The 1,098,320-nt window shown below is 44.1% G+C and overlaps 24 protein-coding genes, 3 long non-coding RNA genes, 1 other non-coding gene and 5 pseudogenes across 94 annotated transcripts; 18 read left to right on the forward strand and 15 right to left on the reverse strand.

Annotated features, from left to right (window-relative positions):
- Positions 1-11,420: 11,420 nt before the first annotated feature.
- Positions 11,421-416,568, reverse strand: Bbs9 (Bardet-Biedl syndrome 9). 3 transcript variants are annotated; one of them, XM_048446632.3, is made up of 24 exons: positions 416,215-416,568; positions 412,920-412,979; positions 407,648-407,770; positions 401,261-401,411; positions 396,113-396,177; positions 393,191-393,304; positions 323,928-324,102; positions 315,604-315,688; positions 307,225-307,408; positions 306,512-306,641; positions 255,882-256,060; positions 248,823-248,899; positions 245,511-245,564; positions 240,334-240,436; positions 238,488-238,592; positions 236,732-236,746; positions 227,706-227,846; positions 223,945-224,040; positions 215,989-216,161; positions 205,431-205,583; positions 98,021-98,203; positions 83,132-83,354; positions 11,994-12,101; positions 11,421-11,846 (listed from the first exon to the last, which is right to left on the reverse strand). In XM_048446632.3, exons 3-24 carry the CDS (start codon positions 407,757-407,759, stop codon positions 11,815-11,817), a joined length of 2,658 nt encoding a protein of 885 aa, XP_048302589.3. In that variant the 5' UTR covers positions 407,760-407,770; positions 412,920-412,979; positions 416,215-416,568; the 3' UTR covers positions 11,421-11,814. The 3 variants fall into 3 exon arrangements, with proteins under 3 accessions (XP_048302589.3, XP_048302588.3, XP_048302591.3); XM_048446631.3 differs by lacking the exon at positions 412,920-412,979; XM_048446634.3 differs by lacking the exons at positions 236,732-236,746; positions 412,920-412,979 and having other exon boundaries at positions 416,215-416,567.
- A 16,399-nt stretch (positions 416,569-432,967) lies between these two features.
- Rp9 (RP9 pre-mRNA splicing factor) lies at positions 432,968-461,462 on the forward strand. Its single transcript, XM_085689814.2, has 6 exons — positions 432,968-433,261; positions 444,293-444,323; positions 445,313-445,442; positions 455,328-455,419; positions 460,032-460,093; positions 460,906-461,462. The coding sequence occupies exons 1-6, from the start codon at positions 433,134-433,136 to the stop codon at positions 461,093-461,095; spliced, it is 633 nt and encodes a 210-aa protein (XP_085545940.1). The 5' UTR covers positions 432,968-433,133; the 3' UTR covers positions 461,096-461,462.
- A 6,862-nt stretch (positions 461,463-468,324) lies between these two features.
- Matcap2 (microtubule associated tyrosine carboxypeptidase 2) lies at positions 468,325-532,023 on the reverse strand. 7 transcript variants are annotated; one of them, XM_085689811.2, is made up of 10 exons: positions 531,874-532,020; positions 529,142-529,211; positions 495,214-495,519; positions 494,825-495,120; positions 480,655-480,798; positions 479,250-479,382; positions 478,079-478,384; positions 473,514-473,611; positions 468,828-468,944; positions 468,325-468,637 (listed from the first exon to the last, which is right to left on the reverse strand). In XM_085689811.2, exons 1-10 carry the CDS (start codon positions 531,988-531,990, stop codon positions 468,536-468,538), a joined length of 1,689 nt encoding a protein of 562 aa, XP_085545937.1. In that variant the 5' UTR covers positions 531,991-532,020; the 3' UTR covers positions 468,325-468,535. The 7 variants fall into 7 exon arrangements, with proteins under 7 accessions (XP_085545937.1, XP_085545935.1, XP_085545938.1 ...); XM_085689809.2 differs by having other exon boundaries at positions 494,825-495,519; positions 531,874-532,021; XM_085689812.2 differs by lacking the exon at positions 480,655-480,798 and having other exon boundaries at positions 494,825-495,519; positions 531,874-532,023.
- LOC125408362 (protein maelstrom homolog pseudogene) lies at positions 513,412-514,610 on the reverse strand (annotated as a pseudogene).
- Positions 531,826-594,822, forward strand: Anln (anillin, actin binding protein). 4 transcript variants are annotated; one of them, XM_085689803.1, is made up of 25 exons: positions 531,826-531,960; positions 538,563-538,716; positions 540,394-540,705; positions 543,697-544,082; positions 545,748-545,970; positions 548,945-549,135; positions 550,096-550,203; positions 553,729-553,855; positions 558,052-558,162; positions 559,796-560,028; positions 561,682-561,827; positions 562,155-562,302; positions 564,242-564,377; positions 564,705-564,887; positions 567,122-567,248; positions 569,589-569,637; positions 569,732-569,788; positions 570,850-570,888; positions 571,231-571,252; positions 573,592-573,704; positions 575,291-575,344; positions 584,464-584,550; positions 586,966-587,073; positions 591,750-591,922; positions 593,539-594,822. In XM_085689803.1, exons 1-25 carry the CDS (start codon positions 531,943-531,945, stop codon positions 593,660-593,662), a joined length of 3,429 nt encoding a protein of 1,142 aa, XP_085545929.1. In that variant the 5' UTR covers positions 531,826-531,942; the 3' UTR covers positions 593,663-594,822. The 4 variants fall into 4 exon arrangements, with proteins under 4 accessions (XP_085545929.1, XP_085545931.1, XP_085545930.1 ...); XM_085689805.1 differs by having other exon boundaries at positions 559,796-560,016; XM_085689804.1 differs by having other exon boundaries at positions 559,799-560,028.
- A 7,075-nt stretch (positions 594,823-601,897) lies between these two features.
- LOC125408247 (small nuclear ribonucleoprotein G pseudogene) lies at positions 601,898-602,836 on the forward strand (annotated as a pseudogene).
- A 3,199-nt stretch (positions 602,837-606,035) lies between these two features.
- Positions 606,036-606,162, forward strand: LOC125408378 (small nucleolar RNA SNORA3/SNORA45 family). The gene has a single exon (XR_007234448.2). It is a non-coding gene; the product is annotated as a small nucleolar RNA SNORA3/SNORA45 family (small nucleolar RNA).
- Positions 606,163-613,498: 7,336 nt separating this feature from the next.
- On the reverse strand, positions 613,499-616,081 carry LOC146894724 (uncharacterized). Its single transcript, XR_015001577.1, has 3 exons — positions 615,969-616,081; positions 615,129-615,177; positions 613,499-613,948 (listed from the first exon to the last, which is right to left on the reverse strand). It is a non-coding gene; the product is annotated as an uncharacterized LOC146894724 (long non-coding RNA).
- A 3,185-nt stretch (positions 616,082-619,266) lies between these two features.
- On the forward strand, positions 619,267-670,826 carry LOC125408356 (uncharacterized). The gene is made up of 8 exons (XM_048446611.3): positions 619,267-619,401; positions 622,120-622,204; positions 634,499-634,591; positions 652,138-652,241; positions 660,513-660,639; positions 664,256-664,348; positions 667,082-667,188; positions 668,316-670,826. The coding sequence occupies exons 4-8, from the start codon at positions 652,239-652,241 to the stop codon at positions 669,369-669,371; spliced, it is 1,386 nt and encodes a 461-aa protein (XP_048302568.1). The 5' UTR covers positions 619,267-619,401; positions 622,120-622,204; positions 634,499-634,591; positions 652,138-652,238; the 3' UTR covers positions 669,372-670,826.
- Positions 670,827-682,016: 11,190 nt separating this feature from the next.
- On the reverse strand, positions 682,017-687,546 carry LOC146894725 (uncharacterized). The gene is made up of 3 exons (XR_015001901.2): positions 687,273-687,546; positions 682,511-682,769; positions 682,017-682,286 (listed from the first exon to the last, which is right to left on the reverse strand). It is a non-coding gene; the product is annotated as an uncharacterized LOC146894725 (long non-coding RNA).
- Positions 687,547-693,806: 6,260 nt separating this feature from the next.
- LOC125408358 (uncharacterized) lies at positions 693,807-712,803 on the forward strand. The gene is made up of 5 exons (XM_048446612.3): positions 693,807-693,943; positions 695,693-695,825; positions 701,902-701,994; positions 704,489-704,592; positions 705,544-712,803. The coding sequence occupies exons 1-5, from the start codon at positions 693,890-693,892 to the stop codon at positions 706,879-706,881; spliced, it is 1,722 nt and encodes a 573-aa protein (XP_048302569.3). The 5' UTR covers positions 693,807-693,889; the 3' UTR covers positions 706,882-712,803.
- A 24,730-nt stretch (positions 712,804-737,533) lies between these two features.
- LOC125408352 (uncharacterized) lies at positions 737,534-753,882 on the reverse strand. Its single transcript, XM_087905768.1, has 5 exons — positions 753,742-753,882; positions 748,699-748,825; positions 748,066-748,158; positions 739,822-739,916; positions 737,534-739,295 (listed from the first exon to the last, which is right to left on the reverse strand). The coding sequence occupies exons 1-5, from the start codon at positions 753,742-753,744 to the stop codon at positions 738,432-738,434; spliced, it is 1,182 nt and encodes a 393-aa protein (XP_087761894.1). The 5' UTR covers positions 753,745-753,882; the 3' UTR covers positions 737,534-738,431.
- On the forward strand, positions 740,911-741,325 carry LOC125408353 (transcription factor BTF3 pseudogene; annotated as a pseudogene).
- An 11,040-nt stretch (positions 753,883-764,922) lies between the features above and the next one.
- LOC125408351 (zinc finger protein 441-like) lies at positions 764,923-814,439 on the reverse strand. 3 transcript variants are annotated; one of them, XM_085689815.2, is made up of 4 exons: positions 814,345-814,439; positions 767,055-767,181; positions 766,813-766,870; positions 764,923-766,092 (listed from the first exon to the last, which is right to left on the reverse strand). In XM_085689815.2, exons 1-4 carry the CDS (start codon positions 814,396-814,398, stop codon positions 765,144-765,146), a joined length of 1,188 nt encoding a protein of 395 aa, XP_085545941.2. In that variant the 5' UTR covers positions 814,399-814,439; the 3' UTR covers positions 764,923-765,143. The 3 variants fall into 3 exon arrangements, with proteins under 3 accessions (XP_085545941.2, XP_085545942.2, XP_048302565.3); XM_085689816.2 differs by lacking the exon at positions 814,345-814,439 and adding an exon at positions 774,904-775,089; XM_048446608.3 differs by lacking the exon at positions 814,345-814,439 and adding an exon at positions 771,750-771,923.
- Positions 776,607-778,019, reverse strand: Pigy (phosphatidylinositol glycan anchor biosynthesis class Y). Of its 3 annotated transcripts, none has more exons than XM_087905771.1 (2): positions 777,749-778,019; positions 776,607-777,220 (listed from the first exon to the last, which is right to left on the reverse strand). In XM_087905771.1, the coding sequence occupies exon 2, from the start codon at positions 776,957-776,959 to the stop codon at positions 776,744-776,746; it is 216 nt and encodes a 71-aa protein (XP_087761897.1). In that variant the 5' UTR covers positions 776,960-777,220; positions 777,749-778,019; the 3' UTR covers positions 776,607-776,743. The 3 variants fall into 3 exon arrangements, with proteins under 3 accessions (XP_087761897.1, XP_087761896.1, XP_048302564.1); XM_087905770.1 differs by having other exon boundaries at positions 777,659-778,019; XM_048446607.3 differs by having other exon boundaries at positions 777,624-778,019.
- A 3,225-nt stretch (positions 814,440-817,664) lies between the features above and the next one.
- Positions 817,665-822,844, forward strand: Acp5 (acid phosphatase 5, tartrate resistant). The gene is made up of 6 exons (XM_048446605.3): positions 817,665-817,740; positions 818,681-818,746; positions 819,194-819,460; positions 819,662-819,789; positions 821,381-821,726; positions 822,291-822,844. Exons 3-6 carry the CDS (start codon positions 819,194-819,196, stop codon positions 822,531-822,533), a joined length of 984 nt encoding a protein of 327 aa, XP_048302562.3. The 5' UTR covers positions 817,665-817,740; positions 818,681-818,746; the 3' UTR covers positions 822,534-822,844.
- An 18,293-nt stretch (positions 822,845-841,137) lies between these two features.
- Positions 841,138-848,883, forward strand: Elof1 (elongation factor 1). 4 transcript variants are annotated; one of them, XM_087905772.1, is made up of 4 exons: positions 841,138-841,490; positions 847,604-847,738; positions 847,872-847,942; positions 848,213-848,883. In XM_087905772.1, the coding sequence occupies exons 2-4, from the start codon at positions 847,623-847,625 to the stop codon at positions 848,275-848,277; spliced, it is 252 nt and encodes an 83-aa protein (XP_087761898.1). In that variant the 5' UTR covers positions 841,138-841,490; positions 847,604-847,622; the 3' UTR covers positions 848,278-848,883. The 4 variants fall into 4 exon arrangements, with proteins under 4 accessions (XP_087761898.1, XP_048302557.1, XP_048302558.1 ...); XM_048446600.3 differs by lacking the exon at positions 841,138-841,490 and adding an exon at positions 841,875-842,024; XM_048446601.3 differs by lacking the exon at positions 841,138-841,490 and adding an exon at positions 842,063-842,199.
- Positions 848,884-853,032: 4,149 nt separating this feature from the next.
- Cnn1 (calponin 1) lies at positions 853,033-862,095 on the reverse strand. The gene is made up of 7 exons (XM_048446599.3): positions 861,937-862,095; positions 860,063-860,184; positions 858,910-858,976; positions 858,123-858,260; positions 857,839-857,949; positions 853,837-853,983; positions 853,033-853,749 (listed from the first exon to the last, which is right to left on the reverse strand). Exons 1-7 carry the CDS (start codon positions 861,997-861,999, stop codon positions 853,504-853,506), a joined length of 894 nt encoding a protein of 297 aa, XP_048302556.1. The 5' UTR covers positions 862,000-862,095; the 3' UTR covers positions 853,033-853,503.
- A 12,762-nt stretch (positions 862,096-874,857) lies between these two features.
- On the reverse strand, positions 874,858-876,403 carry LOC146894726 (exosome RNA helicase MTR4 pseudogene; annotated as a pseudogene).
- On the forward strand, positions 876,382-886,309 carry Ecsit (ECSIT signaling integrator). 4 transcript variants are annotated; one of them, XM_048446596.3, is made up of 8 exons: positions 876,382-876,475; positions 881,849-882,003; positions 882,701-883,118; positions 884,199-884,422; positions 884,816-884,870; positions 884,979-885,127; positions 885,446-885,551; positions 885,973-886,309. In XM_048446596.3, the coding sequence occupies exons 2-8, from the start codon at positions 881,908-881,910 to the stop codon at positions 886,224-886,226; spliced, it is 1,302 nt and encodes a 433-aa protein (XP_048302553.2). In that variant the 5' UTR covers positions 876,382-876,475; positions 881,849-881,907; the 3' UTR covers positions 886,227-886,309. The 4 variants fall into 4 exon arrangements, with proteins under 4 accessions (XP_048302553.2, XP_085545946.1, XP_048302555.2 ...); XM_085689820.2 differs by having other exon boundaries at positions 886,106-886,309; XM_048446598.3 differs by having other exon boundaries at positions 876,414-876,467.
- Positions 886,310-886,805: 496 nt separating this feature from the next.
- On the forward strand, positions 886,806-903,971 carry Znf653 (zinc finger protein 653). Of its 3 annotated transcripts, none has more exons than XM_048446593.3 (9): positions 886,806-887,111; positions 890,136-890,179; positions 892,311-892,526; positions 901,060-901,674; positions 901,770-901,953; positions 902,056-902,167; positions 902,939-903,053; positions 903,365-903,464; positions 903,546-903,971. In XM_048446593.3, the coding sequence occupies exons 1-9, from the start codon at positions 886,819-886,821 to the stop codon at positions 903,721-903,723; spliced, it is 1,857 nt and encodes a 618-aa protein (XP_048302550.1). In that variant the 5' UTR covers positions 886,806-886,818; the 3' UTR covers positions 903,724-903,971. The 3 variants fall into 3 exon arrangements, with proteins under 3 accessions (XP_048302550.1, XP_048302551.1, XP_048302552.1); XM_048446594.3 differs by having other exon boundaries at positions 901,794-901,953; XM_048446595.3 differs by lacking the exon at positions 902,939-903,053.
- A 15,927-nt stretch (positions 903,972-919,898) lies between these two features.
- Positions 919,899-943,348, forward strand: Elavl3 (ELAV like RNA binding protein 3). Its single transcript, XM_085689823.2, is given in 8 exon segments — positions 919,899-919,922; positions 921,651-921,677; positions 921,679-921,868; positions 922,090-922,193; positions 932,860-933,013; positions 933,124-933,349; positions 934,761-934,799; positions 939,504-943,348. Coding segments are annotated over 8 exon segments (1,095 nt in total). The 3' UTR covers positions 939,835-943,348.
- Prkcsh (PRKCSH beta subunit of glucosidase II) lies at positions 941,717-955,545 on the reverse strand. Of its 4 annotated transcripts, none has more exons than XM_048446586.3 (18): positions 955,414-955,545; positions 954,958-955,107; positions 954,682-954,798; positions 953,878-953,973; positions 953,728-953,785; positions 952,115-952,232; positions 950,103-950,232; positions 948,379-948,463; positions 947,957-948,035; positions 947,383-947,469; positions 947,055-947,213; positions 946,885-946,981; positions 946,484-946,553; positions 946,164-946,253; positions 945,655-945,729; positions 945,471-945,570; positions 945,237-945,387; positions 941,717-942,066 (listed from the first exon to the last, which is right to left on the reverse strand). In XM_048446586.3, the coding sequence occupies exons 2-17, from the start codon at positions 955,031-955,033 to the stop codon at positions 945,241-945,243; spliced, it is 1,584 nt and encodes a 527-aa protein (XP_048302543.3). In that variant the 5' UTR covers positions 955,034-955,107; positions 955,414-955,545; the 3' UTR covers positions 941,717-942,066; positions 945,237-945,240. The 4 variants fall into 4 exon arrangements, with proteins under 4 accessions (XP_048302543.3, XP_087761913.1, XP_048302541.3 ...); XM_087905787.1 differs by lacking the exon at positions 941,717-942,066 and adding an exon at positions 943,931-944,245 and having other exon boundaries at positions 947,076-947,213; XM_048446584.3 differs by lacking the exon at positions 941,717-942,066 and adding an exon at positions 943,931-944,245.
- Positions 955,546-955,736: 191 nt separating this feature from the next.
- Positions 955,737-968,557, forward strand: Odad3 (outer dynein arm docking complex subunit 3). Of its 3 annotated transcripts, none has more exons than XM_048446582.3 (13): positions 955,737-955,841; positions 960,924-961,045; positions 961,127-961,204; positions 963,549-963,719; positions 963,805-963,906; positions 963,994-964,119; positions 964,756-964,878; positions 965,347-965,502; positions 966,417-966,577; positions 966,661-966,817; positions 967,485-967,640; positions 967,961-968,045; positions 968,191-968,557. In XM_048446582.3, the coding sequence occupies exons 2-13, from the start codon at positions 960,965-960,967 to the stop codon at positions 968,307-968,309; spliced, it is 1,515 nt and encodes a 504-aa protein (XP_048302539.1). In that variant the 5' UTR covers positions 955,737-955,841; positions 960,924-960,964; the 3' UTR covers positions 968,310-968,557. The 3 variants fall into 3 exon arrangements, with proteins under 3 accessions (XP_048302539.1, XP_048302537.1, XP_048302538.1); XM_048446580.3 differs by lacking the exon at positions 955,737-955,841 and adding an exon at positions 955,914-956,283; XM_048446581.3 differs by lacking the exon at positions 955,737-955,841 and adding an exon at positions 955,914-956,283 and having other exon boundaries at positions 965,350-965,502.
- On the forward strand, positions 961,303-962,676 carry LOC148122413 (ATP synthase F(0) complex subunit C1, mitochondrial pseudogene; annotated as a pseudogene).
- Positions 968,558-968,990: 433 nt separating the features above from the next.
- Positions 968,991-986,882, forward strand: Rgl3 (ral guanine nucleotide dissociation stimulator like 3). Of its 13 annotated transcripts, none has more exons than XM_087905773.1 (19): positions 968,991-969,066; positions 969,486-969,614; positions 970,142-970,365; positions 970,506-970,559; positions 970,706-970,920; positions 975,595-975,731; positions 975,824-976,039; positions 976,629-976,732; positions 976,818-976,902; positions 979,916-979,987; positions 980,092-980,178; positions 980,363-980,395; positions 980,480-980,601; positions 981,644-981,739; positions 981,854-981,922; positions 982,006-982,105; positions 983,223-983,405; positions 983,684-983,798; positions 984,201-986,882. In XM_087905773.1, exons 1-19 carry the CDS (start codon positions 969,034-969,036, stop codon positions 984,317-984,319), a joined length of 2,193 nt encoding a protein of 730 aa, XP_087761899.1. In that variant the 5' UTR covers positions 968,991-969,033; the 3' UTR covers positions 984,320-986,882. The 13 variants fall into 13 exon arrangements, with proteins under 13 accessions (XP_087761899.1, XP_087761906.1, XP_087761901.1 ...); XM_087905780.1 differs by having other exon boundaries at positions 983,265-983,405; XM_087905775.1 differs by having other exon boundaries at positions 982,009-982,105.
- Positions 986,883-990,777: 3,895 nt separating this feature from the next.
- On the forward strand, positions 990,778-995,555 carry Epor (erythropoietin receptor). 2 transcript variants are annotated; one of them, XM_048446571.3, is made up of 8 exons: positions 990,786-991,021; positions 992,029-992,161; positions 992,481-992,656; positions 992,743-992,900; positions 993,600-993,753; positions 993,836-993,923; positions 994,578-994,665; positions 994,759-995,555. In XM_048446571.3, the coding sequence occupies exons 1-8, from the start codon at positions 990,907-990,909 to the stop codon at positions 995,368-995,370; spliced, it is 1,524 nt and encodes a 507-aa protein (XP_048302528.1). In that variant the 5' UTR covers positions 990,786-990,906; the 3' UTR covers positions 995,371-995,555. The 2 variants fall into 2 exon arrangements, with proteins under 2 accessions (XP_085545950.1, XP_048302528.1); XM_085689824.2 differs by having other exon boundaries at positions 990,778-991,021; positions 994,578-995,555.
- Positions 995,556-997,460: 1,905 nt separating this feature from the next.
- On the reverse strand, positions 997,461-999,199 carry Swsap1 (SWIM-type zinc finger 7 associated protein 1). The gene is made up of 2 exons (XM_048446572.3): positions 998,957-999,199; positions 997,461-998,314 (listed from the first exon to the last, which is right to left on the reverse strand). Exons 1-2 carry the CDS (start codon positions 999,197-999,199, stop codon positions 997,721-997,723), a joined length of 837 nt encoding a protein of 278 aa, XP_048302529.3. The 3' UTR covers positions 997,461-997,720.
- Positions 999,200-1,007,362: 8,163 nt separating this feature from the next.
- Plppr2 (phospholipid phosphatase related 2) lies at positions 1,007,363-1,020,213 on the reverse strand. 12 transcript variants are annotated; one of them, XM_087905792.1, is made up of 10 exons: positions 1,019,205-1,020,213; positions 1,017,858-1,017,970; positions 1,016,964-1,017,042; positions 1,015,479-1,015,592; positions 1,015,217-1,015,352; positions 1,012,412-1,012,683; positions 1,011,537-1,011,713; positions 1,009,133-1,009,255; positions 1,008,761-1,008,812; positions 1,007,363-1,008,654 (listed from the first exon to the last, which is right to left on the reverse strand). In XM_087905792.1, the coding sequence occupies exons 3-10, from the start codon at positions 1,017,027-1,017,029 to the stop codon at positions 1,008,311-1,008,313; spliced, it is 1,284 nt and encodes a 427-aa protein (XP_087761918.1). In that variant the 5' UTR covers positions 1,017,030-1,017,042; positions 1,017,858-1,017,970; positions 1,019,205-1,020,213; the 3' UTR covers positions 1,007,363-1,008,310. The 12 variants fall into 12 exon arrangements, with proteins under 12 accessions (XP_087761918.1, XP_087761921.1, XP_087761916.1 ...); XM_087905795.1 differs by having other exon boundaries at positions 1,015,198-1,015,352; XM_087905790.1 differs by having other exon boundaries at positions 1,015,479-1,015,667.
- Positions 1,020,214-1,020,367: 154 nt separating this feature from the next.
- Ccdc159 (coiled-coil domain containing 159) lies at positions 1,020,368-1,029,197 on the reverse strand. Of its 11 annotated transcripts, none has more exons than XM_048446559.3 (13): positions 1,029,042-1,029,197; positions 1,028,602-1,028,691; positions 1,027,401-1,027,507; positions 1,027,091-1,027,314; positions 1,026,274-1,026,307; positions 1,025,770-1,025,858; positions 1,025,608-1,025,689; positions 1,024,053-1,024,248; positions 1,023,482-1,023,549; positions 1,023,329-1,023,405; positions 1,022,697-1,022,818; positions 1,022,407-1,022,489; positions 1,020,368-1,020,703 (listed from the first exon to the last, which is right to left on the reverse strand). In XM_048446559.3, exons 2-13 carry the CDS (start codon positions 1,028,604-1,028,606, stop codon positions 1,020,564-1,020,566), a joined length of 1,227 nt encoding a protein of 408 aa, XP_048302516.2. In that variant the 5' UTR covers positions 1,028,607-1,028,691; positions 1,029,042-1,029,197; the 3' UTR covers positions 1,020,368-1,020,563. The 11 variants fall into 11 exon arrangements, with proteins under 11 accessions (XP_048302516.2, XP_048302524.2, XP_048302519.2 ...); XM_048446567.3 differs by lacking the exon at positions 1,028,602-1,028,691 and having other exon boundaries at positions 1,020,368-1,020,438; positions 1,020,605-1,020,703; positions 1,029,042-1,029,192; XM_048446562.3 differs by having other exon boundaries at positions 1,028,602-1,028,687; positions 1,029,042-1,029,191.
- Positions 1,029,198-1,029,304: 107 nt separating this feature from the next.
- Positions 1,029,305-1,034,724, forward strand: Tmem205 (transmembrane protein 205). 2 transcript variants are annotated; one of them, XM_048446569.1, is made up of 4 exons: positions 1,029,305-1,029,329; positions 1,030,403-1,030,511; positions 1,030,607-1,030,770; positions 1,034,384-1,034,724. In XM_048446569.1, exons 2-4 carry the CDS (start codon positions 1,030,412-1,030,414, stop codon positions 1,034,687-1,034,689), a joined length of 570 nt encoding a protein of 189 aa, XP_048302526.1. In that variant the 5' UTR covers positions 1,029,305-1,029,329; positions 1,030,403-1,030,411; the 3' UTR covers positions 1,034,690-1,034,724. The 2 variants fall into 2 exon arrangements, with proteins under 2 accessions (XP_048302526.1, XP_048302525.1); XM_048446568.2 differs by lacking the exon at positions 1,029,305-1,029,329 and adding an exon at positions 1,029,338-1,029,484.
- On the reverse strand, positions 1,030,628-1,033,454 carry LOC125408335 (uncharacterized). The gene is made up of 2 exons (XR_007234441.2): positions 1,033,322-1,033,454; positions 1,030,628-1,030,839 (listed from the first exon to the last, which is right to left on the reverse strand). It is a non-coding gene; the product is annotated as an uncharacterized LOC125408335 (long non-coding RNA).
- A 1,769-nt stretch (positions 1,034,725-1,036,493) lies between the features above and the next one.
- Positions 1,036,494-1,045,860, forward strand: Rab3d (RAB3D, member RAS oncogene family). 4 transcript variants are annotated; one of them, XM_048446542.3, is made up of 5 exons: positions 1,036,494-1,036,648; positions 1,038,551-1,038,835; positions 1,039,459-1,039,577; positions 1,039,672-1,039,796; positions 1,044,215-1,045,860. In XM_048446542.3, the coding sequence occupies exons 2-5, from the start codon at positions 1,038,608-1,038,610 to the stop codon at positions 1,044,400-1,044,402; spliced, it is 660 nt and encodes a 219-aa protein (XP_048302499.1). In that variant the 5' UTR covers positions 1,036,494-1,036,648; positions 1,038,551-1,038,607; the 3' UTR covers positions 1,044,403-1,045,860. The 4 variants fall into 4 exon arrangements, with proteins under 4 accessions (XP_048302499.1, XP_048302501.1, XP_048302500.1 ...); XM_048446544.3 differs by having other exon boundaries at positions 1,036,506-1,036,648; positions 1,038,597-1,038,835; XM_048446543.3 differs by having other exon boundaries at positions 1,036,511-1,036,648; positions 1,038,572-1,038,835.
- The last annotated feature ends 52,460 nt before the right edge of the window (positions 1,045,861-1,098,320 follow it).

Raw genomic sequence — 1,098,320 nt, forward strand, 5'->3', positions numbered from 1 at the left:
CTACTTCCATGTCCTGAATTGTTTTCATTATTTCTACTATCTGTGTGTTAACAGACTTCATTAAGAGATTTATTACCTCCTTTGTAAGGTCCTTGAACATATTCATAATATTCATACTAAGACGGGTGGTGGTGCACACCTTTAATCCCAGCATTCAGAGGCAGAGGCAGGTGGATCTCTGTGAGTTTGAGGCTGCCAACCTGGTCTACAAGAGCGAGTTCCAGGACAGGCACCAAAGCTACAGAGAAACCCTCTGTAAAAAAAAAAAAAAAAAAAGCTATTTTGAAGTCCTTGTATTGTATTTCAACTATATTGCATTTCTCAGGGCCTGCTGTAGTACAGTTGCTGGATTCTGGGGAGGTATATTGTTTTGACTGTTAATGTTAATGTTTTTGTGCTGCTATCTAGGCATCTGGATTGGAGGTGATTTTAGGTGTTGCTATTTCGTCTCGTCTTTGCTGGCTGAGTGTCTCATTCATTTGGTTTCTGTTACCTTCTTTGGATCTTAAGAACGTGTAGTGGCTGTGGGTTGCCTGGTACAGCAGGACTCTGAAGAAGACTGGCTCTTAAGAGCTGTCAGCTCCATAGTTATTTAAAACTCACCCCATAAGGAAACAGTAAAGTCTTGTTGTATAAATATGAAGACGCTTTGAAGATGAAGTCTTAAGTCTGACAGTAACTTAAGCACTCCATGGTGCTGCCGAGAAGTAGCAGATCAGAAAGACAGTTACGCCAAATATCGCCCACTTCAAAAAACTTGCTAACAAGGTCAGACAGGAAAAAAAAATCACTTATTTATAAATTTACTGTACATGAAATGCAATCATAAAATTATTCATATCAAAGATTAATAAGGTGCAAAATAAAACCAATGTAGTAGAATGTAAAAGGTGTATCAGTTAATATCTTTTGCATACATTTTGTGGTATTTGTGGTAACTCTCAACTTTGTACAAATTTGTACCTTATTTAGTCAAGTTCTAGATAAGAGGTCACTTTTCAATGTTGTATTTAATTATTTTTATTTAAAATTGGAACACCATGTTCAAATCATCAAGTTACTGAAGTGCTTAGGAAAAAGAATCATGAAATACTGAATTTTAAAGAATGGCTTCTATCTTTAAGGCCGATTTTGAACAAATACAGTAATGTAGTTACTGCGGATTGTCTCAAAAGTACACTAGGGTAGATCCCAGGCAATATTCCAAATCATTTCTCCTCTGTTTCTCTTACAATGCATCGACCTCTTCTGGAAGCTAAGTTGATCTGCTGGTACCATAAATATTTATTAAATTGTAGAGAGAAAACCAAGAATGATTGTGTACGTGGAGCCTGCCATCCTGCCAGGAAAAGAAAGGAAAGAAAAGACAACTTCTGGTGTATAACAAGGGAGAGAGAAAACCTGGCTGAACCCAGTGGCTCCAGTGTTCATCACCTGAGAACTACCTCCGGTTTTCAGAAGTCAGTGGCTAGAGGGACTAAGAAACGAAAACAAAACACCAGGACCCTGGGGGAGGGGGGAGGAGGATGTGCCTCCAGGACTGGCCAGTCTCTGATGTAGTTTCAGGAAAACAAGCTGAGCTTGCTCCCACAGGACTGGGCAGGTTTGGTCATGCCTGAGGACCAAGGCGGGATTGCATCAGGCTAGTTACTAGAGCACTGAAGCAGCCCCCCCCCCCCCCCGGGAAAGCCAGTCTTCCCAAAGGAGAGCCTACACCTGGGCTGCAGGCGTGAAGGGTGTGTGCGATTTGTGAATGCAGTGCAGTATCTGTTATTTAGTGGTTCTCCCATAGAGAAAACAGGTCACACAGAAGGGGTAAACCCAAGAGGCATTTCACATAAAGCCACTAGATAAGAAAGCAGAAGAAAAAAAAAAAAAAAAACCTCTCATGGTAACTATGGTAACTATTACTGAGCACATCTCCACCAAGAGCGTGATCAAGTCTACGGCGGCACTGAGACCAGCAGCCGGGACAGGACCTTAGACTGGGAGAGCAGAAGGCCTTCAGACATCGTAAGCTCAATATCAGAGGCAGAAATCAATAGCAAAAGAGATGAATAGATTTGACTACCAAATATCAGAAAGCTTGCATAAAAAAGAAAAGTCAAGCGGAGAACTGAGCCCAGGTCTAGGTCAGGCAAGATCAGCTAAACAGTGATGGCATCCCTACAGAAAGTGACATGCTGTTTGCCAAAGGATAGACATTTAAAATGGGCACCCGTACCAGAAAACAAGTTGCAGAGTCCTGTATTAGAAAGTTCGATTTTAAAACGTACCTGTTGTATTTTTAATAATAAATTTACATATAGGTGTGTATTTGGGCTTTTGAAATCCAATTAGACGAAAACACTAGCTCTTCTTCACATGGATGGTGGGATAGTTACAGAATTCGTCTATAAAATCTTCATACTGTCATTTGTAAAACAAAGGCAATAATAGCTACATATACACACATACTTGTATGTTGTTATAAGGAAGGAGCTGACTCTGTACAAAAAGCTAAACACAAATACTGCCTAAAGCACAGAGTAACATAAGTATTTTCTATTCTGTTGAGGTTTTTTTTGATGGATTGAGCAATAATAAGGCTATCTGGCTGATTCAAAACCTGGATCAACTAGCAGTTCCGTGAACTACTACTCCAGGACAGGCATGCACAAGCACACAGAAAGAATGGGAAGGCGCTGCTGCTGTCAGAACACTGTAGTTCAGCAGTCACGGGGATCTTTATCCCTAACACAGGACTAGGAAGCACTGCAGGCATCTCAGCTTCACTGTTTGATAGAGGAAAGGTTCTCTGTGCCTTTAAATCAGGAGGCAGAAATCAGGGGGACAATAGACCTACAGCTTAAATCTAGGAAGTCCTGCTTCAAAAAGCAATTGATCCTTTTAAGACATGAATCAAATTATTTGATCCTTTTTAGAAATTACATTTTAAATTTAATAATGTTGAAAGATTGGAAATAATGTGTTTTCACTTATCATAGTAAAATGTAAAGAGTAAGAAATCGGTTTCTTTTTCTGTACTTTTTACCTTAAAGAATTTTAACTAAATTGGGTGTGATGATGTACACCTTTAATCCCAGCATGTGGGAAGCAGAGGCAGGGGGATCTCTGTAAATTCAAGGTCAGTTTAGTCTACCTAGTGAATTCCAGGCCAGCCTGGGCTACATAATGAGACCCTGTCTCAAACAAGCAAGCAAACAAAAAAAATTTAAATAATACTTATAAAAATTATATACCTATATGATGTAACACTAACTTTATGGATATTTCCACGTATATAATATCTAATAGATATTTACATATATGATTATACAGAGAGTTCTATATTAATGTGATTAATACAAAAATAAAATTATCGAGTTAAATTTATGAGTCAGTGTTCTGCCACCACAGCATCATATCTGAGGTGGATAAGAGGCACCAGCAGTCTGTATTCAGGCACTGCATCTGGGCGGGAGTGTGGCAGAAGAAGCCATTCACAGGATGGCTGGCAGTCAAAGAGGGGACAATGGGGCTTTGGCAGTGGTTCTCAACCTTCCTAACGCTGTGACTCTTTAATACGGTTCCTCATGTTGGGACCCCCAGCTATAAAGTTGTTTTTGTTGCGATTTCATAACTATAATTTTGCTACTGTTCTGAATCTTAATGTAAATATTGGTGGGTTTTGATGGTCTTAGATGACCCCTGTGAAAGGGTCATTCAAAGCCCTCCTCCCCCACTCCGGGGTCTCAACCCATAGGTTGAGAACTATTGGCTAAGGGATCAGGTTTCTTTCAAGGGCCTGGACTGAATGGCCAGCTTCTTCTGTCTAGGCAGGCTCTACTTCTTCAAGGCTCCAACACCTTCCAATAAATAGTATCACAGGACTTGGACACACAAATGGGCCTTGGGGGGGTGCATTTAAGATCCAAGCTGTAACATCTAAGAATTGTGTTAATAGGCTTAAGATATTGATTTCCACAAAACATTTAATTCTTTATTATAACTTTTAAAATGTACTTCTCAATGTAAAAAAATTCTCAGTATAACACGTGATTACCACAAAAAGTTGCCTTTAACAAGAGTTGAGAAGCTTTTTTAAAATTTTCCTGGTAGAAGCTTCTGAAATATACGTATATACAGATATAAAGAGTTTAAATGGAGTCACCCTATAACGGGAGGACAACAACCCAAGTAGACACCACATGTTGGCAAATGAAAACCCCAGTATTTGGAATGTATTACTGCTTTCCAAGCTGTTGGCCACTAGGATCCCATAAATCCCTTCCCCGACAAATTATGACTATTTGCAGCAACCTTGGTTACTGTTCAGAGTATGATGTTAAGACCCCACTACTGAAGATATATGCCTGAGAACATGGACAAAGCAGTCTGGTACTCACCTGTAAGCTTTATCCCTATCCGCGGGCTTTCAGAGTGCTGTAGGGGCTATGCACACTACTGGAGGGGAAAACTAATCATCAACCCCACCCAGCTCTGAACCCCATGATCTCCAATAACCACTGGCCTGAAAAGGTATGTCCACCAGTGCAATCGTGGCACAAAGGTCCACTCCATGAGACAGAATGCCTGGCAGTGTCAATGGGGCCAAGAACCTGTGGTTAGCTGGGCAGTAGTGGCACACGCCTTTAATCCCAGGACTAGGGAGTCAGAGGCCAGCCTGGTCTACCAGAACTGGCGCCAAAGCTACACATTGAAACCCTGTCTCAAAAAACCAAACCCAAACCAAATCAAACCAAAACAAAAAGCATTGAAACCCTGTCTCGAAACCTCCCTTCCCCTAAAAGAACAAAAAACAAAACAAAACAAAAACAACTTGTGGTTAGAGTTGTCAAAGGCCCTAGGGGAAAACCTACCCCTACTGTTCTCCTAAGTGGACATAGCGTTAAAATGATTCTCTGGGACTTCCTGACACTAGCAGATCAGTACGGCTCTCAGTCCTCATCATAGCAGCTTCCTCTTGCAAGAGAGGGCAATCCATGTGGAGACATGTAACTGATAAGTGTGCAGAGAAGGCTGGGTAAGGCCCGGCCTCAAGTGCAGCATCTGCATCACAACACTCTCCCTAAGGCTTGGGGATCTGTGCAGAAAAGAGGTGCAAAGAATTTTAGAGCCAGAGGTGATGGATGATTTAAAGAAACAGGGTTTCCAAATCACAACAGTAGCTGCACATATGAACTCACAGTGCTTGTGACAGCATCCACAAACCTACGACAGCTCACGCCATCCGGAACTCCCAACACAGTCAGGGAGATAGGCACAACATCTCACCACTGGCTGGGGAGCTGTGGTCATCTGCTAGTTTCTGGGAGAGGAAAAGTCCATATTCTTTAATAATTTGATCCCTGATAGACCAACCAAACTCCAGGGCAGACTCCATACCCAAAAGCACTTGGGCAACACAAATAAGACTCACTGGTTCTTAATGTTGTTCTTAGACGAGAAGGGAATTGTGTGAGGTAGGGAGGTAAGAGTGAACCTGAGGAGAGGCTGGGAGAGGGAGGAGACGCCACAGGATTCTGTTTGGTCCGGCTTGCGAACGGAAGGAACAGGAATATCTTAGCACCCCATCTACCGCTTCTTCAGTCCAGGAACCAGCATGCGCCAAACCTCTCCTAGAATTGGACCAGAAACTTCCTCTACCACTGTGTAACAGTGTTTGTCTGTGGGATTTCTGAGGTCACTCCCTGAGGGAGACAAAGAACTGAATTGAACATCCAGGAATGACAGAAGATAGAGCATCAGGGAGCAGGAAAATGACAATTTTAGCCCTTTTAGATGGGAGGGACCTTGGGTTAGGAGTCTGCTAAGTGTACTGTAGCTTGGCTGTTTCACAGGGCTCCTGGACCCTCCCCTTTTCCTTGCTGGTCCTGTTTGGACACTCACCATCATGCCTTCCTGCTGCTTCTCCTTCCAGCAGCCTCTGGGAACAGGAAGTTGTCATCGCAGGAAGCCGCTTTCTACTCATGTCTCTCTAACCCTTGTCCAAATGGACAGGACTTCCCGCTGTGGCTGCAAGGAAAGCTGTCACTACTGCCACTGAGGTGCTTCTCCCTAGGTACCCTGGGAGGACAAATCCCTGCCAGGAAACCTACAAAATCGGCAGCAGTGAGATCTCACAGAAGTGCTCCTCCCCCCGCATTTGATGCTGGGACCACCATCAGCACCCCACAGTGGGAAAGATAAACCCGTGGGAGCTAAACACGAGTCTAAACATGGTTTTGGACCAAGCACGGCCACCAGCTGCTCACAACCCTGTGGGAATGCAGGGAGAGAAGTTAGGCAGAATTTGCCTCAGCCATCCACAGCATACAGGACAACAGAGTCAAGAAAGGACAAACATGAGGGTAGCAGGGAGCCCACAAAAGGACAGAACTGATGAAAGTCAACATGGAGTACAATCCAGGATAGTGACATTTTATTATGTTTTATAAATAAAGCTTGCCTGAAGACCAGAAGGTAAAACTGAGCCAGGCATGGTGTTACACACCTTTAATCCTAGGATTTGGGAGACAAAGGAAGATGGATCTCTGAGTTCAAGGCCACTCTGGTCTACACAAGATCAATGCAGAAACAGACCCAGGTGGTGGTGGTTCACACCTTTAATCCCTGCACGAGAGAGGACTATAAGGCAGGACGAGACAGGGACTCGTTCTCTTTCAGTCTGAGGATTTCCTAGAGGTAAGAGCTCTCTAGTGGTTCGACTGGTTTGCTTTTCTGATCTTCAGGTTGAACCCCAGTATCTGTCTCAGGGTTTTTATTATTCATGCTACAGTCCAGACCGTAACCAAGGAGACAACACAGCAGGCCAACCAAGGGGAGGTGAGCAGTATTCAGGATGATGCTCACTTTCTCTTAGGTTCACACCCAGCTCTCCTATGCCGCCACATTGATTCTCTATCTGCCAGTGATTCCATCATCTTATGTCTCCACACAACTCTGCTCCCAAGCCTTAGAGGTGTCTCAGGTACAAAGAACTGAAATGTGGCCAACACTATTCTCTCTCTCCCAGCTCTCTCCCCCTCCATCTTTCCTCATCCTCTTTCCCTGTACCAATTTCGGTCACTGTTCCATCTCCCAAAGCCCAGTGGTAGAGCTGGGTTCTATTTTATTAAAGTCTACTGTTAACAAAACCTCCCACTTATCCACCCTATCTTCTTCACTTTGCTCAATTATTCCCACTCCTATGTATGCCCCACTTCCCGACTTCCCATCTAATGGCTAACACTCATTGCCAGTATCACCGCGATTGCTGACCTCACCTTTCCACTACACTTACGCTAACACATTAACATGCACAGCACCAGTGGAGCCCTCCGACCCCCTAAACTTACTGGTATTTAACAAGGGCCTGTCTTGCAGCCACCTGCTACTCTATTATCAAAATGGTTTACCAGCCAGAGAGTAGCTGCTGTTGCAGACAGTGCTCAACCCGTGCAGCAGACTAAAGATCGAGCCCGGCGCTTGGATCACCACTTAAACGGACAGAAATGCTACCACACCTGGAATACATTCTAGTTTCTCCTGAGCACTGAAAATACAGTCACTGAAAGAAAAAAAATTATCCAAACTAAAACACAAAGGCAACAGCAAATCTCACCTAGCTACCCAGATGGGCAGATCCTAGTACAAAATCACAAGTAGCATGAAAACCGAGACAAGTTATTTCCTCCAAAAATGATCAACTCTATAATGAATGATCCTGATCAAAATGATGGAATCAAATTCTAGATATATAATTTAAAATAATTATTACAACTATGGTAAAAGTCAACTCAAGAAGGCACCAATATTTTTCCAGAAGACTACAGACACCTGAATAAAAGGAAGTCAGTCCATGATATGAAAATAGGATTTAATAAAAGAATAGAAATACTGAAGAAAATTCAAACCAACAGGATGAGGGAAATGAAAAAATCTGAGTTAAGCATTGCAATGGAAAGTCTTATCAATAGAATGGATAAAATGGAAGAGAAAATATCAGGGTATGAAAATGAAATATAGGAATTAGAACAGCTAGTCAAGGACAATGATATTTTCATTAAATGTATGAAGAGAACATGCAAGAACTCTGGGACTCCATGAAAAGACAAAGCTATGTATCCTAGGCATAACAGTAGGAGAAATATTTCATGTAGAAGACATAGAAAACAACTTTAAAAAAATCATAGAAGACAATTTCCCAAGTATAAGAAAGCCCAGACACAAGAGGCACACAACATCAAAACAGACAGGACCAAAATAAAACTCACATCATATTATATGCAAACCATTAAATGTAGAGAACAAAGAAAATATATAGAATGTCGTAAAAAGAGAAGGACCAAGTCACATACTGAGCCAGACCCATGCCGAGCCGTGGTGGCCCACACCTTTAATCCCAGCACTCGGGAGGCAGAGGCAGGCGGATCTCTGTGAGTTTGATGCCAGCCTGGCCTACAAGAGCTAGTTCCAGGACAGGCTCCAAAGCTACAGAGAAACCCTGTCTCAAAAAAACAAAAAACAAAACAAAACAAAAAACAAAGCCAGACCCATTATAATAACTGTTGACTTTTCAATCCATGTCACAAAAGCAAGAAAGACTTGGACTCATATCTTTCCAACTCTTAAAGAGCACACATACTAACCCTGCCTAATGTTCCTCGCAAAACTATCTGTCATAATTGAAGATGGAAGAAAAACTTCCCACGACAAAAACAGGATAAGAGAATGCATGACTCCCAAGCCAGCCCTACAGGCTAGCAGTGGCTGGGTGAGTCGGAAGAGAAAGACAAACATTCTCGAAGGACTGCAGCGGGAGAACTAAGATGCTATGACACATTAACCAGAAGAAGACCAAGACATTCCCAAATACTACAAACCAAATGAATGATAGACAGCAATACTTATCTTTCAATAAGAACTTCAAATATCATTGGTCTTAATCTCCCTACCAAAAAATACAGAATATCAGAGTGGATTAGAAAACCAAACCTTGCCTATCACTGCCTCCAAGAACATCTTCCTCCCCAAGGCCAAGACTAAACACTATTCTGGAGGGAAAGGACAGAAGAATGTATTCCAAGCACATGGAAATAAGAGGGCTATTTAATACTGATTAGGTGATCACTCCATTTTAATACATATGTGCCAAAGGCTCATCCAAGTTTGTAAAAGACACTGCTAGATTTAAAATCACATATTAACTCCAACAGAGTCATAGTGGGTGACCTCAATGCACAATTCTCACCATGAGACAGATCACCTGTACAAAAAAGTACTTGAAAATAAATTGGAATTAAATAAAATAAACCTTACAGACAGCTATAGAACATTTTACCCAAACATCAGAGGCACACAATGTTCTCAGGATCTCAAGTTACCTTCTCTAGGAAAGATCACATATCAGGAAACATAGCAAGTCTCAGAAAAAAAGGAAAAATTCAAGAGCCACTGGTATTCCATCCAACCATAATGGAATAAAGCTATAAATCAACTGGGAAAAGAAACGATACAAACTCATGGACATTAAACAACACACTATCGAGGGGTGAATGGGTCACTGCAGAAATCAAGAAGGAAGTTTTTATAAAAAAACAAATAAACCTGAAATTAAGTGATAATGAAGACATAACATGTCCAGATCTATGGGATAAAAAAAAAAGTCCCAAGAAAGAAGTTGATAGTTCTCAGTGTCTCTACTTAAAAATCCAGAGAAATCTTAAATAAGCAACCTGACAAGGACGCGAAGACAAAGGAAAACAAGAATAAACTGATCCCAAAGCAGGAGATAGAGAGGAACAGTGCGTGTCAGGGCAGAAACCAATGAAACGGAAACAGGGAGCAAAATCAATATCATCAGTCCTACCCAGCTGCACGCTGGGAGCTGCGGTAATGAAAGGTTCGCCATGCATTCTTTGTGTGATAATGGCACAGATACTCGGGGAAACAATCATGTCTGACTGGATGGAAGGCCCTCTCCTTAGGAGGGAATGCATTCCAGGTCCTGGAAATCTGGCCAAGAACGCATGGGTCTTGTTAGGGTATCTACTGCTGTGAAGAGACACCACAACCACAGCGACTGTTATAAAGGAGAACATTTAATTGGGTGGCTTACAACTCACAGGTTCAGTCCATTATCATCATGGTGGGATATGATGGTGCTGGGGAAGGAGCTGGGAATTCTGCGGCTTCGAGCCTCAGGCAATAGGAAATGAGCTGAACTAGAGATCTCAAGCTCCACCCCCACAGAGATACACTTCCTCCAATAAGACAGCACCTACTTCAACAAGGCCACACCTCCTAATAGTGTCACTCCCTGTGAGCTTATGGGGGCTAATTACATTCAAACCACCACACCATGGATGGGAGCTCACAGACCCCAGGACTGAACATACTGAGTTATAACCTCAACTGATAGAGAGTTCAAGAACAGCCTGGAGCTACACAGTGAGTTCCAGACTTACAAAGTGAAAAATGCTGTCTCATGAATCCAGATCCAAAACAAAACCCAGTCCTCCCCACTTCCACAAATGCCAGAACAGGAAGTAGGTACTGGGAAGTAGGAGATGGATGAAGGAAAAGAAAGATGAGTCGTGGCAAATGAACGGAGAAAGTCAAGACGGAGACTGCGCTGAAGAATGCTAATTAGAAACACACACATAGGGGTTGAAGGGACGGACTGTGAGTTTAAAGCCAGCTTGGTTTATGTGGTGAGATATTATCAGAAAAGACAGGAGAGAGTGCTGTGACACACACCAGACTATGAACGACATCTTTGTTCCAGTACCTATGCTAGATGAAGCCACAAGCTAGAAGCTACCCCCTCTTGTGTGCGATACAATTAAGGCTGTTACATTTTCTGTTCTGTCTCCTACAAAAGGATACTGTAAATAACAAAGAAGGCATCTTTTGCATTTGTGATGTTTCACATATTGAGAAAAAAAAAACTATAAGCCACTTCCCTCTGAGATTTGATTGAGAGGTATCCTGAAACTAACATGGGCATGTTTAACTAATCTGAATCCTACTCTTAGGCAAAACCCAAAGTAAGTAAAAGTCTTGTAATTTATAATTCCACATATATATATATATAATTATATATATAATTCTATTATATTATAATAATATAATTCTATTTTAATAATAATAAGGTGTGGCTCCCTATAGTCCATGGATTTGTGGAAGGCATCACTCAGAGGGTGATTAAAAGTGGATGTTAGTGTACCAGCTTCCTTAAAGTGCTTTCAGGACCACTAGGAAGTCACCCTATCCACGCTAGCTCAATAGAGCAAATGCAGTGACAGCTCCGAACACTTCTTCTACCTATTAAATAGGCACACCCAAGTCTTACTAGGGAGTATCAAACTTTTCAGTCTCTCTAAAATAATACAGAGAAATCATACGCATAACCTTTGTTATAAATTATGTCCAAGTTATTGTTTGACAATTAGATGCTTTATTAAACTTGATACATTTACTACATAAGAATTCTGTGAAAAAAATGGGCTATCAAATTATTTTCCATCTGGATCCCTGCATTTTAAAGCCTGTTTCCAAACTCTGCCATCTTGCTAGACCCTCTGTCTATAAGCACTCATGACTAAAGGCAGCAACAGTTTTCCTGGGAAGAAGAGACAAATCTTGTCTTTCGGATGACCGGTCTGTGATAGTCCAAGCCCTCCTAGCACACACAAAAGCTCCGACCCCATCTCCACGCAGTCACCTCCAGGGGTGAGCTTGGCACAGCACCAGGGTAGGAGCACAGTGTCCATACAGGGTCAGCCTCAGAAAGGGCGTCTTCCTTCCGTCAAGTTAGCTTGACTCCGACTATTCCAAAACTCCCTGGAGGGCTGCAACTTCTGGGAAGAAGAAACAAAGAGGGGTAGGATTGAATACCGACAGAAATGGAAACACTGCCCAGTCACCTGCACCAAGATGAAGACGTTAGAAAACAAGTCGTTTTTCAAAACACTCCAATATGTCAGAAGCGGATCAGAGAGTCTCACCAGGCACAGGGGTCTCTTCGATGAGGTGCTTGTGGTTGGTAAACAGCTCTGCAGACTCCTCTAGAGATCTTTCGTCTACGTCTGACTCTGGGATTGGAGTGCAGCCACCTATGTGAAAAGCGTAAACAGTATTGTAAGCAATTGCTGAAGAAACCTGCCTTCCCACAGTGACCACACTGTCAAGCACACTACACACAACAATGAGAGACATGACAGAGATCGTCAAGAGAGAACCAAAAACACTATCTTAAATCTTGTTGTATTCAAAGTCCTGGGAATGCACGGTCATGTGACTGGAGCTTGGCAGCAGTGACAGCAGCATCATCCTTTGAATTTCCTTGTCTGGTCAGAAAAGGCAAGCCTATATCAAATACAATACCTGCAGCATAACAACCCCTCTGCAGAAGATACAGACCATCGGAAATGCTGAGATGCCCAGAATACACACGGGAGAGAAAGAGCATGCCCTCCTGTGCAGAGGAAGGCTATTGGTGCTCTATGACGATGGGGAAGGGGATTCTCTAGACTTGATTTTTCTCCCTGAATCCTGCACCTTATAGAACAAACAACCCCCACTTCAGAATGTGACAGAAAAGTCAGGGAACCGCTCTGTGGAACATTCCAACCCAAAAGAGATTCAAGGATGAACTGTTTTTCAGAGCCTGGGTATATACCACTTCACTGTAACCATCAAAATCTTGTTTGGGAACCTCAAATCCATGTGTGAGCTTCCTGACGCTGTCAGCAACGTGGTCTATTTTGCAATTGCTTCCTGGAAGTGAGTTAGCACACTGTATATTGTACAGATTTTTTTCCAAAGCCTTTCTTCTTCTTAATGAAGTGTGATTTCTTTTTCCTGAGTCCTCTCACACACTGAGTCCAAAGCCTTGATACTTAAGTTTGGTTTTATGTGTGAGAAGTTTTATGACGCGCATGACATTTCGAGAGAAGACAGTGTGAACAGTTTACCTTCGCATCACTTTAGAAGAGGGGGCAGAGGCAAAGTCCTGCTCTGAAGCGAAGGGCACCTTGCCACCCATGCCCCTACATCTTCACTGAGAAATAAATCGGTGAGGGAAACTGGAGAGAAAGGCTTCCAAGTTCATAAATGAGAGGCTCCCTGGGAGCATGGGGATTATTCATCGGTGGGTGGGGCTAAACTGCTAAACTGGCCCAGCTCTGTCTGCAAATAGTAAGACCCTACCTGTAAGGAGAACCAGGCTCAGTTCTAGTCTCTTTCCACAGTGAAATCATGACAACAGCTATTGTTATTGTGTATTTTCTGGGCACTTAAAGCTCCCTATATATTATCTCAGTTAATCCCGGTACTCCACTGCCATGAGTAGAGGTTATTCTGATTTTCAGGATAGGAAAATGGAGGTCTCATGAGATTCAGCAAATCACCAAGGTCACACGGGTCTGCGGGACTCGGACATTTGAAGAAATCTATGGAACAGCCTCTGTGTTTCCCTGTTCACCCCCTCTAACTGAGGTGGAGAAAGACGAGGCAGGTGGTAATGGTGAGCAGGCCTTGGAAGCACTACCCAGACCAATGACAGGGAAGAGCTGACCGAAGGGGTATGGTTACTCTCTGTTGAAGAAACACTGTCCCACAGAGAGAGGCAAAAGGTCCTGTTTCCACTGAAGGCTCACAAATCATTGACTATTCTATCCCTGGGATAGATAAGGTAGGAAGAGAAAGGGACCAGGAATGATATACAGCCATGAAGCTACCTTCACATACAAGTAAACTCTAGGAGTGTGGCAGAGCCATCCCCTCCAGAAGACAGGAAACGATGCAGTATCTACGGTGTGCAGAGGAGGAGCAAGTTCCCATGGATGAATTACTGTCCACCTGGCTTCTGGCTGGCTTACTATGAGGCAAGATTACACAAGAGGACTTAAAAAGTATCCTAGCTCTTTGTCACATGGGCACAAAAGGGAAAGTCAATGGCTACAGAAAAACAACAACCAACACAATTTCTTCTGTATCCAGGGCTCTATCCCCTGGGGCTGTAATGGGCAGTGACTTATGTATATCTCCCCTTGATCCCTCAGAACTTCCATTTCCTGACTAGATACATGGTAGGGGCTGACCAGTCACAAGCTCTACAATACAGGTCATTTGTACCTCCATGTAGCCGGATGGCTTATCCAAGTGTTGAGTCCAGCCTTCTTTCCTTGGGTCCCATTTTATTAAAAACTAACTGAAACTGGTAATTATAAATACCAAGTCTTCAAGATGGAATTTTGAAGTCAGATTGGTCACTCATCTGTTAGAATAAGGGGCTCCATGGTTGGCTGCTAAAAGGCATGGTGCTCACCTTGGTGTGCAACCGCTCATCCTTGGCTAATGGAGAAGAACATGCAGAGGTCAAGAGAGAGATTCAGCTGCTGGGGCATGGAAACACCTTTTGTGATAAGAATTCCAGTATGGGGTGGCTGGTTCTGGTGACCATATAACTTGCTATAGGAAAAGGGTAGTCTCACCTTTTCCTAGTGAGAAAAGCTAGTGGGCCAAAGAAGGTAAACAGCTAGTCAGAGGCCCTCCCGGTGTCACCGCTCTGAGTGAGACCATCTTAGCGGCACCAGAAGGAACACCTGGGAGCCGGTTAAAAACTCAACTCAGGATCCCAGACCAACCCATACCAAATTTAAACTCAAATCTGCTAAAGATAGATGATTATATTTGGTGAGAATTTTGCTAGGAGATGATGTATACATTTGTTAAGATATTAAAAGTAAGCAATAAAAAGAGAGAAATAAAACATAAAACTTCCAAACTAACAGAGCCTCTGAAGCTCATCCATGGAAGGGAAGCCCAGGTCCCATGGACGCCAGATGAAGTACCCTTGGCTCAGAGCCCATCCCATAAAAGGCGAAAGGGAAGAAACCCACAGCTGGATGGAATCACGCAAACACAAACAGCCCGTGTGATAGGAGCCAACAAACTGGCAGATTCAGCAGGAACTGGGGATTCCTGACCTGAAACCAGGCAAGGGGCTGAAGGAGGATGGGAGCGTGACAGTCCAGGGCACTGGGCACTGGGCACTGGGCACTCTGCTGGGCCTCTGCAACATGCTAACTCACTCCAGCATCCAACACCCCTGCTGAAAAGGGCTCCTGCCCTCACTTTACCAGTGTGCCTATAGCAGGAGGAATCCGGTTGTTCCTCTTCCATCATCTCTTCCCCCAAATTGCCCAGGGCCACTTGCTACTTTCTTGACTCAAAGAAATCTGGAATGGAGCTGAACCAGAAGGAGTTTAGAAATGAAGATACATCAACTTACGATGGTGTGAAACCAATGAATATTTGGTAGAAACTGGATATAGATTTTAAAAATTACAAACCTAAGCCAAGAGGTGATGGTGCATGCCTTTAATCCCAGAACTTGGGAGGCAGAGACGGAGGCGGGGGGTCTCTGTGAGTTCAAGGCTAGCCTGGTCTACAGAGTGAGTTCCAGGGCAGCCAAAGATACACAGAGAAACCCGTCTTGAAAAACAAACAAACAAAAAATACCAAAAAAAAAAATTCAAACCAAACCAAACCAAACCTATGTACTATGTGTGTGTGGTGGGTGCAGTGTGTTGTCAGGACGTGTAGCATGTGAAAGTTAGGCCACAAATCACACAAGTTGGTCCTCTCCTCTCCCAAGGATTGAATCTATGTTGCCAGGCTTGGCAACAACTGCCTTCACTTGCAGAGCCATCTTTCCAGCCCGACTTAGAATTTTGAGTTTTGAGCTCTGTCCAGATTAGGGAACACAGCATCATCCTGCCTTGATGCCAGTAAGAGGCAGTGAGCTTCGGATTGCAGCCAACCACATCATCTTGAGGGACTCTAGTGGACCATATGACTGAGCTATGAGTCTTAGGAGGTCAGGTAGCTTAAATGCATAGTCTGTTTATGACATTTTTGTAAGACATAAATTCAAAGCCCTTTTCACGGACTTATCAGGATGGACCCTCCACGTACTCTAAGTCATCTGTATTTGCCTTTTAGCCTTGGTTTTCTATACCCAGGCTCAATGAAGTGATGGATCTGAGTACTCAGGGCCGGGGGAAGATAAAGATCAGCAGGTAAGACACAGTTATGACTGGCCTAGAAGCAATGACAAGGCTGGGTCCCAAGGCATAGAGAACAGGGCATGGGAACACTGAGAAGACTGAGCAGCAAGAATGTCAGCCTCTGCCACCGAGAGGCCTGGGATTGGATTCTGCTATAGGCTGAGTAGACAGTCCCTTTAATTCTAAACCCTGTGTACAAGACTCTGAGTGGGGTGGATGGAGCAGACAGGCAATAACAACTAAGACTGAATTCCTAAATTCTGCTCTTTAGGAAGGGATGATTTCGACATTTCTTGCATCCCGCCCTGACATCATAGTAGACTGTCAACCCTGCTGGGAAGTCTTAATTTACTAGGGGAAACTGAGAGATGATGGCATTTGCCAGAGGTCACGCAGCTCTCTACAGCCTGCAGCCTGGCTCTGACGCAGCAGCACTTCCCAGACACACTTGCTTTCCCAGTTTCCTCTCAGAACCAATATTTTAAAAATGCTTTTTTGCATTGTTTTGTTTTTCAGGACATATTTTCTCGATGTAGTCCTTGCTGTCCTGGAACTTGCTTTGTAGACCAGGCTGGCCTTGAACTCAGAGATCTGCCTCTGCCTCTCCAACTCTGGGGTTAAGCTACCACTTTTGACTTAAATACTTTTAAAAAAACCAGAACTTGAAATGTGTAAAAAGAATTACCAAAAAATGAAAGGAAAAAGAATGCCAACTCTTATTCTTGGGAATGAGAGTCAGTATTTGTGAAGTCCCTTGTCAATTGCTATGTGTATTTTCAACATTTTTTTTTCTCAGTTTCAGGCAACAGAAGATAGAGTCTGGCCACACTGTAAACAGTGACATCTACAAGACATGGTCTACCATAATTCATGGGATGTTTAGAATTGGGGTTATTAATAAGAGAACTCCAGAACACACCAGAATCTTAGTTAACTAAGACCCCAACAGCCAGTGACTAGTTTGTTTTGGCAACAATTCAGGCTTCTCCCATTTCACCCACACCCTTTTCACGTAGACTATATTTCCAAGTTGCCACAATGTTCAGAAAATCTCCTCCCACCAATTCAGACATCCAAGCTTTGCTTCCGTTGCTCCTTCTGTAGCTCTGGGAGACCCATTTCCACTTTCTACTGGAATCTTTAACAAGATGGACTATTACTGAGGAACTCTGGCATGTGAAGGGAGAACTCTGGATATATTTTCAGAATAGAATAATGTTTTAAGTAGCCATTACATTACAGAGTTCTATTACAATTAAGCTTTTTGCTTTAAAGAATTTCTGATCCAGTCTAGAAACCTAAACTTATATATAAAAACTTCAAAAATGACACATGCATTATGAGTTGTGAGCAACCAGCATTAAATAATTCAGAAAAAACTTTATGAGTTAGAAATTGAATCGATGATGTTGGAAAACAAGTCTCATTCACACTGAACTGTCATCAAATTCTGTATCTGATCACTTACACTTTTTGTAAACTGGTCATACTTGAATAAATGCATGTAGAAATCCTCTTCTATGCAGAAAATTAAAGAGAATGTTTCAGCAAAATTCTCAATGACTAGGAATTACCCAAGCATTAGAAAGGAACACTAGGATTTTTGCTGGGATTCCAACTGATTTTCAAATCTGTTTCTGTCTTCAAAGGCAAACTAAGACAGACAGACTTCTTTCTTACCAAGAACACCTGTCATCGACAAGAGAATCACATGGGTGGGGGCAGGGCAGCAACAAATCAAGCTCAGGCTTTGTCTGCTGGGTGCTGTTACACAGTTGACAGCGTTTAAAGGTTAAGACAGAACGCTGGGAAGAAGCAAACATGGAGACCATCTAGAATACTGGAAACCAAACTCAGAATGCAAGGTGAGCAGGATAGCTGGCATGGGCCGGGCAGGCAGAAGCCAAGGTCTCCGTCTGCTCACTTCCATGATACAAAGACTTCATCATGGCTAACTCTCTCTCTCTCTCTCTCTCTCTCTCTCTCTCTCTCTCTGTGTGTGTGTGTGTGTGTGTGTGTGTGTGTGTGTGTGTTGGTGTGTGTGTGTTTCAGTATTTATCAACAGGAACTTAGTGTCAACAGGCAATACAATCATCAAGGTCACTTTTAAGCAACAAATACGATAACAAATACGAGAACTCAGATACGGAGCTTGGTAGTGTAGCATAGAGATAGTGTGTTTATTTCTGGTGACTTACTTTCAGGACAACTGGAACAATAAAATAATAGGATTAGAAGCCAAGATAAAGTACCTAGAAAGGGGGCTGGAAAGGTGGGTCTCACACGGCCTGACAGAATCTGTGGCTAACATACAGTTCCGGGGGAAAATAGGATAGTCTCTGCAAGCTTCGGGTTCCGGGCAGCTGGAGGCTCTCCCGACTCAAGCCCCACCCGCCACCTCTCTCGCTTCCTCCTGATGCATCTCCTCCTAACACCTGATTCCACCCCAGTGCACCCTGGTGACCCAACTAGCCTGCCTCACTTTTACTTTGCACTCAGCCTAAACCAGGAGCTTGGCTAGAGAGCAAATACTATTTGGCCTCTCCAGACTGTCTGGGCTCTGCTGCCACTGTTGTGGCAAAGCAGCCAAGTTCCATGTGTACATGTGATGGTGTGCTGGCTGTGTTCCAACAGAGCTTTGTTTACTAAAGCAGGTGATGGCCCAGGGTTGGCCCACAGGCAATAGTTCGCCATTGCTGACCTAACAAGGCTAAATGGAAGCATGTTTTAATTCCCAGAACTGTTAGAGGCACTTACGACACTGCCGGATGCCTCGTCTTACAGGATCACCACCAGCACATCTCCTAGTTACCACATCAGTTTCAAAGAATCATTGCTCTTCAGTAAAAAATCCTCTTGTTTACACAGCCGCAAACTTCTGCTCTTTTAACAGACTTGCTTTTTTCACGTTTTAACTTTATAGAAAGATTCAATGGGTTGTCCAGAGCCCCCATATATCTCTTGTGTTCTCCTCACATCTTTCTGTTAGTGTGATATGGTTTTAAATTAATGAGATAATGCTGACGTATTGTCATTGACAAAGGTCTATGCCTTTTAAGGATTTCCATCATTTCTATATGTATGATGTCCACATTCTGCTATAGGATAATTCCCAAAATACCAATGGCTTTGGTGGTCTGTCTTCTTGGCTCCCCTTAGTTGTGACAGTCTTCCAGGTTTCCTTGTTTTGGTGGCCCTGATGTTCTGAGGTCTATTGGTCAGCTCTATTGTTGTATGGTAACCCAGGCAACTGGCTCCCTCATGGCACTCGCGGCCAGCCTGCTGTCTGTCTTTCTCCTTCATCCACCTACTTCTAGCACCTGATTCCCCCTCCAGCGAATCCTAATGGCCCAGCCTATCTGCCTTGTGCTGGGGTTGGGCTAGTGTTCTTCTTACAAGGAGCCAGTGGAAATACTAAGGGGGGTTTGTTCATAAACTCACTATACTAATATGGCCTCTGAGTATTTCATCTGCTCTTAAAAGTGAAACCACATAGGCAGTGAAGGGAGAGGCACAGGTGCATGGGACGGTGCTCGTCACTGCGGCAGTCACGGGAGACTGGGAGCACTCCTGGCGGCCACACCTAGGGAGACTGGGAGCACTCCTGGTGGCCACACCTAGGGAGACTGGAAGCACTCCTGGCAGCCACACCTAGCCAGCAATCTCTTCAGCACATGGCACTTCCCACATTTCTATTAATTTCCTCATGATACCTTTGTGGAGTCAGAGAGCTGTGGTTGAAGTTTAAGCAACTTCACTTAAGAAACACCAAGAAAGAAGCTCAGAGAAGGTGGCCGATGACATCAGAGCTTTCAAAGGAACACCTCTTTCCCAGGGCTGAATTCACCGGCACTTGTCAGTCCTGATAACAATACAGGAAAGTGGAAGGATGGCAACTTGTTCCTGGGGGAAATTTGCAGATTTCTGGATCATAATGTGAGGGAAGAATCATTCCTTCCTTCTCATGTGTTTGAGAAGTATCAAGCAAGTAGATAGTCACAGAGAATCCCACATGGCCACAGGCCCTGCTCTCTTTACCTGCAGGTAAAGTTCAGTTTGCACAGCCTAAATCGCTACTAAAAGTTAAAATAGCAGAAACCTGGGAAATACACTCCAGACACACTTTTCTCTAAGGGTCACTTGATGAAGCAAGTTGAGGTTCATTTTGGGGGTTAACATTCAAACTCTACTTCAAAGTTTTCTAATTCATGTGAGGCGTGGTGAATGGGTGTCTTTCTGAAAACCACACCCTTAAATATGAAGTGCCCCGGGGACTCTCTGTACGGCCACTCATGTCAGAAATTGAATCCCCTTCCCTCCCTCACTCCTCCTCCCATTCCCCTCCCTTTTCCTCTCCCCATCTTGCTCTCCCCTCTCTCTACAAGTACACACGTGCCTCATGGACAGTAAGTGACTCCGTCCATGAGTACACATTAAATTCTTTCAGTTGTACAGGCTCAACCACAATCTAAAAATATTAAATGGAAAATTTCACAAAGAAACAAACAAAAATATTTCAATGGTGTGAAGTTATGGGGTACACAAGAAAATCTTGCAATATCCTGATCTAAGCTACCTCTTTCAAAGCAGGTGTGATTCCTGTGTCCAGGTCTTCATGTAGCATGACCTGCCAGTCACCAGGGAGTCATCGCCATAGGAGATCAACTACGGCCAGCGGTCGTGTAATGTCACCTGATTATTCTTTTCTTCTCCTCACTTTATTTTTTTTTAAACAGAAAACAAACTAAGCATGCATGGTGGACAGACATGAGAGAGATGAATATATTCCTGCCCACCATATATGCTTAGTCAGTTATTATCATATAACATGGCTCCTGCTCGTTCTGCTTTTTATTTTTGAGATAGGATCTCACTACGTTATCCAGGCTAGCCTCAAACTCCCAATCCTCCTGCCTCAATCTTGTAGGTGCTAGGTGTGCAGCCATGTCCTACCTGTTAAGACCGATGCTGTAACTGGACGACAGAGACCAGCCTCTCGTCTCCATTCTCCCTGGACTGACTACTACGTATAATGTGGAAACATTAACTTGGCACCACTGCGCGGCTTTAAAACTCAACAAGGCAGAAACAGAATGTCTTTCTGTACCGTCCTGGGTTTCCACTTTCACGACATAGCTTCTCTGCTCCCTGTGAACTTATTCTACAACTTTGCTTTCTCCCGTAATTGTAGAGACCTCAGCGATCACATGGGAAATCGCCCAGCCACCCGCAATGGAGAGGATCATGGGAAGTCACAGAGAGGCACGTGAAGGTCACTGGTGAGTGTGCCCAATAGAAAGTCTGTGGAATGCATGCAGCCCCATTCCGTTGCTTAATAACCAACTTTGATCCCCCCACACAGTGAGAACTTAAAACACAGTCAAGACTATGCATGTATCCAAAGCTCAAAAATATTTCCACTTCACACCTCCCAGCAGAGACCAGTGTGTGAGTAAAAGGGAGCCTACTGCATTTTAAGAGGTCTAGCATGTGTCTCAACAAGTTTTAAAACCCCCATAAAGGCTGAACACTCAGTCCCTCGGGGTATAAGGGCTCCAGCCAGCGTCTGGATTTTAGAGTGCAGGGTGCTCCTGGCATTAAGATATTTCCACAACTTTAATAACATTAGGTGCCCGAGTGGTGTAGCTGGACCACTGGTTAGAATACAGGCCTACTTGATGGAAAGCATTAAGAAATTGCAGGAACACAGCTATTTCCATCCATTGATGATTGTGTAAACAGAGTGTACCAAGAAGAAAAAAATAAGAAGCCTTATTTACAAAAAAAGCAAGCACAGTCCATAAATCCTATAGATTGGAAGGGATCCAGGCTAAGAATTTCTCCAGATGTCAGTCTGTAAACAGGGCTTCATAAAGTGAATTCCCCCGATTAATTGTTGGCAAAATTATCTCTACACTGTACTGGTACATTACATGCCCTGCTGTATGTAGGGGCACAGTTGACAGCCTCTATATATTGTTAATCAGTTCTGATCCATGAAATTCAGGGGAGAAGCCAGGCTAGGCATAGCCCTGACACAGCGAGGCTCGGGGACTTGGAGTTCTGCTGGCCCAAGGAGACGAGAGCTCTCGAATTTGTGTGCATTACATCTGTTTTTCTAACACATTAAGTTCTTACCCTGCAGCACTTACAGAGACACACACCCAGCAAGAACATAAACATGGAAACTTTAAAACGCTCCCCACTATTTCGTTAACATCTCCAATCACAATGTTTTCACAAGTGTTAGCAAGGCCGTTAGAACGTCCAGTTGCAATTAACAAAAGTAATGCCCAGTCACTGTGAAAAGGTGGGGGAGAGGAGAAAGCTAATGTCCACTTCCTTCGCCAGCCAATCAGCGGCTGGAGCACTCTGCCATTGCCTTGCAAGATCTACTGTCCTTTCACTGTATCTTTCTATACTGACAAGCTGTGTATTTTTTGTTCAAAATGGAAATAGTGTGATATTCATTTCATTTTAAAATCTTAAGGAAATTCAGTGTACAGTGGAAAGAGGCCTAACTACAAGACATTTCCATTCAAAGCACTCTCCCCCCCTTTAGAGACCGTGCTCTCCCACAGTCCACATGCACAAGCGCACGTTGTAGCTGCAGTTGTGAGAGAACGGAAGCCAACGGTTCTGTAATCCTCATTTCTGTAAACCTGCCATGCCCGGACACCACACAGAACAAGGGCTGATGTTCTTCATGCCTTCCTCCTGCAGAAGGAGATCCTAGCAACCGTTCTTCATCTTAACCTTCTTTCCACAACCCAATGAAAAGCCACAATCTTGGTCAGATTCTACTGTTTTCATAACAATGGCAGAGTCAAGGAGATGCTTATGTGATTAAGAATTCAGCCGGGGTCCGGACTGACAAGCAGGTGAAGTAAAGAGACAAGAGACTCTCCGGAGAAAAACATTGCATCACTGTCTGTCACACACAGTGAAGGAACAGAACAAACACCCAGGACTCATTCCAAGGCAACTGCACTACCTAGTGATCTGAATGCCCATTAAACAATGGCATGTTTTGTAGAACAGGGAGATGTACACAGGATGGAAAGCTAGACCATCAACTGTAGCAAGAGACATTCTCAAAAAAGGCATGATGTCTAGTGAGGCTATGCTGTGAACCTGGGCCTTGCTTTCCTGTATGTAAGTATGTACAGAAATATGCACATATGCATTATATATACACATTCATATATATAGGTGCATGAACATAATACATGTGCATGTATTCTGCATGCACATGTGCACATGTATATATGGGTCTATATATGTTTATTACATATGCATGCATGTGTGCACATATGTATGTATGCATGTTTGCACATATGTATGTATATTGCTTTGATTCAGGGTTTTAAGATGTATCTTGGGCTAATCTTGAACACTTGATCCTCTAGCTTCAGCTTCCCCAGAGCTGGGATGACAGATGTTAACCACTATGTGCATCCTTTTTCATGTGAAAAATACAGCATTTCCTTTCTGAGATGATAGCTAAATTAAGACTTGTAATGGATTTATCATAGTGTTCAGTACAGCAGAAGCCCACCAATAAGTGCTAGCCATTATTTTCAGCATTGGCCCCAGCTGATGTCAGCCATTTCCGTTCCAGCCAGCTGCACATTAAACAGCAAGCCATGAGGCCGTGAGGCCGTAAGGCCAATGAGGCCAGAGAGGATTATATGTGACTTTCTAAGAGCCACACAGGCAAAAAGGTGGTGGGCCATGTAGACCAGTGGTGGAATACTGACAGCCAGACCTGGTGGCCAATGAAAAAAATTATCAACAAAGTATTAAAAATAAATCACATTCCTTTTAAGAGGAAATTACTAATATTCTACTGTCAAACAACCACTCTTTCTGAGATCACAGCAGGAATTTTAAAAGGGCGATGAGGATGAGGATGGTGGCGGTGGCGGTGGAGGTAGCGGTGGCGGTCATCAGTGGGCTGCAATTGCATTGGTCAGCCTGTTTACCAGCAGTGCTTATGACTGGGAAACACAAGCCCAGACGAGCCTATGAAGTGAATGGAGGAAGCATTAAGATGAGAGTGAAAACAGTGGTAAGCTTGCTTTCTCATGGGAAACTGAACTGGCCAGCAGATGAACCTTGAAAGAGGAAGTCTGCTGACCTAGTGTTACTAAACATAGGAGGCAGCCAAGGAACAGAGAAGTAGAGGAAAGCATTTAAATGTATGCCTCGAAGGAAGCAAACACCAATTATTTTTATATGACTTTAATTCTCCCAGTGAATACTTTATGGGTGTTGGCAAGTCCTTCTGGAAAAGGAAGGGATTATTAATGAAGGATTTGGTGGCAACCACTTACCGGGACTGTGAGAAATAATGCTTAACAAAGAATCATTTAGTTTGTACCTCATCTCTAAAAGATTTGGAAACCTGAAGAACCTTTTTAAGAATGGTAAAAAGTAGTATGTCCACATATATGATCCTTTTTATTTTCATTTTCACAGTGTATATGACAAACAAAAAAGAACTTTCCATAGGAAAATAAAGACACAGAGCAAGGTAGTTGAATTTTCTCTCTAATGTAAAGAGTGGGTGCTTAATAATTTCTTTTTTCATAATTAAAATTTTATTTAAAAGAACCTGCAAACAAATAAAAGAAAAACAGAACACAGTGAAACTAGCCAGACTCAACATGTACCTCAGTGAACTTTTGTAAGTTAGAACATTCATTCTGACCCTGTAGGGCTCCACAGTTGATTTGCTTTTTCTTTGTTTGTTTTATTTTTTTGATTTTTGTGTTCTGTGACAGGGTTTCACTGTAGCCCTGGTTGGTCTGGAACTCATTATGTAGACCAAGATGGCCTCAAATTAATGGAGATCTGCCTGTCTCTGCCTCCCAAGGTGTGCCGTCACATTCAACTTCACATTGATTTTACACTTTTTACTACCAAATACACTCTTATGCACTTATCTACCACCTGAAAAACCTGAAAAATTCACAGCAGAGTTAAAACTAGAAGAATTACCTTTATAAACTCTTTATGAGTCACATTGTCCATTATCTGCATTCAGTCCTTTCTCGTCACCTAACAGTTACACTTTGTTCTCCTTCCTACAGGCTACACTGTGCCCATGTGTACATGTGTTTATACTGTTCTCCTTCCTACAGGCTACACTGTGCCCGTGTATACATGTGTTTATACTGTTCTCCTTCCTACAGGTTACACTGTGCCCATGTGTACATGTGTTTATACTCTTCTCCTTCCTACAGGTTACACTGTGCCCGTGTGTACATGTGTTTATACTCTTCTCCTTCCTACTGGCTACACCGTACCTGTGTATACATGTGTTTATACTGTTCTCCTTCCTACAGGCTACACTGTATCCGTGTGTACATGTGTTTATACTGTTCTCCTTCCTACAGGCTACACCACTGTATCCATGTGTACATGTGTTTATACTGTTCTCCTTCCTACAGGCTACACTGTGCCCGTGTGCACATTTGCTTGTTATCTGTTTTGGCTGGGATCCATGAAGTTTTTTCCCGAGGTGGATGACCTTATTTAATATTATAGTTTCTAAGTCTACCCATTTTCTTATGACCTTTGTGATTAAATTTTTCATTAGAGTTGAGAACTATTTCATATTATGTATTACCAGACTGCCATTCTGCAATCCTCCATTGATGGACAGCTAGATTGATTCCATTTCCTTGCTACGGTAAATAAAGCAACAATAAACATGGAGACACAGATATCTCTGTATCAGGTTATGGAGTTCTCTGGGTACATATGCTCAATAGTGAAATAATTGGGCCATATGGTAGCTCGATTTTTAATTCTTTTGAGGAATCTCGATAATTCATATGGAACCATAAAAGACTGTAGATAGCTAAAGTACTCCTAAAGAGTAAGAATGCTGCTAGAGATATTATAACCTCAACCTTCCCTAGGTATGTATGACATACTGGTCTGGGCATAAACATAGACAGGTAGATCAACAGAAAAGAACAGAGCATGAAAATTCAACAACAAAGTTACACCTCTTAATTTTTGACAAAGGAGGTATAAATATATATTGGGAAAGAGTGGTATTCAATAAATGGTGCTGGAAAAAGAGAGTATCTAGGTGCCAAAGAATGAAATTGGGTTCATAACTTTAATTTTGTACAAAAATTAATTCAAAAATAGATCAAAGACCTTAAATTAAAACCTGAAATGCTGAAATAGCTCGAGGAAAACCTAGGAAGTGTTTCTTGAGACACTGGCATAGGACAGAAGTTTCTGAATAAAACTCCAATAGTGCAGGAGCCAGCCCCACGGACCAACAGATGGGACCATGGGAAATGTAAAGTTTCTGCGCAGCAAAGGAAGCCAACAGCAGGGCGCACAGCCATGCGACGGGAGAAAAGCTTTGCCAACCATACTTCATAGAGGGGATTAATAGCCAGAATTTACAAAGAATTGCAGAAAGTAAATACCAAGAAAATGATACCGTCAATAAACAAATGCGCTAATGAAATTAATACAGTTTAAAAAAAAAAAGAAACACAAATTGCTAACAGCTAAGTTTTAAAGTGCCGATATCCCGTGCCACCAGAGATTTAAATTACCTTGAGATACCACCTCATCCCATCAGAATGGTTGTCATCAAGAAACTCAATATCTAATGTTGGAGAGGATGTGGAGGAAGAGAAGCCCTTCCTCAGTGTTGCTGGGGGGAAAGTTAATACCGCCATTGTGCAAGTCAACTGGAGAGTCCTCAAAGAATAATATGTTTTTGTTGACTTTAAAAAATGTGTGACAAGTTGAAGAAAGAGAGCCTCACGCGATGTCATCACCCAAGACCGTCCTTCCACGTGTCTCCAAGTCTGTGAACAGAATGCAGCCCAACGGCGTGCAGGTCAGCAAAGCCAAAGATGGTGGCTGGGCTCTGCATTCTGCCTAATTTTCCCAAACGCAACTTCTTCACTCTTGCACATTCTTACACCATATTAAAAACAACTCCCTAACGATTAGCTCTCAAGATTCCCCAGCTTCTTCAGAATTGAGCCCCCCCTGAAGTTAGCCTGTCAAAAATTTCATTCCAGCTCTACCATTATTGTATGTGAAAAGGAACTAGTAGCTTAATCTTTCTCTGCCTCAGTTTCCTTTTTTTGTAAGAGGTAGGTGACAACTATAGCCAATTCACGAGAAAACTGTAAAGATTAAATGAGTTAATTATGGAGTAATTATGGAACTGCCTGGCTCAGAATGATGAACAAGACAGGAAATGCATCACCATCACCACCTTTGTGATAGATTGCCAATTTTTCCTAACAAAAGCCTGAGACTCTCATGTCTGCTGAGGTGGGAGCAGCAGCGGGGAGGTCAGCAAATGTCAGGAAGTGGAAATACCAGCTCCTGGTATCTGCCCTTCAGGAAAGTGAACTGCTGAGGAAGCTAGCTATTCAAGGAAACACCTCACTTAGTAGTCTGACTTGGGGAATGACAGTGCCGGGCAGGAAATAAGGGCCTGACAGAATTAGGGACAATGAAGTTCAACAGCATCTCAGCCCCAGTGCCAGCCCAAATGTGACTCTTGATTTTCTCTCCGGCCCTTGCCATCTTAGCTCCATCTTTCCAGTGGTCTGAGGTCATCTAAGGCTTTCTCTTGGTTACAGCATTAAATCTGCTGCTTTTTACATTTAAAATAGATTCAGAATTTGACCATCTCACACACCCCCTCCACTACCACTGTGATCGAATCTACCATTATCTACTAACCAAACAGCTACTAATGAATTCTATGAGGAACCCTCAAACTGGACTCTCTACCTCCCTCCAGCTATTCTCCAAACAGCAGCAAGTGATAATTTAAAAATGGTGACCATGTTATTCCTCTGGTAGAACAGCCTGCTGATTTCACCCACAGGGGGAAAACAGTGTCTACCAATGACTGCGTACAACCTGATCCCTCTTGGCACACCTCTAACCACACTGTCATGCCGGCGTCCTTGCTGTCCCTGTACTGCGCTAGGCACATTTCCACCCTACGGTTGCTGTGACGGCCATTCTCTTTTCCAGAATACTTATCTCACTGGTTACTGCATGAACAAATCCCTAAACTTTTTCAAACTCTCTGATCAAAAGACATCATCTAAGCACAGCCTACTCTGGCCACCCCACTGGGTAAAGGCCATTACCGGACACAGTTCTCTTTTCCTGTAACACTGATCATTTTAGCTTCCCACACACTACAGTGGTACAGGTTACTTACGCTTCCTATGTACTGTTCCCTGGAAGACTGCGAGTTACATAAGGCAGGGACCTTTGTCTGTTTTACGAGATGTTGTGTCCCAGTCTGAGAACAAAGCTTGGCCTGCAATCATCACTCACTGACTTGAGGGGACAGTGAATGGATTAAGCGTGAGAGGCAAGGAGGGGACAATGGAAACCAAGATCAGTTTTACTTTGCATTTCCCTCAAGATGTCAGAAAATACAGCACAGCCCAGTATAACACCTCTTGTTTCTTCTCCCAAGCATCTGGATGTTATGTGTTCTAAAAAAGTTTCTGTTTTAGGTGATGTAAACCTTTGAGAACCACACTTTTACTGGATGACAACTCACGGAGAGTTTGCCAGAGTGAGTGGGTACGACAACCAAATGTTCAGCCCCAACGGCAACAAGGACTGCGAGTTTTGTGGGAGCCAGCGTGGAAGGCAGCAGTGGTGTCCTGACAGTGATTTGTGGGTGGACACCTCCAGAGGAAGGCAAACACATCTGTCTGCTGGGAAATGTCTCAAACGGAGTGAAAAGAATCCATCTTCGTTCTGGTGGGGCATCAAGTTATGGCCTGGATCACATTATTTTTCCCAGGCTCCTTCAAATCTAAGCTGGTTTTAAGAATCAACCCAATGAAAGATCAGATAAACAACTGGACACTGTTTTTTACAGTCTAGTAACATAAACATTTCCGATTCCTCCCTAGCTTTGTACAAGCTTGAATCTCTAAATCCAGAGAAGGTGAAATAGCCTCAATGTTTAAACATTACCTTGAATTATTCATATCTACCTCCATCTTTATCTTATACTTTTTGGCAATAAAAATCAAGGTTTTGTCCAAACTATGATAGTAGACTCCCTTCTAACACTGAAACACTTGGACTAAGCCGGTTCTACAGCCTTTGAAGGTGAAAATGGCAGCCGCCCCAGTCTGTCTCATTACCCCTCACAGATCCCAATGGCACCATTTCAACACAAGCTTCATAAACACGGAGAAGTATGGGGCTTCCCCGCCTGCAGTTTAAACACATTGACTAAGATGGAAATTGGTTGAAATTGTTGGTAAAGCCAGGAAACACACGGATAGGGCAGCTCCTCGATTGGGAGGGCACATGATGTAGGAGATCCCTGGGAAAAGGGCCTGTGGAAATGTCACAGGGGAAGACATGGAGAGAACGGAAGGAGGCATGGAGCAAACGGGATCCCCAGCCCCGTGCTGCGAGAAAATGAATGAGATGCTGCAGAAAGCATCAGAGACAAAATCATAGTCAATTCTTGGCAGTATAATAAGTGAAAAGATGACCAACCCAAGGTCACACATGACAAGTCAACAGCCCTTTGGGGAATAGGAGTTCAGTCTTCTAACACAGGAGGCATTTCCCACCAAGGCAGAGAAAAACAGGAACCATAGGCAGGAAGGAGGAAACCAAAAGTAAGCACAGATAAACAAGGTGAGAAAACACACTCTCAACATTCTGAATAAGGACTACAGAGCATGATGCCAGCCTCTGAGGAAGAAAATGTGAGGTATAATTTTACACCAGGAAAGGGGGACCCCAAAGGGGTGAGACTAGGGATTTCTACATGATTAGACTGGTGCGTTAGGACCACGTCTGAGCGCGTATGTGTCAGACATGGTGCTGTTCCATGTTTACTAAGAGCGGTAGTGGCTAGAGTATTACTTTCCAAATGGCGAGAACAGCTCCACAAAGAGGAAACATTTTTCAAAGGCACAATACAGAGTGAGAGTGTGAATTTAAATGTGCTTCATAACAGCTCTGAAATTCATTCCTCAGTCACTCCATTTGGCAACAGAATTGTGAATTACTGTTCTATAAATAAGAGATCAAGACAGACAAAACTAAATCATAGTTTATACTCCAGTATTAATACCTACTCTATTCTTTACCCCCCCCCCCAAAAAAAAGTTTAAAAAAATCACTAAAGCTTTACCCCAGTAAAAACAAACAAGCAAGGACAGGAGTAAGAGAGAAGAGTAAAGTAAATTTAAAAACTGGGAATTGAGCACACACATGTAAAGTGTTTTGGTCAAATCCACACCCCATTCTGTGCCCTCCAATGCCTTCCCTATTTCTCCACCACTATTTTCTCCCAACTTTGTGTTTTCATTTTTGAAATTATAATTACATGATTTCTCCTTTACCCCCTGCAAACCCTCCCATATGCCCTTCTGTGCTATGCTTCAAATCCATGGCCTCTGTTTTCATTAATTGTTGTTACACACACACACACACACACACACACACACACACACACACGCGCGCGCGCATATATGTGATATATATGTATATGTATACATACATCCTGCTCAATCTGTGTAATGTTACTTGGATAGATGTTTTCAGGGGCAACCATTGGTGTGCTCTCCCCAGGGTGAAGACTTTCTCCTGCTCTCAGAATTCCTTAGCTGTCTGGAGTTCTTTGTGTAGGGTTGAGACTTTGTCATTTCTCCCCTGTCCACTTTGGCATATCAGCTGGTGTCATTCTTGTTCAGCTCTTGTTGAGGCAGCCATGTCGGTGAGGATTTATGGATGTAGCTCCTGACATTTATAGGAGACAGAGTCTCACAGCAAATTCCCCGATCTCTGGCTCTTTTTGTTTTGTTTTGTTTTGTTTTGTTTTGTTTTTGCAACAGGGTTTCTCTGTAGCTTTGGAGCCTGTGCTAGAACTAGCTCTTTTAGACCAGGCTGGCCTTGAACTCACAGAGTTCTGCCTGCCTCTGCCTCCCAAGTGCTGGAGTTAAAGGTGTGCGCCACCACCGCCCGGCTTTCCTCTGGCTCTTAAAATCCTCCCACCCACAATTCCATAAGGCTCCCTAAGCATTAGATGTGGAAGTCTCTTTATGGATGTATTCATTGGGCTCCACGGCTCTGCATTTTGATCAGTTGCTGTTTTCTGTATGGTCTCATCTTTTTGCAAGGAAGTGTTCTTGATGAGGGGCGAGGACTATACTTAGTGTGGGTATAAAGACAAATATCAGAACACAGTTAGGGATTGTCCTGGCTGTAAATGGTTGTTGTAGGTCTTTTCCTTATATACCCACTTAGTCTACTTAGTGCTGTCAGTGGGTGCATGGTGTCGGGCTGTTGACTAGAGAACATGGACAGACTCTCAGAATCTGCATGACTAAAAAAAGCAGACTTTCCCTCTCTGAACAGTCAGACGTTGGTGGCAGCTCCTCAGCCAGATGGGAGTACATATGAGCCCCTCCCTCATCCATGCTTGGATTCTGTCTGGTTTGATCTTGTGCGGGTCCTGTGCAGACAGTCACAGGAGTCCTGGTCATAAGAGCAATTGTCCTGTTATGCCCCAAAGCAGTTTCACTGCAGGGCAGACATCCACTACCTCTGACAATGTTTCTGCTCCTCTTCTCCGTGATCACTAAAGCTTGGGAGGAGGAGCTGTGATACAGATGTTCCGCTTAGAGCTGAGCACACTGCATCTCCTATTCTCTGCATGCTGCCTAGCTGCAGGTCTCTGTGCTAATCTCCACATCCTGTAAAAGGAGCTTGAGTGTTTAAAGATGCATTAATATACGGGTATAAAGACAAGCATTTGAAGAGAATATTTTGGAGAATGTAATTTTGGAGATAACAGTAGGTTATCTCCAGTCATGGGTTTTGGTCCAATTAACAGGACCATGTATGAGTTGCATCTTGATGATCAAGTAGACTTTAGATACCAAAGTGGATAGTTACTCCTAAACATTCATGCCACCATTGTTCCCGTGGGCATGTCCTATCAGGTCAGTGATTTCTGTAGCTCATAGGGCTCACAGCTGGGGGAACTAGTGATTAGTTTAGGTTTTATTTTCTTCTCTAGTAGCATGGATAATACCTTCCAGCATTATGAAAGCTAGCCAACAGGAACGGAGCTTCCAAATGAGTACCATCTTGATCTCTCCGTATTTCATGACTGAAGTATGTGGTGTCTTCAGTAAGAGGGTCTTACCATCAAGTCATGGAGGTTAACCAAGAGTAATGACAACAGTCTATAATGTTGGGAGTGTCTATGTAAATGAGACCCCACTGACCAAAAGCTTAAAAAGAGGGAACACGTACCTGTAACTGGATAGATTTTTTTCATATTCAGCTTTTCATTCTTATTAACAGCTGAATAATATTCCAGTGAACAAATGGACCACATTTCTATCATTTATTCATCAGGGACAGACATCTAGGCTGTTTCTATTCTTAGCTATTAAGATATCCTCTGTACAATATAGAACCACTTGGTCACATGCCCAAGAATAGTATAGCTGGACCTTACGGTAGATTTGTTTCTAGCTATTAAGGCATCTCCATACTGATTTCCATAATGGTCGCACTACATTGTACTTCCTCCAACGGCAGCTGAGTGTTTCCCTTCCCCACATCCATGCCAGCGCTCGTCATTACTTGCTTTCTTTTTGACCACGTTAACTGGGGTAAGAGGAAATCCCAAAGTAACTGGGGTAAGAGGAAATCCCAAAGTAGTTTTAATTTGCACTTTCCTGACAACTAAGGATACTGAAGATTTAAAAAATGATTCTCAGACATTTGTATATCTTCTTATAGGAACTCTGTGTTTTAGGTCCATGTCCCATTTTTAAAATTGGGTTGTTTGCTTTCAGTCTTAAGCTTCATTGGTTCTTTGCATATTCTAGACAATAACACTGTGCCAGATGTGTAGCTGGTCAGAATTTGCCCCCTGTACAGGAAGCCTCCTTATCTGACTGATGGCACCCTTTGTTGTACAGACACTTTTTAGGTTCATAAGGTCACATTTTTGATTGTTGATTCTAAGTCTGCACTATCTGAGTCCTAGTCAGAAAGCCTTTTCCTGTGCCAGTGAATTTAACCATATTCCCTACTTTCTATTCTCAGAGTCAGGGTGTCAGGCCATACACTGAAGTCCTTCATCTATCTGCAGTTGAGCCGATGCAGCATCAAAGATAAGGATCTAATTTCATTCCTCTACATTGTGGCTATCCAGTCTGATCAGTGCCATTTGTTGAAGATGTTGTCTTTTCTCCAATGTGGATTTCTAGCTTCTCTTGTAGCATGAATAATAAAAACCCAGTCAGATATTGGGGTTCAACCCGAAAACCACAAAAGCAAAGCAGCCAAGCCACTAGAGAAGTCTTACCTCTACTACCAAGGCTGGGCATCCGCAGACTAAGATAGACTAAGTCTCTCTCTCCTCCCATTATATATTCCCTCTAGTGCTGGGATTAAAAGTGTGTGACTCTTTAGGACTGGGATTAAAGGTGCAAGTCACCACCACCTGGATTTTTTTCTACACTGGTCTTAGTAGCCCAGGGTGACCTTGAACTCACAGAGATCCATCTGACTCTGCTGCCTAAACAGGGATTAAAAGATATGTGTCATTAATGCCTGACCCCTAGTGGCTTTAGCTTTGCCTTTTGTCTTCAGGAAAATATTTATCAAAATACAAATAATATACACTATATTACACTGTATGTATACATTGTATATAAAATACAAAATAACCTCTATATTCTCGGTCAAAAATCAAATGGTCATAGGAGCATAGACTTAGATCCGGGTCCTAAATTCTATTCCATTAACCAATATGTCTGTTTCCAATATCATGCTCTTCTTATTACTGTGGCTCCGTAGTATAACCTGAAATCTGGGATAGTGAGATGCCTTCAGTGTTCTTATTATTCAGAATAGTTTTGGCTATCCTGGATGTTTCCTGTTCACATATAAAATTTAGTATTATTTTTCAATATCTGTGAAGACCTACATTAGAATTTTGATAGGGATTGCATTGAACCTATAGAACATTTTTTAAAAGCAGAATGGCCCTTTTCACAATAATAACCCTAACAATCCATGAGCTTTTGTGGAACATTTTCATTTTCCACTGTCTTCAGCTGATTTAAGTTTCTAATGGAAGTTCTCATCGTGTGGGTCTTGCATGTCCTTGGCTAGGTTTATTCCAAGGTAATTTTTTTTGATAGGCTATAGTACGTTAGATATGTGCCAGCTAGTTTATCTCTTTTGGTTCTGTTTATCTACTTGGCACAATCCAGGGTCACCTGAGAAGAAATACTATACTTTTCCTATTTCCTATAAATTTCCTATAAATGACTGCCGCCATTGCACCCCATAGGTTTTGGTATGTTGTGTTTCAGTTTTATTTCAATTGCTGTTTTATTTCTTCAGTTTTTATTCATCATTTAATAGTGTACATTCAATCTCCATGATTGTGTATATTTTCTGGTTTCTATTGCTATTGATTCATTGTAGTCAGATAAGATTCCAAGAATTCTTTCATTTTTCCTGTATTTGTTGAGAGATGTTTTGCCTTTCAAAGTCTCCATTGGAAATCATCTGTTATACTGATGGGCCTGACTATATATGTGACTTGTTTTTTCTTTTAAAGTTTTCAATATCCTTTCTTTTACATATTAAGTGGTTTGGCTATTATATGACAGTGACTATTTCTTTTCCGGTCTTATCTACTTGGAGTATTGTTTGCCTCTTGCATCTTAATGTCTCTTTAGACCTGAAATTTCTTATTCTATGATTGTGTTGAAAATATTTTCTTCAAAACCCATTATTTACAGGTTTAGTCTTTTCTTCTTTTTATAGTGTCCTAGAATTCCTACATGTTTCTGTTCATGGAATTCTTAAAGATTTATCATTTTCTTTAAATCAGAGATCCAATTCCTCTACCTTGTCTTAAGCCCTGATATTCACTCCTTTATTTTATTCATTATATTAGTGAGGCTTTCCACTGAGATTTTTGTTTGATTTACTGAAGTCTTCATATCAAACTTTATTTTAGTTTGATTTTTCTTAAGAAAATCTATTTTCATATGTTGAAATGTTTGCTTTTGTTTCATTCAATTATTGGACTAGTAATTTTTGGATGGATATATTATCATTATTATTCATGGTGTGTTTCGGCCATGGAACCTAGACATCTGTAGTAAGGCTAATCTTAGAAGGGACATCTATCTGACTTGTATTGAGCAGGTATTTGATCTCTGATACTCTAACTTGTCAGATTTTAGCCCAAGTGAATGGTGCATGTGGCCCAGTCTTGTGGCCACTCAGTAGTGATATGTGAAGAGGTATCAGAGTAGTCCTAGCTCGGCTACGACTAAGCATAGATTCTGAACACAGGAGCAAACCTTCCATAACATTATCAGGCCCTTGCTGTAGATAGGAGAAATCTGTGGCAGGCTCACAGATTTCTACAGGTGGTTCTTAAGTTTCAGGAACTGGTACTGCAGTGGAAGTGGGCAATGCATCCTGGGGTAGATGTACAGGGCTCCAAGAAGTCCTCAGGCAGACAGGGGTGGTTGTGGTTGTGATCGTGAGGTGTGCTGGATTCAATGTGTAGTCCTCGAGTGGTAGGCTGGGGTGACAGTGGGGTGGAGGTCACTCCCTGGGGGAGGGGCTCATTACTCTGCCTTCAGCACTCAGGTGGGGTGGAACTGCAGTAGGGTTTGTGGTTACCTGGAGGGGGCAGTTTGCAGGACTCTGTGAGACTGGGCAGTAGTCTATGGTTAGGTGTCACTACCTGAGCTGAGCAAGATAGATCTTTGGACCATCTAAGGTACTGTTTGAAAAAACTTGAGAATCAGTAGATGCTTCCCTAGAATCTAGAATATAACGAAGTGGAGCTGGCTTATTAGACTAGGTAGGCTTTACGACTAGAAGTCGGTGAAATGTAACCATGGAAACCAATACCTTTTCTCATCACACTGATAGAAATAAAATGCTATTACAATGAACATAGAAGGAAAGGAATTAAATGAATGATCAAGAATCTATTAAGATGGCAGACTATAGGTTTCTCTGTGTGAAATGAACACCGAGAACCAGGAAAGACATGCTATCAGAAGACAGGCTTAGCCAGCTGTGAAGAACAAGCCAGTAAACAGCATTCTTCCATGATCTCTGCATCAGTTAGTGTCTCCAGGGTCCTGCCCTGACTTCCCTGGATGCTGGACTTATTGTCAGGTGAAATAAACCCTTTCTTCCCCAAGTTCATTTTGGTCACTGTGTTTTATCACAGTAATAGAAATCCTAACTAAGAAAGAAATTGGTACCAGTTTTGTGGGCATTGCTGTGATAGACCGAACCATTTATTTTGGGGAAGGCTTGTGGTGGCATCTGAACTTCGAGATGCAAAAGCCATTGACTGCTCATAGCTTAGTGGGCTATTCTGTAGGATCCTGGAATGTAAGAGTGCTGAGAGCAATTCAGATGATGGAGGCCTGGCTTGGAAAGCTTCAGAGTTAAGTAAAGAATCTACTGGGGATATTTGTGTGAAATTTTGTGTCAAGGACTGGTGCAGAATATATAACTATGCAAAGGATGTGTTGTAGTTGCTTAACTATGTAAAAATGTGTTGTGTTTGCTTAACTATGTAAAGATGTTGTATTTGTTTATGTTGTGGGATATTTGTTTAATAATATAAAAGATGTGTTGCATTTGTTTAATTATGTAAAGATATGTTGCTGTTTTATCTTGCCTGCCTAAGGCACCTGATTGGTCTAATAAAAAGCTGAATGGTCAATAGTGAGGAAGAGGTATAGGTGGAACTTCTGGGCAGGCAGAAAAAGTAGGAGAAGGAATTTAGGCTCAGGGAAGAAAGAAAAGAAAACATCAGGGAGATGCCCGGGGCCAGCCAGATAGACACAGAGAAAGCAGGAAAGTAGGACATACAGAATGAAAGAAAGATAAAAAGCTCCAAGGCAAATGAGTTCTGTTTCCAGCATTCAGAATGGGCAGCTTACAACCAATTATAACTCCAGTTTCAGGGGCTTCGGTGCCCTCTTCTGGCCTCCACAGGTACTTGCACTCACATGCATATATACCTGTCATGGTCCATGAAGGAAGCTGTGTGAGGAAATTTCTGAGTCCTTGTGAGAAAACTCTAAGAACATAAGAAAAGAGTCTTATGACTTTGTTTCTTCAAAACATGGAAGTGTTCTTGGAATGTCTTTGTGCTCCTCCCAGTTGTAGCAGATAGGAGTGAATTTGCTTCATATTATTCATTATTTATTGTTTCTGTTATTTAATTAAATATTTAAACCATCCTTTATATGCCTCTATGGAAAAAAACATGTTCTTGACACATGCAGCTTTTCCTTGTGATTGCATACAGCTTGAACTTATGACAGGTGACTCTTCTTAACTCAGAGCACAAATTGTCTGATGCTCTGAATAAAACTGGTTACTGCATGAGACTGAAGTTTGCCCCGTCTTTGGGACCTCCTCTCCCAGGCTCATGGTACCAACTAGAGTGGTAAACATAAGCTCTTACACACACCTACACAGTTACAAATAAAATGGAAAAATGGAATCTTATTGAAAGATAATATTAAATATCCATCATCTCAAATTTCTAATTAAGATTTTATGCATATAAATGTGTTGTAGTTGCTTAACTATGTAAAGATGTGTTGCACTTTGATCATATTTATGCCTGCAACCCCCTAAAATTCTCAGATCCCACATTATCTTCCCACCCCAAATTCATGACCTTTTTTTCTTTTTTCAATTTTATTATTTAAAAATGTTGCAAACATACACACACACACACACTAACCCAATATATCTTATGTACAATATGTTGTGTTTTTCCTTTTTTAATAACCTACTGAGTCCAATTTGTGTTGTTCATATGTTTGTGGATGTAGGGTTATCCACCGGCTGTGGTCAACAAGGAATTACACCCTTAAAGAACATCTACTTTCCCTCCTAGAAGCCATCAAGCATCAACAGCTCCTCAGCAAGGGGTGGGACCTCACAAGCCCTTCCTCTCCCCATGCTGAAAGGCTTGACCCTATACAGGTCTTGTGCAGACAATCACAGCTGCTCAGAGCTCACTAGTACAGCAGTCTTATCCAGAACACAGTTTCACGATGGTCCTTCTGCTTTCTCTTCCACAATGTGCTCTAAGCTGCAGGGTAAGGGGTGCGGTACAAATGTCACACCTATGGCTGAGCACTCCATTGACACTTACTCTCTGCTCATGACCAGCTGTGAGTTTCTGCACTAAACACTGTCCACTGCACAAGGAGACTTCTCTGATGAGGTCTGAGAGCTGCACTGATCTGTGAGAAATACAGATTCACAGGTCAACTGGAGCCTATATCCATTTAGTAAAATAAGAGGAGTAGGTTAGTTTCTGGGGCCTGTGAGTTCCCCAAGCATGAGTTTATTGGCCAGACTTACCTTACCAGACATTTATTTTTTCATCCTTTGAGGCAGGCCTAGAACCCAATGAAAAACCAGCTGGTTACATCCACAACATTCATGCCACTGCTGCATGTATGGCCATATCATACCTCAGCCATCATTATTGTAGCTAAGCATTCACAGCTTAACAAAACTACTGATGGCTTTTCCTCTCAGTAGCACACAAACCACCTCTTTACTCCAAAAGCTAGCAGCAGAGAGGAAGTTCCACACACAGACACACAGACACAAGCACAGTACAACCCTCTCTGCACATCAGATATACATGCAACACACACACAGTTTCATGTCTCATAATGACATGTCGATGTTCAGCGGCTAACCACACACACTAACTATTCTCATGATGCTTCCCAGTGACGTAGATAATGACATTTATAAATGATAATATCACCTACCAATGTACTCTTGGAGCAAATCCTCATCATTAAGCACTGCATAACTGTGAATAATGATAGCCACATAACTTTCTGCTTATAAAACCTTCAGTGTTTCCACTTAGCTTTTTTTTTTTTACAACGAACTGGTCTGAACTTTAACATCAGCCTCAGCCCAAGTTAACACTCTGGGCACAGACCTTCCTGCTCCAGTCCCACTGGTCTGCTCATGGACCTGGAACAACTGCACAGCACCCATACCCCTGTGCCTTGCTCTCATGTGCACATTCTGCCTGGAACACTCTGCCTCCTTTCTGGTCCAGTTCCTTCTCTTTCTACACCCACTCACACATCCACAGGCTTTGCTTGAACCAGGCCCTTTGTCTGTTCATGTCTCAAGAGCTTTGGGTTGCTCCTTTTCAAGGTAAGGAGTTGGCTGTGGGCAGGAAAACAAAGGAGAAAAAAAAGACAAGTCATGATTCCACCCAAGTTCCATGAAAAATAAAAGCGCAAACACATGTTCTGCAAAGGCTCTCTGGGCGGCTACCTGGAATGTGAATTTATATAAAAAAAACTGGAAGAAAAACCACCCAGAGGATAGGAAAAAAGGGAGGAAATAAGATTGTAAACAACACCAGCCCATTAATCTATTTTTAAAAGCAGAGGGAATTACTATGGCAATTTTGTGTGTGGTTAATTTGATGTGATGGGAAAATAAAGTGGTGCTGTTTATATAATGGATGCATAATGCACATCTTCTGGCTGGTATTTTCTCAAATTCCCAAACAGATAAAATGAAACCAGGGAAATTTGAAAAAGGTTATAATACCACACAACATCAGTGGCTGTCATCGTTCTGGAAGCAGAAAGGCCTTCTGCCACCAAACTTCAACATGCCCTTTCTGAGCAGGTGTTACTTCTCCTAACAGCAGCAAAACAAAGCCAGCCATTTGCTGGTTGGACCTTGCTGCCTGGGCCCTCAGGTGAGAAGATCCTTAAAAAGTCTCTGTATAAGTAACAGGCATTCCTGCCCAACAACTGCTTCTTTATTTGATGCCTATTTGTCAAGCAAAGATATGGCAAGATAGGCCATAAAATGTTTTGATAGGAATAAGTTTAGGTTGAAGCAAAGTGACGTTTTCTGCATAAGAAAACGGGTTTAATGTGTTAGGACTGTAATGTTTACAGACATAAATCAGAGGTCTGGGACACAGCGACCTTCCTGTTTGCCAGTGAGAACTTGCTCTGCATTATCTAATTTGACTAGAAAAACTTAGTTTTGAACTGAATGAGCTTTTATGGTCCTTTCTCCCCAAAAGAACAAGTACAAAGTGCCCTGGCTGAAATGATCACTTTAAAACTAAAGGCTCTGTCTCTGACTGTCTGCTTATCTGTCTGCCTGATCTGTTTGTGTGTGTGTGTGTGTGTGTGTGTGCACGTGTGTGTCTGTCTGTTTCCATGTGTGGGTGCGGGTGTGTGGGTGTGTGTCAGAGAGAGAGAGAGAGAGAGGGAGAGGGAGAGCACATTCTTCAGTAAGTAGTAGGTGAACACTTTCTCTGAAGCCATAACCAGTGACTGGTTATATAATACCTCAGGGTAGGAACATTAACCAGTGTTAAAAGGCAACTTTTACTTTCCCCAAAAGTTCTATCCCAAGCAAAATTGTTCATAACTCAGGGAGAGTTGAACCTTTAACCATTCAAGCTACAGAATCACAAGTTGCAATGGTATCCATGGAAACCCTCAGCCTATAAAACTCAAAGTACACACAATTAATTTAGCATCCGTGTTGAATCCGTCTCCCATAAGTGTTCAAACTAGAATGAGTTCTGCTGTATCCCCTCGGCTTTTTCTGAAAGAAACAAATGTATAACTCCTGTCTGTCAGTTTGATCTACAAAAACTATCCCCTTGGTCAAATTCTTTTAACAACCTCTCAGGCCACTCTCTGGTTCAGTCTCTTGTGGGGTTCTTAGATTTTCCCCTCGTCTCATAGAAGCAGCATATGGTTAGCCATCACCTGGAAAACAAAAGTTCCATCCAGAGGGGAACAAGAGGAGCAGCAATCACTTGGCAGCTCGACCAGCAGTCTTACATCTCGATCGCCACCAACCTCGTCTTAGCCAGAGCGCTCTGCACCTCTAGAGTGCCAAGCACACATGTATAAAATCATCACTGCCTCTTACTGTCTCTGCGAAGCAGTGCCTCATGCTCACCTGTCTTTTCTCAGCTGACCATCCAGTAAGTAGACCTGCTGACCACGAGCATTTCATGTGGGCGGCTCAGTGCCATAAATTAAGACCATCTTATTTGGCAGTCACAAGCACCATGCTGTGGTCGGAGTCTCAAGCTCCAATTCCAGCTCCACGGCTGAAAAGTCTTAGGCAGACCACCTCAACAATATTTATTTATATAGAAAGAGGGAGAAAGAACATTATCTTATGGGATTTTAAAAAATCTGTATCAGATATGTCAGTCTTTCAAAAAACTCAAACACATTATTATCGTTTTTTACTATAATAACATATCCTGAAACAAGAGAGTTAAATAAATCTTTAGATGCATTTGTGGTATTCCAGCTGTGAGTATGGATATAACAAATAAATGCTCTTTATTAAAACAAATTGGCTTTCCAACAGGATTGCCTTGAGAGGGGCTAGGGAGATGACTCAGTGGTTAAGAGCACATATTACTCGGCCGAAGACCAGATCAGTTCCCAGCACCCACTTGGTGATTTCAATCTTCCATAACTTTCATTCTAGAGGCTCCAAAGCCCCCTTCTGGCTTCCATGGGTATTGCTTGTATGTGGTGCACATACACACAACCAGGTAAAACACCCACACATATAAAACAAACATAAATATTTTTTAAGATCTTTCAAAAAGGATCACTTCTTCTGATTGTTGTTTTGTCCCAAATGAATAAAATCCATCTAATTAAGCAAAAAATGCTTATTTTAAAATTTTTAGACAAATATTTGTCTTAGGCTTAAGGAGGTGAAGAGAATTGAGTGATTCTCTAATCTGTCTAAAAGGCTTGACTGAAATGTTACTTGTTTCATTTCTTTCACAACCACCAGAGTACTAATGAGCCCACAGCACTATGTTGAAATGGATTTTGAAATCTGGTTGTCATCAAGGTCATCTCATAACTTAACTTCCCTTCATGTCACCATGAACATGACAGATAATATCCTGGCCACTGCTGGGGGTCTTTTATGTCGGAGGCTCAGAGTGACGGAAAACAAATTTCAGTGTCTCCAGACAGATCACGGTGGACACTGGGAACATGCCTTCCAGAGGGCATGATAAATGTATTCAAATGCTTAACAACCTAGAAAACACATTTCCCATTTCATGAACCAAATAAAGATGGCCAGTTTGAGATGGTGAGGGGCTTGGTGAACCCAAGACTTGGCAATACTGGGAGACAAGACAAGCACTTGTCCTGTGCCCTCTCAGACAGAAGAAGGTCTCTGTCCTGGCTCCCTTTCAGCTCATAATGAAGTACTCAGGCTGCTGAGGCCTCTGGGCACAGGATGAGCTCCAAGCTAAACACTGAGAGGATGGCTCCTTAAAATCTTCCCATTTTTATTGGGGATTTCAAACAGGAATGCCCAATATTATGATTTTTTTAAGAGGCCAGGAATTAGAGCCAAATAGCAAGCTTTAGCATTCTGACTGTGGAGAAGCACACAGTTCTGTAGAGAGTGGGCTGGGCCTGAGCGACAATGCATCCCAGAACAGGACTGTGACAATGAGCCCTTCCTACGAGGGTGTACCACAAAAGCAATGACTGCTCCCTGGAACCTCGTGGACATCTTGTTGCATGTCATCACACAGAAGCCAAGATGGTTAAGTGGTAACTTACGTGATTCCTGGTTTGTCTTCCAGAACTTGTCCAAATTAGGCTTCAATTATTTCTCAGAGTTCCCTCACTAAATAAAGTAAGAAACATGCAGAGAAGAGCAAAAATGGCTTACACAAGCAGACAAGTCTGTATAAAAGAAAGAAAGGAGCCATCTCAAGGATTGCCTGCTACTCCCAAACCATGGTTGTTTGGATTCTGGGGTCTGGGATTATACACACCAGGAAATGTTCTGCCCATCAGGGCAGTTGAGCAGCAGAGACACAAGTCTGACTACTATAGGGTAGAGAGGTGGCCCAATGGGTAAAATGTCTGCTGCACAAGTAGGGGGGTTAACTGAAGCTTGAATGCCCAGAACCCAACTAAAGTTGGGTGTAGTGCATATACTTATTATCCCAGTACCCCAATGCAAGATGCCAAGTGGAGCCAGGTGAACTCCTGGATGCTCCCAGGCAGCTGGCCTGCCCTGCACAGCAGCTCTATCACAGAGGCGGACGGTGAAGACGGTCGCCCACCATTATCTTCTGAGCTCCACACGCTCGCTGTGGCAAGTGCCAGAATACCTTTTTTTTTTTTTTCAAAAGAGTAGGCATCAAACCCAAGTTATAACTTTAAGAAATGTTGAGGCACTTAAGGTACGCATACTTTACACCTGAAAATAATCAATGAACTTCCCAAAGAAAGGGTAGTTTAAATGTTTAACAAACTTTCTTTAAAAATAGCCTTTTATTCCCTCTAAAGTAATATTTATAACACTATATGTTTATGGCTATACACACACAAACAATGATATGACTATATGGTCTCCAATACAATTGTTATAGTCTTCTTCCCTACATCAGAAATTAGCAGGATAATTGATCTATGTGGCCCAGGGGATTGCTTGCCATAAAATATGTCAGGGGAAAGAATATTACCATTAGGTATATACCTTCCTGGTCGTGCTGCCAGGACTTACACAACAAGCATGTTACTTTCAGGTGTTAATGAGCATAACTGGGTACCATTTTCTTCACCTGAGAATGTACTTACTTCTCAAGTGACTATGAGAATGATAAATATGGATCTGTTACACACCATTGGCATGGACTTGCTAAGAAGTGGGGAACAAAGAGTGCCAACAAAAGTTGGAATCCAACAGTCACATTTAAAACAAGGTCTTTGCTGTCTCCCTCTGGTAATTACTATCTTAAAAGATTTCTAATTCCATAGCAAGGGCTAGGAAGGTAACTCCTTGGTAGAGTTTAGTATGTGAAAAGCTGGGGATTCAATCCTCAATCAAACACACACACACACACACACACACACACACACACACACACACAAAACAACTTCAAAACAAACTAACAACCCCCTCCCACAAAACAAAGAAAACAATAAAATAGGCAGGGGTTTTTTTTGACATTTTTCAAAGGAAAGATGAGATGGGTGTAATGTATAGCTAGGACAAGTATTCGATGAGATGTTTGGCAATCTGGGTATAGTCATAGCCCACTGCCAATAGTGTCGTGACACTGGGTGAGTCTTGGCTTGAGGGCTTTATGTACACAATAGAAGAGCCAAACAAGATGGTCTTCAAGGTCCCTTCTATTTCTGTTTTCTAAAGTGAAATAACCAGACAAAGACATCCTCACCAGCGGCAAGTTAAAGTCACTGACAGTCTCTAGCAAGGTACAGGAAACTGTGGGAGGGCTCTAATTAGGGAGGGAGATAGATACAGAAGGAAAAGTGAGGAAATAAAGTCATAAGGCATTATACTATGAACCATCTACCTAAAAACACCTACAGTACACATATGTTAGTATATAAATATAATGCATACATTTCTAATGACATTATCTCACTTGGATTGACAGTTATACCCAGGAAGAGCCATAGGCTATCTAACATACCCCTATCACCAGATATAAGAAGCCCTTTTTGAGTTACTGGTTAACTCTTGAGTCATGGCTATCCAAAGAAAGCTTCCAAAAGATTGCAGGCTATTGCTATTGCCATTAGGTCCTCTTAAAAGGTGAAAGGTAAGTCTCCATTGCTCAAGACACCATGTACTTCAGACACAAGACCCAAAGGGCCTGAGCTGGAACTAACCTGATGACTGTCCTCCAAGGTACTGGAAGGCACCATGCAAGTTTTGAAATGGAGAAAACAACCAATAGTCCTACCCAGCTATGACCCTTATGACCAGCTCGGCACAGTAGCCCTGTGATGCTGCAGTGGTATCCACATGTTGGCGTAACCAACAGCTCTCTAACAGAACTCAAGACCTGCTCAACAACTGTCACTTTATTAAACCCGCATAATCCCTAAGTACAGTCTAAACATTTGTTCTTATAGAAGTATAGGTCACACACCTTACTGGGGAAACTACTCTTTGTATCAGAGACCACTGCAGAAAACAACAATCAATCAAAATGCAAGTTGTGGAACCCAGTCCTAACTGATACATCTATAATACACCCCTGCACCTAAGGCTCAGAAATCATTGTGGAAGAGGGGGCAAAAAGAGTGTGAAAGCCAGAGGAATAGGGAATTAGTTGTAAGATTGTGTGTCCTAGGAAGGTCGAAAGCTATGCCTATAATCTCATCTATATGATTGCCTAAAGTATGACAATAGAAGGGTGTCTCAGGGTTATGATTTTGGTGATGAAATACCATAACCAAAAAACAACTTGTGAAGGAAAGTTTATTTTTCTCACAGTTCCATATACCAGTTCACCATCAAAAGCAGGGAGAGAAGGAACTCACACAGGGTAGGAACCTGGAGGTTGGATCTAATGCAGAGGCCATGGAGAGGTGCTGCTTACTAAACTGCTCCTCATGGCTTGCTTAGCCTGCTTTCTTATAGAACCTAGGACCACCACCCAGAGATGGCACCACCCACAAAGGGCTGGGCCCTACCCCATCAATCGTTAATTAAGAAAATGTCTTACTGCTGGATCTTATGGAGGCATTTTCTCAACTGAGGCTCACTCCTCTCTGATGACTCTACCTTATGGCAAGTACAAAAGGCTAGAGTGAACTTGGGGAAGGGGGATCACAAGGCCTCAAACCTAGGTGAAGAATTATAAGGAATGCTAAACCAAGAGAAATAGTCTTCCTCAGGAAAGAGGACATTCTGAAAACATATACATGTAAGTAACATTAACAGTATTAGTCAGACTGAGTAGGTGGTATTTATATATTTTGAAATACACACACACACACACACACACCACCACCACCACCACCACCACCACCAGCAATAACAACAACTAAAGAAAAAGGCACAAATTTGGAAGAGAATAAGGGGAGGTATATGGGAGGGCTTGGAGGGAGGAAAGGGAAGGGGGAAATGATGCAATTATATTATAATCCCCCAAATAAAAATTATTTAAATAAAAAGCAAATATTGATCTATAGTTAACATGGACAAGCTAATGTGTTTAGAGATAAAGATTCTACACAAATAATTAACTTTAATAAGCAGAAGAAATCTGATGAAGTGATGACTGAATAGAGATTGATTAAACAGTTATATAATAGGCTTATAAAATGTTAAATTCAGGCTTGATATGAGAAATTTGGACAGCGCGTTTTACAAACTTCCTATTACTTTGTGTCTCATTTTGTCACAACAAGACATGACAGGGCATGTTGATTAGGAGAGATGCCGTGAATGAGGTTACACATCAAGTGCTGAGACACAATCAGAGCTGTGACAACCTTCACACTGCACCGCAGGGGACCTGAAGTGACGACGCCCTGGGGAACTACCGTGTCTTCTGTGAGATCTAGCGTTCTCAGAGTCAGACATTTAGCCTGATGATATACCCTGATATATATATATATATATATATATATATATATATATATATACATACATACACACACACACACACACACACACACACACACACACACAGTTTTACTCATAAATGTCAGAGCAGATCTATTAAACTAACTCCAAACTCTGTTAGCTGGAGACTAAGTAAACAAATTGTGGTAACTGGTCAATATAAAAGAATGGAGAACTAACACACCCAATTACATGAATCTCTAAAGCACTACAAGGATTAAAAACATACCTGGAACAAAAATGCACACCATATGATTAATTTAGAAAGAGCAGTCAGATCTAATTTGAATTTACTTTGTTCCCTGAGGGCGTGGGTGGTCAAGGGGAGGGACTCTTCGGTAGGATAGTTGTAGTCTTTCATGAGCTATTTCCCAGAATGCTTTCCAGTTTGCTTGTTGGTTCTGTGTTCTGGGGTTGTATGTTCTTGCCAATGCCACAGAAGCAATTTGCGTGCTTCCCCGGGCACGCCTGCTGGCGTGGGAGGCCTAGTTGCCAGCGAAGTTCAGTGGTCATTTGGCTGAGGTAACGTCTCCCAGGCAGCTCAACGGCAGAGGCCTACTTTCCCTTTATAGTAAGCCGCTATGCTAGGGGAATGCTTTGAGGTTCCACAGATATCTTGTTTCTCCTCAGCTAGCATCAACTGGTGGGCCTCTCCTGTAACCCTATAACTGTGATGTTTATCTATAGCATTTTTGTGTTTCTCCCAATCATTCTTCATTTATTAAATGAGACTTAAGGTAAAAAAAAAAGCTATCTCTTCTCTACTTATTCAGTTTGTTATTTATGGAACCATGGGTTTATGATAGTTAGCTTATTCTAAATATTGTAATCCTATACTGTCATTACTTGTCTTTAAATTCTTCCAATTTTGACTGTTGGAGGTCCTTGTGGTCGGTTTCTGAGCCTTTGAACATGCTTGTAGTATTCTGGTACTATGAGATGATCCAGACTCCTCTTGAGTTTTCTTTCTTCTGTCCTAGAATCAACCATGTCTCCAAAGAGACAAAGTTTCTATGTTGAACATACTTAAATTTCATTTTCATCTCATAAATAGAGTTGCTTTCAATGTTTATCTTTAATGTCAGAATCTCTTGCATTTGTATGTATTTGAAAAGTGGTGGTTTTCCCACACATGGGACAATCTTTATGATAGAAAAAGAAAACCAAAATATAAAACATTAAGCATGTGCTATCTATATAATAAGGTTTTTTTTAATGAGAGGTGGTAATTAGAAACCAAAATATGGGCACTATGTATGCTCACTTCTGCTACTATGCTTTTACTCCCAGACCCTTACAACAGACAGAGCTGGATAGTATCTATCATGAGTGTAAGAATAGAGGGATAGAGGGATAGATAGATAGATAGATAGATAGATAGATATATAGATTACATACACACACGTGTACAGATACAGAGATCAAAACCCTTGAGACATACTACTCCCTCTGGTATCTCTCCCAGTTCTCTGTTGTTCAATCCTGCTATAAAGCAGTCTCAGAACTGCTAATAAACCACATGGCTGACTCAGATTGTGTTTGTGTGTGTTCCTTCCTGCCTCCAGCCTCAGTTTCACATTATTGGTCAAAACACAAAGGTTGGTATTTTTCTCCCATTATCCACAACCTGGACATTATCAACTTCAAACAGAGTTAGTTTTTATGTTCTACATCAGATCCCCCCACACATACACATTCTGGTTTTATTTATCCAGTTTTTTGAAAAAGTGGTATTCAAACCATCATGATAGTTCTAGGAGTCAGACCAATACACAGAGGTGATCAGCAAAGGTTGCCCCTCTTCATCCCTACCCATGTGCCCTCTTATCTCTTCTTCCAGCCCTCCTCACCCACTCCCTGTAGTAAATAATGTCTACAGTTCTTTATAGATTTGATACAAATGAACAGACACACAGTAGCACACTCCAGTACTATATTGTATTCTCCTTCAACATACAAGTCAACATGCCTAAGGAAATTCTACAGGATGTGACCTCGGCTGGGTCACAGAAGGAATGCCTATGTGACTCAATGCACCTCTGCTCATCAGAATTAGGAGCAGGTATGGAACTGCAGGAAGACCTGATACGTGGTAGCATTGGTAAAACTTGTCTGAAGCAGAAAGCCTGTCACGGCCATCTATGCAGACACTCAGCTCAAGAGCCAGCCTATGAGCGTCGTCCACCTTCTAGGAACTGACACGTCTCAACCATAGCCAAACCCAGTTTACACTTTACAGAATCTACAGTCCAGAAGGAAGTATTGAGAATTGAAAGCCATTTCTATTAAGCTAGGGTAAGCCTATGACAGGTAATATACAAAGTTACACAGAAGCATAAGACTCTGGGGGAGGGGTTACATATGCTGAGAAATGAAGTCCATTAAGAACTGTCCTGGCAAACTGAGAAGGCAGGGAGAGATAGGAGCTCGGCAGAAGGAGCTGAATACTAATGGGTACGCAGGAACCACAGCTCTACAATGTCACAAAACAGTGAAAGACAAGGTTAAGAAAGACGGGCACTCTGTAATCCCCGTGGCTGGGGCAGGACTGCCTTAAGCTTAGAGAAGATAGATATGGTGAAGACCCAATTCTGTAAGTCATCAGCAGATGAAGGCAACTGTGAGATTACAGGCATTCTGAAGAGGAAATGGAGTAATGAAGCACCATCTTATTGGGTTAAGTAGAAGAGAGGAGTCTAAAGAGAGTCTGGGAGGAGCAGACACAAGGATGCCATTGCCAGGAGAGCAGGAACAAGATTAGTCAGTGAGGAGGAAATGGTCAAAAGGGGCAGTCGTGCCCCAAATAAGGCAAGGAGTGCAGAAAAGCCTGGCAAAGACAGAAATGACACTGAGCATTCTGGGATTCAGGCAAATGCAGCATGAGCAAGAGGAGGAGGCTCAGCTGAGCGTGAACGCTGCTGGGATACAGAAGGAATTGCTATCTTTTTAGGTCAACTACAGGGCAGAACAGTATCAGATGGAAGGAAAAAGCATATTAAAGTCATGACCTCGGGTATGTTCGTCTTCTGTTTAAGAGTGGACTAAATCTGATTTGGGATTCCTTAAGTAACGCACATCTAATTGGATCTACTTCCCCATGACACCATGCTTCCACTCTGAAGGGGAACAGAACCCCTGGACCCTTCCGGTCTCCTTTCCCTTCTTGCTGACCTCATTATCTCACTCAGCCACCACTGGGAAGGGACTTACAACCTGGGGTAATTCACATCCTCAACACAGTTATTTTCAGGGTTACACTGTGACTTCTTAGACTCTAAACAGCAAGGACCTAATAGTTATTCGTATAATTTTCTTTGGAAAATATGTCTCTAATTTGTCAAATGCACATTTTTCTTCAATAAAATCTAAGCCAATTTAGAATCTTTCATTTGAAAGGTTTATCTTTCTATTAATAACATATGTATTCTATAACATTTTGGCAAAAATACACTGCATATATACAGGGCTGAATTACTAATTCTGGCTAAAGGAAGACAGTGCTGCGGTAGTGAGTGGAGCGATGAAGGGCAAACGTTCACATGCGACGGACAGCACTGCTCCCGACTCCAGCTTCCATGGACCCTATCTTGAGAAATAATGAAGTAACTTTCTACTTCTTGGGGTCAGAAGGTCCTTGCCACAAACACTTGGGTCTCTTCATTACATGTGGATTTTAAGACTATTGAATTAATTTTCAAAATTAATTTTTTGAATGAAATAAATAATGCCATCAAGAATTTTCACATACGCACAATGATGTAGACAAGAGCTGTTCCGTTGGAGTAAGGGCCGCTAGCCGGGAGGAAAACCATGCCTGGTGAAGAAATGTAGCCAGATTTTCAGGACTAGTGAAGTCATGGACCGTAGAGAAGAATCTACTATTGCAACTTTGCTAAACCAGCATAATTCCTTACTATACTCTAAATCTCATCTTTATACCCACAGATAAGTGAAGCTATCATCCCTCATCAAAGAGGCCTCTCTCTATTTTTTTTAACTTTTAGTCTCCTCTCATACATTACATTCTGACTATAGTTTCCCTTCCCTCCACACCTCCTAGTCCCCTTCCCACCTTCTTTCTCCCCCAGATCAACCTCTCCTCCCTTTCCCTTAAAATATAAAGAAGAGGAGAAAAGCAGGCCCCCCAAGGATGTCCACCAAACATGGCGTACCAAGAAGTAACAAGACTAGGCACAAGCCCTCATTTCAAGGCTGGAAAAGGCAAACTAGTAGGAAGAAAAGGATCCCAAACAACGGCAAAGAATCAGAGACTCCCACTCCCACTGTTGAGAATCTCAGACCCCCAGCTACACAACTATAACGGATACACAGAGGACCTAGCTCAGACCCATACAGGGTCCAAGTTTGTCACTTCAGTCTCTGTGAGTCCCTATGAGCCCTGCTTAGTTGATTCTGTGCGCTGTTTTCTCATGGTGTCCTCTACCCATATGGCTCCTACCATCCTTAGTCCCCCTCTTCTCTGGGGTTCCCCTGGCTCTACATAATGTTTGTCTGTGGATCTCTGCATCTGTTTCTATCCATTGCTGAAGAAAGCCTCTCTGATGACAACTGATTCTTTTTGCTAGTCATGTTAGGTTCTATCCTGGATCTCTGGACTATCCAGCCTCTGGGCCCTGGCCACCCAGGCAGTGTAAGGCATGGGCTCAAAGAGGCCTTTCTTTACAGCAAACAGAAGTCATCAAAGCAAACCACACTGTACATGATGCTGCAACCACTAGATCCCGGGGAGCCGCATCCCAGTGGATACATCTACAGCACAGCTACTGCATCTACAGCTCAGGGAACACCTTGGCAGAGAGGGTAAAAAAATGTAAGATCCTGAACACCAGGAAGACTGCACTAAAGAAGTCTATTCTCGAAATGGCTGCATCAGCAAGACCGGATCAATGGCAATATCAGTGGACATATTAACATGGAAGGATGGATCTTTGCAGTCTACCCCTAGACAAAGAACTAATGATTGCTGGGAGGAGGAGAATTAGCATTCCCAGGGATGAGCCCCCTATTGGTTGTTCAATTCAGAGTGGTCAGCCATGAAGCCATATATACAACAAAACCAGACCCAGGCAGCTGTATTAATAAGTAATTCATCATCAGAATTTTAAAAGATGTGGTAATATGCTTACTTATAGACTGGATGTGTTATACATTATGAATTGTAAAAAATATTTCACATTGTAACACATGTATAAACTTTAAAACACGAAAGTATAGACATTTAAAAACCACTGCGTCCTCTAGCACTGCCTATTACCAACCTCACACTACGCCAGCATCCTAACAGCGGGAACTGACCTTTCTTCCATCGGCTCATATCAATATTGTGTCTATAAATGTGTGAATATGCGAAGACTACAGTGGAATTTATGATGGCTGAGGCAGATAGCAACAGAATATGCCTGATGGAAACAAATCTAAATAGACACTTGGAGATAAAACGGAACCAGATGTTGTCTGCAGTCAGCACTTGCTCTGCCTCGCTTCAACCCCTTGAGAGTAAATAGGTGATTCCAGTCAAACTCTGCAACACGGGGCCTTTCACTTCCCCCCCTCCCCGTTCCTAAAACAGTGCTGCTGCTGCTGTCTAAGGTGCACTGATTTACCTACGGCTGTATTTTAGTCATAACAAGACATCTAGAAGCCGACTGGCTTCACGCTCTGTAGCTATGGGCTCTGCTTTTGACTCTTGGCTGATGGCTGATGCTCAAGTCCCCAAGCCGGACCTGAAGATAGACTACAGACACAGGAATGATGGCGATCCTGGCTTTTCCCCTCACTAGCATGAGAACACCACAACCTGGCACCTCTGAACTAAATATAGACTTACACATATCTGCAGACATGTCTCACCCTCCGGGGCCTTGCTGGTATTTCAATGTTCTCATGAAACAAATGATTTGACCACTGTTTAGAAAGGACACAGGGCAATTAAGTACAGATTGAAATCTGTTCGCTCGGTATCAGCCTTTGGGCTAGTTTCTCTTCCCCGTGCAGCTTCACCTACCGCACGGTGCAAAGTTCTCGACAGTGCAGATCTACAGCCAAAGACTCTTAACTGAGAGTTCCAAAAACTAGAATAAATCATTTTTCACCTCAAAAAGAGAGATTATCTCCAACAATGAGTTCAGTTTTTGGAGAAACAGGCTGTGTCTGCTCTTAATCTCAAATGTTTGGTTAAAAAGACAACATAGAAATAGTTGGGAGATTGTTATTCTCATCACAGGATGAGCACACACATCTCACTTCTTTTCCAAGAGAAATCCATCAGGTTTTTACAGTACCAGCCAAGGGTTTCTTTATGTAAGCTTCCATGGCAGTTTTAGAATATTTTACAGAGAAATGAAACAAATCATTTTTCATTAGAACCATCATAGCAAAACTAGAAGCCGTCAGGATCTAGCCCTCCCCACGTGCCAGGTACTATGCCGTGTCCTTCGTGCATCATCTCGGCCGTCCTCAGAGAACCCCCACGGCGTCAGATGAGAAGACAGCCTCGGAACGGCTAAGGCTTTGCTCAAAATCTGGCGGTAAGTTAACAGATAGGTCAGGCTGCCTCTCACACTCCTGTTCCTAAAACACAACGCATCACCTCCAATTGGATGCTTGTATTATGCTGTTTTCCAATATCAGGCATACAAAAAGAATTACAGGTAAGCATTCCAAACGGTGACAGAGGAGTGTACCAATGAGCAGGCTGCCAGCAGAGCAGGGAGGTCATGCTATTGACTAATGGAGAGGAAGCACAAAAAAGGGTGCTGCTCTCTATCACTGGTGAATAAAGCACACACACACACACACACACACACACATACACACACACACACACACACATACACATACGTACATACACACACATACACACACACACACACAAACATACACACATACACACACACAAACATACACACATACATACACACACACATACACACATACACACACACATACACACACACACACAAACATACACACACATACACACACACACACACACACACACGGCGGAGGGGATGGCATTATAAAAAAGCAACCTTCAATATTTAAATCAAAATGTAGTAACATAATGAAATATTTTTAATTGGTGAATTTCAGGCAAGTTTTTTGTGGGGGAAAAAAACCCCAACTTTTTCAAAGCTACGATGAATAAAGTTCCAGGAAGCTCTTGGGCGTCTTGGCAGTGGCGTGCCAACACCTGCAGGCTAGCCTTCCTCAGCCGCTGCAGTCCTGCAGTGAGGCTGCAGTACCCAGATGGCCCCCTCCTCCCCCAGCCGCTGCAGCAATGAAAGCAGACTGGGCCGTCCTCCCGCTCAGCCGTCCTCCTGTTCAGCAGTCCTCCCACTCAGCCGTCCTCCCATTCAGCAGTCCTCCGGCTCAGCAATCCTCCCGCTCAGCCGTCCTCCCACTCAGCCGTCCTCCCGCTCAGCAATCCTCCCGCTCAGCAATCCTCCCGCTCAACCGTCCTCCTGGACGTCCCCATCACTCACAGTTCACACTGCAGCTAAACTGACCTGTGCGGGTAACTCAACAGGCATGGGGGGTTGGGTCTTCACAGAAGGATCAATTTTACACCCAACTAGAATAAAACATTGCTTATAAAATGTCAAGAAAGAGGTTCAAAATACACAGTTTCTTTGACAGTTAAAGTACTACACAGTCTCCATTTTAAGGTGAGACATTGATAATAGCGAGCCATGAGAAAAGTTATGGAATTCAAAGATTTACATGGATATCTTGATTTCAGATCAAAATGATGTAAGAAATAAATGGTTCAGAAAATAGGGTCGCATTCAAGTAGGCTTTGCTCCTTGGAGACTGCACGGGGTGACAATGAGCTAAGACGAAACACAGCCACTAATCTTGATAAACCCATTTGCCGACCACACTCCAGCAGGCGGGACCTCAGCTGAATGCACAGACATCTTACAAACAGCAGGATAAATTCAGCGGCTACTACACGCACCCTTAAAAATTCCCTTATTTATTATCCAGAATTACCATTTGAGCCCTAGAGATGATTCTCATCTGGAGTACTGCTTTGACAGTACATTTTATTTACAAAAATAGACTCAGTGCAACTGTCTAGGCCTTTCTAAAGCTGAGATCCTTTAATACGGTACTTCCTTGTATTGCTGTGACCCCAATCATAAAATTATTTTGTTACTTTGTAACTGTAATTTTGCTCCTGTTATGAGTCATAATGTAAATATCTGATATATAACCCCAAAGGTGTCATGGTGATATATAACCCCAGGTTGAGAGCCCCTGGTCTGGCTTTAGCCATGATTTTCTTTTTCTTTTATTCTCATCACTGTAGTCTCAAGACACTAGGACCTTTCAGCTTTGTAGGTTAAACATGTTACGGGAGCTTTAGATTCGGGGCTATGACGGTGCCAGTGCATGCACTTAACTTAGTGGAAACCAATGAATTTGATTCGAGGGTGGATTGAAGATGGATTCTGTCTGACCAGCAGAATAAATGGTACATGGTACCATTCCAGGGGTGCAGGAAAAAAAGAACACTTCATTTTCCTTTGAGTAGCTATTTTAGTGTTTTCATTGCCCTCAGTATTAGGACTAGATCTACTATATTAATGGAGGCCTTTTTTTTTCCATCAGCATATATCAGTATTGTATGTTAGTTGTGTGGTTCCTGATACTTGCTGCAAAGAACATTTTTAAAACAAGGGTATGCAGGGAGTAGCATCCGGAGAAAGGGCAGACCTAGGTCCATTTAGCATCAAAGCCCAGCTATCTGATGAGTCAACATCGAACGCGGTGCACAGAGCTTTGAGTACTTGTTCTATTCCCAGGGAGGCCAGGGCGAAGGGGAACGATATTACCTTCTGAAGGCCGCTGAGACAACGGAACACACAATTGAGGAGCTGCGGAAGCCTGTCCGTGGGGAACCCTCGCGTGAGCAGCTTAGAATGGAAACTAACCTTCCACACCTAGCACATGACAGATGTGTAGTGGAGTCTCCTGCCGCCTCCCTGAAGCCGCCTCGAATCAAGAAGGCGAGGGAAGCTTCTTTTGACCTTGCCAAAGTAAATGCAGTTCTCAGAGAACCTGAACCACAGACTATCCCCAGGTGTGGCTAATTTTGTAATAGTTAATGAACGCGTCTCCTGAGAAGTTCACGGAGGTAAGGCAGGTTCGGGCCAAGCTCCTTCATTAAATAAAAGGATTGTAAAAACGTTTTCATTTGTAAAACCAGCAGCAAACGGCTGGTACTGTGGTGGGAAGGTTGAAATCTTGTTATCTTGCTCCTTAGAGTTTTCCAGGATGGCACTGAGACTTAATTTGAAGAATATTCAGTTCTCTATAATGCTGGGGCCTACCAAGAGACAGACGACACTGCCTACCCCCATTTGTCTTCCACTAAATATCACCCACAGACTGTGCTGAGAGATGGGAGTGTCAAAGGCGAGGAACGTAATCTTTGTTCTCAGGGAGCCAAGATGAGAACTATCTCCTTAGGATAGTGTGACCCTATATACAGTGGACTACGCAAATGGGTGAGGCGATGGCCCCAACAGAAGGGGTCTGGGAAGTCAGGTGACCTCAATGTCCATGTTGCAAACGGATACAGGAGTCAGCACGCTGGAGTAGCAAGATGGGGCTCACAAGCCGAGGAGCATAGCTTGATGGGATGGGGCAGCGAGGTGGAGGGGCTGAGGAGACATAGGCCAGACCAGGGCTTGTGAGCTGTAAGGAGACTGTGAGGAACTTCAAGCGCGGAGAGCTGTGACATCACAGGCACCTCCATGGGCTGTGCAAGACCAGGAAATGCGGCTGGTGGGTGTTTGACAGGTTCCTTAGTATCGGGACAGTGGCTTACTCAGGTGAACAGCTGCATAACCTCCAGGCGATCACATCTCATGTGCCCCAGCCCACACCTGTTTAGATTAGGCTTAAGTAGCTATCTAAATCTCAGGCAGTGTAGTGCTTGTTCTGTCTCTGGCCAGGAGCTAAATGATATCACAATAACTTGGGCAAGTCTTGGCATTTGTTTCCTAAAGAAGAAAAGCCAAAGACCTCATGGCCAGCTAACTCCATTCTTCAAAAGCAGCTTTTTTATCATTGTACCTTCCTGACGCCAAGACTTTAAAAGTAAAATGTCAGGAGTCACCGAGTTCTACTTCATCATCATCAAATTTCCTGTGGTTTTGAAGCAATTATCACAGTGCTTTACCGACCAGCAATGCCACGTTTGTTTCTAATCCCCCACAAACACGGAAATGTTAGGAAATCAGCTCCGGAGACCACTGTGGCCACTGGGACAATTCTCTTGCTGACAATCATTTTCACCAAAAGCAGAGAGCAGGCTTGTGAATCATCTGTGGCCACTTACGCTCAAGCTGAATACATTAAAATTTAATGGTTTCAACACAAGAAGCCAGTCTTCAGTCTGCACATCAGGGCACTAATGTGTTGGACCTAATTGTACTTGGATGAGGTCAATCAGGGATGCATGGTAGCCAACGCTATTTCTGCTGCAAAGGGAGAATCAGAAACCTCTAATCAAAGCGGAGTTTCTCTTTCTAAAATTCATTATTCATGCTTTCATCCTCTTTAAATTATTCATTGTCTCAAATGCTCTTGCATTTTCTGACTCCTCCACTTCACGTGATAAATGCCTGAGAACGGAGCAGTTGCAGGCCCCTGACTATAATAAAATGCTTTTCTCCAGGGTGCTGGTTTTGCTCACACTGGAGACGCATGCCGACCTGCTAGTCACAGCTAGTGCTGGCTCCTTCATTGGGTCTGAGAGAACGGGTTCAGGATAAGTGGGCTGTCTTAGGAATGCCATGTTTTAAGCTGGGCAGTGATGGCGCACGCCTTTAATCCTAGCACTCAGGAGGCAGAGATAGGTGGATCTCTGTGAGTTCGAGGCCAGCCTTGAGCTAGTTCCAGGACAAGCTCCAAAGCTACAGAGACAACCTATCTCAAAATACCACAAAAAAAAGCCATGTTTTGATATAAGACTTCTGCATGATCACCTGCCCAATTTCCAGCACCATGTCATTGTTCCTAAACACACCGGCCTCCTTTCCTCACTTGAATCCCCTGTCTGTTCTTTCTCTGTGTCTAGGCTATCTGTCCTCTCCCCCACTCTCACGCTGCACTCTGACAAACCTGTCTTCAGACTGGCAACCTCACAAGTGCTTCTCTGTGGCACAGCTCCCAGTTCTTCCTCTGCCATTTACCTGCTGCCCATTTCCTGGTTTGCTGCCTTCATCACCTACCACAGTCTGTCATTTCTGCTGTCTGCACACTATTTCCTTTCCCTGCTAGGATGGAGGCTTTACTAGGGCCACATCTTTGTTTCTTTGTTCACCCTTTATACATCAAGTAGTACCCACTACTGAATTGTAGTTTAATCATAAAGTCAAAATAATAATGATGATGATAATGTATTTTAACCTCAGATGACCTCTTTAGTTAAATAGGTTCAATATGTCTACAGCTCACCTCAGTTCTTTCCATGAATGAGCTAATTTTCTATCATATTAAAGGGTTCCCCCATAGCAATCAGTCATAGGCAGTGGCCTGGAACCCAGGACGTTGGGGGCCAAGGGTTTTATGACTGACTCTCATTCACATAGGATGTTGATACAGTAACAGAGAAAGGCAGAGAGAGTAAAACCTGAGGTTCAAAGAGGCCCAGGGTGATACCACTTGCTTGTGAGCATCCCATAATGCATGAAAGATTTTCCATGCTACCTGTGGGACAGAAAGATCCTGAAACCTCCAGGAATGTTATCAGTCAAGATGGATTCATTTGGGAATGCCAAACCCTACAGTGTATTTCAGACTAAAACATACTCTCAGGTAGACAGAAGACAGAGCAGATACCCTGGCAGGACTGCCTTCCTGTCGGTACCATGATCTACCATCTCTGCCTTCCTGTTGGTACCGTGATCTACCATCTCTGCCTTCCTGTTGGTACCGTGATCTACCATCTCTGCCTTCCTGTTGGTACCGTGATCTACCATCTCTGCCTTCCTGTTGGTACCGTGACCTACCATTTCTGCCTTCCTGTTGGTACCGTGATCTACCATCTCTGCTTCCTGTTGGTACCGTTATCTACCATCTCTGCCTTCCTGTTGGTACTGTGATCTGCCATCTCTGCTTCCTGTTGGTACCGTGACCTGCCATCTCTGCCTTCCTGTTGGTACCGTGACCTGCCATCTCTGCCTTCCTGTTGGTACCGTGACCTGCCATCTCTGCCTTCCTGTTGGTACCGTGATCTACCATCTCTGCCTTCCTGTTGGTACCGTGATCTGCCATCTCTGCCTTCCTGTTGGTACCGTGATCTACCATCTCTGCCTTCCTGTCAATACTGAGATCTACCATTACTGTCTTCTCTACTTGAGCCTTCTCGGCAATAGACCACTATTCAGAGCATTTGTTCAAAGACATAAAGCTAAGAGAAAAAGAAATGGAGTTAAATAGGTCAAGGTAGGAGAAGGTAATTCTGTAGTCAGCAAGACGGCTTCATGAATAAAGGCACCGGCTGCCAAGTCTGAGGACCTCAGGGCCCCAGAGCAGAAAAAAGAAGAAATTCCTGCAAGTTGTCCTCTGACCTTCATATGTGTCACAGCTTGTAAACATACATATGTGTAAATAAAATAAATATAATAAAAACAGAGTCTAAAAAACAGAGTCTAAATATTACCTTTTGAACATCTTCATCAAATTCAGGGGCAATTATGGCTAGTCAAAGAGGGTATTCCTACAATAATGAAATCTTTGATTCAGATATTAAATATAAATTAATGATGGTTAACTTTTAAGTAATTAAAAAATCTAGTCCGATGGAAACTGAGTGCCTAATTATAGCACATTCTTGGCAAATGCAAATGTAAAACCATAAGAGATCATCTGATTGGAGTGCAGTTAAACACCTGGGTTCCTGAAAGATGACTTTATAAATATTCAAGGTGGGGCTATCACAGCATTTTTGAAGTACTAGTAAGTTCAATAATATTTTGCTGAAATATTATTATTGGCATTTAAAGGAGACCTACAGCCAGAGAGAGACAGAGGGGAAAGGTAACGGGTCCTGTTATAAAATCCCTGCCTAAGATGACAAGGGCTCAGGAAAACAGGCTTAAGTAAATACTTGGTGAATAACTGATGAACCAGATAAAGATTAGGGAAACAGAAAAGCTTAAATTTTAATTCCCGATCCCTTATACAAGCCTCTAGACTTTCTTGTAGACTGGTTTGTAATTCTCATTACTCATTAAAACAAGATTTGGAATGCCTCCTAAAGTCATTCAAACTGCCCTTTTGTGCCTTAGGTGGCTAACGTGGCAATATAATTTACAGAGGATACGTTATATTAGACCTTACAGCAGTTCTGTGATGTTCTCAGATGCCCACCAAGGACTCCAGCAAATTGACACCTCTAAAGTCATTTTCCTGGCATCCTGAGAGGAATTTAGTGCCAGGTCTTCAAATGTGAATAGCTCATATGTCATCCCATTATACCACCTGGCCTCTGACCAGCACACCTTTAAAATAGATTTATTTAGGCTATAAACTTACAGGACAGTCCCTCTGTCCTCAAATATATTACATTTAAACAGCTGGGAAAATAAAATTCTGATTTTCCAATGCTGAAATCTATGAGGCTAATTTGAGAAACAGTAAAAGGAGGGCTATCAAATTCTATTAAAGACACAAACTTAGAAGATACTTTATAATATTCTAAGGAAAAAAACTCACAAGAAACAAATTTTCTGAGTGGAAACAACTTTCAAGGGCTCACGGCCCATGCATCTCACTCGAGGCCGACCTGAATGCTATCTACCATGACAAGCATGGGGCTTCTCAACTGGAGCTAGAAAATAGCTGCATTTACTGCACACGTCATACTGGAATACTGGAGCATACAATTTGCTTTTTGTCAATGAAATGTTCTCATCCTTGTTGCCCTGAGAGATAAATGTTCTCTAATGAATTTCTGTAGACGGTGAACTAAACCCATAATTAAGCTGCTCTCAAGAAAATCGTTTAGTAGCAATAGTGACTCCCTATGTAAAATACCCACAAGCTCTGCCAAGTGTCATCAGTCGTGCTACCAGAAAGAGTGACTGTATATGCTATGCCTGATATAGATTTTACACTTCCATTTACAGCGTACAGCAATTAGAGAAGCAATGGGAAGTGTCCGTGTGCAATACTGACAGTAACTACTGGGTGGAAGCATATGAAATTATTAACATTTAATCTCTAGAAGTTTGACTAGACAGCAAAACACTGAATATTCATTCACAGAAGGCTCCACACAGGAAAGGCAGATGACAAGCAGTCAAGGTCACCAACACAAACACAACTGAACTCATCATCTGTTTCCTCTGAACTTCATCCTCCAAAGACACCCCTCAATGGAAGGTGCACAGTCAGCTGGGACCAACAATCCAGGAGCTCTCCTCGATGTCTCTACCGTCTTCTCTAGTCAGCCAGCAAACCGTGTTGACTTCATCCCCTGAAAGAGCTCTTAGAACACCTGCTCATCTCCACCTGCACTGCTGCTTCCCCAGTCTGGACCACCACCATCCCTACTTCCACAGCATTTACCTCATCTTATAACTGAATATTGATGTGATTACTTTATCACTGAGAAAAGTAATGGCAGACCATATCTGGTTTACTCATACAGTCTCTTCAGTCTGGCTGCCATTTCCCCATCAGAGTCCGCATTCTACCAGGGCTCACTGCTCTTATCCAGAGTTGAGTATCCGCTGGGCAAGTCATGAGAGTCCAACTATCATTTCTTCACTTTGTTGGCTATAGTAGCCAAGATTCAGGGAAGTGAAGGAAGTGAAGGAAGACACTTCTCTAGCCCAGATAAAGGTTCAAAAGAGGAAGATATGCCTCAAATGCACATGGCCTAGATAGTATTTGCCACCACTGAAAAACAAAAGGGAGAACAGGAGAATGATTCTAACTAAGATGAGGGGGCTCATTTGTGCCATACAATTCTTATATTTGTTATTTCTATATACCCAAAGTGTTGTTTTCAATATGTATGCAAACTTTACTCTTGGTAAAGACACTGAAGGAATGAGTGGGTTTTTATATAAAAGAGGTAGTGTTAAAAATGTGGAAGACTCTCAGGCAGAAGTATGTCACTCTTGTCTGTGCCTCTTGCCATGCTCCATCTGCTGACCCTGGAAACTCTTCATTCTTCTGGCTCCCATACGGCTACTTTCTCACAGTTTTCCTCTCGCTCACTTCTTGGCTGCTTCTCCTTAATTTCCGATGTTGGCTCCTGCCCTTCCTCCTACCTGACCTCTACATGCTGGAAGACCTTTCAGCTTAGATCAGCCCCGCTTCCCTTTTCTCCCTCGACAGAAGGGAAGCCATCCAGCTCTGAATCCACAAATGGGTCCCATCTCCTGTCGACCCAGCAGCAGCCCGGGCTTCTCTCCTGAGATCTGGTCAGCTGACATCTACACGTGAGTGCAGTGATGCCTCTCAGATGAAGCCAAACTGAACCTGCACCCCAAACCCATTTACCCCACACTGTGCTCTTAGCCCCCTTTCACCAGTAACATCAATGACCGCTTTATAACTAACATCCAACATCATCTGCCTCTCATTTGCCTCACATGCAGCAGGCCCATCACTGATGACTGTGCCCTCCAGCCTCTGAGGGACTCCTTAGAGCTTCTATCTTTATCTCTATTGCCACAGGGCCAATCACAAGCCTCTCACCTGTATGTCTGCAATAGACTTAACGATCCCCATTTGAGATCCAGCTTTTTATCAAAACATTCTCCACACAGTAGGCATACTATGCCTCAAATCATGTCACCATCCCATTTAAGATAATCTAGTGGCTTTCTGTTATTTGTTGAATTAGCTATCACCTAATTTTTTGTCCCGGAATGGAAGGAAAAGGACGCGACGCGCAACGTACCCTCCCTGCTCACTCTTTTCCTCAGTAGCAACAAGAAATATTCTATAAAAAAGGAAAGTGGAAATGGAGGAGCAAGGGGCCTAGAGTGATAGAAAGCTGTCTGCTCCGTGGCATGGTTGCAGGGAGGAAGACGGGGCCTCTGGGGAGCTACACCATGCATCACTCCTCGTAGCCACTGCAGGCCTTGCTAGTTCTGCTTCCACACACTCCATACAGCCCACAGCTCTGCTCTTCAGCTGGATAACTGTTTATTATTGGACAGGAACCCTGTTGTCACTATCACCAACATCTAGTACATGAACGAACACGGTGAAACTAACAGCCTATGGAGGACAAAAGTGAGCACATCACAGAGAAATTTTAAGTAACCAATAGGACAGTGGAGTGTGCTCTGGCCAGCCCTGCACTCCATGGCACAAGATAAACTACAGTCTGCATGGGTTAAAGGAAAAGTGAACTTGAATAAACAACAGGGATCAATTTTGCTAAATGAGATTGAAAAATGGCTAAAAATACGTAAGCAATACTTTATCAGAGAAAGCCTCCATGAAGTTCATTTCATGAAAGGAGATGAAACAGGGGTCAGTTTAACAGTTAATTTGTGCTATGATTTCTAGATCCAGCGTAGATCCAAGAAAGCCAAAGATGAGCCCGGAGTTGGAACTGACGAGGAGTCTACGGAGAAATCCTTATGCCTTAGGAGTAGAATACAGCAGGGCCAAAGAAGAGGCGGGGGGAGAGTGAGCAGGCTGTGGGGAGAGTGAGCAGGCTGTGGGGAGACTGGCGAGGAGATATGTTGTGTCATGAAACAGACAAAGAGGAGATAATGTCAGCCTCACCCAAGCCACTGCAAGGCAAGGACTGGTGGGCTGTCTTCGGTTTTCTGGCTAATTCAACTCTAGAGATGCAGGAAAGAGTCACAGGGTCTCGGTCCACAGACACACGGGTCCAGTCAGCTGATAGCAAGATAGGAGTGGCTAGCTGGGGACGGTGGTGTGACACTGAGAGAACAGGAAGTTCAAAAGATCTTGTGACCACTACATGGCACTAATTGTTTTAATGACCACTGCACATATTTCATAAAATTAATTAGAAAACATTCCCTATAATTACGTTGGTTTCTTTAATGAAAACTGAAACATAATCTTTGATCAGCAAAAAATGGAACTACAGAGATCCAATATTACCATTAATAAATTAACTTAAGCACAAATGATCAAATACATAATTATATTAACTAGTCATATAAGGAATATGTTTCAAATAATAAAATATCCCAAGTTCTTATTAATTGATTAAAGAAACAAAGAAGAAAAAAGGTAAGTCACAGGCACATGATTCACATACAGTCCCCTTTTGGCATTAATTAATCAACTAATTAATTAACTAATTAATTAATTTAATGTATTGCACTTTCTATAGTGCAATTTGTTTGAAATCTGTATCCATATGTGGTGTGTGGGAAGTCCTTCTATATATGTGTTGCTTTTATTGGTTGATAAATAAAGAAGCTGGCTTGAGCCTATGAAAGGGCAGAACAGAGCTAGGTGGGGAAAACTAAACTGAATGCTGGAAGAAAGAAGACAGAGTCAAGGAAAAGCCATTTAGTCCTGCCAGAGACAGACTCTGGATGGAACCTTGCTGACAAGTCACGTGGCAATACACAGATTAATAGAAATGGGTTAAATTAAGATGTAAGAGCCTGCCAATAAGAAGCTAGAGCTAATAGGACAAGCAGTGATTTAATTAATACAGTTTCTGTGTGGTTATTTCGGGGCTGAGCAGCCTGGAACAAACAAGCTGCTTCCTACAACATTTATGTATTGACTGCCCTGCCAGAAAGCAAGTTCTTCAAAAGCAGGGTTGTGGTGGTCTGGTTAAATGGTGTTCTCCAGTATGTAGAGAGATGCCTGAGATAAGGTAGGCATTCAACAAATTTCACCCTGCTATCTCAATCTTGTCTTGGAATAGGATGTAATTTTCAGTGGAAATAAAGTATAAATGATAGAAGAATAAGTTTTTCTATGAACTGATACATTCAGTTTTTAAAATATAACTAAGGATTTTCCTAATTTTGAGAAGAAAACTTTGAATCTTTAAACACAAGATAACAACTTCATCCTTCCTGTACAAGAATGCAGTCAGTACATGCTCCGTTTCCAAGGGGCGAGGCATCACACTCGGCATGTTTCCTACTATGCCCTCACTATCTGCTGCTCTCTGCCTGTAACCACAGTGGCCATGACCTGGAGCGTGGCACCTCTGCCAAGGTCAGCAGGATGGCTTAGTTGTTTATTGGCAGTTGTAATTATTTCCAAGATTATTTTTAACAAATGTCAAGAGTATCTTAGTGGCACCAACATGCAGACACCCTGCTGGGGTCAGCATGAACCACAGCTTCCAACGGCACCATCAGAGCGCTTTGGTAACATTTTCCACCTGACCCTCAAGCGCAGCTCAGAAAGAAGCCTTAAGGCAGGAAGACCCAAGACAAATGAGGTGCATTAAATGAAAGCAAATTACTTATAAAATAAAAGGACAAATGAATATAAACATAATTGATGAGCTAATGTAATAAGAGAAAAAGGACTAAAATTCATTACACATATGTATGAAACTTTCAAAGAATAACAAAATAAACTAAAAATAAACAGATGAGACAGTCTCTACAACTGACGAGGCGTCCTAAATGTATGCTGATGATCCCTAAAAACTAAAGAAATGGCTATGTTTGGCATTTTACTGTTATCCACACTACGTTAACTAGAAGAACTGCACGATTCAGTGATTTGTTAGATGGAAAATAAAACTTTTCAAAGTTCATTATGAAAAGATGTTTAAAAGACTGGCAACACAGACTGGTTACATCCAGCATGACAATTCTGAAAGAATGTCACCCTTGCTTGTCATGACTCAACAATGTCATAAGCAACAAGTTTCTGTTTGGGCCAACATTAAAATGAGAAAGCAACAGGCCTGAGCCATGTTGTTGGATCGGCCCTCATGTACATAAATGTTTTCCATATTCAATCAACTTATAACAGAAAAGAGAGTGGTGTAAGAGTCCCAGTGACTATCTTAAGTGACTGGTTCCTGAATACTTTAAAGTAATGAACATTCCTTCTCCAACTGTTCCAAAAATATAAAAGACAGTGAAAAAATAATATACTTTCAATAGTATTCATGAGACAGGTTGATCTTATTGTTGAAAATGTTATTCCTCAGAGAGATAGTAGGAATTGGAAATAAAAAGCAAGGGGAAGAACACAGCTATATATTTATTATAAATTTGAAGAGAGCTCACACAGTATGACCACTGAAGTTCCTTGACTTCAGCGAAGAAGAAGATAGGATAGTTCAGAGGGTAAAAACTGGGTAGGGGAGGGGCTCCATGATTGTGAACCCTATGAAGTAGGAATCCTTCATAATTTTATTTTATTGCCAGAAACTGAAATAAACATCAAATTTCACCATCATATCAGAAAAAAATCACAAATGTCAGTAGAATATGTGAGAATAGTTATTTTTCAAACAATACATTCTCAGAGCTAGTCTCCCTGAGGGACACTTGCGGGTGGCTGAGGGACTCCTTTTGGCTTAACTGTACAATTCTTCATGACACTGAAAACTACACTCAATTAGGTTTGCACTGCAATATTTCACATGAGAATAGTCCAGGGAAAAGACAGCTCACAATCATAGCTGGGTGAGGGTAAAATGGGTGTCCAAGAGTTTCACATTTGTGCAGATGCGCACATGAAGTCACATGATAGTAAAGACATAAGAACGGTGATGTCCTTTCAAAGGCATTTATCTCCCAACATTCAGGAACGTTCTTCCTGATTGTCTTTAGACTGTTGAGCAGTATAAACACCAGTATGAACATCTGCAGAGGAAGAGATTCCTCACCCCATCCCACCCCCCTGGGATCCTAGCCCTGCATCAGCATCTCCACTTGCAGGAGCCTGGGCTTTGGTCATCACAGTGTAATTAGCTGCTGGCCGGCATGTCTATCAACAAGTGTTTGCTAAGCACACACTGGGATAATGTTGTTTCATCAGGTCTTTGATGGTAGGCTTTCCTCTGCAGTTCCTCTAATCCTAGACTCAAATATTCTTCCCCTAATCCTCCATTCCTGGCCTCACAGACTCCATTACCCTAGGAAAGAATGTGCAACCTCTACTTAGTCAGATAACTTCATTTTCGAAACAATTATGGAACAATACACTGTTTGAAAACAAAGGACTACCTCATTTTTTCACATAAAAAAAAAAACGTGTTTCCAAGAGCCTAATCTGCTACACAATTGCTTGCTGCCTGAATTGACCATTTCTGTGGTTACTACAAATCACCGTTAGTTTCTGATCTCACCATTTACCATTCTTGCTCTTTCTGAGATTTACTGATCCAAAGTTTTTACACCTGCATCAACCCACATTCCTCCCTTTTCAGTGTCCCTAAGCGTCAGCTGTGGGCTCGCATGCTCAACGGGTCCTCTGTGTTAACACTACACAGTTCACATGTAATGTCAGCTGTGGGCTCAGATGCTCCCTGGGTCCTCCGTGTTAACTCTATGCGGTTTACATGTAGTGTCAGCTGTGGGCTCGGGTGCTCCCTGGGTCCTCCATGTTAACTCTATGTGGTTTACATGTATCTTAGTGCAGCTGTTCCTCCCCAAAGCTTCCCATGGAAAACAACCAGCAGAGGGGCAGGCAGAAACCAGCCACAGGTCTGCCCAGTGAACAGGTGTGTGGTGAAGTGGGAGAGAAAGAGAAACAGAGAATCCAATACGAAGATGGGAAGGAAGCAGGAACAGGCTGATGTGAGTGGCTTATACCGCCACCTGGAGCCATGTGATGTATGGGTCCTCACTGCGCTCACATCTGGGTCTGTGGCCCTACCACGGCCAGGTCTGTGATGATGTGTGTGGCCTGTGTTAACATCAACAGCCATGAGGATGCCTGGGGTCTGGGTTCCCACCTAAAGCCATGTTGACATATGTGGGTCACGCTGGCCCTGAGGCCATACTAAATAACCCGCGTGCCACTGGAGGCCATGGTGGCATTCAGGTCAGAGCTGTAGCCAAGGTAATGTCTGGGCCTGTGGTCTAACAGCAGCCATGGTCTGTGGTAATGTACCTGCCTATGTTACCACCGGGGACCATGAGAGAGCTGCCCCAGTGGTCTGAGCACTATAGAACTGGTCCTGCCCCTCCCTGGCTGCCTCAGAAGGAGAACCCCCAAACTGGATCCAATGGTGTGGACACAGAAGAGCCAGGCCAGACCTTTGACAGCCCTGGGACAATTGCACCCCACCTCGCAATGGGAGACCTGGCCCCACCCCTCATCTGATGGGGACAATCCTGGTGGAGACCCAGACTGATCAATTCAGCTACCATGCAGGCCCATAACCAGGGCTTTGAAGTGTCCTACCCCAACATCTACCCCATCTATGACCTGTTAGAGTACATGAAGGATCCCTGCGGAACCATAGCTGCAGAACTATGACTTGGGGCAACAGTAGGTATCCAAAAGAAGTTTCAGTGAGGGTCCAGTATTGAATGTGTACCAGAAGTCAGAGGCCTTGAACCAGACCAACAACTCACTGCAATGAACTCTAGTGATATTTCATTTGTATTTTAATAAATAAAGCTTGCCTGAAGATCAGAGAGTAAGACATCCCCACTGGCCAGCCTTACAGACCAGGCAGTGGTGACACACACCTTTAATCTCTGTAGCCACACTAGTTTGCCATAGAAACGGGGTGGTAGTGGTGCACGCCTTTAATCCCAGAACTAGAGAGGAATATAAATGGGAGGAGACAGCTCTCTCACACAGTCTCATTCTGAGATTCCTGGCGGCAGGACCGCCATTTCAGACTGAAGTAGAGCTAAGAACCAGTGGCTGACTGTTTTGCTTTTCTGACCTTCAGGTTGAACCCCAATTTCTGTCTCTGAGTTTTTATTAATCGTGCTACAATGAACGTTTGTAAGGAAAGCTGTTTGGGCATTAGGGTACACTGTGCAATACACCACAGTGACCAAGGCCACTATGACAAACGAATACGGGATGCAGAGGAGGAAAAGACAGAAGAGTGAAAATTTTTTTTGTTTGTTAATTTGTTAACAAAATTTGTTTTGTTTGCTAATGTAATTTTTAAAATTATTTTATTTTGGGGAGGCTACAGTAGTAGAGGACGGACATGGAGGGATTGGGAAATAAGTGAGATTGGGGTGCATGATGTGTAATTCCCAAAAAACCAATAAAAGCAATTATGTTAAAAGAAAACAAACATCAGATAATAGCATCTTGCTATACCATGTGACCTTCAAACTCAGTTTTTGAAGAAAAATATGAAAAATTAAAACTTGAGCATAGTTTATTTTGTCTTCCACCTCACCTCCTGCACTGGGCAGTCTCCTGATCTTACAGACACCCCCTCTTCTTTAGCCCCTTGAAATCCATTACTCTCTGCAGTCATCCTCTTGTATCTAACCATTGTTCTGCAGCTAAGTTGCAAGTCCTGAGTTAGCCACTTCCTACGACCTCATTCCCTCGGAAGTTCAAACGGTTGCGAGGTAGCAATGCTAGCCTCGGACCTAAGAGTGCCAGAAGTTCTTTTCCAGCCTCGATGCCACGCTTAAAGTTTCTCATGTCTACACGATCACATATGCTATTCTTGCGTGGGCCGTCATGACCTGGGGCGCACTGTAAATGAAATGAAACACATAGCACAAAACATCCACTCACCAGCTCACCCTTCCCATCAGCATTTCTAATAGTTTTGGTTGTAGACCCAGCCTTTAATGGTGGAGACATCTCTCCAGCCCTCCACCAGCAATTCTGACCCTTGGATGAACTTCTGTTTCAGACCTCCCCTGATCCCGAATGCCACCATCAAAGTAACACTTGCAAAACACTGCCTCAAAGGCCGCAATAAACTCATACACATTAAACATTTACTATGCTCATCTGAACTTTCTAAATGTGCACAATGAGCATCTCTTATCTTTATATTAAGAATAGCATCAGTAAAATTGAATTTACATATCACATTATTTACCCTTTAAAACTATGTTGCTGTTGGTTTTCATACATTCAGAGCTGCCAAATTTTTAAGATGTCAGCCACTCTGACATAGGGGCTGACTGAGAAGCCATTGACAATGGCACTGGGTCTTGTTTTGTCGGCATATACTGGATTTTTGGGATCCTAGTCTGTTTGGATGCTCAGTTTCCTAGACGGGAAGGGAGGGGGGAGGAACTTGACCTACCCACAGGACAGGAAACCCTGACTGCTCTTAGGACTGGAGAGGGAGGAGGAGAGGTAGTGGGGGGGAGGAGAGGGAGTAGGGGGGAGAGAGAGTGGGGGGAATGGGAAGGTATGGGGAGGAAGTGGAAATTTTTATAAACAAATAAATAAATTAATTAAAAAAAAGATGTCAGCCACTGAGGCTCATTGGCTCCCTCCTCTCTCACAAGGCAATACACTATGCCTCCATGATTTGCCTATTTTAGGCATGTTATATATATTGTTAGATTTATATCTAATGTGTAGCCTTTTGTGATTGGTTTCTTTCCAGCTTCTGAAGTTCACCCACATCAGAGCACATATTAATACTTGAGTTCTTTCATTACCATGTTATACAGAACACAATATTATAAAGAATATTGTGTGTATATATCACATGTATTTACCCCTCCTTGGTTGATGGGTATTTAAATTACTTCTACATTTTGACTGTCCACGGTGTGTCTTCTATGGTAGCACTAAAAATCAAGGAGATTATTAATAGGCCGCTTTAATAATTTGAATAAGAGATAAAGGAACAACTCTAGAAGTGAGGGGATTTGGTTGAAATGGAATGAGATTGTTCAGGAAGCAGGAAGAGGGGACACAAACAGGTAAGGCAAACAGGAAAGAAAGCGCCAATAAAACCCAGAAAAGACAGGCGTGAAGGATGGGTGCAGGTCTCAGACTGAGGGAGTCGAGGACAGAATGCACAGGCGAGCAGGCCGCACAAATGAGCTATGCTGAAGTTGCCCTACACGGACAACTGAAGGCTGCTCAGAGTGGCCTGCACCACTTGGCCTATGCTCGGCAAGGAGAGAGGAAGGCCGGCAGCACCCGTGCACAGGTGTACACTTCTCCAGCGTTTTCTTCAGGCTTTGTGTTAGCCCTGGAACAACAGGCCTTGCAATTTCCTTTTGAAAGACAATAATTTTCCTTATTATTTGCCCTTGCCTCCTACCACCATTTCTGGAATTGTTACATACTTTTTGTTCTGGTATTTTCTATCACGGTGCCTTTTTAGAACAGTAATACATGTTATTAGTAAAAAGTATGCACCAAAAGGAACAGAGGGGTCCCTTCTGTCACACAGGAGTAACTGCAATTAAGACACTGTGGTTCAGAATCGCCTTGAGAAACACACAGATGAAGTTTAATGTTCTTTCTGCTTTACTGACTTACAGGAAAAAGCCTAGCATACACCCAGATCCGTGTTGTGTACTAACTCTTCTTTGTCTGTGCTTCTGGGGTGTTTTGGATGGAGTGTATGGATCAATCTCTTTGTTGATCTGCCATAGAATGTGAAATGAATTAGCACACATTTCTATCAAATGTCAGCGCATGGCACTAGTTTCTAAACACTTCATCCTGTGTCTTTCCATTGTTGGAAATGCCACGGTGTCATGACCTCTTCTTCAACTACTCTTGTTTCAACCAACTTATGCCGCATTGAATCTGCAGATTTTTTGGTAGAATAGATATTTTCTCAATATTATTCCTTCTGATTTATGAGCATGGGAGGTCTTTCTATCTCCTAGAGTCTTCAGTTTTTCTTCAGTGTTTTAAAGCGTTCACTACAGAGGTGTTTTACTTCCTTGGTCAGGCTACTGCAGGCTATTTTTGAGGCTGTCATGAATGGGATTGTTTCTCTGAGTTCTTGCTTAGACTGTCTGTCTTTGGGATATGAAGGCTACCGATTTTTATGCTGATTTGTTATGCTGCCACTTTGCTGGAAGAGCCTACAAGCTCTAATAGTCTTTTGATGGGTGTTTTAGGATTTCTTATGTACAGAATCATATCACATGCAAATAAAGACGCGTTGACTTCTTCTTTTCATATTTGTGCCCTAGTTTTATTTCTCTAGTAAAGACGTCAGAACTGCTCTAATAAAAGGTGGGAAGGTGAACATCCTTGACCTATTCCTGATTTAGGTATTAATACATCATATTTTATCCCCCACTTAGTGGAATGCTAGCTCTACATTTGTCAAATGAAACCTTTATTAGGACAAGATATATTCTCCTATTCCAAGTTTCTTCAGGACTTGTATCATGAAGGAATACTTGATTTTGCCAAAGTCTTTTTTCGTGCTTATCAAAATGACCATGTGCTATCTGCCCTTAAGTCCATTTACATAATTTCCACATATGATATTTATTTTAGTTGTCAGCTGACACAATCTAGAATTAGAAGAGATTCTTAATGACTCATTGCCTAGATCAGGTTGGCCTGTGGGTGTGTCTGGAAAGGGTTGTGTTGATGACATGCACCCATGTGGGAAGACACAGCCCACTGTGGGCAGCACCGGTGTCTGAGTTTAGGTCCTGACCAGATAGGAGTGGGAAAGGTGAGCTGGGGAGGCAGGTATACAGGCATCTGCTTTCTCTCTCTGCACATGAGTGTGGGTGTGAGCTGGGGGGCAGGTATACAGGCATCTGCTTTCTCTCTGTGCACGTGACTGTGGGTGTGAGCTGGGGGGCAGGTATACAAGCACCCGCTTTCTCTCTCTGCACGTGACTGTGGGTGTGAGCTGGGGGGCAGGTATACAAGCACCCACTTTTTCTCTCTGCATGTGACTGTGGGTGTGACTGCTGATTCGAGTTCCTGTCACTTGCACTTCGACACAGCGATGACTGGAACCTGGAATTCTGGGCCAAATCTCTTGCTCTTTTGGAGTTGCTTTTGTCAAGTATTTTATTTTAGCAAAAACATAAATAAATATATAAAACTAGGCCACCAGCATTTATTCATTTACAGGTATTGATCCATCCCTGCATCTCTATCATAAAGCCAAATTGATCACAGCACATGATCTTTGTTTACGTATTCTGAATTTCAGTTTGGAAATATTTTGTTGAGACTTTTTGTTCTACTATTTTTGTACCTTTGTGCTGCTGAGAGGATTTACATTTATGTTCACTCAGGACACTGCTCTATAGTTTTATTTTCCTTTCTTTTGTGTGTGTGTCTATTTGATTTTGGTATCAGGGTAGTAATACTAGCTTCATTTTGTCTTTTAAGAAAAGGAGTGTAGCAGTGTTATTTGATGTCCTGTTTCTCTGGGATCGTTTGAGAAGCACAGGTGTCAGTTTTCTGAAGGTAGATAAAACTCTGTTGAATCTACCTGATTCTGGATGATCTAACCGGAATTTTTTAATTACTTCTTCAACCTTATTGCTTACAGAAATGCTGAAACTTTTTATCTGGGTTTAATTTTGTTAGTTCACATATGCTCAGATATTCACCCATTTTACATTTGGATTTTCCAAATGAATGGAGTGTATGTTTTTAATGTAAGATCTACTGATTTTATGATTTGCATTGGTATCTGTCCTGAGGGCTCCCTTTGGTCTTACATGTAACAGATTTGGATCTTCTCTCTTTCTGTTGATTAATATGGCCAAGAATTTGTCAATCTGGTTTACCTTTTCAAAGAAACAACTCTTTGCTTCATTGATCCTTTGAGATATAGCTTGTTCTTGTTTTTCTAATACCCAAAGCTTCATCATTATGTTATTTGAGATCACGCTTTTTCAATGTACGTACTTATATTTTATAATAATTCCAAAAAATAATGATTCCGCAAAAGAAAACATTGCTTGTTAAAAAGACAGAATGTCTGAACTTGTGAGAGAGAAGCAGAATAAGAAAAAAGTTTCTGTTCCAAACTAAGGAAAGAAGATGAGAGGCTCACAAAGTGAAAGAAAACCTCAAAGGAAGTGGACAAATGACACAGAACACATATAAGTAGCTCCATGTGCCCTTCACCATGCAGTTCACTGGCCTGGCACGGAAAGGAAGGTTTGTTTTTCCACAAAGGTAAGTCAAACAAAATCTGTAAATTCCTACCCTTAGGAGAGGATAAAAGCCTTCACAGGAATCAAATCCAATGTGTTTTTGTGACACAGTAAGTCCTTTGGTGGCCGGTCATCAGGGGAGAGAAATCCATTTCATCATGCTGCATGACTGGAGAGGCAGTGGTCAGGCACCATTGTGAGAGAGAAGCTATTCAAGACCGACAAGCTGGGGGCTGAGATGGCACAGCAGTGAGCGTGCTCTCTGCACAAGCATGAGGATCTCAGTTGAGATTTCAATGCATACATAAAACCAGGTGTGGTAATGAGTCCCTGGAACCTCAGCACAGAGGGAGAGGGCAGAGAAAAGTGACCCTGGTGATCCATGGTTAACTATCATAGCCAAATGGTGAGCTCTAGGTTCATTAATGAAACCCTGTCTCAAAACAAACAAAAAAAATGGAAAAAATAGAGAGGAAGACAACTCAATGTCAATGTTTGCTTCTGTTCTATACAGACAGACATATCTACCAATGAACACTCTCACACATTTATGAACACATAGAAATCCATACATAACACATGTACACGCACATACACACAAGCAAACAACCCCAGAGACTGAGTTCAGGTAATATAGCACGTCAGGGAGCTGAGGAAATCCTAGAGAAGAACTTGTGGAGAGCAGAGTGACCAGACACGAAGAAACTCCTGGTGGCAGAAGGCTGGGCTCAGACTGGGAAGCCATAAGAAGAGAAAAGCCTACCCTTGGTGTCTGGGTACAGACCTTACCAACGAAGAATAGACCCAGAGGCTGGTCACTCTGACCCTGAAGCCAGAGGTGGCTTATACTCTAAAATCGCCCATCTGTACACCCTTCTGTACGCCCTTCTGTTGTGAAGTTCCAGCAGCGCCCATGAAACCCACAGCTGTGTCCCCTTAGTCCAATACTCACAGACGGGGCGACTGCAAAGGCAAGTCTGCTGCCTCTACTGATCTCCGTGCTGTGTTTGCCTTCCATGTTCTCAGCACACCCAGTAGACATCCCTCAACTTCAACAGTCACCCCAGGGGGGTGTGATCTAGGGAGTCCTAGAGGGTGAAGGAATCAAACCAGCCCAGAGAGTAAGCAGCTAAGTGTTGCCCCGGAAGCCCCTGGCACACAGAGAAAGAAAACTACCACTGGGCAGCTCAGGGGACGCCAGTCACTTACAAGGCTGCTGCAGCAGCAGAAGTCACAATGAGGGCGTGAATCCGGGAGTTCGCTGGACTCGCCCTCCAAATGTGAAGTCCTAGAATGGCTGCCTCACACCTTCTCTCCTGTTCTCTCAGTCCTCATAATTTCGTTTAAAAACACCCCACACATATGTTTAGACTCTCGTGTTTTTAGTTCTCCCCTCCATCCACTTAGCTCATTTGCTTTTCACGTGGAGGCAGTGCTTTTTCTTTCTCTTGGTTTTTAATTTTCTCTTCTGTGCTGTTTTCCTCCTTCCTTTCCTACATTTGGTACTTACTTCTTTTAATTTTCTTTTATTTTAAAAACCCTAGTATTCTCATATTTTATTATCTTTTTTATACCTAACTAGTTTAGACTTTGAACTTTTTCATTGCTAAGAAATCATTTTCTTTGTTTAATCTTTTGCTTTTCCCCATCCATCACGTTCTTTCCTACTCAATCTCCTCTTTAATTTACTTAATCTTGGCTCTCCTCTACTCACCCTTTTCTTGCATCTTTCCTTTGTCTCATTCCTTTTTACCGTTTCTATAACTCATCCTAAATGTTTTTAACTTCACAGTATCTTATGTAATGTAGGAGGGCAATGATTGAGAACAAAGTATTAGGACATATATGGAAAAAAAAAAGTTCTTATGAAATTCATTGCTTTCTTTGAAAATTTAACTTTTTTATTTAAAAAAAGGATGAATGAATACAAGAGCCATCCTTGCCTCAAATAGAGAGCATAAATGGATATCCAGAAGATATTGTTAATTCTGGCAGAGACACAGGACTCTTACCCATCAACCACGTCATCAACTGGAGCTCTGATGAGCACAACTGGGGTCCATGCTCAGGCAGACACAAGGAGCTCTGTGCTGGGGGAGGGAACCGTGGGTAACATGAGCCAGTACAGAAGTCATCGTAGAGCAGCTCAAACAGGAGAACCACAGACAGGGACGGAGATGGGTGGAAGGTCAAGGACAGTTAGGGAAGTGAAAGAAGACTCCAGAAGGCTTGTCGGCATTGGGCAGTGTAACTACGAAGAGGTGAGAGACGCCAGCTTGAGCCAAAGGGTGAACAGTGATGGCGTGTATCGATGCAGGCGCTATCCTCAAAGTGCGCTCACCTCCTTTAGTTATAAAGTAAATACATTGTCCTACAACAGCCAAAAATTCATACCCTTCTCTAAATAAATGCCCTATTTGTGCTGTGTCAACTTGACACAGGCTAGGGTCATTTGAGAAGAGATCTCAACTGAGAAAATGCTCAGACCAGACTGGTCTGTGGCCAAACCTATGGGACATTTTCTTACTTAGCGATTTATGTGGGAGGACCCAGCCCATTGCGGGAGATGTCACCCATGGGTAGGTGATCCTGGGGGTGTTAAAGAAAGAAAATTGATCAAGCCAGTAAACAGCATGCTCCATGGCCTCTGCATGAGCTCCTGCCTCCAGGTTCCTGCCCCGCCTGAGTTTCTACCCTGACTTCCCATCAGTGGTGATGGGCCACTGCCTAGAAGTGTAACCCAAGCAAACCCTTTTTTCCAATGTTGCTTTTGGTCATGGTATTTTATTAGCATAAACCCAAGCTAAGACACTACTTGATCTTATAGCTGTCCTTCTGGAAGAGTCACCTAAGCAGCTTTGGGATTTTATATTAGTATTTATTATTATTATTATCACCCCGTATTTAGTCAGAATTTGTGATGAGTCAGGTTCCTGCTAAGCGTTTTCCATATACCGCTACTTTGAATTTTGTAAACTCTATAAGAAAGCTCCATTAAACTTTTATATAGAAGTTGAGAAAACAAAAATACACAGGTGATTTTCCTACTTTGAAAGCCACTTTTTACAAACCTATGAAGTGTAATAGTCTCTGTAGAAAAAAAGGCCAGAAGTTATTTAGTAATTTTTCTAAAGCCCTTTCCATGTGGAATTCATATACATTTCCTTAATAAAAGGCTTAAACTTATGAAAATTCAAATACCAATAATTAGGGGATAGACCGATGGCTCAGTGGTTAAGAGCACTGGCTGCCCTTCTAGAGGATCCTGGTTTGATTTCCAGCATCCACATGGCCTGCTCACAATTGTCTGCAACTCCATTTCTAGGGGATCTGACACCCTCTTCTGGCCTCAAGGGCACCAGTCACACAAGTGGTGCATATATACACATGCAGGCAAAACACTCATACATATGAAAGAAATACTTTTAAAAGATCATTAAGTTAAGCTAGGCTAACAATATGAAAATAAATAACAAATGCCTTATCAAGATTCTTGTGGAAGTTCAAGAAATTAAACTTAAATCCTGTCGAAAGGGTTATTTGAAAGAAGTCTCAAAAATAGCATTAAACTCTTAAAGCAAGGGAGTCATTGCCTCAAGTTTAGAATCCTAAAGTGGGGGACTAATGTCTCCCCAATGACACGCTACTCTATTCACACCTGTGCTCTGTGCTAAGATTTATGCTCTGAGTTTTCTCCCATCCACTCAATATAACAAAGGTGCACATAAAGCTAATTCTTGTGTGGTTCACACCATATCTCAAATTATATAGTTTCCGATCCACATCTATGAACAGGCTCATTGTCCTTTCTAAACTTTCTTTGCTTTTCCCTCAACTATCAACTTCCTTTTAGATCTGAAATAGAACAAAGTCAAAGAAAGTACAGCTGAAGCTATGGCCTGTCCTGCCTCCTGCCTCCTGCCTCCTCCTGCTGGGTCATTTTCCAGCTCTTTCGCAGTGTTCAGTTTGCTCTGGCATCCCTGTTTCCAGACTCATGACACTTGCCCTCCATGCTTCGATATTAAGACCATTGTTTATTATTTATTTTTATTTATTTATTATTGTGCATATAGAATGAAATTTAAAGAAACAAATAAAGGAAGTAATAAAAACTTCTATGCTTCTGAGGTTAAAACTCTCCAGATATCATGAGTAAGCTTCATTTGTGTATGGATTATAATATATGTATATACTTGGAAGATTCAAATATTTGATTTAATCAGAGTTACTGAAATGTTGTTCTAGATACCAAAGCCATAAAACGCAGCTTTTGGCAGTGGAAGGTGAACTCTCAGTCCCGAGCCCTGGCAGGGATACAGCAAGTCATGTTCATGGATGGGAAGATCAGCTGGTCCATCAAATCATTCACAACGGACTAAAACCCAAACACCCCCACCCCTGGTCTTCTTGCTGTGGAAACAGAACATATAGAACTGAGTTTTATAAAATATATTAACAAAAGGGAATTCCTTGTAAGCTCTAATTCCAAACAGGATGTTAAAGGTATCAGAGAAACGGTTAAGGAGACCCCAATTTGATGGTTCTGCACTACAAAGGACTTTCCCAGGAAAGGTAAACGAGAGCATGCTCACAGTTGATAAAGGCAGGCAGAAGAGACAGGAGGCAGGGGAAGCCATCCGGGTGTGGACTCACATCCGAGGACCTGGGCTAAGGCGTCAGATGAGAGACACCGTGGCATCACTTTTCTAGGTCTGGGTGACCTTCCTCAATATCATCTTTTCTAATTCCATCTATTTATCTGAAAATTTTCATTGTTCAGTTTTCTTTACGGCTTAATAGAGTTGTGGAGTCCAGTTCCAAATGATACTCCCTACAGTCCAACTCCTGCACCCAAGGCCCAGGGATTGTTGAGGAAGAAGGGGCAGAAACACTGTAAAGAGCCAGGATCAAGAAGTTTTCTGGGAGGGTGTGTCTCCTAGAAGTACATCCATGAAGTCTCACCTCATGACTGCCTAAACATGAGCAAGAGACATGCCAGAGTGGGCGAGGGAAACACCCGAGGCCTCAGCCCTACACAAAGAACTACAGGCAACTAGAAATGCCAAGAGCGGGAGGAGGAGTCTTCCCCAGTGAAGAGCACACCCATTAGTTATCTAACATCAAATGGCAGCCAAGGAAATATACATACAAGGAACATTAGATAGACTAAAAAAGTTGTATTTAGGAATATATGTATACACATACACATATATGCGCATGACAACAATGAGAAAAGAGGCAATGAATTTGAAAGAGAGCAAGGAGAAATATATGGAAGGTTTTGGAGGGAGAAAAAGGAAGGGATAAATAATGTAATTATGATATAATTCAAAATAAAGAAATAATAATAATAAAAGAATCACAGAAATAATAATAATAAAAGGAATGCTGAGGAGGGAGAAATAGTCCTCTCTAGGGAAGAGCACATCAGATGGTTATCTAACACCAAATGGCCAGTCCTGAGAACAGAGTAGCATTATACTGACTCAGTAGTTCGTATTTACATATTTTGGAATACACACACACACACACACACACACACACACACGTAACAATTACAAAAGTCATGAATCTGTAAGAGAGCCAGGAAGGCATATAGGAGGGTCTGAGGGAGAAAAAGAAACTGGGACATAATATAATTATATCATAATCTCAAAAATAAAAGAAGGTTTTAAAAAGACGGCCATAAGGTCATCCTAGTGGGAGAAGGTTTTCAAACTCTGGCCCCCAGGGAGGATGTTCTCATCGGGCCTTCCCTGGAGCAATGGAAAGGGCACATCCCGAGCGCCGAGCTCATAAAGTCGTGAGGCTGGAAGAGATGTTTATCCATCTGCACTTTAATAGGGGCATGGTAAAATTACACACACTCCTGACTTTTAATACTAACCACTTACTCACTGCCATCTCAGGCCCTGGTTACCTCAGCTGTTAAGTGAGGGAGGTGAACCAAATGATTTCTAAGTCCAGGTCTAAATTTTAAAATAAGATTGTGTCTGTGAAAAAAATGCCTGTCTGCCTGTGTTCATAAGTCCACTCCATTCCAATCCTCCCCTGCAACTGTGTATATCCTAACACTCGCCATACCCTTGTTTATCCTAACACACCCATGTGCCCTGTACACTAGTCAGCTCTTACAGCTATACCATCATTGTGAGATGTACAACTATAAATTGGAAGCAGAAATAACTCATGGCATTGCTTACTAGTTCTGTGATAATAGCATCATGCCACCTATGGAGAGAAGAAAAGGTAAGCACAAACAAATGGCACAACTTCCCTGGGAAGCTCTGTCCTCCCGGAGAGGGAAGGAGACCGGGAGAAGCTGCTTCGTGACCTCTTCTGCCCGCACAGCTGGAGCAGCTGAGGCAAGAAGTGAATGTGCACTGCGGTGCTCTGTGTGTTCTCCGAGCAAAGCACAGCCGGCCAGGAGGTCTGTATTCTGTACCCAACACTTCCAGGACCTGGGTTACCTCTGGGCAAGATTCTTCTCCTGCTTCTGCTGTTTGGGACAGAGCAACATTGCTTCAAGTCTCATCTCCCTCAAAAACGCGCTAAGTACAGGGATAAAATGTGTGAAAATTTGAGTGCTCGTGAGCACCATGGTGAGACGGGACAAGGCACAGCTGCTCACAATCACTCACAATTAGACCCACAGTAGAGGAGGGAGGGTCACCAGCAGGTAAGCACTAACGGGATGACTGACAGACAGCGAGACTTTGGCGCACTCAGCCACCACGTTTCCAGTGAAGAGAGCCCAGACAGACAGACATGAAGGCACAGCCTGGCTCACACTCCTAGGCTGGGAACAAATGTGTTTCTTGTCTTCCTCCTTTATTTCTTCCTCCACCTTCTCCCTTCCTCGGTCTCTGCTGTCCACACACATAAAGTTTTTACACTGACAGCTTGCATATTCCAAATCTAAGATATATACACAACCTTCCGGTTGGTCAGCTACTTGAAGAAAGATGGACCAAGTTCCATAACCAGTAAGTGTGACTAAAGGAGACTCCGGGCTTCTGCTCCCAACCAGGCTAGATTTCCACAGAAACGGCTGCACAGCCATAATCTCAACTGACAGGAGACCACTTTCTTCATTCCTTTCTTTTCCTGCCGATGAGATAAAAATGTCTTCACAAAGGGAACACTGGAAAGAAAGGCTTTATTCTGGCTCGGCATTCAATCGTACCGGGGAAGGAAAGGTGACAGGCACTTAATACATCTGGTCACATTGCGTGTGGAGCCAGGAACAGAGGGATGGATACCATATTGGCTTGCTTTCCCATTGTACATAGTCCGTGCAGAGGGAATGGGCTGGCCCAGGGATAAGATGAGTCTTCCCACATCAAGGGACTTGGCCCAGACGTGCCCACCCCCAGGTGAGTCCAGATCCTTTCAAGTTGACCATACTGATCATTAGGCCCAGGATCAGGTCTGGTGAGCCTACCCTCCCACTCCTTCCAGAAACCCTGCTGCTTCTCCTGCGGGTAGGCATGGAGGGAAGGCCACACGTGCTGTGCCAATCATAATAAGAGCTTTCAGGCCCTCCATCATCCAGCCTTACTGCTCATGTGAGGAAGCGACTCCTCTGAGGCAGACAAGAATAGTCAGGACAGCGTGACAAGAGGATTATGAGGCCCGTGGAGACAAGTCACGTGAGAACTGCCTGGCAGGCCAACTGAAGAATATTCTTTAGAAGTAAAAGTTCAGTTCTGTATGCAGTGATAGTGAAAAAAAATTTCAAATGATCAAACTTCCCCATCCAAGCCTTCTTATCGCAGCTCACAGAGTATAATAACTTCATAGTTACCTCAGCCTCCTGAGAACACAAGCCGGATGTTTTCTCATTGCTAGACTTAGAAGATGGATCATACATACCCACAACAACAGTACAACTATAGCTTCTATTCCAAGCATGGGGCTAAGCATTTTACAAAGAAAGCCCTGGCAGCAAGGCAAATATTATTCTTCTCTCTCTCTCTCTCTCTCTCTCTCTCTCTCTCTCTCTCTCTCTCTCTCTCTCTTTCTTTCTTTCTTTTTTTCCTCTCTTTTTTTTTTTTTTTTGAGACAGGGTTTCTCTGTAGCCTTGGAGCCTGTTCTGGAACATGCTCTGTAGACCAGGCTGGCCTCGAACTCACAGAGATGAGCCTGTCTCTGCCTCTGAGAGATGGGATTAAAGGCGTGAGTCACCACTGCCTAGCTAAGTATCATTATTCTTAACCATCTAGGCCAGTAGTTCTCAACCCTCCTAATGTGGTGACCCTTTAATACAGTTTTTCATGTAGTGGTGACACCCAACCATGAAATTATTTCATTGCTACTTCATAACTGCAATTTGCTACTGTTGGGAATTGTAGTGTAAATATCTGCTATTTGGCTCCAACAGGTCATGACCTACAGGTTGCCGGTCAGGGGGCAGACAGCAGAACTGGAAAGAAACATCCAATGACAGTTAAGGCTAGCGACAAGATCCAAACATGGGTCTGTCTGCTTCTGGAGCCCAGGTTTACTGGATTGTGCTGGGCAGCCTCCAAGTTTAGCTTTTGATTTCACCTGAATCCCCTCTTACTTCAAGGCATTCTACTCAAGGGAGAAGGAAGGCAACGGCATGAAAACCAGCACGGAGGACGGGACAAAGGCATGCACGAGAGAAGAGGAGAATCACACCAGTCCCCGAACTGTGGTGCTGACTGTGGTAAAAACATGCCACAGCTGTGGCATCTAATAACACCACTGGTTACTATGAACACCAGTTACTATGAAGTTATTATACTCTGTGAGCTGCGACAGGAAGACTAGGATGGGGAAGTTCGACTGGGAGCTTCTAAGGCACTCGGGTGCAGTGTGACTGGCCATTCAGATCCAGACTGCGGGAAGGCAAGTTGAGATGTCTGGACCCTCAATGAAGGACCACATGGGGTCAACCTGGGTCACTTTCCCCACCTTGACCCACAGGTGCCTTGGTCCTGATGCCTGCCTGCTCACCTCTCTGATCTCAGTCTTTCCCTTGGACTCTCGCCCCATACTCCGGTGATCACAGTCCAAGGAACAGCAGAAGGGACCTGACTCATCTGGATCACATTAGTTCCTTGTATCATGCTATTTACATTCATGAAATGCAGTATCTTGAGATCACATTTGGTAAAACTTTTCCTTAAAACACTTTTATTCTCTAATCCTCTTTTTATTGGTTAGAAGCAAAACAAAATGGATGATATATTTAAGGGCAGAGACAAGGTGGGGTGGGGGGGAGACATACCATTCTAGAAATGTTTAGCAAGCAAAAACCCAGAGAATATTTATCCACGTGGTTACCCTAGGATATGTGAGGGGAAACGTGAAAGCAATTTTCTTGGCTATCATCACTTTAATATGAAATTTAAACCCAAATACAGCTGCAGGCACATTCCCATAATTGGGGAGAGCACTGTCCTTAGGGAGGGTGCGCAGGATGCTTACCTGGCATGACCATGGCCTGTGGGGCCGCAGCATCGGCGCTCAGGCAGAGGCGCCCGCCTTTAGCTAATCGATCACACAGCAAGGTGATGTGTTTCTTCAGCCGGCTGGTGTCTTTGGGTATGCTCAGTTGGCTGTTGAGGTTCAAAGCCTGCTCCTTGGAACTCTTCGACAGGCAGGTTTTCAACAGGTGGGCTATGGCAGCATCCACTGTTTCTTCCCAGCCCTGCATACAAAAGTCAATTTGGAATTTGTATACAAATGACAGTGAGCCAAGTGGCCTTTTTACTGTTAACGAGGTTTTCAGGTGATGAGCTACTAATTCTTCTTGACAGCCTCCTCCAAGGATCCAGGTGACTAAAGGTGTTGGTATGTGACAAGTGCTTTTGTCCTGTGCCAGGCATAGAATAACCAATGATATCTACAGTCAGAGCATGTCTGTTGAATGATCAGGTGGCTCAGACTGCCAGGAATGTCATGTCTTTTGCCTTACATTCTGCTGAAGAGGATCTGGCACGTACAGACCTCTAGATACCATAGGGGCAACTGGGATGGAGGGAAGAGGCTGGCAAAGTTCAGCTTGACCAGAGCCTCGAGGCTGTGACAACAGCTAACAGCACTATTTTCAAGAATGATTTTGGAAGCTATAAGGCCTATCTAGTCCCATTTCACTATCATTTGACAAAAAAAAAGACATAAATAAATAGCTATTTGCCCCACTTTTCTTAGGAGCAGTCGTTCTTGGCTAGTAAAGACCTGAGGGAGTGTGGGGTCGCCTTAAAATGCGGAGGCTGCAATTCTCGGAACATCAGAGCTGCCCTGGGGCGCCAGCACCTCCACAGAAGACAGCAGCACACTGAACGGGCACCAAAGGGACCACCCGCAGGCAGGCTCAAGCAGTGAGTGGACAAGGCCGGGAGAGCCCGAAGAGGCTCTCATGAGGCATCTCAAGGATAACTGGGTAAGATCTTCATGGTAGAGGACCTAGAGGCATGGAAATTAGGACATTTGTGCTTCCTGTTTCCTAAGAATTCTACCCAAAAGCCTGGCCTCTGGTCCTCCCTGCTCTATGGGGCGCACACCCCACACCCTCGGTGTACAATGAGTGCACAGCTCAGGCTCCTTCCGCGCTGGCACACAGAGTGAGACTCTCTGTGTACCCACGAGAGCTTCCCAGCGCTCACCATGAGCAGTAAGCCCAAACTTCTGATGCCACGGGCCCATTCCTATCTACCTATAGTAGATGCCACTGGGCAAATCAGGGAAGAAAGAAACACCTCTGGGAATCCTTTAAGGGGACGTTAGAGACTTTGAAAAGTGCCTCCAACTCCATTATAACAAAATAAACCAATAGATAGTACAAAAACATCTTTTTCGACTGCTCACAAAGCAAAATCTACACCAGACTAACATCTACAGTTTCCACCAGTAACCCTCTCAGGTGAGGACAGATTTCTAAGTTCTTTTAGAGCCTTTGACCAACTCCTCTGGAGGACAAGAGTGAGTCCTGGAGTATCATTTAGCATCAGTACACGCTGTGGTCACTTCACCATGAAGGCAGCTTCTGTGTCCTCTGGACTGGCCATCTCAGCAAGCCGCCATGTTTATAAGCAGACGACAGGAGCGTATTAGGACACAAACAGATGCGGTATTTAGTCAGCACTACCGCACAATTTCTTTCCCTGCTGCCAACTCGCAGAGAGAGTAAAAAACCATGTCATGTATTTTCCAAACATAGCCCAAGAGTGGAGTGTCTGGAGGGCAGTTCTGAGCACTTGTGAGAAAATGTCAAGAAACTAAGACAGGAGTCTTGTGACCTCAGGATCTTCAAAAGCATGAACTTATTCTTGGAACATGCTTCCATGCCCCTCCCAGGCATAGCCTATAAGAGTGAGCTTGCTCTAGATGATTCATTACAACTGACCATTGTCATTCCACAGCTGGGGACAACTTGACTTGTCATTGTCACTTACTCATGGGACTCCTAACCCTCAGAGCAGTGGTTCTGAACCTGTGGGTCACAACCCCTTTGGGGGGCACATATCAGATAATCTGCATTTCAGATATTTACATTATGATTACAGTAGCAAAATTACAGCTATGAAGTAGCAACAAAGATGATTTAATGGTTGGGGGCACCACAGCATGAAGAACTGTATTAAAGGACTGCAGCATCAGGGAGGTTGAGAACCACTGCCTCAGAGTATAAACCGTATGGGGCTCTGAATGAAGTTGGCTATTGGAGGAGACTTTCAGTCCGCCTTATTTTAAGGTTTCGTTCTCCCAGGTTCTACTGCCAACTACAGCAAAAAACAGTGCATAGGTATTTAGTATAGATACGGCTTTAACATAATGAGACATAGTGACAACTCTTAGAAAGATTACTAATAAAATATTATTCAGAGGGCCTACGCTGCTGCATAAATCCAAACACAATAACAAAAGAGAAAGCTTACGAGACAAGAGCAGGTGACGGCAGAGCTTTTAGGTAAAACTCAATGTGGTAATACATGATTAAACAAATAGCATAATTACCTAATAAATAGAAAATGTAGAAACTCAAATGTGAGGAGCTGGAAGATAAGCTATTCTAAGTACCCTTGAGTTGTTGAGCCCACCGACCTCATGAACACACATGTACCCACCTGCATACACCAAGCTTTTATTTCGTATTCATACTAATAACTTGCCTTGTATCTCAACATGAGATGCAATATTAACATGGGAAATTATCACTAAAACTTCTACTAGAGGGGTGAGCATGCATCCTGTCGGGAGCTGAGCTTTGGCGCTGGTTCTCAAGTCCCTGCCTTTACTACCATCACAGCTGAGCAGGGGATTGCCTAAGCAAACAAAACCATGTGTGGAGCGGAAGGAAGGGGAAGGGATGGGTTTCAATGTGCATTTTATTTTACTTTGCCTTCTTCATATCCCTTTCCAGCACTGGGAATTAAATTGTTCAGAGTCAGGGTTGGGAGGTTTTTGTCTCCTCTAGTCTAGATAATTGGACTTTTCGTTTTTCTCAAGATCTCTTGCCACTGTGTGAACCTCATGCCTTAGCTCTCTCCCAGAGCCTCTGCCTTGAGCACCTCATGGAATGTTGCAAGAACAAGTTGAACTGCTATGCTTCTACTAGGAGCCCTTCGAGGACCTGGACCACGGCCTTGCTGTATGACCAAACTCAAGAAAAATGTCCCAAAATAGGTAAAACCACTGATTTAAGTATAAAGCAATACATGATCCCTTTGCTTCTGTTTTCCTCTGTCCTGTCTAGTTTGCCATTTGGGGGACCACACAGAAGCTTCAATATTTTAGGCTGTGGCTACAAGCTGCTTCCTTTGTCAAGGTCACCAGTGGGTAAGAGCCAGCTGCAGGAAGAGCCCTCACTAGACTCCTATTTTCATAATCCTCAAATAGAAGGCAAATCTGGAGAAGTATCTAGAATAGTACACCAAGTAACCCTTTTATAGTACAATTTAATGTGCCACTTTCTCCATAGCAATCAAATGAGAATAAGGCTAGTTACCACATGAAGTGGTATAGCCTTACATGGTTTTGTAACTAAATAAAACTGCAGGGGAAGTCTATACAGACATTTATTTTATTTTCATCTTTTTCTCTGTGTATGGTGTGCATGTTTATTTGTGTGTATGTGTCCAGGCGTTGGTACTTAATTGCCACAGCATGTGTGACAAGATCAGACGGCAACTCTGGGCATTAGGCATCAGTCTTCTTCCACTTTCTATAAGGCAAGGTCTCCCGTGCTTTGCCCCTGAGTACACTCAGCGGCTGGTTCCGGGAGTTTCCAGAATTCTCTAGTGTCCACATTCCATCTCCCACTGGGGGACTTGGGTTACAGAGGCACACTACCAGGTTGGTCCTTTTCCATGAGTCCGGGGTTCAAATACCAGGCATCACACTTGCACTGCAGCCATAACCCAAACCAAATTCGTATTTATTTTTAAGAATAACATTTATGACTAAATGGTACATGACATTAAATACTGTCAAATTAAAAAAATGAAAGAAACTCTGATATGGCTCCTACCTGTAAGTACCCTGCATTACGAATAATAAAAAATCCTAAAACTATAGTGATGTAGAAAATAAAGTATATTTAGAGAGTGGTACATTTAAAGTGCTTTGAGGTGATTTTATCCTCCAACCCTCATTCTAGGAGCAAAATTTCTACCATTTCTATGAAAGGTACTTCTGGTCAAGGATGCTTGTTCTGTGGTGGAAAAATCAAGACCGTCTTTTTCTGTAACTTCCGCCCTCAAATCCAAACCATTCATGAACTCCTTCCTAGAAAAAGACTTTAAATGCTATTCTTAGCTCTGCATTCAGTTGCAGATCCTGTGACAGCCTCCTCCCCAACATTTTCACATTTTCACATCTAAGAAGCAGGGGGTTAGCCTACTTTCAGTGGGATCCAGCAACTGTTGGCTTTCTGTCTTGGGACACACTGCATGTGACTTTACCTTAGCTTGTCTTAATGCACCACTTCTGCCGAGCTTCATGCAGTGTTCATGCTGCCTCAGCTAATTCAATGGTATTTAAAATGTCCTCTATAGCCGGGCAGTGGTGGCGACCGCCTTTAATCCCAGCACTCGGGAGGCAGAGGTAGGTGGATCTCTGTGAGTTCGAGGCCAGCCTGGTATACAAGAGCTAGTTCCAGGACAGTCTCTAAAGCTACAGAGAAACCCTGTCTGGAAAATAAATCCAAAAACCAAAAACCAAAAAAAAAAAAAAAAATGTCCTCTATAAGTCAGCAAGGTGATTTAGCTGGGAAGGATACTCAGTGCCAAGCTTAAGAACATGAGTTCTTCCCTGGAACCCACAGGCAGAGAGATTGCGCACACACACAATATTTTTTATAAAACTGTTAAGACTCATATGGTATTTTATCACTTACCAAAAATATTCCTATATGTGCAGAAAAGCAAGGTAATAGTGTGAACCTAAATTTAGTGAAGCAAGATTTCATGAGTGACTAAAAAATAATTTTCTTTTCTTTTTTTTATTTTTTTGCAAAGCACAGCTAAATGTTCCTAAGACATAAGGCAAAAAGATGCCCCCAAAGAAAGCCTGTCACTACGACACAGTTCATACATTCCTACCTTACACAAGCATGACAACTGAAGTCAGCAAAGCCACCCATCTCTGGATTGAATTGGTCTGGTTAGCTTATGTTCTGCATGGGACCGCTGTCAGAACAGAGAACACCAGTCTGTCTAACAAATTCCACTCGGAAGCGTCTTCCCCTTCAGAAGCCCATGACTCAGCTGTGTAAAACTTTAAAGCAACACCGTAAGAAAGAACTACCGAGGCCCGAAGCCAGTCGTGAAGGCAGCACAGCACAATTTTAAGCAAGGCTTTGCTTGACCTTCTCCTTGATACCTTCCTGCCGTCACTTAAGGAGGCACAGAGCTGTGGTCTCTGCTACAGAGGTGACAGAGGAGTGACACATGGGCCAGTGAAGGCTGCTTACATATTTCTTCTTAGTCAGGAGCAAAATATGCTTTAAAAAATGGTGTCTAAAGGAGGCTCACAGAGCTCTTAAATTGTTAAGTGCTAAAAGAATCCACCATCAGAGTTTAACTGTAGGGCTCTTGTTTTTGCTTTTCTTACTGCTACCTAGAGGAATGTGAGCGCTTCCTCTGGCCTCCTATTGTTGAGATACAGAAGTAATGACCACCCATTTTTGGATGCCTGTCACATGCCTGGTCCCACACTTGGCATTCAATTAGCCCGCATGGAAGTTTCAAGAGTATAGAGAGTGGCCTGTGAAAGCCACACCCCCTTTAAAGTTTCCAAATGTCACGAATGTCTTTGGGTTTTGTTTTGTGAGGGTTTTCCAGTGATTGAACCAGGGTTTTGTACATACTAAGCATGTGACCTATCATTTAGCTACATATACTCCGCCTGGATCATAGTTTTAAAAATATGGCTTGACACATTTGGTTTCTTGAGAGACTGTTATTTTGTTTTTGTTTTTTAAAACATTTGTCTTTTTATTACCGATTTATTACTCTTGTTGTTGCCATCAAAATGACAAAAATAATAAAACATCAAAATCCTGAAATTACTATGAAAACAGTCAGAGGAGGCTGTGTAGGGTCTAGTTGATTGAAAATAAATAAGCAATAAAATTTGTGGTTATTTTCTGCTAAAAATATAATTTGGATACATATCTACATACATAGATATCTTATTGAGGAAGAAAAACCTTAGCACATGTGTTTTTTTCTCTGTTTATTGTGCTTAAGCAGATCATTTATAGTAAGGTCACAGCCAAACATAATGAAGCCCAGAATATCACAATGAAGGACATATCCGAGACAGAAAAATTCCTTTCTCAGGTAACAGCTTCCAACATAATGCATAAGCCACGACTCTGAACGCCTCGAACCTAGCCAGAGCCTCCTTGGCACACTGAATGTCCCTCATATCCCAGGAACACCTTCAGAAGGAACTGCATGGTCATTCGCTCTCCTTATACCCTACTTCTCCTCTGTGCTGTTGGTTTACTAGTACAGACCTAATCTGAATGGTCACATTTCCCTCCCTTCAAAGCCAAACCGGCCCTAAAGTATGAGATACGTAAAGTATGCCCAGAGGAAGAGGCCAGTGCTTGGAGTCTGGAAACACGTCTAAGGACTCAGAATAGTTAAACATTTTTTTTTCCTAGAAGACACTTGGACTCTGATATGGCATCATAGTCTACTCAACACAATTGAGATCTCCCAGCTATTAGTATTTAGTTTGCTTCAGTGTTTCATAATTAGATACTTTCTGATACCAAATGGACACTACCATTTTCTTAGTTCATTAACTTAGATTTCTGACGTAGAATTAGTTTTATGATCTACTGTTAGGCCAAAATTATCTTAGGGCCTGTACCTCGAGGTCTGTAGGACAGAGAAAAGCCTGGCTCAAGTTTCAGGGAACCGAGAGAGGGTGAGACAACAAAATCTAGGTAGACACCCCTCCAGCTAGAGAGAGGGCTTGGCTGTCTCTCATTGGCTGGAGGTACCCCCGCATCACATGATGTCACTTAACCTATATAAGCTGATGCTCACAGTAATAAACTGAATTCCTGCTTTGACTTGACTTCCTATTGTGTCTGACTTCCTCCATCATGGTGGGATGGAACAGGCGGATAGCACACTCACCTTTCCCTGGAGAATGAGGAGGCTAAGGAGGCCTGGCGATCTACACAATACTAGAGTAACCTCTGGAAAGACAATGTCAGAAATAGGTAGATATGTCCATTTTATTACATGTTCATTGTACCACCTATTGACAAATTTGGATAAGGCAGGGTAAGCAAAATGTATCTGACAATGGCTTTTATTTGTATATATTTATCACTGATAAGATTAAAAATTCCTATATTTATCTCAGGAGGTTATGTGGATGAGTGTATGCTTGAACACACAGTTTAACAACTGGGCTACACACTGCTATGTGTGCAATGTCACACAAGATATGTCACTGCATGACGATCCTACACTGTACTTCCACACAGATAGCTGTTGTGTGAGTAGTGTGGATTTTTAAAAATTTCAATGGCATTTATTTTTTAATGTCTGTGTTTTTAGAAATTCTTGAAATTAAATAAAAACATCACACACCAATAACCAGAGCCAGAGTCCATATAGCTCAACAAACTTTGGTGTGTAACTTTAGGGAATCACCTTCACATCTGCGGCACCATCACTATGACAGCCTCACTACACTATGCTCACGTGACCATACGCATGTGGTGCTCTAGCCTGACAGATGTGTCGATGGGAATCTTACTATTGACTTCTCAAAGAACAGGTTTTGCTCTTAGACAATGCAAAAACATGAGGTGCAGCTTTTAAAATAAACAGCATAGCAAAGGAGGTAGAAAGTTTCCTCCGTAACAAGCTATCTTTGGACAGCTGTACAGTGTGGAAGAGCATCTGAATTACGTTAGAGATCCCCAAATGATTAGATATAGTTACATACTTAATTGCTTTAACCCTGCGAGGGTGCAGAAGAATTGACTGGACATACGGGACAGGCACACGCGACAGTGTTCGAGCATGATGTGAGCTAAAGTCATGCTAGGGGTGGGGTCCACAGCAGGGAAGAGGGGGGCTTCAGACTGGCCTGCCTGAAGAGGGAGGGTGGAGGGATAAACACCCCGCACTATTCTCCACAGAGAGAAAGGCACTGCCAGCTCTGCTTGGATAACGCTCAGCTTCTGTGGACTGAGGGGAGCCTATGAGCGAGAAATGGTGCACCCACGTGCCTGCCTGGCACTGGCACGCAGACTTCACACAGGCGCCAACAGAGCCAAGGGACGCATGCAAGCAGATGTGAAATGGGAGAATAGGAGAGGGGTTTCAGAGATGTGAATGATTGCCACTACAGAAATGGGCAGAAAGGCTGCTTCAGATGCCAGCACAGGCAGTCCAGTAGAAAAGCAATGGCCCAAGACAAGGAGCTTTCCAGAAAGAAATTCATAAGAAAAGCTCTGGTCTATATGCTATATTCAACTCTGCTGATACAGAATATTATACAGTTAAACAATAGTGGTTATATGTAAGTTGCACCAACACTGGGTATATGGCCACTGTGAACATGAAACTAATTCCTCATGTTTATCTTGCAGTCTAAGACCATGGGAAACACCAGAATATTTACTTTCTGGATTGTATTCCCATAGACAGCTACAACTGCGATGATACTTGAGCCGTCATAAAGGCAGACTTAATAGTGACACCAGACTTCCTCCCCTTGTTTGCCTTTTAAGAGGGTCATTAATAATGGTAATGATTAGCCATCTCAGTCATCGCTCAGTCCAGACAGCAGGCACAATGGTCCTGACATCAAGTCTGACCTGTGACGTAGGTGCCCTTAAACCTTCTAAGTGAGCCTTGATAAGTCCCTCCACACAATAGGACTTCCTATTATAAACATCTGTTTTCTCACATGAACCATGTTCAACATGTTAAAAATAAGTTTCCTTTCCGTATCAGTTTGTAAAAGGAACAATTAATCAAAGCGTGAGGCTCAAGGTTCAATTCTCCCTCATCCATTGATGTACAATTCCATCCTAACCTTCTCAGGGAGTCTAAAGTCTGGTTCTAGGGAAGGGAGCTATTAAGTCCTTAAGAACACAATAAAGCTTTTCTTTTTCAAATGGTAGATAATAATGCCAAAGATATTGAATGCAATTTCAAAGAAAAGAAAATATCAAGCCAAAAGCTATGCCATGTGGAGTCTATGAAGCCAGGTTCCAAAATCCAGGACGCTGTTCCCTTTTTCATTAGAGGCCCCTCCAGAGCCAAGTGAACACACATGAGCCTCAGAAGAAAAATCTCAAAACAGTCTACTCAAAAATCTTAATCCTGCTCCTCCTTGCTCTCTTGCCATCTGCTGGATGGAAACTCCAGCCATCTGAGCTATTTGCTAAAATAATGAGAAGCAGATCTGAACCACGATCAGGAAGGGCAAAGAGAATTTATCTACATTCAATCCAAATGAAGCAACTCCACAGAAGGCTGTAATCAAAAGGATTCAAAGGTCACGAGCTGAAGGGAAGGAATTCACAACGACTACAGCACTAGCCATGGCCACGTAGAGGACACAAGGCTCCCTGATGCTGTGATGAATATCTGAGCTAACACCGAACTCACAAGGAAGGGAGGTTTATTTGGACTCATGGTTTCAGGGGTTACTCGGCTCTGTGGCCTTTGGGCCTGTGGCAAGACCCAGACAGCATCATGGTGGTAGCGTATTGCAGAGACGTTCTCACCTCAGGACAGAGAGAGGGTGATAGATGGAGGGAAGAGCTGGGGTCCAAGTATCCCTTTCAAAAGACACCCTTCCTTCCATCGGGGCCCACCTCCTCAGGGACACCCTTCCTTCCATCGGGGCCCACTTCCTCAGGGACACCCTTCCTTCCATTGGGGTCCACCTCTTCAGGGACACCCTTCCTTCCATTAGGGTCACCTCCTCAGAGACACCTTTCCTTCCATTAGGGTCACCTCCTCAGGAACACCCTTCCTTCCATTAGGGTCACCTCCTCAAGGACACCCTTCCTTCCATTGGGGCCTACCTCCTCCGGGTTCTACCATCCCTCAGTGTCACAGGTTAGCAACCAAGAGTACTTCCAAACCATATTAAAAGTAGAGCAACAGAGCCCGTACCAGCTTCTTGCCTCCCTCTTATGCAGATGCCTTAAGATCTCTCAGAAAAAGCTTTTGTTCCTAGAAGTACCTGATGTTTACACATGATCAAGCGGATCCCAATACACCAGAAAGAGTGTCAAATCAAACATCAAGAAGGAATTTCATGTCAGTCTCCTCTCTCCCTTCACTAATTTGTGAGTATGTGCTATGGTTAATCCAACTGACACAGCCCTGGGTTGCCCTTGATGCCCACGGGTGCTATGTAAGAGACCTCCTGTCGGCTCTCTCTAACACAGTAAGCTTTTGTCACAGGTAACTAGGAGCAAGACAAAGACAAATGGTGAAGCCAATTGATCTCACACCAGCTTATTTACATTTCACGTGGTAAGTGACTACTGTATTGGAAAGCTCGGGATTAGAATGTTTGCTTGTAAAGTTGAATTAAAACCACCAAAAATGGCACCTAAGTTTGTTTTGTTTAAAAGGTATGTTGTAGGCCAAATGGTGCTTAACAAGTAGTAAGTCTTCAATAAAAATTCATTGAATGATTAAATGAATTGGTAAAAGATTATCCCATTGAGCCAGTTCTAAAAGTACACACACACACACACACGCACACACACACACACACCTTTACGTCTTTTGGGTTATGTGAAACATCATGGGAAAATCAAAACAAACACACACACACACTAAAGCCCTTTGGCAGGCAAAATAAAAAAAAGGTGATAAAATAAAAAAATGATAAAATACTATTTTGGACTACAAGTATGGCATCATTTCAAAAATGGGACAGTGGCAATTCTAATTATCAAATCCACCAGTAGGACTATACTTAAGAGCTCTTTGAAACTAAACATGGTCTTTAATATTTTTCTCAGTAGGCAAAACAGCCTCTGGTGCATATAAGTTTCAGCATCTTAAAAAACAAACAAACAAAAAAATGCACTAGTCTGAAATACCAGCATTTATTTGCTACTGAAAAGTGACAAAAAAAATGGAAAAGTATCCCTAAGAGATGGGGTAAAGGAACAACCGTGAGTTCTGCTGCAAATGCAATGCTGCTTCAAAAGAAATTCCAATGATTGGCACTGACCGCTGATGGCACCACGTGAAGGGTGCTGCCTGCCACCAACACTGAGGCTGATGATGTCATACAATGGTTACTGCTTCCCACTAACACTGACCACTGGTGATGTCATGTGGAGAGGGCTGCTTTCCACTGGCGTAGAAAGGTTCTGAATATTGTTTGCTTTGTGAAGCTGATATCATTAGGAAAAAAACTATTCTAGAGTTTTCTATTAAATATAGGTTGCCTGCTGACACATTCCATCTAAATAACAACACAACAAATCATTATACAGATTAGCCAGAGTTATTTGAAACATAAATATCGTCTGTGCATTTCTTTCTACCTTTCAATACTTGTGGGGACATGTGACCTGGAGCTGACAGTGTCTTCTGGAAATGGTGTCCACATGTCTGGGGTTCTCCCCTCACGCATGTACCCTGCCATCTTCCTCAACCAAACTATCTAAATTGCATTCAGATTTTTGTGGTATCATAATAACTTCAATATGGGGTATATTTTCAACATTCTGGTAAGAGACTCCTTTCTTTCCCGTCTCACCCTCCTCTCAAATTATTTCAGGTTTGAATATTTCATTTTCACGTCTCAGTTGGATAGCACAGAGTCCCATCACATAACATTTATTTGTGAAGCCAATAGATGCAATGTGGGGAATTGTGAACTAGCATGTCAAAACCATACACTGTATGCGTCTTTTAATACACAAGCTGTCTCAACAATATAATCCCAAAGGAAAAAATGCAGTCCAATTAAAGATGAAAAGTATAACAAGAAGTATTCAAATTACTATTTGAATTCATTCTTCAGGCTATGTTCTTTTTTCAAATGTCTTATATCCAACAGACACAAATACACATACCTCATCTCACCACATTAGGAAGAGAGTTGGAAGAGGGTGTGTGGAGAGGCAAGGTAGAAAGTCTCCAAGAAGGAAGGAACTAAGCCTTTCAACTGCTTACATGGTGGGCACACTCATGTATTTCTACAGGACTCTGCTCTTAATGATGAACACACGCTTGTATTTCTAAAAAATGTCGTTCTTCAAGACCTACACCATGAACACACTCAACCTAAGTTTAACTCTAAAACCCACATGGTGGTGGGAGAGAACCAACTCAGCTAAGTTGTCCTCTGATCTCCACACATGCATTATACCATGTATGCACACAAACACAAGCGCACGCACACACATGCACACATACACTTAAGAACACAGAGCAGCCCTGCATATAGTAAGATTAAGTGGTAAGTTTCATTCTAACAAAAATCAACTTTCAATTGTTTTTTACCTAGGACATAAAAGAGCAAAAAAAGAAAAAAAAAACCCTCTAAGTTGATAGTACACTTTCTCAGCCCTGATATTCCAAACCTGCAGTGCGTGCCTCAAACTCCAGGTAGCACCAAACCTTAGACAAACATACTTTTATATACTATGTGCACTTGCTACATAAATAGGTGCAGAAAAGAAATGGACAATAACTAACAATAAAATCCAAGAATCATAACAGCATACATAATAAACACTGCAAATGTGGTCTCTCTCTTGTCAAGACAATATATCTACATATTAATACTTTTGGTCTGTAGTTGAACACAGAACACAGACATTCAGAACCCACAAACAAACGGGATTCGGGAAGAAGGGTCCACTGAGATTTAAAATTTTTAATTTATTGTGTCTGGGGGTACATATGTGCATGTGCATGTATGTGAGGTGGGGAGATAGCATGTCGCAGTGCACATGCGGAGGTACACGATCCTTGCTGTGGAGTATGGCAGAGAGATGGACAATAAAGGTAATTAGTGCAAACCAGTCCCAATGCAGACCTGTAACGTCTGCACTCCCCTGAGCTGTCCCCATCAGCCCCTCTCACAGCTTCCGGGGTGGGGCCAGCTTGTCCCTTACAGACACAGCAGCAGCTGTTCAGAGCAGCTGAGCACCACGGTGACTGTCATTTAGTGGTGGGCCTTAAACTGGAGATCAACCAAGGCCATTAGCCTTCTAAAGTACATTTATGAATAATCTGACCACAGCACAGTGACCCTTCTCTCGCTGCAGTTAAGCATCTCCAATTCTGCTACTGAAGGTCAACTCGACTTATAAAAGAAAATTGCCAGTCTCTATAGAATTTGCAACTAAAAATGTCTTCCCTTTTTTCAGTGTATTTATTAATATTTTAGGTCACAAAATAAAGCTTTTTCTTTTTTAAAAAATAAATTTTTATGACTGTGATGGTTGGAATGAGAATAGCCCTTGTAGGCTCATATATTTGGATGGTTGGTCCCCAGTTGGTAGTAAGGTTTGGGAAGGACTGGGAGGTGTGGCCATGTTGGAGGAGGTACTTCACTAGAAGTAGGCTTTGCCCACACCATCCATTCCCATTTAGCGCCCTCTCTCTTTCTCTCTCTCTCTTCCTCCCCACCCCTCTTGCTGGTGTTTGTGGGTCAGACGTGAATTCTCAACTACTGCCCCACTGCCATGCCTGCCTGCTGCTATATTCCTGGCCAGCCATGATGGTCATGGAATCTAACCATCTGGAACCATGAGCCTCAAATTGAATATTTTCTTCTTAAAGTTTCCTTGGCCATGGCATCTGCTCATGACAATAGAAAAGTAACCAAAGCAATGAATGTGTTCACTAAAATAAGGCATCTGACTAAAAGCATACATTTTCTGAGCAGATGGGTTGGTTCCAAATCCTGGGCCTACCGCAGCAGTGTTAGAAATGCATTTAACTATAGAAAGCTGAGGTTTTGGCTTGTCTGTGAAATGGAGAAGGTCACAGAATTTAGCTCTCATTGGTGCCACATCTATGATGAAATGAGATGGTTGGGGACAGCTGCATCAGGGCCAGGCAGGCCTGGGGAACTTGTCAGCTGCAGCATTGTGACTTTCTCAACCATTCTTAGATCTAGGTCTGAAACTGGGTTTGAAGTCATTTTCCCCCGAAAAAAACCACCACAGAGAGCTGGGCTTGGATCACTGGTTTCCAAGGCGCCTATCATTCTCCGTAAAGGAAAGCACAGAGGCCATGCACAAGGCCCTGGTCCTGTGCACATCTATGAATCACACAAGTGAGGTGCTTTTGTTTAATGGATTCTGGTTAGAATCTAAGTTACGGGCTCACTTTTCCCATTTCACTTTGAAAGGGCTCTTCCAAGGCAAAGGGCTTTCTGAACGACTATAAAGAGCTCTGTGGACGTAAAGAACTATTCCTGTCACTTCCAGCAAAGCCATCCCAGTGCCACAACCTTTGAAGCGACACTAAAATTTAAGAACATCGAACAAATTAAAATGACTGAGCTGTTTTCTCTGGCAGCCTTGGAAGGATTAGCTAATCTGGAGGCTTTCCTGCGATCACTCAGGCTGTCAAATGACTACCTCTCTGCCTCTCAGAGATTGAGGAGCCCATAAAAGCAGACTGGGTATTACATAAAAATAGACTATATACCTATTTTTAAAACCGCTCAAGAAGGAAAAAAAAAGTGCCATCATATGACACTTTTATTATGGCTTAAAGAAAAGGAAAACAGCGTTTTTGTAAAAACACAAGCCTCTTTGATAGCCATGTGATATGTCCCCCAAACCAGAGCCTGTTCAATCATGCATCTGCGGGGCTTGTGGGTCCTTACCAGTTCCTGCGTGTCTTCCTGCAATGGCAGAAACGCTGCTTCTAGAATAGCAGTCTGGTCAGTGCTCAGCCTCTGCCACAGTCTGACCAGAAGGATCAGCAAATGGGTAGCGCTCCTCAGGCCAGCGGAGGACTGCAGCAGCCTGTCTTGGTTCTCCTCCACCGCATCTGCTAGAGCCATCACCTGAAGACAGGACCAACTTTGGTTAGCGCTGATTACACCGCCCCTAAGCCCTCAGCAAGTTGCATTTGGCACACTTCTGTTTCCTTTCGAACAACTTGATGAACTTTGCCTTCCACAGACACACTTAGGTTGGATAATAAAGAAGTCATCATTCATCCACTAGCTTCCTTCTTTGAGGAAATGTCTCAAGTAATTCTAAATCCATATGACCAGGGGTGGAAATACTCACAAAATCAGCTTTATAGGGACATTGTTCCATGTGAGCTTCCCTACCCACTGGTTTCCTTCACTATGTAGGGATAGGAGTACTTGAGAGTAAACCTATTCCAGTCTTTTATAATTACCTCTAAACACTGATCAATTAAAATAAAATAAAGTGACTATTTCTCTGTGTTTTAAATAATGTCATCACTTTTTTTTCAGAAAATAACTTCTTTTAAATTTGTCTTAATATATTAAAGACATTGAGATATCCAATATTTCTTTCACATATGTAAAAGTCAAACAAGGTTCAAACATCTGATCAGTTTGAAAACTGTCATTTTAACACAAATGTCAGACACCAACCCACAGGGCATTAAAAACAGCTCAGGGTGTGTTAGGTTTGCAATGCCAAATCTATTTAGGATAGAAATTGGCAGGACTGAATAGAATCTGCCTTAAAAACCTCTCTTGAATAATCTTGTGGAAAAAGGAACTAAAGTAACAATTGGGTGGAATATCCAAGTCTGCCCATTGGTGTTTGATTCTATTTTATTTTAATGTCTTGGTGAATTCTGTGCTCATTAAAAGTAATGAACTGACTGGCCCAGAGATTCACGGCGTCTATAGTCCCCAAGAACAGGAAGAGCCAACGCTGGAGTAATAAACTCCTTCTCAACATCCCGGCCAGCTTGAGGACTCAGATGAGATTCGGCAGTCTGGTGCAGACGATCCGTTCGGTGATATTTCATGGCTTATTGACACTGGCCCAAAGGGCTTGTTAAAACATCATCATTCAAACGAGTACAGTCTACAGCTGTGTGGTCTCTCAAATTCCATGCGGGGAGAGGGGCTCTCCAGGGACGGTCATCAGAGTGTCCGGGGGACACTGGAAACGAGATGGGAGTGATGGGAAGACAGCAGGAGCTTTGCCTGAACCCAGGAGCTTTGCCTGAACAGGCCGTGGGCACCAGGATTCTTCACCACGTGACCAACATCTTAGAGGAGTTACAGAAGCCGACTACAGTTCAGTCAGCTCTCCAGGGAGCCATGGTGTCTGAAGCAAGGCCAGCAACACATAAAATGAACCGCTTACTGTGTGCCCAGGACTGAGCTTTCCTCTGGCATTTTAAAGTAGACAAGAGCGGTTAGCCCACGGGAACTCATAATTGTTGAAAAGAAAGAGTACATACAGAACCAATTAGTGGGAAGAAGTATCACTATAATAATGTTCTAATTGTGCAGAAAAGAAAGTGTAAAAGAAGCTAGCAAGGGACTGATTACGATGAACCATAGTTAATATCCCTGGGGTCTATTTTACTCAAATGGGGTTGGAACTCATCCCTTCCCTATTACTTCAAGGAGTCCCCTAGAAGAGATGGGAGAGGCCACTTTGCTTAAATTGTAGCACCTGAAACTGTATGCACCCTTCCCAGGACCACAGCCAGCTCGGTCTCATTCTATCCTTACACTCCGTTCTGCTGAGAACGTTAACAGTAGGCCTCATTGTGGAGCAATGGTACTGCCAGAGATGTCCACCAGCCAAAGTTGACCTCATAGAGAGATCAAGGTCATGAACAGCTCCTGAGTACCAGGTATGTGCAGGAATTTGCAGAATGCACTCTAGGGGACACACTCTGCCCTCTGCACCAGAGGTAATGTTAATCGTTCTCCTGCCCACAACTGAGAAGGGAGACCTCCCAATACACAGGTGTCTTCAAAAGAGGGTACAATCCCAGCAAAGCAAAGGAGAACAGACTGCTTGAGGAAGCGCAGTGAGAAGGAGGAAAACGAAGAGGTTGTTCATGGGGAAAGCTCAGGTGGAGAACAGGCACTTAACTCCAAAGACATCAATAGAGCACTGCCAGGCATGACAAAAGCTTGAGGCACTCGCTCTTGGGACTTCAGGGTAGTGTGTTTGATGCGTGTTCCTAACTACCTGGGGAAAATACTAAGTGTAGCAGTGTGTCAGTTCGTGGCCCCACCCAACTTGCTAAACAACAGCTGTAGTGAAAGAAGGACCTAGAGAGACAGCAGCCCAAGCCACAGGCTCTTTCCAGAAGAAGGCCCAACTGCAGGAATCTGGGAGAAACGCTGTCTCTCGCGGGATATGCTTCTGTGCCATTGTTGAAAGAGACTGTTATCCCCAAACGGTCACAGAAACTGGAGAGAAATGGGAGAAACAATTTCTTACGTAAATTACCCCCAAGGAAAATCTTTCTGACCTACTGGCCAGCATGAAATACTAAACAGAGCTCCATGTTCTCAATTTAGTTTTGCATGTAACAGCCAAGTTTACTTTGTTCTCCATGAGAGCCAAATGAAGTAAGCAGAATTAGCATATTAAAGAGGGCTGGAAAAACTAACCCATCAAGATTCAGATCTGAATGACCAAGTTCCAAAAGATCTCCCAGATCAAGTGTTACTAAGAAGCAAGGCCAACCAGTTTCTAGGACTTAACATTTGAGGGAGAGCGATCTCCTTTTTCAGGGCTCACCACTGTCTGAGAAAGCTGTGTACCGAACTACAGAAGGGAGGGCTGTAGGAAACAGTAAATGCTAACAATTTCAAGCACAATGTGCTGATGGCCTTTGTTTTGCTTTTTCAAATTGATGGTTTCCAAATAAAATGGAGACCCCAAAGGACATCTCTGTCCAATGCCCATATCAGTTGATGCCAAAGTAATGAGGCAGAGGCCCAGGGAGCTGCAGGAAAACACTCAACTCATAAAGCGAGTGTGAAATTAATCCCAAATACTTCCAGCTGCCAAGACAGGCTCTAAAATTGGTTACAGGAAAGCAGCAGCAGCAACAACGGAGTAGATATGAATCATGCTATGTGAACACAGACATGTCCAATTTCTCCACCTAAGCTAGTCCAATCTGCCTCCAAATCTCACGTGTGGCACGCAGAATCCTACTGTGCTGCTGCTTGGATGGGAACTGCTGAGGCTGACTGCGGTCCAGGCACAGTCTGGATCAGACTGTGAACTCAGCGCCGTTAGCATCCATCACTCAGTTGTCTTGATGGCCCTCTGAGACAGAAATTACTGACAGTCCCCACCCCGTCCCATTTCCAATTCAATGATGAAGACAGGAAGGCTTAGTGCCATCTGTGCACACTGGCCAGGGCAATGAGCAAGCTCTCATTGCGTTTTCTGCCTTCCCAGTAAGTGCCTTGTGTTTGCATAGAAACACAAATGCCCACAGGTGACCCCATAAAATCTGTAGTGCCTCTTCCTTTGGAATATATAGGGTAAGCACTGCTTATATTTCATACCTGTCACAGACATCTGGGCTTTATATTTTACCATTGCTGGGGTTTTCAACATGAGACTAACTGAAAATGGCTGCTCTCTTCCCAAAGTGAGACACTTAGGTACTGTCCATAGTCACCAAGCTAACAGTGTGTAAGAATGTGGTGGTAATATACTGTCTTCTTCTCTTAGCAATGGGGATGCTGTTACATTCTGTATAGCTCAGAAACATGAAAGCTAGACAAAAGACTAATTTTCTAGGCTACCTTCTTTAGTGAAGCTATTCTTTTTTAAAAGATGATTCATCTATTTTTCTATAAACCTCAAGTTACAATGTTTTCAAAAGTCTAAACAAGCTGATGCTTGTAATAATTGTCAATAGTTTACTGAAGCCTTTCTAGGAACCAAACCCAGGCTGAACTCTTTGCAGGGTGGTGTGGGAGAATTGTCTGTATTCTGTCAATCATATTTTAATAAAACGCTGATTGGCCAGGCAGGCAGTATAGGCGGGAAAGCCAGACAGGAAGTAGGGGTGGAGAAAAGAGACTGGGAGTATTCTGGGAAGCAGGAAGCTCCCTCCGCAGTTCTGCCCAGACCACCAGAGAGGAAAGATGTAAGCTGCCCCACTGGAAAAGGTACTGAGCCATGTGGCTAATGTAGATAAGGATAATGGGGTAACATAAGTTATAAGAGCTAATAAGTAGCCTGACCTAATGGGCCAATCAGTTTATAATCTTATGGAGTCCTGTGTGTGATTTTCTTTGGGATATGCCGGCTGTGGGGTACCAGGCGGGACAGAAACCCCAACAAGCTGGCCCTCATGTTACAGCAGGGATTATCCCATTTAATTCTCAGAACAACCCTATGGGGTAGAGACTAACTATTAGCTGCATCTGAAGAATAAGGAAAGAGAGTTTGATAAGAAATTATGGCTCCAAGGCACAGAGTCCAAAGGTATTTCTCTCCCTTAATTTCTTTTATTCATAGAAGTTGGCAGTCAGAGACAGGTTTGAAGCTTCTTCTACCCAGATGCCTAAGACAGAAACTTGCATAATTAGAATGCTTATTCTGCTGACGGGTTAGTCTTGGTAAGTAAGGAGTCTTTGCCTAAGACAGGCATGATCATCTGTTCTGTTGCAGAAGCACAGGCTTTGTTAAAATTAATAAAAGGAAGTAGATTGTAGGGGATGGATTATACAGGTCCACATTCCTACATTGCCAGTCCATCAGAGAATTCCGAGTGACCTACAAGGCACAATTGCACCTGCCGTACAGAAGGTGGTCACTTAGCCTTTTGATAGTCATTCTAAGCAAATGATCAGGATATGCTAATGTCATTCTGCTCCTCCTGTTGTAATCTAGGAGGTCGCCTGGGGAAGAAGTGTTTTTCAGTCTATGTGACAAAATGGACATGGGCATGGACTTGACAACAAGCATGGCTATAAGACATGACCTAAGTCATTCCCCCACGACCTAGGAAACAGAATGCTAATGAATCTTCCCCTCAGTTTACATTTTGATATAAAAGCTGTTTGGATAATAAACATGGGTGATCATCAGGATTTTAATGAACCCTGAGACTCCCTCCTGATTAAAAAAAAGAAAAAAGAAAAAAAGGAAAAAAAAAAAGAGGGTTGCAGGAAGGATCAAAGGTAAACGGCATAGCCAGATTTCATAATCAAGCCAGAGACTTCACCATGAAACCCTGTCTGTGCTGACTGCCTACTGTCACACTGGCTTCTGTATCAGCAGGATGCACATCAAATTCTTTCTGGTGCCCCCATGGCAGCTCTCAGTTTTGCCAAACTTCAATATTCAACATGATTTTAGTTAGATCTTTTCCAGTAACAAATCAACGTGGGTGAACAAGTTAGTCAGGGGAGCTCCACAAGGCTCCTAAGAAAGGATAGAAAAGGCCATGCTGGAACACAGGGGGTCTGGGAACCGAGCAAACAGGCCTTCCCCTTCTAGCAGTGACATTAAGCATAAATTTAGTTCCCTTTTCTGGGCTCTAGTTGCATTACCTTTAAAATGTGGGAAACACGATCTCTAAGTATCCAACAGATTAAAGAGCTTTACATCCGTTTTAGGTGATCTACTCTTTGGAGCGTCCCATCCTACATATTCCCTTCAAACACGTGAGCCTTCCTGCTTAATGTTTGCAGACTTGGCATTTCTAAAGTGTGAAGTAACATGAAGAATCTAGCATGGTGCCTCATGCCTGTAATCCTAGAACCTGGGAGGATGAGGCAAAAGGATTTTAGTAAGTTTCCAAACTTAACCTGAACTATAGTGTAAGACCCTGTATAAACAAACAAACAAATAAATAACCAAACAAATAAATAAATAGTAGTGGCACTATTTTTCTGTGGCTATTTCATAGTATGGTAGTTTGAATGTAATTAGCCCCCATAAGCGCTCACAGGGAGTGGCACTATTAGGAGATGTGGTTTTGCTGTAGTGAGTCTGGCATGGTTGGAGGAAGTACATCATTGTGGGGAGTGGGGTTTGAGGCTCCTTATGAACAACATACCACCCAGAGTCTCAGTCCAATTCCTGTTGCCTGCAAGATGTAGGACTCTCAGCTACCTCTCTAGCACCACACTGTCCGCATGCTGCTATGCTCCCTGCCAGGATGATAATGGACTAAACCTCTGAAATTGTAAGCAAGCCCTAATTAAATGTTTTCCTTATAAAAGCTGCCACAGTTGTTGTGTCTTCACAGCAATAAAAACCCTAAGAGAGACACAAAGCATTATGAGACTTAAGTGAGAGAGAGAGACAAAAGCATTAACAATGATTGACAAGGATATGGAGAATTTAGCACCCTTTTACATTGCTGGCAGGAATGTAATATGGTAAATATGGGGAAATGTCTGGCAGTTTCTCAAAAAGATAAACAGCATTGGCACATGACCTACCCAGCAATTCCACTTCTAAAGTTACAAACAAAAGCAATGACAATATATGTGAACTCAAAACTTTGATGATAAAATGTGTTAAAGAGAGTCCTGTTACTATAATAATTACCCAAGACAATGAACATATAAAGAAGGAAGGTTTATTTTAGTCTACATTTTTGGAGGGTTCTGTCAGGATATGCTACTTGGTCCTATTGCTTTGAGCTTGTAGTAACCTATGAGGGCAGATGTTAAAGGAGGGTGTTAGTTGGTTCCCATCACCTTAGCCCTGAAATAATCACACAGAAACTGTATTATTTAAATCACTGCTTGGCCCCTTCGCTCTAGTGTCTTATTGTCTAACACTCATATATTAATTTAACCCATTTCTATTAATCTGTATATCACCACATGGCAGTGATTTACCGGCAAAGTTTTGGCATGTCTGACTCTGGCAGTGGCTCCATGGCTTCTCTCTGATTGCACCCTTCTTTCTCTCACCATTCAGCTTAGTTTTCCCTGCCTAGCTAAGTTCTGCCCTGCAAAAAAATAAATAAATAAAGGTCCAAAGCAGTTTCTTTATTCATTAATGGTAATCACAGCACACAGAGGAAAATCCCACATCAGGCAGAAGCACTCAGTCATATAAAACCATTCACTTCAGCAAGGAAGCCAAAAGATGAGGACGAACTGAGGTCCCATTACCCCCTTCAAGGGTGCACCCCTAATGAGCTGAAGATCCCTATCACTTCTCAGGGTTTCTACTACCTCTCAACGGCATCATGTTAGGGAACTGGCATCTAACACACCAGGGAATGCTCAGAGTGTAGCATGTATATTTATAACAGCCTTATTTACAGCAGCCAAAATGTAGAAAGAACTGACTACAACCTGATTAATGAATTAACAGAACCTGGTATAGCCATGTAAATAGAAGAGGATCCCACCATGAAAAGCAAAAGGTGTGCATACACCTTAAACCTGAGTAGCTGTAGAAAAAATGAAAAAAAAAAAGTGAAAGAAGCTTTCCCCAAAGACCATGTTCAGAACAGCCAAATTCAAGATGCAGACTGAAGGGGCCAGAGGGTGGGCAAGGTAGACTGGAAATGGCAGCTAATGAGTATGGGGCTTTGTTTAGAGAAGATGAGTTACTTTAAAATTAAACTGTGGTAATAGGGGTACATCCCTGTGAGTACAGCAAAAACTGTTAATTATAGGCATAAAGCAGAAGCACTCTATCTGTGTAAAATAGATAGCAGTCAAGACATTAAAATAAGTCAAACAGAAAGGTCAACTTTGAAAGCATAATTCACTGCCAGCAAATGAGAAGCCACCTGCACTTGGGCAGTTGTGACAGTTCAGTCATACTGTCAACTTGACTAGATTTAGAATCACCAAGAAGACCTCCAGGCGTGTCTAAGAGGGGACTTCAGAGAGTATTAGTTGTAGAGAGAAGCTTATGACATGTGCTGAGGATTCAACAGTTTAAAAGAGAAGAAAAAGCAATGAGTGATCTGAGTACCAGCATCCACCTCCCCATTTCCTGGTCCACCCATTATGAGAAAGCTACTGCCATGGAGCCAGCTGCCACCACACCTTTAAACCCAGAGCCAAAGCAAGGTGCTTCTTGTCAGCTATTTGGCCAAACAATGAGGAAAGTAGCAGGAGTAACATTTTCGTACACTAATGACTAATATCATATTGGGATGAAGGCTTTTATGACATTCAAAATCCCAGAATAATCATGTGGCTTTTGAGCCAATAAGGCGTATGTGTGAATACCAGCAAGCCTCTCACAAGCTGTACAGCCTTTATCTCCTTCAGATTAGGTTTCTCACCTACAAAACAATGCTCAGTAAAAACTAACTAACTCCCCTCCTGTTCACCTCTAGCTCACTGGGCTCGTGTGACAATTTCCAACAATCTACATTGTTTAGGTATAGCAGGTAAATTATTTTTCATCAGACAAATAATAACACTGAAAAAGGAGGGTTCATCTGTTGATATTTAGAACATACTACTACCCACCCTCCTGAAAGTGAGGGAACACCTGGCCATCACGCTCTCTCCTGTGCCCCACCCTTTGTGATCACTCAGCAGGACAGTCTTCATTCTGCTGCTAAATTTAATCAAGTTTCAAAGTAAAATGTCATTAGAGACTACATCGAATATACTACTAAAAGCTATAAAAGTCGGACATATTGAATCCCTTCTTTTACTTTGTTACACTTCTATTAAACCATGAAGACAGGGGCTAGAGAGATGGCTCGGATGTTAAGACCCTTGATGCTCCTGTGGAGGACCAGAGTTCAGTTCTCTGTTCCCCCATGAGGTGACTCACAACCATCTCTAACTCCAGCTCCAGGAATTCACCTGTTCTGCCACCGTGGGTACACACACATGAATGGCGTGCACACACACGCACACACAAGATACAGGCAGTTCTAATGACTGCCTACAAGAATTTACTTTTCAGAAGGCAGCCCACGGGTTAGATACATTTTCAGTATAGGAAACAGCAGGAACAGGGCAGATTTCCCTCTCATCAGTGTTATTTGTGATGGCATTCAGTCAACCCAGACTGACAAAAGCCTTGCAATAAGGAAGAAGCTTACCAGGGCTCAATTGTTACTTTAACTGTAAAGTTAATATTTGTATCCAAAAGAATTGTTCTGTCAGCAAAAAGAAAGTTAAATAAGATGTAAAAAGAAAGAGAAAGGACATGGATGTCAGAAATCCTAGAGGAGTGTGCTGGGAGTGTTTGTAAGCCTGCATGCATTCATTACATTTTACCTCCCGCACAGATCAAAGCCAACTCTGAGCATTTTATTATGAAAGCATAGCAATAATCTATTGTTAATATATATATATGGCCCTGGTTGTCCTGGAACTTGCCATGTAACTCAGACTACCATTGAATTCAGAAATCTGCCTGCCTCTGCCTTTCAAATGCTGGGACTCACCACCATACTGGGCAAGAATATAATTCTTAGCCATTTTGATGTTCTGCTAGTTTACATATAGAGGACAGGGATGGATTTCAGTCAGCAGCACCTGTAACAGAGAGGATCCTGGGCTCTCCTGTAACACGGAGCTTAAATTTCTAAACCACGTCTGGGATTAGGATACATTTTCCCCAGGACCATTTTGGGCAGCTAAGAACAGTAGAAATCAATGGACATGTCTCATTAAAGCTTGACTCATACATTCCAGATTCATAAAACGATAAGGAAACAACCTAACAGTCAGGAACAACAAGGCATGGCTGCTGGGACCCTCGAAACCATGAAAGTTCTTGCCAGGATAAGAGTTTTCCCTGACGCTAATCTACACTTGCCAAATGCCTTGAGAATTCACATAAAACGTGTTTTAGAAAACAAATTAATCCTGAGAAACTTTGTCATATAAGAAAAACTCTCCCCCTTTTCTCCCCCCCCCCCTTTAAATGCTCTGCCCAGAATCATATAAAATATAAGCAGTGTTGAGACAAAGATGTTGGCTGGGGCGTTCCAAATGTATACCACTGATACATAAAAATGTGAAATGAGACAGACAAAAATAATTTAAAAGTGACACAGAGAAACCCCTCTGCACAGCTTATTTGTTAAATAGACACGTAACTTAATCAGCCGAAAGGAAACTCACTCCAATGCCTGTCTCGTGTAAAACTAAGAACACAGCTGATTTCTCGTTTCTGACTATGAGTTTTACCTCCCCACCTCTGCCCCCACATCTGACCAAAGATTTACCTCTTCCTATAAAATGCTCTACCTATAGCCAAGGGAAACCCAAATTTAAAAAATAATAATGAATGGAGTCAGGTTGTAAAAAGACAAAAGAATGTTTTCTGGGCCATGGCTTGTCACTGAACAGATTGCTAGGAAAGCAGGAATCCACCGTTGGCAACGTCAGAGCTCATTTTACAAGCCCTGGAGAACGCCACAGTCATCTCTCTCCAATAACAACATCCATGGGGTCTGAACAGTTTCTAACTTTAGAATGTTTCGGGCAACAGCCTATAGATAGATGTGTCTGTGATTAGAAGCCACCCACACAGCATGGAGTGCCATTTTCCATGGAGGGGAACAATGGCGAGATGGGGAGCTAGCTGGCTGGGTGTCCCCAAGCATTCCCCTACCTAAGGCAGTGTTAAGACACGGTTCTAAATGTGATTGATTAGAGTATGTTAGTGACCCACTTATGATGGCAAAAAAAAGAGAACCCGAATTCCCTACAGTGCTGGTGACAATAGTGATCAAAGTTCCTGAAATGAAGTAACATTTACACACATATACACACACCCTCACATGTACATACACACATGCGCGCGCGCACACACACACAGGACACACACACACACACACACACACACAGGGAAACAAGCAAACAAAAATCTGTCAATTTTCCTCTCTATAAATCATCTTTTAGGATATCCAGATTTTCAAATTAGACAGTGGCATGTAGGCTGGACTCCCAGCAATACGGGGGCGGGGTGGGAAGATCAGAAGTTCCCAGCCAGCCAGAGTACATAACAATAGCCCGTAGACAGGGCCTGGTTCTCTTAACACTTGCGGGTTTTCTTTATGATTTTGCTTTCTAAGAAAAAGACATTTATGCGTTACTGTCTGGCAGTACATGTTTATGACCAGACTACACGGAACCAATCTACAAGGCGAAGCATGGAGTTACCTGGTCTCATGTGGTCTGACCGAGAGCAGTGCGCATTTCTACAGCCACAGCCTGTGGGGACTCTAAAGCGACTGTCCTTTCACTGGTTGTGCCCACCCACAGTCCTGGCACATGGAAGATGTCCTTGAGCAGCTGATGTACTAAAATACACAAAAACTCCTGATGACTCATTGAATGAGAGCATCCACAAAGATGACAACGTATCAGAGTACCACACAGCCTGCTCGGTGCAAGGGTGCTTTCAGGTGAGTAAGAACAAGGCCTGTCATCTAGAAAACTTTTATATGCTGTGTGATTTATTAGGCTGACCATAGTTTGTAAATAACCAGGATCAACATCCACACCTCCTACATGCAAAGCATTATCAATGATTGGTAAATTCTTCCAAGTCTTTACTGCTACCACTGCACGGCAGGTTAAGGGACCAGAAAAGTCTTTGTAGTGGGCTGTCTCGGCAGCTGCAGGAAGTACACACCATCTCAAACCCTACACACCAGAGCTCCTCCCACTACCTTTAACAACCAAAAATATGTTCAGATGTTGCCAATGGTCAATGTTCTTCTAAGAAAGCTGGGATCTGTAGGAGGGAGGCCACTTGTCTGTCCTGGCTGCCCAGTACCAAAATAATCACACAGAAACTACATTAATTAAAACACTGCTTGGCCCATTAGTTCTAGCTTCTTATTGGTTAACATATATCTTAATTTAATCCATTTCTAGTAATCTGTGTATAGCCACACAGCTGTGGCTTACCGGCTAAAGTTCCCTCTGGCTCCAGCGGGGCTCCATGGCTTCTCTCTGACTCTGCCTTCTTTTCCTCAGCATTCAGTTTAGTTTTCCCCACCTAGCTCTGTTCCCCTATAGCTCTGCTATGGGCCCAAGGAAGCTTTTTTATTCATTAACCAATAAAAGCAACACATAGACAGAAGGACTTCCCACACCAAGGATCCTAGAGTCCATGGACTTATACTCAGAACAGTTATGCTTTCTATGAGGAATAAACCCTAAAGCAGAAGACCATGAACACAGACATGCAGGCACCTGGTGTCTTATTCAACACTAGAGACTATGAACTATCAAAATGACTAACAGAAATAAGTTCTGTTTGATTGTACTACAAATTTTATAATTATAAATAATTATGGATGCTCAACAGGGTCTAGACAAATATATCCATACTCTCCTTTGCAAAATCAGGAAATATGAAGTCAGTAATCCACTTGTGGTATGGGGTCCAAATCCTGAGTTTAAATAATCCTAGGAATTATGCCTTTAAGGAAACTTCATGATGCTCATTATGATATGAGCATTACATACACAAATAATTTCAGAATTGCACACTGGGAAGAACAGGTGAGTGACCTACCTGCCAGCCGAATTCCCCATTCCCCAGATTCTGTTCCCTTAGGACCATTCCATAGACCTTTTGATCACACATCACACCTTATCATCCTTCCCAAGATCCGTCCTACCCCCCCCCCAACTCCAGGAGACCTCACCTGTTCAGGAGCTATGTCCTGCCTCCACCCTAGCAGACTCCCTTGACTTGGGTGCAGGTCACACCAGTGAAAGACAGAGGTGACAAGGACGACAGCAACTGACAGGCTAACGTGGACAGCCTCAGCCCTAATAATTTTTAAAGGGTCCCAAAGATAGTTTGGGTTTTGCTGTGAATTTTCTATCATATAGCTTCTTCATTAAACGCACAACATAAAAAATAGAAAAATAAAAGAGGGCAAGAACAAGGAAATGGATTGATTTTTCCCCTCAGCAAAGAAAAAAACTACAAACACAAGCAAGCAAACAGTACAGATAAAAACAGGATCTTTTCTGAAAATGCCCAAACGTGGATCAGACTAGAAGAGATGCTCCTTTAAGAATCATTTTCTTCTTCTCTTTACACAGTTTAAATGGGCCACAGGTAGGTTAGAACACCTAAAAGAGATGTGAAGTTTAAGCTAGTTTTTCAAACAATTTACTTTTTACCTAACTTAACCCATGAGGCTGGTTGAATTAATATCCTCATAGTATCTATTTATAAGAATTCTGAATCCATTTCAGAACAGCAAAGCTAATGATAACGTTTACCATTGTGAATAGCTAACTCACATGACTTTTTGTTTGTTTCTTTTGTGTTGTTTTTTTCGAGATAAGGTTTCTCTGCAATTTTGGAGCCTGTCCTGGAACTAGCTCTTGTAGACCAGGCTAGCCTTGAACTCACAGAGATCCACGTGCCTCTGCCTCCCAAATTCTGGGATTAAAGGTGTGCGCTACCACCAGCGCCTGGATGGCCATTTTTTAATTATTGGTATTAATTACCAAAACTTGGATGAACAGTTGAAAGCATTTCTGCATGAGGGGCACTAGTTAGTCACACAGTTCTAAAGCTGGGAAGAGAATGCCATCACGGTGAAGAGGCGTCCATGTCCAGTGAGAAAATCAGAGTTCCCAAAACCTCCTCCTTTCAGGTCTCTAGCTTCCTTCTGCAGCCACCATTTTAACTCCCCCAAGAATAATTTTAAGTACGGGCTCTGATAATCTTCAGACTTGATGCTAGAACAGACTACACGGGTGACACACGTCAGACATCCTTTCCTCGGGAGCCTGGAACAGCCAGCCAAGCTCAGGGTTCCTAAATTGTTTTCCTGTCTTCAGCCATTGCCTGAGCAGAGAACAGAAGTTCTGGGTCATCGAGAGAGAGAGAGAAAGAGAGAGAGAGAGAGAGAGAGAGAGAGAGAGAGAGAGAGAGAGAGAGAGAGAAACCAGTGTGGTAGATCACATGTTAATCCCAGCATTTGAGAGTCTTCATCAGGAAGATCAGAGAGCGTAAGGTCAGACTGGAATACATTCTGAGTTCCAGGCCAACCTGACCTACATTGTGAGATCCTGTTTAAAAATCCCAAAAGAAAACAAGAGAGAAAAATTTTCTACCAGTGACTACTCGTCTCCTGCTTTAATTAAACTTTCCTAAGAAAATATTACTAGTAATTTCCACAATGACATTTTCCATAAAACATGAAACCAATGGTTTTTCAAAGGCTGTCATTAGAGTTTTCACTTATATGTGGATATCAGCTATTGGGTCAATGATAAGCAAATTACAATATGTAGAACCACAGAGATTAAATATGGAATAAGGGATTGGGGAGGGGGAGATAGATCTCCTTAGGAAAGGGAAATAGAATAGATAGTTATAGATGGATGCAGGATGGAGCTACAACAGGAATATCAAATGGTGTGGGGAAGAAAAGGTGAGGAAAAGAGAGAATATGGAGAGAGACGTGGCCAAAATTAAAGGAGCATTTGATGGGCAATATGGAAACCTAATCCGATAGAAGCTTTCGTGTGTGTGTGTGTGTGTGTGTGTGTGTGTGTGTGTGTACACACATACACTAGTGATCTAAATGAAATCACCAAATAAAATAATGGAGTGGGGGGAGGATAGAACCCCAACTGGAAATCACTTGTCAACAAATGAAATTTCCAGTACCAGGATTGGGTTACATCTAATTAAGTTGTTAGCTAAATGGATCTCATGGGAACCTCCAAACAAACAAAGTTGCCAAGACTTTAGGTTGCTCTCCACAAACTCACAGGAAGGTCGTATCGCTGAAGACAATACCTACCCAACTCATTGAACATGGAGAAGTTAAACTGGGGCCTACATAGAGCTTTCCCGCCTACCCACTATCTATGGCTCCGGAAGGCACTCTGCATGCTACCAAAGGACAAATATAAACACAAACATCTCTGATCTACAGTGGTGTCCTACATGCAAGATCTGTTAGTGCAGTGGCGGCACAGAGCTTGTGGGAGTAACCAGCCAATGTCTGATTTAACTTAAGGCCCACTCCGTAAGATGGAACCCACACCCAACACTGCTTGGGTAACCAAGAGCCTGAGACCAGCTTGTCAAAGAACCTAGTGTAAAACCAAATACTACTGGTCTGAAATCAAACAAACAAAAAACCCATGCAGCAAGAAAATGACTCCTAATGACACTCTGCTATATTCATTGACCAGTGCCTTGCTCAGCCTTCATCAGGGGTTTCATCTTGCAGCAGATGGGAACAGACAAGAGACCCACGCTGGACAATGTGCAGAGAGTGAGAGACCTACCGAACACACAGTCCTAAATAAGATGTCTCCATCCAATCTGTCCCCTCGGGAACCCTTCAGAAGAGAAGGCGGAAAGAGTGTAAGAGCCAGAGGAGAAAGAGGATACCAAGGAATGAAGGCCTCCTAAATCAACGAGTTGAGAGTACATTTGAACTCACAGAGATTAAGGCAGCAGGCACAGGGCCTGCACAGGTCTGCACTAGATCAGATTCTAGAGATGAAAAGAAAATGGATGCATGCCCCCATCCCCAACCCAGAAGTTATCTCCAACTGATAAGCACATGAAAATGAAAACTTAGTTTTCTCCAAGAGAGAAACAAATGGCATGCAACAGTAGGCTGCATGCCCAGGGGTCGTCAACAGAAAATGAAGCGATGGTATCTTTGGAGGCTCCTATCTCATAATGTGCTGTCAGGGTTTGCTTGCTGTTTTACATTTTACCTTAATTCCATTTATTTATTTGTTTGTTTGTTTATTTATTTATTTATATTTTTCTCCTTTTTACCTTGCAGGTTCTTTGCATATATATTATGACTTTCCAGTTTACTGTTTTATGGGATTCCTAAGTGTACAAACAAGTGGATTTCTGCATCTTTATCTGTTTTGTACACCTTTTCTTTGGTCGTTTTCTTTCTGTTTGCTTGTTTTGTCCTATTCTGATGTGTTTGGTTTTGTTTATCTTATTGTATTTCATTATTATCCCTTAGGAGTCTGTTTGTTTTCTACTGAAAGACAGAAAATGGGCGGGCCCTAATCAGAGGGGAGGTGGAGAAGACCTGGAAGGAGTAAAGGGAGGAGAACTATAAACAGGATATATTATGTGAGAAAAATAATTCTATTTTTGCCAGGAATCGGTGGCATATGTCTTAATCCCAGCATTCGGCAGACACAGGCAGATCTCTGTGAGTTTGAGGCCAGCTGGTCTACAGAGCTAGTTACAGGACAGGCTCCAAAGCTACAGAGAAACCCTGTCTTGAAAAACAAAAACAAACAAACAAAAATCTATTTTCAATAACAGGAAAAAAAAGAAATTCCACTAGGTTATTTTGATTTTTAAGGTTTACCCTGAATGCTATCTGCTATCAAAGATACATGTCTGCTCTCAGTCACTCCCAATATGCTCCTAAAAGCAAATGCCACCCTCTAATGTGAAAACCACTATCCTGGTATTTGGATGAGTCCTTTTTCTCTAGAGAAAATTATGATTAATGAGACCAACAGAGATGAATTTTGCAACCACTGGCTATTTAAAATACCACACAGTACTTACTTCTATCTCTATTTCCTAGGTTACATGTTGTTGTATTTTAAATACTAGGATAATGTCCTTATCTACAATGAATAATACTGAAAACAGTCGATACACTCAACTGAATTCAACTGACTGAATTTAAGAAGACCTTCAAAATCAATAAATCTAAACCCTTTGCTGTTTTAAGTACAACAAAATTTTTTCTACAATTCAAGAAGGCTTACTGGCTTACCTAAAATCGTACAGCTCAGTATTAAATCCAGGGTAATCCTCCATGGCCACAGCTTCAGAGATTTTTACATGTGATAGCTCATTAAGTGTTCAAACCTTTATGAATAAGTAGCAAAAGCATTTAAAGCTCCCTTTTATGAGGAAGGGATGTAAAACGCCGAGGACCAAAAGCAAATATCAAACTAAAACTTCAGGCCAAAGCTTTTGCTTCTGTGGTGCCAAGGATGAAGACATGCCTTACATACAGAGCACAGACTAGGAAGGCAAGAAAGAGTGCCATCTCCAGTGTGCACACGGAGATGGGGGAGCAGAAGAAAAGGCAAGCACACATGCAGCACAGAGGGACTGAGATGAAGGTGCTGGGTCAGGGTGGGAACGGAAGGGCACTCCACAAAATGGAGGCCTGGTCTCATTTGGGCTGATATTCCATTTCTCTAAACCATAATTATCTTCACTATTACAGAGTGAACTTTGTACGATGTCACAAAATGACGTAATACTGCAGGGCTTATTCACTCTAAAAGACAGCTCTCAGCAGGACTCAGTAGGACCAGAAAACGAGTGTTAGATGTAAGCAAATCACATTTCTTTACAGCCTCTTCTCAGAAAGGAGAGACTCTGGCTGCCGGGGCACCCTCCCAGCACCTCTCTCTTGGGCTCGCCTGACCCACACATCTATGAGGAGGCCATGGACAGCCTCAAATATTATGAATTTGAGAAGCAGCAACTTTCTTCTTATGTAGTCTCCAACTAACGCTGAAAAGCAAATGCAACCTGTGTGATTTACACCAAGGGAAAAAAAAATTCTACCTGGACAACTCTGGCAGGAATTCCTGAGCATCACGGTTAGATTGTGTCCCTTACTTTCAAAGACAGAGGTTGTTCTGGTTACTCTCCCACCACCATGCCGCCATCTAAAAGAATGTTTAAAAGATTCATTTCCAACGTTAGGAAATCAGGCTTCGACCCACCATTGTGTGGTCTCAAGAATTGCACCCAACGACTCATGAGTCATCGGGTCCTGGACTTAATTGGTGAATGCATTCGTCATTTTTCCTCTTTGACGGAGGTGACTGGCTAGCCACACCACAGAAAAGAGCTGGCAAATGGGCAATGCCGGACCAGCGAGCCAGTGGCCTCCTTAAGGCTCACACCTAATCAGCTATTTAATTTGGGAACTGAATGAATAGACAGTTTAACTGTATCTCCACGCTCTTGGCACACATTGCACAATGTCTACCATATAAAGACCCAGGAAAAATTCCTTCTTGAACCTTTAGCATTAGGAAAGGTCATCCTGTGGTAGTGCTGAAAACCAAATAGCACTACCACACGTCATGAAGGCAAACACAAGAAATGACCAGGAGAAACATCATATACCTGTTCATTTCAAACAATAACTGTGGCTACAACATTGAACTAATTAGAAAAAGTCACATCTGTGCCCTATGTCTATTATATATGAAGTATCACGCAGTTTTCTCTGATTTTTCTCTTATTTTCCTTGGTGTAAACCATGCAGGCTGAATCTGCTTGAAAAAATCCTATTCTTTGTTTTGTAAATTTTTCTGGATATTATGGGACTGACTTTACTGACTGATAAAACAAGTTCTGGCTAGATTGAAATGGCTCTTGCCAGGGCCGTAGTTTAGCAGCATTACTACATATTTAGGACGCAACTCCATAAGTTATATTTCTAACTGTTCCATGTCATCGCAATGATAATGACAGTTACTCAGATTAACTATCTTCTTGATACTTTGCCTCAAGGAGAAGGTTCCTGTCCTCAAAAATTAAAGTGTTAAGATTGAACCGATGCCTCCTGAACAAAGGCAAGTGTCACATGCTGCTGCATCCAGGGGGAAACCTTGAGCGATGTCTTCTAACCAGCCCTGAGAGGACTAAGCAGCGAAGGACGCAGCTGCAGAAAAAGCCTCGCTGAAGCTGGACGAACAAGTTATCTCTATGGAGGATCATGGTGACGGCAGGATGGGGAAAATGCCAGTAGGGGCACTGGAGCAGGACTAACGATGTGTTTCTAGACAATGAAGATGGCTATGTCAAACAAGCTGAAGACAGACAGAAAGGTGTGGAAAGTTTACATATGGCAAGACCCGATGAAGAATACAAGATTTAGAGTTTAATGAATCCAAGCTCCAAAAAAAGACTCCCTGGCCCCTTTCCATCTTGATGTCCTGCCCCTTTCCAGCTTGAACTGGGTCTATATGGAGGGTGACTGCTTCTCTTCATTGCACACATTAGTCAGTGTTCTCAGTGTGACAGGGAGGAAAGATGGGGTCCAGGCGCATGGTTTTAGGGCACAGGTCCTAGTGTCCTAGCTCCATGTGCTGGGATAGAGGGTCAGGGTGAGAATGTGGAACCTAAGGGGCTCTGAACCTAATGGCGGACAGGAAACAGAGAAAGAAGGAGACTGGGAACCAGTCATTACCTTCAAAGGTACACTCCCAGCCATCTATTTATTTTAGCAAAGCCCCACTGTCCTAAATTCCCATCATCTCTCAAAATAGCCCCACCAGCTAGTGACCAAGCGATTAACACATGGACCTGTTTGAGACATTTCACATTCAAACCACAGAATAGCTTATAAGAATTTTCCATTTGGGTCAGTTGGGTCAGTGAACAAATTTTTCTACAAAAAGCTACCAATTATCAAACATGACAGTCTATTTTTATGTGATCTCCAGAAGAAAATAAATGTTTATTCTTCATTTGAAATTTGTGACTTGCTGGCATGATAGCTCAGTAGGACAGGAATCCCCAGTGACTATAGTCCAAAAATCTAGGCATGGCTGCATACGCATGTAACCCAAGCCCTGTAGGGATTTGGACAGGGGGGTTGCCAGGGTTTGAAGCTGCTGGCCTAGCTCCAGATACAGTGGCAGACCCTGTCTCAAGGGGGTAAGGCAAAAATGTGATGCAGCAGGACACGACATTTTCCTCTGCCCTTCATGTACACACGGGAGCACACTGCCCCCCCCAACCCACATGCACACAACTACACACAATGCTCACACACCAATAAATAAATAAAATCTATGACTTATTCATGCTACGAAATGAATATATAAATTTACTTTCCTTTTCTTTCTACCAAGAATCTGGTTTGTTACTCAGCTCCTAAGATAGGAATTACTAATATACTATATTCAAAGGAATAAATAAACACCATCCGTGGAGGTAAAGTGTGTAATCCAAAGAGGAAGACTGTGCCTTCTGAACGTTAGTATGCTTCATATCTGCTTCTACGACATCTGTAGCTTTGTCCCACAGAATCTCAACTAAGCTGGGGACGTGCGGCTCCTAACGTATCTCAGCGATGAATTTAAGACTGACTAATTCTGAAATTGAAAGAGATGTCTGAAACCAGTAATTAGGGAAAGGAAATACCAGTAATTAGAAGTCCTAAAACATACTACTAAACACAGTATTACTTCCAGGATATCCCCTTTTGTCTCAAACATACAGCTGAATTTCCTATTTTCAGCCATATTTCATGGCATTTCACCTATGTTATTAGCTAAACCTAAAAAGCAGACCACCAAAACTAAGAAACAGAGACCCTTTCTCTTCAGAGTAAAGGGAAGAGCTAAGACCACAGACTGATCCCAACAGGACTGTGAACACCACGGAGGACATGTTCTCAGATACAAGGCAACATGACTGTCAGCAAACATGGAGACCTCAAGGGCAGCTCAGCAGGCACACCAGCAGATGTCCTGTTCTCCATCTGCAAACCTTTCGCTTTCTCAGTCTCCAAAGTGAAAGCAAACAATGCCTACTCTAGTCTTCAAGAACATATGAGAACATAAAAAAAAAAAAAAACGAACTTTGAGATTTAAAAAATTACAGTTTCACCCCAGCCTCTGCTTACTCCAATGCTTGCTTTCTCTGGCCTTGCCCACTGTTAACTGACTACCCCATCCTTCGTGCAGTGGCTGGGAAGGTTGGAGTTAATAAACTAATTTTCTCATGAAAAAGATGTTCTAATACACATCCCTACCAACTTCCCCATCAGTACTGGTGAATCCCTCCAAATCCTGATGCACTTAATTCACAACTGCTCTTTCTATCCTTTCCAATAAGCCCCAGGTCCTGCAATTCCTCCTGCTCAATACCTCCTCGTATTTATCTTTCCTCTCTACTCCAGCAACACTACCCTTTGGAGGTCATCCTCTTACTACCCGAAGTCTCTACCGAGACTTTCCTCTCTGCTGAGCAATGCTGCAAGAAAATGCCTGGAGTCCCCCTGGGGAGTGTAGACGTGCCCAGCTAGAAGGCAACAAGTGTCACACTTGATTGTCTAAAGTCTCTTACTAAAGCACTGCCTGCTGCCTTCCTCAGCGGTACCTTGGATCTAGTTGAACTGGTTTGCTTAGAATATTGACTTCAGGATGAAAAAGTATGATCCACTAAATATAAACAATATATGGAAAAGCAAAGCACCATACTAAAAGGACTCCAAAAACACCAACATAAACTTTAATTCTCTTGACCGTCTGTAACAGATGATGGTGATAGCTAGGAAAACATCGAGAAAGGTCCACGGGCATTTGGCTCTAATGAAACATGACAAAATTTATGCAGAATGAAAAAGAAAAGAACCAAAATTATCCAATGAAAGGAAAATTACAAATACATTTTGAACAAGTATTTTGATTGCTTTTGCTAAGTCAAAGCAAAGGTGAAATTACCTATGCTAGACTCAAGCCCTGGTGACTATTTGAAATTCCTACTTTCCCCCAGTTAGTTTCAGCTCAGTGGCGCCTGCGCCAACTGCTATCAGGTCTTCTACAAGACACGGAAGTCTCGCTAGAGCTGCGCCAGCCCCGCGTCACACAACTACGGAGCCTCACACTGCTTCCCGAGTGAGTAATAAAATCACAAACATTGGTATACTCCTAATAGCCAGAGCTTTTTCTTGAGCTTAAAGCCTTGTAACTCTTGCCCAAAAATGAGCCTCCAGGGTTGAGAATACTCCTGAAACTGACATTTAGCATGTTTTTACATATTTTTCTAGAGGAAAGACCCCTGAGTTTTCCAAGTCCCCTTGGAGTCTGTGACTTCAAAAAGGGTTCACAGCTACAACTTTAATACTCCCTTTCAACACTTCAATCATATTTAATGGCCCCCATCCATTATTTTTTCACAGACGTGGGATTTCTAGCAGAGTCAAGGAAGTCTGCTTGCTGCCTCAAGGCAGGAGCCATGATCTCCTTCACTCAGAATGTCCTAACCCTCAACACTCTCTGTGAATCCCTTCCCCTCCGCTCACCAGGCCCTCTGCCCAGTTTACTGTGGTATATCAGAGAGCTGGGAATCCCTCCGCTCACCAGGCCCTCTGCCCAGTTTACTGTAGTATATCAGAGAGCTGGGAATCCCTCCGCTCACCAGGCCCTCTGCCCAGTTTACTGTAGTATATCAGAGAGCTGGGAATCCCTCCACTCATCAGGCCCTCTGTCCAGTTTACTGTGGCATATCAGAGAACATCAGTTACTTACTCGTTTCTGTGATGAAATGCTACAACCAAGGCAACTTGTAGAAGAAAAAGTTTGTTTTGGCTTATGGACCTAGAGAGTCAGAGTCCACAGCATCACAGCGGATAGCAACATGGCAGCAGAAGCAGCAAGCTGCAAATTCACCTCTTGAATCATAAGCAGAAAGCAGACAAAAGAGACTGACGGTAGCGTGGCTTTTACTCTCACATTCCACCCCCAGTGATGGACGTCCTCTAGAAGGAGGGCGCCACATAAATCCCAAACAGCACCACCAGTTAGGGACCAAGTGTTCAGCTTCCTGCATGACGAGGGTCATCCTCGTTCAGGTGACCACACGGCGTTTCCATTCCTCGCCTGAGGATGGGCCGACAACTAACTGCCTAGCAGAGGGCCTCAGTCCCATCCACTTGGATAGTTTGTTTTTGTAACATATTCCCAAAATAGCAACAAAGATTTTGCTAGACAAGTCTGAAAATATAACACACAAATTTGATGGTGAGAGGGTAAGCATGGGAGGCTGGGATAATGGGGCACATTAAGGCAGGCTGTGCTCAAGGGTCTCACATCGCCCTGTGCATCAGAGCACACCATCCAGCTCCAACGCCCAGGTAACAGTCTTCGGTTATAGCCACACAACGGTAATTCATGTCAGCATTCATAACAAGTATACTCTTAAGATATGCTGAATATCTTTCTCATTTTGAGTATTTCAATCTTGATTTGAGTCAATTTATTCAACAATTTAACAGGAGACCAAAACCACTTTTAGAAACATAGCAGAGTGCAAATGACAAATAGAATACGATTCTGCGTCTTACACCCAGTGATTCCATTTCCAGCTCTCTTATAAAAAAGGACTAGTGGATAAACAAACAGAAATCCACGGGCGAGTCAAAGTGCTACATAGAAGATGGTGGATTTATGTCCATTTTCATAATTAGCAAGCCATGAGTAATACACCCACTGGTTTATATTTTTGCTATTCCTTGTTTTTTTTTTTTTTTGCTTTTTCATTTTCTCTGAAGACTATTCTTCTTCTTCTTCTTCTTCTTCTTCTTCTTCAAAAAAGCAAGGTCTATTAGTGTTCAAGATTAAAAACTTCCTATACATGCATGCACATACATGTACACACACATAAACAAACACACAACCCAAATAAGCCAGGTGCGGGGAGCACTTGAGAGGCAGAAGTAGGAGTACTGCCATGGGTTGGAGGCTAGCCTGGGCTACACTGAATGATCAGAGCCAGCCTACATACAGAAACTATCTCAAGGAAACCAAAGTCAGAGGTGGGGATGGGGAAGTCCAAACAGATTTCCATATTTTAACCACACAGATTATATGAAATAGAAGATGAATTCTGCTTCTTTGCACCTGGAAGCCTAATAGAACTTTATTGAACGGACCATTCTTTTAAAAGCTTTACACGAAAATCATCCTACGAATGTCAAACTCAGATGTCTCCTTTGCCTGAGGCTTCATGAGATATGATGCTTCTTAATTGCCCATGTCTCTGCATTTGCTCACAGCCTCCAGAAAGTTCTTCTACTCCTAAAGAAGAGTCTTTGATGAAGAAAATCAGAGGGGAAAATGGACATCATTGTTTGATTTTCTGACATTTTGAGCAATTTGTCCACTCTCCCCATAGGAGTTGTGATACTACTGAGAGAAGACAATGATGGTTGTCTATAACATAATTGCTGTAGTTATTTTCTGTCACAGTCTGTCCCTGGCCGAAATGTGCCAAAGGAAGGTGAAGCCACTTCTGCATGTTGGAGTAACCTCCCTAAGAAGGGAAGAAGTCAGCAATCTGTAGCCATAGGAAACAGCAATGTTCTAGTCTAGTCCTCCCCTCCCCTCCTCCCTTTGCTCTCCCCTACTTCCCCCTCCTCCTCTTTCTTTGCCATTATATTAGAGAGTCAGGAGGGTACTGAATCTAGTAGGGTAGAAGCCAAGGTTGCTACTAAACCTCCTCCAACGCACAGGACAGCCCCACCCCTAACATCAGGAAATGCTAGACTAAGACATTGGTTCTAAATGGGTGGCCCTTTATCCAGAAACATAGGCATCTAACAATGGAAACTTGTTAAAAATGCAAATTCCCTATTTCCACCCCCAAATTCTAGAGATGGGCTCGCATGCTTTAACAAACTCCAGGTTAATTGTGATGGACATACCATTTCTGAACCCATGCTGAAGGAACAGAAGTTGCCGACAGATAACCATGGCCTACCTCCTGGTTTTGTATTTGTTATTGAAACAGAGCCACGCCTACTCACTTACTTATTGCTACAATGGCAAAGATGAAATCATGATACAGACTTTATAGTCTCTAATATTTATTATCTACACCTTTAAAAAAGGTTGGCCAGCCAGCCCTTAGCACAGTCAAATTGGTGATTTTGGTATTCTTGCAACTTACTGATTTAAGATGGGGTCCAAGGAAGCCATGAGAGAATTGGGATCTACAGGATAAAAGAGGGAATGCTGCTGGGTGTGAAGTAGGGATGTCAGAGGAGACATTCTTCTGGAAGGAACAGAGGCACAAAAGGACACATGCATTCTTTGTCTAGTAGTGCACTGGCTAGTGTGACTGGGGAGATGCACTGGCCATTTTGCAAGCAGAAAGAAAGTCAGAGGAAGAACAAAACCACTCACAGACATGGGACAGGAGCGGAAGGAACCTAGTACCTACAGTTCAATTTCTTTCCTCAGTGAAACTGTATTACTTGAATGATGGGGTGGGGGATTGAATTAAAATTAAGGACAAAAGAGCAGACTGAAAATCCAGGGATTGGAACCCAAACAACCACAGAAGATTTTAGTTACATTAAACCCATTTTAATGTATGTATGTTTGGAGCCCTAATCCATACAAGTCCTAAAGTAAAACAATTCTGGTTTGAAACAAATTAAGTTTTTCCCACAACAATTGTGGCGACTGTTTCCTTTTCCTTTGCAACTGGTACAAAATAAACATTTAGCCAAGTTGAAGAAATACAAGCAAAGCTTCACAGTGAGCAGGCGCACAAGCTCTCTATGCTGGCAAACCTTTTCTCCAAGAAATCAGCAAGGACTATAACTTAGATTTCAATCAATTTTAATCTGTTATGGACCCAAACCACATGGGTATTTAAAATCTTTGGTACTTAAACAACTTTGTTTCCAAGTGTATAATGTAGCCAACTTATACTGACATCATATACAATACAAGATTCTGGAGACAAGAGTAAATAGATTATGAGCCCCTTCCTTTGCCTGGCTTCTATCTGGTGGAGAAAATAGTAAATATACACAGAGAACTGTACACAAAAGAATCACAGCATTAAAATTTTTCAGTGTTATGACCACACAGAGGGACAAATAATCTAGTTAAGATTCAAGTAGTATAAGAAAAAAAAATGTAAACTACAATTTAACATACAAATAGAAGATTCTAGAAGCCACCATTTGAGAAACTAGCCTCTTTTCCAGCACTCAGAAGACCTGAGATGGGAAATTTTGGGTTTGAAACCAGACTGGTCTACAGAGCAAGATCCCACCTCACAAAGTAAACAAGCAGAAAGCATCCGCAGGGAGAATTTCTTCAACCTTCCCTGCACTTGGAGATTTGTCTCCACTAGTGTTTCGGTGCACACTGGCAAGGGAGTGCTATAATCCTTCAAGACTAACTTTCCAAGGTCAGTACCAACTTCATGACAGATAAAATCTTCCCAAATACAAAGAAGGATCAATCCCAGAGCCTGGGTGTAGCAGGTTCATCCTGGGTCTACACGGCCACCTCAGGAAGAAATCAAACCAATAAGCGACCCTTGTCACTGTGAAGGAGAGTTTCGGGATGAACCCTTTCATTATATGGTTGGCCAAATATAGAAGTAACTTGTTGTGTGGTTGCGGTCACTGCCACCACTGACAATGTTTACTGTGGGGTACGTTCCACGAACAATAAAGTTTTCATGTCTACTACAGCAGAACAGTAAGGATGGCTTAGAGGTTGGGGCTATTGCTACTATAGCTTAGAAGCCAAGAACATAGACTAAGAAGAAGCCTTTGTAGCTCACATAATTAAATGAGTCATTAGTATCTTATTAGTTTGTTCCAACTAAAAAACCCTTTTGTCAAAGTTCTGCACAGTTCCCTCTTTGTTAAAGACTCTCTCAGTGGTTAACCAGCAACCATATCTGTTCGGGTCAGTCTGTCCATACACAGTGCCGGACTTCCATGTTGTCTACCATCCTGCCCTTGTCTCATTAATCTTAGTGGGCATCCAGATCCAAGCTTACTTATTACACTTGGCTCACATACTAGAAAGAGATCCAGAATATTTTCTGTAAGATATTTTCTCAAGTATTGCATAAGGAATCAGTGCTACATTTTTTTTTTCTGGAAAATGATCCTTCTTGTGAATTTTGTCTTGCTATTATCAACTTTAATATCAAAAAATAAATAAAATTCTCTATGATCAAGGTTCAGGCCTTTATCCAAGATTCTCATCTGTTCTCCATCTATTTCTTCTGATTCAAAACTTCATCAACTCACCTGGATAGCTTCACAGTGCTTTAGGTATGCCTTTTGCCTCCAAAGGAATAAAAATACTGTTTCTCTGCACGAGTCACCATTTATCATTGAGTAATCACCCTGAACCCTGTTGTCTGCCTCTCTACTTCTCAATTGGAGCTGGCAAAAAAGTTGTTTTATGAATCAAAGGCCTTAAAGGGAAATTGGGCTTTGCCCTGCTAAATGACAGAAGTGCAATTCCTAGTAGGGATGTTAGGTATTTGTGGTTGAAGGAGGAAGTCCTCTGCCTGAGCCACCATTACCAGTTGCTCAGCTGGGCAAAACCCTGGTTTCCCAAAAAAGCAGCTTTGCTGACCTGACGATGGTTTTGAAAATTCCACTTTAGCTGGAAATGTTCTAAAATGGTTCTTGTATCTCTGGTTTGCTGAAAACCAACATTACAAATTTGGCAAGAAATCTCTGTTGCTCAGCTGCCCCTGATTTACTGTCTCTGGGCGCAGTCTCCGGCTCGGCTGCTGGGCTAGGTGCAGCCAGCACTGCCATTGCTTCGGGGCAACATGGAGGTGCATAAGAGAAGAAAGGGATCCAGGTGCAGGCCTGCGCTGTCTTTCATGGGCATGCCCTACATCTCTTGGCTGAAGTCCACATCCCTAAGGTCCCTCCAGCTGTAGTCAAGTCAGTCCTCTGACAGCTGCTAAGCATCTCTTAGGAGCCATGTGTGTGACAAGGGACAAAAGCCACAAACACCATGCTCAGGTTTTCTTGGTCTGAATGTTCTCTGGTTCTCTCCACCGTCAACTTACTACCCTCTATGCCAAGAAAGGAATTCTGCTGATAAACCCAAAACAAACTCCACTATCTCATTTTGACCAACTCTTAAAATGTCTCTACCAACATCTATGTCAGCAAATAGGTAATAATTTTAGGGCAGCCGAGAGACTGTTAACTCTAGGTTTCTCTCTTATGTCACTTCCTTACCAATTTGAAAATTAAGTAAAACTGGATAAGACAGTAGAAACAAGAAACTGGGGACAACTGATGGCTAGGTAATTAGCCAGATAAATAACGAAATGTTACCCTAACTGAATACTGAAGAAAAACCACAGTTTTTAGTAAATATCAACTAAAAATTCCCGAGATTATTGTGTATGTAAAGATATCATATTAAGAACTGGTTAACAAGGGCTTCAAGATGGCTTAGTGGATAGAGGCACTTGTCACCAAGCCTGACAACCTGACTTTAATTCCTGGAACTGGAATGGTACAAAGAGAACTCACTCTGGCCAATTGCCCTCTGACCTCTATACACGCTATGGTACATATATGTGACCACACATATGCATACACACGCACACGCACTTAATAAGTGCGAAAAAGAAATGTATTTTAGAAACCTTGTTTGCTAATAACTAATTCACAGTATAATTGTAACCTATGCCAGGATGTGACAGGAGGTTCTAGAGCAGTCAAAGAACCACCAGCTTCTCAATCCAGGAGACATCTGGTGTTTCCTGGAGCTTTTACTTAAAACAACATCCTCCGCCCTGGGAGCAGCTTCCCCACACGACATCTCCTTCGTGTCCATTTAGCCAGAGCCCCACAGTGACAGCAGGCAGACGGGTTCTCTCGCATTATTTACACGTCACCTTGGAGTCTCTGTGTGCCTTCTCCTTTACAGAGAGGTGGAACCCTTCACAAGCGGGATTTCATTCGAGTTCCAGTGGCCACACCTCCCATGCCGTGCCTCCTCCCATGGAGTCACGCTGTACATGCTCTGTTTTGATAAGATGGACATCAGCGCCATTGTGCAAGGAATTCATCATGGAGCATGAGTGCCATGCGCAGTAAAGGAAGAACGAGAGCAGCGGATTCACAGGTTGTAGCGAGCAGCCAAGTGAAAGAGAAGGTTACACATACATTTAAACTTCAAACAAACAGTAAAATCTTACAAAGTCTGACAGTGATTTTTTTAAAAAAAAAAAATCTAAGTTCTAGTTCCCGAAAGAGGAAACAAGTTGAGGGAAAGTTATTTGGAAAGAGAGAGAGAGAGTTATATTTTATTGTTTATAAAACAAGAAGTAAATAAAAATATTAATAAATGTGTGATATTCTGAGGTAAATACCCATGTAGTTCTAATTGCTACAACAGGGCAAAGCAGTCCCATAGTTGTGTTTAGCATAAAATAAGTCTTTCACAAGGGTCCGCCATGGACCCAAGCATTGGGTTAAGTCCTCCGTTCCAAAGATGAACAAGACATGGTTTCATCCCTCTTCCAGCTTACATTACAGTTCCAAACTCAACAAAAGCTTTCTCAGAACAAATCCAATCCAGCACACTAATGTCTGCTAGTTATGGTAATTAAAATAAAGGGGCCTTAAGCACAGTTACAATTGTATCCTCTCGAGAGGGATGATATTATTGTAAGAAAATCAAGACAACATAGCCTGCAGGTTTGAGTTTCAAGCCTGGGTTACAGGCTTTCAGTCACCACAAGAGTCAAGCGGCTTCTCTTCTTTAGAACAGCTGGGAAAGTTGTGGGGCGAGATGTCTGGTCCAAAGCTGTTACTCCTTTTGGCTTTGCTTAGCCTTCCAAAAATAAAAAAGATTTCAAACAGACTTTCACATCTTAACCCTCCAGATATTTTCCCATTCTGCCAACCATTTAATTCTGCATACTTGTTTAAGTTCCCTTCCTTTATCAATATCTCCAGAATTTTCTATTTAGTTGGTAACACTGCCCTTTTATCTGTAAATAAATAGATCATTATGATATAGCACAAGTCAAACACTTTTATCTAAGTAGAAACTGATAATGTCTGGAACAGTAGCTGTAAAGGAAAGCTCAAGACATTGTCTAAAAACATTCAGGGATTCTGGGTATGCTAATCAGAGAGTGTACGCTAAAGGGCCTCTCTTCCACGCTAAGGGAGAGAAACAAATCTCCAGGCACATTTAGGGCAACCTCAACAAAGTTCTTGTTACAATCTGTAGGGATGCGCTCCTCGTCTTTTCTACCCTGAGGTCATTTCAAAAGGACATGCTGCCCCATCCCTCTATACTGCCAAATCACATCATAGAACATTTACCTGGGATTTGACTGATAGAAAAAAACCCTTTTCAAGGCAACATGCATTCTTTTTTCTAATAAATTTATTCATTTATTTAGAGTACCAGTTGCAGTTTCCCCTCCCTCCTCTCCTCACAGTCCCTTCCCCCAAACTCCCCTCTGCCGTGCCTCCCCCACTCCAACCCACTCCCCTTCCACTTCTGTTCAGGAAAGGGCAGTTCTCCCCATGAGCATCAACAAAACAAAGCATATCAAGCTGCAATAATACTAAGAACTTCCCATGTAGTAAGGCTGGGCATGGTGACCCAGTATGAGGAGCAGGGTCCCAAAAGCCAGTAAAAGAGTCAGGGACAGCCGCTGTTCCCACTGTTGGGAGTCCCACAGGAGGACCACGCTACACAACTGTAACACAGATTCAGAGCGCCTCATGCATCCTTCAGCCGGTGGCTGGACCGGCTGTTGAGCAGGCTGTATGCCCACTTTAGCCCCAAGACTAAGCCAACTTCTCTACCACTTGTTTCCTCCCCATTAATAAAAGCTATCACGCTTTCTCTCCACAATTCTTTCTGCACATTAGAAGAGGCACCTCATTCTCCATCAGCACAAGAACCACCCTTTCACTACGGCTTCTTCTGGGTCTGCATTTCATCTCCGCCACTCCGCAGTGACATCGTGTTACAGGTGATGTGTGTTTTCTTTCCTCTCAGTATGCAGCTATAGGATGCCCAAAATTGGAGTACAAATTCATATGATAAACAGATGAAGTTCAGCATGTTCTGGGCTTTATCTATGGTTTGAGTTGCCCAACATGGCTGCAATGTCAGAAAATACAACAGGAGTCTCAGTTGGGCATGTGATGAGATCTATAAGAGATGAAAAGGTTTGTGTGGGAGGCCAGCATTTGGGAATTATACATTATGATTTTAGCCTAAGATATAACTTTTATCCTGATTATATCTAAAGGCTCATGACAAGAGGTTGCAATGGGAACATAGTAGAATCGTCACAGAATCCTAGCTATTACTCAATATCAAGGACTAAAAGCCCAGTCAACAATACTTAAAGGACAAAACAGTAGTTCTTGGACATTTGTTATCTATGACTCCAGGTGCCACTGATGGGAGCACAGTTCATATGGCTTTAGAATCTGTTCCTTCCCAGCTTTGTCAGGTCTTCTGTGAAAACCAGGGTTCCCAGGTGCCTTTCTGCTATTTGGTGGCAACTCAAGCCCAGGTGTCGTGTGCATGTGGATATCACAACGTGCATGTCCGAGGACGACCCTGGCAGGGTTTGTGCCACAAGCACCTTTACCAATGAGCCTACCTACCCAAGAAGAATGAGAGTCTATGTCTGTTTCCTGTTCTGTGAAATGCACATAATGACAGCCACAGAAACGGTGCACTGTGGGAATTTAACAAAGTCAAGCAAGAAGCAGTGAGAGTCTTCTCATGTGAAACAATGCTGAAATGCAGGGTGTAAAAACTAAAAACTTATGAACTTGCGCTCCACATTTATTACCATCAAACAACTGGTTGCAAAGTTTTCAGCGATGCTCTGATTCAAAGAAAGCTATACCTTGCTATCTGCAAGGAAATACTAGTGTAAATTACAGCTCGTATGAAATACAGAGGTTTCCAATTTTGCATGCTTCACAATTGTTCTCACGCTACCTATTCTGAAGAAAACAGATAATATTACCTCACTTCACCAAAGAGAAGACGGAGTAGGGACAGACGAGTGAGTGGAGAACGCATCCCAAAACTTCCGGTCCACGTCACTCACACGGCCGCACCCCTCAGGTCTCTGATAAGTAGCTCCCTACCTTTGTGATGTTGTTGTGCTTTATTTTGATACAGTCTTTCTAAAAGTATTCTCTACCTCTAGTTAAACAAAGTTAAAGTCCTGGTCCCAAGTATCTTCACCTTTAGAATACACCTACTACCCTAAGGAGAGAGGTAGGCCGGGTGGTGGTGGCGCACACCTTTAATCCCAGCACTAGGGAGGCAGAGGCAGGCGGATCTCTGTGAGTTTGAGGCCAGTCTGGTCTACAAGAGCGAGTTCCAGGACAGGCTCCAAATCCAAAGAAAAGCCCTGTCTCGAAAAACCAAAAATAAACACCAAAGGAGAGAGGTAAGTTTATGAAGCCTTAGGCAAATCTGGGTATATTATACAATAAAACTTGAACAAAAGAATAAGAATTGTGTCTTTAAAACATAAATTATATTAAACATTACACATCTACAATATGTAAAAACATTATACTGTAAGATTAATCAACTTCATTGAACAGCAAACAATAAATAATCTAGAGAATACTACATCATTTAAAATTTCTTCATAGGTCAGATACAACATAAATATCAGCTCAAAAAAACTTCAGAGAGAAATGCATTACAGATAGTTGAATTTTTCCACTACAAAGGGAGACCCCTGGCTTCATGAGGGGAGACCTGGGGTCTCACACATACTAAGAAAGCACTCTGCCCCTGAGCCTCCTCTCCAGGCCCAAAACTTATTTTTTTTAGGTGCAATTGTTCCATAAATTAACCTGTCATTATTACATTGGCATAATATTTCATGGGCCAACCATAAATTACACTCTTCTGCTTTAGCAAACAGAATAACTTAAAAGCCCAAAACACTTGGAAAACACGATTTTAGGTTTGTTTATATCTGGTTGCAATAGCTCCATTGTGCTTGCTGAAGCTTGTTCCAGTGTAGAGGAATTTGATTAATTTTATTTCAAACAAAAATAAAAACCCATCATGGCTCACAGAGATACTGTTTAAGTTCACAGTCTGGAAACACAGCACTTTCAGAGTTGGAAAGGATCACTGTAACATGGAAATACATTGGAACCCATTTCGCCCACTGATCCAAACAACACAACTGTCTTTGCTTTCACAAGGCTCCCAACTGAAACTGGATCTACAGTGTAAGGTACAGGAGCTTCCAGGTCCGGAAGTCAGCACGCCAGCTCCCTTTGCTGTCTCCTTATGAGTACGTGATGCTGTGCAGTTGGTTAGAGAGGGAAAATTCAAGGACATGCAAGTCTGCATTTTTCTCTACATGCCAAGCAACTGGTTTGGTTTGGTTTTGTCAATTAATTGATTACTATTTTCCTGAACAGCACAGCCCCAATTTCATGGCCAGCAACAACTAAACACAGGGAAGATGTGGGCACACTGCGTCCTCTAAGGAAACTACAACTCACAGATCCTCATGCAGACCACCAGCTCCCCGATCTGCGTCACACACGGCCCACACCCCATGGCACCCACTTTCTCCTGGCTATTCCTACAGGCTCAAGTCTTAAAATACTTATATAACTTTGTAGTTGACCTCCTCACTCAGACTTCCTTTAAACATTGCCTAATGAAGAACATTTTTTTAAAAGAAAGTAAATGGAGCCTGGGCTTCCTAAGTGTTTCCTGGGCCAAACCCACATAAGCAATGCCATCGAACGGAAGAGCTATAGGTAAGGCACGTCCTTTCAGCCTTCATAGGTAATCTCATTCTGACTTTTCTGAGTAAATACCCTTCACTTGTGTGGCACAGATTCTGAAGTACCTATGCCAAATAATCTTTAAATGGTTTCCCATAAGTGTGTGCCTAAGTACAGCTCACTTTTCACTCACAGGCGTGAACAGAGCTCACCACCGCTTTCTTTGTGTGTCAGAAACAATGTGGGCCACACTGATATTGGCTCTTGCAGCTTTGAGCTGAGCTACTACAATTTCGAAAGTTGTCTGTGGTAATGACTTCTGCTGTTGGCCCACGGTGTCTCCAGTTAAGTACAATCACCTGCAAGAGAACGCTGTGATGCCTGACAATTGCAGCGACCCAGAGCTACAGGTGCTGCAGCCGTCTTCAGGCACCAAGCCCGACTCTGACTTCATTGCCACAATGACAGTGGATTGTTTTGCAAGGGGAAAAGCCATCTCCTTCACCATGAAATCACTTCAAGGACACACTGACCGGCCTCTGATGGAGATGTAAGATACGAGAGGCACAGGATACTGGCGAGATACACAAATGTGAAGCACTTTAGAGATCTACTACAACAAAGGAATTTCACAAGAGAAAAAGTGGATGCATGACCAAGAATTATGCTAATAAAACATTTTATGTGATTTATCGAAACTCAAAGCTTTCAAATTTTCATTTAAGAGTTAAGAACTAGTTTATCCATAAATGAGTGAGGTACCCCGGACTCAGAAAGACAACTATAGCATGTACTCACTCATAAGTGGATACCAGACATAAAGCAAAGGATAGCCAGCCTACAGTCCACAACCCCAGAGAAGCTAGAACACTCTTCCAGAAACAAATGGAAGCAGATGCAGAGATCCACAACTAAGCACTGGACTGAGTTCTGAGAGTACAACTGAAGTGTGGGAGGAGAGATAATATGAACAAAGGGGTCAAAACCATGATGGGGACACCCACAGAATCAGCTGACCCAAGCTAGTGGGAGCTCACTGACTGTGGACTAACAACTGGGAACCCGCATTGGACCGAACTAGGCCCCCTGAATACAGGTAATAGTGGTATGGCTTGGGCAGTATATGGGGCCACTGGCAGTGGGACCAGGATCTAACTGTAATGCATGAACTAACTTTGTGGGGCCCATTCTCTATGGAGAGATACCTTGCTCAGCTTGCAGAGATACCATGGGTTGGTCCTGCCTCAAGGAGGTGATAGGACAGACTTGGTTGACTTCCTAGGGGAGGCCTTGCCCCTCTCTCTGAGAAGTGGATGGGGTGGGGTAGAGGGAGGTGAGGGGAGGCAGGAAGAGAGGAGGGAGGGGAAAATGGGATTGGTATGTTAAATAAATAAATAAATAAAAGTTAAAAAAGAATTAACCTATTATACCTACTGTAAGAAAAACTACACACTTTTATGTTTGAATATCAAAAAAGAAAAACGCCAAAGAAAGCAAGCAAGCTAATAAGTGAGGAAATAAGCTCTCCGTATTGCACTTAGAGTCACTCATTGGGCAAACATTGTGTAGATAAGAAACAGCACTGGGCACATGGCACAGTCTTATAACCAGACAAAATTGCTTTCTGCATTCACAAAGTTGCTGTCTGTGTTGAAAATCTCCTCTCAGTTAAGTTCAACAGGCATGGATGGAGGGCCTCTAGTGAGCCAGCTGTGCGGGCTCCTCTGAAAGCAGCAAAAGGCTGACATAGGATGTGTCTCCCTTTCTGTGTCTTTGGAAATAGAAATGTTATATAAATAAAGTGCTTAGGAACCAGTACTGAGTGATTGACAGTTACTAACAATTTGAATGCTGTTGCTGGCCTGCAGCTCACAAACTACACTGTATGAAGGTACAGGAGCGTCTCTTAGACTTCAATCCTCTAGCAAAGGGAAAGAAGAAACGTGATTTTATGGGTAATCAGCACATGTTCTTAAAGACTATTGGGCACTTGGTATAATTTCTGACTTGTTTTTTCTGTATTTTGATCAGGTCAGACAGAAAGTAGATATGGGTCCTGAACACTTAACTTGGATTTTCCTGAGCTCGGGGGAGAGCAAGCTAATTGTCTGAGCAAAGAAGGCTAGAACAGAAACTCCTGAAATGGGTTTCAGAGAGTGTTGCCAACTCTCATGAGAGGAATACAGAACTTGGCCAAAGTTTTGTTTTTGCTGGGTTTATTTATTTATTTTTTAAGTCATTTTGGAAAGCAGAGGTAGATATGTTGAAGATCATCTATTCTTAATAGCAAATCAAAGCATCGAGGAAAGTATGTTTCCAAATAAAGTATTTTGATTTAGATAACAGATATAAGTTAGAAGTGATCATCCCACTGCTGTGAAAGCCATGACTGTCCATGGTTTCCCATGTTTTCCAAAGTTAAACAGAGCTCTCTCAAGACCTTACAATCGCCTACCAAGGTACTTGCCCCGAAGAACTCTAACTGGGCACTCGAGTCCACGAGCTCACATGCTCACAGCAACACTAGACAAAAGGCCCACAGAGCGAAAACAGACAAAATCCCACCACTGAAGGAATAAACAAGAAAATGTGGTACATTCATTCAAATAGTTATTTGTCAGCCTTAAAAGTAAAGAAAAAAATTCATGCTACAAAGATGAAACTGCACACATTATGCTAACAGCCAGACACAGGGATCACACATCATGTGATTTACATAGGATATATAAAATGGGTGAGTCCGCAAAGACAGAACATAGACAGCTGTCTGCATTGGCTCAGGGAAGAGAGAAAATGAGAGTATTTAACTGCGTAAGTAGTTCTCTATGGTAGACGACACACTGTAGAATATTTAACTGGGTAAGTAGTTCTCCTCTGTGGTAGAGGACACACTGTGGAACTAGACAGAAGTGATGATCATACAACATAGTGACATACTTAATGCCTTTAAATTCTTCACCTCGAAATGGTTAATTTACGATGTGTGTGTTATAACAAAAATATAAATATGTAAATAAATGCAGAGTTGCTGGGGGAAGGAGCTGACACCAAATTACCCTTCAAAAGGAGCTCTGTTTAAAGACAAAGCTTGCAGACACAGGGGAAGAGGCTGGCATGATTAGACCTTGGAGTGCGAGAAGGCTTAGGGAAGGTGGTCCATCTGGAAGGAGGAGAAGACCTTAAACTTATCCTGCAGGTGCAAGGGGAATGAGAGCGCCTGCTCCCCTCCAATCTCTCCCCAGGGCTCTGTCCTCTAATCCTCACGGTGAGGCCTGTCAGTTTTTGACAAACAGCATGTGAGGCCTGATTCAGAGAGAGAGACAAAGAGAAAGAAGAGAGACAGAAAGAGAGAGACAGGAGAGAGAGAGAAAGAGAGAGACGGGAGAGAGAAAGAAAGAGAGAAAGCAGGGGTGGGTGAGAGGGTGAGCTAAAGGGTTTGTGATTTAGCAATGAGAGTTTCACCTCAATAAATTCCTTTTTTTAAATGTTGTCTAGGCAAAACCAATAACAATGGTGTTTGAGAAATACAGACTTGGAGAACTCTTAATTGAAAGATTTTGTGTGTGTGTGTGTGTGTGTGTGTGTGTGTATTTATATATAGTGCCTTGAACAATTCACTTTGTATTTTCTTTTTATGCTTAGCTATTAAAATTATATAATTTGTGCCTAGATGAATCTCCAAAAGTTCTTTAAATATGGGAATATTTAAGAAATAAGAGAATCTTGTTTTAAAACCAAAATTATTTTCATTTTTTCTAAAAATGTTTTAAATAAAAATAACGATGCCACATAACAAGAAAACCCTGACAGGTTATACACATCACGCATGGGAACAAACATCATATTTAAATAAGTAAATCAGTTAATAGACAAAGTTAAAAAATTCAGAAATCATGAAGACTTGGAACCTTAAGTTTTAGAAGAATTTAATACGTGGCTTTCGGGAAGTAAGGAGAGCTAGGAGGAACGGTGGGAGGGAAAACTGGTTGGGATGTACTGTATGAGAGAAGAATCTGTTTTCAATAAAAATAAAAAATAAACATAACTTCTATGATTGAACTTTGCTAATGAAAAGGCATCTAATAAACTTAACTCAGTAAAGCTCTTCTAGCAGGGTCGCCACTGCAGATGTTTTACACAGCAGAACAAATTATCTGTGTGTACACCAGGCAGGACTGAGCAGCATACAGTTTAACAGGCTGTGATAAAACTAAGTAAATCAGCTGCCCAATGACAAGGCTGCCCGATGGCACCAAGACTCTCAACATCATCAGCATATCAGAAAAGAAACATAGTTTACTAAGTACATCGTCACCAATTTGGTTTAGGAAGGCTGTCCTTTTACATGTCAATACTGTTTGTCCCACACAAGCTCAAACATGGAAAACGTATTTTAAAATATACTCATGTTTTTGGCAAAGACCAAATAATAAAACCATACTTCATGAGTAAAGTTCGTTCGGATTTGGGGGATTCCAAGCCAATGTCCACATCTTGGTTTCTAATATTGCTCCTCCGTGAAAGACACTGGAGCCCCGGAAGCAGCGCATGGATGAGCGGGAAGCAGCCTGTAAAAGCAAACTCAAAAAACCCACAAGCGTTTGGCACTCGCGTGGGATCCTCTGCACAAACCATCATCAAATGCAGACAGGCCAGCTCTTCCAGGCCTTTGGATTCCTCCTCTTGAGCAGTTTCTCAGCCTCAGCACACTGGACATTCGGGTCTGATGCTTGTTTGTTGTGAGCAGTGTGGGGCACACTGGGGGAGTTAACAGTGCCCTAGGCTTCCACCAGGCCCCAACAGCATCCTCCCTGCCCCGGCTGAGATCATCAAAACCTCCCCAGCTGCTGCTGCATGTCCTGGAGAGAGGGTCCTAAATTGCCTACCCCTCACTGAAAACTAGCTTTTCAGAGAAACTTCCCAAGTTCTGAACTAAATAAAATTGGATAGTTGAAAGAAACTGAACAAAACTGTAACTTGGGCCTCATGTGGAGTTCTAAGGGAAGGGGAGGAAGGGGACCTCCAGGCAGACTCGGCTGTGAGTTTTCACTCCTCTTCCTCTTCCCCTCAGCAAGTCAGCAGTGAGGCTTTTTTTAATGACTGTTTAGTATTGTATTCCTGATCCCCAAACTTCATTATTCCAAGTGCTACTAACAAGCTGAAAAATGCAGTGCTTGACACGCTCCACAAAAGCTACTTTTCGGGACACTGGGTTGAGAAGCAATTTAATTAGAGACAAGGTCAGCCGCCTGACCCCAAACAGCACATAAGGAGGCAGTCACGGCTTACAGAGTCGCGTCTCCACTGCCTGAGTTAAAAGGCTGGCAGATCCAGGCTATGAGAACCACAGTAGCTACGCCTCCGGGTGTGAAGCTGAGACAGGCTCACCTATTCCAAGGAATCACTCTTCCATATTTCTGAAAAGAGATGCAAGTGCACTCCCCTTGGACAGACAGAGAGCCTGGCTCTTCATACCCCGTGCCAAGTTCAGTGTAACTCATTCAGCTTCTGCCAGCACTGGGTTCCAACGCTGTGCTCTAGACAGCGAACAACCTATAGTTTCTTGCTTCTTACTTTAGTCAGAAACTAGGCAGCATCTTCCACAGAGAAGGGAACACAAAATTGCTAAGAGAACCCTCTTCTAGAGGTTAGTAATCCCACAGATTCTTACACTGGACTAGTGTTACAAAACAAGTCTAAGCCTACACACTGTCTTCTTCTCTCCACTTTCACAGAGCCAATGAGTAGCAGCTACGACGCCTGCTGCGGACCTCGCTTTCACAACAAAGAAGCCTGCTTCTCTTTCACTCCTTCCCTCACACTTAGAAAACCACCCTTACACGTGGATCCATTCAGCCCTTCCTTGGCTGAATTTTACATGCCTTCCCTTATAAAGAGCACGAAATACAGACGTTCGCCAAATCCAGAGATTCACTGTAATGAGTACTATTGAAGAGAAAAGGTCAAATTTCTCCAGGGAGAAATCTGCCCCGTTCCCAGGCCCACCTGTGGACACCACTCGACCTGCCTTGCGCTAATCTTGGGACAGAACCGGCTAATTGCTTTAGAGAAAAGACTAGAAATTAAAAGCCTCAAATCCTCTCCTGATTGTGCCACTTGCTGTGTACTTTGACAAGTTACTTAACCTCTTTGAACTTTTATTGATCCATAAATGGCAACGATTTGGCAGATGGCATGTTAATTTATGGAATGGCATTTTAAGAGCACTGGCTAAAAGACATTAAATTATACTTTTAAACTGTAAATAGAGATGTTGTGGCCTTTAACAGCCTCTCGGAACTACTTCATTGAGCTGTTCCGCAGATAAACACAGCAGGCTTCCAGCTAGACCCATGTGGACTCGGAGATGGTCAGCTAGCTATGGGAGAGGTGGATCTCCGCGATCTCACTGCGCAGGGCTGAGTCGCTGGCATTCTAAGTCAGTCACACCAACTCAGACACTAAGACCTGGGGCAGGCACAAGACATGCGCTGCCATCTGCCCCATCTTGTTTCCCAAAACTAATCAGTGCTAAGAGACAAAAGCTACTCCACACAGCACAGTGCGATCCACTTTATTCTGGACAGCGGTCTGGTACCTTCAGCCAGGACATGATCTCTTGCCATTGACACTCAGAATCCTAAGGCCAATTGCTTCTGTGACTCACTAATCAGTGTCCCAAGCTCTTTCCACAAAGATGATCCTGTGTGTAAACAGCATTCTAAGAGTTCCCCAGACACCCCGAGAGAGGACAAAGCAAAAGATCTAATCTCTCGCCCCAAGATATTGGGCTTTAAGTCAGGAGGCCCTGACAGCTACTGCGCAGTCACACTGGCCAGCCTGCACCAGGGAGACCAGACTCAGCCCACTGCGCTATTCCAGCCTAAGGAACAGTGGGACTTGGTTCTGTAAAGGTCTATTCAGGAAATCCAGCATAAAATCATAACCGAAAAGGGCTAAACCACAATCTTGCCAGTTGGCACCTTTCTCTGGGTTCTACTTTAAAATGTGAACTTGTTGGATGGGGTGGCTTCCTCCTGCTTTTGAATCATAGCTGCAGCTGATAGATGCTCTCTGGACAATGCAATGGCATGTTTGTAGGATCTGACATCCATGCTTTTGTTATGCATGACAGCACTCCTAAATTTCCCATCTTCTCTGGAAGAGACATTTATTTACCCATATCCAGGATACAGAAAATAAATACAGGGAGGAAAGAATTTAAAAAAGAAAAAAGAAGAAGCCCTGTTTTTAATTCAGGTTGTGCTTTTAAAACTCAGAATGTACATAGAACCAAGCAAAACATTCTTCTAATCAGTACGACCACTGTCTCCTTGTATTCAATTAATAGAACGAGGACAGGCACAGATGAAAAGGGAGACACCATTTAATTCAGTACGTGTCTGCCCCTGCACTCACACCAACAGTGACACAAACACGCAGCCACTGCTTTGTAAACACTGCCTTCTCAATGAAGTGCACATTGCAGGGCCGACCCTTGAATCCTAAACCCAAGAGAAATTTAAAGTTGCCTAAGAGTTGAAAGGATTTAAAATCCGAGCTTAAGATTAAGACTTCCCACTCCCAAATTTGTTCCAAGATACTGTGTATTATGAGAAAAGTTGTTTGTAGTCTCTATGATTAAATAAAAACTGTTTACCAAAAGACACTAAAAAAGCTGCGTAAACATTCATATCTTGGAATAAGGGCCACGAATGAGGCGAGAGGAGTAAAGGTTCACACACCAATCCAATGCTTCTGTTCTGATGGTCAAAGGATAATTTCATTATATCTGCAAATTTCAAATACTTCCAAAACAGTTATTAAATATAAATGGTGGACACACTGACTTACTTACTGAACAGTTAAATAGTTTCCTCATTTTCAAATATTTTCAAACAAAATATGAGCCACTAAGCAATCACTGATTAACAGCTCTTAAAACAGGACACAAAACTGGCAGCCCCAGATTCCTCCTATCATCTTCTGAGGTTCTGAACTTGGGTAGTTTGGAGTCCAATCCAGGCAGGCTTTAAACAGAAAGAAAGAAAAGAAAAGCCGTACTCTCCACTCTACATGAAGGCACTTACACCAGTGACGGCTTTAAGCTCTCAGCTGTGACTGCAGGGAGTCTCCAAAGGTGGCCACGGAAAAAGGTAAGTGGCTTTGTCAGACTGCCTCAAGTAGAAATCTACTAGACATGATGGTGAGACTATGAGACAGGAAAATAGGAAAAGAAAGACAAAGTGGGGGAGAGGGTGCCCTGGTCCTGCTTTAGGAGATAAGACTCTGAGGCATGGAGAGATTGTCCGGTCAAAGGCACGCTCACCTGGAAGGCTTTACCTACAAAGTGTCGAGGGCACCAGTAGCCCAGCAGCTCTCAATACTGAACAACCTACCCCTGCTTCACTGGGTCTTCACGTTCTCATCATCAAGTCTGAGGGAGAAGTCTCCCTGCTCATTTCATACATGAAGAGCTGTTGTCCCAAAGAAGACAAGTAACTCACTGAAGTCCTCTGTGTCAGTCAGGGGACATCTGATAGTCCGTGAGGGTCGATAAATACAAGCTGACATTTCATGACTGCCTCAAACACATCATCTCAAACAGCCTTAGCAACCCGATCAGCTGGAGAACACCAGCACCATCTCCGCTTTCCAAAGAAAAAAAATGATATGAAGTATTTTGGTTTTGTTTTGTTGAAAAGTTTATCTGGAAAAAAAAACCTAATTCTTAGTTGGAAGGGGTGGGTAATTTAGGACCCTCACTCCAGAACTTACAACAGCAGCTGGGGAGGTTTTTGATGATCTCAGCTGGGGCAGGGAGGAAGCTGTTGGTGCCTGGTGGAGGGAGGCCTAGGGCACTGTTAACTCCCCCAGTGTGCCCCACACTGCTCACAACAAACAAGCATCAGACCCGAATGTCCAGTGTGCTGAGGCTGAGAAACTGCTCAAGAGAAGAAGTCCGAACGCTCTGGAAGAGCTGGCCTGTCTGCAGTTGATGGTGGTTTGTGCAGGCAGAGGTTCAGAGAATCCCACACAAGTGCCAAACGCTTGTGGTTTAGCTGCCTCTCACTGTGGTATCACAGCTACTCTGTCCTTACATAAAGGAAGAGCCTCTCTGCCGTGGGTTCTGAACTCCTCTGCAAATGGAAGAGTGGTCATAAAGCCAAGGGGCCACAGCAGTCCCCCTGTGAGTCCCATCCCTAGACACCCTTCAGTTGGCTGGCACCCAAACTGCCTGGGCCTCCCCTCCAGGCCCTCTTCCCCATGTCCTTCGTGGATGGTTCTGCTCTGGTATTCATAGGAACTCTCATGGAAGCCAGAAATAATCCTGATAAGAAAGAATAAAACTTCCTGATACCATGACAAATAACAAAGCTATAATAACCCCGACAGTGTGGTGCTGGCATAAAAACAGACATGCAGAGCAACTGAACAGAATGAGGAGTTCAGAATAAATATACCCACACAAGGATGTTCTAACAGATTTTATGAGGAAAAAGCAGAAACACACAAGAGGGAAAGGATAAGACTATTCAACAAATGGACAATTACACGCAAATCAAAGAAACTGGACCATGAACATCATAAACAAATGCTGTTCAAAATGGATTGAATATTAAACATAAGACCTGAAACCACAACTACAAGAAGAAACTGCAGAATCCTCACCTAGTACAAAAGTCTGGCTTCTTCTGACACAGCGCAAAAGGCACACACACACACACAAAGCCAGAAATTAGCAAACCTTAAGTTGTTACACTGCAAAGAAATTACTAACAGAAAAGGCAACCATCGAAATGGTAGACAATATTTACAAAAAGATACGTAGCGACAAGTTAATACCCACAATATGTAAGAATTCCTAAAATCAGTAACAAAAATATAATCTCACTTTCAAAAACTAATGGGCAAAGAACTGAACAGAAATTTCTCCAGATGAGACAAATGTCATGTCCAAGTGGTCATAAAGTGTATGAAAGCCTGCTCGCCTGCTTTAATGCTCAAGGAAAGCACATCGGAGTCAGACCAATGAAGGCGGCCTTAGGGGAGCCACTATAAAAACAAAACCTAAAAAAATAGTAAGTATTGGCAAGGATGCAAAGAGCAAGCAACTTTATGTGAAGTTGATAGGGATTGCAATGATGCTGTTGCTATGGCAATGGTGTGACATTTCCTCAAGGGTTAAAACAGAGACCCATTATAACACGCAAGACAACAATCCGAGGAATGGGGGTAAATAACCATCAGAATTCAAAGCCGTGGGATTGTCTGGCTCCAGAGCCTCTGCTCTAGACCTTACTCTATCTACCTTCTTAAGAGTAAAGGAGAGATTGGAACCCCTTAGGGCAGACAACAGTGCCAGCAAAGGAGATGTCTCAGGTTGCAGTTAGAAACACAGGTAGTTAAAGATATCAACCACAGCTAGAAAGGTAGGGCACACCAGAAGAGAGGCCTAACCGAGGGAAATAAATACCTTTGTGTCTACACAAAGCTGAACTAGAACTCCCCAACCCCAGCATGCAATGCTGCACCTAGGAAGACAAGTTGAGGCTCCCCTGTCAGTTCAGAGGCCAGGACGATAAGGGATGTCCACTCTGAGCTAAAACAACACCCCACTAGGTACTAGCAAAACTGTGTGCCCACATTGTCTTGCACCATCACGGTAAAACTGGAGTGTGTGTGCTAACAGAGTCAGACACAAGGTGGGCATGGCAGTCTTGAACAGTACGTCCCCCTTTCACGCTGCATTAAAGCCTGTTCTGATTCTTCACCTTTTGGAAACTCCCCCAAAATAGCCTACTAGACCTGCTCAAATGCCATCACAAACTGATGCTTGAATGGTTAAATACCATCAAAATTCTTAGTAAATACAGTTACTATATCAGCTTTATCAGATCACTGGCCTAATTTTTTCATAGATATTAAATACATGCTTAATAGCCCAATGACACATTTCTATAAAACACCACCACATATTTTAGGAGAAAGTAAGATTACATACAAACACATAACTAATCTAACATTCAAATACTATCTAAAATTTCCATATGCAAAATGTTCTAGAAGGTAGGATAGCACTCTGAATCAGATCGTGGGCCTTGCGGATGTAGGTTATCTGCTGCGGAGATGTATTGTGGTAGGTGCCATGGATGTGCCTATGGTGGCCTGTGCTCTGCATCCTGGGGTCTGGCTCGCCATCCTCTTCTGAGCCTGTTTCTCTGTGAAGTGCCCACTGCTCCTTCTCGACCTCTTCCCGACCTCTTCAAGAATTAATCACTGGTTTCTTGCTTCATGTGATATCAGTCTTTGGCCATCTGGCCTCGAAGTGAAGGAAGAAGACTGCCAACCAGGAATAAAGTGGAATAATCTGGTCTGTCTCTTCTTGCACATTTTTAACAATATTTGTTTTTATTTCTTCCTCGATGATAAGGTGTAAGAAATACAGTTTTAAAGATATGTGCATGGTGTTTGGGTGGACGCGTGCAGAATGTTGGCCCCCAACAGTGCAATGCACCTCTTCACTGTCTTCCTAATTCATTAGTTTCTTTCTTGCTGAGGATGGCTTCCTGCCTGCCTCTGTCCCCATCATTAAACCTCCTGGTAGCAGGACTTGCTACATTCGGTCAGTCTAGGGAGGAATGAGCCTAGCAGATACCTAGGACTGAATCTGTTCCCCATATGTTCAGGGTTTGTCCAGATGCCAGCTGGAAGGCCTTGGAGGGGCTCAACAGCAGAGCCAGGCTCAGGACTGGAATGCTTTAGCAGAAGGGAGTAGAGAGGAAAGAACTCACTTCCCCAATAGCAGGAGAGGAGGAGGCAGTCCTCGCTCATCCCAGCAGCAGCAGAGGGAAGAGCTGCCTGGAAAGTAGAGACTTTCTGATAAAAGGGGGGGGGGGGGAGGAGACAAGGAAGGCAGGATGCAGGTGCTTTCTCATCCAATCACTTTCTGTCTCTTCTGGCCTAAATACCCAGTTTCCAACTTTAAATAAAACCCTTAATGTTTTCCATAGGCCATTTGCCTATGTGGTCATGACGCCGAGCAGGTATCAGTTGATACTTCATGTTCAATTAGTTTCCTATCAGCCGAGAAACTCATGACACCTTACACCAGAAGGTACTTCAAGCTCTTTCAGGAAAACTGACTAAGTATTTAATTACTAAGTATAAATTTTACATCTATTACCAAGGTGTTAACCAAGACAGAAGCACAGAAGTTCTCGTATAAATCATGCCTTTCCAGGCCTCCTTTACTCACAGGTAAAGTGCTAGACCATGTCTCTATGACAACGGGGTTTTGGTGTTGGTCCTTCTAATATCAAGCAACCGTATTTTAGAAATTTTATTCTCATATCAAATAACTTTATGTTTAAGCTTTTTGTTATTTACAATCTGAAAGAACAATACTACAATACACATGATCTGCCTCAAAACTACATTAATATAACCTAGCTGGTTATGTTAATCTTCCCCGTCAGCTTAACTATGTGGGGAATCAACCAAAAGACAAAGCAGCGGGCACCCTGGAGAGGTGTTTCCTTGATTCGATCATTTGAATGGGGCAGCCCACCCTACACGAATGGGCCCTCCTGGCGGCAGTGCCGCTAAGAAGCAGCTTTGCTCTGCCTGGCTGCCTTCACTCCTGCCGGCAAGTTCATGTACCCGGCTGCCGCTACGACTGCATCCCTTCACTGACTTCTCTGACAGAGCTGGCATCAGGGGGCTTCCAATACAGACTAAAGACCAATGGCTCTCCAAGAATCCGCAGGCCTTCAGCACCAGGTCTGGACTGCTGAGACATGCAGCCTCATGGACTGAGTGATTATTAGATTCTCAGCATCACCTGTGTGAAGGCACCCACTGTTGGAGTGCCCCGGCAGTATAATGTAATCCCGTCTAATAAATGTCCCTTTAATATATATTCAGTTGGTTAGTTCCTCGAGGAGCTCTGACTAATGCAGATGGATTCCAATAATTTTAACAAAATGATGTACAATTTAGCAAGCAGAAAACATTCTAGTTATAATAAACTTTTCATAGTTCAGTTTCTCGTCTGATCTCACTAAATTTAATTTTATAATATCAATATACATGTAGTTGATTGAATAGACACTGACCATGTTAGCTCAGCATTTCTGACATAAATGTAACACATGTGTTTTCCCCTAAAATTTCACATCCTGTAAAAATGCACATTAAAAATAATGGGATTAGGATAGACCACTCAAAACATATATAGTTCCTCAGAGTATTAGCTAAAATATTAAGTCCTAACAGGAATGTTAGTATAGGTCAATCTCCATTGGTATTTGCACTTAGGGGTCAGTCAGTCACTTAAAAACCTGAAAATGCAGACTTGGGCTTCCTTCTACAAGATGTAATCCTTATGTAGATTGAGCCTCACTGCTCCCCAGACTCAAAAGCTACTCTATAGCCTTATCCTTATCCTCTTCACCTTCCTTGTCCTCTTTCCACACAGACCTCCCAAACACACACACACACACACACACACACACACACACACACACACACACACACAGTCTGGAAGCAGCAAAACCAACAGCTATTTCCCCAAGTAGAATCTTCTGTGAGGTTTGTTTTCAAGACTTTACTTCTCTGAGGGCTTCAGGAACTCATAAGACAGGTTGTAGAGAAAGCTTATTTCATATTGGAAATGGATAGACTACACTTAACTTCAACTCTCTCTCCATCAGTGACAGCCTCCAAGGCATGGCCTAGAGCTCCCGGAACTCAAGACAGCTAGCTTGACCTCTCAACAGGCGATATTCTGGGATTTTACTTGAGATCACTAAGCCTCAACCCTGGCATATGTCCAAGCCAGCACTCATTTAATACATGTGCTCTTGGAGCCAAGACATCTGTGTGTTGTAATGACATGCAAGTTACAAAGGAGTGTTTATATCTCACTTAGTGTAATATGACATTTAACTGTTGCAAATCAGCTTTCTGCAATGACTAATCCTTGCTGAAGGGTTTATTGTATTTCCAGTTAAAGACTTTAGCAGTGTACAACAAGTTTATATGAATTGATTAAGCTATTAATTACAGCAATTCCAGAAGCTCTCTAAAGACAACAGTTAAATGTATGAGGTGAGGACATGACCGCTGCATGGTATAGCGGAGGGGGAGGTTTTTATTGCAGACATGAGGGAGAGCAGAGCCAGAGGCATCCGAGGGTCCAGGGCAGAGGGGGAGTAGAGGACTGAACATGGCCGGCAGACTGGACCTGGCAGAGAGGAGAGAAGGAGGAGCAGAGAGAGGAAGAGAAAGAGACAATCAAGAGGGGGCAAGAGATGGTGCTAAGAGAGGAAGGTGTGTGTGTGTGTGTGTGTGAGAGAGAGAGAGAGAGACAGAGAGAGAGAGACAGAGAGAGAGACACAGAGACACAGAGGGAGGGAGGAAGGGAGGGAGGGAGGGAGGGAGGGAAGAGCTGCAATAGCAGGGATGGGGAGGGCAGCTCCTATGCAGAAGTTTAGAGAAGAGCCAGGAAGCCAGTGTGGAATCTGAAAAGTGTAGCAGGTTCTCCTGGTCCTAAGGGAGCCTGGAGGCCAGCAGGCTCTTTGGTATGCTAATGGGCACCATATAGCTATTTGTCCCTTCTGGGAGAAATAAGGGAACAGCTCCTCTGGTAGAGAGGAACCAGCTTCACAAGTCCTAAAGGAATGCAGGCTTTTGTCCACCCACCAGGATTTGGACCTGACACTAAACATGTTGAAAAATGGGAGAAATTTAAAGTGATCTATAACATCTCAGATTGTCAAACTGCTTACTTGACTAGGTTCGGGAAACTTATTTCATATCTATCTCCCTGAAGAACGGTTACTATTCTCCAAAACTGACAAGGAAACAAGAAGTCTTACAGCAGAAGAGAAGGACCCTCCTGGTTTTAGGGGCTCTGAGGATAGGGGCTGGTGAGTATCTGGGGAAGCACTGCCCCAAGTGCCTGCAAAGACAGCGAGACAGGTGGCCAACCGTCCCTGGAGGTCCCAGACACGTAAGGATGGGCAAGGTCACACCCTGACCCAGCACAAAGGGCACCACAGGATCCCTCTTCAAAAGGAAGAGCAGCAGTTCTGGTCAGGGCCGCCTCAGGGGAAAGAAGGGGCAGCAATTATCTTTCTAACCAGAGGAGCTAAAGGCAAAGGTCATTCCAGAGGTCAGACAACCAGGTCCAGTTGAAATAGCTTATCAATTCAGACACAGCTCTGGTGAGCTACTCCATAGTAGGCACAGTGCCAGCTCTCTGTGTCCACAACTTGTAGGCCTCCCTGACAATGTTCCTCAGGTATTCACTTAACTATCTTAAACCTATTTCAGGTAAAGCTATGTTTACAAAACTAGTCCATGGTCACACAGAAGAGCCCATGGTCACACAGAGGAGTCCATGGTCACACAGAAGAGTTTATGTTCACATGAAACCAGTTTGGACTTGGTAAAAGGTCCATGCTTAAAGAACTTTAAACCAGAGTCTTAAACATCAAAATGGAGAAGCAACAAATTATTTTCAGTTTTAATGAAAAGTGTGTGATCGTGTGTAATGGCTTCCAATGTAAAATGTCAAGTCTTTTTGAAATGATATTGATTTCTCACTGGGTATAAATTTTTATGCATAGTTCTATATTGCATTCATGACAATATATAAAAACCAGCATTTTATCCTTGGTAGACACAATTTTTAAAATAGGGAATGGCAATGGGAGGAATGGAAAGATTCAGATGGAAATGCACAGGCCCCAACACAAACAGGCTGACATTTTACAGATTTCTTTGAAAACCAACAAACGTCTATTTCCCTCTTTCTCTCAGGATCTAATCAATTAATTCTGACGAACAGTTATAAACTGAAGAGTTTACTTATTTCATTTGGCTTAAAACAAGTTTGTTTGTTTATACCCAAACAAAACGTCCTAAATCATGGTAACACTGCCACTCCGACTACAAAGTAGTCAAAATTTTTCATAGGAAAGAACAGATGATCCACCCATTTATCTAGACAGGAGACGTGACGGTAGAGTAAGAACAATTCTTTTGTCAGGCATAAAAACCAAGGAGACTTGTTGCACGGGAGAGATCTGGTCAAAAGCCTAGGACTACGGAGGCCACAGGCCCTAGGTGGTACCCTAATGTTGCTATAGTAAATTCTATGCTGTCAAATGGGCTTATAAAATTTATATTCATATCCATAGATTTTTGAGGCTCTAAACTTGGGTCAGAGAAGTGTCTTCTTGTGGTAGAAGATAGTAGTCAATGTAATTATGGCTGCTCAGCTCAGCCCAGTTGAGCTCAGCTGTGGATGAATCATCTGTGGGCCTTCCCACGTCCAAGGGCAGGAGATCTCAGAAGAGTGGATGGAAAGAATGCAAGAGCCGGCAGTGAGACAAGAGCTGTGAATCGCAGACTTCCGGTACGACAGGATAAGACACAAGCACTGCATGCATCAGTGCCTAGCAACAGTGGCGAGCTGCATAAGACCTACCCAAGTTCAAGCCAATCAAAATCTCAGCATAAGTGGAGGAGGAGGAGCTAGTAGTGGTAGCTGACTTCCTTTGGGGAAGTGGCTGATGGTAGATACCCATGTACCAGTGGATGGTCCCACATCCACGCATGTATGAGCAGTAGTAATTAGACTCACAGGGTTACTAGTAACCAAAAAGAGAAAAGGACATAAAGTTTGGAGGGTGATAGGGTTGTGGGGGCTAAAGGAAGCTAGAGGGAGGTGACGATGAGTAGATATTATCAAAATACATTGTACAAATATGTGAAAATTTAAAAGAATATATAAAAAATATTTAAAAAAAAACAATTCCACTAAACTTTTATAATGACTCTGACAATATCAACCAAGTCTCTGCTTCTAAGAGACTCCCTAGTCTTCAAAGCTATTTCTTAGGAGTAATTTTTGGTTATGCCAATACTTACATACCTTGATAATTTATCAAACCAAATGAACTCCCTTTTATTCCCATCAATTATAATTCTGTTTACTAAGATATTACACTAAAAACTGGCTTACTAGACTATTATACTACAGCTTTAATAATTTAATAAAATGCTTCCAAATTACTTCAGATATACTCACTGATCCTTTCTTGACATTTCTTTTAAAGTCTATACTTGAAATGTGTACTCTACATATTCCACGCCTGGCTCACAAACCGCAAACCACACTGCTCTTTTCGTGTGAGTGATGTTAGCGCCTGAGTTATGCAACTACCGTTATCTTCATCTTTTTCCTGCTCTTTGAGGGACATAATACTGTAATTAGTATCAAGGGCTTTCAGACAAAGAGTTCACGGATTTAACTGTCAAATTATCTGAGTGCAGACATTTCTTAGAAGTATATGATGTGGATGGCTGAAAACATCCCTGTGATTGGTGGAGAATCTTTCAGTTATAAAAAAGCCTATTAAAGAAATTCTTCTGACATATCTTAAATTATCTGGGTTCCAAAGAATCTGAGTCCAGCTCTTTATATAATAATGGCTTCTTAGACAACAAATTAAAAATATATTGAGCCAAAATAAAAGTCACCAAAATACACATTAGTCCAACCAGGTGAACTAAGAACCATATGGACATGAACTAATTGATATAAGAAAGTATGAGAGATGCAGACACAGCGTGGATTGTGGTAGCTCACACTGTCATAAGCAGCATGGAAGGACTGGAGAATGTCCTAAAGACTTGTGTACAATTTACATAGTAACAGCTCAAAATGGAATAGTGACAAATGACTAAGCGGTTTCTAGAAGCCGCTGCTACAGTTCTCCCTGCAGTGAGCAGGGCCACTGAAGCAGTGTTTCTCCACCATCCGCTCCTGGAACGCATCTGGCCTCAGTGCACACTTTGCTCCCACTCACCCCGTGTGTGCGGATCCCAGAGCTTCCAAGGCCATTTCTTTCTTTCTGTCAACCAAACTCATCCTTGTCTCAAAATCCAAGGCCGGGGCCATGGCTCAACAGTAGAGCACTCTGCTAGCATACACAAAGTCCTGGATTGGATCTGCTGCAGCAATAAATGAATAAATAAACAAATAAATGAGCAAATCAAGATGCTGCTTGCACACAGAGGGTGTGTCTCAGGTAGCTGCACACGGACCGATTGTTTTTCCTTCTACTACGATCCTCAGTACCCATTCGGTTATTCTTCCACAGCTAGCACTTTCCCATGCAGACATTTCTACACTTTCATTTCTGCTACAGTCTACAGAAGATGCAGCTTTAGTAGTTGCTCCAGTGTGTCTGACAACGGCACACACGAGTGGAAGTGACACTGAACTCGAGAGAAAGAAGATTCCACCCTTCAGGAAGCTCCCCCACTCTTTGTTCTGCTTGTCTCAAGGCAACCGTTCTGATCCTAATTCCCTATAGATCGTGTGCATGTGTCTGTGTGCACACGAGTGTGTGAAGTTAGAAATTAAACCCAGCACACTGCATGTGCAACATGATGAATCCTGCCAATATTTTATGAATCAAGTTTCACCTGCTTCTCTGGCTCCAAGGTTCTCAGCCTTCATCATTAGGTTTGTTTGTTGAACTAATAGTCTCAGACTATTCAAGCAAAGCGTTCCTAACACAAAAGTCTCATTTCTTGACTTTGCAGCACAGATAAATCTGGTCTTTGGGAATGCTACTGCGCTGTATATATAATGTGTTTTCCAATTATTAGCAAACTAGACAACTCTACAAGACGTTTTATGATTTAGTCCTTGAGTAGATGATAAAGTAAGTATATTAAATGAAGTCCTGGAAATTAACTCTCATATTCCCACAGCAGGTAATATGCATCATGTTGTCAAAGCTCAGTGCCTTTGATGCAGGCAGGGCGAATGATATTCTTTTTTTTAATTTAGTTTTTTTAAAAAAAAAAAACAAACAAACTATCTTTTTCCATTTTATATACCAATCCCAGTTCCCACTCCCTCCCCTCCTCACATTCCCTCCCCCCTTCCCCATCCCACCCTCTATCCACTCCTCACAGAGGATAAGGCACATTGCTTTGGGGAAGGTCCAAGGCCCTCCCCACCATATTCAGGCTGAGCAAGGTATCCATCCAGAATGAATAGGTTCCAAAAAGCCAGTACAAGTAGCAGGGACAAATCCTGGTGCCACAGTCAGTGGGCCCGCAATCTGCCCCAGCCATACAACTGTCACCCACATTCAGAGGGCCCAGTTTGGTCCTTCCCAGTTTGGCTGGAATTGATGAGCTCCCATTAGTTCAGGTAATCTGTTTCAGTGGGTGAACTCATCATGGTCTTGACCCCTTTGTTCATATTCTCATTCCTTCCACTCTTCAGCTGGACTTTGGGAGCTCAGCCCAGTGCTCTGATGTGGGTCTCTGCCTCTGTTTCCATCAGGTGCTGGATGAAGGTTCTATGGTAGCATTTAAGATAGACATCAATCTGACCACAGGGCAAGGCCAGTTCAGGCACCATCTCCTCTATTGCTTAGGGTCTTAATTCATAGGTGAGGGAAAGACTCAGCAACTGAATTGCTCAAGCACATCATACAAGTTCCGGTGGCACAAGAATGAATACTCTGCCTCGTTCTACCACATGAGGCTACATGTATACAAAGCTAGCTTGTACTCAAAAGTTAATTCCTGGATTATTCTCTGAAAACTCACATACTGCTCACTTTGTCCAGGCTCTGTAGAAACTGCTGCACATTGTTAAAGCGCAGAGATGCTGTTGTGCCCAGAGTCTGTGTTCCTTCGCTTGTCCAGCCAGACAAGAGGACCCCAACTGACAGATATGAGTGATTTTCCTTCATTAGTTTTCTTGAATTCTCTTGAGTTCTTTTTTAATTGATTTTTATTGAGCTCTACATTTTTCTCGGCTCCCCTCCCTGTCTCTCCCCTCTCCCTTTCAACCTTCCCCCAAGGTCCCCATGCTCCCAATTTACTCAGGAGATCTTTTTCTACTTCCCATGTAGATTAGATCTATGTAAGTCTCTCTGAGTGCCCTCATTGTTGTCTAAGTTCTCTGGGATTGTGGTTTGTAGGCTGATTTTCTTTGTTTTATGTTTAAAACCCACCTATGAGTGAGTACATGTGATAATTGTCTTTCTGTGTCTGGGTTACCTCACTCAAAATAATGTTTTCTAGCTCCATCCACGTTCCTGTAAATTCAAGATGTCGTTACTTTTTTCTGCTGTGTAGTACTTCATTAAATGTTTAACATCCTTAGTCATCAGAGAAATGCAAATCAAAATAACTCTGAGATTCCATCTTACACCTGTAAGAATGGCCAAGATCAAAAACACTGATGACAACTTATGCTGGAGAGGTTGTGGGGAAAAGGGAACACTTCTGCATTGCTGATGGGAATGCAAGCTGGTACAGCCCCTTTGGATGTTAGTGTGACGATTTCTCAGAAAATTAGGAAACAACCTTCCTCAAGACCCAGTAATAACACTTTTGGGTATATATCCAAAGGATGCGCAATCGTGCCTCAAGGACATGTGCTCAACCATGTTCATAGCAGCATTGTTTGTCATATTCAGAACCTGGAAACAACCTAAATGCCCCTCTACTGAAGAATAGATAAGAAAATGTGGAACATTTACACAATGGAGTACTTTCTTGAGTTCTTATGGGTTTCAACTTCATCTCCAAATGTTGCATTAATGGATCTTAAGCTTTTTTTATATTTGAGAACTTTCTACTCTAAGAAAGAGACAAAGTCACTAGAAAAATGGACAAACTTCCTAGGCTTATAAATAGAAAATATTAACATTGTGAAAATGGTATCCTATCAAAAGCAACCAGTAGATTCAATGGAATCCCAATTAAAAATGCAGTACCATTCTTATATTTTTTTAAAAAAAAATCTTAACATTTAAATGGAAACAAAAAAATACCCCCACAGTCAAACCTGTCTTGGGTAATAAGAATTCTGACAGAGTTATTACCACACCTGGCACCAAGATATACCAAAGAATCTTAGTAATAAAAACAGCATGGTACTGGCACAAACAGACATGTTAATCAATGGAACATACTAGAAGATCCAGCTATAATGCCATACAACTATGGCTACCACAATTTTGACAAAGGAGCCAAAAACGCACCCTAGAGAAAGGACAACATCTTCAACAAACAGTGCTGGGAAAGCTGAATATTTACACGTGGAAGAATGAAACTAGATCCTTCATCCACATAAAAACCAACTCCAGATAGGTTAAGGACCCCGACATAAAACCTGGAAATCTGCAACTCTAGAGGAAACAGTGAGGAACACAGCATAATATCCAAGCATAGGTAAAGGCTTTCTAAATAAGACTCAGGTTGTTAGAGAAATAAGTTCAACTACAATGCCGACCTACAAGGCAAGATGTATACACTAATATATAAAATCATATAAAACAGTTTTTGCTTGCTATAGCAAATCCTTCTGGACACTGAGAGGTTTAATGGGCTTAACCCCAAAATAAACCTCGATATATTGGCAACAAAAAGTTTATATTATTAAAAAATGTTCCATGCCTAATGTCAGTTTACGCAGTGTTTTGCGAAAGAATCAGTTTTTAAGCTTCTGATAAATGACTCCTTTAGGAAAGAAGCACAGAAATCCTGATAGATTTGTTTCACTGCCCCCAAAGCCTCGGACATGATCTCAGAAGACCAGAGGACAGCCACCCGAGCTTGGGACCTGCGGCTCATGATCCTGCATATGTAAAGACCACATTCACCAAGTTTGACAATGTTTTAAAACTTAACGGCCACAAAGCAAACAGGAGAGAGAGGGCCTCTGTGTTGGCCTATGAACACACAAGCACCATGCAGCTATAAAATGAAAAACACCAAAAGGATACTAGACACCATGAAAATACATCAGTGTCATTAACACCCCACGTGGAAGTGGCAGTTTATCGACAGTCTTCTCGCAGAGAGTAAGCAGCACAGTTTCCTATGCTTTCTTTCCACCCTTCAATGGATGAAGCTATAACCTAGGGTTTTATGAAACAGACATCCCAAGTTCAAGTGTTTTATGAGACTTTCCAAGATCATCTAACTAGAAATGGTTAGTTCTCAAGTCTAGTCCCTCCCCCGCCCTTTTTTAACTATATCACCAAAAATATTATCAAATTCCCCTGGAATGCGATACACAAGAAGCTCATGCAAAATCCAAATATCTTGCTGACCTCACAGTCAATTCCTTGCACCCAAGTTCCAGGAAAGCTAGGGAAGCCCCTAAAAGATGACAAGTGGGCATGGGCACAGCCTTGTGGAGACAAGGATACTTCAACTCTGTCTGAAAGCCAGGAGGGAAGCTGGAAAGCTGCCAAGTCGGGGGCAGCACAGAAAACACGAGCTGGCATTCCTCCTGAAGGATGGAGTCTACGGAGCTCAGACAGACTCACCTGACAAGAGCAGGAGTAGTAAGAGCTCAGGCAACAAGAACAAAATCATCACAGTAGAGCAGCTAAGAGAACGTTCTGGGAGGAAACACATGGATTCGAAAATGGACTAATGAATATATGAATAACTGAGCCTTGGTGCAAGAGAGGGTGAAACAGTCCTTCCCCACTGGCTGGGGGAGGAGGGGACACCAAGGCCAGGCCTCACAGGTCCTGAGGCTAATCTGAAGAGTACAAGTATTATGGATGTAAGTGAGTCCAAAAATTGAAAGCTCTGCTTTTGTTCTTAGTGACTTGTCTGTCAGGACACTGACGGAGTGACCAAATGCTGTGAGCGATAACCAAACGTTAGAAATGGAGGGCCAAAGTGACCCCTCCCCAAAGCGGCTTTAGTCCTCATACTTGATGCATGGACTCTGACAACAGACATAGAAACAGCAGTGTCCCAGCAAATGAACCTGCCTTGAACATGAACACCACGCTTCTGTTTGCTTCCTCCCATATGGTGCTTTGGGAGGATTACTAACATCCGCTGCCCAGGCCTGCTCCTTTAGCTTCTCTCCAGGACCATCCTGACCTGTGCTCTCATGAGTACCCTCAAGGCTCTCACTGCTCTGGACACTTGCTGAGAAAACACCTACCCAGCCTTTTCTTCTTCTGTTCTTTGTCTGATACTTAGAAAATGGAATTCCACTATTTGTTTCTATTTCTATTTTTCTTGCTCATTGTTTTGGGCTATTTGTACTTTCTCTTTGAGGACTTCCATGCATACCCACTGCCTGACTCCCCTGCTGAAGTTCTCTGACTGTGGGGCAGTCACACTCCTTGCTGTTAGGATGAAATAAAAATAGACACCCTATCTCATTCGCTTGTAGTTTCCTTCAATGTGCAAAAATTATGTTTTGCTTTAATCAAATGTATCACATTTTAATTCTGTGAGTTTGTGCTCTCTATAATTCGATTAAAAGTCTTTCCTCACCCTAAGGATTTTAGCACAGGCTCCCCTTTATTCTTATAAAAGCTATGCCTTTCTCATTCCAGTAGTCAATTTACTTAAAATTTGTTTTTGTTTATAGTGTGAAGTAAGGATTCAATTAAAAATTTTATATATAGATAATCAGTTTATTTCTGTGCTATTTGAAAACACAAAACCATACAATATGTTTATTGTGGCACTTTCCACAATATATTATTGTCATTTTATATTATATTGATATATACTAATATTTTACTGCCAGTGGATTAAAATTGATAACATGCCTTTATCATTTAGATATTTTAGAACCTAATACATCTAACAAAAGTAATTTCTGAATGTTTTCTTTGTTCAAGTACAAAAGTCATTTCTAAAGACAGACTAAAAACATATGAACATTTCTGGCCTTCGAAAGACACACTAAAAACATATGAACACTGCTAGCCTTTTAAAAATGCACTAAAAACATATGAACACTGCTGGCCTTCGAAAGAAACACTGAAAACATGTGAATACTGTTGGACTTCGAAAGACACACTAAAAACATATGACCATTGCTGGCCTTCGAAAGACACACTGGAAACATATGAACACTGTTGACCTTCGAAAGACACACTGGAAACATATGAACACTGTTGGCCTTCTAAAGACACACTGGAAACATATGAACACTGTTGACCTTCGAAAGACACACTGGAAACATATGAACACTGCCTGCCTTTGAAAGACACACTGGAAACATATGAACACTGTTGGCCTTCTAAAGACACACTGGAAACATATGAACACTGTTGACCTTCGAAAGACACACTGGAAACATATGAACACTGTTGGCCTTCTAAAGACACACTGGAAACATATGAACACTGTTGACCTTCGAAAGACACACTGGAAACATATAAACACTGCCTGCCTTTGAAAGACACACTGGAAACATATGAACACTGCTGGTCAAGAAATACTCACTTCTTGACTATATATCAATTAGTTTTCCAGATAAAGGATTTATGCAAAACTAAAATTAACTTTCCCAGAGATATGGAAAATAATTTTTTTCTAGCGGATAGTACTCTGCATTTCTCTGATGTCCAATGCAAATGTTCGTGGCTTAGCTGGATTAGTGCTTGGGTTCATCCCATGAGTGGTCTCAGTCACCATTAGGAGGAAGACAGGAATGGGGCGGAGGTCAGCTGGTTGGTCTGTCACCAAGAGTAAGCCCTGTTTGGCTAGAAAGGTCAGCATCAAGGCAAGTTCCCACTTATCCTCACTCAACTTAAGAGAAATAAATGGGAACTAGGCAATTTCTGACCTTCCTTCGAGACACAATTTTAATGTCTTAGATAGTTCAAAAGCTGAGACATCATGAGGACAGAGATAGATTCCAAAGCATGTTGAAGGCTGTGAGCTAAGCTTTCCTTTCGTTAATCCAACATTTTGAATCATATCCAAATGTCCTCACTTGTGTACAAAATGTTACCACCAAAACTCATGATAAATATAAATCAAGTCATAGTGACAAGTCAAATTACACAGAAATAACCTCCAACCACTGATGCTTTATGGTCTGAACATGCTATATAATATTCCATGTTTAAATCAGTTAAAGATAGCTTAGAAAACATTTATCTGTTATTTTTTAATGATGGCGACACACACTAATGATGTCATTAAAGAGAAAGGTGTCCTCCTTTTCAACAGTTCACTGTTCTGTAAATCAAACAGATAAACAATGAGATCATGTAAAGTAAACCCTTTGAATGCTACGATGGTAAAGACTAACCTAAAAGGCTGCCACGTCAGAGGACAGCCTAGCTTCAGCCAGAGTCAGGCGCTGGAGCAGTCATCACAAAGAAATAGATCCTGAGTAACTTCAGCAAAACTGGCAATATTGGCTTGGATTTGAAAAAATGTTTTTCTTCACTATCACATAACTTGAGACCATGAATCATATAATTAGAAGTGTCAAGTATGGAATTCTTAGGACACTTACTTTCTGATCGTGTGAGATGAGAAGATTCAAAGTTGGTATAGTAATTAATCAAAAGACAATCATAATAATAACAAAATAAAAATTTTAATTGGAGAGCATCTTCAAGTATACTACAGTATTTCATAGTATAAAATATGATCCAAATTCATATGGATAAAGATATCAATGGCATGTTTTAGCTATAGAGCCCCACATCTCTAGGCTCAGTTAAACAGCAGAAAGGCTGTGGGTGAAGGAAGCCACAATTACTTCCCCCAGGGGACCCAAAGGGTGGCAGCGCCAGCTTCAGTACAGCAATCCCTGACAGCCAAGGTTCATATGTTCTCAAAATGCATTTAAAGTTTTACATAAACTCTCTGTATTGGAAAATGGTAAGGCTGCTGAGAGTAAGCAGTTGGCACCGCCAATCCAACACATTCTCTACAGCGATGAGCAGACAAACCATCCTGAACCTGGGACATCACACCTAGTCCTCTTGGAACCAATTTACTGAATTCACGAAAAACATCTCCGGGCTGGAGAGATGGCTCAGTGGTTAAGAGCACTGACTGCTCTTCCAGAGGACACAGGTTCAATTCCCAGTACCCATAAGGCAGCTCACCGCTGTTGTAAAAGGACCTTTCCCTGCCTAGCTCTGTTCCCCTATAGCTATGCTATAGGCCCAAAGCAGTTCCTTTATTAACCAATGATATTCACAGAGACAGAGGGGAATCCCACATCACACAGCTGACCGTAACTCCAGGGTACAATACTCTCACACAGACATACATGCAGGCAAAAGACAAAAAGACAGAAGTAAATAAATAAATGTTAAAAAAGAAAAAGGAAAAGAAAAACATCATCACAGTGAACATGCACTGGTATTTTGTAAATATCTGTGATTCCTGCACAATGGTCAAACAATTGCAAACACAAGATGTTATTGCAGACAAAGTATGGCACTTAACTCAGTATCTACTGCTGTATCTGTACTGCAAGGAAGGATGAAAACCTTTGTGAAAACATTGCTTTTCTCAGTGACGAGTGTTTAATGGATTCGGTTTCTCTCGGTAAAGCCCTTGGCCTAGTCCTCATTGTCCAGTAGGGCAAAACGGGAAAATTTATTAAGGATCTTCTGTAAGTGTAACATGCCATTCATAACTCCATCGATTATTTGAGAGAGCCCATCATTCTCGGATGAGCAAACTGGGGATCAGAAATACCACAGGCTTAAAAGAAAAGACTATTCTTTCTCTGAACTAACGGCATTTTTAAGTGACTCTGCACTCTGATGATTGCTGGCGTGTCCTTCCCGCCATTATCACTACACTTCCTCAGATGCAGGAAAGACCATCAGGTGACCTTTCAGACACTGTTTCTACCAAATAGCACAGAAGAACGAAAGTCTCTATTTGCTTCATGTAGTTTTTTTCTAAAGAAAAAAATTGATAGGTATTTAAAATTAATTAATGGAGTTAAAACATTAAAAATCACTATTTGCTTCACTTGTCACTAAACATCACTTGTCATTTAAAGGAGGTGAAATTTATTAATTTTTATTAACATGTAACAGAATGATGAAAGAAAGAAAAAAAGAGGGAAAGAAAGAAGGAGAGAGAGAGAGAGTTACCACACTGTTGTTAAAATATCTCCTTTGAGTTTGGTATTTCAGGTCAGAGCTGGAACAGTGCATTAAGCTGAAGCTACACTGCTCACAGCCGTCACTGCACTTTCAGACTTCCTTACTTCAGATCCAGTAAGTAAAAGGGCAGACCTGTCATTCCAAATATACCCTGTTGGATTAGATTCTAGGCTAATCAAGCACTCTATTAATTCTGCCATGGTTATAAATTAAAATCTAGGTCATGGAGGAGTTCTGCAAATGAACTAAAACACAATGCAGGCTCAGTAATCGCTTCTGAAGCAGCAGACAGCAGATTCCTTTTCCGTGGCAGATGCTCGGATCTACACCATCCCCAATTTATAGGCCTTAGAGGATTTAGCAATTTAAGTTGTCAAAAATTACATACTAAGAAAGGATGGTACCCAAGCATCAGGCAACTGTTAGGGACTGCTCCCCAAAGTGCTCTGGTTGTTTTAGCAGAAAAACAATATCCTAACTTTTCTATTCAAATATATCATTGAAATGAAAACATATGCAAAACAAAAATAATCACAGTAACATTAGCAAAAGTCTGAAAAGTGTATTTTTTAAACCAAATAGAAAGTATTGTCTCAGTATTTGGAATGTTGTTTAATAATATACAGCATGAATTTTATAAGTGCTATACTATTTTATCTAATAACTTTATTTCTAAAAATCTATCCTAAAGAAATCATTAGCAATATGAACATAGACTTATAAAGAAATAAGTGAATATTAGCTATAAAACAAACCAACAGCAAAATGTAATTGAAAATAATGTGTACATGCATACGTGTGTGTGTGTGTGTGTGTGTGTGTTTGTATACACATATATGAAACAGACTAACAAAAATCCCAATGCCAGGCATAGGAATCTCCTTTTGAGTTATTGATCAGGAAAGTCCAAGAGACCCCAAAAGCAATAAAGGCTATTGTCATTGCCCTTCTTTGCCTCCCTAAAACTAAAGGTTTTCTGACATAGGACTTGGAGAAATGCAGCCGGACTTAACCTGTAAGCCTCCTCCCTGACAAGTAGCTCTCACAGTACCAGAAGGAGATATGCAGCTGCCAAGAGAGAAAGGCAATCAGTAGTCCTAACCAGCTATAAAGTCTGTGAACCACAACAATAAGTTGAATGGTAAGATATCCCCAAAAGAGCAATAGTGGCACTTATGTCCTGGGGTAACCAACAACCACCTAATTGGATTTAAGGATCACTCAACAGGAGGGATTTCATGCCCATGTAAACTCAGACAACTACTCATGGCTGGTGAGGCCACTGCCCCAAGAGAAAAATCTACAACTATTACTTTCACAAACTATTATGTAAATTAACTACATTCTAAATATCCACAGATAAGTCTAATTCTCACACCTCATCAAAGAAACTTCTTTTTCCATCAGAGAGAGACGATCACCAAACTCTACAACTGGTCAAAATGCAGAGAACAATTGACCATGGTGTCCATCCTCAGCTGATAAATCTACAATACACTTCCTGCACTTAAGGCTCAGGATCATTGCAACAGAGGGGCCAGAAAAATTTTAAGAACCCGGATATGAATATGTCTGCTGGAAGATAGTGTCTTATATATGACAGGGAAGTTGCATCTATAAAATCTCAACAATATGACTATCTACAGGATCTGAACAATGGTAGAACCAACTGACAAGCCAACATGGTTGGAAGAAATCTCACATGATGCCACTCCTTGATGAAGCACTACAGGGAATTAAAGGCTACTGAAAGAGGGAGAATTAATCTTCTCTAAGGTGATCTCCCTTATAGGTTATCCCAATCCCAAGCAATCAGTTCTGAACTCATGTGCATGGGAGCAGCACTAAATGAACTCAGCAGGTGGTATTTACAAATAATACAAAGAACAAGAAGTGATGAATTAGAGGAGTATGGGGCAATGTAGGAAGAGTTGGAGGAAGGGCAAGAAGAGCAGAAATGAAGGAAATATAGCACTCATCATATATGAAGTTCTCAATAAATAAATAAAAGAAAATAAATAACAGTTGAAAATGAATAATTTCATGCATACATCAAAAAACTAATTTTAAAAATGTAATATGGCAATATAAATGCTATAATACTTGTATTTAAACTGTATATACAACATTGGTGCAGGAGAATTATCTGTATTCTGTCAATCATATTTTAATAAAACGCTGATTGGCCAGGCAGGCAGTATAGGCGGGAAAGCCAGACAGGAAGTAGGGGTGGAGCAAAGAGACTGGGAGTATTCTGGAAGCAGAGCTCCCTCAGCATTCCTGTGCAGACCACTGAAGAGGCAGCATGTAACCTGCCCAGCTGAGAAAGGTACGGAGCCATGTGCTAACATAGATAAGGATAACGGGGTAACATAAGTTATAAGAGTTAACAAGAAGCCTGACCTAATGGGCCAATCAGTTTATAACCTTATGGAGTCCTGTGTGTAATTTCTGTTTGGGATTTGCCGGCTGTTGGGGTACCGGGCGGGACAGAAACCCCAACAAGCTGGCCCTCATGCTACAAATGGCGCCAACGTGTGGACAACTGTATCCACATAAAGCCTGAGACAGCTTGGGAAGTAATTCTAGAACAAAATAACAGCATTATGCATGGTTTCTTGGTAGCAGCAATTTCTCGGGTCTGCTCTGCTTGCTAGAGGCAAGCAAGTGCCCTCATCTAAGAGAGGCTTCCTGACTCAGCTTTAGCTGCAAAACCTTGCAGCTCTTTTAAGAGGTCCTGCTGTGAAGCACTTAAATGGTGTTGATGAAAAGCTGAACGCATGCTTTTCAGGTTTTCAGCAGTAGCAGGAAAAAAGCTGCGCTGTTTTAAAATGCCGGCTTTCTGGGCTGTCCTGTCAGGGCAATCTCTGACTCTTTCAGACAGGCAGTCCTACTAAGTGTGGTCTGTGAGCAGAATGCTCCAGCTTACTTGCTAACAAGGACCTTGAAACGCCATAGAGTTGTGGCAACAAAAATGGCTACAGCCAGTACCTCCGTAGAGGCTGGAAAGTTAAGGATCTAGCCTTCAAAGCCACGGCTTTCCGTATTGCTTTGTAAATTAAAGGCTCATGTGGTCAAAAAAGAGAGATATACAGTAAAGAGAGATTCAAAGAGAAAGAAAACCTCTAAATGGTTTACAGTATGTTAAAAATATATGCAGGTTTAAAGTTAAAGTTCTTAAAGTTAAAAGGAAAGAAAGAGAGTAGTTGGGTGTGATGATACACACCTTTAATCCCAATGCCTGGGAGGCAGAGGCATATTGACCTCTGTGACTTCAAGGGGCAGAGGTAGATTGACCTCTGTGACCTCAAGGTGTGGTAGAACACGCCTTTAATCCCAGCACTGGGGAGGCAGAGACAGGCGGATCTCTGTGAGTTCAAGGACGGCCTGCTCTACAGAGTTATTCCAGGACAAAGATATATACAGAGAACCTGTCTCAAAAAGCCAAAAGTTAAAAGTAAAATTAAAAGAAATAGAGGTTGAAATAAAGCCGCATAAAGATGGAAAATACACAGAGAATCTTGATACTGTATGCTATTATGCTCTCTTTAAATTGTTTGAATGCTGAGGAAGGAGAAACAGCTGCTAAAAGACTTTTGTTTATAAATGCTGCAGAATTAATCCAAGATAGACATTTTGAAAATACCTTGGCTTCAAAACTGAAGTCAAAAGGTATGTTACTTTGGAGAAGAGATTTTGCTTTTGTTTCCACAGAAAATGAGAGGCTATGGATTCATTCTGAATTAAGAAAAATCAGTTTTGATCAAGGGAGGCCACCTGAAAAATCTCTGACAGGAACAGATGGCCCAGATGTCTAAATTCTACATCCAAAACAGATTCAAGACTGTCGCCTGAGATGATCGAGACTCACAGGATACTCCAGTCAGGACTTGAATTATAACTCTAAGTTTTCTTTAGGTCCCCATAAGATCATCAGCGCCCCCAACCAGCAGGAAGTAGCCTGAAATACTACGCCCACATTCCCAACAAATGGACTATGGGTATTTTTCTTTGTTTAAAAAAAAAAAAGAGGGAAATGGTGCAGGAGAATTATCTGTATTCTGTCAATCATATTTTAATAAAACGCTGATTGGCCAGGCAGGCAGTATAGGCGGGAAAGCCAGACAGGAAGTAGGGGTGGAGCAAAGAGACTGGGAGTATTCTGGAAGCAGAGCTCCCTCAGCATTCCTGTGCAGACCACTGAAGAGGCAGCATGTAACCTGCCCAGCTGAGAAAGGTACGGAGCCATGTGCTAACATAGATAAGGATAACGGGGTAACATAAGTTATAAGAGTTAACAAGAAGCCTGACCTAATGGGCCAATCAGTTTATAACCTTATGGAGTCCTGTGTGTAATTTCTGTTTGGGATTTGCCGGCTGTTGGGGTACCGGGCGGGACAGAAACCCCAACAAGCTGGCCCTCATGCTACACAACATAAACTTACTTTTCCTAAAACTTTTCAGAAGACTAGAAGAATAAGTTAATCAGTCATAATATTCCAGGTAGTTTTATTTTCCTCCTCATGATTCCAAATTTTGTGCAATGCCAATTTTTTCAAATTGTGTACAATAGAATTTGTAAAATATAAAATTACTTAAAAGATAATGTTTACATCAGTCTCATATCAAATGGCTTCATTCCAGTTGGCATCAACAAAATTAAAAGATCTACTCTACAAGAAATCTTCTCTATAAATATGAAACAAATGCAGACAGGACAAGCTGGGACAGAGAGTTCCTGACATAATTGTATCGCTCCAGACTGAACACTAAGGCTGATAGCACTAATGGAATGAACCAGAGTGCATGAATAATACATGACTTGCACCACTCAATGGGACCACATTACAAGTTGATGGAAAACAAATGCCCAGAGTAAAAACAAAAGACATTTCAAATGCAAGCACAAAACAGCCATCTTCCTACCACCCAGTCTACCAGGGTGTGGGAGGGCCGTGACAGGTCTGCCAGAAGGAGCCTGCTAGTGCCATAGGAAAGGCACTGGCCCATGACTGATTGACAGCAAGTTTCTGATGACGTCAAGTGCATTTTTCTGTATCTACTGTATCCCCTTCAACAAAATCTGTGACGTTAGAAAACCCAACTGTTTAATTACCATCTTTGTAATTTGTACAAAATTATAGCAATTATGCTGAAACAAAACAAGCAAACAACAAGATAAAGCAAATACAGCAGCACGATCAGCAGCCCTAATCACTGATCTGCTGGGACGGAACGCGGAGATGACCCAGTTTCTGGAGAGACACTCGGTGAGCTGGGGAGGTGATGAATGAACCATGCCTCAAGGAACCTGCAAGCCCTCTTAATCACACAGAGCAGTTCCTTGTCAGTCGAGGGCTGGAAATAGAGAATAGATCAGAGCCTCAGGAGAGAATGAGGGAGAATGGGGCCCCATGGGTAAAAGGTTTTTGACTCTGATATCCTGTGAGGAAAATTCTTAGCACAAATGTTCTACAAAGAATACAGCAGAAGCGCCACTCACAAATAAGAAAAGCATGCTAACACGAGACGGGCCTTGTTTGGGGATGCTCGGGGTGGTACCCACCGACCTATTATAAGCAATGCCATTTTCAGACCATATCTTCTTCCATGGTATAATAAAAATGATTAACTTGATTTTCCCATTTTCTCTATTAAATTATTTCTGAGAAAACAATAAAGAGAGGAGATAAAACACTGTACTAATGGTTTCATACTTGAGGCTGACCTGGATGTGAATGGTGACAGCTGGTCTTCTAAGGTATCTTTTATGCTCATTCACAAAAGAAGATATAGAGAGAATTTTTTTAGAAGAAGATATATAAAATCACGTTATACACAACCACACTGCAAAAGTCAAATTTCTGAAAGTAACTTGAGAAAAATGATTCCGTCTAAGCACTTGACAGACCAGAGTGCGAGTGTATTTCTGTGGTTCGTCCCCTTAGCAATCACCCTGAGGATAAAGCCATGACAGACTCCACTGTAAAGTGCTGCTCCGTCTGATCTTCTTCATTCAGCGCAAGTCCCCTTCAATCTCAAGAAGAGACATCCAGTTACAAAGCAGTGCTGAGTCCCGGCACACCAGAGTCCTTCCTACTAAGCACACAGGGCTTACCTTGGTCTCTTCAGGCTCCGAGAATCCCATGCCCTTGCAGGGAGACCCACTGCAGACCAGTTTTTTACCTGACATCATGCCAGGGAACTCTTGTCTCATAGTGGAGCATGCTCATTATGAAGTATAAACTATAATCCCAATACTCAGGAGGCTGAGGCAGGCAGATCTCAACATCAAAGGCAGTCCAGCCCATGTCTCAAAAAGTGTGTGTATGTCTATCTGTCAGTCTGTCTGTGTCTGCGTGTGTAGGCTACAGGTCAGCATATATATCTACTTCAGTCAGTCTACTCTATTTTTTGAAACAGGGTCTCTCGCTGACATGGATATCACCAATTCAGCTAGACTAGCCCTGGGAATCCTCCTGTTTCCACCTCTCAACTCTGGAATTATACTTGTATAATAAATCCAGTTCTTAGAAACTATTTATTTTGCTTTAAATTATATATATGTTTTTGCGCCTGTGTGGGGATATGTACATGTAAATATAGGTGTCACAGAGACCAAAAGAGGGTGTCAGATCCCCTAAGGCTCGAGTTATAAACAGTTGTGAGTCGTTTAACCTGAGTTCCGAAAACCCAACTCAGGTCCTCCACAAGAACAGCACATACTCTTAAATGATGAGCCGTCCCTCCAGCTTCTGTCCAGCTTCCGTGCTGGAGATCTGAACTCAGGCCCCCATGCCTGTATAACAGGTGTCTTACTAACCAATTTATATAAAGTATAGAAGTTTATAAGTATAGAATTTTATTTATCCAATTTTATAAAGTATAGAATATTCACAAAATTATAAAAAATGGTTATGCCATCTGTTGATCAACCATCTAATTTACCATCTAAGTTTTGTGTGATCACCTTTAAAGAGAAAATTTAGCTCAATTTATTTCTTTTTAAAACTGGAAGGGTACATACCAGTAGTAGCCCCTCTTTAGAAGAAGAGAGTCAAGGTTCAACATCTTAGAGTAAATGGCAGGTCCTGGTAAATGTGTAACTGTCTCTCAGGCCAGAAGCTCCAAATCTGAGTATGATTTATAGGTTAAGCTTTACTCCATAACAAATTCATAGCCTTGGATGCTTTTAGTGTTCCAGAATAAAATAAATTAATAAATAAAAATGATACAAACATTCAAATGAACAGAGAAAGGAAGCCACGTTCCGCAGACAGGACAGACACCGATGAGCTGGAGGATAATCAAGAGCCAGGCTGAATTATTTTGCAGCCCCAGGTAAAAACCACCCAGAAGAGGACTGCACACACAACACAGGGCTAGGACAGGTGAGGACTAGCTGAGAGCAAGGATGGCCCTTTTACAGAGCTAACGACTCTATAGCCCCTGTAGACACACCTCTACATGTCCCCGATAAAACACGCACCAAAAGGAGGAGGGAGGGGGAAACACTGAAAACTTTGGGATGTGTTGGCCGATGCAAAGGCGAGTGTTTTCAGCCTTCCTCCTAGTCTTTAACATCCTGTAAGTGTATTGTTGCTCTCCAAAAGGTACGTTATTTGACCAGAGAGTCTGTTTATAGACTACAGTCTTTAAAGTTATATCATTATGGAAACATGTGTGAAGGGTGTTTACAAAGCTGGCCTAACACTGAAGTGAACAAAATCTCTAGCAAATAGCACAACTGGAAAAATCAACTGAAGCTATTACAGTACCCTATAGAGCTAATTAAACAGCTGTGTACAAACCACAGGGAAAGTACTGCGGCTGCTACAGTCTGTAGATGGACTTGGCTCTGTCTGTCACCACTCCCAGTGAAGTGATGTCAAAGAAAGTGAAGGTCCTTTGCCAGCTGACAGTGGGAGAACAAGGCAGTGTTGCTGTTTCCGTTCTCGGCTGGGTTTCATTTACATGAGGAATGTGGACCCTATAAGGCCACATCAATCATCTTCCTCAGTTTGTGAGGGTGGAGGAAGAAGGAAAATAATTCTCTCCTGGCTTGCTTTAAAAATTCATAAATACTCTCTGTACTTTGGACTGCACTAAATTCTAGAAAAACCCCAAGACACTGAGGTGTGAGAAAAGGATGTGCAGGAACCCACTTACCTCTACTGGAACTCTTGGGCGGGGCGGCCCAGCAATGAGACACTTTTAAAAGCACAATAAATATTTAAAACCACTTGAGTTCAACATATTGACTCAATGAGAGATAATAGCATAGAACCACACACGTCAAAAACGGGTAGAGCAAACAGGACTGAAGTCTATTCAAGTATTCCTGTGAGTGCTTCAGGCATACAGCAGGGCAACCACATCCTTCCAGGACAGTCTGGGCTTGAAGCTCTTGTCCCGGTGCAATTTTTAATATATTAACTAGTGATTCTTCATGTTTTCCCTTTTCCATTCCAAAGTGCCTATTTTGGACTACAGGGCCATCCTAAGCCAAGGTCAAGCAGAGTCATCAACACCATAAAGTGGTAGGAACCTAGTATTGAAATCACACACACATAATGGCATTCAATAGCTCTGCTAATTATGCAATGTGAGGAGATTTCTCCAACTCTAATCTGTGGCTTCCTAGGGGGGAAAAAAAAGAAGCACCCCAGTGACACTTTATGGAGGTTAAATAAGAAAACAGCCTCTGCTCAGCACAGCGACTAAGGTCAGTAAGTCCGTGTCTATAGAGACAGCTGACTACCAAACACCCGCCAGAACCCCAGCTTCTTCAAACATAAATGTGAGATTGTGCCAAAAGCTTGAGAGACGTGATTACATCTAAAAGCCTGAAAGTTCTAGCAGGTCCCAGGTGCAGAACTGAAGCCCAACACATCCTGAGCTCCTCCTCTGCGGAAGCGCTCGGGCTGCAGCACACATGGTTCACGCTACTTGCTTCACTACAGAAACAAACTTCACACCAGGGAGAACAGAACACAGGAAAGAACAGCAGCAGAAGACAGCAACAGACAAAGCTGTCTAGATCAGCCCCAGGGGCAGGAAGCAAACTCCTAAGGACATTTAGGAAGATGCCTGAGATCGGAGTTACCACTGAACCTCCCCAGCCTCTCAACCCTTCCCTCAACCTAGCTTACTCAGTCAGGAGCAGCTGGACAACGGAGGGATGACTCGTTTACCTCCAAGAACACAGTTTATCTGTTCCCAAGTCAGAAGTTGTGAAGTTTATGACTTCACTGTATTTGTGTGTAAACAAATCCATCCGCGATAGTTTCACTGTTGCCTAAAAGAGTCACGGCTCCTGATTCGAGGCAATGGACTGTACTACTTACAGCAGCCACCAAAAGGTCAACATGGATGCTAGTTCCCTAGGCCCGCCTTCTAACAAGTGATCCAAGAGACCCGAAGTCACATCTGCACACAGCTGGAGGGTTGCGCTGCACCTGGAGGACCTGAGCTCAGGAAACCGGGTGTTTTATGACGGTCAGTCAGTATGCCCAGGCTTTGTCCCAGAAGAGAAATAATTATCTTAATGAGAACAGACCATGAAGAGCCCATCTTTTCCTGCTAGGAGACACTGACACTACCATCCAGAACTGTTTGCATAGACGTCTGTAGAAAGGTCTAGAAAATGTAGTCAGTGCCTCTGCTCACAGCAGGAACAGAAAACACCCAGCCTATTTTGTGGTGCCAACAAGGCAACATGGACTGGGCTCCCATCTCCCAATCACACACGTACAAGTGCACACACACGCAGCCACCCACACATGCTTGAGTACAAATGCACAGTGTTCCATGTTTAGATAAACTAGGAAAATAGTCAGCATGGCTTTTTAAGGTTTCTTGAGAACAGAACTTCCCAGAGCCTTTAAAAGCTCAGTGACTTAGACACTCTCCCACAGCAGGATACATGATGCACGGTTTCAAAACCTGCTTTTCACAGAACACCTATTAATATCTCCCGGAGGAATAGTCCTTGGACCACAGGTTGGGAAATTTGGGGAGAGTTTGTATCATGAGCCCAATTCCATCGTTCTCCTTGCACAAAGCTAACTAATATTTTCCCATTTATTCCCTAAAAATCTAAACTTTACAGGGAAGTATTCAGAAAAAGGAATGCTTTTTAAAGTCTTAAATTGAAGGGGGAAAGTCGGAGATTCTCTCTGCACTGGAGATTCTTAAAGATCCTGGAGATAATGGAAGCAGTGTACTTAGGGCTAGCTGGCTCCCGGTGCGATCTCAGAAAACAGCAGCGATTGTAAGGATTGGCCATTTTGTTCACGGGGCATTCACAGAACCCTCTTTGTAGCACACTGAATTCCTATTGTAAGCAAGCTGGTGCGGCTGCAGCAACATTGGGTCATGACTAGTGATGTTTCCTTCTCGAATTCTCTCCCACATTTTCCTACATGCAATGTTTTCCGTTCTCCTCATGCCAATGTTTTCCTCTACAAACTGGACCATATAAATCTCTGGGTTTACTTTAGTCTAAGTTTGATAAATGTTACCTAAAGCAAATCTTCCTTTTTGTTTTCTTTTAACACCAAAAAATTAGATCCACATTTATTTAAAAGAGTTCGGAGTCCCTGTGCTCATACTCTTGTGAGATTTCCCTCCCACAGCAGGCTGCCAACAAAGGTCAAGCTAGGTCTTAGATGTAGGTGGCAAAAGACACTGGCTTAGCGATTCATTGCGGCCTGCTTCGCTTTTCCAAGAGAAGTCAATGTCAAGGGAGCTTACCTAGGCCCAGAAAGAGTTTTCTTATTTCTCATTTCTTCCTGACTCCCTCGGTCAGTGACTTCAGTCCCTGAGTCTGATGAGGAAGGTTGGCCTGGCAATAAAGTTCCTGTCCATTTCCACTCAGGAGCCCGTCACCCACTCCAACTCTCTCCAAAGTGTGCCAGTTTGGAAGATCCAATGGCAATGCCCTAGACAAAGTGAGAGCTAGGTAGGAACAAAGCAACTGTATCTATAACCCATCTCTATGTCTGTGGGAAAGAAAAGGAAGGACACTTCTTCAGTTACAGCACAAGGGTAAGAAAATGACAGGGAAATGACAGCAGTCTAGCGCATAACATCTTCAGAAATCCCTGGGTATCTATGGTCCTCGCCACTCAGTTTCCTGTCTGTGTAGCTCAAAGATTAAAGAACACACAGTGCACTGATATTCTGATATTCAACACTTCACACTGCTCTGGTATTTCCATAACCTGATGGTGAGTATTCACTCTCAGTGATGAATCTCCACAGTCCAATCATGACCCAGAACTATGCACTGCTCTGGCATGCTATAGCTTCTTAGCAATGGAGCAAGAAAGTACAATTCCACAGTCAAAAGTTAAAGACAAATATTACAATTTTATGTGTCCTTCTCAAGACCTTTTCAAAACGAGAAGGGAGAAAAATAAACATACAATAAACTCCATGAGAATATGTCATACATATGAAAGTTTTCTATGAAACTGCATGAAAATGACCCCCTAAAACCTTGTTTCATGGACCATTTTAGGCGTTTTTAAATACCAGTTTCACATACATATGCAAGTGTGCATCATGTGTGCATGTGTCTGCACGTGTGTGTATCTGTGTGCATAGGTGTGTGCATGCGTTTGCATGTGACTAGGCCAGTGGTTCTAATTTTTGAGGCAGGGTCTCCACTGAACCTAGAGTTCACGGACTGTCTAGACTAGCTGGCCAGCAAGCCCCAGACTCCTCTCTCTGACTCCCTTTCCACCAGGGTCATAAGACCAGGCCGCAATGTCCAGCAATGCCCAGCTACTGTGTTGCTGCTACAGATTCAAAGTCAGGTCCTCATGTTTGTACAGCAAACACTTAATTGAGTCTTTTTCTTTTGAAGTTCTAAGAAATTTTCTCATTAATGCTGTTTTTACAAGTTAAAAGGAGACAGTTGTCAGACATTTTTCTAAATCTTTCATCAGAATTACAAAAGAAACTTAAAAAGTATTTCTCTTCACTTTTGAAGTTAGTTGAACTCAGGAGTTTGTATTTTTTAATGTTCTTCTCTAGATTTAATGTTCTTCTTCTCTAGAACCTCAGAGCAACACAAAAACCAAGAAGCACCAAGGCCGGCAGCAGGAACCGCTCTGTGGGAACCTGATGTGCTCTGGTTTTGGAAGAATGGAGAACAGGGGTTTCTCAGTTGTTCTGAAATTATAAACCAAGTAGTTTTTCTATGTTCCTGAATATATCACTTTTTGTTGTTTGGGGGTTTTTTTTGAGATAGTAATTTAACTATGTTTTCCCCTTCTCTTTCCTCCCTTCAAACCCTTCCATATTCTTGTCTCCATTCTCCTTCAAATTCATGGTCTCTATTTTCAGTAATTGTTATTTCAAGGTATAAATGTATTTGCACATACACATATCTGAATATATACCTTTTTAAAGTTATCCTTCAGGAACAGAAAAGATAGAATTTTCAAAACTAAATGTATTCACTTATATGAAATACACAGGTACAAAATGTTGAAATAAAATCAAAGCCAATCTTATTTAATGTCAGAGTAAGCCAGTACCACTGGGACCTTCAGCAAACAAGCACAACAAAAGAGCCAGCCAACAGCTGGAAACAAAATATATTCCATAATAAGAAGTCAACCCCAAGTTCTGTGAATTCTGAGACTTCCCTTTCATTGTACCTGCCTTAGTTGAAAGTGTCCTTTTCACCTTCCCACTGTCTAAACCTGTTCTAGCTAGAATTCAGACTCTCCAAGGGCTATTGAGTTTTTCTCTGATCATGGCTGCCCTCTGGTGGCTGTTTACCCCATCTCAATGATTTGAGGGAAATTTACATAATTCACCCTTGAAAATGAGAACACACACTCAGGCCAGTCCCCCAGTGCTCTGGGGTACACGCTCTTGTAAATTTGCTGTCTCTAGGCCTTTTAAGTTATTTTCTGAAGCTCCTTCAGGTTTTGAAGTTTATCAACTTGGAAAAGAATGCAAGGTGTTCTTAATGCTTTTTTGGCTCCTACAAGTAAGATCCCTCACTTGCTTCGAACAATGTTAGGTCCTACTAAGTAAGCAGAGTGAGCCCAATGAGGGCCCTGACTCCACACCAACACTCCCCATCCCCCCACCCCTACACAGTGTTTCTACAGGCCAAGTCCTGAAGGCCAATGGCCTGCAGGCGATGGGTGCAGGCATGTGTTTGTCACCTGCAGGGTGTCAGCTTCCATCCTTTCTCCAACCTGTCCATATCTTCCTACTTGGCTCAGGACCCTCACTGTGGCCATTGTCTTTGCTGACTAAGAAGTGGCACTCACTTCTAATGGAAGAGTCAATTCCTAGGTTACCCTGAGTAGGATTTCTTCAGCGGCATTCCTGCGCCAGACACTATAATACACAAACTGAATGCCCATTAATGACATTTATAAAAACTGATAAGCTTCTCTGGCAATCAGTTCTTTTGTCTTTGTTAAAAGCCAAATAATTTGACTCTTTTCTTTCTTGAAAATTGATTTTTCTTTTATCTACGTGTATGTGTTTGTAGAGTCGGTCATGCGTTTCCTGGAGGCCAGAAAAGGTGCTGGCTCCCTGGAGCTGCAGTTACAGGGAATCATAAGCTATCCAATATGAGTGCTGGGAATCACACTGGGAACTTCTGCAGGAGCAAACTGTGCTGACACCACTAAGTCATTCTCCAGGCCTTTATGCTTCTTTCTGAAATTATCATAACCCAAAAATATTATTCTCTTATATAATATTTTTAATTATTTGAGAATTTTATATATGCATACTGTGTATTTTAACAATTACTATATGTTTAAAGCATGAATTTGAGTAAAATAATCTAAAGTAACTAAATTTTGGTAGATGGAAAGTAAGAAAACTTGAGCATCCCTTTTCTTCGCGAATATTTTTTCACAGTTCCAAGCATTTAGCTACATTTAACATTTAACTATGAAACCGCATACTATTCACAAATCCTATTCCCTCTCTTAAAAAGAAGTGGGCGAGAAGCTAGAAAGACAAGCTTCTCCAAGTAAATTACCAACAAAGGAAAAAGTATCAGTTGATCTGCAATGGTGAGAATTTATTCCGTGCTACACACGCGGTCTACAGTGGTGTGAACTCAGACGTAATTTCCTCATGCGAGATGAAGACCCGCATGTGCTGTGAAGCGGTGTGTTACACTGTCCCAGGAGGAAGAAGCAGCATATTTTATAAGCATAATAACTACACAGTTATTAAACCTATAGTACTATAAGTTTAGACATAATTTATATTTTCATGAGGAAAACACTCCTAGTACTATATACCATATGGTCCCACTTAAAAGTGTTCCTGTTCTTACATTTTATACACAATACCACACATTATCCAATTTGGAAGCATGTATACTAAATTGAAATTATGTCATATCAGTGGTAAGATTTGGGTAATTTTTATTTCTTTCTCCATATCTGTATTTTCTGATATAGAACTCTCTGTTCATGTTTTGGGGAAGTTGTATTTTAATAAGTCAAGATATTCCATGCTGATTTTCTGTGTTCTATGGAGCTACACCACGTTCCTTCTTACGCAGCATAGTAAACCAGAGCTGCCTCTAAGGACGGCCAAGCATCCCAGAGGCGGCAGCAAGTACACAAACAGCCCGCTCCAGGCTTCTGATGTTTCCACTGTTTTTCTTAAATGTGAAATTCCCATACGTCCCCACACTGCAGCCTAAGAAAAGCAAGTGTTTGTTTTCTAAGCATTGGCTTCTGCTGCACTCTACTGGAACATTCCCTGATGTTCTCCACAAAAAGATCAATAAAGTATGCCCAGATCTCTGCTACACGGGAACAAAATGGTCTCTTTGAGGTTTACATATTTCCAGGGTCCCTTAACAATATTTTATCTAATAAAATGGTTTGAGTTTACAAGCACACACACCAAACATTTGTTCACATGTTAAAATAATGGTTGTCTACTTCATTGATTATGATATGGTAGAGGATGCATTTTTAAACTTTATCAATTCCTGTTTCCTATAATGCACTTAGAGCTATATTGTTTTTCCTCATCACTTCTAAGCAAACAGAAAGAATGCAGTAAACCCCTGGATGCACCTGACCTGACACGTAGGAAGCCACGGTTACCTGCTTGTTGTTGGGTTGTAATCCTAACTGGGTTAAAGCAGGCTCTTGCACAGTTTACTGGGAAGTAGCCAAGTGACTTACATACACCTACTTGTCCCAAAGACCAGCACTCAGGTCTTAATCTCCTACCTACCAACCGTTGTCTCTTCCCCACAACACCTGCCATTAATATTCTGCATGAAGTTCACCCAGTGAAAAGTAAATGAATTTATGCTGGCCCCAAATCCCACAGAACAGTGTCTGGAGGAGCCTCGGTACCACCAGTGCAACGGCCCAGATCAGGCTGTGCTGCCTCGGAACTCTCCACGCACAGGGAAGTCCAGCCGTCTTGGACATTAACAACACAGACATTGGCAAGAATCCCGACTGAGAAAATACTTCTCAATTTTTACTAATACCTGCTAAAATTATGTTTTGGCCTCAATGCCTGGAAAGAAAATTCTGGAATGACCCCTTCTTTTGGCTTTAAAATCTGCATAAATCTCTCAAAGAGGCTTCACAAGGAAACTTTCCACAGAACATTTCTTCTGGGGGAGGGGCAGCAAGCTTCTGAGCAAGGCCCCCTCTCTCTAGTAGCCCCAGCTGCACCCCAGAGCAGTGAGAAGAACCCAGGAGTGCTAGGCCGTAGCAGGAGTCCTGCCCGTAAGCTCTAGAGAGGAAGAAGCCATCAGTGCCAGTTTACAGGGGAGCAGAAGGAGCTCCCGGGGCTGCAACAATCTGCCCACAGCCACAAAGATGGGCAACAGTAAGTCAGAGAAACCCAGATGAATGTGACTCTGGGAGCTGCTGCCTCAGTGGCTCTGGTTTTGTCCCATCTCAGCTGTGGGCAGTTGGAAGACTGTGGGCGGTCTTTATATACTTGAGGCTTCTTTCTCTTCCTCCTTTAAATGAAGAGTTCAAGACCTCTTCGAACTCAAAATACCCACTCCTCTTAGTATCTGCTCGTGTCTGGTACTTAGCCTTACATTTTTTCCTTTGTTGTGACATTAGGGAGTAAGTTAACCAAGATAATTAGAGAGGCCTTACGGGCCTAATACTCTGATATTGAAAATAAAATCTGTAATTACCAGTACTATTCCTGCTGAACTTGACTGGTACTGGATTAGATGGTTATCTCAGACACTCAGCTCCTTTGTGAGATTCTATTCTCTAAGCTGTTTACTATTCAGTCACCACAATTTTGCAAAAATAAAACTTTTACAAAATCAAAAAATTTGAAACCAAATGAAAACCTGGTTTCATGATGTTCTATATACATTATTTATCATAAACTCTAAGCATATTTATACAATAAGATAAAGTGAATTTAACTCAAAAACTATTACATTTATAAAGAAAATGCTTTGGTGCTTTTAAACAAGCTCCCATTTCCATCAACTTACTTAATTATTATTCAATTTAAAGAAAAAAGACATTTACAAAGTCCATTTTCTTGAAAAAAAAGTATATTTTATCTCCCTATGGATGAAAAATTTAATTAAAGCTCCGAGACCACATTTTTCTTTTTAAGTGGCAGGCATTTTCATTAACTAGCACATAGTTAACCCATTGTCACAAGCCCCTAAAAGAGCCCATGTGCTGGAGAATAATTAAGGTAGCGAGGGCAAAAGGTTACTTAAGACTTCACCATGGTGTGAGCCTAAATTATAGGTTTTAGGCAAGATGGAAGGAGCAATGCACAGGGAAAATGTGCAATTTTAATGGAATGCAGAACAAATTAACTCTTTACCATGTAATGCTACTCAGCCGAGAATGGGACACTGCGAGTGCTGCGGGGGCAGAGAACAGAAGTGAAACTTCCCTGCCAGGCCTGCCTGCTGCTAAGGGCTGCAAACTAAGGGCATGACTGGCCCACTAAACAGGCACATCATAACGCGAGAGACCGGCCTGCCAGTGATTGGCATGCCTTGTTGGTTGCTTTTTTTTTAAAGACCGGGGAAGATCAAAACCTTTTTAGGAGTTCTGCTAGCGTGCTCCCCAAATTTCTTCTGTAGCCCAAGGGAAAGTTCTGTGCTGTCGCCGTCACCCTCTGGTCTTCTGCCCTCATCCACTCTTAAGTCCACCCGAAAGGTGGCTGGCTACAAGATGCTTCCAAACTCAGCTCCCTCTGTGCAGACCACCCCCGTGTGTGTCCCTGCCGACCTGGGAGCCTGAAATTCAATCCACACCTCCTGTTGGGAAAGCAATAACCACAGGGCATGGCACCAGCCTTTGTTTTCATCCAATTAATTGAGTGAAAATGGTTTCCACTGTGAAAAGACCCTTCCTGACCCAGCTCTAAAACCAGGGGTGGAGGTGGGGGAGGAAGAAAGAGAATGGACCTGCAAGGCTAGCTTCAGGATTGTGCTACAAAAAGTCACCATGCTCGACAGTGGCCACACGTTCAGCTTCCCACGAGACTGGGCTCTTTTTTAGTCACTTCTCATTTCACAAGTGGAAACGCATCCATTAGCCTCCAGCTAGCCAGAAGTCTGTGCACTGAAAATACAGCAATATCCGGCCAGCACTTATCACAATCACATAGGTTCCTTAGCACGGATACAAAGTTACAGACCTATAAGCATCCAAAGGAATTGAAATCTTGCTACTTTCTAGACTTGTGAATTTCAGAGGCTGAATTCATTCAGGATATTGTCTAAGAACCCTGAAGATCCTGTGTGCTAGGTACCATGTGGGGTCCTCTCTCACTAGCGATGAATGCACAGGGCCTCGTATATTCTCCACCCTCCTCACTAACAGAAAGTACCCACAGCTGAAAGAGGGAACACAGGTCAGTACCAACTCCATTGTTCATCTCTTCTCCTCATATGTCGGTGCCCACAGGACAGTGCCTGAACGCAAAGACTGGACATGGAGAAAGGAATGGGACTAAGGCTTTGGTTTTCAGAAGTCAAAAGGAAACAGTCACTTTTAGGCTAGAGGGGGTGAGCCTTTTTTGTCAAGCATGCACAAAACATTCTTAATATCCATGTCTTCGACAGGCCCTGTTAACCACTCCCGATGTCTCTGCCTTAGAACCCGGGTGAACCTCAGAAACTTCTCAACCCAGGACATGTAGGCAGTCAGCTGGAAATTACTTGCTAATAGAATTGAATTGAATCCATATCTATATAGAGTAGAAGAACGTATGTCACCAATCTAGAAGCAGGACATGGTAAAGAGAGGAAGTCTCTGACTTGACTTACCACCTTCTCCAAGTGTTACCAGGAAGGCATTTGTATCATAGAAGGAATTTCTCCCAGGGAGACAATGCTATAAATGTTATTTCTTTCACAGAACGGCCCTCAAAAGTCTCATTTAACCTACTATGTGTCTCAATAGGATTGAACTAGTATATATTTCAAATTAGAAAATAATAGATTTCCAAGAGGTTTAGTGTATTATTCGCCCTAAGATAGCTTTATGGGTTAGACTCCATCTCTAAAGGCAGCTGCAGAAAGCTGGGCCCACTGAAGCTCCTGGAGATATCACATCTCTCCGTCTAGATTCAAAACTACCTGAAAACAACCATTTCAATTGTATTTTATCCCCCTTCCCGACACTCCTGCCCAATGTCCTAATGGATATCTGTTGAACCAATGCAGATAAATGAAAGGTTTTCCTAAAAGAACCAAAGGAGCCAACATTCCGAGTCCCCGATCCACACAAAGGGAAAAAATGGTCAATGGAGCATCAGCACAAACCCAGACACCTAGGTACCTCTCACTGTCTCCCCCTGCTGTCCCATGTGTGCCCTGGCACCACGGCTTTCTACAGTTAAAATGCCTGTTAAGTTGTAGATGTGTAATAGCTTGAGCAATCCCAGTAGCTGCTAAGCCCCAAGGCGATGAGAACTATGCCTGCCTGGGGTACTACTGTAGCCTCAACAGGATGGCCGTCAGAATTCAGCAGCCTGGCATACAGCAGGCATTCAAATCACATCTCATTAGCCAAGCAGGAAGATGGCCACAGTACACCCATCATGGGGGCGGGGGCGCTGAGGACAGGATGATCTTGAATTCAAAGCTAACTTGGGCACTATTTCAAAAGGTAACACACAAAAAAGAACACACAACAGAAGTGTGTTAAAGAAACAAATAACTATAACCCAAGCCACTCACAGCCCCTGCCCACCAAGGTCTATCCTGGCTAGTGGCAGGTTCTGAGCCCTGAACTCTATGGTTTGTTTTAAACTTTTGTAAATGTGGATAAAAGAATCCTTGCCCTTTGCTTACAGCTGCACAACAGTATAAGGAAAAGCCAGGGCAAGGGTGATGATAGGACTGCCCCTCAAAGCCAGCATCAGGGGGCAGCCCAAGGCAGTGAGCACAGCAGGGAAGGGGGACGGCACCAGGGGCAACCAGATCTCACCAGGAAGAAAAGCAGACGTGAAGGGTTGCCAGGATCTCTAATTTTTCAAGAGAAGCATTTTATTTTTCGAGTTAAATTATGTAAAATTTTCAAAATACGTTAAAAACAACATTGTGTGAGCCCACTGTAATTTTTGTTTTGTTATTTTGTATTTGACAGTGCTGCAGTCACCCCCGATTCTGGTGCTCCGACAGGAAGATAGAGCCAACTTCTCATGCTGCCCTTACCCGCCCGCTGCTCTGACACTAAAGCAAACCCAAGAGGGACAACCAGGGGGAGCGTAATGTGCAGAACTGAACCCGAGAGCCATGCAGGCCCCTTCCGACCTGTAAGATCACAGCGAGAGTGGCGGTTTCCAAGGTCTTTTAAATAACTGAAGTCATAAATGGTGCCAATATCTACAGTTAAAGCAAAATCCCTGAGGTACTCAGTTGAAGGCGAGCCTTCCCATCCCTGTAAAGATGGCCAGAGGCTCCATAGAGCCCTTGGAAATTGGTAGTTCTAGTGGAAGACATCTTGGGGCAAACAGAAGTGAAGGCAAGACAAAATTCCATAATACAAGCCCACTATAGTTTCCTATTACTCGAGTTCACAAAACATGTATAAAAGATTATAACACTATAAAGTCCCAAGACACACTAGAGGAAGGTACTTAAAAACTGAAAATTAGACGAAGACTTTCAAAAACATACTCCCCAAGGCAATAGTGGCACAATCACTATGGGAAAGGCCCCAAGACACACTAGAGGAAGGTGCTAAGCACTGGGAGCTGGACCAAGAGCGTCAGAGACACATCCTCTGCCTACAAGGGGCACAGCTCCCAGGAGTAACAGACCACTTTCCAGTTGGACCTGAGACCTGCTCTACGGGAGGAAATGCTTTCTGCTTCTGTAAATCTGGCCAAACTGCCTTCTAAGTACTCAACCTTTCTGCTGTTATTTGTTATTTTAAGATTTATTTTTATTTTATGTGTATGAATGTTTTGCATGTATGTATATACACCATGTGGTGCATGTAGTGCCCATAGAGGCCATAAGAGGGTGTCAGATCCCCTGGAATCAAAGTTTACAGATGGTTGTGAGCCACCAGAGTGCTGAGACCCAAACCTGGGTCCTCTATAAGGATAGTAAGTGCTCTTAACAGCTGAGTGACCTTTCTAGCCCCTATTTCACGTTTTGGGTTTTGTTTGGTTTTGGTTTTGGTTCTTTCTTTTTTTGTTTTTGTTTTTGTTTTGGTTTTGGAGGGGTCTTTTTTTTCCTGTGTTTTTGAGATAGGATCTCGCCATGTCCCTGAGTGGTCTACAACACACTCTGTAGACCAGGCTGGCTCCAAACTCAGAGAACTCTACCTTTTTCTGCCTCCCGAGTGTGGAATTAAAGGTGTGTGTTGAAACACTGGCATGTTTATCCACAGATCAGCGCTGTGTCCAGCCTTCCTCAGAGAAGCTTTCTATTGCAACAGGTAACAGTTAGAGTATGAAACATGTAACTGACCAAGTGCAGAGAGTGAGTGATGGTGAGTTCTCCGCCTCAGCAGAGACAGCTGTAACACTCCTTCAAGGGTTGGGGATCACGCTGGAAGAGGGCGCAGAGGAATATAAAAGTCAAAGATGCGGAAATGTGCAACAAAGATCTGCTGGGCACATTCACATCACCCACTGCTCTCTGCACAGGACTTAGCCCATCAGTATTTCATCATGGATGAAGGATGGTCCCATGAGACCGCTGTCCTTCAAAAAGGACTACAGCGGTTAAAGCTTGCTGTGGGAAGATGTCCCTCTTCTTTTGGGGTGGCCACAGAAAAGTTGTCCTTATCTACTGAAAAAGTTCTCACCCACAGCCAGGGAAAGAACTAAAGTCAGTGAGACAGACAGACACAGACAGACAGACACACACACACACACACACGCACGCACGCACGCACGCACACACACACACACACACACGAGGGCATGGAGTGGGAAGAGGGCTCACTTTAAAGGGTCCCAGTGGGAGGGGAATAGGTATAAAAATGATTAAGATTTATAATAAAATGCAAGAAACTGGCAAACAAGAACAAATGAGGAACTTTGGAAAAGCACTTCAAATATTCAGTGAAGTATGTTCCCACACTCTTGATAACATCTCCTGGGAAACCAATAACTGAATGTGTCTTTAGGGGCGCAGAGTACAGCTCGGTGTTAGAGCTCTTGCCAAGCACGTGAAAGGTGTGGGTAAGGCGCATGCTTCCTCGAACTGCATGAGCTCTTGCTCTTCCCATCTCCTCACAGTGGCCCTATGGCAGACCAGCAAAGGACACCTTATACTTGGTTATCTTGACTGTCCATGGCTATGAGTGCTGCCACCAAGGAGATAACCTTATATTGCTGCCATGATGGGTCATACAAAGCACAATATCTAGGCAGAGGAGCATGGATTTTGATTCTCTGGAAAGCAAAAGATAAAGGTTTCAGCATCGAAAGATTGCGAGTCTATCTGAGTTACTAGGACCCCTAAATAATTCAGTTTGAAGAAATTAAATGCATTTGGCTGGTCAGAAATTCTATTGGTGATCTTTATCTTTCCCTTTAGTCTCTGTGATAACCACCCTCCTATGCGGATCCTACACCCCTCAGGAGCCTTTGCAAAGAAACCAAAGTCCACCAAAATCGGCCTAGCCACAAAGCAGTATTTCTTCAGATTATCTGTTCCCTCATAGAACCAAAAGACAGAGATACTACCCCAAGGAGTTACTAGAAAGAACGCCTCAAATTCTGATCCTTGCTTCTTGGCAGTCCAGACAGTTTATAGTTCTCATGAGTGCTAGTTAAACATTACCTAGAACACGATTATCCAACAGTGAAATCCTTTCCTCACTCCTCGAGGAAAATGTAGCTTAATTAAATATAATATTCCTGTGCAACATATAGTCGCCAACTTTACTGTGTGTGTCTCTGTTTTCTTATATTATTGTCATACCTCATCTTTCAAATTAACATTTTTAATTAAAATGGATTCTTTATTCTAATTTCTTAATGAGTGGAAAACTGAGAGTTAAGCAGCAGACTAAAAGCCTCACACATAATCCCTACATCTAACATAGATCCTAAAAAAGGAATGAGCTCATCTCAGTGTCAACGAGATCAGGACACAGGGGAACCACACTGCCAAGGTACGAGACACCATTTTCAACTTCAAATTGACAAAGATTTCTACTGCTGATTTTGTTTAGTAAGAACCCGCAAGCCAGGCATGGTAGCTCACAGCTGCAATCCCAGCACACTGGAGGAGAGCGGAGGCGCTCACGGTCATCATCCTCAGCTATGGGACCAGCGAGAGGCCAGGCGAGGTTACAAGAGACTCTGTCACAGAACAAAACAAGAACCTCCAATGTGCCAGGAAGCTGAGCTTGACCGTTGAACAGAAGGAATGTAACATATGCTTTCTGGAAAGAAACAGACATCAGAAGCCTTTGCAAACACACGTTTACCATGGACCGCTTGGCTACAACAGAAACTTATCCTGAGGAAACAGTCAATAATGAGCCAAGTTTTAAAGCCAAAGAAATTCACTGCAGCAGTGTTCACAATAGTAAAGTTGTCAAAGAAATTAATTACCCAATACTGAGAAAATTGATTAAATTGATTTTGTCATAAATTATCACACTATATAGCATTAAGAAAAATGTTCTAGCAATATTTAAAATAACATGAAAATATTCCAGAGACCTAATAAGAGAGGCCAGGTCCATATTCAGTGCCCCAACCTAGACTGGCTACTCTCACCTGCACTGCAACCAATCTCTAAACTTCAACCAGGACCTGGAATGCCTACCTCCCAACCAACACATCCCTACAATGCCACCCATCCAAACTCTCCACCCATCTATATCTATCCCACACTCTAAAGCTAGACTGGGGACACACATCCTGTACATTCTCCCAGTGCCCTGTGTCCACCTGATTTTACTGCACACCAGCCATTTCTAACATCTAGGCCCATGCCACCTGCACAGACACAGTTCTATCACAGCCTGCCCTGGCCATATCAAATGTAGAACTAATAAAAGACATCCACATGCCCAGGCCACATCACAAAAATGCAAATAGTATCCAGCGTCTCCTCTCTAAAACCTCCAAGTTCTGTAGAGATGTTTGCCATGGGAATGACCTAGATGAACCCCAGGACATAGGATTTAAAAGAATAATAATAAACTTCTTCAAAGATGTGTCTACAAAGAAACATCTCCAAAAAATTAGGGATGAAGGACTTAAGAGGTGTTGCAGTTTGAATGAAAATGGCCCCCACAGGGTCATATACTTTATTTGAATGCTTCATCACCAGGAAGTAGAACATTTTGAGAAGGATGAGGAGGTGTGGCCTTGTTGGAGGAAGTGTGTCACTGGGAGTGGGCTTTGAGGTTTCAAAAGCTCATCCTAGACCCAGTCTCCCTCCCTCTCCCTGTCTGCTGTCTGAAGACCAGGATGTGAAGCTCTCAAATTCTTCTCCAGCACCATGACTGCTTGCCTGGCTACAACCAAACTCCAGGCCACGATGATAATAGACTAACTCTCTGAAACTGCAAGCAAGCCCCCAATGAAACATTTTCTTCTGTAAGCGTTCGTGGTCATGGTGTTTCTCCAAACAGTAGAACGGTAACTAAAGCAAGGGGAATAAATGCTGAGTGCTGCCCAGGAAACACGGCATAAGGCTGACGGAAATTACTCAGATAATCCAGGACTTGAGAACTGAGTAAAATTACCACCGACCCAGTAATAGCAGGTGATTTCAATACCCAACTTTCTCCAGTAAACGGGTCATCTGGACAAAAAAATAAACAAAGAAACATCAGAACAAGTTGACATCATACATCAAATGGACTTAACAGTTTGCCTACAGAATATTCCACCCAAACACCGAAGAATATACATTCTACTCAGCAGCACATGGAAGCTTCTCTAAAACAGACCACATCCTGGGACACAAAACAAAACTTCACAAACTCAAAAATATTTAAATAACTCTGTGTATCCTATTTGACCACAGTGAAATAAAACTTAAAATCAACAGCAATCCCCAGTAAATACACCAACTACTGGGGATTAAACAACCCATTACTGAATGATTTTTAAAAAGTCAAAGAAATTAAGAAAGGATAAAACATATTCTGGAGCCAAATGAAAATGAAAACACAGTAGAGCGAAACCTCCGGGACCCACTGAAAGCAGCCCTGTGATGGACAGCGGAGCTCCAAGGCCTATGTAGAAAATCAGAAGGAGCAAAATAAATGACTTAATGGTGCAACTCAAAAGTTTTGAAAAACAAAAACAAACCAAATTCAAATCCAGTCAAAGGCAAGAAATGAATTTTTAACAACAATATCTCACTATGTAGCTCAATAAGACCTCAAACTTGCAATCCCCCTGCCTCGGCTACTTAAAGGTTGAGATTCCAAAGAAACATGAAACCACGGTTGGTTTCAATTTAAGTCATAAATAAAATGGCTAAATTATTATTTTTACTTAACATGATTCTCTACCTAGAAAAATAGACTGACCAGGGGGTGTGGGGCATCAAGAGCTTCAGAAATGCTGTGTTCTCCACACCTTAACTTTGGAACCTATACTGTAGCTGGATCAGTAGGTGCCTAGAGGCTGTAGGCACTGTCAATTAACGTATTACCTAGGGTGTAAAATGAAGTGTCCAAAAACATTAATTCATTGAATAAAAAAATTACCTTTTCTAGGTGTTTGGTTTACATTGCCTATTGAGTAATATCAAATGCTTGTCAACATCTCTTGCACAACTTTAAAACATTGTCTCTAGTCCTATGCTTAGAACTCATGGGGAAAATGTACGTAGAAAAATAAATGTAAACCTGATTGTTATATAGCAAATAATTTACCTCACATGATACAAGTATAAAGCTTTCAAATGCCTGTAACTTAACATAGGGAAGATGATGGGACCTATTCTTGTTCCAGGATAATTACTTTGTAGGCACAAAGGGATCATAAAAATTCCACAGTGACAAAACAGAGCTGAAATAACTTGATAGCCCAAGTGTGGTCACAGTGATGGAAGCCTGCCCACAGGACCTACAGTGGCTGCTCAGTTCCAGGAGTGGGAACAATAAACAGAGCTATGCAACTTGTAAAGGAGAGTGCATGTCTCATTAGCAAAATGATTTCCTTGCCCCAGAGAAATTATTGGCAGAAACAGAAGGCAAGCCTCCAGAAGCTCCCAGACAAAATACCAACTTCCCTTGGAAGCGCCGGAGACTTGCACAAACGTGACGCGTATCCACCATCAGTGTGGAGCGACACTGTAAGCCCTGTGACAGGCTCCAAGGACAGAAACAGCACATTGGGGCTGGCAACTCATCTCCACCCAGAGCCACACTGGAAACAGACTGGGGAAAACCTCCGTCAACTGAAATATGCAGCACTCACTTGCTAAAGAGTTTAAAGCCCTGGAAGAAAGACGAGCCAGAAACAATGCTGGCTGTGAACGTTCCTACAACACAGATCCTACCTAGAACAAACAACAGAGCCCCGTCCTGGAATGTCCCATTATTAATCTCCAGGGCTTCTGCTAGCTGCTTACGGGTTACCCTCTGTCCCGGTGAGAAAATGTCATGTGCAAGAAAGGTGCCTTACAGAAGGAAGCTTACTGGGACTTGCAGCATCGTGGAGCCCAGGCATAGCGACCAGGGGCAGCAGAGCGGAAGGGAAAGCAAATGAGGAGGGTTATGCCTTAAGCTCTCAGAGCCTGTTCTCCGTGAAAACCCATTTCCTTCAACAAGGCCACACCTCCTAAACCTCCCCAAACAGGGCCAACTGGGACAAAATGCTCAAATATCAGAGCCTATAAGGGACATTTCTATTCAAACCCCCCACAGTCATTATTGGTATCAGTCAAGATGATTTAAACACACTTTAATTAAATAACCACATATGCTGCAACTGTTCATATTTCACTTGACATGTATCATTCTATCTTTTGAATTCTTAAGTAATCCTACTCAATGGCAAAAGATTAGACTAGAAGAGAACATGGGCCCACCTTCATAATTATTATCTATATTAAAAACCCATGCTCGAGGCTAAAGCCATCTGAACTAATACTTCTAGTCACCTTTCCCAAGTGGAACAGATTTACATATGCTAGCTCTCCAATGAGCTTCCACTAGTGCAACCACTTAAACTGCCTGAGGAAACTGCCTTCCAAAGGCTCTATTTTTATGAGACTTTTTGCTCACTAAAAATACCTATTACTCAAACATTGGAGATAGTCAAGACTCGTCCCACTACAAGACCACCACAAAACACATTTCTTAATATATATCTGAAGAAGTATACAAAAGAGTATATGAAAAGTGTACAGAATTCATTAGAACTAATATGCCATTTTCTGATGTTCCCTGGAAAGTGGTCAGCAACTCGGGGTAGATGTAAGCATGCAAGGGAAAGGGAGCATGTGGCTTTAACTGAGGACGGGTTTAACCCTGGAGAGCAGGCAACCTGCGACTGGCTTCAGTGTGCCTGACCATAAGGGTCAGACAGGCAACCGTGCTGAAGTCTTGTCAAGAAATACTTTTAAATATTAAAAAGCTATGTCAACCCTTGTTCTGTTCATGAGCAGACTTGATACAATCAAGAAAAATTAGTTTCGGATGTGGAATACTTCAGGGATTTGAAGTAGTTTGCTAAATAGGAAGCTAAATCCAATTACTTTTCTAAAGCTTTGGCATCTTTAACTGAAAACCAATATTCCAATTAACATTAAACAAATATCCAAGCTTATCCACATATTCCAGGCATCCTTTCTGGCTAACAACCACGGCATCTCTGAATTTAATTATTCCCATATGCATATATAGGGTCTGCTTTATACTCAAAGTATTTAAGGCAAGAGAAAAAGAAACATTTTAAATGTCTTCTGTGAGCCGCTCTGCGTGTGCATGGCCCAAATTGAACCTTCTAATTCACACCGTTCCTAATCAGGATCACGCCAGCCCCTCCTTAACTGTGATGGTCCAGCCACGTAAGTGAGGTGAACAGCAAAGGCACTTCTTGAATTCCTTCATTCTGCTCCCAAATTACAACAAATTAACACACAACATTAAATACTGTTCTTAGCATGTTAAAAGCTTAAAGCAACTGAGATATTGTGAGCACGGTTATTGCATGGCTCTCTTGACGACAAAGGAAACTTTCTGAGTAAGGACGGAATAGAGGAAGGAGTCAGCCAGTAGACGCTCTTCTCTGCGGGAGCACCCAGGCGCAGGGCGTGGCCGGCAGCTTAGATGCCTGCACGTGGGGCTGTTTTACTGCTCCTCACACCCTAGGTCATCTAAGTCACTGGCAGCCTTCACTTTACCATACTCTAAGATGGCTTATAATTGTTCTGGCCTGGGCTTTTGGACCAAGTGATATTTACTCAAAATTAGTAAGATTACTGTCACTAAAGCTGTCACTTAACTTTGTTTATAGATCAGCTCTCTAAGGAAGAGGCAATGTGTACACTTGAATGGGTGGAGAGATGTACACAGTCAAGAAAATGTCAGGGAACAAGGGCTCAGTTCTTAGGTACTATCATTCACACAAAACAGCCATTAGATATTATGGGGTGAGGTAAGAAGATGGCCAGATCCGGCAAAAGGAATTCATAAAGAAAGCTGGTGCCCTAAAGCCAACTCACACAAAGTGTCAGCAAAAGCTTTCAGGACCCAGCACCCACTCTTGTTAACTTAGTTACAAACATAACCGTCAAACATGACAGTCTCTTGCAAAACCTAATGAGTTTGGTTCGGGAATTGGGAAGTCCAGGGAGCACCTGGAGAGAGGTTAGGATAGTGCTCCAACAACTCAGTAACAAAAGCAACACAACCCAATCAAAAATGGATGAAGGGCAGGGTCTATTGGAAAAGTTGCTCAGTATCACAATTGTTAGGTAAATAAAAACTAAAACTATAATAAAATGCCATCTACCATCTTTCAGAACATCGGGCCATATCTAATTATATTATTATCCTCCAAACAAACAAACACAACTCTATAAACCAAGAATTATAGAGATGATATGAACATATAAGAACCCTTTTTATGACTGGTAAATATAATACCTATAGTCATTACAAAAAACAGTATACAGATCCTACCAAAAAAAAAAAAAACCCAAACAAACAAAAAAAAATGGTTTTTTAAAGGCTAGCAGTTTACCTGACCCTGTAACTCTATTCCTAGTCATCGTGTGTGTGTGTGTGTGTGTGTGTGTGTGTGTCCACCATATAATTGCATACACACAAATACTCTACAGAATTATTTCATACAGTGAGGGAAAACTGGAAACAGTCTATCAGGCAATTACTGGTAAACTAAGCATGAGATACCGGTGAATGAAATGGCGTTCATCAGTGAAAAGGACCAGCTCCCAACCATTTGCTAGAACACGAATGAGCCTCAAAAGCACTGGGCTAAGGGAAAGAACCCAGAAGTAGAAGACTATAGGCTTTTTATTTCATTTCTATGGAAATCTAGAAAACTCCAATATACAAACAGTAAACTGACAGTCGCATTGAGTTAGTTGGGACTGAGTACTAACTAAGGGAAACAACACAAAGGGACATCAGGAAAATGGTAACACTCTAAAACTGGGCTATGGCAAATGGGTGTACTACTCTAAAGATTTATTTAAAATTCCCAAGTATTATATTAGCTATGGGTTTTGATATGTATATTAGATTTTTTTAAAAAGCTGTTTGGAATTTTCCTTCCTTACTCTTTTTTCTTTCTTTTTTGAATTGTTTTCATTGAATTATATATTTTTCTTCATCCCCTCCCCTTCTACCCTCTGTCTGATGTGGGGTTGGTAAAGATCTTTTGCTACTTACTTTCAAAACAAGATATTTTTTATATGAATGAGTATTTTTCCTAAATGTATGCCTGTGCACCACATAAATGCCTGGTGCCCATGGAGACACCAGGAGATGGCATCAGATCTAATGAAACTAGAGTTACAGACAGTTGTCAACCACCATGGATATGCAAGGAACCACACTGGGGTAACTGCAAGGACAGCAAGTGTTTTAACCACTGAGCCATCTCTCCAGCCCACTACCTATTTTTATGGACAGTTTTATATGTAAATGTATTTATGGGGTCCAAAGTGGTATTATGATTTTTAATGTGTAGAAGTAATGAATAAATGAGGCTAACTAAAATATTAATCATCTCAATTATCTAACACTTGTGTAATCATTTAACACTTTGGTAAACTTTTAAAGAAATTTCAGAAGTACAGTATGGAAGTCCAACCCTACAACACAAGTGTGATAATACACTTGTGATCCAGTGCCAGGGAGGCAGAGATAGGTTCAGCTCTGGGGTTCATGAACCCACCAGCATAGCTGACTAGGCAAGTTCTGGAATGGTGAGAGATCCTGTTTCTCTCAAAAAAGAAATGAAAACATGAGACAATGTCTTCTAGCCCTCACATTCCTAGAAGGACAGGAATCTTGGTCTCTTAAGGAGATAGGCTTTCCTGATCAGCATAGTTTCTAGAGAAATAAGAGCTGAGATTCGAAAGACCAGAGTCCTACCCTTCAGAAATATTTGAATGTCATAATGAGAAATCTTGAGTTAATGTGACAGACAATATGTTCCCACAAAAGATCTTGGACTAGACTGCAAAACAAATTATACCTACTGAGAACTGTGATTAATCTTATCTGATGGATCAACACTACATAATGTGTTTGACTGTACAGACCAAGACCTGTGGGACTTTTGAGACCAGGGATCCCATTGACCAAGAGTAGGTCCTCTTACAAACCTCTATGACAAGTTATGGAGCTGGGAGCTGAGGTCCAGGGCCTACCTAGCTCAAGGCACAAAGGTCCAAGGAAAGATGGGAGAATATGGCCCATAATATTGATTTCCATACAATGTGGCTCAGTGGCTGAGGAATCACCCAAACAAAAATATTAAGCAGAACCCAAAAGATGTTAAAGGTTGGGGAGCCATATTTGGGTTTGGATGGGAGGTAAATCTTCACTGAAATCTAATATTCATATATAGGAATCTAAAAATTATTGAGGAAACTTTAAAACAAAAATATAAATAATCCATTGGGGAGCCAGTGAAGTAAGTCAGACAGTGAATAGGTACTGATCTCAATGAATAATACTCCATTTATAGTTTTCAGAAACAGTGAAAATGTTTTTAAATCAGCGCGAAGTTAAATATTCAAAGGTCTTTTCTCTTAGTTATACTAAGTCAGTTTCACCTGATTGCTCCTGTGTCTATATGAGGGCTAACAAGAACATCTGTGATGAAGACTCCGCCCTGGGTCTTGGTGACTCCGACCCGTAAAGTGGTTCACTAAGCCATGAGAGCCCGGCCACAGAAACACAACCAGACATCAGCGAAGGGAAGTGCACACAGGAGGTCTTTTAAAGAGGGAAAGACCACAAAACTGTATCTCTTGGAAACGGGCTCTGTGCTCCTTTATTTAAAGAGGAACTAAAAGATGTGGGAGAGGATGGAAGGGGGGAGCAAAAGGTCTAGAGGGTTACAATAATCATTAACTCACAATTCAAACCATTCAGAACTCCATTTACAGAAAATAGATACAAAGGGGATAATTGTGCTAGACGGAGTTAAATAGGAAAATGGATAACATATATGAAAGGAAACGGCATACAATTACAGAAAATTGGAGGTCACTTTTGTATTTTTCTCTCATCACTGACACAGAAAGGTAAGATTTTCATTTTCTTATAATGGCTCCATTAATAGGTTTATTGTAATATTAGAAACATCTTACTTCTGAGCATATCTCAAAGAGCCAATTTTAAAAAATAGATCAAAGAAGCAGAACAAAACTTTAGCAGCAGATGAGCCCTGCTCACTCGTGGCTTTGAGTGCTTTATTTCCCATTGCAGGTCATATTTCTGAATCTGATAAATTCACAAAGATAAAAATCCCAATGTTAAATTCACAATCTAGGATGGCACTAGCAACCAGAAACTCAAACACTGATTAAAATCATGCGGATCAAGAGGTATGCACTCAGTTTACAAGAGACACACAGGGCCCCAGGGAAGTAAAGTATCCCAGATGAATATTAAAAGGGAAATGTTAATAGAACTGCTTTCCCTAGATGGATGCTCTATCGCCACTACTCTCATCTCCAGACCCAGGAGCAGGCTTCAGCGCTATGATAATGCTCCGAGCATAACACACCTTGGTTTGTGAAACCAACTCAGTCTCACAAAGCCCTGTAACTTAGAACACCATCATCGGGGTCCATCCACCAACCGGGATGCCACACTCCAGGGATGCCACAAAATGATCCCAAAGTCAGCACAGTTTCTGAAGTCCTGGGATGATAAAATTGTGAGGTTTTTTTGTCCCTTTATATAATGATTCTGCAGATAAAATAAATATTTCTGGAGAATATGATGAGAAGGGAAGCACCAGGATAAGGTTGCTCATGCAGCTTCTAAGAAGCCCATGGGGGAAAGAAGAACCATGAGGTTAAGGGAGATGGAGCACCTTAGCCAAAGTCCAGGAGACCAAGACTCAAGTCTGATGAACTTTGATCACTTCACACACTCACAAATACCAGAATACAAAGTTTACATGTAGCCACCTAAGAGGGCCACACGATTGTCTGACACTGACACTAGTTGAGTAAAATTCATTGTGTGACAGTCTGCTTGTGGATGAGAACTTGAAAGGATTACAAGAAAGAAAATGATAACAAGGGACATTATGACTACAAGATGGCTCCAAAGACCTAAACTTGAATACAGAACTCATAGGTTGGAAGGTGGAAACTAAATTATATAAGTTGTCTTCTGGGTGTCCACATTCCTGCCATGGAATGTGTATGCCAATGACATACACATGCATGCATGCATACATACATATATACATAATAAATGCAATGAAATGTATTATAGGAAAAGATATAAAATTCTCCCTATGCAGAATCATGCTGTATAGCAGACCCTTGGTATAGGACAATGGTCTGTATTATGTCAATTATATTTTAAATAAACACTGACTGGCCAGGAGCCAGGCAGAAAGTATAGGTGGGACAACCAGACAGGAAGCAGAGGTAGGTCAATGAGAACAGGAGAATTCTGAGAAGAAGCAAGTTCCTTCTGCAGTCCTGGCCCAGCTACAGAGCAAGCAAGATGTGACTGCCTTTCTGAAAAAGGTACTGAGCCATGTGGCTAACACATAAGAACAACGGGCTAATATAAGTTATAAGAGTTACTAAGAAGCCTGAGCTAATGGGCCAATTAGTTTATTACTAATGTAGACATTTGTGTGATTTCTTTGGGACTTAACAATTGCAGGAACTGGGAAGGACAGAAACTCTGACAACAGACCCTAGTTTCACACAACACATGAAATGTAAAAGTCTAAACAAGTTAGGCTTGTGAATGCTAACAGTAAGTGTGAAACATCCCAGCAATCATTTTATCTCATCAAATGTGTAAATGGCATTGTAACATTGTAACATAGCTACATTAAATATGCTAAAATTATTTCACTTATTGCACTTTACTTTTAATATGTCATCTAGAAAATTAAGTATTACATAGATGGCTCATATTAGTGGCTTGAGTATATTTCTATTAGCCAGCCCTGGCCTAGACACTGTAGTCAGGAAGATATTAACTATAACCACATACTTATAATGAACAAACTTTGTAACCTGTATTCGAGGCTATACTCCTACACAGATAAAGTGAACTCTAAATTTATGAGCAAGGGTTTTGTATATTTCTCAGGTCTGTCAGACAGGGAAAGAGACCATTGCTTTCACCCATATATTCATCTCAGCACAACACTCAGCCCTAACTCTCTCGGGAGTGAAAAGCCACAAGACAGTTCCATATGTAATAGCAGTCAAAAGCACTAAGCATTAATGAAGATGATAAATTTGTGATCCTACCATTTCTCAAGAACACATATCATAAAACTTATCCTAGCAACTATTTTAAGTAGAGAGTAGTTTAAGGCATAGCCACATCATTGTAGAAAAGTTAGTTCAACATTCATCAAATTGTTATCCAAAAGAAAACCGTTCTCTCATGAACATTCCATGTGGGATTTCCCTCTGTATGCCGTGATTACCATTAACGAATAAAGAAACTACTTTGGACATACAGCAGGGCAGAACTTAGGTAGGCAGAGAAGATGGAACTGAATGCTGGGAGAAAGAAGGGCCTGTAAATCAAAACAACTCTGAGATACCATCTTACATCTGGTAAGAATGGCCAAGATCAAAAACACTGATGACAACTTATGCTGGAGAGGTTGTGGGGAAAAGGGAACACTTCTGCATTGCTGGTGGGAGTGCAAGTTGGTACAACCCCCTTGGATATCTGTATGGCAGTTTCTCAGAAAATTAGAAAACAACCTTCCTTGAGATCCAGCAATACCACTTTTGGGTATATATCCAAAGGATGCTCAATCATACCACAAGGATATATGCTCAACTATGTTCATAGCAGCATTGTTTGTCATAATCAGAACCTGGAAATAACTTAAATGTCCCTTGACCTAAGAATGGATAAGGAAAATGTGGTACATTTACACAATAAATTACTACACAGTAGAGAAAAATAATGACATCTTGAAATTTGCAGGCAAATGGATGTATCTAGAAAACATCATATTGAGTGAGGTAACCCAGATCCAGAGAGACAATTATCACAAGTACTCACTCATAGATGGTTTTTAAAGATAAAGCAAAGAAAATCAGCCTACAAATCACAATCCCAGAGAACCTAGACAACAATGAGGACCCTAAGAGAGACATACATGGATCCAATATATAATGGAGGTAGAAAAAGACAAGATCTCCTGAGTAAACTGGAAGCATGGGAACCATGGGAAAGGGTGGGGGGGCAGGGAAGGGAGCAGAGAAAAATGTATAACTCAATAAAATCAACTAAAAAAAAGAAATACGCCAGAAAAAAAAGGTTGTTTAATAATTTGAAGTCATAGGGCTAGAGAAATGGGTAAGTGGTTAAGAGCATTTGCTGCTCTTCCAAAGGACCTGGGTTGGGTTCCCAACACCCATGACAGACAGCTCACAATCACCTGTAACTCCACCTCCAGGGATTCAACTCCTTCTTCTGTACTCTGTACATACCTGCACTCACATGTACACATATCCCAGACATGCACACACACACACACAAACACAGACATACCTATATTTGTGATTTTAAAAACAAATCTTTTAAAAAGAATTTTAAGTACTCTAAAACTATATACCACTTTCAATTTTTCACTTACTCCAGATATGTACAAATATACATTTGTACAGAATTTATTATCATATTATACAATATATTATAGAAATATTTGTGTCATTTGTAACTAACTACATATAGTTCATAATTTGTTTTATTTCATAAAATTATGTGTGTATCTGAATGTATGCGTATTTGTGTACGTGCATATATTCATGTATATGTGTGTGTATGTGTGTACATGTATTAATGTGTATGAATGTTGGAAAGCACACATATGCTATGCTACACTATGTTTTCGAGGTCAGAGGACAATGTTGAGAGTCAGGTTACCTTCACAGTCACCTTGAGACAGTGTCTCTGTTGCTCTCCACACTGTCTACCAGGCTAGCTGCCCCATGAATTTCTAAGGATCCTCCGTCTCCTCCTCCCGTCTCGCAGCAGGAGCACTTGGATTACCACCACCTATCTGGCTTTTTGTGAGTTTTGGGGATTCAAACTTAAGTCCTTGGTCTTAGGCAACAAGCACTTTACCCTCAATGCCATCTTTCTAGCCTTGATTTCTTCAATTACATGAAATATTTTTATAAGTTTAGTTTTTTAAAATAATATATGAAATGCTGCACACTAAACATAACCATAGGCATTCTCTAACTGTGGGAAGGCGGTAGTTCATACTAAAGCAACAGCTGAGTGGATTTCCCACCTTGAGCTTCTGAGCTAAATCCCCAGAGTAGCATCACATTGTGCTAACACACACTCCACATTTTCTTTCTACTGTCCTTCAGTGTGTTCCAGGCTTTAACCCCTCACTCACGCCTAAACAGCTCAGAGGAAAGTCCCGTGCACTGTCTTCTTTATCTGTTCGACCGCCTTTGGAGACAGAACTTCCACAGCGGCTTGATGAGACATAGGACACTGGGCCAGCCACAGCATCACGTCTCAGCTGCACCTTTCCATGTCTAGACCATGTCTCCTCCCCAGTGGCAGAGTGAATCAGGCCTCCGAACGGATTCATCACATGTTCCTTGGTTTTGGCACCAAAAGTGCGCTCATTTAAAAGCTATGCACCAAAAAGCTCTTAGATTTCCACATGACTTAAAATGATTTTTTATATCATTGCTACACAAATAAACGGAGTGGAAGGAAGTTTTAAGTGCAGGAAAAAAGTAACAAATAGCAAACCCCAAACCACACGCCTTCTGTTTAAAATTCTGCCTACTAGAGCCTCTATTTTGCAGAGGAGAAAAAGTGCCCAGCCCTTTCTAAGCACTAACGGTTATCAGCCACCCCATCACACAGGCCTCTGACACAGCTCAGATCAGTAAACACTCCCTTCTGTGAAACACAGGCCCAGTGTTCCAAGGGAGGGCTCCAGCTCACACAAAGAGCATCCAAACAAAAGCCAAGCCAAAAGTTAAGTCCAAGCTACCCTTTTGAAGTGAAGCTACCAATCAGCTGTGCTTTAACTAGCGAATGTATGTGAAATCCTTATAACTTGAAAGAGCTGATTTCTTGAAGCTTTCCTTGGGAAGGTAATGAATCTTAGCATTCTGCGATGGCACTGAAACCGAATTTCAACAGACGTTAACAAGTTGGCCAAAGTCCTCTTCCTCTGATACTTGAGTTTTAGGATTGTACCAGGATTTGGGGCACTATCTGAGGATCTTGTTACTGACAAGTGAACATAAAACAAGCACGAGGAGGGTATGACTGTACACCCCTGAGCACGGACAAACAGCTCACACACACCGCCTTTTTCACAAACCTGACCATACTTATACTAAAGAAAATCTGGGTATCTAATTCCCACCTGGCATTGACTACAAAAAAAAAAAAAAATCCACAATGTTGGAACATGTCTGACATCTGACACCAAGCAACTTCCTTTAGAGTTTCTGGTTCTTACGCATAAACTTGCAACACTAATGCCACCTGCTCCAGACAACTTCAAGCACTAAAGTCAGCAGTGAAATTTCCTTCAGACTGAACTGCATAAACCTGAGCCTCACGTCTTTCCCCTTTGTCTCGCAGGTTCTCTGACACACTGAGGTGCTGAAATGGAAGTGTTTCAATTTTACAAATGAGGAGATTTAGGTTTATAAAAACTGGGGTGGAGAGACAGACAGACCATGGGCAGACTTTCTTCTACCACGATGACCCAAAGCTAGAAGTAGTGGTGAAAGTTCTTTCAAAAAGATAGATTCCTCCCCCCGCCAAAATTCTAGACTACAAACTAAGTATTGATACTGTGCTCAGCAATTAGAAAATCTGTGCTCACGGGAAGCCAGATCCCTCCCATGTGCGTGCATCATGAGTTGGTCTCCCGGTGTGATGCTGTGTGGAGCCCAACCCTTGGTTCAGCCATGGGCCAACCTCAGTGAGAGGTGTTTTAAAGATGCCCCCCACCCCCATGAGTGGGAAGAGTGCCAGGTCCTGTTTGGGAACAGAATGCTAAGGAGAGCAGAGTAGGAATCGGGAGGTGCTCGACGGGACATGAAAATAGGAGAGCTGACTACACTCAGTCAAGCACAGACAAAAAGGAGAGAAAGGGAGGAAGGAAAAGGTACAAAAATGAGGGGGAAGGGAGGGAGGAGAAGGAAAGAGCGGGGAAGATAGGAGAGGACAGCAGAGGAGAGGAGAAAACTGATTACTACAGCAAAGCTCAGAACTATCTTACTGCATCCCAAAGCCAGTGGCCCACTTGGTGGAGACCAGAAAGACAAAAAGATTTGCATTTCCCTGATGACTAAGGATGCTGAGCAATTCTTTAAGGAAGTTCTTTACTTCCAACCATAATCACTGCCAGAGTAGGACTCAGCTATCAATAAGTTTAATGGAGGCCTGAGTCTCAGTAGTTTACCCTGAAGTAATACCTGGTTGCTGGAAGGACCACAAACTGAGATTACCTGAGCACCACCCAAGAACAGACCATCCAAAGGAAATGCCTAATGTTCCAACCTCTGTAGACAGGATCACCTGCCAGAACACACTCACCAGGACACACCTAGACAAATGTCAGCCAATTAGCGATCCTGAACCTCAGAAACCCCTCACCCTCACCTTTACTACTATGAAAACTCAACTCTAACTCTAGCTTGGGATTTTCTGCTTATTCCAATACGTAGGGCATGCGGAGAGACTGAGTTTGCAAACTTGCATAAAATAAAGGCTCTTTGCTTTTACATAAGGGACTTGTTGGCTTTTGGGGGACTTCACAGATTTGGGAATAACACAATAAAAAAAAGTCTTGATAGACAAGCCATTTTGGGGTTAGGGAGAAATATGGTGCCAGAGGCACTCCCAGGAAATCTCAAGGATGACCCCAACTAAGACTCATGGCAATAGCGGAGAGGATGCCTGGACTGGCCTTCTCCTGGGATCAGATTGGTGACTACCCTAATTGTCAACAGAGAGACTTCATCCAGAAACTGATGGAAACAGATGTAAAGATTCACAGCCAAGTACTGGGCAGAACTCTGGGAGTCCTCCTGAAGAAAGAGAGGACGGGCTGTATGAGCGAGGGGGGTCAAGGTCATGATGGAGAAACCCACAGAGACAGCTGACCTGAGTTAGTGGGAGCTCACAGACTCTGGACCAAGAGCTAAGGAGTCTACATGGGACTGATCTAGGCCCTTGCATGTAGGTGACAGTTGTGTAGCCTGGTCTGTTTGTGAGGCCCCTAGCAGTGGGGTCAGGACCTGTCTCAGGCACTTGAGCTGGCTTTGAGAACCTATTCCCCATGCTGGGGTGCCTTGCCCAGCCTCAACACAGGAGGAGGAGGTAGGTCCTGGATCAGTATGATATGTCATGCTTTGTTGACACCCATGGGAGACCTGCCCTTTGCAGAAAGGAGGAGGAATGAATGTCAGGGAAGGGGGTAAGTGGGAGAAGGGAGGAGAAACTGTGGCTGGTATGTAAAATAAATGAAAAATTTAATAATAAAAATGGCTTGATTGCACAGTGCAGTTTCTAGATAAGATGTCTCTCCAAGGGCAGTTTGCTTAGCTATGACTTAACCATGATGCTCATCCCAGACAGAAGCTCTGGAGTTGCCCTAGTGAGCCATCAGTCAAAGTGCTGCTGGCCTTGGGAACAAACAGGTGGTGGGCATCATTATGTATTTCCACCCTGCACTGGATTCCAGTTGTCCTGGTCTACACTGCAAGATCAGAAAGCAGGCAAGAACCAGCTACCTCAGTGCAGATAGCCAAGGCAAAGTGAAAGCACAGGGCCCTCGGTTCAAAACCACTAAGAGTTCAGGCAGCTACTGTGGAGCACTGGAGCGATGGCTGCACAGCCACATGAAGCCAACCTTGAATCAGTGGAAGAGGAGGGTGTACAAAAAGCCGGGGTGATGATGCTCCCTCTGAAATTAGCATGTGGATAGCACTCAGCAAGTTGCACCATCGCAGAGAGAGCAGTGACACCAGTCACTTTAAGTAAGTCCTGACAAAAGTAACTAGCAATCCTCTTCGGACTACAACTGTGGACGAGTAAGAGTGTAATGGCAATAAAATAAATAGCAGAATTCACTGGTAAAATGCTTGCACAGCACACATGAGGCCTTACATTCACCACAAAGACCCCCATTTAAAGCATTTTAATTTAATGCATTGTGGTATTAGTAATGCTAAAGGAAAGAGAATAGTCCCAGAATTCCTCATATGTCTAAATAACCAGATGCCATGTATTTCTCAACTTCTGTGATGAGCAATGTCCAAATCAATGGAACAAGGGAACAAGGCAAAGGTGTAGGTTTGAAAAGTGTCTGAGTGCCAGGCACAGCAGCTCACACATTCAATCCCACGTGCAGGATGCAGAGGCAGACATATGTCTGTGAGTTGAAGGCAAGACTGTTCTACAAAGTGAGTTACAGGACACTGTAAGAAAGATGAGAGACAGGTGGGGGAGAAGGGAGGGAGGAAAGGGAGGAGAGGGAGAGAAACACAAAGAGAGTTTGAACATTGGACCTATAGCCACCAGATAAATTAGCCAGGCCAGTCCACTGAGCCATGAAGGATATGGGACAGTGACCCCAACTATCTTCGAGACAAATGCCAAATGTGTGAGTATACATGCCCTAGGCCATACTATGTCCAGATGAGCCATCAGACACCTGAGTTGTAGCATGAGGAGCTGACTTGTTGGGGTTTCTGTCCCGCCCGGTACCCCACAGCCAGCAAACCCCAAAGAAAATTACACACAGGACTTCTTAAGATTATAAACTGATTGGCCCATTAGGTCAGGCTACTTATTAGCTCTTATAACTTATGTTACCCCATTATCCTTATCTACATTAGTCACATGGCTCTGTACCTTTCTTAGCTGGGCAAGTTACATGCTGCCTCTTCGGTGGTCTGCGCAGGAATGGCGGAGGGAGCTTCCTGTTTTCCCAGAATACTCCCAGTCTCTTTGCTCCACCCCTACTTCCTGTCTGGCTTTCCCGCCTATACTGCCTGCCTGGCCAATCAGCGTTTTATTAAAACATGATTGATAGAATACAGACAATTCTCACACACCACTGAGTAAGTCCAACCAGCATCAGGTAAGCAAGGCCCCGGAAGAATGGCCCAGCTGGTCCAAGGGGTCAGGAACAATAGATGCTGGTGGCTACTGCTGCCTGCACTGAGGTCTGGGATGGTCTGCTACCCAGCAAAGCTGTTGAAGGATACAGGTAGCACTTTATGCTAAGCAATAAGCTGGGGCTGAGCAACTCAGCTCACCAGTTTTGGCAGAGAGATTAGATTCTCACTAAATTGAATAATATAGTCCAGATGGAACTTAAAAGTATATAAAGAATGAGGGAGTATAAATGGTAAAATAAATTATAAGGTGATACCTCTGCACTCCTGACATTTGGAAGGCTATCTATCCTAAGTAGAAGAACTTAAAGAAAAAGATATATTTTTACTGTGAAAATATTTCAAAGACTTTTACATGTTAATGGACATTAAAACGGGCTAGCGAGATGGCTCCGTAGTTAAGAACACTGACTGCTCTATCAGAGGACCCAGGTTCAAGTCCCAATACCGACATGGCAGCTCACAACTGTCTTTAACTCCTGTTCCAGGGGATCTGATGCCCTCACACAAACATACATGCAGGAAAACACTGATGTATATAAAATACAAATAAGTAAATTATTTTTAAAAGACATTAAAATAAAAAGCAAATAAAATTTCATAAAACTTTTTAACATATGATTACATAAAATATTAACTTTTTATACAGACTGCAAGGAAGACTAACATATAAAGTACTGTATGCATGATAAAGCCACCCTAAATATTACTACTAATATATTCAACAGAAGGAAAACAGAACAACTTGATAGAATAATGAACAAAGGCACATGAGAAGCAAATCACACACAAAAACACAAATGGTCACATAAAATCTGAAGAATGCTCAGCTACAATGGTAAGCAAGAAAAGAAAGAGTAAACTGGCAATCATAGTAGCCCATCACTCAGAATTGCAGCGATCCAAACGGGTACCAAACCTTGAGAACAGGCATTGGTGAGAGACGACATGGCTAGGAGACACAAGGCCCTAGGTTCTAATCCCAGCACCATATCCAGAGAAAGGAAGAAGGTCGAGAGGGGGGAGGAAAGGAAGGGAGTGGGAACAAGGAAAGCTTCTCTCTGATGGTAAAACTACCATTGAGTACAATAGTTCTGCAAATGAGAGTGGAGAAGAGAAAGAGGAGAGGGGCGGGGAGGGAGGGAAGAGAGAGATGTTGCTGTGGAGCAGATTTTTTGGAAATGAAACAACCTGAAGTCAGCCAGCTGGGCTCACCATCCTTATGTCCCTTTTATTTTCCTTCTCTGCAGCCAAAGTTTCTGAGCAGTTTGGCTTAGGAAATTTTGGAGATGCCCCTAAAGATACAGGGTTTTCATCATTCTTAGTTAAGGTCTCAGTTGGCAATGCTGATATATAACAGAGTTTCACAAATACGATATATAACTGAAAACTCCTTTGCTGATCAATCAATAGCAGCATGTTTAAGATGGCATAATATATTAGTCACATGACCATCAAGAGTATTTACCACATAAATACCACTTAAAATGTGTTGAGATCTTGTATACCAAGCACTACTCAAAGCAATTTATGTGTTTATATATGTATAAGGAGGTGATATATATAGATATATATATATCTATATATATCATTATTTTGTAAGTAAGGAAACTGAGGCTTAGGGGTGTAAGTTTTATCTTCTTTTTGATTGTTCCAAGTAATTTGCTAAAGATCACACAGTTAGCAAGAAGCAAATGAATGGCCTAGATCACAGACAGAATGACTGGGACAGAGTCCTTAATTCTCATATTCCTATACATCAGAGACCCATACCAAGTCCTGTGTTGGTGGGTAAAGGTCGTTGTCAAAGTGGCTGGATTTAGAATCACTCAGGAGACACCTCTGGGTGTGTCTGTAAGGGTGTTTCCAGAGAGGGAAGTCTCGCCCTCACTGTGAGCAGATTATCACGTGCTAAGTCCTAGACTGAAGAAGAAAGGGGAAGCAAGGAAATGAGGAGAGCAGCAGCATCTAGCTTCTTCAGCTGAAGGCCAGCACAACATGGCTGCCAAGCCTCACACCTGGCTGCCATGATTTCCAAGTAGAGAGGTCAGGGGACCACTTTCAGGAGGGGGTTCACTCTTTTCCCTATGGATTCTGGGGATCAAACTCAGGCCATCAGGGCCAGTGGCGAGCGTTTTTACCAAATGAGCCAGCTCACAGGTCCTAAAGAAATATGTGTTTTAAGGAAGAAAAAAAATACCTTCTATAAAATTGTACTTAATAATTCTGAAAACAGGAAATGAAGAAAATCAAAACTCGTCACGCTCCTGTCCGATTTGCACAGAGGCATTTCAGCAGAAGACGGGTCACAGCTAACTGCAGCACACACGGCCTCATTAAAATAAAAACAGAAAACACTTTCTCCGCCAAGAATCTACAGCTGTACCACCTGCCCGAGTCCTCCAATCAGGCGGTTTAGAAAGACGACTTTCCACTTCTCAGCGCCCTCTGAACATGCTACGTAGCATGGACATGAGGAAGGTTTCTGTGGTTTCTTCTTTGAGTTGATGCCTTCAGCAAAACATGGTTTCAAAAAATTTGTCTTTATAAGTGACAGAGGATACTCACTCATAGAGCAAATACTAACTGAGTGTGTGGAGACACATACTACACTGTAAACACACTGGGCAAAGCGCTGGCACTTAAGAACACTGCTTGATTCTTCCTCTATATTCATAAAAGAAAACCACCACTGCTTCCTCAAGCGGTGACATTGGGAGCCACCCAGACACAAGGCATCAGGGGAAAGAGTGCACATTTCAATGGACAGCTCACAGCTCCTCGCTGACTGCTGCTGAGGCCATAAAAATGACACTAGGATCAACTGAAGAGAGAAAGAACCCAAAGAGATAACAGCTAATTCCATATAGATCCAACAGAAAAACACTTCAAAGATCTAATAACACATCACACATGTGTGCACACCTATAACCCAGGCACTTGGCAGGGGGATATTAAGTTTGGAGACCTGCCTGGGCTACAAAGTGAGATCTTACCTAAAACAGTCATAGAATAGTTTTGCCATAGATGCTGAAATGGGGCTTTAGTACAGACTGATGCTTCACTTGCATATTTACCCCCGGAGAGCCAGACAGAGGACACAGACGAGATGACGAAACACAGACATGTGACACGGAGGGGTGGAATCCACCTGCTTGATCCAAGTGGACTTATCCAAGAGGGACTTTTCTCAGGGTTAGACTCAAAACTAGAGCTAATAAGATTTTTTAGTGTCAGGGTGAGATACCTCTGAGCTATTGTTCAGGAAGGCCCCAGTGGTCTCCAAAACAACACACTATTAGCATTGCCTGTGGTTACCCACATAACTCCATGGTCAGACACTACTGCTGAAGACACCATCCATTTTTGACTCTAGGACAGAGAGAAATCAATCCCAAACTGACCGGGAAACTTCCTCCCCGCTAGTTAGCTTTCACAGTGTCAGAAGGTGTGATGAGGGATTCTGTGGGGGAAAGGACTTGAATGGCCTTTCCTAGTCCTGGACCCTGTGCTGTGGGAGGTCCTTCTGTCTATGTGTTGCTTTTGTTGGTTAATGAATAAAGAACTGGCTTGGCCTATAGCATAGCGGGAGGAAGGTGGAGTTAGAGAGAAGCCATGAAGGCCTGCCAGACACAGTTGCCAGAACTTTGCCAGTAAGCCACTGCCACGTGGCAATACACAGATTAATAGAAATGGGTTAAATTAATATGTAAAAGTCAGCCAATAAGAAGCTAGAGCTATTGGGACAAGCAGTGATATAATTAATACTGTTTCTGTGTGATTATTTCGGATCTAATCTATCAGGTGGCAGGAAACCAAAAAGCGGCCTCCTTGCTACAACCCTGCATGGTACAATATCAACCTAATAGGCGAGAGGTGCCCACTAGTACAATAATAGCCTGACTGTTAGGGGTAACCAACCACTTTCTGATTGGAGTTACAGCACGTTCCACAGAAAGAAGTTCGTGCCTGGTACTATAAGGCTAGTCAAAAGTTCATGGCTAAGGAGGTTATAGATCCTAAGGTAGAACATGCTATTGTTATTTTGATAAATGGTAATGCTATTAAATTATCTTCTAAATATTTACATCTATATCCATAGACCTGGGATGCACTCAGGCTTGGTCAGAGAAACTTCGCTGTGCAGTAGGCAGCAACACCGACAGATACTCACAGCTGAATGAAAGCTGTGACTTCTCAGCTCGAAATGGGATGGCTTAACAGTTCACCCCCTTCCCCTGCTCCACAAGGCTCAGGTGTGGCTCGGAGCAGAAAGTGGTAATAATATATGAACTGCTGTCTTCTGGACATTCCACAGCTGCTGCCCTCAGGGACTCCCAGCTGCCGTGGTTTCTACACAAGTCCTACACAAGAACCTGGCAGCCACAACTCCAGCACAAACAGAAGAGGGGCTTCCAGGCCCCATTCCTAGCTGAGGGAAAGGAGATTCATTCTTCTTTGAGGATGTGGCTATAATTGAGTTGCCCGTGAGCCAATGGATGGTACCATATCCATGCGCATATGGGCAGCGCTAATCAGAATTAATGGGCTATTAATAAAAAAGGAGAGCATGAGGTTAAGAGAGAGAGATGGGCCGATCGGGCCTAAGAGGAGTTGGAGGTTGAAACAGATGAAATACAATCACATTTCATCATATCGTGTATGAAATTATCAAAAACTAATTTTTAAACAGTGAGATTTTCCTTTCATCAACTGTGGGTCATCTGTATGTTGGAACTCTAGGCTGCAGAATACCCTTAGCCACGGCAAAGGGCAGACCTCTGCACCCACCCACGTGGGAACGTCACCAGCACGCGCAGTGAGAGCAGAGCAATGCACTGATATGTGTAGTGTCATACTCCTCCAGGGTTCTCCCGGCCTCACAAATCATCTCATTACAAACGCATTCTGTAAGAAGTTTCTGGAAAGACTCCAAGCAGATAAGAGTGGTTCACTTCTGAGAAAATGACACAGAACAAGATGTGGGATTTGGCATTAAGAATAGCTGCAATCTTCTTCAGAAAAGTATATTCCTGTTAATCATATCATTAAAATTAAGTTAAAGGAACTAGACTTTTATGCTCAAGAAATTAAGTATTCAATCAGCACTTTAGGGTAATTTAACATGAACATATATAGTAGAATTGAATGGTAATGAACATGAAAATTGAAGCAAATCCCTGACAGTATTCTTTTTTTCTGTTCAAAAACTGTTCATTCTTAATCTATAAATCATGAAAATTTAAAATACACATTTAAATTAAAAATTTATGGGTTTGATCATTTAGTACCTATTATTACAAGTGTAAGGTCCAACCTTGAAGCTAGGCAGAGAAAGAATTTCAAATCCAGCATCTAAATGCACAAAAGAGGAGTTGGTCCTGCTCCATACCACACTGGGAGAGTATCAAATGAAGCTCCTCACCAGCCCACTGTGCAGCTCTGTGTGGAGCAGATGCTCACCCCAGTACTGTCACTGATGCGGAAGGATGTTCAGGGAGAAACAGACAAGTGGCCAAGGAGTGAGAAGAGAGGAGGAAGAAAGGGAGGGAACTGCAAACAACAGGAGAACACGTGCACTGAAGAGAAAGTGCTGCAGAACAGACACGGCCCGGGTGCTTGACCTAGAGGTCACACAAGTGGTTAGCAGCAATCTGCAGTCTGTGCTTGTAGAACAGTTATAAGACACTCCTACACACATCATGGGGTGAATTTGTGATGCCGCAGTACAGGTGACAGGTACATAGAGCTAAACACAGGATAAAGTCAGAGAGAACTGAGTAACACATTCACATGCAGCAGAATAGTCAGATCTCAGTAAGAGCAGGGTTGTGGTCAAAGTCTATACCCCATTTTGCAAAGCTCCGACGGTGTGGAAAGTGTGCGAGAAGCCACCCAGATGATCCACAGCTGAGATTATGACTTCCAAGACCAGCAGTCTTCCAGGGCCCTACTGGGTGTCACTGTGCACTGGCTCTTAAATGGCTGAGAACTTTCAAGTAAGCATGAAATTCTCTCAGGTGTCAGAGCAGGGATAATAAGCTCTTTTTCTTCATCCAGGAAAACTAACTGGAAAATATCTGATCTGCACTTTCAAAACCAACAGAATGGAGTGAGGGGAGGTGTTGAGGAAGGTATAGCAAGGAAAGAGAGTGGAGTAACGGGGTCAGAGCTGAGTGGTGATGAAAGTGAGAAGAGGGAGTTGGGGTGGTGTTCAGTACCAGCAGTGTGGTGACAGACAGATGGAACTAAACCCAGCATCCCCTCAGATAGAACATCCACACAGAGGAACGCAAGGAAATCTAAACAAGGGCAGGGCTGTAATCAGTGCCCATATCCTGCCAGTACAATCAAGCTAGAGTCTTCTAAAACGTCACCACTGGGGCGACCAAGGCAGTGACACATGGATATGTCTATATTACTTGTCACAGGTACACAGGAATATGTAGTTATTAGAACGTTTCAAAACCTCAGTTTTAAAATTCAGAACATATACACCACCAGTGCTAATTTTAAAACAAGGTTGTGATACCATGTAGAGGACCCAGGAAGACACGATGTGGCCAAAGTCTTCATCACAGTCATACAAAGACTGGGAGTATATGGTAGCTGCTTGGGAAATAGACAATAAAGGTGACAATTATGGACTACACCAGAAATCATACAACAGTTCTAGCCATATGCACAGCATACGTTTGCATTCTGGTGCCTGACTCTATGGGGACAGACAATGGCCACCAGTGCACACTGACCTGCTTGTACGTCCCATCCAGCAGGGTGTCCAGGTGCTGGAGCGGGGCAGGTGTCTTATCTCTGAACCTTGTTAGAAGCCGACGCTGGATGGCCCGGAACTGTACAGCTCTTTCAGATAAAAGCTCTTCCAACTTCTCCCCATTAATCCGCAGCTGTAAGGAGTAATTTCTTAGATTAGGGCTACATAGATACAATAAAGGAACAAACAAAAAAACATAAATTAAAAAAGGATGCATAAATTAAAAATATATACAGTGTAGTAAAATTTTGAGAAAGAGTTGGATAGATTTAAACAGGGTACAGAGAAATGGGAATTAGGACTGCATGACCTTGGGTACCTGACTACACAGACAAGAGAGCAGGTAAGGGGAAACTTAAGGAATATGCCACAGTATCACTGGGAACTGTCTTTAACATGTTTAATAAAAAACTGGCTACATAGAAAATTTATAATTTCCTTTTTCTCATTGCAATGAACCAAATAACAAAGAGAATAAAAGAGCAGACACAGAAGTAGCAGAACTGAATGTTTCTTTCTTTTTCTTTCACGGATAGCAATTTTTTATTCATCTGTTTACTCTACATCTCAGCTGCAGCCTCCCTCCTCCAAGCTCCCCGCCAAGTCCCTCTCCTCCATCTCCCCTCACTTCCAATCCCTCCTCTTCCATCTTCATTCAGGAAAGGGCAGGTCTCCCGTGAGTATCAATAAAACATGGCAGATCAAGTTGCAGTATGACACTTGCCCCTGCATTAAAGCTGGGCAAGGTGACCCAGTATGAGAAGTAGGGTCCCAAAAGTCAGAAAAAGAGTTGTAAACAATCCCTGTTCCCACTGTTAGGAGTCCCACGAGAGGACTAACCACACAACTGTAACGTACACGCAGAGGGCCTAGGTCAGTCCCACGAAGGCTCCCTGCTTGTTGGTTCAGTCTCTCTGAGCCCCTATGAGTCCAGGTTAGTTGATTTGAATTCATTTCTATAATCTCAGCTTTTTATTGCTTGAATCAAAAGCCACTGACATCCACCACAAATATATACAAATACATACTACACAAAAGTGATAAATTACAATGGTAAAAAAGGCAAACGAAGCCAGGAACTGGTGGTCCACACTTATAATCCCAGCACTTGGGAGGCAGAGGCAGGTGAATCTCTGTGAGTTCGAGGCCAGCCTGGTCTACAGAACGAGTTCCAGGACAGTTAGAGCTACACACACACACACACACACACACAAAAAAAAAAAAAAAAACAAAACCAAGTGGCTAGGGAGAAGTCTGGGTGGGTAGAAGGCTTGCGTGAGCCTGCAGGCCAGAACTTGAATCCTCGGAACCCTGTGTAAACAAGGCAGATGTGCTGGTCCCAGACCCAGAGACAGGGTACCCCTGGAACACGCTGGTTGGCTAGCACAGCCAGAATCGGAGAACTTGTCCTGATGAGTGAGATGGAGGGGAATCGAGGAGGATATCCAGTATCCGCAGTCATCTCCCAACATACATGTACACCCAAATACACTCCTCCTGTCTTCATGACTTCTCTACTGCTGTGCTAACACACTGCAATGAAGGAACTCACAACAGGAACTGACTGTTAGGATGTCCAGCACCAGAGCTGTAGGGTCCACGCTAGTGAGGGGAAGGCGTGGTGGCAGGACAGCTGGGAGCTCACATCCCGTACCTCACCGCAGCACAGACAGGAGATGATGGAGGTGGCAGGAGGCTCTTGAAGAACCAAAGACCAGCCCTGCAACACACCTCCAACAGGGCCATACATCCTAATCGTTCCCAAACAACTGGGGGATCAAGGAGCCTATGGGGACCATGCTCATTCAAACTACCACACATGCAAATTGGTATACATACGTGAACACACACATGTATGTACACTACACAAATACATACAAAATTAATCCTACATGATTAAACACTGTAAGCAAAGTGATAAGACAAATAGTAAGCTGCATAAAGTAATAGCAATATCTATAGCCATGAAAAAATATGCCATAGTGTCCAGACAACATCTGCAAGCCAATGTAAAAGGCCTATCAGCCAACAGAAATTAGTAAGGAAAAAGAGAAAAATGGGAAATTTTTACCAAAAAGTGTTAATAACAGTTTTATTTTATTTATTTTGTGTAAAAGTCTCATCATGTACCCCCCAAAGTGACTTTAAATTCAAGATGTTCTTGTCTTTGTCTTCATGTACCTACATTATAGGACTGTACCACAAAGCCCAACCCACTTACCCGCAATGCTCTGAAACAACAGCCTTTGATCTAATAATCTAATAATATTTTATCTAATTCCTAGCAGTGGTGCTAGGAATTTATTCAAGAGATATTGCTTACATATGCATTTAAGGTTATCCATGATAATATTCTATTGTTACTATAGTTAGAGATTAACAAAGGAAAAGCCCATTAAGAAGACATATCATTAAATAAAGAATAATACTGTGCAAAGCATGTGTTGAAATTCAGCAAATAAAATGCCACAAAATAGACTGTTACCATGCGATGCTGTCCATTTCTGTTTCCAAGTAAAACTGCGTATTAGCATAGTTCTGACTACACAGAAAACTTCTAGAAAGATATATATATATAACACCAATAGTAGCCTCCAAAGAGGAGACTGACAGCTAGGGGATGAGAATCAGTAGCCTATCTCCTAGCTTTGAAATAAAATATTAATGAAAGAAATCCAGTAAAAATCTCTTCTCCTCCTCTGCCTCCTCCTCCTTCTCCCTCTCTCTCTTTGGTTTTTTGAGACAGGATTTCCCTGTGGAAATCAGGCTGTACTTGAACTCAAAGATCTGCCAGCCTCCCTCCCAAATGCTGGGATTAAAGGTGTGTGATACCACTACCAAGCCAGTCAAAGTCTCTGAAGGAAAAAGATACCTTTCATTATCAAAAATTAAGTGGCAGAACTGAAGAATTACAATATCAGTAGACATACTAATACAGAAAAGGGGAAGATTTCATGGGGTCCCACTAACTGACAACAATATCTGTCGAGAAAATTCATCTCTCCATGCTATGAACCCCCTAATTGGTTACCAAATACAAACTGATAAGCACTGAAACCATACACACAAACACACACACCAAAAGCCGGTTCATCAGTTTGCATGTGTGTGTGTGTGTGTGTGTGTGTGTGTAATAATCAAATAAAAAGAAGCTATCAATTTGAGAGAAGGGGAAAATGGAAGAAGACGAAGTAAGGGACATGAGAGGCGCTCAAGAGTGAAAAGAGAAAGAAGGAAATAACATAATTAAATATTTTAATTAAAATGTATTTAACTATTGCCAGAATAGGGGAGTTGGGAAATAACAGAGAATGGCAGGGTACAAGTGATCCGATCAGGGAAATAGGAGAAGTGGGACTCCTTGGAGATGGTAATTTCCTCAAGGAAGCTTCTCTTTGCAAGAGATGGAGACCATTATAGAAACCACAACCAATCAATATACAGAGCTGTGTTTCAAGTCCTGTTGTATACATTTGCAAAACATTCCCACGCCAAAGGCTCACTGAACATTGCCAAAGAGGGGTAGAAAGAGCCAGGGGATAAGGGAACTTCCTACAATATTGTGTCTCCTATTAATAACAGAAGCTACATCCATAAAGTCTCACCAACATGGACTGCACAAACATGAGCTGAGCAAGAACAAATGGATATGGCAAAGAGGATGGGGAATGCTCAATTATGTCTCAATCATACACATTACAGGCAACTGAGGAAAGTTGAGAACAGGGGAGCTGATCTTCCCAAGCAAAGAGTCAACCTTGAAGACATAAATACAAGTAACATTATATGGACTCAACAGATACCAAGCTCAAAAGCCCAGAGAATATATTTTACAAAGTCATAGAAGAAAATTTTACTATCCTAAAGAAGGCCATCCCTATAAAGGCACAAGAAGCTTACAGAACATCAAATAGATGTATGGGATAAGAAAAGAAAATCCCTTCGCCATATAATAATAAAATCACTACACATATGAAACAAAGAAAGAATATAAAACCAGCAAGGAGAAAAGGCCAAGTAACATAAAGATAAACCTACACTTGACTTCTCAATGGAGACTGTAAAATGCACAAGGGCCTGGACAGATGTCTTATAGACTCGAAGAGACCCTGATGCCAGCCCGGACTTCTATATCCAGGTAAACAGTCAATCACTACAAATGGAGGGGAAAAAGTATTTCACGACAAAGTCAAATCTAAATAATATCTATCTACAAATCTATAGAAGGTACTAGAAGAAAATTCCAACCACAGGAAGTTAACAGCACTCACAAAACCACAGTCAATAGATAATCTCACACCAGCAAAACCCAAAGAAGGGAAACACACATACCTACACACAACCAACAACAACAACAGCAAAACAACAGGAATTAACGATCATTCATCATTAATAGCCCTCAGTATCAATAGATTCAACTCACCAATAAAAGACACAGGCTAACAGAATGGATGCAAAACAAGATCTGCTGCAAACCAGAAACACATCTCAGCATCAAAGATAGACGATGTCTCAGAGTAAAAGGCTGGGGAAAGATTTTCCAAGCAAACGGACCTAAGAAGAAAGCTGGTGTAGCTATCTAACAAAACAGATTTCCAACAAAAATTAATCAAAAGAGATGGAGAAGGGAATTTCATACTCATCAAAGGAAAAATCCACCAAGATGATGTCTCAGTCCTGAACATCTATGCCCAAAATACAAGGGCACCCAAATTTGTAAAAGAAGCATTAATAAAACTTAAATCACATCGAACCCCACACATTAATACTGGGAGGCTTCAACAACCCATTCTCACCAATAGACAAGTCATCCAGACAGGATTAAGTAGAGAAAAACTGGAGCTAATAGATGTTGTAAACCAAATGGACCTAACAGATATCTACAGAACATTTCACCCAAACACAAAAGAATACACCTTCTTCTCAACTCTTCACACAACTTTCTCCAAAATTGACCACATACTCAATCACAAAACAAGTCTCACCAGATTCAAGAAAACTAAAATAACCCTCTGTATCTTATCAAACCAACATGGATTAACAATGGAGTTCAACAACAACACTAACTATAGAAAGCCTACGAACTCAAGTAAACTGAACAACTCTCTACTGAATTTCTACAGGGTCAAAAAAGAAATAAAGAAATAAATGAATTTCTAAAATTCAATGAAAATGATTGCACAACATACCCAAACTTATAGGACACAATGAAAGCAGTTCTAAGAAGCAAGTTCATAGTACTCAGTGCCTACATAAGAAGAAAAAACAAACAAACAAAAACCAATGGAGAGATCTCATGCTTAACAGCACATCTGAACATTCTGGGAAAAAATAAGCAAACACACCCAAAAGTAGTAGGCAAAAGGAAATAATCAAACTGAGGACTAAAATCAATAAAATAGAAAAAAAGAGAACAATATGAAAAAAAGAGTTGGTTCTTTGAGAAAATCACAAGATAGACAAACCCTTATCCAAACTAACTAAAAGAAAGAGAAAAAGAATATCCAAATTAACAAAATCAAAACTAAAAAGGGGGCATAGTAACAGCCACCAAGAAAATCCAGAGAACCACTATGTCATACTTCAAAAACCAGTACTCCATTAAATTGGAAAATCTAAAAGAAATGGGTAATTTTCTCAGTATGTACAACTTACCAAAGTTAAATCAAGACTATACAAACAATTTAAGTAGACAGATAACCCCTAATGAAAAAGAAGCAGTCATTAAAAGTCTCCCAAAGAAAGAAAGGCCAAGGCCAGATGGCTTTAATGCAGCATTCTACTACACTTTCAAAGAAGAACCAATACTCCTCAAATTAGTCCTCAAAATAGAAACAGAAGGAACATTGCCAAATTCTTTCTATGAGGCCACAGTCACTCTGACACCCAAACCACAATAAAGAAAGAGAATTATACAGCAATTTCACTCATGAATATTGATGCAAAAATAAATAAAATAGAGTTAACAGGTTATATTTAGAAACATATATGTATATACATCTATTTATATGTGTATAATAACAATTGGTTATTTAAAAAGAGGTTCTGAATTTGAAAAAAAGTGTGGAGAAGTATATGAGAAAGTTTGGAAGAAGGAAAAGGAGAAATGTAATCTAATTATAATCTCAAAAATAAAAAAATAAAAGGATAGGCAGTACAAAAAATAACAAAATGAATGCTGGATCTCTGTGAGTTTTAAGCCAGCCTGATCTACATAGTGAGTTCCAGGATAGCCAGAGGTACACCAAGAAACTCTTGTCTCAAAAAATCAAAAATAGACAAACAAAAATACACAAACTGCACTGCAAAAGATATAATTCATGAAATATAAAATTTAATTACTATAACTTCATTATTATACTACTTCATTCAAATAAATAAAGCAAAAAATATGCATATAATTCATTTATAATAAAGGCTATTAAGAACTAGGGTTGGGGGAAGGGGAGATGGGGAGAGAGAAGGGAGAAGGGGAGGATTGGGGAGAGTTTGGGGGAATGGGATGGTTGAGATGGAGGAAGGGTAGATATGGAAGCAGGGAAGAAGATATCTTAACTAAGAGAGCCATTTTAGGGTTGTCAAGAGATTTGGCTCTAGAAGGGTTGCCAGGTGTTCAACAGGATTTCCCCAGCTAGGTCCGTGGGCAGCAGAGGAGAGGGCGCCTGAACTGGCCTTATCCTATAGCCACACTGATGAATATCTTGCATATCACCATAGAACCTTCATCTGGCGATGGATGGAGATAAAGACAGAGACCCACATTGGAGCACTGGACTGAGCTCCCAAGGCCCAGATGAAGAGCAGAAGGACAGAGAACAAGAGCAAGGAAGTCAGGACCACGAGGGATGTGTCCACCCACTGAGACGGTGGGACTGATCTAATGAGAGCTCACCAAAGTCAGCTGGACAGGGACTGAACAAGCATGTGATCAGAGACTCTCTGAATGTGGCTGACAATGAGGGCTGACTGAGAAGCCAATGATAATGACACTGGATTTTGATTCTACTGCATGTACTGGTTTTTTGGGAACCTAGTCTGTTTGGATGCACACCTTCTTAGACCTGGATGGAGGGGGGAGGGCCTTGGACTTCCCATAGGGCAGGGCACCCTGACTTCTCTTAGGACTGGAGAGCGAGGGGGAGGAGAAGAAGGAGGAGTGGGAGGGAAATGGGAGGATGGGAGGAGGTGGAAATTTTTAATAAATAAATAAATAAAGTAAAATAAGAGAATTATGAAGCACCTGCATTACAAAATAAGATTATAAAACATATTTATATAGACTGTTTACATAACCATCAAAATCCAGTTTAGATATATTAATTGTAGGTTTCGCTGACAATTTCCTATATACATAATGTATAATCTACTCAGATTAACTCCATTTCCATCCCTCTATACACTTTCTGGATGTGGGATTCCCCTCTGTATGCTGTGAAGAGGTTAATAAAGAAGCTGCTCTGGCCTGTGATAGGGCAGAATAGAGCTACATGGGGAAACTAAACTGAATACTGGGAGAAAGAAGGCAGAGTCAGAGAGATGCCAGGTAGCCACCAAAGAAGACAGACACCCGGGAACTTTATGGGTAAACCACGAGTCTCGTGGTAAAAAAATAAAATTAAATAGAAATGGGTTGATTTAAGATGTAAGAACTAGCTAGATGTAAGCTAATGGCCAAACAATATTACAATTAATATAGTTTCTGTGTGATTATTTTAGGTCTGGATGGCCGGGAAACAAATAAGCAGCCTCTGCCTACACTTTCTAGTTCCCATTTTCCCAGATACTCTCAGGCTTAGTTTTTAAATATAGATTCTGAATAAGACAAGAAACAATTTCTTTCTGAGTCCAGTTTGCTTCACTTAACATACAATCTTCATTTCCACCCATCCTCCTACAAATGATATAATTTTGTTCATCTTTATTGCTGAGTAACTCACTACTTTATATAAATACCAAATCACCCATTCATCCACCGATGAACACTAAATTTTTAAATGAATAAAGGGGGCTGAAAATGTAGCTCAGCTGTCAGAGGCCTTTCCAGGCATGTTGGAAGCCCAGGTCCAACCCCTTGTACTGTGTGCTCCAACATGGCAGTGCTCAACCTGTAATCCTGGCACTGAGGAGGGGAAGGCAGGGGCATCAGAGGTTCTAAGTCATATTTATCCTGAGCTGTATGGGCTCTGTAGTCACCCTGGGACACAGGAGACACTCTTCTACGAAAAAGGGCAGACCAACTATAACTCACCAGCCCGAAATCTGCTTCCCTAATAGTCACTGAGTCTATGAAAACACAAGACACTAAAAAGACTTCTTCAATACGCAGCTTTCGACAAGGCTGCAAGCTCAGCGTGTAACACGTACCAGGAGCAAGGTGGTTTGCAGTATCAGAATTTCCTAATTTAGGGGTTAGGAGCTGGCAGGATGGCTCTGAGATAAAGTGCTTGCTGCCAACCTGGCCTCACAGCCCACGGTGAAGGAGTGAGCCAACCGCTGAAAGCCAGCTCTGACTCCTAAAGTACCCACACTTCCACCTGTACATCACACGCAACAATAACAATATTAATAATAATAATAGCAACATTTTAGCAAATATTCATCGATCATGAGGCCAAAAACTGTTTCAGATACCAAGAATCACAATGAATAAAACCGAAGGAAATTTCTTCCTTGCTTACACAAAGCAACACAAATTCTAAAGGCTATCTTGATTAAAAGTCTAAGAAATTATTCACAGCTGAAAACAGACAATGGCAACAGTGAGCAAAGAAGACAACTCAAAACCCCTGTGTGTGCAACAAGTCAAAGGAAAGAGCCGGAGAGGGAAATACTGGGAAGTGCCTACCCAGGGAATCGGGGATACAAGTGTATGGCAAACCTATTAGCCAAGGATACAGTAATCGCTATTATAACTATTATGAACATTTATTGTCTCTCTGTGGACTCTGTTTCATAAAACTCTGGCCTCTAAGACCAGTATAGTCAAGCTAGAATTTCTTGAAATATATCCTAAAAGAATGAAAATGATCTCATCCCAGTTCTTTGACATAACAGCTGTGAGGCAGCATGCCCACTCCGCAAATCTCGTGTAGAAATCAGACTGCAGATAACAGTGTGGGGGGCAGGGATGCGGCTCAGTGGAAAGCCACTCGCTCACCACGTGCAGGGCCCTGGTTCCACTCCTCAACACTCCACAAGAGAGAAAAGTTTCACGTATGTGATGTGCAAGTGCATCCATAATTCTTCTACTGAAATATTAAAATTCAAAATGTCCACATTAAAAATACCTTGATACACTCTCCCAAACTGTCAAGTTTGATCCCACAATTGAGTCAAATACATACTAACCCAGAAAATAGCTATCAGCTGGGGTGGGAAGACAGCCAGCGGGTAAAGTGCTGGCTCTGGAGGACTGAGGGCCTGAGTTCAGATCTCCATATAAAAGTCAAAAAGCCTGGAGTGAGGGCTGGGGGTGGGATAGAGACACGCAAAACCTGGAGCCCAGCTGAAAAGGCGCGAGACACCCTCTCAAAAAATAAAAAATGGTAGAGAAGACACCTGATATGAGCCTTAAGAATGACTGAAAAACTACTGACCCCTTTAAGAATGATCACTTGAGGGGTGTGAGAGATGGCTCAAAGCCTCTCACAGAGGACCCAGGACCAATGCTCACAACAGCCTGCAACTCCAGTTCCAGGGAACCTGGCACCCTCTTCTGGCCTCTTAGGATAACTGCATGTATGTGATACATTTAGACATACACTAAGGATCACATAAATACACATAAAATAAAAATAAATAATAAACCTTTTAAAAATAATAAGTGATAACTCTAGTAACTAATGCTAGATATTCAAAATTCTTTCAAAATTCCTTCTTTGATTCCCTATAGAATCTGTTCGCAGACTCTGTTCAGCACATGTACCTGGTGAATTTAATGCATACAACATTTAAGAAAATGATAGCCACTATCCAATCCATTCAGAAAATATAACTCTTTCCAAACATTAAACCAATCTTCAAAAAATATAGAAATGACACTCTTAGATACCAAAGAGGACCCACCATATGAGAAAGAACATTCAGAGCAACTCATAGATTCATACATTTCATGATTTGACGTCTACTAAACACCCATTATGCCGGGAACACAAGAGCATTTTATGTAGTTAATCATCATTCCAATGCAGAAGCGCTGTGGTGCTAATTATAGATGAAAAAGAGAAAAATCACTTTATAATCACACCCCTTAGCCAAATGGCTGATGATGGGCTCAACTAGTTTTAGCACTGGGTTGTTGGGGTCAAGGGTTAAGTGTACATGTGGGAGAATTAAACAAGCTCTGTTTGAAGGTGACCACAGCTTAGCTCCAGTCTGCGACTCTGTAATGTCTGCAACTGACCAGTAACTGGGCAAAGTCCACCAGGCGCAGAAGAACCCAGAGCCTGGGCCTACCAGCATGCACCCAGAATTTGCACTCTGCACTACCTCTTTCTCTTTGATTTTCAAAGTAAAGCTTATTTGGTTTAGTAGCATACCTCAAAATGATGATCAATCAACTCAAAATATTCTTGAAGGGGTATACATCCAGAAAAAGAACATGCAAAATCTTTGATTCCCTGTTTTTCAAAATATTCCTGAAGACGGAGGATAAGTTCATTTGTTATGAGCCAAAGGTCTTCAAATTGTTCGCTCTGAATGCGGTATCGTTCTAAGAGACAAAAATAACAATGGAAACGAGCTCATTACACATGGTTATTAACAAAACAGAAAGCTATCAAGCAACCTTGATGTGAACACCAACTAAAAGGTAATGTTTCTTTTTTGTAATGTATATATGATTTCTGATGGTGTCCTAAAATACATGTCTGCTGCCATGTTGCTATTTTCTGCATCAACCATAGAACCATTTCAGATGCCCTTCCAGGGAAGAGGGCCAGAGAGTGGCTGAGTGCAGTCCTTCTCACCGTGCGTCCAACAGTTAATAGGCCTGAGCAGCCCAGCTGTGGCACATTTGACTTGACAGTAACGGAAAAAGGACAGTACAGTGGTACTGGTCTACTTCTGATACTGGTGTGAGATAAAATGTACGCTACACAAATCACTGCAATTATGATCAAAGTGTTCTGTTTATCTAGTCGTTTTTTTTTTATTTTGAAGGGCGCTTAAGCTTGACACGTCCCTAAATTGAAAAGAAAATCCTGCTTCCCTCTATTCCCTGAAACGTGAGCACCAAAAGATCTGTGTATTCTCTAATCATGAAGGCTGTGATTCCTATGCCAGTGACAGTGATGATGATGTAAGATCGGCTGTGGATGGGCAGCAGCTAGGTGCCAAATGCTGTGGTGTGGCAGTTTCTTGTTATAACAACGAGAACAAAGCACACAGAATCCCAGTCAACCAAGGAGCAGGAAGCGCATTAAACGTGACAGCCTGAGTTCATACCGCATACATTCTTCATACCTATTTCAATTTGCCTGTTCTTCAGATCATAGCTCGATCTCATCTATCATACAACAAATGTTGTGCACTTTTTATTTTTGAGACAGAGTCGTACTAAGTTTCCTAGCTGACCTTGAACAACTCTATAACCTAAGCTAGTTTTAAACTCCTGATCCTCTTGCCTCAGGACCCCAGCTACCTGGGATTATATGTCTGAGTCACTAGGGACAAGCTCATGAACAGATCCACAAGGCTTGGTAAAATGCTTCAATGTTAGGCTGGGTATGGAGACCCAGCACTCAGAAAGCTGAGGCTGGTTATTCAAAGCTAGCCTGAGCTACATAGTAAATTTAGAAAAGCAACAGAGATATAAAAGTGAAACACTTAGGCATGTTTTATATGTGACTTTATAGTTATCTCTTAGAGTTACTGTTTCCCTTCCATGTACCAGCATAGTCAGGAGAAAAAATAAACCATTCTGCAACAAAAACATAGCATTGGGGTACAGAAAGAAAAATAATATTCTTTTTTTTTAAAAAAAAGATTGATTTATTTATTATGTATACAGTGTACTATATACATTTATCTATGCATGCCAGAAGAGGGTACCATATCTCATTATAGATGGTTATGAGCCATCTTGTGGTTGCTGGGAATTGAACTCAGGACCTCTGAAAGAGCCATCTCTCCAACCCAAAAAATAATATTCTTAACTTGATTTTTTTTCCAAACTAGCAAAATTTAAAAAGAAACAATAATTCAGATGCCCACAAGTCAAAACCATCTCCTTAGTGTTCATAATCCAAGAACAGAGCATTTCACATAGAGACTTTCCACATCATATATTTTATGGAATAGAGAAATGCAGCTTTCTATTTATAATCTATGATAAAAGATCTAGAGTTTTTAAAATGTGCCTTAAAATACTAATAATCAAAAGAGTTGCCAAAGTGAACATTGAATTTGTTCATCTCCTTTTCTTTTGTGTTCTGTGACAGCACTCAGTGGAAAGAACCACTCAGCTTCCAAATAAAATGAAGTCCGACACTCAGACCCCACTCCACCAAACAGTGGAGAAAATGGTGTATTCAATTAAGCAGACTACAGAATACCACATCAGACCCCATTCAAGACAGATCATCTGAACTTCCCAAAACAAGTACAGTTTATATTAAATCATAAACAATGCATGCATATAATCATATCATAGGAAAACTTTTTAAGAGGATAAAGCAAATGAATGCTTTTAGACATGAACTTGGAAGGAATGCTATAAACAATTTCTGTAGATACAAGTTTAAAATAAAAATATATAACGTCTTCAATACTAGAATCTACGGAGGTACAACTACACTTACTTTTCAAAATGCCTTTTGAAAGCTAGATTTGCATTATAAACAAATTGTCCCATAGTGAAGAAATTGCTAAATACTTACTGATAAATCACCATCCCTTTACACTGCTCACCGGGTATAAGAAAAATATCAAATCAAATTACTTCAGATTTGACTAATATTATCATTAATTGTAACTACAATGCTGGGCCTCATATCACAGAGCCTCTACAGTGTGATGGTCCAGGCACTCCAGAGAATTCATATGTCTAAAACCCGTACACATCCACCAACTTTGACCAATCTTTGTTACTTCCTGCACTGACCTTTACCCACTTCTCATGCTTGTTTCTCAAGATCCTCACAATATCTCTACAGCTTCTATTCCTATTGCCAGCGTACCAATGTTTGAGTACTGACTCTCCTTGCCCATTTGCCTCTCGTATGTAATCCATGGGTTCTGCAAGGGATGTGCTAGCCTTGTATATAACAATACCCTGAATGATAGATATAAAAGACCTACTCTGCCAAGAATGAATGAGACAAGAATCACACACCCCTTGCACTCAACACACTTTAATTAGCAAGTTCACACGTGCTTTCTTCTGCAAAGCGAAAAGAAAGACACTTTCAAGGCTCAACTCATCTTTGCCGATGGGTCAACAACTCCTCTACTAGGAAAATTAAAGTGGGTAAGCACAGGACCTTCCAACTTGATTTTATTTCATTTGTTCCCTCCGGCCTGTTCGAATCGAGCAGAGCACAGGAAAGCCTGGTGTGTATTAGTTCCCCCTTTCCATCCTTACACACCTGCTTGAATCTGTACAAAAGAGAGTGGGTCTACTTAGCATTCTTTGTTCACTACCAGCTTAGCAGGAAACAGAAACCCAAACTGAGACACATCCTCCTTGCATCTTGGAGCAAAGGTTTTCACTGTCCAACACTAACTGAAGCTGTTTTTGTTGGAAACTTGGTTGGCTGTGGTTGGTCAGTCGGTTGGTTGGCTGGTGTTTGTTTGTTTGCTTGTTTGTTTTGACACAAGGTCTTGCTAGGTGACCCAGAGTGGCCTTAAACTCATGAAACTCCTGATGACACCTCTTGAGTAACTGATATTATAGCCATGTGTCACCATATCTGGAAAACGAGAAATTTTGTTGAAAGAGTACATCATCCTGATTTATTTCTTATCAATAGCTTGTTTTTCCTTTTAAAACCCATATGATATATTCTTGGTCTGTAGTGCTCTAAAATTTCACCAAGATGCACCCAGATGTGGGTCTTTTTCTCTCAATCAGGCCTTCCTAGTATCCTCACATTTGGAACTTCATTTCTGTCTCCACTGACTGTCTCTCCGGCTTAGTCACCATTCCCCGAAGACTACACCTTGCCTTGCAGGCCTCTCCGTAGAGGAAAACGTAGTCTAGGGCTGAGGAGATAGATGCTTGGCAGTTAACGTGCTCATAGTGCAAGCAAGAGAAACGGAGTCCAAATCCCCAGAACCCAAGTTAATGCCAAGGAGGCGTGGCAGCCCAGAGCAGAGACGGCCTCCTGGAGCAAGCTGAGCAGCAGACTGTGCAGGGAAGTTCCATGTTAGATTGGGGTCCCTGCCTCCAAGAATAAGGTGCAGGAGCAATTAAGATTAATAATATCAACCTTGAGCTTCCTCATCCACATGTGTATGCACACACACATGCAAAGGCGAACACTCATACACACATATGCACACCACACGCAGGTATGGAAAAAGGGAAAAAGCAGTATGCGATCTGCGCAGACTTTGCCGTGAGCACTGAGCCTGCTCTCAGGCTGTCACCTCTGCTTGTGTCACCCCTTGCTGCTCCTACTACACCCTTAGCACAAGTTCTGGTCCATGGCCCCATTAGTTTCTCAACATAGCAATTCTCTATAATCTTTGCATCTCTCATTGTCAGCGCGGATCTGACAGCTCCAGTCTACAATCACTCTTATAAACATATTTTATCTGAAATTCTCCATTTGAAAATCCAAGAGCTGCTTTAAATGCTTGGCTATACTAAACAAATCACTGTCAGGGAAAGCCTAACATATGACAGGTTCCTCTCTAAAATACAAGATCTGAACTTCCTGTGGAAACTTGGCACTGCCTATTTCTTCCAGAGTTTCTTATCCTGCAAGACACCAATGTCATGCTATTTTTATTTTCAAAATATAGATAACATCAAGGCTCCCATACCTTCCCATCGACCAGAGAGTTTGGCCTTGCCCAATCCTTCCTGCTACAGGAGTTACAAAAGTATCCCTGGGTCTGGGGGTGCACCTCAGAGGGGAAGCAAGAACTTGGTGTGTACAAGGCCCTGGACTCACCCGACAGAAAGAAAAAATAAAAGTGCCATATAGCATGCATGACTGTCAAGCACGTTTCTAAAGGAAGTGAATAAGGGTCCCTCTACAGCAAATATCAGTCACGAGCTAAAGACAATTCCACACAGCATGAGGGTCATGTGCAGAGAAGAGACACTGCGCCCTTCCATGTGGTGGAAACCTGGCAATCCAGATTTCTTTCTTCCTTTTTGAGACAGGGTTTCTCTGTAGCTTTGGGGTCTGTCCTGTAACTAGTTCTAGTAGATCAGGCTGGCCTCGAACTCAGAGATCCACCAGCTTCTGCCTTCCAAGGGCTGGGGTTAAAGGTGTGCGCCATCACAGTCTGACTCAGATTTCTTTGTATGAATGACCACTGTGTGCTTTTTACAAAAACTAAAATCCCAAACATGAGTCAGGCACAAGGGGACCAGTGCACCAAGAGTGCAAAGAGGGAAGCAACGGCTCCCTTGACTCTAAGTCTGACTTCTGAGGTCATCTTCATCACAGAGTCCTCTCCTAGACAGGAACCCACATCTTTAAAGTCGAGGAACCAGCACAGAAGTGGAGCAGCTGGTCTTCAGGTTTCAATCCGTGCACTCCTAGCTTTCCTGTCGAACACTGCCTTCCTGTGTTCCGTCAAGGTAGGACCACGAGCAGAGATGTGAGCAGGCGGCTATATCTCTGGTGTTGGTGAAGGGTAAAGAAGAGGAGGGTAACACAGTGCTCCAAGAGCCTTGTCTGAATAGAACAGCTACAGACGCCGTAGGATATAAATATGTTCAGTGACACAGAAACATAAAGTTTGCTCTTTAAATGGCTTCAACTGAAGAGTAACTATAAAGACAAGCAACGGGGGCTGGAGCAATGGCTCGGCCACTAAGATCACTTACTACTCTTGCAGAGGACATCGGTTCGGTTCCTTGTACCCACACACAGCTCAAAACAATCTGCAACTTCAGATCCAGGGGACCCTCTTCTGGCCTCTGTGGCATGAGGCATGTGCATGGTACACACACATGTGTATATGTGTACATATGTATATATGTATGGGTGTGTGTAGGCAAATACTGATACACATATAAGTAAAAAAATTAATCTTCAAAGTAGTCAAGCACCATTAACTCAAATCAGAATTTCTACAGTTTACAAAAGAAAGATTGATGACACTTTTTTAGTCTGATAAATTAAATAGGAAAATGCACCAAAATGATTCCAACATCCGAATGAAGAGTGAAGCCAAGCACAGCATAACAGGACCACGTGCCTAGACTTAGCAGAATGGCCAGGGCACTAGAAATTTGCCAAAGTTCAGACCTCATCTTAGAAATATCCTATGTGATTGCCAATGTAATGACTGTAGTCATGACACATCAAAACCTCATCTTAGAAATATCCTTTGTGATTGCCAATGTAATGACTGTAGTCATGACTCATCAAAAAAGACCATAGAAAGCATGGAGTTTTCTTCTCTTTTTTCAAAGTAACTTTTATTTATTTTTTGTGTGCTTTACTCTAGAATATCTACCTGCATTCAGGTTTTACACAGCAATCTGTATATCCTAGAAGCTTATATGATCTTAGCTATAGAAATTTTGTCAGTTCCAATAGCAGGAAATATGTTCCTACTAACAATCTTCAGTTTCAAAGAAAATGTCTTCATTTCCTTCATCCTGTTATTCAAGACTGCCAAACACGACAACATGACTGCAGATGTAGACAGTTCAAAGGGCAAGCCAAATGCTAAAATTACGGGGGGGGGGTTGTTTTGTTTGTTTGTTATGTTTTGTTTTGAGACAGGGATTCTCTGTAGCTTTTGGAGCCTGTCCTGGAATCAGTTTTTGTAGACCAGGCTGGCCTTGAACTCACAGAGATTCACCTGCCTCTGCCTCCCGAGTGCTGGGGTTGAAGGCATGAGCCACTACCACCTGGATCTACAGGATGGTTTTTAAAGTTTGCAGTAGTGGACTGCAAACTCAAGGCAAGCACTCTGCCACTGAATCACATCCCTACCCACAACATTGCAGATTTTTTTAAAACTGGCATGTATTCAAGCTATTTTAATGTACACACACAATTTATCCCAATGAAACATAAATTACTAGCTTGTTTATTTCTATGAAAGTATATAGCAAAAGTAAAGTTAATTCCATTAGTATAGTAAACACAAAATAAGTTTTAAATCAACTAGTTTCAACTATTTTACTCATATAAAACAACTAAATTAATAAGGTATATTTAAATTGGAATTCAATCTTGGCTATATAATTATTGGATTTCTATCTGATATTAGTCTCAGCCGAAAACAATCATTCATTTCATGTTCATGTCTGTCAGTGGTTTTGGTGTGTGTGCTGTCAGCTTAACATGTTCTAGAGTTATCTAGGAAAGAAACCTCAACATCTGCCTTCATCCAGATGTCTGTAGGCAAATCTGAGGGCATTTTCTTGATTAATGATTGACTTAGGAGGGTCTAGCCCATGAGGGACAGGGCTGCCTCTGGGCAGGTGGTCCTGATTATCTGAAAGCAAACAGATCAAGCAATGAGGAGCAGGTCAGTAAGCAGCACTCCTCTGTAGCCTCTGTTTCAGTTTTGGCCTCCAGGAGCATGGCATGAATTCCTGTCCTACTGCCCTCAGAGATGGAGTACCACCTGAGTTAAAAACCCTTTCCTTCCCAAACTACATTCAGTCACAGTAATAGAAACCCTAACTAAGAAAATGTCAAATAGGGATATAAAGATAAATATAGATATAGCTGGTACATGATATAGAGATAGATGATGATAGGTTAATTAGATGATTGATATATTGATTGATAGACAACGGATAGATAGATAGATAGATAGATAGATAGATAGATAGATAGATAGATAGATAGATAGATAGGATAGATAGATAGAGAGAGAGAGAGAGAGAGAGAGAGAGAGAGAGATAGACTTCTTAAGCTGTCCAAAGTAGAATATGCCTGAACTGTAAGCATGAGAGAGGCTGAGTCAGAAAAGTTACAAGTTCAAACCCAGGTTGAATTATATATGGGGGATCCTGTCTCATAAAACATTAAAAAAAATAAATACATACATACCTATGCAAAAAAGAAAACTAATTCTAGTTTTTAAGAGTTCTTGAAACCCAGATCACTTTAAGTGTATCTTAAAACAATTATAAATTTTTGAAGTTCCTTTCAAACCACCTTCATCCCCCAAACTAAAGGTATATGTCCATAGCACAATCTAGTCTCCACAACTCTCATATTTTACACACGTGGCTCTTGTCTGTCCATACCTAGTTAACAGCATCTGCACCCTTTCCACAGTTCTTGGTGCAATACAGTGCCCCAAGCTGAAGATTTCAGCAATAGGAACAGCACGGTTCTACTTACGAGAAGTTCTGGAAGCAAGAAGCGTAACTCGAGAGCCGCCTAGGAGACGAAAACCCATCACATTCACCTGATCATCATCTGATTGATTGGCAAAGTCTGCAAAGAAAGGGGGAAAATAATCACCCAATGAATCACAAAATAAAGACTAATATTTAAAACAGGAAGCTTAGTTTTACATTATTAATATTTAAAATGCACATATGAACTATATTAGCTGATCTTCACAGCAGCTTCCAATTGCTCAAATTTCTGCCTCATAATAACACTCTGGAATGATATCATTTTCCTTATTTTTTCATAGATGAGTGCAGGTGTGAGGCTGAACATGCACAGACTAAATCTGGGAAATAATGTCACTCCAGACAGCATCTGCGATTTGCAGACATCTACAAAGACATCTGAGCCACCTCAGAAGACTGTGATGGACACAGCAGTGCATGTCAATCATCCCACATCAGAGCAGGCATAACTCAATTGTGAGGCCAACCTAGGCTACGCAGAGAATCTACTCTCCAAAAGACAGAGGCAGGCAGAGAGGCTGAAACCAAGAGTAGCTACAGACAAAAAAATACAGGAGTGTCAAAATAGATAATTGTGGCAAAACTTGGCAAAGTCTACAAAGAAAAGAGAAAAATAATCATCTACATAATCACAAAATAAAAACTAATATTTAAAATAGGAAGCTTAGTTTTACATTATCAATATTTAAAATACACATATGCACAATATTTGAAAAGTCTTTCTATGGATACCAAAACTAAAATAAAACAAAGACAAATTATTCCTATAGGAATATCCTAGAGGATCAACAGCATTCACTTTATATTAAATATAGACACTTCCCTTATTATAAAGGGATTGGATTCCAATAATCCCACCATAAATTTAAAATACCATGAAGTAGAAACACACTTAATACATCTACCCTTCAAACACTGTAAGTTGCCTTACCTGCAATTGATTGGCTGAGAATGTCGATATTCACTGAGTTGAGAAAAAACAAATTCTGGTCCTTGAAGAAATTAACTTTACACTAAATTTCAAAAGGTTTTAATGTATGTATTCTTAACCTTTAACCTATCAGTTCTACTTTCAGATCTTAATCCAAGAAATGATCATAAAGTTGAAATAGTTTTTTGCAAGGAACCTATCACAAGGCTACAATGTAAATATTTAAATTTAGAATATGAGTCAGATGATTTCATAACGTCCATTTATAACAAAGCACCATGTAAGAATTAAAGTCACAAATGGAAATATTTATGGTCTATAAAGATGTTTCTAAACAATGTTAAAGAAAACCTTTATGGGAGGGGTAGATGCTTACAAAAATTATTTTAGCAATATTAGGAGAAAGTACAGAAACAAACATATGCATTTCTGGATAGTAAATTATTAGCTGGTTCCTTGTGTGAACTCATCTATTTTTTTAACTTCTCATTTATTTGTAATAAAAGCTAAAAATCACTCCACATGTGCCCTACATTTCTTCAAGAAAGTAGATAGACAATTAGGAAGAAATAGAGATTTAAAGTTATTTTTTTGCATGAAGCTCATTAATCCATTTCTTTCAGATTTGAAATAGTCACTGTATCTAATGTCAACATATAGGAACCTTTATTCACTGAAGATGATGTGAGAATTACTTTAAATAATTAGAGGGCTCCATCATGGACATTGCATTTAAGTTAATAGAAATACATATTACATGTATATGTCTTGGGGAAAATAACTTTTACTTTGTCACTGGGCGCTGTTTCTAGAACAAGTAAAATGCTGACAGCCATGATACTCCTACAGCATCAACAAAGGCTCCAAACCAGTAGAAATGTGGGGTCCCCACACTTTTTAAAAACATAGTCTGTTTTACCAAGATAAACTCCCTGGTCAACAGCCTACATTTCTCTTCAATCTCCAGTTGAGCTCTGTTTATGCTAATAAAGGTCAGCGTCTCAGAACCCAGTACTTAAACATCATCAACAGAATCAGTAAATTTACTACCGATCAACATCTAATCTCCAGCTGTGGCCATGGCAGTTTATGCAATCCAAAGAAATACTGTGTGCAAGGTGCTACAAAGGGAGTGGGTCCTCATGCATTTGTGCTGTCTAACATTGTTACAAGAGATGGGAAGAAGGAAGAGAAGGTGGGGAGAAAGCAAGAGAAGAGGGAGGAAACTATTTAAAAAATAACTACTCACTATGTACACACAAACTCCATTCAAAATTAAGACTTGAATGATTGTTTTAAAAAATACTTCATTTTAGAGATTATTTCTCATGGAAATACATAAATGAAGGCTTTAAAACCTATGTCCAGGCTGGGTGTGGTGGTGCACATCTTTAATCCCAGTACTCAGGCAGCAATGGCAGAGTTCAAGGTTAGCCTGCTCTGAGTTCAAGGCTAGCCTGCTCTACAAAATGAGCTCCAGGACAGGCAGAGTTACACAGTGAGACCCTGTCTCAAAATAAGGACCATCATAAGTAAGACCTATTCTTAATGAGTAACAAGTTAAAAGCATTTTATATAATAACACAAAGGGGTGCTTACTACAAATATCTCAATTTTATGAGAAATAGTCTGGATTCTATATCCTATACCTCAAATACAAGAGTAAGGATACACCTTATAGTAAACACAGCTAGCTTTTAATAAAGTACGTTAAAAGGCTATTCAGTTCTTAGGGGTTTTTTTTCTTTGAATTCCATGCCATCCCTAAGAAAGCGGATAGAGCAGAAGAGAAGGCAGAGAGGCTGTAAGAGCCAGAGGTCTAGGATGACTCCAAGGAAAGAGTCTTCCAGACACAGCAGGACTGACGGCCAGGTGAACTCACAGAGACTGTGACTGTGTGCACAGGGCCACACAGGCTCAAGCCAGAGGGGTCCTAGCCCTGAGAGGGGGAAAAAGGCATGAGCTCCCTGTCCCAACCAAGAAGCTATTTGCAGTTGGCAGCTGCTGACACAGGGAAGCCCCTGGGCATATGAACTATATGTACTCCAGGGCGTCCCCACTGTCAGTAACTGAGCAACACAAAACAAACTCTATGATTTTGGGGTGGGGGTGGGGGTTCATTCTGTTTTGACATTTTTGTTTGTTTGTTTGTTTGATCTTTTGCTTGTTCAATTTTCATTTTTGCAGTTTTGTGGATGGGGGAAGTAAAGTTGCATGGTTTGGGTGTTGGTGAAGATCAGGAAGAAAGTGAGAGAAGGTAAAACGATGATCAAAATATATTGTCTGAAAAATTTCTAAGAAAACAGAAAGTGGGTAGCGGTCTATTCCAAACCCTGGTTACAATGCTGTGCCAGCTATGCCAAAGCCGCAGCTCTTCTAAGATGCAAAGAAAGCCCCAACACACTCAGCAGTGTGCAAGCCACGAGGGCCACTCAGCAACCAGGACACACAACAGCCATCCACAAGACAAGCCTCAAAAGCGACAGTATGATGAGCAGTATTGTTAGAATAGTACAGATCCAAAGGCCGACTGCAACACTGAACATGTCTGTATTTCAAGCCAAAAATCCCAACCTGGAAAAGAGTCATGTGTTGTACTGAAGCAAGAAAAAAGATTATAAAAAATATTGATAAAATGTAAAAGGTGTACCTTATCACCTCACTCACTAGGCTGCTCACCCCTAAGCAGGACATGAGAGGGGAGGGTCCTCACCCTACAGGTACAGATAGCACCTCTATCACCTGCTGCTGGAGTATTCCAGAAACCCCAACATTCCCAAGCTCCCTGCAGAGTGCATCCCAAGTCCCACCTGGGAAGAGGCCGGGCAGGCTGACAGGAGGCTTGTTGGTGTCAATAGTGAGCTTGTGGCTTGCAGTTTTTGAAGGCTGACCTGGTAGGCAAATGAGTTTCAGAGGAAGTCTAAATTTACATTGGATAACCCGAGGAATTCCTGAAATTACAAAAATAAAAATAAAAATGAATGAATGACAAACATCTAGGAAGAGACGCTGTGTGTTCTGAGCAGAAGCACTAGGAAGTCTGCTGCCTGCCTCTCCATTTAGCTCAGATCAAGTAACTGGGAAGCGCTATTAGGATTCAGATTTATTTCATTATTATTTTTAGCATGAAAGAGATGAAGGGAGAAAGATAGAATGCAAGTAAAAGAACAAATAAAAAATATTATATTGAGTGAGGTAATCTAGAAAGGGTTTTCTCTAATTTATCAACCCTAGCTCTGAATCTTTCAATGTGAGTATACGACCTGAGGCAACTGCAGATACAGGGGTGGAGATGGGGGGCATAACAGCATAGAGTATGGAGGGGTGCAGAGGTTCTAGAACAGGAAACGGCTGGGTGGTAGACGTGCACGCCTTGAATCCCAGCACTTCGGAGGTAGAGACAAGCGAATCTCTGTGAGTTCGAGACCAGTCTAGTCTATAAGAGCGAGTTCCAGGACAAACAGGGCTGTTACACAGAGAAATCCTGTCTCAAAGAAACCAAACAAAAAAAAAGTTGGGGGGACCCATATGACACGGTTGCTATTAAACGAAAACTAGGAAAACCAGGCGAGGAAGACGTACCTATGTGAGGGGCGACATAGAAAGAGGAAAGAGGAGGGATAAATAATACCAAGGGTGCTTGAAAAAGCCATAGAAAATCATACTTTGTGCTCAATTAAAATGACATATAATATCCATAAATGTATTTGTAGACAAACATACTTTTAACTAAAGTTACACAGTCATGATAATGCTGCCCACATACAAACACAGACCGTCTCTCAAAAATCCAAGAGCCTGACATGGGACACCTTTCAAGCTGTTTCAAGAAACCCTGCAACATATAGTTTATTGCAATTGCCCTTGGTTGTCTCCCAGAGAAAGGATATGGAGGAGTCAAGCTGGAACTGACCTAGCCAGCTACCTGAGGACTAGGTCTTACAGTATGGCACAGGGAAATGCAAGGTGCCAAGAGAAAACAGCAATCAAGATTTCTGCAGAGGTGTGACGTCTATAAACCACACACGCACACATACACACACACACAAATAACCAGAAAAGGAAGATAGTGTAAAAGGAACAATAGTGGTGGCTTCCACCCCGGAAGTAACCAACAGACATCTAAGTGGACTTGAGGCCTGCTCAGTTGAGAATTCATGTCTGCTACTACCAACGGCCTGTGCCGGGGAAGGCCATAAGAGCAAGATAACCTACTGCTGCCATTTTTCTAAGCCAGTGTAATTTCTAACTACATTTCAAATACTTATCAACAAGTAAATGTAGCCCTCAGCCTCTCAGTGGAGCACAGGGAAGTGTAGCCCGCAGCCTCTCAGTGGAGCTTCCTTTTCCGGCAGATAGTGATCACTACAGAAAGCCACAAGTTGTGCAAATGCAAAGAACAACTGAAAATAGGGTGCCTGTCCCCAGTTAGTACATCAACAATACAATACTTACACCTACAGCTTGGGGAACATTCCAGAAAAGGAAATGGGAAGACTGTGAGGGCCAAAGGACCAGGATGTCTGCTGTGACACAGTCTTCCTTAAAAAAAATAAAAATTTGGGGCATGGAGATTTTAAAAAAAGAAGACACCAAATAGAGGGGGAGTGAGGAGGAAGACGTGAACCTGGGGGCTCGGGGGAGGGAAGACAGGAGTGAATATCATCAAAATCCATTATATAAAAATCTTAAAGAATCCACTTATGAGTGAGTACATACCACATTCCTCTTTTTGGGTCTGGGTTACCTCACTCAGTAAAGTGTTTTCTATTTCCATCCATTTGCATGCAAAATTCAAGATGTCATTGTTTTTTACCGCTGAGTAGAACTCTAATGTGTATATGTTCCACACCTTTTTGAACCATTCTTCTATTGAGGGGCACCTAGGTTGTTTCCAGGTTCTGGCTATTACAAATAGTGCTGCTATGAACATAGTTGAACAAACACTTTTGTAGTATGTTAGGTCATCACTTGGGTATATTCCCAAGAGTGGAATTGCTGGGTCCTGAGGGAGGTTGACTCCCAGTTTCCTGAGAAACCGCCACACTGATTTCCACAGTGGCTGCCCAAGTTTGCACTCCCACCAGCAATGGATGAGTGTTCCCCTCACTCCACATCCTCTCCAGCATAGGCTATCATTGGTGTTTTTGAGTTTAGCTATTCTGACAGGTGTAAGATGGTATCTCAAAGTTGTTTTGATTTGCATTTCCCTGATCGCTAAGGATGTTGAGCATGACCTTAAGTGTCTTTTGGCCATTCGAAGTTCATCTGTTATGAATTCTCTGTTCAGTTCAGTACCCCACTTTTTAATTGGGTTAATTAGAGTTTTAGTATCTGGCTTCTTGAGTTCGTTGTATATTTTGGAGATCAGACCTTTGTCTGTTGAGGGGTTGGTGAAGATCTTCTCCCAGTCAGAAGGTAGCCTTTTTGTCTTACTGACAGTGTCCTTTGCTTTACAGAAGCTTCTCAGTTTAAGTGGATTCTAGCCATAGTTAAAGGTCTTTGAGCCTATAATTCGTGATCCTAGAGAAGCTAAATAAGAAGGTGAACCTGAAGAAAATCATATAGTTATCCACCTGCATATAGGAAGTAGACAAGATTGCAAGGCAAACTTGGGTGCACGGGGAGGGGGTGGAAGTAAGGGGAGATGGTTAGAGAGAAGGGAGAGGGGGAGGATTGGGGATGGCTTGGGGGAATGAGATGGGGGAAGGAAGAATGGATATGGGAGCAGGGAAGTATATATCTCAACTAAAGGAGCCATTTTAGGGTTGGAAAGAGACTTGTTTCTAGAGGGGTTCTCAGGCCCAAGGAGAGGTCCCCAGATTGTTCCCTTGGCATCAGGGTAGAGGGTGCCTGAACTGGCCTTGGCCCATAACCATACTGATGAATATTTTGCATATCACCATAGAACCTTCATCTGGCGATGGATGGAGATAGAGACAGAGACACATATTGGAACACTGGACTTAACTCCCTAGGTCCAAATGAGAAGCAGAAGGAGGGAAAACGTGAGCAAGCTAGGCAGGACTAGAGGGAACCTTCATCTGACGATAAATGGAGATAGAGACGGAGACCCATATTGGAGCACCGAACTGAGCCCCCCAAGGTCCAAATGAGGAGCAGAAGGAGGAAGAACATGAAAAAGGAAATCAGGACCGCGAGGGGTGCGTTCACCCTCTGATACAAGGGGACTGATCGAATGAGAGCTCACCAAGGCCAGCTGGACTGGGACTGAACGAGCATGTGATCAAACCGGAGTCTCTGAATGTGGCTGACATGGGGGCTGACTGAGAAGCCATTGACAATGGCACTGGGTCTTGTTTTGTCTGCATGTACTGGCTGTTTGGGATCCTAGTCTGTTTGGATGCTCACCTTCCTAGGCCTGGAGGGAGGGGGGAGGAACTTGAACTTCCCACAGGACAGGAAACCCTGACTGCTCTTTGGACTGGAGAGGGAGGAGGAGAGGGAGTGGGGGGGGGAGGAGAGGGAGTGGGGGGAATGGGAGGGTATGGGGAGGAGAGGAGGAAGTGGAAATTTTTATAAACAAATAAAAATAAATAAATAAATAAATAAATAAATAAATAAATAATCTTAGAGAATTGATAAACATTTTTAAGGAGTTAAAAGAAGCATAGGCATGAGATCTATCTTTAAGCAGTGTATTTTTAAAATCCGGCCCATCAGACACCATAAAAATCATTCAATTACCAAGACAATTCTTTATGCTTTACAAAGCCCTTGCCTTAGCCAAGACTATCAGTCAAAATTAGAGCAAAGAACACTCAGTTTTTATGAGACTCTGTATTATCATATCTCAAACTGGTCTACCCAAGACGTTCTAAAACCTTAGCTTTTTACATATTGAGGATTCAAACTATATTAACTATTGTCAATAAATCATGACTGTGAAAGTACAATGCACATGACATTTTCAGAAATTTATGACAACTTTACACATTAATATTGGAACTGTTACTTAGGGGAATTAGGTTTTATCACAGTTAATTCACGTCACAATTTTAAGCTCTAAGTTTTATAACTCAAACCTGGTCATTTAGTCCTAAATGTTGTCAGTATTCATAAAGAGACAGTTAAGCAGGTAACTGAATTATTAAACAACGAGGTTGATAAATTTAATTCTCAAACTATTTTAAAGCATTTTTAAATCTTTGTAAAATAACAGAATGAAACTAAATTTATAAGATTATTTTTAAATCTAAAAATCAGTTTGCTCCCTTTTAATTTTAGGATTCTGTTTTTGACAAAAGAACATGAAAGGTGGGAACAAAACATAGAAATTTGTATCTTACTGAAGTCCTGTACAGAAACGGAAAGCTCAGAATGTCTCCCTACTTGATGGGTTTGCACACTAAGGTCTTCATCTGTGGAGTCAGCGAGAGCTTTAAAATAGCAAAAGCAGAAGCAGTTAAAATATGGCTACCTGGCCCAGACAAGAGCCTTGAAATTAGAAATATATTATGTCAAGATGACTGGGTTGGGTAGCTTACTCCCCACTGATGATGGAAGTGCTTTTCTGTCTTCTTTCCTCCTCTGACAGGGAGAGAGCATCCGTAATGTGGAGCCAACTGATGAAGGCAATAAAAAGCTCCCGTAGGTCCTGTGGAGCGCACCTGCTATTCTTCGCAACACGGTCTATTCCCCATCCATTCTTACCCAGCTCTGACTTTCTTCCTAACCAACAGATATTAAATTCACTCTGGATTTCCACATGTAAACTGTAGCTGATATCACTGCCTGATGCTCTGGGAGGGCTCTAGGGTGTATGTTTTACTTGACAAAGATGAAATGTTCCGAGTCGACATACTATGATACTGCACTCTAAGACACTTGCCAAGCCATAGCTATCAATTCCACCACACACGTAAAAAATTACAAAGTGCTACCTTGTTTACTGTAAGGAAATTCCCATATATTACATACGTTCCCCAAATTATGAAGATGAAGTCTTAAATAGATCTCTATTATAATAGATGAGCTATAACCCCAGTTAATAGATAATAGACAAAATAACAAAACTTGCTTCTATCTCTTTAATCTTAAATGAATAAAACAAAAAATGTTTTTACCTTATGGCTACTCTGCACATAAAGACTATAAACACACACACACACACACACACACACACACACTTTCAACTAAATTCTAAGCTAACTGTTCAAACCAAATACATGACACCTTGCTTTAAGAAAAACTAAAACAAAGACATTTTTGGTGTTGTTCTTAGAATGGTTTTGAGCCTGGCTGAAAAGTCTAATTGGTCCTAACTCTTTGTGCCATCAGTACTTACACATACATCCAACTCACTTCTAAGTCAACGGTTCAAACAAACTTTCTTCAGAAACTGTGTCCTGCCCTCTGCACCACTTTCACCAGGTACGTGGACTTGACTCGTGATTTAAAAACTAGGAATGATCAAAAACACTGGCTTTATTTTAAACTCAAGACACTGGGGAGAATTTAGGGGTTCAGAAATGGAAACAAGCTGAAGAGATGGCTCAGTGAGTACATGCTTATAATAAAGAAAACACGCAGTCAAACATGTAGATAGAGCATTGTATACATAATAAATAAATAAATGAACAAATATTTTTTACAAAAAAAAATAGAAAGAAAAGGGGGAGTGCAGAAATGGCTCCATAGTTACGAGAACTTGCTGCTCTTCCCGAGAAGCCAAGTTTGATTTTCAGCACCCACATGGTGAGTCAAATCCACCTGCAACTCCAGTTCCAGGGGATGTGGTGCCCTCTCCTGGCCTCCTCGGGCACTAGGAACTGGCACAATGTGCATACATACATGCACATAAAAGAAAAATTATATGTATTAATACATCTTTTTTTGGTTTTTTGAGACAGGGTTTCTCTGTAGCTTTGGAGCCTGTCCTGGAACTAGCTCTTGTAGACCAGGCTGGCCCCTTACTCACAGAGATTCGCCTGCCTCTGCCTCCCGAGTGCTGGGATTAAAGGTGTGCGCCACCACCGCCCAGTTTAATAGAAGCCTTATGTGGTGGCACATACTTTAATCCCAGCTCTTGGAATTTAGAGGTAGAAGGATAAAATGTTCAAGGTCACCCTTAGCTATATATCAACCTCGAGACCAGCCAGGGCTACATGAAGCCTTGTTTCAAGAAAAAAAAAAGAAAAATTAAAATAAAGACCTTTTCAGTGTTGCTGTTGGGATGGTTTTGAAGCTGGTCGAAAAGCCTGACTGGTCCCAACCCATTGCAGCACCGGTGACACCTCCTCTGTGCTGCTGGCAAATCTGTCTGCCTGACTGGCCAATTCAGCTCTGCAACCTCAGCTGGGAGAAAAGAAATGTTCATTGTTCGCTTGATTCCAATCCCAGGCTACTCATTCATCAGTCTGACTTTGCTATATAGGATTTTGAATTTTTAAGCAAATAATAATCACCTCTCTTTCATATGCTTCCTTTCCCATAATCCACTAGAGGAAATGGATAGTAACAACTACTACAATGCAATTAATCACAAAACCATTTATCAATCAGAGAGAAACCACTCCTGAATGAGCAATTTTCCAATACTAAAACTCTAATTACACCTGGCACACACACCAGGCCAGGATCATTTTCAAATAGGAAGCCAAAAAGTGCTTGAAAAACAAAATGGCAGTGTGTGTGTGTGTGTGTGTGTGTGTGTGTGTGTGTGTGTGTGTGAACATATATGCGAACAGGACAGTCACATCTATACATTACACTTCTATAGAAGACCTGTGAACTCTTTCTGAGACTGCTGGAGTCGACGCAGCAGGGATACCCAGAAGCCAGGACTCCCCAAGTCCTCCTGCAGTGACTGGTACACACCCACTTCAGCTACAGCGTGTTTCGCTCTGCTCATGGCACATAGCTTTGTGTAGAGATAGTGGAGGCTAACTCCTGCAGGACCACAGAAAAGCTCACTCCCTCTTACTGACATGGGAGAACAGAACTGCTTCTCTGCCACACGGCCTGACCAGACAAGGAAACGACCCTCTGTGAAACGTAAAGAATGTGACCAAGAGCTGAGTGGCAGCATATGGGGCTTTGACTACTAGACAGAGTTGAACATTTCAGCTCTCCTCCTGTGCATTTAATAATAATTTAAACAACATCAAAAGAAATTACCAGACATCACCATCACCTGTATAGTGAAATATTTCCATTCTGATTTATACTTCTCACAGTCTGAGCTGAACTTATGATGAAAGGGGTAACTATCTTTCAGCTACAACCTTTACTGACTCCTTCAAACTTAGCCACTTGAATAAGAATACAGTAATTAACAAAATTTAAATTAAAATTGTATTAGCTACACGAACTCTGGAGGATCAGAATTTAAATAGTATTAGGTTTTTATTTCAACTAAATATTAATTTATCAAGTAAGTTTCATATTACTAAGCTACACATCTATGCTATTATTAAGACACTGCTCAGGTCGGGCAGTGGTGGCGCACACCTTTAATCCCAGCACTTGGGAGGCAGAGGCAAGCAGATCTCTGTGAGTTCGAGGCTAGCCTGGTCTACAAAGCAAATTCCAGGAAGTTAGGACTGTTACACAGAGAACCCCTGTTTCAAAACATAAAAAGGACATTGTTCAAATAAATATATGTTTGCCTTCAGCTCACATGCTAATACAAGCAATATGACTCAAACAGTTGGCGTCATCAAGATTGTATGAGAAGCTGGGTATTAGTGCACACCTCTAATCCCAGCACTCAGGAGGCAGAGGCAGGGGGATCTCTGGGAGTTTGAGGTCAGACTGATCTACAGAGTGAGTTCCAGGGCAGCCATGGCTATCTAGAGAGACCCTGTCTCAAATTAAAAAAAAAGAAAAGAAAAACAAAAAGACAAATTGTTTGAGCAAATGCTGCTGTTTAATATTATTATCTAAAACTTACCTTAAGGTATCTTTATAAAGATAATCTGCTGTGTTAGATCTATACATCTTAAAGGAAAAGTAAATTAAGAGAGATTTAAATGTCTATTTGTACCCTGATACTCTACAATTTCAAAGATGAGTCATTTATTTCTACCCTTTAAGAGCTCGCATCTATTGGAAAACGTAAGAAATAAATGTACACTTAGCACAGCCTGGACATGTGTGTACTATGACAAAGGGACTAACATCACTGACTCAGGCAAGTTCAGCGTGGCCAGACCAATCTTCCAGAAATTCTAACTGAGACAAGAGGACAGGTGTATAGCAATGCACATAGCATTCTTATCAGACACAGGTCAGTCTATCTGAGCATGGAGAACATTTAAAATTTACTGACATGTACATTTCTAATTCTCTATTCTTTAGTGTGGGCAAAATAATCTAATAAAGAACATGTACTAATGACTTTCAGTAAAAATTTGCCAATGACAGTTTTAATGTTTCTCAACACAGGCATTTTGAGGCTAAAGAGATGGTTCAACCGTTAATAGCAACTGTTCTTCCAGTGGACTCAAGTTCCCAGCATCAGGAAGATTCCATCCAACCGTAACTCTAGCTGCAAAGGATGCAACCCCTCTTCCAGACTCAAGGGTACCTGTACTCACACATGCACATACATACGCACACGTGCAACTAAAAACAAAACAAATCTTTTAAAGTCATTCTGTTCTTAGCTTCACCTCACTTATAAGGATAGCCTTCTTGAAACAGGCACACTCCCCTTCATAGCAAGATTAAAACATTATGTCACCCTAAAGAAGTCTGTTACCGCATAAGCTAACGTAAAAGATTACACCATTGATTCATGGTGTAATGTCCATTGAGTTTAACAACAAATTTTAGCCTGAAAATTCATTTTCCCATTTATCTTTTAACTTACCATCGGGATTTCGATCTATCCATCAGAAGCAATGCAAAAGACAGTGGAAGAGAGAGAAACTAATTATCCATGGTAAAGCTACAACACGAATCTGAAACACATCTGTTTAAAACATAATTTAAATTCACAAGAATAGTACATACACCCCTGAGAAAACAAAAACCTTATTTGAAGAGCAAACCCTAAGTAAATGAAATTCAACAATGTGTTTGCACCTCTGGTCTCAAAAGTCCTTGAGAATATCACTCCAGTATGAACGTGGTTTAAAAAACAGTATTGAAGTGACATGAGGAACATGAAGTGAGATGCAGAGACATAATGCTAATATTTCCAGTTCTTTCTTCTCATGATAGCTATAGCTACTTCTCTGAAGCAATGCTAATTCGGGCTCTGAGGCCAGTCTTTTTGTTCTTATTTTACACACTTTCAATGTTAATTTATGAACCAAATCATGCCTAGACTTCTGCTTTACCAATAATTTATAATATTCTAAGTTCTACCCATAAGAAAGAAATGTGAACAAAATGGTAACTGTAACCACAGGGCTCCTGGCTGATTTCACATGACTTGAATGTCCTTTTGAGTGTGCTGTCCACAAGGCATTAGCTATTCCTTTTTTTTTTTTTTACAACCAGTATCACTACTTTTCATATTAATGACAGAACTGTGTAAACTCAGAGATCAGCCATGCTATGACCTACTGTGCAATACGGGAACGGTTACTCAGACGTTAATGATAAAAGATCTAGAGGTAGCGGCAAAATATTTATTTTTGTGTCTCAGAACTCAAAGTAAAAATAACATTTAAAACCTCAACAACCTTTTCAGAAATCACCAAAAAGTCTGCCATCCTTCAACTCTTTATCAAGTTTTCGCTTCTCATGAAATCAAATCTGCATAAGCAAACAAGCGATTATTCAGCCCTAAGGGTTGAGAATTTGAGAAACAGATAAAGTGGTCACTGCTGGATAAAAACAAACATCGAGAATGTTTAAATTAAAGTACTCCAAAAAAGCAAACAAAACTTGGTTTTTTAAATACACCTAAGCTACAAAATTATATCAGAGCATCAACAACTTCCAGTGAATAACAGGAGGATTCACCGGAGAATACAGTGATGAGCGAGGCCAAGGCAGCTAAGTGTAAAACCATGGAGACCCTGGGTTTTTAAACTATGTGACTATTTAAATGGAAAAATAAGCCTTAAACTGTCCAGAAATGCTTTTAAAACACAAATATGATTGCTGCAGTATCTGGGTAACAGCTCTACTACCCTGAAATATCTTTTAAAGCAGTACCTACTAATGTTTATTTTCTAACGATCAGTTGACATCAAACTGTTACTATAAAATAACTGCCACACAAGAAAGGAAAAGACAATCATACCAAAGTCAACTACGTGGGTTGTATCCAGAGTTAAAAAAGCTATCTAAACTCAAGAGTGGTTTAATGCTACAGTAACCTAGTGCTTTTTCACTAATTCATACCGGCTTTTAATTTAGATCATGAAGCATGATCTGGAGAACATTTTTAGTGTAATAAAAATACATCATATTTGTTATGACGGGAAAGGAGAGGACGGTACACATGGAAGTCAAATGAACACACTTGACATTAACACAGTACACGAAAGTGAGAGAAACAGTAATTAGCAGCAGAAAAGAACATTCTTTGGTTGTTTGCTTTTCTATCTTAAACACTTAAGTCATTTAACTTAAATTCGATTTATAAATTTATAAATCATGTTATGTTTTACCTGTTGGTTTGGAATAAGAAACAACCGCATTTCCTTCTAATTCGGATGGTATGTAACTTCTCTTCAGGTAAACAGAAAATGCTACCGTGCTGGTCATATCTGGTGCTATAGGAAATATGAAAATTATACATGTTACATGATGGGGCAACTATTAACAATAATAGTTACATATAGCATTTACTTCATGCTGGGTACTTCAATAAGCACTTGAGACAGCCACTCATACAACCTTCACAGAAACACTGTGAGGGAGACACCGTTATCACCCGACTTTTTAGCTATGTGGTGATCAGAGTACAGAGGTCAGGACCAAGGTTACACCATCACCATGAACCGGGAACTGAGGCCATACAAGGTATCGCGCACTGGTCACCCCTACATCTCTTTACCTGAGTTGAGAGGCAGAGAATATGAGGGAATTAAAAGGGACCAGAAAGTCTGGGGAAACAGTACTCTGTGGTGGCTAGACAAAGTCTGACTGGGACTGGATACCGGTGACGGGTGAGCAGCTCTACAGACCACCCTGGCCTCCTGGGTTGGCGTACGGGCTGCCAGCCTTTACCCCAGACGCCTAAGAGTTTACCTAGAACAAAAAGTTTCCCATGATAATTTTTATAAGGATAAATAGAAAGACAAGAAGAGTCACAGGTTAAGACACTTCCGTCACACCCAAAACCTGAGCTCTACCTCCAGGACTCATATGGTAGGAAAAAGCTTCATTCTAGCAAGTTCTCCTCTGGCCTGCAAACCATGGCAAGCATACACACATGAGAACACAAACCAAAAGTAAATATTAAAAATCAAGGTAATAATTTGTGAAAGAAAACATAGTAAAATTTTTTAAATAATAAAAAAGATAAATTGAAAATATTGTTTAAAAAAAGAAAAAGAAGCCAGGCATGGTGGGATACACCTTGAATCCTAGCACTCTGAGTTTAAGGCCAACCTGATCCAAACAGTGAGTACTAGGACAGCCAGGGCTATGCAGAGAGACTCTGTCTCAAAATAAATAAATAAATAAATAAATAAATAAATAAATAAATAAATAAATAAATAAATAAAAAGAAATTTTTAAAGTTAACTAAGAGATCATTCTCATTGGACTAAAGACAACTTACAAGAAGTTCAAGTGGAATTCTTTACAAAGAACCCTTAATAATCACCACTTATGACATGTTTACTATTTTATATATTACTACAGTCTTCATATAATTTCATTTTCTAATTAAATCTTAAAAAAACCCTATCATGTAGCTATTATTACTCTCTGTTTACCAGTTAAAATAATAGGCACTAAGTACTAAAATAGCTTGCCCAAATCATGCATCAAGCAGTGTAGGAGTTAGGATTCAAATATGGACCAAATCCATAGCCAGCAGTTCGTCTTCAAATGTCACCTATTCACTACAGGAGACACTAAGGAAACGCCATTAAAGAAATGACTTCCAGGGCTGAGGACATAGCTCAGTTAATAGAGTTCTTACCTTGTAGGCATGAAGCTTCAATCCCCAGCAACACAAACAGACACACACATGCACACACACACACACACACACGCATGCACACACTCAGAGAGAGACAGAGAGATAGTCGTCCACATTATAGTATTCAAATACAGTAACAGATATACCTAGTAAAGGAATGTACTTAGAAATTCATAATCTAAAAATAATTTATCAAATCTCCACAAATGGCACACGAAGGGAAATAGCTGTGAAACACTGCCACCACGGATTTCCCAGCACAATCTCAGTGCTGCTATTTAGAAAAGAAATACAGCCATGAATTAAGCGCACTGCTGAAAAGCCTCGTGCCGCAGGAAACACCAGAACAGACAGGAGCCCACCTGTGAAGTCGAAGGTGAACTGATCACACGTGGACACTAGTGGGGGCTGCACGTAGAGGGACAGCTTCACCTTCTGCAACACCACTCGGTTCTGCAGGGTGATCTGAAGACACACAGATTATTAAGGTTACAAAAGTCTACTTTATCCAAATTGGCAAACTACTACAACCAACTCAAAGTAATTAACAAATAACTAGGAAACCTGGTAAAACATGTCTAACAGTTCACAGCAAAAAAAAAAAATCATAATAGCTAAAGAATATAAATAAGTCAAATGTCCATCTCAATGGGCAACCAAACCATGGTCAATACCACAAAGTAATATTCAGAAAAAAGAAATGAAACTGACACATAAACTATGAAAAATATTATATTAGGTAAGAAAAAAACTAGTCACAAATAATCGCATACAGTATAATTGTATTCACATAAAATGTATGGCTCCCCTTCCCCTGTAAGCTCAGGAACCGCCTCAGAAAAGGGAGCAGAAATACATTTTGAGCTAGAGGCTGGGAAGACAGGAACAAAACAGTGTCTCTGAACATAGCAGAACCACTGCGCACATGAACTCACAGCAGGTATGGTCACCTGCATACAACCTGGATAAGATCAAGTCAGTAAACACTCCAGCATGGAGCAGAAAGGAGTTCACAAGATTCCACCCTGAGCTGAGGAGAGAGGGACAGCTGGTGGCTTCTGAGACATGGAGAGACAGTTTTCTTTAGAGGTGGAGGTTGGCCATGCTCCAGTAGAGGGCCCTTATCTATGAGTATATGGGCAGAACAAACTGAACATAGTGGTCTATTAAAAAAAAAGACTACAGAAGGTGTGGGTGGGTACAGATCAGAGATGGGAGGCGTGTACAGGATCAACCTACACTGTATAAAATCCTCCATCAATTAATAAAAACATTATATCAAAAATTTACATAGAAAAACCCTACCTCCAAAACACCCAAAAAAATCTATCTAAATTTTCAATAAAATAAATAGAATGAGCAAACTCTGCAAAAAATTATATAGATTGGCACTTGTCTCAAAATAAAAGAGATAAAAAGAGACAATTGATGGCTATTGCCATTTCTTTCAAGGAGTAAAAAAGGTTCTAAAATTAGGTGGGGTGAGGTTAGTCAAATCTGTAAAGATGCTACAAACCACTGGGAACCAAATAATTATATATATGATATCTCAGAGTATAAAAGAAAGAAAACGGTTGTTCTCATCTGTATTGAGAAACTGCATAATGGCATAAATGTGTTTGTTCTTTCTTTAAACACTTGTACTATTATGGATTATTTATCTTATCTAGTATCAGTATACTTATTTTTACAAAGAGCAATTATTCTGATAATTTTCTCACTTAAATGGATTTATTATCACCCTAGAGCATATCAAAGCACTGCATTTTCTACTGTGGCTAATCACAAAAATACTATGACATACCAGTTCTAGACTATCAAAGAATAAACCTGTAAACCACTCTGTTCTTGAGGGATTAAAATTCCAAACTGCTGATCTTACTTGGCAATGCTAAGAAATCCTACCCCTGTCAAACCAAAAGCTAAGATCTGTGGGATAATAATTAGCCCAGAAGACGATGTGGGCACAGGAGGCCAGGGTGTCTCACTGTCTCCTGAAGTGGTGTCCGTAGTAACATCAGGCCTGAGCATCTTCACTGGGGTACAGTGCCACATGTCAGTGAGGGCACATCAAAGAATGATACGCCAGCTTTGCATTGGGTGTCTTCTCTTGTTGGTTTTGATTTCCTACAGGCTTCAGCCTCTTGGAATTGTCTGTGTTAGATGACTTTGTCTATTAGTAGACAGCCAACCACCAGTCTAGGCAGGATCACTCAGATCTGGAGGCAGACTCAAGTGTTGAGATTTCTATACCTCCTCGGGTGATCCTTGTATACAACCTGGAAGGACTGGTGGGTTGAAAACATTCTTCCTTGTGTTTTCTTTGCTACAGAACAGTTCAATCTAGTTACTAGATTCTACCTACCACACGAGATAGATACATGCCATTGTTAACAGACACAGTGCAATAACGTCTTCATTATGAAGAAATCTATTTTGATTGGTCTCTTAAGTAAAAGGCATGCATCACTTGTCCCTCAATCACACAAATATATTAATATAAAATCTCCAAAAATGTATAATTGACCTAAAAACATAATGTGCCTACAGTTAAAGTCGGCAAATGTTATGATCAATTTTAAGTGATGTTCTCTAAACAACCTCAAAATAATCCAAACAAAAATGTTTTCAGATGTAAAGTAATGGTTTTAAGAGAAAATTATTGAAGCAAATATATATGATAAAAAAAATTCTTGGATTTTTATTGCAAAAACCCTGCACAAGGTACCCGGCACACCAGAAACAAAACTTCCTCGGCAATGCCTGGCCATTTAGCCAACACCCTCAAGGTGACTGTGGCAAAAAGAAGCTGTGTGAGTGGAGCACATGACGTCTTTCAGATGGCCAGCTGACAGCGTCTTTGAGATGGCCAGCTGGACTAGTAAATTAACAGGATACAATTAAGTATTCTTCTATTAACAATAACACAATGTTCTCCGCATACATATAATTAAATGTAATAGCCACAGTGGCTTTCTAGATTCATAAAGCATGCTTGTGAGTGATTTGTGTGTCTTATCTCATATAATCTTCACAGCTAAGGGAAACAAGGACCAACGCACCGCATCCTACAAGACAGAAAAACCACGGTGCTGAGAGCTGAGCACTTCTTCCTGAAGTCACTAATTAAAAGGGAGAGAAGTGTAACTGAACTGCTCTCTGCCAAAACCCAGGGCCCGGGTCGTAATTAACAGTAATTAAATCATGAATAGCTTTATAAATAAAAGGTTCCCATTTTACACCTTAGAACTGCACTGTAGAGAAGGTAAACAATACGCAACCCCGCCAAGGCAGTGGGTACCAGGACTGAAACCCGCCCTCAGGAGCATCATGTGAGCATGAGAGCGACAACTCCCTGTAGTAATAACAAACTGTTGGGGAAGGAGCAGACAGCCTGACTCTGCTGGCAGAATGATGGCGGCTTAGACAGCAATCACACAATCTCACATTGTTACAAGAGGGTGTGCATCTGGGTTAGATGAACAACCGTGATAGCTCCCACATCAGATTTATTGAATCCAACAATGGTCGAGGCACTTTCAAAGCACAAATCAAAGAGATATGACAAAAATAACTACAGTAACAAAGAATAGTTGTTTGTGAGCCAAAAAGTGAATTAAAGACTTGGCTAAATCATAAGCCTCATATTTTAAAAGGAAAATAATTGTAGAATATTAAGGAGAAAATATAAAATGTTAATACAAGAACTTTCCATGCCATTTTCTGATTCTAAAGAAATAAAATATAATCCTTGGGAAATATAATACCAAATGTTTACCCTAGGTATATAAATACGCCTGCCAGGCCAGGTATGAACAAGCACTCTGCCTGTTGCCTGGAACAGATGGTCACGCATCATGCACACATACTCAAGGTAGCCACATCTTCATTCATTCGGAACGGATGGAAAAATTTTCTCAATTAACTGGATTTATTATGATGGAAACTTTACTGGGTATATATCTTGGCTGCTGCTGTTAGAAAAGGCCATAAGGAGAGATTTACAGCAGAAATTTGTATAGAGACTATCAGACAGAATCAGGAAATCCTGCTGTCTGCTGTGTAAGTCTGGCACATGTCATGTGACTGGGATGCCATGGTCTCTCTTCTACCTTTATCACAGCACTAAGAAGAAGAGGTGTGATCAAGGCACAGTTAATGGAAGAAACTTTCCAGAAGTCGCGTCATCACCTTAGAGTGGCTGGTGCAGATGAAAGTCTAGAAAACGTGTGGGAGGGAAAGGTGTGTCCACCAATAGCGATGACCCCTGCAAGACGGGGAGGACGAAGACACGGACAGGGGTATCTGCTTTGGGCAAAGACTTCTTTCGGCAATGCAGTGAGATCCTTGAGTGTGGCACAGCCGTGTCTGAACAAAACCATTACACAGATCTAAAACAGCCCCGTCCACAGACGTATAGGTCACTCCCGCACCTCTGCAATTACTTCTTTCTTAAGTGTTTGATTTCTTGCCATTAATGCCTTTCCAGAAGGGTCTGTGATTGGGGAAGGGAAGGGAGGTTGGGGAAAGACCACCCTTGTTTCCAATGGCAAGCATCCAAAAAAACTTAGCTTAGGAAAGAGTTCTAAGATGGGGCTTGCTTCAGCCTCACCAAAGATCTCCACACTTGGGCCACCCGCTGGGCCAGTGTAAGCGAACACAATTGCTAAAGCCTCCTACCTTGTTAAGCTTCTCCAAGGACAGCAAGCTATAATCTGAGCAAACAGAAACTTGGTCCAAGTTTTGACTAAATGAATCGCCAAGATCCACAACTTTTCCTGGCTTCTAACGTCTGGACAGTGATAAATATTTCCAGCTTAATAACGTGCTGACCGATTACCACACTTTAAGTGCCTTAAGAACACGCCACATTTGAGTTCTCGCTCTGAAACTCTACAGTGACTATACCAAACCTCTTAACCAAAACTACATCATTCATGTCCTACTTTTCCAGACTATCAATTTGTCATTACTCTATAGCCTCTTCATTTCACATCTTCTTGCCATAAATGCATCCATTTAAGGCTAATGTCATAGCAGATAAATACCTGAGAATTCTTTAAAACACATGTGTAATCATAATAAAAGAATTATGCTAATATACATGTACATCTCCAATATCCCTTCACAATCCATACATGACGCTACAGTCGAGTGACTGGCTTATAACTGGATGGTAATAACACAACTTAAAAGTCTTATAAAGAAAACTTTGTAAGTGACAACCTTCATGAGACTTTTAAGTCTCCTAAAGAAAACTTATTTCCAGAAAAAAGAGCCCATATCATGCTATGCTCTTAAAGAAGGGATGAGAAAAGTCTAACACCTTTTCATATCTATATGATTTTTTCTATAAATGTAATTATAGCTTTTATATTTGAAGGAAACAACAAAGGCTTTCTATTCACTACCAAAAGTGAAGAAAACAGGGATTTAAGCATTTATTTTCCATGTCAATAAACACAGGAAAACAGCAGTGACAAGAGCAATGAAATACACAGTGCTGCCTGCACGCTGTGGTCTACAGCTGGTGCCGTACCTTCACTGTGATGGACGGAACAGAGTCAGCTCCAACTTCAACATTAGTGGCTTGCTGCAAAGACAGAATTGAGAAAAGTTTTCCAACTGACTTCAACAGTAGTAAAACCAAGTGAATATATTGGGTGAAACAGACATTCCCCACCGTCACCAGGAAACTAACTAAAGGGTGGATCACTCCAACGACAGTCTAAGAGTCCTGAGGACATTTTGGAAATGTTCATGTAGGAAAGCATGAATGGTATTTAAAACCGACTCATCAAAAAGGAAAGAAGGGTTAGGCAACCTTGTTCACTTGAATGTTGAAAGTATTAATGTTACTAACTATATGGACAAATCTCTCCTAGTAATTCCCATAGAAACATTATGTTACAATATTATATGAAAAGCATACTTTATTCAGGTTAATATTTTGTACATAAGATATGTAACTAAGATTATAATGACTGTGCACAGTGAATAAATAAAATCTAGTGTATATTTTATTCAAACTTTTATATAAAACCAATAACTACTTCTAAATAGAGATCATTATGATGCCATGGGCATATGAAGAATTAAGAGCTGAGAAATTCATATTCTACCTACAGCTCCACAGGACATGATGTTAGAACCCCGATAAAGCTGTTCCCTGAGGAAGATGAGCTGGTGGAGATCGTCTCCACTACCAAAGACCCTATTCAAATAGAAAAAATTTCCTTGATTTCAGAGATTTGCACTTTTAAACTAGTGATTCAAATAAACATTAATCCAATCTTTCTGCTCTAGTACTACGTTACCTACAGGCAGGAAATAACTTCACATTTCCCCACAGATTTAGAAGGAAGCATCTCATGTTTCCTCTTCAACCCTTATTTAAACACCTAGACATTTCAAGGACAGTAGTATCTGGGGAATATAAGGAGTAGCCAGAGAAGTAACTGTAAGAAGACATCATGGCTCCACAGCCACATAAACTGTCAGGTTAATGTTTTCCAGTAGAGTAAGTATGATAGTCTAAAAATTCTTAAGAAAAAAAATGCCAGCCAAGGCTACACAGAGGAACCTTACCTCGGCAAAATATATATATATGTGTGTGTGTGTGTGTGTGTGTGTGTGTGTGTGTGTGTGTGTGTATGTATAAAACAAAGGAAATGAAGAAGGAAATACAACAAGACAGAGAAAATGAAGTAGGATTCAGCAAGACAGAGGAAATGAAGAGGAAGTACAGCAAGATAGGAAATGAAGCAGGAAAGCGACATCAATGAAGAAGAAACAGCACCCGAAGTTACCAATCAGGGAACATACATTACAACATGTAGACCAAACTGTTCCTAAAGACAGAAACAGAATTGCTCATTCCAAATAGTCTATGTTTCAGAGAGAGAGCCTAGAAACAATTCTATGAGGTGCCAACATAGGAGAAAGGAGACATTTTCATAGTAAGAAAATGTGTGAACATCCGTCAGCTAACTAAGTTCCTCTCACACTACACCCTTCAGGTAGGGTGAAAAACGGTGTCTGCAAAAGGGCAAACATTTCATACAGAGGCTCTACTGTGAGAGGGAGCTGGGCCAATGTTTCTTTCATAGTGTGTTACTGCCGCTTTTAACTGCACCTAATGCACTATACCATAGCAACATGAACATGATTTTTACCATAATTTGAGTTGGCTGGTTATACAAAAGTTAATCTTTGAAGGCTCTGACAACCACTTGTTATATTATGCTATGATACTTAAATAGCAAACACATTTCCAAGGCAAAATTATATGATGATATCAACTCTAAATGCAGAAAATGTCCAAGTTCAGGCACTAAACTGATCAAGTTTGGACAGAGATACATATAAACTTAATGAATCCCATACAGACCTCAAGCAACGCGACATAATTATACACAGAAAAGTGCTCTGTGGGAGAGTAAACAAGGATATGAAGGAATGGTCCCTTCAGCCTTCCTGTTTCTCCATTTTAATCAGTCTCAGAGCAACAGATAGAGAGCACCCGATACACAGCAAGTCCGAAGGGTGTGGTCATGAGCAAGATGAGTAGTGGGGAATGGGAGGAGATGGTGGTAGTGATGTTGGAAAAACATAGTGTAAGTCAGGATAATGACACTGGTAACAATTCAACAAACCGATTCCAGCAGAGGGAAAAAACGATTCCTGGGCCAGCTATCTGTGTATCCTACACTCTCACCCTCATTGTATCTGTGTGTGCTACACTTTCACCCTCATTGTATCTGTGTGTGTTACACTCTTACCTCATTGTATCTGTGTGTGCTACACTCTCACCCTCATTGTATCTGTGTGTGCTACACTCTCACCTTCATTGTATCTGTGTGTGTTACACTCTTACCTCATTGTATCTGTGTGTGCTACACTCTCATCCTCATTGTATCTGTGTGTGTTACACTCTCACCCTCATTGTATCTGTGTGTTACACTCTTACCTCGTTGTATCTGTGTGTACTACACTCTCACCCTCATTGTATCTGTGTGTACCACACTCTCCCCTCATTGTATCTGTGTATACTACACTCTTGCCTCATTACTACAGTGATACAATATACTCATTACTCTAGACTACAAATCATCAAACTTGAATATAGACTGCTCAAAAGCATTGCCTCATTAAACCTTTCTTTTCCAAGTGTTACTAATTCCTACTTTATATGCATGGGTGTTCTGTCTGTTTGTATGCAATGCTTGTGTGCCCGGTGCCCACAGAGGCCAGAAGAGGGCATCAAATCCCCTGGAAATGGAGTTAAAGATAGTAATGGGCAGCCTGCTGGGTGATGAGAACCAACATGGATCTTCTGACAAAGTAGTCAGCATTCTTAACGACTAACCAGGTCCCCAGCCCCACCTCATTAACTTTCTAAAAGATCAAGGAGACATGTTCAGTAATATGGTACTGAGAAGACTTAAGAAACTTTCTGCCCCTCACCTCTCACTCCTTTTGTAAACAAACCCTTCTAAAACACTCCTTTCTGGCACTAAGAAAATAGGGGTGGTTCTCAATCTGTGTGGGTCAAATGACCCTTTCACAGGGGTCACATATCAGATATCCTGAATTTCAGATATTTATATTATAATTCATAACAGTAGCAAAATTACAGTTATGAAGTGGCAAAAAGATATAACTTTATTGTTGGGAGTCACCACAACATGAAGAACTGTCTTAAAGAGTAGCAGTATTTATTAGAAGGTGAAGAACCATTGGTCTAGAAAGTAACAAACTCTGAAATGTGTTATCATTTCATAAGTTCCTACCAAGGAGCCCAGAATTTAAAGCAATTTGAACACAGTTCAGAATCTCTAAGTATACCTACAGACACAGAATCAAGGCTGGAGGAGACTACTGCGGAGACTTTCAAGTCATCTTCTCTTTCAGTCATGGGCCAAACACCTGCAATTAAAAAATAAATCTAATCATAAAGTAAAATTGTTATATACAATTTATAACAAAAACCAAATTGTAAACAAATTGTTGAAGATGTAATGAATTATAGAATCAAAAGGTTATGCTAATTCTTCCCTTGATAACACTTTGAACAAAAATTGCTTTCCTCCAGTACTACCTAAGCACTGAGCCGATAAGCACCCAGGACTGGGACTTACAGTCTCTCTCTGCTGGAGAAAGCTGAACTGGTACAACCTGCTGGAAAGAAAGTCATCTGCGACTATCAGGATGCAAAATGTAAAGGTCTCCTGACAGCAACTGCACACCCAAGAACTCGCTGTGCACAGGAACACCCAAGGAGGGGCTCTGGTATTAATAATCGAAAAAATCTGAAATGACTTGCATATCTATGTATCTTTATAAGATGATTAAATAAAATATGAATATTCATATTATCCAAAGGTCCAGAGCAGTAAGAATTTCATTAACCCATGTAAACTGACATGAAATAATTCAGATATACCTCTTAATATTTTAAACAGCAAGATGTAAATCTAACATGAGCTTATTTGTGTAAAAGTTATACATAAGACTTCATATTTTTTAAGAAATACTCAAAACTCAATAAAGCTTGTAGCCAAAGTCTGAACTATTTTACAAATACCATATACACATACAGATACCCCACACACATATATACATATACTAATACACATATAATATACCACAAACACATACATATACCACATACACATACCTCAAACACATACATATGATTTAGCTAGGGTTGACTGTGTCCCTCAAAGTCCATCTCTTTGAAACTTGGTCTCAGGTTCTACAGTGTTAAGGAGTGGCAGGATCTTTAAGGGTAGGAGATCCTTCTGTTACTGAGGGCACTGCCCTCAGAAGAAACGGATGCATCATTCCTATGACCCCAGTTAGTTCTCACAGAGGCTTGTTATGAACAGGACAGACCTCGCCCCGCCTTCTTCCTGTGTCCCTGGTTTATAATGTACATTTTCCCTCACACATACTTCTGCCCTACCATGCAATTTTTCTGAAGTACTACTAAACACAAACCTGGCTTGGATTCATGCCCTTGAATCTCTTACAACTGTTAACTAAATAAAACTTTCCTTCATAAATGCTTAGCTGAAAGCCTTTTGTAAGAACAGAAATTCAAACTATTGCCCTAATTTTAAATGTTTATGTTGCACAAAGAAATATTACAAAAAGCAAGTTATTCTAAATAAGAAACAAATAATATTTATATACATAAATAAGATGCATACATATTTATGTATATTCACACATATATGTGCTTAAATAATGTATATTAAGTAATAGATATATGTACATACAAGTGCACACATATCAGATAATTGACTTGACAAGCTAACATCCACTCTTCCCTCATTTCTCTTTGTGGCCAAGCACTATTGTTGTGGCAGTGTTCAACTTCATACAGAAAAAGATTCCTCTCCTGGCTCCAGGGTTAAATTTAATCATGGTAGTTGTTTTGGATGCGAACACAGCTCTTAAAATCCTCACCAATGGTATTGGGGCTGGACAGGGGAGACATGCTTTTATGAAAGCTGTGTCTCCCTAAAAGGGGGATTCTGAAGAACGGCCTTTTTGTCTGGAAATTCTATCTGCACACAATGCCTGGAGCACCTGTGGCTCCCAGGATTTCTAAAAGGGAAGATCCATTCATTGAGGATGGAGGATTGAGAATAGAAGGGCACAAGGGAGACGTGGCCAACTCAGGTGTCTCACGGGAGGATGTCCTAAACACCATGAGGTGGCTCTGTCATTACAGCAAAGTCTGGAAAGGACATTCTAGACCTAATAAGAATCTAAAGGGCAATCTGTTGGCCATTTAAGAAACAGTCTTCGCTTCTTCACTAAAGAAGTTCAATTTTGTCCAGAGTAGCCGCCAGCAAACCCCACTAAACTGGCCGGCCTGTTTTGCAGATTGGAAGAGCCATTGAGATAAAAGCTGCTCAGGGTGTTGCTTCCAGGAAAGCTCCTTTGGGGGCTGACTTGGCTGCAGATGTGAGGCAGAGGTTCCAGAAGCATTCCTGAACCAAGACATGATCTGGAATAGAAGGATCAAAATTCCTGAAGAACTGTGGCGCCAACCCTGTACGGCCGACTACCTGGCTTCCTTTCCATGAGAAACAAACAAACCTCTCTCTGCTATCTGAGCTGCTGTATTCCGGCACTCTGTTCCATTGACCCACACACAACCGGGAATGAACAAAGTACAACTGTTCCTAGCCCTCAGAGATAACATCAAGTAAGCCGGCCCACACATATTCCAAATGGCATACAGACATATTTGTCTTGCCCATGTCTGTTTGCACTCTACTTGACTGAAAGCACACTGTTGGTGCCTCTTGTACATGCCACACCCAGTGCTTCACGGGTACACTAGGTAAAGATTGTGTGATCAGGTGCTAATGTCATACGGAAACTCCATCTCTTGAAAGTTCCCACTGAAAGACATTGGTGACTCTTCCTCATGGAAACACTTGGCAGAATTCACACTAGCACTCTGAATTTTAAAAGTTTCACCACATGCATAGAAAATATTGCTATAATTCCATGCTTGTAATATATATTCCTGATGTAAGTTACACACATAAAATCAGCTTCAAAAATTTTATTACAGTAGACATATACACCATGTGTGCAACAAAATATCTCCTTTCCATTAGCTTTAGGCTTTACTGCAACCCCTTTTTAGATAAAGCTTTAAGTATGGAATGCAGCCTGTAAAACAATGCACGTTCTTTAAGTTAAAGGATGCTTTCATTAAACCCCTACCATCAGAGCTCAGGGAGGAATGCAGAAGAGGAGGCAGGGTGAGCATAGCGCCAGAGAGGACGGAGGATGCCAAGGGAACAGTGTCTTCCAGACACAACATGATGGACACACATATGAATTCACAGAGACTGTGGTAGCATGAAGAGGGGCCACACGAGTCCAAGCCAGATGAAGTCCCAACACCAAGAGGGGGAAGTAGACACAAGCTCCCAGCCCTAACCAAGAAGCTGTGTTCAACTGACAACCACTTGCAAAGGAAATAGTTTTCTCCAATGGAGGCTCACTGGGTATATAAACTTAAGGGCAGACCCCACGCCTAGCTGAAGACAGTCAGTACAAAATGAACTCAAAAGTATTGTAGAATTTTTGTCTCGTATTTCTTTGTTTGGGCATCTTTTACTGGAATTTTTCTTGTATATTACAGTTTCCAATTCTGTGTTTTCATGGGTTTCAGAGTGTGTATATGTGTGTGTGATTCTTATATTTTTTTCTTTGCTTTATTTTTGTTTTTTCATTATGGTTTGCTGGCTTTTGTATTTGACTATTTGGTTTTTTTTTATAATGAGAAAGAGAAAGAAGGCATGGAGTTGGGTGGGTAGAGATTAGGAGGGGATGTGGGAGGAGATGGGGGAGAGAAAACTGTAACAAAAATACATTGTATGAAACAATTTTTTCATTTATAAATATTTATTTAACAAATTTATTTTTTAAAATGCCACTGTACAAAAGTATCATTAAAATGAATAATGAGGTCAGCCAGAACTTCAGTATCCTGACTTTTCATGATCTATAATGAAATAATATGTCATTTCCTATCATTAAAAGTAGTTAGGTAAACAGGGATATCAAACTTTCACAAAGGAACAGAATATTAAGTATTCTTTACGTCTGGAAATAAAATAAAGCAAACAAATTTTTTCAAAAACTTTCTCTTTGTTTCTTTTTTTCGAAATAAAACCAAACAATGGTAGCACAAAAGTACAGAGAAGTTCAAACATTAACAGAATGCTGAGGTTATATAAAAAATTAACTTTCATCAAAGTCTGTGGTTGCATTCCTAACTTAAGTATTATAATCTAGAGTAGCCACGGTAACCATAAAATAAAAGGCATCACGGCAGACAGTGGCCAGCTCTAGAGAGGAAACAGAGGATGCAGGTGCTGTCAGGGGGAGGTGGGGAAGTGGAAGTGATGATTCAACCAGGTTAGAAAGGTGGGCACTGTGGGGTGGTAAATAATACTAAGGATATTTGAAAAAGCTATTGCTTTATCCTGACATGAAAATGAACATGTAATGAATGTAAATGTGTGCATGCATGTATATATAGTTTGGATGAAGTCAGACCAATTGTGGTGATGATGCTGAACGCAGGAACTGCAGACAGGCTAGCAAAAAGCCATGCCAGGCGTGGGAAGCCTCTCCTGAGCTGTGGGAGTTTGAAAGTGTGAAGACAGAAAAAGGTTACCACCATGGCCTTGGGCTCCCTTCCAGAACTTGAAAGTAAGACACTATTTCTTAGTGATGAAGACATCACATATGTCAGACACAAGATGAAGAATAATCGAGCTGGAACTATCTGGAAGCCTCCTCCAGGAGGACTAACTCTTATTGTGTCTTAAGGTGCTACACAAGTGGCCAAGATAAACAATAATCAACAGTCCTTCCTAGCTGTGAGGCTTACAAACCACAAGGGTCAGTGCAGCAAGATGTCCCCGGGAGTGCAATGTGGCACCTAGAGCCAAGAGCCAAACACTTGGACTGAAGGTGTGCTCAATAGGAGGCAATTGTGCCTGGAGCTGTAAACCTGGGCAACTCCCTAAGGCTGGTGATGTCATGGAGCCGAAGGGAGAGCCTATGACGGCCACCTTGCTAAGATAGTATTATTTCTAACTGCGTCCAAAACCATATCCCTAAATCACAAATAAGCGTAACTTTCAGTCATCAAAGAAGCTTCCTTTTTTGTAGCAGAGACCATCACAGAAATCCACAACTGGGAAAAATGCAGAAAACAACTACCGTGAGCCCGATGCCAACTGCTATGTCTGCACCTCAACCCCTAAAGCTAAGCGGGGAACTGTGGAAGAGAAGTTTCAACTGTAGGAAGCAGAGGGCTGAGATGTCTGCTGCTGGACAGTGTCTTTAGCATACCTCAGGGAAGCTGTACCCAAGAAGTCTAAACAACAGTTCCCTAAACAGGATTGCACAGATACCAACTGATAACATGTCAACATAACTAGGAAAATCTCACGAGGCCCGCCCCCAGATAAAGAGCTCCAGTCAATCAAAGGCTGCTGAGAGAATCGGTCCTCTCCAGGGACACGCCCTGTGATGGGTGACCTAATCCCAAGAAGTCAGCCCTATGCACAAAAGCATAAGAACAATACTAAATGGGCTTTGGCAGGCTGTATTTATACACATATGTGTGTGCCTGTGTGTGTGTGTGCCTGTGTGTGTGCGTGTGTGTGTGTGTGTGTGCCTGTGTGTGTGTGTGTGCCTGTGTGTGTGTGTGTGTGCCTGTGTGTGTGTATGTGTGTGTGCCTGTGTGTGTATGCCTGTGTGTGTGTGCCTGTGTGTGTGTGCCTGTGTATGTACGTGCAGTAACAATAACATTGAAAGGAGAAAAGGTCATGGATTTGAAGAGTGGAAGAGTGTGGGAATAGTTGGATGGTGAAAAAGAAGAGTAGAAACCGATATAAATGAAGGACTCGTGTGTGAAATTATCAAAAAATTAAAATTCTATATTTAATACAAGTACTTCAAGATCTTCAAAAGGACCAAGGAAATGGCAAACAAAGTATCAAAGCCTTTTTGTTTAAGGGCATCATTAAGACTACCAGGAGATAATGATTGGCTATAAGGGATTTCTTGAACAATTTATATAATTCATGTTAATTAAACTAACATTAGCCATTGCAAAAATCACAAGACAAAAATTTTGAGAAAAACTCACATTATTTAATGAACTTGAGAAACTTCATGTTTTGTATATATGAATATATAATAATCTTTCCCAATTACACCCTAAAATGACAAAAGCTGTAATTCCACTCATCCTCCAAAACACCAGTATCAAGACTGAGAACTTAAATCTGCGTATTGCAGCCTGTGCATCCATTCTCTTCTGCTCCCACCTGAAGGGGCAGTGCTGACAAGTCCCTTTAAACATCTCCACTTCAATGGTTTACTCTGAAAACGTTCTATAAGAACGTGTGAAGCCAAAGTATAACATCTTTACTTTTAATATTCCTATTTTAATATATCATCTCAATTCCTAAAAGTCAGAGGAATATAATCCTGGCAATAGAGATCAAAAAATACATAAACCTAGTGAAGCAAATGGACCAGGATTAAGATTGGCTCTGTTGCTTTGCTTGGCTTTTGATGCTCCGTTTCTTTTATTATTCCTACTTGTTTTAACGTTTCTTTTATGTGAAAACGGTCCATATTTTTTCTCATTAAGAAAACACTTTTCCCTGACCCTGAAAGGGGAACTTAAAGTAATGATTTTCACATGTCCAACACGAGCTGCAGGATTGGTGTTTTGTTTCTCCTTTTAATTTACAATAAAATTACACCCTTGTGAGTCCCGACATAAAATAACATTGAGTTACTCAAAACTTGGGAACTGGAAATATCACCAGTCCCTGCGTCATTAGAAATCAGAGTATCCCAGGCTACACTCCATTTGGACGGCTAATTAACTCCAAGCATAAATTACACCATCTAAGCTGCAAATTACTACATTTTGAGTAACAAAGTGGCAATTCATGTACTACTTGGATTTCTTTTCAAAGAAGCAAGTGAAACCAAGGATACTGTTAGTTAATAATTGACTATAAGCTTCAGCGTTCATCTCACAGCCTAAAACCACTAAGAACTACTTTGCCTTTGCTACGAAAGCAAAATACTTCCAGTCTAGATAGAGCTGTCCCTGGAACACATTAACAAACATTAGCTTCAGGACTAGTTTCCAGCAGCCGCATATACAAAGTCAACACAAGGACCTTGTGTGCTAAAGAGCAATGCTTTATTCAAAGTCTCTTGAACTAAGCCTGGGAGAGAAATTTAACTAATATTTATAAAACAATACCATATACAACATAAGGCAAATTCTATAATTAACATTAAAATTATCCAATAAAAACTACAAAAGGGATACCTTGTGACTTTACATCCTTGATGATCCTCTGGAGCTCTTTCAGCTCCACATCAAGTTCATCGTAGTTGAGTTCTCTTGATTCAACTTTTGGAGCTTGGAACAGAGAGGGGTCTGTCCCCAGATATGAGCACTGCAGGTGGCCGTCATCACTGAGGGTCACTATCACTCCCTTCAAGTCACTGGAAGGTGCAAGAGAACATGAGACATGCTTAGATATCAGCCTTGACAGAGGACATTCAGCTTTGCATACCAATAAAAAATAAGTATAAGGATTGAGTTTCAAAGACTCAATTTTAATGTTTCAAACAGCATCTACATTTACAGATGTACGCCCAGTGTTAAGATATATTACAGAAGTGGAATAAACATTAAAATGTACTATACTGACTATCAAGGGAATCTAATTACATGGTAGTCTCATACTGGATATTGATCTTAATCCGCAATACAGGGGCCACTCGTTGCTATCATATCCAGTATGGGAATTCCACTTGCAACAATGGAGCAAGACTTGAGACTAGCTGGAGAGAAGAGATAAGGCATGACCCCAAGGCCAGGACAGCCATGAAGTACCCCCAAGGCCAGGACAGCTGTGAAGTGACTTCAAGGCTGGGACAGCCACAACAAAGTCACTGGAGAACTGATAAGAAGTCTTGAAGATAGATATGTTATCTCCTCCTCTCTTCCTCCTCTGGATTCTTACAACTAATTCTTTCCACATGGGGCCCCTCAAGGCTTCCTTAACACACACTCCTACCCAAGGGGTTGTCTGATTTGTTCCTTTCCTCTCTCCCCATTCCTAGACAGAAAAGGTCACTGCCCTGTGCACTAGATCTTTCTCCATCACTATTCTGATTCTTATAATTCCTTTTCCTCGCTGTCTGTTTCCACTTGTTTGAACGTGACCCTCAAACAAGTCACTAGGACATGAGTGTTTCACCTCACAAATTAACACTGATTATGAAAGATCTTAGAGAAAAGGGGCTCCCCTGTCAGTCTCTCTTCCTCCCTCCTTCTCTCTCTTCCTCCTTCCCTTTCTTGTCTTCCATGTCCTGAAACTTCACCCCAAGTCTCGGACTCCTGAATCTCTATAGCATAAGTCAAATTCTTTTCCTTCCTAACTAAAGCACTCAGTCTTTGGAAATCTATAATAGCAGCAAAGAACAGAAGAAGGCAATTTTCACTTCTTCTCAGGTTCCGTTATCTCTGGTTCTCTCTAAAACTTACCTGCAATATATACATTCTGGTCGATTTTACTACGAAATGTTTAGAAATTAAAATTACACATTTCTCTTAATATACCATAAAAAGCAGTCAAAAGAAATACTGAATTTGCTTAGTCCTTGGTATTCATAGAAAAAAAATTCAACATTGTCCTAAATCATTTGGTGTTATATGAATTGTTTTAGGTTTTGCTATATGTTAATACACTGGCCTATGATCTAACAAAATATTTTGCCTTTTTTGTTGTTTTAAATGTTCATACATATTTGCTGTATGTGGGGCATATGTCTCCTGATATCCTCAACCATCTGCTTGCTCCCTGCCCCTCTCCTGTTAGCTCCCGTTTGTTCCCATAGATAATTTTCTTCCTATTTTCATAACACATATGCACACCAGATTTTATGTATTTATATAAAATCTAGGAATGGTAAATGAGAAGACATACAATTGTCTCTTAAGACAATTCACTTACTCTAGTTTGCCTTGCTCTTGCAACAGTTTTCCTGCAAGTGACATGACGTCCTTCTCAGCTGGAAAAGCTCTGTTGTACATGGGTCACCATGTCTGCGTTTACGTTCTCCTGCTGTTGAACATGCATGTGGCTCCAGAAGTTAGCTGTTGTAAACAGTGTGACAATAACACTGGTGCCAATGTCTCTGCAGCTCACTGGCTTGGAATCCTTCGGTAAGTCAAGTCATGTGGTAAATATGTCTTTACTTTATTGAGAAGCCACCAAACCAATATCCGTAGTAGTAGACTAGTTTGCCTTCCTACCAGCAGCACATGGGGTTCCTTGTTGTCTACACGTTTGTCAGCATTTGTTATGTTTTCTTAATAACTACTGTTCTGACTAGGGTAGGATGGAATCTAAGTAATTTTGGTTTGCATTCTGAAGTAATGAAGTGGAAATATGTATTGAACATTTATATTTCATATTTTGAGAACCATCTGTTCATTTTATTAGCCTCTTTATTGATGTGATTATTTAGTTTCGCTTTGTTTCAGTTCTTTGTATGTTCTAGACATTTTCCTCTGTCAGATATATAGCTAGTAAAGATTTTCTCCTATCATGTAATCTGTCTCTTCACTCAGTTGTTTTCTTTGACATACAGAAACTTTTTAATTTCATGAGATCCCATTTGTCATTTTTGGGGCTTGTTCCTGAATGACTGGAGTTTTAACAAGAAAGTTCTTGCCCATTCCTCTATCTTGAGCTGTTTTTCCTACTTTCTAGTCTTCTGTTAACATCTTTAACTCACCAGGAGTTGACCTTTACACAGAGTGAGACATGGGGTTCTATTTTCATTCTACACACGGATATCCCATTTTTCCAATGACACGTTTGAAGAAGCATGCTTTTCTCCAATGGGTATTTTTAGCATCTCTGTCAAAATCCAAGCGGCTATAGCTGTGTGAGTCTCTGCTCTATTCTGCTGACCTATACGTCCGGTTTGCGCCAGTACCAAGCTATTTTGAGTATTGTTATTATTATTATTATTATTTTATGTGTATGAGTGTTTTGCCTGCACATATGTCTATGTACCATGAACATACCTGTTGCCTTTGGAGAACAGAAAAGGGAGCTGGATCCCCTGGACCTGAACTTAGATGGTTCTGAGACACCACATGGGTACCGGAAATCAAACCCAGGTCTTCTGGAAGAACAACCAGTGTCCTTAACCACTGAGACATCTCTCTAGAACACCAGTTGTTTTGACACTATTTGCCACTGTTTTTTCTTGATTTAATTTTTTATCTTTCTTTAGAATTTCATACATTAGTCCTATATTTATATCATTTCTACCCTCCATCACCCACTGCAATAGTTCCCATGACCCCCACACTTCTTCTCAAATTCATGACCTCTTCAATTATTATTGTTACACACACACACACACACACACACACACACCCTCTTGAGTTCTTTTAGTGTTACTCATCTGTACATGTGAGTAACACATGTGTTCAGGACTGACCTCTTGGGGTTGGATTGCTTATCAGAGAGCTTGTCTCTTTAAGAGATTGATCCTCCCGCTCTTAGTAACCATTGGTATCTTTTTGCCAGGGTATGACCCCATCCACACTGGTGTGTCAACTGGTGTTTCCATTATATAGGTCTTGGTTAGGCAACTATATGTTGGAATTCATGGGTGCATTCTCCCTGTTTATGCTACAAAACACTATCTAGTAGCAGGAATCCTGACTCTCTGGCTCTTAGAATATTCCAGGCCCTGTTCCATAATCACCCCCGAGCCTTACACATAGGGGTTACATTGGAGATTTATCAATTGGTTAAACCTGTTTTTTTTTTAAGAAATCCTAGCTATAGTTTATTAAGTTATCCAAATAAGAGGAATCCACATGTTGGACTCAATGTTTGGAAGAAACGAATCATCTCATAAGTTGGTAGATTTATCAACAGAACTGTGATTTAGAGATTTGGACAGTCTTGTATTATATTTGTTAAGCTGCATGTGGTGGCTGGCACTCCTACAATTCCAAGACTTGCAAGGTGGAGGCAAGAGCTTCAGGTGTTCAAGGTCATCCCCAGCTACAAGTCAGGTTGGAGGACAGCCTGTGCAGCACGTCTCAACACCACCAAATAAAAACCATTGATAAGCATTTTCAGTATTGTACTCCCCCGCGATGCCCACTCCACTCTGGCCCTTTCACCAGCCACATCCATCCCTGAGCTGGGTCCCAGTGGTTGTACCTGTTCTTAAGGACAGAGCTATTAATCAGAAGGGGAGACAGACAGAGAGACAGACCGACAGACAGAGACAGAGAGACAGGGAGATCTACTAAACTCAGAAGAAATATTTTTAAATCTCTCCAGGGCTGTATCATTGCAAACAGTCATGCTGCTAATGTAAAAGCTCAACTGGGTTGAGAACATCAGTCTTTCCCATAAAATGACCCCAGCAATCACTCACTACTGACCAGAAACACAACAATCCAGCTAGATGTGAGGGTGAGTACCTATAATCCAGCACTCAAAAAGTTGAGGTGAGAGAAATTTGAATTCCAGACCAACTTGGGCTACATAGTGAGATTGTCTCTAAAAGACAAAAACAATCAACACAATCTACAACATCCCTACACCCTGTACACGCTGTACCTCCTCTGGGGCCCGTTACAGTGAGTGCCACAGACCCTGTGACATGCTGTGACATGGCTTCACAGCAGTAAGAGCTACCCTGGTGCTAAGTGACAGTGGAGCTGAGACCAGGAGAGCCTGGGTTCTAACACTGCTGCTCTAGAGCCCAGCCAACCCCAAGAAGTCCTCCCAAAGTTGCTCATCTCTAAAGAAGATGGTGAGAAATGGTACTCCTCAAAATCCATTTGCAGGAATCACTTCTTTCATCCGCCTCACAAAATGAATTAGTCTCCTAAAGTGAAGTATGGAAACCCATGGTGCCTATGGGGCTGTGTCTTTCCTGACAGGACACTGAAGCCACCTAAAAGGTTGACAAAATCCTAACTTACAGCCGCAAAGCATGTCCTGAGGGATAAGTCTCATTCTACTCCACGTAGTGATTTCTACTCTCCTTTACTCAAGCCCCTGAAGGTCCAGAAACCTGAGTCCTCAAGGCTTTCCTGATGTTGAAAGGCCAGTTGTTGGCTGGCGCCCTAAGACAAGGCAGAAACCATCCTTCTCAGAATTCAAATAGCCACTCCCCGCTCACTCTTAACCTCCCAGCGCCCACAAAGCAGGAGAGCTGGCAAGGCATGAGAAAGGCATTCCTCCTTATTCAAATGTATTACACGTTACATAGGATAGTTTAAAGTTTCTCTCACATTCCAATACTGGTAATTAAATATGTTCTGAAATTCAGCAAATTTCAAAAAAAAAGTGTTGATGTATAGAAAAATAAACCAGTTTGTTCCAACGTTTAAATAGAAAGCAGTTGCCAACTTAGATATAAGAGAATTATTTAGAAAACTATTGAGTTTCTGAGTTAGAAAATGAAGGATATATATATTTCTTTAGCTTCTCAAAATTTATTCTTTACTTACGATTGATATTAAAACAGGAGAAGAACTATACCAGCAGAATATATTGATATCTAAAGAAAGTCCAGTAGCTACTAGGGTGATTTACCTTTTATTAAATCCCATAAGAAACACTGGATATAATTTAGATCAAATAAGAGAACTTTAAGCTGTAAATAAATTCATTTATCATTACTTTATTTCAAAAAGATGTAAAGGCAAGTTTTAAAATTCTAGTGTTCATCAGTAGAATTTCTGCATAAAATACCTACATTAGGCAAAGACTTTGACCCAGGCATACACAATTACTAAATTAAATATAATAATTTGGCAATTTTATACAATGAAAAAATTATATATTTGCATTTGCACATATGATTTCTAACATTAATTCCAATAACTATAAAACTTATCAAACAATGTGTTTTTTCTATTTCTACTTGATGGGTATTTTACATAACAATATGGTCCACATAGGTGACAAGAGCGGGACCTCTGAATGATAGAACTGCAGGCTGAAAGGGGCCAGAAGGTAAATGCAACACTGCATGCCCAATTACTTCCAACTGAAAAGTAGCATTAACACTGACAAAATTATTTCTTGATGCAAATCAGCATGTTAGTGGACTTAATGAAGGGTCGGGTCAGAGATGCGACATCCCTGGGATAATCAATCACTCTGTGACATTAGCCATAGAACATGAAACCAAACAAGAATTGAGTTCAAGAATCTGAAAATGAGTCCCTCGTTCCATAGACAATCCCTGCCCTCAAAGTGCATTAAACTCAAACTCCAGATGGATTTTAACATTAAATTTTAAAATATGAGACTATAAAAATATTTATCTTCCTTTGAGATGGGAGGAGCATTTGCTGGAAGGAAACAGTAGGCTAGAAACTAAAGAATCTCTAAATGAAGTCACATAAAAATTTAGAGTTGCTGCATGTTTAACAGCCGCGTGTGATGGGCACGCTTAGACTCCCACCACTGCCGACACAGTAGACGCGGAGGCGTGGGATTGCTGTGTGAGCCCAGATCTGTCTACACAGCAGGAGTCAAACCAAGCAAGTGACACAGTGAGACCCAGTCTCACACGAACAAACACAGATACACACAGACAGTCAATTTTGAAAAACAACTACAGCCAACCTAAAAATGTTAAATTTTAGGTTGAAACTTGCATGCTGTTCAATTATTAAATTACTTTTGAACTATTAAAACAATTTTATAGGCACTCACAGTGGACACACCTTTAATCCTAGCATTCAGGAGGCAGAGGCAGGTGGATCTCTGTGAGTTCAAGGCCAGCCTGGTCTACAGAGTAAGTTCCAGGACAGCTAGGGCTCTTATACAGAGAAACTCTGTCTCAAAAAACAAACAAAAAATTATATGTAGAACTTAACACATAAAAAGAACTCTTACAAAACAGTAAGATTATATCTCAACAGGAAAAAAAATCAAGAAAATGAAGACAGTACAGACTTAAAAGTCAGGGTTGGGAGAGGGCTCAGGGAGCTGAAGCACTTGCTATGTATGCCTGACCACCTGGGTTCCACCTGGGACCCCAGACAGCAGCCTCAGGTGCTGCTGTGCATCCACCATCCCGGAGGATTCGGAGGGAGTGAAAGAAACCAGTCTGGAGCACACGTCATAGCAACAGAAATGAGAGACACCCTACCTCAGCAAAAGCATATGCACACACATACACTCATAGCAAGGAAATAGGTTTTAAGTTTATTTTAAGAATACAGGCAGTAAGTAGATGAGAAAAGTTCAAAATAAAAGAAATGTATATTTTGGCTTGTCGTCTAAGTATGGTCACCTCTGTAAACACTTGTGTGAGGTTATGTTCGATAAGGATTCCTGTTGTCAGAGACTATATAACACAACAGATCTTTTGCTGAGAATAAAGCTGATTTTTCACTACTTTTGACTTTTAAATTTTTGTTAAAATCTTTGCAGAGAACATCTTAGAAATATGTATCTAAACCTGAGAAATTCCACTGTAATACACAGTAATCTGCTTCTATAGTTAGTAAGAAAATTTAAAAACAACCCAGAGGATAAGGGTGAAATGGGTTCAAACACGGACAATCCATGCTGAAGAGCTACCCAGCTGTGTCTTCTAGTGGTGTAGAACAACGGAAAACAGGTTCCTAAGGTATGTGGGCCTCTGGATTCTAACCTGAGCACTGCAAACAAACCCATAAGAATAGTGAGAAGAGATTACTGAGAGCCAAAACATGAACGCTGGCTATAAATTGTGAATAAAACACAGATGATTTTGAAAGGCCTAACTGCTAACAGGATGACAACCATATCTACCTAGTGGTCATAATTTATTCTGGTGTGTTTATAGTTATAAACAAATTTTGAGGAAAATTTTTATTTCTTTTCAAGTAAAAATAAGCTCTCTTTCCCACTGTCAGAAACTGGACTGGAATCAGCTACTTAGCGAGTGAACACCTTCAAAGCCTTTCTCCCCCCTCAGGCTTACAAAGGTACTGTACGGAGGACAACACCAGAGAACGAGCACTCTGTTCACAATAGGGCAAACAAACAGCTTCCTTCACTTGCTACAACACACAAATGATTAATCATTTTTAAAAACAAAAAGAATGCACATGGGTTCTGGCTGTTCTCCAGAACCGTTTTATGTAAAACACACTATCTGTTTGCCAGCAGCTAGGTTTTATTACTATATAAAGTAAGACATAGCAAAAAAAAAAAAAAAAAAAAAAAAAAAAACCTTTAAACCCGGATTTTTGCAGCACCCCAGGAAATCAGCACATACTATAAGGAAGTCCTCATCACAGCCATCCGCTGTGAGCAAACCTCAGCCTAGAGGACTGGCTGGGCATACGAATAGTATTGAGTCTATTACCATTCATTTAAAACACACATATTAAATATCCACTATACAACAGAAACAAGAAGAACAAGATCCAATCCTTGCCCTATATAAAAAAAAATTAGCCAAGGTAGAAGGGAAACCATGTTTTTATTTTAAATGGCAATTGTAGCACCATCTGGCAGATACTATGGCTCAGTAGGTCCTGTAGCCTTGTGTGAAGGAGTTAACCAAGGCTTCACAAACAGTTCAAAAGACAGACCTCAGATTACACAGACTCTTTTTATAAACAGATTAGCCAAACCCCGGAAGAAGGACAGAGGCAAGCCTGGATCCTAGCCCCAGGGAACCAACTCAATCTCAGTACTTGACATAGCTTGTGAACCTCCAGGAAGACCTATAACATAGTCTGGACACGAGCACATAAACCTTCTGAATACAAACCATAGCACATTCCACCAGCAAATACTGCTAACAGTACTTTTGGTATGTCTAAAGTCTAAGTTTTCACCAAATCCACTATTACACACCTGGAATAAGCGTACGTATCTCTTCCCTAAGTAGCAGCTACTATTCAGTCGCTCTGATGTTATTGAAGAACCAGCCTGCCTTCCTCTTAGGCTTAAAAGTCATCTTATAGTAAAGACAAACTAGGTTCATTCCTGTTTATGATAAACCTCTGATTTTCAAGGATTGGGCTATGCCCCACCTGTAACCTTGACTATAAATGGTTCCCTACTGCCTGTTCCAGGAATGGCAATCATGCCTTTGTTTCAAAAGTTGTTTCTAACCCTCTGCAATCTACCTTTGTTTCTGAAGGTTACCTTGCTGTGACTGCCTGTTGCTAAGACTACCTTGCTATGCCCACTCGGCATCCACGTCTTTGTTTCTGGAGGGCTCACTTGTTATGCTTCTGTTCTGCTCCTATAACCCCACCTATTCTGCCCACCAAATCCCCCATGTGGAAGCCTCCTGCCCCTGAACTAGAAAAGCCTTGTCTTCCTCACATCCAATCTTGACCTCTTGAACTCCACCTTCAGGGGGAGGTAACCCATGTACAAGAGTCAAAAAGCTTGCTTTAATTAATTGTTTGCTTTAATTAATTTGGTCATGATGATTTGGATGGGTAGTTTTCTCCTCACATCTTTGGTATTAACTCTATCTTCGTGCCTATTGTACCTGCCCAGCATGGAAGGCAGAATGTTTACATCAGTCTATAGTCCTCCACTGGCACACAGAATAAAATCCAACTCCTTCACAAGACTCTTCAAGGCTCCAAGAAGTATGACTCTACCCACATTTAATTTACAAAGTGGTATTAGGACAGATAGACATACACACACACACACACATACATACATATATATTATACATACACATATACATACACATACACATACATATGTAACACCTCATATTACATATAAAAACTAATGAGAGATCAAGACAACTCAGCCAAAAAAAAAAATCAAGGTGTACGGTAATCTCAGGCTAGGGAGGAACTTCCAAGGGAGGGAAATAACCAAACATCCTACCTAGATCTGTTGCCTATGAATCACGAAACAATCAGCATGGCCATGTCCTAAGGGTGGACTGGTGTTGCACAGTGGCATGGAAACCTTGGTACTAACCAACAGCTGTCTGATTGAATTGGAGGCATGCTCAACAATACAGAAACCATGCCTGATGTTGGAAATCTTCAGTCACTATCTTTAGTCATCAGTAAAAATAAAATTAAAACAACTTTAGAAGTTCTTGTTTTACTTTCCTTTCTTGCTGCAATAATTCTCCTGAGCAAAGCAACTTAAGGGAGAAAAGGTTTACTTGGCTAATAATTCCAGGTTACAGTCCATCACTGTGGGTAAGGCAGTAGAAAACTGAAGGAAGTGGTCATACCTACCATCAAGAGCACAGAGCGATGACTTAATATGAGCAGGCTAGTGCTCAAGGTTGTTTCTCCACTCTTACACAGGGGAGGATCCCAAATTCAGCTACCCATAGTTGGCAAGTCTCCCAACATCAATGAATGTAATTAAATGCCTCAGAGGCTGTCCTCCTGGGTAAGTCCAGATTCACACCACCTCAACCCTGTCAGAGGCCATCAATAAAAAACAAGAGACAACCGTAGAAAGCCTGGGGTCCTCATGCTCCCAGACAGCACTGCAGAAACCAGGAAAGTTAGACTGGCAGGCTTTTCTCATCAGTGGAAGGAATTTACACCGCATTTCCACTGAGAAGCCTGGTGATCTTTTGCTGTCTGTAGGGCCAGGCCTCACCTGAACACCCCAGACTATTATGTTTATCCCAGACTCCTGAATATTGTTTCTCAGTCAATAGAATCAATTCTTATGAAAGAGGTGCTGTGTACTTTGCAAAACAGTCTACAATTAAGGGTCCCTTCCTAGACCCTTATCCTGAGCAATGTTTCTCATGCATTCCGTAAGAATTCATTCTTATGGAAGAAGTCATAGGTACTTTGCAAAAGACATGTACTTTGCAAAGGAGCTTCAATGTGGTCATGTCTTAAGCTTTGTGTGATAACTGTTGCAAGCAAACTTCTTTCCAAAGTTATGCTATGCTTAAATATGTCAGAAATAAACTCCAAGTCAGACTCTAGAAGTTTGAGCCAAAAGAAGCTAAGTTGTGTTGAACCAGATTTCCTTCTTGCCTCAGGTGAATCATCCCTCTGCCAGCTCCAGCATTTACAGGGACCCCCACGGACACATTACATTATGCAATTACATTCATAATTACATGCTATCAAGGGAAACAGAAACCTCGACTCACTCCCAGAGGGAGTATAACCTGGTAGAGCCACTTATAAAAGCAGCCTGAAGATTCATCAAGTACTAATTGAACTATCTTATGATCCAAATAGATCATTCCTGAACATGCACACAAAGGACTCTATATCTTACCACCAAGATACTTAACGATCTCGCTTATCGATGTACTAATACTACTATTTTTGTATGATGTAGTATGGGGTTGGGCCTGTGAGCACCATGATATACATGATATACATGATATACATGAAGAAGTCAGAGGACAACTTAAGGAGGGAGTTCTTTTCTTTCCTTCACAAAGGTTTTGGGGAGTGAACTAAGGAAATGAGGCCCACAAGACAAGAGCTTTACCACTGAGCCATCTGGTCTACCCCTACTTTTTCCAACACACTCACTCACTGCTTTACAAAAATAGGTCTGACATTAAGAAAAACCACTGCAATAATTTTTGAAGTATGTGTCAAGGAGTTACGCTTTCAATTTTTAGAAACAATGATGCTCTGTTGGTCCTTTTCTACATAACCACTTCTCAGAAAAGGCTTCCTATTACTGTAGTCTGATGCACACAGCTCACGCTGAATACAGAAGTGTTATGCTGGGAGGAAGCAAAGTTAGAATCTAAATTTCCTAAGGTGTTTTTCCTTGCTCTTCCAGGCTGACTTCCAAGGAAGGAAAAATTTTAATGATTTTTAAGGTGCAATTTGAGGCTTGGTAAATGACACTCAGTTATTATTGCTACCCACCATTACTCTTAATAATCAAGAATGTGGGCTATTTAAGGGAGGGTGTGGTAATTAGAATGCCCAGGAAATGAACACACAAACTGGAGGAACCAAGGCCAGTTTCCAAAGACATCACAGTAGCATGAACTCTGCAAAAACAAGTAGTCAAAAAATTGTAGAAATTACAGGGTCATAAATGGAACCGAACAAAATTCCTTTGTAGTAAGGACATTTCTTTGCATCAAGACTCAAGACAAACCTGTTCTTTTATTAGACTCACTACAGTCTACATAAGGCTATTAAATCCGACTAATTTATATTTGCAGACTAAACAAGAAATTTCTAACTAGAAAAAAAAATGATGTCACTCTTAAAAGAGGCCATTTTTTACTTCGGACACAGAATGAGTTTAGAAGGTTTGACTCACTATGATTTCTTTCACTGCTGTAAAAATCAACCAGCACCTATGTCCAGATATCATTCTAGAGGCTGAGATACAAACTGCTCTGTGTGTCCCTATCGAAGCCCTGAGGGAACAGTGGTGGTACAGACATGTGGTCAAGGGAGTCTATGGAAACACAAGAGAAGACCGTCAAACTCCGACAGGGAGGGAGAGAACCCACCCTACACAGAAGACTAGAGGAGGAAGGAGTATGGTACCAGACAGAGCTCTCCAGAGTGTGGCATGTTCAGAGAAAGCAGTCTTACCAAGAGCCAGAACAAGTCACTCAATGAGTATCTATCGAGTAACAAAACCATGGCAGGCACAGTTCCACAGTGAGAATATCAGGGAAGAAAAGGCACAAAGACTCTAAGGAGGGGAGAAAAGCAATAAGCAAAAAACAATTAATTGGGGAGTGGGAGGGTGTTGGGAAGAGGGGCGTAAATGGAAACTTTTATAATTTAATAAAATTACAAAAGGAAAAAAAAGAAAAAAAACAATTAATTACTTAATAAACATATTGTGCATTCAACTGTGACATGTGCTGTGGAGAAAAATTATGCATGTAAATCAAGAATCAAGCTGGGTCAAAAGTGAATCATATGATACAATCTTAGCTCTGAGGCTAAGTAAAGAGACCTGAAATTCCAAAATCTACCTGATCTTTATAGACTCCATATAAAGAGCTAAAACTAAAATTAAATAGAACAGTCAAGTTAGACCCAAGAGAACAGATGTGATGTGCACAGGAGTCAGGGTGGGAGTTACTGCAGAAGAATGCAATGGCCGGAGTATATACGCTGCTATCAGCTTTTCTCTAACGGGATGAAGATGGAAAACTAGCAACGTTAGAAAAAGAAATGTATACAATGTAGTGATATTTTACTGTATTTTAATAAATAAAGCTTGCCTAAAGATCAGAGTGCAAAGCTAAGCCACCAGAGGCCAGGAAGTGGGGGGCACATGCCTTTAATCCCAGGATTTGAGAGACAGGCAGACCGATCTCTGTGAGTTCAAGGCTACCCTAGGCTACACAAGATCGAGCCAGAAACAGATCCAGGTGGTAATGGCTCACACTCCTAGTGTTTGGGAGTCACACACCTTTAATCACAGTACTAGAGAAGTAGAGACAGGAGCTATATGGCTGGGTGAAGGAAGAAAAGTGAAGGATAAAGACAGGAACTCACTGAGTGTGGAGTTTGAGGTTTGGTGGAGACACAGTGCAGTCTAGGCAGGCTGAGGACCACTCCTTTGGTCTAAGCATTGGTAGAAGTAAAAGGTCTCTCTAGTGACTTACTGTTCTGCTTCTCTGAAATTCAGATTTAACCCCTATATCTCTCTCTGGGTTTTTATTATTTGTGCTATAATACAAGAGCTTTGAATATCTGGCAAGTACTGTAGATTATACTCCACAATAGGAAGGTCACTGGAAGGTTCAAGTGAAGAGAAACCACGCATTTGCTCATTCTCCCTGTTTCTATATCATGCCTGAAAACAAAGATTATCATTCCCCTACTCTTCACTTGCCCAGTAAGCACTATGTAGCTACAAGATATTAGTTCAAAATAGTATTTTTTAATTAACACCATGGTAGGTGTGGAGGTATACAACATAATACCAGTATTGTGCAAATATATGAGGCAAAAGGAGTGAGTCTGAGGCCACCATGAGCTATATAACTGGATAAATGAAAGCTATAAATAACAAGATCCCATTTCAAAAGTAGAACTAATAGATTTTAAATTTCTTTTAAAAACAACATATTATACTATAGTATTAGAAGGATAAAAATGCTTATATCCTATTCTGTTCTGGTATAGTTTTTATTTTGTTTTTTGAACAATCTCATAAACAGCCCATGATGTAGGAAGTCCTTCTGTATATCTGTTGCTTTTATTGGTTAATGAATAAAGCAACTATTTGGCCTGACAGGGCAGAGTAGAGCTAGGTGGGGAAAACTAAACTGAATGCTGGGAGAAAGAAGGTGGAGTCAGAGAGATGGTATGTAGCCACTGCTGGGAACAAACAAGCTGGAACCTTGCTGGTAGGCCACAACCTCGTGGCAATACACAGATTAATAGAAATGGGTTAAATTAAGATGTAAGCGTTAGCCAATAAAAAGCTAGAGCTAATGTATTTAATTAATACAGTTTCTGTGTGGTTATTTTGGGGCTGAACAGCCAGGAATGAACTAGCAGCTTTCTACAACAAGCCCAGGATAGCTCCAACTCAAGATCCCCCCCTGCCTCAGCTTGCAGAGTGCTTAGATTCTGCAATCTATTTGGCTCAGTGGTTAAGAGAACATACTACTCTTATTGAGGACTAAGTTCAGTTTGCAGTACTCACATCAAGTGATTGACAACCTCTGGTAACTTCAGCAGAGGGGTCCAATGCCTCTGGCTTTCATTAGCATCCACAGTCACATGCACACATACCCACACAAACATAATAGAAACAATAAAATATATATTTCAAAAACACCATATGTGAAGTAACATAATGAGCAGACAAAATGAAACAACATTTAAAAGCCTCATAAAAGGTTAACCCTGAGAATTGAGAAAAGCTCCACGGAGGGTTTGGATGTCAAGTAAGAGTGAAAGAGCTGGACAGAAGAAAGGTTTTTCAGTCAGAGAGGCACTGGGAGGGGGTTTACGTGAACACAAACCAAACTGTAATTGGGATGATGTTAAGACATTGGCAAGAAACTTCCTTTTGCATGAGAGTTAATTCAATAAAAGTGCAAATGTCTATGGACTATGCTATTCTTTTCAAATTTAAAGCATTTTTAATATGTCACATGGGAAAATGTATGTCTTGCAATTTTTATTACATTCTATTGAAAAAAAGAATATCAGAAAACTATTTTTAAGTCACAAAGATGTTAGCACATAGACATTTTTTAGAAGAAAAATCTGAACAGCTTTTGAACAATACCAAAGTGAGGAGACTACTCAGTGAGAGATAAAAGCACTAATGTGCAGCCCGACTCTGGCAGATCTTGCATGCTGGGAGCACTTGATCAAGGCAAGAGCACAGTTAGGTCATAGTTCACAAACGTAATCATCTGTAAATGCCCATCAGCTCACATCAGGCCCTGAAATGGGAGCCTGTGACAATTCCCATTTGAAAATCAAAATCCTTTGAACAAAGATGGGGTTTGCTGCACGCTGATGTCACCAGGCTCCACTAGAAATCTTCCGGCCTCAGCACGTGTTTTTCTATAGCTCCATATTCATAAAATGTCAAATATCAAAATTTTAGTATCTAATCTTATGATAAATCTTAACAATAAAAATTCTTGAGTACAAACCAGCTGAATAGCTTTAAAAACTCAGTGATGTTCACCATTGATCTACTCTATTGCCTGAAAGTTAGGATAACCACTAAAAAAATAAACCTGGAAATTTGCTTTCCCAGTTCCCTTTGGAGAATGAGCCTATTCTTTAATTCTACACTATCTCCCCATAGAAGAGCAGAGAACGCTGCTGTAATGGTTGAAATAAAATGCTGCAGGTCCCCGAGTGGCAGCAGTGAGCAGCTAGTGTAGGAAGTCCATCTGTTAGTGTGTTGCTTTCATTGGTTAATTAAGAAAGAAACTGCTTGGCCTGATAGGGCAGAACTTAGGTAGGTGAGGAGACAGAACTGAATTCTGGGAGGAAGAAAAGCAGAGACAGAGAACACCATGGATCTCCTTCCTGGGACGGACGCTGGTTAGAATCTTGCTGGTAAGCTACAGTTATGTGGCAATACACAGATTAATGGAAATGGGTTAAATTAAGATGTAAGAATTAGCCAATAAGAAGTTAGAGCTAATGGGCCAGGCAGTGTTTAAATGAATACAGTTTCTGTTTGATTATTTCGGGTGTAAGCTAACTGCGATGAAAAACAGGCCCTCGCTCCTTCTGCAACAGGCAGCAGGCCATGAGAACACACCGCAGGTCCCTGAGTAGGCAGGAAGCAGGCAGTGGGTCCCGAGACCACAGCAGGCCTTGAAGGGTCCCAAACAGGAAGTGACAGGCACGCCATGTAGAGAAAGTGGGTATTTATGTAGTGGGTTATGGAAGGGAAGGGGAGAAGGGGGAAGAGCAGAGAGAGAGAAAAAAAAGGAGAGAGAGAAGGTAGAAGGAGAGAAATGGGGAGAAGGGAGAGACAGAAGCTGCCTCTTCGAGAGACACAGAAAAAGGAAGGGCTCAGGCTGGAAGCTTAAGATCAGCTTGCCTCAGCGGACTGGGAGGGAACAGCACAGACCATTCCTTGGCCAAAGCTTCCAAATCAAATCTTTGCTAACTTCATTCCACAGTTTTGGGTAGCACACTACTGTACTGCTCTACTTCTAAATAGTGGGGGCTCTTGGAGGTTATCGGTCACCCAGATTCCCAAAATCCTGAGAACACAAACCAGCACCTATTTTTCACCACACAGAAGATGACAGGCGTGCATATATGTGCTTGTGCATCTTCAATCCTTCCTGTCTGCTTACATGGACACTCTCAAAGACGCAGGTCACTTATTTCACCTGATTTTGAGTTTTCACTCTTAAAGTGAGGTCACTTTGTATACCTGCTAACAATATCCTGCAACTGGTTTATTTTAGAACTTGAATTTTGGACATTATAAAGTAACAATTTGCTACAAAATTCAAGACAAACAAAATAGAATGGATAGTTCTATTATCACAATGCTACCTTAATTTATAGACTTCTATAAAACTTACTACTTTATAATCACATTCAGCAATAAATAAATCATCCAAATGCATTTAAACATAACCTGAGTTGCTAACATTTTTTGATACAGGATACTTGCAATGTCTGTCTGTCTTTAAAACTAAGAAATTTCTATAAAACAAATATTTGCTAAAGCAAAAAATATACTAAGGAGGACATTTTTAGAGCATGTTTGACAACTAGCAAGGATTATTTTAAATTCTACACGATTTATGACAAGCCATGAATATAAAAAAAAACACATAAAGCATTACCCTTCTAGGCAAGGAATAGAAATGGCTTTCTTTATGGCTGCTAATTACATCTGCTGCTGCTACTACTACAGACTGTAAACACCCTCTGGGTTCAAAAGACTTCAAAACACTGCACCACTTCTTATCCAATAACGACTTTTTAAAAACAGAAAAATCTTAATTTTGTTACTGCATGCACGCACCTAAATGCATGCTTCAAGATGAGTGCTAAGGTGACAGAGCAATCCGCAGTGTCTGCTTTAATTATGACGTCTAGGACAGGACCTCCCACTGCACAGCTTTAGAACTCCTCAGACATTGCTCACAGGGACTGTTTCCCTGCAAATATCCATTCATGCAATAGATTGCTTATAAAATTTGCTATCTCAATTGTCTGTCAAAGTACTTTATGCTTCTTCTATGACACATCATGCTAGAGTCACATGAAGATAGAATTTGAGGGGACTTTTTGATGCTGGAAATATGAAGCAGACAACTATGGAGATGACTGTGGAAACAGCTCCCACCATGGCGACCTTTGGCAAAGCGATCTCTTATTGGATTCTAGGTAATAGCAGAGGCACATGATGTTTACATGTCTACTCTTACAAAATAAATTTTCACAACATAACCTTTCAAGAAATGAAAATGCTTGAGATGCTTTCCACCCTGCAGAATCAACCTAATAATTCAAATATCTGGCTGACAGGATTCAATACACAAACCTTTTCAGATTAGAATCAAAAGAAAAACAGTTGATTGTTTTTACTCTAAGACAGATTAATCACTATAAAAAAATTTTAAAGTTACAAAAATGTTCCTTTTCTTTGCTTCTCTTCTTCCCATCTTTTTGTTTTGAATAATAGAAAGACTATGAAGATTTCAATGATAATAATATAAAATGAATTTGATCTGTTGCTGGGGACCAGCCTCGACAAAAATACCTCTCACCAGGGTAGAGACGTGAGAATTTAGAAATACAGTAAAGAATAAAAAGATGTGAATAAAAATAATAAAATGGAGAAACATATAGGATAGTATTGAAAGACCTCTGGAGTGGGGAGACTCTCACTCAAGTCTCAGGATAACACGACCCTTCAGGAACTCATGAGAGACTATCCTTGCTGCAATCACACGAGATTTATTGACAGGACAGGGACCAGTGCACTGGGGCTGAAACTCATTTCCCATGCAGGGGTAGAGAGTTCAACCCCGAGTAGCTAGGAGAAGGGGTACTTAAGGGAAGAAACCATAAAATTCCGAAAATACCAGCGATCATTGAAAAATTTCGAAATTACCAGTGATAATCACAAGGGGGTAATTCCCTGTTTCTCAAGATTAAAATCTAACTTTATATTCAGTTAGTTCCTGAAAGAGAGTCACTGAACTGGCTAATCTAGATTTTTTATTCTTCTCTCCCTGCTTAGATTTTTGGCTCTATTTTTTCTGCTAGAGGGGTCTGGATTTATCCAGATCTTTCAGTATTGGTACTGAAAATTCGCCCATATTTAATTTCCAACTATTTAAAATACCCCTGACCCCAAAAGGTAGGAGTAAGACAAAAGACTGCATTAACATGATACAAGGAAATGTCCAGACAAATTGAAAGTCACGGCTACATTCATAGTTAAACACTCTGTTGTTAGAACAAAACAAGTCACATTCACACACTAGACCAAAACATTCTGTAGTCGGAATCTCAAGTTATCTCCATAAAGGGAACTGGAACTTAGTTGGACCCTAAGACTCTTGTTTGAGGCAGTAACAATCTACTTCTCTATTCCTGGAGCACAAAGTCTGACTTTTAGCCACCTTGTTGACAATAACCTTGAGAGAGCTAGGTGGGACCATTGCTTAAGGTAGAAGCCTAATAACCTTTAAGGAACTTGAGGTTAGTTCCAATTCTATGACCTTTGGTCAATGTGAAAATAGACTTACATTTCCACAATCTGTGGAATAAAAAAATATTTCAGCAGTATAATGGCCCTAATTACTAATTTATTAGATAAAATAAATTGTCTCTTTAAATATCAATTCCCGTCCCTAAGTTTGGATGATGCTTCCAATTGGCATGCTTTTCAACAACAAGCATTTGTCAGCTGGGCAGGGTCACAAACACTCGCAATGCCAGCACTCAGGGGGCTAACACAGGACCATCACAAATTAGAGGCTTGCCACGCTGAGTGAGACCGTGCATATTTAGTTACTTTATTGTGGCTGTGATAAAACACTGTGACTATGTCAATTTACAGAAAAGAGAGTTTATTTGGCCTTATGGTTCCGGAGGGATGAGTCCAACATGGCAAAGATGGCAAAGCACAACAAGAAGTTGCAGACACGGCAGCAGGAAGAAGCTGAGAGTTCATATCTTCAAATGTAAACATGTAACAGAGACTGAGCAAAACTGAAATTACCTAGTGCTAGTAAGAAGGAAACAGAACATGCAACAAACCTGCTTAGTAGTTTATTAGAGGGGGCATTCACAGGCCTGGGAAGTCAGTGTGCAGAGAGAGAGAGAGGAAGATGGTGCATCCAACTTTTAAAAGCTGCCTAGCGCATGCGCACAGGGGGTTGACATGGCTATGTCATATGCAGATGATGGTGCTAACGCATGCACACAAGGGCTTAGCTGAGTCATTTGTGGATGATGTAACCACACATGCATGCAAGGGTTTAGCTGAGTCATACGTGCATGATGCGACCACACATGCATGCAAGTCATACATGGATGATGTAATCCATGCCTCATGTGAGTCATGTGGGGCCCTTTAATATCCCTGGGGGGCGGGCATTAGTCACTTCTACCTGAGGGCTTGTCTGTACCTGCATGACCCCTAGAACCCAGAAGTATTAGTCTTATGTAACTGAAATCATTACAAAAACTATAAATACTCAAAGTCTATCCCCATTGACATATGCCCTCTAGCAAGGCTACACCTCCTAAATCTCTTCCAAACAGTTCCATCAACTGGGAATACAGTATTCTGAGCCTATAGGGCACATTCTCATTCAAACAACTACACCCCGTCTCCAACAAATAAAAGAGAAGGCGTGCAAGGAGCTGGCATGTAAAATGTATTATTAATCATGAAATTACAAAGACAAAGGAGGAGGCTAACAAGTTTATATCATATTTTATTAAACTATAATAGGCAATGGTTTCTTTTCATGATGTTTGGGATAAATAAGGACAGTTCTATACAAAGGAAAAGAAACCTTATTATATTTTCCTTGGCCTTTCTTGATGGCTGCCCCCATAATTACTATCATCCTCTTAAGAACCCATGTTTGCCTGGCATGTAGCACTGCAGAGAATGAGTCAAGGAAACAGGCATGAAACAAGGTCAGCTTGGGCCACACATGGGCACCCAGTAATTCTAAGTCAATGTTAAAAAGAATGTGTAAAGCTACCAGAGTGTTGTGGGATATTTGTACGCTGTGTGAAAATGTATTGCTGTGATTGGTATAATAAAAGTTGAATAGTCAATAGCTAGAAAGAGGTCAGGACTTCTGGGGCTAGAACGGACTGTGGGAAGAAGGAGGCGTGCTGGGAAGGCACGCTTCTTCAGGAGAATGGATGTTACATGGCAGACCATAAATTAATAGAAATGGGTTAATTTAAATTATAAGAACTAGTTAAAAGTAAGCCTAAGTTAAGGCCAAGCTTGCATAATTTACAAGTCTCCAAGTCATTACCTGCCAATTGGCAGTCCAAATAAGAAAGTACAACTACAACAGAGGAACCAGGGGGCAAAGAGATTGCCAAACTGATGAAAATACTTGCCTTGCAAACTTCATAATCTGGGTTCTATGCCAAGAACCCATGGGAGAAAGAGAAACCAACTCCCAAAAGTGTCCTCTGACTTCTACACACACACTGTGATGTATGTGTGTTTGTGCAAGCATGACACATACACAAATATGCTTAATTTTAAAAGAACTATACATTCTTTAAATAAATATTTAATGCTCCAGTCTTTTTACCCTTTTTTTGAGAGGATTATAGAAAATAGCAAGCTGAGAATAAACATATAACCTTCAGCCTATTCTAATAAAAAATGCTGAAAATCAAAGTTAAAAAATTAAGGGGCAGGCAAGATGGATCAGCAAATAAAGGTGTTTATGCTAAACCTGATAACCTGAGTTAAATCCCTAGAATATACATGATAAGCAAAAAAAAAATATCCAACAAGATGTCCTCTAACCTCCATACAAGTGTTGGGGAACACACACACACACACACACACGATTAATGTTGTGGATCAATCTTTTTGTACAATATGAATATGTATTACTCTCAGTAGTTAATAAAGAGCTGACATGCTGATACCTAGGTAGAATTTTCAGGGTAGAGGAATGCTGGGAGGAAAAAGGGTAGAGTCTCCAGTGTCTAGAGCCAGACTCAAAAGAAGCAACATGGGAAATTCATAGATGAGATAATAGAGCCTTGGGCAGCACATATATAAGTAGAAATGGGTTAATTTAAGTTGTAAGAGCTGGTTGGAGACAAGCCTAAGCTATGAGCTGATCATTTATTATTAATAATAACTCTCTGAGTAGTGATTTGAAACTGGCTAGTGGACCAGAAAAGTTTGCCTACAGATTATCTTTTTATTTAAAATACCCAAAAAAGGAACTGTAAAGATTCCCAAACCATATATTTATAATAAAACAGCTCATTTCTCAATAATATTCACAGAAGCCAGATGACCAGTAGAAGTGCTAAAAGACTATGACTATTGAAGAACTGGAATTCTATACCCAGCAAAAATATCCTTCCAAAGAGACATGAGATAAATAAACCTTCTTAAAGAAAAACTGAGAGCACTACTACATTAGAAAGAAGCAATGATAGAGAAACTTAGGACACTGTCTCAAAATAAAAATAACAAAAAAAGGATGAGGGTTTATAGCTCAGTAGTAAAACTCCTGGCTATCATGCATGAGGCCTGGGCCGGGGGAGTGGTTAAAGATTTAGGAAAGAAGAGGGGTAACAAGAATCGTAAAGTATGGACAAGTAAAAATGTTATTAAATGTTTGAAATGTATCACTATTTTGTAAATCACTACTAAATCTACCAAAACTGGGATAGTATTAGAAACTCTATTCATATTTTTAAAAAATAAGGGTATGGGAAAAGGAAAAGTGTGTCCAGAGTTAATCTGTCCATAATCCTAAAAGTAACTTTGGTAACTATAAGGGAAGAACCCTACCTGCAATCTCCACCACAATTAGGAAAAGAAGCAAGTTACAAGATTTAGAGACATTTTTGTTGACACTGAGAAGCTATTTTCTCAGTAATGCATCTGTGAACTGAATATTTTCTGTTTTCCTTGCAAACCTTCCATCTGTTTCCAATTAAATCCAGGCCAGAAGAAACTGACCCTCTTCCTCTGGCTTCCAGTTGAGACTGGCCAAAAAGGATGGTGAGCAAGAGACTGGAGTTCCAGGTAACCATTTCACCAGCTCCCTGCCTACTGTCACCATGGTTGATAAATAACCCAAGCTAAGACAAGAGCTCCTGTCAGGCAGCCCTCTGTGAGAGCTGCTCCGATAGGATCAGGTAATGGCTCCAATCTCCTGCTCCTTTCTATGTGGGAATACTGGGTTTCATTGGTGTCATCGTCAAGAAGCATCCCTGGGTCTTCTGCGTGTTTCTTACATGTGTACATGGGTCTTCTGCGTGTTTCTTACATGTGTACACACTTGCAGTTTCAACTGCCCTGTTTGGATGTGCCATTTACGTTCCACCATGATGATTGATAACATGAAAGGTAATAAAAATAGAATATTTTGATCTATACATTTAATGTGTAGTAAGTATCATGTAACTACCATATCCATCGCCTCAACCTCCTGTCATTTGTGTTATTACTGCTCAAAAGTCTACGAGCTGTTCTGATGCATGGGGTTTACGATTGTCAACAATAGTCATCCGACTGTCCTGTGCCGAACAGCCGCAGTTATTTCTCCTGACATGGTGTTATTTGACACAATTATCTCAACCTAGCAACTTACACAAAGAAAAGATTAAACAAATATTAAATTATTATCATTATTATTGACTATTATTATTGACTATTCCTATTTACTTCACAGGTATAATACAAAGTTGGCCACATAACTATTGTCAATTTATTTCAAGATTTTTATTTTGATTGCTAGTTAACAGATCAAATTTCATACCAGAAAGCCAAGCCAAGGGAAAAAAATGTGCCTTTTACAGAGCTATACTTTGCCTACCACAGATTAAAATGCAAGTAGTACATCTAAATTTCCTAAGTAAATAAAATCTGTGTGCTTTAGAAGAGAGCTTTCACACAATAAGTGGTTCTGCTCCAGTTCATCATTATTGGGAAAGAAAAAAAATAGTGGCATAAATTAAGATCAATCAATTCAGTTGCCTACAGGCTAACTGGATCAAGCCAAAGAGAGTCATTTGAATACATCATAGACTTAAGCAATTGCCCTAGGTCTCACCCCACGGCAAGAAGGATGTATCAGACAGAAATCTAGCATACGTTTCTGACCAGAAATAAGGAAAAATAAGAGTAGCAATTTGAAAACTTAAACTAAGAACAGATGAAAGATAGACCATCAAAATACAGTATCCATCTTTCAGTTTTAACATTGCAATTGAAAGTCTGGGCGCGCATGCCACTGGGAGTTAAACAGCCAAATACAACCAGCAGCAGGAAAAGTGTATGGCTGCCAGACTGGTTGCATATCCTTCAAAAACAACTGAGTTGCTGCCTGCAGGATCTCAATACTAACAGCATATTTGGCAGCACCAGACAGATAACTCTCTTCCAAATATTCTCTAGGAAAACAACAGTATTAATAACAATAAAGACTGGCAATGGCAGGAAGGTCTTTGTCCCATGTTAGCTGTGTGACTCAACGGGCAGAAGAAGAAGGGTTCAAATTGTTCTCCTGTCCTGCACTGCATAGGCGGCGGCTGCGCATCTGGGCCTCTATGTGGACAACAGTTCAAGTCCCTGATCGTAGGAACCACAATTAGCCACCTTCCTGAAGCAGATCTCTTAAGAACCACAATCTCCAACTCCCACTCATAGAAACAGCTCAGACTTGATGCCACCAAGCATGGAAGGGAGCCAGAACAGACACTGCACATGTGGGCAGTGATGTTTTGAAGTGACCCATTACATCATTTTTACAAGAAAATACTTGAGTCTTTGTCTAGCTTTCTAACTTAAACCCAATCTTCTAAGTAAGAAGAGACACCCAGAAACGACTGTCTTTCTGCGAGGGATTTAATTCCATCACTATAGTTATAAGTTCTAAGCCAACTGGTGTATTTAGCAAAGCGGTAGCCACAACGGCCATGTGTAGTAGCCTGGTACTTAGGAGCCTGACACTCTCCTAAGGTCTTACGTTAACTCAGATCCCTAGAACAACCCTAAGAGGGAGAGCCTGGCCGAAAACTCATTTCATAGAGGAAGGGAATGAGGTGCACTCTGCCCAAGGTCTCAGTGGGTGACAGTCTTAGGCTTTGAGCATTGTGATAATCCCACATGGTTATTTACAGATTCTCCTGGACTGGATTATCACTGACCTCAGGGGCTCCTATAACTCTCCTCTCCTTCACCTCTCCCACTTACTCTCAAGTCAGGAATTCTTCTACATTTGCCAACAAAAAGGAAAACTTAATGTATCTCTCCAGGAGAAGAGAAGACTGCAAAAAATTTATACCTAATGAAATTTCAAAACGTTCACTATGGTAAAGTCCTAAATAACTGAGAAGATGCACTTGATAACCATTTGTAAAGGACATTTTCAATGAGATGATGGCATTCCTAATAAAGTCAGTTATGCCCTAAAGAGAAGCACTTTCCTGATTCCTTCAAAAAAACAAAGGAAAAGAAAAAGAAAAAGAAAAGGGAAACATGGTCTACGTAGCCCAGGCTGGCTGCAAGCTGAAGCTGAATTTGAACTCCTGATCCTCTTGCCTTTATCTCCCCAGTACAAGGATTACAAGGTGTGCACCATGGTGGCTGGTTTATGCCATGTTGGGAATCTAACCTGGGCTTCAGGCACACAAAGAGAACACACTACCAACTGACTTATATTACATTCCCATGATTCTTATATACAATTTAACCAGTCTAATTCAGAAGTATCACCAAATACTGCTTTTGTTTTCACCTTTTCTATGCAAAATATAATCAATGGATTCCCAGAAGCCAGCCATATTGGTGATACACAATGTGTAACATATATTGTATTGTTTATACAGGAAACAGTATGAGCCTATAAATGGATCTGTTCCTTCCTGTCTTTCTTCCTGATTCCTCTTTTACTTCCAAATTGCCAGCTCTGGAGACAGAATCATCCTACCATGCTTGTCAAATGGAGGCCAGAGTCAGAGAATGAACATGCCATAGGCCAAGCCGTCCCCAGCTGAACAGTCCCACAGAACTCACTTTGAACCTTACAGCACATTCCTCCCAGTGTGTTCTGAGGCTCGATGTTATGTCTCCACAATAGGGGAGTCTACTGAAAGCAAGCTGATGTCCAGTGTGTAAGGGAGTGAGTCACCAACAGAAGCCCAGTCCTCGGGTACCCGCAGAATCCTGCAGTGTCTCACAACAGGCCTCCCGCAGCCATAAGGTTCTCATTTCCCCGTGTTCCTTTCCTCTGGCTTGTTTTCCAGGGCTTACATCCCAGAAAAGCAATGTTCTCCCTCTCTTGTCAACAATCACTCCCATAAAGGCCTCCTCTACATCACAGACAGAACTGTATTTCCATTAAAATTTTCTTTTTCACTCTGCAATACTTGAAGATAACCAGGCCCAGAAAGACAAGAAGTTTCCTTTGAAGACGAAATGTCACTGGCTCTCAGTCTTGTCTTTTTTCTGTTGTTTGTAACAAAAGTCCTAAGCCCTGAGAGTCAAGATACACTATTGAATTCTATTTGGTTTCCTATCCTAAACAAACCACCATTGAAGGTGCCAGAATAATTCTGAACACATTTGCTTCAGGGCACCTGCAGGGGCCACAGGCCTTTAATCTTCACATAGCAAGAGTGTTTATTCACCTCTGTTAGAAAGAGATGCAGGCCTGGGATGTCAGAGGTTAGTCAGTGAAGGAAGAAAATGGAAGGCTGTCTCAAGATAACAGAAGAAAGTGCTGACCCCAAGAGTGCTCTCCCAGGCACGCTCCAAGGACTGCCAAGTCTGGGTCACAGGTCCAATTACACTCAAAGCCCTTCTGCTCCCTCAGCTTCCCAATGTGCCAAGGAAGCAGCTTCAAGAACTACAAAGCAAGTTACAAGCTTGCAAAGTACGTGAGCGCATGACAACAGAACCTGTGGATACAGCTGTCTTAGACTAGAGTAGCATCCAGATAGGAACGCAACTCATGCACAAAGAGCCTTTTAATGACCTGACCCACACGACATGGAACACTCAGAAGAAACGACACAAGCTCTGCTGAGAAAACTGCCACCAAGAGTCAGCTACAGATAAAAGTAACAATCCCTCTTGTAAAACTTTAAGACGGGGTCTTACTTTGAGCCCAATCTGGCTAGGACTCAAATAGCAGATGGGTTTCAAAACTGTGAACTCTGTCACGTGAGCACTGGGCTTGCACGTGTACACCGCCACACCCAGTTCCAGCCACATTTTCTGAACAGCGGCTGAATCACAGCACGGTGCTCCCAACAATGGAGTCACAATTTATCTGCCCACAACAGCTATGCTTTATTCTCATAGTGTTTCTTGAATGATAGAATTATCTAAAATAAAAATTGAAAGACATTCTATTCTAATATAAACTGGAACAATATTTTCCCACAAGCTGAACAGACTTAGTAGCATACGTGATTTTTTTTCACATAAGTCTATAAACGTACTTCAGTCACACGCAAGGCCTTCTGGGTCCCTGCCTTCCCAGTTTAAGGCTTATTGACTAACCATTTAGCTACAAAGTCTGCAGCCTTGGGTGTCAAATTCAGAAATGTTTTCCAGCATTTTCTTCTTTCCAATTCAAAATTAAATACTAAAAGTTACCCATAGATAACAAAAGAATACAAGAACAAAAAAGGCAAAAATTATCTATTATGGTTAAAAACTTCACTCTTAGTTTTACTTTTGTCGTTTTTGAGGCAGTGTCTCATTGTGTAGACTGATCTTGTTTAAACGTGCTACCTTCCTGGTCCTATCTCCTACCTCTGGGCCTACGAGCAGGCACCATCACACTTTAGGGTCAACTTTACCCTAAACATCTTCATCTTTGTTTGATTCAAAGTGAGACCCCAGCCCCTGGCCAGGGAGTTGCATTGGTTCAGACTCCAATTCCCAGCCTGCAAAGTGCTGACTCCTCCCCAGGGAGGGTCAGGGCCACTCCCACAGGGTATTTAAGCGCCAGAAAAAGGAACATGTGGTTTCAGGTTTGTGTGGGCTGTTCCTCTTCCCGCCGTGGTCCACACAAGAGTGTTGCATTTATTAAACAAGGGCATTTTAATTCAGTCTAATCTGGTTTGATTTTTGTGCCAGCAGAGCAGCTCATATTAAGATTAAACCAAACAATCTCTCTCTAATATTGCAGAGAGATAAACCGAATCCCTCTGAACTTGTGCCTCTTTGAATCTGACTTTAGACCTAACATCATGTAAGCACAAATTCTGAGACTGCCTGCCTTCGTGGTACTGACTGAGGTAAAAAAAGACCGCACCGGGATCACTCCCATCACCATCAATCTCTACCCCAGCAATGCTTCTGCATGCCTGGGCAGCCCATTTAGGGCAGGCCTCCAGTTGTTCCTGTCCTGGGCAGTCCTAGATGCTTGTGTAATCGTCACACCCACGGTTCCAGTCTTCCTCTGTGCTGCCTATCCAGTGTTTTCTGTGCCTTCCTTTTCGCCTTATCACGTGCACTCCTCCAAGCAGTGCTGTCTGCAGCAGATACCAGAAGATAGACAGGCCTCACTCTAACAGTGAATAAATCAGTACTGCTAAGTAGAACAGGTTCTACTTAGGAACACAGAGGATATTTGTGGACAAAGGCATTCAGTGAAATAAGCCAGTCAGCAAGAAGACATTTGCAACCAAGCACAAAGCATCATGGCAGAGCTTGGCTTTGGAGAATGTAGGTTCAAACAGAGGAACACTAAAAGCAACTATTTGAATTTAGAAAATCAAATTTAACTTCATGAATACAAATTCATTTTATCATGCTCAGACTTTTATTATTCCAGCATGACTATGCATGCATAAAAGGATCTAAATGTGATTTATGTAGCAAGAACATAGCTCTAAGTTATCGGATAAAAGATTGCCACCTACAGCATTGGTACCCGGCAGCTAAGGGCCAGCGTGAAGATGCTGACTGCTAGAAATGACTGCTTGTAATCAACAGTAGCCTACAACCAAATCTTGCTCCATTTTCTAAGCTTCCAGGAAGGCCAAAAACCACACCTACACACAAGTGAGTATATGGAAGATGACAGATGACAGACGGACAGACAGACTGATGAGAGAAGTTTGTGTGTATGTCTGAGGGCAATGAGGGAATTTTCTGTGGCTAATAAAGCTAAGCATTCTACAAGAAAATCTATTTAGATGAGGCCTTACTGAAACTAACTGGTCAGGTCTAAGTCAGACATTCTGATGTAACACAGGACAAATTACATATTTGTACCTGCTTCAAAGAAAGTATCAACTAATGCTTACACTATCTGCTTCTCTGCTATCAAGTCTGTTGGGCCAAAATTATCCCACGACCCATACCTTGTGACCTGTAGGACAGAGAAAAGCCTGGCTCGAGGTTGAGGGAACCGAGTAAAGATGAGACAGCAAAAACTAAGTAGCCATCCCTTCAGCCAGAGGGAGGGCTTGGCTGTCTCTCATTGACTGGAGGGAACCCCGCATCACACGATGTCACTTAACCTATATGAACTGCTGTTCACAGTAATAAACCGAGTTCCTGCTTTGACTTGACTCCCTATGGCATCTGATTGTCCTGCCTCATGAGTCTGCGAACAGGCAGATAGCACACTCACCTTTCCCTGGGAATAAGGTGGCTAAGGAGGCCTAGCAAAGTCATAGGTTGTAGGCCACTCTCAAAGGCAGGAAAGGTCTCTAAGACACTCTCATATAAAGGCAATGTGACTGTGCTCCACTGAGCAATGAAGGAATATAAAAATAGCTCTAACAGCGAGTGAAGCTACACACAGTAGTTCACTGGAGATGTCCTTTCAGCGAAAAACTAAGTAAGGCCTTAACAATATGATGAACAGGAAAAATAAATTCACAAACATATACGGAGCTGAGGGTGTGACTCGGTAGTTCAGCCCTGGCCTCATATGTGTGAAGCACGGGGCTAAAATTGCTCACAGGGTTTAAAAGGCTGAGGAACCCCATAGTCCAGCAGTCTATGAACCGGACCTATCACTGACTAAATGAGATATGACATTACTCAAACAAATAAAGGAATGTGGAAGTAACAGTCTATAGCTATTTTCATTCTCCTAGAGGACATTTAGTGTTGTTATAATTTTTCAGTACTTATACTTTTATCCCCAGATGAAACTGTACAACCCCACAAACATTTCAATAGAAACAATGGAAATTTTCATCATAAGGCTTGAAGTTGTTAAGTGCTATACCTGTAAAACTTCAGCCTGTGCCGCCATATGTCCTCACGTATAAAAATTGAAGCTCTTTCCCAGGTCATGGAAAGGGCTCAAACAGGTAAGGCACTTGGCCCCAAGCCTGACAGCCTGAGTTCAATTGCCAGGATCTACAAGGTAGAAGGACGGAACCAACTCCTGCAAGCTGTGCTCTTACCTGTACACACGGCTAACACACACACACACACACACACACACACACACACACACACACACACACAGAGCAGGGAGAGAAGGGAACGCTGAAAGATCTCTGCTGCAGTCGTCAGTCTTCCACTTCTTGGTGGCATCATTAAACTCTGAAGTTTTCCCTCAAAAACATCAGCTCTATTATGCAACGGTGGTATTAGCTTTTTTGCTATCACTCAATTTTTCCCTTTCTGATAACTAAACATTTCAAGTAGCCAAATTCTATTTATACAAGCTTGATAAAAACATAAAATATGTTCACATAAAATATGAAAACAAGAGAAATTTTAATATAGTTCACAAGAAGTTAACAAAATCTACTTTTGTTAAAGTAGTATGAGAAGTCAGGCAGCGGTGGTGCACATCTTTAATCCCAGCACTAGGGTGTCAGAGGCAGGTAGATCTCTGTGAGTTCAAGGTTAACCTGGTCTACAGAGTGAGTTTCAGGACAGGCTCCAAAGCTACAGAGAAACCCGGTCTCGAAAAAAAAAAGTAATATGAGAAACTTTTTACAGAGAAATATTGAACCCGTTACTACTACCATATAGTCAATGCCAATAAGATAAAATTCCTCGAAATAAACAGCATCTAAAGTAACAGTACAGGCATGTTTACTACCTATCTTGGTTTGAAGGAAAATGGCCACCATAGACTCACAGAGAGTGGCACTATTAGGAGGTGCAGCCTTGCTGGAGTAGGTGTGACTTTGTTGGAGGAAGTGTGTCCCTAGGGTTTGGGCTGTAAGGTCTCCGATGCTGAAGCCTGGCCAGTGTGACATAGTCTCTTCCTGTTGTCTGCAGATCCAAATATAGAACTCTCAGTTACCTCTCCAGTACCAGTTTACCTGTATGTTACCATGCTTCCCACCATGGATAATAGATGACACCTCTGAACTGGAAGCCAGTCCCAATTAATTGTCTTCCTCTATAAGAGTTGCCATGGCCATACTGTCTCTTCAAAACAATAAAATGATAACTAAGACACTACTAAGATAGTAAATAGTAATTGTGTACGTAAGAAATTCAGACAACAATTGTGGTCTTTATTACCTATGCAGTGTACATTCTCTAAGACAGTCACCGACGGCTGGAAGAATAAGAGAGTAAATGTTTGCCCTAAACACAAATGAATGCTCCACAGTAAGTTCCCATCATCCACAGAGAGATGTTAGCTGTACTGACACCACATTAGATCCATATGAAATTATGCTCTTTAAATTTTCAAAGGGCAAAATATTCAGGATCTAAAACAGCATGCCTTTTGTTTACATACCATAGCTCCACTTACTTTATCCACTCAATCAACCAACATTCTTGAAATCCAACTTGCTGTACAGCATGAAGAAACTGAGCAAGGGCAAGTCCTCTATGGCAAGAAGAAACACCCATTCTACAAACCAACTGCCTAGAAGAGCACAGAGGGAAAAGGTAGTTCTCTCTCAAAGACCCTCAACAGGAGAGGCCCTAGACTAAGGCCACAGGACTCCATCCAGACACAGAAAGTACTTACATCAGGGCTTGGGCTGTGACTGTGTGGTAGATCATTTGCCTAGCATGTGCATGGTCTTGGATTCAACCTGCAGGACTATCTAGATAAGAAAAATGCCTGGTACTGTGATGTGTACTTATGCATAAAGCCCATGAAACACTACTGTTCACATTTTACAAAGCACAACTTTGTAAAATCAAATCTTACCCAACTCATAAGGATTCTATGAGCTACCAAATTCTTCCATGGTCTTGTAACATCTGGTGATATCTAAGTATGAGCTGAATAATTCAAATGGTTTATATATGAGTTTTAGCAAACCTCAAAGCCACACATTACCTCCTTTGAATATCTAAAAAGGTCAAAGGAGGATGAATGGGTAAAAAGCACATATGTGCCAGCCTGAAGCCCTGAGTTCAATCCCAAGAATCCAAGGAGAAAGCCAGATATGATGGAACACATCTGTAATCCCAACATTCCTACAGCAAACCAGGAAGGGGAGACAGGAGAATCAGCTAGAAATTTCCTGGGATGGTATCCTGGGAGTGTGCAATACAGCAGAACAAGAGAGACCCTGGCTCTCCAGCAAGACAGAAAGCAAAACTGTCTCTTGGAATATTGTCCCCTGACAATACACATGCCATGGCATGCACCCAGTCACATGTATGCACACGCGTGCGCACACACACACACACACACACACACACACATTTTAAAAACTAAATAAGATTTTTATTTAAAACAAATTTCCTAAATTTAAATGTGATACAATCTTGAAAATTAGTGTAAATTTTCATGAAATATTACAAGCAATTCATGAAGATATTTATTTGAATGAAATAGTGCAAAAACAGTACAAAATAATCTCCTTAATAGAAACATGCAACTACTGTTTAATCATTCTAAAATTTATTAGCAATTTATGTTAAAGAAACATGAACAAAGATCACTGATTGTAACAAAACTAACTAAACATTTCTCAAGAGATTAACTTTGAGACTTTAATTACTAAATAGAAAAAAGATTTAAAATGATCAATGCAAAATTATTTTGTTGGTCAAGAGTGAGGAATTTAATTCCAATTTTTTCTGTGCTGCTAGCGCTGAGGTGTAAGTTGGTGGTAGAGCCTAACATTACAGGGCTCTGTATCACTGTCACCACACCACACGAATGAATTCATAAATACAAATCCTATGCCAGAAAACACACATTTCATTTTATAAAAGCTGCTAATACAGAAATCAATAAAATTTATGATGTCTGCCATTATGCAGGTACAAGTAGATAAGAAATATTTTATAATGATTTATATTACATTGTTTTATACTTTCAATGCAAAGATACTATAGGCACTGAACTGAAGCTGTCACAAATAACTAATACCTTTTTCCTTAGAGTAGTTCCTGGGTCAGTCAGACAGCTGGATAGGTCAATGTACTCCCTGCCAGCTCCATGACCTGAGTTCTGACCTCAGGACGCAGAAGGTGAGGGGAAGGACCAGTTCCCACAAGTTGTCCTCTGACCTCCACAAATACACCACCCATGCACACGCCCACTCGGGCTCTCACTCCTAAATAAATAAAGAAGTATATGCAATAAAGTAATTCTTGAATAGAAAATAATAATATTCATTTCTACTTCTGGCAAAGATATACTAAATCTATTTTTAAGTGAAAGAAATGCATAGTCTAACTGGATCATTAATGACCATAACCTTCACTTTTAAAGCAATTCAGATGAGAAAAGTAATTAATTTCAATGGCACATAAGAAAACGGTGACAATTTCAGGTTGCTGAACAATCACCCTACTGGAACACAAGAGGCTGGTCTAGTGTGTACACCACTCTGTGTGTTACCTCCACCACATACCGTGCCACACACGAACCCCACAGCAGGACATGACTCTTAAAGCCTTACAATAGACTGTAACCTTAATTTGTGTGATTTTATTTCCACAAAACTGTGCAAGAAGTTCTGACTGCCTTTTTATGTGGTGCTAGGTACATCATGTTTGCAGTAATGTGGTGACGTCATCTATACTGAAGAACAACAGCCTACCAGAGAGGAGGACAAAGCATTTCCACATCTGGAAGCCTGCTCCAGCCATTGCTCTCCCTGCTGCTGTCTTTTAATTTCTCATATGTGTCTGCCCTTTAGGTACCCTGGGCACTGTCTCCATAGAAACTCTACTGCTAACTCACATACAAGCCCCGTCCTGTATTCACACAGTATGAAAAGGGCCTGGAAAAATAGAGGGTTTTTTACCTTAACAATAGCCCTTAAGAAATATATTTGCGCTGGGTTTCAATAGCCTGCCTGAGGACAGGTGGGCCCTGTGTCAGATCAGCGACATTCCTGGCCAGCAAGGGGCACTGAGCCTCTGGCCGACATACATCGGAGGGGTGAGTTTGCTCCTGGCCCGTGGCAGAAGCCCGGCTAGGAGGAATTCAGACCTTCCCCGTCCCCCTTGACTCCCTGGTCACCCTGCAGTGGTGGCTCCACCCTGCTAAGCTCTCCCACCTCCCATCCCAGCTTTCATCCAGGTACACCTTCCTTTTTCCTCCCTTCCCCCTGGGGCCATAAAATTTCCCCAGCTCAGCTCCCTGGCGCGCTGGGCCTGGGCGGGAAGCACAACCCGGTAGTAGCAGTTCCTGGGTTTCAATAGCCTGCCTGAGGAAAGGTAAGCCTTCTGTCAGTGAAGTCCCTGCCCAACAAGGAAACCTGACCCGATATCAGAAGAACCAACAGAGAGCTTTTGAAGGAAGAGATGGGCAGACACCAAGACAAGAACTCCTCCAACAATCTGAAAAACAACATGAAAACACCAGACCCCAACGACCCTACAGTAGAAGGACTTGAACATCTTAATCCAGAAGAAGTAGAAAAAAGTGCCATTATGAAAGCAATAGAGTCCCATGAACAGGATATGAATAACTCCCTTAAAGAACTGGATGGGAAGTATAACGAAAAGTTTGAAGAAATGAGTAAAGAAATGGATGAGAACTATAACAAAAAGTTTGAAGAAATGAGTAAATCCGTGAATGATACCCTGGGAAACCAAGAAAAAAACAATCAAACAGGTAATGGAAACAGTTCAAGAATTGAAAACTGAAATGGAGGCAACAAAGAAAACACAAAACGAGGGCCAGCTGGATATGGAAAATCTAGGTAAACGAACAGAGACTACAGAATCAAGCATAACCAATAGAATACAAGAGATAGAAGAACGAATCTCAGAGTCTGAAGACACCATAGAGAAAATAAAGGCTCTGATCGAAGAAAACGGCAAATCCAACAAATTCTCTTCACAAAATATTCAAGAAATCTGGGACACAATAAAAAAAAATCTAAGAATAATAGGGATTGAAGAAGGAGAAGAATTGCAGATCAAAGGCCCAGAAAATATATTCAACAAAATTATAGAAGAAAACTTTCCCAACCTAAAGAACGATATTACTATCAAGGTTCAAGAAGCATACAGAACACCGAATAGACTTGATCAAAAAAAAAATCCCCTCGCCATATAATAATCAAAACACAAAATGTTCAGATTAAAGAAAGAATATTAAGAGCTGCAAAGAAAAATGGTCAAGTAACTTAAAAAGGTAAACCTATCAGACTTACACCGGACTTCTCTATGGAAACCATGAAAGCCAGAAGATCCTGGAGAGATGTACTGCAGAAACTAAGAGACCATGGATGCAAACCCAGACTACTAAACCCAGCCAAGCTATCATTCACTATCAATGGAGAAAACAAAATATTCCAGGATAAAAACAAATTTAAACAATTCGTAGCCACAAATCCAGCCTTACAAAAAGTAATAGAAGGAAAATCGCAACACACGGAAGCCAACACTGCCTACAATAACTCAGACATCTAGCAACCCTTCACAACCACAACTCAAAGAAGGGAAACACACAAACTCTACTACACACAAAAAATAAAAATAAAAAACAATAATAACCAGAGTCAACAACCACTGGTCATTAATATCACATAATATTAATGGACTCAACTCACCTATAAAAGGGCACAGACGAAGAGATTGGATACAAAAACAGGATCCAACATTCTGCTGTTTACAAGAAACACACCTCAACCACAAAGACAGACATCTACTCAGAGTAAAGGGCTGGGAAAAGGCTTTCCAAGCAAACGGACCTGAGAAACAAGCGGGTGTGGCCATTCTAATTTCCAACAAAATTGACTTCAAACTGAAATCAATCAGAAGAGATGGAGACAGACATTTTTTACTCATAACAGGAACAATTCATCAGGAGGAAGTCTCAATTCTGAATATCTATGCCCTAATATAAAGGCACCCATTTATATAAAAGAAAAACTTTTAGAACTCAAGGCAGTCATCAAACCACACACACTAATAGTAGCAGACTTCAACACACCTCTCTCACCAATGGACAGGTCAATCAGACAGAAACCCAACAGAGAAATAAGAGAATTAATAGAGGTAATGAATCAAATGGACTTAACAGACATCTATAGAACATTCCACCCAAATAGGAAAGAATATACCTTCTTCTCTGCAGCTCATGAAACCTTCTCAAAAATTGACCACATACTCGGTAACAAAGCAAACTTCCACAGATACAAAAAAAGCATTAGTAACCACCTGTGTCTTGTCAGACCACCATGGATTAAAGTTAGAATTCAAAAACAATGCTACCCCCAGGAAGCCAACAAACTCATGGAAGTTGAAGAGTCAGCTACTAAATCACCCCTGGGTCAAGGAAGAAATAAAGAAAGAAATTAAAATCTTCCTTGAATTTAATGAAAATAAAGACACAACATACTCAAACCTATGGGACACTAAGAAAGCAGTGCTAAGAGGAAAGTTCATAGCACTAAGTGCCCAATTAAAGAAAACGGAGAAAGCAGACATTAGAGACTTAACAGCACACTTGAAAGATCTAGAAAAAAAAGAAGCTGATTCACCCAGGAGGAGCAAAAGACTGGAAATAATCAAACTGAGGGCTAAAATCAACAAAATAGAAACACAGAAAACAATCCAAAGAATCAATGAAACAAAAAGCTGGTTCTTGGAGAAAATCAACAAGATTAATAAACCCCTCTCCAAACTAATCAAACAGCAGAGAGAGAACACGCAAATTAATAAGATCAGAAATGAAAAGGGGGACATAACCACAGACACAGAGGAAATTCAGAGAATCATTAGATCTTACTACAGAAGCCTGTATGCCACAAAATTGGAAAATGTAAAAGAAATTGACATGTTTTTAGATGAGTACCATATACCAAAGTTGAACCAAGACCAGTTGAACAATCTAAATGGACCTGTCAGTCGTGAAGAATTAGAAGCTGTTATCAAAAATCTCCCTACCAAAAAAAGCCCAGGACCAGATGGTTTCAATGCAGAATTCTACCAGAACTTCCAAGAAGAGCTAATACCTACACTCCTTAATGTATTTCACAATATAGAAACAGAAGAGTCATTGCCAAACTCCTTTTATGAAGCTACAGTTACCTTGATTCCAAAACCACACAAAGATACAACCAAGAAAGAGAATTACAGGCCAATCATACTCATGAACATTGACGCAAAAATTCTCAATAAAATACTTGCAAACCAAATCCAAGAACACATTAGAAAAATTATCCATTATGATCAAGTGGGCTTCATCCCAGAGATGCAGGTTTGGTTCAAAATATGCAAATCTATCAATGTAATCCATCATATAAATAAATGGAAAGGAAAAAACCATATGATCATTTCATTGGATGCTGAAAAAGCATTTGACAAAATTCAACACCCATTTATGATAAAGGTGTTGGAGAGATTGGGGATACAAGGATCATACCTAAATATAATAAAAGCAATATACAGCAAGTCGACAGCTAACATCAAATTGAATGGAGAGAAACTCAAAGCCATTCCACTAAAATCAGGAACACAACAAGGCTGTCCACTCTCTCCATAACTCTTCAATATAGTGCTTGAAGTTCTAGCAATAGCAATAAGACAACATAAGGGGATCAAGGGGATTCGAATTGGAAAGGATGAAGTTAAACTCGTTATTTGCAGACGATATGATAGTGTACATAAGCGACCCCAAAAACTCTACCAAAGAACTCCTACAGCTGATAAACACCTTTAGTAATGTGGCAGAATACAAGATCAACTCCAAAAACTCGGCTGCCCTCCTATACACAAAGGACAAAGAAGCAGAGAGGGAAATCAGAGAAACATCATCCTTCACGATAGCCACAAATAGCATAAAATATCTTGGGGTAACTCTAACCAAGGAAGTGAAAGACCTATTTGACAAGAACTTTAAGTCCTTGAAGAAAGAAATTGAGGATACCAGAAAATGGAAAGACCTCCCCTGCTCTTGGATTGGGAGAATCAACATAGTAAAAATGGCAATTCTACCAAAAGCAATCTATAGATTCAATGCAATCCCCATCAAAATCCCATCAAACTTCTTCACAGAACTTCAGAGAACAATAATCAAGTTTATATGGCAAAACAAAAAACCCAGGATAGCCAAAACAATCTTATACAATAAAGGAACTTCTGGCGGCATTACCATCCCTGACTTCAAACTCTATTACAGAGCTACAGTATTGAAAACAGCTTGGTATTGGCATAAGAACAGAGAAGTCGGCCTATGGAATCGAATAGAAGACCCAGATATTAACCCACAAACCTATGAATACCTGGTTTTCGACAAGGGAGCTAAAGGTATACAATGGAAGAAGGAAAGCATCTTTAACAAATGGTGCTGGCAGAACTGGATGCCAACCTATAGAAGAATGAAAGTAGATCGATATCTATCATCATGCACAAAACTCAAGTCCAAATGGATTAAAGACCTCAACATTAATCTGGCAACTTTGAACCTGATAGAAGAGAAAGTGGGAAGTAGTCTACAAGATATACGCACAGGAGACCACTTCCTAGGTAGACCCCCAGTAGCACAGACAATAAGAGAATCAGTGAATAAATGGGATCTCCTGAAACTGAGAAACTTCTGTAAAGCAAAGGACACTGTCAGTAAGACAAAAAGGCTACCTTCTGACTGGGAGAAGATCTTCACCAACCCCTCATCAGACAAAGGTCTGATCTCTAAAATATACAAAGAACTCAAACAAGACACTAAAATTCTAATTAACCCAATTAAAAAATGGGGTACTGAACTGAACAGAGAATTCAAAACAGATGAACTTTGAATGGCCAAAAGGCACTTAAGGACATGCTCAACCTCCTTAGTGATCAGGGAAATGCAAATCAAAACAACTTTGAGATACCATCTTACACCTGTCAGAATAGCCAAACTCAAAAACACTAATGATAGCCTATGCTGGAGAGGATGTGGAGTGAGGGGAACACTCATTCATTGTTGGTGGGAATGCAAACTTGTGCAGCCACTGTGGAAATCAGTGTGGCTGTTTCTCAGGAAACTGGGAGTCAACCTCCCTCAGGACCCAGCAATTCCACTCTTGGGAATATACCCAAGAGATGCCCTATCATACTACAAAAGCATTTGTTCAACTATGTTTATAGCAGCACTATTTGTAATAGCCAGAACCTGGAAACAATCTAGGTGCCCCTCAATAGAAGAATGGTTTAAAAAGGTGTGGAACATATACACATTAGAGTTTTACATTTACACATTAGCGGTAAAAAACAATGACATCTTGAATTTTGCATGCAAATGGATGGAAATAGAAAATGTTTTACTGAGTGAGGTAACCCAGACCCAAAAAGAGGAATATGGTATGTACTCACTCATAAGTGGATTTAGCCATAGTTAAAGGTCTTTGAACCTATAATTCGTGATCCTAGAGAAGCTAAATAAGAAGGTGAACCTGAAGAAAATCATATAGTTATCCTCCTGCATATAGGAAGTAGACAAGATTGCCAGGCAAACTTCGGTGCACGGGGGGTGGGGGGTGGGGGGTGGAAGTAAGGGGAGATGATTAGAGAGAAGGGAGAGGGGGAGGATTGGGGATGGCTTGGGGGAATGGGATGGGGGAAGGGAGGAAGGATGGATAAGGGAGCAGGGAAGTATATATCTCAACTAAGGGAACCATTTTAGGGTTTGCAAGAGACTTGATTCTGGAGGGGTTCCCAGGCCCAAGGAGAGGTCCCCAGATTGTTCCCTGGACAGCAGAGGAGAGGGTGCCTGAACTGGCCTTGGCCCATAACCATACTGATGAATATTTTGCATATCACCATAGAACCTTCATCTGGCGATGGATGGAGATAGAGACAGAGACACACATTGGAACACTGGACTTAACTCCCTAGGTCCAAATGAGAAGCAGAAGGAGGGAGAACGTGAGCAAGAAAGGCTGGACCAGAGGGAACCTTCATCTGACGATAGATGGAGATAGAGACGGAGACCCACATTGGAGCACTGGACTGAGCCCCCAAGGTCCACATGAGGAGCAGAAGGAGGGAGAACATGAAAAAGGAAATCAGGACCGCGAGGGGTGCGTTCACCCTCTGATACAAGGGGACTGATCTAATGAGAGCTCACCAAGTCCAGCTGGACTGGGACTGAACGAGCATGTGATCAAACCGGAGTCTCTGAATGTGGCTGACATGGGGGCTGACTGAGAAGCCATTGACAATGGCACTGGGTCTTGTTTTGTCTGCATGTACTGGCTTTTTGGGATCCTAGTCTGTTTGGATGCTCACCTTCCTAGACCTGGAGGGAGAGGGGAGGAACCTGAACTTCCCACAGGGCAGGAAACCCTGACTGCTCTTAGGACTCGAGAGGGAGGGGGGGGAGAGGGAGGGGGGCAAATGGGAGAATATGGGGAGGAGGGGAAGAAGTGGAAATTTTTATAAACAAATAAATAAATAAATTTAAAAAACAAAAAAGAAATATATTTGCTTGTTTCATTATTAACAAAAGTTTATAAAAATCAAGTACAAGCTTTTCATATTCCTAAACATACAAAGTTATTACAAAATTCTTTTCAAAATATAAACTGAATACAGGCCAAGACAGAATAATTCTCTTTCAAAGAAAATGTTGAGCTATTCATAGCCATGCATACTTGTAATCCCAACAAGGGAACACAGAGGCAAGAGAAGCAAGAGTTCGAGGCCAGTATGGGCTGCACAGCAAGAACCTGTCTCCAAAAAAGAAAAGCATTAAACCAGATATGGTGATTCACAGTTGCAATCCAGGACTTTGGAGACTAATGCAATTTCAAGGCCAGCCTGGGATACACAGATTAAAGCCAGTCTAGGTTACATGCCAAGACATCATCTCAAAAACAAACGTGGGGGACTGGAGAGATAGCTGAGTAGTTAAGAGCACTGATTGCTCTTCCAGAGAACCCAGGTTCAATTCCTAGCATCGACACCCACAAGGCAGCTCACAGCTGTCTGCAACTTCAAGACCTGACACCCTCACACAGGCATACATACAGGCAAAGAACTAAAGCACACAAAATAAAAATAATTTATGCATAAAAATAATTTTATATAATAAATTATATATATTAAAATAAGCACAGAACAAAACGTTTTTTAATTAATTATTATTTTAGGGGGCTAGAGAAATGCCTCAGCAGATAGGAATGCTTGCTGCTCTTCCAGAGGACTCAAGTTTGGTTCACAGTACCCACGTTAGGCATTCACAGTGCCTGTAACTCCAGCTCCAGGGAATCCAACGCCTTCTCTGGCATCCATGGGCATTTGCACGTGACAAATATGAACATAGAAATACCCACATAAACGTAAATAAAAGTAATTTTTTTGAAAATTTTCAGTTGCTATTCATATGATTTGTACCTATTCATTTAAAATACAAGGACATGCAGGAACAAAAAGAGGGAGCTTGCTGTTGGAAATTAACACAAATGAGAAAGGAAAATATGTATCCAAAAGCTAAACATATTTTTACTGTATTTTAATTACTAAACTATGAGAAATTGCCTGGGCTGTGGATTTTCAAATAACCTTATTTTTAAAGGATTTCTGCATTTTCAGACATATGTAGGCACGTGGGCCTGCACACGTCCATGCAGGTGCCCTGAAGACTGGGGGCTCTGGGACCCCGAGAGCTGGAGCAACCGGCATTGTGAGCCACATACCTGCTGGGACCAAACACAGGCCTTCACTAAAAACAGTACAAATTCTTAACTAATAAAAGATCTCCTATTTTTAAAAATTGCCTTATTTTAATGAACAGGATCATTGCATTTTTTCCCTCTGTTGAAGCAGCCATGCCAATGAGCACAGGCTGCCATTTTAGAATTTGTCTCTTTGGTGGCAGAGTCCATGGAGTATAGACGTCATTAACCAAGACCTAAAGCCCATTTTACCAGAGGTGATGTAATTTACTTACAAACACCAAGCTCAAACCATAAAGAGGACTTAAATAATAGCACCATTTTCATATTATTAAAAATATTTTCAGGAAAGGTATGCACCAACCATGTTTCCCCAAAACCTCTTCTTTAGATGAGGTAGAGAATAAATCAACTATTAAACCATACATATTATACACTGCTTGGTCAAAAGCGAGACTCGGCCCTCTAACACCCCTATATAAAAAGAGTATGGGATGTAATATTGAGTAGGAAGTGTCACCCCAGCATGGGACTTGCCCTGGTCCAGACTCTAATTCCCAGCCTGCCAAGCGCTTGGACTCCAACTCCCAGCCTGCCAAGCGTTGACCCCTCCCCCGGGAGGGTAAAGACCACTCCCACAAAATATTTAGGCTTGCACCCTAAAAAAGAGCACGTGATTTCGGGTTTTGTGTGCGCTCTCCCTCTGTCTTCCCCCTGCCATGCTCCTGGGCACCCAAGAGTATTAAACGTGGGCATTTTTGATTCGGTCTAATCTGGTTTGATTGGAGTTTTCTGCACCGGTGGAAAGGCTCTGTTAGGAAAATATTCCTAACACATTCTATTTCAGCTTCCAATCCTGTCTTGCCGAATGAATATAAGACTCTAAGGATGCAGTGCTGCTGGGGACTAGGCAGTGACAAGCTTCACTGCATTGTAAGCTCTTCCTGTCAGTAAACAAACAACCGGTTGGTACTAATTTTTAAGTCAGCCAACATCAGTCTACAGAGTAGGCTTTAGGCTTTAACCTCGCACCAGTCTGGTGCCAAGGCTCTCTAGAGCCAAAGCAGATGCTTTTCCTCAATCCCTGATTCCATTTCACAAGTCCCCCACCCACACCCCACCTCGGCCTGCCCTCATCTCTGTTACAGGTTAGAGAACCAGAAACCCAAAGCACTGGGCACTTTTCCTACCAACTGGGAGCTGCATTCCTGAGAGACTTTGACAGACTCAATGATAGGATGACTAATAAGACTATTCCAGGGGGACACACATTAATAAGGAGAATTTAACAATTAAAATACTTAATTTATAAAACAAAAGACTATGAACCCAACTAGCACTCTAAATACAATTCCTTAGCCTTTGGTTATACAGTCTTTCTAACATCTTAAGAAGCAAATTAAACAGATTTACTATGGAATTAAAAAAAACAAAAAGTCAGCTTCCCAATGGCTATTATATTCTTCCTGAGAACTGAGTAACGCTGGGTTTTACACTACAAAATATGACAGAGAACATGATTCCTACTTTAATAATAATGAGAACTTTTTGAGGGTTGTAACCTTAACTGACAAATAGCAATAAAGATAAATGACTTCTTTATATAATTACCACAAGCCAAAGTACCACAGGGTACACAAAGTCACAACCAAACGACAGGCCGTGTGTAAAGGACAGCTTGGGCACTTAGCACAACGCACATTCGAGCTCCAGTTTTTTCACACTTCAAATCTGGTTTTCAACTCCAAGGTCTCTCTACTCATCCCTCCTTTCATAGAAAACAAATGAAAAGGACTGCTAGGCTTTTATTCATAGGTTTGTCTTTCCGCATAATTACTCAGTCTGATGCAAATGTAGAAAGAGCATATTAAGTGGTTGGGGAATTATGTCACCAACAAAATTACAAATGCAAAAGAAATGTGTAGAAGGAAACCATGGTAAACAGTTGCTGTAAGATTCAAAGATCAAAGAAATTAGGAAAATCCAGAGATGAAATGGAAAAACACTCTAGACTACACCACATCAACAGAAGCTAAGGATAAAAACATAAATGCCAAAAGTTAAAGTGCATATTTTGGACAAAGCCTCAAAGAAAATCCAAAAGGTCTAGAAATTGTTTTCACGTAAAAGCATGAGGCACACTAACTGTAAAGCGTGTGCTGCGGCTGCAGGCTATGTCTGCTGTGCTGCGGCTGCAGGCTATGTCTGCTGGAAAGCATGTGCTGCGGCTGCAGGCTATGTCTGCTGGAAAGCACTGCAGGCTAAACCTGGAAAGACGCTCAGCATGTCCAGCTTCCCTCACATTTAGGTATATTTGACATCTCTCAAGAAAGTGATGATACCAATACAAGATAAATCTTTATCTGCCACTTGGGAAACTGAGCACAGCAGAGGCAAGATGCTCAGTCAGGTCTGCTCCATAATAAAAGGTAAGCAGTAACAACTGGAAATGTAAATATTTGGGATCATGATTCTCCAGTTTGAATACTTATTTCACATCCCTGTGTGGATTAAAGTGGATGTGTGCGCACGTGCATGCTCATTCACATACACACACACACACACACACACACACACACACACACACACGAGAGACAGAGAGAGAGAGAGGGAGGGAGGGAAGGAGGGAGGAAGGGAGAGAGAGAGAGAGAGAGAGAGAGGAGAGACAGAATTGGTTTACCCAGAAAAACAGCGAGGTAGGTACCCCACATAAATTCGTCTTAGAGTACAAGAAGGAAGTGCAGGTTTAAAATTAAAGTATAATGAACAAGGTAGAACCAGGGCTGCCAAGTAGGTGGGGGTGTGGCGGTGTTGTAAAAAGGGGTGTTGGTAATAAAGGGTGCTGCTATTAAGGATAATTACACCAACTTGATCTGAATCCAGTGTTTTTAATTCACTGGAAAAGAAGTATTAAAGAAGCGGAGAATTCCTTTACAAATAAACATATTCATCCAAGAAAGTTTCTAACAAATAAGTTCAATCTTAAATGTAATAAAAAGCAGAAGTTACTTCAGTGTTTATAATTTTACCAATAATGGCCTTCTTATTGAAATTACAGTTACATCACTTCCCCTTCCCTTCCTCCTCCCATCCCTCTCATGCACCCCGCTTGCTGTCATATTCGTGGCCTCTTTAATTGTTCTCCACACTGATTTCCAGAGTGGCTGCCCATTTTCAATCCCACCACCAATCCCCTCCAGCATTTGGCTGATGTTTTGCCAATTTTGCTGTTCTGACTAGGAAAGATAAAATCTCCAAGTTGTTTTGATTTGCATTTCCCTGATTGCTAGGGACAATGAACATGTTGTCAGATATTTCTAAACCATATTTATTTCTTCCTTTGGGAACCGTGTTCAGACCTCAAGCCCATTGTTTAAATGGGTCATTTGTTTCTTAGCTCTTTGTTTTCTGAGATCTTTATATATTCTGGGTATTGGTCCTCTGTCAGAAGGGTACCTGACCAAGATTCTCTCGATTGTTTCTTTAGCTGTGCAGAGGCGTTACAGTTTAATGAGGTCTCATTTCTTGGGTAAATGGAATCCTACTCAGAAAGCCCTGTCCTGCACCTATATCCTGTAGGTACTGCCTAGGTTCTCTTCTGGCAGGTCCAGTGTTTCATGTTTCAAATTTAGTCCATTTGGTCTTTGGTTCATTTGGAGTTAGTTTTGTGCAGGAGATAGATATGGGTCTAACTTCATTCCTTGACATGTGGACAACTAGTTTCCCAGTACCATGTGTTGAAGATTCATTCTCTCCTCTAGTATATTTTTGGCATCTCTGTCAAATAGTAGATGGCTGAAGTTACACGTATTCATGTTTGGATCTTGGTTCTGTTCCATTTGTCTACATGTCTGCTTTTATGCCAATACCACAACTGCTTAACATAAGAATGTTATGCTAAGCTACTAAAAATTACTTTTAAAGTTCTAATAAAACTACAATGAAAACTTTTAATAATGGGGAAAAATGAAATATGTTTTGATGTGGCTACACTGGGAAGTGAGACAAGGGGATCCACAAGGGGCCTGAAGTGAGATTACGGTTTAAACAGAAAGCCAAGGATTTGAATCTTTAAGCAGTCCCTGCCCATATCATTGACCAGCTTCCTTCCCAGGCTTTAAGGTGGCCTGACAAGTTGTTAGAACTGTGAAATCTCTATCCTGGAGACAGGTTCTCCCAGCAAGAGATTCCTGGGGGAACTCCCACCTCTCTGTGGTCCCTTCTTCAAACAGTCTGGTAATCAGACTGAGAGATAAAAATGTCCCTTTAAAATATCTTCATTTCTGCCTGGCCTATAGCAATTCCCCCACATTGTTTAAGACCTCAATCCTGGGGCAAAATATTCTGAAATGAATGTAATAATCAAGATGCTAACAGAGCCCAAGGCTAGAACATAGTGAGAACTAGACAGCCATGCATACTTTTAGACACTTGGGAAATGGTTCTAAGGTCAAAGTTCATGTAAAGATTGTCCCTCTAAGTACTAGCTCCTTAAACTAGCTTATACCTACTCAAAATGGAAGCTACTAGCCTTCAGAGAACTCTTGCCTCTGTAAGGGGTTTCCTTGTGTAAGTATAGTTTCTGGCAAAGAAAATGAACAATGTATCTGAGATGTTAGTGCATCACCCGCAACGTATGCAGAATGGATGACTTGGGCCACTTCTGTACCTCAGTTGCCTGAACTGGGCCAAAGGGTTTTTTTGTCACTAACTCATGACATCTGTGACTTATCCCCACCACTAATGCGGTATCAAACCACACCAATCAGGATGAATCATTTCCTGGGGCGGCAGTTTGAATGAAGATGTCCCAGATAGGTTCATATAGTTGAATACTTGGACTACAGTTGATGGAGCTATTCAGGAAGGAATAGCTATTCAGGAAGGAAGTGTGGCCTTGTGGAAGGAAGTGAGTGAGTCACTGAGGCAGACTCTGAGATCTCAAAGAACCATGCTATTTGGTTATGAAATACATTTTTAACTGGGCAAAGATGTGTTACATTTGTTTGTGCTGTAGAATATTACTTTAACTGTGTAAAGGTGTGTTACTTTTATTTATGCTTTGTTTAATTATGAAAAAAAATGTGTTGCCTTTGTTTCACCTTGCCTGCCTAAGGCACCTGATTGGTCTAATAAAAAGCTGAACAGCCAATAGCTAGGGAGAGGGATAGGCAGGGCTGCCTGGCAAGAGAGAGAAAAGAGAAAAAAGAACAAGAGAGGAAAAGAAGAGAGGAGAGAACAAGGAAGATGCCTGGGGTCAGCCACACATCCGCTAGCCAGCAGAGTGAGTAGCAGTAAAAGTAAGATATACAGAAAGAAAGCTTAAAGCCCCAAGGCAAAAGATAGATAAAGAGAAACTGGTTAATTTAAGTTAAAAGAACGAGCCAGAAAGGAGCCTAAGCAAGACAGAGCATTCCAAACAAATAATAAGTCTCCATGTCAGGATTTGGGAGCTGGCCTGGTGGCCTAAAAGAAAAGCCTGCTACCCTTCCCAGTTAGCTCTCTGTCTTGCCCCACACTTGTGGATCAAGATGTAAGCTCTCAGCAGCTGTTCCCAGCATATGCCTATATGCCTGCCTGCAGCCATGATCCCTGCCATGATGGTCATGACCTCTAACCCTCTGAAACTAAAAGCCCCAAATAAATGTTTTCTTTTATAAGTTGCCTTGGTCTTATTACAGCGATAGAAAAATAGCTAAAATGCCCGTCATCGTGGGTCAATCGAGAATGAATCAGAAAAGGTTCCTGAACAATGCATCCAATAACACGGTTCAGAAAAGGCAGGAAGCTGTCAGCCCTGACAGAAATGCATCCTGGGCATGGTGTTGCTTGCCTGTAATCCCAGCACTGGGGAAGCTGAGATGGGAGAAGTTTGACACCAGTCTATGCATCATCACAAAACAACAAGATGGATTTGCTTGTGCCAGCCCTTCCCATAATTACTAAAAGCAAAAGTCATTAAATTCTTTCAGGCATAATCTGCCTTTATCCTATAAAGGTATACATTTTTTAATTTAAAAAATTTATTTTGATACATTTTTAAAAATCTCCAACTTCATGATTAGAATTTATGTATAAATTATAAAACACTAGTGGCACTACTTTTATTTTTTACTTAGAATTATAATCTTTAAAAAGCTACAAGAAATAGAGGCTTCTTTCTGAAGTATAGGTACCTAAAATATATGCATTTCCTGGAGAAAGGTAACTTCTGAAAGTCTTGTACATGTTGTAAACTACCTGTAACTTCTCTTTCCACCAAACTCCTATGTTCAAATATATGTATATATTACAGTAACTTTTTTAGTAAATGAAGATATTGGCTCCTAGCCTGGTGTATAGCTCAGAGACAGAATGACTGCCTAATATATACAAGGCTCTAGATTTAATCTCTAAAACCACAAAAAATAAATAAATAAAATATTAAAATTAAAATAAAGTTACATTCCCCTCCTGGAGAGCCAAGGTGGGCCACAAACTCACCACACTATATCTGCCTTTCTCTACCTAGTGGTCACTTGTGGGACCAAGAGAACAAAGAGCTCTTGAATGAGTTATGGAGTACTGTAAGAATTAGTCTCCAGGAAGTGACGCCGCTGACACTTCCCTGCTGGCAAGATGTTTTTCCAGATCTAAATTCTTCTAACTAAATTTGATGCAAAATGTCTGGAGAGTCTGGTTGTATGAACTTAAAAACAAAATCTGGTGGACATTGCAAAAACCAATTTCAAATACTTTATTCTTTCAATAATAAAAAAACTATGATTATTGTTAAATGCATTGCAATTACAAATAAATGACTGTCCTTTCTCCTAAAATACAAGAAATCAGCTTTTTCTGAGACTTGATAATATTTAAAGTTTGAACACTGAAAGAGTCTTTAACTTGGTTAACAATATTCTAATATTTAAAAGTAACATTCTTTGAACACAACCCTCACTCAGTGAACACAACACTCCTGCAGACGTGGATGCAGCAAACTGCGAAGAATTCGATCGTGTTTCAAGTTTGGGAATGCAGGTAGCACCTGTGTGAACCCACTGACGTGTCAGAGGTGAGTATCTCCAATGAGCTCATATCAGTACTCAGTACTTAGTACTCAGGAGGCAGAGGCATGTGGATGACTTGTGAGTTCCAGGGAGCCTCAAAACCAGTAAAATGATCTGAAGTTGGCAATAAAAACATTTCATCTGAAGCTGAAGAGATGATAAACCCCGCAGAGGACCAGAGGACCAGGTTAGGGGCCCCAGATGTCCACTGTCCTCTATGATTCCTACTCCAGGGGGGACATAGTTTTAAAGATAGATAGATAGATAGATAGATAGATAGATAGATAGATAGATAGATAGATAGATAGATAATAGGGAGATAGATAGATAGATAGATAGATAGATAGATAGATAGATGATAGAGAGATAGATAGATAGATAGATAGATAGATAGATAGATGATAGAGGGATAGAGAGATAGATACATAGATAGATAGATAGATAGATAGATAGATAGATAGATGATAGAGGGATAGAGAGATAGATACATAGATAGATAGATAGATAGATAGATAGATAGATAGATGATTGATAGATAGGTAGATGATAGATAGATAGATAGATAGATAGATAGATAGATAGATAGATAGATAGATGATTGATAGATAGATAGGTAGATGATAGATAGATAGATAGATAGATAGATAGATAGATAGATAGATAGATAATAGATAGATAGATAGGTAGATAGATAGATGAGATGGCTCAGCAGTTAAGAACACTGACTTCTTAACAGAGGACCTGAGTTTGATCCGTAGCACTCACATGGTTGCTCACAACCAACAGTAATTCCAGTTCTAGGGGATCCAACAACCTTTTCTAGGCTCTCTGGATACCAGGCGCACACATGATATAGACACACATGGGGGCAGAAGACCAATATGCATAAAATAATGCAATACTAATATTCAAGACATAGGTTTCAGTTCTTTTTTTTAATTAAAACCAGCATTTAATTGGACTTAAAAAATAAAATGAATTTTGCAGATGTGTGATCTAAATTTCTGGGTTTTTTTAAAGTTTATTAAATTATAAAAGTTTCCATTTCCGCCCCTCCTCCCAACACCCTCTCACTTCCCCCACTCCCTCTCCTCCTCCCTCTCCCTCCCTAAGAGTAGTCAGGGTTTCCTGCCCTGTGGGAAGTTCAAGTTCCTCCCCCCTCCCTCCAGGTCCAGGAAGGTGAGTATCCAAACAGACTGGATCCCAAAAATCCAGTATATGCAGAGGAAACAAGTCCCAGTGTCATTGTCAATGGCTTTTCAGAAAGACTCCGGGCCAGCCACATCCAGAGAATCTGGCCACATCCCCTCGCCATATAGAGCATGGATAGGTTTCAGTTCTGGAATGTGTGGATTAAGTATACCACAGCTTAATCGTTGATACAACCATAAGTGCCCCTCATTGTTTCCAACCATGAACATCCAGCTCCTCATTCGGGGAAGAAATCATCGTCATGGGACACTACGGGCATCACTGGGAACTTCCACAGTAAACGTTCTACTGAGCAGAATGACAGGGGTCTGAGGCTCCGTGGAGACTTTCGAGAAGCCGTCTCGAGGCTCCAGTTGAGCTCCTCAGACCTGACACATGATCCGAGCTGCTCGAGGACTTCAGGATTTCAATTCTTATGCTAACAACCTACTCACTGGCAAACTGTGTCATGAGTTTCATATTGATATTAATTTTATTTTTCTTTCATTTTAAGTGAAAAACTGCCGTACACTCTAAACTGTTTAAGCACACAAACATAAGGCAACTTGGCATCACCTGAAACGAGCAAAACTGAAGCAAAGTCTGCATTACAAGCAAGTGTGGCTCACACTCAGCCCAGCAAACCCTGGAAGACACTGGTTTTCATGTTGAAGAAAGTAAGTCACCAGGAAAAGCATCTCCCCATCGTGTTCAACAGGACTCACCTTTAATTCTAAAGGAGTAACTTCTTAAAATATTAAGTGAAAATAATTAGCGGTGCTAATTAAGGAATTTTTATATACTTTTCCAAGAAAAAAAAAAACTTCTACTATTAACAGTCACACTCCAACACTTCAGTGTGAAACCACATTCTACAGAACTCCTCAACTAAGGTATTTAGTGGTGCAGTGGCTGAAGGAAAAGCGCCGTGAGTTCAAAGCCAGCCAGGGCTAAAAAATGAGACTAAACAAAAATCCTTTCATACAATTAAATTGAATCACTTACTGCAAACAGCCCACCCTGACGGCTACAGGAACGTGGGGGAGCTGTGTGGCCCACTTCAGCGTCACATCCTGGTAAACATGAAGCATGTGATCGTGGTTCCCAATCAGGGTATTTACTGTGCCTTCAGAAACTGCAGGTCAAAGATACAGAAAGAAAGTTACGAAAAGGGCCGTTCAAAAGGGTGGTACACTGGGGTCTCTTCCGTATCATACACTAATTGTATTATCTTGGTTTTAACACATAAAAATTTTAGGTGATAAGATATTTAGCTTGGCAAAAAAGAAATAAATCATTTCAAAGACAGAAGTATAGATATCAGCCAAGGTGTTTGCATTTCATCTAGAAGGTATGAATTCTATTAACATATCACACATCTAAACTACTGACTGACAGGAAGTCACTGCAAGCCATTCTATTAGACAACATTGCTCTGCTTATAAAAGAGTGATATTCTCACGGAACGATTCTTAAATAGTTGCATTGCGGAGAGCAGTAATGAGCTGGAAGCCTGTCTACAGAGACCGTACAGAGTCAAGGGCTGGCAAGACCACATGTGCTTTATAGCAAACGTCTACAGAACAGTGAACGTGAAAGGCTCAGTGAAAGCCGTTTTCCCAGACGTTTGAAATGTGTGTCTGAGTGTGGGGTTCTCTGATGTGTGCAGGTATGTATAAGGCAGAGTCAGAAAGGATAACAAGAGGCTTCGCACTCACCTGAGCAGTACGGGAGAAAACAGCTGGGGCTGCAGTCGAGCTTCTTCATGAATCGAATCTGCCCGTTATCCTTCAGGCAAAAGAAGTTCCTTTCACCAAGCACGAAAACAGAGGACGCAGACTGGTTAAAGGAAACGATACAGATGTCGAGAGCCTGCTCTCCAATGTTCAGAGTCCAGTCCACCTGCAGAGCAAAGGCCAGCAGAGATGGTGCTGTTAAAAACCACTGTGCCCACCACCTTCTTCACATCGGCGAAAATGAAGCAACTGCTTTACAGCAAACCAAGATGTCTAACTTCTTAGTTTTGTTTTGTGGCTGGCTTGCTTACCATCACTGTAGTTAGTATTTTATAGGTTTTATCCGATCACTGACCAAGTGATATGAACTACTCAGAGATTCCAAAGCGTGCATCAGCAAGGGAACTTTAGGAGCAGTGGAGGAGTGGCCGGTGGGCACTGGTATGCAGTAGCATACTATCTACACAAAAGGCTGCACAAGTTCTGAATGCTCTCCACACAGAAATGAGAGATGGCTCAGCAGGTAGAGTCAGGTTCCTGACACCTACATGGTGACTCACAGCCATTGGGCTCTACCTACAGGGGACGATGGCCTCTTCAGACCTCCACAGGCACACAGACACACATGTGGTATATGGATGCACATTCAGACAAAATATCCAGGCACATACAATAAAAATAAATATTAAAAATGACAAATTTGGGAGATTGATTTGTTAGACCTGATTTAACATTGAACAATGTACACATTAATCAAAACACCACATGGCAATCCATATACATGTTCGTGTTTTATATTTCAGTTTAAAAACAAATTTAATCTTTTAAAGCTATGTTTATCTTGTAAATCAATAAATCATACTCAATAAAACCCATAGTTAATATTGCTGTAAACATGATGTTTTGCAACAAAGACAGCTCTAAAATGCATCCATGTGTAGTCCTGCACTGAGTCGTCACCAAGTGATGACAGGGGTACGGCAGATTGGCTCCTCGACACTAGGAACCACCCGGAGAGAAGTCTACTCCCGTCGAGGATGCTCTATATCCAGTAGATGCTTCTTAAAACAATGAAAGTATATGTGCAGAATGTTTTTAGAAGAGTTCAGCAAGAGTTAATATTTTTAAAATAATATATGTATAAGGATATACATGATATGGCTTCACAAGAAGACAAAATCTACACCAAAAAGAAGTGAACAGCCTCAGTTAGCATCTAATAAACTAACACCTGTAATCTGTAAAAAGGAAAGACGCCTGAGCGTGGTGGCCCATGCCTATAACCCCAGCATTCAGAAGGACTGAGAGTTTAAGGCCAGGTACTATGTGGCTGGGGGAGTCATCAGTGGACCCCATCAGTTACAATACTGATGTGTCCTGACAACATGGGCTCACAAGGCAATTGTGGCATGACATTACGGGGACATCAAACCACTTCTTGTTCTAATTGCTCCTAAGATCTGGGCGGTGGTAGTGCATGCCTTTAATCCCAGCACTCGGGAGGCAGAGGCAGGAGGATTTCTGTGAGTCTGAGGTCAGCCTGGTCTACAAGAGCTAGCTCCGGGACAGGCTCCAAAGCCACAGAGAAATCCTGTCTCAAAAAACCAAAAAGAAGGAGGAGGAGGAGGAGGAGAAGGAGGAGGAGGAAGAAGAAAAAGGAGAAGGAGAAGGAGAAGGAGAAGGAGAAGGAGAAGGAGAAGGAGAAGGAGAAGGAGAAGGAGAAGAAGAAGAAGAAGAAGAAGAAGAAGAAGAAGAAGAAGAAGAAGAAGAAGAAGAAGAAGAAGAAGAAGAAGAAGAAGAAGAAGAAGAAGAAGAAGATTGTTCTTGCTCCTAAGGGGTAAACTCATTTCTTTTCCATAAACCTGGCCAAGAGTTGGGGGGGTCACAGGCCCTAGGAGAAAACCTACTACTGTTGTTTTTCAAAACGGATGTGGATCAAACAGACTTCTTACTACTATGTCTATAACCACTGATCAGTCCTGCTCTCAGCTTCCAATACAGAAGCATTCCGCAGTCAGTGATGATTAAGACAGAGACCCTGGACGGTGGTGGCACACACCCTTAATCCCAGCACTCAGGAGGCAGAGGCAGGCGGATCTCTGTGAGTTTGAGGCCAGCCTGGTTTACAGAGTGAGTTCCAGAACAGCCAAGGCTGTTATACAAAGAAACCCTGTCTTGGGGGTGGGGAGAGTGACCCCAAACAGCTCACAGAGTGGAGAATAAGTGGCTGTAGAATGCTGGCCTTAAACAGGGGCGTCTGTATGTAACTCCTCCAAAGCTAAAGAAATCCTCAGGAAGAGGGGGGGAAAGAATGCTGGAGAGGAAGGGCATCAAAGGTGCCTTCTGGACATGAAGGGCCACTGCACTCTTGAACTCACCTGCACAAGAGCAACCTCAGATCAGACCTGTCACCCTCTGCCATGCGTGAATAAAGGGCTCTCATCCCCACACACACAAATGGCACATGCGCATTGCACATGCGCACTGCAGGACAATGGCAATTACTGAGTACTACGGGACAGGGCTCATTGTCCATGGTGTAGATTCTGTTGAGTTACCCACGTTTCAGTAAATCCCCACTCATGTTCATACAAGCTGTGCTGTACTAAATGGAAGTGGCCTCATAGGCTCAGAGAGTGACACTATTAAAATGTGCGGCTTTGTTGGAGTAGGCATGGCCTTGTTGGAGGAAGTGTGTCACTGGGGATGGGCTTTGAGCCAGACCCAGTGTCACCGTCTCTTCCTGCTGCCTGCAGATCAGAAACAGAACTCTTGGCTTCCTCTCCAGAACCACGTCTGGCCGCATGTTGCCATGCTTCCTGTCATGACAGTAATGGACTAAACCTCTGAACCTGTAAATCAGCCCCAATTAAATGCGTTCCTTTACAATAGCTACCATGGTCATGGTATCTCTTCACAGCAACAAAACACTGACTAACACACAAGCAAACACAATTACCTCAGGAGGTTCAAATAAGATTTAAGGTACCCAAGTAGGAGAAGCCATGTTGGAGTGAAATGTTTCAGTTAGGGAGTGGGAGGGTAGCAGGGGTTATTAAAATGCCCCAAACGTGATAGACACAGGATGAAATTGGTAAGAATAAAAAAAAAATTTTAAAGAGTTTAAGTACAACCTTGGATACATAGCAAGTTTAAGGCCAGCCTAGGCTACATTAGACCCCTTCTCAAAAAAAAGTAAGGGTGGTCCCTTTAAGAGACAAGCCATGCCCACCACCTACCCCTGTCAACCACCAAGGCAGGCAGATCTTCCTTCCTGCATCAACAAGTACAAGTTATCAAATCTCTCTCACACTGCCTTCCATAGTCTTAAAAATACTTTTCATTGTACCAAAAAGAAAAATCTGTCACAGTCATTCTGATATAAATATGTTGATATAAATATACATGGCATATGTCTAAAACTTATGTTTTCACAAACCCAAAGAATTCTTGTGAGTTCCAAGGAGCCGAATTGAAGAATCCACTTTAAACAGGTCAGATACACCCCCTCTCAATTCCCTGATCCTAATATTTTTTTCCCTAAACTTAACTTTGTTCTCTGTTCTGCCAATACCTTAAACAGGTGTAAGAGAACACCAGACATTTCCATACCACAAACACTGGACAGGAGCAAAGAGACCAGCTACCCTTGGATGTGACCAGCATCCAGCTTTCTCAGGTTTCCCCCTCAAGATGATGCCCACAAATAAGCAGGAAGTAGTCTTGAGAATCCACCGCCCCAATCCTTTAACCTGTTGTGCCTAACCTCCTGGCTTTTTATTATTGAGAGAGAGAGAGAGAGAGAGAGAGAGAGAGAGAGAGAGAGAGAGAGATAATGGTCTGTCCTGTCCCTTTAAGAGGCAGGCAGATCTTCCTTCCTGCCTGTAGCCCATGCCCTTTCTGTCTCTCTCCCAAAGAGGTAGCTGCTGCCATGGCTCCTCTCCTTTCTTCACCCCATCCCTGCCTCTGCTTTTCTCTCTCTCTCTCTCTCTCTCTCTCTCTCTCTCTCTCTCTCTCTGCCCTTCCCCTGTCTCCCTTTCCCCTTTCCCCTCCACAGCCCACTAAATAAATATCCAACCTCACTCTCTCACGCACTATGTGGCTCCCTGCCTGGGATCTGCTGCCCCTTATGGCCCACAGGCCACTAGGGGAATGGAGCCATTTTATTTTAATCATTACATAAGGAAAGAATAAATCCAAAGAATTTGAAGAGTCACTTTAAAGATATAGTTGGCCTTCTGGCTAAAAAGATATGACTTTAGACATTAATCTACCTCCTTTAGGATTAAAACAGCTGATGAACATCCACAGTACTGAGTCTGGCCAGAAAGGGAGATGTTGTCAATGTGCACACAAGAACTTCTGGGGGGAGAAGCAGCACTGTGGCAACAGGGAGATGAGTCAGCCTGCCACGAACTGATGCCACACTGTGCTCATCCTGTGGACACAGAGGTACAGGCCACGACACTAGCACCTGACAGGCTGGCCCAAGGATGTCAGGAGTTAAAGGAGAGTAAAATCCGGTCTCAGGGAAAAAAAAAAAAAAGAAGTGGAGAAGGGAGTGAATCATTCAAGTACCGTTTCATCAGATGCCAGTGAACACATAAGCACTGCATCTCCCCCACACTGTAATTTGCTAGAAGGCTAGTATTAATGACAGTTAGGTAACTCAGGTTGGTGTGTACATGATGAAGAGATAAAGATTCATCTGGAATAGCTAAACATACCGTTTCTAAAACCATAATCTGAGATCTGGGATTAAATACTTTCATTCCCTAGGTATTGAGTATCATTGTCTGACTTCACAGGGAAACAACACACAGCCTAAGCTTACCAAGAATATTAATTTGCAAATTCCCCCACTTCCAACCAAGATGAGACACAGGATAGGATTCAGTATCTTGCCTGAAACAACCACAAAACGCAGAGAACACATAAAACTGTGGTTTGTAAAACAATAAGAATAATGATAATGCCTTACACAGCAAAACAAATACAATGGGTGGGTGTTACGGCACCTCCAGCCACACAAGAGCTCTTCCAGAGCAGGGTTCAGGGAGGTTGAAGCCAGGCAGAGCCTAGCAAACTTACTGAGCTGAGAAGATGAATTCAGAGTCCAGAGAAACCAAGGCAGTTAGAATTGACAACACATTCAATGAGGAGACCAACCCTGGGAGACGTATAGAAAGGACATCACTTCAGATGTCCACCTGAGAATTCATCAGTATATTTCAGAAAGAAAATAGGGAAGGCCAGGGAACTCTCCCCCAGGATTTCAGGTAGCAGTGCCTAACATCCACACAGAACTGAATCTGTGCTCAAAAGTTTGTAGCCCCGGGGCACTGGTGGGGCACACAGAGGATCTGGTCTCATGAGTGGGGAAAATAAGCCATACAATGAGTAGTTTTGCCCCACCTAATAAATCTTTAAAACAATGTTCGGAAAGATCAAACTGCTTTCAAACAACTGTGTTCCAGGACTAAGCTTAGCCTGTAATAATTAAAAAATATCTAAAATGCAATAAAATAAAATTGACTGTATCTGACATCTAATAACTTTTAAATTAACAGTCATGCAAATAAAATCAAACAGGAAATGTGATTTATAATGAAGAGAAATAAGTCAACTGAAAGTAACTCAAAACTGATACAGATGTTAAAAATTAGAAAAACAAGATATTAAATATTATAACTACTTTCTATCTTCAAATAGTTATATGAAGATACTGAAGATGCAAACGTTCAAACTGAATTAACAGAAATGAAATCTATACCAAATGGGTTTCATTCCACCAGAAAGAAGTTATTAGTGGTCATGATTACAGCAATAAAAATTACCCCAAGTGAAAGAGCAAGAATAAATGACTTTTTAATGGGAAATGAAATCACTGGATGGTAAAAAGCTGTCTGAGGCCCAGGGCACAGTCTTTGCCATTGCAAAATTAATTAATTAATTGAACAAAATGAAAAGAAAAATCTGTGAGCCATGGGGAAGTCTTTAGTAAGTTAGGTACATGCATAATTAGAGTGCTCCGTAGAAAAGAGAGAGATGTGTACACACAAAATATCTAAAGAATTGATGGCCCATTTTTTTCAATTTTTATGAAAATTGTAAATTCACAGATGCAGGAGGCTCAACAAGTACTAAATTTGAGAGACATAAAAGGGAGAAAGGAGAAGAGAAAAGGAGAAAGACGCCAGAATCTGAACTGTTCAAATTAAGTGTTTAAGGGAAAAAAGCCTAAAAATTAAGCCATGGAAAACTTGTACGAACACAGAAATATAAGGTATAAAAATTTCATACTACAGAGATGTTTTTCTGGGTCAGCAAAATGGCTCAGAGGATAAAGAAGCTTGCTGCCAAGCATGAAGATTCGTAATCAATTCCCAGAACATAATAGAAGGAGAGAAACAACTCAGCAAGCTGTCCCCTGGAAGATACACAAACACACATGTATGTATGCACACATACATACAGACACACACAAACACACACACAGGCACACATGAGTCTGGCGACACACAAACTTAGTAAGTTAATACATAAATAAATGTACAGAATTTATTTTTCTTTAAAAAAAAAAGGAGGCTTTTACAAAGCATGAGCGTAAGGTGAGAACATGGGTGGAGGAGGAGGGTTAACAGGAGTGGGTGTGATGAGCCTGGGAGGAAGGTGTGACCAGAACACACACGTGTGTGATACACTGCTGTTCAGCTGAAGGCTCATAGCAATAAAATGACCCCCAATGACATCCTGTTAGACTCATAGACCAGTGTTCTCAGTCATCATCAGAGAAGCTTCCTCCTGCAGCAGACAGAACCCAGACCCCCAGTGGACAGTGTGCAGAGAGTGGGAGACCTGAGCACTTGGTCCTAGGTCCTAAATGGGCCGTCTCCACTAACCCTCCCCTCAGGCCTCAGGGAACCACATGGAAGAGGAGGGAGAGCGTAAGAGCCAGAGAGGAGGAGGACACAGAGAAACAAAGGCCTCTAAGCATGGCAGGACAGACAGACAGACAGACACACATACACACACACACACACACACACACACACACACACGTGCAGAGCCTCACATGTCTGAGCCAGATGGAGTCCCAGTGCTGGGAGGGGAAGCAGACACAGCCTCCATCCCTATCCCAAAGGTGATTTCCAATGGACAAACCACCTAAAAAGAAAAGCTCCGTTTTCTCCACTGGAGTTTCACTGGGTATGGAAGTCACAGCTAAGGCCAGGCTCCACGCCCAGCAATAAACGGCCAATAGAAAGCAAGCTCAGTAGCATTTCTGGAGGGATCTCTGTCTCATAAGGCTCTACTTGAGCTTTTGTTTTCCCCTCACTTCACGGATCTAATGGTTTCTGATTTTGTTTTTATGGGTTTCTTGTGTTTTTACTATTTTTCCTGTTTGTTCTGTCCTGCTTATTTTATCTTATTTATTTTTATCATTTTATTACTATTTTGGATGCCTGTTTGTTTTCTAATAAGAGAGACAAATGGTGTAGATTTGGGTGGGTGGGGAAGTGGAGAGGATCTGGGAGGAGTAAGTGGAGGGAAAGACAGACTATATTCTATAAAAAAATCTATTTTCAATTAAAAAGTAAAAAAATTGCTCCATCTTGATTTAACATGGGTTGGTCATATGCATCTAGAAATTCACCTGTTTTTATTTTAATTTCACATGTGTTCTGTGCCCATATCCTTTCACTGACCCCCAACTCTTACTTCCAACCCCTCCCCACTCCCTTTCAAAGTCCTGGTGTGTGTGTATGTGTTTTTATGTGTGTGTATGAATATACACATACAACCTGTTGACTCTATTTAGTACTGACCTTATTTTTATGTAAGCTTTCACAGTTTCTAGTTCAGTGGAAAATAAAAACTTGAAAGCCAAGAGAGGTGGGGGAGAGGGAAGAAAAGAAGGGAGGAAGGAAGGAGGGAGGGAGGGAAGAAAAGAGGTAAAGAAGGGACAGATAGAGGGTGGAAGGGAGGGAGGAAAGAAAGGAAAGAAGAAAAGAAGGAAGGAAGAAAGGAAGGAAGGAAGGAAGGAAAGAAGGAAAGAAGAAAAAGATGAAAAGTAGACAATTTAGACAGGTGCTTGAAATTAATTTCGTGCTGGTTTATAGTCTCTTCCATTGAAAGTGACGCTGTCTAGGCATCCACAGTGTGGTGAAGCTACCTGTGTTCCAGGGCATCATGGCATGCAGATGAACACGCTCCACAACTCAGCAACAGATCTTTGCCATTAGTAGAACTATATAAAGAAAACTTATCAAAATATAATTTTTATTTTCTTCTAAGAATTCTCTAACAAAAATTATTATATATGGCATTATTGAAATCTTTGTATATTAAAGATCTTACAACTAGTCTTTTTCCAGAACCAAGCTTCTGCTGTTCCGTCTCCTGCTTCTTGTCTGCATCCGTCGCAAAGGCAAGCACCTGGTACCTGTTTGAAAGGGACAGCAGAGGACACATGATCTCACAGCTTAAAGTGAGGATCACCAAACTTCAGAGGCACATAATCCATAAACACTGTGAGAGGCATTTTCTTTAGTTCTAAAACCCACAAATTTTCAATTAAATTTTAGTGAGTTTTACTATGAGACATGATATGAATGATCACGTGATAAACAACATCACATGTCACAGCTGTGAACCGAGCACTACATCGAGGCTCTCGGGAGAACTGCGTGCAGCAAATAGCTGGCGAAAGCTCTAGCACCTAAATACCACACACCAGAAAGACCTTAAGTACAGAAGGACAGTCGGTGCCAGAGAACTTCTCCATGCATACTCTATAGAAGTATGATATTCACACTATCCAGCCAGACACTTACCGTCCTAGCTTCCCAGCTAGCAAATGAAAATAGCTATTGCTAACTTATAAGAAGAATTCAAAAGCAAATTGTCACCTCACGCCTAGCACAGCATCTGGCACGTGCATGCTGCTTATTCTTCATTCATGCTTAGGACCTAAGTGTTGCAGAGCGCAGCAGAGTCTGAACATACACTTTACAGACCAGCAGCACGATGGAAGAATCCCAAAGTGCTCCAAAAGCCAAGCCTTTTGAGCATGATGTTAGTGCTCAAAATGTTTTGGATAGCCAAGAGTTTCACATTAAGAATGCTCAAACTATATTAGGTTCCCAATCACTGATAAAAAGGTTGAAAGACAAAGAGAGAGCCACAGATTTATCAAGACAGAAAAATCAATTGGATACTTGATACATTCCCAATAATGGGCATTATTGTGATCTACATATATGTTACAGTTTCCATTGCAATAATAACATTTAGTTCAAGCCATTCTTTGCAACAATTTATAGAGGGCCTTAGAGATGGCTCAGTGGTTAAGAGCATTGGCTGTTCCTCCTAGAGGCCCTGGGTTCAAACCCCAGCACACACATGGCAGCTCACAACTGTCTATAATGCCAGCTCCTGGGGATTCAACACTCTCACACAGTCAGAAAAAAAAAAACAATTCACATAACATGAAAATAAATAAATCATTTTTTTAAAAAAGCTGGGTGCTGGTGGTACGCACCTTTAATTCTAGCACTTGGGAGACAGAGGCAAGTGAATCTCAGTGAATTCAAGGCCAGCCTGGTCTACAGAGCTTTCAGGATAGCCAAGGCTATGCAAAGAAATCCTGTCTCAAAAAACAAAACAATAACAACAAAAAACAAATTGCAATATACTCAATATACAAATAAAGTTATCCAATAAAGTTTAGGTTTCATTATTTCCCACTAATTAATATAATATTTTAGAATAATTATCTACTATAAATAAAAAGAACTTCAAACAGATTCCTTTCCTTACTATTAAATCTCAATTATTTGTATTGTACTTCCAGGGCTAAGATAAAATTTATAAAACAGATATATTCAGACAATCCCTATCAACAAAGACAAAGGCGTCTGAGAACGTGGGTCCGGCAGCCTGAATGAAGACAGTGTGAAGGATCCAAACACATGCAGACGAGCCAAGGCAGGGGCTAAGGTGCTGCTAGGCACAGCATTTACCCAGCACACACAGCACAGGGCTCAGTCCCAGCACTGAAGTGTACAGTTACTCAATATCACACACTGCTATGGTTTGAATGTGCCCCCCCCCCCCGTCAACTCATGTATTGAAACTCAATCCCAAAATGTCACATGCTTGGAAGACGGAACCAAATGGATGGTCATTCACTCTTGTGAGTGAAAGACAGTCACTGTGCTGATTTGACTGAGGAATCTTCCCATGGCCCCTGTGTCTGATACCTGGTCCTCAGCCGGTGATGCTATCTCAGAAGCTTGTGAACCCTGTGAAAGTCGGAGTCTAGATGGATGAAGTATGGGGCAGATTTGGAGGTGTTAGAGCACAGCCCACCTCCTGCTCCCTCAGTCTGCACTTCCTCTATGAGGATGAAAATGTCATCAGCCAGCTTCTCCTGTCAGGCTTTCCTTGCCTGTTGTCAATGAACTCTACTGCTCTGGAACTGCAAATCAAAACCCTTTTCTCCTCTTGGCTGCTTTTGTCGGGATATTCTAGGACACTAATGGGCAACTAGCCAGTTACTGAGTATACAAAAAGGAACTACAACAGAAATTGACAGAGGAAAAAACTAATGCATGATCTAACTCATAAGGTGCTTCCAAACATCCTGTTCTGGTCATGCCAACAACCGTGAGTGTCTCAGGATGCCCTGGGTTCATAGACAGGATGCACAATGTCGCTGGAACATGATGGCACAGTCGAGTCATTGGGCTCCTGGGGTTGAGGACATGAAAAGTGGTATTAAACACTAAGCAAAACTCTATTATATGGACAAGGACGGAAAATGTATTATAGAGAAGGAAGCTGAACTTATGAAAGTCCATGGGAGCTTAGGGGAAGGGCATGGCAGAGCAGACTGAGTCATGTGAGAGAAGCCCTTAAAGTCAGAAGGAGAGGATGTGAGTCTTGAAAAACTAAGTATGCAGCTTCAGCAAATGTCTACACCTTAACCTTAAAATGACCTTCAAAATTCCAAAGTTTCCAAAGGTGACAAAAAAAAATCAAATCTCACATTCCAAGCTCCAGATAGGGACTATTTTCTTTTTGCCGATTTCAGGGGGAAGAAATAGTATGACGTTATGAGCAGAAATCTCAGAGTTGGTCCTACTATAACTCAATTCTCAGGCAAGTAATTTACCCAGGTAGTTTACTTCCTGCAGACTCCAGTCTACCCAAGGATGGCATGGACATTAGTGAGACTACTGCAGAAATTCAAGGCTCCTTGAGCCCTTTGAAGCTTTTTATATAGCTACACAGAGTATCACTATTTCATCTGAGGACTAAGTGAGCCCTAAAGGAGTCTCATTAACATCTAGACAGTAAGCAAAGACAGACACAACCAATACCGGCTCCTGATTTCCAAATCAGAACCAGTCTCCTCCTCAAAAACAGCTGAGCAGAGTACTGGATATTTGAACATAGCTGGCAGCAATTTAGATCATGCCCAAGACCAGCATCTCTCTAATGGTTCTCCCTTAATTCCTCTCAACTGTGACCAAGGACGTGCACAACACCCAGCAATTCCAAGTGGACTTGGAAAATCTAAAACAAAGAAAGCACTTGATCTTTTTCCTACCATTCAAGTGCTTGCTGACAAAAGCTAAAGAACAAAGTCCCCTGTGAACCTGCTGAAGGAATACACAGGCCCAGGGCAGGGTGATGCTGTAAGAGAGGGCCAGAAGGATGCTCAGAGCTAAATGGTGCTGGTCACAGACAAGCAAATTGAGGTGCACTGGTGACATTTTTGACCCAGTAGCTGATCCACAAACACCAATTACACATGCAACCACATGATTTAGTGCCCTGCACAGCACATCACAGAAGCAGCCACAGGATACTGAAATATGAATTGTAATACAGGAGGGGAGGGGAGGGGAGGGGAGGGGGAAGGGGGGAGAGGAGGGGGGAGAGGAGGGGGGAGGGGGAGGGGGGAGGGGAGGGGAGGGGGGAGGGGAGGGGAGGGGAGGGGAGGGGAGGGGAGGGGAGGGGAGGGGAGGGGAGGGGGAGGGGAGGGGAGAGGAGAGGAGAGGAGAGGAGAGGAGAGGAGAGGAGAGGAGAGGAGAGGAGAGGAGAGGAGAGGAGAGGAGAGAAGAAAGAAAAGGGTACAATTCTGGGAATATATCCCAAAGACTCCTGAGTCGACATAGCACAGAGATACTTGCACAACCCTGTTTATAGCTGTCCTGTTCCTAGCAGTCAAGAAACAGCCAGACAAGATGTCCACTAACAAGGAACACATAAAGATGTGCTGCATATACAATAGCATTTTATACAGCCATAAATAAAAGGAAGTCATGAAATTTGCAAGAAAGTTGATACAACTGGAAATAACTGTGTTAAGTAAAATAAGCCAAACTCAGAAAGACAAATACTACATTTCGTCTCATATGGAACCTAGATGAAAAAGCGTATGTTTATATGTGTGTATTTATAAACGTATATTTGCAGGTGACAGGAGCTGAGAGGGAAAAATCTACAGCGACTGCAATGGGTTATGGTAGAGAGAGCAGAAGTGGGGGCTCACTGCAGTCCGTGTATCCTATGACCTTTCACCTCCCTCCTTCCCTAAGTCCTCTTTCCCCCCTCTCATGGGCCACTTAGTGTGAAACCTACAAAACCAGAAGATGGAGAAGCCTCTGGATCCAGACTAAAGAGACCCCTGAACGGATCAGAACTGAGCTTAGTGTGAAGCCTACGAGCCAGTGGAGCCTCTCCCTGGCCCCAGACCCAGGGGAGGGACACAGTTATTTGTTAAGTCTCTGTTCTGTTAGTGATTCTATCAGGAAAAGAGAATAAAAGATATTGCAAAGTCTGGACACATGGCCAAGAGGACTGAAACACCAAGACTCTAAGCCTCAATACAGGACAAACAATGCTCTCACAAAGTAAAAAAGGGAGCTAGGAGGCTCAGCAAAGGCTCTTACCACCAAGCTTGATTCAATCCCCAGGTCCCACATGTTGGAAAGAAAGAATCAAATTCTGCAAGTTATCCTCTGATCTACACACACACACAACCCCTATATGATACGTAGATGAAACTTAAAACAGAAAGGTACAGCTGGCCAATGAGGTGGCTTACAAGGTAAAAGTACTCATCAGGCCTGACGATCTGAGGTTGATCTTGGATGAAGCCAAGTCCCCCAAGGAATCTCTGATATCCAGGCATGAACTGTGCAACATGCCCTGCCCTGGACACGAGTCCACATACACTCAAAAATACAAACACACACACACACACAAATATGTAAGAAAACAAGCCTGGCTTGATAGTACATGTCTAAAATTGGAGGCTGAGGCAGGAGGATTACAGCCTGAGCTGCAAGAGCCAAATCCTTCCTCAAAAAAAGAAAGAAAGGAAGGAAGGAAGGAAGGAAGGAAGGAAGGAAGGAAGGAAGGAAGGAAGGAAGGAAGAAAGAGAAAAAACACTCGATTCTAAATTAATATCACTTGCAGTTTATATGGACAATGACAAGTTCTGTGTCTCAGCCACAAGCCTGGGGCCTGGGGCCTGGGGCCTGGGGCTAGGATGTGTAAATGTCATTAACAACAGGCTGGCCAGGAGAGTCCTACACACACTAAAGCTTGAGGCCAAAGTCCATACATGCTCCTATATGAATATAATTAACTTTAAAGCAGTTAAATATCAATATCAAAATGAAGGTGAACTATGTCTTAAAAGTCCATTCTATTAGTCAATTACATTCTATTAAGTGACTACAGATAGGCTGAATGAGGCCTCAAGAAAAAGGAACCAGGAGTTTTCATGCTTTTCTCCTTCCTAAATTTCCCTGGTGACTATCATTTAATTCAATCTATTAAAGTTGAAAGCATGCATACATATATCACAGTACTTAATGTTAAATGTCTTCCCAATTGTCTGATGTCTCATGCATTTTTACCATTATAAATGTACCTCATAATGAATAAAGTGTGTGGTTTTTAGATATAAATGGAAATGAATTAAATATATCAGTATTAAAGAACTATCAGAGCTGAAACAAGACTTTTGTGACATTAACCTCACACATTAAGAAAATGCACCCATCGACTCCTCATAGGATCTCTCCTGGAGTTACAGACACACAAACTAGAATTATCTGAAAGGAGGCAACCTCGGTTGGGAAAATGCCTTGTGAAGGCTGTTCTTGGTGGTCAACTTGACTAAATTTGGAATGAACTGTAATCCAGAAATAGAGAGCACACCTGTGAGAGATTTTCTGCTTGATTTAAAATGAGTGAATCCATTTCTGGTCTGGACTTTTGAAGAAGGAAGAAACACTCATTTGATCTAGTTCTTGGGGTGGGAAGACACACCTTTACTATGGGCCTCACCTTCTACTGGAAGCCTATATTGGAACATAGAAGAAGGAAGGTTTTTCTCTTTGTCTGCCTCCCCTTGCCTTGCTAACACATCCATTCCTTCCCTGGCATGGAGCCTACTTTGTTGAGGTTCAAGCATATACAGAAGACCAGCTGAGACACCCAGCCTTGTGGAGCTGAGCAACGGAAAGATTCTTGGAGTTTCTATTCTCAACCAGTCATTGTTGGATTAGCTGGACTGCAGCCTGTAAGTCACTCTAATAAATTCCCTTGATAGATGATAGACAGACAGACAGACAGACAGACAGACAGAAAGGTATTCGTTCTGTGACTCTAGAGAACCCTGACTAATACATGCCTCCATAAGTTCCAGCAGTAAGGCATTTTCTTAATTGGTTATTGAGGGGACCATTGTGGGTGGTGCCATCCCTGGGCTGGTGGTCCAGGGTTCTATAAGAAAGCAGACCAAGCAAGCCATGAGGAGCAAGCCAATGAGCAGCACCCTCCATGGCCTCTGCTGCAGCTCCTGCTTCCGGGTTCCTGTCCTGATTTCCTTTAACGATGAACAGTGATGTGGAAGTATAAACCAAATAAACCCCTTCCTCCCCAAGTTGTTTTTTTGCATAGTGTTTCATGGAGCAATAGAAACACTTAGACACACACACACACACACACACACACACACACACACACACGTCCAAGAGTAAGCAATGGCGTGTTCAGATCTGAGCACTATACCCCTTGTGGAACCCTGCTTGGCAGGAGATGGGCACTGGGCTGGGTAGGAAGCTGAAAAGCAGATGGCCACAGTACCGCCTAAGTTTGGCAGTCCTGGGTAAAGTACACAGATGCTTTTCTTAATTTCTCAAACAAAAAATATTTATTTCCAGAGGCAACACCACAATTCCTTCCATCCAGGCAGGGGCCAAAGGAGCCACAAAAGGAAGGGGACATGGAGATCTGCCACTTTCATCAGCCTCTGCTCAGTGGCAAACGTTTGCTTGTTTTCAGCATTGACAACCTTTAAAAACAAAAGACTTCCACTTACGAAGTGGGCAATGCCCGACTGACTATACACAACGGTGAAATGAAGATGAACTCCCTATGGCCACTGCCAAAGAGAGTTCTTTTTTCTTCCCACCTTGGGAAACATCATGTGGCCAAAAAAACAATACCAGAAAGAGACGATGTTCAAAGTTCTAAATTCCTTTCATCACAAAGAAAATAAATGATGGGGCTGGAGAGCTGGCTTAGCAGTGGAAAGCAAACTCAGATTGGTTCCCAGAACCCACGTCCAGTAACCCACAACCACCTGCGACTCCAGTTCTAGGGGACTTCATACCCTACTCTGGTCTCAACGGCACCTGCACACATGTGATACACATAAGCCCACAGAGGCACACATGTGCACACAAAAAAATAAATCTTTTAAAAATAATACATTAAAGAGTTAAAGATATTTAAAATGAACCCTATTTCTGCTCCCAGAATGGATTTCTACATTCTTTTCTCTTTCCCTCTACCTACAATAATCATTGTGGATATTTACCTGATGGAGGAGAAAATGATTTCTCTCCAACATTAACTCAGGAAGACCTGAAGAATTTCTAGCAAAAGTATACACTATGTTCCTGAGATCCCTTCTACATCTCATCTATTCATGGCAATGACTGTATCGTTTTCCAGAAAGATTTCAGATGTCATTTGCATTCCTTGTCATTATAAAATACTCATGCAAATTTATATCTGTTTTTTTCACTCAATATTACATTTTATTGTCTGTCTGTTGTTGCTGGTGATTTTTTTGTTTTTTGTTTGTTTGTTTGTTTGTTTTGTTTTGTGAGCAAATTCTCACTATGTAACTCACTATATATTGGCCTCAAACTCACAGAGTTAATCTCCTGAGTGCCCAGATTAAAGACATGGGCTACCACATCTATTCATTTCATTGTCATTATAACAGGGGGTAGTCATATTACTATTGAGCATTTTCTATTCGTGGTAGGTTGGAACACACTTAATCTTTCTTACACACTGGTCAAGGCTCACATTACCTCCTGAGGACACTGACCATCCAGCAGCAGTAAGTAGCAAACCCAGAATTCAGATAAAGAGCTGCCTCCACTGGCTTCTTGGGACCAGTGTGCTACACAGCCTTTTGAATTCTTTACTTAGGTCGGTGATGTGCTCTAAGGCATCCCAATTAAATTTTACCAAAGTCAATCTCGCCTTCATTTGCAGTATTCAAGGTCTTTCCAGAAAATGATTAATCAGTAACAAACGGCCACAATAATCACGATTCCAAATGTAACACACAGACTCACTTGTAACTTTCCACCTGTCTGCAGGAGGAGACAGTGATGAAGGAATCTGTGCGGGCACTGTAAGCAAGAGGCCCAGGCAGAAGAGAGCCTGGGAGAAACCTGCCAAAAGCATAGCTTTCCTGCTCGAACACCATCAGCATCCCATCCATAGACTGGATACAAATTAAATCTCGACCTAAAGAAGAATTAGAAGAAATTAAATATCTTATTTTTGATCAATTTCATGTTTAATAATCACTATTCTGCTCAAATACATCACAGTTAACTTTATCCGACAAGGTCACATCAAGGTAGCTTCAATTTTAAATTACAACACACTGAAAATATCAAGTTAGTAATATCAATACATATACACATGCCCCAAATTTTATATTTATAAAATGTTTATACTTTCATTGTATGTTCAATTTTATATTCATCAGGTGTTCATACTTTTAACAATATTTCTTTTATATGTTATATACCCAAACCCTCAGTTTCAAAATAATTGCTAAGAACAATCATAATCCTAAAATACTGTTTTCCCCAAACCTGACATATAAAACGTAGTTCTCCGGGGGACTATTTCATTGTCATATGTCTCTCTCATGCTTTCATATGACTTAGACATCAAGCATAGCACACAGGGAGCCAGGGATGCCAACCAAAAGGACAGTACATGCACAGCATGCAGCACGCTCTGAATGCAAACCCCAGCAGACAACACACCAGACACAAACACGCCATACAAATGAATACGCACTCGTGCATGCTCACACGCATGCATCCACGTAGACTCCACAGACTTGTTTTAGGTATTAGTTGTGAGTAAATCACAGTGATAGACAGTATCGCGAGCAACAGCATTGATGCCCTGTAAATTGACTTTGAAGATGTCTCCACTGTCAGTATATCAGTCTTGGTTTCAATACTTCTTAGAACACACTAAGATGAAGATGACAATGTCCATGACATAGTACACAACCCCTACTCTGAGATTGGATGGTATAACTCTGCATGCTCTGCTTATGTGATTAGTGTACCTTATAGCCCTACTATACAGGGAATAACTACACCAGGTAAAAACCACTTATTAAGGAATAAATAAAAGGTCAATCCCATAGTTTGCCATTTCTAGCCCAAACGTTAATCCCTTAGCTTTAAACAGTTAAATCCTATGTGGGCTAGTCCATATTGCCTTGGATATCAGTGATATTTTTATGTGTAATAAATATAAACTTTACAGTGACTTTGCTAGGAAAAATATTAAATTGTATAGAAGCAAGTGATATTCTTACTCTACCTGAATAAGAACAAACATACTGCCTAAAGAGATTCAAAAGAGAAAGCAAGTTGATGGCTGGTGTTTATTATGACAGAGTACTGTAGCTCACAGTGACTGCCGCAAGCTAACCAGTCTTGAAAAGTGTTAATGCTGCTTGAAAAAAAAAAAAAGTCTCTCAAGGCTCCACTTCCTTTGCAGCAATTATTTGATTGATTAGTCTCTATTTTTATTTTATTTTTATTCAATCTTTATTCATTACATCATTTGCATGTGGTCTATGTGGGTGTCCCTGCCATGAGCATGCATTCAGAAACACAGTCGATCGGTCAGCTACACTGGCAGCCCCACCCATCTATTAGCCGCTAAGATGAGGCAAGAGGCTGAAACAAACGCTGTAAGGTCTCCATATGCAAAGCACACGAACCTTTTACAAGGAGCATGCTCAGATTTTCAGCAAGGCTTTAATTCTATTTTTACTGTGGTCCTAATGATTTTGGTGACTATAAAAAGTTATTAATAACCCAGGAACATTAGTTAATTTGTAAAGTAAATATAATTGCAAAAAGTTTCAAGTCTGCCAACTTATCATCAGCAAAGGCACCAGGACTGCACAATGGGAAGGACGGTCCTGTTGAGGGATATTTGTACACTGTATGAAGCCGTATTGCTGTGACTGGTGTAATAAAAGCTGAGGAGCCAATAGCTAGCCAGGAGGTATAGGCAGGACTTCCAGGCAGAGAGAACTCTGGGAAGAAGAAAGGCAGAGTAGCCAGCCAGAGAAAAACAGGAAGTGCAAGACATAGAAGAGGTAATGCCACATGGCAGAATGTAAATTAATATCAACAGGTTATTAACTTATAAGAGCCAGTTGAGACAAGCCTAAGCTAAAGGCCAAGTTCCCATCATTAATATTACACTTCGTTGTCGTTAGTTAGGGCTAGCAATCTGAAGGCAGACTGGTGAGAAAGTCCCGCCACAGGTCTTCAAGAATCAGAATGCAAAGGGGAAAGATCACCTCCGAGGGGACACTGGATATCCATACGCAAACTGGGAAAGAAACAGAGGAAGGAAAGACAGAATTGAGTCCTTATCATATACCAAACTCCTCAACACAGGTTTAAAAATAAGTCTCCCAGGGTCCTAAAACAGGAGAGAAGCCAGCACACTGGCCTAGACAATGACTTCTTTTAAAAAAAAAATGCCAAAAACATAAGCAACAAGAATGAAACAAACAAACAAACAAACAAACAAAAAAACAGAAATATGAACCTGTCAAACTAAAAAATACTGACCAGTAAAAAAAAGCTGAATAGGAGAGGGGAGCAGAGGACAGGTAAAGGTAAGGGGGCAAAGGTAAGGGGGCAAAGGTAAGTGGGCAGAGCAAGGAAAGGTGCTTGCAAACCATGTGGCAAGGGCTTCATCTCCAAACCACACGAGGAACTTATGACGCAGTAAGAAAATGAGCGTTAATTTAAAAAAGTAGACAAAGGACCTGAAAGGTACTTTTCCTCAGAATGGATACAAGAAGCCAACACACCTATGAAAAGCTGCATCATAATCATGAGGAAATACAGCTCAAAATATCACCCACACTTGTCTGGGGAGAAAGGAAATCCTGCCACCAGAAGCAACACGGTAACCTGAGGACACCATGCCAGAAAAGCCCGGCACTGAGGGCAAACACTGCGTGCTCTCAGGTCCATGTGAAACTTTACAGGTCAGATTGGTAGAAACACAGAGTAGAAGCAGTTCGCAGTTACCTAGCGTCGGGGAACGGGCAGAGATAGGGAGAGATTAGTCAAAGGGAGAAACCTGAAAACTGGTAAACTCCAGCACTGAAGAGGGAATGGTTATGCCTTGTACATGTGGAATCTGCTGAGAATCGACCTTAGGTGTTCTCACATCAAAAAAAAAAAATTGACACTAGAAAGATAACTAGGGGGTGATAGATACATTAGATAGCTTGGTTATAGTAATTATTTCACAGTACGTGCATGTATGTGCATACCTATGTTTGACATATATCAAGCGTCACACTGTGTGCCTTCAATATGCAAAGCTTTTGTTTGTCAGTTATACCTCAGTGAAGCTGTAAACGGAGTTCCAACATCAGAAATAAGATGTTAAAGATGCTAACATGTGCAGCATACACAACCCACACAATAAATTATATGATGTCATTAGGAGGGTTTTTATTGCCTGTTTAGCTGGCCCAGGAGGAAAGAGTAGCATTGTAGAAAGGAAGTGAAGACACCATCGGCAGTGAACAGTGTCTAAAGTTAACAAAGGGATGACAGCATAAGACACAGAGACACATAAATGCCAGACATGGTGGCTCGTACGGTCTCAGGGCTTGCGTGGCTGAAGCAGAGGGCTTGCCACTTGTTCAAGGCCGTCTCAGGCTACACACTGAGTTCCAGACCTGCCAAGACTATATAACAGGGTCCCATCTTTTAAAAAATAATAGTAATAAATAGGTACATAAAAATAATTTTTCAAAGAAAAGGAAGCTCAGTATAAGAGCGATTCAGCTTACATATTTCAAAAAGAAGAAAGTCCATACAACAATAAATTAAGAATAACTGCATGAATTTCATATAATTCAGTGTAGACTAGATCTTGTGGCAGAATGCTAACTGTTCCCCCTATAATCCTTCTTTCTTTAGCATGCCAATCATGAATTATCTCCAGGCATACAGCTATCTAAAGTAAAGCATACTTCTGGTCCTCTGTTAAAGACACAGCAAATGATTGATGTCGGATGACCTTACCGAGACATGGCGTTGAAGTATTTGTGGGTGACAGGGTGCAAGGCATGCCACTTTAAACACTGCAGATCAGTCACTGCAACTGCTGGCTACAGGTGGGACGGAAAGTTCTCAGAATCACTGGCTTAGCATCACAGAATAAGGAACAGGACTTGAAGAAAACCTGAGCCCAGGAGAAAGCTAGCACCTTTGGCCCCTGTGAGCACAGTATAAGGATCTCCTTTCCTAAAGCTTCTGCAGCAGAGAGGAAAATACTTAAACTGCTACATCCAAGACAGCCAGCTGCCTCTGGAGGCACCTACTCTAGGTCTGGGTCCAATCCACCAATCACTGCTGTCCAGCAGGTGGCACACCTACCTCAGTTCCTTCTATGACAACTAATTACGTAGGAGAATTAGATCCAGCCGTGTAAACTGCTCAACGCCTTCACCATGCTTACAGCCACTTGAAGCCACATAAGCGGTGCCTGGCGCTGCAGAGCCTGCAATTTCCTTCACACACACCTCGCGATGACAACCCTGTCCCAGGTTTGCTTCCAGTAGCTCCTCTTCCTTGCACCTTCCTCGCCTCGTCTAGGGAAATCCTTTCACTCTCTTTTGCTTTAGCTACATGGCTTCCCCTGGGCATCCATGCCCTGCCCCAGCCTCCTGCCATGCCATTCTTAATTTTAAGATTTGGGGGGAATGACCTCATTCTGAATTTTAAAATAGTCCCTGACTTATGTAAACTATTTAGCAATGCCTAGTCACAGTTCAAGGACAGGTATAGTTTATGGTAGAGGAGAGAGACCCAAATCTCTAAAATGAGACGCAGGTAAAGACAAGGGCGAGACAGTCAAATCAGAGGCCATGTGGCTTTTCAAAGGGCAAAGTTAAGACGGAAGACGCTGTCTCAAATCTCAGGACCTAAGCCTCTGAATTCTGCAGGCAAGAAATTCGTATAAATGACGGGGGCATGTGGAGTTGAGTCTGTGACTCTGAACCAAAGCAGGTCTTCCCATAAGCCTCTCTTTTCCCCTCAACTACTCTTTGCCAGTGGTTTCTCAGAAGCCCATCCATACTTTCATCTTAGACAAATTAGCCATTGAAATGGTCTTGTTTTGTATCTCTCATTAACCCTAAGCTCAAAGGCAGAAACCTGTTGCTCCTCTGCGTGAACTAGAAAATGCCTGGCTCAGGGGCTGCACAAAGAAATGTCTTTCGAGGTGGAGTAAGCTAAGTAAAATAATTTACTCATCTGCACTTCAGATTACTTAGGATTTTATTCTACAAATCTCACACACATCATCTGAAGTATGTAAAAAATGCTTTATTTATTACAATCTTGGCTACTAATATTTAGAAAAATGTAGAGATCAACCCAAAACATAACTCAAAAGTAAATAAATAAATGAATCTTTCAAATCACTGCTTTGGAACCCACTTGAGAACGCATACCAAAGGCTCTTCTTGGGGATAAGGGGAACAGACAGAATGGTCCACAAAAGTGTTGAGAGTGTTCTAGATCTGATAGCTCAGAGACAACAGGAAGAGATTTCAAAGACGCCGTGATGAACATGCTGAAGGGTCCTGACACATGGCTAACATTATCATAAACGCTCTACCGTGCTTCTTTATAAGGCGTGAAATAATACTAACAGAATAATAACATTATTAAGTAATACTGTCATTTATTACATATCTATTAGAATCCCAGTGTTGTGCTAAGGAATTAACCAGCACGTTAGCTGCCACTGTCAAGAACTCTAAAAATTAGACCATGCTCCCTCTTCTTACATCAAAATACTAAAACTCACAAAGCTTCATTAATTCACTTAATGTCACAGAATTAGGAAGTGATAAAAGTAATGTGCCTGTACTGAAGTGCACTGACATCTGCGGAGGAGAGCGTTACATCAATAACACCGAGGAGTTAAGTCACTGACACTGAGCATGCGCGATGTAAGTGCTGCGCTGAGAATGGAGTACGCAGAAGACCGGTGCACCATTACAGGAACTCTCCCAGAAAGGCTTCATGATAAAGGTGGGGTGCATTAGCACCTGGAAGGCTGAGCAGCAGTGGTCAAGGTAAAGGGGGCGGAAGTGTCTGGGCGAGAAAGCGAACATCTCAGAAGCGGCAGCAGAGGTGCTGAGACTGGCGGTACAGTCCATTCAGCCAAGACAGCACGAAAGTGAAAGGCACAGCTGGAAATGCATGCTGACACTCTAACGATGGCCCTCGAAAACTAAACCTATAACTTTTAGCGAGAAATTACTAAGAAATTTGAAGATTTCATCATACTTTGGACAATTATCTCATTAATCTCAAACAGAATGGAACAATCATATCGTTTTAAATATTTGCAAGATCTAAAAAAATTGAGAAAAGGTCTATCAAGCCCATTTTGAAAGAATTTTCAAATCAATATATATTTTTTTAATCTTTCAAAGAGAAGGAAGAATTGTGCCTGCAGGGATGGAGAACAGAAAATAGAGTGCTCCACTGTGGAGCCTCAAGGAATGAATACTAATTAAATAGTCTATCTCACTTCCTGACGTTAGAATATACAGCCAATGTGCTAATGTGATTCGCAAAATAGTAACCAATCACATGCTGAACTGACCGCTAGATTCACGGCTTAATAAATTATAATCTATTCACTAAAATGGTGTGTAGGAGTGTGTTTGTACGGGCATTCCCAGAAATTCTTTGCCAGACATGACCCAGGAAATTTTCCGTCACTCACGACTATGGCAACAAGGGCCCTGAAGAAGGCACTCCAGGATGCCATTTCCTGCGTCTCTGCTCTCCCCTCCCTGGAGAATCCACACAGCAGAGTTAGGGACTGACATCCATGAAAGACGAGCACCATTACTCAGGGAGCTCCATGCTCTCTGACTCTCTCTGTGCTCGTATTTCTTCTGCGCACTGAGTGAAGAAATGCAAACGTGCCCTGTAGCCAAGCACAGATTGCCGTTCAGCAGGCAACTGTCAGAAGCCTTTGGTCTTTCTCCAAGCCGGAAAAACACATGAAAAACATCTGCACAGGTAGTCACAAAGGCAGGCTGGACACATCAGCAGTCTGATTTGCAGGAACAAAAGAGTCCAGCAGTCTGTGGAACTTCCGCTCCTTTGACACGGAAAAAAAGGTTGTTGTTGTTACCAAAGGGGTGGGGGGAACGTCTGAAATACTAACTCATTAATCTTTAAGCAAGCCTAAGTCAAGAATGATGAAATGTGTCTGCCGTGAGTAGGATTCCAAAACACACTGCCTAAAAACAGCCCACACGTGGACTTCAAACCTTCTCCAGGCTGCAGGTCTGCCATTAAATATCCTTCTAAGCTTTTCACTCTTACTATTGTACAAGTAAATCCACCACCATCTCTTGGAGATGTGCACAACTTCTACTGAACTACAAATACTTGGTAACTAGTTGAGGACAAGCAGATAAACTCTATCGTGGCTGTGGTAGTTTGAATAAGAATGGCCCCATAGGCTCAGACGTTTGAACACTCTGTTCAGCTGGCAAACTTTTGGGGAAGGAGTAGGAAGTGTGGTCTTGTTGCAGGAGGTGTGTCCCTGGGCATGGGTTGATTTGAGGTTTCTAAATACTCTGGCCAGTTCAACTTCCTTTGTTCGCTCCCCCAACCCCACTACTTCTACTTGTGAGGCCTCAGCTGTTCCTGCCACTGTGCCTTTGCCCCAACATCCTTGATTTTAACCCTCTGCACCAGTAAGCCCCAAATTAAACACTTTCTTTTATAAGTTGCCTCGGTCATGGCATTTTATCACAGTCATTGAAAAGTAACTAAGATATTATTCTTTTACTTTTTGGTTTGAACATTCTAAAAGTAATTTGTGATTAATCATAGTCCATTATATATTTAGATTCTATGTTTATAACCTTAGTTATAAAAGGATAAATAAATTTTCAAAGTCTAAGAAAACAGAGGAATAAACAAATAGAAAACATATTTAAGTAAATAGCTAATATTTTTAAGTATCAAAGAAAATAACACAGGTTCTCAATGACTATTCAACTGTTGCCTCAAAAATATCTTTGGGACACTAATCTCAAATTCAAGAAAAAACACTGAGACTGCATACCAACTTTTCCTATGAACGTGACTTTTGACATACTAATGTGTCTCTTCTTAAATGAAAAATGTATTAGTTTCAAAAAGATCATTACTGTTTTTCACCAAGTTTTTGTTTGGTTGGTTTGGTTTGGTTTTGGTTTTTCGAGACAGGGTTTCTCTGTGTCGTAGCTGCCCTGGAACTTGCTCTTGTAGACCAGGCTGATCTCGAACTCACGAAGATTCACCTGCTTCTGCCTCCCAAGTGCTGGGATAAAAGGTGTGCACCACCACCACCCATCTCTCACCAAGTTATTTAACACAATCTTTTCCCCTTAATTGTAAACAAAATAACAGATGATTAAAAGGATCATAAGCATTCGTTGAATTAGCATTCCATGTGATGATTCATTGAGAATTCAGTGTTAGACTTGAAAAGGTCCTAAGTGTGTGCTATTATCACTTGCACCCACAAAATAACAGGATTGCGTCCTTGGGTATAGAATACAGATATTTTAATAACATTCTCCATTAACAGATGCCACAAACATTCATGGTCTGGCTGGTATATACTTGGAGAGATATGGCTCAGTTTATATGAAACCTAATTAAACATTACAACAATACAAGAACAAGGGCATGTTAAAATATTTTAAGTAGCTATGGGCACATGATTAGTATCTGCAAGAATCAGAAAAATCTGCAGAACAAAGATAACACTTGTGCCTTGTGAGCCGAGTTTGTGGACAACCGGAAGTAAAAGAGGATGGAGCAATATGTATGAAGCCATGGACTGTGGCAGGATGTGGGGAGGGTGTCAGGAGGGAGGGCAGGGGGTGTGGAAGACACCACTAGGAAGAAAGCGTGTTCATCAGAACTGGGGGTAAGGCTGCGTCCCCCCAGGACGGCCGCATCCATGTTTCCGTCCTGGGGTGCCATCACTGTCCTCAGCTGGAAAGTAGCAGCATGAAGTGGACGCTCCACAGCGCTGGCACAGGGAGTAAAAACAAGTGCACACTTCCTCACACCTGATATGTAGCCAATAAACAGTGATGCACAACTGTCCCTCACAGACCGAACTTTTCCTTTAGGGAAAATGTAGTGGGGGAAGAAACACACACGTGCACACATGCACATTCACACACATATATGTGCTCACACTTAGACACCACACACACACCGAAACCCATCCTCTTTGGCAAAGCAAAGGGTTCTTGTTTCTTTTTAAGATTTTAACTCTGGAAAATCTCCCAGAACTTGGGTCCATATGAACCAGGGGCTGTCAAGATGATATTCTGCCTAAATTAGGGTTACTTCCCCTGAAAGCAATCTTCCTAACAGGGTAACTAACAAAATCACCTTGAAGAGTGTTCCCTGGGGCTGGAGGGACGGCTCAGCAGTGAAGAGTGCCTGCTGCGCAATCGTGAGGACCAGAGAGCGGATCCCAGCGCCCACACAAGAAGCTGGGCATCCAAGACATGCCTGCAACCCCAGCTCTGGAGAAGGCAGAGACGGGAAGGTCGCTAGGGTTTTCTGGCTAACAGCACAGAAGAACAACTGCTGAGGGCCAGTGTTCAGGAGAGACCCCGCCTCAAAGGAAGAGCTGGAGAGTGAGTGGCAAAGGGGAGATCTGATGCCCTCATCGGCACATATGCAGGTGCACTTACACTTGAGAAAACACACATACAAATACTAAGTAAATAATCTTTTTTTTTTTAGTACCATTTGTGTCAAAATCCTATCTGGGAATGGAGAATGAGCTGTCTCTTGACTTTGAATGCACTACCGAAACATGCACACGTGCACATTCTCATTCACTTCATTCACTATATGCTCATTTATCCTCTCTCTCTCTCTCTCTCTCTCTCTCTCTCTCAAACACACAAACACACACACACACACACACACACACACACACATCCACTTCATTAATTCTAAACAGTATATAAGAGACAAGACAGATACCATCGTATAAAAGAAGCCACAAGAGATCCTGTCTTGTTGCTCATCAAAAAGACAAACCCTTAGAGGTTGAGGAGGACGCTGGGGTCTATGCTTAATAAAAAGTAACTAGTTTCAAAGCCAGATAAACTACTCGGATAATAGACAATTATAAGAAACCCAGAGAGCATTTTCAAAAGTATTAAAACACACAATGTTGTTAAGTTGTCTCCACTTTGCCAAGCTGCTCATCATACACAGTTTAGCCCATGAAAGATCAAATCTAAAAGCAAAATATTTGCTTTTTTTATACTGCCACTTCTCTTGGTCTTAAAATCATTAGTATATCAAAAGGAATAAGAAAAATCATAGTTTAAACTCACTCTCTTCCCACTATGACGAATCAACTGAAGTTGGGGGCAGACAAAAGTCTGGAAATGCTGAGCTGAGGTTCAAGCTGATAGAAGCACCTGTTTTGAGAAGGCAAACCAAGCTGAACTGGAGACCATGACAACACTGACTGCACTTCCTGAAATGTCCATTTCTATCCCAGGGTTCTGGATGCCAAGGAACCAGAGCTTAATACACCAGGTCTTGCTTTTTCACTAAAGAATGCAGTTGGAAAGCTCCGTCTCTGACAAAAACCACAAAGAAATATAGGCCATAACAATCATCTTCAAGTCACAGAAGCAACTACCTTAGTAACAACGTCCTAATGTCCCCAGAACAAAGGACAGGATTTGTCCACAGAGCTTTTCAGGGTGTCAGTGACCTCAGGGCAGCCTGATGGCTGACGATGGCTCATCACAGTCAGAGGAGAACCCTTCAAGGGCTAGCATAAATTCTATTCACCAAGCCAGGAGCAAAGGAAAAACTGGTTTAAATCTTATCCAGGCCTAGGTGACCATGCTTTAGAAACTCAGGAAAACAGAGAGTAAGGAGAGGGCTCCCTCTGCTGTCCGGCAGAGAATCAAGCGTTACCAGGAACAGCTGACTGGAGTTGTTTGGGTGTCTCTTGAGACAGTCTCACTATGTAGCCAGGCGTCCTTTGAATTTCAGTCCCCCCACACACACAATATCCAGACAGAAATTTGCCTTTTTCGAAATGTTCCATATCCATTTCCACATTTCCTGGGATTCTCTTTCTCCCTATCAAAGATTCCTTCATTTGATGCCTTAAAACACTGGAATGTGGGATGTGGCAATGAATTATTATGGAAAAGGCTTGCCATGCAAGCCCAAGGGTCTAAGTTTAATGTCCAGAACCCACACCAAGTGCCTGGTATGGCAGCGTGTGCAGCCACCCCAGCTCCTTGGGGCACACTGGTCAGCCGGCCTGGTTTACTGAGAGAAAGACTCTGGGAGAAGTAAAGGTGGGCAGTGACTGAGAAATGGTACCTACAGCTGCCCTCTAGCCTCACGGGCACACACACGTGTGCACATGAGACCTCTCTCCCTCCCCTCTCCCTCCTCCCTCCCTCCTCCCTCCCTCCCTCACACACACACACACACACACACACACACTCATACACGCCAAGAGAAGATTGTTATCACAAATGTGCAACTAAATAAGACCACTTATATATTTCAAATGAATCTCTCTAAATAAGTGTTCCACTGTCTGGGTTTCATTCTGTGCCTTTGGTTACCTGAGAGACATCATACAGAGGGGAAAGTAAAGAAAGCAAGTCGAAGCGAAGTGGATTTGAGGAGAACAAGGAAGGCGGTGTCTTGTCTCACAGAAGTCCTATGAAATTACAGGAATCAACTTAAGGACTCAACCATAGCGGCCATATAAGGAGAGCTGACCTGCTCATCACCAGCACTTCTAACCCAAGTGGCTCTTCCATGAGGGAGGAAAGCAAACCTGTCCTGGTGTGAAGAGAACCGAGGCTCAGGAAAGCTCTCTGGTCTGCCGACACACACAGCCGTCTTCCAGCCTCCACACCAGCTGTGTGGACCCATACAGTAGGCACCTAGTGACAGCTCTCTGATTCCAGATTTATTTACCATCAGAGCTACATGCTGTATACTTATATTTTACGTCTAAATCTGATGTTAGAAGTGTTTTTACTTGACAGATAAAGCTTGATATAGTTGATTATAACAACAAAATTAAATTATAAGAAAGCAGAGAAAAATCGAGTAACGTCAGTTCTCTATGTTGAATAAAATATTTGTTAAATTTTTAAAGGATTTTAAAGTATATCAATACACTGCCAAAAAACAAAGGAAATAAAATTCAGAAGCCAAAACCTAAGTAAAAGTAAAACCCACAAAGGTACACAGAGCCCTTGGGACATTTTCCTAAGCCAGACAATCTAACCATAAGCTTAGGTTTTCATGGTCTCAAATGGCATAAAGAAAAGGAGAGAATAAGGAGGAACCACCCAATATGGGGACCCCAAAAGACCCTCACAATGTCTCCAACCTCATCACCACATGGTAAAAACCTAAGACCACTAAGAACTTGACCCCTAATCTAAACAGAACTCAGAAAGAGCATTACCTCAATCAAAGGGAAGGAAAATAAAGTGCACATATCAAAACTTGGAACCAGATGAAGGAAGAAAAAAACTCCCTGAAGAATTCATAAAATTCATGCTGATTTTATGTGAGTTTGCAGACTAAACCATTCTATCAGAGAGTCAAAAAAAAAAAACTAAATCTGTGAATTTAGAATAAAATTGTCCTGGGTTAGAAATACCACCAAACACCTGACAAAAGAAAGTTCAAACCTTCAAAGGAACACACCAATCATTCACATGGATGAAGTTTTGAAAAATGTAACCTCAAAGTCAAAATCAAAATATGCAAGAACCTGAAAGAAATATGTGCAAGAGACAGCAACTTAATAGCAGAATTGGAATCCTAAAGACTTCACATTCTGAACATGACAGGACATAAAAATATGACATTCTCTAAGCTTAAGGAAATTAAGGCAAGCATTAAAAATATAGTCAAGGGCAAGCTGAGCAGACCCAGAGGTGTACCTAGCCAGGGCTGAAAACCTCCCGAACGTGTGATGTACGGCCTGAGCAAAGCATCCCCAAGTGCGTCCACCATGTTTCTTTCTGAAATTACAACCTTAAGCTCGGTGTGCTTAGATACATACTGTCTAACTGAGCATGCTCAGGAGTGTGCCCATCTCTAAAGCATTCCTGAATATGTATAAGTTTCCAGATAAAATCTCAAGACTTCCTTTGCTCATGAGAGGCACTGCTTCCAAAATAGATGCCATGTTCTCCTCTCCTGCTGGGTCTTTAAAAAATACATACAAATATATTATGTATGACCATACATATGTATGTATACAGTATGAGATTCTTATCAATGATTAAGCAGATTTTTATCAGAACCTATGAAAACAGATGCTGGAATGGAGTTAACAAAGCTAGCACGTGTCCAAGAGCACAGTCAGAGGAAGAGCATGGCCAGCCAAGCATGGTGGATGGGCTTGTGACCTCAGCACTCTGAGGCTGAGGAAAGAAACATCCAGCTCAAGGTTAGCCTGGGCTACAGAGAGAAACACTGTGTCGTTCTAAACATTTGTGATGTAGGAAGAAGAAAAGTAGATCTAAATAGATCATATAAAATGCATCTCAGTAACAAGAAAGAAAATACAGTGAAGTTAAAACAACAGGGCAAAATGGCCTCGCACGCACACAGCTGGGCGGAGCTAGAGAGACTGGGGTATGATGCAACAGCAGAGTGAACCGTTTTGCATTCAATTCTCAGATCCTCCAACAAATGACAGTAAGTGAATATCAAAAGGACAAATAATGGCTGAGCATTATCTAGAATTAGCAGACATCGGACCTTCAGATTCATTAAAGCCCAATAAACCACGTCAGACAAGTAGAAATAAATCTGCTCTTAGATGCCCCGTGAGAAACTACAAAACACCAAACAAACATGTACACACTCTCCTACCAGCACACAGAAAACACCAAACAAACATGTACACACTCTCCTACCAGCACACAGAAAACACCAAACAAACATGTACACACTCTCCTACCAGCACACAGAAAAGGCAGATCACCTAAGGAAAGAAACGGGCTCATCTAAAAGCTTGCTTCCTTCAATGAATCGAAAAAGAACTGTCAACATAACACCGCAAGCCCAGTCTTCCACACACGCGCACATGCATACACACACTCCCTCAGATACAAAATGAAGCTAAATATAAATATTTAATCATTAGTGAAACAGGGGTTCTACTCACATTAGAACCCAAAGCCATCATGTGGGCCAGGCAAGCACTCTCCAACTGGACGCGGGATCACAGATCACAAGTTCACTTCCTCAGGAGAGCCAAATTAATCAATAAACCTCTTCATATATCTTTATTATCATCACTTCTCTCATCATAATTATAAGTATATAGTTTTGTACTTATTGATTTTAGAATTGATATTTTTAACTTTCTTCTCAAACCAAAGGAACCCATGTGCCTACTGACATAGGGAGTTGAGTTTTGTGTATATATAGTTTCCCAGTTTGACCAGAACATTTTGTTAAGGTGCTGTCTTTTCTATGGTGTATATTTTTTGGCCTCTGTGAAAAAGAAGGAAGAGAGGGAGAACGGGAAAAAGGAAGGGAGGAAGGGAGGGAGGAAGGGAGAGAGAAACCCAGGTAGATATAGAAGTGTGGGTTAATGTGTGGGTCCTCAACTCTAATCTATTAATAATGAGTTTGTTTTATGCTACAACTCTAAAATATATCTTAAAATCTAGGGTGGTGATACTATTGTTGTTGTTATTATTATTATTATTATTATTATTATTATTATTATTATTTAGGATCGTTTTGGTCACCCTGGGTTTTTGGATTTTCATGTTAAATGTAACATGTTTTTGAACTTCTGTGAAGAATTGCATTGCAATTTTATGGAAATTGCATTGAGTCTGTAGGTTTGTTTTAGTGGGATAACCATTTTCTCAGTATTATTCAGTCAATCCATGAGTAAGGGTGGTCTATCCATCTTCTGGTATCTTCAATTTCTTTTTTTCAGTGTCTAAAAGTTTTCTCTGTGCAAGTCTTTTACTTCCATGACTAGATGTATTCCAAGATATTTTAATTTTTGAGGCTATGGTGAATAGTAGTGTTTCCTTGATTTCTTTGTCAGCTGTTTACAGGAAGGCTATGATTTTATGCACTTTTTGCTATTTTGCTGGGTGCTTATCAGCTTTGGACTTTTTTGATAGAGTCTCTAGAATCTTTTATGTATAGAACCATATTTATTATTTGCAGATAAGGACACTACCTTCTTCCTTTCTCTTTGTAGTCTGTTTATCTCCTTCAATTGACTTACTGCACTAGCTAAGATTTCAAGTACTGTGGTGAACAGGAGGAGGCAGAGTGGACATCAAGGCCTTGAGGATGACTTTAGTTTAGTGACACATTTCATTGGCTGTAGGCTTCCTGTATGCTGCCTTCATCGTGCTTAGGTATGTTCCCTGTATCTTTAGACTCTCCAGAACTTCCATAATAAATGGACACTGAACTTTGTCAACGGCTATTTTTTTCATCTAATGAGAGGATCATGTGGTTTCTGTACTTTATATGGTAGACTATACTTTAAATAAATGCCTGCGTGGATATGGGGAAATGGCAACACTCAATACTAGCAGGAGTACAAACTAGTACAAGCATTGTGGAAATCAGTATGGAGGTCCCCTCAAAATACACACACACACACGCACACACACACACGCACGCACACGCACACACACACACACACACACACACACACACACATACACACAGATCTACCATGTGATCCAGCTATCCCACTCTTCAACATATATCCAAGGGACTCTATAACCTACTACAGAGATGCCTGTTCATACATAGCCATTGCTGCTCTATTCACAATAGTCAGAAAATGCAAATAGTTTAGATTTCCATCAACTGATGAGTAGGTAATGAAAATGTCGTTTATTTATACAATGAAATACCATTCAGTGTCAGAACGTGGTCCAAGAATGGAGTTGTCTGAGGAGAAGTCTGAGTTCTTGTGAGAACACTCCAAGAGGGCAAGAAGAGCGTCTTGTGACCTCAGTTTCTCAAAACCATGAAATTGTTCTTGGATTGTTTCTTAATGCACCTCCCAGGTGCAGCAGATAGGAGTGAGCTTACTTCAGATTGTTCTCTATAATGGGTTATTGTTATTTGTTCATGTGCTTCTTTAGAAAAACATGTTTTTGCCATGCATGGCTAGTCCTCCACAAGCGGCTTGTCCTCTTATGTTTGGACACTATACCGATGGAACTCTTCTTAATCTTTGGAGCAGTTTGTCTGAGGCTCTGAATAAAGCCAGCTACTGCATGGAATTAGTCCACCTCATTTATCTGCTTCACTCAGCCAGGTCTCACCATCTCTAGAGCAGCAAACAATTCCGCTATTAAGAAAATGAACACAGTTCTTTACAGACCTTCAAAAAACAATACTCAGCTTCCAATGAAAAAACAGAATAGTTAAAAAACATTTCTGTACAATAAAAAATAAAATAAAAAACTTCTGGAGGTATCACCATCCCTGATTTCAAACTGTTCTACAGAGCAAGAGTAATAAGAAGCACATGATACTTGCATAAAAACAGACACGTGGATCAATGGAATAGAATCAAAGTCCCAGAAGTAAATTCACACTTTACTTGATTTTTGACAAGAAGTCAAAATTATACAATGGAAAAAGAAAACATCGTCACCAAATGGTGCTGATATACTGTATGTTGGCATGTAAAAGAACATAAATAGATCCATATCTCTCACCCTGTACAAAACTCAAGGCCAAGTGGATCAAAGACCTCAACATAAAAATAAATACAATAAACCTTAAAGAAGAATTGAATGCATTAGCACAGGCAACAACTTCCTGAACAAACACCAACAGCGCAGGCACTAAGATGGAAAATTAATAAATGGGACCTCATGAAACTGGAAAGCTTCTGTAAGGCAAAGGACACCGTCAATAGGACAAAAAGGCAACCCATAGAATGGGAAAAGATTTTCAGCTACCCCAGATTTGACAAAAAGATAATATCCAAAATATAAAAAGAACTCAAGAAACTAGACATCAACAACTTAAATAATCTAATTTTAAAAATGGGGTACAGGTCTAAATAGAGAATTCACAACAGAGGAATCTCAAGTGGCCAAGAAACACTTGAAGAAATGTTCAACATCCTTAGTTATCGGGGAAATTCAAAGCAAAATGACTCTGAGATTCCATTTTACACCTATCAGAATGGCTAAGATCAAAAACACAAGTGACAGCTTATCCTGGAGAAGATGTGGAACAAGGGGAACACTCCTCCACTGTTGGTAGGAGTGCAAACTTGAACAGCCACTTTGAAAATCAATATGGCAGTTTCTTAGAAAACTGGGAATTGATAGCAAAACCTAGCTGTACCACTGCTGGGCATATACCCAAAGGATGCTCAATCACACCACAAGGACACTTGCTCAACAATGTTCATAGCAGCTTTATTCATAAAAGCCTTAAACTGGAAACAACCTAGATGCCCCTCGACTGAAGAATGAATAAAGAAAAATGTGGTACATTTGTGAAATGGACTATAACTCAGCTGTTAAAAACAGTGACATCAGGAAATTTTCTGGCAAATGGATGGAACTAGAAAAGATCATCCTAAGTGAGGTAACCCAGACCCAGAAAGATGAACATGTGTGTGTGCACTCAAAAGTGAATATTAGTTGTAAAGCAAAGGATAACCACGCTACAACCCACAGACCCAGAGAAGCTAGGTAACAAGGAGGACTGGAGTGTGGGTGGAGGGGTGTCCTTGAGTCTCACCATGAAGGGGAAATAGAAAGGGCACTGCCAGTATATGGGGGAGGGATCTGGAAAGGGAATATGGATGGGAACAGGAGGGATCAGGTATGGGAAGGACAGAGGGAGAAAGAGTACTGAGAGAGAAACTGGAATCTGGAGGCATCTCAGGGATGAGCTAGAAACCAAGAGCAATGGAAACTCCCTGGAATCTATGAGGATGACCCCACTAAGACTCCTAGCAATGGGAGATACGGAACCTGGACCAGCCATCTTCTGTAGCCAGGCAAGATTTCCAGTGGAGGATCTGGGACACCAGTCAGCTGCAAACCCTTTGACCTACGATTTGCCCTGCCTACAAGATGTCCTGGGGTAAAGATGGCACAAGAAAGTGTGGGAGTGGCCCACTGATGACTGGCACAGCTGGACACCCATACCATGAGAGGGAGCTCCCCGCTGAGGGCCAGGAACCAAAAGCAGGATACCCCAGAGACCTAGGACAGAACCAAACATGAATGGGGGACACCAATAAAATAATTCCTTAACAATATTCTTCTATACTCGTAGATTGGTGTCTAGTCCCCAACTCTCATCAGAGAGGCTTCGCCCACCAACTGATGGAAACAGATGCAGAGACCCACAGCCCAACATTAGGTGGAATTTGGGGAATCCTGAGGAAGAGGGAGAGGAAGGATTGTAGGATGCAGTGGTACCAAGGACACCACAAAAAAACCCACAGGGTCAGCTGGCTCATAGGGGCTCCCAGAAACAGAACCAACAATCAGGGAGCCTGCACGGGACTGAACTAGGCCCTCCCCATATATGCGACAGTTCTGTAACTTGGTCTTCATGTAGAACTCCTAGCAGTAAGAGTGGGGGATGTCTCTGATTCTGTTGCTTGATTTTGGAACCCTTTCCTCCGACAGAATTCCCTCATCCAAACTTGGTGGAAGAGGAGGTGCCTGGTCTCACTGTAGCTTAATATACCATGGTTGGTTGATATTCATGGGATACCTGCCTGTATCTGAAAACAAACAGTGGAGGAGTGGATGGGGGTGGAGGGTAGGGCTGGGAAGATGGGAGGGAGGGAAAACTCTGGTTAGAATACAAAAACAAGAAAATAAATTTAAAAAAAAAGAAAAAATGAGAAAATGAAATTCAGAAACCAATGGACAGAGCTGTAAATAACAATTCTGAGTGAAGTAACTCAAATCCAGAAAGACAAACAACGTGTGTTCTCTCTCATATATGGATGCTAGTTTTGAATCTTTAAATATTTGTCTTTAAATTGGAGTCAGGGAACCAGTGATGGACATTAGGGGTGGCCTTCAAAAAAGAATGTAGAATGGTGGTAATGGAAAGGGGAGTGGAAAAAAATGGAGCAAGGAGGGTTTAGTGAGACAGGGGAAAGGAGCAGGGTACAGGGAGAAATAACACTAAAGACCTTTTAAAAAGTCATATGGAAGCCTATCACTGTAAAAGCTTCCTACAATAAATAGATGTATATATAATGTTAAAGTAGAGCCATCCTGTAGCAGGGGACAACATCTCCCTAGACACCATAGGCTATCAAATAAAATCTCAGTGCCAGGGATGGGCTCTCTCTCTTTGACTTTGTCACTGGGGTCCCACCTACTCATAAATGTTAGACTACTTCTAGAGAGAACAGGGGTAAATCAAGCTGGCACAGGCCTTAAAGCTTCATCCCTACTGATTAGCTTCCGTAGTGCTGGGAGGGGTCATGGGTGCTATTGGAAGAAAAGTAATTATCCCTCTTACCCAGCTCTGAATCCCACAAGTGTTAATAACGACCAGTGCAACAAGACCCAGCCGGTGGTACAATAGCAGAACGGATGCAGTGGGAGCGGCCAGGCAGGTCCAGCCTGGACTGAAGACCTGCTCCACAAGAAAGAATTCAAATTCCAAGAATCCACGGCTGGGTAGACCAGAGATCCTAGGGAGAACTTACTACTACTATTCTACTAAGTGGATATATTATAAAACTGACTCTGCCAGGCCCAGTAGAGAACACTTTACTCCAGCACTCAGGAGACAGAGGCAGGTGGATCTCTGTGAGTTCGAGGCCGGTCTGGTCTACAGAGTGAGTTTCAGGGCAGCCAAAGCAATCTAGAGAGATCTTGTCTCCAAAAAAAAAAAAAAATGAATAAAGAAACTGGTTCATCATTATGCTTATAGATGAGTGGATCTCTCAGTACTCCTCAGAGACGAGGAACACAACTGGCCAAGACACAGAGGACACAGAGAATAAGAGACTCCAGAGTGATCAGTCCTAAGGGGACATCTAGACATCTACATCACACAGCCTACTCCCAAAGCTCACAGATCATCATGAAAGAAAAGTGGAAAACTTCTAGGAACCAGAGGTGGTAGATGACTACAGGGAACCGGAAGCAGCAGGGCAAGCACACATATGAATTCACAGCAGTTGGGAGAGAACACCTAAGCCCTGAGAAAGATCAAGCCAGACAAAACCCAGCACAGAAAGGCCCCGTGCCCAGTTGAGCAGCCACTAGAAACTATGGATGCTGGGGAAGAGTCTTCAAGCATGTGCTTCCTGAGATGCTACCCATACTCCAGCAGGTGTTCCTACACCCATGCACACACTGGAAACACTAACCAACTTGGAAGGAAATAGTGGTGGAGGGGACCGAGGAGGAATTGGAGAGAAGGAAGTAGGAGTGAGTTTGATCAAAACACATTATATGAATGTATGAAATTCTCAACAACACACCAAAAAACCTCATACAAGTAAAAAGTAAGATTTTTCTGAAAGATATAAAATGTTATTAAATAATAAGGCATAATAATGTGTTTCCATATGGAAAAAATAAGAATCAAAAATTTCATTCACTAAAATAATGTATCGTTTTAAAACAATGTGAAACAAGGTTCTAATTTTGAGTGTATAGAACTCGATACATTATTTTTAAAAAATTGTTTATTATTTCTTTGAAATTTCTACATACTGTTGTGATTATATCATCCCTTCCCCAAGCCCTTCCCAGATCTACCCCTCCTCTCTACTGTACCAACTTCTCTCCGCATCAAGACTAACTTGTGCTGCATGAGTGCTCTTGATGTGGGCCTTACTGTAGCACGGTCACCTTACAGAGGGAGACTCAGAGAGTACTGAACACCTCTTCCAGCAGCTTCCCGAGGTTAGGCATGGAACTCAGCGCTCCCCTCCCCGGTTGGGGCCTGGTCTGCGCTTGCAATAGTCTTGTGCATGCTGCCATAAGTACTGAGAGTTCATGTGTGCAGCTGCCCTGTGGGTCCAGGAACAGTGTCCTTGTTGCTGCTCATCACCTCTGGCTCTTCCACTCTTGGTGGCCCTTCCTCCACTACGATTCCTGAGTCTTGGAAGGAGGATGTTATACTGATGGCCCATGTAGGACTCAGCACTCTGCAGATTCTTGTTCTCCATACTTTAGCTAGCCGTGGGCTCCATGTTAAATTACTATCTACAGCATGCACACTGAAGTATCTCTGATGAAGGTCAAGCTATGATGATCTCTAATATATGGAGAGGTCACTAAGAGTCATGTTTATAACATGCCCATTTAACATGGCTTTTTTAAATCATGAAGCTCAAATGCACCCTAAGCTTGTAAGGAAAAAAAACTCTCAAGTTCAAAATTCTCATTACAAAAGTAATATAAATTCCCTAGGGAAAGAGGGTTTTGACTTTATTAGAAGTTTGCCACCATCTCCTGATGAAGAAAAGCCAAGCCTCTATCCCCTGTATCAGCTGAACTTTCAGAAGACCAGAATGCTGCCTTAGAGAGAGAAGGAGAAGCTGGGTGAGGCAGTCCTATCTGCCTCCCTTGCTCCCTCCCTGTCTGGGAATGAGAATGCTGAGTAAATTGCCCACATACAATAGTTTTAACGACATGCCTACTGCTGCACATTAAAACTTAATGTTTAGAGCATAAGCATTTGTGTAATAGGAACGAGAGTTCTAATAACCCAAAAAGTAAATGTTACTCTTCTTCTGAAGATGAGAGTCAGAATACAAGCTGGACTTGAGACAAGAAGCATTTCATCTTCATAGATGTGTGTTCATGTACACATATGTACATGTGTAGATACACCTGCATACATACAAAAAAGAAAGAGAAGGATAAGGAAAAAAGACAGAGGGAGGTAAGAAAGGGAAGATGGACTGTGAGCTATGGAAATCAAACTAGCTTGGTTGCAGCAACTGCAAGCCCCGTAATGCATGTATCCATCAAGTCATCAAGTTGTACAGTTCAAATACACAAAAGTTGTCATCTTTAATGATACTGTGAAGAGTTAGAAGGGAATAAGCAGTCAAGGAAGAAGTCGGAGGAAAAGCCTACCATCCCCACATACAGCTGGACTGTAAAGAGAGATAACAGCCTATCTTAGTTAGGGTTTCTACTGCTGCGATGAAACACCATGACCAAAAAGCAAGTTGCATGGGAAAGGGTTTACTTGGCGTACACTTCCACATCACTGTTCATCATCAAAGGAAGTCAGGACAGGAACTCAAGCAGGCCTGGACCTGGAGGCAGCAGCTGATGCCGACTCCATGAAGCAAGTCACTTACTGATGTTTCCCCATGGCTTGCTCAGCCTGCTTATAGAACCCAGGACCACCAGCCCAGGGATGGCACCACCCACCATGGGCTGGGCCCTTCCGCACTGATCACTAACTGAGAAAATGCCTTACAGCTGGATCTCATGGAAACGTTTTCACAACTGAGGCTCCTTCCTCTGATGACTCTAATTTGTGTCAAGTTGGCAAAAAACCACTCACATTTGCTATTGCCCCAACCCAAAGACCATCTGGGCTGGAGATGAGAGGGAAAGAGGGAAGACCCCAGGAGTCCTACCAAAAAGCCAACCCAGAGACTACTTGTTGGTCTACAGCTCTGGAGATCTGACCCTGTCCTGAAAACTTCTTGAGTCTTCACTTCTTCATATGCTCAAAAGCATCACCTCTGGAAAGGACCTCCACCTCTGCACAGGTGGCCAGATGCTCAAGGTGGCACGCCTGTAGTACCGGCTACTCAGAGTCCAGGAGTTCAGGGCTGTAGTGCACTATGCCAATCGGGTGTCCACACTGAATTCGGCATCACTATGGTGACCTCCTGGGAGTGGGGGACCACCAGGCTGCCTAAGGAGGTTCTCTTAGTGGCTACAGCCGAGGACATATCCTGCCAGAACCCCAAGGGCAAGCCAGTACAGATGCCTGAATACTAACACAAGGCTCCCTGGTACAATATCTCGGTAAGCCTGTAGTTTAAAAAATTTCCTTTTTCTTATATTAATGTTCATAATAATTCTATTTGAAATAGTCTAAAATAGTAACTATCCAAAAATGTCTAACAACAATAAAAGGAATAAAAATATTGTGAGACATTCAAGTGATAAAATTCTATATGGCAAATGAAATAAAAATCTATAATTACATGAAGCAACATGTGAAAAACATTGTTAAAAATGAATGCAATAAATCAGGCATCTAATAACCTATGCATATATTGCATTTGCCTAAAGGGCAAGTAAACCTGATTTGCAAATTGACAAGGGTTCTAGAAGTTGGGTGTGAATTGGGTGCACTTATGTGTTCAGTTAACAAAGATTCAAACAGAACACATGAAAATTATTTACTGATAGAAAACTGTGTCATCAATGTAATTAAAGCAATAATAGAATTTTATGGTCACTTATAAATATTTCCATTCATCTTGCTGTGGGAATTGATGCTACTTGGACATTCTCAGGGACTGTATTAGACAGCTCATCTTTGGGACCAACATGAGCCACCTCATTGCCCTCGTGTGTAAATTTTAACTGTAAAATGCGGCTGTGATTTCTCTCTGGCTTTATGAAAACATTGCATAAGAACCAAGAACTGAGCATGTGGAAATGCTCTAAGGCTGTGAGATGTGAGGTGGGCGCAGAGGATTTACTTGCAGTTTAGGGCTGCTGACAGGGGTGGTAAACAATGAGTCTATTTCCTCTTGAGGGTGTGGATAACAACTGGTAAGTCAGATCTCCTACTTAACTACACGCAGGAGAGCTGACTATTGTGTTCATAAGACAATTCTCAAACTAGGCCCACGGGCTTTAGTGGGCTGTGTTAACAGAAGCGATCTTCAAACTTCAAGACGTGGATTTGGAATGCAAGTTTTCAAACCAGAACAAAAAAATAGGATGCCAGCAACACAGCTCAGCACATAAAGGTATCTGCCACACAAGCTGGTGATCCTCAAAAGCCATAAAAGGTGGAGGAGAGAAACAACTCCACAGAGATGGCCTCTGGCCTCCACACATGTGCCACGGCATGCATGCCCACACACACACACATCATGCAAGTACACACACACAATAATAAACTGTAAATTATTATTATTAAACAAAACACAAAAGCCGTCTGGCACAATCTCAGACACATACGTTGTCTTTTGCCGTTATGTTTAGTGGATTTTATGTGCATGAGTGTTTTGTCATTGTGCATGTATGTGCCCCTTGTGCATGCCTGGGGCCCACAGCAGAGCACAGACCCACTAGACCTGCAGTATGGACGGATGTGAGATGTGGGTGCTGGAAATGGAGCCAGTGCTCTTGACCACTGAGCCATCTCTCTGTTACTGTCATTCTTAAAAATGGTTTTCTTAGCCTTTAAGAAACAAACAGAACTTTTAAAGTTAATATTCTTTATTAAAAGACATCTTGAAAACGATATGGTATCTTCAGCTCTCACATTTCTATTCTAGTTAAATCAAATGCATGCTTAATCCAAGATACTCTAGTTGCTTGCTAGCAACTTCAGATTTAAGAACACAGTTACACACCAGTGTCCTACCCTCCAAGGGAAATGACTGAAGGTCTGCAGATGCCACTTAAGGCGCCTGGTGACTGCTTGGCATTACTGCACGGTCTCCAGAATCACTAAACACAGAGGCAATCAGTCTAACAGAAACCGAAATGAATGCATGGAACATAATACCCTCCTGTACAATGAAAAGTCCTCAACCTTTGATAAATTTAAAACAAATTTTTAATTATTTTTTGAGATTATAATATGATTACATCATCTCTCCTCTCCTTTTCTTCCTTCTAAACCCTCCCACACAGAAAGATCAAATGGTTTGTAATGTAAGGGCCTCCACTACATAACACAAGATATGGCACAAGCCTTTCATCCCAGCACTGGTACTGTTCTGCTAAGTCCTTGAGCTCTGCCTAAATCACAAAGATAGATTGTAAGAGAAAATAAACACAAATATACTACCCCTTCAGACTCCCATGAGCCTGCAGGGTTGCTGCAGCTCTCGTGGGGCTTGCTCCTTTGCCTCTACCGCACGATGTGTATCATTTGCAGGACATCTCTAATTGTTAATTCCTGCTAAAGTTGAGGTCGATGAACAACTGCTTCTCATTATAAAACTCAATAATTGTAATGGAATTATGGGTTTAACAAATAAAGTCCTGAAGCATTCTAAACAGATGCATTGTTTAGCAGAACTTTCCTTTGGTCTGCCCACACCAGAACACATGTTTTTTCAATTATATAGCAAAGACTAGGGCTTCTGTTCAAACCTAGATTTTATTGTTTATAAAATTAAAAACAGATACACACATCTAGATGTGTGTACACACATCTATAAATATATACACCTGGGTCACATAGTATATAAGAACAGTTGAAAGGTTTAATGTGTTATACAAGAAATTACTTTGCACACATAAGGAAATTAATGTTAATCTATAAAATGGATAATTCATTCAGAAAAGCTTTTCTAACTCCACGGATGTCCTTGGATATACTACCACAATTATTCACACAATTCAAATAAAATAAAATTAAAATATTGGTAAATTCTAGCACCTTCACTTTTTGGGTCTGAGACCTGAACCCAGAGCTCATGGATATTAAGCACATGCTGCACTAATGAGATACAACCAGCCCTTGTTTTTAATTATTGTTTTTAATCACAAATTGTTCACAAGTATTTTTGCCATTGTTTACCCAAGGGGAAGTCTCATTTTAGTGTACAGTATGTCAGTATTCATCAGTATTACTGCAATGCTGGAGAGCCGGCTCCAAGGTTAGAAGTGCTTGTTGCTTTTGCAGAGGACCCAGGATCAGTTCCCAGCACACACAAAGTGGCTCACAACTATCTGTAACTCCAGTTCTGGGATCCAAAAGCCCTCTTCTGACCTGCTGGACAAACAATTATACACAAAAAAATAAAATAAACAAAACTAAATTTGTATTTAATTGCACTACTTTTTTCATCAATACTTGGCTTGAAAGTACATGAGTTTCTATTTATATCTCAATTTAAGGAATATCTTCTTGGTAATTTTCTTTATTTTCCAAACTTCTTACAAATTACAAGAAGAAATTAAAACATGAATATTAAGTATGTATCAGAAAGTTTAGTGCTGCTAAAGTATAACCTATAAATTTATAGCTTCTTTGAAGGGAACGTGTAATAAATTTTAACTTGACAGTTGTAATAGCAGGAAGGAAAGAGTGTAATGGAGGGTTGCAAACCCCTGACACTGCGCTGGGAAGACAAACAGGATCAAGGTAGGAGTCAAAACCCTAGAAACAATAATAATCTTAATTATAAATGATGTTCCTGTTTCTTTTAAAGTATATACAAATTGAATTTTCCAAGTATCGACACTATCTTCTTTTTAAACATATACGGTTATTACTTTTACTCTGTGTGTGTGTGTGTGTGTGTGTGTGTGTGTGTGTGCACGTGTGTGTGCCTGTGTATGAGTGCATACAAGTCCGTTCAGGTGCCAAAGATGCCAGAAGAGTGCACTGGGTGCTCAAGAGCTAAAGGAGAGCCACCTGACTGGGTGCTAGGACTGAAGTCTGAGTCCTCCAGAAGAGCAGTATGGGCTCTAACCACTGAGCAATCTCTCCACCCCATGCTTGGAAAAACAGCACATGGTCAGGACACGCTACAGAGAAATTAGTGCTCACCTCCGCGTTCTCAGCTGTCACTCTGTTCTCACCTCCCCTAGCACACCTCTGCTCTACAATCAAGAGACCTAAACACACAGCCACAAAACCTTATACCTACAATATGTCTGGCCTGCAAGATTGGCGGGAAGAGGGGAAATGGTGGCTAAAAACCTGCGGGAGTAGCCAACCAATGTTTAACTTGAGAGCCACTCAATGAGAAGGAGGAAGCCCATTCCCTACATTGTTTGAATGGCCAGCACCCAGAGACTGGATATCTCAAGACCTAGACCAAACACAATAGGTCAAAAAAATCAATGAAATAATTCCTAATGTTCCTAATGATGTTCTGCTGTGCCCATAGACAATGCATTGTCCAGGCGTCATCAGAGAGGCTTCCTCTGGCAGCAGATGGGGACAGAGGCAGAGACCCACAGCCAGGCAGTGTGTGGAGAGAGCCTAAATTGTAGGTCTCCACCAGGTCCCTTCCCTGAGAGATTGGAGAACCCCAGGGAAGAGGGGGCAAAAGGATTGTAGGAGTCAGAGGCAATAGAGGACATAAGAGAATATGACCCACTGAATCAGCCAAGCAGGGCGCCTATGGGCTCACAGAGAATGAAGTAGCAAGAACCAAGCCTTAGCTCGGTGTTTTTATGGGACTCCTAACTGTAAGAGCAGGTAGGTCCTTGACTCTTTTGACTGCTCTTGGGACTCTTTTCCTCCTGTTGGGTTGTCCTGTCCAGCCTTAGTGTGAGGGTGTTTATTTTGTTTTATTGTAGTTTGCTTTGTCTGGGTATTTTGTCTCTTGGAGGCCTGCTCTTTTCTGAAAGGAGATGGAGGGGGAATGGATCCAGAGGAGAGGTGAGTGAGCAGGGGAGCTGGGAGGAGGTGGAGGGAGGGCAAACTGTGGTCAGGATGTATTGCATGAGAGAAGAATCTATTTTCAGTTTAAAAAAAAAATACACAAAATATTCTCCACCATTTTGTGGCCAGACAAGCCAACTCAAATGTACATAGCTTTTTCTGAGACACAAGCTGCTAACACGGGCAGCGGCTTCTGAACTGACTGACCTGGGATGGGCGTGTAGACTAGGGACCGCAGAGACCTCCAAGAGCTCCTGCCCGTGCTCTGCGCTCTCAGTCTGCTGCCATCAGTGTTGCAGAAACGTGAAATCCCTCATCCAGGAGCATGCCAGCTGCTTCAGATGGATGTCTCAGCATCGCCAGCCCAAGGACCACTGCCACCTGCTGCCATTTCTGCAGCACATAACAGCTTTTTAAAAAGATACTATGTGCCCATATTTTTAAACCCTAAAAGTTATCATCACTTAGTTTTGTAAAATTCACTAAAAATTTCCTCCCACGCTAAAGTGCAAAATTATTATAGAATAATACTAATAATCTCCACCTGGGAACAACAATTGTTGTCTGGGATATAAATTATCAAGGAAGCAAAAGTAGAATTTTTCACTACACTAATATCCATGGACTGACAAGAGTGTACAGGATTCTTTGTGTCTTTTATCTACCTAAGGAAAACTATCACCATCACTCTGTTATTATTGAAGACAGGGCAGTGAGCCCCTGGATGTGTTCACAAAGAGACAAAACTGGACACCAGTGGCTGCAGTGCTAGTAATTCTCAAGTGGGTCCATAATCCACCTGAGTGCTCATTAAACAAAAGGCATCATCAGAACAGGCACCATAGCATGGACATGCACTAGGGAAACTGAGGCAAGAGGGTTGTCATGACTTCAAGACCAGTCTAGGCCAAATAGATAGATCTTGTCTCAAAAAAAAATACATAAACAAAACAAAATGTATCTTTCAGTATGTATGTGTGCATATACACACATAGACAGGTAGGCAGATAGACAGGTAAGATAGAGTTTACCTGTCTGACAGACAGGATGATAGAGTTTCTTAGTTTCATTTCTGTTGCTGTGATAAAATATCCTGCTAATACGAAGATTAGGGAAGAAGAAATTTACTTCACTCATGGTTCCAGGACATCAGTGAGAGAGAGGCTCACAGCAGGAGCTGGAAACAGCCCACATCTCGTCCCCAGTAGGGAGCAAAGAAGGTGAGCACCCGCATGCTTAGGGCTCAGCTCACTTTTTCTACTCTTAAATAGCCAGGGCCCACATGCGGGGGATTGTAACATCCACAGTGGGCTGGATCTTCCAATCAATAAGACAATAAAGATAATCCCAATAAATATGCCCACAAGATGACCTCATCTAGGTAACGCCTCAGGAAGGTCCTTCCCAGGCGATTCTAGGTAGAGTCCGGCTGGCAATTAGAACTAACTACACTGGACTATACACACACACAATGTGCGTGCACATGGAGGGTAAAATCAGTGAGGAGAAGTAAAGATGCTATGTTTCTGCACCACAACTGGAAGTGCCAATATGAGCCTATGAATATTCTCATCTTTAAAAGCCATTTATAAGCCGGGCAGTGATGGTGCATGCCTCTTTAATCCCAACTCAGGAGGAAGAGGCAGGTGGATCTCTGTGATACCAAAAACTACAGAGGTGAAAGAGAAGTAGGTATAACTGATTTTAAAACCCTCTTTTCCACAAATAGAAAACAAAAACCTTGAATTAAATTCTGAAAGAGAAACTGACCACATGGGCAGAAGCAGAAAGAAGAATTCTGCAATTTACTCAGCAGGAGGAGCAGGGATTAGGACACCATTTTCCAGCAGGCTGATTACAGTTAGTAACAATGTATTATATACCAGAAATGTGCTAAGAGGATTTGAAATGAATGCACTACAAATACTAGTGTGTTAAAATGATGGAAATGATATTTTGTATGATTTAATTGGCATATTAGTAATGCTTAATCAGCACATCCTATGTATCCACAACATACACAGTTTTAATTTGTCAATTTAAGATGAGAGTTTTTGTATGTTTGTTTGCTTTCTTCTTTTGAGACAGAATTTCTCTGTGTAGCTCAGGCTGTCCTGGAACCAGGCTGGCCTCGAACTCTGACAGATCCACCTGCCTCTCCCTCCTGAGTGCTGGGATTAAAGGCGTGAGCCACAACTGCCCGGCTAAAAGGCAATTTTTAAAGTGCTGCCTTGAGTTGGGGCCTGACATCAAATCAGAACAAAGAGTTTAGTAAAGCCAGGGATTCCTCTTTTAAGTAAGGAGAACCAGCAGGAATTTAAAGGAAAAAGATATGATCAGAGTTGTCCTTAGAAATACTTGCCCTAAAGTAGGAAGCCAGTGACTGGAGAAGCAGAGGAAGCTGGGAAGGACACAGGCACTGTAACAAGCAGAGCTGGCATAGGACACATCGGCAACATGACACCAGGGCCAGGGTGGTGAGACAGGGGGACGCAGCACCTTTTCCTCACTCTCAGTGCCCCTAGAACCCCATGGACCTGGGCTCATAGCACAGGAGGCTGAGCTATAAACTGGGCTGTTAAGATGCCTCAGTGGGTAAAGGCATTGCCACACAAGCCTGGTGGTCTGAGTTAGACCCCGAGAACTCACACAGACATGGAAGGAGAAGACCTAACTCAAATCTCATGTACTAAGCTTGCCTGAAAACTATCCCGAAAGCTGTGTGTGGTGGGGTTCATGCCTGTAATCCCCAAAATTGGAAGGTTGAGGCAAGATGATCATGAATTTTACATCAGCCTAGGCTACACAGTGAAAACGTGTCAAAAAAGGAAAAGGAAGGAAGGCAGGGAGGGAGACAGGGAGGGAGGGAAGGAAGGAGAGAAGGACTATCTCCAAACTTTTCTCTTAAAGCAACTAAAAAGTCCATTTGATATCTTAGTCATTAAAAAATATGAAAGATTTATAAAGTGCCCATTATATAATATCCACAATTTCTATCAAGTGACATGCTTTTGTTTTTGAATTTCTAGATATAATAACTGAGTAAGAAAAATGTTAAATTTCCAAAAAAAAAAGCTCATGCTATATAATGAAGATATCAAAAATACATTGAAATTCACCACAGTATCTGTTACTGTTAATGACACACTTTAATGTTAAAGCCCACACATATTCTATTGTATATACCACAGGATTTTTCTCTTAGGATTAAAATTTCTATGCTAGGTTTGGCTTTTAGCCAACATTATCCCCTCCCCAAAAAATCCACTATATACATACTATTTTCATGCTCCTCAAATATAAGCATGTTTTTCTAATTCTCATTTTTAAAATTCAAACATGTCATGTGTCTAAGTTTAAGCCACACATCTCAATAAAACAGCAAGTCTGTCAGAGATTGGGGTTCCTAGAAGTTGTTAAAGATATTGTAAGCAATTAAAACTTCATCCCAGTGAATGAAGTTCAATAGCTTCAGCTCCGTGAGCTGCCTGGAGTCAATGGGTTCCCAGCTAGGAGGCTCTGTAACCTCTATCCACAGAAAGGCTAATTCAAAAGCTAAAGATTTATTCTGAATGAAGATGGAACTTGCCCATACTAGGAAGCAGTTCTACTTTTTCTTGGTTTCTCCTATTAAAGTTAAATGTAAAGAAAACAGACATTTTAACCACAAATTGAGATGTCTTAAATAAACAATGCTTCATAGCATTCATAGTGTTTGGTGGTTCCATTCTTATATGCTTGTGTTTAAAAATCTAAATATCAATGGAGACAGTTCAGTGGCTAAGATTTCTTGCCTAAGACCTGAGTTTTTCCACCTTGCACAATGGACGGCTCCAAGCCCCTGTAACTCCAGAGGGAGGGAGCACCTCTGGCCTCTCATATGCACAGAGCTACACACATACATGCATAAATTTCAAATGAAATAAATTTTAAAATAAAATAAAGTTAGCATAGTTATTCAATCAAGACATTGACAACTTACTATATGCCTGAAACTAAGGACATAGGCAAAATGGGGAGTGAGGAGGTCAATGCAGAAGAGAAAGGCGGGAAAAAGTAAAATAACACTGACAATGTCTGCAAAGCCATAAGGAATCATACTTTTATTTATTTAAAATTACACACAGCACATACATATATGCTCACACACATGCGCATGCACACACACACACAGAGAGAGAGAGAGAGAGAGAGAGAGAGAGAGAGAGAGAGAGAGAGAGAAACAGAGAGAGAGAGAGAGAGAGAGAGAGAGAGAGAGAGAGTTTTTAAATGAAGTTATCCCACTTAGTCTGACAGTCTAATATTAACCCTAGTAGCATGCATAACAAATCCCCTTTCAGGTTGTTGGTCAGGGTTGTCCAAGAGACTCCCAAAACAATGTAGGCTGATGTTTATCCCTTGATTACCTCCCAGAGGTTGAAGGTAACTTCCTGTTGCTGAAGACACCATACACTTAGGACACAGAGCCATAAGACTCCAGCTGGATCTGACTTGAAAGCCTGAACTTTCATAATACCCAAAGGGGCTGTGCAAGCTCCCCAGGGAGGGAAGTAACCAAAAGTCATACTCAGCTATAGCATCTTTGCCACACAACAATCATCATGGTCTAAGGATGCTACAGTAGCGCTCACATCTTGATGGTAACCAGCAGCTGTCGAATTGGACTTAAGGCCTACTCAACTAGAGGGAAATCGGGACTGGTACTAAACGTAGCCAACTACCCAGGGCTAGTGAGTTCAGGAGTCTTAGAGGAGAACATACTACCGCTGCTCTCCTAAACCACATAATTCCTAAAGCACTCCCAGAGCTCGTCCTTATAGTCCACAGATAAGTACAGCTTGTACCCCTCATCAAAGAATCTTCCTTGACGACAAATGGAGACCAAACAAGAAACCATGGCCAGTTAAAACGAAGAGAACAAGTGATCATGGGACGCCCAGCCCCATCAGTACATCTACAACATAAACACTGCACGTAAGGCTCACGAAACACTGGAGAAGAGAGACAGGGAGATCTTCAGAGCCAGAGGACCAGAAATCTGCTGTGAAATTGTGCCTCCTAAAAACGACAGGGAAGTTACACCCATGAAATCTTAACAATATGGCTGCCTAAACAAGCTCAGAAGAACTGCAACAGCAATAGGCATGCTAAGACGGAAGAGGGAATGCTCAGGGGCCCGACCTCTAGTCAGAGAACTATAGACAACTAAGGGATGCTGAAGTAGGAGCAATGGGCTTCCCTGATGATACGTCCCATAACTGGCTATCCACTACCCAGTAGTCAGTCACATATACATACATATATACACATATTCACATACATATTATAAGCATCATAAACATACAAAGAAAAAGAGACCATGATTTTAAAAAGGAACAAGCAAAGGGGTATATGTGAGGGACTAGAAGGAAGAAAGAGAAAGAAATAGAAGTTATGATTATATTCTAATTTTAAAAAATAAAATAAGACCAAGTGGTGGTGGTGCAGGTCTTTAATCCTAGCACTTGGAAGGAAGAGGCAGGCTCATCTCTGAGTTTGAGGCCAATCTGGTCTACTTGTGAGCTCCAATACAGCAAGAGTTGCACAGGAAAACCCTGTATCAAAAAAAATTTTTTTTTAAATAAATAATAGTAAATTTTAATTTTTAAAAAAATGAATGAAATACAGCCCCTAATCACAAGGGAGAAATACTGGCCCCTAAAATATTTTACTAAAGCAAGTCATCACATCCTAACTTAATGCGAGCAACAATTAAAAGCAAGGCATACACAAATCCTGTGGGTGTGAGCAAGCAGAAGCCACTGACCCAGCAGGGCTTCTCATAGATCGGAGAAGACATCTGTTGGAACATGCACCCTGAGCAGGAAACTGCATGTGATTGTAAGAGATGCTCTAGAATTTTCTCCATCCTTTATCCCTCAGCCTTAGCACCAAGAAGAGCTCATTCCATTGCTAGCACCATTGCATGGAAACTCCACAACTGAAGAGGACACCAGCCTCGCTGTTCACCACAGTTAGCAGAGACTAAGTGAGAATGAGAATGAGTGAGCGCTAAAGAGCACATCCCAAAGGAATACAGCGCCTTCCTCCACGCTATAGCGGAGAACACACTGAAGTCACCAGGGAGCAGAAAGGCAGAGGCAGGTAATCCCTCGGAGTTCAAGGTCATCCTCGTCGACACAGCAAGTTCCTGCCAGGGCAATATAGTGAGGCCCTGTCTCAAAAGAGATAAAAAGAACTCTCACCAGAGAATCCATTATCCTCACATCTAATAGACATAAATATGCTACATGCTGAAAGAGTATATTTATGGACACAAACGTGTAGCCCATACTGTGTACATAATAAAGGAATCGTACAATGATGAGCACGCAATCAGATCTCCATAAAACTCCAACAGGAATGCAAACGCCATATGTGAGTCCATTGGGAAAGCCTCAAATCTCAGTCCCTGAGATCTCTGCACATCTGGCAGACTATGGTCACAGCAGAAGATCCTTGGCCTCACTTCTGCACATCCTTCAACACAGAAATGCCCCTTTTCTTTAACCCTGCTGTGGAACCTGATTTTCCAACACTATCTCTGATGAGGGGTTGTTCCCAACTGTGAGGAAATAAAGGTATAAAGGGTACACTCTGCCACCTACCAGTAATATTCCCTGGTAATATTAAAATTCTTTAAATCTTCGTTTCCTCATCCATAGGATACAGTGCAGTTATCAGATGCTCATCAAATGCCTGACAGGAGTACACACTTAAAGACTGCTGTCTATGGTGACGCATTCAGCCAAGCAAAGTGGCTCCTCACCTGAGGCCTGCTGAACACCAGCACCACACACAGCATCTGCCAGCCTCCCACTAGCGCGGCTTCTTCCCATCCCCATCCCCATACCAGGAGGGCTCTTACTCAATCATTAAGGTATCACAAACTAGTCCTATAGTTCAGAACTTTGTTTCTGTGGATCATTTTCATCAGCCTGACAAATTGTGCCTGTTTAGAGGCATAGATATTACCCAAATCTCCTAATAACCTTATTAATCACTGTGGCCTAACTGAATTTGAAACAAGTTCAATTTAATTTCCTTCAAAGATTAGCGCATCTTCCTGACCCTGAAATACTGACTGACAGATCTCCACAGGTCCCACAAGAGACCCATTTGTCTACAGGAAGACAAGGGATGTACGCACCCTCAGACCTCATCTTGATCTTGACTCTACATGCATGGTGACCTATTGCTTTGCACTTCTGAGCACTGGGAAATCCAATTATTTTCTGTCCACAACTGGATTCTACATGATGTGACTACAGTTTCCCTGCAGCTGTTTTGCTAGATCCCCTCATGACACATGTCCACCTCATTCACGTACTATCAGTGTTCTCAAGGATGCTCACAACTGAGGCCGCAAAGATCTCACACTCATTTCTTTCCTTCTTCTGGGCCAGGACACTAGCATGTATTTATCTCGTGTCATTAACAGGATTAAGCAGGCTTTCATGAGAGAAGCCCATGGTAACTCCTCACAGAAGGCTTGTGGAACTGCTGCTGAGTGCTCACGCGCCATCTGTGGTTCATTAGCTCGCGCGTGACCTGCTCAGTTACCGCACACTATAAAAGCAATATCCTGAAGTTACAAAAATGACTTTCTTCCCAGGAGCTTAAGCCAGTCCTAAATTACAGTTCGTTACGACAATGGCAGGATCAGTATGCAATCATATTTGGGGAAAGCCTAAAGCTAAGAGTGAGGGTTTTATATAGTTACTCAGTGGCAAAGCAAGGGCTCACACGCAACCTTCCTATAAGGAACATCAAACCTTTTCTTAAGCAATATCAACATATTCTTCTCTGTAACATTTGAGTTTAATTCTAAATTCACTTTTTGGTGAGGCAATGACTTTTAAACAAATTACAAACAGAATTAACATGTACACAAAATTTAATGTGAATCCTACAATCTTTTTTCAATTCATTTTGTATCTTTTGACATGTGTTTTTAATGTACAAGCAGTGAAAAGTGGGTATTTTTATGCTTCATTTTTTAAAATACAGTCTTCAAAGCTCAGCCAGAAATGTCCATTTTAAGAAGCCAGCTCCAGCCAGTTGGCCCCGTGACGACACATGCAAAGTGAAAATGTACCCAACCGTGATTTCCGCAGGTCAGATGGAATCACTTAGCGCATTCAGCGTGTTTCCAGTCCATGCTGGGGAAAAGCATCTCTCAGCTAGCAAGTGTTTCTTAAACACCAAGTGAGCTACTGTAGCTTACATATTAGTGTTATATTAGCATGCTAAAAAAGAATTTAGCATGAATTATGAACATTATTCTGTATGAAAATGCAATTAGAATGCTTTCATTATGAACACAGTAAAGAGTCAATATAAAATTTAAGTAACTAATAACAATGCTTGGGAAGCTACAAGTCTCTAATGCTAATGATATCCTTGTTCCTCAAGTTTAGGTCAACACCACCTCACAGGTAAGTCTCATACAAGTTAGAGATGGCAAATGTACAAAAGCAAAGTCAACCATGGTGTTAACTTTGAAGACTACAGCAATTTTTTGCTGTTCTCTTTTCTAATACACAATAAATGAGCCTTTTTTGTAAAATACCATGAAACATCAGTATATAGGAAAAGTCTACAGCAAGGCATAGTGACACATGCCTGTAATCCCAGGACTCAAGAGAGAGGCAGGAGGCCCACCACCTGTTCTGTGCTAGTCAGAGCTGCATAACAAAACCTCAAAATTTTTTAAAAAATATCTCAGAAAGTTGCCAAATTTCACCAAATACATGTCTTATTTTCCAAAGATCACATTTTTAACTAATTCACTAAAAAGAAAGGTAATTCCAGTTTTACAAAGGAATAAAAGACAGTGGTGTAGTTCGTCCCGGACGCTTTCCTCCACACTAGAGTAGTTGGCTAGCGCTAAGGACGCGTGTCTTCTGCACTAAATCAAGTTCAGCGTTCTCTCAAGCTGACCACGTGATGACACAAAGCACAGCAAACTTCTCGCTGACAGCAACCAACTTTCAAGATTGATCATGTGACTGTCTTTACCTCCTATAAAATTGTCAATTACTTATTGGAAGAGAGAGCAAGAGAGCACACGTAAGTACATGTGGGCATGTGTATACAACACACATGTGGAGGTCAGAGGACAACATGGACGGGTCAGTCCTCTCTTTAGACCATGTGCATCCTGGGGATCGAACTGATGTTTCCAAACTTGAATGACAAGAACCATTTTCTGATGAGCCACCTCGCCAGTCCCTATATATTTCTTTTTCAAAGGGAAGTGTTTTTCCTGATAAAAAGCAATTCATGCCCCAGACATGCTGACACACCTATAATTCCAGCTGGTTAGGTTAGGAAACCTACAAGTTCAAGACCAGCTTGGGCTATATAGCCTGTTTCAACCATAACAAATGTAAAAAGTACATTTTAAAAATCAGTTGAAGGGGGAATACATTCAGTAATTTTTTACCTTCAAAAGAAGTATTTTCCTTTGCATAGACAGACAGTGAAGCTCAGCTGCTTTCTGCAGAATAGGCTGTGGCCTAGGTTTGAGACTCGCTGCGCTGTATGTTAGCCAGAGGAGAACCACAAGGGGAAGAGCCGTTCGATTTTGAATGCAGTGTTTAGAAGGCAACTGGTCTTAGAAAAGCAGACGTCTAGATGTCCTTGAATTAGTCAAACGCCAGCATGAAGTATGGATTGTATAGTTAATAAGAACACCGTGGTCTACAGTCAGAGTATACGCTTCATTGTAAGGGATTAGAGTGCAAGGCCATTAAACAGAGCCTTTGATCCTCCAAAGGGCAAGGCTGAGAAAACTAAGAACAATGAACCACAGATGGTTAGGATGACCTTTCCCCTGCTAATCTGAGGTCAACACTCAACAAATTCATAAAAAATGTCCCCTTCTATGTTAATTTCCTGAAGCAGGAAGTTTGTAAGAGACTAGAAAACAAAATTGGAAAGCATGAAATCTATGTTTATATATTACCTTAGAAGAGAGCGTGCAGTCTGTCTAATATATTACCTCAGAGGAGAGCGTATAGTCTGTCTTATATATTACCTCAGAGGAGTTTCTGCTGCTGTTGATCCAGAGAAAACCCCCTGATAAAGGCAATGGAAGGAGGAAGGTTTACCTTAGCTCACAGCTCCAGGTGACAGTCCATCACCATGGGGATGTCAAGGTGTTGAGAGCATGGAGCGACTGGTTACATCACAGAGCAGAGAAAACGGGATTATGCTCAATGCTCAACTCTTTTATGCAGTCCAGGACTCAAGCCCAGGGAATGATGCTGGCCAGTTTTTGGTTGGATCTTCTCACAATGATCAATGTAATGCACATTTACACACACACACACACACACACAGAGAGAGAGAGAGAGAGAGAGAGAGAGAGAGAGAGGCACACAAGCCAGCCTGATCCAATCCACCACTGACACTTCCTTCCCAGGTGAATCTACATTGTGACAAGTTGCCAATCAAAACAACCCGCCATATACACATATGTAAACATGATAAGATGATTCTAGAATTTAGGGCAGCAGTGCTGAGGATCCAACTTAGGACCTTAAATGCGCTAGGCAAGTGTTCTATCACCAAACTACGCTTCCAGCCTGTATCTTTTCTACTCACCTGACTCATAGTCTACTGTTTCCCATGCTGGCTGTAGTAAATGTGAAGAGAGATGAACATCTAATTCACTTTAGCAAATACGTGAATGGAAGGGTAAAATAATTTGGTGTTGTTTGGAATATTTAAGCCATAACTATCTCTGGTGGTTTGAATAGGCACAGACCCCATGGACTCATGAGTTTGAATACTTGGCTCATAGGGAGTGGCACTATTGGGAGGTGTGGCTTTGTTAGAGTACATGGCCTTGTTTGTGCTGTTTTCTCTGCGATCTACATCTAAAACAGCTTTAAGACTGGTGGCTGAGACGACCCAGTCTCACAGGATACTCCAGTAAGATTTGATCATGATCCTACATTTTCTTTGGGTCCCCATAAGAATATCAATGCCCCCAATCAACAGGAAGTAGCCTAGAAAACTATGTCCACATTCTCAAAAAATGGATTATGGATGTTTGTTACTATGTTGGTTACAAGTTGTTATAGATAATGGCCATGAAAAAAAGCTAAACAAAGTAGATTAGATTCAGGGTTCTTGTTTTGAAAAGAAAAATGGGATATGTTGTGTAAAAATGCTGTTGTTCACTATAAAGATTTGTCACTTGTATTGGTTTAATAAAGCACTGACTGGCCAGTCAGGAAGTATAGGTGGGATGACCAGACTAAGAGAATTCTAAGAGGAGAGGCAGAGAATGCAAGATGAGAATGCCTCACTGAGAGGTACCAAGCCATGTGTCTAAACATAGACAAGAACTATGGGTTAACTTAAGTTGTAAGAACTAGTTAATAATAAGCCTGAGCTAATAGGCCAACAGTTTATAATTGATACAAGCCTCTGTGTGTTTCTTTGGGACTGAATGGCTGTGGGACTGGATGGAACAGAAAAATCTATCTACATTCATTGGAGGAAGTGTAACATTTGGGCCTGCTTGTTGGGGTTTCTGTCCTGCCCAGTTCCCACAGCCGTTAAGCCCCAAAGAAAATCACACAGAGGTCTCCATAAGTTATAAACTGATTGCCCCATTAGCTCAGGCTTCCTATTAGCTCTTATAATTGATATTAGACCATTATTCTAGTATAAGTTAACCACAAGGCTCAGTACCTTTTTCAGCAGGGCAGGTCACATCCTGCTTCTTTGGTGTCTAAACAGGACTGAGAAGGAATGGGCTTCCTCCTTCCCAGAATTCTCCTGTTCTCATTGCCCCACCTCTAATTCCTGTCTGGTTGTCCCGCCTATACTTCCTGCCTGGCTACTGGCCAATCAGCATTTATTTAAAACATAATTGACAGAATAAAGAATTGTCCCATACCACACCTGTGTGACTGACTGTTGGGTACACCTGTGTGACTGACTGACTAACCACTGGGCACACCTGTGTGAGTGGCTGACTGATCGCTGGGCACACCTGTGTGAGTGGCTGACCGCTGGGCATACCTGTGTGACTGACTGACCACTGGGCATACCTGTGTGACTGACTGACTGACCGCTGGGCACACCTGTGTGATCAGTTGCCCAACCCTGCACCACATTCTCCCCACCAAAATGGACAAAGAGCCAAAACCCCATGAGTTGATCTTATCAGGCATTTTTCACATCAACAAAAGGACCTAAAACACCATGTTAGTATTGTTTTATCGGGGTGTCCCTCCAATGAGGCTATGAGGCACTCTAATTTGTATGCACAGAAGTAAATGGAATGCTAAGACAAGACAGCACATCAGAGGGAACAGGAAGGCCAAAAAGAAAACAGTGGGAAACATGATGGCAATAACTGAATTAGCAAACACACAATTCAATAACCTATGCTGGGCTGGCAAGACAGCTCTGGGTAAAAGCACTTGCCACCAGGCTCAATAACCTGAGTTTCAGCCCAGAAACCTACATGGAAGAGGAGAGAACTAACTCCTGATATCCATCCACATGTATACACAGATACACACACACACACACACACACACACACACAATGTAAAAATATATTTATATCTCAAATATCACCATAGAACCAGCAACTGATAGAAACAGAGGCAGAGACCCGCATTGGAGCACTAGACTGAGCTCCCAAAGCACAATTGAAGAGTGGGAGGAGTGAGACTATGAGCAAAGAGGTCATGACCATGAAGGGTTCGTCCACTGAAACAAACTGCCTGAGCTAGTGGGAACTCACCAACTCCAGCTGGACTGGGAAGGAACAAGCATAGGACCAAACTAGATTCTCTGAATGTGGTTGACAGTTGCATGGCTGGGGGCAGACTGAGGGGCCACTGGCAGTGGCACCAGGATTTATCTCTACTGCATGTACTGGCTTTTGGGGATCCTATTCTCTTTGGATGAATACCTTGCTCAGCCTAGATATAGTAGGGAGGGCCTTTGACCTTCCCTAAAGCAATGTGCCTTACCTGAGGAGTGGATGGGGATGAGGTGGGAAGGTATGTGGAGGAAATGGGAGATGGGGAGGAAGTGGGAACTTGGATTGATTGGTATGTATAATGAAAAAAGATAGATAAATGTTCAGCATTTACATTGCCATAAAGTGCCCACATTGAATTGTTTGAATCCCATATAGTGGTAAAATGAAATAATGAAATAAATGAGCTACAGAATTTATAGCTTAATTTTTAAACTCAAATAAATAAATACATATGTCTCAAAATGTCTACCATTAATGCAACTTCTAAAAACAAATGTTTTTAGATGTTTTATATATTTCTAATCATCTATATAATTACAAATATGACTAATGCTAATTATCTACATAATTAACATATAATTACAAATATTTCTAAATATCTACACAATTGGCCAAAATGGAAAGTCATTTATTAAACTTATATCCATAAATTGTATAAGTCTGACTTTATTTTCATCTTGAACAGTCTTTGTGCCCACTTATTACTGTCTACTCTTCTTGATACAAGCGTGACTGTCAGAGATCTCATTAAACTGTAAAGACACCAAATAAACCAAAATGAAAAGTGGCTTGGCTGTTTCCCATGCCAATGACCTTGCAACTTCTATAAGTTATTAAGGCCGTGACCTATAAAAAGCCTGGCCCAAAGTCTCCACAGACACCCATCTCTGGAGCCCTTCCCAACCCTGCACGGGAGCTGCTGTCTATTCTAATAGTCTGTGGATCTTGCTCTTCCCGCTCTCTATCAAGTTCCCTGCATCTGAAACATCTCTCTGACTCCCATTTAATCTCCAGCAGCCACGTTCACTCTGCCTACAGCCCCCATTCCCAACACCCACGTTCTCTCTGACTACAGCCCCCATCTCCAGCAGCCACGTTCACTCTGACTACAGCACCCATCTCTGACAGCCACTTTGTCTCTCCGGTGGGTGACTTCACCCACCCCTATCTCTAATAGTCCACTTCACTCTCTGGCTGCAACCCTCTGAGTTCGTCACCAGCCGCCTCCACTGTCCTTTGGCTGCTCCTGTCACTCTCACTGTCTCCGTGTGGGTCTTCTTCCTAGGACATGCAATTCTCCCACTGTGCACAGAATGAAGCTGGTGATACCCCAGATGACTACCCTTCACTTAAAACCCATTCCCAAGGTGGCAGAAGAACAGACTCCCAAGAGTTGGACTCTCCCTCTGACCCCATGAGGGCAGGTGCCAATACAACATTGCTATTTACTCTGACTCGGGCAGCAGGGGGGATTGCCCTGCCATGTGGTAGACCACACCCCTGCAGACCTGTGGCCTCTGGGCTCCATCCCCAGACTACGCTGGCAGTCAAGCATAGCAGCCCTTCCTAGCCCCTCAAGGTGGAAGAAGGACCAGACCCTGCCCTACAGAGAAAAAAAAATCCCACCAATCCCTGAGCTTGCACCAAGAACAGGCCACATAATCCCTCCAACCCCAGGCCACCCTGGAAAGTTACTCCTGCCCCCAAATCCTTACATAAACCCAGCCTTCTGCTCAGCTCGCTGCTGCTTCTCACCCAAGCAGAGGCAGCCTTATTGGGTCTTTCCCTCCCAATAAGTTTCTTGTGTGAGGTTTGTAGGAAAGCGTGACTTTTTGGTATCCGTGGGCTCCAGACTGCCACAATACCTTTCACATCTGAGCTGCAACACTTATACATACAAAAATAAATTTTATAAGTAACATGTTAGATTGATTTACGATAGCAGCTGTGGCCACAGGCACCCACAGGACCATGGAACAGTTCTGAGAAGCTGGAGAGACCCATGGAGGCTCCATGGCAACAGAGGCGAAGTCTGCAGAGCCCACATTACAAATAAAAAAGGCAGGTATCATGGAAGATGCACTTAAAAAGTGGTCTCCTCAAAGTGGAAGGAAAGATGGCCGAGCAGAGCTGCTCCAGTGGCCGGGAACGGTGAAAACTAGAGACACGGAAGCAAAGAGCACCGGAGAGACATGGGAGCGCAGCGGCCACGGACCACAGCTTAGAGAGAAACACATTTCATTGGGGTTGGCTTTCAGTTTCAGAGGCTCAGTCCACAGTCATCATGGCAGGAAGCACAGCAGTGTGCAGCAGACATGGTGCTGGAGAAGGAGCTAAGAGTCTATTGTGTGCTACGCTGGGCATAGCTTAAACACATAAGACTCAAAGCCCACACCCCCTAATATTCCTGCCACTCCCTATGGGCAAATTCAAACATGTGAATCTGTGAGGGCCATTCCTATTCACACCAATACATTTGCTAATGTTTCCAACCACAAGGAAAGACAGTCACATCACTGCCAACCAATTAACCAAAGTGTGAACCTATGCAAATTAGCAAGTAACCAACTCATCCAGGAGACTCTGATTATCATTAATTTTAGAGCAGTGGCAGCAAAGTTAATCATTCCAACAAGTTTCCTGAAAGAAAAACATCTTTCTCAAGCAATGACCTTTTCAAAGACAAATTTAGCAAGTATATCTAATGAAAACAAGTTTTTGAATAACCCTATTATTCCAAAAATCTTTAATATTGATTTTTTTCATTTTGATGACTGCCATCACCCCAAAAACAGAGACAGGAGGACCACAAGTTCAAGGCTAACCTGGGTGTCATGGCAACACTGAAGATGACCCAGGACACACAGTGAGGACCTCTCTCCAAACAACGAATTTAGCAGCATTCACTGCTCACACAAAGGCCATGGGTTCAGTTTCCAGTGCCCACATCAGACAATGTCCTTTTCTGGCCTCTGCAGGTACCTGTACAACGGTGGTACACATATGCTCATGTAGGTACACACACATAAAACATAAACAACCTTTAAAATGCAACAACATTCCAGTTATTGCTTTCAAGATTGAGATTCGTGGGCATGCTCTGCTTATGTATCCAAATCAGAGAAACGAAAGGTATATGATCAGAGTCAAGAATTCTCCAGAATTCTATACATCAGACTAAACCAAATCATAACCAGACATTCCATTGTGTAACACACTGCTAAATCTGCTTTTCTGCTTCAGAGTTTTCACTAAGGTTCCAGAACATAAAATAATCATAGCTGTACTCTTACTTTGAAAAGCAAGGTGCTGCCATCTATGCATGATTTAGAAGAAGTGCCCTAACCTGATTCTCCTTTATGAGGCTGAGAATGCATCAGGGAGCTATGAGAGGAGGAGTGGGCAGCGAGCAGAGCACAGGAGCTGAGCACAGGAGCTGTGCACGTGGCCACTGGAGTGCAGAGAGTGGGTATGTGAGTTCACGCAGCACTGGATAATTTTAAAGGCCTGGCCCAGCTGACGCAGAGACCTCATTACCACCTTGTAAATACCATGGAGGAAGATAGCATCCTTAAGAATACAGATCCTGCCTAAAGTATGGCCCACTCTATGCCCACCTTAAAAAAACTATTACCAACCCCTGGCAAGATCCACGAGGAAGAAAAAAGATCTCGCGAGTCAGAGAGGTGTAGGAAACACCCTGAGCTTTCATATGAGAAGAGAACACCAAGCCATCGCAACCTTGTGGTCAGTGGTAACGAAGTAGGTGTCTCACTCTTCCCTTTTAGCTTTTCTGCTGGGCAAACAAATATCTCGGATGGTTATAAATTTAATTTCCCTGAAGTGCAATGATGCAGAGCATCTTTTCCTGTCTCTATTAGGCCACATCTTCAAAAGAGGGTATCAGACAATTGTCCATATATCCTGGGTAGTTTCTATATCAACGTGACACAATCTGGAGTAGATCTAAGAGGAAGGACTCTCAACTGAGAAATGCCTTTGTAAAACTGGGCTGTAGGCAAACCTGTAGAGTATTTTTTTTAATTAGTGATTAATGTGGGAAGTCTCAGCCTATTGTGGATGGAGCCACCCCTGGGATAGAGAGAGGTCCTGGGCTCTATAAGAAAGAAGGCTGAACAAGCCAGTAAACAGTACCCTCCATGGCCTCTGCATCAGCTCCTGCCTCCTGGCCTCTACCAGTTTGAGTTCCTGTCTGGGCTGCCCGGGGAAGATTGTGATTCAGGGTATGTAAGCCAAATAAACTCTTTCTTCCCCAAGTTGCTTTTGGTCAAGGTATTTCATCACAGCAATTGTAACTCTAATTAAGATACCATCTATCCTTAAAATTTGAGCAATCTGTTTGTTGAGTTATAAAACTCATTATAAATGCTAGAGAAATGGCTCAGAGGTTAAGATGTGCTTCTTTGCAGAGGACCCTCATCTAGCAGCTTACAGTCACCAGTAACTCCAGCTCCAGCAGATCCGACACTCTCTTCTGGACACAACAGGTACTACACTCACAGCCACATGGACACTCCACACAGGGACCACACTTAACTGCTTCATGAATATTTCCTCCTTGCCTGACACTTACCTTTAGATCTTCACAGTTATCATTAGAAAACCATAAACTTTCAATTTTGCTAATTATAGTAAATTTTAGTTTTCTTTTATAATTAATGTTTTATTATGTCCCAAGAAATCGCTGCATATCCCAAAGCCACAAAGATTTTCTTTATTCTATAAATTATATAACTATCTTTTACTAGGGTAAAAGATATGATCTATGATCATATTATCTATTTCATGATCTTTTTTTTATGTGTCATACCAGGTAGGAGTGGAGATTCATTTGTTTCCCAATAAGCTATCAGTCACATATTTAATTACTTAAGCATTTTTGTCAAAAATCATATCATGATCTATGGTCTATCTCATGATCATTTCTTACATGTCATGCCAGGTAGGGATGGAGATTCATTTGTTCCCCAGTGAGTTATCACAGTCACATATTTAATTACTTAAGCATTTCTGTCAAAATCATTTCATAATATGTAGACTGATCTCCTTCCAAACACTGTATCCTGGCTCATTAACTATACATCAGTCATTCTGACAACACCACACTGTGCTGCCGTCTGTAAATTCTCGTCATCAAACAATATGGTAGTCCATTTTGTTTTCAAAGCCAGCTCTGGGCCACAAAAAAAAAAAAAATGCCCAGGCCAGTGTGGGCTACACGATGAGACCCTGCATTGTTCACAATAGTCAGAAGGTGACGAAACTAAACTGCTCACTAACTGATGGCCGGATGACCGGATGGGTGCAACTGAATGCCAGCATGCATAAATACTATTAAGAAATAAAAAGAAATGAAGTTTTAAAACATGCTATACTGTGTCATTATCGATTTACATAAACTGTTGAAAATATGTAAATCCTTAATTTAAGACATAGACTAGTGGTTGCTAGGACTAGACAACTCAGAGGGAAATGTGTCTCTGCGGATGAGTGCAGATCTGAGGGGAATGAAAATGCTCTAAACTTGACACGGGGAAAGAAGCCAACTCTAAGTGTATTAAAGAGCAAACTGTGTAGCAGGCGCTGTGACAGAGGCCTGAGGAAACAGCTGAGAAGGAGAAGGGAAGAGCTGGTACCCATGGTTTCAGAGGCTACAGAGTGAGGTCAGTTGGAGCAAGGCAGTCAAGAGCAGACAGCACTAAGCAGCACGCTCTCCTCCTAACCCTTTGATTCAAACCTGGTACCCAACATACTGACCGATGCCACCCACATTCAAGGTGAGACGTCCTTCCTTTCACAGACAGACCCAGAAGTGGGTTCAACTAAAGAGGTCTTTACTTTCTCCATCTAATAAGGTGTCGATCAAGATCAAGTATCAGAGGGCTTTTGTGACAGCCCAGTAGGTAGAGGTGCTTGTTGTAACCTGGTGACCTAAGTTCCATTCCTAGAACCCACAGTAGGAGACAGCTGACTCCCAAAAGTTGTCCTCTTACCTCTACAGGAGCATCATGATACATGACACTCACACATACGCACACATACATTCACACTGTGTTATATCAAGAGATAAAACCAATATATAATGAATCAAAAACTAAGCCATACTATTAATGGTTAAGGAGTCAACCATCAGGAAAAAATAACAAAGTTAATGCTAGATGAGGCAAACTATACCTACCATCCCAGTACTGATAAGGCTGAAGGTGAAAGGTCATGAGTTCAAGACAAGCCTGGGCTACATAACAGGATCGTGCAGACAAAAGTGGAACAAGGTAGAGAGAAGGAGAAAGGAAAGGAAAGAGAGAAGAGGAGGAAGAGAAAGATTATGACAGAATATCTTGCTAATATTATCCTATTAATAATATCTCCATATAATACCTCATCTCCTGGAAGTTTCAGCCCTACAATAAAATAAACTATATTAGACGGGTCCTTAAATTCCCTACCATCACTAAAATCATGCATGAATGTATGTGGTATGTAGTAATTTTCAGCTAGGAAAAGAAGAGACTGAATAGGCAATACATGCATACATACATACGTGTGTGTGTGTGTGTGTGTGTGTGTGTGTGTGTGTTAAAGAGTACTGGCTTCCACACTTCTAACTTGCTTCAGAAACTTTCAAATACAACACACCCAACTATCCTATAGTAAGTACTATATAAATCCCAAGACTCTGCCATGACATATTGGCCTTTAAAACCCAGACAAGCAGATCTATGGCCAGACAAATCTTGAAACCAAGAGAAGTTTACAGGAGCCACATCTCAGGGATATTAGAGCACCTTAACCCTAGCATCTTCATTAACTGAGCAAAGCCTTACCCAAGCACCCATCAACTGCTTACACTTATTCCAATACCATTACTAAGCACTGGCTTCTCACAGATGATCTGTTCTGCAGACTGACAAGAAGACAGCATGGTTTTCAGGGGCTTGGGTGGGAAAAGCAAAGAAAGAAGCAGAGGTGAATGATGGAACCAATTTCCTAAGTTTCAAAAGAATTTGTCACCATCCTTCAGAAAGAAAAGAACCATTGACTGAGTCCCAAACTATATTATGTGTTGATCAATCAGGAACAGCCTAATACCGCTGAGAAAAACCACAGAGTAACAAAATTTGGAACAACTTTTCATGGAGAGACAGAAGTTAAACACCATGTTCTTATGAGCACTAGCGACAGTAGACATATTGATAGTGCAAGGCCCTGTTCCTAATATACCTGGACCCACATTAAACCACTGCCAAAGCCTGAAACAGTCACAACAAATCTCTCAGCCTTGCAGCAGAAAACTCAGTTGATAATTTCTTTGTCTAACACCTAATAAAATTCATTCTTCCAGAATTGTGGAAAAGCTCAGCACCGCCCCTCCCTTATTATAAAGTTTCCTGTTACAAGGCTGCAAGATTTACACACATGTTAGGCTTTATTGTTGAAAGGGGCCTCCTCATAACACCCTCTTTGTTAGAGGACCCTGTGCTTTGCCTCGGGCTGGATATATAATGAGAGTGGAACGAATTCAGACAGATTGCTGAGGGAAAAGCAAAAGAGGGAGTTTCTTTCTAGTCATCTCTCAAGACTCTTTCTGCTTCGTGGAACTTTCTTCTTAACTGTTTTGTTCTTTTTTCCTTTTCTTTTTATGTGTTCCTTTCAGTAAATGAAACATGATAGATTATTAAAACCAGTTTGTACTTCTTTAGAAACTGTTGATTTTCATATACTTCTACCTTCCAAAACTTACTACAAATGTCGTCTTTAGAACAAGGATCTATATTAGGACTTGATCAAGCAGCTGCAAACAGCCATATGAAATCTTAATTTTCCACTCACAGGCTATGTTCACAGACCCCTAACATCATGAACGTAACTTTCCATATTAGATTTAGGAATACCTCTGTTATTGTTTCCATATTAAATACTATCTCGTTTTAGCCAAAATCTGGAAATACTGACTTAAAAGAGCAGTGTGTGCATGCATGCATGCCTGTGTGTGTGACAGGGTGGGGGAGTGAGTGTGTGGAGATCAAAGGAAGCCTCGAGTGGCGATCCTTACCTTCCATCTTGCTAGAGACAGGGTCTCTCTTTAGTGCTCATACTGTGAGTGCCAGGATTGCCAGCCCACCAGCTTCTCGGCCTCTGCTGGCTCCATCTCCATCCCTGGACACTGGGAACACAGATGCACACCACTGTGCCTTGCTCTACTGAGTCCCAGGATCTAAACTCAGGTAATGATGTATGCACTGGGAACACAGATGCACACCACTGTTCCTTGCTCTGCTGGGTCCTGGGGATCTGAACTCAAGTACTGATGTGTGCACTGAGAACACAGATGCACACCACTGTGCCTTGCACTACTGGGTCCCGGGGAAAATGAGACAAAGGATCACCATTAGTTCAAGACCAGCCTAGGCTACATAATGAGTTCTAGGCCAACTTGGGATAGCATGTGGTGCTCTGAATGAGAATGCCCCATAGGCTCGTGTATTTGGATGCTTAGTCAACAGAAAGTGGCACTATTTTAGGATTGGTGGTGTGGCCATGGTGGGGGAGGTGTATCACTGGGGGAGGACTTTCAGGCTGCAAAAGCCCATACCAGACCCAGTCTCTCTCTGTCTACATACAAATTGGAAGTATGTAGCTTCTTTCAAGAAGAAGCTCAGCTACTTCTCCAGCTCCATGTGTGCTGCCACACTACCCACCATGATGACAATGGACTACGTCTCTGAAACCGTAAACAAGCCCCCAGTTAAATGCTTTCTCTTATAAGAGCTGCCTTGGTCATGGTGTCTCTTCACAGCAACAGAACAGAAACTAAGACATAGTGAAACCATATCTTGGGGGAAGAAAAGGAAGAAAGGAAGGAAAAAGGAAGGGATGGAGGGAGGAAGGGAGGGAGAGGAAGGGAGGAAAGAAACTGTAGTTTTAAAGAAAAAAAAGACAGGGTTTTGATAAATTGTCAAGGTCTTCTGGCTCCCAGTGTTCTGCCACACTTTTAGACCTAACAGTTGGGCTGATATGTTTACGCCATACCTACCTAGGGCCACCATATCCAACCATCTCCTCTCAATGGCTGTGCTAACAAAGGCTTTCCTATCGTCACATGCAGCCTCCAGAAACAAGTTAGGATTTCTGTTGTTGTTCTTCAAACAACCCAAGAAGTTTCAGATCATCATTTTACCCTCCCTTGTTGTTAGTAATAGCAAGCAAGAAGGCATGAAGAAATCAGTACTCACCTTTCACAAAAGTAACAACTTTAAATAATCCCGTCACTTCACTAGCAGACTGCATGGGACTGACTGTCTGTAGAGCCCTCAAGAACTAAAGGTTTTACAGAGCACAATACACAAGACAATGTCATTTGAAAGATTTAAAAGTGATATTATTTTATGAGCCTTGGAGCACAGATTTTATAAAGGTTGTATAGATGATAAACCCAGCGCAGAATGAGTTAACCCTATACCCCATTGATCTACTTCTCACTGTAGACTCATAAAGAATCTTGAGACACACGAGAAAATCTCCTATGTCCTACAACACCTACACACTCAGGCTTAGGCAGGAGCAGAAGCCACTGACCAACACTCTTCTCTAACCTTACTCTCTGATATTTCAACCACATGTATTAGGAAAAGGGAACCGCATGGCTCACTGGTGAAACAAGGGCTACCAAAACATTCATTAACTCCCTAGGAGGAACAGCATTAATCTTACTAGTGGCAACACCCCCACAGAAGACACAAAGCTGGGGTCTAGCTATTCCTTCGGCCCAGCAGAGCATATCAGCTCACTCTCTAGATAACAATCAAAAGGGCCAGCTGGTTCTACAGCCGTATATGTGACCACTAATATGTGCCCTTGGCTGACAAGAAAATGCTTGCACTTTAGACAATGTAAAGTTATTTGGAATTTGCCTCAATATGAGGCAAAAGGCAAATTCTGCTTTATCCTTCAATTCACTATTTTCTTTGGCAAGTCTTTCATTCCAAAGACTTCACAAATTTTTATTTATGTGACAATATAATCCAATACAAGTTTATAGAAATCATTTTATTATTTGAAACATATTCCACCATGCTCATACATATATAACATTGGTAAAATTCTGTTCGCTTCCTTTACTGACAATTATACTTCAAACATATTGGAACTTTACATAGCATGTTCTTTCCACCTTAGTCTAGTGGAAACTACACTAAGTGAGGACTAGCATGCCACCAGAGCTCTCTAATCCACGTCATGCCACATCATGTCTGCACATGTCTACTTCCTAAATGCAGTCTACCTTTCTTAGGTTCCATTTGATTTAAATGAGAAACCAATGTAGAATACGGGAGGAGTTACAGGAAATGAGCCTTCACAGCACATACAGAGAAGGTAGTATTAAGAAGTCAACAGCAAGGCTGGGGCACACCTGTAATCCCAGTATTCAGTTTTCTGAGGCAGGAGGATCACAAGTTTGAGGGTATCTGAGAGTACATCGCAAGATTCTACCTCAGAAAAGGAAGTTAGCGTTGGGATGTACTTTACTTGACCGAGTGCTGGCCTAAAACAATGCACTAGCCGGGTGGTGGTGGCGCACGCCTTTAATCTCAGCATTTGGGAGGCAGAGGCAGGCGTATCTCTGTGAGTTCAAGGCTTGTCTTGAAGAAACATAATGTTCTGGGTTCAATCTCCAGCACTGTGTGGTGGTTAGTGTATGCCTGTAATCCCAGCACTCAGAAGACAACAGAAAGTTTGGGAGTTCAAAGTCACCCTTGGCCTCATAGAGAATATAAGATCAGCTTACATTATGAGATCTTGTCTCTGGAAAAGTGTTAAAAAGTGAAGTACTTCATATTAAATATTACAGAATTTAGATAGTTGCTTAAAGTCAAAACCATTTTGATCTATGAGGATTACAACAGCTAAGTTTGAATGTCCTATTACACACTTAAAAGCAATGGGAAAAGAAGAAAGAATATACAGAAGGAGGAGACACAAACTTGTTTCCATTGCCACGCTTGACTTGTATGGGTGCTGCAGCTGGAATAACGGAAAATGATTTTGAGTACAGATGACCTCAGGAGGCCTGGCAATCGCCCCTACATCATCAATGTGGATGATGTGTCTACCCTGACTGTACACTATGGAAGCAGTCCACATGAGTCTTACTCAGCATTTCTATTGCTGTAATAAAACACCATGGCCAAAAGCAACTGGAGGAGAAAAGGGCTTGTTTTGTCTTACAACTTAGGGCAGGAATTCAAACAGGGCACTGAAATAGGTGGAAGCCAGAACCTTACCCAGAGGCCATGGAGGAAATCCACTTACTGCCTTACTCTCCTGGCTTGTTCATCCTGCTTTCTCATAGCATCCCAGGACCCGTGGCCCCTCCCACATCAGTGGAGAAAATGCACCACAGGCTGGCCTACATGAGGGTCTCTGGAGGACATTTCTCAGTTGAGAATCCCTCTTCACAAATGACTCCAGCTTGTGTCAAGTTGGCATCAAACTAGACAAGATGGCATGTCTACCGAAGAGAAAAACAGACTTCCAAAGTTGCCTAGTTAGATGGCACGGAGTTATCTGTTCCTAAAACTACCCCCACAGTCTCATACGTACATCTGCTGCTGGGCTGGGAACATGAGATGTCTCCCAAAGGAGTGACTTGGTCCACAGGTGTTCACATTCACTTGGAAGATGGTTGAAACTTCAGGCGGTGGGAAGCAGTTGTAGGAAACAGGCTACTGGGGCACACCTTCAGGAAGTGACCTTCATGTGTCCCTCTCTGCTTCCTGCCCACCATGAATTGAACTGTTTTCTCTACCACACGCTCCTCACTGTGATGCTCAACCACCTCAGCCTCTCATTGGCACTGCGATGGAGCCAGCCACCATGCACTGCAACCTTAAAATTGTGAGCCAAACTCCTTCTTCCTTTAAGTTGCTTTTCTCAGGCATTTGTCACAGCACCAAAAAGAACATGTCAGCCTTGCCCAACCACATGCTATTTTGGTGAAATCTTTTAATGGCACTTATTTAGCACCTGCTACATGCCAATGACTCCTTGACATTATATAACAGCAATTGACAAATGACATGAACTCTGCCACATTGTGGGAAAATCTCCCTCTTCTTCCTATCTCAGAGTCTGGGTAGACCTTCTCTGTAATTAGCAAGGCAAGAGAATGGGTGAGATATTAGGAAGGGTGTGGCTTTGGGACTAGACAGCTCTGTATTCATGTATCTATGACTTGTAGAAAGAGCTCCACCCTCTCATCTCTGGTTCTGCATTCTGAAAAAAATGGTAGTTGATGGGCTTCGGTGCAGCCTCCCAGCAGACAGGAGACAGGACCGCAGTTCTCCTCCAACACAGTCTTCACTTTAATACACAAAACGTCCTGGTCAAAATTCAGACTCCAACAAACAGAAAAACTGTGTAGCAGTAAGGTCATAAGAAACAGAATAAGAGCTAGAGAGAGGACTCAGGTGCTAGAGAGCTTGTCCAAAGCATGAAGACCTGTGCTTGGATCCCCCACGCCCATGTGGAAAGCCAAGTATGGCAGCATGTACCTGTCACCCCAACACTGAAGAGGTAAGGAGGTGGACCCCTGGACTCACTGGCCAGCCAACCTCGCTGGATCAGAGAGCTTCACGTTCAGGGAGACCTTGCCATAGACAATACGTACAGAGAGTAACTGAGGAAGACAGGGAACAGCGACTCCTGCCGGCCGGGCTCCATGCACTCGGGCCCACAACCTTGTGCTTTCATGGACACTTAAGCAAAGAAAGGGAGAATAGGGTTGTACAGGAAAGGAACGATATGACTATATTAACACACACAAATTAAAATCTAAGAACACTCTGGGGAAAATGTTCATATAATGACATTACTCTATACTAACAAATAGCTCATAAATTAGAAATAAAAGATAACCTCTCTAAGAGTCTACCAGAATCATTCCAATTTAACTGAACTAAAAAATTTTTATGCGGTACAACCATATTTTCAGAAGAGGGCGCCGGATCTCATTACAGATGGTTGTGAGCCACCATGTGGTTGCTGGGAATTGAACTCAGGACCTCTTGAAGAGCTTCTAGTGCTCTTAACCACTGACCCATCTCTCCAGTCCCCAACCATATTTCCAAATTAGTCATTGGGATTAGCATCAAAAGTCCTTTTCAACAATGACACATATTAAACAAACAAATAAATGGGCAGATGAGAGACAATAGCAAATGTCAGCTAACAGAAGAAACGGCACAAGTTCCAAGTCTTTGGGCAATGTTCACCACCAGCAAAAGCATGCGAGGCTCCAGACTCATGTCTCCAAAATCCACACCAGACAAGTGGGGAAGTAGTGAGTAACAGGTTATGAAAATGCTTCTAAAATCCCCACATTTACAGGCTATTGGATTTAGAGGTAGATTTGACCATGCGGAGAAGCAGAAACAAAACACCCCACACCAAAACATCTCCTTTTCCAACCCTCCTAGTCAGATAAGAAAAACAAAGATGTTACCATTTTGCTATTGTTCTACAAAGTGAAACAGAATAAGAAAGACTATCAACTACAAAAAGAAATAAATACAGCAGCTAGACCAAGCACCCCAGGAACTCAGGTGTATGAGAAGATCACCAGAGGAGGGACTGCCACAGTGGGGCAAAAGGAAAGTGGGGAGCTGAGTGGAAACAGCTTTTGAGACCTAGTCAATGGATAAAGGAAGAAATGGGGGTAACGCCAGGAAACCTAAAAAAAATCCCCACAAAAATGTTTCAAAATCTGAGACTACGTTCCCTTCCTTCCAACATACAGGTTACAGGCCACTGGTTTTGTGAATGCCACCACATCCTAGTAGGATGAAGCTGAGCCTACCAACTACCTGGGCTGTGTAAATGCACATTACCCAGTAGAACAGGATTCAAGACGCTGAACCAGCAGGGCGGTGGTGAGCACACCTATAATCCCATCATTTGGGAGGCAAAGGCAGGCAGATCTCTGTGAGTTTGCGGACAGACTAGTCAACAGACCCGGGGCTACACAGAAAAACTCTTTGGAGAAAACACTGAACAAAACCATGGCAGGGAGAACTGAGGCCAGGTCCTCTAGTCAGGCTACTGCAGCCCAAATACTGCTCTCTTTCCATCCCTCAGACAGGTGACAAACGGGGACAATGGACAATAACCAGAACTCCAAACAGTATGTCAAGAAAGGAAACAAGCTTATCTGATTGGGTAGGAGAGGAGCAAAAGCCCATCAGCACTGTAAAAAGCAGTCAGGCCCAGAAAGAGACAGCCCAGCTAAATGAATACAAGGTGAGCGGTTGGCCCAGCAAACTCAAAGATGCACTACAGAAACAGACAGAGAGAAAGGACAATAGAAAACAATGTGCAAAAGACAGATGGAGGACCCGAAAGAAAGATCTCTAGTGAACAACTGGGCAGTTTGTGGGGCCAGTAGCAGTGGGTCCAGGAGCTAATCCTAATGCATGAACTGACTTTGTAGAGCCCTTTCTCTATGGAGAGATGCCTTCCTTAGCCAAGACAAGGGGGACAGGGGCTTAGTTCTGACTCAACGAGGTAATGGAACAGACTTAGCTGACTTACCAGAGGAGGCCTTACCCTCTCTAAGAAGCAGAAAGGAGGTGGAGTGGAAGGTGGGGGAGGTTTGGAGTGGGAGGAAAGCAGGGAGGGGAAACTGGTATTGATATGTAAAAGAAAAATAATAATAAGTAATTATAGGTTGGAGATAATAATAAATATAGACAAGCAAATAAATAAATACTTGGTATTTCAGAAAAGTAAAGAAGAAAAGAATATGATTTAACCAAAATGTGATAATAGAAAGGCTGAGCTAAAACTTCATACAAACAAAACCTAGCAAAAACCTAGTAAACACACACACATGCACACACGTGCACACAAATTTTAGACAGGTAAGGTGCGTGTGTGTTGATACACTGTAACAACCAAGGAACCTGTTAACAGATAAAACTTGGTTATAGTATTATCTAACAAATATCAATGCACAGAGAATCACACATAATATGGACCATATTTAAAAGGACTGACTAGTTTGAGACACTAGAGAGATGGCTAAGTGGTGGGTCACTTGTTGCTCTTACAGAGGATAAGGCTCTGTTCCCAGCACCCACAAGATAGCTCATAACCAGCTTTATTCCAGTTCCAAGGAATCTGACACCCTCTTCTGACCTCCACAGACAGCAGGTACACACATGGTGTACATGCAGTCTTGCAGGTAAAGCACTCATTCACATGAAATAGAAAGATAATTCTGATCTACGGCCATACCAACCTGAACATGCCTGACCAGGACAAGGTCTGGTTAGTACTTTGATGGGAGAAATAACAATTCTAAAGAGAGGAAATAAATTAAAACCTGAGACCTGTCCCAGGTCACTCACTAGGCTATTGTGGTGATATGATAAGATGGAGCCTCTGGGGAATGACTACGTTAGGAAGGCTTTGCCTGCACGAATGGGCCATTGTCCTGTAAAAGCCTAGAAGACACATTCTTGGTCTTCACCCTTCCACCCTTCCTCACACCTAGCTAGCACCATCTATGAAAAGCAGGCACAGGCTAGACCTTATGATACAGGCCTATAATCCCAGCAGCTTGGAAGCACAGGCTAGACCTTATGATACGGGCCTATAATCCCAGCAGCTTGGAAGGCTGCAGCAGGAAGATTCCGAGTTCAGGGCCAGTCTAGGCTATATAACAAATTCAAGGTCTGACTTAGCTAGGGTTTCTATTGCTGTGATAAAACACCATGACTAAAACTAATGTGGGCAAAATCAGCTTTATTTCACCTCACAGCTTGCAGTCCATCATCCACAAAAGTCAGGGCAGGAACTAAGCAGAAGCCAGTGGAACGCTGCGAACAGGTTTAACCCATAGCTCCTCAGCCTACTTTCTTATGCCATAGAGGACCACCGACCCAAGGGTGGCACCAGTGAGCTAGGCCCTTCCACATCATTCCACTCAACCAAGAGGATGCACCACAGGCTTTCTTGTGGACCAATCTGGGAAGGAGCATCTTCTCAGCTAAGAGCCCCTCTTCCCAATGTCTCTGGCTTGTGTCAAACTGACATAAACTAGCCAGCACAGACCCAGTCTGGACACTTAGTGGGATCTGTCTCAAAATAAAAAGCCAGAAAGAGGGCTGAAAGTGTGACATTACCCAGGATGCGCAAACCCTAGGTACAGTACCCAGTGCCACAAAAAAGGAGCTGGGCATTCTGCACAGCACGGTTTATGGCATCTTTTCCTTATTTCAACATTATTTAAAATATATAGAATTTTCTGTAAATATAGTCATAATCTCAAAAAATATTTGAAACATGTGAACCCTCAGGAAAGAGGGGAATGACTTAATGCTAGCTGCAACAGAACCTCTGATGATTCAGATGAAGCAGAACGTCCCCCAAATGTTTCACTCTTAGCTAATCCAGAGGAATTCTATGTTTGGAATTCAGCTTTCTCTCTACCATTGAACATATGTTTATCATATAAAGCCTGATGTTGTGTAATATGAAATGTAAGGAGAGTATGACAATAAATATATTGAACGGATATATTTCTTTAAAAATTTTTGAGGCAGCATTTTACTATGTAGTATGGCTGGCCTGGAAATCACTATTGTGACTGGGCTAGCCTCAAACTCATAGATATTTGGCTGCTTTTGTCTCCCAAGTACTGGGATTAAAATATGCGCCACCATAACTGGTGTTAATGTTTTAAAATAATTATTTTTATTATTCCCAAAACTATGTTTACATGTGTGGTGGGGAGTGTCCCAAGGCATCCGACGCCCTGGAGCTGGAGTTACAGGCAGCTGTGAGCTGCTGCATGGGTGCCAGGAGCTGCTGGGACGTCCTGCACTGCTGCGGGAGTCTTTAAGATGCCAGCCCACTTGGGCGTGATCTCTTACACTATAAATGTAGCTGTTAAGGGTGCTCTTGCTCTCTTGCTGGCTCTCACTTCCTGCTGCTAGACTCTGTTCCTGTTTCCCGTTCATGCAGAGGACTGTGATCTAGGACAGTGATCTGTGAGTCTCCCCTAAATAAATAAACCTTTACAATATGTAAATCTGAACTAGCGTGGAATTATTTTGTATCTTTGTATTTTGTATCTGGATGTGTACATCCAGATGATGTAGGCACCATCATCTGGAGCCTAAATGTGGGAACCAGTTCACACTATTTAGGATCGGTCCACCAGCCGCGTGGCGTGTTGGGCACTGACTCTCCAGCCCATGGCTCTAGCTGGCCCTCAGATGCAGCAGGCTGCTGCTCAGCACTCCCCTGCTTGCGACCCACATGCCTGCCCACACACTGCTGCCTGTGACCCCCGTGGTGCACACAGACCACAACTCGCACTGACTGAAAACTTCAGGTTTTCTCTTTATCCTGGGCCCCAACTCTTGGAATAGTTTGATCGCAGTTAATAACTGCTCTTAGTTTGTTAAACAAAACATATTTTTCAGTACCTAAGTAAGCAACACATGCTGTTTGCTGCTGCTAGCGCCTCTTGGCCACGTGGCTGCAACTGCCACACCTGCTGGCCAATAACGATAATTACACCTACTCCAATTCATTGTAATTGCCTTACAACAGGGAAGATGTAAAACACTACAAAAAAAATGACTAATAACATCCAGTAGTTCAATAATTATTTTGCTTATACTATGGAAGATATTCTTTAAGACTTATGCCATTTTCCTTCTACATCCCTTTATTTGATTCTAGTAATTAGTTTTGTTTTCAATATTATCTCATTAAAAAACGATTCAATACTACAGAGAGAGATAGCATCAATTTGATAAAATTATTTGAAAGAATTTGTGCTGTTTAATTTAACTATCAGGATCTGTTGAAAAGTTATGATATGTCCAAGGATGAGACATTATCTATACTGGACAAGGTTCATACCTTGGAATCAGTGAGGACATTAGAACAGAACACTGGACAGGAGATTCAGATTGTTAAAAAGTCTGTAGAAAAAAGATTTGAAAAGATGGAGGAATTTATTAACATTGATGAGCAGGGACAGAAGGTACAAGGACAGGACTTAGCCTCATCAGTACACGTCAGACCCTGGGATGACTTACACAGAGTTTCAACTACATATCCAGTAATTTCCTCAGAAAGACCATCTGGCACAAAGTACCCTAAGGCAGTCAAAGAACATGCATGGAACCAATACGTATGAATGATCTAAAAGAAATAAAATGACCAACAGTTTCTTATGGGCTACATTCACCATTTGTCAGGGAAATGGTGAAAAAGAGCGTGGGCTTCCAGCACTAAGGCAACCCCACACAATTGGCTTCAGTTAATCTCAGCGGTCCTAGGAAATGGACCTCAGCAGCTCTGGAAGTGTTATTGGAGAGAAGAGGCAAAAATTTTAGAGTAACAGGGGAAAGCAAAAGGATTTGAGACTTCCCAAGATCAAATTCTTGGTGAGGGTCATTACTTTTATCCTCAGGAACAGGCTCACTATGACAATTGCACTTTGTCCCTATATAACATAGCAGCTTTAAATGCTTGGGACAGGATTCAGGAACTAGGAAAAAGGACTGGGTCACATATTAGGGTTAAATAGGGCCAGAGAGAACCTTTTACTGACTTCTTACAAATATTAACTAAGGCTGTACAATTAGGAGTGACAGACCCTGAAGCTAGACATGTACTAATTGAATCCTTGGCATTTAAAAATGTCAACTTAGAATGTAAGAAGATCCTTGGGCCTTTAAAGCTTAGATCAGCAGCCACAGATGAATGGATCTTATATACAAATAATGTTGAAACATTTGACTATAATACTGAAGCTTTGGTAGGAGAAGTAATTTCCAATGGTATGAGGAGACAACAAAATTATGGATTGGAAGTGTTCTGAAGGCCTCAGAATTTCATAAGAAACATCATGTCAATAGCAAAGGTTTAAAGAAAGAGTTTACTATTACATGGCAACAAGCTAAGGAGAGTATAAGGAAATGTCCCACTTGCACTTTCTATAACCAAGCATCATTATCAGCAGGGAGTAACCCAAAGGGTACTCAAAGGAATGAAATCTGGCAGATGGATGTGTTCCACTTTACAGAATTTGGAAAATTAAAATATGTACACCACACCACTGACACTTATTCAGGTTTTCAATGGGCAACTGCCTTGAGCTCAGAAAAGGCTGATTCAGTAACCATGCATTTATTAGAAGTTATGACCACCATAGGTATACCTGCACAAATAAAGACAGACAATGGTTCAGCATATGTCTCTAAGAAAATGAAACCTTTTTTGCTTATTATAATATAAAGCATATTACAGGTATACCAAACAATCCTACAGTTCAAGAAGTTACAGAAAGATCAAATCGAACTATAAAGGATATGTTAAGCAAACAGAAAGGGATAGAAAATACACCCAGAAATAGATTGCATAATGCTTTATTAACCTTGGATTTTCTTAAAGCTAATGAGAAAGGAACAACAGAAGCAGAGAGACATTGGATAATAGAAAAAACTTCTGAATTAAATCAGCCAGTGTATTTCAAGAATGTGCTGATCTCACAATGAAAACCAGGAAATGTGCTACATTGGGGAAGAGGTTTGGCTCTTGTTTCCACGGGAGAAGAAAAGCTGTGGATATCATCAAAATTAATAAAAATCCAGTTTGAAAAAGAGAAACCTCTTGAAAAAGAGAAATGACGGTATATCCACAGAGGTGACAATCAAACAGGTGGGAAAAAAAACCTCATAAGGGTTGGGGCAGGATTCTGTTCTTGTCTTTGCAAGAAAATACTCATCTTCAAAGAGTCCATAGACTTTGGATATCTATATGCCTAAAAATGAAAACATAGCTATCCAGAAAAAAAACAACAAGCAAAGAGAAAACTGACATGATTCTGTATAATCTGCATGGTAAAATTTGATTGTCTGCACATGTATACATCTCTAATTAAAAATAAGAGCTAGCTTTGGAGTTGGACAATGGCTATCCTTCTCTAAATCCAAGCATGTTGTTAAAAAAGAAAAATTCAGAATTTCTGCCTCATGTCAGGAGCCATCTGGCATGGGACAGAAAGAAGATAGATTTTAATGAAATACTTTACTTTTCTCCATGTCCATCTTGTCTATATCATATCCTTCATTGAATATATGTCTATATGAGTAATGCTTAAGTTTTCCACAATGAACAGTAGATTTTCCTACAGTAATCTTTGAAGAAGATTCCAGGAAGAAGATGGTGCCCCACAACAGCGACTCTACCTGCTGATATGATGTCACGATGCTGATAACGTGACTATGCGGCCAGTTTTGGGGTACCAGCTGCAGAAATGGTGCACCTTCTTACAATGTTCCGGCCAGACTCCAAATAAGAACTTCAAACAAACAACAACAAAAGCCCTATTGACTACTCAGAGACCATTTGCAATTATACAAAACAGCAATCTTGAAACTTAACCATCATTTTACTTTAACAGGACCCCATAGAAAGAACATCGCCCCCATGACAGCTGGAAGCAATTCTAGAAGACGACGTCCCCTCTCCCAATAAAGTTTGTCCTCAGAGCTAGGGACATTATTTCGGGATGATTATTACTCACATAGGTTTTGGGTGGAAATTATATAGGCCCAGAGATCTTAAAAAGAAAAAAAAGAAGGAAAATTGAATGGGATAATAGGTAGATTAGTGTGAACTTACTCACACTATTAATAATAGTAGTGAGTAATAGAGTGAATACTTGTGAGCTATTATTTATGGACAATTTACATTGGTATAGATTTTTGTATATTGATACAAGTTCAAATTATATTTGTTATATTGAATATGCACTTATTTCTGTTTACAATATTTGTGGGCCTATACAAAGTTATTTTGACATATTGTATGCATTCATGTTTCTACACCTGTTTAAAACATTTTGTATATTGATACAATTTTAGGATATATTTATCATATTGCATTATATATTTCTATCTCTGATTAAGATATGTATAGATTGTTTACATTTTGAGGTCATTGCCCTCCTTTACTGCAGTTGTTTAAAGATTGTTTGATATTTTGATATAAAGTCTTAATCTTTAAGTTACATAGGTATTAAGTATTATAGGTCAATAGTCACTCATATGTTTGTTATACTTTTAGTCAGATCAATTAGGTTCTTTAGGTACATAGAGATTGTATTCTGCATTGATAGGTAACCTTCAACCACTTCAAAGATCTGTAGAACATGGCATTTAAATAACTTAGAATTCTGTTGACATGAGACACTACTGCTCCTGGCAGCACTGATCTATTCCTGAGAAAGTGATGAACACCAAAGACACTCCATTTGGAGTTTGTTTTCTTCTTGGCACAATTGACCTTTGGGCAAGGAACTACCCATGCCTTGACCACTAAAAAAGTGCATGGTGTCCAGACTTGACAAGCAGGATACAAGAAAAAAGACTGCCAAACCTTGCCAAAACAGGGCAAGATGATTTTGAAATTTTTCCTGCCTCTGAAAATGGTTTGTCAGTTACTTTAGGCCTTAGCCAAAGTTGGTTGTTTCAACATTGCAAATGAGGCTTTGGTTCATTGCTCAGGCAGCCAGTTGTCTCTATCAACTACCGTACAGTTTGGAAGCTACTTGATTGCACTTCTTGCCTACTCAAGTAATATTATCTCCCTTGTCAGGCCTTCAGTGAGGTTGAAGATTAGATAGTCATAGTTATTGTCTTCTTATAATCTAGCCAAGCTATTTCCAATACAAGACTTAGACTCTTTAGGATAGAATGTTTATTAAAATGTTAGGATATGTTCTTTGTTTGATATTGTTTATGCTGGTTGTAGTTCTAATCTTATACTTGATATCTGTTTCTAGTGTATATAGTTTTGTATTGGGTTTAGAATTCTCTTATTTAATCAAAAGGGGAGGGGCTGTGGGAGCTCCTTCAGCTTCTTCAGCCAATAGCCTTTACGATACCAGCCCACTTGGGTGTGGTCTCTTATACTATAAATGCAGCTGTAAAGTGTGTGCTCATTCTCTAGCTTCTGGCTCTCGCTTCTAGCTGCTAAACTCTGTACCTGTTCCCTGTTCTGTACAGGGATCTAGGACAGTGATCTGTGAGTCTCCCCTAAATAAACAGCCCTTTACTATACGTAAATCTGAACTAGTGTGGGATTATTTTGTATATTCTACCATCGCTGCACAGGAACAGGAAGTGTTCTTAATGGTTGGACCATCTCTTCTCCTCTAAAAGGACATTTCTTTTTTAAGAACAGCCTTGTATGTCTGTTGGTTATCTGTTGAAAGTAGATGCACTTATGAAAAAGTAGAAAACATTGAAACTTATTTTTAACAAAAACTACCTGAAAACTATGACACTAAATATTTATTACTGTATACATTTTTTTCTGTCAAATCTTATTCTAGAAGTTAAAACTTTGATTTCTTTTAAGATGGCAAGAACACACACAGAAGTCATATAATAACATAACACACACGTTTATATCCTGGGAAAGTCATGTTGAAATGTATGTGGTGTGTCACAGCTCAGGGTCTTTGGGGTGGTGTGTAAGGCCCTGTACAGGACCTTCCCAGCGCCCCGCCTGACCTTCCTGTGCCTGAAGGTTACCTTCCAGCCTCTATACATGGAACAATTTCTGTACATGATGCCTGCTTGTCAAATGAGGCTTCCTGCTACAGAACTGATCTGTCTGTCCTGCTATAACAAAGCACCTGGGTCTAGGTGGATCATAAAGAACCGTCACTCACTTACAGCAGTTCTGAAGGATAGAAGCTAATGGCTAAATTGTCATCAAGTCAGTGTGTGATGAGGGCCACTCCCTGTCTGCCTGCCTGAGTTCAATCCTCAGGACCCATGTGGTGAGAGAGAATGCCCCTCAAGTTTCCTTCTGACCTCCACATGTACACCATGGTTCATTCTCTCTCTGTTCTTGCTCCTTCTTTCTCACTCTTGCCATTGCTCTTTCAGACACACATATAAATGCAATAACAATTTCTAAATTGCATACTTAAGTTTGGCCAAAGCTAACGGTAGTCCTTTCTGACAGGAAAGTCATTCTAAATCCAATAGCAGCCCAGATAGGGAAAGGGTTGGTGTAGTGAATCTCACAAGCTTCCTGATGCCAAAGCCTGGTTAAACTGACTCCCCCATTGTTACATCAAGTCTTAGCAAATTTCTCAAATGCAAAACACTGAAAAGTTACTGGAGTAATGGCTGGTGGAGGTGGGGATGCAGTGTGTCTTGGTCCCCACAATAGGGATGATGGGTTGGGGGTGTAGTGTGCCTTGGTCCCCACAATAGAGACGGTGGGTTGGGGATGCAGTGTACCTTGGCACCCACAATAGAGATGGTGGGTTGGGGATGCAGTGTACCTTGGCACCCACAATAGAGATGGTGGGTTGGGGATGCAGTGTACCTTGGCACCCACAATAGAGATGGTGGGTTGGGGTGCAGTGTGTCTTGGTCCCCACAATAGAGATGGTGGGTTGGGGGTGCAGTGTGCCTTGGTCCCCACAATAGAGATGGTGGGTTGGGGTGCAGTGTGTCTTGATCTCCACAATAGGGATGGTGGGTTGGGGTGCAGTGTGTCTTGGTCCCCACAATAGGGATGAGAGGTTGGGGATGTAGTGCTCCTTGGTCCCCACAATAGAGATGGTGGGTTGGGGGTGCAGTGTGCCTTGGTCCCACAATAGAGATGGTTGGGTGAGGATGTAATGTGCCTCTCTGCCCACAATTCGGCATCACCAGAAACACTATCAGAAACCCAGGCCCTCAGGTCCAACTTCAGAATAACAGGATTCAGTGCCTGCATTCATCATGGTCTTATGATTCAAATGCAAATTAGTTTCAGGTGCACACCTAGAAAGAATCCCATATTACAGTCTATCAGATATTGCTTAATAACTTTGCTATAGAAAACATTTCTTTGCAACTTGAAGCAATATTCATCTTTAGTCAAAGGAAGAGATTTCAAGATAAAATGTCCTTATTTGTTACTTTTGTTATTTTGTTTTCTGAGGTGATCTTCATGGCCTAAAACTCCTCACCCTCCTGCCTGCACCTCTGCAGCTACAGAACTACAGGACTGCCTGAGGCTGAACACCTCCTCTGAGGCAGAGGCAGGCCCAAACATACAAACTGTCCAGGCCTGCCATCTAGTGGTAGCTCATTGAGATGCACAGCCCCGCGTCTTCTCAGTCTAAAACAGCACCAGCTTTTATTTTCTCTTGATCCCTTTCCTAAAACGCTAAATTTTCTTTGCTTTGTCTGGTTAATTCTAAGTAACTTTCAAGTTAAAAGAATGATTGACACTTGAGTGGTTCCAGCATGCACCAGAACCCTGAGCCAGCCCCACTACACAGCCAGTTCCAGCCAGTTCCAGCCTGTTCCAGCCAGTTCCAGCCAGTTCCAGCCTGTTCCAGCCAGTTCTAGCCTGGTCTAAATGAGACCTTGACTCCAAAAATGCAGAACATACAAACAAAAGAGAGCAACACCCTCACTGCCGGAGACACCAGGCTTGGGAAGGGACTCTTTTCAAAGGAATGCAACTTGAAAGTGACTCGGCTTCTTTTCCTAAGGGCTACACATTCTACTGCTTAGTTCATACATCAAGAAAACCACATCCTACAGCCACCAGGCTTCATCATTTCTACATTCTGGCAAACTTTTTCCCCGTGTCTGGGACTGAACACAGGGTACAAGCATACCACCTACCTTCTTTCAGGCGACAGGGTCTTCTTAGCCCAGTCTAGCCTTTGGTTCACAAAGCTGACCTGGAATTCCCAATTCTCTGGCCTCCACCTCCTTCTGCTTCAAATTGTAAAATGTTTTGTTCTCAACCAAAGCCTGTAAAAATGGTCTCTCACACTTTGTTGAAAGTCACCCTTTAAATGTGAGACACAATTCAAGAGCTAAGAGGACAGGGTCACATAAGCATCAGGTGAGATCTTGTTTTCAGCTTGTAGGACCCAGCCATGACAAGCTCAATAGAGGCCTGAGGCTCAGTAGTTTACCCTAAGGCAATACCTGATTCTAAGAAAGACCACAAACTGAGACCACCCAGAAACAGACCATCCAAAGGAAATTCTTAACGTTCCAAACGTTGTAGATAGGATCACCTGCCAGCACACACCCATCACTTTTTTCCAGGACACCCCAGACAAATGTCAGCCAATCAGGATTGAACCTGTCACCCCACACTCTGCTAAAGTAACTTTTCTGGGTTTTGCCTTTAAATAGTGCCCTCTAGAAGGGTGGGGGACCTCCTCACTGCTGAGTTGACGAGGTCCCTGCCAGCTTGTAACACACACACAATAAACCTTGTCTTTGCATTTCGGTGGGTCCGGCTCCCTGGTGGTTTTTTGGCGTCCTCACGTCTTCACATACTAGGCATAACAAGCTAATCACACTTACAAGGGGAAAAAATGCCTCTTGACTCATCTTAGGTCCAAAGCTGAGGTCATTCAAACAAGGACAGCTTCACAGAAGAAAATCATGTCAAAAATAATAGTTTTACATGACATGAGAGTCTTCACAAGAAAATGAAGACCAGAAGGACAATTCGGCCTGTGAATGTTTAGCCCACATTGGATGTGGGTTGTCACAGAGAAGTGTGACAGGACAACTGGGTGTCAGCTGACTGTCGCAGCTCCTGTTCAGCATGGCTCCCTGTTAGCATCTCCCTGTGAGCCGTCATTCAGAGAGGTTATTTCTCCACATAGGGAGCCCACCTCTCACATGAGAGTCATACAAACTGCAGAGGTGGGGGCACAGCAGAATTGAGGCAATCTGCTTCAACAAGTCCATCGGTGTGTGGGGTTGGGGGTTAGGAAAGGGTTTTGCCTGTTCCTTTGTTTTGCTGCTGAGGAGGCTACCCAGGCCTCATAAATGCTAAGCATGCACTATCAATGAGTCACACGGGCCTGCATTTTAGAGTAGCAAATCCTGAGCCCCATCTCATCACTCTGGAAGTCCATTATGAAACCACCAAAAGTGTTGCACAAAAGCGAAGAAAGTATTGATTTTAGTTACATTAATTTGACCTGATAATAAATACAAAGTCTAATTCAGTCTGTACAGCATGCGGTACATAACCTGAACCAGAACAAAGCTATGAAAACAGCCTCTTTGCTTCTCTCTCATAACTATTTGGACTCCAGATAATAGTAATTTTGTTTCCCTGTTTCTTTGTTTGTTTTGAACAGGGTCATACATACTCTTATCCCAAGCTATCTAACCTAGGCCAGTTAGTCTTGAATTCAGCAACTTCCCCTCCCCCACCATCAGCTTCCTGAGTACCAAGAGTAAAGGCATGAGCCACCACACCCAACTAGATCCAGAGAACTTAGCAATATGCTTTGGTGGTTTAGTGAGAACAAACAAATTAAAAACAGCCAAACAGTCAGGGCAATTAGGTCCCGCAGAGAAGTCAGGCGTGTTTAAAAGCATGGCCATCAGTTTCAAAGGATAAGGGTGGGAGCAGGCATTTCACTGGCAGGTCACCTCTCACAGAAATCTGAGCTCCTCCTCCACTGTCTCCATTGAGCTGTTACCTCCTCGAGTAACCCCAACATCCCTGCTACTTGAGTGAGTAATTTTACAGCCTGTTCAGTGTTTGGGATTTTATTTCTTTCACTGTATAAAACTTGACTTGCACATCATGAACAAAAATATTCAAGACTGGGGTTGGAGAGAGAGCTCAGTGGTAAAGAACATTTGTTGTTTTGGTGTTGTATGTTTATAGATTTATGTGTGCAAGTGTGTTGTCTACATGTGTATGCACCCTTAAGAGTCCCCGGGAACTACAGTTATAACTGACTGTGAGCCATCATGCGGTGCTGGGAACCAAACTTGGGTATTCTGCAAGAACAGCCACTGCTATTAACAGTGAGTCAGCTCTCCAACCACACCTGTTGCTCTTACAAAGGACCCAGGTTCAGTCGCCAGCCCCATATGGCAGCTCACAACCATCCAGTTCTAGGGGATCTGATGCCCTCTGGCATCCTTGAGTGCCTACACGTACATGGTGCATATAAACACACACATACAAACACACACACACACACACCATAAAAAGGAATTTTAAAAAAACAAAAGCTAAAATTCCTGATCATATGTTCTGCAGGTGATACATGCACATACATGCAAAAAGAACCACAAAATCACACTTTGTCACACCAACCCAACACCACAGCTTGTCTTCAGCCATGATGCAGAGAGAGGGTAGGAATTACAAATCAGAAATCAGAACCCCCTTGTTCAGCCCCCCGGGGAATCTGAAGTTCTGGATCAGGATGAACACACTGCAGGAAGCCTTTTCATTGCTTAGAAACAGAAGTATACAAAGGAGGAGGAACCAGCCCCTCCAAGCCAGAAGAGCCAGTTTTAGTAGACAAGGACTGCTTCTGTCCTGAACATGTATATACTAATTTTTCGGTGATTATCCACATATCACAACAATTTGCATGGCATTCATATGCTATTTGGTATTATAAATAATCTACAATCAGAAGGCACACAGAGGAAGACTGGCATGATGAACACACCTGTGATCCTAGCACATGGACATTCGTCCAGAAGAGGATCACTGTGAGCTTAAGGCAAGCCCAGTTCACACTGAGATCTAGGTCAGCCTGGACTACAGTGTGACAATAGTCCTCAAAATATAGAATACATACATATATGTGTACATACACACATAAAATAAAACAAGCAAGCATGCATCCAGCGAACACGACATGTGTTGGCTTGAGAATCTGCTGGTTTTGTTATGTGCTATGAAGAGGTGGCAGGTTTCCAAGAATCTACCCACCAAGCCCAAAGATATCAAGGACACCTACTTGATAAAGGTGATGACCTTGTGGAATTTGGGAGAGGTGTCTCTCCTCTCAGGTCACTGTCCTTCATGTCAGAGATCATAGCTGTACCAAGTATACATTTAAGACCCCATGTGTTCACTTCCAGCTCTCTTGTGCAGAAAGAAGCCATGGGCACTCTCAACACAAGAGGCTGGGTGGACATGTTCGTAGCCCCACCCTCCTTTAGTCAGTACAGCAGGAGCTACTACTAACTTCAGCATTTCACAACACTGAAAGTGGCAGGCACCAAGCTCTACCACAAAAGAAATCACTTTTAGTCAGCTTATAAGGCAAATTCTGTTGAAAAGCTGTTGTCTTGACTACTTTTCTATTGCCATGGAAACAGCATGACCAAGGCAACTTAAAAAAATAAAGTATTTAACTGGGGATGATTTCAAAGGGAAAATCCATGACCATCATGTTGGGGAGCATGGCACCAAACAGGCAGGCATTGTCCTGGAGCTGACAGCTCACATCTGATCCACAAGCAAGAGGCAAAGAGAGCTAACTGGGAATGGTATGGGCTTTTGAAGTTTCCATCCACAGGTGACACACCTTCTCCCACAAGGCCACACCTCCTGATCCTTCCCAAATAGTTTCACCAACTGAGTCTGTGGATGCCATTCAAACCATCACAGATATTTAGAAAAAACACCAATGACCATATAATAACACAACTAATGTGAATATCAAACATATCCACTGTTAAAAGTATACTTTTTAATTATTTTAAGTATCTGAAATATAAAACTTTCACTAAAATACTTATTTAATTCTTAAGTTTCAAACCAAATAATATCCCATTGTAATATGACCAAAGGGTGTATATTTACCACTTGAAATATCATACGCATGATTCAGAGCAAATTACCTTTTATGCCACCAAAGGGTCCATAAGTCATATTGCAGGCTGTCCTCTGAAGATGGTGCTCATACATTAACTTTATCTGATATTGGTTCCCATGGTCTACATTACCCAACGTTCCTATGGAGAAAAAAAAATAAAGGGACTACTTTAAATCTGTTTATAATGCTTTATATTAATTTCTTCTCATCCTCTCTATCAGCTTTAATTAAATTGTATTGAAATTTAAAATGACAAATTTGTAAAAGATAAGAACAATTAGCACACTGGTCACAGGGAAAGCCAGCACAGTAAAAACACTTAAATCTCAGCTAGATTACACCATTAGAGAAATAATACTGTAGGGAGCACTTTATTAGATCTTTGTATTAGACACACCTGAGTGAGGTATAATTACTTAAATGACAACAAGGCCATTTAATTTCAGTTCTAAAACAAATGCAGCTCCACTCCTTCAGTTATAGACGATACAGCAGGAGAGTCAACAAATGACAACTTTGAAACATCTCATTCTCTTGTCCACACTATCAAAATACCCAACCCCTTCAAACATGGTGTCCTAATTTTTTAAACTAGGGACTGAACCCAGGTCCTTGTGCAGACTCGGCAAGGGTCCTCCCACTGAGTCACATTGCCAGCCCTTATCTTCTAATGTAATGGAGAAATCTTCCAAACTTCCATCAACAAGTGAACTACAAGCTGCAGAGTCGAGATCGGGCAGAGTGTGAGGACTGAAAGTGGTGTTGGAAACTTGGACTTGGAAAGCAATTTTTCCATAAAGAAATAGCTCTCAAAATGCAAATGCTAAAGATGATGTTAAGGTAGTTTGAAGCAAAAGAAATAGCCAATCTGGTCATTCAGACCGTCTAAGTCTTGCTGTGGTTAGACAGAGTCATAAGCCCGGCACTGCGTGTGTCACAAACCATGGCAGCGGAGCTGCTGAAGGAGACCCTTCTCTCAAAGAAAAGGACACCCTAGGTGCGCAGTTACAAATGAGCAGCTGCTGCTTTGGGAGTCTGCTGTTTAGGGAGTTGGTTTCCATGCTCAGAAAAAAATGCCAACAACCCCTGAAACTGCATAAAAATATTTTTTCTACATTTTAGACTAAAAATACCTTAATTATTCAAATAAATGAACGGAAGAAGTCCCCCTCAAAATCACAGTATTGAAACCAAGGCACCAGAGTCAGATATCATACACCCTAGTTCCTGACTACCTACCATTTTAGGAACTTCCAGGGACCCTGGTCCTCCCCAGGAAAGGCCCACGGGTACCATGCTGCTGCCAGCAAGACACAACCTCAAGACCTGAAGTTCTTTGGAGAAGCTCTGTGTCCTAGTTAGGGTTTTTATTGCCATAATAAGACACCAGGACCATGAACAACCTGGGGAGTGAAGGGTGTACTTCAGCTCACAGCTCCAGTGCTGAGGAACCTCGGGCAGGAACTGAGCAGTCGGGGAGGAATACTGACTACTGGCTTCCTCCCCATTGATTGTTCAACCAGCTTTAGTAAAGGACCCAGGACCAACGGCCCATGAGTGGCACGACCCAGAGTGACCTGGGCCCTCCCACATCAATCACCCAACTGGGTGGCATCTTCCCCAATAACCTTCCCCAGGGAGCTTTTCAGACACTGACTCTGCCACATGGTGCCAAGTCTTAACTTCTCTCCATGAACACGTCCGGCCATGGCAGTGGTGGCATGCTCTCTGCCAGCCCTCTGATGAGGAGGGTGGTGTGGTGAGGAGGAAAACTGAAGCCCTGCCACAGGACAGGGGGCCCACAGCTGTGCTCATAGCACCTGGACAGAGAAACAGGAGGATGAGTCAGCAAAGGCCACCCTGGGCTACCCAGTGAGTCCGGGCTAACCTGTACTACTAATGACACCCTTTCTCAAAATCAATCAATTAATCAATATAGGTGAGTAACTACCTCAATGGCATCCATCAATTTCTAGTTGGTTTCTTCTGCATACCACACCTCTTGTTATGAAGGTTGCCTTTAAAAGTCAACAGATTTTTGCCCCTAAAAGATCCTTGTCTTCAGGTTCCCATTGCTCTCAGGAGACACCATGACCACAGTAACTCTTATAAAGAAAAACATTTAACTGAATGGCTTACAGTTCAGAGATTCAGTCCATCACCATCATGGTGGAACACGGCAACATGCAGGCACACATGGTGTGCTGAGAGTCCTACATCTTGATCCACAGGCAACAGGAAGTGGTCTGAGACACTGGGAGTGGCTTGAGCACATATGAGACCTCAAAGTCTGCCTCCACAGTGACACACTCCCTCCAACAAGACCACAACTACTCTAACAAAGCCACACCTCCTAGCAGTGCCACTCCCTATGAGCTTATGGGGACCAATTACATTCAAACTACCACGAACCTCAATTTTAATAAGGGCCAAAATGCTGAAATTAAAGCACAACAGAATACGTATTAAACTTGTACCCACAGGACCACATCAGGGAATAGAACCCAATTAACCTCAAATTAAGTGTCCTTTGGTCTGGCAGAATGAAGCCAACAAGAAGCCAAGAAACTGGAACTAAAAAGAGAAAACGCCTGAGGTTTACCAAGAAAAGGACATTTCAAGCACTCTGGCTCAACAGCCAGTGAGGCCACTGCTGAGCATGGCTTCAGCCTCAGGGTTCGGAGGAGTCCAACCACTGCAGCTGGTCACAGGCTGTTCCGGACACAATGCCTGCCAACACGGAGATGATAAGAAACCCTCTGTAAAAATAAGAATACCAGGACTCATGGGTCAAGAAAATGAGCATGATATGATCATGAGTGGTAGGGAAGGCGAACAGAGACAAGAAACTCCTCACGAACACTCTGTATTCGCTCCCAAAATCATCTCTACTCTGTTCTCCAGAGCAGTCTGTGACAAACTCCACATGAGAAGGAAATTCTCTTACCTGAAACAGAGTAGACACAGAGCTTTCTAGAATGCAGCACAGCCAAATGGAGCATTTCAGTGCCTCTGCAAAACGGGAAAGTTTCAAAAGCTATTAAGTATTAGTTTCAGATATAACCTAATTCAAACAGATCTCATAACTGCAGCTACAAGTTAATAAAGCAATTCCTGCTCACAATTCTAACTGAAAAATAATCACATCAGCAGGTACCTGCCTCTAATTCAAGCTACACAGAAAGCTGAGTCGGGGGAGCCGAAGTTCCAAGCCAGCCAAGTCTACAGAGGGGAACAGAGAAAGAGTAAGAAGAGGAGAGGGCCAGGCGTGGTGGACACAGCTTTAATTACAGCACTGACGGCAGAGGCAGGCAGATCTGAGTTCCTGGCCAACCTGGTCTACAGAGCGAGTTCCAGGTCCACAGGAGCAAGACCCTGGCTCAAAAACAGAGAGTAAAAAGAAAGGGGGTGCTACAGAGAAGGGTACTGAGGGGGGAAGAGGAGAGGGTGCTACAGAGAAGGGTACTGGGGGGGGGAGGGTGCTACAGAGAAGGGTACTGAGGGGGGAAGAGGAGAGGGTGCTACAGAGAAGGGTACTGAGGGGGGAGAAGGGGTGCTAAGAGAAGGGTACTGAGGGGGGAGGGGGTGCTACAGAGAAGGGTACTGAGAGAAGGGGAGAGGGTGCTACAGAGAAGGGTACTGAGAGGGGGGAGGGGTGCTACAGAGAAGGGTACTGAGAGAAGGGGAGAGGGTGCTACAGAGAAGGGTACTGAGGGGGGGAGGGGGTGCTACAGAGAAGGGTACTGGGGGGGAGGAGGAGGGGGTGCTACAGAGAAGGGTACTGAGAGGGGGGAGGGGATGCTACAGAGAAGGGTACTGAGAGAAGGGAGAGGAGGGAGATGAGGAAAAGATGTTTCCTGAGCCTGAAACCAAACCTCTGGGCCTAAAAGATCAAGCCTGAGACTGTTTGTGAGTCTGCTCCCACTGCAAGGAGCTCCTGCTTTCTGACCAACTCACTTAAGACTTGTGGCAAGTCCCTTAATCCCTGAGCCCATTTCTCCCTCTGGAAAATAGGAGGTTTCCATTCAATTGGATGCAGGTGTGTGGAAGTACCTGACAGCGTGAAGAAGCATCGATGATGTCGGGATTAACGCTGGCACAGATCCCAATTCTCATTACAAGTGTTGAAAACTTTCATCTTCGACTAAATCTCAAATGGAAATAAAATACCACCATCTACAGTGCCCTTCCAGCCATGTCAAGTGGCTCCAGAGGCAGACACAGGGCACAGGGCGGAAAACCTTAATTCACGGGCTTCAGGGGACCAGACAGATGGACACTAATGAGGAAAGGCCGTGGAAGGTTATAATTAACTGAAGACTACAGCCAGGCTGAAGGAGGTGGCTACTATTTGGTTCTGGGCTTCTGGCCAGCTCTCCACAGTTTTTCAAGAAAAGCCAGAAAGCAGGGGTTTTATGTGAAACCTTCTAGTTCTTAAATATTAGCAGCTTTCTTAGATTTAAAGCACCACAGGCCAACATGCAGGCCTCCAGCACGAAATCTGTTACAGAGTCAATGGAAACTGCAAGGAGTAAAGTTAAAGTCTGAAGGCTTGACCTAACTCTAGAGCTTCTCCACGTGACCACTCCTCAGCCTGGTGCCCTCCTTACACAGGGACATCTGCAGGAGCTAACCCACGCACAGCACTGCAGACAGCTCCATAAATCAGCATCCATTGCTCTCCTGCCACACAAATGTGGCTTACACTATGCAACTACCACAGAATCAACAGTGCTTACAGAATTTTTTATGGAGCTGGATATTCAAAACAATGCATTCCCCATGTTCCAAAGGAGAACAAGATGGCTTGGAAAGACAGCACTGTATAGAGTCAGACACAACAGGTCTGCATCTTGGCTCTGTGACTTTAAACTCTAAAATTTCTTTATCTATAAATGCCGATCATTATATCAGGTAAGATTAGTGAGACAGGGCCAAAGAAGAGGTTCAGAGCCTAAACTCCAGATCTGATGCCCTTTCTGGACTCTATGTTATATATACATACATTCAGGCACACATATACACATAAAATAAAAAATAAATTAGCCTCTAAAAAAGATGACAAACGTGGAGAACAGAATCACTCCTTGTCACCCTTCTTCCTTCCCAACAACGGGTCACAAAAGTAAGAGGTGAACATGGGCCCACCATAAAGACCAGTGTTGATCAAAGCCCATGCCACAGGCCAGGCAAACACTGAGCCATCTCCATAATTGCTGGGGAAAGCAGCGCTAGACAGAAGAAAATCAAGCTGTTTGAACTGAGCTGCAACAGAGCAGAGCATCAGGAAGCAACTGCACTGAGAAGGAATTCTAGGATGACAAGGGCTGCCTCCTTTAAGGGATAAATCTTCCTCCCATCTCTCCAGCATAGCGTAAGGCGGACCTGCCTTCTGATGAGTGGTCCCTCAGTCAGGTGACTGAAGGCCCAACTGGAGATAAATACATGCCTAAAGCCGGAAGTAGACTCTGCTGTTTACTGTAACATACTGTGCTCTGGGGAGGGCACCCTAAGGTCACGGAGAAGAGGGGATGAAACTGTAATGGACATAAGCCATTTCCACCATGGAAACCTAGAGATCTGGCTTCAAAGCTGTTCACCAGAAGGGACTGATGTCAGAACTGGAGTCTCAGTTGCACCTGTGAATTCAGCCTTCCAGGCAGGCGTGCTCATTTAGGAGCTAAAAACAAAGCTCCCTTCTGACATTCCTGGTCAGAGAACCCAGGGGATTTTCAACATACAGCTAAAGACACAAACTGAACTGCCTGTCTCGTTTCTATGTCTTGTCCTCGTCGTTTCTCCTATGAAGACAGAACTCCTGGGTTGTACACATGAACTTGCACCAGCTGTGGTTACCTGCACAAGGTTAAACCACTCAAAACTCCAGGATGAACGGGGGAGGGGTTCACAGGCCCCACCCATAGCTGAGGAGCTGTGTGTAGCTGGTGATGCTGGAGAAGGATACTGTTCCCTTTGAGGTGTGGCCACCGGTCAGCTGCTCCTGCTATAGAAGATGAACCCATACCCAGACATGTACCAGCAGCTCTAACTAGCCTCAGTATTCATAATGTTTCAAAAGAAAAAGAAAGGAAGGAAGGAAGGAAGGAAGGAAGGAAGGAAGGAAGGAAGAGAAAGAGGAAGAACATGAAGCTGGGAATATTCAGAGGGAGTTAAAGGGTGGCAGGAAGATGAACATGATCTAAATGCATTGTATACATGAATGAAATTCTCAAATATCATATTAAGAATTATTTTAAGTCAGGCAGTGATGGTGCGCACCTTTAATCCCAGTACTCGGGAGACAGAAGCAGGCAGATCTCTGGGAGTTCAAGGCCAGCCTGGTCTACAGAGTGAGTTCCAGGGCAGGCTCTAAAGCTACAGAGAAACCCTATCTTGAAAAAACAACAAAAAATAAAATTTAAACTATAATATTGTAGAATGTTATTTTAAGATGTGTCACATTTGTTTGTGCTCTGGAACATGTGTTTAGTGATGTAAGGCTGTGCTGCTCTTGTTTGTGCTGCACGTGTTTAACTCCCTGAAGCTGTGAATCTTTACCTGTCTAAAACACTTGATGGTCTAATAAAGAGCTGACCGGCCAAGAGCGAGGCAGGAGAAAGAATGGGCGGGGCTGGCAGGAAGAGAGGATAAACAGGAGGAGCAAGAGAAGGAGAGGAGGACAGCAGGGGACAGCCCCCCATTCAGCTACAGAGTTAGAGCAGAAGTAAGAGTTACAGAAGAGAGAAAAAGAGAACAGCCCAGAGGCAAAGCCAGATGGGATAGCTTAAAATAAGAAAGGCTGGCTAAGGAGAAGCCAAGCCAAGGTTGGGCATTCATAAGAAATAATAAGCCTCCGTGTTTGTGGTTTATTTGGGAGCTAGATGACAGCCCCCCCCCCAAAAAAAAAGTCAAAAGCTATGGCACACACCTATAAACCCAGCACTGGGAAGCTGGGACAAAGCAGCACCGGTCTATCCTGATTTCATTTTTATGATAAATAAAAATAATACGGAATGGTAAAAATGCATCAAAGATGCAAAATTCCTTTGAGTGCCCACCTTTGTAAATATAGCGTGTCTGTGATATACTGGGTTCACAATGACCCTTAGCCAGCACCTGCATTTATACGGAACTGAAATTTATCAACCACCTACATGACAATATCTCCCAGATTCAACCTGTCACCATCTATCTATAAAAGGCTTGTTTTTGTTGTTGTTGGGTTTTCTTCTTTTTTCTTTTTGGGGGATAGGGTGGACTAAGCAGGGTACCATATAGTCCAGACCGGTCTCAAACTCATTATGTAGCTGGGAATGACCTTGAACTTCTGATTCTCTTGCCTATACTTCCCAAGTGCCTGGTTTTCTGGCATGTGTAATCACACCCTGCAGGCCAAAAAAAAAAAAATCTTACTTCACACTGGCCTAATGTATTCATGATACATGTCTTCAACAAAATGAAGCAAATCACTAGAAGACAGTTCATACTTGTGATGGCTAGTTTTATGCCAGCTTGACACAGCTAGAGCCATTGGAGAGAAGGGAGCCTAAATTGAGAAAATGCCTCCACAAGATCTGGCTGTAGACAGGCCTGTAGAGCAGTGGGGGAAGGTTCAGCCCATTGTGGGCGGTGCCATCCCTGGGCTGGAGATCCTGGGTTCTATAAGAAAGCAGGCTGAGCAAGCCATGAGTGCAAACCAGTAAGCAGCACCCTCCACAGCCTCTGCATCAGCTCCTGCTCCAGGTTCCTGCCTTCGTTGAGTTCCTGTCCTGACTTCCTTGGATGATGAACAGTGATGTGGAAGTGTACGCCTAAAAACCCTTTCCTAGCCAAAAGAAAATGCAGACTGTGCATCTACACACACACACACAAACACACACACACACACACACATACACTCACACAAACACACAAATAAATCACTAAATTAGTTCAAATTAAAGATACATGCTTCTACATAAAAAGTATTCAGAACATAAAGTTTGGCTTCATGACATGTATCTATAACATACATAATGCACAAAGTATTTTTTTAAATCTATAAAAGTGTCATCATAAGGAACAGAAACTCCCACACTCAGTGGGCTCTACTCACGAGACAAACTTCCCGACTTCCACCTGCAGCACGGGGTCCCGCAGATGCACTTCTAGGAGTAAGTCTTCAGCCTGAGGCCCATCTCCGGCTTTTACAGAATGGGGACTAAAGATTCTCAGGTAGCCCGTGAAGCTGCCCACGATGATTTTATCTGTAGACAGATTTTTATAGACAAAGTGACAGACAGGCATTAGCAAGTACCATTGGGAATCAACTTTCTGAAGATTAAAGAAGTCAAATTATTAAAAGATTCTAACCTTGCTTCAAGCATAAAGTCCTCCAACAGGGGATGTGACTAAAGGGAACTAACCTGAATAGCACAAACCTTCTCAAAAATAGCTCGACATCACTAAAAGGCAAGGATACTAGTAAAATCGAGTGTGTTTTCTCTTTCTTTTCTTCTTCTTCTTCCTTTTTTTGTTTTTTTTTTTTTTGTTTTATTTTGTTTTGTTTTGTTTTTCAAGACTGGGTTTCTCTAGTTTTGGAGCCTGTCCTGGAACTAGCTCTTGTAGACCAGGCTGACCTCGAACTCACAGAGATCGGCCTGCCTCTGTCTCACGAGTGCTGGGATTAAAGGCGTGCGCCACCACCACCCAGTTCTAGCGTGTTTTCAAAGCATCAATTGGTATCCATCATAGTCCAGCCCAATAAAAGTAAGTCACTGTCTTGAAAGACTGATGAAGATTACCAATTGGTTTCATCATGGAATGTTAATTCTATAATTGATTGCAACTATTGAAAACACTCACTAGAATACCCCCATTAACAGTGAACGGTATTGGGCATGATACGGTGAAGGAAAGGAAGTGTATAGGAATTTAAATGGTGTCTCCCAAAAAGACATGTTCAAATCCTTGTTCCAGGTACCTATGTATGTGATCTAGTTTGAAAACAGTCTTTGCAAATAAAACCAAGCTAAAACAAGGATACACCTGTACTTTAGGGAAAAGGCATAGAGGAATGCAAATGCCAAATAGTAATGCAAAGCAGCCAGGTGAGACGACACAGGAATGTAATCCTAGCACTTAGGAAGCTGTCTTTGTCACCCTTCTACTGCCTGTGACAAAGACAACTTATTAATGAAAATGTTGAGTTGGGGTTTACGAGTGCAGAGCCATGACAAGGTACACAGCAGCAGGTATGGCAGCAGGCAGGCATGGCACTGGAGTAACAATTAAAAGCTTCTTACAACCTCTCCCAAAAGTAGGAGACAAAGAGAGAGTGTGTGAACTGGGAAGGGCATGGGTTTTTGGAACCTCAAGGCCTACCCCAGTGACACACCTCCTCCAGCAGGACCACTTCCTAATCCCTACGGAACAGTTCTACCAGCTGGGGACCAAACCTCTGGGGCCACTCTCATTCAAAGTAGGACAGAATCTGAGGGAAGACAGAGAATAAGCTGAGGGCTGGGATATGTCCATCTGACAATGCTGGCAGAAATTGGAGCGGAATGATACATCTACAAACCAAAGAGTATCTTTAATTACTAGAACTCAGGAGAAACAAGTAAGGGTCCTGGAGGCTTCAGAAAAACTGGAAGAAGGAGCTAAAGAGATGGCCCAGCAGTTAAGAGCTAAGGACCTGAGTTCAGTTCTCAGCTCCCACATGCTGACTCACAACCGCCTGCAAATGCAGTTCTAGAGTATCCAATGCCCTCTTTTAGCCATCACTGGATATTGCAACATAACTTACACCAGAAAATACATATATAGCACACATAAAATAAATAAATATTTAAAATTAATACTAAAAGAGGCAAAGAAATGCTAGAAACCAGAGAAATAGCATGGTCCTGACAACAGTTTGACTTCCAAAGCGTAGCATCTACAACTGGGACAGAATATTTTGCTGTCATTTTAAGCCACTAAAGTGATATTCTGTTATCGTGATGCTCAGAAACAAATCTTCATCTACCTTTCCTTACACAGAGTTTCCTGTACCAGCCCATGGACTAAACAGTTCACACAGACTAACTCTTTAACTCCTCAGCAGGAAAGGAACTCCCATAGGGGCTTCAGTCCTAAAGAAACATAAAGCCATCAAGGATCCAGAAGACCCAATGGCAGCATTCTGGAGGTGTGTAACATCAGTGACACCAGGATGGTTTCTGTCCTTGCCAAATCTCAGTCAGACAAGCTCTGCTTTGCAGCTGGAAGAGTGTTCGTATTCTCAATCTTTTCTTACTAAATTTATCATGATGTCCTACTTTTTGTAGCAAAAAATAAAAGTTAATTGATATAGAAATTAACACAGGGATTAAAATGTAAGCATAACTATCCCTGCAAGGAGGATATTTGGATTCTTGTGTTCTGTTGGAGCGTCAAGCAGTCAGACTCCTGACCATGCTCTAGGTGGGGTGAGAGAGCACCACTCAAAGACATGGAGCAGATAAATATTCACATTGAGTCATCTGGGACATTGTGCTCTGCCCTAGATTGCTTTCAGGTAACGTAATAAAACACCGACCAAAACCATGGACAGGAGGAAAGGGCTTATTTGGTTTATGGGTTAATCTATTATTGGGGTAAGTCAGGGCAGGAACCTGAAAGCAAGAACCAGAAGCAGAGACCTTGGAGGAACACTCTGCTCATGGCTTCTCAGCTTGCTTTCTTCCACGGCCCAGGACCACCAGCCCAGGGATAGTACCACCCACAGTGCGCTGGGCCCTCCCCCATCCATCATTAGTCAAGAAAATGCCCCACAGACTTGCCCCAGGCCTCTCTGATAGGGAGGCTCCTGAACTGAGATTCCCTAACTAGAGGTGACTGCAGCTGGTGTCAAGTGGCCAGAAACTAACCAGCACGTGCACACTGCTCATAGCATTGGGGTGGACTAGACATCTGTGCCTCCAGCCGCCCTGACAGAAGGGAGACATGCCAACATTTCCTCGGCGTTTTCTACAGATACTCCATAGCTCACTATGATACATCTAAAAATCAAAATTCTCATCTTGGGGTAAAGAATAAGACTCAGGTCTCTGAGACTCTTCAGAAAGAATTCCTTGGCATTTAGATCCATGAAACCTACCACTAAAAATCTAATTTAAAAATAAACTCTTCTGCACTTAAATCACAATGACACTTACATTGACAAATCTTGGCTCTCTCAGGTGAAAGTAATTTCACTAATCAGAAAGAATGGGGTTTGTTCCCATAATGAATTCACTAGAAGAGTGTGGAATGCTTGCTCCTTACTGAGTTCACCTTGCATGCTGAAATACCTTAGCCCCCATTGGACCTCACTAAATAACCAAGATTTGTTTGAATTCAATATAGCCCTTCAAAAATCAGAGGCAGGGGCTGGAAAGCTGGCCAGTGGTTAAGAGAACTCGTCACTCTTCTGCAGGACCTGGGTTCTATTGCCAGCACCCACACAGCAGCTCACATTCTCTGTGACTCCAGTTCCAGGGGATCTGAAGTTACACGTGACTGGTGCACAGACATACATGAAAGCAAAAATAACCATACACAAAACAGTAATAATTTTAATAATAATAATTTTTTAAAAATCGGAGGCAATGAGAACAGCCAAGTCTACAAAGGTAAAAGCCTAAGAAGAAAGAAAACACCTGGCTATTATAATAAGCAGACGGCAAAGAAAAGTTTTACCCCCAGATTTCAAGCTATGATAAATTTATTCATCATTCATTCATTCCAATGCGATTCCCTGGGAATCATTAAACAAAATGTCATTAAGACCTCTTCTGTTTTCTTTTTTCTTTCCCAAGTAATAGTTTCAAGAGGGCACTAAACTCTGTTTATCACATTAATTAAGGTGTTTTTTTTTCCTCATTTACAAACATAACACTCCAGGTCCCTGAAAAAGAGCCACCTCAAGCTGCTAAAATAAGTCATGGCTTCTTGCCCATTGTCACACATAAGTCAAATTAGAGTCACATGAACAATGACAGTTTGGCTGTTACACCCATATGCCTAATATGAACTTTTTAAAATATGGATGGATGTTTTGTCTTCATGTATGTTTGTGTACCACATGTGTGCCCAGTGCCTACAGAGGCCAAAAAACAGCCTCAAATTCCTGGAACTGGAGTTACAGACAGTTGTGAGTTACTGTGTGGGTGCTGGGAATTGAATCCTGTCCTCTGGAAAAGCACTGTGTGCTACTAACTGCTGAGCCATCTCTCCAGTCCCTAAGATAAATTGTCCTAGGATTTTTCTCTAAGAGACTGTGGTGGTTTGAATGAGAATGACTCCCTTAGGTTCACAGATTTTAATGCTAGAAGTGGCACTATTTGAATGAATTAGGAGGTGTGGCCTTGGAGGATGTGTGTCCCTGGAGAGAGACTTTGAGGTTTCAGAAGCTCAAGGCAGTCACTCTCTCTTCCTGCTACCTGCTGATCCAGATGTAGAACTTTCAGATACTTCTCCAGTACCATGTCTGCCTAGATGCCACCATCCTTCCCGCCTCTGATAATGGACTAAATCTCTGAAACTGTAAGCAAGCCCCAATTAAATGCTTTCTTTCATAGGAGTTGTCACGGTCTTGGTGTTTCTTCACAGCAATAGAACACTGACTAAGACTAATGCTTACTTACACAGACGCACTTGGGAAAAGTAAATACTTATGCTCTGCCAGTATCCTGAGTGCTGGCTTTGAGTTATGTTAATTCTAGAGGGCCAAAAAGAGAATGTTACAGAGGATGAAACTGGCAGACCAGATGTCCTAAGACTGGTAGAGATGACAGGACCGGATCGGGGATGAATGGGCTCATTAGATTTAAACAGGCGTAAGCACTTTCCTTTCCCGTCTTGTCTTTGTCACGATGGAACAAACACTCTATGCTATGCATTGTCCTCGTCTTTCTTTGGCTTTTTATAGCAAGTCTTTTTTTTTTTCAGGAGCCATAGTCTCTCCACCTCCCACCCTCTGTCACTCACTCACTGCATATCGAGAAGAGAATTCTCATCCACCCTCATCGAGAACACTAGTTAGCAGCGGGGGAGAAGTAGTGCCCCTGCAGAGGACCCCAGCTGGGTTCTCAGCATCCCTGTCAAGTGGCTCACAACTTACTGCCTGAAAATTTCGCTACAGGAGATCTGACATTTGAACACTGCAGGCTCCTGCACTCATGTGCACATGACCCACACACAGCACTCATGTAATCTATAAAAAAAGTAATAAAAATTAACCTTTTTCTTTTTTATGCAAAGAACACTAGTGAACCACTTGCTATTAAACAGATCGAGAGCCTTCCATTCCTCTTGCCATTTAAAACTCTGCCTCTAAGCTGAGTTGTAGCTTAGTTAGTAAAGTGCTTGCCCAACATGGACAATGCCCTGGGTTTCATCCCCAGCATCACGTAAGAGCAGACATAGTGGCATATGACAGTAATCCCAATACTCAGGAGCTAGTAGCAGAAGGATCAGAAGTTCAAGGTCCTCCTCAGCTACGCAATGAAGTGGAGATAAGTCTGGGTTTTATGAACCCTTTATACAGAAGCCCAGCTTGAACTAGACCATTCTTAAAGACCTCTTAAAAGATGAATATTCAGAGAAGCAAATAATACAAGAACAGGACAGTAGCTGGTTTCTGTGAACCAAAAGTGAGAGCAAGGACTGAGCGATTTTCCCCCTCAGTAACAGAATTAGCATGATTTTATTATAGCATTAATATTTTCAGATTCAATTAGAAAACCACATCATGGTTGGGTGGTGGCACATGCCTTTAATCTCAGCACATGGGAGGCAGAGGCAAGCAGATCTCTGTGAGTTCGAGGCCAGCCCAGTCCACAGAGCTAGTTCCAGGACAGCCAATGCTAAACAAAGATACTCTGTCTCAAGAAAGAAAGAAAGAAAGAAGGGAGGGAGGGAGGGAGGGAGGGAGGGAGGGAGGGAGGGAGGGAGGGGAAAGAATATCATTTTTCATTGTAAATAATTTCCAAAATGAATTTTTTAATTTTAAATATTTTACTAGCTATACCTTAAAAGACCCCAATTGGTAGCAAATCAAGTATCATATGATTTGTCTATTCCATCAAATTAATATGACAGAATGAACAAAAACAAGAATGATATAAACAACGAAGCAGAGGTGAGAACTCTGTCACCACCCAACACAGTGGCACACACTTGCAATCCCAACCTCCGGAGGACCAGAGTGAGACCAGGGCCAGCCTGGACTACCAGTGAACGTTAATCTCAGAGAGGGGGCAGAAGCGGGGAGGAGGCGCAGTCAAACCTCGGTGACAATTACGAGAGTGCAGTCAGCCATGTTCTATTTAGTTCACATTTTTAAAACCAAGTCATTTCTTTGCTCCTGGGGAAATGCAGTCTATAGCCCAGTATCGGAAAACCTTCTTGGCAAGTGTGAGGCCCGAGTTCAGTCCCCAACCCCGGGGAAACAGAAGCGCACCCACAAAATCCTTACCTTGTCCAGTCCCACTGTTGTCCACGTCAGCCAAACACAAACAGCCTTGATCAAATTCTTCCTTCTCTCCCAGCACAGTAGACCACAAATCACGGGCTTTAAATAAGGACATGTTCTTTTACCCTAAAAATAAAACATTTATTTATAATAAAAATTCACTCTATGGAAAGGAAGAAGTCAATTAACCCATTTGCAGACCACATAATTCTACTTTTTAAAGACCTTATATAATTTACTTATATGAATTCTTAAATGTAAAAACACTTACTGTAAAACTATAATGTACAAAATCAATATTTAAAAAAAAAAACAACAGCCTTCACATATACCAGAAAGAAACTAACCTATTCATGATAACTCCCAAAAATGTCAAGTGCCTACAGACCATAAAGACGGCTCAGCAGTTAAGAATGCACACTGATCTTCTAGAGGACCTGAGTCTGATTCCCAGCGCTCATATTGGGTAGCTCATACATGCCTGTAACTCCAGGACTTAGGGAATCTGATACCCTCTTCAGGCTACCATTGACACTGTACTCAGGTGCATAAACCCACATACAGACATATGTACATAATTTAAAAATAATAGTAATAATTAAGTACCTATGAATACACCTAACCAACGAAGTAAAACGTCAAGGCTTTAAGAAAATCAAAGGTGCTAAGGGATGAAAAAAAATCTCTTCAATTTCTTGGATTCTCAGAATTAATATTACAAAAATAATTGATATCCCACCAAAAGTAATCTACAGATTTAATGTAGTATTTAGCAAACTTCTGGTGTCTTATTGCACATATCTAGAAAAATAACAACCCAGTATGCATAAAAGACACAAATAGGGGCTGGAGAGGTGGCTCAGCAGTTAAGAGCACTGTCCTTCCAGAGGACCTGGGTTCAGTTCCCAGCACCCACATGGCAGCTCACAATCATCTGTAACTCCAGTTCTAGGGGATTTGACACCCTCACACTAATGTACATAAAATAAAGCTAAGTAAATTTTAAGAAAAGACACAAATAGCCAAAACAATGCTCAAAGAACACAAGCCTGACAAAACCCAGCCTCAAACTATACGACAGAGTCATAGTGACAACCACAGTCTGGTCCTGGTATAAAAACAGGCAGGTAGACCACTGGGACAGAAGAGAGGACCCAGACATAAACCAACGAAGCGCTGACAAGGGAGTCAATACATGCAGTAGGAAAGAGGGTCTGTTCAACAAACGGTTCTGACAAAACTCAGTACCCCAGAGAATTAAATTAGATCCTTATCTTTCACCTTGTACAAAACTTAATTTAAAATGGACCAAAAACCTTAATTTAAAACCATTTTGAAATGTTGCACCTGCTATAGGAGAAGAGGGAGAATGTTCTTCAAGACACTGGGCTATCTCAGTCCTCATCAGAGAAACTTCTCTCAATAGAAGGGAACTGGACAATGTGGGTGAGTGAGAGACTTGGGAGCACTCAGTTCTAATGGGATGTCTTTCTCAAATCCCTCCCTGCAAGGCTCTGGGATCTACGTGAAAGAAGATGGGACTACTGAAATATATAAAGTTTCAGCATGGCAAAGAAACAAACAGCACACAGCCCACAGAACAGGAGAAAATCTTTGCCAGTTATGCTCGACAACACTAGTCAGGATGAGGCAAGTCAAAGCTGCCATGAGATGCCACGGCACAGCCTTTATCACAGGTCTGGTGGCAATGCCAACCCCAGCTGTCCCGGAAGCTGCAGGAGGAGAATCTGGGCTGTATACAGAGTGAGTGAATTCAGGAGGAGCTTGTTGAATTTAGTGAAAATCTGTCCCAGAACTTAAAATGTTTAAATAGCTGGAGATCCAGTTTGTGGGAGAGCACTAGAGTCTACCATGTCCAAAGTCCTGGCTTCAGTCCTAGAACTGAAAAAAAAAAAAATCAAACATCAGTGTGATGGTTAATCTTGATCGTCACCTGATGAGATTCTGACCTGCCAATGAAAACCTCTAAGCATGTCTCTGAGGGCATCTCTACGGTCAGTTGAGGTGAAAATATCTACCTTCTATGTGGGACGCAGTAATTCTATGGGCGTGGCCTAGACTCCTCACAGAGGAAACCGGCTGGACATCAGCCCTTACCTCTCAGCTTCCTGACTCGGGTATGATGTGACCACCCACAATTTGCAGAAATCTATAGGCCATTATGCTGAGTGTAAAAAAGATTACATAAGCTTACATATTAAGTGAATATATTGCTATAATAGCCTCAAAATGACTAATTTTACCTATATAAAATGGATCAGTGGTTGGCAGGAACCACAAATGGCTAATATAAGGACATTCCTATGAGATTCATTTCTAAGAACTGTAAAGTTAGAATCAAGGTGTGGTGACTCAGACCTGTGACCCCAGCACTTTAGAAGTGGAGGCAAGAGCATCAGTAACATATGTCCAGCCCAAGCTTGTATTGAGGCTGCATAAAACCCTGTCTCAAAATATAAAACATCACATTGAAACCCCTTTCTTTATAGGCTACCCAAAAGTTTAATGAAAAAATACTGTAGTTTAGTTTAATATTGTCAGTTTAAGGGTTTATACTATTTGCATTGTTGTCATGGGAAAACATTTCTGAGATTGTGGTGTGATATGTTAATTTTCAAAAGACATTCTAATGAAATTATTGCAAAATGGCCAATTCAAAACAACGAGAGGCCAGCCATGGTGGCTCAGGGCTATAATCCTGGTCTTTAAGAATCTTAGGCAGCACAATCACCACAAGTTTTTGGCTGTTCTGAGTTACATAGTGAGACCTTGTCTAAAAAAGGTAGAGGCGAAGGCTGAAGGGATGGCTCAGAGGTTAAGAGCACTCACTGCTCTTCCAGAGGTCCTGAATTCAATTCCCAGCAGCCATGTGGTGGCTCACAGCCATCTGTAATGAGATCTGGTGCCCTCTTCTACTGTGCAGATGTATATGCAGACAGAATACTGCATTTATAATAAATAAATAAATCTTAAAAAAAAAAAAGGCCAGCTGTGGGACAACACAGCACTGGCTACAGGTTTCCTTCAAGTATGAGATGAATCTGGGCCAAATAGCAAATTTCAAGCCATCCTGGGACACAGAAAAAAGGCTGGGGAGATGGCTTAGCCAGTATAGTGCTCACTACGCAACCATGAGAACCTGAGTTCAGTCCTCAGAATGCATGTAGAAAAGCCAGGAGTGCCAGCAAGCGACATGACCTCAGCAGTAGGGACACAAAGACAGGATGGTCCCTTGGGCTCCTGGCCAGCCTTATCAAGTTCCAGGCCACTAAGAGAACCTGTATTTAAAATAAATAAATAAATAAATAAATAAATAAATAAATAAAAAACAGATGCAACACTTCTCACCTCCCCATACATGTGCACACTCCCAAACATACACTTAATATATACACATACACATACAACTCAAAAAGCAAGAGTGGAATTCCACCCAATGTCCTTTACCTCTGCTAAGAAAGAAGTTATATGCTGGGTATATAGCTCAGGTGGTAGAATGCTTGCTTAGCATGCAGGAGCTCTGGCCTCAGTCCCCAGAACTACATAACACTGGACATGGTGATGCATGCCCAACACTGGGAAGGTAGCAATGAGAAGATTAGGAGTTCAAGGCCAGCTTCCAGTACAGAGCAAGTTCAGACCAGCCTGGCCTACAGCCTGGCCCTACATGAGACCCTGACTCAAAAGGGGGGGGGGTAGATTAATAAATATATGAGCTTCAATACATTTGGGAGTTTCTTAAAAGTATTTATACCACTCATGACTAGTGGTTTCATATAAGTCTACTAACTGCCAGATGACTAAGTTTGGTAGTAAAAAAAAAAAGTACTAAACACTTTTATAAGAGTTTTATTGGATTTTTACTTGAATAAAGTAATGGTACTTAATAGACTACAAAAATTTTCATTATATATGCCAGACACACAGAAAAATTGTAACATTATATAACTGGCCCACCAGAAAGAAGATATCCCCTCCCCATAGAGCAGCTATTTGTTCTTGTTTGTTTGAGAGGGGCTCATGTAGCCCATGCTGGCCTTAAACTTGCTATAGAGTCCATGTCAGTCTTGAACTCCTGATCTTCCACCTCCTGAGCGCTGGAATTACAGTTGTGTGTCAACCACCATGCCCAGCTAAGGTGCATCTTTTCTTACAGCCTAGAACAGCAAAACAAGCAAGTCCTTTCTGGAGAAATATGGTAGAGAGGGAGCATTTGCTAGACCCTATATCAGAGCATCTGATGAGAGCAAAAGAAAGCCAGGGGTTAGGTCATCAAGTTCAGAAGTGGGAGATGTACCTAGACAGGTGTGGCCCCTTGATATAGCAGGGTTTGAATATCCTGTTAAAGGCGGCTTGGTCCACAGGGCAGTTCGTGAGACATGGTAGGCTCTCTGAGGGGCCCAGTCAGAGGTCATCAGATCATCAGGGAAAACCATGAACCAGGCTGTGTGCCTTGGCTACTTCTCTCTTTGCTTCCTAGCCCTAACATAAATACTTTTGCTCCGTCTGCCATGTGTTCTCATGGCGACTAGAACCTCTGAAACTAGGAGACCAGTTGTAAATTAATGATCTCGAGTATATTGTTATAGTATCTGAAAGCCAGCTAATACAGCAGCTACATTAAATGTGGCTGTTTTGCTGGGTGGTGGTGACCCATGCCTTTAATCCCAGCATATTTCCAGAACTCTATGAGTTAGGGCCAGCCTGGTCTACAAAGCAAATTTTAGGACAGCTGGGGCTACACAGAGAAACCCTACCACAATAGATAGATAGACAGATAGATAGATAGATAGATAGATAGATAGATAGATAGATAGATAAAAATAAAAAGGAGGAGGGGAGAAGAAAAGGAGGAGGAGGAAGTGGAGGGGTGAAATTAAAGCAACCAATTAAATAAGTGATTCTCTGCCACATTCTGCATTAGGTGATGAAAAGAAGACAGGGAGAGGGGGCTGGACTGTTCAGTGCAAGAAAGAATAAAAAGAAGAACTGCTCAACAACCAAGGAAGATTCTCTTCCTCTCATTCAGGCAGAAGGAAAAAACCCTCATGGGGCCCCGCCTAGAAAACATACTAACTCTCCTCCAAATAACGGGAGAAGAGGGTCTCTTCTGTTGGGCCATCAGATCATGCACAAAAAATCAAAATATTTAGATAAGTAACAAGAGACATGGCTAGGGTTTGAATTTTAAAACATATATCAACGAAAATGCCCTTGAAAACCTTTATCAGAGTGGTAACAAGGTGGCACACACCTGCTATGACGGCATGGAAGAAATTGAGACGGGGGGTTGTAAGCTTGAGGTTAGCTTGAGCTACAAAACAAAAGAAAACCATAAGAATGGGGTTTTGTGGCTTGCTACAATAAAGAAAAGCTAGCAAACAAAACCACAATAAGCTGGATATTATTGTGGGGTATTTGATCACACTGTGTGGAAGGTACCTTTCGAGTCGGCTGGATAGGACCAGATGCTCTGGCTCACTGTACAGTTGGAGGATCCCATACCCAGGACACCTAAGTCAGCCCTTATGGATTTCAGGTTTTGGAATGCTGACATGTGCATAATGAGATGTGTTAGAGAAGTGTCCACTTTAAACATTAAATTCATATTTCATATGCATATTATACACATGCCCTGAGTGTAATATAAGCAATGTATTCAGGGCATCTGAGTTTTAACTATAACCTGTCACAGAAGGCAGGTATCTCCCATGTGGTATCACATCCGGGCTCTAAAGTTTCAGATTCTGAAGCTCTCTGAGTTCTGGACGACAGAGCTCAGCCTGGCGACCTGAGTGAGTGTTTCCTCCATCACAGCTCTGCCTTATCCTTATCCTCTCGCTGCCATTCCAAAGCTTAGGAGGAAATCATTTTCTCCACATCAAAGAGCTTAAACAGCCAGAAGTAGCCATTAATCAGCTAGTCCTCACATTCTTGTCTGCTCTTGTTTTCAAATCAAAGTTGGAATTTAATAAGAGATCTGAATACAGGTTTTAAGCACTAGAGTTGAGAAAAGAAAGCATTCGGGAGGGGAAAAGGCAAGCCAGCCAGGAATGTGGTGAGGCACCTCGTGCCATCATGGTGCAGGAGCGTCCCGGAGAAGCCCTATGTTTTCATTTAATCCCACATCTAAGGCAGAGCTGCTTCTGCACATGTAATGCCTGGGCCCCAGGCCCTTGTTTCAGTAAGATTAAACAAACACTGATTGAAATCAATATGACGAGGACTTGTAATGAACTTTTCAGCTGACATGAAAGGCGCAGGAGCAGGGTCAGACAGACAGTTCACTTCCCGATGCGATGCTCCAACCATACAGTAAGCCCCTTGACCTCTGGCACAGTGGTTCTCGACCTTCCTAATGCGTCGGTCTTAATACAGATCCTCATGTTGTGGTGACCCCCAAACATAAGATTATGTCATTACTACTTCATAACTATAGTTTTGCTACTATTATGAATCGTAATGTACATATCTGATATCACAATATCTGATAAATGAACCCCATGAAAGTAGCATTCACCCCCCAAAGGTGTCACAACCCACAGGTTGAGAACTTCTGCTTTAGTATCTGATCCTGGTGGTGGGAAAATAAAACGGCCTAAGATATGCACTCCCTTAGCCAATGCTCAACCCATTGCATTTACTAAATGTCAGTAGTAACCCAGCAATGGTGATAGAAGGGACAGTTATGGGGGTGGGGGCAGAGGTGGGGACAGCAGAGTCTTCTAAACACAAAATTTCAACTGGAATATCCAAAGGCTGGGTCAGAAGCTGTGTGCGTGTATGTGTGTGTGTGTTTGTTTGCGCGTGTGCGCGTGTGTTTGCGCGTGTGTGCATGCATATGCATGTAAATATCTGTGTGTATACGTTTGTATATGTTTTTAAATGGGTATTAAAAGAGATATACCCCCAGCCCTTGTAAATATTATAATCAGCAAGAATGTTTTTAATAACTTGATATATTTCAATACTTTTCAAAAAAGTATCTGAGGGGACTAGAGTATAGATCAGTGGTACATGGTTCTCACACACACACACACACACACACACACACACACAGGTATGTAAGTTCAGAGGAGTGAGACTTCCCATGTACCTGGAAAGGTATAAAACTTTACAGTACTGTTAATGGATACTTTTTTCCCCTGCAGAGAGCATTTTCATCGAGAAGTCATACCATAAGACCAGCGAGACAGCTTGGCAGAGGAAGGTGCTTGCTGCTGGGCCTGACAGAACCCACAGAACCCACGTGGAAGGCAAGAACTGACTCCTGCAAGTTGCCCTTTGACCTCCACACTTGCACTGTGGTACCCTTGTCCACATACATACATGCACCCCCAAAAGTTAATAAATTAAATTCTAATAAATTTTAAGACTATATCATAAACATAAGTGGGAGGTATAATTTAACCACAATCACTATAAATTATTTAAAAAATACTTAAACTCTTACAAACAACTTGTAAATGGTTTTCAAAACAACATCTCTTGTTTTGAATCTTATGATAGTCCAATCCATCACCAAAACCAAACCTCACCCATATCATCTTCACATATTACTACTAAGTTAATCTTCCTCTCTCTGAATGCTAACAGATACTAATACATTACATGGTGGCACACGCCTGTAATACCAACATTTGGGAGCCTGAGGCAAGGGGATTATAAGCTCAAAGATGGCCTAGGCTATACAGTAAGCTCCAGGTCAGCTTGGGCCACATCGCGAAATTTTTAAAAAATACAATGAAGGGGGGAAAGAAAGAAGGGAGGGAGGGAAAAAAAAAACCCTATTTTCCCTCCAGTATCTTTCAAGCTGTGTGTATAAATCAAGATGTAGATATGTATGTATACACACACACACACACACACACACACACACACGACACGACTTGGTATTTAAAGACAATGTGAGACACCAAAAAATGATCTATAAGTTTATCAAGAAAATGGAAGCTAAGTGCAGACCTTGCCTGGGAGGAGCCGATGATGAAATCAGCTTAGAGCATCTATACTGCTGTGTCTGCAAAGGAAAGAGAAAGGGATAAACACTAATCCTATCGCAGGCAAGGCTGGGGAGTATCAACATGCTCCCCTTCAGTCACAGACCGAGGACTGCCTTGACGCTCTGCTCGCAAGACCTGTTGAAATGTCACAGAACAAACGTGTTGTTACTCCACGTGACCGCTGCATGGAATCCTTACAAGTCACCCCTTCCTCAAAGGTGTTCATAGGATCTAGACACGTCGTGTTAGCGGTTTGTTTGAATGCAAGCCTACTTCCTAGAAAATGGACCATCCAAAATCTCCCAAACCATCACATGGCAGCTGAGGATTAGTCTTGTTGACCAAGCATAGTGAATGCATTCATGCATCCGAAGTTTAATTCCTGAAGTATTTCTTACCCGATGCCAACAAGTGAACTTTGCCTCCTCACCTTTCTGCGAACCCACTATGCACAGACTTCCCTTTCAGAACTCCTGACGAGGATACAGTGAGGGAGCAGAAGTAACAGCCGCTCAGGGAAAAGCAACCCTTTAACCCCTCTAGTACCTCTTGGTCTTGTGTTCGAAGTTTCCCACGTCCAGAGGCAGACAGAATCCCGCCAAGCAGCAACACCAGCTCCACAGAGTTGAAGTGAGTCCCTCCAAGCTCTCCTGCACCCCTTGTCATCCCCCAGAGACAAGCAGGGGAAACGGCATGAATTAATCGGAAGCCACAAGGCAAGAGAGAACAACTCCAAGTCCAGATGCTCACACAGAGGATGAAACCACCGAGGAAGCTGTATGAGGCGTGAGGCTGCAAGTCAACAGCCTGCGGAAGACACCTCCCCACTCCAGCCTAAATCCAAGCCGCCTGCGCCCTGTTGTCATAGCATTTTACAACGGAGGCTACTGCGCAAGTCAGACGCGGGGCCGCGGGGTATGCTGGGTGTCGTAGTCCAGGCGGCCGACAGCGAGTGGCTGGGAGAGACGGTTCCTGGGCCGTCCTTGACACCCTAAATGACTGCAGGGTGGGATGGAGCAGGGCGCCACTGAAATACTCGGGCAGCAGGTCCTTCACCGCGGCATTGGCGGAAGTCCCGCCTCCGCGGGGGGGCTACCACAGACCATGCCCGCCGTGCTTTAGTGTTCTGGTGTCTAGGCCAGAGCCACCGTGGTTTTTACTATTTGTATCGTTTTCTTTCTTGCGTTGGCCTAACTGCTGTGGCTAAGATTTCAGGCACCATACTGAATAAAAGCAAAGAGTAGATCCCCTTGTTTCATTCCTCATTTTCGAAAAAAATAGTTACGGTTTCTCCTCATTTAGTATAATATTGGCTATAGGTTGGTTGTCAATTTGACACACCTGGGAAGGGCGCCCTCAACTGAAGAAAGATTGGCCTGTAGGTATGTCGGGGTATTTTCTTGACTGTTTCTGCCTGCTAGACAGGCAGGCCTGGGCTTTCTGAGAAAGGGAGCCCAGCAGTAACTATCCAGAACGGTATCTACACTAACTTCCTAAACCGTGAACGGTAAGGGGTATTATTAAACGGGCAATGCCAGCACACACTCTTGATCTTGGTCACAACAACAGAAAGAAAACTGCTATGTTGAGGTATGTCCATAACTTTCTCAGGACTTTTATCATGCAAGAGTATAAAGCTTTTGTCAACGGCCATTTCTGAGTCTCTTGAGGTGGCCATATGATTTCTCTCCTTGAATCTTTCTGTATTGAGTCACATTTATTGGCTGAAATATATTGTCCTGGCATGCCTCTAATCAAGCCAAGTTTGTTCATGGTATATGAATTTTTTTTCAATGTGTCATTGAATAGTGGGTGCTTTATGAGGAATTTTTGCACGTGTTCTTACTAAGTTTTGGTATCAGAATGAAGCTAGCTTTATAAGATGAGTTTGGAAGTGTGCTTTCCAACTCTGTTTATGGGGAACTTTTTACTTTTATTTTTCTTAGATTTATCTGTTATATTTATTTTATGCATATGAGTATTTATCCTACTTGTATGTAAGTACGCATATGCATGCCTAGTGCTTGGGGAGTGCAGTCTGGTGCCTAGGGAGGGCAGCCTGGTACCTAGGGAGGGCAGAAGAGGGCACTAGGTCCTTTCAAACTGGAGTTACAGACCATTGTGAAGCCCAATGCTGAGAATGGAACTCAGGTCCCATGGAAGAGCATTGTATGCTTTTAACCACTGAGACATCTCTCAGGCCACCAATTTTATGGAAATTTTTGAGAAGACTTGGTGTTGATTTTTAAATATCTGATAGAATTACAGAGTGAGTCCCTGTAGTTTGGAGAATAGTTTAATTCAGAGACTGTTACTACCCCAGTGTCATTATTGCTTATAGGTTTATTTAACCTCTGTATACCTTTGTCTTGGTTTGGGTTTCTGTTGCTGTGAAGAAACACCATGACCACAATAACTATTGTAAAGGAAAACATTTAATTGAGTGACTTACAGTTTCGGGGGTTTAGTCCTTTAGGTTTTTGTTTGTTTGTTTGTTTGGTTGGTTGGTTTTTTTGGGTTTTGTTTTTTTTTGTTTTTTTTTTTTTGAGGCAGGGTTTCTCTGGGTAGCTCTGGCTGTCCTAGAACTCACTCTGTAGACCAGGCTGGTATCAAACTCACAGAGATCCACCTGTCCCTGCATTCTGAGTGCTGGGATTAAAGGCATGTAATGCCACCACCCCACAGGAGCTCTGCATCTTGATCCTTAGGCAACAGGAAGTGAACTGCATACCATACTGGGCATAGCTTGAGCATAAGAGACCTCAAAGCCCACCCTGACAGTGGCACACTTCCTCCAACAAGGCCACACTTACTCTAATAAGGCCACATCTACCCCAACAAAACCACACCTTCTAATAGTGTCACTTCCTATGTGCCAAGCATTCAAATAAATGAATCTATGGGAGCCATGCATATTCAAATCACCACAACCCTTCTGCTATAACTTTGGTAGGTCATATGCTTCTAGAAATGTATCCTTTTCTTCTAGATTTCTTAATTTGAAAAACAAGTTTTTAAAACTTTCACTAATGATCCTTTGAATTTCATTAGAGTCTATGTGACATTCTATTTTATCTCTAATGTCAATTAATTTAGGTCTTCTCTCTTATTCTTTTGCTTAGTTTGGCTAAGAGAATCTGTCTTGTTTGTCTTTGCTAAGACTCAACTCTTTCATTGTAATTTCTTTTGTTCCTCTTTTTTCTAATATATATTTACTAACTCTTTGAGAATTGCAAACAATATAATTTTCAATTATTATTATTTTATTTTAAGTGTTTGTGGATGTTAACTAAGAAAGGCCCACATAAGCTCATAGTTTTGAAGGCTTAGTCACCAGAGAGTGAAACTGTTTGGAAGGGTTAGAAGGTATAGCCTTGTTGAAATAAATGCATCACTGGGCTTTGAGTCTTCAAAAGCCCATGCTACACCCGGTCTGTCACCCCACTCACTGTAGATCAGAATGCAGCTCTCAGCTACTGCTCAAACATCATGGCTTGTTGCCATGTTCCTCACTATGATGATAATGGAGTAAACCTTTGAGACTGTAAGCAAACCTCTGATTAAATGTTTCCTTTTATAAGAGTTGCTGTGGTAGGATGGCCAGCAAAAGCAATTCTTTATAGCAAAAGAACAGTGACTAAGACAGACGCTGGTACTAGGAGTGGGGTATTGCTGTGACCATGTTGTTGTTTGGAGGAATATGGAAGACTCTGTCACTCTGGACTAGAAAAGAGATTGGATACTCTAAGCAGGCTTAATGGATCATCATAGTAGGAGCATGGGAAATGGTGCTGAGTGTGATGTGAGTTGTGATAGCCCAGCTCAAGAAGTCTTAGAGGGAAGGAATATTAGTAAGTGGCCTAGAGATCATTCTTGTGATATTTTGACCAAGAATGTGACTGGTCTTTGCCCTTGTTCTATAAATCTGCCTGAGACTAAACTGAAGAGTTTGGATTAATGACATTGGCAGAGGCGATTTCAATACAGCCTAAGATAGACTCTGTCATGTGGTTATTAGTAATCACTCTTATGCAGATCTACGATGAAAAAGAGCAAAGTGGACAAAGAGAAACACAAAATGTACAGCTTGAGGGAAAAAGTATACACCAGGACCTGTAATGGAATTACATCAGTGCTCAAAGAAAGAAACAGTTTAAAGAAAAGTCTGATACTAAATGGAATAAAGGGAGTGGCAACCTCAAAGCAAGACCCCATCCAACTAAGCTTCCTGTTTCTGAAAATGGATTAAGCTTAAGCAGCAAAAGAAACCAACGACAACAGAAAGCTGAAACAGATGTAATTGAGCAAGGGGGGCAAGTTCTATCCACAACGAACAACAGAACTTGGCAGCTTTGACTAGTTTTACAAGAAATGGACTGTGTAATCTCCCTCAATGGCAAAGGAAAGCTGCTGAGGCCAGGCATGTATCAATAGTGCCCTTGCCCTGAGGCCCAGAGAGGTCAATGCATGAAGCTGTGAAGGTTAAGCCTGAGTTACGTGGAAATCCCAAGATGTTGGGGATGCCAGAAGGTAGGATATGTGCTAAGGAGAGTTGCTAACAGGAAGTGGAAACAGCCCAAGAGAAAGAAGTGTATTGTAGTTAACAAAGTTGAAAGGAGTTTGAGACCTGGACAGCTCTTTGACATCAGACATAGAAATGCAGAATTTGGAGTTTGCCTTGCTGGTTTTTGGTCTTACTTTGGTCCAGTATTTCTTCACTATGCTCCCTTTCTTCCATTTTGAAATGGTAATGTATATGCTGTGCTATTGTATGTTAGAAGAATGTGATCTGTTTTTTGATTTTTATTTTATGGAAGGTTGTAGTTAAGAGATTGCCTTGAGTCTCAGAAGAGACTGGACTTTTAAACAGTGTTGAGTCTATGATAGACTATGGAGATTTTTTTGAAGTTGAACTAAATGTTTGCATTATGGTATAACTGCAAGTCTATTGGGGCCAGGGAGTGGAATGTGATGATTTGAGTAAGAACGGTCCCCATAGGCTCATAGGTTTGAATGCTTAGTTACCAGAAAGTAGAACAGTTTGAAAGGATTAGAAGGATTAGGGGCTGTGACCTTATTGAAGGAAACGTGTAGCTGAGTGTTGGGATCTCTTAGTCTGGCCTCTACCCTCCTCCTCCCCCAATGGTGACCAAGCTTCCGAAAACAACCCTAGTTCCGTGTTTTGAGTTGTTTACTCAGGCCTAACTTCCTGGGAACATGTTGCCCCTGCTCTGACCTCCTGGGCATACTTTGAGCCTACCACCTGGCTGGGCCTGCTTCCTGTTTTGGGTCAGGTATAAAAACTTCCCTTATGCTGTAAATAAACGGCTTCGGGTTCTACCTTCATTCAGTCAGTGTGATGTGTCTTCAATCCTGATGTCCTTCACTCGGGTTCGGTTCCAGGCCATGCAGGCATGGCAACTGAGGGTGGCCTTTGAGGTTTCAAAAGTCCATGCCAGGCCTAGTCTCTCATCTGTTGCCTGCTGGTCAGAATCAAGCTCTTCGTTACTGCTCCAGTACCATGCGTGCCACCATTCATGCTCCTTGCCATGATGATAATGGACTAAAACTCTGAAACTGTAAGCAAGCCCCCATTAAGTGCTTTCTTCTGTACGAATTGCCTTGGTCGTGGTTTTTTCACAGTACTAGAACAGTGACTAAAGGACTGTATGTTTGCCTCCATGTAAATCTCTGTATTGTGTGTGTATGCATGGTACCCGCCAGAAGAGGGCATCAGACACTCTGGAACTGTAGTTATAAATGTTTGTGAGCCACCATATGGATGCTGGCTGTCGTACCTGGGTCCTCCAGAAAAGCAACAAGTGCTCCTAAACACCGAGCCATCTCCCCAGTCTCTTTTTCCCTCATTTTTAGGCAGGGTCTCACTATGTATCCCTGGCTGGCCTGAAACTCACTACATAGGCTAGGCTGACCTCAAACTTACAGATATCTGCCTATCTCTACCTCCCAAGTGCTGAGATTAAAAGGTATGATCACCATGCCCAGCTGAACCTACATTATCAAGGAGAAGTGAGAAAGAACTCTCAAGAGTGGGCAAGATTCCTACAGAGGAATTTTTTTGTGAGTCAAGGTCTTGCTGTATAAATAAAGTGGGCCTGCAGATCATAGACAACCCAGGTCGGTCTCAAACTCACAATCTCCTTGCCTCTACCTCCCAATAATGAGGACAGAAGCTAGAAATGGTCAAGCAGGAATCCTCACAATTAGTGGGTACATGCTCTGATTTCCTAATAAGATTTTAGGCCTTGGTTCTCACCAACCAAAGTAACCCCAGAACTAAACAATACAGGCCATTGCTGATTCCCAGACTTAACAATTTATCTCCCAATGTACTCCATGTTTTCCTACCACTGATTTTCCTACCACTGGAAAAAATAAAGAAAAAGTTGAGGTTAAGGTCAGAGGATGGGAAGCCCATGTTGGTGAGGGCGGCTACTTTAATGGTTCATTTCCCCTTGACCACTTATTAAAGCAGACAGCACACAGAGAATGGAGAACACATTATTGAGTCACATTGTTGGCCCTGGCTTTGCCTGGAAGCGTGAAGGAAATGTCTCCTTGATGCTGGTCTTCCTCTCTGTAGCCTAGACACTGGTTAGAGCATACCAGATGGGCTCCCCCAAACAAGAACACAGGACACTCTCCACTCTTACAGATCATTCTGAAAGAAACACTACCACCATTCTCTGGAACCTAGCTGTCCTTGGAGAGGAAGGGGAAAGTAGTTTTCCTTTTAACCCCTCTGGCACTTTATCAAAACCTCCAAGCATGGTCATTGAAAATGAAAAGGTGAGTCAGGCCTGTCTCATACTTTTCATTATTTTGTAATAGTTAAATAAAGCCTGAGCAAAATTTACACCTTTTTAGATAAATCTTGATTAGGTATACACATTTTCATCCAGTACTTAATAACTGTTATCGAGAATAGGATGGTAATTAGGATAATTTAAATCCATTGATTTAAGTAGAGGTTTGACATTTGTGTACTAAACTTTAACCTTAGAAATTTTAAGAATATATATATGTGTGTGTGTGTGTGTGTGTGTGTGTGTGTGTGTGTGTGTGTGTGTATAATCTCTAAGTCTCATATTTTATGTACTTTAAGTAATTTATTCAGATCCCCATAACTTCCATAGCTTTTTATTTTACTTTTTCATTTTGGAAACAGATGATTATCTTAATCTTAGATGCAAATCCCTTTCTACTAAAAATATTTTTTATCTTTACATACTTTTAATATTGATTTCACCAAAGTTCACCCTGAGAAACCAATGAGTTTAAGTAAGCCATAGGTACCACGAAAGCAGCTGCACTGGGAAGTCTTTGCCCAGCATAGATGATGGCTTCTCATAGACACAGGGATGAAGACCATTCTTTCCAGCCTCCCCCAACCTATATTATCTAGTCCTCCCAAACACCACCAGGGCCAAGTGAAATTTGCAGCAGACTTGCTTGATTTCCAGCCCCCAAATCATGAAACAGAGACTTATTATTAGTTAAGAATGTTCAGCCTTAGTTTAGATTTTTCCCACTAGCTCTTATAACCTAATTTAACCTGTTTCTCTTCATCTGCATTTTATCTTGAAGCTTTTTACCTTTCTTTCATCTGTATGTCCTGCTTTCCTGCTTCCTCTGTTTTTGGCTGGCTAATGGATGCTTGGCTGGCTGGCCTCTAGAGTCCCCCTCTCTCCCTTGTTCTCTCTGGAGCCTAGATTCTGCCTCCTACCTACTCTCTTCCCATTAGCCCCTCCTATCTCTCTGCTGCATCGTTATTGGCCATTCAGCTTTTTATTAGACCAATGAGGTGCTTTATGCGGGCAAGGTAAAATAAATGCAGCTACATCTTTACATAGTTAAATAAATGCAGCACAAACAAATGTAACACTTATATAGCTTAATATTTTCCCTTTTCTCTAAAATAGGAAAGATTTTAACTATATACAGTAAAACAATTATCAAGTAAGAATTGCACTTACAATATCCAGCCTATTTGTATTTGGCAAATTCAGAGAAAATACTGCATTATTTGTTCTATCTTAGTGAGTCCAAAGTTTTTAACCTAATTTACCTTCTATCATAACTAAGGAAAACTGTAACTATAACTACCTAGTTTTCAACTCCATCAAAGACCACAAAAGGGTATAATATTACCTGAGTAAACTGGAAATGCAGTACAAGCCACTTACAAAACTATAGGAATAGCAGAGACATCTGGATGTCTGGATAGTCAGCCAAGGTTCCTCTGTAATGTTGGGGCATCCATCTTTGGCCTACAGGCCTAGAATATCTGGCAGAATTTTCTATGAAGCAAGAATTTAAAGGATTGTCTTATCTTGTTTTGGCAAAGTTCTGCAGTTACTTTCCTTTGTGTACTGCAGAATATTTGGCAGACTTTTCTATGAAGCAGAAATTTTGAAGGACTGTCCTACCTTGTTTTTCCCAAGTTTAGCAGTCACTTTCCTTTGTGTCCTGTATGTCCAGTTTGGACAGTATGCTGTCAGCAGTTGAGGCAAGGACAGTCTCTTGCTCAAATGGCTAGCTTTGCCATAATGAAAGCAAACTCCACATGGGTTCTTTGATGTCCATCATCCTTTTATGAAGTAGATTGATACTGCAGGAGCAGATGTGTCTCACTGTCATGGAAAATCCTATGTAATTAAACATCTTCAATGTCATATTCTCTAGGTCTCTGAAGCATTTGAAGAGTTCTCATCTATAAAAACTTTATGTTTAACCTTGAAAGCAAACCTCATATGACTAATTTGATTATTATATATGACTACTCACCTGCATTTTTCAATTATACATTACATTTTAAATAAGCTGCATAATGCAATACCTTAAACAAGAATATAAGCATACAGATAGAAAAATAAAAATAACTTTTAAATTTGTATCAATATACCAAAATCCATACCAATATAAAATATTTGAGGTAATAATTGTCTTTTTATCCTACAGTCCTTCCTATATCTCCACTAAATGATGACAAACATCCATAATTCACCAAACGACCAAAAACCACCCACCCCAGCTCTTGGGAATGTGGGCATTATGTTCTCTAGACTGCTTCCTGATGTCTTGGGGCAATGTTATCGCCAGAGGACTCCGAGGAAGTTGAGATAATTGTCAAGTCCTAGAAAAACTAGCTATAACATTTGTTTCCGGGTCTTTGCAGGAATGGGAAAGTGCAAGGCCTATCTGAGGTCCTAGCTAGAATAGGCTGTACCATCTCAGATAGCAGCCTTGAAGCTGTTCTGAACCCAGAACTCTGCAACAGAGGCACTATGAAAGGCTGGATCACTTGAGCCACTCATTTTCATTGGTGTCTGGTCCCCTTGCTCTGAAAACGCACACACTTTCAAACATAACCTATATACCTACATTAACACAAGTATAGACGATGCATTGTGCATTGTACACAAGACAGCCAAGGATAATTTTTATTTTAAGTTTGAACAGGTAAAAAGACATCTGTCAACTTTGTAAATTTATTTAGCGTGTATAACCAAACCTCTGTCTATGCCATTATCTAAAGAATGGCATATAATAATAAGTCATGAGAACTCTGTAGGCAACAAGATGTATCTTGTCTCATCCAGTCTCAGAGCTGTTCCCATCTTGAGGGAGCAGCGTATGTGTCACCTGTCTTGTAGTTTTCTAGGTTTAATTATTTATGTCTGTAGCCAAGATTTTCAGGGAGTCTCCCCCAATCAAATCTGGTCTCTATTAACCTTGAAGGAATCCACAGCCTTTCATTTCTTGTGGAAACAAAAGCATAATCTCTTTCCTAATACAATACATTTCCTGAATTCCATTTTTAAAGTCAAGACATTCTTAAAGTATCCAGGCTGGTTTATTTTAGCAATCTCTTTTACAATCCCATGCCTCTCAGCAGCTTCTGTTCACTCATCAGCATTCAAAAAATCCAAAATCAACACAAGGCCACACAGGATCCAGACTTCTGTGGCTTTCCCGTCTTTATCTGGCCTTTTCCTTTATATTACTTTACTCTCTCTTTATTTACTTTATTATATTTAAACCATTTATTTTTTCCCTATGACTGTTTATACCCATTTTCTTTTCTCTCTTATGTGCCTACACACATTTTTTTAACATATTGTAACCTGTTTAGAGACTTTATTCTGCCTGGACCTGTCTTTATTTCTAACTGTGTGAACTCACTGGGTGGCCTTGTGCTGGCAGCTGGTTCCTCCCTGCTTGGCTCCATGAGCATTTTTAAAACTCCAGGGTCACCATAAGAGCTAAAGTCTATAATCTTAGCAGGGCCAGCTATAAAGTTTAATTTTTAACTGAAAGTAGAAACCTGGGGCTGGAGAGATGGCTCTGTGTTGTTCTTCCAGAGGACCTGGGTTCTACTCCCAGAACTTACATGGTGATCACAACTGTCCACAACTCCAGTTCCAGGGGACCTGACACCCTCTTCTCACATCCAAAGGTACCAGGTATGCATGTGGTACATACATGTAGGCTAAACACTCATACACATAAAATGAGTAAATCTAAAAAATAATTTTTAAGAATGTATAAAACACCTCATGAATTTTCATATGATCCCTATCTCTTTATCATTCTTATTTTAGATACACTAAAATACAGTGCTCCCCCATACAAGTATTGGCCATCATCAGTTTTGCTCTTTTTTTTTTTTTTTTTTTTTTTTTTTTTTTGGTTTTTCGAGACAGGGTTTCTCTGTGGTTTTGGAGCTTGCCCTGGAAATAGCTCTTGTAGACCAGGTTGGCCTCGAACTCACAGAGATCCGCCTGCCTCTGCCTCCTGAGTGCTGAGATTAAAGGTGTGAGCCACCACCGCCCGGCTAATTTTGCATTCTAACCAAGTATTTTCCCAGTGCTGTTTTGACTTCCTCTGTAGTGGCTTTTCATTATTTTTTTTTTGAGGCTAAAGCAATTACATCAGATATAGTTTCAGAATTCAGCCTCGAATCACAGCTAATATCTTTGCAATCCAGCTCTTTGGTTTACAACTGCTGCATCTTTGAGTAGGTCATGGAGCATGTAGGCCCCTCCTTGTTTGTTAAACAACAGCTTCTTGGCAGAAATAACTTCCTCATAAAAACACGCCTCTTACTTTTTTATCTCTCTGCAAAAGGACCACAAGAAGAAAAGGCTCATGCAGAACATCAATCCCTGGTTTGTAGGTTAGAAGTAAGACCACGATGCTCTTTCACCACGTGCCTTTGTGCTGTGGGGCCTGCCCATGTTCTCACACACACTAAAGCATGCACTGTGAAGCAACCATTGCTGGAAGGCGTGAACTCCTCACTTGGATCTGCTGATACCTGATGGGTAATTAAAAAAAAGACTAGAGTTTGGATTGAGGTAATCCTCTGCATCACGGTTTGACCAAGACTTTGATTATTGGTAACTGATCCCTACCCCAATTCTGTCTAATGTTCATATCAGTAGCCTGGAAATACACAGGGAGATTTGACCTCTGTTTCCTTGTTGTGGCTACAGTGACTAACCCCCCCCCCTCTCTCTCTCACACACACACACACACTTTGGGGACAGGATCTCACTATATAGTGCTGGCTGGCTGGAGATTGCAGCATAGACCAAGTTAAACTGATAGAGATCTGCCTGCCTGCCTCCACTGAGTACCAAAATGTCAGACTAAAGTCCCTTCTTGCCTTTTCACTATTATTCTATTTTATTCTCCTTGGGTAAGTGTACAGACTGTAAGTGTCACAGCTCAGATGGAAAGGGGTCCTGGCAATCGGGAGCCAAGGAATACTAGGTGCACAGCTCAGGTAGAAGAGTGTTCTGACAGTAGGGAGTCAGGGAATAGCCCAGGTCTCAGTAAGCGTAGCAGCTTATAGTCCTGCTCTAGGGAAAGGGTTCCCCAGTGTCACAGCTCTGCTCTGGCAGGAGAGAGCTTCCCCAGTGAATTTGTTACGATTCCGCTCCAGTGTAACAGCTCTGCTCTGCTGGGTAAGGTTTCACCAGCTAAAGTGTTACAAGTTGTAACAACTTGGGGCTGCTAGGGGAAGGCTTGTCCGGAAAGTGCTACAGCCCTGCTCTTCTGATCTGCTCCAGGGAGAGAAGGTCTTCGCCCAAACTTCATTCAAGAGATTTATTGGGAGGGAAGAATGCAGGAGAATGGCAGCCTCTTCAAGGGTGGAAGAACAGCCGCAAACTGAGCAAGCACAGGGCTTATATAGGGTTTCTTACGGGTGGAGTTTTTTCCAGAGAGATTTTCAGGGTGGGACTTGGTCAGATTTCAGTGCCTTGAGTTCCGGTTGGCTATATCTCTGCTCAGGGATTGGTTGGCTTTCCCTGCACAGGTATTGGTTGGGTTTCAGTTTAGTTAATCAGGTTCAGATTTGGCTCTGGTTTCAGGTTCCAGACTGTGTTTCTTTCACCGGCCCTTTTTACCTCTTTGGCTCTAGTTTTGGGGTCAGGGCACATTTCTTTCACTGACTCTGATTGTAGGGCCAAAGTGTGTTTCTTTGGCACTGGTTTCAGAGTCAGGGTGTATTTCTTTGGTTCTAGATTCAGGGCTAAAGTTTTTTTTTTTTTTTCCACTGGCTTAGGTCTCTGAACCAGGGTGTGTTTCACTGACTCTGATTTCAGGACCAGGGTGGGTTTCTTTGGCTGGCCCCTTTACCCTACACAGACCTAACTTGGAATATTAGACTTGGGACTTCTGGCCTGAGACTTGATAACAAACTCTATGTATATATTGGTCGTTGTTTTTCCTATGGATCATATACTATGGAAAACTGAGTATTTTGTATCGAAAGTTGTTTTATTCTCCAAATAAATCCACAGGTAAAAAGTACAGGACAAGGATCCAAAGAGCAACAGAAAGGCTTTAGTTTAGGAATGTATATACTCTCTTGCAGAGGACCAGAGTTCCGTTCCCAGTATTCACAGGGTGGATCACACAGTCTGTAGTTCCAATTCTAGGATATAGCCATCGCCCTCTTCTGGACTTTGTACAACCACCGTACCCCATCTCCGCACCACCACCCCAAATATATATGGAATTAAAAATCTTTTCTCTTTCTCCTTTGAGATAGGGTCTCACAGTATAGCCGGGGCTGGCCTGAAACTCGTTTTTTGTAGACTAGGCTGGCTTCGAACTCACAGGTCCTTCTGCCTCGCCAACCACAAATAATTAAAACCTTAACAGTGTCCTATGGGACACTATGAAAGCAGTGCTAAGAGGAAAGTTCATAGCACTAAGTGCCCAATTAAAGAAAGCGGAGAAAGCACACATTGGAGACTTAACAGCACACTTGAAAGATCTAGAAAAAAAAGAAGCTGATTCACCCAGGAGGTCTAGAAGACTGGAAATAATCAAACTGAGGGCTGAAATCAACAAAATAGAAACAGAGAAAACAATCCAAAGAATCAATTAATCAAAAAGCTGGTTCTTGGAGAAAATCAACAAGATTGACAAACCCCTATCCAAGTTAATCAAACGGCAGAGAGAGAACATGCAAATTAATAAGATCAGAAATGAAAAGGGGGACATAACCACAGACACAGAGGAAATTCAGAGAATCATTAGATCTTACTATGAAAGTTTATATGCCACAAAGTTGGAAAATGTAAAAGAAATGGACATTTTTTTAGATAAATACCATATACCAAAGTTGAACCAAGAACAGGTGAACAATCTAAACAGACCTGTTAGTCGCGAAGAGTTAGAAGCTGTTATCAAAAATCTCCCTACCAAAAAAAAGCCCAGGACCAGATGGTTTCAATGCAGAATTCTACCAGAACTTCCAGGAAGAGCTAATACCTATACTCCTTAACGTATTCCACAATATAGAAACAGAAGAGTCACTGCCTAACTCCTTTTATGAAGCTACAGTTACCCTAATACCAAAACCACACAAAGACACAACCAAGAAAGAGAATTACAGGCCAATCTCACTCATGAACATCGACGCGAAAATTCTCAATAAAATACTGGCAAACCGAATCCAAGAGCACATTAGAAAAATTATCCATTATGATCAAGTCGGCTTCATTCCAGAGATGCAGGGCTGGTTCAACATACGCAAATCTATCAATGTAATCCATCATATAAATAAACTGAAAGAAAAAAACCATATGATCATCTCACTAGATGCTGAAAAAGCATTTGACAAAATTCAACACCCATTTATGATAAAGGTGTTGGAGAGACTGGGGATACAAGGATCATACCTAAATATAATAAAAGCAATATACAGCAAGCCGACAGCTAACATCAAATTGAATGGAGAGAAACTCAAAGCCTTTCCACTAAAATCAGGAACGCGACAAGGCTGTCCACTCTCTCCATACCTCTTCAATATAGTGCTTGAAGTTCTAGCAATAGCAATAAGACAACATAAGGGGATCACGGGGATTCGAATTGGAAAGGATGAAGTTAAACTTTCGTTATTTGCTGACGATATGATAGTGTACATAAGCGACCCCAAAAACTCTACCAAAGAACTCCTACAGCTGATAAACACCTTTAGTAACGTGGCAGGATACAAGATCAACTCCAAAAAATCAGTGGCCCTCCTATACACAAAGGATAAAGAAGCAGAGAGGGAAATCAGAGAAGCATCACCTTTCATGATAGCCACAAATAGCATAAAATATCTTGGGGTTACTCTAACCAAGGAAGTGAAAGACCTATTTGACAAAAACTTTAAGTCTTTGAAGAAAGAAATTGAGGAGGATACCAGAAAATGGAAAGACCTCCCCTGCTCTTGGATTGGGAGAATCAACATAGTAAAAATGGCAATTCTACCAAAAGCAATCTATAGATTCAATGCAATCCCCATCAAAATCCCATCAAACTTCTTCACAGACCTTGAGAGAACAATAATCAAGTTTATATGGCAAAACAAAAAACCCAGGATAGCCAAAACAATCTTATACAATAAAAGAACTTCTGGAGGCATTACCATCCCTGACTTCAAACTCTATTATAGAGCTACAGTATTGAAAACAGCTTGGTATTGGCATAAGAACAGAGAAGTCGACCTATGGAATCGAATAGAAGACCCAGATATTAACCCACAAACTTATGAACACCTAATTTTCGACAAGGGAGCTAAAGGTATACAATGGAAGAAGGAAAGCATCTTTAACAAATGGTGCTGGCATAACTGGATGTCAACCTGTAAAAAAATGAAAGTAGATCCATATCTATCACCATGCACAAAAATCAAGTCCAAATGGATTAAAGACATCAACATTAATCCGTCCACTTTGAACCTGATAGAAGAGAAAGTGGGAAGTAGTCTACAAGATTTAGGCACAGGAGGCCTCTTCCTAAGTAGGACCCCAGCAGCACAGACAATAAGAGAAACAATGAATAAATGGGATCTACTGAAACTGAGAAGCTTCTGTAAAGCAAAGGACACTGTCAGTAGGACAAAAAGGCTGCCTTCTGACTGGGAGAAAATCTTCACCAACCCCTCATCAGACAAAGGTCTGATCTCCAAAATATACAAAGAACTCAAGAAACTAGGCACTAAAACTCTAATTAACCCAATTAAAAAATGGGGTACTGAACTTAACAGAGAATTCACAACAGATGAACTTCGAATGGCCAGAAGACACTTAAGGTCATGCTCAACCTCCTTAGCGATCAGGGAAATGCAAATCAAAACCACTTTGAGATACCATCTTACACCTGTCAGAATAGCTAAAGTCAAAAACACCAACGATAGCCTATGCCGGAGAGGATGTGGGGTGAGGGGAACACTCATCCATTGTTGGTGGGAATGCAAACTCGTGCAGCCACTGTGGAAATCAGTGTGGCGGTTTCTCAGGAAACTGGGAGTCAACCTCCCTCAGGACCCAGCAATACCACTCTTGGGAATATACCCTAAAGATTCCCTAACATACTACAAAAGCATTTGTTCAACTATGTACATAGCTGCACTATTTGTAATAGCCAGAACATGGAAGCAACCTAGGTGCCCCTCAAAAGAAGAATGGTTAAAAAAGGTGTGGAACATATATACATTAGAGTTTTACTCGGCGGTAAAAAACAATGACATCTTGAATTTTGCATGCAAATGGATGGAAATAGAAAACGCTTTACTGAGTGAGGTAAGCCAGACCCAAAAAGAGGAACACGGTATGTATTCACTCATAAGTGGATTCTAACCATAATTAAAGGTCTTTGAGCCTATTATTCGTGATCCTAGAGAAGCTAAATAAGAAGATGAACCTGATGAAGAGTATTTAGCTATCCACCAGGAGGTAGGAAATAGACAAGAGTCCCAGGTAACCTCGGGTGCATGGGGGGGTGGGAGGGTCGATGGAGGGGGAGAGGGCTAGAGAGAAGGGAGTAGGGGGGGGACGGGGAAAGCTTGGTGGCCGGGGATGGGGGGGGAGGGAGGTAGGATGAATATGGGATCAGGGAACAATATATTTCAACTAAGGGAGCCATTTTAGGGTTTACAGGAGACTTGATTATATATGGGACCCCAGGTCCAAGGAGAAATCCCCCAGATTGCTCTCTGGACAGAGGAGAGGGTGCCTGAATCGGCCGTGGCCCATGACCATACTGATGTATATTTTGCTTATCACCATAGATCCTTCGTCTGGCGAAGGACGGCGATGCAGTCGGAGGCCCACATTGGAGCACTGGATTGAGCCCCCCGAGGTCCGGAGGGGGAGCGGAAGGAGGAGGAACATGAAAGACGAAATCAGTACTGCGAGGGATGCTAGCACCCACTGATACAAGGGAACGGATCTGATGAGAGTTTACCAGGGCCAGTCGGACTGGGACTGAACGAGGACGTGATCTAGTCAGATTCTCGGAATTTGGCCGGATTCTCTGACTGTGGCTGGCCCGGGGTCTTTCTGAAAAGCCATTGACTATGACACTGGGACCTGTTTCCTCTGCATATGCTGGATTTTGGGGATCCAGTCTGTTTGGACGCTCGCCTTCCTGGACCTGGAGGGAGGGGGAGGGAGCTGGAGCTTCCCACAGGGCAGGAAACCCTGACTGCACTGGGGGACGGAGGGGAAGGAGGGGGGGGAGTGGGGGGAGTGGGAGGGTGTTGGGAGGGGGAGCAGAAATGGAAACTTTTATAATTTAATAAAATTTACTAAAAAAAAAAAAAAGAAGAAAAAAAAATTTCCCTAACCCATAAAAACCTCAGACCTTCTTACAATAAATAACTTCTGCATTGGAAAAAAAAAAAAAAAAAAGGCCACAAGACTCAGAAGTGGGTGTGGCCTTCAGGCGACTTAGCGCTCCCGGAAGCCCTCAGGCCCCGCCCCGGCCCCGCCCCGCTTCAGTTCCCGCAGGCCTCGGGGGCCGCCGGGGCCTGACTGCGGGTTCCCGGCTGGAGCTCTGGCTCTGCGGCGCGGGCCGGTGGGACGTTGGCGGGAGTTCCCTACGGGACGGAGGAAGCATCCGACCGTCTCCTCCCAAGCCCGCCTCGGGTCACGATGTCGTCCGGAGCCGGTTCTCGGCGGCCACGGGAGCCCGCTGAGCAGGAGCTGCAGCGGCGGCGGGAGCAGAAACGGCGGCGGCACGACGCGCAGCAGCTGCAGCAGCTCAAGCACCTGGAGTCCTTGTGAGTCGGCGGGGCCGCGGGGCGCGATCGGGGGCCGCGGGGCACGGCCTTGCCTGCACCGGCCGCAGCGGACGGGCCCCGGGCTCCCTACGCGGGAGGGAGGCCGGTTAGTGTCCCCGCCACAGCGACAGTGGCGGTGGCAGTCGCCGCGTCCGGAGGCTGGGTTCTGAGCCCCGCGGCCCCTGGGTGCCGTGCGACGCAGACCTCCTGTCCTCTGCCACCGACGGGACGGGCGGGAAGCCCAGGGGTGGAAACTGCGGAAGACACGCGGGAAGGCGGCTGGTCCCCGCAGCCGGCCGAGGGTGGAGCCCGAGGACCAGCCACGCTGGTGGGTGACGTCGTGCGTAGGTGAGGGAAAGTGGCCGGCCTGGCTCTGCCGGCAAAACCAGGATAAAAGTCAGAAGCAGGCAACAGAGGTTTAGGGCCACTGAGCGTGGTAGACACAGTTTATGGGGGTGTGAGGACAGGAAATTGGAGAGCAGAGGTTTACTTGTTATGCAGACAGCTCTCTCTCTCTCTCTCTCTCTCTCTCTCTCTCTCTCTCTCTCTCTCTCTCTGTGTGTGTGTGTGTGTTTCCGGTTTCCTCAGGTGCTATATCCATCTTGTTTTCAGACTTGATTTTTTTTTATTATTTTTGCGTACACGTCACTGGCACATTAAGCTTGTGTTGGTGTTTTTGTTTTGTTGAGCTTTTCCTTATATATTTCCCCACTACCCCGTGTATCTTGTTCTTTTCTTTTTAAGACAGGGTCTCACTAGGTTACACTGTGACTCCTTATCCTCCTGTCTTAGACTAGAACAGTAAAATTTTTCACATGTGACCCCTTTCAGTTCACCTAAGAAATTTTTACACTACCGCAGGCGTATGTGACTACAAATCAAATATTTGTTGATAAAAGAGTTATAAGGAAATTTATTTAAAAACAGTTCTTCTTAGACATATAATTTTAACATTTATTAAAGACAAAAGCAAGTTTGCGTACTAATGAGAGAGATGTACTTGTTTGTTTTTCCATAAGCAGTCCAGTTGTGGCTGGATATTTGAATGCTGAAGAATGTGGAGCATCTGCAACAATTTTCAGAGTTGCTTTATATTTTGATTCTGTAAGTGTTAGAGCTTTTGACACTACTGTCACTGTGCACAGGTACAAAGTACATAGTGTAATAACAGAAGTATGTTTACAGCCATTTCAGAAACTGTTGAGAGTTCTGTCCTGTATACTTGCCTTATCTGTGTGCCTGGTGCCAGAGGAAGAACCAGGTGGGTGCTGGGAACCAAACCTTCTGCCTTCTGCAAGAGCAGCGAGTGCTCTTAATGACTGACCCATCTCTCCAACACCACTGAACAATTTTTTTTATGAAACTCGGCAACTTCAGCAGCAATTTTTAAAATCAAATATTCTGGGCCAGCAAGATGCCACAAGCAAGTGGAAAAGCCCTGCTGCCAAGCCTAATGGCTTCCCAGGATCCATATGCTAGAAGGCAAGAACTGACAACTGCAAGTTGACCTCTGACCTCTGCACACATGCAGTAGCACATAAATATGAGCACACTAAATAAGCACATGAAAATGTGATAAGATATTCTAACACAGTACTACATGGAGATAATCCTAACTTAGTGCACAACCAAGCGATGGTACTAGGAAGATACTGAAAGCCTATGTGTGATTAAACCGTTGCTGGTATTAGAACCTTCTTCAGGATTCCAACGTTTACCAAGGATCAGGGGAGACGTCCAGCCTTGTAGACCGAACAAGTGCCGGGCCTTGGAATAGGCTTTCCGGTTTGCCAGCACTGCAGTTACTGAAGCCTCACCCAGAAGCACAGAGAACGCTGGCAGCCATGGTGTGAAGTATTTGAAGAACTTACTGATACAAGTGTGTTTGAGGATCCTGATTCACCTGTTGTGACTGTTCATAAAACTCCCAACATTAGTGGGAAAATAAGGAGAGTGACCGTGCTGGCAGTTGTTCTAGCGGCAACGGTGTCACAGTGGACAGAGTGACAAAGGAAAAGTCTGAACTCAGCGATGTAATTGACTGGCTCCAGATGCACATGAACAGTCAGATGGTTTCTAAGTGTGCCCTGGGAGAGAATCTTCTCTCCAGCAGCCATAGAGCTCAGGTTGCAGGAGATCAAGCCAAATCTCCCATTGTAAGATTGGCTGAATTAGAAAATTCAAGCTCCAGCTGCTGAGAGGGTCAGCAGTTATAGTAAGGGCACTGGTTGGCAAGGAACTGGATTCTGCTCTTGGATGGAGATGTGAAAGGATCCTACCTGAACCTGCGGATTCTCAATGGCTTATCTCAGCTGAGAAAGTAGACTCTTCACCCTCAGCAGAGGATGCACCCATACCCCGTCCCCTGTAGCATTGTCCTCTCTGCATTTGCCCAAGGGATTCACCCTCATCATCTGCCAGGCAGAGCGACTTTCCTGGAAGAGATGCCAGGTTCCGTACTGATACCCCCAGGGCCCATTGATAGCTGCCTCTCGATCTATAGCCAGACTTAAGGCAGGCTTCTAGAGGGGGATTGAAAGCATGGTTCGTTCATGAGGAGGCGCACCATACCACTAAAGAGCTTGCTCAATGAGTTTGCTCATTCACCCAAGCAGAATGTGTGGGAATAGACTTTACGGGCATGGGATAATGGTGGGAGGAACATACAACTGAATCAGGATGAGTTTACTGAGCTGGGCCCACTGAGTGGAGATTCTGTTGTTTTTTTTTTTAAGTTTATTTTTATTTTATTTGCTTTGGTGTTTTACCTGCCTGATGTCTTCATGAGGGTGTCAGATCTTAGAGTCACAGACAGCTGTGAGCTGCCATGTGGGTGCTGGGAACTGAACCCAGGTCCTCTGGAAGAGCAGTGAGTGCTCTTAACCACTGAGCCATCTCTCCAGCCCGAGTCTGGGTTTAATATGGAAACTCATACAGTTTTTTTAAGGTGTCAAAAGTTTGATTGGTTTGCTGAAGTGTTTGTCAAAAGATGGCCTGCTGTCCCTTCTCTTAATATTGATGAAACTGTAGTGTGTACAGTGTGTGAAGCCCAGAAGACATGTCCTTCGCTAGTCTTACAGACAAAAAATGGTGAGGGGGCACCAGTACCTTTGAAGATCTTTGTCATCGTCCTTTTCCTTGTGCCAGGCCTTAAGGTTGGAGATGTGGTAGTTAGATAAATTAAATGTTATGATATCATAGGTTCCCCAGGTTCCCCTAAGGAAGGACCTTGCTAAAATTCCCAAGAGTTTACTGTTAGCATTTCTCCCATCCCTCCCAAGAAGGACCTATGGCCTTTTTCAAGGTTAACTGTACACTGGGGGAAAGGAGACAATCAGACTGTCCAAGGTCTGGATTCCGGTGGTCCCAGGAACTCCCAAAAAGCATTGTGAACTTCCAGTTAAAGTAGGGACTTAATGGAATTTTGGCTGAAAGCCAACTCACAGTGAGTCCCCAAACTCATCCTGTATTTATTTTCAGTTCCAGAATGTATAATTGGGACAGATATACTCAGAAGCTGGAAGAGTTCCTACATAGGTCCCCTGACCTGTGGAGTGAGAACTGTTATTGGAAAAGCCAAGTGGAAGTCATCAGTGTTGTACCAGGGAAAGATGCCGGGTGAAGCTGGGCGGTGGTGGCACATGCCTTTAATCCCAGCACTCAGGAGGCAGAGGCAGATGCATCTCTGTGAGTTTGAAGTCAGCCTGGTCTACAGAGTGAGCTCCAGGACAGCCAAGGCTACACAAAGAAACTCTATTTCAAAAAAAAAAAAAAATACAGGGCTGGTGATTCCCACATTCCCACTCCTCCCTTTCACTATCCTCTCTGGTCTGTGTAGAAGACAGTGAGTTGTAGAGAACTGACAGTTGACTATCAAAAGCTCAATCAAGTAATAACTTATATTGTCAATTCTGCACCAGATATGGTGTCCATACTTGAGCAGATTAACACATTCAGCTGTTGATATAGCAAATACTTGCTTGCTTTTCTTTTCTTTTTTCTTTTTGGCTTTTCAAGATAAGAGTTTCTCTGTGTGCCCCTGGCTGTCCTGGAACTCACTATGTAGACCAGGCTGGCCTTGAACTCAGTTATTCACCTGTCTCTGCCTCCTGAGTGCTGGGTATAAAGGTGTGAGCCGCCATCACCTGGCTGCAAATGCTTTTTCTTAGGTATCTGTCCAGAAGGACCACCAGAAGCAGTTTACTTTCAGTTGGCAAGGCCAGCAGTATACCTTTACAGTTTTACATCAAGATTAACTCTGCAGGCCTGTGTCATAACTTAGTTCAAAGAGATCTTGACTATCTTTCTCTTCTACAGAATTTCATGCTGGTCCATTATGTTGATGATATTGTGCTGATTGGACCAAGTGAGCAGGAGGTAGCAACCACTTTGGATCTGTTGGTTGTGCCTATGTGCATCAAAGGGTGGAAAAGAAATCCGATAGAAATTGAAGGGCCTTCTACCTCAGTTAAATTCCTAGGAGACCAGTGGTGTGGGGCATGCAGAGATAGTCCTAAGGTGAAGGATAAAGTTATTATACCTGGCCCCTCCCACCACCAAGAGAAAACACAGCGTTTAGTTTGCCTGTTTGGATTCTGGAGACGGCACATTACCCCCTTGGGTGTGTTACCCCAGCCCATATACCAAGTATACTCGGAAAGCTGCTAGCTTGTTGGGCCTGCAACAAGAGAAGGCTCTTCAACAGGTTCAGGCTGCTCTCCCACTTGGACCATATGATCCAGCAGACCCAATGGTACTTGAGGTGTTAGTGGCAGATATGGATGCTGTCTGGGGTCTCTGGCAGGCCCCTTAGGTGAAGAGACCTTTGGGATTATGGCGCAAGGCTCTGCTGTCATGTGCAGACAACTATTTTCCCTTAGAGAGACAGCCCTTGTCCTGCTACTGGGCATTAATGGAAACTGAACATTTGACAATGGGCCACCAGGTTATTCTGTAACCGAGATGCTCTTCATGTGTTGGATATTACCTGACCCACTGTAATGACTAGTCTTGGTTGTCAACTTTATCTGGGGTAAACTACAATCTAGAATTGGTGGGCACACCTGTGAGAGATATTCTGCTTGGTTTGAAGTGGGTAAGTCCACTTCTAGTCCAGGCCTTTGAGGAGTGAAGACACACCTCTGATCCGGATTTTGAGGCGGGAAGACACACACCTTTAATGTGGACGACACCTCCTGCTGGAAGCCTATAGAAAGGCAATAGGAGGAGGAAGAAACTGTGCTCTTTGCCTGCTTGCCCTCACCATGCCAGCACAGCCTTTCCTTCACTGGCATTGGAGCCTACTTCGGAATCCCAGCATTTGCAGAAGACCAGCCAAGGCACTCAGCCTCGAGAGACTGTGCAGCTACTGGATTCCTGGGCTTTACGTTTATAGCTAGAGATTGTTGGGTTAGCTGGACTGCAGCCTATAAGTCATTCCAATAAGTTACACACGCGCGTGCGCGCGCACACACACACACACACACACAGAGATTCATTCCATAAGTTCTATAAGAACCTGATTAATACAGCCATAAAGTACTACGTACACAGCAGCAACCCATTATCAAATGGAAGTAGTATATACTATACATATTTGGGCCCAAGCATGTTCTAATGGTGCAAGCAAAGTACATGAAGAAGTTGCCCAAATACCTATGGTTTCTACTCCAGCTACAGTGCCTTCTGTACCCACACGTGAACCTATAGGCTCATGCAGTGTGCCCTGTGATGGCTGACTGAGGAGAAGACCAGGTTTACTGATGGCTTTGCACTTCTTGCCCTAGCTTTTCCTGACATTGCCTGATGGGCCCACAAACCACGTCGTCATAGTGGCAGACATGGAGGTTATGGACTTGACAGCTGCCGCAGGGTGCCAGGTCTGCCAGCAGCAGAGGCTAACAGTGAGCCCAGGTGTGGCACCAGTCCCTGGGATGACCAGCCAGCCTCCTGGTGGCACACCAGCAGCACTGGACCACTTCCTCCTTGGGAAGGCCAGCATCTTTCCTTACTGGAACAGATATTTATTCTTGCACATAATGCCTCTCCAAAGCCACCCACCTATGGACTTCCCAAAAGCTTTATCCACCATCATGGTGTTCAACGCGGCATTGCTTCTGACCAAGGAACTGATTTCATAGCCAGAGAAGTGTGAGCTTGGGCCCACGTTTTACTATGTTCCCACCATTCTGAAGCAGCTAGCCTGATAGAATGACGAAATGGCCTTTTGAAGACACTGCTAAAACACCAATTAAGTGGCAGTAGCCTGGATGGCTGAGGCGGGGTCCTCCAGAAAGTGGTATGTGCTTTGAGTCAGAGTCCAGCATGTGCTATGTACAGTTTCTCCCATAGTCAGAATCCATGGGTCCAGGATTCAAGGCGATGAAATAGAAATGGTTCCACTCACTGTCACCCTGGGGGCCTACTTGATGACCTTTCTGCCATTGTAGTGGTCCATTTAACACAACATTTAAGCCTCTCTAATAAATGTGTGTGTGTTCATTTTATCAGTTCTGTTCCTCTGGAGAACCCTAATACAATAGCTAACACTTCATATGCTAATTTTAAAAATAAAGAGAACATTTACTTGTTCTGAGCTTTGTTTTTCAGGACATCCTGTTCTTGTTTCAGTAGTGATGTGCACACATTAATTTTTGTTTTCTTTTGTTCCATCTATTGTCAGTGTTTCGAGCTATATCCTTAGCCCTCCTTCTATTTTCTATTTTGAAATAAGGTCTTGTTAAGTTACCCACTGTGTGGCCCAAGCATCCCGTGAATTTGCCATATCTTTCTGCCTCAGCCTCCCTTGCAGTTATATTTACAGACTTGCCTTGTGTTCTGATTTCTGGCTTACATTTAATTATTTGTGTGTGTGTGTGTGTGTGTGTGTGTGTGTGTGTCTGCATGATGAGACCTGTGATATCATAACTGGGAGGTGATCCAGTGACAAGATTTCTCTTTGGCCAGAAACTCCCCAGGTAGACTAGACAAACTGGCCAGTAAGCCCAAGGGTTTTGCGTGTCGGTGCCTCCCCAGTTCTGCGGTTTTAAATGTGTACCAACATGCCCAGCTTTGCCTTTATATAGTTGGGGATCTAACTCAGGTCCTCTTGCCCACAAGAACAGCTCTTTACCAGCTGAGGCACACACCCCAGCCTGTGGTTTTGTTTTCTCATTCTCTTTGTTGTCTGAGTGTTCTTGGATCTCTGCTCACACTTGATAGTGATACACTATCGTATCAGCCATGGTGTCCCACTCTAGGAAGGCTGAAATGGGTTGTGTTGAGTTCAAGGCCAACCTGTGATACACAGTGTGCGATAGGCTACTCTTGGAACTTTTAAAGTGGGAAAGAAGGAGGGAAGATGCCCATTTAGGGTTTTTGTTTTGTTTTGAGGCTCTATGTAGCCCTGGTTATCCTGGAACTCTCCATGTAGCCCAGGCTGGCCTCAGATTCACAGAGCCATCTGACCTCTGCCTCCTGAGTGCTGGGATTCGCTCCACTATGCCTAGTATGACTGATAACTTCACATAGGATGGTCTGACTGCTCAGTGCTCTTTATTCCCAGCAAGGAGAGCCATTTCTAGGTTTTAAGGTTCTGTGTAAAACATCTTCTTTCCTTGGCCTGAAGTTAAGGTATGTGTGTGGCTGCTAGGAATCCAGGGTAAAAGAATGAGTCATGCTCAAGGGTAGGGCTGGCAGTCTCCCGCTGCAAGGAAAGAGAAGCTGGTCGCCTCAGCACCCTGGTACCCATGCTCTCTGGAGACCTTCTGAAGGCCTCGGCTTCCTCTACCTGGAGAAGTCTGTAAACTTGTTCCCCACATTGAAACCAAGACTCTTGTTTGGTCTTGGGGTACCTTGGCTTTACTGTTTTTTGCTGTTATTTTAAACACTGCTGGGAAGATGACAGCCGCTTATGTCCCCGTCAGCCATGCTGGACAGGAAGCGCCACAGCACCTCTCTCTCTTCGGGCTGCCCATGCTTCAGGTCTCTTGTTCTAGCTGAGAGCTGAGCTACACAGCAGACATCTTGTCTCTGTGGTTCCTTCCTTGCATGCAGCTGCAGACCAGTTTTGTGGGATGGCACATATTTAATGAGTGCTTCAAATAGATCCTGCTGAGCATTCAACACAGAAGTAGTTTAAAGGAGGCTGCTGAGCTGGCTCGGCAGTTAGGAGCACTGCTGCTCTTGCAGAGGACCCTGGTTCAGTTCCCAGCATCCACACGGCAGCTCACAACCATCAGTATGACATCTGATGCCCCACTGTGACCTCTACAGGCATCAGGCATACATGTAGTATGCGTGCATACATGTAGTATACATACATACAGGGAGGCACAACACTTATGCATGTTAATTTTTTAAAAGTCATTATAAGTACTTCACAGAGTGAGTATTATTTAGTTGTCCCCAAAGACCCATAGTTCTAATCCTAGCACTCAGAAGACTACGACAGGACAATGGTGACTCTGAAGAGACACTCTGTCCCGGAAGACAGTCATCCATATTCATTCATGAGTGAGTTCTGGGTCCATGTCCTCTTGCTGTTTTTCCTTCCTACCAGGCTTGACCTTTCACTTCTCAGAACAGCGCAGTCCACTCTCAGTGACGCCACACAAGACCTCCGGAACAAAATGGAACTCTGTTTTTCCCCATTTGTAGATCTTAAGAACTAACTTCACAAGTTCGCCTCACCCATATAGTTCCAGCACTCAGGAGGCTGAGGCAGAAAGATGGTCAGGAGCTCAAGCCCAGCCTGGGCCACAGAGTAAGGCCCTGTCCCAAACAACAGCAATAACAAAATTAACTAGGTATTTCTTTCCTTTTTGGTTTTTTTTCAGAGAGGGCCTCACCATGTAACTGTGGTTGACCTAGAACTCACTATGCTCTCCTCAAACTCTTAGAAGTCTATCTGCCTCTTCCTCCTGAGTGCTGAGATTAAACATGTGCACCACCACTCTTAGCCAGCCCTAGATTTCTTAACTGTCACAGTGCAAACAAATTCATTCTAATTTCTTAATCTCTTTTATTTACTACTGAAATAGTATTTTAAGCTATAGTATCTTTTTGAATGTGTTACATTAATTGGTGTGGGAGTTCCTTCTTATATGTGTTGCTTTTATTGGTTAATGAATAAAGAATCTGCCTTGGCCGGTGATAGGGCAGAGTAGAGCCGGTGATAGGGCAGAGTTTAGTGGGGGGCACTAAACTGAATGCTGGGAGAAAGAAGGGCAGAGTCAGTGGGGAGCCATGTAGCCCCGCCAGAGACAGACACCGAACGGAACTGGTAAGCCACAGCCATGTGGCAATACACAGATTAATAGAAATGGGCTAAATTAAGATGTAAGAGTTAGCCAATAAGCTAACGCTAATAGGCCAAGCAGAGGTTTAAATGATATAGTTTCTGAGTAATTATTTCAGGTCTGGGCAGCCGGGAACGAACAAGCGGTCTCCAACAACAATTAATGAATTTATTTGTCCTAGTAATAAACACTAGCCACTTTACTTTAAACTTATGAAAACATCTGTGCAACACACTTTTATGGAACACTTTTACTAATAATAACACATTTCAAAATCTATAATTGTGTTACATTCCTTTTATAGTGATAAGTTGCATTTTATTCACACATTTGGACCTCATTATAATTGGCCATATGTTGTTTGTTCAGCACTTGTAGTTCAGGGATGGATCTGGAGATCCATGGACTTTATACCAAGCTCCTTTGGGTCTGACGCATGAGACTTTGCAGTGTTGGGAATGAAGGGCTCCCGAAGCACTTTGTCACCTGACCACATGGCCAGGATTCTGTTGGCTTTACTGAGTTAGTCTCATGTTACACTGTAGTTTTCCTTTTGAAATCTTTTTTAATATCTGCTTTGGAAAAAGCACCGTGCTAGATCTAAGAAGCTAATTTTGGTCCCACCCAGCCATTCTCTTCGGAACCTTTAAGGCTCTGGATTCATGACATTTCTAAGCCATTCTTGTGCATCTTAGTTTTTGTCAACTTGACACAAACTAGAGTCACCTGGGAAAACAGAACCTCAGCGGAGAAAGTGCCTCCATCAGACTGGCCTGTGGGAAAGTCTGGAAACATTTTCCTGATTAATGCTGACCATGGGAGGGGCCGGTCCACCACAGGTGGTGTCACCGTGGGCACTGGTTATATAAGAAAGCAGTCAGAGCAAACCACAGAGGACAAGCCATGGTCTCTGCTTCAGTTCCTGCCCTGGCTTCACTCAGTGACAGCCTAACCTAACTGTAAGCTTACATACAGCCTTTCCTCCCCAAGTTGCATTTGATTATGGCGTTGGTGACAGCAACAGAAAGCAACCTGTGCCAATCCCCTACCAAGTTTTTTTCCTGCATCTTAGATCAGAAAACAGGAGGTCATTTCACTGCCCCTTAGACTGGCGCCTTGTTTCCCACACCTAATTTTATTTTTCTCCTGCAGACTCCCAGCCCTGCATAAAAGAGTCAGAACAGGGGGCTGGAGAGATGGCTCAGAGGTTAAGAACACTGGCTGCTCTTCCAAAGGTCCTGAGTTCAATTCCCAGCAACCACATGGTGGCTCACAACCATCTGTAATGAGATCTGGTGCCCTCTTGTGGCCTGCAGGCATACATGCAGACAGAATACTGTATACATAATAAATAAATAAATATTTTTTTAAAAAAGAGTCAGAACAAAGAAAGCACACATCCTTGTGCTTTTTTGTCCCTTCTGGCCTTCTGGTGATGAGGAGTGCTTTCCCGGGGGGGTTAGAGAGGTGAGGCAGAGTGAAGGGTCCTGTGTCACTGCAGAGTGCTGTCTGGGGTGTCACTGCCCTTCGTGTGCAGCCACCTGTTCCAGCTACAAACATTCTGAGGGCTGTGAGCATCTGGCACAGCTGGGCATGGAGGGGAAACCTCCGAGGGGGCTGGCTCCTGCTGTTGTGTGTGTGTGTGTATGTTCCGTGTGTGTGTGTATGCGTGTGTGCTATGTCTTCTGTTGACATGTTTGATGAAGATTGCTTTTTGTGTTTCATTTTCTAGTTACGAGAAGCCTCCTCCTGGGTTTATAAAGGTAAGCAATGGTTGCTCTATTTAATATACTTGGGGACTTAGTGGTTTACTGTTTTAAAAAATGGTGGTATTTTTAATCTCCTTATATGAACATGCTGTTTCTTATTCAGCTTATATTCAGCTGTCACACCATCCCAAGGAACCAGTGCAAACACATAGGAGTCCCGGGACCACAGCTTTCTTTCTCTCTCTGTGGCAGTATCTTCTAGAAGTGTCTGCTGTCCAATTAACTTATCTGCCTCACTCAGCCTGCTCCTCAGTACATTTAGGGTGGAGTCTTGGAGCCCTCAGCTCAGCCTGTGAAAGGACAAACACTGCAGCCTCCAGGGCAGAACCCCTGCAACCTAGTGGCAGGGCCAGGCTGTTTCAATGGCATGAGACACAGGAAAGCAGCCAGAGGACCAAAGACTTTCAGTAAAAGAAATGTTTGAAAAAAGCAGAAAGTAAAGGAATACTCTGGTTCTAAATACAGTTATTTGTTGGTGGAAATCCCTGTCAGAGACTCAGTGACCTTTAAGAGAAAGGTGAGGGCGAACTCCTCCAGGTTCATCTTCTCCCTCCACTTGCCTCGTGAGAAGAGCTTGCTCTCCCCACAAAAGTGTAATTTTTTAAGAGCCATTTTAATGTAACCGTCTGTCTGTAGTGTTCTAGAATGCCTTCTCCTCCCAGACTGAGAGGATGAAAGCTGTTTGGCCTATCTTCTGTCAGAGTGTGGAGGCCATAAGTCATTCCTGCACGAAGCCTGTGCTTCACAGCGAGGCTGAGCTGTTTCTTCTGTGCAGTTCTGTCCCTGACAGCTTGTCTCTCCAGTTCCTGGGGGACGACATTGTCACACAGTTAACAGGAAGCCAGATGATAGCTTCCCAGGCAGGAAGCAAGGATGGAGTCCTGTTTTGGTTTTGGTTTTAGTTTGTTGGATTTTTTTGGTTTCAGTTTTGGTTTTTGGTTCTGGTTTTGTTCTGTTGTTTACAGACTGTTATCTTCCTGTAGGAGGATGAGACAAAGCCAGAAGACTGTATACCGGATGTGCCAGGCAATGAACATGCCAGGGAGTTTCTGGCTCATGCACCAACTAAAGGACTTTGGATGCCTCTTGGGAGAGAGGTCAAAGTTATGCAATGTGAGTGTGCAAGGGTTTGAGTGATGTCTCTGTGGCAGTCTGTCTTCTGTCACTAATCAAGGTGCATGAGGGTGGGTAAGTCATGAAGGGATCTCTTTGGCCCACAGTTCTGAAGGCTGCAGGGTCTACACGGTGCAGTATCAGCATCCTGGCCCGTGTGCCCTGCTTGCATCATACATGATGGAGAAGCCGAAGGAGAGTGTTCTGAAGGGAAACACATGCAGGGAGTGGTGAGATGGGGGTACAGTTACCCCAGACCTGGCCACATTTCCGTTAGTGATGAGAAGGGGGTACAGTCACTCCAGACCTGGCCCACATTTCCGTTAGTGATGAGATGGGGGTACAGTTACCCCAGACCTGGCCACATTTCCGTTAGTGATGAGAAGGGGGTACAGTTACCCCAGACCTGGCCCACATTTCCATTAGTGATGAGATGGGGGTACAGTCACTCCATACCTGGCCCACATTTCCATTAGTGATGAAAAGGGGGTACAGTCACTCCAGACCTGGCCCACATTTCCGTTAGTGATGAGATGGGGGTACAGTCACTCCAGACCTGGCCCATATTTCCATTAGTGATGAAAAGGGGGTACAGTCACTCCAGACCTGGCCCACATTTCCATTAGTGAGGACTTAGTTCCCTTGGCCATAGCCTGCCTCTCAGCTCCACATCTTAAAAGGTCCTCTACCCTATCCTACCACACTGCAGACCAGCCAGATTTTCAACATGAACTTTTGGGGGACAAATCAGATCCAAACCACAGCATGCCTCTCCTCATACTGGTTATGTGCTATACTTGATAGTGCTTTACGTCCTATCTTTGACTTAGGGTGTATATGTGCACGTGTGTTGCTATGGAGATCAACTCAAGGGCCATGCCCATGCCAGATGAGTGCTTTACTAGCCCCTGGTTTTTTATGTTATTTATTATTGCTATTTATGTATTATTGTGTATGTGTCAGTGTGGGTTTCATGGTATACACGTGGAGGTCAGAGGAGAAGCTATGGGAGTTGGTTCTCTCCCCACCCATGTGAGTTCCAGGTCAAGTGCTGTTATAGGCTGAGCCTATGGCTGACCTGACTCCAGGACTTTTGAGTTTGTGTCCAGTGATCTTTCCATGGCCATAGCTGTTTTGGGTATGTGAGCAGTACTACCGTGATAAAAATAACATCCCGGGAGAGAGATGCCATAGGAGGAAGAGATGCGGCAGAGTGTTGTTGAATATGTTTGTCTGTTAAAGTGACTACCAAGAGCGACCACAGGCCACAGGAGGTGGCGCTGGATGTATCTTCTGTGTCCCGCCTGCTTCCTGTCCTGTTATCATACATATACATTTCAGTAGTTTACATAAGTCTGTCACAGATTTCTGTTGCATTTTTGTTTTGTTTTGTGACCAGACATCTCCATATAGTCCAGACTGGCCTTCTTGGTTTTTAAGACAGGTTCTTACTATGTAGCCATGACTGACCTTGAACTCATGCTGAGAAACCTGCCTCTTGTTGCTGCGATCAAAGGTGTGTGCCTCTGTACTTGGTCCCAGACCGACTTCAAACTCCCAGTCCTCTGCCTTGGCCTCCCCGTAGACTGTTGGTATGTTAGACCTGTGCCACTATGGAGTATTTAAAAGATTTGTTCATTTTATTTAATATGTGAGTGGTTTTGCCCGTATATTTGTGTGTACACCATGTGCATGCTTGGTGCCCTCAAAAGTCAGAAGACCCCTAGAACCTGGTGTTACAGATAGTTGTGAGCCACCATGTAGTCCTGGAAGTTGAAGCCAGGTCCTCTGTAAGAGCAACGTGTGCTCTTAACAGCTGAGCATCTGTAGCCTCCCAGATTTATGAGAAGATTCCGAGAAGTCCATTGGAGCTTTCTTTTCCTGTTTGCCTTTCCTGTGGGCTGTCAGTATTTCTTCTTAGTGTTTGAGGAACCACCTCATGCCCTTTCATAGCTTCAGCGTCACCTGTTCTTTCAAGGCAAGCCTACTCACAACAGATGCCCTCAAGTCGGTTTGTTTTGTGGTGCTGGTGATCACGAACAGAGCCGGCACATGGTGCAAATGCCCTAATCCTTATCTACACCCCGTAAAGTCCTGCCCACTTTATTAGGTGAGCTTCCTCATTTTCCTCTTCTTCTCTACTGATGAGTTCACGGCAGAGAATTCTGACTCTTTTAACACTTTTACTGCCTCTCGACGTCCCTTCCACAGATGGATGGAGAGTGAACCCAGGCCTCATACATGCTAAACAAGCATGTTTGCACTGATGAGTACTCCGGCCTCTGGTCTGCTAATTCCTAATGAAAAGTTCTTGTGGGCTTACAGTAATGTACAGCTTTTTCTTGACACCATTACAATTGGATCTCTCTGAACTTAGACTACTTGGTTAAGTCTTTTTAGCTTCCTGGCATTGTTCTACTTTGCTTTAGTTTGAGTTTTTTAAAGGCAGGTTATTCTCTAGCTCAGACTAGCCAGGGTCTCCATAGAGCTAAGATACAGGTGTAAACACAGGCATGTGCCACCATGCCTGCCTAGTTCTGGGCATTCTTATTATTGTTTTACCTAATTTGGGGTTTGACATTTTATCAAACATTCTTCTATCTTTTCTCTCACTCTTTTTTTTCTGTTTTTTTTTTTGTGTTTGTTTTGTATTATCCACTGAGCACAGGGTTTCACACATGCAAGGCAAGCTCTGTACCCTGAACTGCATCCTATTCTCTTTGTATGTTTTATTGTGAGATGCAGCCTCACTAAGTGGTCCGGGCCACCTTGGAACTTCCTCTGCACCCAAGGAAGCCTTGGATTTCCGTCTTCCTGCTTCAGCTTTCATTTGTAGTTGTTCTTTTCTGAGACAGGGTTTCTGAACACAGGGTGCAGACCAAGCTGTCTGGGAACTCATGGAGATCCTCCTGCCTTTGCCTCCTGGTATTAAGTGCTGGTATTAAAGGTGTGTACCACCATACCTAGCCCACTTCAGCCATTTCTTTGAACTTCGCTCTTATGCTTTAGACAAAAAAATGTTTCAAGGTTTAACATGTTTATTACCTATATTATTGTTTGTTATACTTTTTTCTTGGAAACTTCTCATAGCTTTAGTAACTTCATGAAGTGACTCTGAAAGTTTGTATCCTCTGTAGTATGTGTCTCAGTAGCTAGCACTCGGCTAAGAATTTGTCTGGTATTCTTCAACTGCATTAATCCAAGAAACCTACCTTTTTTCAAGAGGGTGTGTGTGTGTGTGTATGTGTCTGTATGTCTGTGTGTGTGCATGCATGTGTGTGTGGACCTTGATATCATGCCTCCTCAGAGCTGGCACAGGTTAGATCCCTGCTTTAACTTGCTCTGCTCTTCTGGTCAGGTCTTGCTATGCTGTCTAATCTTCTGCTATAGCCTCCTGAATCTAGAGCTACAGATGTTCGTCACTATGCTTGGCTCTCATCAGGCTTTAAGAGCCTGTCTTCCCAGGTCCCAGGTCACACAGAAGAGAGAGTGTTGGGTTTCTGTGGACAGCGCGTGTGTCAGCTCTAGATGACCAAGGTCATGGTGAGGACCTGTAGAGAGAGGCTCTGGTGAGTGTGCCAGTCCCCAGTGGTTCCTGTAAGTGTTGATAACCAGCCTGACAATGTGTCTTAGTTTGCTTCAGGGGGGAAAGAGTTTATTTGACTTAGATATCCTAAATCACAGTCAGGAAGGGCTGTGAGGGACGTCAAGGCAGGAGCTCAAACAGGGCAGGAACCTGGGGTCTGGAGCTGATGCAGGAGCAGTGGAGAAATGCTGCTTACTGGCTTGCTCTCCTTAGCTTACTTAGCGTGCTTTCTTTCCACACCCAGGACTGGTAGTGCCCAGCCCAGAGGAGGGCACCACCTACACCTGGGCCCTCCTATAGTAATTATTAATCAAGAAAATGCTCTGTAGACTTGCTTACAGGCAATCTGATGGAAGCATTTTCTCAAACGAGGTTCCCTTATTCAAAATGACTAGCCAGCATGGGCTGGATGTTAAACAAGCCATCATTTTCAGCCAGTATTTTGAAAGGTTGTCTTTCCTATAGAATGAATGATATGCTTAGGCAAGTGACTTATAGGTGTGGCTTTTCCAGGGATCTTTGAGACAATCAGATAGTGGCAGTGCCATGTGGCTGTGTCCTTTTAGGGAGCTTCAGCCTCATTCTGACTTTGGTCAGACTCTTACTGACCTAGGACAAGAACACTGGGAGTGGCCCAGTTCAGAGACCAGAAGTGGCACTTCTCACCAGGGTTGGGTGGATTTTCTGGAAATACTGTTCCTTAGATTGTTGTATTGGGAGCAGATATTCAGTGTTACCCAAAGAAACAAGAACAAAGGGAAAAAAAATAGTAAGGCTGTTGCTGGTGGTGAAAAGGGTGTCCCCTGACCTAAGCCGGGCTCCCAGACCCCTGGCCGTGAGTGCACTTGATTTCTGCTCTGATGCAGCCATGTCTGTGCCTTTCCGCCAGGACGGGGTCCAGCATCACAGGCTTTCATGACTGACTGACAGCAAAGGGAATGAAGGGATCTGGGAGGGAGCAGTAGCTGAGGCTCTCCAAGTTCCTGGGGTGCTTGCAGCGCCTTTGGGTAAACAAGTTCTACCTGGTGGGAGAGACTAAACGGGCTTAAATGCCTCAGGCCGGGTGCGCACTGGAGACACGGTCAGCAGTAAGAGCACTAGGTGCTCTTGGAGAGGACCCAGAGTTGGGGCCCCAGCACCCACATGGAGGCTCAGAGGTTTGTAACTCCAGTTCCAGAAGACCCAATGCGCTCTTCTGGCCGCACTGTGTGCGTGTACATGGCCCACAGACATATGCAGGCAGTGCAACCATAGCATAACAACAAAATAGACGTTTTACAGAGGTTCAAGATGGGATTGTTTTATGGAGTATTAGTCCTTGATGGACCAGCAACCTTTGATTAGAATTTTTTTTCTCACAGTGAAAAAAGCCTGTGACTAATTTGTAAAAAGCTAAAGACTGTTTTGGACAAATTTGTTACTATTTTTATTACTTATTTAGAAATTTTTTTTAAGATATATTTTTATTATGTGTATATTGTGGTGGTAAGGAGACATACATATGATTACAGATGCCAGAGTGGTTGAGCCACTTGACATGGGCGCTCAGAACCAAAACTTAGGTCCTTTATAAGAGTAATATCTGATCCTAACTGCTGACTCAGCTGTCCAGGACCCCCAAATTTATTTTTTGTTATTTTTAATTATGTGCATATATCCCCTTAAACTAGAGTTATGAGCTGCCCAACATGTGGGACTTGAACTGAGGTCCTCTGCAAGGACCTAAGAGCTATAAGAGCTCTTAGTTACTGAGCCCTGTGTGTGTTTGTTTGTTTTCAGACAGACTCCCATTCTATAGTTTGAGACTGACCTAGAACTTCTCATTACTTTGGAGAAGACTCAACAATTAAAAGCACCTTGTTGCCCTTGCAGACGACCTGGGTTTGGTTCCCAGCACCCACATGATCGCTCACAGCTGTCTATAATTCTAGTTCAGAGGCTAGGGTACTTTCTTCTGACCTCTGAGGACACCAAGCACATATGCATTATACATGCAGGTAAAACACTCAGAAATAAAATAAGTAAGCAAAGAAAGAATAGATTTATGAAGGTTATCTCCTGGCCCATGTAGTGATATTTCATTTGTATTTTAATAAATAAAGCTTGCTTGAAGTTCAGAGAGTAAAACAGCTGCCCTGATCAGCCTTACAGACCAGGCAGTGGTGACACACACCTTTAATCCCTGCAGCCACACTAGTTTGCCATAAAAATGGGGCAGTAGTGGTGCACGCCTTTAATCCGAGCACTAGAGAGGATTATAATAAGGGAGGAGACAGCTCTCACACACAGTCTCATTCTGAGACTCCTAGAGGCAGAATTTGTAGGGGAATGTGGTACAGTAGTGGTATTGGGATATCTGACTTACAGGGAAGCGAGGATATACTTAGAGATGCTCTAGGACAGCTCTGGAGGGGTAGAGCCGCACTCGGACCGCTCTGGAGGCTGGAGCCCTGGAAGAAAGGTGTCCTGACTATTGGGAAGCCAGGCTACCTGAAGCTGGGTGCTGTGGGGGACGGTCTCCCTGAAGGATATAGTGATCCTGCTCTTCTGGAGAGCAGCACAGCTGAGTTCTGCTCTGTTCCATTAAGGGAGCATCCTTAATGGATGCTAGCAGAGCTATCTGCTTCTTCTCCTCCTTCTCCAGCTTCTGCTAACACTCTGCTAAGGGGAAGCCCCTGCAGAAATGTAACAATCTCCTCGGCTCTGGCGAAAAGTTGTTACTACATAGGAAAAGTTTTCCTAGCAAGGTTCTTCTGTTCTGATCCACATTGCTGAGGCCCCCTAGGGAGCATCTCAGCAAGGTTTTTCAGCTCGGTCCCCTAAGGGAAGTCCCAGTCAGGTTCTTCTCTGCTCCAGTTAAAGAAGGTCGTCACCCAAGACTCTTTTGAGAAAGAGATTTATTTGGGAATGAGGAGTCCCTGCCTCTGCCAGGGAAGGATTACCTGCAGCCTTAGGGGCAGCCTTTAACTGAAGCAGTGGAGAGGCTTATATAGGGCTTCTTAGGGGCAGGGTTTTTCTAGGGAGAAGGGGGATTGGCTAGTTTTTCCCTGCTCAGGGATTGGTCAGTTTAGGGGATCAGGGACAGAGATGGCTCTGCCTTCATGGCTAAACTGTGTTTCTTTCACTGGTACTTTTTAGCTTTTTGACACTAATCTTAGGACCAGGGCATACTTCTTTCACTGGCTCTGATTTTAGTGACAAAGTGTTTCTTTGACACTAGTTTCAGAGCCAGGGCACATGTCTTTAGTCTGGGGTTCAGGGATAAAGATGTTTTTCTCCCTGGCCCAGGTCTCAAATACAGGGCATGTTTCTTTCTCTACTCTGGGTTCAGAGCCAGGGTGCTGGTGGCAGTGATTGGTTGGTTTCCTGCTCCAGTTATCCTTTTACCCTACAGAATTGACATTTCGAACTGAGGTAGAGGTAAAACCCAGTGGTTGGCTGTTTTGCTTTTCTGACCTTCAGGTTGAACCCTAATTTCTGTCTCTTGGTTTTTATTAAATCATGCTACAAATGACACCCAACATGAGGCTGTTTTGCTCTCTGATCCTCAGGCAAGCTTTATTTATTAAAATACAACTGAAATGCCACTATAGGCCCATGTTGAGGGACGTCTGTGTATATTCTTCATTAAATGGATTCTCAATGAATCCATATTTATAGATTGTCAAGTCTTGTGTTCCTAGCAATGTTCAGTGTGTTCTTGTTCATATTTGCATATGATGGTGTTTAGTTTCTGAAGGCAAGATGTTTTTGTGTTTGTTTTCTCACAACCCTCTTCTTCACCAAATGATAGAAGCTTCAGGTCCTACCAAGCAGACCACACATGTACAGGAACCTGCATATGTTCCTTGACTCTGGTATTAAGAAAAGTAATTCTGGGCCTGAGATGGCTTGGTAGTTAAGAACACTGGCTGTTTGTCCTGCTTACTTTCGTGTTGCCATGATGAAACACCATGTACAGGGCAACTTAAAAAGAAGCGATTAATTTGGGCTTACTTCAGAGAGTGAGGCTGTGAGCATCAGGCTGCAGGCAGGTGTGGTGCTGGGGCAGTCGCTGAGAGTTCATGTCTCATCCACATGCATGAAGCGGGGAACTAATTGGGAATGGCATGGGCTTTTGAAACTTCAGAACCCAACCCCAAAGACAAGGCCTTACCTAATCCTTCCCCAAACGGTTTCACCAACTGGGAGCAAAGTATTCAAACATCTTAGGGGGCCATTCTCATTCAAACCAATACATTAGTCTTCCAGAAGACTGGGATTCCATTCTCAGCACCTATATGGTGACTCCAGTTCCAGGGGATCCATTGACCTGGCCTCCCTAGGCACCAGGCATGAATGTGGTGTATAGACAGACAGACATGTAGGCAAAAAAAAACCTTGCACACATTAAAATAATTAAAATAACAACAAAATATTGAAAAATATATAAAAGAAAAATGTTTCTGTAACCGCTAAGTCTACATATCACAATCCCCACCCCATCCCATCTGTCTGCCTGCCTGTGTTCTCTGTGCTACAGTATCTCCCTTGTGCAAAGTAGACCCTCTACCACTGAGCTGCCACCCCCCTTATGGCTGCAAATACAGCTCTGCATTCAGGCTATTCATTCACACTGCTGAGGGCTCCTGAGAGTGCACTACTGATAGAATCTTTCACATTGTCACTTTTACTGTGGGCCACACTTAGTGTTACAAGGATCATCATTTTGTTTTTTGTTGCTGTTTTGAGATACCATCTCCTTATATAGCCCAGCGTGGTCCTGAATTAGAAATCCTGCTGCCTCAGCTTCCTGAGTGCTGGGATTATGGGTCTGCACCAGGGCTATACCAGCACATCCCCTTCATTTAAGATAATCCTGAGCAAAGCTCATATGTGTTGGGATGTGTGCATATCCAGCTGTGCCCCCTGGCATCTTACATCCCAAGTCTTGATGACATACAACATTAGTTTAGAATGTGGTCTTTCTTCCTGACGCTGTTTTGGATGAGTGAAGGGGAGGCTGAGCCAGAATTCTTTACCATGGCACTTGTTAGCCTGGAACTCGGGGTAGGCCTGCCACATCCTCCCTAGTACTAGGGTTCTAGGTCTGTCTCATTCTGTAAGCTAAAGTGGTGGGTGCACATGAGGACTAGACTCCCCAGCACCCACATAAGATGACGGAAGTGGCTGTTCACGTCTGTAGCTCCAGCATGCCGGGAAACCCATTAGACGGTAGAGACGGATCCTGAGAGCTTGTTGGCCAGCCATTTGTGGTAAACCCGTCTGAAGGGAATAAGGCAGAGAACTGGTAAAGGAGGACACGTGACTTCCTGTCTGACCTAGACAAGAGTCCTACACTCTCCTAAGCACATGCACATACCACAGAGGACAATTGCTCCCTTCAACAGCTTTCTGTGGTTGCTTAGCACGGGCCAAAGCAGCCCATCTTCACAGCGCTCCTGCTTCCTGACCTCCTTGGTCAGCACCTAAGTGTCACTTGCTCACCATCCCCAAGCAGCTGCCTGACGGGATGAAAAGATGTGAGGGCAATGCTGGGACCTCGTCACTGCTTCACACCCCTCAGGTCGCCGCGCCATCGCCGAGGAGCGTCCAGTGAACCCCTTCAGTTGTACACTTGCCTTCACCGACTTGGAGAGTGTGTCTTCATGTGTTACATTGATTCCTCGGGGCCAAAACCTCTCTAAACACCGACAGTTTCTCTGTTTTCCAGGCTAACCTGGTAGTTCTAGTGACACTACATTTTACGAGAAATTGTTGTTTTGCCTAAAAACGAGGCCCGAGCTGGAGAAGCAGCTCGGCAGTGAAGAGTGCACAGGGCTCTTTAGAGGACCACAGCTCGGCTCCCAGCACCCATGGAAGTGTCTCACAATTACCTGTGAGAAGGTCCCACGCCTTCACATGAGCTCATCTGCACCACTGCATATGGCAGCCCTTAGAGGCCAAAAGACAGCATTGGGTCTCTTGGAACTGGAATTGCAGGTGGTCATGAGCCACTGTGTGGGTGCTGGAATCATGGCTGACCCTCTTGCAAGCCCCTGCTGTACTCTGAGAAATGGAGTTAAACCTGCTAAGAACATTCATTGTGTTGCTCACAAATATTTGATGATGGACATTCACTCCTAACAAGATTCAAGGAAGCAATTAGTTACCCTTCATTATTTTCTGGGATCTTAGTGTTTTCATCCGTTAATTCTTTGTGTTTTAGAATTGGAGTCTAATGAAAAACTTGATCTACTAAACCGTTATCTCAGTGAAGTGAGACCATATTTTACAGAAATGTTTTTCTTTGGCTTTAGGTTGGCGTTGCAAACGGTATGGCCATCGAACAGGCGACAAAGAATGCCCTTTCTTTATCAAAGGCAACCAGAAGTTAGAACAGTTCCGAGTTGTAAGTAAACCTTGCACAGTCATCAGAGATGGTGAACGTTAGGAGACAGATCATCACTGCTGAACTGGTGCTCTGGAAACACACACACCCCGTCATACCTTTGTAACAGATAACCTCTGTAACAAGAACTGGGGCTGGGGGTGTCGCTCCTGTGGTAGAGTGCTGGTGTAGCACGCTCAGAGCACTTGCTTGTTTCCAGCCCCAGCACCACATAGAGCAAGCATGATGGTGCAAGCCTGTAATGCCATCCTTTGGGAGGTAGGGGCAGAAGGATCATGAGTTCAAAGTCAGCCTTTGCTACTGAGTGAATCTGAGGCCAACCTGCTCTATATAAAGCCCTTCAGAGGCAGCTCAGAAGGGAAAAGAAAAGGGAGGGAAAGACTCCTGTTAAAATGCTCACTATTTAACAGGTCAACAGTTTGACATGGAGAACTGAACGTTCAAGAATAACCTGAGCTATTTAGTGAGATCTTGTTTCACTAAGATCATTGGTAGGGTGCTTGTCCAGCTCAGTGGTAGAGTGCTTGCCCAGCGTGTGCAGAGCCTGAGGTCAGCCCACAGCACTGCAGGAAAAGACAAACAAACAAACACAGACAGACAGATACTCTTTACTTAGCCTGAGGAATGGTGATTTATTTTCTCAAAGGCAACACTGTGTGTTCAACCCTTCTTAGTAGTTTACTATATAAATGCACATTTATTACTCAGGTGAGGGGTTTTTGTTCCCATGTAAACTTAGATGTGTCTTTGGAGCTGCAAGTGTGTATTTGCTAAACAGACAGACAAGCGAGCGCTCCCACCTCCTCATGGTACTTTCACGAATCACCTCTTGGAGGTGTGCATTCACATCAGGAACTAATTCTGCCAAGGAAGGCTCCATCGGTGCAGTAAGGTTGTCAGTGTATGCAGACTGAGGTCAGCAGGACCAGGGGAGGTGAGCCATGTCTGCAGTCCAGCGCTCAAAAACCTCAGAAAGACCCTGCATGGGGCTAGCTTGGGTCTTGTAGCAACAGCCTGTCTCACAAAAATAAAACATCAAAACACCTTCTCCAGGGACTCAGGGGTTGACTTAGTGGATAATAGCTCTTGCCAAGCAAGCACAAGGACAGGAGTATGACTCTCCATCATCTGTGCAAATGCTAGGTAGACATTGGTCAGTGCACAGAGGGTAGAAAGGGGATCACTGACAAAACTAGCTTTCTTGGGGACTCTGACTTAATTGAGATACCCTGCCTCAGTGAATAAGATGAACTCCTGAAGTCAACCGTGGGCTTTGACATTTGCACATACACACATGCACACATAACCATACACATACACAGACATGCACTAACAGGTGCAGCTGTTTACACATGCAAAAACACGAACAAAGACAATTCTCCAAAATGAAAATGAAAAAGGGAAAGCAGTGTCTAGACTCTGTGATTTAGAGCTTGAGCCCAGGGCCTCCTGCATTCTAGGGGAGCATTGTGCACGCCGTACAGTCCCAGCCATAGCACTATGATGTTGAAGACTGCAAACTGTTAGGGGAAGGGGCTCATGAAAACCCAAGTGAGAAACAACCCGTGGTTGTGCCTGGGAGTTCATATCTGTAGCCTCATCACTCAGAGGCAAGCCACTTCTGTCTCCAAACTTGAGGCCAGCCTAGTCTCCACAGCAAGTTTCAGGCCCATGGGGCTGCACAGTGAGACTCTCTCTTTAATAAAACAAAGAAACAAAAGTTGTATATATCTTATGGCTCAAATTCTTTATAAAATATACCAAAAAAAAAAAAAAAAGACAGGTGGTGATGACACACACCTTTTATACCCGCACTTGGGAGGCAGAGGCAGGCCGATCTCTGTGAGTTTGAGGCCAGCCTGGCCTACAAAGTGAGTTCCAGGACAGCCAGGACTATTACACAGAGAAATCCTCTCTTGAAAAATTTTAAAATAATTATTGTTATAAGGTATACCAAAATTAACACCAATTACACCTGGTTGGTGAGAGGATAGATTTTTAAGTTTATTTTTACGTATGTCTTGCTCTCTCCCAGCTGAGCCACACCCAGCCTGTGTTTCTAGTGTTTAGATCTTTCAGTAGTGGTTCTAGCAATGCTCAGTTCCGGGCTGGGTGTTTCTTGGGCTCTTCCTTTTTTTCCCAATTTTTCCTAATATTTAGTGTGTGTGTGAGTTTGTGTTTGCCATGGCACTCGTGGATGTGGGACAGCCTGAGAGTCAGTTCTCTCCTGCCACATGGGTCTTAGGGATCAAACTCAGTTGGCCAATCTTGTTGACCCCTATTTCTGTATTCTTAGCTCTGGGGGTAGAGAGGCACCAATGCCAAGCCAGCTGGCCTGAGTTTGATCCCCAGAACCCACATGGTGAAAGGAAAAGGAGACTTCTGAAAGTCGTCCTCTGACCTCCATAAGCCACAGTGGCGCACAAGCATGTGCACATTGCTGTACACACACACACACATACACACATACACATACACACAACACACACACACACACACACTCTAAATGTTAAAATAATAATGATGGGACTGGAGAGATTGCTCAATGGTTAAAGGCACTTGGCCCCTTTTCCAGAGGACCCACATTAGTTTCCAGCACCCACATTAGGTAGCTTAAATCTACTGTAACTCCAGTTCTAGGGTATATGACACCCTTTTCTGGCCTCCACGGGCACCCCCACATACATGGCATACATTCACACATGCACTTAAATAAAAACTAAAATGCTGTTCAAAAGATAATGACTAAAAGCACACACAGATTTGCAAAGAGCAAGAGTATGTCATTCAAATCAAAGCAACAGAACATGTTAGGAATGAATCTACTATCAAGATTGACACAGGAGAGCTGGGCATGGCACACACCTTTAATCCCAGCACTCAAGAGGCAGAGGCAGTTGGATCTCTTAAGTTCTGGGCCAGCCTGGTCTACATAGTGAATTCTGTGCCAGCCAGGGATACGTAGTGAGGTCCTGCCTCTAAAAAAGAAACAACAAAAAGATTGACACAAGCCCCCCTGAGTCAAGGGATGGAGGGCCTGCTTCCGGCCTTCAGCTTCTTTTTATGGGGTCTAAAGAAGAGAGGGTTTTGGTCACTAGGCATAGAGTAGGTTTCTATTTTGATTAATAGATTGAGTTATAGAACCACTTTTTTTTCTGAACTGTCTCTTACCATAATGCATACCTTACATAATGATATGCACGCACGTTATACATAGGCATAAGATGATAACATTATACATAGGCATTCTCCCTAAAAGTTCACTTAGTGGCTGGGCGGAGTGGTGCACACCTTTAATGTTAGCACTTAAAGGCAGAGGCAGGCGGATCTCTGCGAGTTCCAGGACAACCAGGGCAGAGAAACCCTGTCTTCTCTCTCTCTCTCACACACACAAAGTTTTTTCTTATCACTCATGACCCTAAAACCTGTCCAGCACAGCTTGCTCTCTACATTTGTATCTTCACATTAGACAGAATTTGTATGTGTTTGGAGACCACTGGGAAGAGGAACTTCCTCCATTGTTTAGAGTGTGTGCATAGGCTAGCAAGTACATAACCAAAACCAAAGAGGAGTTCCAGGCTTCTGTGCTTGCCTGTCTCAAAGGTGCTACCTCATGCCTGTAATCCCAGCACCCAGGAGAAGCAGAACTGCCTTGTTAGAGATCATTATTTAAAGTTTTTAAAGATTTGTTTTTATTGTGTGGATAAATGTTTTGCCTGCATATTTGGACACCTCATGCATGCAATGCCCGGAGAGCCCAGAAGAGGGCTTCAGATCCCATGGAACTGGAGTTGCAGAGGCTTGTGAGCTATCTGTCATGTAGATGCTGGGAATGGAAACCATGTCCTCTGGAGGAGCAGCGCGTGTTCATCTTTCCAGCCCCTCCTGTATCTCTTTATATGGAATAGTTAGTTATTTCCTGTATATTCTAATTGGAGAGGCATTTTATAGCCTTACAGTGTTTACAGTGTAAGCCAGGCATGGGCACACAGCTGTAATCCAGCATTCAGATAGCTGCAGCAGGGGGACCACCATGAGTTAGGGTCAGCCTGGTCTGCCCAGTGAGTTCCAGGTCAGTAAAGAACTGTCGCAAACAATAATTATAGTCCTTTCGGGGGGTTAAAATTTATTGTGAGGTGGCTGTGGTGCTTATTGTTTGGGGTCCCAGCACTTTGTTGATTGACACAAGACTGACATAATATGAGGTGACCTTGGATGACAAAGTGAGACCTTCTCTCAGAATAAGCTATTAACAAAAGGCTGTAATCTAGCACTTTAGGAGGTGGAAGCAGGAGGGTCAGGAGTTTAAGGTCAAGGTTGTCCTCAGCATCATAGAAGGTTCAAAGCTGGCCTGAGAAGAAACTCAGATCTGAATACATGTCATCAAGCTACAGGAAGCTAACTGACCCCAGCACTCAGGAGACCAAGGAGGTAAGATTAAAAATTCAAGGCCAGTATGAGCTCCACAGCAAATTTGAAGGCACTCGAGGCTAAATAAAGAGGAAAAAAAAATCTACATCAAATACCAGTTTCAATTAATAGAGATTAATTTTTACATAATAAAGCAGTCCATGATAACTAACCAAAAATTTAACTCTCTCTTACCCTTAAGGCACATGAAGATCCCATGTATGATATCATTCGCGAAAATAAAAGACACGAAAAGGATGTAAGGTAAGGCTGTTGCATGGCTACCAATGTCCTCTTCAAATCTGAAACTGCGCAGAATTATAAACAAGTTCCAATATATGGGGGACAGTTTGTAATCCTAGTACATTAACTGAATCGCTGGGAGAGCAAGACTTGTCACTGAACAGAGATGTTCGTGTAATGAGTAGGCCGGTTCCCTAAGTAAGCAGTAGGCATTCCTCGAGCACAATCATATTGTGCTGTATCTTTGGGGGGGTGGGTGTCTGTGTGTCTGTGTGTCTGTGTCTGCGTCTGTTTTATTGCATGAAGCTCAAGCTGGCTTCAAATTCTAGCCCTCCTGTGCCAGCCTAAGGAGTGCTGAGGTGACAGGCATAAGGACAAGATTAAGGAAGGGGGTGGGGTGTAGTTTTCTTGGTAGAGTACTTACCTAGCATGCATAAGGCCCTGGGTGCGGTTTGATCCCCAGAATTCATACACCAGGTATTATGATGCACACCTATACCACCATCACTTAGGAGGTGTAAGCAGGAGGATCAGAAGTTCAAGGTCGCCCTTGACTACATATGAGTTGAGGCTAGCTAGAATACATTGGGACCCTGTCACCAAAGCAGAAAGGTTTTCTAATAGTTGTCTTGTGGCCCTTGAGGAGCTGAGTTACTATAAACAGTGGTGGGTGTTTCAGTAGGTGTGCACTTGCTAGGAGTTACAAGGGCTACCGGAGTATGCACAGCTATTTAGGACAATGAACCGGGTTGTCTTTAGCAAGGTAGTTATTCATGATTCCCTCAGCTCCCAGCGGCTTTTAAGTGAAATGTTGTTCTGATGGGTCTGTTTAGGATCCAGCAGTTAAAAAAGTTACTGGAGGACTCCACCTCAGATGAGAGCAGCTCCAGTTCGTCAGGCAAAGAGAAACGCAAGAAAAAGAAGAAGAAAGAAAAACATAAGAAAAGGAAGAAGGAGAAGAAAAAGAAGAAGAAACGAAAGCACAAGGCTTCAAAGTCAAGTGAGAGTTCAGACTCAGAGTGACAGCTGATGCAGATTCTCAAGTTCACCCGCAGGCCGAAGAACAGAGCTGCCCTGAGAGCGACAGACAGGACTAGGAGGGACACCTGGCACAGCTGCAGATTCCCACCCTCTGGTACCACGTGACCACCGCAGGGCAGGCGGGCTTCCTGGTGTGGCTGCCAACAGCAACTGTGTTCTCTCCCTGGTGGTCACTGTGTCTGTGATTGCTTTAATAGGCCACCCGCAGGGGAGGTGATGGAGACTCAGGAAACACCCTAGGGTGTTGCCAGCTTTTGCCCTCCATGGTGTGGCAGCTCAGTTCCCATGAACTCAGGCTTGCCCTTGTCTGTGGTTCGGGATAATAAAAGTTCATGATTTATTTTTTAAATATAGTCATTATTAATTCAGACAGGTGGGCCTGTCTAAAAAAGTCTAAAAAGTCTAAAAGCCACACACTCCTTTTTTACCCCCTTTCTAGTTGGCTTAGCAGTTTGCTTTGGAGTTTTTTAGAAATATCTCACGCACACCTAGGTGTATGCATATGCCTCCAATTCCAGCTCTGGGAGAGATTGATACAGGAAGGTTGCTGAGTTCACAGCCAGCCTGGGCTAACCGTATCTTTAAAGAAAAAAATTAAAGGATTGTATGCCATCAACAAAATAAATAAGATGCTGCTTTGTTTCATTTTGAGATAGGGTCTGACTATAGCTCTGTCAGGTCCAGAGCTGGCTGTGTAGACAGGTTAGTTTTAAACTAACAGAGAAATGCTTGCCTCTGCCTCACAAGTGCTGGGATTAAGAGCTTTTGCCAACCGTGCCAGATGTATATAGAACTTTTGTGTGCTCATGTGCACGAGGGTGAGGGGGGCAGAGAACAACCTCAGGTGTCACTCCTTAGGTGTCCTTTTTTTTTCCACAATCCCTCGCTAGCCTACAGTTCCCCACGAATGTTAGGGTGACTGGCCAGGGAAGCCCAGGCATTCTGTCTTCATCTCTCCAACACTGGAATTAGAGAAATATACCACCATGCTTGGCTTTTTTCACATGGGTCTTGATGATGCTTACAAGGCAAGCACTTAGAGACTGAACTAACTAAACAGCCCTAGGGCTTTTTATGTACAAATGGCCTTCTATGCTAACTGTCATGTTCTTAGCTTTTTAAATGAGAGTCAGAAATGGCCACTTGTAGTATCAAGTACTTGTTGCTGCCTTGTAAGTGTAGGCTTGGGTGGTATTCCTGTTACCACCCAGCCTGCTACACCTTATTCCAAGGAAATTCCATCCTATAAAAACAAAACAAAAGCTGGGCATAGTGCTGCACACCTTTAGTCCCAGGACCCAGAAGGAAGAGGTGTAAGCAGAGATCTGAGTTGAAGGCCAGCCTTGCTGCCAGGGGAGACCTTGTCTTAAAAAACAAAATGTGCATCCCCTGTCATCGTTGATTAATTTGAGGGTGGAGTTTTCGGTAACAATGAGGCGTGTGTGTGTGTGTGTGTGTGTGTGTGTGTACACACGTGCGCACACCTGCCTGTGCCACACTTACTATGTCTCGTGGTGCTAAGATCGTCACAGAAGCACTAACTCAGAAAATGGCTGGAAATAAACTCAAGGGAAACATCACAAAACATATCCATAAACTACCCCATGTTGCATGTGCCTGTAATGTAGACTGGCCTGTAACAGATCAGGGGTGGTCCTACAGGTAGAGAAGCTGTATTTGTTGTTGAGTCAGAGCTGTACACACTCTTTTTGGTGTTCAAGACAGGGTCTTTTTGTGTAGCTCTGGCTGTCCTGAAGCTCCCTCTGTAGACCAGGCTGGCCTTGAGCTCAGGGATCTACCAGTCTCTGCCTCCCGAGTGTTGGGATTAAAGGTGTGCACAACAACATATGGCCTGTTCATCCTCTTGAACAGCTGAACCATTTCTCCAGTCCCTTAAAATTAAAAAATTTTAAAAAAAAAGGTTCCAGGGTAGGGAGGAGCACAGAGGTCTTTGTTCACAGAGGAGCCTGGAAGTCTAGTGTACAGGGTCGTTCCTTCAGGGGAAGGACTGCATTACCTGTTACCCACTCAGAGGACTGGAGTGGCGTGCCTTCTAATCTGCTGAGCTATCTGTGTGGCCGGAGACTTCTGGCATTGGTCTTTCTCCCAGGCCGTTACTATAAAGTTTTTTTCTCAGTCAATCTATAGAACCTATCTTTATGGACTTTACAAATAGCTTTGATGTAGTCACATCTGATCTATATTTTGCTTACTTTGTCCTCAAGGAGATTCATGTATGCTTTGTTGGGCATGCAGGGTTGAATTAATCATTGCCAGCATAGTTTTTATCGAATTGTGCTGTGCTTAAATCTAAAACAAACCACTCGGGTCAGGCACCAGAAGTTAGAACCAACAACGGCTACTGAGGTCCTGAGGTCCTGCATTCAATTCCCAGCAACCACATGGTGGCTCACAACCATCTACAATGAGATCTAGTGCCCTCTTCTGGCCCGCAGGCATACATGGAGGCTAAACACTGTGTACATAATAAATAAATCTTAAAAAAAAAAAAAAGTCAGGACCCATTCCTGGGATAATTACCATCTGTATGCAGTTACACTAACTTTGGCTCTGTCAGAACACAGGAATCCCTTGCCCATGCGAGCTACATATACATCCAAATAAATATTTTCACAGAAATGCATGTGTGTTCACACACTAAATAAAATTTGATTTTAAAATGTGTTTATAAGAAAGCCAGGCATACCTATACCTATATCGCAACACATTGGGAGGCTGAAGCAGGAGATTGCTGAGAGTTTGAGCTCATCCTGGGCAGTCTTAAAACAAAGAAAGAAACAAAACAGTGAGAAGATCCCAACTGAAAAACAAGAAGTGTTTGCGGCAGAGATTTGCAGCGTGCTATGTGGCGTGGAGCAAGGGGCGGCTCTGAGGAGTCCCTGGGCAAGAGCGAGGACTGGACAATGCTGGGAACACCATGGTTAAGATGGACAGCCACCTTCCACAGAAAGGCCTGAGGGCAAAGGTGTGGGGAGTGGTGAGTTACGGCCCTTTATGGTGACATGAGGAAGGACAGGATGCCTGATGAGGACCTTAGGACACCCTGCTGCCCCAGCCAGCTTATGTTTCAGCATTTTATCCTAAACTGTAATGTAAACTTTGTTTCAGGTTTTGAAGGACTGGGGAAGAAGATGTTTTCCACAGCTTGAGCTCAGGTACCTGGAGGTGGGAAGCATAGGAAGTTGGGAGCAGTTGGAACGCCTGACTTTCTGGAACCTTCCATGATGGGTTATGTTCCTCTCAGGGCTGGAGACTGTAGATAAGGCACAGAACACTGTAGGGGAACTTGCTTGCCAGCTTCCCTCACACCCAGGCTGTGGACATCTAGAGAAGCCAGATGGTCCACCTACCCCTGAAGATACAGCCATGGTCACTGAGGAGCAGCAGCTGAAGGCAGGAGGCTGGTACCTTGTTATATGTCGAATCATGTCCCTCATAATGTAACTTCCTGTATAAAGGGTCCTTGCAAAAGTGATTAAGATGACCTCATTTTGAAGCCGGTGGACCCTGCATCCCACAGGACTTGTGTCCTTAGGAGAAGCAGCGTGTAGACACACAGGGCTTCTCCGAAACGGACTGTTTTGGTTGTTGCCAGCCACCAAGTCTATGATACTTTGTTTTATTGCTTTGTTGTTCGTTTTAAGACTGAGTCTCACTATTTAGCTTTAGCTGACCTGGACCTGGCTGACCTTGAACTCAGAGATGTACACGACTCTGTGTCCTATGTGCTAGAATTAAAAGCCAGCTCCATCTGGCCTGGTTTATGATACTTTATTATGCTCCCCCCCCCCCATAGATTCATCTTTGTATCCAGAACCAGGCACATAACAGAACCTGAGTGAGTGGGTGAAGGAATGAGAGCTTAGGGAGGAATGGTGGGAGTCAAGGCAGCACAGGAAGAAGTGTGAGGGACAGGAGCAGCACTTGGCTCCTGGAGTGGCATGTGCTTTGGCTCACCTGCCCAGAGGAAGCACTGGGCCCCAAGCAATAGAGAGGCTAGGGGGAGGAGACATGATGATGACAAAGGTCTCCACTTGAGCCCTCTGCTGGCCATGTCACCCAGCAAAGGCCTGACGTAGGAGCGCTGAACAGAAACTTCTGTTGGCCAGTGGAAGCCAGTGCTGGCTTCTCACCTGTGGGGTGTCTCTCCCTCCTCCACTGCTACTGTGCAGACTCTCTGCTTCTGAGATTTCTCTGGTTCCATTCGCCCTTTGGGACTGGGTGCCCCATCTTCATTCCTGTCAATGGTAGCCAAGCCAGTGAAGGGTGGAGATAAGGTGGGCAGAAGGTGGACAGCCAGTGTTACAGCTTCAGAGGTTTCATCATGGTGGGAAGCGTGGTACAAGCAAGCAGACCTGGTCCTGGAGAAGTAGCTGCAGATTCTACATCTGAATCTGCTGGCAGCAGGAATAGAGAGACACTGGGCCTGGTTTGGGCTTCTAAACCTCAAAGTACACCCCAGTGACATATTCCTCCAACAAGTCCACACCCCTCATGCTTCTGATGACTAAGCACTCAAACATATAAGCCAATAGGGGCCATTCTTATTCCACCACTACAGAAGGTTTTGGGGCGTCCCAGACCTCACTTTTATGGCATTGATTGTAAAATGCTGAGACGGTGGCACTGAGAAAGGGCAGCATATGCTGGAGACTGTGGAGGGGGTAGCCCTGTTAAATCCTGTTGGTAGAACAAGCCATGTCAGTGGCAAAGCTTTGGTGACAGCACCCAGCCCAGAACCAGGAGGACCCTTCAATGTGCACCAATATCATGAGGTACAGGGCGATATGACCAGGTAAATGACTGATCTGGAGTAGTTTGCTGGGTGCAGTAACTGTCCGGGTCAGTGTACAACTGTGCTTTAGCAGGATATTTAGTAAGGAGAAATAGAGTTCCAAGTGTCTGTGTAATAGAAGATGCAAGGCCATGGGAGCCCTCTGGCTTCCATCGTGATGAAGTAGTTGTCTCATGATGGAGCTCAAATTTTGCTGTGATCGGGAGCAAGGGAAGTTGGCAGGGACCCGTGAGAAACGGGTCTCTGGAAAGCTAGCGACAGTGGCAACAGGAGGCAGAGGCACTGTAGCTCACATGGGCAAGGGATTCCTGAGGCTTTCTGCGGCGCAGAAGCTACACAGCTAGTTGTGGGCCACTTTGGTTTTCAGATGTGGGCCTCATTGTCCACGCTGGGTGTGGCAGTGTGCCATTCTAAGGTCAAGTAGAGACAGCACTGGGCAGAGTAAGCTCTGTTTTCTCTGGAGAGTTCTGTTTCCTCATAAAGATGACTGACTTGCCTCCTTCCAGGTGGCCTATGCAGGAAGGGCAAGGAAGAAAAGCTCTCTTCCTGCAAGGGTCTTTCGGCCTGCTTCTCCTTTCCTGAGTTTGGCTTTACTTGGCTCTGGGTTCTGGGGCTAATGGTTTTGGCTTAGCAGGGTGAGTTTCAGTGGTGAGTGGAGGATGGAAGATGGGATTATCGAGACACAGGTGGTTCTCTGTGAGTTCAAGGCTAGCCTGGTCTATAGAGTCAGTTCCAGGACAGGGCTATACGCCGTCCAAAAAACCTTAAAAATTATTTTAGGAAACAAAAACTGATCTGACACTCAATATAAGAAAGAGAATAAATATCATCAACCTCAACTTATTTTTTTGCTGCTGTTGTTTTGAGATAGGGCCTTGCTCTGTATCCCTGGCCTCTCCAAAGACCTCCAAGACAGTCCCAGGTCTTCAGACCCCTCTGTTGTTCTGAGACCACTTTTAGTTGCTGTTAACTTTTGAAGATTTTTAAGACCAGTTAATGTAATTTAAGGTCATTTTTTCTCTTCAGAATGTTTTTGAATTTTATTCTTTTTATTTTTGCACCAAAGTGGTAAGGCAAGAAAGCAGTTCCCTTTCCAAACCAGCCAGAGACAGAAGGCCCACTCACTCTGGAACCACTGCAGATAACCCTACAAGAAATGAAGGCTGCTCAGATTCTCCTTTCCATTTTAACCCTGAGGTAAGCGTGCAATGTTACTGCCAGCAAGAGTTGACTGCGAGCATCTGGGTGCAGATCCCAGGACATAAACACTGCCCTTCTCTCTCGTGCTTGCAGTCACTTGGCTGAATTAAGGTAAGCGAGAGAACTTGAGATGAAGCTGGAGAGTCTGCTGCAAGGAGAGCATACCTGAGGGGTCAGGAGCAGACCTCGCCGCTCCTAACTCCTGCCCCTCTGGCAAATGCTGTACGGACACCTGTGGGTTATTATGGTATGGAGTGAAGAGGTAGTTTTGCCAAGCTCCCAAAGGCCTTGCTCTACTGCCAAAGGCAAAAGGTGCGGCTCTTAGTTAGAGCCTGGGTTTACTTGTGACATTATTTTCTGAAGCAAGCCTTCCCGTCTGTGGTCTGTGAAGGAGAAGAATCGTAACCCGGGCTTTCTAGCACCTAGGCTTCACAGTGTATGTCTCCAGCACATGTCTGCCTGCGCTGAGGCAGAGGTGAGCTCTCAGAGGTGTGGGAAGCCAGCACAGCAATCCTGGGGCAGTTACAGCAGCACTCTTGCTGGTCGGTAAGTGGTAGGAAAAGCCAATTATGAACCCAGGTGCCCAGGCTGCAAAGTGTACATGGAATTCTCCTGAGTTCAAGCTGGATCAGAATTGACCAAAGGCCCAGAAATTTCCTTTTTCGAACCATGACCAGGTTTATTCAAGGCCAGCCTGTCTGTCCTCACCTTTCCTAACTGTTTCATCTGAGTGGATGGATGGATGAGCAAACGAAGTACTAAGATAAAAGGCAGAAAGCAGCGACTCATTTTCGAGCCCCCTGCTGGAGGGAACTGTCACTCTATTCCGTCGCCAAGGGAAGGATCTTAAAAGCTAGCTGAACTTTAAAGGGTAACTGTTTTCAACAGTGTGGTTCAGAGGTAACCGGACAGGCCCTGTGCTGCAGGTGACCTGACCTCTAGTCACAACCGCCTGCTGTCCTCTTGAGTAAATGGTGGGGGGAGGACAGGGAGGAACAAACCCAGAGCCTTGGGTATAGATCAGTGGCAGATTATACCCATGTCTGATCCTTTGTCTCTCTCTCTCTCTCTCTCTCTCTCTTTCTCTCTCTCTCTCTCTCTCTCTCTCACACACACACACACACACACACACACACACCTTCTCGAGCTTATATAAACTCAGAAAATAAATATGAAAATGTATAAAACAAAGAGCTTAATGAAAAGTTTTCAAATTTCTTTTCATTGTCCTTTTAACATTACTTACCATAGGAAAAATAAGAACTCTTAGATAGTGCCAGCCTTTTGGCGAGTTACAAAATGAGTATTTCGAAGAAGAACCATCACCACTGTTTAGCAGAGGAAATAGAACCTTGGAGTTTATACAGTACAGCTTGGAACCTGGCCACCTCCACCTGGAGCTGGCCTCAGTGCTCGGGTTCACAGTTCATCCCGGCGTCTTCAGCAGCAGCAGTCTTCATCTGTCTCTGCTGAGACCTGGATGGAGAGAAGTGACTTCCTCCTGCAGGCTACAGAAACATTTTAGGAAAATAGTTTCAGGTTTACATATAACCTAAATCTCAACTGGATACTGAGGGCTGGTCTCTGGAAAGCCGAGCTCAGCCACCACTCTCCTCTACGGTGCAGGTGCAGCCACGGAGGAGTGGCCGCCACTGCTTAGATGAGGTCCTTCAGCTCGGCATCAGTCAGCTCATTCACCTCCATGATCCTCTCCAAGTGCTCCATGTAGCGGCCATGGTCATGCAGGAAGTGGGGGACTCTCATGTTCTCAGTAACTGCCAACCCTTTTAAGCGATCCACATCTTCATAAGATACCTGAAAAAAGGAATTGCTTTTACAACTACAAGTTACATTCTGGAAGTGAATTTTTCTCCAGGACCTTATGGATATGTGACCAGGTGTGGTGGCTCTCATCTTTAACCCCAGTACTTGGGAACTTGGAGGCAGGTATCAGTGAATCTCTGTGAGTTTGAGGCCAGCCTGGGCTACAAGATGAGATCCTATATCAAAACAAAACAAAAAACAAAAATGTGGGCTGTCAAGTTACTAGCTACAAAATACAAAGCAAACAAAAATTGTTGTTTACTTTCCTTTACTACAGTAAATATTATTTTATGCCCTCTCATGGCTAAGCATAAGCATAAAAGAAAAGAGAAAATCAGTATTTGACTTCACACTCTTATCTTGGAACTGAATCAGTTTGTATAAAGTCAGGTGGGTGAGCTTCTTGTGTGTAAGGACAGACTGTACCTTTTGTTGGTGGTGATGCTGAGGATCAAACTTTGGCCTTGAGCATGCTAGGCAAGTCTACCATTGAGCTATATTCTCAGGTAGGAGAGACTAAATTCAAATAAATCTCTTGATTTAAGAGATGACACACGCCTTTAATCCCAGCACGTAGGAGGCAGAGGCAGGCAGGCAGGGAGATCTCCGTGAATTGGTGGCCAGCCTGGTCTACACAGTGAGTTCTAGGACAGCAAGGACTACACAGAGAAACCCTGTCTTGAAGAGAAAAAAATCTAAATAAGGAAATCAAAATGCAGCTAGCATGAAGAAACCCGAAGAAGAAAACTCTTGTGGACTGGCTTCCTGACTCTCCCATCAAGCTGGCAGACATAATTTGTTATATTCTCTTGCTTCTCACCCTCCATGTTGGCCAGCTTTCCCAGAACCAGTGGTGGTATGCAGGCTGCTGGGGTGGAATTGTCACCCACAGTCTAACTCAGCTGTAGTCTCTATGATGTGCCCACTGAGGGCAAGCAGTGGAAGTCTTACAGGGACAGCCAACTGCTGCTTGGTCAGAATTGAGGCTCTCTCCATAAGAAAGAATCTGTGTAATGGAACTGTAAAGCTATCCTGTGGCCTGTGATTGAGGTCGTAACTCTAGTTGGGAAGCTGCTGCTGCTGTCTGGTAGAGGAGGCAGTGTTCCTACCGATCGCCATCTAAATAACCGTGTGTATGCTCACGGATGAATACCGCTATCTGCTGTCAGAGCAGCTTCATTTTGCAGGGGGCAGGAGTTAATGGAGAGACGCATAACTGGTCAAAGTGTCAAGAACTAAGTGGCATTTGAGTGGGCAGTCACAAGTGAGTCACCTATATCACTCTCTCCTGCACTCAGGGCACATCACAGAGGGTCAGACAGAAGGTAATAGGGAGTGGTTTGGGATGCTGAGTTCCCTGAGGATTGTAAGAAGTTAGTGGTTGATGGAAAAGGAGAAACATTTTCCTCAATGTTGTCCTTGGCAAGTTGCCCATGGGTCTATAATCAACCCTTCACAGTAAAGAAACTTGTTGAGTCATAAAAACCACACGTGGAGCAGGGAATAGTGACACACACCTTTAATACCAGGACTCGGGAGGCAGAAGCAGGCAGATTTCTGTGAGTTCAAGGCCAGCCTGTCTACACAGGAGTTCTAGGACAGTCAGGGCTTTACAGTGAGAGAGACCCTGTCTCAAAGCAAACATGCCCATGAAAATAGAAGGGGATCTAGTTGAGAAAAAAAAACTTCTTATAATTCCGTAAGTTACTTTTACCTTTAAATTCCAAATCAAGGCTGATTTTATTTACTTTTGAGATAGGAGTCTCTCACTATGTAGCCCTGGTTGGACTAGTACTCACTATATAGATGAGGCTAGCCTCAAACTCAGAGATCCGCCTGCCTCAGCCTCCCAGGTGGTGGGATTAAGGCATGCACCAAGTCTGTCCTGGTAAGGCTGATTTTCAATACTCCAACTTTTGATCACCACTCTTCCAGGGTTGGCAGGAAGTCTAAAAAACACATTTTTTATGTACTGGAGCAGGGTGTGGGTGTACTTTAGTGCACTGGAAGGTGCAAGCACAACTTGGCAGTTGTTCAGCTTGGGTGAGCGCCTTTACCCGCAGAACCAGCATGCCAGCCCAAATGGCAACATTTTTAAACAATATTGACTTATTTCCTCTCTTTAGCATATTTTGATAATTTTTCTCATAGTATTTCAATTTAACAACATATATAGCCAATTAATCGCCCTACAACAGCCTCTGTATAAAAAAAAAAAATTCAAACCCTTTAAGTAAGACAAGAAATGAGTAAACACAGTAAACAGTGCATGCCGCAAGGAAAGAGAAGCTGCAACATGCACCGTGCCTGAAGGAAATGAAACATGCTGGCCCAGTGAACACGCAAAGGATAAGAAAACAGAACAGCCTCCCTGTTGGCAAGGAAAAGTCTCAGTGGTTTGGACAGAGAAAACCAGCACAACAATCCTTAAGGAAAGGTCTTTCACTCTGCAACTGTGGCGCTGGCCGAGCTGAGGGAGCTGCACCAGACAAGGTGGGTTTAGAACACAGAGAGCAGGGAAAGCAGCAGTGCTGGTGCAGGAGGTAGGCACAGCTGTTGAGTTCAAGGCCACCCAGGGCTACAGAGTGAGACTGTGGTGGTAGTTTAAAAGAAAATGTTCCCTAAATGGAGTGTCACTATTATGAGGTGCGGCCTTGTTGGAGGAAGTGTGCCACTGTGGGGGCAGGCTTTGAGGTCTCTTTTGCTTAAGCTTCCCACAGTGTGACAGTCAGTTGACTTCCTGCTGTCTGCAAGATGTAGCACTCTCAGCTCCAGCATCATGTCTGCCTGCACCCCGCCGTGCTTCCTACTATGATGATAATGGACTGAACTCTGAAACTGTAAGTGAACCACCCCAGTTAAATGATTTCTTTATAAGAGTTGCCATGATCATGGTGTCTTCAAAGCAATAAAACCCAACTAAGACAGAGACCCTATCTCAAAATAAATTAATAAAATTAGAGAGTTGCAGACAAGCTGCTGTCTTGTAGGAGTGAATGTGACTGCTGGCTTGAGTGGAGGCCAATGCTCACTAACTGTTTCCAAATTCCTAGCGCCCAAGAATGACACTGAAATCTACCCTGCCTGTGCTCAGTAAGCGGAGTAGCAGAGGCCAGATGGCAGTGTATCTGTTTGCAACACGACTTCCTAAATATAGACATATTTTAAACTTTTTTAAAAAATGTGTTTATTTGTCTGCATGTATATCTGTGTATGACATATGTGACTGGTACTTTTGAAGAAGAACAGAAGAGGGTTCTGGATCCCCGGGAACTGGAGTTATGGATGGTTATAAGCTATCATGTGTGTGCTGAGAATGAAATCCAGATCCTCTGCCAGAGTAACAGGTGCTCTTAACCCATCTCTCCAGTTCCCCAAATACATTTTTTAAAGACTTATTTTTATTTGTATATGTGCAGGTGTGCATGTGTATGCAGGTGTGCACAGGTGTGCATGTGAGTGCAGGTGCCTACTGAGGTCAAAAGAAAGAATGGGTCCCCCAAAGTAGAGTTACAGGTGGTTATGAACCATTCCATCTGGGGTGCTGAGAACCAAGCTCAGGTCCCTTGCAAGAACAACAAAGGCTCTGAGGGACTGAATCATCTCCCCAGATCCCCAGTTTCTGGAATATTTGAAGCACACTGTTATGACTTGTTGTGTAGAAAGGATTCCTTTCAAATGTCAGCATTCAGTGTCAAAGCACTTGGTCATCTGAGTCCCTGATGGCCACATGAAACAAGATTGGTACTGTATTTTAATGTTATAATGAATTAATGATAAATTAGATAATATCCTTGCTCACAGGAGAGCTTAGAGAGGCAAAGTGCCACAACTACAGCTTCCTTCATACTTTTACAGAGAAAGCCTATTTGTTTGTTTGTTTGTTTGTTTATTATGTATGCAGTGTTCTGCCTGAATGTCTGCCTGCAGGCCAGAAGAGGGCACCAGATCTCATTACAGATGGTTGTGAGCCACCATGTGGTTGCTGGGAATTGAACTCAGGACCTCTGGAAGAGCAGCCAGTGCTCTTAACCACTGAGCCATCTCTCCAGGCTGAGAAAACCTTTTTAAAGATAGATATGGTAGAGCATGCCCAGAATTCCTGCAGACATTGTCAAGAAAAGAAAAAAAAAGAAAAGAAAAGAAAAGAAAAGAAAAAAGCTTAATGATAGTGGCACACACACACATTAATCTCAGCACTCAGGAGGCAGGGCAGGTGAATCCTAGGCCAGCCAGAGATACACAGGAAAGCGCTGTGGTAAAAACAAAACAAGTTTACAGTCGTCTTCAGCAGCACATCTATTTGGAGGCTATCCTGGCTCCATGAGATCCTGGTTCAATAACAGAAAAACAAAACTCAAAAGCAAACCCAAAAAGATGTTTTGTTTTGTTTGTTTAAAAGATGCACATAAAAATAAGGTATTTTTCCAAATTCTCTATTCCTCTGTCTCTTACTGATCACACAAGAAGAAACTTGTTCCAACAACAACAGAGTAACAAACAGTCGATGGGAAGGAAGTGCTGACGGAGTGCTGGAGGTCTGGGTCGCTGTGCACTCACCTTGCCCAGGGCAGTCAGCAGATGAAAGTCTATGGACTCTCTGAATCGAAGGATTTGAAGAATTCCATCCAAGTACACCTGATCTTTATTGAAACACCCTGGAGGAACCAGAAGAAGGGTTACTTTCTTTCTCTTTAAAAGACTATTTTTAATTTTTGTGTGTGTGTATGTGTGTGTGGTGTGTGTTTACCTCAGTATGGAAACCTGAGGAGGCCAGAAGCATTACATCTCTTGCGGCTGAAGCTGTGAGTTGCCCAGAGTGGGTAATGGGAAGTGGATGCAGATCCTCTGCACAATCAGCACACATTTCATTGCTAAGCCATTTTTCCAGTCTCAGTGATTACTTTTTAATGTTTAAAGAAACATAAAATTAGATGCTAACCATTCTCTTTTCGTAGGAGCAGCTCTGGTTTTTAAAATATCCTACTTTTATTTTTTGAGACAGGGTCTCACACACTAGATAGCTTTAGCTGTGCTGGCACTCTTTGTAGACCAGGCTAGCCTTGAACTCAGAGAGATCCACCTGCTTCTGTTTTGTGCTGGGATTAAAAGTATGCACCACCATGCCCGGCCCATGTTTGTTTTTATTCAACTATTTATTTATTTATTATTTATTTATTCATAAAATACAAGATCTTGAAAAGTAACAAAATAGTATTGATCATACACACAGTCCAGTACTTTGACCTAAAAAACTTATTTTACTGCATTTTGTTAATTAAATTGACATCCTCCCCAAATTTAAAGACTGGGACTTAAAAGTCAGTACCTTACAAACATTCCCCCACCCACACACTGAGCATGAAGGTGATGCCTTGGTGTGATGGGGAGCGAGGGGAGTGGTCTCACGAGGGCGCTGTGGAGATGAGGGGTGCTTGCCTGTCCTTTTCTTCTGTTTGCTCTGTGCTAAGCATTGTTTTGTTTTAGTCTCAAAAAATCAAAACTAAGATTTCAGGCTCAGGAAACATCTCGGTCTGTAAAGAGCTTGCCTCTTAAACATGAGGACCTGAGTTCAATTCTAAAAACCTACGTCTAGCAACTGTCAGTGAAACTGACTCTTGTGAAACCCAGGCTGGCTTTGAAGGCACATCCATTTCCCACCTCAGCCTCCCAAGAGTGGAATTACAGGCATGTGCTATCACACCCAGCTAAAACTATGACTTAATGGTTTAAAAACCAGAAAGCCAAGATTGATCTACATAGGGAGTTCCTAGTCAGCCAGGCTTACATTGAGACTCTATCTTAAAACAAAACAAAAACCTAACATCACAGGTTTGTACTCAGTTGAATCAGTGCATGCAGTTGTACTCAGTTGAATCAGTCCCTGGCTTGGACTCCCAGCACTGCACAAACCTGATAATTAAAATTGTCCTTGATTTATGTAAATTTCAGGATGTTTCTTTTCGAGACCGGGTTTCTCTGTAGTTTTAGAGCCTGTCCTGGAACTAGCTCTTGTGGACCAGGCTGGCCTTCGAACTCACAGAGATCCACCTGCCTCTGCCTCCGGAGTGCTGGGATTAAAGGTGTGCGCCACCACCACCCAGCTCAGAATATCTCTTTTAAAAAAGCTTTCAGGGGTGGAGTTGCTGCTCTTGCAGAAAACCTGAATTTGATTCCCAGCACCCACACAGAGGCTCACAACCATCTCTAACTCTAGTTTCAGGGGATCCAACAAACCTTCTGTACTTCATGGATACCAGGCATGCATAGATATACATGCAAGCAAAACACCCATATACATAAAATTTTTAAATTAAGATTAAAGAAAAAGTGAAAAGAGCTCGAGTGGTTTAGTCAGTGTTTGCTATGGAAGCTCGGGCCTGAGTCTGACCTCCAGCACCTATGGAAAGAGCTGGGTGTGGTCATGCGTGCACATATTCCCAGTGCTGTGAAGGCAGGAGACAGGTGGATCTCTGGAGCTTACTGGCTAGCCACTCTAGTAGAACCCATGCTCCTAAGTCCAAGTCAGAGACTCTGTCTCAAAATATAAGGTAGAAAAACAAAGTTGGGTAGGCAGCACAGTCACTTCCTGGGTATGGAAGTGAATCCAGTTAAGGCCATTCTTGGGTATACAATTGAGACTTTGTCTCAATTATTTTTAAAATGGGGGTGGGGAGTATGGTGGTAGGTCATGGTGGCACACGGTTTGAATCCAGCAAGTGTGGGTTCAAGGCCAACAAGGATTACAAATGGAGTTCTAGGCTGGCTAGGGCTGCTCAGCAGGACTTATCTCAGGGAAAAGCTTGAGACAGCTCAGGGGGCTCACAGTATCCTTGTCAAAGTGCCATATATCTTCATAGTATGTTTTTATTTATTTTTTTAGTGCGTGTGTGTGTGTGTGTGTGTGTGTGTGTGTGTGTGTGTGTGTGATATGTTTCCATCATGGTAAGCCCACTGTGAGCCCCCTGAGCTGCCTCAAGCTTTTCCCCGAGATAAGTCCTGCTAAGCAGCCCTAGCATGTCCACCTGACTCCCCGAGTTCCAGCCCTGAAACCCATGTGAAAAGCTGGATGCAGTGGTAGCATCTGTAGCAGGAGCCTCCTGAGAAGCTTGGGGAGCCAGCCAGCCTAGAGCAGGTAACATGGCGGAAGCATGTTGTCTCCTGTTTCTTCCTCAGTAAAGTGGGAGGACAGAATGGACTCTCAGAAGTTGTCCTGTTATCTCCACATGCCTGCCATGGCACCTGTGCACCTGTACAAACATATCACAAACACATACACACACACGCACTAAAAACTAAATAAAAATTTCTTCAAATAAAAGCATACTAAGAAAGTATATGGCACTTTGACAAGGATACTGGAAGCTGACCTCTGATTGTCACAAACATGTTTCCTCTCCACTAAAAACCTAACCCTGCTTCTGTATCCTCAGTATGGATAGGTGACTGGAGCTGTCAAAGACAACATGATCAAGAAACTGAATGGTAAAAATATCTGAAAACAAACAAACAAAAAAAACCCAGATAGTTCTTTTAAAGAAATACAAAGATCAACTAAACAAATTAAAAGATGTTCAACACCATAATCATCAGGTAAACACACATCAAAACTACAGTAAGATGCAGTTTCACATTTTAACCAATTGCTGGTTTAAACCATGGAAATCACAAATGTTAGCAGAGATGTGGAGAGGACTATTTAACACTGGTGAATGTGAGCCAGCAGAGTCACGGGCGGAGCCTCCGAAGCTCAACCCTGTTCCTGGACTACTCTACTTCTAGGCAGAGGTGGCTTATGCTTGTAATGTCAACACCCAGGAAGCGGAGGCGGAAGAGTTCCCAGGATGAGCTATGGAGGGAGATGCACAGGGAGAGTAACAGAACACAGCAGCAGCAGCGCTATCCCTGAGGGCCTAAAGACGGAGACTAATGAACGACTGCCAGCTGGCAAAAGAATAAAGAATTATTTCAGCCACAGTATCAATCTGAAAACATCTGTCCAAGTCTGGTTTCCCATGACATTAATCCCTGCACTCAGAGGCAGAGGCAGGTGAATCTCTGTGAGTTTGAGGCCACCATGGTCAACAGAGTTAGCTCCAGGTCATCCAGGGCTACACAGTGAGATAGCTTCAACAAGAAAAACCAAAACTGAGGGAAAGGGGAAGGTCCTGATGATTGGGGGAATCCAGCAAAAAGGATCACAAATTATAATTCTATTCATATGACATATTCAAAGTAGGTAAATTTACAGAAACTGAAAGGAAAACCCACTAAAAATACTGCCTGGAAGCTGAGAGAGAATAGATAGGACATGGATTCTAGTGGACATCTGTTTCTTGGGAGCCTGGGGGGGGGGGCTAGGTGAAGAGAATATTCCAAAATTAGTGGTGATAACTGTGTGGCTCTGTAATATTGAAAAAACAATGAAGTTTACATTTTAAATAGATGAACTAATTGTAAGGCATATGCCATCTCCAATATCTCAATAAAGGTTTCTCTAAAGGCTGGAGAGACGGCTCTGTGGTTAGGAATGCTTACTGCTGTTACAAAAGACACAGGTCGGGTTTCCATCATCACATCAGGTAACTCACAACTGCTGGAACTCAATTTCCAGGGATTCTGATGCCCTTGGGCCTCTGAGAGCACCAGGTACACACATGATGTACATGAACTCATGGAGGCACAGACACATACACATAAGTAAAAATAAATAAGTAAATCTTAGAAAATGAGAAAAATAGCAAAAAAAATTAATAGCTGGTTAGTGATTGGTTGATCAAGAAGGTTGTATGTGTGCTCATTCTATTTTTTAAGTTTCAAAAACTTTTACGTGTGTGTGTGTGTGTGTGTGTCATAGTGCTCAAGTGGTCGGATCAGAAGGCAACTTGTAGAAGTCACCTCTCTCCTTCCACCATGTGAAGTCTCAGGGATCCAATTCAGGCCATCAGGTTTGGCAGCGAGCACCTTTACCTGCTGAGTCATCTTGCTGACCCTCCCGGCCTTTTTAAATCAGGGTCTCACTATATAGCTGGCCAGCCTTAAACTTGTTATCCTCCTGCTTAACAGGGAATCACTAGCTAACAACTAGCCAGACAGTCAGAATCCTGCCACAGAGGGACACTTACCTGGCTGGGAAGTATCAGTCCACCCTCTCTTGGCTCTTACACAGTAATCCCATCTTGTATTAGGGTCCTTGACAAACTTGCCAATATCTTTGAAGAGCTCACAGAAAGACATCTGGCTGGCTTGATACACTGTGTAGTACAGGAGGGCGGCCCTCCACAGGAAGGGGTCCTTTCTGAACAGGACGCTATGGATGCTGGCCAGCCCTTCCTCGGTAGGGTTGTTCGGCTTTAGCTCATGTTTTTTGCGGCCAATCCAACTGTTCCATGGCTGCTGAAGGTTGTTAATTCCCCGAAAATAATGCGTGCCTACACAGAGAAAAAGTATGAATGACAGGCAATGACACTGTTTTGATACGTTCCCCAAAGAAAAATTTGCATTTAGATCTGGAATATTCTCCCTCCAAGTCCTAAGTGCTAAAGGCTTGTCCCCAATGCGGCGCTCCTGGGAGGTGGTAGGCCCAGGGTAAGGCCTAGTGACAGTGTGGAGCCTTTCCTCTGCCTTCTCTGCTGTCTTGGCCGTGTTCGGTGGCCACATACACCACCATGATGTCTTACTAGCTGTCTTACCAGGCTCAAAGGCAGTAAGGAGCTTAAACCTACAAAAACATCAGTCAAAATAAACATTTCTTTCTCAAGTTGTCTTTTTTGGGCTATATGAGAACTTATCTCAGAAAACAAATTAAAAGTTAAAGAAAAAAAAATCCTCAAGATTCTAAAGCCAGAAAAAGGTCTTTCACAGATCAAAGACCCAGATACTCTCTTCGTGTGTAAATTTTCTCTTTATGTGTAATATTTGTAAAGGGATACAAATATCCCTTTAAAGAGATAATGTACCTTCCCTTCTCAGAAAGCTTGTGGGACAGCAGCCAGGGAAGCATGTTAATCCTGACTGGTTCTCTCTTCACTCAGAGAAGGGTAACTTTTCCTTTTCTTTCCTAAGCATGCGTCCCCTCAACTTCAAATGGAAGACTAAAACCCAAAGGACTGAAATGAATTTCCAAGATAGTGTTCTAAAATTATAATTTGAAACGACATACACTGTAAGTAAAGCTTAACAACCTCATGAATTTTTACTAAATATTGCTAGGGAAAAACCATACACTCTGGAAGAATACTTCCTTAGGGGGGAATTCGTGACAGTAAAGTGAGTCAGTGGAAAGGGTTGTCCTACCTATCTCATGCCTCAGCATCCCCTCCAGCCAATGCTCTCGCGCAGTAGAAATATTGATGGTTAGAGTTGGGCATCCATTTACTACTGTCATGGATGCCCTGGAAAGCAGGTCTTCAGTGAGATGAACTACAATCTAGGTAGAGAAAAGAAAACACATATATAGGGCTGGGAGGACAGCCCAGTGGGTTAGGGCACTCAAAACATAAAGACTGTCAACCCAAGCTCTCCAAAACTGATATGTTAGAAGGAAAATCAACTCCCAAAAGTTGTTCCCTTGTCCCCTGACCACCATACACACTGTGGCATGCATGTTCCCACAAACATACTCATACAAATATATAATTATATAACACACACATGCACACACACACACACACACACACAAATAGACTGGGAAAAAAGAGAAAGTTTTTTTACAAAAATAACGGCCCATACATTAACTAAGTTGAATTAAATTAAGTTGATAAAATGTACATCTGGTCACATTTGAACCTTCTAATCTTAACCCTCTGAGAATTTAAGAACCTTTATTGGACTGAAAAAAAAGTGAAGGAGGCTGGTTGTGGTAGCGCATGCCTTTAATCCCAGAACTTGGGAGGCAGAGGCAGGGGGATCTCTGTGAATTCAAGTCTACCCTGGTCTACACAGCCAGTTCCAGGACAGTTAGCAAACAGCACTTGAGAGAGAGGAGAGAGGAGAGAGGAGAGAGAGAGAGAGAGAGAGAGAGAGAGAGAGCCTATCTTTAAAACAAAGAAAGTAGATGGCTGTGCTAAAGGAAGACAGAACTAAAATTTGTAATTTTAAGAAAGGGGTACAGTGGGGACTAGGAGAACCAAGGCAAGAGGAACAAGGTCTAGTTGACTACAGAGAGAATTCAAGGCCACCCTGAGCAATTTAGTAAAATTCTGTCTCAAGCAAAAAGAAGAGGGAATAGAGTTTCAAGGTAGAGTGCTTGCCCAAGGCCTTGAGTTCAAGTCTCAGTACTTTAAAAAGGGGGAGGGAGTGACAAGATGGCTCAGTGGACAAAGGTGCTTGCCCTGCAAGATGATAACTCAAGTTTGAGCCCCAGAATCCACACAGGGACTAGGAAGAACCAGCTCATGGGTGGGGAGTGGGGAGGACCTGTTCCTTGTCAGTGTCAAGGTTTTGAGACTGATGAGTGAGACTGGTCTATCAATAAGACAACACTGCAGCAAATTCTCTCAGCAATTCTCCCTGAGTAACACACAAAATACCATAAGCTACACATATAAGAATCAAGTAAGAGCAAAAGAAAGGTGGCAAGAGGCCAGTTCATTGAGTTAAAGGGACTGATCAGACAAAACCTGCAGAAAAAAAATGTATGTGGCACCGACTGCAAATGCCAACATCACAGCCAGGTCCCCAAGTCACCCACGGCCCATACCTCTCCTAGGCAGCCTTCCTTCACCATGTACTTCCTAACATGACTCCAGATTCGAGATTTAGACAACAAGCTACCCCCAGTAGCTTGTTCGAATTTCTCGTAACTTCCGTATTTCTGTAAAGTCAGCTCCATAATATTGATGGACTGTAAAAGAAAGGGAGATAGGACAGTGAACAGCTCATGCCACTCTGAGACGAAGGGAGCTAATTATCACCTAATTTGTCAAGACTTGTTCAGATTTATTGATTACTGAATTAAGCTGCATTCCCAGCTGCGTATTTTTCAAAGTTTAAACAGTTTCCACCGACTTCCCCAAATTTGCAAATGTTCTTCTTACTGGCCCAGCATTGCATTCATGGTCTAAAGAGTAAGATCCTCCTGGGGCTACACAGTGAGACTGACTACAAAGGTCCAAAGGGAAGAAGGCTTGTGAACAACACTCTTCTTTCCTGTCTTCTCATGTCTTTAGCCAGAGTAGTGGCTAAAAACCGCACATCATGCCTATACCTGCTGCTAGGAAAAGCTGGACAAAGAGGGTTCTGGCTCCTGGACAAGATATATCGTGGCTTGGAAGAACTCCAATATAAATAAAGTATGTCTCTAGACCAGTTAATGGGCTATACATACCATTTAGATAAAGGAAAAAAGTCCTTCAAAATTTAAAAACATACAAAGTAACCAGTCCTCTGTAACAACCTATAAAATCTGCTTACAATGCATTTATTCATCTATTTATTCTATGTTATGGGTGTTTGCCTGCATGGATGTCTGTGCTCCACTTGCATGCATCTTTTATTGTTTTGCTTTGTTTTGTGAAAAGTAACAAGGAAATTTTATTCAAAAGGCAAGCAAAAGTGCTGGTCAGAAATACAGACATCAGACCACAAGAACGAAAGAGTACTTAAGTGCCAAAAGCTACTTTTATTCTGGTGACAAAAAAAAATAGTGACAGTAAAACAAAAATCACAGTCTTAAAATCCTTCCGGCTTTCATCCAGAGCAACGTATCATCTGCTTCCCATCACCCTAAAAGGTCAAGACCTTTTCCCAACACACACAGAAAAGGTGAAGACTATTAAAAATCTGGTGATAAGGACAAATCATCAGAACCTCCAAGAGAACCACAGGATAGAAAAATATAAGTCAGAAGAAACCTGTTCTTCAAAGATCTTTTGGGAAGGAAAAAAATTCCCCTGTATCTGGCTGCTCTTGAGAGTCCCCAGCCTGGCTCCCGGCACTCACACAGCGACCCACATGGTCTGTAACTATAGTCCCAGGGGATGTAACATTCTCTTCTGGCCTCCACAGGCATCCATGCATGAAGTGGACTTACCAACATACAGGGAAAACACCCATACACATAAAAATAAACACATCTCTTTAAAACCACACAGATGCATAAAAAGAAATCTTTTAAGAAAATCTATGAAAAGAAATCTAATTTCTGAGCTCTTATGGACTGGAAAGGAACTAACTGAGAAACAGTTACAAGGTCAGTACATGCCCTGTGCTGCCAGGCTGTCTCCCATATTCTAGGTGTGTCACTGTGACCAGTCACTCAAGTGTGACTCCACTTCCTCAGTGGTGGGTGTAATAACAATGACAATCTACGTCATAGTTGAGAAAATACATCAACCTTTGTCGTCAGTCACCTATTACATCATCACTGCTGTGGTTCCATTCTTTATGTGCACTTTAAACAATGCACTTGACATGTCATACCAAGAGGGGACAATCACACCACAAGTGTAGCAACGCATAGATACATCCCTAACGAACTAGGAAGGCATCAGAAAGTTACAAGACAAATTACTCCTGAAAGCCTTGTTATTCAGCGTGGCCAAGGGCAGAGACTGGAGTAGCCAGGCTGTCCCGAAATGTAGACCTTACTGCTCATCTTTAAGCCTATTAAATCAGAACCTGGGTTTGGCTTGTTTGTTTTTGTTTTGGTGGTGGTAGTGTTTCGAGACGGGGACTCAATGTTTACAGATCAGACTGATCTCTTGAGTGCTGGGATTAAAGGTGTGGGACAGCGTGCCAGCTTTCAAACTCTGCTTTTGAAACAAGGTCCCCAGGTGATTCAAACACAGTAAAGTGCAAGAACTATGCAGAACTGTAGGAAGAGCACAGGAGTCCCCATGGGCTGATTGCTTTGTGTGACAACTAAGATGACTAAAAGTACAAATTAGCAATAATTAAAGCCAAATCAACAAGGGCATTTTACATACTCCAGTCTACTGGGTACATCATCTACTATCAAACAGTGAAGAGTGTGGGAACTGGGCTTTAAACACCGCAGAAGAGAGCGAGTGTCCCCTCTGTATTGGAGAGACAGACCTAAAAGAAGTTTGACTTTTTTTGTTGTAATTTATGCTTATGCTTTCAAATGTTTTCCTTTCCATATATTTTAATTTTTCCTTTATTACTCCTATAAGGGTCTTTTTTAAAGCATGTACTTAGGATGTGGTTATCTGCTTACTACACAGGTGTTCCTTATATTTGATACCCTGTCAAAGAATAAGTACAAATAGTGGTATGTGCTCAAGAGGGACACAGCAGAACATCATTTCCTCCACCCCATCTTGCCTTGTCCAACACCACCATAGCAGCAATATTATATAGGGTTACACTGATGTTTCCAGAAAGCTTGCTAAAATATTTAACATCAACAGTTGGGACTGCAGATACATCTTGCCTGGTAAGCATGGAGTCTCAGGTCTGATACAGTACTGCATTAAATAAAAACAGACAGACAGACAGGGGTCTGTAATCCCAGCACTGGGGAGATCAGAACTTCACGGGTATTCTCTGTTAGTGAGTTTGAAGCCAACCTTAGCTACAGAAGACCATGTCTTTAAAAAGATAAAGTCCATCGTATGTGGTTTATATGGAGATAGTATTTAATATCTACTAGACACTCAAAAAATAATCTTGCTTCTTTCTGTCATCAGTAATTCTGAATGTTAGAATCTCTACCCCCAGAATCGAAAGGTAAAGAGCATGACTGAACAGAAGAAGAGGGCCAGGCTTTCCTGTTTTCCTTCCTCTCTTGGAGACAGTTTTCTGTAGCTAAGACTGGCCTCGAACTCCTAACCCTCCTGTCTTTGTCTCCCAAGTTGGGATTGCAGATGTATGTATCACATTGGGGTCTATTTTCCTGTGTGTCCACATTCTCAATACAGATGTGGGATGCAGAGCATCAATACAAGTCAAAATGTACCAGTCAACAAGTCTCAGAGGCAGCTCAATTTTATAATTAGAAATAAATCTATCACATTTTCCAGACAACATTTACATTTTCTTCTTTTTTAAGTTTTTTTTAAAAAATATTTTTAATGTGTTTTGCCTCCATGTATCTGTGCATCGCGTGTGTGTTTGTGCCTGCAAAGGCCAGAAGAAGGCATCAGACCCCAGAACTGGAGTTTTCAATGGTAACCATGTGGATGCTGGGAACTGAAGAGGATACAGTGCTCTTAACCGTTGAACCATCTCTCCAAGGCCTAGATTCTTTAAAAAGTAAGCAAATTTCTTACTGATGGCATATAGACAGGAATTCTAAAATATGAAAAATTGCTGTGGGAGTTCCTTCAGCTCCTTCAGCCAATCGCCGCTGAGTTACCAGCCCATTGGGGCGTGGTCTCTCCCTTTAAAAAAAGCAGCGGCTGTCCTCCACTCTCTCTTTGTCTTCCGGCTCCGTTTCCGGCCCCTGGACTCCTTTCCTGTTCGCGCGGAGGGGCTGTTGTCTGGGACGGTAATCTGTAAGTTTTTTCCCCTTTGAATAAATAACCATTATATTAATCATAATTCCAAACTGGTGTGGGATTGTCTGTGACTTACGCCTTCATCTGGCGCCCCACGTTTGGTTGTAGAACCCCCCCTTCCCCCCCACTCAACTGCTTGCTACCAGCTCGGCTAGTCACGAGACCTCCCTCAGCTGCGGCCTGTGCCCTGTGTGTGGAGCCAGCAGTTCAGTTAAACCCCACGCCTCCCAAGCTCCACAGGCTCGGGACAGTCTCTGCCTGCCTGGTTTGCTCTTTTCTGAGTTGTTTTCAAATTTCCCTTGTAAGTGCGGCGCTTTAGTGGCGTGAATCAGAACGACTCGGTCACGTGGAGGCATACGCGGCTTCCGGGTTGCTCTTTTCTACCCCTGGATTCTGGGTTTCTGGTTCCGTGTATGGAATTGATTTAATTAAACTTTCTTTCTTGAGCAACTTATATTTCCTAGTTTTTAACAAATACTAAGGCAGACACTGAAACAGGACCTGTTTAAGTCACCTTTGCAGTGGTTCTAGTCGCAACTTGGCAACAGCGCCACCAACTAGACAAGAGGTAATATGGCAGTTTTTGTTTCCAACGCCAATTTTACTGTTTTCTTTATTAATACAATGGATTATGTCATGCAAGGTTTATATGACTATGGGAATATATTAATTTACTTGTTACTAGGTTTCAGTTTTCTTTTCAATATTTTATCATTAAGAAAGATACGATTTTTACGGACTAATATTGAACAACTAGTTGAAAGGATTAAAATTATTGAAAATCAGGGGTTATCTGAACAAGTGGATACTATGATAGACTCCATGTCCAAGGGTATTAGGAAGTTACCTGAAAGGGTACAGGCTGTTGAATTTGACGTTCAGATGTTACCACAAAGTTTTGATAAGGTAACAGATGGAATGAACCTCCAGAATGGGAACCAAAAAACTGATACCTTAGTGAAATTACTAGAAACACGGGTAGGTCAGGAGATTCAGGATTTAAGGGATACAATGATAAAAAGATTAGAAATGATTGAAGAAACTATTGGAGCTGGTGAACAGAGTAAGAAGGCACAAGGACAGGATACAATGCCACCACCAGCTGTTAGAACTGGCTTACCCAGGGTCCTAACAACATACCCTGTAATTTATTCTGACAAAGGGTTAACTTCCAAAGGCTCAAAGGGAGTTAAAGAAGCTAGATGGACACCAATAGCAATGAATGATTTAAAAGAAATTAAGCAAGCTGTCGTTAACTTTGGCTTGCACTCTGCATTTGTTAAGGAAATGATAAGGACTTGGGCTTCTAATGTCAGAGCTACCCCCCATGATTTCTCTCAGCTAGTGTCTGCAGTTTTAGATGATGGGCCTTCCTTGATGTTTGGAATTTATTTCAGAGAAGAATCCAAACATATGGAACAGCAAGGAAGAGCAAAAGGTGTGGAGGTTTCCCAAGATCAAATTCTTGGTGTAGGAGCATATGCTGATCCACAGGTCCAAGCTCTTTATGATGAAGAAGTGCTGTCCTTATGTCACAAAGCAGCCTTGAATGCTTTGAATAGAATACAAGATCCAGCAAAAAGGGTCGAATCATATACCAGGGTTAGGCAGGGACAGAGAGAACCCTTTACTGACTTTGTGCAAAGATTAATTAAGGCTCTGGACATAGGGGTAACAGACCCAGAAGCTAGACGAATACTTCTTGAATCTCTAGCTTTTGAAAATGCAAATACTGAATGTAAAAAGATAATTGGGCCTTTAAGATCTAGATCAGCACCAATGGAAGAATGGATACAGCATACAATGAATGTTGAGATGTTTAGCTATAACGATGAATCCTGGGTAGGAGAAGCGATTTCCAAAGCTATGAGGAGACATCAAACTACCAGGTGTTTTAATTGTGGTAAATTAGGACATCTGAAAAGGGATTGCAGGCAAAGAAATCCTAGGAATAATATCTCCTCTGGGAATGACAAAAGTAGGAGATCTCAGCCTTCAGGTATATGCAGAAGATGTGGTAAAGGCCGACATTGGTCCAACGAATGCAGGTCAACAACAGACAGACAAGGCAACCCGATACCATCGGGAAACTCCTTGAGGGGCCTCTCGCAGGCCCCCAAGCCAAAAGTGGCCCAGTCATTCCCAGTTACAGTCGAAAATGTGTCTCACCAAGAAAATTAAAAACTCCAATGTCTGCCGTAAAAAGTAATACTGGTCTAAATGATGAATTACATGTGGAGAATGAGTCAAAAAATTCAGGAGGACAGAGTAAACGTATATTTTGGCAAACGTATATTAACGATCAAAGACCAAAGCTAAGAGTCTGTATAAATGGCATTTTTATTGAAGGCTTATTAGACACAGGTGCGGATGTAAGTATAATTACTCCAGAATCCTGGCATCCGAATTGGCCTCTTCATGAGGTAGATGTTCAGTTCCTGGGAATTGGAACCCTATCTCGTGTAAAACAAAGCACAAGATGGGTGGAATGCATAGGGCCTGAAGGGCAAATAGGAAGATTAAGGCCATATATAGCAAATATTGCAATAAATTTATGGGGCCGTGACCTGCTACAGCAATGGAATACCCAGATTAACATTCCTGTAGTTCCAGGAACTCACAATTCTGGGAAGGATATAATGAGGTATTATGGAAAAAGGTCACCAGCCATTCAGGCTGTACAAGAACACACAGCCAATAGCAAACCTTTAGAGGTACCAACAGCCCTACCTTTAAAATGGCTAACTGAGAAGCCAATATGGATCAAGCAGTGGCCTCTAGCTGAAGATAAGTTACAGGCTTTGGAACAGCTGGTACAAGAGCAACTAGATGCTAACCATATTGAAGAATCAACCAGCCCTTGGAATTCTCCTGTGTTTGTTGTAAAAAAGAAATCTGGTAAATGGAGAATGGTGACAGATCTAAGAGCTGTCAACAAGGTAATTCAGCCTATGGGTCCGCTACAATCTGGAATTCCTTTGCCTTCTCTATTACCAAGAGGATGGCCTCTTATAGTTATTGATTTGAAAGATTGTTTTTTCACTATACCTTTGCAAAAAAAGGATAGAGAAAAATTTGCCTTCACAGTGCCTACTTATAATAATTCTCAGCCTACTAGGAGATATCAATGGACTGTCCTCCCACAGGGGATGCTCAATAGTCCCACATTGTGTCAATATTTTGTTAATAAGCCACTGGAAATAATTCGTAAGCAATTTCCCAAGTCCATAATTTATCATTACATGGATGACATTTTATTATCTGATTCAAATAAAGATACTTTGGAAAGTATGTTTGAAGAAGTAAAGAAAGTTTTGCCTAGGTGGGGATTACAAATTGCCCCTGAAAAGATTCAAAGAGGAGATTCTATTAATTACCTAGGCTACAGAATAGGGTTAGAGAAAATTCGAACACAAAAGGCACAAATTAGGAGAGACCGGTTACGGACTCTTAATGACTTCCAAAGATTGTTAGGAGATATTTCCAGTCTACGACCAGCTGTTGGGATAACACCTGATCTAATAGTTCATTTAAACAAAACCTTAGATGGTGATAAGGATTTGAATAGTCCCAGAAAATTGACAGTTGAAGCAGAAAAGGAACTGACAATGATTGAGGAAAAATTACAGGAGGCACATGTGGATAGGGTCAACCCGAATCTTAGTTCCATCCTAGTCATACTGCCTTCCAGAATTTCTCCTACAGGGATTTTAATGCAGAGGGAAGATATTATTTTAGAGTGGATATTTATACCTCATAAACCAAGTAAAAAATTAAAAACTTATGTAGAAAAGGTTTCAGAATTAATTATAAAAGGTAAACTGAGACTTCGTCAACTAGCAGGTATAGACCCAGCAGAAATTATAGTGCCTTTTACTACTGAGGAAATAAGAAAGTTATGGGAAGATAATGAACCATGGCAAAGAGCTTGTGCTAATTTTTTGGGAGAAATTAGCAGCAACTATCCCAAAAGTGATAGACTTAACCTCATAAAGAGAACTTCTTGGATTCTTCCTAGAATTGTACGTGATGCTCCAATAACTGGAGCTCGGACATTTTATACCGATGCAAATAAATCAGGGAAAGCAGGTTATAAATCGGAAGAATTGAGTAAGGTGGAACAAAGCCCTTATAATTCTGTCCAGAAGGCAGAATTATATGCCATTCTTATGGTGCTAAGGGATTTTAAAGAACCTCTTAATATAGTTACAGATTCACAATATGCAGAAAGAGTTATCTTGCATATTGAAACCGCTGAATTCATACCAGATGACACAGAGTTGACTTCATTGTTTATCGAGGTACAGGACATAATTAGGAATAGGCTTTGTCCAATGTACATAACACACATCCGGTCCCATACCGGTCTGCCTGGGCCTCTAGCACAAGGTAACGCTGAAATTGACCAATTATTGATTGGAAGCGTTCTGCAGGCCTCAGAATTTCATAAAAAACATCATGTCAATAGTAAAGGCTTAAAGAAAGAGTTTTCCATTACATGGCAACAAGCTAAGGACATTATAAAGAGATGTCCTACTTGTTCTTTCTATAATCAAACACCGTTGCCTGCAGGGAGTAACCCAAAGGGTACTCAAAGGAATGAAATCTGGCAGATGGATGTGTTCCACTTTATGGAATTTGGTAAATTAAAATATGTACACCACACCATAGACACGTATTCAGGTTTTCAATGGGCAACTGCCCTGAGCTCAGAAAAGGCTGATTCGGTAATCACACATTTATTGGAAGTTATGGCCATCATGGGTATACCTGCACAGATAAAGACAGACAATGGTCCAGCATATGTATCTAAGAAAATGAAACGCTTCTTTGCTTATTATAATATAAAACACGTTACAGGTATACCAAATAATCCTACAGGTCAGGCAGTTATAGAAAGATCAAATCGTACTATAAAGGATATGCTAAACAAACAGAAAGGGACGAAAGATACCCCCAGAAATAGATTGCATAATGCTTTATTAACCTTGAATTTTCTTAATGCTAATGAGAAAGGAACAACAGCAGCAGAGAGGCATTGGATAATGGAAAAAACTTCTGAACTAAACCAACCTGTTTATTTCAAAGACGTGCTGACCTCTCAATGGAAGCCAGGAGATGTGCTACGTTGGGGAAGGGGTTTTGCTCTTGTTTCCACAGGAGAAGAAAAATTGTGGATACCATCAAAATTAATAAAGGTTCGATTTGAAGAGGAGAAACCTCTTGGAAAGGAGAAATGACAGCATCTACAATGATGATAACCATACAGGTGGTAAGAAAAGCATATAGAATGGGGGCAGGGTTCTGTTCTTATCTCCACAGGAAAACACTGATCTTTGAAAAGTTCAAGGGACCCTGGATATTTGAATACTGACAGATGGAAAATAACGGCCCAATAGGGACTATCAAGAAAACTGAATAGGTTCTGTAAGTACCATATACTAAATCATATTTCTAAATTTATAGAGCTGGTTTTAGAGTTGGACTCTGGCTCAGTCCCTCTCTAATTCCAAGCCTGTTGTTTAAAGAAAAACCCAGAGTTTCTGGAGTTTCTGTCTCATGTCAAGAGCCATGATATGGGACAGAAAGAAATATGAGTTTAGAAAACATCTTTACTTTTCTTCATATCTATCATACCTTCATTAAATATATCTATCATGTCTCTCATTGAATATAGGTATTCATGTATATGTCTATATAATTAATGTTTAAGTTTTCCACAATGAACAATGAGTTTTTCCTACAGTGACATTTGAAGTTTCCAGGAAGAAGATGGGGCCCCATAACAACAACTCCACCTGGTTGATATGACGTCATGATACTGATAGCGCTACTACAAGACCTGTTTTGGGTACCAGCTGCACAAGACGGTTCCAACGTGCTGAAATGGTGCACATCTTGTACAACATTCTGGCCAGACCTCCACAAAATACTCAGAGACTATTTGCAATTTTAAAAGACATTGATCTTGAAATTTAACCATCATTTTACTTTCACAGGATCCCCCAGAAAGAACGTCGCCCCCATGACAGCTGGAAGTAATTCTAGAGAACGACGTCCCCTCTCCCAATAAAGTTTGTCCTTGGGTTTAGGGACATCATTTAGGGGTTGGTTATAATTAGTATACGGTTGAGGGTTGGGGGAGGAATTTTATAAGCACAGGAATCCAAAAAAAAAAAAAAAAAAAAAAAAAAAAAAAAAAAAAGGAGGGATAATTGGATTATGGGATAAATAGATTTGTACTTGTGAGTTATTGCTTTTAGACAAACATATTGGTATCGATTCTTATATATTGATACAAAGTTAAATTATGTTGACTATTTTATGCATGCATGCTTCATGCTTCTACCTCTGTTTAAAACATTTTTATGTATTTGTATATATATATTGTATTGATATATGTATATTTACCATATTGCATTGTACACTTCTACCTCTGATTAAGATACTTATATATTGTTTATGTATTGATATATATTTACCATATTGCAATGTATACTTGCACATTGTTTATATTTGGAGGTCTCATTGTCCTCATTTATTGCACACTTGTTTATTATCTCAGTCTTTAAGTTAGATAGATATTGAGAATTATATAGATCAACAGTCATCTAAGTTTGTCATTTATAATTAGACTAATCAGGTTCTTTAGATATATAGAGATTATATTCAGTATAGATAGATAATCTTCAACCTCTTCAAAGAGCTGTAGAAAATGGCCTTTAATCTAATTCAGAGTTCTATGGTAGGGAGACACAATCACTCCTGGCAACACTGATCTATGCCCGAGAGAATGTTGAGCACCAAAGACACTCCACCTGGAGCCTTTCTTCTTGGCAGAACTGGCCTTTGGGTAAAGAAATGCTCATACCTCAACTACTGACAGAGTTACAGAATATCCGTAAATGGATAAAACAAGACTGTCATATCCTGCCAAGACAGGGTAAGATAGTTTTGAAGTTTCTTGCCTTTGAAAATGGTATGTCAGTTACATCAGGCCTTAGCCAAAGTTGGTTGCTTCAACGCTGCAAATGTGACTTTGGGTGTTTGTCCAGGTAGCCAGTTGTCTCTGCGATTTGTTACATGTTCTGGAAGTTGTTTGATTGCACTTCCTAATTACTCAGATAACATTATTTCCCTTCTCAGATCTTCGATGGGATTGAAGATTATATAAATGTAGTTACTTTCCTTTCATGACTTGGCCAAGTTATTTGTTATACAAGACTTAAGCTAGTTAGAATAGGATATTTGTATTTATTGTATATAATTTCGTAGGTTTGTACTTATTGTATATAATTGCGTAGTAGGCTTAGAACTCTCTTACTTAAACAAAAGGGGGAGATGCTGTGGGAGTTCCTTCAGCTCCTTCAGCCAATCGCCGCTGAGTTACCAGCCCATTGGGGCGTGGTCTCTCCCTTTAAAAAAAGCAGCGGCTGTCCTCCACTCTCTCTTTGTCTTCCGGCTCCGTTTCCGGCCCCTGGACTCCTTTCCTGTTCGCGCGGAGGGGCTGTTGTCTGGGACGGTAATCTGTAAGTTTTTTCCCCTTTGAATAAATAACCATTATATTAATCATAATTCCAAACTGGTGTGGGATTGTCTGTGACTTACGCCTTCAAAAAATGAAGAGAAAATACTTCATACCCGTTAGGCTGACTATAGGAAAAAACAAGAACAGGACAACAACACAACAAAAGCTGATGAACATGTAGAGAAACCAGAACTCTGGTATGCAAGAGAATCCTTTTTGTTATGAGGTTAAGAAATGACCCCACTTCTCCTATGTAGTATATAAAATTTCCAAGGGACATAGTAATCTCTAAATAACCTATTAGAAAGCCTTATTATGTTGAGGTATGTGTAAAAGATTTGTGATCATCTAAATAGAAAAATGTGTCATCTGGAGAGAGGTGTAATTTAAAAACTTGGGTTTTTTTTTCTCTTTTATTTTTTAAGACAGGGTTTCTTGGTCTCTCTACATAGTCCTGGCTGTCCTGGAACTCACTGCGTAGACCAGGCTGTCATGGAATTCACTGTGTAGACCAGGCTGGCCTTCAACTACTTAGTCCTGGCTGTCCTGGAACTCACACAGTTCTGCCTGCCTCTGCCTCTGAGATTAAAAGTCTGGACCACCACACCCACGCCTAGGTTTCTGGAAAGTTTAAATATATCCAAGAGCAGGAAGACTGAAGCTACCCCAGTTTCTAGCCCATCTAGACAGGGCTCACCAAACTCTGTCCTGGCTGCCCAAACTGGACACCCTGGTGACTTAGTCCCGGAATTCCTCGACCACTGACAGGGAGACCAATGGGAATGGTCAGAGTTTGTTTGCCACCTTGGCCCACTCTGGTAGGTTGACTGCTCTCCAGTTCAGGACCATAGTCGTCCTCCAACAGTAGAGAGACTGCCTCAGAAGTGCCCAGATTAGGAGGCTCATGATACTGCTGCTGAGTCCTGGAGGCCTTTTCCTAAACTAAAGCGTTTTCAGGGCTGGGCAGGGGAAGATGTGTGACTTCATATTATAACTCACTCAGATCCTGAATAGGATTTCAATCATAGTTTTCTACATTCTGTGATTTTTCTTTCAATTTGATTAAAGTGCCTTAAAAAGTAAAGTGCCATTTCCCCACTTGTGGTATTTAAGGTACAAGCCAGCTAGGATTACTGGTGCTATTTAGAAACCTAGGGCAATTCAAATACATTCAATTACTGCAGATGGAAGTGGGTTAACGTGAATACAGTAGAGCCTCAGGGCAGCCAGTGTCAACTGCCTTCCAAAGAAATGATAGAGAATTCATTTTGATGTGAAATGGTACTTTCCTGCACAATGCAGTGGGATGCTGTATACCGGGCTTCAGATAGTGGTACATAAATCTCAGTTGGCATTTTCAGCACTGAGGGGAAATAAATAAATAATATTTTTACAATTATAAAATTTAAATTTATGGCCAGGCAGTGGTGGCGCATGCCTTTAATCCCAGCACTCAGGAGGCAGAGGCAGGCAGATCTCTGTGAGTTTGAGGCCAGCCTGGTCTACAAGAGTTAGTTTCAGGACAGGCTCCAAAGCTACAGAGAAACCCTGTCTCAAAAAAAAAAAATCAAAGTTGATTAAGTAACATTCTCGACAAAAAATGAGGGGCATAGGAGTCACTGTCAACTAAAAATAACAGCAAAGTCGGCTTGGAATGTAGCTCAGTTGGTAGAGGATGAAGTCCAGAGTTTGATCCCCAACACCACAAAAAGTAAGCAGACAGGTTGGGTGGTGACACAGGCCTTTTATCCCAGCACTCGGTCATGGTCTTTTCTGTTTGTCTGCTTTTACGTTGTGAGAAGCAGAGGCAGGAGGATCTCTGTGAGTTCAAGGCCATCCTGGTCACAGAGTGAGTTCCTGGACAGGCTCCAAAGCTACACAGAGAAACCCTGTTTTGAATCACCCCTCCCCCCAAAGATAAGCAGATCTTTTGAGAGAAGGTCAAGGTCACTTCCCTACTGGGGAACTCTAGGCCAGGCTGGGCCACCTGAAATCCTGTCTGAACAACAAACAGAAGGGTGAGCCTCACTGAAAAATACAAAGCCAAGAGTAAGAGAGTGCTTTTACCAAGGAAAATACATAGCATATTTTATGTATCATTTAAAAATCATTTTTAGGAATTTTAAAACGCTTTATAAGCTATGTATGATAACACACTGCTGTAACCCCAGGAGTTAGATTTTATTTACTTTTAATAATATTGTACGTGAGAGTGGTGCACACATGCACAAGGAGTCAGAGGACAGTCTGCAGGAGCCAGTTCTCTCCCCCCTAACCTTATGGATCTTGGAGATCGGCTGATCTGAGGTTGTAAGACTTGGTGGCGGACACCAATACCTGCTGAGCCATCTCACCAACCCAATTCCAGCACTTGAGAGGTGGAAGCAGGAAGATCTGGAGTTCAAGGCTCACGTCAGCCACGCTGCAAATCTGAGGCTAACCTGGGTTACTAGATCCTGTCCCTGATGTGTCTGTGAAGGATGGTGGTGGTAGAACAATTACCTAGCGTGTACAAGACCCTGGGTTTGATCTCCTGTACCCCAAGGGGGAAAAGCTGACTAGAAAACAAACAGTAAAGTTTACCTAGCCTGCAAGTTCACAACTTCCAAAGAGAAGCACAGAATCAGAAGTGGTTCCCAAGTATAGTATCTTTTAGTCACAGAACACAGTGTCTTTGTATAGTTTGATTAGTGCAACACAGTTCTCATGGACCAAAAACATGAACAAAAACACTCACCTGCAGATTTCTTATCACATAGTTACCCATCCTTGGTGGTAGTTGATCACAGAGGATAGTAAGGTATCTCTTTTTGCTTATAAAATGGTAGATAATTGCTTTAGCTACATAACCACGAGACACTACTACAGAAGTGGCATTTTACCTGCTTAAGAAATCGGTCAGAGGCATTGCTGTGTTTGGCTAACACACCAGGCAGAGCAGGGTTGGCATATTCAAACTGAGGGTTGTAAGTATAGTCCGACTTGAAGAACCGCAACTTTTCTTTCTCCAGGTTGGTGGGCTTTATGGCAGTAAGGATACAGAGCTTCTTCCCAGTAAGCTCTTCTCCCTTCTCAAAGCTTCTACACAGCTGAGGCTGCTGCTTGGGCTTTGGGACGGGGGTGACACTGCGGCGGCTCACCTTGCTTTTCGGTTTAGGTGGCAGTGCAAGGCCGCTCCCTGTAACAGAGATACCACGGGTAAACTTTACAGGACTTGGTACTGGACTAGGGACAAAAACAGAGGACTGCCTCTCCAGGCAGTACCAAGTACCACTGTTGGTCACAGGCACCAGGGCTGTCATCCTGTGAGAATCTTTACTATGAGAGGAATTAGGAGATTTGCTGGGCTTTCTATGTCTTTTGGAGAAGGCGGAGGAAAATTGCTTTTGTGAATGGTGCTTTCTCTCCTCCTTGCTTTGTAGTAGAACATTGTAACTACTGGTTCCAGTTGTAAAAGTGTCCTTGAGCACTCCAGAGGACAGACTTGAAAAGCTTCTCCTGCTGTCAATGATCAATGCCTCTTCTGCATTTAGAACAGACTTCTTAGCAAGTTCATGCTCAGGCCAGTGAAGCTTTTCTGTGATACAAACAAAACCAAAACAAAGAAACAACAGAGATGCCAGGTGAAGCAAACTGCTTATTAGATGGAAAGTATCCTGAAGGTTCTGTTTTATAACTTGCAAACATCTTTAGAAAAGCTATTCTAAATATTAAAAGGTCATATTATGATCCATAAATTATATATCAAATTGTTCAGCTTCAAGCTATGCATGTGGTCAAAGTCTAAAAGCACATGCAATAATGCATAAGAATACTCTAAATACCTAACTACTGTGAACTTCACAAGGATAGATTTTATAATATCAAAGAACCATCCAAGACACTCCCAAGGTTAACACAATCTTGACATTTGGAACTAAATACAAAGACAGCCACCAGTAAAAGCAGACACGCTGGCTATGGCACCTCCCACCTGCAATCTCAGAATTCAGGGGACTGAAGCAGAAGGACTGTCCGGGGTCTGAGGCCAGCCTGGTCTAACTAGTGAGTTCCAGTCCAGAGTTACAGACAAAAACCTTATTTATCTTAAAAACAAACAATAGCTGGCAATGTTAGCACATGCATTTAATCCTAGCACTTGGCAGGCCGAGGCAGGCAGTCCTCTGAGCTCAAGATCGGTTGATGGAGTTTCATGAAAACCAGGCTACACAGAAACAAACAATTCAAACCAAATAAACACCCACTCCAAAAAGCAAAACCCCCAAAATACAAACACAGCAGTGTCGTGAATAATCTTTCTGTGTGCTGCAAAGATGTGTCCCTTGGATTGGTTTAATAAAGAGCTGAATGGCCAATAGCTAGGCAGGATTTTGGAGCAGAGAAGACGTTGGGAGGAAGAGCAGAGGGGTGAGCCAGATGCGGAATAATGGAAAAGGACATAATGGAGATGAGGTAACGAGCACATGGAAGAACACAGATTAGAAAATACGGGCTAATTTAAGTTATAAGAGCTAGTTAGAGCCTGACGGAGATGGTGCACGCCTTTAATCCCAGCACTCGGCAGGCAGAGGCAGAAGGATCTCTGTGAGTTCGAGGACAGCCTGGGAGCTAGTTCCAGGACAAGCTCCAAAGCTATAGAGAAACCCTGTCTCAAAAAATCAAAACAAAACAAAAAAAGAGCTAGCTAGAAACAAGCCTAAGCTAAGGCTGAGCTTTCATAATTAATAATAAGTCTCTGTCATTTTTTTGTGAGCTGGTGGCCCAAAAAGAAAAGTCCATCTATACAACAATACATTTCTACTTGAAAAAAAAAATTAAGATTCGAGAGATAATCAGCTAGGTGCAGTGGCACACACCTTTAATCCCAGTGCTTGGGAAGCCGAGGCAGTGGATATATATGAGTTTGAGACAGCCTGGTCTACAGTGCATTCCAGGTCAGCTAGGGCTCCATAGTGAAACCTGTTTTAAAGGAAAAAAATCAACTGATGATATATGTGTTTAAGAATGTTTTAGTAAGATCAATCACCATTAATAATTGAGAGCTGGGGACAGAATGTTTGCTATTTCTCCAGCACAAAAAAAAAACTTAATTGGGGGGGGGGCAGGTGGTGGTAGCACGTGCCTGTAATTCCTGAACTTGAAAGGTAGAAGCAAGAGGATCACAATTTCAAGGTTATCCTTAGCTGCATACTTTCAGGCCAGTCTGGGCTACATGAGATGCTGTTGCCAAAAAAGAAAAAAAAATGATCGTTATTACAAAAGTCCAAATATTTTAAATGGCAAGTTGAAGACTTTATCTTTAAGTCTTACAAATGCTTTAAACAGTTAAGAGTCATCTAGACTACTGTTCATGTACTAGTTTCAAACTGTTAGCTGGGCATGGTGGTTCACATGTGGAATTCGAGCATTTCAGAAATAGAAGCTGAAGATCAAGAGTCTAAGATCAATCTACACAGAGAGCTCTAGGATAACCTGGGGTACATGAGACCCTATCTCAAAAAGTTATTTATGTCATTTATATCATCTTTTTATTCCACAAATGGCATATTGGGCATATATCTCTAATAAACCTCTACACAAATGCATATTTAAATTGTTCTGTGCACAGCCTGCTTTCCCCACTAGTGCTAGGGACTGAGACAATGGTCTCCACACTCTAGGTAAGCGCTCTACCACTTAATTACAGCTCTCGTCTTTCACCTGACTTCTGACTCTGAAGACAGGGTATTCCTAAGAAATCTTTTAATAACAGTACAGCACATGGCTAAAAGAGGCATTATGGGCCGGGCGGTGATGGTGCATGCCTTTAATCCCACGACTCGGGGCAGAGGCAGGTGGATCTCTGTGAGTTTGAGGCCAACCTGGTCTGCAGAATGAGTTCTAGGCCAAGGCTATACAGAGAAACCCTATCTGGAAAAATAAACAAAAAAGAGGTGTTATGGTTATCTCACGGGGGGCAGGCACTCCTGTAATGTTAGGGGTAGAGACAAGGAATGGTGGCAAACGTCCCTGACAGGACAGTTACCTACACAATGAAATATCCCAAACCACCATCATGTCAAAGTAGAACAGCGTCTCACTTGTTAGCCAAGGCTGGCCTAGAACTCACTATGCATCCTAGACTGACCTCAAACTCACAGTGATCCTCTTCCTTGGCTTCCCAAGTTCTGTGATTATAAACGTGTGTCACCACAGCTGGGCTGGCGAAATGTCAGTTTTTACAGTGTAGAAGTTTATGGGTTACAGTGAAGAAACAATGCTAGGTCAAAGGTAGACAATAGACATTCCAGGCATGTAAGATATCTAAAAACCCTTTAACTAAAAGTTCTTGTCTATAATTCCAGTACTGACTGGGGAGGTAAAGGCAAGAGGACTTGGTCACTTTGGTCAGTCTGCATCATGTGAGATCCCAACTCAAACAAAAAAAAAAAACAAAATAAAATTTCTTAGGCAATGTAAAAGTTTAATTCTAGTGTCTAAAGGATAATGTAAAAGTACGGATTTGTAAGAGCCAAATGTAACTATATGCAAAGGGTTAGAGGTGGAGGGGCTGAAGGGATGGATGACTCAGTGGTTAGGGGCACTGGCTGGTCTTCCAGAGGACCTGGACTTGATTCCCAACACCCACATGGAAGCTCACAACTGTCTGTAACTCCAGTCTCAGGGGATCCAATGCCTTCTTCTGTTCTCCAAGGGCACCAGCATGCACATGGTACACAGACATACATGCAAACAAAATGCTCATATACATGAATTAGATGTAGCAGGTTTTATGGGGTCATATTATAGACTGGACAAAGGAGTAATTTAAGATGTTAAAGATTCAATCAGCCAAAAGTAAAAGGACAAATAACATTTTCATCATAGACTGGTAACAGTTTCCCAGGAGGGTGAGATTTTGGTGTTGCCAAGGGATAATCAAAACTGGGCTGGCAAGGCAAATGAGCTACAGAGCACCAGGACACAGGCGGTTTTCCTAACACCGAGGAACAATGTCAATTTCCCTAAAAGGACACAAGTTCAGGAGATAAGAGGTCACAACGGAAGGCAATAAGATGGACACGAAAGGAAAAGAAAGGACAGGGTAACATGGGGATTGGAAGATGGGGGAGCCGGGTAGGATCAAGCGCACCCTGGAACGGAAAGGGAGGTAACCAAGTTCTTTTTCCTGTCCGATCCTCATGGATCAAAGTAAGTTAAGCCACTAAAACCAATTAATAAAAATTACTCTGAAGAACTCCCATCTTTGTAGTTTTCTACCTGCATGTTGTACTGATTTCTATTATTTTATTCTCCGAGGCAGGGTCTCACTCTGTGGAAGCCAGACTTGCCTGGAAGTCATTTGCCGCCCAGGCCAGCATTCTCATTTCCCTAGTGCTGAGATTACATTCTGAAATTTTAAAGACCCAGGTTATCTCATTTATTTTACTTAGTCATAAAGTACTACAGACCTGCAAATTAACAATTTTTTTCCACTTTCAAAAGGCTGGGTATGGTGGCATACACCTTTAATCCAAGCAGAAGCAGGCAGATCTCTATAAACTCAAGACCAGCCTAGTCTATATAGTGAGTTCCAGGCCAGCCAGGACCACACAGTGAATTACTATACTCCAGAGTACTTTTTAAAAAAACCCCTGAGCCTAAAGATGTAGCCTACTTTATCTAGCAAGGATGAAGCTCTGGATGAAGCTTCGGATTCAGTGCCCCAGCACCATGTAACAATGTTGCAGCACACTTGGGAAGGAGATCATTAGTTCAAGGTTATCTTAAACTACACAGTATTTGAGACCAGCTTGGGTTACAAAAAATAAAACAAAATATTTAAAAAAAATTAAAGCTCTCACCTCTCCCTTGAAGAGTCCACACCCACACTTGGGTAGGTCTTACTTCCCTTGATTCTGCTTTGAGAAGCCATACCAATGCTTTCTTAGGTGTGTTTTTACTTCCTTCTGAGTGCCTCTCTTACCCTTGTGTTTAGCCCTGTATGAAAATGTCTTTATTTAGCCCCACTGCTTTCAGGATTGTCTGGGAGGAGCAGGAGGGAGAAGCTGGAAGTGCATAAAATCAAGTCCATGTGATTGTTAACATGCGTGGAACTGCAAAGAATAAAAGATGTTCTATTAAAAACAACAATCCTGCTTGCAAAAACAAAACTGCAGAAATTTTTATGGAGGAGTAGGAAGTAACAGAGGGGTGCTGACAGAACTCCTCTCCCTAGGCATCCTGGCATTTCAGTTCACTTGGTAAGGATCTACTGGAGGCCTCCTTCCATCTGCTCTAGAGTCTTCCAGAACGTATGGTGAGGCCAGTCCTGCCAAATACTGGATAGCTCACAGCATCCAGCCAAGTGGCCCACATAGCAGTCCTGCAGGAAACTCATCTAAGATATGTACAGTTTATTTCCCAGTCACACCGACCCTAGTTCAGCTGTATTAAATAGTACAGAACCCACGTTGTTAGTGGCTCACACATCTAATCCTAGTACTTGGGAGGCTGAGGCAGAAGTATTGTCATAGTCAGAAGTGAGCCAGAGCTACAGAGCAAGAATCTGTGCTTCAAAGAGCAAACAAAAATTATAAGGGACATCAAGATGTGCCGTGGGTAAAGGCATTTGCCATCAACCATGTCAACCTGAGTTGGATTCCTGGAACCCACATAGTCAAAAGACAGAACAGTTCCCACAAGTTGTCCCCTGCCTCCAGAGCATTTCAGCCAATCACAGATCTTTCATTAAAAACCTAGAGTGACTGCAAACCTATGGCTGAGGAGGTCGAATGCCCTTGGGAAGAACCTGCTACTGTAATTTTGCTAAATGGCCATAGCATCTTACTGCCTAATAAATCTTGTCCTTATCCTATAGATCAGGACAGCTCTTGGCCCTCATTGCAGTAGACATTGTCTAACAGAGAATTACATATACATGACCATGGAATGGTCAGCCCAACACGACATCTGTATCAGCCCCCCCCCCCCACTTCAAGGACTCAGGGAACACAGCAGAAAAGAAGGTGGAAGGGTTGTAAGAGACAGAAAATAGGGTGGATTGCTGTGAAGTAGGGTCTTCTGGGCACAGGAGGGCTGCTGCACCCATGAACTCTGAGCAGCTCTGGCTGCCTACACAAGACCTATATAAGATCAAACAGCAATGGTTGCTGGAGGAGGGAGAGAAATTTTCATTAGTGGTCACTGGTAAATTGCTCGTATTCCTGTAAGTGTCCCTCCACAGGCCAACAAAGCATGAAGTGAAGGGGATGACCTGGAAGGAGGACGGCATGGGCATGAGAGAGGGATGAGAGGATGGGGAGGTCGAGTACAACACCAGTACACTGTACACACATCCCATTACTATAACCAAGCTAGACTAGTTGACCATTTTAAAATATAAACAGTAATTACGGCATTAGAATCACTTCTCAGCATTAGCACCCCGGTAAATATACTTAATTTCCCAACACGATGGAAGCTTCTGATGTATCTAGAACACGAGAAAAGGACACTTGGACTCCTGGCTTCATCCCCAGCTCTTTCAATGACTCTTTGTAATATCAGCCTAATCATTAAACTCATCAGGGGCTCTTGTTCCTTATCTAATAGTACGGGGGAGAAGGGCCACTGCTCAATAAACAAGTGTTCCCCTACTGGGAATGGTTAGGTTTCAGCAGAATTTTACAAGGTCCTTGCTGGAAGACAGACCAAGGAAAGCAACACCCAGTGGAAAAACACCAAGTCAACAACTTTGGCCTACAAAATCGCTCTTTTTGTTTTTCTGTTCTGGGTCTATCTTCCTGTTTTTTGGCTCAGCATTTTGTTGTTTTGTCTTTAACGTGTTCTTCTGTCTGTTTGAGTAAATATATGCCACTTGTGCACAGGTACCCTCAGATGCCAGAAGAGACGGTCACATCTCTTGGAGCTTGAGTGACTGGTGTGGTGGGCACAGTGGTACTGAACGTTGGACTGAACATTGGTTCTCTAAAAGCAAAAAGCACTCTTAACTGCTGAGCTGTCTCTCCACTTCCCCCTACTTTTCTTTGTGCAAGATCTCACCGTGTCACCCTGGCTAGCCTGGAACTCTTTATGTAGAACAGGCTGGCCTAGAACTCAGAGATCTGCCTCTGACTACAGTTCTAGGTTTTGAACCTGGGGTCCTAAATATGCTACATAGCGGTTCTGCCACTTAGTTATACTCCCAGCCAAATGAAAATTTCATAGGATTCAGTAATACTTATAAAACCTGTCAACTTGGGTTAATTTGTCATAGGAAGCCCAGCTGCAAAAAGGGATGTAAAACAGAACAAAACAAAAACTTCATAATGTCCAAAGATAAACACTCTAATGTTATCGAGTATTTCATCACTTAAGCTCAAATGATGTCTATCAACAGTATTAACTTATCAGAATGCTGGAGTAGTCTGCATGGAAATTAAACTGAGGTTGCAAGTAACAATGCTGAGGAACATCAGAGAAAGCGGGATAAAGGAAGCTGGATCAAGGGAGTGCATGGTTACATTTATATTAGTTCAGAAGCAGCAAAAGTAGCCTAGGCTTCTGTGGCTTATGCTTGTAATCCCAGCACTTAGGGGGTGCTAAAGAAGGAGGCCAGCCCAGGTTACACAATGAGTTCCAATCTGGGCTAGAAAGAGAACCTATCTAAAAGCAACACTCCCTCTGCCCTGCACAAAGAAAGAATAGAAACCAAGGTCCAAGCAAACAATTTTCTCCTCTTTCTTTCTTCTCAGTATCTCCCTCCCTAGGCTACCTTTCCTAAGCAGGAGGGGAACAAACCCACTGTCAGCAGTTCTGTTGCTGGGGAAGGCCATCAGGACAACAACTATGAGACTGCAACGGTGGCAGTCACTTCAAGGAGGTGACTTCAGGATGCTAGGAGAGTCTGGTATGCAGTGAAATTCCCTTACAAAGTGCTCTTCGAAATGAAGAATAAGTAGCTACTAACCAAACATCCCAAGAGAAGAGGTGTCTAGAGAGAAAATGACGAGTTGAGCAACTGACAACATGACAGGGGTGGGAGATTAAGGGGGGTGCGAGAGATGAGGATGTAGGGGAAGGATCTGACTTGGACTGCATAGCTATGGACAATTTTCTCCTAAAGCTGGGGAGAAATTTGTCTCTGTTGTTAAGTTACGGTCAATGCTCTCTTTCACTACCACCACCGCCATCAGGGCTTCTGTAGTGCTTTGCGGACTTCTCACTGTAGAAGAACAGAAAGTAAGTCTCACTAGAAGACACTTACTAGGGTTGGTGAGATGGCTCAGTGGGTAAAGGTGCTTGTCAAATCTGACAACCTGAATTCCATCTAGAACTTACAACGTAGGAGAGAACCAAATCTTGAAAATTATGCTGACCTCCACATGTACACTGCTGCACACTCATCCCCATAACTGACCTTCATATATATGCTGTTGCACACTTATCTCCCCAACCCCCTTACATATGCACACACACATACACACATACACACACACTAGTGTAAAGAGGAAAAAACAAATGCTGGAGGATTATTATTAATAAGGTAACACTAAAGCAGTCTCAACTAGAACTATGAAGTAGACGTTAAGTATGGTGGTTCTTAACTGTAACCCTGGCACTTGGGAGACAGAAGCAGGAGAAGCTCAAATTTAAAGTTATCATGGGTTATATAGTAAGACTGTCTCTAAAAAGTGAAAGAAAACCAGGCATTGTGGCAAATCACTTTAAATCCAGCACTCTGGAGTCTATGGTAGGTGGATCTCTTGATTGTGAGGCTAGTTGGTCTACTAGAAAGTTCTAGGACAGTCAGGGCTGCAAACCGAGACCCTATCTTCAAATAGAAACTGAAAGCAAAAAAAGAGGGGGTGCTGAAATACCAATACCACATACTGGGGTTGCAGGTGTGAGTCACTATGCCAGGACACTGTGGGTTTTGTTTTGTCTTTTGAGACAGGATCTCACATATCCCAGGCTGGCCTCAAACTCACTGTGTAGCTAAGGATAACCACGAACTCCTAATCTTCCGAATCCTGAGGTTACAGGTGCCTCCCACCATTTAGCTGGTTGTCAGAGGCTTAATGGAAAAGAATATTATCCCAGGAGATATAAGCCAATGAAACAGCTGGTGTGGTTCCTCACGAGATTCTGGAAACAGGATCCCTGTGAGTCCTGTACCAGTCATGGCTACAAAGTGAGGCAGTGTGCCTAAAAGGAGACAGAAGAAGAACAGAAGGGCATAAGAGGTGAGCTAGGTATGGTGTTGCAAACCGTAATCGCAGTACTCAGGAGACAAGGCCAGGGGCCACTCTGGGCTATGCAGAAAAAAGCAAGCAAGAAAGAGAAAGTAGCAAGGGAGAGTGGGGAGGGAGAGAAAAGGGGGAAAGAAGGTAAGGAAACGTTTCTGCCTCAATGACATTTTCCCATAGCTTCCACAGGGCCTTGGGTCATCTTACCCTCCAGTCAGCAGTGTCACTGGGATGTCTTGCTTATAGCACATCATGACTAGGTCAAAAGTGGGCATCGTATAAAATGACCTCACAAAAACTGCACTTTAGTTTTGAAATGAAAAATTCCACTTTATATTTATAGCTTTTTTTTTCTGTTTGAACTTCTGATCCTCCTACCTCCTGAGTGCCAGGGTCATAAGTGTGTACTACCATGTCCAGTTTATATGGTGCGTGGCAGTAGAACCAGGGCTTCCTGCATGCTAGGTAAGCACTCTCTCAGCTGAGCCATATCCCCAGCTCCCCAGCTCCTTTATGTTTATTTTAGGATAGGCTCTCAATAAATTTCCAAGTAAGACCTTGAACTTGCTGTCTTTCTGCCTCATCTTCCCAAGTAGCTGGGATTAAAGGCCTATGCCACCAAGGCTACTGCGAAGCTTAAAAAAAAAAGGAATGCATTTTCATCAATACTCTTATCACAATCAAGTTGTTCTGCTAATGGAAAGAATGAGCACCTGAGACATGCAGAGTAAGGGAAGGTCGGGATAGTCCAGGTGTGTTTTATGGTTTGGTTGTCCCATTCATTGATTGATTGACATTTCAGTAAAAAACCTAGACTACAGTAGAGTCTGTCTAAAATAATGATGATGATGATGATGATGATGATGATGATGATGATGATGATGAAACCCCTCTGTAACAAAAGTGAATGTTTAAAACTTCTAGAGATTGGGGGCTGGAGAGATGGCTCAGTGGTTAAGAGTATTGCCTGCTCTTCCAAAGGTCCTGAGTTCAATTCTCAGCAACCACATGGTGGCTCACAACCATCTGTAATGAGGTCTGGTGCCCTCTTCTGGTCTGCAGGCATACACACAGACAGAATATTGTATACATAATAAATAAAAAAAAACTTCTAGAGATTAAAGTCTTCTAATGGATAGTGTTTCTCTACCAAATTATCTACAGCAGTATATGCAAGACCAACTTGGAGCAGTGCTTGCACTTCACTAAATTATGGGGAAAGAACTGATCCAACAAAAGTGGGTCTTCTGTTTAAAAATCAATCCATCCTCAAACTGACTCTACATACTCAGGCAATCTTCTCTGTATTGCAGACTATCAAAATATCTACTTTCTAACATTATCCTTAAATCATACACCATATTAATCATATACTGTACTAATATTTTAATCATATTCTCACTATAATGACTTTAGGTTTGGGAGAAATTATTTTAATCAATGCAATTTCTAAACCCAGTGACTCACATGGATGACAGAATCTATTTTCCTCAAGGCAATGTTTTTAACTAGATGACAGGGAGAGGAGTATTTTGCCACCCACGGGGCATTTTTGGTTGTCACAATTCTCTCTGTGTGAGAAAACAGTCACTCACAATAAAGAATTAACTTCTCCAGTATTAGAGTGCTGAAGTTGAGAAGTCTTGCTCTATATCATAAAAAGGACTTGTATTTTTAATTAATTTTTTTAGTATACAAAACTATGTTCTTCTTTCTGCTGTGTCTTGCTGTAAACCTAGTTCACGGTAAGAAAGCAAGCTATCAGACCCACCATCCTCATGCACTCAAGTCTCTGAAACTTGCTTACATTTGTCCCCTTCTGCCAGAATTATTGTTTTCAAGCAGCTTTGAACGTTGTGTTGTTTTGGTTTTGTTTGTTTGTTTATTTTTGAAGACAGGGTATCACTAGCTGGTCTGGAACTTGTTATTATAGGCAGGGCTGACTTCAAACTTGTGGAAACTGGCCTGCCTCTGTCTCTGATGTTCTATTCTAAGATGAAAGCGTAATATCTACATCAAATCACAATTTCAAAAAGCCTAATGCCAATCTAAGTGGCCTCTAAGATTTTGGCTTTTATAAATAAGTTTTCTGTCAACATAACAACGGAGTAAACTGTAGGTTATAGGATTGTGCAAAAACCACTTCTGCACATAGCATAGAAAATTAAGATTCAGATATATTTTCGATCAAAGATAACTTAGTTTTTCCATTTAAAAAACACTATTGCAACATACATACCTGAGTTTTGAAGTACCATAATGAAACCTATTACTTTGCATGCTAACTTAAAAAAAAAAAAATCTTAGCCAGTGATGTCCATAATCTCAGCCCTTGGGAGATTGGAGCAGAAGGATTATAAATTCAAAGCCAGTCTGGGTAACATTGACCCTGCCTCAAATCAACTAACTCAGAAAACTGGCCTACTGAGTACTCCAATACCCTGAAGCTAAAAGTTCTAGGCTTATTTTTGACTCTAGTTTGGTTAATAGTTATTTCCTTAACTCTCTTGTTTTGGTACCTATCCTGAAGAAATGTTTTCATGCAGAATCAAACTCAGGGGAAAGGGCCCAGGAATTGTATAATATTATTAAAGATTTAAATATTGCTAATATGCAAAGCAACTTAAAAGTGAAAGATAAGTAAACTTTCCAACCTTGAATCTAAACACCCATCCTTATTAATAACGTCAATTCAAGATGTTTAAGCATAAAAGCATACACAACGTAAACTGAAATGTGGAGATATATTTCCTTAGCTGATTTTTTTTTAACATTCTAGAAAATATAACACCTCCCTACACACCTAAATGCTCCGAAATAAAGCTGTACTCTAGACTACACTCTCTAGATTGCACAGCTCGTGCCTGTGGCTAGTTAACTGACAACAGGAAAGGGACAGTGTTCCCTTCATTCTGCAGGGATCCCGGTGCCGCGCCGCGTACACGCGCGTCCTGGTTCTCCGAGTCCAGACCCCAAAGGTCTCCACCCTCTGCAGCCGCGCCACCCTGGAGGGCCCTGTCTGCACTCACCCGTCACACGAATAGACTCCAGCATCGTCCCACCGCGGCCAAGGCCGAGGCCGGCGGGCCGCTGCGGCGAAGACTCCCGGGAGGTAGCTCGGGACCAGCCGGGACAGGAACGACAGCGCAAGGCAGAGGAGGACGTCGGACACAGCGGCTGGAAGGTGCACTGACGGTTCCACCTGGCCTCAGCGCTGAGAACCCGCCACCATGACGTCGCAGCTCCCCCGTTGCCAGGAGACGCTTCAGCCTCCTGTGCACACCCGGCGTCACCAAACGTGCTCGCCGCTGGAGGCGCTCATGTGGCCGAGACCCTGATCGCAGGGAGAGAGGCGAACTACAACTCCCAGTGTGCACAGCGCGGACCAGCTCCGGAGGGGCTGGTCCACCACAGCTTAGGTGTCTGGGCGGAGGCACACTTGGTTTTGAATTTGACAGTTAAGGAAAGTCTGTGAGACACAAGGGGACTTAATTTTCTGATGGCAGCGTGAAATAGGAATGGTGTGATGATTCTCAGTTTTAGCTGAATAGTGCAAATGTAGTACCCTGACATTTCAGCTCATTTACATGATATGAAACAAGACGATTTTAGAGTGAACCAATTTTTTAAAAAAGTGGATGGCCAGGTGTGGTGGCACACGCCTGTAATCCCAACACTTAGGAGGTGTGACAAAGAGAATCGGAGATTCAAGATCATCCTTGTTAGGCAGTGAATTTTGAGACCGCCCTGGACTATACAAGATTCTGTCTCAAAAAGAATAAACAAGCAAACAAACAATATTTTTAATTGAAGAAAGAGGTGACAGAGTTGGCTCAGCAGTTAAGAGCTCTTGCTGCTCTTGCAGAAGATCTGGGTTTGTTTCCCAGAACCTACATGGTAGATCACAACTACCTGTAACTCTAGTTCCGGGGATCTATCCCACGCCCCCGATTGTTCTCCCCAGGTACCCATGCTCACACAGTCCACAAACACTCACGACACACATTTTTTAAAAAATAAATTGAAAAAGTAAGCATACTAGGGGTGTAGCTCTGTTGGGGAAGTGCTTGCCTGGCATTCACAAAGCCCTGCGTTTGATTCCTGGTGTGCACAAACCTGGCCTGAGAGCCAGCACAAACTGTGATTAGGGACGTGGGAGCAGGAGGATCAAGATGTGTCCTCTGTGAGTTTGAGGCCAACCTGGGTTACAAATATCTGGTTTGTGTACCTAATTTATCTATACATTGGGGTTGCATAAAGGGGTTTTCAGAGGAAAAGGTTAATAAGGAATAATTACATCATACATTTATTTTAAATCAATTACTTGTATACATAGAATTTCACCATTTTTAAAATATGAAAGCAAATGTTCACACTGATATGGATGTGCTGGTTCATTTTTACATAAAGAATTAATCTCAGCTGAATATTTAAGAATGTAGGCACTCAAGTGCTGGGATTATAAGAGTGTACCAGTGTAGCACTACACATGACTAAAACAATACTATTCTTAACACTTTTTAAAGGTTCTTAATGCGGACTTTAAAAAATTATTTATTTTGTGTGTCTGAATGTTTTCCTTCATGTGTGTGCTACATGCATGCCAAGTGCTCACAGAGGCTAGAAGAGGGCATCAAATTCCCTGAAACTGACTTTATGGATGTTTCTGAGCCACCGCATGGATGATGGGTACTGAACCCAGATCCTCTACAAGAGCAGCAAGTGCTCTTTACTACTGAGCCATCTCTCCAGCCCTTCAAACATTCTAACACAATACAATCCACTCATATACTAGGTACTTACATGCTGAGGGATGATGGTGGAAAAATATTAAAATCCTTTGTTTCCATAATTAAACCATTACACTGTGCTTCCATAAGAGCAGAAAACCTTATCTATGCAATAAAAACACCGTGACTCTTAACATCAAGTCATCTGGAATCCAAGCTGAGGTGTTTTAGGTGGCATTCATCAGTGTTGATGGGTGAGCCGCAATCTAAAGTACACGTCTTGTGTTCAGAGTCAAGGCTGCAGTGGCTCACTTGATGCCGTGCAGGTGAGTGCTACCGGACGAGCTCTGCATCCAGGACACTGATTGGAAGTCAATATTTGATCGTTACATGTCCAGAAACCTTTCACTGCTGACAAAATTTTTCAAAGCCCCCACATTCAGTTACATGACTCCATCTGGAGTTTCAACCCTGTTTCCAAAGCAGAGTCTTAAATGATCCTTGCAGTCTCACCCTGACTCAAGTCTATTTTCAAAGCCCAGTGGACAGAGTGGTCCTATTAAAGTCAGATCGTGTCTCTCTCACCTCCCCTGTGAAGTCCTTTATGACCTAGCTCTGGTCATCTTTTTGATGTCATCTCCTACTGTGCCCTCAGTCTCCTTCTAGAGACCCAGTGGCAACCTTGATGCTTCTCAATGACAGACACTGTTTCACTACAAGGTCCTTGAATTTTTGTGATCGATCCTTCCTGCTTGGAACGCACCTCCCCCACGTCAGTCCTGTCTTGATCCAAATGTCACTCTTCTCAAAGGCTTTTCCAGCTGCACTCCTTAAAATTCCTCTTCTCTATACTGCATAGCCCTTTTCTGCACGTAATTTCCCCATAGCACTTATTTGGCATTGTTTTTTTCCTATGGTTTTCTGGAATTTTTCCCATTGTCCGTACCATTCATAGGACACACGATGTTGTGTTCCTTTAGGGCTATAGAGGTTAAAACTAGGGCTTTACACATAAACTGATCTCTGCTTGTTCACTTCTGCACTCTGCATCAAGAACAGTACCTAGGGAGTGGGGAGCTGGAGAGACAGCTCAGCAGTAAGAGCGCTTGTTGCTCTTGAGGAGGACCTGGGTTCAGTTCCCAGCACCTATATGCCAGCTAACAACCATCTATAACTCTGGTGTCGGGGGGTCCAGTTATGACTTCTCAGGCACAGCAAGCATGTGGTGCACAAACATATACAGGCAAAAAAAAATACCTTACATCTGACATAAAAATAAAAAAATTAAAAAGGAAAGAAGATGAAGCAGAGTGTCTGGTACCTACAGACAATAAATGTTTGTGGACTGGAAATTGAGCAGTGGTGTGCATGGATTGTCAGTGTTGAACTCAGAAAACAGAATGGGATCAGATGGGTCTCCAAATGCACCTGTACTTGGGGTCAAGTATTTACCTAAACAATGACAGTGGCAGTTACTCTTGCAGCACAGGGCTTATTCAGAAACTTGTTTTTAAAGTTTTCTCTGAGCACCTTACCCTTCAAATTTCTAGTTTCTAAAGTAACTGTAGCTTCAGGGCTATTTCCCATAAAGGAAAACTCGAGGATAGCAGGCGTTTCTATACCCGCTGTGCAGCCTGTTGCCCTTAACAGCATGTACAAGAGTCTTGTACGTCAGCTTCCTCACAACACAGAGCTGTTCCTGGCGTGTTTTCACTCTCCGTCCAGGTGCAGCAGGCAGGAGTGAGTTCACTTCAGCTGTTGTCACTTATCTACCTCTATGGGAAACACGTCCTTGTGACTGAAGGCCTTACACACATGATGTTTCGTAACCCTCGGAGTGTAAACCGTCGGGTGCTCTCAGTCAAGCTGGCAACTGCATGAGACTTTAGACCACTCTCCTTTCCAGGTCCTGCTTTCTAGGGTTCATGTTGTGAACTAGAAGGGTAGAAGGTTTACAAAGTCATAAGTTCATAGTTGTGCGCGTTTACTCTGAATGTGTTTACCAGCAAGCTTAATCCTGGGTCAGTTTTCTTTGTATGTCACTAACTTTTTTGTTTTTCACTGCTGGCTGTCCAACTCAGAGCTTTGTATGTACTATGCAAGCAGTCTAGCATTACACTATGACTCCAACCCCACTTTCATTACATTTTCAAATAATCAAAATGTATGCGTTTCAAGAGTTTTATATACAAGCACCTGGCTTAATGTTTTTAGAATATAGAAGAACCTTACTGACTAGTAGGGAAGATTTTAAATACTGATATGCATTACATATATGAATATATATTACATGCATACATACACATATATACATACTTAGTATACATACATGTATATTAAAGTATACCTCCTCTTCAGTGTTCATCAGTCTTAAGAATTTTGGGGTTTGGGTTGGTGGCACACGCACTAGCACTTCGGAGACAGAAGCAAGCAGATCTCTGGCTTGCTTGATCTACGTAATGAGTTCTATGCTAGTCAGAGCTACATAGTGACACCCTATTGCAAACCAAAATCAAAAATGAAAACCTTATGAATTCTAAAACTGGGGTTGGTGAGATGGCTTAGTGGTTAGGAGCACTACTTGCTGCTGCAGAGGACCTGAGTTCAATTTCCAGCACCCACAACCATCTGTAACTCCAGTTCCAGGGGCACCAACACCTTCTGACTTCCACAGGCACATAAATGCATGCAGGCAAAATATTCATATACATAGAATAAAATGAATAAATCTTTTTAAAAAATTTGAAAATGGCCAGGTGTGGTGAGGTATGCCTTTAATCTCAGTACTATGGAGGCAGGGACAGGTAGATCTCGGTGAGTTTGCAGCCAGCCTTATCTACAGAGTAAACCAAAGACATACAGTGAGACTGTTCTTTTAAAAGACAATTCTAAAACTGAATTTGGTGAATTTGATGCCTTTGTACTTATCCCACTTATAATCTTAACCTCACCTTTATTTTTATATTCATCCTACCAATATTTTTTGTCGTTTTTATTTTTAAAATCTTTTTTTTTTCTTTTTGGGCTTTTGAGACAGGGTTTCTCTGTGTAACAGTCCTGGCAGTCCTGGAACTCGCTCTGTAGACCAGGCTGACTTCAAACTCACAGAGATCCACCTGCCTCTGCCTCCCAAGTGCTGGGACTAAAGGCGTGTGCCACCAGTGCCCTACTTATTTTTAAAAACTTTAATAAGTGCTCTATGAAGAAATATGTCAATATAATTAAAACATTTAAAATTATGTTTTATATCTATTACCCAGGCACTTGCTAACAAATCCATGAACACGAGTTTTCCGAAGACAATAGTTCTGCTTTTCACCAATCCCAGCCACGCAATTGTTCATCTTCATCAAATCTGTGCATCTGCATTGTTAATTATTGATTCATTCGGTGCCTGCTCAGTGTCTGCACTGGGCACAGCATCTGCAGCTGTCCTGTTCTACTTTTGAGTCAGCATTGTTTTTACACACCTCCAGAACAATAAACAATTCTTTCTTTCTGAGAAAACTTTTATACCTGTTTCTACATGAACCATTAAGACTGAGATAAAAGGACTGGTTTAATTACTACTTACTCTTCTAATTTTCTCTCCCTCTCACCCCTCCTTCTTTATTCCCTATTCCCTTCCTTCTTTCCTTTTTCCTCCATTTCCAAATTGCTGTAAAAAAAATCAAGATTGTATTAAAAATTAAAGCCAGGTGTAATGGCACATACTCATAATCCCAGCACTTGGGAGGTAAAAAAATTAGGAATCCAAAGTTATCCTCTACATAGTTTGAGGCCATCCTGAGCTTCAAGAGTCTCCAAACAAAGGAAATAACAGTTGGTCAGTGGTGTTGCACGCCTTTAATCCCAGCACTCAAGAAGCAGAGGCAGGCTGATCTCTGTGAGTTTGAGGCCAGTCTGGTCTACAGAACTACTTCCAGGACAGTCAGGGATTTTACACAAAGAAATCCTGTCTCGGGGAAGAGAGAGAGAGAGAGAGACAGAGAGGGAGTTTTAAAATTTGTATATATATTGAACCAACCTTGAATCCCTTATATGAAACCAACTTGCTTGTGATATAGGATTATAGGCATGTGCAACCAAATATGGTGTATGACCATAACGTAATCTCGACTTTAAAAGTAATTTGGGAGACATTGCATCTGTGCTCATCAGAGAGATTGGTCCGAGGGTTTGTTTGTTGTGTCGTCATCTACTTTGGGTATCAGAATTATGCTAGCTTTACAAAATGAGTTTGGTAGTGTTCTTGCCCTTTCTTCCTTATTTGTATTATTATTTGTGTGTATGACACATGAGTATGGATGAGTATGGGTGCCACAGGAAGTCAGAAGAGGATATTGGATCCCTGGAGTGTTTGTGAGTCAATATCAGTGTTGGGACCTGAGAAAAGAAACAAGCATTTTTAACTGCTGAGCCATCTTTCTGGCCCCTGTGATGAGTCTTTTAACTACTATTTTTTAAATTATATTTTTTATCCAATCACAATTATTTTTAATCTATGAAATAGTTTCCTTACAAATTAGCTCATTTTTAGAGGAGTGACATTTACTATTGATGTGATCTGTTTGCTTAATATGGCTGTAGTCAAAAAGGAAGTTAGGCTTGTTATTTTTCCAGAAATTGCAAGAAGTACCATCATTAAGAAAAGGAAGGGGGGGCCTGGAGAGATGGCTCAGTGGTTAAGAGCACTGGCTGCTCTTCCAGAGGTCCTGAGTTCAATTCCCAGCAACCACATAGTGGTTCACAACCATCTGTAATGAGGTCTGGCGCCCTCCTCTGACCTGTAGGCATACACGCAGACAGAATGCTGTATACATAATAAATAAATAAATCTTAAAAAGAAAATAAGAAGAGAAAGATTTGTACCCATCTTTTTGGGACATGTAAGTTGAGAGTGAAGTTTCACAGTTGGAGAATCTGTGGATGTTGTTAGAGGAGCTGGAGATGCTCTCTATCAGTCGGGGAAACCCTCTTCTTCAAACACTGCTGTTGGGGCCAGAAATTTTCACCCCAGATGGGTAACAACGAGTGGATGTGTTTGACCTTTGTTCCTGTTTGTTAAGAGTTGAAATGACAGAACCCTGAACTCTCAACTCTTAGCTTCTGGTAACGCCCCGCATCCAGTACAACCATTTTGGGCGTCATACTGTTGCTGGCCTCATAGTCTTGTAGTGGCACATGAGCGCCAGTGAGCTGGATTCCAAACATAGTGGCTAGGGAATTACTGATGCAGTACGTGACTTTCTTGCAAACAGCTAAAGCACAGAAGAGAATATCATTTTCTTCACACTACTTGCACCTTGTGTTGCTAGAATAGGGCCACGTGGCCACATTTCGGGGGCTTCTAACCCAGGTCTTAGAGGGTTCCTTGAGGAATTTTTGCTGGTAAATTCCCACTACAGGGTCCTCAACAGTGAGCAGTTCTAGATCTTGCCTGATTTCTGATGCCCGCTCCATATGCTTCAAACACCAGTTGACTCTGGCTCTGTCAGACTTGCAGTAAATAGGTGGCCGATTCCCTGGGTTTGGATGAATAAATTTATAAAGGTTTTGTAACACAGTTGCTTGGTCATGCCCAAATTCAAAGTTTGAAATAGGAATCTTGTGACTAGAATCACTTGCAGCCGGGCAATGGATCGAAATCCTCCTGGAATTTCACCTAGACGGATAAAGCTGTGGAAGTCTGCTACAATCCCTTCCTGTTAACTATTTTTATCCAACCATCTTCCTAGTTATGGATTACAATAGTATGAATGTAATTGGCTCCCATTATATAGGGAGTGGCATTATTAGGAGGTGTGGCTTTGTTGGAGAAAGTGATGGGAGCACACTTTGAGGTCTCATATGTTCAAGCTATGCCTAGATCAGTTCATTTCCTGTTGCCTGTAGATCAAGATGTAAAATTCTCAAGCTCCTTCCCCAGCACCATGTCTGCCTGCGTGCCACCATATCCCACCATGATGATAATGGACTAAACCTCTGGAACTCTAAGTCACCCAATTAAATGTTTTTTTATAAAAACTATCATAGTCATGGTGTCTCTTCACAGCAATAGAAACCTTAACCAAAAGAAGCTGGTAGCAGAAGTGGGGTATTTCTGTCATAGGCCTGACCATGCTTTTGTTTGAAGGAATATGGACCTTCAGACTGTGGATTAGAAAAGCAGCTGAACACTTTAAATTCTGCTTAATGGGCCACACTAGTAGGAGCATGGAAGACAGTGGTGCTGAGGGGGATTTGATGAACTGTGGGACCTAGCTCAAGAGGTTTCAGAGAAGAATTTTAGTATGTTGCATAGAAATCATTCTTGTGACATTTTGGTGAAGAATGTGGCTATTTTTTGCCATGTTTGGAAAGTCTGCTTATGACTAAATTGAAGAGTTTGGGATTAATCCTGTTGACAGAGGAAATCTCAAAACAACCTAGTATAGACTCTTTTGTGTGGTTATTAGAGCTAACTCTAATGAAGATTTATAATGAAAAGGAGCAAGCTGAGCAAGGAAAATTACAAAATGTACAATTTGAGGAGAAAAGGAGCACCAGTAAGCAGAATAGTGCTAAATACTGTATTTAAGGAAATAAACAGATTAAGAAATGGAATAGGAGACTGGAGAGATGCCTCAGCAGTTAAAATTACTGGTTACTTTTCTAAGGGACCTGGGTTCATTTCCCAGCACCCACATGGCAGCTCATAACAGTAACACTAGTTCCAGGGAATCTGATACCTTCATGCCAATGCACATAAAATAAAGTTAAATAAATTATTTAAAAAATGGAATAAAGGGAGTGGTGACCTCAGAGCAAGATCCCACTTAGCTAAATTTCTGAATTGTGAAAAAGAATTAAAGAAACCCTTAGAGATGGGTGTGGTGGTGCACAAAGAAGGCAGAGGCTGATGAGTCTCTGAGTTAGAGGCAAACCTAGTCTACGAAGCAAGTTTTAGAGCAGCTAAGTTCAGGCAGTGAGGGAAGCATGGGAAACAAGAAGTTGGTGAAAATGTAATAAAACAAGGGGGTCATGTTCCAGCCCCAGCAAGCATCAGAACTTGGCAGCTCTTGCTATATGGTTCTGGCTTTAAGGACAGAAGAAAGGGGTAATGGAATTTGCCTCTGTGTCTAAGGAAAGTCACTGAGGCCAGTCATGTGTCAGGGGTGACCCTGAATGGAGGCCTAGAGAGGCCATTGCATGAAACTGTGAAGGGAAGCCTAGATTGCCTTGGAGATCCCAAGACATTGGCGATGCAGGAGCCATGGGATACCTGCCAAGGAGAGCTGCTAACAGGGAGTGGAACCAGCCCAAGAAAAGAAAGTGTGTTGCAGTCAACAACGCTGAAAGGAGTTGGAGAGACATCTGACATGGAGATGCAGAGTCTGGAGTTTGCAAAGCTGGGTTTTGGTCTTGCTTTGGTCCAGTATTTCCTCACTATGCTTCCTTCCTTATGTTTTGGAATGGTAATGTAATGTATATCCTGCGCCATTATATGTTGGAAGTATGTGATCTATTTTTTAATTTGATTTTATAGGGGATTACAGTTAAGAGATTGCATGAATCTCAACAGAAACTTTAAAATTTGGACTTTAAAACATTGTTGAGAGACTGTGATAGACTATAGGTATTAGCATTCAGGCATCTGTTCTGGTTTGACCTTGGGGTTCTGACAGGCTATGTCCTCAGCTGTAGCCACTAAGAGCACCTCCTGTGCACACTCACTAAGTTCTCTTTTAAAAGGGCCCTGCCCACCTCCCATCTTTCTCCATCTGTTCCTCTCTCTCTCTGCTTCTCTGCCTCTCTCTCTCTCTCTCTCTCTCTCTCTCTCTCTCTCTCTCTCTCTCTCTCCTCCTTTCCCAAGAGGCTAGTCTCACCCCCCACCTCTTTTTTTTTTTTTTTTTTGAGACAGGGTTTCTTTCTGTAGCTTTGAAACCTGTCCTAGAAATCACTTTGTAGACGTGGCTGGCCTCAAATTCACAGAGATCTGCCTGTCTCTGCCTCCAGAGTGCTGGGATTAGAGGCATGTGCCACCACCACCTGGCTCCCCTTCCCTCTAATTAAAAAAATAAATAAATAAACCCTCACATGAACTCTGTTGCATGGTGTCTTTCTAGCTCCACTTTAAAAAACAAATTACAACATTGGTTCCCTGACTGGGAAAGGCTCTTCTAGTGTTTGCTTCCTCTTTCCCGCAGACAGTTTGAAGCACGCCAGGATCCTGGGACCCAGTCCACATTCCACATATGACAGACAGCCTTGCTTCTCCAGATTACTAGGTCTCTCCATCCAAAACTGGCATGATTGGTGAACCCCTTTTCCCCACCTCTGGCTATTTATCGAGTGAGGATTCGTCCCTTAAGCATGGTGTTTCACCTTTTGGCTTCGTTAAGTCCTGGTACCAGGCAACCATGACTCTCTTGGGCTCAGAGCCCTTGGGCCCCACCCTTTGTGTGATGACTCACTGGGTGGCCTGTGCCCTTTTTGAGCCCTTGGGTCCTTTGGGCTTTGCCCTGTGACACCCCCGCCCCACCAGTGATGACTCTCCAGGGTGGCTTGTGCCTTTCTAGTTCGATCCTTGCTTGATAAAAGGCTACTAGATCTCATTCTGCCTCATTCATGGGAAATACGCCTACCAAAAGTCTGCTTCCTTCAAACTATATCCTGATATTTTATGGGACCTTTGTAACATTTTGCCAGTGATCCTGATAGACGGGAGAAATCACCCTTTCGCTTTCCTCCTCCCCCCAATAAACCTCTTACATAATTCTGTTGTGTGAGGCATGTTTACTCAATGGCAGAGCTCACTGAAAGGGAGCTGGAACCCTGCCCACCTGCCCACCTGCCCACCTGCCCACCTGCCCACCTGCCCACCTGCCCACCTGCCCACCTGCCCACCTGCCCACCTGCCCACCTGCCCACCTGCCCACCCTCAACAGCTCCGCTCTTCCAGCTGCAACAAATCTGCTCTCTCGTTCACTGGCCACTTCACCTTCCATTCAGTATTGGCAATTGGGTCTTTGGTGGGGCTACAGACCTCTGACCATTCCCCTGGATGTGAGATTTACTTTTTCCAGAAAGGTCCTCTTCTTGCCTTCTGGCTTTTCTCAAAGTCCTATTACCATGTGACTGTATCTCTCTCAGGATCAGAGCGCTTGGCCCCCTGCCCTTTGTGTGACAACTCAGTGGGTGGCCTTTGCCTGTCTCATAATTGACTCTGTCTAGGACACTAGGAATTGCAGACCCTTGGGTCTCACTTCTCTGCCTCACTCATGGGCACTGTGCCATCATCTATACCTCCTTGCTCCCATTGGGGTGATTTCTGGAGACCTGCTGACCATGCCCAGTCAGCTGTTGTTGCAGGACGACCAGCTGTTGGCCCCATGTCCGGGTGATGCTGTGCTGATGGGAAAGGATCAGGTGCTGTAAGCCCCAGGGAGTCGACTTGGATCCTCCTCGAACAGCATTTTGTCAGGTCTAAGTGGCACCTGACGGTTCCACAGAGCCTGGACAGTGAAGTGAAACAGCCAGATACCAAAGATCAATGATGCCTCCCCCCCCAGGTCAACAGAAAGTAGTCTTGAGAACATAGTGGCCTCATTCCCGCCTCACTTGCTACCCATTTATAACTAATAAAAAAGGAGGAGTATTAGCATTCAGGCATCTGTACTGGCCTGTTGGGGTTCTGACAGGATCTGTCCTCAGCTGCAGCCACTAAGAGCACCTCCTCTACACATTCACTATGTTCCCTTATAAAAGGACCCTGCCCACCTCACATCCATCTCTCTCTCTCCTCTCCCTCCCTTCATCCCTCCCTTTCTCTCTGTCTCTCTCTCTCTCTCTTCCTTTCTCTACTTCTCTGCCTGTCCCTCCCTCCTTCCCTTCCTAACTCTTTCTCTCTCTCTGCCTCTCTTCTCTAATGCTGTTCCTGTCCCCAGAGGCCAGTCTCCCCCTCCCCTCCCCTCTTTATATGTCCCCTTTCCCCTAATTAAAAAAAAAAAATCCACCTGAGCTCTGTTGCATGGCATCTTTCTCACACTTTTTTTTTTTTTAAAAAAATTACAACAATAAGAACTCTTGAAGTTAGACTAAATGTATTTTGCATGTTACAAGTTTCTGGGGGTCAGGGAGTGGAATGTGGTGGTTTGAATATAATTAGTCTCCATAAGTTCATAGGGAGTGGCATTATTAGAATGTGTGGCCTTGTTGGAGGGAGTGTGTCATAATGGGGGTGGGCTTTGGGGTCTCATATGCTCAAGCCACGCCTAGTTCAGTACACTTCCTGTTGCCTGCGGATCAAGATATAAGTAAGTGCCTTCTCCAGCACCACATCTGCCTGCATGCCACCATGTCCTATCATGATGATAGTGGACTGAACCTATGAAAGTGAGCCTCCAAAGTAAATGTTTCCTTTATAAAACTTTCCACAGTCATGGTGTCCTCTCACAGATAATAAACCCTAAGACATGGATCTGTTTTAAGATCCATGTTTTAAGAGTTTTGTTTAACTCTTCTTGCTTGATTTCAGAAAATTATACATGTTTAGAAATTTTTCATTTCTAGCTTGTTGGAACGTAAGTTTTCAAAAATATTCCCTTATGACCTTCTGGATTTTTCTGGAGTCTTTTGTAACTCCCGATTCTCTAATTTCATTAATGTGGACCCTCTTTTTCTGCCTTTGGCTAGTATGGCTAAGGACTGGCCATCATAATACATTTTAAGAGAAACAACTTTTTGTTCTCTTAATTCACTATATTGTTTTATATGCCTCTATTTCATTAATTTCTGCTCTGAATTTTATTTCTTGCCATAGGCTGCACTTGAGTATGACTTTTTCAGTGCTTTGAGGTTATCATTAGGTTATTTATTTGTTATCTCCATAATTAAAAGTTAATATATGATGATGATGATGATGATTAGTGTGTGTGTATGGCTTGTGTCTGTGAGGATGTCATGGCAGACGTGTTGTTAAGAAATCACAGAATTGGTTTTCTCTTTTTGCCTTTACATGGGTTTGGGGAAGGGATTTGGGTCACAAATGTTGCACGGAAATCATCTTTATTGAGTCATTTCCCCATCTCCTGCACTGATTTTTTAAATATAATCATTTATAATTATATACTTTCCCCCACTAAGAACAGGACTGTTGGGGGCTGGAGAGATGGCTCAGAGGTTAAGAGCACTGACTGCTCTTCCAGAGGTCCTGAGTTCAATTCCCAGCAACCACATGGTGGCTCACAGCCATCTGTGATGAGATCTGGTGCCCTCTTCTGACCAGCAAGCATACAGACAGACAGAACACTGTATACATAATAAATAAATTAATCTTAAAAAAAAAAAAAGAACAGGACTGTCTCAGCTGTACCCCCAAAGGTTCTGGTACAGTATATTTTCATTTTTCTTTGGCTCCAGAAATGTAAAGATTTCCTTTTTTGCTGAGTGTGGTGTCAGACCTCTTTAATCCCAGGACTTGTGAGGCAGACACAGGTGGATCTTGTTTTTGTACTGCGGCTAGCTTTGTGGCCTACACTGTGAACAACCTTAGAGGAGGTTCCATGTTCCACTGAGAAGAACATATATTCTCTCTCTGTTGGGTAGAAATTTCTCTGATATTTGTTCACTTTTATTGATCTATGATGCAATTTAGGTGTTTCTCTGCTGACTTTTGATTCAAAACTCATCTGTCTTCGTTATGGTTTCCAACTCTGTGAAGAGACACTATGACCATGGCCATGGCATCTCTGATAAAGGAAAACATTCTATTGGGATGGCTTACAGTTTCAGAGGTTTAGTCTATTATCATCATGGCGGGTCATGTAAATGTGCAGGCAGGCATCGTGCTGCAGAAGGGGCTGAGAGTTCTATATCTTGATCTGCAGGCAACAGCAAGTGAATTGTATCCACACTGGGCACAGCTTAAGCAAAATAGACCTCAAAGCCCACACCCACAGTGACACACTTCCTCCAACAAGGCCGCACCTCCTAATAGTGCTACTCCCTTTAGGGGCCATTTGCTTTCAAATCACCCTACCATCCACATGTGAGAGTGGAGTGTTCAAGTCTCCCACTATTATTGTATCCAGATCAACGTAGTCTCTAATGTCTTCTAGCAACTGTTTTATAAAATTGGAAGCCCTAAGATTTGGTACATAAATATTTACTATAGTTACATCATCTTGAAGAGTTGTTCATTTTATCAATATGCAGTGGCCCTTATGTCTTCTGATTAGTTTTTAAAAATATCCAGCTGGTCTTTTTCTTCCTGGAGACACCTACATTCTCAGAGCTTCTCTGTGTTGAATCTGAGGTGTAATAAAAGAAAAATCATCTTTCCACTCCAAGTCATGGAGGTATTTTGTAGGAGGACATTACATTTCACCACAGGAAGTGACTGATGAGAAGTAGGATGCTTGCTGAGAAGAGAGCATAGAAATTCTTGGCAGATTCTGAGTTCAGAATCTTGAAGAGATAGAAAAGCAGCTACGGTCAGAGAAACATTCACCCTGTGTAATAAGGCTCCTCACATGATCTAGCACTGACACAGCCTTTCTGGTTTAGTCCTTCTCAAGCCCCTTAAAATATTTCATTTTCCTATGTGTTTTAATAGATAATTGTGTGGGGCATAAAAATCTTGGTTGACAAGTATTTACTTTCAAGGTTTTCAATATATCATTCCATGTTTCCTAGATGTTAGGTTTAATGCCAACAAACCTGGTATTTTGGTCTCTGAATATTGACACTTTTCCTTTATAGCTTTTACCTTTGAAATTTTTAAAAAATTTTCTTTATGTATATGGATGTTTTGCCTGTATGTTTGTCTATATGCCATGTGTGTTCCTGGTGCTCAACGAGGCCAGAAAAGGGTGTTGGATCCCTTAAGAATAGTGTAACAAGGGTTGGCGTGTTGGTGCACACCTTTTGGCAGAGGCAGAAGGATCTCTAAGTTCAAGGCCAGTCTGGTCTACAGAGCGCATTCCAGGACAGACAGGGCTACACAGAGAAACACTATCTCAAAGCACTCCCCCAAACAAAAGAAAGAATGGAGTTACAGATGTTTGTGAACTGTCAGGTGGGTGCCAGGAATTGAGTCCATGTTTTCTGGAAGAGCACTCAGCCATTTCTCCAGCCCTTTTTTATTGATGTTATTTTTGTCTTTTAAAAGTTTATTTTATGTATATGTTACCTTGCAGTTTTCAAATGGAATGCATAGACCTGTATATGACATTCAACTTAAAGGAAAATATTATCATGTCTCTATACCACACTTTTCCTAGGTCTTATATTCCCAAAGACAAATATCCCTTGCTTCACAATCACACTTAATTTCTGCATCACATTTGGCAGCTCCTGCAGTTTTGAGGAACTATTTTCAAGAATGAAGCACTCTAAGAGTAAAAATGAGAACCAAGGTAGATACCTTGAGAACTCCCTGAGAATGGCAACTACCTCCATTGAACCCATATCAATGGATTAGTTTCTCAACCCCTTCCACTGAACCTGATATTGATAGATTAGTTTCTCAACTACAATGACAAATAGCTCACTTGTTTTGTGCCCTCTTCTCTCTGATCTCTTTAATAAAAACTTTTTTTAAAAAAAATCAATGAGTTGTTTTATTTAGAGGCACTTATTTTCTCTATTAACAATCACAAACTTAAAAGGGCATAGTGGTATGGCATGGTGCATGTCTTTAATCTCAGCATTTGTGAGGCAGAGATAGGTGGATGTCTGGGTTCAAGGCCAGCCCAGTCTACAGAGTGAGTTTTAGGACAGCCAAGGCTACACAGAGAAATCCTGTCTCAAAAACAAAACAAAACAATAACAAAATAATCACAAACTTAGAAGCTGCTTAACAAGTTTAAAATTGTTCAAAACGGGTGCTGTTAATTGAGACTATCACATGAGGACTTTTGTTTATCTTTGTGAATCACAAACTATATCTCGCTCTCTCCTTGCCCAGTCAGCTTCAGGTAGTACTCCTGCTTAATGTATGGCCTAAGACAAAGCTCCATCAACTGTGTCTCAGAGAAGCCAAAACGTTGAAACTGCTCAACCTGGGAGTGTGCGCAGGCATAGGAGAACACTGCTGGAATTTGGAATTCTGATACAAGGAAATCACATTTTCTTGTAAAGCATGGGAGAAAAAGCCACCCACCCACCCAGAATAATATGTGAGTACATAACTATAGTTACATAAATCACATGGTCCATAACAATTTGTCAGCTATCAGCAAGTTACATGGATAATGAGTGTCTCATAAGATTATATCACCTGAGCCAGGAGCATATGCCTTTAATCCCAGCCTGCTTCTGCCTCCTGAATGCTTGGTTTAAAGGCATGCAAGACTATGTTGGGCTCTTTTTTCTATTTATATACACGTTAACTTTTTATGCTTTTTCTGTATGTCTGAAATCATGTCAGAATAAAATGGTGCAAACTGGGGTGAAACGTGGCATAGAACCTCACATTTGACTACATAGAAGATTTCCTAATACATAATATACAGCTAGACTCATAGATACTTAAGGTGATGGGTAGGGCATTTTGATAGTAGGATCAAGGTAAGAAAGCCATGGACTCACTGACAAGGTAGACAGAAGATTTGGGGGGGAAGGGTACATAATAGTTGAGAGCCAGGCAGTGGTGTCATACGCCTCTAATCCCAGCACTTGGGAGGCAGAAGCAGGCAGATCTCTGTGAGTTCAAAGCCAGCCTGGTCTACAGAGTAAGTTGTTACAGGACTACACAGAGAAATCCTGTCTCGAATAAACCAATAATAATAATAATAAAGCAAGGACTTTTCTTGGCATTGAAAACTAAAGTGGATGTACTGAGGAAAGTACAATGTAAAATATGATGAAGAATGTGATAGGGATTCAAAGGGATAAGACTCAAAGGATTCTGAGTAACTTTGAAGGTTGGTTTGATTAAACAAATGAGAAGTGAAATTGGCTTAATATCTTTTTCAGAAAATACTTAACTTAGCAAGCCAGGAAAAGTAGAAAAAGAGGTTAGTGGTAGGCAAATTAATTCATCAAGGAGACAAGGAGCTAAGGAAAATGTCATGAAGATGTTTCCCTTGATTCTAAGTGAGAAGCAAATGGAACACAACAGAGGCTGGATGACACCAGCTGTAGTGTACACCCTATAATCCTAGCATCTGGGAGGCAGGGGGATCTCTGTGAGTTCTATGCCAACCTGGTCTACAAGATCTAGTTCCAGGACAGGCTCCAAAATAAAATAAAGCCATTTCCCTGCAAGTAATTGTAACTAAACTCATTAGGTCACAAAACAAACAAACAAACAAATGATGAACAAAAAAGGAAAAAAGAAAGAAAGAAAGAAAGCTCCATGAAAGTATAAATGGGGAGATATGAAGAGGAAGGGAAAGAACAGAATGGGAAGGGAACACAAGAGGGTAATGAATAATTAAAATGCATTACATATATGCACAAATATGTCATCATGAAAACCATTAATATATATTTAATGAATGTATGTTAATTATGTTAATAAAAACTTTTAAAAAAGAGATTGGGCAGTGTTTGGAGAAGAAATCCAGTGGCATGGATAAGTCCCCCAAGATTCAGCCAATGGCTATGTATTAAAGGCAGTAAAACCTTTAAGAGGTAAGGCTCTGTCTTCAGGTTTCTGGGGGATTTCCTTGAAGTATGGTGGAATCACAAGTACTTTCTCATCTTTTCTGCTTCATGGCCCTGGGCTGAGTGGTTGGCTCTGCCATAATCTCCCAACATGATACACCTTTAGCCATCAAAGAAATGGGGTTAACCAATCATAAACCCTTGAAACTGTGAACTAAAATAAACACTTTATTTTTATTGTACATGAGATTAAATCTAAAGTCTCGAGCATGCTGAGCAAGTATTCTGACAATAAGTACATTCCATGCCCTCTTTTTTAACATTAAAACATTTTTATGTCCCCAAGAGCCAGAGACCATCTAACAGAAGCCCCAGCACCAGTCAAGAGAACTTCTTTTGAGATGTTGGTCAGGGTTTCCCAAGATACCCCCCCTCAAGCATCATAGGTGTTTGCTATTGCCTTTGGTTGCCCCCAGAGGTGGAAGGTTAAGGCCTTACTGTCGAAGACACCATGCACTTCAGACACATGGCCCAGAGGCCCCTGAGCTAGAACTGACCTGAATGCCCTCTCCATGAGGACTAGCTTCATGGTACCAGAAAGTACCATGCAGGTTTTTTAAAGGAGAGAAGCAAACAACAGTCCTACCCAGCTTGACACTTGGGAGCCACAATAACAACCATCATGGTATAGTGACCTTATGGTAACCAACAACTCACTAATTGGATAAGAAACAGAAAGAATACCATACCTGGAACTGGAAAGTCAACCACCCCAACTATCCCAACTACTCCAACTACCCACGGCTAGTGAATGTATGGATCTCGGAGGAGAATCTACAACCACCACTTTACTAAGTCAGCACAATTACCAATTACATTCTAAATATTTGTCTTTATACCCACAGATAAGTATATTCCTTATCCTTCGTCAAGGAAACTTCTCTGCAACAGTGACCATTACAGAAAACTACAGCCAATCAAAATGCAGAATTGTGAAGTCTAGTCCCAAATGATACATCTACAACTCAACTTCTGCACCTAAGGCTCTGGGATCATTGCAAAAGAAGGTGCAGAAAGATCGTGAATAGGGAATTTGCTATAAATGTTAGAGCTATAACCATAAAGACTACAACATGGCTGCCTAAACAGGAGGAGAACAAAGATGACAGCAATAGACATGCACGTGCCTGGGTGAGGAGGGAGCTCACGAGGCCTCAATCCTATACAAAGTGCTATAGGCAACTAAGGAACACTGAGAGCAGAAGAAATAGTTTTAGCCTGGGAATAGCGCTCCAATTGATTATTCAATACTGTCTTAGTTAGGGTTTCTATTGCTGTGGAGAGACGCCATGACCACAGCAACTCTTTTTGTTGGTGTTTTGTTTTTTGTTTGCTTTGCTTTTCCATGGCTGTCCTGAAACTCACTTTGTAGACCAGGCGGGCCTTGAACTCACAGAGATCTATTTGTTCATACCTAATATGAACAAATACATATTACATACAAATACAAATTACATACCTATTTGTGCATATTTGTGTATATATATTTATAAATACAACCTGCTTAGTCTATATAATGTTACTTATAAAACATATATATATATATGTTTTTTATATATATATGTTTTTAGTTTTTCAAGGCTAACCATTTGGTGTTTGTGGTAGTTTGGATGTAATTGGTCCCCATAAGCTCATAGGGAGGGGCACTGCTAGGAGGTGTGGCTTTGTTAGAGTAGGTGTGGTCTTGTTGGAGGGAATGTGTCACTGTGGAGGCGAACTTTGAGGTCTCTTATATGCTAAAGCCACTCCCAGTGTCTCAGTTCATTTCCTGTAGGTCGAGATAATACTCTCAGCTCCTTTTCCAGCAACATGTCTGCCTATATGCCTCCATGCCACACCATCATGTTAATGGACTAAACCTCTAAAATGTAAGCCACCCCCAATTAAATGTATTCTTTTATAAGAGTTGCTGTGGTCAGCTAGGCAGTGGTGGCACATGCCTTTAATCCCAGCACAGCACTCAGGCAGGCATGTAATAACAATTAAGAAAAAAGAGGTCATAAATTTGAGAGAGAGCAAGAGTCTGTGTATGTGGGGGTTGGAGGGAGAAAGGGGAATGAGGAAATGATGTAGTTAAATTGCTATCTTGTATGTCTGTATATGAGTAGGCACATGGGTGCTAGGGCATGCTTGTGGAAGCCAGAGGACAACTTTGTGGAGTTCGCCCTCACGTCTGTGATCACACAGCACACTTGCACCACAAGCATTTTATCTGCTGAAACATCTTGCCAGCCTTTTTTCTTTTTTGATGTGTATGTGGGATCTCAGCTCTGTAGCCCAGGCTGGCCTAGAACTTACTGTGTATCCTGTCTCAAAAACAAACAAACCCACCCTAGGGGTAGGGATGGGGCATTTACCAGTGTTGAGTAGAGTCCAAGTGCTATCATATATGTGAGTAAATGGCAAGAGACAGCTCAACATAGAAGGAAGGCATGAGGAATGTTGGGGTCAGCTTGTGTAGAGATTGTGCTTCCTAACAATTCATCAGAAAATGGTACTCAAGGCCTAAGTGTCAACTGGGAGTGGAACTGAGGAATTGGTGTTTGGTTTGATTGTGTTCCATCAAAAGCATGTGCTTGAACCTAGTCCCCAGTGCAACAGTATTTGTAGATTGGGGCTGCATCCTGATGGATGGCTAATTCACATTTACTTAAATATTTTTTAATTAAACATTCTTTTGGAATGTGTTTATTTTATTTTATGTATATGAGTGTTGTGCCTGCATGTGTGTGTGTGTGTGTACCACATATGTATCTGGTAGTCTGGGAGGTCAGAAGAGGGTGTCATATCCCTTGGAACCTGAATGACAGATGGTTATAAGCTACTGTGGGTGCTGGGACTGAACTCAGGTCCTCTGGAAGAGCAGCACATGCTCTGAAGTACTGAGCTATCTCTCTAGTCCCAGTTCAATACCATGTCTTGTATGTTCTCACTTGCCTTTCTGGTTCTGCTTTGTAAGAAGACCTTTTTAATTGTGAAGTCTGCAAAATAAGAAATAAACTTTTAAAAAATTACTAAATGTTGGTCAGGTATGGTGGTACATTTCTTTAGTTCTAGCATTTGGGAGGCAGAGGCAGGAGGATCTCTATGATCTATAAAAACCGTAGGACAGCCAGAACAATATACAGACCCTATCATAGCAGAAGATGAACTCACACAACTGGATGATGTCAGACTCCTGAAGGAAGGGAAGGAAAGTGAAAAGGACTAAGTGGACCTGGCCATTTGGAAGTTTAGTGAGAGGAGAGATCAATTCTGACAATGCACTTGATGCATTTCTTTGACTAAAATCTAAGGGAAATTTGTCCTTGACACTCAGAGAATGTGGGTATTGAGCCAGGAGTGCTGATGCTGAGTTTCAATCACAGCAGGAGGCAGAGACAGACAGATCTCTGTGAGACTGGGGTCACAGTGAGTCCCTATCTTAAAACACCAAAAGCAAACATAACTACAAATTAAGTTTTATGAAAATAGCCTTATGAAATAAATGTAGGTATGGAAAAGTCATATATATACATATACATATATAATATTTAAATTGTAAGATGGGTACAGTGGCACACCTGTAGTCTCAGTCTTTGGAAGGTGGAGGCAGAAAGATCAGGTCATCTTCAACAGCATAGGAAGTTTGAGGCTATTCTGGGATACAGGCAACCTGGTGTGGGAAGTCCTTCTATATATGTGTTGCTTTTATTGGTTAATGAATAAAGAAGCTGCTTTGGCTTGTGATAGAGCAGAATAGACTTAGGCAGGAAAACTAAATTGAATGCTGGGAGAAAGTAGGCAGAGTCAGCGAGAGGCCAGGTAGCCACCAGAGGAGAAAGACGCAAGTTGGTGGTTGGAACCTTGCCGGTAGGCCACGATCCTCATGGTAAAATATAAAATAATAGAAATGGGTTAATTTAGGATATAAGAGCTAGTCAAAAATATGCTTAAGCTATTGGCCAAATAGTATTGCAAATAATATAGTTTCTGAGTGATTATTTCAGGTCTAGGTAGCCGGGAATCAACAAGCAGCTTCTGCCAACAGCAACCCTTTCTCAAAAAAAAAAAAAAAATCCCCAAATTCAAATAAACTGAAACATTTTCATTGACTAAACTAGGAAAGGGAAAAGATTACACAATGCTAAAGGCAATTAATAGCACAGTTCATTTTTGATAATATTCCCCTACCACACCCAATAATAGAGATTGTACACAGGGCCCCTCCTACATGCTATACAAGCACTCTATCATTAAATCACATCCAAACCCATTTTTAGTTATTTTAAGACAGAATCCCACTAAATGACCCAGTCTGGCTCCAAATTTGTGACCCTCTCACCTTAGTCAATCTGAAGTGGCTGGGATTATAAGCATGCACCACCATGCCCACTTGTATATAAAATACTGTTTGTTTTTGAAATAAGGTCTTACTAGGTAGCCCAAGCTGGCTTGACGCTCACTATGTAGCAAAGGCTAGCCCTGCATGGAAGTCGTTCTGCCTCAGCCTTTTGTCCACATGCTCCACTTAATATTAACTTTTGGTAGTTCTCATTTCTTCACTACAATCCATGTATAAAGAAATGGCCGTCGGCCAGATAACCTGAGGTGGAGAACTTTTGTCTGATCCTTCTCGTCACTGCCTTCTGGTCAGGTCTTGACCTTTTCTCCCTCTGTAAAAATACAAATATCTATGTTATTGTGTTATTTTGTCAATTGTGGGACTGTATGCGAATTTTGAAAAATTAACTGGAAATGGATATAGTTGTAGTGTTCTTGATTAGGTTAATGCTACTACATTTTTGTGGGGGTTTTTAAAGCTCCCCATTACTTTTATCTACAAGAGACATAATTATTTGTTTGAAAGAACAGATCTTCCAAAGAGGAAATACTCATTTTCTCGGGCTCATCATCTCTGCTTCAGATCCTTGTCTTTATAAAAAGATTTTATGTGTATGGATGTTCTGTGAATCATGTGTGTACCTGGTGTCCACAGAGGCGGAAGTGGGAACTGGACACTAGGGACTGGAGTTATGAATGGTTATGAGATACTGTGTGAGTGCTAGGAATTGAAGCTGGGTCCTTTGGGGAAACCGCAGTGCTCTCGATTGCTGAGCCAATCCTCCAGTCCTTGGTTATCATTTTAAATGAACATGTATGTATGTGTTTTTTTTTCCTTCTTTTTCTTAGGCAGGGGTTGGTCTTGAACTCCTGATTCTTCTCCCTCCTCCTAAGTGCTAAGTGCTGAGACTGCATGCATTACCACCACACCCAGCAAAGATTTTTTTTAATGAAAAAAGTTATTCCAGGTTATAAACAGAAGAATGAACTGCCGTGGGAGAAAACTGCAGCAGTCTAGGGGAGCAGCCTTGAATCTGAAGCCTGGTGTCTGGCTCATACCAGGTGCTTCAGACATGGGAGCTATGGTACTGTGGGAGCTGCTGTCCCTACTGTTACTACCACTAAGACAAACTCGATGGCCAATGCTTCAGGGCTTGTACGGAGAGAGAAACTACAAGTTTAGAGCAGCTCTACTGCTTCGCTCAAGCTGGCTAGAATCAAATTGTTGTTTATAATGAAACCAAGGATCACAGAGGCAACAGCCAGAAGGCACAACGGCTACATAAATTTCCCATGACTCATTCCCAAGACTGACATACACAGCCACACCCCACATACACACATCCCTTTACTGAATCTTGAAAAAGATTCAGGCTTCGTTTCCCTTCGGTTCATAGGTAGAACATTTGACTTATAGTCTAGCAACCCCACACATGATACACTTTTATCATTCCACAGCTCCAAGGAACTGGAGGAGTTTATTATTCCTGTTATATTGTGGTCCCAGCATGGAATCTGTATATTTTTTGTTTTTGTTTTTTTGTTTTTTGAGACAGGGTTTCTCTGAAGCTTTGGAGCCTGTCCTGGAAGTAGCTCTTGTAGACCAGGCTGGCCTCAAACTCACAGAGATCCACCCGTCTCTGCCTCCCCAGTGCTAAGAATAAAGGTGTGTGCCACCCCACCCCCCGCAAAGCTGTATTCTTAAAAGCTGCTCTTATTCCATGTCCAGAATTCAGCTTATGACAATCTATAGATTATTTTTGTTTTTACATGTATTTATTTATTTTGTGTGTGCAGGTCACAGGACAATTTGCTGGAACTGATTTTGGCCTAGAATTCAGGTTCCAAGGCTTGGCAGCCAGGGCCTTCATAGCATGAGCTTTGTTGCTAGTCCCAAGCTTCCTATTTTTATTTAGCTTTCTGACTCTGGACTTGACCCTTCAACACGTTGCCAACGAATTTTCTGCTCAATAACGAAAGCATCCTCCATCCTGTCATACATACACAGACTCACCAGAGGCCTTGCTCGTGTATTTTCTTTTACACACTACTCAGGACTTTAGGTCTCACAGCACCAACCTGGGCACACAGAGCATGTAGATTTGGGTGCTTTCTCAACCTTTTTGGGTAAGGCAAACAGTTCTACCACTGGAGCTTTGACAGCCCTGTTTTGTTAGACACTGCTTCTTGGACAGCCTGGGTCTGAGTATCTCCAAAAGAGCTTCCCAGGAGGAGGAAAAAGAAACTCAGATAAAGAGATATTGGGGAAGTAATTTCTGTCCTGCTTACTGCCTGGTAAACGGGAACTTTTTATTAAAAACGAGCCTTTCAGTTGTCCCTGCCCTCAAATGTGGAAGATTGAACTATAAGGTTTCTCTAGTGTTCTCAGTGCTGACGTTTGGGTACAGGTGGCTGGGATCTGAAACTGAGGGGCCTGTGAGTGAATTTGTCGCACGGTCTATTACTGCTATTTTTCCCAAGGACAAAGAACTCGTCACTGATTGCGAGTGGGGGAGACCCACCAGAGTGGTCTCTCAGGAGTGTCAAGCTTGCAGTCCAGATTACATCAGGCCCAAGGGCCAGGGAGACCCGGACCGGGTTCGTTAAGGCCCACCGAGGAAGAAGGCAGGGCGGCGGGAGCTGACGGAACCACGAAAGGACCTGCTAGGGCATGCGTGGATGCGAGCGGGGCGGCAGGCGCTCTCCCTAGGCAGTTCAACGGCAGGAGCGACCCCACCCACAGCGACCAGGGAGGCCAGCAGCTCGGGACCAGGCGGAGCCGCCGCGTCACGTGACCGAGCCCCGGGGCGGGGACCAACGCGGCTCGGCCCGCCCGGCCCCCGCGCATGCGCGCCGTTCGGGGCGCTGAAATTCAAATTTGAACGGCTGTGGTCGGCGACCGAGCCGGCACTGAGGGCAGAGCCGACTGGGTGTGGGAGAGCCCGCCGCCCGGCCTCCTGCCTTCCTCCGGAGCTGCGCCGAGCCCGCACTCACTTCTTTCCTTCTCCTGAATTTGAACCACCGGACCCACCGTCTCGTCTTCCACACGTGAGGCCTGGGGCGATGGACCCGTTTACAGAGGTGAGAGACTCTGCGGGTGCTGTGAACCATGACCCCCGCGGACCCCCGCCCGCGCTGCCTGTCAGCCTGTGGCCCACCGGCGGGTCGCGCGGCGCGTGCGCACCGCGAGCGTGCAGTCAGGCGGAAGCCGCGGGGGTCGCAGGCTGCCTGCCAGGCTTCGCGGCGCCGACAGGGCAGCTTCAGACTCTGGGGTAAGGCGGGGAAGACAGGGCCTCAAAAGCCCCGCACTGGCCGCGAACTCCTTGCTTCACCTCCCTAGTGCGAGCGCCAGGCGCTCTGGCGTGTCCCTGCCCTCCGGTTCCCGGTGACAGAGAGCGCCCTTCCCTCCTTTCCCCGTCCCGCCTTCTCTCGGGAGAGAGCGGCTTGCGGTCGGCTGGGACCGGTCCTGCCGGAAAGCTGGAATAGTTGGCAGGGTGGAGTCTGCCCGGTGACTCGGACCGTGTGCCGGGAATCTGATGGGAGGCGATAAAGGGCTTCACCGGCCCTGAGGAGCTGTACGCTTAAGAATCCCGTGATGAAATCAGCCAAATCCAAGCGACCAGGTGCTCTAGCCGCGAGTTCCTTCGGACGTCTCTGCTCTGCTAACTTTAGACGTCTCATGCGCAAGATTAACACTGATTAAAAGGGAACAGTGTTTATTGTGTGAACCGGAATTATTAGCATGTGATGTGTTTATGTAGCACATCATTCCAACAGTGCCTTCCTCGTCTCTCCCCTGGGAATAGGGTCTCGAGTACGTTGTAAACCCTATTCTTTATCTCTAGTTTTAGCTTCGTGTTGCTGCTGTGCACTGACATTAAGGAATTTCCCGTTGCTATTTGCCCATTCTTTTATTCCAGGACAGTTCCTCTTTTCTGTATTTCTCTTCCTTTAAACTGTTGTGAGTTTTGCAAAGTGGGCATACAGTGTTTCTGTACTACATTGAAAAATGTCATAGAAGATAGTAATAATTTAATTTGGGTAGTGTACTTAATAGTTAAATTCAGAAGCTAAGCCCAAGATACTGAGTTTCAACAACTAAAGGTTTCAACACCAGTAATGCTTTCCCCATATATGAAGTTCTCTGTTATTTTGAGGGAAACAACACTTTGTTAACTTTAACCCAAAAGAGAGTTGGAGAGATAGCTAAGCTATTGGGAACACTGACTGCTCTTCCAGAGGACCCAGGTTCAAGTCCCAGCACCCATTCTCCTCTCAGAGCAGTCCGTAACTCTGGTCCCAGGAGATCCAGTGCCTCCTTCTAGACTCCACAGGCACCAGATCGATACACATGGTACCCAGGAGTACATGAAGGCTAAAGACCCATACACATAAAAATAAATGAACTGAAGAAAATTCTAATGGAAACATCCAGGACACTGGCAGCTTTAGAGAACAGGGATGACTTCACCAAATACCTGCCATTTACAGCGAATCTCTGAAAAATTGACTTAGGTCAGCTGGGCGGTGGCTGACAGATCGCTCAAGCCAGCCTGGTCTACAGAGCAAGTTCCAGGACAGCCATGGCTACATACCCAGAAACTTTGTCCCAAAATATATATTCGTTTGCCTATGAGTTTGAGTTTTTTATTGAAAACATTTATTTTTAAAACTTGCATGTCAGTAAAAATTACAGTTCTAGATTATACTGCCATTAAAAATGATTTTCCATATTACTAAAAGAATAAAATTACTTTGAACAATGCTGTATGTTCTTAGTAATCGACAGGATCAACACACTTCAGAAGATTGGTTGAAATTTGTAATTTTACTTAAAAATGCCCTTTGGAAGCTCGTACAAAACTCAGATAAAGAGAACCTTCCAGTCTGGGGCATTTTAGAATGTATTTGGAAACGTGCATGCCTTAACTTGTAGTTTATATTCTGAAAAGCGAGGTCCGTTGCTGCTGGAATCACAGCTCTGACAGCTTTACCTTAATTGGTAATGAGGGCCCCGTAGTGAGCTCCAGCTACGAGGTGCTCAGTGACTACGTACATGATATTTTTGCACTGCGAAATGAATTTCTGATAGGTTTTTGTTTTGTCTAAAAAAGGACTAATGTCAATATAAATGACTTTTTAAACAAGTGTCTTACTCAAAACCATGCAACACAGAAAGTTATTAGGAATTATTTTTAAAAACTTCACCCAGAGTGATTCATTACCAATGCTGTCATGACACAGAAAAGAGATGAACCCATTGTATTAATGGCAGGACATTAGTGCCCCATTCTCTTCCTACCAACTCCTGTTTCACGTGCTCCAGTCCTGGACAGCACTCTTTCCCTCAGGCCTGTGCTCCCCCTGCTGCCCTGATGTTCTCATTTTACCAGCCTTTTCTGCTGTATAAACTCAGGTTTAACTTCCAGTTTGCAAGGTGATCTCTGCAGCTTCATTGCCAAATCACAAATGTCACTTGCAACTATCTGTTAAATGTGTTTGCTTCCAGAATGTGTGCATTCTAAATGGGCTGTTTTCTCCCGTTCAGACATGTTTTCTCCAACATCAAACATATTTAAAAGCATCTTGTTGAATTATATAACAGAAAAGTTTTACTTTTGGTCATAAAGATTGAACTTAAGTCCTTGTAAAGACTGAGCCACACCCCCACACCCCTATTTGAGATAGGGCTTTGTGCATCCCATATTGATCTCCAACTTTCTGTAACCTTGAAGTCCTGATCCTCCTGTCTCCATCCTCAGGGTGCTAGGATTATAGGTGTACTCTACCACACCTTCCTGAAGGTGTGATATAAAAGTTAATAGCATTCTAAGCCGTGGGTTCTGTTACAGCATTTCCATAGGGATGTGTCATTTTACTTTGTTTTAATTCACCCTCTCTCCCACTGCTTTCCTTTCTATGTCCTCCAGCCTAGTCCTCTGGCTGGTTCCTGAAGCTCTAATTTTTTTTTTGAAGGAAAATATTTTATATTTAAATGATTTAATATAAAGAAGGTCTACTTAAAATACTGAGCACTTACATTTATGTAATTTAGAGGACAGTATTTCTTTAATAGAAAATCTTTGACATTTAGTAGCCTTATTTTGTTATTTAGAATATTTAAAATTTTCCTCTATCATGTGTGAGTTTTGACTCCGTTGCAAACAGTAGAGCACTTGTGTGTATTTGAATGGCAAAACCAACCACATTCTTGTGTTGTGAACCATTGTTCGTGGTGACCGAAGCTGTGCTGACTCAAGTACTTGACCGCAGGGAATGGAATGTTGGGCATGTCCATGGTGGATATAGTTAGGGTGATGGTGTTTTCTCAGAGTGATAGACTTTATCAAAAGATTATCAAACCATTATGAGTTTATATAGCCTCTGATCACTTTTGAGTTGGTTGAAGAAGACTTCTTTAGGGGATGAAGGTCGTGGACTCATAAAATATTTTAATTGCCCAGCATTTTGATTGTCATTTCTTTCAATGAACCTCAAGTTAGAATATGTATCTAAGTGCAGAGTTGCGCTTTAACCCAAATTTTATTCATGTTTTGTTTTGTTTTAGGGGAGTCTTGCTTAAAGACCAGGCTAGCTTGAACTAGCTTTGTATCCCATGCTGGCTTCCCATTCATGATCTCTACCTCCTCCCTTCTCAGCCTTGCGAGTACTGGGACTCCAAGAGTGGTCACCACACTTGATAGGCCTTGTGCTCCTTCTAAGGCTTTCTTAGAGGAATTCAAATAAATAGCTTAATCCCTATCTGTATTAATTACTGCTTTATATATTCAGATATTCACAGTGAATATCTGTGCCCTTTAATTGTGGGCATTTGAGGGAGAATAAATTATTTTATATCACATTGGTTCAAATAGGAATGTCTATCAACTGAGAGTAAGAAATAAGGAATATTCATGAATTTATCCAGTGACTAAGATTTGAACTTATGACTATTTTATATATTTACTAGTTTTTATTTAATAAAACAAGATATTTTAGCATTTTTCTCCTTGGGAAGTGTGTTATGAAAGACTTCCTGTTTGGGTCACTTTTTTGCTGCTTGTCACAACTTCAGATCTGAGCATCTGTATTAGTTTTGAAACTGTAACACATTATAAATTTAGATGGCTTAAACTGGGCATTGTGTTGTACGCCTTCAATCCCAGTTCTCAAGAGGCAGAGGCTAGTGTATCTCTTGCGGGTTTGAGACCAGCCTGGTCTACATAAGATCCAGGAGACCCTGTCTCAAATAAATAAATAAATTATTAACTCAATATTTTTCAGTTCTATAGGTCATAGGTTTATAGTGGGTTTTATTGAGTCAGAGTCAAGTGTGGGTAAGATTTTATTCCTTCTGGAAGCTCTAAGAGGAAATCTATTTCCTTTTGCTGTAAGGTAACATTGATAGGTCAAAGGATTAGAACACAGGTGTTTTTGAGGGACCATTTTTCTGTCTAGCATACTGACTTAAACAACTACCTTCTGTTAAATATGTTTTAATGGGGGAGACTGGAGAAGGTGGCTCAGTGGCGAAGAGCTCATGTTGCTCTTGAAGAAGACTTGGGCTCAGTTCCCAGCACTTAATGTGGCAATTCATAGCCATCCATATCTCCAGTTCTGGGGGTGACTGTCCTCTTCTGACCTCCATGGGCACAGGAATGCTTGCTGTTCACCTATATCTAGGCATATACTCATTTTTTTTTAATTTAAATTTTTCTTGCTAGAGATGGTTCAGCAGTTAAAGAAAGCTGATCCCCAGAGGAATGGAGTTCTGTTCTCAGCACCTACATTGTGGCTCATAACTGCTTCTTCTGGCCTCCATGGGCACTTAGATGGATGCATGTGTGAATATTTACGTGCAAACAAACAAAATTACATTATTTACTTGTGTGTGGGAGGGTGGTAGTGCATGCCTGTCAGGCACGTGTGTGGAATGCAGAAGACAATTGGTTCTTTCCTTCTACCACATAGGTTCCAAGGATTAAATTCTAGCGTCAAACTTGGCAGCATATGCTTTAACCACTGTGCCATCTCACCATATCCCTCCCTGCTCCTCCACACCCACAATCACTTTGTTGTTCAGTGGCACAGGAGTTTGGCCAGTTGCGCTCCAATGGCTGTTTATCTGTTGGTTTTGCCTGGCAGTTTTGTAGCGTTTCTTAGTGTTATGGAAAATTACCTGGAGCTAGATGTCATAATGCTGGCATTCAGTGGAGTTGATTCTCTAGCATGCCAAACCTGGACTTTCCTCATGATGTGCCTGAAGGGGAACCCCAAACAGTGGGGGCTTCCTCCTTGCCCCCTGATATGCACAAACCGCACCCAAACGCCTGTTTTCACAGAGAGGAAGAAAATTTAAAGTGGCTGCTTTCTGACTCAGGCAGAAAACAGCAAATGACCTCATAACGAGTAATTTTTAAGGGAGGGCTGTGTGAGAATGGACTAGGATGTGGTGGTAAAGGAAATAGGGTGTGAGGGGGAAGAGGACACAGGAAGGACAAAGGACTGCCTCTGGATAGAGAGGAGACAGATGTGGCCCATAGGCAAGCAGTGGTTTATACAGGGAAAGGGAACCCTGTGCTTGGATGAGGTGTTTAATTTTAATTGGCCATTTTAATGAGGTGAGCCAAAGGAGGCATTTTTTTTCTTTTTTCTATTTTTTTCAAGACAGGCTTTCTCTGTAGCTTTGGAGCCTGTCCTAGAACTAGCTCTGTAGACCAGGCTGACCTCAAACTCACAGAGATCCTCCTGTCTCTGCCTCTCAAGTGCTGGGATTAAAGACATGCATCACCAATGGCTCAAAGGGGACTTTTGGTTACTGGACTTTGGTACCAGGAGGAAGAAGTGGCCAAATAAGGGAATAGACATTGGTGGCTAGCTTTAGGAATGTAATTCAAAGGTTTTTAGTAAGGCAGAGGGAATGGGGGAGGAGCATGCGCCAGAGCCCCTTGCTCAAGAGGGCTAGTGTCCCTTCGGTGCCAGTCCAAGAAAGGGAGTGCAGAAACTGAAACCTTTGGGGGACTTAACATTGAAAGTCACACAGTGTGTTACTTCTGCCATATTTTATTAGTCAAAGCAAATCATAAGGCCTGGCCAGTCAACCCAGATTCAAGAATGGTGATACAGAGTTCCTTTGTGTGTGTGTGTGGGGGGGGTTGTGTGGTTGTGTGGCTATGTGTGCATGTGTGTGCACATGGTGGTAAGGGTTTGACGTGTTTCTTCCTCAGTCTTTCTCCACTTTATGTCCTGAGCCAGGTTTTTCACTGAGTTCCTGGGATCCTGACCTTGTCCCTCCCTGGTGGTTCCTGATGTATGCCACCATGCTTGGCTTTATGTGGGTACTAGGGGTTCGAATTTAGGTCCTTCTGCTTGCGTGGCAGGCACTTTATCCACTAAACTATCACCCCAGTCTCAAATTATACCTTTTGATTGGAACAAAAACTTGAAGCATTTTAAATCTTAGGTAGGTGTCTTTACATACTGCTTATTAATATTTAGATTGAATCTCATAATTTTGAAGTTGGGATCCTTGTTCATTTGGTAAATTTTGGTTTGATTATTTGGGATTTTACCTTTGAAATGTGTTTGACTGTTATCCTACATACCAGTTGTTGGTTTTAGCAGGCATCTAAGGTTTTGTGGACCTGTGGCTAACCTTGTGTTTTAACACTGGTATAATGTAGAAATTGCTTGAGCGAACCCGTGCCAGACGAGAGAATCTTCAGAGAAAAATGGCTGAGAGGCCCACAGCAGCAGCCAGGTCTGCACTACATACCAAGCGAGGCAGAGAGCCACTTTCAGAAGCAAATAATCAGCAGTCCCTGTCAGGGGGTGAAGGTAAGACTGGGCAGGGTGGGAGGGGCAAAAAGTGTCATGGATTTTGGAGGACATAAGCCCCAAACACTTTACCATGTACATAGAAGAACCAGTCTTTAGGAGACAAATGCAACAGCCAATGGGGCCAGGGCAGCCTTCTGTTACTTTTCAAGGTTGTTAGCTCAGGTCTCAGATCTGCCAGAAGCCAGAACAGAGATCTTGGGTGTCTATGAAACTCATGTTCTTAACTTGAAAAAATTTAAAACTTTTTTTGAGATTTGCTTATCTTTATTTTATTTGTATAACTGTTTTACCTGCATGCAGTCATGTAGCATACGTGTGCAGTGCCTGTGGAGACTAGAAGAGGGCACTAAAAGCCCTGGGGCTGGAGTTCTAGACAATTGGTAGCTGCCATGTGGGATCTGGGTCCTTCAGAAGGAAGAACAGAGTGCTCTTAGCCGCAGGACCATGTTTCCAGTGGGCATCTTCCAAGTTTTTGTTTGTTTAAAAGAATATATTGTTGTCTGTGTGGGCAAGTTTGCCCTGGTGTATGTGTGGAGACCATAGGCCTATTCCTTAGATTGGTTTTCTCTCTTCCCCTTTCATGTGGGTTCTGGACAGCAAACTCAGGTTACCAAGAATGTGCAGGAGGCATGTTTGTCCACGGAACCATCTCACTGGCCTCTCATTCCAGTTTAAAATATTAATGTTCTCGGCTGGGGAGATGGGTCAGTGGATAAAGTGCTTGAAGCACAATTGTAAGGACTGGAGTTTGAATTCCCAGCACTCATGTAAATTCTGGAACATGGCAAGGACACAGGAGGTGGGTACAGGGTTGTCACGGCAAGCTGGACGTCTAGATTAGCTGAATTGATGAGCTCTGAGTTCAAGAGAGAGAGATCCTGCTTCTAGTTATATGGTGATAAGATAGAGCACATGGAGGAAGACACCCATGTCAACCTGACTGACCTGCATGTGCACCAGCACACACCTGTGCCACGCACAGAAGAGCATGCATACACATCCCCTCCACATACTCTTCCCAAGAGGTGCGGTGAGGCCGTGTCCTGGGTAAAGTGAAGCCTTGTTTTGAATGATGCCCTTAGGATCTCTCACATCCTGTACAGATAATAGCCATAGACGTTTCAATGATGAGACGCTAAGTGTTTGTGTGGATTGTTTGCTGTAGAACAGATAGTTCAGTTGCCCTCAGCCACTTCTCTCCCCTTCGGCCTTACTTTAGCGATTGTCCATGAAAGGTTGTTTCACAAACAAACCAGGAAGCCTGTTTTCTACAACTTAGTTTCTCCAGGCTTGATTTTTCTTCCCTTAAAATAAGGTGATTGAGCTATGAGATCCTTCAAATTCTTTAGAGTACTTGATTATTCTTATGTATGTGCTGTTTATTTCCTGTTATCTTAAAACTACATACAGTCTTATGTATGCATCTTGACAATGTTTACATTTATTTTCATTGAGGGTTTTAACAGAAAAATGACATTTGCCAAAAAAAGGTGGTTTTTTTTTTTGCCTTATTTCAGAGTTAATGGAAGAAAGGTTTTTGCATTTTTCTTATAACAGAAGTAGCTCAAGTATTAGAGATGTTTGATCCCTCATTAGTAAGTATGTACCACCTAGTTTTCAGGCTGTGAAACTGCAGAGGGTTCAGTATGGGTTTTGTTGTTCTTTTGGATCTAGAAAAATCTTGTACGAAACCATCACCATCAAAAAAACGATGTTCTGACAAAACTGAAGTTGAAGTTTTGGACTTGGAAAATAAAGAACCTGTTGAGCCAGCTGCTGCAAAACCTTGTTCTCCAAGGCCTGAACCCCCTCAGGCCCAGCCCCCAGCTCCAGCTGCCATCAGTGATTCAGCAGCTGCCCCAACATCACTGCTCAGGACGGGCAGAGGGCTGAACTCAAGATCAGAAGCACCTGCCGCCTCCTCAGTTAAAACTCGAATGCAAAAACTTGCTGAGCAACGGCGCCATTGGGATAGTGATATAGCAGGTATTAAATGATATGGGTGGTCCTTGAATTTCTTTTGGTAAGATTCAGTTTGGAGCTGGATATGGGGGTTCTTGTTTTTAGTCCCAGCATCTGGGAGGCTGATACAGGAGGATAATAAATTTGAGGCCAGCCTGGAGTAGCATGAAAGGTAAGTACTTTTGTTTTATCTATATATATATTTTAAAGGCCTTCTTTTTTTATATTTTTTATTTATTATGTATACAATATTCTGTCTGTGTGTATGTCTGCAGGCCAGAAGAGGGCATCAGACCTCATTACAGATGGTTGTGAGCCACCATGTGGCTGCCAGGAATTGAACTCAGGACCTTTGGAAGAGTAGGCAATGCTCTTAACCACTGAGCCATCTCTCCAGCCCCTCTATATATGTATTCTTTGCTTGTAGATAATTGATATGCCAGGAATATATTCATAAAAAATAAATGAGAATGAAACATTGTCACCGAAGTAGGTCTTGAGATTCTTGAACTAATACAGAAACTTCACCTAATACTGAATTACTTTCCGTTTGCAGTGAGAAAGTACTGACCCTCAGCTCAGGAGTCCTAGTCTTTGGTTCACTTACCAAATAAAGAGACTAAGGTGTGCAGTGCTCCATGTTTGGGGAAAAAAGACTTCAAAACAAAATACTCCCCGCCCCCAGTATATTGAACTCTAAAGCACAGTCTTATGCTACAGTTTGGGAAACAGGTAAATGAGTGAGTGACCCTTACCTGCAGGCCAGTTAGTGGTTCTGTACCAGTGCTATTTTTGTCACTAAGTGCATTGATTCCTTGACTTGTTGGGTAAAATTCTTGAAATGGCTTCCCATAAATACCCACATTATATTTTTAAAGAAACTGAGGTCCAGAGAAATATAGATAGGAAAAATTTTGGATTAGCATCTCAGAAGTATGGGGAACTCAAGGTGTGCTTTTGTCTCTTGATTATAAAACCCTTTAATTAGGGTGCATGGCCAGAACTAAGACAAAGTAATATGAATAAATTGATGTTTCATTTTTAATGTAAAAAAATTATGGGTTTTCCCATAATTTTCTCATAATTTTTCTCATATTTTCTCATAAATTTTGAGTAAGTATGTATACACCATGTATGCCTGGCCTGTTGAGCCCAGGGAAGGGTGTCAGAGCCCCAGGGACTGTTGAAAGCTGCCATGTGGGTGTTGGGAACTGAACCTAGGTTTTCTGGGAGAGCGGCAAGTACTATTAATTGCTGAACCATCTCCACAGCCCCTGCAACAAAATTTTAAAAGAACATTTATTTTAGTCCATGTATGTTTGTGTGCATGTCTGCTTGAGTATATACATGCATACAGTTACACATCTGTGCCTGTGTGGAGGAGAGGAAGAGGGCAATGGGTTCGTCAGAGAGAGAGACAGAGTTACAGGGTTGCAGGATCCCAGCTTGTTCTATGGTGTTGGAGTCTGAATAACAGTTCTTGTAATTGCACCATAGGTACTCTTAACCCTGATCCATTTCTCCAGCCCCTCATTACTATGCATTTTAACTGAAATTTTCAGAAAGTTTGAGGTTTCTCCCCCCCTTTATTTATTTATTTGTTTGTTTATTTTAAAGGTCTTATTTTTGTTAAGTGTAGGGGTGGCGGCATTCATGGGGAGGTCAGCGGACAACTTGCAGGATTCAGTTCTCTCCTGCCACCATGTGGGTCTGGGAAATGGAACTCAGACTGTCAGGCTTGGCAAGCATCTATCACAGTGGTTCTCAACCTTGACACTGAGGCTCTTTAATACACTTCCTCATGTGGTGGCCCCTAACCAGAAAATTATTTTTGTTGCTACTGCTCAACTCTAATTTTGCTACTGTTATGAATCATAATGTAAGTATCTGATAATGCAGACGGTTTTATATGACCCCTGTGAAAGGCTTTAGGTGACCCCCAATGAGGTCGAGACCCACAGCTTGAGAACCACTAATCTGTACCCACTGAGCCATTTTATCACCCCTTGTTTTTAAGTAAAATGAACTTATTTCAGCACATATTTATATGAAAAGAGTTTACAAGGAGGAAGAATCTTTTGGAACAAGATTCCTGAGGTTTTAGAGGGGTGGAATTAAATTTTCAGGCCAGGGTAGAAGCTTGGGCAGAAGGAGGATGGGGGGAATTGTCTCTTCTCTGAATTGCATATATAGAGAATGATGTGCCCCAAACCTTGGTTTCCTTATGTACAAGGTTTTTGAACATACAGGCCTAAATCCTTCATCAGGTATTACTATCTGAGATTTGTCTACACATGAAATACTGAATTGTTCAGCTCTGTGCTATCCAAACAGCCATTTACCCTAAGTAACCTTTATTTAAATTAATTAAAATTGGGCCATTTCTCAGTTCCCCTAGGCACATTTCAGTCTTTACACACTTGTTGAGCACTTGCTGTATTGGGTGTGTAGGTGTAGACACCTCTATTATCTTAGAGCTTTATGTTGGGCGTCATTGGTCGACTTCAATTTTTAAAACAGAAGGATTCTGTAGGATACAGTCTTAAATTGTTCAGTATTATAACTCAAAGAATTAAATGTGAAATATACAATAGTATCTTTAAATTGTAAGAAATTTTATTTGTTTGTATCTGATACATATGTGTGCTTCAGCACATGTGTTCTCACTGTTGTGTCCAGCTTTACATAGGTTGACAAGATTCAAAATCAGCTTCCAATGCTTGAGTTACAGGCACTTTGTCCACTGAGCTATTACCCCAGCACCCAGCCCTACACTGGTATCTTATAGCATCCATAACCTATTAAAAAAGTAAATAAATAACCCGGAAAAGTACATGTTAAAAGTGTTTCAATTTGGATTAAGTCCATTTGATTTGAAAGACATGTCACATTTAAGTAATGTAATATTTCATACATGCAATTAATCCCTTAAAAATTCTGTATAAGTTGAACGTGTGATTATACATAAAAATAACTGTTGAATATGGCTTTTGATTTTTCTGAAAACATTTTCAGATGATGTATTGGAAGGCACACACTTCTCACCGATGCCATCCGAGGAAAAGGCTGCTTCACCTTCTAAGCCACCCCTTTCAAATGCCTCAGCTACCCCAGTTGGGAGAAGGGGCCGTCTGGCCAACCTTGCTGCGACGATTTGCTCCTGGGAAGATGATGTAAGCCACTCATCTGCAAAGCAAAATAGTGTACAAGAACAGCCTGGTACCACTTGTTTATCCAAATCTTCCTCTGCAAGTGGAGCATCTGCTAGCATCAATAGTAGCAGTGTTCAACAGGAAGCTGCATGCTGTTCCCAAAAGGATAGCAATGCCTCTGTCAGTAAAGCTCCATCTTCAAGTGCTGCCGATAGGTCATTGCTTAAAGCCTCAGCGTCCAGCTCTCTGGTGAGTCAATACCATTTTGGTTTTTTGAAACTTTTGTTATAAATGGTAATGTAGCTAGGTATTATGTAGTATATGTCCAGCATATTTATGTGTTTTTATAAGTATGTATAAATATAAGATACTGAATAATATTTCTGGGTAGAGAGTATAAACCTTTATTTGTAGTTGCCTCCGAGGAAGTCCCATTGAAAACAAGAATATAGCAGTGACATTTTCTCTAACACTTGGAGTGTTTGGAACTTTTACTTTATACATGTAATATTATCTCAGTAACTTAACAAAAAGGAAAAAGAGTGTTGGTATTATTGCTAGTGATGACCTGTCAGTGTAGACAGAGGTTTTGGATTAACCTGCCTTCAATCCCACCTCTGAAATATAGTGAGAAATGTGACCAAGTACAAGTTACTTAATATTGTAAAGGCTTATTTTCTTTATTATATAAAATCAGCGAACGGGGTTATTAGAAAGTTAAGTTGATCTGCTTAAAATACTTAGCATAGCTCCTGGCTGAATTTTAGTTATTTTTTATAATCAACTTTCAAGTCTATGATATTTATGGTGTTTGAACAGTTCTAATCTCAAAAATTCAAATCCAAAATGATTCAAAATTCTGAATGAAGCCTTCTGAGTGCTTGATACTACAAGTGGAAAGTTCCACAAGAAACTTTGCTTCATGCATTTTGTTATTTGTGATACTGGGAATTGAACCCAAGGCTTCCTGAATGCTGAGCAAACACTGTGTCACTGAGCTGTGCTCCCACCCTTTTTGCATGAAAAAAAATTTTTTTTTTCTGGTTTTTTTGAGACAGGATTTCTATATGTAGCCCTGGCTGTCATGGAATTCATTCTGTAGACCAGGCTGACCTTAAACTCAGAAATCCACCTGCCTCTGCCTCCTGAATGCTGGGATTAAAGATGTGCACCACCACTGCTAGGCTGAAAGTATTGTTTTGTTTGAGTTTGTTTTGTTTTTTTGAGACAAGGTTTCTCTGTAGCTTTGGAGCCTGCCCTGGAACTAGCTCTTGTAGCCCAGGCTGGCCTCAAACTCACAGAGATCCGCCTGTCTCTGTCTCCCAAGTGCTGGGATTAAAGGCATGCGCCACCACCGCCCAGCGAAATTTTTTATTTTTAAGATAATCTAAAATTGCTTCCAGACAGTGTCTAAGGTTTATATGTAACAGAATTTAATTATGTGTTTAAGCTTGGGTCCCATCCCAATGATACTTCATTGTTAAATATTTTAAAAGAAATCCAAAGTCTTAAACAGTTCTATCCCAAGTACTTTTGAGTCATGAATACTCAAGTCATATCTTAATGAGTTGATATTAATTTAGTTAAAAATAATTTGATGTAACATAATTTGAAAGTTTAATAAAAGTACTAATCCAATAATTTGAAATTTTTCTGATAAAACTGTGAGTGACCCTACCTCTGATAACTATTTAGATGTCAATATATTGTGAGACTAAATTGCCTACAATTTAAATAGCAGCATTTTATAAGCTGATTAAAAAACATTTAAGTTAGTATGATGTATTAGAGAACAAAAGAACAGTATTTTTGGTGAGTTGTTTAGTGGCTGCTAAGTTGTTTAGTGGCTGCTTGAATTGTTTGTGGTTCTAATTATGGTAGAATTGCTGTTTACCCTGTGTTGTCGTGTTTCAGAAAACCACCTCTTCCCCCGTGAAATCTGCTGCCCTCACCCCCAGTACTAAGAGCTGTGAGGCACAAATTCCTGAAATACTTCACAGAAGCGCTAGTCCTCTGAAAACAGAGACTTTGAAGCCAAGGGAGAAAGCAGCTTTACCCCAGGCAGTTCAGTCCAAAGAGGAAGCAAACAGGGACGTTTGTCTGCAGTCCCAACCCAGAGACAAACCTACAACACCAGGTTACGTATGCTCATTTTCAACATTTTACTTAATGTTCACTTATTGTTTACCAGTTTGTGAGTCAAGATCTTTATATGTATCTCAGGCTGGCCTGGGACTTACAATAGCCCAGCCTGGTCTCCATCTGTAGATCCCCATAGTCTCCAGGGTCTGGGGAGTTGCTATGCCGACAAGGATGACCTTGACATAATGATCCCTATCTTCCCAACCACTGAATTGAAGCTTTCTTACTGGGCTCTGATTGAAAACATATTCATTAGAGAACACTAGCCGTTTGCTGGTAAGAAGCAGTTAATCTCTTACGTTGCAACAGTTTACACAGGGTGATCAGGCTACCTCTGTTTTCTGATCTAGTAAAAAGCACCTAGAATTAGAACCTACATCTTGGGGGACTAGTGGAGAATCAATCTTCAGGATGTAGAACACTGCTTTACAGTCTTTACTCTGACTAGAGTAAATCTAATTTTACTTTGGCTAGGCTGTGGGGGTTCTCAAGCTCCTAGGGTCCACTTGTCTCTGCTCCACCCCACCAATAGAGAGACACTAATGAGCATATAGAGTATTGCATGCCCATTATATTTACATATATGTATAATTTGTATATATAAATAAAGGTTTGTATTTCTTATAGTAGTAAGCTGATGTTCTATAAAATGCTATATTTATCTTGTGACTTACCTTCTGGTGTGCTACACATTTTATTGACTGAGAAACAGAAGACTAAAAAAGTTAGTATAAAATCCATGGTGTCAGACTTTGCAGTGGACTGTGTTTAACTTTGTGTGTGGTGCATACATCTGAGTATGTTGGAGTGCCTGCATGCATGTGTGGAAGTGAGAGGAGCGCATTGTTAGTCTTCCTCTCTTAAGACAGGATCTCCCATCAAACTGAAAACTCCGTTTAGCTAGGCTAGCTAGCCAGTGAGCACCCAGGAACCATATATCTCTACCTTCCAAGGCTACGGTACAAGCATATAAGTCCGTGCCTGTCTTTTTTCACACAGATGCTGGGGATTTAAATTCAGGTCCTCATGCTTGCAGGGCAAATGGTCTTACCTACTGGGCCATCTTCCTGTCCACTCCCCACTTTTTTTTTTTCTTTTTTTTGAGTGTATTTCTTTTTTGACACAGGAGCTAATGTGCCCCAGGCTTCCCCTAAGCTTACTCCGTAGGGAAGGATGACTTTGGACTTTTGATCTTATTGCAGGCATGCACCCCCAAACCCAGTTTATGCAGTGCTGGGGATTAAACAAAGGAACTTTGTGCCCTTTAAGTGTATATTCTACCAACTGCCACATCCCTAGCCTGTGTTTAACTTCTGAAAACACAGTCTTTCTCGAGTAGAGTAAGCAGAAAGCCACCGACAGTTTCTAGATGCACTAAGATGAGGATTGGAAACGGGGAGGTCAGTGGTAGAGCACTTGGCGTGCACAGGCCCTGGGTCTAATCCCCAGCACTCACGGAGCTGCAGGCGGGGTGACTGCGACTGTGACAACAGAACAGAAATAATTAAAAGATCCTTTGGAGTCACATGGTTTTTGTTTGTTTGTTTGGTTGGTTGGTTTTCCTTTTTCAAGACAAGGTTTTTCTGTGTAACAGTCCTGCTGTCCCTCAAACTCAGACCTACCTGCTTCTACTTCCCACGTGCTGGGATTAAAGATATATACCTGAAGTGGTAGTAAATGACACGCAGTCCTCAAACTATGGACATATGTTGAATCCTGCTGTTTTTTTCTTTTCCTCTTCAAATAAAGTTGTTTTTTTTTTATAATAGCCACATCTGTTTATTTCTTTCCTTTTCAGTCTTTACTTTCATGTCTATTGCAGGAAAGTGTTGTCAGCCTCCACTATATTAACTCTACTTTAAATAACAACCTTTTGGTAGAGGTGACAATATATATAAGTGTGTGTGTTCTCTTTTATACACTTGATCTTAGCCAAAAGGCTGAGAAGCGATGCGTTGTCCTCTTTTTAAAATAATATTCTACAACAGGTGTTTGTGTGTGTGTGTTTGTGTGTGTGTGTGTACTTTATACTGTTTCACATAGCAGTCTTTTACGATTATTAGTTGTGTAACTCATAATTTATAAAAAGAAAGAAATACTTTGTGTCTATTTGAATGCTTTGGCCTGCATGAGTGTCAGAGGACAGCTGTCTGGAGTTGCTTTCTTCTTCTTTTTTTTTTTTTATTTTTGGTTTTGTTTTTTAGAGACAGGATTTCGCTGTAGTTTTAGAGCCTGTCCTGAAACTAGCTCTTGTAGACCAGTTCAAACTCACAGAAATCCAACTGCTTCTGCCTCCCTAGTGCTGGGATTAAAGGCATGTGCCACCACCGCCTGGCTTTGGAGTTGTTTTTTATCATGTTATTTTGAGGCAGGGTCTCTTGTTTATTTCTCTGTTGTGCTCTTGAATTTCCAGCCATTTCTCCTCCTCCCATTTGACTGTAGAGTGCTGAGTCTGGGATTTCAGATGTGAACCACTAAATCTATAAGGATTCTGAGAATCAATGCAGGCTCTCATTGCTTTGCGGCAAGCACTTTTAACTGCTAAGCCAGCTTCTCGTCCCCTGCCCCTTTTTTAATTAACTAAATCCTATACATTTTAGGGCATAGGGGCTGAAGAGATGGCTCATCATTTAAGATGATATGTACAGCTGTTTCAGAGCAAATTGAGTTCTATTCTCAGCCCCAATGTCAGGCAGCTCAAAAGTGCCTGTAACTCCAGCTCCAGGGGAATTAACATCTGGCTTATGTTGGTACCTCTACTAATGGGCACCCCCATACAGACACACATACATACATATAATTTAAAAATTAAGAGCATGTTATTATTAGATTCTTTGAACAATTTTAATTTCTTTTTTGAATGACTTTTTAGAAGCAAAGCATTTTGTAACTAATGGATTTTAGAATTTTGCTTTGGAAATGATAATTGGTAATTATTTTGACTAGATTTCAAAACTATGTTTTTATAGGAGGAAGAGGAATTAAGCCTTTCCTGGAACGCTTTGGAGAGCGTTGTCAAGAACACAGCAAAGAAAGTCCAAGTTACAGAGCCTCCCATAGAACCCCCAATATCACTCCAAACACAAAGGCCATCCAGGAAAGGTTATTCAAGCAAAACACATGTTCTTCTACCACCCATGTAGCACAGCAGCTCAAGCAGGTAAGGTTGTCTGCATTAATTCTTATCACGTGACCTCAGCATGGAACCTAAGAAATAAATATGAGTCTCTTAAAAAAAAAAAAAAAGATGTGTTTATTTTAAGTGTCAGGGTGTTTTGCCTACATGTGTGTGTGTGCACCACATATGTGTAGTGCCTGCAGAGGCCAGAAGAGGTCATCAGATCCCCTGGAACTGAGATTGTTGCAAGCCTCTTTTGAGTTATTGGAACTGAACCTGGGTCCTCTGTAAAACCAGCCAGTGCTCTTACCCACTGAACCATCTTTCCAGCCCAAATATGAGTCTTTTTGACTGAACTAGAGAGAATCCTTTTGAGGACAAGCTCTAGTTATAAGACCTATCTCATTCTGTAGCCTAGGCTATCTTGGAATTCACTAGGCAGCCCAGGCTGCCCTATGTTCTTGGTAGTCCTTCTACCTCAGCTTTCCATGTGCTGGGATTATAGGTTTGGTCACTATCCCTGACTTTAATAAGCAACACTTTGACTCTCTGTACCTTTAACTGCAAATTGGACATGAAATAATGTATCATATTCCACATGTGTTATGAGTCTTTATATTTTATAACTGAGTACATTTTTTTTTTTTTTTGAGACAGGGTTTCTTTGTGTAACCTTGGCTGTCCTGGAACTCAGTCTGTAAACCAGGCTGGACTTGAACCCACAGAGATCCATCTGCCTCTGCTCCCTGAGTGCCACCACCACCAGCAAGAAAAATGATTTTTTTAAATCTTTCCTTTGATACGCCCTTATAAAGTTCTAGCTGATCTCAAACTAACTCTATAACTGAGGATCATATTGAGCTGCTCTGCTGCCCCCACCTCCCAAGTGCTCGGACTACAGTTGTATGCTACCATGCTTTTAAGAAATGTTTTGCTAGTATTTGGATATTCTTGAATGCTGCTGATTCTTGTGTAAAACAATGCCTTATCTAATGGGTTTAGGAACGTGAAAAAGAACTAGCAAGTCTTCGTGGTCGATTTGACAAGGGCAATTTATGGAGTGCAGAAAAGGATGAAAAGTCAAGAAGCAAACAGCTAGAAACCCAAAAGGTAATGTGAACAAGAAGTATAAAAGTAATAGTAGTTTTTAATTTTTTGAATTTGAGAGAATGGTCTCTCAGTCTAACCTAGACTGTTCAAACTAAGTAATCCTCTTGTTTCAGCCTCCCGAGTTCTTGGAGTATAGGTGTGAGTCGCTGTGCCCAGCTTTGTAAAATAGATTTTAAACCCCTTCCTTTCCAATGACGTTACTCTTTCCCTTTCCTGGTGCTTGGGTGTAAATAACTCCTTTCCTTGTGGTGTTCTCCATTCCTGTCCCTCTACAGCTCTCACTGACGGCCCCACTGTCAGTCTTGGTGCTCCACTTAGATGCTGGCTTTAAATACTTCTTAGAGTCTACGGTTCTCCTCGGTGACTATTTAACTTTTCTACTGTTCTAGTTTGTTTCTCTATTGTGATAAAGCTCTGACTAAAAACAACTTGGGGAAGAAAGGATTTATTTGGGCTTACATTTTATAGTCCATTATGAAGAAAAGTCTGGGTAGAAATTAGAAGTAGGAGCTCAAGCAGAGAACATGGAGGAAGGCTACTTCCTGGCATGCCCTTCATGACTTTCTCAGCCTGCTTTCTTATATACCCTGCCCAGGGATGACACCACCCACAGTGGGGTAGACACTTGCACATCAGTTATTAATCAAGAAAATGCCTCACAGACTTGCCTGTTAGCCAGTCTTCCAAGATGGCCCTGAGTTGTGTCAAGTTGACCAAAAACTACCCGGCACATCCACATATGATGCTTTTAGTGTCTGCAACCTTTTCTGGTTCCATATGCCTTTAATTGTTTCTTTAATCTAGTTAGTCTTCAATAAGTCCCTCCTTAAACAAACACAGTCAATATTTTCTAATCTATTACCAATCTTTCTGCCTGTCAGCCAGTGTGATAGTCACTACCATAGGTTTATTTCTCTTCCCTCTCCTTTTCTCAAGTTCATCCATGATATTCTTTGATTGGTTTCAGATATTTAACTAGACTTCTTAGCAACGATTGGCGTTGGTACCATAGTACCAGATTCTGAACAGTTTTCTCCTGTCTCTGGAGTCAGGAATCTTTAGATTATGTTGTACTAAATAATTCCTTGGAAGCCTATGAGATAGCAGCACATATGCTTGTGGCCAAACTTATGAACATGATACTAACAGGGAGTTCAGAACTTTCCTTCCCCAGAAATCTATTTGTTTATCACAAAAGGAGTAGCCAAAATCATGGGTGGAAAATACGGGAGTGTTGTTAAAGTCCAGGGAGACAAAGATAGTTTATTCCCTGAGGGTTTAAATGAGTCCACTGAGATTTGTCTGTTTGGTGTTTGTGCATGCTGAGGTTTCAAGTATGAAGTCTGCTGTGGTGTGTAAGGTGAAGAATGCAGGCATGAGGAGGGCTGGGATGGGGAAAAGAGCAGAGCCGGTGTAGGCAGTTGCTAGAAGTTTTGTCTAAGTGGGAGAAAGAAAGGAGGTGGTGCCTTGGTATAAAAAAGCAAAGTGTGTTTGAATTGTTGCGTTTTTAGGAATATTTTAGCATTGATGGAAAGGAGTTAAGTTAATAAGTTATGGTGAAGGGAAAGAAACTGATAGTTGTAGGATGAGGGGAGGGAACCATTTGTGATAAAAGCAAGGTGGAAATTGCCGACCCTGATGTCTGGCCCGCTGCTGGCCAGGTCTGAGGGTCTGTTAGTGGCTGTTGTGTTCATTTCTAGGAAAGGGAGGTGCTTACTTCTCTGCCTTTGACTAGAGCATGGCAGGGGAAATACTTGAAGGAAGAAAGACTAACTGAGAATCAGAAGGGACCAAGATGGTAGAGTTGAGACTCGGGTGACCATGTGTTAGGGACTTTTCTGTTGAGACTCGGGTGGCCATGTGTCGGTGACTTTTCTGCTGCCGTGATAAACACCATGACAGAAGCCACTTAGGGAAGAAAGGGTTTGTTTTAGCATAGGGTTCCAGAGGGTAGAGTCAACAATGGTGGGAAATGGTGGCAACAATCAATGAAGCATGGAAGCAGGAGCTGGCTGGCCATCCTTTCAGCCACAACAGGAAACAGAATAGAAGTAGGGTAAGGCTATCAAAGCCCATTCCCGTGACATACTTACCTCCAGCAAGACTCCATATCCAAAAGGTTCCAAAACCTCCCCAAATAGCACCTCCGGCTCGGAGCCACATGAGCTGTGGCGGACATTTTTTATTCAAACCACCAGAACTATAAGACCATACATGTGTACTATAACAAAATTGCAAAGGTATAGCCAAAGAGTCTAGGTGTTGATTTGAAGAATTTTGGTCAGTCCTGAGTTAGGGTTTTCCCAAACAAGAGGTCTGGAAGCTTGATGATATGAACCCTTTGATGTCATTGGTGGGGAAATGGTTGCAGTGAAGAGTTCTGAGATTGAGGTCCACCCTGGGTGGTGGTGAGGGGGAGAAGAAAGTAAGTAGAATCAAGGAAGAAGAGCATCAGCTGACCAAAGGAGAGGGAGCGTTGGGGGGATTGGTGGCACAGTTAGGATGGGGTGTATGGAGAAGCACAAATCATTTTCAGGGGAGGCCAAATTGGAGTGTTGGCGAAGGGTTTTGGAACTGACATTTTGATGCAGCTGAGAGGTTGCTTGGATGGCCCTGGTGGCCCCTTGATGATGCAGAAGAAGCACTTGTGAGTTCAGAGAAGACTCTGTTAGTGATGCTAAGAAGCTCCGGGTTGTTGCTGGTGGGGCCTGTGGTCATAGAGTGCACTAAATTCTGGGGCCAATCTTGGAGTAGGAGCTTTAAACGAGGGTTAATAAGACACCGCAGAGGTGCGGTTCTCGTGTTGTCAGGGCTCGGGTGAGAAGTCTGTTGTAGGTGTTTTATTGTTTCCATCCTTCTCACAGTCATTAACTCACTTTGTAGACCAGGCTGGCCTGGAACTGGCAGTGCTTTTTTTGCATCTGCCACTGGAGTACTGGGGTTATAGATGTGTGCCACCATGCCTGGCCATCATAAACTGTCTCCACTGTGGGGTGAGAACAACTTATGAAGTACACTACAAGTTAGCAGTGGGCTGGGCAGTAACCAAGCCTATCCATCAGAAAGTCCAATATTGAGACAGTAAAACAATGCATGCTTTTCTTCTTTTCTTCCTTATTTTTAGATCTGTTTTTATCCTTGTTTTGTTTTGTTTTGGAATTTTATACTTTGATTAAATAGAATCTTCATGTCAGAACTGTCTCAATATTGTATAGGCGAAGACAGAGAAAAAGACAGGAGAAATAGTTTTTGTGTTACTTCACTTTGGTTGATTTGTGTATGACTGAGATCTGATGTGAATTTTCATTCTTCCTCACTTCCTAGTCTTGTAAAATATTTTAAATAATGAAAATCGTACACCCGGAAAGTTATTAACACTGGCCTGGGCCCTTTTAATAGCATATTATTTCTTTTATACTCAAAAAAACATATAGAGTGTTATTTAATAATAGTTCTATTTCATTTAATAAACTAAGATTTATAATTCTGAGAAATACAATTTACCTCTCCATTTGCCTTTTGCAGGACATTCACTGTCAGAATACTCCCCTCAAGAAGCGTCAAGCTGTTTCAAACACCCCATTGACTGCTGTAACAGATAAAGTGGCTGAAAATCAAACTGCAGTGAAGATCTCTAGTGTAGAACCCTCAGGTTAGTGTCCCCTGCTACGCAGCTGAAGCTGTACTGCTGCAGACGGCTGGAGATGACTGAGGACAAGCGCCGCTGTGCCGTACGCAGGCAGAGCTATTTTCCTCTTCAGCTCATTTTTGACCATTTAGTTCTTCCCAGTGTAAGAACTCCCTCTTGGATAATGTGTTGTCCCCTCTCCAAGGAGAGACAGGCTTTGTTCTGTCTTATAGCCCTAGAAAATATAGTTCATTGTGGCAAAGGAGCCGTAGTGGCTGAAGCTAGGAAGCTCTCCTTCTCTCCCTGCTTCTCTCCTCTCCACTCCCCCTATTTCCCCATCCCTCTTTTTCTTTGGAGATAGGATCTTACTGTGCAACCCAGACTACCTAGAACATTTAATCCTCCTGCCTCAGTGTGCTAAGTGTTGGAATTATAGGTGAGTCACCACTCCTGGCTTATCACAAACACTTTGAAATTTTTATTTTTCTTTCTTGCTTTCTTTTCTTTCTTTATTTTCTTCCATCCTTGTGACAGGGTCTTACTATGTAGCTCCTGCTGTTCTGGAACTCTGTAGACCAGGCTAACCTCAAACTTAGAGATCAGCCTGCCTCTGCCTCCTAAATGCTGGGATTAAAGGTGGGCACCGCCATGTACCTGACAAAATTTTATCTTAATGTGTGTTATATAAAAAGAATCATATAAACCCAGGCTCAGAGGATAAGAGCTCTGGCTGCTCTTCCAGAGGTCCTGAGTTCAATTCCCAGCCCTTATATGGTATCTCATAACCATCTGTAATGAAATCTGGCGCTCTCTTCTGGCGTGTAGGCAGACATGCAGACAGGACACTGTATGCATAATAAATAAATAAAGCTAAAAATAAAAATAAGAATCACATAAACTCTACCAACTTTAGCTGGGCATGGTGGTCCATGTCTTTAATCTCAGTCTTCTATGGGCTAAGAGAGGACTCATGATGTTAAATCAAGCCTGAGCTTCAATAATGAAACTCTACCCTTATCCCATCCCCCAAAGCCAGTTTTAACAACTTACTGGCTTTAGGTGCACATTTCAGTAGAATTAACTATGTTCATTTGTCACCGATCTCCAGAACTTAGTCAGCTTGCAAAATTGAAACTGTACCTGTTAAACAAAAAAATCTCGTTTATGCTTTATCCTCCCATTTTACATTGTTGCTGTGAATTTGTCTTCTTAAAATGCCTCATGAGAAGAAACACACAGTAGTCCTTTAATCTTTAAGAATGCAGTCCGAGATTCTATAGGAGAAGCTTAAATTTGTGACTAGCACCTGAACTCCCTAAGAACTCGGGTTCTCCTGCATGTCCTGCAGTTTGGTGTATTTCTGGATTCCCTATTTGGTTGACAACAGGTGACTGAAACTCTGGAAAGTGAGACCCTGGGTGAAGGAGAGCCACTGTAGCTGGATACCGTCCCACCATGTGTACATAGCATGCTACTTACGCATTCTCTGCGTGTACACGTGCAGTGCCTTCTCCCTCTCTGCTGCTGTGCGCAGTTGCCTGCGCCCCTGTTGCAGTCTTTGAAGAAGGAATTGCTGCATCATGTTTCATTGCAGTTTCATTATTTTATGTTCTCACTAACAGTGCACAAAGTTATAATTTTTCTGCTTTTTACCAGCATTGTTACTTTCTGTTTTGAGTGGTTTTTGATAATGATGTTTTTGTTTTGGGTAGTAGCCATCTTAATAAGTGTAAGGTGAAATCCCATTGTGTTATTTGTGTTTCTGAATAGTGATGGTGGACATTTTTCATATTCTTTGTGGTCATTTTTGTTTCCTCTCTTAAAAAATGACTTCTGTACCCACCCATCCCACACACATACACCTGTTGTTGTTTTTTTGTTTTTTTTTTTTTTCTGGGGAGAAAAAGACAGGACCTTACTAGGTTGTCTTGGATGGCCTGGAATCACTTCAAATTTCTGCCACTGTCCCCCCAGGTGCTGGGTTTATAAGCATGTACTACCATGTCTGTGTGTGCATACATGCGAGTCTACATGGGTTTGCGGTATTTTTCCTTGGGAGCCGTCCACCTTTTGTTGAAACAGGCTCTTACCTATAACCTGTAGTTCCCTGGTTAGGCGAGAGTGGCTGATCCATAAACTGGGCATCTGCCTGCCTCCAGCTTCCTGGTGCTGGATTAAAAGTGAACACTGCTGTGTTTGATTTTTATGTGCGTTCTGGGATTCAATTCAGGTCCTCATGCTCGTGATTATTGACAGGTACTTCACTACTGGTTGGGTTGTTGTTGTCGTCTGTATATTCTGGATAATAGCCTCTTCATCATGGATAGCTTTGTAATTGTTTTCTTCCTTTTATGTGTTGCTGAAACCAAGGGTCTTACACCTGGCAGAGAAAGTACCATTAAGTTGATCCCAGCTATATAATACATTTTAGCAGGAAATATGAATCTTTTCTTCTCTTTCAGAAATGTTTTAAATATTCAGAGGGTCCTTACATTTAGTATAAATTTGAGGATGTCTTTCTGCTCCTGGAAAGGAAGATTTTGATAGATAGACATCACATTGAGTGTGCAGATTATCTGGTCCTGCTGGCGCTTTGCCAGATGTTTTCTCGTGTTTGTATATTCCTTTTAGCAGAATTTTGCTGTTTTTAAGATACAGATTGTTTGACTCTTTGGTTAGGCTTATTCCTATGTATTTTCTTCTTTTACTTTCTTACCTAGCCCAAGCTGTAGTCCAGGATCCCCTTGAACTTCAGATTCTCCTGCCCCCGCTTCCCAAGTGCTAGGGTCACAGTTGTGCATGTGCCACCACACCTGGTTTATGCAGTGGTCACAGTTGTGCATGCGCCACCACACCTAGGTTATGCGGTGGTCACAGTTGTGCATGCGCCACCACACCTAGGTTATGCGGTGGTCACAGTTGTGCATGCGCCACCACACCTAGGTTATGCAGTGGTCACAGTTGTGCATGCGCCACCACACTTGGGTTATGCAGTGGTCACAGTTGTGCATGCGCCACCACACTTGGGTTATGCGGTGATCATAAGTATAAGTGAGCATGCACCACCACACCTGGGTTATGCGGTGATCATAAGTGAGCATGCACCACCACACCTGGGTTATGCGGTGGTCACAGGTGACCATGCGCCACCATATCTGGGTTATGCAGTGGTGATGATTGCTCAGGCTTCCTGACAGCCAGAGAAACTAGCACTCAGGAGTTATTTTGAGACTGTTCACTGCTGTGTAAATGTGTGTTTTTATGTTTGTATGTATCGTTGGCATTGCTCTGTAGCCCTTGCTGTCTATCCTTGAATATGCTGCAATTCTGCTCTAGCCATGTGTTTTAAGATTTCAGGTGTGAGCCATCAACTACCCCTAGATGTTGATATTATCTCCTTTATGTAGTTTTGCTGAATTTACTAAATTTATTAGTTCTAACAGGCCATGTGCTCCCTTTTTCTTTGGTAGCATCTTCAGGGTTGTCAGCATTAGGTGATGCCATTTGTGAGCTGAAATCGTGGCAGTTCTGTTCTGGTTTGGATGCCTTTTATATCCTTATTGTTTAGTTGCTTTTGATAAGACTTTAAAGTGTATATTATGTTCAGTAGGGAGAGCAGGCATGCCTATGTTTCCCATCTCAGAGGAATGCTCTCAGTCTCTTGTCAGTGAGTGTGTAAGCGTTACCTAAGACTTTTCGTCTATTGTCTGAGGAAATGATCTTCTGGACTTAGTTTTGAGTGATTTTGTTTACATTTTTTTTTAGGTTAAAACTAATTATAGAATAGTTTAAATAAAGAAAATTTGTACTACTGCTGTCATTTTTCCTCCTGGTGGAGAGAAAAAACAGTAAATTAAGAAAAAACAGATAAAACACTTCTCCCTCCATTTATAGATTTGAATGTTTAAAAGTACAAGCATGGCTTTTTTCTTTTTCTTTTTTTCTTTTTTCTTTTTTTTTTTATTTGAGATAGGGTTTCTCTGTAGCTTTGGAGCCTGTCCTGGATCTAGCTGTTGTAGACCAGGCTGGTCTCAAACTCAAGAGATCTGCCTGCCTCTGCCTCCCAAGTGCTGGGATTAAAGGTGTGTGCCACCACCACCCGGCCAAGCATGGCTTTCTAATAAAGATTTATGACTCTCTAATTTTACATTTTCAGGTTGCTCCTGGCACATGCATGCACACACACACACATTAATTTGATTTTTCTCAAACTCTTTTAGGTTCCACTGAAAGCAAAATGACCAAGTCCAGCCCTTTGAAAATAACGTTGTTTTTAGAAGAGGAAAAGTCCTTAAAAGTTGCATCAGACCTGAAAGCTGAGCAGGAAACTGGTTGGTTTGCAGTATTACTCTTGTTAGTTCTAGATCCCTTGTAAGAAATAACAAAATAATGTAAGAATAGTACTCTTATATTAACCGTCCTGTTAACTTTATAATACCTTTTTGTCACACTAGGATACGCTGTAGCTTCTATTGAGCTGTTGTTTTTTTGTTTGTTTTTGTCTTTTATATTTTATTCATTTTGCATTTCAACCACAGTTGTTCCTGCCACCCACTCCTTCCAAAGGGTAAGGCCTCCCATGGGGAGTCAGCAGTGCTACTGTTAGCGGTTCAGTCACTCTAGATGGGACTAATATTTTCCTGTGCTGACTACTGTGTGAGATGTTATCTCCAAACAATAGAAAGGACTCCTTGGAAAGTGCTGTTTGAGGTTTATTATTTATTGTTTTATTTTATTTATTTATTTTTTCCAGGACAGGGTTTCACTGTGTGGCCATTGCTGTCATAGACTCACTTTGTAGACCAGGCTGGCCTCAAACTCCCAAAGATCCACTTGCCTCTGTCTCCTGAGTGCTGGAATTAAAGGCATGTGCCACCATTGCCTGTAGGAGATGGGAGGCCGCTAGTTAGTTCCCGGTTGCCCGGCTAGCTTAGACCTGAAATAATCACACAGAAATTGTATTAATTAAATCACTGCTTGGCCCATTAGCTCTAGCTTCTTATTGGCTAACTCTTACATATTAATTTAACCCATATCTGTTAATCTGTGTGTCGCCACGTTGCTGTGGTTTACCGGCTAAAGTTCCCAGCATCTTTCTTTGGAGGCTCCATGGCTTCTCTCTGACTCCACCCTTCTTTCTCCTAGCATACAGTCCAGCTTTCCCCACCTAGTTCTGTTCTTCCCTGCCATAGGCTCAAAGCAGTTCTTTATTCATTAGCCAATAAAAGCACACACAGACAGAAGGACCTCCCACAACAATTGCCTGTTGTGACTTATTTTTAAATTGTGTGTGTGTGTGTGTCTCTTTATGGTGGTATGTCCAGAGATGCCTTTAGAGGCCAAAACACAGTGTTTTGTTTTGGAGCTGGAGTTACAGGTTGTTGTGAGCTGCCCATTGTGGGTGCTAAGAAATGTACTTGGGTCCTCTAGAATAATAGCAGACTTTAACCACCAAGCTGTATCTCTAGCCCTTGAGTACTTTTTGAAAGTCAGAATCCTATGTTCCTATTTAATATTGTCACTTAAATCCAAAGCATTAAGTTTACTTTTCTTTTTTAAAAAATATTTATTTATTTATTATGTAAATAATATATGCCTGCAGGCCAGAAGAGGACACCAGACCTCATTACAGATGGTTGTGAGCCACCATGTGGTTGCTGGGAATTGAACTCAGGACCTTTGGAATAGCAGGCAATGCTCTTAACCGCTGAGCCATCTCTCCAGCCCCTAAGTTTACTTTCTTTGTAAATCTAATCTTTATATTTTAGAAAATATCTCGGAACTTTTTAAATATTGTTAAATATTAGCTTTATCTTGATTTTATAAGCATTGGAAGTTGTCCTCTCTCCATTGTTAGGAAGTGATTTTTCATTGGGTAACTCTCTGCTTATTTTAGTAAACATGGAAGCTCAGCCTCCTCTGCCACGTTGATTCTTAGTGTGTACCCACTGAAATGTTTTTCAGAAGTAGTGCGTGAAATTGAAATGAATGTGGATGATGATATCAATAGCTCCAAAGTCATTAATGACATCTTTAGTGATGTCCTAGAGGAAGGTGAACTGGATGTGGAAAAGAGCCAAGAGGAGGTGGATCGAGTGGAAGCAGAGGACAGCGGAGAGCAGGAAGACGCACTGAACATCTCTTCAATGTCTCTACTCAGTCCCCTAGCTCAGACGGTTGGCGTGGTAAGTCTAGAGGTAAGGAAAGACGACATGTACACGGGCTTATACCAAAATACACTGAATAATATACTTCTTCCACTTTTGGTAGATAGATTTCCCTCTTCACAGTGGGGTTGTATAAATCTGTTAGAATTGTCTTAGTAACTCTAGTAGTTTCTGTGACCTCAGGGAAACATTGACATATTTTAACAAACATGACATTTGCTCTCAATTCTGGTTGTAGTGTTTTGTGATTGTTGCAACTCTCAATCACATGGCTCTCTCAGCTGTTATACAAGGCCAGCTATTGCCTACATTCTAGGGCTGATGGAATCTTTAAGTCATAATTATAGTTAGGGCCGGAAATACAAGTAGCATTCACTGAGGCCTAACCTCTGTTACTTGCCATCGCCTTAGCTCAATTAGAAGTATTTTATTTAAAAGTTTTGTTGGTTTGGGTTATTTTTATTATTTATTTTTTGAGACAGGTTCTCATAGCTTAGGCTGGCGTGGTATTGTTAGGTTGGTGTTGCAGTTTCAGACCATGAATTTTAAGACTTTCTAACAGGCTCAAGTATATCTTTATCAGTCAGTCTAGGAATTATTAAAGGTAGCACTTTTTTTTTTGGTTTTTCAATACAGGGTTTCTCTGTTGCTTTGGAGTCTGTCCTGAAGCTAGCTCTTGTAGACCAGGCTGGCCTCAAGATCACAGAGATCTGCCTGCCTCCCGAGTGCTGGGATTAAAGGCATGCGCCACCACCGCCTGGCTTAAAGTTAACATATTTTTGCCAATGAGAAATAAGTATGTTTAACTGTGTAGTAAAATGTGTGCTTTTGGATTCAGCAAACTTTTAAAAAGCATCTCTGGGTCCTGCTGGCTGTGAAAGCATTGTCCTATAAACCGTGTTCTGGAGATGTTTGAGTCAGTGTTACTGGCTGATTAGAGGTCAGGCGGATATGGTGCATGAGGCAGAACTTTGTGACTCAGTTCAGATTTAAAGAACTTTTTTCGCTCTTCATTTTTATTTTATATGTATGTTGTTTTGCCTGAGTGCTTATCTATGTATCATGTATGTGCACTGCCTGCAGAAGTCACAGAAGGAATTGGATCCTCTAGGACTGTATTTTAGAGATGGTTGTGAGCCACCATATGAGTGCTGGGAACCACCATATGAGTCCTGGTCCTCTAGAACATCAGCCGTTGTTCTTAACTACCAAGTCCTCTCTCCAGCCCCCAGTTGAGCTTTTGAAGTTCGTTCTGTGATGTTTGGTCCTTTTCTGTGGACCAGTACTTCTGTGGCAGTAGGTATTTCGGTTTTCGGTGCACCTCATGGATTTGCTGATTTGTGTGTTCTTTATCCATTTATTTTGTAGAAATTTATCTGTTTTGTTATTTTTATTATAAAGTAGTAGATGTATTAGATATGTATTTCCTAAAAGCAGAAAAGAATTAATTACTTTCTCAGAATTAAATGAAGTATCATTTAGGATTAGTGTTGTACATCCATAACATCTGGTATGTAAATCCTGGGTGTGATGATATGTGTCTGTGACCCCAGGTTTCAGGGGAGTTCGGCAAGAAGATCAAGAGCTGGAAACCAGCCTGGACTATATAATGAAGACCATGTCTCTTAAATAAAAACAAAATTGAAAGTCTAACATCTCATTTACTTATTTACTTTTATGTAGAATGTAATTTCTTCACCCAAATTGGAGTTAGGAGACACTAGCCCAAGTGCTGCAAGTCCCAAACCAGGAAAATTTCAGAGAACCCGTGTTCCTCGAGCCGAGTCTGGTGATAGCATTAGTTCTGAGGATCGTGATCTTCTCTATAGGTAAGGTGTGTGGGAAGGTTCGCCTCCACTGTGTTGTCTGAGGTTGACATGAGAAGCATCACAGCTTAGCTCTTGTTTACAGAGCTTTGCAAACTTGGGATAACTGTGGCCTGGGGAGTGAACTCAGGACCTCAGGCGTGCTAAGCAGGAAGTCTACCGCTGATGAGCAGCCCCAGCTCGGAATAACTTCTGTCAGTTTCCCTTTCATCAAATGGCATTTCCATTTTGGGGAAATGTGCTGATGCTTAAGTGTGAGATTCGGTTTCTGTGACATGTTTGTTAATATCTGTTGTTCAGTGGATTTCTAACAGTGACTCTTCCCTGCAGCATTGATGCATATAGGTCTCAAAGATTCAAAGAAACAGAACGTCCCTCCATAAAGCAAGTGATTGTTCGAAAAGAAGATGTTGCTTCAAAATTGGGTGAAAAGAATAATGTCTTTTCTTGTCAAGTTAATATCAAACAAAAAATGCAGGTATGTTTTGGCATGTGAAGGGAATGTGGACTTTCTTGAACTAGATTGTGAACTTGCAGTCCTACTAATCTCAGCCCCAAGGGGCTGGAGTGAGGCTAAAATGTAGGAGCTTAGTTACTCCTGATTCAGTTTAACATCAGGAATACGCCCTTTTTAGAAAGTTGGAAGCTGGTTCACATTGCTGTGACATCATCACACTGGAGCAGATTGTGTAGCTTTGTAATATAGTGACACCTAGCATGTGTGAGGCCCTGAGTTCAATCCCCAGCACCTCTCTTCTCCCCCAAAACGTATTTATAACTGTTAGTTGGATGATGGTATGTGAAACTTACTGTGGTCTTAAAAGGGTTTTATGCTAAAGAAAACGCTTTGTTTGCTTGGTGCTTTCTGTGTGGGTGCGGGGTTCAGGACTCCGGACCCCATGCTTATGCAGCAGACCCTTTGCCAATTGACCCACCAAGTGACCATGTGGAGTTCAAGTCAGCACAATAGCAACTTTTGAAACCAAAAATGCACTATAATTTAAAGTTGGTACTAATTACTGTTAATATTAAAATTTGTTCCAGCCAGGCAGTGGTGGCGCGCGCCTTTAATCCCAGCACTCGGAAGGCAGAGGAAGGTGGATCTCTGTGAGTTTGAGGCCAGCCTGATCTATAAGAGCTAATTCCAAAACAGGCTTCAAAAAAACTATAGAGAAACCCTGTCTCAAAAATCAACAACAACAACAAAAAGTTCCTATTAGTTAGAGCAGTGTGGTATATTTATTTATTTTGAGACAGGGTCTCCCAATGTAACCTTAGCTGGCCTGGAGCTTGCTATGTTCCCAGATTTGCCTCAGACTCAGATCTTCCTATTTCAGCCTCCTGAGTATGGAAATTAAAGGACTGTTGTGAGGTTTTTTTTTGTTCATTTTGTTTTGTGGTTTCAAGACACAATTTCTCTATGTAGCTCTGGCTGTCTTGTAACTTTCTCTGTAGACCAGGCTGGCCTTGAACTCAAACTCAGAGAGATTCCCCTGAATCTGCATATGACACCACACCCACCTGACTCTCATGTTTGTTTGTTTTTTTTTAATTTTTTTAATTTTATTTTTTTAATATTTATTTATTTATATATTTTACATTCATTGGTGTTTTGCCGTGAGTGTTGGGTCTCCTGGAACTAGAATTACAGACAGTTGTGAGCTGCCATGTGGTTGCTGGGAATTGAACTCGGGTCCTCTGGAAGAGCAGTCAGTGCTCTTAACCACTGAGCCATCTCCCCAGCCCGACTGTCATGTTTTGTAGGAGCAGAAAACTGCATGTATACTAAAAGTTCGTTTTATGGCATAGAGTGTGACCTTCATAGCCAGCAGAGTCATAAGCTGTGGGAGACAAGAAGACAGTTTGGTTCATCAGGACTTAGTACTGGTGTTGGTCACTAGACTTGAGTGTCTGTTCCAGCCTTCTGGATAAGGAGGTTTTTCATCCCTTCCCTTGATGGGATAACTCTGTGCGCTTAACATTCCGAGATCCCCTAGTAAATATCTGATCACAAAGGCCCTCACGCCTCCTGCAGTACAGTAGTGTCACGTCGTAGGTTGTCTTCATTGGTGCTACATGGTGTGTGATGTACGTGCTGTTTTCAGAAGTATGGCCACAGGAAGGTGTGCACGGATAAGTGCTGCCAGGAGCATCTTGGATTCATCACATAATTTAACTTTGAACTGATGTTTGATTGTTTGTATTCACAACCTTTTACTGTTGTTACATTTTTTGTGATGCTCACAGTTATGTTCCTAGATAACACACAGTTATAGAATCTGTAATCTAAACACTTGTGCAGTAAAACTAACATTTGTACTTTTCTTAAATATTTGGAAATTGTGCAATCTGTTTAATTAGAATTAAAGTTTAAATAAAGTGGTAATGGTGATTAATTCCTCCTGTGCTTTCACTAGGAGCTCAATAATGACATAAATTTGCAGCAGACAGTGATCTATCAGGCCAGCCAGGCTCTGAACTGCTGTGTTGATGAAGAACATGGGAAAGGATCCCTGGAAGAAGCTGAAGCAGAAAGACTTCTTCTGATTGCAAGTATGTGTAAGGCAGCTGGAAAACAGTATCCTAAATGAACATACATATGCACATTCCTGTCTGTGTCTCACATCTAATGTGAGAATGGAGCAGTTGAGGTGACACCTCATTAAGAAAACCGATTAAAAACTGGCACTTTGTAAGGAGTTGGGAACAGACTAGCAGATGACATTTTACCACCCAAACAGTTCCATCGAAGAGACAGTAACTGATCTTGTCTGTGTTGTTTTGTTCAGTTGTCAATTCAATGTGCTTTCATGATTTGGCCTCATTCGGGTACAGCTGCAGTTCTAATATTTAGAATCTTTCTTGCATATTTCTATGTAGCTGAGAAGAGAGCACTTCTGATTGATGAACTGAATAAGCTGAAGAATGAAGGGCCTCAGAGGAGGAAGAAGGCTGGTATTGTGTCTCAGAGTGAATTTGTTCCATCCAAAGGGTCAGTCACTTTGTCAGAAATCTGCTTGCCTCTGAAAGCAGATTTTGTCTGCAGCACCGCTCAGAAACCAGGTATGAGGCTGGATTACACAGAAAATTGTGAAGTTCACTTAGACTGCATTTGTCTGAGAAAGATATAAGTATGCATTATGATGCAAAACTTCCATCTTACATTGTTGCAGGGGTACTCTTGTTTGTCCTGGCTGCCCAGAACCAAAATAATAAAACAGAAACTGTATTAATTAAAACACAGCTTGGTCCATTAGCTCTAGCTTCTTATTGGCTCTTATATTAATTTAACCCATTTCTATTAATCTGTATATCGCCATCTGGCAGTGGTTTACTGGCAAAGATTCAGCATGTCTATCTCTGGTGGACCCATGGTGTCTCTCTGACTCCACCCTTCTTTCTCCCAGCATTTAGTCCAGTCCTCCCTGCCTAGTTCTACTCTGCCCTGCCCTGCTCTGCTGTGGGCTCAAAGCAGTTCTTTATTCATTAATGGTAATAACAGCACACCGAGGGGATCCCACATCATTACAGTTTCATTCCTCATATTGTATGGACAATTTCTCATATTGGATAATTAGGGGAAAATTTACATAATAGGGTTAGCAACCCATGCAAGTATGTACATGACTCTATCTCAAAGTAAGACCAAACATAATATGACAGAAAACATTTTCTTAGGTTATCTTGACAAGGCATGGCATTTGCCTTTCATTGGTGTAGGAGGCCCTTTTGCATTTGTGTTGCTTCCATTGCTTAATAAAAAAAACTGCTTTGGGCCTGGTGATAGGGCAGAACTTAGGTAGGTGGGAAGACAGGACTAAATTCTAAGGGGAAGAAAGCAAAGAGAGAGAGCCACCATGGAGCTGCCAGGTCAGACATGCTAAATCTTTTCCAGTAAGCCACGACCTTGTGGTGACATACAGATTATTAGAAATGGGTTGAATCAAGATGTGAGAGTCAGCCAATAAGAGGCTAGAGCTAATGGCCAGGCAGTGTTTAAATGAATACAGTTTCTGTGTGATTATTTCGGGTATAAGCTAGCAGGGCAGCTGGGACAGAACAAGGGACCCCTCTCCTCCAACATTTCATTAATTAGTTTTGTTATGTGCCAGGTCATTTAAAAAGTTTACTTTATTCTTGTTAAAATTCACCCCATTTTATAAGTTCCTTCTAGAAATTTTGAATTATTGGTTGCGTGAGTGATAATTGCTCAGTGACTATACTATATTGAAATTCTATTTCCTTTTCTGGATTGGATAACCACAATGACCTTTTAAGATTGCCTAATCTACAAAAAAAAAATTAATGAGAGTCATATGGGTAAAGAAGAATATGGCAGTATGCTCTGAAAACTCATGTGAAATGTTAGATAAGAATTGTTTTAAGATTCTTTTGCATTTTTATTTAATTAGAACTTTATCTTTGGAGTAAAGAAGTCTTAAAATTGAGAAGTGAATTTGAGGTTTGGAAAGGAATGGAGCCATGACATGGTTGAGCCTTCAGTGGGACCAGGTGGAACAAACTTGTCATCCCAGCTGCTTGGGAGGCTACAGTGGTCCTGAGCTCAAGGCCAGATGGGTGGGCAGGGGTAAGGTCTGAGATCCAGTGCTGCCTTACATGTATGAGTCCCTGAATTCAGTCTCTAGGAATGTTTTTTTAATAACATTCACTGGATGTGGCGGCTTGTGTTTATAATCCCAGTAGTTTGGAAGATTACAAAAGTATATCTTCTCAAATTCAAGGCCTGCCTGGGTTAGAGAGGAGTTCCTGTTTCTGAACAACAAATGAAGAAAAAGTTTGAGTATTTTTGTAGAAATGAGTTAATCTAGGTTATAATTTTTCCTGTTGCCTAATTTTAGTATAATGCAGAAAACTTGGTAATTTAGTCTTTGAAATATTGTTACTTAGTGATAAATAGTGAATAAATAGTTCATGTTTTTATTAGATATTATCCCTGAGTAACCCTTAATGGTTTTTAAATCTCAATTTTGAAATAACAAATCATAATTTACCTTTTAGAGGTATATACTTATTACTGCCTAATAAATTATAGCAGAAAGGGAGGAATGTAGAATAAAGTTATTTTGCTTTATGTAAGTAGAAGACTTGATGTTTATTGCTGGATCGTAGGTATCAGCTTGTTTTTCTTAGTTTTTGTTTTGAGAAATTTGATATTAGACATTGTAAATATAAATTTTATGTGGGTCAGGTGCAGTATGACTTCTGACCTTCCAGAATGTTGTCTAGCAAAGTTTGATCCCCTTTTGCTAATTTTGCGATGTGGTTACTTATTACAGATGCATCAAATTACTACTACTTAATTATGCTAAAAGCTGGAGCTGAACATATGGTCGCCACACCATTAGCAAGTACTTCAAACTCTCTGAGTGGTGACGCTCTGACATTTACCACGACATTTACTCTGTAAGTAAATTGAGTATCTCATGATTCAAACAAGTTTTTCTTTAAATAGAGTAAAACAATCTCAGCATTTGACTGATAACTTATGATCTCGTTTTATCTGTTGTAGTGCATGGGATGGAACTCAGCTTTGTGCATGCTAAACATGCGTTATCAGCAAGCTACATCCCAAACTTTTATAGGTTTTTTTTATTGGTCGGGGTGGTTATTTTTCAAGACAGAGTTTCTCTGTGTAGCCCTGGCTGTCCTGGAACTCACTCTGTAGACCAGGCTGGCCTCAAACTCAGAGATCTAACTGCCTCTGCCTCCCTAGTGCTAGGATTAAAAGCATGTGCTAGCACTGCCAGACCCCAAACTTTTATAGTATTTAAAATGTATTTATATTTGTTTGCTAATTTATTATAATTAATGCAATATTTTTATTAGCATATGTTATACATGATATTTTCATACCTGCAAATAATATATTTTTGGTTATATTAGCTCCCCTCTACCCTTTCTTGTCTTATCTCACTCCTGCTGATCCCTTTGTTCTCCTAGACAGTCTCCTATCTACTTTCAGTCTTTTGTCTTTTCATTTTGGTAGTACTGAAATCAAGCCTAGGACCTTGTGAACTAGGAAAGTACTCTACCATATGCTACAGCCCATCCCCTTAATTTGTCTATTTTAGTTATTATTCAATGAGCTAATGAGTTTAAATTAGGGTTGCTTATAGGACCATGGTTAAGGGGTTACTTACAATAGCGCATGGGCAACTTACCAGTGATTGCCCCACTGAAAAAAATGTCCCATGTCTTCCCCCACCCCCACCCCAATAACCATCAGCTGCCAGTGTCTCAGGTAGAGATAGGCCCTTGAAGCCCCTCCCGCAAATTTTTCCTTCTTTTTTTCCCTCTCTTTCTTCTTCTTCTTCTTCTTCTTCTTCTTCTTCTTCTTCTTCTTCTTCTTCTTCTTCTTCTTCTTCTTCTTCTTCTTCTTCTCCTCCTCCTCCTCCTCCTCCTCCTCCTCCTCCTCCTCCTCCTCCTCCTCCTCCTCCTCCTCTTCCTCCTCCTCCTCCTCTTCCTCCCCCTTCTCTTCCTCCTCCTCCTCCGCCTCCTCCTTTTTAAGTTTATTTATGAGATTCTGGAGAGATGGCTCAATGGCTAAGAGCATAGGCTATTCTTCAGAGGACCAAGTTTAGTTCCCAATATCCTTGTGGCAGCTCACAACAATTGTAGCTCTAGTTAGTTGCTGAGGATCCAATGCTTCTGCAGTCACACATACAGGTGTGGTACACAGACATGCATGTAGACAAAACACTTACACACATAAAATAAAAATAATTAATCTTTAAGAATGTATTTGTAATTATTATCTGTTTGTGTGTATGTGTACACTTGCATGATTTGGGTGCATGTGTGGAAGTTAGAGGATAACTAGAATCTGTTCTCTTCTGCCTTTATGTGAGCTCTGGGTATTGAACTTAGGTTGCTAGGCTTGTGCAGCAAGCCCCTTTAGCTTCTGAGCCATATTCTGGACCCCTGTTTGTTCTTTAAATATGAGCAGATAACTTAATTTTCAGTTGTTCAGTTTAGCTCTTCTTTCTGATTTATTTTCATTGATACTTTTTTGACTAGATATGCAGTATATATTGTGCTTCAGTATTTTGTACCATTATTTTTATAGATGCTTTAAATCACATAATATTTATTTATTTTTGAGTTTTGAGTTTTCAAGACAGGGTTTCCTCCTTGCAGTCCTGGCTATTATGGTATTTGTTCTGTAGACCAGGCTGTCCTCAGACCAGATCTGCCTGTCTCTGTCTTCCAAGTGCTGGAATTAAAGGCATGCACCATCTTGTCTAGCTGTAACAATATTTTATTATCAGCTAAAAAATAATTAGTATCAAATACATATTAAGCTACAGTCAAAATCTAATATGAAAAATCTTTCTGCCTTTATTATTACTAGTATTATTTATTCTATACACTTCTAAAATTGCCTGTACACAGCAGCACAGGATGAGGGAGGCCGAAAGGCAGCTGTGGGAGTCCTCTTTTGTTCTGTGGGTCTTGGGTTAGAGCTCAGTGCTCATGCAACCTTGGTTGCAAGCACGTTTACCTCACTGGCCTTACTTTATTATTAGTAGAGACCTTGAATTTTATAACACAAGTATCTCTGAACTATATCTTAGGAAATATATGTTTGTACCATTTTTTTATTATTCTTTACAGGTTTAGTTGTATTTCTTAAAAATACAGTGGAATCTTTTACTTTGAGTCTTGTAGCTGTGTTTGTGCATTGTTTTTGAAGACATGAGTTTAGTTTCTTATTACAGTTTTATTTAATACTTTTTTTTCCAGGAATGATGTTTCCAATGACTTTGAAATAAATGTTGAAGTTTACAGCTTGGTAAGCAGTTTAAAAAGCTTTCTGAAATGAACAACAATATATTTCCTTAATAATGCCAAATTTTAAGATAGTTATGCTTTGGATTTGTGTGTAGGTACAAAAGAAAGATTCATCCGGCCCTGATAAGAAGAAGAAAGCGTCAAAGTCCAAGGTGAGAGTTACAGAGACCTAGTAAAAGCACTGTAGTCAGAATGTCATCTGAGTCAGTGTTCTGTTGCTGTGAAGAGACTCTGTGGCCATACAATGCTTATATGGAAAACATCTAATTGGAGCTAGCTTATATTCAGGTTTAGTCTGTTATCATCACAGTGGGAAATATGGCAGGCAGACATGGTGCTAGAGAGGTAGCTTGAGTTCTACATCTGAATCAGCAGGCAGCAGGAGAGAGAGACTGGGCCTGGCTTGAGCTTCTGAAACCTCCAAGTCCATCCCCTGAGACACTTCCTTTAACAAGGCCACACTTACTCTAAGGCCACACCTTCTAATGGTGCCACTTACTGGTAAGTTTCAGTGATTTAAAGTTTTTTTTTTTTAAATCAATTACAGGATCCAAATTTCTATTTACTGAATTAATAAGTAGGTATGACTGTAGAATGTAAACATACACAAGTCATCGTGATAAGTGTAATCAGGGCCCTTCTAATACATGCAAATATCTTATTTTCTGAATATTGCTTAAAAATTGAGTTTATAGCTTACTTCAGCTCCTTTGTGTTCTTGTCCCAGAAGGTCTGCAAGGCCAAGGTTGAGAAATATGATTACTGGGGTCTTGGTTTCCGCCTTTTGTCTTCTTCCTAAGTCATTAGACATTTCTTCTGACTGGGTGGTGGGGACACATGAGTTTGATCCAAGCACCTGGGAGGCAGATCTTGGACAGCATGGTCTACAGAGTAAGTTCCAGGACAGCCAGGGCTACCCAAAGACCCTGTCTCAAAAAAAAAAAAGGAAAAAAAATTTTTTTTGTCCCTTAAAGTCTTCTTTTATTCTAAATTTTTTGTTGGGTTGAAGTGGAGAGAACATTACACACACACACACACACACACACACACACGCTCTACTTCTAAAGAGTAATGCAGTATTTGAAAGGCCTTGATAAAGGAATTTAGTGTGGTCTATAAAGTTTATATTTAACAGTTATTTTCTGTGTAAGAACATTAAAGTTTTGAATTGTAATATTTAATAGAAAATATGCTAAGCTGTCTCCTTTTCCAGGCTATTACTCCAAAGAGACTTCTCACATCTATAACTTCAGTAAGTAGAATTTTCCTAAAAATCAAATTCTCTTGATAAACCTACATTTTTAATAAAACTACAAATTGAGAAGCTAGCTTTAAGCCTTTAATAGTATAGAAGTATTTATGATGCACTAATGGGTCCCAGTACTTAAAAGACAGAAGCAGGGGCATTGCTAACTGAAGTCCAATCTGGACTGCAAAGTAAGACTTTCTCAGAGTAAGTAATGATATGTTAATTATTGATACTTATATAGGAAGTGTGTTTTTTCAACTGTAGTCCTTGTAGTGTTAAAATTTTGTACTTTATTTCATACTAAATAATAGATAATTAATTTGTCTTTATCCCTTTTTTTGTTAGAAAAGCAACCTTCATTCTTCAGGTGAGTGGATCTAAACTATTTGAAGCTTTAGAATAAGTAAATTTGGTAGTTGCATACCTTTATAAATATATCCAACCATATACACCCATATACATATGCCTTCTTGATTTGATTTGAAAAAATATTTTCTTTTTTAAGAGTTTTAAAAATTATTTTTATGTGGTGTGTGTGTGTTTGTGTGTGTACATGTATGTTTCTGTTGCTTGAAAAATCAGAAGTAGTCACTGGATCCTCTGGAACTGAAGTTACAGGTGGTTGTGAATCTCTTATAGGTACTAAGGATTAGACCTGGGTTCTCTAAAAGAAGATCCAATGCTCTTAAGCACTAAACTGCTTCTCTATCCCCTTAAGATATATTTTTAATTTTAATTGTGTGTGTGTGTGCGCGCGCGCACGCCTGTTGGCATGTACATATATGCATGTGCAATGCAGGTGCACATAGAGGCCAGAAGAGGATGTTGGATTTTCTGGAGCTAGAGTTAGAGGCAGTTGTGAGCCACCCCTTAATAAGTGCTGGAAATTGAACTCTGGTCCTCTGTAAGGACATTGAGCATTCTTAACTATTGAGCCATCTCTCCGGCCATAGGAAAACATTTCCTACATGGACTTTTTAAAAGCAACATATATTACTGGCCAGAATAGATTGTAGTCTGATTTGTTAGGCAGTAATATAAGCTAATCATTAGGGATTTTTTCAGACTGTAGCAGTCATGACTAGTCACTTAGTAATTCCAGCAAGTAATATTATTCTTCAGCCCTGCTTCACTTTTTTTATTATCAATACCATGGAGTTTGCTTCTTTTTTGTTTTTTGGTTTTTTTTCAAGACAGGGTTTCTTTGTGTAACAGTCCTAGCTATCCTGGAGCTAGCTCTTGTAGACCAGGCTGGCCTCAAACTCACAGAGATCTGCTTGCCTCCGCCTCCTGAGTGCTAAGATTAAAGGTGTGTACCACCACCAACCAACTGAAGTTTGCTTCTGTAACTTACTGATTTCAACTAGCATTGTAACATGTCAATAAAGCATCTCTCTGGGGCCCTGGGAACTGGGTTGCTAGTGATCAAGAAAAGTCCTCTATAATGAATGTAGGCTCAGGTTTTCAAACTAGGTTGTGATGGAACTGGCCTCATTTACGTCATGTGTTTGTTCTCTCAACTGTGGTACAAGAAAGTTACAAAGATCACTCAGGATTACCAATAGTAAGGGAGTCTTTTCCATGTTTCGTGTCATTTTATTTACTGATATCTGTCTGTGTATACATGCACATGTGTAGGTCAGAGTTCTTTCTCTTCTTACACTTACAGATTCCAATGATGGAAACTGGGCCATAAGGTTTGGCTTAGCAGATGCCTTTACCTACTGAGCCATCTAGCTCGTCAACTTTCTGTATTTTTTATGGGGAAATTGCTTTATTTATGTCGAAATTTTTAGGTTCTATGTCATTTAAAAACATAATTTTACCAAATGTTAAGAAGTGCCTGCATTTCAGTTAAAGGTAATCTTCTAAATAGTTTCTTTCGTTAGGAAAGCTTGATCTTTAATTTTCTTCCATATTTAAAGTCGAGGTGAGACAGTGATATGGCTGAGCGGGTAGATTCTTATATGTAGGCCTTAAGATCTGAGTTTGATCCTGGGGTGCCACAACATGGCAGGAAAGAACTGACTTGTCAAATTGTTCTCTTGATCCTCTCAAGACTGCACGTGCACACAAACAATCAAATACACTAAAGTAAAACTGGAGGACAGTGGACATGGAGCTTCAAACTTGTGAGTGATCTTGATACTTGAAAAGCTGAAGCAAGAGGATTGCTGTGCTTTCGTGGCCATTCTGGGCTATCTGGTAGTTCCAGCCTGCCTGACCAAAGGGATGCATCCCTGTCGCAAAAGACAAAGGATGAAAAGGAAAATGAGGCAGATTCTCTCTGGCAGTTTTATTTCATACATGTGGATAGTGAGAAGTCATTGCTTATTACTTAGTGTCATGGTCACTGTGCTAATGCTGTGGAGACCATGACCAAAGCATCTCTTAGAAAAAAAGGCATTTATCTGGGGACTTGCTTCCAGTTTCAGAGGGTGAGTCCATCGTCATGGCAGGAACCAGACAGGCAGTAGCCGAGCACAGGCAGTGGTTTAGGGCATTGGGAGGTTGAGACTGGGTCTCAAAGCCCCCCCCTCATGTCACATCTCCTCCCGTGAGGACACACAGCAAGGTCACACACCCTAATACTTCTCAAATGATTTATCACTGAGGACTGAGCATTGAAACATGAGCCTATGGGGCCATTTCTATTCAAACTTAGGAAAGCCAATCTGAACTAAATTTTGCTGCATTTCTCTACAGTTATGGCCAGTCCAGGAGGTCTCAGTGCTGTGCGCACCAGCAACTTTGCCCTTGTTGGATCTCATACGCTGTCATTATCTTCCGTTGGAGACACTAAGTTTGCTTTGGACAAGGTAACTCAACTGGACTTATGATTGTATGTATACTTAAAAATATTCATCTATAGAAATTCCAAAGTACTTTCAATTGTTTGAAATCATTGGCTTAAATACACATTCTTAGAATTGTGCATTTTAATAGATAGAGGTATACATGAGTGATATATGTTGGGAGTATTTTGATACTATTAAATAGATTTAAATAAAATCTTTGGTCTGTACTGGTTTCTGTAACAGTTCTGATTAACATTAGATGTCGCACTTAGGTATTGTTTATATTTTGAAACAATTCAATATGTTATGGATTTAGCTTTATATATTTTATAGGACAAGGTCCTGCTGTGTCATTGAGGCTTGCCCAAAACTTGCTAAATAGTCCAGGCTAGAACTTCCTTGGTCCTCCTGCCCTAACCTCTCACTGTTGGGATAATAGGCATGTGCCAGGCACAGCTTTTTAACTTACACGATCTTTCCCATTCTTCCTTCCTAAATTTAATGATTCAGACTTCAGATCTGTATTTTTTCATTATGGAGTGCTTCTCACCTTAGTGTGAGGTGAGTAAGCATTTAAATAGCTAATGAGACGAGAGAACTGGAGGTGCGCTCGCTCAGATTGACTCCTGATACATAATATAGTGATTGTTTTTTTAAATACAGATTTTTAAAAAAATAGTTTTTAAATCTTAATTAAAACTTTTGTATTGGCATGTAGTAATTACTTTAACACATGTGCAGTGTGTCTGATCCAGTCAAGATAATTAGATTTTATATCTGTTCGTTCCTTTCTGTTTAGAACTTTAGCGCTCCTGTCTTAGTATTTTCTTAAAATACTTAATAGGTTATTATGCAAATAATCCTCCCACTGTGATGTGGACACTAGAATTTATTCCTTCTAATGGTAGATTTTTTTTTTTCCTGGGGTTTTTGTTTGTTTTTGTTTTTGAGTTAAGGGCTCCCATAGCCCAGGGTACCATCAGTCTTGTGTGTGGCCAAGGCTGACCCAGAACTCCCAGCCTTCCATCCCTCCCTCTGAATTGCTGATACTCCTAGCTTGGGATGTCGTGCCTAGCCTGATTGTGTTCTAGTACTTGCTTGACCTCCCACCTCCTCCACCGCCCCCTTTCCTGTTTACCTTTTCCATCTCTAGTGGCTATTGTGAAAATTCTTCCCCGGGTGGTATCAGGTTTCTGTAGTCAGAACAGAGAGTGAAACTGCTGGAGAGGCTGGGCTCCTGTCGTCTGGGCAGATTGTAGTTTATGTCTCCTTCCCTGGTAGCACTGGAGGCCGACCCCAGCTTTCATGCAAGCTGTGCTGGCAACTTCTTAATTCTGAGCAAAATCACTTCATTCTCAGGGCTCTTATTTTCCCCATAGGGGATAATACAAGTCAGCCTAACATTAAAACTATGAAAATATTATTTTTGGTTGATAGACAGTGCTGACCATGATCTAATTTTAACTACTGTTAACATAAAAATTATTTTAATATGCTAATATCTAAAATTGTATGTAAGTTTTATTTAGTAATTTGACTAGTCTTAACACATTGAGTGATTCTGGATTTTTTTGTTTTCTTTTTGTTTTCTTTTTTGTTTATTTTAGATAAATTTTGATGTAAGAGAACAGGAGCTACTGGGCTATTTGTTCCAGGAAAAGGTTGCTTTATTTTCTTTACTTAAAATTAATGTGCTTAAGAAATCATTTTCTGCCTGTATTATTTCTTAATCATGTTATGTTAAAGCTGCTGGTTAAGTATATGTTCTGATGAATAAGTTGAAGTTAATAATTTAGAAAAAGAAGTAATGTTCTCTTCAATAACCAGTCCTTGATTTTGGTCCATGTGTGCTTGTTTCCATAACCACTCTTGTATGTTTTTTGTTTATTTGAATAATTAGCAATATGTAGAAACAAAAGGTTCATTCTTTGGGCTCTTATATGTGGGCATCTTTTTCTATACTTTCATAATTCTAAATTTATAGTTTTCTTTAAATTTTCTCATTGTTTTCCTTATAAGTATACTTTAGAATTTACTATATATACTTTTTCTTCCATTTTGTGTTTCTTTGTTGTTGTTGTTGTTTGAGACAGGGTTTCTTTGTGTAACAGCTTTGCCTGGTTGTCCTGGAACTTGCTCTGTAGACCAGGCTGGACTCAGAGAGTCCAGAGTCCAGAGATCCGCCTGCCTCTGCCTCCTGAGTGTTGGAATTAAAGGCAGTGCCACCACCATCTGGCTTTTTTTCTTTTAAGACAGGATTTCATTTATATTTGGCTGGATTTGAACTTACTATGTAGCCAAAGATGACTGTCAACTTCTGACCTAACAACCTTCCAAGTGCTGGGATCACAGCCCATTGGTCTTCACGGCTTAATATTGGATGCTGGAAATCAAACCCAGAGCTTCATGCATGCTAAGCAAGCACTCTATCAACTTAGCTGATCCCAGCCCACATTTTATAATTTTTTGAAATCTATATTCATATTGATTATTTTTCTGATAAAATTATTCTATATTTGACTATATTTGATATACTAAAAGAACTATCGGTATGATATTTTAAAATTGTCTTTATGTGTATGAATGTTTTGGCTGCATATATGTATGTGTACCATGTGTGTGCCTGGTTCCTGCAGAGGTCGCAAGGAGGGAGTTAGATTCTCAGAACCCCAAGTGGTAGATTTCTGTGTTATCTGGGCTGAAACCTAATTTAAAGGCTGAGTCCTGGCAATTAAATGATGAATCTCAGTCAGTTGCAGTCTCAAATCCCATATTTCAGTACGACATCCAGAATACTTTTACTTTATATGTTTCTGAGAAAAGGGTGTTCCATAGCCTCTTTATAGAGACAGGTTTCCTTTGGGAATGGAAATATCAGTTCAATTATTTTAGGGAAAACAGTGATGAAGTAAAACCATCAGTATTTTGGTTTTGAGCTCAGAAGTAGAGTGAGTAGGCATTTTTGCCTTAGACAGGATCTTTCTTTGTAGCCCTGGCTGGCTGGGAACTCTATGTAGACCACGCTGGCCTTGAACTCACACTAATACTCCTGCCTCTGCCTCCTTAGTGCTGGGATCAAAGGTGTGCACCAAAACACCAGACTGAATAGACATTCTTATCTCTTTGAGGAAATGCAGCAAATGCCTTTTGACCTGTGTAGCTCCCTTCCACTCTAGAATATGCCAGTGCATGATGAGTTACACTATTCATCCTGACTCTAGGTTACAGTTCATATCTTAACGATCACTGAAATGAGGATGTCTTAAAGAGATTCATGCAAAGTAGACTAAGGCGAGAACTTTTCATCTTATGTGTTAGTAAGAAATATTTACTCTTTCTTAGATGAGTGGATATTTCCATGCTAGATGGTTAACTACACTTTAATTTGGAAGACAATGTCAATCAAACTTTTATTAGTAGGAGTAATGTAGTTTCAGTTTTATTTTAAATTTTTGTTTTGTCTGAGTGCTTTGTGTGCAGAGTCCTAGGATTCAAGCTGAGGTACTCATGCATGATAGGGTACCTTTCACGTATTTTGTCAATTTTTGAATCATATATTTTAAACTTTCTGATGCCCTGCATGTAGATCTGTGTAAGGGAGTTAGATCCACTAGAACTTAAGTTACAGATAGTTGTGAGCTGCCATGTGGGTGCTGGGAATTCAACCTCAGCCCTCTGGAAGAGCAGACAGTGCTTTTAACCTCTGACCTATCTCTCCAGCCCCTAATTTGTTTTCTTTTTTGAGGGTCTTCTCATGTAGTCCAAATTGACCTCAAATTTGTTTCAATTCTCTGCCTCACCCTCCTGAATACTGGGACTAGAGAAATAGGAGACCACACCCGCTTTTGTTCCTTTTCATTTTAAAGTTTGTGCTGTCTGATACGAATGTTGTTAGAGGAGCTTGGTGTAGTTTTGCTTTCTGTCTCCCCCTTATTCCTTCTTCATCTGCTTCAAGCCCGTGTCTTAGGTACAGCCTATTGTGTCATGCTTGTCACCTGATCTGACAAGTTCTTTGTCTTTTTCGTTGAACTGTTTAGATCGTTTGCTTTAATGTCACTCGGATGTGGGTGAATTACAGCCCACTGCCAATCTTTTCTTTTTTCTTTTCATGTCATACAGATGTGGGTAGATTACAACCGACTGCCAATCTTTCTTTCTTTTACTTTAAAAATAAATTATAAATACTTTATCAAAGTTCATCAAGGACCTTCCAGAATGTTTAGTCTTTATTGTTCAGGAATTATTTGTTCACAGAGTAGGTCACAGGTCGTATCTTAAACCCTAGCACTGTCATGCACTCTTTGTGGGCCTCAGTTAGATGTCCACACTGCTCTCCCTTTCCAGTGGTGTACACATTTCACAGGGCCATGTTGGTCTCCTGGGAAGGTTTATGTTGGGGTTAAGTCCCACTGAAGCTCTCAGGATTCAGGAGGGTTGTGGTAGCAGGTGAAAGCTGACTAAGATATCTGAGGGTAAACAAAATAAATTAGCTCATATAAATCTATCGTTTCCTATTTATTCTTTCTACGCTCTTTCTAATTCTCTCTTCATGTTTCTCTTTTGATGTTTCTCGCTGTTCCTCTTCACTGCAAGGTTTTTAGTTTATATACAGAGATGTAGTTAACAAGTATACATTTTTTAGGGCTAACCGGATAGACAAAAGACTGAGGAGGTAGGCACCTTGTGTCTCAGAGAGTCGTGACTGTGAAGCTCCCTGGCAGATACTGGGAGGATTAGGATGTTTACCCCTTGGGCCAAACATCCTGGTACTGTATTGGCTGGCACCCAAGTGAGAAGGAATTTCTTCCTCCGGGGCTGGTTTAGCGACTCAACATTTTTTTCCTGTATCTTTTAATTTCCTAGACTAAGATCTTGTGTCAAACGAAAGGTGAAGGTAAGTACAGAATATTAATAGCTTGTGAGGGTAGAGCAGAGACCAGTAGGTTATACTCTTCTGAGTTGTCCGTTAGAGAATTCAGGGCCTCCCAGACTTGTTTATCAGTAGGAGCAGACTGCTAAGTCTTTCCTGCTCAGGGCTTCTTTCTTGTCAATAAGTCCTGGATAATTGTGAGGAACTAGCTTTATGTAGATTTGACTATTAGAACAAAGGTTTGGCTGAGTGAATACTTTTACACCAGGACCACATGGTGTGGAAGAAGGTATATGTTATGCCCAAATCCGCAGGGTCCCCACAAAAGTCAACAAAGGAGACCGAGTCCCATATGTAAAAGCAAAGAGCCTTTATTTTAATCAAGTTTGCAAACTCCACGGTCTCTCCACATGTCCAACGTATTGGAATATACGGAGAGCCCAGAGCTCAATTAGAATGGGTTTTTATAGTAGTAGGGGTGGGAGTGAAGGGTCTCTGAGGTTTAGGGTCCCTGCTTGGCTGACATTTGTCTAGGGGTGTCCTGTTGAGGTGCTCTGGCAGGTGTCTCTATCTACAGCTCTTGGAATGCCAGCCATTACCTTTGAATGCTCTGCTCTTGGGTGGGGGTCGGGCAATCTCGACCTGCCAGGCATTGTCTCAGGGTAAACTATTGAGACTCCAGACTCCATTTAAATTCATCCATGGCCCGAGTCCCAGGTGATAATGGTTGGAAGGAAAGAACTTCCTTTGGGTGACCTCCCCAGATTTAGCTTATCATGGCTGACCCCCACTGTATACAGTTGCCAGTTCAGAAAAAATCAGGTTTAAAAAATGATTTATACACTGCTGGAATATTTCAGGATGAATCCCATTATGGAAGGGAGAGACATCATGATTTCACAAGATTTCTACAGACTTGACAGTGGCTATCCTGAAGACTAGTGTTCCCGAAGCTCTGCAGATCAGGTTCTCCACCAAGTCCTACTCCTATGGATGTGTCCTTGAATCTGTCAGCTGTACTTTTACTGTATAATACTTGTGGCTCACATCAAGTAGCCAAGCAAGCTTCAATTTAGAGCGGTCTCCTGAGCCTCAGGTGGGGTGGGCAGGGCTTGCAGTTGCCAGACCTTAGCATCTTTCCGTCTGAAAGCGTAGACACAAGTGCACGTGAGCTAAGCCCCAAGCCTCAGCTAATCTGAGCCCTCTGGTCTTCAGCTGCTCTCTGTGTTTTGTTTGTTTGTGAGACTCATTTTATACTGTGCAACCTCAGCTGCTCTTGAACTCATTATGTAGGCCAGACTGGCCTCCAGCTTGGCATTCCTCTTGTCTCAGCATCCAGAGTATCTAAAATTGAGGTTTGGCCTTTGAGTAGTTCTGGATCAGTTTTTTTCAGATACCTTGAATGAGCTGGACCCTGTGTTCTCCAGCTGTCTGCAGATACTGATAGGTAGGGAAGGCTGACAGGCAGACCACTTACCCCACAGCCCCTCAGCTACTAAACTTTGCTTTTTACTACAGAATGCTCTGCAAATGGCAATCCTGCCTCTGAGGAATAATTTGGCCCCAGCTTTGGCTCACCTAGCAGAGACATATGTCTTACTGGCGCTTAGTACTTCCCTCCTGTTTGCTTTTGTAGTGGTTTGATGTCTTCACTTTGTCTTAGCCCAAAGGCCAAAAAGCAATTTTTGATCTTTTTTATTTTATATATTATAATTATATAATTTCTCCCTTCCCTTTTCTCCCTTCAAAGTCTTACATACACTCTATTCTTGCTCTTTTTCAAGTTCATGGCCTCTATTAAAGGCCATGGTGAGACTATGAATATAGCATCTGCCGTTCCTAGGAAAGACATCTTACTGCAAACTCTCTGCTCCTCTGGCTCCCTTGTCCACAGTGTTGCCTGAGCCTTCGGAGTGGAGTTGGGTTGTAGATGTATCTGCCAGGACAGGGCTCCACAACTCTGTTTTGATTGGTGTAGTTTTCAGTAATTGTCTCCATCTGTTGCAAAGAGAAGTTAGTTTTTATTGTTGTTGTTAAGTTTACCCAGTTTTTTTTTTTATCATTATTGTTGTTGTTGTTAAAGTAAAAAAAAATAAACCTTTTGTAGGTTTTCATCTCTAAATTAGATTCTGGTAACTTAATTGTATAAATCTTTCAAACATACAGTAGGATAAATTAGTAAACAGAATTTGGGAGTAATTTTGAGGGTGTGTATTTGTCCAGAATTGTCTGTCACTGTGGTCAAGAGTGAAGAGTCAGCACATGGCGCAGTGAGAGGATGGGATAGCACTGTCTGCATCCAGAGAGAGACTAGACGGCACTCCTGCAGCTGGAGTTCTGCGGCGGCTTTCACTGCAAGGTCTAAGCCTACTTCTATCCAGGGTCAAGCTGGCCGACTTTACATGTGGACTTCATAGTTTTGGAAATCTGCCCCAAAGTAAAATGACAAGGTTGAGTGAATGTCACCATGGGCAGAGCCCTGTGTTAGGAGTATTCTAGAGCAGTGTTAAAGAAATGAGTGGATAGCTACAGGGTAGTTGTTGTAAACTCCCTTTTGTTCTCTTGGGTGCAATTGTGTGTTTGAGGAAAGTGTTTTTAGTTGGCACATAGGTCCATAAGGTTTAGTTTTCCTCTATTTCAGGAAAATTAGGAACAGAAATTATCAAGGGAAAAAAATAGATTTATTTATAGCTTGGCCTACCTGGGGAAATGGCAGTGTTAAATTTTTATGGAAAAAATGAACCTAAAACCAGGAACTTTGTATAAGTTACTATACATATGGATATGTTGATTTGTGAGGCATTTTTGAAATCCCCTTTGAGGCAGCTCTCCTAGTGCCGGTTAGCCTTTGCCTCCACCAGCTTGAGATTCATGGGGATATTTAAATTCTTTTGAGTCCATTTTTGGGGTCCCTGTTTCAATGGTGTGTTTGTGTGTGTGCCGATAGTAGGTGCTTCTTCACTTGAAATGAGTTCATATCCTGATAATCTCATCATAAATTGAAAATCACTTAAGATACCTAAACCTACTAAGCATGGCTTAGCCCTCCCTCCCATAAACATTACATTAGCCTGTGCTTGAACAAATTTATCAAACATAAATCCTATTGTATAAGAAAGTAAGGAGTATCTCATGCACTTTGTCAAATTTTTTAATTAGTAAAAGCTTTCCAAGGACATGAGACGCTCTAAAGTAACAGTCACCTCTCTGTGGCTGATGAGAACCTGTGATGGGCAATGATGTCCAGCCCCGAGAGACTCAGCAGAGTGTTGTACTGCATCTTGTTAGCCTGGAAAAGACAAAATTCAAAGACAGTTTCTGCTGAGTGCATGTTTACTTATTGCACGGTATCAAATACCATAAATTGGGTCATAACCAGTTAAAAATATTTCTTATGTGTTTAAATTTCTTTCCTTTAAAACAAACTTGTTTTCTTGTGATAAGTGATGCACATGAAAGCTAATCTGCGGTAATAGAAAGTACACCCACAGTCCCCTGGAGGTGACAGTGTTTGTGACTGTCGTCATGCTGTAAACATTTATTCAGGGCAGGTGAGAAGACGTAGCCCACAGCACTTGCTGCACAAGCCTGTGGACCTGGTTTGATCACTGGGACCATGTAAAGGTGGAAGGAGAGAGCAAACTCCACAGGTGTGCTATGTGCACACACACGAATAAGAAACAGATAAAATAGTCCAGATGGAAAACTGTGTAAAAAATTTTTAAATTTAGGTAAATGTAAAGAACTTAAGGCAAAATTCAGTAAGTTTTGACAAGTGTACACCAAGCAGGGTATACAACATTTCCACCATTCCTTGTTATCAGCCCTAAGCACAAAGACACCTGCTCTCACTTCTGCCCTCTTGCGTTATTTTGGCTCCTTGTTAAACCTCCTTTAGGAACACGTGCTTTCTGTTAGTCTAACCTTTTTTGCTCAACATGATAGGTTTTGAGGTTTATTCATGTTGTGTTAGGAGTTCATTGTTTCAGAAATGATCAGCTGGATGTAGTGGTTTACATCTTTAATCCCTGTACTTGAGGTAGAGGTAGATGGACCTCTCGGAGTTTAAAGTCAGCCTGGACTACCTAGTGAGGTCCTGTCCTCCTTAGGATTCAGGCATTATGCTGGCCAGCCCCGTCACCTGGCAAGATGCACCTGTAGCAATTCAGGTAAATACTTAGTCAGCCCAGTGCTCTAGGTTACCTATGTAATGCACTGAATAGCTGTTTAAGGCTCTGCAGGTATGCACTAAAGGTCCCTTTAAGAGACAAGTTCTACCCATTCCAGCTCTTTCCCTGCTGCTCCTCTAAAGAGGCAGACAGACACAGAGAAACCCTGTCTCAAAAAAATCAGAAAAAGAAAGAAAGAGAAACGAAAGAAACCTCAATTGAGAAAGTACTTCCACCAGATTGGCTTGTGGGCAAGGCTGTGGGGCATTTTCTTTGATTGATGTGGAAGGATGCAGCTTACAGTGGGCTCTGGCACTACTAAGCAGATGGTCCTGGGGTACATAAGACAGAAGGCAGAATAAGCCAGTCGGCAGCACTTCTCCACAGTTTCTGCTTCAGTTCCTGCCTCCATTCCTGCCCTGACTTCTCTCGGTGAACAGTGAATGGAAGTGTATGATAAAATACATTTCCCTCAAAGTTGCTTTTAGTCGTAGTGGTTTTTTTTTATTTTATTTATTTATTTATTATGTATACAATATTCTGTCTGCAGGGCAGAAGAGGACACCAAACCTCATTACAGATGGTTGTGAGCCACCATGTGGTTGCTGGGAATTGAACTCAGGACCTTTGGAAGAGCAGGCAATGCTCTTAACCACTGAGCCATCTCTTCAGCCCAGAGTCATGGTGTTTTATGTGCACTGATGTTTTGAATCTATCTATCTATCTATCTATCTATCTATCTATCTATCTATCTATCTATCTATCTATCTATGTGAGGGTGTCGGGTCCCCTGGAACTGGGGTTGCAGACAGTACGGAACTGCCTTGAGGGTGTGGGAATTGAACTCAGGTCCTCTGGAAAAGCAGCCAGTGCTCTTAACCACTGAGCCATCTCTCCAGCCCTAGTCATGGTGTTTTATCACAGCAGTGGGAACCCGATGAAGACACCAGCTTTACACTTCTGCGTGTGAATTTCCAGTTTTCTCACTACCATTTGCTCAAGACTGCTCTGTTTCTTAGAATAGTCTTGACACAGTTTTCAAAAATTAATTGACAAAAGAGCAACAAAAAATTATCACATATCAATATGTGGGCTTATTTCTGGTCTCTGTTTTTAATTTTTGCAGATTGAGTCGGGGCCTTGTGCATGCCACCAGGTCCTCTGCCTCTGGCACATCTTGTTCTTTCTTGGCTCTCGGTTCTGTTTCATGGGCCTGTGTGTCGGTCTATCTACTGCTATCATACTGTGACCGTTACTTCAACTTTGAATTAGTTTGTGAAACTGGGAAGTATGATGCATCCATGTGTTCTTTTTGATGGTTTTGATTACTTAACAGTCCTTGCAATTTCATATAGACTTAAGGATTGGCTTTCCTGTTCTGTGGCTTATTTTATTTTATTGCTAAGTAATGCTGCATTATAGGAGTGTACACAGTCGGTCTATCCAGACGCCTCCTGAATGGCTCCTGATAAAGGAGTCGGCAGCTCCTAGTCTCAAATCTCCTTTCTTTTCTCATTAATTTGAATCTTGGGACTTTTGTTTTTGTAAAATTCTACCTTGAATGAATTTATTCTTTAATTAAAAGTATCTTGCTAAGGAACCAGTGGCTCTTTAATACTTCAGCTTTAGAATGTGATGTATTTTCAGGGTATAGTGGGTATAGTATTTTGTGTTCATGATTTATCAAGAAAGATCACACTTTGAAACAATTTTACAAATAATTTTCCCTTTTTCTTCACAGGTACCTTTTTTATCTCCTTTGGAAGGTCATATCTGCTTAAAAATTAGCTGTCAAGTGAATTCAAGTGTTGAGGAGAAAGGTTTTCTAGTGAGTAACATTTCTGTTCTTCATTTCCTTCTTCTGCCTTCCTGAGGGAAGAAAGCCTGTATGATCACGTGATAATTGGTTTTGTAAGGATTTGTTGCATTTCCCTCTAAGCCACTGACTGTGCTGGTGTTGGGTTATAATTAGACACAGAAAAGAATCTCTTTCAATTGGCTTTAAAGTTTTTAATTATATTTATTTATTTGGGAGGTGCACATGTATGCCACAGTCTGTTTATGGAGTTCAGAGGATAAGTTGCAGAAATTGGTTCTCTCTACCTTGTGGGTTCTGGAGATCAAACTTAAGTCTTAAGACTGACAGTAAGTACCGCTATCCACTAAGCCATCTTACTGGTCCAGGAGGAGCTTTAATTTAGTATGGAGGAAGGAAGTGAACCTACAAGTGCCTTATATCATAAGAGAAAGCATAGGGTGCACTGCTGGGAACTGAGAGAGCGTAAGCTGCTTAGTAAGTCAGCAGAGGCAGGGAGAGAAATGCTGCGGGCAAGTGGGACAGTGCCCTGGATGTCCCTTCCCTCTGTCACCCCAACCAAAGAGAAGGAGGAGATAGTGCTGAATATTTCAGGATAGTAATAGCTTAGCCTGGAGACAGAGGTGGAGAATGTGGGGATTGTGTATGGTTAGAGAAATGGACCAATTTCTGAAGCCAATTGAGTGACTATTACTGAGTTTTAAGAGATGAAAATAGCCACATTTTGGGTTTAGGATAATCACAGTGAGTGGTGTGTAGAAGGTGGTTTAGAGAACAGCAGTCTGAACGATGGGCTAGCTCACTAAGTCTGAGCCACTCTACCTGAGAGATGAGAGAAGGCAAGCGTGGGTAGATGATGGACAGGTCTTAGTGACTTGTCTTCAGGAAGTGAGAAGGGAAAAGGCAGGAGAGTGCTCAGACCGATCATGCCTTGCACAAGTTGGGTAGCAGGATGCTGCTGAGGAAGGACACTGGGGAGTAAATCTACTTCTCTTAGTGACATTTAAAATAGAAGTGGTGGGTTTCTTTCTACGACATTGGCCTCATTTCACAAAGAATATACATTGGTCATCCCAATTTTGCCATTACATTTGTTTTATTTGGTTGCTTTTTTTTTTTAACAGTCTGTTTTATATAGTACTGGTCATTCTAGAACTTGCTATATAGACCAGGCTGGCCTTGAACACAGAGATCCACCTGCCTCTGCTAGAATTAAAAGCTTGTGCCACCACATTCAGCTTTACTTTTTTTTTTTTTTTTTTGCTGTCACTTGTAGTTGGAGGCTGTTTGTTCGTTCGTTCCCGGCTGCCCAGACCACGAAATAACCACTCGGAAACTATATTATTTAAATCACTGCTTGGCCAACCACTTAAGCGTATTGCTAGCTAGCTCTTAGATCTTTGATTAACCCATTTTTGTTATTTTATATTTTACCATAAGGTTTGTGGCCTACCAGCAAGGTTCCAACTGGCAGCTTGCGTCTTTTTCCAATGGCATCTCCTCTGACTCCGCCTACTCTCTCTATATATATCTCTTACAGCCTGGCTATATTTGGTTAAGCCATTGACTGAAAGCAGCTTCTTTACTCATTAACCAATAAAAGCAACACATAGACAGAAAGACTTTCCACAACATTTCCCCTTTTCTATTTAAATAAAAAGGAAAGTTTAAACTTTAACATAGTAAATTTACATATACTAAAATAGTTATTAAGCAAGAATCATAGTTACAATATTGATATCTATTTTGATTAGCATATCAAAGACTCTAGAAGGATATAACATTACCTAAGTAAACAGAAAGTGAATTTTAAGCTACTTTCAAAACTCTAGAATTGATAGAGACATCTTGCTGCCTGGACAGTCACCCAAAGGTTTTTTGTAACATTGGAGCATCCATCTTAGGCCTATGGGCCCATAGTATTTGGCAGACTTTTTTATGAAGCAGGACATTTCAAAGACAGCTTGGTTATATTGGCAGTTTGTCTGTCACATCAGTCACTGCTTTATCACATTTGTAATCTAGCCATCCTTTAATCGTTATTCAATCTCTTAACCTTTTTTAAATTAAAAATTTATTGTAAAGAACTTGAAAATAAAAAACATCACATACTAATATTTTCCATGTCTAAAGTCTGTACATCCCAGTGAACTTCTATATGATTAGGACAGCCATTCGGAAGATGTGGCACTTCAAGACAGGGACTGTGTATGTAGCTCCAACTGACCTTGACCTCACAGTGATCACAAGCACTATGCCCGGCTTGGTCTAGATATTCTTAAATGCATTTTTGATAGAACAACCTGACTTTTATTATCAAAGTAAAAGACACAATAAACTCATACAAATAGATTTTCACATAAAAATATCACAGATATGAACATTTCTTCTTAATTTTCTAATGTCAGTGTTTCAATTGACTTCCAGACCATATTTGAAGATGTTAGTGGTTTTGGTGCCTGGCATCGAAGATGGTGTGTTCTCTCTGGAAACTGTATCTCCTACTGGACTTACCCAGATGATGAGAGGCGAAAGGTAATTGATACAACTCTAGTCAGTGGTGGAAGTCCTGTTGGGCTTTTTTTGGTGCTTCATGCGTATGTATCCCCTGTCCCCACCCCTCGATTCCCTTTGTATGCGTTGACATATAACTGTTCATGTTTTGTTTGTGTACCCTTCTACAGCTAAAATTATATAATAGTAATTATGTATGTATTTATAAATCATTTCCCTGAGCCCCAGCCTTATATTTAATACACTTACTGCTTACTTTGATCCTCAGATTCTTTATGATATCCAGGTACTTTGTAAAGCAATAGACATACCTATAATGTTTTTAATAGTTTCTAAACAGCATTACATTTTACTAAATAGCATTGCATATAATATGTAGGTGGAGACCACTTGTTCGTTCCCAGCTGCCCAGACCATGAAATAATCACTTGAAAACTGTATTATTTTGTAATATTGTTTGGCCAATAGCTTAAGTGTATTTCTGGCTTATTCTTATATCTTAAATTAACCCATTTCTATTATTTTATATTTTACCACGAGGCTCATGGTAAATCATTGTGATGATTTGAATGAAAATGACCCTCCCATAGGCTCATATATTTGAATGCTTTGTCTCCAGTTGATGTAATTGTTTAGGAAGGATTAGAAGGTATGCTGGCTAATTCTCATATAATCTCAAGTTATCTGAAAGGAGGGAACCTTAATTGAGAAAATGCCTCTGGGAAGATCCTATTGTAGGGTATTTTCTTCATTAGTGATTGATGGAGTGGGCACAGCCATTGTAGGTGGTGCCGTCTCTGGGGTTGTGGTCCTAGATTCTATAAGAAATCTGGCTGAGCAGACCTTGGGAAACAAGCCAATAAGCAGCACCCCTCCTGGCCTCTGCATCAGCTTCTGCCTCCAGGTCCCTGCCCTGTGTGAGTTTCTGTCCTGTCCTGACTTCCTTCAGTGATAAACAGTAATATGGAAGTGCAAGCCAAGTAAACCCCTTCCTCCTCGAGTTGTTTTGGTCACGGTGTTTCATTGCAGCAGTAGGAACCCTAGCTAAGATAGGAAGTGGGGCCTTTTTGGAGGTGTGTCACTTTGAAGTTTCAAAAGCCCATGCCATTCCCAGTTAGCTCTCTCTGTCTCCAACTTGGGGATTAGAGGCTGTAAGTTCATCGCTACTGCTCCAGGGCCATGGCTGATTGCTTGCTGCCATGCCCCTCATCATAATAATCATAGACTCTAACCCTAAGGAGCCATGAGGCCCCCCCCCCCGCCCCAAAACATTTTCTTTTATTAGTTGCCTTGGTTCTGTGCTTTGTCACAGCAGTAGAAAGTAACTAAGACAGCCATTTATATATTTCTCTTACATTAACCAATTTTTCTCTGTGTCTCTTTCTGGGCCAACATCTTGCCTATGATGACCCAGAGTGTTCTAGAACTTAAAACCCTCCAGACTCTACCTCCTGCTTCTGTTTTTCAAAAAGCTCTGGAATTACAAGCATGCACCACCATATCAGGCACCAACTTTGTTTGACTTATCTTGTAGCTTTCCTGAGTCTTTTTCACAAATCACTTTTTACTTTTAAGGAAATTGGATCTCTCAGTCTGTTGCTTTGCTTGCTTGTGCTTCTTTGTCTCAACAAACAAAACAGAGACTACCTTTACCTTATAGTCAGAAAAATTCCTCTTATACCTCCTTCTAAAATCATGAAGGATTTACTTTAATTTACCTAGAATTGATTTTCCCCCAGGTCTGAATTACCAGTTGTGCCACCATCATTGAATGGTTATTCCTTTCTACCAATCACATTATCATGTCTGATATGTGTCATATTTTTAAGTTGAGCACGAAGTCCACATTTGTAATTTCAGGTCCCAATAAACTGAGAGAGCAGATATTTGAGACAATCCTAGGATATGTATTGGGTTCCTATCTCAAAAGGTGATGGGTGGGTAGTCATATGCATAAGATACAATTGCATGTAGGCATCAGATGTAGTTTAATTGGTAGAGTGTCTGCCTAGCATGCATGAAGCCTTAGGCATGGTAGTGTACAAGGACAATCTCAGCACTGGGAAGGTGGGCACAGAAGGACCAGGAGTTCAAGGTTATCCTTAGCTACTTAGTGAGTTTGAGGCCTGAGTTCTTGGCCATTGCCAAGAGCATGCACACCTGAAAATGTAGGCATTACTGTTCAAAACATAAACAAAAACAGAAATAATTACTATAATGAGCTCCTAGTTTTAGTGTTACCTTTTATTTATTTTTATTTTTATATTTCATTTTATTTTCACAACACCATTCTTTTTTCTTATTTACTTGGCATATTTTAACACAAATACCTAGCTTGTTAGATTTCGTCTTTATGATCCTAGACTATTATATTCTTCTAACATTTGCAGTGTTGCGCGGAAGATAGAGTTTCCTTGGCTGCTATTTTGCTTTCTCTCTTCCATGCTTATTTCAACCTTTGCCAACTTCTTTAGTTTCTTATAAGTTCAGTTACTTGCCATTTTTCCGCCCAGCTCCCAAAACATGCACATTCTCCCAAGTTCTGTGTCCAGAGTTCACGGTGTCTTCAGCAGTGGGGGCTCACTTTTAGGTTCTGGGAGGCAAGGAAGAGCAATAGCAGTGGCCTGTATTGTTCTGGGGTCTCTTGGATTCCTCTGACCAGAGCTCCAGAGGAGATGCCTGGTTCTGGGGCTTCTCTTCCATAGTCTCTGGCATAACTTCAGTGAAACTGTCTGCCGCCTGTCTTTCTTTCTGTCTGTGTGTACATATACACTTACATTTACTACATGCAATTTTAGGTAAATATAGTATGATTCTCTACAGTTATTTCAAGCATTCTTCCCCACCTAGTCTTCCTCATTCCCTCCCTTAACTAAGCCTCCCACCACTTTTTTCCTTCCCCCTTCATATGACTTGCATCCTGCTATTCCCCTCTTTGGATCTTTCCCCACTGCATGGTCCGTCCCCTTTTACTTTCTTGGTTTCTGTATTTACGTCAGGTCATATAGTCATATCTGAACTTGGAGCTAGGAACCACAAAAGAGAGAAAACATAGTGTTTGTCTTTCTGGGTCTAGACTACTTCACTCAATATATTTTCTGAATCCATCCATTGTCTGGAAATCTCATTATTTCATTTTCTTTACAACTGAATAGTATTCCATAGTATGTATGTACCACATTCTCATTATCCTTTCATCAGTTGAAGGACATGTATGTTGTCTCCATGTTCTAATTATTGTGAATTAAGCAGCAGTGAACATGGCTGAACAACTGTCTGTGGGTAGGATGTTGAGTCCTTTGGACATATGCAAAGGAATGATGTAGCTAGTTCCTGTGCCTATTTTATTTCAGCTACCACAATATAATATCTTGTAGCTTCATTCTTGTTCATCTTTGACAAACTACAAAGTTCTGTTTTCTTTTAAGGCAGAGCAATATCTTATTTTGTGTGTGTGTGTGCGCGTGCGCACGCGCCATAGTTTTTAAATAATTCATATTTTGATGGACCCTTAGGTTTTTCCCATATCATAATATGAGTAATCCTGCTATAAGATTTCTTTGACATTAATTTTATCTCCAGAGCAATCCCACTAGCTCTTCTGGAGCAGTTCTTCTCAACCTTCTTAGTGCTGTGACCCTTTACTACTGTTCTCATGTATGCTTACCCACCCCCAACCAAAAATTATTTCATTGCTTCTTCCTAACTGTAATTTTGGTACTGATAGCCAGGTGGTGGTGGCGCACACCTTTAATCCCAGCACTCAGGAAGCAGAAGCAGGCAGATCTCTGTGAGTTCGAGGCCAGCCTGGTCTAGAAGAGCTAGTTCCAAGACAGGAGCCAAAAGCTACAGAGAAACCCTATCTCGAAAACAAAACAAAGCAAAACAAAAAAATGCTACTGTTATAAACTATTATGTAAATATCTAATATGTATGATGGTCTTTGGCAACCCCTGGGAAAGGGTCATTCAACCCGCTAAGGAGTTGAAACTCACAAGTTGAAAACCACTGCTATAATGGATCATATGTAATCCTACTTTTAAAAATTTGAGGCACTTTCTATATTGGTTTTTTGAGACAGGGTTTTACTGTAGTTTTAGAGCCTGCCCTGGTTATATAATTTTTTAATGCTTTACATTGTTTTTGGATGTGCATCGCATATGTGTGAGAATGCATATTCAGACATGTGCACATATATATGCATATATCGTCATTTGATGGTAATTAGGGGGTTTCCCAAAAGTTTACTTGGGAACATAGATTTATTTTATTGAGCATGCACCCAAGCCCAAGTGAGCCAGATCAGTCCATTGCCTATAGTTCCTAGATTGTGTTCCTTTGTATTTGAATAGAAATGGGCTGTTATCAAGTATTTGGTAAGGGAAGAACTTAATCTCATTGTTTAAACCAGAGCTGTGTGCAGCCTGTTGCAGATGAGCAGTCCTAGTTGCCAATAGGTTGATAAGTTCATTGATCAGAGAGGGATGTGTGTATGACCTAAGACTAGTGGAGTCCCAGGCTGCTAAGCCCTTTCTTAGGCTTGGCTGCTTCATGCTTGCTTGTTTTCTGGTTGTTAAATATTACATTTTAAATACCAGCTTTTTAACTTTATGCCAACTTAAGCACTACTTAATGCTTACTGCATTAAACAACCTTGCTTGTTCTCTACTAATACTTTTTATATTTTGTTTTTAAAGAATCCTGTAGGAAGGATAAATCTGGCCAATTGTATCAGTCATCAGGTAGAACCAGCCAACAGAGAATTTTGTGCAAGACGTAACACTATGGAATTAATTACTGTCCGACCACAAAGAGAAGACGACCGAGAGACTCTTGTCAGCCAGTGCAGAGACACACTCTGTGTCACCAAGTATGTACTGCTCCCATGCCTGTTTCTGTCTACTAAGTAATTGCCAGCTTCATTCTTAGGTGTATGGAAAATACTATTGATGGTCCTCAACTTTGAAAAGGGTAACATTCTGGTGAGATACATATAAATACATACACATATATAGTAGTAAGAGAACAGCCTATAATATATACATATAACACACATATATTATAACCCATACATATAAATACATGCACATATATAATAGTAAGAGAACAACCTATAATATATACATATAACACATGTATGTTATAACCTATATTATAACCCATATATATAAATACATACACATATATAGTAGTAAGAGAACAACCTATAATGTATACATATAACACACATATATTATAACCTATATTATAACCCATACATATAAATCATACACATATATAATAGTAAGAGAACAACCTATAATATATACATATAACACATATATATTATAACCTATATTATAACCCATACATAACAGTAAAAGAGCAACCTGTAATAACTGACTGGATTTAATTAAGAAAAGTTAAAGATTGAATCTCAGTTTGTCATGGCTGTTCTTCAGGCAGTTAGCTGGTGATCTTTGAATTAAGATTAAAAATTTCGTGTATAGTTGAGAAAAGTCAAGCATACTTCTCTAAATTAGGAAATACCCTCATAGCTGGGCAGTGGTAGCACACGCCATTAATCCCAGTACTTGGGAGACAGAGGCAGGCAGATCTGAGTTCAAGGCCAACCTGATCTACAAAGTGAGTTCCAGTACAGCCAGGGCTGTTACACAGAGAAACCCTGTCTTGAAGAAGAAAAACAAGTACTCTCACTTAATTAGATTACTTTAAAAATCTATTTTAGTCTGCAGGTTTCTGGTTGGAGGTTAACTGAGCACCATGGCATAAAGCAACTTGAGGAAAGGGTTTATTTGGCTTTCACTTCCACAACACAATCCAACACTGAGGGAAGTCAGTGCAGGAATTCACGTAGGAGCCTTGGGACAGGACCTGAAACAGAAGCTATGAGGAAATGCTGCTTACTGGCTTGCTCCTCGTGGCTTGCTCAGCCTGCTTTCTTATACCACCCACAATGGGATGAGCCCTGCCACATCAATCCGTAATCGAGAAAATGCCCCCACAGAGATTTTCCTACAGGCCAGTCTGATGGAGGCATGTTCTCAAAGGGTTCCCTTTTCCCAGATGACCCTGGTTGTCAAGTCAGCAAAAAGGCTGCCCAGCACAAATGCCCAAGAAAAACTTGAAGACGATCTTCAGTGAGCAGTTGTGACTCGAGGTGGAGATGAGAATGTGACACAATCTAGTCTTCAAGCCATTGCTGGATATAGAGAGGGGCTTGTGTAGAAATCTTGGTGAGACCTGAGATTCCATCTCAAAAAAACATCTGAAGGAAACACTAAGGAATTAGTGTGAGTTATAATTAGTTAACCAGACCAGGAATGACAGTACTCTGTTGTGCTCTTCCCTGTGTGGCTCTAGGTTAGCATCAGATGGAAGGTAGGCAATGAGTCTTGGTCTATTTAGGGATTTATGCTTTCCTAGAAAGAGTGTGTGGAGGCATGGAATGGTGGGAAGGAGGCTGACCTCTGCTTGCCCTTGCAGGAACTGGCTCTCTGCAGACACTAAAGAGGAACGGGATCTCTGGATGCAGAAACTCAACCAGGTGATTGTTGATATTCGCCTCTGGCAGCCTGATGCTTGCTACAAACCCGTTGGAAAGCCTTAACCTGTGGGAACTTTCACATCACGGAGAGGCTTCACTAGCTGTGTCAAAATGTGTCTTAAGAAGACATATAGTTAGGAGCATCAGATTTGCAAGTTGTATTTTATGCTTTAGATATAAAGGGTCTGTGCAAATATTCACTACATATTATGCAGTATTTATTTTCCTTCTATGTAAAACTTCACCCAGTTCCTCTTGCATTCATCAGTGTTTGAGAATCAATTCATGGTGATTGATTTTGCTAAATCTTAAGAGTCTCATTTTCTAGAAACCTAATTAGCCAGTTATTCGTGACAAAAAATATCTTAAGTTCTGAATTGTCTTTTGGAGCTGCAGGTTTTGAGGTATTAGGGCTCCTGTAGGTCACAAACAGAAACCTCTGGTTTGATGATTCCTTCTCCAGCCTCAGTGGTTTTTAAAAGGGGTTGATCATTCACGGCTCATGATATGGCGTGTGGAGTACTGAACGCACTCTCAGAGGGTTTTGCAGAAACATGTTTAATGTTGGAAATGAGAAAAAACAACAGAAGCTTATTAGTTTAATGTGGCCTTGGGCTGCTTTCTGGAGAGCTGTGGGCATAGGTGACACTACCTGCTATTTGGGGCTAAATATTTTATATAAAAGCATTAAGAATCACATGGCTTGCATTCACTCCATTTCTATCTATGCAGTGTGGTGCACATTTCCATAGTGTTCAGGCTTTATTAAATAGTTATTTTTCATATAGCTTAGAGATTCTTCATATTAACATATTAATTTTTCTCTTACAAGAACAAATGTAAATTAAAGAACATTTACATAAAAAGATTTAAACTTTCACCAAGCTGCTATGAACTACTACTTTGCTTGCCAAAGTTCTTGTCTTTTTCTTTTCTTTCATATCCATCTATGACAGTTTCTAGAAGTGTTTTGAGATCATTGAAAAACAATAAGCCATGTTACCTTTAAAAGCCCAACACCTTCTTGCTGAAATGCATGGCTCCAGTTTTCAGTACAGTTTGTATGTCTTATCCGACTGTGATTGATGGTTTCACTTATAAACACTAAATTCTGTCACCTGCTATTATATTTGTTACTCATCTAAATGTCTTTTTTCTTATGTATATTATAAAATATTTTATGACTGCCTACATAAATAAATAATTGTAAATTGTCAAAAGAATCATTTATTTAAGAGACACTGTGTTTGGTGTAATTTCTGTGTATGTCTTGGTTGTTCTTGGGGTGTTGTGTTGACAGTACTCCATCCATATTTTCATCTCTACCCTAATCTTTGTCTTACTGAGTGTTTTGGGGATTGTTGTTAATAGAGCAGTATTCAGCACATTGTGGTGATGGGATGTGTATTTGAAGAGGCAGTGGATGAAACTGACAGTGATCTGTTCCTTACAGATATGTATAGTCTTCTGTATGAAAATGTTCCATATATACTATTTATAATATAAAGAAAAACTAAATATGCCTTAAATCTCATCTGATTTTCATATATATAATTTTATATATGAAACTCAATTTTAGAAATTTAATGTATATGTTGGTTATTTTTAATGGTTAATGAAACCATCTAGAATCTCCTGAGTAGGGAGTCTTTGGTTTTTCGAGACAGGATTTCTTTAGAACAGCCCGGGCTGCACTGGAACTCGTTTTGTAGGCCAGGCTGGCCTCAGACTCACAGAGATCTGCCTGCCTCTGCCTCCCGAGTGCTGGGATTAAAGGCGTGCACCACCACCTGCCATCTTGAATTTAGAGTTTTAAAGAGGAACTATCTAGATTAGATTGGTCTGTGAGCATTCTGTGGGGGACATTATTTTTATTTGTGTGGTGTGTGTGTGTGTATGTGTGTAAGAGAGGCCATGTATGAAAGCCCATTATTATTATTATATATAATATATTAACATATGCTAATAAAATACTTTAAAGTTCTTTCCTTACAAATATCTGTAGATAAGGTAAACACAAAAGGTGATTATTCACAACATGATAATAAAAGAATTAATGTATAAAATATAAGAGACTGGCTATCATTGAGCATTTTTTGTGTATCAGGTAATCCTTGATGTTGCAGGCATTATTTTACCAACCTAATAAAATGAACTTTTGGGCTGGAGAGATGACTCAGAGGTTAAGAGCATTGCCTGCTCTTCCAAAGGTCCTGAGTTCAATTCCTGGCAACCACATGGTGGCTCACAACCATCTGTAATGAGGTCTGGCGCCCTCTTCTGGCCTGCAGGCATACACACAGACAGACTATTGTATACATAATAAATAAATAAATATTTTTAAAAAATAAAATGAACTTTTATAGCACTAAATTAGCATTTCTGGGCCATTACAAGTAACAGACATATGTAACCTTCATGCTGTGTTCCAGAATCCACATGATTTACCTTTTCGTTGTGATATCTCAAATTAGTGGGGAAAAGAAAAATTTAACCCAGGTAAATAATTTTTGTAAACTTTTTTTAAAAGATTTATTTATTTATTTTGTATACAGTATTCAGCCTGCATTCATGCTTGTAGGTCAGAAGAGGGCACCAGATCTCATTACAGATGGTTGTGAGCCACCATGTGGTTGCTGGGAATTGAACTCAAGACCTTTAGATGAGCAGGCAGTGCTCTTAACCACTGAGCCATCTCTCCAACTCCCCACCCCCAGGTAAATAATTTTATTGGTAAGTGAACATATACAAAGATCCAACAAATTTGAAAGTAATAAATTAACAGAAAAATACAAATTTAAATGGCCATTAGTTATTTGTAACCTCTTTATACTCCTGGTGAGAATAGAAACTTATATAGCTTTTCTGATAAGAACTGGTAATGAGGGCTGGAGAGATGGCTCAGCGGTTAAGAGCACTGGCTGCTCTTCCTGTGTACCTGAGTTCAGTTCCCAGCACCCACATGGCAACTCACAACTGTCTGTAAGATCTAACACCCTCACACAGACATACATACACCAAAGCACATAAAATAAAATGAATCATTAAAAATAACTGGTAATGTAATTGGTTGTGATAACCTTTGAAAGAAAATGGTGAAATAACCTGGGAATCAGTAAAGATACAAATTTAAAATAGTCTGTAAAACATTGATAAGAAATTAGGGCGTACTTTTTCTACAAAATACTGCATAGTGCTTTTAAAAAGACTGAATTAGGCCCATATACATACTGACTTGGAAAGTTTTCCAGGGCATCTGGGGGAAAATTGGGCTGTTCTGTCAGCAGGGAAGTACAGCATTAACAACTAGTGAAAATGTGGAAGGGCCCACCTCGTCTTCATGTGGGGAGGGCAGGGCTTGCTTTGACTGATCCCTAGAATTACAATGAGGATGTTTTCATCGTATTGAATATTTGCATTGAATATTCTGTACATGGGCTTGGGAAAACTAAATATTAAAGTCAGAAAGAAAATTTGAGCAGTGCACTGAGTATAGAGCCTGGCTAAGGCTCTGTGGGGATAAGCCAGCTGGAATTGAGTGGGCAATCACTGAAGGAAGACTGGTTTTAGAAATGACTGTTACAGGAGAGAACCAAAAGTTAGAAAAGCATGAAAATACTGTTGAAGGATAAATACAGGATGGGGGTACATATAGGGTATAGGGTAAAGAACTATGTTGTGACTTAGGATGTAAGTTGGGTCTAGAACCCAGTAGCTGCCTTTATTGAGATCTGGGTACCCACATTAGAATTCACGAGGGCCAGGCATCTGTGGGGTGATCTGTAGGTCTTGCTCTTCCTGATCCGTGAAGTGGTGGGAGCCACCTCAAGGCAGGCAGAACTGCAGTGTGAGATAATTGCATATCTGTTTACAAACACAAAGATATGACCAACCTCAACCGGTAAGGAGACAGCAAACGCCTCTAGGCCAGAGCTCTCTAGACCCTAAAAAAAACTATACTCTCAAGAGACACTAAACCCTAAGAGACAGTCTTCCACTGGCACCAATGTGGGGCAAGAATTTCCACATAAAAGTCTGACGAGAAAGCTAGATTTAGGGGGGAAAAAAGGTTTCTAAATAGACAAAAGAACAGAGTCAAGCACAACTTCTTGGTAGCAGCATTGTCTCGGGTGTTCACTGTCTACGAGAGGCAAGCAGACTCTCGAGTTTTCTGTGTCTGCTAGAGGCAAGCAGAGGTGTGGATTCTTTTAAGAGAGGCTTCCTGACTCAACCTCAGCAGCAAAAACCGTGCAGCTCTTTTAAGAGGCTCTGGCACCAAACACTTAAATGGTGTTTGTGAGCAGCCCGGCGGCATTCTTCTTGGTGGTGGCATGGATCGAGAAACTCCACAGAGTTGTGGTAAAAATGTGGCTCCCACCAGTACCTCTGCCATGAAGCTAGACTCAGGAAGCCAAGAAGTGGGGCGAATCCAGTTGCCAAAGCCATGGCCTTAATCCTAGTCATGTCGCTTAGCAAACTAAAGACTCACGTGGTATGAAAAAGAGAGATATACAGTAAAGACAGATTCAGAGAAAAGACTTCTAAACGGTTTACAGTGTGTTTAAAAATATTCATAGGCTTGAGAGAGAAAAGAAAAAGAATAGAGAAAGTCCTTTTTTTAAAAAAAAAAAAGAAAGAAATATAGGTGGGTGTGGTAGCACACACCTTTTATCCCAGCACTTGGGAGGCAGAGGCAGGTAAATTTCTGTGAGTTCAAGGCAAACCTGATGTATAGGATAACCAAAGGTACACTGAGAAACCTGTCTCAAAAAAACTAAAATAAGTAAATCAAAATAAAAGAAATAGTGATTTAAAAAAAATTTAAGATGGAAAATACAAAAGAATTCGGATATTGTATATTGTGTTGTCTTTGAATTGTTTGACTGCTGAGGAAGGAGCAAGAGTTGCTAAAAAAAAACATTTGATTATTAATGCTGCTGGATTAATCTAACCTTTATATTTTGAAAATGCCTTGACTTCAAAATTTAAGTCAAAAGATATGTTACTTTGGAAAAGAAATTTTGCTTTTGTTTCCACTAGGGAAATAAGAGACTGGATTCATTCTGGGTTAAGAAAAATAAGGTTTGAATGAGGAAGATCCCCTGAAAAAATCTCCAATAGGAGCAGATGGCCCAGATGATCCAATGTATCAGAGCATCTCTGTTGCAGTTTCCTCTGAGTTCTACATCCAGAACAGCCTCAAGACTGCTGGCTGAGATGATCCAGCTTCACAGAATACTCCAATCAGGACTTAACCGTAATCCTACATTCTCTTTGGGTCCCCATAAGAATACCAATGCCCCAATCAGCAGGAAATAGCCTAGAAAACTATGCCCTTATTCCCAAAAAATGGATTTTGGATGTTTGTCTTTGTTTAGTGTGTTGGTTACAAGTTGTTATCAACAATGGTCAGGAAAAAAAAAACCTAAATAAAAGAGAGTAGATTCAGAGTCTTGTTTTGAAAAAAAAAGAAAAGGGAAGTGCTATGGGGCAATGCTTTTTTGTGCTGTGAGATTTGTCACTTGTATTGGTTTAATAAAATGCTGATTGGCCACTAGCCAGGCAGGAAGTGCAGATGGGGTGACCAGATTATGAGAATTCTGAGAAGAGGAAAGGTGCAGTCTGCAATTGCCACCCAGACACAGAGGAAGCAAGATGAGAACTGATAAAAGGTACCAAGCCACATGGCTAACATAAACAAGAATTATGGGTTAATAATTTAATTTATAGAGCTAATTAATAATAAGCCTGAGCTAATAAGTCAAACAGTTTGTAATTAATTAATACAGTTTCTGTGTTTCTTTGAGACTGAACGGCTGTGGGACCATGCAGGACAGAAACTCCCATCAACACTCCCTGTTTTTCTTTTTTTTTTAATTTTATTTTTTTTATAAATTTTTTTATTTATTATGTATACAATATTCTGTCTGTGTGTATGCCTGCAGGCCATAAGTGGACACCAGACCTCATTACAGATGGTTGTGAGCCACCATGTGGTTGCTGGGAATTGAACTCAGGACCTTGGGAAGAGCAGGCAATGCTCTTAACCGCTGAGCCATCTCTCCAACTCCCCCTTTTTTTTTATAATTAATTTTATTTTTCAAGACAGAGTTTCCTCTATGTATCCCGGACTGTCCTGGAACTCACTTTTTAGACCAGACTGACCTTGAACTCAAAAAGATCCACCTGCCTCTGCCTCCTGAGTGTGGGATTAAAGGTGTGCCAGCTACTTCCCTGTTTTTAATTGATATCTGAATTTCTCATCAAGCTGAGTGTGGTAGTGCTGGGACAGGGAAACCATGAATTAGAGAATAGTCTGGGCTACAAACCAAGTCTGTCACAAAAAAAAATTTAAAAATTAACATTTGAGGCTGGAGAGATGGCTTTGTGGTTAAGAGCACTGACTACTCTTCCAAAGGACCCAGGTTCAATTCCCAGCACCTACATGTCAGCTCACAACTGTCTGAAGATTCAGTTGCAGGGGATCTGACACCTTCACACCAATGCACATAAAGTAAAGTTAAATAAACCATAAAAAATATTTAAACATACCAAGTCATGTAGGATGTAATCCCATCATTATGGGAAAATTAACATATTTAAATGTTACATTCTTTTGCTCAAATTAAAATAATCTAAGTGCAATAATAACTTGGTTTTCCCAGCATCTACTTAAAAATACATGGATGGGGCTGGAGAGGTGACTCAGTGGATAAGAGCACCTCTTTGAGAGTACCTGGGTTCATGTCCTAGCACCTACGTGGGGCAGCTCCAGCTCCTGGGGAATCTACCCTCAGATATACATAATGGAAAACAGATGTTTGTTAATACATAAGCAAAGTTTACAGACCGTTGTTTTCCTTCATTTGCTTTTCTCATAGTTGTTTAATATAAAGTATGTAAGAAACTCTCAATGACAATATTTTTAAGTGTTGAAAATTCCACATGGAATTTTTCTTGCATTTATTATCAATGGTTAACTACACATTTCAAATATTTAAAGAGTAAAACTTGATAAGAAATGTGTCTTGGGCTGGCTCGGTAAAGAAAGGTGCCTGCTGACAGACCTGACTGCCGGAGTCATCCTTGCACCCCACGTGGTGGGAGAAGAGAGCAACCCCTTTGCACTCTCCCCTCAACTCCACACACGTGCTCCTGAACACTGTCTCCTCATCTCCACACAGGTGTTCCTGAGGCAAAATAGCTAGAAAAGACCAGTTATTAGATAGTGACTTAGTTTTCATTTTGGAACCTCTTTCTGTCTTCCAGTAATCATTCCTGGGACTGGAAATACAAAATAGCCATATGGCTGCAACCATTACAAGATCCAATGGGAAGAGTCATCTTAATTCTGTTGATCAGTTGCAAATATTTTCTGAGCAAAATGGGTGTAATACAGCCAATTCCACATGAGCCTTTATAACCTGCAGGAAGGATAGTATAAATCTTTTTTTAAAGATTTATTTATTATATATAGACTTTTCTGCCTGCATGTATGTCTCCAGGTTGTGAGCCACCATGGTTACTGGGAATTAAACTCAGGACCTCTGGAAAAGCAACCAGTATTCTTAACCTCTGAACCATCTCTCCAGCCCCCAGTATAAACCTTCCTAAAGGTTGAGAACCACTGCATTAGATTTCAGACTTTGGGGATTAATTCCACCAAGAGAGGGCAGTGGGTAGGGTGAAAGAAGAGGGAGAAAGTAAAGAAGTTCATGAGATTTTTTAACCTGAAAAGGCAGACTGCTGCTGATGAGCCAGATTGCTGGTCTGAGCATAGCAGATGTTAAAGAACTTGGTGGATTGGAATTAGCATGAATAAGGGTTATTAAAAAAATGTTGATTTCTTTTTTTTTTTGTCATATAGACATCAGGCAAGAGAGAAATAATTGTAAGTGCAGTAGTGGGGGTGGGTTCAAGACTGCAGTTTCTGAAAGAGAAACAGGTTGAGCTCAATATTCTGAGTCAGGTAAAATAGTCAATGCCAAGAAACATAATAAGAGCTGCTTGATTACAGTAAGTTCAGACTGTTGAGCTGTGTGGTGGTTTGAATAAGACTGATCCCCATAGGCTCATATATTTGAATGCCTAGTCACCTGGAAGTGGAACTATTTGAAATGATTACAAGGATTAGGAGATCTGACCTTGTTGGAGGAAGTATCTCACTGGGGTAGACTTTGGGGTTTCAAAAGCCCATGCTAGGTTGTCTTTCTGTCTATCTTTCTGTCTCTGTCTCTCTCTGTCTCTCTCTCTGTCTCTGTCTCTCTCTCTCTCTCTCTCTCTCTCTCTCTCTCTCTCTCTCTCTCTCTCTCGTGTGTGTGTGTGTGTGTGTCTTTGGATCAGGGTGTAGCTCTCAGTGACTTTTCCAGCACCATGCTTCATGCTTTCGCACCATAATGATAATAGATTAAATTCTTAAATGGCAAGCAAGCCCCAAATTAAATGCTTTTTAACCTAAGAGTATCCTTGGTGATGAAGACCATGATTGCTTGATCTCATAGCAGCAGAACACTTATGAAGACAAAGCATACAACCAGGAGTGGGTACGATCCTTGTATGGAGGATGTGGTATTTGTATATAAATTATAAGCTCCTTGTCCTTTTGAAGAGCCATCTGTAAAAATATTAAAAGTGATCTCTAGGGCTGGAGAGATGACTCAGAGGTTAAGAGCACTGACGGCTCTTCCAGAGGTCCTGAGTTCAATTCCCAGCAACCACATGGTGACTCACAGTCATCTGTAATGTGAACTGGTAGCATACGTAAACATAGAACACGGTGTACATAAAAAATAAACAAATCTTTAAAAAATAAAAATAAAAAATAGATAAAAGTGATCTCTATAGGATTTGGGGGTACAATTTTAGGTAACTGTCCTGAAACTAGCTCTTGTAGACTGGGCTTGCCTCGAGCTCACAGGATTAAAGGCATGCACCACCACCACCCAGACCTCTTCCAAAAATTTTAAAAGGCATCTTTAGCCTTTCTGTTGTGCCCAGCCCACTGAAGAGTCGCCATGAGCAAGGCCCACCCTCCAGAACTGAAGAATGAAGTTAAATGGTGGCAGACATGTACAAGGAATACTTTGGGGCTTTGATCCCTTTATGAATCTTGTCATTGATGAGTGTGTGGAGATGGCAACTAGTGTGCAACAGAATAGCATCGGCATGGTGGTCATACGATCATCATCATGTTAGAAGCCTTGGAAAGAGTCTAAACAATGGCTGTTCAGCAGAGGAGTTCACATCCTTCCCCAAAGGACTTGGGTGTAGAATTGGGTCATGTACATTTTCATTAAAAACAAAACAAAACAAACAAACAAAAAAACAACAACAAAAAAACCTTCTTGCTAAATAAACTTTTGTGATACTCAAAAAAAAAAGCCATCTTTAGGATAATGATTACATATAGATCCTGAGTGACATGCAAATGCTGTCAATTAATATCAGTGTGGAACAAATATTCAACCTGAGTTTTATTTAATGGCACAATGATTTCTGTAGTCTCTTTACCAGTAAGTTGTTTAATACATGTATCCTCCTATCAGTATCAAGTCTATAATCTTGTAGATAAGGGTAATGGAATTCCTATAATACCATTACCAGCAGGTGATGAGGAAGAAAGAAGGATAAGCTGGGTGGTGGTGGTGCACACCTTTGGTCCCAACACTCAGGAGACAGAGGCGGGCAAGTCTTTGAGTTTGAGGCCAGCCTGGTCTTAAGGAAGCAAGGGATTGACTCTCTGGCTACCGCTTTAGCATCCACATTATTTAATAAACGAAAAGCCTGCTCTGCTTCAGATGTTATGCTTCTTATAGATGTAAACTGAAAGCTTCCAGAAAGCAATTTAAAGAATGGAGTCAAGTTCTTAGTAGTCACAGGCAGATAGGGATAGACTCAATTGACATGCTCCAACATTTTTTTGTAAGTAATTGAGGGTACATTGTTGGGAAAGTTTTGAGCTGAGAAGATGATGGTGAATTTGTTGTTGAGTAATAATGTATCCCAAATAATTATAAAGTGATTGCTTTTGCATTTTATCCAGAGGTGATGTTCAAATTTTGCTTTTTTAGTTCATTTACCATGAAAGTTAAGCACTCATTTATGTATTAATTGGACGAGTAGGTGAGGAGAATGTCATCCATAAAATGAATGATTGATATCTTGGAAATTTATCAGCATTGACTGAAGTGCTTTGTGTAAATAATATTGACATATAGTGAGGCTATTCTTCATCTCTTGTGGTAAAATTTTCCATTGATGTTGGGCCATTGGCTGTTGATTGTTTAAACTAGGAACAGAGAATGCAAAATGTTCCTTATCATCTGAAATTACCTGGCGTGAGTGAGAAGGAAACACGGAACACACAGCAAACCTGTTTAGGAGTTTATTAGAGGGGGTGTGTACAGGCATGGGGAAGTCAGTGTGCAGGGGGGAAGGGAGGAAGATGGCGTGTCCAGCTTTTAAAAGCTGCCTAGCGCATGTGCACAGGGAGTTGATGTGGCTACATCATATGCAGATGGTGGCGCTCATGCATGTGCAAGGACTTAGCTTGGATGATGTAACCACATATAGCTGAGTTATACGTGGATGATTTAATCCATGCAGCATGTGGGTCACACTGGGCCCTGGGACCTTTAGGCACTTCTGCCTGAGAGCTTGTCCACACATGCATGGCCCTAGAACCCAGAAGTGTCAGCTTCATTGTGGCTGAAATCATAACGTCATTAGGATGTAAAGGAATAGAGAAAAAGCGGTCTTTTAAGTCAAGAATAATAATGTAATGCCCTTGAGGAATCATATTAGGAGCAGGGAGTCCTAACTGGAGGCCCCCATTGTTTTCATGGTAGCATGGTTCCTGAGATCACTTAACAGTCAAAATTTATTATTTGCCTTTTTATGAATTGCAAGCATAGGGGAATCCCAACGCCTAATAGGTCCTATATTGATATAGATATGAATAATTTACGTTGGTATAAATCTTGATTTATGGATACAAATTTAAGGTCAATTTTGTTATATGTATATGTATTTCTGATCTTGATTAAGGTATTGTGATTGTGTAGTTCATTTAAAAATGTAATGTATAATTAATATAGGTTAATAGGAAATCATCTATAATAGTCAAGCTTGTAGTCATGTTAGATTTTTCTAGATATATAGAGATATATTTCAGTTAGATAGGCATTTTTCATATCTTTCAAAGACTACAGAATATGGCATTTTAAATGTTTTAATAACTTATGGCTTTTCATGACAATGAGACACATCTGCTCCTGGCAGCACCAATCTACTGCTCTTGCCCAGACTGATACATAAACTGGACATGAAGAACTAGCAGAAAGATTACTGCTGAACTTGCCTAAAGGTGAGGTGATCCTTCAGGATTCCTGCTTCATGAAAGAGTTTGCGAGACATTCTGCAGGATACAAAAGAAAGTGACTGAACTGTCTTTAAAATTTCCTGCTTCATGGAAATGTCTGCTGAATACTATGGGCCTGTAGCCTGAAGACTGGTTGCCCCAATGGTACAGAAGAACTTTGAGTGACTGTCTAGGCAGCAAGATATCTCTGTCATTTCTAGAGTTTTGGAAGTTGCTTACAATGCATTTCCTGTTTACTTAGGTAATATTATATCCTTCTGAAGTCTTTGAAAGAGTTGAAGACTAGATAGATAGTTATAGTTTTCCTTCGTTATGATAAAAGATAAAATAGATATAAATATTGTAGCTGTAATTCTTGCTTGATAACTGTTTTGTTATATGTAATTTTACTATGTTAAAGTTAAAGCCTTCCTTTTCTTTTTAAACAGAAAAGGGGAAATGGTATAGGAGGTCCTTCTGTTTATGTGTTGCTTTCATTGGTTAATCAATAAAGAAACTGCTTGGCCTGATAGGGCAGAACTTAGGCAGGAGGAGAAGACAGAACTGAATTCTGGGAGGAAGAAAGCAGAGTGAGAGAGTTGCCATGGAGACATGCTGAATCTTTCCTGGTAAACCACGACCTCGTGGTGAACACAGATTAATAGAAATGGGTTAAATCAAGTTGTGAGATTTAGCCAATAGTAGACTAGAGCTAATGGCCAAGCAGTGTTTTAATTAATACATTTTCTGTGTGATTATTTCAGGTGTAAGCTAGCCGGGTGGCCGGAACAAGGGGCCCTGTTCCTTGTAACACTATATGACCTAGTTGCAACTGTTCCTGTACAAAAAGTTGGGCCTGTTTTAATTTTTCCCCACAAAGGAGCCATTGATCAGCCCATACTGGGTCAGCCACTCTGTGAGAGAAAACAAATCTAAGTGCTGGGGCAGCCAAGTCCTTCCCATGTATACGGTGGAGTGTCTGCAGGGACACTGGCTCTGCTTGACAGACTCTTCTCTGTACTTAGCCAGTTCAAACGTCCATTGGTTCAAACTTCAGGAATTGGATACCGAGGAGTTTATTTTAGGCATATTTAAGCATAGCACAATTTTTGTCCTGGTGTGCTAGAGTTCTTGAAGACAATCTGCTGGTCTTGATTCACTGGTAGGGGTCTTCAGTGTCCCTGAGCCCAGATCAGAAACATGTCCTACCTGAGGCCACCCATGGTAGTGCATGCTTTAATCCCAGCACTATGGAAATGTGTTGGTGGATCTTTATGGGGCCATACAATCTACATTTGAGTTCCAGGCCAGCCAAAGTTACACAGTGATACTATCTCAAAAAGGGGAACAAGTCCTACCTGAGTTTTGGGGTGTTGAGTATCTGCTGTAGTGTATTAAGAATATTTGATGAAAACTTTCCTGGTGACAATTAACTCAATCCCATGTTCACAGTAAAGCATTCATAAATCTTGTTGAGGAGCAAAGTAAGCTAAATAGAGATTAATCGTGACTATATCAAAACTCTTTGTAGAGTATGATTGAAACCTTCCATAAAAATGGGTTCTACAGAGAAAACAAGCTTACTGTAAGGATTTTGGGGGAAGATCTATGGTGGTCTCCACCACACAGATATCACAAAGGTCACCAGACCATTAACCACACCCACCCCAACCTTCCAAGGCAGGAACAACCCTGTGTGTTTCACATTCCAGGTTCCCTTGGTGTTCTTCTGTGAGCACGAGGACCTCCGTGCCCCCCACAGGTTCCCTTGGTGTTCTTCTGTGAGCACGAGGACCTCCGTGCCTCCCACACCTGGTGTTGGGAGTTTTGTTCAGTGGTCTTCGGCTGTCGGTGGGAACACCTGCATCACAGATGACAAAATTTCACTTAAAATATAAATGCATATAGTTTTTTAGGTAAATAGTTAATACTCCTTATGAGTTTTTCAAACATGCCTAGTTATTTTGCCCTCCTTCCTCCTCCCCTGTATTTATCTCCCTCTCCTTACCTAGTAAAGCCCCCCTTCCCATTTCCCTTATCAGGTCATTTGTCCTCTGTTATTCCCCTCTCTTGCTCCCCTAAGCCCCCGCCATATCAATGATGCCTTTTTGCGTTCAAACTTTCTGGAATTACCAGAGTATATGCTCTGGTTTGAGCTAGGTGCCTCTGTTGAGGGAGAACATGTGATATATGTTTTTCTGGGTCTGGGTTACAGGTAATTTTAAGTTTTTAATCACTATTTGTGGGTACGTCTTCACCCTGGGTAGAACTGTACCCCCCTGTGCCTTAGTCAGGATTCTCTAGAACAACCACTCTCAACCTGTGTTTTGTGATCTGTTTAAGCATTGCATATCAGATAGTTATATTACAATTCATAACAGTAGCAATGAAATAATTTTATAGTTGGGCGTCACCACAGCATGAGGAAGTCTATTAAAGGGCTGCAGCATTAGGAAGGTTGAGAACCACTGCTCTAGAGGAATAAAACTGATAGAATGATAGAATCATATATACATAAGATATATATTACATATCACATGTATTATATATTAGCTATATAGCATATATATAATGATCATATATAAGATATATAATACAAATGATATATATCTTATATATGATTTACTAGAGTGGGTTATAGGCTACGGTCTAGCTAGTCTAATAATGGCTGTCGCCTGATGGGAAGTCAAGAATTATTCAGTTCATGAGGCTGGATGGCTCAGCTGGTCTTCAGTACACATCAACATACTGAAGAAGTTGGCTCTAATAACGGGGAAAGAATGCCTTGGCAACAGGACATGTGACTTTGCCAGTGATAATGAGAGCAAACAGGCAAAACCCAAAGCCTTCATGTCATGTCCTTATATCGCTTTCCATGAGAAGTTGTCTTCCGATCACATATGATCCAATTAACAAGAATTCCTCACAGGTGCACTTGGCGACTTGGGTTTTTAGTGAATTCCAGATATAGTCAAGCTGACAACCAAGAATATTATCAGAAGCCCAAGCTTTGTCAACTTGACACATAGTTGTGTCCCCTTATTGAATATACTGTTGCCATGACTACTCACTGGTATGGGAAGGTTTTATTGTAGAGATGAGAGAACAGGCAGAGATATCTGGCAGAGTCCAGAGCAGAGAGAGAGAGAGTAGACTGAGCATGTCCAGCAGACTGGACACGGTCAGGGATATCTTCTAGCGAGGGAGAATGGAAGATGATAGAAAATAGAGAAAGCATAGTGAGACTAAACAGCTGGTTTGTGCAGAGAATGAGTATTCTGGGGGAGGGAAGCATGTGAGCTGGAGGGAGTTGAGGGTCGGAAGGAGAGAGGCTAGGATGCTAGCATGGACTCTGAAATATGTACCAGGTGCCTGTGATGCGGAGAGAGCCTGGAGACCAGCTTTTGTTTGAAATGATAGGTACCATGTGGATAACCCTTTGACCTTCTGCTAGAGGCGAGAGAAATGACCCCTTTCTGCAGACAGAAACCAGCTTCACAAGTTCCTAAGGAATGCTGGCTTTTATCCTACTGCCAGAAATCCTTCTAGGTTGAGTCCAGGTTGTGTTCATTTCTGAATATTTGGACTGCCTTTAGGAGCTTGGGGAACTGGAGTTCCATTTGAACTTGACACTTACGCCATTCTTCATTTCCAAATAAAAACAAAACCAGGCCATAGTCACACTTACCATGATATAACTATCCTACCTACAATCTCAAACCCATGATATAATTTTAAATGTGTATTTTAGAATTAGTTGGGGTTTTCTAGAAGAACATTCTTTTAAAATCTCATATCTTAAATATGATAACTGTCACCTCTCTAAAGGCAGTGGGGCCTGGGCTAATGAGCTGACGAATGAGGCAATGTCTCGTGCGGTAGTCAACTGTACTCACAGCCTCAAACAATCTATACTCTGAGGGTTAAGAAGGTCACATGAGGAAAGTTCTCATAAGTTCAAGCTGTATATAATCACAAGGACAAGCCATGCATGACAAAAATCCTATTTTTTCCATAGAAGCACATAAAGCAAAGTTTAAGTATTGAATTGAATAACAACAGCGAGCAATCAGGTCATCCAAAGTCAGCTCACTCCTACCTGCTACACCCGAGAGGAGCACAAACAAAAACATGTGTCCAGGACAATTTCAGGTTTTGAAGAAACAAGATCACAAGATTCTTGTTTTTCTCAGAGTGGTCTTGTAAGCGCTCAGAATTCTCCACACATAACTGCATTCCTGGGCCATGTCCCCACAGGTAACCACTGAAATTCTCTCAACCGATGTTACACTATATGGTAAAGTACCGAGGAAAGAAAGCACAACTCTCTGCACACACACAGTCTTAACAAATGCAACAGAAACACTCATGTCAATTAGAATCCTCTTTTCTGCAACTGGTCACGTGGCCTTGGGTGGTATTTAATGTAGGAACCAGCCATGATAAGCTAAAGATGAACAGATCACCCAAAGGAAGTTCTTTACTTCCAACCATTATCACCTGCCAGAGTAGGACTCAGCCATCGATAAATTTAACTGAGGCCTAAGTCTCAGTAGTTTACCCTGAAGCAATGCCTGGTTGCAGGAAGAACCACAAACTAAGATTACCTGAGCATCACCCAAGAACAGACCATCCAAAGGAAATGTCTAATGTTCCAACTGCTGTAGATAGGATCACCTGCCAGCACACACTCACCACAACACCCCTAGACAAATAGCAGCCAATCAGGGGTCCTGAACCTTAGAGACCCCTCACCCCCACCTTTACTATTATAAAAACCCAACTCTAACTGAGCTCAGGGCTCTCCATTTACTTCAATACGTTGGGCATGTGGAGAGACCGAGTTTGCAAACTTGCATAAAATAAAGGCTTTTTGTTTTTACATATGGCTTAGCTTTGGGGGGACTTTGCAGATTTGGGCAAACATTTATAACTACCTCCCTCTGATACCCACCTGTATTCCCTCCAGTCTCAGCAAACACCTCAGCAGGCCTTGGCTCTTTTTGAGGAATGGCCCACACCTTCATTCCTGATGGATCTGTGCGCTTAGTCACTCTGTCTGGATTAGGCTATTGTAGCTTCCACTGACTTTCACCACACAAAGGATCTCCTGCACTCCAGATATAATCTTCCTTATGAAAGACCTGGATGAACCCAGACCCCTCTAGCAGAAAGAATAGAGCCAAAAATCTAGCAGAAAAAATAGAGCCAAAAATCTAAGCAGGGAGAGAAGAATCAAAAATCTAGATTAGCCAGTTCAATGACTCTGTTTCAGGAACTACCTGACCATAAAGATAGATTATAATCTTGAGAATAATCTTGAGAAACAGGGAATTACCCCCCTTGTGATTATCACTGGTATTTTTGGAATTTTCCAATGATCACTGGTATTTTCGCAATTTTCTAATGACACCTCCCTACCCCCTTTGGGTTATCAGGTTATGGTTTCTTCCCTTAAATACCCCTTCTTCCAGCTACTCGGGGTCGAACTCTCTACCCCTGCGTGGGAAATGAGTTTCGGCCCCAGTGCACTGGTTCCTGTCCTATCAATAAACCTCGTGTGATTGCAACAAGGACGGTCTCTTGTGAGTTCCTGGGGGGTCATGTTATCCAAAGACTTGAGTGAGAGTCTCCCCACTCTGGGGGTCTTTCACTTACCCCTTACCCCTATTGTAGAGAGGTGATTCAATTTCCCCATGGTAATCTGGATCTGTCACCATCCTAACACTGTTACTCCTTTCTCAGCTTTTGGCTTAAGAGCATAAGAAACCCAAAGTTGTTGTGGGAATCTAGCAGAGTCACTGTGTCAAGGGTGAACGTTACAGCAGAGCAGTTGTTCCCTGGACGTCTTTAGCCTTGAAGAAATCTTGGTGGAAATCCGTGTTTGTTTTCTGTGGTTTCTGGAGCTACTTTTCTGAAGCAGCTTTATAGTCTTTGCATGCCTTTGGTGGCAAGATGAAGCTGCTGGCACATCTGAAGCTCTTGGGTTATTGGGTACTGCAAATGGTACACAATAAAAGACTAACATAGCAGGGTGTGATGCTTTCCTTCAGAGAAACATATAGGGACATTGGTATGTGGAACTTGTTTACCCAAAAAAACAACTGGAGTACCCCCAAAACCAAATAGGAGACCCGAGTCCCTTATGGAAAAGCAAAGAGCCTTTATTCTTACACAGGCTTGCAAACTCGGTCTCTCCATGTATCCAATGTATTGGAGTGACGGGAGAGCCCTGACCTCACTTGGGGTTAGGTTTTTATAGTAGCAAAGGTGGGGTTGATGGGTTTCTAAGGTTCAGGAGCCCTGATTGACTGACATTTATCAGCCAATTGGGTGTCCTGGTAAAAAGAGATGGGTGTTTGCTGGCAGCTGGTCCTATCTACAATGGGTGGAATGTTAGGAATTTCCTTTGGATGGTCTGTTCCTGGGTGGTGCCTGGGTGGTCTCAGTTTGTGGTCTTTTTTGGAACCAGAGTAAACTTCTAAGACGCAGGCCTCTGTAGAGCTTGTGTCCGGCACTCTGCTTTGTCTCTGCTGCCACTAGTCCACCTTGGTCCATCTTATCTGCTTCTCTCACCAACTCTCCCTTAGCATTTCCTTGAAGCGGACGCTAAAACACGGACTGAATCACCATTTCCTATTTCCTCCCTAGGTGACCCTAGTGATCCACTTCTGAGTATTTGTGTTGTGTGGATGGTACTGAGGATGGAGCCTAGGGATTTGTGCTGTCGTAAGGATGGGCTTCTAGCCCTGTGCTTCAGACTCCAACTCCTCCTGAGTTCTCATACATCCTGATGTCTTGAATCCTAAGATTTTTAACTAATCCCAGTCTCCATAGAAACCCTGCTTCTGTCTTGACTGAACCTACAGAGGCGGATAACAAGAACCTGAGTATCCCAAGCTCAAGGGTGGGTAGTTTACAGCGAGGGAGTAGGAACCAGATGAAAGACCCGGATAAATCCAGACCCCTCTCACAGAAAGAATACAGCCAAAAATCTAGCAGGGAGAGAAGAACCAAAAATCTAGGTTAGCCAGTTCAGTGACTCTGTTCCAGGAACTAGCTGGCCATAAAGTTATAATCTTGAGAACAATCTTGAGAAACGGGGAGTTATCCCCTTGTGATTATCACTGGTATTTTCAGAATTTTCCAACGACGCCTTTCCTACTCCTTTTGGGTTATGGTTTCTTCCCCTAAATACCCCCTCTCCCAGCTACTTGGGGTCGAACTCCTCTACCCCTCTGTGTGAAATGAGTTTCGGCCCCAGCGCACTGGTTCCTGTCAATAAACCTTGTGTGATTGCAGCAAGGACGGTCTCTCGTGAGTTCCTGGGGGGGTCTTGTTATCCCGAGACTTGAGTGAGAGTCTCCCCACTCTGGGGGTCTTTCACAGACAGATCCTCAACAAGGATAGAGGCTACAGAAAAATAATAAAGATGACAAACTTCCACTGCTTTACCATCCTGACTGGAGACAAAGGCTGTTTCTTCTGCCAACGGGCCTCCTTTCCGGCTTGTGTGTCCAGGCCACTTGAATATCTTAAATGTGTTCAAGACCAGTCCTGAACGGGTTTATCTGATACTGTGGGCCAATCCAAGCCCCTTACTTCTAAGTTGACAGTCAGAAATGAGAGGAAGAGGGGCCCTTCTAAGCCACATAAAACTTCCATCCCTCCAGGGGCAAATGGACTTTGGTTGCCAAGTCCCTTCTTTCTCTGCACTTTGCTGTGTGTGTATTTCTTCACCTGTAATAAAGCATGTAAGCTCTTACCTTGCTGTGTCTGCGATTTTCATGACTTTTAACTCTTCAATTGGTAGAGAAAACAAACCCAGTCAGGACTCCTAGATGGAAACAACAGCTCTGAACATCTGGTTCAGCCTATAATTCTGTGCCCCGGGATGCCAGTCTACTGGTTCTGTAACACACGTATCTGCACCACCGGACGCTGTCCCCTGGCTTCCCATTCCTATGTCACTTTGTGTTTGTCCTCTGTACTCCCAGGACTTCTGGTCCCAAGCTCCAGGGGTCATCATATCTGGGCTTCAGGGTACTGTAGCCTTCACTAGTAATACTAGTAATGTGTATCACAGGGACATCAAGTTCTGTTAGCTTTCCCAGATACCTGAAGCTCTGTCCATCTATGTTCTGAGCTCTCAGTGACTCTAGGTGGTTTACTCACCCTTACAGTCAATCAGTTCTGGCCTGGCCTGGCCTGGTCGGGCCATCTTGAGTTGTATGATGTTTTACTGTTTTGGCTTTTTGAGGGGCCAGCCACCCAGCTCCCAAGTAAATCACTCACACAGAGGCTCATTGTTACTCATGAATGCCTGGCCTTAGTGTGGCTTGTTTCTTGCCAGCTTTTCTTAAATTATCCTGACTACCTTTTGCCTCTTGGCTTTTATCTTTTTCTATTTTTGTGTACTTTTCTTTCCTTCTTACTCCATGACTAGCTGGTGGCTAGTCCTGATGTCCTTCTCACCTTGTTAGGGTTTCTATTGCTGTGAACAATATCATGACCATGGCAATTCTTATGAGGAAAAACATTTAATGGGGGTGGTTTACATTTTTAGAAGTTAAGTCCATTATCATTGTAGTGGGACATGGTGGCATGCAGGCAGATGTGATGCTGGAGAAGTAGCTGAGAGTCTTACATCTTGATCTGCAAGCAACAGGAAGTGATCTGAGTCACTGGGCATGGCTTGAGTTTATATGAGACCTCAAAGTCCACCTTCACAGTCTCGTTGTTTGGGGAAAGAATAAGGAGTTTTAGCCAGGAAGGGTGGTTAACCAGGAGACAGCGCCAGGCCACAGTGCAGGGGATGTGGTCTGGACTGTGATTGAAAACAAAGTCCTGGGCCTTAAGAATAAACTTAAGATCAAAGGAACCTTCAGGAGGCCATCTAGCCTGGAGGACTGGCCACTCTAGTGAGCAGAAGACCTTTAGTTGCCCTGGTTTCACACAGGCTACAGAGACTGCGGAGCATTCCTGAAGTCCTGGAAATGAGAAAGAAGAGACAAAGTCCAAGGGGACCCTAGATTTAGAGGAAGTTTGGCTTCTGGTGGAGATTAATTCACAAGCACACCAAGAAGACTGACAGCAACCAAGACAATGAATAAACCAACATGAGGAGGTGAAAAGCCAGCAGACACAGACAGAACTCTGTATGATGGGCCATGTAGTCCTGGTCCAGTCCCCAAGGGCCACAAATGGACAGAGGAAGAGCCAGGGTGTCCCCCTACTTCTTCTGGCTCAGAAGTTAACAGCATGTTCACCAATTCTCTGTTGAACCCCAATTTTTCCGTATACCAGACACAAAATCCAGAGAAAACTTACAAGTTGACCAAAACCAGTAGAATAAAGTTTGCTAGAGACTGGGGTATCCCCTCCCAACATTGCATAAAGTCACGGATTTAGGCACCAAAAATGTTGGATCCCAGGGGTGTGCAAATTATAAAGAACAGACCACTGAAGCCTAGAAGCCAGAAGCAAACTTTATTCCAATCACCACGGGACACATAAAAACTCCCTGTGCACTGGGGCCGTAGGTCAGAGTTAGGGCTTCTGACATTCTGACAATGGAAGCAGGTTTTGAGTCTCTTAATTTTTTTATGTTTTTAATTTATTATGTATACAATATTCTGTCTGTCTGTATGCCTGCAAGCCAGACCTCATTACAGATATTTGTGAGCTGGGAATTGAACTCGGAACCTTTGGTAGAGCAGGCACTGCTCTTAACCTCTGAGCCATCTCTCCAGCCCCTTGAGTCTCTTCTTAAAGTAAAATCAAGCATCAGGTGTGGGTAAAAGAGCATTTACAACCTTGAGGTCAGGCTTAGAGTCATGTTACGTGTTAAGTTTTACAACTTTTGATTTAGGATGCTAATTTAGGATGTTTGCAGGAGCCTGTGGAAAGGATGCAAGGTAGAGAGCAGAATCTCAGAGAGGGGAAGTTAAAAATTAAGGGAATACAATGCAGGAGTCCTATAGAGGCAATGGTTAGGAGCTAAGCTTTATCCGCCCTAACTGCTGAGTTGGGAGGCAACTGTTAAAACTTTACTTCCGCACACAGTAGCTGCCAGGATATCCAGGATATCTGCTCTTAAGGCAGAAAGCAGTTGCTAAAGGTTAATAGTGGCTTTATTTCCCCCCCCCCCCCAAATGTGTTTAGGCTTACAGTTTTATGTTCTGGGCTCTTCGGTAGAAATCCGGGGAACTCGGTTGACCTTGGAAGGCAAGAGGCAAAGTATCATTCTAGCCCTTCTCTTCACCGTGGCAAAGGACTCCAAATATGTGTATTGAATACCATACTTGGTCAGTTACACCAGCACTGGATTGTAAATCATGTTTAAATCTTAGCAGTTGTAGATAAAGCTCACGTAAAAAACTAAGCATTTTTAAACATCTTATTAAAAAATCTGAATACAAATTACATACATAGCATAATTAAGATTAGATGTGCATACATGCATACACACACACACACATACACACACACACACGATCACCAAGCTAAGGTACTGTGAATGGATTGACAAAAGACAGAAAATGGTCCTTCCCCATCCAGAGTGAGTATTTTTCTCTTTATTAAGATTAAGAAAAGGACATCAGAACGGGAACACTTGATTTTCATCAAAACATCTTTTAAATCAAAACAACGCTCAGCATTTTGTTAGCTTGGCTCAGTATCAAGCGAGGCACATCCTGTTCTTTCAAAGCTAAAGAGTAGCAAACATAGGTACACATTTTCATGAACTACAATATCGTTCAAAACGTAACAAAGCATATTTACAGAAATCGAGTGATTTGCCATAAACTGCCTACATACAATTAGCTTGCATTTCTTTAACTGCTCATTAATTTTTATTGCCTCTGATCCTGTCAGCACTGAGTCAGAACGATTCCCAGGGTCTAGGGTGACTGCTGGTATTTCCAGATAAGAAACCTGAGAAGCATCAGTTCCCAAGAATTTTAGAGGAAAATACTTGAGGAAAACGGGGTTTCCAGGAGTGCTCACCTCTGACCCCTGCGTGAAGATGAAGTGACAGTAAAAACCACCAGGAGAATCGTCAACGTTGTGAGAGAGAAGAGAGCGTGCAGGCTGGGCGGTCCCAGCAGAATTCTGGGCTGTTCCCAGGTCTGCTGGTTGGTGTTGAGTGAGAAACTGTCCCCATGGGCTTTGCCTTGTGGAGACGTGTTGGACAAGCACTCAAATGCTGATCTGAAACCAGGTCACAGGGCTCCCAGCACAATGCAGCATCTCAGTTCCTTGTGGTAGAAAACAGCATTGCATAGCTAAAATAAAACTTAAAACAAATTTGACTTACTCCTTTGTTTGCATATATTGCTTCAAGACAAAGCTGTAGTGATATTTCATTTATATTTTAATAAATAAAGCTTGCCTGAAGTTCAGAGAGTAAGACATTCGCACTGCTCAGCCTTACAGACCAGGCAGTAGTGACACACACCTTTAATCCCGGTAGCTATGCTAGTTTGCCATAGAAACCAGATGGTACTGCTGCACGCCTTTAATCCCAGCCCGAGAGAGGAATATAAAACGGGAGGAGACAGCTCTCACTCACAGCCTCATTCTGAGATTCCTGGAGGCAGGATTGCTTTTTCGAACTGAGGTACAGGCTGACTGTTTTGCTTTTTTGACCTTCAGGTTGAACTCCATTTACTGCTTCCGGGTTTTTATTAATCATGCTACACAAAACATTCTCAGTAGACACATCACCTCATTAATGTCATTTGCATTCATAAGAAGATGTTTCGAGTGTAATAATTTTATCTGTATTGGAAGGCGTAAAAAGCCTAGAAATATACAGAAGAATGGAAATAAGTTGTATCTACGTGGGATACGTTTATATGTTTTCTTTTTTTTTCCACCATGAGAAATACAAAGCATGTCATCACTTTTTGAATGGGTTGTTGTTATAATCCATTTCATTAGTTTTTATTTTTATGTGTGTATTACAAAAATTAAATTTAGACTTCTTGGGATATAACTGGTATGAAAGCTGGCGCCAGGCCATCAGGGGACAGGAGTGAACCAAAAACTGAAAACATTTTATACTTTGGTCCCACATTTATTTGTATTGGACATTGGAGTTTTAGGGGATTGCTGCTCATTTCAAAGCCCAGGTTTCCTCCTCAAACGATCAGTGTTGGAAAATTTTGCAAGAAGTTTAAAAACATGGATGCATTCTTTTCATCTATGAATAAGACATATCTATAATCTATATCTGCAAATAACTCACAATATAGCCAAGGAACCAGGATCTAGACAGATTGCCGACAGACAGACAGAGAAAGAGGACACAAAAAAACAACAAAGATGGCAGACTTCTGGCTTCTTCTTTACCCCCACCCGCACCCCCATTGCTGTCAGCAGTGACCCACTTCTAGATGGCTGGTCAGATATGCTCAACACCTGTCTGGACATGCTTGCCTATAGCTGTGGCCTCTCAGATACTCTTTCTTTGTCTGAACTGACGACTCCTCAATTAGGGGAAGGGGGCTGTCTTAGGTTTTCTATTGCCATGAAGAGAGACCATGACCACTGCAACCCTTATAAAGGAAGCCGTCTAACTGGGGTTGGCTTAGAGTAACAGAGGCTCACTCCATTATTGTTATGGCGGCATGCAGGCAGACGTGGTGCTGGAGAAGGAGCTGAGAGTTCTGCATCTGGATCTGCAGGCAGCAGGAAGGGAAACTGGGAGACTGGCTTGAGCATCGGAGACCTCAAAGCCCGCCCCCAGGGACACACTTCTGCCAACAATGCCACACCTACTCCAACAAGACCACACCTTGTAATAGTCTCACTCCCTAGGAGTCCATAGAGGTCATTTTCTTTCAAACCTCCACAATGGCCCCTCGTTGGCCATCACGATACTTCACACCTTCAGCCCTCCAACAGAAAAATGGAGCTGCCCCCTTTTTTTTTGCTCTGTGCTCTGTAGAATGTCTCTGTGTGTGCCTGGCTGTGTGAGTGTGTTATGGCTAAAAAAGCACCATTTTATGCTGGGCGTCCTTCTTGGTACCCACCACCCGTTTGTCTCTGACTCCAGTCCCTGTAAGATAAGTTCCCAGTAACCCTGATTCAGAGACCCCCCGTGTACAGCCATGACTATCTACTTGTTATGATCTGACTGCCTTTTTTTGTTTCTGTAACTTGCTTACGGAGATACCCAATGATTGTTTTGAGTTTCCTTAATCATTTGACTTGGCAGGACAAAACAGTTTTTGCTTGATTGCATAGTTGTTGAGGGTCTTCTTTTGGCTTTCCCTTTAAAAATTCTTTCCCATACCTTCTTTCGCAGCAATCTCGAATGTGTCTCCCAGACTGTTCATTCTGCTAACAGCTAATCAATACAACTTTTAATTATGATTGGATTGAGTCTGTGGTCTTTTCCCAGGGAGTCACAAAAGTAGCACAAGTGTAGTGCTTTTAATGAAATGTGTAAACGGTTGTTGCCTGCTGTGTCTGAGAGTCTTCCCTCCTGCTACCTGGGGTGCCTGTCTCAGTTCTTTAATAGGCAGAGGAGGCGAACCTGCTCCAAACCCTACTTCGCCTCCAAACCCTAGGACCGGATTGTATAGCCTCTGTACAAGGCTAAGCGCAAAAGTTCAACTGGCCGGCCATGTTAGGGCGCACAGGACGCCCTACCTTAAGATACTATTCATCCCGAAAATTGCGGTAGATAAACCAGTTCCACAATTGGAACTGGCGCAAGCTTTAGTTTAGAGGTGCACCGGGGGACTGGCCGGCAGGCTGTCTCGCCCTAATCTGGGATTTTAGAGAGTAGACCCTTCTGGCCTCCTGAGGTCCCTTTTATGAGGAAGAGAAAAGAACTGACTGTTAGAGATTGTTAGAAAACTACAGTGAAAAAGGAAGACAAGGATATACATCGTGTAAATGGCGTCATTATGTTTTGCAGGTTACATCAGAGTTAAGAAACAAACTTATTCTTTTTGTTTGTTTGTTTCGAGATAGGGTTTCTCTGTATCTTTGGAGTCTTGTAGACCAGGCTGACCTCGAACTCACAGAGATTCCACTCTCTGCCTCAGCCTCCCGAGTGCTGGGATTAAAGGCGTGCGTCACCACCACCCAGCTGAAGCTGTCATTCTTAAATGATGGGAATGAAGTTAGTATTCTAGTTTTATCAACCCATGGATTGGTACCCCTCTCTGTCACTCAGGGTCTGAGCCGGTGAGAACTGAAGCTCTGTCCAATCGAAGGCACCGGGACGAGAAACGTGCAATCAGGCGAAGAGACCGAGAGTAGGGGGCGGGCTTTTGCGGTCTTGCTGGGGCCTTTGTCCCTGATACGTCGTCGGACCACCATCTTGGGATCTGGAGCCGGCCTCCCAGGTTCCGGGGGACTCTGTCGGTACCGGCACGGTTCTGCGCCGCGCAGCGAGGACGCGGGGTGTCCGGACTCCGCCATGGTGAGCGCGACGTCCCCGCGGAGCTGGTGCCGGCGGCGGCAGAGTCCCCAAGCCCGAGCCCTCCGTCCCTCCGCCTGTGGGGTGGGGGCTGGGCGGGCTCCCGGCTTCCTGGCGTCCTGTCGCATCCCTGGTCCCTGCTTGGGGACTCGAGTCCCGCTGCAGCGCTATCCGCAGCTCTGGCCTGGTGGGGGCCGCGCGGGGGACAGGACTGTGGCAGGAGGCCCAGGGATGCAGGTCCCCGTCCCTGAATGAAGGCCCCCGCTTGGTTTAGGGTTTGTGGCACTTCTCTGCAGCCAGCTGATCTGAAAGGACTTTTGTCAGCTGGTCAGTGCCTGCTCCCTGGCCCCAGTCATTCGTTGCCCCAGGATTTTCCTGGACCTGCGTCGCTGTACGGATCCACCCCGCTCCCTCTGCCCTGTGTGCCTCTTGCTTTGTGTCTTATTTCTGAATCTCGGGCTCGCTCTATATAGGACTAGTTTTTGAACCGTACTGATTTTAGACGTGTGTCTTTTGATTTCTCACCACCGCTTCCCCTTAAGGCATTTATTTTCTTGAGTCCAGTTCTCTAGAGCATGGATTGGAATTCGGATTCCCACATATCCATTGGGCACTACCCAATGGCTCTCTGTGATGGAACTTAGGGGAGCGTCCCAGGGAAGCACTCGTCCACGATCCCAGCCCGCGTGTGACAGGAGTGTCTGACGAGGTTGTCCAGCAGCCCGGGTGTCCAGACTCTTCTCAGAGGCAAACAAAGAATTGAACTAGGGACTCTGAAGAGATGAAAACAACCATCTCTCGAAGTGGAAAACACCCTGGCAGGAAGGATGGGGTCTCCAGAGCAGGGAGACCTTGAAGTGGTCTGAAGTAATCATCTTGTTGTCTTTTGCGGTCCCGGGTTTAATTCCATCTCCCTACATTCAATCTCTAGCCCAGGCAGTCTTGATCTGAATGGAGATAAGCAAGGGTAGAGGCCCTGGCCCCGATGGATGGTCTTGTTATACACACACACACACACACACACACACACACACTCACACACAGGGTGCACACATGCACCTGCCTTAAGTGGGAAGTTCTGTCTTCCCTGCTGGGCTGTCCCTATCATCCCTGACACCCAGTCTTCTCTCTCTCTGTCCCCCTCTCCCACTCCTACTCCCCCTCCCCCCACCTTTTGAGGCAGGACTCCTCACACTAGTCAGGCTGACCACAGCTGATGGTGGTCCTACCCCAGCCCCTTGAGCACATGCACCACCCACCACCCTGTCCCCTTTTCTCTCTCCACCCCGTCCCTGTAGCATTTCTTTGAAATCCTGAGTGTGAGCACCTGACCGGAAAAGGACTTTTGCTGGCTGAGCCTCTACCCGGGCAGATAGTGGGGCCTGGGATGTGGGCTTCCAGAAGTAGCTGTGTACAGAGGGCTCACCCCCTGCCTGCCTGCCTTCATCTACATGTCCCCTCAGTGCCCTGTTAAGGAGAAAGAGGAGAGGGCTTTTAGATCCAGGCTCAACTCACCTTCACATCAGACATGGTGGTGTAGGCCTGAGGTTGAGACCAGCTCAGACTACAAAGTTCAGGGCCATCCCAAGCAACCTAATTACCCTGTCCAGAGGGCCCTGGGTTCCAGTCCCAGTCACCTCCCTGTGGGACTTCAGGGATGTCAATACTCTCTTCTTGAAGATTGGGGTGATGTCATCCCCTGACTCTCAGTGTTGTGGGCCCACAAAGGCCAAAGTGAGGAATTGCTTTAGAGAGACCCATGCTGCTCAGAGCCCAGAGGCCTGACAGAGGAGACCTGGGGCCTGAGGGAGGAGGTGAGGGTCTGCAGGAGAGTCAGAGGGACAGGGATTTAGGATGAGACGACTGGTGGTCTGATCGTGTAGACCAGTTATGAGGGAGGAGAGAAGTTTGAGGAGATTTAAAGAGTGAAGGCATGCCTGTGGAAAGACTGACCAGATAGAAGGAAAAATTAGCGGGACATGGGAAGAACAAGGAAGCCCTCCTCTGGAGAACCCCTCCCTCTGGAGAAACCCCTATTCTAGAGGACCACCTCTACTCTACGGAACCTCTCCACTCTGGAGAACCCCTCTCTCTAGAGAGCCCCACATTCTAGTGGAACTCCCCTACTATAGAGAATCCCCTCTGGAGAACTCCCTTTGCAGTCTGATGGAAGGAACTGTTATCAGCTGAGGGTCAAGTAGAATGTTTGCTGTGAAGTCGCCAACATATATATATATAGAGAGAGAATGTTACTTCTATATAGCAATATCTCCATTAAGAATATTAACATTGCCGGCGGTGGTGGTGCACGCCTTTTATCCCAGTACTTGGGAGGCAGAGTCAGGTGGATCTCTGTGAGTTCGAGGACAGCCTGGTCAACAAGAGCTAGTTCCAGGACAGGCTCCAAAGCTACAAAGAAACCCTGCCCTCCCCAAAAAAGAAAGTGAAGATATTAATATTTTTTGTCTGGAGAGATGATTTAGCGGTTAAGAGCACTGGCTGCTCTTCGGAGGACCAGAGTTCAATTCCCAGCACCCACATGCCAGTTCACAACTGTCTGTACCTGCAGTTTCAGGGCACTGGACACCCTCACACAGACACATATGTAGGCAAAACCCCAATGCATGCGAAAAATATAAATAAATCATTAAAAAAAGAATGTTGAAATTTTAGTGAAACAGTCTCAAAGCTGGAGCCTCTAAGACATTGACTCTTTTGCAGATGTAAACTTGAATTCTCCTGGGACATCCTTGTGACACTATTTTGAGAAGGCCCAAGGTGCTTTACTCCCTGCAGGCTGGAAACGGTGAGTGTGTGGTCTAGCTTCCAGAACCAGGGGAGGGAAATCTGTAGCCTGCATAATCAGACTGGTCTAGGTCTCCATCATCTGTGCAGCGTGACTGTGGGGTCCTCTCCCCCAGAGTCTCTTGACTTGGAGGCTTGGAGCCTTCGTATTTGGTTTCTGTAACCTGCAATTTAGATGCTTTTGTGTCTTTGCTTGTGATATCAGGTTCCATTCTGTCTCCCAGAACTAAGTCTGTTTTTGCCTTCAGCTCCATCTATGGGTTCTGGTGAATTTAGGCAGCCAGCACCGGGCCCTGGTCTCCTGGAGACAACTCATCCTGGCCTGCACAGGCTGTCAGTGGGTTCCTAGGACTGCCAGTATGTTTGAGCTGCCAGACAATGGCCCAGGAAGATGTTAGTCCTGCCAATAACATCAGTGGCAGTGGACTGTGGCTGATGGCAGGGGATGTTTGTGAATTCGCAGTTTTGTGCTGAAGGCAGTGATGATGTTGGCCCTGGTATAAGGGCCCCTTGTCTCTGCTGCTTCTGAGTACTGGTCATGTGCGGAAGTTGGAAACTGCAGCCATAGTGGAGTGGCTTAGGAAGCCGGACCTAGAGGACTTTTGTAAGCCTGGGTAATGATGGCCACCCGTTCACCCTGGGTTTCCTAGACCCAAGCCCCAGGAGGCTAAGCTAGCGCTGTTCGCCCTACCCTACTACCGCAGACTGCCTGTTGCAGGTTCGGGTGTGCACTTCTGGTTTTGTGGCTCCGGCTGACTAGCTTTGAACACTTGTGACTATCTTTCTCTTTCCAAATCCAGACCCGTGAGGCGAGTGCCACTCTGCTTTGTTTTTGTTGACACCGACCCATCTTTCCCTAGTGTCCCTTGGGTCTCTCAACACATCTTCCCCCTGAGACCTTTCCCTTCAGGCCCTAGGGTTGTTTAGGTATAGGCAGGAATAAGGATTCTCACTTCCTGACTTGTTGATCTTGATTAACCTCTCCCTCTCTTCCTCCCTCTCTTCCTCCCTCTCTTCCTCCTTCCTTCCCTCCCTCCCTCCCTCCCTCTGTGTGTATGTCTGTCTGTGTCTGTAACTAGGAATTGAACCTAGAAATTTCAGCACACTTGACAAGCTCTCCCACCCAGCCACGTCCCCACTGGGATCCTTAGTTTGTCTTTAGACATGCTCTTGGTCTGTAGCCCAGGCTAGTCTTGAATTTGGAATTATCCTGTCTTGGATTCCCAAGCTAGGATTGCAGGGCTGCTCCATGAGGTCTGGGCCCATATCCTTCGCAGCAGTGAAGAGAAGACCCCGTTCAGTGACCGGCACATGGTAGGATCCTTGTGCAAAACAGTACCTTTTTGCTTCCCTTGTGCCTCCAGTGGCAGGCCTTGAGGTTGGGGTACTCAAATGCAAGAAATATGTCTTTATTTGTGGTGTTTGTGTACCCGGCCCAAGCCGTTGAAGATGATGCTTGTGAATCCAGATGTAAATGGTTATAGGGACCAGGGACAGGTCCTATACAGAAGTGGTGAGAGGGGACTGGGGACAGGTACAGAAGTGGTGAGAGGGGACTGGGGACAGGTACAGAAGTGGTGAGAGGGGAATGGGGACAGGTACAGAAGTGGTGAGAGGGGACTGGGGACAGGTACAGAAGTGGTGAGAGGCAGGCGACAGACACAGCAAGAGGCAGACAGGCAGAGACCACGGTTAGGCCCAAGGCTCCTAGGCCTTGTATGATCCAACTCCTTCCTCCCCTCCCTTCTGCTTTGCTGAGAGGTGCAAACCTTGGGGTGGTACTGGGTGTGGTGATGCTCATTCTTGTGATGGGAGGCAGGGTAGAGTGTCTTGTCAGTATTTTCCGAGGGTTTGTCTCTGCCCCGAGGAGGGCTGACAGGAGCCAACTTTCAGTATTTTCCGAGGGTTGATAACTGATAACAGAGTCGAAAGAGATAGGTTAGGAGGCTTTGGAGACTCAGAGGGTAGGAGAAGACCTGGCCACTCGGGAGCCTAATTAATGTCTTTTTATCAACTGAGAGACTTGAACTCCAAAAACAGCAAAATTTTCTGTGCAGGTTGCCTAAAGTAGAGACAACTTACCTTCTATATAAAGATACTTCAAGGGCTGGAGAGATGGCTCAGTGGTTAAGAGCATTGCCTGTTCTTCCAAAGGTCCTGAGTTCAATTCCCAGCAACCACATGGTGGCTCACAACCATCTGTAATGGGGTCTGGTGCCCTCTTCTGGCCTGCAGACATACACATAGATAGAATATTGTATACATAATAAATAAATATTTAAAAAAATAAAGATACTTCAAATAAAATTATTAAAGTAGCAGTGAACCCTGCTTATGGCCCAAGTGTACATGACCTCCAGGTACGGCCTTACTCCTGTCTCAGGTATTAACCTTACATGAGCAGTGTTTGAGGACCACTTTTTATGGGGGTGGGGGTGGGGCAAAGGGAGAGGAGTCTGGACATTCAACAGGCACCTAGAGGAGGAGGGGGACAGGAAGGCAAGACTGACCCCCCACACACACACACAGCTGAATCTGATTTTCTAGAATGTTCTGCTGTTCAAGAAAGTTCCAACTCCAGGAGCACACTCCTACAGTGAGTGTCTGGAAAGGAGGGTGAAAAACCAGCATGACCCCCACTCTTTGCCCCTGGTTTCCTGCGCCCCAGGCATAAAGGACTGGTTTTCCCTCTTTGGTCCTTGAGCTTCAGAGGTACCCACCCAGCAATAGGGACAGCCTTTGGATGGGCTGTGGAAAGTCCTACCTGATGTCTAATCTCTTCCCCCGTGCAAGCACCAGGGCTGTTCTTCCTGTTTCTGCTATAGAGAAAGGAGCACGGGGCGGGGCTACTGCTCCAAGTCCCCATGGGGGTGGAGTCCAGTCAGAAGACGGGGACCTGAGGAGGTTCTCCGTGTACTGGACTTCCTCTAGTTGAGAGGGCAGTGGGACTCAGACCCCACATTTCCATCTGCCTCAGTTTGGCTCTGTGTAGAAGTTTTACCAACTGCTCATCGTCTTTGTGAGTTCCACACCGTTAGCTACAGATCCCCAGCTGTCAAATCGGGAAACCAGACCCACTCAGCAGGCACGCTTTCTCTTTTCACGTTTTGCTGGTTTTAAGACAAGGCTTACCCAGGCTCACCATATAGACCCAGCTGGCTTTAAATACACTTTGATCTTCTTGCTTCTGCTCCAATTTGGGGGGCTCCAGCTTTGACTACCCCTTGCTTCTGTCTTATAAATTCTGATGCTTTATTGTAGCTGTAGTTACCCATGTTGGTCGCTTTCCCTCTGGGTTCCTGTACTGTGACTTTAAGAGTTGAAGACAATAACAGGTCTTCACAGGGTCACTGAACAGATTTAATTTAACCCATGTGCAGACTGAATGAATAAGGGGGTGGGGGGAGGATGGCTCAGTGAGTAAAATGCATGCCATGCAACAAGAGGACCTGGCATGCTGGCGTGCTGGTGTGCTGAGATATTTGTAACCGCAGTGCTAGGGGAACAGAGGCAAGTAGACCACAGTCTAACTGAGAGAGTTACCCTGTCACAGAAATACAGTAGAAAGTTAACAGAAGGAGACACAGCCTTGACTTCTCAGGCACACATGTGTATACACATGTGCCGTGTGTACACACACATATGGGGAGAGAGAACAAGAAGATAAAAGAATGAATGGTTCTGTCTCTACCTTTTGTTTATTTTTATTTTTCTGGTAGTACTTTTGTTTTATTTGGGCAATATTTGATTTTTACTTGTTTGTTTCGAGATAGAAACCCATTATATCACTCACATCGGGTTGGGATTCACTGTATAGTCCAGTATGGCTTCAAACTCATGGAATCTCTTATCTCAGCCTCTGAAGTGCTTGTAGGTGTACACACTATTTCTACCTACACTGCTTGTCTTATCCTTATCCGCTCAGCCCATGGCTTCTTGTAACCCTTTAAGCACACAGAGGAGACAGGGTGGGCCTCCCTCCAGTCCCACTCAGAATTGACCACATAATCCCCACTGCACCTTGTGAAGAAAATTCAGCTGAAGTTTACACTCAGCTGTTTCCCAGCCAGGGACTGGGAGGAGATGGGGCTTAAACCGGCCATCTGTGGCTCCAGTGTTCTGGTTTCAGCAGGCCCTGGGTGGGAGGCCAGTGGCTACAAATTGTCTCTGATTTTCAGCCTTTGTTTCCTGGAGGGCATGGTTTGGATGAGGAAAATGGAGTGTGGGGGGACTGAAGCTGTGCCTTGCGAGGGTGTCTGCAGGGACCTGACAAAATAGCCACACACTCTGCAACTTGGCTTTGCTGCCTCCAGGAGAAGGAAGGGCTGGAGAGAGATTCCCAGCGCAGTAGTTAGGGATGGAGCTCTACTTATTCACAGAAGAAGCAGGAACAGTGGATTCTCCCAACTCAGGAAAGTGGGTGTGGTGGAGTCAGGTGCCAGCCACTTGCCCACCTGCTTCCTGTTCATGGTTGGATGTTTATCCGAGGTTCAGTGCTGGCTTGAGTCTGCTGAAGCAGCTCTATAGCCCCATGCAGGACAGATAACTGGACCAAGACCCGTAACTCCTGCCTTGGGGCCTTGGTACCTGCCTGCCTGAGCCCATGGAGCAGAGCAGACTCAGCTCCCCACCCCCGGTGCTTGGCTTCCCCTTTCTCTTCAGGCTGTGTCTGTACAGGAGCATTTAGACATCAGGTTCCTCCCTTTGCCACCTAGGAACCTGACACCCTGTGTTCCTCCCCTGACTACAATGACCAGTGTAGATATGGTACCATGTGGACACTGGCATCTGCCATCAATGGGTAGGTTTGAGGGCAGATCTCAAAAAATTGGGTTTAGGACCTAAGAACACAGAGGTCCCCACAAGAGGATGAGAAACAGCTGGGGGACCATGGTACTCATCTGTAAGTGGAGTACTATCAAATCGTTTAGGTTGTGCAGGCATGGTGGTGCTTGCCTAAATTCTGACACTTGACACACTGAGGCAGGAGAATTGGGAATTTGAGGCTAGCTTAGTCTATATAGTGAGACTTCATCACCAAAAGGGGTGATGTTTGCATTTGAGTTCCAAGTGATTCTAGGCAGACAATTTTCCTAGGTACAGTTTCTCACCTATGCAGTGGATCAAACCTTTGCCTCATGGGGTGGTTATGATGCGCTGGGGCACAGATCCGGCAGTGTAGACTCCCATTACAATGCCAGCTGTGTGGTTTTATTGCTGCCATCCCAGCATTTGCGGAGTTGAACCACTAGGACCAACGAGTTCAAGGTCACCTCAAGATATACAGAGAAACCCCATAACTCACAGATAAGCACTTATATAACAACACCACAAAACAGACAATAGACAGAGAACCAAAACAAAACAACAAAAAGGTTAAAAAGTTCTTAGTACGTGGGAGAAATCATTTAAAAAGGAGTAATTACTGGGGGTGACGAGATGGCTTAGTGGCTAAGCATGAGAAGTACTCTGGCATAGAGACTGAGTTCAGTTCCCAGCACCTACACTGGGCAGCTCAACCTGCCTGTAACTCCAGCACCAGGGGACCCAGTGCTCCTCTCTGGCCTCTCTGGGTTCTCACACTCATATGCTCAAACCTAATCGGTTTTCTGTGCCCCACCCCCACACATAGTAGGGTTAGCCAGATCAAGCCAAATTGAAAAAGTGTAACAACAGCTTTATTTGAGCAAAGTAACCTCCAGGCTAGTTCTCCAGTCCCAAGAGATCCAGGCCAGAGGGGCTGCACCCCTGTTCCCCCAGCTAAAGTAGGGCTACTTTATAGGTTGTCGGTGAGGGCTGATGATGTACCTGCCACAAACTGGGTTTGCACCAAGTATGGTCAAAAGCCGAGTGCTTAGGTGAGGATCTGGACAGCTGGCAGCAACGGAAGTTGCAACAATCGCCAGGAATGCGGAACTGGGATTTTTTTGGGGCGTTTCCTTTGTTCAGAGACTCTCTGAGTGGGCAGGGTTTGCGGGGGGGGGGGGGGGGGGAGAGAGAGAGGAATGAGGCTTTCCAGATGGTGCAGGAGCAAGCTGGAGGCTCCAACTGAACAACATGCTTGTACACATGCACACAGATGATTTAAATAATGAGCAATTAGTATAGAACTTGGCAGTTGACAGCACAGCAGGCCGCTCCAGCTTCCTTTCAAGAAAGCATCTATGCCTGGGTGTGTAGAGAGCCAACTGCCTCCGGTAGTGGCTTAGGAGGTGTAGTCTTGCTGGAGGTTTCAAAAGCCCTGCACCATTGTGAATTCTGTCTGCTTCCTTTTGCTGTTTGAGATGAGAGGCTCTCGCCAGCTCCACTTGCCCTGACTGTCCGCCACCACACTCCTGTGGTGATGGTGTAGACCCCCTCTGGAACAGTCAACCCAAAGTGAGCTAAGATGGCTTCACATCCGCTGATGACAGCTTCCCTCTGACTGTAAGTTCTTGAAGCCTTGGTTGAAAGCCCTCTGAATGATGTATTAGGCAGCCTTTTGTCTCAGGGAAGGGTATTTTGGCACGTGGTTTTCAGAGCTTCCAGTCCATGGTCCCCTCGTCATGTCACACTGACACCGGGAAGAACATCTAGGCAAGGCAGGCAGTGGAGCCAAGCTGGTCCCCTCACTACAGCCAGGAAGCAGGGCTGCATCTCAGCAGGCATTCTAGGACTTCTAACAATCTGTTTGACCTGCTTACACTGTTTTGGTGTTTATCCTGTGGATCTGGTGTCTCACACGTGTGAAATTTTATACTGTGAATGCTGTAACCCTAGCGTGCATCACATGATCATAATTTATAATGTTTTGAAAGACAGTGCCTCATGAAGCCTGGGCTAGTTTTGAACTTGTCATATAGACAAGAATGAAGCAAAGCCTCTGATCTTCCTACATCTACCTCCTGAGTGCCGAGATCCCGGGTGTGCACCCCAGGGTCCTGTTTGTGTAGTGTCTTCGTGTTCTGTTGCTGTGTAGAGACACAGTGACCACGACAACTCCTGTAAATGAAGCCTTCCAACTGGGCAGGCTTACGGGCTCAGGGTTTAGTCCATTGTTAACATGGTGGGGACCTTGGTGGCACACAGGCAGACAAGGTGCGGGAGGAGTAGCCGAGAATTCTACATCTGGATCAGCAGGCAGCTGGAAGAGACAGAGACACTGGGCCTGGCTTGAGCATTTGAAACCTCAGAAGCCAGTGGCACTCTTCCTCCAACAATGCCACGCCTACTTCAACAATGCCACACCTCCTACCAGTGCCTGTGGGGGCCATTTTCATTCAAACCACCACGTGTAGTTTGCAATCTTTATGTGCTCTTCCTCTTGATTATTTTGTTGAAAAATTTTAATGATAACTTTTTTCCACGTATGTATTTATTGGGGAGATGGTGTGTGTGCTGTGGTGAATATGTTGATGTCAGAAGACAACTTGAAGGACTTGGTTCCCTTCATCAGATAGGCCCTGGGGATTCAACTCAGGTCATCAGATACTGCGCCCGCATGGTCTGGAACCACGAGTCTCGGCGGAGGGTGTCCAGGTTGAATGAAATCCACAGAGCATGAGGTTGAGGTGAAACAGCAGCTCGTTTATTGTTCTGCTGGGGCTAGCTTTTATACCATGGCACCAAATGGGGAGGGGGCTGCGAAGGGACTGTCACCTGACCCAAGGAGGAACTCTCACCTGACCCCAGTAGGGATCAAGGACTGATCACATGCACTCCACCTTCACCTGTCTCTGGTAGGGACTGTCACCTGACCCCAGCAGGGATCAAGGAATAATCACGTACACTCAAACTTCCTCATCCAACTCCAGGAGCAGAGGGAAGTTAAGATTCTTTGCAGATAAGCACCTCAAATGGGAGCAGGGAAATATAACTCGGGGTAGCAATTCCCACAATTCCCCCAACTTTATTTTATAATGAGGGGTCCTGTCTTAGGCCCTGCGAGGGAAGTACCTCCCCTTACCCGTCACTGGGCTCCCCCCCCCATACCCTGTCTTAGGCCGGGGGGGGGGGGGGTGTCACCCCACAGGTTGCCCGTCCTTGGAGACCCTCATTTTTTCAGCATCTGCAGCCATACCTCATGACTTCCGGGAGAGTCATGGGCCAGACTGAGTAACACCTGACGGTGGACAAGCTCAGTCTTGGTGAAGGTGTTTAGAAGTCGTTTTAAGAGGAGCAGACCTACTGCCACCCCTACTAGTCCCAAGATCCCCAGAGACAAGGCACCTCCCCATCGCTGTGCCCAACCACCAATCTGGGCCATGGCATTTCACCATCCCTCAGCAGATATAGGTTTAGCACGGGTTTCATTAATTGCAATAATCTGATGTACCAAAGAGTGGGTAAAGTTTACAAAGGAATCATTCCAAGGCCCTCTAAGGTAAGCATTAAGGCGTTGCACCTCAAAGGACATATTTTTTGCTTCCATAAGGGTCACACAGGAAGAATGATAGAAATAAGAACAAGAAGCTTGTTGCACCATCCACAACACATTAATCTGTTTCTGCAATAAGGCTGTTTGTTGATTTAAATTTAACATCCCTAATTGAATATGTGAGTCCATGGTATTTTGAGTCTCTAAGGCCTGGGTAACATGGGCAGCAAGAGTGTTAACAGTCTCTGCAGTCGCTGCATTCTGGGACACGGTGATTCCCGCAACGGTGGCAGCTGTGGCTGATATGGCGATGGCTGCGATGACTGCGGCGGTGATTCCAAAGTCTCTTCTCTCTCGATACAAGATAAGCTCTCGTCCATCATGTGGGTCTTCTACCACCAGGGGAACCAGAGCAGGAATTCTCACCATCAGCACGGACTCATCCGTCAAGGACCAGCAGTTGCTCAAAAAGCAGGAGCTGGAAGAACAATCAAGGACACCATCCTCCCCGACCGACCCATTAAAGGAGACAAACATAAAGGGAGGCAGAACACAAGCCAGACTGACAATAGAGAAATTCATTCCCGCTGCATAGTTAATCTGGAGGGATGTTTCAAAGATGTCTGATGTGTTCCATCTGGCTGTAGCATTGAAAGCCAAGCCCCTTTGACGGGCTAAAGGCCTAATATCTGTACATGCACGAGAGCCACAGAGAAACATGCCCGTGAACGTAGGTGAAACTCCTGCCATATTTGGATTTCTATAGGAATAATCAAAGGCCCCTCTCAAGGAGTTTTTAGAGGTAGGCCGGTGACCAAACCACCATAAATATTTATCTCCCTCCAATTTTTATGGTTCCTTGGGAGCACAATTTCCCCAAGATAATGGTAAGTACAATCTGAAGGATTGTGGCGTCTTCCAACATAAGGGAGCTGGTCTCGGAGGAGTTGGAAGTCCAGAAACATTTCTTTTAAAATTTATTGGGTAAAAGATATCTCTCAATCCAAAACAAGGATGCCCAGAAGAATCAGAAGAAAAGTCTCCCAGAGAATAATTACTAAGGACCACTCATGGTCCAGAAAGAGAGATACTAGGCATCTCTGAAATATTGCTAATCTTCCGGAAGCAAAGGGCATGAGATATATCAAATGTTAAATTACCCAATGAAGATCTTTCTAATGCTATATTTGCTGCAGGAACCCCCAACGTATAATTGGTGGAATAAAAGGATGGAAAAACAGAGCTTACTTTACTTACTGGCATCAGTATGGGTGGATTCCTCACCAATGCCCATCTCAGGGCTCCCTCGATGTTCTTCACTTGAATCCATATTGTCAGGACCAGTAGGGCCTGGCTCCACTGGCCGAACATTTCGCTCCGGCACCCAGATGGGTTTTTTGGTTCCTGGAGGGAAAACGCAAATGGCTCCCCTCACCCTAGCCAACATGGGTGTGGGTGATTGCCACTGTCCCGTGATACTATCCTTCCATCTAACCCAACCCAGAGATTGGGAAGGTTTCTGCCAATGTCTCTCCATTGCTGATAGACCTTGTTTATCTACTGTTAAAAAATTGAAAATGTATAAAATTGTAGATAACTGGGCATTTGGGGAGGTGATGTTCTCCCCCTTCTTTATTTTACAAAAAAATTGTTTAAGAAACAGCAGCTCGTTTATTGTCCTGCTGGGGCTAGATTTTATACCATGGCACCAAATGGGGAGGGGACTGCGAAGGGACTGTCACCTGACCCAAGGAGAAACTCTCACCTGACCCCAGTAGGGGTCAAGGACTGATCACATACACTCCACCTTCACCTGTCCCCAGTAGGGACTGTCACCTGATCCCAGCATGGATCAAGAAATAATCACGTACACTCAAACTTCCTCATCCAACTCCAGGAGCAGAGAAAAGTTAAGATTCTTTGCAGATAAACACCTCAAATGGGGACAGAAAAATATAACTCGGGGTAACAATTCCCACAATCAGACTTAGTGGCAAATGCCTTTCCCCACTGAGCCATCTCACCAGCCCTGGTTAAGAGTTTTTGTTCATCAGTGATACTGGATCTGTGGTTTGACTGTGATAGTTGTGTCCATGACTAATTTTATTTATTTTTTTTTTTTTGAAATAAGGGCTTACTCTGAAGAATAGGCTGGCCTGGACCTTTGATGCCCACCCTGACCTTGATCTTGTAGTCCCTTGCCTCAGCCTCCAGAGGGCTGGAGTTACTGTCATGGGCCACTATACCCCTCAGTGTGTACCCTCACCCCCCCTCTAAGGTCTTAGGCTCTGTATCTGTGTCTTTCTCCCTCTCCAGAATCTTGCTGGGTAGCCCAGGTTGGTCTCAAACACATGATGGAGCTTACTGAATGTAGGCATTACAAACAAGATGCCCCACTCTGGGCTTGAGACAGGATTTCACTCTTTGTCCAGACTGGTCCTGAACTCAGTTTTCTGCACCAGCCTCTCAGGTGGCTTGAAACATGTTCATGTCTCAACATTCAGCTAAGTCTCTTTTAACAGCCAAAGGCTGCCTGGATACCGTGTCTCCTCTGTGGCTACGGTGTAGCCATCCTGAAGCACAGGAGTAGCATATTGCTTTCCAGTTCAGAACTGGTACTTTGTTTTCTTTCTAAGAACTAGAGTGTAATTCTTGTGCCATTTTGAAGCCTTCATTTCTCTCTGTTTCTTTGTCTTTTGAAACTCTCTTATAGCCCAGGGTAGCTTTAAACTTACTTTATATAGTTTTAAAAGCTTTATGCAAGCCAGGAGTGGTGGTGCACACCTTTAGTACCAGCATTCGGGAGGCAGAGGCAGGTGGATCTCTGAGTTCTAGGCTAGCCTGGTCTACAGAGTGAATTCCAAGGCAGCCAGGGCTACATAGATGAACCCTGTCTCAAACTCCCCTTCCCCAAGAATAAAAGCATTGTAATGCTGGTAGTATGGTTATAGCTGGGAAGTCAGTAGGGCCTCTACTTGTTGTTGTTTTTTTTTTTTTTCTTTTTTATAAGGGGCTTTAGGCATACCTCTTCAGGGCTATAGAATTCTCTAGGAAAGAAGTTTGTTAGTTTCAATGTCCCTGACAGAATTATTAGATCTTCCTATGATGGTAAAATTCTCTTGCTGAAACTATATTTTCATGTGCTTTCTCTTCTGGAACATATCACTAGTATGTGCTTTCTTAATGTCCATTAGTGTATATCAAAATGTCAGTTAGTCCTTAAATGTTTCCCATTTCTTAACCTGCTTCAATTATTTAAAGATACAGTCATTGTGCTTTGGATTTTTTTCTCTGCCTTATCAATTCAGCTGTGGAGTCTTTGCTTTTTACTCTTTTTCTTCTTTGTCTTTGTTTGTGATGCTTTGGATGTTGTTTTTTCTTTTTTACACTTATTTCTTTTGAGGCAGGTCTCACTGTGTAGTCCCTGTCAGCCTAGAACTTGCTGTGTAGTCCAGGCTGGCCTTGAATTCACAGAGATCTGCCAGCCTTTTCCTCCCAGGTGCTGGGATTAACGGCCTCTGTCCCTGTGCCTGGCTTTGTTTTTCCATTTTTTTTTATTTTTTTAATTGAGCTCTTTCCATGCAAAGTTTCTGACCAGTTCTTTATAATGATCTCTTTTTCCGCGTTCCATGTGCTCTAATGGAGTTGACCAGCTTGGTTGTATTTTCTCTTTGTTATCTTCTGTTATCTTAGTCTCCAGATCTTTATTTTGGGTTATTTATCATGCTGCTTACTTCCACTTGAGGGTAGCAGTCCGGTCGGGTCGGGGAACAGTGTGAGAATGTTTCTGATTCACTTGAGAGTGGCAGTCCCGTCGGGGAACTGGGTGAGAGTGTTTCTGATTCACTGGTCACAGTGCCGTCTTTGCAATGAAGCCGTCGTTCACGGGTGGCCTCACTCGGAACATTGCAAATCTAATGTGTTGTTTCCCATTTGCAGGACACCGCATGACCGGAGCAGAGTTCATCTTTAGGTGGGTGCTGAGATTCAGGCCATGGACCATAGCAGAAGCCTCGGTTCGATGCCTCCCAGGTCAGTCAGTGCATATGGCACAAGGGGTATCATGTATCGGTTGTGTTGAGCTGATTTTATACCCAAACAGTTCCTGTAGATAGTTAATCCTGTGACTCAGACATGTGTTTTCTGCAGTTCCTGAAGAGGGTTCCCCTTGTTAACACATTCCCCAGTTTCTGCTTTGAAGTGCATTTTCTTAGATTTGTTAAAATTTCAATCCTATATCGTACTTAGATCCAGTGGTTCTCAACCTATGGGTTGTGACCCCTCTGGGAGTTGAATGACCCTTTCATAAGGGTCACCTAAGACTCTTGGAAAACACAGATATTTACAGAACGATTCATAACAGTAACAAAATTACAGGTGTGAAGTAACAATGAAAATAATTTTATGGTTGGGGTCACCACAACATGAAGAGCTGTATTAAAGGTTCTCAGCATTGGGAAGGTTGAGAACCTCTGACTTAGATGTTTTTATAGTTTAGTCGCTATACCTAAATTCTCGCTTCCATTCTTTTTTAAATTAAGCAGTTGCTAACATCGTCTTTCAACACTTGCTTTGGTTCTGTTTATTCTTTGTAGCTGTGGTGGTGATGCCAATAGTAATCACACAGACGACTCTCTGTAACAGCCCTAGCAGTCCTGGAACTCACTCTGTAGACCTGGCTGGTCAGGAACTCCCAGAGATCCACCTGCCTCTGTCTCTGGAGTGCTGGGATTAAAGGTGTGCGCCCCCATGCACACAGGCAACTCTTTGAGTTATCTTACATTCATTGTAAGGAAAGTGAACCAAAGGTAGGAAGATTATGGTGACGTAGAGCTCAGACAGTGTTTCCTGGGAGGAGAGAAAAAGTAGGTGTGAGGTTTTATTTTAAGAAGAGTGTAAAAACTAAACTTGATGTTAAGGAGTTGTTTGTTTATTTTAGTTCAAATTGGACTTACCTGATTTCCAAATTTGGCACATCATGTTTGATCTTGGGTGGTGGTATTTTTAATATCATTTTCTGTGTTCATAAAGTGAGTGCCAAGATTGAGACCAGCCATGAAAATCAAGAGAAAGACTTGTGGCAAATAGGAATCGAAAAAGCAGTACATCAAATGAAGACTGTTGATTTAGTTAAAACATTTATTACGAGCTCTCAAACCACATTTCAGGTCCGAACATAAAGGATGAAAAGTCTTCAGGAATGCGGGGCTGCTCCGTAGTGGGGCTGGTGAACTGCGGACTGGAGAAGAGCCGCTTCTCTCTTTTTAAACAGAGTTGGAATAAAATGTAGATTGTAAGCATTAGGCTGAAGACAAGAGGACTTGGGAAGAGAGCAAGACAGCTGAGAGCGTGCGTGCCGGCTGCTTGTGTCGCCAAAGCCAGCACTTTTATAATTGAGGAAGCCCTCTGATGTGCTGACCCTCTTGGTGTCCATAAGAAGATCCAAGAGTCACGCTGTTATACTCAATATATTTGATGAGAGATATCCTTCAAAATCAATGTAATCTTACTGACACATCAAGAGGTTTCATATTCAAGATGCCTCTAGGAGATTCAATCAATGCTAGAAGTCCCCTTTTTAAGGCAGCATTTAATGCCTAAAATGTGAAGAATATAAGGAAGCAAACCATTAAATTTAATGGGTGTAGAATAATGTTCATTACAAGATGGAGCTGAGAAAATGGTAAGTACACGAGAAAAGTAGTGTAAATATAGTTATCCGAGAAATCTTTTATTAAGTAGCTATACTTCAGAAAACATTAGGATGTATGTGCTAGGAAAAGGCCCCATGAGTATAAGGAATATGAATATTGTTTATGTCTCAAGCCAGAACAAAAAGTTCAACAGAAAATCCTCTAAGGGAGAAAAATCCTATGAATATAAAGCATGTATGAAAATGTATAGCCAGATGTCACAGCTCTGCAGCAATCAGAAATCTTATACCATTTTTTATTTGCTGAGACAGGGTTTCTCTGTGTAGCCCTGGCTGTTCTGGAACTCACTCTGTAGACCAGGTGGACTTTGAACTCATAGAGATCCTCTTGCCTCTGCCTCCTGAGTGCTCGGATTAAAGGCATGAAATCTTACACATTTAAGAACCTTATATACCTATAAAATATAGGAAAGTTTTCTATTGTAAATCAGCCCCCATTCAACATCGGAAACCTTAGAATGGGGAGAAACCTATGGATTTACAGAGTGTTGTGAAAGTATTCAATCTGAAGTAAGTCAGTGCTCACTTTTCATCAGAGAACACATGCGGGAAGAAACCGTATGAATGTAAACCTGCTAACTTCAAGTCCCAACTCACTGTACATCAGAGAAGTCACACAGGTTGGAAGCCTTAATGATGTGATGAATACAAGAAGACTTTCTCTTGCAAGTCGCAGCTCTGTGCATTGGAAAAGTCATGCAGGTCATAAACCATATGAATGAAGTTTTCTTGAACAAGTCAGACTTCACTTCATGTCAAAGAATTCATACAGGCGAGAAGCCTTATGAATATGAAGAATGTGAAAGCCTTCATCCACATGTCATGTATCTGTGCATTATAGACCCCACATAGGTGGGAAGCTCTATGAATGTAAAGAAAGAAGGGCAGCTTTCTACTTTGTTATGCCTCAGAAGTTCTTAAGGCAAGACCCCTCTTGGATGTAAAGGATGCAGGAGATATTTCTCTCAGGTCAAAACTTTATCAGAGGACTCATACCAGTGAGAACCTCTTGGATGCAAAGAATACGGGAAAAGTTTCTATCACAAGACAAGCTTCACCCTGCATCAGAGGATAAGTACAGGGAGAAGTCCCATGGCTGTACAGAGTACAGATCAGAGGATATGTCCAGGAGAAATCCTGTGGCTGTACAGAGTACAGATCAGAGGATAATTATAGGGAGAAATCCCATGGCTGTACAGAGTACAGATCAGAGGATATGTCCAGGGAGAAATCCCATGGCTGTACAGAGTACAGATCAGAGGATATGTACAGGGAGAAGTCCCATGGCTGTACAGAGTACAGATCAGAGGATATGTACAGGGAGAAGTCCCATGGCTGTACAGAGTACAGATCAGAGGATATGTACAGGGAGAAGTCCCATGACTGTACAGAGTACAGATCAGAGGATATGTACAGGGAGAAGTCCCATGGCTGTACAGAGTACAGATCAGAGGATAAGTACAGGGAGAAGTCCCATGGCTGTACAGAGTACAGAAAGCTTTCTGCTCAGTCAAATTCCCTGTGCATCAGAGAACACACATAGAGGCCCTGTGAATTCAAATAATGCTTCTAGAAAAGCTTTCTTTTGCAAGACACACTTACTTGACATCAGAGATCCCATACAGGTGCAAAACCTAATATGGGGCTGGAGAGATGGCTCAGAGGTTAAGAGCATTGCCTGCTCTTCCAAAGGTCCTGAGTTCAATTCCCAGCAAGCACATGGTGGCTTCCAACCATCTGTAATGGGGATCTGGTGCCCTCTTCTGGCCTGCAGGCAGACACACAGACAGAATATTGTATACATAATAAATAAATAAATAAATAAATAAATATTTTTTAAAAAAGCCTAATGAATGTGAGGGATTTAGAAAAGCCTTCTACAGGAAGTCACAACTTACTGTCCTTCAGAGAGCTCATATGGTTAGAAACCATATGAAGACAGATTACAGGAAGGCATTCAATTCAAGCCAGGCCCAGTATTCCTGATGCCTGCAAATCCAGAAGTAGAACTCTCAGCTATATGTCTGGCTGCATGCTACCATGCTCCCAAACATCACGATATGGTCCAAATCTCGGAAACTGTAAGCAAGCCCAAATGAAATGTTTTCTTTTATAGTAGCTGTGTAGGTCATGGTGTCTCACCACAGCAGTGGTAACCCTGACTAAGACAGCACTCAAGCAATGAGTATAAAAAAATTAAAAACATGTACAAGGAACATGCAAGAATTGTCAGATACCATGAAAATACCATATCTTCAAATTATGGGCATAGATGAAAGAGAAGAATTCCAGGTCAATGACGTAGACCAGATCTTCAACAGTATCATGCAAGAAAGCTTGGCCAAATTAAGAAAAGACACACTCATACAGATATAAGAAGCACATAGACCCCCAAATAGACAAGATCAGAAAAGAAGCTCCCCGTGGCATATTACAGTTCAGACATTAAACATACAGCACATAGAGTACTAAAGCAGCAAAAGAAAAGTTACAAGTCATATAGAAAGAAAGGTCTGTCAGAGCGACGGGTGGTTTCCATATGGCAGAAAGAAAATCCTGGATCCGTGCACTCCAGTTCTCAGAGACCGTGAACACAAACCGAGACTACCATGTGCAGGAAAACCATGTACCACAGTTGAAGGGGGGAAACCTTAATGATATAACCAGGCTAACAGAATTCATGTCCACAAAACAGAATGTTGGAAACAAGACTTTGCACTGATGATAGGAATAAGCACAGCCAGAGAAAGAAAACAAATGAAGCTGCAACTACTGAAGCACAAGATGACACTAAGAACATGAACAGAAACAAAAGGACAGCAATCAGCACACCTTAGAATAATAACATTAAATATTAATGGCCTCTACTCAATCAGAGCACACAGGTTGATTGAGTGAATTGAGAAACAAACTGAGCTGGGCTGTGGTGGCGCACACCTTTAATCTCAGCACTTGTGAGGCAGAGGCAGGCAGATCTCTGTGAGTTCAAGGCCAGCCTGGTTTACAGAGCTAGTTCCAGGACAGCCAAGGCTACACAGAGAAACCCTGTCTTGAAAAAAAACAAAAAAAAAGAAAGAAAGAAAGAAAGAAAGGAAGGAAGGAAGAAAAGAAAGAAAGAAAGGAAGGAAGGAAGGAAGGAAGGAAGGAAGGAAGGAAGGAAGGAAGAAAAAACCTCTATCTGTTGTCTACAACAAACTCATAGTATTGGTAAAGTACCCTAAACAAATGTGATCAAGAAGCAACCAAATGTTGCTCTTCTGATATCTGGCAAATAGACTTCAAACTAAAACAAACCAGGAGATATAAAGTATTCTTCATGTTAACCACTGGAGCAATTAATCAAGAAAACATTACAATCTTGATCAGAAACACACTGAACACTGGCGTGCACAGTTTCATACCACTGACCTTCAAGACAAAGATGAACTCCATTCAGAGCACCACTTTCTCCGTTAGACAGAACATCTGCATAAAAAATAAACAGACACATCAGACTTAGGTGGCACCATACGCCAGATGAACCTCACATGCCTAAAGAATGTTCCACTCAAGTCCCAAAGAATAGACACTTACTCAGAGGCTCATGGAAGCTTCTCTGAAATAGACTGCAGTGTAAACTGCCCCCTGACTGAGGAACTGGAGACAGTGATGAAAAACCTACAAGAGAAGCCCAGGCCCAGATAGGTTCACAGCAGAATGCTACCAGACTTCCAGGGAAGGTCCACAGCCAATCTTTCTTAAATGAGTTTTTAAAAATGAAAGAATGGGGCGTGAGTCTGAGACCTCTGAGGGAGTAGATGAGAGCCAGAGACCTCTGTGGGACCAGGCCTAAGTCAGGGACCTCTGTGGGAGTGGGCCCAGGCCAGGGACATTTACAGAAACAGATCTGAGCCAGTGACCTCCACTGGCAGGCCTGAGGCAGCGAACTCCACATGAGCAGGTACAAGGGAGAGACCACCGATGGAGCAGGCCCAAGTCAGAGACCTCTGCAGGACCAGGAGGTACAAGGAAGCCATCTCAGAGGGAGCAGGCCTGAACGACCCCTGGTATTGCAGAGCTGACCTCAGGAGCACTCAGTGATCTCCAGAAACACGAGTGACCAGCAGGGTGACTGGAACTGTGGCCCTGACTGCACCACAGGGAGCAACCATTTGAGCCTTGGATCCACTGGAACCTGGAAGACTGACCACCAGAGTCACAGACAGCCACAACTATACCAATCAGAGGAAAAGGTGGGTAACCAAGGTAAGAACACATGCAGTACCACAAAGAGCAACACGACACCAGTAAAACCTAGTGACCCTACAACAGAACGACTTGAACAATCAAATATAGATGAAGCAGAAGAAAATGACCTAAAAAATAACTTTAGGAGAATATTAGAGGCCCTTAAAGAAGAAATGAAAAATTCCCTCAAAGAATTGGAGGAAAAGACAAACAAAAAATTGGAAGACATCAACAAATTCCTTAAAGAAAACTAAGAAAACGCAATCAAATATATGAAAGAAACTATTCAATACATGAAAACTGAAATAGAGACAATAAAGAAGACACAAGCCGAGGGAATTATAGAAACAGAAACCATGAGAAAACAATCAGGAACCACAAATGCAAGCATAAACAGAATACAAGAGATGGAAGAAAGAATCTCAAGCGTTGAAGATACAATAGAGGAAATGGACTCATCTGTCAAAGAAAACATTAAATCTAACAAAAGCTTAACACAAAATATCCGGGAAATATGGGACACCATGAAAAGACCAAACCTAAGAATAGTAGGTATAGAAGAAGGAGAAGTCCAACTCAAAAGCACAGAAAATATATTTAACAAAATCATAGAAGAAAACTTTCCCAATCTAAGAAAAGATATGCCTATGATGACACAAGAAGCTTCAGAACACCAAATAGACTGGATCAAGAAAAACGTCCCCTTGCCATATAATCAAAACACTAAACATACAGAATAAAGAAAGAATATTAAGAGCTGCAAAGAAAAAAGGCCAAGTAAAATATAAAGGAAGACTTATCAGAATTACACCTGTCTTCTCAATGGAAACTGAAAGCCAGAAGGTCTTGGTCAAGCATTATCTAGACATTAAGAGACCACAGATGAGAGCCCAGACTACTACTATACCCAGCAAAACTTTCAATCACCATAGAAGGACAAAACAAGATACTCCATCCAGATTTAACTAATACCTAGCCACAAACCTAGCCCTATATAAAGTACTAGAAAAAAAAACTCCAACACAAGGAAGTTGGCTACATCCACAAAAACATGGACAATAGATGATCTCATAGCAGGAAATCCCAAAAAGGGAAAAACACACAAAATAACATCACCACCAACAAAAACTAAAATAACAGAAGATAGCAATCACTGGTCATTAATATCCCTTCATACAAATAGACTTAACTCACCTATAAAGAGACACAGGCTAACAGATTGGATATAAAAACAGAATCCATCCTTTTGCTGTATACAAGAAACACACCTCAACCTCAAAGACAGGCATTACCTCAGAGTAAAGGGTTGGGAAAAAAATTTTCCAATCAAATGGACCTAAGAAACAAGCTATCCTAACATCTAACAAAATAGACTTCAAACTAAAATTAATCAAAAGGAACAAAGGTCATTTTAAATTAGTCACAGGAAAAATCCATCAAGAGGAAATCTCAATACTGAACATCTATGCCGCGAATACAAGGGCACCCTCATATGTAAAAGAAACACTTCTAAAGCTTAAATCATACATTAAACCCCACACACTGATAGTGGGAGACTTCAACACTCCACTCTCACCACTGGACAGGTCTGTCAGACAAAAAATTTAACAGAGAAATAAGGGAACTAATATGTTATGACTCAAATGGACTTAACAGACATCTATAGAACATTTCATCCAAACAAAAAAGAATATACCTTCTTCTCAGCACCTCATAGAACCTTTTCAAATACTGACCACATACTCGGTAACAAAACAAACCTCAACAGATACAAAAAAATTGGGATAACCCCATGTATCTTATTAGATCACCATGGCTTAAAATTAGAAACCAACAGCAACACTAATTTCAGAAAGCCACAAACATGGAAATTAAACAGTGCTCACCTGAAGCATCAATGGGTCAAGGAAGAAATAAAGGAAGAAATTAAAGTCTTCCTAAAACTCAATGACAATGACCACACAACATACTGAAATTTATGGGACACAATGAAAGCAATGTTACAAGAAAAATTTGTAACACTAACTGCCTATAAAGAAACTGGAAAAAATCCCACACTAGTAAATTAACAGAACATTTGAGAACTTTAGAACAACAACAAAAAAAACTCACTGAAGAGGACTAGATGGCAGAAAATAATCAAATTGAGAGCTGAAATCAACAAAATAGAAACAGAGAAAACAGTACAAAGAGTAAATGAGACAAAGAGTTGGTTCTTTGAGAAAATCAACAAAATAGACAAACTTTAATCCAAGCTAACCAAAAGGCAGAGAGAAAATATCCAAATTAACAAATCAGAAATGAAGAGGGGAACATAACCACAGACACAGAGGAAATCCAGAGAATCATCAGGTCTTATTTTGAAAACCTGTACTCCATAAAATTGGAAAATTTAAAGGAAATGGACAACTTTCTGCATAAATATCACTTACCAAAATCAAATCAAGACCAGATAAGCAAATTAAACAGACCTATAACTGCTGAAGAAATAGAAACAGTCATCAAAAGTCTCCCAACCAAACAAAGCCCAGGACCAGATGGTTTCAGTCAGAATTCTACACGACTTTCAAAGAAGAACTAATAACAATACTCCTCAAATTATTCTACACAATGGAAAGAGAAGAAACATTGCCAAACTCTTTTTATGAGGCCACAATTACCTTGATGCCCAAACCACATAAAGACATTACTAAGAAAGAGAATTACAGACCAATCTCACTCATGAACATTGATGCAAAAATACTAAATAAAATACTGGCAAATCGAATCTAAGAACACATCAGATCCATCATCCACCATCATCAAGTCGGCTTCATCCCAGAGATGTAGGGATGGTTCAACATAAGAAAATCTGTCAATGTAACCTACTATATAAACAAACTGAAAAATAAAAACCACATGTTAATTTCATTAGAGGCTGGAAAAGCCTTCAACAAAATACAACATCCCTTCATGATAAAGGTCTTAGAGAGATCAGGGATACCAGGGGCATTCCTAAACATAGTAAAGGCAATATACAGCAAGCCAACAGCCAGCATCAAACTAAATGGAGAGAAACTCAAAGCGATCCCACTGAAATCAGGAGCAAGACAAGGTTGTCCACTCTCTCCATATCTATTCAATATAGTTCTTGAGGCCCTAGCTAGAGCAATAAGACAACAAAAGTAAGTAAAGGGAATACAAATCAATTGGAAAAGAAGAAGTCAAACTCTTACTATTTGCTGATAATATGATAGTTTACATAAGCAACTACAACAGTTCTACCAAGTAACTTCTACAACTCATAAACACTTTCAGTAATGTAACAGGATACAAGATTAACTAAAAAAAAAATCAGTGGCCCTGTTTTACACAGATGATAATTGGGCTGAGAAAGAAATCAGAGAAATATCACCCTCACAATAGCCACAAATAACATAAAATCAGAGTAACTCTAACCAGACAAGTGGAAGACTTGTATGACAAGAACTTTAAATCTTTGAAGAAAGAAATTGAAGAAGACATGAGAAAATGGAAAGATCTCCCATGCTCTTGGGTAGGTAGAATTAACATAATAAAAATGTCAGTCTTAATAAAAGCAATCTACAGATTCAATGCAATGCCCATCAAAATCCCAGCAAAATTCTTCAAAGACCTTGAAAGAATGGTACTCAACTTCATATGGAAAAGCCATAAACCCAGGATAGCTAAAACAATCCTGTACAATAAAGAAACTTCTGGAGGCATCACAATCCCTGACTTCAAACTCTACTTCAGAGCTGCAGTACTGAAAACAGCCTTGTATTGCCTTAAAAACATAAAAACAGGAGGACCAGTGGAACTGAATCAAAGACCTAAATACCAATCCACACACTTGTGAACACCTTGTTTTTGACAAAGCAAAAAATATTAAATGGAAAAAAGAAAGCATATTTAACAAATGGTGCTGGCATAACTGGATATCAACATGTAGAATAATGAAAATAGATTCATATCTATCACCATGCACAAAACTCAAGTCCAAATGGATCAAAGACCTCAACATAAAGCCAGAAAAGTGGGAAGTACACTTGAATGCATTGGCACAGGAGACCACTTCCTAAATGTTACCCCAGTAGCACAGATGCTGAGATCAACAGTTAATAAATGGGACTTCCTGAAACTGAAAAGCTTCTGTAAAGCAAAGGACACTGTCAACAAGACAAAACAACAGCATACAGAATGGGAAAAGATCTTTACTAACCCCACATCAGACAGAGGGCTGATCTCCAAAATATACAAAGAACTCAAGAAATTGGACACCAAAAGAAAAAATAATCAATTTTAAAAAATGGAGTACAGACCTAAACAGAGAACTCTCAACAGAGGAATCTAAAATGGCTGAAAGACACTTAAGGAAATGTTCAACATCCTTAGCCATCAGAAAAATACAAATCAAAACAACTCTGAGATTCCATCTTACACCTGTAAGAATGGCCAAGATCAAAAACACTGATGACAACTTATGCTAGAGAGGTTGTAGGGAAAAGGGAACACTTCTGCATTGCTGGTGGGAATGCAAACTGGTCCAACCCCTTTTGATGTCAGTGTGGCAATTTCTCAGAAAATTAGGAGACAATCTTCCTCAAGACCCAGCAATACTACTTTTGGGTATATACCCAAAGGATGTCCAATCGTACCACAAGGACATGTGCTCAACTATGTTCATAGCAGCATTGTTTGTCATAGCCAGAACCTGAAAGCAATCTAAATGCCCCTCGAACAAAGAATGAATAAGGAAAATGTGGTACATTTACACAATGGAGTACTACACAGAAGAAAAAATAATGGCATTTTGAAATTTACAGGCAAATGGATGGATCTAGAAAACATTATATTGAGTGAGGTAACCAAGAAATAGAAATATTATATATACTCACTCATCAGTAGCCTTTAAACATAAAGCAGAGAAAACCAGCCTACAAATCACAATCCCAGACAACCTGGACAACAACAAGAACCCTAAGAGAAACTTACATGGATCTTATCTACATGGGAAGTAGGAAAGAGAAGATCTCCTGAGTAAATTGGGAGCATTGGGACCTTGGAAGAGGGTTGAGTCAAAGGGGAGGAGAGGAAAAGGGAGGGGAACAGAAAAATGTAGAGCTCAATAAAATCAATAAAAAAAATTGAAAAAAAAGAAAGAGAAGAAGAAATAGGGGTATTACCAAACACCTTCTGTAATGCCAGTATTAGTCCAATTCCAAAACCAGACAAAGGCACAGCTTGCACACACTTACAGTAATTGGACTTCTCCCAGCCATGTTATACAATGTCAAAACAGAGCAGTTAATTGAAATGGAAAGAATCTGACCAGTGTGAGAGCTGGGCAGCAGCTTGCGTCTGTTTCCCGTCTGAGAAAACTAATGAGAAATGCTACCACAGACACTTTCTGTGATCTGTACTCTGTACCTCTTCAATTTTCTTTGTCTTTTGCTTCTCAGAAGAAACATTACCCCAAATTTCAAATTTTGAAGCGAGAAGAAAGTCTTGAGCATGGGTGTAGTGTACAAGATACAATGAGAAATAGGAGATGGGATGAAAGTGTGTTGGTCTCTAGGAGTTGTTGAAGTGTGTTGCATAGCAGCAGTTGGGTGACAGTGTGTTCTACAGTAGGAGAAGGGTGACAGTGTGTTCTATAGTAGGAGAAGGGCGTCAGTGTGTTCTACAGTAGGAGAAGGGTGATGGTATATTCTACAATAAGATAAGGGTGACAGTGTGTTCTACAGTAGGAGAAGAGTGATGGTATATTCTACAATAAGATAAGGGTGACAGTGTGTTCTACAGTAGGAGAAGGGTAACAGTGTGCTCTCCAGTAGAAGGGTGACGGTGTGTTCTACAGTAGGAGAAGGGTGACAGTGTGCTCTGCAGTAGGAGAAGGGTGATGGTGTGTTCTACAGTAGGAGAAGGGTGATGGTGTGTTCTACAGTAGGAGAAGGGTGATGGTGTGTTCTACAGTATGAGAAGGGTGACAGTGTGTTCTACAGTAGGAGAAGGGTGACAGTGTGTTCTACAGTAGGAGAAGGGTGACAGTGTGCTCTACAGTAGGAGAAGGGTGATGGTGTGTTCTACAATAAGATAAGGGTGATGGTGTGTTCTAGAGTAGGAGAAGGGTGACAGTGTGTTCTACAGTAGGAGAAGAGCAACAGTGTTGGAGAGTAGGATTTGGGTGACAGTGTGGTGAACAGTAGGAGATGCTAATACATAACAGAGAGTGTGTTAGAGGTAAAGAGACGTGAAGTTCCTGCTCATTGCTGCGTCCTATTCAGAGAGGTACTGGTAAGGTTCACTAGAAGAGAGTTCTGTTTTCTATATCAGCTTAAGGATGATCTTCTGAGAGGCCAGTTTTAGTGGGCAGTGAGAATCATGTCAGGCCTTCTTCCTGAGTCTTCTAAGGTGATGATGATAGGACTCGTGATCAGTATGTGAAGCTGAGCCCCCAGCCAGGGCTGTGAGACAGATGTCAGTCATTGCATCATTTCCAGAACAATAAAGGCTCCAGAAGGCTGTGTGTACAAGGACAACAGTGTTGGAAGTAACCTGGAACCAGAGTGTGCTGAAGTTTATGTGAGCACAGTGCACACCAGCTTTAGCCGGTTACACATGGTGATGTGAGGAGACAGGGCTGTAACTGAATGGAGGGGGAACAATCTCACTACCATTCTTTCCCAGCTCTGGCCAGAGGGCATTCTTCTTGATGGTTGCAGTAGAGATTTCCCAGAGGATGCAGTGGCAACAGAAGGTCATGTGCCTGTAGTAGAGAGGACTCTAGGGAGTCAAGAGAGGCTTCTCTTCTCTCCCAGTTATAGGCCTCTAAACAAAGCCAGCGTGGAGTCTTTCTCCAACCCTCCTCTCTTTTGCCACCGTGCTTAAGATGACTCCATTAGAGAGATCAGAGGAAGAAACTTGAGGATCTCAGTTCAATGTGATTTGGGGTTGGAAAGTAGTAATTTGAATAAGTAATAGCTGAGACGTGTTAAAAATATTATCATGAAGGGAATGGAGAGATGGCTCAGTGGTTAAGAGCATTGGCTGCTCTTCCAGAGAACCTGGGTTCAGTTCCCAGCACCCACATGACAGCTTGTACCTGTCTGTAGCTCCAGTTCCAGAGGGCCTGACACCCTCACACAGACACACATGTAGGCTAAGCACCAATGTATATTAAATAAAAACAATCTGCTAAAATATTATCACGGCCAATACTAAGGGCTGTTGGAATTCTGTTCCTGCAGCCATGTGGTGAGAGAGTTGGAGGCAGGTAGCTATGGGTCCTAGTGACTCTAGATTAGGGCCCAGGAAACAGGCTAATTCAACATCAGTGTAGGTCTTTGGGCTTTCAGTGCTGACCGCTATACTACCCTGATGGTTCGGAGTTTCACTTCTTTTGTGGCATCTTCTTTCCTACTGACCTGATGATGCTGAACCCTGTCACAAATGATTATGTGGGGATGAGTGACACTTGCATCAGCAACTTTGGACGGTAGCTGCTGGCTTGGGAAAAGGGCCGCTGTACTGAGCCCTTGAACTCTGCATGTGGAGAAACTCCCTTCACGAGGACAAACTAGGATTAGGAGCAGTGAGGTCCTCTGTGAGTCACAGTTTGGACGGTTGGAGCTGCTGGGCTGTCTGAGTATCACGGTGCATGTGTGGAGAAGCATGGACTTGTGACCCGCCCGACCTCCAGAAGCAGAAGTGGCTAATCCTCCATTCCCCCATCACAGTGCCAGATTCTGGGGTTATATAGGCGTGTGCTAAAATGCCAAGCAATGCTTCCATCTTTTCCCAGGACTTGAGACCCAGAAACCTTTATCTAGGGCCCCAGGCCCCCTAGAACAGAATCCTCCAGAGCCCCAAGGAAGCTGGCGGCTGAGGTTCCTCCCACCTCTCCTCAAGGCCAGCGACCTCTCTCATCTCACCTGCTCAGCTTGGAGACATCTAGGAGCTGCCTTGCTTTCCCATTGCCATGTTGTTCTGAAGCCCCGGATGGAAGAGACCCGATGGGGCTATGGGCCCCGTCAGAGCTGTGAAGGGCTGGTCAGCATGTGGTTACTTTTGAAGTATCGTCCCCGCTCTTCTGGCCGCCGTTCTTCACTTCCTTCCACCCTCGAGCGGCCACCATCGGCTTCTTCACTGATCGCTACAGTCCTCTCCTCCATGGCTGGCCTCCCACCTGCCTTCCCGTCGGCTCCTCACAGTGAATAGAGGCTTCCGTTCTGATCGCACCTCCTCCCATCCAAGGATGCAGTATCATTTCATTTTATTTAAGGACACGGCATCCCTGTAGCTAAGGCTTCCTCAAGCTCCTCATCCTCCCGCCTCTGCCTTTCATCTGTGTCTTCTGACCTTTGTATCTTCTGCCTCCTTTTGCTGCATCTCCATGCTCTCTTCATTCTGCTCTGGTCACACCATCCTCAGTGCTGAGCTTCTCAGACTTACTAAGCTAATTGTTTCCTATGGCCTTTGCCCAGGAAACCCTCAGCCTGGAATGGTCCTGCCTAGACAGATACAGGGCTTGGTCCAGTCAATTTGTGTCTACTCAAATTCTCTGCCCTGTGATCCCTTGCCTCATTTTCCTCCATGTTATTGTGTGGTTCGTGGATACTCTTTCGCTGTCTGAATCTTCCCTGCTAAAATGTTTCCTTCCCCAGCAAAGACTTCATTCTCTCACTGGTGCCTAGAGCACAGCTGGTAAGGTGCATGTATGCAGTGACCATTTGCCAAGTGAATACCCTCATCGCAGCAGTCACCCTCAACTTCACCCCTTAGTGGGCCATGGCTCTCTCATCTATGAAGTGAGGGATGTGAACTCAGGGCTGTCAAGGTCTCTGCCAAATGCACATCAAAGTCAGCCTCCAATCCAAGATACTCAAGAGCTGTATATGGAGCACAGGCCTTGGCTAAAAGGAGGAAGGACTCGGTGGGATGGAGACATCGTTCTCGGGCTTTTGCCAATGGAAGGGTCAATCGCCCAGCTTTTAGAAAGGCCTTTGATTTCATATAACCCGGGAAGTCCCCTCTGTCAGAGAGATGCTTGCTCATATCATGCCTGTCTCGTGGGGATGAGAGCATCAGCTATGCAATGGCACCAGGCTGGTCATCTACAGTCTCCTGACTCTCACTATGAAAGCTGTGTGACCTCCAGGATTCCCTGTGGGGCAGTTGGGTCCCTGCTCAGGTGACAGAGAGTCTTTTCCATTGAACCCTTCTGCCCGCTTCCCAGTGATCCCCAACTAGAATAGTCGTGCAGTCGATAGCAAAGCTGAGTGCATTTGTGAGTGTGCAAGCATGTGGATGTCAGGACAGAGCTGAGCACAGCAGCGCTGACTTTACCCATGATGCCTGGCCTTCATTTTAAGTTAGCCTAGCCAGGGCTGGAGAGATGGCTTAGTGGTAAGAATGTTTGTTGTGGGGCTGGAGAGATGTCTCAGGAGTTAAGAGCACTGCCTGCTCTTCCAGAGGTCCTGAGTTCAATTCCCAGCCAACCACATGGTGGCTCACAACCATCTGTAATGAGATCTTATGCCCTCTTCTGGCATGAAAGCATGCCTGCATGTAGAATACTGTATGCGTGCTAAATAAATCTTATTTTTTTTTTTAAAGAAGAGAGAGAATGCTCATTGTGTCGGGTGGTGGTGGCTCATGCCTTTAATCACAGTGTTTGAGAGGCAGAAGCAGGCAGACCTCTATGAGTCTGAGGCCAGCCTGCTCTACAGAACAAGTTCCAGGACAGGTTCCAGAAGTCACACCGAGAAACTCTGTCTCAAAAAACCAAAAATAGAAAAAAAAAAAAAAAGAAAGAAGAAAGAAAGAATACTTGTTGCTCTTGTAGGGGACCCAGATTCAGTTCTCAGTACCCACTGATGGTATAACCTTCCATAAATCCAATTCCAGAGACTCTGACCCCTCCTCTGATCTTTGAGGGCATCCAGCACACATATGATGCCCACACACATATACAGGCAAAACATTCGTGCAGAAAATATTTTAAAAATACTTTAAAGTGTCTGAGCTGGTAACGATGGCCATACACCTGTAATCCCCAAATTTAGACTCTTTTTTAAAAAAATATTTATTTATTTATTATGTATACAATATTCTGTCTGCATGTATGCCTGCAGGCCAGAAGAGGGCACCAGACCTTAATACAGGTGGTTGTGAGCCACCATGTGGTTGGCTGGGAATTGAACTCAGGACCTCTGGAAGAGCAGGCAATGCTCTTAACCGCTGAGCCATCTCTCCAGCCTCCCAAATTTAGACTCTTGAAGAAACAGTATTGAGTTTGAGCCTATCCTAGGCCACATAGACCTGCATTGCCTCAAAAACAACTTCAGATGTAGCTCAGTGGAAGAATAGTTGCCTAGAACTGAACGTTTAGGAGCTGGGGCCATGGCTCGGCAGTAGGGTGCTTGGCTAATGTGTGCAGAGGGTTGTGTTTCATCTGTAGCAGCACTGGAACAATGAGGAGTCAACTGCCCTTTACTGCCAAATTCTTGCTAAGGCACAAGCATGCAATGGTTATCCAGAATATAATTCCAACCTCCACATGATTACTGTGAGAAAATTACAATCTAAAAGTCTAAAATTGTATTGGGGGCATTTAATCCTTAAAGAAGAGGGCAAAGACGGTACTAAGTGAATATAAATTATATGAATATGGTTAAAAATATTTTTAGGAGAACTATGAAAGTTTTGGTGAAAGCAAAAGTGAAGTTTTTAATACCCATACAGTAAACAAGCCTGAAAATGTACTGAGAGACAGGCAGTGTGCACAGTGTGAAGAAAAGGTGTGAACTTACCCTGGGGACTGGGCTCTGTGCCCTTCACCCCAGCAGGGCTTTACTCTGGGGACTGGGCACTGTGCCCTTCACCCCAACAGGGATTTACCCTGGGGACTGGGCACTGCCCTTCACCCCAGCAGGGCTCTTTGTGACTGACCTGTTATGACTGTTGCATTGGTCCCAACACCACAGTCCCTGGTGTGGGGAGGAAGAAAGAATTAACAGGAATTGAGCGCTTAGATGAGTTAAGTTTCAAAAGACGTAAGCCTGTGCTTCAGAGAGTGTCCCCAGCCTGGAGTGTGAATGATTTGCCCACAGGGCTCGGCGATGGGCACTACACTGACTCTCAAACAATTTCCTAAGTGACAAAGCTGGAGGGGGTAGTGGGTAGTTGTACAATCAAACAAAAAATTTGATTTAAAAGTCACAATGTTCTCTTGACTCCGTGGGAAGGAAAAATTGCTCTTGGAAGAACATGAGATTTTTCTAGAAGTTATGAAATATTAAATGGTTGCATACCTTAGTGTCTCAGAATAACAGTTTGTTCTGTTTCAAGGTGAGCCTGGTTTAGGAGGTGCAGTGCTCAGGAGTCAGCAGTCTCAGCACTGGAAGCATAAGAAAGGCTAATAATTCGAGGCCAGCCTCTAATTGGGCCACAGTGATAGCTGCAGTTTGTGCTGAGCTGGAAGCTCTGCCTTCTGGCTCCATCCCCCAAGGCTTTGTGCCACCTATTGTTACTCAGAGTCCAAGGGGTGAGAAATAAAACCCTGTCTGACCCAGCGCTAAGGTGAGGAATGTCTAGTCTTTGTGTCTTAACAAACCATCATGTGATCTGTCTTCAGGTTCATCTTGATCAAGAGGCTCTAATGCCACTTCTGTTTCCCGGTGACATGCTGCTCCCCTGAGAACCACAGTGAGGACACTGGGTGCCCTGGAACCGGAAATGGTGAGTCTATGGCACGTCTCTGGCAAGAAACACAAGCCTGATCGTTCTGTGGGCTTCTTATTTACATTTCACAAACATATAATTTACATCATGGTTTAATGAATAAACACATTTTGCAAATCGGTTTTCTTTGGGCAGGACCCCTGGTAGGTAACCCTGTGCTCCAGGGGATGGCCCTACCTCCAATGCACACTGGGATTCTGTGGGTTATTTAAGGAAAAGAAGGATGTGAAGTTGGGATGGAGAGTTCCAGGGAGAAGAAGGGGTGGGCTGGGTGTGGATAGATAAAATGCATTGTCTAGGCTGGCGGTGAGCACTTGGAAGGCAGAGACTTTGTCAGTGGTCGAGGCGTAGGCAGTTCCTAGCCCAAAGGCTAATTGTGCCAAGAAAAAAACAAACTCCAAGTGGAGTATCTTTGGTGCTCAATATTCTCTTGGGAATAGATTGGTGTGGTCAGAAACAATCGTGTCTCACATCAACATAATTTTAAGTTATTTAAATGCCATGATCTACAGATCCTTGAAGTGGTTGAAGATTACTTAACTAGGCAGAATACAATCTCTCTGTATCTAAAGAACCTAATTAATCTGACTATATGTATAACAAACATGAATAACTATTGGCCTGTAATACTTAATACCTGTATAACTTAAAGACTAAGACTTCATATCAGAATATTAAATAATCTGTAAACAACTGTGAAGTAAATGAGGACAGTGACCTCAAAATGTAAACAATGTATAAGTATCTTGATCATAGGTAGAACTATATAATGCAATATAATAAATATATCCTAAAAATCGTATCAATATTCAAAATGTCTTAAACAGAGGTAGAAACATGCATGTATTGCATGTATACAATTGACAAAATAACTTTATTTTATTTGCATAGGTGTACAAATATTGCAAACAAATAACAAAGATAATTTGAACTTGTATCAATATACAAGAATCTATACCAGTGTAAATTGTCCATAAAGAATAGCTCACAAGTATTCATTCTAATACCCACTATTAGTAGTAGTATGAATAAGTTCACACTAAATTACCTATTATCCTATTCAATTTTTCCTCTTTTTTGATTCATTTTTATGTCTATTTTATCATCCAGACCATTATGGTTTTTTTTACAGTCGGCATTGGATTTTTTAAATTTTTTTTGATGAGACATGTTTTCCACAGTAACTGGGGATGATTGGATCATGTTCCACATGAATCCAAAAGGAGTTTCCCAATGGCATTGGCTTCGCTTGTCTGTCTTTTGTCAACCTACACTTATTGGTTTAATGTCGGCCTTTGCAACATCTTCTACATACACCTGAAGGCTGAGTTCTCCTATTCTTGCCATTCCCAGAGGAGATATTATTTCTAGAAACTTTTGCCTGCAGTCCCTTTTCAGATGCTCTATTGCACCACAGTTAAAACTTTTGACATTTTGGCATCTCCTCATCCTGTTGGAAACTGCTTCTCCTATCCAAGCTTTAGTACTATAGTCAAATGTCTCAACATTTATCGTATGTAAGATTCATTTATCTCTTGGTGCTGATCTAACCTTTAAAGGCCCAAGGATCTTTTTGCATTTTAAGTTGGCATTTTCAAAAGCCAAAGATTCAGTGAATACACATCTAACTTCTGGGTCTGTTACTCCTACTTGCACAGCCTTAGTTAATCTTTGTAAAAAGTCACTAAAGGGTTCTTTTTGGCCCTGTTTAACCCTGATATATGATTTAATTCTCTTTCCTGGTTTCTGAATCTTGTCCCAAGCTCTAAAGCTGCTGTGCTACACAGGGACAAAGTGTGTTCATCGTAGAGAGCCTGGTCCTGAGGATCAGAGTAAAGTCCCTCGCTCAGAATTTGATCTTGGGAAATATTAAGTCATATTGCATTTCCCTGTTTTTCTAAAATTTTTGCTTCTTCTCTCCAATAACATTTCCAAAGAAGCTGCGGTCTATCTTCTAGGACCACTGAGATTAATTAAAGCCAATCTTGTGGGGTCCCTAACAAACGGTGAATGGAGGCCATAATTGACTACTGTTTGTCAGATTTCTGTAGACCACTTATATGGATGGGTTTCCATGTATATTTTTTGACTGCCTTAGGTACTTGATGTCAGATGGTCTTTCCGAGGAGATCACTGGATAGGCAGGTAGAACTCTGGGTAAGATATCCCAGAGCATGGTATGTATTGATGAGGCTAAATTTTGTCTTTGTACCTTTTGTCCCTGGTCATCAAATTTGATAAATCTTTCAATCTTTTTAAATCATTTTACCTCTGCCTTTTGTAAAGTCTGGATCTCTGTGAAGTCTGTTCAGTAAAGATAATGTCATCCTTGGATGTATTTTTATGGCATACATATTACCTTCCTGAAGAAACTATCTGTCAATCTATTATAATTGTCAATAGATTTTGATTAATACATGTAAGAGTATGAATTCTCTCAGACAATGTCTCAGCACCCTCTGTCACTGACTGGGTTTTATCTGTCAAATTGGTCATATCCTTTTTTAAAGTGCTAATAATTTTCCCTTTTAGCTGGCCATTATCAGTCTGTAATGACTGTATCATTTCTAAAAGTTCCTCATTCTTGGCTCTATTATCAAACCATTTTTTAAAGGTTTTTTAAGGAGAAAATATGGAAGGCAAAGCTAATCCCTAGAATTAAATATAGTGATGTAGAGGGGAAATAACATAATACTTGCATAATACTATTCATGGTATAAGTAAAAAACTGTTGAGCTCTTGCATCATTAAATTATCTGTCATCTTGACCTTATAAATTACAAATTTGACCTTACAAATCTCACCTGTAATGAGTTGGAGTAGGTGCAATAACCGTTACCGGACAGTAGGTGTCGCAGCTGTAACTCTGTGGCCGGCTTGAACAGTTCGAATTGCTTTTAGCGTGTTAGATACTGAAAAATATGCTCAAATTAAAAGCGGTTATTCAGTGCAAATAACAAACTTTGTGCTCGGTGGAACAGCAAAGCGGCAACACCTGGGGAAGCCCACGCCTCTCCTGCACTTCCCCAGCCTGCCAGGGAAGCTGGACCCAGAAGGGCACGGAGGCCAGAGACTGCTGCTGCAGAGCCGCATCGCGGGGTGCTACGCGGGGCCTGGCAGTGGCTGGCTGAAGGGTCAGTGCCCAAATACCCAGATGCACCATGCGGAGCCTGGCGGCAGCTGGCTACAACTGCAGAGGTCCGGAATCCCCCCAAGCCCCACTGTTGAATGACACGGGTTGAAGAAACCCAGGCTAACTCCAAGATAAACAAATTATATTTACTTTATTATAAGGGGCAAACTTACAAAACAGGAACAAGACGTCCAACCGCAGTTGCATAGTGCGGGAAACACAGAGAGAAAGAGCCCTGGGCAGGCAGGCAGCTTTTCTCTAGGTACCCAAAAGGTCACATCCTAACCTGGTCCAACCTCTTGAAAATCATTGGCTAACAGAGATTCCCCATCAGTGCTGTACCAGAAACCAGAGTCCTTGACCCAGACCAGTGACTCATGGCAATGAACATTTGCAAGTAAAGCTGAGTGGACAAAGGGCAGACTGTGATGCACCTCTGCCAGTGCCACCGGGGTGAAGGAAGAGCTGGTGGAGAGGTGGAAAAGCTAGAGAACTGAGGAGGTTTTTGTTCCGCTTTGTTCTTGTATTTTTGTTTGTTTGTTTGTTTTGTTTTAAATTTTCTTTTGGGAGGGCACTGCATGGGTGAGGGGGACTGGAAAGTGACTGGAATTAGGGTACAAACTATGAAATTCCCAAAGAATCAATAAAGAAATTATGCTTTAAAAAAAACACACAGTAGACTCTACATACCAACCACAGAGAGTCCAAGAAGGAGATAATAGAAGTACTCCCATTTACAATAGCCTCAAGATATATAAAATATCTAGGAATAACCCTAACCAAGGAAGTAAAGGATGTCTAGAATGAAATCTTTAATGAAATCTCTGAAGAAAGACATTGAAGAACTCACTAGAAAAATGGAAAAACCTGGACTGGTAGAACTGAAATTGTGAAAATGGCTGTTATCATTCATGATGCAGGTGACCCTGGCAGGTCCCCTGGCGGGCAGGGGATGGATAAGCCACGCAGAGAGAGCCTAAGTATAAAGTTTATTTAGTGGGGATTGGGAAGGGTAGAAGGTATAAGGGTAAGGATTATAAAGGGGAGATGGTGCAGGAGAATTGTACGTATTCTGTCAATCGTGTTTTAAATAAACACTGATTGGCCAGGCAGGAAGTATAGGTGGGAAAATCAGACAGGAAGTAGAAATGATGCAATGAGAACAGGAGAATTCTGGGAAGGAGGAAGCTGATTCCTTCTACTCCTACCCAGATCACCGAAGCAGCAGGATGTGATCTGCCAGCTGGAAAAGGTACTGAGCCTATGGCTAAAATAGATCAGAAAAATGGGTTAATATAAGCTATAAGAACTAATAAGAAGCCTGACCTAATGGGCCAATCAGCTATATAACTTATGGAAACCTCTGTGTGATTTTCTTTGGGGCTAAACAGCTGTGGGAACTGGGCAGGACAGAAAGCACAAACAAGCAGGTCCTTCATGTTACAGGGAGAGAGAAAGAGAGAGAGTTAGAGGGACAGAGAAAGAAAAGAAAGGAAGAAAGGGAAGGGAGAGGCAGAAACTGCCGCTTCAGAAGAAGGATGGAGAGAGAGGGAGGAAGGGAGGGAGGGAGGGAAAGAGAGATGGAGAGGAGGCAGTAGATCAGTAGATCTGTTTGGCAGGAAGGGGGAGATTGGGAGTGGGTGGGGCTTGTCTCTTAAAAGGATAGGTGATAGGGCAGACCAGCATATCTATTACAACAGACTGTTCTACCAAAAGCAATTTATAGGTTCAGCACAATCTCTGTCAAAATTCCCATAGTGTTCTACATGCCCACATGTACACACACATACATGTGCACAAAAATAGGTAGATAGATAATTCTGAAATTCACACAGAACCACAAAAGTCCTAGCTAGGCAAAGCAATCCAAAACAAAGAAACGTGCTGGAAGGACGGTTATAGATTTCAGGCTATGTTACAGAGCCATGGTAATGAAAACGACGTGGTACTGTCACAAAACAAACATGGAGGTCAGCAGAACAAAGTAGAAGATCCAAACATGGTTGCATCTAATTATAGGCATCTCAGTTTGTCAAAAGATGTCCCAAAACGCATTGGAGAAAAGACAGCATCTTCGATAAATGATGCTGGGAAAACTGGATGTCTGTACAGCAAAGAGTAAAATTAGCCCCTTATCTACCACCCTGCATGGAAGTCAACTCTCAGTAGATCAAAGGGGTCCATGTGGAGCCGGGAGCACTGGAACTGTGGGAAGAAAGCAAGGTAGCGCCCTATCAGATGTAGTGTGGGAAGTGAGCTTTTCAGTATTTCCCAGGAGCTAAGGCCAATGATTGACAATAATTTATATCCATACTATACAAAATTCTCTAAATCAAAGAGAAAAAATGCATCCAAGGAGAGTTTTCAAAAAGAGAAATAGAAATGTGTAGGAATATCTCAGAAACTGTTCACTATCCTTAACAATTGGGGGCATGCTATTTAATACTACTATGAGATTTTATCTCATGCCAGACCAAGGGAACAACAGACAGCAAATGCTGACTGGTATGCAGAGAATGGAACCCTAATTCACTATATGGGGATGCAAACTGGTGTAACCAGTGTGGTGAATTCTCCAAAAGCTAAAATCAGATCTCCCATATGACCCAGTTACACCACTCCTTGGCATATACCCTAAAGATGTATATATTATTGATTGAAGCATTATTAGGATAAGATACCTCTTTTGGAAATTGTGTTGGGTGTCTGTAAGTTCCTGGCTTCCTGATAGAATGCAGAGCGAGGGCCTTCTTCTTCCCACGTCTGGTAATCCTTTGTCTTTTTGGGTAGCTGCACCTCTGCCCTAAGGCTCACCTCTTGTCCCTGGGCTTTCCATATGTGTAGGAAGCAAGCTATCAAATCCAGAATGCTGACCATCCTGTGTCTGGAGACGAAGTCCTAAGATTCTCCTCCCTGCAAGCATTCCCATGCATTAAACCCCTCTTCCCACATTGCTATTAAGTATTTGTTTCTCCTGGCGCATGCTTTATACAGTCAGTGTTTTGTCTTTTTCTCAGCACTGGAGCGAAGACTTTTTAAAGAATGCTATAATTACTTACGGGCATTTTCCATAAGAGCAAAGCTGAGAAGATTGACTTGATTTCATATAAACAATCTTTGTATTTCCTCCTTCCATAGACTCAACCCTTGTCAGACTGCCTGTTGATTGACTGTCCCCTCAAACCTTGTATGCATGTCCAGTGCTTCAGCATTGCGACACCACCATGTCATCTGCAACATTCATGTTCAATTCATGTTCAAGATCCACACAACTGAGTCACCAAAGAGATCTCAGTGATCTGTGTTGTCTCCTTTTCTGTAACACCACTAGGGACTGGAGACCATGGAAGACATTATCCTCCAAAATCATTTGTCTCTCTGAGCTGCAGGGAGATTGGCATGTGCCTAGGTCCCTTTCCTCCAGAGCTGGGGAGTTTAGCCTGTATTCCCTCCATGTGAGTTTGTTAAAGCTGCAGTATTCAGAGCAGACTAGATTTCTGTAAGGTAAGGCTAAGGTAAGGTAAGGCCTGGGCTCAGGAAGGTCTAAGATCTGCCAGATTGCTAGAGCTTTCTGTTCTTTCTGCCCTGTTCATTTCTGTGGGCAAGTACGATAAAAGTTTGATTATTGGCAGCAGCAGTAAGGAAACCTTGTTTGAAGTTACCTTCCAGGAGGAAATTCTGTGAGTTTTTGCCCTCTTCTGCCCTGGTTCCTTAGGATGAAGCCAGTGGAAACACACACTGTGTGTAGAATTCCATTTTTTTTTTTATCTGTGCTCTAGATGGACTTGTGTGGATGAAACAGCAGAGTTTAGGTAACTGTCTTTCTCCCTTCAGAGTGATGTTAGTGGTTCGGAATTGTTTTTTCATTACAGAGTATACTGGCCCAATGTAGAACTCATGCTTGTGTGTGCCCTGACATTCCAAACTCATTTATATGGTTGTTGTCTAAACTATACAGAATTTGGAAGTCTGTAGATCATATACTTTTCAGAAGGGCCTCAGATATGTATAGATATTTATTGCTTGTGTCCATGTGTAGAGGAAAAATCAAGTTTCTACTACTTAGGACTTTTAAAACATTTTGCATGCATGACCACTTTTCATCTGAGTTATTTTATATGATCCTAGTATACAAATGGCTCAAAGATTTACTGATGAGAAACCATAAAGAAGTTATTTTAAAACAATTCTTTGGTATACATACAATTTTAATTAAAGATGAAGGCAAGGTGCATACTAAGTCATGAAAGGCTTATGTTTCTAACAATACAGTTCAGATATGTACTAGTTTGATGCTTAGATGAAGAATATTGAAAATGTTAAATCTTTCTATAATTAAGCCGTCATGTCTCTGTGGGAGTGGGAAATGTATTTACAATAGAAACAGCATAGTTTAAAACATACGCGTGAGCCAAAGCTTTTCTGGACATTTTCCCTGGAGGTGTGCGGTGGACTCATGGCAGGAAGGTGATGAGTGCTCTTACAACAGCTACCCCAAAGTCCCGTGGGGCAGCACGGGTGAGCGCTGCCCCACACCCCTTAGATTCATACACACTTGATTCAGAATTAATTTTTGGTTAACACATATTCAGGAAACCTTAAGTGTTGACAAATTTTCCCCAACATCTACACCAGTTTACATGATTCCGTGTGGATTCCGCAGTTGCACCAGGCTCTGGGAATTGAACTCACGGCCCTGCCATCCACTTGCACTATACCACAGCGGGGTGCTCCCAGCCCCAGCATTTGCCTTTGCATTGTTCTGCTTTACAGATTTAATGTCATTTTTATGTGGTTACATGTATCTATGTCTGTCTTTTGCTCATAATAATACAGACCATGTATTACAGACATGTAATAATACAGACATGCGTGTGCATGTATTCCTCTATGAATTTGTGTTTCTGTTGTAATTCCTTAGAAAAGTTTCTGGTCATATTTTTTTGAATCACAAGATTAACACATAGATAAGACTTTTGTGTTGATTTTTTTCTTCTATCATAATACAGAATTCAAAACAGGCTACATTTTTATAAGTCACTGATAAGACATATATACACATGAAACAATCAATTCCTATTTTCTGTTCCTGAGGCTGAGCACAGCTTGGATTGAAGACAAATTTGTCGTTCTAGGTGTTGGTGTCATTTGAGGACGTGGCCGTGGACTTCACCCGGGAGGAGTGGCAGGACCTGGATGCTGCTCAGAGAACACTCTACAGGGACGTGATGCTGGAGACCTACAGCAGCCTGGTGTCCTTGGGTGAGTCAGACTCCCATAGTTCTCAGAGGTACCAGTTGTAGAATTGTTGCTTACTTTTAATGCTAATTTGATATTGTACATTTTAATTGGCATGGCAATGATACACATGTATAAAGAACAGTGTAGCTTTGTAATGCACATCGTGTATAATGATCTGGTTGATGTTAACTGATAGTGTATCAGCCCTGGGTTCACTTGTTTGTATTGGGAACATTTAAATCTCTCTCATGTTATTTTAGAATATTTAGTTGGTGTCGTATATTTGTGTGCAATAGTAATAGTATTGTAGGACTTACACTAGGCCTCCCTTCGTGCTGTATCCTGCTGATGCTTGCCTTCTCCCCCTCCCCATGCCCTGTGTCTTGCCCTTGCTCTAGTCCCTACTGTTTTTCTCTCTGTTTGAGGCCACCTTTAGTTTGCAAGTCTGATGAGAACACAGAGGACTTTTCATTTCGTGCCTGACTCATTTCTTCTACACACTGTAACTTTCCTGGAGAGACTTAGGAAAAATGTGTTTGCTCCAAATACAAATGGAGTTTTATTACCCAAAGAAAGAATTCATCAGTGCTTGGTGAATATATGAGTTTATTGGGTTTATTTAGTGAGTAAATGTAACTCTCAGATATACAAAAAAAAAAAAAAGCAAAAAAAGCCTCCAGCCTTAGTTAGTTCTTACTTACAGTTTTACCAACCTACAGGTGGGCAAAAGTGTGCCCAGGCTGGAATCTCAGCAGAGAAATTCATGATAGTCTCGTAAGGGGATGCTACCAATCCCGGTCCCCTCCATATCGTTACGTATCTTTGTTCATTTCATTGCCATGACTTTGTGCCAAGATCATCCTGTGTTTTAAGATGGTGCCAATCTTTTGAAGCCCAGAATAACAGCCATACTACGGATAACAGAATGGCCTGCTTGCCTGCCACTGTGACCGATGTTATTTTAAATTTGTATGTGCCACACTTCTCTACTTACATTCCTTTGTTGAAGAATGCCTATGTCAGAGTTCCCTGGAGACGCTGAAGTCACTTCCTTTGACTGTGTGTGGCCAGCAGTGGCACAGTGTTGATGTCATTCTGGGTCCAGTTTTTACAACCATTATATTGTATTTTCAAGTGGCTGCACTAACATATATTGCTACTATCTGTTTGTGTAACTTTTTAGCATTTTTATTTTGTATATTAAAAATAACATTCTATCTATAATTCAGTGGTAAGGCATTTGGGAAAAATTTCTTTCAATTTTACTTGTAAACGTATTTGTATATCATGTTTGGAAAATATCAATTTAGACTGTTTGCCCAGATTTAATGAGAGCTTTCACTTTTCTGTGTTTAGTGAATGAGATCCTTTATATGGTCTAGAATTTAATCGCTTGCTGAATAAGTAATTTTCCAGTATTTTCTCATTCTAAACATGACATTTAGTCTAATATAATCTCATTTGTTGGTTTTGCTTCTGTTGACTGGATTGGCATATATTAAAAGACTCCATCTGAATCATTGTTCCAAGTTTTAGAGTTCCAGATCTTACATGTAATTCTATGATCCATTTGTAATTGATTTCTCTATATAGTATGAAAAGAGTCTAGTCTTTTGTTTGTTTTCAATACAGTGATCCCTTTCTATAGCATGTAAATATCCAGGTTTCGCAGAATAATTGATTCGTGAGAATGTACTTCTTTTCTGAATGTAAGTTCTGATGCCTCTGTTGAGTGAGAAGCTGGGGAGTGCATGTGCACCTCAGCTCCCTAGCCCTCTGGTGCCATGGGAAAGGGAAGATGTGTTTTAGCTCTAGGAGGTCAGAGGTTTCATGTGACATTCTTTTGGGCCTTTTTATAACGTGGATTCTTTGTTGAGAGAGCCTTGTAGCAGGGAACACATTGCAGGGCAAGGCTTCTCAGCTCAGTAGGAGGAAAGGTAGAGGATGACACCTCAGTACCCCTGCAAAGTGTGTTCCAGTGAGCTGGGTTCCCTTAATGCCCCTGCAAAGTATGTCCCAGTGAGTTGGGTTTCCTCAATACCCCTGCAAAGTGTGTCCCAGTGAGCTCCTTTCTTTCCCCTTTAACTTTACCTGCTGATTGCATAGCAGAGCACTGACCAGCACCTGCCCACCTGGTCTCTGGAGTGCATTTTTGATCCATACTAAATATGCGTGGATTTTGTTTTGCTTTATTCTTAACTGTGTGTACAGAGTGTTTCGTGCTCGTTCATTTCTATATGGAAGTACTGTGTCTCTGGCATGAGGCTCACTTGGTCATTTTTGTAGTAGTTATGTCCTCATTTGTTGCATTTTCTATTCTGTGGAGATGATTTATGTCTTTATTTGTTGGAGATATCAGATCTGTCATTTGGATCTTGTGTCTTTATCTGGGTTGAAAGTCATTGTAATAGCTAGTATGTAACGTAACCACTGGGAACTTGGCTCTTCCTGTAATAGGTGATCATTTATAAGTGACTGTAGGCTTCCTTCTTTGTGTTTTTAGGATTCTCTTTGTCTTGGAGTTCTTCTAGTTTGGATGTAAGTGATTTGTTGGTCCAAATCTTTTAGGTTCTATTGGACATGCCTGTCTGCGCTTTTATAACCATTCTCTTTTCTTCTGGAACACAAATAATGTGAATGTCTGTTTTCTTAAAAGGACCATGTTGCTGGGTGGTGGTGGTAGCACACGCCTTTAATCCCAGCACTTGGGAGGCAGAGGCAGACAGATCTCTGTGAGTTTGAGGCCAACCTGATCTACAAAGCAAGTTTCAGGACAGCCAGGACTGTTATACAGAGAAACCCTGTCTGGAAAAAGGGGGGTGGAGGGAAAGGAATTATGTTCTCATATATATTCTTTTATTTTTAATTTTTTTTGTGTATGGATATTTTGCCTTTTTTAAATGTCTGTGCACCACTTGTGTGCCTGGTGTCCTTGAAGGCCAGAAGAGGGCGTTAGAGGTGTTGGAGCTGGAGCTTCAGATGGTTGTGATGGGGCAGCCTGTGCTTGTAACTACTGAGCAGACTCTCTAAACCCTGCCTTCTCTTCTTTCCAATTCTTTAATCTGCTTTTCTTGTTTAAGGTAGCCAGTCTTTGTCTCCGTGTTTCTCTCTGCATGGTCACTCCAGCTGTGTGTTTTGTTTTTTCCTTTGATCAGTTGAGCTCTTCCCTTACAAATCTTCTGGGTGGTTCTTTCTTTATGACTACTTTTCTTTTTTAATTTATCCTTTATAGCAGTCAAATTGTCTCTCGAGTTTCCTTAAGTCAGCGCTTGTACATGACTGCTGGGGACTGAGCTCAGGTCCTTGTACTTCCATAACAGGAACTTTACCCACTGTTCCACCATTTCCCTGGGAGGTTTCTTAAAATCCTTAAGTGCCACTTGGGGACAACACGTTCATCAGTGGAGAGTGTGAGTGAAAACCTACTTTAATAAAACTGTGTAAATCCCTGAGAGCTGGGCTGTAGCTCGATTGAGCGACTTTCCTACCTTGTGTAAGGCCACAGGTTTAGTCTCCAGCGCACCCAAAAAATAAATAAATAAAAAGAAAGAAAGGAAGGAAGAAGTGTCTAATCGCCTCCCATCAGTGGCCTTGATTAGCACTTGGTCACAACCCCTGCATTATTTCTCATTCACAGGGCGCTGCATGACCAAACCTGAGTTGATCTTCAACTTAGAGCACGGACTTGGGCCGTGGAGCACAGCAGATGGCTCGGTCTGGAGCCTCTCAGGTCAGTGAATGAACGAGGAGAGAAAGGGTGGGATACAGGGGCCATCAGATTGTTCATCTCGGACAGGTTTTCAACAAGATCCGTCTAAACCCAGTCCTGAGGACAGCTTGCCTCCTAGACCAGACACCTGTCCTATCCGGTTTCCCCGACGTTCTGTGTTAAACTACCCGTTTCTTGATGTTGAGGAATGGCTTTTTGTTGTTCTGCCGCTCTTCAGAACGACCCGAGGCTTTCCCTGGGTCTCCCTTCCCTCTATCACTGTATGGTGTAAGTTAGGCTTTTATTGACATTATTTCAGTACCAGCTTTTTGACTAGTGCTTGTCTTTGCAATTATCCTGATCCTTAATCACACACAAATTCTTCTCCTCTTAAAATGCTTCCATATAGTGTGAGAAAAGTAGAGCAAGGTGCATGTGTTGTGGTGAGATAGACAGCACAGAGAATGTTTCTCAGGCGCATAGGGGAGAACATGGGGCTTTAGAGGGGGAAATAGTAAAGAACTTTTCATTTATTTCAGTTTTACTGTGCGATGACTATTTTCCACATTTGCCATGGAGTACACACGTGGGTTTGAATTTAAGCCTAGCTAGGGAATCTGATTAGAAGCCACCAGCCAAACAAGAGTCTAGTTTGGCTGTACTTGTGTGGCCTGTGGACAGAGGACATCAGAAGTCACAGGGTTGGATGACACACGAGCTGTGGAAATCTGAAGTCGGAGTCACAAAGGTGAGCGTGGAGTGAGCCGAGAGAAGGATGGAGAAAGAGCCCTGCGCAGTCACCGAACACTGGAGACCAAAAGCCGAGGCACGCTCAGATGAGTTGTGGATGAGAGAGAGTCCCGAGAGAGAGAGAGAGAGAGAGAGAGAGAGAGAGAGAGAGAGAGAGAGAGAGCTTGGTCAGTAAAGTGCTTGCCTTCAAAGGCCGCAGACCTGAGTTTCTGTACACAAGTACAAAAATTAAGACATGGTTTGGGGGCCCATGGTTGTAAACTTGGTGCTTCGGAGTTGGAGACAGGCAGACCCCTGGGGCTTGATGGCCAGCCAGTCTCATAAATTGCTGAACCTCAGGTCCCAGTGAGAGACATTGTCTCAAACAAGGAAGCAATACCTGAGGTTCATCCTCTGAGTTCCCCATGTGTGTGCACACATGTTCATACACACAAACACACGGCCTGTGAACCTACATGAGCCTGCATGTACAAGGTCATTTTAACTCTTGTATGAAAAATTTGACTTCTTGGGTAAGAAATTCAGCAGAGTAATTCTGAAAAAAGATACAATCTCAGATCTGGGAAAAGAAAAAGCTAAATTAAAAACAGAAACAAAAAACACTCTTTGGAAAGTACACAATGGGGAAGAAATAATCTCAGTGATTTGTTTAAAGAAAACATTGAGCAAGTGTAACAATTACATAGTAATAAGGGGAAGAAAGAAGAACGGTTGTCAGCACTTCTAGACCGAAGAGCTCTTGGGAAGTTTTATGCGGTATCTAATCTGTGAATCTTTTATTAAACAGTGAATTGAGAGTAAGGTCAACACGAAACATACTCCATGAAATTAGTGTATAATATTATACAAACCTTGGCCAAGAGACAGGTGTCCACATATACGGTATTTACAACTACAAGTTGGTAGACTCTGAGAATACTTCCTCAGAGGTTGTTATAGTTAAGATGTCCAGAGGACAGAATATGGGCAGAGTATTGAAAAGTATAAGCAAAATGTGTGGTTAGTTTGTTTGGGTTTGGTTTGTTTTTGAGACAGGATCTCACTATGTAGCTCTGGCTGGTCTGGAACATTATGTAGATCCAGCTGGCCTTGAACTCGCAGAGATCTCCAGAATGCTGGCATTAAACATGCGTGCCACCACGCCCAGTAGTTCCTTTTGAATATAAGTCTACTATCATAGCTGATTAACAGAAACTCTGAATTCCAGAAAGTATAGTCTTTGGTGTTTTTAAACCCTGAAAATATAAACTGCCAATCAAGATTACTCTATGAAGCAAAGTCTAAAATCAGATAATGTTATGAATTTCTGTGATGAGCATAGATGGAATCACTCCATGAATGCTAAGTCACTATTACAGAAGATACTTAAAACAAAGTAACAACATTCTTTTTGTAGAGACAAGCCACAAGCAACATTTCCTATAAAAAACAATCATTCCCACAAAACCCCATGGAAGATCCTGCTGTTCAAAGCAAAGTGCACTATCTGAAACAAAGTAGCAGTCTTCACCCTAACGTGTGGTATACTAGGGAGAGAGAATGTTTATAACCTACGTCCTAAAGGTAGGTAGTAGAAGAGGGTTTCCTGTTTCACAGATGAAGGAGCGTGGCAGGATACATTTAGAAACCAGAGAAACAGGGCAGGTAGAATAATGAGAGGGAACATCACTATAAATAGAATGAAAGGGAATGTCGCTATAAAGACACCTGCAGCTGAGAAACGGGTTGGGTGTTTATTGCCATGCATTTCAACAGAGCAGCAATGCAGCAGAGAACCACGACTTAACACTGCAATATTTCTCGGTGTTGTTTTGTTCTAATTCATTAAAGACTAGGATGTGTACAGTTATAAGATGATATTTTAAAAGTTCAAATGTATATTGGGCAGTAGTGGTGCACGCCTTTACTGCTAACACTTGGGAGACAGAGGCAGGCGGATCTTGTGTTTGAATTATATAAAACTTGTGCCCAATTCATAGTAGTTGAAATTTTTCCCATTTTCAGGTGTCAACAAAATGAGTAGCCTGGTTGAGACCGGCCAGAAAAATGGAGACAGACATTTCTGGCGAATTGAAATCAACAGCAATGCATCAAACGAGGAACTCATTGAAGTAGGTAAAGCTGCTGTCAGCCCAAACTGTGCCCTGACTGAGTTCATTTTCTCGGCCAGCTGAAGAATAGAAAGGCAAAAACAGGAAAGGCGGGCAGTATTGTAGGTGCAACAGTGCAACAGCTAGTCTCAAGGGAAATAGCAGACGGAGCAGGCAGATCGTCCTGGAGAAAGCTGCTCCCAAGGGTGAGGAAACACAACGAGGCATACAGAGAAAGACTTTACGGAACCAAGGGGCCCCAGGAGCCTGAAACCCAATTCCTTATTAAGGGCATGGGGATTTCAAGGGTATTTGAGTCTCAAGTGGTCTTCACCCCTAATTTAGGGTTGGTCTATCTGAACAAAGAGAGAGTGGCTAACAGGCCCTTAACTTTGGTGGGAACATGTACTGACCCACCCTGCACTGGTGGAGACCATCACCACGGCGCCCTCCTGGCGGCAGCAGAAGCCCACCAGGCCTTTCTTTTAAGCTACCAGGCTTTTTTCTCAGGTCAGGAAAGTGGGGAAGATGCTGCTATCGTGGAAGTTCACCTTCTTTATTACCTAGTTATAGCCCCTCTTCCTATCTGGCCACCCACCAGGGACCTAACGCCATGTCCCTCCAAACCATATTCCAACTTTGAACATGGAAAGTAGAAACTGCTTTAGGAATGTTTCCGTGGGATGAACTTCTCAGTAGTGACCCTGCTGAGATGTGGGCTACAAAAGAATCTGACCATTTTACAGTGACCAAAACCCTCCTGTTACCCTGTGCTTCTGGGTAACACACAGTTAATCATGCCATTTTGATTCAAGAAAAACCTACAAAGGCGGGGTTGGTAACAGAAAAGGTTTCATTTGTAGAGGAGCTCTAGTAAGCTCAGTGGATATAGGAAATCCTGTGATAAGGCGTGACTTATCCAAGTCGTGGCATGGATTAGGATGCAGAATTGCAATAGGATGTATCTGAGACAACATTCTTTGACTAAATTCATCCAGTAAATAAAGTAAAATAGACAGCAGAGAGAAATTATTTCAATGTGTGGTTGTGAGAAATGTCACTAAGAAATCATGATAAGCAAAACATAGTAAAATGTATAGGACTTTCCCTGTGAATACGAGGAATTTAGCAAACCCTTCTGTCTTCAGGCAGAACTAAAGATACATGAGGAAATCCACCATGGAACAAAGTCCTTTGAATGTGAAGTGTGTTTGGAAGCGTTGTACCTGAAGTCAGACTGTAGCAGAAATCAGAGGTATCACACGTGTGAGAATCCGTACGAATGTAAGGAGTGTAGACAAGCTTTCTATCCTAAATCTACCTTCAGTCAGTGTCAGAGGCTCGAGAGGGGCGAGAAGCCCCACGCTTGCATGGAATGTGGGAAGACCTTCTACTGCAAGTCCCACCTGACCGTCCACCAGAGGACACACACGGGCGAGAAGCCCTATGAATGTAAAGACTGCGGTAAAGCTTTCTACAGCAAGTCACAGCTCAACGTCCACCTGCGGATTCATACAGGGGAGAAACCGTATGAATGCAAAGACTGTAGAAAAGCCTTCTACCGCAACTCCGACCTGACCGTCCACCAGAGGACGCACACAGGCGAGAAGCCCTACGAATGTAAAGTCTGCCATAAAGCCTTCTACTGCAATTCCCAGCTCACCGTCCACCACAGGACGCACACGGGTGAGAAGCCCTACGAATGTCACGTGTGTACAAAAGCCTTCTACTGCAAGTCACAGCTCGCGGTCCACCACAGGACGCACACCGGCGAGAAGCCCTATGAATGTAAAGAGTGCAGGAAGGCCTTCCAGTGCCGGTCAGACCTCACTCGGCACTGGAGAACGCACACTGGCGAGAGGCCGTATGAGTGTAACGAGTGCAGGAAGGCCTTCTATCGCAAGTCAGACCTGACTGTCCATCAGAGGACCCACACAGGCGAGAAGCCCTATGCATGTAAAGAATGCAGGAAAGCCTTCTACTGCAATTCCCAGCTGACTGTCCATCAGAGATATCACACGGGTGAGAAGCCGTACGAATGTCAGGACTGTGGGAAAGCCTTCCAGTGCAAGTATGAGCTCACGCGACATCAGAGAACACATACAGGCGAGAAGCCGTACGTGTGCCTGGAATGCAAGAAGGGTTTCTACACCAAGTCAGACCTCACTCGACATCTGAAAACGCATGCAGGTGACAAACCCTGAGTACGGAGGACGCAGTAAAGCCTGACACAGCCAGTCCGTCTCGAAGTGGCATCAGAGAACACATATAAAAACTAGTGCCATAAGATTAGCCCTTAATATCAGAATTCATGCAGATGCAAAAATACCCATGAAAACAAAGTAAGACAGCTCTCTGCTTTATCTCATCTCCATGTGCAGACCAGTACATTTAGGGAGCGTGAGCAAACTGTGTGGTCAGAGCTCATGGGTCATCATGTAGCATATACAGGCGAACGGCCCTTTGGATATAAAAAACACTAGAACACTTTTTTAAACCATAAAGTGCATTCGATGGGCAGAAAAGCTCATACAGGTAGACCTTATCAATATATATATCACAGAAAACTTTGATACCTAAGTCAGACCTCAGTCTACATCAGAAACCTCATAAAGATGAAGTTGTGTACAGCAAATGATTTGGCCAGATACGGGTGTTCATCCTGACCCGTGTGGGTGGTCTTGGCAGAGACACATAGGGACTTGATCTGTGCCAGCATAGCAAGACACCAGACCCAAAGATGGGGAGAGCCAGGTGTGGTGGTGCACATCTTTAATCCTAGCACTCAGGAGGCAGTGTCATGTGGACCGCTGAGTTTGAGGCTAACCTGGCCAACATAGCGTGTTCTGGGCCAACTAGGGCTATACAGTGAAAGTCTGCCACAAAAGTGAGAAATCTTCAATGTCAGTAGATGCCACGTTGTTGTTAAACCATAGGAAAGTAAAAGATGTCAGAAACTTTAATACTTGGAACTCAGCTGACATCAGAACACAAGAAAAGGATGGTAAAGCATCAGCGTGTTTACAGGCGTGTAGGTGCCACATTTCTCCTGGCCTTGCGTCAGTATAGTAATCTCAGTATTTGTCTGCGTACACACGCTCTAGAAACCCCATCACCACAGACGCTAGGGGCTGCACTCACACGGTAGCAAGCATGGCATCGGTTGTGAGAGTGGGAACATGTCTGCATTTTTAAATGAGTTGAACTGGGATGTGGCTCAGTCCCAGTGCCCTTGGGAAGCACATGTGTTTCCTCTCCGTTTGTATCTTGAAGGTTCTTACAAGTCACCCAGACTCTCAGCATTCATGCTCACCAAACAGTTTTTACAGAGTATAAGCAGTTGTGAAGAGGTTGTAACAAATCGATCATACCTTATTTTGAGCATCTTTTTTAGCCTGAGCTGTTCTCATATTCATGGCAATACTGCTTTGTGCTCTTGAGAGTTTGGATTAGAGGAATGGTCTTCCATGCAACCATATATTTCTTTAATGTGTGAAATTTTTCAGTAAAATTTCAACATTTTTATACATCATAAATTTGGGGGAGAAAATTTCAGTTTATGTAACTTGCATGTTAATTTCCATATGGAATTGTTTGAAATGATATTGGAATTTAAGCATTCAACTGTATACTACCAAATAAACACAATGGTATTTCCAGCCAGTGTATATTAGGCTTTTTCTTTGGGCATTTATATGTTCTCATACCTAGAGTTTGGTAGTGGTTAATGAATGTAGTAGACAAAGACCAACAATGCTGGTAAAAGATCTAGTAGTACACAATTCCTCCACAACAGAAATTTTTCTGTATGTTAGTATTTTGTGTTAATACTTTGCCTGTAGAATACTCACCATGATGGTATAGAAAATACGTATACTTTGTATAAGAAATAATAGTAGAAGAAAATGGGTGTGGTAGGATACAAACCTTTGTATGTATGTAGTCTTGATGGGAATCTTCATTATACATTAGATAGATGGATAGATAGATAGATAGATAGATAGATAGATAGATAGATAGATAATAGATAATAGATTGATAGGTAGGTAGGTAGGTAGGTAGATAGATTAATTGATTGATTGATTGATGGTAGATAGATAGATAGGTAGGTAGATAGATAGATATTGTGATTTACACTACTCATTGTCTTTCTGTCACTGTGACTAAGTCTCAGCAGAAAAAAATTAAGGATTGAAGTAGTTGCTTTGGGTTGTGGCTTCAAAGGATTTTGTTAATGGCTACTCTGCCAAAGACCAGTGTGAAGAACATTATCGTGACAGGTGGTTGTGGTAGAAGAGTTTCCTCACGCAATGACAGAAAATGCACCAAGAAAGAGACCATATACAATATTACATCTTCCAAAGCATGACCCTAAGGATATAAATTCAGCTAACACCTCCAAAACCAGGTCCACATTTGAGTTCGAGTTGTGTGGGAGAAATTTCATTTCAAAGCCAAAATACACTAAAAATATATACCTTTAATAAAATTCCATTCCGGGGCTGGTGAGATGGCTCAGTGGTTAAGAGCACTGACTGCTCCTCCTAGAGGACCCAGGTTCAATTCCCAGCACCCACATGGCAGCTCACAGCTGTCTGTAACTCCAGTGTGCATGAAATAAAGTTAAATAAAGTTTAAAAAAAAATAAAATTCCATTCCACTCATAAATCTTTAAATATGAAGCCGTTACATTTTACTATATGTCTTTGTTCATGTGTATCTAAATTGCATGGACGCTGTTACAAACTATCCTATAAGTGAGAGTAAGAATTAATTTCTAATACGTTAGCAAAGCAAAACCAGTGTGGCTAACAGCAGTTTTTAACTGTGATTGATTTTTAATGAAAGTATTTTATTAATATCTATTGATATTTTATTCATATTTATTAATATTTTTATTAATATTAATAATCTACATTTTCTCTGCTTCCCTCCCTGCCTCTCCCCTCCCCCTTCAACGCTATCTCAAGGTTCCCATTCTCCCAATTTACTCAGGAGATCGAAAGTAGATTTTTTTTTTAACATACAATATATGTGGATTGTGGTTCCCACTCCCCAACTCCTCCCAGATCCTCCTATCCTCTCAAATCCTTTCCTGCTCTCTCGGTACAAAACAAACAGGTATCTTTAAAAATGAAAAAAAAAAGATAAAATAAAAACAAACCTGAATAGGAGAACAAAAGAACACATGAAAGACATAGAGATGAGAGGTACACACATGGGGACACGCCAGAATCCCCTAACCCACAAAAACTACCATAGGCGATTGTCCCCAGCTGTGGGCAGAGTTAAAGTGGCTGACATCAGCAGTTCTCACTGTCCTGGTGGATGGAATGCCGACCGCCGCAATCACCCACTTCATTCCTCATTACTGTGGGTGCAAGTAGGGCAAAGACAATGTTCCATGTACGTTTACCCAATGTTGTATTCCAAAGACTATATACGTTTCCTTCCCTAGTGTAGACCTCTCAGGGTGTACCATGAACAAAAGAAGTGAAATGTCATGTTGATGTAAAATTATTAAAAATGGTGTATTCTTCCCCTAAGTGAAATTGTATGGGATGCATATGTATGTATACATGTGACTTAATCCCTAATATTTCTAAAGATACATATATTTTTAAATAAGATGTCATTAAATGCTACGGACCGGCTCAGGGGAGCCACTCAGACCGTAAGGAAATCAGGGCAAAGGCACAGGAGAAATCAGGATACGGCGAGGAAAGTGACACACAGACACTCTCAATGTTGAGACATGCTGTTGCGATTTACTTACTTCAGTGCAGGATTATATATTTCTTTTTACAATCAAAGAACTTGGCAAAGGCATACATCATCAAGTCATAAAACAGTAAAGAACAGCATAAAACAGTTTACAAAAAGAATTTTTGAAGATGCTTTGACTTGGGCACAAGGATTTCTGCTCTCTCACACTTTACAAAACAAACTCTCTCCTCTTGCCTTCAAAGAGATCATTGCCCTTGAGCTAGACCATCTTTATCAGCTTGCAGGTGGCTGGTTGGTTTGAGCTAAGTGACCTTGTGTGCCTGGGTGAGAAAGAAAAAGGCTACTATCTCCCTGGGAAAGCTTTCTGCTAGGAAAATTCTAATACGTAGTCTTGAATCTCTCTGAAGTTTACTTTATATTACTAACTTCAACTCTCCTCCCTTCTCAATTCTCAGGCTCAGATATTGTCAGCTTAGGCTAGGTCTTTTTCTTCCCATAAGAAAGGTTTCATAGGCCTTCTATTTACAGTTGTACATATTTCTCAGGCAAATGCCTAAAGCTTCTAAGGTTTTTCCTAGTAAAATTAACCCCTTTTGTTCCACATCATCAAGGAATTGTCCTAATGACAATTCTGGCAATTCCCAGAACTGGCTACTTTTTTAAGGCTTTAATTAATAGCGGAGCAGAATTCAAAAATGTCCTTAGCAGTCTTGTTTGTATCCGCAACTGCCTGTAATAGTCTGATCTGTTAGCAATATGCAAAAATCACAAAGAACATACAGACAAGGGGAAAAGACAGACATATGGCTCCAAGGACAGCCGGGTCGAGTCAGTACTAATGGCGACTCAGGTAGCATTACACCACAACTGATTGCCAAGGGACCGCCTGGAACACACAGCTCCTAGAAGCACAAATCCCACACCCACCGGCAATATTTGCCCATCCAGTCAGCATTTCTGCTACACTGGCGAGACAGCCGTGGATGTAGCAATTAAATGTGTCATTAGATGTGGCAACTTAGTTGAAATGCATTGGACCTTCAATATTATATGGAAACCATATGCATCAATGATGATAATTATGATTTACAAAATCATTCTTATTTCTGGAGGCTGAAGTGCCTCCAGATGTTTATCTGTGAAAAAGTGTTCTTATTTTAGTTAGTCTTAACTTGGTTTTGTCACCCAGATCTACATGAAGTTATTTGGGGATTTATCTTAATTGAATCTTTATATCTATATCATGCTGATGTTTCCTCGAAAGGCCTTTCAGGACTGTGTGAGTCTGCCTGTTGGCATACAGGTATGATTCTTCAGCAAGTGTGGCAATCTCCAGAAAGAGACCCAGCAGAGATACCTGGTCAGAGTGCCCGTGTGTGTGTGTGTGTGTGTGTGTGTGTGTGTGTGTGTAGTGTGTCCGGGTGTGTGTGTGTGGTGTGAGTGTGCGGGTGTGTATGTGTGGGTGGGTGGTAGGTGGTGTGTGGGGGTGTGTGTCTGGGGTGTGTCTGGGGGTGTGCATGTTTGTGTGTGTGTGGTGTGTGTGTTGGATGTTGTGCTCTTGTGTGGAATGTCTGAGATCAGCGGGGAGAAGAATGGTGGCTGAAGGTCTAGTTACCTTTCTTTGTTGTGACAGACACCATGACCAAGGCAGTTTGCACAAGAAATCGCTGATTTTCCCCCAAACAGCACCACCAATACTTGAGTCTGGGGGGTGTGGGTGTTTGTGTGTGTGGTGTGTGTGTGTGTGTGTGTGGTGTGTGTGTGTGTGTGTGTGTGTGTGTGTGTGTGTGTTGGATGTTGTGCCCTTGTGTGGAATGTCTGAGATTAGTGGGGAGAAGAATGGTGGCTGAAGGTCTAGTTACCTTTCAAACCACCACACCTCTACTGCATGAGCTTCACCGCTTGAGGGCACATGGGAAGTGCATTAGCTCACTGTAGGAAGGAATGCCGTTACGCCAGCTCCAGACAACATTCAGTTACTGTCCGGTAACACTGGTGCTCCAGGAGACAGTCCTGAAACTTCTGTCCTCACTCCAGATGGCTCCATGGCTCTGGAGGCTGCTCTATTGCTGCTATAAAGCACCTGCCAAATGCTGTTAATTAATTACACATAAATCTCAATGCAAAGATGTGTAGAGATGCATGATACAGAAGAAAACAGTGAACACAGAAGAGTTCATCATGCTTAATTCGAAGTTAATTATAGAGCAAAAATATTTATTCAAAGTATAATGTATAAGGACAATATTAAACTACTATGGGTGATATAATCCTATCCACAACTCAGTGAAGATACACCTGTATTCACCTATAAATAGGAAAAAAACACACAGTATCTATTGTAAATGCTCTGTTCTGTCTGTTGGCTTTGGAAGGAGGATGAGGTATAGAAAGTAGAAATTAAAAATATGAATGTGGATTGAAGTTACAAATGGCTACAGAATCACCTTGGGCTAGGCAGAATGCTGTAGCCAGGCGTGGTGGTATACACCTGTAATCCGGGCACTAATGAAGCCAAGGCAAGTAAGTTAGGATCTTGAAAACAGAAGAATATAACAGGACCCTAGGGGGGAAAAAAAACCACCAACAATAAAAGGAGCGAGGGAAGGCACACAGAGAACTGCAAATGCTGACCCAAGCAGGTGCCGGGAAAGACACTGGGATGGTATGAAGAGAATGGGGACAGGGCTCAGGAGGAAAGACGGACAGGAAGAAGAATACCGTTGATCCGTAGTACAGATAACTGTAAGTCTGCGTGTCACACCAGTCCACTGTGACCACTTTGAATTTCCCAACACAATAAATAATAAATGTTTGAGGTAGTGGATTTTATAATATGTACAAAAGAATTAACCAAAAAAAAGGTCCAAGGATGTTTTTATAGTAATAAATGTAGAGATTCCCTGGGAATACGAAAGACTTAGGAAATAAGTGAAGGTAAGAACAGCGCAGAGGTCACGTACCTGCCCCCAAAGGACAGGCACAGTTCTGTTGTGAGCAGCTCTTCAGCCAGCTTGGCAGCTGCACCTGGAAATGCACCATTGAGGCAGAATGGGCAGCAGGCAAACACTGGGTGTGTGTGTCTGAAAATGATTCTTGCTAAATAAAGTTGATATTAAAAATTAGTGTCAAATAATGAAATATACAATTTATTTTTAAGTCTTTTCATATTTTAGGAAAAATAAACTTCAGAAGTTCTTAGTGCTTTTTGGAGAAAAGGAATGGAATGAATACATTTCTGAGACTATAAACTCATTAAATGCTACTGGTTCTAAATCTTTATCATGATCTTTTAAACCTTAAACATGTCTCTTTATTTTTTTGAAAAGGATCTTTTTTTGCACACAATATATTTGGATTGTGGTTCTCCTACCTTCCCAAATCCATATCCTTTCTTGCTTTTTTATTAGAAAACAAACATGCTTGAAGTTTTTGTCATACAAGTTTTTCACTTGCTTGGTTAGGGTTACCCAAAATATTTTCTATGATTTGAGGCTATTGTGAATGGCATTGTTTCCCTAATTTCTTCCTCAGTTCGTTTGCCATTTGTGTATAGAAGGATTTCCTTAAGTCCCAGTTATACCGTTCTTGGGCATGTACCCAAAAGATGCTCCATCCTTCCACAAGGACATTTGCTTAGCTATCTTCATACAGGCTTTATTCATAATGCCAGAGCTGGAAACAACCTAGATGTCTCTCAACCAAAGAACGGATAAGTAAAATATGGTACATTTACACAAAGGAGTGTTACTCAGATGTTTAAAAAAAAAATGGCATCATGAAATTTACAGGCTGGAACCAGAAAAAAGTCATCCCGAGGAAGGCAACCCAGGCCCAGAAAGACAACATGTTATGCACTGATAAGTGGATATTGGCTGTTAAGTAAAGGATCATTGTGCTACAATCCTTAGACCCAGAGAGGCTAAGTAACAAGGAGGGGCCGAGGGGGACACGTAGATTTCCCTGCGAAGGGGAAACAGAATATGTGGGTGGATGTGGGCAGGGAAACGAGAGGGATGAGGTTGGGGAGGGAGAGATGGCTGGGAATTGGTGGGGATTCGGGGACAATGTAAAGAGTTGCTGGGACTTGACAGCCAGCATGTTTTTATTTAGTTGAAATGGTGAGGTCCAGGTTCAGTGAGAGACCCTGTCTCAAAAAATAAGGTGCAGAGTGGTTGGGGACAACACCCAGCATTAACCTCCGGTATGCATATACATAGTACACTTACTACACAATACATAAAATCAGTGCTGCTTTGGAAGTGAGGCCTATAGACTGTCCAGGCTTGCACAGTGTCGCTATGGAGACTGGAACTGTGGTGTAGATGTGCTATTAGCACACAGTGAGTGTCAGACATCCTTCTATGGGAGAATGACTATGTAGCACTTTGATAATTTTTACTGGGCACTGCTTGTGATGGTGAGGTTCTCTTTTAGAAGTTTTCATAAGCAATAGTATTTAAGGGAAAACCCAGTGTTGCTGCTTGGATACTACAAGATGCCTGCACCACGTACACACAGGATAATAGACAGAACATGGATTTATGCTGTGAAAATACCACATACACTTTGCATCACCAGGCCTGGGTGATGCCTCATTAAAGACATTTGCCACTAAATTTGCTGACCTGAGTTCATTCGTCAGGCCCCGTATTCACAGGTGAGAACACACAAATTGTCAAAGCTCCACACATGCACCAATGCGCATGCTTGCCCATGCATACACACAACTGTAAAAGGAAAAACTTAACTTCACACACACAAGAACACGCCTTCTAATTTGGGACCAGATTTTTTTTTTATTGTGAGTCCTCAAATATATGTTAAAGTCCTTGTGTGAAAAAATTTTAAGCTAAGTGATTACAAGTTGAGATCATCAGGGTGGCCTGTCATATAATCACAATGAGATATTGGAGAGAAATGTCCCTTCATTGTCAGAATGGGTCACTTGCTCCCCTGAGTTTTCCAAATGTTTGGGAAGTGTCTTGGCTTGGGACGTGTACAGTTCTGTAACTGTCACTGGCCTGGCAGAAACGAATAGTCAAAGGAGACACTGTGTTCCTCAGTCTGACCATCAGATTGCTGGCACAACCCCAAGAAACTGAATTATCCATCCAGGAATCTCATGCTGGGAGAAAGAAGATGCTGGAAAGCTGTCAGGACTCAGGATCGTGACACAAGAAGTGAACTATAAACTGTGTTCTATCTAGTTAGTGGCGGTGCCGTGGCTGTCGTAGGTTGGAGTGGGGAAACTCGCCTCTCAGATCTCACAGTGCTGGCCACTCGTCAGACAGTCTCGCTGAAGACAACTTCCGAGAGTAGTGGGTCGGTGGTGGACGGGACACACCTTGCCCACGACTGCTTAGATGTGCATATTCCTGGCCTATTTCAATTTAATCTCATTTCAGGTCCCTGAAGGGGGACTGGAGTGGATTGCTGACTTCTTGGGGTACAGGCTGTGACCCTAAGTTTAGTAATAGAACCATGTCCCCCAAGCCCAGATTCTCCTAGACCTGGAAGCAGCTTTATAGACTTCTGCACAACCACAGCCATATTCCAACAACCACCCTTCCTCTTCCAAAAGATTGTTGACTATTGTCCCTACTGTATATATCAGGCAGTATCCTGTGACTCCCCCGACCCCAGCATATCAAGATTCCTGTCATGGCAGACAACCGAGTTTATACACTCAACTGCACTATTGGCAGCAGGCTTGCACTCCTAGACACTACAGTAAGAGCAAAGGAGGAAATGACATTGAAAACAAACCCCAAGCCCCCACGATTTTCTTCACCTCTGCACTTTGTTGCCTCCTATTTGAGCGTGTTTTACAAAATCTTTTCTTCTAAGAGCAGACTTCATTTTGTTCCTGCGTGGCATTTCTGAGAAGAGGGCGTCTTCATCTAGAAAGAATCCTTGATGTAGACTGAGCTCTTGCTCACACTCTTCACGGTTTAATTGCTGTACTTGCTCCACATTGTTTCCTAGCCTTTTTGTTTTGTTTTTGTTTTTCAAGACAGGGTTTCTCTATAGCTTTGGAGCCTGTCCTGTGGACCAGGCTGGCCTCAAACTCACAGAGATCCACCTGCCTCTGCCTTCTGCGTGCTGGGATTAAAGGATGTACCCCCACTGCCCAGCCATAGCTTTTCTTTAAATATTGTGTACCACATATTTCAGGGATGTGTCAAGTTAAAGATATTTTTGATTTTTAAAAAATTATCATGTCCCTCTCGCTCAGGAACGTGCAATGGTGAACATGTGGAGGACAGTCTTGTTAGGTTGGGTCTCTCCTTCCACTTTTACGTGGGCTCTAGGGTCAGACTCAACTCATCAGCCTCGTCCCATAAGCATTTGGCCCACCAAGCCATCTCACTAGCATCTAAAGATGTCTCTGTTTGAAGATACAGTTTCACCAAAGGGCAAATGGTAGCCAGCTGCAGGCCAAATGGACCGATGGTGGAAAGACATGGAATGTGACGTCAGTGAAATCGAGAACCTGAGTAGCTCATGTTTGGATCCTCCATTGAGATCGCACCCTCGTCTGAGCTTTGGGATGAAGTTTTGGTATTTTGTGGAACTCCCAGATAGCTGGAGAATGGACTAATAAGTGGAGAGCAGGACGAGCATTTAGACTTTTTCTGCATAGCCACCACAGCAAGTGCACATCTTCCCCAGCAGGTGCACATCTTCCCCAGCAGGTGCACATCTTCCCTAGCAAGTGCACATCTTCCCTAGCAAGTGCACATCTTCCCCAGCAAGTGCACATCTTCCCCAGCAAGTGCACATCTTCCCCAGCAAGTGCACATCTTCCCCAGCAAGTGCACATCTTCCCCAGCAGGTGCACATCTTCCCCAGCAGGTGCACATCTTCCCCAGCAGGTGCACATCTTCCCCAGCAGGTGCACATCTTCCCCAGCAGGTGCACATCTTCCCCAGCAAGTGCACATCTTCCCCAGCAAGTGCACATCTTCCCCAGCAAGTGCACATCTTCCCCAGCAGGTGCACGTCTTTCGCTCCTGCACACTGGATACAGGTAAAATGATGTATTTATTTAACTTGGAGGTCTGTGTTTCACTAGATTTGTACATTTCCCACCAGACCTTTTATATGTGGGAAAACAAGAAGAGTATTAAAATTACAAATGAAGCTTGATAATTTGTTTCTACTTCCCTGATACGTTATAAAACAGAAAGTGTCCTTAAAACTAACAAGACCCTCGGTGGTGGCATACACCTTTAATCTCTGCACTCGGGAGGCAGAGGCAGGTGGATCTCTGTGAGTTCAAGGCCATTCTGGTCTACAGAGCGAGTGCCAGGACAGGTTCCAAAGCTACAGAGAAACCCTATCTTGAAAAACCAAAACAAACAAACAAAAACTTAACAAGACCCATTGTTTAATTTCCATTTTCTCAAAAAGAATTGTGATACTGTTCAGTAGGCTTGCTGGCACTAATAGCCCTAGCATGTACTCTGACAATAATGTGGCAACCGTGTTCTGTGCTCTCTGTGAAGTCACCAGCAAAAACATAGAGAACTCCAAAACCCTGTCTGACTCAAGAGTCTTAAAGAAGCTGGTGAACACAACCAAACACACAGAGTATGCACCCTGTCTGAGAATGATGGAGACAGCAGTCCCGGACCTGATACATCTGAGCAGCATCAGGACCTCCAGGGCACTTACAGAAGCGTGAGTGAAATCAGAACCATTATCCCTGTGTTGATGGTAGAGTGAGGTCTATTCCGATCACACCCTTGTCCACCACCAGTAAACAGGTGCCCAAGGATCAGTAGCATCACCCAGTCATTGGCCGCCTTTCCTCGCCAGTACCGTCAGGAACTGGGGACCTCGATCTGACTATGACAGGATGGCCACCTGTGCAGTATCCTAGTAGCCAAGGGGGTTCCACACATAAAGGCCTGTACCATGGCTCCAGCAAACCTTGGCCAGTTCACATCAGCTCCTATTCAACCACAGCAAGAGAGCTACGTAGATGGTTACAACGTTATCATCTCTGTTAGAGTCAGGATGACGTCACCAGAAGGGCTTTGTGCTCACAGTCTCCTCTGAGGTACGAAGAGCCTTCTAAAAACAAGACCGCAGCCCACTCTCCAGCTTCGGCTGGTCGCTCAGAAGAGTGTGAACTGGAGTTGACTCCCAATTATGTAGACTTCTCCCATCAAGTAGCACACATGTGGGTGTAGCATCAAGATGACTACAAAGGGAGTCTTTCTGAAAAGTCATTGGCAATGACACTGGGACTTGTTTCCTCTGCATATACTGGATTTTTGGGATCCAGTCTGTCTGGATACTCACCTTCCTGGACCTGGAGGGAGGGGGGAGGAACTTGAACTTCCCACAGGGCAGGAAACCCTGACTGCTCTTAGGGATGGAGAGGGAGGAGGAGAGGGAGTGGGGGGAGTGGGAGGGTGTTGGGAAGTGGGGCGGAAATGGAAACTTTTATAATTTAATAAACTTTGGAAAAAAAAAGATGACTACAAAGGAATATTTCCTAACTTTGTTTAATCTGCCCGAGGCTGTGACCCTTTAATAGAGCTCCTCCTGTTGTGGTGATTACCAACAATAAAATTTTGTGGCTATTTCATAACTGTAATTTTGCTACTGTTATGAATCATAATGTAAATATCAGATGTGCAGGATATATGATATGCGACACCAAAGGGGCCACAACCCACAGGTTGAGAACCACTGGTTTAGACTGAAGTAAAAAGTCTGGCTTGACTTAGTGATGTAATGTGGTAGTGCGGTGGAATGCGTGAAAAGCGTATTTCTTTTCTTTTTTTGAGGAATTTTCAGGGAAGTGAAGAAATCCTTATGACGGGATTTCCAACTCATCCTCGCCAGCAGTGTTCAAGATCAGACACAGTTATTCGGAGTACAATAAAAAAACACAGACACCCACACGGTATTGTGGTAGCCAAGGGTATGGCACACAGAGAATCCTGTGCCCCGACTCCAGCAAAGTTGTGATTCTGTCAGATAAAGGTGTGGGTGACGTGACGAGAAGCACAAGAAACAGGCGAAACGAGATGGGTTTGTAGGTCGGACGAAATGACAGACGATTTTCTAAATGGGAATAAAGTTAGGTTCAAACTGAGCAGAAAATGTGGATGCCCTCATGTTTTATTGCTGCTGTATTTTATTATATCTATAAGCTTCTTCTGTTGGTGTGAATGTGGAACTGCCACACTGGTGAAGTGTCAACATTCGTAATGTAGTGTGACATCTGGAAAGATGCTTGAAGAAACCGACAGCTTTCAAAACAACCAGAGGACTGGAAAATGGCTCAGGGGTTAAGAGCACTCGTTCCTCTTCAGAGGACCTGGGTAGGTTCCCAGCACCCAGTGTCGGGGGATCCAGCACCTCTTCTGGCCTCTGTGGGATCAAGCATGCATATGGTAGAATCCAAACACACACAGTGGCAAAACACTAGTACATACAAAATAAAAACAAATCTTTAAAAAAAAATCTGGAAATACAAGGAACTACTAATAAAAACCAAACTCTGGAAACACCCACCCCCTTTTCTGACCTGAGACCTCATGGAATCCTAACCAGAGTCTTACTCAGAGCTCTTGGTAGGAACCCACAGAACCCACCTGTCTATTAACCACTCCACGCACCCCTGGGCTCCAAAACCACATGAAGCCCGGCCTGGAACCACAGAGCAGATCCTAGACTGGTAATTAAACATTCTTCATTTGATCCACAGACGGCCATGCAGGGGTCCACAGACAGCCATGCAGGGGTCCACAGACGGCCATGCAGGGGTCCACAGACGGCCATGCAGAGGTCCACAGACGGCCATGCAGGGGTGATTGTAAACATTGCTGCTCAAATGGAAAGGTGTCCTGGCACCTGGAAACCAAAGAATTTCACTACATCATACCGCACAACAACCCTCACATGAGACTTACCGGGAGGAAAGAAACCAGGAAGGTTGAGTAAGAAACACCAGCAAACTGAACAGGACAGAGAGCTTTCATAGAGTTTTCTGTAAAGGGGTAGAACTATTCAGGGTGGAGCTTTCCAGGGTGGAGATTGGTGGGATTTCATGTCCAGAGACTGGGCTTTTTACTTTGTAGGGTGGGGTCAGGGGCCAGCACTTAGGGCAGTTAGAGCAGTTAGAGGGTTCTGTGGGTGGAACCTGGCAGTTGGAGGTCCTGGGGGAGGGGCCTGGCCACTCATGTGGCTCAAGAGGCTTACGTTCCCCCCTTTTATGTTTATGTTTATTATTGATAAACAACTGGGCCATGGGGAGGAGGGTGATGTTATCATCAGACTACTTCCTGTTGAATCAGGACATTAAGGTTCTTTGGGGCTATCTTAATCTCCATCATCAGGATGGAACCAGGTGCTGTGGGTCTCTGGCTCCATAGCTAGGGGTTGGTAGTCCTATAACAGTAACTGGTTAAAAGTCTGGCTAGAAATCTCTTGGATCTGTTGTTGAAGAAATCTAGACAAGAAGTTTATAAGGCAGGGTGCAACCAGTAGGATTAAGAAAAGCAGGGAGAGGGGGTCAAGAAGGGTAGCATCCCATTTCACATGTTGGAAACCAGCCTACACCTGTAGATGTTATAGCTCTGCAGGGAATGTGTCCGGGCCACCAGAAGCCAGGCTACACCTACAGCTTATGGGGAAAGATATCCTGGCCATCAGAAGCCAGGCTACACCTAGAGCTTGTGGGGAGGAGCTATCCCGGCACACCCATATGACTTTTGTAATAAAAGTCAACAAATCAGGGAGCTCCACTATGACACTTACCCAGTAGGAGGGGAGAGACAAAGTAGAAAAGAGGTACAAGCGTCTTAGTGAGTAGAGTTGCACACGTGGTGGGGCCCTGAAGGGTGCTGCAGGAGTATGCCCGTGTGGTGGGCAGCCCAAAAAGCATACAAGATTCTTAAAAGGTCAGAGATAAGAGTCTTAGGTCCGCGGAGGCTAAGGAGAGAGTGTGGGTATTGAGCCTGGGTGATGTATTTGGTGGGGTTTGAGGAGGCTGGTAAAGCTGTCCCCCAACCCTGACAATAGGGGAGCAAGAAGATGTAGATCTGTAAATCTCTGTCAGGACTAACATAGGTGGTCCCAGTGTCTACAAGAGGGGAGACAGATCACCCTGATACTGTGACGTCTGCTCTCATTGAGAGGCAGAGGTTAAGCCAATGGAACCCAGCCCCTCAGTCATCCATGGCCAGATCTAGGAGGTCAGCTGAAGGGCCACCTGGGCTTGATGTCCCCATGCCATGAGGGACACAGGCACAGTCAACACCCTAGTGCCCTTCTTGATGGCACTGTGGACATGGTCTGGGTGGTTTATGAGGATCAGACAGGCCCGGGCCCAGAGAACTTCCTGACTGTATTTGAAAAAGGGACCCAGAGGTTCTCAGGCTTTGGGAGGCCAGGACGCCTGGGCAGTTGCTATGGCCACTCAAAAGGCCTTCACTAGCATCAGGTATTTTTGGTTTTGGTTTTCTTATCTCTCTCATGGTACACCTTAAAGGCCCTTGCTGAGACTTCTGCCTGTGGGGTCCGAGGTCCTTTCTCTAGGAGTTTGAGTATGGCCCTACTGTCAGGGAAACCCTGGGAGAGGTGGGTCGTACAGAGCTGTTTTCCATCTGGGGTCTTCAGATCCAGACTGGTTTATTGTAAGAGACTTTGTAAGGAATTGAGATGGGTTACCCTGTTTGTCCTGGATGACCTCTTGGATTTTTTTTCCATAATTTACCTCTTTAAGAATTTGCCTCAGGGACTGAAGAGATGACTCAGAGGTTAAGAGCACTGGCTGCTCTTCCAGAGGTGCTGAGTTCAATTCCCAGCAACCACATGGTGGCTCACAACCATCTGTATCTGTCACCCTCTTCTGGCGTGCGGGCATACATGGAGGCAGAATGTTGTTATACATAATAAATAAATCTTAAAAAAATTGTCTCCACCCAGGAGGCAAGTTTTTTTCTTTTTTCTTTTCCTCTTTCTATTTTTTCCTCTTTTTTTAAAAATATGACTTTTTCTAACTTTCTCCAAATTATTTCATCTTTAACCCTTTAGCAAGTTCTTTGTTTGTTTGTTTGTTTGTTTGTTCAAGACAGGGTTTCTCTGTAACTTTGGAGCCTGTCCTGGAACTAGCTCTTGTAGACCAGGTTGGCCTCAAACTCACAGAGATCCACCTGCCTCTGCCTCCTGAGTGCTGGGATTAAAGGTGTGTGCCACCACTGCCTGGCAAGGAGGCAAGTTATAAACTGATCCTTTGCAAGGATATCCCCTGGGGTACTGTAATTTCATTCAGAGTCCTGGTCAAGGACTGCCTCAGCCCTGACTGGGTGGGCAGCCTCTAGCTAATAGAGGAGAAAGAGAAACCAGAGAGGCTGGACAGGAAGAGGAGGGACTGTGAGTTGAGGCTTGTTAGTGTGATCAAAAATAGTGGAAGTAGCCAGGCAGTCAGTGGTGGCACAAGCAGAGGCAGGCGGATCTGTGAATTCAAGGTCAGCCTGATCTACAAGGGCAAGGTCTAGGACAGGCAGGGCCGTTTCACAGATAAATCTTGTTTTGATAAACAAACAAAAAAGAAAAAGAAAGACGGAAGGAAGGGAAGGAAGGAAGGAAGGAAGGAAGGAAGGAAGGAAGGAAGGAAGAAAGAAAATGGTGGAAGAGCCTCACAGCTAGTAGGAATCATTTTCCATTGGATGGCTTATATCATGTGGTCACTTTCACCAAGATGGGAGTGAGGTCACATGGCAATGTCCGTCCTTTCCTACCCTGTCAGCCACATGGCTGCCTCCATTCCAGTGAGGGAGCAGCAGCTAAGGTGGCAGCAACCCACACGGTTCCTTTAAGTTTACCTTTGTATAGATTTGTAACTACCATTCCTTGTGTTCTGTGCTTCTGTTACAGATTTTACACGGTTTTAATCAGACCCAATATGCTTACAAATATTGAGATACAGAAAGTTTTCACAATAGTTTTTCAAATCTTGAGATAAAATTTATACCTTAGCAAAATTTTTAGAGTTAAATCAAAACCAAAGGGGTATAAGATGAGAGGCAATAATCCCTACTGGGAATAGTCAGATCCTTTATTTTGTTTTGCTCTCCTTTCTCTGTCACACAGCAGGTAGCTTGCCTGATATGGGATTGAGATTTTGGAAGGATCCTTTCAACAAGCATTCCTGGGTCTACAGGATGGGCAGCCATTCCCTAACTAAAGCCAGATTTTAGTTCAAGTGGGACAGCACAAAACAGCAGTCTAATGCCACTCATACTTAAAAGATACCTGGGTCCCTGTAAAATTAAGGGCAAAGAAGGCTTAGAGCTAGGACATTTTTGAGTCCTGGCTATAGACAAAGGATGCTGCAGGAGGGAGGGAGCTGAGAGACGCACCAGTCCCTGAGGAGTGAGTGCAAAGTGTGTGCAGCGTATGTGCATGTTGCAGATGGCCTACCTCTTCCAATCCTTTACTTTTTCCCCATCTTGCTAGGTATCACTCCTAGCTCCTACTTTGCAACAAACTCACTGATCCATCTATGGTAACTTAAAAGACTGGACATTTACACAGTTTGCGTTGGGGGGAGACTAGACAAAAACAAATAGGGCTTGGAGCAGAGAAATGGGGAGTGGGGAAATCCCTTTCCGTTTCCCCATCACTCAAAGTATTTATAAAGTTCCGAGTGGTATTAGGATCTGAGCTGCCATTAGGTGGCACTTTGGATTGATTATCTAAGGGGTACTGAAGCTAAATTTGATTGCAAAAGTGAATAAATTTAGGTCCCTTCAGGTTGATGTCAGGTGGAGAGGCTGGAAGTTTTCTAAGAGGCATCCCAAGAGGGATTGAGCAAGTATAGAAGACACATTCCTGTGGATGAGAGAAGAGGAAACCGTCACTGCAGCCTGTAGCTGTGAGCATCCCCAGGACTCAAAGACTGAATGAGAACCACCCTCAACAGGAATCAGGGGCTTAGCCTGGCTGAGCCAGTGGAGAGACTTGGTGCCTGGTACCAGGGCCTCCATAGGGGCGAGGTGAGAAAAAAAAAATTGAGTTCTAGGGGAAGACTTTCATCTACAGGAAAGAGGCTGGGAATTGGGTCACAAAAGCCATAAGGTCCTCTATGAGCCTTGGGATAATAGGCAACTCAAGGGGCAATGTGGAGAAGAGAACAGGAGGGGGCGCAATAGCCCGATTTGGCCTAAGGAAACTGCTGGATTGCAGCTCCAAGGGTTGGGGGATGGGATTAGGTGAAGAGGGCCAGCCGTAGCCTTAAAGACTGGGGCTGGGGTTACCTTTGCCTCCAAGAGTACCAGAGGGGTGCCGGACATTTAACAGTCACTTCCTCAGACTCAGGGAAATATTTCCACGACCAAAGGGGAAACTTACCTAATTGCTGTTGGTGAATGGGGTTCTGAGCGATTGGGGAGCCAGAAAGTAAGTTTGATGCAGGTGAACTGGAGATGAGGGATGGGGTCTCCTCAGTGCAGCTTAGAGTATGAGGGCATTGGCCCCAAATGTAATCATTGCAGCTCAGATGGAAAGGTATCCTGGCAGCTGGAAGCCAAGAGAGACCAAAAAGTCAAACCACACAACAAACCTCCCACAAGAGATTTATTGGGAGAGAAAGAAAACAGGAGGGTGTGGCTGCCTGAACAGGAGGATACAGGACTTATACAGAGTTTCTTAGGAAGCAGGTGGAACTTTCCAGGGTGGGGATTGGTGGGATTTCATGTTCCGAGATTGGGCCTTTTACTCTGTAGGGTGGGGCCAGGGTCCAGCAGTTAGAGCAGTTAGAGGGTTCTGTGGGTGGAACCTGGCAGTTGGAGGTCCTGGGGGAGGGGCCTGGCCACTCATGTGGCTCAAGAGGCTTCCAGTAATAGCAAACAGTTATCCAGAGTTCTAACAGAGGCGTGGCCAGATATCCATGCCAGTAAATTTCACTAATGACCCACCTCCAGCAGCTAGATCATCACAAAAACACAACACAAATGACCAATATGTCTTTTTCAGAAACTAGCACCTCTGATGCTACATTCCCTGAGAAAACAACTTAGCTGCTGCACCATAAACCAGTGACTCAAAAAGGGAATTATAAGTATGTCCGAGGAATTCAGCGAGGGTATTCAATGAAAACTGCAAAAAGATAGTCAAAATAATTAAAAACCAGTCAGGATATGAAAGTAGTTTAATAAAGAATTAGAATATCTGTTGAAAAACTAAGCAATTAAAATGAGAAATGAAAATCTCAGAAAGCTAAACAAAACCGCCAAAGGAAAGCCTTCAACAGACTGGGTCAAGTGGAAGAGGGTACTGCAGATCTTGACGGCAAGGGGGAGGAACTAGGTCACGGATTTTAAGTTATACTCCAGAGCTGTAGTCAAATCGGCATGCTGTTGGACAAAAACAGTTATACTGATCAACAGAATAAAACTGAAGGCGGGGCATACGCGCGTACACTTACAGGCACCTGATATTTGACAAAGAGGCCAAAAGTCACACTGGAGAAAAGACCACATCTTAACAAACAGCACTGGTGGAACTGGATGGCTGCGAGAAGAGGACTGAAGCTCGATTCTTGTCTCTCACACTGAACAAAACCTCAGCAGAAGCCCTGACACCCTGAATCTCAACAGGACCCCAATAGGACAGACATTCAGACCAACAACTGACAAGTGGGGCCACGTGGAGCAGAAAGGTTTCTGCCCAGAAGAACACTATCATTCAAGTGCGCCGGCTGCCTACAGAGGGGAAAAATCTTAACCAGCTCTGTAACTGACGTAAGGTTAGAACTTAGAATCTACAAAGAGCTCAAAAAACTAAACACCAAGAAATCGTACAACCACATTTAAAAATGGGGCCTGGAACTAAACAGGGTCAAAATATGAAACACTAATAAATGAGAAATATTTTTTAAAATGGTCGCTGTCCTTAGCCATCAGGAAAATGCGGATTTAAACTTTGAGATTTCATCTTACCTGGTCAGAATGGCCAAGGTCAAAAATCAATTTGAATGACAGCAGACACTGAGGAGGATGTGGGAAAGGAGGGCTCTTCCTCGCTGCTGACTGCAGTGGAGACTAGTGCAGCCACGGAGGAAAGCAGCAGAAAGATTCCTCAATAACTGAAGCGAGGTACCACACATTCTAGCTACCACTCATGGGCATATATTCGAAGGATTCTATATATTACAGAGATACCGGGTCATCCGTGTCCATTGCTGCTCTATTCACAACAGCCAGATACTAGAAACAGCCTAGATGTCCATCTACTGATGAATGGACAACAAAAATGTGGTACACTACAGAATATTATTCAGTTGTTAAGAAAAACTTTATTAAATCCACAGGTATGTGGATGGGACTGGAAACAATCATCTTGAGTGAGGTAACCCAGACCGAGAAAGATAAACACTGCATATTCTCTCATAAGTTAGCTTTTATTAAAAATAAAAGAAAGAAATGTGTGTTTTATTTGAAATACCTGTAGAAGTGAGGCGGGTGGTAGGGTGTCATGGGGAGGAGGGGAAAGGGAGCTAGAGTGTAGCGCTGTGGCGGGAACAGTGGACCGCGGAGCATGGAGGATTACAGCGGGTGGAGGACGAGAGGCCAAGGCAGTGTAGGAAACGTGGGAAGGGATAGTTAACAGTGAAGCCTTTTGAAAAAGCCACGCTGTAGAAGCTTCCTAAAATACACACAGACATGCACACAGATAGATAGGTAGGCAAGCAGGCAGGCAGGCAGGCAGACAAATGTGTGCATGCATGTGCACGGGGACACACACACACCACACAAATTTAAATTCAGTTACCCTGTAATAGGGGCCATATCCCATCTAGACAACTCACGCTGCCACATAAAAGCCCCGCTACTTCTATGCAGTTGTTGTTTATTTTCTCTCTTTATTCTTTGGAGGCTTACCACCCAGCTCCCAAATCATCACATGGAGACTTATTCTTTCTTAAGAACACCTGACCTTAGCTTGGCTTATTTCTAGCCAGCTTTTCTTAAAGTATTCTGTCTTCCTTTTGCCGCTGGGATTTTTACCTTTCTCTATTTCTGTATATCTTTTCTTTCCTTCTTATTCCACATCTGACTGGGTGGCTGGCCCCTGGCATCCCCTTCTCCTCTCACGCCTCCTTCTCTTTTTCTCCTTCTATTTATTCTCTCTGCCTGACAGTCTCACTGATCCTTTTTCCTGCCTTATTGGCCATTCAGCTCTTTATTAAACCAGTCAGACGTTTTAAACAGAAAAAGTAACACAGCTTCACAGAGTTAAACAAATTCAGCATAAAAGAATGCAACACATCTTTGTCTCATTAAACCAATGTTCCACAACATAAACAAATGTAACTCATTTTTAATTATTATTTCATGATTCCTGTATATTTGGAATCATCAGTAGGAACCTATATCAGTTTTAACCCATTTATCCAGAGATTGATATTTGGTTTTAAAAAAAAACAGAATATCATAGAACAGTGAGAAATTATAGTAGAAGTTACTACCGCTTGAACTGGTGGCTTGGTCCATACAAAGAGGGCCTGAGCCTTAAGGGAGAGAACCGGGGTTTTGTTCAATCATGAATGGAGTCAGGGCAAAGGTCAGAATGCAGAGTAAGCACAGCCATCCCAGGGTGACCAACGCCCTTGAGGGGACAGTGGAGGGCTGAAGGCAGTCCGGATAAAGTTTGTACCCTGTGAAATCAAAGTCCTGAGAATGAAACCTTAAAGGAGACAAGCTGTAGACAGGAATGGCCAGAGGCAAAAGCGGGAATCAGGGTCCGCACTAGTGGTCCCAGCTGGGTTGGCAGCGCAGAAGGAAGCAGATGAGAAGCCCAAGCAAGGGCTAGAGGCACCAAGCGAGTCAGGGAGTGAGGAGCACTCCTGATGCCCTGTGGGGAAGGCACGTCTTTACGTCTCTCTGAACTGTGCTTGCCAGCAAGTGCTCGGTTTGTTGTCACCAACCTCACCAGTCAGTCCCACCCCCTTCCTGTGCCTAACTACTTCATCATGTGTGTGGCCCTGTGCTCCCTGCAAATGCGCCAAGGCCAGCCCTTTCTTAAGTGTTCACAGCTACGTGTTGTGTGGTGAGCCTTGAAGGCCTGGCAGGTCTTGACCACCAGAGGGAACTTATTATCGTAAGCTGTAGTCCCAGGGCTCTGAGGACCATCCTGTCCTGTGGGTCTTCGGGCTATGGTGCTTCATGTGATGTGGCTTGCCATCTAGCTCTAGTGGTCCAGCTCCAAGCAGATGACACCGGCCTTGGCAGATGAATTACAGACAGTAATGTGATCCCAGCTCCCTGGGGTGCCGTCTAGGGACCCCAGCTCCCTGGGGTGACTGCGGGGCCTGAATCATGCTTTATACGCCATCCCTGCTTTCCACCCATTCACGGTTTCTAGATCCTAGGATAGAGTTTCTGGTACCTCCTCCCACAGGTGCAAGCACCAGGGACCACTGCTTTCCTCACCTATGGGGTTTGGGGTTGACAGGGTGTCTTGTAGCCCAGGCTGCCCTTGAAGTTCATATATAGCTGGGGATGATCTTTAACTTCTTGTTCTCCTGCTAACCAGTCATAAAATTTCAGGTGTACCACCATGCTCTGTGTGATCACTAATCTTGCTTATCACCTTGACTCCATCTAGAATCAACTAAGCTGCTGGGCATGCCTGTGAGGGGTTTTCTTAACTAGGTTATTTCAGGCAGAAAAACCCACTGTAAATGTGGACAGCACCTTCTTGTGGCAATCCACACAAAAGGACACGGACTAGGGAAGCTGCTTTTCACCGGTTTGCCCCTCTCGCTGGCAAGTTCACCCACCGCGTGGCGGCATCGTCTTGAGCAATCCAAGGTAGACTGAGGGCCAGATCTCCAGGGATCCCCCGGGCTTCAGCTCCAGATAGGAACTGCCAGATTCAGCCACCAGCCATATAATCTGTCGATAATAACCAGCCTTGTTCTCAAATTTGTGAGAGATTTAAAATTTTGAATAGACTTATCCTACCTAACTAAAGTTTCTAAAGTTTGCTTTGGGAATAGCTTGTGCCTGGTTCTTCTGTGTCAGGCTGATTGTTTCTGGCACTGTGGATAAGAGCCTCATAAGCTCTGTAAACCTTCTAAATATCTATAGGTATTGAATAAGATGTATTTGCATACAATCATTTCATTTTCAAAACAGCTTAACTCTTGTTCGTTGTGGTTTTGAAAACCTTATAAATAAGCTGATGTAGAAGTTTATAACTAAATTCTGTAGAAATGCTGCTCCGACAAATCCAAACCTTCTTCCAAGCAGTATAAGCAGAATGGACTTCAGCACCCCTAAGAGCCACTTCTGTATCTCATCTGGTTAAAGCGGGACTAAGGGACTTAAGGGTTCTAATTCCTTCATGTCTGTCACTTGCCCCTCCCCCAACCAGGACGAATCTTTCCCTGACATCCTGGGACAGAGAACAAGCCACCAGATGGTCCATCAGCAATGTCTTTAGAGACTATTTCTCAGAGACAAAGGGGGCATGGTCAGAACCAAGGTAAAGCCACACTGTAATCTGCGCCTGCCAGCTGAAGCAGAAAGGTGGTAGTTCCGAGGTTACCACATAGGCTTCAGGATAAAACCTTTTCTCAAACCAGCAAGATGGAATTGCTTATGTCCACCCTTCCAAAGCGAACCAGAAGCCAGGAGATTATAAAACATGATTCCTGGCAGTAGCTAAACATGCTCTAGCCTCATTTCCTGCTTACATTCTATTTTTTTTTTTACTTATATATTTGCTTCACAGACTGACATGATCCTCCTCAGGAGTGAGGGGTTAAACCAGCAAGTGCAGAAACGTAACCAGTCTGGCAGAACAAATTCTCTTCCTTGGTTTTTTTGTTGTTGTGGTTGTTTTAAACATTCTGTTAGGTAATTTGCTAATGGAATTTGTGTAACTGGTGGAAATTCCACATCATTTATTGTCAGAAAAAGTTAATTTTTTTCATTTATAGTCTATATACCAAGAATTATTAAGTCTTGAAACACTTATCACTTGATCGTTTATAGCACTGGACAAAGCTGCATGTGCTTAAACTCTGTCTCAAATTATGCTGATTTCACACTATATGGACGTCTATTTTTATGAATCATAACGATCACTTTTATAAAGATATTCTCAACCAGTCTGCCTTCATCTTAGGCTTGGAAGCCATCTTATATTACAGACAAACTAGGTTCATTCCTGTTTATGATTAAATCTGTTTCTCAAAGATTGAGCTATGGCCTGCCTGCAACCTTAACTACAAATGGCTCTGCACTGCTTGTTCCAGGAAACCGCAACCAAGCCTCAGTTTCAAAAGGTAGTCGAATCTGTGGGATTAACAGTGTAGTGCACCTTTTAACCCTGCACTAGGAAGGCAGAGGCGGGCAGATCTCTGTGAGCTCATGGCCAGCCGGGACTACACAGTATGTTCCAGAACAGCCAGAGTTATATTGAAAGACCCTATTTCAGGGGGTTAAAAAAAAAAAAAAAAAGTCATCCGCTGGGCGGTGGTGGTGCACACCTTTAATCCCAGCACTCAGGAGTAGAGGCAGGCGGATCTCTGTGAGTTGGAGGCCAGCCTGGTCTACAAGAGCTAGTTCCAGGACAGGCTCCAAAGCTACAGAGAAACCCTGTCTCGAAAAACAAAAACAAAAACAAAAACAAAAGCAAACAAACAAAAAAGTCATGACACGATTTCCACTTATAAATACATTTTAGACGATGTAACCTTAATTAGAAGATTCAGTGTAAATGCACAGCTGGGGCTGGTTCTCCCTGCCGTAAATATTCGCAGCCAAGAACTTGTCATTTACTGTCCCTTAGGGTCTGAGAAGGTGGGCCGAGCCGTCTCCGAGGCCCTGTGGTGATGACCGTCCAATCAAGCACCCGGACGGAGAGCAGGGGCGGGCCGAAGTCTGCGCCACCTGTTCGCCATCTTGGGTCCGGTCCAGGTGTTCCGTGCTGCCCAGGCGTCCCGGGAGGTTCTGCACATGGCCGCGCGAGGAACCATGGTGTGCACCCTGGTGCCCCGGAATCTGGAGATGGTGAGTGTGTGGCGGGTGGTCCCCAGCCCCGAGTCCGCAGTCCCCCAGCCGGATCCGGGCACCCCGCGCATCCTATCGCCTCCCTGGTCCCCGCTATCCGCCGCTCTGGCCCCGAGCGTGTGTGGTGCCGGACGGGAAGGGAAGCGATCACCATGCCTGGACCCTGCGCCTTGGCTCTTTGTTGTCTATGCCCCTCGGCTTCTCATCTCTGTCCCCTGGCTCCCGCCGGCCAATTCCCGACACTGCTCTAGGGTTTTAGGTGTTCAGCCTGGTGCCTAGACGGTCTCCCATCTGTCCCTGGGACCTCAGCTTGATTCTGTCTCCCTGGTACCTGGAACTCCATCTATTTGTGTCATGAACTCTTGGCTCTGGTGACCTTAACTGTTTGGCAAAACACCTCTGGCCCGGGCCTGGGCATGCCATGGGGGCCGGGGCCCGCCTGTGTGTTCCTGCGGCTGGATAGGTGTGCAGAGGACAGCAGAGGCACTGTGCCCGCGGGTAGTGGGACCCACACGACGGGCGCGGGGGGCATCGCGGAGCGCTGGTGTTATGCCTGGTGAGCAGATCACGGTCACACCACGCAAGAGCATGCAGTGGCTAGGCCTCTGGAGGTTGATTTCGCCAGGGGCCCTGCAGACTGCTAAACCTAAGACCCTTTATCAGCCTCTCCTCCCTCGGGCCCAGCACTTCCATTTTCCCTGTGTCACAGTGAACGTGGATGGGACGCCTTTTCCTTTATTTGGCAGGTGTGTCTGTGTAGCCCTGGTGAACCTAGTACTCAGGCTAGAGTGGGCTAGCCTCAAATTCACAGAAATCTGCCTGCTTCTTTCTCTACCTCCCCAGTGCTGGGGTTAAAGGCATGCACCACCACCGCCCAGCTTTTGTTTAAGGTTTTAAAGAACTGAAAAGTCGATTTATAAAATGCTTTTACTAATTTTCATATTAAGAATAGAGTGCGGAATTCCCTCTTTGGTCTGCCCGTTTCCTCTTATCACTTGTAATTCGTCTCTTTTTAAAACTGTTTTTATAGTTATATGTAGAGTGCAGACATTCTGCTACGTGATGCATTCAATATCTGGTGCAAGTCTGTTAGAATTCAAACCGCCAAAAGCCACTGGGCCGGGCGGTGGTGGCGCATGCCTTTAATCTCAGCAGCACTCAGGAGCCAGAGGCAGGTGGATCTCTGTGAGTTCGAGGCCAGACTGATCTATAAGAGCTAGTTCCAGGACAGGCTCCAAAGCTACAGAGAAACCCTGCCTCGAAAAAACAAAAACAAAAAGCCAGTGGAAGAGAGCACTCATGCAAAGTCGGTGAATGGACAGAGTTCTATATTTTTCTCCCTTTTAATTACTTTACCACAGAAGTAGTGAAGCGCTCATTCGATTTTAGATCCAGGGAGACTTGCATGTGCCCAGATGCCTTTGTTTCCAGAACTTTAGGTATTTCTGTATTCAATAAACTGAGGTCCTCGGTACAAGGACCAACTTCTTTCAGGAAGTGGAAAATTTCAGAGAACTTGGAGATTTCATTTGGGAAATCACAGTAAGGCTGTCTGTGTTGTAATCCTTTGGAAAACTCTGACCATGTTTTTTGAAATTCTTATATTAACAGATTTTTGGATTGGTTTTTCTTTCTCCCATGAAACAAATCAAAGGTTGCCTGCTATGAGACTGCCACAGAATAGAATGAACCCCCACTTTCTGTTCCAAAAGCTGAAGACTTGGGTTGAAGAGAACTGTGTCGTTACAGGAGCGGGAGCAGGTGTCATTTGAGGACGTGGCCGTGGACTTCACCCGGGAGGAGTGGCAGGACCTGGATGCTGCTCAGAGGACCCTCTACAGGGACGTGATGCTGGAGACCTACAGCAGCCTGCTGTCCTTGGGTGAGTCAGACTCCTCTAGAACCTCCAGAGGCAAGTCTTTCTTTTTTTAGTTGATAAGGTAGGAATCACTGTTAATTTAATATTAATCCTGTATTGCACATTTTCAAGTGTGTGGGAGCAGTGGTTTTTGCAGCACCTTACGCCATTTGTAATGGTCAGACGATGGATGTGAGACATTTATCAGCTCGGCTTTACTGTTTTCTGTTGTGAACATTTCAAATTTATCTGACAAATGTCTTGAAGAATTTAATTGCTTTTGATCATGTTTGCTGCTCTGTAGAATATAAGTTCGTCATCGCTTCCATAGACATCCCGGTAAAAACCACTCACGCCTTTCCAACCCCAGCGTGTGTTTTTTTCCACGCGCGCGCACGAGAGAGAGAGAGAGAGAGAGAGAGAGAGAGAGAGAGAGAGAGAGAGCGCACGTGCACATGTGTGCCTATACATTTCACTTATGTCTTTGACTTTTCTGGGAAATATCCACTCACTACACATATGGAGGCCTTCCTACCGTCGGGATATTCAATGTCCTTATATGTTATGGATATTAATGTCATATTGAATGAGTCATTTAGCAGTATTTTCTTTTTTTAAAAAGATGTATTTGTTTATTATGTATACAGTATTCTCAGTACTTTGCCTGCAGGCCAGAAGAGGGCACCAGACCTCAATACAGATGGTTGTGAGCCACCATGTGGTTGCTGGGAATTGAACTCAGGACCTTTGGAAGAGCAGGAGGTGCTCTTAACCACTGAGCCATCTCTTCAGCCCAATATTTTCTTATTCTGTAAGTTGATTTCTTCTAATTGTCTGCTTTTCTGTATAGATGATTTGGAGATTGATGCTGTCCCACACGTATTAAAACACTGATGCTGCCCGTATATTCTAGAACTTCATGGTTTTCAACTCTCATATTTAACTTTGGACTCAGTTTTAGTAGACTTCTATGGTGACAATGAAGCAACCATCACCTCTGTTTACTTAGCTTTGTGAATGTCCTGTATCTTAGCTCAAAATTGACACATGAGAACTTCCCTTGTGAATATGAGTTCTTAGACTTGTTGAAATCAGTTGGTGGTGGTTAGTAGTCCATTACACCAACATAACACCGGAGACAGGCATTTTAAAAGGAGGCACAGTTTGCTTTTGCTCGTGGTTTTGTTTCCAGTTGATTTAGAGCTACAAATCCATCTTTATTTAAAAATCTGAACTAAAATTTGGCATTTTCCACTAACTAAGGGAGCAAAGATCTGCACAGGCACATACCTTTTGCTTGGCTCGTGCCGGCTGGGCCCTTTACTTCCTTGACAGCTCTGACAGCAGCCGTCGCTGAGCTTTCCTAACTTCTGATTTCTGACTCCTGTTGGCCACAATGTCAGGAAGAGATCAGCCAGAGACAGCCGCGGAGGGTTTGACGGCACAGTGGTTGCTTTTGAAGTTTTCTGACTGCCCTTTTATATGCAGTTTTTAGAGAGGGCAGCCTACCTTATCTGGCCAGAAATATGTCTCAGAAAGGAATGCAGGGTTGCATTCTGTATTAAGAAATGACAGAAGGAAAGATGGGGAGGAGCTTGGCCTTTGGTGAGAAAGAACATCGTGATATCAGATATGTGTGTCTAGAGACCTCAGCTTGTATTGGGAAATAGTGTTGAAAGAGCACATCTCTGTCCTGTTCGGGACCTCAGAGGAAAACATCTCGTGCGTTCTCCATTGCTTATGCTGGAGGCTACGGATTTATTGATTGTATGTAATCATTACTCTGTGGAGACAGTCATGCCTAACACATGAGGGTTTATATGAAGATAGGGTATTATTATTAGTTTGTTTGTTTTTCAGACAGGATTTCTCTGTGTAGCCATGGCTGTCCTGGAACTCATTCTGTATACCAGGCTGGCCTTGAACTCAGAAATCTGCCTGCCTCTGCCTCTTGGGTGCTGAGATTAGAGGTGTGCACCACCACCGTATTTTTAAAATTGCCCTTCATGCATCTGTTGTGACATTCCTATGGTTTATTGCTCGATGTGTAAATTTGATGATTTAAACTTGTGAATTTCCGGATGGGCATTTGGTGTTGTAGGGCAGCCACCAGAGAAGACAGCTTGGACATGGGTGTGAGCCATTAGAAAGTCTTTATTTCCTGGCCTGGCAACTACACAGGGTGTTCAGGATCCCAGTGAAGCACCAGGCCTTTCTCAGTGGGGGCTTTTACAACACAAATTACATCCTGGGTTGACATACTTCAGTTGACAAGAACAGTTAGCCGGAAGCAGAACTACAGAAGCCAGAAAACAAGGTTGGTGCGTTTAGAGACTGTCCCAGAACTATGGGCTCTGACGGGATAGACCTTTGTTTTAGTTTTGGCGAGTGGAACTGTGTACGTGCTGTGTGTTGTGATCTGAGGGGCGCCTCCATCATGGCGTCAGTTGTGCTGAGGTCTGGGGCCTGTTACAGTGGGATCCCTGGGAGGAATCACAGGGATCCTTTTCATAAGCTTCTTATTTTCTTCTGTTTGCTGTTGGTGGTTTTCGGGTTATTTTTGTTTTGTTTTATTTTGTTTATCGAGACAGGGTTTCTCTGTGTAACAGCTCTGGCTATCTTGAAACTTGCTCTGTAGACCAGGCTGACCTTAAACACAGATTCATCTGCTTCTGCCTCCCGAGTCCTGGGGTTAAGGAACATGCCACACTTGGTCGTTTATAATCTTTTTATATGTTTGTTTTCTAGTTTTGTTGAGAATTTTTGCACCTGTGTTCACTAGGAATACACACCTGTAATTTAGTTGCTGTGTTCCTGTGTAGCTTGAACAACGTTGTAGTGTCCAGGTGGTCACAACAGGAGCTTGACCGTTCCTCCAGTAGCTCTCCGACGCGCAGCATCGCTACACTGTAGCTCTCCGATGCGCAGCATCGCTACACTGTAGCTCTCCGACGGGCAGCATCGCTACACTGTAGCTCTCCGACGCGCAGCATCACTACACTGTCCCCTGGAACATCTGGAATTCTGTTTGTCTCAGAGTTTCACTGGAGTGTGGTAGATGTGGAGTCGCTATTGGTCGGATCCATTACACTTCCTTTGAACTCTCTGGACCTGAGTGTGCTAATCTACCCCCAAATGTAAAACTTTCTCACTGAATCAATATTATAATGTCTTTTCCCTTCTCTTCTGGAATACTCTTCGGGTATTATTTTCTTTTTCATCAGTGGGAGGGAGTTGGGAGCAGGTGGCATATTACGTACATAATACATGCATGTATTACATACATGGAGGTCACAGGATAACCGCAGATTTTGGTCCTTGTGTTCCACCTTGAGATGGTGTTTCTTGTTGGTTTTGTGCTGCATATGTCAATCTAGGTGGCCCGTGAGCTTGCTGGGGATTCTCCTATCTCCATCTCCTGACGTCCACAGGGGCACCAGGGTAGCAGACAAGTGTGCCAAGTCTTCAGTTTTGGTCGTTGTTAGATTTTCTTAGTTTATGTTTTGTTTTGTGTTTATGCTGTGTACCTGAAATCAGGTCCTCATGCTGCACAGCCCTTTAACCCACTGAGTCATCTCCCCAGTCGCAGATAATGTGCTTCCCAATCACTTTGGAATCTTAGAATTTTACTTCCCAATCCCTGTTCATCAATTGAGTTCTTCTGTAAAGCTTTGACTGGTCTCCTCCCACACACAAAATATATTTAATAAACTTGTTATATAAAATCAAACACAAATGCTTATTAATAATTCAAAGTGACTTCTAGCCAGGAGTGCTTGTATTTAGGAAAACTGAAACATTTGCATATTCATAACACAGCTCCCAAATAACCACACAGAGACTTAAAATTAATTATAAATGCTTGGCTGATGGCTCAGGCTTGTTACTAACTAGGTCTTACAACTGAACTCATATTTCTTGTCTAAGATCTACCATGTGGTTGATGGCTTGTTACCTCACTTTCTACACGTCCTGCTTCCTCTGCAGCTGGCTTGAAACTCCTCAGACCCCGCCTTCGTTCTCCCAGCATCCTCCTAGTCTGGCTCTCCTGCCTACTCACTTCCTGCCCAGCTATAGGTCAGTCAGCTCTTTTAACCAATTAGAGTTATACGTGTTTACTCTGTACAAAGATTGATGGAAGGCGGTGTGCTGTATGGTCAGTAACCCTGCATTGTGTCTTACCCAAGCCTTGCTAACTGTAGTTACGCACTCTGGCTCAAAGTAAGGAAGTAGTGTTAGCAACATGCCTTCTCCGCAGCGGCTTGGGCCTTATGTTTAAATAAGTTCCTGAAGGGCATTCTCAGCCTGCATCAAAGGTGTTCTTTACCCTGGGAGGAGGGGAGTAGATGACCACATACATCACATACAAACTCATGACAACGAAGTTCCAAATCCTTCTTTGTATTTTGAACTCTACCTGTCCCGACCAGCGGGGCATGAATCGGGTACCCAGACCCTGGAGGAGAGAAGTGGAGGGACAAGAGACACAAGAAAATGGACAGCAAGTCTATATTTGCATATATACAAAATATGCAAATTTTATTTTTTCTCAGGAGCATTATATAGCAAAAGGGCAGGGGGTGGGTAGTTGCTATGCAGTTGTTCAAACTGAAATGTCAGCTCTGGAGATATTCCTAGCTGACAGGAAGAGATAAGGAAATACTGAGGGTCTGTAAATGTTAATTAACAAGGGGAATGCTAATTACTTCGGGGACCTGGGGCCTGCAGGTCTTGGGCTTTCTTAACTCACAGGAAGAGATAAGGAGATAGTGGGTTATAGCCTACTTAACTTGTGAACTAAGATGGCTTGACTGTCACCAATACAGGCCTTTGCTCCCGGCACTACCCGTGGTAATAATCAAACCATTTCATTCCAGAAATTCTCCATACTACAGTAAGTGATTTTTTATGAATTCCACAAATGTTTTTGCCCTCTTCCTTTTTCTAAACACAAGAAAGCTGTGCTCCCTAAGAAATAAATGAGTGACTGTTTCCTAGTCAATGTCTGGTCGTGGCCATGTCTCCTGGCTGCCCTCCTTTTCATCAAGAACATTCAAAGCAGTTTCCTACATACAGCATTTGGAGGCATATGCCATGTTGGCTCCTTAAATTTTTCTTTTTTCAATAAAAAGAAAATTTTGATAACTATATATATAATTAGACTTTTAGTAAGCTGCCTTTTTTAACCAAAGTCTTTGTTTGCACTCATTTATCTGAAAAGATGTTAAAGTTCTTACAAAACTTGACTTTGCTTTTAAAAAGTTAACTTAAAAACTTCTTGCCGTGTTGCTGGGCAACCGCTGTAGGGCCCCCACTTCTTCAGCTCAGCCTGCAGTAGGGCCCCCGCTTCTTCAGCTCAGCCTGCAGTAGGGCTCCCACTTCTTCAGCTCAGCCTGCAGTAGGGCCCCGCTTCTTCAGCTCAGCCTGCAGTAGGGCCCCCACTTCTTTAGCTCAACCTGCAGTACGGCTCCCGCTTCAGAATGTGCTCAGATTTCACAGGGGCCCAGGCAGAGCCTGAGCCAGCTGAGAATTCTACAGTGTGGCAAGGCTTCGCAGGGGCCAGGAGGGACTGATCTTTCTGTTCGCTGTACCTAGCATGTGATCAGAGGAAGCTGATCACACTGAGGTGCACTGGAAAAATTGGGGTGCCTGACTGATTTATTTGTGTGATCTATACAATAGGTTTCAAATTCCGATGACTCCACCCACTCCTGCCCAGGAGGAAGTCCTTCTCATACAAGAGGAAGGCTGCAACAAGTTGTAAAGTTATGGTCTATGTAATATTTTCTCCCTTTTCATTGTCCGCAGACCAGGTTTTTTGTTTTTTTTTTTTTTTTGTGATGATTTTCTCATTTTCAGTCTGTCCTAAATACCATATGTGTAGTCTCTAATTATCACTTCCGTTCTCTTCAAATCATCTCGTCATATTTCATACAGTGTAATGAGCCTGAAGATAGTCTTCCAGTCAACAAAGAAAGAGAGAGTATCTCTCCCCCAGGCCTCTAACCACTGATCATAGCCCCATTCGTGAATCCGAGCTGTCCGTTGTCGATCCGTCTCAGCACTCTGGCTTCATTCATCTATTGCTCCACACTTACAGGGCACTGTCTGAACAAACCTGAGTTGATCTTCAAGTTGGAGCAAGGACTTGGGCCATGTACTGCAACAGAAGCCTCGGACAGGAGCCGCCCAGGTCAGTGACTGCGTGGCGAGCGTGGAAGGAAACTCATTAGTCACAGGCCCGGTTGGACTTTTTCCCTGAGTTTTATCTAAAGTTACTCCTGAGGACTAAGTCTCATAAACAAACGCCGGCATGAAGAATGTGCTCAATATTAACTTGTAAACCAGAACACCTCTCAGATGAGGGGAGAAATCATACATGTGCTTCAATAGCAGCCTTAAAACAAATCACCTCAGCTTTCCAATCAGGGCTGACGCAGCAAACTAAATTCTTAGAAACACCTGCATTTGTTTGCTAATGAAAACACAGACTGAACAGATGGAAAGTGATATCTGAAACAAACTAAATGCGAAGGAAATCAAAACTAGGTTTTCTTATTAAAGTTGAAGCATATGCAAAGCAAAAGGAAGTCTGTTTATTATGAAACTATGGACTATTCATTATGAAGAGATATCAAATATAAATATATATGTCCTGAACATTTGTGAGCTAATATTCCTGTAAATGACGTGCCCGAAAGTGTCAGGTTCTATTAGTTGATGTCAGTACCCACTCCTGAAGGGATAGACTAAGCAGACAAGCCAGAACTCACACGGGTAAAACTCTGTTTCATGCTCAAAGCGGAGCATTTCCTTTAGTATAAGCAGTGAACCAGGGTGCTCGTTCTCTTTCTTCCTTCTTGTTAAAATAAGATTTAAACTGGGTGTGTTAGCATACAGCTTTCATCTCAGTGCTCTGAGCTTGAGGCCAGCCTCCTCTACATAGCAACTTTCAGGCCAACCAGAGCTACATAGTGAGACCCTGTCTAAAAACCTATGATAGAATTCAGAATTGCCTAGAAGCTCATGGGCCAGCTAGCCTGGGGTATGCAGTACAGGGGAAATAAGGAGAACCTGACTTGATGAGGTAGAAGAACGAACTCTGGAAATTTGTCCTCTGACTTCCAATCGTGTGTGTGTGTGTGTGTGTGTGTGTGTGTGTGTGTGTGTGTGTGTGTGTACATGCCTATATTCACCCCACCTCACATAATAGTGATGATGATGATTTTAAAAATTAAAAGCATACACACTATGGTCGATAATGTCCAGTTGTCCATTCGCTCACAAGTTTTTTATTTGTTTTTTTTTCTGAAATGAAATATAGAACTACTGTCTGTGGTAGGTTTCCTTTGCCTGTCTATACACATGATGGAAATTAATAAGGACAAAGCAGATAAACTTGTAGGCCCATGTTTACTGAGCAATTACAATAACTGTGGTATGATATTCTGCTCATCGCTGGACTCAGAGAAGGCTGTATATAAAAAGTGTATCACTCGGCCTTCGATAAGAATCATTGGCCAGGTGATGGTGGTGCATACCTTTAATCTCAGCACTTGGGACACAGAGGCAGGCGGAGCTCTGTGAGTTCGAGGCGAGCCTGGTCTACAGAGTGAGATTCAGGACAGCCAGGGCTATAAAGAGAAACCCTGTCTCAGGTCTTGGTCTTACAGAGACAGGGATGAAAGTGAAATAAGTTAGAATTGAAAGAGAAAATATCTCCTTTGTATTATGCACTGAACATAGAACTGAAGTCAAGAAAATAAAACCAGGTGGATTCAGTAGGGGTAATGAACCAGCTGAGGGGAAGATGGGAGAGTGCCTTGTCCAGTAAGATGTGGTAAGTAACTTTTAAAGTTTGCATTTGAGGTGTCATGGTGTATGCCTTTACTCCCAGCATTTGGTGGGCAGAGGCAGGTGACCACTCTGGTCTACATAGCAAGTCCTAGGCCAGCTGGAGCTACCAAGTGAGACCTGGTCTCCAGTATACACACGCTTTTCATTCAGAATTGTCAGCTATGCACAGAAAAATGCACTGCCGTAATAAACTTCTGGTCGCTATTTAGTTTTCATGAAGGTGTTTCTTGTTGCTTTAGAAGGTGAAGATGTGTAAAACGTGCATTAAAGAGAGAGTTTGGGAGAAGGTGTCTTTGCTTCTGAGTAAGACGCTTTGCCTCACAAACCCCACGGAGTGTTCTATTGCTTTTACCCAGTGTGAAGTAAACCTTTTAAACACATATATTTAGCAATCTTTTCCCTAACATATATTCCTGCTTAGGAGAGAAAACATTTGGCTATGCTTACATCTTATATATAACGACTTAAAAATAAATCTCTTTTGCCCATTAAAGAGGTGTGCTGTAGATGATATTATATGTATAATTAGTATCATAGAGGAATAGAGCAACCAGGACCTAGCAGGGGAAAATCACTGTTGGGACCTACAGCAGAGAAAGAGGTGAGTAGCTTGTCTTTGTGCTTCCCCAGAAGAAAACACAACAGTAAGAGTCATGACCCAGCGTGTAGTGTGTACTAGTCCCATTTGTTACACAGATCTGTAAAGCACTAAGATGTTCACACTCATTACTCTATAATTTCTATGAGGGAAAAAGTCCACTTTATGTTAGAATTGCATAAAAAGACTATAATGTGATTCATGGATAGGGATATTTTTAATCTAATTTCAGATCTTCCTGTATTGACTGCCCAGAATGTGACCAGCCAGGAAAATCATAAGGTGCATTTGTGGGAAGTTGAAACTCTCCAAACCAAGACATCAAGTGAAAAGATTGTAAGTAAAGCTTTAAATCTGGGCACTTCGTCTGAATCGGACCATAAAGGGGGAAGCCTATTATCCATATGAGTTTGATGTGAAGCTGGCAAGATGGCACAGTTATTACCGCGCTGCCTTGTGAGCGTGGGGACCTAAGTTTGTTCTCCAGGACCCAAGTAAAAAGTTGCAAGTGGCGGCGGGAAGTTCTTACCCCAGTGTGCAGGAGACTGGGAAAGAAGGCCGTCCGGGACATCCTGGACATCTTAACTAAGTCAGCAAGCCCCACCTTTAATGAGAGACCCTTCCTCAAAAATAAAGGTGGACAGTAATTGAGAAAGGCATCTGATGTCAGCCTCTGGTCCCCACCTGCAAGCACACTTTTGTGCATGCACACTTGCACACAGGCGGACACACTGGCATAAACATATATGTACTCACATCTTCCTGACACTCACAGACACTTAACCCAGGCAAGAATGTACTGTTTCTCAATATTTAGCTTCTTAATTACAGGGAGGAGAATAACTCAGTTTTTCATGCAGTCGGAAAACCTTTTGCATCCTGCATTTCTTGTCTATAACAACAATGATCTTTAGTATATTTGACCAGGAATATCATTCTAAGCTAACTCAGTGTGTTCAATACATAAAGAAGTTTTATTTAAAGATACCTGTAGTAAATTCAGTAAATATTGAAAAGTCATTTAAGTGACACTTGTATACGTAGCACAAAACATAGATCACGTGACGTTGTTTAGCCACTACTAATACATTTGGGATTCTGTGCTAAACTGTGTAAAAGTCAATTCAATAAATAGCAAAATGCACATGTATGAGAAATGTAAATGCACATGTATGAGAAATGTACATGTGCCTGTGAGAAATCAGACCTCACAGAACCTCAAGAATAGAGGCCAGGACAAAGGCCTCTTTGAAGGTATAAGAAATATAACAAATTCTTTATTTCAAGGCAGAGCTAAAGGAGCAGCAGGGGATCCATCCAGGGTCAAAGTCCTGTGGAACTGAGGCGAATAGGAAGACATTTCGCCAGAAATCACAGGGCTCCAGGAATCAAACGTCTCAGACCCGTAAGAAAATCGTCCGTTCAACTCTCAGTGAAGCTCAGAGGCTTCGTAAGGGTGGGAAAGGCAGGGAAGCTTCCTTCCAGAGCTCACATGCTACCGTCTGTCAGGAAGCGCCTACGGATGTGCAGCGTTGTGAACGTACGAAATGCAGCTCAGAACATCAGAGAATTCACACAAGTGAGAAGCCCTATGAATGTACAGCATGTGGGAAGACTTTCTCCTTCAGGTCATACCTCACCCAACATCAGAAAATTCACACAGGCAAGAAGGCCTTTGTGTGTTCCGAGTGTGGGAGAGCCTTCTACACTAAGGGGAGACTTACTGTGCATCAGCTAATTCATACACGGGAGAAGCCCTATGAGTGTGCAAGATGTGGGAAGGCTTTCTCCATCAAGACGTACCTCACTCAGCATCAGAAAATCCACACAGGCAAGAAGCCTTATGAATGTGCAGAGTGTGGGAAAGCCTTCTACCGACTAGCACACCTCACTTTACATCAGAGAACTCATACGAATGAGAAGCCCTATGCTTGTACAAAATGCCAGAAATCTTTCTACTGCCAGTCCCAGCTAGCCCTACATCAGCGAACTCATACGGGTGAGAAGCCTTTTAAGTGCATGGAATGTGGGAAACCTTTCTACTATAAGTCACACCTAACTCGACATCAGAGAATTCACAGCGATGAGAAGAAGCCCTTTGAATGTGCGGAATGTGAGAAAGCCTTCTACTGCAAATCGGACCTCACTGTGCATCAGAGGACTCACACGGGCGAGAAGCCCTATGCGTGTGTGGAGTGTGGGAAATCATTCCACCAGAAGTCCACACTCCTTCTACATCAGAGGACTCACATAGGTGAGAAGTCGTATGCGTGCTCAGACTGTGGCAAAGTTTTCTACTGCAAGTCACATCTCACTCTGCATCAGACCATACACACAGATACACGCCCCTATGTGTGTACCGAGTGTGGCAGATATTTCTACTATAAATCACAACTCATTGTACATGGGCGGACTCACACAGGCGATAAGCCCTATGAGTGTAGGGAATGTGGGAAAGCCTTCTCCCGCAAGCCGCACCTCACTCGACATCAAAGTACTCACACAGGTAAGAGCGATTTGAGTGCAAATAATGTAGGGACGCTTTCTGCTGCCAATCACAACTCGCAGTACACCAGGGAACACGCGCGAGTGGCAGGCGTTCTGAAGGAAAAGAATGCAGGATAGTTTTCTACTTCACGTCACGAGTGACAGTGGGCGGCTCAGGTGAGGAGCCCTGAGAAGGGAAGGAGGGAACTTTATACCGTGAGTCACAGTGAAGAATGAATGTGAGTGACCATTCACATGTGGCGGGAAAGTGCCAGGGGCTTCGTGCAAGTCACGGTTCTGCGGCATCCGAAGGGGTAATCAGCTCAGAAGCCCCGTGACCGTGTGGAGTGAAGCCCAGCTTTCTCTACGTCACCGCTCAGGCGCATTAGCGCTCTCACACAGACAAGAAGCTTTACAGATGTGGAGTGAAGAAAGTCAGTCCCCGTACCTGCCCCAGCACAAGAGGCCACATGGATGATAATATAAGGAGTATTGGGATTTTTTTTTTTAATCATTTATTGAAAACTGAAACTCGGGGTTAAATATTAAGAAATAAACGTGAGAAATTCACAGAGTAACTGAGAAACAATCCACTTTCTCTACTTCCTTAATCTAAGAGCAGGCAGCCCCTTGGCCCCACCTCTTTCTTCACTGTGTGCCTTTTTCTCCTCTTAGTCAGCCAGAGAACTCAATGGCCCATTCTGGTCAGCTGAATGTGAACTTTGTCCCCTAAACTGAGATCAACTCCGTTGGTGGTGGTCCAGAGCAATCAACACCAGCAGATCTCCCCCAGCGCAGAAAAGCTTAGTAGACCCGTTAGTCCTCGCCTGACTACTTAGAATGCCCGTAAGTCAGAAGACTGATAGTTATAAGAACTATGAAAATGTATCCTTACTAAGCATCAGCAACACCCTACAGGATCAGGACTTCTGCCTGGGGAGGATTCTGTACTGCAGTTCTGTATGTAAGAAAATCCATACATGATAAAACCTAGGAATTTAAGGAATGTAAGAAAATTTTATGATACAGGAGCCAAGATGGCCGTGGTGCTTATGGCTCCTGCAGGGGGCAGTCGAGTCTCTCCTGAGCCCCCGTCCCCCACAACCAACCACCGCTGACAACCCACAGGTGAGAGACGCTTTAACCCAACCAGTGCCCCCTCCTCCCTCCCCATCACCCCTGCAGCCAGCATGGAGGAGCTGCCTCCGCCGCCGCCACCACCGCTACTGCCAAAACCTAATCCCAAACCTGAGCACTGCCCTACAACAGTGCATCAGAGAGAATGACTGTACCTTCACTAAATATGTCCTGGCACTTCTGTAATTTCTGATATCAGAATCTTTTAAAAATATTTGAAGATTCATTCAAGATGGTGGTGGTCACTGACACTGGTGGTACCACAGAGCAACTTGTGGGGTGGGTCCCTCCTGAGCTGCCCAAGGGCTACAGGCAAGACAGTCATACTCAGTGAGCCTTCACCAAGGGCAGAGCCATGTGCTGTGGCCTGGAGCTCTATCGGGTCCTGCCCTGGACACCCTGCCCAGCTGAAAGATCACCCTGACTCGGCAACAGCAGGATATCTGAGAGGAGCCTCAGCAATAGTCCAGTATTTATGGTGCTTCAGAAACCAGAGATCTTGAACCACACCAATGACTCATTGCAATAAGTATGTGCATATAAAGCTATTTGGACAAAAAAAATATACTGTGTGACACGCTGCAGTTTGCAATGCCACTTTGATAAATAAACATCCAACGGAGTGGCTGGAAGGACAGTGGGAGGGAGCAGCGCGTGAAGAAAGACAGAACTAGAGCCACGGTGGTGGTGGCGACAGGTGTGGGAGTGCAGCACGGGACGGGGAGCGTGCCATGGTCAAGTAGGGGCAGCAGGGTGGGGAGCAGCAGCCTGGATCACATGTGGGCTCCAGTCCCGAAGATGCTCCCCAGCCTCCAGGGTCCACTGGCTCCTAGCAACGTCAGGATGTCCATGGAGACTGGTTCATTTTCTGGACTGGGTCTTCTCACAAATCCTCCATGGTCCGTATTGCTATATATGGCCTGTGCTACAGCTGCCGCTGTCGTGGTGCTGTGGTCTGGACTGCTTGTGCAGGCTGTGTTAATGCCTTTAGACTGTGTTGCTACCAGAGACCATAAGGATGGCTGTGGCCTATGCTCCCTGTGGGGGCCGTGTTGGCATTAGTGGTCTGTGTTTCTGCCAGAGTCCAGTGTTGATGTCCTTGGTCAGTGCTGCCGCCTGAGACTGCTGATTTTCTTGGTCCACACTACTTGCTGCCATAGGACAAGTGGTTGTCTGTGGAATGGGCTGCTGCCTGAGGCCATGTTGATGTTTGTAGTCAGTGTTGCCAGCAGGTATCAGTGGTCTGGGCTCTTGCTGGAGGTCATGTTTGTCCATCGTCTGTCCCACCACAGGGGACGGTGTAGCTATCCACCAGAGGCCATGCTGATGTTTGGTCCATGCTGCTGCTGAGGGTCATGTTGGTGCTTGTGATCAGGGCCGCCAAAGAGACCTCGTTGATGTCTGTGGTCTCTGATGCCATTGGAGGCAATGGTGACGTCTGTGATCTGTGCTGATGTCTGAGGTCTGTGCAGCCACCAGAGACCATGATGAGGTCTGTGGTCTATGCTGTCTTCAGGGACCATGTTGAGGTCCATCTTCCATTATTCACAGAGGCCGTGTGGATGTCCGTGGTCAGAGCAGCCTTGGGAAACCATGTAGAAGCCCATGATCCAGGCTGCTGTTGGTTGTTGTGGGCAAGGAAGCATCTGTTGCAATGGTGTCAATGACTCCAGCCAGACTCAAAATTGAGAATAAGAGACAATGAAGACTTCTGCAACAACCTACACACACACACACACACACACACACACACACACACACACCAAGAGAAAAGAGCAGTCTAGACAGGAAGCCATTGAGAAAAGTCCTTAAATATTGTGATAAAGATGCTGAAGGGTAGCTCTTCACAGTTATTGACTTCTGGTGGGGGATGGGAAAGGACTCAGTTATCTTTAAGGGGCTGGGCCCTGGGAGTTTTACCACACTCTAATGAGTATATGGCACTATGAATTGTACTTGGTGTATTTGGGGGCAGGGCACAAGGGTGGGAGGTTGGACCTGGGAGGAATGGGGAGTGTGACCGGGATACGTAGTTTGAAATTCCCAAATAATAAAAATATTATGCTGGAAAAATGTCTCTATTATAAAAAGCAGAGAAGAATCTTATGAAATCTCAGTGTCAGTGTGTACAAGTGGACGGGCAACCGTGTGGATGTGAGGAATACAGAAAAGGCTTCCCAGGCAATTGTGTCACTTTGCCTCTGAAACCTCGCTCAGTTGAAGGACCACGTGAGAGTAACGAACACCGGAAAGCTCTGCCCTGAGAGGGTAGACAGGCCAGCCCTCACATTACCTCTTGTAAGCGAGAAAGCGTGCCAGGAAATACTTAGCCATGTAGTGACACATGCTTTCGTTGCTAATTAATTCATGTCCTGGTGCAGCAGTTTTATTAAGAAACCAATGTTGAATGCTAGTCTCAGCCAGATCAGTGAAACAAACGTCGGGTGTGGTAGCGCATGCCTTTAACCCCAGCGGAGACAGGCACCTGGGAGTCTGAGGCCTACAGCCAGGGCGAGACAGTAAGACCCTGCCTGTAAAGAACAGTCTGCAGAGCATTCTACGATACGCATGACTTGTCACGTCAGCCACACGGGCTGGGAAAAACACAAATGTAAAGAGGGCCAAAGCTGTCTTCACTGAACACGGAAGACCCTGCTGGCACCAGAACTTCAACAGCAGCGAGGAGTACAGTGAAGGAAAATATGAAGCCATCATTCACCTGCTTTCTTATCAAACATAATGAAATCTTGCAAACGTGAGGACTATGATATATTGATATATATATATATATATATATATATATATATATATATATGGATTTTAGCTTTACTCATATCATTGGACATCAAATTACTTTTAAAAATTCAGGCTGTTGATTAATCTCAGTGGTCAACCTCATCTGCTCTAGACTAGCCTATGTGATGATCCTTTGAGGAAACCCGTGGGGGAATATATTATATTAATTATGATGGGAATGCATACCCACCCACCGTTGATGGTGCCTTGACCTGGGCTAGAATCCAGGGCTGTATACAGAGACAAAAACTGACCAAGGCAAGCATTGCTCTTTGCTTTGTGACTCTGGGTACACTATTACAAGCTGCTTCAAGCTCTCATTGTCTTGACTTCCTCTTCTGGTTTGAATAAGACTTTTCCCCTTTTGGTTCATGATTTCAGCACTTGGTGGTGCTGTTGCAGGTTATAGAGTCTGCTGGAGGATGTATGTATGTCACTGGTGGTGGGCCTGGAGTTCATGATCTCACCCAACTTCCAGGTCTCACTTTCTGCCTCCTGTATGCAACTGAGATGTGATCTTCGGGTTCTCACTTTTGATGCTAAGCCTTTCCACCAGTATGAAAATCTAGTCCTCTAGAATTTTAAGCCAAAATAAACTCTTCCTTCTGTTTTCTTTGGTCACGGTGTTTTATCACAGCAACTGAATGTAACTAATACAGAAGTTGGTGCCAAGAAGTGGGGTTGTTGTTGCAAAGAACCTGAAATGTTTATTTGGAGGAGTACGGAAGACTCTAAGGTAGGGGAGGGAAGCATGTGACTATTGTAAGCAGACATCAGCAGACTGTCCTAGTACAGGAAGATAACAGTGTGGAAGCAGAGGCCTGGATCACGGGGTTTCAGAGGAAATAAAACTATTAGCACCAGACTACTCTAGTCCACGTATGCTGCGCCTTGGCACGGAATCTGCTGCCCTCTGCCTTTATCCCAAGAACTTGCCTGCAGCAAAATTAAACAAGTCTCATTTCTTTGATGTAGGAAATTTCAAGACAATATAACATTGCATCTGTAGTATGGCTATTACTGATAATTTTTAGGTAGATCTTCGTCATGAAGGAAACAAAAATATTGTTGGGAGAGAAAAGGGGCCTGAGAAACTTACTATTACAGCCAGGGCATGTGCAGAAAGAGGCTGTAATTATTAGAAAGATTAATTAACTAATTAATTACTCTTACAGCCAGGGCATGTGAGGAAAGAGGCTGTAATTGTTAGAAATATCAACGCTCTTAGGGAGACCTGCGCTCTGCACAGGAATAATTGGATGAGTGCCACCAGGACAAGATCCCACCCAGCTAAGCTCTGAATTTGTGGGAAAAGTAGACCTGGGAGACGTCCTGGTCCTGGAAAACACAGCATGCCAACACTGATGCTGATTGTACTCTACGGGAGCAAACGCTGGTCCCAAGTGGCACTGTTATCCTCACAGTGCTAGCAGAAGAATGAAAGATGTAAGGCAGAGGGGATCGTGGAGTCATCTTCTTGGTTTCTGATAGCCACTGAGTCCAAGTCATGGTGGCAGGTCTGGCATCCCTGTGGAAAGGCTGTGGGAAGCTCTTGCATGAAGCTGTGAAAGTGAGGCCCAAGTTGCAGTGAGGACCCCAAGCTGTTAGAGGGAAACTCTAGAGCCACAAGACATCTGCAAAGAACTGCAAACGGGTAGTAGAACCTACTTAAGAGAGAAAAATATTGTAATGAGTCTTTCGCTATCCTGCCAACTCCCAAATAAAGACATGGAGACTTATTATTAATTATGAAATCTTGACCTTTAGCTTAGGCTTGTTTTTAACTAGCTCTTATAACTTAAATTAACCCATATTTTTATTAGTGAATGTCCTACTATGTAGCTTTACCTCTAACCCATTCTGTGTTGGGCCAAAATTATCTCAGGGCCTGTGCCTTGATGCCTGTAGATCAGAGAAAAGCCTGGCTCGAGTTTGAAGGATAGTCTCAAAGCTACTGAGTGAGGATGAGACAGCAAAATCTAGGTAGATGCCCCTCCAGTGAGAGGGAGGGCTTGGCTGTCTCTCATTGGCTGGAGGTACCCCCGCATCACATCAGCCCCTATGATGTCACTTAACCTATATAAGCTGACACTCACAGTAATAAACTGAGTTCCTGCTTTGACTTGACTTCCTATTGTGTCCTGCTTCGTGGGGCTACAGAAGGGGTGGATAGCACGCCATTCCCTGGGGAATAAGGCTAAGGAGGCCAGACAACTGTGCCCAATGTGGGGCTCGGCTGGTCCCGGGGCTAAGCAGTCAGTCACGGTGAGTGGGATCCCACGATGGCTAATAAAACTCCACACAAAAATGGCCCAGTGCTGAGGCGCTGAGATGTGTGCTACTCTTCCTAGGCCTGGAATTGTCACCACAATGCAATCCAGACATGGGAGGATATAATTACCCTGGCCCCCTGGAGGAAAACTGTAACTCTATCTAATATTCAACTCCATCAGAGACTCAAAAAGGATATAATAATACTTGATGAAACAGGAAGGATAGGGCGGGAACTCGAGCAGGGAAGGTGCCTGGAGGCAGAAACTGAAGCAGAAGCTATAGAGGAACACTGCTTACTGGCTTGCTCCCCATGGCTACCTCAGCCTGCTTCCCTATTGTACCAAGAAACACAGGCCTGGGATGGCACCTCCATCAAAGACGTCCAAAGTTCCGAAAAAAAATCTACATTTAACTATGTTGTTTCCACTTGCATTATAGCCTCCAATTTTAGTTCACTTCCAAAGGATTTTAGGGACTCAGCTCCTGAAGAGGCACAATTAGAGCAATCCTGGAGGCCGTCACAGGTGGATTTCACTGTTCTGCTGAGGCCTAGCAAGGGAGAGGCTTCTTTCTGCTCAGAAGAAAGGACTCTACCTCTGCCTAGGGCAGCCTGGGCTACATGGCAGGACTCTGTTTGAAAATTATGTGTTTGGATGCAACTCAGTGGTAGAACTCTTACTTCCAACCCACTAGTGAGGACTTGCCACCTTATCCTGGTATACACACCAGCTTCTTTTGAGATGTAATAATATAGTGCTGTAAATCTTCATTAAAAGTAAAGGCTAGAGACAGGTCTTGGGAGTTAAGAACGTATGCTTCTTTTCCAGAGGACCTGAGTTTGGTTCCCAGCAAACATCAGGTCTTTCATTGCCACCTGGAACCCCAGTTCCCAGTGAGTCGACATCCTCTTTCGGCCATCGGTATATATACATACAGAGAAGACACATATGGACAAAAAATAAAGATCAGGACTTTACTCAAGTATGGTTGTGTTGCCAATGATCAGGGTTTCTTTTTGTAAATTCTTAGTCTCATTGATGTTGTACTCTATAAGAAACTCAAGGACCTTTTTATTATAATTTTAGAAAGAAATGATAGGCAGTCAAGCTGTTGGCCTCAGCAGCTGCCTGGAAGACAGAGATAGGTGAGATGAAGAGAGATCACCATGCCTTTTGAGTTAAGGTCCAAGAAAGCAGGCAGACTCAGCTACGGGGGTCCGCAAGCAGCTATGTCAGGAGAAAGGTCTTCAGAGACAGTGAAAATGTCCATGGTGTCAGAACAAGTATGCTTAGGATTTTGGATATACATGGGGGGGCAGCATTATGGATTTTGATTAGAGTTCAGAAACTCATGCAGCCTTAGCAGTAAAGATCTGCAAGCAACTGCACCAAGGGAAATGCTTCACTAAGGAGACAATTACTCCTATCTTTTAGCATATCTCATGTGTCAGCTTTCTTGAGGTGTTCTTCTGGCCAGGTGATTGACATTGCTACTGGTGGTCATGGTCTAGGATGGATTTTCCCAGGTTCTTATTCTCTTACCAAAGAAAAGAAACTAGGCAATCATACAGATTTGTAGAGAAGCAAGAGAGCATTGGGAACAAAGGGATACTACAGATCAGAGAGAACTACACTGTCAAGACTGAGAGTTGGCCACATGAGAGTCCTCAAGGACCCCTATTATTATCTGGAGGAGCTAGCTACAAAGGAGTATGGTTTAGATTGAAAGATTGGATCATTGTCTTAGTTTGGGTAACTATTTCTGTGAAGACACACCATGGCAACTCTTATAAAGGAAAACATTTAATTGGGGTGGCTGGCTTACAGTTCCAGAGGTTCAGTCCATTATCATCAGGATGGTGAGCATGGAGGTGTGCAGGCAGATGTGGTTGCTGGAGCTGAGAGTGATACATCTTGCAGGCAACAGAAAGTCAACTGACTTAAAGGTCACTATTCCAAGCATACGAATCCTCAAAGCTCACCCCTACAGTGACACACTTCCTCCAACAAGACCACACCCACTCCAACAAAGCCAAACCTCCTAATAGTGCCACTCCCTACAACATTATGGGGGCCAATTACATTCAAACTGCAACAATATAATCAATTTTTTACTTTGAATGTATTTTCCCATACTGAATCTAATTTTAATCATGTGTAGACCAATTATGTATACATATAAAATGGTATACAAAGAATTCCCCCAATAGATTTTCAAAATTTTGTTTTACTGCCTAAGCACTATAATCAGTTCAGGCCAGACCAGCCATCCGGATATTCATATGCAGATTCTTTGGGAGTAAAATTGATAGAAACTGTTCAGCTTGATTGTTACCACGGGCATGAGAACTTACATGTTTGCACTGTTCAAAGACATGCAGCCTGATGCAGATGCGGCACCAAGGGATTTCTGGGGTTACCAGATGCATGATTTAGAGAGGACTGTGTATGCATCATACAGACTGCACAGTTTGTTGTTAATCCCAGAGTGTGTGTACATACATAACCCAAAACCGATGTTCTATGGTGACTGAGGCCCAGTTGATTTACTGGTGTTGGAGGGAATAATAGTAAGCACTATTCTAATCCTCAGGACAGATTAGATTGTCATGTCTCTACACAAAGCCAGAGGAGGAACTCAGGTCCTAGTCTACCAGAAGAACATAGTTTTTCATTAGTGAACCTCAACAAAGCCCTCACATCTCCACTTCCCTTTCTTTCGTACGGTATTTAAGGTTTTAAGGATGGGTAAGCTTGTAGAATCTGCTCCAGTGGGTCAGCTAGGACACCTGAGTAGGGGCAGTAGACTGAGAAAGGAAAGAAGACAGGGCAGAGTCAGGAGGACTCCCAGTCAACACCAGACAGCCCCAGGTTTATTTCAGAACCTGCTTCTATACAGATTAAAGGCAGATTTTCCAGCAGCATCTACATTTAAAAGTTTTAAAACAAATAAGGCATGATGCAATGCTTCGGTGCATTGTGTGGTGACTGAGGGTGTAACTCCCCCTTTTTATTTTTTGTAATTGAGTCTTACAATGCCCATGTACCTTTTCAACAATGCCCTGCCCCCGAGTAGCACATGGTCCAGAGGCTAATATTGGGATTTTAGCATCATCAGCTTAATGGTACAGATAGGAATTATCATTTATTTAAAGTATCAATGATGCAAGAACCAACACAGTGGAAAGCACAAGAAAATGACCTTAAGCCCAATCTTATGAAGATGATAGTGGTTCTTAAAGAGGAAATGAACAAGTTCCTTAAAGAAATTCCAGAAAACACAAACAGGTGAAGGAAATGAATACAACCATTCAAGACCTGAAAGTAGAAATAAAAGCAGTAAGAAAACACAAACTGAGGGTACCCTGGAGATGGGAAGTATAGGTAAGTGAACAGAAAAAAAGGACAAACATCACTAACAGAATACAAGAGATGGAAGACAGAGTCACAGGCATAAATATATGATAGAGGAAATAGATACATCTTATACTTGTCTGAATGACTAAGATCAAACACACGAGTGACAGTTCCTGCAGGAGAGGATGAGAAGCAAGGGGAACACTCCTCCATTGCTGGCAGGAGTGTGTCTTGCGGGGGGATTATTGTTAGGAGACACAATGACCGTGGCAACTCTTATAAAGAAAACATTTAATTGGGGAGCTTCACAGGACTGATCCAAGCCCTCTGCATATGCCACAGTTGTGTAGCTCAAGATTCTGGTTGGACTCCTAGCAGTGGGAGCAGGGGCTGTCTCTGACTCTATTGCTGTCTTTTGGGACCTCATTCCTCATACTGGATTGCTTTGTCCAACTTTAATAAGAAGGGAGGTGCTTAGTCTTACTGCAACTTGATTTGCCATGTTTTCTTAACATTCATGGGAGGCCTGCCCCTTTCTGAATTGAAATGGAGTAGAAGTGGATGGAGGTAGGCAGAGGAGAGATGGGGAGGGGCTCGTAGAAAAGGAGGGGGAAGCTACAGTCAAGATGTAAAAAATAAATAAGTAATAATAAAAACAAATGTTTCCATCTTGAACAGAAACTAATAACTCTTAATAGTACTTGATTGATATATGTACATTACATTTAAAGGAATCTAAGTGATATTTGAGCTTATAAATAATAAACAAGTTAACGGTTAAAAAAAACATCCTAAAGGCTAGCAAGCACCTATATAAATGTTTAGCATCCTTAACTATCAGGAAAATAGAGCTAAAAACTACTGTAAAGTTCCATCTCACCGCAGTCAGAATGTTCATCATACCAATACAAATGACAGCAGATATATTGCTGGCAGAAATATGAACAGCCTGTTTAAAAATCTGTTTGGATGCTGGGTTGTGGTGGCACTTGGGAGGCAGAGACAGGAGGAGCTCTAGTCTCCAGGGCCAGTCTGGTCTACAGAGTGAGTTCCAGTAGAGCCAGGACTTCACAGAGAAATCCGGTCTTGGGAAGGAAGGAAGGAAGGAAGGAAGGAAGGAAGGAAGGAAGGAAGGAAGGAAGGAAGGAAGGGAGAGAGGGAGGGAGGGAGGGAGAGAGAGAGAGATCACTCTGGATATTCCTCAAACTAGAAATAGAACCCAGTTATCTTCAATCTCTATTTATACTGAAGGGATTTTATATGCCATCAGAGATGTTTTCACATCTGTGTGGTGTCAGAGGGTCTTCTTTCTATGTGTTGCTTTCATTGGTCAAATAAAGAAACTGCCTTGGCTTTTTGATAAGGCAGAATTTAGATAGGTGGAGTAGACCAAACAGAAAGCTGGGAGGAAGAAAGCAGAGTCAGGCAGAAGCCATGGCTCTCCTCTCCGAGACAGACGCTGGTTAGACTCATGCCAGTAAACCACAGTCAAGTGGCGATACACATTAATGGAGATGGGTTAAACTAATATGTGAGAGTTAGCCAATAAGAGGCTAGAACTGACGGGCCAGGCAGTGTTTAAATGAATACAGTTTCCATGTAATTCTATCAGGTAAAGCTAGCCAGGAGCTGGGCAGTGGGAAGCAGCCTGCTGCTCCTTTTACAAAAGAGTGTCACTCCAACGTGGTCTACTAACTCCATGTAAAACCTGAGAGGGCTTAAAAAGGAGAGAGAGTTTAACACAGCTTTTTGCTGTTTGTGGGTAGCATGCCACAGAGAGAACTTCCTGACTCAGCAGCCTTATAAAGAAAAAAAAAGCCGCACCATTTAAAAACACAGCTTCCTGGGCCCTGCCGCTGGTGCAATCTCCAGCTATGGAGCATTTCTTGGCCAGGATGTTTGTGTGCCCACTCGGGGTCTGGAACATAGTAGCTGAGACCATGCCCGTGGCTCAGCTCTTCCAGCCTGAGTAGGCAGTGGGATCAGGTCTACTAGAAAGTGGCGGTTTTGAGATACTGGTGTCTGGGCTGTGCCGCCAGAGCAACCTCTGGCTCCTGCGGGAGACAGAGCATTTGAATGGGGTTTTGCGAGTAAAATGCTGTGGCTTGCTTGCTGGCAACCTGGACTCACTGTGTGCCTGAAAGGGAAGCACTATGCGCGGCTCAGAGGCACAAATGACTCAGAGGCACAAGCAGCTCTGCCATGCTAGCTGTGCCCTGTCCACGGCTCAGAGGCATGAGCAGAGAGGCTCCACCATGCTGAACTGAGCTGATCTCAGGTAGAAACCATCGTAATTATCATAATAACAGTGCAGTTAAGGTTTTGACTGGGCAGTAAACAAGTGGTTTTTAAGACATGCTTAGCATTTTAAGAAGTGCTCCCGGATAGTAAAGAATTACTGATTCACAATAGGACAGATTCAGACATAAAAGACCTCTAAATGGGTCATAGTGTTAGATAGGCATATGTAGGCTTGGGAGAGAGAAGAAAAAGACTATTAAAAAGTCATAAAGTTAATGCTTTTAAAAAAAAAGTAAAGTCTTTAAAGAGACAGAGTACAGATAGTTATAGATTAAAAGAAATAAAGAAAAATAAGCCACGTAAAAATGGAAAATTCACAGTTTGGATTCTGTATATTATTGTATCTTTCAACTTTTTGACTGTAAAGGAGCTAAATACAGAGAGACATTTCATTGTGTGGTCTGCTAAGCTAATCCAACATGTGTATTATAAAGCTATCTTGACTTCAGAATTTGGATCTAAGGATATGATGCTTTGGAAAAGTTCTTCTTTTGTTTTCACAGAAGATGAGACCCTGTGGATTACTTTTATCCCAATATGGTATGATAGACCACGCCCTCCTGAAAGGTTGCCGTGAACACCTTCAGAAAATTATTTCACTCAACTGCCGACTGAAATGAACCTGGCACACAGGATACACCATAAAAGACCTGATTAACAGCACCCCTATACAGCAGGAAGAAGTTTGGAGAGAAATAACTATGTCCATATTCCTAGATATTGTTTATAAATGTTCTTTTACATTTAAAGGGGGATAGGATATAGATATGAGTAATTTATATTGGTATGAATTTTGCTTTGTTAATATAAATTTAAGGTCAATTTTGTTATATATATGCATTTCTAATCTTGATTAAGGTATTGTGATTGTGTAGTTAATTTAAAAAATGTATAATTAGTAAGTAAGCTAATGGATAATCATCTATAATAGTCAAGTTTGTAGTCATGTTAGTTAGATTTTCTAGATGTGCATAGACATATTTCAGATAGGTATTCTTCATGTCTTTCAAAGTCAACAGAATATGGCATTTAAATGTTTTAATAACTTAGAGCTTTTCATGACAATGAGACAGGTTTGCTCCTGGTAGCACCAGCTACTTCAAGAGGAAGATGGGCATTGAAGAGGCTCCTTATGGAGTTGGTTAGCCATTTGGACAAGAAACTACTCTTGCCTGTGCTGTTGCATAAACTGTACACAAAGAACTCACAGAGAGAGAACTGCTAAACTTGCCTAAAGGTGAAATGATCCTTTGGAGTTCCTGATTCATGAAAGAGTCTGTGAGACATTCTGTGGGACACAGCAGATAGTGACTGAACTGTCTGAAATTTCCTGCTTCATGGAAATATCTGCTGGAAACTATGGGCCTGTAGGCTGAAGATGGATGCCCCAATGGTACAGAAGAACTTTGGGTGACTGTCCAGGCAGTGAGATGTCTCTGTCATTTCTAGAGTTTTGGGAGTTGCTTACTTCTTGTTTATTTAGGTAATATATCCTTCTGGAGTCTTTGATAGAGTTGAAGAATAGATAGATAGCTATAGTTATAGTTTTCCACTGTTATGATAAAAGATAAAATAGATCTAAATATTGTAATTGTAATTCTTGCTTGATAATTGTTTTGTTTATATGTAATTTTACTATGTTAAAGTTAAAGCCTTTCTTTTTTGTTTAAACAGAAAAAGGGGAAATGGCGTAGAAGGTTCTTCTGTTTGTGTGTTGCTTTCATTGGTTGAATAAAGACACTTCCTTGGCCTTTTGACAGGGCAGCCCTTAAGTGGGAGGAGTAGACAGAACAGAATTCTGGGAAGAAGGACAGAGTGACAGAAGCCATGATTCTCCTGCCTGAGACGGATGTAGGTTAGAATCTTTCCCGGTAAGCAAATGTGGGCAGGAGGAACAAGGGCAGGAAATGTCAGGATATCTGCTCTTCTCTGATTGAACCTGATGGAAATACAATGAATTATGGGTTTTCCTTCTTAAGCCCTTGCAAAACTTGATTCAGGGCCATTTCCTGGGAAACCTGGTACAGACCTGGCCAGAGCCTATTTACCTGGTCAATACTTAATTAAAACTTGCTCCAAGTTTGGCTTTAAATTGTGGTAGTGGTCTCATTCTTTTTATGTGGGTTAAATTGATTTTTATTGAACTCTACATTTTTCTCTGCTCCCCTCCCTGCCTCTCCCCTCCTCTTCAACCCTCTCGCAAGGTCCCCATGCTCGCAATTTACTTAGGAGATCTTGTCTTTTTCTACTTCCCATGTAGATTAGATCCATGTCTGTCTCTCTTAGAGTCCTCATTGTTCTTAGGTTCTCTGGGATTGTGATTTGTAGGCTGCTTTTCTTTGATTTATGTTTAAAAACCACTTTTGAGTGAGTACATGTGATAATTGTCTTTCTGGGTCTGGGTTACCTCACTCAAAATGATGTTTTCTAGCTCCATCCATTTGCCTTCAAATTTAAAGATGTCATTATTTTTTTTTCTGCTGTGCAGTACTCCATTGTGTAAACGTACCGGTCTCATTCTTAGCCGGTGGGATTAGCAGCCACCCCTGGGCAAGTGGTCCTGAGTGGTATAAGAAAGCAGGATGAGCAACCCATGGTGTGCAAGCCTGTAACAAACATTCCTCCATGACGTCTGCTTTACTTACTGCCTTCAGGTTCCTGCCTTGAGTTCCTGTTCTGATTTCCCTAGAAGACAAATTGTATTCTGCGAGGTGAAATTAACCCTTTCCTTCTCAAGGGGTTTTCAGTCGTCATGTTAATTACAGTGATAGAAACCTAAGCAACACAACTCATAGATTAATGTTTCACAAAAATTTAAAAATTTAAATTTAAACCAAGGTTGAAAAGTCTAAGTGTAGAAGACTGCATACTCAGTATTAAGTTTTGGATTTGTGTTGAAGACCAGGTATTTCAGTTTTCTCACCCATCTGTAATGATATTAAGCAGACAGAGCCAGTGGGAGCAAATGAGGCCATGAGAAGTGTCCTAGAGCAGATATTGGTTTCCCAGTTTCTTTTCCCTCTCTTGGCTTCCTGGCTACACAAGATGAGCTGCTCTGTGCTTCTCTGTGCTCATTCAAGAGGGTTTTCTGCACCAAAGGATCAAAGTAAAATACTGATAGCCTTAAAAAAAAAATCTGTCTCTACTATAGGATATCTTCCTTGAGGGCTTTGTCACGCTAATGGCAAGCTTACAGAATACTGTCAACTGTATTACAAAGGTTGTAATAACATATTCAGAAAACAAATTATAGGCACTTCATTCTCATTAAGTACAATGTGGTGGTGATCAGATACAGGTCTGGAGCAGAGGTGGCAATTCCCGCTTTTCACAGAGGCACCAGCCTGCCATCAGTCCTAAGTCTCAGGAGGCTGGAGAAAGACCTTGGAACACAGTGGAATAAACTGCCCACTTCTAGACTCCTCTACTACAGAAAGCCATGTGACTTGACCCTCCAGTTTCTGTGGGAAGAGTGCACTGGACATTGGCTCTCTAGTTCCTAAAGATCTGTGTGTACCCCCAAACCAGGCTTCTACCACCAGTGCCCCCAAGGATCTGGGCAGAGTCCAACTTTCTCTTCATTATACCTAAGATCACTTTAAAGACTGGGATTTGGGCTCCAGGTGTCTCTAATGTCGGTGTGGCATGGAGTCTGACTTCTCAGGTTCCTTGGTCACTGCAGGATCCAGAGTCTATACTGCCATGGTCATAGAGGTCACTTCAGATCTGTGACTCTAACTACAGCCTCCAGATAATACACAGACTGCAGCGGGTTCAACATGTGTTATCCTGCCCCAAACAGGCTCACAAAATGCAAGACGCAATCACAGTTTAGACTCTACATGGTCACCTTCATGCTTAGTGTGCAGCCCACTCTCAACGCTGTTCTCCTACAGCCGAGAAGGGGTCACCTCAGCAACTGCACTGGACAGTCAACACCAAGTCTCACCATCCCTACAGCAGAACTTCGTGCTTCGTGAACTCTTCTTTCTAGGAAGAGTCACAGAAAACAAAATATCCAAACAGGTTTGGAAAAAGAGGAGATGAAACTGAAAGTCAATCCCTCTCCAACAGATGCATGAGACATGACCAACACAGACCATGACACAACCGCAGCCACCACCACCACCACTACCCTAACCCGCTAACGCCCTATCAGGAATCCCAACCACAGAGGCAGTTAACGTGTCAGGGAGAGAATTAATGATCATCTAGGCCAGTGGTTCTCAACCTTTCTGATGCTGTGACCCTTTAATATAGTTCCTCATGTTGTCGTGACCCCCAACCATAAATTTATTTCTGTTGTTACTTCATAACTGCAATTTTGCTACTGTTTTGAGTTGAAATTTAAATATCTGTGTTTTCTAATGGTCTTTCTGGGATCAAGACCCACATGTTGAGAACAGCTGATATAGGACATTTCAACAAACAGATGCACAAAATTAGAAATTTACCCAAGCTAGTCTCCAAAGTGAACATGGCAGAAAACTTTCAAAACTTAGAGGAAAAGTAGGCAACCAAGCACAAGAGGTATATAGAGCTTCAAATAGACATTACCACAGAAGAAACTCAGGGCAATAGAATAATAGTAAAAATATCAAAGGAAAGGAAATGTGTGGGACCCTCACCCCTTGTTCTCAAAGGGGCAAGAAGAAATTTCCTAGCAGAATGTTTTCCCAGGAAGATAGTGGCCTTCCCCCTCCCACCCAGGAGATTCTGAGCACAAGGTCACTTAGCTCAGCCCAGCCAGTCACCTGGTACAGGCTGATAAAGATAGCCTAACTCAAGAACAGTGGCCTTGCGCTAAAAACAAGGAAAAAGCTGACTTAACAGAATGTGAGGGAGCAAAAGTCCTTGTACCCATGCCAAAGCATCTTCAAAGATTCTCTTTGTAGTTATGCCTTTAAAAGCTTACCCCACAGAGGAGATACAACTCCTCTCTACCTTGTTGTAACGGGGATGGAGATGAGTTCCAAACATGTTTGTATTATGCTGATTAAACCTTGCTTATGACAGTCTGGGCCTCTCTGGTGGTCTCTCTCTGGGGGTCGTGATCTGGGCACAACAAATGTAGGGAGTATTATTCAAGACACTGGGTCAGCGAGAACTTTCTTTTTGAATAGAACACAAATAACACAGGAACCAGCCCTAAATATTGACAGATGTGACTACATGAAATAAAATGTTTCTGCACGGCAAAGGAAGCTATCAGCAGAGCACACAGCCCACAGAATGGGAGAACATCTCTACCAGCAATGCTTCAGACAGGGGACTGACATACAGAACTTACAAAGAACTGCAGAAATTAAATACCAAGAAAATAAAACTGCCGATCATCAAATGGGATGCTGGAAGAAGAGGCAGTTTCAAAAGGGAAACACAATGACTAATTAGTTTTTTTAAGTGTTCAGTGTCTCTAGCCATGAGGAAAATGCAAATTAAAACTACTTTGAGATACCATCTCACCCGAGTCAGAACCTACCAACAAATGTTAGAGAGGATGTGGAGAGAACCCCTCGCTCACTGATGGGAGAGGTGCAAATTAATATAGCTCCTTTGGAGATTTCTCAAAAAAATTAAAGATAGAACTACCATATGTAAAATACCAGCTATTTCTCTCCTGGTCAGACACCCAGGAATTTCACACCCTACCATAGAGATATTTGTACCCCCATGTTTATTGGTGCTCTATTCATATAACAAGGTAACAGAATTAACCTAGTTGTCCATTGACAGACATGGATAATGGAAATCTGGGACATCCCTAAAATGGAATACTCTCCAGCTCTGAAGAATGCGATCTGTTGTAGGACTCTGGGACAAATCGCTAGAGTGAATAGGTGTTTGACTTTGAAGAATCATCGTGGAAAGCGGTGATCATTTTCCATGGTCTGCAGAATTGCTCTCAAGGGGCATTGCTGCTCTTGCATGACTTTGGTCACACGCTGCTCCGGGCACACCTGAGTCTCTAGGATTATTATGGACTGCAAATGTACACAATCAGGACTAATGTGTGGGGCAGGTGATGCTTTCCTTTAGAGACGTATGAATTAGAATAGGGATTAGGAAATACTTGACCCAAAAAAACAACTTTATGTAACAATCAAAAAAACACCATGGTATGGCTGTTCAGGGTTCAGTTCATCAGAGGCTGGACCTCCTTGCTGACACACAGGCCTTAAAATTTCTTCTTGGGGTGACCTCTTTCTTTGATTGTCTCACGCAACACAGAACATCCCAGCAGAAATCATGAAATCTGTGGGAAAATGGATGAACTTAGAATATATACTATTCAGTGAGGTCACCCACTTACAGCATATGCAGACCTTTCCCTGTAGTGTGTGCAGAAAAATGACACTGAGTCGTGAAAGAGGAGAGTTTGTCTAGTCTTAACTCTGTCATAGATTTTTTTATTTTATCTTTTGTGATTAATGGATAGTAAAAGTGCAAAAACCGAAGTGGACTCTCCACGGCCTCAGGATAGCTAACCTAACTATAGAACTTCATTGAGATGAAGACTTTGAGTCTGGCTAATTTCACTGTGTGATGTTTTTTATTTTCAAGTTATATATAAATGACTTTTAATTTAAAAATACCAAGCTAGGTGTAAGATCGTAAAGTAGAAAGTGGAGCAGTAGTAGACATGCAGGGGGCACATAGAGGGTTAGGCCACACTGCACATGGCGCGGAGTCCCTGACTAGCCGCTGCTGTCCCGCGATGCAGGCACAGTGGCAGTTATTCCCAGTGGAGCAGAGGGTTAGGCCACACTGCACATGGCGCGGAGTCCCTGACGAGCCGCTGCTGTCCCGCGATGCAGGCACAGTGGCAGTTATTCCCAGTGGAGCAGAGGGTTAGGCCACACTGCACATGGCGCGGAGTCCCTGACGAGCCGCTGCTGTCCCGCGATGCAGGCACAGTGGCAGTTATTCCCAGTGGAGCTCACGCTGTTGCACGAGCACCGGAAGTCTCCCGCTCGAGCAAAAGCACCATGCCTTTAACCCAAAGGCCGGCAATCCGACATCACAGATTCGCCCTTACAGTGCCTTTCCCGACCTCTTTGGAGACAGAAATCGCCTGTGGGTCCCTAGCTCCTGATGCCGAACCGCACCAAGAACTGTTGGGGAAGGAGCTTAACGTGAGCGGCTGCGTGCTGGAAGCACACTGGGTCTCGGAAGATTCTCGCCTCCTCCGGATTTCCATCATGAACTTTCTGGACCAGCTTTCCCTAGTGGTGAACACCATACAGCGCTTTGGGCCCCCAGTTTCTCGTTAAGCCTGGCTGGGAAAAGGTGCTCAGGTTTGACCTCATGTCCGGCTCCCTCCTAAGCAGTACAAGCAGTTCAATCCTATGGAAGAGATTCCAGAAATAGTAACGGCTACTTCAATGCGGGGCCTAATATTTTTTGCCTGACTTGGTCTTCAGGTGCTTAGGGGCCACTTGTTTATTCTGGTGCTTAAATGTTTGTTGCTGAAGAGAATAAAGCTGTAAGGCTATATATATATATATATATATAAAAGATTGTGAAGTATAGTACTGTTTTGATTTCCACTAATTTGCTATGAACTCTAGAAGGACACACTCCTACTAAACTTCAGGGACAATCCACATTCCTAACATCGGAACTCCTGATAGCCTTTCTCCCGGAAGTCACGAATGCCACAATGTTCAAGAAAACGATCAGTTTCGCACTCTTCTCAAATGTTTGAACGTCCATGACATCGCCTGAAAATGCCAGGAAATCCACCGAGGAACACCCTAGGTATGTGTGCAAAGTGAATGTGCTCCCCGTGAGCTGAGTGTATCTCATGCAGAGAGAATAAATTCCTCCTCACCTATGCCTGCTAAGTGCTGTTTCTCCTTACACAGCGCTGCCATGTGTATGTCTTAGCGTTTCCGTTGCTGTGAAAACCACGGTAACTGTGGCAACTCCTATAAAGGAAAACATTTAATTGGGACTGGCCTACCGTTCAGATGTTTAGTTCATTGTTGACAGGGTGGAAAACATGGCAGCGTGCAGGCAGACATGGTACTAGAGAAGGAGCTGAGAACTATACATTGTGATCCTCAGGCAGCAGGGACAGAGCTGACTTGAGCTTCTGAAACCTCAAAGCCCACCCCATGGTGACATACTTCCTCCAGCAAGGTCACATTCACTCCAACAAGTGCCACTCCTGATGGGCCAAGCATTCAAACACAGGAGTCCATGGGGCATTCCTATTCAAACCGCCATAGTGTGTTTGGTTTTGTTTGTTTGTTTGTTTGTTTTGTTTTGCTAGATAACAAAGTATCTCAAGGTAAGTATCCTCAAAAATTAATTCTCATAGAGATCTGATTTGAATATCAAAGTGAGATGTTCATTGGCCTACACATCCCCTGAGAAAGGATAAAGTATGACCCACCATTTGTGTAATTGCGGGGACATTCAATTTAGTAATATTTGATCTCCACTATAATCTTGATGTCTTTTATCACACAGTGATCTTCTTTTCTTAAGTGAATTCCTTAAGTAATTATTTAGAAGGCACTCTAGCTAGCTAACTCTTTACTTGTGAACTCTAGGTCTTTAGTTAAAACTTAACTAGATGAAGATTCTAGCAAATATTGGGGAGACACAAATTCTTGCATTAAAATAGATGGCCTTGTAGGGGAGGAGATGCTAAAGTTATTTATTTTCAGAAAATAAATTCCATCTTGTCATACTGTTACTGGAATACATGGAGTTGAGGCATCATGTAGTGTTCATTCAGGTAGCCATGTTAACCCTTGCTTTAAATATATTATTAATTTTATGAAACCTAATGTCAAATTATCATAATCACAATAATGCACATACAATTATTGTTTAAATGTTATATTAACTTTTTTCACAAAAATGTGTGCTATTCATGATGTGTTAACAACATGTCTGTACTTACTTATTCCCCAGGTCTAAAGCTCAGACAAGGTGCTAAGTGACTGAATAATGTTGGGCTTTTGTTTCTTTTATTTTTAATTATGTGTATATGTATGCATGCATACAGTTTGTGCATGAGTGTAGTGCCCAAAGAGGCCAGAAGCAGCGTCAGATCACTGCAGTTGAAGTTACAGGCAGCGGAGATCAACCTGATGTGTGGACTGAGAATCCCTGAAAGCAGTTGTTTTAACTAGAGCTTCTACTGCTTCTACTTCTTCTACTCCATGACCACAGCAGCTCTTATAAAGAAAACATTTAATGGAGGCTTGCTTACAGTTTCAGAGGTTTAGTCCGTTATCATGATGGGTGGCACACAGGCAGACGTGGTGCTGGAGAAGGAACTGAGAGTTCTACATCTGGACACACAGGCAGCAGAGAGAGATGTTCCACATTGGGCCGTTGGGCATAGCTTCAGCATACATGAGACCTCAAACCGTGCCTCCACGGTGACACTGTTGTGCCTGAGTCCCAGGACCCCCAAGAAGACCACCACAGAGCCACACTTCCGAATGCAAAAGCAAGGTTTCCTTTATTAAGTACAGGCTAACACTGGTCCTCTGCCTCACAGTCTCTGACATAGCAGATGGAGGGAGAAGGACCCCGTCTATTTTTGTAAGGGGTTTATAAAGACAAAAACCACAAAGCAGTCACAAGGTTACAGTCTCAAAATACAAAATTACGGATCCTATATCACAATTGGCTAAAGGTGAGGTAAAGCTCAGCTGTTGGTTCCTAATAGGCTGTTAGTATCTAAGGGGGATACTTAGATACAACAGCCCCTGGTTACCTCCAGACATCTGCTGACCCTGTGCTAACCACAGGGGCTGCTTGAAATATTGCCCAGCTGATATCACCCAGCTGATAGGGGAAGCTGGGTGGGGGAATGGGCTGCAGTCAGCAACTTTGTGTAGCTTGGGTTTCTCTGTTAGCTAATACTTTTCCCTAAAGAGGGCTCCTATGACCTCCAGCTTATCCTGGGGGCTGAGGTATCAAGGTCCCCAAAGGGCTTGGTACAGAAATAGAATCTCTTCTGGCCTTTCATTCCCCACTGGGAGTTCTAAGTGGAGTTCAATCCTGAACCCTAGGTTCCTCAACCTGATGAGAATAACTTCCAAATTCTATTTCATCTTCACTGGTGGTGGAACAGCAGGCAGAAGGACATACATTAGCATTGAACCATAAATGGAATGGGATTAAACCTTTGTTTTACAAACTGTACCAGCCTGTTGATTATACATGGGCCGACAGTCAAAGTAATTAGCAAAACCAGTAAAAGTCCTATAACAGCAGAAATAATGGTAGTTAAACAAGGAGAACTATTAAACCAGGATTCAAGCCATCCTTGTGAAGAATCTTTTTTCTTTTTTCTTTTTGCTTGGCCAATCCTTTCCTAACTTTGGCCAAATTGTCTCTTAGAATTCCTGAATGGTTAGTGTAAAAATAGAATTTCTTTCCTAAAACTGCAGAGTCTTCCCTTTTGACTTAGCATCTCAACTAGGGATTACAAGACAATGTATTCTTTTAACTGCTTCCAGCTGACTTGGGACATTGTTGTCAAGAGCTAACAAAGATGAAATGCTAGCCAAAATCAAAGAGGAAATTCAGGCAGTGGGGTATTTATCAGGAGCATCTGGTTTGTGGACTCTGTTTAAGAACCAGGGAGCATTCACATCAGGTAGACTGGTCCATTGCAGTTTTCAGCAAATCCAGGGTCCACAGTCATTTGGAACAGATTGTAGCCAGCAACTGATGCTTGATTGTGTCTGCCAGCCAAGTGGAAACCTGTTGACAAATTCAAACTAGGAACAGAAGTTAAAATTTATATACTTATCAAGAAAGGAAGAACGAAAAAAAATTAAAAAAATAAATAAGAATTTATATACTTAAAGGAAGATAATACATTTGAAATTCAGGCCCACATTAAATTCATATTATAGAAAAAACAAACAACAGATATCTATAAAACAGCAGAAATAGACTCATACCTTTGGGTCCTAGCAAAAAACACAGATTTGGGTTAAAAGTGTATAAACTTATATTTAGAAGATAACCAAAAGAAATTTAAAATCCTGAGCTTGTGACCCAAACAGTGAGCAGTCATTGCTCTTTCAGCCTATCAGAACGATATCTTTATTTTATTTTTCCCCGAGACAGGGTTTCTCTGGAACTAGCTCTTATAGACCAGGCTGGCCTCGATGGCCTCAAACTCACAGAGATCAGCCTGCCTCTGCCTCCCAAGTGCTGGGATTAAAGGTGTGTGCCACTACAACCTGGCCCAGAACTATATCTTAAATATTTCTGAAGCTGTCAAGTTAACTAAGCTACAGCTAGCCTAGCCATCAATGCTGTCAGAGATCTCCAGAAGAAAAATAAATTATATTTAAGTACAGACCAAACAGCTTTTGGATCTATTAAAAATGACAGGGACCAGCCCATATACAGTCATAACCATGTCTGCATAACATTGGAGGCAGACGTATCAGAACAGCAGGCTTTACCAGGCCCATAGGTAAGAGGTTCCTGTGGACGAGGGGCAAGAAAAACACTGACCTTATTTTGTCTAGCAAAGGTGGTGCAATCAATTCTCCGGTGTCCACAGTCTGGACTGGGTCCTGGCAGCAGGTTGTAGCATTGGGGTTTCTTGCCCACAGGTCAGCATCATCATTATCCCGGTGGAGACATCATGGTGTCCCATAATCTTCTTTGGAGACTTTGGGTCAGGTCACTGCCAGGATCTGGGAGTCTCTGTCTGATATTGAGGAGTCCAAGAATAAGAAAATAAAAATGTAGATTCCAGAAATGAGAATGTAGAAATAAAGAAATATAAAGTTATAAGTCTAGGAGAATGAGAACAGACTGTCAGCAACTTTCTCAGTAGATCAAGGATCAGTCATTCAAGTGAGCTATTTTCTCAGACGCTTAAGAAGCCTCCAACAGCCTAGGTCATTTCATTTTACAACAGGCTGTTCTATAACAAGGCCGGAGCTTCTCTCTGCAAACTTAGGGTACAGTGTCCTGGCCATCCTTGATAAACAGATATGAGCTGAGTTAACCTTTAGGAGACAGAGATGTGTGACCTCTGGGTTAGGCACTGTCTCTGCTGTGGGAAACTGGCACCATCAAAGGGAAGGCATGGGACTTCAGTATACACTGCCTGGAGATACCAAGAGACACACTGGACAAGGTAGAAACACGGGTTTGACTAATGAGCTCTAATAATGGAGGTTGTAAAGTAAGGCAATCTGTATCTGAGTTTTATCTTGAGGTAGTGTTATCCTGATTTATTAACCTTCTGATATTAGTAGCAGTCCCTTTTTCTAACTAATTGCTAAAGACATCTGTTTTCTTGCAATTAGTGACTTTAACTGTAACTCTGAAACATATTTCATGATAGCTGCCTAGTTACCCATTGGCATTAGAACACACTCCCCCTTAGGGTCTCTGTTGACTAACCCACCAGTCGGGGCAAGATCGTAAAAATTCCTTTGTTCAGACCTAATGCTTGGTGCCCCTACTATAAAAAGATGGTTTCAGAAACTGACCTTTTGCAACAGCCTAACAAACACCATCTCTGGCTGTGGTCTTAGGTAAGTTTCTGTGCTCCGTGATTTTATATATATATATAAACTTTATATATATATATATATATATATATATATATATATATATATATATATATATATATATATATATATATATAAGTTTGCTTCTGGCTTTCCTGGAATCTGGTTTCTGGAATAAAGTTTGCTTCTGGTTTATTAGACTTTGGTGGTCTGTCCCCATCTTTTTTTTTTTTTTTTAGATTTTATTTATTAAATATACAGTGTTCTGCCAGAAGAGGGCATCAGATCCATTACAGATGGTCGTGAACCACCATGTGGTTGCTGGGAATTGAACTCAGGACCTCTGGAAGAGCAGCCAGTGCTCTTAACCTCTGAGCCACCTCTCCAGCCCCTGTCCCCATCTTACATTGTGCAACTCCCCTGGACCCAACAATATAAACTTTTTAGTTGTCATAAATGCCATATTTCACAGATCTCTGAAGTATGAGGGCTGCCTAGGTATATCAGATTAGACAAACTTTGTTTCTCATTACTTGTTTTAAGCTTGACTTTAAAAACGTATACAGGGAACTAAGTAAAGCTTATTCCTGTAATTAATTATATCAGTGCCTTGAGGATACCTGACTATTAACTTGTATTTCCTGATTGTCTACAATAGGTGAGCAGCTTTATAAGACTAGAACTTTATGCTCCGTGTTTGTCAGGTTTTAGACTTAAAAATTCTTTTAGTACTAATATAAACTGTGACTCAGTTCTTTTTTTTTTTAATTTAGTATGTGCAGATACAAGAAACCATAGCCTCTAACCTTTTTAAAAAATTTTTTAAGGTGGTGGCGCAGCCCTTGGGAGGCAGAGGCAGGCGGATCTCTGTGAGTCCAAGGCCAGCCTGGTCTACAAGAGCTAGTTCCAGGATAAGCTCCAAAGCTACAGAGAAACCCTGTCTCAAAAAACAAAAACAAAAACAAAACTTTTTTACATGCCTTTTATTACTTTTATCTTTTTTTCTCTTTACTATTTTAGTTTTCTGCTTTCTCTTGCTTTCTAGACAACATAAAACCTCCATCACAAACTTTTTTGTCTTTACTCCCATTTTTCAGACAACATGGACATTTTCATCAGTCTTTTTCTGTAAATTTTTTTCAGCAATCAAGGACATTTTATAGAAATAACATTTAAAACAAAGGCAGAAATATCTACATATATATATATATATATATATATATATATATATATATATATATATATATATATATGTTGCGTAGCTTTGGCCAGCAAAGAAAACACAACACTGGTTCTCAATTGCAATTTAATCAGGAAACCTTGAATAATCTTCTGACCCCGGGGAAAGCCAGCCCACACCTAAAATAAAATAGCCCCTGGGTAGCCAACTCCAGCAAGCCATGTGGGAAATATGGATAGGCCCAGGTACACAGAAACAAGCCAGATCCTTAGCTTTAGCCATGTATGGAGTTATTTACAGCTGAAAGCACATTCCACCCTGGGGGTGGAGTGTAGAGGCCCGCGCCATCTTTAAGGTGCGGCACAAAGCAGCTCACTACACACACACACACACACACACACACACATACACACACACACACACACACACATATCTTAATCAATAATAATTTGTAGCCAATTTCCTAAAAAGGTGATAAGTATTTATAACTCTAAATGACTAACACCCATATGTTTTTTCCTATGAAAACAAAAGCATATTTTTCCCAAACATAATGCATCTTTGACTTTTATTTTAAAGTCAACAGTTTGGTATATTTAACCTTTCTTATAAGCAGTATCAGGACAGAAGAGGGTTTAGGTGGGAAACTGCTGGCCAGCAGAAGAGCCCTTGAGTGTTATCACAGTGAAGAAGATTTGGCTTTGGAAAGAAAAGGGGGGGCAGCACCGGTGGGCACAGAGAATGCCCGTGGCTGTCAATATTCCTAAAAATAATTTTTTTTGTTAACGTTTCTCTGGCCATGATCTCAGAGTCTCTGTTTTACATTCGTGCAGTTTTTCAACTGCAAGCAGTCAATTCCCTATGCACAGGTGTGCAGGCTTCTCCCTCCAAAGAGGCCTGCAGAGACCCTCAAGATGCCTTGACAGGGCCTGCAGAGGGGGCATGGAGGGAAATGCTCATGTCCCGGGGCGTCTCCTGTTCTGGTCCAACCCAACATAAACTCTCTCTCTGGACCGGCTGTGGAGGCACGGGAGTAATTGAGACACAGTTCACACAGCAATATCGGAAGGCAGTCTCAGGGTTCATTCAAATCCTGCCGGTAGCCCTCCTATATTCCCCAAACAGCTTTCACCTCCCAAGGTAAACTGAGGGGGAAGTTCATTAGCATCCTGCTTCTGGGGTAACAGGACTACAGTCACATCCGCAGCTCTGTCATAGCTTGGATCAACACCTCTTCCCAGGCAGTCCCCATAATTACAAAGAAGGAGCAGAACGACATCAGCCTCTCCTGAGCTCAGGAGACAGCCAGTCTGTAACTGCTTTTAGCACCTCGGTTGCTACTGTGGCTTGAGAGCCTGGCTGCCAATGAAAGACCTGGATAAATCCAGATCCCCCTAACAGGAAAATAGAGCCAAAAATCTAGCAGGAAGAGAAGAATCAGAAATCTAGGATTAGCCAGTTCCAGGAACTAGCTGAAGATAAAGGTAGATTGTAATCTTGAGAGTAATCTTGAGAGACAGAGAGATTCCCCTTAGTAATTATCACCCCCTAGTAATTATCACTGGAATAGGAATTAGCTGATTAATGATCTTGAGAGGCAGGGAGTTGCCCCTTTGTAATCATCACTGGAATTTTCGGAATTTTCTGTGACACCCTCCCTGCCCCCCTTTTGGATTACTGGGCTGTGTGATTTCTTCCTATAAAAACTACTCCCGATCACTCGAGGTCGAACTCTTCCCCTGAGTGGGTTATGAGCACTGGTCCCCGTCTTGTCGTCTTGTCATTAAACCTTGTGTGATTGCAGCAAGGAAGGTCTCTCGTGAGTTACTGGGGGGGGGGGGGTTCGCGTCTTCCCGAGGCTCGAGTGAGAGTCTCCCCAAATTGGGGGGGGGTGTCTTTCACCAACAATGCGGAAATATGTGGCCTGTATAATATTGTCCCACAGTCTCCCAGGTGGCTCCCTAGCTTTTAAGGCCCAGCTGTGCCCCTGTGCCCCGGAGCTGTGTTGCTTCTTGGGCCACTGCAAGTCCACCCCCAAGGCTTGTTGTCACCTGTTTTCTCCTCCCGCCAGGGCTGCTCCAATCTGCACACCTCTGTAAACGGAAGGTTTAATCCTCCTGTTCCTGTCTGCCCTCCCACTCCCGACTCTCCATTGTTCTGTTTTATTTTCCCTTCCTCGAGTCATCCTTCCCTTCCCCCTTGTCCTTTATTTCTGTCCTCTGTGTCCTATGGGTTAACTTAAGATATAAGAACTAGCTAGCAATACGCCTAAGTGACTGGCCAAAGACTGTTTTAATTAATACAGTTTCTGTGTGATTATTTCAGGTCTGGGTGGCCAGGAATGAACAAGCAGCCTCCACCTGCATAGCTGGATGTTGAGGCAGATCTACTAGCTTCCTGTGGATCCACCATACAATGGAGACGTGTTCTCCTTTCTCCACATCTGGACAAACAAGAGCTGTCGCTTGTTTTATTGATGTTGGCCATTATGACTGATGTACACAAAAATATCAAAGTTGTTTTCATTTGCATTTCCCTAATGATGAAGGATGTTGAACATTTCTTCAAGTGCTTCTCGGCCATGTGTTGAATACAGTATAAACAAGTGAGAATTTGTAGAAAAGAAGTGAGGCTATGGAACATGATGTATTTTTAAAGGGTAACATGGAGCACAGGAGGAAAGAGACGCAAGTGTTCTAGGTGACAGCTGTCAACAGTGACCACTGGGTACAATGAAGGATGAAAGGCACATTAGTTACTTTTCTATTACTGTGACAAAACATCACAACCAAGGCAACTTACAAAATAAAACATTAGCTGGGTGGTGCTAAAAGCATGCCTTTAATTCCAGCAGGCAGATAGGCGGATCTGTAAGTTCAAGGCCAGCATGGTCTACAAAGTGAGTTCTAGGAAAGTCAGGGCTGTTACACAGAGAACTCTGTCTCAAAGAAGCCAAAAATAAATGAATGAACAAATGAATAAAATGAAGTGTTTGTTTAGGTTTATGATTTCAGAGGGTTAGAGTCCACGATGGCAGAACAAAGACACAGCACCAGCAACAGCTGAGAGATCACATAATGATTCACTAGGAGGCCAAGAGCATACTGTGATCAGTTCCAGTCTTTTGAAACCTCACATCCCACCCAAGTGGTACATACCTCCTGATCCATCCTTCCCACACAGTTCCACCAACTGGGGATGAGGTATTCATACATGAGCCTATGAGGGCCAATCTCATTCAAATCACCACAATCCAATCAGATACTGTGGTCAGATGTAAAAAAACATCTTAAAGGTATATATGTTATCCCTGAACAATAAACAGATGACCCAACAAAGCAGAAACTAAGTATTAGTAGAGTTTACTGGAGGCAAATTAATAAGGAATGAATTTGAAGCTTTTGTTTATTGTGTGTGTGTGTTATTCCTTTTGATCTCTGGTCCCTTTAAGGGGCAAGCCACGCCTACTCCCAGTGACTTCTGACCTCTCGCCATCTTTTCTCTTTCTGTTCCCTCTCTTGGCATGTGCACACGTGTTTTCTGTCTTTTCTCTCTCTCCTTTTCTCTGTTTCTGTTTTTCTTTCTCTCCCTCTCCTCCTCCCTCTCCCTTTCTTTCTCTGGCCCCTCCCCTTTTCCTCCATAACCCCGAATAAGTATTTTAATCTCATTTTACATGTCCATGTCTCTGTCTCCTGCCTGCCTGCCCACAGTCAGCTCTGCCACTCGCCACGGGGAATCTGCACCGCTCTGGCAGCCTCTGCCTGGCTCGTGGCTGCTCTGTGAGTCCACTGCCCCGGTATCTTGGGCAGGCCGCACGGCTGGGCACGTCAGCATTATTTTTTAAGGAATATTAGCATGCATGCACATGTTGAAGAAGACAACTTTCTGAAGTCACCTCTCTCCTTCCACTTTATTTTTTAAGGCAAAGTCTCTCGTTCCTGCCACCGTGTACTTAAGCTTCTGGCTGATCCTGCCTCCACACAAGCATCACAGATGCTGTGTCCCTACAATTTTACATGGACTATGGGGATCTGAAGTTGTCAGGATTGCATAGTAAGCAGTTTGCCCATTGGACCGTCTCCCCAAACCCTGAATGCACACTCAATCCCAGTTTTCTATACCCCAGTGCTCTCCTGAAACCAGCGGAGTTGCCTTTCATCTTTTCCTGGTGTTTTATCTTCCGCAGGGGAAGACTGAGTTGTGGAGACATTTGTCTTTGTTCATTCTGCTAACTGCCTAAATGCTTCTGTCTAGTCACCAACTGCCCCGAGCAAAATTAACCTAGTTTCACTTTCAGATTCTGTAGCACGAATTCTAATTGATCTCAATAATAAAAAACACAGAGTCAGATATAGAGGTAAATGCTGAAAGATCAGAGACAAAGCAGCCACAGCTACCTGGCCAACTTCACAGCCAGAAGGGGCAGAGCTCTCTCTGCTCCACCTTATCACTTCCTGTTTCCGTCCTGCCATTCACTTCCTGTCTCTGTCCAGCCATTCACTTCCTGTCTCTGTCCAGCCATTCACTTCCTGTCTCCACCCCACCTTATTACTTCCTCTTTCCTCCTCCCAAGTGCTGGGATTAAAGGTATGTGTTACCACTCCCTGGCCTCTATGGTTATCTAGTGGCTAGCTCCACACTCTGATCTCCAGCAAGCTTTGTTAGAGCACAAACAAAATATCACAAGATTTTTCCATACAATAAAGATGACCATGATTCAACTATAAAACTGTATATACCCCTGCACTTGAGATTCATGTCCCATGAACAGTACTTGGCAGCTCCATCAAGGTCAGTGATGCTATCTGCAGTAGGGAGGAATGGAGGCTTTCAAACTATCTCCTGGTTCACCATAATTTACAGGCAGTAAAGAACTATTCCGTATTCTGCTAGCTAGCCCTTACAAATAGAAATCTGACTATTCCCTACATGTCCTCAGGCAGTGCAATACTTGGGCATCTGGGCAGACGGTTCATCACTGTTCACATTTGTCACAGATTGTCAGGGCATAAAGCTCTACAAGTGTGAACAGTGATGGAGTGACCAACAGAAGTGAGATCACAAATCCCTGAACTGTGGAGAGCTGGCTCTGACAAACCAAATTAAGATTCAAACTGAAAGGGATTTGGTTATTCAGCCAAACTCCTAAAGCAACCAGGATCAAATGAGTCTGAAGATAACTTGTCTACATACAGATGAAAAAAAGGCAAAAGATACACGAAGACTGATTTTACAGAAAGAGTGCAACAACGCATTATCGATTTATTGCAATTTTTCACATGGCTAATGTTGTTTTCCCAAACAACACATTCAAGAGCATAAACACTGACAGGGCAGACAACCGGACAAACTTTAATATAGAAGGACAGGGAGCACACGCGCGTGGTGGGAACACACGTGCATGGTACGCACACCACCACGGAGCCACTCCCAGGTGCACTCTTCGAAACACTGATGTGATCCTCAGTGACGAGATACACAGTTGTTTTTTTTTTTTTTTTTTTTTTTTTTTTTTTAGCATGAACCTCTGATGAATGTGCAAAGGAATACAGCAAGCTACTTCCCGACCTGTATTTTATGTTTTGGCACCTGTGCAGCTTGTTTTTTTTTTTGGTTTTTTTGGTTTTTTTTTTTTAACTCATCTTCAAAAGCTGTGGGCCAACTTCCAGCCGCTTGTCCCACAGGGCAGGGCCTAGGGATCAAACTTAGGTCGTCGGACTTGGTGACAAACACCTTTACACAATGAGCCCTTCCACCACTCTCCTTTGTTTACACGTGTGTGTAGACGTATACCTACACTCACACACAGAAACCAGAAGTGTGCATTGAGTGACCACTTCCATCACTCCTCCCCATTCCTCTCTTAAAGGGCCCCTTCCTGAACTTGGGGCTCATGGCCCAGCGAGGCTAGAAATCAGCAAGTTCAAGTGATCCCCGTCTCTGCCATTGTCGGAGCTGGGCTGACAGGTGTTTGTAGGGTTGCTGACTTGTCAAATAGGTGCTAGAATCATCGCAATTATAAAGCAAGAGCCTGGGAGGCAGAGGCAGGAGGATCTCTGAGTTAGAGACCAGCCTGGTTTACAGAGCAAGTCCCAAGACAGCCAGGCTACACGGAGAAACCCTGTCTCAAAATACAGCAAGATTCTTAACCCCCGAGCTCCCTGACACCACCTCTGTGGAGCCTCCGAGGACAGATAAGTCACGCAAGGCGTCTGTGAACACAGTGTCCTGCTCTTCTCCGTGCAGTGTTCTCTGTTCTTCCTGCAGGAAGCCTCTTCCTGCATGTCTCTTCTGATGTGCCGTGAGCTGGCACTTCCAGTGGAAAGACTTATTGCATTCTTTACATTCATAGAAATTCTCGGCTGAGTGAGCTATCCTATGTGCCGTGAGCTGTGACTTATGGGAGAAAGTCTTCCTGCAATCTGTACATTCATAAGGCTTCTCACCTGTATGAGTTTGCTGATGTATAGCGAGCTTTGACTTGCGAGAAAAAGCTTTCATGCACTCTTTACATTTAAAGGGCTTCTCACCCAAGTGCGTTTTTTTATGCCGAGTCAGGTCTGACTTGTAATAGAAAGCTCTCGTGCATTCCGTACATTTGTGCGGCCTCTCGCCTGTGTGGGTTCTTTCATGAACATTGAGATGAGACTTTCGGAAGAAAGCTTTCCCACACTCTTTACATTCGTAGGTCCTCTCCAGTTTGTTGTGAGTTTTCTCGTGAGCAGTGAGGTCTGACTTCCAGTGGTATGTTTTACCACATATAGTACAATCAAAGCGCTTCTCTACATTATGAGTTCTTCTGTGATGCTTAATAAGGGTTGAGTTATTACAGAAAGTTTTCCCACAGTCCTTACATTCGTAGAGTTTCCCATCTCGGTGTGATGTAGAGGTCTTGTTTTTCTTTAACTTTTGGGGAAGTGTTTTTACAGGTGCTCTACCATGACGGGATTTTGGCCCTTTGTAGACTTCCTGTTGAGTCTTTAGTTTTCCCTTGAAACAAAAGAATTTGTTAGTGCTTTTGCCTAGAATGAGCTGCCCGAAATTCCAAAGCATGATTTTCTAATGAACAATTTCTAATAATCCCTAAGTATTTCTGTGTGCACTTTCCCATTTACTGATCTAGTCTCCTTACAAACACTGTCAACACATACGACATTCAACACGTTGCTTCCACCTAAGCCACATTGTGGGCACGGAAAGGATTTCAGAGTTTACAGAATTACTAGAAGTCTCTCTGATATGAAATGTCTTTATGTACAATATTGCCTTTGTTTCAAAGGCCACCCCTGGGTAATACTAAATGAATACACTCTGAACTCTGTTTTTACGCAAACTAAGACGCCGGGAGTCTTAGATGAAAATGATCAGGTTCTTCTCCAGCCTGTATCTAACCAGGCTCACTATAGAAAAGTAGGTCTATAGAAAAGTACATTCTAAGTGTGGAAATGTTTCATGCTCATTCTCCATGTGTTCATATTGGAAATATGGTTTGACCTTATACTATTGTTTTACTTACTTTAATCATGTCTTGGTCAGTTATTTCAAGCTGTCCCAAATGTATCTCAGGATTTTCCTTGCTGGTGTCAATCAGGGCACTTACTTTATCAACATCTAAAATATTAAAAATGTCACGATTCAATAATAATATTTTTATAGAATTCAAACATAAAAGTCATGCCTGTTATGATCTGCTGGCCTGGGTACACGGTCCCTATAACAGACAAGCTCCACCCTCTCCCAACCCATCCCCTTCCACCGAGGGAAGCAGATATCCTGCCTCCTCCAGCCTGAGTGATCTCTCTCACTCTTCCTTCTCTCTCCTGAAGAGGTAGCTTCTCTTCTCTCTTTCTCTCTGCCTCTCTCTCTATCCCCCTTCTCCCTCCCTCTCCTCTTTCTCCTTCCCTTCTATAACCCACTAAATAAATATTCAACCTCACTCTGCATGGCGTGCCTATCCACCCACCGCACGACTCCCTGCCTGGGACCCACTGCCCCTCATGGCCCGCTGCCCAGTGACACCCCTTGGGGAATGGGGCCGTTTTATTTTCACCATTATACTGCCTTCATATGCTATTGTGCTGGTTAGTTTTATATCAACTTGACACAGAGTCCTTCTGAAAGAAAGAACCTCAATTAAGAAAATGCCTCAATCAGACTGGCTATGGGCAAGCCTGTGGGACATTTTCTTGATTGACGTGGAAAGGGGAATGGGTGAGTGGCACCCCTTGGTTGGTGATTCTAGGCCCTATAAGAAAGCAAACCGAGCAAGCCAGTGAGCAGCATCCTACAGTCCCTGCTGCAGTGACAGACTGTGCTGTGGAACTATAAACTGAAATAAATCTTTCCCTCCCTAAGGTGCTTTTGGTCATGGTATTTTAGCATAGCAACAGAAACCTCAACTAAGACACCTATAGACCTGTGGTTAAGTGTACATACTTTATTCTACAAGGAATATAAAAATTACACCAACACCTTATCTCAGCTGAGACCCCCTGAGTGAGAACCCTAGTCCCCCGCATGGCCCCATTTCCACTCCACTCTGACAAGATGAAAGAAACAATCATGAACCAGGAAAAAGTGGTTCAGCGAGCACTGGTGGGAAAGGAGCTGCTCGCAGAAAGCCGAAGGTGGTTCACAGAACAGCCACAGCAGACGGTAAAAAACTGCAGTTCTCCTTAAAGAAGTTAGGGGTGAACAGTATCTCTGGTATCGAAGAGGTGGACATGTTTACAAACCAAGGAACAGTGATCCATTTTAACAACCCTAAAGTTCAGGCGTCTCTGGCAGCAAACACCCTCACCATTACAGGCCACACCCAGACAAAGCAACAGACAGAAATGCTTCCCCGCATTCTAAACCAGCTTGGGGCAGACAGTCTGACTAGTTTACAGAGACTGGCTGAAGCTCTGCCCAGGCAATCTGTGGATGGAAAAGCACCCCTTGCTACTGGAGAGGAGGATGATGAAGTCCCAGATCTGGTGAAGAATCTTGATGAGGCTTCTAAGAACGAGGCAAACTGAACGGAGGCGACTTCTGAAGAAGTAACACTTGCAGAGTTACAGGAGCTGCTATTTTATATCATGCCCGAGTGCTGGGATTAAAGGTGTGTGCCACCACTACCCGGCCCAGGGCTGCTTTTTAAAGGTTTTGTTTATGGATCTGATCAAATCTAGATCGCTAATATTTTTAAGCCCAAGCCCCTTGGACACCGCAGCTCTTTTCAGTTTTTGCTTAAACACAATTCATTCTTTGCAGCAAATTAAGCTGAAGAAGCCTGGGAATAAAGTTTGGAAAGGGGTTAATAAAATTTGTTGCCTAGAAAACAAAATTATACCAATAGATATCAGGGTTTTAACTCAGGTCTCCTTTGCTTTGTTTTATTGTTGAAATAGAGAATTAATTCATGCTTATTGTAGAAGGTCATTAATTTCTTCTAAATTAAAGGATAACATTGTTGGTGAGAGCAATCTTGCTTCACAGTTTTGTCGCAGGGTCTCAGAAACATGAGTCCATGCTTTCTGGTCATTACAGTCTTTGATAAGACATTATCATGCCAACATGTTTACTTCCTAAAGTAACTAAGCACATTCTTCTCTTGTCAGTTTCAAGATTCTTTCTTTTGTACTTTTGGCAATTTAATTTTAATGACCCTTAAAAAGATTTTTCTGGATGTCAATTTTTTTGTATCAAGTCATGGTTTTAAACTGCGCACACACGTAGATATTGGTTAGTTCGCCTAGATTTCTATGCCTCTAGTCCTTCCATCTCCATTGAACGTCAAGTTCACAGGTTGCATTTCTTTTTGTTATTTTCTTTCTATTAAATACATTCATTGTGATTGTGTGAGTGTGTGGAGGGTGTAGGTATATGTATGCCATGGTGCATGTATGGAAGTCCAAGAGCAACTTGGGGGGAGGAGTCTACTCTCTTCGTCCACTGTGTGGGACACAATGACAAAGCTCAGATGGTCAGGCCCTGCAGTGTCTGTACTTACTGGGTCAGGTTAGGGTTCTTAATCACAGCCAGAGGGTGCCATACTATTACTCTATGATGTGTTTTAGTGACTATTCCAGTTAAGGTTGAACATTTCCCTCCCACAGTCAAAGAGTATATTTGCCTTCCCAATCTCTCAAGTTCATACTGAAGATTCTGAATTTCTTGGGAAGGTTTTAATTTATTCTTCATTTCTATTTATTTGAAAACTCTCAAGTCAGTGATCACTATTAAATGTCCATGAATTTTGTGCCTGGCATCTTTTCCCACTTCCCTATCTTTGGAATCAGTTATTAGATGGCCAACATGTGTTGGAAGATTCATCATACTTTGCCTATTTTGCCACAATTGATGTTTTCGCACTCTAATTATAATAATTATAAACCTATTCTAGCTAGTGTGAAACTTACAGTAATTCTCAATGAACCTTCCTCCCACAGGGAATGCACAATAGCCCCACCCTGTGGCAATATTTTGCAAGTCAGCCATTGAAAATAATACATAATTTTCTAAATCTATAATTTACCATTACATGGATGACATTTTGCTATCTAATTCAAATGTAGACCCTATAGAAAAAATGTTTAAAGAAGTAAAAATAGTTTTGCCTAAATGGGGATTACAAATTGCTCCTGTAAAAATACAAAGAGGAGATTCTATCAGTTACCTAGGTTATATAGTAGGTTTACAGAAAATTAGAACACAAAAAGCACAAATTAGGAGAGAACAATTGCAACCTTTCCAACCTATGGTCCACTGTTGGGATAACACCTAATTTAGTAATTCATTTAAACAAAATCTGAGACGGTAACAAAGACTTAAATAGTCCCAGGGAATTAACAGCTGAAGAAGAATTAATTTTGATTTATTTACATCAGTATAGAATGTATAATAACTGCATTCTAGTCAGATTGCCGCCCAAAATTTCCCCTACCAGGAATTTCAATGCAGAAGGAAGTTATTGTCTAAGAATGGATCTTTTTACTACATGAACCAAGTAAAAATTTAAAACTTATGTGGAATTAACCTTATAAAGAGAACTACTTGGGTCCTTCCCTGCCTTGTACAGGACACACCAATAACTGGAGACCCTACATTCTACACTGATGCAAATAAATCAAAATAGCAGGTTACAAATCAAAAGATTTAAGTAAAATGAAACAAAGCCCTTATAATTCTGTCCAAAAGTCAGAATTGTGTGCTATTCTCATGGTACTAAGATTTTTAAAAACCTCTCAATATAGTTATTGATTCACAATATGCAAAAAGTTGTTTTGTGTTGTGTCTGAATCCCAGGATTCCCAAAAAGTCCGCCTGGGAACCACACTTCTGAATGTAAAAGCAAGGTTTTGTTTGTTAACTATGGCTAGCACAGGTCCTCTGCCTTAAAGTCTCTAACACAGTAGACGAAGGGAAAAGGACCCCTGCTAGCCCGTGTTGTCTTCTTGGGGGTCCTAAGACTCAGGCACAACATTTGGGGGCTCATCCGGTATGACCTAAGACACCACCTCTACCCCAGAGGTTTCTGGACCGCCGGTGAGTAACGTTGTCAGTCAGATGTTTGAAGCCATTTGAAGCTGTGATTTGGGACTTTTCTTTGTTCTGTGTAAATCCGGTAGCCTGCTAGCAGGCAGTTCCTTTTTTTTCTCTAGCAAGGGGTTCCCCTTTCTTTGTAGGCTAAAACTTCTTTTTCCTTTCAAAGCAGCCCATGCTGGTGTCTGTAGCCGCATGCCGTGTCTGAGCCTGTGAGGTAATGGCCAATGTCTGGGACAGCTGACGGACATGTTAGTAGGGCCAGGGTCACGGGCATCCACAAAGACGTTCTGGAGCCCACTGGGGGAGCAGGTCCCCGTCTGGAGAAAACTGGGTCCTCCTCGTTGTCCAGAGCCCCCGCAAGGAGTCTGGAGTCTGTGCAGAAGCAGGTTCTGACCAGCTTCCACTTTTGGAGGGCTTGGAGCCCTGGCTGCAGGATATTAAGCCCTCAGTAACCCAGAGCCTCCATGGGGAGCCTGGGACTCCTATGGTCTTTGGAATCATGGATGCAGCCCGCGCCAGGGGAGGTAGCCACGGTTTCAGACCCTAACCGAGTCTTTGAGACCCCGCTGTTTTCCTGTAACTTTCAACTGTTGTCTAATGGTTGTCTCTTCATCGTGTTTGAGACTGGACTGACAAGGACCGGGAAAATGGGACAGAGCTTAAATGTGGGGAGGAAAAGCGAAGTGCACAACAGGAACAATGGCACCTCGGATACCCCTGAGGAGGACTTGGCAGCAGCCCATCTAGGGTCTGCACCCCTAGCTCTGAGGCAGGGAACACACCGCCTGGGCGCTGAGAGACAAGCCGTGAGACTGCAGGAGGTGCAATGTGGCAGAGGACCCCGGGTTCAGTGGTGGCAAACTCCCTGCATGCTGGATGCAAGCCCCTTGCAACCCTGAGGTCCCTCTGAGGGTGGTGACTTGGACACGGCTCTGCGAGGCCAGGGAGCAGAGGCGCCTGGGATGGAGCAGGTGGCAAAGTCAGCGGAGGGCAGAGGCCTGCGGATTGGAACAGCCCTGAAAGTCGGAGGAAACTGGGGACAACAAGCCTGGGGGGTTCCGACTTGCAGCAGCCCAAGAAGCACCACAGTCCTGGGTCATAGCGGGGACTTGCAGGCAGGGAGCTGCCCAGGATGTATTTCCCTCCATGCCCTGCTCAGCAGGCCTCTTTGAAGGGAGGAGCCTGCACACCTGTGCATAGGAAACTGACTGCTTACAACTGAAAATTGCATGAATTTGTAAAACAGAGAATCTGAGACCATGGTCAGAGAAACGTTAACTTTTTTTTTTTAGGAATATTGACAGCCAAAGACACAAGATCTCTGTGCCCACCAGTGCTGCCCCCTCCCTTTTCTTTCCTAAGCCAAGTTCTTCTTCACTGTGATAACACTCAAGGGCTCTTCTGCTGGCCAGCAGTTTCCCACCTAAACCCTCTTCTGTCCTGATACTGCTTATAAGAAAGGTTTCAGATTTCTTTCCCCTCTTATGGTACAGTTTTCATAAACTGATAGAGCAAAAGGATGGAAAATACCTCCAAAAATAGATAGCATAATGCTTTTTTAACATTAAATTTTATTAATGCTAATGAGAAAAGATTAACGGCAGCAGAGAGACATTGAATAATAATAATAATAACTTCTAAATTAAATCAGCTGGTGTATTTCAGGAAAGCGCTGGTCTCAGAATAAAAACCAGGAGATGTGCTACATTGGGGAAGGGTTTCACTCTTGTTTCCACGGAGGGGGAGGGGAGCTATGGATACCTTAGCTGAGAATTATTATAAGTCCCACACTAACTCAGAATGGGGCATAATAAAGGGTTCTTTATTTAGGGGTAGACTCACAGATCACAGTCCTCTGCATGAGCGGGGAACAGCAACCGAATACAGCAAAGGGGCTGTGCATGTTTTTACATCTGTATACACAGTACACGTGGCCACACCCAGAGTGGGCCGGTATCTTAAAGGCTATTGGCTAAAGAAGGTCCCACAGCATTCCCATTTCATACAAGGGGAACTTTGCCATTGTCCTTCACCTGTAGCCTTAACCTGCTATAGCACTCAGGAGACAGTAAAGCCTGTAAGGTAAAAGGGACAACTGGAGCAGGAAACCAACCACCCACTGAGCACCCTGACTCTAAACCCACAGCCAGTGAAAGAAACACACCCTGGATCTGAGACCTGGGCCCAGGAGAGAAACATCTTTATCCCAGAACCCAAGACTAAAAACACGTGCTCTGGCTCTGAAACCAGTATCAAAGAAACACTTTGTCCCTAAAATCAGAGACAGTGAAAGAAAAAAAAAATATGTCCTGGTCCTAAGATTAGAGTCAAAAAGCTAAAAAGGACCAGTGAAAGAAACACAGCTTGGCCATCTCTGCCCCTGACCAGCTAAACGGACCAATCCCAGAGCAGGGGGAAACTAGCCAATCCCCCTTCTCCCTGGAAAAACTCCACCCCTAAGAAGCCCTATACAAGCCTCTCTGCCTGTCCCTGGCAGAGGCAGCCACTCTCCTGGACTCCTCCTTCGCAAATAAATCTCTTTTTCAAAAGAGTCTTATTGGAGCAGACTAGAAGAACCTAGCTGGGATGTCCCTTAGGGGACCGAGGTGAAAAACCTTGCTGAGACGCTCCCTAGGGGGGCTCAGCAACTGGGAGCAGAACAGAAGAACCTTGCTAGGACGCTGCTTAAGGGGGGCTGAGCAAGGCCAGGCAGGAAAAAGTAATGAGAGCGGAGATTACTACATTTCTGCAGGGGCTTCCCCTTAGCAGAGTGTTAGCAAAAGAAAAAGCATCTTGGGTCTGAGAAGATAGTACTGCTAGGACGTTCTCTTAAAGGAACAGAGCAGAGCTCAGCTGTAGCTATTCTCCAGGAGAACAGGATCCCTATATCCTGCAGGGAGACCATCCCCTGCCGCACCCCAGCTTCAGGCAGCCTGGTTTCCCGACAGTCAGGACACCTTTCCTCCAGGGCTGAGCTGCCCCGTTGCAGCTCTAGCCTCCAGAGCTGTCCTTGAAAGACCCCCGCCTGGCATAGCTGCTGTGACTCCATTTTATAGCAAGGCTTGAACTAAGAACTAGGGCTCATAATAAGGTCACAGATGATATTGCCAAGTCTGCACAGACAGGATGTCTGTGGTCAGGCACCAGGAGTTAGGCCACCCGCATGAGAAAGATTAAAGGGGAACGGAAAGTCCCCAAACTGCCAACATAGCTGTTATGCACCCAGTGGAGAGCCAACACCCTGTCTCAGGCATGACCTCATGGTCTCATTAAAATTGACCAATGAGACCCCTGTAACCATGCATCTGCTTCTGTACGCCTGCTTCTGCCTACCCCAACCCCATATAATCTGCCCCAAACCCAGCCTGGGGCGCTCAGTCCTCCACATGACTGCAGCACCCACAGGCCCTGTGTGAACAATAAAAAATGCCTCTTGCTCTTGCATCCAGTGGCTCAGACTTGGTTCTTGGGCGAGGGTCTCCAAGTGTTAAAGACACCCTCTGGGGGTCTTTCATCCTGTTCTGTCTTCCTGATAAGTCAGGCTATCTCCGCAACACTACAACTGTGGCACATTCCTCTACAAAGCCAATACAGAAATAAAAATAAAGACAACTCATACACCAGTAACCACACAAAGAACATATAAAAATGTAGACCAGTGAAAATGAAACCTAATGAATGTTAAAAGGATAATAAAACGGGAGCTAATACAGTACATTAAGTATATTGAAATGTCTCTAGGCTACTGATTTCCAAATGTACCTGTATTTTAACCAGGAATACCATCAAGGCATCAATTCATATTACATGCAAAAGTTAGAAAATGGTCATCTATTGTACTTGGTCACAAAGCAAATCTCAATAGGCACAAAAAAAATTGAAAGAAACCTAATTATATTATTGGATAACGGTGGGTTAAAGTTAGACTTCAACAACAGAAAGTCTACAAACTCATGCGACTGAACAATTTTCATCTGAATTATGACTGGGCCAAGGAAGAAATAAAGAAATTAAAGACTTTTTTCGGCAAGTTGTCAGCAACAAAATCAGGGAGATGGAGTGACATCAAGAATGTTCTTTTCAAACTGGATTAAGAGCAAAAAGGTTAGACCCACGTGACCAGCTGCTTCAGAACGTGATTTTAAAAGAATTGATTCAAAAAGAAGAAGCAGCAGCTCAACATGACCCGTACCTGATGAGCTCTCCTTCTGCTGACCACTAAGACACTCACCCGGGTGGCTCCGCACCGCAGCTTCTGCTCGGCCCCACGGCCCACATCCACGTTCCAAATTGAAGATCAACTTCGGCTTGGCCACGCAGAGCTCTGTAAGTTAGAAATAGTAAGGAAATGAATGGTGCCAGAGTGCTCTGACCGTCTACTAGGAAGGAGTCACAGCTGGCCTGTGCTCTGACCGTCTACTAAGAAGGAATCACGGCTCACTTCTGGAACTGCTGCTTGGTAAGTGAATAAGAAACTTTGGTCAGAGAGGATCTATAGCCTCATTCTTTACTAGCTAGAAGACCACCCTTTTTTGGCATTAAACTGCAAGATAGATAACCCAAAATAATGACCTTGAGAAAGTTTATCAGGCTGGAAAGATGGTTATGGGGCTAAGAGCAACTACTGCTCTTGGGAGACCCAAGTTCAGTTCCCAGTATCCAAACTTGGCAGTTCACAACTGTTCAGTGTCCCCTCTGGGCAACCCAATGCCCTCTGGTGTCCACAGGAACACACACACATGTGGTGCTCACTCTCAGACATATATACATAGCTATGAATAATGACAAATCTTTAAGTGATGATTTCTATACTTGTTAACCAAGGGAAAAGCATTTGCTGAGACTGACAGGGGGTCACACTCACTCAGGAACACCAGGGTGCTGTAGGTCTCCAGCATCACATCCCTGTACAGGGCTCTCTGGGCAGCGTTCAGCTCCTGCCACTCCTGCCTGGTGAAGTTCACAGCTACGTCCTCAAATGATACCAATCCCTGAAAGAACACAAAATGAAAGTTCACTCCTCTCTTCCTCTCTCTCTTCTCTCTCTCTCTCTCTCTCTCTCTCTCTCTCTCTCTCTCTCTCTCTCTCTCTCTGTGTGTGTGTGTGTGTGTTACTAGTTTCTTACAGAAGGCACAGTCTGATTTGTCTTCTGCATCATGAAAAAAGAAAAATCAACACAGGCATCTTTATCTCAGTGTCAACATAGTGACTCAGGAAAACAAAATTATCCTTTTCTAATTCCAACAGAAAATCCATACAAGAACACATGGGTATGGAAGGGAGGGGTTATTAAGAGCAAGGGGAAAGAATACATGAACCCAATCATAAAACTAACATGCAGTTTCCAAAGGAAGAATGTTGAAGCTGGTGTCCCAGCACTGTTACAGGTGTATGCCTAGACAGAGCAGAGGTAGAAGTTCAGTTCTCAGCACCAGCCACAGAGTAGGCATGTCTGTCAGGGTTACTTTTGCTGCAATCAAACACCATGACCAAAGGCAACTTGGGGAGGAAAAGGGGTGATTTCATTCACAATTCCATATAATAGCTTATCATGAAAAGCAGTGAGGGCAGGAACTCAAGCAGAGCAGGTGGCAGGAGCTGATGCAGAGGCCATGGACGGGTGCTGCTACTAGCTTGCTCCCCGTGGCTTGCTCATAGAACCCAGGACCACCAGCTCAGGGATGGGACCACCCTCCGTGCTTGCTTCCAGCTCCACCCTAGGAATCGGGATTCCCTCCTCTTAGATGACTCCAGCTTGGGTCAACTTGACACATAACTATTCAGCACAAAGTCCTAGCTCCGTGTGGGGTCACATAACCGAAGGCAGGGGTCAAAAAACTGGGGAACACTAAAAGGTTTTGGAAAATGCAACCAAAGATTAATTCAAAATCAAATGAGGACAGAATTCAAAGTGTTACAGGCAGGGCTCAACTTTGTGCTACTGGGTGACTTTACGGTAGCCCTGTTCAAAGCATACAACACACATGTCATTGCACCACCAAGCACCAGCACATGCCACCTCTGGTTCAGACTCAGCTGTCATAGGCTGCAGCTTTTGTATTCTACATAGTTATCTGATCTTTCAAAACACAGTTTTTGATGAAAAACAGAGACATTTAATTTATTTTTACCACCGTCCCCTGCCGTTTATATTTGCACTGTGTTATGTCAGGCAAACTAGTACTGGTCTCACTAGTATACAAGGTCGCTTTCATCTTCAAGAAATGTTAATATTGGATGTATGCCAAAACATCATTTTTAAATAAATAAAATTCTTATCATCAGTAAATGTTTCATTTTATTTTTTTAATTGATTTTTATTGAGCTCTACATTTTTCTCTGTTCACCTTCCCTTCAACCCTCTCCCAAGGTCCCCATGCTCCCAATTTACTCAGGAGATCTTGTCTTTTTCTACTTCCCAAGTAGATTAGGGTCTTCATTGTTGTCTGGGTTCTCTGGGATTGTAATTTGTATGCTGGTTTTCTTTGCTTTATGTTTAAAAGCACATATGAGTGAGTACATGTGATAACTCTCTTTCTATATCTGGGTTACCTCACTCAAAATGGTGTTTTCTAGCTCTACTGATTCACCTGCAAATATGAAGATGTCATTATTTTTTTCTGCTGTGTAGTACTCCATTGTGTAAATGGACCACATTTTCCTTATCCATTCTTTGATCGAGGGACATTTAGGTTGTTTCCAGGTTCTGGCTATGACAAACAATGCTGCTATGAACATAGCTGAGCACATGTCCTTGTGGCATGATTGAGCATCCTTTCAATATATACCCAAAACTGGTATTGCTGGATCTTGAGGAAGATCTTCTTCTTCTTCTTCTTCTTCTTCTTAATTTTCTGAGAAATTGTAATCCTGAAATCCAAAGCAGCGGTACCCGTTTGCACTCCCACCAGCAATGCAGAAGTGTTCACTTTACCCCACATCCTCTCCAGCATAAGTTTTCATCAATGTTTCTGATCTTGGCCATTCTTACAGGTATAAGATGGAATCTCAGAGTTGTTTTGATTTGCATTTCTCTGATGACTAAGGATGTTGAACATTTTCTTAAGTGTCTTTCAGCCATTTTAGATTCCTCTGTTGAAAGTTCTCTGTTAAGGTCTGTACTCCATTTTTTTTATTGGATTATGTGTTCTTTTGGTGTCCAATTTCCTAAGTTCTTTATATATTTTGGAGATCAGACCCCTGTCTGATGTGGGGCTAGCGGAGATCTTTTCCCATTCTGTAGGCTGTCATTTTGTCTTGGTGACCATATCCTTTGCTTTACAGAAGCTTTTCAGTTCCTGAAGGTCCCATTTATTAATTGTTTCTCTCAGTATCTGTGCTGCTGGGAATATATTTAGGAAGTGGTCTCCCATGCCAATGCATTCAAGCATACTTCCCACTTGCTCTTCTATGAAGTTCAGTGTGGCTGGCTTTATGTTGAGGTCTTTGATCCATTTGGACTTGAGTTTTGTGCATGATGATAGATATGGGTCTTTTCATTCTTCTACATGTTGATATCCAGTTATGCCAGCACCACTTGTTAAATATGCTTTCTTTTTTCCATTTGTTTGATCCCCTGGGATCAGGAGAGTAAAGAAGTGAACTCTAAGGTCTCACTTCTCTCTATAAGGGAATTCTGCTGTTGTTGCTGATGGTTGAGCTTATATCTAGCCTGCTCCAGGGAGCTAATGAGGCGAAAATCAGCAGACCTCTAGCTGCCTGGATGAAAGCTTGGCACTTTCTGAGCCACTGCTGCTCACTGCATGGACAGCTCCAGGCCCACCAGCTCCTATCAGGAGTCTGCCCAGATACTTGCGTTCCTATCTTTAACAGCTGATTTGTGGGAATACAAGTTGAACCCGGGAACAAGGGGACCTGAGCACATGAATATCGCTTTCAAGCCATAAAAACACAGGGCTCTAGGAAGAACTAATTACCATTACTTAAAGAGACGTGACACTGCAGCTCCCAATATTCTCTCTAAACCAAAGAAGCTTTGTTTTGCAGTAGACAGTGATTAATACCGAGACTTCCAACGGGTCAACGTGTAGAGAAGAAGACACTGGAGAGCTGAGCCATTAATGGCTCATCTCTGTCATATTCCCTATGCCCAAGGCTCAGGGTCATCTTGAAAAGATTCTAGCAGCCTGGTGTTATAGAGGTCTGCTAGGAAACATGACAGAAAAAGTCCCAACAGGGACAGTGAAGTCATGTACTTACAGCAGCTATGACTGCATGCACAAGACCCGGACAAGATCAAGCCAGGGAAAGTTCCATCATGGAATGGATGGAGAGGGACTTGTGAAGTCCCACTGTGGAGCTTCTGGCAATTGAAGGCTGCTGGGCTAAGGAGAGTCAGTTTACCTCAGATATGGCCCAGTAGACTGTCCATGTTTTAGCAATGACCCTACACCCCTGCACATACTGGCAGCATCAAGTAGAGTGAAGGGTTTTGTTTTTTAAGTTGGGAAGGGAAACTGATGGTGGTGGGTATGAAAGGAGCTGGAGGGGAGGAAGTACAGGGTGGATTTGAACAAAACATTATATTCACATATGAAATGCTTAGCACATTTTTTTAAAATAACTATTATGAATTTAGTAATCAGATGTTCAGGTTTCTATGGCTTTTTTTCTCTTCGGAGAAATTTTTATTAAAAAGGACAGTGCGGGCAGTGGTGGCTCACAGCACTCGGGGAGGCAGAGGCAGGCGGATCTCTGTGAGTTCAAGGTCAACCTGGTCTACAAGAGCTAATTCCAGGACAGGCACCAAAAACTAGAGAAACCTTGTCTCAAAAACTCTGGCTAGGCAACAGAGGACCAGAGAACAGAACTCTTCTCAGCAAGCCTGTGACCCATCCCTGCAAACCACAGGACTGACAGAGAGGCCAAGGCGCTCCAGACAGGTGAAAGACCAGGATAAATCCAGACCCCCTAGCAGGAAGAGTAAGTAGAGCCAAAAATCTAAGTTAGTCCAGGAACTGGCAGACCACAAAGTTAGATTATAATCTTGAGAACAATCTTGAGAAACGGGGACTTACTCCCTTGTGATTATCACTGGTATTTTCAGACTCTTCCAATGACGCCCTCCCTACCCCCTTTGGTTGTGGTTTCTTCCCTTAAATACCCCTCCTCCCAGCTACTCGGGTCGAACTCTACCCCTGTGTGGGATGAGTCTCGTCCCAGTGCACTGGTTCCTGTCAATAAACCTCATGTGATTACAGCAAGGAACGTCTCTCGTGAGAGTTCTTGGGGGAGTCATGTTATCCCGAGACTTGAGTGAGAGTCTCCTAACTCTGGGGGGCTTTCACACCTGTCCAGAGCTGACTGTTCCACCCCAGCTCAAATGACCTATATTCGCATGAGCCTCCTAGACCTCCACACCACGCCATGTCACCACCGACACCTAAAAGACACTAACAAGTAGGGACAGACCAAAGTCATTTCTTGAGTTATTGCCCACCCGTTTAGTCCCCTATGCAATGTGGTTGGGCTTCTACACTAGGGACAGGCTTCGCCCTATCCTCATACCACCACCCTTAGAGTTACCTTGTTGTGCCTAAGCCCTACACCCCGTCCCAGCACCCAGCTAGAGCGTTTCCATACAGTGCACACAGCTCCGCATCTCACCCCTCCCCGTATTTGAATCCCAGAGAGGAGGACTGGTGTATGCTGTGCTAAAACGACGCGACCACGAGTCCGTTCCTCCTAGTGCCTTCTAGTGGCTCCACGTCCCCGGTCCGCCCAGAGCTGCGGGGAGCATTGCGACCCCGCGGGAGTTCCAGTGCTAAGACCAGGGACGCCCCGGCGTCCGGAGCCCGTCCAGCCCCACCCCACAGCCGGGGAGGCAGAGCCGGGCCTGGGGACTCTGCAGCCGCAGGCACCAGCTCCGCGGGGACCCCGCGCTCACCATGGCCCGTCTCGGAGCGTCTTGCGAGTTTCCTCGGTCTCCAGGTGCCCGTGCAGGTTCACCCAAGCCAAATCTCCGAATGACAGAGCCCAAGATGGAGAACTTAGACGAGCTCAGCGGAACTTTATAAGCTCCGCCCGGCTTCTCTCATTTCAGGGTCGGCCTGAGTGACAGCCAATGGCACCAATCCATTACGGAATGCCCGGTTTCTGGGGGCGGGGAACTCACCCACTTAGGAAGCAATTGATTACGTACAAATTCTTCACAGGTAGAAATAATGGCAATGTTATGCCCACGTCGCGAGACCAACAAGACCACCACGGAGCCTGCTTTCTGATGCAAGAACAAAGGTTTCTTTATTCGAACCCGGGCAAGGACTGAAAGACCCCTGATATTGGAAGCCTTTCACTCAAGCCTCAGGATAACGGGACACCACCACCCCCACTCCCCCCACCCCCCCCTACTCCCCCACCCCCGGTAACTCATGAGAGACCGTCCTTGCTGCAATCACACGAGGTTTAATGACAAGCTGTCTTCGAGACTCATAACCCACGCAGGGGAAGAGTTCGACCCCGACTGACCGAGAGAAGTAGTTTTTATAGGAAGAAACCACACAGCCCAGTAATCCGAAAGGGGGGAGGGAGGATGTCACAGAAAATTCCGAAAATTTCAGTGATGATTACAAGGGGGCAACTCCCTGCCTCTCAAGGTCATAATCAGCTAGTTCCTTTTCTAAAAATACCAATGATAATTACTAGGGGGTGATAATTACTAGGGGGAATCTCCCTGTTTCTCAAGATTACTCTCAAGATTACAATCTACCTTTATCTTCAGCTAGTTTCTGGAACCCTGAAACTGGCTAATCCTAGATTTCTGATTCTTTTCTTCCTGCTAGATTTTTGGCTCTATTTTCCTGCTAGGGGGATCTGGATTTATCCAGGTCTTTCATATTCAACATAGCTTAAGCTATTTAGATAAACTGAGTCATATAAATTTTTTTGAATTGACACTAAGAAAAATATCAGTTGAAAAACTGTTGTTTCCTAAGGCTCATACTTACCAGAGATAGAACTACGAAGTCCTTTTCCCAAGGTCAGGCGTTTGGATAAAGCTCCCAGTCCCTCAGGTGTCTCTGAGAAAGTTCTTACTCCCTAAAAAGAGTGTCGCCCTCCTTATCTCTGGCAAAGGGAACACGTGGACCTTCCCTAACACCTGGCTGTAGTGCCTTAGAACTTGTCAAGGGCAATGCTAGGCCCTAGGCCGGTCCCCTTTTGCCCTGGAACCTTTTCCTTGCCTCCGCAGAAGACAGCATTAACAGCTGGAAACAAACTCGTTCTGTGTTTACCCTCAGAATGACTAATTCAGTTTCTTTATCAGCTTTAATTCAAAATCATTACAGACTTAGGTATTCTTAACCTCTGAACCATCTCTCCAACCCAATTTTCTTAATCATGTGTATGTGTTATCTGCTTGTGCCTTTGTGCACTCAAGTGCAGTGCCTGCAGAAGCCAGAAGGTGGCACTGTATCCCCTGGAGCTGGAGATAGAGGAAGTTGTGCCTTCCAGCTGTGAGCACTGAACTGAAACCTGGTCTTCCCCGGGAGCAGTACACCCTTGCCACTGAGCCTGTGAAGAGGGCCAGAGTTCTGTTCTCAGTACCCATGCTGGGCAGCTCACAACCGCCTGTCACTCCAGTTCCAAGGGACCTGATGTCGTCTTCTGGCCTCTGTGGGCACCCACATACACCTGACATTCACTTACTCCAGTTTAAAATGTTTTCCTTTTTAACAGCAATGCTGTGTACTTAAAAGCCTATTGTAAAAAAAAAAAAAAGAAAAGAAAAGAAAAAAGAAAAAAGCCCATTGTCCCTTATAGTTTTTTAATTTTAAAATTAAAAGTTTTTAAAAGATTTATTTTTATTTTATTTTATTTTATTTTATGTGTATAGGTGTTTTGCCTACATGTATGTCTGTGCCTTTTTATGCACAGTGCCTGTGGAGGGCGCCGGGCACCCTAGAACCAGAACTGGTGTTCCAGATGTTCTCTGAAGAGCAGCCAGAACTGCACCCGTGACTCACCTCAGCAGCCCGTTTTCTTTCCTTTTTTCTTTTCCTTCTCCTCTTCTTGTCTTCTATCTAATGTAAAAAATTGTCAGTCTTCATGCCTTTGAGTTTTTTCTTGCCTGATAAATTCTTCATGTCCTTTTTTCTTTTTCCCCATTCTGTTAAGTGAGCTCTTTAAAACTTGAAAACTTTAAGATTTATTTATATGTGTATGCGTGTGTTTCTGTGTGAATTTGTGTGGGTGCTTTCAGAGACCAGAAAAGACAGTCTGATGTAGCCCAGGCTGGCTACAAACTCCTGGTTCTCTAGCTTCCACTTCCCATGTGCTGGGACTACTAATACATACATACATACATACATACACGCACATACATACATATATGTATACATATATATGTATGCATATATGTGTGTGCGTGTGTACACACACACACATACTTGACTCTTCAGATATTTTCTTGGTTAGATACTTTATCTAAATTTCCAGCTGTTGTGAAACAGAACATAGTGTATTTTATTTGTTTTAATAAAAAAAGCTTGTCTAAAGATCAGAAAGGCAAAGCTAAGCACCAGAGGTCAGACAGTGGTGGGACACACCTTTAATCCTAGGATTTGAGAGACAGAGGCAGAAGGATCTCTGTGAGTTTCAAGGCCGCCCTGGGCTACACAAGATCATTGCAATAACAAATCCAGGTGGTGGTGGTCTACACCTTTAATCCCAGCACTAGAGGGAATATAAAATGAGAGGAGAGAGAGGCTTAGTCTGCGTAGTCTGTGGTCGCCCAGCCTTGTTTCAGGGACTTCCTGAAGTTTCTGAGTTGATTACTTCTGAGTTAATAATACTCCCTCTAGAACTTCCTGAGTCTTTTTTTTTTCTTTCTGAGACAGGGTTTCTCTGTGTAGCCCTGACTGTCGGAACTCATTTTATAGACCAGGCTGGCCTTGAACTCACAGAGATCTGCTTGCCTCTGCCTCCCCAGTGCTGGGATTAAAGATGTGCACCACCACAGATGGTGAAACTTCCCGGGTTTTCAGGAGCTTTCTGCAGGGCGGAATGTTGTTTTCTCTAAGGAAATCGCTACATAATTGTAGGACCCCCGCCTTCCTGTGGATACCCACACCCGATCCAGGCGCGCGCTTTCCCCGAACTCGGGCCCACGAGAATGGACGATTGTCCTGAGGGTTTAAAACAGACACACACAAAAGAGACCTTGCTCACTTACCAAGAGTAAATGGCCACTTTATTAAACTCAAGTAGGGTATTTATACCAGTGGGCAAGGGGGATCAAAAGGGCAAGGTCTCCTCCCATCAGGAGCAGGAGAAGGAGATTGAAGGCCCAGGCGCCTCAGGCAGAATCAGCTGTGAGGGGCCAGGCGTGTGGAGCCCACTGCTAGAACCTTGATTACAGGTGGAATCACCATAACAAAGAGAGCCAGGTTCTTCCTAAACTATCCCCTCAAGCCAGTGCTAGTGCAGAATCTCCAGGGAGCCGGAGGTCACATGGCCCTGCGAATCGCCAAGGAGAAGGGAAAAAGACCTTGGTACCTACACATTATGACCGCATAAAATCCTGATGAATTTTATGAGTGCGCTTATTTGTTTTAAACAGGGACTCACTATGTCTTGGCTGGCCTGGAACTCATAAATGCCCACTTGTCTCTGGTCCTGCGTGCTGGGGTTAAAGGCTGTGCCATCACACAGATACATTTCGTAATGTGTGGCCGTGTGCTGGATAGCTGGCATTTCCAGGGTATTTTGACTACTGCAGCAGGAAACACAGATGTGCAAGTATCTCTGTTATGTTGATTTATTAGAGTACTTTGGGCATATACCCGAGACTGGCTTTTGAAGAACTTCCATACTGATTTCCATAGTGGTTGAACAAGTTTAATTCTCACCAGCAGAAATAAGGATTCCTCTTTCCCTACATGCTTAGCTATTTTCACATAGTCATTCTGCCAATCTCTGAACATCAGCAGTCTGTCATCTAGTGCCTTTTCCTTCCTTCCTATCTATCTGTCTGTCTATCTATCTAATCTTCTGTCTTTTTTCTTGTTGACCCATCCCTCCACCCCCACCCCCTCAAGACAGGGTTTCTCTGTGTAGCCCTAGCCTGGAACTCACTATGTAGACCCAAACTCAGAGATCTGTTTGGCCCTGCCTCCCAAGTGCTGGGATTAAAGGTATGTGCCACTGTGCCTGACTTTTATTTATTTATTTAATGTCTTGAATTCTTTATTATAGAATTCTTGGTTAGCTTTGTCTCTGTGATTTATAAAGCTATTGTTAATCGGATTCTTTCACTATTTTTTCCTCTCAACTAGTTTGCTGTTTTTTCCTCAAGATGTATATTCATGAAACAGGATCTATTCATTGCACGAGACTCTTCATATGTCTTAATCTGTGAGTTTTCTGTAATTAGAAGTTCTCACGGGACTTTACGGATTGGCATGGTTGGGTGTGATGGCACTGGCCTTCAAACCCAGCACTCGGAAGGTGGAGACAGTGAGTTTGAGGCCAGCTTACTCTACACAGTGTATTCCAAGTCAGCAGGGCTACACAGTGAGACTGTTTCCAAAACAGAAATTCATTTTTAAAAGATCAGCTTGTTTTCTGCTTTTTTTTTTCTTCTGGTTTTTCAAGAGAGGGTTTCTCTGTGTAACAGCCCTGGCTGTCCTGGAACTTCCTTTGTAGACCAGGCTGGCCTTGAACTCACAGAGGTCCACCGGTCTCTGCCTCCCAATTGCTGAGATTAAAAGTGTGCACCACCACCACTTGGCCTGCTTTTTGTTTTTTTTTATTACATTTGTGAGCATGTTCAATGGCCAAGATCAAAAACACTGATGACAACTTATGCTGGAGAGGTTGTGGGAAAGAAGGAACCCTGTTTTAAAAGGAGCGGCGGGCCACTTCCAGCCGCCCAGCTAGCTTTACCCAAATAATTACACAAAACTGTATTCATTTAAACACTGTCTGGCCCATTATCTATAGCCTCTTATTGGCTAACTCTCACATCTTGACTAACCCATTTCTAAAAATCTGTATGTCACCACGAGGTTGTGGCTTACTGGCATGGGTCTAGCCAGCATCCATCTCGGGAAGGGGAATCATGGCATCTGCCTGACTCTGCTTTCTTTCTCCTAGCATTCTATTCAGTCTACTCCACCTATCTGAATTCTGCCCTATCAAAAAGCCAAGGCAGTTTCTTTATTAACCAATGAAAGACAACATAGACAGAAGGCCCATCTACTCCAGAACACTTCTGCATTGCTGGTGGAAATGCAAGCTGGTACAACCCCTTTGGATGTCAGTTTGGCGATTTCTCAGAAAAGTCGAAAACAACCTTCCTCAAGACCCAGTAATACCACTTTGGGGTATATATCCAAAGGATGCTCAATTGTGCCACAGGACATGTGTTCAACTATGTTCATAGCAGCATTGTTTGTCATAGCCAGATCCTGGAAACAACCTAAATGCCCCTTGACCAAAGAATGAATAAGAAAAATGTGGTACATTTACACAATGGAGTACTACACAGCAGAAAAAATAACAACATCTTGAATTTTGCAGGAAAATGGATGGAGCTAGAAAACATTATTTTGAGTGAGGTAACCCAGACACAAAAAGACAATTATCATATGTACTCACTCATAGGTGGTTTTTTAAAAATAAAGCAAAGAAAGCCAGCCTACAAACCACAATCCCAGAGAACTTAGAAAACAATGCGGACACTAAGAGAGACTTACATAGATCTAATCTACATGGGAAGTAAAAAGTAGAAAGTAGTAAAAAGTAGTTACAGATGCTGACCTGAAATGACCAATTTCAGTTTGATATTGTGGCCTGCAAGAGACCCCCCTCCAGTGTTTCCCAACAAGAGATTCCTTGCTTGTCCCTTATTAATCTGCATTCATTAGTCCAATGTAAACTCCAGAAGGCTGGGGTCTTCTTTTTTGATTATCTCTAGAAAATACATAAAAAGTAAAAAGGACAAGATCTCCTGAGTAAAATGGGAGCATGGAGACCTTGGAGGAGGGTTGAAGGTGGGAGGGGAGAGGCAGGGAGGGGAGCAGAGAAAATGTAGAGCTCAATAAATATCAAAAAAAAAAAAAAAGAAGTGTGTTTGTATTCAAACCCTAACCATTGGTTAGGGTGGAGTGGATCTACCTGTATGGGTCATCTTAATGTCAAAAAGACCAAGTAACCATACCCTAAGTCAGGATGTGTAGCCATAATTGTCAACAACTCAGAACAAGCTAAAACTCTCTGACCTTCAGACAAGGTGGAAATAGGCTCACATTTTTGGGCCTCCATAGACTGCAAAACAAAACTGTATTATAAATCTACATTCCATATAAAAGGATGGCATGGGATCATAAGTCATGAGGACTCTGAACTCAACAAGATTTATCATGTCTCATACAGTCACAAAGTTGTTCCCATGTAGAGAGATCCACATGTATATCCCCTGTTTTTCTTGGTTTGTCCCTTCATGACTGCAGCCAACATTTTCAGGAGGTCTCCTCCAGTCAAATCTTATCTTTATTAATTTTGAAGAATCCATAGCTTTTTGTTTCCTGTGAATATAAAGGCATAACCTCTCCCGCAATGTAACACATTTCCTGACTTTCATTCTGAAGTTAAGACATCCTTAAAGGGGCTAGAGAGATGGCTCAGCAGTTAAGAGCATTGCCTGCTCTTCCAAAGGTCTTGAGCTCAATTCCTGGCAACCACATGGTGGCTCACAACCGTCTGTAAAGAGGTCTGGTGCCCTCTTCTGGCCTGCAGGCATACATGTAGACAGAATATTGTATACATAATAAATAATCTATCTCTGGAGGTTTTTGTCATCCCTTTCTGTTTATTAAACGTCACTTTTAAAGTATGATTGAATCTTTCTACAGATTTCTAACTATTTATTCTGGTGAATTGTTGGTATGCCTCTTAAAATATGCTTTATGCTGTAATATGCAAAAATGGCTTCATTTTACTAGAGACAAATGCTGGAGCACTGTCAGTCTTAATTTGTAAAGGTATTCCTAATATAGACATAACTTCTAATCAATGTGTAGTTACAGATGCTGACCTGAAATGACCAACTTCAGTTTGAGATTGTGACCTGCAAGAGACCCACCTCTAGTGTTTCCCAACAAGGAATACCTTGCCTACAATCCTTTTTGAAATGACCTTGTTTGCCACAGCCAAGACATTTGACAGCTTGGCTTTTCTTAAAACATTTAGAGATTACTTCTCTTATTAAAGTTGTATCATGAGATCCAGTATCAGCTATATTTCTAACCCATTCATCTATTGGTGCTGATCTTGTCCTTACAGGCCTGATTGTCAGGGTCTGTGGCCCCAACATAAAAACTATTTTTCCCTAACTCAACTGGTATGGACGTGTGGGAAATAATGATACACAGTTCACAGAGCAGTATCAGAAGAGCATCTCAGGCTTCATCCATTCCTGAAGATCTACCCGCGTTTATTCTTCAAACAACTTTTATCCCCCCTGGCAAATCAAGGTGGAAACTTATTAATATTCTCTTTTTGGGGACATAGGACTACCGAAACACCTGTAACTTAAGTCACCAGCTTGGAATCAACACCTCTCCCCAGGCGATCTACATATTAACAAAAGAGAAGGAGCCGTACATCCTAAGTGTTTGTTAGGTGGCTAGTTTGTCTGGCATAATTGCAGCTGCCTTGGAAATTAAGCATGGCCAGAGAGCCTGGCTGCAAATATCTTGTATGAAATATGGACCTACAATCCACTCTCTCTTAATAATTTTAATAACTCCTGTGCTTCTACAGCAGGACAGATAGATCGCACCTGGCTTGGGCAAAGTCTTTCTTCTTTACCCAAATTTTTCCATCTTTGGAACAGGCATTGTCGTATGTGAGCTCCTGTATTAGGCATCTGGGGAGAAGAAGCTTTAAACCCATCATTGACTGCTGATCTCTGTAAAGAAAAGAGATTAGTGGAGAGAAATATACTTTTAGGCCCTATGTATCATAGCCATACCTCTTTGTTAGGATACATCATAACGCTGTATGAATAATTATGCTCTCAAAGGCTATAGTCTCCTATTTAAAGGAGAAGAGAATCACCTGAGTTGAAAATGTTTCCTCTGCTGGTTCAGAGCACCACTTAGATCTAAAATTCTTAGCATATGTATCAACACCCAACATTTACAGTGTCTCAAACTCTTTTTAGTAACTGTCAATAACAACAATCAAAATCTTAATTATTTTGCATTGTTGGTCAATACTGATTTTCCAATTATCTTTTTTGTATTATAATTTGTATTGTCAGTCAGTACTGACTTTTTAAAACATTTTTTTCGGTCAGTACTATTGTTTTTAGTACCATTGGTCAATACCAATTTTTCTCATCATCTTATATGCAGTTGTAAATATCAGGTCATTACTGGTAAGAGTACAATAACATTTGCTGTTATCAAATACCACTTTTAGTCTACACCTGATCACCTTTTTGCACTCAGAATTAGCATTTCCAAAAGCCAAAGATTCAATTAATATCTGAATCTGATACTCTTCTATTTACAGCTGAAGCCAATCTTTGTAAAAAGAAAAATCAGAAAGTACTTCCTTTGGACCTTGTATAATTTTAGTAAATGGTTCAAACCTCTTTTCTTGCTTCTTCAGTCTTGTTCCAAGTACTTAAAGCTGCTGTGTGACATAGTGCCAAGGTGGCATTGCCATATTCAGCCTGCGTGTTTCTCAGCATATTGACCAGACCAGCTCCTAGTACTGCTTTTGTCAAATCTTCCCAGGCTTGGGGAATTACTCTATTGAATTGCCCAGGAATTTAATATCTGCCTCACAAAAAGTGAATGAGAACCATATGAAATTACAGCTTCTTTTGATTTTTTTAAATCTAGCATTGTTATGGGATGTCATTCAAATTCTTCATAATCTTTGGCGTATCTATCATCTGCTGGCATTTCTCATATAGTAACCGCGTAAGCAAAATTGGTTTCCTAGAAACTTTTGATTGACCTTCATTTCATTATACAGTGGATTAGTAGGCTCTTGTCTTAATCCCTGTCTTTGTCTTAGTATCTTTCTCACTTTTATTTATGTCTAATTATTTTTCTAAGGCTTGTCCGTTATGAATCCACCTTTTATATTTTTCATTCCCTTGTATTCTAAAGCCTTTTTCTTTGAGAGGGCACAGAGGGCCACTATGGGTATTAAGAATAAAATATGAAGCCAGGTAGTAGTGGTGCATGCTTTTAATTCCAGCACTTGGGAGTCAGAGGCAAGGGGATCTCAGTGAGTTCAAGGTCAGCCTGGTTACAGAGTGAGTTCCAGGACAGTCAGGACTAGGTCTACACAGAGAAACCCTGTCTCAAACAAAACAAAACAAAACAAAATAAAAAAGACTAAAATATGAAATACCAGAGTGATAGTAATCATAATCAATATTAGGCAAATCTCAGTTGCCATTATCTTCTCATTTTCTGTTTTCTTAGTTACTTTCCATTTACAGTGGTAAAGCACCATGAACAAGGCAACTTCTAAAAGAAAAGCATTTAATTTGGGGCTAACAGTTTTAGAGGGTAATGAATCCATGTTGGTGGAACAAAAGCATAATGGCAGGTCCATCTGAGAGCTTATATCTTGGCTTGGAAATTGGAAGCAGAAAGGCTCAGAACAGCTTGAGTCTTTTGGCTCAAAGTCCATCCTTGGTGACACACCCTCTCCAACAAGGTCACACCGACTAATCCTTCCCAAACTGTTCCACCAACTGGGGACCAACTATTCAAATATATGAGCCTATTGGAGCCATTCTTATTCAAACCACCACAGTAGTAATTTAATTGCTATGCTTCTACAGCAAGATGGGAATGTAGATCAGAATTCCCAGAAGCTCCCGGGCCAACTAGCATAGTATATGCAAACAATAGAGCCCGACATGAACATTTTGGGATAGACCAACACCTGGAGGTTGTTCTTTGTCCTCCACACTTGCACTGGCACAAACTCACACTACAAAAACATTAAACACAACCACTTAGGGCTACAAGATGGCTCAGCAGGCAAAGGCACTTGATGGACAAGTGTGGTAACCTGGGTTTGATCCCCCAAACCCATGTAAATGAAGGAAAGAATGGACACCATAAAGCTGATCTCTGACCTGTACAAGGACAGGATCACACACACACACACACACACACACACACACACACACACATAAATGAAAAATTTTTTCAAATGTTGCTTCTGAAGTCTTTCAGAAAACTGAGGCAGAGGACTGTTGAGTTCCAGGATATTCTAATAGTAAGATGTAATTACAAAAGAAGAAATGGCTGGGCTGACAAGACGGCTCAGCAGGTGAAGGCTCTTGCTGCTAATCTTGATAACCCGAGTTCCACCCCTGGAGCCTGTATAAGATGGAAGGGGAGAACCGATGCCAGAGTTGTCCTCTGACCTCCACACGTGCCCACCGCACACGGCAACTTTAAAAACGGTTCTTTCCCACAGGCCTTGCGCTCAATAGAACAGTGCCCTCTCACACTTACACATGCCACCCCAAAGCCTTCTCCATAACAACTGCTGCAATCTGGTCCCTAACTAACTTGGGAAGTCATCCATCTTTTTAAAATTATGTGTGTGTATATTGAGTGCAGAACCTGCAGAGGTCAGACAGAGGAGATCTTCAAATCCCCTGTAGCTAAATACAGTCCGCTGTAAGAGGTTCGACATGGCTGCTGACAACAGGACAGCCAGCACTCTTAACTACTGAGCATGCCCCAACCACTTTGAGACAGTGTTTCGCTATGTAGATCTGGCTGGCCTGGAACTCACAGGCATTCACCTGCCTCTGGCTCTCAAGTGCTGGGATTAAAGGTTTGTGGCACCCCTTTGAAGCAGTGTCATGTAACCCAAGCTGATCTCAAATTTGCTGCATTGCTGAGGATGACCATGAGTTCCTGATCCTCCTGCCTCCACCTCCCAGTACTGGGATTAAAGGCCTGTGCCATCATGCCTAAATTAAGAACCCATCTTCTATGTATCTTCTAGACCACCTCAACAAAATAATCTGTTACATTTACACACACATACACACACACACACACACACACACACACAGAGTTTTATTTTTTTATTTATAAGCTTTTTCTTCAGCCTCTACATGCATTCTAGATAAAATCTGACAGTTAACTGTTTTCCCATATTCTCTGAACAGGATTTCCCTCCAGTAATTCTTTTCTCTACCTGAACTAGGATGGTAAAAGATTTTTCTCAGATACCTTATGTGTCCTCAAGTGACCCACAGTGAAGGCTTCCCAAGCTGTAGTCACAAGAATCCTATACAACGTGAGCACTTTCATGCCTTAGCACCGCACTGGGGGAGCCAAAGGCTTTCCCGCAGAATTTACACTTATAAGGCCCAACACCAGTGTGCCTGATCATATGTCCCTGGAGGCCTGACTTAGAAATGAAGGCCTTCCCACACTGCTTACATTCATAGGGTTTTTCCCCCGTGTGCGTTCTTTCATGTTTGCGAACTGAAGTTGAACAAATGAAGGCTTTCCCACAGTATTTACACAAAAAAGGTCTCTCTCCTGTGTGAGTTCTTTCATGCTTCCTAAGTGCACTGGGTGAATTAAAGACTTTCCCACACTCCTTACACGTGTAAGGTCCACCTCCAGTGTGCCTCATCCTGTGGCCTTTAAGGCCCGAAGGAGAGCTGAAGGCTTTCCCACACTCCCTACACTTGTAGGGTTTCTCGCCAGTATGAGTCCTTTGATGTCGTCGAACTGAGCCCCAACAACTGAAGGCTTTTCCACACTGTTCACACCGATAAGGCTTCTCTCCGGTGTGGATTCTTTCATGGATTCTCAGTGAGCTGGGATAGTGCAAACCTTTTCCACACACATTACACTTATGCGGTCCACCTTCAGGACGAGTCACAACGAATTCACCAAGGCTGGTAAAAGAAAGGAAGGCTTCCTCATGTTCCTGACACTCATACAGTTTGTCTCCAGTGTGAGACCTGGCACTGATGTGGGAAGAGTAACTGCCGAAGGCTGGCTCACACTGTGGACATTTGGAATCCCGTGCCTCCTGTCTCGGGTGGGCACTGCTGGGCTTCCTGGACGAGTGAGGCGTGAAGACTGTCCCCCACACACTGCACTCACAGAGTTTTACTTCAGTAGACCTTTTCTTTTTCAGCTCATGGTCAGGAGTTTGACTGAAGGTTTCTCCATAATGGCTACTTCGTCTGCTCTCACCAAGTCTCTCTATAATATGGCTGCTGTTAAGAAAAAAAATCAGAACAATTACAAATGTTTCAATCACAATTTCAAACCACTGATAGGCTTCAAATTCTTTATTTACTAGAAGGCTGAAGAGATGCCTCAGCAGTTAAGAGTGTACACTGTTCATTTTTTAATAATTTTGTTTTTATTTTATGTCTCTTTGTGTTTTGCCTATTTGCATATATGCCTGTACACTACTGTGTGCCGGAAGAGCTCATTGGCGCCCGAAACTTAACTCCAGCTCCAGAGGAATCTGATACCTCTGGCCTTTGTAAGCCCATGCAAGCACGTGCACACAAATAAAATGTAAAAATAAATCAATAAATAAACATGCAGATGGGTGGGTTTTTTTAAAACTTAATGACAAACTAAAATTCTGTCTTTGTGTATACATGTACACTCATGTACATGTGGAGGCCAGAGGTCAATCTCAGGTGTCTTCTTTGCTACCTTGTTTTCTGAGATAGGGTCTTCTTCTTTTACAAAGAACTAGCCAGTGTGATTAGGCTGACTGGCCAGTATGCCTCAGAGGCCTATCTATCTCTACCCCACCCCCCAAAGCTGGAATTACATGCACATGTCCCCACACCCACCTGGCTTTTTACACAGATTCTAGGATCAAATTCTGGCCTAGTAGGCACTACACCACCTGAGCTGCCGGCCCAGCTCCTGGACATCTCTCAGTGGACTTCCTTTCTGTTTTCAGTGAGAGTTACCTTAAGAGTCTCCCCTGATTTCTGTACCAGTCTTCAATATTCTGGTCCCATCTTTCTCCTGCAACACAGAAGGGAGAACACTGAGTTCTGAGAGAGACCGGACTAGACTCTAGGCCCACGAATGGCTGCAATGATGCTCTGGTTATCCATCAGATCATTTCTTTCCACACCGCCAGTCAGAAGCCAGCACGGATGGGCAAAGCATGCTGTCTAGCAAGAAAGTAAGAGGCTGACATCCTTACCCACAGAAGCCAAGGTCACGAAGATTTCCCCGACAACCTCTCTGTAAAGGTTCTTCTGGGAAGAATCCATCAGAGCCCACTCATCCTGGGTGAAGTTCACAGTCAAATCCTCAAAGGTCACCAAGTCCTGAAACATGGCAAACATGTTTACAAGAGGAAGAGAGACACATCTAGCATGGAAAAGCTGTATTAAATCCATAAGTCATTCACATAAGAGGCTACAGGGATGGCTCAGCAGCTAAGAGCACTTGCTGCTCTCCTGAGGACCCGAATTCCATTCCCAGAAAATAGAGTGGGCTGCTTACAATCACCAGCTCCAGGAGACTTAACACCCTCTTCTGGCTTCCTTGCCAAAGGTAGGGTCAGCACACATAGCATATTCTAACACAGACATATACACATAAATAAAAATAAACCTTCCTTTAAAAGGACATTCACATACAATCCTATGGTCTCTACACTTTAAGTTTATGGTAAATGAATATGGTTGCCAGTATTCTGACCTTAGTACACATTCACTTTCTCATAAAGTACTAACACCAAAACACATGGAACGGGTCTGTACATTCTAACTGTTGCCTTGCTTTGTTTTATTTATATTGTGTGTTCATATCCATGTCCATGTGGAGGATTCAGGTGCTGTGCCCTACTACTCTGTATTATTACCAAAACAGTGGGAAGAATAATTGCTGAATAGTGTAGGAGATCCTTCTGTCTATGTGTTGCTTTCATTAATAAATAGAGAAATTGCCTTGGCCTGTTGATAGGGCAGAACTTAGGTAGGCAGGGAAGACAGAACTGAATTCTGGCAGAAGAAAGCAGAGTCAGAGAGAAGCCATGGAGCTGCCAGAGATATCCCAGAGATAGATGCTGGGAATTTTACCCAGTAAGCCACTGCCACGTGGCAATACACAGATTAATAGAAATGGGTTAAATTAATATAAGAGTTAGCCAATAAGAAGCTAGAGCTAATGGGCCAAGCAGGGTTTTAATGAATATGGTTTCTGTGTAATTATTTTGGTTCTGGGCAGCCTGGACAAACAAGCGGGCCCTCCTCCTACAGCTGAAGGCTGGTTCACATTGCTGACATTTGGAATCATGTGCTTCCTGTCTAGGGTGAGCACTGCTGGTCCTGGGTGAGTGAGTTCAGGGCCTCTCACTGAACTGAAGCTGGCCATTTTCAGCTAGGCTGGTGGACTGGCCAGGAAGCCCCAGACTATATCTCCACCCCCAGCACTGGGATCACGGGCATACCGCCATATGAGGCTTTACAGGGAAGCTAGGGATCCAAACTCAGGTCTTCACGCTTCCGCAATCATCTCACCCACCAGGCCATCTCCCCAGCTGGCTTGTTGACTTTAGGGTCCAGCTCGATTGTCCCAGGCCAACCTCCATCTCATGATTTTCCTGCCAATCCTCTCAAATGCTGGGACTCAGCTGGTGCCACCATATCTGATTTATTGATAGATTTATCACAGGTCTGATTTTCCATTTTCTCTCTGCCCCACTTTGAAACTGCACAAGATGGGCTGGAGAGATGACTCGGCAAATAAGAGCACTGGCTGCTCTTGCAGAGGACCCAGGTTCGGTTCCCAGCACCCACATGGTGGCTCACAAACATCTGGAACTCTAGTTCCAGGAGTTCTGGTACCCTCTTCGGGCCTGTGAGGGCAAAGTATGATACACAGACATACATGCTGGCAAAATACTCACACACATAAAATAAAAATAAGCTTTCAAACGTATCATCGCACAAGAAAATCATGAGGAAGACAGAAAGCAGAAGAGAGAAGCATGGGCAAGTCTTCACAGTGCTGAGCATTAGAACAGTCTCCACGCCATTCACGGCCATTTCAGCACAAGATACATGCTGAGATAAGAGACCACAATAAGACGTGCTGAGACAAGAGACCACAAACACTCCTTCTAGCAGAGCCAGACACTATACTGAGAAACAGATTAACAGCTACAATGCTCTTGACTTTTAAAATTCCATTTATTTACTGGGGTATACATGCCACAGCGGGTGTGGACATCAGAGTACATGTTTGTGGAAGTAAGTTCTCTCCTTCCGCCATGTGGGCTTTGGGTATTATCTCAGTTACTTTTTTTATTGCTGTGATAAGACATCAAAACCAAGGCAATTTACTGAAGAAAAGAGCTTACTGGGGCTTACAGTGTCAGAGGGTAAGTTCATAACCATCATGTTGGGGAGCATGACAACAGGCGGGCACAGTGCTGGAGCAGCAGCTGAGACCTCGTGTCCACAAGGATTATCCACAAGGATTCAGAGAGAGAGATACTGGAAATGACCCCCCCCCATCAGTGATACACCTTTCCAGCAAGGCCACACCTCCTAATCCTTCCCAAACAGTTTCACCAAATGCAGACCAAGTATTCAAACATATGAGCCTATGGGGACCATTCTCATTCAAACAAACACGGGACTCAAACTCAGGGTATCAGGTTTGGTGGCAAGCACCTTTACCTGCTGGGCTATCTTGGTAGCCCAACAGCTACAATTTCTAACACAGCTGAATGGGGATCATGATATGATAGTAAGTGGACCACAATCATAACATACATAGTGGGGGGGGCATGGTAGGGCACACCTGTCATCCTAGCACTCAAGGCTGAAACCAGATTGTACTGAGTTTGAGGCCAACTGGGATACATAGAAAAAAATGTCTCAAAAAATGGCGCATGCTTATAAGAAATGCTGAAGATACAGAGGCAGGAGGATCTTGAAGGCCAATTTAAGCTACATGTGGGCTAGAGAGATGGCTCAGTAGCTACAGGGCTTGCTGCATAAGCATGAGGTGCTTAGTTCATATCCCCAGCACCCACATAAAAAGTCAGGCATGACAACACAAGCTTGTAACTCTAGTGCCAAAGGGAGGATCCCAGGGACTTGTTGGCCGGCTAGCCAGTCAAGCCAAAATGGCAAACACCAGGCTCAGTGAGGAGTAATTATCTTAAAATAAGGTAGAGTGACCAATGCCAATCTCAAACCCAAACCCCACTCCATGTGTAAGCATATCTGCATACATGAGTATACTTGCATATACCACACATATGCAAAAGTGGGTGAACAAGGTATTCTTCCCTTAGAACCCTTCCCACTCTCAGAAATCAGAAATTCTCACTTTTTCTTAATAAGTCTATGTTTATTTGAATTATCTATATTATATTTGGCCCCCCACACCTTTTGTGAATCACTAGCACAGCACCTGCCTTGCATCCCTGGGTCCAGATGATGCAGTGTTCTCAGCTTCTTCTGAAGCTGACCCCGTGGGGATGTTATCTCTGCAACTTCCTCCTTTACCCAAAATGAAACCCCACCCACATTTCCCAGGGCACAGAAACCATGGCCTCTACATGGCACTACATCAATGGATACAGAATGTAAACCTGAAAGCTGGGGTCTGAGAGGACCGTAGAGTGCTACGTAGAACGCAAGAAGCCTTGGGTTTGAATTCCAGCACCCCGTGAGCTAGGAATGGAGGCGCATAGCTAAAAAAAAAAATCCCAATTTGGGAAACAGAGACAGGGGATCAAAAGTTCAAGAGTGAGGCTGAAGAGATGGTTCATTTGTTAAGAGTACTTGCTCCTCTTCCAGAGGACCCCGGCCCTGTGCCAAGCGTGCAGGCTCACACTTATCCCTAACTCCAGTTCCAGGGGAGTCCCGTGCATTTTAGAGAACACAGCTCCAAAGAGCTTCCTGTGAGGCAGACAGCCAATAGGGCAAAACTTTAGACTTTGTAACAGCCATTCAGTCAAGCCTGGTGTCCTACACCTGTAATTCCAGCACTCGGGAAACTGATACAGGAGGATTATTAGTTTGAGACCATTCTGAATTGTGCAGTGAAACCATATACAATAAACACATGCTAGTAATAAATAAAAGACTGGAGATGCAGTTCAATGATAAAGCTCAAAACCCTGGGTTCTAGCTTCAGCACTACAAAAATCAGCCAACCAACCAAACCAACCTTTGTCCCAAAGAAAAGTTGTCATTAAAATGTATGTTTAGAATATAGAAAGGTCACCAGCTGCGACAGCACAGGTATGTAATTGCAGTACTTGGGATTTGAGGTAGGCGCCCCGAGGATGAGTTAAATTCAGCATCGAGAGACTGCTGACCAGCACGCAGGAAGACCTGGGTTCCATCCCTAGCACCGCTTAAACGCAAACCAGATGGCACTAGAAACCGTGTTGAGAAAGTGAGAAAGAGTAAGAGTGGGCGGGGGAGGGAGAAGGAAGAGAGAAAACTAGAAAGAAAAAGAAAGAACATGGAGTGGGGAGTTGGTACTGGAGGTGTGGAAAGGGGAACCGAAAATAAGCGTCTTCATTGGCAGCAGAATTTGAAAAGCTAGACTGGAATAGGGTCTCTAATTTAAGACCACCAGTAAATCTGTACAACACAGGGGGAAACTGGCCCCCACTCAGAGAACAGGGATAGGCTGGGGACCCTCAGACAGCAGCTCCTCCCGCACTCTGCACAGCTCGGATCTTGTTGCTGTCCTGCCCACCCCCACGGCCGAGCTGCAAAGCAAGGCGGAAGCCGGACCTAGCGGGAGCCCGAACTCGAGGGGGTAGTGGAAACGGGGCGACACGGGACACAAACTGGGCGCAGACTCCCAAGTGACGCAAGGGTGCGTCACGTAGCATTTTTCCATCTCCGGCTGCACTCACCATCCCGTTGCCCAGGAGGTCCTACTGACGCCCGTCTCCGGGTTCTGGGTCCTCTTCAGGGCACAGCAGGGCACGGACAGAAGCAGAGACCCCAACCAGCAATGCCCAGACAGACCCTCCCATTAGAGCCTCAGTCCTTTGATGGCTTTACGAGGCGGAGCCCGCCCCTTCCAGCGGCGCGTCTCATTGGACAGTTACTGCAGTCCCTTTACCCTTTACCCTGAGCGACAGAGGGGAAAGACTCGGGGATAAATTCGTGTAAGTGTCCTCCTGGTCCTAGAAAGTCTAGGATCTCAAATTGACTGGGGCAGCTAAGGAGAAACGTATGTAAACTCTCTAGCTTTTTTTTTTTTTTCTTGAGACCGGGTCTCATGTAGCATAGGCTAGCATCTATGAACTTAAGTAGCCAAGGATGAACTTGAACTTCTGATCCTTCTGCCTTTTAAGTGCTGGGATTATAAGTGCTATCATGCCCCGCTGTGTTTATGCTGTGTTGGAGATGTTACTTAGACCCTTGTGCGTAGCAAGCAAGCACTCTACCAATGTGGCTACACCCCCAGTTCCCTGCCCCTTTTGTGTCTCTTTTCTTTGTAAGAGGTCTGGGTCTATATATCCTAGGGCTGGCCTCCAACTCCTCCTGAGTACTAGAATTTCATGCGTGGGGTACTAGGACACCTGACGGGACATGGGCTTGTTTCCAGATCACTAAGGAGTGCGTTCTTATTAGCTCTGCCTTTGTCCATCTCAAATCAGCTGAAAATTTTAGATCGGGATTGAAGGAGCAGACGTGAAAACAAAGAGGCCGGCCTCCACAGAAGCGGACCATTCTTTAATCAAATGAAGGGCAGGGGCGGGGGTGGAGCAAATCAAAGGGAACTTTTGGAGTGGACGATCCTGTCTGCAGGTGTTTCCCCTACACAGGAAGATTGTGCGTTATCAGGAAGGCATCGCCCAGCTCCTAACCACCGCAAATGTTGTTTGTCAACTCTCACCGGAGGCTTTCAGGTCGACCAAAAGCCCTTCAGAAAACACCACCTTTCATTACTAAGGGCCTGCAAAAATGTCTGATGGGAATTGGAGATGTACTTCAGTTGGCAGAGTCCTTGCCTAGAATTCAAGAAGCCCTGGGTTCAATCCTAGCAGTGTTATTTAAAAAAATAAAAAATAAGAAGGCCCAGTGTGGTGGCACAAGCCTTTGATCCCAGCCTTCCAGAGGCAGAGACAGGTGGATCTCTGCTGCTAGACTGGTCTACAAAGCAAGTTCCATGACAGCCAGGGCTACACAGACTGTGTCTCAAATAATATTGTTTATTATTACTGGAGGGAAACACACTATGGCATGGTGTGACATACTTTAAAAAAATGTGTATGGGTATGTTGCCTGCATGTAAGTCTGTGCACTGGATGAGTGCCTGGTGGAGGCCTGAAGAGGACATTAGACCCTCTGGGGACCACAGATGGTTGTGAACTGCTCTGTGGGGGCTCAAGAGCATCCAGTGTTCCTTCCAGCCGAGCCATCTCTCCAAGCCCCAGGGACAGGTCTCTGCCTCCACCATGGGGCTTGCACAGCTAGCACCCCTACGCCATCTCACAGGGCCTGACAGCTAAGCTTCTGAGATCAGAGCTATACAATTCCACCCTCTGCTCACACCAGCACTCCTTCTCCGAGGAGTTGGGTCTCAGATGTCTTCTCACCTCACACTTCACCTCAAAGTTCTGTTTCTAGAGCCTATAAGGACCTGTAAGTGTTATCCCTGGGGAAGCCAACGAAGACTTGGATCTCCCATCTGATATCGGACCATCTCTTGTCTTTACAAAACTTGTTTCAAATAGAAACTGGCTGGACAACATCAAATTTGTTTTTAAAAATCTAGAATGAGGTGGCGGCGCGCGCCTTTAATCCCAGCACTTGGGAGGCAGAGGCGGACAGATCTCTGTGAGTTTGAGGGCAGCCTGGTCTACAAGAACTAGTTCCAGAACAGGCTCCAAAGCTACAGAGAAACCCTGTCTCGGCCAAAAAAAAAAAAAAAAAAAAAAAAAAAAAATCTAGACTGTAGCCTGGCGGTGGTGGTGCACACGTTTAATCCCAGCACTCAGAGGCAGAGGAAGGCAGATCTTTGTGTGTTTGAGACCAGCCTGGTCTAAAAGAGTTAGTTCCAGGACAGACTCCAAAGCTACAGGGAAACCCTGTCTCAGCCAAGAAAAAAAAAGAAAGAAAGAAAAGAAAAAAACCAAAACCAAAAACAAACAAACAAAAACCAGGGCAAGTCCAGACAGCGGGAAGGTTTGGGGAAGGCAGCCCCCATCTCCTTGACCCCTCTCCCGCTGGGATTTCTGGTTCCTATAAACTGACACTCTCTAAAAAGATTTATTTTAAACTATCTGTATGTCAGGACCTGGGTACACGCACATGAGTACAGTTGTCTGAGACGGCCAGAGAGGGCACTGAGTTACAGGCAACAGTGAGCCACCCCACATCAACACTGGGAACCAATCTCTGGTCACATTCTGTGCTGGTTCGTGTCAGCTGAAAAGGGAGAGCATCAGGAGTTGTTTTCATCTGATTGGCCCGCGGGTATGTCTATGGCACATTTTCTTAATTTCTGATATAGGAGGGCCCAGTCCACTCTGGGGGTATCATCCCTAGGCAGTAAGCCTGGGCTGAAGGGCAGTTGAATGTGAGCTGGGGAGCAAGTCAGTGAGCAGCTTCCTTCACTGTCTCTGCCTCAGTTCCTGCCATGACTCCCCTCAATCATGAACTACAATATAAAAATGGAAGTCAAAAAAACCCTTTCTTCCCTCAAGTTACTTTTGGTGTTTTATCACAGCAATAAAAAACAAACTAGGAGCTGGAGTCATGGCTAAGAGGTTAAGAACACTTGCTGTTCTTGAAGAAGGCACGGGTTCAGTTCTCAGCACCCACGTGGTGGCTCACATTCACTCCGGTAACTCCAGTTCAGAGGATCTGAACCATCTTCTGGCCCTGAGTGTACTATGTGAACATGGTGCACATATATACATGAAAGCAAAACACTCAAAAAAAAATCCAAAAACTTTCTAAGCAAACTAAGGACACACTCTTAACCTCTGAGCCATCTCTCCAGCCTCTTGACTACTTTTCTTTAATCCTCTTTCCAGGGTGTCTGGGACTTACCCAAGGGAATTTTGTTCACAGTCTCGGGGTCACAGGGTCCAAAGAACTCAAGGAATTCCAGATTCTGTGTCCAGTGGAGCCAAGTCTCAGCCTCACTGAGGCATCAGGAACTGGAAATGAGTGAGTTCAGGTCAAGACCACAACTCCCTCAGTCCATCTCGGAACTTGCCTTCAAGTAAGGGTAGACTAACTTTCAGCCCACAAGAACCTTTTCCCTCTTTTTTGCAAGCTTTGTGTTTATTTTTAGGTGTGTGTGCAGGGCTTGCCCAGGCAGGTCCTCTGCTGCGGTGCAGGAGCTATAAGGAGGCTCACAGGAATTAAGGCTGGGAGAACAGGAGTGGCAGCCAAGAACAGCCCTGTAGGCTCAGATATCTGCACGCCTGCTCTATAGCCTCGCTCTGCATAGTTTCCTCGTAACCTTACATGTCTGTATGTGGGCTTTTATTTCAATTCCTTGAATAAGAATCCAAGAATCAGGAAACACCGACCCTAACCCTGACCTCCACCATCTGGTAATACCTGATGCTAAAAAAATAAAGGTAACTCTATAAAGTCAGATTTGTTTTCCTCTTTAAAAAAATTGTGTGTGCTGGGCTGGAGAGATGGCTCAGAGGTTAAGAGCACTGACTGTTCTTCCAGAGGTCCTGAGTTCAATTCCCAGCAACCACATGGTGGCTCACAGCCATCTATAATAAGATCTGGTGCCCTCTTCTGGTATGCAAGCATGCATGAAAAGAACGTTGTATACATAATAAATAAATAAATTAAAAAAAAATTGTGTGTGTGTGTGTGTGTGTGTGTGTGTGTGTGTGAATACATGCCACATGTTTGCAGGTGCCCAGAGTCCAGAAGAGGGAGTTAGTTGTGAGCCACCAACGTGGGTACTGGGAACTGAATGGGGTCCTTTTCAAGAGCACCAGTGCCAAGAAACTGCAGAGCCATCTGCGCAGACACAGACTCAGGATGGGGATAAGTATTTGATATCTCCAGCTTCCAGGAACTGACAGTTTTATCGTCACACCGGCTCTCACACATTTTCCATCCAGCTCCTCTCAGTGGAGTCATTCATAACGTAAGACTTTACCATTGATCTTGAAACAAAATTCCAAATTATTATTTGTGACAGTCTCACTATGCAGCCATGGCTGGTCTGGAAATCATTCTGGAGATCAGGCTGCCTCAAACTCATGGAGATCCCCCTGTCTCTGCCTCCCAAGTTCTGGGATTAAAGGTGTGTGCCACCATGCTCAGCTTCCAAAGGACTAATATTTAAAAGAATGGGATTTTTTAAAAAATGGTCTTTAGGGGCTGGGTATCTGGGAGAGTGCTGGCTTAGCATGCACCACAGAAATGGATGTGGTGGTGCTTGCCCGTGATTTGGGCACTCTGGCGGTGGAAGCAGGAGGGCAGAAAGGTCAAGGTCATCTTCCCCACAGCTTGAGGTTAGTCTGAACTAAAAAAGAAGAGAAAGGAAATGAGATAGTCGTCTGGAGAGATGGCTCAGGGGTTAAGAGCACGTACTTGACTTGCGATCCTCACAGAGGACCCAAATTCAGCTCCCAGCACCCATGTAGGACGGCTCCAGGGAATCTGACACTCTTGTGGCCTCTTCGACCACCCACACGCACTTGCACATACCTACATCCGGACACGTAATTAAAAACAAGTCTTAAAAAGAAATAGTCTTCAATAGACTGGTGGTATCCTCTCCCTCAAGACATTTTATTGGAAGTGTTATTCGGCTACAGCACTGACATCAGAATCTGCAAACCTTGAGGGCAGAGCCCAGTCACCAAGAATCTCCTGCGCAGATTCCCCAGCCTGGGAGGGCGGGGCTGCACTAATTATGTCTGAAGAGCTTCAGCCCCATCCAGGTCCACAGGTGGAAGAATACGTACACGGGCACGGTGACTGGCAAGAGCAGGCTGTAGAAACACAGGCTGCTGGCGCTGGTGCAGCCCTGGGGGAAGCCCTCCTCCACAGAGGCGGAGTAGAACAGGCCTGCCAGGCTCACCAGCGGGATGAGGACAGTCAGGGTGGGCAGAGACGGGAACATCCTTCTCCCTTCTTAAAAGTCGGTTGCTTTCAAGGTTCTGCTCCTGTGCTGGCCTGCTCCTGTCTTATCCTCCCGTCGTCCCGACTCCTCATTCATCCAGGCAGGAGGCCACGCTTCCTGAGGACACACAAGGAACCCAGCGGCCCCAGCGCGGGCTCCTCAACCTTGTTCTGGCCCGATCCACCGACCCACCGTCACATGCAGCAGTTACCAGCGACCGCAGACATCACACACGTTCCCCGCAGAGCAAAGGATTCTTAACTGTATGAGAAAAACACCACCGAGTGACAAAATGAAGTGAAGAAGGGAGGGGAGAGCAAAGGAAGGGGTGCGGGGAAACAGTCAGCAACTCCAGTACTGAGCGGGTTAGAGACGAGAGAGGATTGCTGGACCTGCAGGCTGGCCTCAAACTTGTGGTCCTCCATCAGTGTCCCTAAGCCACCACGCCCAACCAGTAAACAAATCTTTTTAAAAGAGTGTCTTCAAAACCGGCCTGTGGTGAGCCAGGAATATCAGTACTGAGGAGGGGGCAGAAGAATGGCATTTCAAAACACCACAAGGTGTCATCTAGTCCTTTGGGAAGTAAGTCATCTGAAAAGTAGAATGAAGGGCGGGTGGCTGATCACGTTTTGTGAACTGGGGACGTGAAAGGAGACCTACAAACCCTGAGTCACTTCAGACGAAGGCAGACTTCAGCACCTGAGTGCTTCCCATAAGCCGAGGACCGGCTGGGGACCCGCACCGGAACCCGGAGATTCGTCACGAGCCGCCTGCCATCACTGCACTGACCGAAAAACAGCACCAGCTCTGGATCCACGGACGCGAATGGATACCGCGGTCCCGCTGCCACCTCTGGCCCGCGGAGGGAAGCGACGGCCAGGCGGACAGAGTCGAAGGGAGCCGGACAGAGCAGAGCCCAACAGAAGTAGGACAAGCCGAACCCAGTCAGGCCGAAAGGAACCAGTCAACCGAGAGGAACCGGAGGCGTCCGTGGCGCAGACGCCTAGCTGGCGAGAGGCGGCCAAAGCCCTGCCCCTGCTGGTTCCAACAGCTCGTCCGCCGGTCTCTCGGGACCTCCTGACCCTGAACTCACCGCTCGCGGGCCAGCAGGGTTCCCCGGGCGGGCGGCGCCTGGCCGTGCCCGTCACCGCTCCTCGGAGGCGGGGCACCCAAGGCCAGCGGCCCGGTCAAATCGCCTGCAGGGGGCGGAGCGAGAGGCCCAGATCCCGCGATGGAACGGACCCGCGCGTGTTCATTGGACAGCGCGCGACGTCTCCCGCGCTCAGGCTCCGCCCCCGTGGTCTTGGATGACGGGTAACACCAGAACCGCGATGAGAAGTGCTTGTTAGGCGGGTCCCGGGGCTCCCGTACGCCGTTCCCGTTGGAGGTAGGATAGGAGCATATTTGCCACAGAGTTTATTCATGGCTTTCCAGACCAGACAGTGGCGTCCTCATTCGGAAGCCTTCCCTACTTCTCTAATGGATAACTGGAAGCCGGAATCACTGAGCCTCTGAAGTAGAAGGGAAGAGTCTAATGGGTTGTTTTACACATGAATTTGTGAATTCAAAATAATGGTTTAGACCGGTGTGATGGCTCAGTGAGTATAGGCGCTTGCTGCCAAGCCTGACTACCTATTTTCTCACATTATCCTCTGACTTCCTTCCACACATTTACTGTGGCACTCCCGCGTGTACTCACGCAAAAAGTGTAAAATGAAGTTTAAAGAGAGAACGTGTCCAGGCGTGATGGTATACATCCCTAATCCCAGCACTCAGGGGGCAAAGACAAGAGGAGTTCAAAGCTAGCCTGATTTACACAACAAGATCTAGGTCATCCGGACAGTATACAAAACCCTTGCTGGCGGTTAGAGGGATTCGTGTTCACAAATGTTATCTGTCCATGTTGCCAGCCACTGCTTGCTCAGAGTGGAATCTCTGAGTCCAACGTACAGAGGAATGAGGCTGAGCTTGAATTCTTTTTGCTACTGTACAGTGGCCTCCACCCCTTCGCCTTCCTGCAAAAAAAAGATCAGAAAGTTTTTCCTCCCCGAAGTCCGTAGCAGGGTAGAGTCCGTGCAGTTTTTATTGGACCACAAGGTGGCAGAAGAGGGCCAAGAACAAAGCTGTCTTGTGGTCTGTACACAGTTGCATGCCTTAGCACCTGCACGCACACACACAAAATTAGATAATAAACGTTTTCTAATTAAATATTTTTAAAATGGAACAAAAATCAGGAGCCAGCAAGAGAGTTCAAATGGTCAAGGCACTCACTAAACAAGCCTGACTGCTCCAAGTTGTCCTCTGACTTCTGCATGGAGAGGAACACATACACATTAAATAAATAAATACACCTGAGTGGTTGGCAGATGTGGCTACCTTGGGCCCTGCGTGACTGGCTTTTCCTGTATGGATGCACTGCACACACATCTGCTCACCCTAGGAAGGGCCCCGCCTCAGACCAAATGGTGGTGGTCACCAGATGTGGTGAAGCAGTGAGTTCTGCTGGGGTTGCTTACAGGAATGTGGGTGGGGGCTCCTTACAGGCGTGGCAGTGACTCAAACAACTACATCACCAAAGCCTACTGGCGTGGAGCACGGTGGCCATCACTGCTTGACAAATCCTCATTGCAGACCTCCCTTCTCAGCACCTATGACCTTCATTTTCAATGGTTCTGAATATTAATGCCTTTCCCTTTGGGAAATTTTGTGCGGGCTTTGGTAAAGGGTGGAAATGTGTACAATGGTAGCTTCTCTGAACAAAATAATACTTTGGGAAAAAAAAAAATCCCTGCCACTATGAAACCAGGAAAGTTAGAGATCCCAAGGATGAAATGCCTGCAGTTCAGATCCAGAACCTAAACCCATTAAGGGCGGTTATCACCAAGTTTTTGGTCCCCAAATGAATTCATGGAGCCAGATTTCTGATGCTGATTATGTGAGGGTTTTCAATACAAACTCGAGTTTGGACTACACCTCCCCCACACCAACGCAGCTCAGCGGTGGGAGAAGTGCAGCAAACTTCCCTTCCGTAATCAGCTCATTATATGACTTAAGATGAAGCCCTTCCTTTAAAATGGAGTTTGCAAAGTCAGGTCCTCACAGGGCAGGAGTTAAATACGAGAACTCAGAATGGAGCAGTATAATGGGAGAAGAGTAAGACATCAGAACCTTCCCTTTGGGGAGTTATGAGGGAAACCGGCCCATTTAGTAATACTGTCTGCTCCCCAGAAGAAGTACTTTCCCCAAGGTCAGGAATTTGGGTGTGGGTGTCTACTGCCTGGGGATTTGAGGAAAGTTCCTGCCTGATAAGGTAGTCATTTTTCCTGTCTCTAGCAAGAGGGACTTGTGGGCCTTCCAGAACCCTTGACTGGTACCTATTGTCAAGGTCAATGCTGGCCAACTCACACACACACATCCCACATCTCCCACACCCCCTCTACCCCGCCACACCACCTCACCCCACCCCACACCCCAGGTCAGAGCCGCTTGTCTCCCGTTTGGTCCAGTGTGCAACTGTCGATAATAAAAGGCTTAATCCCAGCACTCCTGTAGCCTATGCCAACCTGGGTGTCACAAAATCTAGGAAGCTGGAGTGCATTGCATGGCCTGCGGGCAGCTCAACAGTTTGGAGAGTGTCCTTTCCAGGTGGCTCATGGCTCTCTGCTTCTTCCAGGCAGCTGGACTTGTCTGAGAATCTTCCTTGTAGCTTGGCTTGTCCGAGAGATGCAGTCATCACAGACACACACACACACACACACACACACACACACACACACACACACGTACACTGGCGGACGGAGGGGCATAGTGAATCTGGTCAGTTTTGGGGATATCCTGAAGCTCTTTTGAGTTGCTTTCTGCCTGTATTATGAGCCTTTCTGCAGGGTGGAATGTTTCATTCCAGAAGGGAACCGCTAAACAAGAGCAGTCAGTTCTGACCTCTTCTGAAAACATGGCTAATGGCGCTTGTTATCTTTCTCTTCCACTTTTCAAATTTTCTCCACTGGCTTGCGTTTGGATTCAGGCATTATGCTGGCCCCTGTCACCTGGCAGGATGAACCCAGGCAGTACCCTAGCCAGCCCAAGGTCCTATGGCTGCTGGGCCACTATGAAGCAGCAAAGGTCCCTTTAAGAGACAAACTCCAGCCACACTCCAGCTCCCTGATCCCGGTTGTCCTTCTGAAGAGGCAGACTGCTCCTTCCCCCTTCTTCCTCTTTCTCTCTATATTTCTCTTTCTCTATTCCCTCCCTCACGCCCTTTATCTCAATAAAACTCCCACATGCTCTGCCAGCATGGCATGCCTGTCCCTTACTCACCAAGGGCTCTCACCTGCTGTGTGGCCCCTTGGCCCACCAAGGTCTTCCTTATGCTGTTTTACAACAGCTTGTTCATTAGGTCTGTTTCCTTATATGCTTCATCAGAATACTTAGTTGCTTCTCAGCAGGTCCTTTTTCTTTGGTCTGAAAGTTGAGGGAGGCCAACTCACAGCTTTAGAGAAGCGCTGGTCTAGATTTCTTTGAGGCAAGTGCTAAAATTACAATTTAGAGGCAGGTACTAAGACCAGAAAACAGCTGAGAATCCAGAAGCTCCCAGAGGTATGCAAGATCCCTGGCTATGGCCTTCAAAAAATATTTTATGAGGTTGGAGAGATGGCTCAGACATTAAGAGCACTGGCTGTTCTTCCAAAGGATCAGAGTTCAAATCCTACATAGTGCCTCACAACCATCTGTGACTGCAATCCAAGGCCCTCTATTGCCCTCTTCTGGCCTCTCCAGGCACTGCACACACAGTACATAGACATGTGTAGGCAAATAACCATACACATAAATCTATACACATAAATCTATAATCGTATTTTATTACATTTATTTATTTGTGCGTGGACACACACACACTTGTGTGCCACACTGAGCATATAGAGTTCAGAGAACAATTTGTGGGTGTCGTTTCTCTCCTTTCTTCATGTGGGTCCTGGGAAGCAAATTTAGGTTGCTGAACCTGGAGTTCAAAGTATTACCTGGTGAAGACACTCAAAGAACTGGACCTGGAACTCCGTCCCCTGGCGTAGACCCAGATTAGCTTGTCGACCTCTCCCCCCGTCCCCAGCTCAGCCTTGTAGTCCAGTCCATGTCCAGTCCCAAGCCCCAGAAACACTTTTTACAAGGGGCCACGAGTGACCTACTAGGCTGGGACTTGGGTGGGAGCTGCCCGCTACCCTTCCTGTCTTCCATTATGCTGTCTGCAGACCTGCTCTTAACCCTGTGGCGGCCTGCCTGCAGGAGCTCCTCTTTCCTCTCCTTCCTGGGGACTCCACCTTTGGGTGTGAACACAATCCTCCCTAGCTCTTCTCAGGATCCCTCTCAGCATTTTCCTCCTAGGCATCACCATTCTTCTCTGCCACCCACCAATCTGCAGAAGCACTCACCACCAGTGACCCGGAGCCAAGGAAGACCAACACCAAGAAACATCTCAAACGTTGTAAGTCCAGATGCTTAGACCCCCCCCACACACACACACACAAAACATGAACAACCAAAGCGATCATGACTCCATCGGAATCCAGCACCTCTGCTACACTAGGGCCCGAGAAACACAACATAACTGAAGCACGAGACAAGGACTTCAGAATAGCAATTGTGAATATGATAAAGGGCCTCAAAGATGATAGAAGAAACCTAATGAAACCTGTGAAAACACAAGCAAGAGCCTCAGTGACCAGGCAGCAACAACTTCCCCCAACCAACCATGCTCTGCCACATCAGCGGCCACCGGAGCCACAGGCCTCACCTGCACCAATTGGCAGAAGAGGTGAGTGTCTGAGCTCCCAGCTGAACAGCCCTGCTCTCTAGGTCCTAGTTCCCACAGGGCACATCTCTTGCCCCTCCCCGACCCACTGCAGTGCCAGCTACTGAGTAGCAACATCCTCCCTGTACCAACCATCCCCTGCCATATCAGCAACCACAGGAGCCACAGGCCCCACCTGGACCATTGGAGGAAGAGACGGGTAGAGAGCAGTGTAGAACACACTCAACATCAAGAGCAATACGTCTCCACCAGAAACTAGTGGTCCTACAACAGCAAGACCTGAACATCCCAACACAGATGAAGCAGAAGAAAACAACCTTAAAAACATTATAACTCCCTCCCCTGCATGGATCAGACCCTATAAGCTACAAGGCCCACTCCACCCCCAAGCCCACCCATGCCCCACAACCTCAGAGGAACTCTGAGGCACAGGCTGCAACTACACAAAGCAAACCAAGAGAGTGGTCCAAAAGAGACCTCAGCGGCTCCCTGAGACACAGTGACTGCACAGAGTAGACTAAGAGCAGCTCCCTAAGACACAGGCAGCAACTGAAGGGAATGAACCAAGAGGCAAAGACACTGCTGACACCAATTAGAGGAAGAGTTAGGTAGGTACCAATGCAAAACTTCAACAACCTAAAAGGCAATATAGCAAAGCCAGAACCAAGTGGTCATGCAACAGGAAGACCTGATTATCTTAACCCAGAAGAAGCAGAAGAAAACGATCTTAAATATAACTTTATAAACATAATAGAGACCTTTAAAGAGGAAATAAAAAATTCTAAAGAAATGGAGGGAAAGACAGAAAATGAAAGTCAATAAATCTCTTAAAGAAACTCAAAAAAAAAAAAACAAGAAAAAACAATGAAACAGGTTAAGGAAACAGTTCAAGACTTGAACACTAAAATAGAGACAATGAAGAAAACACAAGCTGAGGGAATTCTGGAAATGGAAAATCTGGGTAAATGAACAGGAACTACAGATGCAAGCATAACTAACAGAATGCAAGAGACAGAAGAATCTCAAATGTTGAAGATACTATAGAGGAAATAGATTCATTGGTCAAAGAAAATGATAAATCCAACAAATTCTTAGCATAAAACATCCAAGAAATCTGGGACACCATGAGAAGAACAAACCTAGGAATAACAGGGATGAAAGAATGAGAAGAAGTACAACTCAAAGGCACAGGAAATATATTCAACAAAATCATACAGAAAACTTTCCTGAACTCTATCTTGGGCCTGAGCAGGATTGAGACAACAAATTCCAAAGGAGTGGGACTGAACCAACTATCTAGGATGGAGTGGGCCTGAGGAAGTAAGCTCCACTAGAGCAGAAGCCGGGAGCCAATCCAGTCCCGGGACACTGGCCAACCAGGATTGAACTAGTGACCTAGTCCAGAGACAGTGAACTCCACCAGAACAGGTACAGAGGAGAAATTGCTGAGAAAGTGAGCCAGAGCCATAGACGTCTGAGGGTCCGGACATGAATCTGGAACCTTCAAGGGAGTAGACCTAAGCCAGAACCCCTGTAGGTCTGTGGGAGTGAGTCTAGGACCTCCCAGGAAGTAGACCTGAGCCAGGACCTCTGCCAGTCTGGGAATGAATTGAGGACCTCCGAGAGAGTAGGCAGGAACCAGAGAACTCTGCAGGGCCAGGCATGAGTCTGGGACCCCAGTAGGCCTGAGCCAGGTCCTCTGCAGTTCTGGGCGCACCCGAGCCTGGGAACTCCCAGGTAGTAAACTGGAGCCAGAAACCTTTGCAGAATCAACTCTAAGTCAGGGACTTCTGCAGGAGGGGATCCAGACCAGGATTTACAGAAACAAGTCAAAGCCAGTACCTGGGCCAAAGTAGGTTTGAGATCACAAACTCCAAGGGAGAAGGGCAAAGCACAGGAACACTGAGCTATCTCCAGGAACACGGACTAACCAAGGGGGTAGCTAGAACTGCGGCACTGACTGTACCACGAAGAACAACCATCTGAGCTTTGGATTCACTGGCACCTAGAAGATTATTCAAGAGAATTTCAGACAGCCCCAACCACACCCATTAGAAGAGAAGATGAGTAGAAAAGGTAAGAACGCAAACAACAACACAAGGAGCAACACAACACCAGTAAAACCTAAAGACCCTACAACAAGACCTGAACAGCCAAATAGAGGTGAAGCAGAAGAAAATGAGCTGAAAATAACTTCAAAAGAATGTTGGAAACTCTTAAAAAGAAATGAGAAATTCCCTTAAAGAAATGGAGAAAAAGACAAACAAAAAATTGGAAGACATCAGAAAATCCCTAAAAGAAAGCCAAGAAAAAATAAACCAATATATGAAAGAAATTATTCAAGACTTGAAAGCCGAATTAGAGACAATAAAGAAAACACAATCCAGGGGAATTATATAAACAGAAATCATGAGAAAATGATCAGAAACCACAAATGCAAGAATGAATAGCAGAATATAAGAGATGGAAGAGAGAATCTAAAGTGTTGAAGATACAATAAAGGAAATAGACCCAACAGTCAAAGAAAAACATTAAATCTAACAAAAGCTTAACACAAAATATCCAGGAAATATGGGACACAATGAAAAGGCAAAATCTAAGAAAAATAGATATAGGAGAAGAAGCTAACTCAATAGCACAGAAAATATATTGAACAAAATCATAGAAGAAAACTTTCCCTACCTAAAGAAAGACATGCCTATGAAGATACAAGAAGCTTACAGAACACCAAATACTCTGGATCAAAAAAAAAGTCCTCTTGCCACATAATAATGAAAACACTAAACAAACAGAGTAAAGAAGAATATTAAGAGCTGCAAAGGAAAAAGGCCAAGTAACATATGAAGGTAGACCTATCAGAATTACACCTGACTTCTCATTGGAGACAATGAAATCCAAAAGATCTTGGTCAAGCATTATGCAGAATTAAGACACCACGAATGCCAGCCCAGACTACAATACCCAGCAAAACTATTGATCACCATAGAAGGACAAAACAAGATATTCCATAACAAATCTAGATTTCTCCAATACCTAGCTACAAACCTAGCCCTACACAAAATGCTAGAAGGAAAACTGCAAACCCAAGAAAGATGGCTACACCAACAAAAACACAATCGATGGTCTCATAGCAGCAAATCCCCAAAAAAGGAAAAACACACAAGTTAACATCATCAATGATGAAAACTAAATTAACAGGAGATAGCAATCACTGGTCATTAACTTCCCTTAATGTAAATGGACTCAACTCATCTATAAAAAAGCACAGGCTAACAGATTGGATACGAAAATAGAATCCATCCTTCTTCTGTATACAAGAAACACATCTCAACCTCAAAGACAGACATCGACTCAGAGTAAAGGGTTGGGAAAAATATACCAGTCAAATGGACCTAAGAAACAAGCAGGTGTAGCTATTCTAATATCTAGCAAAATAGACTTCAAGCTAAAAATCAGTGAAAGAGACAAAGAAGGTCATTTCATATTAGTCACAGGAAAAATCCATCAAGAGGAAATCTCAATACTGGACATCTATGCCCCAAATACAAGGGCACCCTCATATGTCAAAGAAACACTTCTAAAGCTTAAATCATACATTAAACCTACACAATAATAATGGGAGACTTTAACACTCCCCTCTCACCATAGGACAGGTCAATCAGACAAAAAATGAACAGAGAAGTAAGAGAACTAACAGATGTTATGACTCAAATGGACTTAACAAAATATAAGAATATTCCATCCAAACAAAAAAGAATATATTCTTCTCAGCACCACATGGAACCTTCTCAAAAACTGACCACATACTCAGTAACAAAGCAAACCTCAACAAATACAAAAAAAAAATGGAATAACCCAATGTACCTGATTAGATCACCATGGTTTAAAACTAGAAGTCAACAGCAGTACTAATTCCAGAAAACTCACAAACACATGGAAAGTAAACAATTCTCACCTGAATCATCAATGGGTCAAGGAAGAAATGAAGGGGGAAGTTAAAGACTTCCTAAAATTCAATGAAAATGACCACACAACATACCCAAATATGGGACACAATGAAGGCAATATTAACAGGCAAGTTCATAGCACTAAACACCTACATAAAGAAGCTGGAAAAATCCCACACTAGTGAATTAACAGAACATTTTGAAAACTTTAGAACAAAAAGAAGCAAACTCACCTAAGAGATCTAGATGTCAGGAAAGAATCAAATTGAGAGCTGAAATCAACAAAATAGAAACAAAGAAAACAATAGAAAGAATAAATAAGACAAAGAATTGGTTCTTTGAGAAAATCAACAAAATAGACAAACCTTTATTCAAACTAACCAAAAGGCAGGAAGAGAATATCCAAATTAAGAAAATCATAAATGAAAAGGGGGAAATAACAACAGACACAGAGGAAATACAGAGAATCATCAGGTCATATTTCAAAAACATGTACTCCACAAAATTTGAAAACTTAAAGGAAATGGACAACTTTCTGGATAAATATTACTCACCAAAATTAAATCAAGACCAGATAAACAAACTAAACAGACCTATAACTGCTGAAGAAATAGAAACAGTCATCAAAGTCTCCCAACCAAAAAAAGCCCAGGATCAGATGGTTTCAGCTCAGAATTTGACAAGACTTTCAAAGAAAAACTAATACCAATACTCCTTAAATTATTCCACGCAACAGAAACAGAAGGAACATTGCCAAAATCTTTTTGTGAGGCTACAATTATCCTGATACCCAAACCACAGAAAGACATTACTAAGAAAGAGAATTACAGACCAATCTCACTCATGAACATTGATGAAAAAATACTAAACAAAATACTGGTAAATCGAATCCAAGAACACATCAGAACCATCATCCACCATGATAAAGTCGACTTCATCCCACAGATGGAGGGATGGCTCAATATACAAAAATTCGTCAACGTAATCCACCATATGAACAAGCTGGAAAATGAAAACCACATGATTATCTCATTAGATGCCAAAAAAGCTTTTGACAAAATACAACATCCCTTCATGATAAAGGTCTTAGAGCAGGGATACAAGGAACTTACCTAAACATAATAAAGACAATATACAGCAAGCCAACAGCCAACATCAAACTAAATGGAGAGAAACTCCCAGTGATTCCACTGAAATCAGGAACAAGACAAGGTTGTCCACACTCCCCATACCTATTCAATATAGTTCTTGAGGTCCTAGCTAGAGCAATAAGACACCAAAGGGAGATCAAGGGGATACAAATTGGCAAGAAAGAAGTCAAACTATCACTGTTTGCTGATGATATGATAGTTTACATAAATAATCCCAAAAATTCTACCAAGGAACTTCTACAACTCATAAACACTTTCAGTAATGTAGCAAGATACAAGAGTAACAACAACAACAAAAAAAGACCTCAGTAGTCCTCCTGTACACAGATGATAAAAGGGCTGGGAAAGTAATGAGAGAATCAACACCCTTCACAATAGCCACAAATAGCATATAATATCTCAGAGTAATTCTAACCAAACAAGTGGAAGCCTTGTATGACAAGAACTTTCAACCTTTGACGAAAGAAACTGAAGAAGACAACAGAAAGTGGAATGATCTCCCATGCTCTTGAGTAGGCAGAATTAACATAGTAAAAATGACAATAATACCAAAATCAATCTACAGATTCATCGCAATGCCCAGCAAAATCCCAGCAAAATTCTTCACAGACCTCGAAGAACAGTACTCAACTTCATATAGAAAAGCAAAAAAAAAAACCCAGGATAGCCAAAACAATCTTATACAATAAAAGAGCTTCTGGAGGCATCACAATCCCTGACTTCAAACTCCACTACAGAGCTACAGTACTGAAAACAACCTGGTATTCACATAAGAACAGACAGGAGGACCAAGGAACTGAAAAGAAGACCTGGATATCAATCCACACATCTTCAAACACCTGATTTTTGATAAAGAAGCAAAAAATATCAAATGGAAGAAAGAAAGCATATTTTAAAAGTGGTGCTGGCATAACTGGATATCAACATGTAGAAAATAAAAATAGACCCATATCTATCACCATGCACAAAACTCAAGTCCAAATGGATCAAAGACTTCAACATAAAGCCAGCCACAATGAACCTCATAAAAGAGAAAGTAGAAAGTACACTTGAACACATTGGCACAGGAGATCACTACCTAAATATAACTACAGCAGCACAGATACTGGGAGAAACGATTAATAAATGGGACCTCCTGAAACTGTAAAGCTTCTGTAAAGCAAGGACATGGTCAACAAGACAAAATGACAGCCTACAGAATGGGAAAAGATCTTCACTAACCCCACAACAGACAGAGGCCTGATCTCTAAAATATACAAAGAACTCACAAAATTGGTCATCAAATAACCACATAATCCAAGAAAAAAAAACCTAAGAACACATAATCCAATAAGAAAAATGGAGTACAGACCTAAAAAGAGAACTCTCAACAGGGAAAACTAAAATGGCTGAAAGACACTTAAGGAAATGTTCAACATCCTTAGCCATCAGAGAAATGCAAATCAAAACAACTCTGAGATTCCATCTTATATCTGTAAGAATGGCCAAGATCAAAAACACTGATGAAAACTTATGCTGGAGAGGCTGTGCGGAAAAGGGAACACTTCTGCATTGCTGGTGGGAATGTAAGCTGGTACTGCCCCTTTGGATGCCGATGTGGCAATTTATCAGAAAATTAGGAAACAGCCTTCCTCAAGACCCCGTAATACTACTTTGGGTATATATCCAAAGGATACTCAATCGTGTCACAAGGACACGTGCTCAATTGTGTTCATAGTAGCTTTGTTTGTCATAGCCAGAAGCTGGAAACAACCTCAATGCCCCTCGACCAAAGAATGGATAAGAAGAATGTGGTACCTTTACACAATGGAGTACTACACAGCAGAAAAAATAACAATAGCTTGAATTTTGTAGGAAAATGGATGGAGCTAGAAAACATTATTTTGAGTGAGGTAACCCAGACACAGAAAGACAATCATCACATGTACTCACTCATAGGTGGCTTTTAAACATAAAGCAAAGAAAACCAGCTTACCAACCACAATCCCAGAGAACTTAGACAACAATGAAGACCCTAAGAGAGACTTACACAGATCTACTCTACATGGGAAGTAGTAAAAGACAAGATCTCCTGAGTAAATTTGGAACATTGGTACCTTGGGGGAGGGTTGAAAGGGGAGGGATTAGGCAGGGAGGGGAGCAGAAAAAAAATGTAGAGCTCAATAAAAATTAATAAAGAAAACTTTCTTAACCTAAAGAAGGAAATGTCTATGAATATACAAGAAGCTTACAGAACACCAAATAGATTGGACAAAAAAAGTCCCCTAACCATATAATAATCAAAACACAAAACATACAGAATATGAAAGAATATTAAGAGATGCAAAGTAAAAACGGCTAAGTAACATATAAAGGCAGACCTATCAGAATTATACCTGACTTTTCAGTGGAAACAATAACAGCCAGAAGGCCCTGGGCAGATGTTTTGCCGACACTAAGAGACCACAGATGCCAGCACAGACTACTATACCCAGCAAAACTTTCAAATACCATAGATGGAGAAAACAAGATATTCCATGACAAAACCTGATTTAAACAATACCTATTCACAGATCCAGCCCTACAGAAAGTACTAGAAGGAAAACTCTAACCCAAGGAAGGTAGTTGCACCCAAGAAAACACAAGCAATAAATAACCTCACACGAGCAAATTCCAAAGAAGGGAAACACACACACACTACCACCACCATCAGCAAAAACAATGATAACAGGAATTAACAATCACTGGTCATTAATATTTATTAATATCAATGACTCAATTTACCAATTTAAAAATAGGGACTAACAGAATTCATGTGAAAACGGGACCCATCCTTCTGTTCCATACAAGAAACACACATCAACCTCAAAGACAGACATTACCTCAGAGTAAAGGAATGGGAAAAGATTTTCTAATCAAATGGACCTAAGAAAGAAGTTGTTATAGTTATCCCAATACCTAACAAAATAGACTTTAAACTAAAATTAATCAAAAGAGATAGAGGACATTTCATATTTATTCCTGGAAAAAATCATCAAGATGAAGTTTCAATTATGAACATCTATGTTCCAAATACAAGGGTACCCACATTTGTAAAAGAAACATTACTAAAGATTAAATCACACATCTAACCCCACACACTAATAGTGGGAGACTTCAACACCCCACTCTCACCACTGGACAGGTCTACCAGACAGAAACTTAACAGAGAAATAAGGAAACTAACAGATGCCATGACTCAAATGGACTTAACAGACATCTACGGAACATTCCACCCAATCACAAAAGAGTATAACTTCTTCTCAGCACCTCTTGAAACCTTCTCTAAAATCGACCACATACTTGGTAACAAAGCAAACTTCAATAGATACAGAAAAAATTGAAGTAACCCCTTGTATCTTATCAGATAGCCATGGCTTAAAGTTAGAATTCAGCAACAACACTAACTGCAGAAAACCTATAAACTATGGAAACTGAACAATGCCCAAATGAATCACCACTGGGTCAAGGAAGAAATAAAGAAACAAATTAAAGACTTCCTAGAATTCAATGAAAATGACAGCACAACATACCCAAACCTATGTAATACATTAAAGCAGTGCTAAGAGGAAAGTTCATAGCACTAAGTGCCTACATAGAGAACATGGAGAAATCTCACACTAGCAATTTAACAACATACCTGAAAACTCTAGAGCAAAAAGAAGCAAACTCACTCAGAAGGAGTAGATGACAGGAAATAATCAGATTGAGGGCTGAAATCAATAAAATAGAAAAAGAGAACAATATAAAGAATCAATGAAACAAGGAATTGGTTCTTCGAGAAAATCAACAAGATAGATAAATCCTTATCCAAACTAAACTTATCCAAAAAAGGCAGAAAGAGCCTATCCAAGTTAACAAAATCAGAAATGAAGTGGGGGCATAACAACATACAATGGGGAAATACAGAGAGCCATTAGGTCATACAACAAAAACCTGTACTCCACAAAGTTGGAAAATGTAAAAGAAATGGACAATTTTCTGGATAGGTACCACATACCAAAATTAAATCAGGACCAGATAAATAATTTAAATAGATTTATAACACCTAAGAAAATAGAAGAATCATCAAAAGTCTCCTAATCAAAAAAAAAAAAAAGCCTAGGGCCAGATGGCAGATGGTTTCAGTGCAGAATTCTACCAGAATTTCAAAGAAGAGCTAATACCAATACTCCTTATTTCACACAATAGAAACAGAAGGAACATTGCCAAACTCTTTATGAGGCTATAGTTACCCTGATACCAAAACCACATAAAGGCACTACTAATCATGAATATTGGTGCTAAAATACTTAATAAAATACTGGCAAACAGAATCAAAGAACATGTCAAAAAAAAACCCATTCACCATGTTCAAATAGGCTTTATCCCAGAGATGCAGGGATGGTTCACCATACAAAAATCTGTAATGTAATTCACCATATATAAACAAACAAAGAAAAAAATCACAATATCATCTCATTAGATGCTGAAAAGCTTTCAACAAAATCCAACACCCCTTCATGATAAAGGTCTTGAAGAAATTAGGGATACAAGGAACATACCTGAACATAATTGAAGACAATATACAGCAAGCCGACAACCAACATCAAGTCAAATGGAGAGAAACTCAAAGCAATTCCACTAAAATTAGGAAAAAGACAAGGCTGGACACTCCATATTCAATATAGTATGAGTATTCTACCTAGAGCAATAAGACAACAAAAGAGGATAAAAATTGGAAAGGAAGAAGTCAAACTTTCACTGTTTGCAGATGATATGATAGTATAAACAAGTGACCCCAAAAATTCACCAGGGAACTCCTACAGCTGAGAAACACCTTCAGTCATGTGGCAGGATACGAGATCAACTCAAAAAATCAGTAGCCCTCATATGAACAAATGATAAATGGACTGAGAAAGACATCAGAGAAACATCACCCTTTGCAATAGCCATAATTAGTATAAAATATCTTGAGGTAACGATAGCCAAACAAGTGAAAGACCTGTATGACAAGAACTTTAAGTCTTTTTGTTTTGTTTTGTTATTTTTTGTTTGTTTGTTTTTCAAGACAGGGCTTCTCTATATAACAATCCTGGCTGTTCTGCAACTAGCTCTTGTAGACCAAGTTGGCCTCTAACTCACAGAGACATGCCTGCCTCTGCCTGCTGAGTGCTGGGATTAAAGGTGTGCGCCACCACTACCTGAAGAGAACTTTAAGTCTTTGAAGAAAGAAATTGAAGATATCAGGAAATAGAAAGATCTCCCATGTTCTTGGATAGATAGGGTCAACATAATAACAATAGAAATCTTACCAGAAATAATCTACAGATTCAGTGCTATCTCCATAAAAAATCCCAGCACAGTTCTTCACAGACCTCCAAAGAAGAATACTCAACTTCATATGGAAAAGAAAAAAAAACAAGATAACCAAAACAATCTGTACAATGAAGGAACTCCAGAGACATCACTTTCCTTGACTTCAAGCTCCACTCTAGAACTATAGTAATAAAAACAGTTGGTATTGGCATAAAAACAAACACATGTATCAGTGGAATCAAACTGAAGACCCTGACATTAATCCACACACTTATGAACACCTGATTTTTGACAAAGAAACCAAAATTGTACATTGGAAAAAATAAAGCATCTTCAACAAATGGTGCTGGAAAAAAACTGGATGTCAACATGTAGAAGAATGCAAATATACCGATATCTATCATCATGCCCAAACTCAAGTCCAAATGGATCAAAGACTTCAAAATAAATCCAATTATATTGAACCTAATAGAAGAGAAAGTAGGTAATAGCCTTGAATGCATTGGCATAATGTATCAGCATAGGAGACCACTTGTTAAATATAACACCAGTAGCACAGACACTGAGAGCAACAATTAATAAGTGGAGCCTCCTGAAATTGAGAAGCATCTGTATGGCAAATAACATTGATGTGGGAATTCCTTTCTGCAGGCTGTGAATATGTTCTATTACCATTGGTTAATGAAGAAGTTACTTTTGCCTATGGAAGGGTAAATTAAAGCCAGGTAGGAAATCCAAACAGAAGGAGGGCGGAGTCAGAGATATGCCATGTAGCTGCCTAAGGAGAAAGACAGCAGAAGATGCCAGAACCTTACCAGTAAGCTACAGCCTCATGGCAATACATAGATTAATAGAAATGGGTTAATTTAAAATATAAGAGCTACTAGGAATGTGCCTGGACCATTGGTCAAACAGAGTTGTAATTAGTATAGTTTCTGAGTGATTATTTGGGTCTGGATGGCCATGAAACAAATGTGGAGTCTCCATTTACAGAACACAGTCAATAAGAAAAAACAGCAGGCTACAGAATGGGAAAAGGTCTTCATAAACCCCACATCTGATACAAGGCTGACCTCCAAAATATATAAAGAACACACACAAAGAAATGAACATCAAGACCTAGGACAGAGAGGGCCTGGAAAAACAAGCTCCACTAGGAGCGGAAGCCAGGAACAAAGCCAGTCCTGGGAGTCAACCCAATTGTGGGTCACTGGCAGACCAGGATTGAGCCAACAACCTGATTCAGAGTCTGTGATCTCCACCTGAATTGGAGTGGGACTGAACCAGATACCTAGGACAGAGAGAGAACAGGCTCCACCAGGAGCAGAAGCCAGGAGCAAATCCAGGACATGGGCAGATCAGGATTGAACCCGCAACCAGATCCAGAATCAATAATCTTCACCAGAACAAGTACAGGGGAATAACCACTGAGCTAGTGAGCCAGAGCCAGAGACTGCTGAGGGTCCAGACATGAATCTGGGACTTTCAAGGGAGTAGACCTAATCCAACACCCCAGTGGATCTGGGCATGAGTCAAGAACCTCCCAGGAACTAGGACTGAGTCAGGACCTCTGCCAGTCTGGGTATGAGTAAACCTGGGACCTCTGAGGGAATAGACAAAAACCAGGCAAGGCCAGGCATGAGTCTGGGGCCTCAGAGAGAGTAGGCCTGAGCCAGGACCTCTGTGAGTTTGGGCATTAGTCTGGGACATCAAAAAGAATAGGCAGAAATCTGGAACCTCTGCAGATCTGAGCGTGAGTCTGGGACCTCTGAGAAAGTAAGCAAGTACTCTGCGGACCGGGCACACCCAAACCTTGGACCTACAAGGCAATAAACTGGAACCAAAAACCTTTCCAGGTCCAACTCCAACCCAGAGACTTCTGCAGGAGGGAATCCAGATCAGGATTTACAGATATAGGTCAAAGCCAGTAACCTAAACCAAAGTTGCCCTGAGGCAGGAACTCCACCTTGGGCGACAAATTCCACAGGTGTGGGACTGAAACGGCCACTGAGGACAGAGAGGGCCTGAGGAAACAAGCTCTACCAGGAGCAGAAGCCAGGAGCAAATCCAGTCCTGGATACCAACCCAGATCCAGAACAAGGCAGACCAGTATGGAACCAATGACCAGATCCAGAGTCAGCGATCTCCACCAGAACAGGTCCAACTCCAAGCCAGGGACTTCTGTAGAAGGGGATCCAGACCAGGATTTACAAAAACAGATAGACCCAGCAACCTAGGCTAAAGTAGGCCTGAGACAGCAAACTCCAAAGGAGCAGAGCAAAGTACAAGAGCACTAAGCTATCTCCAGGAACAGGAGTAACCAATGGGGTAACTAGAACTGTGACACTGACTATACCACAAGGAACAACCATCTGAGCTTTGGATTCACTGGCACATAGACGATTATTCAACTGAATTTCAGACATCCCCAACCACACCTATTAGAGGAAAAGATGAGTAGCAAAGGTAAGATTACACGCTACACCACAAAGAGCAACACAACACCAGTAAAACCTAAAGACCCTCTAACAGCAAGACCTGAACAACCAAATATGGATAAACCAGAAGAAAATGACCTAAAAAAATAACTTCAAGAGAAGGAATGAAATTCTTAAAGATGAAATGAGAAACTCCATTAAAAAAAATCGAGGAAAGGACAAACAAAAAATTGGAATGTATCAACAAATCACTCAAAGAAAACCAAGAAAAAGAAATCAAACATATAAAAGAAATTATCCAGGACTTGAAAACTGAAATAGAAACAGTAAAGAAAACACAGGCTGAAGGAATTATAAAAACAGAAATTATGAGAAAAAGATCAGAAACCAAAAATGCAAGAATGAACAGCAGAATACAAAAAAAAAAATGGAAGAGAGAATCTCAAGCGCTGAAGACACAGTAGAGGAAATAGACCCATCAGGTAAAGAAAACATTAAATCTAACAAAAGCTTAACACAAAATATCCAGGAAATATGGGATACCATGAAGAGGCAAAATCTTAGAATGATAGGTATAGAAGAAGGAGAAGTTCAACTCAAAGGTATAGAAAATTTATTTAACAGAATCATAGAAGAAAACTTTCCCTACCTAAAGAAAGATATGCCTATTAAGATACAAGAAGCTTACAGAACACCAAATAGACTGGATCAAAAAAAAGTCCTCTTGCCACATAATAATCAACACACTAGACAAAAGAGTAAAGAAAGAATATTAAGAGCTGCAAAGGAAAAAGGCCAAGTAACATATGAAGGTAGACCTATCAGAATTACACCTGACTTCTCATTGGAGACAATGAAAGCCAAAAGGTCATGGTCAAGCATTAAGCAGACATTAAGACATTAAGACACCATGCCCAGACAACTATACCCAGCAAAACTGTCAATCACCATAGAAGGACAAAACAAGATATTCCATAACAAATCTAGATTTTACCAATACCTAGCCACAAACCCAGCCCTACACAAAATACTAGAAGGAAAACTACAAACCCAAGGAAGATGGCTGCACCAACAAAAACACACACAATTGATGATCTTATTACAGCACGTCTTAAAGTAGAAAAAAATGCACAAATTAAGATCATCAACAATGAAAACTAAATTAACAGGAGATAGCAATCACTGATCATTAATATTCCTTAATGTAAATGGACTCATCTATAAAAAAGCACAGGCTAACAGATTGGATATAAAAACAGAATCCATCTTTCTTCTGCATACAAGAAACACATCTCAACCTCAAAGACAGACATCGACTCAGAGTAAAGGGTTGGGAAAAATATACCAATCAAATGAACCTAAGAAACAAGCGGGTGTAGCTATTCTAATATCTAGCAAAATAGACTTCAAGCTAAAAATCAGTGAAAGAGACAAAGAAGGTTGTTTCATATTAGTCACAGGAAAAATCCATCAAGAGGAAATCTCAATACTGAACATCTATGCCCCAAATACAAGGGCACCCTCATATGTCAAAGAAACACTTCTAAAGCTTAAATCATACATTAAACCTACACAATAATAATGGGAGACTTTAACACTCCCCTCTCACCATAGGACAGGTCAATCAGACAAAAAATGAACAGAGACATAAGAGAATTAACAGATATTATTACTCAAATGGACTTAACAGACATCTATAGAATATTCCATCCAAATATATCTTCTTCTCAGCACCTCATGGAACCTTCTCAAAAATTGACCACATACTCAGTAACAAAACAAACCTCAACAAATACAAAAAAATTGGAATAATCCAATGTGCCTAATCAGATCATCATGGTTTAAAACTAGAAGTCAACAGCAATACTAATTCCAGAAAACCCACAAACACATGGAAAGTAAACAATTCTCACCTGAATCATCAATGGAACAAGGAAGAAATGAAGGGAGAAGTTTAAAACTTCATAAAGTTCAATGAAAATGACCACACAACATACCCAAATATGGGACACAATGAAGGCAATGTTAACAGGCAAGTTCATAGCACCAAACGCCTACATGAAGAAGCTGGAAAGATCCCACACTAGTGAATTAACAGAATAATTGAAAACTTTAGAACAAAAAGAAGCAAACTCACCTAAGAGATCTAGATGTCAGGAAAGAATCAAATTGAGAGCTGAAATCAACAAAATAGAAATAAAGAAAATGATACAAAGAATCAATGAGACAAAGAGTTGGTTCTTCAAGAAAATCAACAACAAAGACAAACCTTTATCCAAATTAACCAAAAGACAGAAAGAGAATATCCAAATTAAGAAAATCAGAAATGAAAAGGGAGACATAACAACAGACACAGAGGAAACACAGAGCATCATCAGGTCATATTTCAAAAACGTACTCCACAAAATTTGAAAACTTAAAGGAAATGGACAACTTTCTGAATAAATACCACTCACCAAAATTAAATCAAGACCAGATAAACAAATTAAACAGACCTATAACTGCTGAAGAAATAGAAATAGTCATCAAAAGTTTCCCAAGCAAAAAAGCCCAGGACCAGATTGTTTCAGCTCAGAATTTGACAAGACTTTCAAAGAAAAACTAATACCAATACTCCTTAAATTATTCCACGCAATTGAAACAGAAGGAACATTGCCAAACTCTTTTATGAGGCTACAATTACCCTGATACCCAAACCACAGAAAGACAATACTAAGAAAAAGAATTACAGACCAAACTCACTCATGAACATTGATGCAAAAATACTGGTGTGGGAGAATTGTCTGTATTCTGTCAATCATATTTTAATAAAACGTTGATTGGCCAGGCAGGCAGTATAGACGGGAAAGCCAGACAGGAAGTAGGGGTGGAGCAAAGAGACTGGGAGTATTCTGGGACACAGGAAGCTCTCTCTCCACTCCTGCACAGACCACTGAAGAGGCAGCATGTAACATGCCCAGCTGAGAAAGGTACGGAGCCATTATGGCTAACATAGATGAGAATAATTGGTTAATATAAGTTATAAGAGTTAACAAGAAGCCTGACCTAATGGGCCAATCAGTTTATAATCTTATGGAGTCTTGTGCGTGATTTTCTTTAGGACTTGCTGGCTGTGAAGTACCAGGTGGGACAGATACCCCAACAAGCCGGCCCCTGTCATGTTACAAAATACTAAATAAGATACTGGCAAATTGAATCCAAGAACACATCAGAACCATCATCCACCATGATAAAGTCGACTTCATCCCACAGATGGAGGGATGGCTCAACATACAAAAATTCGTCAATGTAATCCACCATATAAACAAGCTGAAAAATAAAAATCACATGATTATCTCATTAGATGCCTAAAAAGCTTTTGACAAAATCCAACATCCCTTCATGATAAAGGTCTTGGAGAGAGCAGGGATACAAGGAACTTACCTAAACATAATAAAGACAATATACAGCAAGCCAACAGCCAAATCAAACTAAATGGAGAGAAACTCCCAGCGATTCCACTGAAATCAGGAACAAGACAAGGTTGTCCACACTCCCCATACCTATTCAATATAGTTCTTGAGGTCCTAGCTAGAGCAATAAGACACCAAAGGGAGATCAAGGGGATACAAATTGGCAAGAAAGAAGTCAAACTATCACTGTTTGCTGATGATATGATAGTTTACATAAGTGATTCCAAAAATTCTACCAAGGAACTTCTACAACTCATAAACACTTTCAGTAATGTAGCAGGATACAAGATTAACTAAAAAAAAATCAGTAGTGTTCCTGTACACAGATGATAAAAGGGCAGGGGAAAGAAATCAGAAAATCAACATTCTTCACAATAGCCACAAAGAGCTAAAATATCTCAGAGTAACCCTAACCAAACAAGTGGAAGAGTTGTATAAAAAGAACTTTAAATCTTTGAAGAAAGAAATTGAAGAAGACACCAGAAAGTGGAAAGATATCCCATGCTCTTGGATAGGTAGAATTAATATAGTAAAAATGGCAATCTTACTGAAAGCAATCTACAGATTCAATGCAATGCCCAGCAAAATTCTTCACAGACTCGAAGAACAGTACTCAACTTCATATTGAAAAGCAAAAAATCCAGGATAGCCAAAACAATCTTGTACAATAAAAGAACTTCTGGAGGCATCACAATCACTGACTTCAAACTCTACTACAGAGCTACAGTATTGAAAACAGCCTGGTATTCACATAAGAACAGACGGGAGGACCAAGGAACCGAATAGAAGACCTAGATATCAATCCACACATCTTCAAACACCTGATCTTTGATAAAGAAGCAAAAAATATCAAATGGAAAAAAGAAAGAATATTTAACAAATGGTGCTGGCATAACTGGATATCAACATGTAGAAAAATGAAAATAGACCCATATCTATCGCCATGCACAAAATTCAAGTCTAAATGGATCAGCACCCTCAACATAAAGCCAGACACACTGAACCTTATAGAAGAGAAAGTGGGAAGTACACTTGAATGCACTGAAGGAGACCACTTCCTAAATATAACTCCAGCAGCACAGACACTGAGAAAAACAATTAATAAATGGGACCTCCTGAGACTAAAAAGCTTCTGTAAAGCAAATGACACTGTCAACAAGACAAAACAACAGCCTACAGAATGGGAAAAGATCTTTACTAACCCCCACATTAGACAGAGGTCTGATCTCCAAAATATACAAAGAACTCAAGAAATCGAACACCAAAAAATCACATTATCCAATAAAAAATGGAGTACAGACCTAAATAGAGAACTCTCAACAGAGAAAATTAAAATGGCTGAAAGACATTTAGAAAATGTTCAACAGAGAAATGCAAATGAAAACAACTCTGAGATTCCATCTTATATCTGTAAGAATGGCCAAGATCAAAAACACTGATGACAACTTATGCTGGAGAGGTTGTGGGGAAAGGGAACACTTCTGCATTGCTGGTGGGAATGCAAGCTGGTACAGCCCCTTTGGATTTCAGTGTGGCTATTCATCAGAAAATTAGGAAACAACCTTCCTCAAGACCCAGTAATATCACTTTTGGGTATATATCCAAAGGATACTCAATCATGCCACAAGGACATGTGCTCAACTGTGTTCATAGCAGTATTGTTTGTCATAGGCAGAACCTAGAAATAGCCTCAATGCCCCTCGACCAAAGAATGGGTAAGGAGAATGTGGTATATTTACACAATGGAGTACTACACAGCAAATAATAATAATAATAATAATAATAATAATAATAATAACATCTTGAATTTTGTAGGAAAATTAATGGAGCTAACATTATTTTGAGTGAGGTAATTCAGACACAGAATGTCAATTATCACATGTACTCACTCAAAGGTGGTTTTTAAACGTAAAGCAAAGAAAGCCAGCCTACAAACCACAACCCCAGAGAACTTAGACAACAATGAGAACACTAAGAGAGACTTACATAGATCTAATCTACATGGGAAGTAGAAAGTAGAAAAAGACAAGATCTCCTGAGTAAATTGGGAGCATGGGGACCTTAGGGGAGAATTGAAGGGAGGAGGAGAGAGGCAGGGAGGGGAGCAAAGAAAAATGTAGAGCTCAATAAATATCAATAAAAAATGGACATCAAAATACCAAATAATCTAATTTTAAAATGTGGTATAGATCTAAACAGAGAATTCTCTACAGAATAAAAATAGCTGAAAGACATTTAAGAAATTGCTCAACATCAAATCAAAATGACACTAAGATACCTTCTTAAACATGTTAGAATAACTAAAATGACTAAGATTAAAAAAAACACTGATGACTGTTTATTTTGGAGAGGATGTGGAATAAGGGGAATATTCCTCCATTGCTGGTGAGAGTGCAAACTTATGCAGCCACTTTGGACGTTGGTGTGGTGGTTTCTCAGAAAATTGGGAATCAATCTACCTCAAGACCCAGAAATACCACTATTGGGCATATACCCAAAAGATGTTCAATTATACCACAAGAACACTTGCTCAACTATGTTCATAGTAGCATTATTCATAATAACCAGAACCTGGAACCAACCGAGCTGCCCCTTAACCAAAGAATAGACAAAGAAAATATGGTACATTACACAGAGAAATATTACTCAGCTGGTAAAAACATTGACATCATGAAATTTGTAGTCAAATGAATGGAACTAGAAAAGTATCATCTGAGTGTGGTACCCCAGAGCCAGAAAGCCAAACACTATATGTACTCACTCATAAGGGGATATTAGGATAACCAGGCTACAATTCACAACCCCGGAGAAGCTAGTTAAAAAGGAGGACCCTAAGAGGGACAAACATGAAGGGCCCCAGGAATGATAAATAGTTATGATCTCCTGGGTAAACTGTGAAGCGATGTAGAAAGGGGAGGGGGTAGGGAGGGGAACATGAGGGATCAAAATGGTCAAGTGGAGATAGGACAGAGAGGGAGAGCAATGAAAGAGATATCTTGATAGAGGGAGCCATTGTGGAGTTATGCAGAAATCTGGTGCTAGAGAAATTCACAGGAGTCCCCAAGGATGACCCCAGCTAAAACTCCTAGCAATAGAGAAGAGGGTGTCCCAGTAATCAGATTAGTAAGTACCAAAACTGTCATCATAGAACCTACATCCAGTAACTGATGAAAGCAGATGCAGTGATCCACAGCCAAGCACTGGGTTGACCTCCTGGAGTTCAGTTGAAGAGAAGGTAGGAGGAAACTTATGAGCAAGACAAGGTCAAGATCATGATGGGGAAAACCACAGAGACAGCTGATCTGAGCTTGTGGGAGCTCATGAACTCTGAACTGGGGGAACCTGCATGGGACTGAACTAGGCCCTCTGAATGTGGATGACAGTCGTGTGGCCTGATCTGTTGGGGGTTCCTTTGGCAGTGGGATCAGAACTTATCGCTGGTGGCTGAACTGGCTTTTTGAAGCCCATTTCCTATGCTGGGATACTTTTCTCCACCTTGATGCAGGGCGGTAAGGGGAGGAGGGACTTGATCCACCTCAACTTGGTATACCAGACTTTGTCAACTCCCCAAGGGCATTGAATTTGTAAAAGAAACATTACTAAAGTTTATATAACACATCAAGTGTGACTGATAGTGGGAGACTTCAACACACCACTCTCACCAAAAGACAGGTCATCCAGCCAAAAACTAAACAGAGAAATACTGATGCTAACATGTAACAAACCAAATGGACCTAACAGATATATACAGAAAGTTTTACCCAAACACAAAAAAAAATACACCTTCTTCTCAGCTCCTCACAGAACTTTCTCCAAAACTGACCGCATACTCAGTCACAAAATAAGTCTCAAAAGCTACAAGAAAATTGAAATGACCCTGTATCCATTCAGATCACCATGGATTAAAGATGGATTTCAATATCAACTTCTGTTATTGAAACAAAAGCAACAAAAAGTTTACAAACTCATGGAAACAGAACAACACTCTGCTCAATGAAAATTTGGTCAAGACAGAAATAAAAATGAAATTAAAGACTTTCTAGAATTCAGTGAAAATGAATACACAACATACCCAAATTTATGGGGCACAATCAAAGTGGTACTAAGAGGAAAGTTCATAACACTAAGTGCCTACATTAAAAAAATGGAGAGATCTCATAGTAGCAACTTAACAGCACACCTGAAAGCTCTAGAACAAAAAGAAGCAGACACACTCAAGAGGAGTAGAAGGCAAGAAATAATCAAACTGAAGGCTGAAATCAGTAAAATAGGAACAAAGAGAACAATACAAAGAATCGATGAAGCAGAGCTGGTTCCTTGAGAAAATCAACAAGTTAGAAAAATCCTTATCCAAACTAACTAAAAGACAGAGAGACTATCTAAATTAATAAAATCAGAAGCAGAAAGGGGGACATAATAGCAGACACATAGGCAATCCAAAGAATCAAAAGGACATAACTTAAAAATCCGTACTCCATCAAATTGGAAAATCTAAAAGAAATGGATAGATATCACTTAGCAAAGTTAAATCAAAATCAGATAAACAAATTAAATAGACCTATAACCCCCAAGGAAATAGAAGCAGTCATTAAAATCTCCCAAGGGGGGGAAAAAAGCTCAGGGTCAGTTTTGGCACAGAATTCTAGCAAACTTTAAAAGAAGAGATAATGCAAATACTCCTCAGATTGTTCCACAAATTATTCCACAAAATAGAAACAGAAGGAAGATTGCCCAAATTCAAATTCATTTTATGAGGCCACAGTCACCCCAAAATATACAAAAATTCAACAAAGAAGAAAAATTAGGGACCAATTTCCCTTATGAACATAGAAGCAAAATACTCAGTAAATACTGGCAAACCAGATTCAAGAACACATCAAAAAATATCATCCACTATGACCAAGCAGGTTTCATTCCAGAGATGCAGGGATAGTCCAACATACAAAAAAAAATCAGTCAATGTAATCCACCATATAAGCAAAATAAAAGAAAAAAACCATATGATCATCTCATTAGATGCTGAAAAAGCCTTTGACAGAATCCAAAATCCCTACGTAATAAAAGTCTTCAAGATATTAAGGATATGAGAAACGTACCTAAATATAGTAAAGGCAATATATATCCAACATCAAATTAAATGGAGAGAAACTCAAAGCAATTCCACCAAAATTAGGAACAAGACAAGGCTAGCCAGTCTCTCCATATCTATTCAATATAGTGCTTGAAGTTTTTGCTAGAACAGTAAGACAACTGAAGGAAACCAAGGGGATACAAATTGGGAGGGGAAAAGTCAAAGTATCATTGCAAATACATAAGTGACCCCCAAAAATCTACTGGGGAACTCCTACACCTGCTAAACACCTTCAGTGAAGTGACTGGATACAAGATTAATTTAAAAAAAAAAAAAAGCCGTCAGTAGCTCTCTTATATACAAATGAAAAACAGGCTGAGAAAAAAAAATCAGTGAAAAACACCCTTCACAATAGCCACAAGTAATATAAAATACCTTGGGGTAACTCTAATTAAGTAAGTGAAAGACTTGTATGCTTAAAAACTTCAAGTGTTTGAAGAAATAAATTGAAGATATCAAAATATGGGAAGATCTCTCATGCTCATGGATCAGTAAAAATGGCAATCTTACCAAAAGCAATCTAGAGATCCGATACAAATCCCAACACAATTTTTTTCAGACCTTAAAGCAACAATCTCAACTTCATATGGAAAAAAAATACCCAGGATAGCTAAAACAATCCCAAACAATAAAAACTGCTATAGCTGTCACCATCCCTGACTTCAAGTTGTACTACTGCAATAAAACCAGCGTGCTATTAGTGTAAAAACAGACAAGTTGATCAGTGGAATTGAACTGAAGACCACATATAAATTCACACACCTGATTTTTTATGAATCAGCAGAAATGCATACAGAAAAAAAGAAATCATCTTCAACAAATGATACTGGTCAAATTGAATGTCTGCCTGTAGAAGAATGTAAATAGATCCCTGTTTGGCACCCTGTACAAAACTCAAGTCCAAGAGGATCAAGGATCTCAATATAAAACCATGTACACTGAAGCTGATAGAGGAGAAAGTGGGGAACAACTTTGAATGCACTGGCACGGGAGACAACTTCCTGAACAGGACACCAATAGCACAGGCACTAAAACCAACAATTGATAAGCAGGACCTTTTGAAACTAAAAAGCTCTGTAGGGCAAAGGACACTGTCAATAGGACAAAACCAGAGCCTACAGGATGGGAAAAGATGTTCACTAACTCCACATCAGATAGAGGGCTAATTTCCAAAATATATAAAGAACTCAAGGAACTAGATATAACAAACCAAATAAATAACCCCATCTAAAAATGGGGTAAGATCTAAATAGAGAATTCTCGATAGAGAAATCTCAAATGATTGAGAAACATTTTTTAAAAATGTTCAACATCCTTAGACATAAGGGAAATGCAAATCAAAACAACTCTGAGATTCCATCTTACATCTGTCAGAATAGCTAAGATCAATAACACAAGTGACAGCTCATGCTAGAGAGACTGTAGAGCAAGGAGAACACTCCTCCATTGCTGGTGGGAGTGTGAACTTGTACAGTCACTTTGGAAATAAATATGGCAGTTCCTCAGAAAACTGGGCATCAATCAAGACCCAGTTATACCACACTTGGGCATATACCCAAAAGATGATCCATCCTACCATAAGGACACTTGCTCAACTATGTTAATTACAGCTTTATTCATAATAGCTAGAACCTGGAAAGAACCTAGTTGTCCTTCAACTGAAGAGTGGATAAAGAAAATGTGGTATGTTTACATAATCGAGTATTACTCCGCTGTCAAACAATGACATCATGAAATTAGCAGGCAAGTGGGTAGAACTAGAGAAGAGAAAGACAGAGGGACAAACAAAGAAGGGGAGGGGGGACAGACAGACAGACAGGGAAAAAGAAAAAGAGGGGAAGTGGGCCTAAAAGGGATCGGTAGTGAATGCGCACAGGTGCTCTTAGTGGCTGCTGCTGAGGACGGATCCTGTCAGGACCCCAGGGGCAGGCCAGTACAGATGCCTGTACACAGCACAGTTCATTTCAATGAGGACAGCGGGACTGGAGGTAGCAAACTGTGCGGGTGTACTAGTGCTGGCTGGTGGGAAGCCAACTGTTAGTATTTTTTATACTTAATTTGAGACAGAATCTCACTATGTAGCCCCGGCTGACTTTGAATTCATGGAGGTCCGCCTGCCTCTGTCTCTTGAATGTTGGAAATAAAGTCGAGCACCACTACGTCCAGGTTTTTGGTTTGTTTTACTGTTTTGAGGTGAGGTTTCTCTGTGTAATATCCCTGGCTGTCCTGGATCTCTCTATGTATAGATCAGGCTGGCCTCAAACTCCCAGAGGTCCCCCTGCCTCTGCCTCTTAAGTGCTGAGATTAAAGGTGTGCGCCACCACAAATAGCAGTTTTTATATATTTTTCTGCTTGAATAACTACCAAATAAACTAGCCCATCCTTGTGTGATTTGATAAATTTAAATTTTCTCTGGAAGTACATTTTCATTATGCAATTTGTTCATTTTCAATGTTTTTTATTTATATATGGTTTAACATTTAAATCACTTTCAATGTAGTGTGTCTGTGACCAATGAACAAATAAATAAATTTAGCAAACATTTAAAAATTAATTTTTAAAGATTTTTGTTAAGTATATATGTGTGTATATGTATGTATGTATGTATGCTTCTGTGAATTCAATGTGCACCATACACATGCAGTACCTGTGTTAGGTATATATATGTGTGTGTGTGTGTGTGTGTGTGTGTGTGCTTCTGTGAGTCCATTGTACACGGTAATGCATGCATTACCCATGTTAGGTATGTGTGTGTGTGTGCTTCTGTGAGTTCAATGTGCCCCATATGCATGCAGTACCCATGTTAGGCATATGTGTATGTGTATGTGTGCTTCTGTGAGTTCATTGTCCACCAAATGCGTGCAGTACCCGTGTGTGTGTGTGTGTGTGTGCGCGCTTCTGCGAGTTTAATGTGCACCATACACATTCAGTACCTGTGAGAATCAGGAACAAGTGTGGGATTCCTGAAGCTGGAGTTACAGGCAATTGTGTGCCCTGTGGATGCTGAAGAACCAAACTCGGGTCCTCTGAAAAGCGGTAATCGCCCTTAGTCACTCTTTTATTTAAAAATGTAAAGGCTCAGGAAACTGGGAGTCAACCTCCCTCAGGACCCAGCGATTCCACTCTTGAGAATATACCCTAGAGATTCCCTAACATACTACAAAAGCATTTGTTCTACTATGTTCATAGCAGCACTATTTGTAATAGCCAGAACCTGGAAACAGCCTAGGTGCCCCTCAATAGAAGAATGGTTAAAAAAGGTGTGGAACATATACACATTAGAGTTTTACTCAGCGGTAAAAAACAATGACATCTTGAATTTTGCATGCAAATGGATGGAAATAGAAAACGCTTTACTGAGTGAGGTAAGGCAGACCCAAAAAGAGGAACACGATATGTATTCACTCATAAGTGGATTCTAACCATAATTAAAGGTCTTTGAGCCTATTATTCGTGATCCTAGAGAAGCTAAATAAGAAGATGAACCTGATGAAGAGTATTTAGCTATCCGCCAGGAGGTAGGAAATAGATAAGAGTCCCAGGTAACCTCGGGTGCATGGGGGGGTGGGGTGGGAGGGTTGATGGAAGGGGAGAGGGTTAGAGAGAAGGGAGTAGGGGAGGAATGGGGAAAGCTCGGTGGCCTGGGATGGGGGGGGAGGGAGGAAGGATGAATATGGGATCAGGGAAGAATATATTTCAACTAAGGGAGTCATTTTAGGGTTTACAGGAGACTTGATCATATATGGGATCCCAGGTCCAAGGAGAGATCCCCCAGATTGTTCTCTGGACAGAGGAGAGGGTGCCTGAACCGGCTGTGGCCCATAACCATACTGATGTATATTTTGCTTATCACCATAGATCCTTCATCTGGCAAAGGACAGCGATACAGACGGAGACCCACATTGGAGCACCGGACTGAGCCCCCCAAGGTCCAAATGAGGAGCAGAAGGAGGAAGAACATGAAAAAGGAAATCAGGACTGCGAGGGATGCTATCACCCACTGATACAAGGGAACGGATCTAATGAGAGTTTACCAAGGCCAGTTGGACTGGGACTGAACGAGGACGTGATCTAACCAGATTCTCGGAATTTGGTCGGATTCTCTGAATGTGGCTGGCCCGAAGTCTTTCTGAAAAGCCATTGACTATGATACTGGGACTTGTTTCCTCTGCTTATACTGGATTTTGGGGATCCAGTCTGTTTGGATACTCACCTTCCTGGACCTGGAGGGAGGGGAGAGGAACTTGAACTTCCCACAGGGCAGGAAACCCTGACTGCCCTAAGGGACGAAGAGGGAGGAGGAGAGGGAGTGGGGGGAGTGGGAGGGTGTTGGGAAGAGGGGCGGAAATGGAAACTTTTATAATTTAATAAAATTTACTTTCAAAAAAAAATGTAAAGGCACGGAAGAAATGCCTCAATATTTAAGAACCTCTTACAGAGGACCCACGTTTTGCTCCCAACACCCACGTCAGGTGGCTCACAGGTGCTGGCAACTCACTCTCCTCCTCTTTCATTCGCTAAAGCAGATTTAGAAAGGAGAAAGGCTAAAATGCTAACTGCATGTCTGTAAATACAAGAGCTACCAAGACAAATAACAATGGGGAGAAAAGGAAACTTCCCAGTAGGGAAAAGGGAAGGAAAGGAGATAAAAAGGAAATCTTCCCAGTAGAAAAAAAGGAAGGAGAAAGAATTAAAAGGGAGATGTTTCCAATAGAAAGAAAAGGGATGTTCCCTAGAGAAGAAAAGGAAATATTTAACTCTGGACCTACAGCACCACCTTACAATGGAATTGAGGAATGTTTGCCTAAGCTCTTAAGGACACCCCCACAGGTGTTCCCAGTCACTGTGCAGCAAATGCCTCGAATAATCAATATCCTCAAGGTTCTGCTCGGATGAACTGGAGACCTATGGACTTGGCGGACCTGGAAAGATTTGAAGAAGCGGTGGCGGCATATGGGAAACACTCGCCCTACATGAGATGTGGTTTTAAATAACTGACTACTCAGAGTATCCCACATAGATCCCCACATACGCATATACAAGGAATTTAAAATAAATATTAAAGTAATAGTAATCGAAACTGCACACGGTGGTGGTGCTCTCCCATGGTGCCTCACTGGGGATGTGGAGATGCAGATATCCCAGGGACCCACTGGCCAGCCAGTGAGAGAGACCAGGTCAGACAACAGGATGGGACTGGGTGTGAGCAGGGTGGAGCACACCTTTAATCCCCGTCACGAACTGTTGCCTGGAGTAACGTGGAATAAACCCTCCCCTCCCCAAGTTGCTTTTGGTTATGGTGTTTTACCAAACCAAAATCCTAACTGAGACACCTAGCATGCATGAAGCTCTGGATTCTAACCCCAACGCCGGATCCAGCAGATTATGGTGGCACACATCTGCCATCCCAGCGCCTGTGGGGGAAGCCGAAGGAGCAGGGTCATCCTGGCAACGCAGGGAGCTCAAGGCAAGCCTGGGCTACAGAAGACCCCGATAAAAGAAAAAGTAAAAATATTTTAAAGCTGCCAGGAATTTGTCGTAGCCCCGTGTGGCCCTCAGTGGGAAGGACGGGCTCAGCCCCAGGGACTGTTGCAGCAGTGCGTTAGATGTGGGCGGGTCTTCCACAGCCTCAGGTTCCAGGCTGGAGAACTTGCTGGTCAGCGCACTGGAAAGCCAGGGAAGTGTGTGAGCAGGCGAGATGGGAAAGATGTGGGACTGGGCTGAGTGCCCAGGAACTGAAGGACAGGAACGTGGGCGACAAAGGGAATTCAAGATGAGTACTAGGCTAGGCTTGACCAACGGGAGCTTCTGAGGGGGGCAGGTAAAGAACAGATGCTCACAATCTGGACTTTTCCTTTTTTTATTTACATACTCACATGTATTTGTTTATTCATTATTTTAGCTGTATGTGTGCCAAATGCCCATAAGGAGGTCAGAGGACAACGCAAGAGTCATTTCTCCTTCTATCACGAGTCCTGCTCTGGAACTAAGGCCTCAAATTTGGCAGTGAGCACCTTTATCCACTGAGTCATTTTGCTGGCTCTTGTTTTCTCTCCCTCTCTCTGTGTGTGTGTGTGTGTGTGTGTGTGTATGTGTGTGTGTGTGTGGAGGGCCGCAACCACATTCTCCATTACTTTAAGGGGCAGAGGTAGTTGACCTCTGTGACTTCAGGGTGTGGCAGTACACACCTTTAATCCCAACACCAGGGAGGCAGAGGTAGATTAACCTCTGACTTCAAGGGGCAGAGGCAGATTGACCTCTGTGACCTCAAGGTGTGGTAGTACACGCCTTTAATCCCTATGCCTGGGAGGCAGAGACAGATCTCTGTGAGTTCAAGGTGTTGTAGCACACGCCTTTAATAACTTTCCACTGCTGCTGTCCCTGCCTACTCCCGAGGCGTCATCTGGGTTGATGGGCAGCGGACCAATCCAAGAGTGACACGTCCGAAGCGAGGACTGTTTCCTATATAAGGGACGGGTTCCCCTCATTCTGGGTCTCTGCTTTGTAAGTTTATGCTCTCTCTCTCTCAAGACACATTAAAGCTTTTCTGCAGAAGGATCCTAAATGTCCCACGTCGTTCTTGCTGGCGAGACGGTAGCGCGGGACATGTGTGTGTGTGTATGCATATGTATTTACATCTATAATTTACATATATGTAAATATTTATCCATTACACATGCATTATATATGTGTGATATATACATAATTATATCTTATATATACACAAATACATATATTTAAATACTATACATACATATAATGTGTGCAAATATCCCTAGTTGGCTTGCAGTTCACTATATGGACTAAGCTGGCCTCAAATTCACAGAGATCCTCTTGCCTCTGCTTTCCAAGCCCTGGAATCAAAGAATTCATGCACCACCATGCCTGGCCTCTTAGCATTTAGAAACAGTATGTCAAAGCTGGCCTTGAACCCGTCTAGGATAACTTGATCTCCTGCCTCTACCTCCTCAGTGGCAGGATGACAGCTTACACCACCACTCTGGGCTTAGCTGATTCTACTATAGGATGCACCTTACCCAGGCCTCTCCTGCCTAGCTCCCAGTTTGTTCTTTAGAACAAATCAGGATTATCTGAAGGGATTGCAGTTCCGACGTTAGCCACGTGGGGCAGCAGTGTACAGACCAAAGCGTCAGTTACAGGACCTCTGCCGCTAGTCCCTGCTCAGCATGGCCAGTTTCCCTTTGCTAGGGAAGGAGCGATAGAGGTAAGAAAAACGAGAGAGGAAGAGGTCAGCTCAGTGGTAGAGCGGTCGCTTAGCATGTTTAATGCCCCGAGTTCCAACTCCAATACCGAAAAAAATTAAAACAAACATACAATGACAGCAGCAACAACAAAAAACCTCAAACAGCCCAGCATGGGAGCAGCGGCAATGGTGGGAGGATTCTGAGTTCCAGGTCAGCCTGGCCTATAAGTCCTTGTATCATAAAATAAGTTATAACTGAATAAATAAAATGCACCTTTGGGTGTTATGCCCAAATCCGCAGGGTCCCCACAAAAGCCAACAAAGGAGACCGAGTCCCGTATGTAAAAGCAAAGAGCCTTTAATTCAATCAAGTTTGCAAACTCGGTCTCTCCGCAAGTCCAACGTATTGGAGTATCCGGAGAGCCCCGAGCTCAATTAGAATTGGGTTTTTATAGTAGTAAAGGTGGGGGTGAGGGGTCTCTGAGGCTCAAGACAAGATTGACTGACATTTGTCTAGGCGTATCCAGGTGAGGTGGGCTGGCAGGTGATCCTATCTACAGCGGTTGGAATGTCAGGCTTTTCCTTTGAATGGTCTGCTCTTGGGTGGGGATCTGGTAATCTCAACTTGTGGTGTTTTCCAGCTACCAGGTATTGCTTCAGGGTAAACTACTGAGACTCGGACCTCTTATTTAAATTTATCAATGGCCAGAGTCCCAGATGATAGTGGTTGGAAGTAAAGAACTTCCTTTGGATGACCTGCCCAGACTTAGATTATAATGGCTGCCCCCCCCCAGGGGACAGTTTTCTTCAAGCCTTTATTAGAATGAAAACTACTCTGTTGCTTCTTTTTTGTCTCTAGTAAATTTTATGTATTTATGCGTGCTCTATCGGCATGTACACCTTTACACCAGAAGAGGGCATCAGATCCCACTATAGATGTTGTGAGCCACCATGGAGTTGCTTAAGACCCCTGAAAGCAGCCAGTGCTCCTAACCTCTGCCCTTTTCTCCAGTCCCAACCTTGTTGCTTCTATGCCAAGTTGGATAGGTCTTTGCTTTCCAAAGGACAAAGGATTAACATCTGAACCTATTCACTTTTATGAATTGGGAGGTTAGGGAAGCAGAAGATGGCAAATGCCTGTAACCTCAACACTTGTGAAGTATAAGCAGGAAGATCAGGAGTTCAAGGCCAGCCTTTGTTACACAGTAAATTTGAGGTCACTCTGGAGTATATGAGACAGGAAAAAAAAAAAAAAAGCAAAGAAACCATTTCTTGGAATACAGTCAAGCTAGCAGCAGGCAATAGACTCTAATCAAAGCTAGATAGCTTTCCTTGACAGTCAACTTGATGTGGCCCAGGCTCAAGATGTGACCCCTCTGGACGCACCTGTGTTTTCAGGAAGGGGAGAGGACCTTCTCTCGCCTGTCACGGGTACCCAGATCTCGAAAGCAACGGTTGCCTGCCTGCCTGCCTCTCTTTGCTTTGGAGGGCCTCTATTGCCGCTGCTGTCACTACCCTTCTGCCGCCCTTCACTGACACTGGAACTCAGCTTCCTCCACCTTCCGCAGGCTGCAGCTCCCCAGGGATCCTCCAGACATTCAGCATAAGCCTGGAACTGCTGAGGCATCCAGCCTCCTGAGTTCTCAACCCACCCTGTGTTCCAGCCACTGCTGTGATCCCAAGACCCCAGCACATAAGCCAATCTAGTCTGGTCTTTTTGTTATTGTTTCTTTTTAAGATTTATTTTATGTGTATGAGTGTTTGGTTGCATGTAAGTATGTATGTATACCGTGTGCATGTTTGATGCCTATGAGGGTCAGAAGAGGGCTCAGGTCCCCTAGGATTGGAGTTACAGACAGCTGTGAGCCACCCTGTAGGTGCTTTGTAACCCAACACTCAGGAGGTGTCTCCAGGGCAGGAGGTCAAGGTCATCCTCATTTGTGCAAAGTTCCAGGTTACCCTGGACTAGATCTCAAATGCCAACAAACACACAGAGAAACAAAAGCCACAAGGCAGGAAAGGCTACTGTAAGACAGAACCCACACAGGTGGCACTGGTCAGGCAACGACAACGTGCAGTGGAGGAGATACAGCAAGAGGGGAAGTCTAGGGTTCGGGTGTGGCTCAGTGGTAGATCACAAGACTCTGGGTTCCACAGCCAACACTAGGGGGAAAACGTCAAGGCAGTGTGAATATAGGAACCCGATACTGGAAGAAGGAAGAGGCTTCCCACGGAACGCAGAGCAAAGTTCCTGGGGTCAGAGGTTCCCTAGGAAAGGCAAGGAGTCAGAGAAACCAGGAAATGGGAGGACAGTGGGAAAAGAAAGGGCAGGGGAGAGGAGGAAGCAGGTACTGAACCAGCTAGAGAGGAACTCCATCATAGGGCTGACCTCTGGGCTGAGGTCACAAGGTCAAAATTAAATGGAGAACCAGCATGGCTGCTCTTCCTGTGATTCTAGCATTAGGGAGGTGGAGGCAGAAGGACGGAGTGTTAAAGGCCAGTGAACTTAAATCCAATTCAGGTCATTAAAGCTAAAAACAAAAGGCAAGTATGAAATGATACCCCATTTTTTTTTTCTGAAGGCAACTTAAAGAATAGAAGAAAAAAGACTAGACGTTTGAGCCGGGGCGTGGTCATGCATACGTGTTGTCTTGGCTCCTTGGAAGGCTGAGGCAGGAAGATAGCCTGGAGCCCAGGTGTTCCAGAGAAGCCTCGACTAGCAACATAATAAATCCTAACCTCAAAAAATACAAATAAAAAGTATATAAAGCCAAACAAGCAGAAGAGAGCATGGAGCTGCAGGCCTTTGATGCCAGCAGATCTCTGTAAATCTGAGAGCAGCCTGGCCTACACAGTGAGTTCCAGGACAGCCAAGGCTATATAATGTGACCCCGCCTTTAAAAAAGAAAAAAAAAAAGACAAGGTGTAGTGACACCTTACCTGTAATCCCAGTGCTCTGGGGGTCAGTCTGGAGGACCAGGAGTTCACGATCATCCTCAGCTACACAGGGAGTTTGAGGCCAGCCTGGTCTCCACGGGACCCTGCCTCAAAATAAGTAAGTGAAACTCCAGAAGATCTGTAGATTTCACCAGCTCTCCACACCTGCCCTGTGGCAGCCTGGAGCGGCCACTGCCCTCGGTTTCCACAGCTCTTTGGCCTCCTCAAGCTCTGAGCCTTTTCAGGATTGCAGGTTCTGGGTCTCGGACTGAGGCTGGCTGAAGCTCACGTCCTCTGGTGCTGGGATCACAGGTGTGGCTGCCTCGCCCAGCTTGCCCTGTGCCCACGTGCTTAATTTAACATCATGATTGCATGTATAGTGTGTGTACTCAACTAGGAAGCCAGTTCTATTCTTACACCATTTTCATCCCAGGAATCAAATTCCAGGCGTGGCAGCAAGCCCTTCTACACTGACCCCTCTCACCAGCCCTCTCCGGCGTTTTCTCATCTGCGGAGGCTACGGGGCTCTGGGAGAAGCACACACGGTGTGTGGAGGGGTTTGCTCAGATATTTGCTCAAAGCCACGAGACATCACTGGGACATGAGAACGATAGTTCCTCGTCGGCTCCTCAAGGAGGGACCGGCCAGATGAAAATGACTGTTTCATACATTCCAAACTTTATTCATCAGGTCACTGCGGCCAGATCACACTCAAAAGTGGAGGGAGGCTGGAGAGGGGTTCCACACTGTGGGAGGGGCTGGCTTTTGCTCACGTTGACTTTTTTTGAATTTTTTAAAAAGAGCACAATAATTTATTAAGTATCATTAACATAATATTAATTATACACAATAATAGGTTCCATTATGACGTTTCTTACACATATATAATGTATTGGGCTCACATTCACCCCATCATCTCTCGTCCCTTCCCTCTGACCCCTGCCCCATCCCGACAAGTCTTTCTTTTTTCTTCCATGTGTGTGCATTTACCTCCTACTTCAAAATTTTCAAAACTGTGTGCGTGATGTGTGTATGGGCTAACACGTATGTATGAAAAGACTGTAGAGATCAGTTGGGCATAGTGACGCACACCTTTAATCCCAGCACTCGGGAAACAGAGGCAGGTGGATCTCAGTGAGTTCAAGGCCAGCCTGGTTTATGTGCCCAGCACCAGGATGTCCAGAGTTACATAGTGAGACACTGCCTTGGTGGCGGGGGGGGGGGGGGGGGGGGAGGGAGAACTGTGGAGGTCAGAGGACAACTTGGTGCAGTTGATTCTTTCCTTGCACTGTGATGTGGGTTCCAGGCACCAAATTCAAGCTGCCCAGCTTCATTGCAGGGGCCTTTTCTAACTCATTTCTCCTTTGGCGTCTCTGTTGTGCGTGGGTGGATCTGGGTTTCCTTACGGTTCCTTGTATGAGCGTAGAAGCCTTACCAGTGGCTACCCCACTGAAGAAACTGCCTCCCCGTCCTCCAGCAACTGTTAACACTTGCAGGACCTCTAGGATTATGTAGATTTATTTATTTTTTCACGTGTGTGTGTGTGTGTGTATGTGTGTGTGTTTATACAAATCAAAGTGCAGTCACCCTCAGAAGCCAGAAGAGGGCGTCAGATAACCAGTAGCTGCAGTTACAGGCAGTTGTGAACTGCCTCATCTAAGTCCTGGGAACCAAACCTGGTCCTTTGCAAGAGCCGGTCCATGCAGTCATAACCACCAGGGTGTCTTTCTGGCCACTGGAATTATGTTCTCTTTCTCTGGAATTCATTTTTTAGAAGGGGCATTTTATTTTAGACAGAGCCTCACACTTTAGCCCAGGCTGACCTAGGACACCCTATTCAAACTCATTGCAATCCTTCTGCCTCAGCTTTGTCAGTGCTGGGTTTACAGACATGATCTGCCACACCAGGACTTTAAAAAGCTTTACTACATTTATTTACTTATTTATTCTGGGGGGGGGCAGCAACTCATATGTGGAGGTCAGTGGGCAGCTTTTGTTGAGTTAGTTCTCATCTTCCGCTCTGTGGGTTCCGGGCTGGAACTCCGGGTTCTCAAAGCTTGCCAGAAAACACCATTCCCTTCTGAGTCATCTTGAAGGCCCATTGCCAGGCTGTATTCTTTGGAATTCTTTGGTTGTTATTCAGGTTTGGTCTTTGTTTTTAGAGACAAGGTTTCTCTATGTAGCCTTGGCTATCCTGGAGCTTGCTATATATAGATCAGGACAACCTTGAACTCACAGAGATCCACCTGCTTCTGCCACTCAAGTAGTACCGGAAGTAAAGAAGTGAGCCACCAGGCAGACCCAGACTTATTTTTCTTTGGAATTCTAAGAACAGTCTTGACTCCTCTACCCTGGAACGTATTTATTTATGAAGGAGACAGAGACCCGTGTCTTGAACTTGCCCTGATCCTACGTTCTCCCCACAGCCTAGGATTACAGGTGTGCCCCTGGTTTGTTCCCACCTGGGTTTGGGACCCGGGGCTTTGTAGACTTTGGCAGCAAGCACCGTCTGAGCCATGTCCCCTGCCTCCCTGCAAACCAGCGAACTTTGTTGTTTGAAAGAACAGGGAGTCCTCCAGTATGCTGAAGAGGGTGATTCGGCCGTCCCTCTGGGACCCCCCCTCGGCCTCAAGTCCGAATTGTGAAGGCCCATTTTACAGGTGGCTGGCACGTGTAGGAGTCAAATCCCACCCCATCCTGCTACTGGGGATGGAACCAGAGCCACTCTGGTATTAGGCAAGCTCTCCGCGGCTCGGTCACCATAGCCCCTTCTCACCCATTTTAAAGACCTGGTGACTGATTAGAGACATCTCACCTGGCTAGGGAGTCCCACTCGATCCAGGGCTGGACCTCCCCAGCGCGACCACCAGGGGTTGTGGGCACCCCAAGAGGCAAGGCAGGTGGTAACGAAAACAGGTCCAAGGACCTCCTCGTCGTCTGGGAGTCTGAGCCCTGGAGGTAAGGTGCTGAGGCAGGGGCGGGGCGGGGAAATCGAGGCACCCGCCCTCCGCCCACCAGGACTCAATAGGGCTGGCGGGGAGCTGTAGGCAAAGGCTGGCCGGCGCCGCCTCTTGACTAGTGCAGTCTGGAGCGATCCGCCCGCGGATCGGCTGCTCGGCTCGGTCGGCACGGCTTGGCCTGGACCCTGGACCCACTGGCGAGGTGAGACCGGCCGGGCCAAATCCTTAGCTCTACCTCCGACGGGGGATGGGTCTCTGCCTGTTCAGGTCACCCACTTCCTTCCTGTTCGCCTCAGCTGAGAGGTGCGAGTGGGAAATTCACAGCAAGCCCTGCACTGAGTGACCTGGGGCGAGTCGCGGACCCTCTCTGAGTTTTTATACGAAGCACTGAACGAAGAATTCCGGGATCCGCACTAGCAGAAACCGGAGGGGCTTGGTGGTGAGTGCTGAGGGAACTGAGTCTGAGGAGTATGGGCGGTCCGTGCAGCCGAGGTGGGAGGTAGGGTGTGAGAAGCTGGCCACACCTACCACAGTGCTGGACTCCGCGGTCAGATGGTGGGTGGGCAGACAGCCGCTGAGGGTGCTAGGGGTCAGAAAGCTGCAGCCACGTGGTATGTCCTTTCTGGAAGTTCCTCAAGCTGGAAGGGGGGTTGGGAGGCCAGGGAAGATCATGGATAGAACTTCCTGGGAAAGGCAGTCAGCGTTGCTGTTTATGGGGGCGAGATGAACACAAACACAGAACTCACCTTAGGGAGTCAGCAGGACCCTCCAAGGTGTACAAAACAGACATGTCACATGGGTGCTACGGAAGAATTCAGGCCTGTAATTCCAGCACTTGGAAGGCAGAGACAGTAGCTCTGGAGTTCGAGGCCATCCTCGGCTACATAGGGAGTTTGAAGTCAGCCTGGGCTACTTGAGACTCAAGGAGGAAAAAGAATTGGAGTGTATGTCACAGACAAGCCACTCAGGTTTCTCAGGTCCAGAACTCGCATGCCGAGCAGAGGCGCCCACTCTGTCTGGTTCAGATGAACGCAGAAAAGCGACAGCTAGTGATAGGCAGCCAAGCATGTAAGGACACCAAAGTGAAACGGATCAGGCACAGAGCAGCCTCATGAGAGTGCACAGACACTCAGACACTGGGACCGATGGATGCATGCCCAGCACACATACAGGCAGCCCCTGGCACGCAGCCCTCGAAGTGTGCTAACTCTGAGAGATTTCTCACGGCCCAACCCGGCCTGGATGCACGCGCCACCCCCTCCTCCAGCCCCACGTCCAGTTCTGGGGAAGCCCAGTGCTCACATGACCCGAGGGGAGGGCTTCTGACAACCCTTGGAGAAAATGCATCATCTTTCCCAACGGATGCACTTCTGCCCCAGGGAATAAAGACTCGGTGATCTCCACTTCTGCTCCAGGAGCCGGATTGCCTCTTGCAGCCTGCCAAGGTGAGTGCCAACTACCAGAGGAAGGTGGTGAAAGAGGCCTATGGGGCCACCCTTCTCTAGCTTCTTGGCTCCTTGGCCAGGGCCAATTGGTGCTGCTGTGTCTTTGGGACTGACAGCTATGATGGCTGCTCTCGTGTGTGTGTGTGTGTGTGTGTGTGTGTGTGTGTGTGTGTGTGTGTGTGTGTGTTGCGACAGGTCTCATATACAGATGACCTCAGACATTCTGTTTCCACTTCTCAAACTTTTTATGTAGCCGGCTTTTATGTAGCCGAGAGTCTGGCCTTGAACTTCTGATCCTATTGTTCTACCTCCCTGCTGCCTGAGTTTACAGGCAAGCACCATACACCAGGCTCAGCCGGCTCACCTTTGCTTGGACAGGGAAAGGGGAGGTCTCGGGCCGCCTCTCCGTCCTTACCCAGGGACCCCAGACTCTCTCTTCACTCACAGATGGACGCATGGACCGTGCTGCTGGGCCTGCAAGTCATGTCCCTCCCGCTCCTGACTCACTGTGCAGTCCCGACACCCACCCTGAAATTTGTAGCTGTGGGTGACTGGGGAGGGGTCCCCAATGCCCCGTTCCACACAGCCCGGGAAATGGCCAATGCTAAAGAAATCGCCAGAACCGTGCAGATTATGGGTGCTGACTTCATCATGTCCCTAGGGGACAACTTCTACTTCACTGGCGTGCACGATGCCAACGACAAGAGGTTCCAGGTATATATATGCTCAACAACAGGGTTAGAGGGTCCAGAGGGGAGGTGCTCTGACCTGGGTCTGCCTCTGGGGAGGACAGAAAGAAGCAGAAGGGCTCTTCTCGAACATCCAGTGGTTCCTCTGTCCTTGGTCTCTGATTCGGTGGCAGCGGCAGGGTGGCTGTTGACCCCAGAGGTGGGATGCCCTTTTTGTCTGTAACAGGAAACCTTTGAGGACGTGTTCTCTGACCGTGCCCTCCGCAATATTCCCTGGTACGTGCTAGCTGGAAACCATGACCACCTTGGCAACGTCTCAGCACAAATTGCCTACTCCAAGATCTCCAAGCGCTGGTAAGCCTTCCCTCCTTCCCCCAAAAGACTCTCACTGAGGGACAAAGAGACCCTTTGGCTTTTGGGGGGAAGTTTTTTTTTTAATTGTATTGTATTTATTGGGAGTCACAGCACACGTGTGCAGACCAGAGGACCGCTTGTGAGAATCAGTTCTCTCGTCCCACTGTGTGGCTTCTAGGGCTGGTGTTCAGGTCATCAGGCGGCAGGTGCTTTCCTCACTGAACTGGCACTGCCCTCAGAACTTCCGTGTCTCATGTAGCCCTTGTTGGCCTTGACTCTCCTATGTAGCCAGAGATAACCCTGAACCCAGATCCTGCTGTCCCCATCTCCCAAGGGACAGGACTTCAAACATGCACTGCCATGCTCAGCTGTTCGGTTTTTGAGCTGGAATCTTGCTATGTAGTCTAGACTGGCCTCAAAAATTAAGATTTTTCTGCCTCCGCCTCCAAGTATTGCCACTGGGCTGCCAAATAAGCCTTTCAGGGCTGAGGTGCATGCTCAGTCAGGGAAGCGCTTGCTAAGCAAACACAAGGACCTGAGGTCAAGCCACATAATCTACATTAAAAGCTGAGTGTGGAGACATGCTCCTGTAATCCTAGTCTGGAACTTTGGAGACAGGAGGATCCTGGGGCTCAGTGGCTAGCCAGCCTGGCTGAGCTTATCAAAAAATAAAGTTGGCAAAATGGCTGAGTGGGTAAAAAGCACTCACCTTGTAAACCTGAGGGCCCGAGTTCAGTCCTGGGAGCCCATAATGGAAAGAGAACCGGTTACCAAAAGTTGTCCTCTGACCCCCAACACACATACACACACACTAGCAATCAAAAATGAACACAAACAAATACAATGAAGCTGGAAAGATGGCTCAAGAGTCAAGAGCACTTGCTGCTCCAGCACAAGGACCAGGGTTCACATCCCAGCACCCACATGAAAACCAGGCATGATCCCTTTCTTGCATGCAACTTCAGCAGTAAGTGGGGTGGGAGGGGAGACAGGAGGATCAGTGGGGCTTGCTGACTTCCAGGCCAGCCAGAACAAAAAAAAAAAAAAAAGTGAGCTCCAGGGTCAACGAGAGACCTTGCCTTAAAGGACACTCAGCTCCCTGCTGTGGCCTCCATGAATGCATGGGGGTATGTACCCCTTACCACACATCAGAAACACACCAAAACACACATGGTACATGGCTCTTGAGGAATAAAATCTAAAACTGGCCCTGACTTCTATGCATAAGTGCAAACATGAATATATGTGAACACATACACAATTAAAAACTTTAAAAAGAGATCCTTTGCCTCTGGGTTTATTTCCCAGCACACATATGGCAGCACACAACCCTCTGTAACTCCAGTCCCATGGGATCTTTTTCTGACCTCCATGGGCACTGCATGCACTCGGTACAAAGACACACATTCAAGTTTATAAAATTCAGGCAAGCATTCAAGCATATAAAATAAAAAAATAAGTAAAATCTAAAAAGAAATGTTTTTAAGATTTAAAAAATAAAAAACAAAAAAACAGGAAGTCCTTTGGCCAGAACTAATCTTAGTGTGTTCCTGCCTAAAATGCTTACCCACAATTTCTTTTCCCTCCACAGGAACTTCCCAAGCCTTTACTACCGTTTGCACTTCAAAATTCCACGGACAAACGTAACTGTGGCCATCTTCATGCTGGACACAGTGATGCTGTGTGGCAACTCTGATGACTTCAGTAGTCAGCAGCCCACGATGCCCCGCGACCTGGGAGTGGCCCGCAGTCAACTGTCCTGGCTCAAAAAACAGCTGGCAGCAGCCAAGGAGGACTACGTTTTGGTGGCTGGCCACTACCCCATCTGGTCCATTGCTGAACACGGACCCACCCGCTGCCTGGTCAAACACCTGCGGCCATTGTTGGCCACATACGGGGTCACCGCCTACCTGTGTGGACATGACCACAACTTACAGGTGAGAGCTCCATGGACAGGATAGGGAATCTGGTAAGGAGTTCTTACTGTACCGCAAGGTGCTGCAGGGCCTGACTCCTGCTGTTCAGGGGACCTCTGGTATCTTTCTGAATATCAATACCCTCCCTTAGATTATGATGTCAAGGGGGCATGGCTCAAAGGCAGAGTGCTGGACTAGAATCCCCCAGTGAGGGGCTGGGGTGTGGCTCAGTGATGGAGCCCTTGCCTAGAATCCCCCAGTGAGGGACTGGGGGGTGGCTCAGTGGTAGAATGCTTGCCTACCAAGCAGGAAACCATGGGTTCTATCCTCAACGCTGCCAGGAAAAAAAAAAAAAAAAAGACACCTCTCCTTAAATGCCAGCATAACTCCCCGTGTGCCTGTGCAGTAGGATTGATGCACTCCTGCAGATGGAGAAACTGAAACAAAGAGGTTATCCACCTCTTGCTCAAGGTAGCTCTGTGGTCAGGAATAGCCCTATTCCCACACTTAGGGCAGGTCTCGGTGAAGCCCCTGGTCATCCCCTAGCAGGGCTGGAGTGACCAACCTTGCATCCTCTGCCCTCAGTATCTTCAGGATGAAAACGGAGTGGGCTATGTGCTGAGTGGGGCCGGCAACTTCATGGACCCCTCTGTGCGACACCAACGCAAGGTCCCCAACAACTACCTGCGCTTTCACTATGGATCCGAGGACTCCCTGGGTGGCTTCACATATGTGGAAATTAGTCCCAAAGAAATGACCATCACCTACGTGGAGGCTGCTGGGAAATCACTCTTCAAGACCAGCCTGCCCAGGCGACGCAGACTCTGAACACCTGTAGGGTTCCGCTTGTCCCCTAATGGCTCTGAGGCAGGAAGCCTCCGCACGCATGGTGGGTGGGTGCTGTGAGGACCTCACCCACTGGCAGCCTTTTCTCTGGCCCCTGGTGCTCTGGCAGAGTGGGAAGGAAAACCACAGAGGCTTATATACATGGAAGAAGTATGTGCACACTGACTCACCCCACCCCACAGCAAGGCTCACCCCTGATGTTTTGGGGGAGAGCTTTCTTGGAGTGAGGGTTTCTTCTAAATCAAGCATCTTATTGTCACTGCCATTCAATAAAAGAATAGTTGTTGAGGCTGCGCTTGTCTCCGGACGGATGCGTCATCAGGGCTACTGTGCATGTGTGTGCACTCTCGGTGAACGCAGCCCGCTGTGCATGTGGGAGTCTGTGCTCTCCTTCCACCATGTGGGTCCCAAGGATCAAACACACACTCCCAGGTTTGACGGCGAGTGCCCCTAAACCATCTCTGGCCTTCCCTTCCATCTCTTAGTCCCATGCATAACCAACTAACTTTACACAGGAACATTAACCTTCCTCCCCCAGCTACGGGACTGAGAAGTCCAGGAACTATGACACTGTGGAATCCAGGGCCTTCCGCCTACTATACAAGGGCCTTATCCCCAAGCTACATTCTTAGCCCTTGTTTGTTTGTTTGTTTGTTTGTTTTTCTGAAGCCGGGTCTCGAGTAGCCAGGCTAACCTTGAACTCCAGGTCCTCCTCTCTCTGTCCCCCCCATGCTGAGATTACAGGCATCTGCCATCACATCTGGTTGTGGATGTGATCTTAAGTAAACATCAAGATGTGAAGGTTGAGCTTGTAGTCCCAGGAACACAGGAGAGGGAATCAGGAGAACCACTTGGGTCTAGAACTTTCAGGCCAGCCTGGCAGCACAGCAAGGTGCCACTGAAAATGAACAGCCATCTTGCTAATTCCAGCTTCAGGAGGCAGAAACAGACTTTTCTGTTTGAGTTCTGGGTCACCCTGCTCTACATAGCAAGTTCCAGGCCAGCCTGTGCTACCTGGTGAGACTCTGTCTCAAAAAAATAAATAAGTGATACACAGAGAAGCCCCCCCCTCTCTCTCTATATATATATACATATAAAACTGGATGAGTCAACCAGTTATTCGATCAGAAAGAAGAACACAGCAAGTCCCCAAGTTCCTTTCTATAGCTACCACCCTTCCAAGAGATTCTCCACCACCACCTTGAGCCAATCCTCATTTCCCTGTTTGTTGTTTGTCTGAGACGAGGTTGTGCACAGCCCAGGCACAACTCTGGCTTGCTACACAGCAAAATGACCTTGAGCTCTGGATCCTCCTATGCTGGGGAAGGACTTCCTGAAGCTAGGCAAGCAGTTCACCTACTAAGTTAGGTCCAGTATTTAATTTCTCTAGTCCAGTATTTAAATTTTTTTTCTGTCTGTTTGTTTCAAGACAGGGTTTCTCTGTGTAGCCCTGGCTGGCCTGGAACTTGCTCTGAAGACCAGCCTGGCCTCAAACTCAGAGATCCACCTGCCTGTGTGTCCCAAGTGTATCACCACTGCCCAACTTTTTATTTTGTTTTTATTATTGCTAAATTTTATTTATTTTTATTATGTGTATATGTGTGTGCCTGCTTGTCTGTTTGTGTGCCACATTCTTGCAAGTGTTTACAAAAGCCAGAAGAGGGTGTTGGGTCCCCTGGAACTGGGATTAAAGCCGTCGGGAAAGGAACCCAGGTCCTTTGCAAGAGCAGCAAGTCCTTTTAACCACCGAGCCAATGCTCCAGTCCTAGCCCCTTTTTTGAGGAAGGATCCAAGTTAAGTCCAGGCTGACCTTGAGCTCAAGAAGTAGCCAGTGATGAGCTTGAGCCCCTGGCTGTACCACTTCCTCCTCAAAATGGGATGCACTGTCACCTAAGGCCCCAAGACTTTGTGTACACTAAGCATGTGATTTACCACAGAGCCTCGGGTTCTGTTTTTCCCTGGGTTGAAGATGGAATCCAAGCTTTTGAACACACTGGACAAGTGCTCTTCCATTCAGACACACTCCAAACCCTCTCAATATTCCTCTTCACAGCGCGGAGCACCAGGAGAGCAAAGCCCTACTCAGTCCCTTTGTTTAATCACAGCTCCTCCACCCGTTTATCTCACAGCATTGACTTTGGACCAGTTCAGTATGGAGCTGGGGAGAGTCACACATTCAAACGTCTAAAGTTTACAGAAAAGTGAAGCAGGGTTTGGTGGTACACACTTATAATCCCAGCATACCAGAGGTCCAGAAGCAAGGATCAGAAACTCAAGGCCATTCTCTGATATGAGTTTGAGGTCAGCCTGGGCTACAGGAGACCCTGTCTTCGAATAGATATATGAGCCAGGAGTGGTGGCACTCTATGGGTCTCTGTGAGTTTGGGGCCAGCTTGGTCTATATAGCAAACTACAGGACAGCCAGGACTACGTAGAAAGCCCCTGCCTCAAATGTATCAAAAATAAAAGCAGGGAAACCATATAGCTGGGGATATGGGACATTTGTTCAAAGCCCTGGTCGCATCTGAAGAACTGCATAAAACCAGGCAGTGGGCGCACGCGTGTCTGTCGTCCTAGGGAAAACACAAACAGGGTCCAGCTGGGCACAAGTGCCTGCCCCAGGGGTGGGGGAATGACTCAGTAACTGCTCTTCCAGAGGATCCGGCTCCAATCTCCAGCACCACACGGCAGCCAACAATTGCTTATAACAACAGCTTGACTCTCTCTTATGGCCGCCACAGGCACCAGGCATGCATGCATTACATGAAAATACATACAGATAAAACATCCATGTGCATAAAATAAACAGAAATCTGTAAAACTGCTTGTCACACAGCCTCGTAACCTGAGTTCCACCCCAGGCCCACATGGCAGAAGGAGAGACCTGACTCCTGTAGAATAGCCTCCGACCTCCACCTCCATCTCCGACTCACCGTGACACGCATGCCCCTCTACAAAAATAAATTAAGTATAATAAATAAATTTTAAAGCAGAGTAAACATGAAACTAAAATAGAAAATGAAAAAATGGAGTGTGCTTTCCGAGTCCACCCTTTCCTTCCCTCTAGCCTGACAGGAAACTGTTTCCTTTTCTGCTCATTTTCCAATCCACTCTGTTCCTCCCTCCGTCTCCTTCCTCCCTCCTCCCCCCTCCCTCCGTAAAAAGAGGGTCTCACTGTCGGCTGTGGAGCCCAGCTAGGCCTCAGACTTCATTCTCTTGCCCTGGCCTCTCAAGCATCACTAGAAGTGTGCGTCACTGTACCCAGTTTCTTTCGTATATTTTCTTATGAAAATCAAAGCAAACCGGAATATGTTTTTTCTTACCCACTGAGCCATACCTTGTGGTTTTTTTTTTACCTTCCTTTTTTTCAAAACTAATTTTTGAACTGTAATTCACATACTTAATTCAAGCCCATTAAATGTACAGTTTTACAAGGCGTATGTGTGTGTGTGTGTGTGTGTGTGTGCGCGCGCGTACGCGCGTGCGTGCGTGTGTGTGCGCGCGCGCGTGCGTGTGTATGTTGGGGATCAAGCTAGGGCTTTGAGGACACTAAGTACCCACCCTATCCTGAACCATACCCCTAGTCAGCTGGTCTAAGTTTTTTATTTAAGTATCTTTATTTGCATTATGGTTCTTAGTGCATTTGTAGGGTGTCACCCTTCAGTTTTTGCTGCCTCCAAGAACTCAGGTCACAGGTCTGTGTCAACCACACCTACTTTACGAGCTACTGGGATCAGATCAAACCCAGGATTTTGTGCAAGTACTTTACCAACTGATCTACACCAACCGCTCTGATAAGTTTTGGCAAAGTCATAAACCTACTACATGTAACATTGCAAGGAGGTATGGATCAGCAGTAAAAGTCCTACCTAGAATCCCCCAGTGAGGGGCTGGGGCGTGGCTCAGTGGTAGAGCCCCTACCTAGAATCCCCCAGTGAGGGGATAGAAGTGTATGAGGGTGTGGCTCAGTGGTAGAGACCCTGCCTAAGCATCTGTGAGTTCCTAAGTTCCATCCCCAATACCAAACACACACAAAAGAGCCCAGCATATTCATCAGCCATAAAGGTTCCTTTTGAAACCTAAGGTTTGCACTTCTCTCTGGAGATCTTCCTCTGAGTCCAGAGACTGTCTCCTGTTCCTTCGCTTCTAACCTTCCACCTATCAAGGACCTCCTGGGTGCCTTGCAAGCCATTTTGCAATCTGCAGTCAGCACTGCAGTGGCTGCTCTTGTGTGTTCACATCCTCTGCGTTCAGACTTGTTTCTGGATAAACTGGATTTGCTCCCGGGAGCACCGCTGTCATTTTAACTTCTTTTTGATGGCTCTGGGAAAGGACTCCATAGCCTCACCTATGCAGGCAAGAGCTCCGCCTGTGAGCTACTCCCCCAGCTCACGGAGAATGAATACAGAGCCTGACCTTACCTGGAATGGACAGAGGCAGGTACATCTCTGTGAGTTCAAGCCCAACCTGGTCTACCGAGTGAGTTTCAGGGCTATAGTGAGACCATGTCTCAAGAAGAAAGAAAGAAAGAAAGAAAGAAAGAAAGAAAGAAAGAAAGAAAGAAAGAAAGAAAGAAAGAAAGAGGGAGGGAGGGAGGGAGGGAGGGAGGGAGGGAGGGAGGGAGGGAGGGAGGGAGGGAGAAAAAGAAAGAAAGAAGAGGCAGAGACAACAACAGAGAGGAAGAGAAAGCTGGTCTTTTAGCTGCAGGAAGCCCAGTTCTCGTCTATGGGGAATTGAGTAACACTTGCCCGCAGACATATTTGCCTAAGCCATTGGCGTGAGGCAAGTCACACAAACCACTCTCTTGGCAGTTTCAACTGTCACACCAGGAGTGGCAGAGCAGGGAGGCTGGTTTGTCTGCCACCTGGCGGAATCAAGTGATAGCCCACAGTGTTTGATTGCTCCTCCACAAAGTGAAGGATGGAAGAGGAGCTACCTCCAGGCGCCACTTTATGTCTATACTGCTGAACTTGAGACAAATCCCTGTTACTGTTGCAGCTGAGGAGGGGCTCTTGGGCTGGGGAGAGGACTCCTGGGGTAAAGGAGCTTGATTAAGCATGGCCACCCAGGTTCCATCCCTGGAACGCATAGTGGAAAGAGAGGATTAACACTCACAAATTGGACTCTGACCTTCACGTGTAAACACAACTCCTATCCCTGCCAATAAAATATTTTGGAGTTTGTTTGTTTGTTTGTTTAAACAGTTTTGCATTTGTTCATCTCCACAACTCAGCCTGACTAGACTTTTTCTGTTTCCTTGAAGACATCCAACCCCACACAGCTGCTTACAGACCTCCTTTGTTGAACCTGCCTGCACTCTTAAATTCTAAGACAAAAAGTATGACTATCTTTCTGGCTTTTGTCCATCTCCCTCCTCCCGGCCGCTGTTGAGAGCTACAGCGTGCTTGCCCTGCTATTTTCTTTTCTCTTGGTCAGACTCTGATAAAATGTTCCCTGAGCTGAGATAGATGGATGGATGGATGGATGGGTGCGTGGATGAATCAGGCAGACAGATAGATGGCAGCTTTTTAATGTGGAGGCTTGTGCCTGTAATTTCAACACCTAGGAGGCTAAGGTAGAAAGATCATTGTGTGTTTGAGGACAGCCTGGGCTACAAAGAGAATTCCAGATTAGCTTTGGCTAGAGTGAGACCTTTGCATCAATGTCACATTAAGGGATGTAGAGAGAAACTAATCTTAATTAGTTTGACCACAAATTTGAATACTCCATTTATCTTCCTGTCTGTCTGTAGCCTGTCGGTTGTGTGTTTCAGATCTGACCCTGTTGTCTGTGGTGTCTGTCCTGTTGTCTGTGTCTGTCTGTGGTGTCTGTCCTGTTGTCTGTACCTTTCTGTCTGTGGTGTCTGTCCTGTTGTCTGTACCTTTCTGTCTGTTGTGTCTGTCCTGTTGTCTGTACCTGTCTTCTGTTGTGTCTGTCCCAAACAAGGGTCTTTGCTCTGCACTGAAGAGCACGGAAAACATGGCATGGGAAAGGAAGAGGGAATCTTTACAGAAACGGGTCCAGAGTTTGCAAGGGAAGAAGTGATTCAACTACAAACGACCCAGAGTAACTCAGAACCGCCCTGATATTATCCGTCATGTCCTCACATTGCTTCCTGCACTCATGGGAGATCTGCATTGTTTAAGGTTTCTGTCAACCCACTGGCTGCTTTCAGAAAATGATTACCACACCACACTATACACATGCCACACACACCACACATACAAGCACACTACACACAACACATACACCACATATACCACACATACATACACACCACACACACACACACACACACCACTTTCTTGTCAGAGGTGTGGAAGAAAACATAGTTTAAGATTAAAAGCTATGCACTCCGTTTACCTGGGAAGGTTGTTTACACTGTCTAAGACAGGAGGCAGGTTAGACAAAAACAGGCTGAGTACACAGTGGATGGCATTGTGACTACCTATCTTGAATGATCTCAAGGTATACATTTAATCAGCTGCAAGGTCTGCAAAACTTACCGTCCCTTTGAAGGGAAGAAGTATTTTCAGAACATTTATCACCTGCCTCAAAACCAAACAACCAGGAAGGAATCTTACCTAAGCACTAACCCTGAGCTGATCCCAGCAGACAGTTACCTGGCTTGTCTACCAGAGCCAAAGCATCCCCACGGTGTGCCACGGGTGTTGGGAGTCCAAGTTACCCAGGAAGCTGAAGCAGGAGGATTCCTGGAGTCAGGAGTTCTACAGCGCTCTGGGCAGACTCTTTTTACTTTTGCTATTTTTTTTGTGTGTGATTGTTCTGTTTTAGGTTGTTTTGCTTTGTTTTTCAAGACAAGGTTTCTCTGTGTGGCCCTGGCCATCCTGGAACTCACTCTGTAGACCAGGCTGTAGATTTATTTTTTATTTATGTCTGTATGTATGCATACCTGTGTGGGAGTGATCACAGAGGCCAACAGAGGGTGTTGGATACCCTGGCGCTGGAGTTGCAAGTAGTTGAGAGCCACCTGACATGTGCATGCTGAAAACCAAGAACAGCACGTACTCTTAACCCCGGGTCATCTGTCCTCGCTGCTTTATGAGACACAGTCTCACTCTGTAGTCTGGTGTAGGAGGTCCTCCTGTATTTGTGTTGCTTTCATTGGTCATTAAAGAAACTGCCTTGGCCTAGTTGATAGGGTGGAACTCAGGTAGGTGGGGAAGACAGAACAGAATTCTGGGAGGAAGAAAGCAGGAGATAGAGCCGAGCCGCCATGAAGCTGCCAGGTCAGACATGCTGAAACTTTCCTGGTAAGCCACAATCTCGTGGTGACATACAGATTATTAGAAATGGATTGAATCAAGATGTAAGAGTTAGCCAATAAGAGGCTAAAGCTTATGGGCCAAGCAGTAATTTAATTAATACAATTTCTGTGTGATTATTTTGGGTGTAAGCTAATGGGGCGGGATGGAACAAAGGGCCCCACTCCTCCTACTACAGCAGTTCAGCCTGATCTGGAATTCACACTGTAGCCCAGGCTGACCTTGAAGTTAAGGTGATCCTCCTGCCTCAGTGATTGCTCTGTTCCTCTTGCCTGTTTGATTTTGTGTGTCTGCATGTACACATTTACGTGTACATGTATGTATGTTTGTATGTGCACATGTGGTGGCCAGAGGTTGTATTGGGTGTCTTCCTCAATTTCTCTAGCTATTTCAAATAAACTTGAATATATTTTTATTCATGTGCATGCAGGTGCCCAAGGAGAACAGAGCCCCTTGCACTGAGTTCATGCAGGGGTGCTGGGAACTGAACCTAGGCCCTCTGCAAATGTAGCAGTGCTCACCACTGAGCCATCCGTTCAGTCTTCAGCCGATTTTCAGAGGTGGGGGTCTCTCCTTAGAGCTGAAGGTCAGCGATGCTGCCAGTCTGGCTGGCCAGCAAGTTCCACAAGCTTCCTGCCTTTCCTCCTCCCCAGTGATGAGATCACAGGTGGACATGCCATGCCTAGGAGACCATGGATGTCCTGTGTTTTCAGGGCAAGCACTTTTCAGAATGGGCCTTGTTCCCAGGCCCTGACCTTATTTTGTATTGTTTGTGGATTTTTGCTTTTTTTTTAAAACAGTTTCTCTTCAAAGCCCTAACTGTCCTGGAACTCATTATGTAGACCAAGCTGGCCTCAGAGATCCATCAGCCTCTGCCTCCTGAGTGTGGGATTAAAGGCGTGGCACCCCATGCGCAGCCTCCCTGACTTTGTTGTGGGGGTTAGGCGGTGAGATGAGTTAGCTAGTAAGGGCCAAGCCTGATCACCCAAATTCAATCCCTGAAATCCTCATGGGAAGGAAAGAACAGACTCCTGCAAACTGCCCTCTGTTTAAATAAAAATAGCCCACAGCAAGTGAGACAGTGAAAGTACACACACACAAACATGCACGCACTTGTGTACGCAGGTAAAGACACACATGCACACATCTACACACACATCACATCTACATACACACACATGCACACATCTACACACATGTACACACACATGCACACATTTACATGCACATCATATCTACACACAGATGCACACATCTACACACACATGCACACACCTACACACACAATGATGATAACCATACAGGTGGTTCCAACTTGGGTAGCTGAAATGGTGCACTTTTTTACAACATTCTGGCCAGACTTCCAAATAGGAACCTCCAGAAAAACCCTACCAAAAATACTCAGAGACTATTTGCAATTATACCAGACAATAATCTTGGAACTTAACCATCATTTTACTTTCACAGGATCCCATAGAAAGAACACCACCCCCATGACAGCTGGAAGTAATTCTAAAAGATGACGTCCCCCCTCACAACAAAGTTTGTCCTCAAGGTTAGGGACATCATTTAGGGTTTGATTATAATTGGTATAGGGTTGGGGGTTGGGGGAAATTTTTATAAGCTCAGGGATCTCTCAAAAAGAGGAGGGGATTGGATGGGAGAATAGATTGGTATGAGCTTACTCACACTAATAATAATAGTGAGTAATAGAGTGAATACTTGTGAGTTATTATTTATAGACAATTACACTGGTATAGATTCTTATATATTGATACAAAGTTAAATTATATTGAATATTGTATGCATACATGCTTCTACTTCTGTTTAAAACATTTTTATAGGGGCTAGAGAGATGGTTCAGTGGTTAAGAGCATTGCCTGCTCTTCCAAAGGTCCTGAGTTCAATTCCCAGCAATCACCTGGTGACTCACAACCATCTGTAATGAGGTCTGGTGCCCTCTTCTGGCTTTCAGGCATACACACAGACAGAATTATGTATACATAATAAATAAATAAATAAATATTTTAAAAAACATTTTTATATATTGATATATATTTACTATATTGCAGTGTACATTTCTACCTCTGATCAAGATACTTATACACTGTTTACATTTAGAGGTCATTGTCCTCATTTATTACACAGTTGTTTATTGTCTTAGTCTTTAAGTTAGATATGTATTAAGAATTATAGATGAATAGTCATTTATGTTTGTCATACTTATAGTTAGATTAGTCAAGTTCTTTAAATATATAGAGATTATATTCTACATAGATAATCTTCAACCACTTCAAAGAGCTGTAAAAATGACTCCTGGCAACACCAATCTATTCCCAAGAGAATGTTGAGCACCGAAGACACTCCACTTAGAGCTTGTTTTCTTCTGGGCAAAAACTGGCCTTTGGGCAAAGAAATGCTCATGCCTCCACCACTGACAAGATACATAGTATCCAGAAATGGATAAGCAGGATTGTCAAATCTTGCCAAGACAGGGTAAGACAACAAATTTTGAAAAATTTCCAGCCTCTGAAAATGGTCTGTCTGTTATTCTAGGTCTTAGCCAAAGTTGGTTGCTTCAATGTTGCAATTGAGACTTTGAGTAATTGCCCAGGTAGCCAGTTGTCTCTGTCATTTGTTGCATGTTTTGGAAGTTGTTTGATTGCAGTTCCTACTTACTCAAGTAATATTATTTCCCTTCTCGGATCTTCGATGGGATTGAAGACTAGATAATTGTAGTTACTTTCCTCTCATGACTTGGCCAAGTTATTTATTATACAAGACTTAAGCTAGTTAGAATAGGATATTTGTTCTTATTGTATATAATTTTGTATTAGGCTTAGAACCCTGTTATTTAAACAAAAGGAGGAAGTACTGTAGGAAGACCTTCAGCTTGTAAGTATCCACCTACTGGGGCGTGGCCTCTTATACTATATATGCAGATAAAAAATTCGGGTCCATCCCTTTTCTCCATCCCCTTACTCCCTTTCCGCAGGCTGTTCTTTTGGATCCGTGATTCAACTGGTCAAGCAGAGGATTCTGATTTGTGAGTTTACCCCTAAATAAATATCTATCTATTTATCAATTCTGAGCTAGTGTGGGATTTATTTTAAGCGTCCGTTCACCGTTTCACACATATGCACGCATCTACACACACATTACATCTACACACACACATGCACACATCTACAAACACGTCACATCTTCACATATATATGCACACATCTACACACACATCACATCTACACACATATCTGCACACATACATACACATCTGGTACATACACACACAAAATAAGCTAAAGTAAAGCAAAAAAGTCAACTAGGCAGAGAGACTCATCTGTAGCCAGCCTAGGCTACATGAGATCCTATCTTTAAAAACAGAAATCATTTCTGAGCCTGGCCAATGAAGCAAAGGCTAGACTCATGCTGTTCCTTGGAGGCCATTGCAGGGACCCAGATGGGTCTTAGCACCATGCCTATCCTGGTCTGCTCTCGGTGGTGATGAACTGCTCTGACCAAAAGCAACATGGGGAGGACAGGGTTTCTTTGGCTTCTACATCCAGATGGCAGTCCATCCCTGAAGGCGGTCAGGACAGGAGCTCAGGTAGGAGCCATGAAGCAGTACTGCTTACTGGCTTGCTCCCCACGACTTTCTCATATAGCCAGGACCAAGAAGTGACAACCCCCACAGTGGGCTGGGCCCGCCCACATCAATCATTAATCAAGAAAATGCCTGCCAGGCTTGCCTACAGGTGAGTCTGATGGAGGCATTTTCTCAACTGAGGTTCTTCTCCCCAGATGAGCCTCGTTTGTATCAAGTTCAAAAACAAGTTACCCAGCACAGTCAGGCTGCCAGCTAGCCATGATGATTACAGATGGGCTCTCGGTGTTAGCCTCAACCGTCCTGAAGCTCACAGCCACCAGCTTCTTCCCACTGACTCAGGGGCTCCCAGTAGTCGGAGCTCTGAGTCAGCAGTCACTTCACCCAGAGTCCCTGTTCCCAGGGTGCAGAAAAGAGAAGTGGCACAGTAATTGTCACATGGAGAATGAGTGACAAGGCCAAGGGACTACGGACCAAGTTCCTTCCTCCACTGAGCACTAAATCCATAAAGATTTCTCAGACATGGAGAGGAACATGGAAGCTGTGCAGTGCCCCTGCAGATGGGGCTTCTGACCCGGCTGAGGTGACAACAGCTACTGCCTGCTGATTACAAGAAAAACACTGCTGCTTGTTACCTGCACTGGGAATGAAACCCAGGGTCTTGCATGAGCCAGGCAAGCACTGGACCAAACGATCCACACTCCCTCATTTATTTTCTTAGATAGGCTCCCACTGTGTAGACCAGCTGGCCTCAAACTCACAGAGCTTCATCTGCCTCTGCTTCCTGGGTGCCACCATGCCCAGCTTATTTATTATTGCTAGTGTGTGTATATGTATGTGTGTGCACATATAACATGGCACACACAGGGAAGTCAGAGAACAACTTACAGGAATTGATTTTCTTCTTCTGCCACAGGCTCTGGGATTGAACTCCAGTGCCAGGCTTGCTGGGCAATCGTACTTACCTGTGAGCCATCTCACCGCCCCATGGTTGGCTTTTGAGGAGAGATCTCTTTTGTAGCCCAGGCTTTCCTGGAGCCCACTGTGTAGTTAGGCTGGCCTCTGGTTTGTGGAGACCCCTTGCTTCCACATCCTGAGCGATGAGGTTAAAGGAGGGAGTCACCATGCCTAGCTTTGCCTCTTTATTTGGAGACTGGGTCTAAGTTGCCACAGGTTGACCTTGAACTGTTGAGCTTTTTGCTTCGGTCTCCACAGCAGCTAGGACGGCAGGCTATAGCACCAAACCAGGTTAAGACACTGTACTGTTTTATTTTAATTATATGATTTTATTTGACAGGGTCTCTCTATGTAGTCCATTCTGGCCTCTGACTCAAGGCAATCCTCCTGTCTCTGCCTTCTGAGCTAGGATTACAGGTGTTTTCAATCACACTGGGCTTTTGACACCTTCTCGCCACAAGGACTGTGCTGCTGGGCCCTTGGCCAGCCACCGTGGCTGAAGTTCCAGTCACCTCTTTTCTGCAGGTATGATAAACTGTCTTGCTTAAAGTTTCGGGGAGGAAGGGTTTCTTCCGGCTCCCAGTTCCACGGTGACAGGGAATTGCGTGGCAGCAGGAGCTCAAAGCAGCCGTCATGTCCATCCACAATCAGGAAACAAGAGTGGCGGATGCTGGCGCTCAGCCGGCTTTGTCCTTTTTATTCAGTCCAGGACCTCAGCCCAGAGAATGGCGCTGCCCGCAGTTACGGTCGGTCTGCCCACTTCCATTGCCCTAATGGAGACATTCCTTCCTGATGTGCCCAGAGGCTTGTCTCCCAGCTGATCTAAGTCTGTCTAGATCCGGACATGTTTTGCATCAAGATGACAAAAACAGACAGGGACAACTACTGAAAACCAGAGTTTTGCATCTGTGTCTTGACCGTTAGTGGAAATAAGACAGCAAAGCCACAGGGTAACATGAATGGTGTAAATCAACTGATCTTATCCTCTGTGCTTTGTGGTTTTGTGTGTGTGTGTGTGTGTGTGTGTGTGAGAGAGAGAGAGAGAGAGAGAGAGAGAAAGAGAGAGAAAGAGAGAGAAAGAGAGAGAGAGAGAGAGAGAGAACACCAGGGTCTCACACCCAGATTAGCTTGAATTCATCGTATAGCCAGAGATGGCCTAGAACTAGCAAAGATCTTGTTTCTGCCTTCTGGGTACTTGGATTTTAGGCCTGAACCATTGGGCTTCCCATCTTATGTGAGTTGGAGCTGCCAACACTGGGAACCCGTTTTTCAGGAAAGGCAGTTCCAAGGATGACACTGCCCCCTATAGGACATCTCAGGGATCCATCCACTCTAATTAAATACCTCAAGCTGTTTCTGGAAACACACTAAAAAAAAAACCTCTTGTTAAGATCCCCAGGGACAAACACCAAACTCAGCAGCCGGTTTCCTTTGTTCTCTTCAAAGCATGAGCTACATGTGGCACAGCTAAGCCACCCCCCCCGTGTGTGTGTGTGTGTATGTGTGTGTGTGTGTGTGTGTGTACAACTTGCAGGAATAAATTCTGGCCTTCCACCATGTAACTTCCAAGGATAAAACTCAAGTTGACAGTCTTGGTAGGGAGAGTTTTTACCTGCTGGGCCATCTTACTGACCAGTAGCCTCTAATTAAAGCCTTCTAATCGTTTTTTAGAAGAAAAAAGATGTATTCGGCACATATGTTTGTGAGGGTCTGCATGTGAAGGCTAGAGAGCCTTAAGTATTCTCCACCTTATATATCGAGGCAGGGTCTCTCTTGAACCTAGAGCTCACCACATCTAGCTAGCCAGTTTGCTCTGGGGATCCTCTGTCTCCACCTCCTGCAGGCTCAGATTACAAGTAAGGAACCACACCCATCTGGCATTTATGTAGGTGCTAGGGATTCAAATTCCAGTTCTCAAGCTTGCCTGGCAAATGTTTTATCTGCTGACCATCTCCTCAGTCTCTCTCCCGTGCTGACCACAGCCCAAGCTCAATCCTTGATTTCTTTCCTATGGGGCTCCTCAGCCTTTCTCCTCTGAGACGCAGCCCCCAGGAGCTCTGCCAAAGACAGCCCTCCATCCTTTAACTTCTCCCTATTCAGTTCTTCCCGGGCTCCTCTGTAGTGAGGAGCTGCAGGCAGGCCTGCTTTTCATCCTGCCCAGCTCCCGCACGGCTAGCTTAGCCCCAGAAATAATAACACATAAGTTGTATTCATTTAAATACTGCCTGGCCCATTATCTCTAGAGAGTTAGTTACTGGCTAACTCTCACATCTTGATTATTAACCCATTTCTAATAATCTCGTGGTAGCACCATGAGGTAGTGGCTTACCGGAAAAGATTCAGCATGTCTGACCTGGTGGCTGGCTCCATGGCATCTGCCTCATAGCCCTCTTCCCAGCATTCTGTTCTGTTTACTCCGCCTACCTAATTTTCTGTCCTATCAAGGGGCCAAGGCAGTCTCTTTATTGACCAATGAAAATAACACAATAGACAGATAACCCTCCTCCATCATTTCCCCCTTTTCTGTTTAAACAAAAAAGAAAGACTTTCATTTTAACATAGTAAAATTACATATAACAAAACAGTTATCAAGCAAGAATTACAGTCACAATATTTATAACTATATCTTTATCATAATAATGGAAAACTATAACTATGACTATCCATTCTTCAACTCCATCAAAGACTCCAGAAGGATATAATATTACCTAAGTAAACAAGAAGTAAGCAACTTCCAAAATTCTAGAAATGACAGAGACATCTTGCTGCCTGGACAGTCACCCAAAGTTCCTCTGTATTGTTGGGACATCCGTCTTCAACCTACAGGCCCATAATATCCAGAGACATTTCCATGAAGCAGGAAATTTCAAAGGCAGTTCAGTCACTATCTGCTGTGTCCTGCAGAATGTCTCGCAGACTCTTTCATGAATCAAGAACCTTGAAAGATCATCTCACCTTTAGGCAAGTTCAGCAGTCCTCTCTCTGCGGGTTCTGTGTCCAGTTTATACAACAGTCCAGGCAAGAGCAGTTTCTTGCCCAAAATGGCTATCAAACTCCATAAGGAGCCTCTTCGATGCCCATCTTTCTCTTGAAGTAGATTGGTGCTGCCAGGAGCAGACGTGTCTCATTGTCATGAAAAGTCCTAAGTTATTAAAACATTAAATGCCATGTTCTGTAGTCTTTGAAAGATATGAAGAATGTCTCTCTGAAATATATCTATGCACATCTAGAAAATCAAACTAACATTACTACAAGCTTGACTATTATCGATGATTATCCATTAACAACCTATATTTTTAATTATACATTGCATTTTTAAATGAACTATACAATCACAATACATCAATCAAGATCAGAAATATATATACATATAACAAAATTGACCTTAAAATCCATACCAATGAAATTATTCATATCTATATCATATCCCCCTTTAAATGTAAAAGAACATTTATAAACAATATTTGGGAATATGGACGTAGTTATTTCTCTCCAAACTTCTTCCTGCTGTATAGGGGCGCAGTTAATCAGGTCTTTCGTGGTATAACCTGTCTGCCAGGTTCATCTCAGTCGGCAGTTGAGTGAAGTAATTTTTTGAGGGTGTTCACAGCAACCTTTCAGGAGGGTGTGGTCTATCATACCATACTGGGATAGAAGCTATCCACAGGGTCTCATCCTCTGTGAAAACAAAAGAAGAACCTCCTTTCCAAAGTATCATATCCTTAGATCCAAATTCTGAAGTCAAGCTATTTTCAAAATATCTATCTTGGATTAGTTCAGCAGCATTTATAAACAAATATCTTTTAGCAGTCGTTGCTCCTTCCTCAGCATTCAAACAATTCAAAGAGAGCATAATAGCATACAGTATCAAGATTCTCTGTTTATTTTCCATCTTTATGTGGCTTTACTTTAACCTCTATTTCTTATATTTTTACTTTTACTTTTTGAGACAGGTTCTCTGTATATCTTTGTCCTGGAATAACTCTGTAGACCAGGCTGTCCTTGAACTCACAGAGATCCTCCTGTCTCTGCCTCCCCAGTGCTGGGATTAAAAGTGTTTGCTACCACACCTTGAAATCACAGAGATCTGTCTGTCTCTGCCTCCCAGGCATTGGGTTTAAAGGTGTGTGCTACCACACCTTGAAGTCACAGAGGTCAATCTACCTCTGCCTCCCAAGTGTTGGGATTAAAGGTGTGTACCACCACACCCAACTACTTTCTTTCTTCCTTTTTTACCCTAAGAACTTTAACCTTTAGCCTGCATATACTTTTAACACATAGTAAACCATTTGGAGGTTTCCTTTGTCTTTGAATCTCTCTTTACTGTATATCTTTCTGACTACATGAGTCTTTTTGGAGAGGATTAAAGCCACGGCTTTGACGGCCCATTCCTTAGCTTTCCAACCTCGGCCAGAGGTACTGGCTGTAGCCATTTTTATTGCCACAATTCTATGGCGTTTCAAGGTCCCTGCTAGCAAGCAAGCTGCAGCATTCTGCTCACAGACCACACTCAGTCGGACTGCCTGCCTGAAACAGTCAGAGATTGCCCTGGCAGGGCAGCCCAGAAAGATGGCATTTTAAAACAGCACAGCTTGTTTCCTGCTACAGCTGAAAACCAAAAATCATGCGTTCAGCTTTTCATCAACACCATTAAAGTGTTTCACGGCAGGACCTCTTTAAGGAGCTACAAAGTTTTGCAGCTAAAGCTGAGTCAGGAAGCCTCTCTTAGATGAGAGCATTTGCTTGCCTCTAGCAAGCAGAGCAGACCCAACAAATTGCTGCTACTAAGAAAACATGCTTTATTCTTTCCCAAGCTTTCTCAAGCTTTCTGTGGATTCAATTATCCACGTGGGCGCCATATGTAGTGAGGAGCTGCAGGCAGGCCTGCTTTTCATCCTGCCCAGCTCCCGCACGGCTAGCTTAGCCCCAGAAATAATAACACATAAGTTGTATTCATTTAAATACTGCCTGGCCCATTATCTCTAGAGAGTTAGTTACTGGCTAACTCTCACATCTTGATTATTAACCCATTTCTAATAATCTCGTGGTAGCACCATGAGGTAGTGGCTTACCGGAAAAGATTCAGCATGTCTGAGCTGGTGGCTAGCTCCATGGCATCTGCCTCATAGCCCTCTTCCCAGCATTCTGTTCTGTTTACTCCGCCTACCTAATTTTCTGTCCTATCAAAGGGCCAAGGCAGTTTCTTTATTGACCAATGAAAATAACACAATAGACAGATAACCCTCCTCCATCACTCCTCTGTCAACCTGAGCATCAGCCTACCCACCTCCAGCTTCTGCTATCTTCTCAGATCATCTGGCAACTTCTGCCACCATCGAATGTTCTGAGCCGCAAATGCCCCTCTCTGCTGCACAGAAATCTTGGAATCTACCCTTCATGCCCATAGTCTTCGCTGCATAGAAGGGATCATGAATCTGTGCCTCCTAACTCAGATCCAGAAACAGTTTGGCTTTATAGCTCAATTTCTAGATGCATATTTGTTCCCATTAATCCTGCCCAATCCATTCAACTACGGCATCAGCTTTTAAACTGTTCTTCCAGCTCTCCAGCCTCATCTACTCTCCTTCCAGTGGCTGGGGGGTGGGGGTGGGATGGGGTCTTTGTAGCCCAGGCTGACCGCAAACTCAGTAGCTGTACTAGTCAGGATTCTCTAGAGTCACAGAACTTATGGAATACCTGCTCCCCTCCACTCTCTCTCTCCCTCTCCATATTAGGCTCAGTCCCACAAGGCTCAGCTAGTCTTTTTGAAGTAGGCTTCAATGTCAGAGAAGGAATAGATTCGCTCGCAAAATGGGGGGGGGGGGCTGACAAAGAGCAAAAGCTTCCTTATTTCATGTCCTTATACAGACTTCCAGCAGGAAGTGTGGCCGGTATTAAAGGTATGTCTTCCCGCCTCACGATCTGGATCAAAGCTGTGTTTTTCTACCTTAAAGGTCTGGGCTAGAAATGGACTTACCCACTTCAAACCAAGCAAAAAATTTCTCACAGATGTGCCCTCCATTTCTAGATTGCAGTTCATTCCAGATATAGTCAAGTTGACAACCAAGAACAGCCATCACTGTAGGGTAAAAGGGCCAGCCAAAGAAATCCACCCTGGCTCTGAAACTGAAAGAAACCCACCCTGGTTCTGAAACCAGAGCCATTTATAGAAACCCACCCTGGTTCTGAAAACAGAGCCATTGATAGAAACCCACCCTGGTTCTGAAAACAGAGCCATTTATAGAAACACACCCTGGTTCTGAAAACAGAGCCATTGATAGAAACCCACCCTGGTTCTGAAAACAGAGCCATTGAAAGAAACACACCCTGGTTCTGACACCCAAGTCAGTGAAAAAAATGCTTTAGTTCCAAACCCAGTACCAAAGAAATACACCCTGACCCTGAAACCAGTGCCAAAGAAACATACTTTGTCCCTACAATCAGAGCCAGTGGAAGAAATATGCTCTGGCCCCAGAACTAGAGCCAAAAGCTTAAAAAGGCCTGTGAAAAAAATACAGGGTGGCTCTGAGACCAGGCATCTCTGCCCCAATCTTCTAAACTAACCAATCCCTGAGCAGGGAAAACTAACCAATCCCTCTTCTCCTTGGGAAAACTCCACCCCGAAGAAGCCCTATATAAACCCTGTAACTGTTCATTTTGAGGCTGTTCTTCTTCCATGCTGGTAGAGATAGCTGCTCTCCTGGATTCTAACCTCCCCTCTCAGTAAATCATTTTTTGTTGTTGTTTTTTGTTTGTTTGTTTTGTTTTTCAAGACAGGGTTTCTTTGTAGCTTTGGAGCCTGTCCTGGAACTAGCTCTTGTAGACCATACTGGCCTCTGAACTCACAGAGATCCACCTGACTCTGCCTCCCAAGTGCTGGGATTAAAGGGGTATGCGCTACCACCGCCTGGCTGGACCTTTAATTTTCTTATTTTATTTTTTGAGACAGAGTTTCTCAACTCTGTCCTGGAACTAGCTCTTGAAGACCAGGCTGGCCTCGAACTCAGTGAGATCTGCCTGACTCTGCCCCCCACCCACCGTCTGACCTTGGACCTTAAATTTATGGACCTCCTCCTGCTGGGATTACAGGTGGTAAGGTTTAGGATTGGGGTATTTTGCGTTTTGCATTAGCATATTTTAATCAAACACAATGGGTCTCTCTATGCCATGTTCACGTATGTATATAATGTACTTTGACGCTATTTACCCCTCCCCCCCGTTCTCGTGTCCCTCATTCCTGCTGATCTTTCCAACCAGTCTTCTCTAGGGCTACAATATTTGAGCATGGAGGTTGGGAAAACCCAGGGGCGCTTTGGGGACGGGTAGGGGGATGGGGGGAGGAACTGTGACTGGGGAGAAGACAAGCGAGAGTAGTCCAGGAAGACGGAGGTCACGGGCGAGGACCTTAACCGGGGTTACACGGCTCGTCGCCAAACACCGCCACTCCAGGGAACTTGCTGGACGGGCGCACGCGCTGTAACAAACGTCACAAACGCGCAGAGACCGGCGGTTGAAGGAGGCGGGGTAGGAGGGAAACCAAAGCGGTATATTTCCGCTTCCGTCAGGGACCGGAAGTTAGCGTCTCCCGGGTGAAACAGCTTTGACTGCGAGGCCGGCTTGGTACAGGTAGGTGCAGGGTCTCGTGCGCAGCGGTTGGGCCCGGCGGGACCGGGCGCTCTAGTCTGGATCACCCGCAGGGCGTGGAGCCGAGACCGGGGCATGGCTCTGAGGACGACCGTGAGGGGAGCCTGACCACCGGACCCCCGCAGCTGGACGAGCGGGCAGCTCCACCAAAGCCTGGGTGAGGCCGAGGGCGTCGTTCCTCCGCCGCGACCCCTTCCCTCCGCCCTGGTCGCCTCGAGACCACAAGGCTCGTTCGCAGGCTGCGGTTTGCCGATGGGATTCTGGGGCCACACAGACTCAGGAAACTCAATGATTGTTCAACAAGTGGTTACTAAGTGCTTGAGGTATAATCAAGCACTGTGGATGCTGGCCGGGGTTTGAGCAGTGGCCAGGTGAAGTCCTTCCTCGGAGGTGGATGAGCAGGGTTGTAGACGCTGGAGTTGAAGGTGATCGGGAATTAGTTTTGTTTTGCGTGTTATGCATGAGTATACAGACAGCTTACAGGAGTCTGTTCTCTCATTTCACCGTGAGGGTTCGGGAAATTGAGCCCAGACAGTCAACCAGCATCTTTACCTGCTGAGCCATCTTGCGTGCCCTGTTTTGAAAGTTTTAGAAATGTTTCTGTATGGGTATAATGTGTCTGTGTATAGAGGTTAGTGGACAACTTACTAAGTGCTCGTCTCTCTTTCCACCTTTTCGTGGGTTCTGGAGACCTAATTCAGCTTGTCAGACTTGGTAGCAGAACCTGTACCTGCTGAGACAGGATCGACCAAGGTGGCCCCACATAGCCTGAGGAAAGTCTCTGATTCCGTTGTAGATGGTTGCCAGGCCCAGATTTGGGAGGGGAAAGAGAGACAGCTGCATAGACAGTGAGAGCGGCTCGGGACCAGACCACACTTCAACAGTCCTCGGTCTCCTGGGATCTGGCCTATAATCTCCTCTTGAGTATCTCATACTTTCCCGCTGTTACTCCCAGAGCTTCAGCCATTCTTTCTGAAATAAAGCAATGAGAAAACCCTTCATCTGCCTCAGACGCTTTACAGATAAATCTCTGTACATGGCTTTCTTGTATCAAAGCTGCCTTTGGTCTTCCATGCTTCATCTTAAATGACTCTGTTGTAGAGAAGTCGTGTCATGTAATGGGACTCACATGGGAGGTTTTTTGGAAGAGGAGAGAAAAGTGGGCAGAGACTGGTCTCTGGGGACAAGAGTGGAGAAAAAGAAAGGGAGAGATGGGGAGAAAGAAAGAGGGAAAGAGACTGGAGGTGGGCAGGCCCATCTTTAAAAGGGAAGGTAGCAAGTGTGCACAGGAAGGTCTCTTAGCTGCACTGAGGATGTATCCTGTCAGGACCCTAAGAGCAGGCCAATACGGATGCCTAAATACTAACACTCCCTTCACCCAAAGTAGCCCTGTCTCAGAAACTTTCATTTAATACTAATAACCTCAGAGCAGTATTTAAGATTCACTCAAATATGAATTTTTTTAAGAGCCTGTCATCTATAACTATTAATACAGATCTTTTGACTATTTGGTTTTATGTGTTTGGGTGTTCCCCTGCGTGTGTGGCTGCCCACCACATGCATGCAGTGTTGTAGGAAGCCGGAGGGCATTAGATCCCCAGGAACTGGAGTTACAGGCAGTTGTGAGCCACCATGTAGGTGCTGGGAATTGAACCTGGGTCAGCCCCATTGTTTTGGATTTGTGAGAGTCTGGCCTCTGACTTATGACATCATTCTGCCTCAGCCTACCAAGTGCTAGGTTTGCATGCCAAACCAACATGCCTGGTTTGATCTTGTTCTGTTTTGGTCTGCTGTCCTGTGTAGCTCAGGCTGGCTGAAAATGTGGCAATCCTCCTACTTCTGCATCTTTGCTAGGATTCCTCAGGGAGCCCACTAACTGAAACGTGAGAAGCATTGGGTTAGGCTTGACAACCCCTAGCGCAGTGGTTCGCAACCTTCCTAGTGCTGCGAGCCTTTGTTACAGTTCCTTGTGTTGTGGTGACCCTTAATTATTATTTCATTGCTACTCCATGACTATAATTTTTGCTACTGTTAAAGAATCGGCCCAACCCTGAGGCCCATAGGTTGGGAACCACTACCCTAGAGTCTTCTACTTGCTAGACTACTACCAGCTGAATTCATCCAGTTCTGTCACCAGGCAGTGGTGGTGCATATCTTTAATCCCAGGACTAAGGAGGCAGAGCCAGGCTAATGGCGGATTTCTAAGTTCCAAGCCTACTTGGTCTACCGAGCGAGTTCCAAGACAGTCAGGGCTCCACAGAGGAACCCTGCTCCAAAAACAAACAAACAAAAATTAACGTATATTTTTAAATTTTATTATCTTGTATATATAGATGTTTTGCCTGAACATATACCTCCTTTTTATTTCCTTTTTTTCCTTTTTTTTTGTGGGGGGTGGTAACTTTGAATTTATTTTGTTGCCCAGGATAGCCTTTATCTTTCAGTAATTCGAAGTGCTAGGGTTACAGTGTAGGGTGGGCTACCACACCAAGACTCTATCTCCAACTTGCTATGAATTCTCTGTCCTTCTGCGTGAACCTCTTGGGTTCTGGAATTTCAGGCGTGTGTCAACATGCTGGCCTTTTTCTTGCCTCTTTCTTTTTCTTTTTTAAAATAAGAGTATTGTGTCATGGCACATACCTTTAATCGCAGGCAGAGGCAGGCAGATCTCTGGATTTGAGGCAAGCCTGATCTACATAGAGAGTTCTACCTGGGTTACATAGTGAGTAACCCAGCCTGGGCTACAGCGAGACTGTTGTAGGGGACACATAATGAGTGGTAGACAAACGAGTATAATTGCCCTCTCCATACCCCAGCAGGCTGCTTGGTCTCCCTGTCTCAGGGGGTCTGGCCTAGAAACAATGAGTGGTCAATGTGTGGTGTGTGTGGAGGTGCCACAGGGATCAGGACAACAGAGCAGACTGCGTGCATTCCCAGGCAGGTCAGTGGGCTGCCGCCACCTCCCTTTCCCTCACTGGGACCATCATTTCTCCACCCACCTCTTCCTATGTCTTAGACTTCTGTCTCGATACCTGTGGCTGTGGTCGTGACTGATAAAATCGACTACAGGCAGGAAGGGTTTGTTTAGACTCCACAGCAGGTGTGTCAGACTGGAAGGAGCTGGTTTGTGTGTTCAAAGTCAGGAAGCGTAGGGCAGTGGATGTTCAGCTGGGCCGTGTGTGTGTGTGTGTTTCTTTGTTTGTTTTTCTGTCTGTAACCCCAAACCAAGAAATGGTACTGCCTTTCTTTAGGGTGGGTTTTTCCACATTTGTAAGCAAGATAACTGGCATGCCCAGACTACCAGGTGATCCTAGAGTCTGTCCAGTTGATAATCAGTATAATCATGGCAGTGTCAGGGAAAACCAGGCAAAGGCATGGCTACCCATGCCTGCAGGCCAAGCGCTTGGGAGGATCAGGAATTCAGAGTCATCCTCTGATATTTGGGGGTGGAGACTGTGTTTGGGTTTTTTTTTTTTTTTTTTTTTTTTTTTTTTTTTTTTTTTGGTGGTGGGGGGAAATTGAGAGAAAGTCTCTCAATGTAGCCTTAGCTTCCCTAGAACTCACTCTGTAGACCATGATGGCCTCAAACTCATAAAGACCCATGCCTGCTTCTGCTTCCTGAGTGCTGGGATTAAAAGTATGTGCAACCACTGCCATGGGTTTTTTTGTTTTGTTTTGTTTTTTTTAGCAAAAGACCCACAAAGATACCTGTTATATGGGACTTTCCTCCCATCCTTTTGTGTCCCCGTCACAGCTTTGGACCACCCTAAACTGTCACTTCTCCCATCCCTTAAAAAAAAAATCCTGCTTGAGTCTTTATATTCTGAGTAAGGGGAGGCACGTGTCCTACATCGTGCATATGGAGGTCAGAGGACAAGTTTTGGGAAGTCTTCCTATCCCTGCACTATATGGTCCAGACTGACTAGCCAACTAGCTCCCAGACAGTTCTGTTTCTGCCTCCTGCCCCCACGTCAGAGCCGGGGCTGCAGCTATGAGAATGCTGTGCCTGGCTGGCCTGTTTGTTGTATGGGTTTCTGGAATTGGACTAGGGTCATCATCTTGGCATGGTTGGCACTAAGCCCTTGACTTCATCTTTAGTCACTCTTTGGACATAACTCCTCGTCCCTTAGCAGGGTGCAGTCAATATGTTGAGTGCCCTCCCTCTGTCCCTATGTTTTCTTCAGCCAGCTGTCCACCCCTACCTTCCCCTGAACACAAATCTTTTTTTAATTGATTTTAATTGAGCTGTACATTTTTCTCTACTCCCCTCTCCTCCTTTCCCCTCCCCTTCAACTCAACCCTCCCCCAAGGTCCCCATGCTCCCAATTTACTCAGGAGATCTTATCTTTTTCTACTTCCCATGTAGATTCGATCCATGCATGTCTCTCTTAGAGTCCTCATTGTTGTCTAGGTTCTCTGAGATTGTGAATTTTAGTCTGGATTTTCTTTGCTTTATGTCTAAAAGCCATTTATGAGTGAGTATATATGATAATTGTCTTTCTGGGTCTGGGTTACCTCACTCAAAATGATGTTTTCTAGCTCCATCCATTTGCCTGAAAATTTCAAAATGTCTTTATTTTTTTTCTGCTGTGTGTAATTCTCCGTTGTGTAAATGTACCACATTTTCCTTATCCATTCTTCGGTCAAGGGGCATTTAGGTTGTTTCCAGGTTCTGGCTATGACAAACCAAGCTGCTATGAACATAGTTGAGCACATGTCCTTGTGGTACGATTCGCCATCCTTTGGATATATACCCAAAAGTGGTATTTCTAGGTTTTGAAGAAGGTTGTTTCCTAATTTTCTGAGAAGTCGTCACACTGACATCCAAAAGGGCTGTAGCAGCTTACATTCCCACCAGCAATGCAAGAGTGTTCCCTTTACCCCACAACCTCTCCAGCATAAGTTGTCATCAGTGTTTTTGATCTTGGCCATTCTTACAGGTGTAAGATGGAACCTCAGAGTTTTGATTTGTATTTCTCTGATGGCTAAGGATGTGGAACATTTTCTTAAGTGTCTTTCAGCCATTTTAGATTCCTCTGTTGAGAGTTCTTTGTACTCCATTTGTTTGTTCTTTTGATGATCAATTTCTTGAGTTCTTTGTATATTTTGGAGATCAGACCTCTGTCTGATATGGGGTTGGTAAAGATCTTTTCCCATTATGTAGGCTGCTTTGTCTTGTTGACCATGTCCTTTCCTTTACAGAAGACTTCTTTCAAAAAGTCCCGTTTATTAATTGTATCTCTCAGTGTCTGTGCTGCTGGAGTTATATTTAGGAAGTGGTCTCCTGGAACACAGAAATCTTCAGTGACTTACCTAGAGTCACACAGTAAGTTGAAAACCAAGGTTAAAAGCTGTTCTCGGCCATACTGCGCAGAGTGTACACAGAGACTGTTGTGTCTAAGGTCAGGAGCCTGGATTTCTCAGGTGGAAGCCTGGATGTCATAGTGTACATCTTCCTTTCTCTGTGGGCCACTACTGGTGGCCTCCAGCCTGCTTCCAGACGACGGGGGTAGAGAGTCACCAGCTTCCTCCAGCTTTTGACCCCTGTCCTCTGCCCACAGGTTTCACCCCCCGGCAGCCATGGGACGAAGGAAGTCTAAAAGGAAGCCACCCCCCAAGAAGAAGATGACAGGCACCCTGGAGACCCAGTTCACTTGCCCTTTCTGCAACCATGAGAAGTCTTGTGATGTGAAAATGTAAGTGGATGGTTAAGATGGGCAAACCTACCACTGTGGGCATTCAGGCTTCCCTGGGCCTTCCTGCTGGCTGGGTTGCCCCCAGAGGTCCAGGGCTCATTTCTCATGCATCATTTCACCTTGTCCATTGCAGGGACCGTGCCCGCAACACTGGAGTCATCTCCTGCACCGTGTGCCTAGAGGAGTTCCAGACACCCATTACGTGTATCCTTATAAAGTCAGCTGATGTCTGGGGAATGAGAGAAGGGGGTGCTCAAGGGCTGGTGACCAAAGACAAGGAGCTGTCAGTCACTCCTGCTGCTCTGGCCCTGTGGCCAGGGATGGAGCCGCTGCCACCTAGGAGAATGGACATTGTCTACTAAGTTAACACTAAGTGACAAGGCACAGGGCAGGGGTCCGATTGACTCTGTCATAGCAGAAATGTTCCCAGGAGAGGGCGTCACTGCCACAAATCATCCTTGACCTGTGTTTCAGATCTGTCAGAACCAGTGGATGTGTACAGCGATTGGATAGACGCCTGCGAGGCAGCCAATCAGTAGCAATACCAAGGACCTGCCCCCTCAACAGTCCCCAACTTGGGTACCAATCCAGAGACATTCCAGGGTGTAGGTCCAGAGCTGTGGCAGCCCTCCCTCTGTGTATGGAGTAGATGTGTGTGTGGCTGCAGGTGTGGCTATAACAGTGGCCCTGGCTGCTTGTAGCTGGCGTGGAGGTGAGGGGTTGCTGGGTCTCACCATGCTGCCCAGGGTGGCCTCAAACTTCAGAACCTATGTCTCAAATGACTCTGAAAGCCTTTGAGTTGCACCCTTCTTCAGCTCCCAGCCCTGCCCCCAAACTTTAGGTTCCTGGCTCCTCTGGTGACAGTTTCTCGACATCCCAGGCAAGAAATAGCTGTGGGACCTCCAGTCTCCTAAGCCACCTCACCAGCACCTTGCCCTCAGGGAACTAACTGGACTTCCCGTTCTTCCCACCTCCTTGTGCTTGTGGCCTGGGAGTCAAGGCTGCTGACCAACCAGATCCCTTGGCTGGGCTTTGCCGGGTGCCCGTTTTCCTCTTCGATTGCTTTTGTAGAAAAGGTAGGGGCTGGTTCAGTGACAGCTGTCATTCACAAACCTGTCAATAAAGCAGCCAGTACAGATCCCCTATCTATCTGTGCTTTCTTGGGTTACGAGGCCCCGGTTCTAGAAGGGAAAGTGGGATTTGGGGCTAAGGCTTTCAGAAGAGATCTTGGTGGTCCTATGATGTATGGTTTGGTCAGCTTTTCAAACTATTTTTCTATTGTTTTCTTTGTGAGGGCGGGGTTAGTAAGATTGGAGGTGGAGTACCAGACTGACCTTGAACTTGCTATGAATCTGAGAGTGGCCCTGAATTCCTGATCCCCCCCCCCCCCGCCTTTATGTCCCAAGTGCTGGCATTACAGGTGGGCACTACCACACCTAGTTCATTTGGTACTGATAATCAGACCCAGGGCTTTGTGCGTGTTAGACAGATGCTCTGCCAACTGAGTTATATTCTCAGTTCTTGGTAGTAAATGGTTTGGTTTGGTTTTTTCGGTGGGGGGAGGGGATTGATAATAGGATTTTACTGTGTGGACCAGGCTGGCCTCATGCTCAGAAATCTGCTTGCCTCTGCCCCAAATGCTAGGATGAAAGATGCGTGCCGCCCTACCCAACCAGTGGTAGTGTTTGAGACAAACTATGCAGCCCAGGACCATCTCAGATTTATCCTTCTGCCCCAGCTAATTATAGAGCTAGAACACCCAGTTGTGTTCTCCCAGCACTTGGGAGGTAGAGGCAGGCGGATCTCTATGAGTTTGAGGCCAGCCTAGTCTAAAGAGTGAGTTCCAGGACACCAGGGATACAGAAAGAAACCCTCTTACCAGAAAACAATAATAATAATAATAATAATTACATAATTGGATGATTCTGGGTGCACAGTACATGAGTGGACCAAACAGACATCTTGCTTTGTGTTCACAGCAATCAGAGTAAAAACCATAGAGATGGCTGGGGTTTTTCTGCTGTAGTTCAGGCAGTAAAGTCCTTGCTATGCAAACAAGAGGACCTTGGCTTGATCCCCAGAACCCAGTGCCAAAGAGACAGAAACTAGCAGATCCCTGGGGCTTGCCACCAGATAGCCTAGCCTAATTGGCTAGTTCCAGGCCAATGAGAAACCCTGTCTCAAAAAGCATGATTGGGCTGGGCACAATAGTGCACACTTACAGAGATTTGTTTTTATTCCAGTTACATGTGGGTGGTTGTGTCTGCCTGTTGGCTTGTGTGAAGACCTGGAGAGGCAGAGACGTTGGCTCTCTTGGAGCTGAGAATTAGGATTCTGAGTTACCTGCTGTGGTGCTAAGACCAGAACTCAGGTCCTCTGCAAAACAGCAAGTACTCTTAACCACTGAGCCATCTCCAGCCCTCAGAAGGGAGAGGTAGGAAGATCTGAGTTCTGGGCCAGCCAAGGCTACATAGTGAGATCCGGTCTCAAAATGCCAAACCAAACAAAAAAAGTTAAATGTCTCAGCTCACACTCCTGATGCCCTAAGTCAGTCCCTAGGATCCTCATGGTGGGGGGAGAACTGCTTTCTGAAGTTGTCCTCTGACCTTCATTTGTGCTCTGTAGCACACAAACTCCCACATCCCACACACGTAATAATATCAAATTTATTTTAAATACAAAACTGGGCTAACTAGCTGTCTCAGCTGGCAAAGGGTTTGCTGTGTAAGCCTGACATGTACCCCCTCCCATGGTGGGAAGAAAGCGCCAACCCTCTGGTGTCTCTGGCTACACCTGCTCTGTGGCACCCATACACTAAATATATACTTAAATTTTTTACACAGTTTTTATGTGTATGAGTATGTATTTTGCCTGGTGTCTGTACCACATAGTTGCAGTGTTGAGGTCAAAGAGTATTGGAGCTACTAGAACTGGAGTTACAGATAGTCGTGAGCTGCCGTGCGGGTGCTGGGACCCACACCCAGACCTCCTGAATAATAGTGAGTGCTCGTAACTGCTGAGCCAGTTCTCCAGCCCTGAGTTCCCAGTCCTTATCTATTTTGTATATGTGTGCACGAACACACATAAATGTGTCCCTGGAGGTGAGAAAAGGATGTTGGATCCCGTGGAACTGGAGTGACAGTCATGAACTGTTAACATGGGTACAGGGAGCTAAACTTGAGTCCTCTATAAGAGCAGAAAGTGCTCTCAACCACTGAGCCATTTTTATTTTCCAGCCCAAAATCAAGATAAAAAAGGTGGATAGCAAGTGAGGAGCACCACCTGAGGCCGGCTCTGGCCCCCTCTGCCACACTCCTGTACTCATAGGTACAGGACTTGTAGACAGTCGACGCAAAGGGTGGCACCTACACTGGCAATGAAGCAGGTGACAACACAGCTCCAGGTTCAGAGACAAACAGACCTGAGAGGGGAGGCCGATTCCTGCAGCCGGAAATACTCAGAAGCACTTGACCCAGGAAGCTTAGCTTCACAACCCACCATTTTAATTACTTGTAAGTTCAGGTTCTGGGCTTAGGTCTCGGCTGTCCTGGGTGCTTTGGGCCACTGGGAAAGTAATATTAGCTCACAGAAGGAACATTTTCTGAGGGTGCTGAGGATTCTTGGAAAGCTGGAGGCAGTGTCGGAGTGGGCACGCTGAGAGCACCATGTGCCCTTCCATGTTCTCAAAGACAACAAGAGACCTGAACCAAGTGACCTGCTAACACATTGTAAAAGCCGTGTCTAGTCCCAGTGCTAGGGTGGTAGAGACAGGCAGATCTCTGGAGTTCTGTCCAGCCAGCCTAAAGACATCAGTGGACCATGGATTGGGGAGGATCCTGTCCCTAAAAATAAAGTGAAGGCGCCCCAAGGATGACAGGACGTCAGCCTGCACCCTCATGTTCACCATGCACGTGCCCACACAAACAGTTGTGTAGACCACACATAAAAAACTGCTGGTGCCAGGCATGGTGGCACACACTTTTAATCCCAACACTCCGAGAGGCAGAGGCAGGTGGATCTCTGAGTTTGATGCCAGCCTGGTCTACAGAGTGAGTTCAGGACGGCCAGGAACACAGAAATCCTGAATGAGCAGGTAATAGACCTGGCATTAAGTGGTTCTGCGGCCACCACAGAGCAGGTAAACAGCTAAGGAAGGGCAGTAAACTGGCCCACAAGTGGTGGCTGCTAGGCTGTCTGTCAGATCTTATCCCAGAGCCCCACCCTTCAGTGATAGCCCCTTGGCGCACCAAGGTGCCAGCACCCCCAGGCAACAGCAGTGGCTAATTTTCTAGACTAGTATCCGCAGGATTCCGCAGAAGGGGTACTTAGTGCTACACCAGAGCCCTCTGTCACTGCCACCCACCTGACAGGCAGAGCCTCAGCATAGCCTGCCCAGAACACAGGGGCCTTAATTTCTGGTGCCTCCAAGGGTTACAGCTGCAGCCTCTGTCCTAGGGGTGACGGAGTGGGAAGGGATCGCTCCGGGCTCCCTCCCAGTTTTCTGCATTCTCTCCTTGAAGCCCTGACCAGCTGACACTGACTTTCAGGCAGAATATCTACGGCCTTCTTCCAGAAAAGAGGGTCCTTGCTGAAGCAAGGTGAGGTCACAGTCCTGTCTAGACTTTGAAGATGGTAGGCAGTCCTGGGACTCAGCTGTTTGTTGCTGAGACATTTATCTGAGTAGGGGGTGAGTGCATGCTGTGCCAAGAGGAAGAGAACAATTTACTGGGAGTTGACTCTCCATCCTGTAGGACCTGGGGATTGAACTTGAGTTGTCAGACTTGACAGCAGATACCTTTACCAGTTGAGGCATCTCACCAACCCATGGGATTCAGTTTGAAGAAGATAGACTGCTGAGTACAGGGCAGGCATACGGAGAAAGCCATGCCCCCAGGTTAACTCAGCTGCTCTGCCAACACTAGGAACCAGTAGTGTCGACCCACACCACTTGCACACAATCTGGGGACCCCAGGACTCTCACACATCATTTTGTTTAAGTGTGTGTGGCATTTGCCTGCCCTGTGTAGTGGTGTAAGGTCTGTAGGCATATCTATTTAATTTTTTAAATTACATATTTATTTAGGGAAGATTATGTGTATCCCATGACTTGTGTGGAGGTCAGAAGATGCTGCAGGAACTGATTCTCTTCTACCGTGTGGGTCACAAGGATTGAACTTAGGTCACCGAGCTTGGTGTCAAGTTCCTTTTCTAGCTCTGAACCATCTTGCTGGTCCCAGCGTACGTATGTCTGGAAGAATGAGGGAGCTATCTAAACAGCTGCCCTGAGACTCGGATGACGTCACAGCCATTTATTGTGCTCCAGTGAAATAGAAAAGAAAGTGCTCGAGTTACAAACGCTGCTGTCACATCCACAAACGCCAGCACCGCAAAAACCAAACTGTGTGTGTCCGCTGCATTTCGGGCATGCATTCTGCTCCCACTGCAGGAATGGGGCAGGGGTCAGGCCAAGCCTGGGTTCTGGGAGCTTCGCTTGGAGGGTTTCTGGTTCTGGGAGGTACTCGCTTGTGAGGGAGTAAAAGGGGGCAGCGTCCTTTGGGTGCTGTCGGGGACACCCAATTCTGTGTTGGGCCCTTCAAGAGCTACAGGGATGAGGGGCCCCCTTCCCACCGCCCCCCTCGGCCTGATCTCCCCAAACTGTAACCCTATAGACAGATGCCAGGGGGTTGGGGGACGCCATGCAGGAGATGGGGTTGGCTGGGCCAGCTGGGTCCAGCCAAGAGCAGCAGCCAGCCCCCTGGGGGCCCCTAGGCAGAGTTATAGTAGTTGTGTGGATGGTGATTGTGGGTGGGCTCTCCCAGCTCTGGGTATTCTGGAGTCAGGCAGTATTTGGGATCATACACCTGACGGGGCAGCCCATACACTGTCATGCCCCTCTGTGAGGCCCCCTTGTTGCTGCCCATCTGCAGGCTGACGTTGAGTGTGTCACAGTGTTCCATGCCCAGTCCTGGCTCAAAGATCTGCCGCTTGGTGCCTGGTGCAGTCATGCCAGCCTAAGGAAGGAACAGTGGTCAAACCACAGAGATAGCAGCCCCACCCACCAGCCCTATCTCACCAGGTGTCCCACCGACCACACAAACCTGGCTGGCGCCCTTGTTGGTGCCCATCTGCAGGCTGATGGTGGCCTGGTCCAGGGGCTGATCTGTCCCCAGTTTGGGGTCATAGAGGTGACGCCGAGTACCATAGGCTGTCATGCCCTGCTGACTGGCAAACTTGTTGGTACCCATCTAGGAAAGAGATTAATGAAGCAGTAAGAATTACAGAACATCCCTGTGACCCACAAGAGAAGTCTGCATCAGAGCAGGAGGCCAGAAACACTCAGAGTGGGGATGTTGTATGACCAGACTCTTAGGGTCAGCTACAGTAGGGTGTGGTGGCCAGGGTCTGAGAGACAGCTCGGTGGGTAAAGGTTCCTGCCTCTGAGCCGGATGACCTGGGTTGATTCATGGGACCCACGTAGTGAAAGGAAAGAACCTGAGAAGGCAGAGGCAGGAGGATGTCAGTTTGAAGCCAGCCTTGTCTACGTCGTGACCAGCCACAGATACATAGGGAGATCTTGTCTCAAACCATAAAATAAAAGAGAAAGGGGATGGATTCAAGTCGGGGCTGCTAGCACGGGTCCATGCTGTGGTCCCAGCCACTCAGCTGGGGCTAAGGAAGGATGGCGAGTTACAGGCCTGCCTGCCTGAGCAACTTAGGAAGACTCTGTCACGATAAAAACTACTTGGAAGGTGGAGGCAGGAGGCGCAGAAGAGACGCTCAAGGCTAGCTTTGGTTGAATCGTGACTCCAAGGCTAACCTGGGCTATAGGAGACCCTGTCTCAAGTAAGTGCTTGCTTTCCAAGCACAAGGATCTGAGTTCAGTGCCCAGCACCACCTGTAGAAGCTAGGCATGAGGACATGTGCTCGTAATCCACTAAGGAGGGAGAGACAGGTGGATTCTTTGGGCTTTCTGGCTGGCCAGTCTAACCACATTGGAGAGCGTGGAGGCTGGGACTGGAAAAGCCATCAAGTGCTAGAATGTAATGAGAAATTCTGTGGGGACTTGGAAGATAGACTTCTGGAAGACACACAGCAGAGGCCCGGCTTGTGAGGGTGAAAGTTGCCATTTATATGATTTTTTAATTAATCTGGGGCTGGAGAGATGGCTCAGTGGTTAAGAGCACTGGCTGCTCTTCCAGAGGTCCTGAGTTCAATTACCCACATGGCAGCTCACAACTGTCTGTAACTCCAGCTTCAGGGGGATCTGACACACTCACACCAATGCACATAAAACAAAGTTAAATAAATAATTTAATTTTAAAAAATCTGGTGCTGGAGAAATGGCTCAGCAGTGTTGACAGAGATTTCTGCCAACTGCGGGACCTGGTGGGACAGAACTATCAGTCAACACAGCAGTTAGAAGCAATGTCTGCCCCTCCAGAGGACACAGGTTCTATTCCTATGATTCAAAGCCATTTCTAACTACATTTTCAAGGGCTCTGGTGCCCTCTTCTGGCCTTCACTGGTACCAGGCACATACATGGTGCATATACATACATGCACATACATACAGACAAAACACCCATACACATAAAATAATAACTATGAACCTGTAGTGTCTGGTCAGCTGGGGCATAAGAAGCGCTGGAGAGATGGCACGGTTGTTAACTACACTTAGTATTCCTGCAGCCTACCCATCCAGAAAGTAGCTAACAAACATGCAGTGCCCTCTTAGCTCCTCAGGCACTACACATACATACATGTTGATAAAACACTCATGCACATAAGATACTCAAAAGAAGAAGAGAGGAAACCAGCACCACTGAAGTGAAATCTTGGCTTTACTGGGACAGTTGATCAATTGATGCTGGTTTGCAGATGCTGAGGAAAATACCAGCATCACTGAGGTGGAAGCTGTGGTCCAGAAGGACCAAGGCTGCATCTTAAGCTTGCAGCTGAACTTGACAATACATATGAGTCTCCCCAGTGACTGTTTTTTGTATCATTAAAGCTGCAAGAACAAAGGAGTTATGGAGAAAAACTGAGCACTGAGAGCCCAGGAGAGGCCATTAGTGACGGACGGTACAGCCTCCGTTGCAATGGAAACTCCAGGTCTGAAGTGGGGTCATGGACAGACACTGAGGATTTGTACCATGAGTTAGGGTCAGAGTCCCAGAAGAGAAGTCAGGAACCATTGGTGAAGATCACCTCGGTTGCTGTGGTGACCTCTAGTATATTGGAGATGCCACACTGTGCGACAGCCAGTAAGGACAGCACGTGTGGTGTGGCGCCTCCCTGTGCCTGGTGGCAGAGCCAGGACGGGGCCCAGAAGATCTCGAGTCCCAAAAGTCAGACACTGAGCTACAAGATTTGGAGCTACACTGATGGACTTTGATTTTGTGAAAGTGTAATTGTTTTATGCCTCTGTTCTCTCCTTTTGGAGTAAGAAAACTGTTAAAAAAAAATGTTTACAGAAGCCCACATTAAGAGACTTTGGATATTTTAAAGAAACTTTGAACTTTTAAAGTGTTTGAATTTTTTTCAAGACTATGAGACATTTAAAGTTACAGTTTTATATTATGATATTAACATAAGATCTTGGGAATAAACAAGGTCAGGTGCATTCAGGGTGGTATGGCAGTAAGGAGGGCTTTGGGAATAAACAAGAGAGGGAGGGTGGTTTAATAGTTAGTGATGTGTGTGTGTCGAGTTATAAGAGGTCAGCAGTCATTTTTGTCAACTCGACTTACACTAGAGTCACCTTGGAAGAAGTACCTTTAGTTGAGTTGTGTCCATGAGATTGGTTTGTGGGCATGACTATGGGGCATTTTCTTGCTTACTGATTGATATGGGAAGACCTAGCCCACTGTGGGTGATGCCATCCCTAGGCAGTTATCCTGGGTTGTATAAGAAAACTGAGCAAGCCATGGTGAGCAAGCCAGTAAGCAGCATATCTCCATGGCCTCTGCTTCAGTTCCTGCCTACAGGCTCCTGCTTGGATTCCTGCCCTGACCTCTCCATGATGCACTGTGATGTGGAAATGCAAACTGAATAAACTCCTTCCTCCTACAAGTTTAGGCTAGTGTTTGATCATAGTGTCAGATTGCAAACTAAGAAACCCAATGAAAGACCCTGTCTCAAAAAGCAAAGAGACCTGGCGTGGCAGTTCACGCCTTTAACCCCAGCACTTGGGAAGCAGAGGCAAACTCTGTGAGTTTGAGCCCAGCCTGGTCTACAGAGTGAGTTCCAGGGCAGCCAGGACTACAAAGAGAGACCCTGTCTCAAAACAAAGAAACAAACAAAAAAACCAAGGTGGATTATTCCTGAGGAATGATAGTGGCTGACCTCTGACTTTGATATGCATGCCCACATCCACAGATAAATAAAAATACAAGAGCTGTGGCTACAACTAAGGTACCGTGCTTGCCTAGCATACATGAGGCCCCAGAATCAATCCTCAACACTGAAGAAAAAACTAGTATGCTACCTTCTGCAAACCTTAGTTTCTCTATCTATATAAAGGGGCCAGAGAGATGGCTCAGTGGTTAAGAGCACTGGCTGCTCTTCTAGAGGACCTGGGTTCAATTCCCGTACCCACAATCATCCTTAACTCCAGTTCCAGGGGAGTCAGTGCACCCTTGTTGTCTCTATGGGTACCACACACACATGGTGCACATACATACATGCAGGCAAATATAAGAATAACTTTTAAAGGGATCTAGAGGCTGGAGAGGTGGCTCAGCAGTTAAGAACATTGGTTGCTCTTTCAGAGGACCTGGGTTTGGTTCCCAGCACCGCTGGAAACTCCAGTTCCAGGGTCCAATGCCCTTTTCTGGCCTCGATGTGCACTATCCACACATGTGGTTCACAGGCATACATGCAGGCAAGACATTCATACATGTAACGATAAATAAATAAAATGTTTTAAGGGTCCATTAAAAACAGAAACTACCTAGGAGTATGGTCAAAGAAAGCAAGTTAGTAACTAGAAAATACAGTGTTCCCAGTCAGTTCATACAAATATTCTGATCGCCAGAGCCTCCAGGGTCTGGGCAGCCTTCTGTCAGTCCAGAGCAGCCCCTGTGGAGAAGGGGCCCTACCTGTAGCCCAATGATGTTCCGACCTTCTCTCAGCTTCTCCGGCTCAAATCTCCGCTCTTGTTTCTCTGCATATTTGACCCCCACATTGACCTTGTTTCCTTTTGTCTTGGCCTGCACGGGGCAAAGATGGATATGAACCACCGATGAGCCTCCAGCAGGGCTCCTGTCCCCTCAGACACCAACACCTGCCGCACTCTTGGTGAGGCTCCGTGACCTACATGTCCCTATGGACGTCTGACCTGAGACCAGCCCCTGTCCCATGCCCACTCTGCCTGTACACTCACCATGCTGGCCAGAGCCAGGAGAGTGGACTGAACCTGGGTATGGTTGGTGTTCTCAAACAGGTCGTTGGCCTCAAAGATGTCATGGGGCTTCACTCCATACTTGGTAATGGCTTTAATGAAATTACCTATGTTCTCCAGCTGTAAGGGAAGAGGTCAGGTCAGGAATGGGAGGGTGGAGGACCGAGGAGAGGCTAGTGGCTAAGGGATTGAATGGAGCTCCAAGGGATCTCGTGCCTCCTCGGCCTCTGTGAGCATTTGCCAACACACACAAATATATAAATAAATTAAACAAGTTAATAAAACCTGCCATTCCAATCTCTCAGGAGGCCTGTCTGGGCCTCCCTGGAGCCAGGGAGATGTTTTTGGTAAGACCAAAAAAAAACAAACAAAAAACAAAAAACTCCATATTTCCTGTGCAAGTATCAGGACCTGAGTGTGAATCTCTGGAAACCAAGTAAAAGACACACAGCAAGAATGCCTGCAATCCTGGGACCCCTATAGAGTCGGAAGTGGGGATGGGTCAGGAGACAGCTAGTGTATCCAATGGAGAATGACAAAGGGAAGGAGATCCTGTCTCAAACAAGGTAGAGGAGAAGACCAAGACGGGAGCTGTGCTCTGACTGAGCCTTTGACAAACCCATGGTTGGACATGGTTCAAACCTACAGCCCCTGCCTAGAATCCCACAGTGAGGGGCTGAGCATGACTAGGCAGTAAAGCTCCAGCCTAGCACACTCAATCCTCATTACTAAAATAGAAAACAAACTAGTAACTTGGGTCTGGACTTACCTGGTGCCAGTTTTGGGTTGACTCGTTTACCTTCTTCACAGAACCTGGCTGGAGCTTGTTGATGAACCTAACAAAGAGAAGGGACCAGTGGGCAAAGTGAGTTCTGGTTGCTTCAGAACCCCGGCAAAGTGAATAGGCAACAGTTGGAAGGGGACGCTGCCCAGCACATGCTGATAGGGGGTGTGGAACCCAAGTTGCCAGCCAGAAAATGCTTGAGTCAGACTAAATGTCCTGGTTTTCCTATGTTCAAATGTCAGTGTTCGATGTTGTTGGTTTCATTTGTGTGTGTGCAAGCACATAAGTGTGCATGGCACATGCATGTGTAACGCCATGTGTGCAGAAGTCAGTGGACAGCTTTCAGGAGTCTGTTCTCTTCTTCCAACATGTGGGTGCTGGGAATTGAACTCAGGTCACCAGCCTTGGTGACAAATACCTTTACCCACCGAGCCAATCATCAGCCCATTGGACTTCCTTCATGGCATTTTCTCCCTTCTGGCATGAATGTGATTGTCTGGTTGGTTATTTGGTTACCTTTCCTTTTCTTGCTGATAATATTGCTGGGTATGGAACCAGCGCGATTTCCCCCTTCACAAGGAGTCGGGTTCACTGTCCGCATGCCTAGAGCAAAGGCCTGCACTGGATATATCAGGAGCTCTGAAAATGCTTGTTACATGAATAGGTAAATAGCTGGTTGGTTGACTACAGAAGTCAGCCAGCCTTGCTCGGGCATGTGTTCTGTTCTGAACTGAACCTCAGCCCTGTGCCGGGGATCTCGGTTGTGTGCCGAGTCACGGTGAGCTGCTCCTGTGTGGGTCTTCATCTTCCCCATTGATGAGGGCAGCGGGAAGCCAAGGTCTCCATAAGCTAAAACTGGCAATAAGCAGTCATTGCTGGCAACTGGGAGCCACAAAAAGGCCTGCCCTGTAGTGTGTGCTAAGAAATGGCTCTGGGTACTGTGTCCTAAACCTGACTGACTCTGTCATCTCTGTCTGTGCAATGGGCACAGTGAGTCTTTGTGGCCTTTCAAGGACTGTAAGCGGCATCAAATACCAGCGTCTAACTCCAACTCCAGCTTTGGGATCATCGGGTGATGTTGAAGGCCTACATGGAGCGGGGTGCCGGGTTCGGGGCAGGGACTGAGAATCTCACTCACTCGCAGAGAATGATCCCATCTTTGAGGCCATCCATGAAGTTGTTCCCAATGCGGCGACCTGTCACCCCCTCGATCCACTCTCTCAGCTCCTGCTCACGCTGATGGTCGTATTTCTGGGCCAGCTGAGGTGGGGATGGGGGCATGAGGGGCAGGTGATGAGGAAGCAGGCAGTAGAAAGTAGCTTTGGCTTTCTGGGGCCCATCTCAGCCCGGATAGGCCAGATCTCCTACCTCATCCCATCCCAACTAAGGCAATCCTGTCTTAGTGTCCACGGTGTGTGTGTGTGTGGGGGGCAGAACTGGGGGGAGGCAGAGGGCCAGGATTGAGGTGGCACCTGCCCAGGGGGCCATTCCGGGCATTCTGAGGTTTGGCACCAATGAATAGACAAAGAGGGGGCTGGGGAGCCAGATCCTTGAAGCTGGGGGGCGGCGCTTGGCTCTTTGGTTTCCCCTCCAAGCCAAACTTGGGGCTTAACATCCCCTGAGCCAGCCCCCCTCCACTGTCCACATAGAAGAGGAGATGCCTTAAACTGGGGGTGGGGATGAACCTTAAGAAGGAGCCCTGGGTGCTGGTTTGCTGGGAGCACTGTTCCCACACCTATGCAGTGTAGCCTCAGGTGAGAAGTGAGGGTGCTCTTGTTCCCCTCCTAACCTTGCCTGAATGTATTTCTTAAGTCTGTCCTTAGTCCCAGTTTGTCTCTCTCGTTGTCCCCCCAACTCTGTATATTATCATCCTTTCCTCAATCTCGGGGTCCCTATCTCAGAAAACAATTCTGTCCAGCCAGCTGTGGGACTCAAGGCTTTTTGTAGTTCTGATCCCGTCTTCCCGGGTAGGCGGTGGGATTCGGCCAACTCCCATCTCCACCTCTTAGCTCCTGTCTCCCTCCTGGCTCGCCCTCCAGTCTGTCTGCGAGGCTGCTTCGCGTTCTTTCAGGAATCCTGCTGCATGCTGGCCTCCCAGCCCCTGGTGCTGGTGAGATGGGGGGATGCTTCACTTCTACTGAATGGGGAGAGGAGGGATGCACCCCCTCACCTGGCCCCAGCCCTGCCGCCCCCCTCCTCACCAGCCCGGCTTTATAAAGCAAACCGGCCCTTATATAGCGCGGGCCCAGGCTGCCCAAGGCCGCCTTATAAGGCGCGGCGGCTCTTCTGCGACTCTGGGGCCGGCGCTGGGGGGAGGGGGCGGCGCTGCCATCAATCTCCCGCAGAGCACCCGCCCCCTGTTCTCCCCCAACTCTAACCCTTAGGATGCCCCAACCTGATCCTGGTCCCAATCCATGCTCCTCGCTCCCTTCAACTCCTGCTGTGGGACCCTGGAAAGAAAGAGCCTCAGTGTTCCCTTCTGTCAAATGGGACTGCCTCTCCTTGTCTATGCAGTTCCCTGTCCCGGGAAGCCGACCTATCCCAGTGTGGAGAGAGTTTGGCTCTGCACTTGCCTTATCTGGCGCCCTAGCTCCTCGCTGATCCTTTCTAAGCCTCAGTTTACCCATCCATGGCAAGAAAATGGGGTCTCTCAATGTCTTCTAGCTCTGCAAACTTCAGACTTAACTTTTTTTTAAAGGTGGGGGTCTGTCCCTTCACCTACATCCCTCCCAGAAACAAGAAGGTCGACCAAAGACTCTGAGCAGGCTGGGAACCTTTACGGCACTCTGATTACCTCTATTATAGGTAGTGGGATGGGTTCCCTCACTTCACCCCTCAAGTAACTGGGGGCTCTGGATGTTCCAAGGACAGAAAAATAGCCCCTACCTGGTCTCCCTTCTTCTCTTCTCAGGTCTCAAGTCATGTGACCCAGGTAGGAGGGAATTCAGGGAGCTGGATCTGCCCTGAGTGTGTCAGGGACCAGACTAGGCAGTCAGTCCTCTCCAGCCTTACCTTGTTCTTGACTTCAGCAGACAGGCCATAGGCAGGGCCTCGATTGAAATGTGCAGAAGACATGCTGGCCCGGGGGCTCTGGCAAAGCGGAGGTGCTGGTGACACTAACAAGCAGGACAAGGCAGCTGAGCCTGCGTCTGCTGCCTCTTCCCTCTTCACACGTTTTTGAAGCTCCAGAGGCCAGCCCCGGGCTCTTCCAAGCCTGTCCCATTGGCCACAGGGGCTTGCCAAGGGGCGTGGCACCACACACACACTTTGGCCACCCCCACCTCGTGATGTCAGGGCCTTGGTATTGGGAGCTGATTGTGTCATTGTTTCCACCTAAGGGGCTGCTTGCCTTATTCTGGGAAGGGGGGTCTGCTCACACAGGCCACCCCTCTGCTACCCTCCTCCCCATGCCAATTCTCTGTGTCCCATCTCTGAATTTCCTGATCTCAAAGGTCATTGGTCTCTGCCCCTCTTCAATCCCAAAACAGGTACTGTGTCCACTGCGCATCCCTGGTGCCGTCCCCCTCCCCATCCCGACCCGTAGTTTAGCAAGACAATCTGTTCCACACATCAACACTCTCCACATAGCCTTCTCTCTGGATCTCTATTGCCCAATCTGTAGAAGGGCTAATGACAAAGCTTGCCTCGTGAGGGTGCTGAAAAGATCAGAAAAAAAAAGTCAACCCCAGGGTGCCCAATGTAGTGCCTGGCACAAGGGAGAACCCCAGCAAAGCTTTGTGTCTGCGAAGAATTTGGTACCCTGTTCTGTCCTCTCCGGTTCCTTATGAGGACTTGGGGCAGCAAGAGCCTATATCTAAGTTGGTATGATGGCCCAGGGCAAATTCCCAGCACTACAGGCAAAAGAACTCGTAAGAGTCTGGGCCAGCCTGGGCTACATAGTGAATTCCAGTGCAGTCTGGGCTATAGAGTGAGCCCCTGTCTCTGTCTCACACACGTTAGTTAAAAGGGGACGGGGGAGGCTAGTGAGGTGACTCCATGGGTTACCAACAAACTTGATGATCAGAGTTTGAACCCCAGGACTCACAGAATGGGACAAGAGAACAAACTCCTGCAAGTTGTCCTCTGACCTCTGTTGTGTGCAAACACACACACACACACACACACACACACACAAATGTAATGGAAAATGTTAAAAAGGAAGGGGAAGGCTAGGACATAGATCTGTTAGTAAAGTGTTTGCCTAGCATGCACCAAACTCTGGTTCAGTACCCAGTACCATGTAAACCAAGCCTGGTAATGCCATGTGTGTAATCCCAGACCCAGGATGTTCAGAAGTACAGGGTCATCCTTGGCTACATACTTAGTTCAAGACCAGCCTGGGCTACTTTGACAATCTGAGCCTCTGGGGCCTGTGTTAGCTGGTCTTGGCCCTGAGCACTCCCCTGTCTCTGTCCAGCTCAGGCTGGTCTGCTGGACACCTGTAAGCATCCCTATCGAGGACAGCTCTCATCTGGGCCATGGGATGGATGTTCCACCCAAATCATATCAAGGGTAGGATAATGACACTTAGATGACATCAATCTCTGAGCATTAATGATACTTTAAGGACCGGCAATTTGCAGGCCATGTATGAAGGGCACATCTGGCAGGGCAGTGAGGTCCACGCCTTTAATCTCAGCACTTGGGAGGCAGAGACAGGTGCATCAGAGGAAGTTTCAGGCCAGCCAAAGATACAGAGTTAGACCCTGTCTTAAAATAACAACAACAGATAATAACGATGAAATTTTATTAATAATTATCAATTCTTAATGATATATAATAGTTATTGATTGATATCAAAACAATAACATATTGTTTTTTTTTTTTATTTTTGAGACAGGGTTTCTCTGTAGTTTTTGGTGCCTGTCCTGGAACTAGCTCTTATAGACCAGGCTGGCCTCGAACTCACAGAGATCCGCCTGCCTCTGCCTCCCGAGTGCTGGGATCAAAGGCGTGCGCCACCACCGCCCGGCCCAATAAAATATTGTTAATAATTAGTATTATTATTTTGAGGCAGAAGCCGGGGACACTCCTCAGGGGTAAATTCCTTACCCAGCATGTGGAAGACTTTAGGATGATTGCCAGCGTTACAAGAGAAAAGGACAGATTGAAAACAATTCCAATTGCTGTACAGAGCAATGAATGGCCTAGCAGGTAAAGGCACTTGCTGCCAAGCCTGACAACCTGAGTGTTAATTTCTGGGACTTCCATGATAGAAGGAGAAATCTGAGAGTTTTTCTCTGACCTCCACCATGCAAGCCAGGGTACATGTGAACACACACGCACGCACACGCACACACTGGAATACAAATTACAAATGTTTATTATAACATTTGGGGAGGGGAGTGAGACAGTCCCATGTAGCCCAGGCTAGTATCAAACCTGCAGTGTAGCTGAGGATGGCCTTGCTCTCCTGGTTCTCCTTCCTCTATGAACTCCACAGCTCAGCAGTATAGCTATTCACAACCATCCTCAGGCGCATTGTCATGGATCCCCCCACTACCCTCCCTGTCCCCTTTCTTTATATCTGATTTCCTTCCTCTTCCCTAATGATCCCTGCTTTCATGTCATATAGACTATGAAGCAAACAGCCAACACTGCTCAGGCTGGAGTAATGGCTCTAAGGAGCACATACGGTTCTTGCCAAGGACCTGAATTCAGTTTCCAGCTCCCTTGTCCGGTGGTCCACAACCTCCTGTAACTCCAGCTCCAGGGTATTTGGTGCCCTGGCCCAGCCTTCAAGGGCACTGCATACACAGACACAGTCTCAGGAAAAAGGAAATCTTGCTTGAGGCAAGGACTCACTATATTCCCAGGCTGGAATTGAACTTGGAATTTGCTTCCCTCCTCCTCCTGTGTAGCTGGAATTACAAGCATGTGTCGCCCCACTTGACTTGCCAACAGCTTTTCTGTCAAACCCTGTCAAAACTGTGGTCATATAACCTACTCGATACTCAGAGCAGCCTACAGTAGATGTTGTTCTTGTGGGCATTTTACAGATGGAGAAACAGCAGCACGGGCAGGTGTGGGATCCCTTGCCCTAGGAATGTGTCACACAGTTTTGTCAGGTGAAACAGTGTCTCAGCCTTTACACTGACGGATACTTCTTTGCACTGGAGCCCTGCCCTGGGCACTATGACTTTAACGTATCCCAAGCCTTTATGAGGTACCAGTTGCCAGCACCTGCTCCCCCGGTTTTTAGACAGACTTTTGCAATGTAGCCCAGGCTGGCATCCTGAGTGCTAGTGTGGCAGACACGCACCAACAGGCCTAGTTCCCATTTGAGAATCTGGTGATACAGGCCTACAACTGTCAGGAGACACAAGCAGGAGATCATGAGTTCAAGGTCCTCCTCAACTACATAGTGAACCTACCCAGCCTGAGCTACACGATTTGAGACCCTGTCTCAGAAAACAAACAAAATAAAATGAGATGTTGGGATGTGGTTCAGTTGGAGAGTGCTTGCCTGTCATGCATGAAGACCTGTCTCAAAGTAAAGTATGTGGTGGGTTCCATCCCTGGTCCATAAGCCGGCCTCAGTGCTGCCCCTCTGGGAGGTGGTGGTAGGGGGATCAGAAGTTCAAGGCCGTGTTGAATTTACATACTGAGTTTAAGAAGCTACAGAGAGAGATTCTGTTTCAAAAATAGTAAGTATGATCAAAAGGAGGGAGAACAAGAAAAAAATAAATAAATGAAAAATGATTGGTCATGGGGGTGCACAACTTTAATCTCAGCACTCAGGAAGTGGCTGGGTCTTTGATTTTGAGGCCTGGCTACTTAGTGAAACCCTGGGCAGGTGGGAGAAAGGGAGAGAGGGCCAGGAGGAGACAGACAGAAAGAGACAAAGACAGAGAACCAGTGGGCTAAGAAATACATCAAATTGTATCAAATAAGATAGTAACCCATGCTTCACAACAACCCTCCAAGAAGGGTCCTACAGGATGAACAGAGAAGGGTAGTCAGTTGTCCAGGTCACACAGCCTGAAGGCAGTAGCGTGGAATTTGAATTAATTCTCAGCCACGAGAGGGCAGCGATCACTACAGCGCTAGCAAGGTCTGGTGCCTCCTAGCGGTCAGGGCACTGGGGTGGGGGTGGGGAGGCTGACGTCAGCGCTGACTCACTTCGGGGGCTCCCGGGTCCGCCGCTGCTTGGCCATTTATAGAATCCCCGCGGGCTCTGAAGTCAGAATGCTGGCACGGCGGAGGCGGCGGCGGCGGGTGGGGAGCCCGGGGACCCCAAGGGCGGTGCTCTGTGGGCCTGCCTTGTCGTTCTGATCCTGGAGCACATCGCTGGTCCCATCCCTGTCCCTGATCACCCAAGCACAGGCCCGCACTGTGCCTCAGCTCCCCATTCCTAGGAGAAGCATGGAATCTTTCAAAAAACAGACTTTGATCCACAGCTGTGGTGCCAGCACTCAGAAGGTGGAGGAAGGAGCAGCAGGATTACAAGGTCAGCATGGGCTACACAGAGAGTTCCAGGCTAGCCTGAGCTACATGAGAACCTGTCTCAAAAAAAAAAAAAAAAATATATATATATATATATATATATATATTTTAATTTAAATGTACTGAGCAGTGGTGGCACAAGCCTTTAATCCCAGCATTTAGGAAGCAGAGACAGGCAGATATCTGTGAGTTTGAGGCCAGCCTGGTCTACAAAGGGAGTTCCAGGACAGCCAGGGCTACACAGAGGAGCCCTATCTCAAACAAACAAAATAACAAAAATAAATAAGAAGGAAAAGAAAAGCCAGTGTCTTTCCTGAGCTTTAGGGAACTCCCTAAAACAAAACACTTCCACACACGTCCCAACACACTCGGGTCCCTTCGTGTGTTGGTGTGAGTGACTGAACACCTCCACTACCCGTTTTCCTTGGCAGTTCCTCTCTTCCAGAGCTGCTGTCCTGGCTCTCAGGAAGCAGGTGGACCCAGCAGCTTTGAGGTGGCGTGTGCTTAGCATGCAGGAGCTCTTGCTCCATCCCATCAACAGATTTATGTTTGGTTCTGTTCTGTTCACAAAAGGCTTGCTAATACATGGAGTTTTGGGTTCCAACCCCCGGCTCTGGACAAATCAGGTGCCTCTCCAAGGCCTAGACCCCCAGCTCTTGGGAAGTGGAAGCAGGAGAATCATTAGTTCAATGCTCCAAGCCAGCATGGACTACATCAAACTCTGTCTCAAAAAATAAAACTAAAGAAGACTGGGGCTCAGTGGTGGAGTACTTGTATAGCAGGAATAAGGTCGTACGTTTCACGCCATTTTAAATGCAAGAAAGGTGAACGAGCTAGGTCTCACACTCACACACTTTTGCATGGAGATGCTTAACTGTATACCAAGTGAGGGTGTAGCTCTCCAGCACCTTTGGGACCTAACAGTGAGGGTGCCTTGTATATTCCCATTTCTCCCCTCCCTAAAAGAACAGCTGGAGGAACACCCAAAGGGCCATGACCTGTGACTGGCATTTTTCTAGAACATCCTATATCTGTTATTTTCATGGAGCAGCATTGAGGTTTTCCAGGAAATTACTGGGAGAAAGAAAGTACCTGTTTACTGGGTAGAAGCAGGTGGATCTCTGTGAGTTCAAGACCAGTCTGGTCTCCATAGTAAGTTACAGGCCAGAGAGGGCTGCATAGTGAGACCCTGTCTAAAAGAGCAGAGGGAGTTTATTTATATTTAGTTTTGTTTTAATTTCTGCAACAGTTTCCTGTAGCAGACCAGGCTGACCTTCAACTTTCTATGTAGCTGAGGATAACCTTGAACTTCTGATCCTTCAACATCTCTTTCCTGAATGGTGGGATTACACACCTGCCTGTATTTCAATTTTTTAAGTTACATTTATTTTATATTACACACAAAGTCGTGTGTGTGTAAGCCAGGAAACATCTTGTTGAGAGTCAGTGCACTCCTTTTGTGAGGTCTAGGGTGGGGAGTCAAACTCAGGTCATCAGAATTACTTGCTGGCATCTATTTTTTTTTTTTTTGAGACAGGTGTAATACTAAGTTGGGGGCATCACCCAAGTCCCTGGTAGTCATCCTTAGGGCGCCAATGGAGCAGAAAGCTCCATCTCAGGCCCCCTCACCCTGGGAGTTGCCTTGGGCCAAACTTCACCTCCAGACTCCAACTCCCAGCCTGCCAAGCACTGACCCTTCCCCAGGGAGGGTCAGGACCACTCCTGCAGGCTATTTAGGCTTGCACTGGAAAAGGACACCATGGTTTGGGGTTTTGCATGTCTGCCCCCACCCCCGTCTCTGTCTCTGTCTCTCTTCTTGCCATGCTCTTCCGGTCACCCGGGATCACGGCATTTATTAAATGTGGGCATTTTTGATTTGGTCTAATCTGGTTTAATAGGAGATATTTTGTGTTGGTGGAGAGGCTCTTCTTAAGAATTTTCTTAACAGGATCTCACATAGCTCAGGCTGGATTTGAACTCTCTGTGTAGCCATCACACCCAGATGTTTTGTGAGATAGGAGACCATCACCTCTGTAGCCAGATGTTTTGTGAGACTGGAGACCATCACCTCTGTGTAGCCATCACACCCAGATGTTTTGTGAGACAGGAGACCATCACCTCTGTGTAGCCATCACACCCAGATGTTTTGTGAGACTGGAGACCATCACCTCTGGGTAGCCATCACACCCAGATGTTTTGTGAGACTGGAGACCATCACCTCTGGGTAGCCATCACACCCAGATGTTTTGTGAGACAGGAGACCATCACCTCTGGGTAGCCATCACACCCAGATGTTTTGTGAGACAGGAGACCATCACCTCTGTGTAGCCATCACACCCAGATGTTTTGTGAGACTGGAGACCATCACCTCTGGGTAGCCATCACACCCAGATGTTTTGTGAGACTGGAGACCATCACCTCTGTGTAGCCATCACACCCAGATGTTTTGTGAGACAGGAGACCATCACCTCTGTGTAGCCATCACACCCAGATGTTTTGTGAGACAGGAGACCATCACCTCTGTGTAGCCATCACACCCAGATGTTTTGTGAGACCGGAGACCATCACCTCTGTGTAACCATCACACCCAGATGTTTTGTGAGATCGGAGACCATTGACAAAAGTGAGAATCTGTGACAACGAGCAGCATGGAGGAAACTATCTGATGCTATCGACGGAGAGAGAAGTTTCCAGAGATTTCATATGTTCAAGGTCCTCCGCTTTCAAACCCAGGCTGTTATTATTCTTAGTCATCTGCCTCAAGAAGTCCAAGTGAAGGTGTGAAGAGTACAGCTGTATCAGGGACATTTGCTCTGTGGCCCTGTCACCCTATGGAGCCATCACCTGGGAGCACAGGGGACAAACATGAGGCCAGAGCAGGCAAACTCAGCCGCAGCCAGATAAAGGTGCCTCAGTGCAGTGGCAAATGCGAAACTCTTTTTTGCTGTCCTTGGAGGTGTGTTGATGTGAACTAAAAAGCCCCCATCGGTTCATATGTTTGAATACTTGTCCCCAGTTGGTGGACTGTTTGGGAAGGATTAGGAGGTGTGGCCTTGTTAGAGGAGGAGTGTCGTTGGAGGTGGGCTTTGAGATTTCAAAGTCCCTGTCAGACCAGGACTGTGTCCCTCCAACTGCACCTTTCAGATCAGACATGAGCTTTTAGCTCCTGCCCTATCAAGTGCTATGCCTGCCTGCCTGCCTGCCGGTCACCATGCTCCTGCTGTGATGGTCAGGGCTCACCACTGAGACCGCAAGCCCCCACTTTCCTTTCTAAGTTGGGCATGATGCATCTTCCCAGCCAAGACGGGTATGTACCATCATGTGCTGCCTGCTGCATAGCCTTACCCAGGTCCGTTTTAGCCTGGTTTGATTTTTTTAATGTATTTTGTGTATATGGTGCTCTACTTGCATGTACACCTGCATGACAGAAGAGGGCATTAGATCCCATCATAGATAGTTGTGAGCCACCATGTGGTTGCTGGGAATTGAACTCAGAGTAGCCAGTGCTCTTAACTCCTGAGCCATCTCGCCTGCTGCCATGGTTTGATTTTTTTTTTTAAATACAGGTTTCAGGTAGCCCAAGCTGAACAAGAACTCACTATGGGGGTGGGCAGCACTGGGATGGCCCAGTGGTACAAAGTTCTTGATACCAAGCCTGGGACCCACAGATGAGGACCAACTGTGCCGTGTCCTCCGACCTCCATGTGCACCCACGGCACTCGGACCCCACCCAAATAAATAAACAAATTCAAACCTTTTTAAAGAACTCAGTAGGTAGCTAAGGATGAACTGAAGCTGTTGACCCTTCTGCCTGAGTTTTGAGTGGCGGCACTATAGGTCAGCAGCACACCTGGCGTTGGGCACCTTTCTGAGCCTTAACTTCCTTCTGTAATGGGCATAGGAACAGTTCCTCTCATGTTTGCTTGTTTTAAACTTTTTTTTAAACATTTATTTATGTCTATTTATTATTCGTGTGTGTGGCCACATGACTGCTAGTATACAGGGAAGTCAGAAGACAGCTCCCAGTGATCCGTTCCTCTCCTTCCATCACGGGGCCCCAGAAGTGGACTTGGGTCATCAGACTTGGTGACAAGTGCCTTTGCCTTCCGACTCATCTGCCCAGACCCTCTAGGCTGGCTTAGTGGGTAAAGTCACTTATACAAGGATGAGGAGTTGAATTTGACTCCCCGGAACCCACATTAAAACTAAGTATGGCGGCTGGGCATGGTGGCACACGCCTTTAATCCAAGTAACTTGGGAAGCAGAGACTGGTGAATCTCTGTGAGTTCCGGGTCAGCCTGGTCTACAGAGTGAGTTCTGGGACAGTAAGGGCTACATAATAGAGAGACCCTGTCTCAAAGCAAGAACAAAACAAATACATAACAATCCAGGCAAGTCTGCATGTGCCTGTAACTCCAAAATGGGATGGGGCAGAGACAGGATGGTACTGGAAGCTGCCTGATTGAGTCAGCCTACCTACAACAGTAGCCAGGTTCAGTGGGGGACTCCATGTTAAGGGGACACCATGGAGATCACTGAAGGAAGACATCAGAGGCCTCCTCTGGCCTCCCACACACTTACAGGGCACAGACACGCTGATGCACATGCTCACAGCCACGCCTGTGCCACACGCACAGACAAAATGGTAATTTTTATTTTTATTTTATTTTTTGAGACATGTTTTTTTCTGTGTAGCCCTAACTTTCCCAAGACTTGCTCTATAGACCAGGCTGGCCTCAAAAAAAAAAAATGGTAATTTTTAGAAAGGAGTTACAGATTTCTCATCTGAACTTATTCCCAGCTGCTTATGTTAACATTTTCAAAAAGTTATATGAACATTTTTTTAAAGTTATGCACGTGTGTGTGTTCCCATGTTTATCTGTGCATACAAATGTATGTGTGTGCCTGCAGGTATCCGGGGGGTGCTGGCCCCCTGGAACCGGAGTTGTAACTACCACAGGGTTGTAACTTCGTGGTTATGAGCTACCACCTGGGGTCTGGCACCTGACTCAGACTCTGTAGCAGCAGCAAGTGTTTAACTGCTAAGCCATCTCTTCAGCTCTGAATGGTGACCCTTATAAAAATAAACTACCTCTTTGGTTTGTTTGTTTAGTTAACTGGTTGAGACAGGATCCTATTATGTAGTCCAGGCTGGCCTTGAACTCACAAAGTGCCTGCCTCAGTGTCCTAACTCTGGGGATTACAGGCATGCTCCCCCATGCCCAGCTCAGGAAAGCTCTATGTGCGGAGCTCCAGGCTTCCTGAGGCTTGTTTGAGTTTGGGGGTCGTTTGCTCTTTTGTCCTTCCCTCCCACTGTGTCCTTTAGTCCTGGCGTTTGGTTTCACGCCTCTCTAGATTCTGCAGTAGTTGTGTCGTTTGTGAGCTTGACCCCTGCGCCAACTCCTTGGCAGGGACTTTGAGTTTAGATGGTCTCATAATTTGGCCCTGATCCAACTGCAGCTTTGCGGGAAGGATACCAGAGAGGTGACGGCGTGCCTCTGTGTGCGTCATACCAGGGCATATGACATCACCATGACTCATGGCTGCCAGGATGTCTGCCCACACTCTTCACTGCTTCTCTAGGGTTATTCTAAGGACTGCACAGTAAAGGGACATCCAGATATACTGTACCATACACAGTCCACACAGGGGTGCGGGGCCAGTGAGGGCACCTGCTTAAATCAACTACTTGGGCTCATTCCCCAGCCCACTTTTGTTTGTTCTTAAATTTTTAATTACATTTATTTACTTGTGTGTGTGTGTGCACATAAGCACAAGCCGGGGCACACATGTGGGAGTCTGCTATCCCCTTCCACTGTGTGGGTTCCAGGAGTCAGACTCTCAGGTCTTGGGACTTGATTGCAAATGATGTTCTGTGAGCCGCATCGCTACATCACTGATCTGGGACTTTTTAAAATAATGGTAATGAGAACTCAGGGACCTGTATTTGCTAAGTAAGCTCTCTACCACTGAACTACATCTTAAGCCCCATGGTTCTTTTTCATTTTACAACCTTTATTCATTTTAAAATGTTATGTGTGCTGGGCGGTGGTGACACACGCCTTTTATCCAAACACTCAGGAGGCAGAGGCAGGTGGATCTCTGAGTTCAAGGCCAGCCTGGTATACAAGAGCTAGTTCTAGGACAGGCTACAAAGCTACAAAGAAACCCTATCTCGAAAAACCAATAAATAAATAAATAAATAAATAAAATGCTATGTTTATGAGTGCTTTGCTTGCATTTATGTGTAGCATGTGTCTTCAGTGCCTGGAAGAGCAAGTTTAATTCCCAGCACCCATGTGGCAGGCAGCTCACAGGCATCTGTAACTCCAGTTTCAGATGTAATGCCCTCTTCTGGCCATTGCAGGCACTGCACATACATGCACATATCCACACTTAGACGCACAAACACAAATAAATATAATAAAACTAGGGATTGGAGAGATGGCTCAGAGGTTGAGAGCACTGGTTGCTCTTCCAGAGGTCCTGAGTTCAATTCCCAACAACCACATGTGCAGTAACTACAGCAGAAGCCATAATCCAAAGGGTCACAGAAACAAAAACCTCTCAACAGACAGCCACAACTAGGCTTTAAGGGGCTGGCACAGTGAAATCCAGGCCCCAGGTCTACCTCTGCTTTAGCTGGTGGTATTACCAGTTAATGCCACTGTAGTGAAATGCCTGAGAAGTTTTATATAGAAGGATTCATTCAGTTTAGTGTAGTCCTGAAGGTTCAGAGGCTCAACACTAGGTGATGCCTTCTTGCTGGCAGAGTGTCCAGTAAGGCAAAGCATCACCTGACAAGAAGTGGGGCTGTGGACAGGTCCGGTCCTCTGGGTCTTCCTGACACACATACACCCTCTCAACAGGGTTTCTCATTCTGTAGCCCTAGCTGGACTGGGAAAAGCTAGGTAGACCAGGCTAGTCTCGAACTCTAAGAAGTGTGCCTGCTTCTGCCTTTTCTTTTTTTTTTTTTAAAAAAAAATTATTTATTTGTACAGTGTTTTGCCTGCTTGTATGTCTGTGTGAGGGTGTTGGATTCCCCTGAAACAGGAGTTACAGACAGTTGTTAGCTGCCATGTGGATGTTGGTAATTGAACCCAGGTCCTCTGGAAGAGCAGCCACTGCTCTTAACCACTGAACCGTCTTTCCAGTCCACCTTTTCTCTTCTTATGAAGCCACCAGTACTGATGATTTTCTGTGGTTCTAATTACCCCTGAAGGTACTACTTCGAAACTCCATAGGTGAATTAAATTTCTTTTTTGTGGAGACAGGTCTTATGTGGCCTCGGCTCTGCCATGTCAGGGATGTCTTTGAACTGCTGATTCTCCTGCCTCCGCCTCCTGAGTGCTGGGATGACAGGCACATGCTGGGCTTGCTCACTTCCTTTTCCTTCCTTCTTTCTTCCATTTCTTAGCTACCTATCCAGTTTGGGCTAACCTGGGCTACACAGTCTAGTGGCCAGGCATAGTGGCACATGCCTTTAATCCCAGCACTTGGGAAGTGCTCAAGGCCTGTCAGAACATAGTCCAAGAATGGAGTCATGTGATAATTCTTGGAGAAAACTCCAAAAAAACAAGGCGTGAGTCTTGTGACGTCAGCTTCGTCACAACACAGAGCTGTTCCTGGCGTGTTTGCACTCTCCGCCCAGGTGCAGCAGGCAGGAGTGAGTTCACTTCAGCTGTTGTCACTTATCTACCTCTATGGGAAACACGTCCTTGTGACTGAAGGCCTTACACACATGATGTTTCGTAACCCTCGGAGTGTAAACTGTCGGGTGCTCTCAGTCAAGCTGGCTACTGCATGAGACGTTAGTCCGCCCCATTTTCCCTCCTTCCACAGGTTCATGGCACCAGCTAGAGTGGTAATCAGAGGCCAGCCAGGGTGAGCAATATAGTGAGACCCTGCCTAAACCAAACCGGAGGACTGGGGCTGTACCTCAGTTGGGCGAGCACCTGCCTACGATGTAAGAGGCCCTGGATTCTGTCTCCAGCACCACATAAACTGCATGGTGGCACCGACCTGTAATCCCAGTGTGAAAGAGGCAGGAAGATCAGTGCAGAGTCAAACTCAGCTACAGACAAGTTCAAAGCTAGTCTGGGCTACACAAGACTTGTCTTGGAAATGATTGCTTACGGGGTTGGCAAGCTGCTCAGTGGGTAACGTGCTGCCAGGTCCTATGGCCTGAGCTCAGTCCTGGGACCCACATGACAGACAGATTCTAGCAAGGTGTCTTCTCATCACCACATGTACCACCCCAAAACATTTTAGAAAACAACAAAACCCTACACTCAATCATACACACACACGTGTGTGTGTGTGTGTGTGTGCGTGTGTGTAAAATCATTATTATCTATACACTCACAACAGTTCCAAGGCATGATCACATCACCTACACATACATTCCACAGGCTTCTCCATTGGCCCTCAGTTTTGCTTTTAAGAACACGGCCCCACCTGTACATTTTTTAATTGAAAGGTGCTATGTACAAATGTGTATGTTACATGCCTTCTTAGAATGAGAGCCAATTTAAATATAATAAGATACTTGAACCAGCTCTTGAGATGGGAGAACCGCTTGAACACGTGTAAGCTTCTGTAGTCAACCGTGATCAGACAGGTGGTGATTGATGTTGAACTCTAAGCAGAGGCTGGCAGCAGATACAATATCCCTCTTGATTTTGGTGACTCCTTCAGCAAATCTGTTCTCCAGCTCCGTGTTTCCAATGGCTTTTGCTGCTTGACACATCTGTCGAAGCAGTTCTCCCAGGCACCTCATCCAGCGAACTGTGCTGCCTTCAGAGGCAGCTGTCGTTCTGCAGAGATGAGCAAATGGCTCCAGCTGCCCAGGTACACACCACGTCCATCAGGTGAGGCTTGAGCGAGCTTAGGTAGGTGTCTTCATCGATCTCCAGTTTTGCTTCTGCTGAAACTTTTGCAATCCTTTTAGCACATTCCCGCATAGCCAACTGTTCTGCCAGTTTGGGCATCTCACTAGAATTCTCTTGAAACACAAAACAGCTCAATAGTGCAGTTGCCTGTTCTGCAGGGAGGTCGGTGAAAAGCCCACTAAATATCATCTGTGAGAAGGAGCTCACCAGCACTGTGTATTTCACAAGCCACACGTGTTTTCATCTCTGTAAGTAGCAAAGCCCAACCTTCTTAAAACACGTTTGCGACATTTGAGTTCATCCATGGCCCCTAGGTTTTGAAGCGTCAACCTAGACTGCTTGTTCGGGAGTGAGAGGGTGCCAGGAATGCACGTCCTTTCTCACAGTAGCCCTTGTTGTACTTATATGGCTCTTTTACATAGATGAAGTCAAACCTCAAAAATTCTTATTAATTCTTATTAAAGTGCTTGCAGCCAAGCCTGATGACCCAAATTTCATCCCCAATATCCACGTGGTAGAAGGACCATCCCCCCTAAATTGTTCTCTGACCTCCACGCGAATGTGCTCACATAGATTTACCTACATACGTAGATAAAATAAATAAACCTAACTTGGAATCCTATTAAAACTGCTGGCAGTGTTGCCCACCTGAAGTGCCAGCTACTCAGGAGACTGAACCCTGAGGACCTCTGAGTCCAGGGTTTCGACACCAGCCTCGGCACTATAGCAAGACCCTGGCTCAAACAACTCAAATGCAACCAACCGAACTAAAAAAAATTGTTTAGTAAAAATAAGTCCTGGGGCTGCGGCAAGAGGCCCTGAGCTCCATCCCCAGCTCTGCACGGAATCGAACGTGGTGTTTCAGGTCCGTAACAACATTTTGTCCGAAACAACAGTTTACCATCACACTTCGGTAACTGAGAAAACTGAATGGGATAGGCTCAGCCGCCGCCAGTGTAGAGCCTCCGCCGAGGGTACCCAAGGCCCCCAGTCTCCCGCACTTGGGAAGGGGCAGGGCCTGCTCCCTCTGAGGCGGGATCAGTGTCCTCCCTCCTTCCTATTGGTGAGTCTCTTCTTGCGGGCGGGACCTATCCTCACAGGCTTTTCTGATTTGCTGTCCCTTTAACCTGTAACCGGAAGTTCTATGACTCCACATGACGGCGCCCAGCGGTGCCACCAAGACGGCTAGGTTCTCGGGCCGGCCGCGTGAGTAGGTGGGTCACGCGTGGGAGGACGATGGGATAGTCTGGGCTTCAGGGCATCCACTTCCAGGCCTGGTAGAGCCGTGGAGAACGACCTTCAGCTCGGCCTCAGGGTGAGGGCACCGTGACCTTTGGGGGTGCAGGCTTGGGGACATGTGAAAAAGGTTGCTCTGCACCTCTTGCTTCAGTGTCCGGTTTCGCAGGTGCGACAGTCGGCTCAGGCCACACAGCACGTCGGTGTTGGGCTCTTACCATGTACCAGGCACTGTCCCTGCTGGTGGAGATACAGCAATGAGAAAAACAGATTTTTTTTAAAAAAAAAATATTATCTAAGAGAGCCAATTATTGAACAAAACAAAACAGGCAATTTTGTGATTTCAAATAGTGGTTGTTGCAAGCAGTGTGTTCTTCCCTGAAACAAGAGGCTTTATGTATCCCAAGCTGGTCTCGAACTCTTGATCTTCCTCTTCCAGGCTTCTGATTACAGGCCTGAACCAAGATAGGAAGCAGTAGACAGGGGGTAAAAACAAGTTCAAAACCTCTGAGACCAATAAACTTGTCTTGTTTCAGAAACAGTATGGCTGGAACTACAAGGGACAGGGGGAGTTCAGCAGGTAGACTCAGTCTGATATTTATTTGAAGTTTTTTAGTTATGGGGGGCGGCGTGTGCTGTGGTGCATGGTGGGGGTCAGAGGAAAGCTATGGAGTTTCATCCTTACATCTTATTCCGGTTCCAGGGATTGAACTCAGGTCATTAGACTTGCATTGTTCCAGCAGCAAGAACCTTTCTGTCCTGGCTCTTATTTATTTACATTTTAGACAGGACCTTACTGTAGCTCAAGACTGCCATGAAGCTCATTAATTATTACCAGCTGGTCTGGATGCAATCCTCCTGCCTCAGACTCCACAGTGCTGGCTTTAGAACCACAGCACTTGTCTCGAGTCTGGTTTGTTTTTTGAAGCAGAGTCCCACTATCTGGCTCTGGCTGGTCTGGAACTTGCTGTGTCTATGTAGCTAAGATTCACCTCAGACTCAGAGGTCTGCCTGCCTGTGTCTCCTGAGTGCTGGGATTACAGGTATGTGCCTTAACACACAACATTTTATGTGTTCATGTGTGACTGCATGGATGTATGTTAATTAGTGCACGTTCATGTATGCACATGTGTACAGGAGGACACATGTCCTTGGATGTTGTCCACCTTGTGCTCTGAGACAAGGTCTTTCACTGGGGCCTGTAACTCAGTAAGTAGGCTGGCTGGCCGCCAAACTCAGGGACCTGCCTGTTTCTGCTTCCCTGGTGCTGGGATTACAAGGGCATGGCACGTCACCTGGCTTTTTAATGTGGGTGCTAGGGATCGAACTCAGGTTCTCAGACTCTCAGGGCAAGCATTTATCAATAAAGCCTTCTTTCTAGCTCACTTAGTTACATTGTTAGAGCTGTCTTTTGCATTGGAGGGAAGTAACTGGCTGGGTGGGAGCGGTGGATAGGTATGCAGGAAAGTGGAGTGCATTGGTGCGGTGACCTGCAGTAGCGGGTAGATTTGGAAATAGTCTCCGGGTCTGTTTGATAGATTGACTCCGACTTTGTGGCCTTACTGGGAAGGGTGGTGTCTCTGGCTAACCTCCAGAGAAGCACATGAAGCAAAGGTGTGTTGGTTGGTGTCCCATTCGGAGTTGGAGGTGGCTGGTTTGTACTAAAGCTCTGTTTAGGCATGGAGTTGTTACTACCCCGGATAATACATTAGGAGCCACCTATGGCTGTCACAAAGCAAATTCTCACACAGTAGGTCTGAGAGTCAACATTTTATAGGTCCTGGAACACAGTTTGCAAAGCAAAGGTTTAGATTTATCTTCTTTTTTTTTTTCAATTTATTTATTTATTACATATACAGTGTTCTGTTTGCATGTATACTTGCAGGCCAGAAGAGGGCACCAGATCCCCTTACAGATGGTTGTGAGCCACCATGTGATTGCTAGGAATTGAACTCAGGACCTCTGGAAGAGCAGTCAGTGCTCTTAACCTCTGAGCCATCTCTCCAGCCTCCTAGATTCTTCTTACCTACTGTATGCCAGCGAAGTATCCTACCATGAGTCCACCATGAGCCCCTCACTGGGGATTCTAGGCAGGGACTCTACCACTGAGCCACACCCCAGCCCCTCATTGGGGGATTCTAGGCAGGGCCTCTACCACTGAGAGTCCCCAGCAGCTCACTGGAAGAGTCTAGGCCAAGTCTGTACCACTGAATCACTGCCTGAGTCTAGTCCAGTTGTATTTCCTCAGACCTCTAGCTGCAGCTATCACCAGACATTCGTCAGATATGCAGACATGTTGGCACCGCCAAGTGAATCTGCATGTTTTATGCTCCCAGAACATTCGTCTGCACCTTCAGTGCACGCCTTTAATCCCAGCACTTGTGAAGCAGAGGCAGGCGGATCTCTGTGAGTTTGAGGCCAGCCTGGTCTACAGAGTGAGTTCCAGGACAGCCAAGACTATTTCACAGAGAAACCGTTTCTCAAACAAACAACAACAACAACAACAAAAAAAGGTATAAAAAAGGTTCTACTGACTGAGAACAGTGCTCAGGACAAGGGCCTAGGGAGGAAGGGTTTGTAATAAGCAGTCTGGGGCCAGGGAGGAATAAGCTAGCAAACTTTTTGCAAAGCACATGCTACCTCTTTGATGAGGATGGGCTCTGCTGATTGAGGGACGATGCTCAGGACTCTGGGGGATTTGATGAGGGCTGGCTTTACAGAATAGCAGACATTACCAGGTGCTAACACATGCACTCAGTTTTTTTTCCTTTTCTAGTGCTATCTGTAAGCTGTGCCCTCCACAGCTGCCCTCAGAGATCCGCCTGCCTCTGCCCCCCAAGTGCTGGGATTAAAGACATGTGCCACCATGCCCAGTGAGAGATTAGATCCTTTTGCCAGAGTTCAGGATCTAGACAAGGGTATGCAGTTTGGCCACTTGTCAGCGTTGTACCAGTTTCCAGCAGTAGCGCTCGGGCAAGAGAGAGACTCGCCATGGAAACAGCTCAGTCTGTGAAGAACCTGCATGAGTCTGACCACCTGGGCTCTATCTCAGTTACCCGGGGGAGAAGAGATGGGACTAGTGAGATGGCTCATTGGGTAAAAAGTGATCACTGCCAAGTCTGAGGACCTGAGTTCAATCCCCAGCACCCACATGGTGGGTCACAACCACCTATAACTCCAGTTCAAGAGGATCCAAAGCCCTCTTCTGACTTCTGCAGGCACCATGCACTAATGTGGTGCACATACATACAAAGAAAGGCAAAATATTCATACATAATTGAAAAACAAAAACAATTGCTTTTTTTAGATTTTTTAATATTGATATTTGTGAGCTCTATATTTTTCTCTGCTCCCCTCCTTGCCTCTCCCTCCCCTTTCAACCCTCCCCCAAGGTCCCCATGCTCCCAATTTACTCAGGAGATCTTGTCTTTTTCAACTTTCTACTTCCCATGTAGATTAGATCTATATAAGTCTCTTTTAGTGTCCTCATTGTTGTCTGGGATTGTGGTTTGTAGGCTGGCTTTCTTTGCTTTATGTTTAAAAACCACTTATGAGTGAGTACATGTGATAACTGTCTTTCTGTGTCTGGGTTTTTTTGTTTGTTTGTTTGTTTGTTTGTTTTTGTTTTTCTTAAGAGGCCTGCTTTTAAGCCCAGTACTCAGGAGGTAGAGGCAGGCCTGTGAGCTCAAGGCCAGCATGGTCTACAGAGGGAGTTCCAGGGCAGCCAGGGCTACAGTGAAACCCTGTTTTGGAAAAAACCAAAGGGGAGGGGGCATTGAGATGGCTCAGTGGGTAAAGGTGTTTTCCGCTAAGCCTGAGGACCTGAGTTCAGTCCCCAGGGCCCACATGGTAGAAGGAGAGAACAGAATTCTCTAAGTTGTCCTCTATGCTGTGCCATGGCACATCTGTGTACACACACTCTGGAATGTACAAAGAAGGGTTTTTTAAAAAAATAATAATAATTTTGTCTTAAGCCACACCTGTGGTCAGATGGACCCTACTTTCTTCTGAGCCTTGTGTTCAAGCCTTTTTTCTTTTCTTTTTAAAGCTAGAGGAGACAGAGAAAGGGGAGTCCTTGTGGCTTACTGGTCAACCAATCTAGCTGACCTCGTGAGCTCCCAGTTCAGTGAGAGACTGTCTCAAAAACTGTGGCTGCCTGCTGTAAATCCCCACCCGGGAGAGGCAGAGGTGGGGGAACTACCATCTCTAACTCCAATTCCAGGGGTCCCACACCCTCTTCTGATCTCCACAGGCACTAGGCATACATGTAGTATATAGACATGCATGCAGGCAAAACACCCATACACATAAAATTTTTTAAAAACCAGCTATCTCAGGCTGGGCGGTGGTGGTACACGCCTTTAATCCCAGCACTCGGGAGGCAGAGACAGGTGAATCTCTGTGAGTTCAAGGCCATCCTGGTCTATAAGAGCTAGTTCCAGGACAGGCTCTAAAACTACGGCAAAACCCTGTCTCAAAAAAAAAAAAAAAAATAGCCAGCTATCTCAGCATTCATACAGACATACAGAGAGGTAGGAGACTACTGAAAAACTGACCTCTTGCTGCCACAAAAGTAATGTGGACTATACACCTGTGTACAGATACACGCAAAATAAGTAGATCTTTAGAAAAAAATGAACGGGGTGTAAGGTGGGGGTGACACGCAGCTTTAGTCCCAGCACTCAGGAGGCAGCCTCAGATCTCCATGAGCTCCAGGCCAGCCTGGTCTATGCGGAGAAACCCTGTCCCAGGAAAAAAAAAAGAAGAAAAACTGCCAGGTATGAGGCAGTGAGATGACTCATTGTACAAAAGTACTTGCTACCAAGCCTGGAAAACTGAGTTTAATCCTAAAACCCACATGCTGGAAGAGAGAGCCAACTCTCCATGCTATCCCTGACCTCCACACAAGTGCATGTAGTGTATACACGAGGCAGGCATGCACAGCACACACAATAAATCAATAAATATAATTTTTAAAAATGGGCTGGAGAGATGGCTCAGAGGTTAACAGCACTGACAGCTGCTCCTCCAGAGAACCCGAGTTCAAATCCTACCACCCACAAGGTGGCTCACAAACTTCTATGAGATTTGGTGCCATCTTCTGGTATGCAGACAGATATGTACATAATAAATCTTTTTAAAAAATTATCAGGCTTGGTGGCTCATACCTGTAATCTCAGCACTTAGAAAGTGGAGGAGTTTAAGGCCATCCTTGGCTACATAGTAAATCTGAAGCAAGCCTGGGCTGGGCTATATAATACTCTTATCTCAAAAACAACAAAATCAAACAAAAACACTTGGGGCTTGGTAGACTAGGCTCTTTGGTCCGAACTGTTCTGTTTGTCTTACAGGTGTGTTGCCAGGCTAACACTGTCTCAATTTCTCAACTGGTGGCTGAATCTGCAGAGGCATGAGCTGGGTCCAGGCCAGACTGCTGGCCCGAGGCCTCTCTAGAGGCTGGGGAGGTATCTGCAGGACTGGCCTCTCAGAAGCTCCTGTTGCTCAGGTAACCACAGGCTAGGCACTCATGAGTGGAGGGGTAAGGCCTGGGCTTTACACTCACCCCCTCAAGATCAGGCCACAGAAGTTAACGGTGGTCCTTGACCTGCCTGTCCTGCTGATAGCCCTTGTTTGCTTGGTATTTTGCCATTGCTATATATACTTAAGTACTATGAGTATTTGAGCTGTGGGCCCGAGGGTGAGTCCCTATGACAGGGAAGGCATGGCAGCAGGTGACCAGAGCAGATGCCAAGGTCACACTCAAGCACACATAGGAAGTGGAGAGTGAACTGTACACCAGCTGAAGCACAAATCCTCAAAGCCACCTCCAGTGACATACTTCCTCCTGCAAGGCTCCAAGTCCATAATCCAAAAGCACCTACTGGAAACCAAGTGATCAAATAGAAGCCTATGGGGTATTTCTCATCCAAACCACAATAGTGTGTATTTTTGGATTGTGTGTGTAAGAGCCACATGTAATAGCAAATGGTCTCAGAATATGATGTGTGGTTCAAGCCAGCCTTGAGATCTCAATTCTCCTGCCTTAGCCTCCTGGGGGTTGACATTTTAGGTGTGTACCACCATGTGGCAGCGTACTTTGTCATGGTCCCTAAGCTAGGGCTAGCGGCCACAGTATCAAAGCTCCTCCATGATGTTCAGGGATCCTCTGCCAGGAAAGCTAAGCAGCATCCGTGCTCTCCCAGGCGTCCCTCCGGGCCCCACGTGGCCTCCACTGCAGTGCAGTTACACACAAGGATGACACGTGGTTGGTTCCTCGACCTCCCGAGTCCCAGAGGAAGCCCATCAAGGTCCCAGCTGTCCATGAAGAACTGTTCGGGCCATCGGCAAACGGGGAGCGAGACAAGACAAGCTTCATTCGTGCCGTGCGCAGCTTTGGGGAGCACAGTGTGCGCAAGCGTGGCCACGTGGACTTCATCTACCTAGCGCTGCGCAAGATGGCAGAGTTTGGCGTGGAGCGGGACCTGTCAGTGTACAACCAGCTGCTGGATGTCTTCCCCAAGGAGGTCTTCAGGCCCCGCAATGTTATCCAACGCATCTTCGTCCACTATCCACGGCAGCAGGAGTGTGGGCTTGCTGTCCTGGATCAGATGGAACGACACGGTGAGGGATGTGGGCCCAGTCTTGGCACCTGCTTCATATCCTGGCTTTCTCCATCTCTCTCTACCTCTCAGGAATTCTAATTCCCCTTAGAATTACTGGGACTAGGCTGTAGCTCAGTTGAAGGACTTACTGACTGATCCCCAGCTCCTGGGGGGGGGGGGGGGTGGAGTGGAGGCAGGCATTCAAGCTCATCCTTACTATGTAAGTTTTGCTTTGAATTTGTTTGCTTTTTTTCCCCCCCCCCCTGAGACAGGGTTTCTCTGTTTAGCAGCCCTGGCTGTTCTGGAACTCTATTTGTAGACCAAACTGGCCTCAAACTGAGTGCTGGGGCTAAAGGCTTGCACTACCATGCCCAGCCTCTGTTTCCTGTGAGTGCGTGAGTGCACATGCCCCAGGGAGCCAGAAGAGGGCTGGATACCCAGGAACCGGAGTTCACATTGGTGCAGTCTGTGTTCTCAACTGCTGGGCCATTTTTTTCTCCAGCCCTTTTGCCCCAACATGTACATTTTACGCGGTCTCACGTAGCCTACGCTGACCTTGAATTTGCTGTGCTGTGTAGCCCAGCCTGGCCTTGGACTCCTGATTTTCGCTGTGCTCTTTCATATGGTAAAGTCAAACCTGGAGCTGTGTGTGCTGTGCTGTGTAGCCCAGCCTGGCCTTGGACTCCTGATTTTCGCTGTGCTCTTTCATATGGTAAAGTCAGACCTGGGGCTGTGTGTGCTGTGCTGTGTAGCCCAGCCTGGCCTTGGACTCCTGATTTTCGCTGTGCTCTTTCATACGGTAAAGTCAGACCTGGGGCTGTGTGCCAGGCCAGCACTTTTACTGGGCTCCGCCTCTGCTTCAAACAAAACAAGCACTGATGGGCCGGGTGTGGTGGTGCACACCTTTAATCCCAGCTCTCAGAGTTCCAGGCCAGCCAGGGCTATACAGATAGGCCCTGTACCAAAATAAGAAAGAAAAAAAATCACGAAAAATAAATCCTTTTAATTCTGTCCTTCCTCCCTGCTCTTTCCTGACTTCACATCTCTGTCTAACCATACCCTGCCTCTCTGAGGCTCTACCTGGATCTGCCCAGCACAGGAGTCATGCCCGACAGAGAGACAGAGTTCCTGCTGATTCAGATATTTGGACGCCACAGTTACCCCATGCTCAAGTTCCTACGGATGAAGCTGTGGCTCACCCGCTTCAAGAATATCAACCCCTACCCTGTGCCCCGAGATCTGCCCCAGGATCCTTTGGACCTGGCTAAGCTAAGCCTGCGTCACATGGAGCCTGACCTCAGTGCCAAGGTCACTGTCTACCAGGTATGCATTCCTGTTGGTTCCTGCAGCTACCATCTCTGGCTGGGCTCTCCTTCACTCATGGTGTTAATGCTCATGGCCCTTCCTTATTACCACAGTTGGACCTGAATTAGTCTATTTAGCCATTACAAAAATATCCTGTGTCAGGTGTATTTGTCCCTTGTACAATGACTTGGGTGAGGTCACTGCAGGTTGCACATAAGTTAGATGGCTCCAAGGTCCCTTCAGGATGGGCTCAATGTTGGCAGCCCCGGCCAAAATGGCTACATAAAAGAGGAAGGGACCACTTTCGTAACATTGTTCAGGATTTGCTGGCATCCTCTTCCCCTTTGCCTTCTCTGGCTCCCCTGTAGATGCTCTGGAGTCACAATCTTGCATCCCTGCTATTCCTTGCAGATGTCTTTGCCCAGTGACTCTACAGGCATAGACCCCACCCAGCCCCACATTGTAGGTAAGACCCCAGCCTGTCCCAATTTCTGCCAGATCCCTCTGAGCCCACTGAATGAACTCTAAGGCCTTTTGCTGCTAAGGCATCACTAGGTTCTCATCTCCACACCAGGAATCCAGAGTCCTGATCAGCAAGCTGCCCTGGCCCGCCACAACCCATCCAAGCCTGTTTTTGTCGAGGGCCCCTTCCCTCTCTGGCTGCGCAATAAATGTGTCTATTATCACATCCTGAGAGCTGATCTGCCATCCCCTGAGGAAGAGGTGAGGTACATCCCAGAAACCACATGTCAAAGGAAGTTGTTCTCTGAGCTACACAGGGGTGCGTGGAAATATAATTTTAAAAAATAAATACATAGTGGCATATATTTTTAATTCCAGCACTCAGAAGGCTGAGACAAGCAGATCGCTGAGAGTTCAAGGTCACTGTGGTCTGTACAGTGAGTTCCAGATTAGCCAGGAGTGTAGATTTTGTCTCAGAAAAAGGGGTGGGAGGGCTGGCACTGTTTTGAAGTTCAGATGAGGAGCTGGGGTTCTGTGTTCTGGCCTCTGATCATGTTTGCTTTCTCTTGCCTGAAGTAGAAAGTAGAGGAGATCCCAGAAGAATGGAATCTCTACTACCCAATGAAGCTGGACCTGGAATATTCTAGGAGCGGTTGGGACAACTATGAGTTTGATGTGGACAAAGGTAAAAGCACATCCTGTGTGGTGGCCATGGGACCTCAGGCTGAGACACTGCTTATTTCTCCAGTCCCCCCAATCAGGGGTCATGTACCCCTGGGGAATCTGTCCTCCTTAGCCACCCCCTCCCCCTTAGATCTTTTATGGAACATTCTGTACCAACTAGTAACATGATCAGGACAGTCTCAGGTCAGCAGGGAACAGTCAAGTTACACAAGGGAGTTGAGAGGAGGCACGTGGCAGCCTCCAGGTTTGGGGTCAAGGCCAGCTTCCTGATAGCATCTGAAGAAGCAGGTGGCGTAGCCCAGGTAAAATAAATGTAAAACCAGTATGTAGCAGAGGGCTGCTCTGTGAATGTTTGGAGGTGCCCATCAGTGGGAGGTCAGAGTACCTCAAGGTGGTGAGGACAAACTCCTCTCTCCTAACAGTGACAGAAGGCCCCATCTTCGCCATGTGCATGGCTGGTGCCCATGACCAGGCAACACTGGTCAAGTGGATCAAGGGCTTGCAGGAGACCAACCCAACCCTGGCACAGGTCCCTGTGATATTTCGCCTGGCCAGGTCCACGGGGGAGCTGCTGACAATCTCGAGGCCGGAGGACCAGTCCCCTCCCCATAGCCCTCCCAAGGGCCAGGAGGAAGATGAGGCTATTCAGGCACAGCAGCAGCAGGGTCAGATTTGAGTCTGAGCTGGAATGAGGCGAAGAGAGACTGAACTGATACAAAATAATATGGACAAAATAAAAACCTCTTCCCTGGCCTTGCATGAGCTCGTCTGGCTCTACCTTTCTGGGACCCTCCTTTTTATTTACCTTTAAAAATGCGTTTATGTATTTGTGGTGTGGGAGGGGTGTGTGGAGGTGAGAAGACTGTTTACTGGCGTCAGTTCTGGCTTTCCACCCTCTGAGTCCTACAAATGGAACTCAGATTGCCAGGTTTGGCAGGATTCGCCTTTACCCGCAGAGCCATCACCCTGGCCTTTAAAAAAAAATCTTTAAGATAGTGTTATGTAGCCCACACTGCTCTAAAATTCAAGAGACAGCCAAGGATAACCTTGAGTTCCCAGAACGTGCTGCCTCCACTTCCCAAGTAGCCTGGTAACTGGAGTGTGTCGTCTTCCTGGCTGGCGCATGCGCATCCCTGGCTAGCTGTCCCCCGTTTGGCGCCGCGGGCAGTGGAGAACCTGTGAGAAATCTCCCGGCGGCGCAGACTAGGCGCGCCACTTCCGGTTGGGGCTCCTAACAACGGGGGAGGCCGGTAACCAGGGTGGGGGGGATGGCGGAGCGGACTCCAGAGCCCGGGGCGGAGGCGGAGGCGGGGGCAGGCGGGGAGACTGCGGCAGAGGAGGGTGCGGCGGGTCGAAAGGCGCGGGGTCGACCGCGGCTCACAGAGTCGGACCGGGCCCGGAGGCGGCTCGAGTCCCGGAAGAAGTACGACGTGCGGCGCGTGTACCTGGGCGAGGCGCACGGCCCCTGGGTGGACCTGAGACGGCGCAGCGGCTGGAGCGACGCCAAACTCGCTGCCTACCTTATTTCGCTGGAGCGCGGCCAGCGTAGCGGCCGCCACGGGTGAGGGGGCGCGGGCCCGGGAGAGGGAGGAAGGAGGGCGAGGCGGGGAGAGCGTGGCCCCCGCCCCCGGACCTGGAGGCCCCGCCCCCGAGCCACAAAGCAGGCCTCGGTCTCAGGCTTAGGCGACCCAGACCCCTCACGCGCCGCCTCCGGCCTGCTGACTACCAATGCCAGCCTTTCCCCGCCCCTCTGCCCGCCTCCAGGAGCTCTGACTGGCCCATCTTGGCCTCGGTTGGGGCGTCTCGCAGATGTGATTTTGCAAAGGTGCCTGGCACTCTGGTTTTCTGTGTGACTAGCTTGTCTGCATGTATGTATGTATGTGCACCACCTGCGCGCCTGCTACCTGCGGAGGTCAGAAGAGGGTGTTAGATCCCCCTGGAACTGGAGTTACGGGTGGTTGTGAACCACATGTAGGTGCTGGTAACCAAACCCGGTCCTCTGCAAGTGCAGAAAGGGGTCTTCACCACTGAGCCATCTCTCCAGCCAGCGCTCTATTTCAACTCCCTTGTCGGGGGCTACCTATAAAGTCAGCAGGAAGGGGAAGACTCCACCTGTCCTGCTCCTTTTGAACTCGAAGACTTTGCGAAGGACTCCGGTCCTTCCTGATGCCAGTTAACTCGGAGCAGAGTTGCTTCCCAGGAGCCAAGGGGCTTAGGGGTGCCATGGCTTAATTAATTATTTGTTGGTTAGTTTCTCGAAACAGGATTTCTCTGTGTAGCCCTGGCCCACCTCGAACTCACTCTGTAGACCAGGGTGGCCTCGAATTCAAGGATCTGTCTGTCCCAGCATCCTGCGTACTGGGACTAAAGGCATGCACCAGGCTTGGCATAGAGTTCTTTTAGGATTTTATTATTGTGTGTGTGTGTGTGTGTGTAGGCCTGCAGGTGGAGGTTAGAGAACAGCCATGTGGAGCTGGTCCTCTCCTACCATGTGTGTTTCACCACACTGTAGGTGTTCATATGTTGGTAAATTGGCATGTACTGCTTGCCCATACTGAGAAACTGTCTCGGAAAGTACGTCTACTCCCTCCCCTATATTTTAGACCCAAGCATGTTTGTATCAGTGCCCTTCAACACCCTTTGTCTGGAGTAGGGTGGACCCTCTAACTCAGTGACAGGAAGAGAAGAAAATTGCAGAACAGCCCAAGAGTAAAGACCCTGTGCCCTTAAGAACAGCAGAAGGCGGAGTGTTTCCAACAGAGCTTACTACTGTTTGTTCCATAATGCAAAAATGCCTGCAGTGGGAAAGAGAGGCTGAAGTTCAGCCGTGGAGAGAGAGCTCAACCTGGAACCCCGGCTGACGCCTCAGCTTCCTCAGCCAGCTGCTGCATGTTGTGAACGCCAGACCCGATGTTAACTCTGTGTGGTCTGCACAGACGGTTCCGGCCAACCAGGGCTACAGCATGATACCCTGTCTCAGCTAAAATACAGAGCTTAGGGAGGATCCAGCCACAGTGGGGATTCACGGTGTATCTTACTCTTCTCTTGTTGACCTCATCTGTCTGATACTGGGGGCTGGAGAGGTAACTCAGTGGTTAAGAGCACTTGTTGCTCTTGCAGAGGACCTGAGTTTGGTTCTAGGTTGTGCTTTGCAACCATCTGTAACTCCAGTTCCAAGGGATCCTTCTGACCTCCATGGGCAGCAGGCACATACATGGTACAAAGGCGTAAATGCAGGCAAAAACTTATGCACATGAAATAATAAAATCATTTTTTTAAAAGTTAGACAGGCATAGTGGCACATGCCTTTAATCCTAGCACTTTGGAGGTAGATGCAGATGGAACTCTCTGAGTTTGAGGCTAGCCTGGTCTACATATTGAGTTCCAAGATAACCAGGGCCACATAGAGAGAGAGACCTTATTTTAAAAGGAAAAACAAAACAAAATAAAATAAATAATTCGATTCTGTGGGGCAGTAATCAGCCAGGGACAAGGTGTATATAACTCAGTGGTCAGTGGTGGAGTACCTCGTATGTGAAAAGTTCTGGATCACACACACACACACACACACACACACACACTGGTTGGGCATGTCACCTATCATGCATGAAGCTCTAGATTTATTGCATGTTTGTAATCACAGCACTTCAGAGGAAGGCATTTGCTCCCAAGCCCAATGACCTTAGTTGACCCCCAGAGCACATTAGTGAAGAGAACTGACTCCTGCAAGCTGTCCTCCGCCCTCCACACACAATCTCTATGGCACATTCCCTACCGCTAGAAAGAAGTGTAACACAAATTATTATTATTACTATTGTTATTATTTTGTTTTTTTGAGACAAGGTTTCTCTGCAGCTTTGGAGCCTGTCCTGGAACACAAATTATTTTTAAGAATAAAACTCTTACACTGAAGTATGAGAAGTAAAGGTAGGCACTGGGAGGCCAGGAAGAAGGAACTTGCAATAATCCTCCTGCCCCTGCTTCTTGAGTTCTGGGATTATAGGCATGAGCTGTCACATAGGGTTTATTTGATTCAGGGAAAGGAACCCTGGGCTCTGCATGTTAGGCATGTGCTCCAATATTTTTTTCTATTATTTTTTTCTTTATTTTACTTCTTGAAACAGGGTTTCCCTATATGATGTAAGCTGACCTTGACTTCTTGATATAATCCAGACTCGCCTCAAATTCTTGATCCTCCCACATCAGTCTTTTGAGTGCTGGGGAGACAGGTGTGCGCCCACACTTCTGACTAACATTATCAATTGATGGTTGGTGGAATTTGTGGATACAGAGACTGACTCTGAATACAAGCCATTTGCCCTATGGGGTAGGAGTCAGGGAGCTCTCTTAGCGTTCTTGCCGGTCTCTGAGGGGTAGTGTTCTCTGAGCTAAGTAATGGTAAGAGGCCTCCATTCAGGGCTGCTGCCAGTGGCAGTTACCTGAACCAAGGACTGCTGGGAAGGGAGCAGGACAGCAGAAGTTCAGATTCCATCCAGAGCAGATGAACTGCTGTCACTTTCTACCAGGTCAGAACTTGGGCCCAGCTTGGCCCCAAATTCACCCTCACCACCTCTCTGTATTGCAGGAAGCCTTGGGAGCAAGTCCCCAAAAAGCCAAAACGGAAGAAAAGTAAGTGGAGCTGCAGCATGGGGAGGGGTGGGAGCACGTGCAGTGCATAGCCTAGAACCAGCCCAGTTACCCTCTCTGTCCCTTTTGCTGCATGGTTGGGAAGGTGGAAGAGCCAGTTCCTGCCCTAGCTGCTAGAGGCAGAGTGTGTTGTGTGCCAGGTGGGCTGAATCTAAAGAGGCCCCACCCAGCATGACCTCAGTGCCTTACCAAATCATTAGACTGTGGGTCTCCATGGCATTCAGCTGGGTGATTAAGAGAACCACCTGGTGGCAATGAGCCCTGCTCTGCCTCTTTTTTGATACATGGGTCTCAGTGGAGCTCAGACTCATTCTATAGCAGAGGATGGTCTTTATCCCACAGTGCTAGGCTGACAGGTATGTGCCACAAGTACAGTTCATGTGCTGTTAGTGATGGAACCCACGGCTTTGTGCTCACTGAGTAGGTTCTGTACAACTAAGCCATATCCCCAGCTTCCAATTTTTAAAAAATTACATGTATTTATTCTTTTATTTGTGCGTGCACACGTGTGTGCATATCAGAACAACTTGTGGAAGTTGGTTTTTGCTTTCTACCACGTAGGTCCTGAGTATCTAACTCAGGTGGGTCAGGCTTGGTAGCCAGCTACTTACCACTGAACTATCTTGGTGGCGTACTTTTTTCCTTTTTCTGACCGGTTTTACTGTGTAACCCAGGCTAGCCTCAAAACTCAAAACCACCCTGTCTGATAGGATTACAGGCATGCCCAACCATTCCCACTCACAGCTTTGGCACAGGAGTTCTTGGAGGCAGAGGCAAGTAACCATCTTTACTGTGCAGCCCCAGAGGGTTACGTAGTGCCAGGCTGGAAGTGGAGCAGCTGGTGAAGTCCATGTCACTGATGTGGTTCACATGAGGAGTGGAGACCCTGGACACACTCTCTCAGCCCAAAATACCTCTCCTTCCCAGCTTTACAGGTGTAGGACAGCCCTACCCCATCACACTATCATAGGCCCTAGCCTTCCTCTGTGCCCTTGTGGCTTCTTTACCTCTTCTGCCTCTGTGGCAGTCTCCAAAGGTGGAATCCTGGTTCTCCCCTGGCCACTCACTTAGAGCTGCCCAGCCAGATTGTGACAAAGCCAAGATCTGAATGCAGGCTGTTTGGCTCTGCCATTCCCGCCCTCCAGCACCCTCACCATGTCTGGTGAGTTCTTGCCCTAGCCAGCCCCAAGGAAGCAATACTGATGGTGTTGAATGACCATCCTTTGTGGAGCTGTCATTCTAGTAGGGGAGACAGACAGGCAGTATCTGAATAGACAGCCACAGGCAGCTTCTTGGTGCTGCCATGAACAGACCTAAGTTGGCTAGCATCACTCTAAAGAGCGTGGCTTCTTAGAGGAGTTCACCTGTGGGTGATCTCTGAATGGAGGCACTGAGTGAGGCTGTCATCTGGAGGATGTGCAAAGGCTGAGGTAGGACCTTACCTAGCTCATTTAAAGGACAGCTAGGAGGCCATGTGGCTGGAAGGGGTGAAGAGGAGTATGAAAGGGAGGGTGTGGGTCTTGCTAAATGGTCTTGCTAGCCACCTTGGCACTTGCTAAGAGGGGATATGCCCTGCTCTCCTGGCACCCCCTTGTGGTTGTAGATGTTAGCATGATGACACCAGGGAAAACTCCCAGGACTATGTGGCTCTAGCCCAGAGGTATTGATGAAGATTTTTATTAAGAAGCAGCTGGGTATGGTGTCACACATCTTGAACCCCCCCCCCAAAAAAAAACCAGCCAAAAGCTAAGCAGTGGAGCATACCTCCAGCACTGGGGAGACAGAAGCAGGCAGATTTCTCTGAGTTCAAAGCTATCTTGGGCTACGTAATGAGGCCCTATTTTTTTTTTAAAGGAAAAGAAACAGCTAACAATTACTTTGCCTCTAGTATGTGCCAGTCCCCATAGTCTATATGACTTCACTCAGCCATGGACAGTACCTGGCTACCACCGGATCCTAGTTGTCTCTAGGTTGTGTCACCTCTCCTATCCTCAGTTTCACCTTCTGCTAAGTGGGAGTGGGATTCAAGAGGCTGTCTCAGACTGTGGGAACTATTGGCTCCAGGGGGAGTGGAGCACCTGTCCTCATGTCCATCTGGCCCCTGTATCCATAGGGCGGAGGCGCAACGTGAACTGCCTGAAGAACGTGGTGATCTGGTATGAGGACCACAAACACCGATGCCCATATGAGCCACACCTGGCTGAGCTTGACCCTACCTTTGGCCTTTACACAACGGCTGTGTGGCAATGTGAAGCTGGCCACCGCTACTTCCAGGACCTGCACTCTCCACTCAAGCCCTTAAGTGACTCAGAGCCTGACAGTGACAAAGGTGGGTCTTCAGGGCACGGACATCGGGGATAGCAGGCATGGTGTCTCTGCACTCTTCCCAGGTGGACCAGCCTGGACTGCCCTCAGCCTTAGGGAGCTGTCAGAACTGTATCAGCCAGGATGTAGCCTGGCCAAACACTGTGCAGACTTGCAGCCTTTGAGTCCCTGCCAAGCTTGAGCAGAATGCTGTCCTCCTGTGCACTAACAGCCTTTTCATTTCTTCCGACTTTCTCAGCTCCCTTTCCCTGTCTCGCCCTTCTCACTCCCCTTTGTTCTCATCAGCTGAATTACTGGTTTTGGTTTTCTTTTAAATATTTTATGCGTTTTTTTTTTTCATTTGTATTTGGCTGGCCTGGAACTTGCTATTTTAGACCATCCTGTCTTTGAACTCACACCAATCTTCCTGCCTCTGCCTCCCGAGTGCTGGAATTAAGGTGTGCGCCACCACATTCAATCCTGTTTTGTTTTCTTAAGTCAGGGTCTTTCTTTATAGCCCAGGCTAGTCTTGAGTTTTGGACAACCCTTCTACCTCAGTGTACCAAGTACTGGAATTACAGATGTGCGCGCAAAACCTGACCTCTCACTATTATATTCTAGGCAGGCATCTACCATTGGCCATGCCCTTAGCTCCTCATTGAAAGATCCTAAGCACATGTTCTTCAACTGAGCCACACCTCCTCAGCCCCCACTCCCTATTTTTAGCCCTTAAAGTTTTTTTTTCACTTTTTGTTTATGTATATTGTTATTTTGCTTGTGTATGTCTATGCATTGCAGTGCCTTTGAGGGCCAGAAGTGGTATTGTATTCCCTGGTCCTCTAGAAGAACAATCAGTACTCTTAACCTCTGAGCCATCTCTCCAGCCCCTTTCAGTCCTCTTTTTAGTTTTGAGATAAGGTTTCATCAAGGTCCCCAAGTTGGCTTTGAACTCTCTGTAGCTCTAGTAAATCTTGAATTTGAACTTGAAATCCTCCTGCCTCAGCGTCCCAAGTAGTTAGAATTACAGCCTGGGCCACTCTCAAGCTTCTTTCCTGTCTTTGATCTTCTGTTTTCCACTGTTGTTCCTGCCACCCCCCACCCCACCCCCAGGTCTGTCACATTTACTATCCCCTTTCTCTCTCCTATCCCAGACAAGTCACATTGGGCTAGCTGCCCACTGAGTCTGAGAGGGACTCTCAGGAAGGCCCGAGTACATCCTGGTGTGGGCAGTGAGGATGCTGCATGCTAACTACCTCAGGACTTGGCATGACTGACAAGGCCTAGAGGGCCAGTTGCCAAGTGCTGTGGCAGGCCTGAGGGTGGGGTCAGTCATCAGAGCTAAGTCTGTGCTGGCAGGCATCAGCAAGCAGGTGGCATCCCAGCTGGCTGAAGGGAAGCTGAGATGAGAAGTACTCCTGGTGGGCCTCACACCCACGGCCACCCCTCTGGGCCTTGGCTAGTCTCCAGAGGGCAGGTGTCTTAGTTAGGGTTTCCTTTGCTGTGAAGAGACACCATGACCACAGCAACTTGTACAAAGGAAAATATTTAATTGGGGTGGCTTATAGTTCAGTGGTTTTAGTCCATTATCATGGTGGGACATGGTGTTGTGCAGGCATATATGTTGCTGAAGAAGGGGCTAAGAGTTCTACACCTTGATCTAAAGGCAGCAGGAAGTGAACTGGACACTGGGCATGGCTTGAGCATATATGAGACCTCAAAGCCCACCCTCACAGTAACACATTTCCTCCAACAAGGTCATGTCTACTCCAACAAAGCCACACATCCTAATTGTTCTACTCCCTATGAGCTTATGGGGGCCCAGTGACATTCAAACTATCAGAGCAGGTATCATGTGCTTTTTGGTTAGCACTCTGTCCTCTTCAGCCTGCCACTTCTCCTTCAGTGTCCCCACTGGAGGCCCTACCCTGGGCCATCTGACTTCTCCCCATGGCCCTGTCATTTGTCCTGCTGTAGAGCCCTTGAGGAAGCCCAGGAGAATTGGGACTAGTCTATCTAGTACTTCTCAGGGTATGATGGTGTCTTCCCAGGCCAACACTGACCTCTATAATTGGGCTTTTGGGAGTGAGCCCTGTGATTCATTAGCCATGTCTGCCTAGGCAGTGGTAAGGAAGTGACTTTGCTCCTGACCTGGCCTTGTCCCCAAGTGCCTTGGTCCATACCTGGGGTGGTCTTGCCCCTCAAGAGTCACACTGGGAACCTTCTGCTGGAGCTGTGAAGTGCAGACACAAACAGATGTTTGTTGTTGTGTTTGGTGCTTGGAATGGAACCCAGAGCCTTACAGGCAAGCATTCTACCCTTGAACATTTTTGGAGCCAGGGATGGAGCACCAGGTTGCCCACGCTGATCATGAATTCACTTTATAATGCCAGTAGGCCTTGAACTAGTGATCTTTCTGCCTCAGTCTCCCGAGTAACGGGGCGAGGTGTTATAAGTGGCAGGAAGGCCTGTTCCTCTTCCCAGCCACCCTGCGGCATCCAATCAAGATCTCCATGCCTGTGTGAGTCAGCTCTCTGTCACTATACTGAATGCCCAGAACAACCCACTTAGGACAAGAAAGGCTTGCCTAGGTCTCAGAGGCTCTGGTGCCGTTGGAACCTGATGCTTAGGGATAGCAACAGTGTGGCTGCCTGCAGGAAAGTGCCAGTCATCACAGCTTCTGCCAGAGAAAACTGGAGCGGGCTGAGGCCCCACAGTTTCCTTAAAGACCCACTTGTGACCTGAGTCCTCAGGCTCAGCCTGCCTGTTAAAGGCTCCCCCACCTTCTAATGGTGCCATTTTTGGAACCATATCTTTAAAACAGGAGCCTTTGGGGAACACTTAGCCAAGCCATAGCCATACCCCAAGGGTCACTAAGAAGCTAATAACAAAACTCATCTACCCATTTGGTATGTTTTTCTAGTTAATAGCCCCAGTGCCAGTTGGACTGGCCCCAGAGTGATTCTGGGGCCCAGAGTGGTGCTGTGAAGGCAGGCCATTCACACAACTGCCAGCAGGTACTGATCCAGGTTCTGGATCCGCAGAACTAATGGTCCCCGATGGCATGGCCAGTTGTGTTTTGAGCATAATAACATAAGTTCCAGTCACTCATGGCTTCATTCCCTTTGGTCTTTGTGTGTGGAGTTTAGTAACAAATACCTGACTGAAATATTGGGCCTTGGCTTACTGGTGGCCTTCTGGGAGTGGAAGGGGTTCTCTGCCCAGGGGCCTCCTTTGTGTGTGCACATATGAGTGTGCACATATGAGTGCAGGTGCTCAAGGAGGCCAGAGGCCTTTGATCCCCTGGAGCTAGAGTTGCAGGTAGTAAGCTTCCTAGCATGGGCTTCCTAACATGGATGTTGGGACTGAATGTCTGCAATAGCTAGCAGTACATGCTTTTAACTACTGAGCCGTATCTCTGGCCCCTTTGTGGCATTTCTGTTCTAGAGCAGAAGCAGATGATAAATAAAATAAGCAAGTACATCAAATATTCTGGAAATGGGGATTATTTGAGACAGGTGATCAGAATGCCTCCCTGGGAAAGTCAATGAGCTGACACATCCCTAACCTGAGAACTCATGTTCTTTTCGTCCTGAGGCTCTAGCCACCTCCTGGGCCTGCCAGGATGGATGAGAGGGTCAGGAAGGCGGAAGGTTGGCCCAAGGGAAACCATATTGGCTGCTCTGTTGGCTGGAACCAGAGCTGGGCTGTGTCTACCTGTTGCAGGGCATGGGAGATGCAGACCAGCAGGGTATGTGTGCACAGGAGAAAGAGCTGGTCTGTCTCCTTGGCAGGAAGTGATGAGCAGGTTCTTTGGAGCTGAGGAACCAAGCTGCCTCTGTTGCAGGGATGCTGAGGCCATGACCAGCATCTGTAAGGATTGAGGAGAGGCAGTTGGGCTGTGGGTGGATGAATTTTAGATGTAGCCCCAACAGGTTTTACTGACAGATTGGAAGTGGGTGTGAGAGAAGGTCAAGTATAGCCCCAGGACATTGGCTTGAGCTACAGGAAGGATAGAACTGCCACCCTATGAGACAGAGCCACTTGTGAGCAGCACAGGCTTTGCTGGAAGAAAATCTAGTGGGGAGGATCCCAGTGTCACTGAATAGATTTTGAGATGGGGCAGCAGAGAATGCAGTACCAAGGACTCAGTAGGGAAGCCCAGCTCCCCATGAATACCTAGAGTCACCAGGCCACTGGTGTGTAGTTTATGGTGTCATAGAAACAGACAGTTCAGGGGTGGGGAGGTGAATAAGCTGGTCAAGTGCTTGCTATGCAAGCATGAGAATATGAAATCAATTCCCAGCACATACATTAAAAAACAACAACAACAACAACAAAAAACAGGTGTCATGGTATACCCTGTAATCCCAGTAGTGGAGAGCCCTGGCAGGAACTCCCCCGGGGCTCACTGACCAGCCAGTCTAACCAAAATGGTGAACTCTAAATTGAAGGAGAGACTCTATCTCCAAAAATAAAGTGAGCCAAACATGATGGCTCACGTCTCAGCACTCGAGAGGCAATGGCAGGTGGATCTCTGTGAGTTCAAGGCTAGCCTGGTCTACATCGTAAGTTCTGGGCCAGCCTGTACTATATACTGAGACTCTTGATTCAAAATAAACAGTAAAAATAAATGAATAAGGGAGGTAGAGAGTGATTGAAGACGGTACCAAAATTGGCTTTTGACCTCCACATATATCTGTACACGTGTATACAAATGCAAACACATAAACACACACACACACACACACACACACACACACACACAGTAGATACAGCCTGTATTCTGTGCCCATGTGTTCCATACTCAATGCTTCTGTCTGCATACAGAGTCAGCCAACTGAACATAGGGGCAAGGTCAGCATGTGTGAGGTCATTTCCAATACAACACAGTATGGGCCTCTTTTCTTTTTGATTCCTTTTCCTTTTTGTTGCTGGGTTTTTTTTTTTGAGATGCATAATCCTTTCTTCCTTTTGTTTTCTTTTGTTTATTTGCTTTTGAAGCAATATAGTATAGAAAGAGTGGTTTGTATTATATCAGATATTACAAATTATTTAAGGCAAAAGAAGTGTGTATAAGTTCTGTGAAGGTTTGTATTTTATTATTTGTTTAATTTTTATTATATTTATTTGTTGGGAGGACTGTGTGTGGCGTGGCGCCAATGTCGATGTCAGTGAACAACAGCGGACAACTTAATAGGGGTTGGTGCTCACCCTTCCACCATGGGATCCTAGGGATCAAACTCAGATCCTCAGTCCTGGCTGCAAGCGATTTTTACCCACTGAGCCATCTCTGTAGCTCCCAGATACTGCATTTCATACACAGGATTTGAGTTTCTAAGAATGTTGATGTCAGCTTGGAGTTCTAGAACCAATAATCCCCTCTGAACAAACTTCCATAATCTTTAGAATTTCCTGAATGGAGAAGGTTTTTTGTTGTTGTTGTTGTTTGTAAACTAGTCACACAATGAGTAGTTGCTTAATTATTTTTACTTTATCAGTGTGCATGTGTGTGTGTGCTCGCCTGCATGTATGTGCACATGCCAGAGAGGGCATCAGATCTACGGCTGTGAGAGCTCCCTAGGAATAGAGCTTGAGTCCTTTGGAAGAGCAGCAAGTGCTCTTTAACCTTAAGATGGGCCATTTTTGCAGCCCTGATAGTACTGTTTTTTTGTAATTCATATGGAGTCATTTTAAGGAGCTCTTTGAAATACCCCTAAGTCTATGCTAGTTAGGGGATTCTGGGTTGTAAACAGAGTTTCTGTACCACCAGGTCCCACAGCCATTCAGTCCCAAAGAAACAGACAGAGGTTTATATTAATTATAATCTGTTTGACCTATTATCTTAGGCTTATTGACTAGTTTTTACAACTTAAATTAACCCATAATTCTTGTCTGTGTTTAGCCACGGGGCTTGGTACCTTTTATCAGTGAGGCATTCTCACCTTGCTTCCTCTGCATCTGGCTGGTGACTGCATCTCTGCCTTTTCTCTTCCCAGAATTCTCTTAGTCTGGTTTCCTTGCCTATTCTTCCTGCATGGCTATTGGCCAATCAGCATTTCATTAAACCAATATGAGTGACAAATCTTGACCGTGTACAAGAACATTATCCCACAGCACTGGGTACCACAACTACATAGCTGCTGGGTAGGGGGACTAGCCATCTAAAAGACCAAACACAGGAGCAGAGGGAATATGTAAGCTTAACACCCTCCCATCAGGGAGCAGCTGAACATTTGGTCATGAGAGCTCTTCTGAGGCTGTGAGATGGCTTAATTGGTAAAATACTTGCTGTTCAAGTGTGAAGACATGAATTTGGGGCCCAGCACCTGCAGAAAAGCTGAGTGCCAGCCAGTGAGATAGCCCGGCAGGTAAAGGTGTTTGTTGCCAAGCCAGATGATCTGAGTTCTGTCTTTGGGACCCACATGGTAGAAGGAAAGTAATCCTCTGGCCTTCATACGTGGGCACCATGGTGCCCCTACCTGCAAATAAGTAAATTTGAGAAATACAGAATAATAAGGGAGAGAGATTGAGGGAGATAGCAGACCTCCAACCATGCACACCCAGGCTCGTGAGCAGAGAGCTCTGGTGGGGTGGATACTTGATGGTGCTGAGTGAGAGGGAGACACACTCGGAGAAGTGCAGAAGCTGAAAAATCTGTCACCAGGAACCAGGTACTGTGACTCCAGTGTTGACTTCTTCTGACCATTGATAAATTACAACCTCATGATAAAGTTGTGATCGTAACCAGACCAAAGGGAGAACTTTGTAAAGTTAAATAAGTCATCCCAGCAAGTCATGGCACCTGAGAGTGGCATCATGGGAATTCCTAGCTGATACCTCAGACACACAGGGTGGACCAAGATTTTCCATGGGCATCAGAAGTGGACAGAGCCTTGTGACAGAGCCCTTGACTTAATAGATTAGAAGCTTACTTCCAGATAGGTTGTTTCTGAATCCTATGGAATTAATTGAGATGATAGCATTTGACATGAATCATATTAGTGTGAGAATCAGAGAGTGCTAATGCTGGGTGTGGTGGCACACGCCTTTGATCCCTGCACTTTAGAAACAGAGGCAGGTGGAATTCTGTGAGTTTGAGGCCCCAGCCCTGGTGTGTGTGTGTGTGTGTGTGTGTGTATCCCCAGCAAGGGATACATAGTGACCCTATCTCAAAACAACAAACAAGCCAGAGAGGTCAGGGAAGAGCAATGTGAGAGCCTCAAAAAGAGACTAGTGATTGAGTATAGCTAGCCAAGTCAGGTATACAGGGACCTAGAAAGGACCACTGGCTTTGGACCTGGAAATCACAGTTCCTAGTTCCTGGTGATACATAGATTCCAGCTGCTGCTACTGCCGCCACCACTAACTGCACCCCCCTCCAGATGTGTGTATGTTTTGACGTGTGTGTATGGGTGGAGGCCAGTGGATTACCTTGGGTGTCATCTTCAAAATGGTCATCTACCTCATTTGAAACAGGCTTCCTCACTGACCTGAAGCTCACTATTTAGTCTAGACCAGTGAACCCCAGGGGTCCTTGTATCTCTGCCTCACCAGTGCCAGGGACTGGGGAGCCTACAAATGTGTACCACTAAGCCTGACCTGACATTTTAAAATTGTTTTACTTGTTGTTAGTGTGATGTATGTAGCATGTTATTAGACTGTGTATGTAGCATGTATGTGTGATGACTATGGCTTGGGGGGGGGGGACGTGAGGCCATGGAGCACATGTGGAGGTCAGAGGACAACTTTGTAGAGTCGACTTTCTCTTTCCACCTATATATGGTGTATTAGTTACTGTTTTGTTGCCACAATAAAACACCATGACCAAAAGAAAGAATTTATTCTGGCTTCTGGTTCCAGAGGTGTAAGAGTCCATCTGGTGAGCAGGCATGGCAGCCAGCAGCAGGCATGGCAGCTGAGCAGGAAGCTAAGCTCATATACCCAACTACAGACACAAGCAGAGAGCGCAAGTGAAAACACATGAGGCTGTGTAACGTCAGGTCCTGCCCCTAGTGTTGTACTTCTTTCAGCAAGGCTACACAACTTAAACTTCCCCAAACAGTGCCAGCAACTGGGGATCCCGTGTTCAAATGCCTGAGCCTATGGGAACTTTTATCATTCAGATCACCACACATGGGTTCCAGGAACCAAACTCAGGTAACCAGTATTGCATGGCAAGTACCTTTAACCATCACACCATCTCACCAGTCCACACACAAAAATTTAAAGATTTATTTTTATGTGTATGAGTGTTTAGCCTGTATGTATATAAATATACTACATGTGTACAGTGCTCACGGAGACCAGAAGAGAGTGTCAGGTCCCCTTCAACTGCTGTTACAGGCTGGATTGAGCCACCACATGGGTGCTAGGAACTGAACCTGGTCCTCTCTAAGAGTAGTAAGTACTCTTAAGCACTGAGCCATATTCCTAGCTGCCATACATGGTATTTGACATGGATTCTGGGGATGGAACTCAGGTACTTGTAAACAAGTAAAACAAGCACTTTGGTGTGAGCCATCTCCCCAGCTAATAACTGCCCCCTTTTGTCTCTGCAGTGGGTAATGGCCTGGTGGCTGGCAGCTCTGACTCACCCAGCTCCAGCTCCAGCTCCAGCTCTGACTCGGATGAGCCTCCTGATGCCCAAGTGGCCAAAGCCTCAGCTGCTGCTGCAGCCACCCCTACCAGTCCTACAGGCAGCAGTGGACTGATCACTCAGGAAGGAGTTCACATCCCCTTTGATGTCCACCATGTGGAGAGCCTGGCTGAGCAGGGCACCCCTCTGTGCCAAAACCCTGCAGGAAGTGGGCCCGAGGCCCTGGAGACGGTGGTGTGTGTGCCAGTGCCCATGCAAATGGGCACTGGCCCCAGTACCCTCTTTGAGAACATGCCCCAGGAGGCACTGGGTGAGGTGGTGACCAGCTGCCCAGTGTCAGGCATGGTGCCTGGCTCTCAGGTGATCATCATTGCTGGTCCTGGCTATGACACCCTCACAGCCGAGGGCATCCACCTCAATGTGGCTACTGGCAGTGGCACTCCCGGCAGTTGCCTGGGTGAGGAGGCACCCTGTGCCATGATGGAAGGTGTGACAGCCTATACACAAACGGAGCCCGAGGGCACCCAGCACAGCACCGTGGATACCACCTCCATAGCCAGCATCGAGACCAAGAAAGGTCTGGGGTGCCACTGTGGCCTCTGGCAGGGGTTGGGAGGGATGGCAGAGGGGAAGGAGCTCAAAGTGAGCTCCTTGACAGCCTTATCCCCACAGACACCGCCCCGTGTCACCCCGTAGAGAAGGAGGACCTGTATATGCTCAAGGAGGAGAAAGAGGATTCGGTGGCCCCAGAGCTGCCCGAGCTGAATACAGAAGCAGAAGCAGATGTGGATGGAGAGGAATTGGACAGCAGTGACATGTCAGCTATCATCTACGAGATTCCCAAGGAGCCCGAGAAGTGGGTGCTAGGATGGATGGGTGGGACCAAGGGTAAGGAACAGCTACAGGCTTATAGCCCACTGGGGACTGACCCTGATGCTACAGGCTCCTTCCTCTCCAGGAGACGGCGGAGCAAGCGGTCACGGGTGATGGATGCTGATGGCCTGCTGGAGATGTTCCACTGTCCCTATGAGGGCTGCAGCCAGGTGTATGTGGCTCTCAGCAGCTTCCAGGTGAGGCCACCCCCAGGCAGACCTGTTGCTAAGTCCAGCTGGCCTGGGTCATGTGGCTGCATGTGGCTTTACTGGGTGTCAGTGGCACAGGGCCTGCGTCCGGGAACCCATTTCGTCCCGACTGGCCTTGCTGGACATCTGGCTTTCTCAGCCCTCTCTCTCTCTGCAGACATCAGACACAGCTGCCTGGTCTTACCAGCTCCCCAGACCACTCTCTTAGTCTTCCACAGGAAGACCACCGAAGTCCCAGGGGTCAGCCATACATGGGAGCCCCAGATCCTTATACAACTAGAACTCTTTTCCTGTAGTTTACCTTCACAATGTGGATGATATACCCTGGGGGCAAACAAGGGTTTCCTCAGCTCTCCACACAGAAGGCAGCACCAGTAGACTGTTGGATTTTCTAAGCATGTATTAAGCTCCCAGGCTGTTCTCATGGGTTAAAGAATGAAATAACAAAGAATCAAGTTCCCCAGGGGCAGTGCAGTACTTGTGAGGCATCAGTCAGCCATTGTGCCTCTGGAGCCTCAGTTTCCTCTGTGCATATTGGGCTAGCAGCAGGAGCCCGCCAAGGTTAATTGGAGCCCAGAGCTGGGACTGACAAAGCTGCTCTTTGACTTCAGTGCTCCTGTCCGAGCTGGATACTGGAATGCCTTTTCTACCTTCGAGTCTAGGCTGACTGTGGCTAATGTCCCAGCTACCTGCATGTCTTCCCACTTTAATAACCCCCAGGTGGGCCCATAGTACCACTCCTGCCCCTCTCACCCCTAGAACCACGTCAACCTGGTGCACCGAAAAGGGAAGACCAAAGTGTGCCCTCACCCTGGCTGTGGGAAGAAGTTTTATTTATCCAACCACCTGCGGCGCCATATGATCATCCATTCAGGTCAGGCCCTGCCAGCTGGCACCCATAGGCCAGGTGTAGCGCACATGTGTAAACCCCAGTGTTCAGGAGGCCTGGGTTACACAGTGAAACCCCACATACCCTATACCCGGTACTGTTTTCATGTGCAGTTGCCCCAAGTCCCAATGCAGGTCACATGGGTAGCAGTTGACACCCTGTGTCAGGAACTGCAGTCCTCTTACCTGTTGTGACTCCAGCGGACATGGTTCTCAGGGTTGTGGGATGGGGTAGGGGAGCTTGCTCCTTGCAGTCACCTCTACTGGGCAGTTTCCTGAGACTGTTGCCACCCCTAGGCATCCGAGAGTTCACTTGTGAGACCTGCGGCAAGTCTTTCAAGAGGAAGAACCATCTGGAGGTGCACCGGCGCACACACACAGGAGAGACGCCCCTGCAGTGAGTGTTGGGGTGCTAGGGAGGGAGGGGCCTGATCGGGTCTCAGGGGAGTCTCAGGTGATGCGCCCCTGGACCACTCAGGTGCGAGATTTGCGGGTACCAGTGCAGGCAGCGTGCATCACTCAACTGGCACATGAAGAAGCACACGGCAGAGGTTCAGTACAACTTCACTTGCGAGCGCTGCGGGAAGCGCTTTGAGAAGCTGGACAGCGTCAAGTTCCACACGCTCAAAAGCCACCCAGACCACAAGCCTACCTGATCTGCCTGCTCCCACGGACCTCAGCCTCTATTTATTATTTGTACTCTTGGACATCATGCCCAGACCTGTCAGAGCCCAAGACAGCCACTGGGGCTGCCCCAACCGCAGGCCGGAAGGAGGTGTTCCCCACTCCCCCTGGGCAGGTGCCCCACCCTGTCCCTTTGCATCCCTCCCATGGAGCTGGCACCTGGGACGACACTGCCGAACTGTGTCAAGAACACAGAATGAGATTAAAGTGAAAAAGGAGATGCCCTTTCCCTAGGCCTGAATAATTGTGGGGGCTGGGCACACCTTTGTGACCAATTAACCTGCTCTCCTGACCCAAGACTAGGTTGGGGGTGGCTGCCCTTGGATAGCACACAGGAACCTTTCCTGTTAGCCTCTGCTCCCACAGGGTGGGTGTGAGGTACCAGAATCCTGATGCCCACACCTCCCATGTCTCAGAATGTTGATTCCTGGCCCAGAGAATTGTGGGAGGAGCTAAATTGTTGAACACACATTTGGGAACACCCAAATGAGACTTCTACACTGGAGACAAGCACTGCACAGAAAATAGAGTGATGGGTTGGGTTAGGGGAGTAAGGGGAACTTCACTGAGGAAGTGTCTTTTGCTCTTGTGCCGGAGTGACAGAGAATCAATTCCAGTATGGGAGGATGGCTAGGTGTGTTCCTGGAACAGGACCTGGCCCCATTGCGTGCAGGGAGAATCGTGGGGAAGGAGGAGCCACCACCAGGTGGTGCATGAGCCTACGGACCCGGGGTGGTTGCTGCCATGTGACCCAAGAGAACACAGCCGCAAGCTCTGACACGTGCCCCTGGGAGCCTTGCAGCGCCACGCGCAGATTGGTCCCGATGGGGTGGCAGCAAGACTCAATTCCCGCTTGGGACTCGGGTCTACATTAGCGTGGTGCAGAACTGAGGGGCTGGTCTAAGCGTTCTAAGAGCCCCTTTTCTTACTCGCTCAATAGGAGCAGGCGGTTTCCATGGGAACCGCGGTGCGGCCTTTGCCCCAGGAAGTAGCCTGGCAGCAGAGAAACTCCCAGCCGAAGGAAACGCAGGGGCAGAGCGCGGGGGTGGGGGCATCATTTGTGGTAGTGGGTCCTGCATCGGCAGCCGAGTTGCTCCACAAACCCCAGAGAAGCCACTTGGGAGCCTGCTCTGCCACCGCCCCTTCTGTGTGGGCCACTCTGATTGGCCCACCCTCTTCCTGCGCGGCAGCACCTTCATCGTATGTTCTCTCATTGGCTCAATCTCCAGGGCATCTTGCAATTGGGTCTTTCGAGAGTCATTCGTGATTGGTTAAATCAGACTGATTCGCACTCTTGACAAGCCGGATCATGAAGGGGCGTACAAGAATAAGAATAGGGTCGCGGAGACGGCTCAGGGATAAAGGTGTCCGCCCCCAAGACTGGCGACATAAGTTCGATTCCTGGGACCCACATGGTGGAAGACAAGACATGAATCCTAAAAATTGTCTTTCCTCTGACCTACACACACACACACACACACACACACACACACACATATTCAATGTTAATTTTTAAAAAAATGATTAGGTTAGGCTGGGGACAGTGACTCTCGGGTTAGAGAATCTGGTCCGGCAGCAGCGCCTTTCCACCTGATCAGACCGCTGTCTGTGGTGCTGAAGCCTTGCTCGAGCCCCCACCCTGACCCAGTAAAAGCAACAGACATTAAAGGAGGTGTAGCCACTCCAATCTCCTAAGAGGGGTGCTTCCACAAGACAAACAATCACACTCCCAGAAAGCCAGATATTAACCAGTAGGCCTGCCAAGCCTTGCTTGCCCAAGTTTGGAGACCTTCCTTATCTATGTTTGTGTGACTAGAGGCTGTATGACTCTAATGGGGGTCGATGGTCTAGAAGTCTTAGCACAAACCTCTTCACCTGCTTTGGAGCAGCGTGGCGTTTCCCTGCCAGAGGGGGTGCCAGCGCCCACGTTCTGAACCCTAGAGTACTTGGTGCACTTAACACCCACAAGGTCTCGTTTCCTTCCACAGTGGATACGGTAAGACGACCTCCTTAACTGCTTAATTACTTTTGCTTTGCTTTTCCTTTCTTCCTTCCTTTCTTTCTTTCTTTCTTTTTTCTTTCTTTCGTTACTGTTCTTGTTTGGTTTTGTTGTTCGTTTTGAGAGAAGGTCTCTGTAGCTCAGGTTGACTTGGAATTCACTATGTAACTGATGATGACCTTGAATATGTGACCCTTTGTCTCAGCATCTCCGGTGTTGAGAAGATTACAGGTTTTCAGCACCGTGCCAAATTTATGTAGTACAAGGGATGTACCCCAGGATTCATGCTAGTAACTGAACCATATCCCTAACCCATTTAAAAAATTATCATTACTATTAGTGTGTGTGTGTGTGTGTGTGTATACCATGGGTGAGTGTTTGGAGCTCAGATGACAACTTTGTGGAGCTGACTCTCTCCTTCCCTTCAAATGGGTTCCAAGAATCAAACTCAGGTTGCTGCCCAGCATGGTAGCAATGACTTTAATCCCAACACTTGGGTTCAGAAGCAGATGGATTTCTGAGTTCGAGGCCACCCTGGTCTATCAAGCAAGTTCCAGGACATCCAGGACTAAACAGAGAAACCCTGTCTCAAAAAAACAAAACAAAAAAAAAAAAACAAAAGCCCTCAGATTTCCAGGTATGCATATCAAGAATCTTTTCCTGCTGAGCTATCTCTCCTTTTGTTTTATTTTATTTTTTGAGAAAGGATCTCATGTAGCCCAGGCTGGCCTTGAACTCCCGATCCCCCTGACTCTCCACCTCCCAAAGCTGGCCTTACAAGCATATGCCATTGTGCCCACCTATTTTTTTTCTTTCTGTTTTATTGTCTTTTTTCTTCACTTTCTAAAGAAACAAAATCTTACTAAGCAGCCTGGAGCTTGCTATGTAACCCAGGTCAGTTTAGAGTCTTGTGTAGCCCATTTCATTCTCAGATTATCAACGATCCTCCTGGCTCACCACACCTTGTATTATTTCTAATATCACCAGAGGTCATGTGGAGATGAAATCTATTCACCTCGGATCTAACAGCCTGGGTCTGGGTCTTTGTCCCTTCCCAACCTTCTTCTGGTTGTGTTTGACCATGGAAAACTGTCTTTACCACTTCAGAGTTAGGTACTGGATCGAAGAGGGAAACCCATTTTGTCTGCAAAACTCAAGGAGTACTCAAGAACGGTGTCAAAACAGGACTCAGGGTCCACAGGCACGAGGGAGCCGAAATCTGAGGCCTCAGCATATTCATTCTCGGCATGCAGAGTCCGGCCAGCGCGCACTCGCTTCCACCTGCCGCGCCGTCGGGAGCCGGGAGGAGGCGGGGACCCGCCCTCCCAGCCAATGAGCGGCGTCGGCGCTGGCAGCTGCCGCTATAAAGGGCTGGGGGCGGCGGCGGTGCGACCCAGAGCGCGGAGCGCGCAGCGCGGGCCGGAGGGAGGGAGGGCGGGCGGGCGAAAGGAGCGGACCCAACACCCGGCACCCGGCACCCGTCACGGGACAGGCCGGACCGAGGGCCCACCGTAGAACGCAGAACTGCCGAGATCTTAGTTGAGAAGGGCGACCTCTCCTGGCCCCGCGGGGCCGCGCACTGGGCGTCCTCCACCGCGCGCCCGCTCCCTCAGTCCACCTGCCGCTGGGGACCCGACCGTCGGCGCGCGCATCCCCAGGCTCGGGTCCGGGCCCTCGAGGGCGCCGCCGCCTCCGTCTCCGCCTCTGCAGCGTCCGCAACCGCAGACGCCCGGGCGGGACCCCGGCGTGAGCACCGGGCGCCCCCCCAGGAGTGCACGAACCCCGGAGCCGCCCTCGATACGGACCGCGCCCGCCGGGCACACAAGAATGGTCACTGTAGGTACTCCCTTGTCGCTGCGAGACGAACACGAGAGGGAGGGGCTGAGTCTGGCTCCACGGAGACGCCGTGGGGGGGTAGGACCAGGCCTAGCTAGGCCTGAGTGGGGGGGTAGGACCGTTCCTCGGGCCTGAGAGTGGTTAGAGTCGCATCCGGAGTTCTGGGGAGCAGAGCCTGGTGTGAGAGGATTGGCGAGCTGGGCTGTGTGCGGGGTGCCCTCGGCTACCCCGGGGTCGGGATGGCCCCTCACTGGAAGACTGTGGGGGAGGGGCCGCGGCGCGGAGGATGTTTCCAGCATCCCAGGCCCAGACCCGTAGGCCGCCCAGGAGGACGCGGGCCGCGGTGGCCTTCTGTTGGTCTGGGCAGAGGCCTCACGGCATTCTCCGAGAGCTATTTTTTTGGGGGGGGAGAGGATGAAGAGGCGGGGTGTAATCGGATTGCGCTACCCCGGGCTCCAGCCGCGCCCGAGAGGCGGGCATCTTCGTCCTCGAGCCCCGTCGACCTTGCGGCAAGCGGGGAGGAGAGAGGAGGGGGCGCCCCGAGGCCTCGCTGTCACCGTCGTGGTCTCTTTGTCTCTCCGCCCTTCTTCGCGGGCCATAGCCTCGCGCGGGGCCTCGGGGCTGCGGGGGGGGGGGGAGCGGACAAGAGAGGGGTTTCCCGTTCCCTAGCCACTGCCTCCAGGTGAGGGGGTGAGGGGCTGTAGCAGCATCCCATCGGGCCTGCTGCACGCGCCCTCCCCGGGCCAGGGCTCAGGGCCTCGGGGTGACCTTGAACGCGCCCGCAACTCTCGCCGCTCGGCCGGCGCGCGTTCGCTTTCAGCAGTCTCAGAGCTGGTCAGCTCCCGAACTCGCGGCCCCGCCCGGCGTGCCACGCCCTGCCTGCCACGCCCATCCAGGCCCCGCCCCGAGGCCCCCAGGACCTGGCCTGGCGCGAGCCCTCGGACCTCCACCCGGTAACCCGGGCGTGTCCCGGGGCGGGGCTGGCCAGTGCTCACCGCACCCTGGCTCCACCCCCGCCTCCCTGAGCGACTAGCTCCCCGCGCCGCCGCGCGTCCTTTGTCTGGTCCCCGCGCCCAGCCTACCTTTTCTGCTCTTCGGAGATCTCTCCTTGTGTGTCTCTGCACACCAAGTGTTGTTCCCGGCCTCTTTTTCGAGTCAAGGCTAGCACAGTGGGGGTCGGGAAGCTCAATAGTCCATCCTGGGCCTTTTCTCTCTTGGACCCCGGGACAGGACCACCTCCTCCCCGAAGCCTTCCTAAGACGGGCTCATCGTGCTGTGTGACCTCAGACTGGTTCCTTACCATCTCTGGGCCTCAAGGTGCTCGTTCAGGTCTGAGAACAGGAGTGTGGCCTCCTTGGGACTCTCAGAACCCCTATAACAATATAGCAACCCCCCCCCCCGACTTTCCCCTCCTCTGTTGTTCTGCTTGAAAAGAATGCGCAAGAGAGAAGAGGGTGTGGTCAGAGGTTACAGGAGGGCCTGGAGCCCCTTGAAGGCCTGTTAATTCCCATGGGTGGTGGTGGGGGGACTCTCAAGAAGGAGGAAGTGAGGGGGATGGAAACGGTGAGGCCCCTAGCAGAAGTAGAAGGAAAAGGGTTCAGAAATAGGAGGCTCAGTCTGCACCACGTGGTGGCCCGACTTGCCTGCACAGATAGCCACTCAATGCCCTATTGTCACCAGTATCCAGGCATCTGTCACTGTGATTGGAGCCCAGAGGCCCAGCTGAAGGCCAAGGGGGTCTGAGGAACAAGTGACTTTAGGTGTGTTTTTGACAAATCTCTACCTCAGCTGTGCGTGGTGGTGCTGGGGGGGGGGGGTGCAGTGGAAATGAGAAAGAGGGAAAGGATAAGCCAAGGGAGAGAAACAGACCCATAGGAGGGACCAGGAAGGGAGGGGGAGAAGTCCTGCTCGGTCAGTCCTGGGCCAGTCCTCAAGGTCCTTCCGCTGTGGTGCCACCAACCCAGGCTGCAGTTACTACAGAACAGGCCGGGTGTGGCTTCTGCCAATCCGATCCCCATTATCGGCTTAGGCGGCTCAGTAGGTTCAGCTGTGAAAGGAACACCAGGCCTGCCCAGCTAAGCTCAAGCAGAGAGGAGGGAGAAGCACTAAGATGAGCAGGCTGTCAGCGAACCCACAGAACTAGCACACCCTGGTGCCCTTACCGTGATGGGGCACAGCTGTAGGTAACTCCACACTCCGGGCTCAGTAAGTCAGGGGTCAGCTGCTGACTTGGAGCTGGCAATATGGCTCAGTGGGTACTTGTGCCAACCTGAGTTCCATCCCTAGGACACACATGGTGGAAGAAAATAACTAACATCCAAAAGTTGTCCCCTGGCCTCCACACAGGAGCACACACACACACACAGGCCTATCTAAGATAGGCTCCATAGCAAACACTAAGCCGTTATCTCTGGCCTTGGTTTCTTCATTTGAAAAATGGTCTCCTTTTTCCGTATAGTGCTGGAAGTCTCAAAACATGTAGCTGGACATGGTGGCATAGACCTTTTAATCCCAGCACTCAGAAGGAGAGGCAGGCAGATCTCTGAGTTCAAGGCCAGCCTGGTCTGTGGAGGGATTCCAGGACAGTGGGGCTACATAATGAGACCCTGTCTCAAAACAAACAAAACAAAAATCCACATTCCACATGCTCAATGCCTGACACACAGTGGGGCTCCAAAAACTAGGATGTGTAGGTTAAAGACAGCATGCCTAGCACATGCGATGTCCTATGCTCCGAAGCAATACTTGCAGCGAGTAAACAGGCACTCAGCGCTGCTTGCTCTGCCGGATGCTGGGTTGTCTTTTTATTGAGTTTTGTTTTTAAGGCAGGTTTGATTCTGTGTCGAGGTCCAGGTCCTGGGAACTACAGCTGAGGGCCACCATGCCAGTCTGCGTTTGCTGTTTCTGTTTGTCTGTGTAGTGCTGGGGCTCGGTGCAGGGCCTGTGCACGCTGAGCGTGTGCTCTGCCGCAGTTATGCTGCTGTGGCTCTGTGGCTCTCATTGTTATTGATCTTTTATTCTTTGATCCTAAATTTGAATTTTTATTACACTTGTAAATTTGCTTATTTGTGTGTGTGGAGGTCAGAGGACAGCTTGCAGGGTTGGGCTCTGTCCTTGCAGTTTGTGGACTCCAGGGACGGAGCGCAGGTCCTCAGGCGTGGCAGCAGGCATCTCTGTCTGACAGGCTCTGTTCTGCCGTTTCACCTGGGGCGATCTCTGTTTCACTGAGACTCAGTTTTCTCATGTGATCAATGGCCTTCATAATGTTCTATGTTGGGAGAATTTCTGAAAGTTTCTCATGAGAAAGCTGGGGTTAGGACTCGGTGGCAAAGTTGCCTGTCTAGTATGTGTGAGTCCCGAGACTAATTCCAGTCCTAAACAGGCAAAAGAACAGAGTAGCAGGTTCTCAAAACACAGGCTGTGCTATCAATATAGTATTAAAATTAGGAAACCCTAAACCAGGCGGCAGCGCTGCACACTTTTAATCCCAACACTTGGGAGTCAGAGGCAGGCGGATCTCTGTGAGTTTGAGGTCAGCCTGGTCTACAGAGCTAGTTCCGGGACAGGCACCAAAGTGACACAAAGAAACCCTGTCTCAAAAAACATAAGTAGATAGATAGATAGATAGATAGATAGATAGATAGATAGATAGATAAAATTAGGGAGCCGAATCAGGCATGTTTGTACACATCTTTAATCCTGGAACTCAGGAGGCAGAGACAGGCAGATCTCTGAGTCCAAGGCCAGCATGGTCTACAGAGTGAATTCCAGGATGCCAGGGCAATACAGACAACCCTTTCTTGAGAGAGAGACAGAGAGAGAGAGAGAGAGAGAGAGAGAGAGGAAGGGAGAGTGAATGTTAGGAACCTTGCAGTGTTCACCTTCTGACTGCTGTGCCCATGACAGGCATTACTAATAAGCCCAGGATTTAATCAATGCAGGGCATGTTCCTCCGGAGACTAATGTGGCTTTGGAGTACTCTGAGCAGATGACTGTAGGTAGCCACTCTCAGCTGATTGGCGATCAGAATTGACACTCTATGACACCCTTTCCCTCACCCTATTGTACTCAAGATGCCCAGGGCCTTGCTCGTGTGAGGAGAGTGCTCTGTCCCTGAACTACACCCAGTCTGGTGTCAACCTTTTAGAGACTGAAAGGCAGCTGGGCCTGATGGAGCACTTCTGCCTCCACAGCCACAGGGGAGGTAACCAAAGACCTTTTAAGTCAAGACTTCAGGAGCTACCCCAAGGGCAAGGTTTGCAGCTCAGCTGGGGGAAATGCTTCTTGGCATATAACGAAACCTGGATTGGATTCCCAGCTCCACTCAAACTGGGCACGCTAATACAAGCCTGTAAATCTCAGTTTGTGAAGAGTGAGGACTCAGAAGTTCAAGGTCAGGAACCAGGAGAACCAGGAGAAGGCCAACAAGTCAAGGCTTTTGCCATCAAGCCCAACGACCTGAGTTCAATACCTGGGGCCCCCAAGGCAAAAGGAGAGAACCAGTTGTGTGTGGAGTCAGTACTCATGGGATGGTTATAAATAATGCTGCTGAGGCAGGGGCATGAACCTTACAAATCTACTTCCACTTCTTACAACTAAGCCCATAGCAGACTTTACTAACTGACCTCAGTGTGCTTCCCAGCTGCCCTAACACAGGGCAGGGCTTTAAATGCTTCCTCGGGCTGCTGCACCCTTAGTCTGAGGTTCAGCAGTGTGGCCTGGGGTTCAGGAAACTTTAGGGAGCAGATCTGAGGATGCACAGCTGGGCAATGGGAGCTGGCACCACTTGCGCGTGGTTGGCGGAGATCAGCAACTCCCTCACCAACCACTTTTAAAAATTTAACTTTATTAGCATGCGTGTGGTTATGATGGGCATGCGTGTGCCGCAGTGGGTGTTTGTGAAGGTAAGGGGACAATGTTGTGGGTCCGTTCTTTCCTTCCACCTTCACATGAATGCTTGGGTTAAACTCTGGTCCCAAGACCTCAACAAACACCTCCATCAAAAATTTGTTTTTGTTTGTTTCCTTGTTTGTTTGTTTGGTTGATTGGTTGGTTGGCTAGTTGGTTGGTTGGATTTTCGAGACAGGGTTTGTCTATATAACAGTCCTGGCTGTCTTGGAACTCACTTTGTATACCAGGCTGGCCTCAAACTCCCTGAGATCTACCAGCCATTGCCTCTGCCTCCCAAGTGCCAGGATTAAAGAAATGTGCCACACCGCCTGGCCTCAAACATTTGATTTTTAAAATTTATTTATAATATGTATGTGTTGACAATATGCATGTTTATTTACATACCTGGTGCCTGGCAGGAGGTGGGGGGTGGGGTCTAGAGGCCAGAAGCAGGCAGTGGATACACTGAAACTAGAGATACAGTTGTGGGTGGTTGTGTGGAAACAAACTAACTGCTAAGATGCCTCTCCAGCCCTTCAGCCACTATCTTTATACTGCATGATAAGGGCTTTAGTTTTGGAGACAAGGTTTCGCTTTATAGTATTGACTGGCCTGGAATTTGGCATGTAGATCAGGCTGGCCTCAAGCTCACAGAGGTTCACCTGCTTCTGGCTGCCTAGTTCTGGAGTTAAAGGTGTGTGCCACTATGCCCAGCATAATTTTTTTTCTGGGTGGGGATAGTAGGACTTTGCTATATCTACCATACTGGCTTTAAGTCATTACATAGCCAAGGTTAACCTCAAACTTTTCTTTCTTTCTTTTTATTTTTGTTTTTTCGAGACAGGATTTCTCTGTAGCTTTGGAGCCTGTCCTGGAACTAGCTCTTGTACACCAGGCTGACTTCAGTCTCCCAGCGATCCCCCTGCTTCTGCCTCCTGAGTGCTGGGATTCAAGGCGTACGCCACCACTGCCCTAACCTTAAACTTTTCGTACTTCTTCAGACTCTCAAGTGCAAGGATTGCATGTATGAGCCACTATGCATAGCTCAGGCAAATTTATTTACTTTATATTTTATTTATTTACTGTGAGGGAGATTGTGGCATGTTGGCATGCACCCCTATGTGGAGGTCAGAGGGCAGCTTGAGACAGCTGGTTCTTCCTCTACGTGAGTTCCAGGGAAGGGACTCAGGTTTTCAGGCTCCATGGAAGGTGCCTTTTCTTTAAAATAAAAAGGAAGCTCCACACTCTGGCCACAGTGAGTGTGACTTCTGGTGAACAGGCATATATGCCACCAGGGAGCTGGATCACAGCAGTCTTGCAGGTCCATCCAAAACAGGCTAGGCGCTGCTGCCGTTTCACACAGTCCCTAGGGGACTGCTGCTCCCCAATTTAAACTTTGTTTGTTTCTTTGTTTTCAGACAGGGTCTCACTACATAGCTGTGGCTGGCCTAGAACTTACTATGTAGACCAGGCTAGCTCACAGAGATCCATCCACCTGCCTCTGCCTCCCAAGTGCTGGGATAAAGGTACATGCCCCACGCCCAGTTCATTTTATATTTTTGATACAGTCTCTTTTTTTGATCCGGCTGGCCTTGAATTGGTTTGTGCTGATGAGGATGCCCTTGAACTTCTGGTCTTCCTGTCTCCATCTCCCTAGTGCTTCCATAACACCCACGCGCCACCATCCTTCACTCTCTGTGGGTCTTGATGCACAGCTCAGTCTGTAACCCAGGCTAGCCCTGAGTTGCAGTGGTGATCTTCCCTTGCTTCCTCAGTACAAGGCTATAGGGATTAGAGGGGTAAACCAACACACCGCGATAGGATTATAAAAATCCCCTCCTTTTGTCAGTCCCAGGAACTAACCCCTACCTCACATGCTGGGCAAGCACTACACCCTTGCAAAATCAAAACCCTATTTAAAACAGGAAGTTTTTCCTGACATGCTGGCACACATCATTAATCCCAGAACTCAGGATGCAGAAGGCCAGTGGATCTCTAAATTCAAGGGCATCCTGGTCTACATTTTGAGATCCTGCCTTCAAATAAACATCGAATTCGGGGAGCACATTTTGTTAAAGATTGTGTGGTTCTTCAGTGTGAACTTTGTAGACAGTAACATCATGTCCCAGTGTCAAAAGACTGGACACACTGGTTAAGTATGAAGCTGAATTATACTCAAGCATAAACATGAGAATTGCTGAGTAGATGGTGAACTAAGGGTACAGCACTTGCCTGGCAGAGTAATCTTGGTTCTGGGTTCAATTCCAGATCCCAGTGAACAGAAAATATCAGCAAACTAAATGAAGCAATGCAAACAAATACAATTAAAATATGCATGACCAGGCTGGTGAGACGGCTAGGCGGTGCTTGCAGTTAAGTCTGACAATCTGAGTTCAATCCCCAGCACCCACATGGTATAAGAAAAGAACCGACTCCAACAAGTTATCTTTTCATAAGTCATGGTGTGCATGCACCCACACATACATACAAATAAATAAATAACATTAAAAAATTAAAAACAAAATATGGTTAAAAGAATGTTTGAGATAGGGTCTTACTGTTTAACCCTGGCTGCCTTGGAACTCCCTGTGTAGACCAGGCTAGCCTGGAATTCACAGAGATCCCTCTGCCTCCAGAACTGTGGGATTAAACATTTGTGCCACCATCAGTCCAAAATTTACTAAAATACATGTTTGAAAGTATACATAGCCAGGTTTGCTTGCCTAGGTTGCTTGGTTTAATACTGGAAAATCAAAATAATCCATAGCAATAATGCATTAAATATAAAAATCACTTATTATGCTGGCCCAGCCATACACAGCACAAGGGGGACTGACATAGAAAGGTCACAGATTCAAGCCAGTAGAATTGTTATCCCTGCACTCAGGAGGCATCAACATCAGGAGTTCAAGGTCACCCTCCACTGTACTCTGAGCTCCGGGCAATTCTGGGCTACATGAAATCCTGTCACAAGCACAGGAAAAGATCAGGTCTACATGGTAGCACATACCTATTTTGGTTTGTTTGGTTAGTTGTTTGGTTAGTTGTTTGGTTGGTTGGTTGGTTTGACTTTTGGTTTTCTGAGACAGGGTTTCTCCATGTGGCCCTGGCTATCCTGGAACTCTCTGTAAACCAGGCTGCACTCTAACTCAGGGATTTATCTGCTTCTGCTTCTCAAATACTGGGGTTAAAGGCAGACCATGTCCAGCTTGTCACACACCTTTAATCCCACGGTTTGTGGAGGCAGAAGCAGTTGGATCTCTGTGAGTTTGAGGCCTGCCTAATCTACATAGAGTTCTACATAGACAGGGATACATAATGAGACCCTGTTTGGAAAAGAGAGAGATAGAGACAGCCAGATAAACAGAGAGACAAAGAGACCATGGCGGGAGGGAGAGGAATGAAGTGCCTGAGAGTGGTTCAGAAGTTAGAAGCACTTACTGCTCTTACAGGGGACCAGAATTTCCAGAACCCAAGTCTCACACCTGCTTCTGACTCCAGTTCCAGCAGATCTGATGCCCTGACCTCCGATGGCATCTGCATTCACACACCCACACACAGACACATAATTAAAAAGAATAAAAATAAATCCAAATCTTCCCATGCCATCTAGGGCTACACAGCAAAGCCCCTTCTCAAAAAGCCACCATCCCCACAAAAGTTACTTTAGTAGATACAGGAAACATTTCAACAAAATTCAATATTTTCTTTAAAGACCTGGTACAACAGGCACTAGGAAGCACAGTTATACTCCTAGCTCTTTGGGAGTTTTGAGGTTTGCAAGTTTGAAGACACCTTGGACAGCTAACAAGACCCATCTTAAAAGGTGTTGAGAGAGATAGCTCAGCAGTTAAGAGCACTGGCTGTTCTTCCAGAGGACTCAGGTTCAATTCCCAGCACACACATGACAGCTAACAACTGTCTGTAACTCCAGTTCCAGGATCTGATACCTTCACACCAATGTACATAAAATAAAAACATTATTTTTTTTAAAAAGGTGGGGGAAGATTTGGGACACCGCTCAGTTGGTAGAGTGCTTGCCTTCTGTACAGAAAGCACTGAATTCTGTCCATAGCATCATACTAGAAACCTAGTGTGATGATGTCTGCCCAAAATCCCAGCACTCAAAGCTTCATGAGTTCAAGGTCGTCCTGGGCTACTTTGGTCTGTATGAGACCACTCAAAAAGAAACAAAATGGCTAGAGAAATACCACAGTGTGCTGTACTTGTCAGCATGTAGTGAACTCAGGTTCAATCCCTGCTGAAAGGATAAATCTAGGTTAAAATAAAATGCTGCTTTTTTTTTAAATTTTAACTATTGGAGATCAAACTGAGAGCCTTGATCACATTAGACACGCTTTACTCCTGAGTTGCACCTCCAGCTCCTGCAGAAAATATTCTGGGTTTTTATTTTCTTTGTTTAAAATTTACTATTGTGTGTGGTCATAGGACATCTTTTAGGGGTTGATTCTCTCTTTCCAATGTAGGATCTGGGGATCAAACTCAGGCTATCAAGTTTTTGAGGCAAGCGCCATTACCCACTGAGCCATCTTGCTGGCCCATTTTCTTTTTTCTTTCTTTCTTTCCTTTCTTCCTTCCTTTCTCTTTCTTTTTTTCTTTCTTTCCTTTCTTCCTTCTTTCCTTCCTTCCTTCCTTCCTCTCTCTCTCTCTCTCTCTCTCTCTCTCTCTCTCTCTCTTTCTTTCTTTCTTTCTTTCTCTCTTTTTAAGGCAGGCTCTCACATAGCCCAAGTTGGCCTTGAACTCTCTTTTGGGGAGAATTATGCTGGACCTTCAGCCTCTGCCCCTCAAGTGCTTTGGTGCTTGTGTCTCTGTGCTGCCACACCACCTCCAACTTCTGCACAAAATAATCTTAACTTGTAAAGCTCATGTAGGAAAAATCTCTCAACTGCACTTTTAAATTATTTAGTATTTATTATCTTTGTTTGTTTGTTTTAGTTTCTCGAGACAGGGTTTCTCTGTGTAACCACAGTGGCTGTCCTGAAACTTGGTTTACAGACCAAGTTAGCCTTGAACTTAAGAGATCCGCTTGCCTCTACCTCCCTTGTTTAATATTTATTTATTGTATGTGTTAGCACGTGTGTGCCATGGTTCACATGTGGAAGAGGTATGAAGGCAAATTGCAGGAATGGGTTCTCGCTTTCTACAATGTACGTCCTGGGGGACTGAAGTCAGGCTGCCGGGCCTGGAGCCAAGCCTTGTCTGCTGAGCCATCTTGCCAGCCCTAGGGGAAGAATTATCTGTAGCTAAGATGATTATGGAGCTGTGAAAGGTTTGAAGCTTTAATTATTTGTCTGTGTGTTTGTTTGTTTGGGGCTTTGAAACAGTCTATGTATTCTGTATTTGCGTGTATGTGTGTGCCAGTATGAGTTAATATACACTCAAATGTATCAAAGTCCCTAGAAGTCAGAAGAGGGTGTCAGGTCCCTTGGAAATTGAGTAGCAAATGGCTGTGAGCTGTCCTGTGGGTGCTGGAAATTGAACCTGGGCCTTTCAGAGCAGGCACTGCTCTTAGCCACTGAGCCATTTCTCCAACTCTCTGTTTTTAACTTTTTGATACAGGGTCTGTGTAGCTCAAATTGGTCTTGAGTTCATGGGAACTCCTGAAATTGCACACACACACACACACACACACACACACACACACACACACACACACGAACTGTCCTACACACTTTTCTCTGTTTTTTACTTTGGGAGCCAGAGTTTCACGATGTAGCCTGGCATTCAGAATGACACTGAACGCAGAGAGATCCACCTGCCTCGGCCTTCCCACCTGGATTAGTTTTTTTTTGTTTTAAGCATTTCTTTAACACCAGGAAATGAGGACCCTTGTGATGGGCTCCCGGTCTCCACAAAAAACAGTGACAGATACAGTCTAGAAATTAAGAAATAAAAATGTCATTCTTTGTAAATGTTTTATGTTTTACAAAAGAAAAAAAGAAGATGTAGTGGCATTTCACTTGTATTTTAATAAACAAAACTTGCCTGAGATCAGAAAAGTAAAGCAGCCACACTGTCCAGCCTTACAGACCAGGCAGGAATAACACACACCTTTAATCCCAGTAGCCACACTAGTTCGCCGCAGAAACCAGGCAGTAGCAATGGACACCTTTAATTCCAGAACTAGAGAGGATTATAAGATGGAAGGAGACAGTTTTCAGACACAGTCTCATTCTGAGGTTGCCTGGAGGCTGGATCTCCATTTTCAGACTGAGTCAAAGCAAGATCCAGTAGCTGGCTATTTTGCTTTTCTGACCTTCATGTTGAACCCCAATTTCTCTCTCTGAGTTTTTATTAATTATGCTTCATTTGGTACCCAATGTGGGGTCCATTACAAGAAGAAAAAGAAGAAAGAAATTCAAAACAAAATAGCTCACAGAGAAATTATGGGGTAAGTAACTAATAGGAAAATTATGGAGGAAAGAAAAAAATATTAACACACTTCAGATGGGGGTTACTTCTGGTCGGAGAAGAAAATAAAATCCTATTAGAGAGGACTTGGCTGTGACTTTAAGGCTACTAATATTGTTACATTTCCAGTTTTTATTTTGGTTTGATTTTTTATTTCTTTTTCTTCCGTCTGTCTTTGAAACAGGATCTCACTGTGTAGTTCTGGTTAACCTAGAAGCTGATATGTAGACCAGGCTAGCCTCCTAAACTCTGGGATTAGAAGTGTCCACCACCACAGAGGCTGCAGCTACTCTTCCTCTGGTGAAGACACACGCTCCTTCTCTGTTCTGAAAAGTCCCAGGTTGATTTTAGCTGCTCGCTTGTTTAGATGAAGTCGCTTCTCAGTTTTTCTTGCTGTGACAAAATACTTGAAGCTGAATGTTTATAAAGAAAAGAGTGAGGGGGCTGGAGAGATGGCTCAGAGGTTAAGAGCACTGGCTGCTCTTCCAGCTGTTATGAGTTCAATTCCCAGCAACCACATGTTGGCTCACAACCATCTGTAATGAGATCTGGTGCCCCCTTCTGGTGTGCAGGCATAACACTGTATACGTAATAAATAAATTGGAAAAAAAAAAAGAAGAGTACACACAGATGTACGCGCAGGAAACACCAATGCACATAAAATAGAAACAAAAAAAAAAAGAAAAAGAAAAGAAGGATGAGGGAGTTGGTCCTGTGGGCAAAGGGTGCCAAGCCCGACCCGCCTGCATCTGACCCCTCTGACCTCCAGATGTGTGTGTGCTCTGACCTCCAGATGTGTGCCATGGCAGTGTGTGCTGCACACACAATAGACAAATAAAATGTAAATACTTGAACTTTAGGAAGAAAGAAAGCACTCTGAGGGTGGCTTTGTTTCCGTTAGGGCCTCACTGTGCAGCCAGGCTGACCATAAGCTGCGGCAATCCTCCTGCCTCAGCCTCCCTGCTGCTAGGATTACAGGCATGTATTACCATGTCGGAGGTTGAAGGTCTCAGAGTAGGTGGTCTATCAGTTCATCCTCTAGGAGCCCCTTGGTTGGATCACAGTATGGCAGAGAAGTGGAAATGGAGGTGCCACCATGCCATCCCTGATGGCATGTGCTAACTCCCTTCTGAAGGACAGGAAAGCAAAGAAAGAAGGAACTGCTGTGTTCAAAGGCCAGGCACATGGGATGGTCTTTCCACACACAGACTGACAGGGACCAGGGGTGGCTCAGTAAGGCGCCCTGTCCCCTGCAGCTGGAGTCACACCCGACAAACTCTGATGACTGAAGAAATCAAACTCTCAACTGTCAAGTGTTACTTTCCAGTCCCAAACAACCCAGTCTTGAGGGAACTGCCCAGGGTCCCTGGAGGACATGGGTCCCTGCCAGTGACCTAATTACTTCCCACTAGGCCCACCTTCTTAAAGGTTCTACCACTTCCCAGCTTAGCCCCCTAGGCCCAGCACATACACACTTCTGTGGGCACATTCCAGCCTGTCCAGACTATAGCTGACCATGCTTGTTTGTGGGGTTAGGGAGTAGACTGTGGACTCACCCATCTTAGTCACATCTGCTTCCCTCATACCATATTTGGGTTTGGTTTTAAGACAGGGTCTGTGGTGTGATGGCATACTCTTGCAATCCCATCACTTTGGAGGTAAAGGCAGGAAAATCAGAAGTTCAAAGTTGACCTTGACTACGTATCAAGTTTTGAGACCAGTCTGGGTTTCATGAAACCCTGCCAAAAGAGAAAAAAAAAAGAGAAGGCCCAGGTCTCTGTTTAGTTCAGGCCTCTTCAGTGTTGGTATTATACACAGGTAAGATACTTACAAAGCATTTATACTTAGCCACATAAAGCATTTATTTTATTTTATTTTACTTTATTTATTTTGGGTTTCAAGATAGGATTTCTCTGTGTAGTCATGGTTGTCTTACAGCTAGCTCTTGTAGACCAGACTGGCCTGGAACTCAGAGATCCACCTACCTCTGCCTCCCGAGTGCTGGGATTAAAAGTGTGCTCCACCACTGCCCAGCGCTTTTTTTAAAAATTAATCTTAAAATGTATTACATTTAAAATTTTTGTTTTGCGTATGTGTGTAGTGCACACGTCATGGTCTACTTGTGGAAGTCATAGGACAACTTTATGTCATCGGCTCTCTCCTTCCCCTGTATTGGGTTCTGGAGACAGAGCGCAGTCTTCAGGCTTGACAACACATTACCTGCTGTGCCATCTCTCCTGCCCCACAAATAACTCATAGAAGACGGATGAACACAGCTGCCATAGCAGCACACACCTGTCGTCCTAGCAGAGGCAGGTGAATCTTTGTGGGTTCAAGGCCAGCACAGTCTAATGTAGTAAGCCAGTGTCTCAACAAAGATTGTGTACCCAGACTGAGCTGCACAGTGAATTCACAGTTAGCCCGGCCTACACAGCCAGAAAATCTCCAAATCAAAGAGACCAACAAACAGCTAATCCCAGCACTGGGAGGCAGAGGCAAGAGGTCTCTGAGTTTGAGACTAGCCTGGTCTACAGAGTGAATTTCAGGACAGTCAGGGATATACAGAGAAACCCCGCCCCCACCAAAAGAACCAACCAATGAACAAACAAAACCCAGTGAAAACTGTTACCCCTTCTTTGACTAAGTTCATACCATATTAGACATGCCTATGCCTAATTCATCCCCCAAACCCCTCTTTTCAGTGATGGGGACTGAGCGGGTGTGACCTGTTTTCTCCAGCAGATACTGGGGGCCATGGAGTCTCAGGTTGGGGGGGGGGCCGGCCGGCCCGGCCCTGCCCAACGGGCCACTCCTTGGGACAAATGGAGCCACTGATGACAGCAAGACCAACCTCATCGTCAACTACCTACCCCAGAACATGACACAGGACGAGTTCAAGAGTCTCTTCGGCAGCATTGGGGACATCGAGTCCTGCAAGTTGGTTCGGGATAAGATCACAGGTGTGGAGCTCTTTCTGTGTGTGGCCTCTGGTGACCAGCAGGGAGGAAGTACCCCTGGAAAAACTAGTGTGGCCTAGGTGGGGTAACTCAGGATGGATGGAGCCAAGTGGTTCTCTAGGGAACATAAAGGGAGGATAAATCCGAGTGGGAAGCTGGAGTCTGGCAAGGTGTGCTGGGGACACTGGGCAGACTAGAGAAGTCACTCTTCTGTCCTCCCACAGGGCAGAGCCTGGGCTATGGGTTTGTGAACTATTCTGACCCCAATGATGCAGACAAAGCCATCAACACCCTCAATGGCCTCAAATTGCAGACAAAGACCATCAAGGTGAGTGTCCCCACCCCATGTGACCCCTGCCATCATTCCTTCTGAAGCTTTGGTTCTCTCTCTTCCTTATTGGTCACCCAGCTTTATTTCTCTAAGCCTGGTCCCTCACCCATCAGTGTGAGGAATTACTTTTATCTTACTATTCTGTGTGTATGTGTGAACAGGCACACACGTGCCACTGTATGTGTGAACACTAGAGCAAACGTGGGAATTGGTTTTCTCCTTCCACCTTGTGGGTCCCAGGGATCAAAATTAGACGGTCAGCCTTGGCACCAATGCCTTTACCAGCTGAGCCATTCCCCCTGACTGGAGACATATTACTAGCAGGAAGTCCCATGTTCTTTGGAAGACTTAGGGAATCTGCCAGGCCCAGGAGGTAGGACAGAGTGACCAGGACCCCACAGGCAGACCCCTCCTTGTCTTTGTCCTGCAAAAGGGGGTGGGGCCCATCTGCCATCTGGAATCTAATTAGGGACTTGGGAGGGGGCAGAATGCAGCACCCCTCCCCCACCTTTGTGCATTGCCCTTCCCCCATGGCCTCCCTTCTCAGCAGCTGCAGCTGGGACCATGTGAGCCCAAGTTCCCTTGGGAAGAATCACCATGGAAACCCCCTCTCTGAGTTGGCCTGGGGGTGTTTGGGCTCCACCCTTCAAATCTGCTCCAGGACCCCTGGGGAGGCCAGGCTGAGGGTGCCCATCTGGCCCCCAATTTATCATGAGAACAGAAGTATAGGAATCTTTTCCTTTCCCCAGAGTGGGGGAAAGGGAATAATGGTACCACTGGATGAGTCTGTGTACTTTAAGCTTGATCCAGAAGCCCCAGGGGCGTGAGAGCAGACCCCAGTGACTGTAAGTAAATCTGCAGGTGTGTGCAAAGCAGCAGATTGTGACTCTGCACTTGTGGGACATGGTGACTATGCAGGTGACTGTTGTGATAGAGTGCTTACCCAGCTTGCCTTTCATCTGAAGCACAGACGTGAGCAAATGAAGGATTAGGGCAGAGCCTAGAGAGACAACTCAGCTGTTCATATTGCTTTGAAAACCTGAGTTTGATTCCCAGAACCCCAATAAACAAGCCAGGTATGTAAAGTCAGGCATAGTGGAATATAACTTTAATCCCAGGACTCCAGAAGGTAGAAGCAGGCAGATCTTTGTGAGCTGGGCCAGCCTGGACCATATAGCAACTTTCAGGTCAACCATAGCTATATAATGAGACCCTGACAAAAAAAAAAAAAAAAAAGGCAGATGTGGTGGCCTTTGCCTCTTTGCCTATAACCCATACTGGCAGCGAGGCAGGTTGATCCCTGACCTTCTATCTTCTCTCTCAAAAGCAGACAATTTCTAATGACTCCCAAGGTTGACCCCTGGCCTATGCACACACTCGCACTCATTCACAAGATTTGGGGACTAGGGCTCAGTTTCTGCAAGTATTGCCTACCCAGCATGCATGGTGGCCCGGGGTTGGCTCTCCAGCACCACATACACTGGGCCTGGTGACACAAGCCTGGGATCCCAGCATTCTAAACAAAGCAGCAAGAAGATCAGAAGTTCAAGATCATCCTTGGTTTCACAGCAAGCCTGGGCTACATGAGACCGTCTCGGAAAACATCAGACAAGACGACTGTGAGTGTGTGGGACCTGGTGATGGTGTGACGCGTGCTTCGTGACACCACAATTACTGTTGTGGCTTCCAGGGTGCACAAGGAGATGTGTTTGTTGCAACAAGATACTGTGTGGCTTGGTGTGGTTGTGTGTGTGTGTCGGCCTGTGCCAAGTTTGTGGGCTATGCTGTGGGGTTGGCATGCGGTCAGCACCTGATGGTTTTCTTACTCTAGTTCTGGAGGACCTGATATTGTGAGCAGGGCTGTGACTTTATGAGACAGCCTCTTCCTGGTTTTGTCACGACTATGTTGATCAGGCCTGAATGTTGTTGCCCTGGCAGATTTGGGTCAAAATGGTTTCAGCTACTTGGATGCCCAGGTTCCATCCTGGTGTGGGGGGTACAAGAAGAACACTAAAGCCCACCCCAGTATGAGTGACAGTTCACAATGCTGAAAACCCAGAGTAAACTGCACAGCCTGCAGGCAGCTGCACAGGTTGAAGAGCGTCCTTTCCAGGTGCCCAGGTGGCCTAACCCTCTTCCAGGCAGCTCGACTGTTTCTGCTTCTCCCGGGCAGCTGTTGGGTCTCAGGGTCTTCCTGCAGCTCCGTTCTGCAAGTCTCAGAGGAATGCTCTGCTTTATGGCTTACTCTAGCAGGGAGGGGCCTGCTGATTCTGGTCAGTTTCAGAGACTTCCTGAGGCTAGTTTGAGTTATTTATCTTCCTGCTTGAGGAGCTTCTGGAAGGATGGAATGTTTCAATCTCTGAGAAAACTAACACGACCTGACCTCTTGCTCTTCCGTTCTTTCTGCCCCTCTTTCACCTTGGTGGGGGTGACTATAGGTGTCCACCTGTGGCTAAGAAACAGGCCACCATGCCACAGTAAGTCACTTGTTCTCAGGAGCTTCACAGTCATGAGCGGAGGGTGACAACAGTGGTCTATGGGTTCAACCACACATGTTTAGAAGGCAGTCTGACGGACACATCACATCCATCTAGAAGAACCATACAAGTCACCTCCCCACTGGGACCTATGACCTCCCCAGCCACAGGTGTTTGGTTTACAGTTCCAGATGTACTTGTACGTCTCTTGTGGAGCTGGCCTTAAATCCAACTGAATGGTTATTGTTCTTGCCCATATTGACTGAGCAACTATTGCACAATCAGGCCCATCCTGCCTCGCACGTCAGTATTTCAACACACAGGTCCACAGCCACGCAGGAGTGTTGGGGATGGTACCCCACCAGCAGCCTGCATGTGGCCCCTTCTGGCTCTGTGTGAGCCAGGCAGCAGATGGGAGTTTGCAGTCCAGTCCCAGCTTAGTTTCCCCATGGCCGACAGTCAGAGCACGGATGTGCGGTGTCTTCAGCAACACGGTGTCATGTTTAGTCCTGGCATACAACGGACAGCAGGAGAAGACTTCACGGTTTGTAGGGCTTCAGTGCCCAACAGCTCACAGGGAGGCAGTCCACCCCGTACTGAAATTTTCATTCAGTGACCTTCAGGCCTCTGGGAGTGTCCTTCAGGATTTTTTTTCAGTGAACCAAGGGTTGTGAGGTAATTAGCAGGCAGGGTCATGGCACCTGATTGTCTGTCTCTCATGTGTCTTTCCAAATCTGCAAACCCTCAGAGGTAGCATTATGTCACCTGTTAACAAAGCCTTTTTCAGAGACTATGCAGGACAAGGCAACATCCCGAACCCCCATTGCACAATAAACAGTGGGGTTACAAAGACAACCGTGGTGAAGCACTCTGAAAGTCTGCTGTCACCTGTTCTCAGCAAGTGTCAGGTGATCTCAGAAGTTCACACCTAGGAAGACACTAAAGTCAAACATAAGCAAGGTCTACAACAGCACAGAAAGGTTCCATCCAAGCCGGGCGGTGGTGGCGCACACCTTTAATCCCAGCACTCAGGAGGCAGAGACAGGCAGATCTCTGTGAGTTTGAGGCCAGCTTCCTTCACAGATCAAGGCTGGGTACAAAGCATGAATAGGAGACACTAAATTAGTTCTGTAACCCTCGGTCACTCTCTCTGAGCCATTCCCTTTCCATAGCCCAGAGCTCTTCCACAGGGTCACCACATCTCTCCACCCTAACCAAGTCTTAATCTGCTCAGACCTACTCAGGGCCAAAGGTGAATGTGGTCCAGGTTTCCCCTGCTGCACCCGCAGGCTCCTGGGTTGGCACAGTGGCTGTGGCCTCCCCATTCATCATTCCTGGCTGTTCAGGGAGCTCCTGACTGGACAAACCATTTCCACCCCTAACATAATCTTTTGTTGGAGAGAAATGTACACTCCTTAGTCCGGGGGGGATAATCACCCACCCCTGGGGCAGGCTTGACCGTCTTCACCTATCTTGCTCCATCACGGTTCTGTGAACTGTTCCTCGGGCTTACAGCCTTCCAAAAGCTCCTCAGCGCACAATTTGTCTCTCTGTCAGTCTTTTGCTTAGGAGCTCCAGCTTGCCACAAATCCTGCTACATCTGTCTCTGAGTAGCCAGAAGGCCTCTGCCTCTGCCTTACGTTTTTACGATCCCCTCTAGGTTGTTCTTTTACTTATGAACTTCCTTTCCATGCTGGTCTAAGTCACTGAGCTGTACCAAAGCCTTTCCTACCTCACACAGCCCAGGCTTCACCAGAGAGCTCAGCAGAGCCACTAAAGCTCCACACCAGCCTTGAGGTCCCCGCTGGATCAACCTTTCCCCTAACTCTTCTGTAAAAACAGTTCTACCTGTCCCAGTGGACTGGGTTTCAACCCAGCTTCTCTTGCTCCTAGTTCCCTCAAGAGAGCCTCTCCTTCCTCTATTGCCCTCCATTCCCGGACATTTATGGGGACCTCAGATGGAGATTGTTCTAATGGCTCTGATACGTCAGTCCATCTGAGACTGACTTCTCTCACACCGTCTCAGGGTGTGCAGCCTCTGCCTTATGGAGGGGTAGGGAGCTACATGACTCAGTTTCCTGCCTCCACAGCAGTCTGACTGTTCCCATCCACTCTCCTGTCCCACAGCCTCACAAACCCAGGCTGTGATAGGTTCTTTCATTGCTGGCTTTCAAGCCCTCCTTGACTTCAGAAGTTCAAATGCTGAGTATTCCAAGTCACACCAGCTTCTCATTCTGGATCACTGGAAGGCCCCTCTGTACATCAGATCACAGATTCCCCTATTTTCTGACTAAAGTTTGGACTTGTGGGGTATCTTCTATCGTTTTTTCACCTTTCTCTCAGTTCCTCCTTTATCTAATTTTCCTGCCAAATCCAAGGCTAACGAGGAGGATGCTGCCATTTCTTCCCTTTCTTGTTGCAATCGTCCTTTACACAGACAAGCTCCCGCTAGGCCACCATCTCAGTCTCAGGTCACGAACTACACACAGCAGTGGCCAGGCAACCTCTGCTGCGCTGCTGGGCATTCTTAGATCTTCTGCACTTGCCTTAAAGACGACAAATTTTCCTCTGAACTTTTAACTGTTTTCAGAGCACCTCCATATACTCCTGTGGTACCCTTTGCCTAGCAAGCAGGCATGCCACCCCATGCCTCATAGACGAAGACTGCCGTCCTGGGCTTCCTCCCCCAGACACTTGTAAGAATGATGGCTCAGCCTTGTTTCCATGTCTCTACCCAGAGCAAGAACCATGCCACTGCTCTCGCAGCACAGAGGCACACCAGCACACAGCACACAGAAGACAGCTCTATTGGAATCTCCTCCCTGGAGGCTCCCCACTTAGGCTGGTCAGTTTGCTGCACGCATGTCTTGCTACCCATAGCCAAGACTGTGCACTCACTCCACTCCAACTCACCCCTGCTTCTGCTGTGTCCCTATCCAGGAGGGACACAGTTATGTTGTGTGATACAACACACATGTCTACTCACCATGGCAGACCAAACTACAGAGACCACCACTGTCCAACTTGGTGAATCAATGAGTTTTATTGGAGTTATTTACAGCAGCAGAAATGACTCAAAGATGGCTGCATCACCAAGGCCCACCCCTGCATGGATGCCATCTCACACAGTGGGAACCTGGCGCACACTGCACAGCCTGCAGGCAGCTGCACAGGTTGAGCATCCTTTCCAGGTGCCTCGGTTGTCTAAACCTCAGAGTCTTCATGCAGCTCTGTTCTGCAAGTCTCAGAGGAACGCTCCACTTTATGGCTTACTCTAGCAGGGAGGGGCCTGCTGATTCTGGTCAGTTTCAGGGACTTCCTGAGGCTAGTTTGAGTTATTTATCTTCCTGCTTGAGGAGCTTCCGGAAGGATGTGATGTTTAGTCTTGGAGGAAACCATTACACCAGTGTGTAAAGTACTTTCTGCAGAGGCCTGAGGACCTAACTTTAAATCCCCAGGACGCAGGTAAAGACAGGCTTGGCTGGGGGCACCTGCAAATAGGATCGCAGACAAGAGACTCTCTGGAGGCTGACAGACCAGGTGCCCTGGTATCCACAGTGGCGCACAAGAGACCAAGGTGGGGAAAGTGAGGACCAACACTGTGGCTGTCCTTTCTCTCACACACTGGAGCATTGTGAGTACCTAACTCCATACACAGACTTTCTTATGTCTGTGATGCCACCCTTAGCTGGGTGTGGTGGCTCATGTCTATAATTTCATCACTCAAGGCTGAGGCAGGAGGGTTGCTGTCTAGGACTCTATAGCAAGACTCACCATTCCAAACTGGGCACAGAGGCACACACCTCTGTATCTCGGTGAGCAGGAGGCCAGTCTGGCGTACACAGAGTCCTCCAGACTCCCCCAGCCCAAGGCGATATAGTGAGACCCTGTCTCAAAAACATTAACAACAACAGCTACAAATAATGATTAAATCCCTCACAGTCCATGGTGGAGTTAGGAAACCTCAAACACTCAACTGCAGTTTTTAAATTTGTGTGTTTAGTCCTGACATACAACGGACAGCAGGAGAAGACTTCACGGTTTGTAGGGCCTCAGTGGCCAACAACAACTCACAGGGAGGCAGTCCACCCTTGGTACTGAAATTTTCATTCAGTGATCTTAAGGCCTCTGGGAGTGTCCTTTGGGATATTTTTGAGAAAGGCTTTCGCTACTGGGTGGCCTGAAGTATGCTGTGTAGACCAAACAGGTCTGGAAGTCACAGGGGATGTGCCTACTTCTGCCTCCAGAGTGCTGGGGTGACAGGAGTGTGCCACCACACTCGGCTCGTAGGGGAAAAGGTGGAGGTGGCTTCAGCTTGTTCCTTGTGACAGGCGGGTCCTAATTAGTTACTTCTTTTTTAAAATTTCATTACATTTACTTATTAGTTTGGTGTATGTGGAAGCCAGAGGACAACCTTGGGAGTAAGTTCTCCCTTCCACCCTGTGAGACTAACAGATCAAATTCAGGTCATCAGGCTTGGTGGCCAGCACCTTTACCTGCTGACCCATTTCAACAGCCCCTAATTAGGTATTTGTAATGAAACAATACAGCTCCACCATGCATCACTCCGAACAAATGCCAGACGCAACAATGGTCCCTATCTCCCTCAGTTTAGAGGTTTGAATAGAAGCAGCAGAAAGCAGACCTCGGGAGGAGAGAAGGGGAGGGGTGCTCACAAACCTACCACCACAGACTGGTCACCCCATTGACACTTGTGGGCGGGGCCTCAGTACTGAGTCTCCAGGGCATTGATAAGGACACAATGAGCGGGGTTCCTGAATACTCTGTGAGCAGACTTTCTTCCCCACTCCACAATGCTCCCCAGTGTCTGTGCTCTGAATGGCTGAGTCGGTCAACTTGTGAGCAGCTGCATGGCTGGTGAGATGTGTCCTTATAGTGACACAAATGGAATGACCTTACCAGAATGGATACAAATCCCAAGCCTGAGAAAAGCACCTTGAGCTAGGGTCATAGCAGGGCGAGTGAGAGGGTCCAGTGGATGGGAAGGAGCTTGCTGCCAAACGTGATTACTGAGATCCCCATGGTACAAGGGTAGAACTGACACACACCAGATGTCCTGTGACCGCTACACTCACACACGCACACACAAAATAAATAAATTAATGTCAAAAAACAAAAAACTGAAAATCGAGGAAGATAGGAAGGACATTTCAAATTTTGAACTGTCAGAAAAAGAGGGAGGAATGTTTCTATGGGGTGGGGTTGAGGCCTCAGTCTCATTCTGTGGCTCCGCTGGTCCTGTGCTCCAGATAGTCATTGCATCGAGTCCTCCAGTGTGGGTGTCACAGCCGTGAAGGCCAGCACGAAAAGACTTTCCAGCATCAGAAACAAGTGCAAAAGTCCTGAGGCCAGATGTTCCCGGGTAAAAGAAAGGAGGGGGAAGTAAGAGGAGGTGAAAGCAGAGAGGTGACCTGGTCCAGTGTGGGGCCTTGTGGACACGGAGCCCACACACACACCGAGAACCACCTTCCTGAGCTCCTCTCTGACCTCTGCAGTTAGGCATTGCACATGCACACATATGTGCACACTAAGATGTAATTTAGAGCTCTTTTCATTTTTTGGGACAGAAGAGATGGCTCAGCAGTTAAGAGCACTGACTGCTCTGCCAGGAACTGAGATTCAATTCCCAGGCCCCACGTGGCAGGCAACTCACAACTGTCTGTACCTCCAGTTGCTGGGAAGCCAGGGCTCGCTCTCTGGCCCTTGTCAGTACTATGTGCACACAATACATACTCATACCTGTAGGCAAAACACTCATACACATAAAATAAAAACAAACACCAGACGGTGGTGGTGCACACCTTTAATCCCCGCACTCGGGAGGCAGAGACAAGTGGATCTCTGTAAATTTGAGGCTAGCCTCTTCTATAGAATGAGTTCCAGGACAGCCAGAGATACACAAAAAGCCTATCTCAAAAAACCAATAATAATAATAATAATAATAATAATAATAATAATAATGCAAAATAAACTTTTTTATAAAAATGTAATTTTTAAGATGAATGTGATGGTGCGTACCTTTAATCCCAGCACTCAGGAGGCAGAGGCAGGTGGATCTCTGAGCTTGAGGCCAGCCTGGTCTACAAAGTGAGTTCCAGGACAATCAGAGCTACATAGTGAGACCTGTCTCAAAAGAAAAAACAACAGAATGTTAAAAATTTTGGACAGACAGGATCTCAATGAAGCCCTGGCTGTCTTGGCCCCAAGCTCACAGAGATACCTGATCTGCTTCTCAATGCTGGATCTGAGGCCTGGGCTACCACACTTGGTGACATTTTTTTTTTTCCTTACAAGGACTTTAGTTTTAATGCAGAGGAATGAAGGAGCTACGGAAAAGTCTGCTGAGTAGAGCCTGGCTTTAGTGTGTGGGGTGCCCTTTGCTGCTGTGTGGAATGGGAACTGTAGCGTCAATAGCAGTGGCCGTCAGAGGGGAGGAAGTGCAGAATGGAGGCACACGTCAAGGATTGGCAGTTTTTCCATTTTGATTTTTTGTCTGAAATAGTCAATTATCACCTACCCTATTTTTCTTGTATTTTAATTACATTTAAATTTTTATTTTATATCCATATGTGTGTATGATACCCAGGTCAGAGAGTGGGCTCTTAAGGCACGAGGATGTGGAAGCCAGAGGACTACTTGCAGAAGCGAGTCCTCTCCTTCTACCCTGTGTGACCAGAGTATTGAATCAGGTGGACAGGGTTGGCAATGAGCACCTTTGCCTGCTGAGCCCTCCTGTGGGCCCTGTGTTTTAATTATTATTTATTTTATTTTATGATTATTATTTTTATCATTTTTAAGACAAATGCGAGTTGGATCCTTTTGGTTTGAGTTTGCAAAGATTATAAATAAGTCTGATATAGTTTTCGGGGATGATAATTCCCACCCACCTCACCCACCCCACCCCACCCCTAAAAGGCACAACCTTATATTTACAGCTCTGGGCTCAGTTCATACTGCACATGGGTCTGAGAAGCAGGGGCAGGTCCTTTGAGGAATGAACGTTTCCAGCCAAGCCCCTGCTGCACCCCACCCACCCCCACCACCCTGCTGCACCCCACTCCCACCCCCACCACCCTGTTGCACCCCACCCCCACCACCCTGCTGCACCCCACCCCCACCCCCCTGCTGCACCCCACCCCCACCACCCTGCTGCACCCCACCCACCCCCACCACCCTGATGCACCCCACCCCCACCACTCTGCTGCACTCCACTCCCACCCCCACCACCCTGCTGCACCCCACTCCCACCGCCTTTCCTGGTTTGCTTTGTTTTATGTGTTTTGTCTGAGATAAGGTCTCAACCACACAACCCTGGATGTCCTGGAACTCATTCTGTAGACCAGGCTGGCCTCAAACTCACAGGAGTCCACCTGCCTCTGCCTCCCAGTGCTGGGATTAAAAGCGTGTGACATCACTCCTGGTTCTTCCAAACTTTTTCTTTTCTGAGACCCAGAACCGGGCAGGGCTCATAAGCTCATGCTGGCTGCTGGTGAAGCTAGGGATCGCCTGGCCCCTCCTAGAGCTGGGATGACAAGTGTGCACCAGAACATTGAACTTATCGTTTTAGATAAAAAAAAAAATATTGTTGTTATTGTGGGGAGTATGCACATACATGCTGCTGTGGGGATGTGGAGGTCGGAGGATGCTGGGAGTCGGTTTTCTCCTCCACTGTTGGTTGGTACCAACTCAGGGTCTCATCTTCCACAGCAGGCAGTTCATCCATGGAGCCATCGCCATGGCCTGCCTGGTTATTTCTGGTTTTGCTTTGTTTTCTTATGTGGGTGTGGGATCCAGCTCAGGGACTCAGTCTTTGGCAGCAAGCTCTTTACCAACGGAGCCATCTCCCCAACCTTCTGCTTTGTTCTTTGAGACAGGGTCACATGTGGCCCAGGCCAGGCTTGAACTTAATATGTAGTAGAGGACAACTTAGCTCTGATCCTTCTGCCTCCATCTGCCAGGTCCTGGGATGGCAGGTGTATATTACTTTGTTTATGTGGTGCTGGGATGGAAGCCAAGCTTCTTGCATGTTAGACAAGTACTCCACCCAGTCAGCCCCAGCTCCAGCCTTGAGCTACTTGTTAAATGAACTATTGGGAGTGTGGGGGGTCATTCCTGAGCCTTGTCATTTCCCATGTACCCTCACTTTCCTCTGACCCCTGGCCCAGGTATCCTATGCACGTCCCAGTTCTGCCTCTATTCGGGATGCTAACCTATACGTCAGTGGCCTCCCGAAGACTATGAGCCAGAAGGAGATGGAACAGCTCTTCTCCCAGTATGGTCGCATCATCACCTCGAGAATCCTGCTGGACCAGGCCACAGGTCAGAATGCCAAGAGGAGAGGGTGCTCTGGGCCAAGGTGTCCCAGGGAGGGGAGAGTCACATGGAGAGGTATAGAGTACCTGAGACTGATGCCCTCACACCCCTGGCAGGTGTCTCTCGGGGTGTGGGATTCATCCGCTTTGACAAGAGGATCGAGGCTGAGGAGGCCATCAAGGGACTGAATGGGCAGAAACCACTAGGTGCGGCTGAGCCAATCACGGTCAAATTCGCAAACAACCCGAGTCAGAAGACAGGGCAGGCCCTGCTCACCCACCTGTACCAGTCCTCTGCCCGGCGCTACGCGGGTCCTCTACATCATCAGACACAGCGTTTCCGGTGAGCCAGAGTCCCCAGACCCCCAGGTCAAGAGCCCCAAGCCTGCAGCTGCCCTCCCTGAACCAGTTTTCTTCAAATGGAACCCAGGGACACCTCGCCAGCAGGAGCCTGAAAGGGCATGTGCCAGTACATAGAGCAGGAGCTCAGTCTCTGCTGGCAGCTGCAGTTGGTAGCTAAGAGAAGTCAACTGTGACTCTCTCTCTCTCTCTGTCTCTGTCTGTCTGTCTGTCTCTCCCTGTGTCTTGGTCATGGTTTCTATTGCTGTGATAAAGCGCCATTACCCAAAACAATGTGAGGAGAAAGTTGATTTTCATCTTAATAGCAAACAGTTCACCGTGAAGGGAAATCAGGGCAGGAACCTGGAAAGCAGAGAAAATGGGGGAACACTGCTTCCTGGTTGGCTGTCCATACCTTGCTCAGTCTGCTTTCTTATACAGCCCAGGCCCACTTGCATAGAAGAGGCACTGCCCACAGTGGGCTGGGCCCTCCCACATCAATCAACCTCCCACATCAATCAAGGAAATATCCCACAGGCCAATGTGATGAAAGTGTATTTTCAATAGAAGTTCCTCTTCTGAGACTTGTGCCAAATTGACAAAAAGCAAACCAAAACAAAAAAACACAAGCCAAACAACAACAACAATGGAAAACAACAACAACAACCTGGACACCCTGTCTCCCAGTTTTCTCTGTGTGTCTGGCCTGTCCTTTCTCTCTCATCTTTCTCTGTGCCTGTCCGTCTCTCCTTACGTTCTCTTCTAGGCTTTTTGTCTGTCTCTTTATCTCCATATCTCGGTCTCTTCCTCTGCACCGGTGTGTTTCTCTGTCTATCTCTGGCCTGCTCCCTGGGTCCAGTTGTGCCTCAGTTTTCTCATGGATAACACCCACCAAACAATCCCTTTCATATTCTGTGTGCCAATCATGATCATATTTCCTGCATGGTAACTGGGTAGAACAGAGCTTGTTACGTGCCATTCACTGAGATTTTTTTCACCTGAGACGGAGCATGGAAAAGCCTGAAAGAAGACTTGAACGCAGGACCCTGGCCACGGGAGGTCAATGGGAACAATGATACTGTGGGGGTGGCTGTGTGCTCTTCCCACCCTCCCGTAAGCTCAGGAAAACCCCCTGAGGCTGTACCACCATCAACCCCTGGGTCCTCCTGGCAAGGCCCACGGAGGCATCGGGAGGGCAGGACAAAATCCTTCAGGCTGGGCAGCAGCAGGGCTGGTGAGAAGCAGTCCCGAATGAGTGAGGTTCCGTGCCAGGCGGTGTCCAGCCGGGCTGGGAGCAAGCAGCGAGGGGGGGGGGGGAGGCGGGTTGTTGAAGGCTGTGGGGGTGGGGTGGACTAGCTGTCACATCACAGGGGGTGGGTCACAGGCTACTCTGACAGCGGTTTCTGCCTCCACAGGCTGGACAATTTGCTCAACATGGCCTATGGAGTCAAAAGGTAACAGTGCTCCTGTCCCCACTGTCCTTCCCACAGCCCCTCACCATGATGGCCTCCTTTAACCCCTGCATGTCCCTTGTCCCTGGGACCACTGGGAACCCATCTCGGCCTGTATCTAGGAGATGATAACCTCAAGACTCTGAGCAGAGCGGACGTATAGAGAAAGTGGCTACAGAAGGTGGGGTAGAGAAAGTGGCTACAGAAGGTGGGGCATGGAGAGCTGTCTGTGGCTTTCACCCCTTTCTTGTGCCCCAATCCCCACTTTAGCTCTCTGCGAGTCACTACCACTGCTATGTTCTGCACTAGGCATGGGACCCGGGACTCCTGCATGCTAGGCCTGCACCAAGCCATGCCCCCAGGCCCTCACTGGGGGACTCTAGCTAAGCCATTTCTGAGCCCCATCCATCAGCTGTCATTGCTGGGTTTTTGTCAATGGCCTTGGAAGGTTTCCTTTCCTCCCCACAGTTGCTATAAACCTTGAAGGCATCCTAGCTTCATCCGTACCCCTACTCTTGTGAAAGTCTCCATGTTTATTGTGTCACAAGCTGTTGGGAACATGTTGCATATCGAAAACTGGGCTTGAGGCCAAGGATGCAGCGCGGCCCAGACTTGCTCTCTCCTGGACATGAATTCGAGACAGAACACAGTGCTTGGTACATAATAAAAGGTGGCCAAGTATAAATACTGTCGCCGATGTTCATGTTCTTAGCTCCACAGGGATGAGATGTTTGAGCAAATGGTGGTCAGGGTAATGCAAGGGCAGCATAAGGGTCACGACATGGTGACCAGAAGAGGCCTGAGCCATCTATGCAGAGGCCTGGAGGGAGCCTGGCAGCAGGGGCAGCAGTGAGCTGAGTCCCTGTGGTCAAGGCTAAGGGGTTTAGACTTTCAGAGTCTTCGGCCCAAGCTGAGTGATTAATCCTGAGGGTGAGAGAGTCAATGGGAATATGGCTTTCTATCCTTTAATTAATTTAGTCAACAGACAACCTACTAAGTGTTACCCGAGGGGTGAGATATCCCAGAGACAACGTCAGGGACACATCCCGAGACTCCTTGTGCCTGACAAGAGATTGACATGGAAACCTCTATATATCTTATTTACTTAAATTTCTACTTACTGTTTATGTGATTGTTTGTTTGTTTATGAGGCAGGGTTTCTCTGTGTAGCCTGGTGACCTGGAACTCGTTCTGTAGACCAGGCTGGCCTCAAGTTTACAGGGATCCGCCTGCCTCTGTCTCCTGAGTGCTGGGATTAAAGGCATGTGCCACTAGCCCTAGTTTTTATTATTATTATTATTATTATTATTATTATTATTATTATTATTATTATCATCATCATTATTATTTTGTACTGGAAAGGAGATGCAAGGCCTTGTCAACAAGTGCTGTACTGCTGAGTCACATACCCAGCCCTCTTTGTTTCTGTTTTCTTTCTCTCTCTCTCTCTCTCTCTTTTTTTTTTTTTTTTTTTTTTTGCTTTTTTGAGACAAGATTTTTCTGTTGCTTTGGAGCCTGTCCTGGAACTAGCTCTTGTAGACCAGGCTGGCCTCGAACTCACAGAGATCTGCCTGCCTCTGCCTCCCAAGTGCTGGGAGGCGCCACCACTGCCCAGCTCTCTTTGTTTCTTGACACAGGGTTTCAGGCAGGTAGCACAGGCAGGTCAGCAAGCCTAAGCCGGGCATGTCCTTGAACCCTGCTCCTTCTGCCTCTCCCTCCTGAATGTGGGGCTGCAGGGATGTTCGGTTTATCTTCTTACTTTTATTTCGAACTTGTGATTCTCCTGTCTCCACATCCTAGAATGACAAGCCTGCGTCACCAGGCCAGCTCCTTCTTCATAATTTCACAGCTTTGTCCTTTCTTGAGGTATTAGTGGCCTTAGCATATAATCCCCTCTTTTCCATAAGTGAAAAACTTTCACCTTTTCCTTTAAAGAAAACATTTTTATCAGTTTCTCTTAGGCATCTCTAAATCACCAGCATTAGTCAGTTAAAATAAGGGGTCCTTAACACAGAGACTATGATTTTAGACAGTCAGTCTGCTACTGAGCCAGCTAAGTGACCAGCGGGAGAGCAGCACGTGCCGCACGGGGACTGGCCAATCAATGTGACCTTCCATCACGCTGCTCAGAACAGGGTGCAGGCTCTCCTTTCATTCTCCTCGTTTATCCCTTTATTTCTTCCTTTTCTTCCTCCTCCTCTCTCCTTCTCTCCCTTCTTTTCTTCTTCTAGACAGGGTCTTACTATGTATCTGACTGGCCTTGAACTCACAAAAACCTCCCTGTCCCTAACTTCTGAGTGTTAGAAGAAAGGCATCTTCTTTTTTGGTTTTGTCATCTCCTGTGTCCCAGGCTGACATCAAACTGAAGGTATAGATGAAAAGGACATGGAGCTCCTCGTGCTCCTGTGTCCACTGCTAGTGCTAGGATGACATGAGCCGTCTACCATACTCGACTTTTTGTGAAGCAGGGGCAAGGACAGGGGCAGTTTGGGGCTGGGAAGCTGGCCCAGTGTGACACAAGCACGAGGACCAGACTTCAGATCTCAGCATCCACACAAACCCTGGAGAGACAGAGCATGTCTGAGACCCCAGTTCTGGAGGAGAGGGAGGGAGGGAGAGAGGGACAGGGATGGAGAGAGGGAGAGACAGACTTAACAAGAAAGGCACTCTTGAGAATGGAAGTGTGTTAAAGCTTGGACAGATCCAAGAGTCAAAAGCATTTGTTTCAAAACAAGTTTTTGCTATGTGTCCTTGGCCTTCCAAGAACTATAATTATAGTCCTAAGCCACCTAACCATATTCAGTGTGCAATTTAAAATTCATGAGTGTGGGCTGACAAGATGGTTCAGAGGGTAAAGGGGCTTGCCACGCAAGCCTGACCACCTGAGTTTAATACCTAGAACCCATATAAGGTGGAAGGAGAAAACCAACTCCGCAGACTTGTCCTCTGCCCTCCACATGTGTCATAGCACATGCACCCCCTTCCTCCTCCTCCTCCTCCTACACACACACACACACACACACACACACACTAATAATAATACAGTTAATAAAATTGTATTAGAAATTCCTTATGGTTATATAACTTCTGATCCCTATAACTCAGAAGGCAGATTCACCAAGATTACAAGTTAGAGGCTAGCCTGGGCTATACAGTGAGATCCAGTCTCAAAAATCCAAAACATGGGCTGGAGCAAAGGCCCAGTGGTTAAGATCACTTGTTCTTGCAGAGGACCCAGGTTCTATTTCTAGCACCCACATGGTGGCTCACAGCTCTCTGTAACTCCAGTTTCAGGGGTTCTGATGCCCCCTACTAGTGTTGGCAGAGGTTTCTGTCCCACCTGGGCCCCCAACCATTCAGTCCCAAAGAAACATACAGAGGCCTACATTATTTATAAACTAGTTGACCTATTAGCTCAGGCTTCTTATTAACTCTTATATCTTACATATAAGACATAATTCTTGTCTATGTTAGTCACGTGACTTGATACCTTTTATCAGTGAGGCATTCTCATCTTGCTTCCTCTGTGTCTGGGTGACAACTGCAGACTGAGCCTTTCCTCTTCCCAGAATTTTCCTGTTCTGGTCACCCCGCCTATACTTCCTGCCTGGCTACTGGCCAATCAGCATTTTAGTAAACCAATACAAATGACAAATCTTTCCACGGTATAAGACCATTGTCCCACAGCACACTGGCTTCTGCAAGCACCACGTGTGCATGTGTTTCACTTACATACATGCCGGCAAACACACATAAAAATGAAATAAGTCCAAACTGAGCATGGTGCATTTAATCCCGGCACTAGGGAAGATCTCTGAAGGCCAGCCTGGTCTACATAGTGAGCCCTATGCTGGTCTCGTAGGGCCAGTTTCTACCCACACAGGGTAAGTCAAAATGGAGTCAGAGCTGTCAGGGAAGATTGGTACCAGGACAGGGTCAGATTTGGGCCAAAAAAGAAGAGCTAGGGCTCAGCTGTTACCTGCATTGGGCTCCTTCATCAGCTGAGGCAAGAACTGCAATTCAGTTCAAGGTCAGCATGGGTGGAGTACAGAAGCAGTCTCTGTCTCTCCATCTGTCTCTGTCTGTCTGTCTCTCTCTCATACACACACACACACACCCCAGAGTTAGTTTTGAAGGGGTGGGGACTGGGGATGCAGCTCAATTGGAAGAGCACTTGCCTGGCATGCACAAAGCCTTGGGTTCCATCCCAGCGCTGTCAGCCAGGTGTGCAATGCCAGCATTCGGGAGGTAAAGGCAGGAGAAGCACAAGTTTAAGATCAGCAGGCAAAAAGGAAGAAAAACAAAACCAAGAAGCCACCCTTGACTATATAGTGAGTTCAGAGCCAACTGGGTCACAGAGAGAAGCTGAGTGACAGAGTGTCCCTATGGAAGGGTGAAGATCAGCAGGGCTCAGGATTAGGTAGGGTCAAAGGTCACGAGATCCGGATAAAGATGGCACTTTAGGACAGGATCATAGGCGATATTTGGAGAGTGTTGGAGGTCAAGACAGGTTGCAGGTCAGGGGCTAGTGTCTCAATGAGGTCAGAGACAAGCAATGGGTCACAGCTAGGTTAGGACACTACAAGGGTCCTACACACATAGCACACAATATAGGGTTCTCCCAGTTGGGCGGGTGTCGGAGGCATGCTGGGGATCAGGGCAGAGCCCGCGTGACCCCCAAAGTAGTCCCCTGTCGCTCATCGCCAGGTTCTCCCCAATCGCCATCGATGGCATGAGCGGCCTGGCAGGTGTGGGCTTGTCCGGAGGCGCAGCAGGCGCTGGCTGGTGCATCTTCGTGTACAACCTGTCCCCGGAAGCTGATGAGAGCGTGCTGTGGCAGCTTTTCGGACCTTTTGGGGCAGTCACCAATGTCAAGGTCATCCGGGATTTCACCACCAACAAGTGCAAGGGCTTCGGCTTCGTCACCATGACCAACTACGATGAGGCAGCCATGGCCATCGCCAGCCTCAACGGCTACCGCCTGGGTGAGCGCGTGCTGCAGGTGTCCTTCAAGACCAGCAAGCAGCACAAGGCCTGAGCATTTACCGCCCTCCCTCCCTGGGCAGCAGAGAGAGAATGAGAGAGGGAGAGAGAGAGGGAGAAAGAGAGAGAAAGAGCGTGATTGCAAGAGCAGGAAGACCCACACACTTGCAAAAAACACCACAGGGTGAGCATCGGGATGGGGAGGGTCTGCAGGGAATCAAGGGGGAGGGGTCCCCCCCATCCTCCCTGCTTTCCCCACCCAGCTGGGGCTTGTTCACTCTCTCGTCTTGGTTTGGTTCATGGTGATGGCTTTTGTTTCTTTTTTTGGCTAAAAACAAAAAGAAGAAAGCAGAGAGGAGACCCCCCCATCCCACCTCACCCCTCCACCCTGCATGGGATGGCTTAGGGGACACATCAGTGCCCCACCCAGGCCTCCTTTGTCCAGGCCTGTCCTATACCGAGAGAAAGGGGAGGGAACAGGTTTAAAAATCCCCAAAACAGCAAAAAACATGGAAGAGGGGTGTGGGCATCCCCATCCCTGGCCCCAGTCCCTAGGCAGAGTACAGGGAGCAGGGTTGGGGCAGGGTAGGAAGCAGAAACAAAATGAAAAAAAAAAAGGGTGGGGTGGGGTGGGGGGGAAGAAAAACTCTATTTTTGTAAAAAGGGAAAAAGACCTCGTGGAGAATTTTTACTGGGGATTCTTGAACTTGAAAAAAAAAATCACAAAAAAAGACAAAAAAAAAAAGAAACTATTTTGGCAAGTTATGTTTACCAACTAACTGGGGTGGGGGTGCAGGGAGCAGGGCTGAGGGTTTGAAAGTCCACAGGGCTGCCAGTGCACACACACACACACACACACACACACACACACACACACACACACAAAGACAGGAGGGACATACACTTGGACTTTGGAGACACAAATACACAACACATACAGAAACATTTCAGGATACATTCAGGAAGGGTGACCAAAGCTACAAGAGAAGAGGAGACACACGGGACCCTGGGGCTGTGTAGACAAGGATACAGACATTGGTTGCTTGTCCACAAAACCATGTGATGTGTGAAAGCCACTGGGACAGACCCATTTGGATGTAGGACTCTGCCGCTCGGTTGGTGGACCTGGTTCAGCCCAGCACTGCAGAAACCTGGAGTCTGGTGCACAGCCCTCCTTAATCTGAGTACTTGAGAGGCGGAGGCAGAAGATCAGGTCAAGACTAGCCTTGGCTACATAGGGAATTTAGGTTAGCCGGGGCTATATAAGACCCTGTCTCAAAAAACAAAAACAAACAGGTCACCTAGAAACATACAACACCTAGGACATACACCCATGTCCACAGCATCCTACAAGTCACCTAGAAACATACAACACCTAGGACATACACCCAAGTCTGCAGCATCCTACAGGTCACCTACAAACATACAACATCTAAGACATACACCCATGCCCACAGCATCCTACAGGTCACCTACAAACATACAACACACCTAAGGACATACACCCAAGTCCGCAGCATCCTACAGGCCCAGACAAGACGTTCCTACTGGAGACCCTGACCCAGTTACTTCCTCCAGCCAGGCTGGTCCAGCCACTTCTCCCTGGGCCCCCAATAAGCCCCAGCCCCAGGTTCTCTGCACAGACTCCTTAGCCCACCAGGGGCCTCCCTGCTGCCCACACATATGGCATCCATGCATCCAAACACACAATACCTCGTTCTACTTTGGCATCACCGTGGGCTGGAGGGGGCTCTCACTCCCCACAACACTGAGGCCAAAGGACCCCCTGCCCCTGGGACTCAGCCTCCCTGGGTCCAGGGGGAGGTCTGCAGTCTCCTCCCTCAACTAGGGCCAGTGTGCTCCCCACTGCAGCAAGCACCCAGAACACTCCCCAGACCCAGGGGTGTCCCCACACCCCTTCCCATCAACCTGTCACCTTTTGATTGTTGGGGGAACCATGGATGCAGCCTTCATGAGCCCCGGCCCTGGCTTCTGACTGAATTTTGCATCCATAACCCCACTCTTTTTATTCTTTTATGCAAGTTCCAACAGAAGCCACAGGCTGGAGCCCCTGGGAGCCCCAAACCTTCAACCCACTCCTCAGTGGGCCCAGTCACAACTGAGAATCGTGAAGCCCCACCCCATCCCACCCCACCCCACCCTCTAGTTCTAGTTGCTTTCTTCCGGTGTCCTCTGCGTTTGGTGTCTGGCCACGGCCCCATCTGAGCGTCCAACTCTCTCTCCCCACCCCTCCTGGTGTTGTTCTTAACCGTCTGTGGAATTTCTGCTGCAAGGAACAAAAAGAAAAAAAAAATTAAAAAAAGACCAAAAAATAAAAAACGGAAAAAAAAGAAAAGAAAGAAAACTCAAACAGAAGATGAAATATAGCAACAGGAAAGAAAGGAAAAAAGACAAAAACACACACAAAGACAATTTAAAAACAAAAAAAAAAAAGGAAAAAAAGATAAACTGTCACCAGTTAACTTTCTCGTACTTTTTTGCTGAATTTAGCTTCATGTAGTTTTAACTTATTGCTATGTTAACTATTTATTACCCTTGTTGGCCTGTAAGGACCTTTGTGTATATTTCTGTTCTTTCATTGGTTTGCAAGTTGAAGGAAGATGTCCCTTTTCTTTCAGTTTTGCTGAGATGTGGTTATGCCTAATTTATTTATAAAAAGGGGAAGTGGAGTCATTAAAGTAATAATTATTAATAACAGTAATGGTAGCGGAGTGCCCCCCCGGGGGTGCCGTGGGCTCCGAGGGGTGGGGTCCCCACAGCTATCGGCGCCCAGGGCCTCTCAATGGGATTGTTTTGCTATTGTCTTGAGAGGTTTTTCTGTCTATTTAGCTGGTGAACTCTAGCTTGCTCATGATACACCGAACCTATTTATTCTGGTGGTTTCTAAGTCTGCCCTAATCCTCCCCCATCCCTCCCAGCAGGACAGGGACTCCCCACCTCCAGGAGGGTGCAACCCCTTCTTTTCCTGCTGTTTCTGGGGTCTCCCCCTGCCCTCCACACATGCTGGAGGCATCCGAGCAATAAGGGCTGGGTTTGTCCCCCACCCTGGGGGGAGGGCCGGCTCTGAAGAGGGGGCTTCTCCCCCCACCCCCTCCCACCAAGGCCTAGGTCCCTGCTGTCCCCAAGACTGGGAGGAGGGGACTTTTTTTCTAAGATACAAGCTTAGCCCAGCTAGGCCCCCTCCCTGAAGGCCAGTCCCCCAGGAGGGCCAGGCCAAGGGCTCCCAGAGAGAGGAGCCCTTGGGTCTTCCAAAATCCCTGGGGGTCACGGGCAGGGCCAGTGGGAATGGGGCTCAGCCCCTCCAACCCTTCCTTCATCCTGTTTATTGGGAAAGTTTCAAACCATAACAGAGTCCATGTTGGAGGTGATATAAAGAACTGTAGAAAAAAAAAAAAACAAACCTCAACCCAAACCCACAAACACTTCAAGTTGCGTTTAGACTATTTATTACCGAGATTCCAGGCCTGGCCGCGGTAACTGACTTTTACATGGAATTGTTTAATTATTTGTACTTTTCATGCCAGAAAATAAAAAGTTCAGAATCTTAAGCCTCAGGTGATTTGTGGACAGGGGTGGTCAGAGGTGTGCTGGGACACCCCGGAAAGGATGCCATCCCTCCCTGGGCTGAGATCTCTAAGGATGGCAGCCTCCACTCCCCATGGGAGACTCAGGACACTGACGACAGTCTACTGTCTACCGAGGGTTGCAGTGCTGCAAGGGGCTACACCTAGCTGCTTCCCTAGGTGTCAATTCTGCAGCCGTGACACCATACCTGACACAGTTCAACAGTCCAGTCCATCACGGCAGGAAGACATGGCAGGAGCTTGCAGCTGCTGGCGCTGCAGCCAGGAAACAGAGATGGCTACAGGAGCTAAGGCACACGTCACCAAGCCTGACCTCTGCTCCTTCCCTGTAACTACAGCCAGGTCTGTCTCCTAGGCAACTCCAGACCCTGTTAAGTTGACAGCAATACCCACCACCTTCCACATCTGCCTCCTGTTCACACCCCAAAATGAAGGCAGACCTAGCTAGGCATACTGGCCCATGCCCTGAGCGACTGAGGTAGGAGACAGCCTGAGGCTGGCCTCAACTATATAGACCAACAGGGGAAAAAAGGCACACACAGCCAATAAGGACGAGTCACATTTATTGTTCTGAGGTCACGTGTGAAGTCATCCACTCATCTCCTACCAGCTGGGAAGGCAGGGGTGAGGTGGAGCAGGAATTAACTCCCACCCAAAAATCCAAGGAGGGTGAGCTCCTTTATCCATCTCTGGAGGCCGCTGGGGCCTCAGGAATATGGATGGCCTGGCTAGCCTGGGCCAGAAGCGGGGCTTAGAGCACCACGGGGTTCCTGCTACCTGGAGAATGGCCAGGAACCCTGGGTGGGCAGGCCTTGGTCCACAGACTGCAGGATCAGTAGACAGGTTTCAGGCCTTGAGGTTCTAGGATGGAAGACAGAATTAGAAAGACGGAGGGTCTGGAACATGGGTTGGTGCAAAAGCAAGCACACCAGCACTGGAAACTTAAGTTATTTCTGGAGGATGTGGCTCGGCTGGCAGACTGTGTGCCTAGCACAGAAAGCCCGGGTTCAGTCGACAGTACCTCATACACTGGGCGAGGTGGGTGGCACAGCGGGCAGGACTGACCAATGCTTAAGGCCAGTAAGGACTACACAATAAACTGTCTTTTTTGTTTTTGAGACACGGTTTCTCTGTGTTTGTTTGGAGCCTGTCCTAGAACTCACTCTGTAGACCAGGCTGGCCTCAAACTCATAGAACTCTGCCTGCCTCTGCCTCCTGAGTGCTGAGATTAAAGGCATGCACTGCCACCACCTGGCAATAAAACTGTCTTAAACACTTGGACGACAGATGTATACAGGTCTCTGTGAATGTGAGGCCAGCCTGGTCTGTACAGTGAGTTCCAGGACAGCCTGAGCTATGTAGAGAGATCCTGTGTCAAAAACAAACAAACAAACAAACCAAAAATCAGTCTAAAAAAACATGGGCCTGCCAAGTTAACTCAGGGGGTCAGGGCAAGGGGCTGGCCTAAGTTCCGTGTCTGGGCCCATGTGGTGGAGAAAAGAGCCAACCTTCAAGCTGTCCTCTGACCTTTACTCTAGTGTATCTCTCTCTCTCTCTCTCTCTCTCTCTCTCTCTCGCTCGCTCGCACGCACGCACACAAAAGGCATATGCCTTTTATCCCAGCACTTGGAAGGCAGAGGCAGGTGGATTATTGAGTTCGAGGCCAGTCTGGTCTACATAGTGAGTTCCAGGAAAGCCAAGGCTACACAGAGAAATGAAACCCTATCTTGAGAAACTGAATGAATGAATGAGAGAGAGAGAGAGAGAGAGAGAGAGAGAGAGAGAGAGAACATTAGGAGCACAGGGAGTAGCAACACCCACACTAGAGCAGACAGAGACCCAGTCTCCTTACCAGGCTACAGCTCATCATGGTCTCCCTCAGTGGGTGCTTCTGGTGGCGGTTCTGGGCAGGCTGCTGGTGTCATCAGCTCCATGAGGTACTCACAGCGACTGGGCTCCGTGGTACTGGTCACCACGGTCTCTTTGCCACACAGCAGGCGCACCTGGGGATGGGGAGAGAGCAGGAGCCATGCTGAGCTGGACTGGTCCAGGCCCGGGTCCCCACAGCCCCAGGTCAGACACTCACTGTGGTTGAACGGTTGGGGCCCTGCCAGCAGCCGGTGCCCTGCTCGTACTTCATGGCACTGAACTTGTCATGATCGGGGCCAGCCCACGAGCCCCATGTGCTATGGGAGAGAGCAGGGGTGCTGAGTGCCTGGTCAGTGGGTGGTTGGGGGCAAGGTAAGGGCAACAAACCTCAACCCACTCACCCAAGGTTGGTCGGAGAGCCCCCATGTTTGGGTTTCTGGGAGACCAGTTTGAAGGGGCAAAGCCGATAGATGTACCTAAGGGCAGGGAGAAGGGCTGCTGAGTGACAGGCTTGACAGCTATGGGGACCCTGGTACCTCAAAGCCCTTCCCAGTCTCCTTGGTATCTAGGCAGACAGGTGGCTCACTGGCACTTCAATGCCCACTGACCCCTGGACCCTGCCTGTGTTCCCTTCTGGAGACAGGGTTCACATAACCCAGGCTGACCTCAAACATGCTCAAGTAACTGAGACTGGCCTTGGACTTATGATCCTCCTTGCACCCACCTCATGCAGGTGCCACTATGCTCAGTTTCACGAGGTGCTAGGAATGGAGCCCAGACTCAGCTGAGGTCCTCCTGCCTCAGTCCCCCAGTGATGAGATCTCAGATAGGTACTGTAACTCCTGGTTTGCCCAGTGCCCTCCTCCCTGCATCTTGCCCCCCCACCCCTCCCATCAGTGCCAGGATGTACTCGTTGGTTGTGAGCTCGTAGCACTGGCTGTAGAGGTACGCAAACTCTCCATGGGGACCGAAGTCAAAGGAGATCTCTTGTTCCAAACTCCTGGAAAAGCAGATCCGATGGTGAAGGGGGTGCAAGGACAGGAGAGCCCCACACAGAAGGGTCCAGGGGAAGGGGGTACAAGGACAGGAGAGCCCCACAAAGAAGGCCCAGCTGTATGTATGGTGGGTAGACACAGGCTGTGCTTGGAGCCCTGCAAGAACCAGGCTGACACCTCCTCCAAGGAACTGGAGGTAGACGGTCACCGGGCAGGAGGTGGCCTTGGTGCTCACCTGATGGACTCCTCCATCTCTTTCAAGGACCGTTCGGCTTCCTCAAACTTATTCCGGGCCTCTTGTGCAGCTGAGGGACGGGAGGTGAGAGTGGGCCCCAGTTTCTCAAAAGACACAGAATAGGGCCCCACAGAGAACATGACAGCTGCCTCTCACGCTCTGGGCTTGTCCCCGACAAGGATAGGCCAACCAGTGCAGAGTGAACCTCCTCTGTTGCCGGGCTCTCTAGAGTACAGGCCAGGGCTCCTGGGACCCCGCTGGTTCCTGGCCTGTTATGCACGTTTTACAAACAAGCGCGGCCCAGGAGGAGGGAGGACTCGGGGACAGAAACAGTAATTTCCAAGCAACACGGGCATCACAGGGCCAGGGAGCTGGACCCCTTCCCAGCAGGTCCCACTCACCATCGATGACAGCCTGTGTCTCCTCATCATAGGGTGGCATCTTCTCATCCTCAGTGGGGCTGGCAGGCTGTGGGGGTTGTAGAGGGGCTGGAGCCTCCTGGGGAGGGGGTAGGGCCCAGTCAGCAGGCAGTCCCACCCACCCATCTGCCCACCATTCTCCCAACACAAACCTTGGGTTTCTCCCCCTGCACCTCCTCCTCCTCCTCCTCCTCCTCTTCTTCTTCTGGCTCCTCCTCCTCCTCTTCTGTGGGCGGCAACACTGGTGGCTGCTCCTCTTTGGGCTCAATCACATCCGGAGCAGAAGGGGCAGGCACATCAGTGGGCAGCACCTGGCAGGCCCGGGATTGTAGAGGCCAATGCTGAGACCTCAAGGCTGGAGAACACTAGTTCCCAAGTCTGGGAGGGCTGGCCTCCATGGAGGACTGGGTACCAGCACGGGAGATGGTATTTTTGTGAGGGGTTGGCAATAGGACCACTTCCCTTCCTTTTCCCACAGACCTCAGAGCGGTACTTGTCCCTGATGGCAGCCCAGACACGGTCATAGAAGGAAGTAGAGTCAGTCTCTGTGTCCCCACTGAGAAGGGCCTGTGTGCGTTGGAGTAGGGTCAAGGTCAGGGCCCCCAGAGGCCCACACACCCTGCCACTCACAACTAGGGACCAGGCCATAGCAGATGGGTCAGGAACTATATGACCAGGAGGGACAACCCAGGCCTGAAGGAGGTCCCAGGGGTTGGGAAGTTAGGGGACATCAAGACAAGACACAGACACACAGAGGCACAGTGCCAGAGCGTGCTACACCCTAAGCAAAGGTCCAGAAGGACAAACCGGGAAGGACCCGATTTGCAGCAGAGATGGTAGAGGGGCAGAGCCAGGGACGGCAGGCAGAGAGAAAGACAAACTCCTACTAAGGGAACAAGCAGAAGGTAAGTGGGAGCAAGCCGGGGACAGGTGCCATGCTGCCCTGGTGCTAATCTAGGGCTCTACCAGGCAGCCACAAGGAGCTCTCCCCAGGAGGCCTACCTTGACCCTCTCACCCTGAATTCACTCTAGGCCAAGGATAGGCTTGGGGTACCTGGGCCTCCTCTTCAGATAGCACTGCATCCCCATCTGTGTCCAGTTCCGGGTGAGTCTGTAGCTCTGCCACCGAGACCCTGAGTACAGAAAAAAAAGGGGGACGGTTCTGTGGGACCTCTACACGTGTGAGGGCTGGGATGGGAGGGGCAGGGCCCCGTCATTCCCCACTCTCCCCTGTAAGAGACCTAACTCTAAAAGAGCCAAGGCAGGGCTGGTCTTAGACAACACCTACACCCTAGACCTTCCATCCGTTTCTGCCCCACATGCCCAATGGTAGTGACAGCTCTCACCTTTCATTGCAAGGCTCCAGAGGCTGAGACAGGAGGACTATAAATCTGAGACCAGCCTGGCTACCTGACCCGTTCAAGGCCAGGCTAGTTAGACTTGGGCGAGGAATTCTCAGTGGGCAGTTACACTTACACCCCATCCTCGTTGTCATCCAGTTCCTGGAAGGCACTGGCCGCCAGCTCCTGTTCCCGCCGGGCCTTGGCAGCAGCTTGCTGCTCTGTGGAGGGGGGCATTCTGTCACGCTGTACCACAAGTGGCCAAGTCCCATTACCCCCAAAACTTGCACGGAGTCCCACTGTGAGAGCAGTCTTACACTGAGCACTGGGGACATGGCCCTGGATTTAACAAAGGTCTGTGACCTCTGGAGGGAGGACGAATTTAGGAACAAGCTGAGTAAGTGAAGGGCCACCAAGATGGTTCAGCAGGTACAGAAGGCTTGCCACCAAGCCTGACAACCTGAGTTCAGTCCTGAGCCCCACAAGATGGAAGGTGGGTGCTGACTTCTACATGTGCACCATGGCACACACATTCAGATGTAAAATGAGGAACAGCTGATGCCTAGGAGCTGGGGAGTTGGGGAAAAGGCAAGTAGAGGCCTGGGCTGGGAAAGATGGGACAGCGGAGGGAGGGAGGAAGCAAGACTGAGCCGGCAGGCGTGTCCAGAGCCCTGCCGGGGACAGACACTGCAAGAGCTCTAGCAGCTGGCAGAAGAGCAATGTTTTCCTTCACACCTGGCTGGGCTGGAATTCTTAATCCATCTCCTAAGGGCTAGAACAATAGTTCCCAAGGCCCGGCTCCTTCTTTACAATTCATTCATTTATTAGAGACAGGATCTCACTTATGTAGTTTGTCTGGTATTTATAATCCTCCTGCCTCAACCTCCCAGAGCTGCAATGGCAGTTGTTGTGTCTGATGGAACAAGTAGATCAAATCTAAGATCAAGGTTGGGGCTCTACAGAAGAGTCTCCAGTGACCTCAAGAGGACGGCATCTCCTCAGAGATGGTCAGGTCAGGTCAGAAAACACATGTATGTATCTAGGCTCATACTCTGTGTAGGCTGAAGGCCTAGCACAGCAGTGCACAGCAGTAGAGCCCCTGGTGAGGGGCCGGGCAAGGGCGGGCCAAGCACAATCTAAGCGCTGCATCAGCCTCTACTACCGGAGAAGGGAGCTGCACAATGCTGAGAAGTCAAAGGTTTTCAATTTGGGCTTCAGATTCCTGGAGGGAAGGTTCTAGGCACCAGACAAAATGCAAACAGAAATCTGTAGAGAAGGATCTTGCATCCAAGGCTACAAATTATTCTTACAGCTTTCATACCTGATGGCCAATACAAAGTTAACTAGGCACACAAAGAAATAAGCAATCATGATAAGAAACAAACAAATAGAACCACTGAGCACAGAACATGGCGGGGCACACCTTTCAAATGTCAGCATTTGCGAGGCAGAGCAGGTGGACCTTTAGGAGTTCAAGGCCAGTCTAGTCTACATACTGAGTTCCAGACCATGTCTCAAAACATACCAACAAAGAAAAGCAAGCAAACAAATCAAAACATAAATAACCCAGGCATAGTAGTACATGCCTGCAATCTTGGCATCTAACATAAAGAAACAGGAAGATTAGGATTTCTAATGCCTTCCTCGTCTACATAAGAAAATTACAGCAGTCTGAGCCACATGAGAGCCTGCCTCACAAGGAAAGACGGGATGAGTATAGCTCAGAGGTAGAGCTCTTGGCCAGTAGGTGTAAGGCCTGCAACCAGGGGCACAGAACCGCACAACAGAACTGCTCAGGAATTAGAACTCCCAGCCCTGGCTCCCCTCTGGTCAGAGCTGCAGCGCTGACCCGCAGCATACCTTCCCACAGCTTCTGGTGCTGCTCTTTGGCCTCCTTCTCTGGCTTCTCTGCTTCTTCCTTCGCTAACCGCAGCATCTCTACCTGGTCTTCCAGAGACTTCTTTCCAGCCTGCAGTTCAAGCAGCTTACCCTGGACAGAGAGTAGAAGGAGAGGCCAGCTCTGCTTAGGCCTGGTCCTCTCTCTGTCATGTGCCTCCGACCTGCATCACAGTGTATCTACTTTACTCTGTTCCCTGTGGGTCTTTGATGAGCCCAGTCTTCGTACAGCCCTTGATGTTCTGTGTGACATCAGCCCCTCCCTCAGTCCCACCTGTCACATCTCCATCATTTAAACTTTACTCCCCCTGCCCTTTTCTTTGAGGAGGGAGACATGTGGCAGCCAGATGACAACTCATGGGAAATCAGTTTTCTCCTATCCTGGGAATCAAACTCAGGTCATTAGGCTTGGTGGCCAAGTATTTTTACCCACTGAGCCATCTCAACCCCCCTTCCCCGCCATCCTAAAACTCAAGAATAACATTCAGACCTCTCCACCACCCCTGTGCTTCAGTTCTTCACATGTGACTCTCTCAGCCTGGAACACTTTCCATGGCTGGTGTGAATTACCCACAGATCTCCATTATACGGCCCTTCCTCCAAAACATCATCTTCATTTCCTGTCCCCAAGATGGGTAACCATACAGAAAGCTCTGGATGCCCTGAGGTCCCTGAACGTCTCTACCCAACAGCAAGGAGAGAACTTTCTAATGATCTAGATCTAATATTCCCGAGGCAGGTGCAGGTCTGGGTCTAACCTGCAGAGCACCAGGTACACCCTGGGCATCTATTTATGTTCTGAGAAGCAACAGGGGTGGGAGTACAGAACAAGGGTGGATCACTTGTCTAGAATCCCCCAGTGAGGGGCTGAGGTGTGGCTCAGTGGTAGAGCTCCTGCCTAGAATCCCCAAGTGAGGGGCTGGGGTGTGGCTCAGCAGTGGCAGAACTCCATTTGACTGCGTGGGGTTGTGGCTCACTACTAGAGTGCCTGCCTAGCTTATACAAGGCCCTGGGTTCCAGCCTCAGCACAATGATAAAAGAAAGCACAGTGTGTGCATGGTGGTGCACACCTTTAATCCCAGAATTTAAGAGGCGGAGACAGGTGAAACTCTGTGAGTTCGAGGTCAGCCTGGTCTGCATAGAAAATTCCAGGCAGGTCAGGGCTATATAGTGAGGCCCTGTCTCAAAAAATAAATCAATTCAAAAGGGATGGGGGTGAGGGACAGTGACACTAAAAAGGGCCCCAGGCAAGCTCTGCTCTAGAGGTACAGAGAGGGCTCCCAAAAATGTTAAGGTGTGATGCTTTTCTGCCAGGGTCAGGACCCCTCAGCCTGACCTTTCACCAGGATCTTCTCACCTCCCCTGGAAGGAACTGACCTCAACACTTGGCTTCCCCAGATCCCCTGAATTTGAAAGGGCAATCACGGCCCACTGAATGAAGCAGGGCCTTCCAGCCTCCTCAATTCAGAGAGATTCTTCAGTCACAGGGGTAGGAGAGAAGAGCCTGGGATCTTCCTTGGACAAGAACAGAGTCTGGAGTCCTGTCTCAGTGCACTGGGAAGCACCTCCCAAGAAGCGCTGCTGCTGAGCCATGGGTGAGTCAAGCCAGTGGGGGCAAGGGAGGGAGACACACAGCCTAAGAATCCTCAAGTGCCTACCGTACTCATTCAATCAAACAGTTTCTACTGACATTTAACTGAGGGATTTCCCCAGAACTAAGGTGTCACCAACCACCAGCCTGTTACAGCCAGTGAGGTAGGGATACAAAGAGATGTTCTTCCTGTTTCCAGGAGATAACACTTCTGGCTCGTAATCTGATAGCCTCTTCTTTGGGAAGTACTCAGTCAACCACTCATCTAGGAAAACACAGGCTCATCACAGCCCAGAGTCAAGTGTATACCCATGTGCATTTACCCGCCCATCACTCAAGGACCCCAGGCCCAAGTCCTACCAATGCATCTCTCTGGGTCTCTCACCTGTTTCTCTTCCCGGGCTGTCTTCCACTCCTCAATGAGTATCTGCTTGAGGCGGAAGCCCTCTCGGGTGACCTCAGCCAGCTGCTGCAGGGACTCTTTTTCCTTACGACCCTTCTCTCTGGAGCAGACACACACAAGTAGCACTAAAGACTCTCAGGATCCAGCAGAATTGCCTTTTCCAGAAGGGCCTGAGTCACCTGCAAGCTCCACCCACAACCCCCACAAACAATGCTAAGAAAGGTAAGGCACAGGAAGAGCCCTCTTCAACCTGCCCCTCCAAGTTCTTTTGACCAGAGGCCTCAGTTCTGTCCTTAAGAAGCTGGACAGTGCACACAGCCTGCCCATCCTTGGGATTACAGACAGACCAGAAGTACTGAGGAATGAATGGGCTTGGAAGCTAGCCCTCAAACTGATAAAGAGGCTCAGGCCAGTCATGGTGATGCACACCTTTAATCCCAGCACTTGGGAAGCAGAGGCCAGCCTAGTCTACAGAGTGAGTTCCAGGACAGCCAGAGCTACACAGAGAAACCTTGTTTCAAAAGAAAGAGAGAGAGAGAGAGAGAGAGAGAGAGAGAGAGAGAGAGAGAGAGGAAAGAAGAGAAATTAAAAACAAACAAACAAGTGAGGGTGGGAAAAAAATAAAACAAATATTGAGAATATTGACCCAATCAGAGCCCAAGTAGTTCTCAACCAGACACAAGTCAAGTCTCTCTTCCTGCACTGAGTTTCTCCTTTTGCCCCCTAGGTTTTCTGAAACAGGGTCTCTGGAAGCCCAGGCTTCGAACTCATTATGTAATCAAACCCGCTCTTGAACTCCTAATCCTCCAACCTCCACCTCCCAAGTGCTGTGATTATAGGCCTAGACTGTCCTACCACCATCTCCCATCCTTTTGAACAGGTAAACAATCTCAACTGCTTCATAGCTGGAGGGAATTCTGGTAATTAGAGTTCCCAAGGGGCATGACCAGTGGACTCACAAAAGGACAAAAGGAGCCTAGGTAGTGTATGCTTGAAATCCCAGCATTAGATTAAGAGAGGAGGTGCTTGAGGCCAGGTAGATGGGGCACACTGAGAGGGTTCTCTCTAACAAAGAAAGGAGGGGCTGGAGAGACTTCACTGGCTGCTCTTCTAGAGGACCTCAATTCGACTGGCAACTGCAGCTCCTGGGAGATCAGACACCCTCTTCTGACCTCTGTAGCAGACATGCATGTGGGTGGCATATACTCTACCTGCCCCCCCACAAAAAGATAAAAATAAACCTCCTTCCAAGTGCTGGGACTGGAGGTCTGTGCCACCATACCCAGCAAATAAAAATTAATCTTTTAAGTTAAAAAAAAAAAAAAGGGTTGGAGAGATGGCTCAGAGGTTAAGAGCACTGTCTGCTCTTCTAGAGGTCCTGAGTTCAATTCCCAGCAACCACATGGTGGCTCACAACCATCTGTAATAAGATCTGGTACCCTCTTCTGGCAAGTGTATGTATAATAAATAAATAAATAGAAAAAAAAGAAAGTAATTTAACTTTAAAAAAAAAAAAGACAATGAACTATCCTGACTTCCAAGTAGAATGTGGCAAGGGCCAGGGAAGCCGGGGTGCTGCGCCGCGACCCACGCACCTGCAGGTGTTCTCGCAGACACGGCCACTGTTGTACTCATCTGTCCCATCACAGCAGTCTGAGCAGAGGTGAGGGCAAAGTCAGAGTGGGCAGGGTCTCCTCCAGCTGGCCCCTGCCTCCTTCCCCGATCCCCAGAATATCCTCACTTACCACACACCCCATCGTTAACCCGGCTGGAGGGGATGTACAAGGGCTTATACCCAGTGTTGGTGCAGTGGAAGCTGCCATTGGGGCAAGCGGCTGTACCTGCAGAGAAAGAAAGTTTGCTGAATGTATTCCAAGCCAGACATGTCTCATCTACTCATAGAAAGCATCATAAAAACAGGTGGAAGTTGGTTGTGGTGGTGAATGTCTGTAATCCCAGAAGCCAGGAGGTAAAAGCAGGGTCGGTAGTTTAAGGTCATTCTCAGCTACACTATGCGTTCAAGGCCAGCCTGGGTTATATAAGAGTGTCTGCAAAACAAAATAAACCAAGGACCAAGGGAAGAAACTATCTTCAGAGGCCTGCAACAGAACCTTCTAGTCTTCTGCAGCTTCTCCTAAGGCCCTTCAAAAAGGTCGGGCAACCCACCCCCAACTCCTCCTTTGCCTTCACCAGTTGGTGGAATGCCATTCAGCCTTACTCCCCCTCCCACCTCTGAAAGGTGTCTATGTTGGCTTTTCCTGGCCAGAAACCTCACCTCCTCCTGGAAGCTAGTCCTGGGTCCCACAATGCCATCTGCTTACTTGGTCATAAACCTGAACATTTATTCTTTTACTTGGGAATGGAAACCAGAGACCGAAACCTACAAATTCTACCAATGAGCTAACCCAAGCCAACAGGGATTTCATTTCTGTCCTTCCTTCTGTTCACTGAACAGAGAGCAACGGGAAGATGGCACCCTAATCCTTATGGGGCATCTGCTCTTGGTAGGCTCATTTACTGAGCAATAAGGAGATGCAGAAAAAGCTCACCAGGTTCATCTGAGCCATCCTTGCAGTCGCAGTAATCATCGTTCACCTGATCGAATGGGATGGTGGCTGTGCCGTCCAAACACGTGAAAGGCTTAGACTCGTCATAGAAGTGATGATCTGGGGAGGAGAACAAGAGGCCCAGCTCAGATCTTCTTAATAAATAAATAAATACTACCTCTGTCCTACCCATTCACCAGTGGAAATGTTATGGGAAACTGAGGCAAAGGGAGGAAAATGCCCCTCCCGACCACCAGGCTATACACAAAGAGGACTCACTGCTGAGGGAAACACCCCGGGGTCTCTTAACCTCCACCGCCCAGCAGAGGGGTAACAGAAGTAGTAGCAGCAACATCCCGTCCGGGCCGAGACCGGAAGTGTGTTCTGCGGCAGGAAGCGAGCTGCAGGAAGATGTGCTATGCCCTCTCACTGTAAGAAAGGATGAGGCATCAGGTCATTGAGAGGGGTGCTTATCCAAAACTGGACTCACCACTTCTTCCAGGAAAGGAGGGCTCAACTGGCTGCCGAGATGGAGGTGCAGGGCTAGGGGGTCTCCCCAATCCAAGCCAGTGGAAGTCTCAAAGGGAACTCAAAATCTTAGTTCTCTGTAACGGGATGAAGTGGGCAGCTCTCGCCAACGGACCCAAAGGATTTACAATCCCTCCACACCACCCTCCCTAATGCAACCTATAAGAAATTAGGGTGTCTTTCTCCCATTGCTACTTCATCACCTACACGAGGCCGAGACAAAGGTCAATAACCACCGCACCAGTCTGGCTGAGCAGCCACGGTTCCTGCAGACGAAAGAAAACGGAACGCTCTAGGATGCGTCACTTCCGTTTTGCCGGCCACGCTTGGGGAAAGGCAACTCGAGGACGCCATGTTGGGAGTGGCAGGGGTGCGAGTGCCGCCGCTGAGGCGGCCATCTTGAGTGGGAACATGAAGCCAGCCTTCGGGAGAACAGATCGGAAGTCCAGCGCTTAATGGCGGCGCAATGTGCCTCCATCTTGGGAGTGGCGCGTCTCTGGCCACGGGGTGTGTGGCGGGCGGGGGCGGGGGAGTGAGCACGTGACCGCTTAATCGACCAGCCCCTTCGCCAAACGATCGCGCTGCTCTTTTGCTGAGCCTCTTTGTGGGACCGCCCCTCCGAGCCGCGCCAGCCAGTGAGAGCCGTGGAGTGTAACGCGGGTGGTTTCCTTGGGAACGCGGGCGGGGGAGGAAGTTACTTAGCAACCGGGAGATGCTTAGAGGCCCCCAGCCAAGCAGTTAGCAAAAGTGCATTCCCAGAGCTCAGGGAACCTAGACTGAAGAGGCCAACTTGTAGTTATTCTCCTACTCTTTAGAGGCTTCCTGACCTCAAGCCAATCACCATGACATCTCCCCTGTGCTGGGCAGCCGGGACCAATACTGTGACTAGCCAGGAGCAAGTTCCAACTCCGGCTTCCAAAGTCAAGGGCAGTAAGGTTCAGGGCCACCGAGGCAAGGCTTTGGGCCCGGCACAGGCCTGGCCTGTATACCGTCTCAAGTCGGGAACTTCCTACCATTTGATGAAGTCTTCCATGCACGCACAGATGCTTGAGTTACAAAGGAAAATCCAACTGTTAGGTAAGATGGCTGCAGAGGACCCAGAAGGATCAGGGATCAGCAGTGCTCACCCAGGCTTCTGAGTAGTCACCATGTGCCAGGCTTCACCAGTGGGAATCTAGGGGACTAACTTTAGATGCAAACATTTCCGTTGTCCGCACTTCTCTTTGCCTTTCTTTCACATTTCACTGTAATCTTACCTCTTTCTAATGTGCTTATGTGTGGGAGAAAAACACAGATTCTGGAGTTTGTTTTTCTTGTTTTATTTATTATTTTGTTTGAGTGTCTGTGGGCCAAGTGAAACACTCTCAAAAACCAGAATCCGGCAGTGGATCTCTTGGAGCTATAGTTACAGGTGTTATAGACTGATCACTGTGGGTGTGAAGACTGACCTTAAGCCCTCTGCAGGAGCAGCAAGGCTCTTAACCACTGAGCCATTTCTCCTGCCAATTTTATTAATTTATTAATTTATTTATTGGTTTTTGGTTTTTTAAAACAGGGTTTCTCTATGTAGCCTTGACTGTCCTGGGACTTGCTCTGTAGACCAGGCTGGCTTCGAACTCAGAGATCTGCCTACCTCTGCCTTCCAACTGTTAGGATTAAAGATGTGTGCCACTATGCCCAGCTTCTCCAGCCCAATTTTTATTTATTTATTAAATTATTATTTTTGAGACTTGGTCTCATGTGGCTCAGGCCGGCTTGAACTCTAAGGAGACCTAACTCCACCTCTTTGGTTATAGGTTTGTACCACGATGCCTGGATTATAAGGGACTGAGGCTGGGACCCAGGGTTTCATGCATGCTACTCAATCACGTTACCGAGTTCTATCTCCAGCCCCAGGAGAGTGTGTTTCTCTTGAGTTTGAATCCTAACTCTGCATAGTAGTCGTTAGTTCTTGGGAAACTAGGAATAATCTAATTGTATTCAGTTTTTCCATCTATAAAATGGGCATAACCCTACAATATAGTGCTCAAAATTCATAAAATGCTCAAAATAGTGCACATTGCTATGTAGTAAAAAGTGAAAACTGGTGGCTTCCATGGAGGGAGAGAACGCTGCCCTTTCCAGACCACTGAGCAAAGTCTGCAGACTTTTTGAACTGTTGTATTGCTGAGTGTGGGAGGCTACTACATGGCTTTATTAAGCTGAGGCCAGGAGGAGGGTCTTACAAGTTATAAGGCCTAATACAGCCCCACAGCAAAGAACTATCAAGACCAGATATTGATTGTGCCAGCATTTGGAAAACCCTCGTATGCTGTTACTCTTATTATTAAAGTGTAATCTTAAACCGAGCTGTGGTGTTACACACCTTTAAGGCAGACAGATCTCTGTGAATTCAAGGCCAGCCTGGTCTACAAAGTGAGATCCAGGACAGCCAGCAAGAGCTACAACAGAGAAACTTGTCTTGAACTCACCACCCCCACCACCACCAAAATAAGAGGTAATCTTGCAGACTGAGTGTGGTGGCTCATGCCTTTAATCCCAAAACAGTCAGGCAGATTGCTGAATCTAGCTCCAGGTGAACGTGTGTGTGTGTGTGTGTGTGTGTGTGTGTGTGTGTGTGTGTGTTTGTCTGTGTGTGTCTGTGTATATCTGTGTGTGTATGTGTGTGTATGTCCGTGTGTCTGTGTATATCTGTGGGTGTGTATGTGTGTGTGTGTCTGTGTGCGTGTGTGTTTTGAGAAGCAGGAGGATTAGGAGTACAAGATCATCCATGGGTATGCATGCAGCAAGTCCAAAACTAGCCTGGGCTGGGACTCTAAACTAGCCCTGCTTGTGCTAGCAAGCACTGGAGCACTTAGCTGAGCCTCATTGAACTTAATATTCTTTTAGTTAAAAAAAAAAAAAGTAAAGTACACCAGGTGTGGTTGCACACGCCTGTAATTGCAGTACTTGGGAGACTGAGGCTAGACAATTGCCATTAGTTTGAGGATAGTATGGTGTATCTAGTGAGGTAAAAGCCAACCTGGGCTGCAGAGTAAGATCCTGGAGGTGGGGAGAGGAGGGGGAGAAGAGAGAGAGAGAGAGAGAGAGAGAGAGAGAGAGAGAGAGAAGGGAGGGAGGAGGGAGGAGGGAGAGAGAGGGGGGAAGAGAGAGGGAGAGAAGAGAATAGGAAGGGGGAGGGGGGAGAGAGGAGAGGAAAGGGAGAGAAAGGGAGGGAGAGAAGAAGAAGAGGAAGGGAGAAAGGGGGAGAGGGGAGAGGAGTGGGAGAGAGAGGAAAGGAGGGGAAGAGAGAGGGTGGGAGAAAGAGAGGGAGAGCAAGAGAGAGGGAGGGGGAGAGAGAGGAGAGAAAGGGGAGAGAGAGAAAGGGAGTGGGGGAGAGAAGAAAGACCAAGGAATGTAGGTCAGCAAGATGTCCCAGCAGATAAGGAAGCTTGCTGCAAAGTCTGATGGCCTGAGTTTGTTCCCTGGGACTTTGAATTTCTGATCCTTCTCCTCTACCTTTCTCATTCTAAGAGCGTAAAAGAACGCACCAGCACACTAGAAATTTATGGACAGGAGAGAATTTTTTTGTTGTTGTTGTTGTTGTTTGTTTGTTTTTTTCTTTATAGACTTGGCTGGCCTTGAATTCAGAAATCTGTCTGCCAAGGTCTTTTGAGTGTTGAGATTAAAGCAGTATACCATACCCGTTTCTTTATTCATTTTTATGCTTCTTGAGAGCGGACCCAGGGCCTCATGAAGGCTAGGCATGAGCTACAGCCATAGCCATGTGGGTTTTGCTTTTTTAAAAAAAATAATTTAAAAAATTTTATGCATATGAGCGTTTTACCTAAAAGTTTGTCTGTGTACCATGTGTGTGCCTGGTACCTTATGAGGCCAGAAGAGGGCATCAAATCCCCCGGAACTGAAGTTACAGACTATTGTGAGCTGCCCTGTAGATGCTGGGGATCAAACCTCTGGCGAAGCTGTCCTCTTAACCACTGAGTCATCTCTCCAGTCTCTGATCTTTGCTTTTTGTTTGGTTGAGACGTTTGTTTGAGACAGGGTTTCTCTGTGTAACAGCTCTGGCTGTCCTGGAACTCACTTTGTAGACGAGGCTGGTCTTGAACTCACTGAGATCTTCCTGTCTCTGCCTCCCAAGTGCATCACCACACCTGTTTAGCTCACATGGTTTTGACTGACATGGAGTACTCATACATGTTGATGGGATCCAAAGTGGTGTTTTAGTACTTTGTATCATACCTAGACTGTGACAGTTGACATTTCCATCACTAGATGTTGCTGATGTTGTTGTGAAGGGCCTATGATCCTCTGTATGACTATTTGGCAACACATGAGATGTTTTATAATCTACTTATTCCACTGTGCCTTAGAGCATCAGAATTCATCCCCTGCACCCAGCAAAATGTCCTCTCTCCACAATCAGGCACCATAATACTGCTAACTGGGCTTAGTGGTGCATACCAGGAGACTGAGGCAGGAGGATCCAGGCTAGCCTGAGATACATACTGAGACCCTATGTAAAGAGATCAAACAAAAAACAATTTGCAAAAGGTCTTGAGCGCCAGGAATGATGGAACACACCTATCATCTCAACACTTGGGACCTGGAGACAGGAAGATCAGGCGTTCAAAACCACCCATGGCTACATAGTGAGTTCCATACCAGCCAGACTATAAGAGACTTTCTCTGAGAAAAACAAGACCAAAGTGGTGATGGTGGACAGATGACTGAGAAGTTGAAAGTGCTTGCTTCAAGATCTTGAAGCCCAGAGTTTCCAATTAGTACCTACATAATAAACTGGGTGTTCTGTAAATGCCTATAACTGCAGCTCCTAGTTGGGTAGAATGGCGCATCGCTGCTTCCAGCCTAGCAGAGAGAGACTGCAGCCCCAGCATTCGCAGACTTTATCTCCAAAAGCAGTGAGTAGGGGACTAGAGAGATGTCTCAGCAGTCAGGTCTACACACTGTCCTTCCAGAACCCAGGTTTAGTTCCCAGCAGCTACCTACTGCCTCTAACTTCACCAGCTCCAGGGGGCTCAAGTCAGCTTCTGGCCTCGGCAGGAATGCACACATGCACATACATGCAAACACACACACTTAAAATATTTTCATGATTTTATTTTTAATAATGTTTATGTGCTTTGGGGGGGGGGAGGTTGTACACATAAGTGGAAGTGCCCAAGGAGGCCAGAAGAGGAATTCTGACCCCCTGGATCTAGAGTATAGGCGATTTTGAGCCACCGTGTGGGTGTCAGAACTGAATGAACTTGGGTCCTCTGCAAGAAGACTGGATCTTAACCTACTGAGCCATCTTTCTCCAGCCACTAAAATCAAATCTTTTACAAGGGGAAAGAATGCGGCGAGGGTGATAGGGAGAACACCCATGTCTTTCTGGCCCCCAAGGGCACCGGCGCATGAGCCTCTCCACATGCATGTGTGGGTGTACTCACACAGACACACGCGCTTCCGCTGCCTCCTCATGCTCTTTTTAAGCGAGAGCTCTGGGGCTGCAGCACAGATGGTGGACTACTTGCCTGGCATGTTCCAACACCAGGAGGAGTAAGAACTCAAGGCCAGCCTTGGCTATATGATGAGTTTGTGGCTAGTCTGAACTACAAGGAACCCTATCTAAAAACAAAAACAAAGCAAACAAAAAAACCCACCACCACCAAATAGGTCTTTTCTCTGGGAATGACAGTGACCCCTGTCTGCCTCAGAGGGTGACCGTAAGGCCTTTCATGAGAGCTCCCAATGGAACATGAAGAAGAATCAAGATACCATCAGCCAGCTTCAAGAGGAAACCAAAGCTCTCCACATGCAGCTAAAAGACCTGCTTCAGGTGAGGGTGCACAGGTAAGTGGAAGGGTTTGGGAGGCAAACAAGTAAACTGAGGAAGTGACTGGTCTCCTCTCCTTGGCAGGGAGATTCCAAAGTGGTCCAGGCAATCATTCAGGAATGGAAGTCAGAGAAGCCTTACCTGAAGAACAGGACCTGTGAGGTTAGCTCCTCCCCCAAACCTCTTCACTTTCTCCGCACCAACTTCTTGTCCTAGGAGCCTTAACATTTATTTTTGTATATGCAGTCTCAGGTCTCAGCATGTGTATGGAGGCCAGACAGACACTTTTGGAAGTTGGTCTCTCCTGCCATGTGGGTTTTGGAGAGGGAACTCAGACCATCAGGCATGGCCAGCAAACACTTTCACCCTCTGAGCCATCCTGCTGGTCTATCAGTGAGATCGTTACTACACACTGACCTTGTGTTTGATCCAGTGTTACCGTTGGTGGCATTTTTGTGATTAAGCAAAGTGAGCCCTTCCAAGAAGGTATGTCTTAGTGGAAGACTGACAGGTGTTGAGTGTAGGGGTGTGTGCCTCTATTTTGAGCACGGGGAAGCTCAAACAGGAGTTGAAGGCTAGCCTGGGATATATATTAAGACCTGAAACCCTGGGCTGTGGGAGTGAGTCGGTATCAATCTGGGGAGATGGCTCCATAGTTAACAGAACACACTGCTCTTGTCGAGGACCCAGATTGGATTCCAAGTACTCACTTGAGGCTGTAGCTCTAGCACCTAATCTAATGTCTCTGGCCTCTTAGGGCACTGCACAACACATTTGTACATACTCAAACTCATCCACATAATTAAATATGAAATATATCTTTAAAAAAGAAAGAGGAAGCGGAGTGATGGTAGCACATGCCTTTAATCCCAGTTTTTGGGAGGTAGAGGCAGGCAGATTTTTGTGAGTTCAAGGCCAGCATGGTCTACAAAGCAAGTTCCAGGACAGTCAGGACTTTTGCACAGGGAAACCCTGTCTTGAAAGAAAGAAAGAAAGAAAGAAAGAAAGAAAGAAAGAAAGAAAGAAAGAAAGAAAGAGGGAGGGAGGGAGGGAGGGAGGGAGGGAGGGAAGGAAGGGTAGAGAAGCTGAGCGCTGAGACCAAGGGCTAAAACTGGGAGAATGAAAAGGCTGTAAAAGAGGTAAACTCCCAGGGCTACTGCTTATTTCTCCAGTTCTAACCAGCTCTTGTATCAGGAGTTTGATCAGACCTCTGTCTGCCTCCTTCCTGAGAAGCCCAGATCCTCACCTGGATGGCCTTCCTGCAGCTGCTCCCTCCAGGTGGCCAGACAGGACTTCCAGTGTTGTCTTCTTGGACACTGGCACAGCAGCTAAGGTTACTGATATTGAGGCCATCCCAGTTGGTGTGGCCAGAGCAGAGCCTGGCTTTGGAATGGTGTTTGACAACTTGATTATTGGTGATGCTAGCAACCCACCTCTCATGGAGCGGATCTTCTCCTGTGCCATTTTGGGCTTTGCCCCTGTCTGAGGCCACAGGGCCCTTTTCTTTAGCGATCACCTTCCTCATCCTCTTCCCATGTGAGGCTTTGTGGGGTCACACAGCTGACTACATGCCAGTCCAGTGCTGCACGTGCTCAGCTTTCCAGTTTGGGGGGCGGGGAGAAAAGAATCCTTAAATCTTTACAAATCTAGGCTGGAGGCTGAAGCAATGGTTCAGTGGTTTAGAGCACAGAGCCCCTGGGTGCAACTCCCACCTGTCTGGGTGCTCACAACTGTCTGTAACTCCAGTTTCAGGGGATCCAGTGCTGCCTTCTGGCCTCTTGGGGCACAGTTATACATGCAGACAACACACTATTACACTTAGAAATGAAATGAAATAAAAGTGTAAAACCGTGATGGGAGATAAAATAGGAACCTGGGGAGATGGTTCAGTCAGCAATAAGCTTGCTGTGTAAGCCTAATTCCTATCTCCAGAGCTCATGGAACAATCTGAGTGTGGGCTGGAAAGACGGCCCAACAGATAAAGTGCTTACTGCCAAGCCTGGGGACCTGAGTTTGGTCTCTGAGCCCAAATGGTAGAAGGGAAGAACCAATTCCCTCCCACAAGTTGTCCTCTGACCTCCACATGAGGGTCCAGGTGTGGTTGCATGCACCTGTCAGTCCAGCACTAGGGAAATGAAGAGAAGAGGCTGAACAGAGCTCTCAACGAGTCTAGTGACCCAGCCAGCTTCAGGTTCAGTGAGAGACCTTGTCTCAAATCAGAGTTGGAAAACAGTAGAGAAAGATACCAGACATTGACCTCTGACCTCTGTGTACATAGGTTTACCTGCTTGCGCTCCCTCTCTCTCTCTCTCTCTCTCTCTCTCTCACACACACACACACACACACACAGAGAGAGAGAGAGAGAGAGAGGGAGGGAGGGAGAGAACGTTGGATGCCAAGGGTTTGGAAGTCAACTAGGAGACCAGAGGGACACGGACTTCTGGGAGAACCAGTACTCAAGTCCTTGGGAAGGGCAAACTGAGGTTCTGCTCCCTGTCCTCCCCAGGAGGCCCTGGAGCACCTGGAGCACCAGCTGAGGGAGAAGACGAACCAGATGAATGCTTTGAGACACCAGGTGACGCTGCGACAGAAGCGTCTGGAGGAGCTGAGGCTACAGCACAGCCTGCACCAGCTGGAGACGACAGAGGTGCAAGACAACAACACAGAGGCCGCCAAGGTGGGGCTTGCCGAGGGCTACAGGGGTCTTCGGGGAGGCACAGATGGTGACGGAAGGGACCCAGCCTAGCCTGCTGTTCCTCTAGACCATGCGCAACCTGGAGAACAGGCTGGAGAAGGCACGGATGAAGGCAGAGGAAGCAGAGCACATTACCAATGTATACCTGCAGCTCAAGTCTTACCTCCAGGTAGAGATGCTTTGGAGAGCGCAGTAGGTGAGGAGGGCAGGCCTGGCCAGGGACAGCAGTCTCAAGTTTTCCCTCTCCATGTGCCAGGAGGAGAGTCTCAACCTGGAGAACCGGCTGGACTCCATGGAAGCGGAGGTGGTGAAGACCAAGCATGAGGTAGTAGAACTGAAAGTGGTGAATCAAGAGGCTCTAAATGCCCGGGACATCGCCAAGGTACTAATCTACCGCCCCAGGGTGGGGTGGGGGGCTCTGTCACAGTTGCCAATATTATAGGACGGTATATAGCACAGTAACCACATCCAGGTGCGATGACACACACCTTTAATACTAGTGTGCAGAGGCAGAGGCAGGCGAATCTCTGTGAGTTCCAGGCCAGCCTGGTCTACACAGAGTTCCAGGACAGCCAGGGCTACAAAGTCAAAAACAACAACAACAAAAATCAAAAACCATCAACCACTCCACCAAAGTCTAACTTGGAGAACAATGAGTTTATTGGGCTTCCTTACAGAGCGTGATTGAGGAGTTACGGTGTGAAAGTCACATCTCTAGAGTTCCGTTCCTAAGTCTCCTCACCTATCCATTGTAACCTGGGGAGGGGTCTTGTGAATCTTGTTTCTTGAGCCTTGTAAGTTTCACCGATTTCCTGAGTCTTGAACTGTCCTCTCCCTCTAAGAGGGAGTGTTCAACTCAGAGAAAATAGCAATGGAGTGCCAAAGGCACAGGGAATTCTAGTCAGAGTTCAGTTGTCGTTGAGTCTTTCCCAGGAGTTGTACTGCTGCTGCATTGCCTGGGGATGCTCCCCCCACCCCGTCATCCTGGATAGATACCAGGTACCCATGCCTGCCCTAGAGCCAGCTGCAGTACCTGGAGGAGACTGCCATCCGAGACCGCAAGAAGCGCGAATACTTCATAACGGACTGCAAGAAGCGGGTGGAAGAGAAGAAACTTTTGACAGAGCGCATGGAGCGCAAGGTGTGCACACCTAAGGGTGCAGGGCTTGGCCAGCTCAGACAAGACAGCCTCAGCCTTGCCCGCCCTGCTCCTCTCATTGTCCTAACCCCGCCCTCTCCCTGACCTCGCCCCCCACTCGACTCAACTGGTTCCTTGAACAATCTCACCTCATCCTCCTTTCCTGGGAGAGGCCGCGGCCTCCAGCCCTCCCCTGACTGTCTGAATCTCTACTCATCCTGCCCCATTTAATCTGGACGCTTTTGTTCTAAATCCGACTGGGGCTCTAGCCCACCTTTTCTGGAGGCCACTCCTTCTATGACCCTGCTTCCTTCCTCTGATTCTGAGGCCACCTCTCTGAGTCCTGCAGGGATAACCATATCTAGACTGTTCCCCACAATCCAAGCTAAGCCGGATCCTCTCCTGACCTCTGCCCCAAGCCCTTTTTGGAATTGACTTTGATGGTAGCCTTGACTGTCCCCAACCCTCAAGCAGACGCACCGAGAGCATGTCCTACTGCAGTCAGAAGATACCATTCAGGACTACCAGCGGCACAAGGAGGAGGAGCTGAAGCAGCGCTGGAGCATGTATCAGATGGAAGTGATGTTTGGCAAGGTCAAGGATGCCACTGGAGTGGCTGAATCGCATGTGAGTGCCCCAGGCCTACATGTGAGCCAGGAAAGGCTCCCACGATGGCGGAGCTGTCCACATCAGCCCTTAATTTCTTCCATTCTTCCACTGTGCTAACTTGTTTAGTATGTCAGTTTTGGAAGCTTTATTTTTCAGGTCCTGTTTCTCAGATCATCACTGTTGTGGAATGATCTAGAATACAGTGGACTTCCCAGTATTGCCCCTAACCTTGGAATCCCAGCCCTGCTCTGTGTCAGTCTTGTTAGGAGTCATGCTGTCTGCCAAGACCCTGTGTGTCTCCCTCCAGTGCCTGGTCCTGCTTTAGAATACTGACCCCCACACACCCAGTCAGTTTCTCCAGTTTGGGTTCTCTGTATCCAGCTACCCCTGGAAAGAGGTTAATTCCCAGGCAATCCGGGCTCTCGCTGGAGGTCAGCTGTGAACTCATTCACCAGTCCGGGAACCCCTTCCGAAGTGGGTCCCAAGCTGGTGAGATGGCTTGGTGGGTAAAAGCCTGGCAACTCGAGTTCCATCCCTGGGCCCAGTGCATGGAAAGTGAGAGTAGACTCTTCCAAGTTGCTTTCCGAAATCCACATGTGTGCCGTGGCACACACATGCACAAATGGCCGGGAGGCCTGATCGCACCCTAAAGGCGCAGCATCTTTGTGCTGTTGGGCCAGATACCCACCCAGAACTTGCTGGCACAGGGATTTTTGAAAGTTGTTCACCACTCTGCTGCCTCCCGCATGCTGATTTTAGCTGATTCAAACATAGGCAGGAAAGGGCGTGGGGAAAAGTATAGCCTTGAAACAGCCGGCAGACTGACTGACCCACACAATCCTCCTTACACGTGGCTGTGTGACCCTGTTAGAGTCAGATCGCCCTCGAGCCTCCCTTGACCCAGGCTCTGACCAGGGATGGGTGGCCCTCAGGCGGTGGTGCGAAGGTTCCTGGCCCAGGATGAGACCTTCACGCAGTTAGAGACTCTCAAGAAGGACAACGAACAGACGTTGGTGAGGTTGAAGGAGGAGAAGCAGCGGCTCCAGAGAGAGCTGGAGAACCTCAAGTACTCCGGGGATGCCACGCTGGTGAGGTGAGACCTCAGTAGCTGAGGGAGGCCTGGGGGACGCTGGAGTCAGCCTCCTGTTAGCTGCTGAACCTCCCGGCTCCCGGCAGTCAGCGGAGGCACCGCGACTCGATGCAGGAGACACTCAAGAAGGAGGAGCAGCGACGCAACGTCATCCAGGAGCAACTGGATCGCACCTTGCGAACTCTCCAGTTGGCCAAGGACTGCCTGGAGCACTTGGCCAGCAAAGTGAACCACGTGACAGTGGTAGGTCGCCCCCCCCCAAAGATCTACCCCTAGTGATGCTCCGCCCCTGGGAGCTCCACCCAAGGAGCTCCGCTCCAGTAGCCACAGTCCCTGGGAGGCCCCACTACAGAAAGCCCCACCCCATCTCTGGCAGCCCTGCCCTCATCCTCCCAGAACATCAGATTGAGTAGAGGTGCCACACAAGCCATAGGATTTCAGCCCTGACTCCTGCCTAGAGTGTCAGACTTCGTTTAAGGAAGAAAGTTTCACGCCAGGCATCACTGTCCGGCTTCCACATTCCTGGGGAAGTCCTCATTCGCTCAGCCTAAAGCTGACTCCATGCGCAAAGCCAACCATCCCCATCCCCACCCCAAAACTTAAACAGCCCTTCTCCAGATTCCTGTGAAGAAAGTCCCACCCTGTCTGCAAGAGCGCCAGCTTTTTAGAAAGCCGCCCTCACAATGGCAGAGCTCATGTATAATCTTAAAGAGACCTCCCATCCTTTGTATAGAGCTCTAGTCCAAAAGCTCCGACTTCAAGGCGAGGCTTTAATTTTAGAGGACCTGCCTGTGAATGGACTCTTTGCAAAGCTCTCCCCTCCTGGGGAAAAGCCCCACTCGTGGGTGAAGCCTGTCCCCTCGCAGGCACCCCCCATCTCTCAGCTAACTTAGCCTATCCCCCACTGCAGGAGAATAGCCTTTTGGCAGGAAAGAAGTTAGACCCTGACACAGAGGGCTATGTGTCCGATCTTCTGGTCCTTGTCGAGGAAAAGTTGCTGAAACTACAGGGGCAAGCAGAGAGTCGTGACATACCAGAGATGCTGCGACACATCACAGAACGAGAGGTGCACCAACAGGACCAAGGCTGGGGGCAGGGTGGAGAGCCAGAGGGCACACTGAGATAGGAGCAGCAGGTGGGGATGGAGGTGTGAGCTTCACATCCAAAGAAGAGAAGCTGGGACTGGTTGGATCAGATGGCAGGACTGGAGAACCTGGGATGACTCCAGACAGGTCTATGGGCAGGGTCCAGAGACAGGCCTGCTGGGAAGGAGTATGCAGGAGAGTGGACAGTGGTCTCTCCTAGAACCTGGGCACTATCTGGAAGTTTGGTAGGAGGAGGAACAGCTTCACTTCAGTCCCCACACCTCTCTCCTGCCTCCTGTAGTTCCTGGCCACGTTAGAAGGAAAACTGCCCCACTACAACACCCGCATCCTTCTGCCCGTTGCCAGTGTCAAGGACAAGTTCTTTGGTCAGTGTGCGCCAAAGGGAGATGGATGGGAGGGGCACGAGGTGGCCTTAGGTCAAGGCCAAAGAGGAAGTGCATGGTGTGGTAAAGTCTGGGAAAGGGGAAAGAAACGACCTCTTACCCTCCCACCCACCATGCTTCCCTGCAGATGAAGAGGAGAGTGAGGAGGAGGACCGTGATGTGGTGACCCGCGCTGCCTTCAAGCTTCATTCCCAGAAGTTAATCGAAGCCCGCAGTAAGAAGCGCACTAGGTCGCGCAGGTCCTAGACTGGCAGTCACATCCCTTCGGATGCTTCCTGGCCTCTAGGGAGCCCTCCGACCCTCTGGAGCTACCTACCGGTGTGGGGAAGCCCCCGAGGCTCCTTCAAGGGCGGAAGGAGGCTTGGCGTGGGAGCACCTCAGGCCAGCAGCGCCCCCGGAGGAGAAGAAAGGTTGAGCCAGAAGTTCCCACAGTAAATCTCTTGAGGCGGGTTAGAGCCCGCCTCAGAATAGCGCAATAAAGGTCACAGATCAACCCCCTGGGTATTCACCTCTTCTTGGCCATGCACCGCCCCTCATCGGCTGACCCCACAAAATGCAGGGCCACAGACACTTTGTAGCTTCCAGCCTGAGACAATAGGGCTCCCATCACCTGTGATACAAATTCAGTGTGTCCTCATTCCCCTCCAGACATAGGGGCACCCCTACACCTGGGGCTGATCAACTCCAACTGAACACAAAGAACTTCCCACCCGGGACACAAATCTGTCGTCGTCCCCCGTACACTCATATCTTACGCTCAGGGTGACAGCTTGACACACCTTTGGGGAGGTCTCGGACTTCTGCGTTGGTTTAAGTGCCAGGGTCCGGTTGGGGACCTCTGGAGCCTTGCGACCGCCTTGCCCAGCCCCGCCCCGCGACTGGACGCGCGGCCGCCCCGCCCCACTGCCCGCTCCTGCTGGCCCTTCCGCCTCACTCAGCGGCGCCAGAGAGCAGGACGGGCATCGGGGCCATGCAAAGGACAGCGAGCAGAGAGCTGGCCTTGGTAAGAGGGAGCTGGGGAATCCTCAGACCCCACGTCCCTAGTGTACCCCCAGATTCAGAAACTCCGGATATCCACCCCTCGTTTTCTAACCCTTTCTGCCAAATGGATGTGCCCTGGAGTTTCCACTTGGGAATTCACACTTCCTGACCCCGCGACGCGGCTGGTTTGTGGGGTGGGGACTGGGGTCTGAGCCTATCTCGGGAGGAAGAGACAAAAAGATTCTTTGTGACATTGGACTATGGAGTGTCCCCAAATGATACCCCATACATTCAAGACCTAAGAGGAGGGTATCTGTGGCGCAGAGGGACCCACCTGGGATCCCACCCAAGAGTCTCGAGTACTCTGCTCGGGAAAGAGGCCCAAACTTACAGGCCAGGGCAAAGGTGGGGTCACTACTCTGAGCCCGCCTCCACATCCAGGCGCCTCTGCAAGACTGGGGCGAGGAAACTGAGGACGGCGCCGTGTACAACGTCTCCCTGCGTCGGCAGCGCAGCCAGCGCTCGACCCCAAAGGGGCCTGGAGACGACCAGGTGCGGAAGGGGCTGGAGGTGAGCAGTAAGGGCGGGCTCAACCCGGGCTTCAGAGGAGAGGCAAAAGCTAAGAGCTGCGGGACCAGGAGGAAGGGCGGAGCTTAGAGGCGACCAGGTGAGTGGAAAGGACCTGGGGACGTTCAGGTGACTGGGTATAAATTCAGGAAATGGGGGTGGGGCCAGATGATAGCGCGTCCGGAGAGGTAAAATGACCGGCACGGTGCAGGAAATCTGAAAGGGGGAGCAGTAAGGTGGGGGGGTGGGGGGTGGGACCGAGGCTTGGCCAGTGAAGCGAGTTTGCAAGGCTGACTGAAGCCTAGGGTGGCCCGGTGAGGAGGGAACAGAAGGCAGTGCTTAGAGTGTGGAGTGTCTGTCGTACGGGGTTGATGTGGGCATTTGATGGAGTCGCAGATTTTCAGAAATGAACACAGTCAGAAGCAAAAGAGGTGCCAGCGACGGGTGTGGGTGGAAACAAGGTGCTTGAGACACCTCTCATGTTATTCCATCCACCGCCCCCGGTCCTCTCCCCCCTCCCCCCACTGCAGGCTCCCACCCCGGTTGCTGACACCTTCCTCCAGTACCGCACCAGCAAGGTGCGGGCGCTGAGAGCCGCCCGACTGGAGCGGCTGGTACATGAGTTGGTGTCCGGAGACCGTGAACAGGATCCTGGCTTCGTGCCTGCCTTCCTGGCCACACACCAGGCCTTTGTGCCCACAGCGCGCGTTCTGGGCTTTCTGCTACCCCCGCCGCCGCCACCACCACCTCCTGGGTCAGTCATTCTCAGGAGACTCTCAGGTCCCCATTTCAGAACCCCTTCTGCGCCCCCCGCCCCCAGATTTAGGACCCCAGAGCACAGGTCTTAAAAGCTCTATAGCTTCGTCACCATCTGATAGAGGCTTTTCTTCCCAGGGTAGACAGCAAGAGGGCAGAGGCACAGGATCTGAGCTTCAGCAAGAATCTGAGGTTGGTTCCATCCCCACAGCCCCCCCCCCCCCCCGGCCCAAGGGAGCGTGGGGGAAGGGACTTCAAGGTCAGGGCTGTCTGCTGCGAGGTTGGGAAAGTCTAGGTCCTTGGACTCGGTTTTGAACCACACATTTTGCTCCATTCAGGGCTGTGGTTTCGGTACTCGGTTCTTGGCTGCGAGATCATCCTCAGGACTTCTGGGATCCCCCTGCCCATCAGAACCTGGGAAATGTCCTAATATTTTTGGGCTGGGCAGCCCCAGGAGGGGCAGAAGCCAGGGAAGCAGAGAAGCTTCTGGAAGAGTTCTTGGAGGAGGCTAAGGGAGAACAGGCAGAGGAGGAGCAGCGACTGGCTTGGGCTGGTAAGGGACATTTAGCGCTGGTGATTCTGAGATTGTGCTACCCCTCTCAAAATGACAGACCTTGAACACATTTTTAAAAAAAATAACAATAAGAAATTTTTATTGTTGGGGTCACCACATAAAAAAACTTTATTAAAATGTTGCAGCATTAAGAAGTTGAACACATTTTTTAAAAAACTTATTTTAGTGCTTGGAAATAAACTCGACCTTTTTGCATACTAGGTAAACCCTGTAGGTCTGTGCCACATCTCCAGCCCTGGAAAAAACTTCCTTTCCTTTCTTCCTTCCTTAATGTGTGTGGTGCATGCATGTGTTCATGAACATGGGTGCACATGCACATACATGCACACGAATGTGGAGACCAGAAGACAATGCTAGGTGTTTTCCTCTGTTGCTGTCTACTATTATTGAACCTGGAGCTCACCCATTTGGCTAAATTGATTTGCCCTTGAGTCCCAAAGTTTCCCCTGTCTTTGTCTATCCAGGCCTGGGCTTTCACTACTGTGCCTTGTGGTTTGTGGGTGCTGGAGATTTGACTTCAACTCCTCACACTGGCATGAGCAAACATGTTATCCCCTGAGCCAGTTCTCTAGCCCCATGGGCAATACTTTTAAGCTAAATGAGCCCTATTTTCTCTGCCTGATCATAAGTCTTTATCAAAAGATATTAGCATTTGCTTATGAGTATCCTCCTGCATCCCAAGATCCTCTGTTCTCTGATTTGGGATGTCACTTAGCGACTGAATGCTTGTCCAGCCGAGAACAGCATCCTGGGTTCAAATCCCAGGCCTGCCATTTGCTGATTGTGTGACCTTGATTAGATCTCTTCCCCTTCTGAGACTCTATGTGCTTGGGAAATGGGAATGAGAACAGTGATTACCTTGTGGAATTTTCCATTTAGCATGTGTTGAGACCCTAGCCTTGGCCATATAATGATGGACTAGGCTTCCCAACCTTCTGGAAAGGACATTCAACACACACAGAAAATCAGTATGCAGCAAGGATGGCCAAGTGTCTTGGGATTTTGTTTAATTTGTATTCATTGCTACTGTGTGACTGACACATGTGTCTGGGTCCCTACATGCCACAGAGTGCTTCACTCCTTTTACCATCATATGTGTTCCATGTTCGTAATGGCTGGGCCATCTGACCAATCATATTATTATTATGTGTTGTTTTTATTTTACAAGACAGGATCTCAGGTAGTCCAGGCTATCTTTAATATGTAGCCAAGGATAATCTTGAACTTCTGGTATTCCTGCCTCTATCTCCCCAGTGCTGAGTATTATTTCTGTTACTGTTGTAGTCTCTTTGCTTTGTTTTTTAATTTGTCTGTTTATAACTGTATGTGTTTGAGTGCTTTTTCTGCATTAAATGCACCATGTGCATGCAGTGCCAGTCAGCGTAAGTCAAAAGAAGATCTCTGATCCCCTGGAACTGGAGTTCCAGGTAATTGTGGCCATAGTTTTGTTTTACTTTTTGAGATAGGGTCTTGCTATATACCCCACACTGACCACAGCCCTGAATAGCAGAGGGTGACCTTGGACAGGTGTGTGGTTTACACAGAGCAAGGGATTGAACTCAGGGCCTCCTCCGTGTGAGGCAGCACTCTGCCCATTGAGTTTTATCCCCAGTTCCTTCCCTGGAGTGTTAGATCACGTGTGTCTGCCACTCGCCTAGTAATAGTGTTTGTCTCCTGGTTTTGGTGTTTGTTTTTCTGTTTATCAAAATTGGGTTTCTCTATGTAGCCCTGGCTGTCCTGGAACTCAATCTGTAGACCAGGCTGGCCTCGAACTCAGAATACGCTTGCCTCTGCCTCCCAAGTGCTAGAATGAAAGGCTACCACCACCACCCAGATGTTTCCTTTTTTGTTTTGTTTTTTAATCTTTATTTATTTATTCATGTATTTATGTTGCCAGAAACTGGAACCTAGCTCTGTACAATCGAGGCAGTTTTCCCACGGAATCTAACCTTTTAGGTATCTACCAGGGGTGGTGGAGTGGGGGGTGCCACACATCAGTTGACACCTTATTGTGAGCACTAAGGTACCAGCCAACACTACAGAAAAACTGGTGCTCTGGAAGCCACCAGTTCTATACAGTGACCTCCACGCCACCCAGGGCTACATGGTGAGACCCTGTCTGGAAACAAAAGAAGCTGAGGATGGAGAAAAAAATGAAAATCTCACTCAGGTCTCCTTGAAATGTCACTTCTGGGGCAGGTGAGAGGGCTCAACAGATAAAGGGGCTTGCAGACAGTCCTGATAGTCTGAGTTTGGTCTCTGAGACTCACGTAATAGGAGAGAACAGGCTCCTGAAATTTGCATATGCACCATAGATGCGTGTAGTTTTTATTCATTTGTTCATTATTTATTTACATTTTATGTATTTTTTGGCAGTGGTGAGAGTGGACCACATGTGCCAATAAGCCGTCTCAATGAATCTAAATGAAATATTGAGTTTTGTTTTGGGTTTTTTGAGACAGTGTCTCATCTCACTGTGTAGCCCAGGCTGGCCTGGAACTTGCTATGTAGCCTGAGCTGGTCTTGAATTCATAGAGAGCCTCCTGTCTCTGCTTCCTGAGTGCTGGAATTAAAGGCACCAAACCCGAAAGAAAGAAATTTCACTCCTCTTGAGAACGCCTCTCCTGTCTGTCCAATGCCTCTAAGGCTGCCTTGTTTTTCTGCAGACTATTTGCGGTTGATTCCTGGCTTCCCTGCATCCCGTGAGCGCAGGAGCGAAGGATGCTATTGGCTTTGTCCCCATGAGCAGGACAATTAGGATTAGCTAACGAAATAATTGTACTCCGCTTATACAGAATCATCCTCCCAGCCGTGTTTGAGCTCATCCGATGCTGTGTCCCTAATCCTCATCCTTTAATCACGCCAACCCTGAGCTCAAGTGGCCACTTCCAGCTCTTGAGGGGAGCAGCTACTTGGCTATGCCCACTGGCCATGTTTTTTTCTCTGCTTAATTGATTACCGAGAAGTTTCCTTTCCTGCCATCAAATTTTAAATCTTTTGTTGCATTTATTTTCTTTATTCTGTGGTGGACGACTGAGCGAGTGTGGGAGTCAGTTCTCTCCCTCCGCCATGTGGCCATCAGGAGGGAACCCTTTGTGTGTGAGTGACTAGGGACTGACCTAGGGCCTCACCCCTGTTCTGCCACTGAATCACTAACACTTGGGGCTTGGGGCTTGGCTTTCTGGGGTTTTTCCTTTGTTTATTGGGTATAGCTGTGTGTGTCTGAACCCACTCTGAAGATTCCACTGACCTCAGGTTTTCAATCTCGCTCCTCTGGGGTAACAGGTGCTCACCACCACATTTAGATAGAATCAGAGGCTATGTTTTTATTTTACTTTTTAAGATTTAATTTTAATTATATATATGTGAGGGATGACACACACGAGTCCAGGTGCCTGTGGAGGCCGGAGATTTTGAATTTCTTGGAGCTGGAGTTAGAAGCAGTTGTGAGCTGCCTGACATGACTGCTTGGACCTATCCTCCAGTCTTCTGGAGAAATACTGTATTGTCTTAATCTCTGAGCCATCTCCCAGACTCTGTTTTTATTTTTATTTTTTTAACATTTATTCGTTTATTTTCATGTATGGGACATATGTCACAGTGTATGTGTGTGCGTGCGCGCGTGCTTGTGTGTGTGTGTGTGTGTGTGTGTGTGTGGTATGTCTAGGTCAGAAGACAGCTTTGGGGAGTTGGTACTCTCCTTCTATTACATGGCACCGGTTTTGGGTCTTTGGCTTTGTCAGCAATCTCCTTTAACCACAGAGCCATCTCAGCAACGCCACACCCACCCGCTACCACCCCACTTTGAGATGGAGTCTCACTCTGTAGCCCAAGCTAGCCTGAAACTATATAGCTGAGGTCGGCTTCAAACTCATGGCAATCCCCTTGCAAATGCCCCCCCCCACCAATGTCGTCCATCAGAGGCAAGGAAAGGGGGATGTCACAGAATAAAGAAAACAGAAGAACACGGTGTTGTGTGGTGGCATATTCTTGTGATCCCAGCTGTGGCAGGAAGATGACCAGCCTGCGGGTGTAGAAAACCTCCTCCTAAAAACAAAACTAACAACAAAACCACTCAGGGTGGGCTGTTGAGATGGCTCCACCAGGTAAAAGCACTTGTTGCCAGACCTGGCCCCTTGGGTTAGATTCTTGGAACCTTCAGGGTGGAAGGAGAGAACCAACTCCTATAGTCCTCTGACCTCTGTACATAAACGCTGGCACTTGCGGACCCAAAAACACACATAAAATTAATTACGTAAATAAAAAACCAAACACTCAGGGTGTTCACAGGTGAGGTGAGACTCAGAGACAGAGGCACTTGCCTAAGGTCCCACAGGCAATCTAGGCTGCTGCTGAGATTAAAGGCGTGCGCCACCACCATCCGGCCTTTACTTTTATGTATATCTCTCTGTGTGTGTGTATTTTGCCTGCATGTTTGTCAGTGCATCACATGTGTGCATGATATCCACAGAGGCATCTTGTAGATCCTGTAGGTCCCCTGAGACCGGAGGTACATAGAGGTACAGAGTTGTTAGCTACCGTGTGGGTGCTGGGAATCCAACCTCTGTCCTTTGGAGGAGCCGAAAGTGCTCCTAACTGCGGAGCCATCCTCTCAGCCCAATGTGAGTTTTAAACACAGTATCTCTTCCCCAGGCCCTCCCAGGACCCAGTCTCCCAGATCAGAATTCTCAGAGGACTTAGAGGAAGACGAAGGGCCCAGTTCTGAAGGCCCTGAGCTCCTGGACTTCAGCGTGGATGAGGTGGCGGAGCAGCTGACCCTTATGGACGTGGTGGGAACCCCAGTCAGCGGCAGGGTGGGAGGGCGGGGGGCGGCCTGTACTGATGAGCACCTACCCATCTTACCCTCTTCTCTCCTACGCAGGAGCTCTTCTTGCGCGTGCGTACCTGCGAATGCCTGGGATCTATGTGGTCTCAGCGTGACCGGCCAGGAGCTGCAGGCATTTCTCCCACAGTGCGTGCCACCGTGGCCCAGTTCAATGCGGTTACTGGCTGCGTGCTGGGCTCGGTGCTCGCAGCGCCTGGCCTGGCAGCCTCCCAGAGGGCACAGCGCATCGAAAAGTGGATCCGCATCGCCCAGGTGTGCATCAAGATGGGACTGGGGCGGGGTCCAGCAGCTGGCCTAGGGTGCGACCGGAAACCAGTTTGCTGAAGTTGAGGATTAGACTGGAAGTGGGTGTGTTGAAACAATGGGATTGCAGTGGGGAATCGGGGGGGGGGGGGGGGAAGAGATCAGGAGTATGGGGTGCCTAAAGGAGTAAGGGGGAAAAGATGATCCTGGATCCAGTTGAAAGGCTGTGGGCACGTGTAAGAACTGAGGAACTAGAGAGAAGTAAGGGATAGATGGGAGAGCCAGGGGGGGTTAAGAGCTGAGGAAGGGGCTCGTTGGAGAAAGGGAGCATGTCCTGTTTACCTGCTTAGCCACTCAACAGGTGAGGCCTGGGGTCTGACCTGGTATTAGAAAGCCCAACCTCAAGTCGGGTGTAGTGGCATGTGCCTGTAGTCCCAGCATTGGGGAGGTGGAGGCAGAAAGATCAGCGTTGGCTCTGGAACCAGAAGTTGTCTTTAAAAACAAAACAAAGGCAGCAGGACACAGCTATCGAAGGAGCTGTGCCTGGGAGGCGGAAGTGGAGTGTGACCGCTGACCAGAGCCGCCCACTTACTCCCAGCGCTGTAGGGAACTTCGCAATTTCTCTTCATTGCGAGCCATCCTGTCGGCGCTGCAGTCTAACCCCATCTACAGGCTCAAGCGCAGCTGGGGATCTGTGAGCCGGTGAGTTGGGTGCCCCACGCAGTAACCCCGCCCTGGCGCTGACTGTTCCCTCTGCTGACCTGATCGCTCCTCTCTCACTCCGCAGGGAACCACTGTCCACTTTCAAGAAACTGTCGCAGATTTTTTCTGATGAGAATAATCATCTCAGCTGCCGAGCAATTCTTTCCCAGGTATTGAGTACCCCCAAATCAAGAAAGTGCGGTGGCTCATGCTTGAAACCCCAACACTTGGAAGGCTGAGGCAGGGGGCACACTGTGAGTTTGAGGCCAGCCTGGTCTACAAAGCAAGCTCCAGGGCAGGCTCCAAAGCTACACAGAGAAATCCTGTCTTGAAAAACAAACAAACAAAACCCCAACAACAACAGCAACAACACTCAGAAAGTATGGAGATGGGGAGATGGCTCAGTCTGTGAAGTGTCTTCTGCACAGGCATGCGCCTCTGAGCGCAGAAACCAGCAGCCACATAAAGGCTGAATGGGAGACCTCTGTAATCCCAGCAGCGAGGGAGAGGTGGACGGGGTCTCTAGATAGACAATCTAGCCCAAAGCATCAAGCTCCAGGTTATAAATAATACAGAGGAAATCAATACAGGAAACACTTGATATTTGTTTTTTTTTTTTACTTTACTTTATAAGTGTTTGCCTATATGTATTTGTTGTGTTGTGAACATGCGTGAGGGTCTACAGAGATCAAAAGTGGGAGTCAGATCTCCTAGAACTGCAGTTATAAATGGTTATGAATGTGGATGCTGGAAATCATCCTGGTCATTTTCAAGAACAAGTGCTCTTAACCACTGAGCCATCTCTCCAGTCCCAGGATGCTTGGTGTTGACCTCTGGTCTAACACACACACACACACACACAAACATACACATGCATCCATTCACAAACATATTTACACACACACACACACACACACAAACCAAAACAAGGGGCTCAGAATGTGACTTAGTCACACATGTGAACCCATGTAAGTCAGTCATGGGGTGTAGCCTCTCATGCCAGCACTTGAGAGGTGGAGGACAGGGTGTTGAAGATCAGTTTCAGCTACAAAGTGAGTCCAAGGCTATCCTGAACTCCAAAAAAACCTTGTCTCAAAACAAAACAAAAAGTAAACAAAATTTTTAAAAAGCAGGGCCCGGTGACACACACTTCAATCTCAGCACTTGGGAGACTGAGGCAGCCTGGTCTACAGAGTGAGTTCCAGGACAGCCAGGGCTAAAGGGACTTGGAGTCTTTTTCAGGGAAGCATCGTATCCTCGAAACATCCTTCCTTCAGGGATCTGCTGCAAAGCCAACTCCAGCTTCTGTCTCCAGCTTGCTTTCTCTCTCACTCACAGCCAACATCAGCCTTATTTATTCATTCAGCAAAATGCAAGAAAGTCAGAGAAAACGCTTTCCTAAGGGGCCTAGGGAGGAGGAACCATGTTCTAGGAATTTACCTTGATAGGGGTTTTTCAAATGCGGGCCAGCAAAAGTAAAGTTCTGATTAGAATTGAGTGCTCACCCTCAGTGTGAATTCCGTAGAGATAAGCATGGAGCCTGATTCCTGGATCTGGAACATTTGATACCCCTCAAGATGGGTGTGTGCTATGCCCACTTCAGGTCTCTTCTAAAGGCCTCTGCCTTCAAAAATACCTCACCACCATCTCCACATTCCCCTCCCCATCTCTACACTCCCCCACCATCTCCACATTCCCCTCCCCATCTCTACACTCCCCCACCATCTCCGCACTCCCCTCCCCACTCCCTTCCCCACCATCTCCACACTCCCCTGTCCACCTCTCCACTCCCCTCCCCACCATCACCACACTCCCCTTCCCACCTCATAGCCCTTACCCACCTGATGGCCCTTGTTGCTGCCTTCCCTCTTATGAGTTATCTTGGCTATCTCGGCCATTTTGTCTCATTTGTTCACCCCTGGCTAATTGTTACCCAAAATAGTACATGACAACACAGTAAATATTCAATAAATACCATGAGGGGCTGGAGCTGGATTCGGTTGGTAGAGGTTTACATAACTAACACGATGAAACCCTGGGTTCCATCTCTAGCACTGTATAAAAGGGTGAGGTTGTATGCACCTGTCACCCCAGCACTCAGGAGGCAAAGGCAGGAAGAGCAGGAGTTCAAGGTCACTCTATGCCACAAAGAGACCTTGAGGCCAGCCTGGGCTACAGTGAGCCCTTATCTCAAAACAAACAAACAACAAACATCAGGGGAACCAGAGAGGTGGTTGGTGGTCAAGAGCACTTGCACTCTGAGAGGGTCAGAGTTCGGGTTCAGTGTTTCATCCACACAGCTCACAATCACTTCCAACTCAGCTCTAGGGGATCTGATGCCCTCTTCTGGCCTCCTGAGGCACTGCGCACACATCTACACATACCCATACTCATATACACACAAAACAGCCAAACAAAATTTAAAAACCTTCCCAGTGAAGATGTATCTCAAATGAGGAAGACTCGATGGGCAAAAAGCAAAGCTACTGTGTGCCAGGCATTGTCCTGACCCTCCGAGAACCAAACACATAATTGTTCCTGTAGGAGACGTCAGCCCAAATGAGGACAGAACAGACCTTCTTGCTGTCTGTCTGAATAATGCCCAGAAGTGAGCCCAGGGTCCTTCCAGAGGTTCCCCAGTCAGCCTGTTCTAAGCAAACTGGGAACAGACGTTTTCTTCCCATCCACTCTGGAGTGCACAACTTGCTCCAGAACTCCCCGAGTTCAGGCTTTCTCTGTCCCCAGGGTACTCCACACCCTGTTTGGCACTAACAATTCATTTGTGATGTTCTTTTGTTTTTAGACAGGGTCTCCTGTAGGATAAGGATGCCCTGAGCACCTGATCTTCCTGCCTCTATCTTGAGTGTTGGGCTGACAGGAGAATGCTGCCACAGTCAGTCTATGTAATACTTGGGATGGAACCCAACAGTTCCAACTACAGCCCCAGCTCCCACCCCCGCTTGTGATTAAAGAAACAAACAAACATTAAATTACACCGATTTCTCTGAGTATAGGAGAAGGCTCACGCCACAAAGTCAGCCCAGTGCTGACCGGGTGGGTCCTCTCCCTGCTGAGCCATCTTACCACCCCCCAGATAGAGGTCTGGGAAGGCAGTGTGGTATATGTGCGAGTCTCAGAGTGGTCTCTGTGAGAAGTGTCAAAGTGAGCCTCAGATTCCTTTAGTCTCTTCCTTCCCAGGAGGAGACCACTGAGGGCCCCCATGGTGACGACTGCCTCCCAGGAAGTTTGCCATCAGTAAGTGATAGGCTTCAGGATGGAGATGGGAGTAACAAAGGGGACTCTTGGAGAGGGGCCTGGGTCAGTGACGCCGATGAGTAACTGAAGTTTTGGGGTTGCAGAAACTGTCTCCAGGTCCTGTCCCCTACCTTGGCACCTTTCTCACAGACTTGATTATGCTGGATACAGCCTTACCGGATATGTTGAAGGTTTGACCCTTACCTTTGATTCTTGACCCGTGCTCTATTACCCCCAACACATCACCTTTGATCCTGTCTTGTACCCATCTCCTCCATTCACATACCACGGTGGCTCACATCATCCTAGCTTTTGATCATGACTTTTGACCCTTGACCCTGGATGCTGTAGCTCAGGCCAGTTTTGCCCCCTCAGGGAAATCTCATCAACTTTGAGAAGAGGAGGAAGGTGAGTAGGTGGGTACTTGGGTGGGTGGGATGCCCCAGGGTGGGGAAACAGGGTGGGGCAGGGTCTCAGTAGACACCCCCTCAGGAATGGGAGATCCTGGCCCGAATCCAGCAGCTACAGCATCGCTGCCAACTCTACAGCCTGAGCCCCCACCCACCAATCCTGGCTGCCCTTCGAGCCCAACGCCAGCTGAGTGAGGAGCAGAGGTAACCAACCCACCAAGTCTACTTCACATACAATCCACCTTTCCTCCCCTTCCAGAAGCTTCCCAGACCATCCCGAGGACAGCCCCACCCTGTACCCTTTATTCTCTCCATCTGAAGGTCACTACCCACCTCCAACCCAAAATTTGAGCCCATCCTATACTCTGATTTCAACCCTTCATGTCCATCAGTCAATCAACTTGAACGCCCCACCTGTCTCCCTGTAGACTTCTGATCCTGTCATCCAAATCTGTGGCCCTGATCATCATCCTCAGTGACGCTGGCTTTAGTGTCCATTTGGCCACCCAACTCAAGTAGCCCTATTGCTTCCTTTCATTCCGTTCAATGCATGCCGTGCACTGTTGATCCCCTAAATTACCTGACCCTGAACTTTAACGTTGACCCAATTGACTCCTCAGTTCACCCTGTGGTTTCTGTTTTGTTTTGCATTTGTAGTGTTAATGCCTCATACACACTAAGTCTGTGCTCTACCCCTCAGCCATGGCCCCAGCCCCTCACTGGGAATTCTAGGCAGGGGCTCTACCCCTCAACCACAGCCTCAGCCCCTCACTGGGGATTCTAGGCAGGGACTCTACCCCTCAACCACAGCCTCAGCCCCTCACTGGGGATTCTAGGCAGGGACTCTACCCCTCAGCTATGGCTCCAACCTCTCATTAAGGGATTCTAGGCAGGGGTTCTACCCCTCAACCACAGCCTCAGCCCCTCACTGGGGATTCTAGGCAGGGGCTCTACCACTGAGCCATGACGCCAGCCTCTCACTAAGGGATTCTCTGCAGCACTCTATGTGTGAGCCACACCCCAGCTAATCTCACCCTGTAAGTGCTGTGCACCCCACTAACCAACAGTTCACCCCATCTGTAATACACCCTGGTACCCCAGTGAATCTCGTTTCTATCCTAACCTGACACCTCACCCCTTCTTCTCTCCCCACTCTGTACTTGACTGACAATTCACACTAACTCTTACCTCTTGATCCTTCCTCTGTTTCCTGTCCCCTCGCCACCCACATGCTGAACCTCTCCAGCTACCGGCTCTCCCGTGTCATTGAGCCACCAGCTGCCTCCTGTCCCAGCTCCCCACGTATCCGGCGGCGAATCAGCCTCACAAAGCGTCTCAGTGCGTGAGTGTCAGGACGTGTGCGGTGGAAGCCGTGGGGGTAGAGACAGGGGGTGTGGGGGGCGTTGGACAGGGGCGTCCAGTTTCAGAGCTAAACCTCCCCTTCTCCTCACCCTAGGAAGTTGTCCCGGGAGAAGAACTCTTCCCCTAGTGAGAGTCCCGGGGACCCGTCCTCACCAACCTCCAGGTGAGTAGGCAGGCCAAAAGGGACTGGCGACATCAGGACCAAAAGTCCGGCCAGCCCTCCCACCTTGAGTTCTGTGTTTTCAGCAGTGTGTCTCCAGGGTCCCCCCCTTCCAGTCCTAGAAACCGAGAACCTCCTCCCGGTAGTCCTCCAGCCTCCCCAGGACCCCAGAGCTCCAGCAACAAGGTATCACGATAATCCGTGGTTATGGTGAGGACTGGGGCACAGGGTTCAGTATCTGTGTGTGTACATGCATGTGTGTGAGTGTGGTGTGTGTATGCAGCACTGCAGGGATGTGTCGCAGAGGCTGGCTGCCCTCTGCTGCTTTCTCTGGGAGACCGCATGGCCATATGAGTCGTGACCTACCATCTGGCTCCTCCTGTCTGATTGGACTTCCACCTAGCTGTAGGGCACGCCAGGTGTAATCCCCATACTTTTTTCCCTTAATAAACAATACTCCAGCCAAGTGTGGTGGTGCAGGCCTGTAATCCAAGTTCTTGGGAGATGGAGGCAAGAGGACCAGAAGTTCAAAGCCATTCTTGGCTACATAATAAGCTTGGGTCCCATGATATCATGTCTCAACAACAGTGACAAAAACAAATCAAAAAACAAAGCAAAACACAAAGTACTGGGATTGGACCTAAAACCTTTCAAGGGCTCCACTACTGAGCCCTGTTCCCAGTCCCTTACAGGAGATTCTTTCTAGACAGGGGCTCAACCGCTGAGCCATATCCCAGCTCCTCACTGGCAGACTCTAAGTCACTGACGAATTGCTATGCTCCCAACACTTTTATTACTTTTTGTCTTGAGACAGGGTCTTACTAGGTTGCCGAAGCTAGCCTTGAACTTGTGATCCTCATACCTCAAACTTTCCAGTAGCTGAGATGACAGTTCTGTGCCACCAGCTCTAGCTGTCACTCACTCACTTCCACAAGGATATGCAAGCCTAAAAGTTTGCATACCTGACAGGGAAATGGCCCAAATATCCACAGGACTATGCATGGCATTGCTCACTGGTGGTGTGTTGTGGCTTTCCAACTGTACATTATGTGCCGTCTACTCTGGAGCCTGCTGTGAACTTGGCTTTGTGTGTCTATGGGTCATGTGTCCATCTGTTTCTGTAACAGGGAACTGGAATCTGTGTGTGAGGGGATGACATATACTCAGTCTTGTGTGTGTACCCTGTGTGGTCCCCAGTCTCTCATGTAGGAGGAAAGGGGTGTGAGGACTCTGGGGGAGTTGTGTGTGTTCATCAGCTGAGTGAATATAGTGGGGAAGGAACCTCGTGGTCTTCATCACACAGATGAGCAAGGCCACAACCTTGCCAACTCCACACTGCCTACAGCCATCTCTGAACATGGACTCCTCCACAACCTTGACCCTGAGCAGCCCGCGAATTCCTCTCCTTGGGCAGCAGACCTCAGAGGCCCGTGTCATCCGAGTCAGCATCGACAATAACCATGGGAACTTGTATCGGAGCATCTTGGTAAGAGACGAGGAGGGGTCAGCCTTGTTCTTAGTTCTGGAATCCTGTCCCCTTACCACCTGCCTCTCTTTTAAAAGTTTTAAACACACACACACACACACACACACACACACACACACACGTGTGTGTGTGTGTGTGTGTAGGTCAGATGACAACTTGCAGGAATTGGTTCTCTCCTTCTACCCTGCAGGTGTCAAGGATTGAACTCTGGTTGTCTCTTGGAGTAGTCTTTACCTGCTGAACCATCTCACTGGTCTGTTTCTGTCTTTCTTTTCCAGCTCACTTGTCAGGACAAAGTCCCCAGTGTGGTGCAGAGAGCCCTGGAGAAGCACAACGTGCCTCAGCCCTGGGCCCGTGACTACCAGCTCTTCCAGGTCCTGCCTGGAGACAGAGGTAAGCAGGGGCAGCTTGCTTACTGCTGTGCTCACTGCTGTGAGAAAACCCCAGACAGCAGCTGAAGGGAGGAAGGAAGCTCCAGGCTGCTGATCACGCCACACAATGCTACCACATGTGGACCAAGTATTCAAACACCCAAGACCATGAGGAACATCCCAGTCCCAACCATCACCACCCACAATCACAGGTTGTTCAAGCGTTGTGTGTGAAGGCCCTTAGCTTAACTGGCTGAAGAGGAAGAGCGGTGACAGTCATCTGAGTTCATTGTCACCGTAGACCGAGCTTGGCTGGGCAGGGGTTTGGGAGAGGTTGGGCTGTGGGGGACGTCATCAGGATGATAGGATGATAGGAGCACCCAGACTTGGCAGGCCGCCCACCGTGCTCCCCATTTCCATGCAGAGCTCCTGATTCCGGACAGTGCCAACGTCTTCTATGCAATGAACCCAACTGCCCCTGGCGACTTCTTGTTGCGTCGGAAAGAGGGGACACGGCATACACCTTCAGCCTCCCCAACCTGAAGCAGCACTCACCTCACTCTGGGGCACAGGCACCATGAACAGCATGGTACCTGGCTTCCACCACCATCAAAGCAGGGGTTCATTTCCTGAAGAGCTCCCATCCCCTGGTGGAAGCCCTCTTGCTCCATATCCTGGGGACTCCTCAGCAATAGCCCATCAGGCACCATCTCTCTGACTTCCTGGGCACTTGGCCATTATTCTAAAAATATGGATGTATGAGAAAAGGGTAGAACTCAGAAAAATCAAGATCTTTAAGAGCTGAGAGCTTAGCTTAGTGGCAGGGCATTTGCCCAGCATGCCCTAGACCCTGAATGCTTCCAGCACTACCCAAAATAAAAAGTCCTATGGAGTGTAGTTAAGTTGGATCCTGACACGCGGTAAGCAGGGTTTTGAGACCCAGCCCTGAGTATATCCAGCCTGTGGCCACATGCCCATAATTCCCATGCTCGGGAGGTGCAGGTGGGAGAATCAGGAGTTTGTCGTCTTTGGCTCCACAGTGAACTGAAGGCAAACCTGGGCTACATCATGAAACTTCATTTTTAAAAAACAAAACTAAGAAAAGGTTGAAAAAAATCCTCACGAGAGTTCAGGGTTTTCTCCCTCTCGCTTTCAGAAGGTGCGACCCTGCCTCTCCATTGCGAGTGGCGATGTGGGAGGGGGGCAGGAGCTTGTCATCCCTTGCAAATACAGGCAGCAAGAAACTGGGCATGGCAGTGAATGGCTGTTACCCTAGCACTGTGGAGGTAGGAGGATCTCGAGTCCAAGGTCATTTTCAGCTGTAGTGGGAGTTCCAGACCAGCCTGTGACATCATTCCCTGTCTCAAATAAGCAAAGAGAGAGTATAGATGAAGTGAGCTTGGTGGTAACCTCAAAACAGTAACAGCAGCAACAGCAGCAGCAGCAGCACGCTGGCTTCTGAGCTTCTGCTGTAAACTAGACCTCAACAGGAAGGGGCTCTAGGTCTCACCATGTTCTTCCATTTTCAAGGGGTCAGTACAATGCCTTAGTGAGGAAACCTCAGTTCAGATCCCCAGCACCCACATAAACAGCAGGGCATGGTGGGGTATGTCTGTGATCCCAATCTAGCAGTGGAGAGAGACAGGTCCCAGGGGTTCACTAGCCATCATTCACGTGAGACCCTGTCTCAATAATGCTGAGGGCCATCAAGATGACTCTGTGGGTAAAGGTGTTTGTGAGGCAAGCCCGCCGACCTGAGTCCAATCCCAGGATCTATGTAAAGGTGGAAGGAGAGAACGAATTCCACAAATGGGTCTTCTGACCTGTGTGTGTGCATCAAGACATGTGCTCCCAACACACATTCCAAGACAGGATTTCTGTGTGTAACAGTCCTGGCTGTCCTAGAGCCCACTCTGTAGACCAGATTGGCCTCAAACTCACTGAGATCACTTGCCTCTGCCTCCTGAGTGCTGGGATGAGAGGCGTGCGCCACCACCGCCCAGCTGCCAACACACATCTTATACACACACAGAAGAGTAATAAGTAAATATTTTTAAAGTAAGGTAGAGAATGATAGATATCTGGTACCAACCTCTGGCCTCCATGGGAGTGTGCATGAGTGAGCACGCACACACATAATATACACCCATAAATCCTAGTGAAATAGGCACTTGCCAAAAAGAAATTGATATCTCCTGTATTGAAAAGTCCAATAAGGGTGAGGCAGTAGTAGTAGCATTCATGAGGCAGAGGCAGGAGGATCTCTAAGATCAGGTTAGCCTGGTCGTCTACAGAGCACATTCCAGGACAACCAGAATACACAGAGAAACATTGCCTTGAAAAAACAACGGGAGAGAGAGAGAAGAAGAGAAAGAAAAATCCAATACGGGGCTGGAGAAATCACTCAGTGGTTAAGAGCACTTCTTCTTGCTAAGGATCTGGGTTCTATTCCCAGCACCCTCAAGGAGGCTCACCACTCCCTCAGCGCTTGGCACTCACATGGAGGCAACTCTGATTTGCTCTGAGAATAAGACTGTCTGTTCTCCCTCAAATTCACTCACCTCGTGTGGAACTAAAGCCACTGATCTTCAGCCACTCAAAGTAAAAGCCGCAGATGTGCTTGCTGCTCTAGCACACAGAAAGCCAAAGGTGAAGGAAGATGGACTAAAGGCCGACCCAAGTTACATAAGAGACCCTATGTCAAAGCAACATGAACACTTTTCCTGTGTTAGGGCTCAAACCCCAGGCCTTGTACGTGGTGGGCATTGCTCTGCCACTGATGTACAACAAAAGCTGCTTTGCCTGACTCTCCTGTAGCAAATATGGTCACATGATTAATTCTTGGCCAATGAGAGATACGATGAAGGGAAGCTGGCCAATTCCGAGGGCTACTCTTAAATGGGAGGGGTGAATCTTCCCCTTCCACATTTCCTGCTTTCTGCTGGTTAGAATGAAGACATGAGATAACCGGTCTGGTTGAGTAGTCACATCCTCTGAGTAACTGAGCAACAAATGGGAAGGCACCTGGGCCCCTGGAATTGAACAGCTGTTGTGTGGATTGCTGTCACTTGGAGAGTAATGTCAGAAATAAATTGCTGTCACCTTCTGCTATCCTTGGTTTTGTCATAGAAGCCAAAAGAACATTTTTATGCTAGAGGTTGGTGGAGCACTCCTTTAATCCCAGCACCAAGGCAGAGGCAGGTGAATTTCTGAGCTCAAGACCAGCCTGGTCTACAGAGAGGGTTCCAGAACAGCCTGGACTGTTACATAGAGAGACCCTGTCTCTAAAACCAAACCAAACAAAGATAAACAAGCAACAATAACAAAAAAGATCCATGGGTGTCTCGCTTAGTTGTTTGTTTCTATCGTTATAATAATTGTGTGTGGACTGGAGAGATAGTTCAGTGGTTAAGAGCACTGCCTGCTCTTCCAAAGGTCCTGAGTTCAATTCCCAGCAACCACATGGTGGCTCACAACCATCTGTAAGGAGGTCTGGTGCCCTCTTCTGGCCTGCAGCATACATACTGAGAATACTGTATACATAATAAATATATAAATAAATAGATCTTTAAAAAAAATTGTGTGTGTCTGCTGTATACATGTGTTCACAGGCAAGCACTTTCACAGACCAAAGGGAGACTTAAAACATCTTAGTTGAATATGCTCCATCCTATTTTTTGAGACAGGGTCTCTCATTGAACCTGGTGCTCACCTGTTCAGCTAGACTGGCTGGCCAGTGAGCTGCAGGGATCCATTGACATCTTGCTGCAGTGAAATTCATGCAGAATCTCCTCATGCTGCTTTTTACATGGGTACTGAGGATCGAACTTTACTTACCAAGCTATCTCCTCAGCTACTGTCTTCTGTTTGTTTGGTTTTGTTGTTGTTTGTTTTAGTCAAAAATCTCGTTTAGGCCAAGGTGGCCCTAAACTTGTTATGTAGCTGAGGGGGCTCTGCTGCCTTCTGGTACCCTACACCTCACGGGTTCTACACACAGCAGGAAATGGTGCACCTTCTCACAGCGCCCCCCCAGTACCCCCTCCCCCCCGCCGCGCTCCTGTTTGCTCCAGTTAAACTCTAGCAGGGTGAATCCCTTTGGGTGAACTTGGGTCAGGCCTGAACCGTCACTGTCCTGATGGCTGGCCAAGTCTAGGTTCTACCCCATTCTGGACCTGCAGAGATGTTGCAGATCCTGGGTAGAGTTTGGGAGGGAACGTGCATTCAAGGTAAGTTTGAGAGAGCTTCTGGGAGGAAGAGGGAGAATTCTGGTGAGCGAGAATAAAAACCCCTTCTGTTGTTCTGAATATTGTCTCAATAGCTTAAGTGGAAGACCCATGTGTTCTATGGAGGACAAAAGAAGAATTTAAACATTGTATCAGGTTTGAGAGACCCATTACCATAGTATCATGCTTTTTAACATTCTAAATTTCTATTTTATTATTGTTATTATTGGCTTTTTGAGACAGGGCTTCTTTGTCTAGCCCTGGCTACCCTGGAACTACCTCTGTAGACCAGGCTGGCCTAGAACTCACAGAGATCTGCCTGCTTCTGCTTTTCCAGTGCTGGAACTAACAGTGTGCACTATCATACCCACTTATGTTTTTAATTACATATCTATTTTTATCCACTTTATTGTGAGGATGGAACTGGGGTTACAGACAGTTGGGGTCCACCAATTGGGTTCAGGAATCAAACCCCTACTAGGGCAAGTGCTTATAACTGCTGAGCCCTCTCTTCAGCCCAGATTTCTTTCTTTCACTAACTTTAACTCCTTAAGACCATTTGTATCAGACTGGAGAGATGACTCAGTGGTCAAGAGCACTGGCTGCTCTTCCAGAGGTCCTGAGTTCAACTTCCGACAACCACAAAGTGGCTCACAACCATCTATAATGAGATCTGGTGCCCTCTTCTGGCGTGTAGACATACATACAGGCAAGATACTGTATAAATAATAAATAAATATATATTTTAAAAAAGACCATTTAATCCCACACCTTTAATCCCAGCACTAGGGAGGCAGAGGCAAACGGATCTCTGTGAGTTCAAGGACAGCCTGGTCTACAAGAGGACAGGCTCCAAAAAAAAAAATTTGTGTGTGCAGCATCATCTCATTTTCTCATTTGAACTAGCTCAAGAGTGTTCCCCTGCCCCCACACACATTTCTAGACCAGGCATAGTGCACATGCCTGTAATTACAGCACGGACTTGGGAGAGAGGAGCAGAAGCAGGAAGACCCCTCTGAGTTTGAGCCTTTAATACACAACCAAGCTGTCTCCAAACAAACAAACACCCCAAAGCCCATTTCTTGAGGTAGAGAATGACAATGATATCCATCTTTTGTTGTTTTATGTGTTTGATCATTTTGCCTGCATATACATATGTGCACATGTGTACAGTGCTCAAAGAGACCAGAATAAGGTGTTGGATCCCCTGGAACTGGAAATATAGACAATTGTGAGGTAACATGTGGGTGCTGGGAATCCAAACCAGGTCCTCTGCAAGAGCAGTATGTATGCATGTATGTATATATGAACATATGTTTGTATGTACGTATTTATCTCTCTACCTATGTATCCATGTATGTATCTATTCATATATGTATGTATATATCCATACATATATCTTTGTATGTGTGTATCCATACATGTATCTATCATGTACATATGTAGGAATTCACCTGTCTTTCTGTCCATCTTGGTGGTGCTGGGATAAACCCGAGGCTTTCCGCTGCCAGGCAAGTGCTGTACCATGAGCTACACCCCATTCAACTTTCTTTTTTTAAAGTAAGGGAAGCCAGGTCTGTGATCCCAGCATTCAGGACAGGAGGATTGCCACAATTCCAGAACAGTCTGGGTTATTTAGTGACACCCTGTGTCAAAAACAAACAAAAAGCAACAAAACAATATCGGAGCTGTAGCTCAATTGTAGAGCACTTGCCCAGCATGCCTGAGGCTCTGGACTCCATTCCAGCACCACAGAAACCGGAGATGGTAGTGCATGTCTGCCATCCCAACATGGAGGAAGTGGAGGCAGGAGGACAGAAGTTCAAGATCATCCTTAGTGATTCATACAGTGAATCTGAAGTCGGCTTGGGATACAATAAGACCCCATTTTATTTTTTAAAAATATTTATTTATTTATTTATTTATTTATTTATTATGTATACAATATTCTGTCTGTGTGTATGCCTGCAGGCCAGAAGAGGGTACCAGACCCCATTACAGATGGTTGTGAGTCACCATGTGGTTGCTGGGAATTGAACTCAGGACCTTTGGAAGAGCAGGCAATGCTCTTAACTACTAAGCCATCTCTCCAGCCCAAGACCCCATTTCAAAAAAAAAAAAACAAAACAAAACAAAATCCAGGCTGGTGAGACCTAAGCCCCAATGCTGGGAACCACATGGCCACATGGTAGGAGAGGGCTGGCTACTGACTCCCAAAGTTGTCTTGTGCCCTCCATATGTGCCCTAGAGCATTCACTGGGCATGCACACACGCACATGCATGCACACACATACACAGTAAATAAGTGTTTACGATTTTTAAAGTCATAATGAAATATTCCCAAATCTATGTAATCCACAAACAGAAAACACCATAGCATGTTGTTCGTCAGACTGCACGGCCTGGTTCTGCTCACACGTCCGGTTGGTAGTCGTCTTTAGGATTTTTATTTCGAACCGGACTGAGGAAGAGATACTGCCTAGTGCAACAACACAGCTTCCATCTATGTCCTGCTCGCCTGTGCAGCAGGGTAGATTTACAGAAGCCCTGACTAACGTGAAGAAGGTCAGTCACCTGTTCATGACCACATTAGCAACCACCAACCCCCTCCCCCGAAACAAAATTCTGCTGTCTGCCCCACCCCCCCCCGTACACTGGTTATGGCAGCGGCTGAGCCCAAGAGGGCCCCTGTTCCCTTCGGAGGCCTGTGGCTTATCTGTGCCCGACTGCGTGCTGGCCCCTCCCCCTGGAGGGAGCTGCCACTTGGAAGCTCCTGGTCAGCTGTGTCCGGCAGCTGCTGCTGACCCAGCTGTGGACTGCGGGAAAGGGGAAAGAGGAAAGGGGAGGGGAGGCGGGGGGGACACGGAGGGGCTGGAGCCCTGGGCTTCCTGAAACTGGGGCTGCATCATGGACCACCTCCGGGTGCCCCTCTGGCCTCGGGTTGGCCCCCTCTGTCTGCTACTTGCTGGTGCAGCCTGGGCTCCCTCACCCAGCCTCCCGGACCCCCAGTTTGAGAGCAAAGGTAAGAGCTGTACATGGGTACCTCCTCATTAAGTTCTAGAGGGCAGCGCTACCGCCTGAATTTCCAGCTTGGGTCTCAGGGGCTACACGTCCTCTGAACCCCCAGATGGGTTCTAGGGGTCAAAATGGTTTCTAAACCTGATGAGGCAAGTCAATGTCTGACCCTTGAGCCATGCCCAGGGGGGAAAGTCTTAGAAAGATTTAAGATTGTTTTAGCTGTTTGTTTGAAACAGGATCTCAGAAGGTAGACCAGGCTGGTCTTGAACTGCTAGGATTAAAGGCAAGTGTCACCCTGCCTGTGCTGTTTTTGTTTTGTTTTGTTTTTGAAGCAGGGTCTTATGGTAGCTCAGGCTGCCCTCAAATTCACTATGTAACTGAGGTTGGACTTGATTCTCCTGCCTCCACCTCTCAACTGCTGGGGTGACAGACACCTTTGGCTCTGTTTTGTGTTTTGAGGGACTCTGAGTCGTGGTAGAAATCGGAAGGGCCAGTAGATCAGAGCTCCTAGCTGGAAGTGATCAAGCTCACAGTGGTCCTGGGAAGTGGACAAGGTAGTGGGAGAACAGGACCCATCTGCAGGCGACTGTAAACACGGTTTGGCGCGGCGGATGGTGCTAGATCTCTTCCACTTCTTGCTAGGAGGAGGAAGGGGGGCGGGGGACACGGTTGGCGCTATCGAGAGGCAACCGGGTGCCTGCGGGGACCGATAGGAGGCCAGTACTCTGCACACACGCGCGCTAGGGCGGGGCCAGCACCGCTCAACTTGCAGGGTGAGTGGGCGTGTGCATGGGGTTGGGGCAAAGCAGGCGGGGTCGCTACTGGAGTTCTAGAGGTGCCACTTCTGCAAGACCCCTCCCCTCGAAGGCCCTCTTGGAGAAGAGGGCGGGGCACTAAAATTATCGGGTCTGCACAGGCGACAGGAGGGAGGGTTAGGGGGCTGTGGACTTTAGGCCTCGACTTCCCTGACCACCACCCACCTCCCCGCTCCATGGCAACCCCCCTCCCTAGCGGCCCTGCTGGCATCCCGGGGCTCCGAAGAACTTCTGTGCTTCACCCAGCGATTGGAGGACTTGGTGTGTTTCTGGGAGGAAGCGACGAGCTCCGGGATGGGCTTCAACTACAGCTTCTCTTACCAGCTCGAGTGAGTCTCCCAGGACTAGGTGACCTAAGGCGGGGATCGGGGCAGCAGAGTTTCCTGAATGTCATAACCTGGAATGTCTCCACCGGTCTGAAGTCATGGTTAAGGGTGGCAGGCGGGGGCGGGAAGGGGGAATGGGTGGAGGGCTCCCCCTGGTGGCCAGGATTAGAATAATTCTCCATCAACGGTCCATGACATTGGAATTGGGGCGCTCCAATGTGGTCTCCACTATATGAGCAAAAGAGATAAAAAAAACTCTCCAGTCACCTCCTACCCTCCCTGATTGTCCAACCTTTTCTTTTCGGTTTCTCCGGTCGCACAGGGGTGAGTCACGAAAGTCATGTCGCCTGCACCAGGCACCCACAGTCCGCGGCTCTGTGCGTTTCTGGTGTTCACTGCCGACCGCGGACACGTCGAGCTTCGTGCCACTGGAGCTACGCGTGACGGCGGCCTCCGGATCTCCTCGCTACCACCGCATCATCCATATCAATGAAGTTGGTAGGTGAGAGGGAATGGGAGCGACGTCGGTCGCGGTGGAGGCTAGGCTGGGTCCCTGCCTACCCGATCCGCTTCACTTTCTGCAGTGCTCCTGGACGCCCCTGCGGGACTGCTGGCGCGCCGGGCGGAGGAGGGCAGCCACGTGGTGCTTCGCTGGTTGCCACCTCCTGGGGCACCTATGACCACCCACATCCGCTACGAGGTGGACGTGTCGGCAGGCAACCGGGCAGGGGGCACGCAAAGGGTGAGAGTCCATTCAACCACCTCCCTGCGTCCTGGCCCAAAGTACCACTCCTTCAGGTCCCCATCGCTGTTTGTGTTTTGTTTATAATAAATATTATACAGGGTTCTGTCTACTTGTGAGCCACCATGTGGGTGCTGGGAATTGAACTCGGGACCTCTGAAAGAGCAGTCAGTGCTCTTAACCTCTGAGCCATCTCTCCAGCCCCAACCGTCGCTATTTTAAAATTGCTCTCTTTTCTGTGCTGGGTGCACGCTCGCCACTGTGCACTTGAGGAGATCAGAGAACAACTTTCCTGAGCCTTTCTCGTTCCACCACTAGGGTCTCCTGAGCGGCACCAGACCTAATTGGCGCTCACGTTAGCTCACATCCACTTTCCCCCCACTCGCACTTTGCTTAGGCTTCTCTCGGGCCTCAGCCCCGCTCACAACCTAGTTCACGTCCTCAGATGTCAAGGAGGTGCTCTCTGTGAGGTGTCTGACTCTGCCTTTATATGGCCCGAGTCAACTCTTGGCTTTGAGGGTCTTTGATCTGATTTGTCTTGAGCCAAAAAAACGGGCCTTGTCAGTTGATACCGTTACTTGAGTGCACCCAAGTACCGTTCCCATTATTAGGGTGCTGACTAGATGCCTCCGTGCAAGCTCCCACATCTTCTCACTGGTGCTAGTTGGTGAAATCTCTTCTGGCTCCACCGAACCCTAGGTGGAGGTCCTGGAAGGGCGCACTGAGTGTGTACTGAGCAACCTGAGGGGCGGGACGCGCTACACCTTCGCAGTTCGAGCGCGCATGGCAGAGCCGAGCTTCAGCGGCTTCTGGAGCGCCTGGTCTGAGCCCGCGTCGTTGCTGACCGCTAGCGGTGAGGCTCCAGTTCCTCGGAGAGAAGAACGAGGTGGGCCAAATACCCGGCAAACCTCCCTGACCTCCTTCCTGTCTCCCAGACCTGGACCCTCTCATCCTGACGCTGTCTCTCATCCTCGCTCTCATCTCGATGCTGCTGGCAGTGTTGGCGCTGCTGTCCCACCGCCGGTGAGCCCCCAATCCGAGCTCAGCTAACTCAGAGCTCTCTCTAGGGAAAGCAAGGCTGAGGGGTGAGCACTGGCCTAGAGTCACCCAGTTATCAGTGATAGAATACAAGCCAGACCACGCCCAGACTCTTGAACTTCCTTTCTCTCAGTCACCTGCTAGAGTTCTCTTGACCTCAGCGGTGGCTCCTTCCCGCATTCTTTTGTGGGTTCCATTTCCCGATGTAGTCAACCTTGTCAAAACAACCAGATAGTTAATGGAAGAGATTTAAGCCCGGTGGCTTTAATGACCTGACCAGCCATGCTGCGGTATTTATAATTCCCAGTGCACTCAAAACTTTGCTCGTCCTACTTTTCCAGAAAGTACACATCCTGCCAGCCCTGCGTGGCCCTGGGTGTTTATTCTGTTGGGAATCACACACGCATGCACGTGTTTTGGTGGTTCTGGGGATCCCACCCTCAGCCTATGGAAAGGGAGATGACGAGTGTGAGGGAGTCTGCACTGAACTCCTTTGCATCCTTCAAAACTTTCCCAGACGCCCTTTTGTAGGACCTCACCCCCTGCAGAAACCTTGGTGTCACTGTGGTGGGGGACCCGAGAAGGCACAGGTGAGTGTCCAGCATCACACATCCATGAACTTGTTTCTAACTTTAACAGGACTCTGAAGCAGAAGATCTGGCCTGGCATCCCAAGCCCAGAGAGTGAGTTTGAGGGTCTCTTCACTACCCACAAGGGTAACTTTCAGGTAGGTGACCTGTTTGTCTTCTCTGCTCCTGGGGCTGTCCTGCTACCGCATGCCAAGCCCAGGCCTCTGAGCAGGAGGGTGCTCTCTTCCCAGCTGTGGCTGTTGCAGCATGACGGCTGTCTGTGGTGGAGCCCAAGCAACTCCTTCCCGGAGGACCCGCCTGCCCACCTAGAAGTCCTCTCGGAGCGCTGCTGGGGGGTGACACAGGCAGGGGAGACACGGGCAGATGACAAGGGGCCCTTACTGGAGCCAGTGGGCAGTGAGCATGCCCAGGACACCTACCTGGTATTGGATGAGTGGTTGCTGCCCCGGAGCCCATGCAGTGAGGACCTCTCGGGATCTGGGGACAGTGTGGACCCAGTGACTATGGATGAAGGCTCAGAAGCATCTTCCTGCCCCTCTGAGTTGGCCTCGAAGCCCAGGCCAGAGGGCACTTCACCTTCGAGTTTTGAGTACACCATCCTGGACCCCAACTCCCAGCGCCTCTGCCCTCGGGCACTACCTCCTGAGCTGCCTCCCACTCCACCTCACCTGAAGTACCTGTACCTTATGGTGTCTGATTCGGGCATCTCAACAGATTACAGTTCGGGGAGCTCCCAGGGAGTCCATGGGGACGCATCTGATGGCCCCTACTCCCACCCCTATGAGAATAGCCTTGTCCCGGACCCAGAGCCTCTGCACCCCAGCTACATGGCCTGCTCCTAGGATGCCAGCCGACGAGATCTCAAGTCCACAACTTCTTGAACAGGGCTGAAGGCCATACTTAAAGTCACGGCTGACCTTGGTCCTCTACCCAGCCCATCCTGCCCAGGAAGCAACAGCCTTGCAGTGTCAAGATGGACAGTTATCTATCTGTACATAGAAATATATACATATCAATTTTTCTACCACTCTGTAGTATCTGATTTGTGTGTGTAACTCATGGATGGCATTCGACTCCCTCCCACCGCCTTGTTCCTGCCATGCTTCACGTCCCAGGCTGGTTGTCTGTGCTTCTAGTTGTTCCTCTGACTTCTGCCTCTGACCTTGTCTTTGGATTGCTCCATCAAACCACACACCACAACCAGGTTTTTTGTTTCTTATGTGAGTTACAGGGATGTGGAACTCATGTTCCTAGACTAGCATGGGAAATGCTTTTACTCTGAATTCTCTTGCTAGCCCATATTTTAGTGACTTGAGACGTGGTAGCTGAAGGTGACCTTGAACTTGTGATGCTCCTGCTTTTATATCCCGAGTGCTGGGACTCCAGGCTTGTTTCACCACACCAAGGTAACGTGGTGCTGGGAACTGAACTTGAGCTTCACACATGGACACGGCACATGTGTGCCACACACCCATGTGCAGTCGTTCTGCGCTCTGCCACAGTCTCTGTAAAAACCCTCAAACCCCATCTTTCCCTGAACCTAGACCATGGAAAAGCATAGCTAAAGTCTTGGTGCTAAGATTGAAATTGTGGATCTGGCACACATGAATAGTGACCACAACAGTCAGGGCACACTTCCTAGCTGCCAACGCAAGCCACCTGAGACTTAGTGCCTCATCCACACTGCTCCTGGGGGGCACAAACCAACATCTATTCACCCAGATAGAAAAACTATGACAGATCTAAGCACACATGCCACCAAAGTCCAATTTGGTGACCCAATGAGTTTTACTGGAGTTATGTGCATTCCTGCACATATGGGTGAGGGGTCACTTACAGGAGTGGAAATGACTCAGACAGCTGCATCGGCAAAGCCCACCCCGGAGCTGGGAACCTGGTGCACACTGCACAGCCTGCAGGCAGTTCCACAGGTTGGAGAGCGTCCTTTCCAAGCTGCTCAGCTTGTCTGAGGGTTGGGGACTTCCTGAAGCCTTTGAGTTGTTTACTTCCTGAGTTTAAGGAGCTTCTGCTACAGGATGAATTATTCACCCTCCCCCTTTACAACACACTGAGTCTTGAGCTTACCTTCAGGATAGATTTGTTGTTTTAAAGATTTTTATATACTTTAGTTTTATGTGCATGAGCGTTCTGTTTATATGTATGTATGTTCACCACTTCTTGCCTAGTGTCCAAGGAGACCAGAAGAGGACATCAGATCCCCTGAAGCTGTACTTGCAAAGGTTGTGTCTGATAGGAATGCTGGGAACTGAATCCACATCCTGTGGAAAATTCTTAACCACTGAGCCCTCTCTCTGGCTCCCTAGTTTTTTTGTTTTGCCTTTGAGACAGGGTCTCACTATGTAGCCCTGGTTGGCCTGAACAGTCCATTGAAACCAGGCTGGCCTTAAACACAGACATATCTGCCTGCCCCTGTACTAGGATTAACAGCCTGGCCCACTTTGGTTTTTCTGAGACAGGGTCTAGTGTATGCCAGAGTGGACAGTGACCTCCTACATCTACGTTCCAAAGCTGGGCCTACCATTTTGCATATAACCATGCTCAAATTCAGTTTAATGGCATTAAAAATGTATGTCCTAAGAAAGCTAAACATGTGCATACTCTATATGGAGTGATTCCACTCCCAGCCGTACACCCTACACACATGTGCAAGGGCATGTGTATGATTAATCCCTGACAGTATGTAAGCAGAGACACAGAGGTAACGGATACAGGCACCCATGGAATAGGCAAGAGGAATCAAGTATGGGAGCACACTCCATAGGCCCTGCCCTCAAGAGATGGGGCTGGAGGATCATAAGTTCAAGGATAGCCTCTGCTAAGTATTAATTTAGTCTCAGCCTAGCCTGAGCTACACAAGGTCCTGTCTGGGAAACAAATGCAACAGGTAAAGAAATGAACTAGGAAATGTGGCTGAATCTCATCAATGACTATATTATTTATTTATTCTGAAGGGTTTATTATTTATTTATTATTATTAGTGTGGAGGGCGTGTGTGTGTCACTACCCAAGAGTGAAGGTCAGAAGACAACTTGCAGGAGTCAGCTAGATTCCAACTATGTGGGTCCCAGAAATCAAAGTCAGGCCATCATGCAGGTTGTTAAGGTCCCTTCCCTACTGAGCCATCTCACCAGCTCTCAACAATGCTAGTCTATAAAAGAAAACCTACACTGTTCAGGTCTTTGACTCTGCACCTGTCCCTGAAGTAAGTGTTCTATCCAAGGGACACTGAGGACCAGAGAGGTTGTCACATGCCAAAGTTAATGACTGGCTTCTAGCACTTGAATCTTTTTTATCTGAGCAGGGCTTAGAAGCCTGGGTAGGCCATGGGGTGATCTTCATCTCTCCACTGGGTAAGAAAGTCACTGACCACTCCATCCTGGGGCTCAGCTTGCCGGACTCCAGGCTGGCTCGAAGGCAGTACTGCTGTCCCAAGCCTAGGGCATCTGGCTGTAGCCAGCACTGCACAGGAAAATACCGTTGAAGCAATGTCAGATGTGGGACATCACCATCTGCTTCTTTTTGGGTCTCAAGGGCCACCACAAGCCCGCAACTGCCACTGGCTCCAAGATGGTGGCTAAAGTAAGCAACAGTATCCAGAAGCAACGCAGCCAAGTAGGCGGCTTCCTGGGCCCCTGAGTCCTCTGCTAGATAGTCTTCCAGGCCGTCCAGCAGTAGAAGCGACGGGGCAGGCCCTGGGGCCTCATGGGCAGAGGCTAGCAGCTGGAGAAGCTCTGGAACTGAGGATGGGTACTGGAATCGAACCTTCTAGAAGACAGGAAAAGGCACTATTTAATATAGGAGGCCAAGACTCCATACTATGGCTGCCACGGCTCTTACATTCTTTCCCAGTAGAGGCTCTCATGCCCCATACACAAAGTTCAGGATGAAGCACCAGCAGCCTTTGCCCTTCTCTGTCACCTGCCTTTTTCCAGCATGTATCATGGCTCAAGACTATTTAAGTAAAGATTCTTTTTTTTTTCTTTGATACAGGGTCTCATGTTACCCAGGATGATTGAAAACTCGTTATGTAGCAGGATGGCCTGACACTGCGGAAACTCCGAATCTGAGGGGGGAAGAGAGGCGAGAAAGGGGAGGGAGAGAGAGGGGTAAGAGAAATGGGGGGGGGGATAGGGAAAGGAGGAGGGGGAGGTAGGGAGAGGAAGGAAGAGTGTTTAGACCAAGGTTTCTACCATGACCGCATCTCCTGGGCGCCCACGCTCGCTAACGATGGTCTTTCTTTTAATTTTAACTAAACCTGCACAGCCACGCCACACGTGGCTACTTCGCCTCCTCCACCCTCCTCTTCCATATAGGTTTTATGTCGTGCCATTGGCCTGCCGACCTGCCACTCATGCGCAACCTATCCTGTCATTGGGTGACACATTCCAGGCCGCGCCCTCCGGTTACCTGGAGCCGCCAGGGTTCCCGCGCTGCGGGTGTGTTGAGCGGCAGGCTCTGAAGTGGCCTTCGTGTCAGGAAGAGGACAGGCCCGCGGCCTTCCCCTGCCGCCTCAAGGGCGGCTGCAAACAGCAGCGACGTCTGCGCGGAACGCGGAGCGCCGAGCAGCAGCAAAGGTGGCCCGGTAGTTCCATCCCCTTCGGGCCTTGCCGCGCTGCCTGCATCCAGCACCCGCCTCAGCGCCTCCGCCATTTGCCAAGTACCGCTACCAATCAGGGCTGCGCTCTTATCCAGGGCCCTCCCATACCGGTGCCTCATTGGCTACAGCCCACAGCTTCACTGTCGGTCACTGGAGCTGTCGTAAAGGAAAGTGGAGGAAGCTGGGGCTTGAGGGATTAGTGGAGAAAGCTGGGACTGAAGAGAATCTGCCGCCGAAAGCCGTGCGATCAGATTAAAAGAAAGGTCGAGGGTACCAACACGCTCCCTAGAAACACCCAGCTTCTAGGTCGGGGCCGGGGAGGGTGTCTTAGCGGTTAAGAGCTCTGGCTGCTCTTGCAAAAGACCCAAGTTCAGTTTCCAGCACCCACAAGGTGACTAACAACCATTTCAGGGGATCCCACGCCCTCTTCTGACCGCGGGCACGAGGCACACATATTTATATGCTCTCCGCCACCCCACACACATAAAAGTAAATCTTAAAACAATATATAGGTCACCCTTAGCTACATACTGAAGTTTTCAACCAGCCTGAACTACGTGAGCACCTGTCTTAAACATAAATAATAATACAAACCAGACTCTTAATCTCAGCTTGCCCATTTGCAAAGCGAGTATTCTGAGTCTTTGTGATCATTGCAGTGTGTTGGCGTGAATATTAGCTAAATGTCACCGAAGGACTGTTCATAGGCGGAAAAGGACAGCTGTTTGCTTGGCTTTGCTTCAGTATGAGAATGTGGTTTGTATGGATTGCAGATCGGGACTCACAGTTTTTTTGTTTTGTTTTTTTTTTTAAACTTGTCTGGAACTCCGAAGATGGCTTATGCTACTACGCCAAGTTAAGGCAGGAATCAAACTCAGGGTTTTGTACCTGCCAAGCAAGCAGTCTACAAATTGTGCCACGTCCCTAGACTCAATAAAGGGTTTGTTACATTGGCTTAGGTGGTGTGTGTATGTACTCCGGTGACCCAGTGTTCAAGGACAAGCTGTGGAATGGGGTACAGTTCTTTCTCTGCTACCATGTGGGTTCCCCAGGATGAAAGGTCTTCAGGATTGGTACAAGAGCCCTCAGTCATCTCACTGACCCTGATTTCCGTTTTAAGTTTTAAAAATTTCTGTGTGTGTGGGTGTGTGTAGGCAGGACTGTGCACTCCTTGAGCGTGTGGAGGTCAGTCCTCGCCTACCGTCTCATTTGAGGCAGTGTATCTTGTTCACTGCTGTCTGCTGTGTAGGTCAGACTGGCTGGCCCGAGAGCTTCTGGGGTTCGTCCCGAGTCCACACCCAAGCATCACAGCCCTGCCCTGACATTGATACTTTGTCTAGTGTTTCCACGGTGCTTGTGCCTGCACTTTGCATGCTGAGCCCTCTCCCATGCTCACTCTGAGGGCTCTTGAAGACAGCTGTCATCTGACTTTCTTCTTGGCTTGGGACCTTCTTAATGCTTGGGTCTGTTGATGGGAGAGAGAACCTTGCTTCTATTGGGAGAGATACTGGAGAGGACAGATGTGCTGATAGGTTGAGAGATACTGGAGAGGACAGATGTGCTGATAGGTTGAGAGATACTGGAGAGGACAGATGTGCTGATAGGTTGAGAGATACTGGAGAGGACAGATGTGCTGATAGGTTGAGGGCCTTGAAGGCTTCTTCAGGAGCATCTGCTGAGTACACTGGAGAACTGCACGTTTGTTTTTTTAAGTAATTTATTTATTTTCTGTACATTGGTGTTTTGTGTGCATGTATGTCTGTGTCAGGGTATCAGATCTGGGAGTTACAGACAGCTATTATCTGCCATTTGGGTGCTGGAAATTGAACCTGGGTCTGTGCTCTTAACCACTGAGCCAATCTCTCTAAGTCCCGAGAATTGCAATTCTTGTTAAATCACTGAATGAAGGAAGAATTAATGAGAACCAAGATTCTGATTGCGCAGCCAGTCTCTTCACCCAGACTTGGCTCTAGAGCTATCACTCAAGCCTGGGTTTCCCTGGAAACCTTGTCTCCTAGTAACTTCAAAGTGGTACAGTTGCCTGGAGACCCAGGGACAGGGCGGAACTGTGATTTCCTGGGCTTACTCTTTCCCTCTGGGGACAGAAAACAGCTCCAACAGCATCCCCCGGTACACCCACATACACAGCTGGACACCTCTACACCCTGCACACACACACACACACACACACACACACACACACACACACACAATATGCCATTTTGCATATATTCCCTATTCAGATTTTCATTACCTCTCTCACACACACACACACACACACACACACACACACACAGCTCAACCCTGACACAAAGAATCCCATACAGTATTCCCATTTTCATACTCTATTCTTGCACACACACACGGACACACTTTGAGATGACGGTGTGATTGGCATTCTGCACACAACACACATACATCCTCAGCACCCTGTTACACTGCTCTGTGAAGTATGTGCCTCAGCTCCCACCCCCGCCCCAGACACACAGCCTGATGCTGCAAAGCACACAAGCCCCAGGTCACAGGAGCACACTGACACAGGCGTTTCTTGATCCTTGCCCAGGAGAGCTGGCTCTAAGCATTCTGTCTAGCTCTGTCTTTGGTTTGTTGCTGGTTCTGTCTTTTTCTTCCTCTCTTCCACTCAGCACTGGGGATTGAACATGGGTCCCACGCATGCTAAGTAAGCTTCCCAACACTGAGCTACATATATCCCTGGTTCTCTTTTTGTCCCTTCACATGAAATTTTTTATATTTCTATTTTTATGGCTATGTGTTTGCCTGAATGTATTATATGTACCGCATGGCCATGGTGCCCACAGAGGTCGGAAGAGAGCATCAGGACCCCTGGAACTGGGCTACCATGTGAGTTCTGAGAATGCAACCAGGTCCTCTGCAAGACCAGTAGCAACTACTGAGCTACTTCTCTAGTCTCCTCCCTTACTATTTATTAATTTATTAAATCTTATTTATTTATTTATTTATTTAGTCAGAGTTTCTCTGTGTAAATGGCCTTGGCTGTCCTGGAATTCACTATGTAGACCAGGCTGACCTCGAATTCGCAGAGAGCCCCCTGATTCTGCCTTTGCCTCCAGAGTGCTTAAATTAAAGACATGTGCCACCCCAGGTTGTGGGTTTTTTTTTTAATTGAGACACTCAACTTATGCTGCCTAAGTTGGTCTTGAATTTATTATGTAACCCAGGCAAGCCTTGAACTCATGAAACTTCTGTCTCAATATCACAAGTAGCTGGGATTACAGGTTACAGCACTAGGCCTGGCTGCTATATGTTGTTGATATGTGTATTTGTGTGTGTGTACACACTTGTATGTGTATAGGCATCTGCATGTATGTTTGTGCAGCACACATGTGCAGTGTCCATGGAAGTGAGAAAAGGGCATCAGATGCCCTGGAACTGGAGTTACAGATGGTTATGAGCCACCATGTGAGTGCTGGAAATCAAACCTGGGTTCTCTGGAAGGGCAACAAGGGCTCTTCATTTCTGTGGGGACACCTCTCTAGACCCTTAAATTCTTCTTCTTTTTAAAAGAGATCTATTTATTTATATTTTATGTATATGGCTGTTTTCCCTGCATGTGTGTCTGTGCATACATGTGTGCCTGGTGCCTGCAGAGTCAAAAGAATTTGATTCCTGGGAACTGGGTTATAAACAGTTATGAGCTACTCTGTGGGTGCTGGGATCAAACCTTGGTCCTCTGCAAAAACAGTAAGTACTTTCAATCCTTGAATCATCTCCAGCATTATTTTTTCTATTTTTTATTGTTTTTATTGAGCCATATATTTTTCCCCACTCCTTTCCCTTTTTCTCCCCTCCCCTTCTGCCCTCTCCTATGGTCCTGATGCTCCCAATTTACACAGATCTTGTCTTTTTCTACTTCTCATGTACATTAGATCCATGTATGTCTCTCTTAGGAGCCTCATTGTTGTTTAGGTTCTCTAGGATTGTGAATTGTAGGCTGGTTTTCTTTGCTTTACATTTAAAAGCCACTTATGAGTGAGTACATATGATAGTTATCTTTCTGGGTCTGGTTTACCTCACTTAATACGATGTTTTCCATATCTATCCATTTGCCCGAAGATTTCAAGATGCCATTATTTTTTTCTGCTGTGTAGTACTCTATTGTGTAAATGTATCACATTTTCCTCATCCATTCTTCAGTCGAGGAGCATTTGGGTTGTTTCTAGGTTCTGGCTATGACAAGCAAAGCTGCTATGAACATAGTTGAGCACATGTCCTTGTGGCACAATTGAGCATCCTTTGGGTATATACCCAAAAGTGGTATTGCTGGGTCTTGAGGAAGGATGTTTCCTAATTTTCGGAGAGATCGCCACACTGATATCCAAAGGGGTTGTACCAGCTTGCATTCCCACCAGCAATACAGAAGTGTTCCCTTTCCCCCACAACCTCTCCAGCATAAGTTGTCATCAGTGTTTTTGATCTTGGCCATTCTTACAGGTGTAAGATGGAATCTCAGAGTTGTTTTGATTTGCATTTCTCTAATGGCTAAGAATGTTGAGCATTTCCTTAAGTGTCTTTCAGTCATTTTAGATTCCTCTGTTGAGAGTTCTCTGTTTAAGTCTGTACCCATTTTTATTGGATTATGTGATCTTTTGATGACCAATTTTGTGAGTTCTTTGTATATTTTGGAGATCAGACCTCTGTCTGAAGTGGGGTTAGTGAAGATCTTTTCCGATTCTGTAGGCTGTCGTTTTGTCTTGTTGACCGTTTCAGAAGCTTCTCAGTTTCAGGAGGTCCCATTTATTAATTGTTTTTCTCAGTGTCTGTGCTACTGGGGTTATATTTAGGAAGTGGTTCCCTGTGCCAATGCGTGTATTTCCCTCTTTCTCTTCTACGGGGTTCAGTGTGGTTGGCTTTATGTTGAGGTCTTTGGACTTGGGTTTTGTGCATGGTGATAGATATGGATCTATTTCTATTCTTCAAGATGATTATATCCAGTTTTCCAGCAGTGTTTTTTATTCATTCATTTGTATGTGTGTCTAAGTGTGGCACTGTCATCGTATACAAGTGGAAGCAGAAGGTGACCTGTGGGAGTCAGTTCTCTCCTTCCTCTGTGTGAGCCCTGAGATCTGAACCCAGGTTGCCATGCTTTCTGGCAGACTTTTTTGTCCACCAAACCATCTTGTCCACCCCTGTTTGTTTTATTAACAATATATATCATTATCACTATATATCTCTGGCTGAACATCAGCTGCTTGTAGAGGCTTCACTTGAGCAAGTAACCAAAACTAATCCATCCCCTTCATTTGTTTTTTTAAAGATTCATTTCTTTTAAAAAATTTAAGTGTAAGCTCAGTAGTGGTGGCACACACCTTTAACTCCAGCTCTAGGGAAGCAGAGGCAGTCAGAGCTCTGTGAGTATGAGGCCATTTGGTCTAGTTTTGAGACAGCTAAGGTCACACCAAGAAACTCTGTCTGGAATCGATGTATATATGTATATATATATATATATATATATATATATATATATATATATATATAGAGAGAGAGAGAGAGAGAGAGAGAGAGAGAGATAAAATTTAAGTGTGTGTGTATGTGTGCGTGTGTAAGTTTTGCAAGTTTTGCCTATATGTATGTGCACAATGTATGTACCTGGTACCTCCAGAGACCTGAAGAGGGCATCACATCCCCTGACATGGATTTGCAGATGTTTATGAGCCACTATGTAGGTGCTCAGGATCAAACCCAGGTCTTCTGTAAAAGCAGCATCTCCAATGCTTCTTAAACTTTTCATCATCATTACTATCATCGTCATCAGTTATTATTAGTGTGTGTGCATGCATGCCTGTGCGTGCCTGCCCATGTGTGTGTGTGTGTGTGTGTGTGTGTGAGAGAGAGAGAGAGAGAGAGAGAGAGAGAGAGAGAGACAGAGAGAGACAGAGAGAGAGACAGAGAGAGAGAGACAGAGAGAGAGAGACAGAGAGAGAGATATTAGGGAGCATTTCATGGCAAGCATGTGGAGGTCAGAGAACCTTGTCCATCTGCTTCTCTCATTCCACCTTTGTCTGTGTTCTGGAGATCAAAATCAGGTCAACAGGTTTTGCAACAAACAAGCACTCATAGTTGCTGAACCATCTCACCCGCCCAGTTTTGTCTTCTTGTCCCAGGCAGCCCAGGATGGCCTCCAACTCACTATATATGGGAGAACAGCCTTGAGTTTTGAATCCTACTGCTTTCATCTCCTAGGCACTTGGGTCACAAGCATATCATCATGCCTGCCCACAAACATTGCTGTATGCTGGGGATGGAACAGTCTTTCACACCAGGCAAATATCTACCACTAAGCTTAATTCGAAGCCCCAAAGCTTTAAAATGACTTAATTTGTAGCTTCTGAGGTTATCCATTTGTGATGTATGCCTGAGCAAGAGTATGCTGTAACCCTCCTCAGCAGACTAGCCCTCTCCCTGCCTTTAAAGCCCTCCATTACCCGCCCTCGGAGTCAGCACCAAGGACAAGGTCAGTCGGGCGCTGTCCGTGGTCCTGAGACTGTGCTCCCTCCCTGACGGGTCAGTAAGCTTCAAGGTTGTTTGTGAGTTTTGCAAACAGCCCTGGTCAGTAAAGATAGAGGCTTTACAGTCGAGTGATTCTTCTCACAGCTGTTCTTCCCGGGGTCAGTGACCAGCCCCTCTATCTCCTGGAACACCTCCTTCTTCTCAGTCTGCTCTTCATTCACTGAGTTCCAGCCACACAGTCATCCTTGTTTTTTTCCCCTGGAGATGTCAGGCATGGGCCTCGCCTCAGAACCTTTGCACCTTCTGTCTTGTTTACCTAGTGTTCTTACTGCCACACACTCCCCCACACTCTCCAGATGTTCACGTGACTCCTTTTCTTTACGTCTCACCTATGCTCTCTTCTTCTCCGTGGACTCCCAGAAAACTCTTTATTACCTATGTCTCCATTCAGAATTCTCTCATACACACTTTCTCCTTTGTTGCTGATGTAGCCCAGGCTGGCTTCCAACCAGCTGTGTATCTAACGATGGCCTTGGAGTCCTCATCTTCCTGCTCCTCTATCTCCCAAGTACTGAGGTCACAGGCATGTGCCACTGTGATTAGCCACTCACCCATTCTGAAAATGTTTCATTTTCTTTATTTAATGACTGGGAGGTGACTCTGTGATGAGATCAGAGGACAGTTGCATGAGTTGGTTCTCGCTTTCCACCCTGTGGTTCTAGAGCAACAAACTCAGGTTTGACTGCAAGCACCTTTACCCAGTGATCCATCCCTCCAGCCCTCCAATTTTTTAAACTTAAAAATATTTTTAATTTTGTGTATGTTTGTATGTATGCATTATGCCATGTGAGTGTGGGTGCACTCAGAGACAGAAGACAGAATCGGCCCCTTGTGAGACAGCCTACGTGAGTCCTGGGACGGAACTCCACTCAGCCTTGTCTCCGGGCCCTTTTTAAAATTATTGTTGTTTTAATTATTATTATTTCAGAGGGAGGGAGGGAGACAGAGAGAATGTGCCAAGCCGTACATGTGAACCTCTCCATGGTTTGTCTTCTCCTCCAACCCTGGGTTTTAGGGATGGAACTCAGGTTGTCAGACGCTGAGAAAAGTGTGTTCGTCCACTGAACTAGCTCACTGGCCCTCGCCCCATGATTCTTACATCATATCCCTGGCTTGAGTTTTCTGATAATCAAATATCAATATCTAACATAGCAGAGATCTAAAGCCCAGATACACCTGCAATCCCAGCACTCAGGAAGCTGAGGGGGGATGGTCATGGGCTACATGAAACCCCAGAAATCTCAAGCCTTTTCTTAAATCCTTGAACCTAGAGTTTGGAATTTATAGGGTTCCATATTTGAGACTTTGGGGTGTGTGTGTGACAGGGTCCCAGGTAACCCAAACTGATCTCCAAATTGCTTTGTAACCAAAAATGATCTTGAATTTCAGATCCCCCTGCCTCCACCTCCCCTGTGTTTGACTACAGGCACACGCCACCACACCCAGTGTATGTGAAGCTAGGCAAGCCCTCTTTCAACCACCCCACATCCCTGGCCCTGAGCCAGGATTTTGATCCATGTCGCTGGCCCTACGACCACACTGCCTCTCCACATTTGTCCTTAGATCCACTGTGACAACTCGCCCACACCCTCTTCACAGCCGCCTAGATCCAGTGTTACAGTCTCCCCATCTTCCAGCACTCAGAGGAGGCAGGCACCGAGCCAAACTTCTGTTACAAACAGGTCTTTATTAAAGATGAGGAAGGAGGCAGGGAGGGGGGGACAGTGTCTCATCTGCCCACTGCCTTTGGCTATTCGGGGTAGGAGAACCCCCTCCTGTTTCACCCATGCCCCACAAGATGGTACATCTGCGTGAGGCTGAGGCATAGGGGCTAGTATGAAGAAGGGTGGGTCCCAAGAAAATAAAGTCTTTTTCCACAGCCCTAATAAATAATAGAAAGTTTGGGGGTGCCCTGGGCACAGCCAAGGGGAGACAGCACCCGAAACTCCAAAACCTGTGAACTGGGGCAAGCCCTACTTTAGAGAGTTGGAGGGTGTGAGGGTGCACCTGGGAGAGAAGCTAGAAGGGTAGGGGTGCCGCAGGATCCTGCCATGGGGGAGCCTGCCCCTCACCCTCCAGCTGGACTCCTTGATTCTAGGGAGAGTCTGGATAGCCCTCCTTGGCTTTGACACGGGCGGTCCCCCATTGATTGGAATCATTCCCACCCACTCTTGACAATTCTGAAAGCCAAGGGCTCTTATTGGCTGTTTAGACACTGAATGTTGGCGGGAGTTGCCCTCTTGCTTGAGGAAGCTAAGAAGTGAGAGGTTCCCATTGGCTGGAGTAAACTTTTAGGTTGAATTCTGAGAACTAAGAGCCCAGGCAACGGCCAGTTAGGTCAAGCATCAGCCGTTAAAAGGTCAGTTCTAGGGACATGAGCCCACCTGGTCTTTTTTTTTTTTTTTTTTTTTTTTTTGCTTACCCGGATGTCCCAGAAGGCCAAGGAGCAGTCAAGAGACCCCCACCCCCACACCAAAGTGTCCTTCCAGCCATCTTCTGACGCCAAGCCAGGCTGGTTTGGGGGTCAGGGTCCTTTAGCACTCACGTGGCACACGCACGCGTGGCAGGGAAGAAAGAGGTGGGGGGGACACTGGGCATATTTTAGGTGGTGGATCTCACAGCAGGTGGTCGCGGCTGGCAAACAGATAAGGGCTGAAGTTGTCGCGGTGGAAAGGGGAAGGATGGAGTCCACTGAGGGTGTACAGGTCCCGTAGCAGGGGCGTGGGCAGCAGCAGCTTCCGGCCGCGTCCACCTCCCCCGCCTGGGCCCCCGGGTCCAGGGGACGAAGGCGAGGGACCCTGGCTGGGAGTCGGTGCGGGCAGGGGCATCGGCAGCGGCAGGGGTGTTGGCTCAGACCTCAGTCGAGGGCGGGGCACACGGGGTGAGGAGCACATGGCTGGGGCCCTGGAGGACACACAGCTGGGAATCAGGTGGCCACGGCGGGCACAGTTCTGCGGCTCTAGAGGTGACATTCGGAGATGAAGAGGTTAGCAAACTGGAAGAGTGGCACAGAAACCCACCTGCAAGAGACCCCTGTTCATCGCCCCCGCTTCCTCAACACTTACTGGATGGGGTGAGCCGTGCCGGTGTCGAATGCGGCCTGCAGGTCTCGGGTTCCTGAGACAAAAAAGAAGAGGGAAGGGGCTAGAGGACCCCAGGACCCCTCAACTCACAATCAAAAAGGGCTCCTCAGCCAGACGCCCCCATGGAATCCGCACCAGAGATCTCCGGATTAACGATGCAACTTGGGAGGGAGAGGGTAGTGTAGCCTTTCACTCCTTAAGGCTGCTTTCTTCCTAGGACTTCATCCCCAGAGCTGGACGACTCCCTTTCCTCCTACCCCAAGGCGGGGATCCTCATCGCCCGATTTCCTACTTCCCTGTGTCTCCTCCACCCACCACCCTCTCCAGCCCGGAGCAGCTCCCGGGCCCCCTTACCTGGGCCACACTTAACTTTTCGAGGGGGCTGTCCATAGTTGGGGCCTGGCTCAGGTCCTCCCAGGGGGAGAGCCTTCGACCAATGGGGGGTCGGCTCTGGAAATTGTGCACAACACAGGTGACCTAGGCCAGAGAGATAGAAGCATGTTGCGTGTTGAGGCCTGAGACCAACAACACAAGAATTATGAACATTTTTCAAATAGAAACTGAAGTTAGGATTTCCAAACACATATAACTGTCTTTCTTTACAATTTTACTATTTATTTATTTACTTTAAGGATCTCACTATGGCTGTCCTGGAACTCTCTGTGTGAACCTGGCTGGCCTTGAACTCGACAGAGGTTCAGCTGCATCTCCTCCGAAGTGCTGGCACCAGGCATGCACCTCCATACCTGGCCTGGCCGCATGTATATGCTTGATATTTGGTATATTGCAGTTATTTGGCATGAATATTGGTTTTTAAAGTTTTTGAGATTATTTTATTTTCTATCTATGAGTGTTTTGCATGTATGTCTGTGCACTTGCATACTTGATGTCCATGGAAGTCAGAAGAGGGCATTGGATCCCATGGAACTGGGGTTACAGATGGTTGGGAGCCACCATGTAGGTGCTGGGAACTGAACCCAGGTCCTCTGCAGGAGGGTCAGTGCTCTTACATGCTGAGCCATCTCTGCAGCTCTGAATATAGATATTTCAATGTTTCAAAAAGTAGTGTTTATTTTAACTACTCACTTTGTGGGGATTTGTGGAGGTCAGGGGAAAACTTTTGGGAGTTAGTCCCTTTGCCAGGTGAGACCTGGGATGGAATTTACTCTTCGGTAATTATGCAGTTGTCTTCACCTAATGAGCTTCCTCACTAACCTTTCCCAAATGTTCCAGGAAGAGCTGAGTTATAGCTCACTCCACAGAATGCTTGCCTAGCACACAGGAAGCCACCAATGCTTTGATTTTGTGGGGATGAACCCAGGGCTAGACAGTTCAAAAAAAAAAAAAAAAAAAAAGGCTTGCCAGGAGTGGTGGCACACAACCTTAGAAAGGCAGAACTAGTAAGATCTCTATGTGTTCAAGGCCAGCTGGGTGCATTCCAAGTCAGGGTTGCACAGTGAGACCCCGTGCAAAAAACAAAATTAAAAAAAAAGATGTTTCATTAATTCACTATATAGCCCTGGCTGGGCCTGGAACTCACTATGTGAACCAAGCTGCCCTCAAACTCAAGAAATCTGCCTGTTTTTGCTACCCAAGTGCTGGGACTGGAGGAATGTGTCACTGTGCCTGGTCAAAATAGTCTCTCTTTTTTGTTGTTGTTTGGTTGGTTTGGTTTTTTGAGACAGGGTTTCCCTGTGTAACAGCCCTGGATTCCTGGAACTCACTTTGTCAACAAGGCTGGCCTCAAACTCACTGAGATCCAGATCCACCTGTCTCTGCCTTCCGAGTGCTAGGATTAAAGATGTGCACCACCACTGCTCAGCCAAAATATTCTTTAAAAATATATTTAGGGGCTGGGTGGTGGTGGCGCACGCCTTTAATCCCAGCACTCGGGAGGCAGAGGCAGGTGGAGCTCTGTGAGTTCAAGGCCAGCCTGGTCTACAGGAGCTAGTTCCAGGACAGGAACCAAAAGCTACAGAGAAACCCTGTCTCGAAAATTTTTAAAAAAATTTTAAAAATTATATATATATATATAGGTCTGAGAAAGTGGCTCAATGTTTAAGAGCAGTGGCAGGCACACACACAAACACACATTTAATGCAGGCAAAACGTACAGTTAAAAACTACACAAATCTTGAAAATATATGTGTATTTTTCAAATGCACGGTGGTGTACATGTTTGTGCATACTCAGGTGCATGTTTGAGGGCGGGCGAGTGTCTATTTGTGTGCACCTGAGGGTGTGTTCTGCTGTGGAGGACACAGGTTGGTGTGTGTGAAAGGCAGGGTCAGTCTCTGATGTCACTCCTCCGGAGTGATCCACCTTGCTTTTTGAGACTGAGTCTTTCATGGCCTGGAGCCCCCAGATTAGGCTAGACTGGCTGACCAGTGACTCCCGGGAGTCTGCCTCCCTGGTGCTGAGATGTCAAGCACACCACTTCTGGCTTTTACATGGGTGCCAGAGACCTGAACTCAAATTCTCATGCTTGCAAAGCAAGCACTTTACCAATGGAGTCATGTTCCCCTGAAAAATAGTATTTATTTCAGTTGCAGAGTGTGGTGGCATCGCTTTAAATTTTGCTCACCATGGCATGACCTGGTCGGCTCATTCCGCAGATGAGAACAAGCAAGATGTGAAAGTAAAAGACAACAGCCTCCCCAGTCACGCAGACTCTGTATACCCTTCAGCATCACTGAGCAATTCTGCCTCTTGGGTGCGGGGCCTGATGAGCACAGAGACGGGTGGGAGCGGGACTCACCAGAAAGGTGGCGATGGCCGCCCCAGTCAGGAAGCCTGCCAGCACGTCCGACCAATGGTTGCGGTACTCTGCCACGCGGACCACGCCCACCAGGAAGGCGGGGCACAGCAGGGCCAGGCAGAGGGAAGGTTTCACCAGGCGGGAGCCCTTCACGCGGAACACTAAGGTCACGTACATCTGTGGGACCCAAACCGATCAAAGGATGAACCCACGCTTTTCGGGTCAGAGCAATGGAGGCTTGAGGAACTGGGAGGGCAGGGGAGGGATTCCAAGGGTCCCAGGTGTCCTGCATGCAGGTAGTGTGGTCAGAGCACCAAAAAGTTCTGGTAAGAGTCTATGGAACAGGCTTCTCTGTGATGGGGGAAAATGCTCGCTGCATTAAAGCATGCGCACAGAACCAAGGAGCAGAATCAGGGTTAGGCACATCCGGGGTAGCCTTGGAGCCTCGTGGGGCACAAAAGTGGTCAGAATGGGACATACCAGTCATTTCAGAGGCCAGAAAAAGGAAATCAAAGCAACAGAACAAGGGACTAGAATAAGGCAACGGACAGAATTAGAGAGCTAGGGGCGTGGCCAAAGAAACAAAGGGGAGGGGCGAGGGCTCCAGAAGGAGGAGCCAAAGCCCACAAGCTTAGTTTCCTAGCCACTATCCAGGGCCTGTGTCTCTTAGCAACTCCAAGGGGCTGAGTCCCAAAAGGCAACGTCCAGGACTTCTGGGGAGTAGTCAGGGTTCTAAGGCTGGGACGCACCACGAAGGTGTGTGGCCTCATGAACGATCCAAATAAGTGGGCGTGGTCTCCCAAAGTTCCTCCCCCTCTGTCAAGCACCCCCACCCACCCACTCTAGACCCTTGGTTTCTCCCACCAGGGGCTCACCGCAGTGTAGGTGACCGCGTAGGCGCACAGGGCCGCGTCCTTGCAGGGGAAGGCGCGGCGTGCAGCGGCCACCAGGCTGGGGCTGCCTGCACAGGCGCTCTGGTCCGTGACGAAGCGGTCAGGCCCTGGCCGGTCAGGAGACGGTGGTGGGCAGCCCAAGGCCGTGTAGTTGGGGCGACACACAGACAGGAAGTGAGGCGTGGGGTTACCGGTCACCACCTGTCCCGCATTTGCAAAGATGGTGGTGGTGAAGAGGCCAAAAGAGTACACTCCTGGCGATGGGGAGAAAAAAGGTCATGTCCCTTCAACTGGGCGCCCCACACAGTTCCTTTAAGCCCCTTGTTTGTGTCTAAAATTAATTTTTATGCTGGTGGCACACGCCTTTAGTCCTAGAGCTCAGGAGGCAGAGGCAAGCGGATCTTTGAGTTCGAGGCAGACCTGGTCTACAAAGTGAGTTCCAGGATAGCCAGAACTACACAGAGAAAGGCTTTTTACATTTATTTACTTGGGTTTTATTTATTGTGTAGATACTGCTATGCTTTGTGTGGAGGTCGGAGGATAGCCTGAGGCATTTACTTCTTTTCTTCTACCACATAGATTCTGGAACTGAGGTGGTCAGGCTTGGCAGCAGCACCTTTGCCCACGAGCAACTGCTGGTCTCCATTGTCTTGCTAGTCTTAGGATGGCCACTAAAGTCAATCTGGGATCCGATGATAACTGGGCTGCAGTCCCCTTATCTTTGGGCCCCTCCCTACAGTATATATCTACAGTCTGTGTCTAAGAAATAAGCTGTGGCGGGGCAAGCCCCTTGACTCCATCACGGCTACCCCAGGACTGCTCAACACTACTGGATCAGGAGTTTGGGAACTCCAAGGAAGATCCTATTGAAATTTCTGGGATTCCTCCTTTCTTTGCTCTTCTCTTCCTCTTATATTTGTTAAGAATTACACTTATTTTGGGCTGGAGAGATGGCTCAGCACTGGCTGCTCTTCCAGAGGACCCAGATTCAATTCCCAGCACCCAGTGCTCACAACTGCCTGAAACTCCAGTTCTATGGGTCTGACTTTGTTTATGTGTGCTTATGTGCATGGAGATCAGAGGACAACTTATGACAAACTTATCTGTCTGTCCTTCTAGCATATAGGTCCTAGGGATTGAACTCAAGTCGTCAGACTTGGAAGCAGACGTAGTACCTTTACCCATGACCCCTCTGACCCAGCATGCCTCCTCCACCTCAGGCAGAGTCTAGCTATGTAACCCTGACTGGCTTTAAGTTTGCTATGTAGACTAGGTTGGCTTGGAACTTTAAAAAAAAAAAAGACTTGCTTATTATTTTTATTTATGTGTATGTATGCATGCCTTCATGAGTTTATATGTACCACATGGATACAGAATCAATGGAGCCAGAGCGTGTCAGATCCCCTGGAACTAGAATCACAGACAGCTATGGGTTGCCTGATGTGGGTGCCTGCAAGAGCAGCAAGCATTCTCAGCCACTAAGACATCTCCCTAGCTCCTCCCTGACCAGATTATAGGAACGTGCCAACACAGCTTGTTGGTTTTTTTGTTTTTTTTTTGTTCTTGTTTTTTTTGTTTGTTTGTTTTTTTTAAGATATTGACTCACTTTGTAGCCCAGGCTAGCTTTCAGACTTGAGATCTTCCTAACACAGCCTTCCAAGTTCTAAGTTCTAGGATTTTAGATGTGACCAGCACACGGGCTTGCATTCTTCATGTGAGCAAGCGCATGCGCTTGTTGTGGAGGTCGAAGGACAATCTCAGGTGCCGGTCTTCTGACACCTTCACATTTGGAGACAGAGCTTCTCACAGGTTTAAAACTTTGCCAAAAGGCACACTGGGTGGCCCAAAGCTTCCAGGGACCCACCAGCCTCCACCTCCCATCTTACCGTCTCTGGGACAAGAAATGTGTGCCACCCCGGCTCTTAAAAAAGATTTTCTTGGTCTGAAGAGCACTGGTTACTCTTCCAGAGGACCGGGTTCAATTCCCAGCCCCCAACACGGCAGCTCACAACTGTCTGTAATTCCAGACACAATCATACAGACATACATGCAGGCAAAACACTAATGTACATAAAATAAAAATAATAAATTATGTTTTAAAAAAAGAGCTGGGCAGTGGTGGCAAACGCCTTTAATGCCAACACTTGAAAAGTAGAGACAGATGGATCTCTGAGTTCAAGGCCAGTCTGGTCTACAAAGCGAGTTCCAGAACAGCCAGAGCTACACAGAGAAACCCTGTCTGTCTCGTGTGTGTGTGTGTGTATGTATACAATTATATATATATAAATATATAAAAATATATATATAAATAAATTTTTCTTTTATTTGTGTGTATGTATGTCTGTGTCTCTGTGTGTGCATGAATGTACCTATGTGTATGTGCTTGCATGAATGTGTCTATGTATGTAAGCATGCCTGTGTCTATAGGTAATGTATGTCTTTGTATGTATGCCTGTATCTGTGTGTGGACACATGCATGTATCTATGTGTGTGTGTGTGTGTGTGTGTGTGTGTGTATGAATGCACCTCTATGTGTGTGCATGCCTGTATTATATATGTGTGTCCATACGTATGTATGCATGTGCTTGTCACATCTTGAGTGTAGTAAGAGGACAACTCAGGAAACAATTCTCTCCTTTGACCATATGAAGCTGGATAATCAAACTCATGTCAAGCTTGGTAGCAAGTGCCTATACCCACTGAGCCATAAGATGGAATTATTCCTTTGACCCTGAACTCACCACCCTCCCCAAGACCACTGGACTAACCCCAGGCTGCATCTCTCACCCAGGAAACGGACCAGCCTCCGAAGTGGAGGACTGAAGCGGCAGCAGGCCCCGGACACAATGGTACTCTCCCCACTGACAGGAATGGTGTTGGGGGGAGCAGGAAAGAAGGCACGTGCCAGCTCCCCCAGCAGGATCTGTGAACAAGACCATGATGAGGTCTTCCTGGCCTCAAAGGCCAGGGCTCCCCCAGCCCCAACCTGGCCTTCCTGCCTTCTGGGAGTTTCCCTGGCATCCAACCTGGGTGGCCCACACTATCTCACCGTGAAAGTGGGCCCAGCAGTGACCAGAGCATAGATGAGGGCTGGAGGTGCTCGGCTGGCAGCCTCAGGCCCCGGGTACGGCTTGGCATAAGCACTGTCATAGCAGAAGAAGCCCTGGGTGTGCACAGGGAAGGTGTCCGTGAATTCCAGGCGGTACGCAAGCAGGACCACAATGCCCAGCAACACAGACTGCAGCCAGTCAGGGCCAGAGAGAGGCAAAGAGAAACAGGAGGAGGTCAGAGGCCATGAGGCCATGGAGAGAGAGAGGGAGGGAAATGGAGATGGAGGGAATGGACACAAGAGGCGAGGACAGAAGGAAGGGAGACATTCTGACCTTCCCAGCGGCTGGAGCTATGATTCTGTTTTCTCTTTTTCTGATGCATTTTGGTTTTGTTCTGTTTTGTCCTGCTTCCTTCCTTCCTTCCTTCCTTCCTTCCTTCCTTCCTTCCTTCCTTCCTTTCTTTCTTTTTCTTTCGATGCAAGGCCTCAAGCAACCCAGGATGACTGACAACTCACTATGGAATTGATAACTCCTGCCTCCCCGGTACTGGGGTTGTAGTTATAGGTCAGTACACCTTGTTTATTTGGTGCCAGGGACGGAGCCCAGGGCTTTGTGCAAGCTAGGCAAGTTTCTACAAATTGAGCCACAGCCTCATCCATTTTTTATTTATCTATATACTTACTAATTTTTTTTGATGGCCTCCTTATCTATCTCAGGCTGGAATAGAAATAATAAACTTCTTTGTTATTTTTGTTTTGAGACAGGGTGTTAGTATGCATGTAGCTCTGGATGTCCTGGAACTCACTCTGTAGTCCAGGCTGGACTCAAACTCACTCCTGCCTCTGCCTCCTGAGTGCTGGGATTAAAGGTGCAGTCACCACTTTCTGGCTTGTTTGCTTTGAGACAGGATCTCATTCCACAGTCTTGGCTGGCCTGGAAGTTACCGTGTATATGGAATTCTCCTGCCTCTGCCTCCTGAATGTTAGGATTATAAGTATGCATCACAGTGGCTGTGCCTTGCGATTTCTTTTCTTTTCTCTATCTGTCTTAATCATTTTTTGAGACAGTCTTGTGTAGACTAGGCTGGCCTTGACTTCCCTGAATCCTTCTCCTTCAGCTTCCTAAATGCTGAGGTGTGTGTCACATGTGCCACTATGCCCTGCTAATTATGCTCATTTTAGATGAAGTAACTGAGGCTCAGGCAGGCAAAGTCCCAAAGTGTGAATGGATTAGGAAACGCTTCTGGGCCCAACCCTGTTACCACATCTCAAGAGAAAGGGGGCAGCAGCTAAAGCTCTGGGGTAGCGTGGTATGAGAGGAGAGAGAGAGAGAGAGAGAGAGAGAGAGAGAGGAAGGAAGGACTGGAGTTGGGAAAATGAGCACGGTTAAGGGCTGTGTCAGGAGTAGGGAGACAGGCTGGACAGGGATAAAGGAATGAAACATGAATCAGGCACCCTTTCTCAGAGTGGCTCTGAGGTCCTCACCTCCACGAAGACGAAGCAGGGGATGATGGAGAAACTCCGCTTCAGGTGAGGTCTCCCTCCAGCCATGGTGAAGCTGGGCCTGTGGAGCAGGAGGGAGTGGGAACTCCAGGGGCATAGGAGTACATGAGGCTTCATGGAGTTCTGAGTCTGCTCTTTATCCCGTTTCCCACCCTGCTGGGCCCGCCACTGCCCACTGGACATACCTGCTCCTTCTAACAGCAAGCTCTGTTACCAGAGACCTAAGCTCTACCAGAGACCTAAGACTTTTTTTTAAAAGTTACATTTATTATTTTGCATGTGTGCATGAGTGCCCCAACCTTTGTGTGGAAGCCAGAGGGCAACCTGCAGGAGTTGATCCTTTCACGTGATCCAAAAGATTCTACAGTGTTCTCTTCTCTCTCCTTTCTATAAAATTCTAATCAGATCCCATGCCTTTTAGGGGGACCCTTAATCAATCTTCAGAGGAGACACCTCCAGCTTTAAAGAAGGGTGTCCTTCTCTTTGGTACCCACCTTAATCATATTTTAGGGAATTTCATCTTCTTTTCCCAGGAGATCCAATGCTTCCTGCCCTCTCACTCCCACCAGGCCCTTTCTCCTAGGCCCTTCCACCATAGCCTCCATATGGGCCCCCACCCCCACCCCCACGAGCTGTGGTGCAGGCTGACAGCCAGACCCTCCCTCTCTCCCAGCTGCCTTTCCCTCCCCCCCATCCTGTCAGTCCAGCTGCCTCCCCCAGTCTTCTCTCACCAACCCCCTACATCTGACTTCAGTCCCCAAGGGCTCAGTAGCCGATACAGTCAAGCCAGCTTCTACCCACAGTGACACCTGCTCTCACCTGTGAAGGCACCCTAGGGCTTCCCACAGGCCTCCACCTCGACCACCGCCAACTCACAGTCACTCCTGGAGGCCAGCAGAGCAAGGACACTCATCTCCATTGCACGGATGTGGAAACTGAGGCCCAGGAAGGTGAGGGTAGGCACTGTGTGTCCAGGGCTCCATTGAGGCCTGCTCCACAGAGCGACATATTGGGAGAGGGTCACCCCAGGTTCCAGAGGTACAGTGACTCTCATGGGTCCTCCCACAAGATACAACCCAGTCAGGGCTTCCATCCCAGACTCTATAGACAGGGACACCTCAGAAGATGACATTCATCTAATCCACAGCAAGATCCAAGCACACTGTGTGGGGTGCCTGTTTCATGCTGGGCAAACCAGGTTTGCTCATTCACACAAGTTCCCAGTACTCCTAAACACACACACACACACACACACACACACACACACACAGAGATTTTTGCATATGGTCTGTCATAGACACCCACACGGATAGAACATACCCCCTCAAACACACAGTCAGAAAGACATCCCAGCCCCCTACAAGCCCTTACCCCAACACAGTCACCACCATAGACTCAAGGTTGCCAACACACTTAGGAGTCAGAGCGGAGTCACTCCACACAATGAGAGTCACAGAATGGGTCACAGAGTCACACCCCCAGTTACAAGGCACTCAATGACAGTCACGCACACGAACACCCCCTCCAGCCATAGGAGAGACAGTGTGTCATCCACAATCTCAGCCACATGGTCAGGCAGGGGTGTATGTGACATGTGTGACATGGACTTGCAGCCACACACATACAAAGGGCATGTAAGATCAGACACCTGCCAGATTGCAAAACAGGCACGCACACCATCAGAAAGAACACAACAGTAACCACAAAATGACAGCCAGATCACACAACTAGACACCTAGACACACACAGTGCAAGCAGTCACACAGACACCCTAAAGAAGCCAGTGCGTTCCATGGCGCTCCCTCCCTCCCTCCCTCCCTCCCTCCCTCCCTCTCTCTCTCTCTCTCTCTCTCTCTCACACACACACACACACACACACACACATCAGCGGACACACCCGAATCCATCACAGCCAGAGAACCACACAACCAGTTACACAACCACACACCAACACGGGGCAGCCACACCATTATTCACCCACAGCCACCCTCGCAGCATTGTGACCTGACTCCTGAGGTCTCTGGGGTTCCCCTCTCCAGGTTCCCCTCCCCCAACCCCATCCAAAGCGCGAGATCACCGCCTCCCCACTCCCTAGCTACCCTTCCCCCAAAATGGACCCGCAGGGAACGTATCTGAGGGACCCACGTCCCCGGTCTGGACCTCCGTGTCCGGCCTGGGCAGTCCCCGGGCTGGGAAGAAGAGGCGCCCACGCTCCTCCCTCACCCTGTCTAGGCCGCCGCCGGCTGAGCCCCCGCTCAGTCTAGACGATACCGGCGCCGCAGGACAGTCAGACAGACCGCTGATCAGGCAGGCGGACACGGAGATAAGTCTGGACCGCCGGGCTTGCAGCTCCGCGCAGACTCCGTGGCCGAGGCAGGGGCGGGGCCACGGAGAGCCTTATTTGCATAATCCAATGGGGCGGGGAACGGGATATTCATTTGCATAACCCATGGGGGCGGACCACAGCGCCGTATTTTCAGGAGGGCGGAGACATTGGTCCCTTCATTTGCATAACACTGTAGGGCGGAGCTATAGATCATTCATTTGCATAACTCAATGAGGCAGGCAGGACGTGATGGCAGACATTGGAAGAGAAAAGAATGGAGAAAGAGGTGGGTGGGGTAGACTGAGGGACGAGCAGAACTCGGTCTCTTCGAAGGACACCCTATACCATGCCTCTCCCCACTTGGGCATCGAGATCCAGAAAGGAAGACTCTATCTGGATAACCAGGTCCATTTTCGTGTTTGTGACAATGTCTAAGGCAGCCCAAGCTGGTCTCCAGTCCTCTTTGCAGTTAAGGCTGGCTTTGAGCTTTGTCTCCTCCTGCCTTCATCTCCTTGGGTGTCAAAATTTCAGGCCTGATCCACCACAGCTGGTTTATACAGTGTCGGGGCTGGAACCCAAGGCTTCCTATACGCTAAACAAGCACTATCCTGATTTTGTGGTTTTAAATTTTAAAATTACATTTATTTATTGGGGTGTGTGCCGTGTTTTGTGTGTATTTAGAGGCTGGAGGACAACGCATATGAGTCTGTTCTCTCCTACCATTGGTGGGTACCTGGGATCACACTCAGGTCTTCAGACTTGGATTTGGCAGGCCCACGTCTGTGTCTTTGAGACAAGGTTTTCTGTAGCATAGGCTGGTCTCATGCTTGCGGTGTTAACTTTGAGCTGATATACCTACTTCTATCTACCAGCCAGCTGCTGGATTACACACCCAACTGACATACCCTAAATCTTGTCTCAATTAGAGACAATCCTAACTAGACCCACGCGTCCTCAAAAGTGCCCCGGTCTCTGTATCCTCTGAGAAACCAAGGAGTTAGCTGGGGGTGGCATAGGGAGGACCCCAGACTCTTAAACCAGCAGATGCAAAAGTCCAGGGTGGAGGAAGGTCTCAGCTAGTTTATTTTCTCTCTGGAGAGTCTTCAGGGCAAGCAGTCCCAGCTGCTCAAGCTATGGGGAGAGAAGGTAGGTCACAGTCTGGCTTTAACCAGGAGAACTCAGGGTTGCCAGCCAAGGAGCAGATGCCCAGACAGAGTGCCAGCCTCAAGGCCTACACTGTGGGAATCACAAGGGGGTCAGATGTTAAGGGATGGAGAGGGCTGAGGAGGGTCTGTACCGGGAGGGTGAGATCCACTCTTGCTGTAAGGTCTCTCCCAGTCAGAATCGGAGTCCCAAGAAGGATACTGAGAACTCGGGCACCGCTGTCCCTTGTGGCCTGTGGGAGAGACATGCCATTCTGGCCCTTCAGACACTGAATACAGCCCTCTAGCAACTTCAGAACATGGACTCTGCATCCCTCAAGATGAAACCATACCTAGACTTATGATTCAGACACCCACATCTCTTGTGTAACCCAAAGTAATACCAAATTATATCAGTGACCCCTTAAATGTTCCCTTAAAAAGATCCCATAAGAGGCCAGAGAGGTGGCTCAGAGGTTAAAAGTACTATTAGTTGCTCTTTCAAAGGACACGGGTTCAACTCCTAGCACCCATATATTGGCTTACAACCCTCTGTAACTCCAGTTCCAGAGGATCTGATGCTTTCTTCTGGCCTCTGAGGGCATCAGGCAGGCAGTTGGCGCACAAATACATGCAAAATGCTCCCACACATGAAATAAAATATGTCTTTAAAAAATTCCATAGAGCCCGGAATAATGGCATCTATCTGTAATCTCTGGGGAGCTGGAAGAAGGAGGATCAGGAGTTCAAGGTGATCCTTTGCTACATAGTGAGTTTAAATTAGTCTGGGTTATGTGAGACCATATCTCAAAATTCAAGAGAATAAAAAAAAAATAAGCTCACAGATCCTAAATGTGACCCCAGTCAGCTCCGACGTGACACATCCAGGGTTTACACAGCCCAGGCTTGCCTTGAGTTTGAGGTTCTCTTTCACCTACTCACCAATTTCTAGGATTATAGGCCTTCAAAATCTCAGTCTCTCAGCTACTCAGTGTAGCCTTAGAACAAGACCCCACGAAAGACACTTAAGGAAATGCTCAACATCCTTAGCCATCAGAGTAATGCAAATCAAAACAACTCTGAGATACCATCTTACACATGTCAGAATGCCAAGATCAAAAACTCTGATAACAGCTTATGCTGGAGAGGTTGTGGAGTAAGGGGAACACTCATCCATTGCTGGTGGGACTGCAAACTTGTACAGCCACTTTGAAAATCAGGATGATGGTTTCTCAGAAAATTAGGAATCAATCCACCTCAAGACACAACAATACCACTCTTGGGCATATACCCAGAGGATGCTCAATCATACCACAAGGACATTTGTTCAACTATGTTCATAGCAGCATTACTCATAATAGCCAGAATCTAGAAACAACCTAGATGCCTTTCAGCCAAAGAACAGATAAGGAAAATATGGTACATTTACACGATGGAGTACTATTCAGCAGTAGAAAACAATGACATATTGAAATTTGCAAGCAAATGGACTGAACTAGAAAAAGCCATCCTGAGTGAGGTAACCCAGATCCAGAAAGGTAGATATAATATGTACTCATTCGTAAGCAGGTATTAGATGTAAAACAAAGGACAACCAGCCTACAGGCCACAACCCCAGAGAAACTAAGCAACAAAGAGGATCCTAAGAGACACATACATTGATCCTCCTAAGAAGGGGAAAAAAAGACAGCATCTCCTGAGTACATTGGGAGTGTGGGGGGCAGTGAAGAGGGTGGTTGGGGAGAGGGAGGAAAGAAGGGGAGTAAGGAAAAATGCATAACACATTTCTATCCAAACAAATTGAGAAGAAAACCAAACAAAAATAAAACAAAGCAACAACAAAAAAGGACAAGATCCCATCCGATGTGACCCTCAGAAGGCCTCTGAAGGTGGCCTCATCTATGTGAAGCTGGAAATGACCTCTTCCCCCACACTCCTGTCACACTCAGCCCCTCACCCCTGAGACTGGAGGCCCTGGGTCTGATGCCCATGGACAAGGCAAGGCAGTCGATGGAGCTCTGCAGGCTGTGGACAGCAGACCTGTGTGGAGACAGAGAGACAAGGGCCCCAAGAGACACTGGGGTATCCAGGGTATCCCAGAATTGGAGCTAGGGCAAGGGAGGCTGTGGAGAGGGTGATTCCTAGGAGAAGGAGGGGGGACTAGAACCAGATGCAGTTCCAGATGCGGTGGTGGGGGCGGATTAGAGGAGGGCTGGGGTCAGAGGTCAGATGGGAGGCTGGCCTCACCATATGTCACTCAGCTCCTTCTGTAAGCCATCCTTCCAGCTGTCACCGCCTTCTGCAGGCACATCCTCAGTTTCTGGCCACGAAGACGGTTCATACGCCTGCTGCTTCATCTTGGTCAGAACCTGGGATTCGGGAGGGGGTTGGAGGAGCAAGCAATTAGACACACAAGTAGTGATGGCCATAGAAAAAGGCGATCACGATGTAACACTTTAATCCCCAGCTGCAGTGAGAGCACGGAACCCTCGAGGAACACAGCTTTCTGAGGAAGGAGGGACCGCAGCTATTACACACATTATATGGAGAGGCGAATCGAGGCCCGGAAAGACAAAGTGATTTGCCCATAATAACATAGCATTAAAACGGCAGAGCTGGAGGCTGAGCCTGGTAGCACACATCTTTAATCATTCCCAGCACTCGGGAGGCAGAGGCAGGCAGATCTCTGTCGGTTCGAGGCCAGCCTGATCTGCAGAGTGACTTTCAGAACACACCCTGCCTCGAAAATAAAAATAAATTAAAAAAAAAAAAGGAAGAGCTGGGATTTGGATTCTGCCTCCTAGTTCGGTCCAATTGTGGAAGCATGAGGAAGCTCCCATCTGCACCACGTCCTGCAGGCCCTCATTTTCTCTGCTCACCTTTCGGCACTTCACCTGTGTTTTCTGCATCTTCTGGATATTCAAGAGGTTCGCTGAAATCTCATCCTCCTGGGCCTCTGTTGGGGAGAGAGCTCAGTGGACAGAGGAAGCAGAGCCCCATCCCTTCCAGGCTGTGGGCTTCCAGGCACTCACGGAGCTTCTGATAGAGGAAAGTCACTTCTTCCCGCACGAGCTCCAGTTCCTCCCACAGGAACTTCTTGCTGAGGGGAGAGAGGAGCTTAGACCCACATTCCCAGCCCATTCCCCTGGTCTACCACGTCCCCATCTGCCCGGCCCACTTATAGTACAGGCTCCTCCCACAACCCTAGCTCCCTCCAGGTATCAAGCTCCACCCATACCACCTGAGGTCTTGCCCACAACCTCTGAATCTGCCGCCAGCGAGGGTCTACAGCCAGCCCCAGACTCCGCCCACAGCTCCCGGCAGCTCTCACTGCCTGCCTGGATCTTCCCAGCCTCGTTCTCTCCTCCTGATTTCCACTCTCCAGTTTCTCCGCCTTCCTCAGTCTTCTGAGACCCTGCCTCCTTCCCCAACCCACCTCCAGCTTGCTGTCTCCCTCACCTTCGAGCTGCCTTAGACTCCCCAGCGGCCTCTCCCTAGCCACCTATTTGTCTTCTGAGCTCGTGTCCCCCAAGCTTTCCACTCCCGCTCCATTAAGCTCCCTCAAAGGTGGCCTGCTCCACCCCGCCCTCCGGCCACACCCACCTGTCCCGGATCTCCTGGGCTAACAACTGTAGGCAGCGAGTGGTTCGGGCCCTTTGCAGCTCCTCACCGTCCCTCAGCGTCTTCTGCAAACCCTGCAGGCCTTGGGCCAGGGCCCCATACAGCTCCTGCTGACCCTGTTCCGTGCCCCACTTACGGCCTTCCTTCTCTCCTTGGCGGCTTGTGGGGCTCAACACTTCTGTGGAGAGAGTGGAATACTCGACTTTATTATTGTGTGTTGATGTATGCGTACTTACATGTTCACGTGTTTGCACAGGTGTGTGCACAGGTACACAGACGCGTGAGTGTGTAGGGGGAAGGGAGGTCCAAGGTCAACCTTGAGTAGTGTTCTCAATTCTTCACCTTATCTTTTGAGACGGGATCTCTCACTGAACCTGGAACTCACAGATTTGTGTAGACTGGCTGACCACGGAGCCCCGGAATTCCTCCTATCTTTACCTCTGTAGAACTGGGATTACAAGTGTGTCCCACTAAGCCCAGCTTTCCCCGTCCCCCCTCCCCCAACATTCGGAGCTAAACTCCAGGGCCTCATGCCAGCACGGCAAGCGTTTTAGTAACCGAGCCACATCCCCAGTTCTGAGACTTCTTTTTAAGATTTATTTATTTATTTATTATGTATACAGTGTTGTGCCTGCATGTGTCCCTGCCGGCCAGAAGATGACACCAGATCTCATTACAGGTGATTGTGAGCCACCATGTGGTTGCTGGGAATTGAACTTAGTACCTCTAGAGGAGCAGCCAGTGCTCTTAAGCACTTGACCATCTCTCCAGCCCAACTTCTTTATTTTTTAAGAATATATATTTCTGGGGCTGGAATATATGCAGCCAGAATATTGTATACATAATAAATAAAAAAAGAAAATCCTTAAAGAAAAGAATATATATTTCTGCTGGGTGGTGATGGCACATACCTTTAAACCCAGCACTCAGGAGGCAGAGGCAAGTGGATGGATCTCTGTGAGTTTGAGACCAGTCTGATCTACCGAGTGAGTTCCAGGACAGCCAGAGCTACACAGAGAAACTCTGTCTCGAACCTCCCGTCCCTCCAAAATGTCTTTCTATTTTACGTGGTTGGTTTCATAGGTGTTTTACCGGTGCCCACGGAGGCCAGAAGAGAGTGTTCTGTCCCCTGGAAATGACATTACAGAGGACTGTGAGCCATCATGTGGATGCTGGGAACACAGCCTGGGCCTTCTGCAAAAGCAGCCAGTGCTCTTAACTGACAAGCCATCTCTCAGCCCTAGTCAGGCTGACTTTCACTCTCTAATTAAATGAAGGTGGCCTTTAACTCCTAAACCTCCTGCTTCCATCTCCCAAGTGCTGGGATCACAGGCATGCCATGCTGGAGGTGGAACCCAGGACTTCATGCGTGTTAGGCAAATGCTGGGCCAGCTGAGGCCCAGCAAGCCCCAAAAGGTGAGGAAACAGATGTGGGCCTGAGGCCAGCCTTGACTCCAGCTTCCCCTGACCCTGTCCTGACTTTGACCTTCTACTCATTGCAAACTTGCTCTGACCTTGGTCTCCATCTGGTCCTTACCTTCAAGCTGCTGGATTTTGATCTGCTGTAGGCAGCTCTCTTTCTCCAGCATGGTCACAGAGTGGTTCAGGAACTCAAAAGCCTGAGGGGGCGGGGCGAGAGGTAAGGCCCTGGACTAGGGAGAAGGATGAGAGCAGGTGCAGAGGAGGTAGAGAGACTCACCTTGGTCTGAGCCTGCAATTGGGTCCTTAGGGACTCTAGTTCACATCGCAAGGCCTTCTGAGGGTCGGGGACTAGCATGGTGTTCTTAACTGTGGGCAGAGGAAAAGTGAGCCATGGCTGAGGTAAGATCAGGGCAGAGATGGGGGCTCAGAGGAGGGAGAGGGGCATGTATGGAGCAGGGTACCCCCTTGAAGCAGTTAATGAACATGGGCCTTGATACCGAAGAAGAAAATGGGAGTAGGGGGCCTGCAAAATGGATCTGTGTGTGAAGGAACTTGCCACCAAGACAGGTGACCTGAATTTGAACCCAGGGACCCACAGGGTAGGAGAGAACCAACTCTGCTAAGGCGTCCTCTGACCTTCAAATGTGTGCCACGACACACACCCACTGGCACCCACACCCTCAAATACAGGAAGTAAATAAAAAAAAAGTAAAGAAAAAATTAAGTGGGGCTAGAAACCCAAATGCCTCCACTCCAGGCTCACTCAGAAGAGAGCATTCACCTTTTACTTTAGCAGAGCCAGGCTCCAGGGACTTCTGGAAAAGAGGAGAAGAAAGTGACGATGTTTTCCCAGATTGCTCACCTCGAGACCGTTTGCCGGTCTTGAGATTGGTTCTCTTGAGATCTGGTTATCCCTAACCAGGAATCAGGCAAAACTGTTCAGAGGTACTCATCCACTGCCTTTACCCCAACTTCATCATCTGCACATGCTCAGAAGTGCACTTGTGTGTATCATCTCATGTGTTTTTGGGCCCCTGGCTTGACCCTGACAGAAAACAGATGCCAGGCTGTACCTGGTTTGACCTTCCTACTTTGGAGTACAAGACAGCACCGACAGCGATGTCCATTGAGGACACCATCAGCACTTGGCACACCACCATAAGCTGTTGTTAAACACAATCAGCCACGATTTTAGACACAAGTATGAGTCTCACACACACAGTCAGAAACCATATAGATACAAAAACGAACACCAAACATACACACACACACACATATGCACTTTCAAAATATGAAAGTCAGATATAATGTCTCCTTCCTATAATCATAGCATTCAGGAGATGGATGCAGAAGAAACAGGAGTCCAAATCCAGCTTTGGCTACAGAAAAAGTCCAGGGCCATCTTGGGCTACAAGAGATTGTGTCTCAAAACAAATAAGCAAAGAGCCACACATAGGTTTCCTTGTATTCCTTCCTCCCTCTAGAGGTGCTGAAACTCCATAGACCCCTTCTGCGCAGCCCCTTCTCTGTGCTCCAGAGTGGAACACAGCAAGTGCGTTCCTAGGTTAATGAGAGTTGGGGGAGGGGGAATGTGTGACCTTGGTTGTGTGGTTCCTCTTCACAAGGTCCTGGCCACGACAATACTCCTTGGGGAGGTCTGAGCTGGAAGAGGAGGTACCCTCATGAGGCCGACACTTGGAGTCCCACTCAGGCCCCCAGTCTACAGTCCTCGCTGCTTGTTCTGAAGCAGTGTTCACGATCTCAGGCTCCAAGGTCCTGGACCAGCAGGTTGTACAGTCCAAAGCCCTGTCTGAGGAGGACCCTAGGGAAAAGGGGGCAGGGATGGCAAGCTTGCAGTTGTCAGCCTTCCCGGTCCTCTAGCTGCCTACCAGGAACGCCAGTACTTGCCCCTCTTCTCGTTGGCAGGCCAAGGTGTGATGCAGAGTGAAGGAGATGAGTAGAGATGAGAGACACAGTAGTCAGGGTCCCGGGGTAGGCCGGCCAAAAGAGGGTCACTGAGGACGAGAATGGGAGCAACAGGTCTCCAACTCACGTAGCCAAGGATGACCTTGAACTCCTGACCCTCCTGTTTCTACCTCCCTAGGACTAGGATGACAGGCCCATGTCACTGCATCTATTGATGCATTTATGTAGTGCACTTATACAGTGCTGGGGATGGAACCCAACAGCCGGCTAGGCAAGTGCTCCACCCACGGAGCCTCGGCCCCGCCTCCTAACCCCTTCAGAGTGTCCCCTCAGAGATGTTTCAGCCCAGAAACTTCTGACAGAAGCAGAAGTCAGATAAAAGATAAAGCCAATCACAGAGGTGAGGGTGGGTTATGAGAAGCCAGACATCCCACATAAAGACATTAAGGCCTTGGAGGGCTAGTGAGAAGACTTGCGGAGCAAAGGGCTTGCTGCCTAGCCTGTAACATGAATTGATCTGCAGTAGCCAACTTAAAAGTGGGAGGAGAGAGCCAACCCCATAAACTTCACCTCTGATCTCTACATGTGTGTCATGACATGTGCACACTTATGCACACACCTCATGCACAACTAAGAATAATAGAGTTTTATGTTGAGAAAGAAACAAAGGGGAAGTTGGGGAAGGGATTGGGAGGCATGGAGGGAGGGAGAGAAGGAGGGAAAATTGTGATCTGGCTGGAGATTAATTAATCAATTAATATTGAAAGAAAGTAGTCACACGCCTTTAATCCCAGAACTCAGGAAGCAGAGGCAGTGTGAGTTTGAGGTCAGCCTGATCTACATAGTGCATCCCAGGCGTGTCAGTGTCAGGGCTACCTAGAGCAACCCTGCAAAAAAATAAAAATAAAAAACAAAAATAAAGAAATGGTTTAGCAGTTAAGAGCATTAGCTGCTCTTCCAGTACCCAGGTTCAGTTCCCAGTACCCACATGGCGGCTCAGCTTCTCAACCTTTAATAGCTCCAGTTCCAGAGGATTTGATGCCTTTCTTCTAACTGCTGCAGGCACCAGGCATGGAAGTTGTGCACAGACAGACATGCAAGCAAAACATTAACACACATAAAGCGAAATTTAAAAATCTAAACAACAACAAAACCACATAAAGGGCCGGATGTGGTGGTTCACCCCATTAATCCCAGCACTCAGACGATCCTTGAGTTTCAGGCCAGCCTGGTCTATAAAGCTAGTTCCAGGCTACACACAGGAAGAACCTGTCTGGGGAAAAAAAAAAGTCATCATATCCACTTTACTGGGTTGTCCTGATTACACAGATTTAGTCCACTGCTCGGTAAACGAGACTTTGCTCTAGAACATCACGTGAGGACCACAGATGCCCCAGAAGAGTTAGAGGGGGAAAAGAAAGAGGCATTTCAGAGCTTCACCGCAGGTCGATTCCCAATCGTGCCTGCCCTCCCCCATCTCAATTGATTCTTCCGACGACCCTTTCTCCACAGAATTCTTCGAGCAAAGGGGCGTGACCACTGATATTGGTCCCGCCCCTTACCCTGTCAATCTTACACCCGCCAGTCTCCCAATTCCCTTTTCCATTCCCACCTACCACATACCACCTGTTCATGCTCTCCCATCAGGGACCACGAAGCCAGTCCCCAGCTGTGACGCTGAAGTTTTGATCCCATGGAGACACCATCGCTGGAAAGCGCAGGGAGGCTGAAAGTGGAGTCACAGAGAAGGGCGTGGTCTGCACTTAAGCCCCGCCCGCTCCCTTCGAGTCAGACGCGGAGCTCATTGGCGCCTGAGCATGTTCTGTGTGACTGGATGAAGTTTGGAGAGGCGGGATGACAGGATGATTCTCGCAAACCGACTGGGCAATCCCTGAGTGGGCGGGTCCAGAGGTGACAGATGTGTGATCTTATTGGCTTCTGCCTGACCGGGAGGTGGGACGAGGCCTATGGTGTGGAAGAAACCCCGGGAGGTCTCAGGCGAGCCAAAGCTGCACAGGCGCTGCCCGGGTTCGCGGTTCCCACGCCTGATCTCGGGTGCTCCAACGGTGGGGTCATATGGGGGGCCCTGGGGATGCTTTGGGATGTTTCTGTGATATCTCGGGTTTCTGGGTGAGGGCTTTTGGTTGTCTGCAGAACCAAGGTGATCCCTCAAGACCCAGGGATACGAACTTGAGCTGCTGAGACTCAAGCTTTTGGGGTTCTATAATGTGCAGTTGATATTGGGATCTAGAAGAAGCCTGAGATCTTTTGTTCTAGGATTTTGAGACAAGGCCTCGTGTATCTCAGATTGGCCCCCAATTCCTAATTCTCTGACTGTGCCTTCTCAGTGCTGGAATGACGGAAGGGCGCCTGTGCTCTTGTACAGAGCTGGAGATGGACCGCAGGGCTTCCTGCACGTGAGGCAAACGCTCTGCCAGCTGAGCCACTTCCCTGGCTGGTGCCTAAGTTGTTTGTTAGTTTTAAGATATCTCGGGCAGTCCTCAAACTCAGTGACTTTTCTGCGTCATCCATCTGTGCTGGGGTTACAAGTGTGAGTCACCAGGCTTACACTTTTTGGAATGAAGGAGTGACAATCCCCCTGTCAGTCTCCCAAGTGTTAAGGTTTACATGTGTGAGCTTCCACACTGGGCTAAGATTCTTTTATTTATTACTATCATTACTATTGCTATTATTTTGCAAGTGCTCGGGAGGGAGTGTGAGGCCAATACCAACCAAGTCTCTGACCTCACAGCCACAGTTCCAGCCCTGAGCCTGCGCTCAGATCCAGCCCTGAGCCTGCGCTCAGATGGACTGGTTGGGCTTGAGGCTGGGCAGGGGCTGCTGCAGTCTTCCCACTGCGGTTTCCATCCTGTTTTCCCTCACCCTGCACCAGTGTAAGCTGGACCTAAGCACCCTCTGCCAGGTCTCAAAGCTAAGGGGCAAAGGTTGAAGTTTAAGCTGAGTCACTGGTGCCTCCTTTCCAGGGCTACAGGATGGAGGAAGGTGAGGATCCAGGAAGCCTGATGAAAGTGGTCCACTTGCTGGTCTTGTCTGGTGCCTGGGGCATGCAGATGTGGGTGACCTTTGCCTCAGGTAGGGACCTCCAACCTGTTATTTAGGGTGGGAATTGAATGGGAGGGGACCCTGAAAGTGTCCTAATAGGTGTTTGTGGTCTTCCATCTCCCCAGGCTTCCTACTTTTCCGGAGTCTTCCTCGGCATACCTTCGGGTTAGTGCAGAGTAAGCTCTTCCCGGTCTACTTTCACATCTCCTTGGGCTGTGCCTTCATCAACCTCTGCATCTTGGCTCCACAGCGAGCCTGGATCCACCTCTCACTCTGGGAAGCCAGTCAGGTATGAGGGTTGGAGGGCCACCGTTCGCTGCAGATTTGTCCCCAAGACTCCAGTGATAATTTGTGGAAACTTCATTTTATTTGAGAGAGAGAGAGAGAGAGAGAGAGCGAGAGAGAGCATGATGTGCATAATCTGTGTAGAGACCAGGGGTCAATGTCTTCCTCTCTCACTCCCTACCTTATTTTTGTTCACTTGCTCACTGTGTAGACCTGGCTGGCCTGGAACTCCCTCTAGGCCAGGCTGGCATCTGCCTCTTGAGTGCTAGGATTAAAGGTGTGCATCACTAGCACCCAGCTTTTGTTTTCATTTATGTTTGTTGTCTCTGTGTAGGTAAGTGCATATATGTTTGGGTACTCTCAGAGGTCGGGGTGACAAATGCCCCTAGAACTGTAGTTACAGGCAGCTGTGAGCTGCTTAAAGTGGGTGATGGGAACTGAACTCGGTCCTCTGCAAGAGCAGTATACTGAGCCAGTCATCTCCACATCCCCAAAAGTGTAGCCAGGCTGGTCTCAAACTTGTGATTCTCCAGCTCCCCCTTTCTGGGAGATCCTCCTGGAGTGTGCTACCACAACCAGCTCACGTGGCGTTGTTTTGAAAGGGGAAAAGAAACGCTTGTTGTTCTTGGTAAAGTCATAGCTGGTCACTGTCCCTGAGCAGAGCACACATCCTGAAGAGCTGCCCCTGGCAGCCCTCTCTGCAGCCTTATCTTCCCCATTGGCTCCTATTTCCTTTCTGCCTAATAGCTGGGCCTCCTGCCAAGCTGGAGTGACTCAGCTGAGCTGAGGTTCCGACCTCAGTTCATTGTGTAAAAACTAGCCGGACTGGGAATTTAGGTTTCCCCACTCCCATCTACATGTTCCCTCAGTCACAGTGTGAGGAACAATTCTTACAGCTCAGATTTCCTCACCCTTCTCTCCCTCTGCTCTTAAAGTTTTCAGATGTTGGTGAGTAAGACTTGATGGGTGTACCAAGAGTGGTCTCTCAGCCCGGTGTGGTGGTGCACACCACACACACACACACACACACACACACACACACACACACACACGTTACCCCAGGATTTGGGAAGATGAGCCAGGGAGATTGCACAAGTTCCAGGCAGGCCTGGGCTACATAGTAAGACTCTGTCTCAAAAACAACAACACAAACAAACTAGGTATAGTGGTGTGCACCTTTAGTTCCAGCATTCTGGAGGCAGAGGCAGGAGAATCACTGTGAGTTAGAGGCCGTCCTGGCCTACATAGAGAGTTCAAGGACAGTTAGAGAGACCCTATCTCAAAAAAAAAAATTAAACCAGGTAGTGGTGGCACATGCCTTTTATCCAAGCACCCAGGAGGTAGATATCTGTAAGTTTGAGGCCATGCTGGTCTACAGAAGAACAGCCAGGTCTATACAGTGAAACCCTGTCTCAAAACACCAAAATAAAATAAAAATTTAAATGAAAAAACCAAGGCTGACATGGTGGTGACACCTGTAACCCCAGCACTTGGAGGTGGTGGTGGGAAGATCAGGAATCAGGGTCAGTGTCAGTCACGTAGGGAGCCTGAAACCAGCCTGAGCTACTGCGATCCTATCTCAACTCACTCCCCACAAAAGAATAATCTCTTAGAGATCAGAGAGGGTTATGGGTAGCTGGTATTTCTCAGGTGTTTAATTCATTGGTTCAGTGTCAGTTCCAGGGGTCACAGAAGAGATGGGCCCTATTTTAAACTGTGTGCTTTTGAGCAGAGGGAATGAAAGAACCATGAGTGTTGTTTGTCTTCCTTTTGGGGAGACCAGGTGGGCACCCTGTCATCCCAGGTCTTTGGGGGGCTTAGCCAAGAGGATTGCCAGCCTTGGCTACACAGTGAGTTCTGCTCCAGCCCAGGCAACTTAATGAGAATTTGCCTCAAAGGGAAGGGTGGAGGCTGGGGGATGACTTGGGCAGAAAAGTGCTCCCTGCAGAAACATGAGGACCTGAGTTTGAATCCTCAGCCCCATCCAATCACCAAACCCAGAGGAGTTACCCCACTCGGAGCGGTGGGAGTCAGGGGCGGAGACAGGCAGATCCCTGAAGCTCATTGGCCAACCAGTCAGTCTAGCTGAATGAGGGAGTTCCAGGATCAATAAGGGACACCGCCTCAAAAACTAAGGTGGCCGCTTGAGCAAGCAAAGGCCCTTGCTTGCTAAGCCTGATGACAATCTGAGTTGGACTCCTGAGGATCTACATGGAGGAAGAAGAGAAAGAGAAATGACTCCCTCGAGTCTGCACACACACACACCAAGGCATGTTATTACACACACACACACACACACACACACACAAGTAAATGCAGTAAAATTTTTCAAAAAGAAAAAAGGTCAGGTGGTGGTTGTGCACACCTTTAATCCCAGCACTTGGGAGGCAGAAGCAGGCCTCTGTGAGTTTGAGGCCAGCCGTCTACAGGTCGAGTTCAAGGACAACTAGGGCAGAAACACCCCCCTATTCCCACCCCACTCCTGCGTGTATATACCACCTACACACAAAACAAGTGAGAAAGGGCTGGGTATGTAGTTCAGCTCTAGAACTTACACTGTGTCTGAGGCCCGAAAATCAATTCTCAGTACTGCAAAAAACACGTTTTGTTTTGAAGAGGCAGCGTAGGTGTTGAAGGAACAGTAGGGGAGCAGACTGTGCCCTGGGCCAGGGAGCAGAAGAGAAGAAGTCATAGGTTTTTTTTTCTTTCTTTCTTTCTTTTGTAATATAACACAATTTATTTTTATTTTATTATTTTTTCTTTTTTTATTTATTAAAAATTTCCACCTCCTCCCCACCTCCCATTTCCCTCCCCATCCCCCCACTCCCCCTTCCTCTCCAGTCCTAAGAGAAGTCAGGGTTCCTTGCCCTGTGGGAAGTCCAAGGTCCTCCCCACTCCATCCAGGTCTAGGAAGGTGAGCATCCAAACAAAGCAGGCTCCCACAAAGCCAGTCCATGCAGTAGAATCAAAAGCCAGTGCCATTGTCCTTGACTTCTCAGTCAGCCCTCATAGTCAGCCACATTCAGAGAGTCTGGTTTGATCACATGCTCCATCAGTCCCAGTCCAGCTGGCCTTGGTGAGCTCCCATTAGATCAATCCCACCATCTCAGTGGGTGGACGCACCCCTCATGGTACTGACTTCTTTGCTCATGTTCTCCCACCTTCTGCTCCTCATTTGGACCTTGGGAGCTAAGTCCAGTGCTCCAATGTGGGTCTCTGTCTCTATCTCCATCCATCGCCAGATGAAGGTTCTATGGTGATATGCAAGATATTCATCAGTGTGGCTATGGGACAAGACCACTTCAGGCACCCTCTCCTCTGCTGCCCAAGGAACAATCTGGGGACCTCTCCTTGGACCTGGGAACCCCTCTAGAGTCAAGTCTCTTACCAACTCTAAAATGGCTCCCTTAATTAAGATATCTACTTCCCTGCTCCCATATCCACCCTTCCTCCATCCTAACCATCCCATTCTCCTGAGCTCTCCCCAAGCCATAGGTTCTTTACTACTCTCAGGGTCCCCACTCTGGCTGAGGGAACTCTCCGGGCTGTGAGGACGTTCACATACCCTCTGTTAGATCATCACCCTCCTCACTTTGCCTCCCCTTCACTGTCCTCAGCTCGCTCTACTGCTCCTGAGCCTCACACTGGCCACTATCAATGCACGCTGGCTGGAGGCCCGCACCACGGCTGTCATGTGGGCCCTACAGACTGTGGAGAAAGATCGAGGCCTGGGGACAGAGGTGCCAGGCAGCCACCAGGGCCCTGACCCCTACCGCCAGCTGCGGGAGAAGGACCCCAAGTACAATGCTCTTCGCCAGAAATTCTTCCACTACCACGGTTTGTCTTCCCTCTGCAACCTGGGCTGCCTGCTCAGTAACGGGCTCTGCCTTGCTGGCCTCGCTCTGGGGCTCCAGAGACTTTAACACAGGCCTTATGTGCCAATAAATGCTTCTTTGGAGATGGCTGTGGAGATTCATATTTCCACCATAGAAGCCAGGTGGTGTGTGTGTGTGTGTGTGTGCACGTGTGCACTAGTATAGCACCTAGAGTCTCAAGTTTCCCCATTCCCGTTGCATGATGCTTTGGAGTGTGAGCTATTGCAGCTCCAGCAAATCTCCACTAATGATGACCATTTATGAGTCCCTGCTGAATGCCTGGCTGGTGCTAACCATTGCCCTGACTCTGTGTTACTATAGCAACAGCAGGTTCCCACCTCAGGCACAGTCGTATTTCATAGCCCACTGTCACTACTGATGAGATGTGAGCGTGAGTGGCGTGTGTGCAAGACAAGATAGAGTTTACTGCATCTTTCCTAGTCCATAGCATCCATGCCGAGATGGGAACCAATGTGAGTGTATTCTAGAGACTTGGGACCCTGTGCCTTTGCCCACTTGTCCATCGTGATGGCCACTATATTATTTTGAATTCTAAATCTTGCTGTGTGGCCTCAGACAAATATCTGCCTCTCTCTGATCCTTAGTTTCCTTATTTCTAAAACGTGTTTTAACTCCGGGAGCCCTTAAGAGGATTGAACAGTGTAATCCAGCACCCTTTAGGACTATGTGGGACATGGAGTGTGCCTGACATTCATGAAGGCCTGGTCTTTGCCTCAGCACTGCGAAGAAAATGGGTTAGGGGGTGGGGAGTGCTTGCTTAGTATACAAGAACACTCGGGCTCCTTCCCAGCACCACATAAACTAGGCATGGTTTTGCATACCCGCAATCCCAGACCTTGAGAGGTGAACGCAAGAGGGTCAGTTTATTTATTTATTCTTGGGTACATAATGCGTTTCAGGCAAGCCTGGAATAAATGAGATCTTGTCTGAAAAAAAAAATTAGTTTTAAAATTTTTTATTTTGCATGAGTGTTTTGCCTACATTTATGTCTGTCCACGTTGGTTCTTGCTGCTTGACGAAGGGTGGGGATCAGATTCTCTGGAATATGGATGGTTGTGAGCCACCACGTGGGTGCTGAGAACAAGAGCTTTTAACCACGGAGCCATCTCTCCAGCCCCCAAATTAAAAAATTAAAAACAGAAACATGGCTACACACTTGACAGATGGGAAAACTGAAGTTGGGAGAGGTTAAATGTGTCACGAATCCCAATCCTAGAAAGTGGAGGCGGGACTAGAACCCAGCTGCTGAGGTTTTCCTCTTAACCACAGAGTGCATAGAAGGCGTTTTCTATGTTAGGGAAAAGGAGACGTATGTTTCTAAGAGAGAGTACGGTGGGACTTAATGCCCTTTCCCGCTCCTCTGGGCGCTATAGCTCGGCTCCTGTCAGGACCCTCTCATCTAGCGCCCCCACCCACCCCGCCTCTTGGGCCCACAAACCGCGTATTCTCATCTGATTAGTTCTTGCTGCCACACGGCGAGGCTCAACCTTAGGGGAAAGTCCCTCCACGTATATGCCCCGCCCACTTCTTGTGGGTCGCTGGACTCCCGTCCCGCCTCCGGCCGTGGACGCTCTACTACCAGGCCCGCCCCTCAATTCCCCGCTCACCTGGAGAGCCTCTTGAAGCGGCCCCGCACCTGCTAGACCCACCTCCGCCTGCAGACTTCGCCCACTCTGCAGGACTCTCGCTGGGTCCCAATCCCCGGACAGGCCACGCCTACCTCCTGGCTCCTCCTCTTGCGGAGCCCCCAGGCCACAAGACCACGCCCACCTCCAGAATCCACCTCTCACAGCGGCCCCGCCCCCATAGGCCCCACCCACGCAGCGCTCCAACTCTTGCTTCGGCCTCGCCCCCTCCACCTGGGCGGAGCCGGCGCGGGATCCGGGTGTCAGTGCTGGCGGCGGTGACTGCGGGGCGGGGGTCGCGGCCGGGTGCGGGCTGCAGCGACTTCGTGGGCGGATCCTAGTGTGCGAGGCGTGACCCGAGGTGAGTCCCGAAGCGAGTGCGCCAGCCCGCCTGTAGGTTCGCGCGTGCGCTTTGACAGGTTGGGCTGGGGTCCACGCGAGACCGGGTCACGCTCCCCAAGCGTGCTGCTGGCTCTTCTGGGTTCCCCGCGCCCCGCTGGCTCCGCTGGCTGCCCGAGCGGCGGCGAGCTGGGCAAGGAGCCCAGTCGGGGGCGAGCGAGGGCGCCATATGGTGATGGGGGAGGCACCTGCTGGTGCAGGCAGTGCACTGACAGCTTGGATGCCCGCCTTGAGGACCCGGGGACCCCTAGTCGGCCCGGAAGAGGAGCCGCGGTGGGGCTGGGGCCAGCCTGAAGGCCCTGCCAGGCGGACGCTTTGCGGTCCCTCCTCAAACCCGTTCTCCCGGAACGTAGGGTGGGGTTGGCTGCGTTCTCTTTGGAAATGCATGGGGCAGAGAAACAGAAAACACCGAGGGCCGTTGAGAAATACTTTTGCTTGAGCTTCAGAGAGCGACTCTAGACAGCTGAGAACACTGACTCCTGGGGAGATTGGAAGGGAACCCTAGATTCGGATTTAACAGCATGCTGGAGTGTGAACAGATATAAATAAAAGAATATGGAGTGGGTTTTGTGATCTTTGAGTGGCTAGGATAATTCCGTCAGATTTGATGACTTTCATTCCTGTCTCTGTGGACGATGACTGAGATGAATCAGCTTTGACCAAAAGGGAGCTAGGTCCGGCCCCTTTGACAAATAAAATGACAGGTACTCACTTGGAAGATTAACTGGGATTCTAAACCATGCTATATTTATAGAAATATCCCTTACCCTGGGAGACAGGGAATGGTTAAAGTGGACTTAAACGGGAAAGGACAGGCAGCCCAGTGGCAGACACCAGCTAAGTCAACACCCAGGCCCTGATGGAGGGGGCTCTGTCTAGTTGGCAGCCACCCCCCCCCTCCAGCTCACACCTTGCCATACCAGCTGCTTGCTCTGGGCAAAGTCCAGTCTGCAGCCCGTGCGACTTCCTCACTACCACCACTGGCCCTGAGTTTTTACCAGTTACTTGACTTCTGTACCTCAAAACAGGAGATCAGAAAACCTTCCACTGTAAAGGCTCACTCTGCTATTCTGCTTTTTTTTCTTTTTTCTTTTTTTTTCTTTTTCTTTTTTTCTTTTTGAGTCAGGATCTCATGTAGCACAGTTTGGCATCAAACTTCCAAAGTAGTGCAGGATGACCTTGAACTGCGGATTCTCCTGTCTGTACCTCCCTAGTGGTGAAATTACAGGTGTGCACATCACACCTGATTTACTGGGTCCTGGGGCTGAAACCTAAAGTGAGCACTCTACCACCATCCCAGGCCTCACTTTCACCTGTGTGTGAAGGTTAACCAACAGCCACAGCCCTCCATACAGGTGAGTGGTTTTTGGTTTTATGCACAGCTGTGTCTCTTCAGAGCTCAGTGCCTGGTGCCATGAAGGACTGGGCCAAGGTTTGTTGATGAATAATGAGACTCATTAGGAAGGGCAGTGGGGTGCACACCTGTAATCCCAGTTCCAGAGGCAGGATCAGAAGCTTGTAAGGCCACATGGGGAGTTTGAGGCCAGCTACATGAGGATAAGCTGTTGAGAGCAGGTATTGCTCTTTCAGAGGACCTGAAAGTCACGAGCGCCTGGAACTCCAGCCCCAAGATGGACTGGGAGTTAGAGGCCAGACTAGGTTCCAGAGTGAGACCTTGGAGACAGAGAGAGACAGACAGACAGAGACAGAGAAACAAACAGGGCTAGGGAGTGGCTTTGCAGGTAAGGGCACTTGCTGCCCAGCCTGATAACCTGAGTTAGATCCTTGATCCACGTGTTCTGAGAACTGACTCCTGGACCCGAACAGACTCCTAGGCTCAGTTGTTGGCACCTGCCCCTTGCAGGGTTCCATTCTTCCCCATTAGGACTTCAGGCCTCCCCTCCAAGCAGATTCCACCAAGATGGCCTCCGCTAGTGAGCCCCCTGCCAGCCCAAGGGATGCAGCCGACCAGAACTTTGACTACATGTTCAAACTGCTGTTGATCGGGAATAGCAGTGTGGGCAAGACCTCCTTCCTGTTCCGCTATGCGGATGACTCCTTCACCCCCGCCTTCGTGAGCACCGTGGGCATCGACTTCAAGGTCAAGACAGTCTACCGACACGACAAGAGGATCAAGCTGCAGATCTGGGTGGGTCGGATAGCCGTGTGGGGAGTGGGGAGCCCTCAGTAGAGAGCAGCTAAGGGTGGGGAGGTGTCTTTTATCTCTGAGGTAAATTCATTGGGATGTGGGACGTGCCCTGCCCTGGGTGGCCTGTGGAAGGACAGGATGCATGAGGTGCTAGAAGAACCAGTGACTAGTGAGGAAGAAGGTGGGGGCCATCTTGGGGACTCCTATGGAGGTTGCCAGGTTCAGAGCTATGCCCTGTCCCTAGTCCAGCTGTTAGTATCATCATGGTAACAAGGGGACCAGGTGGCAGATCGAGGTGGTACCCTGAGGCCCGGATGGCTCTTCACTGTGACCCTCACACTGGTTCATGGAAACGAGGTTAGGGAAGCTCATAGATAGGCGCTTGTCATCCAGCCCTGCACACTAGAGCTGAGTCAGTTAGCAGAGTTCTCAAGACGGGGCAACCGGGCCTGGTGATGCAGCCTATAATGTGTCACACCAGGATGGGCAGTGAGGGCTGAGAGGGCAGGACCATGCCTCCCCATCAGGTCGGACCACAAGGACAGACCTGTGTCCCTTTCAGGGCCTTGCAGAGTCAGGTAGGGAGCAGGTGAGCCCCAACTGACAGACCGCTGTTTGCCTAGGACACAGCAGGCCAGGAGCGCTACCGGACCATCACCACAGCCTACTACCGTGGAGCCATGGGCTTCCTGCTCATGTATGACATTGCCAACCAAGAGTCCTTCACCGCTGTGCAGGACTGGTGAGTGCTGGCCACCCACTGATATGTCACAGGCCTTTGCTTTCCCCCCCACCCCCAACCTTTAACCTCCTTCTCAATGTCCACAACTCTACAGGGCCACGCAGATCAAGACCTACTCCTGGGATAATGCCCAGGTCATCCTTGTGGGGAACAAGTGTGACTTGGAGGATGAACGGGTCGTACCTGCCGAGGATGGCCGAAGGCTCGCTGATGATCTTGGTTAGTGCCCAGCCTGAACCACAGGTCACATCTCGCTTCAAACCCTTGTCACACTTGAGGCCCAGTTCCACCGTGGTTAACTGAGGGTCTGGTGGAGGGGGATGCCCACGTTCTGGGGCTGGGGAGTGGCTTAGTGGGCGAGAATGCTTGTTGTGCAGATGTGAAGCTCTGAGTTAGAGCTGCCCATGCCTGCATAAGAGGTCAGACATGGCCACATATATGCACATGCACACACCTCTTCATGCCTGTAACCCCAGCACTGCGGGGAGGCTGAGACAAGGATCACTGGGGATTGCTGGCTGTCTGGCTAGCTTTAGGTTCAGTGAGAAACTGTGTCTCAAGGGGATAAGATAGGTGTGAGAAAACAAGGCCCCTGATGTCCTCCTGTACCTCCAGGAGACACTCAGACATCTGCACACAGATGCACACACACTTACTCCGAGATAACCCACCAACATGCCCATGTATAAACCATGCTTTTCCATTCCAGAGAATGCATTCCCTGTCCTGGGAACCCAGATGATTACCCTGGTATCCTGTTTGCACCCTTTTTAAACAATTTCCATATTAGGTATTAATATACCATAGCCCACCACCTAGTTTTGTTTTGTTTTGAGATAGGGTCTCAGTATATAATCCTAGTTGCCATGAAACTCAGCTATGGAACTCAGTAGACCAAGTTGGCCTCAAACTCATACAGATCCACCTGCCTCTGCCTCCAAAATGCTGGGATTAGAGGCGTGCACTAGCATATCCAGCATCTACTACCTATTTTTTATGTATTCTGAAACCTGAGTGAAGTAAATCTGACCATTTCTTTGCTTGCTTTTGCGTGTGTGGTGCGTTTGTGTTGTGTGTGTGAGTGTTTGTGTTGGGAGCTGAACCCAGGGCTGCCCGTACATTAAGTAGGCACCTGACCGTTGAGCAACACCACCAACCTAGGTTTTACATTTTTTATTGTTTTTTGGACAGTCTCACTATGTAGCACAGGCTGAGCTTAGACTCATGAACTTAACCTCCCAAGGTGCTGGAACTGCTGGCTGGATCCTGTCAGAACCAAAGAAAAGACACTTAAAAGGCAGAGGTTCAAGGCTGGCCTGGCCAGCATAACAAGTTCTAGATCTAGCAAGGCTACATAGTGAGAGTCTGTCTCAAACAAAACAAAACAAAGAACTCAAAGCACAAACAATTAAAAAGAGAGAAGAGCCCAAACAAACAAAAGAAAGATAAAGAATTCAGATGTGGGAGTGGGGGAGGTGACACGGATAATAAAACACCAAATTTGCCGTGAAGGTAGTAGAGCAGCAGGGATTTCACCAGGCTCTGAAGAGTTGAGTTCATCATTCCACCATATTCACCACTGAGTTACTCAGCACACAGCTTCTAAGCATTCACTCAGGGCTGGAGCTGAGTGGTAGAATCCCCTAGTGAGGGGCTGGGGTGTGACTCAGTGATGGAGCCCCTGCCTAGAATCCCCCAGTGAGGGGCTGGGGTGTGGCTCAGTGCTAAAGTACCTATCTTGCCAATCCTGGTTTTCAATCCTGCTCTGAAAAATAGACCAGTATCTTCCTCATATATGATTTGTATCAAGGACCAAGAGCTGCAGAGAGAATCATGCCCTCGGGCTGGTCCATTTTTAGCAGAAAGGAGTATGTCATAGAAACCGAATACTTACCTAATCGGGATGACACTTAATCCTAGAAATCAGATGGACTTCATCATGCTAAGCATCTTTTTTCCATCCAGGCTCCCGCTCCCATTATGTCCTTTCTGAGTTGGGTAGATGGCTTCGCTTTGCAGCCCTGGCTGGCTTTGAGCTTTCAGCAGTTCTGAGTATGTGCCTAGCTACCACACACACACACACACACAGGCACATACACACACACAACAAAAACAAAAACCCTCAAATTAAAAAAAAATATTACTTATCAGGAGTGACGGCACATGCCTTTAATCCCAGCACTTGGGAGGCAGAGGCAGGTGGATCTCTGTGAGTTCAAGGCTAGTCCAGTCTACAGAGTGAGTTCCAAGACAGCCAGGGCTACACAGAAACAAATAAAAAGTTTGTTATGTCCCTTTAAAAATTATTTCTGTGTGTGCCACAGTGCACATGTGGAGGTCAGAGGACAACTTTTAGGAGTGGGTTTTAGCGTCCCACTGTGTCTTCCAGGGGTTGAGCTCAGACTAGTCAGGCTTGCATGGCAAACACTTTCGGAGGCTGAGCTAGCTCACCAGTTCTCTCCTTCTCTCTTTCGGAGGCTGAGCTAGCTCACCAGTTCTCTCCTTCTCTCTTTCGGAGGCTGAGCTAGCTCACCAGTTCTCTCCTTCTCTCTTTCGGAGGCTGAGCTAGCTCACCAGTTCTCTCCTTCTCTCTTTCGGAGGCTGAGCTAGCTCACCAGTTCTCTCCTTCTCTCTTTCGGAGGCTGAGCTAGCTCACCAGTTCTCTCCTTCTCTCTTTCGGAGGCTGAGCTAGCTCACCAGTTCTCTCCTTCTCTCTTTCGGAGGCTGAGCTAGCTCACCAGTTCTCTCCTTCTCTCTTTCGGAGGCTGAGCTAGCTCACCAGTTCTCTCCTTCTCTCTTGAAAACAGTGCTAGGGCCCAAGCCCAGCAGGGCCTTATGCATGTTACACATTATATTTAATTTTTTTTCTTTGATAGAGGGTCTAACTTTGTAGCTCTGAAACCAATAGTCTTCCTGCTCGGTCATCCTTGTAGTGCCGGGATTACGGGTGTGCACCATGCCCTGATTTCTTTACATTTGTGTGCACATGTGGAGGCCTTAGGGAACATCCACCCTTTCTCTGGGACAGGGTCTCTCACTGGTCTGGAACTCCACAAGTGGGCTAGGCTAGCTGGCCAGCGAGCTGCAATGCTGCCCCTCCCCAGCACTGGGATTACAAGCACGCCCTGCCACGCCAGACTTTAAAAAAGTGCTGGGAATCTGAACCCAGGCCCTCATTCTTGCAAAGCCGACACTTTTCCACCCGGGCCACCTCTGTAGCCCCCCTTACACTGTTTCATTTTGTGGTGTGTGTGTGTGTGTGTATGTGTGTGTGTGTGTGTTTGCGTGTTTGAGACCGGGTTTCACTGTAGCTTTGGAGCCTGTCCTGGAACTCACTCTATAGACCAGGCTGGCCTTGAACTCACAGAGATCTGCCTCTGCCTCCCAAGTGCTAGGATTAAAGGCATGCATCACCACCACCCAGCTCATCTTATACTGTTTTAAATTACACTTTTTATTTTTATTTTTTTTTTATTTTTTGTTGTTGTTGTTTTGCTTTTCGAGACAGGGATTCTCTGTAGTTTTGGAGCCTGTCCTGGAACTAGCCCTTGTAGACCAAGCTGCTCTCGAACTCACAGAGATCTGCCTGCCTCTGCCTCCCAAGTGCTGGGATTAAAGGCGTGTGCCACCACCGCCCGGCTCCCCTTTTTACTGTTTTAAATTACACATTTTTTTTTTACTTTTTTAAGGGGAGGCAGGTCTAGAGACAGAGTTTTTCTATGTAGCTCTGACTGTCCCAGAACTTGCTCTGTAGACCAGGCTGGCCTTGAATTCACAGAGATCTGCCTGCCTCTGCACCCAAATTCTGGGATCAAAAGTGTGTACCACCACTGTCTGACTTCTCTTTTTTAAACGTGGTGTATGGGTGTTTTGCCTGCGTGTATGTTCGTGCACCATGTGCTGCAGTACCTGCATCAAAAGAGGGCATCAGATCCCTTGACACTGGAGTTTCAGACACTTGAGAGCTATTACATGAGTTCTGGGAATTGAACCCAGGTCCTCTGGAGGAACAACTAGTGCTCTTAATGGCTGACCCATCTCTCTAGCCCCATAATTTATTTAGTGTCTGTGTGTGACACATGCTCGTACACACACACCTGCTGATGTCTGTCCTTCTGTCTTGTGTGTTCTGGTGATTGTACTCAAACCATCAGACTTGGCAACAAGTATCTTTTCCACTGAGCCATCTGTGTCCTGAAGACTCTTAGCTAAGCATGATGGTACAGCCTGTGATCACTGCTCTCTGACAGCTGAGGCAGGAGGATTGCTAAGTCAGAGGCTCTATGAACTATCTCAACATTGCTACCCAGTGAAATTTGTCTCAGGACTTCAAAGGGTTAAAAGAGGCTGGGAAGGACCCCAGAATCTACCTTCGGTCAGGCATGGTGGTGTACAGTTGTCATCCCAAGGGGCTTATGGGCCAGCAGCCAAGCCTGCCTGATGAGTTTTAAGTCATTGACAGACCCTGTCTCAGAAAGAATGGTGCCGGCAGCTGAGGAACACACCCAAACATACGTGTGCACCCCTGCACACACAGCAGGTCAGGCAGGAACGAGCTCAGAATACAGGTTGGAACAAGTCCAGCCCCTTGGGACTCACATGACTGCCACAACTGTCTCCACCTTCTGTCCATCCAGGTTTTGAGTTCTTTGAGGCCAGTGCCAAGGAGAATGTCAACGTGAAGCAGGTGTTTGAGCGCCTTGTGGACATCATCTGTGAGAAGATGAATGAGTCCCTGGAACCAAGCTCTAGCCAAGGCAGCAACGGAAAAGGCCCGGCCCTTGGGGATGCCCCACCCCCGCAGCCTAGCAGCTGCGGCTGTTAGGGTGGCCCTTGACCTCCCCACATCTGTCCCCTCCTGCCTCTCCAAGGACTGCAGCCAAGCTGTGAGCCACAGGGGCCGTCTCCAAGCTCAGGGTACCCCTTTCCTCCCGCCAACATCCCCCTCTTCTCTCCATGTTGATATACTCAGACAGTCCTGGTTAGAGCCCACACCCCCAGGCTCCCCTCAGCATTGTCTGAGGGCGTGGGACACCCATGCAGCTGCTTACTGCTTCACAAGGCATTTTGCTGGGGATGGCTTTAGGCGGCCTCACCCTCCATCAGTGATGGAGGGCACACTCCATGCCTTCTACCTTAGAACCACTTCTCAGGTACATGATCTGCTGTCCATATTGCTGGCTGAAGATGCCACTTGGTGTGGGTTGTCCACCTTAGCCCTGGCAGCCTCCCTAGCTCAGGTCCACCAGCGTGGCCTTGAACCTACCCATGAACTGCCTTGCTTCCCTGGCATTTACCTGAAAGCTTGTTTTCTGGTTTTACAAGGGACAGAGTCAGAGCCACCCATGGTATTGGTGACTCTCCAAAGTGCCTTCCAAGCTTCCCCTGAATCCACATCCCTCCGTGTGGGTCAGTCCACTCCATCTTTCATCCAGCTAAATTTGGGAACCATCTAGGCCCTGTCACTTGGGGGCTGAGAGCTGCCCCACCGTTAGCACGCCAGCTCTCTGTTCACCTCAGAGCCAGGGGACTGGGGTTGCCCGCCCAGTCCCCATCTGGCTGCCCGGTGGTGTTTTAAGCAAGAGCTTTGCACATCTTACATCCTGTGTAGAGGAGGAAGTGGAGAAACCAGCCCACAGAGGGAGTGCACTTGCTGCTTGTTTTCTGATGGCAGGAGTTGGGTTCCACCTGAGGACTCTCCTAGCCCCAGGGTCATCCCCATCACCAGTGGCCCAGGACACTTCGGGGCTGTGGAGGAGGAAGGCCCCAATGAGCACCAGTGATTTTGTACCTCATGGAAGTGCAGGCTCTCCAGTGAACTGGGAGTGGACTGTGGGTTGACTGATGTCTCCACAAACTTGGGACTTAACCCTAGGATCTCTAGTTCTCTCTAGCTAGGAGGTCCTTCCCCCCACTGACCAAACTCCCTTAAACACCACTTGCTCCCATGATCCAGGCGACACTGAAGCCCAGGCGGTCTGTGTTACATATCCCTGTTTCCTACCGGGGGAGTCTACTCCTTGAGTCCACAGCCACGATGACTGCTGCAGCCTTACCACGCTCAGTGTTGTCCCAGTGCCTGCTCCAGGTTCCAGTACTTCTAGCCCTGCCACAGCTGTCCTTAGGCATCTGGATGAAGCTGTCTTTGTACAAACTAGGTGAAAGGGAGTGGATAAAGCATTTTAGCAAAGTGAGGGCTTCTGAACATTTGGAGGGGAGAGTCAAACTTTTTATATTGCTTTATCATTAAATAGTCAAAACAGCTAAAGTTAAGATTCAACAACCTGTTTGGTGTGGTGGTGTACACTTTCAGTCCCAGCACTCGGGAGGCAGAGGCAGGTGATCTCTGAGGCCTTGAGGCCAGCCTGGTCTAGAGAGCAAGTTCCAGGACAGCCAGGACTACACAGTCTTGAAAAACCAAAGAGACAGACCTTGTCTAAAACACACAGTTCAGTTGGAACTGGGGCTCAGTTGCTAGTGTTTCCCCAACGTGTCACGCAAGGTCCTGTGTTGAAGCCCCCCCCCCCGCACACAAATTAGGCGTGTGGTCCAGGGTTGTCATCCTAGTTGAGGCCGGAGGGTCAGTTAGGGTCAGGGTCATCTGGATTTCCATCTGGGAGTTGTAGGGCCAGCCTTGAGTTCCACGAGACTGTCTCAGGAAAGAAGACAACCTTTGACCCTATCACAGGCCATTGTTCCTAAACTACTGCCCAGCATGGTGGGGGCCAGTTGCCCTTAGCTATGGCCAGTCCTGACTTTCCTGTAACAGAATCACTTTGACTGGATCTTGGACTTGGTCCTGGCTTCCCAGTGATGTAAGAGGCTCCCTCAGTTCTAATTCAAGTAGCCACAGAGGAAGCTGTCTTGTGGTTTTCACACAACTGGGGATCATGCTAGCAGGATGATTCATCTGGTGAGGTCACTTGCCACCAAGCCTGAAGACCTGAGTTAGACCCTGGGTCCACCAGGTAGGAGGATAGAATCGAGTCCTTCAATTCATCCTTTGACTCCACACACAAGGATACGCACACTCACAAAGTCGATGCAAATTAAAAAAAAATCAACTGAATAACGTGGAGACTGTTGCCTCCTATACTTACTACCTCTAAAGGGGACATAAGAGCATTCTCAGCCATGTGTCTCTAACACTAGCTAGGTATCAAGGGAAGCTGGCAATTTGAAACGGTAAGACTTGAAGGGCTTGTGTGAATTTGATCAGCCCAGAGTCAAATCTTGGGAAAGCACAGAACCCAAGGAGAACCAAGAGTAGATGTCCAGGTGCTCACCCAGCTTCTGCCAGTGGGAAGCTACAACAGCTGGAGATGAGAAATTCATCACCGTAGGAGGCTGGAGATGCAGGCTGTGCGAGTCTCAATGTCTCCTCTCTGCTTGGAATCTCCAAGCTTGTTTTCTGCTAAGGTACTGGGGATTCCTCTGTTCCACCTTTGCTGTCCACTCTTGTCCTGCTCCCATGATGCCCTGGGAACCCAGGGCTTTTGTTTTCATTTTCTAGTTCTTGTGACATAAGCAAGCTCAAGTAAAAGAGCATCTTCATGTGGGAAATTATACTAAGATTTTCCTAACCCAACTTTAAAAGGGGAAATGTAGCCTGAGTGATACCATGTTTGCATCCTATCTAGATTGAGAAATTATGGGGATTGTCAGAAAATAAATTTAAAGGACCAGGGTCAAGGGAATGATTAAAGGAAATACTGAAAGCTTTACCCATAAGGGAGCCCAAACCCTCCCTAACTAACTTACAGTAATTAAAAGTTTACTGATGTCTTTGGCATGTAAGGTTCAATATTATTGATATATAATTATATATATATATAATTATATAATCGTGTATATATATACATACATACATACACATTCCAGGAGTGTTGCTGGATGAGGATCTGGTACAATCAGGTTAAAATCAGAGAATTCAATAATCTCAAAGGTTTTAAAGGGTCCCATGTGTAGGAATGGACAGTCTGAACAGTCTGCTTATTCATGGTTCCCATGAAGATGGGGGAAAAGGGGTCCAGGCTCATATCAGGAAAGTGACTAATATGACAGTGTCTCTTTCTCATGAGTAACTATGAGAAAAGGACTAAGGGGAGCTAAGAACTCTCCAGAGGATGCTCTAGAGAGGGAGCCAAAAGAGATCCGTCTTTGGTCCCACAGATGGGAACTGTTAGTTTGACTCCTCATTGTGTCCTTCCAATATGTTTAGATCCCTTCAACCCATGAGCCTTAAGAAAGAAATGTCTGCTGTAGGATATCTGTACACTGTGAAGAGGTATTGCTGTGACCGATGTAATAAAAAGTGGAACAGCGAACAGCTAGGCAGGAGAGATAGGTGGGACTTCTGGACAGAGAGAGGAAGTAGGAGGAAATAACCAAGGCACAGGGTAGATGCCAGGAGACACACATGGAGAGGAAAAGGAGGTGCAAGATGAAAGAGAGGTAATGCCATATGATAGAATATAGATTAATATAAATGGGTTAATTTAAGTTATAAGAGCTAATTAGGAACAAGCCTAAGCTATAGGCTGAGTTTGTTTTTGTTTTTGTTTTTGTTTTTCAAGACAGGATTTCTCTGTGGCTTTGGAGCCTGTCCTTGAACTAGCTCTTGTAGACCAGGTTGGCCTCGAACTCACAAAGATCCACCTGCCTCTGCCTCCTGAGTGCTGGGATTAAAGGTGTGCACTACCACCGCCTGACTAGGCTGAGCTTTTTTAATTAATAAGTCTTTGTGTCATTATTTAGGTGGCGGGACAGAAAAAAAAAAGACTCATTACATATGGCGCCCAACATGGGGCCATATATATATCCACATAAGTCCTAAGAAAGCTAAAAAAAAAATGTTCTGAACACAGAGTCAAGCACAGCTTCCTGGAGTGGCTTCCTGGTGACCACAATCTCTCAGATAGGCTTGGCAGACCGAAGTGTGGCTCATTTAAGAGACCTTGCTGTGCAGCAGAATACCTGAGCAGCCAGCTCGCTATGTAAAAATGCCTGCCACTCTTGGACTCAGCAAATTCTCAGAGCTGGGGTGGTAAATGTGGCTCTTGCCAGTACCTGCAGACATGAGGCTAGGCTATTACAGAACCGAGGGAGTGGAGCCAGCCTCCAGCCTCACTCTGCAGGGGTAACCTAGCCATTTAAGGTTTGTCTCCTGATGTCAGAGAATGCTGCAGACATGCAATAGAGTCAGGTTCAGACTGAGCAAACCTCTAAAAGGATATATTATGCTTAAAAATGTGCTTAGGTACTGAAGAAAGAAAAGTGGGTATAGACAGTCATAGAAAAATAAATAGTTTAAAATAACAAAGTGAAGTCTTTAAAGAGAGAGTAAGTAGCCGGGCAGTGGTGGTGTACACCTTTAATTCTAGCACTCGGGTGGCAAAGGCAGGTGAATCTCGGTGAGTTCAAGGCCAGCCTGGTCTACAGAGCGAGTTCCAGGACAGCTATGGCTGTTACACAGAGAAACCCTGTCTTAAAAAACAAAAAAGATGGAAATACACAGGGCATCTGAATCCTATATGGTGATTTGTTGACTTTGAATTTTTAAGTGCTAATAAACAAAAAACAATAGCTACCAAGATATTGGATTATGGAAACTGCTAAATTAAACCAACCTATATATTTTAAGAATATCTCAACTTTATTTATTTTTTTTCAAATATATATTTATTTTTATTATGTATACAGTGTTCTGTCTGTCTGTGTGTATGCCTGCAGGCCAGAAGAGGGCACCAGGCCTCATTCCAGATGGTTGTGAGCCACCATGTGGTTGCTGGGAATTGAACTCAGGACCTTTGGAAGAGCAGGCAATGCTCTTAACCACTGAGCCATCTCTCCAGCCCCCGAATATCTCAACTTTAAAATGAAAGTCAGAAAATATGTTATGCTGTGAGAGAGGTTATGCCTTTGTTTCCACAGGAAACAAAAAGTTATGATTCTCTTCAAAATTAATAAAAGTCAGATTTGATAAGGGAAGACATTCTGAAAACCTTGGCTGCAGACATGAAAAAAGAAACCAAGAAAGACTACAGAACAGGTGACATACATATTGATCTCTCTATCTGGAAAAAGTTTTGAAATGATAAATCTTGTTGACTACAGAGTCCTCATGACTTATTATTATACGTCATTCTTTCATGTGGCATGGATAAAGATTTATATTAGTTTGATTATATAGTCCAAATGGACTTATAAAGTTGACAGATGACTTTTACCCACTCAAACATAGAACAAAAAAATCATCTATAACTGACTTGCACATACCCCACATTCTACACTTATGTTAATGTAGATATTTTCTACCTTTAAAAGTTTATGTCTTTTCAAAAATAAAAAAGGACCAGACACCAATAAAGGCAGGTAATGCAGGTGATCCGGTCTCTAAGAGTGCCTCTGTGCCAGTTTCCTCAAAATTCTGCACATAGAACAACTTCAAGTTGCTAACTGGAATGATCCAGCCTCTGAGACTACTCTAACCAGGACTCCAGATTGTGTCAGCACTTTACCATTACACAGAGACTGGACAACAAATGTTACAACTAGTTTTCCCAGGACTTAACCATTATCGTAATTTTCTCAGGATCCTCTAAAGATGCTGTCACCCCTAGACAACAAGAAGCAGTCTAGAGAATACAATGTACACATTCCCAAGAGGTGGGGTGGGTGGTTTTTGGTCATTTGGTGGGTTATAGATGTTTGTCATCATTTACTGGAGTTGGCTATGTAGGTCATGGTCAGGAAAAAGGCTAAACAATGAAGATTAGATTCCCTTTTTCTGAAGGGAAAAGTGGGGGATATAGTGTAGAGATGATGAGATATAAGGGTAAATTGTCGAGTCTAGTTTTGAACAAGTACTAGTCTCAAATATTTTACAGGGGTATGGATTATTGTATATTGATACAAATTTAAGGTTATTTTTGTTTTACTGTATGAGTGTTTCTACTCTTGTTTAAGGTATTGCACTCATGCAGCTCATTTAAAAATATAAAATTTTAATCTTTAAAAGCTATTTAGGATAATGAAGAAAGACAGGTTAATAGTCATATATAACAATCAAATTTATAGTCATGTTAGCTTTGTTTTCAAGGTCAAACAGAGATATATTTTAAATAGATAGATGGTCTTCAAATAATTCAAAGACCTACAGAATTTGGCATTTAAAATGTTTTAATAGCATAACATTTGGGGGCTGGAGGAATGGATCAGTGGTTGGGAGCCCTAGCTTCTCTTCTAGAGGACCCAGGTTCAATTCCCAGCACCCACATGGCAGCTCACAACTGTCTGTAACTTCAGTTCCAGGGAATCTGGCACCTTTATAAAAAAAATAGCATAACACTTTTCATGACAGTGAGACACATCTGCTCCTGGCACACCAATCTACTTCAGAGATGATGATGGGCAGTGAAGACCTCCATATAGAGTTTTTTTTCCGTTGTGACAAAAGTTAGCCATGGATCAAAAAACTATCCTTGTCTCAACTGCTGGCAGTATGTTGTCCAAATTGGACAAGCAAGTCAAAAAATAAGGCGACTGCTGAACTTTGCCAAGACAAAGTAAGACAGTCCTTCAAAACTTTTCTGCTCACAAAAAAGTCTGTCAGTGGTCTAGGCCTATAGACCAAAGATAGATTCCCCAGAATTGAAGAGAAACCTTGGATGACTGTCCAGGCAGCCAGCTGTTTCTGCCATTTCTAAAGTTTTGAAAGTTGTTTGCTCTGCACTGCATGTTTACTCAGGTAATATTATATCTTTCTCAGATATCTGATGGAGTTGAAGACCATATGGTTGTAGTTACAGTTGTCCTTGTTACCAGATTCAGAAAAGAAACTCACAAGATGTGTAAAGTGTATCAGGTTGAGAGACATGAAACTTAAATTATTTATCTAAAAAAATATTTTGAGGTCTAAAAAAATAGTTTTGTGTTGGTAATACAAGTAGGATAAAAAGTGAATTAGTTCCAAAACTTTGGACTCACCAAAATAGGATACATAATGGAGTATTTCCTCTGAATTTGCCAAATGTAAATGGACTAGGCATTGTGAATGTAATTATTGCCTGATAACTGTTCTTATTGTATATAGTTTTACTGTGTTAGAGTTAAAACATTTTTTTGATTTAGACAAAAAAGAGGAAATATAGGATATTCATATACTGTGAAGGTGTATTGCTATGGCTGGTGTAATAAAAAGCTGAATGAATGGCCAATAGCTAGGCAGGAGAGATAGGCGGGACTTAGGCAAAGAGAGGAAGAGGATAATTGAGGCACACAGGATGTTTCGAGATGCCAATGAGACACAGAGGGAATTAAACATACAGAATGAAAGAAAAGTAAAAAGATACATGGTAAAATGTAGATTAATAGAAACAAATTAATTTAAGCTATAAGAGCTAGTGGGACAAGCCTAAGCTAAGGCTGAGCTTTCATAATTAATAATAAGTCCGTGTCATTTTCTGGGAGCTTGCAGGATGGAGAAAGACTCGTTACAAATGTCTGGCTGGGCATGGTGGTGCTCACCTTTAATCCCAGAACTTGTGAGACATAGGCAGGGGGATCTCTGTAAGTTTAAAGCTAACCTGGAACAGTGAGTTCCAGGACAGCCAGGATCACATAGAGAGACCCTGTCTCAAAACACTAATAACAACAACAACAATAATAAAGTGGTGTTGTACAACACTATCCTAGGCCAAACACTTGCTGTCTCCCTAAGTTTGGCTATGCCTACTTACAGTAGAGGACCATGACCATGGCCAGATTTGTTGACTGTGGATGCTCCTTCAGAGAAGGAGTGGGTGTGGAGGGACACTGGACTCTCACCTGAGTATCCAGCCTCTTTCCAGCAAGTTATACCCAACTCTTCCCTAGTCACATGTGGCCTCCTGATTTTAGAGGAGAACTAGAGGACAGACTGGGAAAGCTAGGGAGCAGCAAGGCTCCACTCATGCAGCACACGCTGTGTGAGGACTTCACAATGTGCCTGCTTCTGAGTACCCACACTCCTGTGAGGAGTAACCCCTATTTCTGGGTGCCCACACTCCTGTGAGGAGTAACCCCTGCTTCTGGGTGCCCATACTCCTGTGAGGAGTGACCCCTACTTCTGGGTGTCCACACTCCTGTGAGGAGTAACCCCTATTTCTGGGTACCCACACTCCTGTGAGGAGTAACCCCTGCTTCTGGGTGCCCATACTCCTGTGAGGAGTGACCCCTACTTCTGGGTGTCCACACTCCTGTGAGGAGTAACCCCTATTTCTGGGTACCCACACTTCTGTGAGGAGTAACCTCTGCTTCTGAGTACCCACACTCCTGTGAGGAGTAACCCCTATTTCTGGGTGCCCACACTCCTGTGAGGAGTAACCCCTGCTTCTGAGTACCCACACTCATGTGAGGAGTAACCTCTATTTCTGGGTACCCACATTCCTGTGAGGAGTAACCCCTATTTCTGGGTGCCCACACTCCTGTGAGGAGTAACCCCTGTTTCTGGGTGCCCATACTCCTGTGAGGAGTAAGCCCTACTTCTGGGTACCCACACTCCTGTGAGGAGTAACCCCTGCTTTTGGGTGCCCACACTCCTGTGAGTAACTGTTGATGGAGAGAGGGCCTGCTTGTTTTCCCGGCCGCCCGGCTAGCTTACACCTGAAATAACCATACAGAAACTGTATTAATTTAAACACTGTGTGATCCATTAGCTCTAACTTCTTATTGTCTAACTCTTACATCTTAGTTTAACCCATTTCTATCAATCTGCGTATCACCACAAGGCTGTGGCCTACCAGAAAAGTTTAAGCACATCTACCTCTGGCCGCGGATCCATGGCATCTCCCTGACTCTTCTTTCTTCCTCCCAGAATTCAGTTCTGTCTTCTCCACCTACATAAGTTCTGCCCTATCAGGCCAAGCAGTTTCTTTATTGATTAACCAATGAAAGCAACACATAAACAGAAGGACCTCCTACACCATTTCCCCTTTTCTGTTTAAAAAGGAAAGGAAGGTTTTAACTTTAGCATAGCAAAATTACATATAACAAAACAGGTATCAAGCAAGAATTACAGTTACAATATCTATATCTACTTTATCTTTTATCATAACTAAGGAAAATTATAATTATCTCTCTATTCAACTCCATCAAAGACTCCAGAAGGATATAATATTACCTAAGTAAACAGGAAGTGCATTATAAACAACTTCCAAAACTCTAGAATTGACAGAGACATTTCACTACCTGGACAGTCACCCAAAGTTCTTCTGTACCATTGGGGCATCCATCTTCAGCCTTCAGGCCCATAGTATCCAGCAGACTTTTCCATGAAACTAGAAATTTCAAAGCCAGTTCAGTCACTTTCTTTTGTGTCCTGCAGAATGTCTCGTAGACTTTTTCATGAAGCAGGAACCCCAAAGGACCATCTCACCCTTAAGCAAGTTCAGCAGTCATCTCTCTGTGGGTACTGCATGTCCAGTGAACCAATCCAGCCAAGAGCAGTTTCTTGCCCAAATGGCTAGTAAACTCCATAAGGAGCCTCTTTGATACCCATTTTCCTCTTGAAGTAGCTGATGCTGCCAGGAGCAGATATGTCTCACTGTCATGAAAAGTCCAAAATTTTTAAAACATTTAAATGCCATATTCTGAAGGTCTCTGAAAGATTTAAAGAATATCTAACTGATATATATCCCTATACATCTAGAAAATCTAACTAACCTGACTACAATTATGACTATTATAGATGACTATTAACCTGTATTTCTTAATTATACATTATATTTTTTAAATGAACTACACAAACACAATGCCTTAATCAAGAGTAGAAATATACATATAACAAAATTGGCCTTAAATTTTTATCAAACAAACCAAGATCCATACCAATACAAATTATTCATCTCTATATCATATCCCCCTTTAAATGTAAAAGAACATTTATAAAAAATATTCGGTATTATAGACGCAGTTTTTCTCTCCAAACTGCTTCCTACTGTATGGGGGCACTGTTAATCAGATCTTTCATGATGTATCCTGTATGCTAGGTTCATCTCAGTCAGCAGTTAGGTGAAGTAAGTTTTTCAGGTGTTTAGGTTGACCTTTCAGGAGCCCTTGGTCCATGAAACCATATTTGCCTGGAGGCAATCCACAGGTTCTCATCTTCTGTAAAAAACAAAAGAAGAACCTCCTTTCCAAAGCAATTTATCCTTAGACTCAAATTTGGAAGTCATTGTACCTTTATAATATACATGCTGGTTTAGCTTAGCAGCCCATACAATGAAATGTCTCTTTGTACTTAGTTCTTTCACAGTCAAAAAATTCAAAGAAAACACAATAGTGTACATAATCCAGACACTCTGTGAATTTTCCATTTTTACATGGCTTATTTTTCTTTACTTCTTTTAATCTATGACTTTCTGTACTCTGTCTCTTTAAAGACTTTACCTTTTTTAAAGCATTAACTTTATTTTATGACTCTGTACACTCTTTTTCTTCTCTCTCCTAAGCCTACGTACATTTATCCAACTCTGTGACCCATTTGCAGGTTTTTTTTTTATGGATGAGTCTGTCCTATTGTGAATCTGTTCTTTACTGTCCAGGAGCACTTTTTAAAATGCTAAGCGCTTCTTAAAAACTTCAGATGAACCCTTGTTAAGGCTAATACGGTGCCACCTATTTGACTGCCCGGTCTAAAACTTAAGCTGCATTGTAATTATGATAAATATGATAGTTCATGCCTCCACTCTGCGCAGTACATCATGGTGGAGCCCCTTGCATCTCTGAGCCATGCACACTGCCCCACTTCCAGGCACACAGCCAGTCCAAGTTGCCATCAAGCAAACTGCAGCAATCTGCTCACAAACCCCATCCAAATGCTCAGTCTCCCACAAGAGACAGAGGTCATGCTAGCAGCATTTTAAAACTGCCCCTTTTTTCCTGTTATGGGTGTGAATCAGGAAATTCTCTCTTAAAGGAGCTATGGCACACCGCCAGCTGTGCTAAACTCTATATTTGTGTCTAGAATTCCTTTTCAAGCCCTCTCAGGTTTTATGTAGAGTTAGGTGACCACATTGAAGCACCAATTGTTGATGGAGAGAGGGTCCGCTTGTTTTTCCCGGCTGCCCGGCTAGCTTACACCTGAAATAACCACACAGAAACTGTATTAATTTAAACACCGTGTGGCCCATTAGCTCTAACTTCTTATTGTCTAACTCTTACATCTTAGTTTAACCCATTTCTATCAATCTGTGTATCACCACAAGGCTGTGGCCTACCAGAAAAAGTTCAGCACATCTACTTCCGGCCGCAGATTCATTACTTCTCCCTGACTTTGCTTTCTTCTTCCCAGAATTCAGTTCTGTCTTCTCTGCCTGCCTAAGTTCTGCCCTATCAGGCCAAGCAGTTTCTTTATTGATTAACCAATGAAAGCAACACATAAACAGAAGGACCTCTAACCAGGCAGGACAGAAAACCCAGACAATGAATGGCTCCCACGTGGACAACTGCATCCACATAAAACCTGAGAGAGCTTGGGAAGTAATTCTAGACAGAAAATAATAGAGTAAAGCATGGCTTCTTGGTAGCAGCAATTTCTCAGATCTGCTCTGCTTGCTAGAGGCATGCACTCTCATTTAAGAGAGGCTTCCTGACTCAGCTTTAGCTGCGAAACCCTGCAGCTCTTTAAGAGGTCCTGCCACAAAACACTTAAATGGTGCTGATAAAAGCTGACTGCATGCTTTTTGGTTTTCAGAGATAGCAGGAAAAAAGCTGTGCCATTTTAAAATACCAGCTTTCTGGGATGTCCTGCCAGTGCAAACTCTGACTCTTTGAGGCAGAAGGTCCAGCTACAGAGAGAGCATTTGACTGTTGTTTGTGGACACACTGTTGCAGCTTGCTTGCTGGCAAGGACCTTGAAACACCATAGAGTTGTGACAATAAACATGGCTCTGGCTGGTACCGCCACCATGAGCCTGGAATTTTAGAAAGCTAAGGAATGGGATGAATCCAGCCATCAAAGCCATGGCTTTAATCCGCTCCATATTGCTTAGCAAATTAAAGACTCATATGGTCAGAAAAAAAAGAGATATACAGTAAAGAGAGAGTCAAAGGGCTGGAGAGATGGCTCAGAGGTTAAGAGCACTGATTGTTCTTCCAGATGTCCTGAGTTCAATTCTCAGCAACCACATGGTGGCTCACAACCGTTTGGAATGAAATCTGGTGCCCTCTTCTGGCATGTAGGCATACATGTAGACAGAACATTGTAAGCAAAATAAATAAATACATCTAAAAAAAAGCAAAGAGGATTTTAGAGAGAGAGAGAGAGAGAGTCAAAGATGAAGAAAACCTCTAAATGGTTTACAGTGTGTAAATATATGCAGGCTAAAGGTTAAAGTTCTTAAAATAAAAAAGAGAGTAGTTGGGTGTGGTGGTACACACCTTTAATCCCAACACTTGGGAGACAGAGGCAGACAGACTTCTGTGAATTCAAGGTGTGGTGGCACACACCTTTAATCCCAGCACTTGGGAGACAGAGGCAGGAAGATCTCTGTGTGTTCAAGAACAGCCTGGTTTACAGAGGGGGGTTCCAAGACAGCCAAAGACACCTGTTTCAAAAAGCCAAAAATTAAAGGTAAAATTAAAAGAAATAGAGGTTTAAAGTAAAGCCATGTAAAGATGAAAAATACAGAGAATCTTTTATTTATTTGTTTCTTTCTTTCTTTCTTTTGAGACAGGGTTTCTCTATGTAACTTTAGAGCCTGTCCTGGAACTAGCTCTTATACATCTATAAGAGCTAACTTATAGATTAGCCTCTAACTAATGTGGCCTCTAACTCACAGAGATCCATCTGCCTCTGCCTCCTGAGTGCTGGGATTAAAGGTGTGCACCACTACTGCCCGGCTACACAGAGAATCTTGATACTGTATGTTAATTATGCTCTCTTTGAATTGTTTGAATGCTGAGGAAGGAGCAACAGCTGCTAAAAGATATTTGTTTATAAATGCTGCTAAATTAATCCAAAATAGGTATTTTGAAAATACCTTGACTTCAAAATTGAAATCAAAAGGTATGGAGAAGAGATTTTGCTTTTGTTTCCACAGGAAATGAGAGGCTGTAGATTCATTTCGAGTTAAGAAAAATCAGGTTTAACCAAGGAAGACCACCTGAGAAATCTCTGGTAGGAACAGATGGCCCAGATGTCTGAGTTCTACATCCAGAACAGATTCAAGATGCTGCCTGAGATGATCAGGTCTCACAGGATACTCCAGTCAGGACTTGATCATAATTCTAAATTTTCTTTAGGTCCCCATAAGATTATCAGTGCCCCCAACCAGCCAGAAGTAGTCTGGAAAACTATACCCACATTCCCAAAAAATGGACTATGGATATTTTCCTTTGTTTAAAAAAAAGAGGAAAGTGGTGTGGGATAATTCAGTATTCTGTCAATCATGTTTTTAATAAATGCTGATTGGCCAGTAGCCAGGCAGAAAGTATAGGCAGGATAACTGGACAGGAAGTAGAGGTGAGTCAATGAGAACAGGAAAATTCTGGGAAGAAGGAAGCCCATTCTTCCCCAGTCCTGTCCAGACACCGAAGAAGGAAGATGTGATTGCCCCACTGAAAAAGATACAGAGTCATGTGGCTAACATAGATAAGAATAATGGGCTAATATAAGTTATAAGAGTTAATAAGAAGCTTGAGCTAATGGGCCAATCAGTTTATCATTGATATAGACCTCTGTGTGATTTTCTTTTGGGATTTAATGATTGCGGGAACTGGGCAGGACAGAAAACCCAGACAACAAGTAACCCGTGCTTCTGGGTGCCCACACTCCTGTGAGTAACCTCTGCTTCTGGGTACCCACACTCCTGTGAGTAACCCCTGCTTCTGGGTACCCACACTCCAGTGAGTAACCTCTGCTGCTTCTAGGTACTCATACTCCTGTGAGTAACCTCTCACTCCTGCTCAGTAAGAAGCCAAATTGAGAGATGCTCAATGATTAAGTGCACCAGCTGCTCTTGCAGAGGACCTGATTTTGATTCCCAGAACCCACATGGCGGCTCATAACCATCAGTAGCTCCAGTCCCAGGAAATCTGATGCTCTCATCTGTTCTCTGAGAGTACCGTTTACACACACGGTGCACAGAATACTTTCAGGCAAACACCATATGCAAAATGAATAAATAAACCCCATAACCTTGAACCTGTTGGGTTTGCTCCCTGCCTTGTTGTAACTTTGTACTTTGTTAGATGTTGGGCAGGGTAGAGAAAAGAAACAAAAATCAGGAAGCAGACCAAACTGACCTCAACAGACACAACTGTTTATTTCAAACACCGAAGCACAGAAGGACAGGCACTCTCCCCCAGGATGGAGTTCTGGGACCTTGTACAGAAAACTGGCTGGAGCTCGTATAGAGGCAGGTGAGGGGCTTGGGACTGAGGAAGTAGATGCAGTTTCCGGGCTACGTGTGGGCCTGCGGTCTCGCCTCCCTCAGATTGTTTGCTCAAGGTGAGACAGGCTATCTTGGGAGACCAGCTATATAACAGACACTCCTCTCTGGACTAACTGGTAACCGTTGAGCAAGGCTAGCCATAACCTCATAGAAATTCTGTTTTTACAGCTGAGGCTCTCCATCACTTTCCCCGCCACAAATGAATAAATGTAAGAAGAAGATTAATTTTTATGAATATTTGAGGGGTGGGTAACATAGTCTTGGGGCAAGGCAACCTATGCTTTTCTAACCCTGAAATCACGATGGATTGGATTCCTTTTTGGTGTATTTTCTTCTGTGATCTCCATAAACGTGAAGGGATGTCAAAAATTCTGCAAGGACCTGTCCTGGTATTACATGTGGGAGACAGAGCCAGATGGATCTTTGTAAGTTTGAGGTCACCCAGGGCTATCCAGTGAGACCCCGTGTCAAAAAAAAAAAAAAATCAGGGCTGAAGAGATAGCTCAGCGGTTAAGAGCACTGGCTGCCCTTCCAGAGGTCCTGAGCTCAATTCCCAGCAACCACATGGTGGCTCAAAACCATCTATAATGAGATCTGGTGCCCTCTTCTGGAGTGCAAGTGTAGATGCAGGCAGAGTACTGAGAACACTGTATACATAATAAATAAATCTTTTTAAAAAGAATCAACAACGAAAAACTCCAACACAATGCAAATGATGCTGTAATGATGTCAAGCCTTTTGTGGACTTAAACCCTTTGTTAGTGCACACAGGCGGGAGAATGTCCCGGTGCCCCAGGAAGAGCATCCTCAGTGTAGCTTCAAAGACATTTAGCTACAGAGGGCATTCTGACACCCAGAGCCACAGTTACAACAAGGCAGCTGGCTTTCTGCCTTGTGTCAGACTAACCCTTCTCTAAAAGCCCCAGGCATTTAATTCTCACAAAACCTAGACTCACACACCCCCGTTACACTTAGCCTTTTCAGGTCAATGTCATTGCCAGCTGGGGTGCAAAATAAAAATCAAGAAAGGCACCAGGACAGAAAGAGGCTTCCTGATGATGTTTTATTGTTGAGCTGTGAGTGTCCCTGAGAAATAAATGAGGAAACCTACTCTCCAGCTGCCAGGACTCTGTCCTGTTCTTTCCCTGACTCTGTCAGCCCAGCTTGATGAGCTGGCAAGAATTTCCGGAATCTGTGGAGAGACACCTCCAAAGCAAAATCAAACGGACAAAGCTGGCAAGATGGCTCAGTGGGTAAAGGCACTTGTTGCCAAGACTGATGAGTTCAGTCCCTGGAACTGACAAGGTGGAAATTGAGACTCAACTTCTGATTCGTTATCCTTTGACCTCCCTACGTGTATAGTGACACCCAGTGCCCACCTCCCACTGATGTGGGATTCCCCTCTGAATGCTATGAATATGTTTTATTATCATTGGTTTAACAAAGAAGTTGCTTTGGCCTATGGCAGGGCAGACTATAGCAAGCAGAAAATCCAAGGAGAGATAGAGAAGGAAGGAAAACAGAGTCAGACAAATGCCAACCAGTCACCAAGGAAACAAGACATGTAGAAAATAAGGCTGGGGCTGGAGAGATGACTCAGTGGTTAAGAGCACTGACTGCCCTTCCAGAGGACCTGTATTCAATTCCCAGCACCCACATGGCAGCTCACAACTGTCTGAAGATCCAGTTCCAGGGGATCTGACACCTTCACACTAATGCACATAAAATAAAATTAAATAAACCATAAGAAATTTAAAAAAGAAAAGAAAAGAAGGTAACACCACAGCCATATGGCATTACATATAATAATAGAAATGGGTTAATTTAAGATGTAAGAGCTAACTAGTGATACATCTGAGCCATTGGACAAACGGTGTTGTAATTAAATATAGTTTCTGCATGATTATTTGGGTCTTGGTGGCCAAGAAACAAAAACGTAGTCTCCATTTACATCCCAGACAAATATTTTTTAAGTTATTTTACGGATTTGTTTTATGTGTATGAGTATTTGGTCTTCATGTACATTTGTGTACCAACCATGTCTGCCGCAAGGATCTGAAGAGGGCGTCAGACCCCAGTAACCAGGGACGGGCCCTCGTCTGAGGTCATTGGTCTGCAACAGGGAAAGGACGGGGAAGAGAAAAGGCAACTCTGTCAATGGAAACTTTTGGCTAAGATTAAGTCTCCAGGGGAATAACTGGCCTTGTGCTTTGCCCCGCTCCAGGACTACATTTCCCAGAATCCTCTACAATGACGTCCTATAAGGTTGCACCAATAGTAAGAAGCCTCTGTTCTCTAGCTTCTGGCCACTGTTCCGAAATGAAACCATGGAGGAGATATGTGTATGCTGAAGGGGAAAGCACAAAGCGACTGTTACCAGACTTTGTCTTCAACTCTGCGGTTATAGCCATGGAAAGCCTCTTCTGCTTTCTTCTGCTAAATTCATTTTTTAATTATTTTATTTGTAGACGGAGTCTCACTATGTAGCCAGGCTATCCTGGAATTCTTTGTTGACCAGGCTGTCTTAGAACTCCGAGAAATCCTGCCTGTGTCTGCCTTCCCAGCGCTGGGATTAATGAGCGCACCACCAGACAGGGCTGTTTTTGTTTTGCTTTAGAAAGATTCTTGTAACTCAGGCTGGCCTCAAACTCCTGATTCCCCTGTCAACCCCTCCTAAAGCCTAGGATTACTGGTGTATCCCACCATGCCTGGTTTTTGAACAAATAACAAACAAACAAATATTTTGAACATTATCATTCCTTCCTTTATTGTGTGTGAGCATGTGTATTTGCTCTATCATGGGTGAGTGTGGCGGTCAGAGGACAACTTTGACGGTTGTTGCCACTTATGGGTTCAGGAAACTGAATTCAGGTCATTTGACTTGTCAACAAGCGTCATTGCCAGTGGAACCATCTTGCTGGCCCTCTTTTTGTGTGTATGTAGTGCGCAAGCATGTTTGAAAGTGCATACTTATACATATGAATGTCAGATGTTGATCTTGGTGTTTCCACCTGTCAGTTTTGAAATTATTTCATTTATTCATTTGGGGTCAGGGAAGCTACAGCTCAAATGTGGAGGTCTGAAGACAACTTCCTGGTTCTCCATCCACTTTATGGGTTCTAGGTATCCCCAGATCAGGTCCTCGTGTTTGAGGGGTAGACATTTTACAGGCTCAGACCTTGAATTTTCTGTTTTGTTTTGAAACAGGGTCTCTGTGTAGTCCTGGCTGTTCTGGAACTTGCAATGTAGACCAGGTTGGCGGTCCTTGAACTATTGTTCCTCCTGTCTCCTACCTTGCATGTGCTGGTATTACAGGACCCACCACCGCAATGGGCTCAGATTAGAGATTATTTTCAGAAGGAAAGTCTGTGTTTTTGTTTAAAAGTTAGAGCTGGGAATAGAGGCACACACCTTTAGTCCCAGTACTCGGGAGGCAAAAATCAGGTGGATCTCTATGAGTTTCAGGCTAGCCTGGTTTACAGAGGTAGTTTTGGGGCAGCCTGGCTACATAGTGAGATTCTGTCTCAACAAGGAAGGTTGAGGAATGTTCTTCTAATATTTATTGCTTAGCCCATGTGACCAGGACATACCATAATTTATTATCGCACAAGTATAGGTTGTGTTAAAAAAAAATTAGATTTCCTGAAAAGCTATTTCCATGACTGTTGTTACCTCTGCATGTGATGTGTGTCCTTCCTGTGTGCCTCTGGGCAGAGGGGTGGGCTGTACTCCATCACTCTCGGCCATAGTTGCTTGGAGAGTCTATAGCTGAATCTGGAGATAGGCTGGTAGCACCTCGAGGTCCTAGTGCTGGGGCCAACAAGACGATCCTTCTCTTCAGGGCAGCCTTGAGGAGGTGACTAGCTCTGCCCACAGGATGAGCATTTCTTCAGGGATCGAGTTCGGGAGGGGCCTGGATGACTCACAGCAAGAACAGGCAGCCATGAAATGCAGCTGCCCTCGTGTGTGTGTGTGTGCCGAACCTTCCAGATGAACCTCTCCCCCCAACCCTGGCTCTCACCAGAACCCTGAGCGGATCCAGAGACATTCAGCTTGTCAGCTGCCTGAGCCATAATCTAAAACAGTGAGTTTGGGGCCAGCCTAGGATACAGGAGATCCCTAAAAACAAAGAAACAAAGCCAACAAGAATCCTAAGGCCAGCTGTGGCAGCACACCACTAATCTCAGTACTAGGGAGGATAAGGCATGGGGATTGGCTCATTGAGATTGACTAAGCCCCAAACTGGCCAAGCGGTTGTTGAAATAACCAGGCTAGCTAAGGAAAAAACAACTATATTTTATTTATTTTAAGGGGAAAACTCACGAAACAGGAAACGAGAAAATTCAAGAACAGCAATGTCCCTTGAGAAAAGGCGCACAGAGAGCACACATGGAAATGCACACATTTTACACTGGGTCCCAGCGAAACCACGCCTTAACTAAGACCCACCTCTTAAAGATGATTGGCTACAAGATTCCCCATCACTTCCCCCTTTTGCCTAGACAAAAGCGATCCAAACCCAATACAAAACTACATACAATAGGAACACATATCAAGTATAAAATTACAAACAACATAAACAATATTAAGCAAGGAACACATGACAAATGTTTTAATAAACATTCTATTTCAAGGAGTTTAAATCTTGCATCGGAAATAAGCTTGGCTAAATCATGAGAGAAAGGTAACCACAACTATCTAATCTTCAACCCCATCGAAGGCCTGAGAAGGGAGATAATATTACTGGAGTGGACAGGAAGTGCAATAAAGCCACTTCCAAAGTGAGCAGACTATGATGGAGACAATTAGCTACCTGAGCAATCATCCAAAGTCTCATTTGCAACGTTGAAGTGACCAACTTTGGTTAAGGCCTAGTGTAACTGGCAGACCATTTTCAGAGGCAGGAAGAACCACCTTACCCTGTCTTGGCAGGATTTGACAGTCCTTTTCCTTGTGTCCTGATTATCCATTTCCAGATATCATACACTTTGTCAGTGGTTGAGGCATGGGCAGTTCCTAGCCCAAAGGCCAACGGTGCCAAGAAGAAAGCAAACTCCTAGTGGAGTGTCTTTGATGCTCAACATTCTCTCAGGAGCAGATTGATGCTGTTAGGAGCAATCACGTCTCATGTCAACAGAACCCTAAGTTATTTAAATGTCATATTCTATAGATCCTTAAAGTGGTTAAAGATTACCTATTTAGGCATAATACAATCTCTATGTATCTAAAGAACCTAATTAATCTGACTGTATGTATAATGAACATGAACAACTATTGACCTAATATTTAATACCTATATACTTAATATATAATATTTAATACCTATATACTTAATATTTAATACCTATATAACTTAAAGACTAAGACTTCATGTCAGAATATTAAATAATCTGTAAACAATTGTGCAGCAAATGAGGACAATGACCTCAAATGTAAACAATGTATAAGTATCTTGTTTAGAGGTAAGAATAATATATAATGCAATATAAAACTATATCCTAAAAGTTGTATCAATATACAAAATGTCCTAAACAGAGGTAGAAACATGTATACAATCTGACAGAATAACTTTGCATAGGTGCACAAATATTGTAAACAAAAATAGCAAATATAATTTGAACTTGTATCAATATACAAAAACTATACCAGTGTAAATTATCCATAAATAATAGCTCACAAATATTCACTCTATTATCCATTATTATTATCCATTTTTTCTGAATAGACATAGTTTCCACCCTAATCCTCTACCTGATACAAGTGATAATGAACAATCCCTAAACGGCACACGCCTTTAATCCCAGCACTTGGAAGGCAGAGCCTGTGAGTTTGAGGCCAGCCTGGTCTACAAGAGCTAGTTCCAGGACAGCTAAGTCTGTTACACAGGGAAACCCTGTCTCGAAAAACCAAAAAATAAAATAAAAAAAATTCCCAAACTCCAAAATGTTAACAAAAATGGCTTTTGGTGGCACCTCCTGTCTGTAATCTCCATGAAGGATTCCCAACCTAGGTTACATATGGGATTCCAGGCCAGTCTGGACTAGAGAGTGAGACTCTGTCTCAAAAAGTAAACCAGAAGAGGCTGAGGATATGACTCACTTGGCATTACCCACGCTATGCCTGTGAGTCCAGCACTGGGAAAGTAGAGGCAGGAGGACCAGCCTAGGCTACAGAGAAAATAAAAAAGAGCCAGGCATGGAACCACACGCCTTTATTCCCAGTACTCAAGAGGCAAAGGTAGGTAGATCTCTGTGAATCTGAGGCCATCCTGGGCTAGTGAGGCCAGCTGGGGATGTATAGACAAATTTTTGGGAATTTGTCTCAAAAAGGGGGACTGGAGAAATAGCTCAGAGGTTAAGAACACTGACTGCTCTTCCAGAGGTCCTGAGTTCAATTCCCAGCAACCACATGGTATTTCACAACATGAGATATGGTGCCCTCTTCTGGCATGTAGGCATACATGTTGACTATACACTGTATATATAATAAATAAATAAGAAATAAAAATAAATTTTAAAAAGGAAACATACACACAAAAATCTTTCACAACTTTCTGTTGTGGGATAATCTTTTTGTACACTGTGAAGATGTATTTTTGGCAAAGCACATTCTGATTGACTTTATAAAGAGTTGTGTGGCCAATAGCTAGGCAGGAAGACACTAGGCGGGACTTCCAGGCAGAGAGAAAAGAAGAGGAGCTGAATCTAGGTGTGGGAGGGATGGCAGAGGAGACAGACAGGAAGCAGGACATACAGGAGGAGAGGTAACAGCCACTGGTTATGTGACAACTAATAGATTAATAGAAATGGGTTAATTTAAGTTATAAGAGCTAGTTAGAAACAAGCTTAAGCTAAGGTCACACTTTCATAATTAATAAGAACACTCCATGTCATGATTTGGGGGCTGGTGGTATAGGAAAGATTCACTACATAAGGCATCCAACATAGGGGCTTGAATATCCAAGCATAGTACCTGAGAAAGCTAAGAAAATTCCGAATTAGGAACCAGATATAGCTTCCTAGTTCTGTGATCTCTCATGCCTGCAGGCTGAAGCCAGCCTTCAGTGTCGTGCCCCAGAGCCACATGGGGGCTGACATGGCAGTTTAAGATTTGTCTCATGTGGTCAGAGAACACTGCAGGAGCTCAGTAAATATGGATACAGACAGAAAAAAAACCTCTAAACAGTTTATAGTTTAAAATATGTACATGGGCTTAAAAAAGAAAACAAAATGGGTGTAATCAGTCGTAAGAAATAGTTTATAAATAATAAAATAAAGTTTTTAAAGAGAAAATAAAATAATACAAAAAGGATAAACCAAATAAAGATGGAAAATATACAGAGTCTGGATCCTGTATGGTGTCTACTTGACTTTGAGATTTTTGATTGCTGATGAGTGAATGACATGGGAGATTTGGGATTGTAGGAGCGACTGCTGAAGTAAATCAGCCTAGACACTTTAGGGATGCTTTGACCTTAAAATAGAAGTCAGAAAATGTATTGCTTTGGGGAAGAGGTTATGCTTTTGCTTCCACAAAAAACAAAAGTCTTCCTTTTTTCCTTTAAGGATTCCTTCAAGGATTCCTTCAAGGTTGACAGAGATCAGGATTGATCAGGGGAAACCACCTAAAAACTTTGGCTACAGACTTAAAAAACTAAACCTAGAAAAACTACATGACATGTACTTTACCTGCTCAAACATTTAACAAAAAAAAATCATCTTTGGTTGGCTTGTGTACAACTCACAAGTCCATGCTTGTATTAATGTGGATATGCTGTTACCTTTGAAAGTTGTTTTCAGAACAGGGGGACCAGATGCCAATGAAAATGGGTGGCCCAAGTTATCCAGCCTCTCAGAATCCCTCTGTTGAAGTTTCTTCAAAATTCTGCACACATAACAGCTTCAAGGCTGCTGGCTGAGATGGTCCAGCCTCACAGACTACTCTTGCCAGGACTACAGATAAACCTTGTGCTTTCCCATTGAACAGAGACTGGACAACAAATGTGACTGCTAGTTTTCCAAGGCTTGACCGTTATCTCAATTTTCTCAGGTTCCCCAAAGATGCCATTGCCCACAGACAACAAGAAGCAGTCTAGAGAACACAACACCCACATTTCCAAGAGGTTGAATGGATGATGTTTGGTCATTCAATGGGTTATGGACATTTGGTATCACTTGTCAGGGTAGTTACAAATTGTTACTGGTCATGATCAGGAAGGAAGTTAAACAAATCAGATTAGATTCAGGGATCTCTTTCTGAAGGGAAAAGGGGGATAAAGTATAAAAATGATGGGATAAATGGGTGGATTGTTGAGTTTACTTTTGAACAGCTATTAGTATCAAGTATTTTACATTTTTATGGATTTTTGTATATTGATACAAATTTAAGGTTTTGTTTTACTGTATATATGTTTCTATTCTTGTTTAAGGTATTGTACTTATGCAGCTCATTTAAAAATGTAAAGTTTTAGTCCTTGGGAGCTATTTAGGATAATAAAGAAAGACAGATTAGTAGTTATTCATCTATAGCAATCACACTTGTAGACAGATTAGGTATGCTTTCAAGACCATACAGAGATTTATTGTAAATAGATATATGATCTTCAAACACTTCAAAGATCTACAGAATATGGTATTTGAAATGTTTTAATAACACAAGGCTTTTCATGACACTGAGACACGTCTGGACCAATTTACTTCAGAAAAGAATGATGGACATCAAAGAAATTCTATATGGAGTTTGCTTTTTTTCTGGCAAAGCTAGACATTTAGACAAGAAATTATCCATGTCTCTGCCATTTCCAAAGTTTTGAAAGTTGTTTGCTCTGCACTGCCTGTTTACTCAGGTAATATTATATCCTCCTCAGATCTCTGATGGAGTTGAAGACCATATGGTTGTAGTTACAGTTTTCCTTGTTACCAGAATCAGAAAAGAAACTCACAAGAGGTATAAGGTGTATCAGATTGAGAGACATGAAACTTAAATCATTTATCTAAGAAAATATTTTGAGATCTGAAAAATAGTTTTAGATTGATAATACAAGTAGGATAAAAAGTGAATTAGTTCCAAAACTTTGGACTCACCAAGATAGGATAGATAATAGAGTATTTCCTTTGAATTTGCCAAATTTAAATGGGCAGGACATTGCAAATGTAATTCTTACCGATAATTGTTCTTATTGTATATAATTTTACTGTGTTAGAGTTAAAAATCTTTATTTTCTATTTAGACAAAAGGGGGAAATGTTATGGAATAATCTTTTTGTATAATATGAAAATGTGTCTTTGTCAAGGCGCCTCCGATTGGTTTAATGAAGAGCTGAATGGTCAATAGTTAGGCAGGAGGAGGTTAGGCAGGACTTCCGGGCAGAGAGAAAAGAAGAGATGAATCTAGGCATGGGGGAGATGCCAGAGGAGACAGAGAGGAAGCAGGACACACACAGGGGGAGAGGTAGCAGGACATACACAGGAGGAGAGGTAGCAGGACACACACAGGGGGAGAGGTAGCAGGACACACACAGGGGGAGAGGTAGCAGGACACACACAGGGGGAGAGGTAGCAGGACACACACAGGGGGAGAGGTAGCAGGACACACACAGGGGGAGAGGTAGCAGGACACACACAGGGGGAGAGGTAGCAGGCCACACACAGGGGGAGAGATAGCAGGACACACACAGGGGGAGAGGTAGCAGGACACACACAGGGGAGAGATAGCAGGACACACACAGGGGGAGAGATAGCAGGACACACACAGGAGGAGAGATAGCAGGACACACACAGGGGGAGAGATAGCAGGACACACACAGGCGGAGAGGAAGCAGCCACAGCCACATGGCAGCACGCAGATGAATAGAATGGGTTCATCTGAGTTATAAGAGTTAGTTAAAAACAAGCCTAAGCTAAGGCCAAGCTTTCATAATTAATAAGAAGCCTCCATGTCATGATTTGGGGGCTGTTGGTCCAAGAAAGTCTCCTACAACTTACCGTAACAAATAATAGCCAAGCTGCTCCCTGAACCCACAGCTCACAAATGATCTGTGTCAGCAAATCCTATGTCCCCTAGCTCACTCTCATCTAGCCACAGGACCAAGGTGGCCTCAAACCCAGAGATTCCCCTGGCTTCTCCTCCCAAGTGCTGGGATTAAAGTTGTGTGCCAGCACAGGCTAGTCTCACTATTGTGTGTTTGTATGGGTGGGACTACATGCACTCAGGTGCAGTTGCCCAACGAGGTCAGAGTGTTGCATCCCTTGGATCTAGGGCTGTGGGTGCTGCTGGCTCTCTGGCCACAGAGCCATCTTTCCAGCCCATGGTAGACTGGTACTCACCTCCTCAGGCACTGAGTCAGATGACACCTCCTCAGAGAAGCCATCCTGGCTTCCTTACTGCTATCATTTTATTTCCAAGAAAATGTTTTGGGGTTTATTTGTTTGGTTTTTTGTTTGTTCCTCTGTCCTGGCTGTCCTAGAACTCTCTTTGAAGATCAGGCTGGCCTCAAACTCACAGAGATCCGCTTGCCTCTGCCTCCTGAGTACTGGGCATACACCACCACCACCCAGCTCAAAAAAATGGTTTAAGTTTCTTTGAACCTTTGTTTTGAGACAAGGTGCCCTGTAGCCCAGCCTGACCTCAAACTCACTACATAGCCAAGGATGACCTTGAACTCTGATCCTTCTGATCCACCTACAAAATGCTAGGATTACAAGCATGTACCACTATGCTAGGTTTAGGCAGTAAAGGGCGTCAAGACAGGCCTGGTACACTCGGCAAGACTTCTACCAGCTGAGCTTCATCCCCAGCCACAACATCAAGTGTTATTTGTTTGTTTGTTTGTTGTTGCTAGGTTTTTTGTTTTGTTTTGTTTTAAAGATAGGATTTCTCTGTGTAGCTTTGGAGTCTGTCCTAGAACTCGCTTTGTAGACCAGGCTAGCCTCGAACTCACAGAGATTCATCTGCCTCTACCTCTTGAGTGCTGGGATTAAAGGTATGTGCCGCCACCACCCGGTTGTTACTGTTTTGAGACAGGGCTTCTCCATGTAGTCCTGGCTGTCCTAGAACTAGCTCTGTAGACCAGGCTGGCCTCGAACTCAAAGATCCACCTGCCTCTGCTCCCAAGTGCTGGGATTAAAGGCATGCGCCACCACTGCCCAGCTACACATCAAATGTTTTGAACGGAGATTTTTCTGTCTTCTCTTGACTCTTGGCTTCACCACAGCAGAGACTTCAGACCTTCCCTCATTGCCATGTCTGTGGCCCCTAGAACACTGTTTACCATTTTCTATGTTCTTCATAAAAGAGTTTGACTGGAGCTGGGAAGATGGCTTAGTGGGTAAAGGAGCGTGGGGCCAATCCCAATGACTCAAGTTTTGATCCTTGGGATCTACTTGTTGGAAGGGGAGCATCAATTGTAACACGCTGTCCTCTGTCTGATCTCCATGCATGTGCTGTGGCATATGTGTTCAAACAATAATCAGTTGTCATTTTTTTTTAAAAAAAAAAAAGATGAATTTGTCCCAGAGAGGTGGGAACTTACCTGTATTGCGGCTGCCCCCAAGGAGACTCCACTCAGGGTCCTGGTGATTTTCAGAAGTTTGACAAAGCAGCCCTGAGACACAGATAAGCCAGAGCTGCTAGCAGTGGAGGGACTCCAGGGCTCTCTGAAGCCCACCCTTTGGCCACTCCTGTCCCTGTGGAAGAGGCAGAGCTCTGGGTTTCTTTCATCTCTGGCCCAGCCTCCTTTTCTCTCCCTTCTCCCTGTTTGTGCTAGAGAATGGGTATAACAGTCAGCACATTCCCAGAGTCTGTGTGCGCTCACACGAGTTAAGGATCCTCTCTGGGCCCTGGCGACCCCAAACCCAATCCTAGCGGGGACCAATGCTCTGAGAGTTTTGCGAGGACTTCAAGAATACACGTGGAATGAATCAGCTGTTATCTTCTCTTTCGTCTTATTCTTTTTCCTGAGACAGAGTCTTATATAGCCCCTGCTGTACAAGAACTAAGTAGACCAGACTGTCCTCAGACTCACAGAGCTCCTCCTGCCGCTGCCCCCTGAGAGATGGGATTAAAGGCGCGTGCCACCATACCTTGTTTCTCTCTCCCTTCTTTTTCTTTTTTCGTTTTGTTTTAGTGTTACTTTTTTATTTTATTAATACTTTACATGTGCAAGAGAGAGAAAGAGAGAGCACTTAAACACACACACATACGTGAGTGTGTGTATGTGTGTGTGTATCCTCAGAATCCAGAACAGAAGAGTGTATCTGTCCTGGTTGGCTTTTTTGAAAGGTGACACAAACAGGAATTATCTGGAAAGAGAAAACTTCAATTGAGAAAATGCCTCCCTCCGATTGGCCTGTGGGCAGATCTAAGGGGCATTTTTTTTTAATTAAATTAACGATTGATGTGGGAGGGTCCAGCCCATGCTGGATGGTACCATCCCTGAGCAGGTGGTCCTAGGTTCTAAAAGAAAGCAGGCTGAGCAAGCCATGAGGAGCAAGCCAGTAAGCAGTACCCCTCCATGGTGTTGCCACAGCAATAAAAACTCTGGAACAAGAACTTAGCGAGAGCTGTGGGAACCAAGAATAGCATGGAGACCTGGCTTGTGATGTTTCAGAGGGAAGTTTGAGAGGCCCTTAAAGACCCTATGAGGGCCGTTCAACATTTTGAATTAAGAGTCTATAGTTCTGGTCAGTTGGAGCCAAAAGATTGGCTGTGATTAACAAGAGAGAAAACCCACGTAACTGAAACCTCAGCTTTGCTGAAACGGTCGATACTTATCAGCTAGGGCTGAAGGTTCAGCTGTGACTAAGAGGTCACATCACTGAGATGAGATCTATCAGAAGGCGCTCTCTCGGGCTCTGCACACAGAAGCTGTGTCCAGAGGGGGCCGAGGCTGGCAGCTGACCTGGTAATGTCTAAGTTTCCCAGGTGGTGCTGAATTTGAAGACAGAAAAGGTCATGGAGGGCAGCCGAGGCTGGGCGCTGTGAGAGGCCACTTTGAAAGTGCAACCTCAGTCACAGTAGAGAGCCTGGGCCTGGAGGGGTCATGGAGAGCACCTGAGGCTTGGCATTTCCAGCAGGGTCAGCCCCTGAAAAGTGCCTAGAAGAGGCCATTGAAAGTTAGTTCATGGGGGCTGAAGAGATGGTTCAGAGGTTAAGAGCATTGACTGCTCTTCCAAAGGTCCTGAGTTCAATTCCCAGAAACCACATGGTGGCTCACAACCATCTGTCATGAGGTCTGGTCTGCAGGCATACACACAGACAGAATATTGTATAATATATATATGAAAGTTAGTTCATCCCAGGGGCAATGGGACCCGAGCATTTTGGAGAAGCCAGTACCATGGGATGACCAACAACCCCAGCAGCTGCTCTAGAGTGGGGCTGACCTAAGCGATTGTGCCTCACGCCCCACGACAGGAGCTACACAAGCCCTTGGGAGCTGGACCATGACTCTTAGAGTCTGCTGAGCTTCACATTGCTGAACTCTGGTTTTGCTTTGGTTTGAATGTGACTGTACCCAGTTCTTTCTTGGAGTAAGAAAGTATGTAACTTATTTTTTGTTATTATTTTACAGAAGCCCACAATTAAGAAACTTCGAATTTTTAGAGAGACTTTGAACACTTGAAAAAGACAACTTAAAAGTGTTTGAATTTTTAAAGATTATGGGGCTTTTGAAAGTTCGAATGTTTCAGGTTTGTTTTGGTTTGGTTTTAAGCAGGGCAGTGGGGGCACATGACTTTAATACTGGCAATTTGAAGGCAACTGTAGACAGATCTCTGTGAGCTTGAGACCAGCCTGGCCTACAGATGAGTTCTGGGACAACCAGGGCTACACAGAGAGACTCTGCCTTGAAAAAGCAAGAAAAAAGTTGGAATTTTTTTTATTGTGATATTACTATGAGATCTTAGGGATAAACAAGAAAGTCTTATGGTTTAATAGTGTTGTATTGGTGTGTCAAACTTTCAATGGTATGTTGTCTTGGTTTATTTTTCAGTGAACTTAACACAAGCTAGAGTCATCTGGGAAGTCATCAACTGAGAAAATTCCTTCATTATACTGTCCTGTAGGCAGGCCGTGGGCCATCTGCCTGCATTGATGATTGATGTGGAGAATCCAGTACAGTCGCTGTGGGTGTACCATGTGGAGGACCCAGTACAGTCGCTGTGGGTGCTGTGGGTGGTGAACCATGTGGAGAACCCAGTACAGTCGCTGTGGGTGCTGTGGGTGGTGAACTATGTGGAGGACCCAGTACAGTCACTGTGGGTGCTGTGGTGGTGAACCACGTGGAGAACCCAGTACAGTCACTGTGGGAGTACCATGTGGAGGACTCGGTACAGTCGCTGTGGGTGCTGTGGGTGGTGAACCATGTGGAGGACCCAGTACAGTCACTGTGGGTGCTGTGGTGGAGTACCATGTAGAGGACCCAGTACAGTCACTGCGGGTGTACCATGTCTGGCAGGTGGTCCTGGACTGTATAAGAAACCAGGCTGAACAAGCCATGAGGAGCAAGCCAGTTAACAATGTTCCTCTATGGCCTCTGCTTTAGTTCCTGCCTCGATTTCCCTCAATGATAGACTAAAAAATGTAAAGTGAAATAAATCCTTTCCTCCCCAGGCTGCCTTTTGTCACAGTGTTTTAAGCACAGCCTTAGAAACCCAGTTTTAAGCATTTATGAGCTGCCTAGAGGGATCCGAACTCAAGTTCTCATAACTGAGCGCCAAGCGCTCTTAACCACTGAGCTACCTATCCAGCCCTGTGTTTTTTGTTTTTGTTTTGAGACAGGGTCTCACATAGCACAGGCTAGCTTAGAACTCTCCATGTAGTAGAGGATGATCTTGAACTCTGGTCCTCCTGCTCTCACTTCCCAAATACTGGGATTATAAAAGTGTGCAACCATAGCTGGTTTATGTGGTTCTGGGGACCACACCGAAGGTCTCGTGCATTCTGTGTTAGCTCATTATCTTCTTAGTTATATCCCCAGGTTTTATTTATATTTACTTTGCTTGCTTACTTAAGATCTTATCTCAGTATATAACCCAGGCTGGCCTCAGGCTTGACTCAGGTTTAAACCTCCAAAGTGCTGGGATTATTAGCATGTATACCTCTCCTCCTTCCTCCCCTTTCTCTGAGCCTGAACTCAGGGCTTCACACATATTCATGCACTGAGCTACAGTGTTACTTATTTCTGAGTGCTCTTTACATATGAATAGAAGGACTGAATGAACTGTATTCAACATCTCATTCCTTTTTCCTTTTTTTGTTTGTTTGTTTGGTTGGTTGGTTTTGTTTTTTGAAACAGTGTTTCTCTGGACGTTCCTGGAACTCACTTTGTAGATCAGGCTGGCCTTGAGCTCACTGAGATCCACCTGTCTCTGCCTCCCAAGTGCTGGGACTCAAGGCCTGTACCACCACCACCCAGCCCATCAGAGTTTCTGTTCAAGTGAATCTCAGTGTATCTGGGTGTGAGGTTAAATGGTCAATCCAGCCTGGACTGGTTGTGCTTCCTGTGCAGAAAGGTGAACTGTGGCCTCAAGTAAACTTTCAGGTAGACCGCCATTTATCACCTTATACGTATGCATACTAGGGTATGCATAAGAGCACAATCAGATGTCTCATGGGGCAGAGTGAGGACAGCAGAGCCAAGTTCCTTTAACCCAGCCCTGTCAATCCAAACCAGGAGCTGCTAGTGCTGAACCCCTTAGCAATCAAACCCCCTTTTCTCTCAGATCCCAGGAAAGGAAGCCCTGAACGCTAACAAGAATGGGACCCTTGATTGTCCTCACTCAGGTGGCCTTGGTCACTCTCTTTGTGTAGCATGTGGTTCCCTGGTGCCTACAGAAGGTGTCTGATCCCTTGGAACTGGAATGATGGTCAATTGAATGCCACCATGTGAGTGCTGGGACTCGACCACTGAGCCATCCCTCCAGCCTTATTTCTTTCCTTCGTTATTGTATTGTAAGCCCTCGGTCCTGGTGCACGTGTGGAAAGTCAGAGGTTAACCTGGAAGAATCGTCTCTCTTCCTCTGAGTGGGTCCCAGGGACCAAACCCAGGTTGTCTTTGGCTTGATGGTTAGCCTGTACCCACTGAGGCTTCTCGCCAGCCTTCCTCCTTTTTGTTTTTGTAAATTAGGTCTTGCGGGGCTGGAGAGATGGCTCAGAGGTTAAGAGCATTGCCTGCTCTTCCAAAGGTCCTGAGTTCAATTCCCAGCAACCACACGGTGGCTCACAACCATCTGTAATGGGGTCTGGTGCCTTCTTCTGGCCTGCAGGCATACACACAGACAGAATATTGTATACACAATAAACAAATAAATAAATAAAGTCTTGCAGTGTAGTCCCAGCTGACCTCTCATATTCAGTGATCCCCCTGCCTCAGTCTCTCCCGTGCTGGGGATTATAGGTGTGAGTCACCCTGACCAGTTACTGTTCCGTCTTTTTCAGTTCATAATCTCGGTTGTTCCGTTACGGTATCAGCAGGCTGATCTATTAACCCAAAGTGATGGTATCAGAATAAGCTGAGCACCAAATGACTTTGTCTCTCCCTCTCCCAAGGCCTTGGTCACGGTCCCCACCATTGTGAGCTCCTCGGTCTCTAAGATGATACGCAGTAAAACATTTGAGCTACCTCCTGAGAGATGACATTCGAGGACACATTATACCCATCACAGTCCAGAGAGTCTGTGCATTTACAACAGCCCCTGAGGTAGGAGTGGCCGGTTGTGTCTTGAAAGGAAGAGCCATCAAAATCTGTGTAGTTATCCCCTCCCCGCCCCTGCAGCACCTCAGCTGCGGAAGAAGGAGTAGTAGTGACTCCCTGTGAGGTCTGTGGAGATGACTCAGCGGTAAGAGTATTTGCTGCACAAGTTCGAATCCCCAACATCCGTGTAAAAAGCCAGGCATGCTCCGTGGGCCTGTAACCATAGCTTGGAGGCAGAGATGGGGAATCAACGGGGCTTGCCGGCTGCCAGTCTAGCTCTGCCTCACGGGAGCAATGCAGGGAGCGAGGGAGCAGGACTCTTGATGTGCTTTGTCCTCCGCATGCACACACACGCGTACACACTTGCTCACACACATTATTTAAAGACTCTTCTTTAAATAACAAAACAGCATCAAGGAAGTCACTCTCACCCCAGAGCTGCCAGACTCCTCTCCCAGGGCTCTGGTTAAATGTCCCTGACACCGTTATCATGGGGCAGAATCTGGCCTCATAAGGACCTGTCCAGGTTGCCTCTGTCACCTCCCAATCTGAGCTCAGGCGGGAGTTGAACTCGTGATGAGCCTCCTGCCTCAGACTCCCGAGGACTGAGGTTGCAGGTGTGATCCACCCCTTCAGTCCTTTTAAATACAGTTTTGTTTTGTTTTGTTTTGTTTTGAGACCGTGGCTCACTGTGTAGCCCTGACTGTATGGAGCTGGCAATGAAATCCAGGCTGATCAAGTACTGGGATTAAAGACAAGTCCCACTGCATCCAGTTTACATTTTCTTTATTTCTATTTCTCACTTATTACTATTATTAGGGGATTTTTTTTTTTGATACAACACAGTGTATGGATCAGAGGACAACATCAGGAGTCTGTTCTCTTCCACCATGTGGGCCCCAGGGCCTGAACTCAGATCATCAGGGTGCACAGCCAGCCCTTTTCTGACTGAGTCATCTTGCCAGCTTTGTTCCAATCTTTTCAATCCACAGTTGTCTGACTCTGGACAAGCAGTGCTTTAATACAGAGAGCTAACTAACTAGCTAGTTCTAATGGGTTCATTTCTCTCATGGGGACTGCCCATCAAACTTGGCCAAGAACATGCGACAATCTACTCAGAAGGCTGGACTGGAGAGTAGTAGTGAGTTCAAGGTCAGGTTAGCTACATGAGACTTAATTTTAAAAAGTTAAAGTGCGCCTGGGAGAATAGTTCAGAAGCTGTCTGTCTAAGGTGTGGGAGGCTCTTGGCTCCATCCTCTCGGTCATCTTCACATCACATCATTTTCGGCAGCTCTAGGGTGCAGTCACCTTCTCCATGGCAATGTTCCATTGTGTAGAGAAGTCATCAGACCCATTGTACCAGTAATTCCTCCTGGGGTCAGAGCAGTGTGCTCAGAGGCCACGTCCTGAGCTTTCCGGGAGAGGCCAGGAGCAGAAGCACCCAGGGTGAGTCACTGATGGAGAAAACATCCTGCCTCCTGTCTCTCCTTTTTTCTCCCTCTTTCCCTCCCTTCCCCTCTCTCCTTCCCTTGTTCTTCCTTTTCTTTGAGACAGGGTCTCATGTACCTCAGGCTAGCCTTAGATACGCCACGCACCCAAAGCTGACTATGAACTTCCGACCCTCCCACTTTACCTTGAGTGCCCGGACTGTTGAGATTTAGTTCATGGAGCTAGAAGTTGGGTTTCCTTGCCTACCTCACTTTCTCTCCTCTTTCTCATGGTTCTGGGCTTGAACTGACTCATTCAGGCTGCCGTAGTACTGGCTGGGGAAGAGCAAAGCAGGGGTCTCCAGGCAAGCACATCTGGTCCACCGAGTATGTCTGGTCCACCATGGAACCCGAATTAGCTGCTCTTTCCTACGATTTCGGCTGCAACTCCATTAAAAACTGATTCCTAGGCAACCACGCCTGGTGCTGACTCTTGTCGTCCCAGCACGGAGGAGGAGGAGGAGGAGGAGGAGGAGGAGGAGGAGGAGGAGGAGGAGGAGGAGAAGGAGGAGGAGGCACAAGGGTCCAGAGCTCATAGTCAGCCTAGCTACTTAGTGAGTTGGAACCTAATAGACTGGGTTGTGTGTGTATGTGTGTGTGTGTGTGCGTGTGTGAGAGAGAGAGAGAGAGAGAGAGAGAGAGAGAGAGAGAGAGAGAGATTAAATATTACTTTGACCAACCAAATTCCTCTTGGAACACATAAAGGACAAATTTAGCTTTTTTATATTATTTTGTTTGTTTATTTACTGACACAGAGTCTCAGTAAATCTCCAACCCTGACTGCACTGGAACTCACTATGTAGACAAGGCTGGCCTCAAATACACAGATCCACCTGCCTTGGCCATCCGAGCGCTGGGATTAAAGGCGTGTGCCACCTTGCCTAGCATCCAAATTTTGATTTTTAAAATAAAGGCTTTGAAATATTGGGGTTGCTGAGGATGTGGCTGAGTTAGTTAGCACTTGTCGAGCACGCATGAAGCTCTGGGTCCAATCCCAGCACCACAGAATCCAGGCGTGGTGCCATGCACCTTGCTTCCACCAGCAGGGAGGTGGGGACAAAAACATCCTCAGCCACGTGGGGGTCCAAGACCCTGTCTCAAAAAAAAAAATTCCCTACCACAGCAATGACATCTTCAAAGTGATCGTCTGGAGGGTCAACCTTGAGAGCTTCCCTTCCCACCACTGTCCCCAGTATCCCCCCCAAAAGGTACCTCCAACTGCACCAGGGTGACCGGTCCTGTGCTTTGTGCACCCGAGTGTCCCGTGGCCTCTGCACACAGCCCTCATGTGACTGACCCAAATTGAAGAGGTGAATCAAGAGCTCAGCTCCTCAGCCCTTGAGTATAGTAACTTAGATACACGTTTTGTGTCGTTTGAGGTAGGTTCTCGGCAAGTAGCCCAGGCTGGATGGAGCTCATCATCCTCCTGCCTCAGCCTCCTGGATTCTTCAGTCAAAGGTGTTTGCCATGATTTCTGGCTCCAGAAGCATGCTCGTGTGTGTGTGTGTGTGTGTGTGTGTGTGTGTGTGTGTGTGTGCGCGCGCGCGCGCGCCCGCATTCATCTGGAGGACAGAGGTCAACCCTGAGTGTCGTCCTCCTTGTGTTTTCTGTTTTGTTTTGATTATGTTTGCTTTATCTTACGTGTATGCGTGTGCACGTGTATATGGAGGCCAGAGAGCATCTTAAAGGCATCCGTCTTCATCTTCCACCATTTGAGTCCTGGGATGAAACTCACCTTTGCCCAGTGAGCTGCCTTGACACCTCCACATTGTGTTTTGAGACAGGGTTTCTCACAGAGATTCTGCTGTCTCGGTCTCCCCACGGCTGAGACACAGACTACACTGCCATGCCTGGTTCACAGGGTGCAGGGGATGCTTGACTGGCGGTCTATGGACAGAGCGCCAGCCCTTCTCCAGGTCTTTAGACGGATGTCCTACTCTGTGACCCACAGGGAGGCTGTCTCCTTTCCCCACTTTTCCTGCCCCCATGAGCGCATCCCATTATCACCAGTACATGACATTTTAAAGCCCCTGAGCAAAGACGGACTCAGCCCCTCCCTGAGGATTCTAGACAGGGCCTTCCGGCTAAGACACTCCATCCCCCTAATCTGGGCATCTTTTAAAATTGTACAAATGGACCTGCCTTGCCCGTTACCTTGTATCTCCCTGCAGAAGACAAGAGGGATGGCGACAAATTCCTGGTGTCCTCTGATGGGGAAGGCTGAGGTTTCCAGCTTTCCCTCCCCCACCCCACTGTTCCCCCATCTGTGGGTTTCTGGGTGTCAAGGCATGGAGTGGGGACACCTTTGGGGACCAGACTTCTGAAGGCGTCTGTCTCTTTCTGCACCTTAGAAATTCTGTACTTACAATTGGGAAGAATACAGGCAGCACGGAGACCACCACGACTTCCAGAATGACAATAACCAGGGACGGGAAACACTGGAGGACACAGAGGGGCACAGGCTGGGCTGGGAGCCTGCTTGGCGGACCCCACCGACCTGGTGCTGAGGGGGGAAGAGGTTTGGTCCTCTGCCCCACCCCCATTCTACTGGGTTCCAATTTGAAAGAACTCAGTCGTGGGTGGAGGTGGGAGGTTTCCAAGGTGCAGGAAGATCCAGGTACAGGCTGGCCTGGGGTGCTTGAGGGAGCTGCAAGATGGGAGCCTTCTCTTGAGAGGTTTGAGGGAGGACTCAACGCAGGTGCATATGGAGGACAAGGTTGATGAAGACGAGAGGACTATGGAGGAGCACTGGCATGCCTCGCCCACCTACTGGTATCAAAATCAAACAAGGGGGGCTGGAGAGATGACTCAGAGGTAAGAGAACTGACTGCTCTTCCAGAGGTCCTGAGTTCAATTCCCAACAACCACATGGTGGCTCACAACCATCTGTAATGAGGTCTGGTGCCCTCTTCTGGCCTTCAGGCATACATGCAGACAGAATATTATATACATAATAAATAAAAAGAAAGAAAGAAAGAAAGAAAGAGAAAAGAGTGGAAGAAAGGAAGGACAAAGTGCAATTCATACACAAAACCCTAAAGATTTACACATTTAAAAATAATTTTAGGGGCTGGAGAGATGGCTCAGAGGTTAAGAGCATTACCTGCTCTTCCAAAAGTCCTGAGTTCAATTCGCAGCAACCACATGGTGGCTCACAATCATCTGTAATGAGGTCTCCTGCCCTCTTCTGGCCTTCAGGCATACACACAGACAGAATATTATATACATAATAAATAAATAAATAAATATAATAATTTTAGCTGGGCGGTGGTGGTACACACCTTTAATCCCAGCACTCGGGAGGCAGAGATGGGCGGATCTCTGTTTTTCTTTTGTTTGCTTGCTTTGTTTTGTTTCTGTTTTTAGAGGGTTTCACTGTGTATCCATCTCTAGTTGATCTGGAATTCAATATATAAATAAGGCTGGCCTTGAACTCACAGAGATCCGCCTGCCTCTGACTCCTAAGTACTGGAATTAAAGCCATGTGCCATTGTGGCTGACTTTTTTTTTCTACATGTATTTTTATTTTCTATGCATGGATGTTTTGCTTGTGTATATGCATGTGCACCCTGTGCATGTTTGATTCTCTAGGACTCCAGAAGAGTGCACTGGATCCCTGGAAGTGGAGAGAGAGGCGACTGGGAGCTATTGTGTGGGCGCTGGGAGCAAACCCAGGTCCTCTGCAACAGCACCTGAGACTCTAAGCTGATGCATCCCTCCAGCCCCAGATTTTACTTTTTGAGGTAAAATTCTATTTTAGAAATAACACTTTTAGATTTTTGCTTACTGAAATAGTCACACCCATCCTTCCAAGCAGCAGGGTGTTTGCTATAGTGAAGTTTTGTATATTGTTTGTAAATGTTTGTATATTGTATACATTGTAGTCTACAGTTGCTCATTGTGTACCCTGCACTTCCTCTCCCGCCATCCCCCCCAGACAAGGTTTCTCTGTGTAACCCTGGCTGTCCTGGAACTCACTCTGTAGAGCAGGCTGGCCTCCAACTCAGAGATCCGCCTGCCTCTGCCTCCCAAGCAAAGAGTACGCCACCATGCTCAGTTGTTAATGTATTTTTATGGGAAGAGGACATGGGGCTGTAGAGATGGCTTAGTGGTTAAGAACATTTGCTGTTCTTATAGAGGACTTGAGTTCAGTTCCCAGCACCCACACTAGACAGCTCGCAACCGCCTATAACTCCAGTTCCAGGGGATCTGTCCCCTCTTCAGACCTCTGCAGGTGCAAGTGCGTGCGTGCGCGCGCGCGCGCACACACACACACACACACACACACACACACACACACACTGAAGGAAAGGAGTGATGCAGAGGTGGCTAAGTGCCTACGAGTGCTTCTCCACCATCATGAGCTCCAGAGTTCAGACTCTAGTACCTACTTAACAATTGAGGTACCCCCCACAAAAACCTGTTACCCTGCCTCTGAGTGGGGTGGAGACAGGGAGATCACTGGGGCTTTGCTGGCTTCCAGCTTAGCTGAGACACCATCTTCAGGTTTCCAACCTGCTTCAAAGCGCATGATGGAGGAGAGCTAGCACTTCCTTCTGCCCCACGCCCCAAAAACTGAAATAAAAATAAGGAAGATTAAGAAAGCACAGGAGGAAAGTGAAGACGAAGGCGGGAAAGGGAGTGTGCGAAGGGACAGAGATGAACAAAATTGAGAAAGAAGAAATGCGCATGCACACACACATACAAACTCACACCCATGGCGGGAGGGCAAAGTGTTAAAAGTGTAGGACAGGGCTGGGGAGTTGGCTCAGGGGGTCAGAGTGCTCGCTGCACAAGCATGAAGTCGAGTTCGGATTTCCAGTACCCACATAAAATCCAGGCCCTGCTGCCCGTGCATCCTCAGAGCTGGGAGGAGGGGGCAGAGACAGCAGGATCTCAGGACCTGCAGGCCACCAGCCTAGCTCTAGCTCAGAGAGAGACCCTGCCTGGAGAGAAGGTGGGGAATAGCAGAGGACAGCCGGTGTCCTCCTCAGGCCGCACAAAGGGGACACTCACACACACACACATGCCAGCCAATGCAGAAAGTATTTTTAAATTTTAAATTTTGGTTTATGATTTAAATTGCTTATTATGTGTGCATGCGCACCTGTGGTGGTAAAAGGACAGCATGCAGGAGTCAAATCCCCTCTCTCACCTGTGGGTCCCAGGGACGGAACCCAGAGGGTCAGGCTTGACGGCAGGCGCATCTCCCACCAAGACATCTCACTAGTCCTGGTGTGTTTGCCCGTTTGTTTTTAGGACAGAGTCTAGTGTAGCCCAGGCTGGCTTCGACCTTCTGCCAGTCCTCCTGTCAGCCTCTCAATGTCTGCAATTGCAGATGGAGGCCACCACACCAGCCGGAAAAGTCAGGAGTTCAAGGTCATCTTCAGTTACACAGTGAGTTCCAGGCCAACCACAGGGCTGCATAGTAAGATTCTGCCTCAGAGACAGTATTTAAAACAACAACAAAAGCAAAGAATATACTTCGTGTTCCCCTGATAGCCAGGGAAAGGTGCTTCGGAAAACTTAATAGATCAAAAAAACGTGAAGGTGGATACACTTCGGTGAGCACACGTGCGGTTCAGGGACCATGTGCTTAACATGCCTGAAGGCCTGACTTCATCCTCAGCACACAAACTAACCAGCAAGAAAGACCACCCAGGGCTGAAGTGACTCTCAACAGTTCTGAGCACACACTGCTGCCCTTCAGAGGCTGCCCTTCAGTTCCCGGCACCCACCTGGTAGCTCACACCGCCTCTAACTCCAGCTCCAGGGCATAAGAAGCGTAAACAAAAGGTACCATCTTTCCTATCAAAGAGTTAAATAAGACAAATCCCACCTCCGCTCTGTGTGTGTGGGGGGGGCACTGTAAAGAAGCCATTTGGCAGGAAATTTGAATTCCTCTAGGGTCAGCACTTTGGGAAAATATGTACTCAACTTTCACATCTCCATAGACACTTCTCTGCTCTGAACCAGCCACTCTCTTAAGAACGCAAGGCCTGGCATTGACCACTCAGAGAGGCATGGGACCCCTTGGTGTTTGGAATCTTAAAAACCAGATGGTGTCCTAATCAAGGCCTTGCACCCTTCTCAGGGGTAAAACTCTCGCCTTGCCAAAGAACATTGGATTTTGTTGTTTTCTTTTTTGTTTGCTTGTTTGTTGCAACAAGGTTTCTCTGGGCAGCCCTGGATGCACTGGAACTTGCTCTGTAGATCAGGTTGGCCTCGAGCTCAGAGATCCGCCAGTCACTGTCTCTTGGGTGCTGGGAGTGGAGGTGAATGACCCACCTGGCTATGTCATTTTCTTGAGAGTCCAGACTGATTTTTCTTTTCTTTTTCATTTTTCTCTTTTTTCTTCATCTTCCTTTTTAACCAGGTCTCCCTAGATGGCCTTGACCGCCCTGTAACTTGCTTACAGAGTTGGGAAGAGGACATTTGATGCCCTTGTGGGAAATGACCCAGACAAGACCTGCTGGCTCATGCACACCTTCAATCCCCAAACTCTGGAGGCAGAAGTAGATGGATCCTTGGTGAGGATCCACAGCAAGACTCAGGACAGCAGGGCTGGGGAAGCCACTGGCGCTGAGGAGGGGACATAATCTACTGGTGCTTTGTTGGTTGGGCATGGCACCAAGCTGCCTTCTGAAAATAATGTTTCCATCCATAGGTTAATGCTGTCTCTGCTTTGGTCAGAGAATCTACTGTCTGTAGGAGGCAAACAGGTAATGCAGGGACTCACGATTGGTCAAGAAGCTGAGAATAAGTGAGTGCTCAGCTCTAAACAGGACATCTGTGAGGAACAAGTGACAATCAGGAGCATCACAGCAGGTGGGAGAGAACAGAGACGCTGGAGGATGGGGAGGTGAGCCCAGAAGGGCAGTCTTCTGACATGCTGTGGCGTGACCCGTGAGCTCGGGTCAGCAGTGGTTGCTGTGTGAAAAGGGCTGTTGACATCTCTCCTCAGATGAGAGGGTTCAGGGATCCCACCCATCCAGAGGAGCTATAGGCAAGAAGGTGGGAAGGTCATAGTCCTCTGTGGTGTGGCTGCTTGTACACGACCTTGTTCAAGAAAGTAACCAAGTGCCAATGTGCACAGAGGCAACACTAATTAATGCAGGGGGCACCTAAAACTTCATGGGAAGAAAAGCATTTTCTTAAAAAGAGAAAAAGGAGGGGCTGGAGAACCGGCTCAGCAGCCGAGAGCACTTTCTGCTCTGGCAGAGAACCTGGGTCCAGTTCCCTTTGCCCACATGGAGGCCACCTGTAAGTCCAGGTCCAGCTCCAGGGTGTGTGACACTATGTGACACTCCTCTTACCTCTCCAGGATCAAACACAGGTAGACATACTTACACACAGACATGTAATAAAAAGAAAAACGTATCTTCAAAAGACTATACAAAGGGAGAAAAAGGGGAGGGGCTAGAGAGCCGGCTAGGAGGTTAAAAGCACATGCTGCTCTTGCAGAGGACAGGAGTCAGTTCCCAGCACTCACGTGAGAATGGTTTATCACCACCTGTAACTCCAGCTGCAAAGAATGGGTGCACCTAGACACACAAACACATGATTAGAATGATAAAATAAATCTTAAAACAAAAGAATCATCTGTCCGACTTTACTGTGATAATGTGACCAAAAACAACTTGGGGAAGAAAGGATTTATGTCCGCTTACAGCTGACAGTTCATCCCTGACGGAAGCCAAGGCTGGAACCCAGAGGCAGGACCAAAGCAGATGCCACCGACTGCTGCTTACTGGCTGCTGGCTCTGTGACCTGCTCAGCCTGCTTACTCATAGTCCCAGGACCACCTGCTCAGGGACAGCACCGCCCTCAGTGGATTGGGCTGGGCCCTCTGGTGTCAGCCACTGACCAAGAGCAATTCCTCAACTGAGGCCCCTCTTCCCAGATGCCCCCAGCTTGTGTCTAGGTGATAAAACACAAAACAAACAAACAAAACACCACACTATTCTGCTTTTTCAAACTCAGTCATTTTTTTCTGTTATATAATTGGTTTGTTCTCATTTTGCTTTGGAGACAGCATCTCACGTGGCTCAGGTTGATGAGGATCTCTGAGCACAGCGTGTGCCCCTGTGTCTGGTCTATGTTGTGCTAGGAATAGAACACAGGGCCCCATGCAAGCTCGGCAAACGCTCTACCCACGTCCCCAGCCTTTCAAACTCCTTTCCATGAGATTTGATGCCTTTTCCATCCGTGATCCAGGCTCCCCAAACTGTGTACATTCGTGCTGATATCCCCAGCTTTGGGTCCCACGGTGCCTCCTACACATTTATTTCCAACTCCTCTCAGTCCTCACCAACCTGCCCTACATCTCCTACCCCCTCCAGCCTTCCTCCGGGAGCACGGATCCAGAAGGCAATTTAGATCAACTTATTTCTGTCTTCCAGGGAGAGGGCTGTGAAGGGAGGGCTGCCAAGTCTCCAGGGCCTGGGTTGTGACATACTTACAGCTGTGAAGCCATTGAATAAAGACAACAGTTTCTTCAAGAAAGTATATGGCGTGTGTATTTCAGCCATGATGGGCAGACCTGGGTGCTCTGGATATTTAAGTCAGGATCTTCCGTAAACCTCTGGGCTGCTGAGTCCTCGCATGTCAGCAAGGGACACTCAAGTGACTCGCTCTGTTTCCTGGCTGCCTGGTGACTTCCCTAGGATGCTTGGCTCAACCCTCAGCCTTCATCACATCACGATAGGAAGCCGGCTGGACACGGTGGCACCCACCTTCCATCCCAGCACAAACACCCAACAAGGGTCAGATGCCAGCTCCTACTCCAGTGGCTCTCAACTGCCTGGATGTATAATTGGTTTGTTCTCATTTTGCTTTGGAGACAGCATCTCATGTAGCTCAGGTTGGTGATGCCCTCTTCTGGCCCCAGTGGGCCCCTGAGTCACATGGCAGACAACTCACATGGGCACACATGCACATAAAGAAAAATAAAGATATAAAAAAGCATAGCAAAACATTTGGGAGCTAGGGCGAGATTGACAGTAGGAAAACAGCCCCTCCCCCACGGCCGCTACTTGGCTCCTTCAAACAGGCCACACAGGTCCTCGAAGGAGATAAGCCTCCTATATGCCACCAAGGGCACCAGGGCCACCAGGGCCACCTGGACTACCAAGCAAGGTGTACTTACCATTTAAATGCCTGACATCCACTGCTCCTAAATCCTGGTCCCGTAGGTGCTCATTAAACCTGGGTGAAATTAAAAAAAGGGGGGCTTCGAGGTCATACATTTTGTCTTGTTGGTTTTTAATTTAATGAAAATTTTAGCTTTAAAATATGTGTGTGTGTGTGTGTATTTACCTTTATTTTGTGTATGAAAGTTTTACCTGTGCTCTGTGTGTGTGTAGAGCCTATAGAGGCCAGCAGGCCCCTGAGACTGGAGTTATATACGACTGTGAGCCACAATGTGGGTGTTGGCTGTCAGGGATAATGGCAAGTACATTTGTACACTGAGTATCTTGTCAGCCAATGCACTGGCTTTTTTATGTATTTTCTGAGAATTAAACTCAGGTCCTCAATGTTGCAAGGCAGGCATTCTACTGCCTGAACCCAGGTTAAACTCAAAGTAACTATGCAGCTGAGAATAATCTTGTACTTTTTTTTCCCTTTACTTTTTCTTTTCTATTTATTTATTCATTTATTTTGCGACAGGGTCTCATTAATGTATTCCAGATGGCCTGGAACTTGCTATGTAGACCAGGCTGGCCTCGAACTCACAAAGACCCACCTACCTGTGCCTCCTGAGTACTGGGATTACAGGCATGCACCCCCACAGCTGGCTTCACCTTTGAACCACCTCTGAAGATTTACAGTGTCCTGCTTCCCCCGCGCGGCAGGTGGAGGGATGTGTTTCTCTCTTCCACAAAGAATTCTGAGACACTGGTCGCTGTTGAATCCGCAGGATTTTGAGCTTAAAGGATTTCCTTGAACTGCGAAATTACACTGGCCTGATGGAGCAGCGACGAGGGTGGAATTCTGGAGATGTCCTTCAGTGGTCACTAGGGGGCGCTACGCCCATAGAAAACAATTTCCGCTTCTCTGCACCCGCGTCCCTGGGGTGCAGGAGCCTGCTTCCCCACTGGGTAAGGCCCTCCAAACTGTCTCCTCGTGCCAGGTGCGCGGGCAACAGTATCTTCAAACACTGTTTTGTGTCATGTTGCGCTGGCACACGTTGGTTGAGGGCTCCATGTCCCCACTTACCCCTGTGTCCTCTCTTCTCTCCTTCCTCCCCATTTTCCTCTTCTCCCTTCTCACCTTCTCTTTAAGATAGATTTCTTGTAGCCCTGGCTGTCCTCAAACTCCATGTAGTGGAGGATAACTTTGAAACTCTGGCTTATTAACTCTGTCTGTCCGTAGTTCGCTGCTGAAGGCATAAGGAAGCAATGCTCTGGGAGCCTTCTGCCGCGTCCCCCCCAACTCCCAGCGGGTCACGGAGTTGAGAACAGCCTTGGACGGCTTTCTTTATTGCTCTTTTGTTTTCCTTCTTTCTTTCTTTCTTTCTTTCTTTCTTTCTTTCTTTCTTTCTTTCTTTCTTTCTCTCTTTCTTTCTTTTTTTCCTTCCTTCCTCCCTTCCTCCCTCCCTCCCTCCCTCCCTCCCTCCCTCCCTCCCTTCTTCCCTCCCTCTCTCCTTCCCTCCCTCCCTCCCTCTATTTATCTCTTAATTAATTAACTTATTTTTGAGACAGGTATTCCTGGCTGTCCTGGAACTCACGGATGTAGACCAGGCTGACCTCAAACCCTGAGACCTGCCTGCCTCTTCCTCCCAAGTGCTGGGATTAAAGGTGTGTACCACCACCACCCTGAGTTTTCTTTTATTTTTGAGATTGCAATATAATTGCATTTCTACCTTCCCTTTCCTCCCATATATCCCTTCTTACTCTTTCAAATTCATGGACTCGCTTCTCATTATCCACTGTCACGGACACAGGTGTGTGTGTGTGTGTGTGTGTGTGTGTGTGTGTGTGTGTCCATACATGCACCTCAGGACACCTGCCCAGTCTGTATAATGTTTCTTTTTAAAAAAAAAAAAAAGATTTATTTATTTATTTAGTTTACAGTGTTCTGTCTGCATGTGTGCCTGCAGGCCAGAAGAGGGCACCAGATCTCATTACAGATGGCTGTGAGCCATCATGTGGTTGCTGGGAATTGAACTCAGGACCTCTGGAAGAGCAGTCAGTGCTCTTAACCTCCGAGCCATCTCTCCAGCCCTGTATAATGTTTCTTGTATGTACGTTTTCAGGGCCGACCACTTGGCACGGGATAACCAAATGGCTCTCTCTTCCCTGGCGGAGACTATTTCTCCCGCTCAGAGTTCTTTAGTTGGCTGACGTTCTTTGTGTTTGACCAAGGCCTTGTGGGCTTTTCTCTGTGTACTCTGAGATGTCTATGGGTGTCTTCCTTGTTTACTTCACATTTAGGTCGTCACGTTGGTGATGAATTATGGGTGGAGCTCCTAATATTTCTAGAAGACACAGACAGTCTCACAGCAAACTCCCTGCTCCTCTGGCCCTAACAGCCTTCACCTTTCCTCTTCTGAAATGTTCCCTAGGCCTTAGGTGCAAGGATGTAACTGTATTCACTGGGGATCCCCAACTCTCCCATGGCCTTTTGTTTTGTTTGTTTTGTTTTGTTTGGGACAGGGTTTCACTGTGTAGACCTGGCTATTCTGGAATAAGAGTAGCTTCTAATTCACAGAGATCCACCTGTCTCTTTCTCCCCGGTGCTGGGATTAAAGGCATATGCTACCACCAGCCAGTGACTTTTTTAAGATTTATTTTATAGGCCAGGCCTATAGTGGTGGCGCACACCTTTAATCCCAGCACTTGGGAGGCAGAGACAGGCAGAACTCTGAAAAAAATGTATTTTATTTTACATGTCCAAATGTTTTGTCTGCATGTATGTCTGTGCACTATATGTGTGCCTGGTGCCTTGGAGGTCAGAAAAGGAAGTCAGACCCCTTGAAATTGGGGTTATGAACTATTGTGAGCCACCTTGTGGGTGCTGGGAACCAAACCCAGGTCCTCTGAAGAGCAACAAGTGCTTTTAAGCACTGAGCATCTCTCCAGCCTTCACCTTAAACTCTTTTTTGTTTGCTTGTTTTTTGTTTATTTATTTGCTTGTTTTTTTAAAAAATATTTATTTATTTATTATGTATACAATATTCTGTCTGTGTGTCTGCCTGCAGGTCAAAAGAGGGCATCAGATCTCATTTTAGATGGTTGTGAGCCACCATATGGTTGCTGGGAATTGAACTCAGGCCCTTTGGAAGAGCAGGCAATGCTCTTAACCACTGAGCCATCTCTCCAGCCCCTGTTTGCTTATTTTTCAAGACAAGGTTTCTCGGTGTAGCCCTGGTTGTTCTGGAACTTGCTCTGCAGACCAGACTGGCTTTGAATTCACAGAGATCTGCCTCCTGAGTGCTGGGATTAAAGATGTGCGCCGCCACCACTCAGCACCTCTCCTTTAAGTTGATGATGTCAGATGTTCCGTCACAGCGACAGGAAGCCGACTGAAGAGTCCCAGTCACCAGCCTAGGAGCTTTGGCTGTGTCGATCCACGCTTAAGAGTTTCTACCATAAATATTAACTATGCGTGATAATGGACTTCACTGACATTTTCTTAAGTGTGTGGGTGGATTTCCTGTCATGGGGAACTTGGTGCTATCTTTATCTCTTCTTCACAGATGAGGTGACTGAGGCATAAAGGATTAGACATCTAAAGCTAAAAGGATCTTTGAAAAATCTCTCTCTCTCTCGCTCTCTTCCCCTCTCTCTCCGGCAAGTGAGCCCTACTCCAGTTTGCTTGTTTATCTGAGAAAACTCTTGCCCCATTCTAAGCTGGTCTTGAACTTTTGACCCTTGGGTTTAGGTAACAGGTTTGAGCCATTGTGCCAGGTCTTTGGCCTCTGCATTCTTAGGAGGGTTTCCCAGCAGCCCTCTCAGCTGGGTGCACCTGCTGAGCCTGGCAGGGAGCATCATGGGAATCGGGATCACATCCTGAACCACGCAAGTAAGAGCTCATTTAGGGAAACAAACCCTTTCTGACCTGAAACGTAGCCAAATCCTCTGGGGGTCAAAGAAAACAATCGGCCCAGCAGAGGAATTTTCCTTGCTGGTGTGGTTTGCATTGTGCTGTGGCTCTCCTTTGATGGGAAGTAGGAAGGTCAGTGGAAGAATTGCTCAGGAGGTTCACAACAGGTCAGGTGCTGATGTGGCCTGGAATTCTCCCTCCTTCCCTGGAGGCGGCCGCTGGGAAAGATGCTAATATAGAAATGGAGTCCCTAGCTGGATGATAATGCAAGCCTGGCATCCAAGCACTTCAGATCCACAAGGATTTGAAGTAAGTCTGGAGGACACAGAGAAACCATGTCTCAGAAACAAGCAGGTATTTGAAAAACTGGACTTGTATCAAACTCCAAGAAAATGGAGTCAGGAGGCCAGGGAGGAGCACTCATAGGGGAATGTCCACCTACAGGATGAAGTGAGACCACAGGATACCTGGGCTGCATTGCGGCTATCTGAGTAGTAGAATCCCCGCCTAGAATCCCCCAGTGAGGGGCTGGGGGCGTGTCTTGGCTGTGGAGTGCTGGCTTGGCTTTGGGGACCCGAATTCACTCCCAGCAATCAGCTCCACACATGAAGTGTCGGGGAGATGACCCAGTCTGTAGCACAGTGCTCGTCTGGCAAACATGAGAGCCTGAGTCTGTGCCCCAGCACCCCCATTTAAAAAAATGCCAGGTGAAGCAGCACGTGCCGGTCATGCAAGCACAAGGAATCAAAGCAGGCAGATCCCTGGGGCTTGCTGACCCACACACACATTCACACAGAGGAAGACAGACAATGTTAACCTCTGGCCTCCACAAGCAAGTGCCTGCCTGCATGTGCGCACACACACACACACACAAACATATATACACCTAACATAAACACACAATTAAAGTAAGTAATATTTTCTACAAAGAGTGGAGGCCAGGTGTGGTGGCACCCCTGTGATGCCAGCACTAGGGAGATTAGAGGCAGGAGGATGGCGAATTCCCAGCCAGTCTGGCTACATAGCAAGATCCTTCTAATAAGAACCAAGGGCCAAGCAGCTGGAGCGATGACTCACGGGCTGAGTGCCTACCACACACAAGCAAAGACCTGAGTTTGGAGCCTCAGAGCACAGGTCAAAAGCGGGTACAGTGGCACATGCCTGTAACCTCAGGGATGGGGAGAGTCAGGGGGTCCCTGGGGCTCGCTGGCAGGGAAGGGAAGAGGGTCAGGGGACCCTGGGGCTCACTGGCGGGGATGGGGAGAGGGTCAGTGTGTCCCTGGAGCTCGCTAGTGGGGATGGGGAGAGGGTCAGGGAATCCCTGGGGCTCACTGGCCGGGATGGGGAGAGTCAGGGGACCCCTGGGACTGGCTGGCAGCCAGTCTAGTTGATTTGGTGAGCTCCAGGTTCAGTGAGAGGCTATACCAAGCGGGAAGGCAGGTCTGGGGCCATGGCTTTTCTATCTTCAGCACTGTATAACCCCACAGGAGGATTGGGACTTCCAGGTCATCCTCCTCTTTGGAGTGAGTTTGAGGTCAGTCTGGACTAAAAATCCTGTCTCAAAAATAAATAAATCTCTAAACAAATGAAAAAAAATGAGGTGGAGAGGGATAAGGGAAGACAGTCTCTGAGTTCTACATGTAAGCACACATACATACACATTCACACACACAAATCAAACAAGGAGAAATACAAACCAAGGGCTGAGTGTGACGCAGTGGTAGAGGCCTTCTCTGGAACGTATCCAGTCCCAAGACTCATTTTCAGCACTGGGACTGGTGAGATGTTTGCTGCCAAGCCTAACAATCTAAGTTTGATTCCCAGGAGCCACACAGTAAAAAAATGAAAACTGATTGCCAAAGGCTGCCCCTGACCATCACATGGGGCTGGGGCACAGGCACTGGCGCATGCGCACGCACAACATAAAGCAACAAACGAGCTGGGCAGTGGTGGTGCACGCCTTTAACCCCAGCACTCAGGAGACAGAGTCAGGCAGATTTATGTGAGTTTGAGGCCAGCCTGGTCTACAGAGTGAGTTCCAGGACAGTCAGGGTGGTTACACAGAGTCACTGTCTTGAAAAACCAAAACAAAAGAAAGAAAGAAAGAAAGAAAGAAAGAAAGAAAGAAAGAAAGGAAGGAAGGAAGGAAGGAAAAGATATTTTTAAATTAGCCAGGCTAAATGGTACATTTAAATAATGAAATGGCATTGTAATGTTACAGGCCTCACACATCCTTTCTAAGAAGTAAAGAAATCTGGGTGACTTATAGCTCAGCATGACCATGTGGAAACAGTTTTATATTGAGTATTATAGGAAATAAGGATGAAAAACACCTGAGTGGTTCATTCGGGCACAATGCCATTTCAATGTTTAATTTTTTAACATTTTATTTCTTTATTATATAGGTTGGTTCTCACCTTCCACTGTGTGAGTCCCAGGGATGGAACTCAGGTGGTCAAGTCTAGGGTCTCCTGTTTTTCATTGTTGAGACGTGTCTAGTCCAGTCTGGTCTATAACTCGCTATGTAACCCAGGCTAGCCTGAAGCTCACTATGTAGCCCAGGCTGGTCTTGAGTGCTGGATCCTCCTGCCTCAGCCTTCCAGCACTGACTGGGGCTGACATTTCTAAGGTTTGCAGTAGAAGGCACGTGGCTTTGCCCATCCCTCCTCAGTTTCCCCTACTGCAGCGTGGGCTTTTGATGGCGCCTTCCTCAGAGCTGATTTGAGTTTCTGTGGAGTCTAAGGCATTCTGCGAAGCTCTAGGCACTTAGGAATCACTCAGAGAACAGTAATGGCCACTACAGTTATGCCATCAATGGTTGCCCCGGCAAGTCTGTCTCCCCACAGTTTCCAGGAGTACTTCTGCCCCATGTACCCCGATAACTGTCAGAACACTCACTCAAGTAGGACTCTCACTAAGCCTTGTAAAGAATGTATTTCAATTATAATAATGCTGCTTATTCATTTGCCTTATTTGTGTGTGGACAGGCACAGCTGCCCTGGCGTGTGAGCGCCGTGCAGATGTGGAGGTCAGAGGACAGCTTGCAGAAGGCAGCTCTTTCCTCCTGCAGTCTGAAACCTGGGGCTCAAACTCGGGTCATCGGTGTTGCAACAAGGGCTTTACCAGGGACTCGTCCCTCTGGCTTTTTGCCTTTTGCATCTAGCCTCCGGGAGCAGCGATGATCTCTAAGACTGACGAGCTGTCGCCCGTAGTAAAAAGTAGTTCTTTTTGTCTTCTTGAAGAATATTCCATGGTACGGACAAACCCTGGCTCAACATTCACTCCTGGACACACAATTGGCCACTTCAAGTCATTCGCAATAATGAATAAAGCTGCTATATCTACTGTGTGACATCCATGGATAGTGGGGTTTCTGGTGGGGTGCAGGGCAGTGGCTAGCAGGGGGACAATTAGAGTTCAAGAGAAAGGCACTTGAATGGACAAGCTGAAATCTGAGCAGCCACTGGGGAAAGGCAAATCACTCCATGTGGCTTAGGGTTCATGAAAGAAGACAGGTTGGGCTAGGAAGATGGCTTAGCGGGTAAAGGTACTTGTTGTAATGCCCGGTATCCATCTTTGGAAGCCCCCTCCCCCAGGGAGTTGCCTTGGTCCGGACTCTACCAAGCCCTGACCCCTCCCCCAGGGAGGGTCAGGACCACTCCCACGGGCCGGCTGCCCAAAAAAAGGAACAAGTGGTTTTAGGGTTTTGTGTGCGCTGCCCCTGTCTCTCCCCGCCTCTGCCATGCTTTTTCGGCCACCTGGGAACACTGCATTTAGTAAACATGGGCAATTGATTTGGTCTAATTTGGTCTGATTGGAATTATTTGCGTTGGCGGAGAGGCTCGTCTTAAGGAATATACCTAACACTTGCCGCCAAACCTGGTGACCTGAATTCGATCCCCAGGACCTACATGATCAAAGGAGGGAACCAGGTTCCACAAGTTGTTCTCTGACCTCCACACACATGCCGTGGCACACACATGTATGCGTGCCCACCCCACCTACACAATTAGACACATAAAAAAAGAAAGCAGATTCAGCAGTGGAGGTCTGCAAGTGTCTGTATGGGGCACGGAAAGGCAGAGGGGTCTTCAAAGAAAATAGTGAGAAAACCCAGAGGGTCAGAGGGGATGTGCTTAGGATGCTTTCGTTGTATAAAAAAAGAATAAAAAGGGTATGCGCTAGTTTGCTTTCTATTGCAGTAGCAAAGACTTGGACAGCATCCCAACTTTCTTGGGAAGATGTCAACGCCCCCAAACAACAGGAAGCTGTCTAAAGAGTGCAGCGACCCCATTCCTGCCTCCCCAGCAGCCTTTTCCCTTTCCTCGCCTTTTATAAATAAACAAAAGGGAGGAACATTAGGAACCAGGTGCTCCCCAGCCGCCGTCAGTGACTCAGCACCAGCATTGTCATCACCAGCCACCAATTGCCACATGGGAACCATTTAAAAAGATTCCCGCCATCACGGGCCACTCCCTCACTCTGTCTCTCACCGTTTCTCTGTGTTTCTCCTTCTCTGCTTCTGTCTCTCTCTCTTGTCCCCACTCTGAGGTAGCCTTTCAACACCTCCCAATGCAGCTCTTGACATTGTGTGATTTGATTTCTGCAGCATTCCTCAGCCTCGACCACCAAAGACACACTAACACACATGGAACTGGAGAAGTATCAGAGAGCTGCACCCTCATCCACTGGCTGAGACAGAAAGAGGGAGAGGGAGAGATTGGGTCTGGCTTGGACTTTTGAAAGCTCAAAGCCCACCCCATTGGCACACTCCCTCCACAAGACCACACCTCCTAATCCCTCTCATACAGTGCCTCCCTGAAGACTAAGCCTTCAAATGGATGAGCCTATGGGGGCCATTCTAGTCTGAACAACCACAGTTAGTAAGCAGCATGGCCTCTGCTTCAGTTCCTGCCTTGAATTCTTGCTCTGACTTTCTCAGGGATGGACTATGACCTGGAAGTTGTAATATGAAATAAACTCTCTTTTCCCACCTCCCTCCTGGAGGTGGCCTGGGGAGCACCTGGTTCCTAACATTCTCCCTTTTGCTTATTAGAAACATGTGAGGGAGTAGAAAGGAGGGCTGATGAGGCAGGAATGTGGGTACTGCCCTCCTTAGACTGCTTCCAGTTGTCTGGGAGCATCAACATCTTTGGGGACCTAAACTGTTTCACTCACTCTCCGTGCCCTGTGGGACCATCTGGGGCTGGGGACTTGCAAGCAGTAGCTGGAGTAGTTTGTGAGGCTGGACCACCAGGGGTTAGCATCTTTGAGTCTGTCTGGGATGCAGATTTTGAGGGAACATCTGGAGCTGGCAGGATGCTGGGACAGATATATGTTAGTGAGAGAAGGTAAAGTTAAGGGGTTCAGGGGGAATTTTTTTCCTTAGGTGTCCATTTGAAACTTTTAGGCATTTGGTCCTGGTAGCTGGGGAAGGGGAGTCCCAAGACCAGGGGAGAGAGAGAGATTCCACCTTGTAGTGATATTTCATTTGCGTTTTAATAAATAAAGGTTGCCTGAAGTTCAGAGAGTAAAACAGTCACATCAATCAGCTTTACAGACCAGGCAGTGATGACATACACCTTTAATCCCAGTAGCCATACTAGTTTACCATAGAAACCTTTAAGCCCAGCACTAGAGAGAAATATAGGACGTGAAAAGACAGCTCACACACACAGATTCTCTCAGAGAATTATTCTGAGATTCCTACAGGCAGGACTGGGGTAGAGGTAAGAGCCAGTGACTGGTTGTTTTGATTTTCTGACCTTCAGGTTAAACCCAATTTCTGTCTCTGGGTTTTTAATAATTGTGCTCCACCACCCTCAGGAAGAGGCAGAATTGGCAGTGGGGAACAGGTTGTTGGCTCATGGTATTTATCTGGAGTCAATCTGACCTGGTGGATCCAAGTCGATTCCCTGACCCTTACAATAAGTTTTTTACGTTTACAGAGAGAGGTAAGTTTTAGATATGTCAGCATTGCCACTGTTTGTAATCTGTACTAAAATCCGCATCCTAGAAAAGGCAGTAAACTCACGCCTTTGAATCACAGTAGAAGCTTGGGGGCCCAAAATGATTTAGGGCTAAAATATTAACACACTTTCCGGAGAGCGGAGTACACAGATTGGACAGAGATGTTCCCAGCCCACTGAGAAGCATTTTTAAGTCTCTACTTAGAAGACAACCAGAGGAAATTTAAAATCTTGAGCTTGTAGCTGTGATAATCGTTGTCAGTGCTCACCGGAGCTGGGATAACAGCTCGTCAGAGCTCCGCTGACTAATGCTAAACTCAGCCTTTGAAGTCTTAATAGAACAATAGCACACAGAGGCAATGAAATCCGAAACAATTTTCTTCTTTTTGTTTTGTTTTGTTTTGTTTTGTTTTGTTTTGTTTGAGACAAAGTTTCTCTGGGTAGCCCTGGCTATCCTGGAACTCACTCTGTAAACCAGGCTGGCAAACTCATAGAAATCCTCCTGCCTCTGCCCCCCAAGTGCTGGGATTAAAGGTGTGTGCCACCACACTCAGTTCCAACATTTTTCATTTTTACATATGTCTTAAATCACTCTCTTATACCTTTACAAATAACATTTACATACCTTAAGACATTTTGTTTTACCTTTATAACTTGTATTTACATATAAATATAAACATATAAACATATAAAACATTTCCTCAGACACTCATGACTTAAGCTTTCGTATCTCCAGACCTTACATAAACTTCACACCACTCTTCTGTCCAGTCATCACCGTGAGACCCAGGTGGCTGATTACTGAAAGCAGTCATTGGAAAAGGAGCGCCTTGGAATAAAGAAACAGTAAAAAGTTACACTTAATCTATTTTGTGAGTGTTTCTCTTGTTTTTGGAGTCTGGTAGCAAGGTAAACTGCCCCTCTCAGCTGGGGGCCTGGGAAAGTGAGGCCTCAGGCCTGATTTTTACACTGAAGAGAACTGAGCAGGCAGCTGAAGCCTTGGCTGCTGCTGTTGAACTGAGGGAAAGCTAGCAAAGCTATGGCTAGCCCATCAGTCAACCCCATCAGAGATCTGGGACTGATAAATTTTACCTGAGTAAGCAAAAAGTGCAGACCAAGCAGCTCCAAAATTATTAAAAATGACAGGTCCTTACCGCCTACCTGGACAATTACCCTAGATCCTCCATGGTCCTGGGGGCAGAGGTCTCAGAACAGAGTCAATTCTCCGCCACCAGGCCCAGAATATCCAACAGACTTTTCCGTGGAGTAGGGACCTGAGGTGGGGGGTGGGGGGCAGCTTACCTTATCCACTTATCCAACAGACTTTCCCCTGGAGTAGGAACCTGGGGGGGGGGCAGATTACCTTATCTAACACTTTCCTATGGAGTAGGAACCTGGGGGGCAGCTTACCTTATCCAACAGACTTTCCCCTGGAGTAGGAACCTGAGGAGGGGGGCAATTTACCTTATCCAACAAACTTTCCCGTGGAGTAGGAACCTCGGGGGCCAGCTTACCTTATCTAGGCAAAGCAGGGCAATCAACTCCGCAGTATCCTGCTCGACCACAGTTTGGACAGGGTCTGACAGCAGTCAAGGTGAAGAACAGGTTTTCACCGAGCGGCCGATTTTGTCACATTTAAATCATGCTCCAGGTGAAGGTTCTTCTGTACCCCATCATCTTCTTTGGGGGAGATTATGGGTGCTGCCGGGAGTTGGCGTGTCTCTTTACCACAAAAAAGTCCCCCCCCCTTTTAATTAAACACTTTGAATGCCATATTCAGCAGATCTCTGAAGAGTTTGAAGATCATCTACTAAGTGTATCTAAACTAAACAACCGTTGCTTGTGTAACTTTGAAACTATACACAGGAGGCTAAATACAACTTGTTCTGTAATGAATTACATTAGTGCTTTAGCAAGACTGCAAGTGTAGTTCTGAACATAGGAAGATTCTTGCCATCTAAAAGGTGACTACTAGCTTGCATGCCTTGCATTCCATCCGTGTTAAGTTTAGACTTAAAAATAGCATTTTTTTTAATTGAAGATTTTCTACTAGCAAAATAAAACTTTTCACCATAGACACAGTCAGTAGGGAGACTGGCAATTTCCCGATC

The sequence above is a fragment of the Myodes glareolus genome, chromosome 4, assembly GCF_982192425.1.
Source record: "Myodes glareolus chromosome 4, mMyoGla1.1, whole genome shotgun sequence".
NCBI lineage: Eukaryota > Metazoa > Chordata > Mammalia > Rodentia > Cricetidae > Myodes > Myodes glareolus.

Coding starts and splice junctions, on each gene's coding strand:
- Bbs9 (XM_048446631.3), bottom strand. CDS start 407,759: ATGTCCTTATTTAAAGCCCGTGATTTGTGGTCTACTGTGCTGGGAGAG. Junction 393,305..396,112: donor CTGTGTCTACTCTGTTTCAG/GTAAGAGAATTT, acceptor TTTTCTCCATAG/GAACGTTGGGTAATGTAGAC. Junction 307,409..315,603: donor GTTCTGGAAAAAGACTAGTT/GTAAGATCTTTA, acceptor TTTGCTCTGCAG/GTGGACTGGACTCTGAACAT.
- Rp9 (XM_085689814.2), top strand. CDS start 433,134: ATGTCGTCCGGAGCCGGTTCTCGGCGGCCACGGGAGCCCGCTGAGCAG. Junction 445,443..455,327: donor AGAGGTCAAAGTTATGCAAT/GTGAGTGTGCAA, acceptor CTTTGGCTTTAG/GTTGGCGTTGCAAACGGTAT. Junction 455,420..460,031: donor AGTTAGAACAGTTCCGAGTT/GTAAGTAAACCT, acceptor CTTACCCTTAAG/GCACATGAAGATCCCATGTA.
- Anln (XM_085689803.1), top strand. Junction 540,706..543,696: donor TTGGGATAGTGATATAGCAG/GTATTAAATGAT, acceptor AAACATTTTCAG/ATGATGTATTGGAAGGCACA. Junction 571,253..573,591: donor AAGCAACCTTCATTCTTCAG/GTGAGTGGATCT, acceptor ATTTCTCTACAG/TTATGGCCAGTCCAGGAGGT.
- Matcap2 (XM_085689809.2), bottom strand. CDS start 531,990: ATGGTTCACAGCACCCGCAGAGTCTCTCACCTCTGTAAACGGGTCCAT. Junction 495,520..529,141: donor ACAAAAGTTCTCCACCTCAG/GTTATCTGGCCG, acceptor TTTGTATCACAG/AAAAGCTTCACTGGCCTGAG. Junction 468,638..468,827: donor ACTTGGAGAGGATCATGGAG/GTGAATGAGCTG, acceptor ATGTTTCTGTAG/CCTGCAGGAGGAAGTCACTT.
- LOC125408356 (XM_048446611.3), top strand. Junction 664,349..667,081: donor CTCGGTCTGGAGCCTCTCAG/GTCAGTGAATGA, acceptor TCCCATTTTCAG/GTGTCAACAAAATGAGTAGC. Junction 667,189..668,315: donor CAAACGAGGAACTCATTGAA/GTAGGTAAAGCT, acceptor TTCTGTCTTCAG/GCAGAACTAAAGATACATGA.
- LOC125408358 (XM_048446612.3), top strand. CDS start 693,890: ATGGCCGCGCGAGGAACCATGGTGTGCACCCTGGTGCCCCGGAATCTG. Junction 695,826..701,901: donor CAGCAGCCTGCTGTCCTTGG/GTGAGTCAGACT, acceptor CCACACTTACAG/GGCACTGTCTGAACAAACCT. Junction 704,593..705,543: donor AGACATCAAGTGAAAAGATT/GTAAGTAAAGCT, acceptor CTTTATTTCAAG/GCAGAGCTAAAGGAGCAGCA.
- LOC125408352 (XM_087905768.1), bottom strand. Junction 748,159..748,698: donor CAGCACCCTGGTGTTCCTGA/GTGAGTGTGACC, acceptor TCTAACTTACAG/AGCTCTGCGTGGCCAAGCCG. Junction 739,296..739,821: donor CTGACCAAGACATGATTAAA/GTAAGTAAAACA, acceptor TTTTGTTTCAAG/GGAAAACTAAAGACTCAACA.
- Pigy (XM_087905771.1), bottom strand. CDS start 776,959: ATGTTCCCGTCTCTGCCCACCCTGACTGTCCTCATCCCGCTGGTGAGC.
- LOC125408351 (XM_085689815.2), bottom strand. CDS start 814,398: ATGATCGTGAACTCCTGGTCCTCCAGACTGACCCCCAGAGCACTGGGA. Junction 767,182..814,344: donor CCAGAGCACTGGGATTACAG/GTAAGGTGTCAC, acceptor GCCATGTTTCAG/GACTTGGTGACCTTTGAGGA. Junction 766,093..766,812: donor AATCAGGGGAGACTCTTAAG/GTAACTCTCACT, acceptor TTTTCTTAACAG/CAGCCATATTATAGAGAGAC.
- Acp5 (XM_048446605.3), top strand. CDS start 819,194: ATGGACGCATGGACCGTGCTGCTGGGCCTGCAAGTCATGTCCCTCCCG. Junction 819,790..821,380: donor TCCAAGATCTCCAAGCGCTG/GTAAGCCTTCCC, acceptor TTCCCTCCACAG/GAACTTCCCAAGCCTTTACT. Junction 821,727..822,290: donor GACATGACCACAACTTACAG/GTGAGAGCTCCA, acceptor CTCTGCCCTCAG/TATCTTCAGGATGAAAACGG.
- Elof1 (XM_087905772.1), top strand. CDS start 847,623: ATGGGACGAAGGAAGTCTAAAAGGAAGCCACCCCCCAAGAAGAAGATG. Junction 847,739..847,871: donor AAGTCTTGTGATGTGAAAAT/GTAAGTGGATGG, acceptor TGTCCATTGCAG/GGACCGTGCCCGCAACACTG. Junction 847,943..848,212: donor GTTCCAGACACCCATTACGT/GTATCCTTATAA, acceptor CCTGTGTTTCAG/ATCTGTCAGAACCAGTGGAT.
- Cnn1 (XM_048446599.3), bottom strand. CDS start 861,999: ATGTCTTCTGCACATTTCAATCGAGGCCCTGCCTATGGCCTGTCTGCT. Junction 858,977..860,062: donor GATGGGATCATTCTCTGCGA/GTGAGTGAGATT, acceptor TCTCTTTGTTAG/GTTCATCAACAAGCTCCAGC. Junction 853,750..853,836: donor CCAACAAGGGCGCCAGCCAG/GTTTGTGTGGTC, acceptor TTCCTTCCTTAG/GCTGGCATGACTGCACCAGG.
- Ecsit (XM_048446596.3), top strand. CDS start 881,908: ATGAGCTGGGTCCAGGCCAGACTGCTGGCCCGAGGCCTCTCTAGAGGC. Junction 884,423..884,815: donor CCAAGGTCACTGTCTACCAG/GTATGCATTCCT, acceptor TATTCCTTGCAG/ATGTCTTTGCCCAGTGACTC. Junction 885,128..885,445: donor TGCCATCCCCTGAGGAAGAG/GTGAGGTACATC, acceptor TGCCTGAAGTAG/AAAGTAGAGGAGATCCCAGA.
- Znf653 (XM_048446593.3), top strand. CDS start 886,819: ATGGCGGAGCGGACTCCAGAGCCCGGGGCGGAGGCGGAGGCGGGGGCA. Junction 892,527..901,059: donor AGAGCCTGACAGTGACAAAG/GTGGGTCTTCAG, acceptor TTGTCTCTGCAG/TGGGTAATGGCCTGGTGGCT. Junction 902,168..902,938: donor TGGCTCTCAGCAGCTTCCAG/GTGAGGCCACCC, acceptor TCTCACCCCTAG/AACCACGTCAACCTGGTGCA.
- Prkcsh (XM_048446586.3), bottom strand. CDS start 955,033: ATGTTGCTGCTACTACTTCTGTTACCCCTCTGCTGGGCGGTGGAGGTT. Junction 954,799..954,957: donor CCGGGGTGTTTCCCTCAGCA/GTGAGTCCTCTT, acceptor TCTCCTCCCCAG/ATCATCACTTCTATGACGAG. Junction 946,554..946,884: donor GACACAGGCTGTCATCGATG/GTGAGTGGGACC, acceptor CCCGTCCCTCAG/CTGCACAAGAGGCCCGGAAT.
- Odad3 (XM_048446580.3), top strand. CDS start 956,049: ATGACATCTCCCCTGTGCTGGGCAGCCGGGACCAATACTGTGACTAGC. Junction 963,907..963,993: donor AGCTCAAGTCTTACCTCCAG/GTAGAGATGCTT, acceptor TCCATGTGCCAG/GAGGAGAGTCTCAACCTGGA. Junction 964,120..964,755: donor ATGCCCGGGACATCGCCAAG/GTACTAATCTAC, acceptor TGCCTGCCCTAG/AGCCAGCTGCAGTACCTGGA.
- Rgl3 (XM_087905773.1), top strand. CDS start 969,034: ATGCAAAGGACAGCGAGCAGAGAGCTGGCCTTG. Junction 981,923..982,005: donor CCGTCCTCACCAACCTCCAG/GTGAGTAGGCAG, acceptor CTGTGTTTTCAG/CAGTGTGTCTCCAGGGTCCC. Junction 983,799..984,200: donor GGTCCTGCCTGGAGACAGAG/GTAAGCAGGGGC, acceptor ATTTCCATGCAG/AGCTCCTGATTCCGGACAGT.
- Epor (XM_085689824.2), top strand. CDS start 990,907: ATGGACCACCTCCGGGTGCCCCTCTGGCCTCGGGTTGGCCCCCTCTGT. Junction 991,022..992,028: donor CCCCCAGTTTGAGAGCAAAG/GTAAGAGCTGTA, acceptor CCCCCTCCCTAG/CGGCCCTGCTGGCATCCCGG. Junction 992,657..992,742: donor CATCCATATCAATGAAGTTG/GTAGGTGAGAGG, acceptor CACTTTCTGCAG/TGCTCCTGGACGCCCCTGCG.
- Swsap1 (XM_048446572.3), bottom strand. CDS start 999,199: ATGGCGGAGGCGCTGAGGCGGGTGCTGGATGCAGGCAGCGCGGCAAGG. Junction 998,315..998,956: donor GGGAACCCTGGCGGCTCCAG/GTAACCGGAGGG, acceptor CCTGTCTTCTAG/AAGGTTCGATTCCAGTACCC.
- Plppr2 (XM_087905790.1), bottom strand. CDS start 1,017,029: ATGGCTGGAGGGAGACCTCACCTGAAGCGGAGTTTCTCCATCATCCCC. Junction 1,015,668..1,016,963: donor CCTGCTTCGTCTTCGTGGAG/GTGAGGACCTCA, acceptor GACTGGCTGCAG/TCTGTGTTGCTGGGCATTGT. Junction 1,009,256..1,011,536: donor CGGCCATCGCCACCTTTCTG/GTGAGTCCCGCT, acceptor TCTCTGGCCTAG/GTCACCTGTGTTGTGCACAA.
- Ccdc159 (XM_048446557.3), bottom strand. Junction 1,027,315..1,027,400: donor GCCTGCCAACGAGAAGAGGG/GCAAGTACTGGC, acceptor CCTTTTCCCTAG/GGTCCTCCTCAGACAGGGCT. Junction 1,020,704..1,022,406: donor CAGGGCCTCCAGTCTCAGGG/GTGAGGGGCTGA, acceptor TCTCTCCCACAG/GCCACAAGGGACAGCGGTGC.
- Tmem205 (XM_048446568.2), top strand. CDS start 1,029,386: ATGGTGTGGAAGAAACCCCGGGAGGTCTCAGGCGAGCCAAAGCTGCAC. Junction 1,029,485..1,030,402: donor TGATCTCGGGTGCTCCAACG/GTGGGGTCATAT, acceptor CCTCCTTTCCAG/GGCTACAGGATGGAGGAAGG. Junction 1,030,512..1,030,606: donor GTGGGTGACCTTTGCCTCAG/GTAGGGACCTCC, acceptor CCATCTCCCCAG/GCTTCCTACTTTTCCGGAGT.
- Rab3d (XM_048446542.3), top strand. CDS start 1,038,608: ATGGCCTCCGCTAGTGAGCCCCCTGCCAGCCCAAGGGATGCAGCCGAC. Junction 1,038,836..1,039,458: donor GGATCAAGCTGCAGATCTGG/GTGGGTCGGATA, acceptor CTGTTTGCCTAG/GACACAGCAGGCCAGGAGCG. Junction 1,039,797..1,044,214: donor AAGGCTCGCTGATGATCTTG/GTTAGTGCCCAG, acceptor CTGTCCATCCAG/GTTTTGAGTTCTTTGAGGCC.